Source organism: Lissotriton vulgaris, chromosome 4_1 (assembly GCF_964263255.1).
Source record: "Lissotriton vulgaris chromosome 4_1, aLisVul1.2, whole genome shotgun sequence".
Classification (NCBI taxonomy): domain Eukaryota; kingdom Metazoa; phylum Chordata; class Amphibia; order Caudata; family Salamandridae; genus Lissotriton; species Lissotriton vulgaris.
Window position 1 is genome coordinate 1,466,344,176 of NC_141691.1, and position 1,153,433 is coordinate 1,467,497,608.

A 1,153,433-nucleotide genomic window follows, 5' to 3' on the forward strand; every position below is an offset into this window, starting at 1 on the left:
GAACAGGGAGTTAAAGAAGGAGGCAGGTGGAGAGAGAGCAGCAGATCAGCACAGGAGAAATGAACAGGGAGTTAAAGCAGGAGGCGGGTTTTTAGAAAGCAGGAGATCAGCACAGGAGAAGAGATCAGGGAGTTAAAGAAGGAGGCGGGGTGGAAGAGAGCAGCAGAACAGCACGGGAGAAGAGAACAGGGAGTTAAAGAAGGAGGTGGGTGGAAGAGAACAGTAGATCAGTACAGGAGAAGAGAACAGTGAGTGAAAGAAGGAGGTAGGTTGGAAGAGAGCAGCAGATCAGCACAGGAGAAGAGAACAGGTAGTTAAAGAAGGGGGTTGGTGGAAGAGAACAGCAGATGGGCACAGGAGAAGAGAAGAGAACAGGGAGTTAGAGAATGAGGCGGTGTAATAGAGCAGTAGATTAGAGCGGGAGAATAGAAGAGAACAGGGAATTAGAGAAGGACCTGGGTGGAAGAGAGCATCAGATCAGCACATTAGAAGAGAAGAGAAGAGGGAGTTAGAGAAGGAGGTGAGGTGCAAGAGAGCAGCAGATCAGCACAGCAAAAGAGAACAGCGAGTTAGAGATTGAGGCGGTGTAATAGAGCAGTAGATTAGTATGGGAGAAGAGAAGTGAACAGGGAATTAGAGAAGGAGGTGAGTGGAAGAGAGCATAAGATCAGCACAAGAGAAGAGAAAAGGGAGTTATAGAAGGAGTCGGGTGAAAGAGAACAGCAGATCAGCACAGGAGATAAAAAGTAGGCAGATGGAAGATAGCTTAAAGATTAACACAGGTGAAGAACAGGAAGTTATTTAATGATGCTGGAGGAAGAGAGCAGCAGATCCGCATGTGAGAAGAGAACAGGGAGTTAGAGAAGGAGGTTGTGGGAAGGAACAGCAGATCAGCACATGAGAAAAAAACAGGGAGTTAAAGGAGGAGGTGGGGTGGAAGAGAGGAGCAGATCAGCACAGGAGAAGAGAAGCGAACGGGGATTTAAAGAAGGATTTGGGGTGTACGAGAGCAGCAGATCAGCACAGGAGAAGAGAAGAGACCAGGAAGTTAAAGAAGGAGGTGGGGTGGAAGTGAGCAGCAGATTAGCATAGGAGAAAAGACCAGGGAGTTAAAGACTGAGGCGGGTGGAAGAGAGCAGCAGATTAGTACAGTAGAAGAGAACAGGGAGTTAAAGAGGGAGGCGGGTATAAGATAGCAGCAGATCAGCACAGGAGAAGAGAAGGGAGCTTGAGAAGAAGGCAGTTGGAAGAGAGCATCAGTTCAGCTCGGGAGAAGAGAAGAGACTAGGGAGTTGGAGAAGGAGGTGGGTGGAAGAGAGCAGCATAACATGACAGCAGAAGAGAACATGGAGTTAAAGAAGTAGGCGGGTGAAAGAGAGCAGCAGATCAGCACAGGATTAGAGAACAGGGAGTTAAAAATGATTCGGGTGGAAGCGAACAACAGATCGGCACAGGAGAAGAGAAAAGGGAGTTAGAGAACGAGGCGGGTGGAAGAGAACAGCAGTTTAGCACAGGAGAAGAAAACAGTGAGTAGGCAGGGCCCATGGCAGACGGAGATGGGCCCTGCCCCCCCACCCAGTCACACGGCAAAAAATCTTGGAGTGAGATGGGATGATAGCATGTCCTTTACCTCCCATATCCAACAAGTCGCCGGCTGCTGCCTGAGCAAGCTGAGAAATCTCCGAAAAATCCTGAGACTCCTCCCGGAGAGCTGCCGAAAAACGGTTATCCATGCTACTGTTACCTCACGGCTGGATTATGCCAACGGACTCTACCTAGGCCTTCCAAAATACCTGACACAAAAGCTTCAGGTAGTTCAAAATGCGGCTGCGAGACTGCTACTGCGAATTCCACTCAAGCAGTCAGTCTCTCCGCATCTTCGATCCCTGCACTGGCTGCCAGCAGAATAAAATTTAAAGCACTGACGCTGGCGTTTAGATCTCTGCATGGCTCCTGTCCAGAATACCTGAAAAACCGCCTCCCGAGATACTCCCAAACCCGCGCATTGCGGTCCAATTGCCGTGTTCAATTGGCAGTCCCGCGCACGAAAAAGGCTCGACTAGGCGGTCGGACTTTTTCGGCAAACGTCTCCGCTCTGTGGAACACCCTGCCACAAGAAATCCAACAGGCCCCTTCTGAACCCTGCTTTAAGAAACTGTTGAAAACTTGGCTTTTCACCCAACCCCGCTAGCTTTCCTATCTTTAGCCCCAGGTCATCTGTGTTCTACTAGCGCCGGGACACCTCCTAGCGAGGTAGCTGTTCGCGCTTTACAAAATCCAGTATTATTATTATTATTAAGAAGGAGGCGGGGTGGAAGAGAGCAGCAGATTAGCACAGGCGAAGAGAACATGGAGTTAAAGAAGGAGGTGTTGTTGAAGAGAGCAGCAGAACAGGACGGGAGAAGAGAACAGGGAGGTATAGAAGGAGGCGGGTTGAAGAGAGCTGCAGATTAGCTCTGGAGAAGAGAAGAGACCAGGGAGTTATTCAAAGAGGTGGGTGGAAGAGAACAGCAGATTAGCACAGGAGAAGAAAACAAGGAGTAAAAGAAGGAGGCGAGGTGGAAGAGAGCAGCAGATCAGCACAGGAGAAGAGAAGAGAAAAGGGAGTTTGAGAAGGAGGCAGGGTGGAAGAGATCAGCAGTTCTGCACAGGAAAAGAGAAGAGAACAGGGAGTTAGAGAAGGAATTTGTTGGAAGAGAGGAACAGATCAGCACAGCAGAAGAGAACAGGGAGTTAAAGAAGGAGGTGGGGTGGAAGAGAGCACCAGATCAGCACAGGAGAAGAGAATAGAATAGGGAGTTAGAGAAGTAGGTGTGGTGAAAGAGAGCATCAGATCAGCAAAAGTTAACATGGTGTTAAAATGCAATGCAATATGTTTCACATTTGCAAAGTTTCAGCTATTGTAAAAGATCAAATTTTTTGTTAATGTTTTGTCGTGGCAAATAGTCAAAATAATTGCTTTGTCATTTACAACGCTAATAGTTATAACTTTTTCCAAATGTGACACCTATAGCATTTGTAATGCAATATGTGTTGTATTTATGTGACTTACATGTATTGATATTACAAACAACACTGGTTTGGATTTGGAGGGTGGAGTTGGAGGGTGGAGTTGGAGGTGGAGGGTGGAGTTGGAGGTGGAGGTGGAGTTGGAGGGTGGAGGTGGAGTTGGAGGGTGGTTTTGGATGTTGGATTTTGAAGTTGAATTTGGAGGGTGGAGTTGGAGGGTGGAGTTGGATGCTGTAGTTGGAGGGTGGAGTTTGAACTTTGATTTGGAGGGTGTATTTGGAGGTTGGAGTTAGAGGGTAGAGTTAGATGGTGGATTTGGAGGGTGGATTTTGATTTTGTTTTTGGAGTGTTTTTTTGCATTTGGAGTTGGAGGGTGGATGATGGAGTTGGATGTTGGAGTTGGAGGGTGGAGTTTGAGGGTGGAGTTGGAGGGTATAGTTTGAGGGTGGATTTGGAGGTAGGATTAGGAGGGTGGAGTTGTAGGGTGCATTTGGAGGGGGGAGTTGGAGGGTGGAGTTTGTTTTGGTGGTTAGTTTTTCATTTGGAGTGTTGAGTTGTATTGGAAGCGTTGATTAGTTTTTGGATTGTGGATTTTGATTTTGAGGTTGTTTTTGGAGGGTGTAGTTGGAGTGTAGATTTGAAGGGTGGATTTTGATTACGAGGATGGATTTTGATTTGGATGGTGGATTTGGAAGGTGAATTTTGAGTGTTGTTTTTGGAGTGTGTATTTGGAGGGTGGATTTGGAATTTGAGGGTGGAGTTGATTTTGGAGTGTGGAGTTGTAGTTGGAGGGTGGAGTTTGAGGGTGGATTTGTATTTGGAGTTTTGATTTGGATTTGGATGGTGAGTTGAATTTGGAGGGTGGATTTGGAGGGAATGGAGTTAGAGGGTGTATTTGGAGGCTGTAGTTGTAGGGTGGATTTGGATGGTGAATTTGGAGTGTGGCTTTTGAGGGTGGATTTTGCAGGTGGAGTTGGAGTGTGGAGTTGGAGGGTGTGCTTGGAGTGTTGATTTGGAGGGAGGATTTGGAGTGTTGATATGGAATTTGAAGGTGTATTTTGAGGGTGTATTTTGAGTGTTGAGTTGGAGTCTTGTATTGGAGGGTAGAGTTTAAGGGTGGATTTGGAGGGTGGAGTTGGAAGGTGGAGTTGGAGGGTGGAGTTGGAGGGTGGATTTGGAGGGTGGATTTGGAGGCTGGAGTTGGAGGGTGGATTTTGAGGGTGGAGTTGGCGGGTGGAGTTAGAGGGTGGATTTGGAGGTTTGATTTTGAGATTTGATTTGGAGTTTGGTTTTGGTAGGTGGATTTGGATTATGAGTTGTAGGGTGGATTTGGAGGGAGTATTTGGATTTTGAGGGTGGATTTGGAGTGTTGTTTTGGTGGCGTGATTTGGAGGGATGTTTTGGAGGTAGGATTTGGAGTGTGTGGCGAGCAGCAGTGTGTGGCGTGCCGCAGTGTGTGGTGTGATGGTGAGTTAGTGTGTGAGGGTGAGAGTGTGAGGGTGTGGAGGTGTGAGTGTGAGGGTGTGTGATTGTGAGAGGGTGTGAGAGGGTGAGAGGGTGTGTGTGGGCGTGTGAGGGTGAGGGAGTGTGAGGGTGAGGGAGTGTGAGGGTGATGGAGGGTGAGGCTGTGTGAGTGTTATTGTGTGTGAGAGTGAGGGGGTGTGAGAGTGAGGGTGTGTGTGGTGTTGTGCAAGTGATGGTGTGTGAGGGTGTGTGTGAGAGTGTGAGGGTGTGAGTTATGAGGGTGTGTAAGGGTGAGAGTGTGTATGAGGGTGAGGGTGAGAGGGTGTTTGAGTTTTAAAGTGTGTGTGTGAGGGCGAACGGGTGTTTGAGTGTGAAAGGTTGTGTGAGGGTGAAAGGGTTTGTGATTGTGAGAGGGTGGGTGAGAGGGTGTGTGAGAGGGTGAGTGAGGGTGTGAGGGTGTGTGAGGGAGAGTGAGTGTGTGAGGGTGTTTGTGGGTATGAAGGTGTGTGAGGGCGAGAGAGTGTGTGATGTTGAGAGTGTGTGTAAGGGTTATAGTGTGTGTGAGGGTGAGGGTGTGGAGGTGTGAGTGTGCCGGTGAGAGTGTGTGTGAGGGTGAGAGGTTGTGTGAGGGTGAGAGGGTGTGTGAGGGTGAGAGGGTGTGTGAGGGTGCGAGTGTGTATGAGGGGGCGTGAGGGTGAGGCAGTGTGAGGCTGAGGGAGTGTGTGGGTGAGGGAGTGTGAGTGTGAGGATGAGGGGGTGTGAGAGTGAGGCTGTGTGAGAGTGAGTGGTGTGTGAGGGTGTGAGGGTGTGGGTTATGAGGGTGTGTAAGGGTGAGGGGGTTTGAGGGTGAGGGTGTTGAGGGTGGGTGAGAGTGTGTGTGAAGGTGAGAGTGTGTGTGAGTTTGAAAGTGTGACTGAGGGTGAAAGGGTGTTTGAGTGTTAAAGGGTGTGTGGGGATGAAAGGGTGTGTGAGTGTATGAGGGTTAGTGAGAGGGTGGGTGAGAGGGTGAGTGAGGGTATGTATGTGTGTGTGAGTGTGTGATGTTGATGTAGTGTGTTAATATGATCATTATTTGTGTGTATTGTTGTTTGTGGTGTTATGCTGAGTGTGTGATGTTGTGTGTTGTTTTGTTGCTGTGAACTTGTGTATGTCTTTTTTTAGTTTCCCTTTTTTGTTTTTGATTGACGTTTATTTTACCCAATTGCAGTGCTACTTTTTTTACGTAGGGCTGCGATTGTTGTGCGTCAACGGGGAAATTCCCAGATCTTCGAGAACAGTCGTGTGTGAATGGCGTGTCGTGTTTCCTGTGTTATTGCTGCATCGTTTGACAGGTAAGTTTGAATTTTAATATTATTATTTTGTTTTTGGGTATGTAGTATTTATTGTGTTTATATTTATTGTACGTTTATTATGTGTTTATAATGTTTTATTACCTTTGTGTATTCTGACTGTATCTGGGTTTGCGGATGTACTTATTGTATAGCTATGGAACATTTTTAATTTTTGATGTGATATGTGTTTATGTTGTTGTTACTGAATATATTGCAATGTATTTATTGTATTTGATGTACTCCCGACATTTTTTTGTAATACTGTTTTTCATTGACAATGTATGAGTTTGATCAAACAGTTGTTTTATATTCACTGTGTCTTTCTTTCGCTTTATTCTTTCTTTGTGTTTACAATGATTTTTATTAATTAAGGGTGAGATGAATTTACACACTATCGGTATGCAACAACCTTAATTCTTTGTTTTTGTTTTGCTTTGTGTTTGAGGTAAATATTTTTTTGTAAGTGTTGTTTATATTGATTTAGGCTATGTTAGGCTGTGAAGTGTTTTGGCCTTGTGAATAGGTACTTTTTATTATCTATACTAATATAATAAAGAGAGAGCCCAAATCTTTGAGGCGGGTAATCTCAGGAACCACAGCACCAATCACAACAACCAATACAGCGTTGGAAAGGGCAGTTGCAGCAGAAGGACATAGGCTATGCAGATGCCCACCATATACATTTAAAAGGTAAAAGAACTGTGCCAGTAAAGTAGTCCCTTGTGGGCGTATCTGCGTTGTGCTGTGGGCGTGTGCTGGGGGCTTGACAAACGCTGGGGGCATGTGGTACGTTCCGCCCTTCATGCCATGTCTCATATCATGTGCTAATCCCACCCTGCTCCCTTTAAATACCCCTGCACCCCATAATCATAACCCACCCTTACTCCTTAAAATACCCCACCCTTAAACACTAACCCATCTTAACCCTACAAATATACCCTGTACCCCCAAACCCAAACCTATCCCTAAACCCTAAAAATACCCCTGTACCCCAAAACCCAAACCTAGCCCATAACCCTATAAATACGCCTGTACATAAAAACCCAAACCTACCCCTGAACCCTAAAAATACCCCTGTACCCCCAAACCTAGCCCTGAACCCTAAAAATACCACTGTACCCCACAACCCAAACTTACCCCTGAACCCTAAAATACCCCTGTACCCCAAAACCCAAACCTAGCCCTGAACCCTTAAAATACCCTGTACCCCAAAACCCAAACCTACCCCTGAACCCTATAAATACCCCTGTATCCCAAAACCCAAACCTAGCCCTGAACCTTAAAAATAACCCATACCCCAAAACCCAAACCTACCCCTGAACCCTAAAATACCCCTCTACTCCAAACCCCAAACCTAGCCCTGAACCCTACAAATACCCCAAACCCCAAGCATAGCCCTGAATCCTTAAAATACCCCTGTACCCCAAAACCCAAACCTACCCCTGAACCCTAAAAATAGCCCTATACCCCAAAACCCAAACCTAGCCCTGAACCCTAAAAATACCCCTGTACCCCAAAACCCATACCTATCCCTAAACCCTGAAAATACCCCTGTACCCCATAACCCAAAACTATATCTGAACCCTTAAAATACCCAAACACCCCAAAACATATACCTTAGTACCCCAAAACATATACCCATATGCCCATTCTTACCTTATCCAAACATTAAAAAAAAACATGCTTTTACCATTCATGCATTTACAACAAATTTCGTTATAAATGTATGAGTGGTAAAAGCATATAAAATGTAATGCCATGTGTTATAATGGCATTGCAGAGTCATGGTACTTTCGTAATGTAAGTATGCGGAGTGATGGTATGCGGAAAGAATGGGTGTTTACCCTCCCCCGGTCAGTACATTGGTGGCACGGCGGCCCACATCTCCAGCAACATACTCATATTTTTTCACCACCCATTTGAAAAATGCACAGGTCTCTCCCATTGATGGCCAGCACCGACATACACTTTTAGACACACCTCCCGCCACAAGTTCTAGAATTGCGAACTTTAGAGCTGGGAAGCTACGCTCGAATCACAGCATCAGCTCAACATCCTGTGAGTCCAAGAAAATCGCTTTGTCTCCCCGTGCCTACCACAAATGAATGTGTTCTTCTGTAATGTAAATTGTGCTCATGCCATGTTGTCGAGTTTGCGCTACATACTATTGCAAGGAAAAATAAAGTAGGGACACTCGAGTTCACACACCACTGAACGCGCACTCTTAAGTGCATCAGCAGTGCACTGTAAATGTAAAATTGATACTTGTATAGCGCACTATTCACCCGCAAGGGTCTCAAGGTGCTTGTACGAATACCGCTGTGGAACCCATCCTGGCTTTCCCTGTGAGGCGTCCACTCGTGGGCACCCCCAAGGTCGAGGCCAGGTATCCTCAGCACTGTGGGGGCCGTTGTGGAGATTAAACAAGCTATTGCCCAGAGTTGCAGAGTGGGACTCCATGATTGGAATAGGCACCGAGGCGAGAATTATCAGGTCCGTGAAATTTTGAGCCCAAGACCCGCCGAGGCAGGGAATTGAACCCTGGTCCCGGGCTAGACCTCTGCATCAGGGTCTGCCGCTCTAATCATTGAGCCACACACTGTGAATCGGAGCGTTTTACAGGCCTGTCCCAGATAAGAAATGCTATCAAAACGAAATCCTACAAAACAATATACTACTGGCCGGCAGCAATTCATACCCGGACAACGTCGGGATGGGCTGCTAGTTTTTAATAATTAAGGGTGAGATAAATTTACACAGTATAGGTATGTAAGGACCTTCATTAATTTGTGTTTGTTTATCGTTGTGTTTGAGGTAAAGACTTTTTTGTAGGTGTTGTTTATTTGGATATATGTTGTGATAGTTTGTGAACTTTCTTGTGCTTGTGATTAGGCACTTGTTTATTTTTATCCATATATGCAAGGCTGATAGGAAGGCCATTAAACGTCTGTTTAACGAAAGACGTTTTGCAGAAAGGGAATGTCTAGAATTAAAGAAACAACTTGTACAGAACTGCCTGGTTTTGAGAATTAGTCCCAGCCCAGAACCTTACCTTTTTTACGTGAATAATAATTGGGAAATAACTTCATTGCTAAAATTTACAGCCGGCACTATATGCTATATGTTGCGCTTCCCGTGGGGTATTTTGGGAGTTTAACAGATATGAAATGCGCTTGTGATAATGTTTCCACCCAATATATGTTGCACTTTACGATATTTTGCTCCTAGTCCATAGTCCAATATTTATTAAAAAATGTTTTAACTTTATAACTTTAAACAATGCAGGGCTGCCCTTAGCTTTTTACAATTACTAATCAGTAGTGTTGTCTGTTTTAGAGTTAGTCGTTACTTTAAGTCAGCTGTGCTCAATAGGAAACATCTTGATTTTGAAATACCTTTTTACTTTTTATTCACGCTATGTATGATTTTATGAATTGCATGTTTATCTTTTATGGTTGTTTTGATATTCAAAGAAATATTTGACTTTACTCACCTGAGAATTCTAATAATACAAAGCTAATGTGTAAAATACATTTATGAAAACGAAAGGTCTTAAATACTTAAAGCTGTAATAAAAACCTATATAAAAACCATGTACATTTGTGATATCATATGAAATAGCCTGAAAACAATACAGCATTTATGAAACATCTGCGAAAAAGAAACTAACAATTAGTACTGCATATTAAATAATGGAGGGTATGAGTTGCAGAAGTCTTGAGGATTTATTTGTCAATTTTTTCTATTAGCTTAGCAAAAGGGGTAGATCTGAACATGTATGTATGATGCCACCACAAGATATCTTAGGAAGTATAACAACCCCATCCGTTCAACAGCTGGCTCACCCTCCCACACAAACTACTGCCTCCTAAGCCTGCACCATCAACTTTTAAACTAATATAAAGGTGTCACTCTTCATACAAGTCGAAACTGTGAAGGGGAAATGATGCAAAAAGAACAGGGGAGGGTAAAGCCACGAAAGAAAGAGGTAGAGTAGGGGAAATGCAAGAAGAGATTGAAAGGAAAATCCCAACAAAAAAGGACTTCCAGTATTGAAGAAAACATTCTCACATCCATGTCTCATCCAACTATGACTGAGGGAGAACTAATCAATGCAGTTACGTACCCAGCCCTTGCAGTTAGCTCCAAGAATGAACAAAATGTTTTCAGTAATTCCACTGTCATATGTTCGTCTAGGAATCAATGTAACACTTCCACACCTTTGAAAACATAGTTAGATTTATAAGCACAGGTGCACCACATATAGGAATTGTGCAAACTAGGTCACAAGCTTGACACAAGAGAAACCAAGAATCAATTCCAAAACAGTTTTTATCAAAAGGGTCTTTTCTTTATTAATCCATTTGTCAAAGAAACACAGCCGACGCGTTTCGTCCCATACGGGACTTCTTCAGGGCTGTATTGTAACAAAAAACAAAACATATAAACAGATCAATAAAATTATGAATCATCTGTCACACAGTTGTTCCAGGTCCAGATCCTCAAAGGTGGGAAATATCAATATTCTTAATCCCCTCGGGATTTTCTCATTTTGAATGTATTTTTCTAGGGTGGTACCGTCCCACCATCTAGACATTTCACTTTTTTTAAGTCTCTCCAATTTCTGAAACTTAGATTTCAGGCCCTCTGTAGTGGGAGTTACGTTAGCGCCTGATTTGGGGTTTGCGGCAAATAGGTCCTGAGCCAACTCCTGACGCCTGTCTTTGAACACTGACATGTTACGATCCTGGGTGCTTCACAGAATTCAAAACTTAGTTACTGGTTTTCAGGTCAAGGTATGGGGTTGGTCAGTGCAAATGAAGGGAACAGAAACAAAGAAGTCAAAAGGATGGTGGAACCTTCTTTACCAATGCACCTGACCACAATAACCAAAATACTATTGTCCCTTTAAATCTGAGGAAGGGAAGAGTGTGCACACTGATATCCACCCACCATCACAATGATAGTTCTATACAGAACATGAACACAGTTAGATTTATAAGCACAGGTGCACCACATATAGGAATTGTGCAAAGTAGGTCACAAGCTTGACACAAGAGAAACCAAGAATCAATTCCAAAACAGTTTTTATCAAAAGGGTCTTTTCTTTATTAATCCATTTGTCAAAGAAACACAGCCGACGTGTTTCGTCCCATACGGGACTTCTTCAGGGCTGTATTGTAACAAAAAACAAAACATATAAACAGATCATTAAAATTATGAATCATCTGTCAACTCAGCCGAGTTACAAACAATTACATACTTAAAAACATCTGAATGTCAGTGTTACTTTGTCTAAATCATATTTTCTACATCAAGAAGGAGACATATGACATCAGGCCTAGATAATGACCAAAGCTTTCACAAACCCCTTGTGAAAAACAAATGCAGACTAGAAATACCATTCACTATTAACATCATTCATAGGGCATGGTCTAATAGATGTCTATTTACAAATGTAGGGCAGCTCTATTAGACGTGCCCACATCAGGGTCATCATATCACTGTATTTGAGAATACAGAAATAAATTTAATGCACACATATATGAATTTGGAAAGACAGTCCTAACGAGACAACATCAAAGATTTGTCATGTTTTGTTTACAATTCGATGCATTCGATAAGATCATATCCAAAGGAATCATGTATACAGTATACAAACAATGTCATAAGAAAAGCAAGAATCATGGGAAAATTTAAACTATGAAATGCATACTGAGCCATGACGCAATTGCAGGTAGAGCATGAGGGATACAATAATTGAATAAAGTAGTGTGGGGACCTACCAAAATAAAGTGAAAGAGCTCCTTAAGTAAAGCAGCAAATCCTTGGAGATGAACAAGTGCGCAGCCAATAGTTGTGTTATGTACAGTCTAAAGGTATCTATACCAGAAAATACAAAGCAAGAAGAACAAGGAAACGTTTATTAGTATAAGTGTGTCGTTGTTCATAATGAACGGCCAGGGCAAAAAAGGGGGGGGGGAGAGAGGGAGGGAAGGGGTATGGGAAGAAGATGTAAGGAAATACGCTTACATGTAAATGCACGTTATATTCACAAGGGGGACCCAATTTCTGTAAATATTCAAACGAACGACAAATTCGAACTGTAAAAGAGAAGAATAATGTATTTAATATATATTTTCTATAGTGGAATATGAATGTCCACGTCGACAGGTGGTCTATCATTGTTGATTTGCTATTTGAAATTGGGGAAAGCATTATTCTTTATTGAATGCTCCAAATCTGTATTGTCGTCACATACATGTCCCATATTCAGGCAAACAAAACATGACAAATCTTTGATGTTGTCTCGTTAGGACTGTCTTTCCAAAATCATATAAAAGTGCATTAAATTTATTTCTGTATTCTCAAATACAGTAATATGATGACCCTGATGTGGGCACGTCTAATAGAGCTGCCCTACATTTGTAAATAGACATCTATTAGACCATGCCCTATGAATGATGTTAATAGTGAATGGTATTTCTAGTCTGCATTTGTTTTTCACAAGGGGTTTGTGAAAGCTTTGGTCATTATCTAGGCCTGATGTCATATGTCTCCTTCTTGATGTAGAAAATATGATTTAGACAAAGTAACACTGACATTCAGATGTGTTTAAGTATGTAATTGTTTGTAACTCGGCTGAGTTGACAGATGATTTATAATTTTAATGATCTGTTTATATGTTTTGTTTTTTTGTTACAATACAGCCCTGAAGAAGTCCCGTATGGGACGAAACGCGTCGGCTGTGTTTCTTTGACAAATGGATTAATAAAGAAAAGACCCTTTTGATAAAAACTGTTTTGGAATTGATTCTTGGTTTCTCTTGTGTCAAGCTTGTGACCTAGTTTGCACAATTCCTACATGTGGTGCACCTGTGCTTATAAATCTAACTGTGTTCATGTTCTGTATAGAACTATCATTGTGATGGTGGGTGGATATCAGTGTGCACACTCTTCCCTTCCTCAGATTTAAAGGGAAAATATTATTTTGGTTATTGTGGTCAGGTGCATTGGTAAAGAAGGTTCCACCATCCTTTTGACTTCTTTTTTTACCTTTGAAAACATACGTCCTATTAGTATGTGATGCTAAGTCTCATAGGATTCCACACAAAGCTTTGATGACTAATTCCTAGAACACTCATCACTATGTCTGTACTTGATGCTGACTACACTGTTCATTCACCTTTTTCCAGGAAGAGTAGCACTGTCTTGAATCTACTACTAGGAATCCCTGAAGCGAAGCCACAATGTGCATGATAGGGCCCCACATGCCCATTTCATGAAGCACAAAAATACAAGTAGAGGTCACATCAGATTCCGCAACTCCAAAAGGGAGGCTGTATCCTTTCCACACTACGTCCGGGTCACCACTTTAAGAAGGTGAGAGAAAACGGACTCCATTGCATAAGTGATTGACAAAGCAGGGTCCATAGAAGGAATTCCAGGAAAATGCTGCCGACAAGCCTCCTCCCACTCTTTGCTTCCTCTAATTTATTATCCAATACCATCATTGCATGATGGCTGGTGGTGTGTGTTCTTTGTGGAAAAGCATGCACTGCAGGCTGGTGGTGTGTGTGGTGGTGGAAGTATTCCCTTTACGGCCTGGTTGTGTGTGTGCCTGGTGTGAAAGCATGCACTGGCTGTTGGTGGTGTGTGTGCGTGGTGGAAGCATGCACTGACGGCTGGTGGTGTGTGTGCCTGGTGGAAGCATGTACTGTCGGCTGGTGGTGTGTGTGCCTGGTGTGGAAGTGTGCACTAACAGCAGGTGGTGTGTGTGGCTGGTGGAAAAGTGTGCACTGATGGCTGGCGGTGTGTTTTCTTGGTGCAAAAGCATGCACTGCCAGCTGGTGGTGTGTGTGGTGGTGGAAGTATTCCTTTATGGCCTGGTTGTGTGTGTGCCTGGTGTAAAAGCATGCACTGGCTGTTGGTGGTGTGTGTGCATGGGGGAAGCATGCACTGACGGCTGGTGATGTGTGTGCCTGGTGGAAGCATGTACTGACGGCTGGTGGTGTGTGTGCCTGGTGTGGAAGTGTGCATTAACAGCAGGTGGTGTATGTGCCTCGTGGAAAAGTGTGCACTGATGTTGTGGAGAACGAGGCACGCACTGGAAAGGAGGGAGGGGGTGGACTGCCTGCAACTGTAACAAAGAACATAGGGAGGAGGGCTTGTGTCACGTGGCAACAAAGAATGGCGCACGCTGGGGAGAGAGTCTGTGGGCTGAGTGTTGGCGTTTGTAAACAAATGGAGAGCGAGGCGCGCGCTGGAGCGGTAGGGGGTGGGATGACTGGGCAGCTGAATGGAAGAGAGGCTGTGGCCTGCGTGTTGGCGCGCTGGAGAGGGAGGGGGTGTGATGAGCGAGAGGTGCACGCTGGAGAGGGAGGGGGTGGGATGACTGGGCAGCTGAATGGGAGAGAGGCTGTGGTCTGCGTGTTGGCACGCTGGAGAGGCAGGGGGTGTGATGACTGGGCAGCTGAATGCAGCATGCACAAAGTGAAGAGCCAATGAAAGCTCTTGAAAAAATATGCCCGTGGGGAGAATGCCCAATGGGAGAGAGACTGTGGGCTGCGTGTTGGTGTGCTGGAGAGGGAGGGGGTGTGATGAGCGAGACACGCACGCTGGAGAGGCAGGGGGTGGGATGACTGGACAGCTGAATGCAGTGTGCACAAAGTGAAGAGCCAATGAAAGCTCTTGAAAGCTCTTGAAAAAAATGCCCGTCAGGAGAATGCGCGTGATTGTGTTCACATGAACTGTACTAAATCCGCAGTGGTTCAAGAGCTTGTTTTGCCTACTATACTCTCCTCTATTTATCCCTGCAGGATAGAATAGTTGAGAACTAAAAAATGGACCTCCACAGTTATGGATTTGTCCGGGTAATGTATTCCTTAAGAAAAAAGTTTAAAATGGTGTAATTCCTAGGAGGTAGAAAGGGGAAATGATGAGTGCTTTCACAATCTGCAATTTCTTTGGTAAACTGGTGTCGAGCACCACTGAATTTAGAGGGCAGTACACCAGGTTGGATTCCCCTTAGCCCCAGTGCAATGAAATGTACTGCACCCCTTTGGAGAAAAGGGGAACAGACAAGTGTCTCTCACTCTCCTTTATGAAGAATTAGGTTCACACAGATTCCGAGTGTTATGAGTCGAACAACCCTGCTGGAGTTACTCCTACTTGCATGGGTATATATACATATATATGAGGGGGTGTGAACCCTCATCCCAGCCCCTAATAGAAATAGGCGTACACAGCTGTAGGTATTTTACAATGAAAGTTTATTTACTAACCTCTACTTCAGCCGCTTTTTGTTCAATCTCTAACCCATTGATTGACTCTAACCAGCATCTGTGAACTATATGGCATAATAGGTCAAACTCAGATTTAGTTTCTTACTGCTGCAAATGTATAAGGGTAATTATAGTGGTAAAAGTTGGTACCTTTTTCTGTTAATGTGACACTCCAAGAGCCTATCCAGGTATGGATCCTACCACCTTATTGCCCAGGTGGCACAGACACAAAGGTCAGATTGTCCAGGATGGAATAACATTCCCGTAGATGCTCTTTACATTCAGACCATAGCACTATAGGGAGTTGATCGAGGTAATAGGGTCTCAACAAGATATTCATCTTCACCTACTTACCTCGCTGTAGCGTACATTTTTATTTTTTGGGGAGAAGAAATACTCTGGGGGAGATTTTCCAAAAAGTTGCGCACTGCAGCGCAGCCCCCGCGAGGCTGCGCGTGTTGCGTGACCGGTACGGAGCAGGAGAGTTCCATATCTTCAGAGATATGGCTCTCTCCTCCCCTTTCCCTTGCGACGGTACTGATTTCAGCTGCCGTGCGCCATGCACACACCTTAGCGCTGCAACGCTAGGGTGTGTGCATGATTGTAACATAGGTTTTGTACAGGAAGGGTACCTTTCTGTACAAAACACTATGCAAGGCACAACGCAAGGTTTCCCACTTTGCAGAGTGCCGCACGCATGGAAAGTCGGAAAAGCAGGGAGAAATGAAAGCATTTCTTCTGCTAACGCCTCCTTTGAAGGGGCGTTTAATTTTGGCGAAAAACCATGTTTACAAATCTTTGTAAATATGGTTTTGCATCAAAAGACATGAGTGGTTGCATGGGAACGCCCATGTACCACCCATGTCACGCCCCCTCGGCGCAAAGAAACGCAAAGCAGTGCTTTGCACTGCTTACAGGGTACTTATCAGTGCAAAGCAAGTTTTGTGCTGGAAAGAAAATAGCAAAACATAAATTTGCGCTGGTTAGTGTCATTTTCGTGACACTAAACCACCACATAAGGTTTGAAAATCTGCCCCTCTGTGTTATTGAGAACACTGAAACCATTGCAATAGAGCATTGATAGAGCAGGCAGGAGAGCATTCCCTTATTTATAGGAGGTCACCATTGCAGCCCTTACCTGTGCGGCTTTGTCCTAAAAATAGGTGCAACCATTAGCAAGTTTAGGTCAGCATGTTTGTCATACCTGCTAATAATATATTATTGACTCTTGTGCGCACTTAGTAACTTCATTATTTACACTCCTTTAGTTGTACCTGATTTAGACTTAGGGCCTTATTACACATACAGCAGACCTCAGGACCGCCGTACTCATGGTGGCGGCTCATTATTCCGAATGTGGTGGTCGGACCACCACTAGACTGCCGACTCCGCTGGGCTCAAGGATCCTGCTGGGCAGGTGGTCTGCAACCGGCCTGAATATGCTGGCTGTGCCGCTGCCGGGGAGCATATTATGAGTTTCCTTTTCACCACCCTTTTCATGAAAGGGTGGCAGAGAGGAACTACGGAGGCCCTAACAGGGCCGGCTGCCAGATTTGGGCCTGAGGGTGCATGTGTGGGAGCACATGTGCCCCCCTGTAATTACACCCCCGTTCTTCCACAGTGTGGCATGCATGCCATACCGTGCAGGAACATGCTGCAGGCGCTGTCACAGTGGCTGGCTGCATGTTAGGCTCTCCTATGAGCCTAACAGCCCACCCCTGTGAGATCACCGCACCACTGCCCGAGTGGATTACATTCTTAATATGGCGGGCGGGCACACTACGGGCTTGGCGGACCTCCTGTCGATGCAGCGGTGGCGGACCGTCAGGAGGACCACCTAAATCATAATAAGGTCCTTAGTGCAGATCAAAGTTTGAAGGGCTACAATTGCGACATACCGTCTTCACAGTGTTTTTAGGTGAGACAGGTAACCCGGTAGACCAGCAGCCAACAAAGAGACTCAATATCAGCCACGGTGCGTCCATTGGGGCGTAGCCCCACTAAGCCTGGACGTACCGTGGCAAGCACACTGACATTAAGTAATAGTAATTATCAAAACAATATTAAAGCGCCGCAGCGCTTCAATCCGGAACACGTCGGCGATGATGGAATGCGGAGTGCGCGGGGGTGGGGGCGGGGCTGCTGGTCTGCTGCAGCTTGAGTGACAGTCTGCAGCACTGTGCGCATGAGGATGTTAGGGCTGTGACTTGCCCGAGCATGCGCGTTAAGCTGGCCAAACACCCAGTGAAGTGGGGTGCTGCTTCAGCCGGGTCCCGGGATTTACATAGGGGGCCAGGGCGAGTACTCAGTGTGCCCCCCTAGCCAATCCTGGAGCTGCATGCAGCGCCAGGATTGGCTGGTCCACCACGCAAAATCCATTATTGGATGCCGCGCGTGGGTGGGGGCATACTGCTCACCACACTGCATGTCATGGACAATCACTGTGTGACTTCAGCATGAAGCCACGCAGTGATTGGCCATTCAGGACGCACGCGCCGTGATGTTCTTTAGTTTCACTAGTGTCTGTTTCTTAACTTTCTTTGTAGTGTAGGGGCCCGGCTTGAGTCATCGTCGCAGTAGCCAGCCAGCAGACGTCCGAAGGCCCGGGTCACTGTCCACAGACAACGGGTCAGTCACGTCACACAGAAGAATTGAGGTGTGTGCTGTCAATATTAGATGTCCAACTGATGTCCTGCGTGATCCTGGGACAGTTGAAGTACTGGACAGCAGCGGTGCGTCCATTGGGGCGAGGGGCGTAGCCCCACCAGCCACTATGGACCCGCATCGCGGCCGCCGGCCAATCTTCTAAATAAAATACATACATTGCAGCAACAGATCAGTGGCCGGCGGGAATTGCACAGGGGGGGTGGCCTGCTGCAGCTTGAGTGACAGTCCACACTCAGGCTGCAGCAGACCATCCCGCTGGGGAACTTACAGTGCGCATGCTTGGGAAAGTTGGCAACTTTCTCAAGCATACGCACTGTAAGTTCCCCAGCGGGACCCAGGGGTGCTTGTTTGCTGCCACAGCCCGGGTTTCCAAAGGGCGACAGGGCGAGCAGCAAATGTGCCTCCCTAGCCAATCCTTTTACAAAAGGGGGTGGTGATGAACAGAGTGTCTGAATTGAGCAGACCACTCTTACCCAGTCCAAAGATCAGGGCTTGATCCATCACCGTTATTTATCTCACTGCCCCATCCCAGCTCAGAACCTGGCTATATGCAAATCAGTCTGTCCCTGGCCCAGTGCATCATGGGAACAGGGCAGACTAAACTACCAAGCCAATTCTTTACCAGAAAGGAGACAAGCTACCGGGGACCGGTTTCTGGCATTTCAGCCTCTTCGGCCCGGCTTGCTTGAATCCTGATGGAGCAGTGAGAAAGGGACTCATGTCTGAGTATACCCTGCCACACCTATAGTGGCCAAAATCGATTTACAAAAGGGGGTGGTGATGAACAGAGTGTCTGAATTGAGCAGACCACTCTTACCCAGTCCAAAGATCAGGGCTTGATCCATCACCGTTATTTATCTCACTGCCCCATCCCAGCTCAGAACCTGGCTATATGCAAATCAGTCTGTCCCTGGCCCAGTGCATCATGGGAACAGGGCAGACTAAACTACCAAGCCAATTCTTTACCAGAAAGGAGACAAGCTACCGGGGACCGGTTTCTGGCATTTCAGCCTCTTCGGCCCGGCTTGCTTGAATCCTGATGGAGCAGTGAGAAAGGGACTCATGTCTGAGTATACCCTGCCACACCTATAGTGGCCAAAATCGATTTACAAAAGGGGGTGGTGATGAACAGAGTGTCTGAATTGAGCAGACCACTCTTACCCAGTCCAAAGATCAGGGCACTGGGACAGGAACAGACTAATTTGCATACAGCCAGGTTCTGAAACTGGGATGGTGCAGTGAGCTAAAAAACGGTGTTGGATCTAGCCCTGATCTCTTGACTGGGTGAGAGCTTTCTGCTTAATTCAGAGACTCTGTCCCTCACCACCCCTTGTTGTAAATATTTTTGTCCACCCTAAGCGTGGAAGGGTATTCTCAGATGTGAGACCCTTGCTCATTGCACCATCAGGATTCAAGCAAACCGGGCCGAAGAAGGCTGTAATGCCAGAAACCGGTCCCCGGGAGCTTGTTTCCTTCCCAGTGTAAGAATTGGCTTTTGTAGTTTGGTTTGCCCTGTTCCCATCATGCACTGGGACAGGAACAGACTAATTTGCATACAGCCAGGTTCTGAAACTGGGATGGTGCAGTGAGCTACAAAACGGTGTTGGATCTAGCCCTGATCTCTTGACTGGGTGAGAGCTTTCTGCTTAATTCAGAGACTCTGTCCCTCACCACCCCTTGTTGTAAATATTTTTGTCCACCCTAAGCGTGGAAGGGTATTCTCAGATGTGAGACCCTTGCTCATTGCACCATCAGGATTCAAGCAAACCGGGCCGAAGAAGGCTGTAATGCCAGAAACCGGTCCCCGGGAGCTTGTTTCCTTCCCAGTGTAAGAATTGGCTTTTGTAGTTTGGTTTGCCCTGTTCCCATCATGCACTGGGACAGGAACAGACTAATTTGCATACAGCCAGGTTCTGAAACTGGGATGGTGCAGTGAGCTATAAAACGGTGTTGGATCTAGCCCTGATCTCTTGACTGGGTGAGAACTTTCTGCTTAATTCAGACACTCTGTCCCTCACCACCCCTTGTTGTAAATATTTTTGTCCACCCTAAGCGTGGAAGGGTATTCTCAGATGTGAGACCCTTGCTCATTGCACCATCAGGATTCAAGCAAACCGGGCCGAAGAAGGCTGTAATGCCAGAAACCGGTCCCCGGGAGCTTGTTTCCTTCCCAGTGTAAGAATTGGCTTTTGTAGTTTGGTTTGCCCTGTTCCCATCATGCACTGGGACAGGAACAGACTAATTTGCATACAGCCAGGTTCTGAAACTGGGATGGTGCAGTGAGCTATAAAACGGTGTTGGATCTAGCCCTGATCTCTTGACTGGGTGAGAGCTTTCTGCTTAATTCAGAGACTCTGTCCCTCACCACCCCTTGTTGTAAATATTTTTGTCCACCCTAAGCGTGGAAGGGTATTCTCATATGTGAGACCCTTGCTCATTGCACCATCAGGATTCAAGCAAACCGGGCCGAAGAAGGCTGTAATGCCAGAAACCGGTCCCCGGGAGCTTGTTTCCTTCCCAGTGTAAGAATTGGCTTTTGTAGTTTGGTTTGCCCTGTTCCCATCATGCACTGGGACAGGAACAGACTAATTTGCATACAGCCAGGTTCTGAAACTGGGATGGTGCAGTGAGCTAAAAAACGGTGTTGGATCTAGCCCTGATCTCTTGACTGGGTGAGAGCTTTCTGCTTAATTCAGAGACTCTGTCCCTCACCACCCCTTGTTGTAAATATTTTTGTCCACCCTAAGCGTGGAAGGGTATTCTCAGATGTGAGACCCTTGCTCATTGCACCATCAGGATTCAAGCAAACCGGGCCGAAGAAGGCTGTAATGCCAGAAACCGGTCCCCGGGAGCTTGTTTCCTTCCCAGTGTAAGAATTGGCTTTTGTAGTTTGGTTTGCCCTGTTCCCATCATGCACTGGGACAGGAACAGACTAATTTGCATACAGCCAGGTTCTGAAACTGGGATGGTGCAGTGAGCTAAAAAACGGTGTTGGATCTAGCCCTGATCTCTTGACTGGGTGAGAGCTTTCTGCTTAATTCAGAGACTCTGTCCCTCACCACCCCTTGTTGTAAATATTTTTGTCCACCCTAAGCGTGGAAGGGTATTCTCAGATGTGAGACCCTTGCTCATTGCACCATCAGGATTCAAGCAAACCGGGCCGAAGAAGGCTGTAATGCCAGAAACCGGTCCCCGGGAGCTTGTTTCCTTCCCAGTGTAAGAATTGGCTTTTGTAGTTTGGTTTGCCCTGTTCCCATCATGCACTGGGACAGGAACAGACTAATTTGCATACAGCCAGGTTCTGAAACTGGGATGGTGCAGTGAGCTAAAAAACGGTGTTGGATCTAGCCCTGATCTCTTGACTGGGTGAGAGCTTTCTGCTTAATTCAGAGACTCTGTCCCTCACCACCCCTTGTTGTAAATATCCCTAGCCAATCCTGGCGCTGCTCCAGCGCCAGGATTGGCTGAGGACTGAGGGCGGGGTCTCCGCTCCAGTGAAGGCGTCCCAGAACTTAGAAGATGCAGGCGGCGCTGATCGGCGGTCAGGTAAGTTTTCCCTTCTTTATTATTCTAATTCCCCAGTCCCCCCTCCCACCCTCCGCAATTGTCTTTCTTATGTGTTGGATATCATTATAAATGAGATTTCTTGTGGCGTTAATAATGGGAACAGCCACCTTTCACACGGAGCCACCGGCGTAGCGGGGGGGGGGCAGACCGCCCCAGGCGGCACTGTTTTGGAGGCGGCACTTGAGGCCCTTTGCGGCGGGTTTTATAATTTATTTGGGGACATTCACTGTCTGACACTTTGTCAGTCAGTGCTCCCAGAGTGACGCCACTTTCAATGCCCAATGTCTATGGGATACTTATTAGGGCGGTGCAGCAAAAAGGGCGGCATTTCAAGATTAGCTGCAGTGCAATACCACGGGGCAGTACATACCGCGGGTGAGACGGGCCTCTCAGGCTCACCCCACCCTCAACAGCACAGTGACAGGCTAACTTTGACCATGGGCAGCCTGTAGCGGAGGGAGCTGCTCGCCGCTGGCTTTCAGCTGCTGCTTATCTAGTTAATCCTCCCAGCGGCGCGGATCTACTCGTGAATCAATGCCGGTGTGATTTGAGCTGGGCGGGCCCGGATCACAGAGGTGAGCACTGGCATTTTTTCCCCATTATTATACCAGCTTCACATAAGCCCAGATCAAAACTTGTAATTAATCAAGCCCACTGTCGGGCCTTCCCACAGGCTTTCTTCAATTGAGAAAGAGAACAACATGACGATTCATATTATTATCCGAACAGCAGCCCCCACACACAGATCTTTTTTTAAATGCTGGCATCCAATGCACCCCAGACAGTTATTGTTATGCACTAGTGGTGCACAAGTTCCAGACGGAAACGGGTAGTTTAGTTCTTTTTACCGAGCTGCCCTAGGCTATTCCAGCCTCTAATCTTAAATGATGTTGGCAGGATGTTTTTTCCCCTGCGTCACAATTACCTAAATGCTGATTCCGCCCTACCCCCCAAACATCATTTCGGTCCCAGGCAGCTGGTCTGACTCAGAGCAGATCGTTATCTCTGAGGCCAGTCCACTCTGCAGGAAAAGAGTGAGAAGCTGCAGTGGACAGTATAAGTGGCAAAATGTGATGGATTCAGGCACTCTGAAGACTGTGTTGTATTTTTAGCTATAGTAATGGAAAACTCGCAGGCACGCAAATCATAGTCCCTGCTTTGATTTATTCACGAGGAAGTGCCACTCGAAGTGTCACACAATGAAAACACATAAATATCACACATAAGCAATTATAAATATTGGCAGCTATGTAAAGTTGTATGTAAGAATCGTGTCTAGGCCCTTTGCAAAATGTTACAATGAGAACAGAAGGCTGGTATTTTTCTCAGAGGTGGGAGACAGATGCAGGAGGGTAAAGGTTAGGGTTGTGAGGGTAGTTTCAATAACAAGCTGACCCATGCTATAAAATGTGCTTTTTAGGCTAGCGTGTGGTCATGAACAGATCATTCTGAGCAGCAGCAGTGCCTGCCAGGCTGTAGTTACACAGTGTGTCTCTGGTTTGTACCCTTATATTTCTGGTGCCGTGCAGCAGTTCTAAGATATTCTTAGAGTTTCTCATTGCTCAAATGGGTAGGATATCTGATATTTAATATGTGCCTCTCATCATGATTGCTTGATTTTTGCCCGCAAGATAGTGTCACTCATGGATGTTGGAATGTCACTCATAATTACATTGAAATTATGAAAATGTCACACATTGCAATCTGAAACCATGGCAGCTATGGTGGTGTGGTGCGCTGCGCGAGTCAGGCAATGTCAACCTCCCGCACAAAGACACTGGCTAATGCTGGGACGAGCCACAGGTCCCAGAGTCATGCTGAGCTCAGCTGCCGTCCGCGGTGCGCATCGAGCGGGTGGCATTTCAAAGGTTTCTGAACTGCGCGACATCCTGGGACTCGGGAGCCAGCCTCTAACTATTTGACCCTGTCCCGGTGCCCGGTGGGGATATTGAGGAATGGATTGATTCGGGATTCCCACCACCGACGCACCACAGTCATACAAATCCATGTTAGCAAAGATGTGTTGTCTTATAGTGAACGTTAAGTCGTCAGTTTGTTCTTCACGCTACAATATTTGATTTAAGAATTGCACTGCATATGTGGCGGTGCAGGTGCTGGAGAGCCGCAATTAAATGTCACAAATGTAAGTGTTAGTATGGTGGCAGTCTGTGTGTTCTCCTTTGTACTGCCGTTCACCGGTGTATTTAACTGTGTAGCCTTGGACCGTGTTATGTATGTGCATGTAACTTGCATGATCGAGGTAACTATTAGCGGCGATACTACGTGTCTCTCGGTCCTTTTTCCCCAGCCCCCTGCCCCCCTCCCCAGGGGCGGCAATCTGAGGGATAGCCCCGGGCGCCACAAGCTCTAGCTATGCCCCTGGTGGGAAGGCAAGAGTGTGCCTGAATCTTTAGACAGATAGAGAATAGAAAGAGGTCCTGGGCACAAGATTAAGACCAATATGCTGTTTCCCATGCGGACGTCCAGAGCCTGTCCCTGATATTCCTATGCCCTCGTGAGACCTCATCCCGCTGTTCAGAGGTGGTCTGACCCAGTTGCACAGACACCAAATTGCAGGATTTTACCTTCCACTCTGATGAAGTGCTGGGATACCGTTTTTGGGGGGGTTCAGTGTTGAAAATTCCAAACACCTGCAACTGTGGGTTTGAATGTTCTCTCTTTAATTTGTTTTTATTAGTGACTTGTTCTCGGTCTTCCTTCTGACTTGACTCGCCACGCTGCTAAAATGTGGTGTTTCGTTCTCTGTTTTGATTCATAATTGTCAGTTTTATTGCTTCAGCTTTACCGTCATCTTATGTGGGCAGTTGCTTTTAATCGGCACTACGCAGTCCCGTGGTGACGGAAAGACACTTACAGAGAAAAGGGAAGGTGTCCTGAAAACCATTCCCAGGGGATAGTGGTGACCCCGTTTCAGCACTTTTCCCTGTAGCGTCGAATCACCGGTAGGAGGTACGGATATCGTTCTGTAGCTGAAGCTGAGCCCTTGTTTGTTGCGTCACAGGTTAGGTCCAACAGAATACAGTTGGTAGCCCAGGCATTTTCTATTTACACTGTGCAGTCTAACAGCCTCGTGGTGTTCACTCAGGAGAGTTTGTTGTGTTGCAAACTCGACCCAAAGGATTTGGTGGGTATTACCTGTGCACCCACCCTGGCTACATTACACTAGCTCAGAGGTTTGTAAGCACCACAAGGCGAAGCGATTTTCCCCGAATCACAGGATCTATTAGAGCCGGCGCTGAGACTCGAACAGCACTTAGTGTTTTTTTACTTTTTTCACGGACCTCCAGTTAGCCACGTGTGCTACATGTATACATATTTTCAGTGTATGGAGCTATAGTCTGTACATAAATATGTATACATGTAGCACACGACACAATGTGAAACGGAGACTCAAGAAAAAGCACTAAGTGTTGTTCGAGTCTTAGCCTCGCTCTCTGTTGATTAAGATAATTTAAAGGCTTACTGACAAAATGTGTTTGAGCTGGCAGCATCTTTATTTCACATTTTTCTTAACAATTTGGAAGGAATGTAGACGTCACTGGAATTCAATAGTAATCTCTCGAAGTTCGAACAATGTTTCTTCAGTGCCTGGACTGTGTGTATGTGACAGGACTGCACCATCTTCTGCGCATGATAAAAGAGCTCTGCATATGGCGTGCAAACCGCATAAATATTGAAGACTGCAGTCTGGCAAAGCTAGAAGATTTCGTTGTATGAAAGCTTGTGAAGGTGTTTGGCATTTGTCCAAACCGGTGAACCCTTGATTGTCACAACCCAATACTCTGTAAATTGCTGGTTTTATTGTTGGGAAGTCAAATTGTGAGCTGGATGTGTTCCTCCCTGGTGATTGCAGCCTGCTGGAGTGTGTAGAGTAAAAATAAAGGGAAAGGCAAAAGCTGGTCTGAAGTGACATTCACATTTGGAGTAATTAAGTTGCTTTTTGTGAGCTTTTAAGCCTTTTAATTGCTAATTGGTGATCTGACAGTCGAAGTGTTTATTTACAGCTGCCAAGACTTCAGATTGCTTACTTGTGACAGTTCCAGAGTTTCGGTGTACTTATGTCCACTTGTACAAGTGGCTCACTCCAGAAACTGTTGAATGTTTTTAATGCAGTAAGGTATGGGGCAGTTCTGATGTACCAAGTCAGACCCAGACCAGTCCCCACAGTTGCTCCGGATTAAGGGACATTGTCATGTCATCTCAGGCGCGATGTAAAGACTCCCAGTGAGCTGAGGACTCTTTTGGCTCAAGAACCAACTAGCTGGAGACCCTTGTGGTTGTTTAAAGATTTAAGATCAACCTGTAACTCAGCCTTGAGCTGGGTGGGTGACCTCGATTACAAAGTGGGTGTGCCAGATGTCCCATTATGACCCCTTTGGCCTGTCTCCCCTTCAGACGCACAGGGCATAAAACTGGGGGGTGCTCAACCCTGCCAAAAAACTGAGAGGTGACCCTAAGAGCACAGCTGCCACCCTATCAGGGGTGGGATGCTTTGGTGTGCTGGTCTGGTTTTCTGGGTGCATTGGCTCAAGTTTTTTCCCATGTAATTGACTGGGTGTCTTGGTAAGTTGCTTTTATGTGAATGTCTGACTTATGACTGCGCATTCCTTTCAGTGTGCACTTGCTTCAGTTTACTTTTTGAGTCCCTGTCTAGTTTGCTGGAAGTATTGCTTTCATTTTTCTTTCATTAAACTGTTTGACTTGCTTGGTGCTTTTATGTTGGTGCCTGCATGCTGAGGTGTACTCTTCTTCAGTTTAAATGTATGTGACTGGCCTGTTGACTAGCACCCTGCTTTCAAAGTGAAGGTTCACAGGTTCACACTTGCTTTAGTTTACTTTTGTATGGTTGACTGCATGCACTGTTTTGCTGAATGCATTGCTTTAAGTTACTACTTGATGCATTGCTTTCAGTTTGCATCAAGTAATTGCCTCTCATTTTCCCAATGCTTTGTGAAGGCTGTTTCCCAACTGCTGTGCAACTTCTTCTACTCTTAGAGCTGAGATTTTCATGAAAGTCTTATAGTCTGAATTCAGCACCTGAGCTTAATAGGACGGAATGTATGAAGCTCTGTGGTTATACTGAATAAGCTGCTACCTATGTTATGCCATCTATTAATGTAATAACTGCACTTTCACAGTTGCTTTATTAACCTTCCTGCTTTCTCAAATTTGCTTGAAAATGCACGATTTTTCTTCTTTTTTTTCAAAATTTTCTTGGGGGGGGGGTGGGGGTAATCCCCCGAAACACCCCTTTTGGGGTTTGGGCTCGCTCGCTGCGCTCGCTCGCTATGGTGCTGTATACACATCGCTTTGCGCCCCACCACTTTGAAATGTCACCCACTGCCCCTGGTACTGGACTCTTCAGAAGCAGGTATTTGAGCAATGAGCCATATTCTGATGAAATACTAGGTCACCCCAGAGTCTAATGGTTCAGGTGACTGCTGACTTTGCAGATTCAAAGATGACAAAAAATCTGAAAAGATTAACATTTTGTCAAATTTTTTCCATTGCAATAAGCATGCTGAGCTGCAACATGTGTGTCCAAGCCTCGAAGAAACGTATACATCAAAAAATGGCTCATCTAGCATAGATCTGGCTCTAATGCTGAATAGGTGCAAAGAACCATCGTCTTCCCTCGTAGTTTCAGTTTTAAAATGGATGCCCTTTCCATACATTTTGACATGTCTGAGATCAAGGAAAAGGTAGAATTGCTATATGGTCTTCTGCATCACAAAAATGTATGGCATTGGGACTGTGGTGTTGAGGAGATAATTCATTAAAAACCAAATTTAATAAATAACAGCTATATGTGTAATGATTAACGTGTAATTTAAAATAAAATGACATGCTGTTTATGGTAAGCACCTTCTCTCCGCAAATTTCACTCCGCATACCTTCACTCCTCATACCATTACAACACAAGTACCATTACTCCGCAATACTTTTAAAACGCATACCATTACATTTTACATGCTTTTACCACGCATGCTTTTACAATGAAATTCGTTGTAAAAGCATGAATGGTAAAAGTATATGTTTTTAATATTTAAGTTAAAGGTAAGTATATGGTTTTAGTTTGGGGGTGACGGGTATATGTTTTAGGGGTTCAAGGGTATTTTAAGGGTGGGTTTGGTTTATGGGGTGCACAGTGTATTTTTAGTATGGTATTTTTAGATTATAAGGTTGATTTTGGGGGTGCTTGGGTATTTTTAGGGTTAAGGGTGTACGATTAAGTTTTGGGGTGTAGGGGGTTTTATAAGGGTTCAGGGTGGGTTTTGGGTTATGGGATTCAGGGGTATTTTTAGGGTTTAGGGATAGTTTTGGGTTTTGAGGTACAGGGGTATTTTAGGGTTCAGGGCCAGGTTTTGGGTTTTGGGGTACAGGGGTATTTTTAGGGTTCAGGGGTAGGTTTGGGTTTTGGGGTACAAGGGTATTTTAGGGTTCAGGACTAGGTTTGGGTTTTGGGGTACAGGGGTATTTTAAGGATTCAGGGCTAGGTTTGGGTTTTGGGGTACAGGGGTCATTTAGGGTTTAGGGCTAGGTTTGGGTTTTGAGGTACAAGGGTATTTTTAGGGTTCAGGGCTAGGTTTGGGTTTTGGGGTGCAGGGGTATTTTTAGGGTTTAGAGATAAGTTTGGGTTTTGGGGTACAGGGGTGTTTTAGGGTTCAGGGGTTGGTTTGGGTTTTGGGGTACAGGGGTATTTTCAGGGTTCAAGGGTAGGTTTGGTTTTTGGGGTACAGGGGTATTTTAAGGGTTCAGGGCTAGGTTTGGGTTTTGGGGTACAGGGGTCATTTAGGGTTTAGGGCTAGGTTTGGGTTTTGGGGCACATGGGTATTTTTAGGGTTCAGGGCTAGGTTTGGGTTTTGAGGTACAGGGGTAATTTAGGGTTTAGGGTTAGGTTTGAGTTTTGGGGTACAGGGGTATTTTAGGGTTCAGGGGTAGGTTTGGGTTTTGGGGTACAGGGGTATTTTTAGGGAACAGGGCTAGGTTTGGGTATTGGGGTATTAATAGGGAACAGGGCTAGATTTGGGTTTTGGGGTACAGGGGTATTTTTAGGGTCAGGATGGGTTAGTGTTTAAGGGTGCTGGGGTATTTAAAGGGACTAGGGTGGGATTCGTTTTTAGGGTATACAGGGTAATTATTAATTTAAAAAAATTAAATATATATGAATATATATATATATATATATATGTGTGTATATATATATGTGTAATATTAATATACATATACATATAATATAATTTAAAAGAAATATTGTTTAATTTTAATAAAAAATATATATGTGTGTATATATATATATATATATATATATGTATATGTATATATATTATATATATATATTTTTTTTTAAATAAAGTACTTTTACAAAGTATATGACTTCACCACACATGCATTTGCGTTGTAATGGCATGCGTAGTAAAGTTATATGCGTTGTAAAAGTTTGAGGAATTATGGCTTGCGGAGTAATGGTACTTGCGTACTAAAAAATGCGGAGTGATGGTATGCGGGATGAAAGAATGCGGGATATCATCATATATTCGCTGTTTATATGTGCAAAATTGACTAAGCAGACATACTTATCAGAACTAAGTTTATAAATGTTCCAGCAAGGTTTCCTTTCAACTAGAAACAAACTTGACATGCGGAAACGTACACAGTAGAAAAAGCTTGACCTTATTCCGACATCTTTAGAAATGTTTGCCAAATCTGCAGAATGTTCTTATTAAACAAACGTTTAATGCTTTGTTAAAGAAACACTTTATTGTGATAACAAGACTTCCTATTTATCATACACCACATGTAATGATTTCTTGTTGGTATTAATGAAATGCATCGCTAAACAATATATTGCAAGCTGATGTTTCTTCTTTTATATAGTTCATTGTTATCACAATGAAATCAAATACATTAGAAGGTCAGATTGTGATCGCTGCCTGTGGGAGAGGAGGTATATGAATCAACAGGCCTCATATGTAGAACACAGTAACAACCTTCATAATAAAACTTTGCAAGCTTCATTGGTGGGAAAGAAAGAAAGAGAACTAGCTCTCAGGCGAATGGTGCAGACTGATTGGATCCGAAGAGGAGAAGCCTGCTGCACCTTTGCAACTTTCTTTTTGCCTTTTGATATTAGTGCGTGTTCCTAGTGTAGACATCACACTCATTATGCGCAGCAGTTCCCAGACACCCTTTCCATACCCTTGTCCTCGACTGGCGGCTGTGGTTACCGCTGCTTCTGCTCCTCTCAATATTTTACTATTGATTCTTGATTTAAAATGCAGCTTGCTACTGCAACTGTATGCATAGTTGCCTAATTGCTGAGACTCTATTGAGTTATTTGAACTACTGTTTATGGTAAGTTCTGCTGCTTTGTTTGAGGTTTGAGTGTCATGCTCTCTTTCTCTCACTCTTTTTCCTTTGAACTTGAACCCTTAATGAATTTTGCTAACTCCAATTCTGGTCTTTTCCTTTAGAATAGGGTATTTTTCCTTTATTGAATGTGCTTGATGCATTATTTGATCATTTCTTCTAACCATACTTTTTATGAGATTTTTGTAAACTTACTTGACCTAAACAACTGATTTGAAAAAAAGAAAAAAAAAGCATTTTAATAATCTCTTAATGAGAAAAAAAGCTTTTAAAACTAATTCAAACTGTCATGAGTGACTGAACTTAGAAAGGTAATTTGTGATTTAACATATTATGATGCATAGCTCTTAACTCAAACCACGGTGGCAAAGGTCCATTGCTTGAAGAGACTATAGGGCATATTACCAACAACTAGCGATAATTATCGCTATGTGGTTTAGCGGCGATATTTTTATCGCCGAGCTGCGGCGATTTTTATCGCTTAGGAACCTTGCTATTATCAAGGTTTATCTCCTAAGCGATAAAAGTCGGCCGAAATGCATGAATATCGCTGAAAAGTCAGCGATATTCATGCATTACCGAGCTAATGCTCTTAGCCATGTTATCCACCTACCATTGGATAACATGGCTAAGAACTGCTCAGGGGCAGGTGTTAGCTTTTGGAGATATTCGCGCTTAGCGCGAATATCTCCAAAAGTTGGTAATAGGAGATAGCGATGTTAGCGACTGTTTCCAGTCGCTAACATCTTCTCATTAGTGATAAATATCACTGACATGCAAAGCAGGGCCCAAGATGGTCGCTATCTCCTACTAGCTGTCGCTAACTGGTGTTAGCGACAGCTAGGTAATAGGGAGATAATTTTATCTCCGCTTCCTTGGACTTTAAAGCCAAAAAAGCGGAGATAAACCCCCTTGATAATATGCCCCTATATTCTAAAACCAACGGGGTATGGAGCTTAATCCTGTGAGTAATGGTAACAAAAAGGTTGAGCAATATCACTCTGTGCCATCAGTATGATTGTCTTCAGTGTCTCAAATGCCATCAAAATATCTTTGAATGCTTTTGAGGAGTGACCAACACCCTAGACCTGCAATGATAACATGACTTTTTGTAAAATCACCAAGACAAGAATATCTAAGGCAGGCTCTCACAATGTATCCTAAAAGAACTGCAAGCAACTTCTCAACCGACCTACATTACATAGACTTGATTGTTGACTCTCCTGTGGTGGAGAGGGCTAATCCTTATTGGCTATTGCTGTGATTCCACTGATAGCGTTTACATGAAGACTATATGGGACAGGATTGGCAAAAGGATGCAGCTGTGTGAGATACAGAAGTTTGCTAAATTTACCTCTGAATGTCGAAGCGTGTTTCATTTCTTTCTAAACCGCCTGGACCAATTCCGCCAACTGGTCACCAAACAGACTAAATACTGCATTAATTCCAAAGACTGCACTGTTCTGCCCTGCAGTTATTTACCATTCTTCAGCAGCTGGGGTGAAACCAACTGGGATGTTTATATCAGAGGTAGAAGCTTGAATATGCTATTGTTTAGCAGCATTGGGAAACAAGTCAACTTCAAGCTGTGTCTTGATGAGATGTAGGTAGGTATTTTGTATCCATGTGTAGATTAGCTCTTGCAGGTTTTTAGTCACTGAGGGCCAGGTGTAGGTGGCCATTTACCGACCGGTAACGTCCGATTTCGGCCGTTACCGACCGGTAAATGGTCATTCCTGATGTAGGGGTCCTATTTTACCGATTCGGTAAAATTACCGAATCTGTAAATTTACTGAATCGGTAAAATACAGAATCAGTATTTTTACCGATTCGGTAACTTCCATATGTAGGTGGGACTCTTCGGAGTCCCAAAGGCCAGTCGGATTCGGTATTTTACCACCCAATCCTATTGGGTGGTAAAATACCGAATACAGGTGTGCATGCACATCTGTGCATGCACACCTGTGCAATGTGACACACAGACATGCCCTTAGGGCATGTCTGTGTGCCACATGGCACACAAGTCCGTTATTGGGGTGCTAGAGGGTGTCAAAGTGACACCCCCTGCATCCTTGCAAAATTCGGAATTTACCGAATCGGTATTGATTCGGTATTCCACATTGATTCCTATGGGCTTCAAGGCCCATAGGCATCAATGGGGAATACCGATTCGGTATTTAAAGAATCGGTAAATAGTGAATCTTACCGATTCGGTATTTACCGAATCTGAATTACCTACATTTCCCCCCCTCTAATTTACCACTTCTTAAATACCGAATCGGTATGATTCGGTATTTTAGAAGTGGTAAATTAGAATTACCTACATCGGGCCCCATTGATAAGGGAGATTTTGAGGTAGAGTTAGGTGTCATCACTGTACTAGTAGTTCTTGATGTTATCAGTGAAGATTGCTTCTAGAGCACCAGAGTGTGAGAGTAACACATGCATGTTTCTTTGGTGTGCATCAGTGCATGAGGGTTAACTCGAGGCTCCATAGGGGTGGGGTAGGATCAGGAGGCATAGATCATTTCTGTCGCTGTTGAGCAGGACATCTTCGACTACTTGAAAACAGTTGTCTCTGTACTGCAGCATTGTCTTAAGCATGACTAGTAGTCCTTGAAAAGATTGTTCTGATTGGTCTGTTCCTGTAGCTGGGTTCAGGCTACTTATTTGATGACTTTTCCTATAAAAGGTAAGTGGGTGGCGGGTGGAACTTGGTGAGATCATCTTGGTCCAAGTTTGGTTTATTCAGTACTGGGGGGATCTGTCCAGTATTGAAGGCATCTGGTTATTGAGGAGTGATATGAGGACATCTCCTAAAAGCAATGTAATGATGGAAGGAGGTAGAAAGTCATTTTCATAAGCAGTGGCATTGAGTGAGCTGAGGATGTTGAGCTCAGCATGCAATAGGAAATAGTAGGCAGTCGACTTCATGGGTCATGGAAGGTGGAGTCGATATCTGTTTTGCATTTTCATTATGGGATCTGATTTTGTTGATCTTGTCAGTGAAGAAGTGGTTTATGGCACTGAATGTGCCAACTGAGGGTGGGATTGGTGGACCTAGTAAAAGACTGATTTAGTGCTTGACATTATTGGAGAGTGCTTAGCTTCTGTTGACTGTTTTGTTGATAACAATCTTGTACACGGAGACTATAGGTGAGATAGGGGATTGTCCCATCTTCAATTCTTTAATCGACACAAAAAGTACTGCAGTAACTGCACTCTTACCTGTGTACAGTCCTGTAGTAAACAATGTCAACATTCAAGCAATGTTCACTTGATGTCCCCCAAGAAAGGTCCTTCTTTAGCGCCTTGATGCCTTTGGGTTTAGTTGCGCTCAATAAATTCATTTTCATTCATTCATTCATAATGCTATCTCTATGCTCATCTCTGACTGACCCGTGAGTGTAAGGATCTTCACCAGTACTGAGGTGTACGGAAACAGGCCAGGCGGGGCACAGCCAGGTTATAATAGAAGTAGGCTTGCAGTTGAGGCAAAGCTCAGCAAGGAATGCCATTAGCGGCTACTGACCATTCAAACTGGGATTTTTAAAAAATGCCTACCCCCTAAAGAGCATGCAGTGAGCGAGCTCCACCCGCCAAAGGAGGTTTCCACTAGAAATCACAGCAAATGAAAGAGCCAAATGGGTGCACAGAAACTGACGAAACACCTTAGGTTTTATAGGTATTTGCGAAGGGACTATTCTGAAATCTTCCAATACTTTGGTGAAGAAGTAATCATAGCACTTTGAGCAGATCTGAGCATTCCCAACCCAATTCACATTGTTTTTGTGATTTCAAGTGAGTGTGCCATATACGAGGTTACTTATTGTTTTTATCATGTATATTTAGGGATTTGACCCTTTGATGCCTCAGTATCTTTGTGTGTATTTTGTAAATAAAAAATAGCAAGTGGTGGTTCAGGTCCTTATTGAAGTGGCAGTGCACTCCCTGATCTGTGAGTACATACACTGTCTTAGCACAGGGTGCAGATGGTCAGTGTTGTGGGAGAGCTGTGTGTTGGTGATGATGATGCTGATTGGTGGATTTAAAAAGTGTGATCAGCTACTTGGGGAAAGAAGTGTCTTGGCGCTGAACAGGAAGGAGTAGCTGAAATTAACAACAGCTCTGGTAATCCCCCAGAAATTATATTGCGTTAGAAAATAAGGAAGTCTTCAGTTGTCGCCTAAAAGTGAACAGGTCGTTTTGCGCATGTAAAGGTAACAGTAGGGCACTGCGTGGAATCTGGTTCAAGGACATGGTGGAGCCAGGCAAAGTTGCAGCCTAACCAGTACTTTACACACTGTCTTCCCAGTGTTGTACAGTAGAAAGGTAGGTCACAGTACACCGACAAGGTGCCCACAATGAACCCTAAATGAATGTGCATGTTGATCATAGAGGACAGCAGCAGGTGCCTTGTTTGCTGAACACTCAGTAAGTGAAGTGGTTGGATTCCTAGGAGAAAACTAACAAAGGCCCAGTTCACGCAAAACAGAGCATCATGCTAAGCTGCTGTGCTGTGTTGCATGAATAGGAGAAAGCTGAACTGGAATCTATTTACAAAGATATGGTGCTGCTCAGGTCTCTCCTTGTGCTGGCATGCTTATGACTGTCTATTGCCAAAGCAGGCATCCTTGCGCCATGGTGCAAGGGTGCAGGCATTGTGGGAAGGATAGTTTTGTGCAGGAAGATGGGTCTTCCTGCACAAAAACTATATTTAGATACATACTCCTCATTGTGTGTGTGCTACAGAAGGCATGAAGGACAGAGAAGAAATAAAGATATTTCTCCTTGTTACTGCAGCCTTGAGTAGGTCCACCATTTTGGCACGAACCCAGGTTTACAGACTTCAGTAAATCCAGGTTTGCATCAACATTCACGGGTGGATGCATGGGAGCGCCCATTCTCCATCCATGTTATTCCTGTTACCCATGTAATTCCTGTTTAAATCAGGGATAAGCCAAAAAAGTGTGGCATCGTTGATGCTAAATCTTAATGAAGCTGGTCCGATGTATCTCCTTCCGAAGGATGAGCAACAGCTTTTGAGGTAATGGTGCTTATATAGCTCGGGGCTTTGCTGTTGTCTGATAGACCAAGTGCATATTGCTTCTTGCCGCGCTGTCGGGCATCCCAGGGAAAGGGCAGAAATGAGCTATATTTATCAAATACGGCACATTCCTTTCACCTTGGCTGGCGATGTTTTGGCAGCATAGCACCAAGGCAGACACCCTTGCACCATTGGCCTGTGTTGTAGGCAGGATTGTTTTTTGCAGGAAGGGGCACTTTCCCACACAAAAACAATCCTGAGACGATTCTTCCATTTTCTACGTGTGCTGTATTCACACATAGAAAGAGGAAAAACCAACGAGAAATAAAGTAATGTTTCCTCGCTACACCTCTGCTCGGGGGAGAGGGGGTATCTTTTTGGCCCATTGCCAGGGTTCCAAGTTCTTGTAAATCTGGGAATGCATAAAAAACATGGGAGTTGCATGGGAACACCCACCGCAATGCTAATGGAACGCCTTCCTTGCTTAGGGTAAGGCAGCGCTACGATTTGCTCTATTGCATTTCTACAGATTTTGAAGCCATTCAAAGCCACACTAAGTGGCTTTGCGTGGCTTCATAAATCTGACTTAGGGGTTCGCGTTGTGCATGTCCCACATTGCATGGTGCAAGCATGATGTAAATCACTCATAAATATACCCCTTAGTGTATTCGTATCCTTCTTTCTGGAGATCCCTAGTAACATTTTCCTTATATTGTACCCTGTGGCGGCCGGGACTGTACATACACTTCTGAGTATGACATGCAGCCATCTTACAAGCATGCTTCATTTGTCCAATACAAACTAGAATTTTTACTGGGTGTGCAAGTCAGAATTGAGACACTTGGGGGCAGATTTATGTTAACTGGCGCATCCCCAGGGATGCGCCAGTTAACATGCGCCACAGTGCGCCAGAGCTCCGCCAGCCATGGTGCGCCGCATTTATAATGCGGCGCACCATGGTGCAAAAACGGCACAGATGCATGACGCATCTGTGCCGGAAATGTGGCGCATTGCTGGAGTTGCGTCGCAAGCGCGACGCAGCTCCAGCAAGGCTCGGGGGTGCCCCATTTTAACAATGCTGCGTCAAGACCTACGCCTGCTTCAAGCAGGCGCAGGCTTTTGACGCAGCATTGGCTTAAAAGTGACTGAGTGAAATCTCATAGATTTCACTCAGCCACTTTTGCGAGGCGCACCTGCCCCGGAACGCCCACCCTGCGCCGGAACGCCCACAAGCGCCGCAGGGCTTTACAACGTGACGCATCTGCCTAGATGCGTCACGTTGTAAATCGTTCGTAGGGATGCGTCACGTTTACGCCGCCTTGCGTGACGCAACAGCGGCGTAAACGTGGCGCAAGGGCCTCATAAATCTGCCCCTTGGATTTTTACATTGCATATATCATGTATCCATAGAATAATAACACAATGGCCAGTAATTGTACCCGTCCCTGTGTGTATATATACTGCCAAAACTAGACCCACACAGGGAGGGGGTACCACCCAGGGGAAAGGATATAGTTTAATTAGTGACAAAGCGAGGTTGTAAATGCTTGGCCAGTATTTTTGTATCTAGACCAATGACAAAAACTGAAAAATCAGCGAATGCCAGTATTTTTTCCTTCAGTTTCTAAACTTAAAATGTCATTTTAAAACATTTTAATGGGTGTTTTCGAGAAGTGGAAAATCATTCCTAAATAGAAACACAATTGCCATATTCTAAATGAAAAAAGAGATTTAATTGAAACCCTTGCTCAAGTACTAACTTTAACAACCAGACAGTATTTCTCAGTTAGAAAAGTGGCATCCTTATCCTTATAACAGCTGAATAAGAATGTGATTCCATGTAGCCTCTACAGAAAGTGGAAATCGGACAGAGGTTATGTAAATGGTTCTTAAGTATATACACATAAAACGCAAGATCTAAAATACATTTTTTTAAACGCTCTGCAAATATGAAGAAACTTGGAGGCAAAACCTAAGGTGGTGTTCTTAGCTTGAGTCTTGGGAGGAGCAAGTACAGCAAAAAGTAGTATGAACGATTGCTTGCCCGCTTGCTGCATTATTGCAGGATGCATTAGGAGCCAAAAAAGAATACATGATATGCTAGTGGTTATCATATCACTGTGGGGCATATTTTTGAATCCTTTTGCATTACTCTTGCACTATGCAACGTGGTGCAAGAGCGACGCATATGAAAAATGTGATTTATGAAGCCATGCAAGGCCGCCTCGCTTAGCCCTGAGTGCCTTGATAAATCTAGAGTAACACAACGCAGCGCCAACTGTTGTGTTGCGTTACTCAGCGCCAGCGATGCATTTACATGGGTGCAACATGCATTGATTTAGACACATTCCCTGATTTATAAGAGCAGATAAACCTGGCAATGCACTCAAAAGATGTGCCTCCCCAGGAGAGGTGCAACAAGGAAACAGAACGTTATTTTTTCTCCTTTTTTCCTCCTTCTATCTGTGCTGCATTCTGCAGCTCACATAGAAAATTGAAAACGCCACTCTGGATTGTTTTTGTGCAGGAAGGTACTCCTTCCTGCACAAAAACAATCCAGCATCCTAACAAAACAATCATGCACTCCTGCATTGACAGTAGGCAGCCCATTGTGCGCCAGCACTGGGGAAGGACAGGAATGCACTGCATTGCCTTAAATATGGTGCATTCTTACCCTTTCCCAGTGAGGCAGCACAAGGTTACTTGCTGCTCTCCACTGCACCACACCACTTTTTCATAAATATGCCCATTAGTCTTTTAGAAATAAAACCCAATTTTGAATAGCTCCAACCTTCCCATTAAAAGTAAAATTTAGATTTTTGTATATTGTTTTTTTTGTGAGTTAACGAAAATATGCCATAATTTGAGTATACTTGTTTCTATAGTTTTTTTGGGGGGGTGGGGGTTCAAATTGTAAGAATTGCTTCCGCAGGGGCTGCCAGCTTCCAACAGTGATTCAGTGGGGGTCCCCAGAATACAAAATGTTAAGGAACGCTGATTTATAAACTCGATTGAAGGATACATTAGGCCTTGTTATTTGGACATTTGATCTTAATATCTCCAACAGTCAGAGAGAAAGATTGTTTTCTCATGAATTTGAGCAGAGACGTTTTAGTACAGTTTTTTGGTCACCAGAGGGCAGTGTTGAATAGAGCATAGTTCCGAAGATTCGAGAGCACATGTATGAGGTTTTTATATGGTGGAAGAATGGGTTCATAGACTTTCTTCTTTACGCTTCCGGCATCTTATGCAACATCATTAGCACCTTCGCAGCAGTTTACTTGTTAAGGGTAAAATCGCTTTACCGTGGGGCATATTATCAACAAAGGGCGTTACATTATCGCCGCTTTTATCGGTAGGAAACTGCCGATAAAGCGGCGATAATGGGCTTGATAATATGCTCTATGAATTCCAATCGAAGCCCATGTTAGATGTCAAGACATTTAACATGAGCTCCGATTGGAATTCAATAGAGCATATTATCAAGCCCATTATCGCCGCTTTATCAGCAGTTTCCTGCCGATAAAAGCGGCGATAATGTAACGCCCTTTGTTGATAATATGCCCCCGTGTTCTTTAACTGCATGAAAAGGTCAACATATCCTCATAAAGGCAAGAATTAAAAAAAAATCTATTTCAATACCTAGAGTGCTGAGCTCAGCAGGGAGTATACCAGACACACACACATTTTGTTTTCAAAATAGTGCTAGATGGCGCATGCTAAACTAGTATATACGTGTTTAGAGACAGTTTGGGTCAGATTTACTAGATTCTCAGAGAGCGCAGTGCAGCAGCTGCAAATTCTGCGCAGTGCAGCGTGAGAAGGAGGGAGCAGAAGAGTGCCATATTTACCGAAAAATGGCACTCTCCTCCCCTCTCTCTAGCGCTGGTGCAGAAATATGCTGCAGTGCGCCCTGACACTCCTTTGCACCACAGTGTAAGGGTGTCTCCGTGAGTCTAGCATAGGTTTTGTACTGGAAGGGAACCCTTCCAGTCTAAAATAACATGCTTAGAGTAACTTTAAACCTTTTCCCACTTTTGTATGTGCGCTGTGCAGTGCAGAAAACATACAAAGTCAGAAAAGAAAGCAGAAATTAAAGCATTTCTCCATCATAGCGCCTATTTGAACCAGGCACTATTTTCTCATGCTAAATAAGTAAATAGTCCTTAGCGTCACAAACCATGGGTGGTTGCAGGGGAACGCCTATGCACCAACCATGGTACGCCCACTTAGCACTAAGTAATGCAAGGAGGCTTCGCATTACGTTCGAGTTATTTTCCACGGGAAAACAGGTTTTACGCTGGAAATTGAATATGCAAACAAAGATTTAGCACCATTTTGCATCAGTTTTGTGATGAAAACACAGTGGTTAATCTTAGTAAATAGATCCCTTTAGGGCTTTTTTGCCTTTTTTAAGTGATTGAAACTATGAATAGTAAACTAGCATTTACTTTATTGTGCAGTTCAAAATAGTTAGCAAATGTCATTTCCATTAATATATATCCACTGAAAAAGAAAAGGTTTGAATTAAGTTATGGTGAGCCTCGGTTATAAGACCTTAACGTATGGCTTAAGTAAAAAAAAAACCTTCAGACTTTCAATGAAAATACACACTTAGGGCCTCATTTACACACTTTTGATGCACAGCAACACAGGCGGTCTTCCAGTTGCGCTGCCGTGCATCAAAAAAAAAAGGCAGGAATGCTCCTTAGCGACAAGACACAGTGCATTCCTGTCCTTCTCCCTTGCGCGGGCGCACAAACACCGGCTGTGCACCAACGCAGACACCTTTGCGTCATGTTACAAGGTTGCCTGCATTGTGGGGACGATTGTTTTCGTGCAGGAAGGGATACCATTCTGCACAAAAACAATCATTGATGAAACGAGGAGAAATAAAAGTACTTCTCCTCGTGCCACTCTCACGCTTACCCTGGTTCATGATTCATCATAAATCTCGGAATGCTTCAGATTCCATGGATGTTGCATGGGAACCCCCTCAGCAACACCCATGGAACACACCTTCCACGCATTATTCTGCACAAAAGGGGCACATATTTACAAGGTCATAGAAATCCATGTCAAGGGGTTTTGCGTGGCATTGTAAATATGCTGCAGCACATTGTACCACCGGAGCGTAAAAAAAAATACTCTCCAGTGGTGCAAAAGTGCTACTACAGGCTCGTAAATAAGGCCCTTAAAGTGCAACTATATAAACTATTACTTTCATCCCTGTCATGCCCTGCTTATGACCTTACATATTACATCACCCATGACCTTACATGTGACATCACCGCAGGAAAGCGGGTCCGTTGTTGACACTACGCTAGTTTTGGAACTTTGGGAGGAAGTAAGCTGGCGCTTTGCAGGGAACACTAGTTTATGCCTGACTAGGCATCTACAAAGCAGTGGCAGTTGCATGCCAGGAGTCATGTCAACCCACCGGGGTTTTATAGGTGTTACTCAGCAAAGATTGGATAGCGCACCCACTTGGGATTATGTTCAAGCACTACATTTACCAGGAGGCCACAGTTATGGCCACGCCCACTGAGGGCGGTTGAAAACAGTGCACTGTTCACAGCGCATCCAATCCTGCGAAGGCTAAACCCTGCTGATGAAGGGATTTTCACTTCCAAAAACGCGTCCAGCGTTTTAAGACTTTGATGTGGTTTCCTGAGCGGAGGGATTGTCTGCAGGCTGTCGAGCAATAAAAATAAGAGCTGATTTTAAACTTCCTGTGGCCTGTCTCGAATTGGGTTCCTGTAATGTTGGATTTGTGAGCGGCTTCCCTGGTCGCGAGTGATGGCCCACCGCAGGAAAGCGGGACTGTTGTTGACACTACGCTAGTGTTGGAACTTTGGGAGGAAGTAAGCTGGCGCTTTGAAGGGAGCGCTAGTTTATGCCTGACTCGGCATCTACAAAGCAGTGTCATTCGCATGCCAGGAGTCATGTCAACCCACCGGGGTTTTATATGTGTTACTCAGCAAAGATTGGATAGCGCACCCACTTGGGATTATGTTCAAGCACTACACTTACCAGGAGGCCGCAGTTATGGCCACGCCCACTGAGGGCGGTTGAAGACAGTGCACTATTCACGGCGCATCCACTCCTGCAAAGACCGAACGCTGCTGATGAAGGGATTATCACTTCCCAAAACGTGTCCAGCGTTTTAAGACTTTGATTTGGTTTCCTGAGCAGAGGGATTGTCTGCAGGCTGCCGAGCAATAAACATAAGAGCTGAATTTAAACTTCCTGTGGCCTGTTTCTAATTGGGTTCCTGTAATGTTGGATTTGTGAGCGGCTTCCCTGGTCGCGAGTGAAGGCCCACCGCAGGAAAGCTGGTCCGTTGATGACACTACGCTAGTGTTGGAACTTTGGGAGGAAGTAAGCGGGAGCTTTGCAGGGAGCGCTAGTTTATGCCAGACTCGGCATCTACAAAGCAGTGGCAGTCGCATGCCAAGAGTCCTGTCAACCCACTGGGGTTTTATAGGTGTTACTCAGCAAAGATTGGATAGCGCACCCATTTGGGATTATGTTCAAGCACTACACTTACCAGGGGGCCACAGTTATGGCCGCGCCCACTTAGGGTGGTTGAAAACAGTGCAGTTTTCACAGCGCATTCACTCCTGCAAAGACCGAATGCTGCTGATGAAGGGATTTTCACTTCCCGAAACGCATCCAGCGTTTTAAGACTTTGATGTGATTTCCTGAGCTGAGAGATTGTCTGCAGGCTGCCGAGCAATAAACATAAGAGCAGAATTTAAACTTCCTGTGGCCTGTCTCGAATTGGGTTCCTGTAATGTTGGATATATATATATATATATAGCCTCCTGAAATCTTAGGCGCTGAGGAAGGCATTTATGCCGAAATGCATTCGCCATGATTGTTAATAAAGTTGCTTCCAGACTGTTCCCCGTTATGGCCTCTGTTCGTTCGTGAGGATGAGGGTGTGGAAATATTTTCTGCGCTGCCCAGTAGCGCAGTTTGGAGGCCCCCTTTTCGCAAGTTGGCCCGGACATTTGCTGGCTCTTGCTTCGGCAACTTTTGGTGTCTCCAAGGTATTGGATTGGCCGTGGCCCGCCTCGAGGAGTTGGGAAATACAGGGCGGAGGTGAGGAGACTCTGCTTCACCCTGGGCAGTATGCATTGGTGTCGCTGCCCCCGCCGAGGACGTTCCTGCGCTTTGGGGCTGAAGCGGTGCGGGGACATAAGGAAGCGCTTTATGTTACTATCACAAGCAGGAATATTGGGCATCCGATAATATTACAGTCCTGCAAACCTCCCGACCATTTGCTGTATCAGCCTTTCCACACAGCACTTAACTGGCAGCAGAACACTGCATTCTGGGTGTTGCAGTTCGCGACTACATCAGGAGCTGAAACAGGTGTGAGAACATCATGTAGGGCGGAGCCTATTCACTGCTTTACTAAAGGCAGCGGGACTGCAATGTTACTATGTAGGAAGCCTCCTTAAATCTTGGGTGCTGAGGAAGGCACTTATGCCGAAATGCATTCGCCATGATTTTAAATAAAGTTGCTTCCAGACTGTCCCCCGTTGTGGCCTCTGCTCTTTCGTGAGGAGGAGGGTGTGGACATATTTTCTGCGCTGGCTAGTAGCGCAGTTTGGAGCCCCCCGTTTCGCAAGTTGGCCCAGACATTTGCTGGCTCTTGCTTCGGCAACCTTTGGTGTCTCCAAGGTATTGGATTGGCTGTGGCCCGCCTCGAGGTTCGGGGAAATACAGGGCGGTGGTGAGGAGACTCTGCTTCACCCTGTGCGGCATTCATTGGCGTCGCTGCGCCCGCCGAGGACATTCCTGCGCTTTGGGGCTGAAATGGTGCGGGGACATAAGGAAGCGCTTTATGTTACTATCACAAGCAGGAAGATTGGGCATCTGATAATATTACAGTCCTGCAAACCGCCCGACCATTTGCTGTATCAGCCTTTCCACACAGCACTTACCTGGCAGCAGCACACTGCATTCTGGGTTTGCAGTCTGCGACTACATCAGGAGCTGCAACAGGTGTGAGAACATCGTGTAGGGCGGAGGCTATTCACTGGATTACTAAAGGCTGCGGGACTGCAATGTTACTATGTAGGAAGCCTCCTGAAATCTTGGGCGCTGAGGAAGGCACTTATGCCGAAATGCATTCGCCATGATTTTAAATAAAGTTGCTTCCAGACCGTCCCCCGTTGTGGCCTCTGCTCTTACATGAGGAGGAGGGTGTGGACATATTTTCTGCGCTGGCCAGTAGCGCAGTTTGGAGGCCCCCGTTTCGGAAGTTGGCCCGGACATTTGCTTGCTCTTGCTTCGGCAACTATTGGTGTCTCCAAGGCATTGGATTGGCCGTGGCCTGCCTCGAGGTTCGGGGAAATACAGGGCGGTAGTGAGGAGACTCTGCTTCACCCTGGGCGGCATGCATTGGCGACGCTGCCCCCGCCGAAGACTTTCCTGCGCTTTGGGGCTGAAGCGGTGCGGGGACATAAGGAAGCTCTTTATGTTACTATCACAAGCAGGAAGATTGCGCATCGGATAATATTACAGTCCAACAAACCGCCCGACCATTTGCTGTATCAGCCTTTCCACACATCACTTACCTGGCAGCAGAACACTGCATTCTGGGTGTTTCAGTCCGCGACTACATCGGGAGCTGCAACAGGTGTGAGAACATCGTGTAGGGCGGAGCCTATTCACTGGATCACTAAAGGCTACGGGACTGCAATGTTACTATGTAGGAAGCCTCCTGAAATCTTGGGCGCTGAGGAAGGCACTTATGGCGAAATGCATTCGCCATGATTTTAAATAAAGTTGCTTCCAGACCGTCCCCTGTTGTGGCCTCTGCTCTTTCGTGAGGAGGAGGAGGGAGTGGATATATATATATTCACTGAAAAAACCATAGGTTTCAGGCCTTATATAGTTAGGAATTAGCATATAAAAAACCTTTGAAATTCAATGCAAAAAACCATAGGTTTCAGGCCTTATATAGTTAGGAATTAGCATTTAAAAAACCTTTGAAATTCACTCAATAAACTATAAGTTTTAGGGGTGTTATAGTTAGCTGGACATTTCACTCATACAAAACCATTGAAATTGCTCCTATATAGTTAGTTGGACTAACTATATTTCGCGCACCCGCAATCCACTGCTGATGATGTCACATATTACATCATTCATTACATGGTCAGTGACATCACTGATGACATCCCAAATGACATCACTGATGACATCACTGATGACATCATCCACGTGACAATCACATACACCTTTTCATACACTAGTAAAATCTTTCATCACTCTTTGTAAAATACAGAGTATCATATTTGAATCCATTGACACAGCAATACAAGTATCTAAAAAACCTCTCAGTGATTCCTAGATGTATACACACATCTAATCACTTACCTGTAGATTCAATCATACATGCTGTCAATGAAAAATAGAACACTATCAAAAATACTTATACACCTATATCGTCATTACACACCAGCACACAACCTATTAAAATATGAAGTTATCCTACTCACTTATGCAAACAATGGATCATACTTACATACTTAGTTAGCTACACACTTATACAAACACCACTCCATCTATTCATTTACATAGTAAGTCATACTTACTGTATTATAAAATCATTATTACAAGTATACAGTCATCCTTACAGAATCATTGAGTCTTATGAATACTTATATATATACAAAAACTGACATATAAACTGACATATACACTGCCTTTTAATTTTCTACTTTGTTGGACATGCACCAAAGAGAAATATATTTGCTCATCACCACTCCCATAAAGATATTTACTCACCCAAACAACTATTATAACATGTAGTTTTAACTTCATATATCTACTGAATCAACTATTCACACATCTTTGGGCACTCTCACCCCCCCCCCCCCCCACTGAACCACACACACATTCACTCTCCAATTCAAATACTCAGTTAACTAATTAATAAGTAATATAGACTTTCACATAGCTAGTAACCAATTGGAAAACCAGTTTACACAACAACTGACAAAGTGATACAGATATTCACGGATGTATGACGTTAGCACGCATACATTTACCACGCATACCATTACCACGCATTTTTTAACAATGCAGGACCCTTTACAACGAATACCTTTACAACGCATTACACTACAACGCAGATACTATTACAACGCATACCATTACAATGTAAGTATAGGTAAGTATAGTTAAGTATATAATATTTTAAAATAAAGTAACTAATAATTATTTAAATATTTTAATTAATTATATTAATTTTTATTTAAGAATTTGTAAATATATATGTTAAAAATACCCCTATACCCCAAATCCCAAACCCAGCCCTGAACCCTAAAAATACCCCTGTACCCCATAACCCAAACCCATCCCTGAACCCTAAAAATACCCCTGTACCCCATAACCCAAACCCATCCCTGAACCCTAAAAATACCCCTGTACCCCAAAACCCAAACCCAGCCCTGAACCCTAAAAATACCCCTGTACCCCATAACCAAACCCAGCCCTGAACCCTAAAAATACTCCTGTACCCCAAAACCCAAACCCAGCCCTGAACCCTAAAAATACCCCTGTACCCCAAAACCCAAACCCAGCCCTGAACCCTAAAAATACCCCTGTACCCCAAAACCCAAACCCAGCCCTGAACCCTAAAAATACCCCTGTACTGCATAACCCAAACCCAGCCCGATCCCTAAAAATACCCCTGTACCCCAAAACCCAAACCCAGCCCTGAACCCTAAAAATACCCCTGTACCCCAAAACCCAAACCCAGCCCTGAACCCTAAAAATACCCCTGTACCCCATAACCCAAACCCAGCCCTGAACCCTAAAAATACCCCTGTACCCCAAAACCCAAACCCAGCACTGAACCCTAAAAATACCCCTGTACCCTATAACCCAAACCCAGCCCTGAACCCTAAAAATACCCCTGTACCCCAAAACCAAAAACCCAGCCCTGAACGCTAAAAATACCCCTGTACCCCAAAACCCAAACCCAGCCCTGAACCCTAAAAATACCCCTGTACCCCAAAACCCAAACCCAGCCCTGAACCCTAAAAATACCCCTGTACCCCATAACCCAAACCCAGCCCTGAACCCTAAAAATACCCCTGTACCCCAAAACCCAAACCCAGCACTGAACCCTAAAAATACCCCTGTACCCTATAACCCAAACCCAGCCCTGAACCCTAAAAATACCCCTGTACCCCAAAACCAAAAACCCAGCCCTGAACGCTAAAAATACCCCTGTACCCCAAAACCCAAACCCAGCCCTGAACCCTAAAAATACCCCTGTACCCCAAAACCCAAACCCAGCCCTGAACCCTAAAAATACCCCTGTACCCCATAACCCAAACCCAGCCCTGAACCCTAAAAATACCCCTGTACCCCATAACCCAATACCCCTAATAAATGTTTTTAAAAAAAGATAAACTTACCTATACTTACGTTGTAATGGTATGCGTTGTAATAGTATCTGCGTTGTAGTGTAATGCGTTGTAAATACATGCGTTGTAAAAATACTTGCGTTGTAATAGTTTCGTTGTAAAAGTATTTCGTGGTAAAAGATGCGTGGTAACGGTTGTATACCGATATTCACACAGTTTAGTCACTATCCACTATATTTAGTGAGACACAATACATTGTTAAAGTAAACAGTCAATTACATTGCTACTAAAACCTCCATCCAAATATTTATTTTTATATATCCACTCATTCTTCGATGCAAATTGCTATATAGAATGCATATTTAAGTAATGAAGCAAACCACATTCACTGGATGATGTCATCAGTGATGTCATCAGTGATGTCATTTGAGATGTCATCAGTGATGTCACTGACCATGTCATGAATGATGTAATATGTGACATCATCAGCAGTGGATTGCGGGTGCGCGAAATATAGTTTGTCCAACTAACTATATAGGAGCAATTTCAATGGCTTTGTATGAGTGAAATGTCCAGCTAACTATAACACCCCTAAAACTTATAGTTTATTGAGGGAATTTCAAAGGTTTTTTAAATGCTAATTCCTAACTATATAAGGCCTGAAACCTATGGTTTTTTCAGTGAATATATATATATATCCACCACCAGTCCCGCCTCTTCCTTAAAGAACGGGTCCGACACATGCATTGAGACCTCTCCAGTAAAGTTTTTTTGCCACCTTCCGTACATCAAATTATAAATAAAACACCTGGCATACGCGTTTTGATGCTTGCCTTCTTCATTGCCAGCATTGTGTTCTAGCTGCGATGGTTCTGTATGGGGTATATTTGTATATATATATATATATATATATATATATATATATATATATATATATATATATATATATATATATATATATATACACACACTCAAAAAAAGTTTTAGGGGTGTTATAGTTTGCTGGACATTTCACTCATACAAAACCATTGAAATTGCTCCTATATAGTTAGTTGGACTAACTATATTTCGCGCACCCGCAATGCACTGCTGATGATGTCACATATTAGATCATTCATGACATGGTCAGTGACATCACTGATGACATCACTGATGACATCATCCAGTGAATTTGGTTTGCTTCTTTATTTAAATATGCATTATATATATAGCAATTTGCATTGAAGAATGAGTGGATATATATAAATAAATATTTGGATGGAGGATTTAGTAGCAGTGTAATTGACTGTTTACTTGACCAATTTATAGTGTCTCACTAAATATAGTGGATAGGGACTAAACTGTGCGAATATCTGTATCACTTTGTCAGTTGTTGTGTAAACTGGTTCTCCAGTTGCTTACTAGCTATGTGAAAGTCTATATTAGTTATTGATTAGATAACTGAGTATTTGTAAGGGAGAGTGAAAGTGTGTGTGGTTCGTTGGGGGGTGTGTGACTGTCCAAAGATGAGTGAATAGTTGATTCAGTAAATATATGAAGTTAAAATTACATGTTCTAACAGTTTGGGTGAGCAAATCTCTTTAAGGGTGTGGTGATGAGCAAATATATTTCTCAATGGTACATGTCCAACAAACTAGAAAAATAAAAGACAGTGTATGTATCAGTTGTTGTATATAAATAAGTATCCATAAGACTCAATGATTGTGTGAGTGACTGTATGGATAACTATATACTTGTAATAATGATTTTATAATTCACTAAGTATGACTTACTATCTAAAGGAATAGATGAAGTGGTGCTTGTATAAGTGTGTAGCTAAGTAAATATGTAAGTATGATCCATTGTTTGCCTAAGTGAGTAGGATGACTTCATATGTGAATAAGATGTGTGCTGCTGTGTAATGTTGATATTGGTGTATAAGTATTTTTGATAGTGTTCTATTGTTCATTGACAGCATGTATGAGTGAATCTACAGGTAAGTGATTAGATGTGTGCATACATCTATGAATCACTGAGTGGGTTTTTAGATACTTGCATTGCTGTGACAATGGATTCAAATATGATACTCTGTATTTTACATTGAGTGAGGAAAGATTTTACTAGTGTATGAAAAGGTGTATGTGATTGTCACGTGGATGATGTCATCAGTGATGTCATTTGAGATGTCATCAGTGATGTCACTGACCATGTCATGAATGATCTAATATGTGACATCATCAGCAGTGCATTGCGGGTGCGCGAAATATAGTTAGTCCAACTAACTATATAGGAGCAATTTCAATGGTTTTGTATGAGTGAAATGTCCAGCAAACTATAACACCCCTAAAACTTTTTTGAGTGAATTTCAAAGGTTTTTTTAAAGCTAATTCCTAACTATATAAGGCCTGAAACCTATGGTTTTCCAGTGAATTTCAAAGGTTTTTTAAATGCTAATTCCTAACTATATAAGGCCTGAAACCTATGGTTTTTTAAGTGAATTTGCAAGGTTTTTTAAATGCTTATTCCTAACTATATAAGGCCTGAAACCTATGGTTTTTTAAGTGAATTTGCAAGGTTTTTTAAAGGCTAATTCCTAACTATATAAGGCCTGAAACCTATGGTTTTTTAAGTGAATTTGCAAGGTTTTTTAAATGCTAATTCCTAACTATATAAGGCCTGAAACCTATGGTTTTTTCAGTGAATTTGCATGTTTTTTTAAATGCTAATTCCTAACTATATCAGGCGTGAAACCTACATTTTTTTCAATAAATTTCAAAGGTTTTGTAAATGCTAATTCTATTAGCAGATAACATTTATATATGTTATTATCCTTCTGGGACCACCTGAGCAGCCATTTTGTTTCTCAGGAGAAGTGAGGAACAAGAGAGCACAAAACAAGAGTGGAAAACGCGGAAATGGGGGCAGGGTAGAGAACCCCTGACCCCCTAGCCCTTCTCAGTTGTCCCAGAAAGACCCCCAAGGGCAAAATTATTATTATTTTTTTTTTTAATAAAATCGCGTAAGGCCTGAAACCTATGGCTTTTGAAGTGAATTTGCAAGGTTTTTTAAATGCTAATTCCTAACTAAATAAGGCCTGAAACCTATAGTTTTTTAAGTTATTTTTGCAAGGTTTTTTAAATGCTAATTCCTAACTATATATGGCCTGAAACCTATTTTTTTTTCAAAAAACTTCAAAGGTTTTGTAAATTCAAATTCTATTAGCGAATAACGTTTTTATATGTTAATATCCTTCCGGTACCACCTGAGCAGCCATCTCATTTCTCAGTAGAACTGAGGCACAAGAGAGCACAAAACAAGAGTGGAAAACACAAAAAGGGGGCAGGGTAGAGACCCCCTGACCCCCTAGCCCTTCTCAGGTTGTCCCAGAAGGACCCCCAATGGCACAAAATAAATAAATAAATAAATAAATAAATAAATAAAATTTAATGAAATCGCGGGGTGCTCGCACGGTACGCGTACGTACGCGGACCTGTACGCGTACCGTGCGCGCACCCCGTGATTTTTTTGTTTTTTTTGTGGGTTTTTTTTGTCCTTGGGGGTCCTTCTGGGACCCCTGAGAAGGGCTAGAGGGTTGGGGGGTCTCTACCCTGCCCCCTTTTCGTGTTTTCCACTCTTGTTTTGGGCTCTCTTGTGCCTCAGTTCTCCTGAGAAACAAGATGGTGGCCAACTCTTTCTGGTTTGGACAGTTTGGAATGTTGACAGTCGACTGCCAGCCAATCAGGATTGCACTCGCGCACGTAAGGGTACGCGCACGTACGCGTACGGTACGCGCACGTACACGTACGGTACGCGTACGGTGCGCGGACCCGTAAGCGCATATAGATATATATGTGTTTTTGAACCTAAGTTTCATAAAAACCACTGGAGCAATTTTCACCAAACATAGCAAAGGCACATCTGCGTACCAGTCCCTACAATTTTGCCAAGTTTGGCGTAATTCCGTACAGCGGTTCGGGCTGTAGACTTGTCAGACCGTCCTATGGAAATTAACATTGGGAAAACACGTTTTGGGACCCCCCTTTTTTCTTAGCCCCCACTTCACGAATCCCCCCGAAACTTTCAGGGAAGGAGCGGAGCGCAGGGAGACCATTTTAAGGAAAATTACAGGCAGATCCCTCAATCGGCGCTAAAGTTATTCCCAATAGAATGTTCGGATTTTCCTATGGTAGCCAATCCTAACTATATATACCTACTGGCTATCGCCAGTAGGTAATATATATTTATATATATATTATGCCCTCTTTCCGGCAGACTCGGTGTTTTCCTCTTGAACAAATACTTCAAGGAGCGGCAGCTAAGTGCACTGTGCTTTTGATTTTATCTTCCTGAAGCATCGTGAACACATGTATGGCAGCTATTTCAGCAACATTACCAAGTTTATTGTAACGAGACTGCCAGGACATTTATTCAAATACTGATGCATTCTGGGTATGGTGGTCGAATGTAAGGACCATGTGACCTCTTGGACTACAACTATCAGAACTAACTCACCTGTGATCAAGGCGCTATGCGTCGAAACGCGTAAGGCATTGGGTTGTTCACGCTGCCACTCCCCCTTTTGACCAATAAAAGCGTCAGTTTAAAAGGAACACCGAAGCTGTGGGCTCTGTTTTCTCTCGTGTTGATGGTTAACAGGATTCTCCGTTCCTGTATGAGAGCCTGCCCTGCAGCGCCGGAGGCCCCCGGTAAAATGGAGCTTTTCTTGGTGAAATTATGGAGGGGGCATGGCGCGCTTGATACCACACCAATCATCGGACTTCCTGGATTATGTGGTGTTGGTAGTGAGAAGGGGAGACGAAGGAGGGGTTGCCCTCTTTCCGGCAGACTCGGTGTTTTCCTCTTGAACAAATACTTCAAGGAGCGGCAGCTAAGTGCACTGTGCTTTTGATTTTATCTTCCTGAAGCATCGTGAACACATGTATGGCAGCTATTTCAGCAACATTACCAAGTTTATTGTAACGAGACTGCCAGGACATTTATTCAAATACTGATGCATTCTGGGTATGGTGGTCGAATGAAAGGACCATGTGACCTCTTGGACTACAACTATCAGAACTAACTCACCTGTGATCAAGGCGCTATGCGTCGAAACGCGTAAGGCATTGGGTTGTTCACGCTGCCACTCCCCCTTTTGACCAATAAAAGCGTCAGTTTAAAAGGAACACCGAAGCTGTGGGCTCTGTTTTCTCTCGTGTTGATGGTTAACAGGATTCTCCGTTCCTGTATGAGAGCCTGCCCTGCAGCGCCGGAGGCCCCCGGTAAAATGGAGCTTTTCTTGGTGAAATTATGGAGGGGGAATGGCGCGCTTGATACCACACCAATCATCGGACTTCCTGGATTATGTGGTGTTGGTAGTGAGAAGGGGAGACGAAGGAGGGGTTGCCCTCTTTCCGGCAGACTCGGTGTTTTCCTCTTGAACAAATACTTCAAGGAGCGGCAGCTAAGTGCACTGTGCTTTTGATTTTATCTTCCTGAAGCATCGTGAACACATGTATGGCAGCTATTTCAGCAACATTACCAAGTTTATTGTAACGAGACTGCCAGGACATTTATTCAAATACTGATGCATTCTGGGTATGGTGGTCGAATGAAAGGACCATGTGACCTCTTGGACTACAACTATCAGAACTAACTCACCTGTGATCAAGGCGCTATGCGTCGAAACGCGTAAGGCATTGGGTTGTTCACGCTGCCACTCCCCCTTTTGACCAATAAAAGCGTCAGTTTAAAAGGAACACCGAAGCTGTGGGCTCTGTTTTCTCTCGTGTTGATGGTTAACAGGATTCTCCGTTCCTGTATGAGAGCCTGCCCTGCAGCGCCGGAGGCCCCCGGTAAAATGGAGCTTTTCTTGGTGAAATTATGGAGGGGGCATGGCGCGCTTGATACCACACCAATCATCGGACTTCCTGGATTATGTGGTGTTGGTAGTGAGAAGGGGAGACGAAGGAGGGGTTGCCCTCTTTCCGGCAGACTCTGTGTTTTCCTCTTGAACAAATACTTCAAGGAGCGGCAGCTAAGTGCACTGTGCTTTTGATTTTATCTTCCTGAAGCATCGTGAACACATGTATGGCAGCTATTTCAGCAACATTACCAAGTTTATTGTAACGAGACTGCCAGGACATTTATTCAAATACTGATGCATTCTGGGTATGGTGGTCGAATGAAAGGACCATGTGACCTCTTGGACTACAACTATCAGAACTAACTCACCTGTGATCAAGGCGCTATGCGTCGAAACGCGTAAGGCATTGGGTTGTTCACGCTGCCACTCCCCCTTTTGACCAATAAAAGCGTCAGTTTAAAAGGAACACCGAAGCTGTGGGCTCTGTTTTCTCTCGTGTTGATGGTTAACAGGATTCTCCGTTCCTGTATGAGAGCCTGCCCTGCAGCGCCGGAGGCCCCCGGTAAAATGGAGCTTTTCTTGGTGGTATATATATATATATATATATATATATATATATATATATATATATATATATATATATATATATATATATATATATATCCACAAAGAAACAACGCTTCTTCCGGAGTGCTGGGACCCGAGAAAGTTGGCGCAGATACTGGCGAAGCAGTCCGGTTATTTAATCCATCCAAAGAAGCAAAGTTCATCATGCGCTCTCAGGCAGTAAGGCAAAGGGAACCCAAATGTAGAATTTGCAGTTTATTACACAACGCGTTTCAGCTCAACAGCCTTGTTCACGTGTAACCCAACACAAACAAATCCGGCATTAAATAAAGTTCATGGTTGTGGATCAATCATCGACATAGACATGGGACTAGTAAATGTAAATGGCTGACATGTTGGAATGGTAAATAACGTCAACAAGGTTGTAAGTATCATTAGTCAGATCAGACATAACATACCTTTTGATTCGCAACGAGATGCATACAATACATGTATAATCAAAGTAAAATACATAGCAGTGATAAATGAACCCAGCACAGATCAAAACAATTTTGAATAACATGTTGAATAACAATATTCGTGGTCCAAGAAAGTATCAAATCTCCCTGCTCATATTAACAAAAGTAAGTTGCATCAAGTTGTAAGGAGACAAAAAAACGTATTTTATTTATATTTGGCATGTTCTCAATCTGAATGAGTGGGCAAAATTGAATAACATAAAGAGATTATTAAATTAATAAAACAAAACGTAACGACCCGAACATGCCAAATCGGCAGTCATATATTTCTATGCAAGGTGGATTATGTCTGATCAGGAGAGATAAAATACACGCCTTGCTCGCTGGTAGTGAGGTTCCCTCCATTATTTAAATTATAAAGTGCATCGTGATTGGTCAGTGCATATAAATGAAAACAGAAAACATACTACATATTACAAGTCTGAAGACCCGTTCCGTTTTGGCATCATTATTTCAGCTTTAATTTTACCACATTTAGAACTGATATATATATATCTCTACATATATATATATATATATATATATATATATATATATATATATATATATATATATGTATGTATATATATATATATATATATATATATATATATATATATATATATATATATATATATATATATATATATATATATATATATATATATATATATATATATATATATATATATATGTAGAGATATATATATGTATATATATATATATCCAGGAAAAGGTATCCTTCAGTGCTTTAGTCCTTGCTGTCTTACTGTTTCATATAAAACAAGATAGTATAGTTGCCGAAATGAACAATAAAAGCAGAAGTCAATGCCAATCAAACCCATTAAACAGCTTCTTGTAATTTGTTGCAAAAATTGTATCAGAATCAGTTTAACATTAGTCCGATTACAACAGTGAGGCTCATAATGTGTAGTTAAATACAGAGATATTATATTTTTCCTGTAATGACCTTTAGTATGCAAAAAAAAATGTTCCTGTAAATGTCACAAGTTGCATGTAATAAGGAAATTAGGCAACAGCGTTTTTATACGCGGATAGCAGACTCTCCAGTTCAGTCAGTTCAGTATACTTATTCGACTCTTGTGTATTATGTTTATTTACTGCACTCAAAACGTATCAGAAGCGATGCACTAACTTCCTGGTTTTTAGAAAGCTGCTGAAAATCACACTGTTCTGATTCATCTCTCCTTGGTTAGTAATGGCAGTCATAGTCGGAGATACCCCTGATGGGGTGATTCGGGTGCTTTATAAAATAAATAATTGATTAAATATTTTGCACAATGTCATTTGCAGTGGTTCAGATGCATGCTCCATTAAAAAAGGCCTTTTTTTCCCGAGCTCACATATATGCTGAACTGGAGGTTCCTCATGGGGACACAAAGCAAGGGTAGGATACAAGCAGTTGCCGTCCACCCAGCCGATTGGAGCACCAGTGTGCTCTAGTACACCCCTGTCATGATGTAGATCACATACTAAGGGTCTTCAACCACCCAGTACAGATCTACTAGGGTTACACACCAGGCTGCCATCCCAAACAATAGGAGCGTGATATTAGTTGTGCACCACTCCATCACATAGGTCCCGAAGAAGTGCTGCACGACTCTCTATGAGTGACAAGGCATGAAACATGTCGACCATACACACTGAGACTGCCAATTAGGAACATTATATCCCCATAGGGCGTCCATATATTTTTAATTAGGCTGGATCTACCTGAATCACTAAAAATCAAGTGTGAATAGGACTGATACAGACTTATTTTAATACTCATTTCACGTGCACCACTCTTCCCCTGTCCTCTTACCCACACACACCCTACGGCTTCTTCTAAAAATATCTCCGGCAAAGAGCCCCGTTTATGGTGAGCCCGTCGGGCATTGCTGCGCCGGCCCGACGAGGAGCAACGCCAAATGATGAAGCATGACACCTTTCGGGGTGTGTGAAGGCATCATGAAGAAAGACCTGTCTTTCTTCCTCTCCCTCCTCCTCCCACTCTAGGAACTGCATACCATTTTGTCTCACAGTCCTCTAGGAATATTTATGCAGGACCTGCATAAATATTGGCTCCCGGTCCCACCCTCTTCCTTTTCTCAAGGTTCCTCACAACCCCATAAGACTCATTTTAGAAGTGATGGACGATCTGACAAACTGTTCCTGGGAACGGCTATCCCAGTGGCGAAACAGGACATTGCTGCTGCATGGGCCCAACCTAAGGTCCCAAATGTATCTAAATGGTGCAGGAAAAGCTTTTGTTTGAGGCATGGGGATGGATGCCCCACAGGGTGTGGGATAAATGGACCAATCAATTGAACTGAATTAATGAGAAATCTACTGATGTATGCAATTGTTAATTTACATGTTGTAGACGAGGAACCGGATAATTATCAGCACTCCTTAAGATCCAAAGTAGCATGTGATGGTGTGTATTACCACGCAAAGTGTGTCATGCTGCTATTTGTTTGTTTACTGCTAAAATCAATAACATTGTTTATCAAAAAAGGCCTTTTTTGATTTGCCTTTGCCTATAGCTTTTGATCCTGTCGATGGATTTGCACGAAACTTGGCAAATCACTATGGCAGTGAGCTAAAGTCTGTCATGCCGATTTTCTTGCAAATCTGTGCAGGTGAAAATACCTAATAGCCTAATTCACAAAGATACTTTATACTTCAGACTAAGTTTACCTTTGTGAATTGAGCCCTTAAACGTGTGGCCAAAGTTTACCATTGTGAATTGGGGCCTTAGGGAGGAGAGGGTAAACAAGGAATTGATTTACTAATTTTAGCTACTATAAGAAATTTAGCTTGAACCGCTAAGCAAATTTGCACCAGATTTGGCATAAAAGTAGAACTTCACACACAAATCATGCTTTTGTTGATTTAGTGTTATTTTGTTCATTAGTTTTTGTGATATAAGCATTGAAAAAGTTGCTGAGTGGGCTATAGCGGGTTACCATTCTTGTATCTCTGCTGTTATAACTCTTGAGCCTTGACTTGTGGATCTTGTCAATCACATTTTTAATTTTTTAAGAAATATGATTGGCTTGGATTAGGGGTCTGAATTTTTTTCCAGCCATCTTGAACTCCTGTGTTTCACGTTGTGGCAAATGTGACTGCCATTTTGTGACAAATGTCATGATGGATGTGACTTGGGAGTTTCAAATAGGGTGAAAATAAGTAAAACAGCATGTTGTGGACAGAAATAGGGATCAGGGCAGCACATGATAGCAGTTTGGGTGCGCTCAACCCTATTTGGGCACTAGAAAAGTTTGTGTGAAGCTGGGGTTGGGTGCATGCAAAGGGTTGGGTGCAGGCTGACCTCCGGCTGTGCACAGCTGTGTTTGGGCACCTACGGCGGTTGGAACCAGGGACTGGCTGCATGACCAGCACAGTACGGGTTGCCCGTTCGCAATAGATTGGGTGCAGGGCTTCGCCACAGGTGGGGTTAGAAAATTAAGCACAGCATAAAAAAATAAAATTCAGAGAAAAAAAACTACAAGAGAATAATAAGTTATGGCACTGGCTCGATTGTGAAAAACCACTGAACTTCACCAGTGGAAGTGGAAGTTGGTACAAGTTATGGCATGTCTTGTGTGTGTTAATAAGCATTAATCTTCCTCTTCAGTCAAAAGCTATAAAATTCTCAAAAAGTTTTTGATTAAACACTTTTTATTGAAGTTTTGTATACATAAGATTACAGACTTACTTACTTCTGTCGCAAAAGTGGTCTTGCCCACCAGTGGGCAGGTGCTCCGTAGCGGGTGCGACACCCCACTGATGAGTAGTGTTTGTGTCTGCTGAATAAATTACAGTCACTGTATGCAACCTTGGAGTACCCGTTTCTTTGGTTGTCTCGTCGACACAAGGTACGTCGTTGATGCCTTCTTTGGCAAAAAAATCAAGAGGAAGCATTCAGTGTATTTTGGTTTTTGTTATTCGACAAATTTGTCTTTCTATTTTTACCTTTGCCATTATTTTTGTTTACACTTGTATTTTGTTAGTTATATATGTTTGTGTAACCTTGTGAGCACCATTTCTTATTGTATATTTAAATTATTCATTAATTAGTATTTTTTTAAATATTTGTCTGAGGGTACTCTATTACTCTTATGTGTGATTGCTTGAATGGACCACCCAAAGTCATAATTGTTTTTCTTGTAAATTAGGAACCTGAATCATTGTTTCGTGTATATATATATTGTTTATTAGCCCCAGTTTGGGGTTTCAGGGCTACCCCTGTTTGTTTTAATCAAATTCCCCAACTGGCAGCAGAAGGCTTTGACAACCTCCTTCACCCAATAGAAGTAGAAGAAGCAGTGAAGGTAAAAGAGATCCGAAGATGTAAGGCCCCCCTGGGAGAATGGATAGCCATCACTATTTTGTGCTGAAGTGTTTCAATAATCAATATCTCCCAAGGCGCTAGGAAAGGATGTCTGCTTTATTTTTTTAACCTTTTATTGAACCCCTTAACTTTGCTTTGAGGAGATTTGAAGGTTTTAGAGCTCCCATTCCTGGTCCTCCCAGACTAAAACTCTATGCTAACGCTTTGGCCTTCAGCAAGACCCTACAGCTATTAACCCCTTGACCGCAGCGCAAATTCCGCCACAGTGCTGGTGAAATAATGAGTGGGCGGGATTCGGACGCCCCCCCGGCCGTCCTCCGCACATGCCCACTGGGACGTCGGACGGCCGGGGGCTGTCCGACGCATGCAAGGGTTTACTAAACCTTTTGAGCTAATAACTATTTTTTCAGTTTTGGCAGTATATAGAATTAATACAGATAAAACATAGATTAATTTTTGATGCTGACGTGGACTCACTACAAGAATTTCACAAGCAGGTCTACAGAAGAGACCCTGTTAGATACTGGGGGGCATATTTATTAACAAAGCATGCAGTGCAGCACAGCAAGTCACCTTGATGATAATTAAAGGGGAAAATGTGCCTTACTTAACATCTTTTCCCTGCACTGGCCCTCAATGTGCTGTCTAGCCCCAATGCAGGCATCCTTGCACCATGGTGCAAGGGTGCCTGCTTTGTAAGCAGGATTGTTTTTTGCAGGAAGGTACACATTCCTGCACAAATACAATCCTGTGATCCTATAGTGGTGAGGCACACAATTTTGACGCATTCCTTGGTCTACCACTCTTGGTAAATCTGGGAATTCGTCAGAATACATGGATGGATGTGTGGGATCACCCACATTCCACTGAAGTAACTCCATCACACAGTGTAACTCAAGGTAGCGTCTTGCGCTGGTCTTCGTTACACTAGACTTACCAAGCCATGCAGGGCCATGCAGGGTCTATGTCTATGTGGGGATATTTGTAGAACGCACTGTTACTCCAAGGAGTGTCCTGGTGCTAAAAAACTGAAGGGTAGCAGCAGGGAAGAAGGGTTACGGACATGAATAGAGCCAAGTTTTCCATTTTTTTGGGAACAGAGGTGCAGATTCAATGTTCAATGTTTCTCAGATGGAGGGGCATTTTGTTCCAGAGGAAAATTCCAAGGTGGCCTTGCATAGGTTAATACATCTCGTTGTAGGATTCTGGTATAAGGTTATAATGTTTATGTGAGATGTCTTAGGAACCCCTGTTTTGCCTGACCCTAAGTCGATCCTTTTAGGTAGATCCAGACATTTGGGTCTGAAGACCAGGGGCCATATGTATCAAGATACCAATTAGCAATTCTGTAATAGCGATTTTTAAGAAATCGCTATTTCAGAATCGCTAATTGGTATGTATCAAGAAAATTGCTATATTTTAGCGATTTCTTGTTATTCCTTAATTGCGAATTCGCAATTAAGGAATACTTTCCCATTCATTTCTATGGGCCTCCTGGCCCATAGGAAGGAATGGGAATTTATTCTCAATTTGCGATTCGCAATCGAGAATAATTTCAAGGGTGCAGGGGTGTCCAAAGGACACCATGTTGCACCCCAGAAATAAGTATGGGTGCACATGTGGTGCACATACATGCCCTAAGGCCATGTATGTGTGTCACATGGCACTTTGAAAAATGCCTTGATACATATGGCCCCAGAAATCTGCGAGCGTGGCGGTAAACGTCAATCATAATAGCTCGCTCGCTGATAGATAATTATTGGAATTCAAGGAAGACATCAGACACTCTACTGTGGCCTAATAAGCCACATACAGTTTATAACAAGGAGCATTTACATTCTAAAAGGGTAGGAACTTGGTCAAAAGTTAATTAAGAATTGCATATGTTTTAAGTGCTTTACCGAATACGTTTTAAGGAAATGATTTAGCAGACTCAAAGTTCCAATGTATTAATCTGTTGGGATTATTGAGAGCTGCACTTTCTCTACACACGTTATATAGAACTATTTGAGGCACTTTAACTACGATTTTGCACTCATCTACAACTTCATGCTATTTTGTGTGGGGTCAATGCTTCGGTATGTACAATAGTGAATAGTTAAATGTTTTTAAAATTAATTGAAACAGTGTCGTTTTCGGAAACTGGGAAAATTGAAAATAAAACTTAAAAGAAATAGACCGTACTCAGATCTTTTCCTTTCCTGACGTCACGGAAAGTTCTTACTTTTCTTCTGCATAAATCTGTATCTTCAATCAAGATTGCTGGGGAAACGGTAGGTGAAGTGAAAAGTTACAAGACTTCATTTAACATATTCTGCAGCAAAGGTTGGTGCGTTTGGTGTGATATTATTTTTGGAATTATGTGATAATTCCTTTGCCAGTAGCATTAGGAAGTATCAGATGAGGCCTAGTATTTACCCTTTATTTGTTTCAAGATTGCAGAGGAAGTTTTGGTAGCTGGAAGTGAAAAGTTATAGGACTTTCCTTACATAATTCTGATGCAAAGATAGATGTGTTTGGTGTAAGACTATTTTTAGAACTGAATGGTCATTCCTTTGCTAGTTGTATTACTGGGTGTCAGAGGAGGCCTGAAATCCACTTTCATTGTTCAAGTTGCATTTGATTCCCTTTCCCTTCTTTGAAAATGGTTTGGTATTTTTTTTTCCTTCAAAATGACTCTTCTTACTGCGAGAAAGATTTTGCTTTATATGTTAACCATTTGAATGTAACTAGTTGAAGGAATATATATCCTTCCAAGAACTATTTTCTTGTTTTTTTCCCTCATTCTCAATTTTTGTACCTTTCTATAATTTTTTTCCTGCCATAACATTTGACCCCGGTGTCTGCTTTTCTTCATTTTTTCTTAATTTTGCCAATGATTTTTAAACAGTTTATTTAAACAAATTGTGACATTATATATTCTTGATTGTTTAGTGCCTTGGTGTAATGGCTGGTTTGTTATGCATAGCAACTACATTTAATTTCTGTCATTTCCCTCAGGCCTTGCTCTAGAATGAGGAGAGGTGATATGTTTTGAAAACCTATTTTCCTGTGTGGATTGGGGGCCACTCACCAATAGGCTGGTTTTGCATATCTTTTTTCAGCGAGTGGTGAGATAAGATTTGGTTGTTTTAACAAACATTTGCCTTACAGAATTGACTGTGTAAATATGGAGTTCTGTTCTCGGAGTAAGTGGCCCACATTTAGAGTCCCGTGCCAGCTCCCCCTGCGACATGTCTCCTGTCCAGCTTACCTGCAGTCCGCTACCCTCTGCTGCCTCTCGCCCTGCTGTCCTCTATTTGTGCCTCGTCTGCTCTTTTCTTGCTCTATTTTGCTTTTCTGCTCATTTTTCTGACCTCTGTTCTGCCTTTTTCTGCTTGTTTTTCTACCCTCTGTTGTCTTTTCTGCTTCTTTTTTGCCTTCCATTTGGCCTTTTCTGCTCATTTTTCTGCCCTCTTTTTTGCCCTCCTCTGCTCTGTTTTGCCTTTTCTGCTCATTTTTCTGCCCCCTGTTCTGTTAGTTTTTCTGACCTTTGTTTTGCCTTTTTCTGCTAGTTTTTTCCCTCTTCCCGCTGTTTCTCTCCACCCGCCACTTCCCTTCTTCCTCTACCCAGCACCCTGTCCTCCGCCAGAACTTACTTACTGGAGGTCACAGCGCAACCCCATTGTGTAGTTCCTTGTGCCAGCTCCCCTGCAACACTTCCCCTGTCCAGATTGCCTGCAGTCTCCTATCCTCTGCTGCCTATCTACCTGCTGCCCTCTGTTTGTGCCTCCTATGCTCATTTCTTTCTATTTTGCCATTTATGATCGTTTTCTGCCCTCTGTTTTGCCTTTTTGTTCTTGTTTTTCAGCCCTCAGTTTTGCATTTCTGCTCGTTTTTCTGCCCTAGATTTTGCCTTTCCTGCTTGTTTTTCTGACCTCTGTGTTGCATTTCTGCTACTTTTTCTGCCCTCTATTTTGGCCTTTTCTGTTACGTTTTGTCTTATCTGGTAGTTTTTTTGCCCTCTGTTTTGGCATCTTCTGCTCCGTTTTACCTTTTCTGCAAGTTGTTCTGCCCTCTGTTTTGACATGCCTTTCTCTGCTGATTTTCTGCTCTCTGTTTAACCTTTTCTGCTTGTTTCTCTGTTCTTTGGTTTGCCCTGTTCTGCTCTGTTTTGCCTTCTTCCGCCACCCAGCCCTCCCGCCAGAACCTAGTTAATGGAGGCCGCAGAGCAACCCCATTAAGGGGTTCCTTGTGCCAGCTCCCCCTGCTACACTTCACCTGTCCAGTTTGCCCACAGTCCCCTACCCTCTATTGCCTATCTACCTGCTGCCCTCTGTTTGTGCCTCCTCTGCTCGTTTTTTGCTGTTTTGCCATTTCTGATCATTTTTCTACCCTCTGTTTTGCCTTTTTGTGCTCGTTTGTCTGCCATCTGTTATGCCTTTTCTGCTTGTTTTTCTGACCTCTGTTTTGCATTTTAAGCCCTATGTTTTGGCCTCTTCTGCTCATTTTCTCTGTGTTTTTTCTGTGTTTTGCTCTTGTCTGCTCTGTTTTGTCTTTTCTGCTTGTTTTTCCACTCTCTTTTTTGCCTTTTATACTCTCTCATTTTTCTGCCCTCTATTTTGCCTTTTCTGCCCGTCTGTTCCTGCTGTTTCTTCAAGACTTGGCTTTTTTGATGGAGAACTCGCATCCCAATGCCCAGATACCGCCAGGGGTGACAGTGCTGCGCTCCACAAATGTTAATTGATTGAGCCAAACTTCCTTCTCTGGGGAAAAGATGAGCTGGTGAGTCCATTCGGGAGACATAACTTGATACCTGAATCATAGAAAATGTTATTGAGAGCCTTGCTGATAGAAGAGGTTTGTTTTTAGATTTGTAGCCTTCATTTAGTGTGTATGGCAAGAAGGGTCATTTGCATTAAAGGAAGCTGAAGCATGTAAGACAGCACACAACAAAAATTACCTGAAGATGAAGACATCTTTGTTAAAGTTTTGAGATGCTTTTATAGACCTACACTAGATATTGGGAGTTCATGGAGGGAAAAATATGACACTGCTGGGACATCTGAGGGACCGTGTGATCTAAAAATACCATGACATAACACTATGTAATGGTTTTGTATGCTAGTGGCTGTCAAGACTCCGAGCTTAGGCACATTTCTAGGATGGTGACCATCGGGTTCCAAGGACGTCCCTGTGGGTATCACCAGCATAGAAGCTGGACTATACCCTCCTGAAATTTGAATTAGGTGAGGTGAAGGTAAATCAAAGTTGTTCCCATGTCCCCAAAGCTACTTCAAGAGAGATGGTCCCAGAACACCTAGAGAGGTCAGTAGTTTTTTTTCCAAATAGGAGGATAGTTTGGTAGCGAAGTATAAGGTTTAAAAATAATGCAAAAAAATTACAGCAAAAATATAAACTATTAACATATCGATAAGGTAAGTATATGGAGGAAGAAGCTCTGGATTGGATCACCTCGTTCCTCTCCGGAAGAACCCAGAGAGTCCGCCTTCCGCCATTCAAGTCAGAGGCTACTGAAGTCATCTGCGGCGTACCTCAAGGGTCCTCACTCAGTCCCACCCTCTTCAACGTTTATATGAGCCCCCTCGCGGCCATCGCAAGCCAACATAACCTCAACATCATCTCCTACGCCGCCGACACTCAACTGATCCTATCACTCACCAAAGACCCTAACACGGCCAAAACCAACCTTCACGAATGAATGAAAGAAGTAGCCGAATGGATGAAGCACAACCGTCTGATGCTGAACTCAGACAAAACAGAAGTCCTCATCCTAGGTACCTCCCCCTCCGCCTGGGACGACTCTTGGTGGCCAGAGGCCCTTGGAAAAGCACCCATCCCGACGGACCACGCACGGAACCTGGGCGTCATCCTGGATTCCTCACTCTCGATGAACAGACAAGTCAACGCCGTTTCTTCATCTTGCTTCAACATTCTTCGCATGCTCAAAAAAACATTTTGCTGGATCCCTACCGAAAGTAGAAAAACAGTCACCCACGCTCTGGTCACGAGCCGACTGGACTACGGAAACACCCTGTACGCCGGCACCACCGCAAAACTCCAGAAAAAACTACAACGCATCCAGAACGCCTCAGCCAGGCTCATATTAGACATCCCGCGTAAAGAACACATCTCTGATCACCTGAAAAACCTCCACTGGCTCCCCGTCAATAAGAGGATCACTTTCCGGCTCCTAACCCACGCACACAAAGCACTCTACGAAATCGGACCCGAATGCCTCAACACACGACTATCCTTCTACACCCCCTCCCGCCAGCTACGATCCTCCAACCAAGCCCTTGCCACTGTACCTCGCATCAACAAAACCACCATGGGAGGTAGATCCTTCTCCTACCTAGCAGCTAAAACTTGGAACTCACTTCCCACTCACCTTCGCCTTACTCAGAACCACCTAGCATTCAGAAAGCAACTCAAAACGTGGATATTCGACAAGTAACTCCCCACCCTTCTTCAAGCGCCTTGAGACCCTCTGGGTATGTAGCGCGCTATACAAATCTTTTGACTTGACTTGACTTGACTTACAGACGGAGAATATATAATGAGAAAATTAGGACAATAGAAATGGACATGAAACTTCTGGAATTAAGATTGGACCCGACATTAGTAACATCTCCAGATCATAAAAAGCTGGCCGAATTGAAAAATCACATGGAAAACACTCTACAAGAAAGAATAAATAAAAGGTGGGAAGTGAGTAAATCTTTCCACTTTGAGTTCGGAGAAGCTTCAGGAAAAATATTGGCATGGAAAATAAAAGCTGATAAAGCCCTTAACTATATTAGAGAAATCAAGGTTGCAGGAGAGACTGAGACTAGATTAACTAATCAAGAAATAGGCATTTTATGAATTTTTTGAGGAGAGGGCATTTTATGAATTTTTTGAGGAGATCTATAAAGAAGATCTCCGCAATGATCAACAAGCAAGAGATAGGTGGTTAGATGCTATCACACTTCCAACCTTATCAACGAATCAAAATAAATCATTAGAGAAAGAGATCTCGGTGGAAGAAGTAATAAAAGCAATTCGCCACTCAAAAAAGGGAAAAGCGGCAGGGCCGGACGGTCTGCCAGGAGAAATTTATAGATCCCTTGAACATATTATAGCTCCAGAACTCACTGTACTTTTTAATGGAATCCTATTAAATGGAGATCTACCACCTAAGTCTTGGGGAGAAGCCACCATTGTACTCATTCCTAAACCTGGAAAATCTCCATTAGAGTGTGGGTCATACAGACCAATATCATTTCTTAATAGTGATTATAAAATATTCACAAATATTATCTCCACAAGACTGGCTAGCGTCATTTGTAATATCATCCACCCTGATTAAAAGGGATTCATCAAAGGGAGACAGCTAGCGGAGTTAACTCACGAACTAGTGGGGGCCATAGATATCGCAACTGCTGTCTCCGCACCCCTGGCTACTCTGACCTTAGACGCAACAAAAGCGTTTGATAGAGTCAATTGGCTCTATCTAAACGACGCACTAAAAAAATGTAATTGTGGGGAAGCCTTTTGCAGAACAATTAAACTATTATATAACACACCTTCTGCTAGGCTAATGATTAATGGGGGTTTAACCGATGCCTTCAACATAACTAGAGGTACAAGGCAGGGCTGCCCGCTTTCCCCACTCCTTTTTAACTTATATATTGAACCGTTCGCTCAAATTTTAAGGAACAAGGCTAATATTCCATCTTTTAGCTATGGAGAGTGGGAAAAGCGGGTAGCATTATACGCAGATGATATCTTGGTCTGCACATCTGATCCAGTCAAGGCACTTCCAGTTATTATCGCATGTGCAAAGGACTTCGGCCAGATATCGGAGATTATGGTATGGAACCTTCCAAATATTCAGTTAGAGGCAAACATCTCAACATCTATGCGTTATTTAAGAATAAGAATAACCCAGGAAGTGGATAAGATTGGATCAAATATTCTAGAAAGAATACATATTGAAAGTAAAAAACTTTTAAAGTCTTGGTCACATCTACCACTCTCTATAACGGGCAGAGTAAATCTAGTTAAAATGTGTATCCTCCCTAAGTTCACTTTTATTTTTAATACAATCGCAACCGCATTTGAACATAAACAAATTGAAAAATCCCAAAGAGAAATTAACTCCTTCATATGGAATTATAAAACAACAAGAATAGCATGGAAAAAATTAAGAAGAAGAAGGGAAAAGTGGATCCTTGCACTCCCAGTATTGTTGTACTACTCATGGGCTTTCCAGATGTCACACTCGAGAATGTTACTGAAAACACCATCCAATTTAACTCCTAATTCCATGTACAAAGCAATTTTATTGGGGGCAAATTTAACACCAGAGGGTTTTATGTTTAAATTTGGAAGTCACAAATTTTTCAAAAAAATAAAACTTAAAATGGCACAATCATAGGCTAAAAATTGGTATGACATAAGGAAAAAAATTGGCTTGTCATATTATTCTACGTACTCTCCAATTTGGGACTCACCCGGCCTACCACCATTCTTGAAAGACAGGCTCTCAAATATCATAAAACAAGCAGGCATTATTAGGTGGGGTCAACTGCTTATAGACGGGAAATTAATAGCCTGGAACCAATTACATGAACTTGTAGGAACAGAAATATCTATATTTAAATATATCCAACTAGACAGCTGGGTGAGATCACAGAGCCGCATAGGCACCAACATTGGAAAAACTAGCATACTAGAACAAATGCTGATAGAGCGACCCAGTGGAGGGAAAGAAGTAGCTACCTGGTACTGGCAGATGCTAGAAGAAAATGATGGGGAGTTTAAACTACCAGATGAGTTATGGGGATCAGCGATTAACACTCCTTGTGACGAGAAATGGCAACAATCTTGCGGCTTACTGTACAAAATGGTAAAACCTGCATGGTTAAGACGTAACCATCTATTTTCAATTCACCGCGCATACATAACACCATTAAAATTGTCTAAATTCCTACCAGACAAAAAATGTAATAAATGTAACATGGTAGGGGCCAATGACATACATATGTTTCTAGAATGCCCAGATCTCCTGAATTTTTAGGAAGAGGTGAATAACACCCTAAATTCTATTCTACATACATCTTTGTCAATTACTCTTCCACTTGTCATCTTTGGAATAGAAGACAATATTAAGGGCAAGGAGAAATCTTTCCTTTTCTATGCGATTTTATTGGCGAGAAGACAGATCTGTATCCAGTGGATAGAAAAAACTCCCCCTTTACACTCTCGGTGGCTTTCATCTTTATATGAAACTTCTAAAATGGACCTCAAAAGAACAGCTAGCAAACGTAATTTGGCTTTTTGGGATCTCTTAATTAATTGGAGGTGAACCCGGGTTTTTTTTTTTCCCCGGGTCCGATGATTATGCCATTAACTCTCCTGGACCAGGGCCAGTTTAGAATCGATTTGGTCCTACAGGTTGAAAAATACCTAGATGGAGTTAAAGACACTCTCTTTCTGGTTTTGGGACACCTCTGCCACCGGAAAAACAAATCACGTCTCTAAGTCGTGCAAGGTGGTTGGTATGACCCTTGTCGGAAAGGGAAGGCAAATGAGGACAGAAAAAAAAGGTAAGTATATGGATGTAAGAATACGTTTAATGTATTAAACTCCACATACATGTACCTTGACAAAATAAATATTTTCAAGGTACACATATATGTAGTTAAATTCGGTACATTTATATTTACCAATATATATTTACTTCTATATTTTAGTGGTTGATATTTTTGTTATGATATTCTTGAAGTAGGATATTTCTGTAGTTGATATTCTGACATTCAATCACAAAGGCACTGCTCAGACATTCTAAAAAGGTGTTGGGACTGTAGATGCCCCAGCTATCTGTAGGAGAACTAGAGTTGTCTTGTGAAGGCTTCGCTTAGTGGGAAATACATGAAAGTGCTTCTGGTGTTAAGTGGAAAGTGTCTCAGTGTCCCCAAGGAAACAGGCAGAGTAATTTGCCCCCGGTAACTAGACATAATATCGATAAGTATGGGCGGAAAATCCGTTACGCTCGCGGATTTTGCGGATTTTCGGTAAATTCGCAATCCGCGAGATTTGCGAATTTCCCGCAAAATCAGCAAATTCGCACGCAGCGGATTTTTTTTTTCTTGGTGATACAATTTTGCGGCGCGTGGCGTTTATCATCGTTTGCCGAGTTGTTTTTCTCGATATTTTGCGAGTGCTGCGCCATTTTGGATCTTGCTGCGGGATCCAGCGGGAATTTGGCAAGCGCGTTTACGTAATCGCGGCTTGCCAACTTTTGCAGCAAGCGTTTGTCAACGCGAGTACGCCGAGATCACGTCTCGCGGTACTTCGCAATTGCGAGCTTTGAGATGCGGCGAGCAGCAACAATCTCGCACATGCGAAAATATAAAATTTGTAATTCTGCACAAGAAATCCACCAGCAAGCAGCATAAACCTTCTTGAAATGATGATTTTTATCTGAATAACTCCTTAGGTTGACATTTGCCTGCACTTTTTTTGCGAGGAGTCCATTTTGGGGAGGGGGGAGGGGGGTGGGAGGAAGGAAGTGCCCCACAGTCTTCAACTTCCTGTTCCTGTCCAGCAGGCTCCTCCCAGTGCTTTGTCCATCTCCTGGTCACTTTTCATTTGGATCTGGAGCTGGAAGGATTACTTTTTGTGGATGCTGCTGGATATTTGGATTTGAGGCCTTTTTGACTTTCTTTGGATCACTTTTGGATTAGAAATTTTACAAGTAAGTTTGTTTGGGGCATTACAGTTGCTGCAACTACAATTTTGGAATTTTCGATTTTTGGGCTGTTTTGGGGCCTTTTGCCCAGGGGTACTCAGTGGTGGGTGGACTGAGTCTTTCTGTGGGGTGTCTTGAACTTAAACATCATGGAGGGCATGGATGGATTGGGATTGTGCTGATTTTTCAGTGATTTTCGTTTTTTGGGGCTGTACTTGTGGCCTTTTCACCAGGGGTATTTGAGTCTGGCTTGGGCCTAGTCTTTCTGTGGGGTGTCTTGAACTTAAACATCATGAAGGCCATGCATGGAATGGGATTGTGCTGATTTTTCAGTTATTTTCGTTTTTTGGGGCTGTACTTGTGGGCTTTTCACCAGGGGTATTGAGTCTAGCATGGGCCTAGTCTTTCTGTGGGGTGTCTTGAACTTAAACATCATGGAGGGCATGGATGGAATGGGATTGTGCTGATTTTTCAGTGATTTTCGATTTTTGGGGGTGTTCATGGGGAGGGACAGGCCATGTGGCTGGGGGCCATTTTGAGTGCTGCTGCAGGCCCTGGCCATGTGCAGGGAGGCAAGTGGCCATTTTGAATGTAGGCATTGTTGTTAGGCCTGCAACCATTTTGCCTACTTTTCAACCTTTATGCCCAGGGGTAGTGAGTCTTGCATGGGCCTAGTCTTTCTGTGGGGTGTCTTGAATTTAAACATCATGGAGGGCATGGATGGAATGGGAGTGTGCTGATTTTTCAGTGATTTTCGTTTTTGGGGGCTGTCCTTGTAGCCTTTTCACCAGGGGTATTTGAGTCTAGCATGGGCCTAGTCTTTCTGTGGGGTGTCTTGAACTTAAACATCATGGAGGGCATGGATGGAATGGGATTGTGCTGATTTTTCAGTGATTTTCGTTTTTTGGGGCTGTACTTGTGGCCTTTTCACCAGGGGTATTGAGTCTTGCATGGGCCTAGTCTTTCTGTGGGGTGTCTTGAACTTAAACATCATGGAGGGCATGGATGGAATGGGATTGTGCTGATTTTGCAGTGTTTTTCGATTTTTGGGGGTGTTCATGGGGAGGGACAGGCCATGTGGCTGGGGGCCATTTTGAGTGCTGCTACAGGCCCTGGCCATGTGCTGGGAGGCAAGTGGCCATTTTGAATGTAGGCATTGTTGTTAGGCCTGCAACCATTTTGCCTACTTTTCAACCTTAATGCCCAGGGGTAGTGAGTCTAGCATGGGCCTAGTCTTTCTGTGGGGTGTCTTGAACTTAAACATCATGGAGGGCATGGATGGAATGGGATTGTGCTGATTTTTCAGTGATTTTCGTTTTTTGGGGCTGTACTTGTGGGCTTTTCACCAGGGGTAATGAGTCTAGCATGGGCCTAGTCTTTTTGTGGGGTGTCTTGAACTTAAACATCATGGAGGGCATGGATGGAGTGGGATTGTGCTGATTTTTCAGTGTTTTTCGATTTTTGGGGGTGTTCATGGGGAGGGACAGGCCATGTGGCTGGGGGCCATTTTGAGTGCTGCTACAGGCCCTGGCCATGTGCAGGGAGGCAAGTGGCCATTTTGAATGTAGGCATTGTTGTTAGGCCTGCAACCATTTTGCCAACTTTTCAACCTTTATGCCCAGGGGTAGTGAGTCTTGCATGGGCCTAGTCTTTCTGTGGGTTGTCTTGAATTTAAACATCATGGAGGGCATGGATGGAATGGGATTGTGCTGATTTTTCAGTGATTTTCGTTTTTGGGGGCTGTACTTGTGGCCTTTTCACCAGGGGTATTGAGTCTAGCATGGGCCTAGTCTTTTTGTGGGGTGTCTTGAACTTAAACATCATGGAGGGCATGGATGGAATGGGATTGTGCTGATTTTTCAGGGTTTTTCGATTTTTGGGGGTGTTCATGGGGAGGGACAGGCCATGTGGCTGGGGGCCATTTTGAGTGCTGCTACAGGCCCTGGCCATGTGCTGGGAGGCAAGTGGCCATTTTGAATGCAGGCATTGTTGTTAGGCCTGCAACCATTTTGCCTACTTTTCAACCTTTATGCCCAGGGGTAGTGAGTCTTGCATGGGCCTAGTCTTTCTGTGGGGTGTCTTGAATTTAAACATCATGGAGGGCATGGATGGAATGGGATTGTGCTGATTTTTCAGTGATTATCGTTTTTGGGGGCTGTACTTGTGGCCTTTTCACCAGGGGTATTTGAGTCTAGCATGGGCCTAGTCTTTCTGTGGGGTGTCTTGAACTTAAACATCATGGAGGGCATGGATGGAATGGGATTGTGCTGATTTTTCTGTTTTTTTCCCGATTTGTTTGGGGTGTATAACTGAACTGATGTTCCTCTGTCTTCCATTGTTTTTAGGTGCACAAGAGTCAAGAGAACCACCAGTGCCAGGAAGAAGTCCTGCAGCGGTGTGTGTGTGCAGCATAACGTCACGCAACGTCACGTCTGGCCTCAGACAACTCTACAATTCGTGCAACTGCGGCCTGCTGTCTGACCTGCTCTGAAGAAGATGGCCCCAAAAAAAGGTCTCCGTAGCTCCTCTAGCAAGAAAGTTGCTAGTAAGGAGCAGAAGAAGCAAGTTACCAAGGAGGCTGGTGAGCCGGCCGCCACGTTTTTTGGGAGCAAAAAAAAAAGTACGCCTGCAGCAGCAGCAGGATCTGCTGGGGACCAGGGAGCAGCACCCCCGCTCCATTGGGTTCAGTGCCTCCACCACCACGCCAACCTAAGTCAAAGCCCTTGAGTGCTTCAGAGGCAGTCAGTGTACTTCTCCAATCACCATCGACCAGTGATGTTGGCTCATCGCAAGAAAGTAGCAGCAATGTCCCTGAATCAACACAGGTTGTTGTAACTCATCTGACAAGTGTTGAACAATCACAGCCGCAACAACAACACCATGTGCAAGTACAAGCCCAAGTACATGTGGAAGGAGAGGCAGCGCTAGGAGATGCGCAAGCAGAGGTGCATGGAGGGTCACAAGTGCCCACAATAGTTGTTCCTCCCGAAGTAGGGGCACATCAGGAAATCGACAATCAAGCCGAGGTATCATTGGAAGCCACTCCTCCTGATGATCATTCATTGTCTTCCACATCCCTAGCAAGGAAAAGATCAAGGTTGGTGTCTACATCTTCTTCAAGCCCACCTCCTTCTGATGATACGGATCCCAATTGGGAACCAGCACCACTGCCGTCTGAGAGTGAGGCACATCATGATCTGACAAAGGTACCTAAGCGTAAAAGGAAGGTCGTCGAAAAACTCATAGCTATGGAGTGTGATGAGGCTCAACAAGAAGTGACGGATACTGCTGCTGGTGAAGCCTCTCACGATGACGACGATGAGGCAGTCATCATAAAGGTCACTGCAGCCCCAGCGGGCATGCAGCAAAGAGACATTTTGACCCTATCCCGAGAAGCTGCTGAGCGTGATGATGATGTCGATGAGGAGGCAATGGAAATGGAAACACAACAATCATTAGATTTGGAGTTAACTAGTACACCAACACCTACCACTTCCATATTTCTTTCTCGCAAGAAGGGACCTCCATCCACCTCGACCTCAATTAGTGGTGGTGAAAGTGCAAAACGTACTGAAGTTCGGCAATCCACACCCTCCACTTCATCTGGCATTAGCAGCAGGACCACCACCACCAGTATCGCCGCCTCCTCCGGCCCCCAAAGACATTTCAAGTCTCCAGTTTGGGACTTCTTTAGTGTTTGCCCAAAAAGGAAAACGTAGCCATTTGTAGCATTTGTAAGCTTCGAGTTAGTCGTGGTAAGTTTGGTACCAACTATGGTACCGGAGGCCAGAGAGGTCATCTTAGGAGAGCGCAGCTTGTCCAATGGTTTGCGCAACTAGAGGCGGTCAAGGAAGCCCGAATTGCACGTAATGAAAACGTTGATTTTTCATCTGATGATGACGAGGAGGAAGAAGACGATTTAAACACTTCACTTACACCCAGTACCCCTGTCAGCAGCACACCCCATGTGAGACACACTAAGAGTCTGGGAGAGAGTGAGACATCAATGCGAAAAAGTTCATCAGCGAGCGTAACTGGGTCGAAGATATCATCATCATCCCGTAAATCTTTGGTCCAGGGCAACATTAAAAAGATGTTGTTTACAGAAGCGCAATATGAACGCAACCACCCACTGACGCGTCTGTATAACACTAAGCTGGCTAAAATGCTAGCTCTGGACCTTCTCCCTTTTTCTTTTGTAGAAGGGGTTGGTTTTCTAGAATTAGTGGCAGCGCTCTGCCCTAAATGGAAGGTTCCTAGCCGGTTCTATTTTGCCCAAGTTGCGGTTCCAGCACTACATGAAGATGTTCTGGAGGTGATTGGGGCAGCTTTGCAGAAGAGTGCTGTTCACACTATACATCTGACAACAGACATGTGGACCAGTGGCGCAGGCGCTGATTACATGTGCATCACTGCACCCTGGGTCTCTTTTTCAGGGGCTAAAGCAAAGCTAAACGCAGGTGTTGACCCGGACATTGTTTTTAAAGCTGCTCGGAAACATGCAACACTAGCCATGTTTGGTTTGGAGAAACGTCACACAGCAGAAAACATTTTGGATGTCTTTAACACAAAGGTCCTTAACTGGCTGTCCCCAGAAAAACGCCAGGTTGGTTATGTTTCCACGGACAATGGCGCCAATATAGTTAAGGCCATGAAGCTGGGTGAGTATTTCAGAGTGCCGTGTTTGGCGTACTGTATAAACCTGGTTGTCCAAAAATCCTTGGGTAATAAAGACAGTGCAGCGTACAGAGTATTGGACACCTGCTGAAAAATGTGCAACCATTTCAGCCATTCTTTTAAGGCCCGGAAGCAGCTGAGGAGCCTGCTATATCAACGTCAAATGCCAGTGAAAGCACTCATCCAGGAGGTGGTAACACGTTGGAACTCAACCTTCTACATGCTTGAGCGTCTGTATGAGCAGTATACGGTACTCGATCACTATTTCTTAACAGAGGGTACAGCTCAGAAGGAGGACCTGAGGATGGGTGCAGCGCAATGGAACATAGTTAAAAGCCTGACACGCATGCTTCGTCCTTTTGAGTTCTTCACGCGTGCAGTCAGCAAGGAGGACTGTAATTTGGGAAAAGCTATCCCATTGTTGTACATGCTGGAGCACCAACTGAAGTAGGTGTGTTCTGTGTTTGAAAAAGATGTAAAAAACCAAGACTCTTTTGTTCTGGCTGAGAAATTATTAGAGCTCCTACAAGGTGATGAACGTCTTAAAATGATCCACTCAGAACAGCATTACATTTGTGCTACTATTCTGGATCCATGCTACAAAAAGGCGCTGGCAGGCCAAGCATTCTTTCCTTTTGCTGATGAAGATGTTACAAGTTACAAACGGTAATAGCCTCCTCAGCCAAGAGGTTTGAAAGAGAACGGCAGCAAATTGAAGGAGAAGGCAGTACATCAGCATCAGCAGGCCATCCCCAGTCACAACAATCCTCTTCTGCACCTGTGGCTGCGGCACAAGTGACCTCTCAGCCGTTAAAGAGACCGGCAACCGGATCACCTGCACCACCAGACGCAACAGTAACATTGGAGGCTGAAGAGGATTGGCTAGCTCGGCTTGGGTTTGGTTCTCAAAAGGTCACAGCAACAGCTAAGCAAAGAGGAGGAACCTTGGAGGAGAACCTTGATTCGATGGTCAAGGACTATCTGAATGACTCAACAGAGGTCTATGTTAATGCTGACCCATTGGCGTATTGGCATGGGAAAAAAGAATTGTGGCCACAGCTCACCAACCTGGCTTTAAACTACTTGTCTTGCCCACTCGCAAGCGTGTCTTCTGAATGTGTTTTCAGTGCCTCTGGTGGCATTGTAACTTCCAAACAGAGCCGCCTCTCGCCCAAAAATGTGGAGAGGTTAACAATGATCAAGATGAATCAGCACCTCATACCACCAGATTTCAGAGTACGAGAAAATGCGCCGGATGAAGACGAGGTGGCCAGCAACATCGATGAGGGAATTTCTACTCTGTCAGGTGACACTGAGCTCACCCTGCCTGAATTCGCAGAGTATGATGACGAAGCCTTATTCTCATTCCTGGACCGTGATACCGAGCCCTGAAAATGAGACAACGAATCAATAACTTTCTTTTTTGTCCTTATTCACTTTTATTCCTGTGTGTCTGTCTTTCTTTGTTGTGCACAGTTAATATAATTCAAACTTTAATCAGATAATCACAAAAACAAGCCCATCAGCAGAACTGTCTTCACTTGTTTGCTAATTGATTTGAAGGTGCCGCAGTCTGCATTCCTCAGGTTCACAAGTTCAGAAGAACATGCTCCTCTATCCTCCTCCTCCAGACTCCTATTTCCATCAAAGCAGAGGGCTGGTTTACGCCCAATGAAGAAAGAATCAGCACTTGTGGGGGTGTTGTTCTACCTCTTTGCAGGTGAGTTGACGGCTCTGGGGCCATTGCTGGGAAGCTCTAAAAGTGGTTTGGACCAAATCCGAGGCGCAAATTTTTTAGTATTTTTGCTGACTTGCTTGCCTTTGAGGTGCTCTTAGGGGGGGTTCCGTCTGTTTGTGGGTGAGTTTCAGGGTCTGTCAGCACTGCTGGGACACTCTAATCTTGATTGCATTTGCTTTTCAGGAAATCCGTGGTGGCAACCCCGACTTATGGCCTAGCTACGCAGCGCGTTTGGACCGAAGGCCGAGAAATATTGTAAGTAGGAGATGTTGCTTTTGGCCTGTTTGGGGGTGTTATGCTTTTTGGCGGGTGGGTTGGCGGGTCTTGGGCCATTCCTGGGAAGGTCTAATACCGGGTAGAAGTGGTTGGGACAAAATCCAGGCCGATTTTTTGTTGTTGCTATTTCTGACATTTTGCTCAATGTAGCATTTTCGGGGGCCGGTTTAGGGGGCTTCCTGGTGTTTGTGGGTGGGTTTCGGGGTCTGGGAGCACTGCTAGCTATGGATATTTTACATTGCAAGAGGTTTGAAGCAAATCCATGGTGGCAGAGGGGAGTTAGGGCCTAGCTGCAGAGTGCGCGCGGAGTGATTTGGGAAATTTGGGAAAAAATGACTAAGTCCCCATTTTTGTACTTTTGCTCTTTGGCTGTTTGGGGGTCTTCTACTCGTTTTCTCTTGGGTTGATGGCTCTGGGGCCATTGTTGGGAAGCTCTAATACCGGATAAAAGTGGTTTGGACCAAATCCGAGGCGCAAATGTTTTAGTGTTTTTGCTGACTTGCTTGCCTTTGAGGTGCTCTTAGGGGGGGTTCCGTCTGTTTGTGGGTGAGTTTCGGGGTCTGTCAGCACTGCTGGGACACTCTAATCTTGATTGCATTTGCTTTTCAGGAAATCCGTGGTGGCAACCCCGACTTATGGCCGAGCTACGCAGCGCGTTTGGACCGAAGGCCGAGAAATATTGTAAGTAGGAGATGTTGCTTTTGGCCTGTTTGGGGGTGTTATGCTTTTTGGCGGGTGGGTTGGCGGGTCTTGGGCCATTCCTGGGAAGGTCTAATACCGGGTGGAAGTGGTTGGGACAAAATCCACGCCGAAAAGCCTTTTGGCACTTTTTGTAACTTAGGGTTCGTTAGCCCTAGCAGCAGGATTGCATGTGTTTCGGGGTGTTCTACATTTTTGCAACTGAGTTCTGGGGTCTTAGAGCACTCGTGAGAATGTGTAATTTTGGTTGCAAGTCATTTGAAGAAAATCCTGGCTGGGGAAGGGGGGATTTGGCATAGTTAAAGAAAGCCTTTGCCACTACTCTTAACTTAGGGTTCGTTAGGGTTAGCAGTATTTCTATTGCATGTGTTTGGGTGGGGGGGTTTTCGAGTCTTGGAGCGATGCTGGCTATGGATACTTTTACTTGGTTGCTTGCAAGTGGTTGAATGCAATCCACGGTGGGTAAGGGGGTATTTGGGCCTACTTTTACTTTCAAAGTACGTTTTGTCACCAGTTTTCTGCTAGGCCTCGTTTTTTCCGATTTGATTGGGGGTCTTCTACATTTTTGCGACTGGCTTTAGTAAGGGTCTTGGTGGGAGCACTGCTGGGAAGATCTAATTTTGTTCTAAAACACAGTTTACAGTACACCTAGCTTGAGGGGAAAGATCCGCTACATTAATTTGCCCATACTTATTTATCCTTCAAAAGGTGACTCAGACAGAGTACGCACTGTCAAAAATATTGTACTGTCTACTAGGAAAAGCAAAGTGTGACTTTTGCACTCCACAGCCTACATACCTTATATTTATTTATCAGTGGTGTTGTAATATTATATCACTTCCTGTTTTTCGTTGAATAATTACAGGCCGGGTTTCAGTCTGTGCAATGGGGAAAAAATAATGGAGTCAGGCTTCACATTAGCGAGCCGCAATTCAGCATCCGCCAGGCAGGCAGTGGACAGGGCGTCTTCTGGTCACCAACATTGATGGACGAAGCGTCAGATGGAATGGAGGAGTGCCGCTAATAAGAGGATTTTTTTTCTGCATGCAACTTACTTACCAAATTCAACAGGACAACTACAACAACATACAGATACAGTATCCATTGTGTTTTTCTATGACTGTGACTGCATTTCTTGGATCTCTCTCTGCTTCTAAATTGATCCCTTAACACATCACTTAGTCCACTCCACTATCAGATCTGCACCACACATAGTCATTTGTAAGTGCTCCTACGTAATTCGCAAGTCGCAGCACGCCCCAGCCCGTAGAGGACTGGGATGGCCCCAATGATGAAGCATGTCACCAAGGGGCAACCCTGGTGAGTGAGGGGACACCTAGAAAAAGAACAATTTCTCCTTTTCTATCTACTACACCTTCCAGAACAACCCCATTGAGTGTTGTGAATGGATTTATAGTGACCAGCAAGGCTCTCAGGTATCTGGCAACAGAGACCTTATGTTGAATATAGTTATCAATAATTCCACACACGCCCTGTACTGTCGCATTCTTTCTTCCACAGTTGTCGAAAGTACTACTGACTTTTCACTGACATGCATGCAGTAGTGCATGCACTTTCAAAGATTGATGGATAGGTTTGTACCCAAAGATTTGTTTATGTTCAATTGTTTGTCCATGCTGTGCTTTTTTTACAGGGTGTCTTCTGGTGGTGACCAACATCGATGGACGAAGCGTCAGCTGCAATGGAGGAGTGCCGCTAATAAGAGGATTTTTTTTCTGCATGCAACTTACTTACCAAATACAACAGGACAACTACAACAACATACAGATACAGTATCCATTGTGTTTTTCTAGGACTGTGACTGCATTTCTTGGATCTCTCTCTGCTTCTAAATTGATCCTTTAACACATCAATTAGTCCACTCCACTATCACATCTGCACCACACATAGTCATTTGTAAGTGCTCCTACGTAATTCGCAAGTCGCAGCACGCCCCAGCCCGTAGAGGACTGGGATGGCCCCAATGATGAAGCATGTCACCAAGGGGCAACCCTGGTGAGTGAGGGGACACCTAGAAAAAGAGCAATTTCTCCTTTTCTATCTACTACACCTTCCAGAACAACCCCATTGAGTGCTGTGAATGGATTTATAGTGACCAGCAAGGCTCTCAGGTATCTGGCAACAGAGACCTTATGTTGAATATAGTTATCAATATTTCCACACACGCCCTGTACTGTAGCATTCTTTCTTCCACAGTTGTCGAAAGTACTACTGACTTTTCACTGACATGCATGCAGTAGTGCATGCACTTTCAAAGATTGATGGATAGGTTTGTAAAAAAAGATTTGTTTATGTTCACAATTGTTTGTCCATGCTGTGCTTTTTTTTCTTGTCTCACAAAACCTTTCCCAAAAACCCCCGTACCCATCCATTTTTCAAACCCTAACCCTCTTCCCCCGGGCTGTGTGGTTTTGATTGATGTGTGACTAAATTACAGCAATAAATCCACACACTTGCTGGGGAGGATAAGGTGATACCAACAGGCTGGTGAAGAAATCTGAGGATATATTCTTACTCTGCTTGACAAAGACCCATGGCTAATGTCAAAGATCTTCAACCGAATTAGTAGTTATACTTTACCATTTGTTAGGCTACAATGTGGCACTGTTCTAGTGTACTGTCACCTGCTATATTCTCTATTGTACCGTTGTATTGCTCAGGAGGACAAACCAGATTTAATTTTCTTTTTTTTCATAGGCATGCAACTGCCACTGTGTCACACCAATAGTACCACCGCTATGAGGAAATTTTATCCGCCCAGGATTGCCAACCTTATTCGCTGTTTCCCGTGGAGCCAGCCCTGGGCCTAGCCCTACTTGCAAACAGAAATTACAGGTAAGATAGGCGTTTGGTTGGAGGTAGTATAATGGAGTATTAGGAGAGATGAGAGATTGACGGTAGTACTACTAAAGTCACAGGACTATTCAGGAAAACAAACTTACTGTTAAACCCCCACCCACCAGACTCAAAAGCTGTAAAAAACAGGTATGGTCGGATAAAGTTAAAAAAATTATATTTTTATAGCCCTAACAAAATAATCTCCCGCAAGACCCTCCCTAACCCCAACGATTGTCCTTCAAAAGTCCCCAAAAAACCCAACTCCCAATTCCCACCCCCCAAAAGTCTCTAAAAAAGGGGCAAGGGACACTATGGCAGGGTGCTGTTGCCTTTAGCAGCCAGGGCATCATGCTCCTTGCGGAGGGTGGCAAGTTCGAAGCGGAGGCCCTCCACCAAGTTCTTATAGTTCAGGACCTCCTGCTCCAGGTAGGACAGTCTGAGGGATAAGCGGCGCCGCTGTGCCTTGCAAATCCTGTGGGGGGCAGCTACTGTCTTTGCTGCTCGGCGTTGGCATTGGGCTTTGGTAGCCCGGCTCCGTACCGCTGGAGCACTGCGCTGCCTGGCAGCCCGCACGGAGGAGGATGCAGCTGTCCCTGTGGATGTTGTTGTTGTACCAGACTGCGTCTCCTCCTCCTCCAGGGCCACCAGCCGCCGATATTCAGCGACAGTGGCATCCAGCCTCCGTTGCCGGGCCATTCGAGCCAGCTCCTTCCTCCTTGATGGTGTCTTGGATTTGGAAGGAGCAACTACATGAAGAAAGAAAGACATAGCTTGTAACCAATGCTCCTTAAGATTAACACAAAATGATTGAGCAGAAAGTTGTCACAGTACAAGTAGCAAATTGAAAGCACAGTACATAACTATTGAGGACAGTATCTATGTAACCTCCGACTTCTTCATCCTTGCTCTACCATTAGTGGGAGTTTAAGGGACAAATTCTAAAAGCATTATGGACTTCCATTACAGTCGACTATGACAGTACACCAGTCTTATTCCTCTTCTTCTCTCTTGTGTAGGAAAATTGGTACGTTATCTTATGCAAGCCGGCATAATGCCAGCGCAGTGAACTTGCACCCGAGAAAAACAGACGCACACCATGGTGAGTGAGACAGACTTGCATTACTGTACCGGTCCAGTACATGCAGGTGGTGAAGCTCTTACTTTTCTATTACGGGTGGCACTGAGAATACTCTGTTAAAAGGGCTACTGCTTAATTAATTTAGCTTTCACACTACAGTGCAAATGAGTATTAGAAAAGGAAAATAAAGAAGCTAAATAATCTGATTATCTATCACTTCACATGGGATGTATTTGATGACATATGGGACGACTTTAGGTGCTTTGCTTATTATGGAGTGAACAGTGATACCGCCACACATGAATGACGTACTACTACTAAACTAAAGTTATTAAGAGAGGTAGGGAGTGTCCACCGTAATAACCGGATATATGCTGTGCTTGCAGTTGCAATACAAACTACTGCTACTATTCATGGTAGTATTTGGACAAAATTGCAACTTCTTTTCCTTGCCTTTCCTACACTGGAACGGACGTGCGGGTGCGGTTTTACATGCTCTTCAAAGTAACACTTAGTTCATCCAGTGACCGTCTACTCTCTCTAGATACACATATGCTATCTAAGAGTCAGAGAGTACCATGAATGACCCAGGCATCCATCCATTCAAAGTATATGCACACATACAGTTTCTGTTTCACCCACCCAGGCTGTTCTCCTTACACCCATCCTTGCTTCATCATTCACCCAGCCATGCACCATACCATATTCTTTCCTTCCCAGCCACCTCGGGGACCAAGCAAACACATATCATTCTTCTTTGCCAGTCATCATTACATTTCTCGTCCTTCCACACTTACTTACACCCTTCTTTCGCTTTTCGTTCAGCCCTTCGATCAAGTTCACCTCAGATCTGATTGGGATTCTTCTCGCCAAAAACTTCACAGCTAAGTCGAAGTACATTTAGAGGAGCCTACTACCTGGTTTATTTATATAATACACCCGTGCAGAAAGCACACTCTGCAGTCTTCAATCTCAAATGAGTAAGGAATGTATAGCTTACCTCTGCCCGCCACCACCGTGTCATCCCCCACAGATTTGTCCGGCACTTGCACCGCCTCCTCCCCAGAGTTGTCCTCCTCGTCCAATGCCACCACCACCTTGACGCTGGCCCCGCCTCCAGATGTTCCACCTACAAAGTACATTTAATAATGTTAGAATACACCACTCACTACTATATAATATTTGGTCTAGGAGGAAGAAAGAAATGTGAAAAAAACTGTATACAATTTAATAATTTGTGACTGTCTACTGTAAAGTAAAAATGTCCCTTTTTCCATGGAAGGCTGTTGTCTTGCTGCACTTTTTGGCACAACTGATGAATGCTTGCTTTTTATTTTTAACACGCACCACTTTTTCTCTCCAGCAATGCGCCGGGTTTACGGCACAGATGCGTAACGCTTTGGTGACGCTTTGGGCCCATGGTGCGCCGCATTGTAAATACGGCGCACCATGGGTGATGGTGGCGTGACGCACAATTACTGGCGCATCCCTGCTACTTTGCAGGGATGCGCCGGTAATTAAAAATCTGAACCTTAATGTGTAGCATTACGCAGTTCTTTAAACTACACTCATACATAATTTCACAGGCCAATGAAATGAACACAAAATCGAAAACAAATAAGCATAGTAGCAACACTACTGAGAAGAAGGAGAGCAGTGTACCTGAAATGCACAGAAGATTTTGAAATATAATTTACCTACAATGTAATGAGCAGCATTATTGCTCTTGGTAAAAAACAAAAATTGCAATATAATAACACAGCAGGAGAAAACATAGTAGTAAAGAAATAGCTACTACTACTCACCAAGCCCGGGGATCTCAAGGCCAAGGAGGTCGAGCAGATCTCGCTCACGGGTCAGGACATCCGTCCAGCGGTGGGTGGCCTGGTTGTAGGTGCGCCAGACCCGAGAGTGGTGGTAAATGGCCTGGCACACCTTCTCCCACCGCTTCCGGCGCTCCCGGACCCCGTACCCGGCACTGATCTTGCCGCCTCCCATGATGGTCCTGGGGAGGCGGCGCTGAACATAAAAAATGAGTTGGCCCACCTCCTCCGGGGTAAAGATCTCCCTGGGTACGACCTCCTCCCCCCTCAAACGCCCGCACGGGAGCCGGACACGGGGTGCGGGACCCTTCCCCTTCTCGGGATGCTTCCCGGCTCCCTTCACCATGGTCTGGGCGGAAAGGAATAAAGAAAATAGAATAGGGAAGAGAAGAAAAGAAAAGAGTTTAAATAAGTAGTTTAAAATTAACCAAAAGTAGCAGTAAACACATAAATATAGGGCTAGAAAAATAGAGGGATAGATAATAAGTAAAATAGATAAAAAAAACTACAAACAAGCAAAGGATGGCAGAGATTTAGAGAGGATACAAAGACCATGCCCAGAACCATAGCAATGAATGAGAAACAAGATGGCCGCGCCCGTTCACGACCGCGCGGGTAAGTTCGCGCGAAATTTTCCTTGCGAACACGCGCGAAACTGTACTGGCAAGCCGCAGACTTTGCGAGATTACACTTCGCGCCCGGAAACGGAAATACGTCAGGCAAACAAGATGGCCGCGCCCTTGAACGACCGCGAGGGTAACTTCACGCCTTGCGCTACGAGCGGCTCGCAAAAACGCACAAAACCTTGCCAACTAACACGCCGCACAAAAACAAATTGCATATTCGCACGAATTTGCGGCTTCCAAATCCGATCTCGCGCGTGTTCGCGCCCCGCGAATCCCGCGAAATTGCAGAAAAACAAGTTTTTCAAAACTGAAAGCACTCGGCAGGGGCAAGAGTTCAAACTCATCATTAGTAACAATTCCCTGTAGTGCTTCCTGACTGGGGCCCCTCCAGAATTCAGTTGCTAGTTGCAACAATTGTATGACCCTGCTCTGACCCTCACAGCAGGCTCATAGAATAGCTACAAGTAGGTCCTGGGAAAAAAAAATGCACTGCAACAGAAAGCAAAATTACAGATAAGGAAGCAGGTGCCAGACTGGAATTTTAAAACAGTGACACATTAATAAACTAACCCCAATTTAATTCATGTCAGTTGAAGCAGGGCTGGTGTGCTTGCTTTTCCCCCCCATAATCTACAGTGATGATGTACCAGAGGGTGGCATTGATGTAACAGAGGGTTGCAGTGGTGAAACAGAGGGTGCTGGGAACCTGTGATGATGAACCAGACGTAGAAACAACATAATTGTGACCGTTGCATGCCAAAAAGTAAGTTCGCAATTGCAAACTGGTACGAAACCCTCGCGAACTGTCAGAAATCCTTGCAAACACAAAATAAAAATCCGCAAATTTGCTAGAATTCGCGGATTTTGCAAGTTGCGAGTTCGCAAATCTGCAAAATTCGCGAACGCGAGATTCGCAAAATTCGCCCATGCTTAAATATCGACTCCACAATATCGAATGGACAAAATATCGAGTTAAAAATATCGACAATAATAAAATATCGATAACAAAAATATCGTTAGTCAAAATATCGAATAAAATAATGATAAAAAAATATAGAGTACAAAAATATCGACTCAAAAAAATCGACAAGACAAAATATCGATAAATAGTCAAAGTTAAAAATATCGATAATATGTAGAAAAAAGGATTAAAAAAAATTATTAATAGTAATATAAATTGTAGTTAATGTTTAGGAGCGGGATGTTGGGTTAATAGGGGATAAGGGTGGGGAGTAATTTAAAATAAATAATTTGAAAATATATAAAAGTGTTATAAAACATTAATAAAAAGTAATATTGTAAAATTAAAAAATAAAAATAGTGGAATAAATAGAGAAGTAAAATAAAAAGTTGCAAAATTTTCTGCAAATAAAAAATAATTCACTAGTCTGCAAATACATTTTTAAAATATATTGTAACATTATATTTGTAATTGGAATGTAATGATTGGGGAAAAAATGTAAACAAATAATGGAAAAATAAAACAAAAAAATTTAAAATAATTTACCAAAATATTTGAGAAAAACATCAATTACCACTAGTAAGAAAATAATTAGAATTATTAAATTTAACATAATATTAGTATTAGGAATATAATGTGTGCAAAAAAATTAAATAAAATTTAAAAATAATTGAATACATTTTTGTGACAAAAAGTTGCAAATTTTTCTGCAAAAATATAAATTTATTACTACTCTGCAAAAAATACAAAATAAATAAATGTAAATAAAATTACTAAAAAATATATAAATATTGGACAAAATTTTATACAATAAGATTATACTAAAGTAGCAAATTTAATTTATACATGGTCAGTGTCCAGCACCTTTCCTGATATTAGTTTGACTGGAGTAGGAATAGTAAATAATAATTGGTCAGTGTCCAGCAACTTCCCTGATAATAGCTTGACTGGAGTAGGAATAGCAATTATTAATTGGTCAGTGTCCAGCACCTTCCTTGATATTAGCTTGACTGGAGTAGGAATAGTAATTAATAATTGGTCTGTGTCCAGCACCTTCCCTGATATTAGCTAGACTGGAGTTGGAATAGTAATATAATTTTTTTCTGTGTCCAGCACCTTCCCTGATATTAGCTAGACTGGAGTTAGAATAGCAATTATTAATTGGTCAGTGTCCAGCACCTTCCTTGATATTAGCTTGACTGGAGTAGGAATAGCAATTAATAATTGGTCTGTGTCCAGCACCTTCCCTGATATTAGCTAGACTGGAGTTGGAATAGTAATATAATTTTTTTCTGTGTCCAGCACCTTCCCTGATATTAGCTAGACTGGAGTTAGAATAGTAATTATTAATAGGTCAGTGTCCAGAACCTTCCCTGATATTAGCTAGAGTGTAGTTAGAATAGTAATTATTAATAGGTCAGTGTCCAGCACCTTCCCTGATATTAGCTAGACTGGAGTTAGAATAGTAATTATTAATAGGTCAGTGTCCAGCACCTTCTCAGATATTAGCTTGACTGGAGTAGGTATAGTAATTATTAATTGGTCACTGTCCAGCACCTTCCCTGATATTAGCTAGAGTGGAGTTAGAATAGTAATTATTAATAGGTCAGTGTCCAGCACCTTCCCTGATATTAGCTAGAGTGGAGTTAGAATAGTAATTATTAATAGGTCAGTGTCCAGCACCTTCCCAGATATTAGCTATACTGGAGTTAGATTAGTAATTATTAATAGGTCAGTGTCCAGCATCTTCTCAGATATTAGCTTGACTGGAGTAGGAATAGTAATTATTAATTGGTCACTGTCCAGCACCTTCCCTGACATTAGCTAGAGTGGAGTTAGAATAGTAATTATTAATAGGTCAGTGACCAGCACCTTCCCTGATATTAGCTAGACTGGAGTTAGAATAGTAATTATTAATAGGTCAGTGCCCAGCACCTTCTCAGATATTAGCTTGACTGGAGTAGTAATAGTAATTATTAATTGGTCACTGTCCAGCACCTTCCCTGATATTAGCTAGAGTGGAGTTAGAATAGTAATTATTAATAGGTCAGTGTCCAGCACCTTCCCTGATATTAGCTAGACTGGAGTTAGAATAGTAATTATTAATAGGTCAGTGTCCAGCACCTTCTCAGATATTAGGTTGACTGGAGTAGGAATAGTAATAATTAATTGGTCAGTGTCCAGCACCTTCCCTGATATTAGCTAGACTGGAGTTAGAATAGTAATTATTAATAGGTCAGTGTCCAGCACCTTCCCTGATATTAGCTAGACTGGAGTTAGAATAGTAATTATTAATAGGTCAGTGTCCTGCACCTTCTCTGATATTAGCTTGACTGGAGTTGGAATAGTAATAATTAATTGGTCAGTGTCCAGCACCTTCCCTGATATTAGCTAGACTGGAGTTGGAATAGTAATTATTAATAGGTCAGTATCCAGCACCTTCTCTGATATTAGCTAGAATGGAGTTGGAATAGTAATTATTAATAGGTCAGCGTCCAGCACCTTCTTTGATATTAGCTTGACTGGAGTAGGAATAGTAATTATTAATTGGTCAGTGTCCAGCACCTTTTCTGATATTAGCTAGACTGGAGTTGGGATATTAATTTGATTTTGTCTGTGTCCAGCACCTTCCCTTATATTAGCTTGACTGGAGTTGGAATAGTAATTATTAATTGGTTAGTGTCCAGCACCTTCCCTGATATTAGCTAGACTGGAGTTGGAATAGTAATTAATCATTGGTCAGTGTCCAGCACCTTCCCTGATATTAGCTTGACTGGAGTAGGAATAGTAAATAATAATTGGTCAGTGTCCAGCACCTTCCATGATATTAGCTTGACTGGAGTAGCAATAGTAAATATTAATTGGTCAGTGTCCAGCACATTTGCATATAATTGTACATTACTGTGTTATTATATTACAAAATAATGCAACATGGATGTTTACACAAAACTTTATTAAGATTTTTTTATTTTTTTATGTGTACTACAATACAATCACAATTAAAATTAACATAACATTATTTTGAAATGTAGTATTCGCAGAATAATACATTATAATTTATGTACATGTTGTAAATTATCACACAAAATTATTTTACAACATTTTTTCTGTAAATAAACAATTTTTCATCATTAAGTTTGAGTAACAAGTATTTATATTGAATAAAATAAAAAATCCGTTTTTTATCAGCTTCTTCCATTTATATTTAATAATGTTAATATTATATATTAATATTATTAAATATATATTATTTTTATTTACATTTTTATAAAGTAACATGAAAATTATTATATTTGCTCAAGATATGGAAATACAAATTAAGACATTTTTTGGTACATATTTCAGACAATGTTGTTTTTAAATAAAACATATAAATATATTATGTTGTAAACGTTATAACCGTATAGGGGAAGAATATGTTTAATAATAATATCTGGTATTGGAAAAAGATTATTTATGCAATTATATACTTTTATAATACTTAGAAATTATTATAAAAATTGTGTAATAATTAATAAAAATAGTAACAAATATATTTATTATTATTATTATTAATTACTAAACATAATCATTTATCTCTTCTTTTCAGAAAAACATACATTCAGACAAATAAAAATACATTATTTCAGGTCATTGTTTATATATCAAATGGTTATAATTTTTATATTAATACCAATAAATAAGTTATATTATTTATTATTATTAATTATTACCATAAACAATTATAATGTTTACTTAAAAACAAACACAAAGTTATTCCAATAAATGTACACAATAAGAAATTATTTACATATATTATTTCAAGTTTAACATAATTGTTTAATATTATTAATATATAATAATTACTATATATTAATTAATATTAAATATATTTATATTTTTAAACAGTTTAAATTATAATGAGTCTAGTGTATTAATTTGTTAAAATAACAATGTGTATGTATTATATTTTTTAACTATAACATTGTATTTTCTATGATACCTTTTCAAAAATGGTTTAAGGGGACTACTTTTTTACCGCATAAGGTTATTGAGCTTCATTCAGGACGGGAGAAGCTCGCGGTTGGGAGTTGCTTCGCGTGGAGAGAGGTAAGGTTAATTTTACATACAATTTATAGCTGAGTGGTAATGTTTGAGGGTATATTCGAACTGTGTAGTGTTTTTGTGTGTATGTATGAATTGTTTATGTAGCGTTTAGGTGAAATGTCGTCGTTATAGATGCGTCGTGTATGTTTCAGTTCTAGTGTTATTTTAAGTGTTAGGAAATGTCTTCTTACATGGTTAATGTTAATTGTGAGTGTATTTACAAATGTTATGGGCTATTTGTGGGTGGGTTTCGTTATGTATGTTTTTTTACAGGTTCCGGTTCCTCGCATGAAAACTACATGGAAGGAAGCGTGTTTTTTTGCGGAGAAACTAATGTATGACTTATTATGGTTATATTTTGACATGTATCTCCTATTTTTCGTGTTTGCCAGGAGCGGATTTTAAATTTTTAAACATTTTTCGGGTTTTTGGAGGGTTTCGTATTGGATTGATACATTGATATGCGTGACCGTTTTTTAAAAGTTGTGTGTATATCACTTTAAATACTAAAGTGTCCACAATACTGTTTTCTGGATTTCCTGGAGCGTTTATTTCATTTTTACTTAATTTTCGGGTTTTTGAAGGTTTCCCATATTGGAATTGTCCTACATTGGAATGGATTGTATTGATTGTATTTTGCTTGATTACGTCTTTTTCATCTACAAAAAGTGTAAGTATTTAAAGTTATTTTTTATTGGGTGGGAAATGTCGATCTTTATGTAATGTGTATGTGTGATGTAATTCTAAATATTGCATATTTGTTCAGAAATAATGTCCCAAATTTTGATAAGTATGTTAAACAAATATGCATTATTTATAATTGTTTAGAAATGTTTATGATTTTTATATTTACCATTATTGTAAGAAGACATTAGTATATTTTGTTGACATTTTTATAGTAGGCTTTTAGCTATTATTGACAGGTATTCCAATCCTCTGGTTGTAGGATATAGTGTGACTTGACTTTGCAGTAGTCTGAACATTTGTTTAGTTTGTTTAGTTAGTTTTGGACCAATTTGGGTCACAGATTGTTCCATTCTTAGTTCTTGATAGCTTTGTTCTTTTTTCAAAGCTTCTAGTAGGTTATGGAATGTGGGTTTGGCTCTGCTTGTGGTAGCTTGGAAAGCATTATGCCACCCTTCTACACTGTTGTTTGTTTTAGCCTCTTGGTTTAAAGTACTAAGATAGACATTCCACCAAGGGATTTGGAATTTGGGTTGGCGTCGATGTCCAGATCTGTTCAACCTTCCCACCCAAGTATCTTCGAAATAGTCCAGTAATGGGGTTAGTTTATCTTTATTCCTCTTGTAATATGTGCTGTCAATTAATAAATTATAGTGTTCCGCTACATCGGTAACAGGAACGTAGGCCAGTGCTATCAATTTTTTAATTTGATAGTCAAAGGTGCTATCTGTTGAGTATAGAATACTTAAAGTTGATTTCTGGAGATGTCTCCATATGCTCTGATTGAAATGATAGTAGCAACCCTGGATTGCTGTGTGGGGAAATGTTTTCAAAATGCTATTAATCATAGCTAATTCGAAATCAATAATTATTTTTTGTGGAAAATAATTATTGATTTCATTTTTGAGAACATTTAATATTTCTGTATAAGTGTTTTGCTGTTTGTTAGGTAACAAACAGTAAATGAAAGGGATGCTATAGTTATGGTATAAACCGTGGATGGAATATAGTTGATAAAAAGGTTTTGGGCATGGTTTAAATGTTCCATCCATCATCCATTGGGGACACTGTTGGATTTTTCTTAAATTACTTGCAGTTGCAAACATTATGATTCTGTTTGTACTGCTTTCATTGTCAAAAAGGATAAATTTGTCTTTATTGTTGTGTGATGCACATTTCTGGCGAAATAATAATTTCCTCAAAAGTAGTAGGGTTGGGTTGGGTTGTGGTAGTGAGTCTTTTAGTGAGTGCAATTGTGCGTTTAAGGGAGTCAATAGAGGGTAGGTGACCTGAAGCATGGGCTGGGACTTTTAACAGTTCTTCTTTAAGGATTTGTGTTGTTGGTTTATCACTTTGTGAGCTAGCAGTTTTTATACTTTCTAAAGCATCTCTTATTTCAATTTCTGTGACATTGGGGGGATGATTGTGTTCCCTGGTAAATAACACATTAGTTTCCTCAGTAGTAGCCCTCCCATAACATTTGTTTGAGTAATATTTGGTACATTTCCAGAAAACTTTTCTACCACTTTGTCTTTCCTGATTATAAACATAACCCATATAACATAACAGTAATTTATTTTTCTGTGACATAACAAATTCTGCACCTTCTGTCATTTTGTTTTACTTGTTCTAGGAAAGAGTAGAAAGAAACAAATTCAAAAAACATATATTTCACTTTGTGGTGCAAACATAATTTATGATGTATTTATACTTACAGTTACTAAAAGTTGTAATCACAAATGCCGAACTGTGTTTTGAAGGATTTTCTTGTATGTTTTTCTTTATTTACTGTTGGTATGAAAATATAGAAATGCTAAGTAAATGTTTAGACATAACAAACGTTTTTCCTAGGAAAAAGCAGTTTTCTATTTTGCTTAGTAGTACATTTGATGTAAACATTACATACACTTACTTGTTTAAATAGTTGAGTTGTAGTATTTGGTGGAGTACATCAAGGTAGTAAAGTTGAGATCTGTAGAGAAGATAGAATAAATAAATGTAATTTATTAGAAATAATATTTGGAACGGTTGGGAAATGGGAAATATTTAAAAGTATACTTACTTCTAAATAAGTAGTTTTGTTTGCTGTAGGTAGAATAGATGTATGATGTATTCAGAATATCTGTAGAGGAAATATAAAATATATAACATGGTGTTAAGAACATAGTTTTCGTTTTTTTCGGGAGTTTTAGACAAATTACAAGTATACTTACATTTTTTACAAGGGTAGTCTTGTCTTTTGGTATAGTTGATGTTGGATATTTTTATTGGATCTGTAGGGAAGATGTAATATGTAAGATATGTTGTTTAGAAAATAGCATTTTTAATATTGGGTGTTTAATAACAAAAACATATATACTTACATGTTTAATTAGTGTAGTTTTATACATTTGTAGTGTTGAAATCGGAAAATCTCAGACTATCTGTGAATAAAATGTTTAAAATAAAGAATGAATCTTGTGAAATAGTATTTAAAAACTGCAGTTGGTGTATAACAGAGCATTAATATATACTTACTATCTGATTTTCCAGGTGAAGAAATAGGAGCATGTATTAGGAATTTATTTGGAGTAGTTTCTATCAGAAATGTAGGAGGAGATAAAAATTAAATAAGTGCAAGAGTTAGGAGATATAAGTAAAATAGTAGACTACTAATTTAGATTTCTAAATAATGCACTGTAACTTACTTGAATAATTAGCTAGTGAGCTGGATCTTTTAAGATGTTTGTTCAGGAACAAGATCCTCAGAGTGTTGGCATCTTCTTTCTATAGAGTTAGCAGCAACAAATGGTAGAATGCATGTATCCCTTTTATAGTATGTGTATTTTGTGTGCTTTGATTTGATTGGTTGTAGGATGAAAGGAAGCATTGTATAGGCTAGTTTGAATTTTTGTTTTGTTAATTGGTGTGTTTGTTGATGTGAGAATGGTGGTATGTGGTGCTTTCCGCATTAAAGCAGGTTAGTTGTTAAATAAAATAGATGTGTAAGTGAAAAAAAATAATGAAAATGTTAGTTAAATGTAATGAATATTTTTAAAATGATAGAACGCATTTAATAGAATGTATAGCAAATGTAGATAAATAGGAATGTTATAAAAGTAATAGGTATTATATGTAAAATGTATTATGTATAGAGCAATGCCTTTTATTGACTATTAATATGGTATTTTAGACATGAAAGGGTACAAAAATGAACTCGATATTTTTTTGGAAACGATATTTTAGTACTCTATATTTTAGTAGTCGATATTTTTGTAGTGTTAGGTGTAATTTCATGAAAAACGATATATTTGTAGTCGATATTTATTAAGGCGATATTTATGTACTCGATATTCTAAAGAGTCGATATTTTTGACTCGATATTTTTGTAGTTTGTGTAATAAGTATAGAAAGTCGATATTTTTGTCGTCGATAATTTTTCAACGATATTTTTGCAAGTCGATAATGTGACCGTCGATAATATTTCAGTGATCCTTTGCCCCCATCTCTGTAAAGGTGAGTGTTGCACCCTGGAATGCTCGGGATGTATAGAGGGCATGCATGAGGGGAGGGTAACAGGTGGTGTTCTTCCTGGTTTGCCAAGACAACTTCACAGGACAGGGTGGGAAACTGTCTACCATGGGTGTTGCTATGGTTGTTCTCACACAACACCCATGGAGCTTGACGCATTCCCAGATTTGCAAAATTTTGTAAAACTGAGAATGTGTGAAAATCCTACACCTTCTTACTGGGAGGCAAAGGAATGGCACAATGAGAAGAAATACTTTTATTTCTGCTTGTTTTTTCCATTTTTTTGTGCTGCATTCTTCAGCACACATAGAAAGAGGATAAAGCCATTAATGATTGTTTTTGAACATGATGGTATCCCGTCCTGCACAAAAACAATCATCACTGCAGCGCAGACACCCTTGCAAAATGACACAAGGGTGCCTGTGCTGATGCATGGTAGCCAGTTGTGCGCCAGGCCAGGGGAAAGCACAAGGGTCGTCGTATTGTTGTTAATATGACGCATCCCTGTGCTTTGAAAATAACACAGCACAGTGCAGCTAAATGGCTTGTGGCATTGCATAATTTTCTTGTACATGAGGAGCTGAGGCTCTGTCTGTGTACAGATAGTACAGACAGCCCCCCAGATTAGAAATGGCAGCTACAATGTCAATCCTCGAGTCAATCAGACAACACCTGCCCACTGGCACGACTAGTGAAAATAGAGCCTTCATCCTGCCTTTTTCTTTCCTCTGGAGTACTTGAACTGTCATCTCTGGATCAGGACCCTCCGAGCTCATCTTTGAGGGACCTGAGCCACAGTAGCAATCCCCTACTTAAACACAAAAAAACTCGGGCTTATTTACAAGCCCATTGCGCTGCCAGCCTATCACTTTTTGCGATGCTCTGGCAGCGCAATGGCCTCTCCCATATTTCCCAAGACCACGTAAAGTAACATTGCGTGACTTTTCATGGCCTTTTAAATATGGATAATTTTCAAGCATTACTCTGCATGAAAGGGCCGTTCCATGGGTGTTGCTGTGGGTGTTCCCACGCAACATCCATGGTACTTGACGCATTCCCAGATTTACATTTTTTAAAACTGGGAATGCATCAAAATGGCAGTGTAAAACTGCACACACAGGCTGCAATGACTGGCTTTAGGCATATTTGAAGGGCTAATTAATTGAGTGGCAAAGTGAGTGCTGCAAGCCCACTAGAAGCATTTAATTTACAGGCCCTGGATATACGAAGTACTACTATATTAGAGACTTACAAGTAAATTAAATGTGCCAATTTGTGTATGCCTATTTCACAATTTGTAACCCATTCCCCGTGGGGCTAATTCCCCTGCTGTGCTGGGGGTAGGGGGGGCGCAGGCAGGGCCACAGTGCTCATGACGAGCTCGGCTCGTCATGCAGCACAGTGGCGCTGTGCTCATGATGAGCTGAGCTCGTCACAACCACACCTCTTCCAATGGAACGCCCAGCACAGCAAGGGAATTATCCCCACGTGGGTGTGGCACAGCGGTCATGACGAGCTCAGCTTGTCATGAGCACAGCACAACCGTGACTCATGACGAGCTGAGCTCGTCATGAGCACGGAACGGGTTAAAGGAGAAAGCACAAGCACTTTAGCCCTGGTTAGCAATGTAAAGAGTGTCCTAAGGCCAACAAAAACAGATTCAGAAAACACAAAATAACAAAAGATCACCCACCTTGTTCTGATAATTTTTTTCAGAAATCAGTCCCATGTAGCCCGACTGACTTACAATGCAGTTAGCCTTATTTTACTCAGTCAGATGTTTATACGTGTAGTATGACACATGCCCTAATATTGATGGTCACTATATCAACGTGACCTATTGAAAGTGTGCTTGCCAAATAACATAAACATTTGTACACCTTAGTGTTTTGTTTGTGTTTCAAATGTCTTTTTTTTATTTATTATCTGCTCAAAAAACATTCGCTTTTGACTCCTGAAAGGACATGTTTAAAATGAATGCTTTTGAAATAGGCGTATTCAAGGTGGTTGTTTAATTATCAAAAGTATATGTATGTTATTTTGCATCCAATATACACATTCATAGCTTTAAAATCAGTGGCTATGATGATGTTTGGAGAATACTCACACTGGACACAGACTGGCCTTGCCTGAGTTGCTATGTTGTTCTTACCTTCACAGTTTGACAACTGCACTGTGACCACAAAATACATTTGTTCTTATGAGTCCTAGGCTGACACAGTTAATATTACACTTAAATGTAGTGATGGAGTGAAGGCTAAAAAAGCTTTATCATGTGTCAAATTTCTCATTTTTTTAAAGTTATGAATTCTACACAGGGTATGTTGTCCCAGACTAATTATGTTATAAAAATAATATTATATTTAAACAACTATTTATGGAGTCAGTAACATTATTTCACATAAACACACTCATCATCCAGAAAAGTCACATGCACAATACATTCATCATGGCACTTGTGTTACCTGAGGAATGAGCTATAAATCATGAATGGACTGTCTTTTTTTTGTTAACAAGACATGATCTTTGAAATTCTGGTATGTTAGAGCCATTATTACTACCACATGACAATGCATATTTGTATTATCCATTCTTATTCAACATGAACAGAGTAATTTTATTTTTCAACATCAATAAAATACACATATTTGTTTTGATTAAGGCATCACAAATTGTTCCTGTAGTGTCAGTTTTCTAGATTGTTTTAAAAATGCTAGTTATAACTAGAATGTAATGTGTACTTTGACTGGAAAGGCACAAACAACACATATGGATGGCCTACCTGATGCTAAGGACCCCAAAGTCACCACATAGGGGCTGCTTTTTTATTTGAGAAATATAAGCTACACATAGATGACCAGTCAACTTTTGCAGAGTAACTTCCACTCACTGCAACACATGTTGCTTCATTTTTAGTAACATTTAATCCGTTTGAGCTAGAAACATTTTTTTAAATTAATATCTGCAGATTATTCAGCAGATGATGGATTTTGTGGCATATGCAGCAAGTGCACAATTATGTGGAAGACACCACATAATCACATAATTCCAATGGTCTCTACTACACGAAACTGAAAATTAAAACCTACTCCAGAATCTATACGGCCAGCATGAGGTTTGCAGGTCCGTGATGTGGTGCTGGCAGAAAATGTTCTGTGTTGTTATGGAGGTTTTAACCCGTGGATGGCAGGGGGTGTAAAGAGAGAGTGAAAACGAATGAGAGCGAGGAAGAGATTGAGGAGAAGAGAGAGAGAGGCAGAGAGAAGGAAGATGGAGAAAGAGAGAGAGAGAAATGGACGAAAAGGTGAAAGGGAGAAGTAAAGAGACAGAGAGTGTGTGTGTGTGTGAGAGAAAGAGAAAGTAGTTATAGCTCAGAAGCCAAGATACATACACATGAAATAAGGACCTCGTAAAGGCAGACGGATGCCTATAGAACCCGCTGAAAGGAATGAGGAGTGCAATTCACTCAGTCACGGCCCCAGGGACGGTCACGGGCTGACACTCTTAGCCCAACGCCCTGGAGCAATTCATAAGCGCAACGTAGGAGTCCTTTCTCTGGCCCCGCGGTTCCAGAGACGGACTCACAGCCGGTCCCTCGGCCCCCTCTTGGTGCATGGTGTCCCCCCGGTGGGGGTCTGCAAGCTGACATTCCAGCGGGTCCAGACATCCCAGCGCTCACCTTCGGACATTCCCAGGACAGGGGTAATTTAAAAATTGTTGTGCACAGTTCGGGCATCGCAGACCCTGGGAGCCGATACAGGGGCTCAGTGACCCTGTCTCAGCTTCAAACAGACAGCAGCAGCTCCCTCGGTTCAGTGCTGGGTCAGGAACCGAGACCCCGCCTGACCCTCTCGAGCTTTGAAATTGTTCTGTGAGAGGACAGAATACCAGAAGAGACACTACTGGAGGCGCTTTCGGGCGCGCTGGCAGTGCCCCTACTGTACTCCTGCACTGGGGCAGGTTGAGGTAAACACATTTCAGCTACTAGGCTTTTGTGTTCTAGTGTCTTTCTCCATGTTGTGCAGCTTAGTTTAATTCTTCTCACAGCGTGTATGCTTCAGTTAAGCATCTGCTGCTTGAGTAATTAGTACAGCGTGAAAATAAAGGAAACATAAGAGGAGAAGCTTGGCAGAGAGAAATATGAAAAATAGCAAAATCAAGAAATAGAAAGAACGGACAAACTCAAAAAAGTAATGGAGCCACAGAAATAAAGCAAGGAAGAGAAAATAGTAGAGACAGTTAAAACGAATTAAATAAAAAGGCGAAAATAAAAAAAGGTAAAGGGAATAGAAGATAATAAACATAAAGAAATGGTTTACAAGGAAGAAATACAAAATAAAGGAAATGAAAGATGGAACAAAAGAAAAATAGAAAAGAAAGATAAACAAGCGGGCATGCCTCGCGCTCAAAGTAAAAAAAAAAAAAATTGACGAGAGACAGCAGGGGGAGGGGAGAAAGGAGGGGGCCTGTGTCTGTTTCCCTTGCGGGAGCGAGCAGGAACCACGGTTCCTGCTTGCTCCCGCAAGGGAATCGCCAAACATTCAGGCGTTGCCATTCAAAGCAATGCAATGCGTGCACGTTTTTGACTGCAAAACTCAATCGATTTCTAAAGGTCTTTTTCCTATGCAGAGCATGCGTGCTGCGCATGTGAGGCCTAAAAAGAATTTTGTGTTGGCTCTTCTTACAAAACGTTATGCCAGCACACTTACAAAACTTTAAGAATGCGGTCATGAGCATTTATCTAACATCATGGAGGCACACACAGCCATGGAGGCTTCAATTATTTATTGGAAGAAAGTTAATGTTTAATATTTTCTAAACAATCAAAATGTGCTTCTTCCGAAAACTTTTCCCATTGATGATCTGTTCCTCTGTCAACACATAGTTGTCACTTTCTTCTTCCACTTTACTCCTGCTGTTTCACACCCACTTTGAACAAACATACCTCATTTAAAATTGTTAGACTTTTTAAACAAATTATTTATTTTAGAGTCAAATTCACAGTTTGTTGATTTTGTAGGTGAGCAGTTCATTTTTTGAAAATTTTGAAAAGCCACTATATACTTAGGTCCAGATTTTCAAAGGATTTGCATTGTATTTGCAATATTGTTTTAAGACACAGAGCGGCATATGTACAACAGAATAACCGAGCGTGGCGTTAAGAAAATCCACATTCCACCATTCTAAAAATGCAGGGATGCACCGTATTTACAAAGATCCAGTGCACTCCCTGCGTTTCCCCTAGCGCTGGCACTAAATTAAGCTGCCTACACCAACGCAGGCATCCTTGCACCATTGTGCAAGGATGCCTGCATTGTGGGGGAATGATTATTTATGCGCAGGTAGGTGTCCCTTCCTGCACATAAACAATGACAAATGGCAATTTGTAACTCCTATGTGTGCTGCATTGTGCAGCACACATAGAAGTTACAAATCGTAATTATTTTATGATTGTTTATGTGCTGGAAGGGACACCTTCCTGCACATAAACAATCATTCATGGCGTTTTGCTATTTCTATATGTGCTGCATTGTGCAGCACACATAGAAAACGCAAACACTAGGAAAAAAATAAGCATTTCTCCATGTTAAGACCAGGTTTGCTTCAAGTTAGTATAACTTGTGCCCTAAGGTAACTATACATTGCACCATCTCCATGCTCAGCTAATTACTCCACATATTACATCACTCATGACATGTCCTCTAACATCATTGCAACACTTAAAATAACATAATTGATGACAAGAGTGTGCATAGCAGGGGCATAAGTAATAGTTACCTTAGGGCATTTGTTATATCCACTAAGGATAAATATAACTGGTGAATTTCAGTGTTTCATTTTTTTAGTTTAAACGTGTGGTTTATATATGTATATAAATGTGTGTGTGTGTATATATGTATACAATGTCACTTTAACCTTGTTTTCAGTAAATGTTTGCACACACACACACAGTCACATAATTCACAATGATGATATAATTTATAAAACGAAACACATACCACAGTGGCCTCCTTGGATTTTTAGAAACTATGAGCCCACTTTTATCTTTTATATGTAAACTGTGCACCCACACTTTTCTGGTTGTAGGTTGTAGGTAATCCTGTGGGATTATGATTACTTTGATGTTGGCATAAAATGATTTGTGTGAACTATATGTTCAAACTACCAATACTGGTAAAATAAACAGAAGTGTGAGAGTGGGTAAGGCATTAAACCTTTACATACAACACTGCTTACAATGATTCTTAATTAATTGTGGAACAAAATGTGCCAACACATTTTTGCAAGGATTTATCAGCTATTACATAAAGATGATCATGGTGCATAGCTTGTTGGCTATTGTGGTCATCTACTATTTTGTACTTCTAGAACAGTAATAAATGACTTTTATATAATGCCTATATCTGAAGGGTAAAGACTCATGATATTGCAGATTTTAATGTTTGGTTATTATTCTTGTCAGGGATCCTATTTCAGATTTTTATTATGAACAACTTGACATGATTGACGTGATCAAAAATGTATTTCTAAATTCAATAAATGTGTCATTATATGTAAATCTGTATTTCTCAATAACAATAAAAATACATTATTTATTAACTATCAGAGACTCATTTTTGGAGAGATGAAACACATGATGAAACATATAGAAAAAAAGACACACAAATGTGTGTACATTTCTTTTTTTGACAAGGTTTGGCTCAGTATTATTCAAATACTTCAATGAAATTACACTTTACAGAAGAGTAAAATGTAAAAGGTATCAATTAAACAACAAAAATACAATAAGTGCTACAATAAATGTTTACAAATATAACATTTCAAATTACCATGATCTAAGATGAAAGCTTGAGGAAAACAATATATGGGCACTGTAACGTCTATACAGGACATGCATATTGAAAGGGAAAAGATGGCATGAAGGCAATAACAGGACTAAGGGAATAACTGGTAATGAAAATGAATTGGAAAAGATAGCATGATGGCAATACCAGGACTAAGAGAATAACTGGTCATGAATAACTCACTAAGGTTAATTTAGCTACCTTGCAATGCACAATAGTGATTCCTACATCTTCTTCCGCTGATGATTCAGCTTGTCTGCTCCTCACAATGAGCTGGAGGAACATAAATAGGAGATTGTATGACCAATGCTGAAGCACCAGAGGAATACGTTGTAGACTGCATAGTACCTAAAACATCACTGAGTGCACTGAAGGCTACAGTGGAATCCCTTGTAAGGGTCTTCTGTGTTTGAAAAGCAGCGACAACATTGCTGTTGAGGCCACCAATGATCAAGATGAGGGATGCCATCTGAGCCTTCAGTCCAATGACTGGGCAGAGAAGTTCTCTAGCTGCTTTTCTACAGCACTACTAAAAGAAGGAGACAGCAGGGGTTTGCTCTTCTACTTCATGACTTTAGCAATGTCATCTAGAAATCATTCATTCCCTGGAGCTAAGAATGAGTGTTTTTGACAGCCTGAGCCAATGTCTAGTTGGAGCTCAGACAACTCTAGACTCCATCAAGAGTGTCCTTCAATGTCTCCATCCCTGACTTGACCTCTTCTACCAGCCTTTGCTGTGTTCTGTTGACTTTCAGCTTGAAGTTTACTTCTGGCTTTTCTTCATCTACAGGAACACGCTGAGCAGATGTTGGTTGGGAAGAAGTCTTTCTGGTTGGTTTGAGACCCAGGCATGTTGTTGCCAATTGGTAAGATGGGAGGTAAACCATAATATTGAAACATTTGTTATGTTTGAATTTCAATAAATTGTGTAAAAATGTTTAAGATATATACAAAACCATAATATAAAACCTAGGGACAGATGTAGGTAATTCTATTTTACCGATTCATAAATACCGAATTTTACCGATTCGGTATTTATGAATCGGTAAAATAGAAGGTGGGAGATGTAGGTAAAATTAAATTTTCAATTACCGAATCGGTAACATTCTGTATTTACCGATTCTGTAAATACCGAATCGGTATTGCCCATTGATTCCTATGGGCCTTGAAGCCCTTAGGAATTAATGGGCAATACCGATTCGGTATTTACCGAATCGGTAAATACTGAATCCTGCAAGGGTGCAGGAGGTGTCACTTTGACACCCTCTAGCACCCCAAATACAGGCATGTGTGCCATGTGGCACACAGACATGCCCTAAGGGCATGTCTGTGTGTCACATGGCACAGGTGTGCATGCACGGATGTGCATGCACACCTTCATTCGGTATTTTACCACCCAATAGGATTGGGTGGTAAAATACCGACTCTAAAGGGCCTGTGGCACTCTCAGGAGTGCCACCTACATGTGGAATTACCGAAACGGTAAAATTACCGATTCGGTATTTTACAGAATCGGTAAATTTACCGATTCTGTAAAATACTGGCCCCTACATGCTGATTCCTAAATACCGGTCGGTAACGGCCGAATTCGGCCGTTACCGACCGGTATTTCCTCTCCTACATCTGGCCCCTAATCATTTACAAATATATTGTTAAACCATTTAAGCTTTACGCAAACATATTCAATTTAATTGCAACTAACTAACATTATAACAACCATACAGCAATATACAAGCATGATATCAGGGCCCACTTTTACAGTTCTTAACACAAAGCACAGAACGAACAACAAAAAGCAAATATGTATTGGCGTTTTTATTTCAAAAAAAGAAAATCAGCACTGCCTTGTCTTAAGTTTTGCCAGGGAGGCACTCAATGGGTGGTGCATGGACATTTAAGCGCATATACATGTAGATTTTGACACACATCCATATCAACAAACACTTGTAGTTATGGGTTTGCACAAAAATCCTGCACCTGTATGAGGCTGAGGTAACCATAACAATATATTTGCAAAAGACTGTTTTACCTTATTTATGAAGGCCTGTGTCACTTTTGCGCTGCAGTCCCATCACTTTTAGTGATGCAGCGGTGGTGTAAATAATGCACCATGTTGTGCCATATTCACAAAGTGACGCATCTAGGCAGATGCGTCACTATGTAACCCCTGCGCTACATTAGGTATAATGTATGCAGAGTGGGCATTTCCCAGTAAGAAAGGGTCGTAGGAGTGGCCCTTTCACTGCGCCACTTCTAGGACGCCAATGCGTCAAAACCTTATGCCTGCCTCATGGCAGGTGTAAGGGTGAAGCAGGCCCTTTCACACGGGGCTTGCCCCATGTGAAAGGAACATTGCTGGAGTTACGTCGCGCTTCCGACACAACTCCAGCAATGCGCCACTTTTGCACCAACAGATGTTGTATTGTTCAAGGGTGGCTTAATTGATGCATGACAGCACAAAATGTGCCAGTGTATTGAAAGAGCAGGACTGAACAATTTTTGTGAATACATTGCGCAGTTCTGCTCTCTACAGGTGACCCTAATCAGGACATGATCAAACATGATCCCTCTATCCAGATTTGCTTGCTCCACAGTTTTTGGCCACTTATTTAAAATTAAGAAGATATGTGTGCAAGGGAAAAAGAATCAAGACAGAGCTAGGTATGGTACATTTTGTTTTACGATGATGTATTGATTGGTCCGTCAATGAAAGGTTAATCAAAAACAAAATATGGTGGTTTTGAATGCAGCACAAGGAAAACATTTATAAGTACTTGCACATTGCTGTGGAACACAGTAATGGTAAAAAACATTTGATTTCAAATCAGTTCATAGCCAAACTAGTTCTTAATGTCATACATTTTGTGCTTAAGAAGAACAAGTACTATATTAATCCCAAACATATATTCACATGAAAACAATGTAACAACAAATTGAACCTTGATTGACATGATACATTAAGATGTGAGCAGACTCAATTACAGTTACCATGGCCTGTCATGGATGTGTGGTCAAGGTATGTCAACGCTTTAATATATATTAAACAGAGATGATCAGATAATTACCATATGTATTAGTTTCAGGGACCACTGTGCACGTTTGTAGTATCACACATATTAAACAGGCAATACTCCATTTGAAATACATAACACAGAAACAATGTATCATAATAAATTATGTCATCAGTCTACAAGAACCAAGAGAGCATACTTTAAAGACTAATTTGCCTAATGTGAATTTAAGTCAACTTCCTACAAATATGAAGTTAAAAACACACATTTGTGACCTTGTATGTTCGAGCAGGTCTCATGATGAAGAAGACATAATAAAAATCTATTTAAAGAAGAACAGAATAGGAAATAGTACATGCACTTTGAAATACATCTAAATCTATTGAACTTAGATTGAAAACTTTAAAAACAATTTTGAGTAATGAAATTGTGACTTACTTTGTGAGTGAGCTAAAAAACGGTGTTGGATCTAGCCCTGATCTCTTGACTGGGTGAGAGCTTTCTGCTTAATTCAGAGACTCTGTCCCTCACCACCCCTTGTTGTAAATATTTTTGTCCACCCTAAGCGTGGAAGGGTATTCTCAGATGTGAGACCCTTGCTCATTGCACCATCAGGATTCAAGCAAACCGGGCCGAAGACGGCTGTAATGCCAGAAACCGGTCCCCGGGAGCTTGTTTCCTTCCCAGTGTAAGAATTGGCTTTTGTAGTTTGGTTTGCCCTGTTCCCATCATGCACTGGGACAGGAACAGACTAATTTGCATACAGCCAGGTTCTGAAACTGGGATGGTGCAGTGAGCTAAAAAACGGTGTTGGATCTAGCCCTGATCTCTTGACTGGGTGAGAGCTTTCTGCTTAATTCAGAGACTCTGTCCCTCACCACCCCTTGTTGTAAATATTTTTGTCCACCCTAAGCGTGGAAGGGTATTCTCAGATGTGAAACCGTTGCTCATTGCACCATCAGGATTCAAGCAAACCGGGCCGAAGACGGCTGTAATGCCAGAAACCGGTCCCCGGGAGCTTGTTTCCTTCCCAGTGTAAGAATTGGCTTTTGTAGTTTGGTTTGCCCTGTTCCCATCATGCACTGGGACAGGAACAGACTAATTTGCATACAGCCAGGTTCTGAAACTGGGATGGTGCAGTGAGCTAAAAAACGGTGTTGGATCTAGCCCTGATCTCTTGACTGGGTGAGAGCTTTCTGCTTAATTCAGAGACTCTGTCCCTCACCACCCCTTGTTGTAAATATTTTTGTCCACCCTAAGCGTGGAAGGGTATTCTCAGATGTGAGACCCTTGCTCATTGCACCATCAGGATTCAAGCAAACCGGGCCGAAGACGGCTGTAATGCCAGAAACCGGTCCCCGGGAGCTTGTTTCCTTCCCAGTGTAAGAATTGGCTTTTGTAGTTTGGTTTGCCCTGTTCCCATCATGCACTGGGACAGGAACAGACTAATTTGCATACAGCCAGGTTCTGAAACTGGGATGGTGCAGTGAGCTAAAAAACGGTGTTGGATCTAGCCCTGATCTCTTGACTGGGTGAGAGCTTTCTGCTTATTTCAGAGACTCTGTCCCTCACCACCCCTTGTTGTAAATATTTTTGTCCACCCTAAGCGTGGAAGGGTATTCTCAGATGTGAGACCCTTGCTCATTGCACCATCAGGATTCAAGCAAACCGGGCCGAAGACGGCTGTAATGCCAGAAACCGGTCCCCGGGAGCTTGTTTCCTTCCCAGTGTAAGAATTGGCTTTTGTAGTTTGGTTTGCCCTGTTCCCATCATGCACTGGGACAGGAACAGACTAATTTGCATACAGCCAGGTTCTGAAACTGGGATGGTGCAGTGAGCTAAAAAACGGTGTTGGATCTAGCCCTGATCTCTTGACTGGGTGAGAGCTTTCTGCTTAATTCAGAGACTCTGTCCCTCACCACCCCTTGTTGTAAATATTTTTGTCCACCCTAAGCGTGGAAGGGTATTCTCAGATGTGAGACCCTTGCTCATTGCACCATCAGGATTCAAGCAAACCGGGCCGAAGACGGCTGTAATGCCAGAAACCGGTCCCCGGGAGCTTGTTTCCTTCCCAGTGTAAGAATTGGCTTTTGTAGTTTGGTTTGCCCTGTTCCCATCATGCACTGGGACAGGAACAGACTAATTTGCATACAGCCAGGTTCTGAAACTGGGATGGTGCAGTGAGCTAAAAAACGGTGTTGGATCTAGCCCTGATCTCTTGACTGGGTGAGAGCTTTCTGCTTAATTCAGAGACTCTGTCCCTCACCACCCCTTGTTGTAAATATTTTTGTCCACCCTAAGCGTGGAAGGGTATTCTCAGATGTGAGACCCTTGCTCATTGCACCATCAGGATTCAAGCAAACCGGGCCGAAGACGGCTGTAATGCCAGAAACCGGTCCCCGGGAGCTTGTTTCCTTCCCAGTGTAAGAATTGGCTTTTGTAGTTTGGTTTGCCCTGTTCCAATCACGCACTGGGACAGGAACAGACTAATTTGCATACAGCCAGGTTCTGAAACTGGGATGGTGCAGTGAGCTAAAAAACGGTGTTGGATCTAGCCCTGATCTCTTGACTGGGTGAGAGCTTTCTGCTTAATTCAGAGACTCTGTCCCTCACCACCCCTTGTTGTAAATATTTTTGTCCACCCTAAGCGTGGAAGGGTATTCTCAGATGTGAGACCCTTGCTCATTGCACCATCAGGATTCAAGCAAACCGGGCCGAAGACGGCTGTAATGCCAGAAACCGGTCCCCGGGAGCTTGTTTCCTTCCCAGTGTAAGAATTGGCTTTTGTAGTTTGGTTTGCCCTGTTCCCATCATGCACTGGGACAGGAACAGACTAATTTGCATACAGCCAGGTTCTGAAACTGGGATGGTGCAGTGAGCTAAAAAACGGTGTTGGATCTAGCCCTGATCTCTTGACTGGGTGAGAGCTTTCTGCTTAATTCAGAGACTCTGTCCCTCACCACCCCTTGTTGTAAATATTTTTGTCCACCCTAAGCGTGGAAGGGTATTCTCAGATGTGAGACCCTTGCTCATTGCACCATCAGGATTCAAGCAAACCGGGCCGAAGACGGCTGTAATGCCAGAAACCGGTCCCCGGGAGCTTGTTTCCTTCCCAGTGTAAGAATTGGCTTTTGTAGTTTGGTTTGCCCTGTTCCCATCATGCACTGGGACAGGAACAGACTAATTTGCATACAGCCAGGTTCTGAAACTGGGATGGTGCAGTGAGCTAAAAAACGGTGTTGGATCTAGCCCTGATCTCTTGACTGGGTGAGAGCTTTCTGCTTAATTCAGAGACTCTGTCCCTCACCACCCCTTGTTGTAAATATTTTTGTCCACCCTAAGCGTGGAAGGGTATTCTCAGATGTGAGACCCTTGCTCATTGCACCATCAGGATTCAAGCAAACCGGGCCGAAGACGGCTGTAATGCCAGAAACCGGTCCCCGGGAGCTTGTTTCCTTCCCAGTGTAAGAATTGGCTTTTGTAGTTTGGTTTGCCCTGTTCCCATCATGCACTGGGACAGGAACAGACTAATTTGCATACAGCCAGGTTCTGAAACTGGGATGGTGCAGTGAGCTAAAAAACGGTGTTGGATCTAGCCCTGATCTCTTGACTGGGTGAGAGCTTTCTGCTTAATTCAGAGACTCTGTCCCTCACCACCCCTTGTTGTAAATATTTTTGTCCACCCTAAGCGTGGAAGGGTATTCTCAGATATGAGACCCTTGCTCATTGCACCATCAGGATTCAAGCAAACCGGGCCGAAGACGGCTGTAATGCCAGAAACCGGTCCCCGGGAGCTTGTTTCCTTCCCAGTGTAAGAATTGGCTTTTGTAGTTTGGTTTGCCCTGTTCCCATCATGCACTGGGACAGGAACAGACTAATTTGCATACAGCCAGGTTCTGAAACTGGGATGGTGCAGTGAGCTAAAAAACGGTGTTGGATCTAGCCCTGATCTCTTGACTGGGTGAGAGCTTTCTGCTTAATTCAGAGACTCTGTCCCTCACCACCCCTTGTTGTAAATATTTTTGTCCACCCTAAGCGTGGAAGGGTATACTCAGATGTGAGACCCTTGCTCATTGCACCATCAGGATTCAAGCAAACCGGGCCGAAGACGGCTGTAATGCCAGAAACCGGTCCCCGGGAGCTTGTTTCCTTCCCAGTGTAAGAATTGGCTTTTGTAGTTTGGTTTGCCCTGTTCCCATCATGCACTGGGACAGGAACAGACTAATTTGCATACAGCCAGGTTCTGAAACTGGGATGGTGCAGTGAGCTAAAAAACGGTGTTGGATCTAGCCCTGATCACTTGACTGGGTGAGAGCTTTCTGCTTAATTCAGAGACTCTGTCCCTCACCACCCCTTGTTGTAAATATTTTTGTCCACCCTAAGCGTGGAAGGGTATTCTCAGATGTGAGACCCTTGCTCATTGCACCATCAGGATTCAAGCAAACCGGGCCGAAGACGGCTGTAATGCCAGAAACCGGTCCCCGGGAGCTTGTTTCCTTCCCAGTGTAAGAATTGGCTTTTGTAGTTTGGTTTGCCCTGTTCCCATCATGCACTGGGACAGGAACAGACTAATTTGCATACAGCCAGGTTCTGAAACTGGGATGGTGCAGTGAGCTAAAAAACGGTGTTGGATCTAGCCCTGATCTCTTGACTGGGTGAGAGCTTTCTGCTTAATTCAGAGACTCTGTCCCTCACCACCCCTTGTTGTAAATATTTTTGTCCACCCTAAGCGTGGAAGGGTATACTCAGATGTGAGACCCTTGCTCATTGCACCATCAGGATTCAAGCAAACCGGGCCGAAGACGGCTGTAATGCCAGAAACCGGTCCCCGGGAGCTTGTTTCCTTCCCAGTGTAAGAATTGGCTTTTGTAGTTTGGTTTGCCCTGTTCCCATCATGCACTGGGACAGGAACAGACTAATTTGCATACAGCCAGGTTCTGAAACTGGGATGGTGCAGTGAGCTAAAAAACGGTGTTGGATCTAGCCCTGATCACTTGACTGGGTGAGAGCTTTCTGCTTAATTCAGAGACTCTGTCCCTCACCACCCCTTGTTGTAAATATTTTTGTCCACCCTAAGCGTGGAAGGGTATTCTCAGATGTGAGACCCTTGCTCATTGCACCATCAGGATTCAAGCAAACCGGGCCGAAGACGGCTGTAATGCCAGAAACCGGTCCCCGGGAGCTTGTTTCCTTCCCAGTGTAAGAATTGGCTTTTGTAGTTTGGTTTGCCCTGTTCCCATCATGCACTGGGACAGGAACAGACTAATTTGCATACAGCCAGGTTCTGAAACTGGGATGGTGCAGTGAGCTAAAAAACGGTGTTGGATCTAGCCCTGATCTCTTGACTGGGTGAGAGCTTTCTGCTTAATTCAGAGACTCTGTCCCTCACCACCCCTTGTTGTAAATATTTTTGTCCACCCTAAGCGTGGAAGGGTATTCTCAGATGTGAGACCCTTGCTCATTGCACCATCAGGATTCAAGCAAACCGGGCCGAAGACGGCTGTAATGCCAGAAACCGGTCTCCGGGAGCTTGTTTCCTTCCCAGTGTAAGAATTGGCTTTTGTAGTTTGGTTTGCCCTGTTCCCATCATGCACTGGGACAGGAACAGACTAATTTGCATACAGCCAGGTTCTGAAACTGGGATGGTGCAGTGAGCTAAAAAACGGTGTTGGATCTAGCCCTGATCTCTTGACTGGGTGAGAGCTTTCTGCTTAATTCAGAGACTCTGTCCCTCACCACCCCTTGTTGTAAATATTTTTGTCCACCCTAAGCGTGGAAGGGTATTCTCAGATGTGAGACCCTTGCTCATTGCACCATCAGGATTCAAGCAAACCGGGCCGAAGATGGCTGTAATGCCAGAAACCGGTCCCCGGGAGCTTGTTTCCTTCCCAGTGTAAGAATTGGCTTTTGTAGTTTGGTTTGCCCTGTTCCCATCATGCACTGGGACAGGAACAGACTAATTTGCATACAGCCAGGTTCTGAAACTGGGATGGTGCAGTGAGCTAAAAAGCGGTGTTGGATCTAGCCCTGATCTCTTGACTGGGTGAGAGCTTTCTGCTTAATTCAGAGACTCTGTCCCTCACCACCCCTTGTTGTAAATATTTTTGTCCACCCTAAGCGTGGAAGGGTATTCTCAGATGTGAGACCCTTGCTCATTGCACCATCAGGATTCAAGCAAACCGGGCCGAAGACGGCTGTAATGCCAGAAACCGGTCCCCGGGAGCTTGTTTCCTTCCCAGTGTAAGAATTGGCTTTTGTAGTTTGGTTTGCCCTGTTCCCATCATGCACTGGGACAGGAACAGACTAATTTGCATACAGCCAGGTTCTGAAACTGGGATGGTGCAGTGAGCTAAAAAACGGTGTTGGATCTAGCCCTGATCTCTTGACTGGGTGAGAGCTTTCTGCTTAATTCAGAGACTCTGTCCCTCACCACCCCTTGTTGTAAATATTTTTGTCCACCCTAAGCGTGGAAGGGTATTCTCAGATGTGAGACCCTTGCTCATTGCACCATCAGGATTCAAGCAAACCGGGCCGAAGACGGCTGTAATGCCAGAAACCGGTCCCCGGGAGCTTGTTTCCTTCCCAGTGTAAGAAATGGCTTTTGTAGTTTGGTTTGCCCTGTTCCCATCATGCACTGGGACAGGAACAGACTAATTTGCATACAGCCAGGTTCTGAAACTGGGATGGTGCAGTGAGCTAAAAAACGGTGTTGGATCTAGCCCTGATCTCTTGACTGGGTGAGAGCTTTCTGCTTAATTCAGAGACTCTGTCCCTCACCACCCCTTGTTGTAAATATTTTTGTCCACCCTAAGCGTGGAAGGGTATTCTCAGATGTGAGACCCTTGCTCATTGCACCATCAGGATTCAAGCAAACCGGGCCGAAGACGGCTGTAATGCCAGAAACCGGTCCCCGGGAGCTTGTTTCCTTCCCAGTGTAAGAATTGGCTTTTGTAGTTTGGTTTGCCCTGTTCCCATCATGCACTGGGACAGGAACAGACTAATTTGCATACAGCCAGGTTCTGAAACTGGGATGGTGCAGTGAGCTAAAAACGGTGTTGGATCTAGCCCTGATCTCTTGACTGGGTGAGAGCTTTCTGCTTAATTCAGAGACTCTGTCCCTCACCACCCCTTGTTGTAAATATTTTTGTCCACCCTAAGCGTGGAAGGGTATTCTCAGATGTGAGACCCTTGCTCATTGCACCATCAGGATTCAAGCAAACCGGGCCGAAGACGGCTGTAATGCCAGAAACCGGTCCCCGGAAGCTTGTTTCCTTCCCAGTGTAAGAATTGGCTTTTGTAGTTTGGTTTGCCCTGTTCCCATCATGCACTGGGACAGGAACAGACTAATTTGCATACAGCCAGGTTCTGAAACTGGGATGGTGCAGTGAGCTAAAAAACGGTGTTGGATCTAGCCCTGATCTCTTGACTGGGTGAGAGCTTTCTGCTTAATTCAGAGACTCTGTCCCTCACCACCCCTTGTTGTAAATATTTTTGTCCACCCTAAGTGTGGAAGGGTATTCTCAGATGTGAGACCCTTGCTCATTGCACCATCAGGATTCAAGCAAACCGGGCCGAAGACGGCTGTAATGCCAGAAACCGGTCCCCGGGAGCTTGTTTCCTTCCCAGTGTAAGAAATGGCTTTTGTAGTTTGGTTTGCCCTGTTCCCATCATGCACTGGGACAGGAACAGACTAATTTGCATACAGCCAGGTTCTGAAACTGGGATGGTGCAGTGAGCTAAAAAACGGTGTTGGATCTAGCCCTGATCTCTTGACTGGGTGAGAGCTTTCTGCTTAATTCAGAGACTCTGTCCCTCACCACCCCTTGTTGTAAATATTTTTGTCCACCCTAAGCGTGGAAGGGTATTCTCAGATGTGAGACCCTTGCTCATTGCACCATCAGGATTCAAGCAAACCGGGCCGAAGACGGCTGTAATGCCAGAAACCGGTCCCCGGGAGCTTGTTTCCTTCCCAGTGTAAGAATTGGCTTTTGTAGTTTGGTTTGCCCTGTTCCCATCATGCACTGGGACAGGAACAGACTAATTTGCATACAGCCAGGTTCTGAAACTGGGATGGTGCAGTGAGCTAAAAACGGTGTTGGATCTAGCCCTGATCTCTTGACTGGGTGAGAGCTTTCTGCTTAATTCAGAGACTCTGTCCCTCACCACCCCTTGTTGTAAATATTTTTGTCCACCCTAAGCGTGGAAGGGTATTCTCAGATGTGAGACCCTTGCTCATTGCACCATCAGGATTCAAGCAAACCGGGTCGAAGACGGCTGTAATGCCAGAAACCGGTCCCCGGGAGCTTGTTTCCTTCCCAGTGTAAGAATTGGCTTTTGTAGTTTGGTTTGCCCTGTTCCCATCATGCACTGGGACAGGAACAGACTAATTTGCATACAGCCAGGTTCTGAAACTGGGATGGTGCAGTGAGCTAAAAAACGGTGTTGGATCTAGCCCTGATCTCTTGACTGGGTGAGAGCTTTCTGCTTAATTCAGAGACTCTGTCCCTCACCACCCCTTGTTGTAAATATTACTTTGTGAGTGAGCAAACAAATCTGTGTAGTCCCCAATAAGACATCACATTAACATATCCTTGAAATAATATGAGCATCACAGAGATCAATGAAGAAGAGATAAAAAAGAAAAAGCTAAGCAAGAGGTCTCATTTCCACCATCCATCAGCACAGGAAGTGATAATCATTGGATTTCCCATCACCCATCTGCTCAGGCAGCGACATCACTGCTTTCCCATCATCCAGCTACACAGGAAGTGACATCAGTTTTTTCCCAACAAACTGTCTCTAAAAGAAGAAGCCAAGCAAGAGGACTCATGTTGAGCATCCATTTAAACATGAAGTGAAATCACTGAATTTTCTGTCATCCATCCGCATAGGAAGTGACATCACTCCTCCTCCTCCCAGGACCTACTTAATAATGGCCGCCGCACAAATGCTCAGCAGATGTGTTACAGCGGGTATACCACTGGAGTGCCAAAAAGAAGCCTGTCTGTGCCTTGGCCATACCTAGCACCAGGATTCTTGGTCCTCCCCTCTTCGAATGCTACCCCACTGCAACCCTCCATGCCCTCATCCTCGGCTCCGACTACCTATGCTTCCACCTCACTGCACCAACCAACACTGCACTGAGGGAGCATTCTCCTGCACTTCCTGCAAGTTTTCATACAATTATCCACACCAAACACTCACTGTACCTGCACTGACAGCACCCAACGCCTCACTCTCTCACCATCACACAGTCTTACAACCACCCACACAACAGTTCTTACTTGCATGCTCCTCAACACCCTACCACTCATCAAACACACCACAGAGATATGGGACCTGCTACATGACAATGCCTGACCCTACTTTTCCACATGGAAACCTGGCTGAATACTGCATCAGCACCTGGCATTGCCACATCCATCCTTCCCCAGCTACAAGATCGCCAGGCAGGCAGACTTCATAAGCCGCAGAATCATCATCATACACAAGACCACCATCAGCTACACCAACTCCATATACACCTCATCCTCCAATTTGGAACAGCTGTTGTTCAAGCTCCATGTCACGGCTAACTTCAGCCTAAGTGGTGCTCTTAACTACAGAGCAGATGGCCTGTGTACCAACTTCACCAACACCATCACAGACTTTGTCATACCACTCCCTCTCAACGCAAGCACTTACATCCTACTCAGAGACCCTAACTTACACATGTATGACCACACTGACCTCAACTCAGAAGCACTCATCAAAAACCTTGGAAGACTTGGCCTCACCCACTGAATAAAGGGACCTACCCTTCTTCACTGGACCCTTCCTGGACCGTATTTTCACCTCCTTCACCAATGTCTGAGTCAAAGACCCCACATCAGTCTCCTTGACAGACCACGCTCTTATCAAGTTCAGCATCCCCATCCTAACCCAATGCACACACACCACTACCAGACCAGCCTGCCAAAACGGCAGCAGTATCAATGGCAATGACTGGAACACCACCCTCAACACCCACCGACCCAAACACAGGATCAGTGTCCTCAAAACCATTTAGAATGTCAAAAATATGATCACCTCCTGTGCCGACTCCCTGGCCTATGTCAAACACAGCAATACGACAATATCTAGACCCTAGGTCAGTTGGCACACAGAGGAACTCAGACTGATGAAAGACCACTGCAAACAACTGGAGTACAAATGGAGAATGAGCCAGGAAAGTCAGACAGAAGCACTTTCAAACCTGTCTTGAGATACTATGACCAAATGATCTGTACCACCAAACGTGCTGCTCCTGCAGACTTCATTGATGCCAGCACTAACAAAAGCAAAGAAATCTTCATCATTGTGAAGGATTTTACCTAACCAGCATCCACCTCTAACTGGATCACCTTCTTGCAGACCTCTGCAACAATTACTCAATTCTTCAGCAACGAAATCATCGCCATGTACAGCAAATTCAACCTGCAACCAGACCCGACACACTTTTCCAAAAAGCCTCCTGATCTCATCCAAAGAATCACTGCTAACCGCATGGCTCACCTTCACCACCATAAAGTCGATCCACTCAGGAGCCCCATCAGACCCCTGACCCCACCACGCCTACTCCAGAGGAGCAGCCTTCATCCCTCTGGACCTCTCTGCAGAGTCTGACATGATCTCCCACCCCATCCTTATCCAAAGCCTACACAACTTTGGAGTGTAAGGACACGCACTCCGATGGATTTGCTCCTTCTTGATTGGAAGGACCAGGTCAGGTAGCCTGGCACAAACAACTTGGACACCTGCAACCTCATCTGCAGAGTTCTGCAAGAATCCTTCTTGAGCCTGACCATCTTCAGCGCATACATGGTCCCTCTAGCCAGCATCATCTGCTCTCAGAACATTAACATCCTCTCCCAAGCTGACGACAACATAGCTCATTCCCTCCCTCGAGGACAAGAAGCCCAGTACCGATCAAGTTCAGTGCCTGCAAGACTGAAATTGCACACTCTATGAAGACTAACTTTCTGAAGCTGAACACCAACAAGAGCAAAATGGTGATCTTCTGGAAGAGTACTTCACTGTGGGACTTCACCTGTAAACCAACAATGCTAGAACTGACACCCATCCCCACCAACCATGGCAAGAACCTTGAGATTGTCGCTGACAGCAAACTCAACATGACAGTCAATGCCATCACAGCCTCATGCCTAAATGCCTGAAGATGCTGAGGAAGTTTATGACATGGCTCCCAATCAGCTCCCAGGAAAACATCATGCATGCCCTTATCACAAGCAATCTGGACTACAGAAACATCTTCTATGCTGCAGACAATCAGTACTCAACAGTCATAATCAACTTCAACCTCCCATGCCCACAGTCACATCTCATTACACTTGAAGAAGCTCTGTTGGCCCCACATTCACAAACCAACAAATGTAAACTCCTCACTCACAGTTTCAAGGCACTATATAATACTGGCCCACCATACCTCAACATCTGCATCTACCTTTACAAAGCTTGCAGACACCTAAGCTTGTCCAGACTCCTATGTGCACACCCCCCACGCCTGTGGAAAATCAGATCCAGCGGTCCAGCCTTCACCAATAACACTCTTAAAGTATGGAATGGCCTGCCTCTACACATTGAATTCCACAAGAAGCTGAAAACCTGGCTTTTCAAGTATTCCCACTAGGCCCTAGGTTTGGCTAGACTCACAGAAGGCAACGCACCAAGTTACCCTACCAGGTGATAATGCGCTCTACAAATCTGTAAAACATAACAATGCATTACTGTTTGAAATGACAGCATACTTGTCAGGAGCTGCTTGAATCCCATTGCCCATTCAGCCCTTTGCGGGCTGGTACCGGTTAAGACAGCGAATGCCAGACTATGCCATGCCCCCAGAAACTCCCACAGCCACACACGACTCCGATGAGGACTCGTCTTGTTGGCGGTTCCCTGATCACGTGAGACAGGGATGCAACGGTGGTCATCTTAGTGCCAGGCACAGAGCCGCGCCTCGCTTAACAATCGATTCCGGCTCTAAACTAGTAGCATTCCACTTATCGCCCGATGTTCTCAGTCCTGTATTTCTAATGTTCCTGCTTTCTTCTTTCTGTGCATCGCAGCAAGGGCCGCTTCGAGGCACTGAACCTTACACTGCAATTCAAAAGGAAGTAAGATAAGTAGGTTGTAATCAACAAGTGTGCTAGCGTATTGGCCTGCATGAAAAGCGCTTTTTCAAGACTTTCTGCTTTAAATATATTTCAAGGGAAATCCTTTGTTTTACCCTGAAGCTCTACATTTTGGATTGTTACTTTCATGGTTGTGGGTGTGTGAAACCAAGAGCCTTATTACCAAGAGCTTTATTACCAAGAGCCTTAGTACCAGCAGCATTATCGTTCCTATGCTTTCCTGACCTCAAGAGATCTTAAGACCATGCAATACCGAGCAATTCATCGGTATAATTTGTTGCTTGACATTTCTTTTCCGTTTTGATGTGTTTGCAGAAGTGTGTATGAAAAGAATTATAGAGTGAGTGAGCGGGTGAGTGTTTCCCCCTCATACCCAGAATTGGTCTTGCATTGTGCTGGGCTCCGACTTAGGAGTTCCAGACCCCTTCTTATGCTCTGATTCCAAGAGCTTCTGCTGCTTCCTGTGTCCTTCCTACCCATCTAGGAACCTGAGTTAGCTGTGTTTGGTCTTGAGTTCTAGACAAGGCATCACGAAGTTCCTGAACACTACTCAATTCACGTAGTTTCAGGTATAGGCTTCATGTGTTTACAGGTCACTATATAGTACACAATTAGTAGTATAGTTTATTTTCTTACACTTTTCTCTTTTGCAGGATCACAAGAGTCTCAGGCATATTGATCCTTCCATTTGGTATACGACACAGGGATTGACATTCAAGCAATTTCTCTCCCTCCACTTACCTTGTTTTCTTCCTACGTTTCCCCTCTGTGCTTCCTCTTGGTGGGACGTTTCTCGCTCATCAGGGTGAGTGCAGGGGGACAGTGGAGCATACGTGCCAATAGACCCGATTCAGGCGGGAGACTACCGATTTCTCAAGCCAAAAATTGCTTTATTTTAGCTGTCTCCCGCCTGAAATTTCATTTTCTACAATAGAAGTTAATGGGGAATTTTCATCCCTGTCCTAAAATGTTGGCATGTATGGTGGAGGACCGTACTTCGGAACATCACCCCTGCTGGTTACGACATATACAAGTCAGTGCTGCTTTGGTTTCCTACATAAAACTAAGCTGTCTGAAAATACTGCACTCAATACATACCTACCTTATGCCAAACATAACACTAAATACAAAGTGGTTTAGAAAGTGCCAATTTAAAACATTGTATATTATGGTTATAGCCATTGCCTCCGAGTACCTGTATGTAGTAATTTCAGATTTAATAAGCACAAATTAGAGTTTTACATTTAGCCTGACTTATTGGTAAGATCTTAAGATCAGCAGTGTCTGTCACTTCGACTTGTTAAAAAGGTAGTGCCGATGTCGACCAAGAACCTTTAAGTATTGCCCGGCGTTAGCCGCCTCTCATACCACTCGAGATTATCAAATAAAAAGGCAGGCGCTGGAGACTGGAAGGCAGGACACAGGAGTTTATTCCGACGGAGCAGAACACGTCAAATCAGACAACAGGGTATCTTCTCGAGGTGCTCTAACCGCATCTCGGAGGCCTGGCCTCTTATACACAGGTTTATGGTCTTTATTGCAGTTTATTACATGTGGCACATTCTTGCAAATACTTTGATGTACGGAAAGACATCCTCGGAATCCCCGCTTCAAACCCGTTCCCACACACATTTACAGTAGAAGTCCCCACCCACATATCCATTACATACTCCTCACTCTCCTTCTGTTCCACCAGTGTCTTTACTATTTTATCGATCCCTGCTCGTTCATCCCTGCTCAACCTGTTCATTCTAGTGGAATCTTTTTTTCGGGTCTCAGGGTTGTCTAATGCTGCTGTTTGCGCTGCGCTGAGTACAAGGGGTTCGGCCGGCGCAGAGGCCATGAGGACCGAGGCCCTGGCACTATTCTCATCTGTGCTTCGGGGCTGCGGGTGCTTTACTAAGGGTTGGGAAGGGGCGTATGGAGGGAGCATGTAGATGATTGGAGGGCCTAGTAATAGATCATCGTTCGCTCGCTGTTTCGAGGGTAACTCGGGGTAGAGCGTAGCGGGTGTTCTAACAGGACACTGGTTCGATGTTTCGGACTCTTGCTTCTGCTTGGCTTCCTCTCTCTCCTTTATCTCTTCCTCTAACTTTCTGGCATCTAGGTGAGCTGCTTTTCGTAGCTCTTTCTCTAATTTGACTTTGTTTCTCTTTTTACGTTGTTCTGCTTCTTTGCGCCACATGCAGAGACTATCAAGCATAGTGGGCGTTGTCTTATTGTTACGAAGGGCTGTTTCCAGCACGTTCATTTTATCGTCATCGAAGGATCCTATCAGTGGCCACTGAGTTTCCTGATTCTTTGTCGTATATTTGTACCATAGCTTGCTATAGGCTATAGCGACTAGTCCATACTTCATGAACATGTCCTTATTAGGGGTGCCTTCCAGTGGAGCTGGATGGTTCACCTCTAATAAGCGGTCCGGGCTGAACCGACTACCAATCAGTGGGGAGAAGATAGGCATGACAGATTACATCGGGGGACAAAGGTCCGCACTACCTATCCATCACTACTTGCAAAGACTAGACAGAATATTTCTATTCTACGTTATTTGCAAACAGAGAATATCTCAAAGAACGAACTTCGAACAATCAATGTTCGGACAGTCAATCAATCAGTGGGGAGAAATATAGACACAACAGATTACAACGGGGGACAAAAGTCCGCGTTAACTACCCTTCACTATCTGCAAAGGAAGAGAGAATATTTCTATTCTTCCCCGTTTGCAGGCAGAGAATATCTCAAAAGAAAAACAATCGAAGAGTAATACTAGTATTTTCCAAACAATCGTTTCACAATTTGTCGTGTTACACGACCTTACCCGAACCGCATGGACAGTTTCTCGTCTTCCAGCGCCCAATCGTCCTCTATTCTCCGTAACTGTCGCGGCACTCCTGATGGTTCCCAGTCAGGACCGTAGATCACTCGAGAGAGGTCTGCTCGGAACCAGTGAAGTTCGGATGATCGGCTGCCAGACGAGGGTCTATCGGGCAGGTGCACTTCCCGATCGTTGCAGTCATTCACTTTGTCGTCAGGACCTCTCCCACTGGATCCACGTGTCGCTGTAGGGCCCAACGTTGGGCGCCAATTGTTAAAAAGGTAAGGCCGATGTCGACCAAGAACCTTTAAGTATTGCCCGGCATTAGCCGCCTATCATACCACTCGAGATTATCAAACAAAGAGGCAGGCGCTGGAGACTGGAAGGCAGGAAACAGGAGTTTATTCCGACGGAGCAGAACACGTCAAATCAGACAACAGGGTATCTTCTCGAGGTGCTCTAACCGCCTCTCTGAGGCCTGGACTCTTATACACAGGTTTATGGTCTTTATTGCAGTTTATTACATGTGGCACATTCTTGAAAATACTTTGATGTACGGAAAGACATCCTCGGAATCCCCGCTTCAAGCCCGTTCCCACACATATTTACAGTAGAAGTCCGCACCCCGGTCTCAGCAGGTGATGACTGTCGCGCAGCTGGACATTCCGCCGATTCCCGGAATGTGTGCGGCTGATCGGATCTCATGGGCTGGGGGCTTTGATCAGTTGTAGATCCTTTGAAGAGAGCAGCTTCCTACTGTATGGGGGCAATAAACTGTATCCGCAGGGCCAGGTGGTGGCCTGGGATCGAGCCGAACAATCGGGCACAGAGGAAAAGGGGGTTTACCAAAGGATACGAGATCATGAAAGAGATGGAGGGAGGTGTTTAGCTGGGAACGGGATGTGGTTCCGAGGCAGGGTTGCGTTGAAGGGGCGGTTTATGGCCCAAGCATGTGTGAGCGGGGGCTGTCAGCGTGCGGGGGGGATGCTTGCGAGGTTAGAGGGAGAGAGAGAGACGCGCTGGCTATCGGCAGTGGGCAGAGAGGCCATGGCATTCTAAATGGCTGCTACTTACGCGCACATATAAGCCTGAAAAGGGATAAGATGGTGCCGATAAAGTTGATGTCGCAAACTAGATTTTAACAGACTGCAGCAAACAACTATGATCTAATGAATGCTGTCGAAGCTCCTACATTTGGTTAAAGTTCTCATGGATCTCTGGTCCTCCACCTGACTCTCTGCAGCCTTCAGATTCCTGACCAGTTTCTCACTAGTCATGTGATCAGGCCACTTTTTCTTGCATTGAACTACAGTCCTTTATGTTGGTGCTACAGCAGTAATGTTATCCACAATTAATGTCCATAAAGCATCCTCCTTAGAGAAGGGTAATTTTGAAGTGACAAACAAATACATTTCTTGCTTTGTCGTGTCAAGAATTTTAATGTCATTCTCCTCTTCTGTAAAGCTTACTTTTCTCTTACTGCTACCCTCCAGGACAGCACCTTCATCAGTGCCAAGATCCTCCAGGAGGTTAACGTCCTCATTCTTTGACATGTTCACAAATTGGAAAATGATGAACTAGAATGTGTCACCTTTTGTAAAAAGTGACACACATGCCTCTTGTGTGACAGAAATGCCTTTGCCTGGCAACTGTTGTGTGCATAATCGTTTCTGCAACTGAAAAGAGCCTTGCATCTTTGGTTATCAGTGTCTATTGTTGGTACTAGAGGCAAAGTCTTGCCCACACTGGCATGAAGAGGACCCACTGAGATAATGCAGAGTAAAGTGGTTAGTCCTCAAAGACCTTGCTGTTCCATCTTAGCTTTAGTTGCAGGCGGAATGGGCTCCGTTTGCCCCCTGAATCATACTCTGTTAACATACCTGTTTCCAGAGCATGAGGCTAGTCCAAATGACTCCGATCAATGGACAGGTTGAAGACTTTTACTTGAGTCTTTGGCTTCAGGTCCAAGCACTTTAGCCATGATCAATTCCACATTGAAAGACCAGTGTTTATTGTTCCAGGAACCAAGTCACTGACGTTCCTGGACAATAGCACTTTGTGCTCCATAGCTTCCTTGCCCAGGTTGAGCATGAACTCAAAGTACTCTTCACATGCACATTCCAAGAACAGGAATGCATAGCAGTCAACACATGCCAGAGACAGAGACCATGGCTTGCCATAATGGCATTGAACTTTTACAGGGAGATCTTCTTCCCATGCACCTGGCAGGGGGCTGCAGAGAGGTCTCATCCATATAGAAGGCCAGCAGGTGGGACTGAGATAAGGTCAATGCTGGTGCATGGATTTGTACTGTAGCTGCAGCTAAGCTAGCAGTGCTGGTGTCTAAGGGTGACCCTCAAGCCTTCAGAGCAGCACCAAAGACTGTAGAAGCTGTATCCGGACAGATATCAGCTGAAATGTAGTCAGTGGGATCTGCACTGGAACCTTCAGAAGAGGGTTCATGGGTCTCTATGGCTTTCAACTTTGCGCTCAGTGCATCCCTGAAAGAGTCTGAGGATAATGTGGAGGAAAATATGGTTGAAAATCCTGCTCTTGGCTCAAAGGGAGGATAGGAGGCTTCCGATGCCTCCTGGTGCGAAGGTTCAGGTATAGCATAATCAACCTGATCTGAAGGAAGAAAGAGATGGAAGAGGAAACAGCAAGAAAGGACCCAACATAAATGACCGAAAAACCCTTGGTGAGGTTATGCTAGGATGCTGGTAATTGTGACAGAAGCAAGTTTCAGTCAGCATTGATGGCTAGAAAAAAGAAACTTGGGGGGATATTCTCAAGAACGTGTGATAATTACCGTAAAAATTAGCTTAACACAACTCTTCATATCGCAGTCTATCGCGGGAAAACAACGGTGTGGTAACTCAGTATTCACAACACAGAGGTACCATGCGATGGGCCCATGATAACACGTCAAATGTCTGCGATTCCGCAAAAATGCGAAACACGAACGCAAAAAATTGCAATGAAGCGAAAACCACGGACAGGCCTGCAACTCACACCCGTCAGGCTGGAAAAATCACCATAAAAGAAGAAAAAAAACAGACAAACAAATGCCAAAGAACAGCGAAGCACAATGGAAGTTGCCCGAGCAAGTACGCAGGAGAACCAGAACCCCACAAGCCCCCCAGAGGACTTGCCTGGGACCTCGGGGTCAGGGAAGAGCAAAGAGAAGAAGAGTAGGAATAAGCGCTTCAGTCCGCAGGAAAACAGGATCCTGATAACGGAGGTGGTAGAACAACATCAGCAACTGTTTGTCACCTTCACTGTGTCACTGGCAACAAAAATGGACTATGGCAGTCCATCGGGGACAAGGTGAATGCAGTCGGAGTGCTGAAGAGGTCAAGAGGTGCTGGAATGATATCAAGCGCAAAACCAAGCTGAAATCCTCCAACAACCGGAAGGCAGCAATGCATACTGGAGGTGGGAGTTTTGCGCCACAAGAGGAGCTGGACGAGATGGAGGAAATTGTGTCCACAGTCATCAGTGGGGAGATGGTGGCAGGAGTTGGGGGACCGGACACTGCTCAACATGACCGGATACAACAGCATCAGGGTGAATAACGACCATTAACTGGGGCACAGGGGGAGATGGGCACAATGGCACACATGCACAATTAAGTGCAGCATATCTGCAGACAAACCATGCCACAGACTCCCAACTCCCACCAAGAGACCAATGTACCTAAGTATGCAACTTGTCAGCACCGTATAAGCACAGAAGTCAAAGGCACACTGCATGTAAGGGAGAAGGCGCAGCAAAATCAGAGCTGCAGGGGCAATTCCCCCAAAATGCAGCACACACACACACATAACATGCAGGGCACATCAACATTGACAACCATGTGATCCAAACCGCAACATGTCCACGACAGAACACAGGGCACAACAGGTGCCGCTTGTGTGTAGAAACTGGCCAATCACATTTGGCATTACAGGGAAATATGAGTTGACAATGCACAAGTACAAACACACATCGTCATGTTGTCGAAATGTCCACTGTACCCCATCAAATAGGCAGTTCCCCCCAAACAGCGACAATGTACACAGTCATGCAGTCCGAATGAAAACATTTACAATGCGACAACATACAAGTGAACACATTGTCAAACCTCATCACCCCTTCACATTGCGGAGGGACAATCAACACCTCCTGCAGAGCAGCCCAAACCTCTCTTCTCTGATGATGAAGAGGACCACCACAGCTTCGACTCCTGCTGCCCTCCAACAGCTCGTGAAGAGCCTCTGCACCCCACCTCCAGGAGCAGGCCAGCCTAGCTGCTATGAGGAGGACCAACCCCCTGCACAGACCACGCAGCAGGGAGCACCCACCACCACGGCTGCCTCCCAGGGCCCCCACGAAAAACATATGGCCTTCTTATGCTGAGTGTTGGGTTGCCAGGAGAATCTGGCTGAACAGGTATGGGTGGGCTTTGACCACATGGCAGCCAAACTAGATGCCATATGTAGGTATCTAAGACCCATCAGGGACCACTCACAGTCCCTAAAGGACACCCACAGTTCGCTCCATGCTCTCCACAGGAGCTGACACCGCTGGAGCCTTGACTCAGAGACTAGAACAACTGTCCAGTCATTGTGGTACTAGCGATGTCACACGGATGTTGGAACACATTCGGAGGTCAATGGAGACCATGGAGCAGATGCAGGTGGAAAGAGTGGCTGCCACGGCTGCACACCAACGAGTGGTAGCTGGGTTCCTCAATGACCTCAGGACCATCCTATTGGCATTGCTGCCACAAGGCCTGGTGCTGATGCATGCTGCTGCTACCACTACATCCACATCTCCACCCCCTGAATTGTCAGTGCCACACAGTGCAGCAGACATTCCACCTTTGGCCACTGATGTGCCACTGCCACACAGTGCTGGAGACAGAACACCACCACACACATGTGAGGCACATGAAACTGCAGAGGACGAAGATGCGGGTGAATCTGCCATCAGGGTAAGAATGACGCAGTAGCATGCAATTCCGCCATAGGGCCTGTTTCTGCTTGGTTCTGCCCTCTGCATCATCACCTTCCAATGTCCCCGATACACTCTGCGACACTCACCTTGGACCTCGACATGTTATGTTATGTTACACTGCATTTCTAAAGCACACAGCTACTCAGAGTATCCTGGCACTGCTACCCTGAGCCCCGACCCCAGCTGAACAGGAAGAGCCTCTAAAAGAATGGACTCAGAACAGAAGTGTTTTTAGATTCTTTTTAAAGATAACCGGGTCCGAAATCCTCCTGAGGGCGAGAGGAAGCTCATTCCAGGCTATGCCAGCCTTACGGGTGAAAGAGCAGCCACCTAGCGCAGGTTATGAATAAGGAGTTGGTCCGAGGACCGCAGAGTCCTGGTGGTAATATAGAAAGAAAAGCGCTTGTGCAGATAGAGTGGGCCCAAACCATACAAGGCCCGCTGGGCAATGGCCAGCATTTTGAATTTCAAGCGAGCCTCAACTGGGAGCCAGTGAAGGTGGCGGAGATGGACCCGCGCGCTCTGCCTGGAAGAAAGACCCAGAAGGAGACGAGCAGCCACATTTTGGACTACCTGTAATTTTTTTATCAGATAGCCTGGGCATCCCACTAAGCGTGCGTTAAAATAGTCCAGCCGAGACAGAATCAGGGCCCGAAATACTGTGTCTTTAGCCTCCGCAGGCAGAAGGGGGAGGAGTTTGCGCAGGGTTTTTAGTATGCCAAAACAGGTCCCTGTAAGTTTTTTGACATGTGTCGCAAAATTCAAATTTTCCTCAAACCAGACCCCCAAGTTTTTCGCAAGGCCCTTGTCTGATTGGGGAGGTGGAAAGTCCGGGGGCCAAAGTTTGGTTCTAAAGCCCGCAGGAAATGCTCCAAACAAGAGCACCTCCGACTTCTCCTCATTGCACTTGAGTTGTGCATTGGCCAGCCAGCGAAACACCGCGAAAAGACAGCGCTGAGCCGTGTTGACCGAGTCCTCACCCCTTCTCCAGGTAAACAATAACTGCGTGTCGTCGGCGTAGGCCATCACCCTAGCCCCCAGTGACTCCGGCAGGTAAACCAGGGGAGTCACAAAGTTGTTAAACAAAAGGGGGCTAAGGGACATGGACCGCCTTATCCTGTTTGATCGCCAATGACACAGCAATCAGACTGTGGACTGAACTCTTCCTCTTCCTTGGACTAGTCATTCCCTGAAGGACGCGGGCTGGCCCTTCACGGGTCAACATTGTGTAAAGTGGGGTTTGCATGACCCTGTACTGCTCCAGCTGCAACACTACAATTAATGTGTATTAAACATACATAATCACACAGATGGCTCATGTCTCTGGTCTCCTTAGTGTGGAAGTGTGGATGAATGTAGGCTCAGTGATTCCCTCTTACGTCCATGTTGCTCATGTTGTGTGACTTGGGTCACAGGGTGACACATTGCCGACTGCATGACCAAATCATGTCATTGGACTTGGGTCATAGGGTGACATATTGCTGAATGTTGTCCAGGTGGCGTTGACGCAACAACAGCAACACACGCATTAGTTACTTCCTTGTTCAACCCAGTACGGAACCACACCAAGAGCCCTGGGGTCATTGTTCACACCCTTACGCTGGAGTGGCATACGCCAGGCCAGCCCACTCCACTTACGCTCACGGGGGGGGGGACAATGCTACATGTGAAAGTCTTCCCAGTAGTGATCTGCTGATCACAGGTCTAGTTGTCAGCATGCCACAGCCACTCCCTCACAGCTGGTTTACACCCACACCACACTCATCCAACACATGTGTCACACAACATGTGACCATGCCAATAAAAAGGGCTGGGCACACGTGGTGGACGCCATTTCCACTCTCTACCTGGGTGCATCCGTCTGGTATACATGTAAGCATGAGGGCCTAAGGCCCTGGAACATCATATTCCCCAGAACTGGAGGTGACATGTCTGCCGCACGCCGCACCACAATACCCAATCATACAGGGTCCATGACTTAGTGGCACCGGATACACTGCGGCTGACACAGGCACACCGCCACAGGACGGTGCCTTTCGGTGCACTGAGTTAGGGGCACATTATGTGCTGAACGGGTGTGCAGCCTGCAATAATGCCCCGTCCTGGCGGTCCGGACTGGTGTCGATCGATGTGAGCTCTGCTAGACCGCAGTGTAGCCCTGAGCCAGCGGGCAGTGTATGCCCACCGCTGCGTGGTGAAGCCTCGCGGGTCACAGAGGTAGTGGCATCTCAAGGGCTGAGTGGGTGTCCAGCCTGCTATGATGCCCTGTGCACTGGTATGTCCTCTGCCATAGCGAAATCAAGACCCAGAATCTAATGTGAGACCTGGAATCCCGCGGAGCGTGCTGCATGTTGTGGAGGGTGCCATGTTTGCGGGCTCGGGCTTGTACCAGCATGTGGTGGGCCCTCTTTGCGACACGCCGGTGGTGGAAGGTAAGCAGTGTGGCCTGGGTGCGCAGGGGCAGGCATGCACCGCTGGGCGGTGGAAGGGGCTGGGGTGCATCTGCCTGGGTGCGCTGGGGTGGACAGGCGATGATGTCATGTGCAATTGTATGTACTTTGCCATTCATTTATCTGGACTCTGTTTCAGATGACGGATCAGTTATAGATGTGGGACCTGGTGAACTGCGCTACATACCAGCATGTGGTTGGGGACATACCGGTGTCAGCAGGTGAGCAGTGAGGCCTGGGTGCGCAGTGTCGGCACTCTCTCTCCCTGTTCCTCTCCTTTTATCTGTGTCTGTCTCCCCCTCTCTTTAAGTCTTTCTCACTCTCCCCTTCTCTCTCCGTCTTTCTCTCTCTCCCCCTCACTTTCCGTCTTTCTCTCTCTCCCCCTCTCTTTCCGTCTTTCTCTCTCTCCCTCTCTTTCCGTCTTTCTCCCTCACCCCCTCTCTTTCCATCTATCTCTCTCTCCCTCTCTCTTTCCGTCTTTCTCTCTCTCCCCCTCTATTTCCGTCTTTCTCTCTCTTTCCCTCACTTTCTGTCTTTCTCTCTCTCCCCCTCTCTTTCGGTTTTTCTCTCTCTCCCTCTCTCTGTATCTCTCTCTCTCTCTGTATCTCTCTCTCTCTCTCCTTCGCTCTCTCTCTGTCCTTTGATGAGCGCAAGACACACCTTCTCATCTGGATGTGGAGAGCAGAGCTGCCATGTGTTTTTCTTTCTGTTCTGTGTTTATTTTAATACATTTTTGTTATTTCTTCGAAGGTGAATGTGTAATGCTTATTTTTGTGATGACACATGCATGTCACCAAATGTGATTGTGCGGCATCAGGTGGATTATTTGGTACATGATTTTGTGTAGTCTATGTGGCATGTCTTTGCCCGAGGGGGGTCCTGGGGAGGGGGGGTCCTTGGCTTGGTGGCGGTGGGTGTTGTGGCCCTGTTGGGGCTCCCTGCTGCATGATCACTGGCTCCATGGAATCTGTTGTTCTTCATGTGTGGCTGTGGGCTGGTCTCCCTTTTCTGGTGTAGGCTGTCGTCTGACTTTACACCAGGTCAGAGCAGGTGTTAGTTTCCTGCTGCTAACGCGCCTTATTGCTTGTTTTGGGTTCTTAACGCCGATCTGGCTGGTCGTTGAGAATGTTACGGAGTCGTGTTGTTGCGGCTTTTGTCACAGGAACGCCTACTCTGCATCTTATTAGCGATAGTTGCGGGGGTCATCTGTGGCGTATTTTGATACCTTAAAAAATGTAAACTGGTGATATGGGCTGTTAGCACCAGCTTGTGAATGGGGAAATAAATTTATTGTGACTTTGAATGCGATAAAGTGCCAATAACTCGGCAATGGCTCCTTGAGAATATGCCCCTTGAGAGGGCACAGATACATGCATGAATGGAGGTTCTCCCATTTGATAGACACATGGATACATTGTACTGACATGTGAAAGCTCTGTATTAAACAGATGATGAAGCAATTTACGGTCACTCCTTTAAAATGCAGGGATTCACATAAGCTGAGAATTGGAAAGAGCCAAGACACAAGGGTAGCTATTTTACATATTTTGTAGTCAGGCCTGTCTGAACTCAGATACCTTTCCTAGACTGGAGGGTAATTCATTTAGCTTTCCAAATTAATGCTGCTGTGACTTCCACAATGTTAACAGTTCAAATGCTTCCTTACAAAAAGGGCATAAAGGGCAAGTTTTTAGGGGTTTAGCTCTCATTGCTGAATGGGTGTGAACAAACTGTGGTGACTGCTCCTAATCACTGCAAGGGTGTAATGTAGAAATCTTGGTGTACTGTGTCCCTTGGCTACAGTAAGCTACAGGGTAAAAGACCAGTTATTGACACACACGCAATGTCTTAGTTTAAAGCAAGGGATACATTTGGTGTCTGTATAGGTTGTATTTTATTTTTAGTAGCTCCTTTCCACTTAGTGAGTTCTCTGTCCGACAGAAGTCATAAAAAAAGTTTTGATAAAGTGAAGTAAATCCCACACAACATTACTGACATAATTTTGCAAGTTAGTGTATTCAGTGGGGGGAAATATTCCATTGCCAAATAATTCCATATTCTAAGGTATTGTTGAATATTTTCATTCAAGGCTCTGCACAAATACTTTCAAGTGTTCAAAACGTGAATTGAGGAAGATCATGTAAATATATTAATGTACACTTCTGGAATAAGGGGATTGCTCATCCTTTCCACCTTCATTTCTTTCTTGGACACACCAGTAAGAAAAAAAGTCTTCAGAACCACGTTCCAGAGAAATTGAGCCTAGATCTGCAGTATAATGCTTGTTGTTGGCTGTCATCATTTTTATCTTAGAAGCTTTAGCTTGAGATTGTTCGGAGTTTCCAGAGAATGCTGCTGATCAGAGTGGGATTGCCAGTTTACTGGAGTCATGGAAGCAAATGTTGGACTGTAAAATGCAATTTGAAATGAGCAAATCAGATAGCAGCTGGTTTAATGTATTGTAGCACCATTTTAATCCTTGCTACAAGCAGTCAGAGTTGCTGGAGATCTTTTCCGACAACTCTTGAATGAAAATAACTTCGAATACCTGCAGTGTAACCACAGAAAAGCATCATGCGTCAAGGCGAGGCCTCTATTCTCTGAGAGGATATAGGCTCACTTACTAATTTCCAAAGTAAATCCTGATGTCTCTCCTTTCACTTTACTTCATTTATTTAAACACTGAATCAATTGGAAGAGTTTGTATGAGAAATATATCCCGCTAAATGTATTTACTGAGAAAATCATCAATATGACCTATTTGCTGATTTCATTTTAACCGCATCACTGCTAGAGACTTTCCCCTGCTGTGCTGGACAGCAATAAAAACGGGTGTGGTCATGACGAGCTCAGCTCGTCATGAGCACACGAGCACTGTGCTGCATGATGAGCTGAGATCATCATGAGCATGGAAGGGGTTAAGTGGTTCAGCTTGATACAAACCACCAAAAGTGAAATCAGCAAATGAGTTAGGCATTGAGTTGAGGAGAAAATATTATATATATTTTAAGCTTGGTCAAAGAAAATTAATTGATGAGATGATCAGGTTGTTTTGGTCAGAATAAGGGAATAACCATCTTTGGATCTGACAGATTTGATAAATTGTGAATTCAGCATATAATACTAAAACTCTGTATATTCATTAGCGTTAGACTGGTAATCCAGAGGTATAACAATACCGTTGATGGTATGATCATGGACACTCCATGCTGGGATTTTTTTTATTGATTTGAGGATCAAGCCTGAGTTTTATGAACATCCCTACGAAGCCTAGAAATGAGATTTAGCCAAAACGTTTATCATATATGTTGCCTTATATGTCCTTTATAACCCCCCACCTTTATTGGGCATTTGCTCTTTTGCTTAGACTATATGTCATTATTCATTTGTAAAAGCTGATGCATTTATTTCTTAATGTACAAAAATGTACATTACACACAGTACATCTAGGGAGTAGATGTGGCCTAATAGTTAGAGCAACCAAATTTTGAATGGTGAAACCAGGTTTGAGTGCCAATGTAGGCTTAACATAATGTTGTTCTGGACAAATCACTTATTTTCCCTGTGACTAAATGTAATAAAATGCTCTTTTTGCATGATCACCCACAAATTTTTGGACATATTTGACTGGTTTTTCAATTTTGAAGTTGCCCTGAGTCCTGTCACACAAGCCTCATTGCCACTGCTCTGACCCTTAAAAAAGTATGTGTCTAATTGGCTCACCCTCAGATGGCATTTGTTAACTTACTTATAAATTCCTAGGATATAGAACCAGGAACGCCAAGGGCCTGTAAGTTAATGTGTCTCTCGTGGACTGCATGACTTATTGTGCTACCACAAGTGTGACAAAGAAAAGCATGACTCCCACCCTGCCATTGCTGGCTAGCGGGGCAGTTTTTACACTGCTAACTCGACTTTGCCATCTAAAGTATTGGCAAAGCCCAAACACATCTTTTTAATATTTACAAATCACCCCTAAAGAAGACCTAATGAGCCCTAAAGGCAGGGTGCATCATATTAAAAAGTTAGACGTGTTCCTTACTTTAATATGTCTTGACGGTAAAAATCAAATGTTGTTTTTCCTGTGAATAGGCTAGTAGCCCTATTGGTGGGTACAGAGTTACATGCTGACAACTCAGCAGTGCGAACTTCTGAATGGGACTACTAAATATGATTTTTTAAGGTATCAAAAGATTCATGGCACTAAATCCGACTTGATTGTCAAGATGAATTTAATTTAACTTTTGCTGAACTCAAAGCAGCCTTCTGCCCTCCTGGGGGCAGGTGTGAATGACTCTCAGGAAGAAATAGAAAGGGACTGCAGTTGGAAGAGGTATGACCTCCTCCTGGAAGGAAGGCAAAACAAGATGCAAGTTCTATCCACAAATGAGAGGGGCTACTCTTTTGTTATAAAAGACAGGCTGGCACCCGCGACAAGGACAGGGAAGCCGATGCCATACCGGTTTTATCATGGGCATTTGGCCCACACGGAGCCCTAACTCTGTTATGGGCTTGGGAGTGCACATGCCAAGAGAAGTTTTCTGCCATGATGGGAGTAGGCAGAATGATGCAATCTGGGCTAGCTAGATGCCACACTTCATAGGTGGGAAGGGAACTGGTAGCCATTGGCTAGTAGTGGCCACATCCCTGAGGAAAAGAACTGGGCATAAAAGTTGCACCCTGAACTCAGCTTATGCCTGAATTTGAGAGAAGACTGAAGAAGGACTACCCGGATGTTCCCTGGACACAGCAGAGACAGGCTGCGCCAAAGACTGGACTGCACCTTCTGCTCCTTGGGCTAGCAAAGAGAGGACTGTGCTTGCTGTGCCCTTCCTGAGGAAAAGTCGTTCCAGAGCCCCAGACCAAAGAAGTGCCTCCAAGAGTCCCTTGGCTGACTTCTTGTTACAGCTAAAGAGCCACAAAAGCTGATGAAGCCTGCTTTGTTGACTTGGTAGTGAAAAACACCTTATTTATCACCTGAACTTGAAAATCTGTAATTTATTTTTTCTTTAATAGTTCATATCTTCGGAACTCCCATCTGGATTTTTGTTGTTATTTAAAGGTAAAAATACAACCTATTTTTATAAAGTGGTGTCAGGTTTGTATTGTGTTGCATTTTCTTCTTATTAATCTTAATTATTTACATGTGTTCCTTGCAGGATTGCTCAGAGCAGGTCTGCTCAGCAGGACTGCTCAGGGCTACAGCAACCCAGGGTTTAGAAAGGGTTTTTCAAACAAACCTGACTAGACCCAATACGGATTTGTACCTCTATTGCACAGTGAGGTTGCACCCCCATACCATATAATAAACCATCCTCCTCACACATAAAAGAAAAGAAAAAAGAATCTGACCTTACGTAATGTAATCTAAAGTGCTCTCATGCCCTTGTCCAACTTTGTGCTATATAAACCTGCAAAAGTAATGTATATGTTGTGTGTTTTGATAGTAAGCTTCTAGTTGTTATTCATTTATTCATTTGAATACATGGTTGCTTAGGAGAAGGCAGAATAGCTTCTTATTTTCACATGAGTGTGTGCACATGAAAAGTCCCACATTATTTCTCTCACCTTACATCGTGACACAAGGTTTTATTTTTCCCAAACAAACATTCAAAATGGTTTATAATAGCTGTTTATAGCTCTCTTGTGGAGGGAGATCGGGACGTTGTCGACATTCCAGTTACTAGAACGGCGGGCTTGAGGCGAGCCATCCAAGGCCACCTGACTCTTTTTGCCTCATATTTCCCAGAAGAGACATATTTACGCCTTCTTTTGCAGACAACCTTGCAAACTGGACAAACATAAACATAAATGAAGTGCAAGTATAAATATGTGTTGATTCTACTGAAATACTGACCAGAAGTTTAAAATTAAGCATGTAGGTAGTCTAAATGTCCTCTACATAATAGGATGGCACTTTTCATAATATTTACCTTTATTGTTTTTCGTTACTATTGTACTATTTCACAGATTTCTGCAATTATTTAGTTTCATTTATTCTGAACTAAACTGGCTTAAAATAACACTTTCGTGGTAATAGAGTGGGCATATTGTCTGTGCGTGTGCTGTGGCAAAAAGATGACCGAACCCACAACAACAATAAATAAATACACAGTGCAGTCTCTGTCATTGTTATGTATCCATTACACACTATTCCCAGGTAATTTGAGTAGACGTGTGGATGACGACTTGTTTGTTCCCTGAGACCATCATTGCTAAGTTGATCTATACATGTACTTCGCACAGGGCCACAAGAAATCAACTGCTTGTATTTACATAATATTTGCTGAAACATATCACCTTAGGATCAAAATCAATAAAAAATTGGAATGAATCTGACTTAAGAAAAGCAGCAGATTTATTAAACTATGGGGTGTATTTACAAGGGGATAGTGCCACCTGAACGTCACTTTTAGCGTCGTTCTGGTAGTGCTATACCCGTCTCCATATTTTAAAAAGTGGCGCTAAGCCACTTTGAGTGGCTTAATGCCGCTTTGTAAATACGGCCCCTGCACATGAATAACTTTGCGTGAAACGGCGGGCAATAGGTGTTGCTGTGGGTGTTCCAATACAACGCCTATTGCATTTTGACCCAGCACCAGATTTACAAGAATGTGTAAATCTGAGGCAGCGCCAACAATTAACACCATGCAATGGCAGGCGTTAGAATGGCGTAACGAGGAGCAATACTTCTCATTTTTGCTTTTTCTACATGTGCTGCATTGTGCAGCACACGTAGAAAGAGCGAAACACCATTAATATTTGTTTATGTGCAGGAAGGCGTCCCTTCCTGCACATAAACAATCATTAAATAATGACAATTTGCTACTTATATGTGGGCTGCAATTATTAACTATTTATGTATGGGAATGAACCCCTCCCTGCACATAAACAAATATTCTTTGCAATGCAGGCACCCTTGCACTATGATAGGGGTGAGCCATATTGTTGTCTAAATACGTTGCATCCCTGCATTTCGGAAATGTCGGAGTGCGGCATTGCCAAATTTGGTGCAGCTCAGTACTCCAACATTTCCCTGTAAATATGCCCCTATGTTTTCAACATCAAGTAATTGAGGAAGGAATTTATAATGTTGTCTATCCCTGATCAGAACTTATCTTAAGAATGTATGAATGTGATCGAATGTCTCAAGTAATTTAGATAGTCTTTAAAATAGTTTACATGTAGATATGTGATACATAATATGAAGTTACATTATATATTTTCTGTAATAAATGACTTCTATATTAAAGAATATGTAGAACACTTTTGTATACTAATATAGCATCTATCACAGATATTCATGATTGTTGGACTTGGCCCTTTTTGCGGTGTCATCCCTGAACTTTTTGCCTTCCTCCTATATATTTTCTGACCTGTTGTTGGCTATTTTATTACTCTGTTCAAGAAATCACAATGGGGTAACCCAGTATCCCTCAGAACCTGGGCAGTGGTATGAAGTATTGCAATTGGTTCTGTCGGGTTTTCCTTATTTCTTCAAAATATTCTGAGTATTCAGCAATTTCTTCATTATTACTGTGATAATACTAACTGATGTGGTTCACAGAATTTACTAGAAAATGTTGTGTCACTGGCCATTTTCCCATTTCCCTTTTCCTCCACCCTACCCAGAGTCATCTTTGTATATATATTGTGTATATATATTTTTCACTTGCACGAATATCACAGAGCACCAAAACAGCATTTGATGCACTGCTATGTACTGTTTACAGCCTTGCAAATTGTGAATTTAGAGTAATTATAAATTAAACTAATTTATAAAAGTTTTTGGATATACCCTATTTTGGTTTGGATTTGCGATTCTTCTTTAAATTTGTTGTTTATATAATGAATAAATTGCTGAATACTCAGAATATTTTGAAGGAATAAGGAAAACCCGACAGAACCAATTGTAATACTTCATATTTTATGACTCTGGGCACTTTACCACTGCTCTCCCTGTTGTAAATTGATGTTATGAATTTGTGATTCCATGATTGGTTGGTTTGGGTTACCTGTCAGACCATAGTACAATGCACCAGTAGTGCCCAGGGCTGGTAATCCAAATGCTGCTGGTGTGCTTGCAGCACTGGTTGTGCCACCCACAGAAGCAGCCTGTAAAAGTGTGTCTAAGGTCTGCAATTGCAGAGCCTGAGTGCAGTCTGGTACTGTCATGTTGACTGGGCAAGTACGCCCACTTGCCAGTCCCTAAACCTTTCCTATTCTTCATATAAGACACCCCTATGGTAGGCCCAAGGGCATGGTGCATTGTAAGTATAAGGTAGGACATGCCCTGGTGTGTGTGGCATGTCCTAATAGTGAATTACAGCCATTTTCGTTTTTCACTATTGCAAGGCTAACTGTCATCCATAGGCCAGAATGGGCAGTAAGATTATTACATCATATAATCCTAACTGACTCAGGGAACATGGTAGAAATTTGAGTTTAGTATGCCTGAACTCAGAATGATAAAATACATATTTTAGTGGAGTTGGTTTTAACATTCTGTGTTTGAAAATACCACTTTTAAAAAGTAGTTCTTTTCTTGTCTAATTATCCAAGCCTGCCTCTGCTAGGCTATGTATTCCTTGTCTGGAGTTTGAGTGACATGGCTGGGGAATTCCAGGAGACAGAATGAGTCAGCCCAGTGGTGAATAGAGAGATCTGCATCTAGTTGGGAGGGAGGAGTTGAACCTGGGACCTGAATAAGACTGTGCCTGCCCCCCACAGTGCTGGCTCCACCCCCTGTGTTGCACCTGATGTCTCTGCCCTGCACTGTGAAAGGAGAGAAGGAATCATGTCAACAGAGTGCTCCAGGGCTGTGCCTTTCCTCCACAATGCTGGCTCCACCTCCTGTGGGGCGTCTGATGTTTCTGCCCTGCACTGTGAAAGGAAAGAAGGAGTCATGTAAACAGAGTGCTCCAGAACTGGTTTGGACTATGCAAAGGCCCCTCTGCCCTCAGAGGACAAAGGATTTTGGGGCATAAATATTTGGACCCTGATCCCAAGAAAGTAGATCACTTTTGGACTACAAGAAGAAACCTTTGCTGAGGAGAGGAACCTGAAGAAACTGAGGAAGGACTATCCATAAGCTGAAGTGCTGCTTGGGGGATTGTCCTGCAGTGGTTGCCTGACTGCCAAAGGAAGGAGAAAGAACTTTGTGTACTTTATTTTCAACTTGTGAAGGATCTCCAAGGGCTTGGAACAGAGCTTTCCTCCTGCTGAAGTCTCAGGGACAACAGACTTCACCCACCAGCTCCCCAAGAGTCTTCCTGAAGTGCCTGAAGTTGTGCGGGACTTTTTGGAGGGCTTGCGTGCTGCAAGGAGCTGGAAGCGCGACTCAAGAACAAGAAGCGTGTCGCCAAACTGCCGCTGCCGCTTCACATCACGAAGCTCCACGCATCGCCAGAGAAGTGGATCGATGTCACAGCAGATGCCGCCGCATCGCCGGGAAGCTTGTCGCAGGAGAAGAGGATCGACGTCGCATCTCCGAGATTTGTGTTGCAGGGCCTGTCGAAACTCATCGCAGGAGAAGAGGATCGACGTTGCATCAGGTGCTGCCGCATCTCCGAGAAGAGTGTCGCAGGGCCTGCCGTGGCTCGCATTGATGTGGAAGCAACTTGCAACGCCAGGAGAGAGGTTCGACATCCCAGATGGCGCTGCCGCATCACTGGGAAGCGTGTTGCATCAAAGAGAAAGCGTTGTCTTTATTTCTTTGCACCGGATCTTCAACGCATCACTGTCCTTGCGTGTAGGGGACTACCGTATCACCTTTCCTGCAACACTTTTGTTGCTCTGCGTGTCGCATCCTAAGGTATATTGACTCAAAATGTTGCATTTTAAGATCTAAAGCTAACTAAGCTAGTTCTACCATCTTAAGTTTAGTATTGTGGATTTTTGTTGTTTGTGGTCTTGTGATAAGTCTATATAAAGAATACTTATTTTTGATATAAAAAATGTGTGGTGTCCATCTGTAGTGTTGTTACTTGATTACTGTATTTATTCTCAAATGCTTTACACACTGCCTCTGAGATAAGCCTGTCTGCTTGTGCCAAGCTATCAAGGGGGTGAGCAGGGGTCATTTTAGGAGTGTACCCCCTTACCCTGACTAGAGGCAAGGTTCCCTATTTGCCACAAGTACCTACGTGTGCCAACTAGAGACCCCCAAATCTAACAATGATTTCTCAGTGAATCCATTTAGTGGGGTACATTCCGTCTTTATAACTTTCTCTCTGATTCAATCTTGGAATAAATGAAACAAAGTGATAGACGAGACATCATGATCTAATTTGCAGACCACAGGAACTTGACACTAGTACCCTCTTCTTTTTTGTACAGCGCATTTCCATCCATTCTCTCCACTATCTTAAATGAATAAAGGGCTATTACAACAAATACGAGTATTTTTCTCATGGCCTTTGAACATTTTATGCTTTGAATTTAACCTATTTAAAGACGTTTTGTCCCTCTAATGAATTGAATTGTTAGTACATTTTTGTTGAGTGCTCTTTTCATTTTTAGTTCATGCACTGTGGTGCGAAATGGCAAATAGTTTGCGCATTGGACTTGATTTCAAACATATGCCACAAAGGTAAACTATAGAATGGTGTGACTATCATCAGTAGTTTTTTTAATTGTATGAAATAATAAATATAACTTTCTTATTTTCTTTGTAAGGTCAGATTTGCTATAAGACGAAATAAATGTATGCACAAGGTGGTTTGTAACATAACATTGTTTTTATTGTAGAAATAAACATGCTACTCCAATGTCATCTTGCTTTATCCCAGATAAGCTAACACTAGAAATTGTGCTGACAAAATAGTATTTGTTGCTGAAATGTGGCAGGTATTCCTAGAGAAATTGGAAGTGTATGCCTACTTTTTTGAGTAGTGGAAATAACCCACTGCATTCATTTGCCCATATTTTTAGGTCTTGCCTACAGACAGCGTTTAGCTGTCTGTTATCGAAGACTTATTGTGGACAATACCAACACTTACAGTAGGCTTTGGGCCGGGCCATTGCTTACCATTGTGATACCTTCTTGGTAGTCTTGTTTGCTTGCTTCTTATTTAATGATTTTCCTTCTTCTTAGGATTTTACCTCCCTGGAGCATAGCTTCTTTAACAGAATGTGGGCTGGATGGACTGTATCCTTTTTATTTAAAAAAAAAAATGTTGTCCTCCTTCGCCAATACAAATACCGTGCTGACCGTCTGTACATTCCCCTTTCCCAAAAGGCTAGGATGACGTGGGCTCTTCCCTCGGATTCTCTCGATGCCATCAGCCCAAAGCCCGGAGGGGTGGGTTTTCAGACCAAGAGGCACTTCCCATCGATTGAGACAGGGAGGTCAGGTATCATTCCAGATTGATTGAAAGACCCTGTGGACCCTCTAGATGCACCATAAGCTGTGGGCAGGTCCAGTTTGATCAAAGGAGTATCCAGTTGGCATAATCATAGGACCACAGAAAAAAAGAAAAAGAAAAACCTCATCTCCATTGCTGCAACAAATGCCAGTTTGCTATCTTTTTCCTGCTACATATTCTGGCCATGTCCGTTTTAAATGTTTCATACAAGGAAGTTAACCAATCCGAGTGAGTGGAGGGGGGTGGGGGGCGTAATCTACCCAATGTTTACATATTTGTCTTCATGCCAGTAGAATTGAATAGAATAAAAAAAGTCCTGCTGGTCCTGGTATCTGGTTATTGTTGGACTTGGCCCGCAGGGCAGGTTCACCCCTAGACTTTTTGCCTTATTTGTGACCCTGTGTTAGTGATGTTTGGGTCTCTGCGCACTTTCCCCTGAGTCCCAGAGTGAAAGTGCGTGCGTGTAGTATGGCTGGCCTGCCCTCCCATAGGAATGCATGGGGAATGTGTGTGTCCCTGGTAGTTCCTGATGCGTGGGGAGTACGGGCTCGAGTTTGGTACGCCTGAACTCGTGAGAGTGAATGCTGCAAGATGGTGTCTGTGGCATGTATGTGTCTAGTTGGGAAGTGCTACTTCTGGACATTGAGATATGTGTACAGTGAGGGTGCGGGAGCGTGATTGGCTGGAGCTGGCTGGCATGCCAGGCTCCAGGAAGTCTGGATGAGTCTGCCCGGTGGTGAGTGGGAGATTAGCATGAGTGATGCGTGGGAGGAGTGTACCTGGGTCCTGGATGGGCTGGGTTTTCCCCACACAATGCTGGCTCCGCCCCCCTGTGGTGTGTCTAATGACCCTAGCCTCCCCAGTGAAAGGAATGGGTGGTTGGGCCATCAAGAGTGCTCCAGAACCCGCTGCGACTGGTTTTTCCCCCACCCTGCACATTGTAACAAAGGAATTTACAGTATAAGAAGGGGCTGTGTCCCCACTGAAATTGTTCTACTTTTGAGTCCTGCCAGAGGGGGCTTTGGCCGCTGCTGGGGCCAGTAGGACCGCCACTTGGGGAGTCTCCCTGCCTGGAGACCCAGTGTGCTGGCTCTGGCCCAGCCTTGCCCCCCCTGCCTGCCTCCAGCCCTGCTGGAGCCCTGTCCTGTCCTCCAGTGCTGGGGAGCACTGAGGACTTCGTTGCCTGCAGCCTGAGAGCGCTGCTCTCGGCCCTTCAGCGCTGGGAGCGCTGAGATCGCCTGCCTAGCGCTTGGAGAGCGCTGGATTGTGCCCGAGCGCTGTGAGTGCTACATTTTGCCCGCCCTGTGTGGTGGTTTGACGGCGCGGGTGCCACCCCGCTCATTGCCGTATTGTTTTGCCCAGGTCCGTGATTTATTGGATTCACGAGGGAGCCCACTCCTCGGATCCTGGGAAGCCGCCTGCCTGCCTAAAACGGGCCGCCGCGCTGCCCGCGACGACCCGGAAGTGCTCCGGCCGGCCGGCCAATCAGAGCGCGGCCCCGGAAAGGCCGACCGGAAGTCCCGCCTCCCTCGCCGAGCCGCGAGAGAGCCTGCCGAGGCTCCCCGAGAGGGAAGGAGAGCCCCGGGACCAGCGGGAGAGACCCGCCTCCGCTGGAGAGACCAGCGCAACCCGGTAGGTGCCTGCAGAGGAGGGGGGGGGGGAGTTACACGCCAAGATAACCCCTCACTCGCCCTCTAGGTAACGTGGCGCGAGCGGTCAAGGCTAAACTTGGAGGCGATGTAAGTTAAGTATTTGCGCATGCACCCCAGCAACAACACCCAAAGCCCACCTCTGACCCCGGCGCAACCTGAGGGGTTAAACCCTGGGTTGGAGTGGCGTTGTAAGGGTACCCCTCGCAGGAGGAGGAGGAACCCTGGAAGACGAGGTAAGGGGAGGAGAGCCTTCCCTGAGACTCCTGGTCCACCTGAGGTTGTAGACCCAAGGCTGGTGAACCAGTGGCAGTCTAGTCCTGTCTTGCAGACAGGGAGAGTGGAGAACGGACACTATGTGCCAGGGGTTACTACCCCCCGCTCTGCGAATTGGCAAGGACCGGTGGCACCTGGGTGGCCCAGGGCCTGGTCCGGGCCGCGGACAGCTGAGGAGTACCAGTGGGGTAGCCCAGTTGGTCCTTACAGTAGCTTTAGAAGGAACCCTAGGGGTTCACCGTGGCATAGAACAGGAGAGTGTCCCGGCAGTGGCGGGCCTGCGTCCGTGTTCTATCGCCCCAAGCAGGGAAGTCCATCACGGTGGTGATTGTTCTCCCCGGCGTTTTGGCTGGAAGGGGGTTGTTTTGGACTTGGCCCGCAGGGCAGGTTCACCCCTAGACTTTTTGCCTTATTTGTGACCCTGTGTTAGTGATGTTTGGGTCTCTGCGCACTTTCCCCTGAGTCCCAGAGTGAAAGTGCGTGCGTGTAGTATGGCTGGCCTGCCCTCCCATAGGAATGCATGGGGAATGTGTGTGTCCCTGGTAGTTCCTGATGCGTGGGGAGTACGGGCTCGAGTTTGGTACGCCTGAACTCGTGAGAGTGAATGCTGCAAGATGGTGTCTGTGGCATGTATGTGTCTAGTTGGGAAGTGCTACTTCTGGACATTGAGATTAGGCATGAGCGAATTTTGCGGATCTCGCGTTCGCGAATTTTGCGGATTTGCGGATTCGCAATCCGCAAAATCCGTGAATTCCCGCGAATTTGCGGATTTTTTTTTTTTTTGTGTTCGCCCGTGTTTCTGCCAGTTCGCGAGGGTTTTTACAATTTCGCAATTTGCGAACTTACCTGTCGGGTCGCAAGTTTTGCGAACTTGTTGTTTCTACGTGTCCAGCCTGTTTGGGACACTCTTCTTCATCACTGCCACTCTCTGTCACCACTGCCACTCTCTGACTACTCATGCCACCCTCTGGCCCACCCATGCCACCCTCTGTTTCATCACCACACCCTCTGGTTGTCCAGTGTACATTATTTTCGGCAAAGCAAAGCACACCTTCCCTGCCTCAAGTGACCTGAATTAATTTGGGGCTGATTAATGTGTCACAGAATATTTTTTTAGCTGGCACCTGCTTCCTTAGTGCGCCCTGATTAGTGATCTTTTGCACTTGCTAAGTGCTTTCATTGTTGCAAAATTAGTTACAACACCTGCCCTGCCCCAACTGACAATAATGAATTAGGGGCTGATTAATGGATTTTAACTTCCAGCCTGGCTCCTGCTTGTCTCCCTTAGCTGTAATTCAGGACCTTTGTGGCATATGTGTAACTATTCTGAGGTTCAGAGCAGGGTCACATAATAGTTTCAACTGGCAACTGAACTCTGGAGGGGCCCCTCAGGAAGCACTACAGGAAATGGCTACTAATGATGAGCCTCAACTTTTGAACCTGGTAAGTAGTTACTTTCAGTTTTGCTAAGATCGTATTTCTGCAATTTTGCACTTATTCGCGGGGCGCGAACTCACGCGAACTCACGCGAACAGTGCGAGCAGTGCGAGCAAAATCCGCTGCTCGCGGATTTGCGGATTTTGCGGGAGATTCGCAAATTTCGCGGATTGCGGATTTCCCGAAAATCCGCAAAATCCGCGAGCGGAACGGATTTTCCGCCCATGCCTAATTGAGATATGTGTACAGTGAGGGTGCGGGAGCGTGATTGGCTGGAGCTGGCTGGCATGCCAGGCTCCAGGAAGTCTGGATGGGTCTGCCCGGTGGTGAGTGGGAGATTAGCATGAGTGATGCGTGGGAGGAGTGTACCTGGGTCCTGGATGGGCTGGGTTTTCCCCACACAATGCTGGCTCCGCCCCCCTGTGGTGTGTCTAATGACCCTAGCCTCCCCAGTGAAAGGAATGGGTGGTTGGGCCATCAAGAGTGCTCCAGAACCCGCTGCGACTGGTTTTTCCCCCACCCTGCACATTGTAACAAAGGAATTTACAGTATAAGAAGGGGCTGTGTCCCCACTGAAATTGTTCTACTTTTCAATCCTGCCAGAGGGGGCTTTGGCCGCTGCTGGGGCCAGTAGGACCGCCACTTGGGGAGTCTCCCTGCCTGGAGACCCAGTGTGCTGGCTCTGGCCCAGCCTTGCCCCCCCTGCCTGCCTCCAGCCCTGCTGGAGCCCTGTCCTGTCCTCCAGTGCTGGGGAGCACTGAGGACTTCGTTGCCTGCAGCCTGAGAGCGCTGCTCTCGGCCCTTCAGCGCTGGGAGCGCTGAGATCGCCTGCCTAGCGCTTGGAGAGCGCTGGATTGTGCCCGAGCGCTGTGAGCGCTACATTTTGCCCGCCCTGTGTGGTGGTTTGACGGCGCGGGTGCCACCCCGCTCATTGCCGTATTGTTTTGCCCAGGTCCGTGATTTATTGGATTCACGAGGGAGCCCACTCCTCGGATCCTGGGAAGCCGCCTGCCTGCCTAAAACGGGCCGCCGCGCTGCCCGCGACGACCCGGAAGTGCTCCGGCCGGCCGGCCAATCAGAGCGCGGCCCCGGAAAGGCGGACCGGAAGTCCCGCCTCCCTCGCCGAGCCGCGAGAGAGCCTGCCGAGGCTCCCCGAGAGGGAAGGAGAGCCCCGGGACCAGCGGGAGAGACCCGCCTCCGCTGGAGAAACCAGCGCAACCCGGTAGGTGCCTGCAGAGGAGAGGGGGGAGCGTCGGGACACATTGCCGGTGTCCGCCCCGCCCCCTCTCTGTAGCGCGACCTCGCGCCTTTGTGTTTCGAGCCTGAGGGCTCCGGGGGCATTTGTGAGTGACCCGAGTCCCCAAGAGGGGGACTCCAACCCGAGCCAGAGAGGCTCCAACGAGAGAGAATATCTCCGCGTCTTTGGAGCCACGAGGTGCCCCGGGGGCACCAGTTGATTTAGAGCCCAGCGTGGCTCTTGGCCAGCATTATTGCTTTGGGTCCCCAGAGCGAGGGACCCCCCAGCCCAGCGAGGCTGCACCTTTTCTGTTGCTGGAGCCCTGAGAGGCTCAGCAGCCCCCCCCCCCTTACTGGTGAGAGAGCCTAAGAGAGGCTCACCAGTGCCACAGTGGTGGTTCTTTGAGCCCAGAGAGGCTCCAACTTTGTGCTAACTTTCCCTGCTCCAGTTGCCCAGCACTTTGTGGGCAACTGCCACGTTTAGGCCCTGACATTGGGACACCGGGACCGTCACAGGTGGTGACTGGTGAGTTTGGGGGACATAGTTAGTGATTTTACACCTCTGAATGTTACGGCATCATGTGTTTTGCTTACACCTCTGAATGGGTAGATTATTCATCATGTGTTCTCTTTGTCCTTTTACACCTCTGAATGTTACGACATCATGTGTGTTGCTTTTGCACCCCTACAGGTAGTGTGACGTGTAGGTGGTTGTTTTCTCCCTAGTACAGGTGGTGCTAGAGAGGCCCTGTTACCAGTAATTACTGGTTGTATGCTATTACTGAAAGTATTGCTTTATTACTGAAGGTATTGCTAAAGTGCTATGACTGAAAGTATTGCTTTATTACTGAAGGTATTGCTAAAGTGCTATGACTGAAAGTATTGCTTTATTACGAAAGGTATTGCTGAAGTGCTATTACTGAAAGTATTGCTTTATTACTGAAGGTATTGCTACAGTGCTATTACTGAAAGTATTGCTTTATTACTGAAGGTATTGCTAAAGTGCTATTACTGAAAGTATTGCTTTATTACTGAAGGTATTGCTTTATTACTGAAAGTATTGCTGCTAAAAGTGTTGATACCCTTGACAGTGGTTCAAGTGGCCCTGTCCTGTACAAATATCCCTTGTAAATTCCGCCCGTGCCTGTTGGCACAGTGTAACAAGATGTGTGTTTTATCTGATGTATATTTATTATAATCCAAAGGCTATTTTCATATAACCTTGTGTGGAGAGTTTTCTTTGTGGTGGGCCTTGGGTGTTGTTGCTGGGGTGCATGCGCAAATACTTAACTTACATCGCCTCCAAGTTTAGCCTTGACTGCTCGCGCCACGTTACCTAGAGGGCGAGTGAGGGGTTATCTTGGCGTGTAACTCCCTTGCCCTGACACTTAGAACTGGCGATCCCTGACTGACCTCGACGCGAGTCTTGGCCGGCCAGGGTCCCGGTTCTAACAGTTATGTAACCCAAAAATTAATAATTAAGAAACGCCAAAAGGTCTGGAAATATATTCTAGATCATCATTTAGATATCGTAGCTCTACAGGAAACACACTTGTTGAAAACTGAAGACCACCGTCTTGAACATAAAAAATATCCCCTTATCTATAAAGCCTCAGAGTCCACTAAACAAAAGGGGGTAGCTCTTCTCTTCAGCTCAGCCGCTCAGTTCCAACCTATGAGCACTCAGGGCGACAAAGAGGGGAGATGGCTGATGGTCAAAGGCCGTATGAAGGGTAAGATGTGCACTTTTGTAGCGATTTATGCCCCCAATACTGGCCAAAAGAATTTCTTGCTTTCACTGTTGGGAAAGGTGACTGATTTTGCAGAGGGCCCTCTATTCCTCCTGGGTTATTTTAACCTGGTCTGGCAACCAACACTTGACAGCACACACACACACGCCGTTCCGACATGGGTATTTTCCCCGACTCCATACAGACACACATTGGGGTCACGGGACTTTTGGACTCATGGCGAGTCTTACACCCACTTACCCGAGACTACTCCTTCTTTTCACATGTGCACCAGTCCTATTCTCGACTGGATTACATCTTTCTCAGTCAATCCCTGCAGGGTAACCTTCAGGATGCTAGGATATTCCCCATTTCGGTGTCTGATCATGGTCTGTATACAGTGTGTCTTACATGGCTTGGTAATGCCCCGAAACCTGCCCGTTGGTACTTCCCAGAAGCCTTGACGCGGGATAGGGAATCGGTTGCGCCGTTGAGGGAGACTTCAAAATAATGCTTCACCTTTAAGGACCCATACGAGAACTCTGATTATAATACCTGGGACACTTTCAAAGCGGTTCTGCGAGGCAAATGCATAGCGCTCAACTCGGCCCTGAATAGACAGCGAGCAAAAGAAAGGGAAGGTTTGGAAGAGGAACTAACGACTGCTGAGCGGGCTCACAAGCTTGCACCCACTGGGCAGACGCTTCGCACACTCACGGCACTCAGGGGCAAATTGCAGGCCATTTATAATAACAGGGCAGAGTTCACCCTCCTCAAACTGTGCAACCTGTCCTACACTCAGGGTAATAAGGTAGGGAAACACTTAGCCCGACAACTGAAGGACAAAAGAGAAAGAGAATATATAGGGGGTATTCAGGACACGTTAGGGACACTACTCCATAAAGACGAGGACAAGGCGGGCCTTTTTGGGTCCTTTTACAGCTCCCTGTACTCGGCTGACACACTTGACACTGACCATCAGTACGCCTTCCTGAGGGACTTGCCTGTCCCACAGGTCTCCCCAGAATGGAATGAGGCTCTCACTGCTCCAATCACCTTTGAGGAAGTACAATCAGCTATCAAAGAACTGAAACCCCATAAGGCGCCCGGCACTGATGGGTATACCGCGGTCTTTTATAAGACTTTTGCGGCTGACATTAGTCTCCACCTGGTCCGGCTCTTTAATCAGATGGCCTCGGACGGAGACACCTCTGACTCCATGGCCGAAGCGGTGATCTCAGTGATCCCCAAGCCAGGCAAGGACGCCACTCGCTGCACCTCTTACAGGCCCATTGCCCTCCTAAACATTGACGCAAAGCTGTACTCTTCCATACTGGCCAAACGACTGTATGAACTCATGCCACTTATTATTCATCCACATCAGTCTGGCTTCATTAAGGGACGCCAAACACATGACAACACCCGTCGTATCGTCCACTTAATCGAGAAAACCAACAAGTTTAAAATTCCTGCGGTCCTAGTCGGCCTCGATGCTGAAAAGGCATTCGACCGCGTGGATTGGGGTTACCTATGGGCCACACTCACGAAATTTGGCTTCTCCCCCCAATTCATAACAATGCTCCAGGCCAACTATAGACACCCAAAATCCAAAGTCTCAGTCAACGGCGTGCAATCTACCTCATTCTGCCACTCCAGGGGGACCAGACAGGGTTGCCCCCTGTCCCCCCTGCTGTTCGCCCTCAGTATAGAACCCCTAGCTATAGCAGTCAGGGAACACCAGGGGATTGAGGGCCTCCCTTTCACCAGAGAATCCCACAAAATCTCCCTCTTCGCAGATGACGTCCTCCTCTCCTTGTCTAACCCGATAGGTTCGCTCCCATGCCTACAGGAAGTGCTTAGCTCCTTCGAAAAAGCGGCGGGCTTCAAGATCAATCTGGACAAGTCCTATATACTTAATCTCACCCTCTCGCACACAGAAATTTTACAACTCCGAACGCTAACACCTTTAGAGTGGGCGGCCTCTTCCATACAATATCTAGGGGTACCGCTGACACCTAAGATTGAGCAACTATATGCAGCCAATTTTCCTCCTATCCTCTCCCGCATTCAAACAGATCTGATGAGGTGGAAGCCGCTCTTTCTCTCCTGGTTGGGACGCATCCATGCTATAAAGATGACACTTCTCCCCAAACTGCTATACATATTTCAGGTGCTCCCCATAGATCTAGAAGAGGAATTTTTTAAACGCATGAAAACAATGATCCTGAAGTTTGTTTGGCAGGGAGGGCGGGCCCGTTTCTCCTTTTTCATGCTCCGTCGACCACAGAGGAAGGGGGGAGCAGGACTCCCTGATCTTAGACTCTATTATAAGGTGGCCCAACTGCGAATTCTGGTCGAGTGGTCGCAAATGGAATCGGAGAAACATTGACTCCACATGGATCGCAGTATAGCAGGTAGGACGATCTGGGACTTGATTTGGCGCGATAAACGGGACAGACCCCAAAACGCATACATCAGCACCCCAACGCGCACTACTCTTAAGGTGTGGGACTCCGTGGCGGCGAGGGAAGGGTGGACGTCTTTCCCTTCACCATTCACACCTATCCACTTCTCCTCTTCATTCCCCCTAGCGCTTCGGGAGGGGCCGTTTAATGCTTGGAGGGAAGGTGGATGTCTCGCACTGACACATTTATTTCACAACTATGACCCCCTCACATTTGAGAATTGCAAGACGGAGTATGGGGCAGAGGACCACGAGCGATACCATCACGCACAGCTGCTGCACTGGGCTCTCGACCCACGAATCAGGGAGGGTGCCACCAGACCTCCCACCACGTTTGAATCACTCCTCATTAAAACTAAGTCCATGAAGGTGGCTATTTCTGCTCTGCATAAGCTCTTACTCTCCACAGAGGATACCCCCCGTCCACGATATATGTCTTGGTGGGAGGGGATGACCCAGCGCGACATCTCAGAGGAAGAGTGGACCCACCTGTGGACAGATATCTTTAAGTTCAATCAGTCCACGGCTCTAAGAGAAGCCCATTTGAAAGTAATGATGGACTGGTACTTATACCCGTCCAAACTAGCTAGAATCTTTCCAGGCACGTCAGATAGATGTTGGAGAGGGTGTGGCCTTTTGGGAGACTTCCAACACATCTGGTGGGACTGCCCCTCCATTAGGCCATTCTGGGAAGAGATCCTGGCACAGGTGAAAACAATCCTGGGGTACCCCGTCCCGACTTCAATGACAGAGGCCCTACTTGGCATTTGAGACCCTATGCTAGAACACCAAACCAGGGCCGATAAGAGAATTATGTAGCTATGTTTGGGAGCTGCTAAGCTGGTTTTAGTGGCTGCATGGAAGAAGAGGGAAGCGCCGGCAATGTCCCTGTGGCACACCAGCCTGTGGCAACTGCTGAGCTTAGAACGCTTGTCTGATATATCCCGAGAGGACTTTAAGAACTCCGGTGGGGCCCTTTGGTTTAATTCCTCTCGAAGGGCCTTTCGTCGGCGGTTTGCCCTCCCACACTCAGGGCCCTTCATCTATTCCAACTCTGAGGAACTCCATACGGTTGAAACCCTATTGTATAGCAACACCACCACTGGGGAGGGGGGTGGGGAAAGGGAGTTTGGGGGAAAGGTAGGGCAATTTGGGGTTATTAGTATTTGATTCTTGGTATAGTATCCACTTTCAATTTTCGTTGAGCTCTTGAGGGACAATACTTGCTAAGTACGCATGCTGGCAACTGGTCGGTCTGGAGAGCATAGAGGGAGTACTCAACACAGAGACGTTCACGGAGGTGTCACCGCTCCTTGTGATTATCCCTTGTGGTTGATATTGTGACTGCACCTCATCTTCCTAGATGCTAAACTCTACAAATGTGTTGCGGATAAGCCTTGGGTATACTATGACCATGGGGAGCTCCGACCCCCCCACTTGTCTGTGATGTGAATATTATGCTTTGAATTTCGGAGTGCACCTGCGAGAGCTTATTGGCGGATTGTGCCTTGAATCTTTGTTGTGGAAAAAGCAATAAAAATGTCTTTGATAAAAAAAATACGTCATTTACAAAAGAACATACATGAAAACATCAAGTATATGTTACCTGGGGTTTTCTTTAAACAAACAGGTGTCGTAAGACGGCTTGTCCAACTGATGGATCTCGCCGGCTCATCAATTGCAGGCAGTAGTGTCTGGTGAATGTGTGGACATTTTTCCATGTCGCAGCACGACAGATGTCCTCAAGCTTCACCACTGCGAATAAAGCTGTAGATGGCGCTACAGCCCTCGTAGAATGCGCCCAGACATTTCTTGTCAGTGGTCTGTTAGATTTGGTATGGCAGAATTGGATCGCTGAAGCTATCATTCTGGAAATAGTAGCCTTGGTGACAGCTGTTCCCAACGTGGTCTGTCCATAAGCTACGAACAGTTGATCAGATTTTCTGAAGTTCTTTGTCCTCTGTAAGTAGAACTTCAGACAGCGTTTGATGTCTAAGGAATGTAGGGTTCTTTCTGTTGGCGTAGCCGGATTTGGAAAGAAGACTTTGTCGGAAAGGTTCATTTAAATGGAATTGAGATGGAACCTTAGGTATAAATGAAGGGTTTGTTCTGAGAGTGACGCAATCCTGTGAAAAATGTAGGAGTGGGTTCTTTAATGGTGAACACTTGTATCTCACTCACTCTTCTAGCTGATGTCAAAGCTAGAAGTAAAGCAACTTTCCATGTAAGGTATTTGGTCTCGGCCTTATGGATAGGTTCGAATGGATGCTTCATAAGCTGAGAAAGAACTGTATTGAGTTCCCACTCCGGTGGGGGATGCCGAATCGGAGGATAAGCTCGGAAAAGTCCTCTCATGAACTGTTTGATTAGAGATGACGAACATAGTGAAGGAACGTTAGACACCTTCCTGAATCTGGACATGGCCGCCAAGTGAATCTTTATTGATGAAAAGGAGAGGCCTGGGCGTGCTAAGTGTAGCAGGTAAGGAAGAACCTCTTCTGCTGGTGCATTAATCGGGTGGTTATTGTTGGATACACACCAGGGGCAGAACCTTTTCCATTTTAGCCTGTAAGTTTTCAAAGTACTTTGAGCTCGAGATTTCCTTAAAATATCTCTGCAGTCTTGTGGAATTTGAAGGTGCTCAAACTCTAAGAAATCAGGAGCCATGCATGCAATTTCTGAGATTGAGGATCTGGATGAAGAACCTGTCCCTTGTTCTGTGACAGTAGTGTTGGAGACGGAAGAAGGCGAATTGGATGATCCTGAGATAACAACATGTGCTCCTGAAACCAATACTGGCGTGGCCATCTTGGAGCATTTTATATCAATCGGCAACTTTCGAACTTCATTTTGCGCAACACTCTTGGTATCAACCGAATCGGGGGGGAAAGCGTAAGCATAAATCCCTGACCATCGCATGGACAGGGCATTCCCCCTTGACCCCTGTTGAGGATACCTGCTGGCGTAAAGTCGGCATTTTTTGTTCTGCTGTGCCGCGAACAAATCCAACGGTGGTTTGCCCCAAGTCTGGAAAAGTTTGTGCAGTTGAGTTTGATCTAACTCCCACTCGTGGCAATCTGACAGGGATCTGCTTAGCTTGTCCGCTAGTGTATTCTGGAGGCCTTTGACATGCTCTGCTCTGAGAGTTATGTTGTGAATTGAAACCCAGTCCCATAACTCTTGAGCTTCCTGCGACAGCGTCATAGATCTTGTTTCACCCTGTTTGTTCACATAGAACATGCTGGTGGTATTGTCGGTTCGTACCAACACCGAAGATCCCGCTATCCTGGGGAGAAAAGCCTGTAAAGGAAGGAAGATGGCCCTCAGCTCCAGACTGTTGATGTGACGCTGTCTGTAATCTTGAGTCCACCTGCCTTGGACTTGCAGATCTTGGAGATGGCCTCCCCATCCCTCCATGGACATATCTGTTGTAAGTATGAAGTCTGGAGGCGTCTGCATGAATGAAAGTCCTTGCTTCAGATTGTGCAACTGTGCCCACCACCGCAGAGCTTTTACCATGCGTGGAGTGACCTTGATCATGTCCTCGAAGGAACCTGTTGCCTGCTTACATTGATGATGCAGCTCTTCCTGCAGAGGTCGCATCTTGAGGCGTGCCAATGGGATGAGATTTATGGCTGACGAACACATTCCCAAGAGGGAAGCAAAGAGTCGGACCGAAAGTGACCTTTTTGAGATTTGAATCGCCAATTTTTGCAAACGTAGTTGTCTCTCCTGTGATAGGAGCGCTTTGCATTGTATTGTGTCCAGACGTGCACCTAAGAAAGGCAGGACTTGTCTTGAATGTAGTTGGGATTTGCCTAGATTTACAGTCAGACCCAGAGAAGCAAAGAGAGCACGACAGCTTGTCATGGCGTCTTGTACACTGTTTATTGAAGGGCCCTAGAGTAACTAATCGTCCAAGTACGGGAAAACTAGAATTCCCCAAGAGCGCAGCGTTGCTGCAACCGGAGCCAGGCACTTTGTGAATATTCTTGGTGCCGATTTGAGGCCGAACGGTAGTACTTTGAACTGATAATGGGCGCCAGCCACATTGAATCAGAGATATTTGCGATGTTTGGGGTGAATGGGGATGTGGAAGTAGGCGTCCTCCATGTCTAAGGAAGCTAGAAAATCTCCTTCGTTCAGACAGTTTAAAATTTCTGAAAGAGTGACCATGCAAAAGCCCTGCTTCTTGAGGAATTTGTTGAGGCTGCACAGATCTAAAATTGAATGCCATTCCCCTGATTTCTTTTTTATAAGGAAAAACCAGGAGTAGAACCCTTGTCCTCTCTGTTGAAGCAGAACTTTTTCTATGGCATTCTTGAGGAGCATTGTTTGAACCTCCTTGACTAATAAGTGAAGACAAGGGAGAGGGGGTCCCTTGGGCGGAACAGTTGGCGGTTTGGGAACGAATTCCAGGGTGTGCCCATCTTGTACCAGATCTAACACCCACTGATCGGTGGTAATTTTCTGCCACTGTCAATGGAATACAGATATTTTCACCCCCACAGGGATGGAAAAAGATGCGGATGGCGCCCGGTTGCACTCACTTGTTCTTGTGAGTATCTCGTCCTTGATTGTTGGAGCGTCTGTGGCCCCCTTGGCGAGAGAAACCAGACATGTTTGATTGACGGTAAGATGAGTTATAGTCCTGACGGTAGTGGGATTGGTACTGTCTGCCCTGCTGATGGTAATTTCCTCTAGAAGAGTAGCCACGTCCTCTGGCGCCTCTGTAAGAACCTCGTTTGAATTGCAGGGAACCTAACGACCTAACGGTATCAGTGTCCGTCTTGATCGCTTGGAGGGCCTCGTCAATGTGCTTACCAAAAAGAGACTCGCCGTCATGGGCCATGTCTAAGATCTTTAGATGAACTTCTGGTCTGAAAGTGGTAGCTGTAAGCTAACCTTGATGCCTGAGGACGGCCGCTCCAGCCAATTGCCTGAAATTTGTGTTGGCAATATCCAGGGCGCAGTCAATCTTTTCCGATGCTGCGCGTTCTCCTTCTGTTAAAATGTTTTGAGCTTCTGCTCTGTTGTCTTCTGGGATCAAATTAATGAAGGCTGTCATATCTGACCACATTTGGCGATCATAGCGCCCTATGAACGCCAATGAATTAGCTGCTCGGATAGAGGCGGCCGCCATGGTCGAGAACGTCTTCCCGATAAGGTCAAGGCGACGTCCCTCCTTATCCGGAGGAGTAGTGATGGGGGTAGCTGGATTCTTTGACCTCTGTTGTGCCGCTTGAGAAATAACCGAGTCTGGCCTCCGGTGACCCACAAGGCAAGATGGACTGTCAAATGGAGCTCGATACTTCTTATCAATCCTTGGCAGTGCAGCTGGTACGGGAGCAGGATTCTTCATGATCTTTATGCCTTCCTTCCAGATGTAATCAATTATCGGAATTGCTCTAGAAAACTTTCTAGTGTATTCTTTAAAATCATGTAGTAAACAATCAGATTGTTCCACTGTGACCGGAAGCTTGAATCTGTTCGAAGCCCTTTGCATGAGATTGTGGAATCCACCTATGTCCTCAGGTGGAGAGTCAGGTGGTTGTGGAGTTGGCAGAGATGGCATTGGAATAACATATGAATCCCACGGGTCAGAAGGAGGATTCTCAGGAAGCTCTCCTTCTACCTCTTCGTCCGAGGCGTATCAGGGGTGCGAGGAGGTGGTGCAGGCTGGTCTGTGATTGGAGACCTGGGCGCTGAAGGATGAGGCTGAGGAACAGGGTCTGTTCCTGCTGCAGAAACAGGCGGAGAAATGACCTGTTGCGGTGGAAATCGCTGTCTGTAATCAGATAGCATGGCCTGCAGGTCTTGAATGAGAGTAGGAGGCAGATGGCTGGTATCTGCTGCTCTTGGATAACTTGCATGGTGAGGAACCATAATGTCCTCTTGATAGTAATGTTGAACGTAATCCTCCTCATCGTCATCTTGACATTTTAAAATCAAGTCAGAAGGATGGCGGACTACTCCGAAAGCTCCTTCATTTTCATCATCCTCATAGTCTCCTTCTTCGTCCTGATCATAAGTGTCTAACAGGTGAGAAGGTGTAAGTGGCGAAATATACGAGTATTCCTCCCTCTGGAAAGATCGGAGCTGGAAACTTGCAATAGGTGTTGAAAAAGTCTGCATTGCTGGTATAGATGCCCGTGCTGTGGATGGTACATCCGTCCCTGAACTCTTCTTTTTCGTCGTCGACGGAGGCATCGTCGACGGACTCGACGTCGACGGAGGACTCGATGTCGACGAAGGCATCGTTGACGGACTAGTGGTCGACGGAGGACTCGACGTCGACGGGATCGTGGTCAACAGGCTTGACTTCTTCGTCGACGGGGCAGTCGTCGTCGACGGCATAGATGATGATATCATCGACGAAGAAGATGTCGTCGACGGTGTTCTCTTCCACGAATGCTTTGACGACGAGGTTCTCATCGACGATGGTCTTTTTAGTGACGATGGAAATCCTAGTTGACAGTATTGGAGAGGTGATAGTAGCAGTAGACACAGTAGCTGTCGACGAAGGAGCTGAGGATGAAATTGTAGAGATAGAGAAAGCTGAAGATACTCATGATTTTATGCTTCTTAGACTCTTTAGAAGCAGAAGGTCCTGAAGAAGCTGAAGGAGATCTTTGAGTACTACCAGGAGTGGAGTGAGAGGTTTTCAATTGTTTTCTCCCCTCACTTGATGTACTCTCCTGAGATCTTGCCCTTTTGCTTGATGTAGAAGCTCCATCATCATCATCAGCTTTAGAAGATTTGAGCCATAACAAGACTCTAGCTTCCCTATCCCTTAAGGTTTTGGAAGGGAAGGTACGGCAAATCTTACAATTTTGGGCCTCATGAGTAGGATAGAGACAATATATAGTCCTTATGTTGATCATCAAGATGGACTCTCTTTTTGTCGCATGTCCAGCAAGGTCTGAACAAGGCCTTCTTGTCTGACATCCTGAAGGAAAAACTGAGTAGGCACTCAGGGAGACTCCCTTCCACACGACGTGCGGTGAAAATCTGAGGAGAACTGGTTCTGCAGAGAGGGTTCTAGAGGGTGCTGACAGCTGATTGGCTGTGACAAAGACTTGGGTCTTTTCAGCATAATGAGGTAGATAGGCTACTACAATCTAGGCCTCAGGCCTGTATTTAGGGCCTACTACTATAATCTACTTTTGGCACTGCTTTTTTATACACCGTGGGACTCCCGCCTCAGCGACGGGGAGTGATTCAGGCATGTGAATCTATGAAAGATACCCCAATACTGGATAAGAGTGTTTCATTGCTGACTAAATCTCCCCATACTTTTAATTCCAGCATCTCTAAGTGGAATAGCCAACCTATCACAAAGGCAATCTAGAGAGCCTGGAGAATCCCAGAGTGGTGCCAGTTTGGAGAAGTAACTAGGACCTGTCGTCTTCCTTAATGATACCCATATCCTAGCAAACCCCTGCAGGACCTAAAGTTTGATTTTTTTTAAAGAATATTTGATCGCCGAATTTATACATGAACCCTTCTACAGACAGCCCGCCCCTTTCAGCATGGCCAGAAACATAGCTCCACTACCTTTGTCACTTGGTGTTTTCAATAACATGCGAGAGTGAGTGAGTTGAAATGCCCAAGCATAGAATTGTATATTAGGTAACATCAACCCTTCTTCTCCCTCCTACGTCTTAGTTTCTTCCATGCGATTCTTGTAGATCTGTATGCCCAGATAAAGGAATTGATTTCTCGTTGGAATTTTCTTAGAATATCTTTATTGAAATGCAGAGGGATAGTATTAAAAAGGAGATTGGCCTTGGGCAATATAGACATTTTGACTAAATTGACTCTCCCAAGAATGGATAAGGGGAGATGCACCCATGACTTCATTTGTTTGTGGCAATCCCGAAGGATTCGTGATAGATTGGTATCTGCCAGTTCATTAATATCCTGGGTAATTGTGACCCCGAAATAGCGCATGCTTCAAGTTGTCTGGTATGCAGGATTTAGGATGTTCCAAAACATGACTTCTGTCTTGCCAGCGTTTATCCCACAGCCAGAGACCCTACCAAAATCCTCCGCCAGTTTGATTACTATTGGGAGAGTTATATCTAGGTCTGCTGACAAAATCAAAATATCATCTGCATATAGGGCAACCCTTCTCTCCCAATCCCCATATCTAAGGTATTCAATATCAGGGTTGTCCCTTAATTTCTGTGCAAATGGTTCGATATACATATCGAACAACAGGGGGGAGAGAGGGCAAACCTGTCGGGTTCCTCTAGTTATACTGAATGGCTTTGTGAGATAGCTATTCACCAGGGGCTTAGCCGATGGAGATTATAAATCGATTCTATAGCCCAGCAGAATGTTGCGCCCAGGTTGAATTTCTCTATGACATCCGATACGTAAATACAGTTTACCCTATCGAAAGCCTTGGTGGCGTCTAGAGTCAAGGCTGCAAGGGGTAGCTAATATGCAGAGGCGATGTCTATTGCACTGACCAGGTCATAGGTGAGGTCTGCTAACTGTCGCCCTTTCACAAACCCCTTTTCGTCAGGGTGAAGAATATCGCCAACCACCTCCTCCAATCTAGTAGCCAAGATAGTTGTATAGATTTTGTAGTCAGCATTCAAGAGTGATATGGGCCGATAAGATCCACAGCAGGAGGGGTTTTTACCCGGTTTCAGAATGAGGACTACAGTAGAGTCATTCCATGTTACCGGTGGGCTAATTCCCTCAATAAAGATTGAGGGCCCGAGTCACAGAACTAACTTAAGACAAAATCCTAAACTTACTACCATTTTGGTATTCACAGAAGGCGCTTACTCATTTTGGTATTCACAGAAGGCACTTACTCATTTCGGTATTCACAGAAGTTAGAAGATCTAATTTTAGGACTCCTAAATGCCTTCTGTGAATACCGAAAGTCTTAAAGTTAGGATTTTTCTCAGTTTAGTAGTAGTAAAGTTATGACTCCTAACTTTAGAACTCCTAAATGCCTTCTGTGAATACCGAAAGTCTTAAAAATAGGATTTTTCTCAATTTAGTAGTAGTAAAGTTAGGACTCCTAACTTTCAGACTCCTAAATGCCTTCTGTGAATACCGAAAGTCTTAAAAATAGGATTTTTCTCAATTTAGCAGTAGTAAAGTTAGGACTCCTAACTTTCGGACTCCTAAATGCCTTCTGTGAATACCGAAAGTCTTATAATTAGGATTTTTCTCAACTTTACTACTACTAAACTGAGAAAAATCCTAATTTTAAGACTTTCGGTATTCACAGAAGGCATTTAGGAGTCCGAAAGTTAGGAGTCCTAAATTTACTACTACTAAATTGAGAAAAATACAAATTTTAAGACTTTTGGTACTCACAGAAGGCATTTAGGAGTCCTAAAGTTAGGAGTCCTAACTGTACTACTACTAAACTGAGAAAAATCCTAATTTTAAGACTTTCGGTATTCACAGAAGGCATTTAGGAGTCCTAAAGTTAGGACTCCTAACTTCTGTGAACACCGAAATTAGTAAGTGTCTTCTGTGAATACCAAAATGAGTAAGTGCCTTCTGTGAATACGAAAATGGTTGTAAGTTTAGGATTTTGTCTTCAGTTTGTTCTGTGAATCGGGCCCTTCATTAAATAGAAGAGTTATAGTTGGTATTAAGCTCTGTCCAAGTGAACAATATAATTCTATTGGAAGCCCATCCGGGCCGGTCGCCTAACCCCCTTTCCCACTTGCCAATGCCTTTCTCACGTGTAATGGGCTGCCCCAAATCCAGTTGTTGTTTGGAGCTGATAGGTGTTAGAGCAATGTTCTCCAGTCAAGATTTTGCCTTAGAATTATCGTCTGTGGACAAATGAGGTATTTTTAATATTATTTAACCCCTGTGCTCCCATACCCATTACCCTACACCCCCCTTGGAGAACCCAACCCCTATTTACCTGGACTAGTTGTTGTCCAGATAAGGCGTCCGTAACCTCCTACTCCTCTGCTTATTTACCCCCATATGTTACCCACCAAGGAATAAGAAAAAAGTAAGGAATATACCTTACATCGTGCCCCCAAATGCGTGTTTGTATACATTAAAACCCCTTTCCCCCTTTTAATAAAGGATTTTTTTATTTCCTCCTTTGTTTGTGTAGTGTTTATTTATAAATATATGTTGGTTTATTTTAGCTCTCTTCTTTGTCTTCCTCCCTATTTCATATTTCTTATATTTTTTTCCTTTTTTTCCCAGACCGTAGGTAGTAACCCTTGCCTCGAGCTTCAGCACATAATTTAGTGATTAATTTGCTTACGGGGACGCTTTACCAATGGTATCCAATAAGTCATCTGCCTCCTGAATGAACCTGATGTTATGCATTTTGTTATTATGCATTACCTTCATGAAGGCAGGGAATTTAAGTTGCACCGTATCACCAATCTTCCTGAAACTGTCCATATTTCTCCCGAGCTCCCACTGTCTTTCTAGTGTTTCTCTTGAAAAGTCTGAACAAACTTCTAAGGGGAAATCGTTGCTTTTTACTGTTTTCATTTTTAATGCCTGGTTTAAAATGTTTTCTTTCACGGCATAGGTTAAAAAGTTGATAAGAATTTTCCTCGGCTTAGTCCTATTCGGATTTAACCGGAAAGTGTCCCAGTGGATTCTCTGTATATCTTTTGTCAAGAAATCTGCTGAGTCATCGAGTGGGAGGGCTTCCTTTAACAGGTTTACCATGAAATTTCTTAAATCTGAGCCCTCTTTTCCTTCTGGTATATTCAAAATATGGAGGTTATTCCTACAGGAATTATTCTCCAACGTTTCCATTCTTTCGCACAACATAACCTCGCCTTTTTGTAACTCTTGGATTTTTATCTCTGCTGTCCCTAAGTTGGACTTTAACTCCTCGACTGAATGCTCAAGGGATTCTGTTCTGGTGTTTAGGAGATCCACTTTCCTTTCTAATATCTCGCATCAGCTCCTGATCTCCCTTTGATTGGCAACTGAAAACAGCAAATCCTTGCTTAATATCTTCCTTTAAGGATGCAAATAGGGCTTCCATTGTGAGTGGAAGTGGAGAAGAGGACGGGGCCCAATCTGCTCTAAATTGCCCAAGCTTAATCCTGTTTCCAAACCAGCTCCGTCCATACTCTGACCAGCAGTAGCAGTAACAGTAGCAGTAACAGGAATTGCGTCTGAGTCGATGATAGGGTCGGTAGGCATCTTAGGTAGCTCAGAGTCCACCCCTGATAAACCTGTAGACTGCATCTCAGCCTGTTCTACCCCCTGTTTTGTAATAGGTAAGACCTCTGATTGCACCCTAAAAAAGAGGCAAGGTAAGAAAGTTGGCGAAAGTGTGTCTGGAAAGATAAAAGGGCAAACCAAGGAAAAGGGTGGTGTGAGGGGCGACCAGGCAGCGGGGGAGGGAGCCAAAATCACTACAACTTTCCCTGGCAATTCTAAGACTACCAACCTGTCCTGTGATCACTCAGCTTTTCAAAACTACCAAGTTAAAGGCAGGAGTACAAAAAAAAGGAAAAGTAAGGTCGTATCTAATATAGTGAAGGTCCCCCCTCATTAAGGTCTTTTTTTAGGGTGCACCCAGAGATATTACTTATTACAAACCGATGGACTTTATCCTTACATTGCTCACATTCAGTAAATTAATAAATTAGTTGGTTTTTATTTCAGCACTTTATAAGCATGCATGGGTTTTCTTGCTCTCTCGTTGAGTACTGCGTCTCCATCAAATACCCACCCAGCACACTCCATGTACCTCCACCAATAAGTTGTCCACTGCTTCGCCTACCACTTCCTTCCCAGCTTTTTTGCTTGTTTTGTATTAATTATTCCCTTCCTCAAGTGCCTCACCTGCAGCCGCGGCCGGTGGTGGGAGTACCTGCCGGGCGGTGACGTGGGGAGGGGGAGGGGCAGGGCGGAGCTGGAATATATGGATTACGGAGTTTAACAGGTAAGTAAACATATACATAAATAAAACGAATTTCGTTGCGCGCACTGCATCGTATTTGGTGATGTAGTGCATGTAACAAATTTTTTTTTATTTATTTATGTTTACTTACCTGTTAAACTCCGTAATCCATACATTACTACCCCCCACCCTGCCCCTCCCCACGTCACGGCCCGGCAGGTACTCCCACCACCGGCCGCGGCTGCTCACCTGTCCTGCCTGTTGACTTCTCCCCCATCCACTACACCTTTGCTTCCTTTTTCCTCTTACTAGAATCCTAAAAAAAATTTTTGACGGGTCCTAAAAGAGGAATGACTGGTGGTTGCCATAAAACTCATACAGTTGGGTTGGGTTGTGAAGGGCCAATTTCTGGCTAAACAATGTACCCTGAAAGAGGAGTAAATGTGAGATTGACAACTGTGTCTGTTGTGGCTCAAAAGAGAAATGTATGGTTCCAGGTGGTTTGAAAAAAGCTTCAAGTTGAATAAGTATACATAACATTTGCAGACGTCTGGTGCTGAGTTAACCATTTTAGGTCTGGCATTCGCCAAGACTTTTTACTTTTACAAAAATTATATTTAAAATGTCAGTGATGTATTTATGTAATGAGTGTTACCCCAATTGTGCAAGTATAATGAACAGACAACAACCTTGCTCTTGGTGGGGCATCCTGTGTGTATCTTGAATGTAGTCTGCTCCTATGACTGATTTGAACATGTGCTCCTGTTATTAAATAATAACACATCCCTTTTTGAATGGCATGAATCCTGCCCGTCTCCCGCGCCTGATGGACGTCTATGGATTGCTACGCTCTACCTGTTCCAGCCAACACCTGAGCACTTACCTCAGCACTTACCCAGCAATAAAGAGCTGTTTGCTCCCCCACTACCATTGGCGGCTGGCCCGGAGCAAGGCGGTCAGGTGAGGGTGTGAAAAAAGACCTTACCTGTGAACGCTGCCCCCGCCTCTCCTCCGTCCTCTTCTCTTGGCACTTGCAGCATGGAACGGAAGCACCCGGGATCCCAGACCCTCCCAGCCAATCGCGACGCTGCTGTCACCAGCATTACAGCAGCGTTGTGATTGGTCTGAGAGCTGTGTTTCGGCGCTTAGACAGGGGTGGAAGGCTGTGCATCAGTAACTGCTCCTGGAGAGAGTGCTGTGGGGCGGTGAGGCAGGGTGGGTGAGGGGCAGGGTGGGGGGTAGTAACCTCCAGCATACGGCCGGACCGAGGTAAGTATATAAATAAATAAATAAAACAGATTACATTGTGCATGCTGCAACGCCAAATGGCGATGCAGCGTGCCCAATGTAATTTGTTTTATTTATTTATTTATGTACTTACCTCAGTTCGGCCGTATGCCGGAGTTTAATACCGCCCACCCTGCCCATTCCCCGTTACCCCGCAGCACTCCCTCCAGAGTCGCTACTGCTGTGCATGTTCTCCATCCAGGCTGTGCAGTACAGGCCGGTGGAGAACAGGCAAAGTGCGCATGGGGGTTTGGCCGGCCCAAGAGGGCTGACCAAACCAGCATGCGCACTTAGAGAGTGTGAACCACTCTTCTCTATGCTCTGGCCTGCCCAGCCCCGCCCTAACCTGACTCCAAGTCTGCACTGAAAAATAAACTGATAATAAGTCATGTTATCATTTTATTTTTATTTTTTTGCATTGCTCAAAGAGCAGTGGGGCGATGCTCCTCCGACTTAGCTGAGGAGCCGCCACTGGCTACTACGGTTATAAAACTACACATGCACATGGTGGATTTCTTCGAACTTTAACTTTCCAAATAATATTCTAATGTTTGAGAACAGTAGACATAAATCTGTTTATTTTAAGCAAACGAAACATCGGAAAATGAAACCAGCCCTCGTTTTGTTTCACTGAAATTTTGTGAAGATTTGCTCACAGCTTAGAGGCGTTTCAGTGTTTGACTGCATACAGAATCTTTAAAATACTCACATTTCAATAGCTTTTCACATTTATATTTACCAACAGTATCACAAAAGTTCCCTCTTTTTACGTAACTGTAATCAATGTTACTTCTAAAAACACACGAGAGAAAAGCAGGGCAATTTCCACAGTTACAAGAAGTCGATGATAGGGTCGGTAGGTATCTTAGGTAGCTCAGAGTCCACCCCTGATAACCCTGTAGACTGCATCTCAGCCTGTTCTAACCCCTGTTTTGTAATAGGTAAGACCTCTGGTTGCACCCTAAAAAAGAGGCAAGGTAAGAAAGCTGGCAAAAGTGTGTCTGGAAAGAAAAAAGGGCAAACCAAGGAAAAGGGTGATGTGAGGGGCGACCAGCCAGCGGGGGAGGGAGCCAAAATCACTAAAATTTCCCTGGCAATTCTAAGACTACCATCCTGCCCTGTGATCACTCAGCTTTTCAAAACTACCAAGTTAAAGGCAGGAGTATAAAAAAAAGGAAAAGTAAGGTTGTATCTAATATATTGAAGGTCACCCCCTCATTAAGGTCCTTTTTTTAGGGTGCACCCAGAGAACTTACTTATTACAAACCGATGGACTTCATCCTTACATTGCTCACATTCAGTAAATTAATAAATTAGTTTGTTTTTATTTCAGCACTTTATAAGCATGCATGGGTTTTCTTGCTCTCTCGTTGAGTACTGCTTCTCCATCAAATACCCACCCCACACACTCCATGTACCGCCACCAATAACTTGTCCACTGCTTCCCCTACCACTCCCTTACCAGCTTTTTTGCTTGTTTTGTATTATTTACTCCCTTCCTCAAGTGCCTCACCTGCAGCCGCGGCCGGTGGTGGGAGTACCTGCCAGGAGGTGACGTGGGGAGGGGGAGGGGCAGGGTGGGGGGTAGTAATGTATGGATTACGGAGTTTAACAGGTAAGTAAACAGATACATAAATAAAACGAATTTCGTTGCGCGCACTGCATCGTATTTGGTGATGCAGTGCATGTAACAAAATTTGTTTTATTTATTTATGTTTACTTACCTGTTAAACTCCGTAATCCATACATTACTACCCCCCACCCTGCCCCTCCCCACGTCACGGCCCGGCAGGTACTCCCACCACCGGCCGCGGCTGCTCACCTGTCCTGCCTGTTGACTTCTCCCCCATCCACTACACCTTTGCTTCCTTTTTCCTCTTACTAGAATCCTAAAAAATAAACCTTTTGGCGTGTCCTAAAAGAGGGATGACTGTAGGTTGCCATAAAACTCATACAGTTGGGTTGGGTTGGGTTGTGAAGGGCCAATTTCTGGCTAAACAATGTACCCTGATAGAGGAGTAAATGTGAGATTGACAACTGTGTCTGTTGTGGCTCAAAAGAGAAATGTATGGTTCCAGGTGGTTTGAAAAAAGCTTCAAGTTGAATAAGTATACATAACATTTGCAGACGTCTGGTGCTGAGTTAACCATTTTAGGTCTGGCATTCGCCAAGACTTTTTACTTTTACTAAAATTATATTTAAAATGTCAGTGATGTATTTATGTAATGAGCGTTACCCCAATTGCGCAAGTATAATGAACAGACAACAACCTTGCTCTTGGTGGGGCATCCTGTGTGTATCTTGAATGTAGTCTGCTCCTATGACTGATTTGAACATGTGCTCCTGTTATTAAATAATAACACATCCCTTTTTGAATGGCATGAATCCTGCCCGTCTCCCGCGCCTGATGGAGATCTATGGATTGCTACGCTTTACCTGTTCCAGCCAACACCTGGGCACTTACCTCAGCACTTACCCAGCAATAAAGAGCTGTTTGCTCCCCCACTACCATTGGCGGCTGGCCCGGAGCAAGGCGGTCAGGTGAGGGTGTGAAAAAAGACCTTACCTGTGAACGCTGCCCCCGCCTCTCCTCCGTCCTCTTCTCTTGGCACTTGCAGCATGGAACGGAAGCACCTGGGATCCCAGACCCTCCCAGCCAATCACGACGGTCCTGTCACCAGCATTACAGCAAGGTTGTGATTGGTCTGAGAGCTGTGGTTCGGCGCTTAGACAGGGGTGGAAGGCTGTGCATCAGTAACGGCTCCTGGTGAGAGTGCTGTGGGGCGGTGAGGCAGGGTGGGGGATAGTAAACTCCAGCATACGGCCGAACCGAGGTAAGTATATAAATAAATAAATGAAACAGATTACATTGTGCATGCTGCAACGCCAAATGGCGATGCAGCGTGCCCAATGTAATTTGTTTTATTTATTTATGTACTTACCTCAGTTCGGCAGTATCCCGGAGTTTACTCCCGCCCACCCTGCCCCTTCCCCGTTGCCCCGCAGCAGTCCCTCCAGAGCCACTACTGCTGTGCATGTTCTCCATCCAGGCTGTGCAGTACAGCCCGGTGGAGAACATGCAAAGTGCGCATGGCGGTTTGACCGGCCCAAGAGGGCTGACCAAACCGGAATGCGCACTTAGAGAGTGCGAACCACTTTTCTCTATGCTCTGGCCTGCCCAGCCCCGCCCTAACCTGATTTCAAGTCCGCACTGAAAAATAAAATGAAAATAAGTCATGCTATCATTTTATTTGTATTTTTTTGCATTGCTCAAAGAGCAGTGGGGCGATGCTCCTCCGACTTAGCTGAGGAGCCGCCACTGGCTACTACAGTTATAAAACTACACATGCACATGGTGGATTTCTTCAAACTTTAACTTTCCAAATAATATTCTAATGTTTGAGAACAGTAGACATAAATCTGTTTATTTTAAGCAAACGAAACATCGGAAAATGAAACCAGCCCTCGTTTTGTTTCACTGAAATTTTGTGAAGATTGGCTCACAGCTTAGAGGCGTTTCAGTGTTTGACTGCATACAGAATCTTTAAAATACTCACATTTCAATAGCTTTTCACATTTATATTTACCAACAGTATCACAAAAGTTCCCTCTTTTTACGTAACTGTAATCAACGTTACTTCTAAAAACACACGAGAAAAAAGCAGGGCAATTTCCACAGTTACAAGAAAAGTGCACATGACTTGGTCACAATCACAGCCAGTACTCTGAAAACTAGATGTAACAATTATATATAAAATATCACTGATGCCTTAAACTCATTGTCAAAAAATCGAATTACGCATATTTTGTTTTCCACATGAAATAAGGCAAATTCAGGAATGCACAAGGAACCTGATATTCAACAGAAGCTAAAACATCTGAAACGCATATCACACTAGCCAAGAATCAAAATACTTCTCTACTAACACATAAAAATAGGCTTGCCTTAGTGCACAAAGAAATACCATTCATGTGTATCAAGATTTTAAAAAATCGAAACGAATGAGCTGCGGGGACTAGGACAGGAGACGGGATATGGGCATTTGTGGCACCTTCGTCCATTTTCAGTTTTTATACAGTACTGTCCCGAGACGGGTGAGGAAACTACGGTTCACACCAGAAGCGTGACATGGCCTTTTCTAAAGAATTTTGTGTAAAACGAAAACTATACACAAGAGTGCAAATTTTCAGATTGTCACTTGCAACCTCTTCAACATTCAGTCATCTACATCCATTCGCTAACAAGAAGGACATTGTCAGTACATAACAGCAGCAGCAGCAGCGATCATGGATCTCAACAAGATAGATGACTGTGGAATGCATTTGTCTGTGATATGTATGTAGCTGTTGAGAAAAAAAATCCTTAATTGTTTAAAAAAAACAAAAAAAACCCAGAGGAAATAAATTAAGTCACTGAAGTAAAAATAATACGAGTTTAAAAGAAATCCATGTTATGGTCATGGATTTGAGCATGGGTTTACCCAGCATACAAGTTCATTTGCACCACAAGATTGTGCGGTCCATGGTGAAGATTAGGGTGAATCTAGCTCGTTTGAGCATTTTTGGAGGACCATTGAAGGCAACCGTGAGTGGAAAAAATCCGAATGAAGAAAAAATGTGCCTTTTCATATAAAATAAAATCAGATTTTATCTATAAAATCCACGATCCTTAGATGTGTCTCTTAGCAGCAGGAACTTCTGGCAGCGGCGTGCCATATACTGCAGTAGCCCATTGCACGACTATTGCACTTGGATCGCGAACTTGGACTGAATGGCACTTCCTCAGCGTGTTCACATGATTTCATCCGCAGCCACGTTTTCCAATATCCAAGGTGACGCGCTTTATGGAAAAGTGAGAGTGGTAGGACGCATGGCAGTACCTCAAAAAGGTTACAGGTCGATTATCTCTTGAGCCCTAGCATCACTTCCTGGATCAGACAGAAACAGTATGGCATTGTGGCGTTTGACTCGACTAGAAAAAAAACTGTGCGGCGACTTAAAATGTCACAGAGCTTATCATGACGTCAGTTCTTGTGGGCTCAGTTCTGCTGTAAGATTAGGGTTTCCAGTTCATCAGCTGATCGCAGCAAGAATGCGGCAGAGTCGCGGTAACCCGCCACCAGCTGCCGCACTGCATTTACTTCAGTTGGGTTGAGCTGGGCTCTAGAGTTGTTGTTGCTAGTGGATCCTGAGCTGGGCACTACCTGCTTCTTCATGCTGAGATCTGTTGGACCTAAAAATGACAAAAAACAAGAGGAACAGGGTCAGATTTTAGTACTAAATGAAATGTCATTATACTACTGTATTGTGGTGATTAGCAGTCTTAGCAATTGTGAACTAGCTTTCCAGCCTGGCAGCATCAGAATTAGATTTAAGATGCAATCATTTCAAAGAGAAATGTGATTAGATTGCAGCTAATGGTCATGATAATGACGGCCTAGCAAGATAATGTATGCAAATCTTCTTTATTGCATCGGCCTCCCTTCTTCACACAAACAGTGCAGTATGGAATTCAGTTGTCCATCCAGTAGGGTTGTCTGTTGCTAATAACAAATTAACACACAGGACACACGTAAGAGATATCATGCAACACACTTGGCTGTTGTGTTAAAATTGTAAAGGTTATAGAAGAGTAGTATGGAACAGCATCTGTTTCTACAGCACTAAAACATGCCTGTTGTATGTTGAGTATTTATATATCATGGTGTGTTGTTCCGGATTGCTTCATGCAAAGAACTATATTTTATGAAGATTTGATAAGCCCACAAATCTGGTCTGCTAACATGCAAATGTTCAAACAGAATACAAAACACGCAAGTATTCTGAAAAATAATGAAGAACCGATATATCCATGTACAAATTCATAGCTACTAATATTAACACTCTTACCTTTCAATCATGGAACTCCATGAATGTCTTTGAGGAGTAATTTTACAACATGCATGAGGAGAAGGCTGATTTTACTCTCTCTCTTTTTCAGCAAAAAAATACCAATTTTTGGGATAATACTTCCCACCCTCCTTTGAAAAATGTGTGCTAATCTGAAATTAGAAAATCCTTCCAAAAAACAATCCGTGGTAGGACACATTTACATAATCAACCCAGGCCTTCTTTTTCTGGTTTTACTACAGATAGCTCCAGCTGACTGTCACAAACAGCATTGTATACAATACTCCACAGAGCCATTCCTTGCTCAAGGTTAGATGGCTTTCATGCCAACCTCAGTTGCTTTGCTATTTATTAGGGGCTTTGCTCCCTATTCTGTTTCATCCACTCACATGAGCTATTTGGCTTTACAGTTGGTAGACTTATCATTCATCCTGCTCCAAATGCAGTAAGTATGGGCTTTTTAAACAAGCACGCCACCTTGGGAAAGCAGATCCTGTTTTGTACTGTTCTGCTCCCAGTTCATGAACCCCATCTCTGCAAACACTCCGATTGTCCCATTGTGCAAAGAGAGCTGCACTTTTGTTCACTGTGGCATTAATGCTTACTTAGGAATATCTTGTTTACAAGGAGATGCATTCAAGGCCTACACCAATAGTGTTACCCGGTCTAGAGATCATCTCAGAACACCTTTCAATGAGGTCCACCATCTCCCAAGTGTGGACAGATTTCTGTTTTCCAAAACGATCTACTAACAGCTTATTGGAGTTGGGTTTCCCTGTCTCGATTTCTTTCCCAACATTACACAACAGTCCTCAGGATTTTGTTTCTGAAGCAAAATGCTGACAGACACCAAATAGGGTATGGGAGCAAGTGTTATCAGATTTCTGCTGTGGCCTGTCAGCTAAAGGAGGGTTGACACCTGAATCACCACCGTGTGCTGGAGGCTGATTAGCTCTTCAGGGCGAAGGACAGTGACTGACCCTGAGGAGGGGACACAAAAGGGATTCTCGACTTCTATATGGACTAATTTGCGGTTTCACTGGCATGTTATTGCACCCTCCAGAGGAAGTGCGTGTTTTTTTCAGTATGCAGCGGGAAGATGGCACAATGCTGAATGATGACATCTTTCACAATTAGAGGAGTGCTACTGTTCCACTTCAAAACCACATCCACCTTTTAATCAGCAGTGGCTATGCCAATCGGTCTTTTTTGTATGTAAATACCCCAGTGGGACCGATTGGCACTGCCAATGTTTGTTTCACACTTTGCTTAGCGGTGTAAACATTTCTTACTCGTGCTTCTAGGCTCCAACATTGAACCTCAGAACAATAAGCATGTAAAGGGGGCTGTCTCCTCTCCTTCTGCTCTGACGTCGCTCACTTATGCCCGTCTGAGTGCATATTTCCAAGGGTGGTATGGGAAAAACTTTTTGGACTTGCGGCATGCCATGTAGTGTGCAGAAGCTCATGCAGTGGCTACTATGCAACATGCAAAGGCCAGTTTAAATATTTAATAGGTTCACACGATGCCTCTTCGCATAATTAACTCCAAAATGCCAAAAGATGTTACATTGTTTTATGCCACCATTGATAAGGGATATTTGTGCCCAATTTAATAGTTTGTGACATCAAGGGATCTTTATCTTCAACTACGGGAACAATGCCACAACAATCAGGGAGCAGAGACACATCTGCCATTACCCATCTGATTATGGCCTAGTTTTCTGGTAGAACCATGTCTAGGTTTCCTCACCTAAAGTTGAGTAAGAAAAATACTAGTCGAGATATTAGTCTGATGTAGGACAGATGAAGCAGATAACTAAAGTCTCTGGCACAGGAACCTTCTCTCGAGGACATTTAAGCTGCCTTTTTCAGGACACTAAAGCTGCTGCAAGTATGATGCAAATTCTAAGCCATCCCACAAAGTTGAGTCAAGGAGACGAAAGGTCACAGGGTACCTGTCATTTAACTATTCACTAGAATGTACTCAAGCTTTCGACATTAGTCTTTCAATGTAGACTTCGCTAGATTTATTTTGGTTTTATATTGGTGATAAGACAAAAGAGGGCCTTTGGCTTGTTCTTGCCATCACAAACTATGTTGAGTTTCTTATATTAAAATCTGAACATTAGGAGACGGGGATAGTTCCAAATCTTCAAATATGACGCCATCAAACATCACATGATGTAGCTAAATCAGGGAGTGTGCTCATATTTTCATTTATTCACTCAGTCAAAAGGGTATGGGCTTCCAAATCCAACATGGGGGAGGAAATGTCTGGGTTTAGTGGACTGTTTTCTGGACTAAGTTTTAAGATCTTCTATTTCAAACCTATAAATATGCTGTTTTCAGTATTTTTTAACATGATCAGAAACGTGAGGTCTTGCATAAGATTTACATTTCTCTAACTAAAGTGATGCAAATTTTAACCCATTGCATGCTCATGATGGCCCCTGGCCGTCATGCGTCACAGTGGGCTTGTGCTCACGAGGGCAGGGGACCGTCCGAATCCGGCCCACTATGTAAATCACCCACACAGCTCGTAAATTTGCAGCGCATGTAAGGAGTTAACAAATCCATCTTGCAAACTAACGTGGGATATTGAACAAAGGATTTGATGTGCGCAATGGAAACGATCCCACAGTAGCATGGTCAGAGAGAACCCACAATCAAAGCCTCTTTAAGATTCACTTTCAGTTACAGAAATAGAGGGGCAGATTTACAAGCCCCTTGCGCCTCCTTGCGCCGTCATTGCATCACTTGTTTTGAGGCAACGGTGGCGCAAACAATGCAGCCAATTTACAACATGACACATCTATGGAAATCCGTCATGTTGTAAAGCCTGCGTCACATTATACCTGCACTAGGTATAATATATGTAGGGTGGTCGCTCCCACTCAAAAAGCCATATAGAACTGACACAGTGAAATTTACAACATTTCACTGCGTCACTCTACAGCTTCACTGCGTCAAAATTCCTACACCTGCTCAGACCAGGCTTAAGGAATGATGCAGGGCTTTTTGTATGGGACTCACCTATCTGTGTGGCACATTGCTGGAGTTGCATTACTTTCATGAGCAACTCCCGCAATGCGTCACTTTTGTGCCAACAGATGAGTCAGTATTTCTTCCTTGTGCCATGGAGCACTGTATTGTAAATGGGCAACATCCTTTACAATGCAACTTTTACCACGCAGTGCTATTACAACGCAGGTTTTACAACGAAAACCATTACAATGCATTGCGCTGGGGGGCGCTCTAGGATAGGGAATAGATTTAATTTACTATCCAACACCTTCCCTAGTGTCCATGGGGACTGGAGTTGGAATAGTAAATTAAACTATTCACTATCCAGCACCCCAAAGCGCTATGCGTTGTAATGGTATGCGTAGTAAAACCTGCGTTGTAACAGCATGCGTGGTAAAAGCATGCGTTGTAACGTCATACATCCATTGTAAATACAGCACATCCATGGTGGCGGAAGGACATTTGGCACTGGAGCAAGGAAACTGACGGATCTATGATGATGCATCAGTTTCTTGGAAATCTGCCTCACAGACCCTCATTAATTAAACTTTGTACAAGGACTCCTGCAAGGCAACGAACTGTAAATATTACTTACCATTTTAAAGGACTATCCACGCAGCCATATGTGGCAGTAACACTGGTGCCAAGTTTAGTAAATAAGCATCACAGTTTTTATGCTCCAGAACTTATAGATCCAGAGTACCTGACAGGTGCTACAACGTCCTCCGGTTGAAAACTACACTGTTTTTTTTAGTCACAGGTTCCACTCTTTAGATTCTATTAAGAGAGCTCATGAAGGGGGGTAATACTCAGGGGCAGATTTATCAATACCTTGTGCCAGTGCAAAATCACAAAACGTGATTCAGGCTGGCAGAGTTGTTGGTTTTTGTGCTGGAAAGTAACTAAGATAGCGCTTTGATCTACTTCACGTCGAGGGAGCATAACTTAAGTGGCACATGGGTGTTCACATTCTACCACCCACGGTTTTTGATGCAAAGCGCCTTGTACTAACAAAGCTAGAGGCCTTAGCGCCAACAAGTAATGCTTCCTCGAGGCAGGTGTTAACAAGGAGAACTCTTTCAATGTATGTTAATGTTTCAATCATTGAATGTGTGCTACATTATACAGCCCTAATTCAATGTGTGCAAAATTCTAAACTTTGTCTAAGCATAATGTTTTGTATTGGAATGATTCCCTTCCGGCTAGGCAGCCTAATTTGGGAACGCTGGGGAAGACAGAAACAGCACCATATCATGGTAGATATGACTCTGTTATGCTCTCTCCCCCATTGCAAAGCAAATAACACACCAACTTTGGTTATTGCTCTGTGTTCTGCTTGAAGTGAGCAAATGTGCATCTTAATTTGCTATCAAAACATGGCGCAGTCTGCCACGACATGCTTTCATCCACGGGACACCAAAGATAAAGTTTGATATCATCTTTTATATACAGAGATTGGACGTTTACATTTATTAAGGCATTAGAGGAAATGCAGTGCTGTTCAAAATATGTTTATCAAACACATGCTACTTTTAAAACAATACAGAAAGAGATTCAAAATATTATTAACATCACTGTCTTCAATAAATTCAAGCCTTTTTTACTTTTCGGGTCTTCTGTGCAGACTAATTCACGTGTGTTTCTCAAATGGGGAAAAACATTTTTTAACTAGCCCATGGCCATTAAAAGAACTTGTGCTGCTTTGACATTTTTTTTTCTCTCTTTTGGGACCACAACAGAAGAAGAAGGCAGCCTCCCTGCTCCCCTGCCTAGAAACTGCCGGCATGATTCCCAAAGTGAAATGTGTCCCACAGGGAATGCTTGCCAATCAGACACCAACCCTTTTAAGGTGTCCATTTGCGATCAATGGTTTGTGACCCCGCTTATAGTCACAAAGCAGACATACATTTCATTACAACTGCCAAACTGAAGGGTCGGTGAAATTTTCTTATCCCTTCCTATTTGTGTTTTGTAATAGGCATAAAATCACTTGTAAGGGTCATGAGACAGACATGTACAAACATTTTTGCCGGTCGAAAACAGCCGATTCGCAGAATCAGCCCATTGCAAACGCAAAAAGGCTTTTTTACATATACAAAGCCCAAATAGGGATTCAGTAACTTGTTAATGAATCGCAATTTGGGTTTTGTGAGTCAGTATTAGGAAGGGACATGTTAAGGGACTTTCGCAGGTCGCAAACATTCGCATTTTACCGCATAATTCAAGTAGGTGGTAACCCAGTCGCAAACAGGAAAGGGTCCCCCAGAGACCCTTTCCCCATTGTGAATGGTTGAGAGAGAAAAATTTAAGAACAGCCAGTGGTACCAGAGACCACTGCTTACTCTTAAAAAATGAAACAGAAACATTTCATTTTTCTTTTTGAAACACATCCCGTTTGGGAAAAATGGGTTGCATTTAAAAAACAATTGCTTTATTTAAAAGCAAACAAAGACATCTTGGTCTGCTGTCCTCAGCATGCCACCATCCTTGTGTCTTTAGCAATCCCCAACAGGTCGCAAACCGCGACCCACGTCATGAATATAAAAGAGTTAGGTCATCATCATCATCATCATATATAACTTTATTCAGTCATTTGTACAAAACACCATCAAAGTATACAAAGATAAAAACACAAATAAATATGCAGTTAAAATAGGATTAAACCATTATAAACATAGATACAAATGACATCCCAAATTAGATTAAAAACAAACTTATGGAGGTACATAAATTCATTCGACCTAGTCAAGCTAAGAGGTATTCTATGCAACCACCTAGCGTTTAGCATACTATACCATATGTACCGACTTAATATTTTAAGTTACATCTACAACATAAGGAAGAAAAATGTTAAAAAAAGGTTACTTCATTACTATGCTAAAAATTTTTTACGAATCAGCCAAAAGGAAAATGAGTTAGTTCTATTTGCAACCAACTGCAATTAGGAACTCACAATTTCAAACTTTCGTACATATGGCCCTTTGGCTCATAAAAGCATTTTTGTACATTTGAAAACACTCTTTTACAATTGCTTATCATGTGATCTTGAGCTCTGCAGAGTTTACCACTGTCAAACTGTTTTGTACATTGGTCCCTTAGATAACTCTTTTGAAACTTTCTAAGTATTATGCTGCTAGCATTCTAAACCACAATGCCGCCACTTATAAAGACAAAAGGCTGTAAAGCTAGGACTGATACACGGCCTTCTTTTTCAAGTGGACATCCCAAATGGTACCAAAGTGACAGAAGCATACCACCTCTTCAGAACATTCCTGAATCTGAAAGAATTTCTGCAGTAAGAAAGACGATTCTCTCTGACTTCGGAGGAAAGAGAACTGAAGGACACTGCTATTTAGGAATTTGAACTGATCTTCAGAGATCAGTTATCTGTTATCACAGCTAAAGGAACACAAAAGGAAGTGCAACTTCACCCTATGGAGCCCTCATCAGCTACTGCCTATTGTCGAGCACCACTGACGGAAAATGAGAACCGAAAAGGGACCAAGTCCAAACACAGAACTTTGAACTGGTGTGAGGCAAAAAATTAATCCTTGTGACGAAGCAAATATAACAGCTGCAAAAGCTGGCTTTGTCCCTTAGGAACTTTTGACACCACAACAGTAGATTTCGCTGGGAGCTCCACAATCATGGGTTTTACCTTTCTGCCTGACCCTACTGAAGGATTTTGAGGATTACAAATGTACCAAAGTTCTAAGGTAAAAATGTGAACAAGTGTGACCCCCTTCAACCTAGGTTTACCTGACATTTTCTTCATTGAAGTCGGTCTGAAATCACACCTAGGTCTCAGTCTGGCACAAACATGGACTCTATTGGCGTTCTGTGTCTTCTTGGCACTGTTTAACTGACAAAATAATATATATCAATAGGTCCCCATTCATTTGTTTTTAAACATTTGTAGGACTGTTTGACAATTGCGTTTCTAAATTAGTATAGGAGTTGTATTGGGCTGCAGTCTTTAGTGTATTCTGTTCACATTGGATAATTAACCATTAAAACTTGTTACCTCTGAAACTTTTTTTACCATATTTTTGATTTCGTAAATGTGATAGAAACTTTTTATTTATATATTCTTGCACTGCAAAACTCAATGCACAGTAATTAGCTCCAAATTAAAATAATGCACATAACGATTTTTCTGTAAAGTCATTCAAATAAAAATTTATCAGGAGAGTGGCTATCAAGGTCAACAAAAAGTCACTCCGCCCAACAACAATCATCCGAATTAAAGACTTGCCGCAAAGAAATGATCTGTCGGCCGAAAGCACTGAAATACGGTGGTGAATCAAATGCCAACAAAGTGTGTTGCTCGGTCGTAGTGTCGGACCACCTATCAGCGGGACGTCACTTCACCTTTCAGCAGGACCTTCAGTGCGCCTCTTGGACCTCAAGCCAGAGAAACATGGCAGCTGTCTAGTGGCCAGAGCGAAGATGACAGTAGCAGGAGTGCCTAATGAAGCACACGACATAGGAGATCCCATACACTGAAGGGCACATATTATATAGAGGAATGATGGCCTGCCCCACGAGACCCTGCCTGACGGTATAAAGGGACTGGGAGGTCATAAAGATGTGGAGTATCTGCTTAAGGAAGCCACACTGGGAGGTATCTGCTAGGGCCACTTAGTGAGATAGAACTGTGTCGGGCCTCACAGAGTATTGAGGAGACAACACACTTCCTGGAGAGTAGCATCACAAGGCCAACTAAACCAGTAAGGTACAATGCGAATGAAGCGCTGACTCAGCACAAAAAAACAGACCTATTGCAGAAGCCAATACAAAAGGAGAGAAAAAGGAACAATATACATCTACAGAGACTGGGCTGCACCTGTTTATCATCACAGATTGACGAGAGGGCTAAGCAAGTTGAGCCCAAGCAGTGCATTTGACTCCGGGAGGTAAACCTGGCATATTGTGGGTGAGAACAAACTTTCTCGAGGTGGAGAGGCAGATGCACCCGATCATGCTAAACCAAATATACCTCCTGGACACTTACGGCAGGGTGTCCCGGGGCAATGCAGCCATCACACCCTAATGCTGATGCACTTGAACCCTGAAAAGCTGAAATGATGTCTGCTTGGACAGGTTTTCCCAGGCTAGTTATATTGTGCTAAAATGAGTTTTTTTGCTTGGATTACTGCAGAGAGTTTGACTGGAGACCTGGGAACAGGTAAGTGGAGGTGCTGGTTATAACTAAGGCATACAATTAGGAAGAATTAGTGCGCCAGCCCACCACTAGAGAGTGTCACATTATGGTGAAAGATAAAGCCTGCCAGTATACCAAAAATAAAATTATACAGTATACATTGGGGGTGGAAGGCACTGTTACGGTGGCTGAGAACCCTCGCTGAGCTGTCGGGTGGATGCAAATACTCACTCCAAGATACCAATTCTGAAAGTAAGAACAAAACCCACTCAGCCCCTGAGTACAAGTTAGATACCATGTCCATGGAGATGACCTTCATAGGAGCCTATTTAAAGAAAGCAGCAGAGAAAGCAAGAGTGAATGAGAAAGCAGTGAGTCATTTGCACGTAATATGAAAGATATGCAGGCTACCATCCTGAAATTCAATCAATCAATCAATCACGTCATTTGTATAGCGCACTACTCACCCGGGAGGGTCTCCAGGCGCTGGGGGAGGGGAAAGTTACATGGTATGCAGAAGGGAATGAATAAGGTACTTTATGATTTGCTGAGAAACAGGTACACTTGGGCTGATTGTGATCCTGCCGCGCCGGACTGCACACCAGAGAAGGCACTGAACAGCTGAATTTCAAGGAGTGTGTTGTGTTTGGAACATATGAAAAGTTGGAAAAGTGAACTGAAAGGCTTCTATACAGAATTTCCTCACATTTAAGCTACTGGGCTGAAAATGTATCTTATTGTGCTGCTGGGGTGGTATTGATTCCTTACTTTGAGAACCCTCTAACTAACCTTCCTGAGAAGCCTGTGCCTGCTTGCCTCGCTACCACTGAGAGTCAGATGCGGGAAGGGATATACTTGGCTCAGTTTGCAGCGCCATAGTAAGAGAGACCAAGGGCAGCAGTGTCAAAATGCCTTAATCCCCACAGTTGTGGCCCAATAGTCTGTTCCTGCCCTTTGGCCTCCTGAATAGGGTCTGTCAATTGCTATTGGGACATTTCCTTATTGCAGTATGGTTCACATTGAATGGCTCACTTGGGCATTATGTTTTCTATGCCTATTTGTACTTTATTGATTTGTGCAGGTCTAATCTGACTGTTGTTTGCATTATTTTTGAATAATGGGTTTTTCTCATTTTAATATATTTTTCTATATTTGTCAATATTATTTTGCCCACTAGGGCTAGACTGATGGCAAGCCTGAGATTGACAATGATAAGATGACCATTAAAACCACACATGCGTTCATTTAGTAATCAAAACACATAGACTGGTATTTTAAACGACTAGTAAGCTGATCTAGTGGCACAGAAAATAATTACTGATTTAAAAAAAAAATCTAAAATGTAATAAAATTAATTTAATAAAATTAAATTAAAAGTTTCATAAAAACTAAAAAAAGTCAAAAGTAAAAAATAGAATAAAACACAAATGCTAATGGGTTGAGTATTATTTTTTTAAATTGTTCTTAAAAATTAGTGTGCAATGAACAATCAATTTAACACGTTACTTTTCTGTTCCATTTTACTTCAACTGTTCCTGGATAATAAGGCATATTTTAAGTTATTTCACATCTCTATTATATTTAGTATTGTTTTGACTTATACTGGGTGCACCTTTGTGTTTGGACAAAGCTAAACTCACCTGAAGAGGTATAATCATAGCGAAACACGTGTTAGGGATTGCTTTTATTCATTCCAGGTTGGCTTGGATGGTATTTTACCAATCCAAAGCTGGAATACTGTGCCTGGAGTGGTAAAAGGCATTTGCTATTTTACAGCTAGGTGTAAATGGCATTGTGCTAATTTTATGCTTGAAGACTTTGCAGTAGAAATGGGTAAAGACTTAGGGCTCGATTACGATCATGGCGATCAGAACGCAACGTCAAGCCAGCGGCAACCCGACCGCCAAATTACAATAAGACCCCTAGGCCGTGGTGTGCCGGTGGAGGCTCAGTGTCAGTGAAATGCTTCTGCTCACGTAGTAAGCCAGAAGCAATGCACGGCATTGCCTCCAGTATTGTGCGTGCACTGGCAGCATGCACCATGTTGTCCATGGCACACAGTGCGCGCATAGGGGGGCACAACATGTGCCCCCGCTACAATGCTCAATAGGCAAACAACACGGGGGCGCTGTTTGGGCCCCATTTCCTGTCTTACCACCAACGTGTTCATGGCAGGGTCCCTGCCATGAACAGTTCATCAGTAAGGTAGTTCGTAATCTGCACGGCAGTGCTGGAATCGGCACTGCCGCGGCAGACCACTGACTTCCCCACCACTACCTCATCAGGATCTAGGATCCTGGCGGAGGTCTTCTGTCTGGCTATTGGCGCTTCGACTGGCGGAATCGCAATCCAGCGGCTGGACTTAAGGATGTCGTGGTCGGACCACCTCAGACAGGCTAGTGGATGACCAACTGTTGAAGTCACTTTCGGGCCATTTGTCCCTTTCTAGCTTGCTGTGTATGGCACTGTGCTCATCCCATGCTTACAATCTTTGCTAGAAAAACATGCATTTGAGGTGAGCACATTCAGAGTGTCGCTGATGTTGTAGGGTGCTCTATACAGGAGCTGCCCTCTACCTAAACTTTGGAACTACCCAGAGTTCTCTGCTTCTTTTTTGCATAATGTATGTGCCACCCTATACCTTAAAGAGTATTGCTTTACGCATATATATTTATATATATAGATAGATACACACATATATCTACATATATGTATTTGTTTCATTTTGAAAATAGTAAACTTCATTACACTTCTCCATGTGTTCTCACAGTAGCAGATATTGTTACCAGCAGATGAAAAGTAGCTATACTCTTGTAAATTCTTTGTAGGAAGCTCTCCTCTCAGAAGCGGTGAATATAAAAAAAGCAGAGAGTTACATCTAGCTGTAGGTATAGATTTACTTGTGAGTAAATATACATTTGTATATTTATCTTTGTGAATCGGGCCTAATAATATTTTCACCTGACGTTGATGCACTATGTTAATTTTTTATAGAAAATTCTATAATGCTATTATGTACATGACTTCCTGTTTCAATTGCTCAAACTTAATCATACCCATATATTTCTGTATTGACTGTAATTTATTTAAGAGCTCTGATAGGTCCGCAATATATCTACCTAGGTTTCTATACTTCTAAGTAATCATGTGTTATACTCTCATATACATTCCTGATGTTTATGCTTTTATTAATTAGCAAACTCAAAAAAGAGTGGGCAAGGATCACTTCCATAATTTTCTCTGGAGACTCTTAAACAAATAGGTCTGAGGAGTTAACTCATAAATTCCAAATCAATATATCCCAAGATGATATTTGAGCAAAAGGATCCCCCACAGGATGTAGTTCTAGCTTAGAACATTTACCAGCATAGTTTGAATTTGTGATTGTACTGCAATCAGACTACTTTTTAAAGAAATGTCCAGAAAAACGATAAAAATTAAATGCAATACATGGATTTGGTTTCTATATCAAATGTAGGTTAATTCCTTTGGAACAAATTCATTTGTTAATTTGTTTTTGTTCAATACCAAATCAATCAAGTGTCTGGTCAATCCTCTGATTGTGTTTTCCCAAAGATTACTAAGAAGAGAAAACTTGTGTTAAGCAAACAATGGAGGAGGACACAAAATATATCCAAAATCCTAGATCAATTTATCATATATTTACACTATGAAAGAGTTGACCCATTGTTGCACATTGTTTGTTATGTAGTTATAGGGACTGCAACAATGCTAGGTCATTAAATATTTTCCCACCCTTGCCCTCCTTATTGTATTATAGTATGCATATTATGCCACACAGATCAATATATTCACTACAAACATGATTTATGAATGAACAAATGTTTCTTTAGCCTGGTTTATGCTTTCTCCCATGACACTGTTTGTGTGCCCATGAAATGGCCAAGCTTTTTTTTTAACATGTACAGACATTCAAGTTTCAACACGTAGTCTGAATTAATTTACCATTGGATTGAAAGTCTCTGTTTCTTTTGTATCTTTGTCAGTACAAGAATCTGTCATTGCCCGGTTGAAACCTTACATGCCTTGTTTTTTCTTTGTGAATCAATGGGTATGTCTATGCATGCTTTTTGTCTTCACTAAGCCATTAGCTTCCACTGTTTTTCTAGGAGCATCTGCTGTTATAGTTAATTTATTTTCATTTACAAGACATATCTTTCAGGGGTTTTGAACTTACAAAATGTTGCCTTTATATTGCCTTTCTTGGTCAACTCAATTGTTCTTAAAATAATCCATTTCTGGTTACATTTAATTATATTTACTGAAAAGGTCTGCAAATATATCCTCTTGCCACCTGGGCACATTTAAATGGTCATGATGGTTTGGATCTAAATTTGATTTACCCCCATCTTAATCGGTATTGTAACATTTACTTGTCTCTGTAGGAACATCAATTCTACTCAGATTATATTGACCATGGTTTAGTAGTTCACCACGCTCTTCCTTTTGAACTTGTTGCTATGCTAAGTTTCAATTGACTTTTCAAATTGTTAGCAACTGTAATATACTAGTTACTCTCAGAGGTGACTTCATCCAGCTTTCTGCCCATTAACTTAGCTTTCTTTAATACAATCATATGCAGAGCAGAGTAAATGAGTCTATAGACTGATTGAAGATAAGTTGAAACTGAAATGTTGTAAGCCTAAAAACGTTGATTCCTCAAAATGTAACAAACGGTTTTGTTTATTAGATGAAAGTAATACATTTAATTATGTCAACGAGCAACTACATAAAGAAGGTACTGAATAGTAGACAGTAAGTGTTTTCCTTACCCATACCTGGGGTGTGGAACAGAGATATATGTTTTAAAAAATCATCCAACACATCTGCCAAAGTGAAATCATAAGTTGCTGTTGACGCCATGAGATATTTTAAAACTAGCATGCCACCTGTTTGCTGGTTAAGCTCCAATAGACTGTCTTGACCTTTCATTTGCTGATAAGTCACCATCAAGATTTGTTTTCAGCAGAATTACTTATTTGTGTTTTTTATCTTTTGTTTGAAAGAGTCAGTATGTTTGGATTGCTTTGTCCCAAAAATGACTTCAATAGATTTTAAATTAGGTGCGGGTTGGATTGGGCATAAATCACCCTGTATTACCTCGAGTTCAAGATCGTTTATGTTGCTAAATCCTCCTTTATGTTCATATTACATTTTTCCTGGGTCCTATTTAACTCCTTGCAGCTCTGCCACCACAGCGTCTTTGAATTACATCTTGAAGGCTCTTTCCAAGAAATACATACATTTATATTTTTTTTAAATCGAAAATTGGCTAGAATTCCAAGTCCCCACCTCTCATCTCTTGCAATAACACTTCTCTTATTTCTGACACTGGAGGATCATTGATGCTGAAGAGGTAGAAGGCTCAATGGGCAACCCAAAGGTGGTGGGGGAAATTCGAAACAGTGTCTGAAATGCCATTATCCACTCAGGCACCACCAGTAATGTTTTAGTGCCTGGATCTACGCCTCAGCCGAAGTGCAAGAAAAAACAGGGAGAAGAATACAGCATGAAGAACAGTGCACGCTTTAGATTCTGGAAGGGCTAATTTAACACTGTGAACACGATCCATAGGCCCAGAAAGGGAACTGGTATGGTAATCATAATTTCAGATGATGTGCATTTTACAGCTCACACCTCAATTGGAGGAGAGATGGAATGAGCTTGATCTGTAGCATGGGGCTTTTCCAGAATCATGGCGCTAAGCTTAAGATGATTTGCCTTTTGGTCTCTTCCTTTTGTACATCTTAATTTCTACTTTAGCTTTATATAATGTACAGAGTTCCTAATATGGTGATAATATCACTCACGTAGGGTGGATTGTTGGCAGGTATAGTTGTTACAGCCAGTGACGGTATTACAGAATGGGAACAATATGGATGTGATTACATCCCTCCATTTGTTTGATGACTGTCACTGTATGTAACATGTAACGCAATGGCAATGCAAGGGCTTCTTAAATCTAAGCCTGAGTGTCCTGCCATCTACTATGACTGCCTTGCTAGATGTCTGGTGCAAGACTGTTTTCAGTGAGGAGGAGTTTACTGTGCACACTAAGTGCGCAGGACTAATTGGCCGGCCATCTATGGCCAGCCAAACAGTCTGCACACTTTTGCATGTCCCCCCACTCAGGCTACATTACAGCTGTGATTAGCTAAGGCTAACGGGAGCCAATCACGAAACTGCGTTGCAGCATTGTGATTGGCTTAGCGGAGCCTATGAGATTCCAGACTCTACAACAACAAGGGAGAAGATATGAAGGCGGCTGTGGCGCGAGGAGATAAGTGTTTTCTTTTTTAATAATTTGTCCCCGCTGCCTTTTCCCCCCCGCCCCTGTTCCCTGCCAGCCGCCACTTGTTATCTCCTATTTGTTGAAAGCACAATCAAAATAAATATAAATTATCTACGAAAGTCCTGAAACATGCCATTTCAGACAAGACTTTGAACATTATGCCATAGCAATAGAGCCACTTCCTAAAAGGATCAGGTGTGTCTTTTCGCGTTGAACATGGCTTCATACCTAACATATGTTATTAAGCACATTTCCCCATCTTGCGCTTGAGGACACATCATGTGGCTCCTTTGCTAAACTTACTAAGACCCAGATGCCATTAACACATTGGCGCGTTCCCTGCTGTGATCACCGAGATTCATAGGCCAGTTTGTCTTCATCCCTTGGCTTCAAGAAATTAAACATATCAAAAGAGTGAGGTGAGTGGGGTCCTTGACTGACTTCAAGGCTCCACTGCTTGTAATTCGCAGAACCCTTTCGCTTGGCAATCATACTTAACATGTGATACCACTAACGGTCACATGTATTCGATCCACACACAATAATGTACTTTTTACACACTACAGCATGCAAAAACAAACTGGTACACAGACCACATACAGATGCGCATATAGACTGCTAACAATGCTCACCATTGGTGGAAGCATCAGCCAAGTTGATGAGTCCTCCTCCTAGGCCTCTGTAACTATGGTAACTGTAGGTTCCATTTCCATTAATGTACAACACCTCCTGGGTGCTTGAGACAGCGGATGTTGAGAAGGTGACCTGGGCAGGTTCTTGCTTCAACTGTTTTTCAGCTACATCAGCTTCTTCCTGTAAAGACAAGGGTTGATTACAAGGTGACCGAACCTAGTTTTGAGGGTAAGATGAAGCACCACAAATTCTTAAAGCATAGGTAATGGTTTACAAATTAGAAACACAAAGAATAAATAAACACCAGCATGTTCTCTGTTACAGAAAGATGGATATTATCTTGCCAGTTAACACTACACATTCTGCATAGTCACATAGCAGTACAAATAATTAATATTACCATATTATGACAGTTTAATATTATTAACATTAATATTATTGTATTCTCTTTCTATAGGCATGGGGAAATGAAGGGAGCAAGAGGAGGAGGAGGAGGATACAACACTCGGCCACCAGGATTTCACGTGTCTTGGAGAAAGAATAGTTAATATTTGAATTGAACAACTTCCAAAAGTTGACAAGTACAATTCCTGATCGAGAAAAGCATCTTATTAAGATCAGACTCTTGAAGTGCATAAGAGAGCACAAAGGCATAACAGGGCCAAATGAGACGACTGTGCTTCCGCACTGTTATAGTAAGACTGTGATGACACATGAGGGTCCATCAAAAGTTATTGTATGTGGTTGTGAAGTCACAACAGTATTCAGAATTGCTCTGCGGCTGACTGCACTGAGTAATCGGATGGGGTGTGGCCTCTTCCGCAGCCCAGACCCCTGCCTCCTCTACCGCTTCCAAGTTTCTGTTATCCTTGGAAAGCCGAGGGTAGGCCATGGTCAGAATGGGAGCAGCTCATTGTAAGCCACTGCCTTTTCGAGCTCTACTCTTCCCACTTTTCCTGCAATGAGAAGAAAGGCGAGAGGAGCAGAATACCAGCTGAAGCCTACATGCGAGAGTTTCAGAATGATTGCCTTTTTTGCTCTAATGGAATGAGTCTGGGGAAGCCATTAGGAACATAACACAATTCTGTGATTGTTGGATGAAGCCACTAATTGATATGAGGGCCAGGGTTCACACTGAAAACAGTCTTTTGCATCAGGCATCTAGCAAGGGAGTCATAGTAGATGGCAGGACACCCAGAGTCAGTTTTATGAAGCCCTTGCGTCTCGCAAGGCGGGGCATGAACTGCAAGGGCTTCAATGAGATTTAATACGTTTTGCAAAGCCTCCTTGAGTGGTTGTGCATGGCATAGTCAAACTGGAGCAATGCAAGGCAGCTTTTGCTTTACTCTGTACTAGGAAGGTGTTCCATAGGTGACGCCTAAGTGTTCCCATGTATACACCCATAGTGTTTGCTGCATTCCAAGGCGAAGCATAATGAGAAATATTTTTATTTCTCCTCATTATTTTCTCTTTTTGAATGCATTCTGCAGCACACATAGATAGAGGGGAATGCCTCAGAGAATTGTTTTGTGTAGGAAGATGTTGCTTCTAGCGCAAAACCAATCCTTCCTGTAACACAGGCACCCTTGCACCATGGCGCGTGGGTCTCTGCTTTGGTGCTGGGCTGCACGCAGTGCTCCAGCGCAAAGGGAGAGGAGGAATGCGCCATATCTGAGTAGATATAATGCATTCCTACCCTCCCCATTTCATTCAGCGCAGCAAGTTGCCTTGCTGCATTGCGCTGCATCAAATCTTTGTAAATCTGCCCCCAAGTATTTTCCTTCGCCTGAAGAATGGATACTCAGGTGGACTGCATGTTTCCAAAGTGTGGCAGTGTACGTGTCTGTGGTGGGCATGGTGCAGGGAGGGAGAAGGGCAGGATGCTAAAATTATGTTTAGTTCACCAAGATGGAGGGGGCATACACAAACTTTCTTCCACTTCAGTAGTATTACAGTATAAAATCCAATTTGAACGTTATGTTCATTGTCTATGCGACATTCAGATCCAGAAAAACCATACTCTGTACTTTTCATGAACACCTAGCTTGGCGAACACTAAATTGGTGTGACCAGGCAGACAATAATAAGTCCTGGTAAAAAGTAAATTCAAAAAAACTACTAACGTGCATAAGAAAATGAAAAACATTATAGACACACTATCAGATCCTGGGTCTGAGTGCTAAAATATAGCACAAGAACTTAAAAAAATTCCTGAAAAAAGAAATTTGAAGTTAGTGTCTAGTTGTTTTTTATTAAGAGAGGAGGCCAAAAAGAAAGGAAAATTGATAGGATTGAGGTACTCTTTTTTTCCACTTCTATTACTCTACATCAAAAGGAGGAATAGAAAAAGAGGACATATGGAATATTTTTTTAAATAAATCAAATCTGTCAGATTAGGATAATCAATTTAGTAAATGCCATTCATTTTGAAAATATTGATGGAAACAGGTTTGTTAGGTTAGGGACATATTCATCAAGGACTTGCATTGACTTTGCATGACACAAGTCGTCGGAAGGCAATGCAAGTCCTTACTGAGATTTACTGAGCTAACCAAGGGGCGATTTGCGCTGCCGTGCATGACTTTGTAATGAAATGCAATGGAGCTGCTTTGGCTATGTTGTGGTACATTTCATTGGGGTAGGTGTTCCAGGGGTGCAGCATTAGTGTTCCCTTGCATCCACCCATGGAATTTGATGCAATCCTAGATTTACAAAAAGCAGTTGTTAGAAATAGGGGTCTCTATTTGGCAGCCTGCCGACGTAGGGACCCTTCCTTCTAGTCAGGGTAAGGGGGTTACACACCCAAGATAACCCTTGCTCACCCCCTTGGTAGCATGGCATGAGCAGTCAGGCCTATCTCTGAGGCAATTTGTAAAGTATCTGTACATAACACAAACAGTAACATAGTGAAAACACTACAAATGGAAACCAGTTTAGAAAAATAAAGCATCTTTAAAAAACCAAAAATGACAAAAATCCAACATACAGAACTCAAAATATGATATTTTAAAGTTTGAAGCAAGTCTGTCAATAGAACTCTATGGATCTTGTGATTTTACACAAAGTACTTTGGAAGCATCAAATTACACACAGAAAAACAGTTGCAGAAGAGGGAAGCATTGTAAAACACAGCGATGCATCAATTCCTGAGTCCCTGAGGAGGCATTGCATCAGTTCTGCAGCACGCAGAAGTGTTGCGTCAAATCCGGACTGTAAGAGGAAGTGATGTGCAAAATCCAAAATGGTTCCGGTCTTCAGATGATGTGGTGTAAAACTTGTGCACAGGTGCGATGCGTGGAAATCTGGATGCGCCGGAGGTTGGTGAGGCAGTGCCAAACAGGCCCTGTGTCCATTTTTTCAGTCGCAGTCCCACAATGTAATGCTTCTTTCAGCTGAACAGCAGGGCCTACGTCGAAGTCAGTGCGGGGGTCTCGGAGTTCGGAAACAAGGTGCGGTGAACTCAGGCTGCGGTGGATTCTTCAGCTGCAGACAGGTGCTGCACCAATTTCTTCGGCTGCATGTCAGCAGTACGTGAAAACCTTTCCTGCATGATGGTGTTGCATCGGAAAAACACCACTGGAAGGGTGAAGCATCGATTTTGAAGACTTTTGTAGCTTTTTGCAGAAGGAATAACCTTCAAGGGCCCGAAACTGGAATTAACACAACTTAGCAGGTCAGAACTCCCAGAAGTGGAGTTCAGGGATGCGTTAGGTGAAGTCTTTGCTGACCCTGAAACCTCTTAACAGGAGGCAAGCACACACAAGCCCTTGGAAAAACTTCACAAGCAGGATACACAGCAAGTCATTTTCTTCTCAAAAGCAGAAGCAGCAACTGCAGGCCAATACAGCAAAGCAACCCACAGAAAAGGGGCAGTACACCTCCTTACAGCTCTTCAGCTCTTGTCCTTGGCAGAGTCTCCTCTTGAAGCAGAAGCGTTTTAAAAGTCTGGGGCTTTAGGTCCAATACTTATAGCCCTTTTGGCCTTTGAAGTAGGCATGCTTCAAAAGATTGTCCTTGTAGTGCCTGCTTGATCTTGGCTCTAGACATACTCCAGAGGTGTGGAGACAGCATTGTGAGAGGACAGACCCAGCCCTATTCAAATGTCAATGACAATTCCTTCCGCCACTCATGCAGGCACACCTCAACTCCCTTTGTGAAGCTGTCTAGAGTGAATGCACACTGCCAGTCTAAACCAGATGTTGATTCCACAGGCAGGCAGAGGCACAGGATGGTAAAACAAGACAATGTCCACTTTCTAAAAGTGGCATTTTCAAACACATATTTTAAAAAACACCTTTACTAAAAGATTAATTTTTAAATTCTGAGCTCAGAGAGCCCAAACTCCAAATCTCTAGCTGTTCCCGATTGAAAGTTACACTTGTAAAGTGCAAGTCAGCTCCGCTCCAGTTTTTTACTATCAGGACACGTAAAACACACAGGAACATGTTCTACCTTTCACATTTACTGCAGCGTGCAGGGGTTGCATTGTACCCACCTTGGGCCTACCTTAGGGGTGCTTTACATGCAGTAAAAGGGAAGGTTAGGACCTGGGAAGTGGGTGCACTTGCCAGGTCGACATGACAGCTTAAAACTGCACTCACAGACACTGAAATGGCAGGCCTGAGACAAGTTTATAGGGCTACACATTGTGGGTGGCACAACCAGTGCTGCATGCCCACTAATGTAATTTGATTTACAGGCCCTAAGCACACACAGTGCACTTTACTAGGGACCAACCAGTAAATCAAATATGCCAATCAAGATAACCTAATCACCAATATAAATGTACACAATTAGCATATGCATTTTAACACTGATTAGCAAAGGTAAAGTGCCCAGAGTCCTAGAGCCAACATAAATAGGTTTAAAAAAATAGGAGGAAGAAGGCAAACATTTGGGGATAACCCTTGCAAAAAGGGTCACGTCCAACAGCAGTAAATCTGGCATTGCAGCAAAGTGATGCAACTACCACAGAGAGGCATAACTGGGAGAAATATATTTTTTTCTCCTTGTTATTTCCACTTTCCAAATGTGTTGCATTCTGCAACATACGTAGAAAGAGGAATACGCCTCTAGCGATTGCTTTTGCGCATGAAGGTAACCCTTCCTGCACAAAAATAATCCTGCCCATTACACTGACACACTTGTGCAATAGTGCTGGGGTGCCTGAATTGGCACTAGTCAGCACACAGAGCACCAGTGCAAGGAAGGAGCAGAAGTGCACCATATCATAGTAGATATTGCACATTTCTGCTCTCTCCATTTCAACCCACGCAGCGCAGCAAGTTCCCTTGGATGTTTAGGCTCTGAAGCCTGCTTGAAGTGCACTTAAGATGTTATTCTTTTCCATCTATTCCTGGATCTTTACCAGTACCATTCAAAAGAAATTTTTCTGTAAGCAATCGATTAGACTAATAGGTCTGTAGTTCGCAGGTAGGCTCTTGTCCCCCTTCTTATATACAGGCATAGGAAACAATAAATGTCAGTAGGTCCTCTTTAAGTTACTGGGTCCCTTAGAAATTATGAGTCTTGTTTATACTGCAGTGGTGAGCTTCTACCAAGTTTGCTGGTTTAGCTGTATATTGAAGGTAAACCTTAATTGTGTTTAGGTGATAAGAGTATCAGTTTAGCTGGATGCATTGGTCTTTCTGAACGGCTGAGGATCATGATGGGGTTTCTTCCAGGGGCATGGACTTATGTCAAGTTAGAGAGGAGGAGAGTGAGAAGTAAAATAATATGTTGGTGTTGCAGTGCTAGTTTTGCTACTGAAATGTTTATATTTCAATAGTAACAGCAAGATCAATTAAGGATCAGACGTAGCAATCTGACACAGCTCATAACGCACATTTGCAAAGATTTGACGAACATTGGCTTTATTAAAATTAATGAGGGCAAGATTATGTACATTCTTGAGAATGACTATGAATCAGGGGATGAAGGACTACAAGAGACAGCTGACATCCAATGCTGCATTCAAAAAATGCAGCCATGGTAGCCAATGTCTCTCACCGAGACAATGGTAACTGGGACAGAAATGGGAAAAGTATATGCTATGCCACAAGACTAAGGGGCATATTACCAAGCAATAGCGATAATTATCGCTATTGCTTGGTTAGAGACAAAAATTTACCTCTAAGCTGCAGCGATTTTTATCGCAAATAAACCTTGGTATTACCAATGTTTATCGCAAATGCGATAAAAATCGCCGCAATGCATGAATATTGCTGAAAAGTCAGCGATATTCATGCATTACCGAGCTAATGCTCTTAGCCATGTTATCCACCTCCCATTGGATAACATGGCTAAGAACTGCTCAGGGCAGGTGTTACCTTTTGGAGATATTCGCGCTTAGCGCGAATATCTCCAAAAGTTGGTAATAGGAGATAGCGATGTTAGCGACTGTTTCCAGTCGCTAACATCTTGGCACGCCCACTTTGCATGTCATTAGTGATAAATATCACTGACATGCAAAGTGGGGCCCAAGATGGTCGCTATCTCCTACTAGCTGTCGCTAACTGGTGTTAGCGACAGCTAGGTAATAGGGAGATCATTTTATCTCCGCTTTCTCTGCTTTTAAAGCTGAAAAAGCGGAGATAAACCCCATTGATTATGCCCCTAAATGTGCAGTAGATACTGCCTTTTTAGTGGAAACACACACATTCGACCTAATCAAATCCTGTACTCATGGTAACCAATATGTGGTTGGAGCCTAGGTCCCTCTCTCAGTAGTACTTTGAAAGCTCTTTCCTGTTGATGATTGATCACATAATGCCAAACGACAATTGCACTATCAAGCCAGACCAAAATTCCATTTAGTTTTGTGTAGTCCTGGGCATACTGCTCTCAAACACAAAACTGCACTCTGAAGTCTAAAGTTAAGGATGGGAGGGGAGTCAGCTGGGACTGCAGTACATGTATCATGACTGCATTCGTCCATTCGCTGCTGTTGCCAGAGAGAAGGAAACACAGTAAATGATCAAGTTATTTAGGACACTTTAACAGCATTATAATGTGATGTGTGTGTGCCCCTGACAATTCAGGCTCAGCCAGCCAAGCAGATGCTAGCTCAGGCATCTAGATAAATGAAGAAAATAAATGCAGTTGTGTGGAAGGGAAGCATTTTTGTCTATGGAAGCACACTTCTGACCAATCAAAACATGTAATGGTGGCTACCATCAAGTAGGCGGAGCCCCTCCCTGTAGTACTCCTAGAAAGCTCTTTTTAGGTTCATTACATTATGTCGTGTGGCAGCTGCGCTAAGGCAGACCTAAAAATGAGCACAATGAAAAGGGACGTCAGGGAGCGCACACAGCGGTCCCACACGCTTCTATCTCCTCCCCTAATGCCCAGTGGCGGTTTCTCTGTGTGGGCGTCGGGGCTCCGCCCCAGGTAATTTCCCAGTTAATTAATTTAACAAGTTTCCTTTGATTTAAACAAAAAAATAAATACCAGTACGTTTCTTTTTTATTAAGAAAATAAAAAAACGCAAAGAAGAAGAACACATCGCCGCAAACTTTAACATGGGGCACTGTCGTCAGTCTGCTGCCTCCCACTGTCAATACCCCCGCGCTGCACCACCTGCTATGTCTTTGCCGGCTGAGAACCTCACAGCCCTGAAGGCTGTGACGCCATCAGCAGGCAAAGACATAGCCTGGAGGCCCAGTCTCCACCCCCTGATGGCGTGGAGATTAAGTTAGCCCCGGGCGTTTTTTACACAAGCCCGGGATTGCTAACATCTCCACGTCAATCAGAGTGGAGGAGACAGGAGAGTGTGAGATTCACCCCCACCCCCTCCCAACTCGTCACAGGGCGTGGTGAGAACCACCCTGTGACGAGTGGATAGGACCCTCTGCGCAGACTCGGAGTAGTTCTTCCCGCGCATGTAGCAGCAGCCGCCATTTTCGGGACGGACTGTGTCGTGTCAGGAGCGGTGGAGACTAGTGAGTCAAGGTCGGGGCCTTTGAAAAAAGAAAGCGGACCGGTCGTGCTCTGTAGCAGCAGCCAGCCTAGTCCACCATCCATCCATTTGGTTGCAGGTCAGGAGGTTGCTGTCAGGAGGACCGAGAGTGAGACGTGTGTGAACTCGGGCAGGTAGGGCCTACCGGACCGTTCTCTGTGGTGTGAATGGATTTTTATTCTCTGACTCTAAGTTGTAACATGGCTGCCGCTGTTGGAGTTGGGTTGAGTACCCATTGATCTCCCAGGCTACTACTTGACTTGAAAATGAACACTAGGAAGTTTCTAGTGTTACCTGCATCGAGAGTCGAGACCATCGCATTAGCTGGGAAAACGTGCGCAGAACTGCGTCGTTTTAATGAAGAAACCTTATTCTATTTGGCTTCGCCACAACAGTGATGTGGGGTGGTGCTATGATGAATTGAATGACTTTGTTAATGGAAGTTATTATTTATGTATGAAAACAAGGCAGGCGGCCGCGCTACAACCGCACTCCTTCTCATAAAATTAAACATGCAGCCATTCAGTGATGACGTTATTTCCCCAGAACATATCCGTATGGTATGCGTCGTGCTATGAATTGACTTTGTTAATGTTACCAGAACCCCCTGCCTGGGTCGGTCGGTAAGCCTGAGGCACAGCTCTTCCCAAGGGTGTATGAACTTCCTGGCAAGAACCAACCTGCGTGTGGCTATGGAATCTGTGAGCTGGCAGCGCTTTTCGTCCGTGAAATTTGGCACAAACCAGGCACATGTATATTTAAATACAAAAATGAAAACTGAGCAGTTTAGGCCTTCTGTGTTCTGTCTTTGTACAGAATAATTTCAAAGCCTGTCAACTTTCTCCCATAGTAGCCTGTGAAATTAAATTTTAGAAATGTATGCAGTTCGGAAATAGATTTTGATAAAAATAATATGCCTGGCGTCTGCTCTCTAATAAGCAATAGTGGTGGACCGAGATTTGCAAGAGTCGAGCCCATCGCGTTAGCTGGGAAAACGTGCGCTGAACTGCGTTGTTTTAATGAAGAAACATATTCTATTTGGCTTCGCCACAACAGTGACTGTTGTGGCAAAGCCAAATAGAATATGTTTCTTCATTAAAACGACGTGGGCCTGCTGTAGTATGTGTTTTTCGAGAATATGCAAGAATCCCAATGTATGTTAGGTAAGTCAAAAAAGACAAGATGTAATCAGCTTTCTGCAACAGGAGAGAATGTACCTTTTAATCAGCCCTGATATCAGTAACTACTCCGAACTCTCAAATTTGATTTTGTGCTGCTTCGCTCACATTAATATTTCAGAAGGCAATAATGCATGGTGCCAGGGGAGACTTCACCAGGATTCCTGGTGAAGTCTCCCCTGGCACCATGCGTTATTGCCTTCTGAAATATTAATGTGAGCGTGGGCTGGTGCTTCATGAACTAAGCCATTACGTTAAGTAGTGGAAGAGAGGGGTGAAAACTTGTCCCAATCAGCTGATACATGGAATTCCATTATTAGGGTAGGTCTGGGACTTCGTTTCAGCAATAATTGGTCCAAGAAAAAAAAAATCCCCGAGAATCAAGGAGGAATTGCTGCTCAACATCCGCAGAGCCTTGCGAATGGCAGAGTGGAGGCTTAGATTCTTACCTGTTCAAACTAGGCGACAGGCCTGACCTCTCCCTATACATTAGGCATGCTGTCCTCAATATACAGCCATGTGACAAAGAGGTCAACTTATGTCTACCACCCCTCCCCTGTATGTTGAATAGCCTCCTTGAATTGTGTTGATCTACTTTCCATTCCTGTGGAGCACAGAAGCGTCCTCTGTATCTTTCTGGTTCCTAAAGGTTTATTCTTGCAGGAGGAATGTGAGGTCACAGACAGGCAAATGTAACTTACACTTGTGAATTATTTCCATATATAATTTACTCTTCCCTTTTTGAGTAACTTTACTTCTTTGAGCTATTCTCAAAATCCAAGTGTATGGGTATATATTACACAAGGGCATCAGTGGCATTGACAATAATTATGCGCATCTGCCAAATTTTTAGTCTGCTTTACTGCTTATGCCTGACGTTTCCAAGTTTGTAGTTTGCTTATATCTAACATTTACGGGTTTTCAGTTTGCTTATGAGGGACATTTCCAAGTGTTTAGTGTGCCTATCTGTGACATTTGAATGTCTTGTGTGTCTCAAGTTTGGGTGAATGCATCATTGTTTGAACACATCTGAAAAGGGCCTAGTAGTACGAAGCTGCCCCTGTCTCTGGCAGCTCCATCAATTGTTTGCATATTTGCTTTCAAAATTATTAACTTCTTCCACGTTTCAAGCTAATTGTTCATTGTTCGAATGGTGGCCAATGCAAGACGGAGAAGTCTCTCTCATAGTCTCATATCCACTCATGCGGCACCTGCATGGCTCCCAGATGTGCAGTGTAGAGTTCGGTCCAGTGGTCAGGACCAGGCCACAGTCTGAAAGAGTGAGAAATATTCCAGGGGTGCTCAGTTAGTGTACATATTTGATTAATGGCATGAACCTGGATCCGAGAAGTATCTAAGCACTTTACTAAAAAATATTTCTTGTAACAGAAACATGGGGACATGCACATAGAATAATATGGTATGCAGGGTCTGGCTAGGAAAAGATTGCCATGCAGTGCACTGTGCACTTTTCTTTAACAGAATATCTACATGCAATTGCAAACAAGCATGAATCATATATATAAATATAAAAATACTTGTGGGGGCCAGCACCCGGGAAGGAATGCACAGGGCTGCATTGTATACGAGCATTGGCAAATTGGCAATAGTATAAATTAATAGGAAACAAATGCTGCTCAGTGCTCACTCGAAATTGAATTATATTATCGGCATGTTGCTAATAGGTCACTTGGAAAGAGAATTACAGGCGCCCTCGGTCTGGATGCTCGAGGATTTGTTTATGCAGAGTACATAATGTTTTAGCTGCCAAGTTTTGTGGCTCTTTTTTAATAGCAGTGTTTTTGGTTCCTTCCGTGGCATTTAATGCTCGTTCAGTTGGGCCGTGTGAAGTATTCCTGTTGAATCTCTATCAACATGCATTTACAGGGACATAATGATTCTTCCATCTATGTGGGCCAAACCCTACCATCTACCTTGTGTTGTATAGTGGTGTTAAGACATGTGTAGAAAATGTTGAGATGTCAGCAAAATATATGGTCATATCCAATCTAAATTCCAACCAACACTTAGAACTTTAATCAACAGGCATGCTCAAGCGGGACGCTCACAAGGGACAGCACAACTTACTCCTATGGTGCAGAATTATTTTTAAAAAAACAATACTTAATGATAGGAAAGTGATTTGTGGAGTGAATATGAGATGGTGTTGATGGGGGTCCTGTGTCTGTACAAACGTTAAAAGTAAAAAACACTGCCTGGCTCCAGGAAAGAGTACTAGAAATGCCCATAAAACTTGATCCAAAGCATAATTCCGGAATGTTCACATACAAAATCCAGATTCTAAAGTTTCAAACAAGCCAAAGGTGAAGCAAAAATCAAGTCAGTCTCCCAACATGCATATGGTGCTCTCCTGCCTCTCCTGGGTTTGAAGGAATTCATTCCTGCCCACCTCTTCCAGACCTGACAGTAAGGTGACCCACACCACTTACTCCTGCACAGCATGTCTACACAAGAGGCAAGGGCCAACACCACCTGAGATGTATGAGACAGGGGTAGGGGTAAGGTGATGAAATTGTTGAGGCTGACAAAGACAACTGGTGGGAAGGGACACAGATCTGGGATAGGATGCGGTGCAGGAAGAGGGGGGGAGGCATGTGTGCTCCCTGTGCTGGAAATCCTGAGAATCCTGCAGGGAAGCAAACCTATTGTCTGTTGCCTGCATGAAGAATGACCTGCTGCAAAGTCACCACCTACCTCGACAACACAGAAAAACATAGCAGGCCTCGTTGTTTTAGTGGTCCCTTTTTTGTGGTGTGGCCTATACTGATTTGCATAGGGGGCTTGCTGTGTGTATTGGAACAGTAAGCAATAGACTAGAATTCGTCCCTGGGTAGTTACATTTGGCTGAGATTAATTCAATAATTGCACCCTACACTTCAGATATTAATAGGCTGACATAGGGGTTCTGACTAAACTGGGCCTAGAACAGGTTATGCTTATGGGGGTCACAGTTGTTTGAGTAGGCAAGGAAAGCTCTTTTATTATACTGAAAAAGTATGTTCACTTGCATACAAGCTTATGTACTATTAAAATGCAAATCCACACATGTTCCCTAAGGCATGCTACTATATTTTATGAATCAATTGCTATTTCATTGTTGTGCCTGTTTTAAGACCACTTATTGCACACCTACATGATTTTCGATGAGTTTCCATTTTGTGAACCTGTGCTGTAAATACAAACCTTTTTTCCTCATCTACCCTTCTGCGTGCAATCATTCCAAATAACTGACTAACTTATCCATTACTTAAAATCTACTTGCATGTTTCACTATACTAATTCAATACTAATCCTCTTTTGGTCCCAATTTTTAATGTTTAGAATGTCACGAGCAAACCATTACTCATTTAATTTAAATGTTGTTGGAGGCATCCACTCCCATTCTTATGCATTCCTCCATTCACCTATGCAATTACATCCACGCATCCTACCCTTACCCATGCCCCCAGCTATGCACTCACTTAATCTTTGGCCCAACCACCCTTGAACGCACACTTATCCTGCTCAGTTATCCACATGGATCTGCGTAAAGTTGTATATCCACCCATACCTATTAATCCCTGAACCACCTTCAACCAAGCACATATCCATCCACTCTTACCTGCGCATTGATCCATCCTCTAACACACGGGTGTTCACCCATATGTTCGCATGTGCATCAAGCTACTTATGTGATTAACACCGATCCACCCTAATATGCACATACAGTCAGCCAACAGTCTCTTTAACTATGTATTCCTCTTAACAGCCATCAGAGCATCCATTGACGACCACATGTGTTTGCATGTTGCCTTTTATGTATTGTCTCACTGCATATCTCTACAGTAGCATCCCTTCTTCCAACTAAACTGCGCTCAGAAAAGGCCCACTAATCTCCAAACTACAGGTGGCAGGGCATGTGCTGGGTGTATTAAAAGATTAGATAGATAGGTTTGATGTTATTTAAGGTGTTGTGCTTGAGCCTCATTGCAGTTCCTGTTGAAAGAGTTGGACGGTCTCTGTCTAAACGTACATAAGTTGGATTTCTGGAAGCATGCTGATGAGCATGTATGTGCACCTCATGCCACCTTCACAAATGCCAAATTGTGCATTTTTAGCACTACAAGTTGGTGGTAATTTGCGATTTCTTGACCTAAATTCGCAAGTCCAAAATGCTACATACATAGCATTTAAGGAATCACAAAATTGCGATTCCTTAAATGCTAAAGCAAAATAAGGAATCGCACATTTTTGTGATTCCTTATTGTGCGAATTGTTGTTGCATGCCAAAACGTGCAAAAAGATCGTTTGCGGTTCACAAACGCCAGAATTCTGCGAATTCCGGCATTTGCGAATTGCAAACTGCTTGATACATCTAGGCCATGGTTTTTAACTTAGTGAAACTGTTCATTTTGTGATAGGTGTATGTTAATGGAAAACACGATAGGGAAGAAGCTACTACTGAAAATGATCCAGACAGCTTTAAAGCAGTATTGAATGTGATGACATGGAAATTGTTGAATATACTTTAGTATGTGACTGCAGTACACTGATGTAATGAAACCTAAAGAGGCCTCATGCAAGGTGCATTAAGCATGCCTGCGCCCCCAGGATATTCCTGTTTTCAACTGTTTTTTCACCGTCTGAGTATATACAGGACTGTAGGTTTCAATTGTGGTGTAGGTCCACCATGTCTCAGGAGAAGTGCCACAGAGCACTACTCCGTGACTGCCTATATTATTTCATATGCTTCCACCACAGACCCCAACGTCAATGTACATGAAACCTATAAGAATGCATTTAACCCTATATTACTGAGAAACCTACACACCGCAGTCCCTGTGGCGTTGAGGCATCTGGTTTTGATGCAAATGTGAAATTAACAGCTGCTTTCAAATTGTTCAAGCTGTTCAGTGGTTTCTGCTGTGTATCCAGTGGACCCTATTCTCAAAGCTTACGTCCTTTTTACCTTTTCACAGGCACCAGGGAGGAAATCAGCAGATAGTTTAACAGGCAGCGGAGAGTAAACCAGCAGAAGGCTTTTCAACAGGCACCAGAGAAAATCAACAGATAGTTTGACAAGCACCAGGGAGGAAATCAACAGATAGTTCGACAAGCACCAGGCAGAGGAAAACAACAGATAGTTTATCAAAGAAACTACAGGCAGCAGAGTGGAAATCAGCAGAAAGCTTTTCAACAGGCACCAGAGAAAAACAGATAGCTTGACAAGCACCAGGGAGGAAATCAACAGATAGTTCGACAAGCACCTGGCAGAGGAAATCAACAGATAGTTTATCAAAGAAACTACCGGCAGCAGAGAGGAAACCAGCAGAAAGCTTTTCAACAGGTACCAGAGAAAATCAACAGATAGCTTGTCAAGCACCAGGGAGGAAATCAACAGATAGTTCGACAAGCACCTGGCAGAGGAAATCAACAGATAGTTTATCAAAGAAACTACAGGCAGCAGAGAGGAAACCAGCAGAAAGCTTTTCAACAGGTACCAGAGAAAATCAACAGATAGCTTGACAAGCACCAGGGAGGAAATCAACAGATAGTTTATCAAAAGAAACTACAGGTCAGGCAGCAGAGAGGAAACCGGCAGAAAGGTTTTCTACAGGCACCAACAGGAAATCAAGAGATAGTTTGATAAGCACAAGGAAAGTGGGTGTCCTCTGTTAGGTGATACATCTATAATCTAGTTTAGGCTTTCTTTGAACTGTTCATTTTATTGTTTGTCAAAATGAACACAGTTGACAGTTTACTCACAAAACCATTTTTGGGAATGACACACGAAGATAAACTTCGGGTGAAAGGACTTGGGCCTGATAAACCTGAAATAAACATTGAACAGTCTACAAAAGACCGGGGCAAGGGTTACACACGTAGATTTACACGGAGCTGGTTTGATAAAATGGAGTGGTTAACTGCCAGCTCTTCTAAGAATGCCTTGTTCTGTTTCCCCTGCTTGCTCTTTGGGGGTGAAGTTAGCTGGACTAAAACAGGAGTTACTGACCTTAAACATCTGGCAGAAAAAATAAAGAGGCATGATTCCAGTGAAGCCCACTTGACCAATGTATTAAAGTTGTCTTTGTTTGGAAAATCAAATATTGCACTACAGTTAAATGAAGCCTACCGCAAGGGGGTAATCAAACACAATGAGGAGGTTGATAAGAATCGTTATATATTATCCAAACTGATTGACTGTGTAAAATTTTGTGGCGCTTTTGAATTGGCATTGCGCGGCCACGATGAAACTGAACATTCCCAAAATCCTGGCGTCTTCAAAGGGCTGGTTGATTTTGTGTCCAGTATAGACAGTGCAATGGAAGCGCACTTAAAAAGTGCAACTGTATTTAAAGGCACTTCCAAGACAATCCAGAATGAGTTGCTTGACTGTATGCTGGAGGTAACAAAAGAAACTATTGTACAGCAAATAAGAAGCACTGATTACGTAGCTATCCAGGCCGATGATACAACTGATGTCTCTACCAAGACGCAGTCAGTACTTGTTTTCCGCTACATTGATGGCAATTCCAAGGTAGTAGAAAGATTTTGGTGCTTTTCGAATCTTAAAGATTCAACTGCAGATACAATTTCAGCATCTATTCTTAATGAACTTGAACATATTTTCCCAGAGCACAGTGGTAAAGAGAAGCTAATTGCTCAGAGCTATGATGGTGCCAGTGTCATGCGTGGTGCCTCTGGTGGAGTTCAAAAAAAGATCAGAGACATCTATCCAAATGCGCACTATGTTCATTGCTATGCCCACCAACTAAATCTAATCATGGAACAGGCTGCTTCAAAAATAACCAGATGCAGAATTTTCTTTAAAGAGTTGGGTGGTATTACTGCTTTTTTTTCCCGTTCGCCAAAACGGACTGAAGTGCTTCAACAGATAGTGGCAAAAAGAATACCGAGAGGGTCTGCAACTCGCTGGAACTTCAACATCCGAGCTGTCAATATAATTCACGAACACAGGGGTGACCTTTTAGAATGCATGAAATCTATTACAGAAGACCATACATTTGATTCCACTTCGGTGTGTGAAGCTAAGGGCTTTACCAGGACTCTGGAAGACAGGGAGTTTCTATTTTTTCTTTATTTGTTCCACGATATAATGCCACACGTCAATTTGTTGTATGAGCAATTACAAAAACGAGACATTGATACTGTATCTGCCCAAAAAAACACTTCAGCCTTTATGATCAGCATCAACAAAGTACGAGAATCCATTGATAATTTGGACTCTGAATTGCCAGATGATTCTCGATTTGCAAACCGCAAACTACAGATAAACACCTTGAATCAGGAAGGAAAGGAAGTATGCGACATTATTGTGGTGCATGCCAAGGAGCGCTTTGCATTTACAAGGCATCTAGTCAGTGCAACACTACTGGATAGTGGCCTGTTTCAAAAACATAGCAAAAATTTTCCTACTGCCGCACTTAATGAAACAGTGGAGGCATATCCAATGCTAATTAAGTCACGATTGCGCACTGAACTATCAATCCTGTATGGAAGACAGGACTTTCAGCAGGCTACCGGTGGTGCCATGGCTTTATATATATTCTTATGTCAAAACAACTTGCATACTTCTTTTTGTGAGACTCTTAAATTGCTGAGAATTGTCATTACGACACCTATGACAACATCTGAGGCTGAAAGATGCTTTTCCACACTGAAAAGGATAAAAACATTTTTAAGGAACACAATGACCCAAGCTCGACTTAATGCATTGGCCATGCTGTCAATGGAAAAAGAACTAATAAATCAGATTCCAGATTTTAACAAGAGAACGATTGAAAGGTTTGCTCACATTAAAGAACGGCGTGCAAACTTTCTGTACAAATAGAAACCATAGAAATGCATGTGGTGCTGTGAATCATTGGTGCTAACAAATATAGTTTTTGTTTACTTCTTTGTATTGCAAGCAGCCATTCAAGTATACTGCAGGTCCAGGAACCTATGAAAGCAAATGCACCAAGTGTTAAATTTATGTTTCAGTACCTTGCATGACTTGAGAGTAATTCAGACATATCATTATAAAGCCACATTAGCTTAGTGTTGTTTCAGGGTATTAGTTAATGCATCTCTCTCTCAACCTTTTTACAAAGTTCCCCAGCAAACATGACCCAGTTTTGTGAATATCCTACTCTCTGGCAAGCTTTGCATTAACTTTCAAACTATAGCCTGACACACTGATACCATGCTCCTTCCATTACATGCTTAAAGATGGTGCATACTGGGCTACAGTCAGTCTTGTAAGAATTTCAGGATATTGTTTATTGGTTTCATCTTTATAATCAGTCCTGATCCAGGTATTATAGTCAGTCCTGAATACAGTCTCGTTTTACAAACTTTTGCTGTAATGCAGTGCCCTTTAGGAATAACAATTGTCTTCTGGCTATTCGTTAGATGAAGCTGTAGTTTGTTTGCTCTTTTCCTAATTGCAAACTGATACACTGTAGTGTTGCTGTGTGGTAGAGGCCTGTAGAATCCTGGACGTATTTTTTTTTAACGATCTCTACCACTGACCATCATGGACTGATACTGAGTGGATTTGTTAATAATATTACTTCATTTATAATGATAGGGTTCATTTCTGAACTGAAGAGCATACTAGATTTGACACAATTGCATATCTTTAGATCTACTCATGACTCATTACCTCTTACTTAATACTCAACACACCATAAAAAAATCAATTATTTTAAGGCGGCAGCACTTCATGTTCATCAACTCCATTACTTTAGCAGAATCTGATGCGAATTGCCATCTGCAGTGATGCAACATCTGTAAGGGAGCACATATTTGCATGCAAGGAGTCTGAATGTTGGCTCATTTCACTTTCATAAATGATATAACCATGTTTGTTTTCTTGTTGGAACATATAGAGTTATCTACTAGTAATATTTTGTTGGTGGCCTCATGGGTGTAAAATAATATAAATGTGTGAACCCATACAACTTTGAGAAAGTTATGTTTCTTCCATGCACCAATGCATATTTCATGTAAATATACAAGTTTTTTTAAGTACTGGTTCACCAGACACTTTAGCAGTGATGTACAAAGTATTTAAATTTAAAGTATATAAAACATACTTCTTGTACTATTAAACCTTCTCTACACAAAGGTTTTGGTCATCTTCCTGCTCCTTATAATTTTTTTTGAAAGGATTTTACCATGCTTGATTGTTTAAATGTAAATCTATATAAAGCATTCTAAATTACTGTTTGAACAATTGGCTTTGGGGTGAGGGATATTTACGTTTCGTCTTTCAACTGTAAAGCTAGCCGGCTCAAAGTTTGGTTGACAGTCTATAAGATTGGATTATTTTTTTCTTCAAATGAATATTTCTATCTGTAGCCAATTATATCATATGAAGATTTCATTCACCTCCTGTGTACTTGGCTTTGAACAAATGATTCATAAAGGAAACAGACAAGCACAGGTAGGGGAAACATTTTATGTGTTGCATGCATGTATATATTTTATCTCTGTATGCTTATGTGTTTTTTGTTTATACATGGTGCCTTTATGCATGCTATTGAGTTCCAAAAAATGAACACTAACCAATATGAGATTCAATTCTATATGGAAAAAGAAGGCATTTTACTCTGATGGGCTACCTTGAATGCAATTTTATCTCAAGTAGCCACTTGGTCAGTAGACAGATCCAACCTATTTATGCAACATTGTTAAAATTAATTGTGGTTTATTGCAATTTAGAATGGTTTATTCATGAGGCCTTGGAACTGATGATAGTTTTAGGGGAGGCAGTGGCCTGTTTCTGTTAAGCACAATGGCTTCCGAAAGTCTTGAAAATCCACCATTTGGCTGCAAATTTTTCAAAATTTTCTCGGGGGGGGGGAACCCCCCCGAACCCTCCGTAGGTGGTACGGGCTCGCTCGCTGCGCTCGCTCGCGCGCCATTCGACACCAAAAATTTTCAGCCCCACCACTTTAAAATCTCACCAGCCGCCACTGCTAATGCCTGCAGCTGAAATTCGCAGAGTGAGAATTATCCCTCAGGGACAGTTTCCACTTTGAGAATGGGTTTCATGCCCTTTCAGAAGTCTGTATGCTATTTGAGGCTATCAACACCCCCCTGATCACAGAATAAGATGATATCCTTGCTGCAGGTTCCTCCAATTTCCAGTCTGTCATCTGATTCGACTCCAATGCATTCAACTCCGCACCAGGATCCTCGGTGGCTATTTTGAACTGGCTCTTGTTATCCCTCTGTGAACGAGTCAAAATCAATCCCATCGACAAACTTTACACCATTACAACAACTTGAACCGTCTTACAGGACTCCCAACAATAAGAAGGCAGAATGGATGTGAAGGAATACTCAGTTATACTGCTACTGGCACATGAAAAGGGATTACTTTCTCCAATTTCTCTCCACTGGCTCCTGCCACCTTGATGTTCAAAACAGTGCTCTGTTGTGGGCTCCCCTGTCTTGCCACAAATTAAGCTTGCAATCCGAGGGCAATTTTTACATGTAGAGTCCAATAATATAGCATGAAGACTTGCTGCCAGGGATATAACGGTTGGTAAAGCCCGCTGAATTAGTAATAGGCTAGAGCCACAGGGCCTTCAACAGCTGGAATAGCCTGAATTAGAAAGGTAATATGCTCTAAGTATACAGACGGGTAGAATGTTCTCAAAATAACCAGAGACAAACACAAAGCAAATACTGGGATGTAGGAGCAGAAGGTCTATACCAGCCCCTGTTGACTGTGAGCCACTTCTGTGCCTTCTGTGGAGCTCTCAGCAGCCTGATGTTCAAATATTTGGAAACAGAGCATGCAATTTGCTGATCACTCTGGCAGTAAGTAAGCCAATTAATTAAGCTCCGTTAAACAAGACCAGAGCCTGTTCTTCACAAAGAAAATCAAGTCTGCCGAGCATAGTTCCCATTCTATCTTCCAAATCATGAAGTCTTCTAATTCACAGATGACCTGCCAAATAGCTATCGTTCCCTCCCAAGAGCTCTGCAATGGGCTGGCCACGTACTTTGAAACCTAAATGTTATATATTCAGAGAACACTTCCCGGCCCTGTCAGAGATTCCCCAATCTGTTGGTCTCCTTGCTCCATCCAGGCTCAGCAATAGGCTTACTCAGTTTGAGCCCATTTCTTTGGAACAGTCCAGGGAAGTCATCCTGAAATGTAAATCAGGGTCTCCTCTGGATGCATGCCCCCCCCCTACGCTGCTTTCAGAGGCAGTGGGCATCATCAATCTGGCGATCAAATCTATCTTCAATCTGTCCCTTGCATCTGGGTCCAGTGATGCACACAAGGGCTCAATAGACTCATGGTGTAAATCAACTTGCAGGCTGGTGGCAAAATGTCATGGGAAACAGCAAGCCACGGTGTACAGTAGGGCAATTCATAGGGGGCAGCAGCCTGCCCTGAGCAAGACACAGGCGATAGCTAAAAGGAAAACATGGAAACTATCGTCATGGTCAAAGGAGGCAAATTGGGGTGATGCTTGGGGTGACGGTGATAGCTGCACACTGTCAGTTTTCAATAAGTACATTTTAACTGTCCCTCCCAGAGGGTGTCATCCACCTTGAAATATTTCTCCCCGCTCAACAAGCCAAATGCTTCCCCAAAGATCTCAGTGGGGTCGCCTGCCCTGCAAGCCTTTCTCACGCTCCCAAAAAGTGTTCATTTCCATTGATTTTAATGCAATATCCCCCTACAAAGAGCAGGATTCATCCTCCCTTTGGACATAACAAGTTGAGAGATATGACCAATGTTTGAAGATAACTTCTCCAGCTGTCCTATACCTGGCTTGGAGCATGTACTTAATGACACACTATTCTTTCAGCGTTTGTCTTTAGGGTCATGTCCTTAGGCTAGCATCGACTGTGCACTAATAAATGTGTACACGGGTTTTACAAAGTCAACCTTTCTATCCTGCATCCAAAAATAACTCAACTCATGCTGACTTGATGATTATCTTTAGGTTCGAGGTGCCTCATTGGCTCTCTGTACTGGTGTTTTCATCTACGGAGGACTGAGTGATATTAAAAAGGGCAAACTAAACTATTTATTTGTAATTATGACACAGCTTACTCGATGCTTGTTTTAGACACTTCAACAGCCAACCCGAGCTTACTCAGCTAGGACCTGGTTGATATAAAGGCACTATTTGATCTTTCAGACACCGTTTTTAACCGGTTCTAATTATTTCAAGAGGTCATCGTAACATTAGTTAAAATGCAAATGGATAAAGTAGCATGTTAACATATGATAGTAGCATTGTCGGTTACCAAGTCATTGCACACAAACAAAACCGCATTATCGAAAGTCTTGCCAAACACTAGTCTGCAGAGGGAATGAAGTCAGCCATCTTGGAGTGAGGCCGCTTCAGATAGTAACAGCAGGTACATGCTTTGTTTAAAATATTTGTGTTGAACATACCCGGAGAGTTCTGTCAGTGGCATTTTGACGATAACACCAAGGCCCAGATGCATCAAGGTAAAATACGCTCGCGACCGGTATTTTTGCATTTGGGAAGCATCATCCCAAATGCAAAAATCGCAAATTAAGAAATCGCAAAATTGCGATTACTTGCATTTAAGGAATCTCAAATTGACATTCCTTAAATGCAATGCATTAAAGTTAAAAAAAATAGGATTTCGCTAATAGGGCTCACAAATTACCATGAAGTTGAACTTCATGGTAATTTGCAAAAACTTTGAAAATCGACTAAAGTGTATTTTTCAAGGTTTCATGTTGCGCACAATCATGCGTGTGCACAACATATGTGCAAAGATCAATTTCAGGGGGTGCAATAGGGTGTCCTTTGGACACCCCTGCACCCTTTAAATCGCATTCTCGATTTGCGATTCGCTAATTGCGATTCGCAAATTGAGAATGTCTTCCCATTCATTCCTATGGGTCTCTAGGCCCATAGGAATGAATGGGGAGGTATTCCTTAATTGCGACTCGCAATTTGCGAGTCGCAATTAAGGAATTTTAAGAAATCGCAATTTTTTTAGTGATTTCTTCATGCATAGTGTTTTACTATTCCTTATTAGCGAATCGTTATTTTTCGCTATTAAGGAATAGCAAAATGGGTTCTTGATGCATCTGGGGGCTACTGTGCTTGTTTTAAGAATCGTCGGGCTCTGGCAACTTTAAACACGATTAAAATTATTTTTCAGTAGAATTCCAACAGTGAAACAGTAGCGAGTGATGCTTGTTGGATTCCGAGTGGGTTCTGCTGAGTGGTGTGAGAAAATCTGCAGTGTAACAACCTATTGCACAACTGGGTTTGCCTGCAGGAGTCAAGTCGATTATGCAACTATAATGTTATTGATCTGTTTATAGAGCTCCACCCCGACTGCCCTTAACATTGTGAATGTTTAATGATCTTTTAATGGCTATGCACACAACATGCACAGAAGCAGCTATGTACAGGCACAGGACGATGACAGTTCATGTTCTTGACATTGCATCCTCAGTTGCTAAGTAACCACCTTCAAATAGAAAAGTAGGAAAAATGCCAGATGCTAATGTTCAGATGAGCACAAAATGACAAGGTTCATGACAATGGCTGCGGCTTTCCTACTGACAGTAGCCAGTTGAAGCATTTACCGAGGGTCCTTCGGCAATCACGTCAGCTGATAAATAACCTCCGGGATGCAGGCCGCAAGCATATTATCACAATTATTACTGACATTTGAAAGCTGTGGTTCAATTTAGAAATGTTCTGCCTTCTGAAGTCCAGGTCATACATTCATTACAGCAGAGCAGGCATCCTTCAAATGGAGCACTCAAGAAGATGCTTCTCTTCTTGAGATGCTCTGGGTGCTGGACGTGGGGAGGCAAGGCATGGTTTCTGGCTGCTAGCGTTTCCAAGGTGGAGGATCAGTCTGGTCTTGGATAAATACTCTTAGAATTCTCCAAAAGTGGGTTTCTTTATGCTTAGCAACTATTTTTTGTTTAAATCTGTTTTCATTAGTTTTAATGAATAAAGCAGACATTCACATCACAGGTCATAATTTCTTGGGCTGCATCCATTATTTTACAGCATTCAGATTTAACTTTTGCATAAATTTAATTTGTGCATAATAATCACTTTGTACACATTAAGTACTCTGGCATCGTCTCTTGCTGCGTGTAGTCCATTTGGCCCCCATTTATAATGCCAGATTTTTAGCACCTATGACAGTAAACTGTTACCATCATCAGCACCACGGGCCTCTGTGCTGAGCTTTCAATTGCTATATTACTTGATGCAGTGTACCCATCATAGGTCAAGGAGGACTGAAACATTTTCCACAAAACTTAGCAAGCATTGGCAAAGCCAGTAGGTTTGTGTTGGCTGCCAGCCTTTGAGCTTTGTCGATGGCTGTTTTTGCAACACTCCATTGTTAGGGAAGATGCTGGTCCCTGGTCAATTAAATAAAATGGCTACAAGCATAAATAATTGTTGGTCTCAAAAAGCATATATTGCCACAGTAGTGCTGGTTCCTGAATGGAACTAGTTTGTGTGCAGATGCGCTCTTTGTGCAAGAGCAAAAAGCGGTCACTCAGAGTGAAGTTAGCCAGCGACTAAATGTGGGCTGAGCCACTGCCCCATGCTGTATGCTGTAGACGGCAGAAGAAAAGTGTAAGTGACACAAAAACAGGTCAATGGCTGATGAGGTCAAACTGAAAGCCCCTATAACTAAGTATATTATACAAATTATTTTTTGTAAAATCAAAAGCTTTTACTAACAGCCAAGAATGGCAAGTGACTAAAATGTGCAATTTAGCTAAAAGCTTCAAGTTAGTTGTGCATGTCATTTCATTGTATTTAAGAAATTGCAGCCTTAAGATCTGACAATATATAGAAAAATCTCAGGTTATCCTTAATAACAATAAAATAATATTAGTATGGGCAATAATGGGTTGCCCTCCTAGATAATCCAAGTCCTCTCTCTTAGATACCTGCCTGGGTGGGTAACATCCCATTGCCTTAAACAACCAAACTTAGGGGCCCATTAGGATGACGGGTGGATCGCCCCTGCCAGGCTGGTGGTAGCCACCGCTGGCCCGGCGGGGGCGACCCGCCCGCCATCCTTGCCTGAATGACCCCCGCCATATTAGTATGGCTGGGGGTCAGTGGCGGACGGAAAGACTATCCACCGCTTTTCTGCCAGTCGACGAGTCAAACGGGCGGAAAAAGGGCATAACATGGTGGTGGTGTCTGCAAGACACCGCCATCCATATTATGATCAGGGCGGAGATGAGCCTTTCCATGGCGGCGTTGCCGCCATGGAAAGGCATGCGGTTTCCGCTTGTGGGAGCCCATTGCAGGCCCCTAAGTGTTGGGGGGGCGGGAGGTGCATTGGGGGGGTACCTGTGGTACCCCCCTACTTTGGTATGGACAAGGTGGCAGACACTGGGTGGTGCCTGTCACCTTGTGCATGACAATGAAAAATGTGCATTCCCAGCATTGTGGCGGGAGATGCTGTGAGCACTGCCCACCACAATGCTGGGAAGGGGGGATACCAGTGCCATGGTGGTGGTGGCATCCTAATTGCAGGTGTGGGACCGTCGCACCCCTGGCGGATGATCCGGCATACCGTTACGGTGGCAGGCGGACATCGTAATGGTGTAATGGTACCCTTTTAAGAGTGCATTGATTTAAATAAACTTACATGCTTTAAAACTTGATTCACCAAGAACCTTTCATTCTCTTATAATTTATTCCAGCACAGGAGGGATATTTTATTTTGGTCCTCTGCAGCCAGAGAATGGATAGATCTTATTAAGAGAATCCCTGCCACATCAAGCCATGATGTAAGTCCTGCTCGCATCTTGTCCTGGCGGCGTAGCAAGTGTGCCCTGGGCCGAATCACAACAAGTAAGAAATGTACACCTGGCGACAGGGTCAGACTGGGACACAAACAGGCCCCAGCAGTAAAATTAAAGTAGCCTCATTAGTGAACCAGATAGCTAAAAACATAACCTACATTTGCAAAAAGGGCAGTTTTAAACCTGTCAAGATGAGATTCATTTTTATTTTGCGACATATGTGAGACTGCATGTATTTGTGTTTGCTGAAGGCAATGTTTGGTGTAATATCAGGGAAAATTACAGTAAATCTGCCCAACAGGCCATAAAACAGGCCCAAAAACTGCAAAAAAAACAATCCAAGAACTAATCTGTCAGACCTGCCCATCGGGACTTGCCTGATTGCCCTACAAGCCAGTCCGAGCCTGCCTGGCGAATGGTTGTGTAGTAAAAGCCAACCATGGACTCCTCACATCCCTGGGTTTGAAAGCCAATGCACCTGCTCCACTGACTATCATTTAGTCTCTTTGGCCCACAAGCATCAACCTATTTTGTATTTGTAAACTGTGTGAATCACTACATTTGACCATTTGCGAATGCAAAATAGCCTTTCAAGATGAATGAAAAGCTTTAGCAGTGCATTTTGGGTATTCACAACTTTTTGTGGTTACCTAAGCACGTATACCAATAATTTCCTAAATGTAAACTGGACATTTAGGGAATGCTATTACCATCGACTCCAAGTTGATCATATCCATGTGCAAATTTTGAAAGTGCATAAAAAATATATTTTTCAAAGTGCCATGTAGGGCACACATGCCCTAGGCCATGTGTGCGCTTTGCATCTGCACATTTTATTTTTTTGCGAAGCTTCAGGGGGGCTTAGACCCCCAGGAATCCTTGGTTTTACATTTCCTAATTTGCAATTACCAATTAGGTAACTGCAAATTCGGTAATGCAAAACTTTTCACATCTATGGGCCTTTAGCACTAGCATTTCCCAATAGCGATTCCCTAATTACAATTGTGACTCTGTACTAGGGAATCTCTACTTTCTTACATACCATTTTGCATTCCCTAAACAGCGAGTACCTAAAATTCTCTATTTAGGGAATGCAAAATGAAACTATGATACATGTGACCCATTTTTTTAAACTTTATTTATTGTTTTTCAATAATAAACAAGAGGTTGCTGTTTTAATTCTCCTTTGACAAATACACAATGCTTCAACATTATTGTACATTATTTACACGACATGGTCACGTTTTTAACAGACATTATGGTGATACATCTGTTCCTTAGTAGACATACCATCATTAGCCATTGCATCTTTATGCCGATATAATGGAGTCATTACCATATGTTCTTGCGTTAGGGCGATCCTGCCCATCCACAGATGGATCAACTCTTTCTAGCGATTGGGAATTGTGGGTGTTGTTCTTTTCTAGGAGGTAATGTTGCAGTGGCTGCCAGATGTGATAGGTTGTAATGTAACATATAAGAGAAACATTGTTTACAACGCATGCAATACATCATATGCCATTACAACGCAAGTCGTTACAACGACTTGCTGTAGGGTACAGAAGGTGTTGGATTTGATGGATTTGCAATCCAACACCTTCCCTACTGTTGCACACACTGGAGTTGGAATAGTAAATTATACTACTCCAAACTCCAGCGCCCCCACACGGCAAGTCTTTGTAACGACTTGCGTTGTAATGGCATGCGTAGAAAACACATGCATTGTAACGAGTTCTATTCAGCATATAATTTGCTGTTTGTGTTGCAGTGGATTAAGCTGTTAAGCCACGTTTTTGTGTGGGGTGTTCCCAGCTTTTTTGCCAGCAAGAGAGCAATCATGAAAAACTGACGTACTGGCTTCGGGACCTAGTGCACATATCCCATCAGCGCCACCTGTGGCTGAGGCGTGATAGTGGAGTGCACCATCTGCATTCCCTCCAGAAAATCCGCAGAACTTGTCACAGTTCCAAGTCATGTGCACAAAATCTGCATGTTGCGCATGGGACTTGGGCATGTGTAAGCACAATTTGGATCAATTCTATGCAGTTGTCCGGTGTAGCATATGCTCTTCATAAAAATTGAAAATGAATTAGTTTATGTCGATTGTTGAGGGATACCTTCCGTGTCTGAGCGCAACAATATTCCCACTGACGGTCTACCAGAGGGGCCTGTTCCCATGCCTTGCAGACCTTGGTGTCCCTAGTTGGAACGAGAGCCATGCTGTCCCTGTACAGTTTAGAGGTGTTCCCCTTCAGAATTGGAGATTATTAGTGTTAATGGGGGAAACATTCCAGTTCTAATGGAAATCCAGAGATTTGGGAGCATAAAGACCTCCGCACCCTATTAAGTATCAACTGATCCATGTATGGGGCCCTGTGGAAGGGGTGGTCTTCCGTCCCCGAGTATACATGCCTCTCCCAGAAGAGGTCCCCCATCGTGTCAAGAGAGTATTTTTACGACTGTGCGTCGAACCAGCCCCTTTTGAGTGATGGGCAGCCAGGGGTTATTAGCCAGAGGGATAGCCGAGGAGTATAGCAATCGTCCGCCCGCAAAAAGGGCCAGTTTTTCCCAGGCCCAGCTGGTCATGGACACTGTTTGTATATCATGGGGGTCTCTAGGGAGGCCCAGCGGTAGTACCGTGGTCAGCAGGGTCAGATCAGCAAGGTCTGCTTCTTGTTTTGCTTATGTAATCCAGGCGTCATGGTGATACCAATGGTGTGCAAAGCTGCACTGGGCCACTAAATAATACATTTGGAAATTAAGGACACTGAACCCCATCGTTCATATGGCAGGGCCATTGTGTCCCAGCTGATCTTGGGTCTCCTGCCTCCCCCTCCCAACACCCCTCCCCCCCCCAATCCCCAGCCCAGCCTGGAGAGGGTAGATCGCATTGTTTGTGGAAAACATATTGGTAAGTGGGATGGGGATGTTTGGGAACATATACAGGAATTTGATCAGTACCACCATTTTAATGATGGCAACACATCCAGGCAGTGAAAGAGGGAGTTTTAGCCAGCGTTCCACTTGTAAGTCAGGTTTACTTAATGCAGGACCGTAGTTCAGACGTATTATCTGCTCTTTCTCCCTATGTATATCTATTCCCAAATATTTAACAGATGTTTCACACCATGTCAAGGGGAATTTGCAGTCCCCACCCACCATAGCAGTAGTTACGGGGAATGCTTCTGATTTACTCCAGTTGATGTGGAGCCCAGATACTACCCCCCCAAATTGGATTACTTCTCTAATTATTGGTGCCAGGTTCTCACTGGGGAGACGGACATAGAGTATAATGTTGTCCGTATAAAGTGTGATCACGACTGGACCCGTTTTAAATTGCAACCCCCTGTGAAGATGGCGTTCTTGTAAGTGCTGAATTAGGGGGTCAAGTGGAATACTATAAAGTAGGGGAAATAGCGGGCATCCCTGTCTTATGCCTCGTGGGAGGGGACAGGGTCCCGTTTATTAAGATTCGAGCCGTGGGTTGTGTGTAGAGCTGCGCAATGAGTGCTATAAAACCCTTTTGGTATGCCAATCTTACGCAATGTGGCTAGTAGGAATGGCCATCCTAGGGAGTCAAACACCTTTTCGGCATCTAGCAGTGTGGCAACCACTGGAACGTCTGGCGAAATCCTGTGCAGTACCGCAAATAGAGTGTGCAGATTTAAGGCAGTTGATCTGTGCGGGTCAAAACCCAACTGGACTGGTGAGATTATGTGATTGAGTAGGAGAGCCAGTCGCGTCGCATTCATTTTTGCTAAGGATACATGTGACCCTTTGTTTTTTTTTAAAGCAACATTTACTTTATCCATAAAAACATATTTCCATGTAAAATGTATTACATAACTTCATCTTTTCTCTAAAATGAAGTTTTGTCAGTCTCTTTTCATCAGGCTTACATTCTTTATTTAAAAAATTCGTCAAAATGACGGATTACCTTCTGAACCAGCACCTTTAGAAAGGTGTAGCTCTTGATTGGTGTGTCTGCCTTGACAGCCTACATCGAAAGCATCTAGCCACTTTACTGCTCTCATCCTTATCTAAATCCCCTTTCCATGCCCCACACAGATATCATCCAATTCCACTTTACTCTCTCCAAAGAGAAACGCCTCAATTGAATCCAAGCTAACTCTACAATTTTACAAAATAAACATAGGTAGACCTGACGATCCATAATCTATATGGCATGTCATTTTAACAACAATTGCATCTGCCTTCTTAGCAGCAATGTATTTTTAAGTCTGGCTTGACAGCAAAGCTCTCTGCATTACATGATGCAACAATTTATTTAAAATATACATAGTGGGTTTTGCTTCCACCCAGAGGAGTGTTACACTCTCACCTCACACTATTGGCTTTTTAGGGGGTATAAATTAGCCTTCCAGGAAGTGCTTACAGTGAAAGCATGAGGGACTATTTTACATCTGAAAAGTATAGTCAGTCATCACACTGTTCGTCAGCTCCATTTTTTTATTTCTTATTTGTGTTAATATTGTTTGTCACTTTTTCCCCAGCAGTGGCAAAGCCAGTCTGGCAGGTTTTAATGTGATAAAAAGAATTCATGCACGCAATGCATGTACACAGCATTTGTAAATGCCTGTGTATACATGCATTGCCACATTAAAAAACAATCTATTAGCTTTACCAGAGCTTGTTTTCAAAAAGTGGAGGGAGTTCATTAACCCTCATACGAATTAATGCTGTCTCGTTAATCTAATAATTTGCACAAGGTCATCTCCTGTCAAATACAATACAAGATACAGATACAAAGGTGCATATTTACAAGCCACTATTACCACCACAACATCACTTTCAGCAGCACAGCACCAGCACAGGGGGAAAGACAGGGCTGCAAGATTTCATTGTAAATATGGTGCAGCCTGCTTTTCTGAAGTGCAGAGCGTGGCGTTAAGCCAAGGAGGCTAACGACACGCTCCGCCACTTCGTTGTGAATACGCCCCATGCTGCCAGGAATAATCTGAATCCTCCTTTAAATGATTCCCATACTGTAAATTATGGAAATACTTAATTTACTTCTATGCAAGGTCTATATCTTCACCTGCAGACAGCTATTCAAGTTCTTCAAGTAAAGATTATGCTTGCGTCGAAGTCAATAGAGTGAGAGAGATTATTCATCACTCTTGCACCGTGACGCATGCATTGTACTTCTATTACAGCGTCCATTTCCAAATCCATCAGGTAAACCAAGCAAATTCTGTACCAAGATTATGGAATATGCTGCAATGATTTCACTTTGGGAGGAAAACTCGTCCAGTGGGCCAGTCTTTTAATATGTCAATCAGAATGCGGAACCTATGCTGTCACCGAAATAGCCATGGTACAAGTCCTATTTCTCCTCTCATCCAACGTTGATCAGGGTAGTGGTACATAGTTGGGCCCGGTATAACTACCAGTCACTTTGAATAGCCTAGAATGTCATATACCATAGTGCTGCATTGCCAAAACCATTTGATTTGCTATACATCACTTTGTCACCAATGATTCCAGAGGAGAAGAGGTCAGCCTCTGCTGTTAGGTTATAAAGGAGAGAACATATTAGCAAAGTCAAATCCCAGTAGCATGACAGAACCAGGTGACAGATACTGGCAAGGAAATTACACATCTGGTGGACTGACAAAAATAAATATGTAGAACGTGACTTTTAATTTAAGCACACGTAATGTATTTTACGTTTATTGAGCTTAGGGGTTAGGTGGCTGAAGCATTGTGGAAACGAAAGCTTATTGATCAAGGGCACATTAGTGTTGGGTTTAGTACATGGGTCTGCAGGTGATTAATGGGAATACATATTTAGGAAAATGTCAATTTTGTCAAGTTGGAAAACAGTCAGATATGAGCCCATCAGAAATTAAAGTTGGAGATCCAAGAACCAATGAGAGAAGTACAGGGAATGGATTAACGCCCCCATGTGAAATATAGTTGAACGATAATACACCTTGTGGTTGAAAATACATTTCAGAGTCAGTTATCGTGGGAATTTGAGAATGTAATGAAGTAAGACAAGATGCTTGTCATAGCAATGAACCATATAACCCTTAATATATTTAACAAGGATGTGAGAGAGTGGAATAGAATTGACCTTTTAACATCACTGTTTATATATATATACAGTAAATGAATTATTCATCTCTGAAAGGCAGAGGTCGGAAGATAGACAGTGCTGAACAAATAAGCTTTAGTCAGTAAGATGAGATGTAGTCTTGAAGAACCAGGCTACCAATCCTTAAGGAAATATTATAGCTCTATTATCATGAATATGTTTTCAATTTAGGAAAAAATTCTGCATGAGATGCAGGAAACCCGATAGCACTCTTGTTTGATAGTGTAAAAAAATAATTTTCATAAACAATGAAAGATTCGAATTCAAAATATTTAGCTTGAACATAGCGGAGTAACTTAGATTGATTTAGATTAAATTTGCGAATGAACCCAGAAAGATGACGAGCATCAATTATGTTCGTGTACAGCTCGAATTCACAGACTAGGGTCGGAATGAGGTGAGGATCGTTTCCGAGTACAAAAAAAGGTGCTGCTCCTCACTTGAAACGTAATCAAAGTGTTCATTATTGAACGCTATCAGCAAGTCTGATAAACTGAAAGAATCTGAATATTGTTTGTGTTTACTTGATGTGACAAAAGAGCAGTGTTTCATATGTACACTTTCTATCAGGTGTAATTGAAGTAGGACCAATTCAGAACCTTTTATTAATGTTTCTGAAGAGTCCTGCCGCTTTTTCACATATCAGTTGACAGAAGGGCTCAGTAATGCAAAATTTCAAGGCTATAGTATGAATCAAAAGTAAATGAGACAGGTTAGGTGGATGACATATCTATTCTCAGAAACTTAAATTCCTTACACATACGGCCAGATTCATCAAGCGTAATTGCGCTCGCAAAGGACCAGATTCTGAGAATCTGGCCCTTTGCGAGTGCAACTTTTTGCATTTGGGATTCATCATCCCAAATGCAAAAATCGCTATTAAAGAATTCGCACATTTGCGAGGAATTGCATTTAAGGAATCTCTATTTGAGATTCCTTAAATGCAATTCATGAATCATTTTAAAAATGCGAAATCGCATTTTTGGGCCGCTATTTACCGCGAGGTCAAACCTTGTGGTAAATAGCGAAAACTTTAAATGCATTTTTCTAAGTTGCATGTTACACGCACATGTCCTTTGGACATGTGTGTGCGCAACACCAATGTAGATTGGGTGTCCTTTGGAAACCCCTGGCAGCCTTGAAATCGCGTCCTTATTTGCGATTAGCTAATTGCTAATCGCAAATAAGGAATGACTCCCCATTCATTCCTGTGGACCTTTAGGCCCATAGGAATGAATGGGGAGTCATTCCTTATTTGCGATTAGCAATTAGCTAATCGCAAATAAGGAATCAGTGGGAATCGCAAATTCAATTGCGATTCCTACATGAATCCCGTTTGGCGAGTCCTTAATAGCGAATCCTTAAAATTTGCTATTAAGGACTCGCAATTCCTTACCTTGATGAATCTGGCCGATAGTATTTTCGGCTTAAGTGAGTCAATGTTTCAGTCAGCCGAATGATATGAATGTCATAATCATAACTATGACGGTAGGAGTCTTGAGCCTCTGTGAACTGTATTGAAATGAGAACATTTACATCATTGTCTTAAGAAAGGCAAATATTTTCAAAAAGGACAACTGTGGGAATTCAGTTCAATTTTAGTGTCACAGGGTCTTCAATATTGATGTGAAAGTCTTGCTCCTTGAACCATAAATGCATGGTTAGGGTTCATGCTCTCCAATATACCTTATTTACCAAGCCATTCACATTCTACAACGCATGACATTACTGCGCTATTTTGTGGTCTTTCATCTGATCCCACTTCCTTGGGATGATATTTAATTTCAATTACTTTGAAACACCTGCTCTCTGTCAATATATGTACATGGTCATTTTTACATAATAATTTTCTTCCATTATCATCCTAGTTCTGGTGCTTTCTGTCATGTAAGTCTTTTTAACTTTTTACTTGTGTGCATCAATTTTTGGTATTTAAATATCGCTGTATACTTTGACTGTATTTCTTATTCTCCAAATACAATAAAATATTTAAACATATGATGTTTTAATAGATTTTTAATCCAGCGACCTCTTTTGGAAATCATTTAGTGGAAGCCATATATTTGAGTGACTGATAGGAAACCTCCTCATGTCTGCATCTCTTTCATACCTTCATTTTCTCTTCTTTCAAAGTTGAGGTCTTCTTGCATGGGAATGCTCCCCTGCTTGGCGCAAACATGAAACTAACTGAATGGTTGGACTACTGCCACTGCTAGGTTTGTGAAGGAAATCTCCATTTGTGTTCATCCAACCTTGTTTTTGTGTATGCTTGCTGCTCACATTAGACATGCCACTTTCGAGTATGTTGTAAAGTATCCCTTAAGGTCCTCTTCATGTGGGACTTTTTTGTTGGATCCCTAAGCAATACCATTTACACAGAGACCGGAATCATGAGTTTAGAAGCTATTATTGCATCTGTACAATTATTCTCAGGTGAAATCAATTACTAGGAGAAAACGTCTGGTAAAGGTTATTCCCCATTTGGATGAAAAAACTTGTGACTGCAGCTATTTTTCGGCCCTCATTAATACCCTTGGGCATCAGTCTTTATCCTGATTGATAAATCACTAATCTTCCACCCGGGCATTGAGGGTCAATGTTTGCCTTTCGGTCAAACAGGGAGTCCTGTACACTGTGGCAGTGGCGTAGCTAGGCCTTTTGCCACTCGTGACGGTCCCAGCCTTTGCCCCTGTGGCGGCTGTAATGTGGGGGAGTTTGGGGGGGGGGGGGGTGCTGGTGAACGATTCGTGAGGGTGTGTGGGGAGGCCGGCACTCCTAAAACTCGTGTTCCCCCCCCCCCCCCCCCCCCATTGCTACGCCACTGCACTGTGGCTAAGCGAAGTAGTCGTTATTCTTATGTTATACACAAAGACACACACAAGCATACACGCACATATTCTCTCGCTCATGTCACTTACAATGTCAGCAAATGATATTGATGCATATGATGTCCTGTGTGCTCCCATTAATGGAATACACAACAAATATCATAATTTGTATCCATCTTTAGAATAAAGATAATTCATACATCTTATTTATAGTGCAGTTTTGTACTTCAAATTGAAATGTTGCAGTGTTTTCTTGTGTCATAATGGGACATTGTGCTAGCTTAGCTTCTTTGTCCTAATGATGGTTGTAGGGAGCAGTAGCTAATCCTATACGCAAGCTTCGTGCAAACTCTTTAGTGAACTGCATTTCTGTAGGATGTAGAACCTCCTAATGTTTTGTGTATGTGTATTTTTTTAGTCAGTTGTTTTTTGGTGATTCCTGCTGTTTCTAAAACTAAACCATAAAACAAATCACATGATGTTGGCCTCCGTGGCCAAATGTTCAGCACATTTTGTGCACCTAAATTGATTTCTGGTGCATATGTACAAGGAAATAGCACCGCACGGTGCTGCGGCACATTTTGCAGAGCTGCGTCATTTCAAAAACACAGGAATGGACCGTATTTACAAGAATACAGCGCACTCCTGTGATTTCCCTTGCACTGGTGTTACAAGTAGTTGCCTAGCGGCAACACAGATGCCCTTGCGCTATAGTGCAAGGGTGCCTGCATTGCAGGGATGCATTGCAGGGATGATTGTTTATGTGCAGGAATTTCTCCTTACAGCACATACACATCAGTAATGGCGATTTGCTGCTTCTATGTGTGCTGTACAATGCAGCACACACAGAAGTAGCAAATCGCTATTATTTAATAATTGATTTTGTGCAGGAAGGGATACCTTCCTGCAGAAAAACAACCATTAATGGTCTTTTGCTCTATGCAGCATACATAGAAAAAGCAAAAAACAAGGAGAAATAGGAGCATGTATCCTCATTGCGACAATCTAACGCCTGCCTGTGCTAGTTTTTGGTGCAGCCTCAGATTTACACATCCTTGTAAATCTGGGACAGTGTAAAAAAAAAAAGGGGTGTTGCAGTGGAATGCCCACAGCAATACCCATTGCACGCCCCTTTCACGCACATACCTGCGTGAAAAGGTACCATATTTATAAAGCTGCGTTAAGCCACAAAACGGGGCTTAACGACACTTTGTAAATATGGTGCAAGGCAATGTGCCACAGGAACGCTGGCAAAAGTGACGTTACAGTGGCGCAATTCCCTTGTACAATTGCCCCAAAGTGTCATCTCTGAAAACGACAAATCAGATCTGACTATTTTTACAGTGCACATAAAAATTTCTTCTTTGAAAAGTCCACGAAGACTTTGTGAAAAGAGTCAAGAAATGGAAGTCCGCGAGGAGAGGCAGTGAGTGACCAATGGAAGCGTAAGGAACACACCCACAAAGTAAAAATTGCACACCCTGAACACCCCTAGATTTTCAGGATGTGTAGGAGAAAGCATGTCTCTGCATCAGGGCCGGACTTGCTACCAGGCGTTTTGGCATGCTGTCGAGGTGGGGGCTGATGTTACTGCGGTGGGGGCTAATTTTGTTGTTGGAGACCTGCGTGTGCTTCGAAATAAACAAAGCAAAACCAATTTCGTTCAGCACACGCAGGTCCCCATCAACAAAATTATCCCCCAGCTGGGCAGCATGCCAAAACGCCCGGTAGCCAGTCCGGCCCTGCTCTACATGGAAATAGTGTTTCCTAAGCCTGACAATTGTTTGATTGCAAATAATGAATACAAGTCTCCTATGGGTTTAGAGAATCCCAAAATAAGCAAATCTACTTACAATTAGGGCCAGGTAAAACTTGTGTTATGCAATCCCTTGCAATTTCAGTAAAGTAAACTACAAAATATTATCAATTTGGTTTAGACTATGGACAACAGAGGAGCTGGAACCCTATCGGGATACCCTAAGGAATCGTTTAAGATTTCCTCAGGCTGCATCTATAAGGTGGTTTTTCTACTTGCATGATTTACTAGGGAAATTGGGGATGGACAGCTTCTGGTCTAGCCCAGGAATCATGAGCAGTATCTCGAGAGATAAGCTGAAAAAGATGTACCGGGAAAAAATAGTACAATTGGAATTGAAGAACATATCTCAGGCCTAACCAATGTTTTTTTAACCTATAAACATGTCCCATGTTTTGAAATGGCAATAGATAAAATTACCCCTCCATTGGCTCGCAAGCTTTTTTGCAGTTCAGATATAAGACCCTACCAACTAATCTTTTCTGCTCAAGATGGTGTATGTACTTACCTATAGCTGTTGTATGCCCTGCGTGTAAAACCTCAACAGAATCTATTGATGATTTACTTTTTTTCTGTACCTACTATGCGCTATTGAGAAAAAAATGGATAATACCGTTATGTAGAGCTGTTGGTCCGGGTCATTATCTTGAAATCCTGAGGCTGCTGTCTACAGATACCTGTAGATTGATAGTCTTCGGTATCGCTCGTTTTCTGTATGCTTTGTGGATCAGGCGGAGGAATGCATGATTCTGGACTTATTGGGTAATGAATTGCTGTATTTTGTGTGCTGATAATCTTTCTTTTAATGATTCTATTCTTTGAATGTATTGTTTGTTTAATGGAACCTGTGCTGTGATGTACTTTTTTGAATCTCTGAGATTGTAATAAAGTTAAACGAATTTAAAAAAAGTAATGCAATCCCATGTAATTTCAGTAATGTTGTGTTAGGCTTGTTTTTGGAAATCTCTGCAATCACACTATTAGGTCACACACATGGCATTCGTGGCAAAAATGAATGTGAGAATGAATGCAAGTGCATGGTAACAAAGCGAATGACGAGAACACTAGTGGCTCCTGTTTGTGGCACTTGTTTTTGTGCTAAAATAAAGTGTTAAATGCTGGTTTTCCATTTTGAGTAATTACCTGTAATTTTGCATTGCTTTTGATAAATTTTACAAAATGACCCAAAAACAAATCTTTGAATTTTGCACACCCGTACTTACAACTCGAAGATTTGCTCATATGTTTTAAGAATGGGCTCCCCTGTCTACTTCCTTTCATTTTAGCTATGGAAATATTATTTAGACATATTTGCTCACTAGATGGCAGCATTAAGGTGGAATCTTGTGAGCCCTTTTAATTTCTTGGTGCCAGATGTATGAAGCTCAAATGGGTTCTGCGAACTCATTTGAGGAAAATGGTATGTATGTAGCAAATTTCAGTGCAAAATAAGGAATCGTAAATGTGCGATTCCTTATTTTGCGATTGCATTTAAGGAATCTCAAAATTTGCGATTTCTTAAATGCAATGTATGAAGCAAAAAAAAATGTGCTAATTATCCTTAAGGAATCGCAAATTATCACCAACTTCAAGTTGGTTGTAATTTGTGAATTTCTTGAAAAATGCCCATTTTTGCATTTTTTAAAGTGCCATGTGATGCACATACATGCCATTAGGGCATGTAGGTGCACCACTTGTGCACCCATGCTTATTTCAGGGGTGCAACAGGGTGTCCTTTGGACACCCCTGCACCCTTGAAATTATTCTCAATTTACGATTAGCAAATTGCAAATCGCAAATTGAGAATAATTTCACATTCATTCCTTACTGGCCTCCTGGCCCATAGAAATGAATAGGAAATTATTCCTTAATTGCGATTAGCAATTTGCTAATCGCAATTAAGGAATTTTAAGAAATTGCTAAAAAATAGCGAATTTCTACATACATACCATTTTGTAATTCTCAAATAGCGATTCCTTAAAAATCGCTATTTGAGAATCGCAAAAGTGTATCTTGATACATCTGGCCCTTGGTCTTTTTAGCTATGATAAGGGTAATTACAATACAAAACAGTAATAATTCTTTCCGTTTCTTGTCAAAAACAAGAAGCCATAATATCGACCTGTTCCCATCACAGACCCTGTAAGTTAATTTCACCCATGTTAAAATTAATAGAAATACTGCTGAGCTTGAACTACTAAAATATATGGGGCCTAGTGTACCAAAGGGTTTTACCCATTCTGTTTCTATGAGGGAATGAATTGATACATATCGGCCCACGTTCATTCCTGGGCATATGATACGGAAAATCAGGGGCATATTTATTCTAGGATTCTAAAGTGTTGCCTGCTAACTCACCATTAAGCAAAATAGTCATACAAGTGTGATGAAAACAAACATTGTTAAGGGATAATCTATGTCTATGACAATCTTCAACTGCCTTGGTAACGCTGCAACATTTGAGACACATTCTGTATCTGATCCTGTGCCTGGTAAACAGTGCTTAATTTGTAAAAGAATGAGTGCTGGGTTTCCATTTGTTTGTTCAAGAAGCTGTGATTCCATCTCATCCCTCCTTACTCCACCACAAGAGAGTCCCTGAGGCTTTTCTGACTCCTTTAGGTTAATTTTCATCCCTGATTTCTCCCTTGTCACTGTTTTCTCTTCTTTCTCTTTTGCCTTTATTTCCCCTTTTTTGCCTTTCTCTTGCCTGTTCTGGGTCAAATTCTGATAGTGAATAGTAAGTGCTGGTACCCATAAATGTGGGCTGATGGGCTCCACCTGCAACTGCCTGCTCATACTTAAACACCAAACTACAAAAAAGCGTTTACAATTAGTGACAGATATAACACTTCCCCTCATCAAGTATCTGCTTCACTAAACCTTTTCTGCACCCATGTTTCACATAGGCTAGCAAAAGGGTCACTCTGAATGCAAATGACAGACTTAGGTTCACAGAATCATGATCTGCTAATACTGATGATTATATAAGAAACTTATTACGGCAGAAAATGTATTTTAAGACTGTTAGACATGGCATCCTTTGGGTGGTTTACACCCTAACTTTTTGCATTCAACCCTCATGTTTGCTCACTTCATTTTTGCTGGTTTTAGGAATCAGAGCACTTTACCCCTGCTGACCAGTGCTAAAGTGCCTGTGCTCTCACCTTAAACCATGGTAGAATTGGCTTACACATGAATGCCTTGTTTAATTTATTTGTAAATCCCTACAAAAGTGGTACTATCTGTGCCCAGTGCCTGTAACTTAATTGCTACTACTGAGCCTGCAGCACTGATTTTGCAACCCACTGAAGTAGAACTTTAAACATATCTCATGCCTGCCATTGCAGTCTGTCTGGGCAGTTATAAACTGCTATTTCAACCAGTCAAAATAAACCTTTTGCCAGGCCCAAACCCTCCTTTTTAATACACATAAGTCACCCGTAGGGTAGGCCCTGGACAGCCCAGAGGGCAGGGTACAGTGTATTTAAAATGTTGTACATGTACTTTTTACGTTTTACATGTCCTGGGAGTGAAAAATTCTTACATTGGTTTTTCACTACTGCAATGTCTACTTCTCCCATAGGATAACATTGGAGTTACCTTATTACATTTAATAAGCTGTAATTTCCAAATGGGAGCAGGTAAGCAGTTCATGCTTGGTGTATTTGAAATTGTAAAGAAAGATCTTAATTTATGGTGAAGTCAGATGTTAAATTACAATTTTGAAAATGCCACTTTTAGAAAGTTGTGATAGGTACTGGTGGAAATGCACTCACGATTAATCCAGTATGACCATAACAGATTTAAACAATTAGATGCAAACTTAAAAATCATAGTTTGCACTTGGCGAGGGGGTTCCACCTCAACCCCTAATATTTAAATCCATGATAACTAGAACCACTGGTCTAGACACCATGTGCACTTCTGCGTCCCCCTCTGGGGTTCTTGATCAAGTGTGACTTTGATAACAATAGTATATAACAATTAGCTATGCGTGAATAGCCACATTTTGTTTCCTAAACACATAATGGTAATCGGGAATAAACAAAGTCCATCAATATGTTGTAAAGAAGACAACACAGTTATTGGTAAGTTGTCCACTTTTAGAAGGTTGACATTTTCTTGCCTTACCCATTTGGTGCCTGCAGCCTGTCACTGGGTCACATGAATAGGTGTAGCTGACAGTTGGGATTTGTGTATTCCTCCTAGACAGCCACACACAATAGGGAGTTTAGATGTGCTTGGCTGGGTCATCACTAGCAGGATGAGATGGAGGAGCTGGGCCCAGCTCGCCTAAACTTGACTGCGTTTTGCCTCCACACAAAGGGCGTTATTTATTTATGTTTAAGATTTGTAAAGCGCAGCGTATGCCCGTAGGCGTCTTGGCGCTATGACTCAACTAATGTCTCAAAGAGAACAGTATCAAATTTTAAAAGGTGATGAGGTGGGGAGAAGAACTACTGGTCAAACAGCCAGGTCTTCAACAATTTCCTGAATTATACCTGAGTTATACCCCCACTAGTTAACCTGGAGCCAGGGCCAGGAAGGCAGGGCACCTGTGCACTTCAAAGGGCTGCCTCTAGAAGCTTCTCCCCACTTCAAAGGCACAACTCTGCATGACCATTGGACCTTAGACACCACATTTTCAGTAGAGTTCTGGGAATCCTGTGCTGCTGAAAGGACTGCCACTCTGCTGGACTGCTGTTCTGAATGACTGCTGCTCTGCTGTGCTGACCTGCTGCCCTCTGGCCTGGATGAGAAGGACTGGACCTGCATCTCTTGAACCCAGATCCCCAGAGTAGGGCTAGTTGGTTGTCTCCTGATCTGAAGCCTCAGGGACACAACAACCTTGCACCGCACCTGGACTCTGCCATCTGTGAGTCTACCCTGTAAGCGGTGGCACCCCAATCCTGGACACTTGGAAGTGGGCTTAAGGTGCTCTGCCAATCTCTGTGGATCCAGTGGAATTGATGCATCTCCTCTGCTGCGCAGCACAACCCCAGCAGAACCAACGCATTGCCACTGCTGTGCAGCTGCTAAAGACCTGAATCACAGCCGATCAGAACCTCTGCTGCACAATGCACCCTCGGTGCAGCCCCTTGCATCTCTCGTTGACAGCAGCCTCTACAATGACACCGAACTCCGCACCATAGCTCCTCGGAACCGATGCATCGCCTCAACTGAGCAACACATCTTTGACGCTGGATATTGCATCTTAAGCCCCCGTCAATGGGCTCCTTGACGACGCAAGACCTCACACCACAGCCTCACCTAATTTCTGAACGGGTGCATTGCTTCGGCTGCGCAACACATCTTTGATGAAGATCCTAGCAACGTCCTGCAAACCAGGATTTAAGGTACTTTGCTCAGTGGACCTGAATGGGTCCCTGCAACTGGACTGTGCTCCATCACAGTCAGTCTGAATTTATGACTTTGTCCCGGTCCGGTGTGACCAGATATCCACAGCTGGCACTTTGTGCCTTTTGACACTATTTTCACTAAAATCTTTAAACATATCCGATTTTACTGATTGGAATTTTGTCGTTTTGGTCTTATTTTATTTATTATAAATAAATCTCCTTTTCTAACTTGGTGTGGTATCCTTTTTTGCGTGGTATTTTCACTTTATTACTGTTTGAAGTGTTGTACAAATACTTTACACATTGTCTCTAAGTTAAGCCTTATTGTTATGTGCCAAGCTACCAGAGGGTTGAGCACAGGTTAATTTAGGGTTGGGTTGTGCCTTACCCTGATAAGGATAGTGGTTGCTGCTTGACCAGGGCTCACACCCCAGTCACCAAACAACCCGATTTCTTACAAAGGCCATACCTTGAGCTGCTGTACATTTAAGAAAAAAGTGGAAAAAGGGAGTTCAACAAACAATCATGAGGTGGACATTGAGTCTGTTAGAAAGAATCAAGTTAGTAGTTTTATGAAATATTCACAAATATTCCCAAAGAATTTCTGATTATAATTCAGCAACTATCCCTTAGTAGAAGACAATGTTGCAGTATATGGTTACAGATGGTATATCTCTGCATGTAATTTATTAGATTTTCGTTTATAGCCCTAGGGGATGCTTGTGCATCCCAAGAAATAGCCAATCCATGAAAAATGGTACAGGACAACGTCTTACAGACAAAGACGTGTTTTAACTTTTCTTTGCAACCTCAGGCTGTCTATAATAAGTAAACATAGTATTAAGCTCAGTGTAACAAAGCAGCTAAAAGCAGGCTGTCATTTTATAAATTAACCTATGTGACAGATTTTTCGCCTGTTCTAACCTTTATCAGTCCATAGCTTTAGATACAGTTTCTTACAATAATTTCTGCTTTACCTTGATTTATTTCAAATATAATGTTACTCTCAATTTTAAACTAGTCCCGCAAGCCCTACACCTGCATGCAAAAATCTGTCAAAATGTCTTGGAAAGAGAACATTGCTGCTTTGTGAGTGTGTGTGAGCGGAGTGTACTGACTGACATGACATGATGATGACATATTTGTAATGGTGTTATTGCCATGATTTTTGGGCTGCACTTCTTCATGCTTGACTAAGCAGACATATGATGCTCCACACTTATTGAAGCTACACACATTCACACTGGGAAGATTGGCAGAGCATGATTAGAATTGGCACCATTTGGAGACAGGCTTTGCACCTTCAATGGACACACTATGCAAGATGCATAGGTGTAGTCAAGGAGCCTATATGTCCCACAAATTCACAAGACTATCGTGACAGTTGTAGACAGTGTCAGCCATTCTGAAGTCACAAAGTGTAAAATCTGCTTATTACAGAGTGTCCTTCCTAGGCAATTGAGATGCATTATTGCTTCAGCCAGGACTACAAGAAATCAATATAACCTTGGAGACTGCGTCTACAAAAGACTGAATGAATTCTTCAATTAAGAATTTGGGAATGTGGATGAACAAAGCACCAGGATCATATTAGACATCCCGCGTAACGAACACATCTCTGGTCACCTGAAAAACCTCCACTGGCTACCCGTCAATAAGAGGATCACTTTCCGACTTCTGACCCACGCACACAAGGCACTCTACGAAATCGGACCAGAATGCCTCAACTCACGACTGTCCTTCTACCCCCCCCCCCGCCAACTACGATCCTCCAGCCAAGCCCTCGCCAATGTACCTCGCATCAACAAGACCACCATGGGAGGTAGATCCTTCTCATACCTGGCGGCTAAAACATGGAACTCACTTCCCACTTACCTTCGCCTTACCCAGAACCACCTAGCATTCAGAAAACAACTTAAAACGTGGATATTTGACAAGTAATCCTCCTCCCCTCCTAAGCGCCTTGAGACCCTCTGGGTATGTAGTGCGCTATACAAATTCTTATGACTTGACTTGACTTGACTTGACAATGGACGAACAAGCAAAAAAGCTGGCAGGCACTTGTTTTGGACTACTCAGAATGATCCAAAAGGTCCTGTAGCTCATTCCAGAACATTTAAGGAAAACGGTAATCCAATCCATGGTGGTCTCCCGCCTGGATTATGGTAAGTCCCTTTACCTGGGTTCTCCGAAAAACGTCATAAAGTGACTCCAAACTGTGCCGAATGCAGCAGCTAGGCTTCTTTGCAAACTCCAAACCACGATTCAATGAGAGAGTACTTGAAACAACTTAATTGGCTACCTGTGAATGCTAGGATCAAATTAAAGGCCCTTTGCCTGACACATAAAGCAATAAACAACAGCAGTCCCGATAAAATCAGAGGTCTGGTCCTGCCACATGTCCCCAGTAGAAGTCTAAGATCTTCCCAAGAATGCTTTGTTAGAACTACAAGAATTAGGAGAGCAAGATGGGGTAGCAGATCTTTTACACATCTAGTCCCTAAGCTTTGGAATGCCCTGCCACGCGAATTAAGACTGCTAGATGAGGAATCTAGCTTTAAGATGGCTATTTCCCCAGTAACCCTAATAGGCATAGTCCCCGCCGCAGCTTGACCACCCAGCGCTGGAAAGCCTTCGGGCAACCATGCGCTTTATAAAACCTCTATCTAACTAACGAGAGACAGAGAAATAGTCTTAGGAATCAGTTTCTGTGTAGATTTGACTTTTGCTTCAAAAAGTACTGTTTAATTAGCTATATTTTTCAGGATTGTGAGCTAAGATTTACACACCTTGATTTGTCCATGTGAGATAAGTAAAGGATCCTCATAACTTCACAGACCTAATTATTTATCATTGACACACGTATTACATGTGTATTGAATAAAATAACGCTATATAGCCTGGGAAAGTGATTTGCTGGTTGCCAAGTAAACTTTATAATTCTAATGTGTGTTATTTACATTACCGTTAATAAACCTGTAACTTTGAAAGAAATTCTAATCACACAGGTTTTCTTATAAGATAGAAGTTAGTAGTCTGTACTGAGAAAAGTATACTATTAAGTATTTCTGACATTCACTTGAAAGATAACAATAATGCTTTAGCTCTGGTAGGCTCAGAGTTCCATCAAGTTTAGAGAGATGGCAACACTGAGATGCTTTAAAGGTATGTCAAAAGCAGTAGAACAGTGCTTCCTAAACTGTGAGGCGTGACCCACTGGTGGATCATGTGCCGATTTTGATGGGTCGCGAAAGTCAAAGCTATAAATAAAGATAACTTTAAATTCTGTGTTTATCCTGTCACATTGGCGTATTTAATCAACAGAAGTCCAATGTCAGGCCGTATCTTCTGACAAGCTTTTGCTTATTCTTTTATCCGGGGATTGGTGTTTACTTTTCTTTCTCTGACTGCAAAGTGAGGAGTTTCTAAAGTGAATTATATGACAATCTAAGGATGTCGTTTTTTTTTGCTACACATAACAAAATGTAAATACCTGTAAATGAAATGTAAGCAGTCAGCAGCTAGGAAAGCAAAAATTGAGTATATTTTTTTGAGATTTTGAAGTTTGCTGGGAATAGAGATTTCAATAGGATCAAAACAAATAAAGCCACTTCATTTTATGACATGCAAATGATAAATATTCACAGAAGCTTCCTTTTCACCCTTTTTCTCTTTTTTTGCAATGTACCTTTATCAGTAAAACTGAATGCCTGTGCAAAGTTAGTGGCCATTTGATTTGAAAATGTGGGGGAATATTACCAAGGGCATTATCGCCCTATTACCAAGCTGTCGCTAACACCAGTTAGCGACAGCTGGTAGGCGATAGCGGGCATGTAGGGGCCCACTTTGCATGTCAGCGATAATTATCGCTAATGACATGCAAAGTGGGCGTGCCAAGATGTTAGCGACTGAAAACAGTCGCTAACATCTCTAACGCCTATTAACAACTTTTGGAAATATTCGCGCTAAGCGCGAATATCTCCAAAAGCTAACGCCTGCTAAAAGCAGTTCTTAGCCATGTTATCCAATGGAAGGTGGATAACATGGCTAGGAGCATTGTCATGATAATGCATGAATATCGCTGATTTTTCAGCGATATTCATGCATTTCGCAGGATTTTTACCGCTTTTGAGATAAACCTTGATAATATCAAGGTATCTTAGCGGTAAAAATCCTCGGTGCTCGGCGATATTTTTTTCCCGCTAACCAAGCAATAGCGATAATTATCGCTATTGCTTGGTAATATGCCCCGTGGTGTCTGTAAATAAAGTGCGCTACCAAATAATTCTTTAGTTAGATTAAAAAATCCCCCCATGTCCATTAATGAACTAACATTTGTCATTTTAAAAAGTGGGTTGTTGTTCTAAAATGTTTGGGAACTTCTGCAATGGAAGATATTAGGCGCTGGAGCAAGATTTATATGACACTAGGGGTATATTCACCAGCAAAATATCAATTTCAGAGACGTGATGGCGATAGGGGCCTCGCCTTATTTACAAGGCAGCGTTAAGCCACTCAACATGGCTTAACGCTTCCTTGCAAATAAGGCACGCTTCCTTGCAAATAAGGCACCCTTTCACACTGTATTTAGCATGAAAGGGGAGGGTGATGGGTGTTGTGTTGGGCGTTTCTCTTTTTTTTGCAATGTACCTTCATCAGTAAAACTGTATGTCTGTGCAAAGTTAGTGGCCATTTGATTTGACAATGTGCTGAATGTAAATGAAAGTGCGCTGCCAAATACATATTTAGTTAGATTAAACAATCCCCCCTGATGTCCATTAATGGACTAACATTTGTCATTTTAAAAAGTGGGTTGTTGTTCTAAAATGTTTGGTAACCCCTGCAATGGAAAATATGAGACGCTGAAGCAAGATTTATAAGACACTAGGGTCATATTCACCAGCAAAATATCAATTTCAGTGACGTGATGGCGATAGGGGCCGCTCCTTATTTACAGGGCAGCGTTAAGCCACTCAACATGGTTTAACGCTTCCTGGAAAATAAGGCACCCTTTCACACTGTATTTAGCATGAAAAGGGAGAGTAATGGGTGTTGTGTTGGGCGTTCCACCGCAACACCCATTGATTTTGACGCTGCCTAAATAAATGCCTTATGGGCAGGGCTTTAAGTGGGATGAAAAAACTGGGGGGTCTCTCAAAGGGGCGTGGTCAGTGTAATTCGGGGCGTGGCTTAAAATCACTTGCGCAAAAAATCTGTGCTTAGCATAGTGCGCCGCCCGACTGGTATTTTGCTGTATCTGTCATTGCATCCAGATATTTGATACAAGTAACATCATATTTACATTAAGTAAGGGACATTGGCTTTGTCAATGGTTATTACTTGCAGAAGATAAATAAGCTGCAACTATGACTTGTATATAATATCGACAAAGCTTCCACTTAAATCCTTAGTGACCCCACCACAATGTTGCTGCTCCTGAGTTTCAGAAAGAGAAGGGAAATCCAGAAAGAAAATAAATGACTCTTAAAGAATTTCCCTTACACCACAAGGCTCACCTGGCATGACGTCATGCTGTAACTTCTCTAACTACTGAGAAGTGAGCAGTGTGAGCAGAGCACATCCATGTGCCTGCTGTCTCGAAACGGGTCTCTTTCAGGCTTTGTTTTGCGCCCTGGCACTTTTTCCGGACTGCAGTGATAGCAAACAGCTGTCACTGCAGTCTGGGGAAAAACCAGACTGCCTGTGTCAGGGCTCAAAACAGAGCCCGATAGAGACCCGTTTCGAGGCCCCCTGAAAAAAACTGCCGGTGCTCAGACCCCTTGAGACCCGGCACACTTAAAGCCCTGCTTATGGGCAGCATAAATAGGAGGCAGTGCCAAAATTAAGACCAGGGAAAACCTGGTCTTAAACAGGCGAAACGTGGAGAAATGCATTATTTCTCCTCGTTTTTGCTGTTTTCATGTCTACTGCCTTGTTCAGCACACATAGAAACAGCAAATTGCCTATGATTGTTTATGTGCACATAAACAATCGTTTTTTTTTTCAAATGCTATTTTGCAACTTCTATGTGTGCTGCATTAAGCAGCACACATACAAGTTACAAAATGGCATTTAAAGATTGTTTATGTGCAGGAAGGGTGACCTTCCTGCACATAAACAATCTTCCCCCAACGCAGACACCATTGCACTATCTCGTAAAGTATACTTTTTGTGTAGGAAGGGGCTCCTTCCTGCAGTAAAGCTATGCTGACCACAGCGCAGACACCCTTGCACTGTGGCGCGCCTTCTTTGTCGCATGGCACCCTCAAGAGCGTCAGTGCAGGGAGAGGGCAGACCTGCGCCACTTCTAAGTACATATAGTGCAGCTCTGCTTTCTCCCATGCACGCAGCGTAGCAATCTTACTGGCTCCGCTGCATTGCGTGAACTCTTTGTGAATATGTCCCAGTGCCTTCTTGTGCTGCACTGCAGCCCTAGGACATCACACTGACATCACCTGGCAACTTTTCCTATTTATTTTGTATACTAGTTTCCATCTAGTTATAGACCCAAACACCTGGGCTTCAGACAGAGACACTGCCCAAAACACCACAAAACGCAGTTGGTCTCTTGCTTACCGTCTAGCCAGCTTTGAAGATAAAGTCAATAAAACCTAGCGAAAACAGCCACAGAAGAAAGACTACAGTGCAGGCCCTAACCATTCACTCGTCTGAAAAGACAAGCCCTCCACGAGCTGGTTTGTAATTTTGTAATTCGTGACATTCTTGCAGGACAGGCTTGCAAGTATTGGGCTCCGGATAGCGTCTTCCTCTCTCAATGGCGGTGCGGGCTGCACCCGGCTCCGAGCAGCTGGACAGCTCCAGTGTTAACAAAAGCGTGTTTGAAAAGCCTTCCCCTAGAAAGCAACCCCGTGTTACCTGGCAACCGCATGAGACACCGCACGCTGGCCAAAGGCAGAGCATTAAGGGAACCTCGCTAATCGGAATGCTTTAAAAGTGAATATTTTGACATTAGCCCTAAATTGAATGAGGAAGCTGCGGTGTCTCTCCTAAGTGGCAGACAGTGCTGGTGCACTTTGTTAGCCTTCAGAAGCTTTGCATTAGCGCCGAACTTTCCTTCGCTCTGCAGAGAGCCCTTGCAAACAGCAGCTCTATTCAGGCTGCTGCTATGACAACTGTCCCGAGGCAAATGTCAGGTCAGCTCCCAGCGCACGTATATGGGCTGTAATTGCTTTGTCAGAGACCTAATAACTGCTCCCCTCTGTGCCCGGAAATGCTGAGATCACCGCTGCTGGAATTACGTAATGAAGAGCAATTCTGCGCACTCCACACCGACCCGGACAAAAAATAGCTTTGGAAATACCAAAAACATAGTCTTGGAGGCCTATCGGCTCTACCAATGCCTATTGCTCCTATTGTACAACATAGGCATGGCCAAAGTGGAAAACAAGCACTGGCAAACCCAATAGGTTTCGTCTATGCGAGATCTATTGGCTTTATCATTTTTTTAGACGTTACACACAGTGGCGGCTGCCTTCAATACAAAATGGTGCGGCGCGAAGGCGCTCCTCACCATAAACTCGGAGCTGGAGCTGAAGCACGACCGCTGCAGCACTCCTCCCTTCCACGTACAGGAAAAGGAAAGACTTCCTTCCTCCTTGTGGAGCGGAACTCCAACCAATTCTGGAGCTGCTTTCAAGATGCGAAAGCAGCTCCAGGATTGGTGGGAGCAGGCTCACCCTGCGCTCATTTTGATGCTGATGGCCTGTACCAGCAATCCCCAGGCTGTTTCAGCTGTTTGCTGGGTCTACACTGCGCATTTTGGATAGGAGGGATAAGAGGGATTCAGCCCCCCCCCCCCTTCCTCGTGCTGTACACAGCCCGAGCTGGTGCTGTGGCAAATAAATAAAATGGCATTGAAATGCCATTTTATTTTTTTGTGTTTGCAACGATTCTCCACTCTTGAGGAAGAGTAGCCCCTGGTTACACAGCAGCGTGGGCTGCTGTACATGACAAAGTTAAAAAACGTACTATGACGTAGCTAGCATTGACCCCGTTTTAGCACTTTTTTCTTTAAGCCCTGGTGCACATAAGCCCACGTTCCTTTGTAATGTGTCTAAAACACATTACACACAGCAACATAGCACTCGTATCAGCAAGATACATTTGGCTTAGTTTAATGTATTTTGAGGGGAAGGGGGCAGGGGGGACTGTGTTGGAGGAGAAGGGGTTAGCAACACAATGGACATGGGGAGGAGGGCGGGAAGCAAGCAACATGAGGGCGGTGTAGAGGAGGAGGGAGGAAACAGCGACACCATGGGAAAAGCAACACAAGAGAGGTGTGGGAAGGAGAGAAGTTGCAGCAACACAATGGAGGGCGGGTAAGGGGGGGCAAGCAACATGAGGGAAGTGGGGGGAAGAAGAGATGAACAGCAACAAACTGGACAATGGGGGTGGGGTTAAGAGCATGGATGGTGGGAGGACCGGCGAAATTGAGACACACGCACTTGTAGAGAGTACATGTAAATTATTTTAAAGAAAGTACCTGCAGGAGCGTGCAGCCAGTGAAAGGACACTGGCAGCAGACAGTAAACTGTACTTGATCCTATTACCACGACATGGACAAATACTTGAATACCCAGCAGGAAGTAGAAGGCGAGCAGGAGGTGGTGACCAATACAAAGTAAGAAAACAAGAGTGAAGTCTAAGCTTATGTATGGTAAGTAATGGAGGAGAGAAGCCCTTGAGGGATGTAGGTGGACAACATATGCACTCTCACTGAGTGCTTAAGCAAAAAGATAAAAAGTAGTCCCTACAAGTGAGTAAAGGATGCTCACAAATAAAGAGGCTATGCTGCAAGAGAGGGACAAGCACAGGATGAACAAGGCGAGCCATCAAAAAAAGAAGCAAGCATATAAGACTGACAAAGTCAACCAACGGTAAAGAATGGGACAACTAATTAAAACCACTAAATTCTGGGTATGCTGACAATAGGTCTTCTGCAACCAGACGTACGCTTGACCTAATAGTAACATTTCAGGAGGAGGAATTCAGTGCACGCCACAATGACCGGCCACAAACCACCCCCTCCCAAAAAACCACCTTCTCTTATCTGCCTTGCTGACTCCTTTAACAATCGGCATATTGGTTAAACTATTTCTAAGGTGTTTGATTTGGAAGTGTGTGCTCTGCCATGTATATATATATATATATGATATTTGGATTTTATAGTTTGCCTTTCTTCTCCACGTTTCCCGTGCCTTTCTTGATCCCTTTTGTCTCTTGTGACCAGTGAATGCTTGAGTAGCATGTTGGCGAGTGGTGGTATGGTTTCCATTGAGTTGGGTAACAACAAATATGTTATTCAGCGCCAAGATACCCGTAGTGGTGAACGTGTGCTCTACAAATACACATCTTAGGTTACGTTATGGTGTCTGGATAACAAAATATTTTTGACTGGAACTTTTACATGCACTTCGTTGTAAGATGGTGCATGGTGAAAATAACTTTTATCACTGGGTGATAAAAAACAGATTTGTGGAGGTGGTAATGTGTGCCAAAAATGTATTCCATATTTGTTATATTGGATTTTGTTGTGGTGGTGATGGGTTATGTTTTTGTTTGTATTCTATTTCTTGTTCTACCTTTTTGCAGTGTTGTTGTGCTGTACTGTGGCTGTTGTATAGTGTTCTGTTTTGACTGCTTTTTGTGCTGTGCCCTTTGTTTTCATTATGTTATTATGCCACTTTGAATTATGGTTTTATGCTGTGTTCTGTTGTTCATATTAGAGATGGCAACACATTCTACTACATATCCAGCCAAATGTGGCACATTCCTTTATATTTCAGTGACAAACAACCATTTACCAGCGTTTAAGGTGGTAAACTACTGCTCTTCCATCTCTTCAACTATTTAAGATATCAATCAGTCCTAGGGTAGACACCTATCTTACAGTATCGCTTCAAGTGCACCCTTTGGGGCTTATTACATTGCCGGTTGGAGGAAACACGTGGAGGAAAGGGGACCTCCGGTCAGCAGTCCTGGCCACCTAATTACGATGCGACAGCACATGGTGCAGTCGCATTCAACATTTCCCTATGGAAGCATGTGTTACGACCTTAAACCGGCTGTAACACAAGCTCCCATAGACAAAAGGGAGCCTGTAATAATACCTGCAACCCGTGGCAGGCTCCTCAAGGTGTCTGCCACAAGGTACAGGGATTAACAGGTGGCACCATAGGTGCCTCCTCGGCCCCAACCGGAGGCCGCAAGGAAAAGGGGGCCCTGCCTGTGACCCCCAAACACGCTTTCCAACAGGCTTTCCATGTCAGAAAGGCCGGCATCGAAAGCCTGCCGGAAATCATGCATCTATGGATTACGGGCCGGTTCGGTTGCCTCTTGCGCACCTTGAGCCCGTCGGAAGCCAGTCGGATTGACTGGTCTTTACGACAACTGTAATGGTTTTTAAATCACTTTCACTACTCATGGACCCCCACTTAGTTTAAAAGTGCATCCCTGTCGTTAGGTGTATGCCCGCCTTCTATCAAACCAAGTTTTTAGAGGGCGAGGACGACCAATGATGAAGCATGACACCAGGTGGTGTGTGAGGCCAGTCCTTCACTTTTTGTTAGATGCTCCCACTTCATGTGCATCTCTAAAAGCCCTGTACTAATCCCAACTAGGGGAAGCCCCATTTGTGTTTACATTTCGTGTTGGAGGCTGGCTAGCCCCTGGGTCCCGTGCCTCTAGTTCCCATACCTGGCTAAAAAGTAGGGCTAGTGTGTTCGACTACTCTTCACACTGAACACACCTGGCTGCCGGGGCACTCCTGCAGGGCTGGATTGGGATTAAAAATCGGCCCGGGCACGCCAAAAAAGTGGCCCAAGTTTGCATATTTCCTTTCCGCAAAACACTGCTTCTGCGAAATTTTATAAAAAAAGCGGGCCGTGGGGAGTAAAGAAAATGCACAGTTTAGTTTACATTGGTGAAACACACATCACATGAAAACAAGTGAGGCCACTTTTGCTCAGGGAGTGTGGAAGCAACATGGAGCACTGGCAGGGAAGGGCCAGAGTAGTGATAAAGCAACAGCAATGGATTTGAGGGAAGAAGCAATAGGCAAGAAAGCAGGGTAATGAGAAAGGCACACAGGCAGGAAAGCAGCTCAGAGAAAGGAAGAGAAGCACACCAGAGAGACAGCTGGAAACAAATGCAGTCTTGTGGAATGCTTAAATAAAAGGAAAAAAAGTACCATCTGAAAAAGATAGCATTGTAAGGACACAGTAATACATCCATGCTCCAGGGGAAGGACAAAGATGGAAAGCCCAAACGCTCTAACGAATAAGACGCAAGCAAATGAGAGTGAGAATAAAGCCAACCAATGGTAGCCATTTAACCAAACTAAACTAATATGGCCTTCAGGGTTTTATGTATGATACGTTGATATTTGAACCAGTCTTTGCCTCTTTAACATTAGCAATCGCATTCTTTACGGACAAGTTTTTGAATAGCGTGTGCCAAATTACTCACTGTAGTAGAATCAGCACATTTCAGGACATGGTTGCTGCTATGCCCTAATACAGAGGGTCGGGGCATATAGCGCCCTTAAACATGATCGTAATTAAAGGAAGATAATGCTGGTTTACATTTTGTGGTTTAGAATCATGCTTTCATCACCACACACTGAAAATGGTTTCAGCACTGCCCAACCCCCTGCAAGAGCTAACGCCACAATTATAGCAAAGGGAAGGCTCCATAAATGATAAGGATGTGCAAAGATTGAACATTCACCTATAAAACTGGGAAACGTCACCCTTTCTGAAGGTGGGCAAAGATTCCTGATTTTTCCCCACTTTGCTCAAGATAGCGTTTAATGATGACTTCCTGTAGTCCGGCTGTGGATGGCTGAAGTGGCACACCTAGAAAAAATCATTAGCTCTGAGTGAGCGCATTTTACCAGCTACCAGTCATCATGGTCTTCAGCCTGAGCAGCATTGGGTAATCAGTAATTCAATAGCGGCTCCTTGCTACTGAACAGCAACAGTCCACCTACTGCTGCCTGTAGACTTGAGTGGGAGATGGAATACTTTCTTGCAACCACAATAGCCCGCTAAAATTGTCTGTTTTCTAAAACGTTGCAGTCTTTACACTTACTGAAGCATTAAAGTTTAAAAAATATATACATTATGTGAAGCAGCAGACTTCCCACACCACAAATAAATATGCAGGGATATCTGCAATCCCTGTATGAACGCCTGCTGTGAAATCCTTATAATCAGCGACTTGTGACGCACCTAGTCACTGATTATAAAGAAAAGACGGCAGAACTCAGCTGTAATGAGTTATTGCAGACACGTTTTGATGTCACAATGCCTGCTTGCCAGAACCATCAGCCCAGGTGAAAGGCAGAACAAGTCATTGAGCAGCTGTTTAAAGCAGCGAAAATGAACCATTGCTTTTCTTTTTCCTGCTCTATTTTTCTATTTTCTAGCTAACAGTGACTACCAGAAAGAAAATGATAACTTGTTTTGCAACCCTTAGATAGTTATAGAAATGCTAGAGTATTTCTGCATGTTTCTACACATTCCAAGCTACTGCTGCTTTTTTTGTTTTTTAAAAGCTTACTTGTACTGAACTGTTTCTAATATCTTTTTGCAAGAAATATCTAACAGGTTTTTGCTGTATTTAATTTTGCACTAGAGGTTCTATTTTAATTCCTTCTGTTTGCAGGCATGCTCTCTCTTTCATATGAAAGAACTACGCACCAAGGCTTTGAGTGGGGTATAGGCAGTGGCGGCTCCTCGAAGGAGTGCTGCGGGCGGTAAGGCGGGGGAGGGGCAGGATGGGGGGGGGTAGTAAACTCGGGCATACAGCCGAATGGAGTTAAGTAAATAAATAAACTGATGAATTTTTGTTATATAGTTGTACCACAATATTGTCCTCCAAAAATATTGACTCCGGAATATTGAGTACTAGTATATTCGTAAAGTAAACAATGGGAGGTATGTACAGAGAAATAAATGCACACTCATGATTTTGACAACATGTATATCTTGGTCAAGGAATGTATTTGTGGAGCTAAGAATAGTAAAGGTATGCATACCTATGCATACCTAGCTGTAGTGGATATCTTGGACACAATAATTTTGCATGACGAAACTCTGTCACTCGATATTGTGACATACAACCTGAAGTAAAATATGTGTTCCACTTAAATACCTATGCACACTGTTGAATCAAATGTAAAACATTTGTCCACTTTACCAAAGCTGAATTTTTTAACCATCACCTGATATTTGCACCAATTGTGATATTTTGTTTTTATTGTAATCTTTTGATTATTACAATAAACCTCCTACTGTCCACTACTAAATACTCCTAGTTAAGAAAACAAAACAGTGATGGATGGAATGCTTGAATTAATCTCAGCCACTGGTTACTCGTGACGGCACCCCAGTCCATTCTTTTTTTTGCCCACCATGCCACCTCAGACTTGAACCAGTCATTTTCAAATCAACCTTGATCCTGCTCCAATAGGAACAACCCATCCCAAAGTACCTGACTAGGCCCCCTCCCAACAGAAACAAAAGCAACCCCAACATCGGTTTCGGCCTACTTGAGCCACTTCAGTAGAGTGTAGCTTATGTCCTCTGGCAAAGTGCACACTGGAAACACATCGGGCATTAGAGTGATGTGGTGGTGTCCCAGAGTGATGTGGTGGTGTCCCCAAGTGATGTGGTGGTGTCCCCGAGTGATGTGGTGGTGTCCCTGAGTAATGTGGTGGTGTTCTCAAGTGATGTGGTGGTGTCCCCAAGTGATGTGGTGGTGTCCCTGAGTGATGTGGTGGTGTCCCCGAGTAATGTGGTGGTGTTCTCAAGTGATGTGGTGGTGTTCCTGAGTGATGTGGTGGTGTCCCCGAGTGATGTGGTGGGGTCCCCGAGTGATGTGGTGGTGTCCCCGAGTGATGTGGTGGTGTCCCAGAGTGATGTGGTGGTGCCCCTGAGTGATGTGGTGGTGCCCCTGAGTAATGTGGTGATGCCCCTGAGTGATGTGGTGGTGTCCCTGAGTGATGTGGTGGTGCCCCTGAGTGGTGCCCCTGAGTGATGTGGTGGTGCCCCTGAGTGATGTAGTGGTGTCCCTGAGTGATGTGGTGGTGTCCCCGAGTGATGTGGTAGTGTCCCTGAGTGATGTGGTGGTGTCCCAGAGTGATGTGGTAGTGCCCCTGATTGGTGCCCCTGAGTGATGTGGTGGTGTCCCCGAGTGATGTGGTGGTGTCCCCGAGTGATGTGGTGGTGTCCCCGAGTGATGTAGTGTTGTCCCCGAGTGATGTGGTGGTGTCCCCGAGTGATGTGATGGTGTTCCTGAGTGATGGAGGGTGGAGTTGGAGGGTGGAGTTGGAGGGTGGAGCTGGAGTTTGAGGGTGGAGGTTGGAGTTGGAGGGTGGAGTTGGAGGGTGGAATTGGAGGGTGGAATTGGAGGGTGGAGTTGGAGGGTGGAGTTGGAGTTGGAGGGTGGAATTGAAATGTAGAGTTGGAGGGTGGAGTTGGAGGATGGAGTTGGAGGGGGGGGGTTGAAGGGTGGAGTTGGAGGGTTGAGTTGGATTTGGAGGGTGGAGTTGGAGGGTGGAGTTGGGTGGAGTTGGAGTTGGAGGGTGGAGTTGGAGGGTAGAGTTGGAGCTGGAGGGTGGAGTTGGAGGGTGGAGGTGGAGTTGGAGGGTGGAGTTGGAGGGTGGAGTTGGCGCTGGAGGGTGGAGTTAGAGGGTGCAGTTGGAGGGTGGAGTTGGAGTTGGAGGGTGGATTTTGAGGGTGAAGTTGGAGGGTGGAGTTGGAGGGTGAAGTTGGAGTTGGAGGGTGGAGTTGGAGTTGGAGGGTGGACTTGGAGGGTGGACTTGGAGGGTGGACTTGGAGGGTAGAGGGTGGACTTGGAGGGTGGAGTTGGAGGGTGGAGTTGGAGTTTAAGGGTGGAGTTGGAGTTGGATGGTGGAGTTGGATGGTGGAGTTGGAGCTGGAGGGTGGAGTTGGAGGGTGGAGTTGGAGTTGGAGGGTGGAGTTGGAGGGTGGAGTTGGAGGGTGGAGTTGGAGTGTGGAGTTGGAGAGTGGAGTTGTTGGGTGGGGAGGGTGGAGTTGGAGGGTGGAGTTGGATTTGGAGAGTGGAGTTGGAGGGTGGAGTTGGAGAGTGGAGTTGGAGGGAGAGCAAGGAGTAACAGAAAGAGCGTGGGTGCAAGAGCGAGAAAAAGACGTAGAGAGAGGGGTAGGAGAAGAAAAAACACACGAGTTGTGCGCATGTAGATAGTGAACAAAAATGAGTTAAAAACACTTGGCGACTGCTTATATTTTTCAATATTCAGCATTGAAAGGGAAAGTAGGTTTGCGAGGATGTTACGGGGAGAGTGAGGGAGAGCACGAAAATGAGAGAGAACTACAGGGGAGGAATGGAGATAAAGAAAGCAAGGAGTAACAGAAAGAGCGTGGGTGCGAGAGGGAGAAAGAGACGCGAGGAGAGGAGCTTTTAGTGAGGGGTAAAAAGCCCACTGGTGAGCTTTAGCTAATGCATGGCGAGTGTAGGGCTAAAAGAACAAGATAGCTGGGAGTGCATTCCTTTCAAGTCTGATGTGGGGGCGGGGAAGCGGCAGCCTTTGAAGTCTGATGGGGGGGGGCGAGGGAGCAAATGATGAGACACATGCACTGACTATAATCCGCATTCCATAGCCCTCTGGCATCAAAGGAAGGGTGGGAGGGAACGAACATATGGGGTGTGAGCGATAACGAAAGTAAGAGGGGGAGCAGGAAGTGAGGCTGAGCATGCGCTGGCGAAAGCAGTCCAGATGCCAGCTTTGCGCTTGAATCCCTCACATGCACTGGCCATAATCCGCATTCCAAAGCCCTCTTGTTAGGCTTTCCTGGAGCCCCTACATAATTTCTCGCAGAAGCAATGCGCAAGCGCATTGGCTACAGCGAGACCTAAAAAGCATGAGGCCTGAACATCCCACTGTTACAAACACAAAACAGCGGATCGGCATTCCATATAGAAGAAAGCGTGTGTCGCTGATCCGCTTGAAGTGAAAGTACAAATATAACAGTGTAGGCCTGTGCACTACATAGGAAAACGTAGCCTCTGCACCTTACATGTAATCCATAACTGCACTCATAGCACCAGTGCTTTAAATGGGCCGGTACTGTCCGGTACTGAGTACAGGCACTTTTGTATTCTCAAGAGAATTGCAATACTTTTAATTGGAGAGTACCAGCACTCCTAATAAACAAGCAGGTACTATTGTACCGATACCTGCATTTCTATATTTCCATTTCAAGCACTGCATAGCACTGATCAAAAGAAGGTGAAAGGAGCCCGAAGAACTGGGCACCAAAACAACAAAAAGTGAAAGCGGTGGCAGTGTATCTTATGTGAGAAGGGGCAGTTCTCCGTAAGAGAAATAAAGAAAAAGGCTTGGGTGGAGTGCCAAAGTTTATAGCGGTTCCAATATATCAGCATAGTAAGTAAGGGGATAAGGAAAGAGACGAGGGAATATTTACTTACATTCTCACATAGGAAATTCCGCAGGATGCACTTTTTAGGTCAAGCGGTCACTATTCAACTAAAACATGGGTTCCACTCTGATGTCTGTCTGCACACACTCCTGCTGAATTAAAAAAAAAAATACACACACACAAAGACGTCAAATGGAAGGCCCAGAAAGAGCACAGTACCTGCGGTCTCTCCAGTCGCATCCTCTTTGCAGCGTTCCTACTTTCACTCTCGCACGCCGCGGCCAGGATGTTCTCCGCTACTGCTGAGGTGAGGTGGGAGGGAATAGGTCGTGACTAAGAAGGAAAGGAGAAATAAAACATTAGTATTCTCGTTCCCTGACCAAGGGCTCTAGCACTGCCGGTGTGTCGCATGAGCAGAAGGGTCGAATCACTGAACAGTCTGCAATACCACATGAAAGGGCAAATACAGTAACAATCAAAGATGGCGGCCAGGGAGCGGGTAAGGATGCAACTGCTGCACAGATCTATCAGGGAGAACTGTCTTGGTTCCATTGTCCGATGCATTTAATCTGCCTCATTACGCTGCGTTTTGAAGAGACAGTGGAATATCCACTTTGTGGCTGCAAACACTAGCTGTCTTCAGCTCCCCAACGCCGCTGGGACGGCTGTTATCCTTCACACTACGTGACAGAACCGAACCGCTCTCAGGCCTGGAAGAGCAAGCGGTCGTGTCGCAACATCATTCATAGTATAGAGAAGTGTCAGAACGGTTCAGGATCGACTCAATCGTGAGACTACGGCCTGAATATTAACAGACTCGGTTACAATGGGATGTGCTGAAAGAAATCACATTCAGAGTTTAAAAAAACAGATTCAGGAAATAAAAAAAAAGAAACATCTCATTCGTTCCATCAAATCCTGTCTCATCCTATTTTTGATGAATATGGTAGACCCTACCAAGGAGGACATGTACCTTCACTGCCCTGAGAGATTAGTAGCGCTTATGCAAGGCACAGGCATGTTTTATTTGCATTTTTCTAATACCAGCTCCATCGCTGGTTTTCGAGACTGACAAGATCATTCTAGTCTATCTGCCCATGCCACATGTATACCCATGACTATCGTATCCATCAATATGACCACATTCAAAAATATTTAATTCCAGTTCAGATAAGTGACACCTGGAGAATTTCAAAGTAACACCAAATATCTGAAGGTGCCCAGAGGACCCCAGAGCTGCTCTTGAAGTTGTGCACGCGTTTACAATCATCACTAGCAGTGTGGGTGTCTCTCTGAAGGCTCTATACTGTCATCCTATGGTTCCAGTGCAGTCCTTCCCTTGTTCCCTGTAACATGACACTGAACAGAATGTCACCCATTTCAGCACCAAGACTGTCCATATATCCATCACCAGTGGCATTGCTTATCCTGGGGCGTTCTTCAGTATGGAATGCAGTGATTCATCACCAACAAAACGTTATTACATTCCACCACGGAGGAATTGGGCCTCAACGCAGTGGTCGTAAATCCACAAACACTTTGGAAGCGGTAGCACCTGAAGCATGATGATCATGCAAGTTTATTCTGTATCTATAGCATCATTACAGGTATTCATCACCTTAAGGACTTGATCAGCCACCTATTCAAACATTTACTTGACACTGCCCGTTATAAACTAAAGACAGATTTCAATATTGCCTACATAATCCTGGTGATAAAAAAAATAATGTTATTATAGTTGCAGTTCGACTGATGTCTGTTTGTTGAACATTTGGGCTGAACTTGGTGTGGGCTGCTATTGCTGCTCTGGGGCCTTAGTGCTAGTTTACTACAGTGCTGTTTTTGAAACAGTGTATCACCCAACAATTCTTCCTCTGTTTTCTGTCACCAGCTACCGCTTGCTGGCTCCCTGTCTGTGGGTGTTTCTATCCTTGAGGCTACCAGTCCTTTATCTCATCGCCTTAGATAGGCTTATCTTTGGACCTTACCTGCCCCAGGACCACTGGCCCAAAATTTCTAGACCACATGCGTTTTATTAGGAGGATTCGTGGTGTGTCGTATTCTAAAAGAAAGCCTTTTGCAATTTAGAACGCTACCTGTGTTGTCAGGTCAAAATCAAGGAACCTGCTGGCGCCATGCCTCCTCTGCCTTCATGTCTCACCTGCCTATGTGCTTCTCTCTGCCTCTGCGTCTCGCCATCCGTACTCTTAACTGAGCTGAATAGGCCCAACTCAGGTTTCCCCAATGAGTGATGCGTTCTGACATGGAGGGTTGTGGTGAAGTGAGATTTGGACTGAACTGTGTTATTGTATGGACAATGTAGTGGGCTGAGGCCATGGGTGGATGATAGGCTATGGTATGGGGAGCTGTTGTGATATGTTGTGTAATGTGATAGTAGTGCAGTCGGCTGTCATCAAAGATAGTGCCAGGTTAAATGGTGTTGCCTGGTGAGGTTTTCGTGGTTCAGTGAAGGTTGTTACAGTGGAGTAATGGTGGTGTGGGGTGACATATCACCCCACACCACCATTACTCCACTAATCAGTGAGGTGTGATATTTGTGACGTGATGTTGTTAGGTAACTTGTGGTGTGGTACAATATGTGGTATACTGTGACAAGGTAAGGCGTAGTGTGGTATGGCTAGATGGGTGCAATATAATGCTGTATTGTGTGTTGTTAGGTGGTGCTGGGTGGTGTACTGTCAAGAAATGTGTTTGAAAAGTGTTAAGGTAAAGAATACTGTGATATTCAGCAGGGTGTTTTGAATACCGTGGTGGGATCTGGCGTGATACATGTGCAATGGAGTGATGTATTCTGTGATTCCATGTGGAGTTATGTGGTCTAATCTAGTGTGATATGGCATGGAATAAAGTGGTATTATTCAGTGTAATGAGGTGTTGCGTGGTGTAATGTGAGATGGAGTGATAACGTTTCTAATGGAGTAGTCTCAGATAGTGCGGTACAGTGTGGTGTATTGAGGCCCTGGTGTCATTTGTTAAGGTGAAGTTTTACATGTGTGATGGAGTAACGACAAACTGCTAGTGGGAGGTGTGGTGTCATGTGATATGGTGTGATTTTTGTGGCAAACCCTAAATTAACCCGTGCTCAACCCTCAGTTAGCATGACACAGAGCAGTCAGGGTTAATTCAGGAGCAATGTGTAAAGTATTTGTGCAACACTTCAAATAGTAACACAGTGAAAACACACCACAAATGGATCCCACAACTGAGTTACATGATTAGAGTAACTATTAATAAATAAAACAAGACCGGAACAACAAATATCCAATCACTAGAACCGGAGATATTCAATTTTAGAGTAAAAATAGAGCCAAAAGGCGTAAAGCGACAAATGTGGATATCTGGTCATGCCAGGACTGGGACAAAGTCACAACTTCAGTCGGACAGCGATGGAATGTGGGCCGACTCCATGGACCCAGTTGGGTCTGCTGAACAAAAGTACCTTCAATCCTGATTTGAGGAGCGTTGCGAGGATAAGTTTTGAAGATGCGTCGCTCACCCAAAGTGGTGCGTCGGTTCCAAGATGAGGCGAGGATTTTGTCTGAGGTCCAGTTGCATCGGCGTCGAAGATCCCATTGACGAGGGCTTTCAATGCGAAGTCCAGAGTCAGGGATTTATCGCGCAGTCGGGGCGATAAGTTGCTTCAGAGAAGCTGCGATGCGGAGTTCGATGTCGTTGTCGAGGCGGATGCCAGTGAGAGATGCGAGGGCTTGCACTGAGGATGCGTCACACATGGTTCCAAATGCAATGTGTGCTGCAGCAGCAGATATGCATCAGTTCTGACCAGGGTTGTGCCGTGAGCAGAGGAGATGCGTCGGTTCCCCTGGATCCACAGAGGCTGGTGAAGTACCCAAAGCCCACTTCGAAGGGTCCAGGACTGGGGTGGCACCACGTGTCAGGATTGACTCGCAGATGCCAGAGTACAGGTGATGGTGCAAGGTTGTTGGAGCCTTCTGTCCCTGAGGCTCAAGTCAGGAGGCCAGTCAACTAGCCCTTGATGTCACTCTGGGGTTCTCAAGGGATGTTGTTCCCTTCCTTCTCACCCAAGCAGGAGGGCCGCAGGCAGAAGGTCAGCATAGAAAAGTAGGAGTCCAGCAGAGTGCAGCCCAGCAGAGTGGCAGTCCTTCAGCAGCACAGCAGTCCTTTTTCCTGGCAGAGTATCCACAGGTCCAGAAGAGTACTGAAGTGGTGGTGTCTGAGGTCCAGTATTTATACCCAGTTGTGCCTTTGAAGTGGGGAGAAGCTTTTAGAGTTTTCCCTTTGAAGTCCTGAAATATCCTGCCTTCCCTGTCCTGACTCCAGACTAAGGGGGTATGCAGTCTTTTGTGTGGAGGCAGGATAGTGGGGCTGTGTCCAGCTCCTACCTCCCATCCTGCCAGTGATGGCACCAATCCAGGAACACTTATGTCCCCTATTGTGTGTGGCTGTCTAAGAGTAATACAAAAACCCCAACTGTCAGCTACACCCAGTGATGTGACCAGAGACAGACTAAAGGCACTATATGGCTATTTTCTGAAGGTAAATAATCACAGAGTTTGATCCTGTAAGGCGTATTTGGAGGACGAATCCAAAAATACAATCAAAGCAAAGTGCCCCCCATTAGCCATAGACACAACATTTAATAAATTCATCACAACAGGAACACAAATCATATGTGGAAATAAGTCTTTTTCAAAACATCAATTGTATTTAATTAGATTCTAGTTACATGCTCCAAAAAATTTATTTTGGATGAAATCAAGGAAAAAAATTAAGCTCTTATGCACCCAAATAAATTAAATACGTAACACATTCCAGGTACATACATCCCATTGGGTCTAATATTTACATAAAACAGTGACATATATAAACTTCACTCATATGAATTATAAGTGTTGAAACGTGTTCAGGATATTGACCCCAAGATATGGAGTGTATCACAAATTTTTCGCCTTGTATACATAAGCACTCAATATCCCATGGGAGAGAAGAGATAGATGCATTAGCAAGATTGTTTCCACCTTAACAATATACATCCAATTCATTATCAGTTCTTTCTGAAAAATGTGTTTAATTTCTCGGGGGGAGAGAAATTCCTTCGTACTCCTCTCATTAATTGTCGCTCACGCGTTTCGACCTCAATATAGGCAGGATATTACCTTTTGTGAGGTCATCATCAGGACATATATCTATTACTGTCTGAACACTAAGTCAAGCCAAGGAAAAGCTTTAATGGCTTTATGATTGTTCACATATTAATTTTGTTACATATTCACTTTATGAAGGATGATTTCCAATGTTCTCCATATAATCTAAATCAAGGCTGGGGCTGAGAAAAAGTGTAAAGCCCAAGGTAAGTAAAGTGCGCTTATATGAATGTACCCTTTACATACCAACACCCATTTTTTTTTTTTTTTTTAAATATATTTTTATTGCAGGAATTAGTAAATCGTTACAATATCGACCAGCTTTGTATCATAAGCAATATCAACAGAATAAGACCCTCTGGCCCCCCACCGTAAGTTCCGAACACAGCCATCCGGCCCACAACCCTGGGGTCGGGCGGCGAAATGCAATGGGGGATCAGTAGGATGCTTGAGCTGGTCCGGATAATTCACTGTCCGTCATCTGCTTTTCTAAACAAGCCTATAAACCCAAAAGAAACCCCCCCCCCTCAAAGGACTACTAATCAAAAGAAAACCCACCCAACCCCACCATCAGCGCCAGGGAGCCACCTACACAGGATCTGCCATGGGACCCACGGGGAAAGCAATAGAACTAACAGTACAAACGTTTACCGGGACTCGGGGCGAGTCGCTCCTTCACCTTCGGAGTCGCTGGGGGCACAATAATCCCTGAGGGCCTGCACTAACATTTCCCACTCCAACGCGGCCTCCTGCGCCTTCTCATTGCGTTGCCTCCAAGCTAGTTGATATCTCAGCGCGCTCTCCCCCGCCGCCCATTTCAAAAGCTCACTGTGCCACCTGCTGCCTGTCGGACCAACTCGTGCCTTCCAGTTCCTGGTCACCTCTCGTTTAGCAAGGAGGAGCCCTAGGTCGACAAATTTACTAGAAATTTTATTCCTGGGGGTATGGGGGAACCAGTGCAGGAGCCCCACCGCCGCATCGAATGATAAGGATCTCCCCGTCACCTCCTCCAGGGTCGTCTCTACTTCCTGCCAGTAAGATGACAGACCTGGACAGGCCCATAACATATGTAGGAGGTCCGCTTCCTGAGCCGGACATCTAGGGCACGCCGCCGAATTCGTGGCAAAATACCGCCTGATTTTCACCGGGGTCAGGTACGCTCTATGGAGAACGTAATAGTGGACCAGCTGAAAACGGGCGTTGCGTGTGCCCTTCCAGGCTCGTCTCACTAACTGGGACCAAGTCGTCTCCGGGATCTCCCTACCAATGTCCTCCTCCCAGCGGTTTCTTAGAGTGGTGAGCGGAGCCAACCCTTCGTTAATCAACCTGCCGTAGAGGCAAGTGACCGCCTTCACCGTGCCCGCCGACATCATCACGTAATGGCACACCTGAGATAAGGGGGGTTCCTCCTGCCCGTTCTTCCAGTGTGCCTGGATCGCTCGCATAATGGCCGAGTGTAGCAGAAAGTCACCACGGGGGATCTCGAAGCGGTCAATAAGATCCTGGAAGGACAAGAGCGCTCCGTCCTCGTACAGATCCCCAACCAGCTGTAAGCCGGCATCCTCCCAGGCCGCCAAGCATGACCAATCCCCTCCATGGGGGAGGGCCGTCAACATCCCCAACGGTATTTCAGGCGCATATGGTATCCTCAGTTGGCCCCGGGCGTGGGCCCGGTTCCAACACAGGCGGATAGTCCGCTCCTCCATCGTCAAGTCCCGCAGGGCCAAACGTTGTCGCAGCGCTATAAAGGATAGAACATGCCTGGCCATGCCCGTCCCCCTCCCGTCCTCCGGGCCCCGGAATTCCCTGGCGATCTCCTGGGTGTAGGTCTGGAGCTGCGCCGCCAGATAATACTTTTCAAAGTCCGGCACCGCGAGCCCCCCCTCGTCTTTCGGCCTCATCAGGGTTTTGAGGGCCACCCGCCGGCAGCCCGAACCCCAGAGGAATCCGACCACCATGGAGCGTAACAGTCGAAACGTGGCCGGCGGGACCCAGATCGGTAGAGTCCGGAAGTAATATAATAGCCGGGGAAGCGCCACCATTTTAAGCAGGGCGATCCGTCCCGCCACCGAGAGCGGCAGCGTGGCCCAAAAGGCCATGCTGCCTCGGAGTGCTCGAATGCTGCGGGCAATGTTCCCATCTAGGAGGTCGGGCTGGTCGTGGTATACAAATACCCCGAGGTATTTGAAGCAGTCGGGTTCCCACCTAATCTCCCTACTTAGGGCAGGGGCGGGAGTGCCCCTGCGTATCGGAAAAAGACAGGTCTTGGGCCAGTTCACTCGGAGGCCCGAGACCTCCCCGAACTCTGTGAGCGCCACCGCCGCTCCACGTAAAGCGTCGAGCGGGTCCTCCAGGAAGAGCAACAGGTCGTCCGCATACAGCGAAACATAATGCGGGCCCGCAGGCGTCCACAAGCCCGTATAGTGGGCTCCCGATCGAAGGTGCAGCGCGAGTGGCTCCACCGCCAGCGCAAAGAGAAGCGGGGACAATGAACACCCTTGCCGCGTGCCTCGTTCCACTGGATACCGCGAGGAAATCAGTGGTCCCGCCCTGACCCTGGCCGATGCAGAGGCATATAGAACCGCGGTCCACCTGATGAAGCCCTCCCCGAGGCCGAATCTCCGCAGCACCGAGCAGAGGTAGTCCCACTCCAGGCTATCAAAAGCCTTCTCTAGGTCCACCGACAGGACGACCGGGGACGGGGCATCCACAAATGGTTCCCCTAGCAAACGGAACAATCTGCGAATATTCATAGTTGTGTTCCGCCGTGGGATGAAACCAGCCTGGTCTTCATGCACCAGGGAACTCATGTGTCCCAGCAGCCTCGAGGCCAAGATGCTGCTCAGTATTTTATAGTCCACCGTCAGCATCGATAGGGGACGGTAAGACCCCGGGTCGGACGAGTCTCGGCCTGGTTTAAGGAGAGGAACCACCAACGCCTCACACATCGAGCTCGGGAGTCGCCCCAGCCTCTTCGCCTCCCTGTAGACCACCAATAGTCGAGGGGCTAGGAGGTCAGCGTAAGCTGCATAAAACTCCACCGGCAGGCCATCCAGGCCTGGGGTCTTGTTTCTCGCCATCCGTTTAATGGCCCCGCGGATCTCCCCCAATTCAATGTCGGATCCCAGGGCTTTCGCCACTTCTTGCTCCACCGTGCGGAGCTCCAGTGGACGTAGATAATCATCAAGCCGGTCAGGGTCTCGTGCAGAGCGACTACGGTATAAACATTCGTAATACTGCCGGAAGCAGCTAAGAATCTCCGGTTGGGTGTGTACCTCGGTTCCGTCTGCCTTACGCATACTTGTCGTCAAGTGGGACTGGCGCGTAGGGTTTGCCAACCACGCCAACAACGCGCTCGATCTGTCTCCCTCCGCGATGGATCGGACCGTGTAGGCCTTATAGTCAAAACAGCGGAGCCGTTCGACCTCTGCGGCCACCTTTTCCCTCGCCTCCGCCGTTTGTATTTGCAATTCCGGGTGTCCCGGGCGGCGAAGTTCGAGCTCGCGGAGTTTCCGATCCGCTGCATCTAAGTCAGCTAGGATAACACGCCTCATGCCCACCTTCTTAGAAATACAGTAACCCCTCACCACTACCTTAAAAGCATCCCACTCTAACGCTCTGGTACTCGCGGTGCCGCCGTTGGATGCAAAATATTCTAAAACCTTATCCCCCAGGTCCGCCCTGAAAACACTGTCCTCAAGGTTCTCGGGTCGCAGCTTCCAGGTGGGCACCGCCGGCGGTCCGGGGAACCAGCGAAGGTCCAGCAGGAGGGGGTTATGGTCCGAAATGGTCCTGGACAAGTACTCAGATCGGACCGCTGCCGAAACCAGTTCGGGCGACCCAAGAAAGCCATCAAGTCTGACATGCAACTCATGAAGGCTCGAGAAATATGAATAATCCCTAGATGCGGGGTGATGCGCTCTCCAGATGTCCGTCAAACCCCAGCGGGTCTGCCAATCCTGACGACCCTTAGCTGTGCGACGAACCGGAGAATCGGGAAGCGGCGGATGCGAGCGATCAATGTCTACGTCCACTACAGAATTGAAGTCTCCTCCAAGCAGAAGGGGCCCGGAGAAGAAGTGGGCCAACGAGCCCGATAACCTGGAAAGGAAGGCAGTCTGGTCTATGTTAGGAGCATACACACAGCAAACGTTCAAGTCCCTCCCTCCTAGAGTGCCCGAGATGGCCACATAACGCCCCTCCGGGTCTATCACTGTTCTCGTGACTTGGAAGGGGACCCCTGCCCTGATCCATATGAGCGCCCCTCTGGCATAAGCGGAGTACGACGTGGAAAAGACCTGCCCCCGCCATCTACGCTGTAGCGCCGCCCCTTCCGCCTTGTTCAGATGAGTTTCCTGCAGCAGCGCCATTTGCACTCCCCTACGCACTAAATAAGCGTGGACCTTGTGGCGCCTGGACATAGTATGAAGCCCCCTTACGTTCCAAGTGACACATTTCAAGTTAGCAACATCAGCCATTGTCCCATAACGTTCTCGCACAGTCACCCCATCCGGGTCCCCACAAAGAAAAGACATCATTCCTCCCAGCACTGATGGCGGCCATTTTCCCCAACCAAAACCAAACAACCCAAGAACGAACCAAACCCTCACCCACCCACCCCAGAACAGGACCCAAACTGCGCCATCTAGATCCCATCCAAACCTCGCCTTCCAGCAACCCAATAACCCCTACTAATCCCACGGTCGCCACCGTAGGAAGGCCTTAAGGGCCAGGTGCGGGCCGGGCGGAGGCAGTGGGCCCTCGGCGCTCAGGCCACCAGGACTATATCAAGCCCTAAACAGTGCCAAAAACCTCTCTCGGGGCAGAAACAGGGGCACCCCCCCCCTCCCACCTTCCATGTCAGCAGCAATGGACGGCAACCGCCTCCCCCCTGCCGGGCCCCCACCCAAAATAAGGCAGCACACCCCATTACCCTTGTCCATCCAAAAGGTTCTCCACCGATTTCGGAGTGATTACCGGTGTATGGGTGCTATCAGTCACTGAGTCCTCCGATTCCGATGGTGCCTCCTCTTCACCCAGGTTTTCCTCCTCCTCAATGGCTTCGTTCCGTGCACCCGACAATTCCGACAATACTTCCAACACCCCCCTCCGCTCCGACGACGTCTCTACAGTTGAGGGCCCTCCCGTGCGGCCGCGGCGATTCCTGATCCTCCTGGATCGCCGTCTCTGTTCCGGCTCATCTGCCTGTTGGGACGAGGAGCCGAAGCCATCTTTCCCTGTCCTGTAAAGCTCGAGCCAGGCACAGACATCCTCCGGGGTGTCGAAGAACTGAGTTTTGTCATCGACTATGATGCGGAGCCTTGCAGGGTAGAGGAGCGAGTACTGGATGCCCTCGCTCCTGAGCTCGCGCTTGACCGCCAGGAAGGAGAAACGCTTGCGTTGAGTCTCGTAGGTGTAATCCGGAAAGATGTTCACCTGACTGTTCGCCACTTTAAATGGACCATTATGTCTGGCGGCGTTGAGGATTAAGTCCCTGTCCCGAAAGTGCAATAATCGCGCCACCACCGGCCTCGGGGTGCGTCCCTGTTGCGGTGGCCGTGCCGGGACTCTGTGGGCCCGCTCCAGAGTGTAGAAGGAGGATAGCCCCTCCGGGGCCACTGTATCACGGAGCCAGGTCTCCAAGTACGTCACCATGTCGCCATCCTCGATCTTTTCCGGGAGGCCCACTACACGAATGTTGTTCCTCCTGTTGCGGCCTTCCGCATCCTCCGCCCTCTGCTCCAGGGTCGCAATTCGGGACAGGGCATCCTTCATCGTCGCAGCCAAGGTTCGCTGCGCCGGCTCCAAGGTTTTCACCGAGCTCTCCACTTCCTTGACCCGGTCCGAAAGTTTGCCATGGTCCGCTCTGAGAAGGCCAAGGCTCGCCGCCACCTGGGCAATGTCCTGTTGGAGGGCCGATCTCGTGGTCGTTATCGCCTCTAGGACGCGGTCGAACTGCTGTTGCATCGACGCGCCACCAGAACTCTTTGGGTCCCCATGCTCCTCTTTGTCCTGGGCTTCCGAATCCGAGGCGGTCGGGGTAGTCCCCTTGGCTCCTCTAGGTTTCCCCATGTCGCCGGGGGCACTCCGTGAAAGTCCCGGAGTAGGCGTCTCCGGGTGTAGATGTCGACCACGACCCTCCCGGTTACTGATCCTCAAATCGAGTGTGGGAGACCTCCTTCTCCAGGGCCTATGGAGACTTCTCCGCTTCGGCTCATGCCACCGCCACGGGGTCCGAGGGCACCGATGAGGGGGCGGAGACAACCGTCGTCGAGCCGGGCAGGCCCGCTCACCCGCTAGAGATCCGGGGTGAGGGTCATCAACTCCACCGGACGACGTGTGGCGCCAAAGTGTCGCGCCTCCCATGGAAGTGGACCGGCCGGGAAGACGTAGCTAGGTGCGGAGTCGCGAGACGGGCCACCGCCTGGGTCACAAGGCGTCCGCTCCCGGGGTCCCCTATAACGTGGGCATCCACCCGGCCACCCAACCGAGTGCAAACTCGTTGTGGGAAGTCCGATCCAATAGACAGCTAGTGCACAGAGCAGCCGGGGATGGCGAAGTCGGGCGCAAGTCACTGCTTGCGACGCTCCTCCAAGTCAGTGGGTCCGACCAGGGGGACAAAGAAGTCCGGGCGCCATGTTGGGTCGCAATCCGCGACTCCGCAAACTTCGGTTTTACTCCGGAGCAACCCTCATCCGAGCCCCACCAGGGGCCCCGGCAGGTCGTCGTCGGTCCGCTCAGCGGAATGCGGGGTCTGGGGTGCCCTGCAGCCTCCGATTTACAGGATAAACCCGGGCTCAGTCCCGGAGCCGAGCTCTCAGGCGACCATCGCCATCGGCGCCCAAGCCACGCCCCCCTCACACCAACACCCATGTGAGTTATTTTAATACACTCACCTGCCGCTGGTATGATGTTGCTTTGGAACCTGAAAGGGACAGTTATTTCTCTTTTTAGTTACCTGCACTGGTTTACATGGAGGACTATTTTTCAGTGGAATGTATGTGGTTTACTCACTGTTTAAGGGATTCACCAGATCTATGGAACAGAGGCGTAAAGAAACTTGAGGCCCCACCCTGCAAACTACATGAAGGAGGTCCCCCTCCAGACTCAGTAAAGGGCTCTCAGGCAACATGATGAGGGCCCACCTGGAGATTGGGGGCTATGTTACGCCACTGCTGTGAAATCATTTCAGTGTCTGGCTACTCTGTATCACCTTAGTCTGTTCATGTGAGTACACACGCTTGTGGGACTTCAAATCATTCATCAGTGTTTTGGCCTTCAGAGAGTCGACATGCTCACCTGTTTTATCGTTTTTGAGCGGAAATCATCTGCAACCTAAAGAATGCTGGGAAATGTAGTCTTTAAACAGTGCTTAAAGGAACTTTATGTCCTCATCTCATGGATGATTCAGGTAGCTATTCAGTTGGTCTTAATTTAAAATGAAAATGTCACCTGGTCCTGAAATACTTAATTGTAGGAGCAAGCTCTGTTTGTGCGCCCATTATGAGACAGAAAAACACACTTGGGCATCCAATAGTTTTTAAATCTCGCAGAACATCTTCAGTAGGATGTTTTAGGAACATATTTCTGAGGCCAAGAGAATCACAATTTTTCAAAAAATATTGCTGAGGTCAGGCATCTCATTTATTCCGGGTTTAGCCATCCATAGTTTCATAATCATAACGTCTCTTGCCTCAGTTGGGCTGAAACCCCATATGGTTGCACTTGTACTTTTCATTTTAAATCTGAAATTGCATGACTGCATTGCAGAAAATGAGATACCAAGTTCGTTGATATTGTGCCGCACCTAATTTGCGATTTATGTTGACAGACAGGATATCATACTTCTTTTTTGGTCTTTCCAATATCAGCTTTTAGGATGGGGCAACGTATGCTATATATAACATTTATTGATTTACAATTTGTGAATTAACTTTGTTTGATTGCAATGTTGTACTATGTGATCTCAGTTCCCTCAATAGTGTTACCACATGCAATACAGTTGCCGTATTTATGATGGCCAAGAACTGGTGGAGATCACAGAAAATATCTAACATTCCATTGAGGTCTGAGTTTTTAGGTTGAGTCATGGCAGCACGCATGCCCTGTCTGAAAGACCTGATGTAATTAATAAAACCACTCTATTCCAGCCTCCTGCTTACGATTGTCTTTTTTGCTACCTCCTGTCAGGCTCCCGCGGGCAATAGCTCAGTTCCTTTGAAGGCTCAGGAGCCCCGGTAAAGTACAGAGTACTTACATTTTCCTTCATTATCGCCTATGTGTGAGAACTTTTTTTTATCTTTGATGCTTTTGGCTCGTCACTTTTTCTGATCGTTTTGATTCTTCTTCTGCTTTGTGTAGTCAAAAAGCCTTACTTAACACTTGACTCTCCAGACAACGACATCAAAAAGTCGTAATTTAAGCATTCAAACTTTCTCAACTGATTTAATTCAGAATGCTAAATATAGAAAGTGCAGCCTACTCTAGTCCGTGTGGTGTTGCGGGCCAGGAATAACAGGCAGCAAGAATATTAAGTGCCGGAACACCAGACATAGTGTACAGGTAAATGTGCCCCTTTATTTATACCCTCAGCCACACCAAGCCTTGAGGGTTAAGGTTTGTTACTGTCATGAGTGCGATTCAGGTAGTGCACGGTCTATAGTTGGGAACGCTTCACTGAGTAATTCCGTTCATTTCACAGCAAACTACATTTCCAATGTCGTAAATTCGTCGTCCACGCCGGGTCTCCTGCTGCGGTTCCTGGTTCAGCAGTGCTGTCTGGTAAGGGTGCTCTGCACCAATCTTTGTTCTTCCCTGCCAACCTCCGTTGGTGAGCGTCCTGCTCATGCGGAGGCTGGCTAGTTTCTTGGATTGTTAAATCGGCTGGTATTTTTGACCAGCGGAGAGGGTGCTTGCAGTTCCTTGAGGTATTCGTCCTGCATTGTCGGCCAGCGGGGGTTCACTTGATTCCTTGCTGCCATATCCTTCATTGGCTCAAACCCTTTCGATCTTTTGTGCTTTCGCTTCCCGCATTACTTACTGTACTTCGGTGTAAGACGTATTACACATAAGTAATCATTTTATACTTTCTAAATGGATCACCAAAGCTTTACAAAGGGATAAACTTTCTTATGTTGACTTACCTGTCCTGTGGCTGAGGTTACACAGGAATGTGTATTGTGAATTACGTGGAGTTTGACAAGTATTGTAACAAGTATTATTCTGGCTCTATTTTTAACAGGGGTATATACTAGTGGTAGAGGTCTATGCTCTATCCCTGTGAAGTTCAATGGAGTTTAGATAATGGTAGGTTCATGAGTACGTTTGGTGCAAGGTTGTTAATATGTTTTGTTCCTATAGAAAAAGAGTGAGCTCATGAGTACGTGGCTATATGTTATTTTGTATTCTTGCAGTTATAAACGACAAGTACCCTCCACACAGAAGGCACCACCTTCTATCCAAGCGCCAACCTCTACAAGGGTTACTCATTTTGTTTTACAGGTATAAGAGGTGTCCCACCCCTACAGGGTCTGTTATTACCTATATATATTCCATTATTTGACAGAGAAGGAGTAGGAGGTGTTTATCTGTGTATCTTTTCTTGTTACAGATCTCCCTCCCTGCTGTTCCCTTCCTTTCCTTCCCCCACTTGATCCTTCCGATAACCTGTGCCATAACGGCTTTTCAGGCTTGATTAGATCTAGAGGTGGACCATTCCTAGCTACAAACCGATCCTGAGGACTGACCCCTGTTACAGTTACATCCGGGTCTGGGTATGGCAACCAGGTGGTTCACTACAGTTGTATAAAATAAAAAAGAAAACTAAACCTTACATTACTCCATATTTTGAGGCTAGTTAGTGAAAATAGTCTTTATCAATGCAACTTAGTAAAGAGACGGTAAAAAATACCCCTTTCAACATTGCCTCTTTGTATACCGTAAAGCAGAGGCTATTCCTGTTTCTACCTGCTTGTAGTCCGTTTTCTGTATCAGAGTAATACTGTCTCCACTGGTGTGTGTTCAGTGTTGCTGTCAAGTGATATCTCCGGGGTGGCCCCTAAATCAAATGAGCTTTCTGGTTTGTTTCGGTGTTACTTTCTAATCTACTGACAAATCAAGCTGTTTACTTGCTTGTTGAGATGTAGCTCTTATTGACACATGCACTTTTTTATGGATATGCTGGTCAGTAGTTTCATCAGCAGCCTTTCATCCCTCTCAGAGCACCACTCATGGCCTCCTCCTCCTCCTGTTGCGCTGTGCTTACTCCCCTAGAACTTCCTAAGGTGCCACTAGGAACCTGGTGCTGGATGAATGTCTCCTATGCAGCTTTGGCAGTCGTTGCTCACAAGGTCCCCCTGCTGACCCCCTCGCAGGTCATGTCCAGTCCTCTCTATACACTAAGGGCTCAGGACGTCCCTCTGTAATGGACATGAAGGATTAAATTGCTTCAGAGCAGCAGCTGGTCAGCCGCTCAGCACCCCACCTGGCCTCTACTCCCCAAGCTGGACCTGCTGTTTGTGCCGCTGACAAGAAATGCTCAGTAGCACCAGCATTTATGGTAGGCACTTTTAAACACCCCATATTCTATGTATCAATATAACATATGCAGTGTGGTTTTTTTGCATGTGGAGTTCTAAAGGCAACTGAACTGTTTTCCCAGACTATCAGTATGTTAACATTTTGGGTGTACATTTTCATGTGATGTTTACTTGTCTAGCTACAGATACAATTAGATGCAAAACCCAAATTTCTTGATCCATATCCACTTTAAAATAAGCATTTGCAATAAATATGTCTCACATTACTAAAAGTTTGACCTATTGGCCTTGCATTATTGTTTGCAACGCAATAGGTCAAACTTTCCATAATGCGAGACCTATTGCTTGCAAATGCTTGTTCTGTATTGGAATAGACTGGTCTGTTTTTCAGGTCCTTATTACTTTTCAAGGCAAATAAAAGTTCCTCTTTGAAGGGGTTCAATGTTGAGACTAAGGGGCATATTATCAAGGGGGGTTATCTCCGCTTTTTTGGCTTTATAAGCCAAGAAAGCGGAGATAAAATTATCTCCCTATTACCTAGCTGTCGCTACCGCCAGTTAGCGACAGCTAGTAGGAGATAGTGACCATCTTGGGCCCCACTTTGCATGTCAGAGAAATTTATCATTAATGACATGCAAAGTGGGCGTCCCAAGATGTTAGCGACTGGAAACAGTCGCTAACATCGCTATCTCCTATTACCAACTTTTGGAGATATTCGCGCTAAGCGCGAATATCTCCAAAAGCTAACACCTGCCCTGAGCAGTTCTTAGCCATATTATCCAATGGGAGGTGGATAACATGGCTAAGAGCATTAGCTCGGTAATGCCTGAATATCGCTGAATTTTCAGCGATATTAATGCACTGCGGCCGATTTTTATTGCATTTGCGATAAACCTTGGTAATACCAAGATTTATCTGCGATAAAAATCGCCGCAGGTCGGCGATGCATTTTTGTCTCTAACCAAGCAATAGCGATAATTACCGCTATTGCTTGGTAATATGCCCCTATATTCCTGTGCTTTTGGGTAACTTTCCTAACATCCTTCGTACTTGTAGTAAAAGTTATTACACATACTATTCTATCCAGCGCTTTGTTCTCTGTAAGCTCTAGGAGAGAGTCATGTGATGTATACCAGGCCCTCTTCATTGCTCGTTTCAGGAGTCGATGTGGATATTGATGTTCTTTTAACTTAGACATTAATAACTCAGCAGTATAAAAAAAAGTCCTCCTTCTTTGAGCAATTTCTTCTGATCCACTAAAATGGGCTATAAGGTAAATTATCTTTTAGATTCATCTGATAGTGGCTTGAATGATGTAGGAGTGTATTCCTATCGGTTTCTTTTGTATAGAGAGTAGTGAAGATGTTACCTTCCTCCTGTTTAATGGTAAGATCCCAAAAATTAATTTCATCCTTGCTCCAGTGTGATGTAAATTTTATAACTGCTGTCCTGTTGTCTCCAGATATTGAATATATCATCTGTAAATCGCTTCGAAATTCTGATGTTATTTCTGAAAGGATTTTCTCCATATATCCATTTTGCTTCATATTTCACCATAACCATGACAGCCTTTTTTGGTGCGAAAGGACAGCCTATACCGGCTTCCCTTCAATTGCACATTAAATTCAGTGTTAAAGGTAAACAAATGGGGGCGTGGCCATGGCCATGATGGCAACCAGAATGGACCCAGAGTAAAAGAGCTCCATGTCGCAAACCTGCCCAGATTCCTCCCTGCACAGTGGGTGGTCCAAGATTAGCGAAGACCCACCTGGATCAGCTCCACTGGTACCAACATCGGGCTGGGACTTTTTGCAGTGCGACGCCAACTGGGAAGAAACAGCGACCTACAAGGGGACTGAGCAGTGACATATTGTACCACCCACTACCTGACCACTGCATCTGCAACGCAACTGATTCTCCAAGGCTGTGCCGTGACAACAGCACCAAGGATCATGTTGCAGCTTCTCCCCTGTGGACCGCACAGCAGTCAGGGAAGCTGTGCATCCTTAGACCGTTCGAGCATGCACCAGCTGCTCTATGGTGTGTGCTGAGGTGGAGCCTACCCTATCTGCTGAGGCGATGCCTGAGGCGCCCTGTCTTCCAGGAAAGCTTATAAGACTGAGAAGGCATAGGCCGCCTGACATACATTCTTCCTCCCGTGGAAAATTACTGGACGGGTGGCCCAGATATATTGGCTTCAGATCAAGGCCCCAATAATCATTCACTGTTCAACGGGCCATAAACTGGACTCGCTGGACTGACAGGCCCTGTCCACCCAGCCCTTAGCCTCAAGTATGTCTCGCATGTGCCACAAATGTTTAGGAGGATTGAGGGTGTGAAGAATTGAGAAGGACGCACAGTACAGGGAGCTTGTGGTTTAGTGGAAGGAGGAAGTGGTGGAGGGCCCTGCGATAGGTACCCTCCCCCAGATGCTGACCCCACAGTTTTGAACAGGTAGTGTCGCCTCATATGAGTTAACGTTAACGACCAAGGTGAAAGGGCTTGGGTCTACAGTTCTTTGACCGGAGGACTTAATGTGGTGCAGATACATTCTGTGCTCTTTAGCTTTGTTGGGACCTCCTGCTGTGTGCTGTATGTCCTTTCCAGGAATGAACATGGGGGAGTAGCACCCCACCAAATGCAGCGCTGAAGGAGGCGAGCTGCACCTGCCCCCATCTCACCCAATGGAGAGAGTGCGGGGAGCCACCTCGTCCGTCGGACAGGCACAAGGGGAATGGTTTGATTGATTTGCTTGGCACCATCAAAGGTATGAAAAACTCTCTGGAGCTCAAATTGGAGGCACTGGTTATTAACATAGGTCTTTTGCGGGCTGATCAAGCCAACCTTAGGGATAAGTTGGAGGAGCATGAAACTATGCTTGCGAAGATATACCCTGCAATGCTGGAGATGCAATCCCATACCAAACTCTGCAGGAAGAGGTTTGCCACTTATGTGACAGAGTAAAGAACACGGAAAGCCAGTCACACCGAAATATTATCCAACTGGTGGGCCTCCCAGAAGGGGCGGAAGGCCCTAATATGGAACTCTTTCTAGAGGACTGACTCCTTCATATAGTCCTGGGGCAAGATTTCTACATTCTTTTTCATGGAAAGGGCCCATAGGGCCCCGGGTCATGCCACTCCCCCCTTTTTCCCCCCGTGGCTAGTGGTGGCCCGAATTTTCAATTATAGAGACCGAGACCGCATCCTGCAGGTTCCAATATCCAAAGACCTTTGGAGAATGGACAACTGGCTGGTGAACATTTATTCAGACTATGCTGCAGAAGTGCAGAGACTTAAGGGGTCCTTCATGCCGGTCAAGCTGTCATTGCAGCATCTGATGCTAAAATACTCCCTCATGTTTCCTGTCAAACTATGGATAGTGGAGGCCCGAGACAAGGCCCGCGCAGGCACCCAGGAGCAAGCCGACTAGTGAACAGGCAACACATGAACATGTTATGCTAATCTGGAGTCTTGGCACAGCATTTCTTAATTGTTCTCTAGCCCTTTGACTGTTTAACCTGAGTGGGGGATGGCACTCACCCTGGAGCTCATACCTTCAATTTGGTCCCAAATTTACCCCAGTGACGTCCAATCAAGTTATATGAGATCCTTGGCCAGCACCTTGATTAATGTAATCTTCTCACCAAAGTTTTGGGTTGGTGTGTTGTGAGATTCTCCCTGCTACGTCTGGACTAACGCAAATGTAATAACTGCATGCCGGCTTCTTATAGTCACCCGACTATCAAACTGTTCACTATTGCATGGATCCCCTGATTTCAGATGGAACAAATTGTTTGGTTACTTTTTATGGTTGCTATATAACAGTAACTGTCCCGACCAGGGAAGGAAACTCGTGGTATTAGTTCTGAGTTTACACAATGAGGAGCTATGGTATCATGAGACTGTCACAATATGGGGCCATCACTGGGCTCCATGGGGGTTCAGCTAGCAAGGAAGACGTGGGCTGGAATATAGACACAAAATGACAGTACGCCTATCTGAACAAATACCCACATACCATATTATCTCCTGCAATATTCTAGGAATGGCCATCGCTACAAGTCACCATATGACCCTCTCCTATTTGCGATGTAGGTGGACACATATTGCTTCATTACAAGAAACACACATGATCGCCCCAGATCTAAACTGCAGCGGAAATGGAGAGGCCAAATAATTGGGACTTCCTACTTGGCACACGCAATGGGGGGTTCTTATTTATGTGGTTCTAATGTTCCCACTGACAACCAGCCGTGAAGTAGTGGATCCAGAGGGCAATATGAGGTGGTGGAGAAGACGCTAAATAGGGCACCAATTGCTTTATTGGCACTCAATGCACCCAACAGTAACCAGAAGCAGTTTATAACACAATTATCTCCCACAAAATTTTACAGAACCTAGGGACACTCTGCCTATCAGGTGGGGACTTCAATAATATAAGCTACATAAGCTACATATCCCTAGACATGCCACTTCCCCTCGCAGGGTATGGCAGTGATTAGAGAGGTCTGCACCTTCAGGGACTGGCTCAAAAGAATGACATCTACAAGACATTTGGCAGTCCTTGCAAACTACATACAAGAATAGATTTACTTCTAGACAACCCCTCCATGATGTCTCAGGTTCTGTCCTCCAAATACCTGGGCAGCACGCTGTCTGACCACAACCCTCTTAAATTGGCAGTACAGTGGGGCAGACCGTGAACGTCAATACCCACTTGGAATTCGTACACACCAGCACCACAAGACGGAGTATTCAGCAACACCATATGTACACATTATTAATTATTTTGAGGAGAAAGCTTCCAGCACAGGATGGATTGGGATGCCTTTAAGATCATTATACAGGTTCTGTGCATCAAAACCTCCTATGGGATGTGAGGCACATTGCAGACACAACTGATTGATATTGAATGTGCTACAAGGGTATCAGATGTCTGGCGGGGATGGTGTAGGGAGTGAAGAGGAAGTCAGCCCCCTCAGGAGGGAACACAGGGAGGCGGAGGCCAGACTCAGGAAACTAGATTATGCAGAGTATGTGGCCAGGCAACATGCAGAGGGGAACAGAGTGGGGCGGGTATTGACATGGCTCCTGAATTCTGCTTTCCCTAAACCCCACATAAGCGCTATTAGATCCCAAACTGAGGAAATCTTGAGCACCCAGACTGACATCAATCATGCCTTTTTTTAATAATATATCACACTTTATCAGGAGAAACTGTGTGATAAGGGGGTCCCTCATTGCAGGAATATATGGACAACCTACCCATTCCACGACTTGATCCCTTCTTGCATCACACCCTAGAAGAAGAGCTGATTGTGGAGGAAGCCCACTTAGTAATTGACTAGATGGCATGCAATAAAAATCCTAGGATGGATGAACCCTGGTGGAGTTTTACTCCACTTACAAGTCACTCCATCTCTGAAAATTATTTGGGTGTACCAACAGGCTAAGGACTAGGGCACACTCCCACTGTCTATGCAAAAGGCGATGATAGTAGTCCTGCCCAAACCGGGTCCTGACCTTTTGGAAGTGCACTGATACAGACCTCTGTCCCTTCTGAATACGGACTATAAGATTCTCTGGAAGGTCATTGCCAATAGACTTCTGCCATACCTCCCCACTCTGGTTCAGCATGACCAGAACGGTTTTATCTCAGGAAGAAATACATTCCTAAACTTCAGACATCTCTATTGACTCAATGAAAAAGACCCACAGGTGACACAACCGCACACAGCTCTTTCTCTTTGCATTGAGAAGGCATATGACACCCCAGACTGGATCTACTTGATGGAAGTGTTAAAGAGAATGGAGCTTGGCCCAGTTATATTGGGCTAGATATCCCTGCTCTACTCCTCTCCAGTATCATGGGTCTGAACGGGCAGAGAGATATCGTCCGCGTATAGAATACACAGGAGTATTAGAAAGGGCTGTTCACTTTCACTGATCATTTTCACAATGGCTCTGGAGCCACTTGAGTGCTTATTTCGCCTACAGGGCCCACAGTGGGGTATCCTGACGGATCTAACCTGGGACGCTGTCTCACTGTACGGTACGACAAGTTGGTGTACCTCTGGGGTGTGAATAAAGATCTTCCCTGGGTAATGGATGCCCTTAAGGATTTCGATAAGGCCTCAGGCCTAAAACTGAACTGGACAAAGTCCAGCTTATTCTCTGTGCACTGCCTCATGCAGACAGAGCAGGGGCTATTGCCCAATCTGCCGCTGGAATGGCACCCCGACACCTTCCAGTACCTGGAAGTAAACATCTACCACATGATGATGACTTTATACAGGAAAATCTGTGAACTGTGGTGGCCGGCGTCTGCAGCTCACTGGGGTTTTGGAACTCATTACTGCTCTCACCAATGGGCAGAGTGCCTATTACAAAAATTCTGACTATTGTACCACTTCTCGGCCCTCCCGGTTTGCCTACAGAGGCTTTTTTTCTGCGACTTGGACTCCTTCCTCTCTCACCTGATTTGGGGGCCTGGTCGGTAGAGAGTGGCACGCGGTAAACTCTGTACCCCACTAGAGTGTGGTGGCCTAGGATCCCCAAACTATGAGCTGTATTACGTAGCTGCACAGCTGCAATGACTGATACACTGGCACTCAAACAGCCCCAGCCCAGAGCAGTTGTTCATTCAGAGGGACTTAGGGGGCTGCCTTACAGCAGACTGGATCATGGACCACCGGCGGGCCGCACGTCAAACTGGTCACTTAGTTAGCACAGCTAAGCATTGCTGGCACACTTATATTCAACTTACACAGTACCTGCCTTCTTACTCGCCGAACCAGCCAATGTGTGCATTGTTGTCTCTATGCTCAGTGGCTGAGTAGCACAACACCAGAGCCTGGAGAGAAGTCAGCCTCACAATGCTCAGCGACCTGTATGTGTATAAAACCTTACTGTCCTTTCAGGAAATTATCAATCAATATGACCAGGAGGAGGGACAATTCCTGTCATACAACGCACTGTCTGCCGCGGTGGGTGCACTGTGGGGGCCCAATTAAACAGAGTCTGACCCCTTCCCGCCTTTATATAACCTGCTCTCCCATGGCCACAATAGGCATGCAGCTACAACACTTTATAGAGCCTTGATAGACACCTATGTTACAAATTTTACGACTCTAAAAACAGTTGGGCTACTTTGCTGGTCTAGATAGACAGTGGGTTACTGCACTCTGTCAGGTACATAGGGTGGCCAGGAACACCTGCCTTAAATACATTCAATTAAACTATCGGCACAGGACATACCTTACTCCTGTTCGCATTCATCAAACGTTTCTGACGGCGACCCCTGTGTGCCCCGTTGCCCATGCCTGAAGGCAGATTTCTATCACATGGTATGGACTTGCCCCATCATCGGGTCATCCACACTAACAGAAATAACTACTGGTTAACCCCCTGTGGTGCCTCCTGGGAATCACAGAGCGTAGATGCAAAAATAAACACGCTATAAAGTTCATTGACTTGGCATATGTCCTAGCAAAAAGGCATATTACAATGGCTTGGAAATCTCTGGCTACAGGACCTGCTAAAATTGGCAAAAGCAGAGGTCGCGGCCTGGCACACACAGAATACACCCCAGAGGGATGCACCGCAATTAGACGCATGGGACACATATCTGGGAAAACTATCAGTTAAGGCTGACATCAGACCTCCATGAAAGATAATGCACCCACCCTCCCTCCAACCTCAAGGGACTTTCTTGTTGAAGTCCACGATATCCTAACCACCCCCCTCCAGCACTGGGGGTATGTAAGTTACATGCCCCATAGATTTGCAGAGATCGGTTGTCATGTCCCCCCACACTGCCCCCTTCCCCCTAATTCGTGGATACACAGTAGGATCATCAGTATTCCTCCCCACACCACCAAGGCTGGTGTGCCGCCTCTGCCGCATACGAAGCAAATTAGCTCCTCAGTTCTCAAGTTTTGAAGTTCCAGCCCCTATTGGGCTACTTGACAGACTAGTGGTGATGGACTCCTTTCAAAGGATACATATTGATACTTTACCCGCTAGGTAGAGTGTGCTACTTAAAGACGTGTTGGATAGACATTGGAAATGTACTGTACTGTTATGGAATTCTTGTCGTCAACACAGTTTGCCATTAGCACATGACTAACCTCTACCTGCTGAATATTCGTACTATTGCACTTCGAATGATTGCTTCACCAGTCCGATGTGTATGCTTATACCACCAATAAAGACTTATTTAGAAAAAAGTACAAGAAATTACTTTTCAAACAAATTTGTGTCAAGTCTAGAATGAACCACGTCGGCACTTCATAAGGACGTGGGCCATTTTCCCAAAAATACTCCAGACCAGCATCTACAGGAATATTGGTATATAAGCTGGAGATGTCAAGAGTAACAAACAGATCCTTTTCATCATCGAATTCCATTTGATTCAATTTACTCAACACATCCGTGGTATCTATGAGGTAACTAAGTATGTGATGAATTAAAGGTTTATAGAAAATATTGACATATTTTGCTTGGGGTTCCAGTATTGAATTTAACCCAGATATTATTGAAAGACCTGGCAATAGGGGACTTTATGTATCTTCGGTGATATATATAACACTAGAGTCCTTGGGTGTATACTTAAAAGCAATGTGTTTTCTTTTTCAGTTAGCCAGTCTCCAATTTATCTCATTTATAATGGAAGGTGATGGGTCTCCTGCAATTTTTCTATAGTGAGATTCTTTTTGAAGTTGGTGAAAAATTTCATTCTCATGCTTTGCTCTGTCCATCATGACAATGGCTCCACCTTTATCCGCGGGCTAAATGATTATTTCAAGGTCATCCTTTAGTCTATTCAGTGCTAATCGTTCTTCTTTCTGAAGATTGTGTTTGATATATCTTTTTTTTTACTTCATTTCGATCCAGTTCACGTAGAATGGTTTTCTCAAAAGTTTTTAATTTAAAGTCATACTGTTCATAGGTAGAAACAAGCATTTGCAATTGAATAGTTCTCACATTACTGAAAGTTTGAGCTATTGGCGTTGCAAATAATATTGCAACGCCAATAGCTCAAACTTTCAGTAATGTGAGACCCATTGCATTGTAAATGCTTTTTTAACATAACTACACTACTAGCTGTGATTCATAACACATGACCATATGATATTTTGTGAAGCTGAATTTGTTTACCGATATGTCATAAAAGTACACTGGCCACTCTGATTCCAATTCTGCACCTTTTTATGCACTGCACCAAGTAAGGCATTATGACACATTGCTTACAGGACAGTCATTCTAGGCGGGGATCCATGCAGTAATATGTCAGTACCTGGTGCATTCTCCTACTTCTTTCTTTGTTTTCTCTTCCTCTTGCCTTCGCCGTTTTCACTCTCAGAATCCACAGAAGATGCCATGCTGCTTGCAAAAAGTCACAATTGTAACATCTGACCCCACGTACATGTGCACTGGTCTGTGCGACTTGTGTAGCCAGTTCCTTACAACTATGGGAGGTGCTCCATACTGCAATAGGTGGACATGTTTAGGTCAGGCAATGCATATACGCACAACCAGGTCGCGGGTGCTCGATCGGGAAAGTAGAATGGGCAAATGTTGGAAGCCAAACAGGGACAGGAGTTAAACAAGGGAAGACCAACTTTGTGATAGGAGCGCCCAAGTATCATATAATGCTTAAATAGCACTTTCAGTCCTATATGTTTTCTTTTCCGTCTGGGAGAGGATGTGGAATTAATGCCAGTAATACCAACTTTGGAGCTGAAGAGCCAGTATCAGGTCTCAGCGCGAAGTCAATATTCTGTGATTGTGGGCAAATCGCATAATCTTCCCATGCTTAACAAAAACAAGCAGGGTCATGAGCATAACAGCATTGGCCTCGGAGTGGGGGTGAGGGCCAGGAGCAGTGTTGTGGGAGGGGTGAGGGGGAGGCTCTGGGAGATTAAGGAAAGGCAAACAAGCAAATTAAATGACGAGACAGCAAGCAAATGAAGCGACGGAAGTTTGATTGCAACACAAGTAAAGAGAACACTTAAGGAGCAAAGATGCAGCCCAACCAAAACAAGAATTCCCTCCAAGTATAAATAACCTGAACAGTAAGAACACATATAGGAGGTCCAGTCCTCATGGGAGGATACAAAATTCCAAAAGGAGGGACAACTAAGTTTATTCACCAATGAAAAGCCAGTATTTCTAAAGGACAGGAACCAATCAAAAAGATGGTCATTGTTTCAAGCCCATATTCTAGATACTGCATGCCTCAAAGAGACATGGCAAGTGCTGCCTAGGCAAAACCTAAAAAGTTGGAAGGCTTCCTTAAGCCAGAATATCCTTTTACTGAATGGTTGTCATCATCAAGAAAGAAACATGTTAAGTCTCATCTTCCTAAAAAAATGCATTATTATCTTCATAAATTGGAAATAATAAGGTTATATGGTGGAAACAAATGATATTCCTTTCATCAACATAATTCAGTGTCATTCAATAATCTTTTTGACAAATTACTAAGGGCATTAGCTGTTGCTGCCTCATTTGAACTTGGAATTGAGATAGAAATCTAGTGTTTTCCTGGTTGTAGAATTCCTTTCTTAGTTAGGCATATACAGTTTCTTTAGAAAATGTGTCTTTCTTGAAGTCCCCTGCTTCCATTACACTACTCCTGGACACTACTGGTTGTGAGGTCATCTTCAGGACGTACATCCATTATGTGTAAAGGGTACATTCATTCAAGCGCACTTTACTTACCTTGGTCTTTACAATTTTGCTCTGCCCCAGCCTTGATTTACATTATATGGAGAACATTTGAAATCTGCCTTGATAAAGTGGGTATGAAACACAATACATATGTGATTAATTATAATGCCATTGAAGCACCTACACTCATGTCTTATATATAATTGTTTCATTGATTTAGTGTCCAGACAGTAATGGATATACACCATGATGATGACCTCAAAAATAGTAATATCCCGCCTATCTTGAGGTCGAAACACGTTGACAACAATTAATAAGAGGAGTACGGAGGAGTTTCTCTCCCCCATGGGAAATTAAATGCATTTTTCGGAAAGAACTGATAAAGGATTTGAATACATATTCTTAAATTGGAAACAATCTTGCTAATGATCTCCCCCTCCTTTCTCATGGGATATCATTAAGTGTCTATGTATACAAGACAAATAATTTGTGATAGACTCTAAATCTTGTGCTCAATATCCTGGACACTTTTCAACACTTGTAATTTATATATGTGAAGTTTACATGTGTGTCACTGTTTTATGTAATGATAGTAGAACCAGTGAGATGCATGCACCTGATGTGTGTTATGTAATTATGTTATATGGGTGCAAAAGAGTTTAATTTGTTTCCTTGTTTTCATACAAAATGATTTTTTACGAGTGCTACATAGAATCTAATTAAATACAATGGATGTTTTGAACAAATATTTATTGTCACTTATGTGTGTTCATGTTGTGTTGAATTAACTAAATGTCGTATCTATGGCTAATTGGCGGCACTTTGCTTTGTTTGAACTTTCTAAAAGTGGCATTTTTCAGGATTGCAATTTTAAATCTGATTTCATCATGGATTAGGATTTTAAATTAGGATTCCAGAGACACCAAACATGAACTGCTTAATAAATAATAATAATAAATGATAAGGTAACTCCAATATTATCCTATGGGAGAGGTAGGCCTTCCAGTATTGAAAAACGAAATGGAGAGTGCATGTCTAGGCAGTGAGCATATGCACTTTAGCACTGGTTAGCAGTTGTAAAGTGTGCAGTCTCCCAAGGCCAGCAAAACAAGAAAAACATGCCTTCCCTTTACGACATGCCATCCCTAACCATTATCCCATGGTCCAAAATTATGGTGAAGGGACCCAGGATAAACTAGATATTTTCAACATCAAATTTGCAGTACTCAAAAAGCCCTACGGCCTTAAACTCTCTTCCTTATTCTCTTAGCACACATTTGAACCCTTTAGACCACAGCTACACAATTTTACCTTGGACATCATCCTTTGGTTAGGACAGTCAGTCTCAATCACTGTTGTGGCTATGTGTCCTCCACAAAGCTAAAAGATCACACTTTGAAGCGGAAGTTAATTTGAAAAAAAATAAAATTAATGTTGGGGCCAAAACTGTTTCATATGAGCCCACAGCCGGTTTTTCTGCATGCCAGTATTACTGAATACCAAGGTGCTTAGTCATTAGTGCACCTTCTGCTTCATTCTTGTGCCGCCATTCCATTCCTCTTTCTTTTTCCCACTTTGCAGATTCTTTTTCATCCCAACACTCTCCCTTTGTCACTGCTTTCCTATTTTGAACCTTTGTTTTTCTGGTTTCTCCATTTTCAGCCTTTCTCTCTCTTGCTCTGGGTCAAAGTCTAATATTGCAAAATAAGGCCTTGTTTAAAAAAAAATGAGTGCCGGTGGACGCCACCTGCGAACCACCTTCTGATATTAAGCCCAGGTCTGAAGCCTGCATATTGGAAGCTGACACCTCTAAAGAGCTACTCAGGATCTACATACAACTAATACATTTTTCACACTATGCACTTCCACCACCTCACATCAAAAGCTATGAAATGACAGAATGTCCATTCAACTGGAATAAAGTCGCCACTCTTCAGGCCAATTTACCTTGATGGATAGAAATTCTGGAAAAACACTCTGTTTGAAAACTATCATTGAGTTATTTAGAGTCTCTGAGACATTGATAACGATTGGAAATTCTCTAAAATATTCTGCTCCAGCCTATGACACCAAGTTAACCAAATTTGCTCTGCCTGTCTTCACCCCATGATCATTAAGCTGACAAATGTCTCGCTGAACTGAAGGGATTTTGTTTAAAACGTTGGATTTTCTTAACACTGTTCCCAATCAGAAGTAAATCACTTCCCCAACAACTTTCAGTCTAATTCTCTTCTTCCCAGGGAAATGGAGACCACCCTTATGAATATTGTCAGTCTGAAATGTAGACCACCTTTGTGAATATTGGCAAAAACTGCTCAAGCCCAGAGAACGGCACCAAACCTGCTCAATGAGTCCTCTCAAACTTTGTTGTCATTCAATGCCATCAGCCACAGTACTTTTGTCTTTCATCTCTCTGAGACTTGTATGATTGGCAGCATGGTTGCACAGTGGTTACCCTGATCTGTAGGTAGTATCTCACATTAAATAAAGCTATTTTGCTACCTATCTCTCCTTACGTCTAACTAGTGCGCACAGCATGCAACAAGAATTATTGTTTATTTAACAATTAAGGACATAAGGCAAACACACTCAACATTTCTCAAGGTAATCAACATAGCACACAAGGAACTCATGCTCATTGTAAAGTATAGGCGCTACCTTTGTAAGAAATACTGATGACCAGTAGATGAGCTTCAAAATGATATGCGCTTTGTAAAGACCTCAGTAAAAAATGGGATTTTATTACATTCAGCTGAGCTGAACACAACAATCGTGAACACTAGCAGCCCTTAGGGCTCGAGTAAACACGCATGCAATGCTGATCTCTTTTATTGAGACAGAATGGTAGCTGTGGGCTTTACACACACTATGCTAGTGGCGAAAAAATCCTGAATAAGACATCTGTTTTCATGTCGTGGTTTGAAGATGTTTTTGGATGAAAACGCCTGAGAGTCCTTGTCCATTGCTAGGCAACGAAAGTGTATTTCTTTGAATGATAAAGCATGCAGCCTTCTAAAAAGTACACAAATGGGTATTCTAAAGGCAATGAGCCCTTTCCTCCAGGTTAAGTGCACTGTAACAGATGCTTCTTAAACACTGTATATAAGAGTCATTTGCAAACATGGATTCAATGTAGGGTGTCGTTCTATCTAACCTGAATTTACTTTTCTCAGTTCCGGGCCCGTATTAGTGCTTTGGAATGCAAGTGGCATTGGTAAATAAGGAATGACAAAGCAAATAAGTCTGGCCTTGGTAATCATGCGATTTTCTTAATTTATTTTGTTTGCAAAAATATGCAATAGACATTGAAATTATAAATGTATCACAAAGTAAAAATGCTATTGTTTAAAGGTGGCATGCATATGCTTGAAAAAAATCAAGCACTGCAAAAATAAATGTAAGAAAATCATGACACAGAAAAATAAATGGAAGGGGAGATTTGCCAACCTGCCTTGGCACTGAAATGGACGACCTTCTAGGGGGGATGTGTACAAGTGCAAAAGCAAAATGCTGTCAATCACATGAAAAGAGCGAATGGCTGAAGTGGCCTGACCACTGTCTTATGCTGTTGGCGTAGTGGGCAGAAACAAAATGAGAATGACTCTTAAACAGACCAACAGATGAAGATGGCTGATCGAAAGCCCTTCATTGTATATTACATACTGGCGGTTGCCAGTAGGTAGTTACAGTTAGGATATAGTTTCCATTGGAAGAGTGTTTTTCATTTGCCAATTTCTTTGGCGTCGTGTGGCGAATCTTCACACAATTTTCAAAATTAACCCGCCATTTACTTAACCTGCTGTGTTGAAAGTTTCAGGGTGATCCATCAAGCGGGGGCCGAGATAAAAGGGGGGTCCCAAAAAGCTTTTTCCATGTTAATTTCTATAGGAAACTTTAGACACGGCTACTGTTGAACGGAATTACATCAAATTTGGCAAAAAGGTAGCTCTTGGTCCAGTAAGCAATCTTTTTGTTAAATAGTGTAAATCCGTTCAGTAGTTCCTGAGAAATTTAAAGATTTCTCAGATATGCAACTGTGGCTACAGTGGATCCGCGAACCCTCCCAATCTCGTGCCCGAGATCTGATTGGCTGCCAACACTTCAAACCATGAAGTGTTGGCAGCCATCTTTTGACTTGGTTGAACCGAGGCACAAGAAAAAGTTTTTTTAAATAAGAAAAGGGGGCAGGGTAGAAACACCCTGGATCCTAGGCCTGTAACAGGAGGGCTAATTGGCCCCCATGGCCCCTCAAGAGCCAAGGGGACTTAATTCCCCAAATAGTAGTGCACCAGGAGGTGCGTTTACAGTGTGGTGGGGAAAGGGGGCGTAGTCTGCTATCATATCTCAGCAATCCTGCTGCATGGGACTTACTGGAGGTAATAGAAGGGGTAGTTGGCCCCCAAGGATGTGCTTGGGGACCAACTACCGAGGGGTTACCTCCAGTTAGTCCCAAACAGTAGGACTGCTGAGAAGTTGTCAGAGACCACACCCCCTTTCTCCACCACTCTGCAAATGTGCCTCCCAGTGCACTACTAGATGGGGGATAAAGTCCCCTTGGCTCCAGGGTCGACCATGGGGGCCAGGAAGCCTCCTGGTACCTCCTGTAAGTCCTACGCAGTGGAATTCCTGAGAGCTTGTCAGAGGGCCAGCCCTCTTTCTCCAGCACATTGCAAATATGACTACCAGTCAAAAAACCTTAGAAATTCACACAAAAAATGAAGGTTACAGGGACGTTATAGGTATGAATTAGCCTTAAAAAACATTAGAAATTCACTGAAAAAAGCAAAAGTTACAAGGATGTTATAGTTAGCAAATAGAATTAAAAAACCTACCAGTCAAAAAACCTTAGAAATTCACACAAAAAATGAAGGTTACAGGGACGTTATAGGTATGAATTAGCCTTAAAAAACATTAGAAATTCACTGAAAAAAGCAAAAGTTACAAGGATGTTATAGTTAGCAAATAGAATTAAAAAACCTTAGAAATTCAATTAAAAAAACAAAGTTTACAGGGGCGTTATAGATAGGGTCACATTTTACTCATTCAAAAGCATATAAATTCAGTTAATATAGTTAGGTGAGTTAACTAACTTGCGCCCCTGCAATGCACTGCTCATGACATCACATACATCATTCATGACATGGTCAGTAACATCACTGATGACATCACTCATGACATCTCAAATGACATCAGCGATGACATCATCTATGACTGAGTGTTTTTAAAAAGTTTAAGAGTTTTAAATATATATACCAAGGTGTATTGTTGAATCAGTGGGTGCATGAGTGACTATATGGATGACTGAGTGGGTGGGTGACTGACTGTATAAGTGAGTGATTAAGTGTCTCAGTGAATGCAGTAAGTAAATGGAAAAAGCAGGAGGAAGCAAGTTTGGAGAAGTGTGTCCAGAAGGACCACCAATGGTCAAAATGATTTGCAGATTGTGAGTGCAAATAATCAGGGTAGAATCTGTGTCCAAGGAAGCTGGTCGCCAAGCTTGAATACTGGGAGATTACTCCAATTTCCCCAACCGAGTGTGAATGTCTACACTGCTTTCAATATTGACATAGAAAATGGGTATCATGTGCTATACCAAAAATAAAGGTCAGCTGTTGTTGCTGGCACTGCAGTAAAAACCTACCCCAATGTGCCTAATCAGATACTCAAGTGCGGCTAGGTAGAAGTTGAAAAGTGTAGTGCTCTTCTGCAACATCCTTACGAACTGGATGAAATCTGGAATGAAAAAGGGGCCACTGCTTGCTTGCGCTCTTGAAGAACAGAGAAGTGCCCATCACACGCCCTCCAATGAAGGGCAAGGAGGTAGGGGTGACAGACAGAATCAATTGCCGGTGATAGGTCAAGGAGAAGCAATACACCTGGTTCACCTCAGGCAAGAAAGATATGTAGATCATCAAGGGTTGTAATGAAGACAGATTGGGAACTATGGTTGGGTCTAAAGTCTACTTGTGCTGTTTCTAAGTGAGTTACTTTCCAAATATGAAGAGGTTTATTGATTCATGTTTTTCTCCCTTAACAGTGAGCATAGACGGGGTGGTAATTGGAGAGAATTTTACGTTCAGAATTAGCTTATTTCAGTAAAGGGAACGCATAAGGTTGCCCCATGCGCAAGGGTCATGACCTTGTCTGAGACAAAAATTGATAATACCCATTGTGACAAAAGTAGAACTGTCCTTAAAAGTCTGGAGGAATCTAAGTAGGAAAGGGTCAAGGGGGGAGCCCAACATTTGGCTGAAGCAGATTAAAGTGTGAGCAGAGTAAAGGAAGCAAGCCTTCCGAAGTAGGCAAGATATAAGCACTGTAAGCAACACCTTTACTTTATCTGTGTGCAGAAGCGAAGGTGGAGTAAACACTTTCAATTGGAAAGGAAAGGTAGCACACCGGACAGTGAAAGCAGAAATGTATAATTTCATGCAGCAAGATGGAGACACCTTTTTAAAGTGTTCTTATTGGAATTACGAGGCTTGGTAATGCGCTTAGAATACTATATAGACTTTACTTTGTGAAGGCCTGCATTATATTCTTATAAAAACCTACTTTCAGGGTCGAATAATTTCCTCCATTGTCAATCCCATTGTTTCCACCTGGGTTTGCAAATATTTAATTCAGGATCATACTATGGGGCCTCCTTTTTGATCTCCACGGTCTGTGGGTAGAAAGCAGGGCACTATGATCAAAATGCTCTAGGTCTACACCTAATTATGGATCATGAGAATGTGGAAGCAGTGGTGGGGGATGTGGGGGGTAAGACAGCTGATAGGGCGGTTTCAATGAGTTTGCTTCAGTTGATTTGAATGGGGCAGGCAGGTGGGCTGAGATGGCCATGAGAGTGCTGGGAATGAAAATCTGTATTTCGGTATGATTGGACCAGACATGGAGAGCCATTGATGAAATATAAATCTTTTCCTCATTCTCAAAGATAAAACTGATAGTGTCGTGTGAGCATTGAGTAGAGTTAGGAATACGCTGGGATAGGCTTATAGAAAGTCAAGAGTTAATTAAATTAAGGGTAACTTCAGTCTCACATCATTTTTAACATTAAAATCTCCTAATAAAACAAATGAACAGGCCTTAAAGAATGAAAGGCGGAATAAGATCAGTCAATCTGGTAGATTTGAAGGACAATGCTACTATAAAGACAAACATTTGCCCTTTTACTAAACATATGATCTCCTAAAAATGTAACCTTAAAATAGTATTTGTATTCAAACTTTGCAAGATATCAGAGCCTTCATCAGGAGATGGATAATCATTGATCCAAGATTGAGTATTATGACAACATTTGCCTAGCTGTTGAAGGAATGTCTCAAAACCCCTATAAGTGTCTTAACAAGAGAGTGAATGTTCACTAAACTATATGAGATAAGGTCTGGGGAGGTAATGTCTGAGGAATATGGCATCTTGGTGAGAGGAGGGTTTCTGACTCAGATGAGCAAATATTAGTACAACAACCCTGAGCACCAAGGAGAGAATTAAATTAATCCTTTGTATAATTATAATTTCTCCTAACAACGTATAGTAGGTGTGTGGCATACACCCATCTTGGTAATCTATCCATCCATCCATCCATCCGTCCGTCCATCCATCCATCCATCCATCCATCCATCCATCCATCCATCCATCCATCCATCCATCCATCCATCCATCCATCCATCCATCCATCCATCTAGTGAAATTTGACTTAATATTCTCTACTATAGAAATGATTCCATACTGGAATGCTCTGTGACTTATAGAGAGTGAAGATGCTGGCAGTTGTAAACAAGAGATACTGAGCATCGTGAGGCACAGAGAGCCGCTGTGCTCCCACATCGCTAGAGGGTGAGAGAGCAGAAGTGCAGCTTTGCAGCTTCGCGGATTGTCTAACATGTTGTGTGTCATAACATGTACCAGAAGGCCATATCCCTCACTAATTTTAAGCTTTTAAATACTACCCAATTTGTTTAGATAAGACATTACATCACCCCGCTACCACTCTTATTTACAACCAACATACTTTGGCTGAAACTAGTATGAATACATTTTTCATAGTCTAAAAGTTATGAAATGTAGCACTTAGAACACGTATGCAGGTCTCCCCCAACAAGGCACTGATTCACTTATATCCAGCAGAATTAGAAAGGCAGCAATGTGCAGCTCAATTCTCTCTGCATCCATAGTTCTTAGGGCATAAATCCTTATTCGGCTCCCAGAACACTATGCAATATGTCGGTGGGCTGCGTGTTCAGCTATGCCATTATATGAGACTGAAGACATTGGCTCCACACTTCAGAGCTGGTGAAGAACACGTGCACAACGTACACACTGTGGGGGACAAAGAAGCGTGGTAGAGGCATGAGCATCCAAGCCCTGATGGCAGTTGGAGCTGGGGCTTGATGTTCTTCATGGACAGAATTCATAAATGGCTTTTCTACCAAGGCGAGTGCATGGGACAGTGTGTAGGCAGACAGCTTCATCAAGAGATGTCTGGAGACAAGCTCTTAAGGAAGGCTGTGTGAGAGTGGCTATTCTCTAAACAAGGATATATGATAGAGACACAGACGGCCAATGATGTCTTACCCTCCCTGCGCAAGTGATTCTGAATCTATGAATGCCCCTTGGTTAGAGTTTGATCACTATGCATGGGCAATGGATGTGATTTTGCTTCATTGCACGTTAGTGTGTATGTACCGTTCACATCTATGAAAAGACGAGCATGACTTCGAACATGATAATTCTGCCACAGTTTATTACCATTCACAGGGTTGAGGCAAACACGATTACTAGGTCTGGTTTGTCGCCAGATATAATGTGATCAACCTTAAAAAATAGTTTTCAGGAGTGCAATAGAGGTGCTTTGGCTCACAAACATGGCGGTAGCTAGGATTACATGTTTTGATTTGGGAGAGGTTGTGTATTTCCACAAAAAAGTGATTCCTGCCCATGCACTATTTTTTTGGTTTGTTTAGCCAGCTGCTTGAGCCAGTAGTGTGGCTGCCCGAGCTTGAATGTTCACGGGCAGACACATGGCATTGTAATGTTGTTAAAGTGTCTTCAATAACTAGATAATTTATGGTGTTTGTTTTACTCTGGTAGCAGGACAGATGGTTTGATTGCAATCACGAGGAATGTATTATAGTCCCAGCACCGTATCAAAAAAAGAAGATACATGGACACTTGGATTAGGACAATATCTAAAAATGTTAATTCGAATTCTGTACACCAGGGAGATAAGATGAAGTGCCTTGATATAGGTTTGCAAACAATTAGCCCCATATCTACTGCAAATTATTGTAGATGATTTTATATATTAATTGCTTACTATGTGATATGTGGTTTAATTCCTACCAACCATATAATACTGATTATCTAAAAAGAGAACAGGATGTGTCTGTACCTGTAGACCATTCATGGGATGTGTCAGACTTTAGTTACATCCCATGACGTAAGCTAAGAGGATTGGATTTTATTATGCTATGTTATGTTATCTGTATTTGTAAAGCACTCTATCACCTGTGAGGATTTCCAGGCACTGTGCAGGTGTGTGAGGTTTGCCCCAGGAGCAAGAGAACTTACTCAAAGACCCAGGTCTTAAACTTCATGTGAAATTCAAGAACAGAGGAGGCGGATCTAATATGTAGCAGGAGGTTGTTCTGTACTTTAGAAGTGGTGTACTATAAGATTTAACCTCCACTTCTGCGAATGTGAGGGATGCTTGCTAGAAGGAGTACGGCTAAGCAGAGATGCCTGGAAGGTTGATGGAAGTGAATGTGATTGTGCAGGTAGGCTAGGCCTATGCATTGTAGTGCTTGGTATGTGGGAGTGAGGAGTTTGAACTATGCATGCTTGTGTATTGGGATTCAGTGGCGCTCCCTCAGGTGTGATGTGATATGAGACCAGTGTAGGAGGTTAAGGGCGAGTCTGGCTGTTGCATTCTATATGGTCTGCAGCCTCTTTGTGAGATGCTTAGTGATCCATGTGTAGAGAGAATTCCTATAGAGCGTGCTGATGATGAGGGCTTGGGTGACAATCTTTCTGCTGTTTTTCGATACCCACTTGTAGATCATTTCCGCATCCTGAGAGTGTAGATGCAGGTCACTGTGATGAAGTTGACCTGGGCGGACATGTCTAGTATCAACGATGATCCAGAGGTTTTTTGCCTGTGGGCTGGCGATGGAAACAACGTCTGTAGGCCACCAGGTGGAGTCCCACAGTGAAGCATCCTTTTGGAAAATTATGACTTGTCTTGTCAGTGTTCAGCTTGAGGCAGTTGGACTTCATCCATGTGGCCACCTTGGTCATGCAGGTGGTGAATTTCTTTCTTGTGTTGGGGGATTGTCTGAGAGGGAGGATGTTGATGTCATGGACGTCAGCCAGTGGGGACATATAGATGTTGAAGATAGTGGGGCTGAGTGAGGAGCATTGAGATTCTCCACTGATGAGGTCTCCGACTTCAGAGAAGTAAGGCGCAGGCTCACTGTTTGAGATCTTCTGGTTAAGAATGAGCAGATCCATTGGAGGGTGGGTCCCTAAATGAAGGCCCTGTGCAGCAGTCTGATCAGGATTGGGTGTGAGACCATGTCAAATGCTGCTGAAAGATCCAGTAAGATGAGGGACACAGTTACTTGACTGTAGACGATCATCCGGATTCTGTCTATTGCTGATATGACAGCTGTCTCTGTGCTGTGCTTGGGTCTGAATCATGACGGCGTATTGTCGAGGAGATGATTGTTGATGAGATTTTAGGTGAGGCACTGTTGATGGCTTTCTCCAGGACCTGGGATGGGTACAATAGGAGGGAGATTGGTCAGTAATTTGCAAGCTTGGCCAGATCTTCTGAGGGCTTCTTCAGTACAGTATTGGCAGCTGTGTGCTTCTAGGCTTCTCAGAATGTGGCTGTGACCTTGTTGAAGATACGAGACATGGTGCTGTTTTGTTTATTGTGATGTCATTTAATGTGATGAATATGGGGTCCAGAAGGTGTCAACTGGCATGGGTGGTGTCGGTTACGTGTTGGGTGAGTCTGAGGTTTCCAAAACGTTTGAGGAGTGTGACTGAGTTGAGGTCGATGAGGTCCTCTAAGTGAAAGTTGAGGTCTCCTAGGAGGAAGAATGCTCTAAAGTAGATGACCAGTGGGGCGACGTAGTCCATGATGTTCCTGGTAAAATTTATTTATTATTTATTATGAAGCTTATAGAGCGCGCGGCTACCTCCAGCGGGGGTGTCCCGGCGCTAAGACTACATGTTTATCCCAGAGAGGGTGCCTAGTTCATGTCCATCCGAAAGAAGAGCAAGGGCTGCAGGGGACCTTGCTAGTTAGTGTTTGGAAAACAGCCAAGTTTTCAGTTTGCGACGGAAGACTTGCTCAGATTCGATGAACCTAAGGTCTAAAGGTAGGCTATTCCAGAGCTTGGCGGCAGTAACGGTGAAAGTTCTGCCGCCACTTCGCGTGAGCCTGAATCTGGGGACGATCAGCAAGCGTAGACTGTTAGATCTCAGATGCCTTACTGAGGATGATATCTTGAGCCTTTTGCTCAGATAGCCTGGGCCAGTGCCATTGATTGCCTGGAAGGCAAGGATCAGAACTTTAAAGTCAATGCGACGGGCTATGGGGAGCCAATGTAGCTCATCTCGGTACGCTCTGACCGAGTTGTGGGAGGGGATATTACCAATGAGCCTTGCTGCCGCGTTCTGGATAATTTGAAGTCGGTCAATGAGATATTGGGGGGCGCCGGCATATAGGCTATTGGCATAATCAAGGTGTGCCGTAATGAGTGCCTGGACCACCGTTTTACGGGAGGTCTGGGGAAGATAGGGAAAGATCTTCCTGATCATACGCAATTTATTAAAACAGGCCGCCGTAACTTTATTGACCTGGGTTTTCCCGGACAAGGTGTTGTCAAATATGAAGCCAAGGTTGCGGGCAGATTGCACTGGTATGGGTGGTGGATTGAGGACGGTGGGCCACCATAAAGTTGCAGGGGGAGTCGATTTCTGGCTAAAAAAGAGGACCTCAGTTTTATCAGTGTTGAGGGCAAGATGATTGGCAGCCATCCATGTGCAGATGTTGCCAAGGCAGTTTCGAAAGTTGGAGAAAAGGGAGTCTGAATGGTCTCTAAATGAAAAGACAAGCTGGGTATCATCAGCGTAAGAGACCACTCTGACTCCCCAAGACTCAACTACCTTGGCAAGAGGGGCCAGATAAACATTAAACAATAGAGGGCTCAAGGCTGAGCCCTGAGGCACACCGCACAGGAGGGGTTTGTCTTCGGATTGAAATGGGTGTAGCAGTACCATTTGGGTCCGTCTGGACAGAAAGGATTTGATCCATGCAAGGACTGTGCCATCAATCCCCAGCTGTTGTAGTTGAGCTGTAAGAATGACATGGGATACCGTGTCAAATGCAGCGGATAGGTCGAGGAGGACCAACATGGCCTCCTCGCCCCTATCCACTGATTCCCTGATTGTCTCGGAGACTTCCAGCAGCGCAGTCTCGGTGCTGTAACCGGTTCGAAAACCGGATTGAGAGTCGTGAAGCAGTTTGTTTGTTTCTAAATACTGGGCCAGTTGTTTCTGAACCACTTTCTCCAGCACCTTGGCAGGTTTAGGCAGGAGCGAAATGGGTCGATAGCTGCAGAATTGAGAGGGGTCAGCATCGGGTTTCTTCAGGATGGGAAGTAACCTGGCCTGTTTCCAAACTGAGGGAAATTGACCGTGGGTCAGGGAGGAATTCCAGATGGAGAGGCGGGGATTGATTAGGACAGGGGCAAGATTGCCCATCACTTTAGCAGGGACTGGGTCTAAAGGTGAGCCAGACTTGACTTTATGAAGCAGTGATAGAGCTGAGTCAAAAGTAAGTTCACTAAAGGAATTAAAGGAGCAGTGTGAGGGGTGTGGAACATCTGAAGGTGGGTTGGGAGAGACAGAGACAAAGGAGGAGGCAAGATTGATGATTTTGTCCTGAAAAAAGTCAGAGAGTCCGTTGCATAGGTCTTGGGTAGGAATGCATTGGGTTTTCATGGCAGTAGGGTTCACAAAATCCATCACAATAGTAAAGAGAGTTTTGGAAGAATTCTGTGCCTGTTGGATGAGGTTTGAGAAATAGGTTCTCATTGAGGAACGTTTGAGTGTTTGAAATTTGTTTAGAGCAGATTTATATGCCAGTTTGGCCACAGGGTCATAGTCCTGGCGCCATTTGCGTTCCATCTTTTTGCACTTACTCTTTTCCTCTCGTAGAAAGGGGGAAAACCATGGGGCCGAAGGGCGAGATCTGGCAGACGCCAGAGGGGTAAGAGGGGCAATGGAATCCAGAGCAGAGGTGAGGGCAGAATTATATCTTGCCGTTTCCTTGTCCAGATCTTCCGACTGATTAAAATTGTACTGAAATCGGGAGTCAATGGCCTCACAGGTGACCTTGGTCCATTTACGACCACTGTCTCTGTTGAGGGAAGAGGGAGGGGGAAGGGGAGGAATGGTGATAAGAAAGGGAATGAGGAAATGGTCTGACCATGTAAGGGGGAGGGAAGGAAGGACAGAGATGCCAGGATGGTTTGAAAAAATAAGATCAAGTGTGTGACCCGCTTTGTGAGTGGGGCCTTTGACTAATTGGGACAAGGTAAGTCCTTGTAGGGTTTCCAGAAGTGAGGATCCTTGAGCGCAGGAAGAGTTGTCAATATGAAGGTTAAAATCTCCCAACACTGTAAAGTGGGAGTGTTTAAGAGAGAAGTCCGCAATGGAGTGCATCAGGGCATTGAGAGAGGGAGCAGTAACGGGGGGGGCGGGTTATATACCAGGATACCGGCAAAGATAGTACAAGCGGAGTCCTTGATTGTGAGATACATGGCTTCGATAAGACCAGGGTTAGCAATTTTAGTAATGCTCAGTATAAGGTGGGATTTTGCAGAAGATTTAACACAGATTCCTTACAGTCTGTAGATATGGGTGCTGCATATGGTGAAGTTTACTGTGATTCACAACTTGAAGGAGAGGTGCTCCATGTAGTTGGTTTTGGTGTCTTTGGATGTGCTTCAAGGTGTTCTTGAAGATGATGGACATTCCTCCTCCTGGTTTGTGTTGGCTGTCTTGTATGACGATTTTATATCCAGCAGGGATGGCAGTGGCGATGTCTGATCATGATGCTGGGGTAAGCAATGTTTTCGTGAGGAAGTGGTGGTCTGGGTCGTCTTCGTCTATCAGGTCCCAGATCACTGTGGCATGTGTTGGGAAGCATGGATGAATGTTAAGTGTGGTGGAGATTGTTTGGAGCATGCCTGCCTGGCTGGTTTGCTGGATGCTGTTGGTGCAGTACTGGTGGGTATTGGGAATGTAATTGTGGACATAGGGGTTGCACATCAAGCAGCTGGAGGTGTGGATGTGTTGTGAGGTGTCATGAGGCAGCAGTGCTTGAGTGGCAGCCACGGTTGAAGGCATAGATGAAAGTGGCTGAGTAGCAGTGTGTCTGGGGAGGACTAGGGTTCCTGGAGCTGGAATGGTTGTGGGGCAGTCGAAGCGCAGACTGGTGCACAGGGGCTTGGCTTATGGTGTGCCTTCAGCACTGGGGCAATAGAGAAGTAGGTCCTGTATAGCGGAGGAGTGCAATGGCAGTTAGTGGTCTGGAGGTCAGGAGGCAGAAGAGCAAGAAATAAGGTAAGGAGCACAGGAGGAGGGAGCACAGGAAAACAGGCAAAGAAACATGAGGCGGAGAAGTAAGGTGGGAAAGACCGAGAGAAAAAGCACAACAAACGGGTCTAAAACAGAATGCATCTTTTCTACTGTGGCGCACAGTGGGGCTCGTCCCCTATTTTTTTGTTTTATCTATCTTATTGCTGTATTGATTTCATGGAGTGGTCTCCGTCTGAGTTCTATTATTCATACAGGCTCAAGAGACAATTCAAGTTGCTTGTAATTAGTTCATATAATTGCAATATCAATAATAATAATTAGTCCTATTCTTACTGCTATTATTGTTAGTTATTAATGTAATGTTTCACTATTAATATTGTCTCTTATTATTAGCACGAACACTGACATAATAATTTTGATGATGATGATAATATTAATGGTGATGATTATTATCACTGCTGTTATTATTATTAATTATTATTATTTCTAATACCAATACAATCCCTTTTCTGTGCACCCATGAAATAAGGCTGGAATTTTGGTTGGCTTACTACCAGTTTAAAGTAGCTCCTGATGATGAGATCCTGAAATAACCAAAGGCAAGTGATCAACTCACAGCCTCTAAACCGTGCTCCAGATGATCACAACATGTTTCTTAGAGCTTCTAGAAAACACAGCAGATCTTCTCAAGTCACCAGCGCCCTGAAGAAGTCCTCTAGTAGGATGAAACTCGTCGACTGTATCATTGTGAAATAACTGAAATTTATGACCACGCTTCAAAAAAGAAAATTGGAATAAAAAGAAATCTTTAATACAGATTATACTTCTGTTCTCTTAATGTTTGCGAAGTATATGTGGTGCACCTGTGCTTTTGCTTTAAATTGTTATGATCCCATGAAGATTTGCACTGTGATGGTGAGTGCGATTCTGTGTGCACACAAACGCTAAGAAAAATAGAGGGGTAAAAATATTAGAGGGATAGCAGGTCAGGTGCTGTGGTTTTGAGGGTTCCACTGTCAGACTTTTTGTTTAAGCAACAAGGGAGATATACTGAGTGTCAAAAATTGCAATAGTATTGTTTGGTTATAATCCCTGTAAGTAGTCACTTGTCAAATGGGAGTGAATCTTTTCCACTTTTTTAGAGTGGAAGACAAATTGCAAAGGTCAGATAATTACGGATAGAGATAGCAGTCTGGGGTCTGAGGGAATAGGTTAAGGTTAATCTTAGGAGTTAGGTGGTTAGGGGGATGGTATGGGTTGTGCATACAGTGTAAGGGTTAGTGATCAGGGCTAGGGTTTGGTTAGATCTTGGTATTAGGGACAGAATTTAAGATTTCCGTTATGGCAATTCATGATGTGAATGCACTGACAATGTAATCGCGCTCATGTGGTGGTAGAATATATGTAAATTATGTAATGGTGATGTAGTAGTGGGATGAAGTGAAAGCAGCCATAAATATTCACAGCATAGTGGTTGTAGGTTTAATAACATATATTAATGATGCATATTAAATGCAGCAATTATCTCAGCATCATATGCACTGTCTGCCAGTTATATACATCCATCACCTACCTTGTAGGTGTATTACTAAATAGGGAAAGGTATGCTGATCCCAGGTGCTGCATGACATCCCAAAGGAGACTGGTTTGAAGTAGAGCAGCTGAGCCTTATTCTACTAGCATCTCTAGTGTTTTCCTTGTTTATGCTGCTGCAGTTACATCAGCTTTACACTTGTGAACTGGTGCAGCACCTGCTATCGCACAATAGATGGCAGCTGTGACACCAATGCTTTCCTACAATGTTCCAGTGGCTACCGCCTTCACATGGGCTGACACAGCCCATCTGAGATGTTCGATTGCGATTTGCACTTTGATATGTGGGGTTTCGCGAACCTCTGTAACACCTCCTCATCAGGTTGTGATATAGGGTAACCTTCCATAGCAGCAAATGCAGCCACTTCAGGGTAACCATAGTAGAGAAATTGACTGTTCTTTGTGCCAGACATTTCTGATGTTGTACTGATCTGAACTTTGAGTGCTTCTTTGGCGTTTCTGGCCTTTACAACAACACTTCCCTTAAGTGTAAACTGCCTGCTGTGCCATGATTGTGCATAGAGTGTCAGTAATTCCCATGACAATTCTATTCTGACAGAGCTGTTCTGATGTGACTCGTCAGTAGAACAGAAACAACAGTGGACTTATATATGTTATGATAAATCAGACAGCTGTAACCTTCCACAATTATGCAATTTGGATGGCTCCTAGCAGGTTGATTTGTACGTAGACAATTTATAGCTAGTATCAGAGACAAGCTTATTATAGCATCCACGCAGGTGGTGCTTAATTCGAACCTGTGGTTTCCAGTGCTTGGAATCGCACTTATTTGTGATCACAGGCACTTATGACTTTTTGCCACATGGTGGTGCGGTCTGTATAATTTAGAGGTGAGCAGAACAACTGCTGTTTATTAATTCAATATACATACAAAAATGTTCATTCCTGCCGTCCAAGCCATTCTTATAGCTCTGAGGACCTGAATTAGTCTGAGTTGTCACACTTGAAGGTGTGTTTTGGTTAATAGCTCCGTAGGTATTTTCGTTGGCAGCGCTGGCAGGGGGGATGGGTGGTTAAAGCTTCAGTGGCCTCCTGACGAGGGCTCTGGCAAATTTTTTATTACAAATTAAGCACTGCACCCACGTAGCACTATGCTATTGTAACAGTTACCTGCAGATATCATAATCCTAATAAAGAACCAGAGTGTTCAACAAGCATATAAAAAAGTACCTCAACTGTGAGGCATGCTGCAGAAAATAGCTATTTAGAATCAATTACTTTCCTGTGCAGTACTCTGAATATGTACATAAAAATGGTTCTCATCTCTCCTGAAATAAATGAGTCACTGAAAACATGTTTTTATGTGTTTTTAATATGTAGCTATTGTGTTCTCAGTTGAGGAAAATTGTGTAATCCAGACAGTTTCAATGAGCTTTAACATAGTTGACTTAAACGGTCTGATTGACAATGTTACTTATTTAGATATTTCCGCTACTAAAGAATTGCATTTTTGCATAAGTGAGGCCTACCTTGATATACCTACGAATGTGGTTTTCGCCCCTGATCTGTTCTGGAGTTGCTAGCTTCCTTGCTGGAGCACTAAGAAAGAGGAAGAAGCTGTTTATGGAATAAGGTGCTCCTTTAGTCTTCATGCTAAGGGTTCTCCTCTGCTCTCTCCCACTGAATTACCGAGTCATTTGTAAAATTTCCTACAATTGATTTTATGAATGTTTGCAATAAGTATTGTGCCTTTTAAAAACTTTTAAAAACTGTTACCTTCATAGCGCTTGTGATTTGGCCCCCCTGTGCCCCGTTCCACCGCGGCTCCCTGGTGCCGATTGTTGTGGAGGGCTAGACGGGCGCCATCTTTAGTCAGGCTCGGACCCGGCTGGACCCGAGTTAGCGGTCCAGCGGAGGGAGGGGCTGTGGTTATAAATAGAAGCGGAATAGGTGGGTCTGAGCGTTTGTTGGAGGTGGTGGCAGCACCTCGATATTTCGCTTAGCGAAGGCGAGCAGATTGCGAGGGTTCTCCTCTGCTCTCTCCCACTGAATTACCGAGTCATTTGTAAAATTTCCTACAATTGATTTTATGAATGTTTGCAATAAGTATTGTGCCTTTTAAAAACTTTTAAAAACTGTTACCTTCATAGCGCTTGTGATTTGGCCCCCCTGTGCCCCGTTCCACCGCGGCTCCCTGGTGCCGATTGTTGTGGAGGGCTAGACGGGCGCCATCTTTAGTCAGGCTCGGACCCGGCTGGACCCGAGTTAGCGGTCCAGCGGAGGGAGGGGCTGTGGTTATAAATAGAAGCGGAATAGGTGGGTCTGAGCGTTTGTTGGAGGTGGTGGCAGCACCTCGATATTTCGCTTAGCGAAGGCGAGCAGATTGCGAGGGTTCTCCTCTGCTCTCTCCCACTGAATTACCGAGTCATTTGTAAAATTTCCTACAATTGATTTTATGAATGTTTGCAATAAGTATTGTGCCTTTTAAAAACTTTTAAAAACTGTTACCTTCATAGCGCTTGTGATTTGGCCCCCCTGTGCCCCGTTCCACCGCGGCTCCCTGGTGCCGATTGTTGTGGAGGGCTAGACGGGCGCCATCTTTAGTCAGGCTCGGACCCGGCTGGACCCGAGTTAGCGGTCCAGCGGAGGGAGGGGCTGTGGTTATAAATAGAAGCGGAATAGGTGGGTCTGAGCGTTTGTTGGAGGTGGTGGCAGCACCTCGATATTTCGCTTAGCGAAGGCGAGCAGATTGCGAGGGTTCTCCTCTGCTCTCTCCCACTGAATTACCGAGTCATTTGTAAAATTTCCTACAATTGATTTTATGAATGTTTGCAATAAGTATTGTGCCTTTTAAAAACTTTTAAAAACTGTTACCTTCATAGCGCTTGTGATTTGGCCCCCCTGTGCCCCGTTCCACCGCGGCTCCCTGGTGCCGATTGTTGTGGAGGGCTAGACGGGCGCCATCTTTAGTCAGGCTCGGACCCGGCTGGACCCGAGTTAGCGGTCCAGCGGAGGGAGGGGCTGTGGTTATAAATAAACATGCACTTTAAGACGCGCAGCGGCCACGCGCAGCGGGCGCGCCGTCTGCGCGCCGAAGGAGCGCCAAAGGAGGGCCCGTCTGTGCCCGTCCGTGCCTCAGATGGGCCCAGGGCCAACATCTATACTAACGCTCCCAGGCGTCTCTCTAACAATTCCATGCGGTACTCACGCGGGTACCTCATGACGCTGAAACCCAGTCCCTGCCCATGTAACACCTCTTGGGAAGTGGGAAACAGTGTATCTCGAGTCTGCCAGGTCTGTAATTTTTGCTTTCAGCCTATGCTCAACTATGTACACCTCCGACCCTCTGATTCTTCACTGGTTCAAGCGGGTTTGATCAATGCCAGGTCATTGGTCAAACATGCCGCAGATATCTATGAACTGCTGAGTGAAAGTCAACTAGATTTACTTTTTATAACGGAAACCTGGCTTAATGAAACCTGTGCCCCCTCTGTTGAATTGGCCATTCCACGCGGTTTCAAGATTTTTAGATCTGATCGACCCCTAGGTAGAGGTGGTGGGATTGCGGTTGTCTTTAGAGAACAGTGGACTTTCTCTTACGACTCCCAACAACAACTGCCTGAAGCCGAAATGCTCCACTTCTCCCTAAAATTCAACGCTCATTCCTCCATTGGCGGTACGTTGGTCTATCGCCCTCCTGGCCACGTGGGTAATTTTGTACAAGCCCTAGAAGAGTTAATAGTCCCTCGGATCTTACGCCATTCCCGGTATCTCCTCCTGGGGGACTTTAATATTCATGTTGACTGTTCGGACCTGCCAGACGCAGTTCGCCTTACAGAAGCTCTTTCTATGGCCCAGTTAAGACAATGGGTGGATGCTCCAACCCATCTAGGAGGACATATCTTGGATCTGGTATGCTCAAATTTCGATATTACTATGGCCCAACCTGAGTCAGTGATCTGGTCGGACCATAAGCTTGTCAGATTTTCCTGGCCTCTTTTGACTTCTGCTGCGGCTCAACCCCAAACTGCCCACACACAGAAGATTAATTTGAATACCCTCTCTGAGGGACTTGATGCGTCTCGTCCTCTGCTTCCCCCTGATATTGAGGCTGCTGCCAGCGCATTTAATTCATGGATGGAATGCGCGACTGCTGTATCAACTAATAGCAGCCGGGTTTGCAGGCTCCGTTCTACCCCCTCCAAACCTTGGTTCTCCCATGCCCTCCGCGACCTCAAATCAGGCTGCAAAAAGCTTGAGAGGGCGTGGAGACAAGCTTATCTCCCCGAGGCAAAAAAAGATCTGCGGGCTGCGCAAAAAAAGTATTATGCAGCCATTAGATCTGCCAAGCGTAGCTATTTTACAGGACGTATTAACAAAGCGAACAACAACAGTAAGGAAATCTTTACTATTGTAAAAAGCTTTACATCTCCCTGTGCTTCTCAACCTACGTTACCTGCATCAAAGGAATGGTGTGAAGAACTATCTGAGTTCTTCATTGAAAAAATTGTTAAAATCCAGGAGGACCTGCAAAAGGTTTGTAATGGCTCTACATTACCTTTAACTACTCTGCTTCCCTCAATGCCCCCACGCACTGAGCAGCTGGCTGAATTCACCCTCCAATTAAATTCTGATATCAGCTCTACTATTGCTGCTTTAAAATCAGGATCTCCTTCTGACCCTTGCCCGGCTAGAGTATTTGCGGGCTTAGCAGAAACAGTGGGAAATGAGGTTACCCAGCTTATTAACCTCTCACTCCTTACGGCTACTGTCCCCGCTTGTTGGAAGCAAGCAAAATTGCTCCCATTGCTTAAAAAAAATGGTCTAGACCCGACCGCGCCGTCCAATTTTCGGCCTATATCTCTGCTCCCAGCTCTTGCAAAAATCTGTGAAAAGACCGTCTTCAAGCAGCTGGATAAATTTGTCGAATCAACAGAGGCTCTACATCCAGCTCAGTCTGGCTTTAGGGCCACTTATAGTACCGAGACGGCCTTAGTTGAAATCTCGGAGGCCATTCGGGAGTGTCTTGACGAGGGTGGCAGAGCGGCTCTGATTTTATTGGACCTCTCTGCTGCCTTCGATACGGTGCCTCACTCCCTCCTACTCGCCAGACTAGCTGATATTGGTGTTACCGGCCCTGCACTTGATTGGCTAACTTCATTCTTAGATAACCGCACACAACAAATTTGGCTGCCTCCTTTTGCCTCCACCCCTAAATTACTTTCTACAGGTGTTCCCCAGGGGTCCATCTTAAGTCCTCTTCTTTTTAATGTTTATCTTACCCCTTTGATTTACCTTGCTGAACAGTTGGGTGCAAAAATTATGGCATACGCCGACGACACGCAGCTTTTGTTTACCTGGCCCAGAGGTAATTTAGATACGTCGGTGGCCCAACATTGTTTGTCCTCTGTCTTTCAATGGTTAGCACGTGCCCAGCTGAAATGCAACGAAAGTAAATCTGAGATCTTGTTGTACGGCTCTTTCCCTGAGGACTTTAATGAGCGTCTCTGGCCTGCTGACCTACCCCCTCCAAAAGCCACATCTGGCCCAGTAAAAAACCTAGGAGTCTGGTTCAGTAAGAACCTTAAGTTTGAGGATCATATTAAGAAACTCACGGGGGTTTGCTTTGCCACCCTAAAAACTCTACGTAGGTTCTTCCCTCTCCTGCCGAAAGAAGCTAAAGAGACCGTTATTCGCGCTTTGATTCTCTCCAGGTTGGATTACGCGAATGGACTGTTTGGCGGATTACCAGCATACCTGATTCACCGCCTCCAGGTCATTCAGAACGCTGCTGCCAGGCTCCTATTCAATGTTCCTAGGCGCTCCAGTGCTCGCCCCCTGCTGTGTGCTCTCCATTGGCTTCCTGTTGCCCTCAGGATTCAGTTCAAAATCCTAGTGATGGCCTACCGAGCTATTCATCAAACTGGCCCTATCTACTTGTGGAAAAGGTTCCGTTTGTATGTCCCTAATCGCCTCTTGCGATCGGCCAACCTGTGCCAAATGTCCGTTCCCAAATTCAAATACTGCAGACTTGGCGGCCAATCTATTTCGGTAAGAGCAGCAAAATCCTGGAACACCCTTCCCCTTCACCTAAAAACTGCTGCGACTCTCAATGTTTTTAAGAAAGGACTAAAAACTCACCTTTTTAATACAATAGTTTAAACTGTTTTTCTTATGTTCAGTTATTAGCCATTAGTCCTCTCCCAAACTGTTCTGCCTTCAGCGCGCCAGGATACTATTTTTTTAGTAATAGAGCGCGATATAAAAGCCTTTAATAATAATAATAATAATAATAATGCTGAGCTATGCATGTTTTAACCATGGGTCGTTTAACAGACTTTGACTGCTGATATTTTTTTCTTTACATATTTGCACAATACAATTTACACTTTATATGCTCCTTTTATAACTTAGATTCTGCATTGTTTGTGCCTTTCAATTCATGCCATGTTTTATTTTTTCTTACCCAAGGTTTTAGATGGTTTTATACATTTTAAATTGGAAATTGTATATGAATTTAGCCGTCATGCATTGATTCTGATGTTAGCATTTTTTGTTTTTATGTGCTTTTATGGTCTTTGTTGGCCGAATAAAGATTCCTTTGACTTGACTTGACAGTGTTACTTATTTAGATTTTTTTTAAATTAAATACTTTTGAGTTGTAGTCGTTAATACAGAGAATTTCTCTTTTTTTTTTTACAATTTCCTTATATTTCATTTTTTATGAAAATTAGTTTATAGTCCGCACACATTCATGGAGGGAGATGCATTTACTGAAAAAAGGAGTGTACTGCAGTTACACCGCAGGAGTTACATCAGGAGTCATTGCATCTCAGGAGATACATTCGGAGTCAAATATCAAAGCAAGTTTTCCAGTCTTTTACATCACAGGACTTTACTTCACAAGTAATTTAGTTTTAAGTGTCTCCTAACCTTAAAAATATGTATGTGCATCTGAGTGTGCATGTGTATATACAATTATGACTATCCAAACAACAAAATTTAAAGCAAGACATACATAGAAATATACAAGGCGGTATGCGGGGCTTCCGTTATCCTACAGCGCAACATAATACCAAGCGGCAGTAATTAACCCACAAGAAGAACACTGAAGTGCAAACAGCGAACTACAAATACCAGCAGACCTTAAGAGAAAGCCAGCCCCTTAAGGCGACCACAAGAGGGCCAGTACTCCTTAAATGAACAATCGTGCTGGGGAGCTGGTAATCTTCACTGCCGTGGCGTCCTCCGCCTTTGAAAAAGGTCTGGATTAGACCGAAATGCATCAGGAAATGCCAGGACATTCTTGCGCTGTAATCGGCAATAAATGCTTTTAAACTGACGGAAGGTTGGCGACTCATTCTTCTCCTCAGAGATATTTGTTGGATGTATATATATATATGAAGAAGAAATCCCAACCTGTCAATGGATGACAGGCTACGACAGGGTGCAGACCTCAGAACGCCACACCAAACAGTCAGAGAGGCTCACAAACGATCCAACTCGAGTGAGTATGCAGGAAAAACGTTTATTTGAGAAATGACGCGTTTCGCTCCACAAGGGAGCTTGTTCACATACAAGCACTCAGAAAAAAACTAAAAGTATATATACACAGCACAGGGAGGGGCTTGATTGAGGGAACACGCCCAAACAAGAAAAAAACAAAAATTAATTAAAAGAACAGTGCACCTAAATTTTGTTTTTTAAAAAGAAATGCAATGGCATAAACAGCGAAATTCAGAAATAATCGACTCACAAAGCAATGATATTAGCTGTCAGACAATAAGCTGATGGTGGAAAAATGCACAAGTGAAAACCAAATGTGGCCAGTAAATGCAAATGCAAAGATCTGACACGTTTTGAAAATGAACACATACAAACAATGACGGTGGCAAAAATAGCTCGAAACACTGGCTAAATATTAGTGAAATACTTTGGTGATGGCACAGCAACAAGCAAACAGCAGGAATAGTGGCATAGTGCCAAAATCAGTGTTATGTGCCAAGAAATTAACCAGAAGGAGCAAATATGAGCCAGCACTGTAAGATGGAACAAACGTGTCATATAAATCAAGACAAGTGCCTGAATACACATAACCACAACACTGTAGCTGTTTAGAAAGATACTACAACAGCTAAGGAACAAGCAATAATCAAAGTCATATTATGCAAAAAGAGGTGCTGAACATAAAATATATGTGTATGAAAAATGACCGTAAAGTAAATGTGGAGGTAAAAATAAAGACAGAAGACCCAACCTAAAAAATGTGTGAAAGATAGTTGAAAAAAGAAGCCCAGAGAAAAGCAAGGGAAAAGTTGCATATGAGGCCACGGGATAGATGCTAAAACAAAGCAAGGGTTAAAATAACACCGATGCTTTGAAAAACAGTTTCATAGATCAGATGCTAAAAGCATCAAAGCAGATAAGCGAGGGTAGACCAAGACCAATAAGTGGCGCAGTTACTTGAACAAGAAAAAAAGGGAAAAATCAAAGTAGTCACAGTCATGGAAAAAGGCAGACAGAAACCAAGACTAAAACCAAATGCAGATTAAATTAGAGAAAGCTTTTCAAATCTTCCGTCAGATTTAGACCATGTGGGGCCTTAGTGTCGAGGGACATGATAAGTTGGGATTCACGCTGTCTCAGTAATTTTTCGCGGTCCCCCCCCGCGGCTTGGTTGAGGTACTGAGCATAGAACAGTATATTGTAGGTCTTTCAGCTTTCTATCATGAATTGCCTCAAAATGCCTGGCCACGGGGTAATTACTGTCACTGTTAACAATAGCTCTAATATGTTGGAGTATTCTTTGATGAACAGGCAGTTTGGTGCTGCCTATGTACTCCAGATTGCATGTACATTTGAGCTTGTAAACCACAAACTCGGATCTGCATGTTAGATGTTCTTTGATCGGGATGGGTACATCGCTAAATGCAGTGACGTAATGAGTGGTATTTGTGGCAAAATTACAGGCACGGCAAGATGTGCATTTGAAAAAGCCCATTTTACTAATTTTGTTGGTTTTAGGAGGATTTTCAGGTGCTGCTCTATCCAGCATCACGCATGGAGGGCGCACGTCTGAATGTGATAGTAGGTGTTTCAGATAAAACTGGGCCAAGAATGGAATCGGTCAGGACAATGGGCCATTCAGTGCCAATGATGCGCCTAATCTTACGCTCTTGTGAGCTGAACGTAGTAATCAATCTGACTGTACAGTGAGTAGCATATATATATATCAGTCCAAAGATCGCTTCTCTGGAGTATCCCTCGTCAAGTGGGGGTGGCACGCTGCCGGTGAAGCACCCGGCAATCATATACGATTCAAAGCGGCGTTCCAAGCGTGCTCTCAGATGCAAATAATCCACACTCACACCGTAGGTCTGTCAGCAAAGGTAGGGTTTATTCACGCCATAAGCCCTACGTGACGCGTTTCGCACTCCTTGAGTGCTTGTTCACACGAGCACTCAAGGAGTGCGAAACGCGTCACGTAGGGCTTATGGCGTGAATAAACCCTACCTTTGCTGACAGACCTACGGTGTGAGTGTGGATTATTTGCATCTGAGAGCACGCTTGGAACGCCGCTTTGAATGGTATATATATATATATATATATATATATATATATATATATATATATATATATATATATATATATAATTATCTCAATCAACAAACACATATATTTTGAATTACATTGATGTAATTGCTACGCAAAATTAATTAACTTTTAAGTAATTACATTGTATAAATTAATAAATAGGTAATTAATTCTTTAAAAATTAGATTTAAATGATTCATTTTGAGTTAATTATTAAGTAAAGTTAATTTGCTTTTAAGTTACTTAATATAACTAACTTTTAAATATTAAGTAAATGATGTTTTTGAAAATTAGTCTAAAATAGGGATTAAAGAATTACATTTTAATAAATCTTAATAGGAGTAGTATTGTTTTTAGATTTTATGGATGGGTAATGAAAGGGATAGTAAGGTGTTTTTAGGATTCAGGGATACGTAGCACATAGAGATGGTAAGGACATTTTAGGGTTCAGGGATGAGTAGTGTTTAGGGTAGTAAGTTTTTTTTACGGTTTAGGGATTGGTTGTGCACAGGTAAAGGTGTTTTGGATTCTGGGAAGGGTAGTGTATAGGATTGTAAGGATTGCCTAGTGTTTGCGGCTGGATGGTGTAAAGAGGCAGTAAGATGTTTTGTGTCTAGGGATAGTAAGGGTTTTTAGGGTTCTGAAATGGTAGTGTATAGAAACTGTCAGAATTTGTCAGGGTTCAGGGATGGATGGTGTATAGGGGAATAACGGATTTTTAGGGTTCAGGGATAAGTAGTTTATAGAGGCAGTAATGATTTTTAGAGTTCAATTATGGATAGTGTATGGGTAGTCATGGGTTTTTAGGTGTCAGTGAGGTGTAAATTAAAATACAATTACAAAAATATCAACACATTAATTCATATTTTAAAAAAATACAATTATTTAAATATATTCAATATTAATTACATGTATATTTAATATAATTACTTTATAAATAGTATTACATTCATTATTTATTTGACAAATTTACAATATAATAAAATAGGATTGATTTGAAGAATGTATTTATATTAAATCATGTTATGTATGTTATAAATAATAAGTGAATGTAAATAATTATTAAATAATAAATAATTTTTGTTAAAAAAATTAGCAAAAAATATGGGTTAATGATTTTAATTAACATAAATGTATATAAAGTTGTCCTCATGTTTGTTTAGGCTCTTAGGGGTGAGCTGTGGACAAATTATTTTCCTGTGATTATCAACAGCCCTGTTGTTCTAGAACTAACAGGTACAGACAGCTGTACCAATGCACTTCAATCCAGTCTACTTCATTCTCTTGTATTCTAAAAGTGGCACTCATGCACAGCTACTCCAAACATTCTGATTCCTGGCTTGCAGTACACCCTATCATTACAGAGCCCATACCCACATACGCCTCTGCCAAGGCCTCACGTTTCTTTTCAGCAACACCTGCTATTAGTCTAATGGGGGACCCACACATCGTTTTCAACGCACACGTGTAGCTCAACATGCTGGACCAGGACAGAGACACAAGGTAATACTAGAAATGTACATCCTTCCGGAGTGCATTATCCCCTGCTGTCTAAGTTCTGGCATCCCCATACAGACGGCAAATGAACACCAGTCTCGTGGTTTCAGTGACCAGGCCTCCATGCAGCCTGTCAGTTCATCATATTTTCTAGTATAAGTGCCATGCAGACCTGTCAAAGCCTCTATTTTCTGATATTTTCATCACCCTTCTATTTTAATTCCTGGTAATCCACTGGAGTAAGTTAATCTATGTATTTGTGCTGGCTAATGCAGCCATTATGATGTAGCACTGCTTTAATGCCAGATTGCTCTTAGAAAGCTCGCATTGCTCCCCACCCACCTCCGCCTTACACAGACCCACCTCTCCTTCAGAAAGCAACTAAAAACTTGGATATTCGATAAGTAAAGTACCCCCCCTCCCCCTCAAGCACCTTGAGACCCTCTGGGTGAGTAGTGCGCTATACAAATTACTGAACTTGAACTTGAACTTGAACTACGCTAGAGAATGTTGTCACTTCAATGTACGGTTGGGCTAGCCTCATTCTCTAGGGAGCTGTGGAGATGTGCAGTCATTAAAGTAGTAGTTCCCTACTCTCTTGCCTCTGAGTAGTTTCTACAACAGCTCAATGCTGTTCTTGCAACGCAAGCCAAATTTGATGTAACCCCTGCAATTCTATCTGCTTAGGGACTATTACAAGATCAATATTTATATATTATATATACATGCAGGAGGAGGGGCTGTGTCCCATGAGCAGGTAGGGAGTCTTCCCTCGCATTGTAAGGATGCGTTTTTGTATGTTAATGTATAAATCTATTCATGTTTGTATGCATGTTTGCATGTATGCAAGATGTGTGTATATCTACCTGCGCGTTTTCATGTGTATGAGTATGTTCATAATAATGTATTTATGTATTTATGAATGTTTGTATGTATTTAGGAATATTTAAATGCATCCTTGCATGTATGTGTTTGCATTTGTTGGTAGTAATATATATGCATCTATGTAGTTTGTGTTTTGCATATGTTGATATGTATTTATATATGCATGACATCATGCGTGTTTGAGGTTCTTCATGATTGTTTATTGAGAAAGGTAGGTTTATTGGCACCGCAGAATCGAGAGAAAAAATATAGGTCTCAACAAAATCCCAACGTCGAGATAAATAAGGTTATGCCCACCTTTGGGAAACTCGTGTTATTAATGGTGAGGCTAAAATGAAGTTTGAGACTGTTTTAACTAAGACCAGCCTGCTCACCATGTTCTCACGTATTACTTTGGAACACATTTACCAAACTTTCATGCAACGCAGGGCAGCAAGCAAAGTTGCTGTACTGAGTTGCGTGAAATGGAGGGTGCAGAATTGCTCCATATTTACAAAGATATGGAGCATTTCTGCTCTCCTTGCTGGTGCATTGTGTGCAGCCTCATGCCAAAGAAGGCATGAGGCTGCACTACAGGCAGGACTGTTTTGTGCAGAAAGGAATACCTTCCTGCACACAATAAAATTCTTAGATGCGTTTTTCTCTTCTGTGTGTGCTGAAGAAAACATCACATGTGAAAAGAGGAAATACCCAGGAGAAATAAAGATATTTCTCCTCGTTATGTCTCACTTGGAAGACTTGCATGTTGATGCATTCCCAGGTTTGCATATCTCTGTAAATCTAAGAAAAGAGCCAAAATCCATGGCTGGATGCATGAAAAAGCCCATCCTTCACCCATGGAACGCCTCTCAAGTTGAAATGTAACATAACACAGCGCAAGCAGCTGCCCTGCATTACATTTCTTTACGCCTTGAGTGACGCGAGGACAGCACAAAGACTTCATAAATACGGGCCCCAGTTTGAAAAAACGTAATTCAGCAAATGCTAAACTCCTGCGCAGTGTGTCTTCTGTTACTGCATATTTCATTGCGCACATTTGCCATAAGAATTCAGGAGCCTTGGAAATAAGGTTAATTAATGACCTAAATTAGTATTCCTCGTTCTTTATGAGGTGAGAATGCTGTTCGCACCACTGTGATTGCTAGTTTGAGGAAAAGCATTTTACATTTTAAATGACTACGTCTCATGTATGGTGTTCTATATTGTAAAACATATCTCCTTACTGATATGCTGTTCCATTTAAGACTATGAACAACTGAAATTGTAAAATTAAGCTTCGGAACTGCATTATTAGTATACTGATACACTCATCACCGTTCGTTTTCTGCTACTAAAATGTCACTTAAATGTTGCCCCTAACCCGGGCAATGTTCAGTTACTCCTTGGTCACATCTGTGCCATATGACCCACAAAATTAATTTTTTGTGGCTGCACCTAGAATGCTGCACTTGCTCCAGCATGTGATGTGTAGCACCAAGACAAAGAACAACAGTTACTCTAACTTTTAAAATGCTGTCACTTAAGTCACTCAACAGATTATGGTTCATCACGTATTGCCAGGTCTACATTGGGTGTCAATGCCTATTGTAGCAACAGGATGATTGCTGGGCCAGCCAACAGTTGCAATTGAATATTACCTCCTCGTCCCTCTTCCTTGTCCCTGTCCTCACCTAATGAGCATTGTTTCCATGTTCAGACATTGTAACTTAACCAAGTCAGACATAAATCCTTCTAATCCATTCTATATAGCTCCTCTAGTTACCAGATACCTCCCATGGCCTAGAAAAGGAGGAAATTAACTTTCCTGCTCAGGACAAAGTCTACCTACCCTTCACTTTCATCGCACAGTGAGAATTATTTTATTATTTCTCTTCCCTTTGTATAACTGGGAACCAGCTCTAGCGATTTCTGTTTTTTGAAATTCAATAAAATGGCAACCATATCCTTGTAATAAAGCTCCGAGCTACATGACAAGGACCGTAGTACAGCTCCATGACAAACATCTACAATTTTTTGAACGTCTGTACAAGTTATTCAGGATCTGCCTTAGCTATACTTGCTTCCTTGTTGAAGCCAATGAATGACAGACAGTGCTTGCCTGAGAATCATTGATGCATTAGCTAGTGCAATCATAGATCTGCCGTAAAACTGAACAATGAAAAGGCGCCATGAGAAGGGACATTCCTCAAATTTGTCTAGAGCTGACAATGTGAAACTGAGCTATCCCTTTCTTGAATCCCAAAGATGGGGCGCAATCAACTAATGACTGAAAAAATAGTTACTGTTGTTTCTTTGGTGAGAGAAAATTGACCAGTCCCCTAAAAATACCCTTACTCCCCCATTATCACTCCCATCCCAAACCCTAAAAATACCCTTACCACTCTATACCACTACCCACCCCTAAACCCTAAAAATACCCTTACCATCCTATTCTACTATCCTCCCTAATCCTAAAAATACCCTTACGACTCTATACCACTACCCAACCATTAACCCTAAAAATACCCTTACCACCCTATGAGGATAAAGACTGCATAGTAAAAGCTGTTTACCCTCATACACAATTTGGCCTTTTCCGAAACGTTTGCCCACTAACAAGATGTTGATTTCATTCTTAAATACCAGAGGAAGGAGTTAGAAAGCCTTCAAACTTATTGGGCACTAGGGACCATTTTGCTGCAGCGTATACAGAATGCGGCAGCATGCTTGGTTCTGATGCTGCCCAAGAGAGCCTCTTCGAAGAGGACGCTGAAATCGCTACACTGGCTCCAGATCAGGGAAAGGGTGTTGTTCGAAGCCTTATGTGTCAGTCACCGAATCACACAGGGGAAAGGGCCCATCTATCTCCATACCCTACTAACCCTAAACAACCCAACCCGGCAACTGAGATCTAGCGGGACGGGCAGGTCAAGGTTCCGAAGTTCAGAAGAGCGAGGATGGGAGTGCGCTCCTTTCGCGTTCTGGCAGCCCAACACTGAAACAAATTCCCTCCTAGACTCCGACTGGAGACGTCAGAGTTGGCGTTCAGCAAAGAGCTGAAAACTTACCTCTTACCCAAAGAGTAGGCCTGGGCTAGGTAGCGGGTGGGTGGGATGAAATATTAGTGCTGAGGTGCTCTGGTTAAAGCCGTAATGCAGCGCGGGGACACGCTAGCCTAGTGTAACCAGGCGCTTTATAAATTCAGTTATTATTATTATTTGAGGCATGAGTGGAAAGAGGTAGAAAATCATTGTTTCTCTCATTTTCATGCCAGACGGTATCTGCTTCAGATCTTTTTGACAAATTTCCATTCATAGTGACAGTTGATTCCCTTATGGCTGACCTTTCTTCACAGTGGACAGTAATTTTAGAAGAGAACTCACCTATGGATTCAGTAAATAAAGTGGGCAAAGTAGCTACATGTAAATTAGCTTTTATTACATGTACCGGCAGCAGATGAGAAGGCAAGCCAAGGCCGAAGGGTTGACTATGCGAAAGGGCCAAAGGCCAGTCTCTCTGGTAACCACTTTTCTTAAACCAGGGTGCTATGTTGTCAGGAAGTACCAACAGAGCATTAAATAAAAGTAATAAGGGAAAGCCGGTATGATTAACACGCTAAAAACCTGCTCACACAACATCGCCTTGTACAGTCCTGCTTAAGTAGATTTACCATCCAGGAGTCTTTTACCCAGAGATTTCCCTACCAGCTGAAAGAAAGTGGACTAAAACCAGTACCACAAAAAATTAAACATGCAAGTAATGAATGGTTCACAAGGGAGAGGATCCAACATATGGGTCTGTCATCACAACTTTACAAGGGCGATGGCTGCAGCCGCTTAGTCGGCCCACGAACGAATTTGGCTGTCACATGTAACGCATGCTGCATAATAACAAATGTTAAAGTTAGACGCCCACCCAACAGAATGTAGGAATTCAATATGCGAATAGCAAAATGTGTAAGAGAGGGTGGGCGTAGGGCAATAAACCAGACATTCCAGTTAATCTAGACCTACACAGGTGCCACCCTGAGCTTTGGAGGAGTTACAGGGAAATCCCAATACAAAAAGTGCAAAATGCCCAAAGAATGGAGATGGGGCTGAAACTTTATGTCCTCATGCGACAGGGGGCCCTGAGACGAAAGCGAAGACTACCCCCTTTTCCCTTAAAGGACGGTTGGTATCCTGACAACTATGGGCTGGCTGTTACTGCTCTGTGTCTCACAGCTGTAGTAACTAAATGATTACAGGGGGCTGCAGCCCCATTTGTAAACAGCGAGCAAAGGATGTTGATGTACTATAAAAAGTATTGTATTCTCTTTGCCTCTGGCTTAGTATTAAAGATGTGATGTCCGGGATTACATTTTAACACAGCGCTAAACACTAGGATTACCCGTAAAATAACCCTTCCTCCGTGTCAACACGTTTAATAATTTTAAACGTTTTTTCTCAAATCCAAAAACGGAGTCGTCTACTTTTGTGATGCATGTCTTAACATCAATGGCGGGGGTTGCAATAATGAACAAGACTTGGTGAGAAAACACTAGGTAAAGTACGAAGCAAGGCCATTCTCTGTGGCACTGAGGAGATAATGGTGTGGGTAATTCAAATTCATCCTCAACACTGCTGTTCTTGCTCCACAATGCAGTTGATTTTTTTTTTTTTTTTTTAATTGCAACTTTACATAGCGCTAACTCGCCCAAGGTATTGGAGCGCTTTACATGGGCACCAGTTACATTACACAAGGACACCTTCATTTTTGTATTTTTAGGCACGGGAGAAAAGGTGATTTGCGCAGTATCATAGGATGCTGAGCTGATGCAGAGAATTGAACCTGGTTCCCCAGTTCAAAAGTAGGCAGCTCTGACCCTAAGCCACATCCTGTCCACGATAAAGACAGAACTGCTAAAGCGTAATAAAGATAAGCTTGGTTATAAAATGTACAAGCATCAACATTTTTCAGAGGGACAGTTAACATTACCATAGCATCTTTGACTGCTGCCATACTTTACACTTAATTTATATAGTCAAATTGAAGAAGTGATATTTGTATTTATTGTACACAGTTTATTTGTTTTTATTGTACACTCATTGCGCTAGTGAAAGGCTTAAGCAAAAAGTATAACCGATGGTACTAAACGGTGAACAGTACAATGTGTAACCAGGAAACAGGGGCGTACACCCCACCTTTCCCACTTGTTCGAATGGTATCAGCGTAGGCAAAGGTTTTCCTTGACAGTCACGAGTTTCCTTATCCACATTTGAAAGCACCTTGAAGTGCTTCAGTTCACGATGTGAGCTGTACAAAAACATCACTCAAAGGCAATTATGACAGTTATGTATTGCCATATGTCTGTGTGGAGTACACTTGACAAACTGACATCTTATGGTAACCCACCCGGCCAAGAGGTTTCCTACATGTTGCTACTACTACAGTAAATTTTACTCAGCAATGTCAAAGATTTTGTTTTCATTTTAAAGTTTTGTATTGTGTTTTACATGACATTTGTTCTGTGATTGATAGGCCAAATCGGTATTGCTGTGGCTCTTAGACAAAACCAGAACCTTGATTCTGCTTTAACTTGGTTTCTATGGATTTGCTGACGTGCCCACTTCCACTACATAGAGAAAGACAGGACAATGAAAGCGGGTGCCACTGCAATAAAAATATGGGAACGGTAGGAGTGAAAAAAAATATTTATCAAATCATCCACATAAAACGAAATAGAAATTTAAATAAAGACTTTAAACATATGTTGCATATGTTTGTGCTTCATTTCAAAGCAGCAGCAGCATTGCTGCAGGTTACTTCCAAACACTGGCTATGATGTGGCGATTTCAGTTTACTTGTTGCTTTAAACCCTGATGTTGCGCAGCGATGTTATTTCATCAACCAGTATTTGGGGTTTTCTAATGGGTGCATACAACTTGTTGGTTATGTGCAGAGCCACTGGAATTATGCAATTGTGCGGCAGCTACGTTTTTCGCATACTTATAGATTTACCACATTTATCACATAATCAACCAACTGTTGATTAGTCTACATATTTTAACAAAAAACAAATTTTGTTTTTAGCTCAAACTGTTCAAAAGTTACCAAAAGTCCAGCGACACGTGTTGCCGAGCAGTGGAAGGCCCTCTGTAAACCTTGCCTGGTCACTATGCCTCATTGTGCCGTATAATTTAACTCAACCCTGCTGCATAGTTTGGCCATCACTTGCCGCATAATTCCAGTGGCCCTGGTTATATATCTGGCAAGCCTCTACCACCTCCGAAACACACGGTTCATTTCTCAAGGAAGTATTTGTGTACCATGTTTCACTCAGTCGCCACTGTTTCGAAACTCATGAACATCTGCGTCAACATACAAACTATAAAAAAATATAAGTTTACTGAGTTACCATCTCTGAACCACTCCAAAGTGGCTACACAAAAGAAGCACAAACCAGGTTGCTTTCATTAACGTGTTGGAGTTCAGAGGAGCTCTCACATGAGCGAGGTATGCGGCCACGCATTTCACGTAAAAATGACCAGCTTCTTGCGGTATAAGTACAAGGCGTTTTATTTTCAGAGGATCGTGATCATTGCAACTATGACAGATTGGGAACTACGGGCATATTATCAGGAACGTCGATAAAATTATCGCCGCTTTAGCGGCAGGAAAGTGCCGCTAAAGCGGCGAGAATGGGCTTGATAATATGCCCTTGTGAATTCCCATAGCAGCCCAGGTTAACACCAGAACCTCGGCTGCTATGTATGGGAATTCACAAGAACATATTATCAAGCCCATTATCGCCACTTTAACGGCAGTTTCCTGCCGCTAAAGCGGCGATAATTTTATCGACGTTCTTGATAATATGCCCCTACAACCGCAAGAAAGGACTGGAATGTGGGGATGGAGTTTACTCACCGAATGAATATCCCTTTGGTTTGAGTGTGTGTACACACACATATCCAGGCCTTATCCACAGTTGGATCAAATATATGTCATTTGGGGGGAGGTGTTGCATGGCAGTCCTTTGACCTTCACACTGTCAGACTGCGGTACTCGGCTGTATGATGGCCATTTGGCGCACAATCAGGATCTGCCTGGACAACCAGACACAAACCTCATAAGATAGTTGCTTAAGTCCTTGCTCTTCAAGTAGTCAATGCCCTTGCAAGCCACTACTCCGGACATGGTGGCGGCATCAGTTAGGTGCTCACAGCGACAACAATCAAATCTAGTGCAATCAACCGCTGTTGGCAGAGGGACTAGCTGAGACTCTGTGCCCGCCCCACCAGCTCCCAAGTCACGCCCACCCCTTGCGTCATGGCACCCTTCGCACAGGGCCCCTAGATCTACATCACCATTATTTGCAATAAGACAAACAAGCATTTGCCATGCAATAGGGCTCACATTTGCGCGAGACCTATTGCAATGCAAATAGTAGTCATCACGGACAACGGGAGGAAGGGGGAAGGTACGGACAACAGGAGTGAGGGGGAAAGGCATGGACAACAGGCATGCAGGAGGGGGAGAAAGCACGGACAACAGGAGTGCGGGCGTGGAGAGGGGGGAGAAGGCACAAACAACAGGAGTGGCGGCAGGGGAGGGGGTGAGAAAACAGAGACAACTGGAGGGAGGGGGGACTAGAGAAGGCAGTAGGAGAACCTCATTAAAGAAAATAGTGCTTACAGACTAAATAACACGTAACATGTACCACTCGGAAGTAAAGGGAACAGTAGCCTTGGGAGGCTACAAATAACGACATGGCTGTAATAAGGAGGGACTAACAAGCCTATAAACGAACCCGAAGGCAGCATTTTACGAAGGAAAAAAAAACCACAAGCCAATGAAAATATGGGCAGGGGAGTGGACGGGACTTCCCTCACGTAGTGAACTACAGCGGATCTTCACCAGAGCAGCGCGTGCGCTGACTCTTGGCTCGACCTAAAAAATAACAGGTAAAGACAGCTATAAATGGCGTGATGGTGACAGAATATGTGTACGCCAATGTAGCACCTAAAGGACTATGGGTCAATAATGCCCTAAATATCTTTCTTAAAGATTTGGGGCCTCAGCACCATCGGAACGCCACTTTTTGTGACGTTCGGTGGCGCAGAAGCCTGCATGATATTTATCAGGCAGCACTCAGCCACTTTTTTTGTCTTAATGCTGCCTGATAAATATCAGTCCCGTTAACGCAGTGTTCTGCGTTAAAGGGGCGTGCAGTGGATGTTGCTGGGGGCATTCCCAGCAACATCCATGGCCTTTTGACACTGCCCCAGATTTACGAGAAATTGTAAATCTGAGGCAGTGCCAAAAGCTTACTCCTCCCCAGGGGAGGCGTAAGGGAGGTGCAATGGGAAGAAATATCTTTATTTCTCCTCGTTTTTACTTTTTCTATGTGTGCTGCATTCTGCAGCACACACAGAAAGAGGAAAAGCCTCTTGTGATTATTTTTGAACAAATAGGTTTCCCTTCCTGTACAAAAATAATCATCCCGCAACGCAGGCACCCTTGAACCATTGTGCAAAGGGGCCTGTGTTGGCACAGGCAGCCAATTGTGCGCCGGCGAAGGGGAAAAGGACAGGAATGCGCCGTATCTATAAGATATGGCGCATTCCTGCCCTTTTCTTTTGCCGTAGGGAAGCGCAGCAGGAAGGCCTGCTGCGCTTCCCTATGGCAAAATCTCATAAATGAGGTTCTTGGTTTTCTGGAAAGATTGAGCATCCATTTTTTGGCACTGCACAAGAAACTGGTTTGTGTTAATTATTAAAACAGCCCCTATACTATCTGGGCTCTTACCATTAAGATACAGATCAGCTAATGAAACTTAAATCAATGGTGCAAAGCTCGGATTTTAAGAAAAAAATTAATGACATAAAAAAAGAGATGTCAGAGGTAAAATATTACCTGACACAAAGTAATATTCAAAAGCTGGGGAAAGACCTTAAGAGCTTTTCCCAAGAAAGAGTTTATTTATACCTAAAAGAGGATTACATCCCCCCTAAGGATAGAGAAACAGAACTGACAGATGATGATTCATCATCGAACAGAACTAAAGATTCAACCAGATGGAGCAGCAATGAGGTGATCAGAGGACAACGAAAATATAGAGGTAGGAACAGAGGTAGAGGCTGACAGCAACCTTGGCAACAACCATAGTTCAGCTAGCCGCCTCCCTTCTTTCAACCATTCCCCCCATAATTTGGCGTCTGGATCAACCCCTGCATGGGAGGACGACTTACACATTTTTCCCCCACAACAAGACCATTTTTAGGAAGGGGCCAGCAGCCTCAAAGAGCAAAGAGAAAAGACGTCCAGTGGGAAAAGGACTACACAGGAGTACTGACGAGGAGTAAAACCAAAGAACAAGTCCAATGAACAAGCAACAACTGTCAATGGTGTTCAATCTGACCAACATTTCCCTAAACAAACACCAAATTTCAGTCTTAAATAAGGGATTGGGTTTTGTTCCCATACCTACATTCGACAAATTCCGCCAGCACAGGGAGAGAGCCAAATTTTGCCTAAAAGTGAAACTTAAGGCATTTTTTAACAATGAGGAAAAAACAACCACAGAAGGAGACACGAACCTCAGATTCAAATCCCCTTTCTGCCCACCTACTGCTATGGTTCCAACAGAAATTCTAACATTTGAACAAGCTATGTTTAAAGAAATCGAGATATTAGATGCTCCAAAAACATTTAACAACATGACCAACAAGGAATGCATGGCTCTACAGACCCTGACCGACAATCCAGATTTAGTTGTGAAATCAGTGGATAAAGGTGGGGGTATCGTACCATTGAACAAAAAAGATGATCAGAAACAGTGCATGGACCTATTAAACAATACCAGATACTACAGAATAATCACAAAAGACCCCACAGCAAGATTGAATAGAGTGATGATTAACATGGTGGAAGAGGCAGAAGTACTAAACTATATCTCGAAGAGAGAAGCAGACTTTATGTGTACCAAAGTCCCAGACTGCCATATTTTTACTCCCTTCCAAAAATGCACAAAGAAAGGGTGCCACCCCGACCATCCAATAGTGTCCGTTATAGGCTCTGTACTTGAGCCTTTCTCACACTTTGTTGACTTCTTTCTAAGACCACTGGTCCAAAAACACCTACCTACCTCAAAGACGCATGAAATGTCTTGAGATTACTGGAGAATTTAACTTTTGATTCAGAAGAAAACCGAATTATAGGCAGCGATATAAAGAGCCATTAACAAAGCCTACCACAAGATACGACTCTGGACACCATTGAACAAATACTCTTCAGGACAGACTGGAAATTCCAAACACTGCAACACTTTGTCTTAGAATGTTGTAGATTGGCGTTAACAGAGAACCATTTCAAATACAACGAAGCATGTATCTCCAAGTCCACGGAACATCTATGGGCAGAACTTTTGCTCCAAGTCTGGCCAGGCTATAGTGAAGTGACTTTGAGGAGAAACACATCCTGTGCTGTGACAACCCTTTCTTTGAACATATTGTACTTTGGAAGCATTTTATTGATGATATCCAAATTATATGGAGAGGGGCTAAAGATACCATACAGGAGTTTTTGGCATAGACCAATACACTGGACAGAACTGCAAGAAAAGCGACCCCTCCCTAAGAGGGTAACTAAGGTCAGGGAGAAAGGGGGGAATAAAGAAACCAACTAAGCAAAAAAAGCTCCCCATGGACATATATTGCCGTACAAAAACAGATTGTATCGGGTATGGGTATAGACAAAATCACATGAATACAAATGCACAATCATGGAATATAACTTTGATTATTTATCATATCTTTTTAACTTGTAATTTATAGTCACTTTTGTTTCTATAATCAATGTGGACATCTTGCAGTAATATTTTTTTGTATACATTCTTTCCTTTTTTATACAAAACATGTCCTTATATTTCTTTAAAAAAGTAATATAAATTTATGAGCCCCCTACAACATGAACAGCACTATATCACAGCTGTAAAACGTCTCTGAAACGAATTTAGGTGACCATAATACAACAAGGTCTGGGCAGATGCGGTCGATGCGCGTTTCGGTGGGTTGAAACAAGATGTGAACCCCCTTCTTCAGGACCCATCCCAAATGGTATAGGTTTCCCCACAAACTTTAGAGAGGGGGTACAAGGTAGTTCTTAGAGCTAATCAAGTCCAAGCACAATGAGGATTAATAGAGATCGAGGCTATAATGCCTATTATGCTGCAGCAAAAGTCCACAAGCGATGCCTGTGGCCCTACAAAGTGTGTTTATATATCCAGAGACTCTGAAAAATATTGGCAGATACCACAGACGTTTGTGCCGTTTTTCTATGAGAAGAACTTCAGGTTCTGCTAAGATTTGTGCAGTTAGTTTTTATTGATCCAAATGTATAGATGAATGTATCTGTGTACAGAATCTCTAATACAGAAATGGTTAAGAAGTTGGCTCAAACTCTCGCACGAGTGACATGGGAGAGTATCCCAAACTTCCCTCTGTGGGTGTACCTAAATTGATGATTCTGTCCTTCTCAAGTCAAGTCAAGTCAAGTCAAGTCAAGAGATTTATATAGCGCGCTACATACCCATAGGGTCTCAAGGCGCTTGAGGAAGGGTGGGGAATTATTTGTCGAATATCCAAGTTTTAAGTTGCTTTCTGAATGCTAGGTGGTTCTGTGGAAGTTGAGGAAATTGATGTACATAAACAGCATTCATTTCCCTTCTTCTCCCACTCCTCTCCCTGTGAGCACCATGACTACCGTAAACTATTGACCGTATCACTCTGCCAGTTAGAGCCCGTACCCCTATGCATATGTACAGCAATTCTAGGCACCATGGCCTTTTACCCATTGGAATCCCCGGCTTCCCTCCTGCGCGTATCCTAAACCCCCTCTCTCATGCATAGGCCATGAAACCCTCTCCCCCCCCCCTGTGCGACCCTGCTGCGAAAGGCAACTCTCCTGCTTGACCCGCACAAAACCCCCCCCCTTCCCTCTTGAAGAGGCATCCTTCGCCTTAGCTGACGTAGCCCTCCCCAGCTGCACCTGACTGCCCCCCCCCCGCTCTCTCTTGTACTGGTCGTAAGATCTCTCTCTCTCTCTATGTAACTCTGTCCCCGTGTCCACCCTGGCTCTCCCTCCCTTCTCCTCACATGGGCAAGCCGTAAAACTTCTTCTGCAAGATCCCGTCCTTGAGAGTCATGGCCGCGCCTGACCAACACCTCCTTTCTTTCCATGAATGCCCCTCTGTTGACAAGCCTTCCCTCCGCGCCCGATTGTCCACGCGGCATGACTACCACTCCTTTGATGACCCCTTCCCCCGAGTCCGGCTGACCACACGTGTCCGAGGCCATCGCCTAAGCCAGGAGATACCATTTACTGCCCTTATTGTATGAAGTCACTCCTCTTCAAAGGACCCACTATTGATCCTAGCCACCCCACCCCCTGGGCTATGATCAGGCGTACACATCCTAAACAGTTGACGGAACACTCAGCTGCGTGATTGCCCTCCCCTCTTATCAGCAGGTCAAGGGTTCCTATTGTGAACATATGTGGGGTAGGATTGACACGAGGATTATAGGGATGTCTCTCTTTTGCGTCACACTGTCCTGATTGTACTATCAAGTGTTTTGTAAGGTATAAAAGAAAGAGTCTCAGCTCACTTGTTAGAGCACCTCCCGAAAGACACTGTGTTTCGTGTCCGAAATGACTGGCTCTCCTCATGAGAATTAAACTCTGTTCTTGATTCCTGCTTCCAGCGCCCGTCTCTTTATTTGGTAAATTATTCAACATGGGAACTAAGAGGCGGTTTGCGCCAGCGGCCTGGGCATCGATAGAATTATGGGCTCATGTTCCACAATTGGCGTCCCAACGCGGGGTCCATCAGTGACATAAGGTTCGGTAAGAGAGATCCAGACGAAGAAGTGAACATCTAAATGATCGGGGTATGCCTGCCTTGAGAGGGCCCTCGTCCGGCTGCCGATCGAAAGAACTTCACCAATTCTGAACGGACCTCTCTTGAGTGACCTATTGTCCTGACTGGAATCCCACAGGAATGCTACATGGAGTAAGAGAACGATCGGGCGCTGGAGGAGGGAGATGAAGAACTGTCCGTATGAGCCGGTCCGGGTAAGATTAAGTAGGGTGTTTTTACGCCTGATTGGTAGGGTGGTTCTATCCACCTGATTGATTGATTGTTTGTATTGAAATCGGTATTTGTATACTGATATTGTTGGTATTGGTTCATTTAGCTTTGAATGCTACTTGACATATTGGTTCTCTTTTGAGAACGAGACATTCTCTGTTTGCAAACAGCGGCGAATAGGAACGTCGTCCCTCTTTGCAGATAGAGAAGGGTAGGTAATGCAGACTTTTGTCCCCGTTGTAATCCGTCATGCCTACTTTTCTCCCCACTGGATTGTTTGAAATCGATTAATAATCGATTGTTGCTCTTTGAGATCTTCCCTGTCTACAAACTGAGACGAGTAGAAATATTCTGTCTTCCTTTCTGGATAGCGAAGGGCAGGTAATGCAGACGTTTGTCCCCGTTGTAATCCGTCATGCCTGTTTTTCTCCCCACTGATTGGTTGGTTGCCTGGACATTGTTGTTCCAGGAATTGTTTCGTTTGAGGTATTTTCTGCCTGCAAACAACGTGGAGTAGAAATATTCTATCTAGTCTTTGCAAGTAGTAAAGGGTAGGTTATGCCCCTTTGTGAATTCGTCAGTCCTACCCACTCCCCACTGTTTGGTTATTTGGGGGGTAGCTCGCATGGTCCGCCCAGGAGACTACCCTTATGGAGGACATATGCTCCCCGCTCATGGGCCATTTAGTGGAAGTAGACCATCTGGTCCGTCCAGGAGGCTACCCTAGTAAATGGAAGTAGATCGCTCGGTCTGTCCAGGATGATACCCTAATGAAGGAATATATGTTCCCCTTTTGATCGATAATCTCGTTCCACCCCGGACCATTTATTGGAGGGAACTCGTCTGGTCCGTCCAGAAGTACCCCCTAGTGAAAAGGACACATAAAAATATGAAGTGATCACCGTTCCCTACTAACAGAAAACTTTAGCTCGAAACACACTAAGGAAGAGAAAGAAAAATAAAAAGAAATCAGGCTAAGTCAGTAACCCCCTGATGAGCTTTTGACTTCACTAAAAATAAGAAACATTAGAAATAGTTCGTAATAAGAAATATAAAATGGCGAAAGGTTTGGCAGCAAAGATAGCCACGAGGTAGCTAGGCTCTACTGCCTATTCCTGCTCCCAACATGTCTGCCTCATTGCCCGCCACGCCCAAATAACGGTCACATGAAATAGAAACAACTCAATAGGTACCTACCCCCATTCCGGAAGCTCCCGAAGTGCAACAGGTCCGCGGTTACGCCCATCCGGAAGGCGAGGCCTCGAGGCACGAGGGGCTCGCCTGGCCACGGTCAGTAGGAGATGATGTTGGGCAGGCGGTCCAGAGAATGGCAAGGACCTCTCCATCTCTTCTCTTCTGCCACCCTGCAGGCCGCGGGGAGAGAGGGGGCTGTCTTGCCTCAGCCGCCGACCACCCCCCCCCATCTTCTATAGCCAGCACGGCCAATGTCGAAGCGACGGAGCCGAGGAACGGCGCGGGGTCGCTGGAAGGGGGAGGCGGCGCGAACGAGCCTCCCCCACCTCCCTCCAGGTGGAGGCTTCCAGCGACACCCCAATGCTCTTACTTAAAGAGGGTCAACATCAAAAAGCGGTCTTCTGCCCAGGACGGGCACACGCCCCATGCCTTCTCTCCTCAATCTTGAAGATTCTATAAGAGCCGGGGGGCACCCCGATCCCTCCGCATGGGCGCCCCCGCCCCCTTCACTGGGAACCACGACGTCGGTGCAACTCCTGCCGGCGCCAGCCTCGGATTGGAAATGGCTAAAATGCAGCCACGGCATAGACTTGTTCAGTTCCGGTGGAACACCAGAATGACCCGGTAGGAAAATTGTTGCCGCCCTCCCCACTCTTTGACTAATGGTCCATATTGTTAGAACTGTTAACCACATGATTCAAAACTTTTTGAACTTCCAACGGAAGGCTCCGGTCCAACCACGAATCATTGGAGACATTCTGACTGTGCTGGAACTCGCCTGACCCCACCCAAAATGGCGCCGACACAAAATGAGACTTTTTGAATAAACTTTGTTGCACCCTGATTGCGCAGCTTTTTGTCCCGGGATATATATGCAGTTTTTGGATAATGAAAGTAGATATGAAGGATATTGAGTATGTGCTTGGACAATGAACTGACTTAGGGTGGGTACTGATTATAATTTGGAAAATGAATTGGTGTAATTTAGGTAACGAATGAACTTGGATAATGAATTTATGAATTTATTAAAGATGAATTACTGACATGCATCATGCTTGCTCTGTAGGGAAGTTTAATGCGATTTTATTGCACTGCTGCACTTTATGCAATGAACTGCCACCAATTTCGTTCTTCTTATGTACAGTTTCAATCTGCTTTGTAGCCGGCCCACCGAGTTGCAGGCCTGTATTTGTACCTCAACACTTTTTATTAAAAGTATTTTGAAAAAGAAAGCATGGTTGTAGCAGTTGCATTAATGAGTTTTGGATGTCTTACTACTGTGAGCGAAGAATAAGTATGATGAAAGATGTGGATCAAAAGGGATCAGATATTTAGCAGCTACATTATGTGTCACAGGCAGCCAGAAAAGTGTTTTAGACACCCTTAAAACGACACCACCGAAATGCCACCTGACCGTCACCCTTGCACCTGACGAAGAGGGTTACGACCAAGTAACTCATGTAGATACGCAGATCGTCAATGATTATCTATCTGACATTACTGGTCCCCCTGGGCTTAAACGCCGAGATGGTAAAGAAAGGCGGTACGTGGAGATAGGTCGAGTAAGTGGTAGGTAAAAGCATTTTCGGACTACTGCATGCTGATGTACTTTGAATGCTGTCCCCCACCCCTTCTTTTTCCTCCCTTCTGCAGGTCACGTCAGAACGTCGGCTGAAGTGTGGGAGAGCGATGGTCGAACCACCGACGAAAAGGGAAAGAGGGAATAAGTGTATAGTCCTCATAACGATAAGTTTTAAAAAAGACGTAGACTTAAACATGACTGTTCCTCCTTAGAACATAGCGACTGAGAGGATGGACTGACATAGAAACTGGACAGGTACTGAATGACGAAAAATTGACTAGAAATGACGCGTTAAATAATGTAACTGAACGTTTGACTAGGTAGGGAAAGAAAAATATACGGGTAAGGGTTGCCACGGCACCACCCGTCTAGGAAGTTAGAAATGTTGCTGATGTTCAAAATGCACTGCCCCCCTTTCTCACACTCTTATAGATATAGCCAAGCTGCCCGACTGTTCTCCCGATCAATACTTGCCGTTGCCTCAGCCTGGAGAACTTCCCACCAAAGGAAGGAACTGAAAATGGTTTAAGATCCAACCATGGGTAACTAGCACGACCAGGTTAATTTCTGATCGACCAACCGAGGTGTGAGTATTGGCAATTGGGAACGCTCGCAGACATGACAAGCGAGAAGAAAAAGGAGGGAAAGGTAGAAAGAGCTAAGCACGTAGATAAATAGGATAGTAAAGATACGTAGGACATATAAAACAGATCTTGTTGGCTAACAATTGTTTCCTGTCTTGTCGTGAATGTCTTATATATGTGTAATACATGTGCCGTCTTCCCTGTCTGAGTTTGTGTGTGTGTAATGTACGGATTTATGTCTTCCCTCTGTCTGTATCTGCGTGTTACCTGACCTTTGCTGTTCTGTGTTGTGAGCGCACTAAATGACCTATTTACGTACACGTCTCTCTCTCTCTCTCTCTCTCTCTCTCTCACCACCTCCTTATCTCTCTCTCTCTCTCTCTCTCTCTCTCTCTCTACATGTCATACGTGTACCGAATGGCTCGTTTAGATTGCGGACGACTCTCGCTCTCTATGAGAGTCTCCCTATTTTCTCTCCCTCTTTTTGGTAAAATTGTGCCCCACCGGCACCAGTCTGATTTGATACATATTGAACGCGAAGGTGTTCAGCGAAATTGACCGAAACTAAAATGATTGTATCTCGCCATATTACTGCCTCTCCTTTCTGCAAAATGAATGAACTTGAATTGGCTGAGAAGGAAAGGACAGGTAAGACGACTAAAGTCCCCCAAATCTGGCCATTTATAGGGGAACTGTATGTCCATGGCACCTTATGTCTGTTCTTCAGAGACGAACGCCAACGTCTAGATTGACCCCCAATGCCCAGATTGCCCCACCCCCTTTTGCACCCAAGCGCGAGCGCCCGAAGCATCCCCGCCCCATTTTTGATAGACCCCAGTCGCTGTCCTGGATATAAACATGATGACCATGAGTAACTGTTGACCATCGAGAAAATATTGTTTTGCCTGACTCTCGATGGTGGCACCCCCGCCCTGTTTGAAAAGGTTAGCCAGTCCTGAAGTGAAATGCTCCTAATATTGAATATGATGAAATGCACAGTTGATGGGAATATTATTTATCCTCACTTGAGTTATAAATAGGACGATGAATAAACCTGCCATGAACTCAGTAGGAATGCTGACACATGCACTGCTTGGTAATGGACCTCTGACTGTGACCAATGAGCGTATCTCCCAAATGCGTAGAATTGAGGGAGGAATTCACATGCGTAGATATCTTCTTCTGCCATTTCTCTAAAACCTTGTCTTGTACCTATTCAAAGATTCACGATCACCGAAGGAGATGGGTCAGATGTGATGTACAGCCCGACTGCGGATCTTGGGACACGTGTGACCTCGACCAAAGGTGGAGCCGCAGAGCAACAGGATACGGGACGAGACCGCAATTTCAACGTGGAAAATGAAAAATGATGGGCCGCCTTGAAGCCCTCCGTCTGCTAACCCACGTGTGCCTGGAGTCTCCGTCCCCCTTCTTTGGGCTCGATTGATGGGCCTGCCTGCTTGTTATCCTTTGCTCCCTTGGTCCCTTTTGTGTGTCCCAGGAACTCTGACCCAACTCCGCTCTCTCTCCTATCGACTATTTGAACCATGCTCACCCTCTTTTCCACGTGACTTTTTGCCAAAAGGAAGAACTGCCTTCATATGGGAATAAGGTGTTGCCACAGAAATATAGGTGCCGAGCATAAGGCGCCGCCAAACGGATTGTTTAGGGAACAGGACTGTGGTCTAACAGCAGAGGACTGACCGCACCCTGCAACGCGAAAGGATAGAACTGAGCTGGACCTATAGCTCCACCGCCGGTGCTCAACAGCGCCAACGAAAGTACTCGGACTAGAGCCTACCAGTGATGGCTCAATGATAAAAAGACACTGTGACGAAGAAATCTTGTGTATTGAACTGAATTCCGCTCTCAACTACCTGGTCAAAACTGTTCATTGGTCACATTTTTAAGTTAGAAAGATTTATGCTATGTAGTGCGTTTAATTGTCAGGAACACAACGAAAATGCAATTTCCTATGTGCTGCATTCTGCCCATTACCTCGACTGTCTATGATTATATGCCAAATGTTAGTATCGACAAAATGCTAATTCATCAACGATGCCTGACTACCTGTAAACCCATCAATTACAAAAATGACTGCTGTAATGTAAAAAGGGGCGACTGTGGAAGTTGAGGAAATTGATGTACATAAACAGCATTCATTTCCCTTCTTCTCCCACTCCTCTCCCTGTGAGCACCATGACTACCGTAAACTATTGACCGTATCACTCTGCCAGTTAGAGCCCGTACCCCTATGCATATGTACAGCCATTCTAGGCACCATGGCCTTTTACCCATTGGAATCCCCGGCTTCCCTCCTGCGCGTATCCTAAACCCCCTCTCTCATGCATAGGCCATGAAACCCTCTCCCCCCCCCCCTGTGCGACCCTGCTGCGAAAGGCAACTCTCCTGCTTGACCCGCACAAAACCCCCCCCATTCCCTCTTGAAGAGGCATCCTTCGCCTTAGCTGACGTAGCCCTCCCCAGCTGCACCTGACTGCCCCCCCCCCGCTCTCTCTTGTACTGGTCGTAAGATCTCTCTCTCTCTCTATGTAACTCTGTCCCCGTGTCCACCCTGGCTCTCCCTCCCTTCTCCTCACATGGGCAAGCCGTAAAACTTCTTCTGCAAGATCCCGTCCTTGAGAGTCATGGCCGCGCCTGACCAACACCTCCTTTCTTTCCATGAATGCCCCTCTGTTGACAAGCCTTCCCTCCGCGCCCGATTGTCCACGCGGCATGACTACCACTCCTTTGATGACCCCTTTCCCCGAGTCCGGCTGACCACACGTGTCCGAGGCCATCGCCTAAGCCAGGAGATACCATTTACTGCCCTTATTGTATGAAGTCACTCCTCTTCAAAGGACCCACTATTGATCCTAGCCACCCCACCCCCTGGGCTATGATCAGGCGTACACATCCTAAACAGTTGACGGAACACTCAGCTGCGTGATTGCCCTCCCCTCTTATCAGCAGGTCAAGGGTTCCTATTGTGAACATATGTGGGGTAGGATTGACACGAGGATTATAGGGATGTCTCTCTTTTGCGTCACACTGTCCTGATTGTACTATCAAGTGTTTTGTAAGGTATAAAAGAAAGAGTCTCAGCTCACTTGTTAGAGCACCTCCCGAAAGACACTGTGTTTCGTGTCCGAAATGACTGGCTCTCCTCATGAGAATTAAACTCTGTTCTTGATTCCTGCTTCCAGCGCCCGTCTCTTTATTTGGTAAATTATTCAACATGGGAACTAAGAGGCGGTTTGCGCCAGCGGCCTGGGCATCGATAGAATTATGGGCTCATGTTCCACAGTTCTGAGTAAGGCGAAGGTGAGTGGGAAGAGAGTTCCAAGTTTTAGCTGCCAGGTGGGAGAAGGATCTACCTCCCATGGTGGTTTTGTTGATGCGAGGTACAGTGGCAAGGGCTTGATTGGAGGATCGTAGCTGACGGGAGGGGGTGTAGAAGGACAGTCGCGTGTTGAGGCATTCGGGTCCAAGTTCGTAAAGTGCTTTGTGTGCGTGGGTTAGGAGGCGGAAAGTAATCCTCTTATTTACGGGGAGCCAGTGGAGGTTTTTCAGGTGCCCAGAGATGTGTTCTTTACGCGGGATGTCTAGTATGAGCCTGGCTGAAGCGTTCTGGATGCGTTGGAGTTTTTTTTGGAGTTTTGCGGTGGTGCCGGCGTATAGGGTGTTTCCGTAGTCCAGACGGCTCGTGACCAGTGCGTGGGTGACCGTTTTTCTAGTTTCGGTGGGGATCCAGCGAAATGTTTTTTTGAGCATGCGAAGAATGTTGAAGCAAGATGATGAAACGGCGTTGACTTGTCTGGTCATCGAGAGTGAGGAGTCCAGGATGACGCCCAGGTTCCGTGCGTGGTCCGTCGGGATGGGTGCTTTTCCAAGGGCCTCTGGCCACCAAGAGTCATCCCAGGCGGAGGGGGAGGTGCCTAGGATGAGGACTTCTGTTTTGTCTGAGTTCAGTTTCAGACGGCTGTGCTTCATCCACTCGGCTACTTCTTTCATTCCTTCGTGTAAGTTGGTTTTGGCGGTGTTAGGATCTTTGGTGAGTGAGAGGATCAGTTGAGTGTCGTCAGCGTAGGAGATGATGTTGAGGCTGTGTTGGCGAGAGATGGCCGCAAGGGGGCTCATGTATACGTTGAAGAGGGAGGGGCTGAGTGACGATCCTTGTGGCACGCCGCAGATGACTTCAGAGGCCTCTGACTTGAATGGTGGGAGGCGGACTCTCTGGGTTCTTCCGGTGAGGAACGAGGTGATCCATTCCAGTGCTTTTCCTTGGATTCTGACGTTTCTGAGGCGCTGTAGAAGGGTGCTATGACAGACTGTGTCGAAGGCAGCGGAGAGGTCGAGGAGGATGAGGGCGACTGTGTCTCCGTTGTCCAGTAGAGTTCGAATGTCGTCTGTTGCTGCGATAAGTGCGGTCTCAGTGCTGTGTTTGGCTCGGAAGCCGGACTGTGAGGAGTCGAGGGATTTGTTTGTTTCGAGGAAGGTGGCGAGCTGGTTGTTGACAGCTTTCTCGATGACTTTGGCCGGGAATGGAAGGAGCAAAGCACTGCATCCATTATATTTGCACGGTCCACTGGACAGATACCTCAACTTTACCAGTAATGTAAGCAGGACCACGTTATCCTTCCTGGATATCACAATTTCTGCAGAGGGTAATCACCTATGTACTAGAACCTACCACAAACTGACAGATACGAATAACTTACTTCAATTCAAGAGCTTTCATCCTTATTCCCTAAAAAAGAACCTACCCTACAGCCAAAATCTAAGTTTAAGATGCAATTGCAGCAACAAAAATGATTTCAGTGTACAGGCAAAAGCACTAACCAGGAAACTTGAATTCAGAATCTACACGGTAAGCACTGTAACTTAATGATACAAATGAGCAAAAAACCAACACAAGGACATATTGCTACAAAAAACACAAACAACAGAAAATCAAGGACTACTGACCTGTGTCTCAACATCCAGTACAATATCTAACCATGTAAAAAAACGAATCCAGAAAAATTGGAGCATTATCAACACAGGAACTTTCTATTGACTACAACAACGGTTTGCCTACAAGAGAGAGAGAAGCTTGAAAGACATATTGTCCACACTCAACCCAAGAAGAGAGAGGCAAGATAGGAAAGCATCAGCACTGTGTGGGGTACCACCCATGTGGCAGCTGCTCTGTATGCCACTTGACTACCGCTACAAAAATGATAGATCTAAAGATGGATGCCAAGTGGAAATTGAGGAGATATACCAATTGCAACAGCTCCCATGTAATATATGGGATCACATGCCCATGCAATTTGCACTATATTGGAATGACCGGCTGAAAGGTCAAAACCCATATCAGTGAGCACAGAGGTAACATCAGGTGCAAAAAAACCACAAAAATGAGTAACCACTTCCTTTCTGTAGGACATTGCGCAAATGATATTCAATGTGCAGTACTGGAGACCCTGGAATATGTCGACACAAATGCAGAAAGGAACCTATTTTAAAAGGATGGATTTACATCTGGGAACCTTCAACAACAGGCTCAACGATAATATTTCATGGAATCAAGTCACCAGGTGAGCATGGCTCTATAAAAACTCTTGAGAATCTTGAAGATCTCTCTATAGAGTCAGAAGATCAGAAAAAATTACAACGGGCGAGCTTACAATACCTATCAGCCACTATGCCAACATTGGACAGAAGTCATTGAACAATACTTTTCAGGGGCAAAGACTAGCCATACAAAAAATGAGATCAACACCAGCCCCCTTACCCCTATTAACCATAATTATTCGTATTCTGAGCCAAGAGGCACAAACAATTTGTAGGAAGAACATGTAATTTGTTATAGTTATTACATTTTCTAAAATAGAGAGACAAATCCTTATCTTGATACCATCCAGTGGGGTAATAGAAGTTCCTCGACAAAAAAACACCACAAATCATTCTACTCTTAAACTTTTTATTTCCATACTTAACAGGGCCCCTGATGACAAATGACAGACTCGACAAACCACTTGCAGAGTCTGCCTTCTCTGTTTACGACACTGCCAATTAATGGAGCAACCGCATAGTTGTCTAAATTCTAAAACGGGTATAAAAACCATGTTATTCGACATGTTTATGATAAACATTGAGCTTATCCAAAAATTACACCCTGAAACTTATTTTATTTTGATATTATTTGTAAGTGTCTGTTCTCTCTACATATGACACATGCCCAAACCAATCAGGAGACTGGAGTTGGCAGTCCACCTGGGTAGTATTAGGGATGGGAGGGACCACATTGATGCGGACGTGCTGCACTGCAAGTACGTTATATATATGAGGGAGCACAAACACCTACAGTTTACATAACGCAGGGCTTCATTATATTGATGCATTTAATTGCAATTTTATTTACCACCCTAATAGCAATCTATATTGAATTACCTTTCTTTTCAAGGAGGGCAGTCACATCGTCTACCCCCTGAGCTTATGGAGCCCATAAAAAAAAAAGAGGTACTTTCACTAAATTGAGAATGTTTAAGTTTCATGCACTTGTGTATTGAATTACACAGTCATCGTATGTTTCTCACAGAGCCCATTTTGTAAAAACACATCTTTTATAAAAACACACTTTTTATAAAAACGAACATCTTAAAACATGGGGAACAGACTCTGCAGCATATTACCACATAGCTAATACCGCTGTCGCGTACACATGGACAACGCGCTATATTTACTTTGATAAATTCTTGATTGACGATGCGCTATAAGTATCTTTAAAAGTTCTTGATTGACAACTGCATGAGATAGATATCTGGAGGAACAAACAATGTGTGCTCCCACATAAGGATAGGATATAACCATGTATCTTCAAAAAGTAGGGCAATAACTGCTTAGTTAGTGTGGTACATCTATGGTCACCAAATACCTTAGGTTTGGGTACAGTGTTCACTAGGTAAGGAATAGAATGAGAAAGACAGATGAGGAGGTAATGTCCCAGTTACCAGTAATCTTAATTCCTAGAGGTCCACAATAGAGCAGCTCCCAGTAAGATGTCGCTAGTGCTAGTGTAAATTAATTTGTGAGTTCAGGCATCTCACAAAAAGTGAAGAACTGATCTCACACACCACCTGGTGTCATGCTTCATCATTGACCAGTCCTCGCCCTCTAAAAATTTGGTTTGATAGAGGGCAGGCATACACCTGACGACAGGGATGCACTTCTAAACTAAGGGGGACCCATACAAAAAACAGCTGTGAGGTTAAAAAGCCATTATAGATGTCAAAGAAATTTTAATATTGCTGGCATCTATATGGTAATTAAAACAGGGTGATCGGTGTGTTGGGGATATTATTGTCCCCCCACCGATGTCAATGGGGTCAACATGTTTCTGCCAAATGGCCTAGTAGGGTCCGTGGCATTCATCAGGACCTTAGTGAAAAAACTGCGGGCTATGCTCTTACCAGGCTGTGGTGAGAGGGTTTCCACTGAGTGAGGTGATATGGATCACACTCCACCGTGATATGGCCTGTATCTAAAGCCTGAAAGAAAAACACAGTGGTTGAGAAAAGTACAGTGTAACATAGCACTAGGACACACAAAATGTAACGATATACAATCAGCCACATACACCGAGGATCTATAGTGAGTGGCTATCAGTGAAACAGTTGTGACAATCATCTGTGCACTAGAGAGTAATGGAGAAGTTGCCTCCAAATTGCTTACCCTATTGTCCTGGTAAGAGCGGAGCCCGCAGTTTTTTCACTAAGGTCCTGATGAATGCCACAGAAGTGCATCCCTGTATGCCCGCCCTCAATCAAACCAAGTTTTTAGAGGGTGAGGACTGGCCAATGATGAAGTGGTGTGTGAGACCAGTCCTTCACTTTTTGTGAGGTGCCTGCAATCACAAAACTATTTACACTAGCACTAGCGACATCTTACTGGGAGCGGTTCTATTGTGGTAAACAGTTTCTATTGAAGGCTGCCTGCTCCTGGTACCCCCTGCCTCTGGTTCCCTCATCCCAGATTTTGTCCGGGTCTTGTGGTTACACTTCATCGTAACAGTCCAGCTTTCCCCTACTCCCCTTCTCCCATCCTGGGGTACTTAAACATTTGGATCCCTTCTGTCTCTAATGTCTTGCTATGCAAAACGTTTTGGGACCCCCTCTACACAAATTACTTTTCAAAGGCCAGGGAGAAGAGGGGCAATAACAGCAAAAAATACAAAAACACTCCCTACTTATAATTTCAATATACATTTTGAGCATGAGCTATTAAACCAAGAATTCAAGAAATTAGAGTAAATGAGACAGTATGGGCTGGATAACCACAGAAATATCACAATCATGTTTGTCTATATTTCTCAATGGGATAAGGTGGCACTTTGGTATTAAAACACACTTTTTAAGATGTCTAAAAATGTTGGGAAATTGGTCCAATCAGTGTCTTTTAAATTGATAGGTCATGGGCTAGTAACTGATTGATTGTTTTACATATCTTTCCAGGAAATCCCAGGGTGTTGAGAACCTTAGGTGTGATATCTGGTGGGTCCTGATGAAGGTGGCTCTCACATTTGTTTATGCCACCAAAACGCGTTGACCAAGTCCTTTCAAAATCCTACTATTTAGCAGCAGCCGTGTATAGGGTCATAGAGACTGAAACAAACTGGACGTGTAAATTGGGATAGCTATACAGAGTTGCGAATGGGATGTGGATGTAATGTATATGTATGAATGAGTGGTATGTGTGGGTTTGTTCTCTACCTGGGTTTGAATAGATCATAATTGTGAAAAATAATTTTGTATTAGAGATTGTTGCAAATAATAGAAATATGTACTTTTGATAAATGTTGAAAATGAACAAAGATAAAAGAATAATACTATAGTAAAATAAAAAAAAGTCAAAATAAACAAGTTGGATATGTTATTAAATTCTTGGTTTAATAGCTCATGTTCAAAATGTATATTGAAATTGTAAGCAACAACATATAGGTCGTGAGGGAGTGTTTTTGTATTGTCTAATGTCTTGCTATTACAACAAGTATTAGCAGTCAGCTACCTTCTTTTAAAGGTCATGGGAGAGATCTACCTAGAGGAGGAGCCACATTGATAGAGTGGGAAAGATTTGTTTTTAGGACCATGACAGAGGTAGACCACTAGTTGAATTAATGAGGATTACTGACAAGTAACCAGGCCAATTCACCTTATGTATATGCCAAATTTGAATTTTACTTCGTATTGTTTTTAAAAATTTCTGTTTTACTTCTAATGTTTTTTTTTTGATAATTTGTTTTAATCTAACTACATTTAGTAGGTCGAATTTATGATCACACATACAGAATGTAATGATTTATAGTTATTTTGCTCTTCTTGAGTCATTAAAATATTAATGTCCTACTGCATTAACATCATGGGTTGTAAGAGCTGGTTTTCCTTTTGTAAAAAGCAGTGCAACATATCCATAGAAATATTTGCGCGGCACCCAGTTAATGCACTGAGAACGAAAGTAATTGGGTTTGCGGAATTATTAGTAATGTTGTCTGCCATATTAAATAACGATCAGTTCCAAAAGGGCAAATTAGCATCAACATAACAACCATCTAAATATGGCCTCAAATGAATGACAAACACACACACTTGCGTTAAAACCTTTGGCCCCAGACTGCAAATCACAGGGAACTTCAGAGAAACCTAAGCAATGGCTAATTTGCTCTACGTTCACCAGAGGACCTATACATATTCAATAGGGACGAAAAGGCTTTTCAGATTAGAGTGAGAATGGGTAAACACGTGTCACATGACATGAGACAAACCATGATCTAAATAGATTTCCACGTGGGGTCTTTCTTGATATAGTAACTGAAGGGGAAACACAAAATATCTGCTCGGTGTAGACTATAAGCACAGTGCCTGTGTCCAAAACTCTGCTCAGAAGATTGCGCCAGTGCAAATAAATGTCTAGACTCAGCAACACAGTTCTTAGTTTCAGCTCTCAGGCACCACCCAACTATTTTGGTGAAAAAAACTGTGAAAGAAGAGATATGTGGTACCTAAAGGAGATTGGCACGAGTTGCCCCCCAGAGTACATTAGGAGCGGAAGACATTTCTCTGCAGTGTATTGTGGCAAACTGTAGCCTAAAAGCCTACTCGGAGAGCTATACCGGTTATTATAGCTCCTGAATCTAAGGGTGATGGCCTTTAACAGCAGGTATAGCCAAAGATAGAAGGGATATATGGCTATTACAACATTCCACCCACTAAGGTTAGACTGTTCTAAATTAAAAAGGAATAAACAGAAATTCAAACTTATACCAGCTATTATAAGCCCAGGGCCACTCTGTTGTCTTCAATGGAGGTCTAAACATTCCAATGCTCTAATATAGCCTTATAGCCGCTGTAGGGGGCTATGCCAGCAATTAAAGGCCCGCTGCAGCGTTTAATATGGGAGAAGGACTTTAATGCTGGTATAGCTCAGCTATGGAGGGCTATAATGCTATTAGAATATTTCCCCACTAGAGGGTGGAATGTTCTAACAAATAAAACAAAGGCCTTATGAAGCCTGGTGGGATTGAAATCCCCTAGCTCTCCGGGAGGGCTTTGTTTAAAGCAACAGCAGTGAAGGACAAAATCGGAATGTTGGTGCTCTGTGCTTCTACCAGCCATTAGAAGCCCAGAGCACTCTATTGCTTTCAAAGGGAGCATCCAACATTCCTATGTTCTAATACAGATTAGCATATGTTGGTAAAAGGCTCCAGATTTACGAAGGACTACACAAAAGTGGAGAGGAGTTACGAATAGGAATGCGGAGGGAGCAGGAGACAATATAAAAGGGTATTAAAGGGCAAGGTTTTTCCAGTATTTTATCAATAATGGAGAGCCAATGGGGACAATAGGCACATTCCCAGTAGAAGGCTAGCGCAGTGCTGACTAACAGTACTCACTGGCCATGAAAGGCCCTGCACATCAAACTCAATAATTCTGCAGAATCTGCTAGACATGTTAGCTGTTTTGCAGAATGTTGCCTTCGCTGCATATTTTCCATGATATTCCTGGCCCCATGCCTGGTTTGATGGCCAACTGTCCCCTTCTTTACTTAGTAAATCTCTATATAACCCACACAATCTATATCAAACACACACAGTTTAGAGATGAGAGAGAAAATGCCAGAGATAAGGGGCACAAAGAAGGCTACTCTTTGCAAGATGCTAATCATGATATCATCCATAAGAATGTAGGGCCTGATTTAGATCTTGGCAGACAGGTCACTCCATCCCAACGTGACAGATATCCTGTCTAACAAAATATAAATCCATTATATCCTATCGGATTTACATTACGGCAACGGGTTATCTGTCACCGTTGTAATGGAGTAACTCGTCACCAAGATCTAAATCAGGCTCTTAGTTTTGTGCCCCAAATCCCAAAAACTGAGAAAGATCAGGGAAATACTTCCTAGCAAACACTGCAAAATGGTGACTGCCATGAGTATGCTTCCAGCTTCAACAGATCTGCAGAGGTGGTCCGTAATTAAAGGCCCTGGCCCCACTACCTTTTGCAATGCATGATTAGTATCTATCAGGCTGAGCAGACGCTAGCATGACAGGCACTCACCATGGTCAGAAATCTGGGTCAGACAGCCGGGCACATTACATATGCAAAATGCAAAGACGCCTGGCAGCCTGAACCAGACTTTGCTTTGCTGAATATTTCCCAGCTCTGTAGGTGTGCCCTCATCAGCTCAGAAAAGTATTTTGAGAGCCTCCCCTTCATGATGACAGTGAACATTATTAATAGGCTCAGACCTGGGTACTTCAGGAGTATGCCCTGAAGTGCTCAGGGCCGACTGTCTATCAGTAACCGAAAAGCCTCAAGGAACCACCAAAGCCTTTTGTGCTTCTCCTTCCTACCACCCCATGTCACTTCCGTGGCCAGTTAGTCCTTGTTGAATACTGGAAGTTTGTGTGTAAGTATAAAAGCATGCGTATGTGCACATGTGTGCTGTGAATTGATTTAAATGTATGTGCCTGTGAATGGTGGGTGTGTAGGTGCTAGTTTGTGAATTGATGGGTGTGAGTGAGTGTGCATATGGATGTGTATGTGTGTGCTTTTGTGGAATATAACGTGCACGTATGGGCCAGCTCGGCCACTGCTGCATATTATGGGGCGCCACTGCAGTTTTGTCAGATTCAGTTCAACCAGAAATAACCTGCTCGGTCAAAGGGTCATTCAAAAATCAAGAACAACGACAAGGAAAAGGCCACACAGCAGAGGATGCAACAGAGGAAAAACCTCTATAGGTCTTTCAAACTTTCGAATAAACAGGTGTAGCTTTGCAAGAGCAGACGGAAGATAAAGGAAATAAAAACCACATTGGAGGTTGGGCCCACAAGTGCAAATACAAAGATGGTCTCTTATTGAACATAGTGTGAAACTGAGAATGTATAAAAATATCACAGCAATAGACATACATATCTTTTGCCTGCAAGCACAGAATGCTAAGATGTCACTCAATGAGCCTTCTTACACAAGTGCACAGGGGCAGCAGGCAGCACAATAACAAGTTGTTCATATGCTACATGAAGTGACAACAGCTGCTTTGTGAAACATATATATCACACAAGCAAATACAGACACAATTGCAAAAGCATGAGCAGTTAGAATAAAGAAGGGTTCAAATACCAAGAAACATTATTTCTGATTATCAGCCAAGATTTTCTGCTGATACACATGCGAGGATCCCTTATAGTAAAAATCTGAATGTGCAATTAAGATTGTCAAGGCAATATGCATCCTTTACCACATTACCATATGGAAAGGCTTGCTACAAATGGGCAAATATTGTTGGGAACGCTGACTATGTGCAATCATTATACCCATGTGGGACCAAAGTCAAGTGACTTGAAGAAATACATAACATGTTGCTTCTCTCCATATCTGTTGATATTTTATATTGATTGAAGAACTTGTATTGAACCCAAGAGGAGCAAAGAACTGCTGACAATACGATGAACACAGAAATTGTGCATTGTTAAGATTTCACACAGAAATGCACAATCATACAATTCACCACACTCTCAATTCCCGATCTTACACATTGAACACCAGTAGCCACCAGTAGCCTCTCCCAACTCCACACACCCCTCCCCAACAAATTCTCACACACAATACTTCTGCATGCCTCAGCACTCCAACACTCACTATTTTCCACATGCACTGCAATCCACCACCCTAAAGACCTTTTCAATAACAGATGAAACAACACAAACACACACCAACATACCCAACAACATCCTCACAGACGGCACCAAAACAAAGCTCTACCTTGTACAAGCTGTGAGTAAGCAGGACCTGTTTGCAGTGTCCCCTCACTTTGTGCCCCCATTTTGACTACTAGATTCTGGTTTTCTGACTCTGATTGTGCCTTGGACTCTGCTAACCAGACCCAGGCCCTGTGCTCTAATTAAAGGTACATGGTAGTTAGGTATAATTACATTTGCTACTGACAACCTACATGTACATCACTAGTATAAGGTAGGCATGTAGGTCTGGAGGCCTAGTTGATTTAATGTACTTAAGTGTGCACTACTGAGGTGCTTGCTGTCATTTTAAAAGCCAGCCCTGCCTTACAGGCTGCTTTTAAACTTAAAGTATATGCAAATTCAACTTTAAAATTAAATATCCTTCTAAAGTCTCAAACTACCTTATTTTTACATAAAAGCCACCCTAAGGTCTCCCCTAGGTGCCCTAGGGGTAGGGTGACTTGAAACTATACGCAGGGACATTATAGAAGATGTTGTATATGCTCTAGTGAGAAAAACTGCCAGTTGTATTTTTCCCCATTGTAGCTCAATAGCTTCATAGGCTAACATGAGAAAATGTGTTAGAGTATAACCATTGAAAGAAAGGATCTAAAAATATACTTCAATGTAGCAAAATGATCGGATAAATCCAACAACTTGCCACTGTTAGATTTATTATGACAGAAAAGAAGTGATAAAACTTTCTTTTATGTAAGCCAAAATTCAGCCTTCCAGTAGCCCTGCTCTGATTGGTCAGCCTGTGCCAGGCTGAGCCAAGCTTTCTTATTGAGGTGTGAAGTGGCTTGGCTAGAGACAAAGGATTTCCTGTTGGAGGAGAACTGCAAGCTGCAGAACAAAAGGCAGGATGGGGTGGAGTAGACAAACTGGTCTTCTAAGAGGGAATGACAGTTTAGGGCAGCACAGTCTGCACCTCCAGCCAGATAGAAGCCCCTGTATTTGGATTAGCAGAGGGGCTGGAAGGGGAGTGTTAGGGAAATGTATCCACACCAGTGGGATGGCTTAGCCAGATATTTACTTCCAGGAGAAAGTTTCTCTATTTTGGATTTTGGAAGAATAGGGCTTTCTAAGTTAAGAATATGCCACACTTTGGAGGAAGTGTTCACACCTGAGGGTGGCACCCTGTCCCCGATGGTCAGGGTGGCCACTCTGCTTGTCAACCAGGAATACTGGATAAAAAAAGAAAAGCTGCCTAGCAACTCAGATCCCTGCCTGAAACTGCAGGAAGAAAGACTCGCCTGCCAGAACCCTGGCCTGCGCCCAAAGGATTGCACTCAAAGGTCTGCACCTGGTGCACACTTAGAACTACAGCCCTAAGGACTTTGCCTTGCTTCAGAAGGTGAAAGGAGTGGACTCCCTAAAAGCAACAGGTTACAGGAGCGCCTCTGTACCATCTCCCCAAAGAAGTCCCCAGCCTGGAGTGTGTCCAGTGGACTTTTAAGGATCTGGCCAGGTGCATTGTGGGAATTGTAGTCCCAACATTCCAAGGATCATCTCAGAGATTCTAGACCCCCGGATTGGTGTTGTGGACACCTTGAACCCTCAAGGAGACCTTCTAAAAGGAGATCCAAAAGTTTGGAGAAGTTTGGAGAATTTTTGTCCAAAAGCTCCATATGGTGATTGAACCGTCAACGAGAGTCAAGCAGCTGTCATTTAATCGCGACCTGGCCTGGATTTAAGGTATGTCCTGCTGAAAGCTCCAGAGCTCAAGGATTTCACCAAGGCCTCGCACTGAACCAAACCGCCGTCATCGACTTGAAACCCTGCCTGGCAAGGATCCTTGCATGACGTTCAGAGAAAAATCTCTGGAAAACAACTAAGAGCGAAGGAAATTTTTGACCAAGTCCTCCCGCTTAGTGTATCTGACCAGGGTTCCATCGAAGTAGCACTCAAACTTTGACTTTGTCCAAGTCAAGCGCGACCAGATGCCACAAAGAGGAGCTTTGAGCTTTTTAAGCATTGGAAAGTGTTTTGTATTTAAACATTCATATCTTCTGTTCCCTACATTGGATTATTTTTTATATGACTATTTGTTCATGAAAATATAACCTATGTTTATAAATGGGTATTGGTTATGTATTGTGTGTTGTGTCTTACTTATTTAATGTATTGGTAATTTTAAATACTTTACCCACCTGTCTCCTAAGTTAAGCCTGCCTGCTCTTTGCCAGCTACCAAGGGTTGAGCAAGAGAATAATTTATTGAGACCTTGACGGAACCTTTCATTGTGTTTGTGGCCTTATTACTAGTGGTAGGTCCCGACTTATCACTACCAATAAACCCCTTTCCAACACATGCCCACTCAGTTCAAATCAACACGCTCCCTCCACACATGTTCCAGAATGGACCTGCCTCATGGCACTATTTACCTCCAGCAAATCTCTCCAGTTTTTGCAACTACAACAGAGGGTTATTGGGGACATAAAATGTAGAATGGTAGCTGCACACATATATCAAGAACTAACCAAATCATGCTATACTCTTTAAATGGCATTATACTTTTTTCAACTATGTCATGTGTGGGCATCATTGGCATACCTTTCCCATTACAACTCCCTTTCCTTGCTGACCTTTCCTTCTATCTGCTCAGGTGCACAACTATGTAAGAATTCACAGTTTATCCTATGTTCCTCAGAACCTAGGCTACTTCTATTACGAAACAATGTTGGTTCTGTTGGATCACTGATTTTAAATATTTTTAAAAATATCTAGGCGATGTCTAACAATCGTCCTGCACGTAAACAAACTACTTTATTAATGAATATGCACACATAAAAAGGTTGTGCACTCCCATACCATAGGTGGAATGTTTATTTTCCATTACAGTTAGAAACACTTTATAAGCAATATATCTTCAGACAAATTGCTCCGTGCATAGTGACCATAGAAGCAGTGCTCATGCAGTGCGGAATTACAAGTTAACCATAATCACTTGAAGATGTTTACATTGTTAAAGCTTGGATGCATCCATTACAAATGGATTTCAGTTAGGCAAGTACACAGTTTCACTTTTTTTCTGCATAAATGTGTTCCACTTCCATTATGTAGTTCAGGCATATTCAGGTTTACTTAACAATGTTTCGATAATTTACAACTATCCTAATGTCCATATGCATATGCTTTATCCGTTATAAACATTAGGTTCCAATGAAGGTCGCCTGTAATGACACAACACGCTCCAAGAGATCACTATTAGAAATTTGGTCTCTAGTTGGTAGAGGTCTGCACTTTGTCCAAGTAGGGACCACAATCCTAGTCAGGGTAAGATAGATACACACTTTAAATGTATCTGTGCTCACCCTCTGGCAGCTTGACACAGAGCAGGCAGCCTTAACTTAAGAGACAAAGTGTAAAGTATTGAAGCCCCACACACTACTCCACACAGGTTTGGAAGAATACATAATATTTATCTGAGTAAAATAAGACCAAAAAGGCAAAAATCTAATATGTAGAAGACGATATATTCATTTTTAAAGATTAAATCCAAAAAGTACTTAGCAGTCAATAGCTCTAAAAGGCTACTTGAGGTTGCGCTGGATTGGGGTAAAGACAAATTTCAGGCAGGCTGCAATGGAGGGCAGGTCAGCTACAGGACCCATGCAGGCTCCGCTGAGAAAGTACGTTTGATGAAGCAAAGCATCGTCGTTGAGCGTCTGATACATAGGTTTGGATTTACGCAGTAGGGTTGATACATCGAAGTCGACCGTCGTCATCGGGACCTCGGATCAGTGATGCGTCGTCATAGAGCCTCGCAAGGATGTCTTAGGATCGGCACTGCGTTAGCGTGAAAAGGGCACTGCGATGGATCCAATCGGTGCAGTGGTGACAATGCGTCAGTTTTGTGGAAAATCAGATGCAAAACCTAGTTCTGAGGACATAGCCTGGAGGGGGCACCCAGGCAAGGGTAGGACTCACAGATGGAAGAGTCCAGCATCGCCAGCAGAATTGCTGGTTTGGTTTCCCTGAGACTTCAGAAAACAGTAGGCAAGCCAGAAATCACTTAGAGTCACTCTGAGTTCAAGGAAGATGGGTCCAATCCTTAAAACTCAGCAGGGGCAGCTCAGCACAGCAGGGCCAGCTCAGCACAGCAGTGAAGCAGTTTCTTGGAACCAGTCAGTCAAGCAGAGTGACAATCATTATACCATTACATTCTTTATTCTTGGCAGAGCTCTTCACATGTCCAGTAGTGTACTGTTGGTAGGGTCGGAGCCTCAGTACATATACGCAAATGTGACATTTAAGTGGGGGATGATTTTAAAGCAGCTCCTTGAAGTGCACAGGTCCCCTTCCATCCCAGCCTTGCCTGCCAGGCTATCTGAGGGGGAATTAGTCATGTGTGGTGACAGGACACTGCCTATTCCGACATGTCAGCTCCCTCTCCCCTTCCTGCTAGAAGGCCATCAGAATGCAGATGAGTCCCCTGTCACACCCAGAGTGTTTGTGTCTGTCTAGAGGGAATGCACAAAGTGTAGATGTCACCCACCCCAGACGTGTATTGGAGACAGGCTCTAGGTACACAGTGCTACGTTAAGAGCAGAGAAATCTCCACTTTCTAAAAGTGACATTTCTAAAATAGTAATGTTAAATCCAATTTTGCCACTAAAGAGGATTCATCATTACCTTTCCAAAGATATAAAACAGGATTTAGCTACTCCTTTTGGATCCGAAATTCCTTCTTAAAAGTGTTTTAAGGAATTCCCACTGCTAGCCTTTGTGAGGAGTAGGCCTCACAGTAGTGAAAAACAAATGTAGCTGTTTGTCACTACCAGGACAGGTAAAACTTAAAGGTCCTTGTCCTATCTTTTAGTCACACAGCACCCTTCCCTTAGGGCTACCTATGGCCTACCTTAGGGGTGACCTATGTTTAGTAAAAGGAGACTTTAAGGCTTGGTCAGTGATTTTAAATGCCAAGTCGAAACAGCAGTAAACTGCACACAGAGGCTATGTAATGGCAGGCTTGAAACAGGTTTGAGAGGCTACTTGAATGGGTGCCACACCAAGTACTGTCGGTCCAGGGGAAAAGCACATGCACGTTAGCACTGGCTAGCAGTGGTAAAGTGCTCAGAGTCCTAAGGCCAGCAAAAAGATACAGCAAAAAGTGGGGTAAGCAGGCAAAACGTTGGTGGAAGACCACCCTAAGAATGACATGTCTAACCATCACCTCTCATGTTTTAATAACCAATTCATTATGGAAGCCACGTGGGAATGAAAGTGGTCAGATAATGACTCATCCCTAGTGATTATATGCACAAAACAATTGGATTGGTAAGGTATTACCCAAATAGCTTTCCAATTAATTCCCATCCACACCATTGGACTGGCATTCCTTTCCATTTATTATGCAGGGTGTCTCCTTTTACTGTCGTGAAAAAAGACCTGACTAGATATTTGAATTCAAAACATATTTATTCAGATTGAAATGTCAGCAATATATGCAAATTCGCCTGAGCTACATAACCGAAATGGGGCACAGAGATGCAGTAAATTGGATCTATGTACTTACCCAATTGAAGGACATTTATATTGGATGTGGCCAGCCTATAACAAATTAACCATTTCCAAGTGTTTTTGCTCACACATATTTCCATACTGCACAAGCACTGCATCTATTATCACTAAGCACGTACCACCTTTAAGGTATTTTGCTTTGAAGTGATGTTAACAAATATGGACATGATGGAGCGTTTTTATGAATGCAAATCAATGCAATTAACGTGTAGAAATAACATGTAGGCCTAAAACAAGCATTCACATTTTTAAAGGGCAAATAGGAACACTAGGCCCCCATATCTACCCATGTTAAGTTAAAAATGCTTAGGAATTCAGGTTTTCTTTTTTTTATTCCACTAACCTTAGGTCAACAATCTAAGTAACATGAAGACCTCCCGAGTTCAATGATGAAATGTGATGAACCAACATGAATTCGACCTTCCCAGAAACATATTTTTCATAGAATACAATAGTGTATTAAATAATGTAGTTACATTTTACTTAAATGTTCCTTCATGAATAAGATTTGAAAGTCAGAAAATGAGAGAAAAATATGATTTTCTTTATGGAAGGACAGACCTAACTGTGAACTATTTTGTTTTGTGTATTAGAAGCCAGTGGGAGCCAAGTGGGAGCCAAACCACGCCTTGTACAATGCTGTCAATAATGTTACATATAACACTTAATAATTGTGAGTCTTTGTTTCAACACAGCGTGTACAGTGGAACATATTTGTTCCCATGAAGACATTGTGCCTCTATTGGCTGAAGAGTTGGAGTGTGTGTAACATTTGTTTTAGCTGTAGATATCAAAATGTTATATTAGGGCATGTCCCTAGTCTAGACATCATCATCTTCTTCAGGCACACTCTAGATGCTTTGAGTTTCTATTACTTGGAGGATAGAGATTCTGAACGCTCTGAAGCTTTATTCTTTGAGATAAATCTATGCTATATTTCTGAGACTTCACTGAAGTTCCTGAACTTCTCTTTATGAGAAGTGCTATTTATTTGCTTAAAGCTTTATGCTTTCAGCTCTTGTTTTAGAACTATTTATGGGCTCAAGATACCTTTCTCATCCTAAGATTTAGAATATGGATTTATTTTATATGGAACACGCTTAATGCTTTATGTTCTGTATTGTTATTTGAAAATAATTCATTGATGATTAATAAAGAAATACTTACTAAAAAATTAGAATAAAATCCTTTAACCTCACATAAAAATCAAATAATTGATTCTCAAATAATTGATGTCTAACTGCGATGAGTAATTTCAATTTTGATTTGCACAGTCTAATTTATTCCCTACCTATGTCCAAGGTCTAGATTTCAAGGGCCCAGTAAGAGCAGGGACTTTATATTCAGGTACGCTGAGGCATACATTTTGAATCATATACCGAATATTTATCACAGTCCCCTTGTCTACCAAAGCTGGTAGCAGAGGACGGTTTACAAAGTGCGAAAGGGAGCTACAAAATTTAAAAAAGTGCCCAAGGTAGATAAAAGCTTAATGCCTATAACCCCAAAGCCTTCGTATGAAGACTGATGTAGTGTCATTTTCTGAGTTGGTTGCAGGAGTCGAATTCGAGGAGTATTTATAGGGTTATGCGTTGCAATTTGTGTTGGTTATTGTGATTTGTATAAGCATTGATGTGTTGAACGGAATTAAGGATTGAGATTTATGTGTTTATGTCAAAGAAGATAAAGAGGTTATTGGACTAAGAAGTAATCTAAGGTCCCGGGATAGCAAATGAAACAAAGAGTTGATTTTTGTATTTTTGTCTGTTAATGAGGTATAGTACAAGTCGTGAGATGTTGTCGACTGCACAATTGAAATGGGGATTGTAAACAGATTGTTGTGACTGTACTAATATTGATCAGTATTAGTGGCACCTGATGCACAAAGGTGACACTGCATTGATTAGGTGATTTCTCGATGGTCGAGATTTCATCGGTGTGTGTCAAATTCTTCTTTGATGGAGAGAGAAAAGTCAAAGGGTGTAACAACCAAAAAATTCTGGTTGTTGAACTGTTTTATTTGAATTCTTTAGAAGAAGCAAACAAAGACTGTTATTTTATGTGCATAAAAGTTGTCAATTTGTAGCTGTGAGTCTACGAAGAAATTTTAAAAGAGGGTGAATCGATGCCAGAAGCAGGTTGTGAGGCCACATTGTGCCGCGCTGGCATTGGTCAGTTGCTGTGAAATGCCGCACTGAGATTGGTTGAGCTGCTATAGGTAATTTGGCTTACAGAGTCGCGTTGAGATCGGGGTAAGTCTATTGAAATATGATGTATACAGAACATAATCAAAACATTGAAGGTTTATAGTTTGTACTTTGCAATTTGATGATTTAAATTCTGAAAAAATCAAGTTTTTCAAAGCAATTAAATGTATGATGAGATGTGATGTGACTACGGCTTTTTGGTAAGGTGAAGCAGTACCTCCTGAGGGTATGCCTGCTTACCACATGATGATTGAGAAAGTGTTACACACGTATATGGCTTCGTCAATGGTGCAAGATCACTGAGAAAAGGGTGCATTGAGTTTTCCAAGATGGGGAGCATATGACTTAAAAATTATTGACAGATTGAGAGAAATACTTTTTGAAATGAAGCCACCTCCTATACATACACACTTTAAAGCTTTAAGTATTTGGGTTAAAATGGCTCGAGGAAGAGAGAGGGAGAAATATCAGAGACCAAATAAGTGAGCTGTGAAGCATATCGCAGACGCTGTATGTGATTGAAGACAGCATAGCTCGAGAAAGGTGGCAGTAGAAGTAACCAGATTATTATGGATTATTACAAATGGGAAAACAGAAAAACCTGAGAAACCCAAAAAAGCAAAAGCCAAATGGGAAAAAGAGACTAAAGAGGAAGTAAAATCCGATGCTGATACTGATTCAGGAGATTACATTTTGGATGAGTTTTTGGCTACACGTCCACACCCTGTGACTGCTACTGAAAGACTGACAACTAATGATGTGATAGTGGCTACCTTGTTGATACAAATACATATCAAATTGATAGACCATTGTCAATGACCAAACCTGCTGTAGCACAACCTGTAATGACACAGCCTGTTACCCAACCAGTCATATCAAATAACATCCTAGCCCAAGTAGGGACTGTTCAGACAATAATGCCAACGGGTGTTACTGCTTCCATGGTAACTGCACCAGCACCTGTTACTAGGGTGATTACAGCAGTAGGAATGTGCAAGCCAAATACACCAAAATGCTCCAAATGCAGCAGCTCAAGGAGCTGTAGGAGGAGTGCCATTGACAGGATGTATCTCAACTTCACAGAATTTAAAGATTGTGGTCGGGTCCCCCCCACAGACTATTCAATCATTAAGAGGAGGGAGATTAGTCTTTACAACACAAATGGCACAGGGTGAGACTAACTTGTTAGAGGATTAGATTTTTTCCCTATGGTTTGAGGCAGCCTCCATAGCTAGCACCAAGACAGAATGTGCTGGAGATTTGGAAGTTAGTCAGAATGAGGAAAAAGAAAGACTATTATATGTCCCAAAATTAAAAATAAAATTAGAAGAAATAATTACAGGGTGTTGGGATCTGTAGCACCTGAACTGGATGAAACTAAATCACCTGATATGTAATAGCTCCAAAACAGAAATCATGCTGTTTGGAAAGTCCAATGTTTTTAGACCCACCCAATGATGGTCCTCTGATTCAGATGCCCCACCTACTACAGTAGACACTGCAAACAATTTAGGAATGAAATTCGACCCCACACTATCCTTTCATAAGCAAACACCTACCATCGCAGGCATGTGTTTCCAAACTATAAAAACCCTCCGGATATTTTGACCTACTCCCACTGCACGCCAAGAAGACTGTTGGGGTGTCCCTGATTTTATCTCGTTTGGACTATTGCAACAGTCTCCATGCAGGAACAAAAAAGACGGTCGTGAAAAGACTACAGGTGGTCCAAAATTCTGCTGCAAGGTCACTGAGCCACTGGTGTGATAAACAAGGGGCGTGTATATTATCAACACGACAGCTTGCAATAAAAAGTAATCACCTGCGGTCATCTATCATTGTTTTTATATTCAGACCTAGGCACTGGCCAAGCTGATGAAAAGACAATTGCTGCATAATAAAAAGAACATGATATAAAATCAATGTATTGGCAAGAGAACTTAACAACATTACAGAATCAACACAAGAAGTAACTCCTTGGGAAACAAAACCTTGTTCCCACTAAGTACAAAAAGATAATAAGAAGAATAGTTCTCAGAAAAGTACCAACAGAACAAAAAACAAACAGACTACAAAAACACAAGAATAATAGATCTGGGCAATCCAGAGCCAGAACGAACAGACTTTGCGATGGAGTCCTGAGGAAGGCGCAAGCCGAAAAACGCGTAACAAACCGCCAGTTTTTCATCACTTTACAAACCGCCAGTTTTCATCACTTTAAAGGAACAAAATTAATATGTATTAATCTCAAGAGAGATGTGTTAGGATAAAATACATATGGGAATGTATTGACCAATGTATGTACTGAAAGTTTGTGTATGAAGACAACCGGTTTATTTTATGTATACAAAGAAAAATGTCATTAAGCAGAGCAGATATCTGTCTGTATGAAAATCGTGTGTATCGTTTTTATGAATCAAAACAATTAATTCAAGTACATATAATGAACCCCCAATTTTTTTTTAATACAAATATCTAAAAAAAGAAAAATAACAATATTTTTTTGATATAAGGTTGTCTTGTGATGAAAATAATATACATATATGGTCACCTATAGCAAGTGCATAATATGGAACATATTTAAGAAAAGCAAAATTATTATGAAATGTGCCTATGTTATGTTGTGATCCACCTTGCCAAGTGATTCTTTCAAACAAATTGCATTTCCCTGTCCTGGCTACTTAACCTAGATTCAGGGGCCCCCTTTTTACAAATCTACTCTCACTGCACGCCAGGAAGAATATTGCGGTGGCCCTGATTTTATCTCGTTTGGACTACAGCAACAGTCTCTATACAGGAACAAAAAAGACGGTCATGAAAAGACTACAGGTGGTCCAAAATTCTGCAGCAAGGTTGGTACTTAGTTGCCCCAGACACTCTTCCTCTGCTGAGGCACTCAAAGCACTTCACTGGTTACCAGTCCACAAAAAGATTCTTTTTAAAATCCTGACCATCACCTACAAAGCCATAAATGGAACTGGTCCAGATTAATTAAGATACAAAATCAAGCCCTATAACACCAAACGAACTCTGTGGTCCACATCAGAGAACCTGCTAACTGTCCCCAATTTCAAATTGAAATCCCGGGTTAGAAAGACCATGGCGGTACTGGGGACAAAAGCCTGGAACACTCTACCCACTCAGCTGAGGCACACTCATACGGAACTCACTTTCAGGAAACTCCTCAAAACATGGATCTTTGCTACCCCAGACGACCTAACACTATCACTAATTTAAATTATCCCTCTTGCAGTCTCCCCTTCCTCTGTTAAACATCATTATACATCACCAGAGGCCCTTTCTTCTTTCTGTCCGCAAAAGCGCCAAGATGCTCCTTGGAGTGAACGTTACGCTATACAAAACCCTTTTCAGTCATTCATAACCATTATCAATAAAAATAACTGATTTATTTGTGCAAGGAAATCACTTAGTTTGCAGCTACAATACACAAAAAACTGACTGAACTCTCAAATAAATATGAAGTGGATCTTTCAAAAAGTGCCCCATTACAGAAAAGCTTTACAGTGAAGATAGATGACGAATCGATTGAAACCATGCGTTCTTCAGGAATGCGGTTGCACATTGTTGAATTTCTAAAATAAAATCATAAATGGAGTGAATTTCTTATATAAATGGGCAAAGAAACATGAAAAGAAAAAGAGTCAGGCAGAACCATCTGAGGCTAAGCAAAGGTCACCTTCGGGTCCTCAAGAAGATTAAAGAACTTCAGCATTTCCATTGAGAGAGATATCAGGTGGAGAGTGCATACATGTGTTTAGGAGTATAGGAGACCTTGAATAGTTTACAGTTTTCCCCAATGCAATGGTATACACAGGTTGTAAGTTTTCATGATTTCAAAGCTGCTGTGGATTGATTTAAACATCTTACTTGACATTGTTGTCATGAATGATTTGTGGTCTGAATGCACAGTTGCTGTACATTGTCACCAAGAGTATCTCGTACAAATCCACCATCACCAGTTGTAATGAATAAATACAGTGAGTTGATTACTTTCTTGAATGGCAAAGTGCTTCCAAAAGATTTGGATTTTGAGAGGTTGAACATAATTCAGCAGGAGGTAAAAGAATCAGTGTATGATTATTGTGAAAGATTGTCAAAGGCATTTCAGTAGCATACAGGTCAGAAGAATATTGAACCTACTGATATGGGATTCTTTATTTTGGAGTTTGTGATGGGTTGGAGACCGGAGAATAGTCAGCACATACAGCAGAATGTGAGTTGTTGGCAGACTAAGCCATTAGATGAGATCTTGAGATATGTAAAGTATTGTAGGGATGAACAAGAGATGAAGAAGAAAACAAATAAAGAGCGATTTGAGTCCTGTAAACCTATTAGGATGTGACTTATTCTGTAAGTTAAATTGCACAAATCACTGTAGCCCTAGAGGAGTTGAGTTCCAGAACCCAGATGAAGACATATAGTTTATACTGATACAATAAAATGCTGTTGAGCTTTACCCTTTGAGAACAGTTGAAGCGTTTCCCACAGATTTAAAATAGACTGTAAATTCAGAAGTGTTGGATCTTACAAGAAAAGACATTGGACTAATCAAAGGTGTAGAACCAGTCCGAATCACAGACAAACCTAATGCACTATTTCTGAGAGCACCACCCTATCACATGACACCAGAGATAGTAACGGGAATAACACCATTAATTAATGACATGTTGAAGAAAGGGATTTTCAGAGAAGTAATTGGAAGTCTGTGCAACTCACCGATAATGGAATTACAAAATTCAAACAGAAAATTCAGAATAGTCCAGGATTTGAGAAAAATGAATGCAATTGTAATCCCATGTTGTCCTGTGGTACCGAATCTAGCCACCATATTATACCAGATTCCTTGCACAGCAGACTGGTTCACTGTTGTGGACCTTTATCAGGCTTTCTTCTTAATTCCCTTACATGAAGACAGCCAGTTTCTGTTCTCATTTGTGTTTTGAGAGAGAGTTTTGCCATGGTGATGAGTTCATCAAGGGTATACTGAGAGTGCCTTAATTTTTAACTTAATATTGAAGAAGAATCTAGAGACATTGCAAATGCTGTGTGCTTCGGTTCTTGTTCAGTACATTGATGACCCCCTCCTTGTGGCATCAGAGACAAAAGAAGCCTGTAAGCAAGATATGATTGCACTTAAACCATCTTGCTGAAAATGGACATAAACTGTCGCCAAATAAATTGCAATACTGTCAAAAAGTAGTCCAATATTTGGGGCATTTCAATGAAACAGAAATGAGAAAAGTGTCACAAGAGAGAGGGAAGCCAATATTAAGAATGTGTCCTCCTAAAAAGCAGAAAGATGTATGATTGTTTTTGGGAATTGTTGTCTACTGTAGACAGTGGATACCAAACTGTTGCCAGGAGGAAAAGCCTGTGCTAAGGCTGACGCATAGTGATGTGCCTGATCCGCTTCCATGTGACAACAAATGCATGAAAGCTTTCCTGGGGCTGAGTGAAAGTCTCTGTCGTGCCCTGGCACTGTGAATGCCGGATTATATCAAAAGATTTACATTGTTTTGCAGTGAAAGGGAGGGCTTAGCTCTCTCATTGCTTCCCTAAATGCATGGTGAAGAAAAAAGGCATGTGGCCTATTTTTCCATTACTCTTAATACCGTAGCCATAGGGCTGCCTTGTTGTCTGAAATCGGTTGCTGCTGTAAGCCTCATCCTTGAGAGGTGTGAAAGCATAGTAATGAGACTTCCACTGTTTGCTATGGTTCCTCAATCAGTGGAGATCTTCCTTACACAAACTAGAAAGCAATACATAAACAGTTCGAGATTACCTCAATATGAACAACAAATTCTGGCTTCTGAGAATGTACAATTTAAAAGGTGTCAGATTTTGAATTACAGTACTTTGATGCCCCTTCCTGGAAAAGCTGAGGAATTCAAACAGGACTGTCTAGATGTCACAGAGTTATGAACCAAGCCAAGGCCTGACATAAAAGATGAGTCTTTAATAAGATCCGATTAAGTACTATTTGTGGTTGGCTCATGTTTGAGAACAAATTATAGTTTCTTGAGGGTTGTATGACACAACCACGCTTTCCTTTCTCACGTGTTCCTTAACAACACCGATGGAACAACGAATGCGTCTGAACCATGCATTCCAGTTAAAATGCTATTCATTACAATGATTTGACTTAGGGGGGTGCTGGACCTTGGAATAGTATAATTTACTATTCCAACTCCAGTCCCCGTAACAGTCGGGAAAGCGTTGGACTTTTAAGCCCAATGCCACTTTACCTAACGTATGTCGTTGTTACTACATCCGTTGTAAAAGGAATGCGTGGTTCAGACTCATTTATTGTTCCGCCAACATTGCAAAGGCAATGAGGTGTTTGGCGGTTGTGATATTTGCTGTTTCCCTTTAGTGAGTGTAACATATGCTGTCTGTACTATCCAATACATTGTTGAAGCATCCTGGCTTCAAAGTATAAACTCAGTACAAGTTGCAGAATTGACTGCCCTTACCAGAGCATGCCATTCAACAGCACAAATGAGAGTGACTATATTTACAGTATGGCTTTGGTGTCGTCCATGATTTTGGGCAGTTATGGCCACAACGAGAATTTGTGACAACATCTGATTCACCAATTCAAAATGGTGACAGAGTGAAAAAGTTGTTGGATGCATTACAATGGCTATGTGACAGTCGGCAATAGATTCTAGGACGAAGTAGCACGTTAATGTGCCACAGTCGCCTGCACATTTAACAGAACAATCATAGGTGAATCTCACAAGGACACATGGGAAGACATCAAGCGTATGCAGGAAAATGTTACTGAGGCAGAACAGCAGAGTTGGATCAGAGCAGGATGTTGAAAGAATGCAAATTACATTTGGATTTCAACAGATGGATGACCAGGGTCACCAGGCAGTTTGTTACCACACATGAAATAACACTTCCATGGTCCTATGCATTAAGGGATATATGCTACTGTAAGGTCCTTTAGGCAGAACTGGTTCAACCCCAGATTCAGGATGCTGGCTGACGATCTATGTCATCATTGTGTAACATGTCAGCAGATGAATGTAGGAAGTCGAACACGAATTACACTAAGTCACATAGGGAGAAGCAAATGGATTTTATCAAGATGCCTGTTTATAATGGGCTGAGATATATCATAGTGTGTATTTTCTACCAATGCATAGAAGCCTATTAAACACGGAGACATGACAGTCTCACTGTGGCTAAATTGTTGTTGAGAGAAATAGTCCCATGGTATGGTATGCCAGTTTCTCTTGAGTCAGATCTAGGAACTCATTTTCATAATGAGATTCTCAAGATGTTGTGTGCAGCACTGCAAATGGAACAGAACATGCATTGTAGCTATCGACTGCAATCCTTTGGCATAGTAGAGCAGTTGAATGGGACCAGAAAGTCTCGATTGGCAAAGGTCTGTGCATCCACTTTGTTGAAATGTCCTGGGGCTTTGCCTTTGGGGTTGATGAGTCTTTAAAGTATACCTTACAGGGAGCCAGGTTTATCCCCACATGACATTTTGATGGGGAGAACAATGAGACTGCCTGCTGTACCAGCAAATCCACTTGTGAACATAACAGATGACATGGTACTCGACCATTGCAAAGGATTGGCTGATGTGGTGTGTTCTGTTTCTCGACAGATTGTAGTTGTCACAGTAAATCCGCATCAAGAGCAGTGCCACAATTTGAACCCAGGGGAGTGAGTACTTATAAGGAAATATGTGAGAAAGCTACTGTCTAGAGGCAAGGCGGAACGGCCCATCCCAGGTTTTTTAATCACAAATACTGCTGTTAAGTGCACCGGAGTGCCAAATTGGATGCATGTCTCACGTACTCAGAGAACACGAGATCCATACGAAGAAATAGTGTTCTGTGAGTCAGAACTGAGAACACCAGTGCACATCTGATCACACATGGCATTAAAGCAAAGAAGAAGAGGTGAAGAACCACAAACAGGTGAAGTAAATCAGTTTCCTGATATCTCACAGAATTGCATTGGAGCTCATGTGGAAAGAGAAGGCGTAAACAGTAACAGTAACAGTCGAGACACTTCAGAGCAACAGGAATATCTAGGTGAAGGCACAAGCACTGTATCAAGACCAGAAAGAACTCCCAGTGCTAAATGGCCAAGAGTCTATAAGCAAGAGAAGCAGAGATTAAATGGTTCAATTGGACCACCCACAATCACTGAAGAAACAGAGTCAAGTGGTATAAATAACACTAAAAAGGATCACGTGCCAAGGAAATTCAAAAGAGCAAGAGTACCTAGTCCAAAGTATTCTGCACCTGAATGTACTTATTCAAATCCAAATTAGTGTTAAATGTTCGAATTTCAGTTTTACTTGACTGGGGGAGAGAATTAGCTGTACCCCCTTGAAACTGCTTGAGTAGAAATACTTTGAAAAAAACCCAGTTGTTGACAAACTTATTGAATGAACTACGCAAAAAGACTAAAATTAAATCTGAGAACGCTGTTAAAAAGAAAAAACGGTTACCTAGGCCTAAGGCTGCAGAAGGAAACTAGGGATAACATTTTAGAAGAACTCAGGGTAGGGTTAAGGAAGACTATGCAAAGACTGTTGTAAATAGAACTGCAAGAAACTAACTAAATTACTAAGTACAAGAAGAAAAATAACTGCTTGCGAAATAAGTACAAAGATATGAACTTGCTGCTAAATTTGTTGTTAAAGAGGTCTGACTTTGGATAAACACATATATTCTAAACAGAACTAGATGCAAGAGTATTGTAGAAATTATATTTCTAGCAATAGTAATAGTAGTTATAGGATTATTTTTGGTAATAATTTTTACACCTGACAAAGAGAAATCTGAAATGTCGTCCACTTACATGACATTTTCACATGAAGTACATGAGTTGAAAACCTCATGTGTGAACTATCTGAAAGAACAATATACAACTAACATTTATTCTAGATTAGTGCAAGAATATACATATGCTATGAATGCTAAGGAATGTTATGTGTGTGCACATTTGGCTTCCTTGGCTGAGGAGGAAGTCACATACCATCCCATTCTTTTTGTTTTTGCAATTTCATGTAGCATATTGCTTAGTTTAATTTATAGACAGCAGCATTTTGAATACGATTATTCAAATTTTGACATGGTTCTTTCAAAAGTACTTTTACAGAAGAACATGCGTTTACACTCAAAAGCGAAAGAATTGGAGACTACTTAGCTTTATTTTAGACCCTACCTTCCTATTCATTCGGTTAAAGCATACAATTTAACCTGCTTGATAAGACCGTTAGAGAAGACATTTATCATTATGTGAGAAGAAAGACGATCACACATTGCACATAGTAAGACTCCAAATGAGGATGTTTAAAGGATGCATGGAAAAAGGAAGAAAACGATTTTAGAAAGACTATGACTTACCCAAAATTAAGGCTACCAAGAGACAGTGTTTTCAAAAGAACATTTCCAAATAGGAATAGACATGTAGGGAAAAGTAATTGTGAACATACATTTGATTTATGAGGAGGGACATGTCCAAATGTACAAGTCGAGGAACCAGCAATACCAGGATTGTATTCTATCTGTGAGCAAGACACATATTTTAAATTACCAGCAGATTGTGATGGTATATGCTATTTAGCCTTACTGTTTCCTAAGATGTATCATGTAAATAGTTTAAAGTCTTTAACAATGCTACCTGCACACAGCTATATTAGAAGTATAAATGAGTGATCACAATTGGTGGGAGAATATTTGGAGCTATTATTCCAGATGTGGGAGTGATATTAAATTATGTAAACATTAGAAAGCTTTCAACAGTAGTAGACAGGCTTGAAACCAGTGCATCTGGAGCTTTATTAGTCACACACACTGAATTAGTAGCAGTTAGATCCATGGTTTTGTGGAACAGATATGCTTTAGACATTGTGCTGGCAGAAAGAGGCAGCATCTTTAAGATTTTGAAGTTAAAACATTGTTGTACCTACATACCTGACGAAAGTAAAAACATTGAAGAGTACGCAAAGAACAGTTTAGACATCAAACTGGACCTGGAACCCTTTGAAACCACTACTATGATAAAAAAGCTTCACACAGGCAGTTTCTGCAATAGGAAATTGGATTACAACTGCAGGAGGAGGAATCCTAAAAAACATATTAATACCTGTATTAATCATAGTTGTTTGTTTCCTGACTTCACTAGGACTAGGAGTATACAAAGCTATTAAATCTTTGCTGCAAAAAGATGAAATAGGCAAAGATATAGGCAAATAATAAAGGATTTAGAACTAAGTGACTACATTAAGAAAAAATATAACAAACTAAAGGAGAGGGAAAACTTGAAACAAAAAAGGCAGAACTCAACAGAAGACAATAGTGAATTGTGAATTAATCTGTGACTGTTGTGATAAATATAAACCATCAAACATGGGGAGGTTCATAGAGCATTTTCATAAACGCAAATCAATGCAATTAACGTGTAGAATTAACGTATAGGCCTAAAACGAGAAGTCACATTTTTAAAAGGCAAAAGAGAGCACTAGGATGCCATATCTGCCCATGTTAAGTTAGAAATGCATTTGACCATAGATTTCATTTTTTGTTCCTTACCTTAGGTCAACATTCTTAGCAACACGAAGAGGTGGAGAGTTCAATGAGGAAATGTGCTGGACCAATATGATTCAAAAGGAATAGATAGTTTTCAACCTTCCCAGAAACATATTTTTCATAGAATAAAATGGAGCATTAAATAATGTAGTTACATTTTACTTAAATGTATCTTCATTAATAGGATTTGTAAGTCAGACTATGGAAGAAAGAGATCATTACATTTATAGAATGACAGACCTAATCATGAACCATTTTGTTTTGTGCATTAGGAGCCAGTCAGAATCAAAACACAACTTGTACAATGTTGTCAATAATGTTAGAGATAACACTTAATATTTGTGACTCTTTGCTCCAGCACAGCGTAGACGGTGGAAGATATCTGTTCCCAAGTAGACATTGTGCCCCTACTGGCTGATGAGTTGGATTGCTGTAAAATTCTTTTTGTTGTAGATATCAAAATGTTATATTAGTTTGTGTTTCTAGACTAGAGTCATCATCATCTTCTCCATACACACTATAGGTGCTTTGAGTTTCTATTCATTTGAAGACCCAGACTCTCTACACTCTGAAGCTTTATGTTTTGTGCAGAATCAATGTCATATTTCTGAGAATCCATTGAATATCCTGAACTTCTGTCTATGAGAGGTGCTATTGAAATTGCCTAAAGCTTTATGCTTTCACCTCTCATTTTAGAACTCTTTATGGGTGCAAGATACCTTTCTCATCCTATGGTTTAAAATAGATATTTATTTTATATGGAACATGCTTAGTGCTTCATGTTCTGTATTGTCATTTGAAAATAATTCATTGATGATTAATAAAGAAACACTTATTAAAAGATTTTAATAAAACCCTTTAAACTTGCTTACAAATCTCATAATTGATTCCCAAATAATTGGCATTGAACTGTGATGATTAATTTGAATTATGATTTGCAGCTTCTGATTAATTCTCTACCTGCATCCAAGGTCCGGAGACAAGGGCCAAGTAAGATCTGGGACTTTATATTTAGGTATGCTGAGACATAGATTTTGAATCATAACTCGAGTATTTATTAAGGTCCCTTTCTAATGTAATTTGCTTACATATGGGAGAACTGGTAGACACTCCCTATAGAATAATTTAAAATATTTAAATGTGTTGATGTAACAGAACGACTATTGTTTAGTGCCATGTGCACACCAGCTCTTTCCGCACCTCATTATCAGTGAGGATTCTCTATGACTGTCTCCTTGGACCACTCTTATTTGCCCTAAATACAAACACTATCTGAGATCTTATGTATCTTTTTTGGTGTCTCGTAACAGATTTTCACTGATGACACTAAAATCTTCTTGTTCACAAACTCATCCTGTGTTCATTATTTAATGTACCATTGCCACCTGCTAAATAGTCTCCAGCCTATTTGTTCTAGACCTTGCAAGGACCAGATTATCTACTCCTCTTAGGCCACTGCACACAAACCATTCTATCTCACAGGCCTTTACCTCTCAACACAACAGTGGGACAGATTTACAAGCCCCTTGCGACACATTTACTCTGCCGTTACGTCACGTCTGTGACCCAGTGACAGCGTAAACCATGCACCACGTTGCGCCTTATTTACAACGTGACGCATCCAAGGAGATGCGTCATGTTGTAAAGCTCTGCGCCACATGAAACCTGCCTTAGGTTTCATGTGGGCGTTCTGGCGCAGGGTGGGCGTCCTGTCGCAGGAACGCCTCGAAAAAGTAAAGTAGTGAAATCTACAAGATTTCACTGAGTCACTTCTACGTCCATACTGCGACAAAACCCTGCGCCTGCTAAAAGCAGGCGTAAGGAGTGATGCAGCATGTTAGGCATAAGGTGCCCCTGAGCATTGCTCGAGCAGCGTTGTGCTTGTGACACGACTCCAGCAATGCGCCACCCTTACGCCACAGGATGCGACACGCATTTGCCCATCCGTGTGCCACAGCGAGCCACACTGTAAATGCGGTGCATCAGTGGTGGCGCATGGGAAGTTTTTTGTTTCGCAAGTTTTCTGGTACATCCCTGCTGATTTGCAGAGATGCGCAAGACCTTGTAAATCTGCCCCAATATCTTCTAACTAAGCCCACAATTTGAACTCAATTCAGTAGTGAAGCGTGGCTGACCACTGACATCACCTTGGGGACATTTCTTACCATTATAACCTGCTCAATTTTAGTCAACTTCCACTCAAATCAAGACACCCTGATCAATTCTTCTGTAAACTGAAATATTGCCACAGATTTATCATGAACCTCTTTACTACTTCTTCAATCTCATAGAAAAGGTGCTTCACTTTGTTATTTCTACCTGTTTAACATCATCGAGTCAACACCACTTCTCCATCAGGCATGGCGGCACTCAGAACTCGAGATCCCTCTACAAATTCTTCATATTTGTGTTTAACTCCACCCAAGTAGTGGACTACTCACTTTAAACAGACAATTCTCCCTGACCTCCACCATTTACACACATTATCTGTGCACTGTTTACCAACAGGTACCGCATATCATTGAAAGTGGGGTAGAGCACCAAAATATAACATAATAGATTAGTGAGCATTTTCAAAATGCATCTTAATGTCAATTTGTCCTCAGTTTTTCTAGGATGATGCAGGAGTGTTTCCATACGTTTCCACAATTATGGTGCATGTATTCAGAATGCCTCTTTTTAGCCATTCACTTTCTTGTATCCAGGGATAAAAGTAAGCTGCTGATGATTCAAACAGGGTGAACCTGCAGGCAAATTTGAAATAAGCTCCTTGTGTCAGAAAGGATGATGCTCCTAAACAGTCTAGGTTCCAGGCATAAGAATTTGAAATATCACCCACTCCAGGCATCTAATTGGTGTAGGTACATGCTCATGTGGCCTAGAGGGTTCTGATAAAACAGATGGCTGTGGGTGGTGCTCTGGGCATGTCATCAGCAGTCATGCCATTAGTCATGGCATGGTGTGTGGCAAAGGTGGCGGGTGATCTGTGCTTATTTGCAAGTGGCTGCTCCTTACTGGCACTGTCTTGTTCTTTGTCTTCATTATTGTGGGGATGGGTGTGAGAGTCTAAATGTCTCCATATGATGCACACACTGCTCTTCTCTTGAACCTGAAAATGTCGGCATGTTTGGCGTAGTTATTTGTGGCTTCTTTATTCTTCTGTAACACAGGTAGATGTGGCAGTTTATGACACTGGGAACTGTGTTATCCTCTTATCCACCTAGTTAAATTAGATAGGTTCATCAACAAGATCTTGTTTTTCTTTTAAGTCCAAAATTTCTTCTTTGTTTCACGCAATAGCATCAGGGAGAAATTGAAGTCCCTCACCCTACCATCTAATGACTTAGTAGGAAGCCCATTCTTAAGACTATTCTCTCCTTCATACTGATTTGCGTTCCAATTGCATCATATGCTGTAAGATTCGTATTATGACATATGGTTTTGTGGCTTCACATGAGCGAACGGATAGCCAGTAGGCGAGGAGGGAAGACAAATGCAATGTCACCGTAATCCTAAGCATATAACTTGTCTGACATTGAAGATGTCCAAATAAAAAAGTGCAGGGAGCAGCGCCGGGCAAACTCCAAGATGAAGGGTGGTTAGTGAAGTCTGCTAAATTCCTACTGTATGTCTCATTGGATGATGACTATGACCATTCAGGACAATTGTAGATGTCTGGCCTACGCCTGCTGGAAGGGCTAGTGAACCTCCATAATCAATCACACTGCAGAGAAGCAATAACACTACACTGGAAATATGCATTGGTAAGCTACTGAAAGCAATGGCAAACATACACTCAGCAGCCATGAACTTCAGTGGTAGGAAAGGGAAGAGGGTCAGTAACAGACCAAGCAGAATGGTAGCCCCATTGCCTTAATACAAGTGGGCCCATGAATAGCCTCTGTATGACAGAAGACTGCATGAAATAGGTCCAGCACAGGAGCACATTGGTGGGATAATTTTTACATAACCCTTTATGTGATCTGGATATTCCTGAATAGGCAGGACTACCTTATATTCTCACTTCTTTCTATACTTGTGCAAATGTTCACTGATAAGTGCCTCAGACAACCAGAGTGAGAAAAACAAAAGGTTCAATAAAATATGACACTGCACTCCACAATGACAAAAGCGTAATTCAAAAGTGGAGCGGGTTCTAAATCTGTTATGCCCGATAACTCAGAATGTGTCTGCTACATTGAAAGATGAAAGAGCACTGATGTGCTACCTAGAAGCCTAAATAGGAAGTTAAAAAACTAGTGGCTTTTCAGCTATACTCTGTGGTACATTGGTAGAAACACACACAACATTTTAGAATATTTGAGAAACGCTAGATAATGGGCATCACAAGAATCCAAAGTTGGTGAGGGCAGCCGAAAGTTAAAACCTGAAGAGATAGGTGGAATTTCTTTCAAAACAGGCGAAACTTGATCTGAAAGCGCACCTTCATTGTATTGTATTGCAGCATGTATATAGCAATTACTACACCCACGTGGGGCATTGAAGTGCTTGCTTACATTAGTAGCATGCTGCATCAAATACGGTGTGTGGTTGAAAGGATGGTATTTTTGTTTTGAGGCTACATGGAAAGTGTTTCCATGTTGTATGTGATGACCAGCGAGGTGTGGTTATTGTGTTATGGGAGTGTGTTGGATGAAGACGTGTAAGAGACATGCATGTTCAGCATGCTGGTAGCTTTGAACAGCTATGCAGGTCCCTTTATGGTACTTCATATGATATAGTCTGCTTAGCTGGTATACTGCACTGGGTTTTCCAATCTGAGATTTTGTGTATAGTTGTGATCCTGAGCTGGCATTGTTGGAGGGAGAGAAAAGTGAAGAGATCTGTTGGGATGGACATTTTTATTGTCATTCAATACCTGAGTGCCTATATGAAATGTGTAGAAACCGCCAGATTGTATAGATATTTGGGACCTGCAGTGAACTGACTATAATAAAGTCCTCCAAAATTGTTCAATAATATGTGACAGATCTCTTCAGTTATTCCATGCCTGTTCATTTGGTGATGTTTGGCTGTACAGTGCTGGTGATGGACAACCCTCATAGGAGATATGTAGTTTGTGAATTTGTACTATAGTTTACCTAGGTATAAGTTGCAATTGATTGCTGACCACTGCATATTATGGGTTTTGTATTACTGTGGCCCATAACTATTAAATATGGAAGAACCTTAATACATAATGCCACATCGAACCCTAGGTCAGCCCTTTTTTTGCTTACCTGTGTAATGAAAGATGTTAGTTGATTGAGTTATTTGCAATTCATAGGCTGTAAGCTGAGTATTGCTCTGAGGATGCAACTGCTTTCTGGGCGCTCTCTTGAGCTGTGTATGCTCCGGGGTGCTTCTAATGCTAGCTGGATGTGAGTTCCAGAGCTTGGTGGGTTGTAAAGAGAAAGCAGTGCCTCCTACGGAATTCTTATGGTAGTGGCATGATAAGTGGTACAGCCTGAAATGCAGTGTTCTGTTTGATTTTTATTGCTTGATTTGAACTTGTAGGTTTAGTGGTCCTTTTCCTTGCAAGGCTCTGTGGAAAATGCAGAGTGCCTTGAACAATACCCTTCTCGCTGTAGGTAGCCAGTGGAGCGAGGGCAGAGCTAGAGTTATGCATTCTCTTATTTGATGGTTGAAAAGAAGCCTTCCAGCTGCATTTTGGATGGGCTCTATTTTGCAAATAATGGATGGGGATATGCAAAGGTATAGGCTGATGGGATAATCAAGCTTGAAGATTATAAATGTGAGGATGGCTTGCAGTTTACCTTGGTATGCAAGGTATGGGAAGATCAGGTGTAGTGTTTTCATTGTGTAGAACGCACTCATTTTTAGAAAGTGGTATCAAGGATAGATCTGAATCCATGGATATTTCTAGGTTTCTAACTACTCTTGATGTTGTCAGAGGGGTTTCAAGTGCCTTAGGCCATGTGGCAGCTGGCTGGTAGTTTTACCATTGTCCGCATGTTATAATCTCTGTCTTTTAAGTACTGAGCTTTATATGGCTTTCATCATCCATGTGTTTTAAGTACGAAGGCAGTCATCGAATTTTAAATTGTCGAGGTGTTTGGGGCTATCCATTGAAAAATTATTTGGGTGTTATCGACATAGTTGTTACAGGCGATGTTCTATGATTTAATCAGATTTAGTAAGGGGTTTAGGTAAATGTTGAATAATAGAGAGTATATTATGGACCCCTTGGGAACATCATAATGTGTGAGGAGGTGATGAGACAAGATGTAGGCAGACTACACTTTTTCTGTCCATGAGATAAGAAGCAATCCATTTTCAAGCATTTTCACAGATTCCAATACTGTGAAGTCTTTGCAGTAGAGTGTGGTGGTGGGCAGTGTCAAATGCAGCTAATACACCCAGAAGAAATAAGGCAATATCTTGTCCACTGTGAGTTTTATATCATCCCAGATGGATATGATGGCTGACTCTCTGTGCCTCTGCCTGGTCTGAAACTGGTCTGTTAGTCTGACAGTAAGCCATAATGTTCAGTTAAGTTAGAGAGTTAAGTAAACATGCTTTCTCAAAAATATTTCTTAAGAATTGTTCATTTGATATGGGCATGTAGTTTGCTGGATCAGATAGGTGGAGGTTTTTCTTTTTGAGGAAAGGTCGAATGTAGGTGGTTTTGAGCTCAGGGGGGAATGATCCTAGTTTCAGAGACCTCTCCTGCACAGGTTGAGTAAAGGATATCTTTAAAGACTCTTAGAGGTGTTACGTCTGAAGGTGAGCCTGATGGTCTGGCTGTAATGATAATATTGAAGAAATCTTTTTGTGACAGGATTCTGAAAATATGCATTGATTGATGATAACTGGTGTCTCCTTCTGTTATGCTTAGATCATGCATTGTTGTGGTGGGTCCGTGTTTTCTTTAAGATCATTTTCAATCTTTGTAATTTTTTAGATTCAATAATTGGCGAATGCGTCACAGAAGTCTTGTGATCATGGTGTTTCTGTGTTTAGGCACTCTGAATTGCAGTGTACTTCAGTTATGGGCCTGGAGTACTGATGTCTTTTCTGTGGTTCTATTGGCTCTTTTGTGGACATTGTTATTTATTTATTTTTTTTAAATATGTTTTATTGAAACTCTTGACATACAATTACATTTCTGTGAGCATTATATGAAAGGGAAACAGAGAGTCAGTCAACTCGCACAATGTCTGTGAGAACGCTGATGACAGCTGAAGACCCAATAAGTACAATCATCAGCAAGTTACGCAATCAGCTGCGGTGGGAACAGTCTCGGCGTCTACATTAAATGACACTCTTACATTGCACAACAACGTATATTGCGTTATCCATCCCACCAGAGTATCTGGCCCACCCTATCAAACCGGGTGTGCCTCTGGTCGACTCACCCCGTATTGCCCACAACCCTCCGCCCGGTGATGCAATGCGTTGTTTCCCAAGGGTGGGTGTTACCGACCGGGTCTGTCACTAGGCGTTGTGTGTGAGCGCCGTGGATGTTGAGTACACTCTGATTATTGTCGTGGTGTGGTAGAGGGTTGCGGCATGGGTCGCCGTGTGGTTTATGATCATGTGCTTGCTTGTCAGGTGTGAAAGTGTAGCGTAGTCAACTGGGGGGCGACAGTCTGCTGAAACAACTTCGAAACCAAGGGAGGGAATAGAAAAGAAATTGGGGATGCAATGAACCTTAATTCGGGGGAGGGAAGGGGGTGCTGTGATGTGGTTCCTGCTGTCCAGGTTCCGCGACCAGGTACCGTGTCAATGCGGGGTGGAGGTGTCATGTATATGCGGTTCAACGGTTTTGGGCGGTGTGCGGAGGCTTCGGGCTTTGGGGTGGAGTTGCTCCGTATGGGCCGGTCTCGTGGTCGGTCCCTCCCAATAAGGGGGGGGGGGAGGGTTGCGTGGGGTGTGGGGGGGAAGGGGGGCAGGGGGGGAGGGGGTCCAACGGGCAGGGGGGGAGGAGAGTCTGTATGAGTGGTGGCTCTTGTCTATAAGTGTGTGGCTCCGGCTTCATATTGTTGCTGTGCTTTACTCTCCCCAGATGTACCTCTTCACCCTACAGGGGGGGGGGATGGGGAGGTTTTACGCCCAGTCTACGTTATCCCTCAGTCGTGGCAGGCCCTGTTAAATGCCTGTAGGATGTCCTCCCAGATCTGGGCTATTGGGATGGCTCTCCGTCCCGCGGTCTCCTCCCTGCGTAATACTGTGCCCTCCGCTGTCGCCCAGTAGGTGAGAGAGGCGCACCAGCTTTTCGTCAGTGGTGGGTTCGTGCCCTTCCAGTGTCGTGTTATGAGTCGTTTGGCGGTTATCAATCCCAGATCCCAGAACCTGGTGTGAGCCTTGTTGTGTTTCGTTCTTTTGAACAGGCCCAGCACACAGGCATCCCAGTCGTGTCGTAGTTCTATGTCCGTCCATTTTGTCAACAACGTAGTGACATCTTGCCAGTACGTCTGTAGTCCGGGACACGCCCACAGCATATGTAGGAGGTCTGCATTGAGTCGCGCGCATCGTGGGCAGCTGGAGGTGTCCAGCGCGAAGTAGCGATTGATCTTGTCCGGGGATAGATACGCCCTATGCATGATGTAAAATTGTATTATTTTGAATCTCGAGTTGCGGGGTATATGTCGTGGGCTTTCCAGGATTCTCTCCCATTCCTTATCCGACCAGTCCCTCCCTATGTCAGTCGTCCACCTGTCTCTCAATGGCTGTAGTGGGCATGTAGTATGGGACTGTAGCGCCTGTGTCAGCCAGTGTATCACGTGCGACCCGGCCCCCATGATATGTAGGTATTGTATCAATAGGTGCGTCTGAGGTTCCTCCGATATATCGCCCCAGTGTTTCGTGAGCACCCGGACCATGGAGGCATGGAGCAAGAACTGCCCTGCCGGCAGACCGGGGTCCTCCACCAGTCTTTCGAACTGGACTAGGGTGCCGTCGTTGTACAGATCCGCCATTGATTCAATCCCCACTTGCACCCAGCCGTCCAATTGGGCTGCGGTTACCACTCCCCCAGGCCTGGGCATGCCTTCCTGCGGGAGTGCTGGGGCGTAGGGTACAATCCCCTTTGTTAGTTTTATTGCTCGTTTGTAGCATCTAAGTGCCACCGCAAGGTGCAGTTGCACCCTGCGAGCTGCGCCGTTGAGGGGGTGGAACAGTGCGAGAGGCTGTGTCGTTTAGGTTTCTTCCCGCAAGCCAGGCCACCACCCATTGAAGTTGCGCCGCGAGATAATAAAGCTCTTGATTGGGGACCGCAAGTCCCCCCGAGGACGTCGGGGCATATAGCTTCTTTAGGGCTACCCTAGGTCTCCCTGTGTTCCATATGAGGGTTCGTACCAGGGTCTCCAGGTCTTTAAATATCCGGGCAGGGACGTACACCGGTATGTTCGAGTAGTAATAAAGGAGTCTAGGTAAAACTATCATTTTCGTCAGGGTGATTCTGGCCGGGACATTCAGCGGGAGCGTGTTCCAGAAAGTTATCTGGGCTCGCAGGGAGGATATAGCCCTGACCAGGTTGCCTTCCAGTACATCCGTCGGAGACCTGTATATGTGGATGCCGAGGTACTTAAAGGTGCCCGCATACCAGGCCAGCATTGTGCCCCCTAATTGCACTGCACATTCCTGCAAGTCAGGGTGAAAGGGGTAGACTCCAGATTTCCCCCAATTGACTCTCAGTCCCGAGTGGGCTGTAAATTCTCGTAGGGTGTTCGTGAGCCTTGGCGGTATCTGTGTGAGGTCCCTAATGTAGAGGAGCAGGTCATCAGCGTACAGCGAGACCGCGTGTGTGCCGTCTATCAGCGGGATGCCCCATTCTGCACCTTGACCCCTCAGCAACTCCGCCAGTGGCTCCATTGCTAACGAAAAGAGCAGAGGCAACAGTGGGCAGCCCTGACGTGTGCCCCGCCTTACTCTTATGGTGTCCGATAGGAGGCTCCCGGTCGTGAAACGGACGCTAGGCGTTTGGTATAGGAGGCCGACCATATCCAAATAAGCAACTCCCAGGTCGAATTTCTGCATTACCGCCCTGAGATACGGCCACTCTACTGAATCAAATGCCTTTTCCAGATCCAATACAAGACAACCCAATTGCGGCCAAGGTTCCCTTGCGTATTCCTGCACCCTAAACAACTGACGGATATTGAGTGATGTGCTGCGCGTAGGCACAAAGCCGTTCTGGTCTGTGTGGACCAGGGTGGGTGTGTACTGAGCTAGCCTCCACGCTAGTGTGGATGCTAAAATTTTATAGTCGGTGTTTAGGAGGGCGAGTGGTCTATACGAGCCCAGTAGCGTCCCGTCCTTTCCCGGTTTTAAGAGGGAGACCAGGGTGGCTTCATTCAGAGAGGGAGGTAGTGAGGAGTCGTCGAACGCTGTTTCATACATTTTAATGAGTTCGGGATCAGGAGGTCCGGATACGCCTTATAGAACTCCGCTGGGAGTCCGTCAGGGCCAGGGGACTTACCATTGGAAAGCGCTGCTATGACCTCTCGGAGTTCCTCAGAGGTAATGGGTGCTGCTAGGTCGGTGCGCTGGGCGTCGCGAAGTGACGGTAGCGGTATCTGGCTGAGGTAGCCCTCCGTGTCCGGGGCGGGGGTGGGCAGGTAAGAGCGATACAGTGTGTTATAATGGGCAGTGAATGCGTCGTGGATCTCCAATTGGGTGTGTAAGGGCGTCCCATCGGCGCCCAGTACTTTCGTGACTGGTTTTGTCTTTTCCTCCCTGTTAATGAGCCACGATAACAATTTTCCTGGCTTGTCCCCCCTATCGTGAGTGCGTGCCGCGTGGGCCGCGTAATTCAAACATCCCAGCCTCTCCAGTAATCTTTCGTGGCTCGCTTGCGCAGATTGTAACCCAGTGACATCCCCTCCAACTGAATCCTGCTCATATCGGCTCAACTCAGCTTCTACCCTCTGAAGATCTCTCTCAACCCGTCGTTTGAGATTGCCCTGCGTGCCCAGGCACTGTCCCCTTAGGACCACTTTGAACGCATCCCATTCTATTTGTGGGGAGGTGGCAGAGCCCGCATTCTCCTCGAAGTAATGTACTATGTGTGTAAATAGTGAGTCCCGAAAGGGTGCGTCCAGCAGGAGATATGGCTGTAGTCTCCAATTGGGGATAGGGGGACGAGCGCTTGCCCATGAGACTGTCCGCATGTGAGGATTGTGGTCGGAGTGTGTCCTACCCATGTAGTGTGCCTCCGTTACCAACGGGAGTAAGTCGTCAGTGAGCATGTATCTGTCCAATCGGGTGTGTAGGGTGTGAGCTCCTGAATAGTATGAGTACATCCTGGTGGTTGGATTTCGGTGTCGCCACACGTCGTGTAAGTTCCAATGGGAGGCGCAGGCTATAAGGGCTTTCATGGCGCCCACTACTGGCGCATTGGGCAATGGTGGGAAGGAGCGGTCTAGTGTGGTGTCCAACACGCAGTTGTAATCCCCTCCCAGTATCCAGGGAATCCCGTGCCAGTTTGATAGGGCCGTGGACACTGTCGCGAGAAAACCCTGCTGGTCCGTGTTGGGGGCGTAAAGCGACGCCAGTACTAACGGGTGCCCATCCAGGCGTCCCCTCACTGCCACCAGTCTCCCCTCCCCGTCTATGTGTGAGTCGTCAATGTCAAACGGAATCCCCGGTCTCACCCATATTAACACACCCCTTGCGTAAGAGGAGAATCCAGTTGCGTAGAGCTGGCCACGCCACCGCCTGCGTAGTGTGTGCACTTCAGGGGCTGTCTGGTGTGTCTGATGCAGGAGTGCTATTTGCACCTTGTGTCTCTTCAAGTAGGAGTATATCATGTACCTGCGCGAAGGTGTGTGTATACCGCGTACATTCCAAGTACAGATTTTAACCTCAGCCATCAGTATTTATCAGGTTAGTTCCATCCGTCCCCCCCCCCTGCCCCACACACCCCCCCAGGGAGCCCCCCACCACCCGATTCCACAACATCTCCACACCTATCCGCAGGACACCAAAGTGAGTTCAGTAAGTTCGCCACCAAACTGTGTTTGCAGCACATCACAAAAGGGGGAAGTAGGGTGAACATGAACTGGGGGAAATACCATAGGGTCAGCTGCCAAACGTGCAGCCGTCCAAACTCTCTACTGAGGTTTCTAACGATCCAGTCTGGGGGGTTGCTGCCCATTACGCAGGCGAGGTGGATAATGATTACCAGGAGAGCGTGAATGCGCGAGCAACCACTCACGGGGGGAGATATATAGTTCCGGGGGACCATCTGGCGGGCCTCACCGCCAGCAGTCTAGTGCGACTGTAAAGTCATGTGGCACCATTGCTATTAGGCCTCAGTGTGCTTCAGGAGCTCTCGCCCATTCGGAAGGACCCCTGCCGCAGCATGACCCATGGGGTGTAGGGTCCCCAGGCCGTCTGTTCGGCGGCACGCGACATTAAGTGTGTCTCAGTGTCAACTTACTGCGTCTCAGGTGTGCGCCTTCGCAGGGAGGAGCTGGCTCACCGCCTCCGCCTCGTGCAGTCAGTCGATACCGTCTGGCCGCCTCCCTCTGGTGCTTCGGTCCCACCGATCGGCAGGTGTAAGGGCAGGGAATGGGAGGGAGAGCGGGGCAAGGCGGAAAGAGTGCCAGGGTGCGACACTCCATCAGCCGAACAGATCCGATGTTTGTGGGGTGATTACTGGTAGATCACCTGAAACTTGTGAGTCCGGTAGTCCGTAGATCGCCTCATCGTCGCTCGGTGATATCCTGGGGCTGGTGACAGGCGGGGAGCGTTGGGACGGGGAGCCGCTGAGCACCGAGACCATCCGCAGGGCCTCCTGCTGCTCCTGGCGCATTTCCTCCTCAGGTGGGCTCGCGCTGTGCTGTGTGCTACTCGCCGCTGGTGAGGGCGATCTGGCTCCGCGTCTTCTTTTGGATCTCCTGCGCCTCCTCGACCTAGGCGGGTCCCCTTGTTTTTTTGTGTTTTTGTCCGTCCCGTTGTCCAGCCAGGCCTCCACTTCCTCCGAGGAGTCGAATAAGAGTGTCTTTTCATTAGCTATTACTCTCAGTCTTGCTGGGAAGAGGAGGGAATACGTGAGTCCTAGCTGGCATAGCCGCCTTTTCACTATCAGGAAGGAGTGTCTCTGGCGTTGCACCTGAATTGTATAGTCCGGGAAAAACATTATGTTCGCATTATCCACTTGTATGGTGCCGAGTTTGCGGGTCTCTCTCAGGACCGCGTCCCTGTCTCTATAGTTCAGGATGTGAATGAGGAAAGGGCGCGGGTTAGAGCCAGTTTGGAGCGGCCTGGTCGGGACTCTGTGCGCCCGCTCTACCACAAAGTGGGGCGAAAGGGTACCTTCTGGCAACAGGGTGCGAAGCCAGTCCTCCACGTGTGTTGTCGGATCTCTTCCTTCCCATTTTTCTGGCAGACCCACTATTCGGACGTTGTTGCGTCTCGCCCGTCCTTCTGCATCCTCCGCCCTGTTGTCCAGGAACTCCACTCTGTTGAGAAGGTCTTTTATCTGCTTGTCTGACTGGGTGACTCGCGGTCCCAAGTCGGACACGGAGGTTTCCAGGGTCTTGGTGCGTTCGGCTAGTTTTTTGTGGTCTGCTTTCAGGTGTGTTAGGTCTATGGCGACTCCGTCTATCTTCGCCTCCAAGGACGTCCGGGTGGACTGGATGGAGTTCTCCAGCCGTTCCATGGCCGCCAACACCGAGTCCAGCCTGGCCGTCACCGGGTCTGCGTCCGCCGGCTTCTGTGACTTGTCCATTTTGCCCTTCTGGGACGTGCTCCCGACTCCTGTGCGCTTCCCCGCACCCCCAGACATGGGCAGGGTCCTGCGCGCGGATGACCTGGACGGTGCGATAGTTAGTGGTGCTGGGCGCCGTCTGTACCACAAGCAGGGATGGTGCCTGTACACCCGTAGTGAGGGGTGTTGGGAATGTTCTCCGTGAGTTGTCTGCGGTCGTGTGGGGCCAACCAGTATGCGGGCCAGAGTGTCTCGGTGGCGGTTGCGTCACTTCCCGGTCTTTGGCTGGGTGTGATATACTGCGTGGCTTGGCCTCTGAGGTCTTGTGTCGTGGGGCTTGCGCCGTCCCGCCACTGCGTCATTCAACTGGCGATACTGCAACCTAGAAGGGGTCAGTACCTGTGGGTGTCCATCCGCGTGTTTCATGAACCCCAGCGGTTCAGTAGTGTGGGCGGCATTCGGGCGGCAGCATCTCCTGCAGGCACCCCCCCCCCCTGGTCAGCCAATATGTCGGGGGGGCGCAGTGTGCGTTATGGACCCCTCCTGATGTGCCGCTGCAGTGGTGGTTGGTGCGGCCAGACGGTGCTCTGTCCGGACAGGCGGCTAATGATGGTGGTGTATGCGTGCTCCGGTGGTGGGTGGCCTCGAGCCCGGGCCGATCCTGGTGCCCTCCGGTGGTTACCACTGCTGCCTGGTAGCGCGGAACATGGCGCCAGTCCCCCGGGGCAACCGGTGCAGGGGCGCCCTATCTTCTCAGCATGTGGGTCGGGTGTCGAGGTCCGCGACCACCGGGGCCCGCCAGTGCCACTTTGCAGGGAAGGGGGCCCCCGCTTGGAGCTGACGGGGGGGGTCCTTCGGCGGCGGCCCACGCTTTTCCCGCGCACCCCTCAGGCCTAGTGCAGGTGGCGCTGGGGGTCCTATCCCCGACTCGGGAGCTCAAGGGCTCTCTGGGGACCCCGCCAGGGTCGGCTCTGTTGGTTCCGGGCAGGTGCCTAGTTCTCCAGGCGGCCAGACCCCTCCTGCCGACGCCGGGGCCCACTCACCCTCACTCCGGTTGGTGCCGCGGCTACGGGCCAAGGGCTCCTCTTTGCATCCGGTCGGACGTCGGCCCCAGTCCGCCGCTGCAGGCCTGTACACTTGTCGCTTGGGTGGTCCCAGCAGGGCCACCGTCGCTTCCCAGCCTCCGGTGGGGACCTGCCGCGGTTAGCGCACCTCAGCGCTGACGTCTCTGCTCAGCCATCGGGTGTGTTCGGCCCGCACGGCCTACACTTCCGGTCCCGACCCCGGGCTTGCCTGGCGGGCCTCGCCGACTTCGTGGTTTCCTTTGCGGCTCAGGCGGACTCCTAAGAGCCGGTGCGGTTCCGGGGCACGTGGGACCCCGAAACTCGGTCCGATGCTGGGTCGCCGCCTTATAATGACATGCCCCAAGTTGTGGCCGGCCAGACGGAGATATAGCCGGATAAATTACCCCCAGAGTGGAGGATCACGCCGGAGCTCCGCTAAAGCACAGCCAGTCTCGCTGCGCGCATAGCCACGCCCCCCTTTGTGGACATTGTTATACTGCCATAGCTACTTTTGTCTGTTTCATCTCCAGATCCTCTCCATTTGCATTCTACTGTTTTTGTTTTCATTTTTTTGAAGCTGCCATCAACCTTTGTGGTGGTCTTTTTGTAGTCAACTTTGGACGTGGTTTTTGTTGGTATCTGTTTGTCCAGTGTAGTGGCAATCCAGCTGTAGAAGGTGTGTTTGTCTTTTGGGCCGCATGTTTATTTGAGGTTTTTCAAGGTAGGTGTTGAGTTGACGGATGGCTAGCTTTTCCATCATCTATATGAGCGTTTGTTGTTGTTGGTTTTTGTTGTCTTCAAAGTGTTGTTACTGATAGGTCCTTTGAACTTGTAGATACTCTGTCACTGCTGGAGAACGCCATTATTCTGGCACGTCAGCCGAGCACGCAAGGTACCGGACACGACGGACAAGATAGATGTCTGTGTTTATCGGACACAGAAATACGCCTGACGAAGTTCTTTTTGAATGAAACGTGTTGGCTGCCAAATGAAATTAAATAAAGAAGACTAAAGCAATCTGATATTAGATGGACATTTTCCTTTAAATCCATTAATATTTGTACTATTGATGTGCGGTGGTGCAATTCACAGTGGGTGGAATCTTTGTTACTGATAGGTGTGTAGATATTGAAGATGATGGTGTTGTGGTTGCTCTAGTTTATGGGAGTTGTCTGTAACAGTAGGAGATTGTTCAATTAAATGTCATCAGACACAGAGACAGAAGGAGGGAACAACATAACAGAGATCTTTAAACTTGACATTGTTGTGTGGTGGTCTATTTATTAAGAAGAAGGAATAGGTACCTGTTGAAGTAGGGTGACATCTTATCATCAACGATTCACAGCCACCCATGGTGGGATTTTCAATTATTGTTATTTGTAGCCATGTTTATGGATGACAGCTAGGCATCTCCAATATTGCCAACATGATTGTTTTTAATTATGTGAAAATCGGGAGAGATGGCTTCATATCATGTGGGTGCCGAATCTTCACTCAGTCATGTTTATGTAGTGAAGGAGAGGTCCGGTGTTGTTTCCGAGAGCAGTTCAAAGATGTTAAATTAATTTTTGTTGATGGATCTTGCATTGAAGAATAGGCATTTTAGTTGTGGTGTTTCATTCTTCCTGTCCTGTAATAAGGGTGGTGGTGAATAGGGTATTTTGATGTGGCTGGCTTTTTGGTGAATTGTGCTTGTCGCTTTTACGTGGAGGTGGAAGGGAGGTTGTTTGGTTAGGGAAATGTGGACGTTGAGATATATGTATGTGTGGGTGGTGGGTAATGGTGTGGTAACTTCTGTGTTGTCTGTAGATTTGTGTAGACTTTGGAGGGTTGTTGTGGGAAGCCATTTTGCACAAACAGTTCCTAAATTGCCATACAGAGGTGAAGTTTTGGACTCAACAGGTTAAATTACTTTTATATGGATTCCTATAGAGCGCAGACAGATGGACATGTGAGCCCTTTTCTTTGAGTCATGTGGCCATTACTGAGTGGTTATTGACAATAATTACTGATTCAGGACGCTGACCACAGCTGCTCTCCTCCTCTGTGTTTGGTTGAAAGTGTGAGTAGACAGTTGCACCCTCCAGGACATTCTATTGCCCCATCCTATGAACTAATCCTCTATAGAGTCTGTTTCTGGGGATGTGGATTTGCCCACCTGCTAGTGCTGGCAGGAAGTTACGATCTGCTTACAAGAATATGTCAGGTATACAAGAGAGCGTTCTGTGTACCCACTAACCCCACAATTCGACTTACTTTTATCCTAAAACTAGCCTGTAACTAAATAATTTCTCTGGCAATATATCCCTAGGAAATATTTACTGTCTACTCTTAAGTATACTCCCATTGAGATGGAAGATTCTGTTGTCTCCATGCTCCCCAAAAGCAGGCACATCCATCTCAATGTCCCTGTGCCCAGTTCATTAGCATCAGGTATACATTTCCATACCAGCACAATCGTGTGTCAACTTTACACTTGAATTGATTTTAGGAGCCCATACAAGCAGTAACCACTTCATCCTAATCCCTGCTGATAAAGTCACCCTTAGGGTGGGTATAGAAGAGTTCTCAAGTGGCATCACATATACCATAATAATCTGCTACTATACATCTAAAGGAACATTGCCATTTTGTTGATTAATTATGTGAGGTGGTAAGATGACTATGGTACACTAGGTATTTCTTTTACATAAAACAGGCGCAACCGAGATTGTGTAATTTCAACATGCATTCACATGTTCCAAACAATGCATGTGAAAGCTATAGCACACAAAGCCCAAATATTCTGCTCATCAATGTAGCCTCTGAGGTTGACAGCAATGCATCATATCATCAGTATGAGAACGTAGCAAAGTGCTACTAAGCCATATACCCAGCTCTGTGCTGTTCCAGTGAATGTACAGTGGAAGATATTTGCATGTAAGGTACACAGAATGCTGTTGCCCACTCTTGCCTCCATAGTCTTCATCTCCATCAAGAACGCGCCTATATTTTCTCTGCCATACAACACAGCAAATTACATTTGCCCAAGGCATTTATTTTTTTCATTTGATGAACAAAGGGAATAAATTTAAGAAAGATGAAAGGGTAAAAGAAAAAAAAGTCCGACCTGACAATACTGTGGATAAAAAAGACACTAAGATGAAAAAATGATAATAGTGTCATGGATTCACGTATGGAGGAGGGTTTGGATGGAAACTAAGGCTGGGTTGTACGTCAAAACTCACCATCTCAAAACCACTTCTTTTCATCCGCCTGCAGGACTTGAGGTAAGTGCGTATGCGTTTCCTGGCGCGCTCCTGGTACTCAGGGAACTGCCGCCTGCATGAGTCAATGATAGCCTGGATCTTTTCTTTGGGCTGCTTAGAGATTGGGACCATGCGGTCTAAGTTTTCATCTACAAACAGCCTGACAAACATCTGCGGGCAAGAGGGAGACAGAGGAGAAGGGTTTGGAGGGACTGCTCTCGTCTCTTTCTCACTTCCCCTCCTGATCCCTGCCACAGAAAGTGTCTCCTGTGCATGCCCGGAAGGACTTTTTGGGGGGAATTTGTAGCCCATCAAATTCTTCTAATAAGGGTGTACTGCTAGGGACTGATAAGAGAGGCAGAAAAAAAATGTCCTTGTTTCGTGGATTACAAAATAAACCAATGGTTTGCTGTAAAAATAGTATTATATTGGAATTAGGTGCACTGTATTTGGTATTTACTACTGAATCAGGTTATTCAGAATATGATCTTTTTTCTTTTACACCATGCACATTTACAAAAGACTTGATTCAGTACAGCTGGGATTGAACTGGCAATGCATTATGCAATTCATTCCATCATCAGGGTATGTCTGCAAACATTCACAACCCTTCTTAGTTGGGGTATGAAGCTGGCACCAGCCCTCACTATCCACAATCAATCACTGCCGAACTAGAGCTTGTGGGTGAGAGCATTGTATACTTTAGAGCCCTCGGGTGAATTATTGAAATCAATAAGGCTTTTAAACCTTTGGAAAGGCTGGTAAATAACAATGTGAATTGAAAATGGGAAGCAGAGGCACTGCACTTCTGCAAATGCAGACCGACTCACATTAAAAGCCTTCAAGCGTTCGGTCTCGACCCCATCGCCTTCGTTAAGTCTGTCACTGTCATCAGGCTCATCATGGTCGTCGTCATCATCATCGCCTCGATTTAAGGACAGGTCTTCCACACCTTCGCCAACGCTCTCATTCTTGCCTGAATCATAGCTCGACAAACTGTGTGCGGGAGACTGGGGAAAGGGAAAAGATGGAGATCATCTTCCAAATAAATATTACATCCCTTGGTACCATAGAAAACAATTTCTCACCAACTGAGTAAATAAGTGTTATTTTTGTGATCATATACATTACAATGACATAATAAACAAGTGCGTGCAAAGCTAATAGATCTCTCATGTGACACTGATTGATTCTACTAATGCTTTTCCCCCAGATGACCACATTGTGTGTATTATATGGTTTTTCTTTTGGTTTAAGAAATATCATGCAAAGATGACCACAAAAGTGCATGCACAATTTTGCAGCCATCTTTGAATGATTTTCTTATACCAAATGAAAAGAAATTGCAACGTGGCCACAGTGCATGTTTTAAATCCTTTCAAAGGGGGCTATCCGCTGATACAGTGGAAGGGCGCGGTGACAGTGTGAAGGAATAGGAGGGCAAGTGGTGTCAGAGGGACTAATATTTACAAAGTCAGCAGAAGCATGAAGGAGGAGAGGATTAGGGAGTACCACAGAGAGATAGAGAAAAAATGGTCCATCATCCACTGCAAAGCAAAGTTGTGACATCAGCATCGGAAGAATACAGTTAATCCAATAAAAACAGTGAGACCAAAATGGTCCTTGGTCAGGACTAACACAATAATTGGGAGGAAGTCATGGAATCAGGAGCAGGACACTGAGAGAGGTAAGAAAGCTCTAAATCATGAACACCATGCAGACACAAAGCCCACTCTAAGTCCATTTTTGATACAATGGTTTTGTTTTCTAACAGACAGCTGTAGGCGCAAGCTAAAAATGAGCAAACACACTGCTTTATATTGTTAAAACATTCTAAGTAAGTTCAGAGTTCCTTTCCTGGATTGTTTTAAAGCAGAAATGAGCAAACACTGCTTTGCACAGTTGACAAATTCTAGTTAAAAATCATTTCAGAGTTATTTTCCCATATGCAAAAAATGATGAAATAATTTAATTAACTCATTTTCAGCTGTTTAAGATTCATCCCAGTTTCAATTACAAACTTGTATTATTATTTTCAAAACAGTATTTTCAGAAAAGCAAATGGCAAAAAAGGATAGGACCAGTTTTAACAATCATGCTGCAGAAAGATCCATCTTTTTTGTGAGTGCTAATGTGGTCAATGCAGGGCCAGGGTATTTATCTGATGATTATACTAACTTTGTATTATGGCTTTAGTGATTTCTCAGAGTTGCCACTTACTACACGTAAAGTCACTGCAGATCTCTCAAAAACAGCTTCTTCAGTCCTACCATATTATTCACAGGAGAGGCTCACAACCTAGCTACCTCCTGCACTTATCCAGCCCCATTCCCGTGAAGGGTGCTCTCCCCAACTAACTCTCCCTAGAGCTGTCAGTTAGTCAGAAAGGATGTTTATTTAGATCTTAGACTTTAAACAATCTAAAACCACAGTTAGTCATCATAAAAACGCGCATGTACAATAACTTATCATATAATTAATAAATAACATAATTGTCTTAATAATGCATATAGGAATAAAACCTCATCCTACACTTTTATAGCAAACACAAACATTTCCTCTGAAAAAGTTAAAAATCTATTTTAAAAGGACAGACTTCTAATAATCCAATATTAACCTTTTGATGGCAACAATAAATCTCCCTAAGGCACAAGTCACATCTTAATACCGCATATAAGTTAAAAGTGCTGCTGCTTGCACACAGTTCCTGTTTCCGTATTTTTAAATTTTTTGCCTTAAGATGGTTTTCCGAAGGGTCTCCTAGAGCTCTACACACATTCAAGCCTGATGCGCTGGCTTTGCCAGTGCTTCTTCTACGTAGACCATTATGGCAATGACTAATATTTTACAAGCAATTGATTGGTTAAGAGGGGTCCCGCTCCCATCATGTGACAATGGATTGCAGTGAACGACTTGAGGTTGCTTCTACAACAACACACTCATGTATAAAGCTACAAGAGCTGGATAGCTAGGGGAAATACGTCCATTAATGATTTCACCCTTGGCCACCATTCTCAAAGCAAACGCAGTCTCTTTTAGAGTTGCAGGGCTGGCGCATGCCACAGTGGGTTCTATAAATTGAGGTTGGTTGTCTCTACCTCTGGTGGAATTGCCACAGCGAATTTATGACGGAGCAGAGGCTGGTGGTCTAATTGATTGTTTCACCCCATTCTGGGCCTCCTTGGCTGAAGATGGGGCAGGGTGCAAGTGTAAGAAATGTGTTACTTACCTGTAACTGCAGTTATACAGTATTGGTATCTTTCTTAGATTCACATGCCTGAATCATTCCCTGTCGTCAGGGTGGGAGTCCCCGGTACATAAAAAGAGTAATGTCATAAAGACATATACATAGTAATAGGCCAGAGGCCTCTCGTTAGTAACATATCCATGTCCTTTTGTAAAAAGGACCAAACTTTGGCCAAGAGCCAATCAGCTGTCACCACCCTCTAGAACCTTCCTGGAAGGAGACCTAGTCCCTCAGATTTTCGTAAGCACAGTGCTAAGTAGTACCTACTGAGAGAACCAAGGCGAGCCCTTCCAGGGGAGGCGGGTGGGTTGCATGTGAATCTATGAAAGATACCAATACTGGATAACTGCAGGTACAGGTAAGTAACGCATTTCTTATCCAGTATTAGGGGTATCTTTCATTGATTCACATGCCTGAATCAGAGTAGCAAGCAATCATCAGCACATTTCGAATGGTACAACATTTAAAATCACTCGATAATAACATATCAATTGTGAAATATAACAAGTACCAAAATACCATATAAAAGAGAAATGTGCAAGCAGACAGTAGGAAGGTGGGATGAAAGAGAGAAGGCTCACCTCTAGTGAAATAGATGACGGAGCACAGCTTGTCCCACTGCTGCATCTTTCATAAGTTCAGTATCCAAGCAGTTGTGCCTGGTGAACGTATGCGGCGTCTTCCATGTCGCCGCTCTGCATATGTCAATGATGGGTACTCCTGCAAAGAGCGCCATTGAGGTTGAAACCGCTCTAGTGGAATGAGCCCGAACTTTGGAATGCAGAGGATATCCTGCTTGTTGATGGCAGAAAGCAATGGCTGCAGAGATCCAACGTGAAATGCTCTGCTTAGTCAATGGAAGACCTTTTCTGGGTCTGCTAAAGGCAACAAATAGTTGGTTAGATTTTCGAAATTGTTCCGTTCTGTGGATGTAGAACTTCAGACTACGTTTAAGGTCTAGAGAGTGGAGAGACCTTTCTGCTGCGGAAAGTGGATTTGGGAAGAAAGTCCACAAGGCTATAGGTTCATTAAGGTGGAAGTTAGATGGAACCTTAGGAGGGAATTTAGGGTTGGTCCTTAGAATCACTCAGTCCTGTTTGAACTGCAGGAAAGTATCTTGAATGGAGAAGGCTTGAAGTTCACTTACTCGCCTTGCCGACGTAAGCGCTAGGAAGAGCTGTTTTCCAAGAAAGGTATTTGATGTTGGCTCTGTGTATTGGCTCAAAGGGATGTTTAATCAATTGAGCAAGCACAATGTTTAGTTGCCAGGTAGGTGGTAAAGCTCTCACCGGAGGGAACGTCCTGAACAGGAATTTCAGAAACTGTTTAACAAGTCTATTGGACCAGAGGGAAGCACCAGATGAAGAACGCCTGAAACGAGATATGGCCGCCAGGTGAACTTTTATTGAAGCATGGGCCAATCCTTAGTTTGCCAAATGGAGAAGAAGAATTTGTGCAGGTGATGACGAAAAAGGGTGTATGTTGTTTGCTTTACACCATACACAGAACCTTTTCCATTTCAGGGAATACGTCTTGTTGGTACTGTCGGCCCGAGCCCGGGCTAAGACCTCCCTGCACTCCTGAGGAATGTCTAAGTTCTGGAATTCTCTGAACTCAGGAGCCAAGCCGATAATTTGAGAGATTCTGGATCCGGATGCTGGACTTGCCCGTGGTTCATCGTGAGGAGAGTAGGGCATGGTTTGAATGGGATCGGCGGTTCTAGAGATAGGAGATGAAGCTCCGTAAACCTGTGTTGGCGCGGCCATGCTGGGGCTACTAAGATCAGGGTGCAATGCTCTGCCTTCAGTTTCCGGAGGACCCTGGGAATTATGGGAAATGGAGGAAATGCGTATGCAAAGACGTTGCACCATGCGATTGAAAATGCATTCCCTAGAGATCCCTTCTGGGGATGCCAGCTTGCGTAATGTTGGCATTTTGCGTTGTGTTTGGTTGCAAACAGATCCAGGTGAGGCCAGCCCCATCGGGAGAATATGGAATTCAGAAGTTGTTGATCCAGCTCCCACTCGTGGCATACAGAGCGTTGTCTGCTCAGAGAGTCCGCCAGGATATTGTCCGTCCCTGGGACGTACTGTGCCCGAAGGGAAATGTTGATTCGAAGTAGCCATTTCCAAATCTGTTGAGATTCTTGAGACTACGTCAAAGAGCGAGTTCCCACCTGTTTGTTTAGATAGTGCATTGTGGTGGTGTTGTGTGTTCTCACAAGCACTGGGGAATTCTTGATCTGGGGCAAGAAAGCTCTGAGCGCAAGAAAGACTGCTCTTAACTCGAGAAGGTTTATGTGCAGTTGTTTCTCTGCAGGGGACCACTGCCCACTGATCTGGAGTTCCTGAAGGACGCATCTGTGGTTATCACATGTGGTGAAACTGGAAGTAGGAATGGAAGACCCTGCATAAGATTCTGTTGGTGAAGCCACCAGTGGAGAGCTTGGACAATGGAAGGAGTTATCTGGATCACATCATCGAAAGATCCTGTACATTGGATCCACTGAGTGGATAGCGCCTCCTGAAGTGGACGAAGGCGGCAGTATGGAACCAACAGGATGTTCGAGGACATTATCCCTAACAAGGATTTGTACAGGTGCACCATGACGGTCTTTTAGGCCTGAATCCGGGCGGCCAAGGACATCAGCTTGACTTGACGCTCCTGTGAAGGAAAAACCTTTTTCTGGGCATATCCAGGACAGCGCCAAGGAAAGTGAGGCGCTGGGAAGGCTGAAGGACAGATTTCTCTTGGTTGAGAGTAAGTCCCAGGTCGTTGAAGAGCTGAAGACAGGCGTTGGAGGACTTGGTCACGCCTGCGAAAGTAGGTACCTTGACGAGCCAGTCGTCTAAGTACGCGAAGACCTTGTGATGTTGTTGGCAGAGGTACGCTGCTACTGGAGACAGTCATTTTGTAAAAATGTGTGGTGCCGACTTCAGGCCGAAAGGCAATACCCGAAACTGGTAGTGTTTGCCAGCCACAGCGAACCTGAGGAATTGCTTGTGGTTTCTGTGGATCGGTATATGAAAGTAAGCGTCTTGAAGGTCTAAAGACACCTTGAAGTCGTTCGCATTGAGGAGTTGCAGCACCTCCCGGATGGACACAATACGGAATGACTGTTTCTTGAGGTATTTGTTGAGATCTCTTAAGTCCAATATAGGTCTCTATTTTTTCTCCTTTTTTCGAATTAAGAAGAATCGGGAGTAGAATCCCTTGCCCTTCTGACCTCGGGGAACTATTTCTATCGCTCCTTTCTGGAGCATTAGCGAGAGTTCCAATTGCAGCAGATGTAGATTCTTGTGCAGCATTGGGCGTGGAGGATTTTAAGGAGGAGTTTCTACGAACTCCAGAGAGTGTCCGAATTGAACAAGTTGGAGGACCCACTGATCTGTTGTAATTTGTTGCCAATTGTGTAGGAAGGATGAAATTCTTCCTCCAACTTTGCAAGGTGGAGAAGAAGTGGAGACCTGTGGCAGAGAGAAGTCATTGCCTTCTGGCTTTGTCCTTCTTTCCTCCTCGACCACGAAAGGAAGACTTGTTGTAGGACAACTGGTTTTGTTGTTGTCTCTGTTGGGACTGGGGTTTGTACTGCTGATTTGAGCTGTATGAGGATTTGTACCCTTGATAGTCACCTCTTGTTGACTGACCTCTTCCTCTGGAGCCCCGAAAGGAAGGAATTTTATACTGGAGGGTAACCAGTGCCTTTGTGGTATCAGTATCTTTTTTTGATACCTTGAAGCATCTCATCGATGTGTTGTCCAAAAAGAAGTTGGCAATCATACGGCATGTCTAAAACTTTAGTCTGCACTTCAGGTCGGAAAGATGTTGCTTTGAGCCAACCTTGTCGTCTCAGGACTGCAGCTCCTGCCAGCTGACGGAACCCCGTGGATGCGATATCCATTGCAACCTCAATCATCTCGAAGGCTGAACGTTCGCCTTCAAGGAATCTTTTTTGCCTCTTCCTTCTGTTCCCAAAGTGATCCCAAATATGGGGCGATATCAGCCCACATCTGACGGTTGTATCGTCCTAACAATGCCAAAGAGTTTGCCGCCCGCACTGTCAGTGCTGACATAGAGGAAAAACGCATTCCAATGTTGTCGAGTTTTCTGCCCTCCTTATCTGGCGGCGCAGTCAGCGCAGAGATGGATTTTTTGATTTGCGCTGCCTGAGTAATGACCGAGTCCGGCTTTGGATGCTCAGTAAGGCAAGCTGGAGCCGTGTCTGGAGCCCTATATTTTTTGTCCAGTCTGGGCAGAACTGGAGGCAAAGATGAAGGGTTTTGCATTATTTTCACCCCTTGGTCCCAAACATATTCAATGATGGGAATGGACCGAACAGCCTTCTTGAACGGTTCCTTAAAATCGTAAAGGAAGCAGTCCTGTTGTTCTGTGGTCTTTTGGATTTTAAAACGCAACGCCACCCTTTCTAGGATATTATGGAATCCTCTAATGTCTTCTGGCGGCGAATCTGCTTGCGGTAGTACAGGAGATGCCGGACATGGAATAACGTAGTCATTCCATTCGTCCTGTGTGTCCTGGAGTTCCCCTTCCTCACGTTGTTGCTCTTCTTCTTTTTCTTCCTCATCTGAGGATGGAGGAGGACGCGAAGGAGCAGGGTCTGGCTGAAGCACTAGAGGTGGAGGCCTAGGTCTAGGTGGAGGTGACACTACTGGCGGTGGAGGAGGAGTGGAAGGAAACCTCTGTTTGTAGTCCGCAATCAAAAACTGCAGATCTGTCACTATGGATGCTGGGAGACACACCATAGGCTGTGAAGAAGGAGGAGGAGGAGGCTGGTATTCCTCCTGGTATTCCACTTCATCCTGTTCGTGGTCTTCACAATCTGAACTTTCATGAAGTTTTACATGCAGGTCAGATGGGCTGGTTGCTGCTTGAAACATAGAGCCCTCATCAGAGTCTTCAGTGTCCGGAAGATGAGCAGGTGGTAGTGCCTGGACTCTGCTCTGAGAGTTCAATTCCGGCGTCAGGGTATGCTTAGTAATCTTGAAGTGCGTATACGCATACTTCAAAGGAGGAGACTCTATCGTCGTCGAGCCCGTCGACGGGGTGGTGGTCGACGGGGGAATGTCGACAATCAATCTTGAAGCCGTCGTCGACGATGAAGTTGTCGACGTCGATGGAGCCTTTATTGTCGTCGAGGAGAATTTTGGCGACGATGAAGAGGATTTTGTTGACGGTGAAGAGGATTTTGTCGACGACGATGGAACTTTCGTCGACGGCGTCGATTTTGACTTCATCGACGTGGAAGCGCTAGTCGACGGTGGCGTCGTCAACGATTTCTTGATTACAATAATAGATGGAACAGACCTACCCGTCGACGACGACGATGTAGTGGTCGTCGACGTGGATGATAAGGATGACGCCACCGACGTGGAGATAGTTGCTGTCGACGCCGTCACAGGCAGAGCTGAAGACGTCGTGAAAGTTTTCTTGAAGGTAGGATCCTGAAGAGAAACCTTCACAGCCATGGCCTTTGAACGAACCTCTGAAGACTTGGGCGTCTTCTTTTGAGGTGGCTCCAAAGATGGTCCTGGGGATGACGTCCTAGGCCTTTTGGGAGAGGAATGTGCACTCCTGATGGAACACTCACTCTCATCTGAAGAGACTGCCTGGTCCTTGTCTTTCAGTCTCGGAAGCCATATCAACAGGCGGCCCTCTCTGTCCTTGAGAGTTTTAGCCTAAAAAGTGCGGCAGACTTTGCAATCCTTTGCAGAGTGGTCAGGGTAGAGACAATAAAGGCAGTCCTCATGCCTGTCATCTACATGAAGCCTGTTTTTGCCACAAGAGGCACAAGGTCGAAAAAGCCCCTTTTTTGGAGTATCAGCCATGGTGAACTGAAAACCCCTCACAAAGAAATAATTCCGAGAGAAAATATGTGGAAAAAATCCAGAAATACACGAAAGCTGAGCAGAGCTCAGTGGAGACTCCCTAAGCACGACGTGCGGTAGAAAATATGAGGGACTAGGGCTCCTTCCAGGAAGGTTCTAGAGGGTGGTGATAGCTGATTGGCTCTTGGCCAAAGTTTGGTCCTTTTTACAAAAGGACATGGATATGTTACTAATGAGAGGCCTCTGGCCTATTACTCTGTATATGTCTTTATGACATTACTCTTTTTATGTACCGGGGACTCCCACCCTGACAACGGGGAATGATTCAGGCATGTGAATCTATGAAAGATACCCCTAATACTGGATAACTGGTCCTCTCATAATTCGATGGTAACTGTGTGCTCCCAGAGAATGATCAGCCAATTGAAAGTTATAACTCTCTAGCTCAGGCTTATAATTTTGCTATAATATGAAGGGCATTTAATAGGAGCGACCTGCTAGAACAGTGGAAGAACTTCAAAATTCCCGTACCTAAATGAACTTTGACAGTAGAAACTTTATTCTACTTTTATAATCTACAAAACCTTCTTTTCTACTACACCAACTTACTACTACATTTAACGTAAAATATATTTACTATTCTTAACCGATATTAGTTTGTGGGGTAAGTGAAAGTGAAATTAAAAGCAGAAAATATATATTTACCTTACAATATAGTGCTAAGTTGACAGTGGATGTAATATTATTTCCATGCTATAAATCACATGTGACATGCTACCCTACAACCTTCTGTTACCTGCCCATGAATCTTTAGGCACACTGATGTATATGATGTTCCAGTACCCAAAACGAGCCAAACCAAGGCTTCGTTTAGTTTCAATACGTGCTTGGTTTGAAGGAAAGGAAGGATCCTCCTTAACAGGGAGGGCTGGGAGATGACACTTAGGGGTGAACATTTGATTCCCTCAGCATTCTCTTCATCTTTTATTTTAGAAGCACGTTTCGCCCTAAGTGGGAGGGGAATGCCCAGACGTGGGTCTCTTGCTCCCTGTGTCACTGGATTCAAGCTAGCCTGGCTGATGAGGGGTGAATCCTTGAAACCGGCCCCAGGATGCTTGTTTCCGGGTCAGAGAGGACCCGGCTTGGCAGTTCGGGCTGAACTGTTCCCATGAGGAGCATGGTCAAGACTGATTTGCACATGGCTCGGTCTTAACTAGGGTGGAGTAGTGAGCAAAAGAACAATGGATTTAACCCAGATCATTTGATTGGGGTGAATATTTGATTTATTCAGCATTCTCTCCATCATTTGTTGCTTTAGCAAGCTTATCTGTGAGGCAAATGTGGGGTCCACGTTTAAGATTATAACTTGACTATTTACTTACTGATTGGTGAAACTCCTGCCAAAAGTATTTCAGCTTGGTACCCAATTACAGAAAGGACGGTTTTTCATCCATTGTTTATATGTCTAAGGGATTTGGTGATCTTTGGGTGGCTAATAAGTTTTTCTTCAGCCGATGGGAATAAGAGAATCATCCATGCTCATTGGAAATTGGCTTGCTACTTAGCACCTGCCTAAGAGGAAGCATTCACACGTTGAACAATGACGATGACCGAGATAAGCCTTATAGCTTGACGCAAGTTACTATATGATTTAATGAAACTGCAATTCAAATAGATACCTGTTGACTCCAATTACACAGCAATAATGGCATCCATTTCAAGGCCATATTGGTACCATCTGACCAATCTTCTTATAGTTTAAGGTAATGGTGTGGTCCACCACATGATAAGCTTTCATGAGGTACAATATTATGTGGGTGAATTGTTTGCCTTCATAAAGGGTAATGAGGAGATCTTTACTAAATGTGGCAGGAGGGGTTTTGACAACTCTAGGTGGCCTAAATGCAAAAGGGTAGTCATAAAATATGGTGATCTGTTCATGGTGTCAACAAAGTTGTTTCTCAGCAGTACAAGGTTCTAAAGGTAAACTGGGGCTTTGATTTTTTAAACTACGTTTATGACATTTTCCTTTAGAAAGGGTTTGAATGATTTATTTATGTTCGACTCAACTTCAGGAGCCATGGAGGCAGTAGATTTCAAATCCGGATGAGCCAGGAAGGCTTCTTAGATTTTGCAATGTTTGATTCCACGAAAAGCAATAGATCTTCGCGTGCTGTCGAACAGCAATGAGGTTATTTGTAACCTAGGACGGGTAGGTTAATTCCCAGAAAATACTAAAAGTTTTCTTTGTCTAGTTTAATGCTTCATTGGTGGATCTAGCCAAAAACGTTTTATCTAATCTGATGGCCTTACAGTACGGCTTGCAATGCATTTTGCTTTCTTCTCATACGACCATGTTATTCTGATTTAGACATTTGCATATTCGGTCCAATGCACACTGTGCAATAGGATCCAAGCTGTACCTCACTGACAGGGCCTGAGCAAGCCCAAACAGGTATGGACTTGCTTGTGTTACTGCTCAGAGGGCACCTAGCCTAGCAGTTCACACTGGGCTTTTGAGACTAGAGCAAGCCCAAAGCTGATATACATATTGCTGGTCTCTGGCTGAAGCGGCATAGTAAGTGAAAAACAATGGACTGGAATGTGACACAAGCAATTGCCAAATGGCTGAGAATGTTGCAAGCATTCCACTCATCACTTTTGTGTATTGTTTCCTTCAAGGTTGGCCAAACCTTAGCTGAAACACTTATTTCTGGCTTTCATACTATTTTATTTGTTTTTACGTTATCTGATGCGACGTCCATTTACTTTTAATTGCCTCAGCATCTGTAAAGGTATTATTGTCAGATGCAAAAGAGTTTTAATTATCCTTATAATCACCACTCTTTATATTATTACACTACTTCTGTGTATTGGATTACATTGTTGCATTACTATCTGTAAGCACAATCAGGCCAAGGTTGCTCATTATAATCTATGGCCAATATATCGTCATCCATCCTCTCTTTCATTATTGTTCGTTCTCTAGTCATTTCCTGAAAAGAATATGGTGTATAATTTCTCAGAAATGCCTCACATACTGACAATCACACTTATATTAATCTTCTTCGCGATTCTTATTCACAATACCTTCGAAGGTCACAAAGGGCGAGTTAACGTGATGATTTGCCTTTGTCTACAAGTGAAGATAACTTTGCAGACAGTCATTAAAAGTTTTCTTCCATATCTATCATCTTAAAAAGGTCAATGTTAGAGCGCCGAAGACACTTCTCACCATTAATACTTTCCATGTTTTTGTTTTGCAATTTGTATGACTCGTCATTTGTTTCCACATTTCCTGTCAATGGACACTTGGTATACCATTTATACATGCCAAGGTTACTAAGGCGGTATGTTTCTTTGTGTATATTGTGGAGGATAATGAAGGTGGCTTGACAAGAAGACCATTTGTACTCAGAAAATTAGCTAGAAACCACGAGCAAGCTATCCAAACCAGATATTACACAAACCAACTGAATATTTCCGGGTCTTTCTTAAAATAACACAAATTGACACAGGGCTTATGAAAATGTTACTGTCTCCATGTAATAAGAACCTTGTAAAACTGGGCTTTTGAATAGCTGTAGTGTTATTGTTAAATTCTGACCATAGGGGCAAAAGAGCGCCAGAAATTGTGGTAGGATAGAAATATTTGATTATTAAATAAAACATGGCGGGCATGGTGTAAAAATGATCTAACCTCCTGATAAGAGAGCCTGAAAGTGCACAATATATGTACCATACACAACTAGAGTGAAAATGCACAAACTAAACAAAAAGTACCACATAGACCTACAGCACTGCATCCTGCACACGTTCTATTCTACAGGTTTGAGGAAGGAAGCGGGTAGAGCTTTTTGGTATGCAACTGTACCCTCATCCCAGCACTGGGGAGATCAAAAGACCCCTACCTCCCTTGGCTTCCAACTGAAGGTCCCACCAAACAGTTATCTTTTTTAGTTAACTACACACTCCATTGACATTATTCACCTGCTGGTGGTGAGGGGCAATTTGAGGTACAGTCTTTATCCTGGCGCAGTGTGCGCACAGGGAGGTATATTTTGCCCCAAAACTTCTTAGAAAAAAAACAATCAATCTCTTAAACGTTTTTTATCTCTTTGGACCAGGTGCAAGGCTTTTGGAGAGAGACTGATATTGTAATCTTCACCAAAAACTGGAAATATCCCACACCCGGATCTTGGCCAACAGACTATCTTCAGTAATTTCAGGTTTGGTCAATGAGAGTCAGCACAAACTTCAGACTGGGACATGATACGACCACACAAGTCAATAAGGCCATCACCGCTTTGGAGGCTGCTTCAGCGGATGGGGCCGCCGTCGGGATGATAATGCTTGATGCCGAAAAGGCATTTGACCAGGTCTCCAGCAGTTTTTGTGGGAAACATTGGGCACTTCGGGAATCAGCCCACAGTTTATATCTTGGGTTCCGCAACTCTATGAAGGCATGAAGCGTAGGGTTCTCTGCTCTGGTATTCTTTCGGACCCTATAGCTATCACTAGAAGCACTCGACAGGGGTGCCCTCTTTCACCTCAGTTTTTCTCTCTCTATATTGAGCCTTATGTACAAGCTCTCAAACTGGCAGAGGCTATTCATTCTCTGCACACATACATCGCCTCGATCTCAAAGTCCCCGCTTATGCAGATGATGTGGCTATTTCAACTCCTACTCCGGTTGCTGTCCTGTTGGTGGTGGATATGATAGTGTTATAATCTTCTATGTTCATCATGGAGTGTGGAGCACTGTGTCTAGTGCGTTCCTTATTCCAGTTCAGTGTCTATGTTCTCAACTATGGCAGTTGCTGCCCGACTCGCCAGGGGAGTGCCACACATTCTTTGCTCAGGATATTCGTTCTTAAAATAAATAACTAATTTACTTTAATTAACTTCGTTCCTTGTCTACTTAATAACTTACTACATTTTGGTGACGTTCTGGCCAGCATTGTGTTTCCCTGAGCAGATGTTGCGAAAGGATCCATGCGTCTAATGAGGAAATATCTTTTAATGGAATGCCGTTGAAGAATATTGCTGCCTAGCGTAACCGGAGCATCTGAGCGACCAAAGAGACTCGTCGTGAGTAACATTTTCGAGGAACAAATCCCTAGAAAAAAGTGCTGAATGGCCGTTGTTTTGAAAGAAGCTCGAGCGGGTGGTTTGTGAGAGCGGTCTCAAGCTGACTTGCACTGCGTCACACATGCTCGATCGCCCGTAGAAACAACACCACGCTCACTACACTGCTATAACAAGTCCAACTCTCCATCGAAAAAACATAAAAACGACGTAGCGGCCATTTTGAAAGTCAATATCGGAAACAGGCTCCGGCAGACTCACAACCGCTCGAGAAGCTTTATACAAAACGTATAATCGCCTCAGGGGAACAATGCTTCTCAAAGAGTTGTACAAGGGGGAGGTGATGCTCCTGCTTCTGTTCCTTCTGGCTCTCCTGTTGTGCGTCAATCAACAAGAGAGGTAAGGATTTACAGAAATCGTCATCCTCCAGGTTACCTAAAAGATTATGGGCCAGATGTAGGTATCCAAATACCGGTCGGTAACGGCCGAAAATACTGTTTTTTGGCCGTTACCGACCGGTATTTGGATACAGAGATGTAGGGCCAGGGGAGAGCCACGCATTCTTTGCTCAGGATATTCTTTCTTAAAATAAATAACTAATTTACTTTAATTAACTTTGTTCCTTGTCTACACATTAACTTACTACAGATAGCAAGTAAATTCACTTCTGTTTCGGGATATAAGCTGAATCTTGACAAAACTCAGGTTTTGGCAAATGATTCTGCTCTTGCCCAAGACAAGTGCTCGGTCAAATCGGCAACATACTTGGGTGTTGAATTGTCATTACGGATGGAGGAGGTCATCGAATATAATTTTGGCAAAATCTTTAAACAGTCAGTCAAAGTTTTTAGTAAATGGAATTGACTATATTTGGGATTGATTGGGAGGTATATCCTCATTAAAATGAGTATTCTACCTCAAGACTTTTATCTTTTTAGGTGTAAACATCTCTATCTCCATACGGTCTTCCCTAGCAAAATCGAGGCATGATGGCAAACATTTATCTGGAGCTATAAGAAACTCGGTCTGGTATACAGTTTCTTCAATTACCTAGGAGTAGGGGTTCCTTTATTAGTTTTACAGGTCTACTATCTGGCTGCTTTCACGATACAATTGACTTCGGGACTTGGTAGGGAACCATGGTCTCTGAGACGGCGTTCCCGGATGACCTGGCCTGTGGGGAGGCTTTTGTGTCTTAGACAGACATTATTGACACTGTGCATTTTAAGAGGATTAGGTTTAAGAAACTGAAGGTGGTTCACTTGATCTGGACCGATCTCAGAAAGATTTTCCCTGACATCACTCTTTTTAATACATATTCATCTTGGGTTTAATCCTAATATGCCTCAGTTTGCTCATCATAGTTTTCTTGAGTCATGAGAGGACTCTAAACTCCTTATCCTGGGGCAACTACATGAGTGTGGCATATTCCTATCCTACAAGATTTTGCAGCAATGGCTTTCCCTTCCTCTGATAGGATTCTTCAGGTATCTTCCGGTATGACATTGTTTAGTCAGTCTTCAGACTGGCGATATTTGCTGTGCTCAGAATGATTTTCTTGACTTCCTAATGAGGAGCCCTTAAAAGGATGTATCAGCTTGGCTTATAAAATGATCTCCTTAGCGGAGATTAAGAGTAGGGCAGACAAATTTCAACTTAAGGCTGACAAGTGGAGGAGGCACCTCGGGGTAAGTGTGACTCTGGAGGACATCAGGTACACTAATTCTCTTGCAGAGAGTGTTCTTAACGTCTATCAACTTAAAGTACTTCACATAAAATGTATTAATGGTGTTTACTAGACGTCTTACTCTCTTCTCTCTATGAAGCTGAAACAAGATGGGAAATGCTTCCGGAAGCCGCACATATTTTCGATGGTCGTCTGTCTATAAGCAGCTACTGGCAGACAATCATGGGAGCCTTAATCAGATCTTTCATGTCAATGTTGTTTGGGAGCCTAAGTGAATAATATTAGGACACTCTCCTTCTATTCCACCAAATCTCACAGGGATATATTTGTTTGTAGTCTCCCTTTGATGATTGATGCTTACTCAACATTGTTTTCTAAGGGAGGCTCCTAGCCCTATACTTTGGTAACACAAATTCAATAAGTATTTCCTGAGATGGCGGTATTAGGTAATGACAAATGTAGAACTAGCCTCAAGAGGATTTAGGACCCTCTGAAGGGATAGTTGAGCTGAGTATGGGCTGGTCATCATAACTAGTTACTGCTAAAAAGGTAACTACTCTCATTGTTAATTGTTGGTCATCTGCACTTTATGTTTCATCTCTGACTGTTCTCCCCGCATTGTTCTTTTCCCCCTTTAAGCTCTTTGAGATCAATGTGGCTTATGTTATTTGGTATATTTTGATTTTTGCTGCTGTCAAGTGACTCCAATGAAAAAAAAAGGCATTCTTCATACAAGAAAATGCTTGAAAGACATACATTTTTCTTTCACTGAGCTTTCCTAATGCAGGAAGCTGGGAATGGAAAAGTTTGCTCAGACAGAAGAAATCCAACAACACAGACTGGCTTGCTCCACTTGCACCATCACAAATATATTTGTTTTTTCAGTGAGCATATGAGTGATGATGAGGGAAGCCGGAGTGGCTAGTCTGTGTGTGAGTGCAATTTACTTCTCCACCTACACAATGTTGCATAGAGTATGGAATGTAATTGTTTAGCTGCATCTGCAGGTGGAGGCTAAAAAATGCTGAACACACACACACAACTGTGCCAATACCGCTATTTTTGCCTGCAAGTTTTTCCTCTATTTTTGGTTGTTGGCAACAGTGTTTGGAGCCTTTGTTCAAACGGGGCACCTCAAATTAGAAATTGTTGCCTCTCAGGGTCACCCTATTGCTAAGCCCTTCGTGGGAAGATCTTGAGCTAGTTTACACACACCCCCACGTACACACAAGGTGAGAGCCCCTCTTGATCCATCTGAATTGCAGTAACTTATTCATATTTTTGGGGTAAACGGTTCCACCCAGCGGATTAGTCTACTGATCTCCTCTTGTCAATGACATGGAGATGCCTGAAGCCAAAGAGGGCACCTTCAAGTTTTAAAACATTTAAAAACAAGCATTGGCATAGCCAATAGGTCTCGCTTTTGGGACCTTATAAGTCTTTAGTTATGTAGCACAATATTTTGTTGCAACAACATCAACTGTTGCATGGCTAAAGACTTATAAGGTCCCAAAGGCAAGACCTATTAGCTATGCCAATTCTTGTTTACAATATGAGCACAGCTGATGGTGCTGAATGTGTTACTTGTAAAGGAACATATTTGAACATTTACAATGCATGTATATATTGAGTTAAATATAAGATAGATAAGGGAGCGGGCCGATATAGGATGCCGATTAAGGTTAAAGGGAGACAGAAGCACGCCTGGGGGAGGGGCGGGGGGCACTATTTTATGCAGCTAAGGAAGAGACAGCGAGGCGTTTTGGCTATTCACACAGTCTAGCCTCCCCAAAGTATATTAATTAAAACATTGGGCCCCCCCAGAATTTTTTTACAATTATTATAGTAATTATTCTATTACATTGGCAATGTTTAAATAAAAGTGCAGTTAAATTATGTTACCCCTTTTAGACATGCAATCAGATACACGCTTGCCAAGCACACTGTCCTGGTTAGTTAGGCCTTACTAGCGTGTTGAAGTATCAACCCGGCAGGGCTACTCAGCCTTTCATCTGATAACATGAGTGTCATTGAGTTCGGTAACAATAAACAACTGTTATTTAGCGTCAAGATACCCTTCTGGGTGAACGTGCGCTTTACAAATACACGTGTTATGTTATCTCACGGGTTACTCCTGTCAGTGTTGTCAGGGCATTGCAAGTGGGAAAAGTTACTTGCAACTGATGGCACCGTAGCTCACTATCGTGAAACACAAGCATTCAAGAAATAGCCAGAAACGACTCTGTCTCTTGTTTTGACCTGGCATTTGCTATATCATTTTATGTGAACCGTTCAAAGGCTCGGCTCGTCCTTTGCCCTTAAAACCAACTCTGGCTCGGCTCGCACTACAAATTTCTATTGGGTTCACCTCTAATGCATCCCCTGAAAGGCATGCTACCCGCTGCACACACACACACACACACACACACACACCGCCTCTGGAGAAATTCAGCCCCTGCAGTCCAACACAGAAGTAACTTCCATGATTCTCCCTAGACAGTCAGAACGCAACCCAGCATGTCTGCCAGAGAAAGGGAGATTGCCCAAATCAATCAGCACACATCGGCAAAGAGGGAGATTTCCCAAGATCTCTCATAGCGCAGATAGGGAAACAGAGGCGCAATAAGTAAGAGCATATTGCTCACTGCTTGATTGTTCTAAAGAGGGCATGTTGGCGCTAGGAAAAAGGCATCAAGGAGTGACGTTTGAAGCTGCAGCATGGACCCCTCTTACCTTGCTCTGGGTTTCTCCCTGGCCGTGACTACAGTGCACACCCAGCTGCAGACAGCTCTCTTCCACAGACTCCCTGTCTGACTGTCCCACTCCAGCCCCAGACTAGCAGACCACCCCCAAAGCAATGCCCCTTTAAACTGCTGAACTCTGAACACATGCTCCTTGGGGTCCCCACCCGACTCCCAGCCAGCAGGGCGGGGCAGAATGACACATGTGGGCAACATGTCTGTGTGTGTGAAAACAGGCTCCCTGTGCGAGGAAGCGGAGCAAGAGACCGGTCAGTGCACGAAGAGACGCGTTCAGCGTGTGAATGAGATGGTAGAAGGTCTGTGTGTGAAAAGACCTGCATGACGAACATAGTAGGGCAGATTCGTGTGAAGAGCAGGTTCAGTGTGCGAGGGGAGCCTGATAAAGGAGAGGCGCACCGTGTACAGGTTAGGAGACAGTGTGTATGTGCGAGGGAGCTGGAGACAGCTTTGGTGCTAACAGAGCTGGAGGATGAGGGACCAGGAGACCGCTCTGGTGCTGAGAAACAGGTGCATTGTAAGAGACAGCGCCGGTGGATGAGGGAGCAGGAGGCAGCTCTGGTGTTGAGAGATAGGTCCGCTGTGTGAGGGAGCAGGAAGGAGACAGGCCCGTTGTGGGAGACAGGCCTGGTGTTGAGAGTCAGGCACGGTGTGTGAGGGAGTAGGACACGTTCGGTGTGTGTGTGAGGGGAGGGGCTGGCATTTGAGGGAATACGCTTGGTGTATTAGGAAGCAGGACACATCGCGTATGAAGAGAGGGGCTGAGCGTGTTCAGCAACAGATAAAACAGGAGGGGAGAGAGGAGGAGGCCTGCGCGATGACCTCTTGGGGTGAGCAGCAAGGCGCCATAATTTATAACATATGGTGCCAGCTGCTCGCTCCCGCAAGGGAATTGCCAAACGTGCACGCGTTGCCATTGAAGGGAATGCAACGCGTGCACGTTTTTGGGACAAAAACCGTAGCGATTGCTACAGGTCTTTTTCCTAGCAACGCATGTGCGCTGCGTAGGCAAGACCTAAAAATTAATGTGACCTCATGTAACGCAACTGGTGCTATGTAAGGCACTCTGATACCTGGTTCGGGTCAAGTACGCGCTATATAAAACTTAGTAAAAAAAAAAAAAACTGCATCATATAATACCAGTATTTACCTCGTGGGGTATTGACGTCCCAAATATTCACCACTCTTAATGAGCCCTATAGGTATTGTTATGTGTGCCAATGGAATTACTCATCATTAAGCAATGGTTTAAATTAATAAGTATTATAGCCACATTGAAGTTCTGTCATTTCTATTTATCAGCAGTGAAATAAATGTGCTAGTAAACTGCATGCTGGTGCATATCAAGTTTATCTTGTCTCCATAAGTTGAAAGAAAACAATCCAATTTGGTAAACTTCCCATGTCACAATACCTTCAGTTATAGGCACAGGATTGTTTAACATAAAATCATATATAATGTAAAAAATACTTTCAATACACATCATCTGAGCCACTCTTTCAATATAACGCGGACTGTTATCAACAGTGGTCATGCATGTTAAGCAACCTGTTGAATATTAGAAACAAAAAAAAATCAAAGACATATTTGTTTTCAAAGGAAAAAATTTGAACGACCTTGGCGTTTGTATTTTATCTCTACAGCCCGATCATTTGGTAACTTATAAATGAACAAAAATGCAATCATACAGAAGTTCGAAAAAATAACCTTGCCCAAAGTTACTACAGCACCTTTATCAGCTGTGTGAATATTAAAAGAAATAATGGGGGAGTTTAGGTATTGCATATTTCAAAGCTGGACTGTCAAAGTAACAATACGGGAAGGGGAAGTGTGCGGGGGTTAGCCAAGTGTTTGAAGTACAGTATGTTACTGGAAGCCAAACCAGCCAAGTGGACAAGGTTTCGAGCATGTTGGTCCGATGTCTGTATGTACTTAATAACAGATGTTTGATGTCCTCTGCAGAGATTTGTCCTGGTGTAAGGTTTGCTTGACCCATGTGAACAGTGGTGTGCGCAGCAGCGAAGCGTTTACAAATGGCCCGTGCCCCGCTGATCTCCCTCACTGAATGCTCTGCCACGCTTCCCTCTGAGCACATAATTACTCCGAAGCAACCGGAGTCCATACATCCTCTGGGCCTAATGGCTCTGATGCCATTTTGACATAATTTATGGCGACAGGGTTCCAAGTTTTAATAATATTTGGATAATATCATTGCCAGGGTGTCTTTGAGCGGTGATGGATGGAGCCGGAGTGGGACATTTCGATTCCGTGTGTGACAGTGGGAGCTTTAACAACTCCTTTCCCCTGCTCAGCCTTTATGGAAACGTTCCCAAACCCGATCAGCTCATGAATTATAAATATGAGCCCATGAGGGATTGCCGACGGTGGCGGAGAGCATGCAGGGATGCTCGTGAGTGAGGCCGGCTCTTTTTAACAGCGCGAGGCTATGCAGGTAAATGTATTTCTGAGGAGATCAAAATGGCTTAAATAAACCCTGTGCACATAATGTATTAAGACATCACCATAAAACCCACATGTGCCCTGGCATGCTGTTGGATATTTATGTTTATACTCTAGGCTGAAGTGTTTCACAGATTTTTCTGGGCCTCCCATGGCTCCCCTAATAATTTCTGTTTCATAAGAGCACCTATGGGTATGTTTCTCCGACAACCCAAGCTGTTCGGTGCTTTATGCGGCTTCTAGATTTTGGCTTTTCCTGTCCCTGCAATGTATGATAGGTTAATGATGTTAATGAAACAGAAACAAGACAAGACACGGGACTCACCCTAACGAGCAGCAAACCTCACAAGGCCAAATTTCCTTTAGACGTGAGCCAAGGCAGCGAAAACCACACAGGAATTCAAATAAGCATTGGCCGCTTAAACATACGCACAGCAGCATTACATCGTGGCGCTGCGAAAGTGAAAGTAATCGCGGCTGATGACGTGAATTGTCCGCACGCGCGGGCACGACCGAAAAAAAGTGCTGTGCATGTCGCGCGAGCTTGTGCGCGTTCTAGCAAGCTGGTGGCCGGCAAGGTTGCGCTTTTTTAAGCAGCTACTAAATGTCTCGCCAGAGCAGCGCATACGCTAGCTCAGGCAAGACCTAAAAAAATAAATAAAAATAATGTTGCATGAACACTTCCGGAACATTACAACAAATGTGTACGATCAAAGCTTCGTGAGCATTGCTGGTATAGCTGTCATTTGGGTTAGTCATTTGTATTTGCAAGCATATACAATTTTGTTTTTTGCAAGATAGAATGCCTCTCTGGGGCATGTACCTTGTCATCTGCATACAGAACGTGACCATTGCAGTGCATTAAGGGAAGATGACAAAACCAGATTCTGGCTTGAGGAGGGAAACTCTTACAAAGCCTAACTGGTTGGACACTGGAATATGTGAGATGCACTGGCTTTGACTAGCAGTAGGCTGCCATCCACAACCAGCTTACTGCACTACTTTTGGATCTAATGCTACATGGATGCTGCTGCTGTTGGTGATTCCTCAGTGTTGAGCTGAGTATTGATACTCCCTTTTGGCTCTAACAAGCTGGAAGGCCCTGCTAATGCTCTCCTGGCCTACCCTGTTGCTGATCTTGTGGAAGCCCACAGCCAGCCCAAGGACTCTATGCCCTGACGCCCTCTTTTTACCCCTCACTAAGACTGGAAGATGAACCCTTGTACTCCAAATGCAGGACTCAGCCCAGTGAGTACACTGCTCTCTGCACCAATTTTGCAATTTTCTGCTGTTTACACTGCAAGTGATGTGGTCCTAACTATCTAGCTGAAGTGAGATATGTCCTTGTGCTCTGAGATGAGTCCTTTTGACTTTTGGGCATGCACAATTTGCTTGCTTGTGGCTCTGACTGAATATGCCACCTTTGATACCGAACATGGTAACCCCTATGTGAGGTGTAGCTGACTCAGAGCTTATAGGGCCACGAGGCAGTGTGATATCCTTCTTCAAGGTGGCTAACTACCATTAATACTGGTCAATGAGGTTACCTGACCTCCTTGGTTAAAGTCAACACAAACTTGACCTTTTGGACACTCCTTTGTAGTGATCATTCAAACTACTGCTTGATTTATAATTGTGTTTGCTTTGTTACCATACTGTTTTAGATGTTCACAAACTTTAGAATCACGAAACTTAACTGTTACCAACTTTCTACAAAGTATTTGGGCGGGAAAGTAGTATCTTATTGGGAGGAAACGTTGAAACTTTGAAAATCACAAAAAAATATTCTGTGAGTAAGCATTTCTTAGTCCGTGAATTATATAAGTATACCAATATAAGTTTGGAGTAATACACTCAGCTATGTTTTATTTATTTTTTGCAGTGTTTTATATAGCACGAACTAGACCCGTAGGTATCAGAGCACCTGACATAAGTACCAATCATGTACAGACGGACACATTCATTTTTGTTAGGCACGGGAAGATTAAGTGATTTGCAGAGAATCACAGAATGTTTAGCGTCCCTGCCAAGAGACGAGCCGGTTCCCCAACAAAGAGGTCGACCGCCCTAGCTGTTTGGCCACATTCTCTCCCCAGCTATACATAGAAAACGCTTTGCAAATCCTATATAGATATTCAAATGCATTTCATATTTAAGGAAGGCTTCAGACACACTATTCATTAACACTGTGTTGTTACTACGGAATCAAGTGCCCTTGCATCATTTTTAGGTGCAGACATAGTTTGCCCCTTCATTTACACCCAAATTATAAATCATACATAGTGCTTAAACAGCTGTTTATTAATCCTGTTTTGGGTGATGGAAATTTGGATGCCGAGGTGCCAGACTTTCAAATTTCCTCTCCATTGATGTACATAGGAAATAGTTGATAATGTCATGGTGCTAACTTGCATTATAAATAAGTCATTGTTGTGTATGGGGTTTCATTTGTATGCATTTGTGGTGTATTACACAGCATTGTTTGATAAAATCAGCCACAAAATGGAACAATCTAGACTCTATTGGAATCGAAGGTGCTCTACTACAAAATTCTGCAAGCATTGCATTTCAATATATGGTTCAGGATATGCATGGGCAAGGATGGACATTACACCAGGCAAATGGAACTGGAAATGACTTGAAATAAGGCTGCGCCCTTGCCCCCACCCTTTGTAAGTTGTAGCTCACAAGTCTTCCCACCTTTTTAATGGGACAACGTCCTTACCCCTAAATTAGCTACTCTGCAGGTCGTGTCTTACTGTATGCCGAGGATCTGATATTCTTTCATTTAATTCCTGTTTGACAATACCATGAATTAGACGGTCTACCAGTACATAACAGGACACATGTCTTCATAGCGAATCTTAATAAAACTAAAATGATTATATTTTTTAGATATGAGCGCAATTCCACTTGGAAAATTAATGAGACAGAACTTGAGTTGGTGCATAGGTATGTGTATTTATGAGTTACGATAAAATACTACCTAAATTGGGGACCTCACATGGACATGGTTAAGGAGAAGCCTTTAGCTGCATAAATGGATTAAAAAGCTTCAGTAATTGCTACTGTGGACTTTCAGCATTGGCTCTCCATGAGATTTTTAATGCAAAAGTAGCATCCATTTTGTTGAATGCTTCTGCTTACTTTGTAGAAAACAACAATAATAAGCGAAATGGAACTAAAGCGACTGCAGTTGGGTGATTATTTAACATAAGGCAGGACGCCCCCACCCCATGAGGCTTGAGTTTGGTTTAATTCATATGGCGTTTGGGCACAGAAATCTAGTCTTCAATATCGTTTGTATTTGGAAAGACCCCCTCCCCCCCCCCCCCCCCCCCCAGGTTTATTGTTGAATCGGCTTTGTATTGATTTCCAAAGAGATATACATTAACCAAGACAATGGAATAACTTCTTTAAGTGCACCGTAGAATTTGATGATAAAAGTAGCAAAGTTTTGTTGAAAGATCATTTGAAGAAAGATATAAAGAATACAATCTTTAAAAACATACGGTTAAGTGCGAGTTGCAATCAGTTTGTTCGCCAGAGATATTTAATATAACCAGTAAATGTTACTGTCTGCATTGTTTTATGAGGTATAGGTTTAGGTGTCATAAATGTGGATTATAATAGGTTTCTGCAGGTTTTTCGATATAACTCGTGTAGGCTTTTTAACCCAAACGCACAATCCTTCATTCGTATACTATGTCTCCACCCCAGCGCGCCAACGTCAGTTTTCTTCGGAGAACTTTTCCACGCCACAACGCGGAGCCATCACAAACAAAAACTGTGAGAATATGGGAACAGTGTGCAAAAAAATCAGATAAACAGAAAGGGAAGAAACAAATGGAGAGGAACAGCACCATCCGGGAGAGTGCCAGGCACTGTGGCACCAAAAGTCATAAAAGGGAAGAGCAGAGCACAGCCACTGCGAAGCAACCCTGCAAGTAAATACAACATCCTCCCTGGTGGCAGAAAAGCATGTGAAAAAAGTCACAGTAGAGGAAAGGGGCGTGCAACCCCAGTCTATAAACAATGATGGACTACAAGGCCAGAACTGAAGAGTAACGACAATTCACCCCAAGACAACACCAGCAAGGAGAGGCGCATTCCCTGTAAAGAGCTAAGGGTCGAGGCACAGTCAAGAGATCCCAACTCAGAGGACTGCACATGAGTCAGAAATTTCAAGCAATGAAAAAGGGAGAAAAGTATGAGTAGGCCCCACACTGGAAACACCAGAGTGTAGGTATGCAGAAGTACACATGAACCCACAGATCAATGACTAGAAATGAAGGAGTGGATGCAAACAGAACAAAGCATCCCACTAAGGAGGAAGTGAAAGAGGGCACTCGCAGAAGTCAAAGCACCCAGAGGCAGGCGAGTGCAGAAGACCAAGCTAAGGGTCCTCGCAGAATGGGGAGAAAGGGCGAGTCGTGAAGGAATCTGCGGCTAGAATCGTCTCTACCAGATACATCGTTACCGAAGGTAAGTAACTCGTACATCTGATAGAGACTACTAGCCGCAGATTCCTTAATGTAGAATAGATACCCTAGCCATACCCAGAAGGGAGGAGGGCCTAAGAGAGAATCCCCAATAGGAAGGAACCAAGGGCCCCAGCAGGGGACGTGTAAAGGGGACAAAAAGGGCGGCTCAGCCCCCCACCAAGCAGAAGGAAGCAAGGGCAAAGTGAGGGGAGGCCAGGACACCCCCATGCTCAGCCAAGGGACCAGGCACATCCACCAGAAAGGCCTAGAGGAACAGACAATGGCAGAGGAGTACCAAGGAAGAAAGAATCACCTCAAAACTCCAAGGAGACGTGTCAGAAGTAGAGGCAAGCCCTTCACATGAAACACACACACACAGTGAAAGGGATAGCTGAACCGGCCACTGCCCCAAGTCAGCAGACAAGGCAGGAACAGCTCCACCCGGCATCAAGTTAAATTGGAAAGAAGGCTGATTTACACTCAAGATTCCACACATGGCGAACCAACACGTTCTGAGCAACAATTGTGGACAGTGGTAACGAGAAACCTATGGAAGGATTCGAATATATTTTTACTATGGATATTTTACGAACATGCGTTTAATTATTTTTAATATTGAAGGTTAATGATAGTACGGATTATGCAACGTGTATTTTAGTGCATTATGGTTAATGCAGTTTATGTACTAGCTCGCAAGGGGTCAGGTGATGATTATGTGGGCGGAGCACAAATGGTTTAAGAGTTAGGCTTTCACGCGGGGGACAAGAAATTATCTGTAGCGCATATTGCGCGTGAAAGATATGACAGAGCAAGCAGGTATGTCAGGTCTATGGATGATAGAAAGGGGGTTTTGTAACATAAAGTTTTCATATGTAAAGAAGGCAAGAATACATGCGAGCGTTGTTTGCACCCGTTAGGAGAGGGATATAAAAATGGTAGTTTTACGAAGGACAGAAAGGAGAAATAGTGCTGGTATGCACACATGATTTGAGTACAGCAAGACGAGTGAAATTGTGGAGGGGAAGGGATTGTGATTCTATCTTCAGGTGCAAGATGATATTTGAGCTAATGCTTGGTGAGATCAACTTCCAAAGGTCGACATGACAGAAAATATGGGGTGTCATATGGTTGATTCTCAAATTAATTTATTAGTATTAAGTCTGTTTTGAATCACGTTTGTGGGTGAGTGATGCATATGAACAATACGTTTTTTTTTAAATGCAATACATGGGTTTGGACCATTATATCGTATTTCCCAAATGTAATTAATTGTTGTCTAGCACTAAATAATAGATCGTTTGAGCACAAAACGTTATATGCATCAAACGAGTTTTTAATAGATTTCGGTACTATCTACAAATAATGCATTATTTGTAATTGTCCATTTACAGTTACCCCTGACGAAGGGCTGGACTTAAGCCCAAAATGCATTGGGTTTTAAATAAATGAATGCTGCTCTGAACTACTCAGAGTATTTGGATCTTATTTTCTGAAGAAGTCCGGATGGGCGCACAAAAATATAAGAAGTTTCTAAAATGCAGTACAATATACATGTGGATGGGATAAATGAGATGAAGAAATTGTGGCAAACATTAATGAATATTATTGGATAAACTTAGAAGAAGGATAAATGGTTAAAAACAGGTTGGATCTGGTATCCATTCAAACACAGTGCGTCTGGGAGTAGAGCGTGTATTATGCGCTCCCCACATGTTTGTACTAGATAAAGTGGATCCAGGGGTTCGCACAACCCAGTTCTGCACCCAATTTGTCAAGTTAAATGGACTATATCAAATGGATTACAATGTGTGAACTACGGTGTGCAGACCACCTCATTCACTGTTGGGAACAGCTCCACAGCCAAGATAGGCAGGTGTGAGAAGAAATATGTAGTCTCGCAAGGCACCAGCAGACCAAGAGGCAGGAGCACAAGGGACACCACTCCAAGGCCCCGGCTGTAGCCAGAAAGAGCAGACGTTCACAGCCGGCAGCTGGAAAATACTATGAAGCCGAGCTCTCAGACCAAAACGAGTGCAAGACGAAAGCAAAGGCCAGGGAATTCCAGAACTACCCCTAAAGTGAGATCGTACCAGACATAAACCGACCCACGAAAGAAGTGGAACCAGCCAGAAGAGAAGAGGAGGAGAAAAAACATAGGACAAACAAGCCGTCCACCAGAACCCAGGAAAACACCAGGAAATCCTACCCCTCTTGGAGCACTAGACAGAGGACCAGGCCAAACGACGGGCAAAAAAGGAGGTGGAAACACCACAGCACAATACCACAAACGTCATGCCAAAGCCGGTCCAGCGAGGCAGCGCATACTGAACGACAGACCCTGGAGCCATGCAAGCTACACCCCGGCAAAGAACAAAGAACCGCATGAGCGGTAAACAGCGACACCAGGAAAGGCGAGGAGTCCACACCCCCCGCTTAGGACAGAGCTATACAATAGCTACATATACCCCACTTAGGGTAAGGCACATGGGAACAACTCTTAGGGAAAAATTCCGCATCAGAGGACAATAACACAAAATCTGCGGTAAGAACCACAGACAGCTTAGCAATCATCCAAAAATAACACATTTCCCAAAGGGCTGAACCAGCAGCCAACAGAAGAGAAGGGCTAACCAAGGGACCCTGAAGGCACGCCAAACCACACAAAACATATAAACGGACCACTCAAAACACCAGAGTCCAGGAGCAGGTGGGATAGCACCTCCCATCAAGCCCCAGAGGAACAACAAGCCAGTCTACGGAGGGGCAGGAGGACGGAGCCCCACTAGGAGACGCTGAATGTTAAACAGAAGGACCCCATCAAAGGGCAGGTCAACCAGATGCTCTCTAATGTTCTCAGGAAAAACAGCATCCTGCAGCCAAGCATGATGAGGGAGAGCCACGGAAGTAGCCATAGCATGGCCAAGAGCATCGGCCACATCCAAGGCAGCACGGAGAATAAACACGGCCAACTCCCTACCAGTGGCGTAACAAAACTTTAGGGGGCCCCCCTGAAAAGTACATGGAGGTGTCCACCCCCACGCTCCGGGCCCAGTCAGGGGCTCTCAAGCCTGGGGCCGTACACATTGACATAGGGGGCCCCAGGGACTGAGGGTCATCTGCACTGCAGGGACTGTGGGGGCCATTGTTATGCTACTGCTTGACCTCACTGTCACAGGTTCGCCCCCCAGTGGCTCCACTCAGCAGTTCATCCTTTTGAGGTTGATAAAATTAGTATCATTGAGACTTTGGAAGCAATGCACATCTGCTACACTGTGCTAAGAAACGCCAGGAGAACATGTGCTTTAAAATACACAATAGGTTATAGTTTAAGAGCAACAAGCCTTAGATTTCAGGGGGCATTCCTCTCTAAGTTCCAAGGTATGGAAGGTATGGTATTGAAAAAAAAACAACCGAAATAGCATGCAGTTCCTGCGACAGTCTGTTTGTCAGAGCCAACACAAGGACTGGGCCCACTCTAGAAGGATGAAGAGATATTCTAGCTTCTTCCAAAAGTGTGGGCAGGTCTACTTTTGTCGACACAATGGCACTTCATGATGTTGGCACAGTGGGCAGTCACCAAGCGTGGCCGACACATGGAGCAGGCTGTGCTAGGTGTATGAGAATGATCATGTGGTACGTAAGGATTGTCTTATGTGTCACTCTACAAGAGAATGAAGATAATCACAAAAAATACATACTATAATGATAGACTCAAAGTGAGGACAATCCTGAGTCTTTCTTTAACAAAGCATCACCGGCAAGGTAGTTCACCTGGAGGACACCAAAGCAACAACTCGCAAAAGGTATTTAAATGCCAAGGGTCTCGTACAATCTGGAGTTAACTAGTCGCCCTACTACAAGGGAAGACAAAAGACCTCATTGATGGCTTGCATTTGAAGAGGGTAGGAGACATCTTGGTTGTTGCTTGGTGACTTCAATGGCAGGATGTTCGTGAGTGTGCTGCAAGGAGGCCTTCACATGTTGTGGCCAACACTTCTCCTCTGAAACCATCTCAAGAGGAAAGCAACCCAGAAGCTTCCGACCTTCAGAAGGACTGCCAGGGAGTGATTCAGGTTAATCAGGATCTAGGCAGGGTAAAACCACATGGGCAAGAAGGCAGAGATCCAGGCAACTTGGAAGTTAGGCTGTTTGGGTACTGACTGGACAGAGGGACTTTTCTAAGCTACCTCGCATATCTTGTAGACTAGACCCAGGCACAAAACCTGATGGGCATGAGGAAAATATGGAATCTACTATATGTCTTTGATATGAACCATAGTACTTATCAACAGCTGTAGCTGACACCAGAAAAGGGCCAATGACCTTATTTTGCATGTGCTCTTTCAAAGCAAGCAACTCATGCATTTCTGATTCATCATGGTGAAAGTGGAAGTCATGTTATGCCAGACGTATCCACCAGATTACACCACAGCTTCTGTTGGTCATCATAGACCATTAACAACCATCTTCAAAAAGAACAAGAAATCCTTGCAGTACAGATGATGGATCTTCAGGTCTATTTTGTCATTGACCATAAATGGTGGAAGCACAGTGAATGGACGGGCAGCAACAGTGTCGGATCCATCCATCATGCGTGCACCTGAAGCAAGGGAGGGATACCTAAGGGGAATGCTGACGATGATGACCAGTCCAGGGCAACAGACACAGTAGGCACAAGTGGCGGTTCCTCCGCTAAGGCAGAGTAGCGTTGCCTCACTGATTTCTAGCAGTGAAATAAAGGTAAAATAAAATGATAACTTAACGTTATTACCATTTGATTTGTTCCTGGTGCGGCAGCTTTGCGGGGCGGGGCTCCTCCAATGACAGAGGAGAAGGAGGTGGAGTGGTTTGCCTACTCCAAGTGTGCATGAATGTTTGGCTGGCCATCTTGGACCGACCACACATTTATTTGTACTTGGCATGTTCTCCAGCGGGGCTGCACTACAGCCTGGGTGGAGAACATGCCCAGGCTCCCATTCCCTGGCTGAGTGTCGAACCACGGTACTCAGGCCAATCACTATGCTGCATTGCAGCATTGTGATTTGTCAGGGGAGCCTGGGTGCTTCCTGTCCTGTTCCCGACACAAGGAGAGATGTGGCATAAGGTAAGTGTTTTTGTCTTTATTATTTTAAACTCCACCACCTCTCCCCTGCCTCCCATCCCGCCACTCAAGATCTGTGCCGGCCGCCACTGGTAGCCACACTGAGTACACTCAATACAGTCAAGAGAAATCCTGTACCCAGATCCCGGGTGGTAAGACTTGTGGAACCACCATGCATGGATCTTTGAGGGTGGTACAAACAAGAGTCAGACTATCACTAAGTGCATTGGTTCCAACGATGAGCAGTATGAGTGAAGGCTACAGCGGCATCACATTTTATGTGCCAAACTACAGGAGCAGCAGAAAAAACAAACCTTTTCATGACAGGGACTCCCATTGGTGTTCACTGACAGCGGGTCAGAGTACCTGGTCATTCTGGGTGCGGAGTGTGGATTTTTCCCGAGGAGTAGGATGGAAAATAGTCTTCACCTTTGTAGTGTAGAGAGTGGGAGCATCCAGAAAAGGAAAGCTTCTTGGTTGGATATTCTGGGGTTTGGTGGTTCAGGGGTTTGAAAGGGAGGCAGGCAATCATTGTGGTGCAGCGTGCCCCTGTCTCAGCTCTTGGAGACAAGCCATTCTGCACATGCACATCCTTGCCTGGTGATTGACATCTGCCAGCAGGGTCGGCTCCTCCATTGGACGGAGGAGCGTAAACCCACTTAAACGCGCCGAGATGAAAAATATAATAGTAATTCATCATTACCATTTAATTTTCATCCTGACATCCTTCCCATACTGAACTAGCGGCAGGATGTGGGCGAGGTCACTGCTGAATGACAGCAACCGGGATTGGGAGGAGGGTGGGTTGTTTTTGTCCGTCCATCTTGCGATGGCAAGGCAGACATGCGCACTTTGAAATATCTAACCCAGCTGTCTTAAGACGGATGAGTTAGAGCAACTGCAGGCCTCCATAGCACTGTGGAGAGCCGAGACAGGCCACTCCCTCCAATCAGGACTCTGTTCTCATGCTGGTGAGCGCAGCGCCCTGATTTGTCAAGGGAGTTTCCTGGTGGCCGGGCTGCTGCACGAGGTCTGGTGCAGGAGGGCCAGTTGTCAGGTGTTTCTTTTAATATAGTTTAAGTATATATTTGTGTGCACCAGCTTTGTTTGATTTTTTTTTATCTGGGTGTGCGCCTCCCCCTCTTCCCAATGATGCCAGCTACCACTTTCAGCCAGTGCAGGTATTTCACCAAAACCCAAGTGCTATTCTCATGGACATAATGCCATTATTTAATCAGTCTGCTCTGTTTCGCCTGCGACACCATCTTGCCTACAGCACCATGCATTCTGCAAATCTGAAACTTCACCTTCCACAGTACAAAGTGCTGTCACCAGGACTGGGTGAAGGTGTCACACGTGATATGGTGCCAGGAGCTATGCACCCCTTCTAATCAATAAAGACATAAACTTTGACCTTGGTGATGTCAACAGTGCAATATGATTACATAACTTTGAGGAGAAAATAACTCCAGGCAGCAGTATGCTAATATACAGTGATGTGTGACAGACATAAACTGATGTTCAGCTAGCAGAAAAGAAAATGTAGAGTTGTGTTAGTAATGTCATTGGTTACTGTTAAATGTGGCTGCCAAGAAGCCCCAAATCAGTTGTGAATTCTTCACCAAGCCCTGGATTTTTACCTGAAAGTACTCTTCATTCTGTCTTTTTTTCTCATAATTCTTATAAAGGTAAACTCAAACCATTAGCCCCAGATTGCTGTTCTCTGCACAACCAGGAAAGACTGGGGGTGTCACATGTGAAATCACTAGACCATTTGCAGCTATTGGCTAATTTGTGTTTGCGATGTGGGCAGCCGCTGCGATGCACCGTCCCTCCGACCATTTTGCTTGTTGCGGGAGCAGAAGTGAACTGAGGGTAAAATGGAGCCGAGTGAGGGGTTCTCTAGCCTTCGTGCACAGCGTCCTTTTGTGTCCCCAGGTGTAACCAAAGGACCTTAAGAATGTTTTGTTTGTCCCAGAGCCCCCTTTCATGATGCAAGTTGAACTCCATGCAACCAATTCCCATGGCGAAGTGCCTTAAACATTCAAAGCGCTTCACATGATAACCAGGGCCCCTTCATTAGGGGACAAAGGGCTGTAGAGGTGGGCTCGCCACCGGAGTCCCTCTGCATTTCAAAGGGGTACATTCATGTGAAAATGAACCTCAAAAAGCTGAATGACTGAGTCCACATGACACAAACACGTGTCGAGCTCGGGGCTCACAGGTCAAGCTCACAGTTCAAAGTAGTATCCTAAACACGTCACTGGATAAAAACGCTAACAAAAATGTTTAAGCAGCTTGTGGGCTGATTTCGATTGTAAATTAGTTACTACTCCTAGGACCCCATATGTGGAAGCATCTAGGAGGCGCATTTTAATATCAGAAGCTTTGGGTGCTCTATTTATTCCTGGACGTTATTCACCATGTGATATGGACAAAGGGAGGAAGTAAAGCTGTGAAAGACTCCGGCATTTTAGCCAAAACAGAGGGTCTCCCTTTAAATCAGGGAGGGGTGGTGTAATTTCGCTGACAAACGATTTCGTTTTCCAGGCACAAAAAAACCTGCAGCGTTGACTTGAGGTCAGGTTTTAGTTCTGCCTATACAGAATTAATGTTTTTATTTTTTGAGCAAATCTACAGAACTTGCATCCCCTGAAAGGACTCCTCAGCACCCCCTAACCTCTCCACCCTGACCCCCCCCTTGTCATTGGCCTCTAGTGAACCTTTGACCAGTGGTGCCTTATAGGGCAGGAAAGCTAATGCTTCTGTTTCTAAACCCTACCATTTGTTCCTGTCTCCCTTGGAAGGGATGTTGAGGGGGTGGGGCGGAGGGGACACATCTCCCATTGGAGGGTCGGCTAGAAGTTTCACACATGGGGTCTCTTTGATAGCGGCGGAAGGTGAGGGTCTAAGAATTGTTAATATTTTGGGTGAACATGAATATGACTTTGAAGTCTTATATCATAGCTGCCAAGGTTTCAGATTGCTATGTGTGACGTTTTCATAATTTTAGTGTAATTATGATTGACATTTCATGACTATGAGTGATACTTTTTCGGAAGCAAAATAAAGTAATGAAGACTGGGAAGTCATACATATCAGCAATTACACCCATTTGAGCAAGAAGACACTCTTAAGAAGACATTAAAAATTATGGAAAGCACCAGAGCCTGAAGCATCTACTCCCCTCCTAAACTGATCGTACTGTTAAAAAAAACGCAGACTCATATCTGCACCTCTCCCATTGACAGTGCACGCTGCACCACTACAAACAAATGAAGGTTTCTGTAAATTTCAGCAAAGTCAGTTATTGTAGTAGGGTCAGATTAGCTGTTTTAAGAACCGGCCTAGTGTGCCTGCCACTTGCTCACCTCGAGTAGAGATAATACCATGACTGCAATCGTGGGAAGGTGGGGGGGGGGGGGCTTGAGAGCACATATCGTTCGCTGGGGTACTGAATGTAGCCGAGGTGCAGACTCCATTTCCCATATTTTTGTGATCCGCTCCATTTTCTTCTGCTGTGACTAACGGAAAGAAAGCTTTATCTAACTAATGGCTTTCTTGACTGCTCTGCCACTTCCCAGGTGACCTCGGAGAGGCCGAGGCAGGCCGCGGTGGTGCGAGAGGCAGCATGCTCGTTACCTCAACTACCCTGGCCGGACCTTTTGTAACAATCATATGCTCCTGCAGTGCCTTTGCCATGACTAGGGCCCACATCACCGTCCGGTGTCACTTCTCTTCGTCTCCGTCGGCTGATGTAATATTGAATAAAGCGGGGGTATTAACTACAGTGTTAAGAGGCGAGAGGCGGTGGCCCGAGCCGGTGGGAGCTGCAGAAAACAGGGCTGTGAGTCCTTCGGCCAGTGCCATGATTATTTGCAGCGCACCGGCCATAACTATTATATGCACCGCAAACTAGCCAGCCGAGCTGCCTTCTAACTCGCAAAATAAACTCCCCGCGCGCGCTCTGGCTGCAGGATGTGACGTCTCCTCCCAATGGTGTCATGCTGGTAGTGAAAGCTGCGTGGATTTGAAGCACAATATAAATTATAGCAGTTGAGTAAGCGCTGCCAGCAAACTTAGCTCAACTGCGAGCCCAAGCCTGCTGCAGCAGCAAGGGGAAGCAACGGGTGGTGCGCTGCCACAGACTCAGCGATTTTAGTGACAACTGACACACACTGATATGCGTGACAATGCATTTCAGTGAGCTAATGCTGAGTACCACACTGAAATGCGTTGGTGTCACGCCTGATGCGTGCTACTTGGTAGGCATGTTGTATTTTTTAAAAAAAAAAAATTTTTTGATTGGGTTGGCACTTTATGGTCATAGCTGATTAAAACTGTAGCGTTCCATCGATTAAGAACTTTTGTCAAAAAAGAGGCACTCAGTTGGATACTAACTTGTCATATTTTATCATAATTCCACTACACATTCAGTTTTTTCAGAAGTTATTAAAGAAATAGCTTCAAAACAGGTTTCCCTTCAAATTACACAAAAAGTAAATAATCTGTTCTAAAGTTTTCAGTCTCCCTGCCCTGCCAAATTCCATCTGGGAAACAGATGCGGCCGGAGACAGAAAACTGCCCACACGTGCAAGGCAGCCGCATTAATCATTGGACACAAACCCCTGACCGAAAGCCTGGCAATATTAATGGTGAATGCTTTTGGGGCTGTTCACCCTCTAATTCAATATAATACTGTGCGGTAAAATCACGGTGTTCAAGTTTTCCCCGGTGAGACACGACTTCCCCATCCATAGTTCTTCCTGTCGAACCGTGGAACAAGACAGTAAGGAGCAATTTCTCCCGTTCAAAGCCCGCAGATCTGACGTCTTACACTTTTTTCGTGCACACATTTCATGGCGTGTCACCTGAAGAAATTTGTCCCCAGAGGTGTGTGCAGAATTTGTACACAAATAATAATCCTGTTTGTTCAAACATGTTTACTTAACACCCGAGCCTGGATTACCATTCCAAATGTAACAGAGGTATTGGACTTTATTGTCGGTTATTCCCCAACTCTCCAATGAAGTCATCTAGGGCATAACGGGTGTGACCCCACGTCAAGCCCCCGTCACTCGTATAAACACGAACAAAACACACATTTGTTTCCCATGAAATTTCCAAGCATTGCTAAAATGCCCTTTTCCTGACAGGCAACGACAAGTGACATCACATCCGGTAAAGCTAGGCCACACCAGACTTGCCTGAAGAGACTTCTCCCATCTTTAATACAACAAAATGCACAGTGTGAGGAAGTGACATCGCTCACCCTTTGGCCTACATGACATCAGAGTTGAACCCTTATCCCGCTCTTAGCCTCTCTCTATTGACGTTCCTACCTCCATGAATTCTGTCAGGGGTAAACAAGCGTTGGCAAAGCTAACACACGGGCATTGACCGGTGAATGATAGATAAAGTAGAATTAGGGCTTTAAGTGGGATTAAAAAACTGAGGGGTCTCTCAAAGGGGCGTGGTCAGTGTAATTAAGGGTGTGGCTAAAAAACATGTAAGCTAAAAATCTGTGCGTAGCATAGTGCGCCACCCAACTTGTATTTTGCTGTTTCTATCATTGCATCCAGATATATGACACAACAAGTAAGATCATAAATACAACAAGTCAGGACTATTGACTTTGTCAATGGTTGTTAGCTGCATAAGATAAATAAGCATTTTCAATAAATAATATTGAAAAAGCTTTGACTTAAAGCCCTGGTGATACCACAACAGTGTTGCTGCTCTACTGTAGAAAACAATGGTGAAGGTAACTCTTCTAAAAAGGATTGCATTTACCTCTCTGGGTCGGATTAAACATATAGCTGAAAGGGGGATATTTTGAATCCCTGCTAGTTCAATATAGAAGGACACAGCTCTCCAGCTTGCCCTGCCTGGCCCGCATCCTGCTGAAGGTCCCCATCCTTGTTCCGACCGGGCTTTGACTGAAGAGAAACAATATAACTTGTTACTTTGTTTCTCTTCAGGTCAGTCCCGGGTTAGCGCGAAGGAGCTCAATGCAGGCTGCAGACTGCACCTGCGTTCTCACACTCACAGCTCTTTACCGAAGTGCTTAGGGGGCCCCCTTCACCTACTCTAGGCTGGGGGCCCCCGCACCGCGGGAGCTGGGGGGGCGTGTCTGTTACGCCCCTGCTCCCTACCATCCAACACATGGTGCCGTAGATCAGTATGGGCACTCTCATGGGGGACTCCACAGAATCCCACAGGCTAGAAGTAGTCCTAGTTAACACACACAGATCGTTGAGCACCCACAAGGCAGCACTGGATGAAGCAAATATGTTATGACTCCAAGAATCCAACCACGGGCCTCCCGAGAGGGAGGAAACAACACCACAGCCAAGGATGGAAAGGCAGTCCGCAGAAGAGAGCCTTGAGAAGAAGGGTGGAAGGAAAGGCAGACTGGGTCATGCGGAGCAGGACGGTGGTGATGCAGGGGGGGCTGAGGCACCGGATCACCCGTGGCTTGATGCCCCAAAGCCCCCAGAAGAGAATTGTGGAGCAATGCTTCAAAAGGAAGGAACTGCTCCCGCCCACCAGAGCCCTGGTGGAGAACTTCCAAGAGGTTATCAGTAGGGAACGGGGTCACAGGTTCACCCATCCGCAAAATGCCAGCGACTGTGGAAATAACACGAACAAAAGCAACACTTGCCTCCGTAGGGCGCCGCGGTGGAGAAAGCAATTCCTCCGTGGGCAGCGGCTGCAAACTGAGTCGTCTGTCCCCAAGTCCAGCTGTAGGGGGAAGCGACCAGCCCCGGAATGGTGGGGGATCCACGGATGAGTGGGGAACCTGAGTGCACCCCGGGGAAGGCAGAGAAGCTGGTAGAGGAACCAACCGCGAGCTGCGGAAAAGAGGGTCCGAGAATTTAGGCCGCGGGATGGCGAGGAGCCCTCCCTGGAAGACGCTGGTGAAAAGGCAACAATGCGGCGTCCCGTCTTCGGAGAGGAAAAGACTAACAGATGACAAACCTCTGGAGAGGAAGGAGCCTCAGGAGACGAATCAAGGGCCCGGCACGGTGCCGTGGAGTCCGCCACAGGCGCCAGAGCGGGCATAGGCAGCGCCTTGTCGACCTCCTCCACCATGTGCTTCCAAGTAGATTGGGGCGGGGTCGCAGCCAGTGCGGGTAAGGAAAGGCGCCGAAAAGGCGCCTGCTCGACCTCACTCGGGGCAGCCGCCCGCGGAGAGGACCAAAAGGGACTCAGGAAAGCACCCCAGGCCCCGGCCTCCACCCACGGCACTGCCTGGTCCGGGGAAGAAAGCCTCCGGCACTTAAACGACGACGGCTCGGCCTCTGGAGAGGCAGCCACCTGCTCCGAGGGCTGAGGGGGACTCAGGGACAAGCCCTGAGTCCGGGTGCCCTCCTGCGATGCCACAGGGAGCCCCATAGGAATTTGCAGCGAGGGAGGGATGCCACGGGTCGAAGAGCAGAGCCTCAAAGGACTACCCCTCGATGACACCACCCTCCTACAACCTGAAGCCAAAATATTCGGCGCCGGGCCAAAGCCGCCGGTGCCACTGCGGAAAGCCCGCCGCGAGGCAAGGGGTCCGCGGACGTCTTAGATAGAGGAGGAGGGGCCAGAGAAGCCAGCAGAGCTGTAGCATAGGCTGTCATTTGGGCCCTAGTCGTCCGACACTGGGAAACAGCAGATAGGGTGAGGAGACTGGAGGGGGCGCACGTCCTGAGGGGAACCCGCGCTCTCCACCGAACAAAGACAAGACCTCAAAGACAAACTACAGGACCTACCAGCTGGCGAGCGACGCCCTTGGGGCCATAGCGTGGGGCGATGCCGCAGACGGAATCGGCGGTTCTTAGCCTCCAAGGTAGGGGACCGACGCTTGGATGACACCGATCTGGACAAGCGGGCCGACAGCAATTTCATCCGGCGCTCCCGCTGGGACTTCAGTTTGAGGAGCTGACAAGCTTTGCAGTCTGTTGAGTCATGGTGCTCGCCCAAACACAACATACATATAGGGTGAGCGTCCGTCGCTGATATCTGACGTGCACAATCTGTACACGACTTGAAGCTCAAAGGCATTCGCACACTGTTCCACGAAACAAAACGTGAAAATTAGGCCTAAAAACAGGCTAGGACACGATCCGGATCCACTTTGCATGCGGAGAAGAGAAACACTGGCGTCGGCGAACCGGGTTGGAGCTTATGTGACCTGGCTGACATCACGCCCGTGGACGACATCAGTGCGGAGTCACGTGGTACCGCCCCCGGCATGCAGAGATGCTGTGGCACAGAAAATTTTCCGGATCCAGTCTTACGCCTGGGGATAATTCTACGTTAAGGAATCTGCGGCAAGGAGTCTCTATCAGATGAGCGCCCTCGCCAACAGCATTGAGGCCATCTCCAATCAAGCCAAAGAGCTCTTCTCCTACCCAGCAGTCACCAAGAACACCATCTATCCCTTCCAGGATCACCCCAACTTCCTTGCGGAGTTCTTTCACCAGAAATTCTTAGACATCTACAGTAACTTCGACCCCCCATCCCACCAACCTCAACTATCTTCACGCTCACACTGACTCCCACCAACTCTCTAACTGAAAACAGCTCTCACCCAAGACACCTCCAGCATTATGAAGTCAATCCACTTTGGTTCCCTCACGGGACCACTGCTCACACCACATCTACAACCTAGGGAGAGAAGAAATCAGTACCCACCTCACTGAAGTCCTCAATGCATCCATCACAACAGCCACCGTTCCCACCGCCTGGAAGCATGCAGAGCTCAAGCCTCTTTTGAAGAAGCCCTCTGCCGACCCCAGCAAACTCAAGAACAAGGTCTTGAACAAAGCCATCAACCGCCAGCTCACAGAATAACTTGAACACAACAACATTCTCGACACCTCCCAATCAGGATTCAGAGCCAACCACAGCACCGAGCCCGTCCTGATCGCAGCCAGGGGTGACCTCAGATGCCTCCTTGAACAGGGGAGATGGTGTTCCTCATCCTCCTCGACCTCTCAGCAGCCTTCGACACCAACTCCCGCACACCCTCATCATCAGGCTCCCTGTAGACAAAAGATGCCAGTTCAAGCTCCTCACCCACGCGTTCAAGGCCGTAAACAACATCAGTCCTCCATACATCAACCACCGCCAGTCATTCCATTTTGCTACCAGAGAGCTTGGTTCCTCTTCCCTCGCCTTAGACCACATGCCCCGCATCCGCTGGAGGTGCTGCGGAGGTTGTTCCTTCTCCTACATCCCTGCCAAGTCCTGGAACGACCTCCCCCTCCACCTATGCACCTGCCCTTCTCTTCAAGCAAGGACATAAGGAACCAACAACTGGAGACCCCCTGCTATGACAAGCAGTGCTTTACAAGAATTGGTTTATTGATTGACTGATCTATGTTTTTAATTAATGTATGAAGCTATGTTTGAATTTGTATTCAAAAAGAGATAAACTTGACCTCTGTACTGAACAGCAGATTGATAATTTTAACAAAGTTGAGGATCTTTCTTTCCTAAGCATTTCCACATTCTATGAAGGATGATTCAGTAGGAGTGCATTATTATTACCGACTCTACATTGTGGCATACATGGGTCAACATCAAGTATCTAACACCAGCATTAAACAGGACTCCTATGTAAGCAGTAACATACCATCATCTCAGCCCCTATTTTCACCATCCATCCAGCAACCACAAAATCACCTCATGGCCCCCACCTCTAATTGCAGAATGGCGTAGAAAAACAAATTGTGGTTAAAAAACACAATATCCTTGATTTTTATTTCTAAGTTAGGATAGGATAATTTGCTCCATCATTCCCCCAAACACCCAGAAAGTCCATCAACAATTCATTGGCAGGGCTCTTTGATGTGGCAGGCATGTCAGCTCACTTCTCATGACCATGTAAGTAAGTAGAGGAAGAAAGATCAGCAGAAACATAGCCTTATATATCCAGAGAAAGTACTGTTGCATGCTCTTATTAATTCATCCAGGAAATCCATCACATCAACAGTATTGACAAATATTTGTATTTTACTATTTAGGTGAGCTCATCAGCAATGTATATCATTTTAAGCTACAAAATATGGAAGCATTTCCTCTGCAATAAATACATTCTTCAAATTTAGCCAACCATATAAAAAGTGTGACTACACTAGATAAATAGAGTTCCAAGCTTCTGATTAGTTTACCTGCTTGTCCTGTGCCTCAGTCCGTGCCTCGACACGCCTCAACACCACCCAGTCACTTGAACATGAAGCTTTTCAGTTATCGACTCATTTCCAACTAAATCACCTCTTAGACTGTCCCCCTATCTTTATTCCCACCTTGGCATACACCTTCTTTATCTCTAGCTACTCACTCTTCCCCAGTTTCCCCCTTCCCCACCTCCACCAAGTCACACTTCCCTTTGTCCATAATATACCACTGCACTGCAGTCTTGGCTGGGGTAGATGGGAGAGCCCTGGTCCTCCAGTTGCCTTGGGATAGAGGTCACGGTGCAGCAGCCATCTTCCCCGATTTCCACACACTGATTCTCAGGGTGTGCCTATGGCATATAAATTCATTCTGTCAACATAAGCCTCATTAGAAGCTGCTACTGGAGTTATTACTGCCTTTTAAATCTGGGAACCAATATTCATTGCTCACACTTTTCTAGACTGTATGAGAGCTAAATTGTGTGTCGCTAGTTGTATCCAAATTTCATTACACGTTTGCAGAGCCTAATGCTGACTCTAATTTTAAATATCTTTTGACGTTCTAAAAGCTTTTAGATTTTCTGCACTATATGTAAACTCACAACATAGTGTATTTTTTTTACCACAAGAGAAAGCTTTGAAAAATCCCCAAAATAACGGAAAAAAAAATAGCGAGAACTAATGCCTCATTAAGTAAACATTATAGTCACATAGTGTATAACATATATATATATATATATATTCACTGAAAAAAATATATGCTTCAGGGACATTGTAGTTAGTTGGACATTGCACTCATACAAAACCAGAGAAATTCAGCCGTTATAGTTAGTTAAGCTGTTAGAAATGTGATCCCCGGCTGGCCAGGGCTTGCGCCAAAGTCAGTCAGAGACCACCACTCCTAAGTCAGGGCAAGGGAGTTACACGCCAAGATAACCCCTGCTCACCCTCTAGGTAGCGTGGCGCGAGCAGCAAGGCTAAACTTGGAGGCGATGTGAGTTAAGTATTTGCGCACGCACCCCAGCAACAACACCCAAGGCCCACCACAAAGGAAACTCCACACAAGGTTATATAAAAATAGCCTTTGTATTACGCCAAAACACATTAGATAAAACACACACTTTACAATGTGCCAGGGGCACGGGCAGAATTTACAGGGGATATTTACAAGACAGGGCCACCTGGACCACTGTCAGGAATCAGCACTTTTAGAAGCTAGCACTTTTAGCACATAGAATTAAAACTGTAGTACAAAAATAACATATAGCACCCAACCAGTCACTACTGGTACCAGGTGAGCACCACCTATGCAATCCTCATTATCCTAGGAGATCACACAAGGAACCTGGGCCTCGCTAGTACCACCTGTACTAGCAAGAAGGAAACCACCTAAGTATCGCTATACCTGTAGGGGTCTAAGGAAGGAAAACACATGATGCATTATCAACACATTTCAGCGGTGTAAAAGCAAGGCACATGACGTATCAACACACATTCAGAGGTGTAAGGAACCACAACAGCGCAAAATCCACATTAGCCACCACCTGTGGCAGTCCCTGTGTCCCAAAGTCAGGGGGCCTAAACGTGGCAGTTGCCCACAAAGTGCTGGGCAACTGGTGCAGGGAAAGTTAGGGCAACGTTGGAGCCTCTCTGGCTCAAGAACCACCACTGTGGAACTGCTGAGCCTCTTGGGACTCGCAAAGCAAATGGCACCCTCAGAGCCTCTCTGGGCTCGCAGGAACGGATCTGGGCTGTGAGCCTCGCCGGGCTCTGAACAAGGACTGGCCCTCCTGAGCCTCTCTCCGGCTCTCAAACAAGAATGGGCACTCGAGCTCGCAGGCTCGTAAATACAAATGTGGCTGGAGTCTCTCGGGCTCTAAATGAAGAAAGTGCCCCCAGAGCCCTCGTGGCTCTAAATTGATAGAAATGCCCCTGAAGTTGGAGCGGCCCTCTGTCAACTGGGGCCGCTCTGAGAAACAAGAGAAAGACGCTCCCGCACTCACCGGGCTCCGCTGGCGGCTCTTTGTTCCTGGACACGGGGCTCTCCTCCTCACACGGGAGCCTCGCTCCCTGCAGCACTTCTCCGACGGTCGCTCTGGGGCCGCGGGCGGGGCTCCTCTCGCTCTCCGGGGCTCTCCTGCCCTGGGGAACCTTGCGCCCAGCCTCACTCTTCTCGCTGCACGTCCTGGTACCGGAGCGCAGGGTGGGCTCCTGTCGACTTCCGGTTGTCCCACCTGTTCCGCCTGACTTCCGGTTCAGGGCCGCCAATGGCAGCGCGGCCCTGGGGGTGTGGAGGCGGGACTTCCGGGTCGCCGTAGGCAGCGCGGCGGCCCAGCCGGGTTCCTGGGCTGCGGTGGTGATTTCCACACGGGGTGAGCTCCCGATAATTCAAATAAGGCGAGGTGGGCTCTCGCTATGGCCACGAAAATAGCGGCACTGTCCCTGGCGAGGTGGGCACTCGCCAGGGGCTTCAAAATCAGCAAATTAGGCGGGCAAATGCCGGGTGGGCACCGGCTGTGCAAAAAGCGCTCCCAAGCGCTACAAAACAAATACAGCGCTCCCAGGCGCTATAAGACAGCAACAGGCCCAGCAAAAGTCCTTAGGGCAGGCAGGGGGCAAGGCTGGGCCCAGAGCCAGCACACTGGGTCTCCAGGCAGGGAGACACTCCAAGTGGCGGTCCTCTGGCCCAGCAACAGCAGCAACAGCCCCCTCTGGCAGGATCCAAAAGTAGAACAACTTCTGTGTGGACACAGCCCCATTTTTATACACCTAAATCCTTTGTCTGTAGGTGCAGGGTGGGGGGAAAACAGTCGCAGCTGGTTTTGAAGTACTCTGTTTACCTCAACCACCCTCTCTATTCACTGGCAGGGCTTGGGTCATCAGTCGCACCACAGGGGGCGGAGCCAGCATTGTGTAGGGAAAAGCCCAACCCATTCAGGACACAGGTACACTCCTCCCCAGCCATCAGTATGCTAATCTCCCACTCGCCACCGGGGCAGACCCATCCAGACTCCTGGAGCCAGGCTCACCAGCCTGCTCCAGCCAATCACACGCCAGGCATATTTTATATTAATATGCCAACTCCTAGAAGTGGTACTTCTACATATGACACACTCATGCAACACACACCATTGCGAAGCATTCACTCTCACGAGTTCGCACATATCAGATTCGAACCTGTACACCCCACGCATCAGGAACTACCAGGGACACATACATTCCCCATGCATTCCTATGGGAGGGCAGGCCTATCTCATCACATGCACTCAGAGTGCGCACGCACTTTCCACTGGGACACAGTGAAAGTGCGCAGAACCCAAAAATCACCATCACCAGGTCACCATTACAAGCAAAAAGTCTAGGGGTGAACCTGCCATAAGGGCCAAGTCCAACATAAGCTAACTATAACTCGCACCCCCGCAATGCACTGCTGACGACACCACATATTACATCACTCATGACATGGCCAGTGACATCACTGATGACATCACTGATGACATCTCAAATGACACACTGATGACATCATCCAGAGACTGGGTGATTTTTAAAAGTGTAACAGTTTTATATATAGATACTTAAAGGTGGATTGAAGAATGAGTGGGTGTGTGAGTGTTTGAATGGATGATTTAGTGGGTGCATGACTGACTATAGGTGAGTGATTAAATATGTCTTAGTGAATGCATGGGTGAATGACTAATCTGTGTGAATGTCTGTATCAGTCTGACAGTTGGTGTGTAACTGGCTGCATGGGTTGGTGAGTAGCTAAATGAGTGTCTATATGTCTTAATGATTGGTTGTCTGAGTACCTGTATGAGAGCCTAAGTGTCTATGTGGATGGTTGAGGGTGTGACTCCCTGCATGGATGTGTTAGTGGGTGATTTAGTGGGTGTATGGGTTCATGAGTGTGTCTGCGAGGGGCTGTATGGGTGAGTGAGTGTGCGTATGGCTATGTCAGTGAGTGAATGGCTGTCTCAGTGGTATATGTGTGTGTAACTACATATGTGAAAGGCAGTATATGTGAGTGTTGGAGTATATAACTAACTGTATGTGAGAGTGAGTGATTGTGAGAGTGGCTGTATGCATGAGTATGTTCTTGTATCAGTGAGTGTAGAAGAGAGTATGTGTTAGTATCTGTATGAATAAGTGAGGGGTGTGTATAACTATATAAGTGAGTAAACGGCAGTGTTATTGATTCTTTGGGTGACTGACTAGGTGTGTGAGTAACTCTATGGGTGAGTGACAGTATGTGAGTGGCTGTATTGGGTGTATGAGTGCATATATCAGAGGCTGTATTGATGAGTGACTGCATGTATGAGTGACTGTATCAGTGAGTGAGTCGATGTCTGTAGACCTATGAATCAGTGAGTGGGTATGTACTAACTGGTATTGGTGTTTCTATGGTTTCGAGAATGTAGTCTGCATTTTAGAGTGTGTGTATGAAAGGTTTTATTAGGGTGTGAGGAAGTGCATCATATATTAACTGGATGATGTCATCAGTGATGTCATTTGAGATGTCATCAGTGATGTCACTGACCATGTCATGTAATATGTGACATCATCAGCAGTGCATTGTGGGGCCGCGAGTTATGGATCGCTCAACTAACTATAACAGCCGAATTTCTCTGGTTTTGTACGAGTGAAATGTCCAACTAACTATAATGTCCCTACAACCTATGGTGGTTTTTGCAGTGAATTTGGAAGGTTGTTTTTTAAATGCTAATTACTAACTATAAAGTCCCTGTGAATATTGTTTATGTATATGTGTTTCATTTACAGCTGTAATGAAGTCCTAAGGGACAAAACACGTTGGCTGGCCGATTTGCAATTTATACAATCAAAAATTCAATAAAGTTGGACTTAAACACACCTACAAGACTCCGGAAGGAATTGAATGTACTTGAACCATCCTGTGTGTATAAGTAGACTGGGATATATAGACCGTTTCCCAAAGCTCTTAATTTAGTCAAATTTCTGCTCTATTGTATGCTCATTTTCAGTTGTTTTGCTTGTTATTGGATTGACCGTGGCTTCTAAGCAGTGGGGTCATGAAAAACTGAGTGCCGTGAAGACTTATAATAGCAAAACATTACACGTATTCAACATCAAACGACCCTCACTGCTGTTGTATAGTCTTAGGAAATTGGTATCTATTTATATAACAATATTTACCAATGTTACATGCTCCCTTTTGTGCCTGTGGTGTCTTCTGGGGTATGGGACTCCTTCCACTGTCTCATTACAATATTAGCAACAACAGTGAGATTTAAACATTGTGTGTAACGTACCACGGATGAGATATTCTGTGTGACCACAGACCTATACTAATAAAACTGGGTGTATTCTTTTGGGTCCTGCCGAGTCTATCTGGCTCTATGGCTTCACTTTTCTCATTATAACTAGGCACAAAAGGTCCAAGTGTGTCTGATAAAAGCCAGGGTTTTAGTGCACTGCTTGGGTAGTTTAAGGGACAGTGCAAGGCAGGGAGGGGCGGGTAGTGTAGGGTTTTAGGCCTTAGGGCAGTGAGTGGGGAATGGGTAGTTGGAGTAGTTTTTAGGGCTGGGAGGGGGTCGGGGTAGGTTTTAAGGCAGTGGAAGGGGTTGGGGTAATTTAAGGGACAGTGCAGGGAGGGTGTAAATGTAAATTGATACTTGTATAGCGCACTACTCACCCGCAAGGGTATCAAGGCACTTGTACGAATACTGATGTGAAACCCATCCTGGCTTTCCCTGTGAGGTGTCCACTCCTGGGCACCCCCAAGGTGAAGGCCAGGCATCCTTAGCGTTGTGGGGGCCGTTGTGGAGATTAAGCAAGCTATTGCCCAGAGTTGCAGAGTGGGACTCAATGATTGGAATAGGCACCGAGGCGAGAATTATCAGGTCCGTGGAATTTTGAGCCCAAGACCCGCCGAGGCAGGGAATTGAACCCTGGTCCCGGGCTAGACCTCTGCATCAGGGTCTGCCGCTCTAACCATTGAGCCACACTTCTCCACAGGGTGGGGGTGTGCTCAAACCACACCAGGGTGTGAATAGTGATGGGGAAATGGACATCAAAGTCAGCTTTTGGAGAGTGAGGGGGCATGGCACTAAATGAAAGGGAGGGTAGTGAAAACTAGAAGAAAGCAGGGTGAAGATGACTGGAATGTTGCAAGATGACACAGCTTTTTGCAGGAAAACAGCATAGGTCATGTCAAAGTAGAGAATTCCATTATAGGGGGAGAGGAGGAGGACAGGGGAATGGGATGGATTTTCATGATGCCCGCAAACCTGTGCCTTAGGCTAGGAGAATGGTTACCAGTATGGGAGAAGAGTAAAAAGGTGCAAAGAGAAGGATTTCTGTAATGGGGTGGTGGAGATAGCTTCAGCATGGGACAGATGTAATGGGATGGAATAGTCTGTACGAGTGGGTACCAGCATGAGGTAATTTTACCATTCCCCCTCTACTTCTTCACTCCCCATAAATCGAGTGTACGGGCTAATAATCTCACATTATTGTGTAATCTCATGTATTTTCTTTTCTACTATGTTTCTACTTGTCTATATAATTATGGAACCTGTAACTCACTGATCCTCATGTAAAGCGCTCTGATACCTCCGGGTCTAGCCAGAGCTATATAAAACTTTGCAAAAAAATAAATAAGTTGGAGTGCATGGTTTTAGGCCTAGGGCAGCGAGAGGGGAATGGGTAGTTGGGTTAGTTTTTAGGGCGGTGGGGGGATCGGGTAGGATGTAGGGCAGTTAAAAGATTTGAGGTAGTTAAAGGGACAGCACGGGTGGGGTGGCGGGTAGTGTAGGGTTTTAGGCCTTAGGACTGTGGGGGGAATGGGTGGTTGGGGTAGTTGGTAGGGCTGGGGAGGGAGGTTTTAGGGCAGTGGAAGGGGTTGGGGTAGTTTAAGGGACAGAGCAGGGGGTGCGGGGTTGTGGTGTAAGTTAGGGTGCAGGCTTTTAGGCCTTAGGGCAGTGGGAGTGGTATGGGTAGTTGGGTTTGTTTTAGGAATGGGGGGTCAGGGAAGGTTTTAGGGCAGTGGAAGGGGTTGGGGTAGTTTAAGGGAACGCGCAAATTTCACTGCATCAGTTCTACATGGCTTTTTGGCATGGGAACGCCCACCCTGCATACGTTATACCTCACGCAGGTATCATCTGGCGCAAGGCTTTACAACTTGACGCCTCTCCCTAGGTAATACCTTAAAATTTTCAAATTGGACAATAATAAATCAAAACATCCCAAAGTGCTGCAGCTTGAGTCTATGTAGCCAGGGTCACAATGCAGATGCTGTGCATATGTACATACATATAGACATCTCTGTCTGCCTAGCCTATTCCTATTTCACACTACTTGTTTTTCTGTCACAGAGAGTGAGCCTCCTTACCTTATTTCCATTTTCCTGTGTTTCTGTCTCCATCTTGATGTCAGGCATCAGTAGGCTATTGTACGTGCTCTTCCCATTAAGGCTCTGTTCTTCTATTCTGCATTCAGAGTTTGGCTGAGAAGACACAGGAATGTCACTCAAGTTCAGAGGCTGCTCATCTGGCTCCAACTTTGCCTGACCGTTAGTTGTTGGCTCAGTTGTCTCCTCCTGTGTTTCCCCTGCAGTAGTAGAGTTGGGTTGTCCAATGGACTCATGGCCATTAACGCTCTCTGGAGCTGAATCATCTGCTAAGAAGCAAAAACACAAACATATTGACTGTCAAACAACTGGTAGCTGGCACCTTGACATCGATCAAACATATCACAAAATTGATTTCCGGGATTCAAACTTTTCGAATTTGCTGCAGGTGAAACAGAACCTGACAGCCCAGGACTTGCCCTCTTGCTAGTTTGTGGCGGGTTACCAATTCATGGCTTCTCTCCAGAACTGAGCATCCTCCCCCCACCCCAAGTGCAATGTCTCTATGTGGATGTGGAAATGATGTACTCCATCACAACAAGAAGCGGCCAATGCGCCAATTACACTACCTCCATCTTCCTCGCTTCTCTCCAATGCATACTTGCTTTCACCCACCAGCACCTGTTCCAACCTACATGTTAAAAAGAGAGCTGTAGTCACCACAATGGTATGAAAGACCGCATTCCGTGGAGTACCATCTGCTTATGGGGAGTAGTACATGTTCACCACAGCTGTCCATTCTAGGTATCACGCTTTCCACTGCAGAGACTCAGCCCTTCTGCCAGATTTGACACTGTCATGTGAAAGGGTACACTGTACCTCAAAGAGCAAGCAGGGACTGGTTGTGGAATTTTTGTTTCAGTTTCAGACTGTCTGCATGTCAAGAGTAAACAAGTGTTACATGTGGCTCAGCGGGCTTTTCAAGCAGAATTTAACACAGCAATGTAAAAAAGGATGCTGACAGCCCTTTCATGGGCAATTTCACAGTTCTGTTACTTGTAGGGGTAAAGCTAGCCAAGTAACCACTGCATGCTTTTAATTATTTTTCCCACTTTATTTTCAATATGTAGATCGGTTGATTAAATTACTTTTTATTATTAGTTATTAAAAGCTATGTACTATGCAGTCTGTTTTTTTGGGGGGGGGAGCTTCTGTTTGTTTTCGATTAGTTTGTATAATATATATATATTAAAGGAATGCCTTTGAGCTACAGGCCCCAAACCTGTAGAATATATATGACATAAATCAAACACAGTCTTATTCCAAGTTTTATTAATCTCACACTCTGCTATAACCTCCAAACCTACCTGGTCCTTTTCATTACATTTTCCACGATCCACGATCCAAGAACAAAATTGTATTCTCTGTGTTTAAAAAGTGCTTCAGACACACAGTTCCACCACTTAAGGGTAAAAACAAATACCATGTGACCTTCAATGGACCTCTGAACAAGGTTTCCACAAAAGTGGATTCAATGACGTGAAAGAAGAAGTAATAAACATAACATCCTTGTAGCTCAAAAATTACCTTAGTAAAACAAACAAAAGTAGTAAATGACTGGGCCAAATATGAATCTTAGTACACAGTTCATAGGCCAAAGTAAAATGGCATTTCGACAATTTTATCAAGCATAATATTCACCAGATGGCGATGGATACAAGTGAGAAACAAGATCCTTCAGGTGTAGGAAAGGCCTTGATGACATTATGAACTTCAGTAAGTAAGAAAAGTAGAATGAGCCAGGTAACAGAAAAGAAAGGAGGAATGGCCAACACCTAGCATGCAGTACAAAGCTAACAGACAAAAGATTTCTCTAAGAAAAAATATTCCACCATCATTTTTACAGATGGCATCCTAATATCTTTGATGGATGTTCTCTTAATTAGTTCAGCCTCAGTTTTGTCAACTATTATACTCTTTTCATGAATAAGCGACTGAGCAACACTACAACATTCCTTAGACAAAAAAAAGTCTACTATTTAGATTTACTGGTGCCATTAGGTGTCGCGCCTAGCGTTGCAGTGCGCAGGACTGCTTGAGCAGCGAGAGACCTATTGTATGGGCTTCAGAAAGCCGACCACATGCTCGTGTATGTGCTTTGTGATCGTCAGCTGCTATTGGCTTGTTGTACAAAAGCCAGCACGCCATTGGTGGAAGGCGTGTTTATGTCCCAGCTTCTTTGTAAATGTAACCACCCATGACCCAGTCGTGTATGTTACGCACAGCAGCGTTCGCTTCGCTGCCACGCTACCTAGCCCCCGCTCCTCTGTGGTGGACTGGTTTTGCAGACTACTGCATCCTCTTGTTTCGTCCGTTGAACGGGAGAGTCGCCATGTGATGATGCTTTTATCCACAGCCTCGCACCTCATGCTCTACACTGAAAAAGTATCCGGATTCCAGCTCCTTGAAGGTTTATGAATTACAGGTACCCAGAAAATTAAATAAAGATAACATGGTAAAAAAAAGGGGGGCTGAGGCCAAGACGTTCACGGAAGCACCCGGACTATCTAGCTGGAAAAAACCTGTCTATCCAATGAGGGAGGGTCTGTTCGCTTTATAGCGCTGAAACGTGCACTCTGGCAGGGGCAGCCGTCGGGAAGGAAGGTGGTTAACCGGGCCGGGTGAAGGAGCCCTGCAGAGACCTGGGGCACGATAGCGTTGTGTACTACATACCTATTCCGTTGTTAGTGCTCTGTTCTGGCCTGTTGGTGTACTACTGGATTATTTATTTACCTGTAAAGTGCTGTGATGCTGATTTGATCACGTGCTATGTAAGAACTACAAACAAATGGATAAAAATCCGTTCCTTCGGCGAACCCTGGCCCCTCTGGCCTTTGCAGAGTGGGGCCACGGCGGAGGCCCATGGCAGGCCGGAGACGTCCCCTGACTGTCAGGAGACAGACAGTTAACGTCTCCCGTCCCAGCCCAGAATGGATGCACTCTCGGGCCATGTGCGGCCTGAGATAAGACACAGCTTTCAGTGCTCCAGTCTTATCAGGCCTTCCTGCTTCGGTGCTGGTCAGACCTGGCCTCGATGGCAGTGACCAGGGCCTTCACCGAGATGAAGCAGCCCCGGGAGCACATTGAGGCCGCCGCGGTCCCTTATTCCATGGACACCCCGAAACATCCGTTGCGCCCATAACATCACTCCAAAGGTGCTTTGAGCCACCAGGTGACGCGTGGATTATTCCTTTTGGAGAGCAAGGGCCGTTTTCTTTTGTAAACTATTCAACTAATTAATTGTTATAGGCCAATGGATGAATTGCCCTCACTTCGACGTTCCTGCTCCCTCCCTCTCACGCAGAGCAGCAAGGTATCTTGTTGCGCTGCGTGACATTTTGATAAATCTGACCCACGGTACTTACAGGTGAGTGAGAGTGTTCTGTGTGTGTGTGTGTGAAGGCAGTGGTGTAACAAAACTTGCGGGGGTCCCCCTGCAAGGTACGTGGAGGGGCCCCCACTCTGAATTTTATCAGGAACTGTGGGCCAGATAACTGTGCTGAGGTGGCCCCCTGCAGCTCGGGCCCCCCACTGTGGGGGCTGCAGCGGTCTATCTGTGTCTGAACGCGCATTACGGGACCGCTGCAATTGTAGACTTCGATATTATTTAATTATTTCAGTGATATAGCTGCTGCGCTCTGCGATCTAATTGCTGTCGCCTAATAGCGCTGACCACCTCGCCTGCTTGGTTGCTGCTTGTACCACTGTGCCGTCCCTGTGTTGCCCTGACTGCCCTTTCGCTCAGTTTGTCCTGCACTTGGATTATTTGCTGTGGCTGCCTGCTCCGCGCTGCCGGCCATTTTAGTGTTAAGGCTGTTGTTGTTTGTGTCGCCACACCCAAGGCTCCACCCCGCTCCCGCCTTCCCAGCTGACCCTCCCTCCCACTTAGACCATTTGCCCCACGCTGCATAGATCGCGCTGTGACCGTCCTGTGTTCCACAGACACGGTTGCTCCTCCTCGCTGCTCCCCGACCTGACTCCAGCCTGGTATCGTTACTCTACTCAGCTGATTCTAATCATTGCCATCTGTGTCTGAACGCGCATTACGGGACCGCTGCAATTGTAGACTTCGATATTATTTAATTATTTCAGTGATATAGCTGCTGCGCTCTGCGATCTAATTGCTGTCGCCTAATAGCGCTGACCACCTCGCCTGCTTGGTTGCTGCTTGTACCACTGTGCCGTCCCTGTGTTGCCCTGACTGCCCTTTCGCTCAGTTTGTCCTGCACTTGGATTATTTGCTGTGGCTGCCTGCTCCGCGCTGCCGGCCATTTTAGTGTTAAGGCTGTTGTTGTTTGTGTCGCCACGCCCGAGGCTCCACCCCGCTCCCGCCTTCCCAGCTGACCCTCCCTCCCACTTAGACCATTTGCCCCACGCTGCATAGATCGCGCTGTGACCGTCCTGTGTTCCACAGACACGGTTGCTCCTCCTCGCTGCTCCCCGACCTGACTCCAGCCTGGTATCGTTACTCTACTCAGCTGATTCTAATCATTGCCATCTGTGTCTGAACGCGCATTACGGGACCGCTGCAATTGTAGACTTCGATATTATTTAATTATTTCAGTGATATAGCTGCTGCGCTCTGCGATCTAATTGCTGTCGCCTAATAGCGCTGACCACCTCGCCTGCTTGGTTGCTGCTTGTACCACTGTGCCGTCCCTGTGTTGCCCTGACTGCCCTTTCGCTCAGTTTGTCCTGCACTTGGATTATTTGCTGTGGCTGCCTGCTCCGCGCTGCCGGCCATTTTAGTGTTAAGGCTGTTGTTGTTTGTGTCGCCACGCCCGAGGCTCCACCCCGCTCCCGCCTTCCCAGCTGACCCTCCCTCCCACTTAGACCATTTGCCCCACGCTGCATAGATCGCGCTGTGACCGTCCTGTGTTCCACAGACACGGTTGCTCCTCCTCGCTGCTCCCCGACCTGACTCCAGCCTGGTATCGTTACTCTACTCAGCTGATTCTAATCATTGCCATCTGTGTCTGAACGCGCATTACGGGACCGCTGCAATTGTAGACTTCGATATTATTTAATTATTTCAGTGATATAGCTGCTGCGCTCTGCGATCTAATTGCTGTCGCCTAATAGCGCTGACCACCTCGCCTGCTTGGTTGCTGCTTGTACCACTGTGCCGTCCCTGTGTTGCCCTGACTGCCCTTTCGCTCAGTTTGTCCTGCACTTGGATTATTTGCTGTGGCTGCCTGCTCCGCGCTGCCGGCCATTTTAGTGTTAAGGCTGTTGTTGTTTGTGTCGCCACGCCCGAGGCTCCACCCCGCTCCCGCCTTCCCAGCTGACCCTCCCTCGCCCCTCCCCCTTCCCACCATCCATATATGACAGTTACTCCCACGCACAGCGTCCACGCGCAGCGACCGCGCCCAATCCGCGCCGAAGGTGCGCCAAAGGTAAGCCCGTCTACGCCCGTCCGCGCCTGGACCGCGCCCAGCGCCAGACCCCCTGCCCCGCGCGCTGCCCAGCCCTCTCGCATTACCTACGATGCCGCCACCCTCCTAGCCCTTAACCCCGGTCGCGCCCCCACCTGCGTCCAAGCCGCTCCTGGTCGCACCCATGGACCGTTCTCCTGCTACTCCTGCAAATTTAGCGGCACCGACAACATCTCCGCTACGACCACACCACAGATTCCCGACCCCAACCACCTACAATGCATCCTTCTCAACACCCGCTCGGTCCACAGGCACGCCATCGACCTTTGGAACCTACTAGACGCCATCTCTCCAGACGTCGCCTTCCTAACGGAAACATGGATGAACGCTTCCTCCGCCCCTGACATCGCCATCTCTATCCCTGATGACTATAAGATCACACGCAAGGACCGCACCGACCATACAGGAGGAGGAATCGCTATCGTCCATAAGAAATCCATCCGCATCTCAACCAGCTCTGACGCCAACCTCGCTAACTCCGAACACCTTCACTTCCAGATCCACACCGACCCCAAGACAACTCTTAGAGGCACCCTCCTCTACAGGCCACCAGGACCCCGCGCAAAATTCAGTGAAGACATCACGGACTTCATCACCCCACACGCGCTCCCCTCCAAAGACTACATCCTTCTGGGAGACCTCAACTTCCACCTTGAAAACATCAACGACCGCAACACCGCCACCCTCTTAGACAACCTCTCCAACCTCGGACTTAAACAACTGGTCACTGCCCCCACCCACATCGCAGGTCACACTCTCGACCCCATCTTCACCTCCAGCAACCATGTCTCCTTCAGCCACACTACGGATCTCCTCTGGACTGACCACAGCTGTGTTCACTTCACCTACAACAAGCCGAAACCCATCATCCACCTCCAACCAACTCTACAAAGAAACTGGAACAAAATCACCACGGATCTGATCTCCACATCGCTCCTTCGAACCTCCCCAGCGCTCTCTTCTAACACCAACGAAGCCGCCTCCAACCTCACCCTTTGGTTATCCAACACCGCCGACACCCTAGCACCACTGAAAAAACGTCAACACAAACTTGGCAACAAGAAGGCCTCATGGTTCAACGATGATCTCAAGAAGTCCAAGAAACTATGCCGCTCCCTTGAAAAGGCCTGGAAAAAAGACCCATCCACCAGCAACAAGGACGCCTTCAAAAGCGCCACCCGTACTCACCACCAACTGATCAGAAAAGCCAAGAAAACAGCATTCAAGGATCGACTTGACAACAACGCCCACAACAGCAAGGAACTTTTCAACATCGTCAAGGAATTTTCCAACCCCTCGGCCAATTCCAACGACATCACCCCCTCTCAAACCCTCTGCGACTCCCTAGCCTCTTTTTTCCACAACAAGATTGCTGACATCCACAACAGCTTTGACAACCAACCCGGAAGCCAACCCACCCTACCATCTGCTGACCATCTTCCCCCCGTAAACACCCTTAACGCCTGGAACCCAATCTCCACTGAGGACACCATCCGCCTGATGAATTCCATCCACTCTGGATCCCCCACAGACCCATGCCCTCACCACATCTTCAACAAAGCAGACTCCGTCATAGCTCCACACCTCCGAGACGTCATCAACTGCTCCTTCAACTCCGCTACCTTCCCGGAAGACTGGAAACACGCTGAACTTACCGCCCTTCTGAAAAAACCAACAGCAGACCCCACCGAACTCAAAAACTACCGCCCCATCTCGCTTCTTCCATTCCCGGCCAAAGTCATCGAGAAAGCTGTCAACAACCAGCTCGCCGCCTTCCTCGAAGCCAACAAATCACTCGACCCCTCACAATCTGGCTTCCGAGCCAAACACAGCACTGAGACCGCCCTCATCGCAGCAACAGACGACATTCGAACTCTACTGGACAATGGAGACACAGTCGCCCTCATCCTCCTCGACCTCTCTGCAGCCTTCGACACAGTCTGCCACAGCACCCTTTTACAACGCCTCAGAAACATCGGAATCCAAGGAAAAGCACTGGAATGGATCACCTCGTTCCTCACCGGAAGAACCCAGAAGGTCCGCCTCCCACCATTCAAGTCCGAGGCCTCTGAAATCATCTGCGGCGTACCTCAAGGATCCTCTCTCAGTCCCACCCTCTTCAACGTATATATGAGCCCCCTCGCGGCCATCGCACGCCATCACAACCTCAACATCATCTCTTACGCGGATGACACTCAACTGATCCTTTCTCTCACCAAGGACCCCAGCACCGCCAAAACTAACCTACACGAAGGAATGAAAGAAGTCGCCGATTGGATGAAACAAAGCCGTCTGAAACTGAACTCAGACAAAACAGAAGTCCTCATCTTAGGTACATCCCCATCTGCATGGGACGACTCCTGGTGGCCGGAAGCCCTCGGAAAAGCACCCATCCCGACAGACCACGCACGGAACCTTGGCGTCATCCTGGATTCTTCACTCTCAATGAACAGACAAGTCAGCGCCGTATCCTCTTCCTGCTTTAACATTCTTCGCATGCTCAGAAAAACATTTCGCTGGATCCCCTCCGAAACAAGGAAAACAGTCACCCACGCTCTAGTCACGAGCCGACTGGACTACGGAAACACCCTCTACGCAGGTACCACCGCTAAACTCCAGAAGAAACTACAACGAATCCAAAACGCCTCAGCCAGGCTCATATTAGACATCCCACGCAACGAACACATCTCTGGTCACCTTAAAGACCTCCACTGGCTACCCGTCAATAAGAGGATCACTTTCCGACTGCTTACCCACGCACACAAATCACTCTACGACATCGGACCAGATTGCCTCAACTCCCGACTGTCCTTCTACACCCCCTCCCGCCAACTTCGCTCTTCCAGCCAAGCCTTCGCCACTGTACCTCGCATCAACAAGACCACCATGGGAGGCAGATCCTTTTCATACCTGGCTGCCAAAACATGGAACTCACTCCCCGCTTACCTTCGCCTCACCCAGAATCACCTAGCGTTCAGAAAGCAGCTTAAAACATGGATATTTGACAAATAATCCTCCTCCCCTTCCTAAGCGCCTTGAAACCCTCTGGGTATGTAGTGCGCTATACAAATTTTATGACTTGACTTGACTTGACATATGCAGCTGGAGGATTTCAGAAAGATGTGAGATACAAAAATGGAACAGGTTTTTAACGTAGTGCGAGACTGCAGAGGGAACTGGCGTGTGCTGAAGGGAAGAATGGGAGTGATTGAGACACTACTAATCCTTCTGCAGACCTTATAAAGGTCTAATTCACATGATATAAACATTTTCAATTCTAGTTATTCACAATAAATTGCTTTTATGTGCCTGTCTTATATCATGTGACATAGTAGGATGCAATAACAGAAAGCTCATAGAGAGGCATTAAAATACTAGTGGGTGGCACGCTATTGGAAGTACAGGATGTTAGGTTTAAATCTTTTTAAGCCACACCCTTCTTTATATAGGCCACGATTCTTGGAAAATAGTCAAAATAATGCTTCTTAGGCCATGCGCCTTTTAGAGACCCTCGACTTTGTTATCCCTCTTAAAACCCATCCCACACCGCACAGTTTGCATTCATTGAGAAGGGTTTCACTGTATGCTAGGTGTGTTGTATCAGCGGATAACTTTTATGGGTGATAGTTGATTGACGCTAGATTTCGCACACGCATAGCTTTTTCTGTAGATCTCGGCCTTGGTTTGAATACCTTTTGACTAGTTTTTCCGGTTTCTGCCACTTGAGGGCAGTATATCAAAGAGTATTGGGCGTCCCCACAAACTAAAGTGCAGCGAAATGTATGTCTCATGCTAAGCAGTGTATATGGTATTACTAATGAATATAAAAGTGTGCAATATTAACTTTAAAAGCCACCTTCCCCGGCAGAATGCATAGCGTTAAAAACTCAAAACCTCTTCATGACATTCCACTGTGGATGGACTTCCGCGTTCCACAGACCTAAAAAAAGACCTCGTTCAAAATTCTTTCGCCGACAAGCTGACTAGACTGTCGAACGCCAAATGCTCTACTTCATCTTAAATACCAGTTTTTGTAGCAGGCCACTTCTATCACTGTGGAAGCGAACCTCCCTCGAGCGAGGGGCAACCTTTCCTTCTTTGTGCAGCCGGGGATTAGCCTGACGTCCCTAAAATTCTCTCCAGTGCGCAGTAAAAGCTAATCCTTTCAGCGCGAGACAGGGGACAGGGTTACTATGGAAACGGAGCACAGTCCTGCAATGGGACTACTGAGACTGGGCGCGGACGGTGACAGTGAAGCGTACTCTCGGGTATGCTTCGGAACCCAGTCCTCACGAGGATCACGTTCTATGGCAAGTTTACTTCCGGTCCGGCAGTCTGGATATCTGCGTCCTGCCCCGCAAGGTGAGTTGCCATTCACAAAGCGGCTTCTCTGGTACTTCAGAATTAAAAAAAACTCTCGTCTAGGCTTTAAGTGGGATGAAAACAGTGGAGAGTCTCTCAAAGGGGCGCGGCTAATGTAACTAAGGGCGTGGATTAAAAACACCTAACCTAAAAATCTGTGCCTAGCATAGTGTGCCGCCCGACTTGTATTTTGCTGTTTCTGTCATTGCAACAATTAGGGTGACCAACTGGCATTGGTGCAAATTCAGGACGGGGAGTGTAAAAATTCAGGACAAAGGGTCGAAATTCAGGACACAAATTCAGGACAGAAGGTCAAAATTCAGGACAAAACTTCAGGACAATTTGATACGTTTTACAGACACATCAGAGGTCGCGCAATAGTATAGAAGTAAGCCCAGCCATATCCAAACATATTCAACAATTTGCAAACCTATCCATCATGTATCCTTCCATCTATCATTTCACTCATCCATCCCCTCATCCATCCTTTCACTCATTCATCCATTATCCATCCATCCACCCTTTCACCCTATCCATATGTACACTCATCCATCCACTCTATCCATCTGTACACTCATCCATCTACTCTTCTACCCATCCATCCATTAACTCATCCATCCAGCCCTTTACCCTTTCACCCATCCAGCCATCCTTTCACTTACTCATCCATCCACCCAGTCACTCATCCTTCCACCCTTCCACTCTATCAGTCATCCATCCTCCCTTTCTCTCTCCATCGACCCAATCACTTAGCAATCCTTCCTTCCATCCATCCACCCACCCATCCATCTACTAATCCACTCATGAATCCATCCATTGACCCTATCACTCATCCATCCTTTCTCTCATCCATTTATCCTTTCACTCCTTCACTCATCTATTCATCCTTTGTTCATCTACCCTCCCTTTCACTCACTCATCCATCCTTATATCCACCCTTTCACTCATTCGTCCATCCATTCAACCTTGCATTTATCAATTCATCAATCCATCAATCATTTCACTTATCCATCCACCCACTCACTCACTCATCATCCACCACCTTTTCACTCATCTATCCTTCCACTCATCCATCCACCGGTTCACTCATCCAGCTACCCTTCCACCCATACATCCAGCCATTTACCTTTTCTCTCTTCCATCCTTCCACTCACTCATCAATCCATCCATCCTCTCTCATTATCCATCTATTTAATCTTTCATTCATCCATTCACCCTTTCACTAATTCATCCAGCCATCCATTCATCCCTTCAGTTACTCACTCGCCCACCTTTTCATATTCATTTTGAGCAGAGCCTTTTTGACAAGAGGCCCATCAAGAACTTCACCCTCACTGCATGAGCCATTCCAGGACTGGGACAGAAGCCACCCAAGGCAGAGACAGGATCCACCTCAGGAGGGGGACAGGAGCCATCACAGGCAGGGGGCAGGTGGGGGGGGGGGGGACAGGAGCTATCACTGGGGCGGGGCAGGAGCCATCACAGGAGGGGGAACAGGACCCACCAGGGTGGGCACAGGGGTGGGCATGCAGTATTCTAGTATAATCTTGGTCTCTTCCAGGGTGGGGTAGGGCTCCTCACCCCCTCCTGGACAAGACAACGAGAAGACAGGCTCTTTCCAAAATGTTAGTTTTGCCATTCCCCGCTGTGATGTACAGTACTTACCGGAGATGCTCCAAGAGAACTGATTTAACTGATTGTCCTCCATACTTTGTTAATTAGTGTGGGTGCGATTGTGCCATTTCTTAATTTTATTACATTAAGACTGCATGTTAGAAGAACCGAGGTTTGCTTACAATTTAGTGGCAGTATTTAAGCTCTGTGAAAAGAACCAGTACTGCGCAGTGTAATCTGTGCCGGTTGTAGGATGTTTGGGGCCCTGGCCAGAAATGAAATGTGTGAAGCCCTCCTAAATCGCAGAGACATGGTGCACTCAGGGTTGTTTGCATCTGAATAGGTGCCCCTGCTCCTGAAGCTGCCGCCCCTCCCTCTCAGTCACCTTCGAGCACCTCTTAACAGCTCATCAAGGGCTGGAGGTGTGAGGGTTGCCATCCCGCTGTGCCTCGCCAATGCTGCGGGGTATCTGAGCTTTGCATCCGAGTCAAGAAGGGAGGAGGGTGGAAGCTCAGCTGTGCCGGCTTTAGGGTAGTGCGACCGGTGCCCGGGGTTAAAATTACGGACAAATGGCGTCCGTTAAAGAATCCTTCACGGACAACGGACAGACGGCCGAAATTATGGACTGTCCGTGAAATTTACGGACGCTTGGTCACCCTAGCAACAATATATTGGACACAACAAGTAACATCATACCTACAAGTCAGAACCATTGGTTTTATCAATGGTTGTTAGTTGCATAAGATAAATAAGCAGCAACTATGGCTTGTATATAATATTGAAAAAGCTTCCACTTAAAGCCCTGTTGACACCACGACAATGTTGCTGCTCCTGAGTTTCAAAAAGAGAAGGGGAATCCAGAGAGAAAATTACTCTCTTGAAAGGATTTCCCTTCCCCTACAACGCTCACCTGGGAAGCCTTAACTTCTCCACTAGTGAGACTGTCACTGCAGTACGGAAAAAAATGGATTGTCTGTGCCAGGGAACAAAACAGAGCCCGATAGAGACCTGTTTCGAGGTCCCCTTTAAAAAACTGCTGGTGCTCAGCACTGGCGAGACCCGCCCCACTTAAAACCCTGTCTCTAGTGTGCCCAAAGTGAGACCACAAAAGAAATTTCTTTTAAGCTCCGTCGGTGGTTATTGAATCCATTTGAAAGAATGCAACACAAAAACACGTCACAGCTCCATACATCAGAACATTTGGAAACAGAAAAGCAGGGGTCTCCAACCAGTAGCTCATGCGTTACTGTTGCTCTCCAGCTACCTCTGAGTAGATCACCTGTGTGCAGCCCAGTGTATTATATTAGAAAGCATTTGCTTGGCTAAATTAATATACATATAAAGAAAATAAGATTATTCAACACTAATAATAGTAGCTCTCAATGCGTTTCATTGAACATTAATAGCTCTTAGTACAGAAAAGGTTGGCGACCCCTGGAATAGGGGGCAATATTAAGAAAAAAACAGATGAATTTATTTTTCCTATTGACTTACGCTGAAGTGAGGCAATTTTAAGCAGTAGACAGCTCAAATAAAGCCTTTTTACCTAAAAAAGCAGGAGTCTTCCTCCTGAATCGGTATGTTTGGAGTCAGTGACACAGACTGGGACAGGAAATTTGACTGGGCAACATATTAAAAATGGTCCCCGTTAGTAAATTAGATAGCTAAAAAAGTAGCTGACGTTCGCAAATTGGGCCAGTTTTGAACTTGTAAAGATACGCTGATACATGTTTTGCAAGGCAAAGAACACAGGATGAAATTGGGCCTGGTACAGGCAATGTTGGTTTCAATATCTGGGAAATCTACAATAAAAAATGCCCCAGCAGACTACAAAACAGGCCCAGAAATAGCCATAAAAACGTGCCATGCACTGACCTGTCAGCCCAGCACGTCGAGCACAGACTGATTGCCCTGTAGGCCATTTTGACACTGTGTGTGTGTTTTGGCATGCATGTAGCTCAGTGGCGCAGCAAGGTTGTCATGGTGCAAGCATGGAAATTACTCCCACCTGCCTTTTTATATATATAGAATTAGGGCAAAACACATGTGACCCTTGGGCGGTAAGAACACATTGACACTGCATTAATTTAGTCACAGTGGGCCAAATACTGGTAGCAAAAGGCGGCCATTAAAGTTTTTTAAGAACCAACCTATGAACCAATAGGTCAGTTCTTAAAAATCCAAATTGCAGTGGGTCGCAATCTGACCTACCTCATGAATATTGATGAGGCAGGTCACAAACTTTGAATCCCTACAACTGGAGGCTGCCACAAGGGTGGTGACCTGCTGGGGTTAGCAGAGCATCCTATCTATGATTGACTATCACTAAACAAAACTTTTATATTGTGAAGCAGGTTTTACCTTAATGGGACTCAGTACAAAAAGAAATGTTTATATATTTTTTTGTTTGTTTAAGAGTTGGCAGTTGTCACTTGGACTACTGCATTATCTTCAACAAACTATTTTTAAATTCGCAAATGAAGAGGAGTCCAAGGGGGCCGCATTTCCCTTTTACAAATGCATTACCATCTCATTTGAGATGTTGGTAAAATATCAATATATTGTGACCAGATTTTATTTGCAAAACATTGATACATTAGATATTGTTCTAGGACAGGCCTCTCTAACAAGTAGTTTGTGAGCTACTGATAGCCCTCCAGTTACCTGTAAGTAGCTCTCCTGTGTGCAGCCCAGTCTAATAAATGTAAAGTTTTGACTTTGTTGACTTAACATACATATACCAAAATTGAAAGTGTATATTGGAGACAAAACTGCAGTTTTTCAGAACTCATTAATGGATATTTGGAGAAAAAGGGCTGTATTTTCAAAATATAGTTGAAGCTGATATTTGAGTGATACATCATGTGGCATTGGAGATACTTTTTACAAATGTTATTATCTTGGTGCCAAAGACATTGCAACTATGGCTTTTGTACCTTACTCATGTAGAGGCATCCCACATTGACAAATCTATGCTTGATGCACTGAGGTAATAACTCATAGTAATCTTCCATATGGTGGCTACAAATGTAATCGTGTCTGATGTGGTCACTATTACGACACTAATAATATTAGTAGCTCTCGAGTTTCATTGAACGTAAGTAGCTTTCATTATAGAAAAGGTTAGGCACCCCTGTTCTAGGCCATACAAATAAATGACCAACTATAATAAAGAATCTTGTGCCATCCGCGATTCTTGTCATACACAAAGAAAAGGAGGACTGAATGAAGATGAAGACATGGGAGATTTCAATACAGACCACATTTTCCTTTCTAGGAAAAAGGAAGAGGGGGTAGCAAGAGGGCTCAAATGCCAATAGGCCCAGACCAGTTAGGAGACTCAAGGGGGCAGATCTACAAGAAACGAATGCAGCGCAATGCAGCAAGTCATTTTGCTGTGCCGCGCTTCGTTAGTTTCGAAGCACAGGGATGCAACATATTTACAACAATAAGTCACTTCTCTGTGCTTCCCCCTGCCCTGGCGGACAAGCCGCTGCCATGCACCGGTGCAGGCACCCTTCCACCATGGTACAAGGATGCATGTGTCGTGGGGAGAGTGTTTTTGTGCAGGAAGGGGCACATTTCCTGCACAAAAACAATCAATTGAGGTGATTTCCTCTTCCAATGTGTGCTGTAGAATGTAGCACACATTGAAAGAGGAAAAAAACATTTCTCCTCGTTGCACCTCGCTTCACCTAGGGTGGCGTAGCATTCTGATGCATTTCCAGATTTACGATTTCTCGTACATCTGGAAATGCATCAGTTGGCATGGGTGTTGTGTGGAAACACCCACAGCAACACCCATGTTACGCCCCTAACACCCAAAGTGTTGCGTGAACAGGGGGCAATATTTACAAGCACAGGTTAAAAGTCACGCAAGGTGACTTTACCTGTGCTTGTAAATATCACTGAATAGGCTGTGCCACCAGTGCGTCACGCAACATGATGTGCCGACAGCGCATGCGGCTTGTAAATCTGCCCCCAGATTTTTAAAGCCAAAAAGGGCTCTAGTTTATCTTTCTCCCTCCTAAAACTGATCCCCACATACCTGCAAGTCAATGGGGAAAATAAATGTTTGTAGACGATTTCTAACTTTGAAAAGATTCACAAAAGGTCTCAGCGGCGCTCCAGGAAATGTACATGTGGTAAAGTAGCTGTAGTCTTATTTGTTCTTTCTTTCATAAAAGCACATCAGCTCGTTTTGGGGCCTCATCAGCTGCCCGATCACTGGCTATTAGCTCATGCAGGCCTCAGTGAGAGGCATCTGCCAGTCAATAGCAGGGGTTCTTCATGCAGCGCCCTCTGGAGCTACACTGAGGCAATAAGAGATTGAAAAGTGACATGCGGATGTTAGTTCACCGAACAGTTTAGGTTCATACCGTTTTCACTTTTTGTCCCAAAAAATCACATTATCAAAGAGCAGGATATTTGCTTTGTGCCCTATGAATTTTTTTTCTAACTCCAAATTCAAAGGGAAAAAGAATACATATTATTGTTTGCTTTCAAATTTCAAAAAGGCACTGACAACAAAACAAACATTCTTACTTTCTACTCCCCCAGTTCAGATGTGCCATGCTATTCCCTCTTTCGTAAAAACACCGGGAAGCAGGCTGTCTTGGCCCGAGGTTCGACTGAAGTTGGTATGCTTCAGCGCATACCATGAGTCTAGAGGTGTAGATTCTATTGGTGTAGCTACTGGACCCACCGAATCCTGAATATTGCTTTATTTCATATTTCAAACAGCAAGCAAGGGGGGTCCTATTTTCCTTTCACTATTGCTCATGAGACACTGACTAGACTACTGCCTGCTGAGACTGACATGAGCTCTCCCTCGCACACAGTGTGATGGTGCCCTTGTTAGTCATCTCAGTCAATCTGGCACCCACCTTTGCACCCTTCACTAAAAAGGATTTTGAAATCAGCGCTGTGTTTTCAGAATATCTGTAGATAAAGACAATATTTGCTGCTGGTCTAGTACCTACCCCTCACGTTCTGTTTTGTCCTTATCAAGATACACATTCACCCAGATGGACATAAAAAAGTATCTACTTAGCAAGTAAACACAATGATATGTTGCTCAGCTCAATGTTGGCAGCAAGCCCGGCGATAAGGAAGATCTGTGCTATAGAATACGGACCTCTTAAAGCCCCTAATGCAACCCTAATCACTTCTCAGACCTACATTAATATTCCATCAGGGGCCAGTGCGGCGTTCAGACTGTGCACGCAGAGGAGAACTATAGTTCTTGTCAGGCTGTTCATTTTAATTGCCTACAACACTGTTGCTACAGAGGGGAAGGGTCATCCTCTAACGTGCACCCCTCAGCCTCAGAGAACAAACCAGGGAGCAACAATGTATTTCTTTATAGCTCTTTGACTCATAATGATGCACTATGAGTAACAGGTGTTATTATTACCCTATTTAATGGTAGTCGATTTAGCTACCTTAGCAGGATGGAAGTCTGAGCTGGCCATCCCAGAGTTCAAATGTACTACGTGAAAATCTCACAGATGTTAGCAACAAGCGCCTAACCTTTAGAGACATCTTGAGCAATACTGATCAGGGACAAGAGGTGCAACAATAGTGGTCATGGGTAACACCACTGATCAGGGTCAAGAGCTGCAACAATACTGGTCATGGGTAACAATATTGATCAGGGTCAAGAGCTGTAACAACTGTGTTCATGTGTAACAATACTGGCTAGGTCCAGAGCTGGAACAACTGTGTTCATGTGTAACAATACTGGCCAGGTCCAGAGCTGGAACAACTGTGTTCATGTGTAACAATACTGATCAGGCCCACAGCTGTAACAACTGTGTTCATGTGTAACAATACTGATCAGGCCCACAGCTGTAACAACTGTGTTCATGTGTAACAATACTGATCAGGCCCACAGCTGTAACAACTCATGTGTAACAATACTGATCAGGCCCACAACTGTAAACAACGCGGCTTGTATGCAATAATACTGTCCATTGTCAAGAGCTTTAACAATCCTGCTCAAGAAATGTGCATGTCTAGAAGAACTGTTCAGTGTCAAGTGTTGTACCAACACTCTTCACATCTAACAATACTGAGCATGTTCAAGAGCTGTAAAGATTGCTGTTCAGTCTCAAAGTTCAACAACACTGATGAGGGTCAAGAAGTGTAACAGCACTGTGCATGTCTAACAATACTGTTCAGGGTCAAGAGCTACAGTAACACTGTTCAGGGGTACAAGACAGTTCAGGGTAAGTTCTGTCCCTGATTTTTCATACCCTCTGCTGCTGTGTCATAAAGACTATCAAGAAAATGCACAGGTCTGGTTTCATATCTTCTCTCTGGAGCACAAAGCCAGGAGCTGAGGTCAGCCTGTGTAAAGTGAACCCTTCTGGTGAGTGTGTGGCCCCTGTGCTACAGGAGCTTGCTACCTATTCCAAACCCAACTCAGCCCACTTGCGGCTAGGTCTCTCCGTTGATGGCGGGTCTATGCATCAGCAGGCATGTGAAATAGCATGCAGATCTAATACACCCCCAACTGTGTGGCATGCTTGAAGTGAGCTGGTGCTTGAGAGACACAGCCGGAAGCCTGCACTGAAAGAGCGCCTGATGCTTTGCAAATGGAGGAAGTCTTTTAAGTGCGGTAAATTTGCCACCTTTTAGGAGACACTAAAAGCAAACACTGAGGATTATTAAACAACATATGGAGAATACATAATAAGCTTTGAGTGAATGCTGCATACGTTGCTGCTCTAATTTCAGCAGGCAGCACACACTTCAGCGACTGATATGTAGCGAACCACAATGAATCCAATGCAGTCACTCCGTTACCTGTGGCTGCGATAGCTGCGATGTATATCAGCGTATTTAGGGGAGCTGTAAATGTTAGCTGTGTGCTCTAACACAGGCCCTTGTTGTTCATTCACCCAATTCTACAGTGACAACATTTAAGCAACTGATATTATTTCCAGCAACTCTTCACCAGCATGCTATCAGAAACAAACATCGGTAAAGCCAAGAGGTCTGGCTTTTATGTGCAAACATATGCAAACACAGACATTGACAAGTGCACTTTGCATGCACAAATGCCGTTGATCACATTAAAGCCTACAGCCTGCCCTATTGGCTTTGGCAGCGCTTTGAAAAAAGTAGCAAAAATGGATTGTTTAATTTATTGAATGCATATGGGAGTTAAAAATTATAAGTGAAAAATCGCGTGATCACTGAATGTACTTTTCAGATGTAAAGGACCACCTCATGCAACTCAAGGGAAGGTCTTTCTGAAAGGTGGAATGCTACACCAAATAGCCAAGAGAATAAATACTCTTCTGGATTGAGCTAAAGCTCACTCTATGGGTATTTTAAAGAATTGGTAACAGTACGTCATGCCCACAATTGAACTCTCAAGCCAGGCACCGCCCACCAAATGACTGACTGGGAAGACCTGCAACCTTAATTGCAATGGAAACAGGAATCAACAATATATTCGAGTTGACACACAGAAATCCTTTTCGTTTTACAAATAATTGCTTACGACTCTTGTTGATGTCCACCACCAAATCTATCCACTCTTAGCAAATTCCCTACTTAGAGCATGAAAACGAGCCAATGTGTTTGTAGGCTGTGCTTAGCATCACATTGGATTACAAGTGGACCAGAACATATTGCTCGATGAATGGCAGAACTAATAAAGGCATGAAGGCTGCATTGGACAGGAGGCTGCTAATGTACACCTCCTTCTCAAATTATGCAACAGTAACAGGGAGACACAGCTTCAGGGATACACATCCTCTGAACACAACGGTCTTAACAATACTTTTCAACAATCTCCAAAATCACTTATGACGACAATGACCAAAAATGTATATTTTGTTTCAAACAGTCAGGGTCTCTCATTAATTCTACCCCAAACTCCATGAAATTACTAGCACTACCTTCAAAAAGTAATAAGATGACAAAAAATAGTGCGCATGAGAAAGACCTTCTGGCTTGTAAAAAGTATGGAAAGTAGGTAGAAAAGGTCTTCTCTATCGCATGTGCCTTAGCAATATATGTACACTGCTTATAGTCAACCTCTTGTTAAAGGGTCATCTGTACAACAGTTTCCGAAACCATCTACGGTAATGTGAGTGTGACCCTTGTTTTAGAACTCTCCACCCTCAAAAATGACGTCTCCCTCCTCTCCAAGAACTACTCTCCAAATCACACCTTCCCCACAATCCCTTTGCAAAATTTCAAAGCACCTCATTTCAAAGCGCCTCATATTTCCCCCTCAATCAACTCTCCTGCTAGATTTACTAACACTAATACTCCGCTTATCCCACCTCCATCAGAGCAACCTGCCCTCACCAGACCCCCTTGAACTTACCAAAGTCTTCCCCCCTGCACCTCAACGTCGATCTCCCCTCCTCACCATGCTTCCTGCCCAGTGCCCTTGGGAAATAATATGACCACGACCTCCCCTGTCTCTCAACCCCCTAATGACCGACGGTTTCAGCCCACTCGGCCCTCCCCCATCCCTAGCCATCCTACCCCGTGACCACTGTGACCTCACGATCTCAACAAAACCCTCCCAACCCCCACCTCTCCTGCGAACCACCTCTCCCTTCACTCTGCCATCCCAGTTCTCATGGGAATGAACAGGTAACCCCTTTACCCTTCATCACCCAGGCCCACGCAACAACTAACATCTATCCTCCCATGTCCCGCCACTCAATACATCGACACTTTACCCCTCAACTGCATGCTGATTAACTGCCGATCTGCCTCTTGCCACGCTACGGAAATCGTTGAAACCAATCTCAGCAAAAGCATCGACACTGCATTCTTAACTGAAACATGGCTCAACCCCCATTCCGCTTCTATCCTCGATATGCTCACTCCTCTAGGATATTCCATCCTCAGGAAAGATAGAATTGATAAAATAGGAGGAGGCCTTGCCCTAATTTTTAAAGACGAACTCAATCTTGCGCAGGTCCATCACCAGGACCCATCCACTTTCGAATAGCTCTGCGTCGAACTTACCACTCCTGGTTCCCCTACTATCCGCCTACATACCATCTACCACCCCCCGGTAATTATCTCACCTTTGCAGAGGAGCTGTCTGACCTCATTATTCAAGCATCGCTCTCCAATTCCAGTAATCTCTTCCTAGGGGTAACCCCTTTACCCTTCATCACCCAGGCCCACGCAACAACTAACATCTATCCTCCCATGTCCCGCCACTAAATACATCAACACTTTACCCCTCAACTGCATGCTGATTAACTGCCGATCTGCCTCTTGCCACGCTACGGAAATCGTTGAAACCAATCTCAGCAAAAGCATCGACACTGCATTCTTAACTGAAACATGGCTCAACCCCCATTCCGCTTCTATCCTCGATATGCTCACTCCTCTAGGATATTCCATCCTCAGGAAAGATAGAATTGATAAAATAGGAGGAGGCCTTGCCCTAATTTTTAAAGACGAACTCAATCTTGCGCAGGTCCATCACCAGGACCCATCCACTTTCGAATATCTCTGCGTCGAACTTACCACTCCTGGTTCCCCTACTATCCGCCTACATACCATCTACCACCCCCCGGTAATTATCTCACCTTTGCAGAGGAGCTGTCTGACCTCATTATTCAAGCATCGCTCTCCAATTCCAGTAATCTCTTCCTAGGGGACTATAATATCCATTGGAATAAAACTGAGGACCCTGCAGTTAACCTCTGTAACGATACTCTTGACATTGACTAAACTCTGCCATCTCCAACTAACTCTAAGGGTGCCACCCTTGATGCTATTATCTCTAGCAAGGATCTGGCGAACCTCTCCAAGATCATTCCCGTTGACTGGTCAGACCACCACCTTATCCTCTTCACCATGAACAGCTCTATTACTCGTCCTACTCCAAGCTGCAGCAAACAAATGAAACAAACCCAAAATCTTCACCTCGTTCCCCCTGGCGAGTTGGAATCTACAATTAAAACTCGATTATTACTCCCCCCTCTCTCCCATAGCACCACCGATCTAACTGATCATTGCAATAACTCTATCCTTGAAGCCCTTGACCAAATTGCCCCAACTAAACTAAAACCACAACAAAACATCCCACCCAAATCCTGGTGTAACTCCCGACCTAAATAACGAGAGACGTGCCCTCAGGCAGTCTGAACGTGCTTGGAGGAATCAACCTTCCTCTTCTAACAAAAAGCACATCTTCAACGAAAAAGCCTCCTTCCTTCGTTCTCAACTTGACCAGGCTAGAAATCGTCCCAGAGAACTTTTTAACATTGTCTAAAAACAAACCACCTCAGGCCCTCCAAAATTATTAGCCAGTGTTGAGAGGTGTGAAGAAATTTCTAGCTTCTTTTCTAATAAAGTCAACAAGATAGAGCGATCTTTCTCCCCCACCCCCCCACTCAGCCAACACCTCCTCCCTACCCCCACTCCACTCAGCCAACACCTCCTCCATAGCATTCCAACTGTACTTTTGACCACTTCCCTCCCTACTCCTGACCTCCTCTCTCTCCCCCAGTATGACACCAACTCTACTGACCCCCAGCCAAAAAACAATGCTTCTTGGAGTGAATTTTGTCCAATATCCGAAATTGCTGTTCTCAACATCATCACCAAACTCAAACCATCCTCACACACCAAAGATCCTCTTCCCGCTCATTTGGTTCAGGAACTTAAGCACATAATTGCCCCTCTATGGACCAACATTATCAACTCCTCCTTTGCTACAGGTAGTGTTCCTGCTTCCTTCCAACTAGGTTAAATCACCCCCATCCTCAAAAACACTTCAGCGGACCCTAATGACTTAAACAATTTGCGCCCTATCTCAAACCTTCCCTTCCTTTCCAAAGCCCTTGAAAAATGTGTCCTGTAACAATTGGATAATCATATCGACACATTCAATCTCCTTGACATTTTCCAATCAGGTTTCAGAAAGGGATGCAGCACGGAAACTGCAATGCTCAACATTACTGATGACATTCATCGCTCTTTGAATGAAGGCAAATCCTCCCTCCTCATCCTCCTTGACCTCTCCACGGCCTTTGATACTGTTAATCATATCTCCCTACCTAAAACTCCCAAAGACCGCATCGGTTTTGATGGCAATGTCCTTAAGTGGTTCACCTAGTATCTCCATAATAGAACCCAACAAATTAAACTTAGCGGCTGCCTCTCCAAACCTCAACCTGTCTCACTTGGTGTCCACAAGGCTCTATCCTCTCTCCAACTCTTTTCAACCTCTTCATGGAACCCCTCACCCTTACTCTCAAACAAGCTAAAATCAGTTACCACATTTATGCCGATGACACTCAACTATATTATAAGATCAAATCCCACAACGACATCTCAACAATGCCCTGACTAAAATCCAGGCCTGGTTTCATCTTAACCACCTCAAACTAAATCCCCCAAAAACTGATATCATCCTATTCGCTCCCAAAAACAACTCTCTGTCTATCCAACACTGGATTACAGATATTAAAGCACTCAACTGCTCTCTCACCACTTCCAACTCTGTCAAATCCCTCAGCATTAGCATCGATCAGATTCTCAATCTCATCCCTCATATAAAAAAGGCGGCTAAAGGTGCTCTCTTCACTCTACATCACCTTAAACAAATTAAACCCTTTATTCCAGCTGACGACTTTAAAACTGTTGTACAATCACCTGACCTTTCCAGAATTGACTATGGCAACACCACCCTTGTGGGCACCCGCAAAGTCCAACTTGCCCCGATTAAATCTGTTCTCAACCTGGCGGCCAAGCTTATCTCTGACTGTAAGCGACATAATCACATCTCCCCTGTCCTCAAAAACCTCAAATGGCTTCCAATAGAAGGTAGATCCACCTACAAGATTGCCTGTATCAATCACAAAGCCCTTCACCAAAACACCCCTTCGTACCTTTCTGACAAACTCCAAAAAGCAGGGTGGACTAGATCTCTGAGGAGCACTAACGCCCTTGTCCTAATCCCCCCTCAGCTCAAAAATAAAAAGACTTAATCACGTTCATTCTCAGGTAATGCTCCCTCTATTTGGAATTCCCTTCCCAAAGATCTTCGTTGCAACCCTTCCTACCCGCTCTACAAAAAAAAGCCTCAAGCTGCTTCTTCTCAACAAATATTGGGGTCCTTAATTATATTGAACTCTCTGTCAATTTACTCTTTGCATTTCGATTACTCACTCCTTCCTACTACCTTTCCTATATTCACTCTCCTTCTTTCATCCTCAATCTAACAACTCAACCCCTCTCTATCTACTCATTCAACAGCCCTTATTTCCTTTACTTGATCTCTGAATTATTCTTTTTCCTTTTACACTCGTAAGACTCTAATGCCTTATCCTATTTTAACAAATTGCCCTATGTTGATCTGTTCTTGATGTGTAATTTATCCTGTAAAGCGCTCTGATACTCTTGGGTCCTGTAGCACTATATAAAACATTTTAAATAAATAAAGGAACCACTTTTTGGACAAATCAGTTTTGCACATGGATCAGAGATTAGCCTGATATGTTTTGTACAAGAAGATCTTTCATATCCTGGTGGCACCTTCTTTGCCTTCACTTGTGCACACAAAGGATGCCAACCAAAACTAGGAAAGCATACCTGCTGAGCACAATGCGTGCCTTCGAAGAGGCACCCATACCAAGAAACTCGGTGACAATCTCCTCAAAGGGACAGCTGCGAATTTAGAAGTATTATTCATGAATAGACATGGACAAGTCTTTATCAAATTGCATGTGTATGTGATTGGATACAGCCCTTTATCTTCATTTGTGTCTATCTCTTGGGTATTTTAGAAGAATGCAAAGACACCATTTCATATCAAGCGGTAAAACTAAACATTCTGTTGCAGGTAATTTCTAGTTTTCATCCTCTAGAAATACCATAGGTAAATATGCGTAGTACTTTGAAATATTTTCATCATGTGATTGATTGTATTCCTGTCCCACACTGTCCAGCTGCCAACCGACTTGCTACATGAACCCAGTGGGGGCCACCTTTGGAAAGATAATATAAGGAGTAGCGTGTGGGAAATATTGTCATCTGCTCAACATCAATTTTGTATGATGTTAAGAACTATACCCTCAATGTAATCTTCATATTAGGAGAAAGTGTAGATTCTTCATACAATGGATTTAGGTTGCAACGAATAAACAACTAATGCACACATTTTGCTTATTTGTTGGTGAGATAGCGTGGCTGTCTGAAAGACCTATTTTTACCAATGCTTTAAAAAATACATTGAATAGGCTTTAGTGCTGCTCAGAGGAGTACTTCTCCCTCACCTCTTGTTGCTGGCTGTTTGGTGCATCATCCTGCCTCCTATGGAGTGCTTGCATTGCAGTGCATGAGGGACAAGGCTGTATACATGATAGAATGCCACTACACAAATGCCAAAATGCAGTAAGAACCCAGTGCTTATTTTGAGCTGGTCGTTACAGGCGAGGGGACACCAGTATTCCGTTTTGGGGATCAACTCTTATTTTACCTCAACAAACTTTGATGCAGAGAAAGGGACAGAAAAACACAAAAATGGGTAAAGAAGGAGTAAGATAAAGATGGAAAACAGAGGCAAAGGGAGAAGCAGGGATGAGAAAGAATCTACATTAGTGAGATAAAGAGGCAGAGAGCGCCATGCGGTGAATTAAAGAGGTGTGAGTTAGAATCAAGGCTACGCCATCTTAGTATTCAGCACCCTGACCATCCATGGATTCTGAACAAAACTTGGGGCTCTAGCACTTATTATTTTACAAACGGATTATTGAACATTATGTAAACTAACACAAGATGGCAATGATACTCCAGAGGCTTTTGCAAGAGGTATAAAAGACGAAACAAGCATATCACAGCGCAAACTCAAGGCAGAACCATCATATACAGAACAGTTCTTTTTTTTAAATAAATGCAGCTCTGTATAGGCTTGGCATGTATCATTTAGAGTGAATTAAAACCGATTAGAACACTACAAAATGTACTAGTGGGTGGTAATTACAACAAGAATTGTTACAGCAAGCTAATCCACTGCAAACTCCGCAGGCAGCCAACTGCCAAAAAGGTGCACTACCACGGCTACATCAGACGAAACCAATCAAGGTATTCAAAGCTTCCTGCATTGTACATCCTTCCCAATTACAGCTATTTCCATATATTTATGGAAGCTTTTAAGCTTTTACATTTCCTGTAGCACGTCACAACAGGAATGCCTCACGTGGCACAAGTCACGACAGCGCCAACAACTACAAGAAACGCATTTCAACTTACCAGCCACCACCGCTGTCTAACAGTGGAATAAATTCAGAGGGGCAGATATACAAGCCCCTTGTGTCACTTTTGCGCCGCCGTTGTATCACTTTTCTGTGATGCAGCGGTGGAGTAAACAATGCGCCACATTGCAGCCCATTTACAATGTGACGTATCTAGGGAGATACGTCACGTTGTAAAACCCTGCAACACATTACACCTGCGTCAGGTATAATGTATGCAGGGTGGGTGTTCCCACGCCGCAAAGCCTCGTAGAAGTGATGCAGTGAAATCTACAAGATTTCACTGCGCCGCTTCTAGGATGCCACTGTGTCAAAACCTTACGCCTGCTTGGAGCAGGAGTAATGCAGCACAATAAATATAGGCCTCCCCATGCATTGCTGTAGTTGCGTCTTGCTTGCAACACAACTCCAGCAATGCGAGACTTTTGCGCCAACAGATGCATCTGAATTTCTGTCGCATCTGTCAATTCTTGCACCATGGTGCGCCACATTGTAAATACAACGCATCCATGGCAGGCGCAGGGAAACTGATGCATCTCTACTCTAAAGCAGAGTTGCATCAGTTTCTTGTAAATCTGCCCCAAGTGTGCAATCCAGACTTTCACACTACCTCACAGGGCCTAATCCACAGAAAGTTTCATGACCCTAGGCAGTAGCTTAGTAAGGGTGCCATGAAAGTTAGAAATATGGGCATTCCCCACGCTGGGTTAGAGCAAAATTCAGTTATAATCAGGGTGCACTGGGCCCTTAACACTGATAGGCACTCCTGCCCGTGGACTTGCTGCATGAGTGATTGCTAAGTCCTTAGACCTCACTCCATCCAATACCTTACTGTGAGAGGGATGGAAGAAAAGAAATATAAATATCTCACAAAATTGTGTTGAGGACCACATTGTTTTGCGTTGTAGGCTAGGCGTAGCTGTCTGAAGTTGTGTGAAAAGTCGCATTGCTAAGCCAATGTCAGCCTGGGGAGTCACAGGAAGAACACAGCCATCCCAGACAGAGAAATAACAGCAAAAATTATAATTTTGTCTTTTTTGATCTGGAGCCAGAAAAGACCTTTTGATTTTACCAAAAAAAAATATATGTGTAAAATACATACATAGAGGGGCTTTTTATCAACTCTCTTCTTCCATAGGCTGGTTATTGTGTCATTCACTGTTTTCTTCTGCTCATTACATCATCAGAGCCATTCTGCAAGCGCCATGAGACTTTCGAGTGATGTGTGCGCTGTACAAATGTCCCTGATACAGCATAGGGAAATGGGTCAGCCCACTTTAGCTATTAGCTAATGTTTCTGAGAGTGACAGCATTCTTCTAATTCACATGCTGCACAGTTACACACAAAGTAGTTCCCAAAAATTAACAGGGACTGATATGGCAATGTGTGACTTTTGAAATCAACACATATATTTTTGCTAATAGTCAGTTTATTATAGATCAATGAAGGCAAAGCAGTTTTCCCAATAATAACGTTTTGCAAAAACCGTGACAAAACAAAACAAACATTGTCAAAGCCAAAAGACTGGTGGCCAAAGCCAAACGTATTGCCTTTGCCAGTGGTTGTTTTATAGGTGAAGAAACCAGCCATAGACAGTAACACAGAGATGCCTGCCCTGAGTGGGAAACATAAAACTGACAAATCCTGAGACTTGTGCAGAAGTTAGAATATTTAGTGGGAAGGAAATGGTAAAGCAAAGAAGTGTAATACCGCTGGTCGCCAAAGCAGTCCAGAGAAGAAATCACATTTGGCAGTGCCTGCGTCAGTTGAGGGTTCGAGTAGGAAGCAGGTGGCAGGAGTTAAGAGACACAATTGATACCCAAACAGTCAAGGAATGCTGCAATTGAATGTAGGATTCTGAATTGCAAATGGCTGACAAGTGTAACTCTAAGAATAAAACCCCTGCTTTGGAGCTACCAGTTGCTTGCGTGCTGGACGAAGGTCTTGACGTATAAGGAATAACGGTAATATAGAAACTACAAATGCCAGCATGCACAGTGAAGCTGGCTAAAGATGTAGTGTTTGAGGAGCTCATACGTTTCTCTGTTTTCTTTTCATTATTTGGCTTGTAGTCCACCATTAGCAATGGGAAAAGTAATTCTGAAAGCCCCCCGAAATGAAACAATAAAAAAAATCGGCCTATGGAGGACACTGTGGATCCGCCTCCAGACCTGCCATGACCACCAGATCCATGGGAACTTCTTGCTGAACTACCTTCCCCCTACCCCTCCTCGCGCCACTCCTCTCCACTTTCCTGCTATTGACCTCTACCTTCACCTGTCCTGGTCCTAGTCCCCACCCTGTTTAACTCCTCGCTCTACTCCTCTCCTCTTTCCTGCTGCTGACCTCTGCCTTCACCTGTCCTGGCCCTTAGTCCCCACCCTGTGTATCTGCGAATTTTCCCTCGGCATTTGAGATCTAGCTATTTTGTCTGATGCCCGATGGAGTAACCTGGTTTAGCTATGGGGGAGACATTTCGGGGATTCCCTCCTTGGACGACACCTACCCAGTCGGTCTTCAGCCAGACTTCCTTTCGTCTCTCCTGTCGTCTGTTCCCGCATCTTCACTCTACTTTTGTCCCTCTTTCTCTCCTCTCTCAATGTATTGAGACTGAACTATTTTGTCGAATGCCCGATGGAGCTACCTGGCTTAGCTATAGGGGAGATGGGCCGTGGACTCCCTCCTTGGTCGTCACCTACCCAGTCGGCCTTTAGACAGACTTCATTTCATCTCTCACTGTTATCTCTTCCCCTATCCCCCCTTTCTCTCCTTCCATGCCCCCCCTCTACACTCCATTTATTTTGCCCTCCATGTTTCTCTAATTGTTTTTCCCATTGAGACAGAGCTATTTGGCCAATGCCCTTTGGAGCTACCTGAGAGCTATAGAGGAGATAGGTTTTGGGACTTCCCCTCGACCGTCACCTACCCAGCCGGACTTTGGACAGACTTTCCTTTCGTCTCTCTGCCGTATCTCCCTCCTATCCCTCTACCCTTACCCCCTTCCCCTCTACACTCCAATTATCTCGTCTTCTGTACGCTTGCAATTGTCTGTCTAGCAACTGATGTAAATTGGAGCTGATGTAATCTTGTAATTTAATTTTTGTGGAACCTCATGTAAAGCGCTCTGATACCTCCGGGTCTAGCCAGCGCTATATAAAACTCTTGAATAAATAGATTGCAAGGTAGTAACCATGAGGTAGCGCCGACTCCAGGAAGCTATGCACTGCACCATCTTCTTCATCACAATGGCATCTTCTTCATCACAATGGCATGCAAACTTGAGACATTTATTGCAAAAACTTAAGAAACAGATGTTTTTGGAAAAGAGGGAAATGTTGGTACATAAATAGTGTTTCCTCCGGATTAACGGAGTAGTTATTTTAGTCCAACAGACCAAGGGAGAGAGGCAACTAGCCAGCCGGATTTGCAGAACTGCAGTAACCACATGCTCTTAATAAACATTGCTTACATGTTGTACAGATCATACAAGATTTTCCTATGAGACAAAATTAATTATAGAATCGTATTGCCAGGAATGCAGAAATAACAACAAAAGAGCATGAGTGGGGATCCGTCCTGGTCAATGTCTCTTTACATTTTGTTTTTTACTATTGTTGTTATATGAGTGCCTTCTTAATGAGCGGCTGAACAAGTATTACACATACTTAGGATGTTATTTGAGTATTCAAAAATGTAAACTACTTATACACGACTGCTTAAGGAAAAGTACATACATGACATTTAATTAGACTGGTTTTAATCAGCTTAAGAAAGCCATCAATGTAGTTTGTAAATTTTACATCTCAGAAATATCCAGTAGGGATGCAAGAACATCACTGTAACAACCAATGGAGAACAAGCTTCCTTCGCCTCAATGAATTCCAACCCTGCTAGTTTTCACTGTCATATATCAACAAGCTTCCATCAGCTCGGGCTGGCTTGGACTGAAACAACCTGCCTCAAAAGTCTGTCAAGACAAAGTCAAGGCCAAGAGGTACTTCTACACAATTGGAGGCAGATTTCAAACTTTTGGTGAAGCTACAATTTGGTGGGCTCAGGCTTCTTCACTGTTCATCCATGTGGGCCTTTAACTGACCTCACCTGGAATCAGGCCAGTGAGTGACACAATCTTGGTGCCATCCAGTAATCATATTACAGAAAGTGCCTTAAGACGCATCAGGCATTAGAAGAGGCCACAGATGCGTGTACAGCCCCTCTGATAATATTGACCAACCAGCGCACATTTTGTGGCTGACATCATCACAATGCAGAATTTCAACATTTGCATGGGGGAGTGTCCCCATGCAAATGAGGGAACAGTTCCCCTTTGTACCTGTGCCATATTATACATGCGGGTTAGAGGGACCCCCCCACCTCCCCACCAAGCATCTGCTTGCAGGCAGGTGCAGTATGTCACTGCAGCCGTTTGCAGGGTAATGCCTTATCCTCTTCAAACAGAGGCCAGTTTGCCTCCAGTAAAAGACAGAGCTGGCAGGGCCCTTTGTGAGGAACAGCTAAATAGGATGGTTGGGGTCCTCTTAGAGGGCGACACTCAAGTTGATCTTCCTGCTACCCCAATTGCACCTATGGCATTACTGGCAATTGCCTTAGGGGCTTTTGAGGCGGGATTCTATCCATCGCCCCACGTCCTCGATATTGGACTATCCCAGGCTGTGGGGTCTTTATAGGGGGGCTGTCTCTAATCTGTATCAAATCGTTATTTACAATGTTTGCTCTCTGGACACACACCGCATATAGGGTTTACTTGCGGGAGCGTATGGGCAAGGAATATTCATACGAGGACTGGAGGGAGGTCTTGAACTACCACAGTTCCGGCAGGGAAGCACATCTGAAATATTCCTATTTCAAGATTCTCCATAACTGGTACTGGCCCCATATAAGCTGTGCAGAGCCTGGTTACTGTTGACGGATGCCTGTTGGTGCTTCTCCTCTGCTGCGTGTGACTTGTTTCATGTCATATGGTCCTGTTCTGATATGGTAACCTACTGGGGCTCTGCATGGCAGATCCTCCACTCCACAAGCTACATTCCCTTTCAGGACTTTGCCAAGGTGGCCTGTTACACACTTCAATGCTCATGGATGATGCGCCCCCTCATTAGTGGTGGTGGTTGTCAACAGCCCTGATGGTGGCCAAAATCTGTATCATCTGTCATTGGCATTCACCCCAGGTGCCCACTCTCTGGGATTGGGTCACAGAGTTGTACTGGTTGGCCACGTATGAGCAGATAGTCTATAAACTCCAGGACCACTTACATGTATTTGAGGAGGCATGGGGTCCTTTTTTCCATCTGGAAGGACTCTAATTTTTGTGTTAATGTAGGGCTTCTCATTGCATCGGTTCATCCTGGACTCTGAGAGCCATGATCTTCATTCTAAGGAGGTACACGTGTGTGCCGTCCATCATGGGCCACAGCACAGGTTCTGTTAGGGGGGCACTCATATAGCTGGCTCTGTCCACGGGTGCGGTGGGGTGGTTCCACAGCTGGTTAGAGTTATCTGTGCCCGTGTCACAATATGTTGGAGCATAGTTGATACTGGGCTCGATGTTGATGTGACGGCAGGCGGGTGGGACGGCGCTGGTTGATTGGTAGTCCTCCTTAACATGACTGAGGTGGACATGCTGAATAGTGAGGCACCTGATTTGTCTGTTTTTGATGCTGTATATGCTCCTTTACGCATGCATTTATTTTTGTATCTTACCTGTTTGTACTACTGCTTTTCCTAACAATTCCTGTTGTGCTCTCACTAGAGTATGTACATGTTATGGGATAGTAGCAGGTACTACCCGTGAAACTCTGAATATCTGAATAAAGACATGTACAAATTAAAAAAAGACAGAGCTGCATTTTCAAACCACAGCCATCTCTCACTACTCTCTGCAGTGTAAGAGCAAACTGTCGGAGTTCGTTCTTGAGTGGAGAACAGCATTTTGTGTAATCAGGTGCACTGCCCTAGTCTTAGCCGGGCACACCTAGTTAATGGTGCATCATAGTGCAAGCAGCGACAGTGCTCCCATTATGTAATTTTGGCCTAGGTTAAAAAAGTCAGATTGAAAGTATTCAAGAAGGTTGTGCAAGAGGAGGTGCTTGTTGTTGGTTTTGATAAATGTATGCCTGTTTTGAAGGAAAATCTAAATTTGAAATAGGACAGAAGTCCTTTAGGTTTGAGTGGTAGAGACTTAATGCAGAACTGATTTTTCTTCTTCATATTTCATAGTTCTTTTATTTGTCTGATGTTCGAGGATTGATGAGAAAATCAGCAAGAATTTTTTTTTGTAGAGATGAATAAATACCAAATTTCAGCTACCATACATTACTAGTCCCAGCATATTATCCTCTGAGATAATCACGTAGCAACTGCGTGAATTAACCACTTTGTGATTTTAGTAATATACAAGAACTTCAACCGTCTCTAAATTATATAGCTATTATTCAATATTGAACTCTCAATTTGTACTTCATAACTTTAAACCAGTTTTAATCACTCCTAATTTTGAGTTAGAAGAGTGAGTTCAAATATGAACATTGTTGACTGAATTGTATCTTTAGTCCAAATGCCAAATCTTTAAATGGAAAACACTAACATCATTTAGACGTTTTTGATCCCCGAGGAAAGGACAAGTTATACTTTGTGAAGTGATGAGACTTGTTTTGGCAAACTAGCAAAGTAACATTTTTAAAAAGAAGTAAAACTGTTGCTCGATTCTGATTAATAATTTGAAAATAAGAAAATGTAAAAGTTGAGTCAAACAAAGAAAAGACATTAGTAAATTTAAAGGCGGTTCATCATTTAATATATTATACTATACTACACTACACCATACTATACTATGCTACACTATACTATGATATCCAATACTATACTATACTATACTCTACTATACTACACTACACCATACAATACTAAGCAATACTATACTATACTATGCTACACTATTCAATACAATACTTTACTATTCTGTACTATACTATACTACACTACACTATACTATAAAATGCTATACTATGCTATAATATACAATGCTATACTGCACTATACTGCACTTTACTATACTATACTATCCTATACTGTACTATGCTATCCTATTATATACTGTACTACACTATTGTATACACAGGATTACAGAAAAAATCAAGACTATACAATAAAAAGGGCAGCAACAGACAAATACACCAGACAATGGTCAACTGTTTTGTACATTTTAAAACAACTACAAGCCTGTCTTTGCTGTGGGTTTGGGGATATCTACAGAAGTTCAGTGCAGAGCGTTCTGTATTTCAGACGCATCATCTAACATGCAATGAAAAAACAGACATTGCTGGCAGAAATGTGTTAAGAGTCTGGCCTTCCTTAGGAGACAAGTTGCCCCTGTGGGACAAGTGGGGAGTCATAAAGGAAGTGGTTTTGAAAAGGCTTTTCTGTTTTACAATTCCTAGAGGACACTTCTAAAACCACAAATGACACATCCGAGATGAGCTTTTACCTGCCTCAGCCAAGCAGCAGTGACTTAGTTCACAATCAAAAAGGTGGTGAAAACAAGTTTCTTAAATTTTTAATTTCTTAGAAGGATCTTGCCCTTTCTTTATATCCAACATAAAGTTCAAACTGTGCTGGCCCTGTTGTTTGCAAAGCTATATTACGCCAAAAATATATCTTTAGCAGTTTTGCATTACCTGATATACCAGGTATAGTGACTATGGAATGCACAAGCAAGCTTCCTTCTACGACTCAGAAGGTGGGATCATGTAACACTAATAATGTCATCCAGGAACAGCACAGAATATCCAGGTTTTCTTACTCTACCCTTTTCTCATGCAATTTATATTTGGTGCAAATCCAGAAAAGAACAATTGGATACAGGTCTTTCGCTCTGCAAGTTAGCCAAGTATAGTACACACTAGCTACCACCCCTAGCAAGGCCGACGATCATCCTCCCTTTAGAATATTAAACACAATATACCCTACTGCCAACTATTTGGCAAAATACAATATGCAGAGAAGCAGTATCTTGGCACCAAGAGGTCATATGATAGGCTTACTTTGCACTTTGTAACATACAGAGATTATAGCATATCAGTGGACCTTGAGCACATCACTCTATAAATGATGCTCAGTTTTTATGTGCCTAAGTAAAACAGCATTACTGTTTCAATTTACTTTCATGACAAAACTTTAACCTGAAATAGTACACAATTATACTTCAAACTGAAATTTTGAAGGGAGGGAAGGGATAAAACCTATCTTTCAGGGCTGGCTGGTCACTGCGAGTTGAGCGCAGCTAGACCACTTTCTGCAGGGCCTCCTGCTATGCTTATCTAGGGTTAGCTGTATGCGGCTGGATGGCTGCAGCACAAAGGACAAGCCCTTTGGACAAATCCCTCTGCACATGGCCTTGAGCTATGTGGTACACGATCAGATACCCACCAAAATGCAGTAAAAAAAACTATGACTAAAGTGAAGTCTTTGTTAGCTTTATTACAAAACCTAAACATAGGTTTAAAACAAACCACAAAAAAATAAGTTGAAGTACTGTTTACAAGTTATGATTAGGACTACCATTCATCACTGACACAACAGCCACACAAACCAAAACTTGCACACCAAATGTAATTGTGATTTACAGAATCCAAGATTTTCTTACTCACAATTTAAAACTACAGAGAAAGTGTTAATCCTTTCAAGCCAACCCACTCAGAGCATTTTAAAATACTTAGATCTACAAAACGTCTGAAAGGATTTACACCAATACAATGAAGGCACAATATCTGAGGAAACCTTTTAATTTCATGCCAAGCTTGGCGTAAATTAATTCACTGTGTTTTACCGTAGGTGGAAACTAAATTTCCTAAAGAAACGAACACAGGAAAATGCAACATTGTTGACCCTCTCCGTTAACATATTTTCCCCTGCACAGATCTTTTCAAAAATTGGCATGCCTGACCATAGCTGACTATGTCAATTGATTGCCAGTTTTGGTGCAAATCTGTCCATGGGTCAAACGTAACAAGCAAATGGGAAAAATATTTTTCAATGGAAACTGTGTCTGAACAATAACTACACAGTATATATACTTATATTCATGACTTGCTTCACCATTCATTTCTACGTGCCTCCATGTCTCCACTTGTTTACTCAGCGAAAGAAAGGGACGCATAACAGTTCATGCTACTTTATAATCTGTTATTGGCCTACACATTGTGGCAAAGCTTTTAACTGAACCATAGTTTTCTGACGCCAAATTGCTCCATTGTGTAAAAGTGAAGATAGTCCCTTTTCACTTTTTAAAAACAACTAGACTGTGTCACAGCATCATAGATGTCCTTTTAACTCTACAATTTTTTTACCTCATTCTTTTCTATTTTGCCAATTCTGTGTACAAATTCTTTATAATACACCATCATTCATCTAATGAAAACATCTATTGTATGGAACAGAGTAGGATAATTCAATCATTTTAAACTCACTATTCCTTCTATATCATTTTTCACACATAATTTTTTTCATTTGATAAATCCATTTTACCATACTGCCTCTGTGTAGTTAGTCGGATGTATGACGTTACAACGCATACTTTTACTCCGCATACCATTACAACGCGGTATTTACAACGCATACCGTTACAACGCATAGCGCTTTGGGGTGCTGGATAGTGGTAAGTATAATTTACTATTCTAACTCCAGTCCCCGTGGACCCTAGGGAAGGTGTTGGATAGTAAATTAAACTTACCTCTTATCCTAGAGCGCCCCCCAGCGCAATGCGTTGTAACGGTATGCGTTGTAATGCCTGCGTTGTAGTGGTAGTGCGGAGTAAAAATTGCGTTGTAACAGGTGTATACCAGTTAGTCATAAGTGAGTCAAAGTTACCATTAGAAGACTGTTGTTTGCTTGGCTAATAATGTTGGCACTGTTTGAAAAATCTTCCCAAAATATCGGTTCACCCACCCCAGCTTTTTCCTAAAAGGTTTCAGGAGACCCACAAGGGGGCCAGAAAAAAGGGGTGATTCCCAAAACACGTTTTCCCCATGCATTTCTTAGGAAAAATTAGTCAAGGATACTGAGAAACTGGATGAATAGAAATACACTGAATTTGGCAGAAAGCTAGAGCTTTACCCAGCAATCTTGCTTCTTGAGATTTACTGTACATCTGTTAAGTAGCTTTTGAGAAATTAAGGAACCCAATTTACAGTTGACTTGCGAGACTCCTGAGGACCCACAGAACCCTAATTCTAAAATTGGAGCGATCTAATTGGTTGCTTGTGCTTTTATCCCATTGGCCACCTTGCTCATGCGTGATTCACTGTTCCGTAGGAACGAGTGATCTGTTTGGCTGGTTGCAACATGAAAGAAAATCATGCACCCGCCTTAACAGGACACCAGGACTCGGTTAGTGGGCAGTGTAGAGGTACCCTGCCCCTTATAGGGGAATCTCTGAGGGGATCCTTGCTGGGGCCAAAAATGAAAAAAATATTTGGGGCCTTTTTGCGATCTTGCAGGAGCCAGTGGAGACCCCAGTCTGCTCCCACAGGAGTCCTGAGAGTGTCCAGTGGGATAAAAACCAAACCTTAAAAAAGTGAAAAAAGAGGTGTGGGGGTCTGTGGCCAGATGGCTGAAGGCCATGTGTGGCAGGGATTGGCCACTCAAGGGGCTTGGTCAAATGATAGGAGTGCAGAGCCTTTGTACAACCAAATGCTGTGCACAGTGTGGAGTTAGATGCAGGACATGACCTCTGGCCAGGTTTTATGGCCAAATCCATGCATGCAGCCAACACCCTACCGTGCATGCCGAAGCCCTGTGACCAATACCCCTGGTCGGTCAACAACCCTGCAAGTGACCATCTGGCCCTGGACACCCACCCCTCTTCTTCTAAATAAAAAAAAAAATCTTACTCCTGCAGGAGTCCCACAGGACCACAAAGGGACTATGCTGAGTTCAGTGGGACTCCTGTGGCCCTTGATGAACCCCAAAATGTTATTTTTTATTTTTTTCCTTGGAGGGAGCCCTAGGCACAAAGCCTTAGTTTCTGACCATCCCTATCCTGTGCCCCTTTATACATAAGTTTGCTTTATTTTTCAGGACTTGGAGTCCTCGAACCCTTTCATAGCGGCTGCAACATTTTTCTTCCTGTTACAGCAGCTAATCACATCACTCAGTCCCACAGAACTCCAGCTGACTTAACCAATCAGAATTCTCTTTTTGTTGTTTTTTTCCTGCGAGAGTCCTGCAGCAAAAGATATCTATACATTTTGACTCACCATTTTTCCAAAATGGCAGAACAGAATTTCGTCAAATCACAAAAAGCATGCTTTCTGGGTAAAGATCAAGCTTTCTGCCAAATTGAATGCACTTATGTTCAGATGTTTTACTCTCTCATTTTCTAGGTTCCCCTATGGAAATTGCATGGGGAAAAGGGGTTGGGCCCCTCTTTTTTCTCAGCCCCCCTGGACGGATCAGGCAGAAGAAACCTTAGAGAAAGGAGCTGAGGTGGAGGAACTTTTTTATTTTTTTTGAAGATTTGTCTAATGACACCAAAGTTATTAGCAAAACAAAAAGGGCTGTTCCTATGGAAATTCTTACCTTGCCCTCTTCTATTACTGGTTTGGTCCTCTGTTTACAACTGATACTATTCTTCATACATTTCCCGTGTTCATGATCACATTGAACCCCTTCAATGAAATCAATTCATGAGCACATCCCTCTTCTGCGTTTTACCTGCTTGAAACAGTTTTAAGAATACATATTTAGTAAAAGTATAAAGTAACTAAATATCTATACACTGTATAAGTAAGCGAGGTACCGCATCCAGCCTGTTACATGTACAAGTAGAAAAAGTGCATGAATAGTTCATCATATATTTTAAAATATCTTACAAGGGGTGGAGACTGTGTGGAGACTGGGTGGAGGCCGTTCTGCTTTGATGTCAACCATAAGCGCATTTCGGATGGTTGACAGAGAGCGCCAGTGAGTACTGAGTGGCAATTTTTTAATGGAGACTGAGATGTCATGCTCTAGGTCACCATCAGTGGTGACCAAAGATGTGCATAAGTGGAGAGAGACAGAATGGACTTTAAGGATGACTTCCCTCTCTCCGCCTATACATCAGTGCCACACATTTAAAATAACTAACATTTCACTTGTGCTGATTTTCGCTGTGTTTTATTTTTTCATCTAGTGGCCTACTCACTGCCCAGTTCATGGGCATAGTTTTGTAAACCACATATTATTGCAGGAAGGAAATATCTCCGATCCCTATAGAAATACATATGCATGAACACAAGGCTGCAGTAAAATACGCCACTGTTTAGAAGAGCAGATATCAAAACAGAAGTGTGCTGGGGGCGGGTTCCTCGACATTCTGGCCACCGTAGAGCTGGAACACCGTGAAATGCTCTCATTAGTCTACAGTAGTGCTTTAAATGGGCCGGTACTGTCCGGTATGGAGTACCAGCACCATTTTATTTTGAGAGGGAGAGTACCAGCACTTCTCAAGAGAAATGCAATACTTTGAATTGGGAAGTACTTGCACTTCTCCGAAACAAGCAGGTACTCTGGTACAGAGTACCTGCAATTCTATTTTTTCATTTCAACCACTGGTCTACAGTGAACGCCATGTTTATTCGTTTCGACAGCGAAATGCACAACAGCATCTTCCTGATTTATAGAAGAAGTCATTACTTGCACAAAAACCCAGGTGAACAAATAAGACACGAACACCAAACCTGGTTTGGGATGACGGAAAAACCCAGACTACCTCCGGAATCCCTGAAACAGGTCATCTCTGTTGTGCAGGCCTCAGCCCTCGTGAAAAGGCAAGCAATGGGAATACACAAACAATGCCATCGCCGTAGTAATATAAAGTGTCTTAAACCATAGTCAACTCATGCCCCAACATTTCTATTTGGAATTCATCATTTTGCATAAGAATAATTTACAACAGGTATAAAACCAAAGCTAGCTCGATGGAGCTTGCATTCTTGCAATAAGCCCTTAGTTTCTTTTTAATTCTTAGTTTAACACTCCAACATCACGTTTAACATTTTTACAAGTAGTGCTATATTTCAGTTATAGCTCAACGTGTTCAATTGAGTATGTTTTGTCTCCTCGTGTTATGTTATCTAGAATATTTACTTCCTGAAATTCGTGAGTGTCTATAGTTCAGATTCATTTCACTAAATAACATTTTAACGTCACTAAGGTTGTGGATCGAATATTACCTGTTGATTTTGCATTTCAGTATCACATTTTTTAATGACATATATGACAGTGTTTTCAATCTCATGGTAACACAATATTTACTTAATCTGCCAACAATGAAGGGGTTATCGCCACATGCCCACCCCCAGCCACCCCTGCAATAACTATTACTCAAAGGCGGAGCATCCAATACTGATCAATGAATAAAGCAGCTTAAATCCAGCCAAGTTCAAATTGCTGCTGGACATTGAGGCAACATGGCAGCTGGGCTCCAGGAATAGAATCTCCAAGGGAATACACTACTACTAGAAGCTGTTTGAGTATATGAGACACACAGTGTGAGCCCCTGAGCACCTCCTCACTTAAGGCAACGGAACACTTCAGACAGAATATCACAAATACATCCATAATATGCCACACAGCACGCTATCAAGTCGCTTTCAGCTAACAAATCACTAAGGAGGCAACCCAATTTCAAACAAAACCTACACATTAAGTAAAACATTGCTTGCATGTCCGGCAGCGCTCAGATATCATGCAGGTGGCCCTCTGGCATACAAGTCAGGTCAACGGACATCATGGCCTCAGCTCCCCTGGCAGATGACCTCTTTAGAAGCGACTGATTATTTCCGCGTAGGAGCGACTGTTAAAGTCTACATTTTTCATACAATTTGCGTTGGTTAACCCCTTCGATGCTGATGACGAGCTCAGCTCGTCATCAGCCACGGGTGGCGTGTGCTGATGACGAGCTGAGCTCGTCATGTAACGCGGTTTTGCGAAAAAAGCCGCACAGCGCAAAAATGACGCAGCAGCGATGCGGTTAACAATTTAGAAAATGTGCCTGACGTTACAAAATGTGTTTAACTTTATTGTATCTGTAGAAGAGAAAATGAAAAAAACATGGAAAAATGATTCCAGAAAATGTGACAAATAAATAACGTAGCTTTAACTATAGGAGAAGATGCGCTTTGAGGGTGTAAAAAAGAAAAAATGAACGTGCAGCTTAAAAAAAAAGTAGTGGGTTCTCATACCTAATGAGCTACTACGACAAGGCCTGACATTTTTTTTTGCCAACTTCTGCCTGGCATTAGAATAGGATGCCTTTCAACAATTGCTGACCTTGTCCTCTAACTGTAAAATTGTTCATCACTTTAAAATGTGCTGATCTAAGAAAAATTGATTACTTGTTTCCTCACACCATATGATGTATTTCTTTTGCTTTCTCACACCATATGATTTAATCATTCCACTAAACAATGTATTCTGCTATATTTTATAATGAAGAGAGTATTAGCAATGTTGAACTTTCAGAAGATATTGGTGTGCATGCTCTCATCAAGACTTATTGATAGAAATCTGTCATTGCCTTAGACTAGTCCTTTGTCCACACAATGGGATACTGACAACAGTTAACAGAATAGACCTGCAAAGGTTCTCATGAGAACCTTCCCTCATGTATCTAGTGCAAGACACATTAGAAACTTTTAGATACCTGCTTACCAAGGTGAATGTTTATCGTGAGAAATGGGAGGAGGATTGGCAGACCATTGGAAGACCTGTTTCCATTGGTCGACCTATGCTGAATGATGCAAATGTTTTATGTTTACATACATATGTGTTACTAGTTAGGGAGAATTAATGCTTTGGAGGCTATAAATGCCATTCAACGTCCCTTTTTTCATGCCCTCAATACTCTATGCATTATCTTTCCCTTACTTTTTGCTCAGATTGTTGTGTGCTACTGCTAACAGCGATTCCCTATTTTCCTGATCTTTTGGCTGGGAGACTTTCTCTTGCAGCGATCATAGTTACTGTTGTGAGTATTTTTCCCTGATCTTTTGAACATTTGCTACCATAACTTGTTAGGGAACTCAGATGTTTTTTCTGAACTACTATAAATGGGGAGTTCATTCTTTAGGTAAATAAACGCTCCAGAATGTTGCTCTTTTCCAACAGAACTCTTTATGGGCTCTTATTTGGATTAGGACTCTTAGATTAAGATAGGGACTATTTCCATTATGGAACACACTGTTTATATCATGCTGATTCTAACGAAACCTTTTTCTTGATATCTCTGTAAATTTACTAATCTCAATAAAAACAACAAAAACAATACTAATCTCTTAATGAGAAATAAAACTGTTTAAACAACTATTTCAAACCTGTCATTATTGACTGAACATTAAGTTACTGAAAGTTGCTGATTATATTTGAAAGAAAAATTTGTTATAGCTCCATTCAACAATGACGGCCAAGATCCGTCGGCCTGAAGAAAAAGCGGCAAAGATAGGATGCTTTTGATGTAAGTGCTTGGGTCTGTGCTGATCAAATTATCCTCTAAAATTTTGGACGTTAATGCTATGTTTACAAAGACAATTGTTTTCGGAAAACAATGTCGGAGTGGCCAATAGGCTGGTCATTCATACAGTTTTCCATACTTTGCAAAAAAACGTACACAGCGAGTCTTTACAAGCTCAAACTGCTGCAATTTGCAAACTCTGACAACTTTGTTTTAGCTATCTAATTCATTAATAAAAGATTCTTTCATTTTGATGCTAAGGCCTATTTTCTGCCCCTATCCGACCGGGAGGCAACTCGTTTATACAAAAGAAAAAATAGAATGGCCCTGAAGCATGGGGAGTATTCTCCATGCACGTAGAAGCCACAGTGCCATTCCCCTTCTCTATGCCTCGCATGGCAGCCCATGGTAGGGAAAAATGTGATGGTCGCCCTGCCCCAAATAAGTTGGATAACCTTCACTATGGCCCGATGGCCCTGTTGAAATGGGTCGTCATGACAAAGGTTAAAGCCTTCCGCCACACATTTTCCATACTCATATCATACGTGCCCAGCTCAATTAAATAAGTCAGTCTCACCCAACCACCTAACAATACCACTTATGGCCCTCCTTAAAATAATTTCAGTACTTATTTACTGCATCACACATTGGTCAGAAAACATTCTGTAGTATCCTTCCTAGCAGGCCCATAAACATCACCATTTCCAAGGCTCTGCATTAAGGTTGAGATTAAAATGTCAAGGCATTGGATAGCTGAGCACTGCCAGGAAGTCAAAAATGGTGAAGACTCCCGGTAACATGTCTCGTGGTGACATTGACTGAAAATTATCTGAATAATAAAAAGTGCTTCCATAAGGCAGAAAGGCATTTCTTAGAAAGGTACCCAAACAAGACGGCTGTAAAGGAGGGATGGATGAACATTTCAAAAATATGCCAAGGACTTATTTGTAGGTGGCTGGCTTTAAGAATAAAGACACTTAGGGCCATATGTATCAAGATACCAATTAGCGATTCTGTAATAGCGATTTTTAAGAAATCGCTATTTCAGAATCGCTAATTGGCATGTACCAAGAAAATCACACTTTTTTAGTGATTTCTTGATATTTCTTAATTGCGAATTCACAAGTTGCGAATTCGCAATTAAGGAATACTTTCCCATTCATTTCTATGGGCCTCCTGGCCCATAGTAAGGAATGGGAATTTATTCTCAATTTGCGATTCGCAATTTGCTAATCGCAAATTGAGAATAATTTCAAGGGTGCAGGGGTGTCCAAAGGACACCCTGTTGCACCCCTGAAATAAGTATGGGTGCACATGTGGTGCACATACATGCCCTAAGGGCATGTATGTGTGTCACATGGCACTTTGAAAAATGCTGAAATGTGCATTTTTCAAGGAAATCGTAACTTACCACCAACTAGAACATGGGTAGTCACAAACTTTCTCTCAGGGGCCAAATTTACAGTGTGGTTTGTGTCCGAGGGCCACACCGGTGGGGGCGGGGTCAGTGGGGTAGGGGGCGGGGCTAGAGCAAAAAAAACCTGTGACCATGAGGTTGAACACAGGTCCCTGCAGCGGACGCCTTCGTCCACTGATCCACCAGACCCAGCATACACACATCTCTCTCCCACTCTGTCGCCCTCCTCCACTCTGTCGCCCTCTCTCTGTCTGTCTGTCACCCTCCTCCCTCTCTCTGTCACCCTCCTCCCTCCATCTGTCACCCTCCTCCCTCCATCTGTCACCCTCCTCCCTCCATCTGTCACCCTCCTCCCTCCCTCCTCCCTCCCCCTGTCTGTCACCCTCTGTCTCCCTCACTCTCCCTTTCTCTGTCTCCCTCCCTCTCCCTCTCTTTGTTACCCTCTGTCTGTCTCCCTCCCTCTCCCTCTCTTTGTCTCCCTCTGTCTGTCTCCCTCCCTCTCTCTCTCTCTGCCTCCCTTTCCCTCCCTCCCTCTCCCTATGTCTGCCTCCCTTTCCCTCCCTCCTTTCCTTCCCTCCTCGCTCTCCTTCTGTCTGCCTCCCTTTCACTCCCTCCTTTCCCTTCCTCGCTCTCCCTCCCCCTCCCTTTGCCTCCCTCCCTCTGTCTGTGTCTGCCTCCCTTTCCCTCCCTCCTTTTCTTTCATTCCCTCCCTCGCTCTCCCTCTGTCTGCTTCCCTTTCCCTCCCTCCTTTCCTTCCCTCCCTCACTCGCCTTCTACCTACCTTTCACTCCCTTCTTTCCCTCGCTCCCCCTTCCTCCCTCTCCCTCCCTTGTCCTCCCTCCCTCACTCCTTCTCTCGCCCTCTGTCTGCCTCCCTTTCCCTCCCTACCTGCCCTCCCTCGCTCTCCCTCTGTCTGCCTCCCTTTTCCTCCCTTGCTCTCCCTGTCTGCCTCCCTTTCCCTCCCTCCCTCTGTCTGCCTCCCTTTCCCTCCCTCCCTCGCTCTCCCTCTGCCTTCCTTTCCCTCCCTCCCTCTCACTCCCTTGCTCTCCGTCCCTCTCCCTTTCCCTCCCTCCCTCGCTCTACCTCCCTTTCTCTCCCTCCCTCATTCTCCCTCTGCCTGCCTCCCTTTCCCTCCCTCCCTCTGCCTGCCTCACTTTCCCTCCCTCCCTCGCTCTCCCTTTCCCTCCCTCCCTCTCTCTCTCCATCCTTTTCACTACCTTTCACTCCCTCCCTCGCTCTCCCTCCCTTTCCCTCCCTCTCTCTCTCTTTCACCCTCTTCATCTCACCCTGCCTGAGTGTGCCTGGGCTGAGACGGCTTCCTGGCACACACACACACACAGCCGCACCCGAGCACTTCCCAGGTCTTTAAAAGACCATTTGTATGTTAATGAGGCTTTTGTATTTCACCTCTTAGCGCCCCTGCAGCTGCACTCTAACTATCACTGGAATGCGTGGGCCCCCACAGAGCAGCAGAGTCTCAGAGTCGCGGCGCACAGGACACTTTAATTAATATTATTTTTTTAAACAAGGGTAAATTAATGTCTGCAAGGTCTGCGGGCCGCCAGGGAAGGCTTGCCGGGCCGCTGACGGCCCTCGGGCCGTACTATGAGTACCCGTGAACTAGAAGTTGGTGGTAATTTGCGAATCCTTAAGGGCATTTTGGATTTTTTTTTGCTTAATACATTGCATTTAAGGAATCGCAAAATGTGCGATTCCTTAAATGCAATCGCAAGATAAGGAATCGCAAATTTTGCAATTCCTTATTTTGCACCCAAATTCTTTAATACATACCATTTTGCGAAAATGAGTTCTCGAACGCCGAAATTCTGCGAATTTCGGTGTTTGCGAACCCATTTGGCCTTGATGCATATGGCCCCTAGATTCTAAACTTGATAAGCAGTCATGCCCGGAGTCCCAGGTGATCAGATTCAGCATTTCGTCATCCAAGATTCAAAAGCATATTTAACAGGCGGGATCCTAATTCAAACTTCATTCCAGAAAGGAATCATTTCAGAAAAGTTTTTCAGGTCACATCTACATATATCTCCCGAGCACTCTGGGACACCACATCAAAGAGAATTTTCAGGAGGTAATTTATACAATATATACAGGCATTATTGCCTGAGATAATTATTTTCGAGGGATTTTTTTAGAAATGTATTGTGATAGTGTTGCAAGATTTTCCTAAATATATTTGTTAGCAGTGCAATAATCTGCACAAGTACAAACGACCACACACATATTTCCAAAGCACAATATGTTTTGCCTATGCAAGATCAATTTGCTTTGTCAATGTTATTTTAAGGCATGTTGCACAGCAGTGTGGTCTGCTGTAGAACATGGCTTAAAGTGAAGAAAAAAAGGTGCTATAATGCATCAGTGTTGACCACATGATAGCACTTTTCTTTAACCAAGCATGGGGACGGGGGCATAGGAGGGAGGTGTAGTTTAGGATGTAGGGAGCAGCAGCAACAGACAGCGGGGAGTGGAGCAACATAATGGAGGTACGGGGCAGAACCAACAATGGAAGGGGAGGAGGGAACCTCCCTTAATTTCCCCCATGCCTAAAAATGAACGTGTCCCTGTGTTATGTATCTTGTGCTCATGTAAAGCGCTCCAATATCTTGGCTAGAGTTTACGCTATATAAAACTGCAAAACGCTGAAGCAAAACAAAAGCAACACGAGGGAGGTGCAGGGGAGGAGGGCTAGAGCAGCAACACAAGAGGCAGCGTGAGGACGGCGGAGGGACAGGCAACATGAGGGAGGGGCAGGAGATGGACTGCAGACATGCAGACTTCACGAGTACATGTCCAAAAGTTAATAAAAAGTACCTGATGGAGCATGCGACCAGTGGAAAAACACTGACCGCAGACAGGAATCTGTACTAGGTCCATGCTCCATGATAGGGACGAACACTAGAAGTGCCAGGAGGAAGCAGGAAAGAGCAAGAAACGCTGACCAATCAGAAGCACGGAAACAAGAGTGATGTGTAAGCCAACCAATGGTAAGTAATGGCGAGTAATTGGCGTGCTCCTGCCTGTTTTTAATGGATATCGCTGACAGCAAAACCTAAACATAAAAGCCCTTCAAAAATAAGTAAAATTAGAATGCTAGCAAAAAATAAGCACTATAAATGTACGACTGGAGAAGTCAAAATGAACATTTTACCAACCTTTTCATGAAAGAACTCGGAAATTTGTATTTGGCGGCAGTATTAAAGGACTCTATTTCTGAAAAAGAAACCGATAAAGTTTGAATATGTATTTTTGCCACATGTAGGCACTTGGTGACAGTGAAAGGAACTTGGTGTTCTCCTGAATGTTAAATTGCTGACTTGACAACAGGAACCCTGGTATGGATTTAGAGAAAATCTGCTTCCAAGATAAATACAGGTAATTAAGACTGCCTCATTCATCAAGCAGCACAACGGGCCAGAAACCCAGTGAGAAGTGCTGTGCAGGGGGAGGGTTCCTTCAATGTGATGCTGCTGGAGATGCATGAAAAGGGGCTATGATTAATTCATTTGTGTGCTCTAACACAGCGCAAACCTGCTGTTCGTTTAGTGCCCCACAGTGAGGATTCCTCTCATGTAAACTTAGTCATGGTGACCAGCATCGAATGAATTATAGTTTTTTGTGCCAGACAGTGTACTCAAGACATCAATATTATCACATTATGAGGTTCGGGAGGACATCGAGTATTTTAATGTACAACCAGTTTTGGAAGCCAGTATTTGTTTAAAGAGCATTAATAACTTGGATGATGAACTAAGATGCATAGCAAACACATGGGACTAGGAGTAGGTAGGAGGTGTGTTTGGTTACTGCTTAAAAGCCTTATAATCAGCAATGCAGAGGACCAAATGTAGAAAGGTGCAGCAGATGGAACCAAGGGGAGTGGTGGCAAGCGTTGGATTAACCAAAGCTCGATGGGAAGAAAGGGAGGAGGAGGAGTTGTCAGTCACAGCGGGGTATAAATGGCTTTTAATTCCATTGAGCCTTGGGGCCAAAGGTGTGGCAGCAGCTCATTTCAAATGGAACACCAGGCAACAACGCCCTCTTGATAGATCTTTCAAACGTGATAGAAACATGAGCTTGGAAAGAGTTGTGGTCTGGTGGGTAAGCTGCTGACCTTGAAAAGGTTGACCTGGGTTCTAATCCTGGCTTTAACACTTGACTTAAATTCATGCCATTCTGAGCAAATCATTTAAGGCCTGATTTAGAGTTTTTGGTACAGGTTATCTTTCACAAATATGATGGATATCGCGTCCGCCGTATTACGTGTGCCATTGGATATAATGAACTTCCAACACCATTCTGACACAGTGAACGGGATCTCTGTCATGTTTGTGATGAAGCAACCCTTCCATTGAATTCTAAATCAGGCCTTTAATCTACTAGAAATCTGTATAGAATATAATGTACAGTAGCTAGATTGTTCTATATAAATCTCAATAAATACAATGAGTTGCCTCTAGACTAGCACAAATAGGAATTCAAAACTATAATATCTGTATAAACAACTTTAAGGCTACACTGTGGTGGGTGGGTCGCTTCCTCTTAGTGGACAGGTTGGCACGCACAATTCATGAAAGAAATGGTGAGATTCAAATCGGTCTTCAGGAGTGGCATTAAGTAATGGCGAGGAGGAGTGTGCAGAGAGTATGAATATTTAGCAAATTCTAACCATTTTATACCAAGCAATCAACATTGACTAACAGCTGCATTCATTCACAAAGTGCCCAAGGGGTGCAATGGGAATGTGTAGCCTCTTTTTGCACCTCTGGGGTGAGGATGAGTGTTATTTAGAAGGAGTAATAGAGAGCGAAGATAACTGTGAGTAAGAATGAGTGATTCAGAGCAAGCAAGAATAACTATGAATTAGTATAAGTGAAAAATTATGAGGGAGTGCCAGTAAGAGTGAATGTGAGTGATAATGAATGTAAGTAAATGAGTGGGAGCGACAATGAGGGAGTGAGAGTAAGAGTGAGTGCACATAAGTGTGACCAATTGAGAAAGTATGAGTGAATCAAAGTACGAATGAGGAAGAGTATGTATAAGGCTTTAGAGAAAGACATAGCACTAAGTCTGCTCTCATTAAGGCCACTGAGGAGATCAGGGAAGCAGTGAATCGAGAAGGAAGGGCAGCCCTGATCTTATTGGATCTGTCCACGGCCTTTGATACGGACCATCATGACATTTTGATGGACCGTCTCAAGACATGTGGGTCCAGGGTAAAGCTTGGGATCTTCTTAAATATTTTCTATCACAGAGAGGACAGATTGTATCTCTAGGTACATTTCAGTCCAAACCCTTTGCTGCCTTGTGGTGTACCGCAGGGGTCCTCATTGAGCCCCACACCCTTCAACGTATATGTCTCATCATTGGCCCTCATTATCAGTGCATTCGGGGTAGGTCTCACTTCCTATGCTGATGATACACAAATTGAGGTGTCTCTGCTACCTGGCCAAGAGATGGGAATGGATAAACGTATTCAAGTCTGTATGGAATCGGTTGTGAGATGGATGGCAGACAATTGCCTAAAACTGAAATCAGGCTAAACTAAATTAATGCTGTTTGAGAACGATCTTAATTTCTGGACCCCTAATTGGTGGCCTGCCTCTATGGGTACTCTCCCTATCCCCTCAAAAAAGGTGAAAAATCTGGGACTAATACTGGATGAGAAACTCTCCTTTGGGGCCCAAGTAAATGTGATAACTTCAACAACAGTGCATGTCCTTAGAACTGTCAAGAAGGTGTTGCAGCTTTTACTTTTAGGGAGTCAGCAAACAGTGGTTACAGCACTAGTCATGTCGAGGCAGGATTACTGTATCAACCTCTATCTAAATATGCACCACAGATTCCTGTATAAACTTCAGCTGCTACAAAATGCAGCGGCCAGATTACTTACGGGCACATCCAAATTGCTGCACTGGCTCCCGGTGAGGAACCGAGTGCATTTTGAATCTTTTTGCATGGTCTTTAAAGCACTTCAAGGATTAGGACTAGATCATTTAAGATGCCAGTTTCAATGGTATATACCGACAAGAACCCTTAGATCTCTGGGAGCTAAGCTGATTGTAGTCCCGCCAACAAAAAAAGCACAGTGTGGTGGTAGAAGTTTCTCTTTATGTGTGGCAAATGCTTGGAACAAATTGCCATTCCATTTGAGAAATACCACCAATCTTCTAGCTTTCAGGAAAGGGTTGGTTTTTTGATAAATAAACCCTTTTCTAGCTCTGCATAAAGGAGAAGAAACTAGCGCCAGGACACCTCCGGGTAACCGTGCGCTTTAAAAGTTTCTGTAACATAACATAACATAACATATGTGAATGTGAATGAGGGAGAATGGCTAAGCGGGAGTAATACAGAGTGCAAGAGAGTAAATGAGAATTTATAAGTACGAGTGAGAGTGAGTGAATGTGGTGTTATGCTTGTGAACCTTCCTTTCACCATGGCATAGTAAAGGTTAGTCTTGTCTTATTGAGGCACAAATACCTGAGCGTGCATACTGGAGGTAATTTTTACCACAAGAGGCACCTCTCACAACATGGTGGCACTGGCATATTGGAGATAATGTCATAAAAGGCACCCATTGCATACAATGCTGGTGTGCTTGAGGAAACTTGGCATGGGGAACCTCTGAGAAACTGCTGGCACTAGCACAGTGGCGGACATTTTTTGCATAAGCGAGGAAAATCATGGGGAAATGGCCGGATCGACATGGGCAGGACCAGTCTAGTGTTCAGGATGGGCAGGAGAAGAAAAGCAAGCTTAGGAACAGGAAGCTCCAGATGCAGACAGATAAGTGGGGCTGGGGCCAGGTTTGGGGGCGGGGGAAGATTTTAGGGGTGGGGGTCGCTTTAAGGGCTCGGGGGATCTGGGTACTTTTAGGAAGGGGGCGGGGTTTTAGGGCTCAGGACGTGGGAGGGGACTGGGCTAGTCTTAATTGCTGGAGTTGGTTTTGGGGGAAGTTTTTAAGAGTGAGGGCGGTGTTAGGGCTCAAGAAGAAGGGGGTCAGGCTAGATTTTTTAATTGTGGACAGGGTTTTAGACCTCAGTGCAGTGGAAGGGGTTTTGGGTCGTTTTATGGACAGCGCAGGGGTAAGTTTTAGGGCTCAGGGCGCGGTGTCCATGGTCGGGCAGTTTATGGTAGGGGTAGGGTTCTAGGCCTCAGGGCAGGGGGAGGGGAAGGGGTAGTTTTAAGGCCAGGGCATGTTTTAGGCCTCAGGGCGTGGGGCAAGGGTTTCCGTCCCGGTCAGGGGACCGACACCGCCCTGCTGGCGGTTGTGGAGAATGCTAGGAGCATTTTGGATTCGGGGGGATCAGTGGCAGTGATCCTCCTGGACCTTAGTGCGGCTTTCGACACCGTGGACCATCAGGTGCTTCTCCAACGGCTGGCTGGGGTGGGGATCACCGGTTCGGCACTCAAGTGGTTTGCTTCCTTCTTGGAAGGTCATACATTTGAGGTGTGTGAAGGCCATGAAAAATCATCTTCAATCCCTCTCCAGTGTGGTGTGCCACAGGGCTCCTCATTGAGCCCTACTTTATTCAACGTCTATATGGCCCCCCTGGAGAGTGTGGTACTGCCGCTGGGTATTAAAATCATCAGTTATGCTGATGATACTCAGTTGGTGGTAGGCCTCTCCGAGTCGGTTCACCATCCTGACCGGCTGCACTCGTGTTTGGAGAAGATTTACACATGGATGTGCAGCTCAGCACTAAAGCTCAACGGCTCCAAGACGGAGCTGATGCTGCTGGGAAACTCCTCTCCATCTCTGTCCCCCAGCAGCTGGCCCGACTGCCTTGGACCTGTACCCACCCCCAAGCAGGAGATTAAGAGCCTCGGGGTCTGGCTTGAGCAGGACCTGTCGTTTAAAACCCATGCCAAAAAGACTGCTGGCGTGTGTTTTGGCCTGCTCCGCTCGGCTCGGAAGATTCTACCGCTGCTCCCAGCGGCCACTAGGAGACTTCTCATCCAGGGGCTCATCATCTCGCGGCTGGACTTCAGCAACGCGTTGTTCCTGGGTGCTCCAGAATCTACCATGAACAAACTGCAGCAAGTGCAGAATGCGGCCGCCAGGCTCCTGACGGGTCTCCCCAGACATCAATCTGCTCGCTCTGCGCTGAAGGCGCTGCATTGGCTCCCTGTGAGGGACAGGGTGAAGTTCAAGTCACTTTGTATCGCTCATAAAGTCCTGCAGGGGGTAGGCCCACCTATTCTGGGGGAGATGGTTCAGCCCTATAAGGCCCTCCGTTCTCTCCGGTCTGACCACCAACATCTTTTGCAGGTAGGGAGGGTGAAGAAGGCAAGAACTGGTGGCAGAAGGTTCTCGATAAATGTAGCCACTTTGTGGAACTCTCTTCCCCTACATCTACGTTCGGAAGCTAGTCTTCTTCGGTTCCGCAAACTTTTAAAAACTTTTCTGTTCTCTGCTTAACCCCCGCATTACTCTGGTAGTTTCATTCTCTGGTGAGCGCTGGGATGCCTATTGGTAACCAGGCGCTATATAAAACTCAGAATAATAATAATAATAATAAGGTAGGCGGATAGAAATTTAGGGCTTAGGGAGGGGAGGGGGTCAGGATAGTGGCAATTTTAACTTCGCATACCCCCTTACTACTTATGCCTTTACAACAAAATTGCATGGTTAAGGCATGAATTAATAAATGAATGAATAAATAATTGTTTATTTTTATAAGTTTATTAAAAAATGTCACAGTATTTTACAAATAATACAAGGGTAAATGTGTTTGCAATAAGGTACATAGACTTTCTAATTGATCCCTGCACGGTATTTTGTAATTAATACAAAGTAATAGAACATGTTTAAAATGAAATACTTTGCTTTTAAAATTAATCAGTTTTCTAAAATGTGCTAGTTGATATTGTAAGAATACAGGATAATAAAGTGTTCTTTGTCACAGCATGCTGTTATTACATTCGATTGTAACAAAGTGGCATGTGCATCAGTATAAAAAATTAAATACTAGTTTTAATTTATACAAATTATCAGAGTCCCATACTTACGTAGATGTTATATTGTTGTATTTTACTCACAGTCAGTTATTTGTTTAAGCAGAGTTCTTCATACTGGTGTAAAGTCCTTGGAATTCTGTTTGATTTCTTTATCGTATGATTGTAAATACTTCAAAAGTTTACAATTTACCTGAGAGTCTGTCAAGTTGAGGCTCCTCATGATAGCTGTTCTGCAGGTATGAATCCCCTCTCATTAAATAAACGCTTTAGGAGCATAAGGCGTGCATTATTTAGTATGGGACATATGCAAACAAAATGCACATAGCCTGCACGTTTTTGGGCACTTGTATCTCCATGGAGGTTTGTCTACTAAGGATGGCAGTTCTCCTAAGCGTATAGCAAAAACAACAATTGAGGGACAGAATGCAGAACAATGTCATACATTCACCCCAGTACAGAGATCTGGGACTAAATCCATCGTTTTTTTGCACTCCACACCACCCCAGTTCAGACATGCAAATGCAAATCAGCCTTGACCCTGTGTCTCATGGGAACAGTCCAGCCCGAACTGCCAAGCCATGTCTTCCCTGGACCGGAATCAAGCATCCTAGGACCGGTTTCTGGCTATCAGCTGTCTTCAGCCTGGATAGCTTGACTCCAGTGATGTGGAGAGCACGGGACTCACGTCTGAGCATACCCGTCCCACTCGGGGTGACAATTGCAAATACAATTGATGGACACAATGCAGGACAATGTCATACATTCACCCCAGTACAGAGATCTGGGCCTAAATCCATCGTTTTTTTGCACTCCACACCACCCCAGTTCAGACATGGCCATATGCAAATCAGCCTTGACCCTGTGCCTCATGGGAACAGTCCAGCCCGAACTGCCAAGCCATGTCTTCCCTGGACCAGAATCAAGCATCCTAGGACCGGTTTCTGGCTATCAGCCGTCTTCAGCCAGGATAGCTTGACTCCAGTGATGTGGATAGCACGGGACTCACGTCTGAGCATACCCGTCCCACTCGGGGTGACAATTGCAAAAAAACAACAATTGATGGACAGGATGCAGAACAATGTCATACATCTACCCCAGTACAGAGATCTGGGCCTAAATCCATCGTTTTTTGGAACTCCACACCACCCCAGTTCAGACATGGCCATATGCAAATCAGCCTTGACCCTGTGCCTCATGGGAACAGTCCAGCCCGAACTGCCAAGCCATGTCTTCCCTGGACCTGAATCAAGCATCCTAGGACCGGTTTCTGGCTATCAGCCATCTTCAGCCAGGATAGCTTGACTCCAGTGATGTGGAGAGCACAGGACTCACGTCTGAGCATACCCGTCCCACTCGGGGTGACAATTGCAAAAACAACAATTGATGGACAGAATGCAGAACAATGTCATACATTCACCCCAGTACAGAGATCTGGGCCTAAATCCATCGTTTGTTTGCACTCCACACCACCCCAGTTCAGACATGGCCATATGCAAATCAGCCTTGACCCTGTGCCTCATGGGAACAGTCCAGCCCAAACTGCCAAGCCTAGGATGCTTGATTCCGGTCCAGGAAAGACATGGCTTGGCAGTTCGGGCTGGACTGTTCCCATGAGGCACAGGGTCAAGGCTGATTTGCATATGGCCATGTCTGAACTGGGGTGGTGTGGAGTGCAAAAAAACAATGGATTTAGGCCCAGATCTCTGTACTGGGGTGAATGTATGACATTGTTCTGCATTCTGTCCATCAACTGTTGTTTTTGCACTCCTAAGCGTATAGCCAATAGCTTTTTCTTGAGATATGCCGGATACGTTAGATGTAGGTATGCTGCCGGTTCCAATGTGACATATTTTTGAACTGTCATACAAGCATGGGATTGCCCAGAGAATATGTTTTTATCTTCGACTAGCGAATGAGTTTTCCCAGCTTTGTTGATCGCATGACAAAAAGTAGAATACGTCAAATTTAAGTACCCCTTATTACTTACTTCTAATGATGATAACAAGTACTTGTTGTAGCTTTAATGTGTATCATTAATCAATGATTGCCATAAAGCACTGATTAAAGGGCTGGACTGTTTATTTCGTATTTTTTGCCAGGATTTGATAAAGTGGTATATTCTTGCTATATTTTGCATGGTAAATGCATGCGTGGTAAAGGAATGGGTGGTTAAGACGCATTCGTGATTCGGGCTGTGTGGTAGAGGCACACGTGGTTTAGCCATGCGTGCCTCTGTCATACAACCAAAATCATGGCATAAGGGAGGAAGAAACCATGACAAAATGCTGGCTCTAACAGAGTTAGTTAATTGGAGATGTAAGATTCCCCCATAAAATATGGATGGTGTTAATGGCAAAATGTTAACACTGGCATATTTGTTCATAGGTAAGGCATTAGGAGACTCCCAGTTTCATTGGATTTGCCCAACATAAAAGACCTTGAATATTTAATATGTACCTTTTCAGAGCCTATGTTTGTTAAGCAAATTATGTGAAAAGCACGTTAAATGAGTTATTTGATCCAATGCTTTTCACATTTTTCTGGGGAGGGAGGGCCTGAAGCCCCTAGAAGAGGCTGGCTCACTTGCTTGCTACAATTCAGAGCAATTATTATGCCCAAGCACTTTCTAAGATCATGTGACATCCCTAAAACATGTGGTATCTAAAACAGACATTTGTATGTGTTGTGCTGTTATATTAACCCCTAAGGTGTTGAGGATGTACTGGACACATCCTCAGCATCGGTGCTGAGGATGTGTCTAGCATGTCCAAGCACCCACCCGCGTGGGAGGTGCTTGCGCTCCCTCCTTGAGCTCCCCACCCCCTGCCCCCACCAGGGATGGCAGAGGAAGTGCTTCCGCTGCCACCCCCAACCAGTCCACTGTGATCTGAATAGATCAGCGTGGGCACTGTGCACCAGTGTTATTAACAGGCACCAGGGATGTGTTAGAAGCCATTTCCTTCCAGTGCATCAGGCGAGTAGGACATTAAGTTAAGTCCTCTCGCCTGGTGGGGGAGGGGGTTGAAGCAGGAGAGACGCTGGGGGAAAGTATAGCGTTTTTCCATTCCGCCTATGTCTCGCCAAAGTGAATTCCTGCTATGGAATCGTGGGTGGGACCGTGATTGCACAGAAGGGATGCACCACTAGACACCAGGGAAGCTGTTTTTGGTGGTGGAAGTGGCCACTTGGGCAAGGAGACCATCGTACAGCCTTGCTGTTTTCTGCCTCCCCCCCAGGCTTATTGACCATTTTTTAGGCCGACCTGCCCCCAGGGGTGAGAGGAGGGATAAAGAGTCACTAGACACCAGGGTTTTGTTTATTTATGTGTATGGGGAGCTCCCCTTGAAGGAAACAATTATCCTTTGTTACCCCCCTGCTCTCCCCACGGGGCAGATCGACCAATTGTTAGGCCGATCTGCCTCTCCAACGGGGAGTGGGGTGGTGGCAGGGGGGGGGGGGGGGGGTCGACCCAATTGTGCAAGGGTCTCTCCCCAATTCGGGAATACATGTTTTGCTTGTTTTCTGCCCCCGGGATGGCAGATTAGCCATTTGCTAGGCCAATCTGCTTCCAACGCGTTGGGAACACCACTAGGCACTAAGGGATTTTATTAAGGGAATTGGGGATTGGCCCCTTGGGCAAAAGTCACTCCCCAATCAAGATTAAAACATGTTTTGGCTGCTTTCCACCCACTAGGGGCAGATTAGCCACTTTTTTGGCTGATCTGCCGCCAAGGTGGATGGAACACCACTAGACACAAGGGATTCCTTTTATTTATGCATGTTAGAGCAAGGGTCACTTTTCCCAAAATTGGGACATGTTTTGGCTGTTTTCGCCCCCCTGGGAGCAGAGTAGACATAGTTTAGGCTAATCTGCCCGCAAGGGTGGCGTAAAACCACTAGACACCAGGGATTTTATATTTATGCATGTTGGTGAACGGCCCTTTGGGCAAGGGTAACTTCCCAAAAATACTGGGACACCTATTGCCTGTGTCCGACCCTTCCTTGGGTATATCATCCATTTTTCAGGCCGCTCGATCCCACAGGGGAGCAGAAAACAACTAGACACCAGGGAAGATGAATTTATGGATGTTAGGGACGTGGCCCCTTCGGCAAAGGGCACTTCCCAGTATTTCCCACACAAGTTCTTTGTTTTCAGTCGCAGATTTCAGAATATCATATTTGTTTTGTAGGCCTATCTGCCCATGGTGGTGCTGGAAAACCATTAGACACCAGGGAAACACATTGTTGTTTGCTGAACAAGCGTTTGGCTGGTGGTATGTGGGGACTAGCATGCGCTTGACTGTTTCGCTAGCGTTTGGCAGGTGGTGTGCGAACTCGTGTTTGGCTTGAGTTTGACTGGCAGCTGGAGTAAGGGTCACTCTCCACTGGGGTACCTATTTTTGCTGTTGTTTTGTCCCTCCTCCCCCTTGGGGGCAGATCAGACGGTTATGAGGTTGATCGCCTCCAGGGACAGACTTCATTGTGTTTTCTGAACTCAGCTGTTTTATTTCTTGTCATCCTTTGCATTTGTCAACGTAATGTTTTATTTCCTTTTTATTGTACTTCAAAGTTTTTGATTTTCTTGGTGGTGATCCCTACTTCCAGTTTCAGCTTTGGTAGATCTGTAGTTTGTGTAATTGCATGTGTTTGCCAAGAAAATGTTATTTGTACTGTTTACTTCAAATGAGTATTCTTGCCCTGTATGGATGTGTTCTCTTAAAGTGGCATAACATTTGCAGCATATTTAGCTTCTATTTTATTGTGTGTCAAATTCACTTTGGATTTGCGCAAGATATGTATTGTATTATTATGTGTGTCATTTTCTTTTATTTTCGTTGGTGTTTGCTGTGCCTGTGTAGAGTACGTGCAGTTGATCCTCAGTCTAGCTCAGGGTTTTCCAACTAGTAGCTAGTGTGCTACTGGTAGCTCTCCAGCTACCTGTAAGTAGCTCTTGTGTGTACATCACAGCCTACTAAATTAGAGCTTTTACTAGGTTGAATAAATGTTTGAATGCCAAAATTGTGTATTCATGACAAAAATGTGTGCATTTTCAATGTTCATAACTTGATGTTTGGAGAATTTTTCTAAATCTATTTAAAACTGATTTTTGAGTGTTAAATCATGTGGGTAGTATTACTTTCAGGCCAGGGGCATTGCAGCTGTAGATGGCATGTGTAATCCATGTAGAGACATTCCAAATTGCCAAAGCCTTTTTGACATTACTGATGGCAACCCAGTCTGGTGCACTGAGGTGATCACTGCAACATCTTGCAAAAGCTGTTTGTGGCAAGTAAGAGATATATTTTGGAGTATAAAGATCATTGTGTGGTTTCTATTGATGGTTATTCTAGATCGCCAAATGTCAATAGTTATATTTACTGTTTGGTACAGCCACAGTTTGTTGAGTTGGAATTTGACACAGTGTTGTTTATTTTTGTTTTGCTGTTGTGCTTCATTAGTAAGCATTATGTCTGCCGTAGACTGACTGCCCAGCAGGTTCTTGGTTTGCTTTTTGAACCTGCATCTGAACATGGCTCTGAGACTGTGCATCTGAGGCAGAGGATCAAGTGAAAGATTCTGGCAGTGAATTTTCTGATGATGAATCCACAATTAGTGCTAATGAAGTTCCACTTTTTAGAGGAGGACACTGATATGTCAGTAGTGCAGCAAGAGCAAGCTGGACTGCAGCCAGGGGGTGGATGAAAGGCTTCCCATTGGAAGTGCATTGGAAGTGCTGAACCTTGGGTTGCCCCCAATATGGTGCACCCTGTTTGGCCAACCTTTAGTGGTGTTGCACGGTGTTTAATCAATAGAGAGCACTTTTTGCCTATCACTTTTTTCCAACTGTTTATTGATGAAATGCTTTTGGATTATATTATTGAGCAGACTTATTTGTTTGCAGAACAGTTTTTGAGGGGTAACAGTGCCACGCGTAAGACCCACTTAAGAGCTACCAGGTGAGCTCCTCCAAATCTCCATGAGATTAAGCAGTTCTTGGATTTAATATTGTTAATGGGATTGCTAAGAAAGGCATTGCTGTCTTTATAATGATCTATTAGTCCCTTTATGGCAACTGCTATATTTCCAGCAACCATGAGTAAAGACTGGTATTTGCTTCTGCAGTGGATGCTGCATTTTGCAGATAATGCTACAGCATTGCCACAAGATTACCCTGATTGTGACAGTCTCTTCAAGAATCAACCTGTTCTTGACCATTTAGTAAATCATTGTGGATCACTGGGGATGAGTCTCTGGTCCTGTTCCAAGTCTGCTTGGATTTTAGAAAATGCATTCTCAGCAAGAGAGTAAGGTATTGTAATAGGATAAATATATTGTGTGAAAGTGCTACTGTATATGTGGATATCTTCATGGTGTACAGGGTAGGTATTTTTTAATTGACTTCCCTACTTGCCCTTCCATTTTTGGAGCCAGTAAAAACATTGTGTGGGATCTTGCCAGAGGTCTTTTTAAAAATGGTCAACATTTATATGTAGACAATATCTACACATGTGTGCAATTATTGAAGGAATTGTTCAAGCTCGGCACTGTGGCATGTGGCACAGTCTGCTCTAACCGTAAAGGTTGCCCAAAAAAGCTTCTGTGTACAATTTTTTAAAGCGGCAGAGCAGTGCCTTGCGTAGTAATAAACCTCTTGCTTTCAGACAGATGTCTACATGCTTGCAACTATTCATGATGAAAGCACTTTAACCGTTTGAGGTAGAGAAGATCAAAAGGTTGAGACTTACAGTGCTGCTCAAAATTCCTACATCTGGTACAAGAAGTAAGTTGTTCATTTGTTTCATTTTGCATCCTTCAATGCTTATGTTGCTTTCCAAGCTCGTTCTCCAGATTCCATCCAAGATGTGTTTTGTTCAGTTTCAGACATCTGTAATAGGCAGCTCTGTTGCAGTTGAGCAGGCAAGAATTCCTAGAGTCAGAGGGCCCGATTCACAGAATGAACTTAAGACTCAATCCTAAACTTACTACTATTTTGGTATTCACAGAATGCACTTACTACTTTTGGCATTCACAGAATGCACTTACTACTTTTGGTATTCACAGAATGAACTTACTACTTTTGGTATTCACAGAAGTTAGGATTTTGTCTTAAGTCTGTCTTAAGTTTGTCTTAAGTCTGTCTTAAGTCTGTCTTAAGACAAACTTAAGACAAAATCCTAACTTCTGTGAATACCAAAAGTAGTAAGTTCATTCTGTGAATGCCAAAAGTAGTAAGTGCATTCTGTGAATGCCAAAAGTAGTAAGTGCATTCTGTGAATACCAAAATAGCAGTAAATTTAGGACTGAGTCTTAAGTTCATTCTGTGAATCGGGCCCAGAGTGGTGGAGGATGTGGCTCAAATGAAAGAGACCTCTTTCCGGAATACATTCCTCCAACACTTATCAAAACACTTTCCTTGTTGGAGATGCAGAGTCTGTGGTTGAAGAGGAGTACGAAACGTCTAGGGGTGTACTCACGAAGGGACACTCATTGACCTTGGTTTGATCTGTCCCTTTGCAAGAACTCCCTTGATGTTAGCTTGATCCATTCATGCTGTGGGCACGTGGCCCAGCCACACAAGTAAGGCAGTGTTTTTATTTGGATAAGTGGGTGAAATCTGGATGGTAAGAATTGTGTTGATTCCTTTTGATTCTAATTCATGTCACAGAAATGCAAGGACAAAGTACAAAATTAGACAACGTTTGAGGTTTGCAGAGCATCAATTAATCAATCAAAGAGGATTTGAAAAGCACTGCTTTGAGGTTTGCAAAGTCTTCTGGTTTGGAAAAACTGATGGGAGCCACACAAGGCAGCCCAGCCTGGATTACCTTAAGTGTCTACTGTTCAAAATGTACTAGTTTGCTAGGTTTCCCTGATTGCCGGGTGACCTATGGCCCAAATCTAGGCACATTGCAAAAAAGGGTCAGTTATCAGTAGAAAAATGTGATGTGTTCATGTTGTGTTTTAGGACCTTTGCTGTTGCGGGCACTAGCCCTATCTACACAAGTGAGGTACCATTTTAATTAAGAGAATTGGAGAATTTATAGGTGATAAGAAATGTGTTGCTCCCTGTAGATTCCAGAGCTTTCCATCAAAGAAATGTGAGGAAAATGTGTTTTTTGTCAAGATGTGAGGTTTGCAAGGGCTTTTGGGTAGGAAAACCTGGTGGGAGCCGCACAAGTCACCCCTCCCTGTATTCTCCTAGGACTAGGTTTTAAAAATGTGCAGGTGTGCTAAGTTTTCCTAAGGCTCAAAATCCACAGCTATGCACATTGCAAAAGAAGGGTCAGTTTTCAGTGGAAAAATGAGATGTGTCCATGTGGTGTTTTGGGGCCTTTCCTGTTGGGGGCGCAAGCCCTACCTACATAAGTGAGGTACCAGTTTTCTCGGTAGTCTAGGGGAAATGGTAGGTGGTAGGAAATTGCTCCCTACAGATTCCAGAACTTTGCTTCACAGAAATTGAGGAAAATTTGTTTTAGTCAACGTTTGACGTTTGCAAGAGCTGCTGGGTAAGAACACCTGTGTAGAGCCACACAAGTCACCACACCCTGGATTTCCCTGTTGCCTATTTTTAAAAAATGTGCAGTCTGCTAAATGTTCCTCGGTGCTGGCTGAGCTAGGGCCCAAAGTCCACAGATAGCCACAATGCAAAAAAGTGTGAATTTTCAGTGGACCCACAAAAGTGGGGTACCATTTTTATTGGGAGACTTTGGGGAATGCTAAGTAGTAGGAAATGTGTAGCTCCCTACATATTTCAGAAGTTTTCATCACAGAAATGTGAGGTAAATGTGTGTTTTAGTCAAACATTGAGGTTTGCAACAGCTTCAATGGTAGGAAAAAGTGGTGGGAACCACACAAGTCACCTGCAGCCTGGATTCCCCTAGATGTCTAGTTTCCCCAAATTTACAGGTTTACTAGATTTCCCTAGGTGTCGACTGAGCTAGGCGCTAGGCCTACCTACATATGTGAGGTACCAATTTTTATCAGGAAATATTTGAAAATATAGTATAGTACAACATTTTTTATTACTAATTGTATTTCTCTGTATTTGAGCCATCCACATGTAAGCTAGTGTGTAAGAAAGAAGACATTTTGAAAAATGCTCTCTGAATCACATGTAGTATGAGTGCCCACAAATTCGGAGATGTATAAATAACCACTGGTCCTAAACTCCATATCTAGTGTCTGTTTCAGAAATACATAGTTTCCTTAATACCCATTACTTACTCTTTACACTTTAACATATGAATTGCTCTATACCTTGTCCACAATGATAAACCATTTTAAGGTGCAGTTCAGCTGTTGACTATGGGTACCTCAGGCCCTTGGAAAACCTACAAACCATATATCTACTAGCATCCAGAAGGTTTTAGTGGACATAATGGTATATTGCTTTTGTAATTCGGTCATTGTAACAAGAAGTTACAAATGAAAACTTTGTCACAAATAGAAACATTTTCCTATGCAATTTTAATATGAAACAGGAAAATACTAATAGAAATAAAGACATTTCTCCTTGTTACCCCTCTCCACGGATGGCATAGCATTTTGATGTATTCCCGGTCCAGCACTAATGGTACACCTGGGAATTCATCAAATCCATGGATGGATGCATGGGAACACCCACACTCCATCCATGCAATGCCTCCCTGGGGCAGATTAACGCAAAACAGTGATTTGTGGTGTGTCGCAAGGGCGACACAACACTATGATAAATATGGGCCTTTGTTAATCTGTGACAACCTTTGAGGGATCTACATAAATACCCTCTTGATGAACTCAGAATTCCATCTACTTGCAAAAATCTATAGCTTTCCAGAATCGCCTATGGGTTTCACAAACTTGAAGCAGGTTGAAAGCACAAAAATTAGGAAAATTGGGCTACCTCTTTGAAAAATGCCAAATTGTGGTTAAAAAAATGTTTTTTAATCAGCTCTGCATGTTCTTAGAAACCATGAGATGGTGACTTTAGCAGAGCATACCTTCTGTTGATGCCCTTTTTAGGAAAAGAAACTGACACTTTTTTCAAAGCACTTTTTCCCCAAAATGGCCAACATTGAGCTATATTTTGGCTATTTCTTCAGTACCCTCAAGGGGAGTTATCAAACCCTGGGAACTTTTGGAATCCCCTGGATGCCGGTAAAAAAGGACGCTAATTTGGCACGGATACCGTATGTGGAAAAAAGCGTTATACAGGCATAAGTGTGAACTACACCAAATAGCCAAAAATAGGGTTTAACATTCTAAAGGGAAAAAACTTGGGGCCTCATTTATGAAAAGTGACGCATTGCTGCGTGAAAACAGCGATGCGTCACTTTTCACTGTGTACTCCTTACGACATTCCTGATGCGTCATATTTAATGTATGACGCATCATGTCGCAAGGAGTTACAGATACGTCAGTATTTCTGATGCCTATTACGAGGCTTTTTGCGGGGGAACGCCCCCTCTGCATACATTATCCTTGACGCAGGTATAATGTGGCGCAGGGGTTTAAAAAGTGACGCATCTACCTAGATGCGTCACTTTTTAAATATGGCGCAACAAGGCGCATTTTTTACACCGCTGGTGCGTCACAAAAAGTGACGCACCGGCGGCGCAAAACTGACGCAAGGCCTTCATAAATAAGGCCCTTAGCATTCAAGGGGTTAAGTCATGCAGTTATTATGGAACTTCACAAATGCCAATTATTAAGATGTTATTAGGGTTAAGCTCATGTGGCATGACTTGCTGGGAGATTCAAAGTCATGGATCATATGATGCCGCGTCTAGTGACGTCGCTAATGTCAAAGGGAATGTGATGTTGCCAGGCCACTTTTGGTGATATGACGTCCATGCCAAATGCCTTCTGTGGAAAACATGGTGTAGAATGGTTGTTAGGACGCAACGTCATAGTCTTTCTAAACAGGCCTTTTGGTATGGATTTGGTGTTTCAACGTAGACTAATGCTAATTCCGGCTCTATATCACATACACACCTTGTATTCACTGCAGCATCCAAAAATTATATAAACAAATTTGAAAATAGGTGTTCATATCCAAGTGAGTAATTCATGTTTATTGAGTAAACTTGTCAACTATACACATGAAACAATAAGGAGAGTTATTATCAAGTTAAACGAGACTGAACGTTCAGGGAAGGATGCCACCTTGTGGTCAAACAGCAGAACACAGCTGAAAATGCTGAATTATGTGAGCTGTTACCCTTTCAGACCGTGATTGTTGAACGTTGTTAAAAAAAAAAAAAGAGTAAGTCCTGGGGCCCAAAGAGTTTCAAACTGCCAAAACTGCCTATTCTTTACTCCTCAGCACTCTTCTTCCTTTCACCACCCTATACGGCCTGTATCTTTATCCCACTCTTGCAAGCTCCTTTTCATGCCTGCTGTTTCCCATTTTCGATGTTTTCCTACCCTTCTTGTCCTCTTTCATCAAGCCTTTTGCTTGCTGTGGGTCAAATTCTGATACTAAAGAATATGCCCATCCCCAAACAAGAGTGGCGGTGCACTCCACCTGTTGTAATCACCACACATTAAACTTTTGTCTTTTTCAGAACGAAACTTATTGAGGGTATGTGCCCATCAACTTTATAACTGCAATCCTGTTAGCACTCTGTCCCTTTTCGTGTTTTTAAAACTATGGGGCATATTACCAACAACTAGCGATGATTATCGCTATGTTGGTTTAGCGGCAATATTAATATCGCTGAGCTACGCCGATTTTGATCGCTTAGGAGCCTTGCCGAAATGCATGAATATCGCTGTAAAGTCAGCGATATTCATGCATTACAGAGCAAATGCTCTTAGCCATGTTATCCACCTACCATTGGATAACATGGCTAAGAACAGCTCTGGGCAGGCGTTAGCTTTTGGAGATAATCGCGCTTAGCGCGATTATTTCCAAAAGTTGGTAATAGGAGATAGAGATGTTAGCGACTGTTTCCAGTCGCTAACATCTTGGCACGCCCACTTTGCATGTCATTAGCGATAATTATCGCTGACATGCAAAGTGGGCACCTAAATTCCCGCTATCTCCTACAAGCTGTCGCTAACTGGTGTTAGAGACAGCTAGGTAATAGGGCGATACAATTATCACTGCTTTAGCAGGAAAAATTCCCGCTAAAGCGGCGATAAGGCCCTTGGTAATATGCCCCTATATTGTTTAACTCTTTATTTTGATTGGACATATCCCCCCCTCCACCCAGACCCCCGTCCCAGTGGCTCTAGCGAGTGCAACGCAACCTTCGGGGTCCAACATGGCTTTTGTATCAGGAGTCACAAGGGAGGCTATAAATTAAGGCAACCCACCAGTTTGAATCATGAACCCAGTGGTTTAGAGCTAACCCACACACTGCGTCAGCGTCTCTGGGCCCAGTTACACGCTTGAGAGTCTGGCACCCAAACTGAAGGCAATCAACGACAAACCCTACATGGTGTAGCATACTACTCATGTAGGTTATCACTTCAGTGCCTTTGATGGGTGTAGTAAGCACTATATAAATGTTGTAATACAGTACAAGACAATACAACCCACCAAATAACTTCGACTAGCAGGAAGGCAACTACAGCATGGAGAAGGTCTGGTTATATAACCCAGTGTAACAAGAAATCTACAGTAGGAGTTTGTTTTTGGAAAGCAAAACACTAATGGCTCCCTCAAAATGACAGCTGTCGCCCACCCTGTGGGGCTTGATTTCTTTTTTCTGTCACTCACTGTCTGACTTTTGCTTGTGGCGATGGAAAGAAAAAAGAGGACATCACACCATCCACTTTAAGTAGGCTGGGCGGGGTAATGCCCGTCCTCTAACAGTCCCTACTGCATCGGTCCATCAAAGCTCACAGTCGGGCCATCTTTGAGGCTGGTGCACTAAGGGTTTGGTAGGCAGGATACTCATTAGCATTTGCAATGGAGAACCCTGTCCATTAAACTTGAAATCAGACCCTTATGTTTGATTCATCAGCAGTTTGCACGTTCGACCTCAGCAAGTGTTTCCTATTTCTCAGGATTCACCCCTCAACCTTTGCATGCTCTCAGTACCCGACTCACAACCCCATTTTCAGACATCAAAGTACCTAATTATCAAAAACGGTAGGCTTTATGCCTGCAAGGAGTTCACATATGAAAACCTTGCTGACACCCACATTATATTACCCACAATTGCTCAATATCATGCAATTCGAACTCTCACATAAGGGGTGGGAAGTGGGCTAAGTAAGGCTTGGTTTGCCTTGAAAGTTTGTGAAAGCCCACAAATACATCAATGTGTGGCCATTCACAAATATCTCTCTGACCATTTCCCACCCCGGAAATCGTCAGTGAACAGTTGGAGTAAAACCCCTACCAGGGTGGGCATGGGAACAGAGAACCCTCGAGCTGGCCGTGGAATTAGGAGAAGAGGTTTTTTCAAGGTGGAATATGTTTTCTCGGTAAGGAGCAAAAAAGGAAAATTATGTGCATTTAAAAAGTCTAGCTGTCTTTTCCCAAAGCAGAATTGTGCTATTCATACTTTTCCATACTGGAGAAATTCTTGTGCAGAAGCAAGTCACATGACTCTCCCAGGAGTATTCCTGGACAGCAGTGATGTTTTGTGAATAGCCAAAACTTTTAAATATATATTCGTCAGTAGGAGTTCCTGTACTGGTGTAAAGTGATGGCGTTCCTTTGTGAATCATACTCTGTGACTTTAAATGGTTAGCACTGATAGGAGTGGCTTTCAAGCTGAGGGCAGCGTAGAATGTCACTTTCAAAACTGATTTTACTACTTCTTCATCTTACTTTGTGGATACATGTATTAATTGCATATCCTAACAGTTACACATGCAACATTTAGGGGCAAATTAATCAAAGAGCTGTGTCGCACTTGCGCCACGCAACAGGGCACAAGAGAGACTCAAATCTTAAGTTAGATTTATCAAGCCACACTGAGTGGCTTGATAAATCTCGTGTAACGCAACACAGCGCAAATTGCTATGTTGCGTTATGCATTAAATGGGTAGAGCATGGATGCTCCCACGCATCCAGCTTTGGAATTTGCCACATTCCCAGATTTACCATTACCGGTAGACCTGGGAATGCGTCAAAATGCTACGCATCCCCAGGGAAGGCATAGCGAGGAGAAATATCTTTATTTCTCCTCGTTTCTTTCTCTTCCTATGTGCGCAGCATTCTACAGCACATATAGAAAGAGGAATTTGCCTCAGGGGATTGTTTTTGCGCAGGGTGGTGTCCCTTTCTGCAAGAAAACAATCCTGCTACAACGCAGGCACCCTTGCACTAATGTGCAAGGGTGCCTGCATTGGTGCTTGGCAGCACATTGCACGCTAGTGCAGGACAAAGACTGGAATGTGCTGTATAATGTTAAATGCAGATCATTCCTGCCCTTTCCCTTTCATGCAGTGCAGTGCAACGAGTTAGCTTGCTACACCGCACTGCATGATTTTTTTGATAAATATGCCCCTTACTTCCGCAACCTCTGGATTATATATTGTCTATTAATGCAGAACAGCCGATTGTAAAGGGCCATACAGGTTGTTAAAGGCCCTCTGAGTTATAGGCCGGAATAACATGCAAGGACCTATAACGAGGAAGACCTGTAATAAATGGTACAGCAGAGGCAGTATGGCTGTAGCACTATTAGGACATTCCATCCACTGAGGGTAGAATATTCCAAAATAAACAGGGAGAAATGAAAAAACAAGCATTGGAATGTTAGAGTAGATCCCTTATACCGGTCCCGTGACAATCCTATGACTTCAATTAAGCCACCAACATTCCAATGTTCTAATTAAGGATTACTGCCAACACCTATGTACAATACCAGCTGTTAATTATCCTACACCAGAAATATGAACCCGAGCAGTAGGGGAAGGACCATAACGAGGGTGGTAATTGCCAACTATTTATATCCTTCATGTAAGAGAAGTGCAAGTTTTATCATCCCCTCCCAAGAGGTGAATTTAGCGGAATTGTTGAGGAGAAAGCACTTCTCTGTACTGCTAAAGGATGCACTCTGATCAAAAGCTGCTTTCACTGCCCCTGTGTGAAAGCCCCTTCTCTTGTTTTTTAAAGTGAGTATGCAAGCTCAAATGCTGTAGAATAGTGGAACACAAACAAAAGAAAGTCTGTTTCTTTTTTCACTTTTTTTTTTTTAAAGAAAGACTGCCATGCTTCTGATCCTAGAACTGCTGTTCTTTGGGAAGATCCTCAGACAGGGTTGAGTTGCATGTTGGAGTGAGACCCACCATTAAAAGGCAAGTCGACGATCGGAGAACTGGCACTTATACAATGTTCCCTTTTTTGGACCTGTAATAGTAAATATAGCTCACATATGAAGCCTTCTGACTGGCAACAGCAACCCTTGAAAAGACCCCTGGTGGCCATCAGACCTAGGACCCGCACCCACACCATCCAACCACGCCAGAAACCTCAGAATCATCATTAATAACACGCTCTCCATGAAATCACAGATCTACTCCGTCCCCTCCACCTGCTTTCTCATTCTGTTAGAACAATAAACCCAATTCTATTGCTAGACTAGCTGTTTACCCTTCCCCTTTCATGATGGTCTGAACCATCGAAGATTTCCACACTCTAATTATGTTGAATTAGATATGTAATGATTGATATCAATCCACGTGGGTTCATGAACTAATGAGATGCCACCTGTTCTAAGAAGCAACTCAAATACTAGTGAGCCCCAGTCACTCAAGCTCTTGTAAACACAACTGACAGAAAGTGTTTTTTTGTTCTGCCAGTTGACCAAAAAATAGGCAGTATTATCAAAACAAAAGTGACAAACTCTCTTTTAAACTCAAATACCTTATTAACCACATAGCCTCGCCGCATAGCACAATATTATCAAAAAACACAATGGTTCTTGATAGTGCAAAAGAATGCTAGAGAGTTCTCATAATTTGTCTCACTGCTGTCCACATCGTGTACACTTTGCATAATCAGTTCTAATACATTTTGTGTTCCTTTAAGATTTGCCTGACAACGATCAAGGCTCAAATGACAACAGATTAAATGTTCTAAAAGTTTACATCCACAATTCTATGAAACGTCTCACTGAACAGACCTTCACCTCCTTCAACAGTTGTATCAAAAGTGTGATATTTTGTTCTCTGCGCCATCTGCTCTATATGCAGGGGCAGATTTACAAGTCCCCTGCGCCTCTTTTACGCCACTGTTGCGTCACTTTTGTGACCCAGCGGTGGCGCAAAAGATGCGCCATGGTAAGGGATATTTACAACGTGACGCATCTCCCAGATGTGTCACGTTGTAAAGCCCTGCACCAGAAGGAGGCGTTCCATTGCAGGGGGTGGCTCAGTGAAATCTACAAGATATCACTCAGTCACTTTTGGGCCCATGCTGCGTCAAAACCCTGTGCCGCTTGAAGCAGGCATAAGGATTGACGCAGCATTGCAGAGATAGGGCCCCCCAAAGCATTGCTGGTGCTGCGTGGAGCTTGCGACGCAACTCCAGCAATGCGCCGCTTTTACGGCACAGATGCGTGACGCATCTGTGCCGTTTTTGCCCCTTGGTGTGCCGCATTGTAAATACGGCGCATCCAGGATGGCGGAGCTACGGCGCACAATAACTGCCGCATCCCTGCTGATATGCAGGGATGCACCAGTAATTGTAACTCTGCCCCGCAATGCTTTATAAAACTCTACAGCTGCGCAGATTTACAAGCCATTCTTCAACCAAAATTGCTGATGATGTGGTTCAAGGCCAGTGTGTGGCATTGTTATCACAGAAAAGTCATAGAGGGCTTGAGTGGCTAAACAGTGCTTATCTTAGCTTAGCCGCCTGGCTTCTCTCTAACAAGCAATACATCAATTCAGGAACACACAAGCTACATTATTTGCCTAAGAGGAAATATATCATCAAAGGCACAGTAACCATGAAAAAGATAACATAAGGTCAATATAACAAGAGACCCTCCAAAATGAACAAACAAGTATGGCAAGGTAAATTATGAGCAGGCAGCAGTATCTCTGAGAAAATTATATCTAATGTATATAGACACATGTAATGAGGAGGAACAAATTAAGCTAAGCAAAAGGGAAGAAAGATCGGCACACATGGATGGTGCTCCTGGGATGTCTTGGACTCTTAATGTACAACATTGCTTCTGTACCTAAGCTCATAGTGGGCATGTACCACTTCCGGTGGAGCAGGTAAAAGACTGTTGTCTTTTCAATATCGCTAATAGTGTGCCTTCTGGTGGTGAACCAGGAAGCCTCAGATTAGGTCACGTCTGATCAGGTACAAAATAAGATTCAATGGGATACATACTCATCACATAGTATTATGTACAGTCTCCTCACATATTTTTCCTTGTTCGCCATTTCCTTGTCATTCTGTGGATAAGACACAACTATCTTACTGGTTGTACATTCCCCCCCCCACCTAGCCAGAAGGCAATAGTTAGACGGCCCCTACCACGTGGCATAACATGAGACACAGTGTACCCCAGTTATATCTCCCCAGTTTCTCCAGTTTAAATCATTAGCTGACACATAGCACTAACAAATGACAGCGAACGCCCGACTCCCAGTACAGCTCATAGCCCACCTTACATGGACACAGTACTCGCCACACCAATCTATCCGTATCAACAACCCCACTTCGAGAACTGTTCAGTGGGGCATATACTGTGATGTAATTCTACTCCATGACAAGATGCATAATTGAATAAATATATGTTCAAATCAAAACTGATACTATTGTACTGTACGTACAAAAATGCCAATGAAAATTGTTTTTGTTTTTTTAAAACGATCTTGCTGTTTGTACATTGACAGATTTACCCTACCCTTTTTTACAAATGAGTATTAATATCCTGATTCAATTTTTAAGTTGTTACCTCCATCAAGTCACCAAATTCTCTATACCCTTTTACAACTTCAACTTTAAACCCTTCCCCTTAAGCCCTTCACTTATAAACATTACACCCATCTCACTTAAGTCTTTCACCCTAATGTAAAAAACATTGTCCATATTTTATTACTGATATATTTTTTCATTGTAACATTTACAATGAAATGACAAACAATTAGATGATCTATGATTAAATTATATCCTGCAAGGAAATGTCCAAAAGGAAATTGATTGACAATGAAATAGATGCGACCAAACTGTATATTCCTGAAGAAGTTTACATTTTTGACATAAATTTACCACATGACAATGTAGAAATATGTCTTTATTATTTATGTAAGAAATGGCCGTCAATATATACGTTAGAGCAAATGTGCTTTTATTAAATGTGCAAAAAGCGAAAAATGCTGCTTATTTCTGCAGAAAGCTCCCATTTCTGTTGTTGTTCCACTGCTAGGCCTCAATATTTTCTGTTATTCCATACTTTCCTTTTAATAAAAAGAAATGTCTTTTTGTTAATGATGATTAAATGTTATAATTAAACTGTAGAACTTAACATCTTCGTGGAATGTGCTGTTTGCTGCAAAATATATTTATTTCCTTCCTCACACCATATTACTTCAATGTATTTTAGATAGTTACCTCTGCCAATGCTTATAATGACAAGTATACTGCTTTAGAATGGGGTCTAATGATCTAACGAGGACATGCTAGATATTAATATTTCATTTTTTAGAGCTTTTTTAGAGCAGCCTATTGTTACACAGTAGGCTTGCAGATGTTATTGATACATGATGTATTCAAATAACATCATGTTGACATGGACGATTACCGTGGGAATTGAGAGAGAAGACGAAGGACCATCAGAAGGTCCTTTTTCTATTGGCTAGAGATAATCCCGCATTCAGAGTTTGCAGCATGTTTTGTGCTTTTCGATATAGTATGTGTTCCTAGTTAGAGAGGCAATGCATTCTGTGCACATCTCCCCCTGCCATGCACTCTAGCACTTGACTGTGCTACTCTTGCCTGAAATGGATGTATGACATCACAATGCATGCTTTCACAACGCATGCCTTTACAACGCAGTTTTCACAGCGTAAGCCTTTACAACACATAGTGCTTTGGGGCGCTGGATAGTGAATTGTTTAATTTACTATTCCAACTCCAGACCCCGTGGATAGTAAGGAAGGTGTTGGATAGTAAATTAAACCTATTCCCTATCCTAGAGCGCCCCCCAGCGCAATGCGTTGTAATGGTTTGCGTTTTAAAAGTTGCGTTGTAATGGCACTGCGCAGTAAAAGTTGTGTTGTAAAGGTTGTCTCCCGCCTGGAATTGCTGTGAGCTACTGTTAACAATGATTTTCTGTTATTCTGATGACTTTTTGGAGACTTTTTCCATGCTGATCCTAGCCACTGCTATGATTATTTCCTTCTACTTGTGTTAATGGTTGCTACTGCAGTTGGTAGGGAACTCGGCTGAGTTTCCAGAATTACTCTTTATGGGGAGTTCGACCTTTAATAGCTTTAAGACTGTTGCTCCAAATGTTCTCTTGCTCTTTTGCAAAAGGAACTCTTTACTGGTTCTGGCTAGGATAGGTTAGGCCCTTTAGACTAAGATAGGGATTAACTCCTTTATGGAGTGCATGCTAATTTTTAACCAGATTTTCTTGATATTTCGGCAAACTGACTTATTTGACTAACCTAAACATAAAGACAAAAATACAGATTAATCTCTTGAAGCGAACATAAACAATTTAAAACTTCACAAAACCTCTCATCATTGACTGAACAATAACTACTATAATTTATTGAGAAATGTATTTGGGCTGTGCTCCATTCTAGCACCGTGAAAAAGATAAGAGACGGAATGCTGAACAATGCAAACCTTCAACCCCAGTCAACAGAACTGGGTTTAATCCATCATTTTTTTGTCCACCACACCACACTGCTACTTATGGGAACAGTCCAGTCCAAACTGCCAAGCCAGGTCCCTCCTGGACCAGAAACAAGCATCCAGGGACCGATTTCAGGGTCTCACCCCTCATCAGCCAGGTAAGCTTGAATCCAGTGGCACAGTAACCACATGACCCATATCTGGGCATACCCTTCCCACCCAGGGTGACAAAAGCAAAAAGAACAGATGAAAGACGGAATGCTGAACAATGCAAACATTTACGTAAAGGTATCCCTGACACTACTGTCCCCGGTCCTCCTATTCCAACCAGGGTGCACCCAGATTCAGCTAGCCTGATTCCCCGAGACCCACCTCTTACTCTAAAAGCCAATAGTAAGAAGCAGCCAGACCGGGGTCTGGCGCCCCAAAACCCTGCTATGAAAGATTCCGGCAATCAAATCCAACAACCTCCACCCTGCCCCCAGTTACCACCTGAGGCTTCTCCGTACGTGGTGGTTTTAAAAGGAGTTCCTTTGCTGTCAGGTGAGCGAGGCGAAACATACCCCGAGTTAAAGAACAAAATTATTTTCTGGTTGAACAGAAACAGACCATTAATGAGATCGGGACAGGGGGAAATCTTATTTGCTAGAAGAGTTAGCTGGCTGGGGACTAAACCCAAAGATATTGGAGGGGATTGCGTGATTGTTTATTTCAGGGATCCTGGAGTGGTCAACCACATCCTTGAGTGGGGAGGTCCTCGTAACCCGGGTCCAATCAATCCTCTCCCCTTGGGGTATTTCTACTCACGGGACTTAGCATCGGGCGGGCCTGCACCAACTTATTTCCATCATGGTGTACAGGAAGTAGAATATAATATACCCGTAGCTAACTGTTTTAGTGCCTTGAATAATGTGGATTGACTATCTCATCAACCGGGGGCCAATGAAATGGTCCCCAATGTAGCCGGGTGTCCTGTGGTGGAGGGTGAGAGAGCTGAGGAGGGCCCACCCCAGTTGGCTTTTAGGGCTAATAAATATGGAATGACAACGACCCCATCAAGTTTAAGCTTAAACAGTAGCCCTTTAGGAGATGGTTTGGAGCCGGATATTCATATAGGATCTCCCCCTTTTAATGTGCCCGCATCCACTATAGCTAGTCCCGTAAGGGCCAAATCCCGTAGATCTCTAATTGGGTCCTGGAACTTAGCAGGGATAGGTCCCAAGCTATCCAATCCAGAATGGGGTGAGTTGGTGGACAAGTACGATTTGTGCTTGTTCCAAGAGACCTGGCTGTTGACTGTCCCCTCAAGGGTGGGCTTTGCAACAATTTATATACCGGCTGTGCAGGGACCCAGGGGAACACCTTCGGGGGGATTGTGTATTTGGGCAGCCACACATTTGGGGTGCTCAGTCAAAGTAATAGATTCCCACTCCCCGGATATTCTCTGTATTGTACTTAAATACTTGGATGGTTCGACGGTGGTGGTTTGGTTATTAACATTTATTTGTGCCCTATTCCCCACCTGTTGGGGTTATCTATGTTACAGGCTCTTGACGAACTTCTTTCCACATTTCCATCACCGATACATAGAATTATCGGGGGTGTTTTTAATTGCCACTTTGAACCCCTGGTTGGGATTCCTTCTGTAACTCTAGATGAAGATTCCATTTGGCACATTCAGGAGTGCTCCATGTACCCGGCCAAGCGTTTAACGCCTTTGGCCCTACAGATCAATAAGCTTCTAATAACTCATTCCCTCAAAGCCTGTAACAGTAGACTCCCTCCTGATGTCTCAGGGAAGAGCACCTATAACAGAGTGGGGAAAAGCACAACCATTGACTATATTATGGTCAATATGTAATTTTGGTCCAAAACGAGGGCCTTTACTGTAATTCATAGGGTAGACAGTGACTACAATCTTTTGTCTCTAGAATTAAAATATACACTGGGACACCAACATGAATTGGGGGCATTGGAGACTTTCACTGACTCGAATCTAATCACAGTGGCGGGGGGCAGACGTATTAGGTGGGCCAAGTTTGCGCTAGCTCCTGACAAAATAGCTGAGCTATATCAACACGCTGCCTGCTCCCTAGCAGAGGCCTTCGAACTCCCGGTCGATAATTATGATCTTTCCTATTTCCAGGAGCTTGAGCATATCCACACTAATCTTTTCACTACTCTGGCCGATTATTTCTACACCACAGCCAACAAAAGGCCACGGGCAAAAAAACCAGGCCCAATGGTTTAACAATAACTGTAGGGTGGCTAAACGTGCTCTTGTTAAGAAGGTTAAAACCGGTTCTCTGTTGAGTATTAGAGGGGATAGACACACCTACAAAAGTAAAATTACGGAGTCCAAGTTGGAATGGGAGGCTTTGAGATGGAAAAGCATAAAAGAAGCCCTGGACGGACGCGACTACAGGGCCTTCTGGAACCTAGTTAGATCAGGCTCATCAGAGGGGTTGTGCGCTATAATACCCAACCTGAGCGAAGAGGTCTGGATAGCCCACATTGACACCGCATCCTCAGCAGATTTAGTTTCACCAATGAAGAGTACATCTGCTCTAGCATTATTGGATGCAAAGGTTCCCGATTATCAACCTTGCACTATGCTCGAAATCCAGGCGGCCCTTAAAAGCTTGTCTTCTGGGAAGGCTCCCGGTCTGGATAGGATCCCTGGAGATTTATTTTTGAGTGAACAGAAGGTATGGGCTCCCTATATTTTGCTATACTTTAATGCCATTTTACATGGCATGGAGATCCCCCCAACTTGGCTGGGTGCAGAGATCATCCCCATCCATAAAAAGGTTTTCCCACTCGATTCGGCTAACTACCACCCTATTAGCCTCATCGATGTCTTGCAGAAACTGTTCGCCCGCCTCTTACTATCGAGGTTACAGATCTGGATGGACGAACACCACATCCTAACCTCCCTCCAAGCGGGCTTTTGTGCCAAGGTCTCTACAATTGACCAACTGTTTAGACTCCAGCTGGTCTACTGGAAGACGGGGATCATGGGGGCTGGTAGTCTTTACCTGATTTTTGTAGATCTTCAATCTGCATTTGACTTGGTACAGAGGGATAAGCTCTGGGCGATATTGTTAGAGATGGGCACTCCGGTATTTTTGTGCCAATTGTTCAAATGTCTGCATCAAGGAACTTTTGCAAGGGTGAGGTATGGGAGGAATGGGGAGCTCTCGGCTCCCTTTCCGGTGGAAAAGGGTGTGAGGCAGGGGTGCGTGCTGGCCCCTATGCTCTTTTCCTTGTTCCTCAATGGATTGATTTAACATCTAATGGGATCGAGAGATCTAGATTCTCCTAGTTTAGCAGCCCGCAAGATACCAGCCCTGATGTTCGCTGATGATACCCTCTTGCTATCAAAATCCTCTATGGGTATACAGTGAACACTGGAGGCGTTTTGCTCCTTTTGTAGATCTAGAAATTGGAGATTAATCTTTCGCAAACCAAATATATACGGTTTTCAATGCAAAATCATCCAACTGCCCCCACCCTCACATGGAGGGTTCGGTGTTGGAAAGAGTCTCCACTTTCGACTACTTAGGGGTAACACTAAATGACAGGATGGAATGGGGGTCGCATATGGCCAAGGCAAATATGAAGTTGGCCCAATCCTCTGGCGGTACACTAAAGGTTTATAATGAGTGCTCATTTAAATCCTTGGGACCGCCAGTGGAAATTTACAAAGCTCAGGCGAGAGGTGGGGCGCTCTATGGAGTAGAGTTATGGGGCCATGTGAGCGCCACCTCCCTGACCAACACCGAGAATAGTTTCATCAGGTACCTATTGAGTCTTCCTCAGAGCACACCTTTGACCCCTTTATGGTTAGACTTAGGTTTGGCCCCTATTCAGGAGGTCACCTCAAATCGCCCTCTGCTGTACTGGAGGCGACTCTGGTCTACTCCAGAGCTCCTAAGCTATAGGGAGGACCTAAGGGACCTTTTGACCATAAGGGGTGTGGGAAAAATCCCCTGGCTAAAACATGTTAAGCAGCTCTTTCATGCACTGGGTTGGGGAGACATGTGGCTCTTTCCCGAGGAAACTTGCGCCCTGACCACCAAGAGGTCGTTGGTCGTTGTCCTCAAGCAATACCGAATTAAATTAAATCAATCTCTGGGTAGGATGACCAATAGATTTCTGGAGGTCAAGGATAAATATCAATTCGAGAAATTCCTGGACGATATCCAGCCCTTACTAGCAAAGAAGTTATATGTCCAATTTAGACATGGAATACTCCCAGTGCGGGCTGTGACAAACAAGTGGTCAAACGCTCCCTATGTACTGAGCCCTTGCCCTGGGTGTGAAAGTAGTGAAGAGACGGATCTGCATGTTCTGCTCTTCTGCCCTTTCTACTCTAAGGCCAGAGCTAAATGGATTGTCCAACTATGTAAGTCCAGGGGTATCAGGGATTAATGGGGAGGTATTTAGAATACTAAAATATGACACCACCCCCCTGATCGTGTTTGCAACCTCCAGATACCTTTTGTCTATGTTGTGCGCAAGAGGCGCCAACATTTAAAAAACCCAAACCCCTCAAACTGCGCTAGCGTAATTACTATAATTCAGATGGTACCCTTAATACCAATACGCACAGGGACCGACCTATTTTTCCATTTTTTCTTTTAATTTAATCTATATAGGATCTTGTCATGTTTTAACATTGTATTTTAAACTATTTTAGGAGTGTTGTCCGTTATCTTGATTGCACAGTACTGTTGTATAATGGTATGCTTTTATCCCAAATTATCGTATACATGTGCTTTTATGGTTTTTAACCAATAATAAAGCTTTTTGACTGACTGGAAAACATTCACCCCCAGTGAACAGATCTGGGTTAAAACTAACATGGTGGCAAATATCAACCTGAAGATGTGCGGAAATTAGAGATTCTCTTAGTAAACTTCAGGGTGGAACTGTGTTTATATATATTTTTATGCAATTACTGCACTCATATTTTCATCCCAGTTTTTGTTGGCAGTGTTGTCCAGTTTAGCTGATTTTTAAATGTGTTGGTGACATTAGACAAGCAGGGACACAGAGCAGGCAGGGGGACCATTGGGGCCTCAGACTGACACTATGGACACTTTCATCACCATTCCTGCAACAAGGAGGGACAGGAAGTGCGTGGACAAAGGCCATTTGGATCAGGAGAGAGGATGGGGGACGTGGTGTGAGGCTAGCTTCCACCTGGAATATATGACCACGTCTAGAAAGGGGAAACTGAAATAAAACAGAGTAGCTCACCAGCTAACTAGTCAGCATATTTGTGCAAGAGAAACTCTGGTGGTTTGAGTGGGTATTTGAAGATCTCACAAGATGGTGCAGGCTTTCTAGAACAAGAACGAATAAGTCATTCTTAGTATACCTGGAAATTGTGTCTTGATGGACCTCAAGTTTCTGGAGTCTCTAAACACTAGACAACCTGTTAAGCAGTGGAGCATATGTGCAGGGGAGGTTTAGTTAACAAAGTTGAGCATTTTATGGTAAAAGAAGGCCATGCTGATAAGGGATGAGTGGGTTCCTGAGATAAGTAGTAACCAATCTTATGATAATTTCCACAACACAAGGATTGTGCCCTGAACTCTGGTCCTGTTAGTTACAGGAAACGAGTGAAGCAGGACTTGAGCCTGTGTGATGTGATTCGAGATAATGCGTTTGAGAATCAGACACGCTGCAGATTCTCTAAAATGTAATTTGTGTGTCAAACCTGCAAGCAAGATTGTGTATAAAGTGCAGCACCAGTTTAGCCTCTGGGGCACCAGACCATAGTTAAACAAGGCCTGCCTTCTGCACTGCGTTAGGGGAGCCTGTCCGTGCAGATCCTACTCGGGACAGAATTCACACTGCCCACTACAGACCTGCAAAGGATGTTTCCTGGTAAACAGATACTGTAGAAGTTATAGGTCACCTAGAATATGAAGATCTTGCCTATTTCTCCATCAATACTGAAGATGAGAACTAGTTCTAAACATTTCATAATTCTGGATTCCAGTGTTTTATCTTTAGGAACAAGTCTTGTATTCGTATTATTGGAAGTCAAGGGAAACATGAATGTTCACTCTATTTTATTGTACAGGTGTCATGACCATTTGTTAATTCAGGAACATGGAGGACGAGATATGGGGAAAAGTGGCAATTGTCCTCCTCAAAGTCCTCTTTGTGATGGACATTTTGAGAAACCTCTAGGGGTCATCACATGTGAACATGACTATGTGATTACAGACTCCCTTTTAGCTCCTTACAGATTGGCCTCGTTGGAGCAGAATAAAGCCTGATTTGCATGAGTGTCGTTCTTGGGTGGTGTGGCGAAGTGAGCAAGAAACAATGTACTGAAATTCACACCACAACAATTATCAGTGCCTGAGATACATTTAAGCCGTCCACTCATCCACCACCTTTGTGTTTCCTCAGAGCGACGGCCTAGCTGAGTTGGATCTGCCTAGAGGTGTTTCATTCTCACTGTGCCACAGGAATCCAGAGGCCTAATGGGCTGAAACTGGTCTGGGACCCCTGACATTCTGGCAGTTCGATCTGGTATGTTCCTGCTCAGGCAGGACCAAGCCCAACTTGCTTGGGGATAGTTCTTATCTGGAGTAGCACAGTGGGCAAGAAAGGTGACAGGGACGAATGCAGCTCCGAGTACTTAGCACTGGCACAGAATAACTCAAGCATTGCACTGACCTCCTTTTAGCTCTCCTCAGTGTGACAGGTTAGGTGCAAAGGGTATGCCCAGATGTGAGTCCCATGCTCACTGTGAAACAAGAATCAAGTGGGACCTACTGTTGAGCCTCATTTGACCAAAAACCGTCATGGCTCGCCTGTTGCCTGGCCTGGCAGCTTTGATAGACTGTTCCTATTAGGGCAGGACAAAGGCGGTGCTTAATTTGTAAAAAGAAAATAAGTACCAGGGCTCACGTCAAGAAGTTTACGGCAGCTTGCACCACACATTGCCTTTTCCACCACTGCCAATGGCAGTCACAACACAACTACTAACCATCACACTCCTGAAAGTGTGCCAATTCATACTAATTCAGGCCTCCAATGCTATAAGAATGGCTCGAGAAGCAGGTGACAGTCATTTTTAATGTAAACTGAATTTATAAATAACTGTTGTTTTGGTCCTCTCTAAATTCGCCAGACAGCGTCACCTAGTGGTATACTCTCACAAGCACTGGTGTTGATAACTAAGTGCCAGTGCCAAGCACCGGAAACCACTGGCTCAAATTAAGCACTGGCTAAGGTACATTTGCAAGGGGGTGGCTCTTGTGTGGAATGTGACCCAGAGTAAGTAACAGTACCTGAGATTAATCCAAGCATTCCACTCATCACCTTAAAAAATAAAAAAAACGCTAATCGTGGGGTCAGTGATCACATTTACTAGTAACATACTGCGAAACAAGGTAAACCTATGATAATGAAAGTTTACAGTCGACTTGACCCATACGTTTTAAAAAACGAATAGTTAGCTGCGGATTATGTCAGTCAGATAAGCAATCTCTGCATTTCAAAAATTACTGTGCGCAATTTGTCAATTTAATTGTTTCGAATGAAAATATATTTTTTTTACAGCAAGCACCACTTCCGCCTCCTTCAGTCGAATTATTTTCTCAGTTTATTTAAATGCCGAGATTGGTGTTCCATGCCAAAATTGCCACGTCTATCCTTTTTTTCTCTCAACCAAGGTTCCCCCATATTCCTCTTACAGTTTTCCCTTCAGGTTATAGTTTCTGCTACATGGGCCCCCCAGTTGCCACAATGAAAGTGCGAGATCATAGGTCAATCTTTTCACTTGAGATAGGAAAGAGGTATTTTCTCTGTTTATGTCATACAAAAAGTAATGATATTTTATTGTTAGTATCAAATATTCAATTGGCAGTACGACTGCACAGCATCCGGCTGATTCTATAGGAATTTGGGGGTTTTCAGAGTCACTTGTTGATCCAGCAATATATGGCTGAAGACAAGGCTGATATCCTTTGAGGGCTGGCATGGCATCCCTAGCACAAACAATGAACAGATTGGGGGTGACCAACACTAGTACAGAGGGGTGGGTCCAGGCTAGGTTTTCTAGAAGCCCTCTAGTTATGCAAATAATTTCCGTCCAGTTTCATTGTGAATAAATATATCCTAGGAGGAGACCCTGAAAAAACAGTCCTTCTGGTCCTATGATAGATACTTACAACCTAGGGGGCAGATTTACAAGCCCCTTGCGACACTTTCGCGCCGCCGTTGCATCACTTTTTGTGATGCAGCGGTGGTGTAAACAATGTGCCACGTTGTAAAGCCCTGCACAACATTATACCTGCGTCAGGTATAATGTATGCAAGGTGGGCGTTCCCATGCAAAAAGCCATGTAGAACTGACACTGTGCCATTCTACACCTTCAGTGCATCAAAATCCCTACGCCTGCTAAGACCAGTCGTAAGGAATGACAGGGCTTTTTGAATGGGACTTTCATGAGCAGCTCCTGCAATGCATCACTTTTGTGTCAGAATTACTGACGCATCTGTTAATCCTTGCCCCATGGAGCACTGTATTGTAAATACAGCGCATCCATGGTGGCACCTGGCACTGTCGACACCCACAAGACTAACTGGTACTTCACTCCTTTGGAAAATAGGTCTTGTCTCTTGGGCGTTTTTTAAGCTTTTCCTAACTACTCTTATATTCACTTCATTAAAATCTGTAATGAAGTCAGCAAAAATATATAAATTAATACGCTGCAGTGCTAGATATATTTTTGTGTTTGCTTCGTCATGGTCAAGAAACCAGGTTTAAAGCTGATTTTTATCAAACTTGAACCATCTTTTAGTCAGGAGAGAATGGATTTTGTGTCTTAAGTAATACCCTTCTTGTGCTAGAAAGCAACCATTTTAGTAAATATGGACAAATGTAGGGGCATATTACCAACAACTAGCGATAATTTTTGTCTCTAACTTGTTTAGAGACAAAAATTATCGCCGCACATCGGCGATTTTTATCGCAGATAAACCTTGCTATTAACAAGGTTTATCGCAAATGCGATAAAAAACGGCCGAAATGCATGAATATCGCTGAAAAGTCAGCGATATTCATGCATTATCGAGCAAATGCTCTTAGCCATGTTATCCACCTCCCATTGGATAACATGGCTAAGAACTGCTCAGGGCAGGTGTTAGCTTTTGGAGATATTCCCGCTTAGCGCGAATATCTCCAAAAGTTGGTAATAGGAGATAGCGATGTTAGCGACTGTTTTCAGTCTCTAACATCTTGGTACGCCCACTTTGCATCTCATTAGTGATAAATATCACTGACATGCAAAGTGGGGCCCAAGATGGTCGCTATCTCCTACTAGCTGTCGCTAACTGGTGTTAGCGACAGCTTGGTAATAGGGAGATAATTTTATCTCCGCTTTCTTGGATTTTAAAGCCAAAAAACCGGAGATAAACCCCCTTGATAATATGCCCCGTAGTTCCCAGACATTTAATAATATTAATCCACATTTGTAGGGCGCACAATCACCCGTAAGCGTCTCTAGGCGCTGGGGGCCGTTGGGAAGATTAAGCAAGCTATTGCCCAGAGTCACATGGTGCTGGGCTAATCTGCCGCCAGTGCCAGGGATCGACCCGTGATCCCCAGATTCCGGAGTCAGTCGCCCTAGCCGCGGCGCCACACCTCTTCCACACTATCATCCATATTTTACCCTAGTCTTCTTTCATGACAGTCATTATGAAATCCACCCGCTTAAGTGTTATTGCACACACTGGGTATCGTCTTTAGTAACATATACTCTCTGGCTGTGAACTTTATAATTTCTCTTACTTGGTTAGAATAAGTATTTGATAAAATGTTCGAACTCCATCAATCAATTGAAGCCACTAAGATGACTAAGTCTAAAAATATGGTGCGGCGCAATCTGTCACCACAATGCCTAACCTCTGTACTTCAGAAGCCCAACCTATATCATATTCTGAGCATAAATGAGGTGGTTTCCATGTTCAAGTCGGCCTTGACGGAGGCCTCTGATGTTATTGCTCCTTTGAAAAACACTAAGCAGGCCTGGAGATCAGTAACGGCCAAATGGTACCTGATGAGCTGCAGTTACACAAGAGAGATTGCAAATCGTCTAGAAACGCTTGTGCATGGCTAAAATAGATACAAGTGGATAAGTCAAGTTTTAAAAATATTTTGAAAAGCCATCATAAATTTAGTGGCCAGGCACCAGTGCTTATTTTCCAAACAGGGCTGTGGAAAACAAAACCTCACAAAGGAACTCTAAAAGATTGCCAGAGAGCTAGCACATCCCATAATTTGCAGGAAACCAACACCTGTCTCTTTAGACTTTTGCACAAACATAGTTTCATATTTCAAGGATAAAATTGACAAAATCAATGTTATTTTTGCCTCCCATTCGGTTCTTGTCTCCCTCGCTTTAGAGATGGCCCCACCCAGCATCCTCTGACACTTGGGGAATTTTGATCCTCTACAAAGTCACACTGAGAAGAATACTATGCCCATGACCAAATCAGGGCCTCCACTTGATCTATCCCCTCACTATATTTTCTCAAAATCTGCGTCTTTCCTAATCCTTAGCTTAACGATTTGCTCAATAATTCCTTGGGGCTAGGGGAGGGCCCTGCGGTTGGAAACACGTGCTGGTGCTCCCACTGCTAAAGATGCAGAAGCAGATATACGTCACATAACAAATTACCATCCCATCTCTCCTCTGCCGTATCGGGTGAAAACTATGGAGAAGATATTAACTCTCAAGTTTTTCTCTACTTAGAAGAGAGCAATCAGCCGGATACTTCTCCGACAGGTTTCAGAGCTAATCATAGAATAGAAACTGGTCATGATAGATAATGCCAGGCTTACTGTGGATGGGAGTAAATCTGGTATTCTCATCCTGTTGGACTTCTCTGCAACCTTTGATGCTGTATTTCCATGCCGTCCTCATCAAAAGGTTGCATCAGAACGGTCTCCAGTCAACTATCTTGCCTGGTTTTTATCTTTTCAGTTCTTCATAATGCAGTCAATGAATCTTCTGCCATTTAAATCTAAGTCTTCACCTATATCATGTCTCATTCCAGAAGGCTCTGCTTTGAGCCCACACTCCTTAATATTTACGTGACCCTTCTAGTGGACATAGTGAGTTCAAAGTGGTTTAACATTACATCTTACACTGATGATATTCAGATATTATATCTCTAGCAGAAAACACTGATTCCTTCAGATGCAATCTAGTAGAATGCCTGACTTTGGTACCTATCTGGATGAAGGATCGGAGATAAAATGGAGGTGATTTTGTTTGGCAAGGCAGATTTTCTTTGGAATGACTCCTAATGGCCCACTAAACGTGGAACACCTCACAATCCCAAGAAAGTGGTAAGGAACTTAGGGATCCTATCAAAACAATGTGCTACTGACGAAGAAGCAGGTTGTCTGTCTGTAGTTCAGGCTAAGGCCTTTGCTTTCTGCGTAAAATCTTCTATTGGATTCCTACTCAGCGTCAGAAAAACCTTGTCCAAGCATGTGGTCTCAGCTGTTTAGATTATGGCAGCACACTATAAATTGGCAAGACGGATTTTCTCTTTTCTCCCCTCAAAATAATTCAGAACTTAGCTGCTTACTTGATAGGCAATATTCCCAAGAGAACTGCAGTAACCCTCATCCTTCAATATTTTCAATAGTTGCCAGTTCGTAAGAGTTCTGTTTTTAAGTTGCTCTGCCATACTCACAGAGCACAATAAGCGACTGGCCTACTTATTTTGGGGAAAAAAGTATTCTTTCACAAACCAGTTGGTCCCTTAGATCAGACAATCAGGTAGAGATCGCAACATGGAGAATTCGAGTGGCTGTTCATTCACATATGTTGCAGCTGCTCACTGTAATACCCTCTCCCTGGAACATGAATCTATCGATCTGTAATGAAACTGGTGCTCATGTAAAGCGCTGATACCCGATGTCTCAGATCCAGATCGCGCTATATAATACTCTAAAAAAAATAAAAAACAGCTTACAACTAATCTGTTATTCAGGAAACGCCTTAAGGTCTTTGTTTTCCCAAAGTAATTTCTGTTTGCTCTCTTCTCCTTTTTTGTGCTCTTGCTCTGTTCCTTTTCTGGTCTGATTGGACTTAGGGCTGGGATAGCCTTTCAGAAATGAGTTAGCACTCAACAAATCTGCTCAGAAAATAAACTAGAATGTACACGACTGCCAGTAATGAGCCAATTCTCAATTTTCCAAGCACATTTACTGCACTTACAGAAAACTGTCTATATAAAGATTGATCTCAACCCTGGTCCATTAGAGGATTAACCAAGCTTGTTTTGCGCTAACCGGAGGTGGCTATGGTCAACTACACACAGTTAAGGACACTTGTGTGGTGTGATCGGCTGCACGGGGAAGCTGAAAGTAGATCACACTATTTGTTACACCAGTTTGTAGGGGTCACATTTGGACCAAAGAATGCCCCTGCATATGTGGTCCCTCTGTCAGAGGCATCTGGCTTGCCATGTCAAATCGGTATTACTAACCGAGGGAGAACATTGCTCAGTTTAACACCTGAGTTGTTTTCGATTTTGTACTCAGGGTTGACTTGTGGCTACCAGAGAATCCATTCTCTGATCAAACTGCTGCATTCATTGTGTATGAACATTGCAACTCATGGAAGGCATCAAGGGGAGTGCACCATTCACAGAAAACTGAGGAGGGCACAATAGGACATTTTAAGGGCGTGAGCAAAAGGCTGGTACTTAGCCCTGGCTGTATTCTGAAGAACAAGGGCATTGACATCTTAAAGTTTTAATGCAAATCGCAACACAAGATACTAGGATAATAGAAAATATATTCGATAGAATCGAAAAAATATATATTGTCAATTACCAGAATTATGTGCCTATTAACAACAAGCATTTACAATGCAATGGTCTCAGCATTCTTAAAGTTAGAGCAATTGGCATTGCTCATGACATTATTTTTATTTATGTTTTTGTTTTTAAAACATAAATAAATGTCATTGTCATTTACAATGCCAATAGCAGGCAGGAGAGCAAGCACAGCCTACGAGGGGGCAGGACAGCAAGCACAACCAACTAGGGGGCAGGACAGCGAGCACAACCAACTAGGGGGCAGGACAGCAAGCACAACCAACGAGGGGGCAGGAGAGCAAGCACAACCAATGAGGGGGTAGGAGAGCAAGCACAACCAACGAGGGGGCAGGAGACCAAGCACAAGCAACGAGGGGGCAGGAGAGCAAGCACAACCAACGAGGGGGCAGGAGAGCAAGCACAAGCAACGAGGGGCCAGGAGAGCAAGCACAAACAACGAGGGGGCAGGAGAGCAAGCACAACCAACGAGGGGGGAGGAGCACTCATCGGAGGACTTGGCAGCTTCTCTACTTCTTCCGGCGGTGTAAGAAGAGCCCCGGACGATGAGGAACCTAGCGGAAGAAGCTGATTGAACCACGGAGCAAACAAGGAATGAGCAGTCTTCCTCTCCCCTTTGCAGCCTTGGGGCTTGCGCAGTGGCTGCCAAGCAAGGCTCTGAGCTAGAGAGATCTGCTAATAGAGCAGCCCTGGGGAAAAGCGGATAGCCCCAGTGGAGAAATCTAGTAAGAAACTCGGATCGGGGACTTTCAGGGCAGCTTGTGAGGTGAATACAAAGGACACATTGGAAACTGAGAGGTGCGGCCAATACACACATGACAATCGGCGTCTGCTTGTGCAAAATGGCACCCAGCACAAATCACCTCTACTGTCTTTGCGGGCTACACAACCTCACTGTTTTACGTTGTAAAACATATTTCAGCCACAATACTCACTGCATAGTTCAGGCACAGGTGCACACCCCCGCCCCTCATCTGCGTCCTTGGTCCCTACCGTGTCCTCCGCCAGTGCCGCGGGCGGTCCCATTCCGGGGAGAGGGGGGATCAGAGCATTGGCAGGCCAGGCAGTTCTTTACCCTTACAGCGGCTATGCCCCCCTCCCGCAGCGGCAAATCCACATCACATCCACGGGACAGCAGACGAGAGGCGACCGTAACCCAGACCCGGGTCCTGGAGCCCGGGAAACAATGTCCAAAGGTGCCCGCACTGCCGAGGCAGCAGCCAGCGAAGTGAGCTGAGGAGAGGAGGCGCCTGCAAGCATTACTGCCCAGAGCCAGCGGGTGAGGGGGGGGGCTCGTGGGAGGGGCGACCGCACGAGACATTCGAGAGAAAGAAAGACGCTGCACATGCACATCAAAGAGTTATTACTTGGAGGTAAGAGATTATACTCGTGCAAATAGAGGGTGGGAAAACAGAAGAGGCCATATAGTGCCATGGTAGCAAGAACAAGAGAGGAGCGCTCCACACGACCACGTTTCTCCGAGGCAAAGTAGAAATGCCTCGGGGAAACGCAGCGTAATTTTTGGATTCGGGGGCGTGTTTTCTTTCTCTCCTCTTCCCATTGGCTGGAATGTAAAATTCCAGCCAATGGGAAGAGGAGAGAAAGAAAACAGAAATAAAGTAAAAAACACCCCCCCCGAATCCCGTCTTCAACGGAGTGATGCCCCTCTCCTAATGGCTGGCCTCCGTTTAGGAAGCCAGCCAATGGAGAAGAGGGGCAAGTTCAAGCCCCCATACTGTAGACATAAAGTCTCGGAGCGAGACTGCGCAAGCGCAGCCTTCGAGTCTGGGACCTAAAAATGTGTTTCTCACACTTAAAACAAGAATTGGAAACACAATAGATCTAGGCTTGGTAAGCTGGTGCTGGGTTAAGGAAGGTAGCCACCCCTTCTCCTTCCTAGGTGCTAAATATTGGAACAAGTTGCCTCTTGCAGTTCGCTACATAACTAACTACCAACATTTACAAAACAGCTCTATAAAATGTCTTTCTGACTTGGGATGAGCCACTATAGCAGTAAGGCACTCTTTACAGGGTTACAGCCACGCAGTAAAAAATTCAAAGTATAAAAAGATTACATGACATGGTTACAAATGTTTTTTTACTGCAAGCAAATGACACAAAAATAAAAAAAGAAGAAATAAAAATGCCATCTAAAGGTAGCAGTCTGATGCTTGCAATAAAAATAATTAATTTAGAAAAGAACACGACATATAATTTGAAAAGAACAGTATGGGGACTTCATAACAACCACTGTATACAGAACATGTAAAGAAAGCCTTTTTAGTTTAAAACAGCATCATACGAAAGTATGATTGCTCCTTATGCAAATAAATATATATATATATATATATATATATATATATATATATATATATATATATATATATATATATATATATATATATATATATATATTCACAGAAAAAACCATAGGTTATAGACCATATATAGTTAGGAATTTGCATTTACAAAACCTTGAAAATTCACTGAAAAAACCATAGGTTATAGACCATATATAGTTAGGGATTAGCATTTAAAAAACCTTATTTTACTCGCACAAAACCATTGAAATTCCATATATAGTTAGATGCACTAACTATATATCGCGGACCCGCAATCCACTGCTAATGATGTCACATATTACATCATTCATGACATGGTCAGTGACATCACTGATGACATCACTGATGACATCTCAAATGACATCACTGATGACATCACTGATGACAACACCCAGTGACTGTATGTTTCTGTAAAGTTAAAATATGTCTTACATATTGAAGAATGAGTGGATGTATAAGTGTCTGGATGAAGGATTTAGTAGGTGCATGACTGACTGTATGAGAGAATGATTAAATGTGTCTCACTGAGTGCATGGGTTAGTGATTAAAGTGTCTTAATTTGGCAATCATTATTTATGTTCTTCTGTAAACTGCTGCATGTTTAAATCAGTAGCTATATCAGTAACTATATGGGTTATTGAATGGTTGCCCAAGTATTTGTATGGGAGACTGAGTATGTGTGTGGGTGGCTGGGAGGTGTATAACTCTGTGCATAGATGTGTGAGCAGTTGATTCCCTAGGTGTATGGGTTCAAAAGTGCATGTAGAAACAGCTGTATGGACAGTTGACTGTGTGCATGAGTATATTGGTGAGTGAATGGATATCTCAGTTCTACATGTCAAAGTAAGTACATATGTAAAACACACTCCATGTGAGAGTTGACATATATAAATAACTGAACATAAGAGCCAGTGAATGTGAGAGTGGCTGTATGAATCATTGTGAACTTGTATCAAGGATTGTATAAGAGAGTAAATATGTGTTAGTATATGTTTGAATAAGTAAGGTGTGTATAACTGTATAGTTGAGGAAATGGAGGTGTGATTGATTCTTTGCATGACTGACTAGGTGTGTGGGTAACTCCATGGATGTGTGACAGTCTGTGAGTGCCTGTTTACACTGAGTGTATCTAAGGTTATATTAGAGTCTGAAGATGTATTATCACATAAATGATATCATCAGTGATGTAATCAGTAATGTCAAATGAGATGTCAGTGATGTCATCAGTGATGTCATTTGAGATGTCATCAGTGATGTCATTTGAGATGTCATCAGTGATGTCATCAGTGATGTCACTGACCATGTCATGAATGATGTAATATGTGACATCATTAGCAGTGGATTGCGGGTCCGCGATATATAGTTAGTGCATCTAACTATATATGGAATTTCAATGGTTTTGTGCGAGTAAAATAAGGTTTTTTAAATGCTAATCCCTAACTATATATGGTCTATAACCTATGGTTTTTTCAGTGAATTTTCAAGGTTTTGTAAATGCAAATTCCTAACTATATATGGTCTATAACCTATGGTTTTTTCTGTGAATTTCATTGGTTTTTTAAAAGCTAATATCTATAGCTGTAAAATATATTCTTTATTAAGTGACGTATCACGTAGCCCGTGAGACGCCTCATGATGCATCGCATAACCGTGACGTATCGTCTCTGCAGCGCGAACCAAACCCAAAACGTAAGCGCGCCAGAACACGCTTAAAGATATATATATATTTTTTTAACCTGAATTAGACAAAATCCACACGTGCACATATCACAAACGTTCAAAAAACACAATATGTCGGACTCCCGTTACGCTGCCGGTTAGCTGCCCGGTTAACGTACCAGGAAGCACCTTTACCGCGAAAAATCGCAATTTTTTTTTTCACCCCCCAGGGAACTTTAATAGCCCCCTCATCAATCCTAGGGGTTCAGGAGGGGTTTGCCTTACCCCTTTCATTCATTTACACCTTTTTTTTTTCCACCTCTTGTCTCTCGATCCCACAGAGAGACAAGATGGCGGCCGCTCCAGACTGTTTACAATGATAACAGCCAATCAGCTTCTCCTCAGACTCCCGTTACACTGCCGGTTAGCTGTCCGGTTAGCTGCCCGGTTCGCGTACCAAGACGCGTCTCTACGGCAAAAAAATCGGATTTTTTTTTTTTTTTTTGGGCCCAGCGTGGCTCTATAATATCCCCTCATCAATCCTAGGGGGTCAGAAAGGGTCTACCTTGCCCCTTTCCTTCATTTCCCCCTTTGTTTTGGCCTCCTCTTGTCTCTCGATCCTACCGAGAGACAAGATGGCGGCCGCTCCGAACTGTTTACAATGTTGACAGCCAATCAGCTTCTCCTCAGACTCCCGTTACACTGCCGGTTAGCTGTCCGGTTAGCTGCCCGGTTCGCGTACCAAGACGCGTCTCTACGGCGAAAAAATCGGAATTTTTTTTTTTTTTTTTTGGGCCCAGCGTGGCTCTATAATATCCCCTCATCAATCCTAGGAGGTCAGAAGGGGTCTACCTTGCCCCCTTTCCTTCATTTCCCCCTTTGTTTTGGCCTCCTCTTGTCTCTCGATCCTACCGAGAGACAAGATGGCGGCCGCACCGGACTGTTTAGAATGTTGATAGACACCGGAGAGCCAATCAGCTTCGCTTCGCAAAGTTCCGATAAGCGAAAAGTACGCGAACCGGAGCGCTGCCCGGAGCGCTGTTACAGATATATATCTTGTTTTAAACGTTAATTTCTCAAAATTCACTGAAGCACATATATTGAGACCTAGCAAAGGCACATCGGGCTAACAGTCCCTACAATTTTGCCAAGTTTCGTGGAAATCCATTCAGCCGTTCGGGCTAAAAGTGAGTCCAACCGCCCTATGGAAATTAACATGGGAAAAACGCATTTTGGGACCCCCCTTTTTTCTCAGCCCCCCCTTGACGAACCCCCCCCAAATTTCCAGGAGCTGCTCAGAAACAAAATGTGCCATTTTCCTGAAAATTTCAGCCAATTCCGTCAACAAACGCCAAAGTTATTAGGCATAGAATTTTCAAAAGTTCCATAGAGAAAAAATCCTAACTATATATACCTACTGGCTATCGCCAGTAGGTAATATATATATATACATACATATATATATATATATATATATATATATATATATATATATATATATATATATATATATATATATATATATATATATATATATATATTCCTCTGGACTACTGGATACTGAAGACATAGTTTAAACACACAAATGATAAAGAATGGAAAGAAAGAAGCGATAGCAAAGTAAGTACTGGCACACCAGCTACACTTCTTTTTAGATGTGCCACGTGCACGCAAGCGAGTCAATGGCTGTAGTGGGCTGCCCTACTTACCCCATGCTTTATCCATGCTGTGTGGTGGCAGAAGCAACTTGTGAATGTCAGCTGAACAGATCTACAGGTGAAGAGAGCTGAACTATTGCCCCTCTATGTATGTATTCAAACATTATTTTTTTTCTTATTTTTTGAAATTACATGAAGCTGGCAAGACAACCAAAGTCTCCTCTAAGCCATTCATAAATACGTTGGTAGAAGAAGCGATACAAATGCATGGACATTAGCAAAATCTGTAAGCTTCAACTCTCCATACTCCTTTATGTTTCTCTCTAGTTCGCTGTGACGTCTTGTTTGCCTGGATGCCAACTGGCCAGTGAGTAAAGGATGTTTACTCTATGTGTCAAGTGCTGTATCAAAACGTTTAATCGGATCGTAAAAAACTCATTCAAACATTCAAGGAATAGTTCTTAGCTTTATTGGCCAAATATTAGAGAAAGAAATAACATTTTAATAGCATTTCTAATTACAAAGCAGCACAGCAGATAATTAGCAGCGTAATTGGATTTCCTATGAAGAACATGGCTTTGCATACCATTTATCAAAGCAAAATGTTTCCTTTTTGTGCTAAATGAAATTATTAATGGACCAATTCACACTGTTCCAAGTTAGTGTTCTGCATTTACAGAATGTTGGAATCAAGGCTATCTGTGCTTCGGGTGGATGGTAACCAAGGTTACCACCCACTATGAGTGCCTGCCCCCCACCATGCAGAGCAGAGAGGAGTTTATCTGTGTGGTCTGCCGGCTGGAGAATCTTGCCAGCCAAGCATGCCACTTAGCTCCGATGTGTGGGTTGAACCTCACTTGCAGTTGTTTGTGTGCATGTAAATGCAGTCCTGCTCACTTACTGTGCCAGCTTCAAGTGCCATGTTGGCTACTAAGGAGCGAGCTAGGCTTTTGGAGGCATTATCATGGGTGAGTTTATTTCAGGAGACACACCATTAGGTCTACACAAGATGTGATGCTCCAGGGGTCTCTAGGGGATCATATTAAAATGTTGTGTTTAAAGTGCCCAAGAGACCCTCTCCCTGTGCATTTCACCCTCCTCTGTCGCCGAGCAGTGGAGCTTTGGGAGCACGTTACATTTGAGGTTAGGAAAATAACAGCATTGGGGAACACAGGTCATTTTGTACCTGAGAGTCCCTTTGAGGGGAAGGGTTGAGTCATAGACCCTCACAAAATGCTTGCCGCAGGGACATGCTAGTGCACATCCAGCATCACGGCTGCTGCTCTGCATGGCTGCATTCGAGGGGTCCTCCGGGCCATCAGTTTCAGGGTGCTGGGACATCCCCTAATATCAAGGTTTTACAGAGGGGTTCCTTGGAGTGTCTGTAAAATGCTTTTGTCTTCCCCCTTAGCTGTTAGCTTGGACCAAGTTTAGTAATAGAGCATGAACATGGCCAACCAAGCAATCTCATCTGCATGGAGATCACCTATATGCGCATGAAGGCACATTGCCTCTTCGATTCAACAGAAGAGCACGTCTGCTGCCGGGTGTAGTACCCAAAGGGCCAGAAGACCCTTTCTTTACCAGCAGACTGTGTGGGAAGTACAAGTGTTGCTATATCGCACTTTTGCTACTTTGATCTACTGTGTGCGCTCCATACTTTTTACATTACATGGATCCTTATTACTTGCAAGATAAACAGAGAGTAGAAGGCTAGATGAACCTCAGGGGCAAAGTATGGAATCATATATTGAGAGATGTACAGAACAAATTAAGAAAGTCCCTATATACAAATCCTTTTGCTGTGAAAAAGTGTGCCTTACTCCTGGACACTCAGGAGTAAGTATTGCTAAAGTCAGGGGAAATGTATAGCAATTTATAGAAAAATCTTTGTCAGTCAAGGATGTATAAGCTGGGGAATGGCTGAAGGTGGGTGGATCTAATAGCTTGCAGCAGGAGAAAGTCTTTCAATTATGTTGTTAAATCTTTCTTGTAACCATGACTGCAATGCAGTACACTGAAAGGTTAACTAAAATAATGTGACCAGATCTCCCACGTATGAACAAGGTATCCTTGTCTGCGAGTTCATCCTGTCAGTCACTTATTACATTTTCAAGATGGCCATCAAACTGGAAAAACCAAGCTCTATAAAGGAAGGTATTTTTACATTATGATCGTATGTCCACCCCTCAACCCCATGGGATCAAAACGGATGTAACCATGATTTCATTGGTTATTCAAGCTGTTATTAGCTTCCGAGAAGATATACAGATATCTGCATTACACTGCTGCATTACCTCTCTGGAAAATGTCAATTCTGGTAAATTCTGTCTAATGGTCTCTCAGACTAGAGCCTGAAAACCACTCCAGATTGATAGGTATTGGCGAATTTTAGCAGCCAGCAACACAAGCTCTCGGATACAAAGCAGCAGGGATAATAGACATCCTTGGTGAGTTCTCCTTCTAAGGGTAAGCACTAAGATAAAAAGAAACATTAAAAGATACATGAGCTATCAGACTATACAAACTTCTCACCCGATCCCGCTCTTTCTAGGGTGCTTAAGAGGTAGCTCCATTCTATCTGATTGACCACCTTTATGGCATTGAAAGGACAGCTCTGCCCTTTCAGTCATCCTAGCCTGGCAGAGGATATGCAGGAGCTTCTTGTGTTGTCTACCATAGCAAATGTGAGGCCTGAGCCTTCTTGGTCTTCCAGTGTTCATTTGGAAAGCGTTGTTCTCCAGGTGCCTTCCCTTACTCATGTCACAGATGCGCTTCCCTGTCTCCTCTCCCGAAATGTGGCCCCTTAGGGATGCCATTTGTTCCTCATCTAAATGGAGCAGAAAAATGCCTGGCAGGAATTGTCCTTTCAGGTTGGAAGTGCTTGGATTTGTAAAGTTTTGAGACAAAAAAATGGGAATTCTCCAAGAATATCCACCTGATAGCTCAGAGAGCTTCCCCCTGTAGCACATTTGGCCGGCACTGTTGATTAGCCCTCCTCGTTTTTGCAGCTGAAGCGCCCGTAGTCGGTCCACCTTATCCCTCTGTGCATAAAGGTTTTGTTTCAAACAATGCTAAGCAGGGTTAGGTAGCATCATGAAGTGTATTTTAAGTTTGTAGTTTGCCCTGGTCAGGTCATGGAATATCTGATCAGAGGGAGAATCATAGTAATGTTTAGTCAGTGCTCTAACAGAAGCTTCAATCTTTCCCTGATCATCCAGACATTTTTGTTTCTGTTGCACCAAGTCTCTTGATGGGACCACTGAAACAGGCATTTCTGGCTACCAAAAATGCTTGGTCTGAGGACACATAACCCTCAATATCCTGAAGAACATTCACAAGGTGTACTCTCAATGTTTTCTTTTTTTCTTGGCCCGTACATGTATGAGATCATGGGACAATGACAGGACAGCAGTGTTACAAAACCAAAGCCAAGTAGCAGTCAAACCAGGCAATGATATGAAACTCCACCCATAAGGAAGTCACAAGATTTCACTAACGCTAAAGTCAAAGGAAAAGCACGCAAACAAATCAATGCAGGTGGAAATGCTGTGTACACACAACACAAAAGTGTAACTTCGGTCCTGTAGAAGCAAAAGTTGCCATATGTTTCTAAGTGAGAGTTTAGTTAGCCGATCATGTAACAGACCTGGATTCCCTGAGTGGCATATATTAGGCCTGCCCAACTTATCCAGGAATGGGTCCACCATCCTATTTCAGCCCCCCCCCCCCCCTATAATCAAATACATTCTACCACATTCCACAAGAGCCCTTGACAAGCGTAAGCGAACAGGTAAATTTTGACCACGAGGATCATGCACAAAGCTCACCACAAGTGTTACACCTTGGACAAACAGAGATCTAAGCTAAAATGAACCGACCACCATACTTCTACAAGCGGTGAGCCATCACTGGTAATAATTTTCTAAACAGGATAGCTACACCACCTTACCAGTGAGCAGCGGTAAGGGACGACCCCTCACCAGGTCATCCCTTATTGTGAGAAGCGTTAAATGCCCAACCCAATCCCATTTCAGTTTCTCTTCTTCGTGTGGAGGACAGTGAGTCTCTGGTAACAACACAATGTCATGCAATTTTATAGCTAAATAGGTGAATATCGTCTGGTTTTTTTATGCATTGTGTGGACCCCCTCTGAAATTCAGTGAAAATATTCATAGGCTCCTATATGTCGCCGCTGGTGATGTTGCACTCATGCCCACATGATCAATTTGATGGGTATGGGAAGAATGGGCATGTCAAGAGGGCCAACAGTATTAGTAGGGAGGCAAAGCCTGGAGATGTAGTTGTTGATGATGTGGTTTACTTAGGTGGCACTACTAGATGCAGAATAAAACTGTGTGGTGTTGGAAATGTCATATTTGATGCACAAATCAGATGAACATAGCATAAACACAGAGATGTGTTCTAGCGGGTATGGACTCCAAGTATTGAATGTGCTGTAGGAGGTAAGGGATGTGGCAAGACATACCCTAGGGAGAGGAAAACTGTGTAGGAGTTTTCAAACAGCGCAAAAAAAAGAAGAACGTCCATGTCACTAACAGAATACAAATCCCACAACAGGTAGCAATCAATAGGTCTTCAGACACCAACAATTTATTTATACATGTGAAATAAGCATTCGCCTACTGCCAAAGCTGTCTGGATGATGAAAAGTAGTGGGTGCAGTTGTTACGATCATAGCAGGCTGCCCAACCTTGGCATATGGTGCTACAACCTGGAAGACCAATGTGCAGCACAATCTGTCTTAGGAGATTGGTCCAGAAAGGCCACTATCATAAGTTTGAGATCAGTGCTGGTCCCAAAGATAGTTCAGGGCTAATGACTTTGATTGAAATAGGAAACCCCCGAAAATCAGTACTCCTGAGATGCCACCAGGCCCCGGCTAGGTATTCAAGAAGATGCCTGTGAGTACATAAGGTAAATACCAGGTATGTACATGGGTTTTGACTGCAAATGGTCATTAAGGCTTGTAAGGTGATCTCTATGTGTCCCTATCTCTATCTGTCAATGCCCTCCAATTTCATTACGATGTTGCCTACCTTTTCGCCTCGGACTTCTGTCTGTCTCTGCTGCCAGAGTCTCGTCTTTAGAGGGGAGGTTGGTCAGGACCTAGAAAATGAGTCACTAGTAGTCACAACTTGCAATGATCCTTTTCGAAAAGATTCAAGAAAACTCTCCAGATAATCTGGCTTATAGAATTCTCTATTTGGGCCATTCATGGTGATCAACATGGTGGGCAGTTCCAGGAATCCATACTTAATGTCTTTTTTCTTCGGAAGAGGCTGCATGGTCAAGAAACATCTTCCTCTTTATGTTGGCCTCAACAGCCAAGACGTACACTTTAGGATTTTCAAAACAAAAGGGCATTTCTTATGCGTTATGGCCATTGTGGTCTGGTGAGCCTGTTTGGTGATGGAGCATGTAGGCTAATATAGGCCTTCGGTGGATGTCTTAATTTAACTCTGTGGTCTTGCTAAAACTCTAGAGGAAGTGAAAAGGTGATAAAGAGCAATGAAAGGAGTAAGGTGCTCAGACAAGCCATTCCATTTCTGCCATCAAAGGCACCTTGGATAGCTGATATTCTATTACTGCCCCATCTGCTCATATCCTTTAGATCCACAGTTTTCTTATGTAGCTTAACAGGTCATGATCGCAACCCTGTATTCTGCTCATCACTTCAAGCATAGCTTCAGATGTGATAAGATGGCGTTCCACTGAATCGGACCTAGTTTGCGATGCAGAATTGTCAGCTCGAATAGACTAGACAGAGTTTGTGTCTGCCATATTGTTCAATTCTGCTACAAGAGAACTTTTTTGTTAAAGAAAGTTCTTCCAAGATGTTTACAATTATGCCTCTGACAGGTTGTTGGGCCTCCAGGTCCTTCCTCAGCTGACCAGTGACTGCTTTTGGGAACAGCAATTGCTTCTGGTGCTTCTGATGTGAACCAATAGGCAGTGGTTACTTAGTGCACTCCCCTAGTATGCTGCAAAATAAAGAGGTTCCCAGGTGTAGTCCACTAATAGAGACCGCTCCATCCAACCAGTCGGGCAAGATTCCGGGTGAACTGGACCAGACCAAGAAAAAAGCACGTCACTTACTTCAATCCGAGCAAAGGACACAGTTCTACCAACCGGAGTGAGAGGGTGGATGCAGTTTGCAGCAGATGCAGCTGTATCAGTGTTAAGAAAAGTAGGACTTATAGGTCATCAATGCGAAGAAATATGGGGCCTGAATTCATCAATGGAAAGGTCTGTCAGTCAGGCAGATGGGCTGCTGGGCCAGGGCGATTGAAAAATTCCCCCGTTTACCAAAACGTTACTCACATTGGTAAGGTCTAATTAGAATGCACGAGAGCATTCTTGTCCCTTGGCGCGGCCATAGCAGCAGCAGTGGTATTCCAACATGGGAGCCGCAACTCCGACAGTACTCATCTGTGTCCTAAATGGCCATCAGTACACTGCTCCTGCTTCTTTCCTTCTATGGTCCCCAGAACCAGACAACAACACTCTCTATGGTCATCACTGCCCCTGGATCATCATTATCCATGGTTCTCCAGTCTGGTGGGGCACAGCTCTGGCCAGGCAAAGCAGCAGCTGAGGGAGGGGAAATCTATCCTTTTCTATATATATTCTCCTCTGTACCTCACTACCAGGACTTCCATGCTTCTAGTCTATTCTGGATCACCAGTTCTTTCACAGCACTGCAGTTCTGGTGGAAGATGTCACCCATAATGCTCGATGGGGGTAGGTAGGTGGATGGGTCGATCACAGCATTGATGAATGGCAGCCATGTTCCACATCTTGTAAGCATCACTCTTGAAACTATGTCTTAGCGCCAAGACGCCCACGGGCATACGTATGCGCTTTATAAATCTCAATAATAAATAAATAAATAAATATGTCCTGCACAAAGGTAGGCCATTCTCTTTAACACCGGCTTTGTGTAACTCGAATAAAATTATGTGACCCAATTTAGTGGCAAAATTATTTCTAAAAGAGGCTGCACACATGACGATGACATGACTTAAAGAAGAGCATTTAAGCAATTAAAAAGCAATACATTATTGAAAGTGACTTAATTTTGTTGTCATATGTAAATAACTATATTAACTGCAAATGTAAAGAAGATTACTTAAAGAATATTCTTATGAGGAAATATAGAAATGGCAAACAAATTGTACTACATTTTTTCAGCCTTATCACTTATCATCAGAAGTATGTCCGAAGCAGAAAGGGCAAATAAAATGCAAGGGGTAGATTAAAATTCAAAATACTCTAAGAGTCGCCAGGAAAAGAACTTGAAAAATGAGACCAAATAAATATTTAATAGGGGAGAAGGCAACGAGAGAAAATAACAGAAGTAAAATATAACAGAAGTGGACAAGCAGTAGAAGGAAGAGAAAGTCGCTAAGAATCTGCTTTAAACAGTTAATTATGTGTGTGTTACCTCTTAAGAGATGGCCGCACGTTTATAAAGGAAGCACTCACCATCTTGTTGGTTGTGAACATTCTGAGGACTCGGTATTCTCTCTTCAAGGTTGGAGCTGAGGTCGGAGTTCACGGCTGAAATTCTAGTGGAATCACTCATGTCAAACTCGTCGCTTTCGATTGAACTTTCGTCCTGTAATAATGAAATGTCTTTCTTTTATTCACCGGAAGTATTAAGCTGGCAGAGTCACATTATCCTTGTAAAAACATGGCTACAGGGTGGTCTTCTTTTAAGGAAGGTAACTGAGGGTGTTACCAATAAGCATTTTCAACTTTTAAAGTTTATAAAGTTTATAATCAGCATGCAACACGCCTAATCCCACATTGTAAATGGAAAGGAAAATCTTGACGGCAGCAAAATATATCATTCTTTCTGTCATTAAAGGACTGTCTGTGTAGAAAATATACAAGTTTTGTATTCTACTCATGGCAACTGGAAACTTCAAAAACAATTTTGTTTAAGACCTACAGGCTAATCCCATTGTCAGCCATTCCGTTTTAATGAATACTAATTTCACGCTCAGTTGGCCGAAGTGAATATTTTTTTTATTTTTTTTTGCACATGTTTGAAATTAGTTTAGTAACCTGTGGGCCTTTTCCCAGGACATATTGACAATGGAAACTGCACAAGTGTTTGTGAGAATACTCAAAGCTAATTTAGATCTTTCAAAAACAAGTATTATAAAAATAATTTGTACCTTTTAAAATCAGCATTATATTGTCCAAAAGCAGAGTTCATAATCTACAAAAGACCCATTTTTGAAGGGGCACTTACTAGGACAAAGGAAACAGAAAAGCTAAGGTTTGTTAAGAACATTTGACAATTTAGAGGTAGACCTGCCTTCGTCATCACACTCATCACTACTTGTGCCTGTGTGTTACTGGTCCTTTACAATATCTTCCTGCTCATGACAACTGTCATGTCTTCATTGGCCAGAAAAAAAGCATGGCATTTCTAGAGTGTTGTATTTATTTGAACGATATAAACATACTTATTATTTAGAAATGTAATAACAGTCTAGCCACGATGCATTCCTGGCACCTTATCTTTAAATGCTTATTGTGTATGTAAGTTGTTAAACATATACCACAGGTAGCAAGGACAAAGTTACAATTTGACAGCTCCTGACACAAATAGGTCTTTACAAGAAGAAGTATGGCTGCATAATTATTCCACCAGCCAGACATGCATAAAGTGATCTTGCAAACCACCTGAGAAAAGAAAGCGGGTACATTTGACTGTAATCCCAAACCGAAAAATGAGGCAGGACAGTCATATTAGGTGAGGAAAATGGCGGCCTTCAACCACCATATTAGGTGAACTAGTTAGTGTCCTTTGTTTTCTGCAACAGTTTGGCCAACTTTATTAATTTACTCTTACAGTTTTTATTCAAATATATGTGATCTCTAGATCTGGGTTTACGTAGTATTTTTAGACTGTATATCAATTACAGCTCAACACGAAAAGTTTCTATAATCACTGGAATAATCAGATCTAATATAATCAGATATACATACCCTCAGACTGAGGAAATCTAGTACACAATTTGAGCACCATGATAATCCCTTACAACATGACAACAGTGTCATTCAAATGCTTTGGTAACCAGGAAATATGTCCTTGGGAGCTCAACAAATTGTAGAGTTTGGTGTATCAGCAAATATCCAAATATCTGGTGCTTCTAAGGGAGAGAAGGTTGGTTACTACTTCAACCAGATTAATCTCCTCAATTGAGGGGAAAGTAATCAAATGCAAAGTCCCCCTGAGCACACTTTCAATCTTTTATAATCTTCACATCTCAATGCAGCCAGGTAGTTAGTTTCTCAAAACTGAGGTTGATCTTAATGTTCTCAAATGCAGAAAAAATGCCAACACGTGTTTTGTTGTGTAGTATAATGCACAGTAGACTTCTTCAGAGCCTAAAATCCAAACTCCGTCTGTTTGTCACGTTTTATAGCATTCTAAGGGTAAACACTTCAGATCGTGGTACATTAGTTACTTCAAAACCTTATCTTGCAAGTTCAGTAGACATCAATGGATTGAAAGTGTGCTCAGGGGGACTTTGCATTTGATGGCATTTTTGTTATTGTTATTGTGTGGACCCTTTATTAAACAGGTCTAGATTCTGTGATTGAAATATTGATTGGATTCTCCATCAAAGAATATATATAAATTAAGCTTCAAAATGTAGTCACAAATCTTTAGTACGAATGATTACATCAATGGGGGAAGTTATGATTCAAACCATTAAACGACCACCTTTCACAAAGCCATGCAATAATGCCTAAATTAACCATAGTGATATAGTGATAGTGTGCTTAGATAACCTGCCCTTTGGATAGATACATTAAGGAATGTATCTATGGATAGATACATTAGATACATTTAGGAATGAGGAAAATATTGAAACAGTCGGATCAATATTTTTGGTGGTCCCAGATTAAAGGACAAATCAAGATTTATATATTAAATTACTCTAACTGTGTAAAAGCTTAAACAGAACACAACCCTGGACTATGTTATCGCAGGATTTCATTGTTGAACTGTCACGATCATAGAGGCATGATACCTTATAGTAGTGGAGGTTTAATTTACTTCACTAAGCCATTTATTTACCCTCAAAACGGTTCCACAAAGCCTGAACTAGCAAGAGTCTTTTTTTAACAATATTGTCAAACTCCATGGTCTTATGGGATCAGAATTATGCGCAAAGGTACTCAGTGTATTTCAGGTTTTGGATTCTTCTGTTGAAATGTTTGGAAACAGTATCCTTCAAATTCACCAGTTACCATCCGCAAACAAGTGGACAGATAGACAGGCTAAGATATGCAATTGAATTATATCTCAGATATGTGCATATGAATTACTAGAAAGATTATGTTCAGTGGTTTCCAATAGGAAAATTTGCATATAACTTCTTGCACAGATTCCTGGAGTGTTTACCTTTCTTTATCAACTACAGCTTACACATATTACCTCAAACATTGTCTCTCCCACTATCCCTTCAGTAACACAATAATTGCATAACATCAAATCTGTTTATTGCTAAGCCCATCAGTATCCCCTACAGGCTAAAGCACAATACAAACGCTTCACTGATAATCATCGCTGACTTGCTCCACAGTATCAGTTAGGAGATACAGTCTGGATGTCAACATATTTCTGGTCCATTTCTGGGTTCCACTCTAAGTTGAGCTTCAAATTAGTGGTACCCTTTACCATTCTTAATTGATGAGTTCCTCACAGTCTAGTGGTGGCTGCCGCAAAAGTAAAGTGGGGGGACATGAGATTAGGGTAATAATACATTTTGGAAAAAAAACACCTGTCTTGCCGTTGACACTGATGCTGCCGGCCGCCTAAATTCTTCTCTCCTCCCGGCAGTCACTGGGGCACAAAGCATTCATGTGAACGGTTTTAATAATTCATTTTTTTATTAAATATGTACTTTTTTGATTATGTTAATAAACATGAGATTTTAAATTATGACTAGCTCTCTTCCTCTCTATTAATATCTATGACAAGCCAGTGTTAATTGCCTAGGTTGTTATTTTTCATACATACAAAGCACAGGCTGCCCATCCAATCCAGATGCTGCTCTCATGCTTGAGAGCAGCCTGGGGACTGGCCGGAGTGGGCTGGTCTGATGCTCGCTTAGGCACAGGGAGCCTGCTGCTTTTTTTAAACTCTGCTGTCAACACAGCTGGGTTGGAGAAACCTAAGTACACATGTCTGATTGACCGGCCTAAGACGGCTGGCCAAACAGACTTGCGCACTTTACTGTGTCCATTACTCCTCCTCCCTGTCATGGCCCAGATTCGCCCCACCCAAGACTCCTTGGCTCAATCAGTCAGCGGAATATAAAATGATATTATTGTTTTATTATCATTTTATTTTTCGCTGTCAGACTCTGACCAGTGCTCCTCCGCCATTACGGAGGAGCCGCCCGGGGTTCCTCTGCCATTTAGCAGTACTTGCCAGCAAACTGAAGAGCACACCTGACACCTGACTATAGCCGCTGTAAAACCAGCTATGTCTGGATCCGCAAGTCCTCCACCCTGTGATTGTGGGAAGGTCTCCCGAGTATGAAGTGGAGGCAATCATTGACTCCTATTTCCATCAAGGTCGACTCTAGCATTTAGTGGCTTAGAAAGGGTGTGGTCTCAGGAAAATCCTAAGAACCTACCAACTTTTTGCATTCTTTTTAATTAGAAGTCAGACCTCCCCTCAAACAGCCTAACACACCTGATTTGTGTCTTCTCCCTTAGGAGAGGGGCCATCTGGATTGGGTTATTGTTTGGAACTAGATGCAGCAAAATCATTGCAAGATTCATGTTAGTAGAAAGAGGACATGATGAGTATGACAGACGGGGAGGTAGCCCACAGAGTAGAGTAAGTGAAATGGTAGATGGTCAGGAAGCTGACAGCACTGAAGACTGCTGAGTGCCAAAAATACTGTCACAAAGGTAGTGGCACGAAGATTTGCTGGCCAATAAAAACGTTATCCAGGATATTCGCTGATTGATATCAAGTTGGGGGTGGGGTGTCATCCTGACAAGTTGGCTAAGTGCATTGAAGTGGTGCATTCTGTCTTTCAGCAAAACGAGAACAACAGTATTTTAGCCAAAGGAAAATCTTGCTCATTAAAAACGTGTATTACAGGAAGGAGGTGATATCTGTTTGATTCTATTTCTTTAATCCCCTTTTATAATCCAGTTGTAGGTTACTGATATCAGCACATATTTAGAACAACAAAAGATGGTGTTTTTCAGTAGCATTAACAAGAGTTTGCATGCAAGCCTTGAACACCAGTGGGGAGAATATAAATGTCTGTGTTACTCCATGTGTCATCTTATTAAAGTGGGCATTAGTGGGCCAATTCTGACATGATGGCTCCTACCCAGGAGGAAGTATTGGGCCCATTTGAGTACCCTACCAGAGAGACAAAAATATTAGCAGATGATAATTCATTCTGTTCATTGTTGCCAATAAGGCCAAGGTGTCATCTGGTTACTGCCCAAGGGACATTAATAGGTCTTCTTTGATATTTGTTAAGCCTATTCCTATTCTTTGAAGTAGAGGGGATTGAATCAAAAGAAATGGTGGTATGTCTTCTGTGTTCATGTTTGATTTTCAGATTCTCTGGATTTTTAAGATGAAGTCTTTTTAAGGTGAAGGGGTATGCAGTGATTTTGGGGTCATCATTTTGCCGGTTCTTGGGGAGGAGATGTAGGTTGCAACCAATTCCTGGTATGTTTTGAAGTGCGCTGATGTTGGGTAGGGAGTGTCTATAACCTGAGTGATATACTACAGCACCATTACCTATCCAGTTCATTGCAGGTTATTAGACTCTCATGTTTGTGAATAGTCTCTGGTCTGACTCACACTTGGTTTTACATTTTCTTTCATAATTTGGTCCGGTTTGCCTTTTTTCAGCTATATGGGGGCTAAAATATCCAGTTATGCTGTGATGTTTGCACGGAGAGATGCCCATAGTTGATCAGGAAGGGCTCTTGTTGGAGCAGAGATCTATGAACCTTATTTAGTTTGGTGGACATGATGCTCCATCACAAGTGATGGGTATTATATCCTGGCATAGTATTTGAAACTGGTAGTATTGCTCAGGAGGACTGGGGGTGGGGGTGTCAGGATGGGGGCGGGCCCTTCACCCTGAGACTTTTTAGGCCCTGGAGACCCATCACCCGGGTCTGTCTGTTTTTTATGGTTCACATCTCGTAATTGCATTTCAAGAAAAAACAAAATGCATACACAGAGTGCAAGAGCACTCCATCATGAAGCTACGTACATCTTATCCCAACAAGATCCTAATGGAGTTCCCTCCCCTCCACCCACTCCCCCTCCTCGGAGTACTCACAGCCAATTTATTTTACCCTGTAAGGCACTTCGTAACACTGCTGGGCTCGTCCTGATCGACAGTTTCAGACAGTGTAGTGGTATCAACCTCTGTCAATCAAAATAAGCGTTGGTATCTAGGGCATGTTAATTTCCTAAATTGTGCAGACAGCAGGGCGATGAATGGGCGCCAGAGTTCCATATGAGAGTCACTCTTGGAGGTGATCTATATATATAAAAACGAAAGTATGTTTGTTTGTCCTTTATGCATTACTACACCATTCACCCGAACGCCATGAAACTTTGGGAAGTTGTTGAGTACACTCCCGCGTAGGTTTCTGGCAAAACAAAAATGTTAAATATCGGCCCCCCGTTCCCCCAGGGCCCTCATAATCTTTCCAACATTGAACATTTACAGTTTACGGTGCAACTCGCTTTTGCAATGACCATCAACAAAGCACAAGGACAATCGCTGCAAGTGTGTGGACTAGATTTGGAGAATCCGTGCTTCTCATATGGACAACTGTATGTGGCCAGCTCATGCGTTGGGAAACCTTCTGATTTATTCATGTACGCACCAGACGGAAAAACAAAAAATACCGTGTAGCCACAAGCACTCAAATAAATAAACAGAATTAAAACAACACTTTAAAATGTTTTCCATATTAAAATGAATGTTTCAATAAAAATGACACAATGTAAATTGAATGTTATCATAACAAGTTTCCTTAAATTTCCTTTCTTCTGAGATCGCAGCAACGCGCGAGGTGTAAGCTAGTATACTATAAAGTGTACATTCAACACAGCTGTGTCAGGATTTTGTCTGTGCCCCAGCGTGCTAGGATGTTCTGAAGGGCTACTCCTAATGCAAGACCAATATGTACCCCTCTACAGGACTTAAGTAGAAACATGTGAGCATTTGGGAGCCGTAGGATGTTATATGCAGGGAATCATGGGAGCTGTGTGTCCAGGTGGTTGTCTTTGTCTGTGGGAATTGTGTTCCAGCACTGGGTGAGTTTGGGGCAGTCCCAAAGCAAGTAAAGTAGTGTCCCAGGAAATCCACAACTTCTCCAGCAGTCGGTGCTCAGTGTAGGGTTGCCTCTGTCGAGAACTATTGGGACAGATATCAATATGTCACTATTTTGGTGCCCATCTCGATGCTAGCTCTGCTACATGCTGTGTGTCCCTTACTATAGGATATCTCCTCCCACGCTTTCTGTGTTAGTTGTCACCCCAATTCCAGCTCCCAACACCTCTGCCCCGATGTCTTAGTCGGTGGGATGGCTTGTTGTAGTATACCATACAGTTCTGTGATAAGACGCTTATCTGAGGTCTTCATGACCAACCACTTCTCGAAGGAGGTAGGGGGCCCTTGTGCCCCTGTGCCCACTATAGGATGTAATAGCCAATGTTGGACCTGAAAGTAGTGCATTCTCTCTGACTATGGTAGTGCGTAATCTGCTACAGAGGGCCAAAGGTGGAGGCGACCCTCCTAGTCAAAGAGGTGACCAATAGAACAGCACCCTTTTTGTTGCCACAGCTGGAACGCACTCTGGTCAAGTCCCAGTGTGAAGTCAGCGTTATCTATAATTGGTGTTAAAGCACGGCTTCCTCCCGAACCTCTTTTAGCACTAGGGACCCATCCCTCCTGGTAGTCCATTTTTTTAGGAGGGGTAGCATGGTCCCCCTCCCAGAGCCTTATTAGGGCCTGGGTACTCCATGCCTTGGGCATTTATTTTATTAAAAAGAGGGGGGGGGGTCTGCGTGGCTCCCTTCCCCGAGCCTTACTAGGTCCTGGAGACTCCATCCCCAGGGCTGTGCCTTATTTAAAAGGTAAGGGTGGCCAGGCGTCCCCATTCCTGAACCTATTTTATCCCCTGGGATCCCATCTCAAGAGCCTAATTTGGCCACAGGGACCTTATCCCCTGGGGCCTCAATTATTTATAGGTGGGTGTTTTGGGGTCTACGGTCAGTTTCCTCCTTCCTTTAGAGAAATCTGTTGGCCTCCAGACTACCCACAGCCCAATTCAGTGGGTAATCCAGCAAAGAACCTGGGAGTCTGGTTTGGAGAAGACCTTAGGTTCTCCATGCAGATTAAGAAACTTACAGGGGTGTGCTTTGGTACTCTTAAATCACTGAGTAAGTTCTTCCCCCTGATACCTAGGTCAGCCAAGGAAATGGTGGCCCGTGCCCTTATTTTATCCCACTTTAATGATGCCAATGCCCTGTACATTGGCATTCCTGGATACCTGCTAAAAAAATTGCAAACTATACAGAATGCCACTGCCAGATTTCTGTTTAATATCTCAGGAAGATCAAGCGTCAGACAGCCCCTACAGGATCTGCATTGGCTCCCTGTGGCCCATAGAGTGCAATTTAAGGCTGTCACTCTGGCTCACAGAGCCCTGCATGGCTTAGGGCCGACATATATCAGGAAGCGCTTTTCTTTCTATGCCCTCAGCAGATCTCTGCGCTCAACCACTCGACGGATGGCGATCCCTCGATTTCGTAGGATGCATCTGGGGGTCAGTCCCTCTCCGTTAAAGCAGCAGTGGCATGGAATGCCCTTCCCATTGAACTGTGGAATATTCAGGACCCCAAGCTCTTCAAAAAACAACTTAAAACGTTTCTTTTTAATCAGCCCATCTAATACTCTGCTCCACACTGCTAAGGTCATCCTTCGCGCCAGGACACTCATGAGTATCTGTGCACATTATAAATACATTATAACATAACATAGCATCCGGGACACCCACCAAGCACTACATTGGGTTCCACTAGAGGAATCCCGGGGCCCCCATGGCCCCAGCTGGCTCCCCACATGGTGCGGGAACTGGAATTGCTCCCACCAGTGGGAGCAGCTATTTATGTTGCAGGGAAACAGATAAGAAGTCTGCTCCCAACTGGCAGGAGAATTTTTTAAATTCCTGGAGTCTGAGGGCAGATTAGTGTTTATTGCCATTTGGCTGGAGACTTATAGGATATATTATATACACATATATATATATATATATATATATATATATATATATATATATATATATTTCGAGAAGTTCAATGCGAGCGCAGCACAAAGCACAGCCACGCCACGCCACGCCACACTGAAAAATCGAGTAAAGCCACAGACTCCGTGCTCCGTTGTTAGTGCATTTATTCGTGGAGAATAAACAGCCCACCAGTCGCCATGACGCGTTTCGCCTCCGCCGAGGCTTGATCACATGATATATATATCTATATATACACACACACACACACACACACATATATATATATATATATATATATATATATATATATATATATATATATATATATATATATATATATATATATATATATATATAGTCGTTACATAGACAACATTTTTTTGCTATGGAAGGCCAGTGAGGAAAGTGCCAGGGAATTTGCTGAAAGTTTGAAATTCACAAGCAACACCAGTAAAACCTCGATTGTATTCTTAGATTTGGAACTATTTGTTTCTGAAAACAAGATTCAAACGAGGACTTACAGAAAACCTACTTCCGGCAATACCATCTTGCATGCCGGAAGTTTTCATCCTCACAGCCTGATCTCCAGCATTCCCTATGCTGAATGTCTCAGAATGAAACGCAACTGCAGCACGCAAGACAGTTTTGAAACATCCAAAGAGCAGCTGTTTAAAAGATTGCGCTGCAGGGGCTATTCTGAGACAATGTTGAAAACAGCAGAAAGTAAATGTATGACCAAGAGCAGAGAGAATCTGTTACTCAAGGACACCACATCAGTAACATCAAGCAAAAAAACAGAGACACCACGTATCATTACGGGGTACAATGCCTATCACACCCAGGTACGCAGGATTGTATACAAGCATTGGCCCATTGTATGTAATGACCCCACGTTAGGTACATCATGTGCCTAATTGCCGCAGATCACATATAGAAGGGCAAAGTCTATGAAGCAGGAATTTGTTTGTAACATTCCGAAACAAACAAGCAATACCAATTGGCTTCAGAGCAAGAAGGGATTTTTCAAGTGCACAAAGTGCAAAGCCTGTCAGCATGGCATCAACCTCAGCACAGCACACCTCCCACTCAGAAAGACGCCATTAGAGTTGAGAGGGAATTACAACTGTAAGACTGAGTACGCAATCTATGTTTTACAGTGTACTTGTAAGAAGCGTTACGTTGGAAGTACTCTCCATCCAGTACATGTAAGGATCTTACAGCACTTAAGAGCAGTGACCAACGATGACCAAAGTTACCCTGTGGCACGCTACATTAACGCTTTTCATGGAGGTAGAACAGAAGATCTGCAATACTTTGTTATTGACAGCGTCAGCAAGAATGCAAGGGGAGGCAATAGACTCCTAGCACTTAGGAGATTGGAGTCGAGATACATTATCCTTCTCAACACCAAGGCTCCTAACGGCCTTAATTCTGACGAAGCATTAAGTGTGCACTTGTGACCCAACGTATAACAAACTGGCCCAATCTTGCCAATGTAATCTGCAAATCTTTTCTATAACTTGCTCCGTGGTGTCACACGTATCCCACTCCTCTGAAACTTCGCAGCAAGGATACTGGTCTAACTTTACAGTATTAATACTTTAGACTTGATTTAAATACTGTAGTGAAGGTAATTCACTAGTTGGAGCACACAGGGTAAAACACAATAGTTTAGGTGATACACATAAGGTAATTTATAGAATCGCAGTGCTGAACAATACAATATCAGACAAATATTGTAATGTAGAATCACACCAGGTAAACATGAGAAAGTATAACATTCGTCCACAATTGCAAAAAAGCCCACTGGGGCATGACACTTTGTGTGGCAGGGATGTAAAAGATGAAGCCAAATGGTTTACTGAATCTGTTATACGGTGACACAATACATTTTGTATTTGTATTCAGCACTGTGACGCAATCACGTTGTTTTCAGTTTTTATGATACACTGGTTTTGTAGTTCTTTTTTCACAGTTTATAATATGTTTTTGCAAAGCACTTTTCATAATGGTCGCGTGTATATGTATATTGTTGCTGCATCGGTAATTGACCCAGTGAATGTAAAGCACTATGTGTACGAAACTGAGTAATCTAAGTAGCAACACATTGCTTGCCAATGTCGTTTACACAGTTAAATGTTTTTACAGTCTGCAATGCGTTCATTTACGAGAGAGAAGTTCACTTACTTGACAATAGTGTCGGTCAGCCGATAGCAGCTCACCTCTTCCATGTCTATGCAAATGAGGAGGGTAACCATGGCAACTGATGCACGTCACCAGGAGGCTCCTATCAACATTGATGTATATATTTGTTTAGCGTGCTTTCCGAAGTTGTTGTGACCAAGGCGGGTGTACCACCGAAACGTGTAAGCCAACATCGTTTAGGTGAATAAAACTCCTTTTCTGAATCTCACGGAGTCAGCGCCTTTTTTCGCATCGTTGAAACGAAGGTTTGGACTGCATATATATATATATATATGCCGGAAGCGCAGTAAGAGGCATTGTGGACCTTGAAGTCGAAATAAAGAGTTTAAGACTGTAAAAGGGAGTTAAGGTAAACCAATGATATGGAAAGTGAACATTTGCACTTAACAATATAAATGATTGATTTTGGGCACTTTTTTACCTTAACTCGAACAACACCGCAAATAACTGACTGCCTCTTAAAAATGTATGGACTGTTATCCTTCTTCAATGTCCCAGCTACGTTTTAAATGTCTAACGAGCCCACCCCTGAGACTATGCATATGATGAAGAGGTAACTGACCTCGAAACGCGTCATGCCATCCTGCTTGTTGAAACCATCTTGCCTGGAAATAAAAGACCTGAAATCATGCTGTTGTGGTCGGCTTTTACGCTGCTAAAGGCTGCGCGTAATTCTTGGTGGATTTTTTGGAGTGTCTGACACACCCCGTGAACCGACCCAGACTCGCAAGGGAGAGGCACTTCTTTTGTCAGGATTTTGCAACTGTGTGAGAAACAAGTACAGAAGCGCCCGCCGGCTGAAAACATTTGTTACTGAAAGGGCTGAATGGAAGGGCCCCGTGTGTGGCCCACCTCACCATTGACGTGAACTTATGAGACGGCTAGAGTTTGCTTAAGGACTTCCTAAAAGCACAACATGAAATCGTGAACAATTCCGTGATGGCAAGTAAGGAGATGTTATCCGGGGTGGTCGTAACCTGCTCCGGCGTCGCTCTGACCATCGGATCAAAATGAGGATTAAACTCTGCCGATTGAAAGCATATTGCATTTGGCTAGGGCTGACGCTGTGGAGAGTTTGCCACGATCGACATTGGAGAAAGGAATTTTGCCGGAAGCGCAGTAAGAGGCATTGTGGACCTTGAAGTCGAAATAAAGAGTTTAAGACTGTAAAAGGGAGTTAAGGTAAACCCATGATATGGAAAGTGAACATTTGCACTTAACAATATAAATGATTGATTTTGGGCACTTTTTTACCTTAACTCGAACAACACCGCAAATAACGCATTAACTGACTGCCTCTTTAAAATGTATGGACTGTTGTCCTTCTTCAATGTCCCAGCTACGTTTTAAATGTCTAACGAGCCCACCCCTGAGACTTTGCATATGATGAAGAGGTAACTGACCTCGAAACGCGTCATGCCATCCTGCTTGTTGAAACCATCTTGCCTGGAAATAAAAGACCTGAAATCATGCTGTTGTGGTCGGCTTTTACGCTGCTAATGGCTGCGCGTAATTCTTGGTGGATATATATTTGAAAAAACGAGCATTTTCATTGACTCTTTCCTACAACCTGAGGTTAAAAAACTCCCGGCCTACATTAGAGACACGAGTGATTTTTTGTCGAAAATCTTTGATATAGAATGGCATGACAACTACAAATTTATGACATTGGATGTCCAATCGCTGTATACCAGCATCAGACACAGAGATGGTCTCAAAGCCATGAAAAACTACCTAGGAAGCAGACCGATTGAACTATATCACCACACAGAGATGTTGTTGGAAATGGCTGAGTGGTGTCTGACAAACAATACGTTTATCTTTGACAGATTACATTACAAACAGCTTCAGGGATCGGCCTTGGGAACTTGCTTCTCCCCCAGCTATGCAAATCTGCATATGGGCTGGTGGGAGGAGCAGGTACTCAAAATCCAGCACGCAGAGACTATGCAAAACAATGTAGTGATGTACAAAAGATACATCGATGACATTTTTATCCTATGGCAGGGCAGTGTTGAAGAGGCGGAAAGATTTGCACTGGCTTTGAATGAAAATGTGCTAAACCTAAAATTCACATGTAATACCAACGCTGTAAACATCCAATTTCTTGACCTAGAATTATATGTACAAAACAACAAGATACAAACATGCACATATAGGAAACCGACTGCAGGAAATGCCCTTTTACATGCGCATAGTTTCCATCCGACACCGTTGAAACAATCGATTCCCTATGCCGAGTGCCTTAGAATGACACGAAATTGCAGCACCACCGAAGGACTCTCCAGTGCAAAACAAGAGCTTTTCAAAAGACTCAGGAAGAGGGGGTACACAGATAGCACATGCCACAGGGCCGAAGACAAGTGTAGAGGTATAAACAGAAAAGATTTAATTTTCCCTGAAACTGTGGTGAAAGAATTGGATCATAACAGTAAAAATCCACCGAGGTTAATAACCGGATACAACAGATACCACAGTAATCTCCGAAAAATCTTGAGGAGACATTGGCCCCTAGTTCCTGGAGATGTAAACATAGGGGAGTCAGTGGGAAAAAGTCCTCTGATAACATTCAGAAAGGCCAAGTCAATGAGGAATGAGATTGTCTGCAATGCGCCAGTACTTAAAAAGACTAAAAATTGGCTAGATTCCCAGAAAGGCTTCAAAAAATGTTCTAAATGTAAGGCCTGCACCCATGGCGTGAACACCACCAAAGTTCACGTACCGTTCAGGATCAAACCATACATTCTAAGGGACTCATACACATGCAAGACAGACTTTGCAGTATATGTGCTTGTATGTACATGTGGCAAGAAATATGTAGGCTCTACAATTCATCCAGCACACTTACGGATCTTACAACATTTGCAAGCAATCGCGAATAATGACCCGGCGTACCCCGTAGCCAGACACATACATGAGGCCCACAAAGGTAATGCTAATAACATCCAATATTTTGTTATTGATAGCATTCCGAAAAACATAAGGGGAGGTAACCGCCCATTGGCGTTACGCCGCTTGGAGTCAAGGTATATTATACTTTTGAACTCTAAGATCCCATCCGGCCTGAATACGGACGAAGCCTTAAGTGTTCACCTCTAAAAATAGCATCTCTGTCTGTTTCCTCTTTTCCCCTAGTACCATTCGTATAACATCTGTAGTTCACGTACTACACAACTCACGGGTTTGCACATGGGCACAATAGAGCAAAAAGATCATGACTAACCCCACCGAGAAAATAGTGAAAACGATAAATAGGCTAACTACAAAAGCGTTGAGTGAAGGTATAATAAATAAAAAAGAGTTCGACTTCCTGAACAAATCAGAAAAAAAGGTTTCCTGTATCTATGGTCTACCTAAGATCCACAAGGACCAAAGAAATCCACCATATCGACCAATTGTCTCTACAATTGGTACCCCCTTGGAAGCCCTGTCGAAATATTTGGACCAAATATTACGCCCTTATATCTCACTGTCAAAATCATATGTAAAAGACACTGGAGACATGATCGTAAAAGTTGAGAATTTAGCTTTTAATGAAGGTAATGATATCCTCGTAACTCTAGACGTGGAATCATTATATAGCAATATACCTCAGGCAGAAGCAATAGATGCCACAATGTGGTTTATAGATCAGCACAAAATTCCATGCTCAAAGCCATTCGTCAAAGACTGCTTGACTTTGGTGTTGAAAGAAAATTTCTTTGTATTTGGCGAAGAACTATTCCTGCAAATCAAGGGTGTAAGCATGGGGGCTTCAATGGCCCCATCAATAGCCAATATTTATATGATCTTGTTTGAAAGTAAGTTCATCTACAATGAGATCGCACCATTTTTTGAGTCTGTTTCCCATTGGTATCGCTATATCGATGATATTTTCTTTATATGGACCGATGGGAAACAGACTCTGGATGAATTTCTTCTGTGGCTGAATTTAACGGATGAGAATCTTAAATTCACTGCACATACCAGTGAATCAAAAGTTGAGTTTCTCGATATAAACATCAAAAATAGAGAGGGGGTTCTTGAGGTGGACCTATATACTAAGCCCACTGCTCGTAACACTCTTTTGCATTTCAAAAGCTATCATCCGCATTGTCAGAAAGACAGCATCCCCTTCTCTCAGTTCCTGAGAGTAAGACGGAACTGTACCAGTATACAGGATTTTGACACCCAAGCTGAAATTATGAAGCGCAAGTTCATCGAAAGAGGATATCCACATAGGCTAGTTAGAGGAGCATACAAGAGAGCCCGATTTTACGATCGGGATACTCTGTTACACTCACAGAAACAGAAAACAGATCCGAAATTAGTATGCATCACCAAGCACTCAACTATGGATTCCATGATAAGGCAAATAATCAACTCAAATTGGCACCTATTAAATGTTGATGATAAAGAACAAAAATTACAGAAACCTATGTTTGCCCATAAGCGAAACAAGAACCTAAAAGATCAAATAGTTCACTCTCGCCACAAGGGCAATATTAGAAATACCCCTTTCATCCAAAAATCAATCAACGGAACAAATGCTATCAAAGGTACGTCTCGCTGCGGTTCCTGTCAATCCTGCGAGACCATCATTGCAGGCGAAACAATGGAGTTCAACAAAACAGAAATTAGAGCTAAGGAACTCTGGAACTGTAACACAAAGAACGTTGTGTATCTACTTGTTTGCCCTTGTAATCTCGGATACGTAGGCGAGACGTCCCGTGCGATAAAAACCAGATTAACAGAGCATAAGTCAGCTATTAAAACTAGGAGAACCACTGCACCTTTAGTGAACCACTTTCTAGAATACAACCATAAACCGGAAGAACTGAAATGGCGTATTTTAGAAAGGATACAGTTGCAAAAGAACCAAGGTGGAGATAAAATCCGTAAAAAGAGAGAGGTCTTTTGGATCTTTACTCTCGGGACCTTCAGTCATGGACTGAATCATGAATTGCCGTGGGAGAACGCGATAATTTAATACCATTATGACTTCAACAATAATAAACAGGATCTAGATAGATGAATCAATAATCTTATGCTAAAATGTCATTTACGAGTGACTTCTAGGGTAGAAGACTATCTCTGCGTCTTCCGCCGTCCATAACCCGAATTAGTGACCTTGATGCCCCACTCGTGGCTATATACATAGCAATCCCACCCTAGCGCCCATATACATAGCATTCATAGACAGAGTATCGCTTTAAAAATGGGCGGTACAAACTCAGGACGTTTCGTAAAGGCGGAGCCTATTCAGGAAATAAAAAAGTGCCGTCAGTTGCACTAGAGCTAATCATTCCTGCCGAGACGAGGAGTCGAGGGAGATCGAAGCGCCACAGAACCGTAAACAAGGTAAGACCTCAGCCCATTACGCGGAAACCCCAGATTAACGTAAACGTTACTCCGCAACCCGCATTTGACATTATGGAGCCTCTTGTCGAGCTCTCCCCCGCTTTCTGCTAAGACCCGCTTGCAGAACGTTTACTTTTAGTTGTTCTCATTTTCCTTTTAAATCCGTCTGAGACCTGCTAATTCTGCTTTCCCCTTTTGGTATACCTCTCTATCTTTAGGGGCCGCACTCTGACCGAAACAAACAACAGAGGCGCACAAACAACAGCCCCCGAGGAACACGAGCAATTTTAAAAACATGCAACGGCTTCCATTGCCGCGCCACGCTTAAACCACCATCAGTGGCTGTTCAGGATCACGCCTATTGTGACATATGAGAAACGTAAGAGACAAAGCGTAAACACCTATAATTTAACCGAGATCTGTAGAATGTCATTCCCAAAGCACACTAAATTTACAATCATGATTTCATTTTAGCAATAAACATCTTTGTGTACCAACCGCCATACGACGACTGAAATGGATCTGAATGCTTGAGATTTCCCTCCCTTGTTTTAAAAAGAGATGACGAAGAGTAGCGATAGGTGGTAGTAAGATGGGGGCAGTGAACACTGACTAAACAGGTGAGATTGGTACCTGATATAATCAATAAATTGAAAAAGAAAGAACCATGTGTACTCTAGGTGAATTGTAATAGGAATTTAAATATGTTACTTCCTTTTGTATAGTTATCACATACCGATTCCGAACTTTAAGAAGGAAAGGTGCCTTACTCCCTACAACTACTTTGTATCCTTCTGGTTATTAATCATTTTAGGTAAGAAAAGTTATTAAAAATGGCATAGCCTGATAAAGTGCAAAAAGCATGCTTCTGTCTGATTTCGTATTAGATATCAGTTAAAATCATTATGACCTCAGTGAGTTCCTAAAGTGATAGCATCTTTGAAATACTGATTTGCTATCCTTTTTTAACCCCTTTTGATAAATAGATGCGTCTCCCCCAAATAACTGCCTATTTTCAGACTACCTATATCCTGAACCTGCCTTTTCATAACTTGATTAAGTAACATAAACTGGACATAATTCTATATAGGTTTTCCTTTATGCCCAGACTAACCAAAATGAATTGCTAGATAAAATACATAGGGAATAACAAAATAGGTCTAGGACTATATAGTTCTCAGTAAAAGTTAGGGTGACCATCCTAGAATATTAGACTTTATGAATGACACACCAACTTCTATGAAGTTACAGCACATGTCTGCAATTTAAATGTTAAGGATAGGGTACTGTTTGTAATAATTGTGAAAAATGAAATATGTATGTTTTTCTCCAACTACTTTTCCTAAATGTGTTTTGTATCACTACATTAGTCTGGCTGAGAAATTTGATCAATTTTAAAAATAATTTTACTCTTTATAAGAAAGCAATGCACTGTGATCTTAAACTTATACAAATGTCATCATTTTATATATCTCCTTTGTCTAGAAAAATTGGCTGAACATCTATTTTTGTCCTGATGAAGACAAATGAGTTTGTCGAAACGCGTTGACACACGACATACAGCCATATTCTCTACAATCAGAGAATATTATTGAAGAAAAAGAACCTTTTTTATATTCTGTGAAGTCTTTTATATATTTTGAGAACAATCAAACGAACTTCATGATATAATATGTCTATTGTGTAATTTATTTAATTTTATGTATACGTTTATCTTTTATATCTATATTAAAGTATATCTTTTTTGATATCATTTCAGTCCATTGCAGTAATCATTTTTATTACATATTTTGTGTATTTGAATATTGTTTCCATATTCAGCCAGCTCTTGTACTTCCAGCCTGCCTGGGTATTTACCTTTACAAGAAATTGTTGTCCCTGACCCAGGAGTCTCATCCACATCAGGGGGTCCTTGATACTTACAAGATATTACCCACGGTTATCCGTGTGGGGCCTTCTTCTCTTCTATTTATTTTTCGTAGTTGGAAATTATCGCTTTTTTGAGTATTGTCCTTTCTATAGCTAGATTTACATACTGTTGCTCTCTCCTAGAATTTGGTGTGATAATTCCCTGTATATCTCTTAAGGTCACCTCCTAAAATAATGTCTAACTTCCAAACCTTCGGCTTCTCAGACGACGATTTTGCAACCCTTGTAGGAACTAATGTAGAATTTGGCACTAACCAAACAGGGAATCCACAAATTAATAGTGACCATAACAAATTAATAAATTTGCAAAAGAAATTATTTAGAGTAGAGGCACATGGGGAGTTTATGCTGAGTTACCTCAAAAATGGCATAATCCCCATGGCATTGAGGATTCGCAATATTCCGGGCCTCTTTGTGGATATAAAAGATTTTTTAATGAAGTGGAGTATGATCGCTAGTCGATGTTCACGGGATCTGATGATGCTGATCATCTCCACATCTAAAGGGTTAGTTGTTGAAATAAAAAAAGAAATAGAAGAACTCGAAGATAAATTGAAAAAATCTACAACAGCAGAAGAAGCAGAGAAACAATTAGAAATAATCAAAAAAGACATTCTATCATTTTCTGAATATCTAAAAAAGAGGAAGGAAGACAAGTTTGTGAAAGATAAGAGATTCTATTCAGTAGAGAAAACATACCCCTACATTGTGGAAGGTTTTTATAAAACCGAGTCACAACCTGGAACAAATAATCACACGTTCCAACATAGGGTCAACAATTTCTCTCATGTCTCAGCATCGAACTCAGATTCAGAGGGAGAAGATAGTATGGGATATCAAGATGACAGACCCTTCAATCCCAGAAATGGGCAAAGGAATATGCGTCAACCTTTTTTAGGCCACCGGGGGGGGAGAGGAGGCCGTCAGAAAGTTCGGTTCCAGAACCACACAAGGGGCAACTATCAAGCCAACCAATATGCCCAGGAACCTCAACAGTATCTAGAGACGAGGAACAAGCAATATTGGAGGAACGGGATGTAATCCCTATCTTCAACCTGTCCTCTTATAATCTTGAGTCCTCTGATTTGTCCCTCCTCTCCAAAGGTTTATCTTACGTCCCCCATACAAGAGTGAATATTTTTGAACTCTATCAAGATATTCACTCTTTTCTAAGAAAAATAAGATTAAAAAAGTTTTTCCTACAAAATGATCCATTGGATCTAGATAATATAAGCAACAACATTGTGGCCTTACCATCAACTTTCACTCCCTCTCTACAGCAGGTAGGACCCGAAGTAGGTATATTTGAAAAAGTTGTCTTGAAACGACTTGATCAAGCTTTAAAATTCATACCAAAACCTAGGTACAACATATCCAGAGAAGAACATGAATCCCTTGAAAGGCTAAAAAACAATGATACCATTATCATTAAGAACAGCGACAAGGGTGGAGGTATAGTCCTAGTAGACTGTAACATATATGAAGAAAATATGAACAACATGCTTAATGATCCTTCATTTTATAAAAAAGATCAGGACTAACCCCACCGAGAAAATAGTGAAAACGATAAATAGGCTAACTACAAAAGCGTTGAGTGAAGGTATAATAAATAAAAAAGAGTTCGACTTCCTGAACAAATCAGAAAAAAAGGTTTCCTGTATCTATGGTCTACCTAAGATCCACAAGGACCAAAGAAATCCACCATATCGACCAATTGTCTCTACAATTGGTACCCCCTTGGAAGCCCTGTCGAAATATTTGGACCAAATATTACGCCCTTATATCTCACTGTCAAAATCATATGTAAAAGACACTGGAGACATGATCGTAAAAGTTGAGAATTTAGCTTTTAATGAAGGTAATGATATCCTCGTAACTCTAGACGTGGAATCATTATATAGCAATATACCTCAGGCAGAAGCAATAGATGCCACAATGTGGTTTATAGATCAGCACAAAATTCCATGCTCAAAGCCATTCGTCAAAGACTGCTTGACTTTGGTGTTGAAAGAAAATTTCTTTGAATTTGGCGAAGAACTATTCCTGCAAATCAAGGGTGTAAGCATGGGGGCTTCAATGGCCCCATCAATAGCCAATATTTATATGATCTTGTTTGAAAGTAAGTTCATCTACAATGAGATCGCACCATTTTTTGAGTCTGTTTCCCATTGGTATCGCTATATCGATGATATTTTCTTTATATGGACCGATGGGAAACAGACTCTGGATGAATTTCTTCTGTGGCTGAATTTAACGGATGAGAATCTTAAATTCACTGCACATACCAGTGAATCAAAAGTTGAGTTTCTCGATATAAACATCAAAAATAGAGAGGGGGTTCTTGAGGTGGACCTATATACTAAGCCCACTGCTCGTAACACTCTTTTGCATTTCAAAAGCTACCATCCGCGTTGTCAGAAAGACAGCATCCCCTTCTCTCAGTTCCTGAGACTAAGACGGAACTGTACCAGTATACAGGATTTTGACACCCAAGCTGAAATTATGAAGTGCAAGTTCATCGAAAGAGGATATCCACATAGGCTAGTTAGAGGAGCATACAAGAGAGCCCGATTTTACGATCGGGATACTCTGTTACACTCACAGAAACAGAAAACAGATCCGAAATTAGTATGCATCACCAAGCACTCAACTATGGATTCCATGATAAGGCAAATAATCAACTCAAATTGGCACCTACTAAATGTTGATGATAAAGAACAAAAATTACAGAAACCTATGTTTGCCCATAAGCCAAACAAGAACCTAAAAGATCAAATAGTTCACTCTCGCCACAAGGGCAATATTAGAAATACCCTTTTCATCCAAAAATCAATCAACGGAACAAATGCTATCAAAGGTACGTCTCGCTGCGGTTCCTGTCAATCCTGCGAGACCATCATTGCAGGCGAAACAATGGAGTTCAACAAAACAGAAATTAGAGCTAAGGAACTCTGGAACTGTAACACAAAGAACGTTGTGTATCTACTTGTTTGCCCTTGTAATCTCGGATACGTAGGCGAGACGTCCCGTGCGATAAAAACCAGATTAACAGAGCATAAGTCAGCTATTAAAACTAGGAGAACCACCGCACCTTTAGTGAACCACTTTCTAGAATACAACCATAAACCGGAAGAACTGAAATGGCGTATTTTAGAAAGGATACAGTTGCAAAAGAACCAAGGTGGAGATAATATCCGTAAAAAGAGAGAGGTCTTTTGGATCTTTACTCTCGGGACCTTCAGTCATGGACTGAATCATGAATTGCCGTGGGAGACCGCGATCATTTAATACCATTATGACTTCAACAATAATAAACAGGATCTAGATAGATGAATCAATAATCTTATGCTAAAATGTCATTTACGAGTGACTTCTAGGGTAGAAGACTATCTCTGCGTCTTCCGCCGTCCATAACCCGAATTAGCGACCTTGATGCCCCACTTGTGGCTATATACATAGCAATCCCACCCTCGCGCCCATATACATAGCATTCATAGACAGAGTATCTGTTAGACGGACCGGGAGGGTCGGCCGAGGTTACGGGGAGAGGTCTCCAGGGAGAGCCGTCTCCAACGACTGTACAGATAAGTAACTTCCCCCCCACAGACGGACACCACACAAGGTTGAAGGTTAACGAGACTTTATATGCAATTCTTAGGTTACGATGATGAATACAAGGAGGTCTGGACTCAGGGGTCCCCTCGGTTCTAGACTCTGGTTTAGGAAAGGGGTAGCGGGACAGTCTTAGTTACCAATGAGTACAAAATAGCTCTCAATCCTCGAGCTCGGCGTTCTAGATGATCGGGCCGTGGAGGAGCCAAGCAGGTCCCGAGATGGATGAAGGAAGGACGACGGTCCGCGGCGGAGCCTGCAGGTCCCGGTAGAAGATGACGGTTACAACGGTCCGCGGCCACGCCAGCAGATCCCGACGACGATGAAGGATGAAGGTTACGACGGCTGTGGCAGCGCCAACAGGCAGGACGATGGTGCACAGGACAGAGCTATGGCAGCGCCAGTAGTCCGTCCAGGATGAGTTCCTCTTTACGTCTCTCGACTCCAAGATACAACTGCCTTCCTGCTCTGGAGCTGCCCCAGTTATAGGGCTGGTGTTCTTTGATGTCCGGACCCTCGCACTTGGAGGTCGGGAGGTCCGGGATGAGGGAGTCCAGACACCCAGCAGGGGAGTGGAGCCAGCGCCCGGGGAGGCGATGGGCGAGCGGCACTTGGCGGGGGAGAGCCATCGACACCTCTTTCTCCCATTGACTTGCCAAGTAGCCCGCTCACCTCCTGGGTGGATGGTGGTGCCGGGATGTCTGAGGCCTGGCCAGGCCCAGGGTTGAGGTCGATCGGGGGCCGGGCGGCCTCATGGTGGAGTGTCCAAGATGGCGCCCAGGATGGCGCGCAGGCCGGCAGTGGATCGGGCCCACGAGGTCGACATGTTCAAGGGTAGGGGTCCCTGAGGGGACGGAGGACGTGTAATGGTGGTGTGTGGTACCTGTGTGACCGGGCTCGGGCCTGGTTGGGCCGGGGGAGAGCGGCCCTTCATGTGGCCTGTCCAACATGCGTCCCCCCCAGCTGAAGGCGGGGAGAGTTACCCATCCTCTTGGGGACTCTCCTCGTCGAGGCGGAAAAACCGGGACAGGCCATCCGCGTTGGCGTGATCTGGCCCAGGCCGGTGTTCGACTGTGAAGTCCATACCTTGCAAGGAGATGGACCAGCGTAGCAACTTTGGGTTCTCCCCCCGCATATGCATCAGCCCTTGCAGGGGTCGGTGGTCGGTCTGCACCCGAAAGTGGGTGCCGAAGAGGTAGGGCCGGAGCTTCTTGAGGGCCCATACCACAGCGAAGGCTTCCCTCTCTATGGTGCTCCAGCGTTGCTCCCGGGGTAGGAGTCTCCGGCTGATGAAGGCCACCGGTTGATCAAGGCCTTCGGTGTTCACTTGAGACAGGACTGCCCCAATGCCCTGGTCGGAGGCGTCCGTCTGGACGACGAACTCCCGGCTGTAGTCTGGGGCCTGGAGCACAGGGGCGGAACACATGGCGGCCTTTAATTGTTCAAATGCAGTTTGACACTCTGGGGTCCAGGTGACTTTCTTGGGCTGGTTCTTTGACGTGAGTTCTGTGAGGGGCCCCACTATGGTACCATAGTCTTTTACGAACCTTCGGTAGTAGCCCGTGAGGCCCAGGAAGGCTCGTACCTCGGTTTGGGTGATGGGGGGCTGCCAGGCCTGGATGGCGGCAATTTTCAGCTGTAGCGGGGCCACTAGGCCGCTTCCCACCTGGTGTCCGAGGTAGGTTACAGACCCTTGCCCAATTTGACACTTGCTGGCCTTGATCGTGAGGCCAGCTCGCTGAAGGGCTTGCAGCACTGCTTGGAGGTGGTGGAGGTGCTCGGTCCAATGGTGGCTGTATACAGCGATGTCGTCTAGGTAGGCGGCGCTGAATCCTTCGAGCCCCGCCAGGACTTGATTGACGAGCCGTTGGAATGTTGCTGGGGCATTCTTCATGCCGAAGGGCATGACCGTGAAATGGTAATGGCCATCGGGGGTGGAGAAGGCAGAACGTTCTTGCGCCCGGGGTGTGAGGCCGATCTGCCAATAGCCTGCTGTCAAGTCGAAGATGCTGAGGTAGCGGGCAGCTCCCATTCGGTCGACTAGTTCATCTGCCCGGGGGATGGGGTGCGCGTCTGTTCTGGTGACCGCATTCAGGCCCCGGTAGTCGACGCAGAACCGGAGTTCGGGTGTGGTGCCGGGGGCAGCTGCTTTGGGGACCAGTACGACAGGGCTGGCCCAGGGACTGTCTGAGGGCTCGATGACCCCGATCGTGAGCATCTTGGCTATTTCTTCCTGGATGCAGGCCCGTACCCGGTCTGGCACGCGGTAGGCCCGGTGGCGGATAGGGGGGCTGTCCCCGGTATCCACATCGTGCACACACCAGGAAGTGACACCCGGGGTGAGGGAGAACAGGCTGGCGAACTGTGATAGGAGGGCTTGACACTCCTGGCGTTGTTCTCTGGTGAGGGCCTCTGAGAGCCGGACCCCATCCACGGAGCCGTCTTGCTCTTGGGTCCGGAGGAGGTCAGGGAGAGGCTCGGAGTCTTCTTCAACCCCAGTGTCTGTGGCCATCAGGAGGCTGAGCTCTGTTCGCACAAAGTGGGGCTTTAGTCTGTTAGCGTGGAGGACCCGGAGAGGGTTCCGGGAGGATTCCATGTCGATGAGATAAGTGGCAGGACCCTTGCGCTCTATTACTTTGAAGGGCCCCGTCCATTTGTCTTGCAGGGCGCATGGCTCAGTGGGGGACATCACCCATACCTGTTGGCCAGGTTCGAATTCAATGGATGAGGCATTCTGGTCATACCATTTTTTCATGTCCTCTTGACTGGCCTCTAGGTTGGCCTTCGCTAGTTCTCTGAACCGCCGGGTCTGGTTGCGGAGGGTGAGGAGGTACCGGAAGACATCTGGAGGGTTCTTTAGCGGAGGCATCTCCCAGCCTTCTTTGACGAGACTGAGCGGCCCTCGCACTGGGTGTCCATATAGCAGTTCAAATGGGCTGAAGCCCAGGGATTTCTGGGGGACTTCTCGATATGCGAAGAGGAGGCACGGCAGCAGCACATCCCACTGGCGACGGAGGGGCTCTTCCAACCCCCCGATCATTCCCTTTAGCGTGCGGTTGAACCGCTCAACGAGTCCGTTCCCTTGAGGGTGATAGGGGGTTGTGAATCTGTAGGTGACCCCGCACTGTTGCCAGAGGGACTTCATGTATTTGGGAATAAAGTTCGTGCCTCTGTCGCTGACGACTTCTCGGGGGAAGCCCACACGGGAGAAGATCCCCATCAGGGCCCGGCCGACCACCGGGGCTGTCACAGTTCGCAGAGGAACAGCCTCAGGGTAGCGGGTGGCGTGGTCCACTAGCACCAGGATGAATCGATGTCCTTGTTTTGTGCGTGGGTCCAAGGGCCCCACAATGTCTATTCCGACTCTCTCAAACGGGGTAGTGACCACGGGAAAAGGTTGCAGGGGAGCCTTTAGTTTGCGGCCGCTCTTCCCACTGGCTTGGCACGTGGGGCAAGATCGGCAATGCTGGTGCACATCGTTTCTCATTTTGGGCCAGAAGAAGTGGGTCACTAGGCGACTGTAGGTTTTATCTTGTCCCAGATGTCCTGCCAGGGGGACATCGTGGGCCAGGTTTAACAGGAAGTCTCTGAAACGGAGGGGTACCACTAGTACTCGGTTGCTCCCCAGCTCGGCGATTCTTTGCTCGCTGTACAGCAGATCATTGTTCCAGTAGACCCAATGAGTTCCGGGGGTATCCCCTGCGCTTTGGGCGAGCGCTTGCTGGCGGAGTCCCTCGAGGGAGGGACAGGTCTTCTGTTCTTTGCGAAATTGTTCTTGCGTGGGTCCCCCTTCTTGAGGCCACTGGTCGAGGTCAGCGAGGTCAGTAGGTTGAGCTGGTTCGGCGGGAATGTTACGGTCGGTGTTTTCGGCTGGGGCGACCGGAGGCGGTGGCGCCGGCCATTCGGGTTCTTCTGGCTGGTGGTTGGCACGGGCGGCCATGGAACGGGTGGTGACGCACGCCCAGTCTGGGACGCCCAACATCCCCAGGTGTTCCTTTCGCTCCACGGCGGCCCACGGAGAGCTTTCCAGGTCATTGCCCAGGAGGCAGTCTACGGGGGCATCGTCTCGGACCGTCACTTTCAACATGCCGGAGACCCCCCCCCATTCGAAGGGGACGCAGGCCATCCGACACAGGCTCTCCGAGTTATCGGCTGATCGTACAGGGCAGAGAATGTTCGGTAGATACTGTTCTGGGGCCACCAGGTGACAGCGGACGGCTGTTACACTGGCCCCGGTGTCACGAAGGGCTTCGGCCTGGTGTCCATTGATGCTCACCCATTGGCTGTACTTCTGGGTGTTAGCGGGTAGGGGGACCCGCGGGACCATGTCTTTCCCCCCTAAGCAGGCTAGAGTCATGGCGGCTGGCTCCCACTCTTGATGCTCTTGTTCGTACTCTTCCTGTTCCTCGGAGATCTGTTCTTCCCCTAGGGCTGCAGCGGCCACTTGGCGGGGTCTTGGGCTCTGGTACTGCGGGCAGTTTGGGTCGTTCGCATAGTGGCCGACTCGTTGACATCGGTGACACGTGACATTGGCTCTGTACCCCGGTCGCGCTGGGGTGCTGCCCCGGTTGGCCGGGGGGGTGGTGTTGGTAGCGGGGGCGACCGGGGCGTTGTCTCTTCCTCGCCCTTGGCCCCCTCCTCCTCCTCTGGGTCGGTGCTGACCATTGTTGTTCCGGTTCTGTTCGTAGGACCCATTCCGGCCCACTCTGGTGATCTCCCACCGGTCAGCTTCGGCTGCGAGCTGCCGGGGATCCGTTAACTTGCTGTCGAGGAGGTGTTGGCGGAGTTCAATGAAGCAATTGTTCGACAGATGCTCCCATACCATCAGGTTAAATAGTTGCTCGTAGGTCGTGACGTTGCTTCCTCGGATCCAGCCCTCGAAGGCTCGGCTAAAGTATGTTACATAGTCCACCCAAGTTGTACCCGGGATGCGGGTGCAGTCTCGGAACCTCTGACGGTACATCTCGGGTGTGAGACCATAGCGGGTGAGGAGGGCCGCTTTCATATGGTCGTAGGAGGTCATCTGGTGGTCCGGGAGCTGTAGTAGGGTGTCGCGGCCCTCATTGAGGAATCTTCCCCAGAGACCGGCTCCCCAGTCGCTTCTATCGATCCGGTGTGCAGTCATAGCGATTTCATAGGCTTTAAACCATTGCTGGATGTCGTCCTCTCTGAAGTATTCTCGGACAACATCCTTGGGGATGTGTACCTTTTTGTCTGTGGCCCCTGAGGTGGGGGGTCGCTCGGGTACCCCTGCTTCTTTATTCTGCTTGCGTAGGTTGATCTCGGCTAGGTTTCGTTCGTGTTCGTACGCTAGTTTTTTTTCCTCGAGCTCCCTTTGTCTCTGTTTCTCCTCTCTTTCTTCTCGGAGACGCAGGTGCTCTAAGTTGATTTTTTGTTCGGCCAACTTAAGTTCAACGTCCATTTTAAGTCGGGCCATTTCTAGTTCGTGTAGTCGGGTCCTTTCTCTTTCCTGGATCTCGCCTTGCGAGAGACCCGTTCTTTGCCCTTCCGGGGCCGTGGTCGTTTTTTCTACGGTGCTTTGATCAGGGGTTCCGGCAGCCCCGGTTTCTGCCCAAGATTCTAGGGCATGCTTAAAATCGTCCTTGGTACTCAGTCCGGTGGTAGCGATACCCAGTTCGATGCAGAATTGTTTAAGTTCACGATGGTTGTACTCCTCCAATTTCTCCATTTGGAATTTCTCGGTTGATCCGCTCTCTTTCGTGGTCATTGTGACTTCGTCGTGGGGTGAGCTACTCTCTGTACGTTTATGCGGTGATTCGGATCGCGCCGCTGGCCACCAATGTTAGACGGACCGGGAGGGTCGGCCGAGGTTACGGGGAGAGGTCTCCAGGGAGAGCCGTCTCCAACGACTGTACAGATAAGTAACTTCCCCCCCACAGACGGACACCACACAAGGTTGAAGGTTAACGAGACTTTATATGCAATTCTTAGGTTACGATGATGAATACAAGGAGGTCTGGACTCAGGGGTCCCCTCGGTTCTAGACTCTGGTTTAGGAAAGGGGTAGCGGGACAGTCTTAGTTACCAATGAGTACAAAATAGCTCTCAATCCTCGAGCTCGGCGTTCTAGATGATCGGGCCGTGGAGGAGCCAAGCAGGTCCCGAGATGGATGAAGGAAGGACGACGGTCCGCGGCGGAGCCTGCAGGTCCCGGTAGAAGATGACGGTTACAACGGTCCGCGGCCACGCCAGCAGATCCCGACGACGATGAAGGATGAAGGTTACGACGGCTGTGGCAGCGCCAACAGGCAGGACGATGGTGCACAGGACAGAGCTATGGCAGCGCCAGTAGTCCGTCCAGGATGAGTTCCTCTTTACGTCTCTCGACTCCAAGATACAACTGCCTTCCTGCTCTGGAGCTGCCCCAGTTATAGGGCTGGTGTTCTTTGATGTCCGGACCCTCGCACTTGGAGGTCGGGAGGTCCGGGATGAGGGAGTCCAGACACCCAGCAGGGGAGTGGAGCCAGCGCCCGGGGAGGCGATGGGCGAGCGGCACTTGGCGGGGGAGAGCCATCGACACCTCTTTCTCCCATTGACTTGCCAAGTAGCCCGCTCACCTCCTGGGTGGATGGTGGTGCCGGGATGTCTGAGGCCTGGCCAGGCCCAGGGTTGAGGTCGATCGGGGGCCGGGCGGCCTCGTGGTGGAGTGTCCAAGATGGCGCCCAGGATGGCGCGCAGGCCGGCAGTGGATCGGGCCCACGAGGTCGACATGTTCAAGGGTAGGGGTCCCTGAGGGGACGGAGGACGTGTAATGGTGGTGTGTGGTACCTGTGTGACCGGGCTCGGGCCTGGTTGGGCCGGGGGAGAGCGGCCCTTCATGTGGCCTGTCCAACAGTATCGCTTTAAAAATTGGCGGTACAAACTCAGGACGTTTCGTAAAGGCGGAGCCTATTCAGGAAATAAAAAAGTGCCGTCAGTTGCACTAGAGCTAATCATTCCTGCCGAGACGAGGAGTCGAGGGAGATCGAAGCGCCACAGAACCGTAACCAAGGTAAGACCTCGGCCCATTACGCGGAAACCCCAGATTAACGTAAACGTTACCCCGCAACCCGCATTTGACATTATGGAGCCTCTTGTCGAGCTCTCCCCCGCTTTCTGCTAAGACCCGCTTGCAGAACGTTTACTTTTAGTTGTTCTCATTTTCCTTTTAAATCCGCCTGAGACCTGCTAATTCTGGTTTCCCCTTTTGGTATACCTCTCTATCTTTAGGGGCCGCACTCTGACCGAAACAAACAACAGAGGCGCACAAACAACAGCCCCCGAGGAACACAAGCAATTTTAAAAACATGCAACGGCTTCCATTGCCGCACCACGCTTAAACCACCATCAGTGGCTGTTCAGGATCACGCCTATTGTGACATATGAGAAACGTAAGAGACAAAGCGTAAACACCTATAATTTAACCGAGATCTGTAGAATGTCATTCCCAAAGCACACAAAATTTACAATCATGATTTCATTTTAGCAATAAACATCTTTGTGTACCAACCGCCATACGACGACTGAAATGGATCTGAACGCTTGAGATTTCCCTCCTTTGTTTTAAAAAGAGATGACGAAGAGTAGCGATAGGTGGTAGTAAGATGGGGGCAGTGAACACTGACTAAACAGGTGAGATTGGTACCTGATATAATCAATAAATTGAAAAAGAAAGAACCATGTGTACTCTAGGTGAATTGTAATAGGAATTTAAATATGTTACTTCCTTTTGTATAGTTATCACATACCGATTCCGAACTTTAAGAAGGAAAGGTGCCTTACTCCCTACAACTACTTTGTATCCTTCTGGTTATTAATCATTTTAGGTAAGAAAAGTTATTAAAAATGGCATAGCCTGATAAAGTGCAAAAAGCATGCTTCTGTCTGATTTCGTATTAGATATCAGTTAAAATCATTATGACCTCAGTGAGTTCCTAAAGTGATAGCATCTTTGAAATACTGATTTGCTATCCTTTTTGATAATAGATGCGTCTCCCCCAAATAACTGCCTATTTTCAGACTACCTATATCCTGAACCTGCCTTTTTATAACTTGATTAAGTAACATAAACTGGACATAATTCTATATAGGTTTTCCTTTATGCCCAGACTAACCAAAATGAATTGCTAGATAAAATACATAGGGAATAACAAAATAGGTCTAGGTCTATATAGTTCTCAGTAAAAGTTAGGGTGACCATCCTAGAATATTAGACTTTATGAATGACACACCAACTTCTATGAAGTTACAGCACATGTCTGCAATTTAAATGTTAAGGATAGGGTACTGTTTGTAATAATTGTGAAAAATGAAATATGTATGTTTTTCTCCAACTACTTTTCCTAAATGTGTTTTGTATCACTACATTAGTCTGGCTGAGAAATTTGATCAATTTTAAAAATAATTTTACTCTTTATAAGAAAGCAATGCACTGTGATCTTAAACTTATACAAATGTCATCATTTTATATATCTCCTTTGTCTAGAAAAATTGGCTGAACATCTATTTTTGTCCTGATGAAGACAAAAGAGTTTGTCGAAATGCGTTGACACACGACATACAGCCATATTCTCTACAATCAGAGAATATTATTGAAGAAAAAGAACCTTTTTTATATTCTGTGAAGTATTTTATATATTTTGAGAACAATCAAATGAACTTCATGATATAATATGTCTATTGTGTAATTTATTTAATTTTATGTATACGTTTATCTTTTATATCTATATTAAAGTATATCTTTTTTGATATCATTTCAGTCCATTGCAGTAATCATTTTTATTACATATTTTGTGTATTTGAATATTGTTTCCATATTCAGCCAGCTCTTGTACTTCCAGCCTGCCTGGGTATTTACCTTTACAAGAGACACAATAGAGCACACTACAGACATAGGATTATGCCAGTAGTACACATCACTTAGGCACATTCATATTCATCAGACTCACCAACACATTAACACATACCTACTACCTGTCCTCTAGCCATTCACTCCATCAAGAGCAAGACTCTATGCACGATGTTCCTAACAGGTCCTCCTGGCAAACTGTTGCCATAACTCCGACTCAGCACTGGTTTCCGCAAACCAGCATGTCACCACAATTCACATTAGCCCAGGGGATCCTTATACATTTATGTAGGTTACGGTGTTTTCACTACCGCGCAATCGAGTTCCCGAGCCATACCGGGCTGCGCCCACTTGGGCTTACATAACACCAGAGAGGATATCTCGGCATGCACGGGAGAAAGTATTACGTATCCCAACACTGTGTCTAAATCACGTCGCGGTTACCACTCACCTAGGGGCACACGTACAAAGCAGAATGTGTCTGGCTCCTTTTGCCCCTCTGGGGAAAGTACATGATCTCCCAACACTCGCACACAATGTCCGCTTGAGGCTTCAGCGAGACAACAATGCACAGGCAAACCAGAAGGGCTACTACGGCAGGACCTTTATTTAGGAAGATCCATGGCAGGGACCATCGGGAAAATGTAGCATGTTGTGTTAATTATTATTTTTTCTCTCTCACTATTGTTATCACTGATGGTTATAAGACGACCTTAATTCAGCTGTGAATTTTAACATGCTGTATGATGAAAAGGTTACAATTATTTTAACACATGCTTTTGGTGTAATACGTAAAAATGTAAAATGTTTCTGGAAATAACTCTGAAATAATGCTCGCTCTGGGTGTAAAAAGTGTAAAAAGACTGTTCCATACAGGTTGAGCCACAATGTAACCATGGCAACATCTGGATCTAACCTGTACGCTAATTGAATGACACACCCAGTTCTCTGTACATATATGTACGTCCTCTACTCAAATGCAGATGTAGTGAACAAGGCGGCAACGCCGAAACGCGGCTAAGCAGACACTGATCTAAGAATAAAGTTTGGATTCAGATTCACGGAGTCAGTGCCTTCTTCAATCGTACGAGTTTGGTATGAAAGAATATATATATATATATATATATATATATATATATATATATATATATATATATATATATATATATATATATATACCTTCAGCTCTTTAACTGAATGTGGAGCACTCATGCCCTCCAATCACGCATCAAGCTGCTCTTGCTGAACCTGTGGTCACAAATGCATTGTGATTGGCGGTATTGTATTGTATTGTATTAATATTTATACTGCGCAGCTGTCACCCTACGGGTATCCTGGCGCCAGAAAGGAATATTCAGATGGAAAAGAGCAATACAACGGAGTTTGTGTCAGATGGAGTGACACAACGTTTGATGAGCCTGGGGTCGAACTTTAGGTTTTGGCAAAAAGCCATGTCTTTAGACTCTTTCTAAATTCCAGCAGGTTGTCGATCAGTCTAATATTTTGAGGCAGCTCGTTCCACAGCCTTGATGCTGAGGTGCAGAAAGCTCTACCACCTAGCCTTGACTTCCTAATCCTGGTGGTTGCTGCCAGCCCCAAGCTAGAGGAGCGCAGTGACCTAGTAGGTTTGTACCAGGTAATCCTTTCCTGTAATGGAATGGGTCCCGTGTTGTGTAGTGCTCTATGAACAATACAGAGAGACTTAAAAGCAACTCTGCTCCCAATTGGCAACCAGTGTAGTTCTCTGAGTGCCAATGTTGTAGAAGAGCTACGGGGTCTGTTTAGAGCTAGCTTGGCCGCCATAGATTGGACTCTCTGGAGCCCCTGTAAGATGTAAAAGGGGGCTCCCAGGTATAGAGAGTTACAGTAGTCCAATCTTGCCATGATCACACTTCTGACCACCAGTGATCTGGTCGCATCGGGTAGAAGAGGCAAGATCTGTCTGAGTGCTCTCAGTAGGCCGCAGCAAACACTGATGGTTTTGTTTGTCTGTGAGGTCAATTGGAGATCGTCATCCAACATAACTCCCAGGTTCCGCACGGTCTTTACTGGGATACAGGGTTCTGTTCCCGGTGCGAGCCTGATCTCACAGGATGGCTGCAGGCTCATTTTCGGTGTTTGGCAATAGACTACTTCAGTCTTCCCCTCATTGAATTGAAGGGAATTTATTTTTAGTCATTTGGCGACCTTACCCATACAATTCTGGAAGGTCTCCATGGTCATTGCCTGCTTTCCCTCTAAGGAGAACACCAATTGGGTGTCATCGGCGTAGTTAACCAGATCAATCCCAAATGACTTTATCATAGGGATCAGAGGCTGTAGATTAAAAAGAATCGGGCCAATCGAGGAGCCCTGTGGTACTCCGTGACCAACCCGGGACTTGGGGGAGGTGAAAGGGGCCAGGGTCACTACCTGCTGTCTGCCCATCAGATAGGATTGGAGCCATTTTAGAGCCCTGCCCTTCGCGCCCAGTCTCTCCAGTCTGTGCACCAGGACTGCATGGCTGACCGTGTCGAATGCGGCCGACATATCCAACAGTACTAGTACTGAGGAATTGCCACTGTCAGCTCCCATTCGAAGAGTGTCCAACACGGTCGCCAATGCAGTTTCTGTTCCATGTCCTGGGCGGAAGCCAAACTGGTCCTTGTCCAGTAGGCTGGTGACCACTGACTTGCTGGATGTTGCATGGTGACTGACTGCTCATATACTGAAGACCCCACACTGTCTGCCATACAGACTTGTATTGAGTGCGGGCCTACCTTGGCCTAAAGGAGATGCCAATTTTCTTTGTGCTGCATTAGCCCATTGCAATACATTGGTGTAGACCCTCTGGCTTGATTTTGCTCCAATAGTGGTGGTGTGACGTCTGATAGAGGATTTGGGAGTGGAGGCGGCAGCACTCCAGCATCGATAGACATTGCTGCTGGCTGGGTTGCAGGAAAAGGGCGCAATTGGACAGTGTGTATGTTTGTATCACTGTGTATTAGGGTAATCAGACTTCCAAAACAAAAAATATGGGACAGGCACAGACTTAGAAATAGGACTAAATGTCAAATTAGGTCTCAGGCATCATATATACAAAGATATATTTAAAAATATTTAAAATATATATATATATATATATATATATATATATATATATATATATATATATATATATATATATATATATATATATATATATATATATATATATGAGTTTGTGTATATATATATATATATATATATATATATATATATATATATATATATATATATATATATTTACTGAAAAAAACATAGGTTTCAGGCATGTTATAGTTAGAAATTAGCAATTAAAAACACCTTACTAATTCACTGAAAAAAACATAGGTTTCAGGCACAATATAGTTAGTTGGACATTTCACTCATCCAAAACCATAGAAATTCCGCCATTATAGTTAGTTCAGCTAACTATAACTCACACCCCCGCAATGCACTGCTCATGACGTCACATATTACATCATTCATGACATAATCAGTGATGTCATCGGTGATGTAATTTGAGATGTCATCAGTGATGTCACTGATGACATCTCAAATGACATCACTGATGACATCATCCAGTGACTGTGTGTTTCTTTAAATTGTAAATATGTATTACATATATGCCAAGGTGTATTGAAGAATGAGTGGGCGTATTAATGTCTGAACGTTGGATTTAGTAGGTGCGTGACTGACTGTTTAAGTGAGTGATTAAATGTTTCTTATTGAATGCATTGGTTAGTGACTAAACTGTTTGAATGTCTGTATCAGTCTATCTGTTGTTGTATAAGCTGCAGAATGGGTTGGTCAGCAGCTACATGAGTGTCTATATGGGTTATCGATTGGTTGCCTGAGTATTTGTATGGGTGCCTGAGTGTGTGTGTGGGTGGGTGGGAGTTGTGTGACTGTGCATAGATGTTTGAGTGGTTGATTCACTGGGTGTAAGGGTTCATGAGTGCATGTGGAAACAGCTGTATGGGTGGGTGAGTGTGTGTATGGGTGTGTTGATGAGTGAATGGATGTCTCAGTGGTACATGTCCAAGTAACTACATATGTAAAAGGCAGTGTATGTAAGAGTTGAAGCATATAAATGACTATAAGTGAGAGTCAGAGATTATGAGAGTGGCTATATGGATGAGTGTGTACTTGTATCAGAGATTGTATAAGAGAGTAAGTACGCGTTTGTTTCTGTTTGAATAAGTGATGTCTTGTGTGTATAACTGTATAGGTCAGTAAATGGAAGTGTGATTGATTCTTTGCATGACTAACTAGGTGTGTGAGTAACTCTGGATGAGTGGTGGTGTATGAGTGTCTGTATAGGTGTATACGCCGCATCCAGCCCAGCAGCAGAGTTTGAGCCTTGCATCCGACTCTGCAACAGGTTTTCAGCTTAATTGTTTTTTGCGCTCTGACAGCGCGTGTTGTGTGCTTGTGTATTCCGTGTCTGTTTTTCTTTTACAGACAGGTTTCTGCCTCATCTGCCTGATTGTTTGTCTTAAGCGCCGTAGCGCCTTGCCGCCTCGGGGACTCCGCAACGACCGCACGCTCCCCGGCAGCTCCGCCTGAAGTTTTCCACTGCATCCAGCCCAGCAGCAGAGTTCGAGCCTTGCTCCTGACTCTGCAACAGGTTTTCAGCTTAATTGGTTTTTGCGCTCTGACAGCTCGTGTTGTGTGCTTGTGTACTACGTGTCTGTTTTTCTTTTACAGACAGGTTTCTGCCTCATCTGCCTGATTGTTTGTCTTAAGCGCTGTAGCGCCTTGCCGCCTCCCGCCCCCGGTGATCTTGTCCTCGTAGCCCCGTCCACTGCCAGTCTCCCTCCCGCCTCCTCCTCTAGCCCGCCCCCCTCCCCTTCATAACGGCGACCGCTGCGCTGGGAGCGCTTGTCTTGTTCTGACCTCGGCCAGACAGCACGCTCCCCGGCAGCTCCGCCTGAAGTTTTCCGCCGCATCCAGCCCAGCAGCAGAGTTCGAGCCTTGCGCCCGACTCTGCAACAGGTTTTCAGCTTATTTGGTTTTCACGCTCTGACAGCACGTGTTGTGTGCTTGTGTGCTCCGTGTCTGTTTTTCTTTTACAGGTTTCTGCCTCATCTGCCTGATTGTTTGTCTTAAGCGCCGTAGCGCCTTGCCGCATACCGCCCGAGATCTTTTCCTCGTAGCCCCGTCCCCCACCAGTCTCCCGCCCGCCTCCTCCTCTAGCCCACCCCCTCCCCTTCATAATGGCGACCGCTGTGGGGGGTAGCGCGTGTGCTGTTCTGACCTCCGCCAGACAGCACACTCCCCTGCAACTCCGCCTGAAGTTTTCCACCGCATCCAGCCCAGCAGCAGAGTTCGAGCCTTGCTCCCGACTCTGCAACAGGTTTTCAGCTTAATTGGTTTTCACGCTCTGACAGCACGTGTTGTGTGATTGTGTGCTCCATGTCTGTTTTTCTTTTACAGGTTTCTGCCTCATCTGCCTGATTGTTTGTCTTAAGTGCCGTAGCGCCTTGCTGCCTCCCGCCTCCCGAGCCCCGGCGACCTTTTCCTCGAAGCCCCGCCCCCACCATTCTCCCGGCCGCCTCCTCCTCTAGCCCGCTCCCCTCCTCTTCATAACGGCGACCGCTGCGGGGGGAGCGCGTGTGCTATTCTGACTTCCGCCAGACAGCACGCTCCCCGGCAGCTCCGATTGAATTTTTCCGCCGCATCCAGCCAAGCAGCAGAGTTCGAGCCTTGTGCCCAATTCCGCAACAGGTTTTCAGCTTAATTGGTTTTCGTGCTCTGACAGCGCGTGTTGTGTGCTTGTGTGCTCTGTGTCTGTTTTTCTTTTACAGGTTGCTGCCTCATCTGCCTGATTGTTTGTCAAAAGCGCCATAGCGCCTTGCCGCCTCGCGCCCCGGTGATCTTTTCCTCGTAGCCCCGCTCCCCACCAGTCTCTGACCTGCCTCCTCCTCTAGCCCGCCCCCCCTCCCCTTCATAACGGCGACCGCTGCGGGGGAAGCGCGTGTGCTGTTGTGACCTTGGCCAGACAGCACGCTCCCCGGCAGCTCCGCCTGAAGTTTCCGCCGCATCCAGCCCAGCAGCAGAGTTCGAGCCTTGCGCTCGACTCCGCAACAGGTTTTCAGCTTAATTGCTTTTCGTGCTCTAACAACGCGTGTTGTGTGCTTGTGTGCTCCGCATCTGTTTTACTTTTAACCCCCACCAGTTTCCAGTCTCCCTCCCCTTCATAACTGTGACCGCTGCGCCGTCGCGCAGCGGACGCGGGCAGCAGGCGTGCCGCTGGCGCACCATAGACGCGCCTAAGGCAAGCCCGTCTGCGCCTGTACCGCGCCCAAACTCAAGAGGATAGACAGCCCCAACCGCCCGGGGGGAGGCCTCGCCATTGCACACAAAGCCTCCATCCAACTCTCCTCCTCCAGTCCTAGCAGCACTCTTCCCAACCTAGAACACCTCCACTTCCAGATACACACGAACCCCAGAACTACGCTTTGGGGCACGCTCATCTACAGGACACCTGGTCCCCGTGCACAACTCACCATCATCATGAAACTCGCCGCAGCCCACGCTATCACGTCCATGGACTAAATCCTGCTCGGAGATCTCAATTTCCACCTCGAAAACCTCTGGGACCCCGACTCCAATGCGCTACTTGAAAATCTTGCCAACCTAGCACTCAAGCAACTGGTCAATACTCCCACCCACATCGCGGGGCACACGCTGGACCCCATCTTCTCCAAAGGGTCAAACATCAGGTTCACCCACACGACCCATCACTCCTGGATTGACCACCACTGCATCCACTTTACCTTCACATCCAACACCGCACCCAAACAAGCCCCGCACCCACCCCGACAGAACTGGGTCAAGGTTACCGAAGACCTTCTCAATGCCACCCTCCTCCTCGAGCCCCCCTCAGACACCGCCGACACAGACGCCGCTGCCAAGGAACTCCACTGGTGGATCGCCAATTGTTCAGACAAGCTGGCCCCTCTCCGGCAGTCTTCCAATACACGTCCAGACAAAGCCGCCTGGTTCACCACCGAACTCCTCAAGTCCAGACGAACCTGCAGGCGTCTCGAGAAATCTTGGAGGAACCAGAAGACCACCATAGCCCACACCAACCACAAGATCGCCATGAAGAACTATCACCAGCTGATCAGAGAGACCAAAAGAACGTTCATCAGAGAAAAGATTAACAACAACGCTGCCAACACTAGCGAACTATTCAACGTCATCAAACAGCTGACCAAGCCCTCATGCGAAGCCTCGGACATCACACACTCCCAAGATCTCTGCAACAAGCTCAGCACCTTCTTCCACCAGAAGATCATGACTCTCTACGAAAATTTCAACGAGCCTATCATGACCGGCACCTCCAATACCACCACCACCACCAAACCTACTATCATCACTTGGACCCCAGCATCTGTTGAACTCTTCACACCATCATGAAGAGAACTCGCTCAGGAGCCCCGACGGACCCCTGCCCCCCCGCACATCTTCCACAGAGCCTCCGCGGCCATCGCCCCCGAACTAGCACGTACCATCAACTCCTCCCTGGCATCGGGCACTTGCTCAGAGGACTGGAAACACACAGAAGTGAAGCCCCTCCTCAAAAAACCATTGGCCGACCCAGCACCTCAAGAACTACCGACCTATCTCCCTCCTCCCTTTCGCGGCCAAAGTCACAGAAAGGCTCGTAAACACCCAGGTGACCACGTTCATAGAAGATAACTGCATCCTGGACCCCTCCCAATCCAGGTTCCGGTGCAACCAAAGCACAGAGACTACACTGATCGCCGCCACCGATGACATCCGTATTCTTCTCGACCAGCGACACACCGCAGCCCTCATTCTCCTTGACCTCTCAACTACATTCGACACCGTCTCACACCGCACACTAAGCACCAGGCTCAGTGACGCGGGAATTGAGGGCGACGCCCTCAATTGGATCCGATCCTTCCTCCCCGACAGAACTCAGAGGGTCATACCGGGTCAGAGCGGCCGAGCTTTAGAATTCTCTTCCTGTTGAGATGCGGTTGCTCGCTGAGCTTTTAGCTTTCCGTAAAGCTTTAAAAACTTTTTTGTTTGAATAAATTGCCTTTGTCTCCTTTTCTGTTATGTTCCCTGTAGGTGTTGCTTATTACTTGCCATGCGCCAGGACGCCCCTTAGCTGGGGCAGCTGTGCGCAATACAAAAGTTCGTAACATAACATAACATAACATACTCCCCCCCTTTCTCTCCAAACCCACCAACATTGTTTGCGGAGTCCCCGAAGGATCCTCTCTGAGCCCTACTCTATTCAACATATACATGGCCCCCATCTCCACCATCGTCAGACAGCACGGACTCAGCATTGTGTCCTACGCGGACCACACCCAGCTCATTCTCTCCCTCACCAGCAACCCTGAAGACACCAGACTCAGCTTCCAGGAAGGAATGACAAACGTGGCCAGATGGATGAAAGACAGCTGCCTCAAACTCAACTCCGAAAAGACAGAGGTGCTCAGCTTCGGACCCCGCCCATCCGCTTAGACTGACACCTGGTGGCCTCCTGCCCTTGGAGCCCCCCCACCCCGACAGATCATGCCCTCAACCTTGGCATAATCCTCGACTCCTCCCTCTCCATGAACCGTCAAATCAACGCCATCTCTTCCACCAGTTTCAACTGCCTCTGGATCCTGCACAAAACTTTCAAGTGGATCCCCCCGGACTGCAGAAAAACCGGCACACACGCACTCATCACCAGCCGTCTCAACTGCGGCAACACACTCTACGCCGGAATCAACAAAGCCCTACTACGAAAACTCCAAACCATCCAAAACGCGGCCGCCAGGCTCATCCTAGGGTTACCACGACACGAGCACATGACTCCACACCTGCGAGAACTTCACTCGCTTCCCTTGGAGAAGAGAGTTACCTACAAACTACTAAGCATGGGCGAATTTTGCGAATCTGGCGTTAGCAAATTTGCATATTTGCGAACTCGCAATCCGCAAAATCGGCGAATTGTTTTTGTGTTCGCAAGGGTTTCTGCCAGTTCACGAGGGATTTGTACCAGTTCGCAATTGCGAACTTACTTGTCGGCTCGCAACGGTCGTGACTTTGTTGTTTCTACGTCTGGTTCATCATCACAGGTTCACAGCACCCTCTGTTTCACCACTGCCACCCTCTGATTCACCCATGCAACCCTCTGGTACCGATTCATCACTGTAGGTTTATGGGGGGGAAAAGCAAGCACACCTGCCCTGCTTCAACTGACATGAATTAATTTGGGGTTGATTTATTAATGTGTCACTGTTTTAAAATTCCAGTCTGGCACCTGCTTCCTTATCTGTAATTTGCTTTCTGTTGCAGTGCAATTTGTTTTCCCAGGACATTTGTGGCCTACTTGTAGCTATTCTATGAGCCTGCTGTGAGGGTCAGAGCAGGGTCATAGAATAGTTGCAAGTAGGCAACTGAACTCTGGAGGGGCCCCTCAGGAAGCACTACAGGGAATGGTTACTAATGATGAGTTTGAACTTTTGCACCTGCTGACTGCTTTCAGTTTTGCAAAACTCGTTTTTCTGCAGAACAGCAACTGTAATGCCCCAAACAAACATAGGCAACTGAACTCAGGAGGGGCCCCTCAGGGAGCACTACAGGGAATGGTTACTAATGATGAGTGAACTTTTGCACCTGCTGAGTGCTTTCAGTTTTGCAAAACTCGTTTTTCTGCAGAACAGCAACTGTAATGCCCCAAACAAACGTACTTGTGAAAGTTGATTTCTAATCCAAAAGTGATCCAAAGAAAGTCAAAAAGGCCTCAAATCCAAAAAAAGTGCAGGCAAATGTCAACCTGAGGAGTTATTCTGATACAAATCATCATTTTCAGAAGGTTTATGCTGCTTGCTAGTGGATTTCTTGTGCAGAATTGCAAATTTTGTAATTTCGCGAGTGCGAGATTGTTGCTGCCCGCCGCATCTACATGTTCGCAATTGTGAACTCTCGCGATGCGTCGCCAAACTCCCGCGGGATCCCGCAGCAAGATCCAAAATGGCGCAGCACTCGAGAAAAACAACTCGGCAAATGCTGAATGACGGTAAGTGAACGCCGCACGCCGCAATATTTTATCACCAAGCAAAAAAATCCGCTGCGTGCGAATTTGCGGATTTTCGGTAAATTTGCGAGAGTTCGCGGATTGCGAATTTACCGAAAATCCGCAAAATCCGTGAGCGGAACGGATTTTCCGCCCATGCTTACAAACTACTCATGCACGCCTTCAAATCCCTCAAAAACATCGGACCCAAATACCTCACCAACCAAATGAATTTCCACGCTCCCAAAAGGAACATCCGCTCTGCCGACCTCGCATTGGCAGAGGTCCCCCGCGTTCGCCGGAGCAGAGCTGGAGGTAGAGCTTTCTCTTACACCGCAGCCACAGCTTGGAACTCTCTCCCATTAGACATAAGATGCTCTCCAACCCTGCAAACCTTCAAACGGGCACTTAAGACCTGGCTTTTCTACTGACCGGAGCAGCCCCCCACCCTCTTTCCCTTCCCCAGCGCCTTGAGACCCTCACGGGTGAGTAGCGCACTTTACCAAACCCTGATGGATTGATTGATTGAGTGCATATGATAGTGCTGTTATGATGAGTGACTGCATGTATGAGTGATTGTATCGGTGAATGAATGGATGTGTGTGTTGACCTAGGAATCAGTGAGTGCCTATGTAGTAACTGGTATTGGTGTGTCGATGGTTTCGAAAATGGTAGTCTGTATTTTACAGTGGGTGTATCAAAGGTTATATTAAAGTGTGAGGAGGTGCATCAGATTTTCACATGGATTTTCCCATACACCATTCACAATTGCATACTGGGAAAACTTTAAAGACCTGGTGGGGAATTCTACCCAAGTGGGCCTGTTAGCAAGTTTCGATCAGATGCTTGCACAGAGAGCATGTCATTGTTCATGTAGATGTACTCCCACCCAAGTGGGCAATTACTAATTTTGTGCAATCTATACCTACTTTCAAATAGCTTAACACCCTGTGACAAAATAATAAACAAAAACGGTTTAAAAAACAGATTCAGAGAGGTTGGCTATTATTTTTTCCATAATGGGATCAATGAAACACCTAAAGGGGATTTACAAATGTGTGATCAAATCCTCTTCAATAGTCAATCCCATTGGGGTTCGTGTGTTTAATTAAAAAATATAACAGGACTCGAGCTTTCTAACCTTTTTTTCTCAATTTCCCCCTGTACGCTTGGCGGGATGCAATCAATTACAAAATATGTTAAGCTTTGTACATTTTTCTCATGGTGGGATTCGAAATTACGTGCCCCTGGGTAGGCCTATCACCATTGCAGATAGCCCTAAATATATATATATATATATATATATATATATATATATATATATATATATTTCACACAGTTTGCTCTTGCATTGAAGCGCCCACACAGCGTTTTTCACTACACCTTTATTTTCGTCAATATGGCAGCAAGGAGTCCAGCACAGTAGTGATTGCAGATTTCAAAGCCCAAAATGCTGACGCGTTTCTGGAGAGTGTTCTCCCTTCATCATGGCAGGCTCAGGAGGCAGAAACCAGCTGCTTCAGTTCGTGTTTCAAGTAGGTGCTCAGTTACGCCCTCTGGGGCGTGTTCACGAGTAGCCTTGTGGTTCCTGTAGTTTCAGGTAAGTAAAATTCATAGTGAATGAGGCAGCGGTATTATTCACCTTCCAATTAATATTCACAAGTTGCTCTCACATCGTTGTGCCACACGCAACTGAAGCAGCTGGTTTCTGCCTCCTGAGCCTGCCATGATGAAGGGAGAACACTCTCCCGAAATGCGTCGGCATTTTGGGCTTTGAAATCTGCAATCACTACTGTGCTGGACTCCTTGCTGCCATATTGACGAAAATAAAGGTGTAGTGAAAAACGCTGTGTGGGCGCTTCAATGCAAGAGCAAACTGTGTGAAATGTTTAGTGGCCTGCTCCGGTCACGAGGCAGCCCCCCTGCTAACCAAACGGGTCCTGGCATTCTATGAGAGAAAACCAAGAAAGGAACAGCGTTGCCTGTCAAGCTGGCGAAAGAAAAGCATTGCGTGTGGCACAACGATGTGAGAGCAACTTGTGAATATTAATTGGAAGGTGAATAACACCGCTGCCTCATTCACTATGAATTTTACTTACCTGAAACTACAGGAACCACAAGGCTACTCGTGAACATGCCCCAGAGGGCGTAACTGAGCACCTACTTGAAATACGAACTGAAGCAGCTGGTTTCTGCCTCCTGAGCCTGCCATGATGAAGGGAGAACACTCTCCAGAAACGCGTCGGCATTTTGGGCTTTGAAATCTGCAATCACTACTGTGCTGGACTCCTTGCTGCCATATTGACGAAAATAAAGGTGTAGTGAAAAACGCTGTGTGGGCGCTTCAATGCAAGAGCAAACTGTGTGAAGTATATATATATATATATATATATATATATATATATATATATATATATATATATTTTATTTTTTACTTTCCCTCCCAGGGTCTGACTGCTGGTTGGCCCGGCCTTGAAATAGGGACATTGCAGCCCTGATTCGCACCTCCTTAAATCCTGCAGTGCTGCTTGAATGAGGCGAGGCAACACTGTCTAAATGCTTGAAAAATGGGCGGTGACCAATTTAGATTGCTCGGCGAAATTAATGGCGATTCTTGTTGAATTCGCGGAAAGCGACCGAGCGAAGATACAAAAAGAGGTTGAACTTGTAGAAGCGGAATTAACCGCACTAGGAGAAAGTGATGTGGTAATGAAAAAAATGAGAGAGGAAATGGACTCTCGACTTGCTAAAGAGGAGGAAATAATAAAAAAACGCAAAACATTCAAGTTTGAAAGAGACCGATTGGATTACCTAAATGGCCATATCTTTACTTTTGCCCGTAAATTTGAGAATAAGGGAAGTCACTCAGTAGCGGGGGGTGCTGGGAAAGTATCGAACAGCAATGTCAGCACTATTTCTTCCATCAGTTTGAGCTCTACTGAGGGAAATGACTCTGATGGGGGTCAACAAAACACCCCGTTGGGGTTTACCGCACTAACGCCTGCACAGGAGGTCCAGCGCCTATGCGAGGCAAGAAGAGAGACTTTGCGCCCGAGAGTGAAATTCACTCAAGTAGGACAAGGGCGAACCGCAAGCGGGCAGAGCGGAGACGAAGCCACAAAAAGAGGTGGGGGTGCAAACAGGAAACAGAATCAAAGGAAATGGGCGAACAAGAAACGGGGCAACCAGCCGGGTCCCCTTCAATAATCAATCTGACTGATATCGTCCTAACCCCCAAGGAAACTAAGATTTTGAGTCTGGGTTTGTCATTTTGTCCACCACGAGCGTTTGACTATGCAGGAACTCGTATGGACACCTACAGATTCATAAGGAAATTGAAGTTGACTAAGTTCCACCGGCTTAGACCAAGCAAAACCAAGAAATTGACCTCTTTGGAATCTAATACCAATCCTATGCCTCTATTAGCAGGAGATGCTCCTTCCTTTGAAGACATCTGGGAATTACAAAACGAGCAAAATGAATCAGTACTTGAAATACCCTCTCTCACGCCTAATTTGAACCCTGGGCGTGAAGTAGCAAGAACGTCTTTCAAGCCCAAATCAACCTTCAATCCGATCTCTGTCCATGACAATCTGGACATCTACCAGGAACTAATAGTGGAGGACCTAAAAAAACTGTACATCAGTACAAATAAGAAAAGCCAAGCCATTGCTAGACAGAACCAGTGCTACAATTCACTAATCAAAAAATTGAGAACCAACGAAGGGTTGGTGGTGAAACAAGCGGACAAGGGCGGTAATATCGTCCTCTGGGGGCGTGAGCTATATCTAACAGAAGCAGATAAACAACTGAGTGATACATCCTGTTACCGCAAGACCAACATCACCGTGATTAGAGCAGCCTGGAATGAACTAAATGGCAAACTCATTGGCTGGCGGAGCAGTGGGTTGATCACATTAGACGAACTTACATTTCTAAAAAAGGAATTTCCTGTGATACCCACGTTTTACCTTCTGCCGAAGGTCCACAAGGATCCTCGGGTCCCACCAGGTAGGCCGATAATATCGGCGATTGGCAGCGCAACAGAAAACCTCTCAAGGTATATTGACTATTTTTTACAGGAGTGGGTGAAGGGACTGAACTCTTACATAAGAGATACTACTGACTTTTTGTGCAAACTGTCTAAACTGGAGTGGAAAGAAAATTATATATTGATGACACTGGACATATGCTCTCTCTATACCTCTATAAGACATATGGATGGCATGAAGGCAGTTCAATTTTTTCTTGATAAACGCCCTATGCATGACATTGAGCATAACAGAATGCTCATGGGGATGTTACAAATTTGTTTGCAGCAAAATTTCTTCTCCTTTGGTGGCCAAGCCTATCAACAGCTTAGGGGGGTTGCCATGGGGTCTTGCTTTTCCCCCAGCTTCGCGTGTCTCCACATGGGGCTGTGGGAGGAGCAGACCCTCATGGGACAGCACAGGACTATCGTTGAACAAAATATTCAATTATACCTCAGATATATAGATGATTTGTTTGTTGTCTGGAGTGGTTCAATGGACAGTGCTGTTGAATTTGTTGCTAAACTCAATACTAATGATGTGAATTTACAATTTACATCGTCAATTAGTGATATTTCAGTGCAGTTCCTGGATGTAGAAGTCTACATTGATAGACTGAACAATAAATTGGAGACGAGACTGCATAGAAAAATTACTGCCGGTAACACATTGTTACATGCTTCAAGCAGCCATCCCCAACATTTAATTCGCAGCATCCCTTATGGGGAGATGCTGCGCATTAAACGTATCTGCAGTACTGAGTCTGAATGCAGATTAGCCCAGGAACAGTGTAGATCACGCTTTTTGGAGAGGGGGTACAGTAAAAAGCTGGTGGAAGTCGCTATAACTAAAACTAACAAATCTACCCGAGAGCAATTACTAGGGATTTGTCCAGTGGGTAGCAGTGACCCAGCTGAGATTCAGCCTTTAGTCAAGGAGAGAGTACAGTGTCGAGCCATTGTTACGTACAGCCAACAACACAGTGAAATACGTAAGATCTTTTCACGGAACTGGAATTTGGTTCGGGGTGATCCGATAATAGGAGATCTGGTTAAGAACAAACCTGATATCACCTTTAGGAAATCTCCTTCGTTAGGCAATGCCATTGTCAGTAGCACCATGGACGTTCCCAAAAAATGGTGGGAACGTATCACTGGGTTTAAGAAATGCCAGAGCTGCAAGGCATGCAAACATGGCATAAACAAGACCCATTTTTCCAGTCCTTTCCATGACACTCCTGTGGCCATTAGACAGAAGTTGGGGTGCAAGACCGAATATGTTGTCTACGTATTAGTGTGTCCTTGTGGCCTACAGTATGTGGGGAGTACTCGTCTCCCGGCCCACAAGCGCATCCTCCTACATTTACGAGCGATCATTGGGAAAGATCAGGCATACCCCGTGGCTAGACACTTTGAGAAACATCATCAAAGTAATGCAGATCTTTTAAAGTACTATTTGGTTGATACTGTATTACCATTAAAGAGGGGAGGAGATAGAGATGGGAAACTTCGTCTCTTAGAAACACGCTACATCCTCGAACTAAATAGTAAACAGCCTGGGGGATTAAACCATAGTGAGGACCTTTACACATGTCTGGGATGATCTATGGTTTCTTTTAAGAATTATCTTGCAGGACACCGGCTGTCGTTTGAGCTAAATGAAATCATATGTAAATATGTATATAAGGCAGCCTATGAATATTTGTATTCCTATTTGAATAATAGATACAATTTTAATGCACTGTCACTTTATCAGAAATTGAATGACCCCCGAGGAAGCACATAGCAGAAAATGGATATGAACATGAATTTTAGGTGATACAATGGAGAATTGAGATTTGGTTCTGGTCCAATTGTGATATTGTTCTGACAATTAAATCAGTTTATAGTGCAACAGGATTAGATAGTAAAACATATGAATTGAAGGTTGCAATTTTATACTTAATGACCTGATCATGCTAAGGGTATTTATACCCACATAAAGGTCAACAAAGGGCTTGATTCAGTCTGTCTTTTTTGGCAAACTAGAATCGATGTAATACTTGTAAATAGGGTGTAAATATATGAAATTAGGATATGGATTTATACATATTTTTAAAGAAATAGAATTTTCTTTTCTTTGTTTTTTGTATTGAATATTCTTGTTGGGATATTTCCCTTTTATATATATGCATGCCTTCTTACCCTGTACAATATCCATGGAAAGCGATCAACAAAATGGACATATGTGATGAAATGCCGTTTTTGTTTTGATGATGCAGTCTTGAACCAACAAATGATGCAGAGCACTATGCTCTAAATTTTGTTTTCTCCATTAATTGTGAATTGGTGTATATCCCTTTAAATTTTAAAAGTGGAAGTACTGCCCATTTGATTATCACACTATATATGTCACTTCCTCCTTCTTGACATGACATGTGATCAAGCCTCGGCTGAGGCGAAACGCGTCATGGCGACTGGTGGGCGTTTAAATGCACAATAAACTCACTGGAACGAGAATTACCGAGTTTGTGGCTTTTTTCGAATTCTCGTCGATCAGCGAAAGCGGATGCCAAGCTGGGCTTCGAGACTTGTGGAAATATATATATATATATATATATATTTCACACAGTTTGCTCTTGCATTGAAGCGCCCACACAGCCCAAACCAGCTGCTTCAGTTCGTGTTTCAAGTAGGTGCTCAGTTACGCCCTCTGGGGCGTGTTCACGAGTAGCCTTGTGGTTCCTGTAGTTTCAGGTAAGTAAAATTCATAGTGAATGAGGCAGCGGTATTATTCACCTTCCAATTAATATTCACAAGTTGCTCTCACATCGTTGTGCCACACGCAACTGAAGCAGCTGGTTTCTGCCTCCTGAGCCTGCCATGATGAAGGGAGAACACTCTCCCGAAATGCGTCGGCATTTTGGGCTTTGAAATCTGCAATCACTACTGTGCTGGACTCCTTGCTGCCATATTGACGAAAATAAAGGTGTAGTGAAAAACGCTGTGTGGGCGCTTCAATGCAAGAGCAAACTGTGTGAAATGTTTAGTGGCCTGCTCCGGTCACGAGGCAGCCCCCCTGCTAACCAAACGGGTCCTGGCATTCTATGAGAGAAAACCAAGAAAGGAACAGCGTTGCCTGTCAAGCTGGCGAAAGAAAAGCATTGCGTGTGGCACAACGATGTGAGAGCAACTTGTGAATATTAATTGGAAGGTGAATAACACCGCTGCCTCATTCACTATGAATTTTACTTACCTGAAACTACAGGAACCACAAGGCTACTCGTGAACATGCCCCAGAGGGCGTAACTGAGCACCTACTTGAAATACGAACTGAAGCAGCTGGTTTCTGCCTCCTGAGCCTGCCATGATGAAGGGAGAACACTCTCCAGAAACGCGTCGGCATTTTGGGCTTTGAAATCTGCAATCACTACTGTGCTGGACTCCTTGCTGCCATATTGACGAAAATAAAGGTGTAGTGAAAAACGCTGTGTGGGCGCTTCAATGCAAGAGCAAACTGTGTGAAGTATATATATATATATTACCTACTGGCGATAGCCAGTAGGTATATATAGTTAGAATTTTTTCTCTATGGGACTTTTGAAAATTCTATGTCTAATAACTTTGGCGTTTGTGGACGGAATCGGCTGAAATTTTCAGGAAAATGGCACATTTTGTTTCTGAGCAGCCCCTGAAAATTTGGGGGGGTTTCGTCAAGGGGGGGCCGAGAAAAAAGGGGGGTCCCAAAACGCGTTTTTCCCATGTTAATTTCCATAGGGCGGTTGGACTCACTTTTAGCTCGAACGGCTGAATGGATTTGCACGAAACTTGGCAAAATTGTAGGGACTGTTAGCCCGATGTGCCTTTGCTAGGTCTCAATATATGTGCTCCAGTAGTTTTTGAGAAATTAACGTTCAAACCAAGATATATATCTGTAACAGCGCTCTGGGCAGCGATCCGGTCCGCTTACTTTTCGCTTATCGGAACTTTGCGCGCAGAAAGCTGATTGGCTCTCCGGTGTCTGTCAACATTCTAAACAGTCCGGAGCGGACGCCATCTTATCTCTCGGTAGGATCGAGAGAGAAGAAGAGGTGGAAAACGAAAGGGGAATTTAATGAAAGGGGGCAAGGTATCCCCCTCTTGACCCCCTAGGAATGTTGTTGGGGTTATTAAAGGGTCCCGTGGGGAAAATAAAAAAAAAATGATTTTTCACGGTAGAAGCGCGGCCGCGAACTGGTAGCGAAACGGGAATTCGCCATTTTGTGCTTCGTTAATTAAATTACTAGTTATAAGTGGGTGCGGGAGACGTATCCTAATCCCCTATGTTTTCTGAGGGTGGCTGAGGAGGCTGATATATGTTGATACATCTCTTCCAGCGGCTGTGCGTGAGCTTTTTTTTTTTTTTGCTGCGTGACAGTCCGGAGCGGCCGCCATCTTGTCTCTCGGTAGGATCGAGAGAGAAGAAAAGGTGAAAAACGAAGGGGGAATTTAATGAAAGGGGGCAAGGTATCCCCCTCTTGACCCCCTAGGAATGTTGTTGGGGTTATTAAAGGGTCCCGTGGGGAAAATAAAAAAAAAATGACTTTTTAACGGTAGAAGCGCTTCACGGGCCGCGAACTGGGCCGCAAACTGGTAGCGAAACGGGAATTCGCCATTTTGTGCTTCGTTAATTAAAGTACTAGGTATAAGGGGGTGCGGGAGACGTATCCTAATTCCCTATGTTTCCTGAGGGTGGCTGAGGAGGCTGATATATGTTGATACATCTCTTCCAGCGGCTGCGCCATCTTGCCTTTTTTCCAATGCCACAATTTTGTCGTGCACGGCAGCCATTTTAGATGCCAGGCTGGTCCCAGGCTATCACCTAACCCTGCGGATGTAGTTTATGGCCCCAGCTGTAGAGAATTCAGACATGCCAACTCTCCTGATTCAGGCGTGTGACTACTGATTTCAGTGCTAGTCTCCCGCCTCCCGATTTCTGCAAGCAAAAACCCGGGGGCATATTACGAACAACTAGCGATAATTTTTGTCTCTAACTTGTTTAGAGACAAAAATTATCGCCGCACATCGGCGATTTTTATCGCAGATAAACCTTGCTATTATCGCAGAAAAGTCAGCGATATTCATGTATTATCGAGCAAATGCTCTTAGCCATGTTATCCACCTCCCATTGGATAACATGGCTAAGAACTGCTCAGGGCAGGTGTTAGATTTTGGAGATATTCGCGCTTAGCGCGAATATCTCCAAAAGTTGGTAATAGGAGATAGCGATGTTAGCGACTGTTTCCAGTCGCTAACATCTTGGCACGCCCACTTTGCATGTCATTAGTGATAAGTATCACTGACATGCAAAGCGGGGCCCAAGATGGTCGCTATCTCCTTTTAGCTGTCACTAACTGGTGTTAGCGACAGCTTGGTAATAGGGAGATAATTTTATCTCCGCTTTCATGGCTTTTAAAGCCAAAAAAGCGGAGATAAACCCCCTTGATAATATGCCCCACGATTCCTTGGGGGTTTCAGCTGACAGGGCTTGGTATTGTGTTACATGGTAATTTTTCCAGGAAACGTCAGAGGGTCGATGCAGGGGTTCTAGAAGAGGTGATAAACCATTTAAGCCTCATGAACAAGCGCATGGTCTTTTAAAGATTTGTGAAGTACTCGGGGCGGCGGTGTGTGTGTGCCCTCTTTTAGGAGCGGGCGGGGGGGCATTGCCAGCAACTTGCCAGGTCAGGTAGTGTTCAACACGTGCATCACCCTTTCTCTGCCTGCTATTGCGCTCCATGCTTCGGAAAGGTAAGAAAAAGAACGTGCATTTGAGTTTGAAATGTCCGATCCTGCAGCAGCACACTTCCAAAGCCCACACATGACAATAACCCGATTCAAGGCCCCATTCACCCGTTTTTAAAAAAATAGATAACACTCCAACAAAGTAAGGTTATAAAACTTTATTAACTATTAACTATAACGAACGGAACAAAAACTAAAAACATTTAAACATTTTTCAACACAAAAAGCAACAATGGTTAGAAGCTGTCTTTTGTGCGAATAGTCCCAAGGCAGCACAACGTGCAGAGTTCTGGACGGCACCCAGGTGATGTCGCCTGGGTGCCGCACTGGTTTAGGGATCCTACAATGCTGCTCCGAAAATTGGCGTGGGGCGTCCCGGGTGGGGCGGGGGGAGGCCTCGTCAGTAGCGGTCTGTTGTGCGAATAGTCCCAAGGCAGCACAACGTGCAGAGTTCTGGACGGCACCCAGGTGATGTCGCCTGGGTGCCGCACTGGTTTAGGGATCCTACAATGCAGCACAGAAAAACAGCGTGGGGCGTCCCGGGTGGTGCGGGGGGAGGCCTCGTCAGTAGCGGTCTGTGTCCAGTGTCACATGGCTGACACAACATGTACGACAGGCACCCAGGTGATGTCCAGTAAACTGCCGCACTGGTTTTGGTATCCTACAATGCTGCTCCGAAAATTGGCGTGCGGCGGCCCGGGGGGGGGCGTGGGGGAGCCGGCGTGAACGGGCCTCCCCAGGTGGCGGCTATCTAGCTGAGTTGCGCTCGCTCTTGCGGCCACAGCGTCTCGCTCACCATGTTGTTGAGTTGCTCCCACTCTTGCAGTGCAGCGATAGGCGGCTGCCACATGGCTCTTAAAATGGCGGACGGCTCCTCGGTTTTGGGCCTGGTCCACTGAAATGGCCCTGGGACACTTTGGAACTCGGACGCTTGCCTGCTAGGGCTTGGGCTCCATTCTCGAAAAGCGTCCCCTCAGCCGTGAAGATTGTATAAAAGTCTTGGGGGCCCCCGACTCCCGCAGGCTTCCGGTGGGGAGCGGCTGCCATGATTGCTCGCGGAATGACCACGACGGAGCCACGAGATGGTGGTGCTCTCATGCTGACGCCAGCTTCAGTCTGAATGATCCAGAAACAAGGTGGGGCTTTCATCGTTTGGGAAAAAAAAATGTTCTAAACCAATGAAAAGTGTTATTTTTAGGTCATATGACCAAGCCTTCCATCTTTAGGAAACCAAAAGTAAAATGAACCAATGAAAAGTTTTATAAACAAGTCACATGACCTGTTATGCGGCATAGGGCTACAAAAAGCGTAGAAAATCCGTTGGCACGTGAGGCGGCGTCAGTAGCGGACCGATGTGCGAATAGGCCGAAGGCAGCACAACGCGCCGAGATCCGGATGGCACCGAGGTGGTGTCAAGCAAATTGCCGCACTGGTGTGGCCATCCTACAATGCTGCGCCGAAAGACGGCGTGTCTAGCTGAGTTCCGGTCACTCTTCCGGCACAGTGACTCGAACGTGCCGAGATCCGGATGGCACCGAGGTGGTGTCCAGCAAATTGCCGCACTGGTGTGGCCATCCTACAATGCTGCGCCGAAAGACGGCGTGTTCAGCTGAGTTCCGGTCACTCTTCCGGCACAGTGACTCGAACGCGCCGAGATCCGGATGGCACCGAGGTGGTGTCCAGCAAGTGGCCGCACTGGTGTGGCCATCCTACAATGCTGCGCCGAAAGTCGGCGTGGGGTGCCCCGTTGGCTTATGAGGTGATGTCAGTAGTGGACTGATGTGTGAATAGGTCGGAACCAGCACAAGGCGCCAAGATCCGAATGGCAAGTCCTGGATGTTGAGTGCCTCAGTTGAGATTTCTGAGCAGTGCTTGTAGGACTGTCTGAAGCTTATTTGCACCTGCTGCAGCTTCACTATTGCCCTGGTGTGGCCAAAGGTGGCACATGACATAGGCGGCCGGCTCCCGAGGTCCGGCGGAACTTTTTGCCTTTTCCTTTCTGCTTCTTTTCCTACAATCCGTTTCATCTGAAGACACGACCAGGTCCCTGAATGTGTGCAGGGGGACGCTATTGATTGAATGAAAATGGCGGCTTGACACAAAGCTGACTCAAGCGTTACTGTTGATGCTATACAGACAAAAATTGGTTTTCAGTTTGTACATTCTTCAGGATTTTTTTTTCCATCCAAGTCTGATTGAGAGTTTGTAGAAAAATGGCTTCAGATTTTCCACATACTACTCTTCAACATTCTTCCTAAATGTAACAATGTGAAACTCACTAGGACAATGGCTGGTTCTGTTTCCTTTCAAAATGCTGCCAACAATATTTTCTGAATGGAAGACATCATCTTGTAGCATAAAGGGACGAAAGGGGTTCTGGTCTGGCCGATGGTTGGTGGAGACATTTTGACTATATCTTGGACCTGCCCGGCCTCGCCCAAAATGGCGCCGGTATAAATGGGACTCGTAACTCCTTGCCCGCAAATGTATATCTAGAAAATGTTATTGTAAGTGGCCGTGTCGTATTTTAATTACAAAATGTACGTCCACCGATTCCGCAACTGTTAGACACCTTTGTTCTTGCAACCTAATGGCCCGCTCGTTACGTTCTTCTACAGTGTAAATGTCTCCTCATCATATACGATTTCAGTTTGCTCCGTGGCCGGCCCACGTGGTTATAGGCCCGTATTTGTATACTGACATTTTCACAATAAAGGTTTTTAAAACAAAACACGGTAGTAGTATTTACATTGGTAAAGTTTTTACTTTTAGTCACTGTTTTCGAATCAGTAAAGGCAAGTGAAATAAAGCAGTCCAATTACATGACGGATAAAAGGTATAATATGTAGGAACGCAGTAAAGATAAATGCTTAATAGCAGTTGTGTTTTTCATGTCTGCAATATAAAGTGATCGATAAGAATCTGATAATCAGGCGTATCGGCGACTAAGATAGCAGGCCGAATCTCTTTTACTCAACGGCTCCGTCATGGAAGGAAGAAACGCCCTTTTTCTCGAAAAAGGAATATATTTTACTTTCAAGACAGTTGTAGATTTTCCGGGAAAGTACATTAGCCTGGAATATTATAACATATGTTTGAAAAAAAAATATTGTTCGAAAACAATAAAAAGCGTAATTTTTAGGTCATATGACCAAGCTTTTCATCATTAAATTAACAAAAGTAAAATGAACCAATGAAAAGTTTTATTAACAAGTCACATGTCCTGTTATGCTTACGTTGCGCGCTGCGCGCCGCGCCGCGGATCACTTCCGGGTGCGGTAACGCGGCGTGTCATATAACGCATTACGCGACAACGTAGGTCAAGAATATAGTCAAAATGTCTCCACCAACCAGCGTTCGGAACACAACTCCTTTCAGCAGTCCAAAAAGTTCTGTTAAATGACAACAGAGGGGACAGGCAACAAGAAACATCAGTCAAAGAGGGGAGGGCAAGTTCTTCTCTTCCGGGTCATGTTGGGGCGCTACCGGAACTGATCGAATTGGTAGTCTACAGTGTTTCTGGATGTTTCAGACTAAAGCTGGCGTCAGCATGAGACCACTACCATCTCGTAGCTCCGTCGTGGCCATTCCACGAGCAATCATGGCAGCCGCTCCCCACCAGAAGCCTGCGGGAGTCGGAGGCCCCCAAGACTTTTGTAGAATCTTCACGGCTGAGGGGACGCTTTTCGAGAATGGGACCCAAGCCCTATCAGGGAAGCGTCCGAGTTCAAAGGTGTCCCAGGGCCATTTTAGTGGACCAGGCCCAAAACCGAAGAGCCGGCCGCCATTTTGAGAGTCCTGTGGCAGTCGCCTATCGCTGCACCGCAAGAGTGGGCGCAATTCAGCTGGATGGTGGGCAAGACGCTGTAGCCGCAAGAGTGGGCGCAACTCAGCTGGATGGGACAAGGTTCAGAATTGAAGAGTCATCAAAAGGCAAAAAGTTCCGCCGGATCCCGGGAGCCGGCCGCCTATGTCGGGGGCGATCTCAGGCTACACCAGTGCTATAAGACTTGGGGAGGGTGTCGGAGCCAAGCGTCTTCTCCGAGTCCATGGCCATCACACCGCCCCTCAGGGACCTCCGTCAAGCTGTTTAGGAAGGTAACATATCACATTGTTTTCTAATGCAGTCAGGTCCACAAACGACACTCACTTACTTTGAGAATAGTGAAGCTGCAGTAGGTGGAAATAAGCTTCAGACAGTGTTACAAGCGCTGCTCAGAACTCTTAACTATGGCACCCAACATCCAGAACTTATGCTATTTGAGAATGGCAGTGACATCGAAGCATCTCAGGGACCAAAACCATTAACGTACTTTCACGTATGAAAATCTTACTTGGGGAGGGGGCAGGAGCAAAGCGCCCCCTCCCAGTCAGCGCCACCACACAGTATGTTGAAAATTTGAAGCCATCGTTCTACAAAGTCAACCAAACTTGGATTAAAAATCTAGAAAAATGTACAAACTGAAAACCAGTTTTGGTCTGCATAGCATCAGTAGCAACGCTTGAGTCAGCTTTGTGTCAAGTCGCAAATTTGATTCAACTAAGCACAGACATTCAAAAAGGCTCAAATTCAGAACTCTAAACTATGGCACCCAACATCCAGGAGCTTGCCATCCGGATCTTGGAGCCTTGTGCTGCTTTCGATCTATTCACACATCGGTCCACTACTGACATCATCTTATAAACCAACGTTATGTAAATAGTTTTTTAATAAAATGTTTTACCCTGTTTCTTTGCTGGTGTGTTGTCTATATTTTTCATATTTGCATACGGTTTGTCGTTATTTTGTGCGGGATGGGTGATGGAGCCGAGCTGTCTTGCAGCCCTCATGGTGTGGAGCTCAGTTCATCTCACTATTTTCGTATTTCTCATGAAGGGTTGTTCCTAATATTTCTATTTTAGCGAGGTCAAAAAGAGATCCAATTAGTGGCCTACTGATTTTGCTCGATTACTTTTATTTTTTTTACACGATTTTTCACTATCTGCAAAGACTAAACAGAGTATTGCGACTTTGTGCTTGTTTGTAAATAGAGAATGATCCAAAGAGAACCAATTCTAAAACAGTAAATGCTTGGACAACAATCAATCAAATGGAGAGACAAGCAGCCACGACGGATTACAACGGGGGTAAAGGCCTGCGTTAACTACCCTTCAGTATCTGCAAAGAGAGAGTACTACTATGACAAAAGAGGGGGGGGGGGGTGCAGCGTTCAAAGCACATCAGCGTGCATAAATACGAAAATGTTTTTATTTATCACGTACTTGACATTTTTAAGCTTTTCATATTTGCTATTAAAAAACCAATGAAATTCACAGAAAAAACCATAGGTTATAGTGGATATATAGTTAGGAATTTGCATTTACAAAACCTTGAAAATTCAATGAAAAAACCATTGGTTTTAGGCCATATATAGTTAGGGATTTGCATTTACAAAACCTTATTTTACTCGCATAAAACCATTGAAATTCCATATATAGTTATAAGCGCTAACTATATATCGCGCACCCGCAATCCACTGCTGATGATGTCACATATTACATCATTCATGACATGGTTAGTGACATCACTGATGACATCACTGATGACATCTCAAATGACATCACTGATGACATCACTGAAAACATCTCATTTGACATGACTGATAACATCACTGATGATATCATTCATGTGATAATACGATGAACCTCTTCAGACTCTAATATAACCTTAGATACAATCAGTGTAAACAGACACTCATAGACTGTTACTCATCCATGGAGTTACTCACACACCTAGTCAGTCATGCAAAGAATCAATCACACCTCCATTTCCTCAAATATACAGTTATACAAACTTTACTTATTCAAACGTATACTAACACATATTTACTCTCTTATACAATCCCTGATACAAGTTCACAATGATCCATACAGCCACTCACACATTCACTGGCTCTTATGCACAGTTATTTATATATGTCAACTCTCACATGTACTGTGTTTTACATATGTACTTACTTTGACATGTAGCACTGAGATATCCATTCACTCACCAATACACTCATGCACACAGTCAACCGCCCATACAGCTGTTTCCACATGCACTTTTGAACCCATACATCTAGTGAATCAACTGCTCACACATCTATGCACAGAGTCATACACCTCCCAGCCACCCACACACACACTCAGTCTCCCATACAAATACTTGGGCAACCAATCAATAACCCATATAGTTACTCATATAGCTCCTGATCAACACATGCAGCAGTTTACAGAACAACAGACATAATGATGCACAAATTAAGACAGTTTAGTCACTAACCCATGCACTCAGTGAGACACATTTAATCACTCACTCATACAGTCAGTCATGCACCTACTAAATCCTTCATCCAGACACTTATACATCCACTCATTCTTCAATATGTAAAACATATTTAAACTTTACAGACACATACAATCACTGGATGTTGTCATCAGTGATGTCATCAGTGATGTCATTTGAGATGTCATCAGTGATGTCATCAGTGATGTCACTAACCATGTCATGAATGATGTAATATGTGACATCATCAGCAGTGGATTGCGGGTGCGCGATATATAGTTAGCGCTTATAACTATATATGGAATTTCAATGGTTTTATGCGAGTAAAATAAGGTTTTGTAAATGCAAATCCCTAACTATATATGGCCTAAAACCAATGGTTTTTTCATTGAATTTTCAAGGTTTTGTAAATGCAAATTCCTAACTATATATCCACTATAACCTATGGTTTTTTCTGTGAATATATATATATATATATATATATATATATATATATATATATATATATATATTTTATTTTTTACTTTCCCTCCCAGGGTCTGACTGCTGGTTGGCCCGGCCTTGAAATAGGGACATTGCAGCCCTGATTCGCACCTCCTTAAATCCTGCAGTGCTGCTTGAATGAGGCGAGGCAACACTGTCTAAAAAGTTAACTTCTGTCCTGAGAGGGACGGTTGAAATGTGAACCGGCACAACACTGATTAATGTGGAGGTTCACCTGACCCTCCCTTAAAAGCAGGGACATTTTGTGTTATAGAAGAAAGTGGCAGGACGCCGCTACTGTCCTGGCAAATCCAGGACCTCTGGTCACCCTACTTTGTATATATATGTGAATGTGTGCTTCTGTGCATGTCAGTCTGATGAGTGCATGTGGTGCATAAGTCTGTTTGTGAATGCATGGTGCATGATTGTGTGTCGGTCGGTGTGCATGGTGCATATGTGTGTGTGCCGCATGATGTGTATAGTGGTCATGATGACAGCCCATGGCATCTCGTGGTTATTCCCTGTTGATCTGTTGATGACACAGACATTGCAGATCTATTTATAAAAACCTTGAGAGTACCTCTCCTGAAACCTGCCTGAGGAAAGTTAGGTCCACTCACTTTGGTCACGCTTGGTAAAATTCGGCCCAGCTATTATCACTGCATCACTTTAGTCAATAGCCATTAGACAATTAAGTGATAACAGCTGCTATGAAAAAACTACCCCAAAAAATATGTGAAAGCCAAAGAGACTCTACAAAAAAATGTTGGGAAGGTTTAATTTCCTCTGAGGAATTCAAATTTATGAATGTTGAGTTTCCTGTTCTTCCCACCCTTTATCTAATTCCCAAAGTCCATGAGGAAGTAAGCCCGATACCCGGCAGACCAATTATATCTGCCATCAAGAGCATGGGTGAACAAGTGGGTGAATATATTGATTATTTATTACAGGATATGGTCAAAGCCTTACCTAGTTATGTAAGAGATACCAGCGACTTTCTGGAAAAAATCAAAAACCTTGAATGGAATTCAGGTATGCTTTTAATGACATTAGACGTGTCAAGTCAAGTCAAGTCATAAAATTTATATAGCGCACTACATACCCGGAGGGTTTCAAGGCGCTTAGGAAGGGGAGGAGGATTACTTGTCAAATATCAACGTTTTAAGTTGCTTTCTGAATGCTAGGTGGTTCTGGCGAAGGTAAGCGGGGAGTGAGTTCCATGTTTTAGCAGCCAGGTATGAAAAGGATCTGCCTCCCATGGTGGTCTTGTTGATGCGGGGTACAGTGGCGAGGGCTTGGCTGGAAGAGCGTAGTTGGCGGGAGGGGGTGTAGAAGGACAGTCGTGAGTTGAGGCATTCTGGACCGATGTCGTAGAGTGATTTGTGTGCGTGGGTAAGCAGTCGGAAAGTGATCCTCTTATTGACGGGTAGCCAGTGAAGGTCTTTAAGGTGACCAGAGATGTGTTTGTTGCGTGGGATGTCTAATATGAGTCTGGCTGAGGCGTTTTGGATTCGTTGGAGTTTCTTCTGGAGTTTTGCGGTAGTACCTGCGTAGAGAGTGTTTCCGTAGTCCAGTCGGCTCGTGACCAGAGCGTGGGTGACTGTTTTCCTTGTTTCGGAGGGGATCCAGCGAAATGTTTTTCTGAGCATGCGAAGAATGTTGAAGCAGGAAGAGGATACGGCGCTGACTTGTCTGTTCATTGAGAGTGAAGAATCCAGGATGACGCCTAGGTTCCGTGCGTGGTCTGTCGGGATGGGTGCTTTTCCGAGGGCTTCCGGCCACCAGGAGTCGTCCCATGCAGAGGGGGATGTGCCTAAGATGAGGACTTCTGTTTTGTCTGAGTTCACAGGGGTTAGCAGCTGTGAAACACTTTTTAGCAAATAGAACTTGTGAATATCATGAACACAACAAGATTATTGTCAGCCTTATTGAGTGGTGTCTCAATAATAATTTCTTTTTGTTTGGCAATGATTTGTTTAAAAAACTTAGAGGAGTGGCGATGGGATCCTGTTTCTCCCCCAGCTACGCGTGTTTACACATTGGCTGGTGGGGGGAACAGCTCCTAGAAATTGAGCACAAAATTTGGGTCAATGAAAATATATGCTGTTATCTCAGATATATAAACGATATTTTTATTCTATGGCAAGGAGATGAGCAGGAAACACTCAATTTTGTACAACCCATTAATAAAAACTCCCTCTATTTACATTTTACTTCACATCTAAACAAACTGAAAATAGAATTAATTTTTAGATGTACAGATATACATTAAAAATGAAACAATTGAGACAACCCTACATAGAAAATCCACCGCCGGTAATGCAACGCTTCATGCGACTAGTATGCATCCGAAGCACTTAATATCTAGCATCCCATACGGTGAGATATTGAGACTAAAAAGGTTTTGCAGTTCCACTAATGATTTTGATCTTTGCCTTAATGATATGATTTTACGATTAAAGGCACAAGGCTATACTGACAAAATTTTACAACAAGCAATTGACAAAGCCAAACTCAGATCTAGAGAAAGCCTTTTTAAAAATAATGATTCTACTGAGATTGAAGCAGGACCTCGGGAAGCAATAGGCAAATCTACCACTACTAATGAATATCCACAATTAATAACTACGTTCAGTAGTGAAGAAAGAAAAATCAAGGCCATTATAAAGAAAAATTGGCCTATCCTATTAACTGATACAGTGTTTAACCCTAGGTTCCCTGATACTCCTACAATTACATTTAGATGAGCCAGAATTATGGGCACTACTTTAGACAAGGCAGCTCCAGAAACGAGACGAAATACAACATGGCTCCAACCTACCAATGGATTTCGTAGATGTACAAGTTTAGAGCTGTAAGTTTGGTATGAATGCGACTCATTATTCTACCCCATTCAGTACAGCAATCAGAGACAATTTTAATTGCAAGACCGAATTTTCGGTGTATGTCCTGACATGCGCCTGTGGCTTGAACTACATTGGTAGTACTAACCTACAGGTGCATGTCAGGATACTACAGCATCTAAGGCCTATTCTACACACCGACCCTACATATCCGGTGGCCCGACATTTTAAAAGTATCCATAACAATGACGTGGCCTGCCTAAAATATTATGTACTTAGTGCAGTCCCTAAGATGCGTAGAGGACGAAATCGAGAACGCCAATTAAGACAATTAGAGACCAAAATGATTTTGGAGTTTGATAGTAAATGGCCAAATGGATTAAATAATACGGAAGAAATGCATAATTTTCTTCAAAATACTTTCCTTCCCATGATAGATTTCCAATAATGTATAGCTGTGAACATCCAAAACCATCTTATTTCTGGCTTCTGGAGTAGTATTATAAAAAATTCAATCTGTTTTCAAAGGTTATCTTAATAAATAGGTTCCCTAATATTATGCAGAATATGTATACTTATTTATCGCCTGAAAAAAATATATGCAGCATTTAACATCGTGCCATTTTGATACAATTTTTTTGTATATATTTATATCTATTTATCCAATATTCTATCTCCTTTCAGCACTAGTTATACTATTATGATGATTTTTAGAAGGTTATTTATATGATTTTAACAAGTTTATCCTAGGGATCTGGAATATTTTATTTTTATAAATATTGATATGCTTCTTGAATCATACACCACAGTCTGCACTTTATATAATGCTTCTTTTGCACATTTTCTGCACTGTTTCTTGCACTTTGATTCAGTTGCTGCTTTGCTATTTGCACCAATACTACTATAGAAAATTGAATAGACCATGGATAACGTTTTGTAGTTTTTCAGTAATATGACATGCAAATGTTATTCCACTTAAGAAATTGATTTGCTTTTATGTATTTATACAGACAGTGCAAAATAGTGCCCATATTGAATAATATTATAATATATGGGACACTACTCACAGACAAGTATTAAGTGTTATAGAGGATATACACAAGAATATGCTTGGTTGTGTGCTATAACTATCACAAAAATAATTTGCACAGTGATTACAATACATTTTCAATAGAAATATGTCATAAAAAACATATAGGTTATACTGAAGGTCTATGTTTACAAAATTCTAATGGTGCTACAATATTTTGTAATAGGAATTATTGTGAAAGAAAAACAATATGTATTTCTTCAATTTCTATGATCACATGTTCATCCACGTAGTGAAGGTGGGAGTGTATCAAATAGCATTTTAAAAAAGCAATGGAATTCAAGACAATTGCAGTGTAAACAAGGGCTTTTCGAGCCCGAAACGCGTAGCTGCTCTCTGTTTGGGTAAAATAAACATCGAACCTGAGCTTTGTGGTCCGTCTCCTTCCTCGCCAGCGTTGCTGCATCCGCTTGCTGGAGGTTGTTTGGAGCATTTTCGTTTTAATATATATATATGTATATATATATATATATATATATATATATATATATATATATATATATATATATATATATATATATATATATATATATATATAGATAGATAGATAGATAGATAGATAGATAGATAGATAGATAGATATATTTATATATATATATATATATATATATATATATATATATATATATATATATATATATATATATATATATATATATATATTTTATTTTTTTTGTTTCCCTACCAGGGTCTGACTGCTGGTTGGCCCGGCCTTGAAATAGGGGCTCTGCAGCCCTAATTGACACCACATTAAATCCTGCAGTGCTGCTTGAATGAGGCGAGCCAACACTGCAAGAGAGTCTAAACAAGTTAACTTCTGTCCTGAGAGGGACAATTGAAATGTGAACCGGCACAACACTGATTAATGTGGAGTGAGGTTCTGTAAATTCTGTCTTGTCCTGTGAGGTTATGGTTCCGTCACGATTTTGGTGATGTTGTACCGTATTTAGTAAGTACGGCTAATATGGAGTGAATTTGTCACGTTAACTAGCGATTTCATTACGTATTCAGAGACTTTGTCTCTAATATGGGTTCCATTTTGTCCGGGCCTCCATTTCGTGTTGCCATCACGCAGGCTGATGAATGTGGTCGAACGAATAAAGCGACCTGGCCTTCTCATATTGGTATACATTAACTAGGTTCTTCTTGACTCTAAGGTGAACTGTAAGAAACTGACCCCTTCACCTGAAACTGACCTCACTAAGCCAATTTCCTTGGTTGATCGTTGTCTGAGATTGCCAATCAATGTTCAGGACATCGTTAACTTTTAGGTTCTTTACACATGCCTTATCTTGCTCGTTATCTGTCATATGTTCCTTCATTACATGCATTGTGCTTTCAATTATGGATTTGTCCGACTTGTGGAGATTGAATTTGGGACATTCCTAGTAATTAACTTTTGGGTTGGGACAATGTAAATTGCGGTTTTTGCTATGTGATGCTGCGTGGGAAAATGTATCTTATTGGCTAGAATTTTGTGCAGTGGGTGTGCATTTGTAATGTGAATATTGGGCATAAAAAGGGATGTTTCGCCTTACAAAATTCAACAGTTTCCGGAGTTGTACACCGTGTTGTATTTCTAGGACTTCTGTTACTAGCTGCAGCTAATAAATTTGGTCTTTGACGCCACCCAGAAGTATTCCGTGTCTCTGTATACCAAGACAGGTGAATCAGAAGACTTTGGGCATGCCCCTGGCGCCGCTGGGTTTAAAACCCGGTTCTTCAACTGGCGCCCAACGTGGGGCGACTTCAGAGGTACCGGTCCAAGCCCGAAGATTGTGAGGAGCTTCGTGAGGAAATTCTGGAAGAGGGCCCCACTTCATCGACCCCTGCATGTCGACTGTGGACCGAAGGTTTTTACTGCGAGGCTTCCCCCTTTCTAACGGCTACGAAGTACTGCTGCCCTGACTGTCGCACTGTCTTGGACCCTCTAGTGACGATTTGTAAGGCGAGACGTTAGACGGTCTTCTGGTGGCGTGACAGAAATTTTGGTTAAGTACAAGTGGGTCGCTCCACCGACTTTGTTTGGTTTCTTGGCTATCTTTGATTTGGTTATTGCAATTACCAAAGCCGAGGGGCTCGTATATTTGCGAGTATATCGTTTTTGATAACCCCTTGAAGTTTGAAGCTAGATTAGTGAGCTATAAGATGCCTGGTCTTAGCAAATTTAGGAAATGGTTTTGTTGTAGTTGTAACAGGGATTCCCGATTGGAGGACTCGTGTCCGATACCTCCAGTTGGAACTCCAACATATGAGCTCTATTCAAAGCATAGCATGGGTCCAATTACGTTTAATGAAGTATGGATCCGCTATACGAAGAAAGATGGTGTCTTACGATGGCCCCAACATGGTAGTTTCGAATCAAAGGTTTTAGATAACCTAGAAGTTGCGCTATTTAAGAAGAAAGCCCGGCCGGCGATGTTTGACTCTTTCCCCCTTTGGCGTAAGGAAGCCAAACAGCGAGAAATTAAGCATGCTAAGAGAGATAGGAAAGAAAAGAATATATCGATACTACAAGCTGCAAGGCAGTTTAAGGAAGATGAAGAAGATTGTGCGATTGAGGTGTCAGACAGACAACATTGCATGGCCATTGACAAATGTTATCCGGCTTTGCCACCTCTTCTTCGGAATGGGACAAATGACCCTGAAAAGGATCCTTTGATGTCACATTTGTTGAGATTACCACCCCCTTATGTGCAGAGTGCTACAGCATCTCCGCGACCCCCAGTTGTGCAACCCCCTGGTGTTGTCCAGCCACCCGTTCCTCCACAGGTGGTTCTTCCTCCATTGGCGCAGCCTCCTTTAGGGCCGCCAACTTTGCTACTAGTTCTGCCTCAAACTCCTTTGCCTTCCTCTCCTTTACCTTCGACTTCCTTTGCTACTGACCCTACGTCTCTGTCACCTCAAAACACTTTGTCTCCAGTCCTCATGTCAACTTCTTCTCCTTCTGCTTGAAAATGAATGATTGAGACTGTTGCCAGTCTTTTGTCTCCACTCTTTGGGTCACTAAATATGACCCCGGTTTGGGAACGTAAGCAGAGTCGTAGTCAGCTTCCTGGTCCCGAAGAGCGGGTAGTGTTGGATCTTTTGGCCCGTAGATGGGTTTTAAATGTTTCTAGGTATAATTTACAAGCGGTTATGGATGTTTTCTTACAGTGGGATCTGCCTAAGCAAAGGTATGTTTTTGATGTAATGTGTACTTTCCTTTGTGAAGAATGGGAAAATAATGAGTTGGGTCCGATTGCGCACGAAAGTGCTTGATGTTCAGTCTGAATTTGCTAAAGGGACGATAGTGGGTCCCGATGTTGAGGAAGCGGTAGAGACGCTTATTGCATTTAGGTGTAGACTTCCTTCTCAGTCATTGTTCGAACCTGACCCTTCTGTTAGGAGAAAAGTGAAGCAGCATCCAATGAGAGAAGTTCCCCCTGTATGGAGAGAGGAAGTTGTTGTTAATGTTAATCAGGGTATTCAGGGTGTACCGGCTCATTTTCAGCGAGTATGGGTACATGTCCCTTGGAAGAGAGCAGAGGTCCTGGCTCTTAAGCAGACTTTGCCTGACCCCCGTAAAAATCCTGCTGGTTAATACAAGGAGTTGTCTCAGACAGTTGATGCGTGCGTTATGAATTTAGCTGATGTGGATATGTTGTTGGGTAATGTAGTTCTTCAACCTTTGTGGGCAAAGATCTGTCACGAGGATCATGCGGCAGAGTTAGGAGATACGTGGGTTAATATTGCTGCTGCAGATGGTCGACAGGTAGGAGGTGCTAAACCTGAACCCTTAGTTGCAGAATTACCTGGTAGGATTATTAATTTAATGAAAACAATGATGCCTCCTCTGCGAGTGAATTGGGACAAGTTAGCAGCATGCAAACAAAAGAAAGACGAGATTGTGTCTGATTTCTTCACTAGGTTTGAGGAAACATTAATTGATCACAGTGGGCAGGACATGAGTACAGAAGGTGGTCAAAGGTTGTTCATAGATAAGTTTGTTTTTAATTTGCTCCCTGAGCTTTCTAATAAGTTGAAGGACTCTGAGAGTTCATGGGCTGTTTCTTCCTCGGCCCAGATATTGGCTACTGCACAATACTACGAGAATAGAGATAAAGATGAGAAGGATAAAGTAGAGAAGAAGACTAAAGAATTGAAGACAAAGGTTCTTTTACAGCAGGCGTATCCGCCTCGCCCTAATCAGTGTCAGCAACCTTCCCAGTTTCAGCAGCCCCCACAGTTTCAGAGATTGTTGCAGAAGCCTGAGTCTTTTCCTCCGCGACTTCCGCTAGGCCCTAATCAGTGTGCTTATTGTAGGGAAGAAGGTCATTTCAAGTAAGCATGGGCGGAAAATCCGTTCCGCTCGTGGATTTTGCGGATTTTCGGTAAATTCGCTATCCGCGAACTCTCGCGAATTTACCAAAAATCCGCAAATTCGCACGCAGCGGATTTTTTTTCTTGGTGATACAATATTGCGGCGTGCGGCGTTCACTTACCGTCTTTCAGCGTTTGCCGAGTTGTTTTTCCCAATATTTTGCGAGTGCTGCGCCATTTTGGATCTTGCTGCGGGATCCCGCAGGAGTTTGGCGACACATCGCGAGAGTTCGCAATTGCGAACATGTAGGTGCGGCGGGCAGCAACAATCTTGCACTCGCGGAATTACAAAATTTGCAATTCTGCACAAGAAATCCACTAGCAAGCAGCATAGACCTTCTGAAAATGATGATTTTTATCAGAATAACTCCTCAGGTTGACATTTGCCTGCACTTTTTTGGATTTGAGGGTTTTGACTTTCTTTGGATCACTTTTGGATTAGAAATCAACTTTCACAAGTAAGTTTGTTTGGGGCATTACAGTTGCTGTTCTGCACAAAAACGAGTTTTGCAAAACTGAAAGCACTCAGCAGGTGCAAAAGTTCACTCATCATTAGTAACCATTCCCTGTAGTACTTCCTGAGGGGCCCCTCCAGAGTTCAGTTGCCTATGTTTGTTTGGGACATTACAGTTGCTGTTCTGCAGAAAAACGAGTTTTGCAAAACTGAAAGCACTCAGCAGGTGCAAAAGTTCAAACTCATCATTAGTAACCATTCCCTGTAGTGATTCCTGATTGGGGCCCCTCCAGAGTTCCTTTGCTAGTTGCAACAATTCTATGACCCTGCTCTGACCCTCACAGCAGGCTCATAGAATAGCTACAAGTAGGCCACAAAGGTCCTGGAAAAAAATTGCACTGCAACAGAAAGCAAATTACAGATAAGGAAGCAGGTGCCAGACTGGAATTTTAAAACAGTGACACATTAATAAATCAACCCCAAATTAATTCATGTCAGTTGAAGCAGGGCAGGTGTGCTTGCTTTCCCCCCCCTATAATCTACAGTGATGAACCAGAGGGTGGCATTGATGTACCAGAGGGTGGCATGGGTGAAACAGGGTGGCAGTGGTGAAACAGAGGGTGCTGTGAACCTGTGATGATGAACCAGACGTAGAAACAACATAGTCGCGACCGTTGCGAGCCGACAAGTAAGTTCGCAATTGCAAACTGGTACAAAACCCTTGCGAACTGGCAGAAACCCTTGCGAACACAAAAAAAAATTCTCGCGAATTTGCGGATTTTGCGGATTGCGAGTTTGCAAATACGCAAATTCGCGAACGCCAGATTCGCAAAATTCGCCCATGCTTAATTTCAAGAATAGTTGTCCGATTTTACTACAACGTACGAATGGTATGTCTGGTCTGAGAGGTCGTGGTGGTTTTCAACAAGCACCTAGGGGTAGAGGACGTGGTACGTTTCCTCAGAATGAACGTTCCTTTCCCCCTCAGAATTCTATGAATTATTTTGATCAACAGAATGTTCCGATTGTTCAGTCTGCTCAGTACTACGCGGATGACTATTATGTTCAAAGCGAGAGTACTGGTTTTAATGATAGCTAGGACAGCCATGGACAAAGAGAAGGAGTAGTGTCAGTTCCAGTAGACCAGAGTGGACCTTATGTTGAAGTAATTACATCAGGTGTGGCAGAACCTTTTCTTTTGGATACTGGTGCGGCTAAGAGTTCTATCATGCACTCTAAACTCCCTGGCGCACCTTTGTCTGGCTTGATGAATGTCTCTGTAGGATTTTCTGGCGCCCCAGTTCGTAATCCGGTCTCTTGTCCTTTGCCTCTTTCTATTGGGCCTTGTGAATTGGAAGCACCCCTTATCCTAACGGCAAGTTGTGGTGAGAATCTGTTGGGTTTGGATTTGTTGAAAAGATTGCATGCGACATTACATTGTTCTCCTTCGGGAGTACATCTTACGTTGGGTAAGAGAGTGATCTCTCTGATGTACTTGTCTAAAGATCGGCTTCCACTGGAATTGCGTTCGCTCCCTGATACTCTCGGGGCTACAGGTCCCAATGATGTTGGCCTCTTGCAGATTCCACCCTATGTTGTTACCCTCAAGTCGAATGCTAAGCTACCTCGCATTCCCCAATACAAGATCTCTAGTGATGGTGAAAGAGCTCTTTTAGCGATTATCTATGATTTGGTTGAGAAAGGTGTGATTGAAGAAACGAGAGGTAATGTGTGTAATAGTCCTGTTCTGCCTGTCCTTAAGCGTACTGATTCTTCCCAGCCACCTGTGTATCGGTTTGTGATCGACCTTCAAGAGGTCAATAAAATTGTCGTGACACAGTTTCTTGTTGTTCCGGACATTACTGCGTTATTGACTATGAACTCTGCGTCATCTGCTTGGTTTTCTGTTATCGAGCTGAAGAATGCTTTCTTTAGGATTCCAATTGCCGAAGAAAGTAGGGATATTTTTGGCTTCTCTTTAGGGCGCCGAAGTTTCCGGTTTAAGCGCGCTCCTCAAGGTTATTGTGAGAGTCCCTCCATCTGAAAACTCAGCTTGATACTTTTGTCTTGCCTTCTGGCGCGACTCCTGTCCAGTACGTGGATGATCTGTTGGTTGCTGCTGATGATGAAGAGATTTGTAAAGAAGTTACTCTTTCTTTGTTGCGACATTTGCCTGACCTTCATCATAAAGTATCACCTTCGAAGTTGCAGTATTGCCGCCAAGAAGTGACCCACTTAGGTCATCTCTTGTCGAAGGAGGGAAGACGATTGACCCCAGTGCGTATTCAAGCGATTGCTCAAATGACTGTGCCATCCACACAGAGAGAGGTGCGTGCCTTTTTGGGTATCACCTCGTATTGTAGACAGTGGATTCCAAATTTTTCTTTGCTAGCGAAACCTTTGTTGGCACTTACTCTTAAGGACACACCAAACCCTCTTCCTTGGTCTGACGAATGTCAGAAGAGTTTTTCTGAGTTGCGTGATGCATTGTGTTCTGCTCCGGTGTTGGGTACTCCCGACTACAGTAAGCCTTTTACACTCTACGTACACGAGAGAGAAGGTTGTGCGTTGTCAGTGTTGACACAACAATTTGGAGACAAGCAGCGCCCATGTGCGTATTTTTCAGCTACTTTAGATCCGGTAGCTAGGGCATTGCCTAGTTGTTTGAGAGCTACAGCAGCAGCGGCTGTTTCTATCCGACAGTACGCTGGTTTGGTATTGGATAATACATTGATTGTGATGGTCCCACATGCAGTGGATACCTTATTGAATAGAACGAGGACTCAGCATCTTACTAGTGCGCGTTTGTCAGGTTATGAGTTGACGCTTTTGGCTATTCATGTGCACATTAAGCGGTGCAACACATTGAATCCAGCTACATTGTTGCCGATTTCTGTAGAGACAGATGCTCAGGAACAGCATGATTGTTTTCTCCGGACAGAGGAGGAAACGAAGGGTAGAGTTGATCTGAAAGATACTCCTCTTTCGAATCCGGATGGTACCTTATGGGTAGATGGTTCATGCTTTAAGATTCCTAATGGCGATACGACTGCAGCGTATGCGGTTACAACTTTGCACACGATTGTTGAAACAGCACGTATTGCACAGAATTCAGCTCAGGCAGCAGAGTTGATTGCACTGACGAGAGCGTGTGTGTTGTCGAAAGGAAAGAGAGTGAATGTGTATACTGATAGCCAATATGCATTTGGCGTGGCTCATACCTTTGGACGTTTGTGGAGAGAAAGAGGATTTCTTACTTCCCATGGTACGAAAATTCAGCATGGACAATTAGTGAATAAACTTCTTGAGTCACTTACTTTGCCGACACAAGTTGCGATTGTAAAATGCAGTGTACATAGGAAAGTTACGGATGATGTTGGTCGTGGCAATGCGTTTGCGGCTGAAGTAGCGAGAGAAACGGCGAAAGATGTGACGAGCCGTATGTATGTTGCAGGTCCTGCTAGATGGGTTATGGCAGGAGGAATGTGTGAAGACACGATTGAAAGTGTGAAATCGATTCAGGCAGAAGCTACTGAGAAAGAATTGAGTGTGTGGAGAGAGACTAAGGGAATGTTGGATTCGACTGGCTGTTGGGTTGAGTTGTCGGAGCACCAGCGATGGTTGTTGCCTGATGCGTATGTGCTCCCAGTGGTTACGATGGCTCATGGGTTGGCTCATATCAGTTCAAAAGGGATATGTAAGTTGTTGGCTCCGGTATGGCAGAATGCTGGAATTCCTAAATGTGCTGAGAATCTGGTTAAAAACTGCATGATTTGCTTGATGCATAATCCTGGCAAGGGAACCCCAACTCCAGTGGGTCATTTTGCTCCTCCAACGTATCCGTTTGAGATGTTACAGCTAGACTTTATTCACATGGAAAGATGCAATAACCTAAAGTATGTCCTTGTGGTTGTTTGTGCCTTTTCCAGATGGATAGAGGCCTACCCCCTAAAGGATAATACTGCTTTATCTACAGCCAAGGTTTTGCTCAAAGAAAATTTCCCTAGGTACGGATTGCCAAGGATGGTATGGAGTGACAACGGAAGTGAATTCATGGTTCAGATTATGAAGAAAGTGTGTGCGGGTTTGGGAATCAAACAGAAATTTAATGCTGCGAATCACCCTTAGTCAGCTGGTTCGGTCGAGTGCTATAATGGCACTCTTAAACTTAAATTGGCTAAAATACAAGCAAGCACTGGCCTTACATGGCCAGATGCTTTACCGTTGGCACTTTTGTCCACAAGGACGACAGTACATTCTCGTGTGGGACTTAGCCCATACGAGATTGTTTTTGGACGCCCGGCAAATGTTTGGGGTGTGTCGAGGCCGAATGAATATAGCGACATCGAGTATCCTATGTTGGTTGATTACTGACATGACTTGACTGCTAAATTGCGTGTTTTTCACCAACAGGTGCATGATACTTTACCTTCAGCCTCTGTGGATGCAGGTCACTCGATTCAACCTGGCGAGTGGACCCTGGTGAGAAACTTTCAAAGGACAAAGAATCTGGAACCGAGGTGGACAGGTCCAAACCAGGTGTTATTGACAACTCGGACTGCTGTCAAGGTTTGCAGCAAGAACAATTGGGTGCAAGCCACCCATTGTAAAAGGGTACCCTTACCCTTACCATACGACCAGTGGGTCAGAAATGGCATTGCCGATTCTGAGACTGAAAGTGTTCCGAGATTTGTGCCTTATAGTGACGCACATTTGAAATGGACTCAGTGGGAACGTGCGGATGATGAAGTTCTGCAAGAAGCTATGCCATTGCATTTGAGACTTGACACTACGCAACCAGAGACACTTTTCCAGGATCAGACGGTGCCTGGTGAAGAACGCTATAATCTGAGGTCTAAAAAGGACAAATAAAATTTGAATTTTTTTGAGAATTATACTCTTTCAGACAAGAAACTTTTTTGTTCTATTTTTCTTTTTTGAGCTACCATTCGAGCTCAGCTGCAGGTTCACGGTATAAGTTCTTAAGGGGGGACCCGCGTATTGACAAAAGGTCTGCGGTTCTAGGGACGTCTAGGACGCCTGAACGCACACTTAAGGGAAGAAGGAACATTGCCGTGAACAGCACGTTAGAGGATGGAGTTTTTTGTAACTGAGAGAGTTGTTGAGAAAATGGATTTTAAGATAAGATTCTATACAATAATACGTAGCAAATGTTTTATCATATTGTGTTCTTTTATGTTTTTAGGTATCACATTAGCTTGTGTGGGTTGGATTGTTTATGCTACACCACTGAAATCTGCACCCACTTCCCAACCTATGCTTTCCTCTACTACTGTTTCTTTTCACCAATTTTACACGTTGCCTGAACATGAACAGACAAGGAGGTCAGAATTTGTTAACAATTTGTTTATACAGCTGTTGCATCAGCATCAGTTGGTAGTAAATACCACTAATTGTTGGGTTTGTGGTCTTATGTCTCAAACGACAGATAGAGGTATGCCCTATTTGGTTTTGCCTTTTTCTTTCAATGGGTCTGTATGGGCTTTTCAGACTATGTTTATCTATGCAAATGAGGTATATCCCTTACGTTCTGTGAAAAACAATCCAAGTAATAGTGCCTTGATAAAGGAAATAGTAGATATGATCCGAGATATTGCGGCATGTAATGCTATCCCTAAGGATAAGGTGCAGGCTTACGTTGGTTGGAACATGACTGGATATAGTACCAGCTTGACAGAGAAGGAGAGACGAAAAAGGTCTCCCCCGATTTGGATTGTACCACATTGAGGCCACTTTTGTTTGCAAGGTAGTGGTCGGAATCCGAGAGCTCAGCTAGGTAAGAGTGTGTGTGCTCAAACCTATGTCTATTCATCTCAGACTTCTCCGTTCGTGCCAGCTAAAGGCACGTATTTTGTTTGCCACGACAGAGCCTACACATGGTTGCCGCCTGATTTTTCGGGAACTTGTTATGTGGCATTTTTGCTTCCCCCTACATACACTACAACTCCAGACTATCATAGGACAAGATATGGCAGAGGTGTCTTCGATCAGGAAGATACCGCAGCACAGGAAGTAGGAGACTTTTTCAAGGGTTTCCTACCATTTTGGGGTCCTATGGCCAATAGCAGGAATATACGACAACTTACGAGAGTGGTTGAGGCCACTATAAATGAAACTGCAGGTGCCCTTAGTAATGTTACCGCTGAGCTTCAAGCGGATCGTCTTATGACGTTACAAAACCGTATGGTTTTAGACATCATACTTGCAGATCGAGGAGGGGTATGTAAATTGATCCAATCTAGTTGCTGTGTTTTCATACCAGATAATGGCCCTACAGTATACCAAGCCATCTCTAGACTGCATAAGGTTTCTGAGTCTATTCATGTGGACGAAGGAGACTGGTCATTGACTGGATGGTTTTGGGGTCTACTGTCCAAATGGGGATGGAAGATTCTGATGTTCTTTGGTATGGTTTTAGCTATCCTTTTCTCTTGCTGTCTTTGTATCCAGTGTGGTCCCGCCATTTGTAGTCTTTGCGCTACCTTGTGTGTGCGGAGACCTGTTTCGAGAGAAGTGGAGAGTAGTAGGATGATGCTCCAGCAACTCCTTGATGATCTGATGAATATTGATATAGACCTAGATTCATATTAACATGAGTTTGGGTTATTGCCTACGTAATAGCAAAAGGAGGGTCTGAGGTTCTGTAAATTCTGTCTTGTCCTGTGAGGTTATGGTTCCGTCACGATTTTGGTGATGTTGTACCGTATTTAGTAAGTACGGCTAATATGGAGTGAATTTGTCACGTTAACTAGCGAGTTCATTACGTATTCAGAGACTTACTCTCGAATATGGGTTCCATTTTATCCGTGCCTCCATTTTGTGTTGCCATCACGCAGGCCGATGAATGTGGTCGAACGAATAAAGCGACCTGGCCTTCTCATATTGGTAAACATTAACTAGGTTCTTCTTGACTCTAAGGTGAACTGTAAGAAACTGACCCATTCACCTGAAACTGACCTCGCTAAGCCAATTCCTTGGTTGATCGTTGTCTGAGGTTGCCAATCAATTTTCAGGACATCGTTAACTTTTAGGTTCTTTACACATGCCTTATCTTGCTCATTATCTGTAATTGTTTCCTTTCTATGTTCCTTCATTACATGCATTGTGCTTTCAATTATGGTTTTGTCCGACTTGTGGAGATTGAATTTGAGACATTCCTAATAATTAACTTGTGGGTTGGGACAATGTAAATTGAGGTTTTTGCTATGTGATGCTGCGTGGGAAAATGTATCTTATTGGCTAGAATTTTGCGCAGTGGGTGTGCATTTGTAATGTGAATATTGGGCATAAAAAGGGATGTTTCGCCTTACAAAATTGAACAGTTTCCTGAGGTGTACACCGTGTTGTATTTCTAGGACTTCTGTTACTAGCTGCAGCTAATAAATTTGGTCTTTGACGCCACCCAGAAGTATTCCGTGTCTCTGTATACCAAGACAGGTGAATCCGAAGACTTTGGGCGTGCCCCTGGCGCAGCTGGGTTTAAAACCCAGTTCTTCAGGAGGTTCACATGACCCTCCCTTAAAAGCAGGGACATTTTTGTGTTATAGAAGAAAGTGATGGGACGCTGCGACTGTCCTGGCAAATCCAGGACCTCTGGTCACCCTACTTTGTATATATATGTGAATGTGTGCTTCTGTGCATGTCAGTCTGATGAGTGCATGTGGTGCATAAGTCTGTTTGTGAATGCATGGTGCATGATTGTGTGTCGGTCGGTGTGTATGGTGCATATGTGTGTGCCGCATGATGTGTATAGTGGTGATGATGACAGCCCATGGCATCTCGCGGTTATTCCCTGTTGATCTGTTGATAGCACAGACATTGCAGATCTATTTATAAAAACCTTGAGAGTACCGCTCCTGAAACCTGCCTGTTAAAAGTTAGGCCCACTCACTTTGGTCACGCTTGGTAAAAATTCGGCCCAGCTATTATCACTCCATCACTTTAGTAGTTCACGGGCCATCACTGCCAGGGTGATCTCTCGAGCAGACTCACTGTAGTTTTACGAGCTATCATGCCGGATGCAGTGCAGTGCTTTTAGAATCTCATAGAGGTTTGAAAGTACAATAACTATCTGAAGGTTGCTGATGGTGACACTTTTTAAGGGCAAATGCATTTTTACCTTGCACTCAGTACACATGCCATCGCTTACAACCTTCATACTGACACGTTTTGAATTAAAAAGCAAATAATTCTGGATGGTTTCCTTTATAACGTGGCAGGATGGCTCCTCCTCAGAGGGAACACACACACTCCGTACTCAAACCCAATTGAAACATTCTTTAAAAAAAAAAACAGGCTTCATATTTTTTTTTCAGGACTAACATAAATTCAGTGCTTATTTTTCAAGCATTATAAAACACGTGCGCGGAGGCTCTCCAGTTGTCGCGCGCCGAAAACTCCAACCCGTGGCATACATTCCAATGATGACATAACTTGGAGGGCACTTGTCTTACCTCGTCCTGCTGTGCATTCAGTAGCTGCAGCTTCATGTGCTTCATGTAGGCCATGGTAATTGGCATGTTGTAATCAATCATGCTGGTCACCAACGCGGGGGGCTTCCCGTTGTCTGCAAAGAGACCAGAGCTTGGTGAATGAATATTCAATGAGGGGAAGTCCATCTACACTCGAAGACGATTACTTTCAGATAAAAGTTCCTTTCAGTTTGCTATTTTCAGAAAACGTGCAAGGTCTCCTAAGAAGGTTGTTATATATGAAACGCATCCCAGTTAGAAAAAAATCAAATGATTAAAGACACCAACGCAGCGCGGGAACATGCCTGAGGAAAATGTGACCCTCTCTCTTACTGGGTATTAAAAGGTGGCGGTCATAACTGGTGTACTGTTGGCCCCTCACACTCCTGGACCCCGGGGCTATTGTACAAGCGTCAATAATGATAATCATGCTGCGCCACAAGTGCCAGAAGTCTCACAAGCCTTTCCCGCCCTCTGCTCGCGCCCAATGACGCACATGTAAACGAATTCAATGCAGCGCATGCGCACTTTCAACCCCTACCCAGCCGGCAGCAGCACTGGACACCTTGACAGGCAATGACCAGCAGTGAACGCTAATGAGCTGTCGCCCCCCCCCCCCCCGCTGGGAGGGGGGGGGGGGTCAGTGCTGACGTTTTCTGCAAGCCAGAGATGACAGTGAAAATTATCCTGCCGTCACCACAATGGAGTCAACAGAAACAGATGAGTAATGCTCCAACTCCAAATATGCTTATTTTATTTTTGAGTTGAAAAGATATCACTGCCGCCAGTATGAGGAACCCATTAATAACAGAGGCGAGGAACATGTCCAAACCGTCCAGAAGCCTACTTACTACATGTTTGGGATCCCAATATGACCTTATTGTAGGGAAGTAACAAAGACTAGTCATATACATCTGTTGTATCATACAAGCCCTCTGCACTTTTCCTTGACTCTGCTGCCGTTTAGATCTAATAAAGAATTTGCCATATAAGTGGGGGAGGATTTGAGCGATGTAATTGTATACACCTTCTGGTCATTACTTATTCTTAATGAGTTGAATGAGAAAGAAGCTACGTAGAGCAATGAAATTAACAGTAGATAACTAAAAAACGTAATTGTCCGGGCACATTTCAACATAGCGCTATTTGCATACTACTGCTGTGTAGCTGTTTCCTTCGCCTATTACTTGGCATCTCCTAAGTCTTCTTTCTTTGCAATGGGACTCTCAGTGCTTGGCGATTATAGAGAAAGGATGGGCGCTTTTTTCTGGCATCAGGACTCTAGACCCCATTTTGCTAAGTAACACCCCCCCCCCCCCCTCCTCAGCACTATGTGATCTTGATGTTGCAAGTCACAGAGGAGCTCTGTAGCTATGTAGAGGCACAGGTTCCTCTTTGTGAGTACATTTATTAAGTCCAAGAACTCCTCAGTGACTCTCAGTGTCTTTGTTACATGTGTTTGGGGCAACTTTATTCATTCCAATACATAGTGTTCTGTATGTGTGGTGTGATGTCTCATCTGTCCCTCTCAAGCCTCTGTCGTAATGTTAGTAGCGCTAAATGTCTAGTGACATCTTATAGATTTTTAGTTCTATGGTGCTAGTTCCAGTTGTGCTCACCATCAAGACATCACATATTTAGCTATACATATATATATATATATATATATATATATATATATATATATATATATATATATATATATATATATATATATATATATATATATATATATATCTGTCTCTCTTTGTCTCTCTCTCTGTATATATATATATATATATATATATATATATATATATATATATATATATAGGGCCCGATTCACAGAACTAACAAGACAAAATCCTAAACTTACTACCATTTTGGTATTCACAGAAGGCACTTACTCATTTTGGTATTCATATTCACAGAAGGCACTTACTCATTTCGGTAGTCACAGAAGGCACTTACTCATTTCGGTTTTCACAGAAATCATTTAGGAGTCCTAAAGTTAGGAGTCCTAACTTTACTACTCGTAAACTGAGAAAAATCCTAACTTTAAGACTTTCGGTATTCACAGAAGGCATTTAGTAGTCCTAAAGTTAGGACTCCTAACTATACTACTCTTAAACTAAGAAAAATCCTAACTTTAAGACTTTCGGTATTCACAGAAGGGATTTGGAGTCCTAAAGTTAGGACTCCAAACTTTAGGACTCCTAAATGCCGTCTGTGAATACCTAAAGTTAGGATTTTCCTCAGTTTAGGAGTAGTAAAGTTAGGACTCCTAACTTTAGGACTCCTAAATGCCTTCTGTGAATACCAAAATGAGTAAGTGCCTTCTGTGAATACCAAAATGGTAGTAAGTTTAGGATTTTATCTTAAGTTAGTTCTGTGAATCGGGCCCAATGTTCTCAGCCCATTAAATGGCGGTTTCGGGACAATAAAATGCTCCATTTACAATTAAAATACATTTACATTGATATTGTCAAGACAAACTGTAGGAAACATATACTCCTTCATAGGGCTATGTCCCTTGAAAAAACGTTCACCTAAGCACCAACATACGACCATACATGTTTAGTACATCTACAGCCATTACATCACAGTCACTACATTGACAGCCGCTATATCATGTGTCACATTTGTTTCAATGTGATTGATAATAGTAACTTTCGGTTCTACCATTTTACAACGCTGGCACAGGCAGTGGATGGTACAAGCTGTCATGGCCTCCTTAAAAATATCTTGGGCCCTTGGCACTTTATTTATTTATGTATCTATTTATTTATTTATTTTATAAATTGATTATTGCATGCTAGATCCTTTCTCACTTTCTCTGTCATTAAAATTCGCCTTGCATTAGACTGGCTAATTCCCTTTCTCTCTAAGGGCTGACCAATCACGGCTGCGGGGCCCTGCTGATGACTTGGCAGACATTGGGGTCCCTGCACTTCCACAACAGTGGTTGTCTCTTGGCCCAAAAGAGGATGAGTTTCTTCCTACAGTGGCATATACTGAAATACAAAATTCATGCCATACAATCCATATTCATTCATTCCCTTTTTAGTGAGTCACTTGCTCCGGGACGTAGATAAGCACGAGAGATATTCTTATCAATGCACAATGTTTGTCTTCTTCTGCATGTTAACTCCCTGTTTTACACCAGAATGCACCTCTGCTGAGAAGTGTTGGCACTCTCCCTTTAAAATGAGAGAAGTGCAGTACTCAATACCTGCCAATTTACAGCACTGCTCTGAGTGAATATGCAAGACAGTCTCAAGTGAAGCAAGTAAATGTAAAGGATAATTTAAAGCACGAAGTTATAACAAGCTAAACAAGTGCATTTGACACCAATCCTACCTTTGTGCTCGGCGCCATCTGGGTTTAAATGCATTCTCTTCTGACACTCCGAGCAGCTCATTAGAAACCGTGTCACTGCCTCCCTCGGCAGGAAAGCGTACGTCTCGGAGATCTGCAGTGAAGAGAAAGATGTAGGTGTTACAAGGCAAACAGGGGAGCATGAGTTAACATAAACTGATTACTGCGCCAGGCCTGCGGTGAAGCGCATATCACCATAATGCCAGGCAGCACAATGAAAGCATGTTCTTCGAACCCAGCACTACTTCGAGGAACAGCAGCCTAATCCGACTGATTGTTACCTAATGACTGCCTACACTTATTTATTTATTTAAAGAGTTTTATTTATATAGTGCTGGCTAGACCCGAAGGTATCAGAGTGCTTTACATAAGGTTCCACAAAATTACACAGTACATTAGAATCGGGTAACATCAGTTGCTAGAAAAAAAATTCAAGAGCATGTATACAAAGAAGGGTAAGGGGGCAGGGAAAGTGAGGTAGGGGAAGATAGGACAGGGAGACAAAGGTATATCTGCCAGAAGACCGGCTGGGTAGGTGACGACAGAGGGGGAAGTCCAAAGCCCATCTCCTCTTTAGCCATCAGGTAGCTCCACCGAGCAACGGGCAGAACGCTAGGTCTCCACTACGGTGGCGACGTGGAAACACCAGTCTCTCGCTGGCAGTTCAGGCGAGTTCGGCCTTTCAGATTTACAGTTTGCACTTAAAATTATGATGCGATGTTACCAATAGCAGAAATCCAACAATGACAGTTCTCCTGTCTTTTGCAAAGAGGGTTGCCACCTTTCTTAGAAAAAAAAACATACTGGTCATTTGTTTACGGTTTACTATCCTGGGATAGGCAATAATTGGTTGGTGAAAAAGAACGTGTGAAAAAATATGTCATGATTCTTTTGCACCATGGCTTTATCCCTCTGTTTGCTCTAAGAATCATTCTGAAACAAGTTCTGAATACTTTTATAACTGATTTCTTTTTATAACTGATTTCTTTATGTGTTTGCTGTTTTAAGTGTATGTTCCAGAAGGGGAAATATTTTGCATTTCAATTCTTTTCCCACTAATTTTACAGGCCTAGAATTAAAAATACCGGCCAGGCCGGTAAAAAACACAGGCACCAGGCAACCCTATTTACAAAAGAAAAAGACCGTATGTGCCTATGTTTGCAGTGTTCCATTTTAAACAAAATCTGCAAAATGTACTCTGGGAGTGAAAGTGATAGTAAGGAGTGACATTATTTTTTGTTCTCACTTGCCATAAGTGAGGCTTGTGGAGTTTACTCCCTATCCTCAGCGAACCACAAACCATCACAGGAAGTGCCTGGGGTCCGATCTAGGCCTAAAAATTCACAAAGGACATCATCAGGTCCTGCAAGAAGGCCCTGCTTTGTTTAGAATGGAGTTCCAAATACAGTTACTAGCTGTGAAGATCTGCCTTTATCTTTTTAATTGACTCTGTATTGCTTCAGCAAATATTGACCACTCTGCATCCATAATGACAACCTGTTAGTTTTTATCAGCCTCCATTGGACTGCTACACTTGCAATGCTTGGAATCTTTAAGGGTTACTGGTGCAAGTGACTAGCTTAAGAAAAATTTTTTTTCAGCCTAGGCAGTGGGTTTAAACTCTTTTTCATACATTACCACATGACAGTGGCAAAGTATCTCATAAAATGTGTCAAAGTTGTACAATTAAAAATAAAGTGAGAGCCATGACATATAAAATGTTCATAGTACAAAAGCAGAAAAGACTGTGATACTAGACATATACTTAGCTATTGAGTAGGGGTAGGTGCGGGTAAACTCTGCCACGCGGCGGTTTGCAGAGTTTTTGCCAAACTCAGTGGCAAAACTCAGCGAACTCCGACAGCAGGGCAGAGTTTACCGCCCACCCTTAAGTCTTGGGGGGTGTATGGTTACAAATAACACCCAGATTCACGGCACTATTCCATAACAGCATTTCGGCCGAAGCCTGGACTTATGAAAAACACAGTATTATGTGCAAAGGCGCAACTAGAGCCAAATTTCTGGTGGGGGGGGGGGGGTATACTAAAAATTTAGGGGGGCTAATTCTTCCAGCAATAGGCAGAGTGGAGATGAAGGGTGAAAAAATTACAAAGCCTCACAACAAAGCCTCGTTAACACGTAAATGGTCTTTTAAAGTCCTGTGAAGTACTCGGGTGTGGCTGCAATAAGACGGACACCAGCCCGGGACGCTGTCTCAGCCCAGGCTGACACACACGACTAGGGGGCTGAAGCCCTTTGAGCCCAATGGGCATTGCACGCCTGCACGGAGCACTTGATTGGACACCTGCTGATCACATGAGACTGGTGCCTTTTTATTGAAAAGCTGCACTGCTGGGTAGACTTAACAAAGTTAACTGACGTCATTAGGTACGTCCATATTCTGCAACTAAACAAAATTCCAATGCTCCCTTCGTGGAACTATGAGAGATTCTCAAACAATGCTGGGTTCAGTTAGTGGGAGTCACTAAAACATTAAGGATGAGAAATAAACATTCACTTTTTATTGAGCTTTTAATGTTCATGTCCTTGTTTATCTTTTCAATGAGAGCTCTAACACTGTGATGAATTACAAGAATACCCACTTTAATAAACTATGCATTAAGATAGAATCATTGGCCTTTTTGCGAGCTAATGGCACAAGGAATTTGGGCCAGGAAGGCGGTGATGCAGCGGGGGGTGAGGCGGGGTTCTCAGCCCATATACAAAGAAGGAAAGGTGAACTTTTGCATGTCCACAACAGGGAGCGGTCACTGGCTACAGTGGCCCATTATCGACAAAAGAAAAACTCACGATCTCAAAAACTTTCCTCTGACCCTATGATTCCATACGTGTTCCCTTTCTAGTTGAAATCTTCTTTCCTTGAGCCGTGTGCAAAACCCAAACACTAGGTCGAGATATATTGTGTTACTCTTTTCAATACAATTTTTATCACGCATGGATTCTTGAGTCTTGACTGAGAGGCCAAGGAAAAGAACAGAAGTGAATGGGAGCAGGGCAGGCCTGCAATAATTTAAAATTGTAAATCAGTATTTCACTGTCTGCATTAGGGGCTGGAGAAGGCTCCAAAGACCCCATGCTACAGCTGTGTTACTAGCCCCCAAATAATCACTGCAGTCTGCACGGAGAAAGATGAAGGCCAGAGTTCAATCAATCAATCAGGGATTTGTGAAGCTGTGAGATATATTATGAATAGAGGGGTTCGACCCATGTAATCAGTGGGACCTGGGTGATAGGTTAAGATATATGAAGGGGTCCCTGACCAAACACACAACAAATACTTGAAACTTCACTAATTTGTTTGAATAGAAACAACACAAAAATGATGGTGGACAGTGTTTTTATTATCACTGCACCAAAAATCATCTATTGATTATGCAATTGCTAGTATAATATATACAATTCAAGTGCGCCCACAGAGGAAGGGGGAAAGAGTGCAAGGGAAGGGGTGTGTTTCAATTAGTTAACATCACTAATCAAAATTATCATTAGGCACCAATCCACAACTGAAAACATCATTATCATTGATCCATATGTTGAGGATCAAGAAAAAACACATGTTAAGCGCCGTTTGGGGCTGGTGCTGAACCTTCGTGGGAACCTTTGGAGGGTTTTCATTTACTGTCTCTGCTGCAACTGAACTTCTAGGGGCGAAGGAAGACCCACGAACTCTGCCGATTTCTCCCGCCCTAGCGCTTTGATGGTAGGCGCTTGGAAACTTCACTTACCAGGATTCCCTGTGTCCCTGCTCACCTGGCTGATTGACACGCCCACAGCCTAGGCGTGTTTTAACCCGCCCATAATCCCCGCAGCGCGGGAGCGTGCCGGGCTAAGCCCGGGCAAAGGGCGGGCCCTCTGTGGCCCTCAGAGGCCAGAGGAGGTCGGGACGGGCCACCCCGCTTGGCCTTCAAGGAGGAGGTAAAGCCTCTGATTGACTATCCCACTGACTATTACATCTGGCTAGAAACAGTTATCTAGACCCCTAAGGAAGTAGTTACATAATATATCTCCTTGGTTGCACCTATGCCTTAAGATATAAGACGGGCACGCTATAGACAATTATTTTATTTTTTATTTATTTATTTTTACAGCTTAGCTTAAATTTACCCCTACTAGCATGGAATCCCCTTCCAAAACAACTAATACAGCGCCTAATCTCCCCTGGCTAGACGAATTAAATAGTATGTGCAATATCAGGTACACCTTTGTTACATCACCCCATCCGGTAACAAACACTAGCCCGCTAGCCCGCAGCGTTAGTATACAGGGGCCTCCACCTACACCCATAAAAGCAAATGCCCAAAGTATAACTCCGTTAAGGTCACATCTGTTAAAAGGAAACATGACGGGGTAGGAGAAAGTGGGTCCCAAACAAAAACATCAAAATTGCTAAATGTGTCCCCAGGTATAAATCCGCCTGTTATCACTGCTCCGTTAACTCCAGAGGTGGGCAATAAACTAGATGATTCAGCATCCTCGTCCCAATTGGCTTTACTGGCCATGATCGAACAACTGCTTAAAACTATTATCCATCCCCTGATTGAAAAAATTAACACCCTGGGGGATAGACTGACGGGGTTTGAGGAAATTGTTAAACTCAATCTAGCAAAATCTTCCCACACTATAACATCTAAGTGTTCGCCTCAGACTGGTCTCCTCAATTCGCCCAAACAAACTAAGCAAAACACAGTTCCTCCGACACAAGTAACATTCCCTACTACTGTGTGCCCACTTGTCCCTAAGGCACCACCCATACTTGCCATAGATCGCAATGTCGAGCCCAGATTAAAATGTATTAAGACTCCTCGTATTAATCTTCCCCCAGAGGCAGCTCCATTTGTGTCCATCCTCTCCGGGGTTCCTCCACTGAAACATGGAAAACCTGAGAGAACCACCGACCTGCTAAACAAAGTTAAGTTTTGGCTATCGAAAAATAGACCCTTACCCCATAACCTTGATGGCAGGATAGTCAGCGTGAGGAGAGTGGGTTGGTTGGGTCCCCTTCGAAAAGATATCTGTGGCGACCTGGTTCTAATTAGATTTAGGAGCAGACAAGTTGTTCCCTATCTCCAGTCATGGCAGCCCCAAGAAGGTGATGGTCCTATAACAACTTGGGACCTACACGATTTTTACCCAAGTGAATCATATACCCCCTTTCGGAAACAAACCGTCAATAACAACACTAAGCTGGGTTACAGAGTTTGCTCACCAAATGATCGTAGTATCCCTCCCTTTAATCGACCGCAAAGCAGTTTTAAGTATAGCAACTTTCCTCAATTTAACCCTTTCACGTTACATAAGAACTGTCAATATTAGGCTGGTGCATTCTGTGTAATCTATTTAGATAAATTATAATCACAGGGTTAGCTAATCCTGTTTAACCTACTGAGAATTTGTTGCTTTTTAAAATGTATGTTGTTTGCTAAACTATGATTGTATTTTTAAATTGTATGCTTTTATGGTTTTAAACAAAAAATCGAATAAAGCAAATTTTACTACTACTTACTACACATGTTAAGCAGAACATATCACATGAAACAGAAACTCCCGTGATGATTATTATTATCAATCTTGGGTTAAGGAGTTCGTGTAGGTAGATGGTGGTCTACGTTTCGACCCATAGGTGTAGGATAATGGATCCTTACTCGCGGGTCTTCATCAGGACGATGGGGGGGTGAAAGAAGGAGTGGGGCTGTGTCCTAGGTGTGGAAGAGGAAAAATACGCTGAATTACTTGAAACGGTCTCAAAAGAGTCCCGACATAATTGAATTGCAAAGGGCCCGAAGGCCAGTGGAAAAACAAGGTAATTAAAAAGGAAATTAAGAAGTTAAAGAAGTTAAAAAGGAGGTTGGATGAAAAGAGGACGGAACATTAACTGGTTGGGTAACCCGACAAAGTAGAAGGGCAACCGCCCTGCTGGGCGTATTTACGTCTATAGGAGGGGGCCAGTCCCGGTAATTAAGGGTGGTGTCTGAAAAGGCATGTTGAAAAAGGGGGGATATTGAAACAATTGAAAAAAATAGGTACCGTAGCACCGAAACATCAAAAAGCACTCTAGCCCGCTTATGGGCTGATGTAAGTTGACATTAAAAGAGTAACCTTGGTAATAAGGTAAAAATCACCTGGTCTTGAGGCCAAGACAGGAAATGTGAATTTACGTCCGTATTTCTCAAACACGAGCGTTCATCTGGAAAACACTAATGGAAAAACAAGGTATCAGAAGAGAGGCGCAGGGTGAGGTTGTCTCACACGCATTGTCAGAGTGCAAAGTGCAAAAACTCACCCGAGGGTGATTGTGAAACAATCACATAGAAGGAGCAGTCACAGCATGTCTCCTTCACAATAGTTGAAAGCTTCGTAACTAATGCGTCCTGAAAGTGGATCGCGCACAGCCGACCGCCGTCTGGAAAAACGGAATTCCAGAGATTAGGGGTACAGAGGACGGTTAAATTCTGAGGTTATTTCGCGGCTCCTACCAAAAAACTCACCAGTGGATGGCCAAAAAACGGAGCCAGTGTCAGCGCGTGTCAGCCTGGAACCAGGAAGTGTTACCAAGGTAACCAAGCTCGATTAAATAACCTCGTAGAAGAAAGACTCTGACGTGTTGCTAAGTTACCGGGTATGCAACCTTGTGGAGGAAATGTTGACACCGGAGGTGGAAATAGCTGCAGATTATATCTGTAATACCACAAAAGGGGGGGCGATGTTGCAGATCGTATCTGTGTTCCGAAAAAATGACGGTGCACGTGTGAAATGGGATAGGAGGGCAGGAAGGCATGGACCTGCCAGGCATGGCGGTCAAATGCGCATTACTTCAAAAATGAAAGATCATACAATAAACATTTTCAAACACGTACTGTAGGTCAACATTACTAAGTCCCTGAGTATGGCCATAGGAATACATGGAATGTTTGAAGAAATATTCAGTAATTTTCAAATACGTCCAGAAGGCAAACATTATGTGATACCCCGGTGTAGCCATCGGTATGCATAGTAGCACTATAAAGGCGTGGACCAACCAGGCACGGTAGTCAAAACGCTTATGGATCAGTGGAGGACCACTCAGACATTTTGCAGCTGTGTACTCAAAACAAACACTACATGATTCTACGGTCTGCATAATATGTACTAAAAAGGCGCGGACCAACCAAACATGGTAGTCAAACGCCTTTGGGTCATAAGGAAAAAACACTCAGGCTGGAATGCAGAGAAGAATCAGTTGAATATTTTACAGATTTAGCATAGTATAGACACCCAAGAGTGTGAAAGTAGGGAAATAATTCACAGGGTGGCCATTTGCGCAAAGCTACTTTCAGATTCATTCAAACCCCTGGTTACTGAATCAAAGAAACGAATCCATTTTATCTCCCTTACATTGAGGACCGGTTCGATATTACCACCCCTTGGGCCCCGTCGGACCTGTTCCAGAATTGTCCACTTCAGGCTTTCAGGGAGGTGATTGTTTGTATTACAATGTTCAACCAGAGGGGCACCTACGACCTTACATCTCACACGTCTTCCCACCATCTATACATTACCCAAAGTCCACAAGGATCTCAAAAAACCCCCGGGACGCCCTATTGTATCCGGATGCGGCTCCCTGCTGGAACCTCTGTGTAGGTATATAGACTTCTTTTTGAAACCTTTGGCGGAGGCCACAACCACATATTTAAGGGATACCACTCAAACTATCAACCTGATCGATGGACACCCTTTCGATCCCACACGAGACCTCCTGGTAACGTGCGATATTGTGTCATTGGTGCCATGTAGAAGTTGATCAGCGTCGGGCTGAGGGAAGAGCCCTGGGGTACGCCACAGATGATTTTGGTGGCCGTGGAGCGGAAGTGGGGGAGGTGGACGCTCTGAGTTCTGCCGGAGAGTAAGGATGTTGTCCAGGCAAATGGTCTTCTCTTGGATCCTGGCGGTTCCCTCTATTCCGGTGTCATGGAGTTTGGTGGTGAGTGTGCAGTGGGATACGGTGTCGAAAGTCGCAGAGAGGTCTAGAAGGATGAGGGCCGCAATATGGCCCTGGTCGAGGAGAGTGCGGATGTCGTCTGTGGCGGCTAGGAGGGCGTCTCGGTGCTGTGGTTGCTGCGAAATCTGGATTGGGAAGAGTTGATGTTGGAGTTCACTTCGATGAAGTTCGTGAGCTAGATGTTGACGATCTTCTCGGTTACTTTCACTGCAAAGGGGAGGAGAGAGATGGGCCTGTAGTTTTTGAGGTTCGTCTGGTCCGTGGAGGGATTCTTGAGGAGAGGCTTGACTTCTGCGCACTTCCAGTCGTTGGGGAACGTTCCGGCTTCGAAGGTGGAGTTGATGGTCTGTCGTAGTTCGGGTGCGATGGCGGAGACGGCTCTGTGGAAGATGTGCAGCGGGCATCGCTCCGTGGGGGCTCCTGAGTGAATGCACTTCATGGTCGTGGCGGTGTCTTCTTCAGTGACTGGGGTCCAGGCGGAGATGATAGGCTGGCTTGAGTAGCTGGAGGTGGGTGAGGTTTCGGTGTCTAGTGTCTGTTCTTTGAAGTTGTCGCATAGGGATTTGATCTTGAGATGGAAGTAGGAGCTGAGTTTGTAGCAGAGGTCCTTGGAGGGTGGGATGTCTGTGGTTTCGCTGTTGGGTTTGGTGAATTCCTGGATGATGCTGAAGAGTTCCTCCGCGTTGCAGGAGTTGGCGAAGATCTTGTCCTGGATGAAGTTCCTTTTGGTGGATTTGATGCGTTGGTGGTGTTCTGTCATGGTGTTCTTGTATCTGGTCCATGCTTCCGGGGTTTTGTTGTTTCTCCAGATTTCCCTGAGGTGTCTGCAGGTGCGTTTGGATTCTCAGAGGTAGGTGGTGAACCATGTGGCTTTCATGGGGAGCTGTTTATCGGAGTTCCGTAAGGGGGAGAGCTTGTCTGTGCAGCTGGTGATCCATATGTGGAGTCTGTGGCCTGCAGTGTTGATGTTGGTCATGGCAGGAGACTCGTTGAGGGTGGAGTCAATGTGCTCTTCGGTGACCTTGCTCCAATTTCTGCGCAGGAGGTGTGGTGTAGGTTTATGTGCGGTGGGGTTTGAGAAGGAGAAGTGAACGCAGTGATGGTTTGGCCAGATGGGTTGCGTGGTGTGGCTGAAGTGGATGTTGTTTCCTCCTCCGAAGATGGCATTGAGGGTGTGTCCTTCTTGTGGGTGGGGGTGGTGACGAGCTGTTTTAGTCTAATGTTGTCGAGTTTGTCCAGGAGGGCGGTTTAGTTGGGGTCGCTGAGGTTGCCGAGGAGGAAGTTCAGGTCTCCGAGCAGTAGGTAGTCCATGGAGGCAATGGCGTGGGGTGCGATGAGGTCAGTGAAAGTTTCCATTATAGCTCATACTTTGTTAGTTTTGACACTACGATACACATAAACTTCAGGAATTTCCCACAAAACATCGTTATTTGTAGGAGTGTCACCTGGTAGTCCAGTGGTCAGTGTAATAATTGGCAGGTAAGGGACCATCTGGATTCATACGTTATTAGAGGGGTTCAAAGTTGCAAAGCAAAATCGAGCCCCTTGCAATGCACAACATTTTTTAATTTGCAAGCTTTACATAGTGTGTTGTATTGAAAATGGTAGCAACAGAAGCCCTTCGCTCCAGTGAGAAACTGTTGCGACTGCGCCAACCGTCTGCGCAGGTTGGATGTGAGCTACATTGCTCGGCCACCATTTCTATTTTCAGGCCCTAAAACTCCAAGAAAGCCCTCCCAAGTTTTCCTACCAGCACTCAAGCATCATGTTTGGCAGGTTTTCTTTGGGACGTTGTGCATGTCTGAACATGAGAGTAGGGGTGTTGATGTGCAGGTTGAGGGTTTACTGTTGAGACACTGATGTGCTTTCATTTAGGTAAGATGTTACCTGTCAGACCACACAGAACCTTAAAATCATGGTTATACTATTGAACCAACGAGTACCATAAAAACGCTCCTTTCTTCTTCATGTCTTTCAATAACAGAGGCGAGAATTGTTTGACCACCTTGGGTCTATTTCAAACACTGTGGAAATGTCATACCCTTCTGTGCACATCTACTAGCACTTGAACAGCAGTGCACATGTGACATATTTTCCTGAAAATAACTGTGGGTTGCTAAAAGCACAGGGCCCTGGGCACCTAGCCACCTGCCCCTCCTGTATCACCCCTCCCCCCACCTTGAGTACCTTGAGTAGGACATGTAGTTCATAGGTATCAGCTGTACTGAACATTATCATGGGAAGATCTGCTGTAATGAGTAAGTAGGACTTGGTTTAACTGTGTTCAAGTAACACCTATTTATACCAATTTCCACAGTGCTTTCTCTTTGGCACATTATCCATTTATAGCGCATCCCAGCTTCTTATATTCGTCTTACAGCAAATGTTTCTTCTCTGTTGCCGTTTGGGGTAAGAGCGGGGAGTAACTCACGATCATTTTACCACTATCTCCATGTGATTTCTTCGGCATTTAGTGCAATACCACGTAAACAGTAACGGTCTGCTTTAATGTGACATGCAAGGAGCTAGCGGAATAATCATGGATTTCCCGTGGTGCCCCCTGGCAGTAGGGGTGGGCGGAAAATCCGTTCCGCTCGCGGATTTTGCGGATTTTCGGGAAATCCGCAATCCGCGAGATTTGCGAATCTCCCGCAAAATCCGCAAATCCGCGAGCAGCGGATTTGGCTCGCACTGCTCGCACTGTTCGCGTGAGTTCGCGCCCCGCGAATAAGTGCGAATAAGTGCAAAATTGCAGAAATACGCTCTTAGCAAAACTGAAAGTAACTACTTACCAGGTTCAAAAGTTCAGGCTCATCATTAGTAGCCATTTTCTGTAGTGCTTCCTGAGGGGCCCCTCCAGAGTTCAGTTGCAGGTTGCAACTATTATGTGACCCTGCTCTGAACCTCAGAATAGTTACATATATGCCACAAAGGTCCTGAATTACAGCTAAGGGAGACAAGCAGGAGCCAGGCTAGAGGTTCAAATCCATTATTCAGCCCCTAATTCATTATTGTCAGTTGGGGCAGGGCAGGTGTTGTAACTAATTTTGCAACAATGAAAGCACTTAGCAAGTTCAAAAGATCCCTAATCAGGAAGCACTAAGGAAGCAGGTGCCAGCTAAAAAAATATTCTGTGACACATTAATCAGCCCCAAATTAATTCAGGTCACTTGAGGCAGGGAAGGTGTGCTTGTTGCCACAATAATGTACACTGACTGGACAACCAGAGGGTGCTGTGATGAAACAGAGGGTGGCATGGGTGGGCCAGAGGGTGGCATGAGTAGTCAGAGAGTGGCAGTGGTGACAGAGAGTGGCAGTGATGAAGAAGAGTGTCCCAAACAGGCTGGACACGTAGAAACAACAAGTTCGCGAAACTTGCGACCCGACAGGTAAGTTCGCAATTTGCGACATTGTACAAAACCCTCGCGAACTGGCAGAAACCCGCGCAAACACAAAAAAAAAAAAAATCCGCAAATTCGCGGAAATTCGCGGATTTTGCGGATTGCGAATCCGCAAATCCGCAAAATTCGCGAACGCGAGATCCGCAAAATTCGCTCATGCTTACCTGGCAGGGGGGCTGCTTTCCATTTCATTAAATGGCTGCTCACATTCTGCTCGTGGGCAGCTATCTGCACTTCATTAATACATTCAAGAGTTAATCTACTTGGATCTTCCAGAGGTTAAAGCAACGGGTTCCGACTAGAGCCTGTTTTGCATCATTTGACCATAAATGTAATGTATTTGCTAACAGTCCCTACAATTCTGAAGGAATGCGGGGCTGGGATACCTTTATGTTTTTTGCTATGTTTGTCGCGCCTATAGTCTAAGACTTTTTTTTTATATTCAACACTAGATTAGTCGCTAATAATCAAGGTTTCACTAGGATAACAAGCCCAGCTTAAGAGGTGAGGCTGTTACATTTGAGCAGATATTCATTAAAATGCTAATTAACATTCACATTCCCTGGCTGTCTTAATACCCCTCGCGCCTCTCTCCCTTAACAACTGTGTACTTTTGGGAGAGGCCTTTTAAGGTCGGTAAAATCTTCCACTGCATCTGTTGCCCATTGTTTCGCCATTATGATTATGCAGTTGGGAGCTTTGATCTGCCACACCTTAAGCTGAAGTCTAGTATACTCAATATATGATTGTGTTATTACAGTCTGAATACTATTATATGAGCTTCCAAGATGGACACCATTCGCCTCTAATATCGTCTATTTTACTATTTAAAAAAATGCAATAAAGTTTGTGTTAAAAAAAATGATTTTGCAGTTTGGTAGACCCGCTGTCATACTTGTCATAGGGTCCTGTGAGCGAGACCTGCAATTGCTTCATCTGATGGTACATTTGCAACCAGGGCTTCCAGCTGATTGCAGAAAGAACTGAGAAAATTGTATAACTTATGGGCTTCTTGTTATTTTGGGGAGGAGAGAAAATCAATCTCCTTGTCACATGACCCACACTGCATACCTTCCAACCACTAGGGAGCCGTGAAGCAAGGATTTCCATGTGGGCTAATACGGTTTATTCCAAGTTCCTTTTTAAGACCTTGATTCCTGAAGCACGGGCTCAGCTTCTGTAGTTTTATTACAAGAGCAGACCTAAGGAGTTGCCTGCAAGACTCCCATAAAAGCAGGACTCTACCACTGGGACCCTGGCAGGGGCGTTTTCAATTCTTTTATATCTACCCTCAATGTAAAATGAGGACAGTCATGGTAAGCGTCAGGATACAATGCAAACAGATGTGATCCAGTATCCCATGCAAGCACTGTGTGACTATCTGATACACCATAATCCCAGATTAAAACTGAAAAGTAAAACCAGTTACCTTCAGCGATCTACAACGTGGATCATAGGAACTTAACACTTTCCTCTATAGGTTCCAGAATGTTTTTTTAGAATGAGACCAACACGTTGCACAACAGGGAGTGATATCAGCAGAGGCAAAATACATTGATATTGTTGACATTTCTGCTTGCACCTGCATTTCAAGCTCTTTATGAAACTCCTTCGCCTTGGTGGTGGGTGACCAGAAAAGCTGCCCTTAAGTAACCTGGTGTAGAGACTGCCTATTCAGATTCAAGCTGCGCCCAGGTCTAGAACCAGGGCCTGGAAAGAGCTAGCTGGAAAAACGCACAGCATTAAGTGTCATGAGTGGGTTAAAAACCTCAATCCCCATCTGTGTTTCACCAAGACAGTCAGTGATAAGGCAATTCAATTCCTGGACCTGCTCATTACCTTAGAGAATGGACATCTCCACATGACTACTTATAAAAAAGCGACTGATTAACAGCCTCCTCAGCTTTAAGTCATCACCCCAAGACCCTCAGGGAAAACCTTCCATACATCCAGTTTTTGAGGGTACGACGTAACTGTAGCAGCGTCCAAGAATATGATGCCCAAGCAAACTCTCTTTCTATGAATCTACACAACCCCAGGAAGGTGGCGAGGAAGCGCGCTAGGAACAACAACCGGCAGACACTCCTCGAGACAAGGAAGAAACAACCTAGTGACGTGATTACCTGTTTCAAGACTTTCACCCCGATGTCAAATAAAATCAAAAAGATCATCAAACACAATAGGAGGATCCTAAATTCCGGTTCTCTTAACCTTGACCAACCACGCTTCACCTTTAAACGAACCACAAATCTACGTGATCAACTGGTCAATACCAGACCATGGGCCAAAAGGAAACCACAGGACACAACTCTACGGAACCTACCTCCAGGGTCCGGCAATTTCACCTGTGGCATGTGTAGTGCCTGTTCTTCTACTCAGTAGTACTAGAACAGAGCCACCCAATAATCCCACCAGGACTGGGTAATGTAAATCATATAAGCCAAATGTCCGGGTAGGAATCATTCGCAGTATCAATTATTAATCAACAGTGTCATCACTATGATCACTTACTTAAAGAAGGTAACCAAGGGGTGATTTCGGAACACAAAGAGAAAAAATATATAAAAGTATAGGAAAAAATAAAAATATATTTTTGATACTACTCATTTTTGTTGTTGTTGAAACCCCTTGGTTACCTTCTTTAAGTAAGTGATCATAGTGATGACACTGTTGATTAATAATTGATACTGCGAATGATTCCTACCCGGACATTTGGCTTATATGTTCTTCTACTCGACACACCAAAACCCTGCACCTGAACGACTTTACGTGGGATCAGCATACACACACTAACTAAAACTAAGAACTGTGTCTACCTGATCACCTGCCCATGCTCTCTAAGGTATGTTGGAATGACGACCCGACCAGTGAAGATGAGGATAAGATAACACAAAAGTACTATCAGACGTGGCCGGACGGCCACAGGAATGACGAATCATTTCATTGAAAAAGGCCACACCTGTGATGAAATGCAATGGACAATACTGGAGGCAAACCAGTCATGGAGCAGTGCTTCCCTACTACACTGTGAACAACGGTGGGTACACCGTCTTCATACACATGAACGGGGGCCTCAACAATGAGATCCCCTGGGTGGAGCTCTGACCTACTCAGCTCGCTCACCTAGACTCAATGTCACCCTTTGGGCCTCTCTTGATTGTCCCTTCGATGGGCAGCAGAGGACGCTTCTTTCTCTTTCCTTTTGCCCACTGGCAGTGCCACCATGCTTCAAATTAATCTAATTCCCATGGAAAAGAGTTTTGCAATCCCTTTTACATGTCTAAGGCCCTCTGTCTCTGTGAATACATGTGACACCACATTTGCCATACAGACTGGTTACATGCCTCTAGAGGTTATGACCTGCACCTGTACACACAGACGTACTACGCGCGCCTGGCATTTGTTATTGCTATGACGACCAGCATTCCCCACAGCACACTTACGAGCAGGTCCCGAGGAGAGGGTTCCTCCGATACACATGCGCACCGCATGCTCTCTTATGACGCATGAGCACTTTGATAAAGCATGACTGGATGTTCTGGAAGAGGGATACTCCCTAGCTCAAATTGCCTTCAGTATATCAGGTCGTTGTCGCCATGGCCTCTCACTGCAGGCAGGCGTACGGCGGGATAGGTGGAATCGAGCTGGCACCCAAGCTAAACCGTGAGTAAGCGTGCTGGTTTTTGGAACAATGGAAACTGAAAAGTAATTTTCACTGCACGATGTGTAATAAACTGCTATAGTCTCTCATGTATGTGTCTCACTTTGTTTTGCACCCTCTATAGCCTGGTAAGGTGCTGGCGTACTACGTTCCCTAGCCTCTGGAGCATTTCTCCTCATATTGTTGAGGTAAGGATAGCATACCTGAGTCGCCATTTTTCAGCGGGGCGCGGCAGCATGTTTGACAAGGGCTGTGTCATTATTCTTGTCTTTTTTTTTTTTAATTTATGCACGGGGCACCAGTGCGGTTTCAAGATCATGAGAGACCTCCGGATGACTCTTCATAAGGCACGGGGGTCTGTCTCTCTGGTTTGCTATGTACTTGACCTGCGATATGCAGGTATTTGCACCCAACATCGGGCACCTCCAGATTTGGCCCGACGCCCATTGCGGTTGACTCCAAGGGTGCAGGCGGGGCTGCACATACAATGGCCATGCTTTCTGGCATTGCGTGTGTTTGACAACAGGAGAAATGGTGCGACCTCTCACACCATGTCCAGGCGCACAGCAATCACGAGTGCATAACAATAATGCAACAAGTTGATCCAAATTTAATTATCCTTTATTTGAATGTCATTTTCATCACGAAGTTTGTTTTTAATCCCAAGTTTTTTCAACAGTCACATGAGAGACGTCTCACATTAGTTACGGTAACCTTTAACGCTGCAGAGATGCCAACATGCCTTAATCTGAAGCTCGGCGTAACAGTGAGTAATCCTCAAAGTTCATCCCGATAACCCAATGCATTTCGGGCCATAAGCGGCCCTTCGTCAGGGGTATTCTACGATTTAAAAAAAACAATGTTATAACACCAAGTGTTTCAAAACTCAATGCCTATGCAGCTGGTAATACAAAAGCGTTTCGCGCCATTGTCACATGCTTCCTCACTTCATTAGCGTGTTCCCGCTAATCGTGGCTGTAAAGCCACTACTAAATCAATGTCCACATCCCCATTTCACAATACCCCACACTCCACTCCAATTCAAATGTGCCACCTGATTTCAGTGCTAGGTTCCATTACGTGCAAACCCTCCAAATCCTGAACTAGAAAAACAGTATTTCAACGCACTGGGTAGTTACCTTTCATTAATTCTTTCCTTTCACCACACGGGCAAACAGCATCTAAGTGTTCACTCGCCGGTCTGTTTAAAAGCACCTGGGTGATCTCACCGCCCTACGCGGCTCCTCCTACTCAAAGCTCTATTAACCCTATGTCACCCCTGATACTCTCCTTCTGCCGTTCAAATGCGCTAATGCGTTACTTCACTATAGCCACTGAATTCCATCTAAGTGTACACCCCTGTCTAACCATGTCATGTTACACCCTGCGCTGTGACCCAGTGTCGCTCTAATTCTTAATCGGATCCTGACACTCCAACTCCCACAATGCACCACATTAACAACCTTTGGTGCCTCAAGATTGTACTTCCCAGTCCACATGGATTTACGATCTTACTAATCACATAGGTGCAATATTAATGGACATTAATCAACAGTACCCCGCCCACCCTTAGTTGTTTTAACTACGTTAATTCAGTAAATCATGTCTGTGTGTTACACATTTTAAAAGATCCCACTCGGATGCAGTTATGTAACACGTGCATGCTCAACATATTCATAAATCATTTACAAACACACTGGTAAAAACATCGAAGGTGAGTTGTACATCCTTTTAAAACAATCGCAATTCAAGGTAATCACTATTGAGGAACAGTTCTGTAAAAAAGTCTCTCATGTGTGGACAAGTTAATTCTTGGTTCTTCCTTTTAATCAATGGGTGCCACTCGTCTGGGAGGCAGACATTTGTTCAGTTCAACGTAGTAATGGCGAGTGCACACCTTTTGTTCCATCCCTTTTGCAAGTTTAATCTTGTGTAGTATTTTTTAGCGTGCTGGCCCGGAATCGTGGTCTGCCCTGGCCACGTGATAGTGAAAAACAACAGGAGAAATGGTGCGACCTCTCACACCATGTCCAGGCGCACAGCAATCACGAGTGCATAACAATAATGCAACAAGTTGATCCAAATTTAATTATCCTTTATTTGAATGTCATTTTCATCACGAAGTTTGTTTTTAATCCCAAGTTTTTTCAACAGTCACATGAGAGACGTCTCACATTAGTTACGGTAACCTTTAACGCTGCAGAGATGCCAACATGCCTTAGTCTGAAGCTCGACGTAACAGTGAGTAATCCTCAAAGTTCATCCCGATAACCCAATGCATTTCGGGCCATAAGCGGCCCTTCGTCAGGGGTATTCTACGATTTAAAAAAAAACAATGTTATAACACCAAGTGTTTCAAAACTCAATGCCTATGCAGCTGGTAATACAAAAGCGTTTCGCGCCATTGTCACATGCTTCCTCACTTCATTAACGTGTTCCCGCTAATCGTGGCTGTAAAGCCACTACTAAATCAATGTCCACATCCCCATTTCACAATCCCCCACACTCCACTCCAATTCTAATGTGCCACCTGATTTCAGTGCTAGGTTCCATTACGTGCAAACCCTCCAAATCCTGAACTAGAAAAACAGTATTTCAACGCACTGGGTAGTTACCTTTCATTAATTCTTTCCTTTCACCACACGGGCAAACAGCATCTAAGTGTTCACTCGCCACGTGATAGTGAAAAACAACAGGAGAAATGGTGCGACCTCTCACACCAGAAGGAGAGTATCAGGGGTGACATAGGGTTAATAGAGCTTTGGGTAGGAGGAGCCGCGTAGGGCGGTGAGATCACCCAGGTGCTTTTAAACAGACCGGCGAGTGAACACTTAGATGCTGTTTGCCCGTGTGGTGAAAGGAAAGAATTAATGAAAGGTAACTACCCAGTGCGTTGAAATACTGTTTTTCTAGTTCAGGATTTGGAGGGTTTGCACGTAATGGAACCTAGCACTGAAATCAGGTGGCACATTTGAATTGGAGTGGAGTGTGGGGGATTGTGAAATGGGGATGTGGACATTGATTTAGTAGTGGCTTTACAGCCACGATTAGCGGGAACACGTTAATGAAGTGAGGAAGCATGTGACAATGGCGCGAAACGCTTTTGTATTACCAGCTGCATAGGCATTGAGTTTTGAAACACTTGGTGTTATAACATTGTTTTTTTTTAAATCGTGGAATACCCCTGACGAAGGGCCGCTTATGGCCCGAAATGCATTGGGTTATCGGGATGAACTTTGAGGATTACTCACTGTTACGCCGAGCTTCAGATTAAGGCATGTTGGCATCTCTGCAGCGTTAAAGGTTACCGTAACTAATGTGAGACGTCTCTCATGTGACTGTTGAAAAAACTTGGGATTAAAAACAAACTTCGTGATGAAAATGACATTCAAATAAAGGATAATTAAATTTGGATCAACTTGTTGCATTATTGTTATGCACTCGTGATTGCTGTGCGCCTGGACATGGTGTGAGAGGTCGCACCATTTCTCCTGTTGTTTTTCACTATCACGTGGCCAGGGCAGACCACGATTCCGGGCCAGCACGCTAAAAAATACTACACAAGATTAAACTTGCAAAAGGGATGGAACAAAAGGTGTGCACTCGCCATTACTACGTTGAACTGAACAAATGTCTGCCTCCCAGACGAGTGGCACCCATTGATTAAAAGGAAGAACCAAGAATTAACTTGTCCACACATGAGAGACTTTTTTACAGAACTGTTCCTCAATAGTGATTACCTTGAATTGCGATTGTTTTAAAAGGATGTACAACTCACCTTCGATGTTTTTACCAGTGTGTTTGTAAATGATTTATGAATATGTTGAGCATGCACGTGTTACATAACTGCATCCGAGTGGGATCTTTTAAAATGTGTAACACACAGACATGATTTACTGAATTAACGTAGTTAAAACAACTAAGGGTGGGCGGGGTACTGTTGATTAATGTCCATTAATATTGCACCTATGTGATTAGTAAGATCGTAAATCCATGTGGACTGGGAAGTACAATCTTGAGGCACCAAAGGTTGTTAATGTGGTGCATTGTGGGAGTTGGAGTGTCAGGATCCGATTAAGAATTAGAGCGACACTGGGTCACAGCGCAGGGTGTAACATGACATGGTTAGACAGGGGTGTACACTTAGATGGAATTCAGTGGCTATAGTGAAGTAACGCATTAGCGCATTTGAACGGCAGAAGGAGAGTATCAGGGGTGACATAGGGTTAATAGAGCTTTGAGTAGGAGGAGCCGCGTAGGGCGGTGAGATCACCCAGGTGCTTTTAAACAGACCGGCGAGTGAACACTTAGATGCTGTTTGCCCGTGTGGTGAAAGGAAAGAATTAATGAAAGGTAACTACCCAGTGCGTTGAAATACTGTTTTTCTAGTTCAGGATTTGGAGGGTTTGCACGTAATGGAACCTAGCACTGAAATCAGGTGGCACATTTGAATTGGAGTGGGGTGTGGGGGATTGTGAAATGGGGATGTGGACATTGATTTAGTAGTGGCTTTACAGCCACGATTAGCGGGAACACGTTAATGAAGTGAGGAAGCATGTGACAATGGCGCGAAACGCTTTTGTATTACCAGCTGCATAGGCATTGAGTTTTGAAACACTTGGTGTTATAACATTGTTTTTTTAAATCGTAGAATACCCCTGACGAAGGGCCGCTTATGGCCCGAAATGCATTGGGTTATCGGGATGAACTTTGAGGATTACTCACTGTTACGCCGAGCTTCAGATTAAGGCATGTTGGCATCTCTGCAGCGTTAAAGGTTACCGTAACTAATGTGAGACGTCTCTCATGTGACTGTTGAAAAAACTTGGGATTAAAAACAAACTTTGTGATGAAAATGACATTCAAATAAAGGATAATTAAATTTGGATCAACTTGTTGCATTATTGTTATGCACTCGTGATTGCTGTGCGCCTGGACATGGTGTGAGAGGTCGCACCATTTCTCCTGTTGTTTTTCACTATCACGTGGCCAGGGCAGACCACGATTCCGGGCCAGCACGCTAAAAAATACTACACAAGATTAAACTTGCAAAAGGGATGGAACAAAAGGTGTGCACTCGCCATTACTACGTTGAACTGAATTGCGTGTGTTTGGCCAGTCTCCATACTCGGTTGAGACACCACTGCGACTTCAGGGGCGGCTCTAGGCTCATGGCGGCCCTGGGCAGGGAGCGTAGGTAGGGGGCCCCGGAAGAGGGGGTCGGGCGAGGTGGAGCGGGAGGCCAGTGAAGTGGGGGGGGTCAGGGTGTTTGTCAGTGGAACAGAGCCGGAGGCTGCCAAATCCCTGCCAGGGGCTGTCACGCAAATATGTATCCATCCTCAGAGGATTATTATATTAAGGATGTATATTGGCGTGGCGGCCCCTAGGGTTTGGTGGCCCTGTGCAGGTGCACAGCTTGCACACGCCTAAGGCCGCCCCTGGCGACTTTGACATCAAGGGCACCACTTTGACCCCATCTGTCTCGTGTTCTTTGACTGAATGTGCGAAGCTTCTGTGTATCCTGTTGGGGCACATTATGGACGCCTCACACACTTGCCTAGTGCAAGTCTATAATATTTATTTAGTCCACTCTCAATGTCATGCTCTTTCTCACCTTACATTCGATCAGACCAGCTTTCACCAAGATGTTTCAGTCCAAGACTTTTATGGCTGGACATATGAGTGGAAATTCTTACTTCAATAAGGTGTCAGTCCTGGTTTGATAGCATTTTCCAGTTCAATGACAAATCCATACAGTTATTGCGTAGACCTTTTTGAGTGTTTTTGCTGTGTACATGTATGCTGCATTTTTACCCATCCTTCTCTGGCGCTATCAGGTCAGATGACCATGACTTCTCAGAGAGTTTCTATTTTAACTCAACCGCACGACTGAGAAATACAGTGCACGCCTGTCAGACAAGAACACACTTGGCCCCTGGCATCCATTGCTCACTCAGAAGCATGCTTTTCGCACTGAAAGCAATTTTTACAACAACTTGTCCATTTGTTCATTAATGTGCACAATTCCATCACTGAAATGAAAATCGCACTACATTTCTTGTTTACTAGAAAGGCATTATAGTAAGTCATGGCTGGTGCTCCTAATTAGCTATTGATCGCTTCGTACTACAGAGGATTTTCCTCTCAGGAGCTTCTGGTGCAACATATTTTTTTAAATCTCAAACACTTCTTCACTCCTGGAAGATTCCACAATATGAATTAGGTGATAAACCACCAGACAGCGAGCAGGAGTTTTTAAACCAAGCTATAGGCTTTCACCAAAATTCACAACACCGAACACCAATACTGCAAGGCTATTGTTCTTCTGCCCTTCCAATGCAAGGGCTATCTCCCGAGAAGGGTGAATTAGGTGTTCCCTCCTTCAAAAAGTATTGATTTTAAAGAGGAGGCAAGGAGCAAGCACAATAACTACAGACATACCACAAATCACAATATAATATTGGTGTTGCCTGATGATCCCCCCCAGACGTCGCACGTTACTGCCTTCATACCATCCTTCCAGGCGCGTGGTGTTTTTGTAGCATATGCACGAAAATAACGCATTTCACCGTTTACTGAAAGAGAAAGGCCCTTTTCCACCTATTAAGTGTACAATACAACATAATCATAGGGACTGCGCAACAAAGCAGTCACAATGTCAGGCGCAGAGAGCAAACAATCAAAATGCACATCATATTTAACCTTCTGCCTTTCTCCAGGTTAATTGGCATTCCACACTCGATTACACGGTCCAGCTCTATCGTGAGATACAAGTAACCTCAATGTATGCTTTTTTGCATGTGCGCTTTAGTTATAGAAATAACGTCCAGCAATGCTAGCCCGACTTAGCACGCATCTAATTAAAAAATAGATTTTCACACCGCTGTCAAAAACAACAATCAGGCCCTGCATAATGCTCCATGTGCTGCACCACGTGCAGTGTCTGGAAATGGGCCGCGACAAGGCCCACTGAGGCAGCGCAATGCAGGCTGCAACAATGGCATAACGAGGCAGATGTCTCTCTCCTTCTGAAGAGCATGAGGCCTGCAAAGATAGTGCATGCAAAGCCCAACCACAACAAATATAGCTGCACTTGGTTCAAAAAGTACACAACCCCACACCTATCAGCACACGTATTTCATACAGGGAATCCTGCCTGCACCTATAGCAACTGGCTGAATTTAATGATCAAATGAGCCAGATAATCAAACAAGGTTAATTAATTTGCCTAGCTTTAAAGGGCGCATGCTAATTCTGCTGAAGTTCTGAGTAAAATTGATGTTCGGGCTGTCGCCTCCCCTCTAGCACCCCCTCTCCCCCCCCCCCCCCCCCCCCCCCACACACACACACATGCACAGACAAAACCTGTCCATAACGCTTTACCAAAACACACATTAAATTAAATTCAACAGCCAATGTACCTCACTCATAGCCTTCCACCATAACAAACCCCCCCCCCCTGCAGCCCAGCCCCCTCCAATGGATTACAGATTCAGCGCCCTTGTATGTGAAAGGCCACTGTGCGCTATCTATGGTGCCCTACTTTCAAACGAGGAAGCTGCTATTTGCTGCGTATTGAATGAAGTGATCAAGAAGCGCAAGTATTTCTGGGATGTAATTACCAGGTTGTGGTAAAATTGCACGGTCCGTGTTACATTTTTCTGAAGATTGTAATAATCAAGCTCCTGGCCTCTATGCATGCCTGCTTAAATACCTCTTCCCTTTCTGGTGTGCTTCGGAGTTGGAGCACACCATTGCAATTTCAAAATGCATCAAGAAAATTGAACTGAGGAGCCTATTCAGTGCTCCCTGGTTATATTAAGTCATATTTTGTTATAAAGTACTTCAAAAGATTAACAAACACCACATAAGGTCTATTGACGCTATACAGAGGTTTGTTGTGGCCAGGTGCACGTGCTGTGCATTAAAGCGCAAAAAGGCAGCATTCACATTTTTTCCTAAAAAAGAGTTACCCGTGGGTATACTGCAAGAATAGTGAGGGCCCCACCCCCTATTAGATGGAATTCCCATCAGCCTTTGTGATTTGTTGATAGGTTGGTTTCTCACTTGCCAGTTTCACCACGCCTCCCTAAAGTCAGCGGCAGACTGTCCAGACCAGAATTCAGGAACTTCCTGGTGGGCTGCAAGCTGTGTGTCTTATTATGGGTCTGTATGGTCTACAATGGTGCAATAATTGCCCCATTATGGCCATAATGCACTGCCAGTGCCTGGCAAAAGTCAACAGCCCAAGTGCTCTCCCTGCAGGCGACATAAAACAATGCTACAGCACATTTACATACAACATGTGATTTTAAGGTTCTCATAACAATTGCATGAAAATTAGTTTTCTACCACTCATATATAGCGTCAAGAATGCCTTTTACTCCTGTGTCAAGAGAAAAAAAATCACGTTTCTTTTTAAAGGAACCCTCACCCACTAACCTACTTACTGACAACGTGATGCTATGCCTGAATTACAGCAGAGCAGGGTTTATTTGTAATTCATGAGGTATGAGTGAGTTAAAACTGCCTCAAGCTGATCCGGTCCTTGAGGATCTTTCAATCGTGGATACCTTGGGTAGGGTTAAAATTGGTGATTGTGGATGAGATGTCTCCAACATCCTAGGTCGACATGTTCCAGCCAAATATACATGCTTGCTGGGTCCCAATGACTTTCTTCTGGACGAGGTTGCTGGGAAAAAACGGATACCTAAAGCACTATGTGCCACCATGATGTCTGAATACTGCCTTTTTTATTATATTCACCCTAGAGTATTGCAAAGATTGGTAAAAATCGTAAGTTACAAACCATGGGCACCAATATTGGATGCCTTAGCGCGCATCCAACCACTAGCTAAGTTTTACAAAGGGAAGAAAAACGAGCTTATCTCAACTTCTCACTCTCTTGTTTTGTTTTCTTGTTAAAGTTCTCACTCATGAGTGACCTGAGAAGGAGGACCTTGGAGCGTGAGTCCGCTCAGCCGCCTGCAGAAAAAACCCAGAGAGGAAGAAGAAGGCATGGCTACCATCTGTCTCTGCTGTGTCACAATGTATTCTGTACAGTCACTGATGAAAAGTTCATACAGATATAAGAACAAAGAGCTGTAGCCACCGGTTGACAAGGACGGAATGCTGCGAAGGTGTGACGTGGGGGACCCGGACGCGGGGCCCCCGGGTATGCCTATTAACGTCTCTACTCTTTTTGTACTGCACACAGAGGCCTGGAACACTCCAGATGTCATCAGACGGCGGCCCGATATGGAGAACAGGCAGCCATACACCTTTAAGGGGGCGGACCCGGAATGGAGGCACGCCCTCACCGAAGAGGTAAAACCCGTCCCTGAGTCCATCCAGGGGTGCGAGACACCCGGAGGCGGAGTAGGAGACTGGTGGCGAGAGTGGAGAGAGAGCGGAGCGGATTGGACGGAGGACGAGGATCGGAGGACGGAGGAGGACGAGGATCGGAGGACGGAGGAGGATGAGGAAGAAGAGCGTAGGACGGAGGCGGAGGACGTAGTGGAACATCGGAGGAAAGAAGCGGGATACGGACCGGGACCTCGGAGGAGGACGGGGGAAGAACATCAGGCGGAGCGGAGTTCCGAGGAGGCTACAGGAGAGAAGGCGGCGCCAGGTCCGAAGGTCGACTCTGAGGGCGACTACAGCTTCACGCCAGGAGGCATTGTGGACCGCGCTTCGCCCAGCCACACTAACACGGAAGTGTGGCTCGACCAGGTACGGTCCAGGTTCAGCGGGTGGGCGGGCATTAGACGAGGCAAGCCCCCCTGAATACACGAGATCCCTACTGCACAACCCCCCCCTTTTTCACGGGGTCAGGTCACTGATTAGGGGTACTGGTTTCACGTGTGTATCCTCACTCCCTTTCCCTGCGAGCAAGTGTCGCACCGATCAGATTGACTGAGACGATTTCCTTTCTTTTTCCTACCGGTATACAGAGGATCTCGAGACGGCGGGGAGAAGGCCTACAACTCCCAGGAGGCAGTGGGACCGACGGTCCGGAGGGGGAAGATCCACCACGGAAGATTCAGAACAACCCTTACCATTCTACCGAGTGCCTGTACAGAAACGCAGACTTTATAAACTAATAAAACCCGCACTACCCCGACAACCTGTGTCAGTAAATCTGTTTGAGACACCACCCGAAACCCCACAAGTGGTGGAGAATGCGGGCATCACGGAGGTAAACATCGAGGATACAACGATGGATGCAATCCTACAGGCACTCGTGAAGGGACAAGAGCAGCTAGCATGGGCGGTGGAGCAGCAACTCGCCGCCGCCCAATTAGACAGAGACACGTTTCGTAGTACAGTGGTCAAGCAACTAGAGGGAATGAGGGGTACGGGCGATGCAGCCAGTCTTCCTGTCCGGGAGAGTCGGGCCCCCCCTACTCCGCAGGCATTTCGCTGCAGAAATACGTCAGCGGGGAGGACCCCGACACCTTCCTAACTAACTTTGAAAGGGTGGCTCTGGCATGTGGATGGCCTCTGGATAAGTGGCCATTTTTTTTAGCTCCCTTGTTGAATGGTGAGGCACAGGCAGCCTATCAGGTCGCTAACAGTAACGGTATAACGCCGTATGCCCAGATCAAAACCATAATATTGGATCACCTAGGCTTGGACTCCGAAGCCTACAGGGTGCGGTTTCGAAAGGAAAGGGGACAAGCCGGCGACAATCCCAAAACATTGTTTTTCCGATTAAAAACCACAGCGGACAAATGGCTTACCCCGACAACAAGCTCCAAGGAACAGATCATGGACAAAATATACCTGGAGCAATACCTCGAAGCCCTCCCCTATGGGACGCAGAGGTGGCTGCGTCAGCATTCCAATTTATCTACAACCCAGGCGATGGAAATGGCCTCCACCTATGGCAGAGCCCAGCCACGGCTACATAACGCCAAACCAGACAGACCAGCAAAGGGCCCGACAAGACCCGAACGCAGAGCAAGGGCTCCGCCGGGACTACTCCCTCCCCCAACACGACCATTGGCTGCGGAACAACCACCGTTCCGGGGTCCGCAGTGCTTTGACTGTGGACAGTGGGTACACATAGCTCGCTTGTGCCCCCAGAAACGGGCCCCGGAAGAACCGATGGACTTCAACTATCTTCCCAAGGCGGTGTTGTATTCAGCGGAACTGGGAGGCTCCTTCCACGTGAGTGTTGCTGTCAATGGGGTGGTGGTCAGGGCACTCCTTGATTCCGGGTGTAAACAGTCGGTGATCCAAGGGTGTTATGTGAAGCCTCTGCAGGTGGTGCCTGACACAAGCGTATTCATAAAATGTGTACACGGGGATGTGAAGGAGTACCCGGTCGCACACCTCCCCATTGGGCTGGAGGGGATGGAAACGTTGGTTGTAAAAGTGGGGGTACTTAACTCCCTGCCTGAACCCCTGATCTTGGGTACGGACAATCCCCATTTCCTGGACTTATTCAAAGGCCGCCTACACCAGGACAGCGACAATGAGGTAGCGGTCCCTACTCTCCTGTCCACGGGTCCCTGGGAGGGAGACAGGAGTTTCCGCTTTGCCCAAGCCAACGATGACTCCTTATTTAACGCATGGGAGCAGGCACACAGCGGACTAACCAACACCTCCCCCAGCTACCCACGTTTTCTGATCAAGGCGGATCTACTGTATCGACAGGCCTCTCGAGATGACCCGATGCAATTGTTGGTACCAACCTGTTTTCGCGAGCAGATCATGTTCTATGCCCATACACACCTGTTGGCTGGACACATCGGGAGCGAGAAAACCACACAAAATGTGCTCAGGAACTTTTACTGGCCGGGTATCTACAGTGATATAAAAAAACACTGTCAAACGTGTGATCTTTGTCAGAAAAAAATACCCAGAGACCTCCAGCGGTACCTTTGCAACCTCTTCCGGTCATAGGAACCCCCTTTGAGAGGGTGGGTATGGACCTAATAGGTCCATTAACGCCCACCAAAAAGGGCTACAAATACGCTCTCGTCATCGTGGATTACGCCACCAGGTTCCCAGAAGCGTTTCCACTAAAGGCCCCTACCTCCCGGAACATAGCCGACAAATTCCTTGAACTATTCTCTCGAGTGGGGTTCCCTAAAGAGATCCTCACGGACCAAGGGACCCCATTCATGTCCAAGGTTATGAAGGAAGTGTGCCAGTTGTTAGGACTACACCAGATTAAGACTTCTGTATACCACCCGCAAACAGACGGATTAGTGGAGCGCTATAACAGGACCCTAAAGACAGTCCTAAAGAAAATGATTACAGTGAATCACACAGACTGGGACGCTTTGTTACCGCTGGCCCTGTATGTGATCAGAGGCCAGAGACAAAGCAGTCTTGGATGTTCATCATTCGAAATGCTTTATGGGAGACAACCCAGAAGCCTGCTGGACATGACAAAGGAAGTCTGGGAAACGGAACAGACAGGAGAGACCAGATCTCTTCTCGAATACAGTACAAACTTAAAGAACAAGTTGGGAAAAATCAGAGAACTTGCATTTACGCACTTGGAAGAAAGCCAAAAACAACAACAGGTACAATACAACAAAGGAAAAAAATGGAGATCCCTATGCATTGGAGATTGGGCCCTAGTACTGCTGCCCTCGACGTCCAAGAAATTCCAAAATGAATGGCAGGGCCCCTTTGAAGTCACAGAGACGATAGGTAAGACGACCTACAGGTTGCGTCGCTCAGCAAAAAAATCCCAGATATTCCATATCAATTTGCTGAAGAAATGGCTGGGACCAAATCCAGTGACAGCCCATCTGGTAACCACAAACAAGACGGACCCAACAACCACCATGGAAGATCTGGTTGTCAACGAGGAATTGTACAAGGGCGAACAGGACGGGCTCCGACAAGTATTGAAGGAGTTTGCTCTTATATTCTCCGACCTTCCAGGAAGAACCTCCCTGGCGGAACACAGGATCGATGCGCCCGTTGGTACCACAGTCAAACAGCGTCCATACAGGATACCCGCTGCCAAAAGAGAAGCAATCCCGAGAGAAGTAGAGGAGATGCTCAGGTTAGGGGTGATCCGGCCGTCCAGGAGTGAGTGGTCATCACCCATTGTCATGGTGCCAAAACCTGACGGCAGTAGCCGTTTTTGTATGGACTTCCGTGCTCTAAACGCGGTATCGGCATTCGATTCTTACCCCATTCCCCAGATAGATGAGCTCATCGAGAAACTCGGGGTCGCGAAGTACATAAGCACACTAGACCTGACCAAAGGGTATTGGCAGGTGCCCCTAAGGGAGGAAGACAGAAAAAAGACAGCATTCGCAACGCCTGAGGGACTATACGAATTTACTGTCTTACCCTTTGGCCTGCACGGAGCCCCCGCCACCTTTCAGAGGCTCATGAATACGGTCTTGAGGGGCCACCATCGGTATTGCTCTGCATACCTGGATGACATTATCATTTTTAGCCCCTCATGGGAGGACCACCTCACCCATCTCGGCATTGTGCTACAACTGCTAAAAACCGCCGGCCTACACGTGAACTCCAAGAAGTCCAGAATAGGTTTCCATAAGGTCAAATATTTGGGATACCTTCTGGGACATGGTGCCATCGAACCGCAAATAGAAAAAGTGAGGGCCATAGCAGACACCCCTTTCCCGAAAAACATGAAGGATATGCGGGCCTTTTTAGGCTTGGTAGGCTACTACCGGAGATTCATACCGGCTTTTTCGGAGGTGGCGGCGCCCCTGACCGATACCCTCAGGAAAACAAAAACCGGCGTAGACTACCACAACCCTACGCCGGCCATGTGGAAAGCCTTCCAAACCCTTACAAAGGCTATCACCACAAGCCCTGTGCTGACTTCTCCCGATTTCACCAAACCTTTTATATTGAATACAGATGCTTCGGACTTTGGCATCGGGGCTGTTTTATCCCAGGACACAGGGGGGGGGGGGGGCATTCAACCCATCCTGTACATCAGCAGGAAGCTGTTCCCACGGGAGGTCAGGTATCCAACCATCGAGAAGGAGTGCCTTGCCATCCGTTGGGCGGTCGACAAGCTGCGGTACTATCTAGAGGGGCGTACCTTCCTGTTGTACACTGACCATGCCCCTCTGTTGTGGATGAGCAGGAACATCTCGAATAACCCAAGAGTGATGCGCTGGTTCCTGGCCTTACAACCCTTCAGGTTCCAGGTCCGGCACCAGAAGGGGTCTGACAACATCAATGCGGACTTTCTGTCCCGGTACCCTCTCCCCGATCGGGAGATTCCTAGGGGGGAGGTGTGTGACGTGGGGGATCCGGACGCGGGGCCCCCGGGTATGCCTATTAACGTCTCTACTCTTTTTGTACTGCACACAGAGGCCTGGAACACTCCAGATGTCATCAGACGGCGGCCCGATATGGAGAACAGGCAGCCATACACCTTTAAGGGGGCGGACCCGGAATGGAGGCACGCCCTCACCGAAGAGGTAAAACCCGTCCCTGAGTCCATCCAGGGGTGCGAGACACCCGGAGGCGGAGTAGGAGACTGGTGGCGAGAGTGGAGAGAGAGCGGAGCGGATTGGACGGAGGACGAGGATCGGAGGACGGAGGAGGACGAGGATCGGAGGACGGAGGAGGACGAGGAAGAAGAGCGTAGGACGGAGGCGGAGGACGTAGTGGAACATCGGAGGAAAGAAGCGGGATACGGACCGGGACCTCGGAGGAGGACGGGGGAAGAACATCAGGCGGAGCAGAGTTCCGAGGAGGCTACAGGAGAGAAGGCGGCGCCAGGTCCGAAGGTCGACTCTGAGGGCGACTACAGCTTCACGCCAGGAGGCATTGTGGACCGCGCTTCGCCCAGCCACACTAACACGGAAGTGTGGCTCGACCAGGTACGGTCCAGGTTCAGCGGGTGGGCGGGCATTAGACGAGGCAAGCCCCCCTGAATACACGAGATCCCTACTGCACAACCCCCCCCTTTTTCACGGGGTCAGGTCACTGATTAGGGGTACGGGTTTCACGTGTGTATCCTCACTCCCTTTCCCTGCGAGCAAGTGTCGCACCGATCAGATTGACTGAGACGATTTCCTTTCTTTTTCCTACCGGTATACAGAGGATCTCGAGACGGCGGGGAGAAGGCCTACAACTCCCAGGAGGCAGTGGGACCGACGGTCCGGAGGGGGAAGATCCACCACGGAAGATTCAGAACAACCCTTACCATTCTACCGAGTGCCTGTACAGAAACGCAGACTTTATAAACTAATAAAACCCGCACTACCCCGACAACCTGTGTCAGTAAATCTGTTTGAGACACCACCCGAAACCCCACAAGTGGTGGAGAATGCGGGCATCACGGAGGTAAACATCGAGGATACAACGATGGATGCAATCCTACAGGCACTCGTGAAGGGACAAGAGCAGCTAGCATGGGCGGTGGAGCAGCAACTCGCCGCCGCCCAATTAGACAGAGACACGTTTCGTAGTACAGTGGTCAAGCAACTAGAGGGAATGAGGGGTACGGGCGATGCAGCCAGTCTTCCTGTCCGGGAGAGTCGGGCCCCCCCTACTCCGCAGGCATTTTGCTGCAGAAATACGTCAGCGGGGAGGACCCCGACACCTTCCTAACTAACTTTGAAAGGGTGGCTCTGGCATGTGGATGGCCTCTGGATAAGTGGCCATTTTTTTTAGCTCCCTTGTTGAATGGTGAGGCACAGGCAGCCTATCAGGTCGCTAACAGTAACGGTATAACGCCGTATGCCCAGATCAAAACCATAATATTGGATCACCTAGGCTTGGACTCCGAAGCCTACAGGGTGCGGTTTCGAAAGGAAAGGGGACAAGCCGGCGACAATCCCAAAACATTGTTTTTCCGATTAAAAACCACAGCGGACAAATGGCTTACCCCGACAACAAGCTCCAAGGAACAGATCATGGACAAAATATACCTGGAGCAATACCTCGAAGCCCTCCCCTATGGGACGCAGAGGTGGCTGCGTCAGCATTCCAATTTATCTACAACCCAGGCGATGGAAATGGCCTCCACCTATGGCAGAGCCCAGCCACGGCTACATAACGCCAAACCAGACAGACCAGCAAAGGGCCCGACAAGACCCGAACGCAGAGCAAGGGCTCCGCCGGGACTACTCCCTCCCCCAACACGACCATTGGCTGCGGAACAACCACCGTTCCGGGGTCCGCAGTGCTTTGACTGTGGACAGTGGGTACACATAGCTCGCTTGTGCCCCCAGAAACGGGCCCCGGAAGAACCGATGGACTTCAACTATCTTCCCAAGGCGGTGTTGTATTCAGCGGAACTGGGAGGCTCCTTCCACGTGAGTGTTGCTGTCAATGGGGTGGTGGTCAGGGCACTCCTTGATTCCGGGTGTAAACAGTTGGTGATCCAAGGGTGTTATGTGAAGCCTCTGCAGGTGGTGCCTGACACAAGCGTATTCATAAAATGTGTACACGGGGATGTGAAGGAGTACCCGGTCGCACACCTCCCCATTGGGCTGGAGGGGATGGAAACGTTGGTTGTAAAAGTGGGGGTACTTGACTCCCTGCCTGAACCCCTGATCTTGGGTACGGACAATCCCCATTTCCTGGACTTATTCAAAGGCCGCCTACACCAGGACAGCGACAATGAGGTAGCGGTCCCTACTCTCCTGTCCACGGGTCCCTGGGAGGGAGACAGGAGTTTCCGCTTTGCCCAAGCCAACGATGACTCCTTATTTAACGCATGGGAGCAGGCACACAGCGGACTAACCAACACCTCCCCCAGCTACCCACGTTTTCTGATCAAGGCGGATCTACTGTATCGACAGGCCTCTCGAGATGACCCGATGCAATTGTTGGTACCAACCTGTTTTCGCGAGCAGATCATGTTCTATGCCCATACACACCTGTTGGCTGGACACATCGGGAGCGAGAAAACCACACAAAATGTGCTCAGGAACTTTTACTGGCCGGGTATCTACAGTGATATAAAAAAACACTGTCAAACGTGTGATCTTTGTCAGAAAAAAATACCCAGAGACCTCCAGCGGTACCTTTGCAACCTCTTCCGGTCATAGGAACCCCCTTTGAGAGGGTGGGTATGGACCTAATAGGTCCATTAACGCCCACCAAAAAGGGCTACAAATACGCTCTCGTCATCGTGGATTACGCCACCAGGTTCCCAGAAGCGTTTCCACTAAAGGCCCCTACCTCCCGGAACATAGCCGACAAATTCCTTGAACTATTCTCTCGAGTGGGGTTCCCTAAAGAGATCCTCACGGACCAAGGGACCCCATTCATGTCCAAGGTTATGAAGGAAGTGTGCCAGTTGTTAGGACTACACCAGATTAAGACTTCTGTATACCACCCGCAAACAGACGGATTAGTGGAGCGCTATAACAGGACCCTAAAGACAGTCCTAAAGAAAATGATTACAGTGAATCACACAGACTGGGACGCTTTGTTACCGCTGGCCCTGTATGTGATCAGAGGCCAGAGACAAAGCAGTCTTGGATGTTCATCATTCGAAATGCTTTATGGGAGACAACCCAGAAGCCTGCTGGACATGACAAAGGAAGTCTGGGAAACGGAACAGACAGGAGAGACCAGATCTCTTCTCGAATACAGTACAAACTTAAAGAACAAGTTGGGAAAAATCAGAGAACTTGCATTTACGCACTTGGAAGAAAGCCAAAAACAACAACAGGTACAATACAACAAAGGAAAAAAATGGAGATCCCTATGCATTGGAGATTGGGCCCTAGTACTGCTGCCCTCGACGTCCAAGAAATTCCAAAATGAATGGCAGGGCCCCTTTGAAGTCACAGAGACGATAGGTAAGACGACCTACAGGTTGCGTCGCTCAGCAAAAAAATCCCAGATATTCCATATCAATTTGCTGAAGAAATGGCTGGGACCAAATCCAGTGACAGCCCATCTGGTAACCACAAACAAGACGGACCCAACAACCACCATGGAAGATCTGGTTGTCAACGAGGAATTGTACAAGGGCGAACAGGACGGGCTCCGACAAGTATTGAAGGAGTTTGCTCTTATATTCTCCGACCTTCCAGGAAGAACCTCCCTGGCGGAACACAGGATCGATACGCCCGTTGGTACCACAGTCAAACAGCGTCCATACAGGATACCCGCTGCCAAAAGAGAAGCAATCCCGAGAGAAGTAGAGGAGATGCTCAGGTTAGGGGTGATCCGGCCGTCCAGGAGTGAGTGGTCATCACCCATTGTCATGGTGCCAAAACCTGACGGCAGTAGCCGTTTTTGTATGGACTTCCGTGCTCTAAACGCGGTATCGGCATTCGATTCTTACCCCATTCCCCGGATAGATGAGCTCATCGAGAAACTCGGGGTCGCGAAGTACATAAGCACACTAGACCTGACCAAAGGGTATTGGCAGGTGCCCCTAAGGGAGGAAGACAGAAAAAAGACAGCATTCGCAACGCCTGAGGGACTATACGAATTTACTGTCTTACCCTTTGGCCTGCACGGAGCCCCCGCCACCTTTCAGAGGCTCATGAATACGGTCTTGAGGGGCCACCATCGGTATTGCTCTGCATACCTGGATGACATTATCATTTTTAGCCCCTCATGGGAGGACCACCTCACCCATCTCGGCATTGTGCTACAACTGCTAAAAACCGCCGGCCTACACGTGAACTCCAAGAAGTCCAGAATAGGTTTCCATAAGGTCAAATATTTGGGATACCTTCTGGGACATGGTGCCATCGAACCGCAAATAGAAAAAGTGAGGGCCATAGCAGACACCCCTTTCCCGAAAAACATGAAGGATATGCGGGCCTTTTTAGGCTTGGTAGGCTACTACCGGAGATTCATACCGGCTTTTTCGGAGGTGGCGGCGCCCCTGACCGATACCCTCAGGAAAACAAAAACCGGCGTAGACTACCACAACCCTACGCCGGCCATGTGGAAAGCCTTCCAAACCCTTACAAAGGCTATCACCACAAGCCCTGTGCTGACTTCTCCCGATTTCACCAAACCTTTTATATTGAATACAGATGCTTCGGACTTTGGCATCGGGGCTGTTTTATCCCAGGACACAGGGGGGGGGGGGCATTCAACCCATCCTGTACATCAGCAGGAAGCTGTTCCCACGGGAGGTCAGGTATCCAACCATCGAGAAGGAGTGCCTTGCCATCCGTTGGGCGGTCGACAAGCTGCGGTACTATCTAGAGGGGCGTACCTTCCTGTTGTACACTGACCATGCCCCTCTGTTGTGGATGAGCAGGAACATCTCGAATAACCCAAGAGTGATGCGCTGGTTCCTGGCCTTACAACCCTTCAGGTTCCAGGTCCGGCACCAGAAGGGGTCTGACAACATCAATGCGGACTTTCTGTCCCGGTACCCTCTCCCCGATCGGGAGATTCCTAGGGGGGAGGTGTGTGACGTGGGGGACCCGGACGCGGGGCCCCCGGGTATGCCTATTAACGTCTCTACTCTTTTTGTACTGCACACAGAGGCCTGGAACACTCCAGATGTCATCAGACGGCGGCCCGATATGGAGAACAGGCAGCCATACACCTTTAAGGGGGCGGACCCGGAATGGAGGCACGCCCTCACCGAAGAGGTAAAACCCGTCCCTGAGTCCATCCAGGGGTGCGAGACACCCGGAGGCGGAGTAGGAGACTGGTGGCGAGAGTGGAGAGAGAGCGGAGCGGATTGGACGGAGGACGAGGATCGGAGGACGGAGGAGGACGAGGATCGGAGGACGGAGGAGGACGAGGAAGAAGAGCGTAGGACGGAGGCGGAGGACGTAGTGGAACATCGGAGGAAAGAAGCGGGATACGGACCGGGACCTCGGAGGAGGACGGGGGAAGAACATCAGGCGGAGCAGAGTTCCGAGGAGGCTACAGGAGAGAAGGCGGCGCCAGGTCCGAAGGTCGACTCTGAGGGCGACTACAGCTTCACGCCAGGAGGCATTGTGGACCGCGCTTCGCCCAGCCACACTAACACGGAAGTGTGGCTCGACCAGGTACGGTCCAGGTTCAGCGGGTGGGCGGGCATTAGACGAGGCAAGCCCCCCTGAATACACGAGATCCCTACTGCACAACCCCCCCCTTTTTCACGGGGTCAGGTCACTGATTAGGGGTACGGGTTTCACGTGTGTATCCTCACTCCCTTTCCCTGCGAGCAAGTGTCGCACCGATCAGATTGACTGAGACGATTTCCTTTCTTTTTCCTACCGGTATACAGAGGATCTCGAGACGGCGGGGAGAAGGCCTACAACTCCCAGGAGGCAGTGGGACCGACGGTCCGGAGGGGGAAGATCCACCACGGAAGATTCAGAACAACCCTTACCATTCTACCGAGTGCCTGTACAGAAACGCAGACTTTATAAACTAATAAAACCCGCACTACCCCGACAACCTGTGTCAGTAAATCTGTTTGAGACACCACCCGAAACCCCACAAGTGGTGGAGAATGCGGGCATCACGGAGGTAAACATCGAGGATACAAGGATGGATGCAATCCTACAGGCACTCGTGAAGGGACAAGAGCAGCTAGCATGGGCGGTGGAGCAGCAACTCGCCGCCGCCCAATTAGACAGAGACACGTTTCGTAGTACAGTGGTCAAGCAACTAGAGGGAATGAGGGGTACGGGCGATGCAGCCAGTCTTCCTGTCCGGGAGAGTCGGGCCCCCCCTACTCCGCAGGCATTTTGCTGCAGAAATACGTCAGCGGGGAGGACCCCGACACCTTCCTAACTAACTTTGAAAGGGTGGCTCTGGCATGTGGATGGCCTCTGGATAAGTGGCCATTTTTTTTAGCTCCCTTGTTGAATGGTGAGGCACAGGCAGCCTATCAGGTCGCTAACAGTAACGGTATAACGCCGTATGCCCAGATCAAAACCATAATATTGGATCACCTAGGCTTGGACTCCGAAGCCTACAGGGTGCGGTTTCGAAAGGAAAGGGGACAAGCCGGCGACAATCCCAAAACATTGTTTTTCTGATTAAAAACCACAGCGGACAAATGGCTTACCCCGACAACAAGCTCCAAGGAACAGATCATGGACAAAATATACCTGGAGCAATACCTCGAAGCCCTCCCCTATGGGACGCAGAGGTGGCTGCGTCAGCATTCCAATTTATCTACAACCCAGGCGATGGAAATGGCCTCCACCTATGGCAGAGCCCAGCCACGGCTACATAACGCCAAACCAGACAGACCAGCAAAGGGCCCGACAAGACCCGAACGCAGAGCAAGGGCTCCGCCGGGACTACTCCCTCCCCCAACACGACCATTGGCTGCGGAACAACCACCGTTCCGGGGTCCGCAGTGCTTTGACTGTGGACAGTGGGTACACATAGCTCGCTTGTGCCCCCAGAAACGGGCCCCGGAAGAACCGATGGACTTCAACTATCTTCCCAAGGCGGTGTTGTATTCAGCGGAACTGGGAGGCTCCTTCCACGTGAGTGTTGCTGTCAATGGGGTGGTGGTCAGGGCACTCCTTGATTCCGGGTGTAAACAGTCGGTGATCCAAGGGTGTTATGTGAAGCCTCTGCAGGTGGTGCCTGACACAAGCGTATTCATAAAATGTGTACACGGGGATGTGAAGGAGTACCCGGTCGCACACCTCCCCATTGGGCTGGAGGGGATGGAAACGTTGGTTGTAAAAGTGGGGGTACTTGACTCCCTGCCTGAACCCCTGATCTTGGGTACGGACAATCCCCATTTCCTGGACTTATTCAAAGGCCGCCTACACCAGGACAGCGACAATGAGGTAGCGGTCCCTACTCTCCTGTCCACGGGTCCCTGGGAGGGAGACAGGAGTTTCCGCTTTGCCCAAGCCAACGATGACTCCTTATTTAACGCATGGGAGCAGGCACACAGCGGACTAACCAACACCTCCCCCAGCTACCCACGTTTTCTGATCAAGGCGGATCTACTGTATCGACAGGCCTCTCGAGATGACCCGATGCAATTGTTGGTACCAACCTGTTTTCGCGAGCAGATCATGTTCTATGCCCATACACACCTGTTGGCTGGACACATCGGGAGCGAGAAAACCACACAAAATGTGCTCAGGAACTTTTACTGGCCGGGTATCTACAGTGATATAAAAAAACACTGTCAAACGTGTGATCTTTGTCAGAAAAAAATACCCAGAGACCTCCAGCGGTACCTTTGCAACCTCTTCCGGTCATAGGAACCCCCTTTGAGAGGGTGGGTATGGACCTAATAGGTCCATTAACGCCCACCAAAAAGGGCTACAAATACGCTCTCGTCATCGTGGATTACGCCACCAGGTTCCCAGAAGCGTTTCCACTAAAGGCCCCTACCTCCCGGAACATAGCCGACAAATTCCTTGAACTATTCTCTCGAGTGGGGTTCCCTAAAGAGATCCTCACGGACCAAGGGACCCCATTCATGTCCAAGGTTATGAAGGAAGTGTGCCAGTTGTTAGGACTACACCAGATTAAGACTTCTGTATACCACCCGCAAACAGACGGATTAGTGGAGCGCTATAACAGGACCCTAAAGACAGTCCTAAAGAAAATGATTACAGTGAATCACACAGACTGGGACGCTTTGTTACCGCTGGCCCTGTATGTGATCAGAGGCCAGAGACAAAGCAGTCTTGGATGTTCATCATTCGAAATGCTTTATGGGAGACAACCCAGAAGCCTGCTGGACATGACAAAGGAAGTCTGGGAAACGGAACAGACAGGAGAGACCAGATCTCTTCTCGAATACAGTACAAACTTAAAGAACAAGTTGGGAAAAATCAGAGAACTTGCATTTACGCACTTGGAAGAAAGCCAAAAACAACAACAGGTACAATACAACAAAGGAAAAAAATGGAGATCCCTATGCATTGGAGATTGGGCCCTAGTACTGCTGCCCTCGACGTCCAAGAAATTCCAAAATGAATGGCAGGGCCCCTTTGAAGTCACAGAGACGATAGGTAAGACGACCTACAGGTTGCGTCGCTCAGCAAAAAAATCCCAGATATTCCATATCAATTTGCTGAAGAAATGGCTGGGACCAAATCCAGTGACAGCCCATCTGGTAACCACAAACAAGACGGACCCAACAACCACCATGGAAGATCTGGTTGTCAACGAGGAATTGTACAAGGACGAACAGGACGGGCTCCGACAAGTATTGAAGGAGTTTGCTCTTATATTCTCCGACCTTCCAGGAAGAACCTCCCTGGCGGAACACAGGATCGATACGCCCGTTGGTACCACAGTCAAACAGCGTCCATACAGGATACCCGCTGCCAAAAGAGAAGCAATCCCGAGAGAAGTAGAGGAGATGCTCAGGTTAGGGGTGATCCGGCCGTCCAGGAGTGAGTGGTCATCACCCATTGTCATGGTGCCAAAACCTGACGGCAGTAGCCGTTTTTGTATGGACTTCCGTGCTCTAAACGCGGTATCGGCATTCGATTCTTACCCCATTCCCCGGATAGATGAGCTCATCGAGAAACTCGGGGTCGCGAAGTACATAAGCACACTAGACCTGACCAAAGGGTATTGGCAGGTGCCCCTAAGGGAGGAAGACAGAAAAAAGACAGCATTCGCAACGCCTGAGGGACTATACGAATTTACTGTCTTACCCTTTGGCCTGCACGGAGCCCCCGCCACCTTTCAGAGGCTCATGAATACGGTCTTGAGGGGCCACCATCGGTATTGCTCTGCATACCTGGATGACATTATCATTTTTAGCCCCTCATGGGAGGACCACCTCACCCATCTCGGCATTGTGCTACAACTGCTAAAAACCGCCGGCCTACACGTGAACTCCAAGAAGTCCAGAATAGGTTTCCATAAGGTCAAATATTTGGGATACCTTCTGGGACATGGTGCCATCGAACCGCAAATAGAAAAAGTGAGGGCCATAGCAGACACCCCTTTCCCGAAAAACATGAAGGATATGCGGGCCTTTTTAGGCTTGGTAGGCTACTACCGGAGATTCATACCGGCTTTTTCGGAGGTGGCGGCGCCCCTGACCGATACCCTCAGGAAAACAAAAACCGGCGTAGACTACCACAACCCTACGCCGGCCATGTGGAAAGCCTTCCAAACCCTTACAAAGGCTATCACCACAAGCCCTGTGCTGACTTCTCCCGATTTCACCAAACCTTTTATATTGAATACAGATGCTTCGGACTTTGGCATCGGGGCTGTTTTATCCCAGGACACAGGGGGGGGGGGGGGCATTCAACCCATCCTGTACATCAGCAGGAAGCTGTTCCCACGGGAGGTCAGGTATCCAACCATCGAGAAGGAGTGCCTTGCCATCCGTTGGGCGGTCGACAAGCTGCGGTACTATCTAGAGGGGCGTACCTTCCTGTTGTACACTGACCATGCCCCTCTGTTGTGGATGAGCAGGAACATCTCGAATAACCCAAGAGTGATGCGCTGGTTCCTGGCCTTACAACCCTTCAGGTTCCAGGTCCGGCACCAGAAGGGGTCTGACAACATCAATGCGGACTTTCTGTCCCGGTACCCTCTCCCCGATCGGGAGATTCCTAGGGGGGAGGTGTGTGACGTGGGGGACCCGGACGCGGGGCCCCCGGGTATGCCTATTAACGTCTCTACTCTTTTTGTACTGCACACAGAGGCCTGGAACACTCCAGATGTCATCAGACGGCGGCCCGATATGGAGAACAGGCAGCCATACACCTTTAAGGGGGCGGACCCGGAATGGAGGCACGCCCTCACCGAAGAGGTAAAACCCGTCCCTGAGTCCATCCAGGGGTGCGAGACACCCGGAGGCGGAGTAGGAGACTGGTGGCGAGAGTGGAGAGAGAGGGGAGCGGATTGGACGGAGGACGAGGATCGGAGGACGGAGGAGGACGAGGATCGGAGGACGGAGGAGGATGAGGAAGAAGAGCGTAGGACGGAGGCGGAGGACGTAGTGGAACATCGAAGGAAAGAAGCGGAATACGGACCGGGACCTCGGAGGAGGACGGGGGAAGAACATCAGGCGGAGCGGAGTTCCGAGGAGGCTACAGGAGAGAAGGCGGCGCCAGGTCCGAAGGTCGACTCTGAGGGCGACTACAGCTTCACGCCAGGAGGCATTGTGGACCGCGCTTCGCCCAGCCACACTAACACGGAAGTGTGGCTCGACCAGGTACGGTCCAGGTTCAGCGGGTGGGCGGGCATTAGACGAGGCAAGCCCCCCTGAATACACGAGATCCCTACTGCACAACCCCCCCCTTTTTCACGGGGTCAGGTCACTGATTAGGGGTACGGGTTTCACGTGTGTATCCTCACTCCCTTTCCCTGCGAGCAAGTGTCGCACCGATCAGATTGACCGAGACGATTTCCTTTCTTTTTCCTACCGGTATACCGAGGATCTCGAGACGGCGGGGAGAAGGCCTACAACTCCCAGGAGGCAGTGGGACCGACGGTCCGGAGGGGGAAGATCCACCACGGAAGATTCAGAACAACCCTTACCATTCTACCGAGTGCCTGTACAGAAACGCAGACTTTATAAACTAATAAAACCCGCACTACCCCGACAACCTGTGTCAGTAAATCTGTTTGAGACACCACCCGAAACCCCACAGAAGGTCTGTCAAGTTTCCTTGTTGATTGCCCAAATAAATGGAGACTCCCCCAGTAGCCACAGCACATGTGAAAGGAACATGTGTATCCTTAAGAATGTCCCAGTTAGGATGTCTAACAAAGATGAAAGGTGCAGGTGAGCCTTGCTGTTCATTTGGTTATTCTTCACGAGGGTGTTAGAATTTGTCGGTCACTAATGTCTCTGACCGGGTGAGGACCATTGAAGGCAAACTCTACTTTTGTTTAAAGGTTTGATTGAAGTAATTTCTTTTTTTCTTACAAAAGCAGGGATTTTCTATCGAGAACTGTTCGTGTTCTGTCAAGGGCAGCTGAGGATAGAAACACCTCTAAGCACCATTCAGCATAAAAAATCACAGCAACATTCATACAGCATGTACATTGAATATTGGACCGATCACCTAGAGGTTTAAGATGGTGTCAATGTATGAGGCCCATTTAAAGCCTGCTCATGGAGGAAAGCTACTGATTTTTAATTAACAGACTCACAGGCCTTGGGTACAACGCAACAAATCAGTAGCCTTAATGGATATCTGAGGCACCAAACATCTTGTTTGGTAGCCAATGAGGGTGAAAGAGGCTGCCGGCCTTACTTCTAGCTGTAACCACTGTGGTCATTGCCGTCACCTAAGCCATATAAGAAATGGTTAATCAGTGAAATTATACCAATGCTTAGTAGATGCTATTCAACTGATTCAATATGACATTCATCTGTGTAATTCTGGTACGCCCAGAGCACAGCAGTATCAAGACAAAATACAGAGTCAGAAACTGACAGAAGATAGTATCAGGGACCAGACCACAGTTTTGAAAGCGTGCCATGGACAGGATTGTTCAGATGGCATTTTATAAGAAAACATGAATCTGTCGATGTAAGCTATGGATTTGTTGGACCTTGCAATCAAAAATCCTTCTCAGGTGAACTTTTATATTATACCCAAGAGCACCTTTCATTTTTGGCTGCATTATGAGTTGAACTGCTATCATTCATTCATTCGCCAATTACCTAAAACATTACTAGAGAATACTGACTATAAGAGTAGTTTCCTTTTAGAAACTGGCATAAGGCTGTGTCCCTTTGGCAAACTGATGAAAGTTTAAAGTGTCTAATTCCAGACTAAAGACCATGCTGACTGCTGACAAGAGATTCCCCGCCCCCCACATCACGCACCGTCACAGTATTTTCATCACTCAAGCCAGAAGGTGTGCTTAGACACATTTCCACCGGCAAACAGCCACGTGATAGCTTCAGAGATTTCAAGCAACAGTGCAGCAGACCGTTAAGATGTGTGGGTTTTGGTTGCTGTTAGTTCCTATTTTCTTCAATCATCATAGCAATAAAAAACGTTGACATCCAGCATCCGGACTGAAAATGGCGGTGCAGTCTGGATCATCTTGCGCCTACCATGATTTTTTGAGGGTGATGGACTTCCGGAACAACCATGTTACAAACCTTTCCTGAATTTCAGGAAATCCTGTTCAAGTCTAAGATAGAGCGGAAGAGAGTTTCAGACTGTAAGCCTGTGATTGAACAGAACTCCAACAGAACCGCTTGGCTAGGAAAGTAAGTCTAAGTGCCTTCAATGATCTGATTGGTTTGGTTGTTTAGAGGGAATGAGGATCTCCATTACAAGACTCTCTGGATGATGCGCCTGATTTTAATTGTCTTTGTTGTATTATCTGTAGCCCGTGGAAGGCTGGAAATGCAGTTAAGGTGCTCGGTTTTTTGCAAGTTAAGGATGATATAAACAGCTTAATCCTGGGACATTGCAACTTGCAGATGGTTGTAGCAACTAGACTGGTGAATATGACATTGCAGGAATCCAGTCTAGGCATTGTTATTGTCAAAGAAAGTGCAAAGCAGTGTGGGCTCTGCAACAAAGGCCGGATTCCCATAGACTAGGGATAAATGGTACAAATGGAACAAAAGCCATGCTAGAATCCAATGTGACACCAAGTTTTCACACTTTCTCAGACGTCTTTCAGAGAAATGAGCCAGTTAAGTGGAAAGCTAAAAGCAACAGGGCATATAGGCAGAATCTTGGGCTTTGAAGAGCTGAGTCGAGGATGTCATCCTCGCCCAGTCTTTGCTATGAGAGAACCAATACGCTGTGGTGTCACTGCAGAATCAGCGATGCCAACGGTGATCCGTGCTCAGTGACTTGACATGGCGGAGTATGATTACATACAGGATGGGAAGAACAATGCAACAGCAACATAAAATACTCTGATACATTTGTGTAAAATAAAACATTCTAGGAGGACCACAGACATTGGTAGGATCGAGCAGGGTTGTTCTTCCTATCGATGGCATTTTATTTTGTGTCTTCAATCGTACAGGTGCTGTACATTTCTTTGTATCTCCTATCCTACCAGGCATAAACCCGAGATGACCCGTGTGATAGGACTGCGCCAGCACTAGCAAAGGATAGTCAAGGGTGACTAACCCTGAGTGCCAGTAGGTACTGTACGATGGCAGTGACACAGTAAGACCAGGTTCCAGAGCCCGACATTAACTACCAGAGTAAAGCACTGCAATAAACTAACAAGCACTAGAAACTAAACACACGCGGAAGACTGTATTCTGGAGACTAGGCCAAGGCATACTTTTTGTACATTCTGTCATTGTCAACAATTGTAGAGTACCCCTTTGAGCTCATTGCATGTACCATGCTCTGGCTCTTGGCCGAGTTATGCGGATTACATGGAAATACACAGACTGTTGACTATCAATAACAGTACAATAAACTATAGGAATGAAGCACAATTCCCAAGGCACCATGGGAAAAAGAACCAGGAAGATAGGAACTGTAGTGAACCCGTGTCCCTGCAGAGGTCGATAATTCACTGCACCTGCTCCGGCATCTTCTGTTTTGTTATTCATTTTCCTGCTGGCAGCAGCTGCTAATTAAGAATCCCCAATTCAGCTATTTTTTTGCTATTTCCAGTGATCTGGTGTAGGAGCGCTCTTACTTTGTTTGGTTTTAATTGCTTTGTTTTTAGTGGGTGGTAGCACCTGCGTAATTTCGCCCAAATCACAGGCCTCGATGTGTGTCCCTGAGTCATCAAGTGGGAGAAGTTGCGAAGACTCGACAATGGATCTTCCCTCCACAAACAGCCCAGGAAACTCCAAACATTGCAAAAAAAGCAGCAGCATTCGAATCATGGTTCCAATGGTGATCTATTGAAAAAACCAAACGCTTCAAGAAGTGGCTCCAAAGTCAGAATTAATATTCGTCTTCAGCTGCAAAGATTGATTTGCACTCACCCCAAAAAATCCTGTGAACAATACGTGTTGCAATGGACGAGAAATCCTGCTGAGGTGGAAAATAACCATGACAAAAACACTGCCTTTCCTAACTCCTGTGCCAAAAGGTATCAACTCTGTCTCAAAAACTGTGGCAGGTGAAATTATAACAATCAAAATACAGTGCCGTGGAATATATCCCTTGGCATTCCTGTACTGGAGATAATACCAATGCGGAGCTCTACGCCATCAGGCGTAAGAAGGCTCTTTCGTTTAAGCGGAGGAGCATCGCCCCTCTAACCAAAATGCCCCAAAAAAGCCCCAGAGATTAAAAATAAAATGGTAATAAAAAAGTTAGTTATTACCATTTCCTCTTTCAAACTGAGTGTCAGGACAGGGTGGGGCCTGCTCAGTGACAGCAGCAGGGAGGAGGGTGGGCTACTTGGGCACTTCAAAGTGCGCATGTCTCTTTGACCGGCCAGCCAGACATGCGCACTTTGAAACCTCTAACCCATTTGTCTTATGACAGCTGGGTTAGACCAAGCCCTGGCCTCCAATGCCCTCAGGAGTGCCGAGAGAGGCCGCTCACTCCAATCCTGGCGCTGCTCTCATGCTGATTAACAGCATGAGAGCAGCACAAGAATTAATTAAGGGAGTTGTTGAGGGTCGCGCACTGGAGGAAGAGACAAGGAGATGAAAACCAGACTGGAGCGTGGAGGACGTTCGTGCAGGTAAGTATGTTTTTATTTATTTTCTCTATTTAATGTGTCCCCCACCCACCACCCATTTGCCCGTGGCTAATCTGCACAGCACACTGTCCTATCAGTTACCCTGACAATGTGTAGCAATCTGGTAATGCACCTGATTGAGCTTTTGGGATGTGCCACTACCGAGTGTATGAGTTGCCACTATTTGCTCCCAATGGCCTGACCCATGCAAGAATGTGACGATATAGACGTGACGATATAGATGAATGAGACAATATAGATGAATGTGATGATATAGACCAATGTGACGATATTAAGCATGGGCGGAAAATCCGTTTGGCTCGCGGATTTTGCGGATTTTCGGTAAATTCGCAATCCGCGAGATTCGTGAATTTCCCGCAAAATCCGCGAGCGGAACGGATTGGGTCAAAAGTTCAAGCTGACTTTTGTAACTCTTTTAGAATGGTGCCGGCAAGCTGCCAGAGCCATTCTAAAATAGTTACAAAAGTCAGCTTCAACAGGAAGCTCTATTAGATAAAGTAATGCAGGTGCTCGAGTTGAAGCTCAAATTCAGTTACACAATCATTAATCACCCCAAACTTGGGGTGATTAATGATTGTGTACCTTAATTTGACCTTCAACTCGAGCACCTGCTTTACTTTATCGATTAGTGCTTCCTGTTGAAGCTCTTTGTAGCTATTTTAGAATGGCGCTGGCAGCTTGCCGGCACCATTCTAAGTGGGGAGGAGGTAAGAAAGGCACAAAGTTGGACAGAGGGCAGAAGGGGACAAAAAATGAGTGGGGCAGAGGGCAGAAGGGCACAGAAACGAGTGGTACAGAGGGCAGAAAGACATAAAAAACGAGAGGGTGGCAGTGATTAACCAGGCAAAAAAAAAAAAAACACAAACACGTAAAGCGCCCCGCGAACACCCGCGAACACGCAAAGTGCCCCGCGAACACCCACGAACACGCAAAAATTAAAAAATCCGCAAATTCGTATGAATTCGCGAATTTTGCAGATTGCGAATTCGCGGAACGCGAATTCACAAAATTCGCCCATGCTTAGACGATATAGACGTGCAATAAATCTGCACACAAGTGATCTTGAGAGGAAATTTTGACATAGTCAGTGTCTGGTCCTACAATCTGCATAGAGCTAAATCCCTAAGCCTGCTGGAGAAACAGCAGATGGGGTGCTGACCCCACTGGTAGGCTAGTGTCGTAGTCATGACATATGTGGAATCTTGCAGTTGAGATTCCATTAGGAATGTTGATGTGGGGATACTTTTATTGTCAGTCGAGAGCTGGGGCTGGCGTGGGGAAGTCACGCCATGGCCAGCTGAATAAAGCTGGATGAACTTTTATTACAAGAGATAGCAGTTTTTTAAAACATACTCCTGCGAGGAGTTCAGTGGTTCATAACATACACATGAGAGAGCTTCCGTTAGAAGGTGACCCCAGCTGGAGGCCCTTTGACAACAGGGATATGGGACACACGGCCACAGTATGCATTCATGGAGTTGGCAAACTTAGCGTGGCTTGGTTGGTGAGGCTGATATCGCCTAAGGAGCGGTAGGAGGGGAGAGATATATGGACAAACAAATAAGGTCTTTGTTTAACCGAAGGATATCATATAGTCTGTACTCAATTTTGCTACAAGAACAGGAATTTAAATTGGTATTTAGAACAGAGTTTACAATTAAGAAAACAGCACTTGATCCCCCTACCAGCTGAACAAGCCACATTGTCACGGACAGACACAGACGTTCATAATTTAATACATCTACAGGTAAACATTTCCCGAAAAAAGATTTTATGGCAAATATTTACTTGGTAAACGCATTTTTAGGTCTCGCCTGAGCCAGCGCATGCGGTGGTCTGGCGAGGCATTTAGTGAGTGGGCTTTTGAAATGAGACCACAAGCTTTTGCTTGTGGCCTAAAGCTTGCAGTTACGCGCATGCTTAGCCGCCATCTGGCTTTTCTCGCGGCACCCTTACAGTCAGGTGCCATCTGGCTTTCCTCTTGCTTGCTTTTCAAAGCACCTCTCTCCGCCCCTCCCCCACCACAACTTTTAGGCAAATGAAAGCTGCCAGCATTCCTACCCAAATCACTTTAGAAGTAGGGAATCACCAGGGCAGTGTTTGTTAAAGCTGGTTGCTTACTGACTCCTACATCCTTTGGTATTCCAACTTTAAGCCTCTGTCTTAAATGTAAATTCCAACACAAGCTGCTGTGGCATTTCTCACAAGATCTTCTTTGTAGAACTAAATGTCTTGAGAAAATAGCAGAACGGCATTGACTTCCGAGGTTGTAAGACACTGCACTGCAAAAACCTCTGCACATTGCTGTTGAAAATATATAAAGGATATCAAGTTAGAGAGAGTGGGTTCGTGGAGGTGGTTCTCAATGAAGTTAACTTACCACCAAACCATGATTGATGAATTGGCTTGAATATTAAGATATCACGCCTGATGCCTACGGAACTTGAGCGATTTAGGCTCACAGTAGCAGATAGCTTCCACTTCTTTCAATTTAAGGCTGCAAGCCGTACCTTCCCTATCATTCACCTGCATTAGCTATATGTACAGCATGAGGAGGTCCTATTGCCACAAAGGACTGTTGCCTCCTGTACCCTAAATAACTTTTAGCTGGCACTAAAGTTTACAGTTAGGGAAGAGCCAGCTCACTGTCCGTGCTCTGTCAGTAATACACAGTGTCTTATAGTATGTGTACAATTCAAGCTGAGCCACACGGTAACAATATAAAATGCAGAAATAAAACAATTTTCCCTCATTATTTTAGTAACCTGCTTCTATTTACAGTCCATGGTTATGATAGTACTTTTAATACAGCTGTAAAGCATCTGAAAGCTGCCCTCAGCACATCTTCTTTACAGAGTAGAACATTCTGCATGTGAACATGCACCAGTTGTGTCTTTATGTGATGCTGGAGGACACCACATAGATCATAGAGGTGCTGGCATGCTGGAAAATAATAGCATTATTACCAGTGCCAGTTGGCATAGTGTATCTTGTACATTTACTATTCAAATATGGTTTCTACTACTACAAAAGCTATTATTCATATAACCTTGTATCGGGTTCAATTTATGTTGTGACAAGTATGGTGTTGCTATGTACGTATTGCAAAAACTCTTTACACATTAAATATCAGCATTGATTATTCACTCGTGCACATTTGGAGGGAGTTCTTTATCACTGTAACTAGCAAACCCACAGCATCACTCAGCAACACCACAGCATCACACAGCAACACCACAGCATCACTCAGCGCAACTACAACATCATTCTGAGCCAGCACAGCATCACTCAGCGCAACTACAGCATCACTCAGCGCTACTACAGCATCACTTAACACCACCACAGCATCACTCAGCACAACCAGAGAAGTACTCAGCATGACCACAGCATCACTCAGCGCCACAACAGCATCACTCAGCGCCACCAAAGCATCACTCGTTAAAATAAGTGGGTATACCCAAACAAGTCACTGGGACCTGGGTGGCTATAGGTACAAAAAGGGAGTGGTCCCAGGATGAATGCAATTAGTATAGTGAGTAATGAAAAAGTAGGAACAGTAAACAAATGTAGAAAGAAAGTATCTTTGTTATTTAATCACAAAGTACTGCATGTAAAATCAGCACACAGCATGAATGTACCAATCAACACATCATAGTGCCCAAGGCAAGGGGCGAGGGGGGCAAGGTGAGGGTACACGTGGTGGGAGGTAGTGCAGAAACAAAATATATAAATTATACAGTATAAGTCACAAGTACTCCTTATGCAAAATATTACGAGACTGGCTAGGGTTGGCGCCAGGCACCGGAAAACACATAAATGACAGTATAATCAATCAGGACCATGCTTCCGAATGCAAAAGCCAAATAATTTGTAGCTCAGGAAGGAAGCTGGTGTGGGATCCAGTTGTCTACGTTTCGACCCCATAAATATGTAGGAACAGGTTGGCCCTTGCAAGAGGGTCTTCATCAGGACACGTGAGGTGGGGGTGGTTGGTCAGAGGATCTAGGGTAGAGTAAGGAAATAATTAAAGATACAAAATTTAATAAGCCCCAAGGGGTCAAGCGTGCTCAAAGTGAGTTCATGGTGGGAAGACTCAGTACTGTAGGTTTAGAGTCCTCCTGTGATTCTGATCAATGGCTCCTTGGTACAGGCCAATTTCTGGAAAGACATTGATGTTGCGCTTCAATATTAGGAATACAAAGTATCGGCAACTCAAGGTGGCTACCATTACCAATATAACAAATAGATACTCACTCGAGGAGTTGGAAGGTGAACAAAGCACAAGCGTCGCTTTACCAGTAGTGGGGGTGCCGTCAGCTACCCGCAATGTCTAACAAGGGAAGAGAACCGTGCGTTAATTGCAGGGCCCAGCCGTGTTAGTAATCCAAGCAAAATGCTCGAACAGGCATAATGCCGAACGGAGTACTGGGTGGGGGGAAAAGGGGGGACTGGGGGCTGACATACCTCTGTTTCGAATTCAGTAGAGTCGGGCGTAGCGTCCCGTGTATAATTTATATATTTTGTTTCTGCACTACCTCCCACCAGGTGTACCCTCACCTTGCCCCCCTCTCCCCTTGCCTTGGGCACTATGATGTGTTGATTGGTACATTCATGCTATGTGCGCTGATTTTACATGCAGTAATTTGTGATTAAATAACAAAGATACTTTCTTTCTACACTTGTTTACTGTTCCTACTTTTTCTTTACTCACTATACTAATTGCATTCATCCTGGGACCACTCCCTTTTTGAACCAAAGCATCACTCAGCACCACCACAGCATCACTCAGAACCACCACAGCATTAATCAGCCCAAAACAATATCGCTCAGGGCCACAACAGCATCACTCAGCGCCACCACAGCATCGCTCCACACAACCACAGCAACACTCAGCACCACCACAGCATCACTCGGCACCACCACATCAGCAATCAGCGACACCACATCATGACTCCGGGTCAACAATGCATCACTAAACAAAACCAAAGGATAGCTCAGCACCACCACAGCATCACTCAAAGACACCACAACATCACCCAGTGCTTCTTACACTTTTTTATTACATCTTCTCAACATGCTGCACAGCAGCCACACTTCTCTACAGCACAGCTTAGAAACATTGGCAAAGCCAATAGCTCTACCTAAACACTTATAAGGCCCCCCAATGCATAGCCAAATGTTTAGTTATCCAGCACAATATCCTTCATTAAACAACATCAAGTGTTGCATGGCTAATCACTAATAAGGTCCCAAAAGCGAGACCTATTGGCTATGCCAATTCTTGTTGAAGGAGAGTTCACAATTAATCTGTTGTGCAGCTTTTATCCCGCGAATAACTTAATTTTGAAGCTCGTGAAGTGGTCAACTTTTAAAAAATGATCTGAATTTGGTGAAGTCCAGCTTTGCTAATTTTGTATACTCCTGCACACGATGGGGAAAAAACAAGAAAGGAAAGAGAAGTGGACAGAGAAGAAAAAAAGAAAGCATCACATTGACCAATACTGGAAGGCAGCTTTTGAAGATAGGAAAACTAAGAGGCTGTTAATATTCATGTTGTTCATTCCAAGAATGGTCAAGCCAGTGGTGAAAAACTCAAGAGTGATTTAAATAAACCGAAAACTTAGATAAAGATAAAAAGAGATTGGTCTGGGTCATTAAATGATCAGAACAAAAGCTGCACAGACCACGGGTAAAGCAACGGCTAACAACAAAGTACTGTTTTTCCAATGGGTGAAGACCATTTCATACTACTAAGTAAAACAAGGACTTGAAAAAGAAACTTTACAAGATGAAGAGTTATAGGGCCAGATCACAAAACATTTTAGACTGGCGCTATTACATGTATTTGGTGGTAAACATGGCACTGCAAGGGACCAATACATTCTACCATAAACTTAAGGCAGAATTCTGGAGGGGTAATGTGTGATAAGAATATGTGTGCATAATTAAGTAGACAGGTTTTATTTGGGTTCAGAAATAACACCACAGCACAGTATTACAGTAACAAATCACAATAACACCAACACAACAAAGCAACAACTACACATCAAATATACAACTGAGGTTCTGTAATTTCCAAGTACACTAGATCGCACAACTCCATTTTAAAATATGGGCTCCATTTTTTGTACTGTGCCACCAAATTGTGTTGCCTCACGTAGGCTCATGAAGGCAGCCTGACGAACAAAGTGACCTGGCCTTCTTGGTTCATGTACACATTAACTAGGTTTCCTTCTGACACTGGAGTGAACGATAGAAACTGACCTCTTCACCTGAAACTGGCCTCACAAAACCAATTTCCCTGATCGATCTCGTTTTGAAATTGCCAATCAATGTTCAGGACATCGTTAACTTTTAGTTTCCTTGCAATCTGCCTTATCTTGTTCATCAGCTATAACTGTTCTTTCCTATGTTTCTTCAATTACATGGGTCATGCTTTCAATTATGGGTTTGTTCAGCTTTTGGAAAATGGATTTAAGACATTCCCAATAATTAACTTTTGGGTTGGGCTATTGCAAACTGGGTTTTCTGTCATGTGATACTTGGTTTGAAAATGTTTTCCTATTGGCTAATGTTTGGCAGATCTTGCATGTCCATGTTAGGCATTTTGCATGCTTGCAAAAGCTAGGACTGCCCCTTACTTTTATGCTGAGTTTTGTAACCCTAAGCATATGTAAGGCCTCTGTTTTCTGTACTCCTCAGACTGCCTCATTCAGTTGCTAAGGCTTCTGTGTGACGTTGCTTCACTCATTTGAGTTTAAAAAAAAAGTTCTCTTTATATTCCAGCTTCTGTGTCTAGTTCTTCTTTCTATTAGTGAGACCCCTGAGATTGAAGATTTGAGTTTCTTCAAATGGCGTGGCCAACGCGGGCTTCATCAGAGAAGTGACTATCTGTGGGAGTGATCTTGTCAGGAGACTGAAATCTACTGAGGAGGACAGAACAGGATTGTACTAAGAAGGCACTCTGTGCACAGGGATTCTGGAGATTCTTTGTCTCTGCAGCCCAGTATATTTCTGGTCTTCCTGATTTTGATCCTCCACATGACGTCACTCCTGACTGAGAACCTTTTCGGCGTGAGTATTCTAAAAAAGACTGTTAGGTCATGTAGAACTTGACAGTTAGAATTTGGATAACCTTTTGATTAGTAAGAGTAAGAAGTACAAGTGGGTCGCTCCCACAACTTTGTTTGGTTGTTTGGTTTTGATTTGGTTATTGCAATTACCAAAGCTGAGGGGCTCGTATATTTGCGAGTATATCGTTTTTGATAACCCCTTGAAGTTTGAAGATAGATTAGTGAGCTATAAGATGCTTGGTCTTAGCAAATTTAGGACTGTAGCTTTGGAATTTTAGAATTTGTGTTGGCCAACTTTGTATATGTTTGGATTTTGGATATGCAGATTGCAATTTGTGTAGGCAGGTAATGAGGAGATTTTTCTCTATTTGGTTTTGTTGAACGGTGCACGTACGAAAAGTACCTTAAGCACTACTTTGATTATAATATTTGCATATTCTGCAAATATTTTTGGCATGCCTGTTTTCAAGCTCACATCGAAGAATGTGTTGCTTTTTTTGAAAGGTACCATAGTGTGATGTGAAGTAAATTAGCTGGCTCCCCTAGAGGGAATATCTAAATGGGTTTAGATTTAAAAACATATTTCTTCCTTGGTGATTTTGTATCCCCAGGGAATTAAAATATGACATAATACAAAACAAGGATCCTTTGTTCTGCGCAATTTTATGAATGAAGATATGCAGAACGATTTTTTTTGGTGTTCTGCTAGCCAAAGCTAGTGAATTGAGTGTATTTTCGCTTCTTGGGCATACATCAGTCTGTTGGGCTGTTTTTGCAGTCTTTTGGAACACTATTGAGAAGTGTTTCTTGGAAATATGACTTACAACTAGTATTTGCAAATGGTTTGGTTCAAGTACAGTCTGTGGGCTGTCCTTTGTTTCTGTCCTGAGTATTGATTTGTGGGTTAAATGTGTGTTTAAATGTCTATGTGGTTTTCTCATTAGTGCAACTTCTGTAAGTGAATAGCGATGGCGCTATTCACGAAATGCATGGTGCGCCATATTGTGTGTCCTGAGTGTTTGACCCCTTTCTGTTTATTTCTGAAATGAGCTCAAATGTGTGTTTGTGTTTTTTTTAATGTTTTCAGTCTATTAAGCAAAATGTCTAAATGCTTATAAAAATAAAATTAAAATTCACATTCACTAGGAATAAAAAGGCCTCCAAAAACGAATGGTGTGTTTTGTAGAAAAACAAACTTATAGCATTTTTTACTTACATACATTGTATTAGAAATTTCCAGGCAAACACTTCAGCTGAAGTAAATTTTTGCTGAACCCCGATTCATATTATAGAACATGCGTTGATGTGTCTTCGTTTGAAAAAGACCGCCTCCGTGCTCATGTTACAATGCTGAGAGACAAGCTAAATAAACAGGGGTATTTACTCAGCCAGGACTTTGCCCTCAGTTAAACACGGGTGAATCTTTGCATTTCAGAATGTTGTTTTCAAAAGGTTCCAAAACTAAGGTTCATTATTTTGTATTACAGGAAGGCATTTCAATTAAGGGTTTTCCTCTCTTTAAGCATTTTTGTAAGCATATTCTTGGGTCTGTTGCTAAATAAAAATTGTCCTTTTTAGAAAGAAAAAATGTGGCGCCAAATTTTGTCATGTTTCAAGTTAGGATTCTGTGCTTAGGCTTATAAATGAATGCATCTAAAAATGATAGGCAAGGGATGCAGCTTGCTTTTGTATGTGGAATTATCAAAAATGATTGGGTTTATTAAAAATAATTATTAATTATAAAAAATAATTGTTAGAAATAAGTGCTACAAAATTCGTTTTTTACTATTCATGAAGCTTAATGCTCATACTGTGACCTCCTAGCATTATAATTTAATTTAAGTTGTGCTGTCCTGCATAATGAGGACATTAGCATATGGAATTTTACTTAGCTCAGGCGTAAAAAAAATCATTTTTCTAAGGATTTACATGAGATATGTCTAATGTCCAATCTCTGCAATTTGTAAAGAACATTCTGAGGATGATTACTATGTAACACAATTATAGGATATTTATTTTTTAGTGCCCCTAATATCAAAGTCGAATTTGGGTAAAATAGACCATTCAAACAGCTTTCTTGCCATTTATAATAGCTTTAAAGTGCCTTAGGCTTCTGTAAATGCATACATTTAGGTATAATACAAATTTACAGGTTGTTATGTTATTATGTTCTGCGAAATATTCACAGTAAATGTTTTAATAATCTAAAGAATGAATAGATTGTAGCCCCTAAAAGGAGTAATATATATAACATGTGTTTTTAAATAGGGAAATAGGGTTGATTATTGCAGGTTAGAAAGAGTTGGGAAGGCTTTTTGTTTTTGTCAGCTTCAGAGTGAGGAAGAGAGAAAGGGCTAAGGAGCATGGAGCGCGTGAGGCAGACTTTTGACCTTAAGGTCAGTCAGGTGGGAGTTAGGAGTAAGTGTAAACAGATGGAGAAATCATTGCTTGGAAAAGCAGGACCTCAAAGGGTGGTTGGCGCACAGGACACGCAGAGTCAAAATTAAGGTGGTTTAGCATGTTTTCAAAAGATGGTTGGTTACAGTTGATATTTTGTGTGTTATGTGCAGTGTCAGCAGTATGTTGAAAACAGATGTGTTTTTTTTTATTATGACTTCTTTGAAAACAAATGTTCATGCGTTTTACATTATTTTGCATTTTATCCTTTTATGAATTGTTCCTGTTGGTCCTGTGTGTTAGAAGCGACACAGTAAGTTGTATTTGACAGCCAATTTCCACTGCCTGGTGATCTGCTGTCAAAAGGAGGGTAAGGATTTTAAACCTGACAAATTAAGCAGGCCCGAATATTGGGTTTTGGGCTGCAGGTTCACAGTGCATAAAGTACATGACATGGTGTTGTGTGTCACCGCTCATTCACATATGCTATTGTTTTGTCTATGCTTTTTGTGCTTGATATACAGCAAGTATATCTGATGGCTTGACATGTGCGTTTTGTGCGTTTTTCTTTATTATATGCATTTTTTTGTTTTATGTTGTTGCTTCTGATACTATTACAAGTTCCCCTGTGTTGTGAAGGGATCTTCATGACGATGCATATCGCTGCACAACAGTTGGGTTGATTTGCTAAATTTCACAGATATGATATTTTCATACTGTGCACGAGACAGACAACACTTCACCAGTGTATGTCAATTTGGCTATGAATAGTATTCAAGAAAAATAAAAGGGATAGGCAGGATCAAAGTGTGTCACCTGCTGTTAGTCACGTTACTGCCCACTTCCCTTAAGGAAAAGGCAGCCCTAGATTTATGTATCCTGATTGGACGTAAGGATAAAATTATAGATCTGTGACTCTTGTACATGGTGACCTAATTTCTATATTACATTAGTCATTTTTGTTCTGCTTCCTAAGTAGTGTATGGCTTTGTACCATAAAGGAAACCAGGTTTCATTTTTCCCTTAAGAAGGAACTGGAACATTAGCACACTTCCAGACTACAGTAATGTACCAGGAACCCCTATATTATGTATAATTTTGTATGACCAGACTGGTTTTTGAGAATTTTCTTTAGGCCTACTTCGAGGTTTTCCAGTCTGACTGTCAGGGTAGTGATGGACTGGTTAACTGACTCAATACTATAGTAAGGCAAGTTTTCCACCTCAATAGGAGATACCTTACATTTATTTTTTGGAACATGACAATTTTTCAATGAGTATTTTAATTTGTTTTTTTACCCTTTTGTTCCTGCTTCTTTAATTTTTGGTGGGATCAGATGTGTTCTAAATCATGGAAATACCAGGACTTTCTAGTTCTTGTCTTTTGTTTACACATTTGATCATTAGCTTGTGTGTTGCATAGTGCACTTGATGCACAGTTATTAAAAGGGGGGTATCCACATGTCCCTTATAATCTGTATTATGCGATTTTTCTTTTGAGATGTTCTAGATAAGGAATTTAGGAATACCTAGACTTAATCATGCCGCTATCTACCCTTAGATGGTGGAGGATATGCTCTCACACGGAAACCCAATTGAAGAGCCTAGAGGCACTGTTTTGCCTACTGCCTTTGTCTTTGTATTGCCTTTGAGAATGACTGTGTATTCTAGACCAGAATTGTCCCATGGCGTATGGCCACTCCTTTGAAGATTGCAGGCCACCTGCTTGCAGTCCCCTTGTTATACAATGAACTGTTTGAAGCATCACACTTGCTGCATCAGACGGCATTGAACATCACAGAACCAGAATTTCAGTGCAAAAGAGCGAAAGAGAAGGATCCCTGTTGTTTTGAGGCTTCTGTTGTCCACCTGTCATGTGCCGGTAACCTCTGACAGTGTGCAGTCCCTTGAGCCCCTTGGCCTGAGTTTTGGCCACACGCACCCCCCTTTTCCTTTGCTCCAACGGAAGTGCAGTGCACTGGAGGATCCAAGATTGGCAAAAGGCACTACATTCTGGTGCCCATGAAAGAGCAGCCTGACACTGAATGATGAGTGTTGGAGCCTGAGAATGGTCCCGGGTGTGCACGAGATGATCTGTGCCCATGATCAGTGAAGAGCACAATATCTGTAGTGTCTGCCGCTGAGGAGAGACACTGGTGCACTGCATTGAGACATTGAGACTTTTAAGTGAGCTGTGAGTGTTTGCCAGGAGGGCACTCCAACGGATACTGAGAAGCACTATTTTCATGGAATGCCTGAATTGAGAGGCCCAATGCGAAAACAATGGGAGCAGATTTGATGGAGAATAGAAGCCTGCCAGAGAGGCTTGGAACGGACTCTGGGCATGGTTGTGGCTTCACAAGAGGTTTCCGTGCGATTGCATAAAATGGGTGTTAGGAGACTGATTCTTATTGTTTTGCTGGCATTGTTTTAAAGTAGTATTCTGTTTAGTAAAAGCAGAAGAAAGTCCATTCTCTGTGGAAGAGTATTCCCTTTTCACCTCAGAGCATTGATAAGGATCGCCACTGTTTCACCTGAATATATAATAAGTTACTGAAATACATAGGAGCCCTAAAAATGTTACTAGATAATTTTAGGATTTGCTTTTTGCTTAGGGTTATGAAAAATGATAATTTTGTTTTTAATAGTGGTCATTACTTTCTCCTGTTGTCTATATGATAATTATGACCCAATGCCCTGTCCTCTTTGTATTCCTGCTCATACCTTTAATGAAATGTTTAGAATGGAAAATGCTCGCCTAGAAATGAATTAGGTTATTGCCTACGTAATGGCAAAAGGAGGGTCTGAGGTTCTGTAATTTCCAAGTACACTAGATTGCACAACTCCATTTTAAAATATGGGTTCCATTTTTTGTACTGTGCCACCAAATTGTGTTGCCCTCACGTAGGCTCATGAAGGCAGCCTGACGAACAAAGTGACCTGGCCTTCTTGGTTCATGTACACATTAACTAGGTTTCCTTCTGGCACTGGAGTGAACTATAGAAACTGACCTCTTCACCTGAAACTGGCCTCACAAAACCAATTTCCCTGATCGATCTCATTTTGAAATTGCCAATCAATGTTGAGGACATCGTTAACTTTTAGTTTCCTTGCAATCTGCCTTATCTTGTTCATCAGCTATAACTGTTCTTTCCTATGTTTCTTCAATTACATGGGCCATGCTTTCAATTATGGGTTTGTTCAGCTTTTGGAAAATGTATTTAAGACATTCCTAATAATTAACTTTTGGGTTGGGCTATTGCAAACTGAGTTTTCTGTCATGTGATACTTTGTTTGAAAATGTTTTCCTATTGGCTAATGTTTGGCAGATCTTGCATGTCCATGTTAGGCATTTTGCATGCTTGCAAAAGCTAGGACTGCCCCTTATTTTATGCTGAGTTTTGTAACCCTAAGCATATATAAGGCCTCTGTTTTCTGTACTCCTCAGACTGCCTCATTCAGTTGCTAAGGCTTCTGTGAGACGTAGCCTCACTCATTTGAGTTTAATAAAAATGTTCTCTTTATATTCCAGCTTCTGTGTCAAGTTCTTCTTTCTATTAGTGAGACCCTGAGAATGAAGATTTGAATTTCTTCACAACACAACAACTCAATGCAATGCAGCAAAAATACAACAACACAGCAAAACAGTACAACAATACATCAACTAAATGCAGGATATCTACGAAGCACACGACAACACAATACAACAACAGAAAAATCACAACATTACAAATTTACAACTATTGTTAAGCGGTGTTATGTTTGTGTGTTACAGTGCTGTGGTGCCGTGCTGTGGTTTTGTTTTTGTTCTGTTTTATGTTCCCCATTATGTTTCCTAGTGCTATTTTGCTTTGTATTAAGTTACTGTGTTGTGTTGTGCTCTGTAGTTACTTTATAAACAACAATAAATGCTGTTACATTTCGAATCTAAAGCACTGCAACCATTTGCCACTGCCTGGTAACAACACACATTTTTAAGGTACTTAAAACCCCAATCAGCCTAAAACTGTGACTGATACCATGCTTTAAATGAGCCTTTCCAGTGCTAACTTCATGTGATCCAACCTATATCGTCTTCAGCACAGATCCGTAGTTCTCCACTGGAAGCAAACAACATCTCAGAATCCATTCTGTTTGATAGCCCCTCCCAGCCTTAACACAACTCAAAGGCCACATATGCCGAGTGCATCCCAGTCAATTGTTTTTTTGCATAAGATGCTACCTCTGTTTGGATCCAGCCATATGTAAATTAATGTTGGCCCTGGTCCACTTCAGGCTGGACTGTTCTTATTGGAGCAGGTTAAAGGCTGATGTGAATATGCATATGCCTGGTTCCAAACTGAGGTGGCATGGTGGGCGAAGCACAATGGACTGGAGTGCAGCCCTGAGCGATTGTCAGTGGATGACATTATTTCAAGCATTTCACCCTTCACCTTGTTGTTACAATTGATGTCCTAATTGTGACGGGTAATCCCGTGCTCAATGCACCACTTCAACTAAAAATACTGACAAAATGAGTCTCTAAAACATATAGACAGACGGTACTATGCGTTTTTTAATATAATTTACTTCACCTCAATATTCTTGCACAGCGTGGAGCGTGCAGTAAGCCCTGAGTGCTGATGTTGTGCTATTCCACGTGCTGTTTTTATTTTTTATTTAGCATGGCAATGTCCAGGATCATTTGATTACTGGATGGCCCTGACGGATCAGAAATGATCCAAATGCCTCTTGATTTAAAACTGCAGCTGTTACTCCTTGGCTTTGTGGAAGATCTCCACAGCTGGATCAGAAAACTAACTAACACCTCTGGTTTTATTGTGGTCTTAACACAGACTAGTCAAGGCCTGGTTGAGAGAGGCTCCTTGCCGCACGTGTACGATGACTGTTTTATGTAACACTACAGCCCTACAGTGCATTTATTCTTGTTCTTGTGATATATATGAGGCCCTCTGGGAGCATACTTGGAGCATACCTTGTCGAGCACTAGCTACCGAGATGATATTGAATTTAATAGAGATGTATGCCTTTATTGGTCCTGCAGATTTTGTGAGAAGTATTGTATATGTTAAACAACTAGGGATAATATACACACACAGAGTTTTGTTTGAACTTATGTCAATTGGAGCAGTGAGCCATTTGCAACAAAAAGCAATGTCTGCCGGGATAACTCTATTGATTTGTTTATGTTTGAAAATGTATGAATAAAGTTAATTTAAAAGGTCTAGAAGAGCTACTATACTGCCCTCTCTTGTCCCTGCATTCTCTCACAGCTGAATGCTGTTCATTTCACCCTGATGAGTGACTATCACCCGAACAGATCAATTTTCATACATATCCCACCCCAAACAACAAAGCCGGCACCAACCTATTGTGCATTTTATCGCACATGCTGGAAACTGTTTCCAAAGAAGACATATTTCAGGAAGTCCCAGGGTACCGAGTTCTTCACACTTACCGCTTTGTAGGTTCTTTTCTGTCCTGCGTGCTTCCTGATCTGTTCTCCATTCGGCCCCGTTTCCACGTGCATGGAGTAGATAATGTCAAAAAAGTCTTCCACCACGGCCACGCGCCTCAGAGACAGCTTTTCATCAATGCCTACCCCATCCTGGATAAAGGAAGACAGTGCAAGCTGAATGGACGGCCAAGTATCAAAATACAGTATAAATATGAAAAACAGGTAGGTTGAAACAGGAATCTGGCAGCACACATTTCCAAACTTAAGGAACACATCATAGAAGGAAATACAATATATGCAGTGCTCTGTGGTTTGTACTGCTGAATATCGAACCCCCAGAATATCGGCCGACAAGAATATCATCAACACAATACTGAGGGACAAAATATCCAAAGGTAGGCGCATGTGAGGAGGTATAGATTTATTATTCTTAATTCCACTTCTACGTATCTCTAAGATTATATATATCGTCAAGGTATATATATGTGGAGTCAGGTATAAAAAAATACATAATTATCTATCAATATCTCAGTTTCTATATTTTCTCTTTGATATTCTGTGCCATTGATATTCTGGTTTCGATATTCAGATTGCACACCTGTTCTGAGGAATACGGTTCTATGTGCTATAAGACATGCACAATGGAATGCAATCCTTTTGAGGGCTTCAAGAAGTATCAATATACTAAGAGGACTTTTGCTAAAGTAGTGCAGTTTTGTCGCTCAGAAATGTGCCATCCTAATTGTTGATGCGTCATGCCATGAGGCGATGTGGTTTTGTGTTTAACCCCTTCCATGCTCATGACGAGCTCAGCTCGTCATGAGGCACACTGGAGCTGTACTTATGATGATCTGAGCTCGTCATGAACTCAGGCATTTTCAATTTTTCAGCATACAGCGGGAAAACCATTAGCAGCCAAGGTGTTAAGTTCAGGGAAGTTTTAAGGCATGGCCAAAGTGGGCACTGGCCCAGGGCCCAGCCTTTCAGGGGGCCCCTGATAGAGCCAGCTCTGTTCTGCAGGGAGTCTTGCCCTGATGACCTTGAGTTAGGCATAAACAAACCGTTTTCGTTTAATTTATTTTTTAATCTGGGCGATGTGTGAGAGTCTATTACAGACATTTTGCAGAGAAATGTTGTGTTTATGTTTCATGCAACATCCATAATAAAAGTCTCTTTTAGATCAAAACAGGACCTAACATATGAGAAATGAGATGGTGTCACAGAGATTATCTGCAGAAATATTAGTGAGCTGCTGCTGTGTAACAATAGTGAAAACACATCACTATACCTGAATGTTAGATGTAAACACACTGAGAGTTTGGTTGAGTGAGATTTTGCACCCATAGTGACCTGGTCAAAGAGGGCATGAAATACCTGAAAAGTGATTGTAAATTCAAAGCTGTTCCCAGACGGGGTCCTCCAAAATACATTTGGCCCAGGGTCCCCAACATCCTTAAGATGTCTCTGTTTGAGTTACTGACTTTAGGCATCTTATCCAGTGTCTGGCAGTTCCATGAATAGTGTGTGAGTCTGGGTAAATCACTAAATTTCCCAGTGCCAGATTGTCACTTGTCATTCTGTGAAGTGTAGAGACACTGTCATTTGTGAAGTATAATGTGAGTGCGTAACACCAATTGTGCAAAAATACCCACGTAAAAGTATGGATCTTGTATTGTCCCAAAATGTTCCAGTAATGTGCAGTGCTCTGCTGCTTTCCAGCTATGTTTGTGATGTATAAATGCTGGGATACCCAGGGCAGTTCTTACTGCTTCTTACTTCCAAGTCTCAAACTTGGGTGGAGATTTGACCCTTCTTTCTTCTTCGATGAATCCTTCTGTTTGGCAGTCCTCATCCCTTCCATGCTTCACCATTACTATCTTCTCCTGCACTGCTTAAAAACCTACATTTGCCATATATAAATACCCGCTACAGTGCATGCCCAGAGACCTTCAAGGCACAACTCTTTGTCTATATTGCTTTGGCTGCTGCTCCTGCTCCCTGCATATGTCAAGCACTGGCCCGTCCAGATTGCTGTGTAGCAGTTGCATGCAACACCTCTGCTTCCATTGTTATGTCATAGTGCGAGTGCATTTATCAAAACCACATAAAGAGAGAGAAGGAGGGTAAGCCACCGTACTCCCCTCCGAAGAATTAATCAAATCCCATAAACGGGTACGGTAGCATCAATGAAAGCGAAAGAGAAATACAAACTCTATCTTGTTACCTAACAATTCTAGGAATAGATGGGAAATCAGAGTTTTTGGGACTCCTGCTGCACTTATGAGGAAAAGTCATCCTTTATGGAAGAGGAAACCTCAAACACACAATAGTGTCATGCTTCATCATCGGCATCCTCTCCCCATCCCAGTAGGTAGGTACCACCAGGTGGACTCAACCGACTCGAAGACTTAAGTGGAAGGAGGGAGTTCTTGAATAAGACTAACTGGACAAAAATAGGATCCAGATTGATGCTACCGTATCCGTTTATGTGGTTTGATGTGAGTGCATTGAATCATCTTACCCTGGGTACCTAAGCGGAACAAGAAGAGGAAAGGGATGTTGCACTGAGGTGTAAAGATATAATCAAATGCCAATGCATCCACCAAATGCTACAAAGCATTGCTATGATTCTGATGTGCGCCCTTTAAAGTCAAAAAATCAAAATGTCATACTTTGGTTAACCTTTACTCCCATGGGAGTGTGAACTTCACCACAAGCTTTCTGTCAGTCCATTTCTTGAAAAGCTGAAACATCGACGAAGCCCTCCCTCTAAACCTTCAGTAGGTTGCATTTAATGTTAGCTCACATGCTTTAATGCTTGCCAGTGTGGACCAATCCGAGGAAACGGGCTTCAAAGACCATCAACACCACCCAATTTCCATTGGCACACAAATGCCAAGCTGCTATAGCGTACATCAATCTAACACATCAGCCAAACTATAACTTACATTTAAAATTGGGATGACTCACTGCAGGTGCTGACTGATGTCAAGATTATAGCTATTCAAGTGCAGATAACTAGTTCTGCAGTATTATCATGACAACCATATAGAATCGGTATATTCAGCACAGATATCTGAAGCAGAGTTGCCTTTTGTTTGAGGAAGTCAAAGTCCAGAAAGGAACACGCTGCTTCCAAATGTGGTTCTCATCACCCTCCTATGATTAGGTTTTGTGTGCAGTATATCACTGGACCATAAGGCTGTTGCGTCACAACCATGAGATTTAATCATGCTCACAACTGACAAAAACATCTATACTGCACATCCTATCAGAAACCTAAATGTTCATGTGGAATGAGGCGCTTTACAATCATAGTGAGTTCCTATCAAACAATGAGAAATCTGAATAAACTGTGTAAAAGGGTGGTTTAATTAGGTTATGGACATGGACCCCCCTGGCCTTCACTCTGCTGTTTGTTATGGTCTCACCAGGGTTCATGCAGAGCCTAATTGGTTTAATGTGTTTCTAGCTCCCCAAGACCTTTAGCCCTAGATACTGTGTCTCACTCTGATGTAATCTGGGAGTCAATCTTATCATTCTTCACTCTCCCTTGCCATGGCAGGATGGTTGTAAAAGGTGAATCTAGATTTTACAACTTCAGGCATAGCAATCATGCCAAGCCTTAGTATCATAACATTTCTTTACAATTAGGGTGACCACCTCACTCGAGGTAACTACTGACACTGTCTCCTGTCCAGGCATTTCAGCCTTAGATCATTGTATTCATGTGCGTTTGTCTTATTAGTTGTTCAGTAGAAGCACAGCAAGACTACAACACCCAGAATGCATTTTGTGATCACATAAGTTCGGGACTGTAGCTAATGTCCGTTGTGACCTGGACAGAGGCGATCACCCTATTTACAATGTAATTTACTGTGAGATGAGGCCTCTATCTATTTACCTAATTTGATCACAATAACATATTTGGAGCATTGGAATTTGATAGTGGTATAAGGGAATAGTATAGGGCTGTTGACTGACTCCAAGGTCCTCCTCCGTGTAGTAGTCCCGGATAAGGATTCACATTCTAACAAAAGTGGTAACTGTAATGCCTTTAAGGCAACTTACTCATCAATGGGCTCCATAGGTTTTGAAAAAAGATCCTAGATTCCAAATTATTACTATTGTCCCCCCTAGGGTGAGGCCAGTACACTGCTGTGGAAAGCATTCTTTTTCCGTGGTGGAGCGTAGACTGGCTGGCCCAGAAGCACAGCAGGCCGATGCTGATTTAACTCCGACCCGCCCTCTCTCCCTTAGCACAACACATGCCACATAAGGGATTTTGTAGGGTAGGAAGTGGGATTCATCAATAAATAGCATACCACAAGAGCTGGTGCTTTTCTGGCATTGTACGTAGCTGCATTCAAGTTACTGGGCAGAGGAGAATAGAGAGTGGAGGCAGAGGGCAGAACATGTACACCTAGCTGGTAGCAAAGAAGAAAGTGAGACTGATCAGCTTGCTGATGATGTTACCTATTAAACTACGTTAACTACCGATTGGTGAAATCCCCTTGGTATAATACTTAATAGGAAGAAAGAGGTGGAAAATGGGACCGACATGTTTACAGTAAGCCATGAGGTCCATGACAGCTAGCAGTATTAGGGAGTTCCAGTGTCTATGTGGTGTTCAGAAGGGTCAAGTGTGAGCAAAGCCCAGGTAACTGAATCACACAGGTGTTTATTGATGCGACTGCCACCTTAGTGTCAAGTACAAAACAGGCAAACATTAATCAAGACTTTCCCCGCCCTGTTTAAGGGCATGTTCTCCTGGATGCCCAACACAGGGACCGATGGCCGCCATATTTAAGCTGAGTACTTCATAGCATCTTTAAGGACTCTAAGTCCTCCCATTGCATGCATCATGTCATTAAGTATATGTTTGTGTGTGACGAATTATGATTTGCTGACATGACCTAGGAGTCAAGCCATGGATGGTGGCTACAGGGTTCCAGGGGACCCAGATTCTATAGCTGACACTCACACTAGAGCTGCTTGATAAGTTTACTGATTGGGATACATGAGTTGGTCAGTAGTGCTCAACTGTACTTGCCATAGTTCGGTAAAATGCATGTTCAACTTGAACATGAATTTGTTTAACATCACATAACATAACATCGGTTCATAACATGATAGCCATGGAGGATAAACCCTGGGCATGAATTAAAGCAAGTGTGCATGTATGACTGTGTGTGCATGCACGTGTTTGTGCACATGTGTGTGTGTTGCTGCTCCAGCAATTGAGACAGCAGCTTCGTGCTACTAGCATCTGTTTCTTTTAAGTCTTTAAGTGCAACAGTGCCCTGTATCACACAACTAATGCATTCCAAAGCAGCCACAATGCTGGTTAGGCACAGACAAAGGCTAGCTCACCGGAACAGCCACAGCATGAGGCAGGATCTGCTGCCCTAGGATTAGTGAGGGGCCTCGGGTCTCCTTGATAAAGGCTAACTCTTGAAACCTGATGTCCCTGCCATCCCAGATTCCCAAACTCTATGGAAATTAGCAAGCACCACACAACTAGCTCTTTCACATTACGTTTCTCTCCGATTCTGAGCCCTTTAGATAAGGTTTTCGACTCAAGAGAGAAAGCAGGAAGGCCTGCCTGGGCCTTCAGACAAATACATGTATTAAGTAAAGTATTGCAGAAAGGCCCGCCGTTCTGCTCCAGAACAGAGTACTGACTGGACACCAGCACTGGGACAGGGAATAAATAGACTGTCACCGTGGAAGAGACAGAAGCAATAGGTCAAACACTCACTTGTCACAGACAGCAGACTCATCACATGTTCAGTTCTCTGATCCCTTGCTCGTTGTAAAGCTATCTCTCACCTGTCACTGACAGCAGAGCCATGATTGAAATTTGCAACGCCAGGATGGGCACCCTCACTAATTCCCAGTAAATTTCAGTTACTCACAAACACACCTACACACACAATCAAACAGAGCAGCAACACTGGATTTGGTTTTACTTATCTTGCTTCCTCTGCTTGCAGCTCCTCCATGACAGCAATAGGACAGAAATGCAGTATTTGACACAGGAGTCAGCAAGACATGATTCCTACTCAAGGAAGAGGAACCCGACAGAGCTGCAGGGCCATAATTAACACGGGGAAGCTCTACATCAAGCAATGTACCAGCTGAAATCCCACCTCCAACAGAGGCGAGGACAAGGGTTGACATTCCAGCCTTGCTGCTCTATAGGGACTCCCCTTGCGCACAGGGATGAGCTGATTAGTGCCCTGACAGCCCAATTTGAGCAGAGAAAATGTGCTGCTGGAGGCATATGCAGTATGGCTTCTAAATAATCTGGATTGTGCCTCTGTGAAAAGTCTGTGGTTGAATTACACTCCTCACACATGCGAATACAGACATCCATTATAATTGCAGTCTTCTTAATCAACACTGTAGGAAGCTGGCTCTGTATATGATATTGCCACTAGTGGTAATACTGTGCACAGAATCCAGGGGTTCCGCAAAAGTGTGCAGGGCCCAATGTAAAACGCAAAGTGCTCTATTAGTGGTAGTCTAGACAAGCAGCCTTAGGCCTAACACAGAGGAGTATAAGACATTTATTGCACAATAGTACACAACAGTGATCAATCATGGACATCTAACTCAAGAAGGAGATCTAGACCAATTTTAGAAAAATATAATTTGCTGTACAAGGTCTTTGTAATCAGGTAAGTATGTTTTTAATTAAAAATACTTTCACTTTCAAAAATCGACAATTTGAAACTTTTCAATGCAGTCCAATATTATCCTATGGGGAAAACAATATTGCGGTAACACATGTACTTATTAAACTTACAATCCCAGTCTTCAGGGTCGAGAGTCAGCAAGGGCCAGGGGCCAGGTAAGTACCAACACTGAACCACCAGCGGCACAGGGGCAGCTGGATGCAGAGGTCAAATTGGGAGTTCGACCCAATGCTTTCCAACGGAGACAGGGGGTGCCGGGAGCCACACTACCTGCAGGTAAGTAGATCGGTTGCAGGGGCCAAGCTTTGGGGGTTTGGTTAAGCACTGGGGTGCAAAGCAGGACCAAACATACACCACAGGGGATGCCAGTCTGCTCCAAGGTGCAAATTCAACGTCGGGTGCCCAATGCTTTTCAATACGGATTCTTTTTTCGGTATAGAGGCTGCAGGCATGGTACTGGAGGAAGACCAACAACAGCAAAGGTCAGTTGGGATATAGGGCTCAGAGGGGCACCGTGGGTTCAGCTCACCAAGGCCCAGGGGCTTCGGATGCAGGGGTGCCTACCAACATTAGAGTTTTCTTATCAGAGCCGGTTGCGGTCGGGGGGAGCGTCTGGATTCACACTGCAAGTGCCGTCGTGGAGGGCAGGAGAGGTCATCGAACACTGTAAACGAGGTCAGGATCGCTGGGGAGACTTCATTGCACAGGTGAGCGACTCAGACTCGGGCCGTGGGCGCTAGATGCATCATTGTGCTGTGGAACTCGAGTTGTCGAGTTCCCAGCCCATGTACTTTCTATGGCTTCCCTGGCACTTATAATATTACGAAATGGCCCCTAATATTGTAGGGGAATATCTGCTTATGCAATTGTACCCTCACCGGTGGTATAGTGCGCCCTGCCTTAAGGCTGTGAGGCCTACCAGAGGGGTGACTTACCTATGCCTACAGAGAGAGGCAGTGCTGTTTGGCATAGCACCCAGGAAGGGTGCCATGTCCACTTTGTTGTTTTCTCCCTCACAGGGGCATGCAGGCAGCAAGGCAGAGGCATGGTCCCAGTGAGTGGGGTCCCAGGGGATCCTCTTCAGCTCCCAGGCCTAGGTCCCCCAGGGTCCCATTTACTGGGACTTACAGGAGATAGAAGTACCAATTGGGGTTTGTTTAAGGGAAGAATTTCTGGCACACCTGACCGGATTGACAAGAATCATGGCTGGACTGGCCGTAGCGGGCATCAGGTGTTTACCTGGGAGACAGGAAGGCTGGGGGCCAGTTTTGCAGTGGTACTGCTATATCGGCCCCCAGTAACAGACGCAGCAGGGGGGCTGGCCTGTCAACATTGCCAGGGCTGCTTTGGGTTACCAATCTGGCCCTTACAGGAACCCTGTCACTACATTTTAGTCGGGCCTGGTGGCACAGTGCTGTGTCCACTGCAGGGGCCTGTGATCAACTTCATGGTCACAGGTTCAAATCGTGGCGGGTCCACTCAGCCTTTCATCCATCTGAGGGTGATAAAATTTGTGCCATTGAGTTGGGTAACAATAAACATCTGTTATTGAGCACCAAGATACCCAAGGGCGAACATGCGCTTTACAAATACATATGTTATGTTTATTTCAAACCACCCACATCAAAAAAGCAAAAGGGGGGGGGCTAACCATGCAAAAGAGGCATCTCACCACAAGCACTTTGCAAATGGATCGTCACTCATTCCCTCAGACCCTTCCTAATCCTGTCCTCATGAGCCTGTAGAGTGCTGCCCTTCACACAGGTAATGTTCATGAAAACACATGATGTTTTCGTGAACACTGCTAAATAAAATTAATAGTAGGGTAGTGACGAGGGCATTAAGTGCATTTGTCTCAGTGAGTACAGTAGCATCACATAGGGCGCAGCTGGACCCCTCTCTTCATTACAGAGCCACATATTTCAGCACAGGAAGGCTGGGCTGCCACCTTCACAATTTTTCTTTGCAATCATATCTAAGGTAGACACATTGCAATGTGTGCATATCTGCAAGCAAATGTTTGATTTACTATGTGTGTTTCCATACTTAACTTAAACATGTCTATGCATTTACCTGTCACTATAATGCAGTGAATATTTCAGGCAATACATGTACATATATCTGACTTTTTTTGTGCATTTGCTGAGTTTGAGGGAATTCTGCTGCTGGTATGTAGCATTGTGTTACCTAGAGGAGGTAACAGTAGTGTGGGGGCGGATGTTGATCTCTTGCTGGTGAAGTTGGTCATTTGCATATGCTGCTAGGGGTTCCACGGGGACCGCAACCAGCGTCACTTTGTTTCATACAGCCTGTACACACAGGAGCAGTGGTTAATTTGCAAAAACCACAGTGCAATGGCCGAAGGTATTTCACAGGAGTCCCCTGCAGTGGGTACCACCCACAGCTTCTGCCACTGCTGCCAAATGTAAGTTTTACCTACTAACAAACAGGCTCAAACAAGTGTGACATTTTGGACTATTCAGGTCACCTCAATCCATAGGCATTGCTTTGAAGTGCTCATTTTTTAACATATATTAAATGCATCACTGATGTACTCTTCTAAAAATAGAAAATCAGAAGCCTGATGTGGTAGACTTTCATAAATAGTATGTGCTGGTGTTTAGAAATAAGAGCCCTGGCACAAATTAAGCACTGCACTCGGGGTACTTTTCCATAGTGGTCAGCCTCTGGGTAGGCGGTCTACATGTGGATACCAGAAAGGTAGGCACCTTATTACTGAGTCCTACAGAGTGCAATACTGTTATGATAATGAATCCAATACACAAGTAAATCTTGAAGTAGGTTTATTCCTCAGAGAAAGATCCTAAACAGCTTCTTGCCAGACACAGCTGGACCAACTGATAACAGTGCAACAGCGGTGACATCATATTAGAATCTCTAGAGCACCATAAGGATGCACCATTCCAAGCAATAACAAATGTGTAAAATGCAAGCCAGCATTATAGAAACATAACACATCTCCCCCCTTTATAGTAAGACAAGAAAAAGGAAAGAAAAACAAAAACAAATCAACAAAAAAATAAAATAATAAGTGAGGCTCATGTGTTGAATGAAGAAACATAATCACTCAGATACCCAGGTAGCCTTCTTTCACCAGCAGCCCTCAAAACACGTGAACCATCCAACCCATCTCCCTCCCTTGCAGGCGTATCTTGTTCATCAGAAGTATTTGTAACTCCAGAGGAGGGAGTATCAACCCCTTGTACCTTTCCAAACTCTACATCCTTCATCAACATCCAAGGAGAACACTGCTCCTTATCATACCTACCTTCCAAATTTTCTACGTGTTTGGAGTCACCCCTTTGATATAAAGCAACCCGCCTGAGATTCCAAACTTGACCATTAGTCAATCTCACCCAATTGCTTCATCCCATCCTCGTCGCCAAATTTGTTATGATAATGAATCCAATACACAAGTAAATCTTGAAGTAGGTTTATTCCTCAGAGAAGGTCCTAAACAGCTTCTTGCCAGACACAGCTGGACCAACTGATAACAGTGCCACAGCGGTGACATCATATTAGAATCTCTAGAGCATCATAAGGATGCACCATTCCAAGCAATAACAAATGTGTAAAATGCAAGCCAGCATTATAGAAACATAACAAATACCCAGCTCCCTAAGTCTACTGAAATGTGCAATAGACTGCTGAAACTGATATCAATCAAATGCCTACAGTTTAAATTGAGACCTCTACTGAGTTTATTGATGCTTTCAAAAGCAGTCCACCAATTGCCTGAGTATGTTGCGCCAGCCAAGATTACCCAGGCAACAAATGTGGCAATTTGCTACAGTTTATTCGGTGATTGCACCTCTGAACTGTACAACATTTCATAGTCAGGCCTTCCCTGGAAAATAGTGAACACCAAGCTGCCTCATGCAAGAAGCCAGGTGTGAGCTGATTGGAAGGTTGGGGGGCAGCAACACAGATATGTAAGCACAAAGAGCCTGGGAAAGGAGAGCTAAGGGCGAAAACATAAATGTAAGGGCTGACTGGAAGAAAATGGGAGTGAAGGGCTGAAGAGAGGAAAGAGAGAGACAGCACAGGGTCGTTGATGTGGCAAATATGTCACAGTTACAGTGTGTAGGAAAAGAAGGGAACAGAGGTTAAAGGATGGAAATGGTGGGAGAAGACCAGAGGGGGCGAAAACCCCAAGGGAAGGAAGAGAGTGGAGTACAGAAAAGAGCTGACAGCAATAGGATGAAATAACAGTAAAGGCGGGGGAGGGGGGAGTGAAGGCAATATGTGGGTTGAGAGTAAGAGAATGGTGGAGAGGAATGGAAGAAATGAAATTGAAGCAAAGTTCAGATATGAAGAATGAAGTGTAAAGGAAAGACGCATAAGTGTGGAAAGACTCTAGAAGCAAATGAGGGAGCAAGGAAGTACTTTGTTTTGAAGCACAAGAGAAAGAAAGGGCTGAGGAGACAATGAGAGACATGGGAATAAAACTAGATCGAAGGGCTGTCAAGGAAATTAATTACTTATGAAGAAAAAGAGGAAACTGAAAAAAGATTTCAAGTGAAAAATGCTAGACATAGAGTTGAGGCTTAACATTGCACATTCCACCAATGATGGTATACTTGTAGGAAAATAAAAGTGATTCGGCCAAAAACTAGGTAGAAGCTTTACCAACGTCTGCATCAATTTTGCAATGTGTTTGTGGGCTTTTATAGTCTGGTAGATAGGTGCTATTTTTTGTGTCCATTTTGCGCCGCATGAGTGGCTACACAAGTATTAACCCTTGCTGTTGTTGGTCTGGTATAACAGTCTAAAAGAGGATTATGGAGCAAAAAACTGATGATCTTGGGATAGCTGGGGTCCGATGCTATTGTCGATTGGAAGATGACAGTGCATGTAACTGCCTTATTTGGGGATGACTGGGTCTGCTGTGGCAGTCTAATTGAAGATTACAGCACAGTAACCTGCCTGATTTCATCATGACTATATAAAACGGTATATAATGAAATAAGGTGTGTGACTGTGGGTTGATTAAGTGTTTGAGCGTGTTAAATCTGTCATCCTTGGGCCGGGGCAGAGTAGGGGTCTTCCAAAAACGTTTTGCCTTACTACTCTATTCTAAGTGTTCTCATTTTTGTTGGCCTTTGGACTCTGTGCACTTTACCACCGCTAAACAGCGCCAAAGTGCTTATGCCCAATCCCTAAAACCTGGTAACCTTGGCTTACACCCATTTGACACATATAAGTTACTTTAAAGCCACTAGTGCTGTTGTACTACATCTACCCAGGGCATGTAATTAAATGCTACTTGTGGGTATGCAGCACTGATTGCGCCACCCATTTTAGTAGCCTTGTAAACATGTCTTAGGTCTGTCATCGCAGCCTTTGCGTGCAGTTTAAAGTGCCAAAATGAACCTGTTGCCAGACCTAAACCTTTCTTTTTAATACATATAAATCCCCCTAGGGTAGTCCCTAAACAACACATAGGGCAGGGTGCAGTTTATTCAAACAGTTGCACATGTACTTTTAGCTTTTACATGTCTTGGAAGTGAAAAACTCTTACAGTTGTTTTTCACTACTGCAAGGCCTTCCTCTCCCATTGGATAACATTGTGTTCACTTATTACATATAATAAGTGATAACTTTTAATTGGATGCAGGTAGGAATGTCAAGTTTGTGTCTATGGAATTGTAATTTAAAACCCTCTTTTATGGTAAAGCCAGGTTTTAAGTCACATTTCTGAAAATGCTACTTTTGGAAAGTTGGCATTGTTTTGTCCCAACCATTTGGTGCCTGTAGCCTGTATCCTGGCTCATATGGCTAGATGTAGCTGGCAGTCAGTGTGTATTGCTCGCAGACAGTGAGACAAAGAAGAACAGGTAGTGGAAAGACGGGCCATTTCCGACTTAATGTGGAGGAGGAGCTGTCATGTATCACATTTGTACATCACAAAGCCTCTGCCTGAACACACCCACAAATATTTGGCACTAGTCTTTTGGACCTCAGGCACACTGGGGCCAGGGAAGCAGGAAATTCCAAACACCTCTGGGGGAGGTAGAGGGGGCTCCAGAATTGTATCCTACGTCAAAGTCTGCACCACGTATAAATAATGGAACCTCAGACCCAACTCTTCAGTACATCTCTGAACCTGCGGAAGACACAGAAATATTGCTGTACTGCTCTGCAAGAAGGACTGCTACTCTGTTGCCGTGCTGCCTGAGTGAAAAAGACTGAACCTGCATCTTGATTCCAGAACCACCAGAGTGACTCCAAGGGTCAGGGGCAGGGTCAGGGGCAGAAAAAGCACCAACCACTTTAAACTCAGCACCTGGACTATGTCTGCTGTGAGTTTTACCCCGAAGTAGTGTCATCCCAGTCCTGGACCCTTGGAAGTGGGCCTGAAGGTGCTCTGCCAGCCCAGCTGTACTCTTGTGGGCAGCACCCCTGTAGCAGAACACATCCCCAACACCAGATCTCTCCACGTAACCTGCAGCTTCTTCTGAACCATCGCTGCTCAATGCATCCTCAACACATGACTTCACATTGCAAGCCCCTTGTCAACAGCATCCTCGATGATGACATAGGATTTCACATCATAGCCCCACAGCTTCAATGGAACTATAACTGCATGATGCATCCTCCACGCAGGACCTTGCTTTGCAAGTTCCCCATCAACTGCATCCTCGATGATGATGCAGCACTCTGCATCGCTGCACCACAGCTTCCTTGAAACTGTTGCTGCACAATGCATTCTCAACGGGGATCTCGCAATGCTACACAAACCAGGATTGAAAGTAATTTGTTCATCGGGTCTAACTCGGTTCCTGTATCCGCTGCGCACTCCATCTCGGTGGGCCTGAACTTGTATCTTTGTCCTGGTCTGGTGCAACCGGATGACCATATTTGGCGCTTTGTGCTTTTAAGCACTATTTAGATTCAAAGCTTTTAAATTGCATATTGCCTGTTCTACAGATTTGCTTTGTGTATTTTGGTCTCCAATAATTTATTACATTTAACTCTATTGGTCTAAATAGGTGAGGGGTTTTTCATGTGCTGTGTTTTCACTCTATCACTGTTTGAAGTGCTGCGTAAATACTTTACACATTGCCTCTAAATTAAGCCTGACCACTTTTGTGTCAAGCTACCAGAGTGTTAAGCACAGGTTAATTTGGGATCTGGCTTGTATTTCATCCTGATAGAGATTGTGGTTGCTGCTTGAGAAGGGTTCCCCCCTCCACCAGCAGTGGCTGTAAGTACGGATTGAGCGTTGCGGGGAGGAGGTAATGTAAAAAAAAAGATTTACCTTATCACTGCCGCGTCTCACCTCTGCGGTTATGACTCAGCCGGAGCAGAAACCAGGATGCCCCCGGCTCCTCTGTCCAATCACAACACTGCAATGCAGCGTTGTGATTGGTCTGAGTGCAATGGTTCGGCGCTCAGCCAGGGAATGGTGGCCTGGGCATGTTCTCCTCGCAGGCTGTAATGCAGCCTGCGTAGAGAACATGCAAAGTGCCCATGACTGTTTGGCTGAGCATATACGCCCACTTGGAGTCAGCAAACCACTTCTTCCCTGCCCTGCTCTGAGATCAGAGCAGAGTAGCCCCACCCTCCCCGGCTGCAAAGCAGCAGATACAAATAAAATGATAATAACATTCAGTTATTATCATTTTATTTTTCCTTTAGTTACACTGCTTAAAATCAGTGAGGCGACGCTCCTCCGCCTTAGCGGAGGAGCAGCCATTGTAAGCAGTATACCAATTTGCAACAGAGTGTAACAGTGTAATGGGCATTATGGAATTATAAAGTATCTATCGTTAGGTATCAGTTTGTTATTTTGTATCAATCAAATCTATATATGTATTTTGGCGAGACTGTGTATGCATTTTTATTAATTTCATATTTACTAGAGATGTTATTATTTCATTTCTTTGGTTCCCCACCTCCTTTGTCACCGCTCATTATGCTGTTTAATATAATGAAACTAATTGTCATGATTGCATTGGAATAACTAAGCCAAGGCTTCAGTGGTGCCTGTTGTCACTTCTTGTGGTGGCATAAATAATGCTGCTAATTTGTTTTCTGTAAAGGTACACCTGGGGCTTTAGGTTTCAGATTCCCTGTCTGGTAATCCCATACAGTTGTACAAATTCTTATAGGAAGTCTGAAAGTAGACCACCTTTTATGACATATTGTGGGAAGAAGCACTGACCTGAAGAATCAATTTGATAATAGACTTGGGAACACTTGTTATGTTACCATCTTTCTTATAGCAAATGTCTACCATTTGTATGGTAGTTCTGATCCAGATGTAAGGATTGTAGCCGGTACCCCATCTAAAGCCTGAGACAGCGTTCCCCATAAAACGGATTTGTGATGAACTGTTCCTTAAAGTGCACTCATCTTTGGTGCTGGATACTGAACATGGGCCCCAATTGCCAAAACGAATTGTTTACACTCAAAGGCCATCTATGCACCATCAACAAATGTCTCCAGTGAAGGATCCCTCATTAGTGAGTCACCCAAACAGTGATGTCAATTGGAGAGAAAAGGACAGTTCCCCTGCCCTCTTTGCAATTGAATCCCACCACTTCCTGATTTGGGATGAGGCACACAGAGCAGCTTTGGAGGACTTCATCCACCAGAGCTTACAGACTTGCATCCTTCAAAGACAATACATTCACTTACCTCACACAGCCTACTTGTTTGCTTGTTTGTGGTGGGGGTAGGGTAAACATCTGCTCAGACTACTCATCCCTCCATCCCTCCGCATCTAAGAATCTGTATTCATCTATCAAATTTGTCTCTGTCACTATCTCTCTCCCACACACATACACACATGCATATACACATAGTACACAACTGCCCATTGCCGATGGCCCCACCCATTTTATCTGTGACCCCTTTCGAACCATCTTAAAAACCACTGAGAGACACCTCTGTTGGTTGAGCCACTAATTTAGCCCAATATAGGTGCATGCCCGTCCATCTGAATAACTGCCTATCTGTCTACTTACCTGTGCTGCAGTATGTCAACATCCATTCAGCTACCCCACCAAGCTGTGGCACTGGCAGCCGCAGGGAAATGAACTTTCAAGGGAGAGCCAAGAAGCCTGGAAACTGGGAATGTTTTGATAAATGTAATTTCAGAGGTAAGGACCTTGGAGGAGACAAGAGTATACAAGGACAAAGTGAGTCACGGGTAGAGAGGACTTTCACACACAGAAGGCCATTGGGAAAGTAAACTGAAGACATAGGTACAAAGTGGCATTGGATTTGATAAGATAACTAGGGCAAGAAAGAGACAACCTATTAAAGAGAATCAGTGAGGAAACAACCCAGAGTGACAAAAGCCCATTAGCATCTAAACCAGGAACAGTACACCCCAGAAGAGAAAAAGAAGAATAACAAAGACTGTTCTAGATAGCCTTTGATATGCAACACTTAGGTCATTTGGAAGACCACAAGTTCAATCACCTCTACACGACAACAAACAGCTGACATTGGAGAGGGGTGTAAGACCTAAACCAGCCATGAAGAGAACAACATGGGGATAACCAGTGACATAGCTCTCACATGGGAAAGGCTGAAGGTTAGCAGGATCTGTCCCCACAACCCTTTGTCTGGCCCAAGAGGGCCGATCAAACAGTCATGTGCACTTAGAAGGTGCAAACGACTCCTCCCCTGCTCCTCTGTCATCGGAGCAGCCCCGCCCCAAACTCAAAGCTGCAGCAGAAGGAAACATAAAACTATAATAACCTCGAGTTATTATCATTTTATGTTTCCTTTATTTCACTGCTGCAAAGCAGTGAGGCGACGCTTCTTCGCCTTAGCAGAGGAGCCACCACTGCTACTGTTCCAGAAGTCTGTTTTAGGCCTTATCTAGTTCATTGCCTTCAGAGTTCAGGAATCCTATTTTGCTGCAGATATAATTTAAAGGCAGACTACATTTGAGGCATGCGCAAAGGTAATCTGATTTCTTTGGACTCCATTTTAGTAGGGATTCGGTCAGGTCGAAGAACAGCTAAAGTGCTCTTTCGGTGTAGGGTGAAACAATTTTGTGTAGCTGTGCTTCCCTTACCTTCTTTACGTGGTTGTAAGGGTACAGTGGTAGATTTTCACTACAAAAATGTCAAAGATGAATGGATCGAACGTGAATAAGTGGAAAACAGCATACAAAACAGAGCTTTGCCCCCTTACATCCTTCAGTTACTGAAGACATCTTTATGTTAATATTTCTGCTGCCACTTTTGCTGGCTTTAGATTGACCTTGGTTCAATCGTTGTTCAAGACGTCCACAAAGTATGGGGTGAATCTGTCATACAAATGTGGATATCAAACTGCAAAAGCTCAGTACTGAAGAACAAGGTGTTCTGACTCAGCCTACAGCTTGTCATCGCGAGACATCTATTTGTCTTGTACCTTGTGTCTAAAGACTGAACACATCCGGGTCAAGATGAAGTGTTGTCTCGGAAACATCTTAAACACAAAGTCTGCGAGGAACAACATCAGCTTGCATGCAGGGCCTGGCTGAGAACGCAAACCGGCCCTGACAATTGAGTCGGACTGGACGCGGTGGGTAGGGGGCGTCTGCGCGTGGAAAACACTGCAGCTCGTGTTGTTACAGGAGGCCGATATTGCAGCTATACTGAAAAACCGGCACCCGGTAACAAAAACAGCCCCCCCAGTGGTCCAAAACCGGCCCCCACTCTAGCAGCCCACCGGGGAAATGCCCGGTGTCCGCTACGGCCAGTCCGGCCCTGCTCATATGCAGATCAATTCTCACCATCTCCACACGTAATGTGTCTATACACTCAGTAACTTTCATGTATATTTAGGGCTTCCGGTTGTATGGTATTTATTTTTTTTCCACTTCCATCTGTATTGATTCATATTTATTTTTTGTTAATTTTAAATCTGTATTTATCCATATTTATTTTAGGTTTTGTGGAAAAATTAAGCTGAAATGAATATATTTCCACATTTATTTAACCAATAACTATGCGCTCATGCTTGAATGTCTGCCAGGTTTCAGTGCTGTGAACATCCGTAGAAGATAAATCAGTGCAAATTTTAGTATCAACCTTGTGCATATCTACTGCTTAAAGCCTCTTTACTAAAAGTCCTTTCTTTTTTAACCCCTTTATCTATCACTCCACACATATATTAGCCTGGTAGTCATGGCAGACAGTATTTAGAATTGCTCAAAAAGCAACCCAATTTCCGTTTTTATCCACATTACAAAATAAATATAGACAATAAAATGAATGTGTTTTGTCCGTATTTATCTCTAAAAATCTGTAAAAACGGAAACCAGGGAGCCTTAATTATATTGTATGACAGTTATACTGCATCCACTTCATCGTAGTACCATTACATCACAAGCTACGTACAGGTTACAAATAAAAAATTAACGCAATAGTTAGTAGAGTTAGGTAGATTATGTAAAGTAACATTTAAAATAGTATGCTTACCATAATGATGTAGTGGTAAGTGATAAACTGGATGTAATATCATTTTCAACTCCTAATCAGGAGTAGTAAGCGATACGTAATACAATTGTTGGTCAATATTAGTGAACGCTTGTATTGGATTCTTATTTATTGCATTTCAAGTAATGATACCATGAGGATGAGGTAATTACTCCAATTACAATTTCATCTTTTATAATGGGGCATAACATGCAGATTTTGATGCTTACCTCTCTGAAATCCACAAGTCCCAGTATTTTCCAGTCTTTTTTACCCAGTAACTATCAGCAGGTTTGACCTGCTAATATTAACTTGTGAAAATTGCACGGTGTGGTGTTTGGTGCAAAACTCCTAATTGCAATATGTGAGGTAATGCAGTTACCAATACCACACGTATAGCAATTAACTGGTCCATGTGGAATCAAGGAATGGGTATTCTACAGACTTTATTTTCCAAACCATATGTATATCCGATGCATTATCAAACTCAACAAGTGGTGCGGGTTATTATAAACTCATTTGCAAATGTCAGGCATCTATCATACAAGACATTATCAAATGCCTCTTGCTGTCCCCTAACACTACAAAGAACTAAACCTAAATGCTATTGTTTGAGGTGCTTCCCCTAGTGCTACCAGCATTGCATTACAAAAAGGTAACACCTTACCCGTGGTGGAAGCAGGGGACTTCATTTCCATGTGAAATGCACTCATGCAAATGAAGTGCACTAGAGGTTAGAGACACCCAGTAGATTTCTCCAGTGGCAGACTCTTTGTCACCAGAAGAGTACCCCTGTGAGAACTGCTTATCCTTTACCACTGAAGCTGCTGCTGCCATATGCTAACAGGGATTGCCATTCACCAGCAGGCTGAGGCTCTTCAAACAATAAGGGCTTAAGTTTGGCATATCGCAGGGTCAACGTGCGGCGGTCCAGATGTGGCACTATACTCAATATAGGAGCTCCCCTAGAGAGTGCTGAGTCTCCTTTTCAGAAACCACAAACTATCCCCCTGCTCAGAGGTGGCAGAAGATGAGGTGGGTTGGGATTAGGCAAGTAGCATCTTCTTTAACCCACCTGCCTCTCAAAGCATCAACATACCCTTGATCGATGAATGATAATATGGGGTGAGCCATTTGTGTAACTCACAAAGAGTCGGACTAAGGAATCCAATTGGAAGGGTGGAATAAGGAAAAAGGCCAGGGAAGTTGCCCTTCGCATTACCATGTAAGCGATGTCTGCGACAGTAAGAATGTGATGTAACCGCGTGTGCCAGATCATGACAAATCGGGTGCTTGTGGTGATACTTCCCATCTGGAATGCAGTCAAAATAAACATGTGGGATCGCATTCATTAGCAAGCCTCTTCCTGATAATTACAATTGTAAATGTCCTTGCAGATCCATGGCAACGTTTTGCACGAGGACACCACACAATTGTTGACCTTGATAAAAACCACTTCTCCCTTCTTCTTTATGTTTCATTTCGAGTTTAAATTGTTGTTTTATTTGCATTTATTCCCAGCAACGGAGCATTTTTTTAAAGGTTTTATATATGTTAAGTTTACATGGCCTGCAAAGCTTACAAACAACATATATCACACACAGCTGCACCAATAATAACCAGGAATATGTAGCATAGACGTTCCTACTGTTTAAAATTCCCCAATTATCTTTCATTTCTATTTCAAACACACTAGGACTACAAACCCAAGAAACGACAAGGAAGGGGCTGACATATAAACGGACAGAATCTGAGGTGAAGGAATGGAGAGGGATAGAATTTCGGGTGTATAGCGCTTACTGCTCGTATTAGAACAATTCATCAATACATCCTTTACACAGCAACAATATTGAGCTACACAGGACATTCACAGAATTGGGTGCATACATAGAGATGGTGATGGAATTAGATGGATAATAACAATTCAAATTCATATATTTATTTGGTGCGGTCGCTAACAGGAAAGCGTTGTATATACTTTGTTTAGCCACTCTAAGATGGCGACTAAAAACCAGGACGACCAGTCCTTCATTTATTTTTATGTACTAAAAATGCCAATATTTACTTCCACCTCGCCGACGCCAGCTGACACTGACGAAGGCTAAGGCTGAAACGCGTCTTGTTTTTTGCGCAATAAACCTGAGGTTGGTTTATATCTAACTTGAGTGCTGGTCCGGTCTTTTGACAGGGGAGCGAAATATATATATATATATATATATATAAATAAATATATATAAGAAAGTTGTTGTATGCTACCTGTGTGCTTCCCAGCACACAGGTTGCTTAGAATTCAGAATGTCTTACTAAGCTTCCTTGTGGGAGTTCTATGGGAATCAGTTGGAGTTTGACTGCGCTTGTTGCCAGTCCCTGTGGATGTTAAGCTGTTCCTTCCTTGACAATAAATCCTTTTCCTGGAACCTACAAATCTTGAGGACCTTCTCTCTTTTCAACATATTGGCGACTGGTGGGAGTATTGTTCTAAGAATCGGATTTTCAAAGGATACAGCATTCACTTCGCGTTTTACGAAAGTAAGGAATTTATTTTTACTTTTCTTGTGTCTTGATTGCACCAGCGGCTGCTTTTATTCACCACTGTGCTTTGATTGCACCAGCGCCCGCTGTAAAACTGTTTATTACCCGTTTGTAACTCTTCGTTAACCATTAATTAGTATTTTAATACTACAGCGGCTGTAAATTTAAACGTGCACATGATAGCACCTGCGGCAGACATTTGAATTACTCAAGCAGCTTTTCTTCAAACTTTTCAGTGGATTTCACGGATTTTATGAAATAACTGTTACCTTATCCTGCCGTGTGGTCTCGAGAATCTTCTCGAGAGTCATTTTATCTTCCTCGTGATTTCGAATGCCCGAACAATCCCCTCCTTACGTTCTTTGCCTTCACTGTCCCAGTGCATTTTGGGTACGCTAAGCATTGTGGGAGTGACATCATCGCGTTTCCTCACGTTTCGGCCATTTTGGATTGGGAAGTTCTCAAATCGGAGTTTTTTGTCTGTTTTTCAACAGTGTGCTCACTTTTAAGATTATAATTCTACATGCCTGCTGCTCTACAAAAAGCATTTTTTTTTCACAGCGATGCACACGCTTAATGTATTTTCTTTTTAAAAGAAAACTATTTTTTTTTTGAAAAATACTAAAACATCAATTTCACCTATACTTATTACTACTTACTCTTTAAAGGTTTCTGTCATGTCTAACATTATGGTTCCGCCTCATTTTTTGCCTATTGCTGGGGATCCTAAAATGGATTGGGATTTGTGGTATCCCATGTTTTTAGCTTATGTCAGTGTTCTTGAAGAAGATGGCTGTTCTTCCAAAAGGAAATTAGATCTTTTACGTTTGTCTTTAGGAGGTCAAGGCATTAAAGAATTGTCGGATTTACCTCCGTTAGAAGACTCGATTGCCGAATCTGATGTGTTTGAGACTGCTGTTAAACAGCTCACCATTAGATTTGGAAAGAAAGTTAACACTGTCATGGAACGTTTTAAGTTTTATTCAAGAGCTCAAAAAGATAACGAATCTATTGAGAACTATATTTCTGCTTTACGTGCTCTAGCTGGATCCTGTGCTTTTGACACTATCAATTATGAACAGGTTCTCCGAGATCAAATAATGATGAAAACCAAAATCAAGAAAATACAAGAAAGATTGTGGTTAGGTACTGAAACCTCACTTAAGGCTGTTGTAAATATAGCCAAAGGTATTGAACAATCAGAGAAATTTGTTACGGAAATAAGAGGTCAAACCCAGAGTCTTTCAGTCAAAATACAAGAATCTATACCTGAAGTTTCTATTGTAAAAAGTCAACCTGTTCAGAAGAAAACCTTTCCTTCTACTTTCAAAAAAGACAGTTTTGCGAAGGAGAATAAATTTAATAACAGACGTACATTTATAATATGCTATAGATGTGGTAGTTTTGAACATGTGGAGAATTTTAGAAATTGTCCTGCTCTAAACAAAATTTGTGTTAAATGTAAAAAGTCAGGACACTTTGGGAAAATGTGTCGTTCGTCTCAAAAAGTAAATTGTATTTCCTTTGATGACGAAGAATTAGTTGAAGAATTTAGCGAATTCAATTTTCATGGGGTAATGAACAACAATTGCAATTTGATGAGCTAAAGAGGGAAATTTGTTCCGCTCCTTTTTTAAAACCATTTGTTGTGGGTAAAGAATGCATTGTTTCAGTCGATGCTAGCAATACTGGTTTAAGAGCTGTTCTTCTGCAGAGAAGTTTTGGTGAAGAGTGTATTGTTTCGTACGCTTCAAGAACGTTGAAAGGTGCTGAGTGTAATTATTCAACAATTGAAAAAGAATTGTTGGTATGTACTTGGGCTGCTCAGCATTTTAGACAGTTTTTATGGGGTACCAAATTTGTCCTCAGAACTGACCACAAACCCCTTGTTAATATGCTAGCTGCGGGTGGTGGTAGGATTTTAACAGCTCGTTTGGCCAGGTTAGCAGCCAAGTTACAAGAGTATCAATGTACTGTGGAGTACATTCCTGGCAGACTTAACGTGCATGCTGACTGCATGTCTAGGTTGGCTTTGCCTCATCTGGACAATGAACTCTCTGAAGAATGTGATGTAGCTTATACCATGAAAGGCATTAACATGAGTAATTTGGATGCTATTTCAGAGGATGTTTGGGTGAAAGCTATGTTGGAGGATGATATTCTTTGTCTTGTTGATACTTATCTTAAGTGTGGTTGGCCTGAAGAAAGGAAACTTTCTGGTCATTTGAGTTCTTTCTTCAAGGTCAGTGATGAACTTATGTATTCTCACAATATTATCACAAGAGGTGATAAGATTATTCCACCTTTTTCTATCAGGGAAAATTTGATCAGAATTGCTCACGAAGGCCACATGGGCATGTCTACGACTAAGAGGCGTTTGCGAGAGTACTATTGGTGGCCCTCAATGGATGCTGTTGTTGATAGATGGGTCAGGAACTGCTCCTGTTGCTCCAATAGTGATAAAACTGTTAAACCTCTTTCCACTTCTTTCTTTCCTATTGAGTGTTCAGAGGGTCCTTGGAGTAGATTGGGGATTGATATCATTGGTCCTTTGAATTTGCATGACTGTAAGGAAGTTTATGGTTTGGTCTTGATTGACTATTTCTCGAAATGGCCGGAGGTCAAGATTGTTGATAGGATTACTTCCAGCTAGGTTATTGATTTTCTTAATAACATTTTTAGTCGTGAATGTTTACCTTCTGAGATTATCTCTGACAATGGCACACAGTTTATCAGCAGGGAGACTGAATTATTTTTCAGAGAGCATGGTATTACTCATAAGAGGGTTTCGAATTATAATCCGCAGGCCAATGGTCAAATTGAGCGTTTCAACAGAGAATGATTTGGATTGGAAGAAAGCTCTACGTACTACTTTGCTCACTTATCGGATTTCTCCCAATTCTGTTACTGGATGTTCTCCTTTTGAATTATTAAGGGGTCGCAAAGCTGGTTCTAAATTGTTACCTTCGTGGTTGAAACCTGACAAATCCGTTGTGTCTCGTCCTCATTTTGAGAAGGTGAAACAACGTGTTAAGACTTATCAGGAGAAAATGAGTAAGTGTTCTAATTGGAAAGAGTCTAGTTGCAAGGTCAGAGTTGGAGATTTGGTTCGTGTGAAATTTGGAAATTCACTTTCTAGAAGTTGGTCTAAGTGGTCTGATCCTGTCAAAGTGACTGAGGTTTTCAGCAAAGCTGTTCGTGTTGAAGGGGGGAAAATCTGGAATTTTAGACGTGTATCTATTGTTAGATCTGACAAATCATTCCTTTATTCTAATAAATCCTCTTTTCAAGGGTGTGATGTTGATGATGATCAGAACTTTTTAGATAATTTTTGTACCTCGCAGGATTCTCAAATTGTTTTGTCTAATGATTCTGTTTGTACTAATGAACCTTTTGTCACTGTCCTTGACTCACAGGATTTTGTTAACAACACTGATGATGTTTCTGAAGTTTTGGGTGATTGTGGTGAAGTTGACACTATTCCTGTTGTTCAAGATGTCTCTGCTGACTCTGTAATTAGGAAAAGTTCACGTGTTTCTCATCCACCTGTAAAAATGAAAGATTATGTTTGTTCTTAGTTTGTTTTTTTTGGTTTTTGGTTTTTTTTGTTCAACGGTGGGAGGTGTGTTGTATGCTACCTGTGTGCTTCCCAGCACACAGGTTGCTTAGAATTCAGAATGTCTTACTAAGCTTCCTTGTGGGGGTTCTATGGGAATCAGTTGGAGTTTGACTGCGCTTGTTGCCAGTCCCTGTGGATGTTAAGCTGTTCCTTCCTTGACAATAAATCCTTTTCCTGGAACCTACAAATCTTGAGGACCTTCTCTCTTTTCAACAAAAGTCCTGAAAAAGGTGTATCAGAAAATGTTTTCCTTCCGCCACTGAAATGCGTCGACTATTTATTTTGCACAATCCAAAAGTGCTGAAAGATTTTACATGAGACACTGATTTATGATTATACAGTGACAGTGCCACTGGATATGTACTTGTTTAAAAGGCTAACGATTTGGGCCTACTGTTCAATTCTTCCTTGTAATTGTGTTTGTGTATTTATGTCCTGCTTACGCTATATAATTTATGTTAAAAAAATAATTAAAATGGTTTTAATAATAAATCTACGTTATATTTTTGTATATGGTTGTTTCACAGTGCTCTGATGATTCCTTTGCATATATGATGTTTTGTGGGTTGTGGAAGTGTGAATGCAAGTGACAGTATATGGTTCTCACCAGGAAGAATACTTCCTTTTTTACTTTAGACAGCACAATACACCTGGATTGTAAGAAATATACATGATATCCAATCTTTAGTCTGGTATTTATTTTTATTTTTCTGTTTGGATAACCGAAGATCCGAACTATAGTGCTGCATTTCTATTTTGCCAATCTGTTCCACATGTACATTCTGCATAATACTGCTATTTCTATGCCATTCACCACTCACTGTGACTCTATGAATCATCACTTCTTTTTAATCACTTCATCAATAGTGAATTGATTGCATGACCCCTATTCGCCATCATTTACTTTATCCTGACGTCTTCAATTCTCACATTAACAAATCAATATACAGTCTTCATAGCAGTCCTTTAAGTACCACGTGTTGTGTTTTTAAATATAACATGGATCTGACGTATAGTGGCAACAATGAGCATTGCGATGTTAATGCTAATCTATTTTACAAAAATGCTGGTGTTTCTCTGTCATTTTGTAAACTGACTTTGGATTTCAAATGTCCTCCTTAATTTGCTCTGTGAATCTAAAAAAGACTCTTAATTGAAGAGTTCTTACTTTTAGGTCTGGCTTTCAGTTTAGATGTCAGAATGACCTGTTTCTAACAATATATACAGAGTGAGCCTCTTTTAACCATTGGCTTTCTTCGAACAACCTCTTTCTGCCACTGACTTGAGATTTTGCTTTGGCTTGGCTCAGCGCAGTGGTGTTCATCTCCCACCTGATGCTTTTTACTCTTTGTGTTTATCCTTCTGATTACACTTACATTGGTCGGGATGGAGGCTACTTTAAAACTACAGCCCTCCCTCTTTGCTCTTGCTGCCCCCCTCCTGTTTGCCTTGATCCTAATGCTAACACTACCGGCATTAGCACATTTAATGCAGACCTGTTGGCTTTGCCATTGCCTGTTTTGCATCTTACGATCTGAATCATCAAGCACGAAGATATGAAAATGATTTTTGTTCAAACAATGTCATTAAATATGTTCCTGTGGAAACCTGCCATCATCTACCATTATCCTGCAGCTGAAGAAAAAATTCTGTAGCCCAATCTGACCATTTTAATTACAAAAGGCGTAAAAAGATGTACAAACGTTCAAGAATCGTGTAGAGAGACGGCCAACCCCCTAGGTAGTCTCTTTTTCTGTGTTCGAAAGTGTCTGTGAAGCACACTGGGTGGACATAATTAAAAGGCAGGAAGCTGTAGCACATGATGGAGTACTTTGTCCTATAATGCAGCTGCAGCTCTAAATGAAAAAACAGCACAGACAATGCCTGATTTGCACCTGCAAAAAGAGTAGCTGAGAAAATGTTCAGAAACAGTGCCAAATTTGGTGTAAAACCCTCGCACATATACAGAAAATGTGAGTTTTGTGGCCTGTGATATGCAATGTATTAACTTGTGGTGGCAGATCCTCTACAAGAAGGAGGTGGTTCACACTATTGGTGCAAGTGAAATAGTTATCTCAGGCTGGCAACAACAGCATGACCATAACAGGTGTATCTGTAGAGAGTGCATTCACCCCCAGCGGGTCCTCTAGTCACTATTCTCAGATAATTCAAAACAATGCATTGTTCTCTCATTCCACAGTAGTCAATATGCCCACTTTTGATGGATGAAAAGCAGGGCTGCCCAACCAAGATTTGAAACTGTGACTAAATAGTTTAACAAAGATCCTTGATGTGGGTGCAATAATCCAGTGAACCACCATAAAGGCATGCACAGAACAAGTAGAAAAGGGGCCAACACAAGTGAACTTATATTTGTTACTATTCGAGCAAAGATGCTCAGTGAGTTAAAGATGTATTGCTGGCTTAGTCTGTAAAACTGCAGATCACACGTTTCAATACAGGTTGATGAATTATGTCCAGTGAAATTGGGTAATAGTGCCAGAAATTGAAAAAAACAGAAGCGGAGTATAACGTGCTATAAATAAAAAACATTATTTGTAAGTAAATCGCGAAGCAAGTATATACTTTGGATAAGAGATTGTAAATGTTTGGTCTGTCTACAGTCAGCGCTAGCTGCCAGACAGAACTCATGTCCTCACCTGACACAACACAGAGGGTGGGCCGTGGGTTAGGTCCCTTCAGCCTTTGGCTTGTTAGAGTCAACCCCCAATAGTCAGTGCTTGCTTGAAGGGTGTTTCATAGTTTGTATCACCTCATGCGAATTAAACAGTTATAGATTTTGCAATGGTAACTGGAAAACGCGCCCATCCCCTGCATTGTATACAGCACACGCAATGTAAAGTGAATCTAAACAGCAGTGAACACCATCCTATTTAAAACGTATTTTTTGAAATATATTCAAATAGTAGGTGACATTGAGAATAGAAGCCATATCATTGCATGTCCACTCACATTTTTTAAATGACTCATTGGTGAAGCTAAAGGGCAGTTGAATTCAAGGAAATCCTTCCACTGTGTGATCTGCCCAGGGACCCTGGCAGGGCTGTTTTCTGAATATTGCATGCTAAAGGCTAGTCGTCAAAACTAAAAGAAGACATTGGGTACTCATGCTGGCAGCAAGCTTCAACATAAACCAGCAAAAATATCACAAACGTGGTTGGTTGCTCCTCGAGGGTAGATACAGTGACACACATTTCGAAAATACACAAGCATATTGAAGACATTTTGGTCCTGTTGATATCATAGACACTGCACAGTGATTTCACATTGCAGATTCATATTTCAACAACACATGAATCATAAAAAGAATTGCTTTCAAAAGGACAGTTAAAAGGTATAAGCTACAACTGCCAATTGCTTAATCATAAACCTTTTCTCTATTCAAGTATTTTGGATGCATATTTAGAAAGTCTCAAAAGTTCTAACCCTTTCCACACTGCCAAAAGGGCGGAAGTGGATCCAAGCAAAAGACTGTGCACAACTTCCTCTGTTTGAGGATGGTTGGCATACCAAATTGTCGTCCTATCTGTAGAATTCGAGCAATTACAGAGTGTTTTGATGCTTAAAACTACAACCACACCTGGTAAAGCAAAAAAAACCTTAAACACGCTGTGTAGCCCAACCACATTACAACAACACTAAACGTTTTGCTATATTCTTATAAAAATAAACCAGAATGGTTCTTGCTTGTTCAAACAGGTTGTGGGCAAGCGTATTTCATAAAAAGATTTGTGGGTATAGACATATCTAAGCCTTGCCTACACGTGTCCCTGCTTAGATCTACCACTCCCTCGCTGTTCAGAATGAGGCTTTGCAGCGATCTATTTCCAATGAAGACATGATCCTTCAGACAGTTCTATAGGTGAATCTAAGCCCTGCCTGCTGTGTCTGGGCCGGTACTCTTGTAGACACGTTTTCATAGTGCATCTGTGCTCATGTATGCATTCGTCATATCCTTGTGCATACCGTAAATGGTGCAAGATTGAGGGTTTTGCTAATTAAATGAAGGACAATCCGAGGCACTGAATGCAGCATCGTTTGGACCACTGGGTCCAACTGCTTCAGTGTACCTGCCTCAGGGGCTCCTTGTTGCTTCTTCAATCAATCAATCTGGGTCGCGGTAGCTCCACAGTACGTGTTTTTCCAAAGAAACTATGATTATGTTCCTTTCATGGAGACACGAGGTATAGGACATACAATTAGCTTGCCTTGCAAGAGTGGTTTCTGACAGTAGGGCTGCCTTCAAAATTTTACATTATAGAAGGCCAAAAGAAAAATATAGTTATTTTTAGGATGTGGGTGGAAAATGTTCCTGAGAACAAAGGGCACCTGGGAACCGATTGTGGGCCAACCTACATCTAGTTGCGACCTAAGACATTAAACCCTTTCTGCGGATTTCAGACAGACTTCTAGTAACAATCTACTGATCTGCAGCCTTTCTAAGGAACTTCAGAGGGACCTTCAGTAATGACCTATGGTACTGTACTGTCTCTGCTGGCTTCAAAGGAACCTCCTGTAACGAACCAAGGCAAAGCAACCCTTCTGCAGATTGCAGAAGAACCTCTAGCAATTTCCTGAGGCACTGCACTCTTTCTGCTCCCTTCAGAGGGAAGTCTTGCTACAATCTGAGATACTGCGCCCTTGTGCAGCTGGCAGCATATGGAGAAAGGAGCAGATAAAGAAATCACTTTTAGGGGAGGGTTCTGGTGTCATCAGCATAAACACTGCCCTGATTTGCGACAAAAGTAGGAGAAAAACGTGCATAAGTCTCTGTCTCAACCTGAACGTGTTTTTCCTACTTTTTTCTATTCACAAACATTCTCTGGAGCGCACCTGGAAAGTTGAGCGAGGCAGATGCTCCCTGTCTAAACGCATCTTTCTGCTGCCTCTTTAAACACTTAACACATTTGTCAATTCATCTAACTTTTAATGAACTCATTAAATCAACCAATCCTCCATCTATAAACTCAACCTATTATTCATGCGGTTACTGACACGTGTCAGTCAATACACTCACTCATTCATTCGACCATTGACTCCTTTAACACATTACTCCCTCACACAACCACACACACACACAGAACTCCGCCAATTAATAAAGAATGACTTTCCTTTAAAACATGACAAAACTTATAGGCTCTGCCAGTGCTTGTTTTAAATTACTCACACGACAAGAAGAATACAGCAGTAATCCTCCAGGTTGGAAAAAGTGCATAAACAGATGCCATCCCCAAATCAGGTGGAAATGTTACGCTATTACATTTTAGATGATGTGGGGTGGCCTTTTTAAGTGTTCAACCGATATCACAGATAATGTTTCTGGAGGAGGTAGAAAGCAATCTCTTACGCAGCATTTGACAGTGCTCTGCGCATTTGAGCATAATCGGCCTGTCATATTCTTCGAGCCTGCTGTGATACCTTTCACCCCCGTCTACTCTGATCCAGTGTTGATCGCGCCCAAGAACAGTGTCAACACAATGCCTGCACATTGTCTCTTAGGCTGCAGCTACGAGAGACAGGATTCTGAAGGCTGGAATACATTCCAGATTCACAATTGGGGCAGATCCACTACCATTTCCTTTTGGAATCCACTCCAGGCCTAGGGCTGGCTTGTTACATAGCTGCAGGTTTGGAGAGGCGTCTTTGTTTACTTGCTTTATCTGTGGCGCCTTGTGTCCAATATTCATTTGAATTTTCTCCTACATGCCTATGGGTCTATGCAGTGCCAAAAGGGATAGGATTTCCCTATCTCTGCCCTTTACTCAGCCAAAGAGACACCTGGTGTTATATGATTAGCTTGAGAAGGTCCACAGATTACAGCCTGTTAGAATTGTCGGAAGCTGGACACCTCCTGGTCTACTTATAACCAGCCGCGGCTCGTGTAGGTAAGAGCGGTGAGGCCGGGAGGGAGGGGGGATTTCAAAAGACGATGAGGTACAAGTAATTATTTACTTAATTCTCCCTCGTCGTCTGTCGAAATCCCCCCTCACACGGCCCCATCGCTCTTACCTGCACGAGCCGCGGCTGCTTATAACCCAACAAGACAATGCTTATAAATCACCTACGCAAATTGACTTGGAGACCAGGATATGTTCCTCGGTCAATGTCAAACTAGAGCATAGAGTCTCAAAGTTAAACCAGCAAATGCATACTACTCCTCCACCTGTGTTTCCGGTGCCATGGCTCCTTAGATTTCACTGTGCAATGGCCATGGACAACTGGTAGGAAAAAGAACTGTCAACGCTACCACTCGTTCAGCCACTGTGGTGCCTCGGATGCGGTCAAATGCTCTTCTGTATCCTATCCCCATCACTCCAAGTCATCTGAATGGCCACACTCCCTTATCTCCAGCTCATTTCAGAGCCCAGTTGGAAAAAGCCAAATCCTCTTTGCTTCTGAGAGATTCTGTACCTTCAGCTCCATCATTTGACTCTTGCAAGACCCAGGGGTGTAAATCTTAGCACAGAATCATCGCAGTAACTGCTTCTAATTCATGAATCCATAGCGTGAATATCTTTATTGAAATGGTCAACACCAATCGAGACCTATGACATGTAAGCAAAAAATGTACACAACAAATAAAAAAGACATACTTGTACTGAAGACTTTCCATTCTGTATGTATAGATTTATTCGAGTGGTTAAATCAATGCACTTGGAACATTACATGACTGCTCACATCACCAATTGCATGACACTTGCATTTTTGGCATGTATATGGCTTGTCCTTAAGCGTCCTATCCCTCACTCATTTTTGCTTCAACCTCATGCATAGGCGCAGCGACAAAAAGAAGAGGGAACAACTCTGGTAATCACATACTGTCATCCGTGCCCTCCCACTGAGTAGCGTGCTATCCCTCCACGAACCATCTCAGCACCTCATCGAGGTAAGGAGAACTTTATAAATCTTGACATAAGGAATAATTTAAACTTTTTGTACAATGCTGTCATAATCGGAATGGAAAACACACACACGGAATTACTGAATTAAGTTTGTTAGAAAGTAGCACCTCAAGCCTTGTCTAAGTTCTGAAACAGTTTACCAGATATTACAACACCTCACTTCTAATATTTCATGCTCAGCAAATTATAAGAGCACTTTATATACTGGTCACCCCAGCTCAGCCAATCAGAAGCCTGAATGCCATCATTATCTACTGTTTGTACCTGGATTCTAATCCTGTCTGAATTGAAAGTACATAGCAGAAAGGGAAGAGGGGCTTGGGGGGCAGCCGAGCCACGAGGTCTGCCCCCAGGCAGTTTTGGGAGGGGGAGGGAGTGGAGCATGGGCGCGGCCATTTTGCAGTTGGGCTGCTTTTGGTTTGTAGCCCAAAGGCAGCCCAAAGCCTACGTTACGCCAGGGGTATATATTGCGCCTCTCACGCGACCCAGCCACCATTTTAGGTATCTGAACCTGGTGGCTGGGAGAGGAGCGAGATTTTTGTGGAGAGAGGTTTTTGTCAGCGTTGTTTTGTGGCAGTTAGAGTGAGGCGTTTTAGGGCGATTGCATTGAAGTGCGGCGATTGCCGACAGCGGAAATGGTGGTTACTGGAGATTTCAGGGTGTTGGAAGCCATCCGCCTGCTGGGCGAGGCGAGGCGGATGGACCTCCTTGTAGGCACGGCGCCGTCGGTGCGCCCGCTGAGGCGCGCCGCGGCGGGAGTGGCGGCGGCGATACTGGCGTGTTCGCCGCCGCGCAAGTCTCCGAAGCTGCAGGTGTGTGCTGGGGGCCGCGCGGATGCGAGGAGCGCGGCCCGCGTGGTGCCAGGGGGGGGCGGGGCAGCCTGCGGCCTGCAAGCGTGCGGTCCGGGGCGCGCCGCTGCAGGAGTGCCGGGACGCGAGGAGGGGCGGGCCAAGGAGACAGGCCGGGAGGGAAGAAACCCCTGAGGAGACAGACGGAGCAGCGCGAGGATCTCCCCAGCACGTCGGCTGGCGGCGGGGAGATCGAGGCGGGATCGGGCCCTGGGGAGGGGGCGGGAGGGAGAGATCTGAAGAAAAAGGCGGGGCGGGGAAACGGGGTGGAGGTGGGTCCGTCAGGACTGGCAGCCACGGGGCGAGGAGGGAAAAAGGCCCAGAAGCGGGCAGTCCTCCCCAACAGGGGGCAGGTAGGGGAGCCCAATCGGGGAGGGAGGAGGGGGAGCCCGTCACCAGCCAGGCACGAGGGAGGTACAGGGGGGGAGGGGTAGACAGGGGGCGAGGCCAGAGGCCAGAGGGGGGGTACCTGGGGTCGTGAGGCGGGGAGGGGGGGGTGTAGGCAGGCAGCAGGTAGGGGAGAGGGGGGACGGGGGTGGAGGGAGGAGCTGAGCGGGAGCGGTTGGGTGTCCCCCCTCCTGATAGAAGCTGGGGAGGGGGAGCAGGACTGGGTAGGCTTGGATGTGTTTTGAGTCCTGGGAGGAAGGGTTGCGGGAGGGGCTAGGGGCCAGGACATGGGCATCCCGGGTGGGGCAGGCAGAGGAGCGGGGTGCAGGGGAGGGGGGGAGGTATCCCCAGAGGCAGGGGGGCCGGGGTGGGGGGACTGGCCTGGAGCGACGAGGAGGTGGAGGGTGAGGCACGGGGGTCGCGAGTCAGGCGGCAGGATGGTGGGGGGGCCGCACAGTGGCAGGGACCCAGCACATCAGCAGTGCCGTTTTTATTGCAGACGGATGGTCAGCGCGGGGTTACAGACTTGGCCAGGCTTGGTGCGGCGGATCGGCGCCAAGGCGAAGGGAGGGCCGTGTTTCTTGCAACAGGCCCGGAGACTGCGAGGGATCTCGACATGGCCGGCACACGAAGGCCCCTGGCGGGCTCGCTGGCCCATCTCCCCACAGGGCCCCCACGGCTTGGGGTCCAGCGGCGGACGGAGAACAGCAGGGATGAAGACTGTTTTGTGTGATCGGGTGGTAGCGGAGGAGAGAGGGTGGTTAATAGGGTGCAGTCGGCGCCTCCACTGGCTCGCCAAGTGTATCGTTGGGGCGGGGTAGATTTGTGTGAGGGGGAAGATGAGAGTCTGGAAGAAGGAGAGTTGAGGGAGGGTGAGGGCGGACGGGGGTCCGTTAATGGTCTGAGCTCTTTTTTGCAGGTGTCACGGGGCCTGGGTGCGACAGCGGCCCGGACTCAGTCCAGGGACGGGTCAGCGATGGAGCAGAGAGGTGTGGAGCGCTACGGGGAAACGTTGGTGCCAGGTAAAAGCAGTGCGGCGTGCACAGTGTCAGTGGGGGTAGGGGAGGGGGGAGGTGACCGGTTGTGCAAAGGCAAGTATGTGACAGAAAAAGGGGTGGGTCCCGAAGAGTTGTTGTAGGAACCGGCGGGGAATACGGTGGCGGTGGCGGCGGCGGCGGCCGTGGAAATGCCCGGGACGGCGGGAAAGGCGGGAGGGACGCAGGGGCGGCGGGTGACAGCGGAGACAAGGTGGAGAGTAAGGAATTGAAGATAAAGTGGCTCCCTTATATGGGGTCACGAAGCCGCTGGGGGCGCACTTAATGGCGTACACTAAGGAAAGGATTTGGAAGGGGGAATGTGGAGCTGTTGAAATTGCTGCACCGGGAGGTCAGGTCAAAAGAGGGGTTGAAAGAGGAGGAGTATGAGCCGCAGAATCGTCCGAGGGTCCCCTTGACCATTGAGAACTGGACGGCGGCGTTTCGGATTTTCGCGAGCGTCTATTGCGAGAAGTTCCCGGAGAGGTCGGTGTCTATGTTCAAATACATGGACGTGGTACGGAAGGCACAGATCATGGGGGGGGGGGTTGCGTGGGCTCAGTACGACGAGGAGTTTCGGGCTCGGATGGCGTGGGACCCAGAGGCAAAGTGGGGGGAGCTGGACTGCGACCTCTGGCAGCACACAATGGGGCTGGTGGGGTCGGGGAAGGCTATCTTTACCGCCAGCGGTTTGCCAATAGTGTACCAGCCCTTTCAGGGGCGCCCCACCCGTGGGGGGGTGGGGACAGGGGCAAAGAGCCAACCCGGAGCGGCAGGCGCATGCTGGGACTTTTACCGGGGGTGTGTGCCAGGGAGAACTGCCGCTTTAAGCACGATTGCTCGGGTTGCGGCAGGTACGGACACCCAGTGGTGCGTTGCTGGGGCCCCACTCGTGGGGGAGCCCATGTGCCCGGAGGAGGCGCGCGCCCGGGACCCGCCCCGCAGGCGGGCAGTGGGCGAGGGGGTAGGGGCTCTGGGACCCAGGGCTCGTACTCCGGTTAAGGTGGAACAATTGTCGGCGGCCCTGAGCACCTACCCGGACGTGGGGGCCGCTGAGTGCTTGCGAGACAGTTTCTGGGTGGGGTTTCGCTTAGGTTACGCGGGGCCGCGTCAGAGGCGGTGGGCGGACAATCTGCGTTCCGCGAAGGAGCACCCGGAGGTGGTGCAAGGCAAGTTGGACAAGGAAGTGCAGGAGGGCCGCATGGCCGGGCTGTTTTCAGAGTGGCCGTTGGAACACTTGATTGTGTCCCCCATAGGGGTGGTGCCCAAGAAAGAGGTAGGGCAGTTTCGCCTAATACAGCATTTGTCCTGGCCGGAGGGCAGGTCAGTGAACGATTTCATTGCGGAAGAAGAGGCCACAGTGTCGTACTCCTCGGTGGAGGCGGCGATGGAATTAGTGGTACAGGCAGGCCCTGGCGCGAAAATGGCTAAGTGAGATATCAAGTCGGCTTTCCGGCTGTTGCCGGTCCACCCAGACGACTGGTGCCTACTGGGGATTCAGTTTCGCGGCCGCTGGTATGTGGACAAGGTGCTGCCGATGGGCTGCTCCATGTCTTGTGCCCTTTTTGAGTGTTTTAGCACGTTCCTCCAATGTTTTTTTACGGAACGCACGGGTCACCAGGGAGTGACTCACTACTTGGATGACTTTTTCTTGGTCGGGGCCCCAGACTCCACGGACTGCCAGGTGGCGCTGGACAGGTTTCAGGAGAATCATGGAGGATCTAGGGGTGCCTTTGGCACCGGAAAAGACAGTGGGGCCAGGCACGGCGCTGTAATTTTTGGGCATTGAGCTCGATTCAGTGCGGATGGAGGCACGGTTGCCCGAGGACAAAAAGAGCCAGATGCTGGGTTTGCTGGAAAAGATGGTGGCCAGGAACAAGGTGGCAGTACTGGACATTCAGGTGCTGTTGGGTCACTTGAATTTTGCATGCAGAGTGGTGCGCGTGGGGAGGACATTCTGTAGGCGGTTGGGTAGGGCGCTGGCGGGCAATAGGCCACCTCACCACCGCGTGCGTCTGTCGGCGGGCGTGCAGAAGGATTTGCGGATGTGGCGGTTTTTCTTGAACCAGTTCAACGGTGTGCCCTTACAGCGGGACGTGGACATGGTTTGGGGAGTACAGATCTTCTCGGATGCGGCGGGCAGCAACAGTTTCGGTTTATACTGGGCCGGGAAATGGTGTGCGGAGAGTTGGCCCGAGGAGTGGCGAGGTGGGGGCCGGAGCATCGCGTTCCTTGAACTTTTCCCACTGGTGGTGGCACTTTGGCTGTGGGGGGAGGTGCTCGCACACCGGAGGGTGACATTCCATGTGGACAATATGGCCGTGGTGCAGGTGGTGAACCGCCAGTCGGCCAGGGATGAGCAAGTGTTGAAGCTGCTGCGTGTGTTTGTGCTCGGCTGCTTGCGTCATGACATTGCCTTTCGCGCGGTGCACGTCCCGGGAGTCGACAATGACATTGCGGATGCCTTGTCTCGTTCGCAGTGGGGGAGATTCCGTGGGTTGGCCGAGGACGCGGAACAGGACCCGACGCCCATGCCGGCGCAGCTGTGGCGAGTGGGCAACTCCGGATGTTACAGCTGGTTCTAGGATCATTGGCGGACTCGACCAGGGCAATGTATGTTTCGGCATGGGGGGAGTTCTTGACGTCTGGGGCGTGCTGGAGTCCGCGGGGAGCTGCAAGGCGGGAGGATGTGGTGCGATTTATGCTCTCATTGATAGATAAGGGCCTCAGGAAGGTGACCATAGCGGGCAAGTTGGAGGGGGTAGCGTTCATGGGGAAGCTGTACTGGGGTTACGCACCGTCCGCGGGAGAGCTCGGGGCAACGATGTTGGACGGTTGGGCCCAGGAATGCGGGCGGGCGGGGGCGTGGCGGCGGCCACTGTGGGAGGACCTGTTGGGGAGAGTGCTGGAAGTGTTGCATGGGGTGTGCTGGGATGAAAGGGAGGAGTACTTGTTTGCAACCCTGATGGTGTGGATGTTTGCAGGGGCTTTTCGGGTGTCGGAGCTGGTAGGGGGAAGAGGGGGCCTGGGATTGCTTTGGACGGAGGTGCGTTTGGGGCACAGGGCCGTGCGCATCTGGCTGCGGCGGTCAAAAACGGACCAGCGGGGGTTGGGCACCTGGGTGACGATGCAGGAGGGGGGTGGAGTGGCGTGCCCGGTACGCTGGGGGGGGGGGACATGGAATGGTTTTCGGCGGGGAGACGGGTTGGTCTTTCAGCATGCGGATGGCGCTCGGGCGACGGGGGCGCAGTTGCTGGGGGTGTTGAGGAAGGCCCTGGGCAGACTGGGGGTCGATGGCGGTCAGTATGGCACCACTCTTTCAGAATTGGGGCGGCATCGGAAGCGCATAGGCGAGGGTGCGAGAGAGGGGCCATCATGCGCTTGGGGAGGTGGTCCTCGGCTTGCTACAGGCGGTATGTGCGTAGCGCAGAGTTGGCGTAAAGGCGCGCTGTATTTTGGGGGGGACAATGTTATCTGTTTTTCGTTTCAGGTTCGGTGGCAGGCCCGGCGGCGCAGGGCATGTTGATTTGGATTGTGGGCCATTCTTTTGTGAAGAGGGCGAAGTTGCAAGCCCAGGATAGCTATTTCGGGGAGAACCTAGGCTTCAACCCGGCCCTATTTCAAGTGGTGTGGCTGGGGAAGGGGGGAATGCGGTGGAAGGAACTGATGTCCACATTGAACGACATGGTGCAAAGGGGTCAGTGCCCAGATGTTTTGGTTCTCCATTTGGGGGAGAACGACATGGTCCGGGAGACCGGCCTGGTTTTGATGAGGGCGATGCGGAGGGATCTGGCGGAATTGCGAAGAAGTTGGGACGGGTGTTCAGTGGTATGGACAGAGCTGGTTCCGAGGAGGGTCTGGTGCGGGCGAGTAGGCCGCAGGCGGTGGATAAGGCACGGAAAAAGATCAACGTGGAGATTGTCCGTTTTTGTCGGCATCTGGGTTTCGCGAGGATTTGGCACCTCCTCCTCTCAGCCCCCTACAATCACCTCATTTACACCCTTTTTGGGCTGAAGGTGTGAATATTGTTTGGGGGCTGAGAGTTAAAACTGTGGGGCACTGAAGTGCTGACAACGGATTTCCTGCGGTGTCTCTGAACGGGCAGCCTGAGAGGAAGCCGAATTGCAGGACAAAAGTGCAAAATGTGTCACCTTATAACTGGGACACCATCCCTAAGAGGCCCAGGGAGGGCCCCCTCCCCTCCCTCTCATGGGCACAATTGCAAAGAGACGCCTTTCTTTAAATTTAATCAGCAGGAGTACAAGAGGGCTGGTGATGTGTTAAACTGGTGCTGGGCCCCATGCTGGTGCGCTGAGTGTGAGGCCCTGGGCAGCTGCCCATGCCCAGCGCCATTCCTGCCTGCATCCACCTGCTAGCTGCTTTGCTGTTAGGACTGCCGCCCACAGAAGCCTCCTTTCGTGCTCAGGCAGTCTCTTCCGTGAGGGAGAAGTGACCCACCATCTTGGTGAGCAGCGTGAGAGACAGCAACCCTGCCACCCCTAAGAATGCTGAGGAACCGCAGGTGCAACCCCTGCACCCGCAGCAGTACTGTGGAGCTGTTCCCTCGCACACAGGTCAAACCCATTAGGGGCATGAATAGTGCTACACCAGCCAACACTCCACCCCGCAAGAGCCTCCAGTACCAGTGTGAGCAAGACGACCAATGACGAGAGGCAGCAGGGCCACCTGGCTTGCACTACCACATGTCAGCCCCAGCCCAGGAGACGAGTAAGTGACTCGTACAAAAGTGACCAATCTAAGTGAACCCTCTCCGACAAATTCAAGTGGCCCGGCATTTGGAACGAGCCAGTAATGCGCCCGACACACTGAAAGGCACACAGGAGCTTTCAAGCCAACCTCACCTGTCAGCTCCCATGTGATAGGTGCAAGGCCTGCACGCTGGGTAATTAAAAGAAGACTGCAGAGAAAGAACGCAGCTTAAGAGGAAGCCCACAAATAAGCTGCAACCTAACAAGCGGCGCTCTGCAAGCTGAATGATGATCACGGCACCCCACCATCAGGGGAGACAATCAAGACTGCACCTGAGAAAACCCTGCATCAAAAAGCCTTCAAGGCTCCCGGTCACATGAGGGAGGACAGGAACAACAAAGGAACAGCGGCGTCCTCCAGCACTTAGCCGGCACTGCGTGTCTTTACCTGGCTGTGGGCAGACCTTCCTCATTATGTTGCCTGCACCGCCGCCATAAAAGCTCCTGACAAAGGCCATAGGCCTCCATGATGTATCCTGGGTTTCTGTTCCTACTGCCGAAACTGCCATGGCATGAAAGTATAGGTTGCTGCAGCGCCACCAAGTACACGTCCCCCAGCAGACAGTAAATGACTTGCCGGAATAGGCCCCAGTGAATAAATAACACTTCAAGCTGCCTTGAGGTTTGTGTGAGCAACTAGGCAGTGGTGCCTCTGTGGTTTTGCAGCTGCCTCGACGTATGCGGATCACTGAAATTATATCGACCTCAAAAATATCGAGTTGCCATAATATCGTTGCTAAAATATCGATGGACAAAATATCGACTGGCTATCTTTAAACAGGTAAGTACTAAAATATCGACTCTAAAATATCGAGTTACTAAAATATAGACTGTAAAAATATCGTTTTTTTTTATGTCTTTAAATTAAGTTAAAACTAATGTAGTAATAAATATATTTATTATAAACTTACTTAAAATTATTAAATTAATGTTATATTAATAAATATTTATTGTAAATTAAAAATATATATAAAAAAATAAAACATATATATTTATATAATTTTTTTAAATTAAATAAACGTATATAATAATTTTACCGTAGCATAGCAAAATAGTTCAAATGTATTGTAACAACTGTAGTGAATTCTACAATAGCTAAAGCGTTGGTTAGCGTAGGGGTAAAATTTACTATTCCCACTCCAGCGGGTGCAACAGTAGGGAAAGCGTTGGATAGCGTAGGGGTTAAAATTACTATTCCCACTCCAGTGGGTGCTACAGTAGGGAAAGCGTTGGATAGCGTAGGGGTTAAAATTACTATTCCCACTCCAGTGGGTGCAACAGTAGGGAAAGCGCTGGATAGCGTAGGGGTAAAGATTACTATTCCCACTCCAGTGGGTGCAACAGTAGGGAAAGCGTTGGATAGCGTAGGGGTTAAAATTACTATTCCCACTCCAGTGGGTGCAACAGTAGGGAAAGCATTGGATAGCGTAGGGATTAAAATTACTATTCCCACTCCAGTGGGTGCAACAGTAGGGAAAGCGTTGGATAGCGTAGGGGTTAAAATTACTATTCCCACTCCAGTGGGTGCAACAGTAGGGAAAGCGCTAGATAGCGTAGGGGTAAAGATTACTATTCCCACTCCAGTGGGTGCAACAGTAGGGAAAGCGTTGGATAGCGTAGGGGTTAAAATTACTATTCCCACTCCAGTGGGTGCTACAGTAGGGAAAGCGTTGGATAGCGTAGGGGTTAAAATTACTATTCCCAGTCCAGTGGGTGCAACAGTAGGGAAAGAGTTGGATAGCGTAGGGGTTAAAATTACTATTTCCACTCCAGTGAGTGCAACAGTATAAAAAGGCAAAACTTCATAATTAATTATAATTTATAGAAAGATTAGTACCAAGTAAATTTAATTTCCTATACCAATAACTTTTATTTACCAATTAATTATAATTTCATGGACAATTATTAATTAATTAAACAATTTAATTAATTAACTAAATTAATTAATTAATTATTGATTTACTTCCCACCCTATTCCCCTATAAACCCACAACCCGCTACTGAAACTAATTTACTATAAATTAATTATTTATCAATTAATCAATTATTATTAATTACTTATTATTTTTTATTTAATTAATTACCTATAATTAATTATTTTACAATTAATATTAATTTACATAATTAATTAATTATATTTACATTACTTCCCACCCTATTCCCCTATAAACCCACTACCCGCTACTGAAACTAATTTACTATAAATTAATTATTTATCAATTAATCAATTATTATTAATTACCAATTATTTTTTATTTAATTAACAATTATTAATTATTTTACAATTATTATTAATAATTACATAATTATTTAATTATATTTAAATTACTTCCCACCCTATTCCCCTATAAACCCACTACCCGCTACAGATTTATATTACACAATTAATAAAAATTAGTAAAAACTTACCTTATTTTCCATTTTCTTTTGTCTATATTCTATCTAGTCGATATTATGTCTAGTCTATATTTTTGAATCGATATTTTGGCTATTAATATCGATATAACTCGATATTTTTGTAGTCTATATTATGTCTGGTCGATATTTTGTCTAGTCTATATTTTTTCCTCGATATTATGTCCAGTCTATATTTTGGATTCTATATTATGTCTGTTTACGGACGTATGCACCGCCGAAACAACTCTCTCGTCATATCAAGGACAATGATCTTCTTGACAATTATCAGTCCGGCTTCATCCAAAACTACAGCACTGAAACAGCCCTACTGCAAGTGGTTGATGACGCGCTGAGGATACTCGATTCGGGGGGTCCTGTCTTCTAATTCTCCTTGACCTTTCAGCAGCCTTTGACACTGTCAATCACAACACCCTCCTCAATACTCTTCAACAGAGAATGGGCATGGAGGGCACTGTGCTTAAATGGTTTGCTTCCTTCCTCTCTGATAGATCCCAAATAATCAAAATAGCGAACAGTCTTTCATCTCCTGTGGCGGTAGGTCAAGGTGTTCCTCAAGGCTCTATACTTGCACCCACATTGTTCAATCTCTATTTAGAACCACTGGGAAATCTCCTAAGTAAATCCGGGATCCACTATCATCTCTATGCAGACAACACTCAAATCTACCTCAAGGTTGCCTCCACTCACGATCTCTCTATCCTAAGCTCTACTCTCGACTCCATTCAAAACTGGATGTCAACTCATCAACTGATTCTGAATCCCTCCAAAACTGAATTCCTCCTCTTCTCCTCCTCACTCTCTCCTCCCCCAGTGCAATCATGGATGGATCAGAGGAATCTACTTAACAATAAACCCATCATTGTCGACAGCGCAAAATCCCTTGGTGTCATACTCGACAAAAAACTCAATCTAATCTCCCACATCAATTCCATTGCAAAGTCTGCTCGATACCAACTGCGCCTTCTTTGGGGAATCCGTCGCTTCTTCCCGGAGCAGGACCTTATAACCTTGGTGCAATCGCTGGTCCTCTCCAGACTAGTCTACTGCAATTCTCTTCTTACTGGCCCCCCAAATTTCACTTGTCCCCCCTTAAATTTGTTTTCCATTCAGCAGCTCGTTTCATTTATGGGGCCAAAAGAAGCGACCACATCACACCAATGTAATCCACCCTCCGCTGGCTCCCCATCGAGGCTAGAGCTATCTACAAGACTGCTTGTATCACCCACAAAGCCTTGCACTCCTCCTCTCCTCGCTACCTGGCGAATAAACTGAAACTCTCTGGAGGCTCTAGACCATCACATAATGCGGAAAATCTTCTGCTTGAACCTCCCACTTTCAAGAAGGAAAGAACGATGGCCCAATCATTTTCAGGCAACGCGGTGAGAATCTGGAACTCCCTTTCGCCTCAGCTCCGGACCACCACCTCCTCCCAGGCCTTCAAAACGGACCTCAAAGTTCTCCTCCTCCAAAGACACCTCCAAAAGTAATTCACGTCCTCTCTATTATCTGAAGGAAGACCTCCCATTACTGAAAATTCTATTCTCCATGACTATGGAAGTGCCTTCCCAGTGTGTTCTTGTGGTTGGAGTGTTTGCCATTTATTGCAGTATTATCCTTGTACTTGTGTTTGGTACTCTTTTGTAACATGCACACACCACTTTTCCCTTGTAACACACGGTTTGCAACCTCTCACATTTTGTTTGCCTTTGATACTTGCACAGGTGCCACCATTGCCGACGTAACGTTTGTTCTTGTGCCTGAGTGTCTAGCAGATATTGCTGTATTATACCTCTAATTGTACTTTGTTTTCTCTTGTAACCTGTACACTTGTCACTTTTTCCTCCTGTGCACTTTTTGCTACCTCATGTATTTTATTTGCTCACAATTGTCACTTTTACCTCATGTAACTTAACGTCTGCTTTTGTAATCTGTTCATGTGTAATGTTCTCCTCATGTATCAATTATGTTCCTATTGTGAAGCGCTCTGACGCCTTCGGGTAAAGTCTGCGCTATATAAAAACGCATAAATAAATAAATAAATAAATAAATAAATGCACACACACAGCCTCAGCGCAGGCTACAAGCAGTTCCGTGGAAACCCAACCAAGGGGCCTCCCCAAAGCGTGAGAGATGGACTTGTTATTGCCCCACCAACAGATTCAGGATGTAGCAAGGCCAGACAAGGCAAAGTTAGACAACAGAAACTTCCACAAGTCACAGCACACTTACATGGTTTTCAGTGGGTAAAGCAACATCGGTGTTAAACTTCGTAATAGACTCCGACCACGCTCCTGACGGGACCCTTTGAACTTTTAAAACTTACCAGACACTGTCCTCAGCATCAGCCGAGTGGAACAGATTCAGTTCATGGACACATTTCCACCGGTAGGCTGCCAGAGTGGTACAGGTGTATCGCAGCCAGCATTTCATGTCCTTAACCACTCAGGTTAAATTATGGATGCCAACAAAGACGTCCTGTTGCAGTCTGGGCCATCAACCCCATGTCCACTGCTGGCCCGCTGACCGATTATAGATACTAATGGACCCTGTGGCGTTAATTTTATTGTTGTTAGCTCCATCCAGGTTGCACTTCTGTTTGTTTTTGTTTAAATAAAGTTTAGGAGGAATGTATCCTGCTGGGCGCATTCTAGTGCCTCAGCAGGCACCAGTTTTTCGAGCCACTCCTTTGAGGGCTGGCCACAAACACACCCCATACCCATCCACCACAGACGTCATGAGTGACGTGACCCTGCCAATAAAAGGACCCAGGTAATTGTCAGGGGCGCAACTTGACTCCAACTTTGAGGGCCTAACACGTGGATTATTGGAGGCAGAGACATCATAAAATCCTAGGCAATATTTGATTTCACCATACTTCCTTTTATTTCATTATTGCACATGGCAGCACCTTGAAATATATGGGCACTGTATATAAACATCTTGTATTTGTTTGAATAATCTATAAAGCTTCTACTAGCATAATAAGAATCTAGGCCACATTTAGAGTGCACATGACAACTGTCTTGCCTCTTAGGGGCTTATTTATGGGATTTTGGCATAAGGCAGCGCTTCCTTGCTACGCTGCCGTACGCCAAAGTGAAAGGGCAGGAATGCATTCTATTTATGCAATATGGTGTATTCCTGTCCTTTCACACTGCACTGGCGCCATTTCTGCAGCCTAGCGCCAACGCAGGCACCCTGAAGCCTGTTCTGCCCAATGGGTGTTGCTGCTCGTCTGGTGCGCGTGCTTGGAACCAGTTTAGTAGTACCCATACACTATGTCTGTGTACTCATTTACTAAGTATGTGGGCCTAGAGCCTACGACTTTACAGGCCACTCGCAATGTTCCCTTCAGCTTAGTTGAAATCCTTTAAAAAAAAACTCATGCAGATCACAACAGTTTTCGAGGATTAAGAGAGTGCCTCGTTTGTGCGCCACAATCCCATAAATCAGTGGGTCTTACTATTATTTACAAGCCCCTTGCTCCACCGGTGCGTCACTTCTTATGTGATAAAAAGTGCCGCGCAGAAAGTTCTGCAGAAAGGTATATCATTTGACATGAATAACGAACTCCAGAAAGGACACGTTTTCTATTAAACAATCCTGTTGTCTCTCAATTGTCATCCTTTGTCGCCCCCATGTGCATATAATGTGCATGTGCCGTGCGTAAAGTGGCTGCGCAGCCTGTAGTAACCGCAGAACGGTGGAAAGCGTAATGCAGTCCTATTATAAAAGGTTGACACGTGTCCTTTTTGGTAGCCGAGTGCGAGGGTCCTAGAGGTCTGAGAAAACGGATCTAGCTATAAACATAAAACACAACGATCGGCAGTTCGAAGCATTGTGCTAGCTAGTGATATCTGCCTACGTCGATACTCTGCTCTAAAAAAACATCTATCTTTAAAATGTATTTATTCTGTTAACTTGTCACCTTCGTTCCTGCAACCCCTCCTCGATAACACTGAACGCTCTCAATGCCAACGTTCCTAACCCGTGAGTTCAGTGGCACTACTTTTACAGGTGTCTATAAAATGCCACCTTCCTGAAAGCAATGTATTGTGTGCTGTCTGCGATACATGTGCCGCTCTTGAGCTAAATGCCCCATGTGATGCTTTGGTCAAGCGTCATCTTTCTGGAGAGTCCCCGGATTAGGGCGTGTTCGGAATGAAAACCGGTGCCAGCATGAAACGGGCCGTCCTATTCCAGTGGGTGCAGTGCCCGCTGCGTGCGCCGCGCGCACGGGCTGGTGGCTCTGGGAGGCCTGCCTGTGGGCGTGGGCTGGCAGCTGTCTCAGGTTGCCCATCCAGGTGCTGCCGTGCTGCACAGACCAAGGTGTCTCCATGGGAACACGTGGGGCCTGGGAGCACCGAGAGGGGAGAGTCACAGGGGAGGAGGGAGAGAAGCAGGGCGGCACAGGAGAGAGAGCCAAATACTGGCACAGTTTCAGCTCACTGTAAATGTCGCACAGTTCTCATGCGAGCTCATTGCAGGGTCAAAACCGAGCCCTACAGTTATTTATTTTTTATTTAAAAGATGACCATCCGCCCTCAATATTTACTATTTCAAAGCAAACTATAGGGTGTACCACGAATTTAATTAACTGAGGCGGAGAGCTTAGGTGCCTTACCGGTGAAAAAAAACACAGAAGCCCAGGGTACATCGACCCCAGAATGATGACAGGCCGAGTTTTTCGACCCCAAAATGATGAAAGGCCGAGTGGTTCGACCCCAAAATAATGAAAGGCCGAGTGGTCCAACTGAGCTTCAAACCTGTGACCCGTGCAGTGGACGCAGTAGTCTGTTGCACTATCTTCGTTTAATAACGCTAAATAGGATTTAATCACTAGCCCCCGAGTTACAACCTCGCCTGTCATTCAACAAGCACGCACTGGGCAACGCCTCAATGGAACATGCTCTTGAGCTTTGCAGCAACGCACACTCCAGGCACAGTATCCATTTCAAGCGCTAAGAGGCGATGCCACACTAGTGGCAGACGAGTGTTACGCTAACACACTGGCAACATGGCACCTCTCAAGAGGAACATATGTCACAATCTGTCAATCTTGGAATGTGGGGCAACCCACGCGAATGGGCCTACTAGAACGTTCTGCTGCACTGCATCGCGTTTGGCTAACATTTTCGAGGGACAACCGGAAGTCGCCCCCTTCTCAGCAGATGGGGGAGTCCTACGAATGAGCTATTGCTGGACTGGAGCAGGGGGTGGGCTGATAAGATGGCTCGGCGGTGTAGAGAGGTTGCCACCAAGGCCTTCCGCCTGCCACACTCAGCCCTGCTCGGTGTAAAACCGCAAGAGCAGCAAGCCGACGGTGGGACAAGCAGAGGGTGGGAGGCGGGGGAGTGGAGCGGCCTGTCCTCTTCCTCACCCTTCCTCCTCCCTGCAGCCTGCTTCACTGCTGCCGCTGCTGCCCTGGAGGTATTTCACGGTTCCCATGGAAACACGGGAGGTGGCTCCCCCCTCTCTGCCCTGTGTGAGAGTCTCTGCGAGGCGGCCGGGGGCCTGCAGCCTGTCGCTCCGTGTTGTGATACAAGGGCAGGTTATGGGCGACCGCAGGCCGTGGTGGGAGGCCCGGGTCGGCCGACCATGCAGCACGTACATACATACACAGGCGCTAACACACAAGTGCTGAACTGCAACTGCAGGGCCTTGTGGGCACGGAGTTTGACACTGCAGTGCCAACCCGCCTGAGCCGCAGAGGGAAGGAACAGCCTGCGCGCACTATACAGGGAGCTGTCATCAACCAGGACAAACAGCCTCCCCCTATCTGGCAAAAAGAAGGAACGTTCACCCTTTCTACTCTCCTTCCCACAAGTGTTTTCTCAAACGCATTTAAAGTTGAATCATGTTCTGAACTAAGGTGGATGTTTTCCAAATGGGCAGTTTGGCAGATATTGCTGGTCAAATACAGATATGTAGTTCTAAAATGGCTGCAGGATGAATCTGTCTGTGGGATGGAGACAAAATCTCTAGCTGTCAGGGGTTATCTGAGACAGAACATAAAAGTGGCCCTAATTAGCGAATCAGACAGCTCAAAAAGTGGCCCATGTTTGCAAAATGAGTCAGTTTTGAACTTCTAAAGACATTCTGTAATAGGTGTCTTGCAACTGCAAGGTGTGGAAAGCTGCACTGATTTTGTGCTGGCTGAAGGCTACGTTTGTTTTAATATAAGAAATATCTATCGTCAGTAAAGTGGCCCGGCAGACCATAAAACAGGTCCACAAGCAGTCAAAAGACCAGCCCACACACTGAGCTGTCAGACCAGACTAGGTTTCTGAGGCCAGAGTCCTAGTAGTTATACCCATAATGGCCTCTGAAGACACGATCAATTAAAAAGACCACCTTTGATAAGCCTGGGCCCTCTCTAAATTTTGTCCTGTATGCCATCCTAACTCCGAAGGTTTGATCACAATCTTTTAAAAAGGCTCCTCAGAGTCAGGGGTCCGCAGTTTCCCATGAGCCCCTAGTTAAGGGCCGTCTCAGGAATGCACAGATGTGTTGGGAATTCGGAGACAGACCGACATGCACACAGAGCCACAAACTGGGAAATGCCCACTTTCCTAAAGTGATATTTCCTTCACTGTAATCTCGAACCCACTACCGGAAAGGATTTGGCATTACAAACTCATCGAACCCAAACACTATACTGCTACTATTGTACATATAGGAAACACTGCTCGATAGCCTTTCCCTACATCCTCTCATGCTAATACAATGAGAGAAACAGGCCCTGTCATACCGAACATACTAACCGGTGCCATTCACGGCCCTTGCATGTAACGCACACCCACAACTTCTTCCCATCACCACGCCCTGTCACCAGGGAGAACTCCAAAATAGCAAGAGACATGCAGAACCTTGGCCCCTTGCTTTTTAAATGCCAAGCTGAGTAACAGTAACCCCTGCACACAGGCACACCAGGGCAAACCTGTGGCACAATCAATGTGCTACCTCTGTGGATGGCACAACCAGGCGGCAAACCCATGGAGGCGCACGCAAGATACATTCCTTCAAAGGCTAATAAACAAAAGTGAGAATTTGGGATAGAAAAAAATAGCATTTCATTGTTATAGTGTTACAATTAGGAAACACTTGCTTAAATAATAGCAGAGAAAGACAACTCAAATGGGTTGGTTATATCTGTTTACATCCACTGCTTACAAGTAACTCTTTACTGTTAAGCTTCTGAGATCCCTGTAATGAACTTTCGTGGCGAAGACAGGGAGTGCAGCTCTAACAAGCCATTTCTTCTGAATCCTCTGATATAAAATATTTTGTTTAAAATGTGTCAATTAAGGCTTTTAAGACCATTATCGACATCTACAAAGGGGCACAGTGAGGTGTTTATGTATCTTTTTCATGGGCAGGATTCAGATGTAAACTAGATAAGAGTAATTATATATGAGTGCACAAACTTCAAGGTTGCCAGAGTGAATACATTGTTGTGTAACATACACATGAAGCCTGGTAAATGTGTGGGATCCAGGCTGCATAGCTTGCTAAGCTTTTGTCACCATGATCCCACTGCCATATCACTTCACCAATCTACAAACCAACCATGTAGAAGATGGATAACTTAAATATGAAGCAGCTACATGCACATAACGTCACATCACCGCAACATAACACGTAAAGAGGCCCCCAAACATCAATGACCACCACAAGCCAAGCAAAGAAGCCCCGTGCTCCCTTGCAGAAGGGTAAAAAGGGCAAAGTTCTTTGATATGCACATCCAGACACATATTGCTCCACACAAATCCGAAATAGGATCTATACCCTCTCATTCCATATTCCATTACAGAACAATACATTATTGCATCTTAACCTTGAGGGTGTATCTCGAGTATATATTACATTAATACCAGAGGTTCACAAAGTTTTAGACCCCCAACTCACTTTTTGCAACTAGAAACTTTCACAACCCACCCACCTTTAAAGGACATGAGGAGGGGTTAATTGTGAATGTAACTAACGCATTGAGTGTCGCACATTGTCATTTACAGATTGCGCATTTTTCATTGAAATGGCCAGTTACTTTGCACAGATATACAGGTTTACTGATAACACTACATAGCTTACAGCCCTCAAACGATAATGTGCGGAAATGGGGTTTCTGAGAATATTTGTCATTTGTGCATCACTAATTAAAGTGTCTTTATTTGTTTTGATCCTTTTAAAATCACTGTTTTCAGCACACTTCAGAATTACAAAAATAAATAAATTACAAAAAATGATCATCTTCATTTATTTACAGGTACTTACACTTTTTTGGGTGTCGCAAAAAAGGAGATACTAAGATTGTCACATAATTCACATTAAAAAATCCTCTCACTTTGCAGTCAGCGAAAGAAAAGTAAACACCAGGCCATTGTTAAAAGAATAAGCAGCAACATCAGAAGACCTAGCTAGACATTTGGACTCTGTTATCGAAGCACGCAAATGTGACGAGTGCAGAAAAGGTAGAGTGTTGGAAAACGGACTTGTAGGCGATTTTATCAGGGCAGCAGTTTATACACAAATTAGGGAGAAGAAACAGTCGAGAGATGGGAATTGGTTACCTTTCCAAAATTACGTAAAGCAAATCTTAAAAATCCTGTTCAATGACACGCAGGGTAGGCTTGATTCAGAAAGCTTCACAAGCTGGTAGAGAGTGTGACCACCTGGTACGTACATTGAAGGAAAGTAAAGTAAGAGTTGCTGGTGTGGAAGGAGAATTAAAGCAGGGCATCAATACATTTCAAATAGTGTACTCCTCGGTGAATGAGACTAGTGAGATAAAACAGAAGACCCCCTCCTTCCTACAATGTGCAGTAAAAACAATTTTTCACCAGGAGCAAAAGGTGGAAAGGAATTAAAAAAATAATGCATTTTTATAGGAGGGGAGGTACAGTTTTGCACAATGGTAGAAGAGTCTTTGGGAGACAACTGCACCTCCTCTGTTGAAAAGGTGAATATACACAAACTTCTTACCAAGGGCCCGAGTGATTAAAACAAAGGAGGGCAGTGAGGGTGCCATTGACGGACCGAAATCAAAGGGCGGCTGGTGTAAACTTCTTACCAAAGGCCCTGTGAGTGGTTATAACTCCTTACCAAGGGCCCTGCAAGTGGTTAAAACAAAGGAGGGCGGTAAGAGTGCCACTGAGGGACCCAAATAAAAGGAAGGCTGATGTAAACATCTTGCTTTTCAGAATTGCCATGTGATCCTTTTCTGAGATATCTGGGGCGAATCCCAAAACAAAATGTGAGTCATGCTAGATAAAACAAAAGAGCGGCTGTGTAGGAAGTGCCTTTTTTTCCATGGTTAGGCCCTACGTTTTGCCTGATGTGATTTCGAACTGTAAGTTCACTGGGTCCCTGCTAACAAGGTTCCCAATGCTAGATCTCTTTACCAAATTCTGTATCACAATTGGCACAACTTCAGTTACCCATGTGAGTCCCAGTAACTGGAACCCCTGGTATATAGGGCATGGGTACTGAAGAGGGTCCTCTTGGGCTGCAGCACTGGTTGTGCCACCCCAAGGACCCCTCACCAAGGCAATGCACTCTGCCATTCCAGGCTGCGTACCTTGGTGCAGGAAAATCCAAAGAGTAGACATGGCACGCAGCCATGTGTGCCATGGCGCCCATACACTACATAAGACATTGGTAAGTCACCCCTACTGCAGGCCTTTAGCTCCAAGGCAGGGTGCACTGTATCCTATGTGTGGGCATATCAGCATGAGAAGATATGCCCGTACAATATCCAGTCTATTCTGTGATGTTGTAAGTGCACAAGGAAACAATAAAAGAGTACATGGGCTGGATAGTTTCCTAGCTCCATGATGACTTCACTAACATCTTGTCTTAATAAATCCTCAAAATGCCAGTGTTGGATTTATTAATAACTTCACACAGGAGACCATTTTAGAGGGTCCCCTGTAACCTAAACAAAAACTAGTGTGTTCTCTGGACGGTTTTCACAAGCCTTCCACCACAAGACATGTTTCTGACCTCATAGGCTGAGAGCCAGCACTCTCAGAGGACAGTAACAAAGCATCCTCTGGGCGGAGGTATATCACACCTCTAGGACAGGATGGCCTTCCTGAGCAGGAAGCTTCAAAGGCAATGCTGCCTTTAAAATCCAACCCAGGAACCTCCAAATAGTGGGGGAGGCCAAGCCCCCTATTCTGCTCCACTTTTAACCGGAGGAAAGGCAGGAAAACGAGTTAGACGAGGAGGAGGGTCCACACTTAGCCTACACCACCCCTAGGGCGGGACATGCGATGTGAACCCTTCTCATAAATTACCACCGTCTTAGAATGGTGGAGAAGCCGCCAATCAGGATTAGAGTAGTGCCCATTCCCACTGGAAGAGGTTACCTAAGGGTGTAGACACCCTAAAGGTAAGTAGCCCATTGGCTACTACCTGTCTCCTCTTATATCACACCTAAATTCAGTATTTAGGTGGCACCCAAGACCTTTACTTCAAATTCATCAGACCAAAGAAGACTAGGACAAAGAACTTCACAAGAACTGAAGCCCTACTGCAGAAGAAAAAGAGGCCAAACCTGGCCAGCTGCTCCAAAGATTCGACAATCGCTGCTTGCTGTGATGTTCTGAACCTGCAAGAACTTCAAGAACCCCAAAGCACCTACATTCTTCTGAAAATCACAGAGAAGCTCCCTTGGAGTAAAGTTATCACTCCTCTGCACCCCGCAGGCACCGATCCTGTGAAGTCCGGTTTGTTGACTTGCTGCTCCCCGACGACCTTGATGCAGCACTGAAGCAAAAAGAGGCACAACAGCTCTGGAGGGTCAGATCTGCCTCTTTACCACGTTTTGAGGCACCAGTACCTACTGGATCTGTGGTGTACCAATACCCAGGGTACCTGACCCCCAACGGAAAACACTGAGATGAAGAGTCCACTCCGGACTCCCAAAGCACCAGAAGCAATCACCCATCGAGGAACATCGAGACACCCAAGACCCACTTCCTGAGTGGCGCAGCTGTCCAGAGATCGCCTCTCCAAGTTGCCTGCTCCTGACTGTGAGGACCTGTAGATGCACGAAGCCTGCCTGACCTGTTCGCTCTGCATCCGGCCCCACCAGCCCCAGCACTGACTAACCTGCTGTGGTCCCCAGACCCATGAGATCTCCTCCTTTGAAGGAGCCTCCTCAGACTTACCTGTAAGTCCATCTGTGCAGTGTGTTTTTATATGGCCCCCTTCATTTTTGCGCACCAGTTTCCAAGACCCTCAGTACTCTGCTCTTGCCCAATCTGGGACGCTACTGAACTTCTCATGCTGTAACTATGGACCTGGTCTAGACATCAACCTAAAATGAGAAGGTGAACTTCATGAAAGCAGTGCCTGATCTTCTATACATTTTTCAGCTTTTTCCCTATTACTTCATATAATGCGTAATTGTGCATGCACGTGATATGTTTTGCGAACTTTTAAAAATCGTAACTCCGAAAGTACTTACCTTTGAACTGTGTTCTGGGTTTTAAACATTTCATAAAAAACGATAGTACTTTTATAAATTGGTCTCAGATTTATTCTTGAGTGTGTGTCTCATTTATTGCCTCTATGGAGTACAACAAATGCCTAGCACTACCCTCTAATAAGCCTAACTGCTCGCCCAAACTACCACAAAAAGAGGCTTAGATTTATTTGCTTTTACCTCTGTATTCCAGTTCGGGATTCACTGGACTCTCTGAACAGTGTACTTCTTTTTAGTACACTATATAGAGAGCCAGCTTCCTACAGGCTGTCCCTAAGAATCCATGCCAAAGCCCTGCTGGACCCACATTTATGCCTTTAGGAAATGCTTACTTGTTCACATAGGTACAGGAGTCCCACGCTTATTTAAATTAAGTGAAGCAAGAAAGGAAGCCATAATCATTGAAACTAGTACCAGCCCACACATTGCAAGGGAAGTGAGGTCGATTCATACCATTGTTTAGTTGTCTCCCTAGTTGTCACCCTAGTTGAATGTTGAAGAGCTGTATCTTGGAATAGCTGGGTGGCAGATTGGGAAAAATTCCGAGCTCTAACATCCTTCACAGACATGCTTCAGTGGAGTTCTCTGTCACTCCCACCTGTCTTCATTGTGTTGTGGGGAAAAGATACAGTTGTAACTAGCATACTTTTGTGACAACTTTGCAATAATGTAACTTAAGAATAGAAAGGTCTGTTGAATTGAAAAGTTTAAGTGTTTTAATTTCATGATGTGAGAGAAGTGATTTAAATTCTCACATTTGTACTATGCTATCATCATGGAACAAGACATTGTGCTAAGAGAGAGCTGGTCCCATTTTGTTAAGAATAGATGTGAAAATTATTTTGGCAAATCAATATTACCAAAGCCTGACAAATATACATTTGTGCAAGTGAAACTATTCAGAATATGTGCATGGTTTGAAATTGCAAACAACTGAAAATGGCAAAAACACTGAAAATGTATAACAAATATTACCCAACAACATTGTGCGCCGAAAGAAAGCAGACGACAATATCTATACTACTATTATAAAGAGAGAACTGTGTCCTTTGAGCCAGGTAAACTCGAAAAGTACACCACCAATCCAAACACCCAAGACATCTTTGAAAACCTCAGGGCAAGCAGAAGGACATAGACTATATAAAAATAAAAAATATAAATTTAGGAATTAAAAAAAAGTAGTCCCTTGCAAGTAGCGCCGGCCGCGACGTGCGTGATGACATCGGGAGCGCGGGGAGGAGCGGCGTTCAGGAGCAAGAGGAAGAGCGGCGGACATGAGCGCGGGGAGGAGCTGCGGACTGGCAGGGAGGAGCGGCGAGCGGCGGACAAGCGGTGATGAGCGGCGAGAAGCAGTGGAGAGGTAAACTCAGCAGAGCGGGGAGGAGCGGCGGCTGAGGTAAGTGAAGCAGCCACGGGTGCGCACCGAGGGACGGGCGGGGGCCATGAGTGCTCGCAAGCCTTTTACTCAAAGTCGGGACGTCGGGGGAAACAGCGGACAAGAGCCGCGGGTGCGCACCGAGGGACAGGCGGAGGGACAGGCGGGGGCCATAACTGCTCGGAAGCCTTTTCCTCAAAGTCGGGACGTCGGGGGAAACAGCGGACACAAGCGTGGACAGAAGCGGCCAGGAGCAACAAAACCGGAGCAAGGAAACACTGTAAGTACGATCTGCTGCTCCCGGCCGCTCTGCTGCGCCTCTCCTGCTGCGATGCTGCCCCGGCCCCCTTCTGCCCCGGGCAACGCTGGGGCGGGCTGCTAGTTACCTTATAAGAAAGGAGCAGTAAAGCACTGTCCCGGGCTTGATAAAAAATGTGATCACACAAGACCAATAACCGACAGATCATCCCTGGTCATGTATGTCACCATCAAACTTGAAACCGTTCAGCAAACAATTGATCATTCACCCATGTGTTTGACCAAAACGATACCACCACCCAAACACCAGATTTTATAACCTTCAGTCCAATGACAGGAGAAACTGTCGCCATATCGACCATGAGCATCAATATTTCATCACCCCTACCATGCAGTGTCCAGTCAACAGTATATAAGACCAGATTAACAACTTCAGGGCGCATTAGATGATAGCTCACATGCCTCTGAACAGCGCTTTAAGGTGCCAGAACACGTTAAAAAGCCACCATTCACCCCTCTGCTGAAAACCATGACTGCAGATGTCAGTGGCTTTGCAAATTATCATCACATTCATAGTGCCTTGAGGGGAAAGAGGTGATCCCAGACAGTCTCTGATCTTGGAAAGAGAGAACCTCAGCAAAGTCAATGGTGCAGAGAAGACATGTTGGCTTACACTTTGGACAATCTGGATTCAAGCTACCGCGACTGAAATGCACGAGGCGTTAGTGAGAGATCTAGATGAAAACCCCCCAGACGTTCTAATCAGACCAAGCCTGTTAGCGGCATACGGCACTGTTTTTTAATAGTCTAGTTGAAGTTTGATTTTTGATAACAAAGTAAACACAAAACAGTGCAGTAAAGAGTTTTTCCTTCCATGATTAAATACATATAAAAGATAACAAAGACATGCATGATAATAACATTGCTACAAAATCTAGACCTTTAGTGCACTGTTGACCGCACATTCGGTCTTTATACCTCCCTCCAGCAGGAGTGCATACAGCAAAAAAAAGTCCTTTCACCTCATGGAGCCATGATAATGTGTAGCCGCCACTCCAATAGATGCTCCACCAAAGCTTAGTTTCATAACCTCAGCTGAGGAATCAACACGTTTCGGCTGATCACCAGTCTTGTTCAAACTACAAACTGTCAGTACATCTCAGTCTGTATACTTCATCTGTGCCTACTACCAAGCTCCTTCTCTAACACTTGTGCGATCAACAAAAAGAAAGGACCAATATTATCTCAAAAAGGGGCCACCATCTTGAAACATAATCCATTCAAATTACCGGTATGTGTTTGAATCTCATAATCATTTACTCATTGTATTTAAGTACGAATCCCGCTGTTGAAATAAATAAATGATACAATATAAATCAATGCCAGGTTTTCTAAACCACAAATTAACCAATGTTGTGAATAAGTGCCATTACATTTATATACTTCATAAATCTGAATTGTCCATCAATCTCGGCTAATTCCTTGTCAGTTCATAACTTCTTCTTGTTTGAATCAATAACATATTAAATTATTACAATCTGTGAATTGTCAATATTAATATTACTTTTGGTGGCATGTAGGAAAACATCAGCTTATTGTCTTTCTCCTACTACCATAACTACTGCACCCCTGTTAAATAGTAGGGCCCAAGTGATAGTAAGATAAGGACAATGCTGCTGACAATATCCTTTAATTTTTTTCAGTACATTTCTAAGGTTTTTGGAATTGTACAATATGATATTATTACAATTCCTAACTATAATGTCACTTCATAGTGAATTTTTATGATGTTTTTAATATAAGGAAAGAAATCCATTGCTGTATGCGGCATAGGGTTGGGCACTCATTCCTTTTTTACATTTTGGGGTGTTGCTGATCCACAACGATTCTCTGGGGGAGGGTGTTGGACTGGGCCGCTCACAGTGGATCCATAGATCCATGGCATCTCCCCAAATCGTTTTTTAATTTTACCTTTGGGGGTCTCTCTGTGACCCCCCCTGAAGCCCGGAGAGCCAGGGCACCCCTACCCTGCCCCTTAATATCTTATTTTCTTTAAATGGTGGCTGTACCTTTTCCTTCAGGTTGCGGACAGTCAATCACTATCAACCTAATTCATGAAGCTGAATTCGGCTCGCAAAGGGCCAGATTCTGAGAATCTGGCCCTTTGCGAGAGAGATTTTTGCATTTGGGATTCATCATCCCAAATGCAAAAATCGGTAATTGCGTTTTCGCAAATTTGCGATGGATTACATTTAAGGAATCTCTATTTGAGATTCCTTAAATGCAATTCATCATCCATTTAAAAATTGCGAAATCGCAATTTCGGGCCGCTATTTACCGCGAGGTCAAACCTCGTTGTAAATAGCGATAACTCAGAAAAATGCTTTTAAAAGCCTTTTTCTGAGTTGCATGTTGCACACACACATGTCCTTTGGACATGTGTGTGCGCAACCCCTGTTCATATTAGCATTTAAGGGGTGCTACAGGGTGTCCTTTGGACACCCCTGGCACCCTTTCAATCGCTATCTTATTTGCGATTAGCTAATTGCTAATCGCAAATAAGGAATACTCCCCATTCATTCCTATGGGCCTTTTGGCCCATAGGAATGAATGGGGAGTTATTCCTTATTTGCGATTAGCAATTTGCTAATCGCAAATAAGGAATTAGTAGGAATCGCATTTTTTTTGCATATTCCTACATGAATCCCGTTTTGCGAGCCCTTAATAGCGATTCGCTATGAATCGCTATTAGGGGCTCGCAAAACGGGAGTATGATGAATCAGGCTGTATGTGTGCCTGAGCACACCGATCTGCAGATCTACCGTGATGGATCCACAGTGGACGAGCAAAAGGGAATATACATAAAGTTTGAGCCTTAATTATTCAAAAACATCGGAACAGATTTAAAGTAAATCACAAAAAGAACACGTTCTTTTCTCAAGATCTAGTTTTCTGCTAGATTTGGTGTAATTCCATTAAACCATTTTTTGTGGTATCACTGTTCAATTTTCCTATGGAAATTGCATGGGGAAAATGCATTTTGGCACCACCACCCTTTTTCACAACCCTCGTATGATTGATCACCTTGAAATTTTTCATGAAGGGGCTGAGGCGGATGAGACCTTTTTGGGGAAAATGTAGTCAATATTCATCAACCGGCGCCAATTTCTTAGCAAACCAAGATTCAATTTTCTATGGAAAGGTGGTCAACTATGGGCGACCGCAATTTGGCAATAGCATATTATACACTGCACATCTCCATATATGGCTTAAGCTATTTTATTTGCTTCATGTGTGAATGTTTTAACGAAAGGCATATTATTAAAATCATAATGCAAGGGATTACATTTGACCAGTGTGGTAAAATTACAATGACAAGACTTCCTGACTATTAGGAGAGGGTTGTTTCAGGAATTGTTAAAATGCAGTCAGTGGGGCAGTAAAAATTGATTTTTTTCAAGTCAGGTCTGCTCATATTGTGGTAATAAACTCATGTTTCACCTTTGGATTGTTTCAATAAATGTCTGAATGCGTGTTTATTAGTACAGCACCACTAAATGTGTTATCCGATCACATGTATATGTGTGTGTAAGCAGTGCATGACGTGGGATATAAGTTATAGTTAGTTCACTAAACTCGAACCTGCAAATTTCAAGGGTTGGAATTAGCCACTGTACATATATGTGGAATTCATAGTAAATCTATACTTATTTATGCTTTACCTTCATGACATTGTGGTAGTTGTAGTGGGTAGGGTGCTTAACTACCTCAATAAGCTGATTCACTATACCGAGGAGGGACTTGCAACATGGTCGGAGATGGACACTAGAACCATCACAGCAGTGGGCAACTAAAAAGGCCTCCGAGGCAAATCTCGAGGGGTACGAGGCCCAGAAGCACCCATGAAGTTGAGCCCTACCCTGAAACAACGAGGGAGCAAAAAACACCCTCTTTTGCCAGTCCCTCCAGGCACAACAAATTCCTGCCTTCAAAATATTGTAATACATCACCAACAGGGTCAGGGAGAACATGTCTGGATCCCACCAACCATGAGACAGAGATGATATCACCCTCCCTGCAGCCCCCAACATCCCACAGAAGAACTAGAATAGGACGAAAAAGCCATGAAAATACTACATTCTTTGTGCATTATACAGCATGTCATCGTATCTCTCTCACCTTTACCGCAAAAGAACTGGTTAATATTATAAAAATAAACTCTCAGAATAAACATGTAAATCGTACTTATGTTTAACAGAGTTTTACGAATCCTTTGGGTAGTTAATGTAAGCAAAGGGTGTTTTAGACTTGCGCAGGTTTATGAATACTGTCTAATTACGTAATTAATTTCCTCGTGCTGCTTACTTCTGTTCTACGATTTTTTTTCCTGCACAACCGGAAGTCTGGGCTGATTGGGCGCCTGCCCCAGAACGTTTGCACTAGTGACGCCAGTGAACGTTTTTTCAAAAGTGGCAGATTATAGGTTTTTAGCTGCCTTGAAAATGCGTAGCCCAAGCGGATTTCAGCTCTGCCACCCCGAGCGCCCTCTGCTCCAGCGTGGTGACGGGTGCCAATGAACGTGCCAGTGCAGAGGGCACACCAAGCAGGAACTGACGCAAGTTTGAAGAGTGAAGTCCTGCTCGCCAAGAAATCTGACTGCATTTCACCACTGTCGCCTCAATGCACCGCCTTCCTTCTGGGACAAGGCCGGCTGTTTGTCCTCCAAAGCTTCAGTACTGAATCAGGCAGCTTATTGGGCCGATAAATTGTCTATTGTAAGACACACAGGGAAAATCTTGCTCGGCTGAATGTATCTCTCAGCCAAAAAGTTTCTGGACAATAAATTATGATTTTTCTGCTAGCTGTTTCAAAGATTTTGGCACTCTACCCTGCCTTCATTAGGGATCTGCTTCACAAAGAGCGATTTGCCATTCATGCCTGCAAATTGGCAAACCGATTTACTCACATACTGTGTCCCAGTATGCTGTGATACTATGTGAGAGTAAGTTCTTTCAAGGCAGGCTGCCCTGGAGAGTTTGTGCACATCCACAAACTTGTGGGTTGGTGGGTACTCACAAACCTTGTAAGTACAGTAACAATTGTGTTCCCTTTACTGAGAGGCAGAGTATCTATCATGGAGAAATGTTTAGGCCACCTTTCACTAAAGTAATGTGATGTTCTGGATTTTAATCTTATTTTAGAGTTTGGCTGTTGGGCCTTGGCGGGAGTATTTTGTAGGATGAATTGGGGCCAATTCACCACGGTTATGACACACACATTTAAACTTATATATATGTCAAGTTTATGAGCGTTGTATGTATTTTCTTACTTTCAAAACCCATGTTGTGCATCTCACAGTTTATGTCTGAACATAATACGATATGAACATTCATTGCTAAATTATGCTGATTCTTTTCTAGCCCTGCGTTAGCACAGCCTTCACATTGAGGTTAATAAGCATAAATTGGGTTTATGAAATTTATGGAATTCTCTTTTACAATTCTTTTTTTCACTGTGCATACGTTTATTTTGAATAACGCTCCTTCCTGTACACAGCCAGTGAAAATTAGTGCCTTTGGGACATTTCGCAACACTTTATGCAGCGCTTCTGCCCCGACTATTGAGTTATAAGTCTTATGTGCAAGTAAATTCTAAATGTTTGTTAAAGCCAGTAGTGTGGGTTCCAACCTCCTTTGCACTGGATATCCCCAGATCACCCCTCTGACATTCCCATAGTGACAACCACTAGTCTAATCTAACTTCAGAGCTATACATACACTTGAACCTTGGCCACTGATCATATATAGCTTCTGTTTACGCATATTTTGCATATATGTGCCATACATCCTCATTCACATTTAATGTAGGTGCTTATTTACATCTACAAGTCACCTCCTAAAATATATTTAAATTGGGAACATTGTAATAATGTTTTAAATTATTTGCACTCCAAAGGGATTTTGTTAAGAATCTTTTACTTTTTTTTCTCTGCATTGCATTTTCACCTTTTCAGTCTTGTTTGTTTACTTGTCTTATTCATTTAGTGGTACAGGGTTTAGCCTTTTAAAGTGTTGTGCTGCACTCACCATGTTTGTGCTTAACTAAAACAAAAATAAGGAAATGTAATACATTTCGCCATATAAATGCAATAGAAAAAAGGTATAGGAGAATCCATGCTAATGCCATGAGCCATATAATTTCTAGCTTCATACCCACATCTAATTTTGACACACATGCTTGGGGAAATTTTCTGTTGGTGCACACTGCTATGCCAACACTAGGCCAATAAACGTACAAGGACTGCAGGCAGGGACATAGAAAAAAAACTTAGAGACAAATCCAGTATTTGTAGGTCTTCTTCCCAGTTCACTCCTCTCTCTGCGTAACTTCCAAGTAGCCCCATGTCACAAATGAGAGCTTAGGTGTGCCTAAGTTCTCTCTTTTTAGTCAGTAGACAAACCACAACTTCTAGCAGGCAGGTTGCTGCTGACTTAACAATACCTGGCAGGATGAAAGGATCCCTTTTGGCCCAGCCCACCTTGCAGCTATGTACCTTCTGTGGGGCTTCAGTGGAGAACATCATGGGAGTTCAAAAAGCGTATGTGCCCTTGAGCAGCAGCCGGGCCTACCTAACTTGAGTATAACCATCTCTCTCCCAAGGCGCAGACAGAATCGGTTTAGCAAGAAGAGACAGAGAACAATGCCAGACACTGATGGAGACAAGCAGTTGTCTTAAGAGTTCTTCAACCTCAAATATACCCTCCTCCTCTGCAGCCCTTTCTCAGTCCTAGGGTCTATTGCGGGTTGGTAGACCACTGAAAACAGCCCTTAACACCGGATCACTACCTAAGGACATACTTTTCCAATCTGTATGCTAAGTAAGAAGGTATTGTCAGTTTGATGTCAATCTCTAAAACCGTTGCTTGTGCTTGCTTCAATTCAATAATTGATGCTGGCAACTGGCATGCAATAATAGTACCACCATCTATTAGATTGTACTGGTGTGTTGTAAAACTGAGACCAACCTGCAAAAGCAGAGGAGCACAATACAGAGACAGGAGTCAGGTGGTATAGGTGGGAGAGAGGACCACGTTAGAGATCAGGGACTTGTGTGGGGTGTGGAGTGTGGAATCCCAGGGGTGACGGTGTTGGATCCCCTTACCTGCCTGTTCCATATTATTTAGTTAGTAAGGTGGTTTCAGAGAGACAGAGATGTGACATTCATTGCTGAGAAGGGACTCCTGGGGGAAGGATCAATAATAGAAGGCAAGATGAGGACATTGCGTGGACATGGAGCACGTATGTGATGGGTAAAGAGCAGGTTCAGCGTCGAGAAGGGCGTGAAACATTGATTGGGCGCACAGCAGTGATGATCTGGCAGAGGCCCCCTGCGTCTGCCGAAGCAGATCTGGAGGGAGAGCCTTTTCCTACACCGCAGCCAGAGCATGGAACAGTCTCCCAGTAGAAATGAGACGCTCACCAACCCTGCACACCTTCAGACGGGCTCTCAAGACCTGGCCTTTTGACTGACCGGAGCTGCCCTACCATTCCACTACACCCCCCCCCCGCTCCAGCGCCTTGAGACCCTCACGGGTGAGTAGCGCGCTTTACCAACCCCTGATTGATTGATCTGGGATGTCACACTGAGGTGGTGGATTCCTCTCAGTGATGGAATTGGGATTTATAGCATTAAACTGACTTCATCAGAATCAAGGCTAACTACCAGGACCCCCCCCCCCTTTCACATGAAACAACATTTTTATACTCACGTTAGCCAATCATCATCCACGTGGTGTCTCATAGGAGGAGTCTGAATCATATGGGGAAAGAAATGGTCTGGAGAGGAAATTGCGTCTTAGCTACCTCTCATCAGATAAATCTAGCTATAGAACAGCAATTAAAAACTACAAAACAGAAATCCATCAAGCTCAGGCTAAATATTTTGAACTCAAGATTGAGAATGCGGCTTCCAAACCCAAAGAGATTTATAAAATAGCCAAAACCCTCTTGCAACTTCCAGAACCCTTGAAGCTTCATAACAACACTCAGACCCACTGTGAGGAAATAGCTGAGTTTTTCCACCAGAAAATAGAAACCATTATCTCTTCCTTCCCCCACCCCGGCACTCTACCCACAGATCTCGACAACACAGGTTGTACGACAGCCCCTCCTCACAATCTCAACAGCTTTCCTCCTCTAGATCTTACCAAGTTGGAGAAACTTATGGGACAGGTTAAATCTGGATAACCTACTGACCCAGCTCCTCCCAGCACTCTCACTCTGATCACACATCTGATCTCGCCCACCATCCTTGATTTGCTCAACTCCTCACTCCATACTGGTATTGTCCCTCCTTTATGGAAACGAGCAATGGTCAGAGCCCTGCTGAAAAAACCTAATCTTGACCAATCTAACCCCGCCAACTACCGTCCTATTTCCCTCTTACCATGGCTCCTCGAGAAACATGTCAACTCCGTTCTCACCGACTTCCTAGAAGTCAATACCATCTTAGATCTCTCCCAGACCGGCTTCAGGCCCCGTCATGGAACAGAGACGGCACTAGTTGCAGTGACGGAGGAAGCACAAAGGATCTTGGACGATGGTGGATCCACGGCCATCGTCCTACTTGACCTAAGTGCCGCCTTCGACACTGTCAATCATAACATCCTACTCCATCGTCTTGAGGGAATAGGACTGACAGGGACTGCTCTCAGCTGGATGAGATCTTTCTTGACTGACAGATCCTTCAGGGTTTTTGAGAGGGACTTTTCCTCTGCCAGTAGACATCTGAATTGTGGAGTGCCTCAGGGCTCCTCCCTGAGCCCCACTCTTTTTAATGTCTATCTGCGCCCACTAGCTGATGTCGTCCGCCCATTTGGGGTGAAGATCGTTTCCTACGCGGACGACACGCAGCTAGTGGTATCATTGGACCCTCCCCTAAATTCCGATCATAGCCTACACAAATGCCTGGAAGCAGTTGCTACCTGGATGTCCGGCTCTTGTCTCAAGCTAAACGGGGATAAAACAGAGATAATGCTCCTTGGTAACAACATCACAAAACCATTGATCCCATCTGGCCTCTCTGTCTAGGTAATCCCCCGCAACCCAAGGAGCAAATCAAGAGCTTGGGTATCTGGCTCGACCATACCCTTTCCTTCAACCAGCAGGCCACCAAGCTAGCTGCTACCTGCTTCGGGTTGATGAGACTGCTTCGAAAGATTCTCCCTCTCCTTCCATTCCACGCGAGACGAATTATGGTTCAAGGACTGATCCTCTCCCGCCTCGATTGTGGAAATGCCCTCTACCGTGGAGCACCCCAACTCACACTTAACAGACTCCAGGTTATCCAAAACTGTGCGGCAAGAATCCTCCTGAATATTCCTCACCGAACCTCAGTGAGAGCCAGACTGAAAGACCTTCACTGGCTTCCTGTAAGAGCCAGAATCGTTTTTAAGAGCATGTGCATTGCACATCGCTCTTACTGGGGAACAGGCCCCTCCATCAATTCCACCCTTATGAAAGCTTATCAGCCCACCCGTTCCCTTAGATCCGCGACCTCCCATCTCGCCTCAGTACCACGCATCAGGAAGGCCAGATGTGGTGGCCGATCGCTCTCCTACAACTTAGCCAAAATTTGGAACTCCCTCCCTCTCCACATCAGATCCGAACCCAACCTTCTCACTTTCCGGAAGAATCTCAAAACCTGGTTATTCAGTAAAACTCCGGTTTAAAACTAAGCATGAGCGAATTTTGCGGATCTCGCGTTCGCGAATTTTGCGGATTTGCGGATTCGCAATCCGCAAAATCCGCGAATTCCCGCGAATTTGCGGATTTTTTTTTGTGTTCGCCCGTGTTTCTGCCAGTTCGCGAGGGTTTTGTACACTTTCGCAAATTGCGAACTTACCTGTCGGGTCGCAAGTTTCGCGAACTTGTTGTTTCTACGTGTCCAGCCTGTTTGGGACACTCTTCTTCATCACTGCCACTCTCTGTCACCACTGCCACTCTCTGACTACTCATGCCACCCTCTGGCCCACCCATGCCACCCTCTGTTTCATCACCACACCCTCTGGTTGTCCAGTGTACATTATTTTCGGCAAAGCAAAGCACACCTTCCCTGCCTCAAGTGACCTGAATTAATTTGGGGCTGATTAATGTGTCACAGAATATTTTTTTAGCTGGCACCTGCTTCCTTAGTGCGCCCTGATTAGTGATCTTTTGCACTTGCTAAGTGCTTTCATTGTTGCAAAATTAGTTACAACACCTGCCCTGCCCCAACTGACAATAATGAATTAGGGGCTGATTAATGGATTTTAACTTCCAGCCTGGCTCCTGCTTGTCTCCCTTAGCTGTAATTCAGGACCTTTGTGGCATATGTGTAACTATTCTGAGGTTCAGAGCAGGGTCACATAATAGTTTCAACTGGCAACTGAACTCTGGAGGGGCCCCTCAGGAAGCACTACAGGAAATGGCTACTAATGATGAGCCTGAACTTTTGAACCTGGTAAGTAGTTACTTTCAGTTTTGCTAAAATCGTATTTCTGCAATTTTGCACTTATTCGCGGGGCGCGAACTCACGCGAACTCACGCGAACAGTGCGAGCAGTGCGAGCAAAATCCGCTGCTCGCGGATTTGCGGATTTTGCGGGAGATTCGCAAATCTCGCGGATTGCGGATTTCCCGAAAATCCGCAAAATCCGCGAGCGGAACGGATTTTCCGCCCATGCCTATTTAAAACTTCACTATGCTCCCCCTTCCCACCTCTCTGACTCAGCTCAAGCTTCCTACAGCGCTGGGACGCCCCTGGGTAGCCAACGCGCTTTACAAATCCTCACTTCACTTCACTTCATGGTGCTGAGAGGGTTCCGTGGCTGATGCCTCGTGCCCTGCAAGAAGTGCAGAACTGGACCACACCCTGCAACGAGGCTCGTCTGGCTCATGTGAACTTCATGCTAGTTTGGCCCTTTTCCTGAATGCTAGAGAAATTATTACAGACACTGTTCATACAGCAGGCTATGACGGGACCTAACCTCTGCACGACGTCTCCTAGGAGATTCACACGTTATCTTTTGACCTCCAATATTGTTAATTTTTCTATACCTCCATTCTCATATCTTCACCATTTCTAGCAGTTTGCTCTTTGTCAGAATGCTACATATCATTCACGACCTGAGGTGCATTGTAAGTGTGTTGTGCAGAGAAACAGTTAATGCGTGAGTAGCTGACATATTACAAAGTAAGCTAATTTCTTTAAGAATAAATGCAAACAGCTACGGCACTGCTACGCATAGCTGCCAAGGTTTCAGATTGCTATGTGTGACATTTTCATATTTTCAGTGTAATTATGAGTGACATTTCAACGAGTATGGGTGACACTTTCTCGCGGTAAAATCAAGTAATGAAGATGTGGGAAACATATACTATCAGAAATTACACTCATTTGAGCAATTAGAAACTCTAAGAAGATCTTAAAACTGCCGCAAAGCACCAGAAATGGAAGGGCACAAACCAGAGACAGACTGCAATAATGGATTGCTTTCCTCCTACCACTTCTCCTGCACTCTTGTGAACAAAACCAAGCAATACAGTCCATGGAAAAATAAACATATCAGAAACTACACCCCTTTGAGCAACAAGAAACTCTAGGTCATGAAACTGGTGCAGAGCACCTGATCTTTGCAGCCTGCTTTGTTCCCTCTGCCCAACTTTATGTTGAGTCAAAACTGCTACTAGACAAAACTCTGATCTCTCTCCAGCAGTAACATTAATTATCAATTAACCTTGATGTTCATATTTTTGTGTGAAATCTGATGGACCCACAAGTAACTCTCCAGCAGGAGCTTGTACACCCATAAGTTATGTCTAAGCTCCCCCTACCCCACCTTAGCTGCAGGTGCGGCTGAGCCACAAGTACCAAAATAATCTCTGTGGCAAAAGCAATATCCCACTGAGCTAGCTACATAAAATACATTTTGGTGATATCAAGGTACACGTTCTTTGCTGTAGGCATGTTAACCCTCTGCAGTACTATTTGGTGAGTCCGAGAGAACTCAAAACTGCCACTAGAAAAATCCCCAATCGCTCTCTAGCAGGTCTTTGACTTACTAAGAATTTCTGTCAGTGCTGGGAAAAATGTCTGTGGCCTCGGGCTGCTTCAAGCTGGTGCTAGTCTGTGGAATCACAATATCCTGGGCTAAAACAGGCAGAGTGTCCAAGGGTGCTGCCTTCTTGGCTGTGACATTAGAACCCCAGCCCCCGAACTGCACAAAGAGACCTCACGATTCTAAAAACAGCGGGACACTGATAGATCATGCCATTCATGAACATGGAAGGCAGAGTCAAGTATGAAACGTGTCTATAGATATGCAAGGAATAGCAATTATATGGATCGTTTCTAGAGATATACAAGGTTTTTTTTTATTAGCCGTTAGAGAGTCAGTGAATTGATTTCGCTGCACTGTCTGACACAGTCACTTACTAATTTGAGAGGCGAGCCGGCCCGGCAATTCAGTTTTTGGGCTGGCACCACCAGTCCTGGCCGCACCGACTCATCCTAGGGCCAGTGGGCCGCCAAGGCAGGATTCTTCAGAGTCAAGACTCAGCACAGCAGCAGCTGCACAGTCAATACTGTGCTGCTCTGGGCTCCAGCGGCCCCCATGGTCCGTGGGTTGGGACCAGCAGCTGCATGATCAATGTTGATTTTTAAAATGTTACCGCAGCATTGCGAGCAGCTCTTTTATTAGCCGCAGTTAAACTCATGATCTGCAGGTGTAGCCACCCCAGTCCGTGCCGTAGGCCACAGGCGGCCGCAGGACTTGATGAACCACCTCTCCTGACGTTAGCAGAATCAACTAATGGCGTGCTAAATTGTTACATTATGCAAAAACAACAGTTGATGGACAGAATGCAGAACAATGTCATACATTCACCCTAGTACAGAGATCTGGGCCTAAATCCATCGTTTTTTTGCACTCCACCCCACCCCAGTTCAGACATGGCCATATGCAAATCAGTCTGACCCTGTGCCTCATGGGAACAGTCCAGCCCGAACTGCCAAGCCATGCCTTCCCTGGACCGGAAACAAGCTTCCGAGGACCGGTTTCTAGTATTCCAGCCGTCTTCGTCCCGGCTTGCTTGAATCCAGTGGTGTGGAGAGCATGGGACTCACGTCTGAGCATACCCATCCCACTCGGGGTGACAAATGCAAAAACCACAGTTGATGGACAGAATGCAGAACAATGTCATACATTCACCCCAGTACAGAGATCTGGGCCTAAATACATCGTTTTTTTGCACTTGTTACATTGTGGCACAGATAGTCAGCCCCCCAAGACTGTAGGCCTACTTTCCTCCAACTAGAAGTACACACACTTGACGATGCTGGCCCTTTCTTGGGAAGAAACCATGGTATAGTTGGGCCTCCTCTCACTTCTCTCCTCAGTGTCAGACTCATCTATTGGAGTTCTCCATCTCATTGGCAGCTGGCACACATCGGGGATGGCGTGGTCGGGGGTAAAGAAGAACAAATACACTTACTGCTTCACAGCTGCGGCTCTCCTCCATTTCTTTTCCCAACGAGCCCTGGAACGGAAGCAGGAAGCACACAGACTCCCCTAAGACAATAACAACGCTGCTGTCACTAGCATGACAGCAGCATCGTGATTGGTTTGAGCACCTTGGTTCAGTGTTCAGGCTGGGACTATGAGCCTGTACATGTTCTCCACCCAGGCTGTGCATTACAGCCTGCTTGAGAACATGCTAAGTGCGCATGACTGTGTGGCCGGCCCAAGGCGGGTGGCCAAACTGTTATGCTTAGAAAGGGCCCTAGCCACTCCTCCCCTTGCTCTGTAAGCAGCCCAGTCACGCCAAACCGCACAAAACTGCCTCAGCAGGGAAAAATAAAATGATAATAACATTGTGTTATTATCATGAAATTTTTTTTATTTTTGCACTGCTGAAAAGCAGTGGGGCAATGCTCCTCCGCCTTAGCAGAGGAGCCGCTGCTGCTCCATCCACCTAAGACCTAGGCCCAAATTAACCAGTGCCTGCACCTAGAGTAGCTTTTCCTGCTTCAAGAACACAAGGTCCTGCTACATTAATGCTGCCCTAGGCTCCTCTCAACCAAAAGAACAAGAGCTTGTTCCTCTGTGCTTATAGGGCCAGGTGTCCATCCCCTTCTTCTTGGGATCTGATGTGTGGAAGATGTCAACTTCCCTAGGGTGACTTCCCTGTGCCGAACCTCTCTAGTTGTTGCAGTGCTGCATTCATTACCAGAATGGGAGCTGGTCTTGATTCGGGACTTATGAGACAGCACATTTTCAGACATCAGATCAACTCAAACCCGCATCCATATCAGCCTGCTGATACTATGAGCAGGACATCATTTGAAAAGTAGCAATCTAACTAGAGCTATTAGTGCACAGCGCATTGCGTTTACCACTGTCGTCTTTTGACAGAGAGGCCATTTCTGTTGTGTTTTGACAGATCCAACCACCCAGAGCTGTTGGTCCTGTACAGCTTGGCATATATTTTACCAGCGTGCCCTCAAGAAGAACCACCTCTACTCATAACACTCGTGCAGTCTTACAACAGGGACATTTTCATAACAAGCCTATTGCTATTGGGCATTTTACTGCCACTCCTTGCCCAGCTATAACTTAACTACCTGAGGTCTGCCAATGACCCCTTTCTGTTCACAAGGTTCTAGAAGAACTCCCAGCAGTCACCAGATTATATGGTGTTTGGCCATTCATATTGTCTGTGTGCCAAAGTGAGTACAGTCTTTCTGCCTGAGTTGAGCCTCCCCCGATATAAGTTGTTTATTTATTCCAAGACCCTCTCAGGTCTTACCTGCCTGAAAGCCTTATTTCCTTGTGTTAAGATGCCTCTCAACCCCCTGGAAAGTAGCTGAGATACAATCAATGTGCAATGATACAAGCAATGAGAAGGCTATCGAATAGTTATAGGATGTCAATGTGAGAAATGTGAGAAGCAAACTGCAAAGGTTGGGGGCAGCAACACTTTGTGGGGCTAAAATATTTAAAACAAGCTTATTCCAGGCTAGAATGAAGCAACAACCCTAAAATAAACAAAGCAGGATAATAGATTGAAATAGCAGCATGAAGTGGAGGCGAGATAAAAAACACACAGAAAAAGAAACAAGTTATGATGTGGAGAAGTGTGGCTCACTGGTTAGAGGAGGCAGACCTGGAAGCAGAGGTCAGCCCAGGACCAGGGTTCAATTCCTGGCTCGGCGGGGTCTTGAGTCCTAAAATGTCCATGAACTTGACAATTCTCGCTCCGGTGCCTACTCGATTCACGGGTTCACACTCTGCGACTCTGGGCAATAGCTTGCTTAATCTCCACAATGGCCCCTCGTGGCGGGATGCCTGGCTTTCACCTTGTGAATACCCTGCCGGGGCTATCTCACAGGGGAATACCAGGACGGGTTCCCTAAGCAAGCACTTGGAAACTGGTTGGTGATTTGTGCTATATAAATTCCTGTACATTTACATATGAGATACGAGTTTGATTATTTTTTAACCGAACAGGACCACCGATTGGCCTTGGCTCGACGTAAAAGCTTCACACACTGAAGTAAGACACTGTTTAGTTGATTAACCAACTAAAAGGGAATTCTGTAGAAACCTAGTTGCTTTTTTCATTAAGATGCTGGGTTGATGGGTTTTTTCCCGTCAGTCTCCACAGTGTGAAAAAACTTAGTATAAGACTTTTAGGACTGACATTTTTCTTTGCGATGAACCAAGCAAGTTATTCCTGCAAAGCAGATCAATTTGGGTGCCACCTGGCCATTGACTGGTTCTTCTGTGGCTAATTCCTTGGAATGTCATTTAAGTCTTGATTCTCAGTAGGACATATGCTGTACTGCTTGTCTTTTCTTCAGAAAGTCACAAGAGAACCGATACAAGTGAGAATCTGTGAGTAGGTGTTTGCGTGAAAGCATGTGTGCTGAACCGCCTTACCAACATTGTTGGCACATCGCATCAAGATCATGCCAAGGGTCACATCAATGTATGAGCCACAGAATTAGTAGGCTGGCAATAGTTTGAGTCTTTTAGGAGCATGTGAGGTGCCAGGTAAGTGAGGTGTGTACTTTGGCACCTTGCTGTATCGTACTCTGACCTGGGAAACCGACCTGAAATAGGCGTGCTGTTCTTGTTCACAACACAGTTCTGCACAATTCCTCCCAATGGGTGTTCACTAGGTTTGGAACAGAAGAAACGCCCATGGTCTAAATCAGTCGTTTTGGATCTAGTAGACAGATTTCAAACGAAAACTATGTTACATAATTCATTTTCTGGCCCTGAGGGCTATAAGAAATACTCTCAATTGATAAAGTCAGCACTGGATGAAGAGCTACAGCTAAATACCTTTAAATTGAAGCGATAGTGCCCCCTTTGCCCCATGGTGCACATCCCTACTTCGAGAAACCAAATTAGGCTTTCAAAAACTTAAATAGGTATGGTGGAGGGACTATCCCATTTCAGCAACACAGAACTGAAAAAAAGCACTACATTATTACAATAAAAAGATCATTTCTCCTAAAACTGATTTTTTTTGTACTAAGATTTGAATGGCAGAGAACTCCTCAAAAACGATTTTTTAGATAGACCACTCCCTTCCTCCCCAAAATGTGCCACAGCCTCAACTGACAACTCATAGGACCTCTGCCCAATAGAGTTTCACTTTTTCAAAGAAAAAAATCACCATTATTTGTGAGACTTTGACGATATGCATAAAGGTTCCATCTTCTCAAGCACAACCTCGATGGCAACTGTTGATTCGGACCATGGCATAGCCTCAGTTAGATTCCAGATACAGTCCCATTTGCAAACTGTAAGGTGTCACCTCTTATCCAAAGTTTGAAGCATGTGGAACCCTTCACATTAGATCAATTCACATGAATTGCCATGTCAATCTCATCAGGATCCACTCTTGATCCCTCCACCAGATCACTGGAAAGAGGCTACTGGTGTACTCACGTCTTTCCATTGCTAGACATCCATTATGCTAGTTTAGTAATTGGCTCTATTCCATCTGATTGAAAAAATGCACTGATAGTACTTCTGCTGAAGAAAACCTAATGCAGATCCAGATGCCCTCTCTAACTTCAGGTCGATCTCCCTGTTGGCCTTTCCGGTAAAGATTCTGGAGAAATAAGGGAATCACCTGTTCTCTGTGTTTAGGGAGCAAAGTCAAATTCTTGATCTCAGCCAGTTTGGTTTCTAACCAACAAACAGCACTGAAACAGGTTTGCTGTCAGTGGGGGATGATCTGCATCCATCAGCAGGCTTATACAAACGCCACAGAGAATTCAGAATGTGTTGACCAAACTAGCCTTGAGGCTTCCACGCTATGCTTCTGTTTCCTTTGCTCTTGACAATCTACACCGATCCTGGTGCACAAGAGATCATCTTCAAATATATAAGTCACCTGTTAACAGCTGTGCATGGAATAGGCCGTTTCTATCTTCGGACCCAATGTAATATTTATGAGCCCGCTTGCCCTCTGCGGTCTAAAGATCCCAGCCAGCTGTGCACCCCGCGATTCAAACAGCCCTCCATGGTGGTGAGGCCTTCTCAGTAGCGGCAGCAAACCGTGGAATGATCTCCCTGTTAATTTCCATAAAATAGGGGGTATGCTGCACTTTTGAAACTAATTAAAAGCATGGCTGTACAGGCTCTAATATTCAAATGTATCTTAACAGTGGTTCTCCCACCACCGCCTTTCTTAGATATTTGCAAGTTCAACAAAAATCCTAACACAATATAAAATGTGTCTATATCTAGTCACTGGAATAGTCACTATCAGTGATACACTTCAGTGGTGATGCTAGGACAGCAAACAAATCCACTCAGATAGAGGCGAGGGGACAACAAACAATTCCACCACAGTGGGTGATTCGCAGTCCTTTGCTTTGTCGTCCCTCCAGCCATTTTTTTCTTCTTTTGGCTGGAGAGGGGTGTGGGGGGCATGCCTTACCCTGGATTGAATAGGATCAGTAGTTATCACATTAAATTGGCACTGTAGAAAATAATAGGTACACAGTGTCAAAGAAAAATGATTACGCTGGCACTCATTAAGTCCAGCTGGGCAAAACATTTCTCACCCAATCCGAGAAGGGTATGCATGTGGGTGATGTGGAGGTGCTCCAACCCACTCTTCTAGCTTTCAATAATCAGTGTGGCCCTGATGGCTGAGGGGCCATCACGAAGTTTAAATTCTTCAGCACTGTGCAGAAGAATGAAACCACTACATGGCCTGCCTAATAGATTTGTCGGTGAATCTTAGCTGCGTAATGATGGCTTTTTTAGCGCAGCAAGAGCTAAGTGCCTGTTTTTTACACCTGCAGGGCATAAAGTGAATTAATTCAGCCCAATATTTCTCTAGACAGCACGGCTCAGAAACAGAAAGAGGGAAACCTTGCTCACAGTTTCCAAGCTATTCTATCTGGAAATAAAGCCCTTACTGTGAGAAATATCAGTTTAAATGAATTCACTTTACGCACTGCAGGTGCATAAAACAGGCATTTAGCTCTGCGCTGCACCAGAAAAGCCCATCATGATGGGGTCCCAGGTGTCCAACAAACAGGAGACCAACATTTGATGTTGGAAGTTTATTGTACTAAGAAGGAAACAGAGGGACTCTGTTGGAATGCATGTATTTATGTATGTTAATTTTGGTATTTAAAGATTGGTCATTGTTTTATCTTTCAATGCAAGTCGCAATGGGATTACTATCACAGAATGATGAGCGCGAGGGATACATCCGCAAGAAGGTGAGCTGTCATCGTTTCATCAGGGTCCAAACAGCATCAGACTGAAGCAGTTCAGAGTCCAAACAGCATAACACTGAACCAGTTCAGGGTCCAAACAGCAACACACTGAAGCAGTTTAGGGTCCAAACAGCATATCACTGAAGTAGTTTAGGGTCCTAACAGCATCACACTGAAGCAGTTCATAGTCCAAACAGCATCACACTGAAGCAGTTCAGAGTCCAAACAGCTTCACACTGAAGCAGTTCAGAGTTCAAAAAGCATCAGACGGAAGCAGTTCAGGGTCCAAACAGTATAACACTGAACCAGTTCAGGGTCCAAACAGCATAACACTGAACCAGTTCACGGTCCAAACAGCAGCCCACTGAGGCAGTTTAGGGTCCAAACAGCACAACACTGAACCAGTTCAGGGTCCAAACAGCAGCCCACTGAGGCAGTTTAGGGTCCAAACAGCATCACAATGAAGCAGTTCAGAGTCCAAACAGCATCACACTGAAGCAGTTCAGAGTTCAAAAAGCATCAGATGGAAGCAGTTCAGGGTCCAAACAGTTTAACACTGAACCAGTTCAGGGTCCAAACAGCAACACAATGAAGCAGTTCAGAGTCCAAACAGCATCACTCTGAAGCACTTCAGAGATCAAACAGCATAACACTAAACCAGTTCAGGGTCCAAGCAGCATAACACTGAACCAGTTCAGGGTCCAAACAGCAGCACACTGAAGCTGGTTAGGGTCCAACCAGCATCACACTGAAGCAGTTTGTTGGTGCCGTTAACATCAAGCTACAAGCAGCAAGAAAACCATGAATCGTAGCACAGCGAAGGTGCTTTACGCACTGCATACTGCGAGTGAGCATTGAGGGCTGCAGTACAAAGCTGTTTCTATGGCCTTTTCAAGGCGACAATCTGATCTCACGCTGGCTGTTGTGGGCAAGGAAACCAACAAACAAGAAACGACCAACGGAGTCACTGAGAGCAGCAAAGCCACATCCTGCTACAAACTAGTAAACTACACGTCTTGTTTATGCGAGTGAAACCACCACATGCAGATGCACTCAGGAGCATTGTTTTGCTCACTTTTGTCTAACAAATCAGAGAATTAGAAAGAATTTTTCTCACATAATTTGTCCCATAAAGGTTTTTTCAAAGGAATATATTTGCACACAGGCCTGGCTACTCATGCTTCCTGAGAGGCTGCTGTTGAGACCCCCTTGAAACAAAAAGATACTCATTTACAGAAGTACAAAAATGGTGGTTTTGCCAAAAATGTCAGAATCTCTCTCCACATCCCTGGTGGCTGGCCCAGTGAGTCATTCGATGGCAAGCGTCTTGCCAACAGACATTCCTCCAGCTACTACATCAGGCCTGCCAGGGTTCTAAAAATGATTTGGTTATAGTCCAGGCCACTGACATTATGCAACATGGGTGGAGAAAGTTATGCAGTGGAGTTGACTAAACTATGTGGCAAGAAAAGGCAAATTATGCAGCACACTCTGATAATACTTCATTAGTTTGTCATTTATAGATGCTAACACTGTTGGGGCACAGGTTTTGCCTTAAAAATACCAGACTAACACCCAAATAAAGCATTAAGCAACTGAAAGGTGGCCAGTGAGCCTTTGCCTTCAATTGCGATGGATTTGGGCCCAGATCTTTGGACTGGGTTGAGTGTGTGACATTGATCCACATTCGGTCCATCACCTGTTGTGTTTGCATATTCCGCCCTAAGTGCGCTGGGGATGCCCAGACGTGGGTCCCAGGCACTCCACACCACTGGAGTCAAGCTAGCCGGGCTGATGAGAGGTGTTACCTCGAAACCGGTCCGGTCCTCGGATGCTTGATTCCGTTCTGGGAAGGACATGGCTTTTGTAGTTCGGACTGGACTGTTCCCATGGGGCACAGGGTCAGGGCTGATTTGCATATCGCCATTGTCTAACCCAGGGTGGTGTGGAGTGCAAAAAAACGATGGATTTGGGCCCAGATCTTTGGACTGGGTTGAGTGTGTGACATTGATCCACATTCGGTCCATCACCTGTTGTGTTTGCATATTCCGCCCTAAGTGCGCTGGGGATGCCCAGACGTGGGTCCCAGGCACTCCACACCACTGGAGTCAAGCTAGCCGGGCTGATGAGAGGTGTTACCTCGAAACCGGTCCGGTCCTCGGATGCTTGATTCCGTTCTGGGAAGGACATGGCTTTTGTAGTTCGGACTGGACTGTTCCCATGGGGCACAGGGTCAGGGCTGATTTGCATATCGCCATTGTCTAACCCAGGGTGGTGTGGAGTGCAAAAAAACGATGGATTTGGACCCAGATCTTTGGACTGGGTTGAGTGTGTGACATTGATCCACATTCGGTCCATCACCTGTTGTGTTTGCATATTCCGCCCTAAGTGCGCTGGGGATGCCCAGACGTGGGTCCCAGGCACTCCACACCACTGGAGTCAAGCTAGCCGGGCTGATGAGAGGTGTTACCTCGAAACCGGTCCGGTCCTCGGATGCTTGATTCCGTTCTGGGAAGGACATGGCTTTTGTAGTTCGGACTGGACTGTTCCCATGGGGCACAGGGTCAGGGCTGATTTGCATATCGCCATTGTCTAACCCAGGGTGGTGTGGAGTGCAAAAAAACGATGGATTTGGGCCCAGAGCTTTGGACTGGGTTGAGTGTGTGACATTGATCCACATTCGGTCCATCACCTGTTGTGTTTGCATATTCCGCCCTAAGTGCGCTGGGGATGCCCAGACGTGGGTCCCAGGCACTCCACACCACTGGAGTCAAGCTAGCCGGGCTGATGAGAGGTGTTACCTCGAAACCGGTCCGGTCCTCGGATGCTTGATTCCGTTCTGGGAAGGACATGGCTTTTGTAGTTCGGACTGGACTGTTCCCATGGGGCACAGGGTCAGGGCTGATTTGCATATCGCCATTGTCTAACCCAGGGTGGTGTGGAGTGCAAAAAAACGATGGATTTGGGCCCAGATCTTTGGACTGGGTTGAGTGTGTGACATTGATCCACATTCGGTCCATCACCTGTTGTGTTTGCATATTCCGCCCTAAGTGCGCTGGGGATGCCCAGACGTGGGTCCCAGGCACTCCACACCACTGGAGTCAAGCTAGCCGGGCTGATGAGAGGTGTTACCTCGAAACCGGTCCGGTCCTCGGATGCTTGATTCCGTTCTGGGAAGGACATGGCTTTTGTAGTTCGGACTGGACTGTTCCCATGGGGCACAGGGTCAGGGCTGATTTGCATATCACCATTGTCTAACCCAGGGTGGTGTGGAGTGCAAAAAAACGATGGATTTGGGCCCAGATCTTTGGACTGGGTTGAGTGTGTGACATTGATCCACATTCGGTCCATCACCTGTTGTGTTTGCATATTCCGCCCTAAGTGCGCTGGGGATGCCCAGACGTGGGTCCCAGGCACTCCACACCACTGGAGTCAAGCTAGCCGGGCTGATGAGAGGTGTTACCTCGAAACCGGTCCGGTCCTCGGATGCTTGATTCCGTTCTGGGAAGGTCATGGCTTTTGTAGTTCGGACTGGACTGTTCCCATGGGGCACAGGGTCAGGGCTGATTTGCATATCGCCATTGTCTAACCCAGGGTGGTGTGGAGTGCAAAAAAACGATGGATTTGGGCCCAGATCTTTGGACTGGGTTGAGTGTGTGACATTGATCCACATTCGGTCCATCACCTGTTGTGTTTGCATATTCCGCCCTAAGTGCGCTGGGGATGCCCAGACGTGGGTCCCAGGCACTCCACACCACTGGAGTCAAGCTAGCCGGGCTGATGAGAGGTGTTACCTCGAAACCGGTCCGGTCCTCGGATGCTTGATTCCGTTCTGGGAAGGACATGGCTTTTGTAGTTCGGACTGGACTGTTCCCATGGGGCACAGGGTCAGGGCTGATTTGCATATCACCATTGTCTAACCCAGGGTGGTGTGGAGTGCAAAAAAACGATGGATTTGGGCCCAGATCTTTGGACTGGGTTGAGTGTGTGACATTGATCCACATTCGGTCCATCACCTGTTGTGTTTGCATATTCCGCCCTAAGTGCGCTGGGGATGCCCAGACGTGGGTCCCAGGCACTCCACACCACTGGAGTCAAGCTAGCCGGGCTGATGAGAGGTGTTACCTCGAAACCGGTCCGGTCCTCGGATGCTTGATTCCGTTCTGGGAAGGACATGGCTTTTGTAGTTCGGACTGGACTGTTCCCATGGGGCACAGGGTCAGGGCTGATTTGCATATCGCCATTGTCTAACCCAGGGTGGTGTGGAGTGCAAAAAAACGATGGATTTGGGCCCAGATCTTTGGACTGGGTTGAGTGTGTGACATTGATCCACATTCGGTCCATCACCTGTTGTGTTTGCATATTCCGCCCTAAGTGCGCTGGGGATGCCCAGACGTGGGTCCCAGGCACTCCACACCACTGGAGTCAAGCTAGCCGGGCTGATGAGAGGTGTTACCTCGAAACCGGTCCGGTCCTCGGATGCTTGATTCCGTTCTGGGAAGGACATGGCTTTTGTAGTTCGGACTGGACTGTTCCCATGGGGCACAGGGTCAGGGCTGATTTGCATATCGCCATTGTCTAACCCAGGGTGGTGTGGAGTGCAAAAAAACGATGGATTTGGGCCCAGATCTTTGGACTGGGTTGAGTGTGTGACATTGATCCACATTCGGTCCATCACCTGTTGTGTTTGCATATTCCGCCCTAAGTGCGCTGGGGATGCCCAGACGTGGGTCCCAGGCACTCCACACCACTGGAGTCAAGCTAGCCGGGCTGATGAGAGGTGTTACCTCGAAACCGGTCCGGTCCTCGGATGCTTGATTCCGTTCTGGGAAGGACATGGCTTTTGTAGTTCGGACTGGACTGTTCCCATGGGGCACAGGGTCAGGGCTGATTTGCATATCGCCATTGTCTAACCCAGGGTGGTGTGGAGTGCAAAAAAACGATGGATTTGGGCCCAGATCTTTGGACTGGGTTGAGTGTGTGACATTGATCCACATTCGGTCCATCACCTATTGTGTTTGCATATTCCGCCCTAAGTGCGCTGGGGATGCCCAGACGTGGGTCCCAGGCACTCCACACCACTGGAGTCAAGCTAGCCGGGCTGATGAGAGGTGTTACCTCGAAACCGGTCCGGTCCTCGGATGCTTGATTCCGTTCTGGGAAGGACATGGCTTTTGTAGTTCGGACTGGACTGTTCCCATGGGGCACAGGGTCAGGGCTGATTTGCATATCGCCATTGTCTAACCCAGGGTGGTGTGGAGTGCAAAAAAACGATGGATTTGGGCCCAGATCTTTGGACTGGGTTGAGTGTGTGACATTGATCCACATTCGGTCCATCACCTGTTGTGTTTGCATATTCCGCCCTAAGTGCGCTGGGGATGCCCAGACGTGGGTCCCAGGCACTCCACACCACTGGAGTCAAGCTAGCCGGGCTGATGAGAGGTGTTACCTCGAAACCGGTCCGGTCCTCGGATGCTTGATTCCGTTCTGGGAAGGACATGGCTTTTGTAGTTCGGACTGGACTGTTCCCATGGGGCACAGGGTCAGGGCTGATTTGCATATCGCCATTGTCTAACCCAGGGTGGTGTGGAGTGCAAAAAAACGATGGATTTGGGCCCAGATCTTTGGACTGGGTTGAGTGTGTGACATTGATCCACATGCGGTCCATCACCTGTTGTGTTTGCATATTCCGCCCTAAGTGCGCTGGGGATGCCCAGACGTGGGTCCCAGGCACTCCACACCACTGGAGTCAAGCTAGCCGGGCTGATGAGAGGTGTTACCTCGAAACCGGTCCGGTCCTCGGATGCTTGATTCCGTTCTGGGAAGGACATGGCTTTTGTAGTTCGGACTGGACTGTTCCCATGGGGCACAGGGTCAGGGCTGATTTGCATATCGCCATTGTCTAACCCAGGGTGGTGTGGAGTGCAAAAAAACGATGGATTTGGGCCCAGATCTTTGGACTGGGTTGAGTGTGTGACATTGATCCACATTCGGTCCATCACCTGTTGTGTTTTCAATTGCGCAGCAACACATGTTGCTGTGCTTTGTCCGTTTGAGGTAGAAACAATTTTTATTTAAATATACAAATTAAGTCACAGATAATGGATTATGTGACAAATGCTGCAAATCCACAACTATGCGACAAACGCATCAGCTCCACAAAATCCCATAGTTCCAGTCACCCTGATTATAGTTAGCCCAAACATACTGCAGGTGAGAGAGAATTGCTGTGTATGAATCATGTAGCACTCTGACTTCCTCCTGATTAGTGAAATCTGGCAAGTTAATAGAGCTAAAATGCAGGGTTTTCTGATAAATAAAAGAAAAGTGATCTTAGATATAGATGAGATTTAGATTTCCTGAGAATTATGTCAGCTGTCACAGTGAGGTTCTTCGGAATTGAGGTTAGATGTAATCTGTACGAAAGATTTGACATGTATGAACTTCCTTTTAAACATTTGTGAATGAGATTGAACACGTTTTTTGGAAAAGGTGATATATTTCACTATCACTAGTCGGCTGAATCAATCTCGTAAAAATGGTTATATTGATTCAAAGTTTGTTTTCGTTCCAATGCCTCCCTTGTTATCTAGACATTTTTTTTAAAGAAAATTACATAGCATGATTTTATCTGTCATCTGGGCAAATAAATCCCTTATAGTTTGATGGAGACTGCTCACTGTTGATCTTGGTTGCTGGGCGTTCCCTGAATTTAAATGGTACTTTCTGGCTAGTTCTGCACCTCTTTACCACAGACTGGTTACTCTGCAGAAAGGAGGGTATTTTTATCAGAAAAGTTTAATAAGATTATTTTGGTGTTATAATTTTCTTTCATGTCGTGTTCTAATGGGCAGCCTTTGCCTGTGAAGCCTCCCTGGGTCTCAGTGAAATAAGGACAATGATGCTGGAAGGTAAGTAACAAGACCTCTTTAATGCCACCTTGCCACCTTATCCACCGTCTCACCCCGGTTCGTGATCAACTGCCACTCACCTCCTAGAAATCTAGATCAGACAACTCAAGAACTCCCAGAGATACCACACATCTTTCCATGTTAAGTTAATGAAACAAACACAACGTATCGTAAAGTATACATGAAAAATACACACAATTGACAGCAAGCTTTACACATAATCTTTCAAAAACCTAGGTTTCATAGGAACCTTTTGTGGAGGATGAAGCCAGACGAGATAGATGCTCTCCTATTTTCATCACACCTTTCAGACAAGATAGCTTGATTTTGAACTGTTCCAGAGTTGTTTGGTCTAACAACAGAACCCGGTTGATTAGGCAAAATGACAGCCCTGCTGAGATTCCATATCTTTCAGTTATCAGTTTTAAGTGCATGTCTAAAAATCTTAACAACGTTTTTAGGTATAGCGAATTTAGATCATGGTCTTGAATCCACTGGAGCATGGATCATAAACCCAGTCACCAACATCCACAACCACCTACCCAATAGCATGGCTTTTGTCAAAACTTTCTTTCCTCTCCTTCACTTGCCACATTTCACGTTGCTTCCAAACATCCTACAATGACACCTGCACCCAACCCTTATATCAGACATCCACCCAGGAACTATTTTGGAATTTGGCTTTCTCCAGAGTTCAAATGGAGACTTTCCTGTGGTAGAGTGCCGGGCTAATCTGTACGCAACCAGGTGAGACTGTAATTTTTTCTTTCAGCCTTATGCATTTGAACTTGCCATCTGATAGCTCCCCTGTCAGATCCTATTGAATCTCTCCACCATTCAATTGGTTTGTGGATGATAAGGAGAAGTCTTTTTATGAATAATGCCATAGGTCTTAAGAAAACTCTCCATTTCTTGAGGGCAAAATTAAACTCCATTGTCGGTTATGATACTTTTAGACACCCCTTCTGTTTGGAACAATTTTTAAAAAAAACTTACAACTGTTCCTGCATATGGGTCTGAAATACAAGCAATCTCAGGCCACCTCGAAAATAGGTCAACCATCACAAACAGGTATGGTGTAGCATTCTCAACCCTCAATGGACCTACTAGATACAAGGCTATGTTCTGCTAAGGTCCAACAGGCAAACTCCTACAAGCCATGGAAACTGTTCTTATCTTGCATAATATATCACTTTACCTACATTCAAAACATTCAAAAATGTTCCTCTCAATCTGCAGATCCAAACCCAGCCACCAGAAATTTTCACAGATTGCTTGCCTTGGTTTTTAAGAAAATGACCTTCATTAGCAATGTTAAATACTTTATCACATAAGTTACTGGGAGTAACTAATCCTTCACCTCTGAACAAAATCCCATTTCAAAAAGATAATTAATCTTTTATCATCAAAAAGGGTTTAACCAACTCATTTACACCATTCTTCATCGGCCATCATTTTCTCAATAATTAACAAAACTGTGAGAGGATCACATCCTTCTCCAACTTCTGCTTTCCATTTGTCCTGCAAAATACTTCCATAAGTAACACATTTTCATCATTCCTCACTTCATCATCAAGACCTACGTCCTCTTTACTACCAACCAGTACAAATCTCGAGAAACAATCTGCAATACAATTCTCCACACCTGGAATATATAATCAAATGAAAATAAGAACTCTTCACTTTCACGATCCACTCCTGCCAAAATCAAATCCAAGCCTTTTTTCAGACTAATTTCCCTTAACCCCTTCCGTGTGTTAGGTCCTGGTCCCCAGTCCTCTTTTGCTGACCATGTCCAGACACATCACATGACACCCCGGATATATAAAAAGGAGTCTTACCCTTGTGTCCATGCTTGTTATTGCTACCTGGTGGTTCCTGCATTCTGGCTCCGGTGTTTTCTCTGTTTGATGGCTGTTGTCTTTACACGGGCTCGTGTGAAGAATTGGAGGATTCCTGCTGAGTACAAGTTGTTCCCCTTTTTTCCTTGCTACCCTTCTTGTCCCAGTCCCTGTTTATTGGTCCTCTCCGTGTTTTTGCTAACCTGCCCCATTCCTTAGCGAGGGTTCGTAGTTAGTCAGTGTTCTTTAGTTTATTCCCTTCTTTTATTTAGTTTACATTCCTTAGTTTGCTTTTTGGACCGTGGGGGTTGAACATTCAGGGGCCCCTGTCTGTTATTTACCCGTTTTTCGCTGTCCTCCCGTTTTGGAGACGCGGAGTCCCGGTCGCGAGAAACGCTACCAGTCCGCATCATTACGCGGAAGTGACGTTTTCGTCCATTCCGCGAAGCAAACCCGGCTGGGTTTGTTTACTTTCCTTCCGAGCGAGCGGAGGAAAAGACGCGTTCTCGCTGATTCCTCAGCTAAATTCATAGCGCCCGATACAGAGGGGTTTTTTCAGAACCGAAACTGGGGTCTGTTTTTTACCCTGTATCTTCTTGATTTAACCTAACCAAACACCCTTACTCTGCTAAGTTAAATCCGGTCAGGAAGTGCCTGAGAGATGTTATCTCGGGGGTGTACTGATGGACAAACTCCTTGAAGCTAAGCCTGCATTATCTTCCGGTAAGTGTCTGTGACAATATATGTTGGATATCGGTATTGTGTTGCCAAAGAAGGACTGGGGATTGTATAATTACAGTAGGGTGTGTTTTGTGTTCCCCTATTCTTGCAGGTGCAGAAGAAGGAGGCGGGTGTATCTTTTAAACCAAGATAACGGGTGGAAGGTTTGGTTACCTTTTTGTTTCCACCCTCTTTTCTGGTTCAGCAGCTTACTCATGTGTACCATTCAGTGAGTGGTTGGTGAGCCGGGGAAGGGGACTGGAGTATTCCTCGTTCCTGCAGTGTGTGGGTTGGGCAGGAGTCCAACAGAATAACAAGCCCACGTTTTAATACACTGCCCGAACTTGGATGGATGAGGCAGGAGGAGGGGCTATGGCGGGCGCAGAAGCTCCCTCCATGTTAGATATAATGGGGGCCCTTGCTGCATTACAGGCGCAAGTACAGGAATTAAGACAGGAGAACGTAGGGTTGAGGCAAGAGCTGGTAGCTGTAAGGGCTCAGGCCCAGGCCCAACCTAGAGCGCAAAATCCCGTTATACATCCGGCTACCTTTCAATATGGGGGAGCAGGACAGAGTAATCCCGGGGGAGGGACACCTGTGGCAATTACCGTGAATTCCCCTGTTCCGGTACCTTTGGCCCCACCTGAACGGTTTTATGGAGACAGCGGGAAATACGGGATGTTCATGAACCAGTGCCAGTTACACTTCATATGTAGGCCTGGTGCTTTTCCAGACGATGCTGCGAAGGTGGCCTTTACTCTCTCATATCTGGCTGGTACTGCTGCACAGTGGGCTATCCCCTTAGTGGAAGGAAATGACCAAGTATTGAGAGATTATAATGCTTTCAAGGAGTTGATGAGGGGATTGTTTGCAAAGCATGCATTTATGCAAGCTAGTGATTCAGAATTACTAAAACTACGACAGGGGCGACAGGATCTTCTGACATATATCGCGTCTTTCAATAGATTGATTGCAGAGACACATTGGCCTGCTGATAAGCGGACGTCTTTATTCTATCAGGGTCTTAACGACGATCTGAAGGATGTGGTATCGCAAGTCGTAGATCCCCCTGAAGAGTGCGCCGCTTTCATTGACTTAGTGGTTAAGTTGAACCATAGGTTGTCAGAGCGACGTGGTGATCGTGGTCGTTTCCAGGTGTCCAGAGGGAGCTTTATAAAGACCGAGGTGAAACAGCAACCCAGTGAAGCCAAACCAGAGCCCATGGAAATAGGAGGCGTTAGGGGGCCCCTCACTCCTGAAGAAAGAAAGAGACGTAGAGATCAGAACTTATGTCTCTATTGTGGACAGGGGGGGCATTTCGCAAGGGAGTGTCCCGTTAAACCTTCTGGAGCTGGTTATGGCAAAAAGGTGGCATATGTAAATGTGGAAAGGGCACACCTACTCCCGCCAAGCAGAGCTCAATATGAGGTGTTGGGGGCAGTGGATGTGGCACCCCGACACTTTGTAATTACAGCACAACTACTATTGGCAGAATACCAAAGGGTGCCTGTTTCGGTCTTATTGGATTCAGGGGCCACGGGCAATTTTATTGATATCTCCCTTGCAGAGAAGCTTGGCGTGCCTTGTCGGTATAAAGAACAGCCAGAGCCGGTCCGAGCGATAGACGGAACTGAGTTGTCATCAGGGTGCATCACTAGACAAACCCTGCCGCTTCACTTGTTATGTGACAATGGTCACTCGGAAAGTGTGGTGTTTGACTTGATAGACGCGCCTTCCTTTGGGTTGGTTCTGGGGGTGCCTTGGCTCCAGGAGCACAACCCTAGGATTGATTGGGTACTTCGGCGTGTCACTCTTGATTCGCATTATTGCTTGAAGCATTGCTATGGCGAGGCTAGTGGGAAGGTCCCTCCTCTATATTGCGCCGCCATGGAAGAGAAAGGAGTTCCGAAACAGTACGCGGAATACGCCGATGTGTTTGACAAGGGTCGTGCGCAGAGTCTGCCGCCACATCGGTCGTTTGATTGTAAGATAGACCTCGTGGAAGGGGTTCCCCTGCCTTGTAGTAGAGTCTATGCACTGTCTGAACCCGAGGAAAAACATCTCAAGGAATATCTGGATGAGATGTTGGCGTTAGGTTTTATCCGTCCCTCTTCTTCGCCTGTCTCTTCGGCGATCTTTTTTATACCGAAGAAAGAAGGCACTCTTAGGGCGTGTGTGGACTACCGGACACTGAATAAAGCCACTATTAAGAACAGGTACCCTCTTCCGCTCATCCCCGTGTTGCTGGATCAGCTCCGCAGGGCCACAGTATTCACCAAGTTGGACTTACGTGGAGCATATCATTTGATCAGGGTGCGGCCCGGTGATGAGTGGAAGACGGCTTTTAAAACGAAACATGGGTTGTATGAATACTGTGTGATGCCGTTTGGCCTGTGTAACGCGCCGGCGGCGTTCCAGTATTTCATAAATGAGGTCTTGAGTGAACATCTGGACAAGACGGTGATTGTCTACTTGGATGACATCCTTATCTTCTCGGAGACTGGAGTAGACCATTCCACCCATGTGCGACAAGTGTTGCAGAAGCTGCGAGAACATCGGTTATATGCCAAACTGGAAAAATGTCAGTTTGATGCGAAGGAGGTAGAGTTTTTGGGGTTTCTCATATCTGCTGATGGGATCCGAATGGACCCTAAAAAGATACAGGCTATTCTATCTTGGCCAGTGCCCACTACGGTGAGGCACATACAGGTACTTTTGGGGTTCGCCAATTTCTACCGGCGTTTTATCACTCACTTTTCGGAGATTGTTGCACCTATGACCCGCTTGTTAAGAAAGGGGGTGTCCTTTGAGTGGACCCCGGAGGCACAGGGGGCTTTTCAGTTATTACTGGAGACCTTTACAACTGCGCCAGTACTGGCTCATCCTGATCCGTCATCCCCCTTTTTTGTAGAAACGGATGCTTCTGCCTGTGCAGTTGGTGGGGTTTTGTCCCAAAAGGAGGGAGGCACAGGAGATATGCACCCTATCGCTTATTTTTCGAAAACATTGTTGCCGGCCGAACGAAACTATACAGTAGCGGAGCGTGAACTGTTGGCGGTAAAGTTGTCGTTTGAGGAATGGCGTCACTACCTCTGGGGGGCCCGTCATACTGTGACCATCTATACAGATCACAAGAATCTAGAGTATTTTAGATCGGCCCGGGCCTTGACACCGAGACAAATGCGATGGGTCTTGTTTTTCAATGAATATGATTACGTAATCACCTACAGACCTGCCGCTCAGCAGCTTAAATCGGACGCTTTGTCTCGGATTCATGTCAAACCAGAGGAAGTGAAGGCAGGGAAGGAAACTAGACCTATGCTTGATGTGAATAGGATTGTGGGAGCCGCTTCGGTGGAAGAATTCGCTTCCAGGATTAAAGATCTTTTGCGCAACATGGACTTGGCCCCGTGGTTGCGCTTATCACAGGTGGTGGCTAGAGAGGGGTTGTTATATCAGGGTGACAGGTTGTTCATTCCCCCGGAGTTGAGACCTAGGGTGGTAGAATGGTGTCATTCCTCCTCTTTAGTTGCGCACCCAGGAATTGGGAAGACAAAGGAGTTGTGTCTGAGGTGGTTTTGGTGGGATACGGTGGCACAGGATATCCAGAAGTATGTGTCAGCTTGCCCTGTGTGTGCCATCAACAAGCCCTCGCATAGTAAGCCCTCGGGCCTTCTTCAGCCGTTGGCAGTACCCCCTTCCCCTTGGCATACTGTTAGCATGGATTTCGTTACGGACCTTCCCTTGGTCTCTGGCTTCACGGCTGTTTTTGTGGTCGTAGATTTGTTTACCAAGATGGCTCACTTTATACCGCTCCGTAACATTCCCACAGCGAAGGAGATGGCCTGGGAGTTTTTGGTTTCGATAGTGCGGTTACATGGGTTGCCCACCGCGGTCGTCTCAGACAGGGGTGCGCAGTTTGTGTCTCACTTCTGGAAGGAACTCTGTCTGGTGCTTAAGATGGATGTGCGCTTGTCATCTGCATACCACCCCCAGTCAGATGGGCAGACGGAACGCACCAACCAGACAATGGAACAGTATCTGAGATGCCTGACTACGTCCCTCTTGTGTGACTGGGTGAGGGCTTTGCCTATTGCTGAATTCGCATATAATAACAGCGTACATTCGGCCTTGGGTATGACGCCATTCTACTGCTCTATGGGATACCATCCCAAAGCTCTTGCCATTCAACCCACTGGGCACTTGCCAGCCATTGATGACATTTGTAAACGTCTGGGAAACATCTGGGAGACGGCCAGGGGTTGCTTACAGGATGCTAAGGAGGCTATGAAGGTCCAAGCTGATCGCCATAGGGTTCCAGCTCCCGGTTATAAGGTGGGCGATCAGGTTTGGTTGGCTTCCCGTAATTTGAAACTACCGGGTTCACGTAAACTACAACCCCGGTACGTAGGCCCATTCCCTGTGGATAAGGTAGTCAACCCTGTGGCGATAAAGCTTTTACTACCTTCGGACTATAAGATCCATCCCGTGTTTCACACCTCCCTACTGAAGCCTTTTGTTCCCACAGATCAGGTTCTGCCCCCTCCTGCCCCCGTACTGGTGGATGGCGAAGAGGAGTTTGAGGTACAGGCCATTCTTGATTCAAGGAGGAGAAGGGGTAGGTTGTATTACCTGGTAGATTGGAAGGGGTATGCCCCGGAGGATAGGACGTGGGAGCCAGCTGGAGGTGTACATGCGCCTCGGTTGGTGAGGTTATTCCATAGACTGCATCCCCGGAAGCCGAGACCTGTGGGGAGGATTGTCGGGGGGGGGTACTGTTAGGTCCTGGTCCCCAGTCCTCTTTTGCTGACCATGTCCAGACACATCACATGACACCCCGGATATATAAAAAGGAGTCTTACCCTTGTGTCCATGCTTGTTATTGCTACCTGGTGGTTCCTGCATTCTGGCTCCGGTGTTTTCTCTGTTTGATGGCTGTTGTCTTTACACGGGCTCGTGTGAAGAATTGGAGGATTCCTGCTGAGTACAAGTTGTTCCCCTTTTTTCCTTGCTACCCTTCTTGTCCCAGTCCCTGTTTATTGGTCCTCTCCGTGTTTTTGCTAACCTGCCCCATTCCTTAGCGAGGGTTCGTAGTTAGTCAGTGTTCTTTAGTTTATTCCCTTCTTTTATTTAGTTTACATTCCTTAGTTTGCTTTTTGGACCGTGGGGGTTGAACATTCAGGGGCCCCTGTCTGTTATTTACCCGTTTTTCGCTGTCCTCCCGTTTTGGAGACGCGGAGTCCCGGTCGCGAGAAACGCTACCAGTCCGCATCATTACGCGGAAGTGACGTTTTCGTCCATTCCGCGAAGCAAACCCGGCTGGGTTTGTTTACTTTCCTTCCGAGCGAGCGGAGGAAAAGACGCGTTCTCGCTGATTCCTCAGCTAAATTCATAGCGCCCGATACAGAGGGGTTTTTTCAGAACCGAAACTGGGGTCTGTTTTTTACCCTGTATCTTCTTGATTTAACCTAACCAAACACCCTTACTCTGCTAAGTTAAATCCGGTCAGGAAGTGCCTGAGAGATGTTATCTCGGGGGTGTACTGATGGACAAACTCCTTGAAGCTAAGCCTGCATTATCTTCCGGTAAGTGTCTGTGACAATATATGTTGGATATCGGTATTGTGTTGCCAAAGAAGGACTGGGGATTGTATAATTACAGTAGGGTGTGTTTTGTGTTCCCCTATTCTTGCAGGTGCAGAAGAAGGAGGCGGGTGTATCTTTTAAACCAAGATAACGGGTGGAAGGTTTGGTTACCTTTTTGTTTCCACCCTCTTTTCTGGTTCAGCAGCTTACTCATGTGTACCATTCAGTGAGTGGTTGGTGAGCCGGGGAAGGGGACTGGAGTATTCCTCGTTCCTGCAGTGTGTGGGTTGGGCAGGAGTCCAACACCGTGCTCGTGACCGAACCACTCTGTCACGAGCCACGGACGCGCTGTGCTGGTGACGGAGTGGTTCTGTCACGGCGTGGCCGCCCCGCCCACACTGCAGGAGTTCCGCACCTGCGCGGCAGTTTTATTGAGCGGGCGGGGCTGTGGCGGAACCTCTCCGTCACAAGCACAGCGCGCCCGTGGCTCGTGACGGAGTGGTTCCATCACGAGCATGGCGGCGCCGCGCGGCCCCCCTCTCCCCCCAGTTACACGGTGGAATTACCACCACGGCCAAGGGGTTAAAGGTTTGTGGTCGGTCTAGACAAAGAAGGGAGCATCCCACAAAAAATGTATACATTTCTTGATAGCACAACAAACAACAAGCACCTCCTTTTCAATTACGGAATATTTTGCCTCAGCCGCTTTTATCTCTCAGGAGACACATGCAACAAGTTTCACCTGCCCTTCAATCACTGTGCCCAAACACTTTGTACAGGCATCCATAAAAAGTATTGATTTTTCCCCAGGTACAAAAACAACCAAAGCAGAAGCATTCTTTAACTTCAATTTGTTAGTTCAAACTCTTTCTCACACTCCTCAGACCATACAAACTCCACATTCTTCTTACATAAAGTTCTCATTGTATTGATACTATAGGACAAATGTTGTAGAAAGCGAGCTTAGAATTTGAATATACCCAAAAATGACAGTATTTCATCCTTATTATAAGGAACACAAAGATTACATATAGAGTTAACCAACACCTTCTTGGGTCTGACCTCATCCTTGGTTATGTAGTGTCTATTTCACCTTTTCCTAATACACATTTGTCAAAATGATCTTTACACCTGACTCCTTGAACTGCATACACGCTTTTATTATATTCTTCCAAATTCAAAGCAAAAATAAAAACATTGTCTTGGAAACAATGCACTTCTTTTACATTTTCAGGAATAGATTGCTTCACCCTATGGAAGGCTGAAGAAGGCCAGGCTATACCAAAAGGCATTCTGAGAAACCTAAAAGAGCCCATTGGATATTAAACTTGTGAGTTCATTAGAATCAGGGTGTAATCTTATTTGATGGTATGCCGACTTCAATTCTATAGTGCCAAAGATTTGGTGACAGTCATTGTAGACATCTATGAAATGTAGGAGAGTGGGAATGTATCTTTGGTAAGCTTTCTTAAATCTATGACAACTCCTATAGCTTCCTTTGCTTTTCTAGCTGCTATTATTAGACTTAACCACTCTATTGCCTTTACAGGAGCAATGTTAGCCGATTTTTACAGATTCTCCAACTCGCCACACATGGAAACCTTGACACATAATAGAAGCCTCCTACCAGTGGCGGCTGCCGGATATGCCCCAAGATTTAATTTAATATAGATTAAAAATCCTTTGACAAATCAGGTTTTTGTTTTGAATACTTCAGAAAACATTTTCAATGTTTAAACACCCTTCACACACCTGATCGACACACACCTGTGGCTCAGCAATTGGTTCCAAGGATACACCCAGTTATTTTTGGTGGAGCCACCCTACAATGTTGTCCCCTATAATAAACACATACATCTTTCCTGGAACAATACGATTCTTAAATTCAAGTGTACTCATAAAAACATTTTTTTCTTGATTTCCAGCTCTCTACACAAAGCTTTATAGCCCTAATTGCTTTTCTAGCTAATACTATAGGTGCCAACCACTACATTACCTCTAAAGGGGCAATGATGCCCGATCTTTGCAGATTCTCCATTTCATCACACATTGAGCCACACATACAATATGGCAGCACTCACATCAAATAAGTGTGCTTCTAGAGGAAGTGTGCCTTGTTTTTTCCTCTTGAAGAGCTGGGCCATATTTTCTTTTTATGGCACAGCAAATTTGACCAAAACAGTCCACGAAGATGAAAGGGATAGTCGGCCCCTTTCAACAGCAGAATGGGGGAATAGCGCAGCCTGCGCCCCCCCCTAATCTACCCGAGCCAAGACTCCGTTAAAAAACAAGACCTCTGGACAAAATCAAACAGTGTTGAGACAGCGACTATTAAGTTCCCATCATGCATCACCAGTGAAATGAGGACAGTGATGCAGGTAAGTAAAAGTTCTCTTTAATGTCACCGCATCCACTGGTCCGAGCTACCCCCCCCTTTCCCCCCCCCCCCCGAGTTCAAGAACAGAGACCTCCCAGAGATGCCACGCGGCTTTCTAGACCACTTTCTGTGGGATATTCTAGGGATGGCAGTTCATTTACAGTTGGTGGCTGAGGTGACTAAAGCAGCTCATCTCCTTGCCTTACGGCTTCTTGTGCTTCATTTCAATGATGGAGGAAAATTACCCTTTTTTATTTGCTCAAATCTTTGGATTGTTCTTTTGGGAGTGCTTTTGCTATTTGATTATTTTCTTCTCACTCCTTTTGAGATATGTAGAATAAAGGGTTAGTGTCTTTCAAGCTAATCCTATGTCCATTTTTTCCAAGAGCTGCGTAAATACTAAGAAGGCACTATTTGATTTGTTCACCATATCAATAGGTGGGTTATTTTTAAAACTAAACCTTGTTGCTGAATGGCTTTTAGTTGTGATGGAGCCAATAGGCCTGCGTACACTTTTGAAGGTCTGGCTATGTATAGTGTAGGGTTCTCCAATGGGTAGCTCTGGAGCTACTGGTAGCTGGCCAGTGCGCTGGAAGTAGCTCCCTATAGTGAGGTCCAGCATGGTAAGTAATTCAGAGGTTCTAGCAGTTTTAAAGATGACAGCGCTACCTTTGTACCCTCAAATAGTGAGTTTTTTGGTACAAAAAGCAAGCTATTAACTGTGTGTATTTACCCAATATGGAATGTGCAAATTTGATAGAAAAAATATTTTTGAAGACTAATATGCTAATGTTTGAAAACAAAAGGATTAAAAAAACTAAATATATTTAAAGTTGCTCTTTGATTAATAATTCAAACAGAGCTGGGGATGTTTATAGCTGTAAGTATTTCCTTTATACCAGTGCACATTTTCTTAAGTGCCTGTAATTTCATTAATCACGTGGGAGCATTTTATATTGATAACGCTTTTCCTGATATTGCTGTTAGAATCTCTTCACTGTTTCTCATGTGTTGGGAGGTTGGTGTTCTTCTACAATATTGAGTTTTAAATATCGTCTAGAAAAAAATATTGCATCCAGAATATGGGCTATCACAATATCATGAGGATAAGTATTTATGGAAGAATTTAATTTAATTGAAATGCTTAAATCCACATCAATTTATCTTGAAGATATGTGCACCATCAAGGTACATAGGAGTAGAGTTAAAAATAGTAAATCTATACTAACGTATTCCTGTATTCTTTCATGGTATTGTATTAGGCATATTCTGGATTTGATATTTTGGCATGAAATCATTTCATTTTATGCCACTTGATATGGTATTGTATTAGTCATAATCTGGATTTGATATTTTGGCATGAAATCATTTCATTTTTTGCCACTTGATATGGTATTGTATTAGTCATATTCTGGATTTGAAATTTTGGCATGAAACCATTTTATGCCACTTGATATTGTGACATACATCTGGGTGGTCACTAACAATAATTCTGCAAGGTGCAATCACTATAGCGATTGTATTTGATGTGGTCACTTCTGCAGCAATAGTCAAAGCCATTTAGCTCAGGACTATTTTCATTAATCAGAAGTAGTTCTTGTTACAGAAAAGATTGGATACCCCATATATACTGTCTTCCGTGATTTCAGGAATCACATTTGCAAATTTTATTTTTCCTTGTAATGAGTGTCCTTCTGGAAAAACCAAATAATACGCCTCTCAAAAGGCTGTGCATGGAAAATTCATTCTGCAAAGTGTTGCTAATGACTAAAACAAACATAGTAGGTATACATTCAAATCTTTCTGGATCAGAACAGGGTCAATATTCTGAATTAAAGTGCTAGTAAGAACCTAGCTGGAAAGTCTGGCGCTATATTTAGGATTAGGACAGACATAGCTGGGGAGTTCTGGAGATGTTAATTTGCCATAAGTGGAAATTAAGAAAAAGCCAGAAGCAGAGAATGCTTTTGCAAAGGATGGTGCGGAATATCAGTAAGACAAAATGCTCCACACTGACTGGCCGACCCTGTAATACAGGCTAATGTTTCCAACCAAAGCAAGTCAGCAATGAATAATCTAACACATTATTGCTCAAACTTTCAAAACTCTCACTCCGCTACCTGGGACAGATCTGCATATTACACCCTCTCACATCCACAGAACAGCCTCTATGACTTCTCCCAAAGTTCACTACAGTCTGACAGGAAATTGATACAGATTCTAAGAATGCCCATGGTCACTTTTTTCTCCTCTTCACAACAAGAACGCTTTTCATACTACAGCTAATCACTGAACTCCAAAAGATGTTATTACATTTGTCACTGGCACCCTCCCTCTTACACCCACAGCCACTGACTGCATCAAGGGGTGTTCTGATATACTCACACAATATATTTTAGACATCCTCAAATCACTCTTTACTTTATGATTTCTTTCAGAAGTTCTAAAACATAATTAAGCAGACAGTGTCAAAGTAATGAAACCTGACCCAGTGATCTTAAGTAACTTTCAACCTGTCACCAACTTCCCAGGCTACCAACAATTCTAAAGTTGGTGATTTTCTAACTGCAGACCTCTGTTCGACACCATTTATTTCTGGGTCTGTTGCACTTAGTATTAGATCAGGCCTTGGGACAGAACTTGCTCTGATGGTTATTATATGAAGGGCAGCTCATCCAAGATAAAGATGAGGGTTTGTTGTCTTGCCTTTGGCTGACCTGTTCAATACAGTAGGCTACTTAGGGGTGGGAGAAGGGATCGTGCCAACTAGGCAACATGGCAAATGTGTATCTTTAAAGCGCTGGCCGAAGTCCACATAATGAGTCGAAATTATTTTTATGTGCACATAATCGGTCCCCGCCATCAATGGAGATTGACACCCCAAGTTATAACAGCTATAAAAAGAGCTGTGGTGGCTGCTGAAACATGACTTTGGGGCTGAGGAAAGCAGAGGCTACACAAGTGTGCACATGAACGACATGAGTCATGGGGTAGTTGGCGTGTTAATATACGGGGGCACTGAAGGTGGTGAGGCGTCTGTCTGAAGAAAGGACCAATAGATGCTCAGTCCTCGGAGGACGATTGTGGAGCAGGGCTTGGCAGGAGGTGGGACATGGCATGGGAGCCAGAGACAGAGCCTGAGGGCAGAGGCGGTTCATTGCTGCAGAGCAGGAGACTGGGATACTGACCAATGCCAGAGCAAGACAGCATTGTGGCACTAAAGACAAGGCATGCCACTGGGGGTGGGGGGGGGGGCAGGAGGCAAGAACTGAAGATATGCTGCAGCTGACGATTGCCTCCTTTCCTTGTGCCAGGACTAGTGAGAGGCCTGCAGAGATAATAAATGTGCACCTGAGGGGATGTCCACAGCAAACAGACACTGCTATGGGTGGACCTAGAGATGGGGCTTGAAGGCTATCCCAGCGGCGAGAAGGTCGTCACAGTGGGAGATTCCACCTACAGGATAATTGGTCTGCTAGGGCCTCGCTACACTCAAGGGTATGATTGCAAGGAAGTGAAACACTCTAAAAATCTCCAATACATGGGTGTAGGAGAATAGGCCAGGAAAGAATGTGGGCACTGGTGAGGCCACACCCGAGGCAACCTAGGGTACAACCTGAAGCGCAAGATACAAATGGGGATTCTTGGGTGCAATGGCTTCCACGGCAGACATCGTACGTAGGCTACAGCTTATACATGAACCACATTAGACAGAAAGTTCCCACATGTTGTTTTCAGACCTTAAGTAGTGACTGCACTTTCAAAGTCAGCGATCAGCTCTGGCAATGAATATCCGATACATAGGACCTCACCCCTCAAGTGGGTGCAAGGTCCTTGTAGGCATCAAGCAGACTCAACATGAGATGATGATCGTCAACAGAAGATATATGCCCAATCAGTGCTAACTTGGCAAATATACTAGTGACATCAAGTTGTGGAAATGGTAGGCTTGCCCTTGAGAACACGCAAAATGTCCAATATTACAAGGACCACCCAGAGGGTTTGAAGGATAGCGATATAATTCTGCAAGCGGTGAAAGACACACGTTATGCTCTGGAAACCCAAATTGGAGAGGTGGGCGTGGCACTCCTGAGACAGGACTTAGGAAATGTTGTTGACAGTGCAACAGAAGTGGAGCAAAGAGTATGTTCTTTCTGGACTAAATGAAAACAGTACAAAAACAAAGACGTTCGTTTGAAGTGAAAATAATAAGATGCAAGCAATGAAAATCCGACATATGTCATCTTACCATCCGAACTTAAGGTTATGTTTAACTCAAAAGCCCTGTTCTTTTATACACTGGAGAAGGCACTGTACTGAGTGAGCAAAAAGAAAAATCTGTCTCCTGTGCGATATCAGAAGTCACTGCAAACTCTGAAGCAATGGAGATAAAAGCAGAACAACCATATCAACTTGCTGGAGGAGGGCAAGCATTTAGAACCAAGCAATATCGAAGACTTGGGCACGAAGCAGCCTCAGGTACCGGAGCCCAATGAATCCTTGGTGGAAGAACTGGAAAACAGTTCAAGTGAGAGAAACAAAAGTAACCTCATATAAAAAATGGTTGCTGATGGACCACAACGCTTGAGAGGCTTGACTCTACATTGTGCACAAATAAAGAAGTAGGGAAAGCTACTCTTAAAAAGGGACATTGACATGGGGCACTGGGGTGACAGACCTTTCTGCAGTTGTAGAAGCAGGCAGTAGTGGCCAATGTTGTGGACAAGTGGCGGGGGCAGGCGGGGGAGTTGCTGGGGTCAAAATAAAACTTAACTTCAGCTGGCCGCGTTGAGCATTTCTTCTCCTCTTCGCACAGGCTCCCAGACTGCCCTGCGGCCAATCCTGAACCTGCTCTAATGCATGAGGTTTGTAATGTATACATACATAGGGCATCAGGTCCGTCAGCAGCTGATGCTTTCATTTATAGGCTAACCTCCATGTTTGCGTTTTTGCACTGAACCACGTTGGGTTCAGTGACGGAAGCCTGCTGCGGTCTTTTTTCCTAATCACCATCAGCACAATTTGGTTTAAATATTTTGTGACTCTGCCCCTCTAGGTATTTACTTTGGGGAAGTCACTGAAAGTCAGGTAAGTGGTTGCCATACGTAGCATACCGATCAGAATATAAACAGGCCTTTGCAGGAGAGAAGGCAAAGAGGACAAAAGTATTGTTCATCCACTGTACCTTCTGACAGCTGACAGCATGTAGTAAATCAGCATTAATTCATTCTGCAGTACATATTTTTACCCAAGTATGTCTGAAATAATCAGTGTGTGTTCTCAGATAAGATGGCAGTGCAGTAATGTGGAAAGGAGTAATTCAGGCCTTTCTGATATGTGATAAAAAAGACCATCAACAGAGATAAACCTGCAATGGCGTGGATGATTGGAATTTCACAATTTATGGCAAATGTAGATCCTGAGGAGTACATGTGATGCCAGGTTCGGATATAAACCGTCCCAGGAGAAGTTTTCTCCTGCATATTGTGCAGTGGTGTCATCAATTTTCAAATGTTTTAAAGGTGGTGTCTCTCCATATTTTGCTGTGACAAGCAACTTTGTTAGGCTGCAGACTGCATCTTAACATAGTGTGCTACATTAAAATAAGTATAATTCCCAGGCTTATCAGTCTGCCTATATTATAATACTCAAGTAATCATAAGTCATCTTTTAGTGATTTTAAAATAAAACTACTTCAGAAGTGATAAGTAATGGCCCGCCTGCTATGGTTGGTTGAAGATTTGACTCCCCTTTTAATGGCAATGCTGTAAATCTCCCCCCTGAACGTGTATAATATTCTCCCAAAATGCAGGCTTGTCAGAGAGCTCTTAAAATAGTCCCACAAAGCATCAGCAAAAAAATATATATCTATTTAAATGGGTAAATGAATCTCCATACGAATGTGATTGACTTCATGCATGACTCCTTCCTCACAATAAGGAAGAGCACACTGGACCAGATGTACAAAGCATTTTGTGGTCGCAAAAAACTCCAGCTCCAAGTTTGTGACTCAAAAATGTTTTTTACAATGTACTAAACCCATTTTCGGAATAAGGGACTGATTTAGATCTCAGCGGGTAGCTTACTCCGCCATAACTGTGACGGATATCCCATCCGCCAAAATATAAATCCCATAATAGCCCACGGATTTTATATTTCGGCAGATGGGATATCTATCACCGTTGTGACGGAGATATCCATCGGCCAAGATCTAAATCAGTCCCTAAATAACATTTTACCAACTCTTGAAATGGGTTTAGAAATGGAGAAGGAATGGCTATTTGGTCAACTTTCAAATCGCTATTCATATCCATATGTATCAATGGTTTTGAGCCAAAATAGTGGTTGTAACTCATTGAAAAGACCCCCTTGATGGGGTGTTAGCCCATTAGCACTGCCACTCTGTAAATGATTAAAAAATAGTTTGTTGGGAAGTAGGCAATGGTCCACAGGACCACTGCCAATTCTAAAACAAAACTTTAAAACAAAATGGGGAAAAAACTACTCTACTTTTTAAACTCAGTTCAGTTTCCTTTAAGGAACTTACTTTTCTTCATCAGAGTTTGACCAAGAGCACGGGAGAGAAAAACGCAATATTATAAAAGGAATAGGGAGAGAACGACAGAAAAACAGTGACAAAGGTAGAAAGCAGGGATAAAAAAAGAAGCTGCAAGAGTAAAATAAAGGGGTTGAAAGTGTCTGATGGTGGAAGAAAGAGGCATGAGGTGGATTCAAGACTATGCAGCCTTGGTACTCTGCATTCTTGAAATTCTTCAGCATTGGCTGGAGGCATCTGAGAAAAACTTTGGGCATTACTTATTATTTTATAAATTAAGCACTGTTCTTGTGGTTACTGGAAAATAGGTCATCAGGGTTCACAACTTTGGGAGATGAATTGTTGTATTTACTGGCATTCCGTAGAGAACAAGGGTGACAATTCTATCTTTAATGGCAGGGATGATACTGTAGGATGATGTGGAGTTGGAGTCCAATGATAATTTCATGCTTACTGGGGCAAAATCATTCTGACGGTTTAATTTTTAGGCACTGGAAAATGCAATGTTATTTATCGAAAATGCAAAGATAACTGTGCAGGCAATGTTATGTCGGTTTTTGGGAGAATTTAATATGAGTTACAGAATACTGGTAGTTCTTTTATTGATAATCTGGAGTATTTGCATGTTGATTGTGCACATTGTATAACGCTATAATTAGGATAGAAATGTAATTCAAATGCAGATTGCAGTTGTCTAGGGAGAACAACATAGTAAACAAAAAGAGTGGAGACAACATTATGTGTCTGAAAAGTTTTCTTTCACCCTAAGTTGTCAAACGCTTAGCAAGAGGATGTGTGCTGTATGGTTTGCAAGGAAGCAATTCTATAGATCAAAATACATCTCCAGAGGTTTTGGCACCAGAATATTGAGGACTACATTTGGTCTGACTAAAATGTTGTTTCTTAAATATCCTTTAAAAATGTATTTTCTTTCTTTTCCCTTTCAGCTACCCTTACTCTCCTAGCAAGACATTGAAAAGGGGGCAGCCAAACATGTATACCACCTACCTGTAACCATGACAAAAACAGCCAATTCGGGCTGATATCCTGTAATGGTAAAGCGCGCTTACCTGTCAGTAAAATTTAATAAAATACGTTGAAATTAAAAAATATATATACTGGAGGAAATAGTGGAAAATGTCCATCCAATGGAGAGATATATTTGTAAATGGAATTTACGCCACATTATTTATGTCAGACAAAATTTTTGTTACTGCTATTCTTTTTCCAAAGAGTTATCAATAGCATTTATGCACTGGCAGATCCTTTGTATCGTTCCTGCTGCTGCAAAGGCATGTAGACCCTGGTCTTGATTCCGCTCTCAAATACTGTGACTATATTTGAAAAAATAGTCATATTGAACATTACAAAATGACTGTTGGCATAGCCGCCAACAAGCCGTGTACACCTTATCCTTTTGTGGAGGTCACTCTGAGTGCCTTGGAAAATAATGCTGTAATAACACAGAGGATATTAGCGAAACCACTGAGTTTTATTATTGCCTGGAGCAGTGCTATTTCATCTGGTTTGACATGGTCAGATTTGTGTTGGATTAACCAATGGTCTGTTCAGTAATTTTGCACAAATTGTAATCTTGATTGAGGTGCAAAACATCACCACGTTACCGAATCAGGAGTAGAAGCCCAATAAGTATAAGTCCCTCTATATCATACACACAGAGGGGATGAGTTACAAATATTTTGCTGTGAGGAGGTATGACAGTGTGAATTACTCTTCTATTACTCATAACTCACACCTGTTTTTCAGGATTAAGCTTACTCCTAGGGACCAATTGTAAAAGAATTTGTGGAGACTTAGGGCCTGATTTTGAATTTAGCGGACAGAGCATGTACCGTTGCCATGGATAAGTACTTTACTCCTGCCATGGCGATGGCACTCCACTCACCAAACTTAGAGATGTCCGCCACCCAGCGGACATCTCTTGCATTTCCAGGGACAGCCACCATGGTGGTTCCTGTAAATGTATTGAACGTTTGACAGATGGCTCCCTCAACATGACCGAACCGTCTGTTAAACTTTAAACATTTTTTATTTTAAAAAACAAAAGCCCAAAGCAGGATTTTATTGTTAGAAAAAAAAGAAAACAAGACTCAACCCATCATGGGAGTTTTCTCTCATGGTGAGGGAGTCATTAAAGGTTTTTGCTTTCACATATTGCCACATTTTGTATGACAGTATGTGAAAGCAAGAACTGGCCATGTGTTTACCCGCTCTACATTGGACGGATGGACACAATGGCCAAACTCCGATGGCCCTTACTCCGTCAGGCCATCTGAGGTGTATGTTGGAGGAGGAGACAGAGTAGTCTCTGCAGTCTACCTACTGAAGTTCCACCTGACTCTAAATGGGGCACGCAGAACTTTGCTTTTGCGGAGAGGGTACTCCGTCACCTTTCCGACGGAGTACCCAGTCTTCCAAATTCTAAATCAACCCCTTACTCTTGAAATAGTCTTGGTTTATTACTGAGTTCGAAGAATAAGTCAGTAGAAGTGACCTATTCCTGGATTTTATTAATAAGCCAGAAATACTCCAAGAATAAGTCAGCAAAATGTATGTGAATCTGGCCAACACTATTTAACAATATTCTTATTTACAAACAGTTTATTTATACCAGCGTGGGCAGGCAGACACAAAACACAACATTTTGTGCTCAATATACAATCCTTTCTTAGTGCCAAAAATCAGACATATTGGCTTTGTCAGTGCAAGTTTTAAATGTCATTGACTATGAATTCTGAAAAAGCCCACTCATTTTAAACCTATTTTATTTTCTAATAGATGTAACACGGTTCGAGGACTAAAGTGAGGCAGCATTGTTTCAAAAACATAATTGTCATGAATATTAATGCGAGGATGTTAATTGTTCAACACACTCCAATTTTGTAAAATTTTCACGAGAAATGCATTCTGTTGTATATCGTTTTAAAAACAATTTTGGTTGAAATCCCTAAACTTTTTCGGCAAACATAATTTAGCAACTTGACAGTATGACTTCATACAGAAGCTTCAGAGTGTTCTAACATCCCCAACACCGTGGGTAAGCCACTGTTTACCTACATTTCCTCTTCCAATTACATCCGATTACCTACCATTGTGCCAGTGAGGCTCACCAGCACTCACTGTGGGCATCGGAGCTCATGTTTCATTGTCAGACTCTGACCCAGAGCAAAAGACAGAAAACGTTAGAAAAAGGAGAAAGAATGCGAAATTGAAAGAAGACATAGCATAGTAAGGGGAGAAGACAGAGATTAAAAAGAACATGAAAGAGCAAGATAAATAGAGAGAACTGTAAGGTGGTGGAAGAAAGAAGCATGTGGTAGGGGATGGGGGTGGCCGGGAGGGGGAGGTGTGTAAGTGACAAACAACAGAATAGGGAAAATAAATAAATAAAAACACTTACCTTCCACTCGCCGCATCACAGAGGCGGCGATGCGGCAAGCACAAGGTGAGTGTTTTTGTTTATTAGATATTTTATTTTCTCTACTCAGTCGTTTGTCACCTACACCCTCCTGCCCCTGCCCCACCCCACTGTGCTTACCTGCACAGGCCGCCACTGCTGATTTTACACGTTAAGTTAACTATGGCACTGTTCGGCGTTACCCAACAAGAGTTAAGAATTATTGGCCTGAATCATAAACCTTTGTTTCATTTTATTTTTTATCAATTGTTCAGACTTTTTCCTGCCTTCTAATGAATTTCAGTAGTAAACCATGAGTATTCCAAGAGTATGTCACACTTGGTCGCAGCAAATGTTTTGTGAATAGGGCACATTGCTTTGTATGTAAGATGTGTATTTAGTAACCTACTGATGTACTGCCAGGGGTAAAACATACGTTCATTGTAAATGATGGAACTAATATGCATTTTATGAGCTTCAAAAGAGAAAAATTTAGAAGATCTCAAATCTTTTGGTGAATTAGTGACCAATAAAGCTGCACTAAGCACCCTTTCAGAAGAACAAATTCACTTGTCTTTCAACATTTCCACTTGTCATGATGAATGGGGACATAAATGAAGGCCTCTTCAAAATTAGAACTGCACATCTTTGCTTTTTGAGTGAGATCCGTGCAAAGCAACTAAGAACACAAAGGGCCTAATTCTACAAATCCCTGCTGGGAAAAGTCGGAAATCTACCCAGGAAGGTTTGCTGTAACGTCTGGAGTATATTTCTAACTTTTCACGAATATACTGAATCCTAGAGTCCTCATAACTCACACAATATATGTATGCATATTTCCACCAGAGGAAAAATATCTGTTAGTGGATCATGTGGAAATCAGAAATTGCACACTTGATTTTTTTTCTTCAAATGTGTTTTGTTTTATACACAGTAATCGGGCCGAATGCCTTCCTTTCTCCACCCTAGAAAGGCACCTATTCACTTCTTTAGCAGTAGTTTATGAACGTTTTCATGGTTAATAACTATATGCAAAATGTTTGTGGCTACTTACAAATTTAGGACTTTATTGGTCGTAGGTGCATTTTGCAGGGTGACATGCCCACCCACTCCTTCCCTCGATGGTGAAAAATACACAGACCTGGTGGAGTTTCCGCACTAGGGGCCAGATGTAGGTCACCAAATACCGGTCGGTAACGGCCAATTTCGGCCATTACTGACCGGTATTTGGTGATTGAGATGTAGGGGGCCTAAATTTTACAGAATAGGTAAATTTACCAAATCGGTAAATTTACAGATTCTGTAAAATACCGATTCAGTAACTTTACCGAATCTGTATTTACCGATTCAGTAATTGCCATAGGTTCCTATAGGAATCAATGGCAATTACTGAATCTGTAAATACCGATTCAGTAATTACCGAATACTTACCTACATCTTATTTACCGAATCTAAAATACCGAATCGGTAAAATTCCCTGTATTTTAGAGTCGGTAAATAAGATTTACCTACATCTGGCCCTAAGCTCTTAGTCAATTTCACTTGTCCTGATTCTATCAATCAGAATAGTATTTTGAATCACAAATGACTTTTTAGTACACTTAGTTATACTTAAGTGCGTCAAAACCTGAGTGAATAGGATTCAAACTCTTTAATTTTTGTAGGCCAATTTGGATAGGCCCACCCTTCGAAATAAAATATTTTTCATTTGTATTACACGTTTCATGAATGTTGCCAATTCGTGTTTTCCTATCCTTGCCACAAAGAGAACTCCTTGTTGCCCTGGTCAAATGCTGGCATCCTTTCAAAGAAAATGTAAAAAAAGCAGAGAACCCCCCTCCCCCCACCCTCTTGCCTTCGTGCTTTATAAGCAATCCCTGTTCCTACTGGGAAACATTATTTTCTCCCACATACAGGAGAAAACCTAGAAGGCAATATGGTCATACTAAAATTTCATTTAAACCACAAATAGGAATGAAGGTGAGAGCAAATGCTTTTCTGATAATGTTCACTTGAGAAAGTAGAAGTTTTGCTTGGCCAAAAATTTTATAAAATTAATTGGTGTATCGCAATCCTGCGGGACTTCGACAGGAGTCCCAAGCCACTCCCGAGGTACTTGGAAAATGAATTACAAAACCAAAATGTTGGGTAGGTGTCCATGGGGGTAGGCCTCCCACAGGAAGCCTGGCGCAGGTTCTGGCCTCAGGCCAGACCCTGCGCCCAACTCCACAACATTCACGGCCATATGGCCATACGCGGCGGGGCTTTGGCTGCCCACAAGGGTTTGAGTATGTTAATAATATCTTACTTTGCATTAAAGGACCCCTAGAAATTCAATTAACAAAGGTTAGAATGATGTTATAGTTAGATGAATAGGTCAGTTACAATGTAACATTTTAAACTAAAAAAACACTGAAATTCACCAGCCAACTAGAACTTAGGCCCCCACCATGCTGTGCTTATGACCTCACAGGTTGCATCACTCATGAAATGCTCATAGCCACGATTGATGACATCACTCATAACATGTCAAATGACATCATTGATGGCAACACTGGATATAGAGGGAGCACAAGTTCTAGTTAGTTCAGTCAATTATAACTGGTGAATTTCAATTTTTTGTTTAGCTTAAAATGTTGTTTTATGTGCAAAATCCTAGAAGCACTTTTTTTCATTATAACATCACAACGCTTCTATTCTAGGGTGTTATATGTAATAATACCAATGCATACATTGTGCACTGCCACTGTCTGTCTATATCACAATATAGGCTTGATTCAAGACAAAGCAGCAATGCTGTATGAACAAGGAACAAGCACCCTATAGCAGCCAGGGCACACAGTCCGTGTACACAGCTCCAGGGCTACAGAAAGCAGGCCCACATGCCCACTTTACATAATACACCCCCAAATACCACAAGGAGTTCTAAAGCTGTCAAGGGCCTGAATGTCAGTGACACCGTAGTTCTTCTTCTAATAATGGCAAAAGGAATGACAATGGGCCAGGATGCGGATGAGGATTAAGAAGATGATGCTTGAGTATGGGGGTGCCCCAAGGTAATGGAGGGGACCAGAGGCAGTAAGCTCCTTTACTTCAAGGGTAAATCGGCCCAACAATGAGGACTTCTAAAAAGGTGCAATAAAGAGAAATGGCAGAAAGATATCATTGCTTGTCCCACAACTGAAAGAAGCCAATCTCCACATGAGGTTTCACCTTCCTTCACATTGTCTGGGCCAATTACAATCATTTTAGTTTTCACTACTAATGCAAGATACAGTCTAACTAACTCCCAGCATCAAACACTTTCTAATTCCCATGATCTTCGGGATCATTTAGGATTAGCCTGTGGCACAGACAGACATTTGTTTTTCAAAGACTTATCAAACAATTTTCATCAGCGCTGAGCCGAAGGTATCAATATACTCTTTTGTATTCTTCAAAGATCGGAAACTGAGAGACAGGACACATTACCAAACCTTACGAAAATCAAAAGTTGAACAATCTTTATTCCAGGAGTTCCTTGACTCTGAAATCTAAATGACCCAGCATCCCTAAAATCATCGGTATACAGACAAATCTGGGTTGCCTATTATTGTCATTCGCAATACATCTGAAAAGTTCTTGGCACTGTTCCAGAAGGTTGGATCTTGTACTGCCGGCAGTGGCCAACCATTAAGATGTAGATGACCCCGCTCCGTAGGGCTTAAAGATTTTAATGCAGCCAAGCCCTAGCCCTCAGCATTTCTGTGGACTTTAAAGATAGAAGATACAATGCTAAACCAGACCTTTGATACAGGATGTAAATGCCAACATGAATAATTGCTAAAACCTAGCTCACCAAGAGAATTAAAGATAAGAAAAATATATTATGTCACCTCAATACCTAAAAACCTTTGATCTTCATCAAAAATTGACTTATCTTTACTGTCAATACTTTTGATCAATGTTTTCCTTCTTTATACTTTTAAACTACCACTATTAGCATCGGGTAAATGTAGTGGTGTCAAGTACAACTTTATCTCGGTTTTAAAAAAATACATAAAAAGTACACAATAACAAGACTTCAAAAGTAAAAGACAAACAATGTGCAAAAGTCCATAAAAACACATTAAAGTATGTTACAATATAAATTAATTTAAGTGATTGAAACCAGATTTCATCGGGGCTACATTAAAATGAAATAACACACAAAGCATCTCCACACTAAAGCAATTTCCAGGGGGACAAAAAAACACAATACATTACAAAATTCCAAATTTAAAAGGACTAAAACTGCTAAGAAATAAAAGCTAAAGCATGCTCAACACGTAATCCTTTCAAGGAATATTAAAATAAGCGATACAAAAAACAATTCCTATCATTTGTGGATCATTCAGCACATATGCCTGATCCTAATGGAAGTACGAATAAAACTAATGATGGCGTGCAAAACAGATTCACACGATAAACATTGTAGAAATTGAAGACTATGTTTTGCAGATCGACATCCAAAACAGCTTGTAGTGGTGACCTTTTCCATGTGGACACCCTGGCAAAACAATTGTGATCTTGCACATCCCTACTACCAGACTCACTACAAACAGTAGGAATGATCTTTTTATAGGGTAAAAACTGTTGCATATCTAGTGTGCGTCAGTCCTTATATCTAGGATCATGATTTGCCCCTCAAAGTGCATGCGATTTTGTAAACAATCTCTCATTCGCTGTGACTTGCTAAAGCATGTCAACATAACACTGCAGAAGGTAGACAAGCACTAATGAGGAAGAAGGTCATTTGTTCATCTAAGAAAGCAAAGACGACAAATAAATCATGAGATTATTACCAGGGTCATCTCGTTTGTGGTGCTACCAAAGCAACGCATTGACAATTCACCACTTAGGGCCTGATTCGCAAAGATGGTCATATGAATAAGTGTGACTTGCTTCTGTAGAACTCCTGGCTTACTCTTGACTTACTCATATAATTCAGGAGTGAATCAGAAATACTAGAAGAGTACAGCACCTCAAAACATTTGTGATTCTGGCCATTCCCTTACCCAAACCCTCTCCTGATATACTGAATGAAGCAGAATTGTAATTGAGCCTCATTATGAAGGCACCTAAGATCAGAAAAAGAACATCAAACATTATCAACTCCCTTCACAAACATGGTGCATGCGTTTGGCATCCACAGAGAACTTGGGGTTGGTAACAGCAGCAGGGGCCCTTGCTGGTAAGAGCGGTAGGGCTGGTTGGGAGGGGATTTCTACAAATGACCACGAGTGTAAAATTAAATAAATAATTAATTTTCCCTCTCCGTCCGTCGAAATCCCTCCTCCATCACCCGGTTCATCGCTCTTAACTGCACGGGCCACGGATGGGTAACAGAAACTACCTGAATATTGTGATATTGTTATATTAATATACTCGAAGAAGGCCTAATTCCCATTCACATGATTTCTATTTGGATTTCTCAGTCATTTCAGAGAGACTGTGACAATTTAGGATATTCACTTAGCAGTGAGTGGATCTATGCTTAGGGAATGAAAGTAGGATACCGTAATACACTACTAACATTCACATATAACGCAGGTTAGTGCAATAATAGCACAATCCAAATTCAGCAATCACAGGTGGCCATGCTATTTAAGCAGTAATTTATTTAGTCCGATCTCTGCAGTCAATGTAATTGATCAACTTAGGAGGTAAATCAGTAACAGAAGGTCAAGTACTGGGAAAGGCAGATAGCAAGCTTAAAAACAAAAACAAGGCATTCACCATCAGCCAAGAGTTTAATGTTGATGATAACCACATCATGTACACAGAGGAACAGAGACTTCGGGTTTAGATAACATGTGAAGAAAGAAGCTGGACCGGAAAATGAACACTAGCAATCTCACAACAACTACACATAAATGCCCCTCTATTGGTTTTATTTGTTTAATAAAAAAAAACAAAGTTTAAAGGTTTTTTTAACTAAAAAGACCTTTGCCAACAATATATCATTAGCACGATAACAAGGCAGAGAATGTCCAAGTACATAAAATGTTACAGTCAAAAACAACGTAAGAGTGAAATGCGTGATGCCATAAATGTCAGGACTACGGCATAGGAGACAGGAAAAGTAATGATACTGACTGGTATTATCATCAACAACCCCAAGTAGCCCCTCAATTCAGTCCATGACATTGTTTGCATGGTCCCAAGCCTTATAACTCTGCTTCTGGAGGCTCTGTCGGTGTAAAACGTCATTCCTGCCGCCATGCACTTATCCAAGTTACAGCCCCATGGGCCATATTATCAGACGTGTCCCTGGAGCATGATGGGCACGTGCACCCACTTTTTGCACCTGTGGGATACTTTTATATTACAAAAGGGGACTCAGAAACATCTGTAACTGCTGCAGAAATAAAGATCATGGCTGCGATATATGTGTGCCGTGTGATCTTAAGGAGGCATACCCTCATTTGTATGGGGGTGTGGTCCTATGCAAATTAGGGAATCATTAGCCTGTGCAATTAAGCTTTATTTTAGACACTGGTACAGATGTAAAGGGGCTGGCAGGAAGTGCACCCGTTGGGTGCCACATACAGGTGGGGCACAGTCAGTGCTTTCGCCCCCCCCCTTCCCAGGGGTGCCCCTTGGACATCCAACGGTAAGATTAAAGGGGAGCCCCAGGAACCTCCAAAGCACCCTGGTGGTGGGTGAAATAACTCACTACAACCGCCTGCAGGGGATCTCTGCCCCCCGCCAAATGCAGGGTGGGTCGCTGCCTGCGCAGTGAAAGGCACATCAACATTTTCAAATAGCAAGTCCACCTCTTACTAATGCGCTAACCCAAAAGCAGGTGTAATTTCGAGGCAGCGTTGTTGGAAATGAATTCGTTGTGATAGGACACACTGACTTAGTCTGTGCTTGGTGCACCCAGTTAAAGGTGCACCAGAGCAAAGAGCAGGGCAGTGCACATTTTCTGTAATATGGGCCCCTAACAATATCCCAAGTATCTCTTGACTACCCAACACTTCAGCTATTTCTCTTCATGCCTCTTCCAGTCCCACATTCCACACAGGTTTAGGGTATCTTACGGAACCATCACCCCAAGTTCCTAGTATCATTACTCTGCAATCTATGGGTGTGTAGATATCAGCGATCCTTTCCAGCAGTTTTTAACTAATACCCCTCTGGATCTCAGGGCGTCTCCATAAGGCGTGCATGGACAGGTTACACACTCTCATGCTCAGATTGTTGACTAGTTTGCCTAATTGTTGCAAATCAATTAATGTGAACTATAAACTGTGCAAATCTTTGTGTTACACCAGCTTAAACCCAGAAGGGATTGCCACCTCCCAGGGACCCCCCTAGTTTTATCTGATGATTAAATGAAAGTAGACAGCTAGACATTTTTGTCTGGTAAATGATGTAAGTATGAGCTTCAAGTAAATATCTGGAAATTCAGCTCTGTTGAAATAAAAAGTTATTTCTTTCAAGAAGAAAAATGGATATCTGCATTGTCCCCCTAATTTAAAATGTTCAAATACCGTTTATTGATTGAACAGTAATGTGCAGTGTATTTCTATCAGTTGAAGCATATTCCAAGGTCCATAGAAGACAAGTGAGATTATATAATCAAATTAGACGATAGGATTAGAAAACATACGGCCTGATTTTGAGTTTAACGGACAGGGTTACTCAGTCACAAACGTGACGGATATCCCGTCCACCAAAGTGCAATTCCATTATATCCTATGGAACTTGTAATACGGCAGACGGAATATCCGTCACGTCTGTGACAGAGTCTCCCATCCACCAAGATCCAAATAAGGCCCATATCATACACTATAAAAACAATTTTCAGTTGCAGCAACTGGTACTCTTGAATGTGCGATTGGAGCATAATGAAATGCACCTCTGGCACAGGAGGGAACAAGTGTTTCAACAAATCAAACATTACCAGCATTGAGAACAAGCATTGCCAGTGCCAGTTTTGTCTAGCTTTAATGTGCTGCACCGTGCACTCTCACAGGCACACCGCTCCCACGCACTCACATGTGTAGATTTTGCTTACTTCTGGTGTACTGGAAAGAGGAGTGAGAACCAGGAAGGAAAGTTCTCCAGTATTAGGGGTGTCTTTCATAGATTCACATGCCTGAATCATTCCCCGTCGTCGGAGTGGGAGCCCACGGTACATATAAAAGCAGTAAAATATACCCTTCGTACATAACAAATAACCATATACCCAACCAGGAAGTAAAGTAGCCCCAGCTACAGTAAATAAAACTTCCACATTAGAACCTATCCAGGTCATTATGTATGGACCAAACTGCAGCCAATCAGGCCACAGCTCCCACCAGAATACTCTCCCCAGAGACCCAGGCTCTCAGATTTTTTACCGCACGTCGTGTGATAGGGAGTCCCTCTGAGCGCTGCTCATTCTTTCTTCACTTGTCAAGTTTCTTTCTTCTACAATGTCTACTTCGAAGTCCCTATTCAGGACCTGTGACTCTTGTGGAAAAGCGAGGTTGTTTAAGGAAGATCCACACACTCGCTGCATCTACTGTTTGTACCCTGACCATCAGGCTAAGGAGTGTAAGATCTGTCGCAAATTTCCTCCTAAGACCCTCAGGGATAGAGAGGGTCGCCTGCTGCTGTGGCTTCAGCGGATAAAGGATAAAGATGCGCCACTTTCTGAGGTAGGAAGTTTTCTCTCAGAGTCTTCTAAAGGGTCAAAGAAGAGGAGGGCTGAGAGTGCTGTGCCTACTCCTAAGGCCAAGGTGGCGAAGCACCAGATCGCTTCAGAGGCTGGTGAGCCTTCTACTTCTAAAGGTCAAAAATCCTCAGAGAAGTCTGTGAAGCTTCCAGGCTTAAAAAGAACAGAGTCTTTGGTGTCTCCTGTGAGACCTGTGACTAAGGCACCAACAGCGCTGCCGAATTCCAGTCAGGCTGCATCTGCCATGACTTCTACTTTGACTTTCTCCTCACCAAAATCGACTATGGTGATGTCCTCAGCCTCCTCTCCAACTTATGTTCATGTTCAGATTCGTCCCATCTCGTCGACGAAGATTGTCACACCTCTCGTCGACGATCAGACGTCGACGAAAATGAAACAGTCGACGAAGAAACCCTCGTCGTCATCGACGGCTGTTCCGTCGACGAAGAAGACCTTGCCGTCGTCGACGCCATCGTCGACGAAGATAACGCCGACGGACCCTTCGACGACGAAAAAGACCCCGTCGACAGGCGCGTCGACGAGAGTGTCGTCGACGAAGGTGAAGATTGTCTCGTCGACGGCCCCGTCGACGGCCCCGTCGACGATGAAGACTGCTCCGTCGACGGTTCCCTCGTCGACGACGAAATCCACCACGTCGACGAAAATACCACCGCCTCTGAAGTCGAAGGAGCCATTGTCTTCAACGTCGAAGGCGACGACACAAAGCTCGGATTTACCACAATTACAAGACAATCCACCCACACCAAAGTTGTCGTCTTGTACAGACCTGCAAGTATGGTCAGCAAGAAGCACTGCCATACCTCTACCATCTCCAGCCACAACTGCAGCTTTGTTGCAGAAAAGGTCATCTCAATCCACGCCATTGTCGCCACTCCAAATGCCAGACAGGCTCTTAGATTCTGAGGAAGAATCTGGTGATGACATGTTCCAAGCGGCTGAAAGTCCTTCTGACTTACTGATACAGGTTAAAGATCAGGAGGAAGAGGAACTGCAAATTCAGGCACCTACATTGGTGAACACACCAGCGCCAGGGATGCAGATGCCAATGGAACTTTTTGAGAATTTGCAATATATGCTGAGCGATTATTATCGCCGCTTCCCACCTTCGGAGTCGGGCGATTCTCATATTACCTCCCCACAGCCTCAAGTGAGTCAAAGTGCAAGGGCTGGTAGGTCGGAAGAGACACAGAATAACCGGCCTACCACACCATTATCCCACCACCAGCAGGAGGATGACAATTCTGATGAGGACACCCATGAGGAAGGGGAATTGAATAAATCGGACTCGTCGAAGTATGAAGACTATCAGGCAGATACGCCATCCCCAGATAAACAACCGAAGGCTGAGTCACCACCGGTGGATATAGCGAACTTCCATTGGATTATGGACAAGGCTACTAAAAGATTTCTTATTTCAATCAGACCCTCCAGCTTATCGCGATTTCGCGATTTGCAAAAAAATCGCGAAATTTGCATCTTTGTGCAAATGCCGCTATTTTTGGCAAACCGGCCGCGAAATCCGCCGTTTCCATTGGACGCCCACAGGAGCCAATCCCAATCTTGTGTTTCTTGTTATTGCCGCCTGCGCTCTGCTCTGCTCTTCCATTCTTCCACCCCTTCCCAGGTTCCCAGGTGCTTCCAGCCTGCCCCTGCCAGGATATCCAGCCAGGATCCAGGATTTCGCGCTCGAGGAGAAAGAGGAGAGACGAGAAGAGACGAGAGACACCACCACGACGGACCACGCCACGGACGACGACCACGGACGACGACGGGAGACCCAAGCCAGCAGCAGAGCCAGGAGAGTCAGGTAAGCTAGGCTAGGTACCTTCGGACCTTCGGATCTGTTGTGGGGGCCCGCCGCACAAGGGGCACGCGGCGGGCCCCCGGGGGCCATAATTCTTTTCTTGGCCTTGTTGTGGGGGCCCGCCGCACATGGGGCACGCGGCGGGCCCCCGGGCGGGCCAAATGTATTTATATGTATCTGTTGTGGGGGCCCGCCGCACAAGGGGCACGCGGCGGGCCCCCGGGGGCCATAATTCTTTTCTTGGCCTTGTTGTGGGGGCCCGCCGCACATGGGGCACGCGGCGGGCCCCCGGGCGGGCCAAATGTATTTATATGTATCTGTTGTGGGGGCCCGCCGCACAAGGGGCACGCGGCGGGCCCCCGGGGGCCATAATTCTTTTCTTGGCCTTGTTGTGGGGGCCCGCTGCACATGGGGCACGCGGCGGGCCCCCGGGCGGGCCAAATGTATTTATTGTATCTGTTGTGGGGGCCCGCCGCACAAGGGGCACGCGGCGGGCCCCGGGGAGCCATAATTCTTTTCTTGGCCTTGTTGTGGGGGCCCGCCGCACATGGGGCACGCGGCGGGCCCCCGGGCGGGCCAAATGTATTTATATGTATCTGTTGTGGGGGCCCGCCGCACAAGGGGCACGCGGCGGGCCCCCGGGGGCCATAATTCTTTTCTTGGCCTTGTTGTGGGGGCCCGCCGCACATGGGGCACGCGGCGGGCCCCCGGGCGGGCCAAATGTATTTATATGTATCTGTTGTGGGGGCCCGCCGCACAAGGGGCACGCGGTGGGCCCCCGGGGGCCATAATTCTTTTCTTGGCCTTGTTGTGGGGGCCCGCCGCACATGGGGCACGCGGCGGGCCCCCGGGGGCTATAATTCTTTTCTTGGCCTTGTTGTGGGGGCCCGCCACACAAGGGGCACGCGGCGGGCCCCCGGGGGCCATAATTCTTTTCTTGGCCTTGTTGTGGGGGCCCGCCGCACAAGGGGCACGCGGCGGGCCCCCGGGGGCCATAATTCTTTTCTTGGCCTTGTTGTGGGGGCCCGCCGCACATGGGGCACGCGGCGGGCCCCCGGGTGGGCCAAATGTATTTATATGTATCTGTTGTGGGGGCCCGCCGCACAAGGGGCACGCGGCGGGCCCCCGGGGGCCATAATTCTTTTCTTGGCCTTGTTGTGGGGGCCCGCCGCACATGGGGCACGCGGCGGGCCCCCGGGCGGGCCAAATGTATTTATATGTATCTGTTGTGGGGGCCCGCCGCACAAGGGGCACGCGGCGGGCCCCCGGGGGCCATAATTCTTTTCTTGGCCTTGTTGTGGGGGCCCGCCGCACATGGGGCACGCGGCGGGCCCCCGGGCGGGCCAAATGTATTTATATGTATCTGTTGTGGGGGCCCGCCGCACAAGGGGCACGCGGCGGGCCCCCGGGGGCCGTAATTCTTTTCTTGGCCTTGTTGTGGGGGCCCGCCGCACATGGGGCACGCGGCGGGCCCCCGGGCGGGCCAAATGTATTTATTGTATCTGTTGTGGGGGCCCGCCGCACAAGGGGCACGCGGCGGGCCCCCGGCCGGGCTAAATTTTGGGCTGGGCATCTGTGGGAAAGTTCATAATTGTTTGTTTTGGTTCTGGGGAATTGTTGTGTTCTCTGTACTGAATTTATGTCCTGAATCTTGACCCTTTGGCCTGATTTTTTTTTTACTGCCACTGTACTGAAGTTTTGTCCTGAATCTTGACCCTTTGGCATTAATTTTTACTTGCCATTGGGCCAGGTGCCGCTGCGCACTGGTAAGTTTGGGGTTGTGGGCACCTGGTGAGTTTCCTAACTCTTTACTTGGTTTCTTTTACAGAGCATCACTGGGAAGGATCTGCTGTTGAAAGAGCCCGAATTGGTTCAGCTGCCGCAGCGCACTGGTAAGTTTGGGGGTGCCCATAAGTTTGGGGTTGAGGGCACCTGTGGGGAATTTCATAATTGTTTGTTTTGGTTCTGGGGAATTGTTGTGTTCTCTGTACTGAATTTATGTCCTGAATCTTGACCCTTTGGCCTGATTTTTTTTTTACTGCCACTGTACTGAAGTTTTGTCCTGAATCTTGACCCTTTGGCCTGATTTTTTTTTTACTGCCACTGTACTGAAGTTTTTTCCTGAATCTTGCCCCTTTGGCATTAATTTTTACTTGCCATTGGGCCAGGTGCCGCTGCGCACTGGTAAGTTTGGGGTTGTGGGCACCTGGTGAGTTTCCTAACTCTTTACTTGGTTTCTTTTACAGAGCATCACTGGGAAGGATCTGCTGTTGAAAGAGCCCGAATTGGGTCAGCTGCCGCAGCGCACTGGTAAGTTTGGGGGTGCCCATAAGTTTGGGGTTGAGGGCACCTGTGGGGAATTTCATAATTGTTTGTTTTGGTTCTGGGGAATTGTTGTGTTCTCTGTACTGAATTTATGTCCTGAATCTTGACCCTTTGGCCTGATTTTTTTTTTACTGCCACTGTACTGAAGTTTTGTCTTGAATCTTGACCCTTTGGCCTGATTTTTTTTTTACTGCCACTGTACTGAAGTTTTGTCCTGAATCTTGCCCCTTTGGCATTAATTTTTACTTGCCATTGGGCCAGGTGCCGCTGCGCACTGGTAAGTTTGGGGTTGTGGGCACCTGGTGAGTTTCCTAACTCTTTACTTGGTTTCTTTTACAGAGCATCACTGGGAAGGATCTGCTGTTGAAAGAGCCCGAATTGGGTCAGCTGCCGCAGCGCACTGATAAGTTTGGGGGTGCCCATAAGTTTGGGGTTGAGGGCACCTGTGGGGAATTTCATAATTGTTTGTTTTGGTTCTGGGGAATTGTTGTGTTCTCTGCACTGTACTGAATTTATGTCCTGAATCTTGACCCTTTGGCATTAATTTTTACTTGCCATTGGGCCAGGTGCCGCTGCGCACTGGTAAGTTTGGGGTTGTGGGCACCTGGTGAGTTTCCTAACTCTTTACTTGGTTTCTTTTACAGAGCATCACTGGGAAGGATCTGCTGTTGAAAGAGCCCGAATTGGGTCAGCTGCCGCAGCGCACTGGTAAGTTTGGGGTTGTGGGCACCTCAGGAGAATTTCTTATTTGTTTATTTTGGTTTGGGGCAATTACTGTTTTCTCTGTCTGTTTGCTCAACACCGTTCGGGGACTGGCAGTTACCATTGCAGTTATGGCCCATCACGTTTGTCACTTTACTTGTGCTCCAGGGTTGCATGCATTTCTTATCGTTGAGCACCGGCGCTTTCTGAACTTTCCTTTCAACAATTGCCTTTCCCCCCTTTGAGGTGCCTTTAGTAATACCAACTATCTTTGTAGGTGACTTAACTGACTGCGCCACAACCGGGAGATCTTCTGTTTTACAAGGGAGCCACAAGCCACCACAAGAAAAGCAGAATGGATAAGTTTGTGCAGCTTGCAAAGGGTGTGAAGCACAGATCACATCTGCCCACCCAGATAACCGCAGCAGACCGGGCCAGAGACTACAGCAATGTGATGCACGCTGATGGTGGGGTGCTGTTTTGCAGTGTGTGCAATGTGGCGGTGGACCACATCCGGAAACACACTGTGGATATGCATGTGCGGTCCCAAAAACATTTGAAGCGCTGTTCAGATGATCCTGACCTTCAATCTTCGCCGAAACGTGCACGGCAGATGACAGTGAACTCGCTATTCACCAAGAGTACAGCTGCCGGTGTCGCAAACCACGAAATGATAACTGAGTGGGTTAACGTCTGCACCGCGTTGAACATTCCGCTCAGCAAAACCGACCACCCTGTGTTGCGCAAGTTCCTGCACGAGCGAGTACGGAATGGTGGAGCGATACCTGGGAGTCATCAGCTGCAAGAACGGTATCTCCCAGAGAGATATACAAGTGCCAAGAACGAGCTGAAAGAGCTCTTGAAAGATCAGAAGATCAGCGTTATCTTTGACGAAACACCAGATGTCGAAGGGCGGTGTGTTTTGAATGTGCTAGTTGCAGCTGTCTCTCCGCAGGGTGCTCGTCAGATCCATACCTACCTGGTGGACACAGTCTTCCTATCCCAGTGCAACCATGGGACTGTAGCGCAAGCGGTTGTAAAGGTGCTCACAGAGTACAGCATAGACTTCCAGAACGTTGTTTCCTTCAACACTGACAACGCGGCATACATGCTCAAGGCATTCAACACAGTGTTGAGGAATCTGTACCCAAACTCCATCCACATCACCTGCTTGGCACACATAATGAATCTTGTTGGAGAGTCATTTAGGAAGCCTTTTGTGGAGCTAAATGCTTTCCTGCTGTACTTCTCCCGCATCTTTTACATGGCCGGCAGCAGAAAGAGAAGGTACTTGCACCATCTTGCAGAGAACCATGGGATGAAGGCACGGGTGGCACCTGATCCTTGCAGTACCCGCTGGAATTCCTGGTTTGCCGTTGTCCAGTACCACTGCAAGCACTTTGAGGCCTATGCTGGGTTTGTGGAGTCAGAGATGCAACTCAGCAAGTCTCCCCCAGACTCCCTTGAAAACCTACAGAAGATTTTTAACACCGACCAAAGGGAGTGCATAAAAGTCCAATTGGACATTGTGGCAGAAAAATGCCAAAGCATTTTATTTATTTATTTAGGTTCTTGTATAGCGCAGGAATTCGATCTCCGAAGAGATATCTCCGCGCTGTGTTGTACTGAGGATCAGTGGAAGCAAGAGGAATGAGTGACTTAGCTAGGGTTGCTTGGTGGGAAACAGATACGTTTTTAGATATTTTCTGAAGGTGGTAAGATTGGAGTTCTGTCTTATGAATGGGGGTAATGAGTTCCATAGAGTAGGACCTCTGAAAGCTAGGGCTCGGCCTCCCTGTCTTTCTCTTCTGATCCTAGGGATCTGCAGCAGGGCTTGATTTTCAGATCTTAAGGATCTACCTGGCTGATACAGTTGGAAGATTTCATTTAGGTACCTAGGGCCAGTACCGTACAAGCATTTGTGGATGGTACAACAAATCTTGAATAGCACTCTCTGGCGAATTGGAAGCCAGTGTAGCTTGCTCAGTAAAGGATGTGAGGGAGATCTCGCAGGGGCATTGAGGATCAATCTAGCAGCAGTGTTCTGAACAACCTGCAATCTCTTCAACTGTTCTGTGTTAGCGGAGATGAGCAATCCGTTACAGTAGTCTACCCTACTCATGACTAGGGTTTGTACGAGTGTTCTCCGGTGACGGTCAGCTAAATATGGGAACACCCTTCTGAGTAGGCCAATGACTCTCATGCAGGTTCCTGTAACCTGTGTGGCATGATCTTTTAGTACCAGGGATTGATCTAACTTAACGCCCAAATTTTTCACGCTTTCCTTAGGACAAGGAGCTGTGCCCAATTCTGGAGGCCACCACTCAGGTGTCCAGAGGAGTGGTGCGTTCCCAAAAAGCATGACCTCCGTCTTGCCCACATTGCACTGTAGGCAATTGGAGGTCATCCATCCAGCAATGGCTCTCATTCCAGCAGAGAAGGAATTCCTTACTGTAGGGGTCATATTTTGGAATGGGAACAACAGCTGGGTGTCGTCTGCATAGGATATTGGTATGAAACCAAATTTCCTAGCGACCTTCGCCAGGGGGGCCACATACACATTAAATAATGTGGGGCTTAGGCATGAGCCCTGTGGAACCCCCTTGGTGAGCTCTCTAGAGATGGAATAGTGAGAGCCCAAGCGAACATTTTGGGATCGGTTGGAAATGAAGCTTTCCAACCAAGATAGAGCAGTTCCTTGCACTCCTACTCCCTCCAGACGACTGATCAAGGTGTCATGAGACACCGTGTCGAAGGCAGCGGACAAATCTAATAGCACCAGAATCATAGAACCTCCCCCATCCTGTGCCATTCGGATGGTATTGGTCACGGAAAGGAGAGCTGATTCTGTGCTATGATTTGGTCTGAACCCAGATTGAGAGGGGTCCAGACCGTCCGCTGCCTCGATGAATTTAGAGAGATGGATGTTAACGTGTCTCTCAGTCATCTTACTGATGTGGGGTAGGAGGGATATGGGACGCAGATTATTGAGATCTGACCACGGTAACGTGGTGTTTTTACGAATGGGGTTCACGACCGCCATTTTCCAATCGTGGGGAATTCTACCTTCCCTAAGGGAGATATTGATCATTGCTCTAAGGCTTGGGGCAAGAATGCTGCCCAATAGCACAGCCACCGAAGCTGGTAATAAGTCAGTCGGTGATCCGGATTTGATTGATTTGAGAAGCATTTCTACTTCAGCAAGACTAATTTCTGGGATTGAGGTCAGAGTGGGCCCACATATTCCATTTTGGGTGGGTTCATCTTTGAGACTGTCTATGTTATCTCTATTGTTATAAGAGGTTTTGGTAATTTTGTCATAGATTAGGTCTATTTTTTTTCTCAAAAAACATGGAAATGTCATCACATAAGTTTTGGTTGAAGTCATCTGGGCTCTCACAAGCCATAGGTTTGACAAAGGATTGTATGACTCTGAACAGTTCCCGAGGCGAATTTCCGGCCTCCGTAATTTGAGAGTCAAGTTTATTCCTCCGAGCTTTCCTTATGCTTTTAAGGTAGTTGGAATGGGCTTCTAAATAAAGATTTTTACTCATCGGAGTGTGGGTTTTCCTCCATTTTTTCTTCAAGTTCCTGCATCTCTGTTTTTCGACTCTCAATTCGACTCTCAATTCTTCAGTGTACCTGATGGAGTTATTCCAGAGCCAGACACCAGTGACCATGAAGGTATACGATTATTTAGAGGACCTCCACATGAACCTAACCAACAATTCAGTCCTCACTGTGGAGTCACTAGAGCCATTTCTACGGACCACTGCAGGGGCAAAATTAAGTCTGGCACAGAAAAAAAAAATAACAGCCCAGCTTAATGAAGCTTTTGAACATTCATTAGAAAAGGTGGCCAAATACATGGGGGAGGCCCAGCCAGGCATACAATTCTTAAAACAAGTGCGCATTTTTAACCCTGCGCGGCTCTGCATCCTGCCTAATGACAAGACTGCCTATTCAGCCATCCCTGGTTTCAGCGAAGTTCCCGATCAGGAGCTTCGCCTGTACTTTGAAAATGTAGGGCCAGAAGCAGTGCAGGCGTCTGTTTCTGGACTTATTGACACCGACCTCTTTTGGCGTGGGCTGGCTGACCGCATTCCAGCTCTTTCCCAACTTGCAGCTGTGTACAAAGACTGTGTAACAAGCTCTGCAGATGCTGAAAGGAGCAACAGCATATACAAAATTATTCTCTCTTCCAGACGACGGTCCCTTTCAGAACAATCGATCCAGGCATTATTGTTTTTACATTATAACCAGCAACACAATACTGGTCTAGACTTGGAGTGCTCTGAAGAACTGAACGTACATGGCCAAGATTAACATGCCTTTTACCTAAAACAAATGGGTTGAATTGTAAATAAACAAAATGTACATAGCTCCATGTTGTCAAATAACTCAAACAGTAAGATATCTGTGTTTGGTGTTGCAAAAAACCCAAAATAAAATGCCGCTAAATGCCGCTAAATTTCCATTTTTGTGCCGCTAAATTTTCATTTTTGTGCCGCTAAATTTGCCAATCCATGCCTCTATATCCTGGGGGGTCTGTTCAATGGAAGCAAAGCAAGATGAATGTTTTCTGTACGATTTTAAGACTTTATCTCAGAAGCAAAGTTGGTCTATTCCCATTATAGACTTTATCTGGAAGGAAGGGCTTAAGATCATGGCCACGCCAAACTCTTCTCCTGCGGTATTGCCGCGAGTAGACAAAAAATATAGAGCGCCCGCTTCTTCACCTGCTTGTCTCATCGGTCAGGCAAAAACGGACTTGGTTATAGTGCAGGCAGCTCAAAAGAGGGCTAGGAACCCTTCTACTCAGATCTCGATTCCTATGGACAGAGACGGAAGGCGCCTCAATACCATTGGTAAAAAGGTATCTACTATTGCGGCCACCACAGTTAGAGCTGCAAATTCGTTAGCAATACTCGGAAGATATGACAGACAAATGTGGTCTGACATATCGCCATACATCCAGAAACTGCCTGAGCCAGACCGCTCTGAGGCCACCAAAATTTTGCAAGAAGGTGAATGTGCTTCGTCTGAAATTATCGACGCAGCAGTGGACGTGGCGGCCACAGGATTCAGACAATTGGCAGGAGCTGCAGTGCTTAGAAGAGAGGGATGGTTGAAATCTACGTCCTTTAGACAAGACGAACAAGCCAAGGTTTTAAATACGGCGTATGACGGCGAGTTCCTTTTTGGCACACATGTGGACGAAGCCTTACAATCCATTAAGAAGGATACGGAAACAGCACGATCATTAGGTACTCTGCAGTACCGTAAATCTTCCTTTCGTGGTGCAAAAGGAAGGGGTAACTTCTCCAGTAGAGGAGGATATTACCAGCAACGCCCATATTCTAACAACCAAAGCAACCAAAGGTACCAGCCTTACAAGCAACAACCTTATGGCCAAAGACGGAGTACTTATACACAGTCCCGAGGTAAAACGACCTATCGGGGCAGAGACAACGACAACAAAAAGTGAGAAAAGCGTCCTGCCGCCACTTTGCCTCAGCCAGAAACAAATTGGAGGAAGAATATCCCTGCATTACTCTCAATGGTCCAATATTACAACAGACAGATGGGTCTTGGATGTAATCTCAAAAGGTCACATATTGGAATTTGTGAAGACCCCTCCAAATTCGCCCCCAAAAGGACCGCCCCCAGCACATCTCAGGGAGCTATTCGTCCAAATCAATGCAATGATTCGGAAAGGGGCAATCGAGAAAGTACCTCAACATCAGAGAGGAAAAGGATTTTACTCTCGTTTTTTCTTGAAATCGGGGGAATGGCGCCCCATCCTCGATTTGCGTGCCCTCAACAAATATATCAAGAAGTTGACGTTCAGAATGTTGTCACTCCAAGAGATCCTCCAGTTTCTGACGGAAGGCGACCACATTGCAACACTGGACCTTCAGGATGCTTACTTCCACGTACCCATCTTCCCCAGGCACAGGAAGTTCCTAAGGTTCAGAGTGGCTGGCAGGGACTTCCAGTTCAAGGTCCTTCCCTTCGGGCTACGTTCAGCCCCGAGGGTATTCACAAAGGTGTTGGCACCGGTGGCGGACCACTTACGATTACAGGGTGTCCAGATTTACCCATATCTGGACGACTGCCTTATCAAGGCCAGTTCCTATGCCACCGCAAGCAATCATATCCAGACATGCCTTTGCCTGTTTCAAAATTTAGGCTTCTCTATAAACTTCAAAAAGTCAGACCTGATACCATCTCAGAGGACGTCTTTCCTGGGAGCGACTCTGGATTCCAAACACGCTCAAGTCTTCATTTCAAGCGAAAGACAAGCAAAGATCCAGGAAATGGCGATTGCACTCCTCGGAAAAAAGTGCGTTTCAGTTCGAAGATTCAAGTCTTTCCTAGGGATGTTATCATCGTGCATCCTCCTATCCCCAAACTGTCGTCTGAGGATGAGACCATTACAAGAGGAACTCAGCCACCAATGGGTGCAAATATCCGGTTCCTTCAAAGATGTCATCGTCTTAACACCTCGGATGAAAAATGCAATCCTGTGGTGGACTCAAGAACGCAACCTGCAAGTAGGCTGCGCCTTTCTCGCAGAAGTCCCCAGTTTCATCGTAACCACGGATGCCTCGCTGGAAGGTTGGGGCGCTCACCTTCAAGGGATGACAATCAGTGGCAAATGGAACACACAGCAAAAGACATGGCACATCAATTTATTGGAGCTGAGGGCCATTTTCCTCGCCCTCAAATCTTTTCAAGCGACTCTGTCAAACTCGTCCGTGTTGATCCGAACAGACAACACGACGAGCATGCATTACCTGAACAAACAGGGGGGCACAAGATCAGCCCGGTTGTCTCAGCAAGCTCAGGAAATCTGGAATTGGGCCCTGGCACACAACATCAACTTGGCAGCAGTACATGTCCCAGGAGTAGCCAATGTACTAGCAGATTCCCTAAGCAGATCCAAATGCAGCACTCACGAGTGGGAGCTGCATCAGCCAGCACTGGATCGAATTTTCCAGAGATGGGGTCGCCCCGATCTGGATCTGTTCGCGACCTACCACAACAAGAAATGTGTCCATTTCGCGAGCTGGATTCCCCACAGGGATTCTTGCGGGGACGCTCTCTCAATGAACTGGGAACGACTCCTTGTCTACGCCTTCCCTCCGATTCCTTTAATTCCCAAGGTCATCAAGAAAATGAGGAGACAACCGTGTCGTATGATTCTAATCGCTCCACGGTGGCCCCGGCAATATTGGTTCACACAGCTTCTTCTCCTCTCAGAGTGCGAACCAGTTCAGCTGACTCAAATTCCGGATCTTCTGACAATTCAGGACGGCAAAATATATCATCCAGACCCTCATTCTCTAAAATTATCAGCTTGGCTCCTCAACACCAAGAGTTTGCGCACTTAAACATTCCACAGGACTGTCAGGAAGTCCTGAACAATGCTAGAGCACCTTCTACGAACAGAACTTACAGGCTTAAATGGAAGCGTTTTTGTGCTTGGTGCAAAACTATGGATTTACATCCTATGCATGCTGAACCAGACAAGATTTTACCTTTCTTTTTACATCTGGCTAAATCAGGCTTGGCACACTCTACACTTAAAGTGTTTTTAGCGGCCATATCCAGATACCGCCAGGACGGTACGAATTCACTATACTCCTCAAGAATAATCCAGCAATTCTTTAAAGGTTTATTTCGCATGTTTCCGCCAGTTCGTCGGCCACCTCCATCCTGGCACTTGAATATTGTATTAGCCCAACTCATGCGCCATCCTTTTGAGCCGATTCATAAAGTTGATCTGAAATTCATCACCTGGAAAGTTGCATTACTACTGGCATTAACATCAGCCAGAAGGGTCAGTGACATGCAGGCGTTTACATCTAAACCACCTTTCTTACAATTCACGAATGATTCGGTGATTCTGCGCACCAACCCTAAGTACATGCCCAAAGTACCATCGGATTTCCACCTGAATGAGCCAGTCATACTTAAAACGTTTTTTCCAAATCCGCAGACACCAGCTGAACGAATTCTACACTCGCTAGATATCAAACGATGTCTTAAGTTCTATCTTTCCAGGACAGCTGCCATCAGGAAGACGGATCAGCTATTTGTTGCGCATGGCAAACCCAGACAAGGCTGTGCAGTGACAAAACAAACTATCGCTAGGTGGGTCTCGTCAGCGATAGGGCTCTGCCATCAACAGGCAGGTAAACCCTTACAGACCTTACCCAGAGCACATTCTACGAGAGCAGTCTCTTCTTCGACTGCTTTGTTTGCTGGTGTGCCTCTCCTGCAAATCTGCAGAGCTGCAACTTGGTCCAGCAGGCACACATTCACGAGGCATTACTGTCTGGATTCTTCGAGCGATACCGATGCCTCAGTGGGAAGAGCAGTCCTGCGTAATCTTTTCCAATAAGGTGAGCCTCTGCTATTTCTTTCCCACCTCCTCTTGCTCTTTTGACGCCTATTGTGTTATTGCTTTTCATTATGTTCCTGCATTACTGCTATGTGCCTTGGCATCCAAGAGCTATGTATGATATTATGGCTATTACTGCTCACTACTCTGATTCAGGCATGTGAATCTATGAAAGACACCCCTAATACTGGAGAAGAACAATAGTTACTTACCTGTAATCTGTGGTTCTCCAGTATTGGTGTCTTTCATAGAATCACATGCACCCACCCACCTCCCCTCAGAGTCTCACTCAGGCTGTTTTATCTATACTTTACTCCGGTACACTCCGGTGCTACAAAATCTGAGAGCCTGGGTCTCTGGGGAGAGTATTCTGGTGGGAGCTGTGGCCTGATTGGCTGCAGTTTGGTCCATACATAATGACCTGGATAGGTTCTAATGTGGAAGTTTTATTTACTGTAGCTGGGGCTACTTTACTTTCTGGTTGGGTATATGGTTATTTGTTATGTACAAAGGGTATATTTTACTGCTTTTTTATGTACCGTGGGCTCCCACTCCGACGACGGGGAATGATTCAGGCATGTGAATCTATGAAAGACACCAATACTGGAAAACCACAGATTACAGGTAAGTAACTATTGTTCTTCAGCTGGCTGTGGTGTGATGGATCATGGGCATAACTAACAGTGCATGAGAAGAGAATGAAGCATGTGAGAGGATACTTAGTGCTGAAGCTGAGAGCTGAGATACGCAGGACAAGTGCCAGCCAGTGCCTAGTGCACCATGCAAAGTGTCTTAAACACGAGCCGTTAAGTCACTGTGGAGGAAGTTCAAATGGGATTTAACGGAAGTACTCTTAGGTACATTAAGTAAGAAACATGTCAGCTGCAGTTTGCACAATCTAAAGGCAACTGATACGATATTTACGCAAGCCAAGCAAGAGTGCCTCTTGAAATCCAAATGGGTTGAGATAGATGCCTGAATCACCAACCTTCTCCCTTCAACTCACAAGCAAGGATAAATTGTCCTTTAGCTCTTTAAAGTGGGTTAACACATACCAGCAATCGTGTTGACACATATGCAGAAAGACATTGCAACACTGGTAGTAACACTAACATTTTTGCTCTTAATAGGAGAGGCTGGGGGTGGGATCAGAGTCTGTGACTACCAATAGGAGGTCCAGGTCTAAGGATAGTTTCCTAGAACCAACACCTCCATTTTATTGAAACTCACTACCACACTGTTGTATCATGAACTGAATATCAACAGCTTAGTTATAAAAAAAGGTAAAGCCAGATGAACGAATTAAAGCAACTAAACGAGTAAAGTAAAGGTTAAAAAATCCACAAAGTGAAAATAATTCTTAATTAATCATGTCCAGCGTGTTTACTAGAAGAAAAGGTATGATAATTCACACACAGCTAACTATTTGACATACTATTACATATAAACGCAATGACATTGAGATCTCTTTAGCACCACCTGTACTATGGATCTATGTCAGGTCTCTCAGAATTAAACAATCTATAATCACTCCCCCATGTTGTTTGTCATGGAGTTTTTAACAGGACGTTCTTCCCATTGTATTTGTTGCTGAGCTGTCAATGTAAAGGCCTTTCTTCTTACATTAGTCAGAGAGCTCAAAATATAACCCTCCTCTCTGGACCATTTGTCAAATAATTTACAATGTAATTTCAGGGTATTGAGGTAAAGTAGTCCAAAGCTGACTCACTGAAGTGTTGTGGGCTAGAAACTCAAACATGAGCAATACACACAAATAGCAAGCAACAAATCAATGTTTAACCAATGTCTTTTCTTTAAACAGTGAACGTATTTAACTTTAAATACTGTACTCAAAATGACAAATATTTACAAGACTTCAGGAAAAAAAGGACAAAATCGAAGGCCTTTTATGGGGCCTCATCGATTATCCGGGGTAAAACCACACACAATAAAGAAATATCACAGATTACATCTAATCCTGTAAATATAATCTGTTCCTGTTATCTTTGAGGTATAATGTGGCAAACATGAAGCTGTTCTCAATCAAAAAGGTTGAACCTATGGGCTTTGTCAAGTTGTTAAAAATGTAAAGTGAGAGGGCAGCATCCGTTGTCGCTATGTTTAGGGACTCATATAAAAAGGGTTTTAGCATTGGCAAGCCCTCTGATTCAGTAAATCAGAGATCTTGTGAATACTAAAACGCGTGTTTTGGACGTCCCTTCCAAATAGTGATTTTGACTCTGAACGTATCAAGCTTTTCCAACCATAATTCGGTCACTAAACATTGAAAAGCTACTGACTCCCAAGTTGTGGTGGTAACTGATTTGCAGAGGGGAAGAGGTCCCTTTTAGATCCCTTCCCTTTTGTGAATCTCGAAAAAACATTTCAGGGAGAGTTGGTAGTAGTACATATAGGACAGGTTTTCACTCAGTTTCACTGCAGTTCTGTTTCCTTTGAGAAAAATGGGCTGCATTTAAAACAAAACTTTTTTTATTAAAAAAATCACTGACATGGTGGTCTGATGACCCCTGATGACCCCTGGTGGCTACTACCCATTCGATCTGCCTAATGATTACTAATTAGGCAGGTTGTTCTGTGACCCATGCAATTTGCTACTTTGTCAACCGACCTATCAGTGCATACTATTTCAATCACAAACAGTTTGGGCGTAATTTGTGATCACTTTTTGCAAGTGGAATAATAGAACTTTATGCCCTAAATACTAAATGAAGCAAGCCTGTTTGCTTTAACATGAACATGACTCAACATAACCATGTAGTCTCTGCCTAGAGGGACCCTCAAATATTTTAGGCAGACATCACAATTTAAAACCCACTCATATTGTATTTGGTAAATAATCCAAAATGTAAAGCCCCTTCCCTTGGTGTTTGACGTGGTTGGCCCCATTGTTAAACCACATTGGACAGCTTTTGTCAGAGGTGTCGCAATGTACAGATCCTTCAATATGGGGCTTAGCAAGGTGTTCACAATTATAAACTCCTTTGAATTGTATTTGTCTGAGTTCAGAATGTGAAACCCATTCCTATTGTGTTCAGAGGTCGTCAGAGGTTACTTGCCTCAACAGTGTCAACGAGGGTCTTTACCCTGGCATCCTGGGTCATCCGTACACCAGACCTCTTATAAGGGTACCAAGTGCCCCCTTTGGCATATATCTGTATGAGTAATTAGAACGAGCAGCCTAGGGTTGATTCAGGGAGGCGCTGTGAGAGGTAAAATCAGGACCCAGCAACGCACAACACTACCCAGGGCCGGACTGGCCGCAGCAGGCACCTTGCGTGTCCCCAGTGCGTGGCCACGTTGGGGCGCAATACCGGCCCCTGTAACAAAAGCAGTAGTGGTGAGACGGGAGTGGTGCTTTCTACTAGCCTTCCCCCACCCCTTCCAGCGCTAGCCAAGCTTTTGCCAGGACCGATTTTGGTTCCCAGTCCAGCTGTGACACTAACACTCTATAAGCCAATGTCTACTCTATCAATCAATCCAGAGCTTTTTCTTTAAAAAGAGGAAGTACCTTAATACACGAATAACTGAATATTAGAATGACAAATATTTGCAAGATTTGAGATTTCAAATTTGAAATGGAATCTCAAATTGGAAACGCTCCTACGAGGGCCTTTCTGATTAACCAGAGTACAAACCATGTACCCTAAAGAAATATAACATGGAGTAGCTAACCCCGGCAATGTAGTCTGCTCCCATTATCTGTGAGGTGCTCACAGTCAAGAATGTTAAGTCTACACACTATGTCATGCTGCTCATCGCCAATGAGAGGCCTGCTGCTTTTGTCAACACATTTAACGTTCAATGAAGCAAGAATATTGGCTTTAAATTGAATATAAAGATGACCATTTACTACCCGCCTAGAGAAAACCATCATACAATTCAGGCCGACTGAAAATTATTTACTTATTTAATATTTATTTAATGGTATTATATAGCTCATGTGCACTGAAAGAGTAACAGTAACTGGAAACAGTAACTAGTCTACAACTAACGAAGCACGAACCAATGATAGATAAGCGAGGGAAAGAGTGGAGAGAAGTGAGATGAGATTTCTGGAGACACCATGCAGACCTAAAAATATTTAAAAACTAAACTCCTTCCTATTGCATTTGTCGGAAAACGACACTGTAAACCCCATTCCTACAGTACTTGTCACATAGTTCAAAATGTAAAGCCTCTTTCTTTTGTGTTTGGAAGTTCACAATGTAAAGCCTAGTCATACTGCATTTTATTTGCTATATTATGTATTTAGGGTTTTTAATAACCACCCTATTTGGTGGTCTCTGGGCACTCATGTGGATGCAAGTGTGTAAGTGAGAGGCAGAATGTATAGAAATAGGTCTCATTCAATCCATATTCTAAGATGTAGTATAATAGTTCCACTGGAGAGTTAACGCCAATGTCATGGCATGAGGTATGCAGACGTACTTAACCCTGGTGTAAAGAGAAGAGTCATCTGGCCTTAGGTACATTATTTCCATGTCATCAGCCTTCCACAATGCCCCACTTAAGGGAAAACAAAGGTAAACAACCTTTACAACAAAACTTTTACAACGCACTACCATTACGACGCAACTTTTACAACGCAAACCATTATAACGCATTGCGCTGGGGGCACTCTAGGATAGGGAATAGGTTTAATGTACTATCCAACACCTTCCCTACTATCCACGGGACTGGAGTTGGAATAGTAAATTAAACTATTCACTATCCAGCGCCCCAAAGCACTATGCGTTGTAAAGGCATGCGTTGTAAAAACCGCGTTGTAAAGGCATGTGTGGTAACGTCATACATCCAAAACAAAGGACCAGGCTCTACCTAGAAACTTCTCTTTAACCCGCAACTGTCTCTGTTTACTCACCGCTTCTCTTCCACCACTAACCAATTGGCAGCACCCAGAAAGGGCTGATCAGCAATCCATTGCTTGAAAGGTTACACATAAATTCTAAAGTCAGCCTTGTCTTCATCTCTCCACACTTTTTTGCCTAGAGTTGCACCATCCTCTTCAGGAATGCAGGAAATACACGTCCACTGACTAGGAACTGTTTCACAACTTCCCTCTTTCGCCATGTGATCCCACTGGTAACAGCATTAATACGCACTCACATACAATATGGAGTCCTGCTGTTCTACACCATACGTGCACATGTACTTGCCATTCACACAGGGATTTCAGCACAGGGTCTGGTCTTGACACATACATGGAACTTTACTTGAACAGGCCTGTATCCATACCACCTATTATACTATTGATCACTAAAAACACAGTACACTGCCACCACGACTCACTGTACGTGGTCAAGGACACAGATGTTAATCTTATGCCCAGAAAAGGGTATGCTTTTTGTGCCCTTCAGACCCAGGCTCTGTGCGGAAAGGTCAGTTTCGGACATATGTCTGCAGTGTGCATGCAGGAGTTTGTGTAAGCAGAAGCCAAAACAAATTCAGGATACGAGATTCACTTACCTCTGATTCTCTTAGGTCAGGGGTATACATCATTTCCCTTGTGGGTGACATTGCCATTACAACACTGACAAAATAAACTCCCAAGTTCCCAGTCTCAGTTGTTTTAAGAGGTAGGATTCCCAGATACTGAGGCCATTTGAAGGGAGCAAAGGCAAGTTCTCCACATGCTAGAGATAGCCGCTGCGTTCCCTATATCAACACCATGTCTCATGAGCTCATCCTATGGCAGGAATGGCCACCAAAATCTCAGCGTTGGCTCCCATCATGCCAGGGACAGCGATAATATGCAAGGGGCGGCCAGCGTCCTGCCATATATGCCTGCCGTCACGAAGGTAATGATCACAGAATGGCATTAAAGGCCACCATCATGCAAGGAATAGCAACAATATGCCATGGACGGCCGCCATCAAGCACTCATTGCTATCATGATGTCAGGGATGTTTGCCCTCATGAGGGTGACGGCCACAGTGATCATCATCTTGCAAAGAGAGGTCACGGTACACTAAACATGACTGCTGTAATGTTAGTAATGCTCACCATCAAGCCAGGGAGATGCACAACATTCTATGAATGGCCCCTATAAGGGAAGAACGTTTTCTACAATAAATCAAGGCCTGACATCCGTAAAGCCAGGGATAGCCTCAATATGCCAAGAATGTCACCCTTTGTGCCAGGCACATGCTTAACTATACACATGCATATGCAGACACACACAAACGCAGAACGCACAGGCTAAAGCACACAAACACAGACACACATTCAATAACATATTCATAAATACATACATATCCCTGTAAGTGCACATAAATAACATGCACTCCCCTGCCTGCATTCCAAGACTCCCTTCTCAAGTCTGTGCCTCATCTGTACCACTGCTCTGGGCCCTGGTGTGGGTGGAGTTCAGATGGCAGGTCCCGTGCTGGAACTGTGTGTGAGCTCCATGAGACAGAAAGCTAGAGTGTCATGCAAATCCAGCACCATCAGTGCAGGGAGGTCAGTGATTGATGCCAAAGAGTGTGGTGAATGGCTAAGGTTTCCCAGGAACCTATCACCTCCTCCCATTGGATGGCGGATCCTGACAGAGAGCAACAGCCCTCCAAACAGATAATGTGAGATGGGAAGGATAAAGTAGAACGCTTCAACCCTCTTGTCACTTCTGCCATTCTTGAGGGTACCTTCAGCATCGATGTGCATAGGTAAAACCATTTTCCTACATTTATATGCGCGTTGTGCTTGCGGAATGACGGCTGAAGCTTTCTTACACATTTAACCCTGACATACCCAATGTGCATGATGCAGGTGCAGTAAACAAGCTGATGGCCTCAACTCAATTGGGCCATCAACTTACTTATAGTGGCACCTGGGGTGGGGTGGGTTGGGAGGGGCATGTTTGTCAAATGTGGTGGGTCTGTGACTCCATGGCATGAAATTAAATGTTTTATAAATAGTACAAATGCTGCGTATGACCACACTAGAATAGACAAAGTCTTGGGCAATACCTCTGTGAATCAAATATAGAATAAATGTGTGTAAATTGAGGACAGACTTCCTCTTGTTCCAATGATTGTTCAATACTATATCATGTTTCATATTTCAGTATTTGAGTGTTTCCACATTTCAGACATTTTATTCACAACTTCACTCCAGTAGGTATAACCGTATGATGTCAATCAGGCATTTTCACCTTTTTAAAAATCTTATCCTGAGTAACTTATAGCACACCACATGCCAGCAAAGTAGCCTGCTGCCGCTAAACCAGGCATGCACGAATGGCTACAGAGAAGTCCTTGTGGGAATTAATCACCCACAGATGTTCATCAATTCCTGTAATCTCAGAGAGAGCGGCAGTATTCAACAGCTCAGTGCTGTTAAGTTATATTGATTTGTATAGCGCACTAATCACCTGAGAGGGCATCCAGGCGAGAGTGTATGCAGTGGGCAGAACAGTAAAGGCTGAATGGGTCTTTCTAAATGAGAAATACTGAGTGCTAGGTAGTGTAGCAATAATGCACAATCTGGGGAACATTGAATTGAACCCTCTGCTCTCCTAATGCAGCCAGTGAAAAGAATTGAAGGGGGGAGTGATGGGATAACACTGCGTTATGGCCTAGAATCATGCCGCCACATTTTGAATCCTCTAGATGTGGCCCAAGGAGACAGATCAGGGTCCGTATTATACAATGCGGCGCATTTTCTTCGTTAGTACTGGCCGCACCTTTCAAATGGCGCACTTGTGCGCCGAATTAGACTGAATGTGCTGTCCCCAGGGCAGCCACGAACTCATGCTGCCCTGACGGCAACAAATTCAGGTGAAAAAGTGAGCAGCTTTGATGCAGCTGCTCCGTGTTTCACTGTGCAGGCGACAACATGTCACGGGGTGAGAGGTCTTCCTGCAGGCGGGTGCAGTAAGTTACTGCACCCACCTGCAAGGGAATGTCTAGGGGGTCTATAGGACTCCCTTCACCCCCGCCAGAGGGCTGCCATCAGGGGAACCACTGACAGTGCGCCACCTTTTAGGTGACACACTGTCAGCGCGTCTCCTGACAGCTTCTTTACCTTTGCGCCCGCATCAATAATAGAGATTCCCTCGTCTGTAAAGAGATTCCCTCATTTGCATGGGGCCATGCCCATTGCAAGTGAGAGAATGCTCTTGGATGATAGTGCTGATGATAGTACAGAAGAGGCCACACAAGCGTCTGCTACCCCTTCTGTAATACCAATGTGCTGTGAGGGCACACAATGTGGGCACTGACACCGGTTGCACCCACAGGTCACTTTGAATAATACAGCCGCAGGCCATCAAAATAAATGTTTCCACTAAAATCAAAGCATGATGCAATAACAGCACTCACAACTGAGAGGTACGAGGAAAAGGGGAAAAGTAGATAGCTTTTTCTGATGCAATCACCTTCTTAACATTTGTTACGAGTCTAGGCCCGGGGTCTCCAACCGGTCGATCGCGAGCTACTGGTAGCTCGTGGAGACCCCGGGATTAGCTCGTGTAACCCTTCAGTAGTATTTGGTGGTATTTTGGGCAATTAGCCTTTCCGGCTCCATTTGCCCACCCTCACCCAAACCAGCTGCTCAGATTGGAGCTAAGCTGGGGTGGGGGCGGGCGAAGAGGATGGAGCTCCTCTCCTGGAACTGCAGACTCCTCTCATGAGAGTCTGACTCTTGTGACGTCTCCTGGCGTTGGAAGGCACGTGTCCTGGCTGCTTCTGGCGGTGGAAGTCACGAAGGAGACGTGACTTCTCAGTTTAGGAGTCCTAACTTTACTACTCCTAAAATGAGAAAAATCCTAACTTTAAGACTTTCAGTATTCAGAGAAGGCATTTAGGAGTCCTTAAGTTAGGAGTCCTAACTTTACTACTCCTAAACTGAGAAAAATCCTAACTTTAAGACTTTCGGTATTCACAGAAGGCATTTAGGAGTCCTAAAGTTAGGACTCCAACTTCTGTGAATACCGAAATGGGTAAGTGCCTTCTGTGAATACCAAAATGGTAGTAAGTTTAGGATTTTGTCTTAAGTTAGTTCTGTGAATCGGGCCCAATAAGCCTTATGAGTGGATTGTTACACTGTGTTAGAGGCCGGAGACAAGAATTTTCTAACAAGGATTTCCAGAGTTAACCTTGTAAGGTGTCACGCTGGTGATGCCTTCTAACAAATCCTGCCCTTTTGGAATTTGATTCTTTTTTTAAGCTTGGCTTCACAGACCAGACAGACTTCTGTTACAACGCTGAAAAAAAGCTGTACTGAAGAAGGGTTATGGCTCTGCCATATGTATATACCCACATGTTAATCTTTTTCTCTACAAGCATTTGATTGAAAAGTATTTGTGTTAGTCCACCTAAGAAGTAGTTCAATTGTGCTTAACTGATAGGTAGTTAAAGCAGACTCCTGGTCAAAAACAGTGGGAAGAGTTTTGCAATGTGTAACACAGTGATCAATACAGGAGGCAGGGATTTCATATTGTTAACTCTGTTGTTAACTGTATAATTGGAAGGTAGATTATATTGAGCTGGTTGCCGAAAACTGTACGAAGTGGCTTTATGGTGTGAACTTTCTGACAAGTGCACATTATGAAATCCTTGCAAAACACTATAGAGAGTGACCTATAATTGTGAACCATCTGACAAATGCAATAGGGAGGGTTTGTGAACGTTAACAATGCTTCTGAAGTTTTCCCATTGTCCTTCCGAAATCCACGTCTGGATGCACTACAACTGAAAGTACCATAATGGTAAACAATCCTGTAAGCCCATCCTCTTTTTCTGCTAAGTCCACAAAGCATACTGGAAGAAAGGTCCGAGGTACAAAAAATCTTGCCCAGTTCCACCCCAACAGGGAATCTCCAGTAAGCTCTGTAACGGATTGACCTTGACTTTATAGGCAGACTTCATCTTCCTGTTCTTCAGAAAACTCTTGAAAGTGGAGGTATCAGGCCACACCTGTTACATCAGGGCACCTTTCCCCCTACTCCCCCCACTTCTCCTCCATCCTTATCTCTTTCCTTATTTCATTATTACTATTAACCCCTTGCGTGCGGGGCGTATTCCCCGCCTGTGCTGACTCCGCCTTGCGCGGGCGGAGTCATGACGGAATGGTTCCGTCATCAGCACAGCTCAACCGACGCTGATGACGGAACCGTTCTGTCATCAGCATGCAAGGGGTTAAGATTGTTTATACTCTTTGCGGCAGCAGTGCTGATGTCGAGCTGGCACCGCCACACAAACTTCCTAACTGTGAGTTTACCGCCTCCTGTCACACTCTTCTATATGTTTTTTTATTCTCCGCGGCCATTTCCAATATGTATGCTTTCCTCCTTTTTTGAAAAACCAATAAAGAGATTTCTACCAAAAAAAGTGGAGGTATTCAATGTGGTCTAGGATGAAATCATAGATTTTGTGCGAGTGAATGGGAAATAACCGGCAATGACCATCTCTTGCTTCTAGTTGGCCTACTATTACACCACAATTTTTTTACATCAATGAAAAAGGCAAATACATCTGAAGTACACTTTGAGGCGACACGTGGTGCAGTATAAAACTCAGAAGTAAAATAATTACTAAATGAACATATGAAACTGATGTCTGAGACCTAAGACTGAAATACAGGTGTGCTCTAGGACGTACGTCTGCAGTCTGCACCATTGAGGTTTTTGTCACCTGAGTGCCAGTTCTGCCTTCTGAGCCTGTGCAGTGTCTAACCTGAGAAATAGCTCTACTGCCTAGAGCCTGTGATTTTGAAACTTGCGTAACTTTTCTGTTCCAATCTCGCCATTATGAGGAGATTAGCTGTAATGTCATATGATTCTCAGTAATACTGTATGAATGATATACTTGAAAGAGACAAGATGATAACATGAAACAAAGTAGAAGGAAGAAGTGAATCGATTACTTTGTAGCCATTTTCTTATGGGGTTATTGATGTAAATGTGTTCAAAATGATCTGCAGAGAGGTGGTGATTACACATCAAAACACTCCTGAAGAAGGTTGGACTCACCAGCAGACCATGAGTTGTGAATTAATCCAGGAGAGCCATCTTAGATCTTTGTGGATTCATGATTTTAAATTGTTCTTCAGGGTTAATACCCCTAATGTTCCTTCTTGATCGCTTTGCACCATTGGTCAGAACAATGCAGACCAAGGATTATACCCTATTGCTTTAAAATTTCACCAGCCGCCACTTGTCCATGCAGTGATCAAGAACTTGCAATGGAAAGTAGGCTACTATTCATAATGGTACGCCTTTGGGTAGTCACAAATCTAGGAATGTACTTCTCACACTGATATGGATCCTTCCCATACAATCAAAAGGATCTGGCAAAAGAAGTGCATAAAGTTTGGGGAAGGGCACTTATCAGTAAAGTTTTTAAAGGGAGCCCTGAGAGATAAAAAACCCCACATATTTTCACCATAAATCGTGCAAATGATGCTGTGCATAAACTGTGTGCATGTAAGGCTAGCAGGGATGAACCAGGAGTGTATCCAAAATATGATACATATATTTATGTACATTATGAATGCCCAAAAGGTGTCAAAGCATAAATGATGCTTTGGGAAGTTTGCAGGATCAAGTCATGTGTTTTTTTTAATGTACGCTATATTGCTACAGTCAATACAGGTTAGCTGAACACAAACTTGTATGTTTAATGCCACTTTCGAATGAATGAATGACCGAAACGTAACCAACAGAGAGTTTCCCAGTGCAATAACTAGAAGAGGCAGAAGATGTCAAACAAGGCACAGACACCCTCAAAAGAAATGCAAGATACAAAGGGCAAGGTAGGCAAAGACTTGTGGCACAGACATATGGACCTAAGATTGATCTTTAAGCCACCAGCAACTAGTGAAGCAAAACAAGATGGTAAGAGATGGTTGCTACAATAGGAAGCTCTAATTAAAGAGAGGGACCCCAGACACCAAAGGGGTAGGGTTCCGAAAGACAGTATGTCACAAAATAAGGTCCCCTTTGGACAGATTCTAAGCAGACAAAAACTTGCAACTTTAACACACATTAGTCAGTTCACACTTTCAATTTCGAGCATCAATCAAAATGATGTAAAAATAGTCAAAACTCATACAAAGGTACAAAATGTATTAAAAAATTCACAATAAAAAGGATAAATAATATATCCTAATATAGTACATGCAAATAATAATCATAGAGTGGGAACAAAACAACACATTGGTTAAAAAATATGATGGGATACTATAGGCTGACTTATGTAAATCATCCTCCAATCTAGTATAAATATCTTTGGTTTGGAGACGTTGTATAGTCCAATGATTTTAGTGTATCCCAATACACAAGGGCATCTTGATTTAGTGTATCCCAATACACAAGGGCATCTTGATGCCCTTGTGTATTGGGATACACTAAAATCATTGGACTATACAAAGTCTCCAAACCAAAGATATTTATACTAGATTGGAGGATGATTTACATAAGTCAGCCTATAGTATCCCATCATATTTTTTTAACCAATGTGTTGTTTTGTTCCCACTCTATGATTATTATTTGCATGTACTATATTATGATATATTATTTATCCTTTTTATTGTGAATTTTTTAATACATTTTGTACCTTTGTATGATTTTTGACTATTTTTACATCATTTTGATTGCTGCCCGAAATTGAAAGTGTGAACTGACTAATGTGTGTTAAAGTTGCAAGTTCTTTGTCTGCTTAGAATCTGTCCAAAGGGGACCTTATTTTGTGACATGCTAGAATAGGAAGGCCAAAAACAGAGGGCATGAAAAGGTTTGCACTATCTGCAATCTACACAGCAGACAAGCAAGATCCAACTAGTTTCAATAATTGATCCTTTAAATGATTACAGCTTGGACCACCGTTGTACACTAGTCCTTTCAGACAAAAGGTATACTTTGAGAAAAATGCACATTAGACATGGCAAGAAGCTGAGACTTTCTTAAATTTCCCAGAGAAGTAAAGGGAATAATCAAAAACCACACCAAGGTTGCAAGCAGATGAGACCAGAAAAGGAAGAGCATCTAGTTCTTGAAGAAGGCCTTTAAAAACCAGAACCTCTGTTTTATCACCACCACTGAAGCTAAGTAAACTTTAAATCTAGATTGGACCTCCATAATTACTTGGGCATTGTTTGAGAAAGACAGAAATTAAATAAAACTTAATAAGAAGAGCAAGACAGTAATGTTAAGTTCAAACAGAGTGGAGAAAGGAATGGAAGTCTTTTCAGACTAGAGTGTAAGGATGGTAAGTGAACAACTTTTTCTGTAGGAAGAAAGCAACTGTAGCCTGCAAGTGCTGGGTCTCGATTGCCATCCTGTGCCTGGCAATAGGCCCAGATCTTGTGAGAGACTGTGTCTTTAACATGTGCCTGCTGTTCTACTGAATTTGTTTTGTTGGCCGTAGGACTGCTAACCAGTACTAAAGTGCTTGTGCTGTCTCCCTAAACATGGTCAAATTGTCTTACACCCAACTTGCCCATTTATTTTAGTAGTAAATCCCAAGTAAAGTGGTGCTACAGGTACACAGGGCCTGTAAATGAAATGCCACTAGGGATATCAATTCAAGTCCCCCTCCCGTTACAGACTGGAATCCAGACACGGTTACTTTACCCCAGCCTCCACCCGATGGATTTTGATTAGCCCTAGTCCTGAAGAGGCCAGAATTGATTGGCTGAAACGCGTCGACTGTAAAGAGACAACAGATATATAAAAAACACTTTTGATTAATTTAAATAATTTGTTGAGGGATTGAAAAAACATTTGGTTTAAATAATTTGTACCTATTTGTTTTCCTTACACTAGTCTGTTTGATCTCGATAGGAATGTCCGGTTTATTTTTTCATTGTGACATCCTAGTTTGGAAATGAAGGGCTTCTATTGTATATATGTAAAAACTACTTGTCTATACAAATGTGTTTGAATTGAAAACAAAAAATATTCAAAAATCTTTTTATTTGATAAAATAAAAAATCATTCAGTAATATTCCAAGGCGTAGTTGTGGTTCATGACGAGACAGGAGATTGTAAAAGGTAAAAATAGATAAAGTGCGGCCATAGTAATATAAATACTAAATAGGGAATACTTTTTCTTTATTCCTTATTTCAATTCAGAATATATACCGAGAACCAAGGTACCAATTTCATATTAAGTTAGTTTTCTTTACCCAGGTACCGTTTGGTTTAATGGGTTTCCCCTGCTATTCATAGACTAGTGGATCTGCAGCACTTATTGTGCCACCCACTTAAGTAGCCTTTTTCAAATATGTTTGTCAGGGGCGGCATTGCAACCTGTGTGTGCAGTTTTTTATTGCCATTTTGACCTATCAATAGAAACATTTTGCCAGGCCTAGACATTCATTCCATTTGAATACAAATACATAGAAGCACCCCTAGAGTAGGCCCTAAACAGCCTAGAGAGCAGGGAACATTATATTTAAAATGTCTGGGGTGTACTTTTAAATATTACATGTCCTGGTAGTGAAAAACTCCTACATTTGTTTTTCACTACTGCAAGGCCTACCTCTCTCTTAGGATAACATTGAGTTACCTTATTAAATTTAATAAGTGATACATTTTAGATAGAAGCAGGTAGTAATATCATATTTGGTGTCTTATTAATTGTAATTTCAAACCCTCTTGAAAGGTAAAGTCGAATAACGTTAAGCCACAATTCTGAAAATGGCACTTTGAGAAATTTGGCATTTTCTTGTTCTAACCGTTTGGTGCTTGCAGTCTGTTCCTGGGTCACATGACTAGGTGTAACTGGCAGTTGGCCTTTGTGTATTCCTCATAGACAGAATTACAATAGAGGAACTGGTTGAAGGCAGGATGGGCCATCTCTGGCAGAATGGAGGGTGGCGCCGTCATCTACCACACTTATACTTCAAAGGCACTGGTCCAGATCAAACACAAAGGACTTCACACTAGCCTATTGTGCCCCTATATAGGCTAGGACCAGGGCAGGGGCAGGAAATTGCTGACACCTCTGTAGGAAGAAAACTCTAGAAGCTTCTCCTTCTTCAAAGTGGGCACCAAGTATAACAAGCATTTACAAAGCAATGGTCTCAGCATTTTTAAAGTTAGAGCTATTGGCATTGCTCATGACATTATTTGTATTTATGTGTTTGTTTTTAAAACATATAAATAAATGGCATTGTCATTTACAATGCCAATAGCTTAATCGCTCGCAAATGTGAGACCTATTGCATTTGCACCCATACACAGAGCCACACACACAAAGCCACGCACACACACATACAGAGCCACGCACACACACACAGACAGAGCCACACACACACAGACAGAGCCGTGCACACACACACACACAGAGCCGCGCACATACACACAGACAGAGCCGCACACACACACACACAGACAGAGCCACGCACACACACACAGAGCAATGCACACACAGACAGAGCAGCGCACACACACACAGACAGAGTCGCGCACACACAGACAGAGCGCGCACACACACACAGACAGAGCCGCGCACACACACATACAGAGCCACGCACACTCACACAGACTTTTAGATGTTCTGGAGGATTCTGGACAAAGTTGGGGTGCCCCGCAGACACCCAGGGGCGATTACGTCAGTCACCAAGAACATTTCGAGCTCTGCATAGCAAAGTCAGGCTGGTTTTATTTCTCAGCAGCACAGGCATGTGCTTCTGAAAGCTGGTATGGCTGCAGCCTGGCACCACCCCAAAAGTAGCAGCCTCCCAAGGATAATGGGCTCCAACGGCTTAACACATAACAGACTCAGCCCATGCCCTACCAGCCTGTCATGGACTTCGCCCCACCCTCCCAACCCAACAGCCAGGAGGGTCCGCCTCGCCTATAGGGCAATCAGCATTGCCAGTAGGGCTGCTCTGGCAGGTCAGTTTGTGTCCCTGTTTTAATGGTCTGCTGGGTTAGTTTTTACTGCCTGCAGCAAGTACATGCTGCCTCTTGGAAAACACCTCACACAGGGTGGCTTTATGAGATCGAAACAGACCTTATTTGCAGATCATGGGCCTCTTCTTTTGGCTGCCGGGTTCATTTATAGTGCCGCTTTCAATTCGGTTTCCAGGTCTATTTTCTGTCCCAGTCAGGCCCTGGCAGGCAATCTACAGTTATAGCCGTACCCTAAGCACTTCAGATCTTCTGTGATCTTCCTTTCACCACCCCCTCCTGGACTAGGCCAGGCCTTGTGACTGCCCCAGCCCTATTGTCCGCTGAGATGCGCCAGCTGCAGGAACCGCGGTCCCCTCCAGGAGGAGCGCAGCTCATCCTTGGCACCTTCGGGGTTTACTGGGACCACCCTGCAAAGGCGGAACAGGGGGTCTAAGTCTAACGTCCTGCCATGAGACACATCATTGTTTTATTTTGAGATGTTGGCATAGCACCAAAACGTCACTTCTCGGCATCTTTGGAGCACTTTGAGACCATAATGCAAAAGGAGATGAGAAGGGGTGGGAGAGGGGGGGAAGAAAACACTTCAAGCAAGAACTGCAGAGGCGCACACACAAGCAAGCATCAGAAGACAACACTCAAACGTGCCCACCCAGTCCCAGACCTACTGCCGCAGGACTGAGAAGGAAATGGATGCTGCACCATGTGCTAGTGTAATAGCGCTCTGGGCAAACCGCACCGCCCCTAGGCGCTGGTGCTCACAACTAGTTACATGTATCGCGATTTATTCCAGCAGATGAACAGTAACGTGAGGGCACGTTCACACTGTGCCCCAGCCACTTCGGGTCTCCCAAGATGATGGGAGGAGCGGTCCGCAAATCTAGCCAAAATGGGTGAAATTATCCCACAAAGCTCTGAAACAACCCACGTGTTTATTAGGAAGGATTATATCTGACTTGTTTAATTATTGACTTTTTCTGCCACAGTCAGTTGCCCTAAAGTCATGCTGTACACACAGACGTTCAGATGCAAGCCAACTTTCAACAAACATCTCCCTGAAAAAGGCAAAAGTATTCCACCGTTTCCATGAAGTGCACACGCTCAAGGTGGGAGTTTGGGTTGAAAACATTCATTCACTACCTTTCTCAAGCACAAGCCCAAAAATAAATGTACCCGTTTTCGCAGATCCAGAGCGCAATACACCATCATAAAAGCGCTCTAAAACATCTATATTCAGTAATCGAGTTAGGTCCCACCACGGGCTTAAAAAAGAAAAAACTTCCAAGCGCGTGTGAACACAGGGCTATAATAAGCTCGAAAGTAAACAAACTGCCACAGCGTGTAGTTCACAATGTCCCGTTTTCATTTGCTTTATGGCACAAGACGTTATGCTGCTCTAGTTAAAGCAGTAAAACTTCAAGCACCAGAAAGTAAAGTTATTCTCACCCACTTGCACAGATTTCAACTCGCCTTCAGTTTAAGATTGAAATCGCGTCCACCCTCCCCGTTGTGCGTTGCATTTGATTACTAGAGGTTTGTATAGCGCTGTGTGAACGTTAATGGAGCTCCAAGGCGCCGCCGGGTTAATGAAATTAATAATCGAGTTAGGTCCCACAACGGGCATAAACTTCCACGAGAATGTGAACACAGGGCTATAAAAAGCTCGAAAGTAAACTAACTGCCACAGCGTGTAGTTCACAATGTCCCGTTTTCATTTGCTTTATGGCACAAGACGTTATGCTGCTCTAGTTAAAGCAGTAAAACTTCAAGCACCAGAAAGTAAAGTTATTCTCACCCACTTGCACAGATTTCAACTCGCCTTCAGTTTAAGATTGAAATCGCGTCCACCCTCCCCGTTGTGCGTTGCGTTCGATTACTAGAGGTTTGTATAGCGCTGTGTGAACGTTAATGGAGCTCCAAGGCGCCGCCGGGTTAATGAAATCAATAATTGAGTTAGGTCCCACAACGGGCTTAAAAAAGAAAAAAACTTCCACACGAATGTGAACACAGGGCTATAATAAGCTCGAAAGTAAACAAACTGCCACTGCGTGTAGTTCACAATGTCCCGTTTTCATTTGCTTTATGGCACAAGACGTTATGCTGCTCTAGTTAAAGCAGTAAAACTTCAAGCACCAGAAAGTAAAGTTATTCTCACCCACTTGCACACATTTCAACTCACCTTCAGTTTAAGATTGAAATCTCGTCCACCCTCCCCGTTGTGCATTGCGTTCGATTACTAGAGGTTTGTATAGTGCTGTGTTAATGTTAATGGAGCTTCGAGGCGCCGCTGGGTTTATGCAAACCGTTTCTCTTAGCCTTAAAGTGGGCCACCTGCCATGAATTACTTTCTCTACAATGACTAACTCACACTCATTAACTTCAATGAGCTCACTGGCAACATACACCTGACGGGACCCGCCTCCTTGGGAGGTACGAGCAGGACAACTTAAGCTGTCTGGAGTGACGTCTCCTAGTACAGCGCAGCCGCTTCTGGGAGCACTTGTACGTCAGTGGCTAATGAAGGCGCTGCAGACTAATCACCTTATAGCCCCGCGGGTTCACGCCGGGGGTGCACGCCCTGTCACTAACTGCATGAAGGATAAAAGAAGCCGAGCCAAGGGTCTGGGAGCAGAGTCTGCTCATGCTGCCTGCACGTGCCAGTCGTCCGTCTGATTGGTTAATAAGGAACACCAATCAGAGAGCTGACTTGAGCATGCAGGCAGCCTGATGAGGGGCGTGCTCTCTCATGATGACGTCAGGGAGGGAAAGAAGAGGGAAAAATGCCCCCGAATCGGAAAAAGACGGGGATTAAAGGGAATGACGCCCCTCTCCTCCAATGGCTGGCCAGCATTTACGAGGTCAGCCAATGGAGAAGAGGGGCGGGTTCAAGCCCCACTCTACAAAACATTAAATCTCTGACCGAGACTGCGCAAGCGCAGCCTACAGTCCTCGACCTAAAACAGGACACTCAGACCCACTCTTCAGTACACTACTGCACCTGTGGATTCTACAGAAGAAGGATGCCCTGCTGCCCTGCTGCACAAGGCATGTCCTGCTTTCTGAGAAGGATCCCTGGACCTGCACCCTTCGTCTCAGGTTGAAGGGGCTTCAAGGGTCAGCTTACTGGCCACCTGTTCTGAACTATAAAAGCATGACAAGCACAGATGATCTGCTGCCTGGACCTGCAACCGTAACTGCCTGAAACCCGCTCGCCTCTGCTGGAGTGAGTTCCTGATGCCTGAGAAGTACCTCCTAGGATTTGGGCCCTTAGTGTGGCATCAGTTGAGCTCCTTCTTGAAGAGAAGGAGATATCTTGAAGTTTCGGGCTCTTCGTAACCTCACGCGAGTCCAATCACACCAAGATCTTGCCACTGCTGACGGCAGCCAGCGCAAGGTTCCAGTGAACCCAATTCTTTGCACTACAGTGACAGACAGTGATGACCAGCTCCACAAGATCTGTACTTTGAGCTACAGCATTGATAGCCTGCAGCACACGCCAAAGTGAATCTCCAGCAATGACCAACCACGATGCCTGACAGGACCTTCAAGCGACAGCGGTGACGGCCCACGACTCCAGCCTGCCCTTCGCATTACAGCGATGACAACCAGCAATGCTCTCCCTGTCCTCGCAGCCTCCTCCTTCACGCTGGACTTTAGAATGTAACTTTTTTCAGTGGGAATAGCCAAGTCCCTGTATCCAGCCCAAGCTCCATCATGGTCTGCCTGAATTTGTGACTTTCACCGGGTCTCTCACAACCAGATAACAGAGAGAGGTGCTTTGTGCTTTTGCCTGCTATTCTTTCCTTAAAGCTTTAGAATTGCATAACTCCCATTCTACTGATTGGATTTTTGCCGCTTGAAGTCAAAACATCTATTACATTTTAATCTATTTTTCTAAATTAGAGTGGGATTTTTCTTGTGTTGTGTTTTCACTTTATTACTGTTTGTGTGCTGCATAAATACTTTACACATTGCCTCTAAGTTAAGCCGGACTGCTTCTAAGCCAAGCTACCAGAGAGTTAATCACAGGTTAATTTAGTGACTGGTTGTAGTTCACCCTGACAAGGATTGTAGCTGCTGCTTGGGAAGGGCTCACACCCTCTTCAACCAAAAACCCAATTTCTCACACATAGTAAAGGGAGGAAGATATCCTAATGAGAAGTCTATATATTTTATGTGCTGGTTTATACTTGAATTCAGCACGGTCACTAAAATCCAATCTCCAATTTTTTTTCCAAAGCTTTGCAGTAGTGTTTTTGGGATATCAACTTTTTAGTGTGCTATGGGGCTGCAGACGTGGCTTGATGATGATTAACTTGTTTTTCCTGTCCAATTTTGTCAAAAGAGGTCTCAAGCCAATGATAGAACTGGGTTTCAGAGGTGATGTCAAAGTCCCATATTATAGACAGACGATCATTAGATAAAGTGTCCTGAAATGTGTGGCAGTAACTTTAACCAGGACCTTGAAGAAATTTGAGTGGAAGAGTTCAACGTTTGTTTAGAAGATGGTCCATTTGAATGTAAATGAAACATCACAGTGGTGGATGGCATGAAACCATGGGTTCCTTAAAGGAAGAAACTATGCAGGCAAGAAGATGACCAGCAGAATGGGCTGGGGAAATAGTGAGTTATTTATGGTATAATACAGGTAAGAAGTCACTCAAAAGAGAACATGAGTTTGTAGGATCATCTAGCCTGATATTCAAATCCCCCATTACTGTGAAGTTGGAGTAATGCAAAACAAAAGGGAAGAGGAATCTGTCATTAAACGTTGGCCTTAAATCTACAAGATGATCCGAAATCCTCATTCCTCCCACTGGACTTCCTGATACTAAGTGCATCTGTAACTGCAGAGTGGGAGGAAATCACAGAATCAAGAGTCGATCTCTGAGGGAACCTTGAGAAATGGGCAATTCCCAGGAATCAGGAATAGAACACCCAGTATATTCAGTAATTCCTTATTGACCCCACAGTTTCACAGCACATTTTTGGCTTCTGGATCTGAAAGTTGCAGCATATCTTATAAGTCTGATTGGGCCAGTTACATCTATTACCGGGCCTATCGAAATGACAGCACTAGTCATAATCATGTCTAACACTACAGTTTCCATTCCCACCTCAGCTAGTGATTGCTCTTCCAATATAAAATGAGTTTGCTGGTCTCTTCCAAGTTGATCATCTCTACCCATTCAGGTGAAGGCATAACTGGCACTCACAAACAGCACCACACCAGTTAAAAACTATCTGAACATAATTAATTTGTGTCTCAAAGGATAATATAATCAATATTGAGACTTGTAGAGCTCTTACTGCTTCCAATCCTGAGGCTTCATGCAAAGGAAGAAAAGGAGAATAATGAGAATGTAGAAGAATGTAATAATCGAGTTTTTGGAGTATAACACCTGTATAACTTGCTATCTGGATTACTTCCACCGTGTCCAAAAATCTTACGAAAACCACCTCTACCCGCCAGCTCAAAAATTAATAGAGCTCTTTTCAGCGTTTACCAATAAAGGATTTTGATCATCAGCAACCACCAGTGAAGTGGGAAACACTGGATCTGCAGTGTTACGATTGTACTGAGATATGGGCAAGTGGCGGCAAATGGCACTTTAAACCAATGCAGGGGCAGACACATGAAGGAAATGTGAGGTAAGGGGCAATAAGCGAGATTAACACATCATTCAATGCATTGTATAACCCCTACACCTGCCCACGTTCTTTGACTGTTGATGCAGAACAGCTAGGTGGGCAGAGCCAACAAATTAACAGGAAGAGCCAAGACAGAGCCGAGTCAATGGTCTGGCTTGGCTCTTAGAGCCTGTGTACGAGCCGAGCCCTAAACATTTTTGCTATGTAAATCATGCAACAAACATCATGTAAAATATTACAAAGTCTCTTTAAAATTCTTAAAAGGGTATTGACGTGGACACTTTTACATTAATGTCACATTATAGCACTGCGCTGAGAAGTACTAGTGAGAGGTTTTTGAACATGAACCCTTAGTGATCTAAGAGGCAAGACAGTTCTCATATACACACTGTACATGGCCCAAATTTTTACACAGCAACTGTTAAATCACACACAAAAGGTGTTGTACAACTAGTATTCTGAACTCACATATCCGAAAAATCTTTCTTAAGTGATAATGTAGAACAAGCATTTACAATGCAATGGTCTCGGCATCATTAAAGGAAGAGCTATTGGCATTGCTCATGACATTTCTTTTTTTTTCTTTAAATAATAAACAAATGACATTGTCATTTACATTGCCAATACACAGCGCTCTGCACTCAACAGCACACAGCGCTCTGCACTCAACAGCACACAGCGCTCTGCACTCAACAGCACACATCGCTCTGCACCTGCACTTACTGCTCTGCACACTCACTCTTCATTCTGCGCTCACAACTCTGCACACTCACTCTGCATTCTGCGCTCACAACTCTGCGCTCGCAACTCTGCATTCTGCGCTCACAACTCTGCGCTCGCAACTCTGCATTCTGCGCTCACAACTCTGCATTCTGCGCTCACAACTCTGCATTCTGCGCTCACAACTGTGCCTTCTGCGCTCACAACTCTGCATTCTGCGCTCACAACTCTGCATTCTGCGCTCACAACTCTGCACACTCACTCTGCATTCTGCGCTCACAACTCTGCGCTCGCAACTCTGCATTCTGCGCTCACAACTCTGCGCTCACAACTCTGCATTCTGCGCTCGCAACTCTGCATTCTGCGCTCGCAACTCTGCATTCTGCGCTCGCAACTCTGCGCTCGCAACTCTGCGCTCGCAACTCTGCGCTCGCAACTCTGCGCTCGCAACTCTGCATTCTGCGCTCACAACTCTGCGCTCACAACTCTGCGCTCACAACTCTGCGCTCACAACTCTGCATTCTCCACTCACTACTCTGCACTCTGCACTCACTACTCTGCACTCTGCACTCACTACTCTGCACTCTGCACTCACTACTCTGCACTCTGCACTCACTACTCTTCACTCACTACTCTTCACTCACTACTCTGCACTCACTACTCTGCACTCACTACTCTGCACTCACTACTCTGCACTCACTACTTTGCACTCACTACTTTGCACTCACTACTTTGCACTCACTACTCTGCACTCACTACTCTGCACTCACTACTCACTACTCTTCACTTTGCACTCACTACTTTGCACTCACTACTCTGCACTCACTACTCACTACTCTTCACTTTGCACGTGCTACTTTGCACTCACTACTCTTCACTTTGCACGTGCTACTTTGCACTCACTACTCTTCACTTTGCACGTACTACTCTGCACTCACTACTCTGCACTCACTACTCTGCACTCACTACTCTGCACTCACTACTCTGCACTCACTACTCTGCACTCACTACTCTGCACTCACTACTCTGCACTCACTACTCTGCACTCACTACTCTGCACTCACTACTTTGCACTCACTACTTTGCACTCACTACTCTGCACTCACTACTCTGCACTCACTACTCACTACTCTTCACTTTGCACTCACTACTTTGCACTCACTACTCTGCACTCACTACTCACTACTCTTCACTTTGCACGTGCTACTTTGCACTCACTACTCTTCACTTTGCACGTGCTACTTTGCACTCACTACTCTTCACTTTGCACGTACTACTCTGCACTCACTACTCTGCACTCACTACTCTGCACTCACTACTCTGCACTCACTACTCTGCACTCACTACTCTGCACTCACTACTCTGCACTCACTACTCTGCACTCACTACTTTGCACTCTGCACTCACTACTCTGCACTCTGCACTCACTACTCTGCACTCTGCACTCACTACTCTGCACTCTGCACTCACTACTCTGCACTCTGCACTCACTACTCTGCACTCTGCACTCACTACTCTGCACTCTGCACTCACTACTCTGCACTCTGCACTCACTACTCTGCACTCTGCACTCACTACTCTGCACTCACTACTCTGCACTCACTACTCTGCACTCACTACTCTGCACTCACTACTCTGCACTCTGCACTCACTACTCTGCACTCTGCACTCACTACTCTGCACTCTGCACTCACTACTCTGCACTCTGCACTCACTACTCTGCACTCTGCACTCACTACTCTGCACTCTGCACTCTGCACTCACTACTCTGCACTCACTACTCTGCACTCACTACTCTGCACTCACTACTCTGCACTCACTACTCTGCACTCACTACTCTGCACTCACTACTCTGCACTCACTACTTTGCACTCTGCACTCACTACTTTGCACTCTGCACTCACTACTCTGCACTCTGCACTCACTACTCTGCACCCTGCACTCACTACTCTGCACTCTCTGCACTCACTACTCTGCACCCTGCACTCACTACTCTGCACTCTCTGCACTCACTACTCTGCACTCACTACTCTGCACTCTGCACTCACTACTCTGCACTCACTACTCTGCACTCACTACTCTGCACTCACTACTCTGCACTCACTACTCTGCACTCACTACTCTGCACTCACTACTCTGCACTCACTACTTTGCACTCACTACTTTGCACTCTGCACTCACTACTTTGCACTCTGCACTCACTACTCTGCACTCTGCACTCACTACTCTGCACCCTGCACTCACTACTCTGCACTCTCTGCACTCACTACTCTGCACCCTGCACTCACTACTCTGCACTCTCTGCACTCACTACTCTGCACTCACTACTCTGCACTCTCTGCACTCACTACTCTGCACTCACTACTCTGCACTCTGCACTCACTACTCTGCACTCACTACTCTGCACTCTGCACTCACTACTCTGCACTCACTACTCTGCACCCTGCACTCACTACTCTGCACCCTGCACTCACTACTCTGCACTCTCTGCACTCACTACTTTGCACTCTGCACTCACTACTCTGCACTCACTACTCTGCACTCACTACTCTGCACTCACTACTCTGCACTCTGCACTCACTACTCTGCACTCTGCACTCACTACTACTCACTACTCTGCACTCTGCACTCACTACTCTGCACTCACTACTCTGCACTCACTACTCTGCACTCACTACTCTGCACTCACTACTCTGCACTCACTACTCTGCACTCACTACTCTGCACTCACTACTCTGCACTCACTACTCTGCACTCACTACTCTACACTCACTACTCTACACTCTGCACTCACTACTCTGCACTCTGCACTCACTACTCTGCACTCTGCACTCACTACTCTGCACTCTGCACTCACTACTCTGCACTCTGCACTCACTACTCTGCACTCTGCACTCACTACTCTGCACTCTGCACTCACTACTCTGCACTCACTACTCTGCACTCACTACTCTGCACTCACTACTCACTACTCTGCACTCACTACTCTACACTCACTACTCTACACTCTGCACTCACTACTCTGCACTCTGCACTCACTACTCTGCACTCTGCACTCACTACTCTGCACTCTGCACTCACTACTCTGCACAGTGCACTCACTACTCTGCACTCTGCACTCACTACTCTGCACTCACTACTCTGCACTCACTACTCTGCACTCACTACTCTGCACTCACTACTCACTACTCTGCACTCACTACTCTGCACTCTGCACTCACTACTCTACACTCACTACTCTACACTCTGCACTCACTACTCTGCACTCTGCACTCACTACTCTGCACTCTGCACTCACTACTCTGCACTCTGCACTCACTACTCTGCACTCTGCACTCACTACTCTGCACTCTGCACTCACTACTCTGCACTCACTACTCTGCACTCACTACTCACTACTCTGCACTCACTACTCTGCACTCACTACTCTGCACTCACTACTCTGCACTCACTACTCTGCACTCACTACTCTACACTCACTACTCTACACTCACTACTCTACACTCTGCACTCACTACTCTGCACTCTGCACTCACTACTCTGCACTCTGCACTCACTACTCTGCACTCTGCACTCACTACTCTGCACTCTGCACTCACTACTCTGCACTCTGCACTCACTACTCTGCACTCACTACTCTGCACTCACTACTCTGCACTCACTACTCTGCACTCACTACTCTGCACTCACTACTCTGCACTCTCTGCACTCACTACTCTGCACTCTCTGCACTCACTACTCTGCACTCACTACTCTGCACTCTGCACTCTGCACTCACTACTCTGCACTCACTACTTTGCACTCTGCACTCACTACTTTGCACTCTGCACTCACTACTTTGCACTCTGCACTCACTACTTTGCACTCTGCACTCACTACTTTGCACTCTGCACTCACTACTTTGCACTCACTACTCTGCACTCACTACTCTGCACTCACTACTCTGCACTCACTACTCTGCACTCACTACTCTGCACTCACTACTCTGCACGCACTACTCTGCACTCACTACTCTGCACTCACTACTCTACACTCTGCACTCACTACTCTACACTCTGCACTCACTACTCTACACTCTGCACTCACTACTCTACACTCTGCACTCACTACTCTACACTCTGCACTCACTACTCTGCACTCACTACTCTGCACTCTGCACTCACTACTCTGCACTCACTACTCTGCACTCTGCACTCACTACTCTGCACTCACTACTCTGCACTCTGCACTCACTACTCTGCACTCACTACTCTGCACTCTGCACTCACTACTCTGCACTCTGCACTCACTACTCTGCACTCACTACTCTGCACTCACTACTCTGCACTCACTACTCTGCACTCACTACTTTGCACTCTGCACTCACTACTTTGAACTCACTACTCTGCACTCTGCACTCACTACTCTGCACTCACTACTCTGCACTCTGCACTCACTACTTTGCACTCTGCACTCACTACTTTGCACTCACTACTCTGCACTCACTACTCACTACTCTGCACTCACTACTCTGCACTCACTACTCTGCACTCACTACTCTGCACTCACTACTCTGCACTCACTACTCTGCACTCACTACTCTGCACTCACTACTCTGCACTCTGCACTCACTACTCTGCACCCTGCACTCACTACTCTGCACCCTGCACTCACTACTCTGCACTCTCTGCACTCACTACTCTGCACTCACTACTCTGCACTCACTACTCTGCACTCACTACTCTGCACTCACTACTCTGCACTCTCTGCACTCACTACTCTGCACTCTGCACTCACTACTCTGCACTCTGCACTCACTACTCTGCACTCACTACTCTGCACTCACTACTCTGCACTCACTACTCTGCACTCACTACTCTGCACTCACTACTCTGCACTCACTACTCTGCACTCACTACTCTGCACTCTCTGCACTCACTACTCTGCACTCTCTGCACTCACTACTCTGCACTCACTACTCTGCACTCACTACTCTGCACTCACTACTCTGCACTCACTACTCTGCACTCACTACTCTGCACTCTGCACTCACTACTTTGCACTCTGCACTCACTACTCTGCACTCTGCACTCACTAATCTGCACTCTGCACTCACTACTCTGCACTCACTACTCTGCACTCACTACTCTGCACTCTGCACTCACTACTCTGCACTCTGCACTCACTACTCTGCACTCTGCACTCACTACTCTGCATCCATTTCTGTAGATAAACATCCATTTCCCTACTAGTAATACTCCAAAAGCAAGCCACCCTCGGAAACCCTTTGTTCTTGTTTTTCCTGTGGGCCCAAATTTGCACTCTGCAATCACTACTTTGCACTCTGCACTCACTACTCTGCACTCTGCACTCACTACTCTGCACTCACTACTCTGCACTCTGCACTCACTACTCTGCACTCTGCACTCACTACTCTGCACCCTGCACTCACTACTCTGCACCCTGCACTCACTACTCTGCACTCTCTGCACTCACTACTCTGCACCCTGCACTCACTACTCTGCACCCTGCACTCACTACTCTGCACTCTGCACTCACTACTCTGCACTCTGCACTCACTACTCTGCACCCTGCACTCACTACTCTGCACTCTCTGCACTCACTACTTTGCACTCTGCACTCACTACTTTGCACTCTGCACTCACTACTCTGCACTCACTACTTTGCACTCTGCACTCACTACTTTGCACTCTGCACTCACTACTTTGCACTCTGCACTCACTACTTTGCACTCTGCACTCACTACTTTGCACTCTGCACTCACTACTCTGCACTCTGCACTCACTACTCTGCACTCACTACTCTGCACTCACTACTCTGCACTCACTACTCTGCACTCTGCACTCACTACTCTGCACTCACTACTCTGCACTCACTACTTTGCACTCTGCACTCACTACTTTGCACTCTGCACTCACTACTTTGCACTCACTACTTTGCACTCACTACTCTGCACTCACTACTCTGCACTCTGCACTCACTACTCTGCACTCACTACTCTGCACTCTGCACTCACTACTCTGCACTCACTACTCTGCACTCTGCACTCACTACTCTGCACTCACTACTCTGCACTCACTACTCTGCACTCACTACTCTGCACTCACTACTCTGCACTCTGCACTCACTACTCTGCACTCACTACTCTGCACTCACTACTCTGCACTCACTACTCTGCACTCACTACTCTGCACTCACTACTCTGCACTCACTACTCTGCACTCACTACTCTGCACTCACTACTAGGCACTCACTATTCTGCACTCACTACTCTGAACTCTGCACTCACTACTCTGCACTCACTACTCTGAACTCTGCACTCACTACTCTGCACTCACTACTCTGCACTCACTACTCTGCACTCACTACTCTGCACTCACTACTCTGCACTCACTACTCTGCACTCACTACTAGGCACTCACTACTAGGCACTCACTATTCTGCACTCACTATTCTGCACTCACTATTCTGCACTCACTATTCTGCACTCTGCACTCACTACTCTGCACTCTGCACTCACTACTCTGCACTCACTACTCTGCACTCACTACTCTGCACTCACTACTCTGCACTCACTACTCTGCACTCTGCACTCACTACTCTGCACTCTGCACTCACTACTCTGCACTCTGCACTCACTACTCTGCACTCTGCACTCACTACTCTGCACTCACTACTCTGCACTCACTACTCTGCACTCTGCACTCACTACTCTGCACTCACTACTCTGCACTCTGCACTCACTACTCTGCACTCTGCACTCACTACTCTGCACTCACTACTCTGCACTCTGCACTCACTACTCTGCACTCACTACTCTGCACTCACTACTCTGCACTCTGCACTCACTACTCTGCACTCTGCACTCACTACTCTGCACTCACTACTCTGCACTCACTACTCTGCACTCACTACTCTGCACTCACTACTCTGCACTCACTACTCTGCACTCACTACTCTACACACTCACTACTCTGCACTCACTACTCTGCACTCACTACTCTGCACTCACTACTCTGCACTCTGCACTCACTACTCTGCACTCTGCACTCACTACTCTGCACTCTGCACTCACTACTCTGCACTCACTACTCTGCACTCACTACTCTGCACTCACTACTCTGCACTCACTACTCTGCACTCACTACTCTGCACTCACTACTCTGCACTCTGCACTCACTACTCTGCACTCTGCACTCACTACTCTGCACTCTGCACTCACTACTCTGCACTCACTACTCTGCACTCACTACTCTGCACTCTGCACTCCCTACTCTGCACTCACTACTCTGCACTCTGCACTCACTACTCTGCACTCACTACTCTGCACTCACTACTCTGCACTCTGCACTCACTACTCTGCACTCACTACTCTGCACTCACTACTCTGCACTCTGCACTCACTACTCTGCACTCTGCACTCACTACTCTGCACTCACTACTCTGCACTCACTACTCTGCACTCACTACTCTGCACTCACTACTCTGCACTCACTACTCTGCACTCACTACTCTGCACTCACTACTCTGCACTCTGCACTCCCTACTCTGCACTCACTACTCTGCACTCTGCACTCACTACTCTGCACTCACTACTCTGCACTCACTACTCTGCACTCTGCACTCACTACTCTGCACTCACTACTCTGCACTCACTACTCTGCACTCTGCACTCACTACTCTGCACTCTGCACTCACTACTCTGCACTCACTACTCTGCACTCACTACTCTGCACTCACTACTCTGCACTCACTACTCTGCACTCACTACTCTGCACTCACTACTCTACACACTCACTACTCTACACACACACTCACTACTCTACACACTCACTACTCTACACACTCACTACTCTACACACTCACTACTCTGCACACTCACTACTCTGCACACTCACTACTCTGCACTCACTACTCTGCACTCACTACTCTGCACTCTGCACACTCACTCTGCACACTCACTCTGCACTCACTACTTCGCACTCTGCGCACTCTGCACTCACACTTACCTTCTGCCTCACAGAGGGATGAAGTGAGCGCCGTTCTACTGGGCCGACCTGGGGTCGGGCGGGAGGGTCACCAGGGGCGCGCACGGCTTATAGAGCTATACCGATCAACACAATATTCTCCGGAGTGCCATCCATCTACCGCAGTAGCAGAAATTAGTTTGAAAGCATTGTCGAAGAATGCCAAAAAGCGCCTCATTTAGAAGCGATGAACAGAATTCAATTTTTAGAGCTCCCATGATGTGAAAACAATTTACAATGTACTGTGAACAAACTATTTACGAAGATAAAATATTAGTGAGATAGGTAGTAATCCTTATGCATATTGCCAGATAAGCAGGTGCACCAATGGTCCTCTACACTGGAAAGTCATTTTGAGGATGTAAACACTTCTCAGAAGACAATCTCCTTGACTACAGCGGACCTGCAACAGTGTGCAAAATGTCATGACATTTTGTGTTTACGTACTCTGCTGTATAGATATTTATTGCCCTATTTTTTTTTCAGTATTAGAGGATATCTTTGAAAATACAAGCCTATTATGAAAGTGGATAGAAATGATTATGATCATCGTGGCTAACACAAAGGTGCAGTGAGGAAAGTGAGTGGCAGATATCGCCACCTCATGGTAACTGAGTATAGTGGGTCCAGTGGTAGCTTGCACAGCCACGTTCTTTCACTCCGTGTCCAGACTTTGACACTGTGGAATGGGGTTCAAGTCCCAGCGTCGGCTCTCCCAGAGTGTTGGACAGGCCACATGAAGGGCCGCCCCCCCCTCGGCCCGACCAGGCCCGAGCCCGGACACACAAGGGCCACACACCACCACTGCTCGTCTTCCGTCCCCTCCGGGACCCCGGCCCCTGAACATATCGACCTCGTGGGCCCGACCCACTACTGGCCCGCGCGCCCAGCCTGGGCGCCATCTTGGACACTCCACCACGAGGCCGCCTGGCCCCCGGCCGACCTCAACCCTGGGCCTAGCCAGGCCTCAGACATCCCGGCACCACCATCCACCCAGGAGGTGAGCGGGTTACTTGGCAAGTCAATGGGAGAAAGAGGCGTCGATGGCTCTCCCCCGCCAAGTGCCGCTCGCCCATCGCCTCCCCGGGCGCTGGCTCCACCCCCCTGCTGGGTGTCTGGACTCCCTCATCCCGGACCTCCCGACCTCCAAGTGCGAGGGTCCGGACATCAAAGGGCACCAGCCCTATAACTGGGGCAGCTCCAGAGCAGGAAGGCAGTTGTATCCTGGAGTCGAGAGACGCCGAGAAGAACTCATCCTTGACGGACTACTGGCGCTGCCGTAGCCCTGCCTTGCGCATCATCATCCTGCCTGCTGGCGCTGCCGCAACCTTCGTAACCTTCGTAAACCTTCATCGTCGTCGGGACCTGCTGGCGTGGCCGCGGACCGTTTGTAACTACCATCTTCATCGGGACCTGCTGGCTCCGCCGCGGACCGTCGCTTCCTTCGTCCATCTCGGGACCTGCTGGCTCCGCCGCGGCCCGATCATCTAGAACGCCGAGCTCGAGGATTGAGAGCTATACCCATCTTTTGGTAACAAGACTGTCCCGCTACCCTTCTCCCAAACCAGAGACCAGAATCGAGGGGACCCCTGAGTCCAGACCTCCTTGTACCATTCATCGTACTTAAAGAATTACCTATAAAGTATCGTTGAACTTTACCCTTGTGTGGTGTCCGTCTGTGGGGGGGAAGTTACTTGTCTGTACGATCGTCGGAGACGGCTCTCCCCGGAGACCTCTCCCCTTATCCTCGGCCGACCCTCCCGGTCCGTCTAACATTGGTGGCCAGCGGCGCGATCCGAATCACCGCATTATCGTACAGAGAGTAGCTCACCCCACGACGAAATCACGATGTCAAACAAAGAAAGCGGATCCACCGAGAAATTTCAGATGGAGAAATTGGACGAGTACAGCCATCGTGAATTAAAACAATTCTGCATCGAACTAGGTATCGCTACCACCGGTCTAAGTACCAAGGACGATTTCAAGCATGCCCTAGAGTCTTGGGCAGAAACCGGGGCTGCCGGAACCCCCGATCAAAACATCGCAGCAATAGAAAAAAACACCACAGCCCCTGAGGAGCGAAGAACGGGTCTCTCGCAAGACGAGATCCAGGAACGAGAAAAAACCCGACTACACGAGCTGGAAATGGCCCGGCTCAAAATGGATGTTGAACTTAAGTTGGCCGAACAAAAAATAAACTTAGAGCACCTGCGTCTCCGAGAGGAAAGAGAGGAAAAACAGAGACAAAGGGAGCTCGAGGAGAAGAAATTGGCATATGAACACGAGCGAAAATTAGCTGAGATCGACCTACGCAAGCAGAATAAAGAAGTAGGGGTGCCCGAGCAACCCCACACCCCAGGGGCAACAGAGAAAAAGGTACACATCCCCAAGGATGTCGTTCGAGAATACTTCCGAGAGGACGACATCCAGCAATGGTTTAAGGCCTACGAAATCGCTATGACCGCCCACCGGATCGATAGAAGCGACTGGGGAGCCGGTCTATGGGGGAGATTCCTCAATGAGGGCCGTGACGCCCTGCTACAGCTCCCGGACCACCAGATGACCTCCTATGACCATATGAAAGCTGCACTCCTCACCCGCTATGGCCTCACACCCGAGATGTACCGTCAGAGGTTCCGAGACTGCACCCGCATCCCGGGTACAACTTGGGTAGACTATGTAAACTATTTTAGCCGAGCCTTCGAGGGCTGGATCAAAGGAAGCAAGGTCACAACTTACGAACAACTCTTCAATCTCATGGTATGGGAGCATCTATCGAACAATTGCTTCATTGAGCTCCGCCAGCACCTCCTCGACAGCAAATTGACCGATCCCCGGCAGCTCGCAGCCGAAGCTGACCGGTGGGAAATCACCAGAGTGGGCCGAAATGGGTCCTATGAACAGAGCCGGAACAACAACGGTCAGCACCGTCCCCGAGGAGGAGGAGGAGGCCAAGGACGCGGAAGAGACAACGCTCCGGTCACCCCCGCTACCAGCACCACCCCCCCGGCCAACCGGGGCAGCACCCCGGCGCGACCGGGATATCGAGCCAATGTTACGTGCCATCGATGCCAACGAGTCGGCCACTATGCAAACGACCCAAACTGCCCCCAGTATCAGAGCCCAAGACCCCGCCAAGTAGCCGCTGCTGCTCTGGGGGAGGAACAGATCTCAGAGGAACAAGAAGAATATGAGCAAGAGCATCAAGAATGGGAGCCAGCCGCCATGGCTCTAGCATGCTTAGGGGGGAAAGACATGGTCCCGCGGGTCCCCCTACCCGCTAACACCCAGAAGTACAGCCAATGGGTGAGCATCAATGGACGCCGGGCCGAAGCCCTCCGTGACACCGGGGCCAGTGTAACAGCCGTCCGCTGTCACCTGGTGACCCCAGAACAGTTCCTACCAAACATTCTCTGCCCTGTCCGTTCAGCCGATAACTCGGAGAGTCTGTGTCGGATGGCCTGCGTCCCTTTCGAATGGGGAGGGGTCTCCGGCATGTTGAAAGTAACGGTCCGAGACGATGCCCCCGTAGACTGCCTCCTGGGGAATGACCTTGAAAGCTCTCCGTGGGCAGCCGTAGAACGACGAGAACACCTGGGGATGTTAGGCATCCCGGACTGGGCATGCGTCACCACCCGGTCCATGGCCGCCCGTGCCAAACCCCGACCCGAGGAACCCGGATGGCCGGCGCCTCCGCCTCCGGTCGCCCCAGCCGAAACCACCGACCGTGACGTCCCCCCAGAACCAGCTCAACCTCCAGACCTCGCTAACCTCGATCAGTGGCCTCAAGAGGGGGGGCCCACGCAAGAACAGTTTCGCCAAGAACAGAAGACCTGTCCCTCCCTCGAGGGACTCCGCCAACAAGCCCTCGCCCAAAGCGCAGGGGATACCTCCGGAACTCATTGGATCTACTGGGACAATGATTTGCTATACAGTGAACAAAGAATCGCGGAGTTGGGGGCCAGCCGAGTGCTAGTGGTACCCCTCCGTTTCAGAGACTTTCTGCTAAACCTGGCCCACGATGTCCCCCTGGCTGGACACCTGGGTCAAGATAAAACCTACAGCCGCCTGGTGACCCACTTCTTCTGGCCCAAAATGAGGGACGATGTACACCAGCATTGCCGATCTTGCCCCACGTGCCAAGCCAGTGGAAAGAGCGGCCGCAAACTAAAAGCCCCCCTGCAACCTTTTCCCGTGGTCACCACCCCGTTCGAGAGGGTCGGGATAGACATTGTGGGGCCCCTGTACCCGCGTACAAAACAAGGCCATCGGTTCATCCTGGTGCTAGTGGACCACGCCACCCGCTACCCCGAGGCTGTTCCCCTGCGGACTGTGACAGCCCCGGTAGTCGGCCGGGCTCTGATGGGAATCTTCTCCCGTGTGGGCTTCCCCCGAGAAGTCGTCAGCGACAGAGGCACGAACTTTATTTCCAAATATATGAAGTCCCTCTGGCAACAGTGTGGGGTTACCTACCGATTCACGACCCCCTATCACCCTCAAGGAAACGGACTCGTTGAGCGGTTCAACCGCACGCTCAAAGGGATGATTGGGGGGTTGGAAGAGCCCCTCCGTCGCCAGTGGGATGTGCTGCTGCCGTGCCTCCTCTTCGCATATCGGGAGGTCCCCCAGAAGTCCCTCGGCTTCAGCCCGTTTGAACTGCTGTATGGACATCCAGTACGGGGGCCGCTCAGCCTAGTCAAGGAAGGCTGGGAGATGCCCCCTCTAAAGAACCCCCCAGATGTCTTCCGGCACCTCCTAACCCTCCGCAACCAGACCCGGCGGCTCAGAGAGCTGGCAAAAGCCAACCTAGAGGCCAGCCAAGAGGACATGAAAAAGTGGTATGACCGGAATGCCTCCTCCATCGAATTTGAACCTGGGCAACAGGTATGGGTGATGTCCCCCACCGAACCCTGCGCCCTGCAAGACAAGTGGACGGGGCCCTTCAAAGTAGTCGAGCGCAAGGGCCCTGCCACCTATCTCATCGACATGGAATCTGCCCGGAACCCCCTCCGGGTCCTCCACGCTAATAGACTGAAACCCCACTTTGTGCGTTCAGAACTCAGCCTCCTGATGGCCACAGACAATGGGGCCGAAGAAGACTCCGAGCCCCTCCCTGACCTCCTACGGACTCGGGAGAAAGACGGCTCCGTGGATGGGGTCTGACTCTCGGAGGCCCTCACCCGGGAACAACGCCAGGAGTGTCGAGACCTTCTGTTGCAGTTCGCCAGCCTGTTTTCCCTTACCCCAGGTGTCACTTCCTGGTGTGTGCACGATGTGGACACGGGGGACAACCCCCCTATCCGCCACCGGGCCTACCGCGTGCCAGATCGGGTACGGGCCTGCATCCAGGAAGAAGTAACCAAAATGCTCACGCTCGGGGTCATCGAGCCCTCAGACAGCCCCTGGGCCAGCCCTGTAGTACTGGTCCCCAAAGCAGCCGCTCCCGGCACCACACCAGAACTCCGGTTCTGCGTCGACTACCGGGGCTTGAATGCGGTCACCCGAACAGACGCACATCCTATCCCCCGGGCAGACGAACTAATCGACCGCATGGGGGCTGCCCGCTACCTCAGTATTTTCGACCTGACGGCGGGCTACTGGCAGATCGGCCTCACACCCCGGGCCCAAGAACGTTCTGCCTTCTCCACTCCTGATGGCCATTACCATTTCAAGGTCATGCCCTTTGGCATGAAGAATGCTCCAGCAACATTTCAGCGGCTCGTCAACCAGGTCCTGGCAGGGCTCGAAGGATTCAGCGCCGCCTACCTAGACGACATCGCTGTATACAGCCACCATTGGACCGAGCACCTCCACCACCTCCGAGCGGTGCTACAGGCCCTCCAGCGGGCTGGCCTCACGATTAAGGCCAGCAAATGCCAAATTGGTCAGGGGTCCGTAACCTACCTCGGACACCAGGTGGGAAGCGGCCTGGTGGCCCCTCTGCAGCTCAAGATTGCCGCCATCCAGTCCTGGCAGCCCCCCATCACCCAGACCGAGGTACGCGCCTTCCTGGGCCTCACGGGCTATTACCGAAAGTTCGTGAAAGACTATGGTACCATAGTGGGGCCCCTCACAGAACTCACGTCCAAAAATCAACCCAAGAAAGTCAACTGGACCCCGGATGGTCAAACAGCCTTCGAACACTTAAAAGCCGCCATGTGCTCCGCCCCTGTGCTCCAGGCCCCCGACTACAGCCGGGAGTTCGTCGTCCAGACGGATGCCTCCGACCATGGCATTGGGGCAGTCCTGTCTCAAGTGAACACCGAAGGCCTTGATCAGCCAGTGGCCTTCATCAGCAGGCGACTCCTACCCGGAGAACAACGCTGGAGCACCATAGAGAGGGAGGCCTTCGCTGTGGTATGGGCCCTCAAAAAGCTCCGGCCCTACCTCTTTGGCACACACTTCCGGGTGCAGACCGACCATCGACCCCTGCAGTGGCTGATGCAGATGCGGGGGGAAAACCCGAAACTACTACGTTGGTCCATCTCCCTACAAGGGATGGACTTCACTGTTGAGCACCGGCCTGGGCCAGATCACGCCAACGCGGATGGCCTGTCCCGGTTTTTCCGCCTCGACGAGGAGAGTCCCCAAGAGGATGGGTGACTCTCCCCGCCTTCAGCTGGGGGGGACGCATGTTGGACAGGCCACATGAAGGGCCGCCCCCCCCTCGGCCCGACCAGGCCCGAGCCCGGACACACAAGGGCCACACACCACCACTGCTCGTCTTCCGTCCCCTCCGGGACCCCGGCCCCTGAACATATCGACCTCGTGGGCCCGACCCACTACTGGCCCGCGCGCCCAGCCTGGGCGCCATCTTGGACACTCCACCACGAGGCCGCCTGGCCCCCGGCCGACCTCAACCCTGGGCCTAGCCAGGCCTCAGACATCCCGGCACCACCATCCACCCAGGAGGTGAGCGGGCTACTTGGCAAGTCAATGGGAGAAAGAGGCGTCGATGGCTCTCCCCCGCCAAGTGCCGCTCGCCCATCGCCTCCCCGGGCGCTGGCTCCACCCCCCTGCTGGGTGTCTGGACTCCCTCATCCCGGACCTCCCGACCTCCAAGTGCGAGGGTCCGGACATCAAAGGGCACCAGCCCTATAACTGGGGCAGCTCCAGAGCAGGAAGGCAGTTGTATCCTGGAGTCGAGAGACGCCGAGAAGAACTCATCCTTGACGGACTACTGGCGCTGCCGTAGCCCTGCCTTGCGCATCATCATCCTGCCTGCTGGCGCTGCCGCAACCTTCGTAACCTTCGTAAACCTTCATCGTCGTCGGGACCTGCTGGCGTGGCCGCGGACCGTTTGTAACTACCATCTTCATCGGGACCTGCTGGCTCCGCCGCGGACCGTCGCTTCCTTCGTCCATCTCGGGACCTGCTGGCTCCGCCGCGGCCCGATCATCTAGAACGCCGAGCTCGAGGATTGAGAGCTATACCCATCTTTTGGTAACAAGACTGTCCCGCTACCCTTCTCCCAAACCAGAGACCAGAATCGAGGGGACCCCTGAGTCCAGACCTCCTTGTACCATTCATCGTACTTAAAGAATTACCTATAAAGTATCGTTGAACTTTACCCTTGTGTGGTGTCCGTCTGTGGGGGGAAGTTACTTGTCTGTACGATCGTCGGAGACGGCTCTCCCCGGAGACCTCTCCCCTTATCCTCGGCCGACCCTCCCGGTCCGTCTAACACAGAGATTACAAAAAAACATGCTGATCGAAAGAAATAAAATTAAACAATACCGATTGGCGTGACGAGGATAAATCCATGTGCAGTGCACTGCCCCCTTGCCTTGTAGACACCGCAGCCCAAGAAAACATGATTGACGGAGCAAAACGGTGGTCTAATTGTCCATAGCCAAAGTATATAACAAGCTGAGGATCAACAAACGTGAAAACAGCGTGGTGGGCGCGCACGTGACGCAGCGTGGGCGTGCACATCAGCTGAAGATCGCCTGAGAAGACACCGAGTCTGCCTGCTGCCATGACTGACCAACTGCAGAGGGAAAGAGCCCGGTGAGTGTGGGTAGAGGGGGGGCGGCAGAGAGGGAGTGGGCAGAGAGGGATGGGGTGTGTGTGTGTGTGCGTGCGTGTGTGCGTGTGTGCGTTTCTGTGTGTGTCTGTGTGTGCACGGCCATGCCTGCCTGTGTGTGTGCGCGTTCACGGACCCTGGTCGGCGTGTTCACAGCTCTAGGTCCCTTCAGAGCGAACTCCATAACAATAGGTCTCGATGCCGAGACCTAAAAAGGAGTTCTGGTGAACTAAAATATTTGCATAAGATCGCACAATTTAAGCGGGTAAGCTGCGATTTATCCAGGTTCTCTGGTTTCACTATGTACAAATCAGCCATTTAAATGGGTATCTATTTGTCTTTCCTTTTTTTATGTTACTGCTGCGTCTTTACCTCTTTGCATTTTTCTGCAGTTTTCCTATAGTGCAAACTCGACCTGAAAGTGCTAGAGCGCTTTAGTGAGCACCAGTTGCATTACTCGAAGTCACAGTCATTTTCTATAGGCACAGGAAGATTTTGTGATTTGTTCAGAATCACAGGATGATGAGCTGATGCCTCAACCTAGTTCCCCAGTTCCAAAGTCGGCAGCTCTGGCAGTAACGCCACATCCTGGGTACAGTGAGGGTGTCGGGCAGATGTCACTTCAAAGCACGGCTCATTGTGGGTTCATGGTTCCAACAGGACCTCGAGCTGGGCCAGAGCCAGGCTTCAGGCTGGAGCCTGGCTCGAGCTTCGTGCATGTGCCAGACCAGTGAGAACCTCGCCCGAGATGCTTACTACCATGGGGCACAGGGTCAGAGCTGATTTGCATATCGCCATTGTCTAACCCAGGGTGGTGTGGAGTGCAAAAAAACGATGGATTTGGGCCCAGATCTTTGGACTGGGGTGAATGTGTGACATTGATCCACATTCGGTCCATCACCTGTTTTGTTTGCAATATCGCCATAAGTGCGCTGGGGATGCTCAGACGTGGGTCCCAGGCACTCCACACCACTGGAGTCAAGCTAGCCGGGCTGATGAGAGGTGTTACCTCGAAACCGGTCCGGTCCTCGGATGCTTGATTCCGTTCTGGGAAGGACATGGCTTTTGTAGTTCGGACTGGACTGTTCCCATGGGGCACAGGGTCAGTGCTGATTTGCATATCGCCATTGTCTAACCCAGGGTGGTGTGGAGTGCAAAAAAACGATGGATTTGGGCCCAGATCTTTGGACTGGGGTGAATGTGTGACATTGATCCACATTCGGTCCATCACCTGTTTTGTTTGTACTACCAGGGCTAGTGCATCTATAAGTCAAAGTAAGGCCATTTAGCGCCACGAGATACGAGTTGCAGATTATGTCAAAGTCCACCTGCTTTCCTTTAGAGAGAAAGAAGGACGTACCAAAGAGAACCTTTCATATATAGTAGTCACAAATTGAACCGTTGATGCTTCCTTCCAAGGGAGACTGCCGGTCGTCAAATCATCACTAACCTGGATTAAGTTAAGCACCCAGGAACTGTTCGATGACCGACTGTGTCGCAGGCAAAAGTGTACCTTTTTTGTGACTACTATATATGAAAGGTTCTCTAATTAGTGACTCGTGTTTAGTTTATATCACTTATTTGTTGGCAGTAATATATATGGAACGTATGTCGTGATCCATAATAACAATCTTGTGAGGAAAACTTGTTTCCATACTGTGAGAACAAACCGGACCTTTGGGGATGTTTATTGACCCGTGTAGGCTTCCAATTACATCCATCAGCCCTCTGAAGGCCAGCCTAGTGTGGAAAAATCAAATGACGTGTGTCGGAGGGCAGCCGAGGAGTGTCGAATACTAAGTAGTAAGCACGTCTCCTCTTAAGAGCGACGCAGATTGCTGCTGCACACAAGTTCCAGGCACTTTAAACTATATTGCCCAAGTGGGATTGTTAATGGTTGTTTAAAGCTGTGGTTCTATGACCGAAAGTACTTGATCGCGCGGTAGGTTTGCTAAGTGTTTTCCTAGTCAGACGTGCTTAGTTTTCACATCTGCCGCTTTCCTTATAAAGTTACTGCCAGTTGCAAGACGATTGTTCGAAATCCAGTGCTAACACGCACAACACCGCGGCTTCCTGCACATCCTGTTCGCCAGCCCTGCACATGACATGTGAAGATATCGCGAGAGCACAAAGCATCTTCAGGACTTGCACAGCACCCGCCATGTAGTGACGCCGTAAATCACTGTCAGCACCTGGACAGCTCCTCGCGTCAAGTGCACCAGCAAGGCAGACGCTGCCTCGATTTGGGAGCGCGTGGGAAACTTTGGCGGGTAAATATAGTTATGAGGAAAGCACAATATGAATTAAGGGGAATAAAGTACACCTGCCTATTATTCTAGAGAGGATTTTAGGTGAAATAGTGAAATAGAACGAACCGATGGAGCACTATTGAATACAATGGCAAGATCAGGTGACTGCCAACAAACACTACCTAATGTGAAGGATTAAACATGAATGTTAAACGCTTTTTTACATTTCGGTGGCTAATCCATGTATCCGTCTTATCTTTAAGAACATCTCCCCACATGAGATACTCGTAAAATGTTTACACCCAGTGCTTTAAATGGGCCTGTACTGTCCGGTACGGAGTACCAGCACTTTTTTATTTTGTGAAGAAAAGTACATGCACTTCCTAAGAGTGATGTAATACTTTTTAATTGGGGAGTAACAGCACTTCTCAGAAACAAGCAGGTACTCTGGTAGAGGGTACGTGCACTTCTATTTTACCATTTCAAGCACTATTTACACAGCAATGACACTGGGGCCCAATTATTTTAAACAATGTGCTGAAGACGTAAAGCTCTGACGTTTGTTATTGTTAGCCTCACATTTATCCTCTAAGTCTAAGTGTAGCATAGCAGGAGCCAAGGGTACAGGTGGGTAGGCGGCGTACTGCCAAGAAGTTGGCCCGATAGAAATATACTGAACTCGTCCCAGTGTCATTTTGAGACACCTGGACACATTCAGCAGCGCTTCCACGTTGTCTGCTTTCATTCCGAAAAGCAAGGTGCAGGCGAGGAGGGAGCTTTGTTATAAATTCCAAAGTAACAAAAGGATCTCGGTGTTAAAGGCAATAACCCACTTACCTAGCTACAATAAATAAATATCTATCATTTGCATATTACATGATGTGCTTTGCAGGAGACACATTAACCATCTATGCTACTTTGATGAAAAATTAGGACTAGATAAAACAGAGATCTCTCCAGCTAATACGTTAACCTCCAGAATTATCTTTACATTATTATTATTCCTGAGACTTTCTGGGCATACAAAGATCTCTGCAACAAGTGCCTTAACCCCATAAGATATTTTAAAACACAGACTTTGCAAACAGTTGATCAGATTAGATTTAATGCCACGTTTCTTCATGTGGCCAATTTCTTCCTGGCAGGTTCTAAAACAAAAATGTATAAGTTGAGGTCCGTTGAGGCTACATTACTTATTTGACATAAACCCCGACGCAAAATATAATTTGTTAAATCTCATAATGCGGTCATGGACATCATTTGGGAGTAGCCAGGGGTCACAGCTGTGACCTCTGCCTTGCTCACTGCTACTCCTGGCACAACCTTTCCGACCCCATGCCTCAGAGGAGGCAAATGTTTTGCCCCATCTGAGTACAGGGGTCTCAAAGAAAGTGCCAGGAGTAGCAGGAAGCAAGCTAGAGGTCACAGCCGTGACCCCTAACTACTCCCAAATGGCATGAATGAATGCGCTCAAATGCACTCATGATAGACCTGCTAATTATATGTGTGAGATCTCAAGATCTGAAGTCACTTTTTGTGATGTCACTTCCTATAAGGTCATGGGCTGTGATTTCACATCTGCAAAGTAAAGTACCATGATGTCACACGTTCTGATGTCATGCATCATGATGTCACTTACATACTGCCTAGCTTGGTTAGTCCCCCCACATCTTTTTTTTAGGATTTGTGCCCTGAAGAGTTGGTAGTGTATAACTTACTGCAGCTGAGCTCTAATTAGTAATAGCTAAAAAGCAGGTGAGGTGATGCGAGTGGCAGTGCAGATTGCTCAACATCATACTGTCAATGTATCGAAGGTTATTTACCACTTGCCAACCATTTAACTAGTTTTGAAAATGACAGTCCTCCCTCGGGCAAAAATGTGGCTATCCTGTGGCACAAAAAAAACTAGCAAGCATTGGCGAAGCCAAAAGATTGCGCCTATCAGTGGTGTTTGCCCACCTTTTTAGCTTTGACAATACTTTTTGCTGACACTGTTCTGCATTGGCAAAAAGAAAATAATTGTTAATGCAGACCGTCAGTAGGCAAAAAATGGCATTGATGTGTACAAGAGCATGTGTCCTTATGCATGTGTATATATCCTTATGGCAGCTCTAGAGTGATGACGTCAGCACCTGCGTAAATCATGATGTGGCAGCAATATTTGTTTGTTTTTAATGTAGTTGGTGGACGCATATCCATCCTGGAGTGGTAAATTAAAAAGGAGCAATCGTCGGCAAATTGCAGCTGCCTAGCACTCCAAACTCCAAGAAAGAAAAAAATACTAATAAAGAAAACACGGCAAAGACATCTTACAGAGCTACAGTAAACAAAGAGCAACCTGGCACGTGGATAGTTGTGAAACATGAATTCTGCTCTTGAGTTGCCTGTGAAACTTTTTCGAAATATCGGTAAATGGAGAAAACACAAAAACTCTCTTTCAATCTAAACACTGACTGCAGAAAGCAGGCCTTCCAAAATGGTTTTAAGTGAATGCGCGCAAGAAAAGAACTGGTGTTCTGTTGTTAAGTGGAGAGCAGAGAGTGCCATACACATGATTTCCAGATAAAGTGGCATTTGAACAGCTGACCTAACACTGACTGTGAACAGTTATCATCTCATTCCTGGTTGAAAGCAGTTCTGTCACATTTCACTCTGGGTGAGAAAATTAGTATTTACCTCTAGGGTGGTACACAATTCTTTGGAAAGCTTGGGTAAAAATTCAGGTCTTTGCAAAACCTTCCCACATGATCGCAGCCTCCCCTAAAACGCGTCATTAGGCGCTGTCATTGGAGAGTTGTAATTGACGTGGGATTATTGGCCACGCAGCTGCCCCCGATTACAGATTTTCATGTCCTTTTGCTGCTGTTGGGTTGATGGCCTATTGGTGACGTTGGACAGGCCCTGTCACTGCAGTTTGGGCACCGATGGAATGTTGTTACACACTGCCTCGCAGCATCTGAATTCGGAAGTGCGCCTGCGGAGGCTGGCTTGCGTCTACAATGATGTTTTTTTGTATTACCTGCGACTATTTTGGAGATGTTATAAAAGTTATTAGATGTTTTTATTTTCGCAGAACTAATACAAATTCATTTGTTTCGAAGTGTAACAGGCTCACAAGATTTTGTAATACGCGAAAGGGCACGGACTAGGTGGAATGTGTTTTTCTTTTGTCATGCTTCTGTTTGGACACAGGAAAGTGATTGGGCCTCTGATTCTATCACGTGACAAGAAGGTCAAAGGACGCATTTCCAGGAGGGTGTCCATACTGCCACTGCCCTTTGGCCAGCATACTGGCCCTAGACTAATTGTATTAATTGTTAAACAATATTAGTTGTAACTTGATGTTAGTTCCTGTGATGACAACCTCTCCCTGCTTGGAACCAGCCATGCCGGTAGTGTAACAACAACGAAAAAATACAGCATCAAAACGACCCTGTATAATCACGAATAGGGATGGGAAAAACCCGAATTTCCTGAAGCATTTTGGGGTACAACAACTACAAACATTGGAAACGTGGACCACTTAAAGGGAAGAATCAAACTGCATTGATTAAAGGGATAACTAAAGGAACAGGACCGATCAAGAAATTAGGTTGGAAGCAGGGGAAGTCCCCGAGTACAAGATACCAGAAAAATCTGTAGTGCCCTGAAGAAACTCCTTGGTAGGGAGTGAAACGCGTTGGCTGAATTCGTTGCATATTAATTGATGATCTGTATTTTAACAATGGATAAAGATAAATAAAGAACTTTTCTACTCACTATCTTTTTGGACTTCTATTTGGTGCGCCCCCATGAACACTAAACAAATCACAACCTCTCCCTGTGCCTGCCTAATTTATTTACGTATTGTTTTTGTTAATTGCCAAATTCTCCACTCTACTCCTGATGATTTCTCAGATTATAAGGACAGCAGGGATCCGAATAAATTACCTGTTGCTGCTGAATGAGTCTGTGACAGACAGTAGAATCCCCAGGCTGTCGACTTTCACCCTACCAACGCCAGCAAAATGCCCAGAAAGGATTATCACAATACAGGAAATAGTGTTCACATCTTATGTTTATTTTGTGGCTCTGAGTGAGTTGTTCCAGGGGAGGGTGATGTGGCGCATGCCTAAACGCAGGAGGAAGCACTCACAGCTGAACTCACGTTGTATTTGCCCTTAGTTTTTGAGGGAAAAAAATTGTCCCATGCACATTGCAGTGAGACAGAACCCCTATCTACTTGCTGTACCCAAACCGAAACTGCTGTTGTTGACCAATTATCAAATACAATTATTTACATGTTTACTGCCTAGAACTTTGTCAGGCTTGGGCCGGTCACCAGACAGAAGCAGTGGGCTAGGGAGGGAGAAGGGGGTGGGTATGAGCAACGGAGGAGCTTTGGAGGGGAGGGTTGGGAATGTGAGGGGTAAACTGCATATGGAGGAGAAAGCAGAAGAACACATGCACTCCTAGTGTGAACGGAAAAGAAAAGGATAGAGCTCTTGTGCAGAGTTGTATGAGGATGAAAATCACCCAGACAAAAGGATGGTAAAGAAGCTATGCTCTGGGGAGCGATAAAAACATGAAGAGGAAAGCAACATGGACGTCATTTAGGGGTTGCCAGGGGACTCATCTGTGACCCCTGGCTTGCTCCTTGAAACCCCTAGCACTGACTTTCGACCCCGGCATTAAAGGTGATAAAATCAGTGCTTGGTAGGAACACAGGGCAACTGGTCCATATGGACGTTGGGTGGGGCACCCCTTTCCTTGTTTTCTGTCAGCTTTTTTTTATTACACAAATAGTCAATAATACTTATATTACTCAATATTAATGTAATAAGAATTGGAGTACAATTGGGTAGAATATGACCCTTTCATAACACTCTCTGGCAGCTAAGATAAGTAAAAAATGCTTTTAAATGTATATTGTGTACATGCTTGCGAGAGTGTGTTTGTGTCAGAGACAGTGTGTGTATGTGTGAATGTGTGTGTGTGTGTAAGTGTGTGAGTGATAGAAGAGGTCAAATGGCACGAGTGTCGCTTCTGCTACCTCTGGCATTATGGTGAATTGACTTCCATGGAAAGCAAGCCATCATATAACAAGCAAGCACAGGAAAGTGACACTACAGCCAACCATTGGTACGCAATGGGCTGGCTCCCAGGAGCTGCCGGTACAGGTAAGAGCGGTGAGCCGGGGCAGGAGAGGGGGAAGTCGACAGATGACGTAAGAAAAAAAGAAATAAAACCATTTACCTTGTATTTGCCGGAGCGCTGAGTCGGCGATGCGGTGAGTGAGTAGTTTTCTTTTGTTTACATTTTATTTTCCCCATTCCGTCGTCTGTCGACTCCGCCCCTGCCCCACCCCACTGCCCCAATGCTCCTACCTGTACCAGCCGCACCTGCAAGCTCCATGCCCTTGTATAATCTTGGTAAGCCCACAGTATGCCTTTTTCAACCAGGCAGTTCTGTTGTTTGGTAGACTCGACCTAAAAAGGTGCAACTCACTTCCCCTCCCAGTTTTTGTAACAGACTGTTTTGTTAGCGTCCATAACTGCACACACAGTCAACGCCCAGCAACAACAGCCCAGTCCTGGATGACCGCAGAACATTCTAAAGTTTGCTGCCATTCGTATAAACAAAAAAAACATGGTAGATTTATTCTGTGCTTAGTCACACATGACAAAAAAACAATATGTTGGGTTGTCAACATAACACATTAATACGGCCAAGAAGGTTTAACAAACTGCTAAGGACAAGAGTAATTGAATACGTGTTCACAGAATCTGGAGTGGAGGTTTAGATAAATGAAGTGAACACCCAGGAGAGAAGAATCATATACTGATGCAGAGGGATTCAGGGCTTTCAAGAGGATGAGTTTGTTGTTAAATTAATTATAGAAAGCCATTGTAGTGACTTCAAGGTCACAAAGATGTTATCGTGAAACTTCTTTCTAGTACCAAGTCATTGTTGGACATGTGCTAAATAAAACTAACGTAACATCAGCCTTGTCTTCGAATTCTGTATCACTTGCAGGTGAAATAATTGATATTTCGTCATTCAAGGGCAGAATCACACAGTGTGGTAAGGTCAGATATTGATGGAGGTTTCCATTACTACCTGCTAATCACCAGGGGCTGAAATGGAGGTTCGTTAGAGAAGCAAAAAGTAGTGGGGAGGACGTCGGGTCACAAATCCAATTTGACTTTGAGTCTTTTTTTAATCCTGCGGTGAATAACACGCGTTTGATGTTAGTGCTAGGGCTGACCGGTTGCCTCAAGCCAAATGGAGGGCTATGGATTGCATGTCCAGCAATGAAAAGTAGTAGTTCGGTCACTGGCCCATTAAGTTTCAGGAATATCCTCGCCGTACAATAATTAATGGTAGGTTGCTAGGGATTGGTACTGGTTTTGCTTTTTGATGATTCCTAGAATTTGAATGTGGTGAACATGGGAATAGAAGAGGACGACAAGTTTGCCTTGGGTTTTCAGAAGAGGCTAGAGGCTGATACTGAACAGCAATGTTGAACTGGAGATCCTTACAGGAATCGTGATGAAAACTATTTGGAAGGTTGGAAAGGAAGGGGACTTGTGTAAGTCAGAGAGATTGGCAATAGAGAATGATGCAAACCTGAGGCAGGAAGAGGCTGATCATCCTGCTACCCTGAGAAAGAGGAAAGTGTGATATCATGGTCTGGGGTATTGTGTACTGTGTACAGTTCAGCAATATTAGCTGACATGTCTTGCATTAGAAGGCTGATTGAAAAGTGTCATTTGCCTTCCTGAAGTTGGCTTACTGGTACTTGTCCTTGAAATATGGCAAACTACACAAGCAGAGGTGGATTTGATAACCAAGGGGAGCCTGGAGTTAGGAAGCAATGCTTTCCCAAATATCCTGGATACAGTGGAGAGGGTGGATCTTGGCTTGTTTGACTGTGATTGGAAGAGAGGTGCTCTGTTAGTGGAGTTATACCTGAGTGGGGATAAGACATACTCAAACCTGCTTATTACTTCATTGGATCAGATGTCATTGTGTGAAGAGCTCATCCAAAGAATTGTGTGCATGTCCCCTCCATTGATTTTACGGGTTGGTTTTAAAGAATGGTTTAGTAGCAGTTACTATTTTTACTTCAGGTCAATTTGTGCTTGGGGCTGTCACTGCAGACGTACATATTCTGTTGATAAAAGTTTCTTGACAAATTGTTGGGGTCAATAGAGTCTTACATTCACACTGACTGGATTTTGAGTCTGGAAGATACTTTTGAAAAGCTTTTGTGGCTAGTTTAGGACCTTTGAGAGTTTGGTGGTGAAATCTTTTGTTTGAAGGAAAAAAGCCCTTTTCATATTTTGGGGAGGAATTATTTTATAGTACAAGGCCACATGCTCAGTATGTCGCCAGATGGATTTAACACTTCTGCATTTCTGGTTGATGTCTATAAAGAATTTATCAACAAATATGTACAGCTGGGTCTTCTGAAGGGAGCGACCATGTTTGAGATTTGGAGGATAATATTTTTGAAGGAGTGCAGCCTGACTACTTTGGAGGAGCGATGCAGAAATGCTGAGGTTTATGAAAGTTGTTAGAAAAAAGTGTTCAGTGTAAGTCTTTGGGAGGGCATATGTTTAAATAGTGTTGATTAATGAATTTCACAAGGAAGACATGAAATTTTAAGTGAAGATAATTATATTGTCAAAAGATAGATGGCCAACATTGTGAGTGAGGTCATGACCACAAGGTCTGGTCCATGGTCGTTTACTTCATCACATCAGCATTAGGTGATTATTCTTAGGTGACATTTGTCCAGGCACTGCTATTTAGGAGCGGTATTCCTTAAAACAATTAAAACAATAAGATAAAAGGCACACTAATTTTATCAACTAAATACTTCAAAAATGATAAACACTGCAAGATAAGGAAATTCTCACAGATTCTCTGACCATACCCTTAAAGAAGAAATATATACATCTTGACAAAGACTTAATGAAGAAAGTAAAAACTGTATTTAAACTAAAACTTACTTGTAAATACAATTAAAAGTGTAAAAATAAAACACAAACTCTCCAACTTCTATTTCTTTACATGTACTTCCTAAAAGAAAACACTACAACTTTGAAAAGCAATCACCTGGCAGAAAAAACACCTATCACAAACCATTTAAAAGATATGACACAGTAAGTATACATAAATTATTAAAAAATATATGCTCACCCCATAGAGCGAATAAAAATAAACCTAATGACCTCAACCGCTATAAACTACCAACAAATAAATATTTAAAACTGACGCTTTTTTTTCATTCAACAGAAAAGCTACCACATTACATACCCCCAACAGAAAAGTTGCAGAACAGTGTAACATCTAAAAAGAACAAACATGCAAGTATAAATAATAGAAGTAGTTGAATATTATATATAAGTAACAAATATATAAACTTTTTTAAAAAATGATTTATTTACACTATTACGCTACTATCAGAAACAATGGCAGGCAGAGCAAAATACATAACATCCCAGAAAGGAAAGCAGCTAGTAAGGGCCTGATTACAAATTCAGCGGTCAATCGGACCATTAAACCTGTGGTGGCAGTCCTTGGAATGATGGTCCACCCACCGTATTATGAATACAGAGGTGGGACCACCACAGGACTGCCGCAACTGCCAGGTTTCATAGATCTCGTAGCAGCGGCACAGCAGCAGAAGCCCAAATATGCTTGGCGGGGCTGCTGCAGCACCGCATGAACAGGCTTTGGCATTCCCATTGCGGTGTCTTTTTCATAGGCACTGCTGTGGGAACGCCAAAGGACCGCCCTGCCAAACCTGGGGAAAACTCCTAATCTGGCGGGTGGTCTGACAAGGGGTTTGGTGTTCCTGGAGCGTGGCGCTGGTGTGGCATGGAAGGGTCACTACAAAAGGTGCTGTTGTAAGTAATGTAAGGGAACACAACCACCCCTCCAAACCTGACAGAAATAGTAGAGAGGCATTTCAGGATATAAGAGAGGCACGCACAAGCTCCCAGGAACCCACAAGCAAAATCCTGAAAGATGCACTCCCTAAAGACCCAGAACAGATCACAGGCTAACATCACTTAACACCCACTTTAAAATGTTTAATTGCACAAACTAAAAAAGCCTCCAGCGATATTCTTCCTGCCCCTATAAGATACAAGGACATGCAAATAGATGAAAATTTTAAAATTACACATAATGGTGAACCTTTCCTGTTAAAAGACAACATAAACAATGAAGGACAAATCTTAATATTTTCAACAGCATATAACCTACTAAAACTAAGCCATTGTCTAATCTGGATGATGGATGGGACCTTCAAATTGTGCCTGAAGCCATTCACTGAGATATAAACAATATGCAGTGAATATCAAAGCACAAATATCCCTTTTATATATGCCCTAATACCAAATAAGCAAAGCAGCACTTACTACGAACTTCCACACCACATTAAAACTGAAACATACAATTACCACCCACAAAAAATATTCATAGACTTTGGACAAGCCATGATTCAAACCATTTTAAAACTTAACCCACACACAGCCATGCAAGGCTGTTACTATAATTTCAATCAAAGCATACGGAGACACCTCCAACAATCTGCGCTAACCGTAAAACATGCTACAAACAGGCAATTTGCCTTTCAAATAAAAAAAATTACAGCAATAGCCTTTATCCCCGTCACAGATGTAGCTAACCACCACAGTTTACTAATAGAAAGCCTTTTCTCCCAGCAAAACAACAACATACTTGGCAGACTGCATTGCTCTGGACACAGACGCCAACCCAAATTCCAAATACCCTGGTGGAATGTCTAAGACAGCAAATTGGCACAGGAAGCCAATACAAACAACACAGTGGAAGGATGGGAAAATGCTTTTCATTCCACACTAGGCTGAACCCAACTTACGCTCCATACGTTTCTAGAAGCATTACAAAAAGAGCAAAGCTACCAACAACTACCAATGGAGCAGTCTGTTACCCAAATTGCACCTAAACTTAGCAGCCAAATCAAAAGAATGTACAACAAGAATACAATGGAAAGGCAAAATCTTGATAAACAACAAAGTGCCAGATTATTTAGAAACAATATTCAAAAGCATATTCTAAAATAAATAATAACCTACAAAAGTAAAAAAAGGAATCTAAATCAACGTTAAATCAATTTTTATATAAATAACAAATTAATTTCATCACATCAGTATAACCACAGTTTAAAAAATAAATAAAACTGATATAATAAAATATTGTATTAATTATTTACATGAAACATCTAAGGGGCTGATTACCATGGCGGCGAGACCTCCACCGACAGGCTGTTGGTGTGGTCTCACCGCCATCTGAACCACCTTCACCGCGCACCACATTAGGATGGCGGCAGCATGATGGCGGGTGGAAAGACCAACCGCCCTGCATCAATGGGCTTCTTGATCCCGCCGGTGCGGTGGAGGCCTCGCAATCCCTGCAATAGTTACTGTGCCTATCAGGCACCTCCGTAGGGATTACGATGTCCCTCTACGCCAGCCTTTTCATGGCGGTTTACCTGCCATGGAAAGGCTGGCAGAATGGGACATTGGGGGACCATAGTGGCCCTCCCTTGCCTCCTGGCCCTCTGATTTGGGCACTTGGGGGCACCTATGATGCTCCTCTACATGTCCCTGCACCATGTGTGCAGGGATATGTCAAGTGACCCCTTTTTGTATTGGGGCATGTGTGGCATCCAGCAGTACACACAGCAATACAAAAGATAAGCATTGTGACCGCCGTGGTGGCAGTCGCATCATAATGCCTATGTTGGGACCGCTGACAGTCTGTCGAGCGGTCCCGATTTCCGATAGTAATTGTAATCAGCCACTTAATCTCACCAACCTAAGAGCTCAAAGAACAAACTCAACCATTCACATAAAAAATAAATACAACATATAAATCACACATTTTCAAATGCCACTCATATAATATTTACACAAACAATAAAACATAAAAATTTCTACCTAAAACAAATAAAATATGGCTTACTAGAACACAAACTTCCATAGAATTCAATGGGAGTACTTCCAAACGGTGTTCGGAAGCATCCTAATCGGTCGGGTGAAACAGACGATCGCGAGTCTGTCGGATCCCAAATCCGAGATGGTGTTGGGCAGAACTTTTCCACCCAACATCATAATGAGGCCTTAAATGTACAAAAGAAAACACTGACAATTCTTAACTAATGTCTATATCTCTCCCCCTAGACCACGTTACCCCTTTAAAAGGACTTACCTGTTTGGGTGAACAGCAGCACCTTACTGCAACCTTGATTCCAGAAAATAGACAAAAAATTACACAAGCAGACTACAAAATAGAAGGTTGCAGTAAAAAATAAGTGCTAAATAAAGCTAAAAAAAGACTATCTTCCTATAGAAATCAGTTGGAAATAATCTAAAAATGCTGAATAGATGCATTAAAAAATTAAAACAAATTATTAAACATGCAAAAATTGTACAAGAAAATAAAAAAATTGTACTGCATACATTAAATAATAGTATAAATATATACAATTATTTAATATATACCAAACAAGTATGTTAAAATGTTTTTGATAATATAAATCCATGCATCATAACTAATACATATTTGTATTATTTTCATATTATCATTAAACAACATTTCAAAAATGTTCAGATAAATGTAAATATAAAAATGAAATTTTTCCAAGAAATGGTTTACATTTACATTACAACTTTCTACATAAAAAAGGAAAATACTTTAATTTTGATAACTTTTTGAATTTTGCTCTCAAACGTTTTTCCCATTATTTAATTGATGTTTTATCTTTCATTTTTGTTAAATGTCTTATAGTTTTATTGTTTATTTAAAATGTACAATTAAACATGTATTAATTTAATATATTATATATTCAAAATTATTAAAAACTATTATTTACTAAAATTATTACTATAACAAACGACATTTTAAAATGTGACTACGCTAATTTGTATTTCAATAAAATAATGAACATTACATTTAAATTAAATTATGCACATTTTAATAAACTCTTCACCAATATCCCCATAAAACCCAATATACTGCTTAAAAAAACTAGTATTTTTAGATAATAAAACAAAACAAAAACATAGTTTCAGCAATTTCATTATTATTAATTAACTTCTTAAAAATGCAAATGATTAAACATATATTAACAAAAACACTAAAATAAATTACATACATAATGACACAAACTATATTGCATACAATAATATTTTCTAAATCACTATTTTTTACACCGATATTAAAAACAACACCTAAAGCTGTACTGTTGTCTACAATATTCCTGTCAATTATATATTTGACAGCCGGCTACTCTTGACACAATATTTTTGTATCATAATATTTTTTATTCAATATTTTGTCCAAACACAATTTTCTACTGAGAGTACGATCCAAGACGCATATTAGAAACCACCATTCTGGGTTCTGTAAATCCCTTTCTCTATGCTAGCAGGGCAAAAAGAATGCAATAGCTGTTTTCTTCTGAGTTTGTTAAAACATCTTCTGGGTGTTTGGGTCGCATTAGGGTTCCGAGTGTAATGCGGTCCTCTTTGAAATAAGCTCTGTCATATTATAGTTTGTTTGCTTTATGCATCTGTGTACCTTTCTAACTTCAACAAGTTTCAGATTGAGTCAGTGATGGTCTCAGTGTGCAATTTCTTGTTTAACCACAATGCCTCTGCTTTGGAAAATTGGTGTGAAATAGCCATAGATCGTCAAACTAGTGTAGATATTTGTTCTCTCTAAAATCTTGTTTTTCTGCAAAGTGGCCATTGTACATTCTCCTAATGCTAAGCTTAAGACTCGCCTTTCAATTGAAATGTTATATAATTTTTTGTTAATGCTACTTTTTTTTCCTGGTTTCTCTTTGAGTTATCTTGGTTTTGCTCTTCAGTATTCAGACTACATGTAAGGCACACTTCCACATGTAAATACCCAGGGAAATTTACATAATTTAGACTAATAGGTAGAATCATAATGGAAATCACTTTGACTTTACGCTGTTGTCTAGATAATGCTATATATAACCCTAGGCCTAGTTCGCGTAGTAGCGCTATGCATAGCTACGCGAACTGCACCTCGCACTACGCGAGCTACGCGAACTGCGTAGTGCACTGTGCAAAATGGTGTTCGCACTGATTGCACAGTGCCGGAAGCTTGTCCGCACTGTGCAATCAGTGCAAACCGCAACTTGCACAGTGCAAGCAGACGTTTTCTGCTGCTCGAGTAGATTTCTACTCGAGCAGCAGCGTTCTCAATACGGACTGGTAATTTCTCATTGAGAGCAGTCGCAAGCATACGCGACCACTCGCAATAAGAAACCTGACCTCCCTGCGTTGAGAATCTCGCTGGGAGGTTTATTTTCCACGCTAGCTATCGGCAACTTGATGTTGCTGATCGCGAACGAGGAAAAAGTCTCGCCTTAATGTCATTTTGCACGCTCGCGGTCGCCAACTTGAAGTTAAGGACCGCGAGCAAGCAAAAAATTACTGCTACGCTTGTTTGCACTGTGGTACGTGCAATTCGCAAAGCAGCAAAACTTTGCAAACTACATGAGCGTAGCGTAGTACTTCGACCAGGGTTAGCTATACATCATTAACCTATGTTAATGTAGAGTGCCAAGGAGGTAAATAGATAAGGAGGTAATTTAAAATAAATATAAATAAATGTAAAACTAAATCGTTCTAAGTTTGCAGCTCAAGGATGGCCATAGGGTGCACATGATATGATGTGCATGGCAGCATATGTGTCTATGTGTAAGTGAGGCAGTGAGTGGTCTGTCCTCAATGTACCTTGACCATCACCTATGAAGGTCCGGCAAGTTCTAGGTTAGAAGAGTGCCTTAAGTGAAGTCTTTGTAGCATGTTATTATTGCGTAATACAAAATAAGGCACCTAGCCAACTGACTCTCGCAAAAAAAAGCTGACATATCTTAAAATGAAACACAACATCCTACTAACTGCATTTTAAACACAACTGTCACAGTGGTGCACACGAATGCACCTCAGTTAAAAGCATAGTTTAAATAAATTGAACCTTCTGCACCAGGCCTAACTCTGTGTTGTAGCTGACAATAATCAATAAGCTGCTTGGTGTGTTGCCTAGGATCACTTTTTCATGACAGCCAAAAAAGAAAGGACACAACGTCCAAAACATCAGCTGTGTAATTTTCTAGCTTCTAAAGGAATGCTATAAAATGTAAATACTGTATTTTGTATTCTGTTTCTGATGGCCTAAGTATATAATTGGATAACAAGAGTAGTGTTCGGCGACAGTAAAATTAAAAAAACATCCTCCTATATGCATGTAATGGTAACTCCTAAAAATTGTTGCTACAGACCAATATTATCATTTTTACAATATTGACCATTATCATGATTTTGAATGTTGACACTACTAATAACACTTTAGTGTTATGACTTTACTGGATTTTTTCAGAACCATTTTGAAATATAAGCAATAGTCTACGGAAAGAGGGCCTATCGTGCACTACCAGAATATCAAGTTTTAAATACCATGCTACAAAAGTGCAAAAGAGAAGTAGGGAACCCTGGGCAGCTTCCAAGTTTAAAGTGGAGAGCACTTTTTTTACAGAGGACACTACAAAATCACATACTCTTCTAAGGGCCTTATTATGAGTTCAGCGATCCGATTGCGGTGGGACTGCATCCATCCCAGCCAGCAGCCCACGGCGCTGGTGGCCCAAAGACTTATTACAAGTTGACCATGGGGCCGGAATTTTAGGTGTAGGGATCTTGCAGCATGGTGAGCACTTTTCACAAATATATTGATGCCTGTTTGTGCATTCCGGCTGAAGATGTGTCAGATGCACTCATATGCATGATATATGTACACAAATACAAGGTACCCATTACCGGGGTACAGCCCATATGTGGGCAATCTTGGCAATGAGCATATGGTTCGAAAAAGACTCACCTGTAGATCCCCACCAACAGGATCAACAGGATCGTAATTATCAGCATCAAGATCCTGCTGTGAAGAGGGGACCTGGACGAAAGGATCCACAGTGGAATCTGCCTTGAAGAAGAAGAAAGGGGTGAGCATACCATAAATCATTCCTCACCGCCACTGGGAAGCAGGTGTCGGACCACTGCGGTCTGCTCGTAGAACAGGCATCATGTAATATGGATGGTGGTGCAGCTCCCCTATGGAGCTGTCTTTCCCCAATCACGCACCGGGTGGTCGGTGGTCTGATGGCGGTCTCTGCGGTCCTGGGGCGGTCTTCACAAAGCTGATCCGCTCAACTCATAATACGAAGGTCGGACCCACAAGCTTACCGCGCTTGGACTGTCACCACCGAGACAGAGGTCCACGGGACCACCAAACTCGTAATAAGGCCCTAAATCTGCTCACCTCAGATGAATATATATATATATATATATGTATGTACACTGAAAAAACCAACGCTAAAGGGGCGTTATAGTTAAGATGTCAGCTAAAACATTACATTTTAAACTATTAAAATGACTGAATTTCACCAGTTATAGTTTTTTCAACTTACTATAACTCGTGCCCTAAATGTAACTATAATTTTCACCCTTGCAATCTGCCATGATTCTCCAGAGGGCTGCACTGGAGCTCACAGTTGACCCACAGACCACAGAAGACCTAGAAAAACATTATTTTGTAAATTTAGCCCCAGATGTCAGGGTGCCCATACCCTGCCCCCTACATTTTATTTTATTTAATTTTGTAAGGCTCAGGAACCGAGTACCCAAGTCCTAAGATGGCTGCCACAACTTTTCCTTCTGGTTGTGGCTGGTAGTCACAACTTTTGCTTGGACTCATAGATCTGCAGATCCACCTCTGTGGTGAAACCGCTGCATGAAAACCAGGGCCTAGAAAAAGGTGCGTACCAAAACACGCTTTCTTCATGCAAATTACCGTATGAGTCAGCTGCAGCAAAAACTGATTAATTGAATTACACCAAATTTGGCAGAAAGCTAGATCTTTAACCAGATAGCTTGTTTTTGGGATTTGGTGTAAATCCGTTCAGTGGCTTTTTAAAAGTTAAGGTTAAAAATGTATAGATATCTAGAAACAGGGTACTCCAGAGGCACACCCTTGGAATTCCTGCAGGTCCCCTGAACAAAAATGCAATCTGACTGGCTGGCCGCAATGGAAAAAAATGTTGTGGCTGCCACTGCAGGACTGGGGGGCTTGTCCTCTTAGTGTTTCTTGTTTGCCTGTGTCTGCAGACATGTCTGTCTAGGTTTTGAGGAATGCATGCTTTTGTTGGGGATAATGTGTTAAAATTTAAAATGTGTTTTATACAACAAGATGTACTATTATAAATCAAATGTTAAATGCAAAGTCCATTGCATGGAAATTAAAAACATGAATTATGTGTGCTTTTTTTGCACAATGTCAGACAGTGTACTTTTTCTGTGTTTGTAGCGTTTTATTTTTACACACTGGGGAAGCTTGAGTGGTAGATTTTGTCAAGGATGGGCCTGCAAAGGTATGCTTGTCAGGTGTTCTGATTGATGGTTCAGTATCAGCATTTTCATTTTGAAAGTATTTCTTTAACCCGCACAGAAAGAAAGATGGCATGTTAGGCCTAATTATGATGTCCGTGAGTTGCCTCCGACCAACACCGTTTCAGGGAAGGAAACAACCGATGATAGGTTGGTGGTTCAAACTGCGCAATTAGAATGTAACTGCACATGGTGCGGTCGGAAACTTCAATTTTTCAATGGGAGCTTGTGTGGTGGGCCGTAATCGCCCACAGCACAAACTCCCATTAAAAAAAAATGATGTTTTTAAAGATCCCTGCACCGCTTAACAGTCACCACACAGTGCAGGCATGTTTAGGGGGCAGGCCAGGGGGCCCTGCTATCCCCCACCCCCCCAAAGTCAGTTTCCGAAAGACAATCCATGTCGTAAAGGCCGACGTTGATTGGCTGTTGGAAACCGACATCATAATCCAGATGCCGAAACACCATCCTTGAAGGATTATGAGGGCTTTCCCACTGGCCGGCGGGTTCCTTGAGCCCATCAGAACCGTGTTGAATTCCCTGGCCGGTTTCAACTCCAATTGCAGTCATCATAATACCTTGGTCAGACTTTAAACCTACCATGTCGGTCGGAAAACCCTGTTGTATTTATCTTTTTTAATTTGTTTAGAAAAAGAAACATTTCCTGCAAATGAATCCAGCCCTGTGAATTACTGGAAATAATTCCAATTAGACCTTTTTTATGTGAAATACATTTTTAAAATCACAAGCAAACATTCAATAACCCAAGTCATACACACATCTCTCTCTTTTTCTACATATTTATCTATATTTAAATGTGTGTGTGTGTATGAGTGGGTGTGTGCGGGTGTGTGTCTGTGTATGAAGTAAATTAAATGTGGCAATTGAGTTTAAGCCAATTTCACCATGTTTAAAGGAGAGAACATAAGCACTCTAGCACTGATTAGCAGTGGTAAAGTGTGCAAAGTCCTAAAAGCCAACAAAATGGGTTAATAAAATAGGGGGGTGAAGGCAAAAGGTTTGGTGATGACCCTGCAGAAAGGGCGAAGTTCAACAAATAACAAATGAACACACACACACAATGGGAATAATAAACATATTGCTCATGCCACACTTGTATTTGTAACCAGCTGATTTCATGCCTGCATTAACATCTCAGTGCTCATTTATTTCAGCCTGCTCCTCCAGAAAGGGTTTAAATTCAACAGCTCATATTCCAATAGAAAGGGATTCAGAAGAGCCTCTCTTTTGGCTTGAATTCAAGATGTTAGTGCTTGTTGTTCATTATAGCTCCTTAGTGACACTGCAGCTGATTACTAGGAAGTTAACAGACAGACTGCTGCTGGAACACGTTCATTCTGAATATCAGGCTGTTTTTACTGAAATTGTTGAGGAAGATATTAAAGATACTTAAGAACTCAGAAAACGGATCCTTATTTTAACTTTCTAGAGCACTAACCATACTTTCTATGATAAAATAAACTCTCTCATGTTGTTTGCTTTCACTTTTACAACTTTATTTCCATTAAGAGGGCATCCAGTTCACAATTTCTCTCCTTCTCAGGAATAGGTTCCACAACTGGGTGGATGGTGTGAAACGGCACTAGTAGTCGCTAAACAAGGCCTCCTCTGACATTGGAAGACATTTACATCGCTATAACGATCACCTGGCTTGGGGAGATGTTCCTTATTGCCTCCTACAAACAGGTTAGATATAAATTAGAGCCTCCCACTCTGGGAAAAAATCTCAGGTAACTTCCTCCGACCTAGATGCTGAATTCAGTTGCTCTTTTGGATTTCCAAACCTGGTCTGTGGGGCGGGGTGTGGTTTGGTGGGTAGGAACTAGCTCCCCCTGAGAATACTCACAACCACTGCTCACACAGGAATTGATCGACCCTCAACTTGAATTTTCTTTCTTTTCTAACCCCTTCATCTTGTACTGATGATATCAGTTTGTTTCTCTCCAATGTACCGGAAGAGTTGGTGAGGGGCAAGGAAGTGGGTGGAGAAAGGGATGGAGGGGCACAAGGAGAGGAAGTTTCATGTGCCATAATATACTGAATGTTTAACTATTTATTGCTCTATTTATCCTGAAGGCTATACGTCTCACTTTTAAAAGTGGATTCATTGGTATGCTCTTAGATTTACTAATACAGATACTTGTAATGCTTCTGTGTGGCATTTCTATGGATAGATGATTTCCTTACAGCTTTCTTTATGTCTTTATACCTATTGTAATCGCCATAATACAGTTTTGCTGTAGGCCCTTAAACGTTTTGGCTCGAAAAAAAATAAAAATGATTAATATAAAAAAAACAGCATTCAGGAACACCATACTTTTGTCATAAAAACAGAATGTAAGAGCTCTAGTTGTTCATTAGATCACTGTGGTGAAGCTGCAGTAGAACACTGGGAAATCAAAGTACATGTAAAAACAAAACATAAGTTTTAATAATCTATACAAATTTCAAACAAACAATATAAAAACACACAAATACAGTTTAAAAAAAGTTAATATGTCTCAAATGTTTGCTTATCTATATCAGATCTTTGAAAAGTCATAAAATATTTTAATCAATAAGCGCTTCCAGCTTATACCAAACATTTATCAAAAAGAGGCTGATTAAGAAGACAAATAGATCAGAGGTGGTAGTTTTTAGGACTCTTTGGGCATCCTGGAAGCGCAGAATCCCAAAGTTCAGACATATTGGGTCTATCCACCTTCGAAGCAAGGCTTTATACCCTGGGCAAAAAAAAACGGAATGTGGTCTACTGCTTCGGCAACCAGGTTGCAAGTAAGGCACACACTAGAAACATACTCTTTGCCATCATTTGCTACTAAATGCCTTCAGAGTTAAACAGCCTAGGGGCAACTTTACATAAAGGCTTTCAGCTAAGGGTGATGTGATGGACTCCAGATAAAATTCAAATTGAGAGGTCGGTTTAAAGTCAAGGAACTGCTCCATTAGCTGCCCAAGAGTCCCCCTAGTACCCTGTTGATTATATACAAAGACATGGAGGGTCGACTTTAAAAGAGCAATTACCAGCTAACCAAAATTCTTCGGGTTCTCCCACAAAATGGATAAAACCAACTCGATGAACCATTTGTAAATAAAATGCAACCACAGAACCTTCATGGCTCCACCCACCCATTCTCAACAACTCCTGCAATGCTTCCTTATATACCAAGATGTCAGGGGTTGACCAAATGCAAGATCAGTCTAATAATAATTGCCTCACTTGCTCCAAAGCAGAAATAAGTCTAGCTCCTAAGTCATACTAAAGAGGAAGGACGTAAGTACAGGTTGGTATCGTGATCAGTGATCTAACAAAATTATTTTCGACTACCGCCAGTTTTTGAGTATTAGTGTACCCCCACATCTCGGCTCCAAAGAGTGCTGCACTTTGGGCCTTAGCCAAATATGCCTCAAGGGCAAGAGAGATTAAACAGGAAGAGGTCCTCTTTTGTAATCAAAGGATAGTACTAGCTCTGTGGTCAATCAGAAGGGAACTTTTAGTGATTTGTGGTTCCCAATTGAATTTATATGACAATTTAACCCCTAAGTAATCGAAGCAAAAGACCCTCAAGGGGCTCTTTGGCTACATTTACTATACTGCTTCTAGCTAAATGTTTGACAAAAACCATATACTTCATTTTAGCAGCATTTAATTCGTAGCCCCTTGCCACACAAAATTAATGGAACTTGTCAATTAAATTCTAAAGCCCATGTGGGGTTTTTGAAATTAATAACTAGTCATCCGCGAAGAGGAGGGTGGGAATGTTTTTCTCCAGAACAGGGGAATCATTTATAAAGGCCAGCAGTGCCTTAGCCACATCATTAATATATAGTGTATATAAAATAGGGACATGGACACACCTCTGGCGGACACCACATGAAATGGGAGAACGGGCAGTCAATTCACCTCCTCTCCCTCAATGAACTTGGGCATAGATCTTGTCATAAAGCTCAGCGGCAATACCAACCAAACTGCCAGGGTCTGCCATTTTTATAAGAACCCTCCAAAGATTCTCGCGAGGCACCAGGCCAAAAAACAGCTCTCAGATCTACAAAAGCCTCATATAGTCTCTGTTTTCTAAGCACCACATATTTCCAATATAGAACTGTGAACATTTGGTACGAGGTGCTCGTTTTAGCCTGGAAACCCACTCAGAGTGTGGACAAAGCACATTCATCATCAATCAATCCAATGTTGCAACTTGTCTAAAACCTCTCTAGAGCAAACTTTATTCATGTTGTCTATTAAACTTATAGGCCTATAATTAACTGGGTTACTCGCAACCCCCTTATTGAACACCAATATTATTTCTGCCCCCTCCATGTATCAGGTATATTGCCTCCCGCAACTATTGTGTTAGATAGCAAGCTGATGTAAGTAGCCCAAACATCCAAATGGGATTTATATAAGTTCCTGGGTATCCAATTGAGGCCAGGGGCTTTGGCTGACTTAAGTCTTTTGATTGCTGATACAGTATCATTCAAGCTGAAGAATAGTACCTCAGCAATCTGCCTACGGGCTACGTCAGAGTCTGCCTTAATAGGGCCACCCATTCCCTCACCTAATAATGGAATATTTGAACTTTCAGGGCCATACAACATAGTAAAATGTTCAACCTATCTTTCAGGGTCAATATGATAATGGGGAGTATGTTCATTATCAAGGCTCCCGTGTGCGATTATGTGTCAAAATAATCTATTGACTCTAGTTCTAATGCATGCAACAGATCCTGCCAATTGTTTTCCTCCCATTCCCGGTTAGCTGTAGCCAAGGCTGCCTTATACTGTAAATGTGCTTCTCTAATATCGATACATCTGCGCCTTTTGACAGCCTCTCTCAGCTTTACTTTGGTCAGCTTGCAGTCAGCATTAAACCTTTTAGGGTCCCTTTGGCGGGTTGCATGGGAATTGACAATTTCCTTATAAGAGATATTTACAGCTTATAGAAAAGATGGCCATTAATGTCCAAGATTGGAACTGCAGCTGCGGGTGTCTTTTCATAGTCAGATAGATAAAACACAAACCAACAATAAATTTCAGCTTCTATAGGCACGGGCAATATCCTTGCGGAACATTTGGTACAGAAGCAAGGAGGAAAGAAGGAAGTATCATTCTTTTATTGGATTATAGAGGAGACCATTGATGGAGAATTCAGATTACGGGAGGAACTATGGGGGGGATGCAATCCCGGATATAGACTGGGCAGATACATGGCAAATTTCCTTTAACACCCTATTTACAGCTGTGAAACCATCTTGGCTAAGAAGAAATCATTATTTTACTACACACAGGGCCTATTTTTCCCTAGCAAGACTTACTAAAATATCTAAGTGCCCCCTTGCTAGTTGTAAAAAGTGCCATATGGAAAGCGCCCCAGACACACACATGTTCTGGTATTGTCCAGCCATTTCAGAATTTTGGAAGAAGGCAGAAACCACTCTTACTGATATTTTAGGGCGCCCAGTATGCATCTCCCTCAGGCTTATCATCTTCGGTATATCAAGTGAAATTAGAGGCCCAAGCAGAGGTTTTTTATTCTATGCTATTTTGTTAGCTAGACGTGAAATTTGTAAAAGATGGGCTGAGACCACATCCCCCACGCACGCAGACTGGCTGACTTCTCTATATAAAACTTCTAGAATTGATTTAGCTAGACTGGGAAACAGCAGGAAGAAAGCCATTTGGGATCACCGGATAAACTGGTCTCCTGATCAATAACGTTAATAATGATAATCTACCTCACATTCTAAGATAATTTATATATTACATACAATCTCTTGATCCTATGAATAAGCCTCGGGGAAGCTCTCAGACTGTGCCAGGCTATTTTGTGGCTTTTCAGAATCGATTTCCAATTGTAAATAGACCCACAGCATTAGGCACTGGTTTCTAGAAATCAGAAGAGATTATGACCATCCTTTCCTTGACAACGAGAGGTCAGCAACAGGAGCTGATTTGCTTGCAACTGGTAGGCGGGCGACAGAGAGCCGGGGTTCACACCTCGCAGGCCTAAGTCTCGTAACTGAGTAACAGTGGCAGCCTACTAGTCTCCTAGTTGTCTGGGGTCAGAGGCGAATGAGGAGAAAAAAATTTAAAAATAATAATAAAAAAATATTTCGCTTTTAGCCTTGTGTTCGCCATTACTCGCGGCCTAGACACCTTCCTAAAATCATTTGCTATATCGGGCCCCAGAACAAGAGTTAAGTGAGTGATCAGGTTTCTTGTAAGTGCATCTCCAGATAAAAACATAATCAAGGGATTATGATCACTATCAGTGCGTTTTATAATTATCATTTCCTCGAGAGGTTCCTACAGATGTACATCGATAAGGACGTAATCAATTGCACTTGTATAGGAGCCCTTTTTAAATGTTGGAAATCTATTCATATGAGAGCGCACTCACCCGTTTAATGATCTAAGGCCCCGCCCAACTACAATGGAAGGAAGTTGAAGTGCTGTAGAGGAGAAATGAAGGAGAGGTTTACCGGGTACACATAGTGCCTCCCATAACTCGTCTTCTTGCTTAATTAACATATTAACGGCTGAAGACGGCTCAAAGGCCACATTCAAATCATGCGAAACCACTATTTTTGCTAGAGGCTGATGACTATCCAAACATTCATCGAGCAAAGCCAGGACAGGTGATTCATTGTGGGGGGTTACTGATCTGGTGTAAATATTAAACATTGCCACATCCAGCCAGGATGAAAAATTAAACAATACCCCCATTAAGTCAGGAGAATCACTTATCGTTGCCATATGCAATTTAATTTTTTACCCGAATCAGCAATCCCCCTTTTGCCCATCTACATTTATTTGGTGGCCCTGCCTTCACATTGTAAGAATCATATCCCTTGACAAATAATTTCTCTACTGCCCATGTCTCCCGAAGTACACAAACATTATAGACCCCTAAAAACGTAAGACAATCAGAGTGAATAGGTTTATGAGAAATTACAGCCAAAATCCAGGAGATCATAGAAAATCCCCCTGGTACTTCTGTTATCTGTGGCAGATTTATTGGTTCTGCTCATTCCTTGAGAAGTGTCATATCATTACAACCAACACTACCCGCACCTACCACATGAGACTCTAGGCTTTCAGACTCAATGCCAGCATTGGCAACCCCAGGTGATGGTTAATCGGTATCTGCCAGTCCACAAAAAGAGAAAAGGCGATTATAGGGGGCAGAGAAGGTGGAATAGCCTTTGGGATGTGGGAGTAATCCCCATATCCGGGTGGATAAGCCCTCCAAAAGTTGCGTGGGCAATAAAATTTCCCAGGGGAAGTACTCCAATCCTGTTCTTATTATGTACAGCTGGGTTCATCCTTTGCAAGAGGTGGCTCACCAAACTGGGATCCCTAAAATTAACTGCAATGCAATGCCCTTGCATGACTTTGTGCAATGTTCCAACCCACTCTTCGTGACATTATAATACCAGCATCCTCAAGGGTAGAACCTGAGTTGATCCCAAAAGTGTCTACTACAACTTCTGGTGTAACTGGTGTGCAGGCCGGTACTGTAAATCCTGTATGTGGTAACCACTTGCAGATGAGGGACCCTCCTGGTAGGGAACCAGGCATAACCAATCATTTGCATCTTCCACCTGAATGCACACTGCATGTTGTTATTCTTGATGGCGTTCCACCACTGGCCCCATGATCTCTGGAAGATTGGGAGAGTCTAAAAAATGAGGCAAAACACTGGCCCAGGAAGAATTCTAACTGGTCAATCGATCTAGCAGATGACATTATAATGGCACTGGGGAATCAACTGACAGGCTGCTGCTGTTGTTGGGAGTACCTGTTTTACTCAGAATAACAGACTTTATTAACATGTGGCTGAAGAAGATAGTCTGCCCTGATGGAAACTGTGCTCTAATTTTAGCTTCATTTTAGCATAAGGGGCACATTTCACTACTCCTAATGGAAAATCATGAGGAAACCGTTTTCTCTCAAACATGGTTCATATAATTCCAGCAGATGGTCAGCATTTTTCAGAGGGTAAATGTGTTAGACTGTTTCTCTGGGTTTGTATTTTGTGCATTAACAACAATAGTTAATATGCCTTTTCACATTTGATTCTGCACATACAGGTTGAATTAATGTAATTACAGTTAAAACAAATGTCATATAATGTGTAAGTGTGTTTATTAATCTGTCTTAGTTATGCCAAATGTCCCTGCTAGATACATCTTAGACAAAATGGATGCAATATCCATCACTCGCACCTGATCCCCAGGCATACATCTTCTCCCCACAGGCTGCTCAGAGCACCGTCAAGCTGACCTGTAGGGGGTTATTTTCACTGTTATGATTACAATCCTTTTGATTACTTTTTCTCTGTTTCCTATGACTTATTGCACATCAAGGTCCCTTGCACTGATTTCCTTTGTAAATACAAGTTCAGTCATTGCCTGTAAGTTTCATTTTTTTAAATGCTTCATATTAGGGGGACCATCTACGGATGGTATTATGATAAAGAGTCCTGCATACTTTTTTTTAGAGATACTGCTTATCTGTTAAAGTGCTGACATATTTTTTCTTGTTTTCTCATTAGCTAAAGAATTTATATTTTTGTTCACACCATGATGATTTCATAGTTGTCCTAGTTTATTAAGCAAAAACTGTGTACAAGAACCTCTTGATTTTGGGGGTGAGCCAAAAGGCTTTTCTGTCCTACTAAGGATGATGTCCAATTTACTGTGGATGTTGCTGCTCATTTGAGATTAAAAATACCTTCTCCCTTTGCATACTCTCTATAACTTTGCACCTGAGAGCTTTTATGGCATTAACCCTGCACCGCTCATTTTTAAATTTTGTAAGAACACCCTTTAACTTTGCATTGATATAGAACTCAATTATGAAGATGGCGGCCGTGTGAGACGGTCGGGAAGCAGCTCGCGTGAGGAGGAGTGCAAAGTCGAGTTATGACCCCGTGTTCCACCTAACAGAGGCTGTTTTTCGGGTGCTGGATGTAATCCGCGAGGGTCTCTAACGGCGGAACGAAAGATAACGGAAGAGAACGGGTAAAAACTCATACCGAAGAAGACGCTGCTGGAGGAAATTGACGTGCATGAAATTTACGTGCTGTCAGCCGCTGAAGCGGCTGCTACTGGAGGTGTTTCAGCTGATGCGGCGGTTCAGAGGCGGAGCTGCTACCAGACTGCTAGCGGAGGTGGCGGAGTTCGCGGAGGCAACTTACAGGGACGAAGCCTTGCGGAGTCGTTCCCAAAGACGGCGATCCCAGCGGGGAAGGAAGTCCCGCGCTGAGAAACAACTGAAGCTGGATATTCGCCTTCCGAGAGACGGTGAGGAGCGGAGATCCTACAATCTGGAGGGCGCTGGTGTTCTACAGACTGACATTATCGAAAACGGGGACACCTTTGGCGGTAAGGAGACATTTGGGCCAGAAGAGAGGCGAAGGGCAATTATGGCTCCTAAAATGAGCGCCAGTGCTAAAGGAGCGGCTAGGAGAAAAGCAGCAGCGGCGCTAGCAGAATCTATGGCAGACAACGAGGGTAGTAAAAGGAAGAGACAAGGCTCCCCTCTAGTAAAAAAACCGGCACAGCAGGGTGCTAGCAAAGGGAACTCGGATAATCTGGGCACTATTCCAATATCAGACATCTTCCAAAAGCTGAATAAGAATAAAGATATGAAAGATCAGAAGGAAGATGATATACAGGTTCCCCCGGATAATGGCAATGAAGAGGTATCCCCATGCATTACAGCTGATGATCTCGCTGAACAGTTGGATTCTGTAGTATTAGTGGAAGAAAAAGAACAGCAAGTGGAGATTCCGGTAGCAGATCAGTTGGGTGACATTAAAACTTTACATCATGGCATGGAAGGGATCTTGCAGGACGACACAGGGGGGAGCAGCTGCAGTAAAAAAGAAGCCCAAAGTGAGGCATTCTTCTCAGTATCGGAGGGCGGTGAATGGTCTGAGGAAGGGGATGATAGCCTGGACCAAGAAATCAGTGATATAGAGACCGGCAGCGATTCAGAACCCGAGGAAAGTAGCCCCCCAAGCACAGCGGTAAAAATGGTGGTGAGAGCGAAAACACTTAATCAAAATGGAGAGCCACCACTTTCGAATGCTCCTCTAGACAGCTCAGAGGGGGCTTCGGCACAAATGTCGCTCCTGGAGATCATTCACCAGGAGATATTGGCTCACAGAGAGGAAGCAAGGCAAGATAGTCGGAAGTCCCAGGCGGCTGTCAGAAAAATACAAGGGGTGGTGAGAAAGCTGACAAAGGCTTGTGTAAACCTCGGTGAGCGAGTGACCAATCTGGAGGACAGAGTGGTATCCACAGAAGCGGATTCAGCAGCAGCAGTCAAGAAAGTCGGCATGCAAGCAAAACAGTTCACCGATGTTCAGTGGAAACTGGAGTCGTTAGAAAATAGGTCGCGGCAAAACAACCTTCGTATCCTTGGAATCCCCGAAGGGGCCGAGGGGGCAGATATGAAAGCATTTATCGTCAAGCTCTTTGTGTCTGCCTTTAAGGAGTTGAAAGATTGGGATTTTGAGAGGGAGATCCAGAGAGCACATCGTACCCCGGCAAACATCTATAAAAAGGCAAAAGAGGGAGACAAGCCGAGGGCAATCTTGATCTTTCTGGGCAACTTTAATTTGAGACAAGCAATCTCTGAGAGGGCGAGACCGGATAAAAAAAAGACAGTTGATGAATATACCTTTTTCGTTCGCCCCGATTTCTGCCATATTACAGTCGAGAGACGCTGGAGATTACGGCAGATGATCAAACCTTTTCAAGACAAGGGTATGCAGGCCTACCTGATCAACCCCGCCCAGCTGAAAGTAATACAGGACAGAAAAACATTTTATTTCTCTTCAGAGATCAAAGCTAAAGAGTTTTTGATGTCGTAATTGGTGTGCTAAAAAGGTTGATCAAATGTTGACCCAAATTGGGAATGGGGGTACGGTAGTACAATATTTCTATGTGGAGTGAACAGAGTAGGGGATACTCTTGTGTATCACTGAAGGAGTTCAAAGAAAAATGGCAGATCCTAAACCGGTAGCTAACACATATGGTGGAGGGGTTGGAAAAAGTTGGGGGACTACAATGAGATCATTATGCTAATGTAAATATGGTGGGGGTTAAAATTAAGGGGAAAAAAAGAGAAAAAAAAAAAGGTTAGAGTAGTGGTCACTTCTCCTCACGCTAAGCTGTAACCATCACGTGCACAGACCAGCGGTCTGAGCGCCTCAAGACAAGGGGGGGGTTGAGGGGGGGCTCCATCCCGGAGCTCAACAGGGGGAGGGAGAGAGCGCAGTGGGAGGAGTGGGAGGGGGTGGGGGGGGAAGGGGGGGGGGGAAATTTGGAAAAAGCAAGAGATGGAAAGGAATAGTTTTCAGGTTGAGATCAGGTATATGGATAAGAGTCAAGGTAGGAAAGGTAAACATGTAAAATATGTCAGACATTAGAATTTGTAGTATCAATACAGGGGGTTTAAATGATTGGAAGAAGAGGCAGAGATTGACCCATTTAGTCAGAACAAACAATATCGATATAGTGTGTGTTCAGGAAACCCATATTCCCTGGAATAAAAGGAAGATCTTGGAAATGTATGGGTTTACCTTGATTGGTTGCTCCACCCAATCGTCAATGATAAGAGGAGTGGCCATATTAGCTAAAAATCATCTAGGCGGAGCGAAACGTATTAAAACGGATGGCTCAGGCAGATGGTTATTGGCGGAAATGAATATGGGGTTCACATTATGTGTAATGTATGGTCCGAATGAGGATGATCCTATGATGTTCGATAAGTTGGAAGAGGAAATGGCCAATTGGGATGCCCCAATGATAGTATGTGGCGATATGAATATTTCTGCAGACTGGCACCAGGGGATTAATTATACAGGTCGCAAACGAAAGGTCAACGCAGCTATAAGCTCCATGATGCAGTCTCATGGCCTGGTAGACATATGGGGAGATAAGATGCCAGGTGATTGTGGCTATACATATTTCTCCCATCCAGCACAAAAGTATTTTAAGTTAGACTATTTCTTCATTACAATAGGAGAGATCGGTAAGGTTAACATTCAGAAATTACCAAGAATAATTTCTGATCATAATCCTCTGATACTCTCTTATAAAGCTCCCAGTGTATTAAGGAAAACTTCTAGATGGACTTTTGATAGGAAATTATTAAATGATGAGAGGTTTTTAAATCATATGAAAAGATGGTCAAATGAATTCTTTGATTTTAATAGATATAGTGCATCCAGAAATGGAGTCTGGGAATCGTATAAAGCTGCATTAAGGGGGGAGACGATTAGCTGCGCAACAAGAATTAGGAAAGAAGATAAGAGCAAGATAGATAATCTGATAGCAGTTCTGGCTGAAACAGAGAGACATCATATTGACGAAATAACAACCGGTAAAGATAGTAGTGAGACTACTAGAAATATGGCCAGGATCAAGGGTGACCTTCTAAAAATAATCACTCAGAAAGAGATTTGTGAATATCAAACGCAAAGAGCAAGGCGCTATGAGACAGGGGAACAGGCTGGCAGAGCATTAGCACTGCGTATAAGACAAGATTTGAATAGAAACAATATCAGTAAGATAAGTTACAACGGGAGAGAATATAATGACCCAAACTCTATAATACAGGCGTTTCACGATTTCTATCAAAAACTCTATGATCAGGATCCAGGAGCGGTATTTCCTATGCAAGACCAATTTTTTATAACACCTAGGGTGGAGGATGAAGATAGAGATCGACTGGAATTGGGTATAACAAGTGAGGAGATAAAAAATGCTCTGAGTGAACTGGCATTGGGTAAAGCGGCAGGTCCAGATGGGATCCCGATCGAGGTTTATAGGGCTTTGAGTGAAGAAATCCTGCCAATACTGGAGGATCTTTTTAATGGAGTCATATGTTCAGGTGTTATTCCTGATAGTTGGAAGCAGACTAATATTGTGGTATTCCACAAAAAGGGAAAGCCAGAGGAGAACCGGGGCTCATATAGGCCGATCTCTTTAATTAACACAGACGCGAAACTATATTCAAAAGTTTGGGCTAAAAGATTAGGAGGGATTATAGGTCAACTTGTTTCACCCTGGCAACATGGGTTTGTCCCAGGGCGTGGTACCACCGAACATACTGCGAGGGCTATCTCATTATTTGATGCTGCTACTACTACAGGGAGTGATATGGCTATGATTTTATTGGATGCCGAGAAGGCGTTTGACCGTGTTGTTTGGGATTTTATGTGGGAGGTGTTGGAGAAAAGAGGTTTCGGAGAAAACTGTAGGAAAGGTATTAAGGCTATGTATACGGACCCAGTCGCCAGAATCACTACTATGGGGCTTCAATCAGAGGAGGTAACGATCAAAAGAGGTACACGCCAGGGCTGTCCCTGCTCACCTATATTGTTCGCATTATATATAGATCCGCTGATTAGGAAAATTTTGGCCTCAGATAGAATATCCCCTGTTATTTCACATGGTCATACTACTAAGATATTAGCGTATGCGGACGATTTGGCAATTGTTACAAATAAGCCGGATATAGCAATACAGGAACTAAATAATCTGGCTCACCAGTTCGGGACATATTCAGGGTATAAACTCAACACGGAGAAAACTATAATAATTTGTACAAAGAATATCCAGAAAAGAGATCAAAGATATGTGGATGCTGCAATTTATTTAGGAGTCAAAATTAATGCAGATGTGGGAATAATAATCCAGGATAATTATTTGCCAGTATTGGCGGTGATAGAGAAAGATTTGAGGAGAATCGATGTTCTACATCTATCTTTGATTGGACGAGTTAATGTTCTCAAAATGACAATGTTTCCGAAACTGCTGTATCTATTTCGTGCTATTCCCTTATTAATTGAAGAAACTCTGATGAAAAAAATGGAATCAGTCTTCTCACAGTTTCTCTGGCAATATGGTAAAGTAAGAAGATCGCTAGCTAAATTGTCTTTACCCTTAGAGAGAGGAGGGCTAGCAGCCCCTAATCTCAGACTATATCACTGGGTTTGTTTATCGTTGCATATGAAACAGCTATTATGCTCTAACACTCCCGTATGTCAGCCTGGCTTTTCCAGAATTCCCACAATCTATGAATTAGTAATAGGTGAAAAAGCCAAGGGGATTTTAACACGGGAAGTGAATGTGCAATTTTATAAGAGGAGTAAAAGTAAACTGATGTTAGGTGCATGGGGTGTATGGAAACAAATGTTGAAATTTCTTAAGATCCCGAAGATTAATGGCATTTTAGACCTCTGGGATTCAAACCCATTTAAACATCTTGGACAGAATAGGAATAGCGCCCTGTGGAAAAGGCTGGGTATCCGGTATCTGGGTGATGCTATGAGTAAGGAAGAGTTGTTGGGGTTTGAGATTCTGCAACAAAGATTTGGCATCTCAGCGAACCACTGGATGCTGTACAATCAATTAGAACAATCAGTGAAATCCATAAGACCTAGGATTTCTATCCAGGAGATGAATCCGATTGTTCAGTATATAAGGAATGGGGGTAGGAAGATTAAAATGGGTTATGGTCTTTTGTTACTGAGTCTGGAAGATGATGTGGGGCAAGTGGAAAACGCATGGGCTCTTAGAATTGGGGATCCAAATGTAGATGTGGATTATGCATTGGCATTGAACAAGAAAATATTAAGAGCAACCAACTTAAAAACACAACATTATAAAATGATCTTTAATCTATACTACACCCCAGCAAAGCTGTTCCAATGGGGTAAAAGGGATACAGATAGATGCCCAAGATGTGACCAAAGCCCAGCAGATTTAACTCATATGTTTTATTCTTGTCCAAGCTTGAAACCTGTTTTAACTGAAATGGAGAAATTTTTATCGGGGCTGCTAGAGGGACAAATCTCTCTATCCCCAACGGTTGTGTTAATTGGCAGGGATGAAAATCTGAAAATTACACATGAAGCGGAAGCTTTTGTCTTTCTGTGTGTTGCAGTGTTAAGAATTTTAATAGCGGCGGCATGGAAAGACTCAGTAGCCCCCTCATTCCAGATCTGGTTGACTAGATTGCTTGGAATTCATAATATCGAGGAATGTTTATATAAATTCAAGGGACAGAAGAAGAAAGTATATGGAGAAAAAATCTGGGCACCCCTCAGTAAGTGGAGGGAAACAAGAGGATGAAATGATCGAACTCTTGCCTGTTTGTAAAATACTTTTAGATGGTGACTCGTATTATGTATAGATGAATTGTTTTTTAAACCCTTGTGTATTTTGTACTTATTCTCTTATCCTGCTGGTATTTCATTGTTTGTATGAATGTATTTCTTTTTTGTTGTCTTATTCTAATCCATCTCAATAAAAAGAAAAAAAAAAGATATAGAACTCAATTATTAAGTAGGTCCCCTTACTTATTTGAACTGTTTTCCCTGCTAATTGATGTTTAAGAATGCCTTACCACACAAATTAATCTTTGGGACACCTTGATGCAGTAACATTTGGGGGTGACTACATTTTGGAGTGTCCAAATATTGGGATACAGGTTTGCTACTATAAACCAGAGGACTCACCAGATTTTTTTGTAAATGAGTATAACACAACAATCTAATTAATCCTATTATGACTAAAATCTGTTATCACCCTTCATGTGTTCTTTTTTGGGACCCTCAAAAAGAGGCTTTCGCTACAATGCATTTCAATGTGGACCATAACCCCATGCCCTGTAATGGCTACTACAACATTTTGTGGTCACCCACTCAAGGAGAGGTTCCCATGTGACCCCCGCCACATGCTGCAGAGGTCAAAGTATGCTCACCCTGCCCCATTTTACATTTGTTTAATTCATTTTAAAGATGCAAGGACCACGTCTCTGAGTCTTGTAATGGTTACCACAATATACGGTTCCTGTTGTGGCCAGCCAATCAGGATTGACTAGTCCGCTTTAAATTGGTCAAACGGAGCACATCTGTGTACCAACAGTCCACATATGCCAAACTTTTTAACCCTTCATGCTTAAACAATGCCCCTCGTTAAGCACTCATTTCTCTAAATCGGCTGAACGGATCTACAATAAATGGCAAAAAGCATTCTTCCTCTGAAAAGCTTTAACTTTGTGCCAAATTTGGCATCATGCTGTTCGCCTGTTTTTTCACACAGCAAAATTTCCTTCAGGAATTAACATGGGAAACTGCACTTTCGGGACCCCCACCTTTATCTTGAACCTTGCTTAATTAATCAGTGCACAGCTTTCAATGAAGGAGCAGAGGTAGCTGATTTGTTTGTGTAGATTTGTCAAACAGAGCAAAGTTATTAGTAAAACAAAAAAATGTCTTCCTATGTAAACTCTGACTTAACTTTCAAGTACATAGTGGTGACCACCACTGTTTAATCTAACAATGACAATGCGCTTACTGTGTGATTACTTAAAATCATTGCAAGGCATATAAAAATGTGTCAAGAGACACTTTAAAAATGATAGTAATATAAAAAACGTATTCAATATTTTACAAATTGTAAAAAAAGGTTTGTTCCAGCCTATAAAAACAGGAGGCATCATAGGTTTATGATGGGGCAGTCCAAGAAATGAGAAAGTGCAGAGAGCATAGCATTAAAATGCGGAAAACAGTGCTTAAGGTGCGCACAGGGTATGGGAGATATGCAGGTGATCTGGTGATGTGGGTAAAGAGCAGGCCCAAACCAGAAGAAGGTAGCATTATGCTTGATCTCACAAGGGTGTGAACACCTGAGTGCCAGGTGCAATTTCTGGGAAGGTGCAAGGATGCTAGAATTAGAGTGCCAAGCACAGTGCTCAGGGTACGTGCCGGTTATGAAAGGTATGTGGGCTGCGCTGGAACTACTAGAGTGGAGCGGGCTCAAGCTATGAGGTGATAACGTGATACTTGACTACGTGGTGGCATGAAGTTAGAGTACAGGCTGCGGAACCGACAAAGTGCGGCACATGAAGTGCTGATGGCACATGGGGATGCAGTGAATGACTATTGTGGCATATAGTGCCCTTGTAAAAGCCATATAAATCTCCAAGACAACAGATTTAATTAAGAATGATTATTGTGAAACCGGCCACTCTGTGAGACTCTGCTCTTGATGGAAGGTAGACGACTTGGCTGATATGGCGGTTGATTGGTCCTGTTTCTTAGCTGATTGCAGGCTAGCGAAATATATTTCCCAAATTTTGCCATTTTGATCATTGTTTCCAAAGAATATAGAAGGGGAAAAGCCTCTTTAACTAAGACCCATGCTGCAGAAATATAGGCCTGATTAAAGTTCGACAAGCATGTAACAAGGCAGGACAGCAAAGTAGTACGTGTGCTAAGGATTCTCTTCTATAGTTGCACAAACGACAGAGAGTAATGGTCTCAAGCGCTCTCCAAGATAGATTTAATTCCCTAATTGGAAATGCGACAAGTCTTGCTTATAGAATTAGCTTTAGGGCATGTTTACCCACTGCTTGGTGGAGATGGAGTTTGGCTGCGGTATTCAATTGTGGCAGTGTCAAAAACTCATGTGGGACTGTGGCTAGAAGGACTTCTGTGTCCAGTTCACGTGACTGCCGGAACAGTTGTTTCCTTTTTGCAGTTGTTATGCATGAATAGCTGATTGCATTTGTGTCCCCTTATTCCATCACAAGTTGCAAGAGCTCCATTGCCAGTGCTACATTACTTGACCGGGGATTATTAGCACTTGTGAAGATAATTTTTATAGTCGACTTCGTGAAGTTACCAGGAGCAGTCCTTGCCTAGAAGTAATACTTTGCTAGGGCTGCCAGGTTTTCTAGATTTTGTTGCACTAGCTGAAATTCCAGCCTGATCAAGGTGTTTCTTGTGTGCTTCGGGAGGTGAAATAATTTCTTGTAGGCTGTTCATGTATCTTTTCAAAGGCAGTTGCCAACTTGCCTGGAAATGCTTGGTTTGCATAATTGAGCGCAGGGAGCAGCTTGGGGAACACCACCCTCCGGATGGCGGTGATCGTTGGACTATTGAGCGTGGCGTTCAGTTTTTGCATAGAGAATGCGTAACCATTCTTGCCTTGCTTTTCATTTTGTTTTAAGTGCAGATTTAGGTTTCTGGTTTCACATAGCCAGGCTCCCAGTGTAATATACATGTGTATATGTATGTGTGTATATAGCTTTTATATACATATTTACCTTCATGATATTTGATAGCTGATAGCGTGACTAACATTTTTTTGTAGCGCAATAATTTTGTACTCGGTATTCTCGCATTTCTTCAAGCCAGGTCTTTATTTAGATTTAGTGTAATGCAAGATGGATGGTCTATATGCAAACTCGCACCTTTCATCAACATAATCTATGACGGGATATCAAGTACTGAGATCAATTCTGGGTTTTATTGAAAGTGTCTGTTACCGTTTCCATGGAGGACAGATCTTAAGCTTTTTTCCATACAAGTGCCAATAAGAGCACACTAGTATGAACGCAAACTTCAAGTATTGAATATTAGAAAATGTGGTTACTTGATATTTATGATTGACCAACTGTTATATTATGTATATAGACATGCAAGTGTGCCTTTAATCCTGTTGTCTTTGGAATGTTATCTGTTCACTCGAGTCTCTCAGCTATGTTCCAGGTGAGACAGTTGGCTGGAGATGAGCCTGAAGTAGTCGCACAAAGTCAGAGATGCTAGTGCGGACTTCTTTTAATGAGATTATTAAACTGGAGAACTTGATCTTCGTGGAGGAGTCTTTATTTGTTCGATGCAACATGAATTGGCGACGAGATTTTAAATAAGAAGTAATCGTTTAATTACTGCTTTGAAGAAGAGCATATATTTTGGAGCATACACTTGCTGGAGGAAATGGAGAATGAGTTGGGATATTTTCTGAACCAAAATCAGTATCTTTACTCAGAAAGAACACGCTTTAGGGTGCTCACACCAGGTATGTGTCATGGTTCGATATTACACATTGATGTCAGTTCTCAAAGGAGTGTGAGAGTTTGTTCTCCTAGGATGGGCAAAAGAAATAGGAGAGTGTCTGGTTCAGTTACCAGGGCATCCCCAACTTGACCCCAAGTTCCCAAAGCACGACACCAATGGTGTGCTTTGGGAACTTGGGGAACAGGTCCTATCAATCCCAATAAGTTATAGGTAGAAACTAAAAGGTTTACTTTCAATTTTCTTTCTCTGGCCCAGGCCTTTAGAGAGACTATATCTCATTGCAGAATAAATCAATGTATTTAGAGGGTTTTCTGTATCATGCTTTGTCTTCTCAAAGCTTCTCTCCAGTCAAGCTTTTATCAAATGAACTGGCTCAAAAAGGCCCTTTTTTCTAAACAACAAAAAAAAACGTTGGTCCTTTCGCCAAGCAGTGTCCATAAACTCACACCTCGGCCTAATGAAATAACTTCCATGCTAGAGACACTGATCGCACACGTGACGTCCACACAAAAAGACGCTACTCACTGATCACGGTGCCACTGGGGAAATGCTCGTCGCATCTCTGACAGGCACTGTTGAAGATAACCTGCTTTTACCTTGACTCGACTAACACGCTGTCTTGTATTTTTCACAAATCCCTCTTGAGGCGTTCTTAACACTCATCTCACTTCTCCCCATGCCTGCTTTTCATCTAGCAACCAAAGGTGGCAGAACTTCCTCGGTTGAGCTCCCAGGCTGTGGTACTCTAAGACAAGCAATCTCTGTCTGTCAATGTATTCCCAGCCTCGGGGGCGCTATCACGCCAAAGCTTGTTTTACTAGCCTTGCTGTCCTTCTGCTGTGACGCTCACGACCTTACGACGGCTACCTCCACAGGATCGTCCTATATAGGTACCTTCGTAATTCACTGAATCACACATCAGTAAGATTTTGTAGCATCTTGCATACAAATAAGATTGGTAGATATCATAGGCTTTCCAAGGAAAATAATGTTGCCCACACAAATAAGAAACAAATCGAAACCCCAGCATGCCAACCTGCTAGAATATGGTCATCAAAGGAGACACTGAACGTCTAACCTCTGAGTCGCTAAGAGACTTTCTGTCATTAAAAGCAAGTATTTAATTAGCCCCAGCCTGTCCTCTCCCCTTCTCCCTTTCGCTTTATCGCAGTGGTAATGATGTCTAATTATCAGCGGCACTGGATTACAGCGCCATCAGGGTCACATCACGCGGCTGACAGCGGCACTGTGATGCAAGCCTCCCGCTCTGCGCCTGCAGGAGACAGGCCTCATGAAAGAAGAACCCTGACCAGGGAGGGGCTCGCGACGCGTCCTTGGAACCTCCGGGTGTGAACGTCATTGTGCGTGACGCCGACTCGTGCTACTGTGCGTAACGCCTCCTCGTGGTACCGTGCGTGACGCCGCCTCGTGCCATTGTGGGTGAATACGGCTCGTGCCCAGACGAGATGCTGGTGCACTACAAACCTTATTTCAAATACATTCGTTCGTTTTCCTACAGATGGGCAGCTGTTATTAAGGGCGCAACTGAAACGTGGTACATTTAATTAAGCTCAAAGCAACGCCTCCAAAGGAGGAAAGAAATATAATGGTCAATTAATTCCTGTCTGAGTTGCAGACGAAATACCTTTGTGAGACGGTCCTTTCAAATCACAAGCACATTTTCATATCAAAAGAAGACGCAACTCATATTGCAGTTGATTGGTTCTAAAAAAGCAAACTATTATGATTGGATGTGCCTGAAGGATGACAGTTAAAACTCGGTGTTTGTTGCTAGAAGACCCTCAGTGTGGCGAGTTTTGAGAACAGGGCACACTGCAGTGGGTACCTACTCCTGTTCTGCGGCTGTCTGCGGCCGCGTCATTCCAGAAAGGCGGCCCTTTAGTTCCATTTGGGCACCAGCTCACCCGTCTCTAGTGGTTGGGTTCCTGTAGGAGGCCTCTTGCCAGGGCGCCATATGGGCGTCACATCCGGTGCGCCGAGGTGGGGGGAGGGTATGTATGCCTCCCCCTCCCCTCCTGGCCATCTCTGTTGCACCAGCCACGCCGTCTGTGTTCATTGTCCTGCGCCGGTTCTTCCGCTGTCGAGTCCTCGCGTCAGCATTGTTTCAGTGAGAGCAGGGGTATTATTAACCGCCTCCCACACAAGTCTTTCCCCTTCAGTATAGGGCCATGCAACGGGGCCGTCGAGCGGCGTGGTTGGTGGCCCAAGGTCCCGTGTGCAGTAGGGTTTGAGTTTTTGGGATGTGAGGGCTTCCTTGGTCTGCCCATTTTGGTTCCTTGCCAGCGAGTGCACAGCAAAGCACGTCCAAAATGTAATGCTTTCTGCGGTTGGAGCCTTGGCAGCACGGGTGGAGCTGGGTGAAGTTGTGGGCCATGGGCTGCGGCTTCCGGAGGTGTCTTTGTGTCAGTCGCACGTGGCAAGTGAGCAGGATCTATGGGCTCGCAGCGGGGTTATGCGGTGTCGCTGGACCCTATTAGTTGGTCGTGAGGTGCGGAGAGGATGCCACGGGAACGGGTGTGCCCTTGTCACGGCAGGATCCATGGTGCGCTGCCTCAGCAATCAGCACTCTGGGGGCATTAGACGAGTGCGCGGGCCCCGGAGGCAGGCATTAGGCGCGAGGGAAGGTGCCATGAGTGCACGTCGCCCCCCCCGCATTGGCAGCAGCCAGGCCGCCTACGCTCTTGCAAACCAGATAATTTGAATGCGCTACGAGTCTTGGGGGCTTGTGTAGCATGTGTCAGTGCGCGGTGGCGCAAGTTCCGGCAGGAGTGCCTGCCATATTGTATTTACAAAGTTGAAGGATCTTGCTGAGGGCGCGCAACATGCAGGCTGATTTGACGTTGCAGTTATTTACCTGCGACACCGACGCCCCTCCTCTTGGTGGTCCGCAGCATTTTCCGCTGGCATGCAGCCGGGCCGGGGCCCTTTGTGGCCCATCTGCTGGCGAGGGGTTACGGCGACCGCTGTGAGGTACGGTGGCTGCCGTATTCGTTATCGTTGAGAGGTAGCGCAGGGAGGCCATGGTGATGCCTTCAAGCCAGACCGGCCGCACATATGGTGGGATCCAGGGTCAGGGGTTCGAACTCCACACCAGGCGCGCTCCAATTCTTCTGGTTGATCGCCTGACTGCATAGCCATACAGTTGGATAAGATGCCGGTGTAGCTTTAGCATGACTCTTTGCTTTGTCTGCTGGGCAGGCAGCACTCCCAGCCCCGGGGGTGGGGCTTGCATCCTGCATGCTAATAACCTGGCTGGTCATGGGCGAAATAGTGAGAGGGGTGGGGGCGGAGTGGGCTCTCCATCCCGGGTTGGGGGCTGATCGCGTGGCCCATTTTGCCTTCGGGTGTGTTTTGGGGCTAGGGCCGGTGTCCGTCAGCATTCCTTATACCCCTCTTGTATTTACATGTCAGACACATGTCGCAGTTTTCCTTGCAGGGTGAGAGTTCCCCCCTGTTCCCCAAGCGAAGCGGCTGACTGGTGCCTTCTCTTGCCCCCAACACATAGCACGTCATCTCGCCCTGGGAGTGACCAGGAAATTTGTAGCGGCAGCCCGGTGCGTGGACTGACCAGCTTTGTTCAAGTTGCCTTGGCGGGGGGGGGGGGGGGGGGGCTTCCCCATTGCGTTTTCTCCTAAAGATTGCCTATGATTAATCTGGCTTTCCAGTGCTGTTGTTCGGGGACAACCTCCCGCCCAGGAGAAGGTTTCCTCGTGGTCGGGCGTGGGAGGGTTCAGCACCAGCGTTCACCCTGCCTCCATTAAAACAGACTCCGGGGCAATCTTGCCCCCAATGCAGCAGGATGGGGGTGCAGGTAGCCAACGAGTTTGCTTTGCAGTGTGCAAGGGTTAGCCACTTGCCTCACAGTCGGGCACTTGCTGGGAGCAGTACTTATGGTTGTGGGACGCTATGTTACGCACAAGGTAATATGCTCTTTTGAGAAGGCAGGCAGACACTGTCGCATCTGTGGCTCCCCCGGCTCTAAGAGTTAAGTTTGGTTCCGCAGAGGTTGACTGTCGGGCTATGAGGGGAGGGACACCGGGTGTCCAGGGCATAAGTTGGTTCTGCTATCCGTCGCGGGGAGGTTGTTCCAATGTCACGTTGAGTGGATGGTGTGCCCCACGGTGAGACAAAGGGGTTATCAAGGTTGGCTTGGATTCGGACTTGTCTGCAGTCCACCAGAGGGGGTTGGCTGGGCAAGTGTGCCTTTGTGAGGCCTGGCGTCAGAGTACCGCCTGCTTGCAGGGCCCGCCATACTGGGGAAAGTAGCAACAGATGGCATGTGGCTGGTCGCTATGTGTGTCTAAGGTGGCTTGTGTGGGGGTGTGCAGTGGGCTAATGCAGAGATGTAGTTGTAGACATTTGTGATAGGGATGTAACCAAAGTATGTACAACATCCTTATAATGGAGCCATAGTTGTCGCTTATTTACCGATGCAACTATCACCCATTAGCCTGGCTTGGGGGTGTAGCGTCATCTTTGTAGTATGTTGCTCGAGGCAATGACAGAAATTAAGACTGGATTTATGCACATTAGGAACACAAAGCCCTATCATATCCCCCGTCTGGCTGGCAAGTCTATTTAAGGATAGTCCCTCAGTGTCGATGTCAGCACAGTTTACTGCGCGTAAGTGTTTGAGCAACAACAGCATGAACCGTGCATCGAGGGCGCATTCACGCACGCACACAATTGGTTAAAATTCATTATAGGGGATTGGAATGATGTGCTGGACATGGGTAGGGATCATTGACGGCCTAGGGGCTCATTGGCTGCAGGTGGGTCTACTAAACTATATTCCTTGGCGACGGGTCTGGATTGGGTGGATCCCTGGTGACATCTGCATGGGACGACGCAGGGTTATACATCCTTGTCAGCCGTCCATAGTTCCTTCTCCCATCTCGGTTACATCTTTGTTCCCCGAACCGTGGACCACAGGTTGGTGGCCACCGATATTCTTCCATGTGGACTCTCAGACCACTCACCGATCACTCTTACGATCCGAGTGGACCACGCACAGCAGCCGTTTTGGTGGCATCTTTTGGTATGGAACCTCCAGAGGTAAGATTATAGAGAGCATATGGAAAGCGCCACTGACCAATTTTTGTCATTTATTGTAGGGACAGTAGAGGGGCTGACTGCCTTTTGGGAGGCGATGAAGCCCACGCTTCGGGATGTGGATATTTTGTTTTGCACGGCGGCCCGCAGATTGCGTAGGGAATCCCTCGTCCAGACAGAGGCGAAGCTTTTTGAATTAGAATCTTGCAGTAGAGGTCATACCAATCACTGGGAGCGCCACCAATGTCTTTTGACGCAGCAGGAATATTCTCATGTTCTACTGGACGAGGCCCTGCAGGCGTGGTTGGCGACCCGTAGTAGAATCTACCAATGGGGAGATAAATCCAGCAAATTATTGCACAGGTTGTGTCAGAGGTCGCTCTGCTCCCTGGCCCTACTAGGCATTTTGGGTCTAAACAGGTCCGCTCTCACGGATCCCCTTGCGATCGCCGAGAGCTTTGCTGTGTATTATGCAGACCTCTATGCCCCAAGGGAATGCCTTCTCGCAGATGTGGTTGGTCGCTTTCTTGATGACTTGCCGCCTAAGGCCCTCTCGGATGTGGTACGCGAGAAGCTGAATCTCCTGCTCACTGACGAGGAGCTGGGTTCCGCGCTGGGCGAGATGCAGCCTGGAAAGGCCCCGGAACCACATGGCTTCTCCTGTGAATTTTAAAAACTTTACTATCGGCAGTTGGGACCCCATTTTTGGGGAGTTGTTGAGGAGGCTAGGGAGCCGGTATGCTTACCTAGGGATTGGGGACACGCGGAGATTGTGGTATTCTACAAGTCCGGAAGACCCCCAGATCAGCATGTGTCATATCGCCCGATATCCCTCCTTAATGTAGAGGCCAAGCTACTAGCTGAGGCATTGGCCAACCATCTCCGTGCCCGTATTACATCTATGGTGCATACCGACCAGGTCGGGTTTACGCCCCAGCAAGCGACCCGCCACAATATTCGGCACGCACATGTTGCAGTAGCGACAGTCCAGGGGCTGGGGGATTGGGCTGCGCTGTTGTTAGCAGACATTGACCAATTTATGATTTCCCTTAGGTGGGTATACCTATTCGCACTTCTCCGTCGATTAAATCTTGGACCCCGCTTCTTGTCCTATTTGACTCTCCTCTACACGGACCTGACTGCGTCTGTACAGGTGGAGGGATCTGCGTCCTCCACGTTTGTTATTGGGCGGGGCACGAGGCAGGGGTGTCCACTGTCCCCCTACTTATTTGCACTAGCAATGGAACCCTTAGTGTTATGGGTTCGGATTGATGCCCAGGTGACTGGTCTGGAATGGGCGACAAGTCTATCGGACCATATTGCCATGGACGCTGACGACGTACTTTTTTTTCTTACAAACATAGATAGGACGGGACCGCGCCTCCTACGTATTATTCAGATCTTGGGGGAGACGTCGGGCCTACACATGAACCCTAGTAAATCTACGCTGTGGGTCCTTGGGGGAGGGGCGGGCCCTGGTTCCTGGGCCTTCTCCGTACAGGTGGCCTCTGGGGGGGTTGAAGTATCTGGGAGTATTCATGTCGGATTCACCATTAACTTCTTGGGAACGTAATTTGGTCCTTGTATGGGAACGCATCTTAAAACCTGGTCCCATATGCCCCTCTCAATATATGGCAGAGCGGCCATCTTTAAAATGGTGTTGCTTCCCCGCCTCCTTTATCAATTACAAAATCATCCCTATCCGATTTCTACCGGCTGTTTCCGACGGGTTAATACAGCTTTGGGTCAGTTTCTATGGGCTGGCGGAGTAGCGAGAGTGGCCCTGCGGACTTGCTTCCAGTCCACGTACTGTGGGGAATTGGCAACTTCTGACATCCTGTCCTACTATATGGCCTCCCATCTCCTAGTCCTCCAGGAATGGTGGTATGGGGATAGGGCTGACTCAGCATACGCGGTCGAGAGGAGCTGCATGGGAGATCATACCCACCACACTATACTCTGCGCCGGCCCGCTGCGAAGATCCTTGCCACCCGCCACAAAACGTATTTTTCAGATATGGAGACAGGCGTTGCGGAGGGCCGGATGCTGGAATAAGTTGACTCGGGAGACTCCCCTTTGGTATAATGGGCGACTGCCACAACTGCCTGCACTGTCCGGCTTTCGGGGCTGGGATCATATTGGCATCTCTACTTTTGGAGATGTCATGTGGGGATCAGCTCTGAAATCCTTTCAGGAGTTACAAAAGGACTTTCAGATGCCTAAAACTCAATCTTTCCGCTATCTACAGCTCCGACATGCCATTACTCCATTTATTGAGGGGTTGGAGTCCCTGCCCGAGTTTAGTCCTCTAGAGGCAAAGATATTTATGGGGGATCTTCAGGACAAGATCTCCAAGATTTACCAGTCCCTGGTCACACATAGTTCCCACATTACAGCGTCTTAAGGAGGCCTGGGAAGAAGACGTAGCCTGCTGGAGAAGGAGGACTAGGTGGAGGCCCTAGCCTCCCCGCGGGGGTCATCCATAGCCGTAAGACTTCTCCTTATCCAGTTCAAGTATCTCCATCGGGTCTATTTCACTAGGGTAAGGCTCTGGAGGGCGGGATTGTTGGCCTTCCCGGTCTGTCTTCGATGCCAACATGAGGAAGGTACCTTTATCCATACCATTTGGCATTGCACCACATTAGCACGCTTTTGGCGGGGAATTCTGTCGTGCCTGTTTGAGGTACTGGGCTGGGACCTTCCCAGCTCTCCAAGGTTGGTCCTGCTACATGTGGATAAGATAGGAGGTAACACATACCAACGCCACCTTATGCTGTTGGGCTTCACCTTGGCCAAGAGGGATATTGCCAAAGCCTGGAAGGCTCTGAGGGCGCCCTCGATCTCTGCATGGAAACTTGGCATGGACTTCTGTATGGGGCTGGAAGTTATTTGTGGCTGGGGGGTACCCGCTTAAGCATTTTAAATTTGGCGGCGATAGGCAGAGTATCGGGGTCTGGACCTAGAGCCTGTTTCAGTAGCTAGGTCTGCTGAAGTGGTGTCCCTTCCACTATAATTGACAAATTATATTGCCTCCTGGAAACGGGGGTATTGGGTCTGGATGGCTGGGACTGCTCTTTTCTGGTGCTATTCTGGGATAGGCGTGAGTGCGATATGGGGTGGGGGTTGAGTTACAGTGCTCTGCGATATATTTGTTCTTTGCCAAATAAAATCTGTTCTCTAAAAAAAAAAAATCATTATAGGACCACTCAAAGCCAATACAGTTAAGAGTACAGACTGAGTAGGAGTTCTTTCCCATTATTGGGTCGACTGTTGGAGCCATCGAGAGAATTAGAACTACACCGGCAGATTGCATCACAGATCCCGCTGCCCCTAACCTTGTTCCGAAAAGTGCAGGGGGTAGCTGGCATAGGTAGGTTGGATATGTACCGTATATTTCAGGCAACTCGCGGACGCGGATTGGTATGGATGCAGGGCCACGCATGTATTCCTTTCCGTGCATATTTTCCTTTAGTGGTGTGCATTGTCGCGAGCGGTGCCCCTTGCGTCTTCGGCTGCTTTAGGATGCGATGCGGCTGAGGGAAAGCGGTTCGATTTGGTCTATATTGTGGCGTCATTAGCGGGAAGCAGTTTGCAAGGACTCACCCGTTTGGGTCTGGCCCTTTTTCTCTTTTTACCAGTTCCATGTTTCCATTGTGAATAGTACTGCCACTTTGGGCAAACCTGTGTTGGCATGTTTGTTGACTTGGATTCATGCAATGACTGCAACGAGAGGTACGGTAATGGGGTGAGGTGGCCGGGAGCTCCTTCTTACATCTGGACCCCAACCGTGATAGTTGATTGGCTATCCCAGTAGTAGTCTTGGTGGAATCCCAAATGATGAAGGGCGGTTCCGTGTGGTGACTGATGGGCATCCCTCCCTTACCACCTTGGGGATGATCCGTTTTTAGATACACATAGTTTGAGGTTGTTATAGGGTACCCTTTTAGGACACCTTGAGCGTGTTTTGTGTGTTAGACCCTCCGATATATATGTTGTTGTAGTACTATGAGGTCCCAGTCTGTAACAGAAATCACTGTCAATATGTAAGTCAATATTTTAAATGTGCATTGCACACAGTATAGGAAAGGCTGCTACAAAATTCACAAAAACATTTAAGACAAAAAAAGTACTTCTAAAAGCTAGATTTTAGTAATACCCAGACTGTACATAGAGCAATTTTTCTGTTATAACAGTCCTTTAAACACACACACTTCACAGCTTACTGGTAACTTCCTTGCAGTATTACTCAAAAAGAATAAATCTGTGTCATCAAGTAGTTCCATCAATTCATGCCTCCCCACAGAACACTCTTGGCACGCAGTATTAATGTATAGTTGACCTGGATATCGAAAGTTGCACTCTTGCACGCCAAGAGCCTGGCGTTGGTGATGCACGAGCTAATGACCCTTCCCTCTTCGATAGATCCTGAACACGATAGTGACACGTTTCCTAGTCCCTACACAAGCTATACCCCATGAGCACAGTTACGAACTAGCAGAAGCACACCTATGATTTAGCTATTAGTCTCTATTTCTTCTTTCTTTATTCCCTTTTTCTTTTTCTTGTTCTTTTTATTTTATGTCTCATCATGATTTTAAATTGAGCAGTTGTTAGAATGTTGTGAATATCGGATTATGTATGAATTGTTCCATACCTACTTGCATATGCCACTGGTAATGTTTCGGATGATCCGTTCTATAACTGTTTAAAGTTGCGGGTCAATGGAGACACAGGTAGTGGATCGAATCCTTTGTATTGCGTTACTAGAGATTATAGTGCATGGTTATTTTGGACGAGATGCTAGATACTCTCTGAAGTTCATCTAGGATTAAGAACTCCTTTAACCCTCCTGCGCCTTGGGCTTTGTGGTGGTTCACTGACCACCTCCTTTCCTACATGGACCAACCACTAAACAGATGCAGGATTTCTCCAACGGCACGCCCTCGAGCGCATCTTTGCTTTGTACAATATGAAACATGTGGGGTACTGTGGCAAACTATTGGTTATATTGTACATTATTGTTTGGCTACCAGATGTAGTGTTGTGTTTTCGTGATTATTTCTACGATATGCTTTGTGCCTAGAAAGAAATGTAAAAGCAATAAAAGATATTCAAACAAAAAATCAAGTAGTTCCATCAATTAAAGCCAATCCCGGCGTTCAAGCAGCCTTCAGAATCAGAAAAAAGAGAGAGTTACCCAGGTTAGACCAAAGGGACCGAGTCATATCACACTAGTGAAAATAAAAATTCCCTTCTGTGTCGTGGTATACTTCCTGTAAAAATGTCTCTATTAGTTTACATTGAACCAAAAGATTACAATTAATTATTAACCATCATCACACAACGTAATTCAAGTAGTAAATTATTTTACTTTATTGTTCACATTACAGGCCAAAATTCAGCCTTAGATCACAAATAAGTTAAAAACATATTATTGAGCACATTTATAAAAACTCTTTATACACACTGGTCTGCAATCACAATTTTCAAAACCTTTTGCCACTTTCCTAAAACAGGATAAATATTAATTTGACAATGTATACGTGGGATGCATAACACATCTTTCTACTAAACCTCATGCATAGAGAACTCTATGTCATAGAATATTTTGATACTCTCATGCTGTAGTTTCAAAAACTATTAGCGCAACCACTCTACTTTATATACACTTCTTCATATGGTGTATCTAATGTGTGTAATACATACAAATCTGTTAAAAACAATACATTATTTTGCCCACACGTCAACGTGTTTCAGTCTATCTTGTGATTCTTAAACACCTTCTTCAGGACTCAGATTAAAAACATGACTTTTTCCATGAACAAGACCAAATATCTAAAAATAAATAATAAATACAGTTAAATCCAAACGTTAAACTAATAGTGACATTTTTACTGGAAGTATACTACCTTCAAGCAGCCTTTATATTTACAGATTGGCCAGTTGCACACAGTTATATTTCCTTAAGGCAAACAGGCACCAGGGCAAGAAGGCGTGTTTAGCTGTTTGCTCAACCCTTGTTTTCACAGCACAGGAAACTCCATGTCTTCCATTTCAGCTGAAGCCTTTCAACTTTTGGAATTGACCACCCTGGGACAGTTGTATTTTCACAAAAAGTAGTGGTCTTACTCATAACAAATGAAATCCTAGGCCAAAAATCCTTCATAAAATTACAAAGAACTTCAACCTTAATGTAAGGAACAAGGTTAAGGAGCAAGAAAACATGAACTAGAAAACTATGCGCCGTAAATGAGGGTCCATAATTCAGAATATATAACCTTCTTAAAAAAATACTCCAACCCCAAACTAACTGATGAAAAAAATATGTTTTACCCTCAACCAGTATGCAGACCCTGCTTCCCGCTCACGGGAAAAAAAAAAAACGTAAATCGGGAATTTCTACTAAGCCCAGCTGCACAAGTGAAGGAAACATTACTCATCAGATATTGGTTCAGCAACCATAGCAGGAAATGCAAGGTCCTCTCCTCATGTTAAAAAATTAACACTAAGGGCCTTATTACGATTTTGACGTCGTAAATGTGACTTATAGCCTATACCCCCAATTACAATTCCATTATATTCTCTGGAAATTGTAATTTGGCAAATGGGATATTCATTACATTTGTGACGGAGTAACCCATCCGCCAAGATCGTAATCCGGCCCTAAATCAGACCTGACTGTGGATATCTGGCTCCACTACAGCCCGTTTTAGAAACGGGATTACCAAGGCTTGGGAAACAAATATACGACTTTGCCAGATAGGGAGAACTAGGAATGCATTCGGGTACTGGGTGTGCAAACCAGCCTTTTCCAAGGCAATATCAACTAAGCTAAAGTCCAGACTGTCGTCGTCTAAGGAACAACTCAAAGATTAAATTCACACCAACAAACCCCCCCCCCCCCTCAAAAACAGTTGGAACAGAAATTCGTTTTTCATGCTTATCTAACTATGGAATAATTGGGTTTCGGATCAGGTCTTCCACATAATGGCTTTCAATCAAAGGCATACACAACCCTGAAATACTGATTATACTGGCAAAGTACACAAGAAACTGCATTACATCTCAATGCAGAAAAAATAGACACATATATTACCCAACTCAATGGTAAGTAATCAGTAGATAGACTCGAATGGAAAAAAGGCTGAGTTGGCCCTACAAGGATTCAAACTTGGGCTCCTCACATTGTAAGGATAGCACTGGAGAGACACTCTACCCATTACAACCCAACATAAATATAAATATATTTATGCGAGATATTGGGGGATCTGTTGTGTTACAAATAAAGCAACCAACATATAAACACCTTGTTCCTTCTTTAGTGCATCATTATGTGCAAAGTCACATGGGCACAAAGGGCTGTCCCCAGTACAGCTCAGCTGTGAATTCATCCCTGCTCTGGGGACAACACTTTAGTGAATTGCAGACTGGTTGTTTGAAGCCACCAGTCTGCCTTTCCCCCTGCATGCATTTTGAAATGGGTGCACAGATCCTGTAACTGTAAATGCTGTAACTGCACCTGACTGCAGGGGATTGTCTGGGGGATGATCCATTGAACTCACTTTGCCCACGTCCAAGGGACTGCTCTCAGGGGCAGTCATTATGCATCTTGACAGCTTCTTTGCCTTATGCTTACAAACATAAGGCAGTGCAGGGTGCAGGCAAAGTGTTTCCTCATTTATATGGTGCACCCCACCTCATGCAATTGAAGGAACATCTTTTAGAGATTTCACCATACGGGTGCCGGCACGATTTGTATTACAGAAAGAGCCACGCAAGAGTCCGCTACCCCTTCTGTAATGCCAGAGTGCCTCGTGGGTGCAAAAAGCAGGGCCCCGGTGGCACATTTAATGATAGGGCATCAGAAGTTTGAATCTGCTGCTTCACCATTCACTGTGCAAAACGCAAACCGGCCTGCATTAGAAAAGGGGGGGAAGGATACCGGTGGGTGCAGTGAGTTACAGCACCCGTCTGCAGGGGGGGTGCCTTCTCCCTTCGAAAGAGTGCCTTCAGGAGACATACCTCTATACAGAGAACTGTCAGAGTGTCTCCTGAAGAACTCTTTCCCTTTGCACCCACATCTGTCATGTGGCACAGGTACTGAGGCAAAGAGTTTCTTTATTTGCATGGAACTGTGCCCCTATGCAAATGAAGGAACGCCTTGTGACTGTGCCAGCGTGACCTGTATTCCAAAAGCTGCCACACAAGGAACCGCGACCTCCTTCTGTAACACATAAAGTGTCTAGAGATCGTAAAAACATGCACACACCTGTTGCACCCTGTGGCACTTTTGCTAACGTGGCCTCGGATCTATTGCCCATTTCTTTGAATATTTTACATCTCCACCCAAGCTACATGCCAGATTTGAATTATATATAGCTTGCAAAGATTTACAGAGGCACAGCTGGCCTTCCTGTTGTTGTGAATATGGTGGCATGCCTATGGGCGCGTCATGAGGTAATTGGGGACAGCAAGCAGAGAGGTAGGGAATATCATACTGAAATTTTCATATTTTACAATGGTAGGAAGATAAAGAAAAGCAAAACACAGTATAGATGTTTCCATGGTAAATGTAGCTGGTAAAGTAAATGGAAGTGAAATCTGTTTCCATGTGTTCACCAGTGCTAGCTGTGTTGCTAAGATGCAGAAATGTTTGTTGGTTCACCGTCTGGCTAGCAGATTCAAGGACAGAGGAGATGTTCATACAGACAGGGCTTTTAAGAACAATTGGACTTTGTGCTGTATATCAATAAATGGCAAAAGCCTTCAATGAGAAGAATACATTAGTGGTTTAAGATAAGACAATATGTTCTACCAGTATGAATATGAAGAATTAAAGACTGCAGTATGTGTTGCCATATACGTATATAATGACCGCAGTGGTATCCTGAGTATGGTCCATTCATACAGAACAACAGCCCCCAGCCTAGACAGAACCTTTCCATCTCTACTTCCATCTCCACCATATATTTCAACAGTTGTTCAGGCATGTTTCAGGTTGCTGCAGAGAGAAGGAAACCATGCTCACACGTGTGTCCCAGTAATAGCCAGGGGCTTGGTGGTGGGGCCTATTCCACCGAGCCTCCTAGGAGCTTACCAATTGACTTCTTGTTTCACTCAATTCTTTGGCTGTATCTGACATAATCTCTGATTGCTCAAAGGTAGACTGGAGCGTTGGTCACCCAAGCTCTCAAAGGCCAGAATACACCGGGTGATTGCGTAGAATCTCCTGGAGAGTTGTCGGAAGAATGCCTGTGTAGAGACTGGACAGAAATGCCTCACACTTCTAAGATCAGAAGACCTTTGTATCTGATATGAGGCACATGGGCAGAACCTGCTTTAGCTCAGATGCCTGTAGGCTAGACAGGTGTAAACCCAATCTATAGTGTTAGAATACAGTCTTCCTCTTCCTGCTTCTATTTTCAGGGGAACATTTAATTGTACCTGCCTGCTGAACTCCATGTGAAAGTGGTGTTGGCCAGTATGCTCTTGTATGTAGATTACTATAATATCCTTTAACTAGGGGAATATTATCAAGGGGGTTTATCTCCGCTTTTTTGGCTTTAAAAGCCAAGAAAGCGGAGATAAAATTATCTCCCTATTACCTAGCTGTCGCTAACACCAGTTGGCGACAGCTAGTAGGAGATAGCGACCATCTTGAGCCCCGCTTTGCATGTCAGTGATATTTATCACTAATGACATGCAAAGTGGGCGTGCCAAGATGTTAGCGACTGGAAACAGTCGCTAACATTGCTATCTCCTATTACCAAGTTTTGGAGATATTCGCGCTAAGCGGGAATATCTCCAAAAGCTAACACCTGCCCCTGAGCAGTTCTTAGCCATGTTATCCAATGGTAGGTGGATAACATGGCTAAGAGCATTAGCTCGGTAATGCATGAATATCGCTGACTTTTCAGCGATATTCATGCATTTTGGCCGATTTTTATCGCTTAGGAGATAAACCTTGACAATAGCAAGGTTCCTAAGCGATAAAAATCGCCGCAGCTCGGCGATAAAAATATCGTCGCTAAACCAACATAGCGATAATTATCACTAGTTGTTGATAATATGTCCCAGGTCTCCCTGAAGCTGGTCTAGCTAAGCTTCAAAGACCCGAAACTTTGATGTCCTGATCATCATTCTGTGTTTTCAGGAATGGTTTTCTCTGCATTGAACATCTGAACCCTGATCTGGCATAGTAAGACGTCCACGCAGCATCTTGGGCTCTAATATAGCTGCTTTTATTCCGTGCAGGTTTTAGTTGCGCTTTTAGCACCAAAATGACTCTCGAGGTTAATGTAGTGCTATATAAGAAATTAGATGAAATCAGGGCTTATTAAATGCAGAGGAACCAACCACATGTCTGCAATGGTTGCAGAAATGTGTTTCTTCTTGATGATATTAATATCTTGTTTATAACATGGCACCATCTATGGTGATGGGATGTATTTGGGATTTCTGTACCTTCAATTCGCTCGATCTCCCTTGTTAGTGTTTTCAGTTACCGATACGACAAAACTGTCTGTTCTGGAACATTTGAGCCAAACAAGGGTTTGTACCAGAGTCAAAATAGAGCAAATGCATTTTGTGTCATGCTTGTTAGTGTTATTTTGAATAGTACAAACAGGTTTTGCTCAAACTGTAGATTGTTCGTAGCATACGCAGTGTTGCACTGATCAAAAAAATAAACAAGCATTTACAATGCAACGGTCTCGCCTTTGCAAACGTTAGAGCTATTGGCATTGTAAATGACAAAAATGTTATATATGTGTTGGTTTTGAAAACAGATAAATAACAAATGGCATTGTCATTTATAATGCCAATAGCTTAATCTCTCGCAAATGCGAGACCTATTGCATTTGCACACACAGAGCCACACACACACAGATCCACACACACACACAGAGCTGCACACACACACAGAGCCACACACACACACACAGAGCCACACACACACAGAGCCACTCACACACAGCCACACACACATAGAGCCACACACACAGAGCCACACACACACAGCCACATACACACAGAGCCACACACACACATAGCCACACACACACAGAGCCACACACACACATACACAGAGCAGGACACACACAAAGAGCTACACACACACACACAGAGCCACACACACACACACAGAGCCACACACACACAGAGCCACACATGCACAGAGCCACACACAGAGAGCCACACACACACATCGAGCCACACAGACACACACAGAGCCACAGAGAGCCACACACACAGAGCCACACACACACACAGAGCCACAGACACACATACACAGAGCCACACACAGAGCCACCAACACAGAGCCACACACATAGAGCAACATACACACAGAGCCACATACACACAGAGCCACACACAGAGCCACACACACACACAGAGCAACACACACACACACAGAGCCACATAAACACAGAGCCACACACACACAGAGCCACACACACAGAGCCACACACACACACACACAGAGCCACACACACACACAGAGCCAGACACACACACAGGGAGCCACACACACACAGAGCCACACACACACAGAGCCACACAGACACACACAGAGCCACACAGACACACACAGAGCCGCACACACAAACACACAGAGCCACACACACACACAGAGCCACTCACACACACAGAGCCACACACACACTGAGCCACACACACAGCCATGGCCCTGTGATGGGCTACACATGTGAGCAGCCTGACGGGTATAAATGAGCAAGGCTATTTGTGAAGGTGCCCCCGTTCATAACAACTGCAGTCAGTCTCACAACTCCACAGGACTGCTTATTTTATGCAAAATGCAGATTCGCCATACCCCGCTACCATCTTCAGCGACAACGGGAACCTCAAGCAGGCACTTGCACAAGAAAAGAACAACACGTTACTGGAGGGCGAAGGGCTCCGGTGAAGGCGCCCCCGTCCCTAATAACTGCAGTCAGTCTCACAACTCCACAGGACTGCTTATGTTATGCAAAATACAGATTCGCCATACCCCGCTACCATCTTCAGCGACAACGGGAACCTCAAGCAGGCACTTGCACAAGAAAAGAACAATACGTTACTAGAGGAGGGCGAAGGGCTCCGGTGAAGGCGCCCCCGTCCCTAATAACTGCAGTCAGTCTCACAACTCCACAGGACTGCTTATGTTATGCAAAATGCAGATTCGCCATACCCCGCTACCATCTTCAGCGACAATGGGAACCTCAAGCAGGCACTCGCACAAGAAAGGAACAACACGTTACTAGAGGAGGGTGAAGGGCTCCGGTGCTATCACGCCCCACAGAGTAACATTTATAGTCTGAAAGTCGGTTCAAGGCTGGGTGGACGTCCCAATAAGTCACACTTCTGTTGCACACTCGAGAGGGGGGTTTGATTTTTTTTTAAACAAAATGAATCTGCTATATACATCCCAGTCTTAAAAGTGGGGTCTTGCAAACGCCCTTTGTATCCACTATTTATTGGCATATAGCTATCACCAGCATGGGAAGTACAATTTGCGCCTTCCTTTGCGTCTCCTAGACCCTTCACCCCACCCTCTCCCGTTACAATCTGCTTCTCTCGCTGCATCAATAATTTTTGTTTGCATCTTTCTAAGTCTCTTTCCACGAGCCGCCCGCCCCTTCGCAGCACGTCTGGTTCTCGCCCACCCCTCTGCCTCTCTCGCTCCCTCCCCTGCGCCCCTGCCCCCCCCCATCCCTTTTCCCTTCCCAAGCTTTCCCGGCAGCTGCTCCGGCAGTCAGAGTGACAGTGGGCAGAAAAAAGATCATGGAAACACCTGTTTCCAACATGAAAAGGTGGAAAAACAGCCAGCGCAGACTTCAAACCTCTTTTTCACCTCCACCCCTCCCACAACTTGTAAAATAAAGCAATAAAAACTGAGTATTATTTTACACAAGGTTGCTTGGGTTTTGTACACATGCAGCTTTTATCCCTGACCAGAACTGGCTCCTTTCAGAGTGTTCCTTTGGAGGCATGCAAATCTCCGCGCTGAAACTCGCAACAAACATTGGTAAGCCCAAGCGGTGTGGCTGTAAGCTCCGGCCCCTGTTGCATTTTGAGGACAAAGCAACGGGCAGGAGTTCTGAGCCGCCAAAGCATAAGTAGCATCCGGGACCTCGTGCATGAAGAGTGCGCTGCAAAGATCTTCAAACCCCGTCGGCGCGGATGCACGAACGACGTCCACTGACTTATAAGCGTGATTATATTGTGTGTGCGTGACTGGCAAAACGCTTGGAGCATGGTTTGGGAGCGCCTGCCAGGGTCCGAGAACGGACGATGTACACATTTCTCTTTTAGCCCTGTCCTTTTCAGACTGGGCTCCCGGACTTCCTGCTGACTTAAAAGGTTTCTTATCCTCTTTATGGGTTTATCGGGACCCATAAAGAAGATAAGAAAGCTTTTACCACAAACATAAGTCATGAAACCCAGTCTGAAAAGGACGGGGTTAAAAGAGAAAGAAGAACGTCACTGGGACCTCTTCTCCAATGGCTGGCCACCGTTTAGGACGCCAGCCAATGGAAAAGAGGGGCGGGGCTTAACCTCGCTAGAGAAAGTCACTCTATCCCATTAAGTCTCGCCAGCTCGTCTGCACATGTGCGCAGTCTTTCGCAGGCTGAGACCTAAAAAGATCCAAGCTACAGGTAAGCACAAAAGAGGATTGAAAGGAAAGGAAGCGTGAAGCAGGTCATGGCTATAGTGTGAGAAGTGCTCCTTCCACTAAGTACTTATGCCAGAGGCCACCCACCGAAAAGATTCTCCTGCCTCCTTGTAGTCATTTTGGAACCAACTGTTTAATTGTACAAGTGTGAGTCCTTCTGCTTTAACTATTGTCTGTACAGTGAGTGTGGCATCACTTTACATAAGGCTGCAGAATGAGTGAGTGAGTGAACAAAATGAGTGAGACAAAAGTGAGATAGTACTATATACTTAATAGAGCCTAAATGAAATGAATGACCTTTATTATAGGGCTTATTCTATAGTATTTAGTTTCACCCACACACATGATGGGGATTTCACTGCTTAGGTAATGCATATGCATTTAGTTGTGCAGTTCTGCTATACTGACCACAGGTTCTTGCACTGCATTTTGCTACTGTACTGCCTTGACAGAATTGCCACTTTCAGTGTGAGCAAAAGTTTGCACTAATGGCTTCTGAATTTAGTGCAACAAGGTTGTCACTAAGCTTAGGGCTTCATTTAGACTTTGATGGAGAGGGTATTCCATCGCAAAGGGGTATCTTCTAACCATAGCAGAGTTCCGCTAGCCTCATTTAGAGTCAGGTAGAACTTTATTAGGTAGACTGCGGAGACCACTCTGTCTCTGCCACCTACATACACCTCCGACAGTCCGACGGAGTAAGGATCATTGGAGGTTTGCCCATGTGTTCCCTCCACCCTATTTAGAGTGGGAGAGCACAAAGCCAGTTTTCACTATACGTCACCGCCAGATAAATCCTGGCAGTAAGGGGCAGTGAAAAGTACAAAATGATACCCCCATGCAAAGTAAGAATCTCCCATTGCGTGGAAGTAATCGTTTTTTTCATTTTCAAAATGAAAATCCCTCAAAAAGGCTATTGGGGAGAGGTAACCCCACTAGACAAGTTAAACAGGGAAGAACAAGAGCATGGTTTTACCCGGTAGAAGATTTGCTTCACCCTCAGACAAGAAATGCCAAAAATAAAAAAATCCTTTTTCTGAGTAGCTTCAGTATGGTTAGTAATGACATTAGAAAAGTTGTCATCAAGTATTGGGATGCAATAAAAGATCCCCTACAACAATCGAAGAAACTCATTTTCTCTTTCAAAGAGGTTCTAGTACTAGTACTAGAGAATCTGTGACCAGCGCTGCCTATTTGCAAACAACCAACTCTCAGATCCCAGTAGGCCCTACCACCGCTAGTCATTGTAAATGGGCCAATATAGTGCATGCAGTTATTGTCTGTAGGCTAAATGTTTTGAGCACAATGATGTGAAACAACAATTAAAAACCTTCACTAATTATAACACAAGTGGTGTGATATATGCACAGGGTCGACTTTGGCGCTGGTGGTGCCCGATGCGAGAATCTTTATTGACAGCCCTCGATTACTTCCTTCTCAGCTGATTCTATCACTACCACCCTCCAATAGTGTCCCGCAACCCTCCATAACCTCTCTCTGACATGGATTTCATTTGTTTTATAGCACTGCTCATGCAAGTGTAAGGTGTCGGAGCACTTTACCTCACACACCTTATACAAAGACAAAGAATCATACATGTTTAAATTAGTGTCACATAAGACAACAAGGGTTACAAGGTGTAGGACTTAATCACTTGTCATCCATTCTATCAGGCAGTATAATTTAAGAGTGTTTTGAACTGGAGAAGCACAAACCAGGATTCAAAATGTACAACAGTGGTTGGGGTTGGCTTTACCAATAAGAATGTATTTCTATCCCAACAAACCCCTTTTAGCAACATTAGGATAATGCAAGACTGTGGAAAAAAACATAACGTTGTAACCTGTACCATGCAGCTTGCATGCATCGCTTTGATGAGAGTTCATTTTCACTGTGCTACATTAGGATTGTAACTTATGAACTGCAAGTAACAAAAGGATGACTGTTACAGAAGCATTGACTTACTGTGACAGTGCTACCCTCATAAAATACAGTTCTGTGGTCCATTGTACATGCTCTTTGCAGCAGGCATATGTACCTCTCTGCGGTACCTGTTGATGCCACTTGACAAAACGTCGCTCTATCTCCGGCAAGAACATTATTCACCCGCTTTATCTTGGCATTTTCACTGTTGCCTGAAAACTGCTGGACAAGCAAGGAACTCTGCAGCAGGTGCTTTTAAATGCACAAATTATTTCTACATACACTGACTCCGTCCCCCCCCCCCCCCCCCCCCACCCCACCCCAAGGTCAGCACCAGGTACGGCTGCTCAGGTCACTGGCCCTGTATAAACAAAATAGTATCCATACAATCTCATCTAAATCAGTCAGACAATTCAGAAGATCAAAGCACACATTTATGATTTTACATCACCAGAGCAGAATTAAATCTGGAACCCCTGTAGCTCAACTAGGCCACAAGACATTCAATGGCAGATTATTGAACTTGTGACCCCTAGTCACAGAGGAGGTTACACGAACTAACTAACGCAGCTACACTAACTATGTATGAACTTAATTGGACTGACTCGGTGAGGTTCGTTGACCAGGGCCTAAATGAAAATGCTGAATTGAGGCAAGCTGCTTTACTATCAAAACATAAAGCTCAATTGGACTGTATATTTTGTCTTTTCTATGTATATTTTTTATATGTAATGCGGAACATGCAATGTTTTCATTCATAATGGGTATCAGAAATGTGCTCACTTCATTTCTGAAATCGTATTTCTTCATCAACAGTCACCTCTAGATGGTGTCCATAAATGCTGCAATGGGCAGGAGATCCTCTCTTAATCCTAAATTCATCCAGAACCGGACTGAGTTAATGAGTCTGTCTAGCTGGTCGTATAAGACAATTGCATCTTTTTGAACTTGTAATCATTTTTAAAGAAAGAAAGCAGGGAATTTCTAAAAGGTAGACATTTTTACAAAAGACACACAGTTCTTCTATTTTTCATATATTTTTTGTTTTTTTATCTTTGTGGTATGAAATACACAAACCCTTCAGTCATTATGTCATTCGCACATTAGAGGACTCTCACTAAGCATACACAAGTGCAATTGTTTGTCCAATTCCTCAGTCTTTTTTCCATTTCATTTGTAGTTTGCATTAGCAGAAGAAACTAATCATTGGCTCGCACCTAGCTTTAAATTTCAATAGATGGGGCAATGCAGTATTAATTACAATTGTTTCGATTTTCTTTTTTTTTTACTTAAGCCTTGACACCTTGAAAGATCTGTTTCATTTAGGACTGTGGGTACCCAAGGTGAGCTCTCCACTTAAATAGAGATACGCGAGCGTGTGTGCTTGAGGAGTCAGGCGTGTTTGCACATGAAATGACAGCGCAGGTGAATTTCTCCTGTCATCACGTGACAACACCCAGTTATATAGCTAACATACGTAATCTGTCTATTCTCAATTTTTCTTTTTTGTGTATACCCTAATAGAATTGATAGGAATTTATTTTACCACCAACGGAGTACCTTGAAAGATTTTTTTCCTTTAACGAATACTTGTTACTCACTTTAGCAATGTTATGAATTCAATCTTCCTTTGGCATGCCCAGTGGAAGTTTTCTCTTTGTTCACAGCGTTTAGCAATTTAGTTTCCATTTTTATCTCTTTTGTCATAAATCCTTTTGATGTACACCCATTGTGAATGCCTCTATTGCTTTTGGGTTAGTTGATTTAACCTCTATGTTTACAGGATATGCAATTCTCCTGTAGGGAGCACTCTTATTTGCTGTTGCTCCCTGCACGAGTAAAATGTATACATTCTTGCCATATTATTAAAGTACTCAGCCAGTATTTCCTCATTCAGCGTTTTTATGTATCGCGTTTATAAGGAGTATCATAATTCTTTTTTCGTACATGCATTAATGCTGATATACCGACTGTGTTTGGTTTAATGATCAAACTATAAACTCTTTGACATTTGCCTCTCTGATTTTGCCCAAATTATGCCCATATATGTGGCGTATTTGTATAGCGCGAACAGTGACCCGGAGGCATCCCGGCGCTTGTACTCCTACCACAAGGGAACCCCTCCTGGCTTTTCCTTGTGGGGTGTCCACTCCTGGGCATCCCATGGTGAAACCAGGCATCCCTTGTGTATCAGGGGGCCTTTGTGGAGACTAAGCAAGCTATTGCCCAGAGTTGCAGAATGGGACCCATGCTTAGAATCGGCACTGAGGCAAGAATATCCGGTCAGAGGAATTTAAGCCCGAAACCCACCGAGGCGGGAATCGAACCCTGGTCCCTGGCCAGCGATCTGCATCAAGGTCTGCCGCTCTAAGCATTGCGCCACACTTCTCCATATTGAGCGTATTTGTGTTTCTTCATATTACGCAAACCAAATCCACTAAGAACCTCTTCTATTTTTTTCTCTACATATTAGATGCGCTCAAATCTTTTAACCATTATGTAGAAGACATTGTATAGCCACAACCGAGTCAAATGTATCTACGTTTATTTGATTTTTCATAATTATAGACGCTTATGGATTTGCACCATCGTTTCGCTGACTCATTAATTACCTACTTTGAGGTATGACTGTTACCCTGTTGACATGATATATGCTCATTCAAATGACCACGACTCTAATAAGTGTTTTATTACATTGTAGGATGCTAGCATCTTGTCCTGATGAAGACTCTGCCCTTAAAAAGCCAATTGAGGGTTGAAATGTCCACACGATTAATCTGTTGGCTGGATATTCATTGTATAATTGATGAGCCTGAACTAACACTGTAGTCAGTGTTTCAAAATGAATAGTATAAGCAGCCAACACTGACCACCAGCACTGCTCCATACGGTCACTTGGAGCACCTACATGTGTTCCTAATGTACATAAAAGAGAATACAATTGGTGGGCTTGTTCTAATCGAATCACCTTGGCAACTTTGATTTATTCAGGGGCTTATTGCTTGCTCAGGGAAAACCCTCAACTATGACCTAGTGGTTCTTCCACACCTAAAGGCACCATTAGATATTTGCATACCAAAATATATACAGCAGATATCGAGCAAGGAAGGAGCTAGTTTAACACAGAACATGATCTGTAGTCCTATAGGTGCATTCTAATTGTATCCCATTTAGCACAGTTGGAAAAGTTGGTAGCACTCCAACCACATTAACAATGCTGGGAATTGCAATGGTTTCAGCATGAGAAGAATGATTTCGAGGCTCACTGCAGCCTTGGGCAAATGACTCCAAAGAGAAGTAAAGGAGTGGCGTGGCCATACGGTTTGTCGAAGTGCTGCTGTGCACTATGATGCATATACCAACATACACCTCACTGCAGTGCAAACTTTGTTGATGTGTATTTGACTCAAACAACTTCTGTTCTTCGGCCATATGAAATGCACGAATGAGGTGCAAATTCTCCTTTGGGCAAGGCCCTTAATTTAGTATTAATATGGCAGAAAATATCTTTTTGATTGGATACTGGGGGAAATAATGGACGCACTTTAGCAAGAACAAAAAACTGGAAGACCAACTTGAAAACACAGAAGCGCTGAGTTGCAGCCTATTAGTGAACACTCATACTGACACATACACACACACACACACACACACACACAAGAGGTTGGACCCAACCTTCAGACATAATTTAGCAGTGCAACACCAGCCATGGTCAGACCATTCACTGGCATATTGCATCCCTCTAACATTGAACAACCAGTTGTAGATTAACCTATTTTCTTATGAAAATAAAGTAAAAATCGACTTCGTCATGACTACAGCACACTCGGGTCTCATTAAAAGCTTGCAAACTGAAAATAACCACAGCACACAAAAGGAACTCTCTAGAAAAGGAAAAGACAGAAATCGCTGAACACAGCACCCAAAAGACAACATAACATAGCGCACCTCATCGTGAATAGAGAGCGGTGAGAAGTAAACAGACACAACACATCAACTTCATCAAAGGAGCCACCAATCAGAAGAGAGAACCTTTCAACATTTGTTAGGAACAAACCCAGGTGCCGTCTTCTGAAACATCCTTGTCCGCCCCACGTCCGCTCAACTAAAAAATATTGAAAAGAACCATAGACAATTTTCCAATTGAACACACTCAAAATCTGAGAGGCAAATACTTCCCTTAGTTTCCCCCAACCCTCCATCTCAACCTGGATAAAATGATCTCTTTAAATAATCAAATCAACGGTACTGAATGGTGAGATGACATCACCAAAGAGATTAAATATTTGAACTCACCTATAGGAATTTTTCCATACATTTGCTTCTAATATCATAGAAATCATCATGTTTCTCCTCACAAAGAGAGGCATTGCAATTCTAATGAAGTCAATTGTCATCCTACACCAAATGGAAAACCTTTTCTGATATAGAGGCACTAGGCAGCAATCTCAAATCTCTGTATCTTGTAAAATTCTAGAGAAAGGAAATCACAAGACAACTATAGGCATGTGTACAACAACAAAACCTACTCGAAGGCCATGTTTCAGACTTCCAACCCACCACAACACATGCTAAAACTAAAGTTGAGAACAACTAGGAAGCCATCTTTGCCATCTTGGATGGTAACACAAAACTGCTTTCAGACATTTTTACATTATTATACGATGGAAGTTTAATGTTGGTATTTGTATAGTATGGTCCTAGCCTGGCAGCTTAGCTTAGTACATTTCAACTCAGATTCACACGTTCCAAAGTCAACAGCTTAGCTACTGGAGCACATCTTCTACAAGGCACTTTGCTAAAAAGATTGGGAGAGTAGATAGGAAACTACTGGAGTTTTACAACAATCATTCCTCAACAGTCACAGTTAACCTCTGGCCACTGTCTCTGTTGAATCCTCCAGGTGAAAAGGTTCATGCAGCACCACCCATGGTTAAACAATTTCACACTCCCTATACCATATATACCGGCACTCGCTGGCTCAAAAAATTCAACAATACCACTTCCAATTCCTGATGATGCTTTCAGACAGCACAAAAATCCATCTCTGGCTTCAATGGTGAGCCAGACCAGCACCATACACTGTCCGGACCTCCATCCAGGATTCCAGTCATGGTCATCCACATTGCTCAAAAGGTGTTTTGGTGCAAGGATCCAGGATATCTGCAGAATCTTGCATCCATCGACATAATGAATAGAAACCTCTACATGTCCACCATGCATTGTCCACTATTAGAAGTACAAACTGTGCAGGAACAGGTCGAGAGCAATAAAGGATCCAAGACTTCGGATTGACCTAAACGCATTCTTCAGGGAAGACCTACATTACCTACGCTTCAGGAAACTCAGGAGTTCTCAACTAGCCAAAAACATATTCCTCTGAGAACTGCAATCTCGAAACAAATTGAACCTGTTACTCGATACACATCTGACATCTCAATCTGGTAGGACTCCACCTGCTTAAAATTCACAGTGCACTCTTCACTTCATTGCCCACCCGCTCCTAATTAACCCGCACTAGCCCCACACTCAAGGACACAGGAACAATGTTGATCTTTAATTTATGTGGAACATATATTTCACCTGTGTGTGTGTGTGCGTGCACACAAGCTCACTTGTCTTGCATAACAAGGCACTCTGAGGAGACTTCAATACAATATGTTGGAGCTGTAAGAAAACTTTAGGGAAATAAATCCATAAATAATTAAGAGTGATTAGCAGAAAGACAAACTGAGTTATATCCAGTGAGAAAAGACGAAGAGGACCCAAAAGCTTCTAGGGTTTCATCAAATACTTTGCCACTCACTAGACCACCTTTGACAATGGTCCTGATAACAGTAGACATATTGTGACCTCTCCATATGACTGGCATAAATTAGACTTAGACCATTTGCAGTGAATCAAAGTTCAAGCCTGCAAAGTAGCAGAAAATGGGGGAAGTCCATGGCTGGGACTAACAAGTGTAAGTACTTTACAGAATACCATGGCATTAGTTCATTGATAAAAAAAAGTCGGCAGTAAATAAATAGTTAAAAATATAGACAAAAAAGTTGAGACATGAAATTAGAAGAGTAGAAAGTGGACAAAAAAAGTAGAATTTGCAAAAAGTGGTAAAAAATACCTTGATTCGGGTTAGGGTACGGGTTGAGCTTAGGCAGACGTTCAGTGTTAAGTTTGGGGTCTGTTATGGGGTTAGAGATAGGCCAGCAAATAGGGTTTTAGGGTGTAGGGTGTAAAGTAAGATCATGAGTTTTGGTTTCCTACAAAATAATCATTTAAAAGGGAAGTGCATTCCCTCTTTATCTGTAGCCAACGTTCCGCAGTTCGAAGATCTTAGTACTTTTGCACAAAAAAGTTCTTATAATATGCCTCTGACCAACCCTAAGGACACGAAACACTGTAATATAGTAATATATGCAAACAAGAAAAATGGACAACATCGAGTGGGGGTCAAACTGCCCTTCAGTCGCCACTTTGCAATTGTACCGGAAAGGGGTGGAGAAGTCCCTGGTGAAAAGAGCAATTTAAAAATTGTGTGTTCTTCAGCGCCGGGGATGCTTGTCTTCACCTTGGAGATGCCCAGGAGGGACCATCTCACAGGGAAAGCCAGGATGGGTTCCCCAAGTGGTATACAGCGCCTGGACGCCCCTTTGCTGGGGCAGCTGTGCGCTTTACAAGTATACGACATTTAACATTTAACATTTACCTCATCATATACTTTGAAGGAAAAGGCCACAGCAGCCCTGTTGACCCTCACTGCTAAGCTGAGTGACAGACTTAGGGGGCTGTGTACATCTACACAACCTGAAGGCCAATGCCCTTACAAGGGCAACATTATTATGTGAGTGGGCAACTAAAGGTAGTAAATGCTACCCGTTTCTGCCTGCAACTTCCCTGGAGTTCTTTGCAGCCCCTGCGACAGACCTGACCGATTGACTGTTTTACAGGTAATCCTTTGCTTTGCTTCTGCAAAGGACAGTAGCTGATTGTTCGAGACTGCTGTTAATCTCGTTCACTACTGCCAAGCTGCTACCTCGAAGTGTGAATGTTTAGAAAACAAAGAATCTAGTGCTCCACCAGAATGGTTAAAGTTCATGTTATCTCTCACCATGTGATGTCACCAAGTTCAAAGGGATAAATGATGTCACTTGTGCTAAAACCATGATTTTGGAGAAGTGATTTCAGAGGAGTTTTCTTGCAGGTTGCCACCCTTAGCTGCCAAGTAGTATCTTGTTTCTTTCATGGTAAACTCATCCTGGCTTTTCGGCCAATAGCATGTTGTGTTACATATTTCCAACATAAATGTGGGCCCAAAAGTTCAAGTATGCAAAGCAGTGTTGGTTAAAAAAAAGGTCTGGCTGGAAATGTCACATTACACAGCACGGCCTGGCAGGTATGCACAACATACCAGATTTCACTGTCCCTGGGCATTCTCAGGTGCTTCCACAAAGAAATTAAATCAAATAATCACAGGGTTGGACTGGGACAGAAAATAGGCCGGGCACCAAATTAAAAGTGGCCTACATTAGAAAATCAGATAGCTTAAATGAAATGAAATAGCAATTTGTAAAGCGTTCTACTACCCGACGGTGTCTTGGCACTAAGACTCTGGCAGGAGAGAAGAAGAGACCTAATAGAAAGACCTGGTATAGAGAGTAACATGAAGGAGGATATAACGTACCGGACTTGCCGCAACAATTTGTTGAAGAGCCAAGTTTTTAAAGCCTTGCAGAATGCCAAGAGGTTGGATTTTTTTTTTTTTCAAGGGCATAGAGTTCCAGAGTTTGGCCGTTCCCACTACGCACCTTCTGCCAACCCAAGCAGCTTTTTTGACTTTGGGAATAATCAGATTGGCTGAGGATGCAGACCTTAAAGATCATGACGGCACATTCCCCTGAAAGTATTGCCTCAGAGATTCAGGGCTGTCATGGTGCAGTGCCTTAAAAGCATTGCGAAGAGATTTGAACTCCACCCGCTTTTTGACCAGTAGCCAGTAGAGTGCAGGGAAAGTTGGGAGACCAATTGATACTTGGGGACCTCAAAAGTAACCTAGCTGCCGCATTGTGAATCATTTGTAGTTTATATAGAGTCTTTTTATGCGCATTAAGGAGTAGTTCACTGCAATAATCAATTTTAGAAAAAATAAGTGCAATGATCACTGCTTTACGCAGGTCCAAAGGAATGAAAGGAAACATCTTTCTGAGAGTTTTGAACAACAGAAAACAGGTGGAGGTGATGGAATTTACATGTCCTTCCTTCAAAGGAGAATGTGTTGTCAAACTGGACTCCCAGATTTTTGACTTTGGTAATGGGGGTCGGAAGTGTTCCAAGTTCCTGTGGCCACCAGTTTGGAGACCAGAACGATGTTTGCCTGCCGAATAACAGAACCTCGGTTTTGTCCTAGTTCAGTTTCAGACAATTGTTCATCATCCAACTACCTATCTGTTGCATACAGGCATGAAAACAAGAGGCCATGCTATGGGTATTGTTTGTGATCGACTCCACAATTTGGGTGTCGTCAGCATATGAAACTACTGTGAATCCGTAGGTTTTAATCAAATTAGCTATGAGAGTAACATAAAAATTTAAAAAGGTAGGACTCAAAGGTGAGCCTTGAGGGACCCCAAAAGGCAATTCAAAAGAGGAGGATCGGAGCTGTTTAATTCCACAAATTATTGTGGTATCGTTGTTCCGCTTTTGTCTGTCCTGATTAACTGCCTGCAGTCTGCCCCGCTTGCCGCTTTGCTTAATCTACATTTTTAAAGCGCGTTTGTCATTGTGTAAGCATTATTCTTGTATTTGCGCATTTCGCCCCAAGCGCTCCGCTCCGCTGACCCCTCCGCTGCCATTTTGATTGTTGTTGTCCTCCTTCGTGGCCCGCCCCGCCTCCCAGCTGAGACGCCCTCGCCCCTCCCCCTCCACTATCCATATATGACAGTTGTTCCCGCGCGCAGCGTTTACGCGCAGCGACCGCGCCCAATCCGCGCCGAAGGTGCGCCAAAGGTAAGCCCGTCTACGCCCGTCCGCGCCTGGACCGCGCCCAGCGCCAAACCCCCTGCCCCTCGCGTCTCCCAGCCCTCCCGCATTGCCTACGATGCTGCCGCCCTCCTAGCCCTTAACCCCGGTCGCGCCCCCAACTGCGTCCAAGCCACTCCTGGTCACACCCATGGACCTTTCTCTTGCTACTCCTGCAAATTCAGCGGCACCGACAACATCTCCGCTACGATCACACCACAGACTCTCGACCCCAACCATCTACAATGCATCTTGCTCAACACCCGATCGGTCCACAGACACGCCATCGACCTATGGAATCTACTAGACATCATCTCTCCAGACGTCGCCTTCCTAACAGAAACATGGATGAACGCTTCTTCCGCCCCAGACATCACCATTGCCATCCCTGAAGATTATAAGATCACTCGCAAGGACCGTACCAGCCACACAGGAGGAGGAATCGCTATCGTCCATAAAAAATCAATCCGCATCTCAACCAGCTCTGACGCCAACCTCGCCAACTCTGAACACCTTCACTTCCAGATCCACATCGACCCCAAGACCACACTCAGAGGCACCCTCCTCTACAGGCCACCAGGACCCCGCGCAAAATTCAGTGAAGACATCACGGACTTCATCACTCCACACGCGCTCCCCTCCAAAGATTACATCCTTTTGGGAGACCTCAACTTTCGCCTTGAAAAAAACAACGACCGCAACACCACCACCCTCTTGGACAACCTCGCCAACCTCGGACTTAAACAACTGGTCACCTCCCCCACCCACATCGCAGGTCACACACTCGACCCCATCTTCACCTCCAGCAACCATGTCTCATTCAGCCACACTACGGATCTCCTCTGGACTGACCACAGCTGCGTTCACTTCACCTACAACAAGCCGAAACCCACCAACCACCTCCAACCAACTCTGCAAAGAAACTGGAACAAAATCACCATCGACCAGATCTCCTCATCGCTCCTTCTAAACACCCCAGCCCACTCTTCTAACCCAGACCAAGCCGCCGCCAACCTCACCCTATGGTTATCCAACACCACCGACATCCTAGCACCACTGAAAAAACGTCAAAGCAAACCTGGCAGCAAGAAGGCCTCATGGTTCAACGATGATCTTAAGAAGTCCAAGAAACTCTGCCGCTCCCTTGAGAAGTCCTGGAAAAAAGACCCAACCACTAGCACCAAGGACGCCTTCAAAAACGCCACCCGCACACACCACCAACTAATCCGAAAAGCCAAGAAAACAGCATTCAAGGATCGACTAGACAACAACGCCCACAACAGCAAGGAACTTTTCAACATCGTCAAGGAATTCACCAACCCCTCGGCCAACTCCAACGACATCACCCCCTCTCAAGCCCTCTGCGACTCCCTGGCTTTATTCTTCCACAACAAAATCGCAGACATCCACAACAGCTTCGACAACCAACCCGGAGACCAACCCACCCAACCATATGCTGGACATTCCCCCCCCTTGAACACCCTCAACGAATGGAACCCAATCTCCACTGAGGACACCATCCGCCTGATGAACTCCATCCACTCAGGATCCCCCACAGACCCATGTCCTCACCACATCTTCAACAAAGCTGACTCCGTCATAGCACCGCACCTCCGAGACGTCATCAACTGCTCCTTCAACTCCGCCACCTTCCCGGAGAGCTGGAAACACGCTGAACTCACCGCCCTTCTGAAAAAACCCACAGCGGACCCCAACGAACTCAAAAATTACCGCCCCATATCGCTCCTTCCTTTCCCGGCCAAAGTCATCGAGAAAGCTGTCAACAACCAACTCGCCGCTTTCCTCGAAGCCAACAAATCCCTCGACTCCTCACAATCTGGCTTCCGAGCAAAACACAGCACGGAGACCGCCCTCATCGCAGCAACAGACGACATTCGAACTCTACTGGACAATGGAGACACAGTCGCCCTCATCCTCCTCGATCTCTCTGCAGCCTTCGACACAGTCTGCCACAGCACCCTTTTACAACGCCTCAGAAACATCGGAATGCAAGGAAAAGCACTTGAATGGATCACCTCGTTCCTCACCGGAAGAACGCAGAGAGTCCGCCTTCCACCATTCAAGTCCGAGGCCACTGAAGTCATCTGTGGTGTACCACAAGGATCATCACTCAGTCCCACCCTCTTCAACGTATACATGAGCCCCCTTGCGGCCATCGCTCGCCAACACAATCTCAACATCATCTCTTACGCGGACGACACTCAACTGATCCTTTCTCTCACCAATGACCCCAGCACCGCCAAAACTAACCTACATGAAGGAATGAAAGAAGTTGCCGAATGGATGAAACACAGCCGTCTGAAACTGAACTCAGATAAAACAGAAGTCCTCATCTTAGGTACATCCCCCTCTGCATGGGACGACTCTTGGTGGCCGGAAGCCCTTGGAAAAGCACCCATCCCGACAGACCACGCTCGGAACCTAGGCGTTATCCTGGATTCTTCACTCTCAATGAACAGACAAGTCAGTGCCGTATCCTCATCCTGCTTCAACATTCTTCGCATGCTCAAAAAAACATTTCGCTGGATCCCCACGAAACCAGAAAAACAGTCACCCATGCTCTGGTCACGAGCCGACTGGATTACGGAAACACCCTCTACGCAGGTACTACCGCTAAAATCCAGAAGAAACTCCAACGAATCCAAAACGCCTCAGCCAGGATCATACTAGACATCCCGCGCAACGAACACATCTCTGGCCACCTGAAAGACCTCCACTGGCTGCCCGTCGATAAGAGGATCACTTTCCGACTGCTGACCCACGCACACAAATCACTCTACGACATCGGACCAGAATGCCTCAACTCTCGACTGTCCTTCTACACCCCCTCCCGCCAACTTCGCTCTTCCAGCCAAGCCCTCGCCACTGTACCCCGCATCAACAAAACCACTATGGGAGGAAGATCCTTCTCATACCTTGCAGCTAAAACATGGAACTCACTCCCCACTTACCTCCGCCTCACCCAGAACCACCTAGCATTCAGAAAGCAACTTACAACGTGGATATTTGACAAGTAATCCTCCTCCCTTCCCTAAGCGCCTTGAAACCCTCTGGGTATGTAGTGCGCTATATAAATTCTTTGACTTGACTTGACTTGACTTTGTGGGACATATTTGAAAATCAAGGCAGTTTTAAACTTGGAAACGACTTTGTAAGGGTGTTTTGCAAGATAGGGGAGACCAAGTGCATATGTTTGTGGAAGCATTGGGAAATCAACAGTAAAAATGATTGGAAATGCCAATAGTTCTGGCTTTAAAGGAATGTTGTATGGTAACGTGAAGCATTACATTTGAATAGCATGGGAATAGACATGTATTTGTATGGAAGCAAAGAACTGTAGAATATTATTGGTATAGGTTAAAAGATCAGGAGAGAGTTGTACTTTTCAAGCCAGACCTAAAATTCCATGTAGGTTGACTGCCCACCTCCCATCTGTGCTGCTTCAGGAGAAAAACGACATAAATTATCTAGTAATCTAAGACAATACATTCCAGTGTCATATGTGTGCCCCTGAATGTTCAAGCTTAGGCATCTGTGTGAATAAAATGATCACATTTGGGTGGAGGGAAAGCACAATTTTTTGTGGATGCACACAACTTCTGCCCAATCAAAACATGTACTTCTGGCTCTAAACATGCGGGTGGAGCCTAAACCTCTCTCTAGTGATGATGGCATAATTGCCTGGCGACAGCTGCGTTGTCAAGCCAGCCGCAGAAACCGGCCCATTAGACCATAACGCAGGCCCCAAAAACAACAGAAAAGAGCCTGCACATTGATTTGTCAGCCCAGCCCTTGGGGCACTGCCTGATTGGACTCCCTGATAAAATGGTCGAAAGGCGACTGTGCATACAGGCCCAGCAGTTTCACATATTCTGGTAGGATGGCACCCCTGCCTGCCACACTCTACAGAGTGCCAGGGGTTCTCACGCATATGCAACCTGAACACAATGCCACCGTTCATGCTGCATGCACGACAAGGCATGCGATGCCCAGCAGCTGCACTGGGTTCATGGGCTGCTGTCACGCTGGCACAGGACGCTGCAGTCTGTCCCATAAGGGAGACACTGCGCACCCAGAGCCGACACCATGCATCCTACTCGCCACCACGCAGTCCCCAGCCATCTCGCAGACGTCCCATCTGCAGCCAGCGCCCCCTCTCTTCAGCCCCTCGCCCTGCCTCTAGCCCCCGCACTAGCAGATGCCACGCAGGCAGCTCCGAGCGCTGCGCACCGGGCAGGGCTCAGGCTCGCAGGACCAGGCACAATAGATGCAGTCTGACTGATGGAAGCGCCCCAACGACGCAGGCGAGGTGCCACTGGTTTCAAAATGGATCCGGGAGGCCGGACGGGCGGGATGGGGTGAGGACAAGAAAGCAAAGGAGTGAGGGGAAGCGAAGTGACATAGACGTGTGGGAAAAATACGAGAAAACAAAGACAACGCATAGTGGGACTTTGTGGGACTCCCCTCGGGATGCACGACACCAGTGTGGCTGTGATGGGAGAGGCTTGGGACGGTGGGACAAAGGGGCGCAGAACTGAGAGAAAGGGGACCCCACCTCTTGCACTGATGGGCTCTGGGGAGTAGAGCAGATGGGCTCTGGCCCCATCAGAGGGGCAGAGCGACCACAGGGGTGGTCCAGGGGCACATGGTTGGGTGAAGTGTTTGAGGCACTTACCGTGGTCTTGACCGGCACGTAGAGCACATGCTTGCCGCCCGCCGTGGGCTCCCCGGGGCCTACCAGCTGGAAGCCCTTGGACTTCACCCAGAACTTGAACTTGGCGTTGTCCGCGGAGCCCGTCTCCGCGCCGCGCAGCAGCTGCGCGATGCGCTCGCACTTGCGCCGGGTCACAGTCTTGGTCTTGCCCGAGTCGCCATAGGTGCGCAGGCACCAGTCCTGGAAGTGGCGCTGCATGTCCCACTCCGGGCCCTCCATGAGGCGGGCCAGGCGGCCCGGGGAGCGCTCCCAGAGCTGAGGGCCGGCGCGGCTGCTCATGGGCTGCAGCGGGCACGTCCCGTCGGCGGAGCTCAGACACTCGCTCGGTCTCTCTAGGCGACCATCCCTCCTCCAAGCGATGCGCAGGCTGGCCGGCCCGCCGCTAGCTCAGCTGCCTCCTAAAGACAAAACAACAACGACAAAACAGTCAACTCTGCTTTTTTCAACTGGGGTTTAATTAACACAACATATTTTTTCAATGTGTCCATCCATAACTGATATTGTCAACTATTGGACCGGTCTCCTGAATAAAAATACATGTGTATGTTGTTTTATTTATCAAGCTATTTCTGCCTGCTTCCCCCCTTGCTCAGTTCTCGGCGGCCTCGCGCTGGCCCAGGGCTGTGTTCCCTAATCTGCTTGTCCAGGCCCTCTCCTTAGGCGGGCATCTGGCCAAACAAGCCTCAGCGCACAGGATGCACAGAAGGGCACGCCGGGCTCTGCAGCTCCGGCTCAGCCTCCCGGAGCCGAGCCCTCCCTCCCTCTCACGCATTGTGCCTGCTCTGAACAATGCCCGGCAGCCTGCAGGGGCACAACACAGAAACTTCTCACCTGCGGCGCGCATCGTCCCCCAGGGGCCCTCATTTGGAACCCCCTAACATCATGCGATGGTACCCGCAAACGGGCCCATCCAGACATCCGCCCGCCCCAAAGCATTTCATCGGAAATTTCGAACAGGAAGCACCTCCAGTCTAACTGTGACAGGCTGAGGGGTGCGTGACAAGCCGGGGACGGCTCACGCCTTTGTCAGCTCCGGCGCAGCCTTTAAACTTTCCTATACGGCCCTCTTTTGTGTATCCCGCACCAAATGAACAATGCGCTCCGGCGATGTGCCAGGGGACGGCAGCCCTCTATTTCCTCCCGTTCAGCCCGTTTTTTGGGTAAATAAAAGAATCCACCGGGACTGCCAATCCCAGCATGGGCCGGGCGCACGATGCCTTCTGTTCCAGAATATCCACCCCCCCCCCCCTTAATTAAACATGCTTCTTTGGCATCAAACGCCCATTTCCAGATGCCTGCCCGGTGACCTTTTTAATCCTCGCCCCCCTCTCTCGCGCTGGCTCAGATTCAGCCCCTGCGTTAGAGCCCTGGGCTCCCCCTGTGTGTTTTTTTCTTACCAGGCTACGGTGGCACCGGCTCCTCTCCTCCGGGGAAAGTCCTGGTGAGAAATGTGCGAGTTCCTCTTTCCGCTCCCAGCAGCAGGCAGGGGGCCGGCTGCTCCCCGTCAGGCGTGCCACCCCATCGGTACAAAGCGCCGGGCCCCCATTGTTTCCACCCGAGGACCCTTATTATAGGCAGCGGAGGGGGCGGTGAACCTGTCCGGCTCAGCTGCGGATGCTCAATGCCCTCAGAAGCAGGTGCCCGTCGCCCCGGCCCGTGCAGCACCGGCTCCCCTTCCTGCTGCCACCCCCGGATGTGAGAGGAGGAAGGGGGTTATTATCTCGCCCCCCCTTGCGCACAATATTCAGGCCGTCCCGGCACTTGCAAAATGGCTCGTGCCTCCTCCTCCTCCTCCCGGGCAGCCAGCAGTGTCTGCTCAGTGGTACAGGGGGGAGGTCTCGGCGGCTGGAGCCCGGGACTGACAGCGGCACGGGTACAGAGCGGGCTCTCGACTTCGAACTGCTGCTGCCTCTCGGAAGCCTTTCCCCTGCTGCCATCTGCTGGCCGCAGCGCGGCCCGGATGCCACACACTGGCAATTCATCACTTTATTGTCTTGTACAAACAGACGAGAGGTCTGGGACTGTGGGTGAATATTAGCTGGCGAGATGGGACTGTGGGTGAATATTAGCTGGCAAGATGGCACGAATTACCAGACACATTACTGAGCGGAAACGGCCACTTTATTGGGATAGATTTACAATGTTCTGCCAACTGCTATCCTGCTGCACCTCTCACCTGGTAGGTCCTTTCACCTGAACCAGCAGCCACCCACCCACACTCCCCACACAAATGCTAACAACGCCCTCAACATCCACTCCCAACACATACACCAACAGCACAAACACTCCTTCCCTAAACCACACACCACAGCAAACATGCACATCAACCCCCACTCACCTGCATGCTTCTCAACACAGGATTACTCTGCAAACACAACCGAAATATTGGACCTTCTGAACAGCAACACACCCAACATCCTCTTCATCACAGAGAACTGGCTCAACCTCTCATCTGCTCCAACATCGCTATAAGAATCCAACGGGCAGGATCGCTCAACAGGACTGCCATCAGAAGCCAGGAGGAGGATTCGCTATCATCTACAAGAAATCCATCAAATGTAGAATATCAACAGAGTACGCCACCCTATTCATGGAACACCTGCCCTTCAAGCTGCAAATCTTCGAAAAATTCATCCTAAATTTAACCTTTGCCTACCGATCACCCGGACCATTAGTCACCTTTATCAACCTCATCTCAGACTTTATCGCGCTGCTCATCATGGGCTCCAGAGCATACATTCTCATCAGTGACCTCAACTTTCACCTAAAAGACCGAACGAACCCCTGCTCCACAGCACTCCTTGAAAACTTGAGAAACTTTGGATTCACCCAGGTCGCCACAGAACCAACACACACCACCGGATCACATTAGACCCCATCTTAACAACAAGCAACAGCATCAAATACAACTCACATGGACAGATTACTCCATTGTCTACTTCCAAAATACATACCTCAAGTCAACACAAGCTACCAGGTTCAGCAGTCCAAGCTACAACTGCAGTATAATCACAGAAGTAGACTGGCTCAGCGCCCTCAACACTGATCAGCCTAGCTCCACAGGCAAGGACATCAACAACTGGATCAAGAATTGTGTGGACTCCCTCGCACCCATCAAACCAGCAAGTGTAGTAGATCAAACAAGCATGCCAGCTGGTACACAGAACACCTCCAAGACACCAAACAACACTGTAAACAGCTAGAAAGGAAATGGAGAGCCAGCCACAACACCACAGACCAAATTACCTACAAGGCTGCCCTCAGACGCTGTTACCAGCACATTAGAGACACCAAGAAAAAAGCATTAGTGGGCCGTATGGAAGGAAGCTCCAACAGCTGCAAGGACATCTTCTTGTTTATCAGGGATTCCACCTTATCCTCAGGCACTGTCAACACCGCAACTTCACACACCCCAGAGAACTCATCGCTAACCTACCCACCATCAACCAAGACGGCCACCAGAATGAGTAGACAACTCTCACCAGAAAAGGACAACAGCAATCATTTGGAGCATCCACTCAGGGGCCCCAACGAAATCATGCTCCAACCACATCTACAATCTAGGAACATCACCAATCGGCACCACCCTGACCCACATCATTAATACCTCCATCACGTCCGTCACTTTCCCAGGTGAATGAAAACGTGCTAATATCAACACCCTCCTCAAGAAGCCCACAGCCTACCCAAATCAACCGAGCAACTTCCGACCCATCTCTCTGCTTGCCTATCCAGTCACAGTAATAGGGAAGGCCATTACCAAGCAATTTACAACCCACCTCAAACTTCACCATCTTCTAGACAACACACAATCAGGATTCAGAAAGAGCCACAGCACAGAAACAGCACTCATGACGGCCACTGACGACATTCGAAACACACTGGACTAAGGAGAAACAGTGGACCTCATCCTGATCAACCTCTCTGCAGCCTTCAACACTGTCTCCCAGAACACCCTCATCAGAAGACTTCACAGGATTGGCATACAAGGATCCACTCCCAAATGGTTCTGTTCCTTCCTCACGGGAAAACGCCAAAGGGCAGGCTGCCACCCTTCACATCAGATATTAAGAAGCTGATATGCGGAACCCAACAGGATTGTCCCTCATACCCCCCCCACTCTTTACAACATATACATCAGCCGATCACAAGACATCAGCGGCATCTTCTACGGCAATGACACCCTACTCATCCTCTCCCTGACAAAAACCACTAGCACCAGCGTCACCGGCTGCATGACCATGGTAGCAGACTGCATGCAAACCAACTGCCTGAAGTTCAACTCTGACAAAACAAAAGTACTGGTCTTTGGCAACAAGACCTCCCATGGGATTCCACCTAGTGGCTGTCGGAGCTAGGACCAACACCTACACCCACAGACAGCACAAGATATCTAGGGATCTTCCAAGATGACAAGCTCAACATGTTGGCTCCCTTCCTCTTGTTATACGAAAGGAGGAAAATGTTGCCAACTTCAGGAAAAGCATTAAGACCTGGCTTTTCAATAAATAATCTGGTCTCTAGTCGTTTCTGCTTTTGTACAGCTCTGGTTCCATAGGCCTGGCGCCGGGAAACCTTTGTGGGTATCTGTGCGCCTTACACATCAAAAAATAAATAAATAAATAAATAAATAAATTGGCTCCAGTCAATACAGTGTGCCCCTCCTGCTTTCACAACCTATGCATGCTGCAAAAGATCTTCAAATGGTTGCCTCAGAACACCAGATGGACCATCCCACAAGCACTCATTACCAGGAGGCTCACCTGTGGTAACACTCTCTATGCTGTAATCCCCAAACAACTCCTACACAGACCATCCAGAACTCAGTTGCAAGACTCATACTCGACCTCCCACACCAAGCCACACCCACATCACACCACACCTCAGGAACCTTCACTGTCACCCAGTTCAGAAGTACAGCCAATTCAAACTTCTCTCACACACATACAAAGCCCTACACAACACAAGACCAGAATGCCTGAACAGCTTCATACACTTCGACCAACTCACCAGACACCTACACCATGCCTCACTCTCACTTGCACACACACCCTGCATCTGCAAAAGCAAAACAGGAGGTCGCTCATTTTCCTACATCACACCCAAGACTTGGAACGACCGCCCTCAGCACATCAAAACCTCCTCCTCACTTATTGAGTTCCACAAGAAGCTGATGACCAGCCTCTTCATATAAGCACCTTGTGACCACACACCTACACACATTGCTGAAATGCCTGGATACCCTCTTGGGTGGTTGGTGCTCTATACAAATCAACATAACATCACATAATGTAAAAACCGGACCTCTAATACAATAACATAATACCCCACCAATGCAAGTTGTAATCCTCTCAACACCCCACCCCTAAACCTCACTGTATTGCACTTTCCCCATTCCACAACTCATACAATCAATAACCTATAGGTGTTCATTATTCATGCATCTGTCCATACCAAGCCATTTGAGCATCTTTTAACCTTTGATCACTGCACCTTCTATTTTACATTTGCAAGGTAAACTCAATAATCGTGGTTCATTGGGCGTTCATTATGTCATACATGCCATCCTTTTTATGGTGTGGCTTTACAGCGCAGCTGTCCCTACACAACCATGTGAGGACACCAGGAGAGGTGCTTTGGCTCCGCTCACATGTCGGGAGCCAAGAGTACATGTTTTGATTGGGGTGGAAGTTGTGTGCTTACACAAAAAAGACAGGCTCTCTACACAGCTCTGATAACTTGTTTATTTATTTAGCTGCCTGAGAATGAACCTTCAAGGTCACTCACATGCTATTAAATTGTCTTAGATCATCAGATAACTTTTGGATGGTGTTTTTCTCTGGCAGATGTATAGATGGAAGGAGATTCAGAAAAGGGGGGTGGTGATGAACAGAGTGTCTGAATTAAGCAGACCACTCTTACCCAGTCCAAAGATCAGGGCTTGATCCATCACCGTTTTTTAGCTCACTACACCATCCCAGCTCAGAACTTGGCTATATGCAAATTAGTCTGACCCTGGCCCAGTGCATCATGGGAACAGGGCAGACCAAACTACCAAGCCAATTCTTATACTGGGAAGGAAACAAGCTACCGGGGAACGGTTTCTGGCATTTCAGCCGTCTTCGGCCCGGCTTGCTTGAATCCTGATGGTGCAATGAGCTAGGGACTCACATCTGAGTATACCCTTCCACGCTTATGGTGGACAAAAATGATACAGAAAAGGGGGTGGTGATGAACAGAGTGTCTGAATTAAGCAGACCACTCTTACCCAGTCCAAAGATCAGGGCTTGATCCATCACCGTTTTTTAGCTCACTGCACCATCCCAGCTCAGAACTTGGCTATATGCAAATTAGTCTGACCCTGGCCCAGTGCATCATGGGAACAGGGCAGACCAAACTACCAAGCCAATTCTTATACTGGGAAGGAAACAAGCTACCGGGGACCGGTTTCTGGCATTTCAGCCGTCTTCGGCCCGGCTTGCTTGAGTCCTGATGGTGCAATGAGCTAGGGACTCACATCTGAGTATACCCTTCCACGCTTATGGTGGACAAAAATGATTCGGAAAAGGGGGTGGTGATGAACAGAGTGTCTGAATTAAGCAGACCACTCTTACCCAGTCCAAAGATCAGGGCTTGATCCATCACAGTTTTTTAGCTCACTGCACCATCCCAGCTCAGAACTTGGCTATATGCAAATTAGTCTGACCCTGGCCCAGTGCATCATGGGAACAGGGCAGACCAAACTACCAAGCCAATTCTTATACTGGGAAGGAAACAAGCTACCGGGGACCGGTTTCTGGCATTTCAGCCGTCTTCGGCCCGGCTTGCTTGAATCCTGATGGTGCGATGAGCTAGGGACTCACATCTGAGTATACCCTTCCACGCTTATGGTGGACAAAAATGATTCAGAAAAGGGGGTGGTGATGAACAGAGTGTCTGAATTAAGCAGACCACTCTTACCCAGTCCAAAGATCAGGGCTTGATCCATCACCGTTTTTTAGCTCACTACACCATCCCAGCTCAGAACTTGGCTATATGCAAATTAGTCTGACCCTGGCCCAGTGCATCATGGGAACAGGGCAGACCAAACTACCAAGCCAATTCTTATACTGGGAAGGAAACAAGCTACCGGGGACCGGTTTCTGGCATTTCAGCCGTCTTCGGCCCGGCTTGCTTGAATCCTGATGGTGCAATGAGCTAGGGACTCACATCTGAGTATACCCTTCCACGCTTATGGTGGACAAAAATGATTCAGAAAAGGGGGTGGTGATGAACAGAGTGTCTGAATTAAGCAGACCACTCTTACCCAGTCCAAAGATCAGGGCTTGATCCATCACCGTTTTTTAGCTCACTGCACCATCCCAGCTCAGAACTTGGCTATATGCAAATTAGTCTGACCCTGGCCCAGTGCATCATGGGAACAGGGCAGACCAAACTACCAAGCCAATTCTTACACTGGGAAGGAAACAAGCTACGGGGACCGGTTTCTGGCATTTCAGCCGTCTTCGGCCCGGCTTGCTTGAATCCTGATGGTGCAATGAGCTAGGGACTCACATCTGAGTATACCCTTCCCCGCTTATGGTGGACAAAAATTATTCAGAAAAGGGGGTGGTGATGAACAGAGTGTCTGAATTAAGCAGACCACTCTTACCAAGTCCAAAGATCAGGGCTTGATCCATCAACGTTTTTTAGCTCACTGCACCATCCCAGCTCAGAACTTGGCTATATGCAAATTAGTCTGACCCTGGCCCAGTGCATCATGGGAACAGGGCAGACCAAACTACCAGCCAATTCTTATACTGGGAAGGAAACAAGCTACCGGGGACCGGTTTCTGGCATTTCAGCCGTCTTCGGCCCGGCTTGCTTGAATCCTGATGGTGCAATGAGCTAGGGACTCACATCTGAGTATACCCTTCCACGCTTATGGTGGACAAAAATGATTCAGAAAAGGGGGTGGTGATGAACAGAGTGTCTGAATTAAGCAGACCACTCTTACCCAGTCCAAAGATCAGGGCTTGATCCATCACCGTTTTTTAGCTCACTGCACCATCCCAGCTCAGAACTTGGCTTTATGCAAATTAGTCTGACCCTGGCCCACTGAATCGTTTTTGGCCACTATAGGTCTGGCAGGGTATACTCAGACATGAGTCCCTTTCTCACTGCACCATCAGGATTCAAGCAAGCCGGGCCGAAGAAGGCTGAAATGCCAGAAACCGGTCCCCGGTAGCTTGTCTCCTTTCTGGTGAAGAATTGGCTTGGTAGTTTAGTCTGCCCTGTTCCCATGATGCACTGGGCCAGGGACAGACTGATTTGCATATAGCCAGGTCCTGAGCTGGGATGGTGCAGTGAGATAAATAACGGTGATGGATCAAGCCCTGATCTTTGGACTGGGTAAGAGTGGTCTGCTTAATTCAGACACTCTGTTCATCACCACCCCCTTTTCTGAATCGTAGATGGAAGGAGGGCAGTCATTAACCCACATGGATATTTAAATCTGGCCTGACAGTGAAACTGTCACCTGACTTTTTAACTTACACCAACATTAATCTACAGTTATTTGCTTCAAGTACCTATTTAATTCCCATGGTATCTATTTGTGATGTTTAACATTACCAAACCAACACAAAAAGATGATGGATTGAGTGCTGAAACTTTTCAAACACTCACCCCAGTCACAGATCTGGGGTTAATCAATCGTTCTTTTGCTCACCATGCCACTCCAGTTTTTACCCAGCCATATGCAAATCAGTCTTGACCCCAGGCGCCATGGGAACAGTCCAGCCCGAACTGCCAAGCCAGTTCCTCCCTGGACCAGAAACAAGCATCCTAGAACCAGTTTTGGGTATCACCCGTTATAAGCCAGAGTAGCTTGAATCAAGTGGCACAGTGAGTAAGGAACCCACGGATGGACATGCCCAGAGATCTGGCCCAGATCTCTGTACTGGGGTGAATGTTTGACATTGTTCAGCATTTTGGCCATCCACTGTTCTTTTTGCATTTGTCACCCCGAGTGGGATGGGTATGCCCAGACGTGGGTCCCATACTCTTCATGCCACTGGAGTCAAGCTCGACTGGCTGATATGGGGTGATACCCCCAAACCCATCCCAGGATGCTTGTTTCTAGTTTATGGAGGACCTGGCCTGGCAGTTCGGGCTGGACTGTTCCTATGGGGAACAGGGTCAGGACTGATTTGCATATGGCTGGGTTTAAACTGGTATGACATGGGGAGCAAAAAAACAATTAATTTAGGCCCAGATCTCTGTACTGGGGTGAATGTTTGGCATTGTTCAGCATTCTGTCCACAAACTGTTCTTTTTGCATTTGTCACCCCAAGTGGGACGGGTATGCCCAGACGTGGGTCCCGTGCTCTCCATGCCACTTGAGTCAAGCTAGACTGGCTGATGAGGGGTGATATCCCAAAACCGGTCCCAGGGTACTTGTTTCCAGTCCAGGAAGGACCTGGCCTGGCAGTACAAGCGGAACTGTTTCCATGGGGAACAGGGTCAAGACTAATTTGAATATGGCTAGGTTTAAACTGGAATGGCATGGGGAGCAAAACAATTATGGATTCAGGCCCAGATCTCTGTACTGGGGTGAATGTTTGATATTGTTCAGCATTTTGTCCATCCACTATTCTTTTTTGCATTTGTCACCCCGAGTGGGACAGGTATGCCCAGACGTGGGTCCCTGCTATCTATGTCACTGGAGTCAAGCTAGAGTGGCTGATGAGGGGTGATACCCCAAAACCGGTCCCAGGGTGCTTGTTTCCAGTCCAGGGAGGACCTGGCTTGGCAGTTCAGGCTGGACTGTTCCTATCGGGAACAGGGTCAAGACTGATTTGCATATAGCTGGGTTTAAACTGGAATGGTATGTGAAGCAAAAAACAAGGGATTCAAACCCAGATCTCTGTACTGGGGTGCATGTTTGTCATTGTTCAGCATTCTGTCCATTAACTGTTCTTTTAACATTACCATACAATATTCTTTTTAAGCCAGACCCATTGACATTGGCAATGCTTGTTTTGGTATTCGTTTTCACAGAAAAAGTCTTTCTGAAATTGACTTGAAATGCTCTTAGGCTACTCATGTCCAGTGCCTAAATTATTCACTAGTGATTAATGTTTCTCCTATGAGCTTGTATTTTTTTCTACACCTGTCACAAAGATATAATTCTAGAAAGAGCATGAAAAAAAAAGATTACAAATATCTTACAAAGGTCCAAGGCCACTATTGTTCTCTGAACACTTAGGGCCCGATTACGATGTCGTCAGAAAGACCTCCGAATCAGATTTGGCTTTTCCGGATCCGATTCGTAGCCCTTTTTTCCGACCGAATCGTACACAGGTCTGGACAACCAAGTACGATGTGAAGACCATGTATGTGTCGACCGAATTGCTTCCTAACCCGATCCTGTCCATAGGACTCATTCGTAGACGAATCGTACCACGCAATGAAGCCAGATTCTGAGCGAGTAAGTACAATGCACGATTCAGACAGCCGCATCGACTCGGTCTCAGCAAGAGGAAACGGCTGTCGGAACCGTACTTCGGGGGGCTGTAGCAGGTCCCCCTTCACCTGGGGCCCTACGAATCTGTCACGGGGTGCCCATGGGTCCCCCCTGATTTAAGCATGCACAGTGTGAACGGCAACATGGGGGGCCCACCACAGGGTGTACGCTTTTCCCCACCCACCCCTTTTTCCTATGGGAGCCTGTGTAGGCATTCAGTATACAGGCTCCTATAGAGTTCAATGAGAGTCCGAGCGAACCGAGTCCGTAAGCAAATGGATGCATCATACTAGCTCGTGCAGACTCCAAGAGCACGATTCGCTAGTAAAGCCCAACGCATCAGAGTTGTACGGAGGGCTTTACTTGCGAGATCGTAATAGGGCCTTTTGCTACTCATGCTCTGATCATGTGATCATGTGGTCTGCTGCTATTCTGAGCTGGTCCGTTGCTTGCATCATGTATTTTGAAAGCAGGATGATGACTAGCGTCCAGTGCTGAAACCAAGGGGAATCAAGTCGGATCTCTTATCCAGCCATTAATATTGATCTGGATTCTACATCTGTTATGGCCCCAGTGAATATTACCATATCCCCAGTCTTTTTGTGTCCAGGTGCAGTTTGTAAGCTCCAGAACACATGCTGTTGCGCTTTCAGGGTAAACTCCCCAACTTATCTTTTCAGATCTGCCTGGTGCATTGAAATGACTATCAGTAGCTCCCTTTGATGGGCAAGGATGTGAGCTGTTGTATGTCAAACGATCTCAGCTGGAACCTAAATCTTTGATGCAAAACTCAGACATCCATCAGAGCAAACAAGGGCGTGGAACTTGTCTAAGATTCAGGAGTGTTTTTGCCTCTCTGAAGCTTTGTATATAGAAAGTGTGGATCTTTGCACATCATGTATCTGTCTATGTGACTACATTAATACCAATTTATTTAGCATTGTGAATTAAGTGTTTAGAACGGTTCACTGATAGAATATCGATGTTAAAAGATCGATGTTCAAAATATTGGAAAAAGATATAGACTACAAAAATATCGACTCCCATACCTAAACAGGTAAGTACAAAAATATTGAATCAAACATATTAATGTAACAAATATCGATTTAAATATATATATAAAATAAAATAATATATATTTAATGTTAACAAAAGAAATCACATTTAATATACAGTTTTACAAAATATTACAAATAAACTTTAAAAAAATAAACACACAAACATAATAATTTATACATATATATATGTACTTTAAAATAATTGTTAATCTATTATCTTTAATTTATTTTAAAGTTTTACAATTATATAAAATATATATATATGTAAATAATTTAAAATATAAAAAAACATTCTAGAATAAATGAAAACATTAAATGATGAAAAAATATTTAAACTTAAATTGCCCAATACAATCACTGCAACAGTAGGAAAAGTGTTGGATAGCAAAATAATTAAATTTACTATTCCAACTCCAGTGAGTGCAACAGTAGGAAAACTGTTGGATAGCAGAGGGGTAAAAATTACTATACCCACCCCAGTGAGAGCAACAGTACGGAAAGTGTTGGTTAGCGGAACGGTACACATTTATATTCCTACTCCAGTAAGAGCAAAAGTAGGAAAAGTGTTGGATAGCGGAGGGGAAAAAATTACCATTCCAACTACACTGAGTGCGACCATAGGATAAGTGTTGGATAGCGGAGAGGTAAAAATTACTATTCCCACTACAGTGGGTGCAACAGTATGAAAAGTGCTGGATAGTGGAGGGGTAAAAATTACTATTCCAACTCCAGTGAGTACAACAATAGGGAAAGTGTTGGATAGCGGAGGGGTAACATTTTATATTCCCCTCCAGTGAGAGCAACAGTAGGAAAAGTGTTGGATTGAGGATGGGTACAAACTACTATTCAACAACAAAGAGGAGAGGTGGAGAGTGGGGATCGTTGTGATCCAGAGGGATAAGATTACCACTCAAAGGGGGAGTGGAAGGACCAGCCACAGCCGGTGCCCTCGACAATGAGGCAAGCCAAAGGGGACTGGGCTGTTCCTGGAAGGTCAAAAGGTCACTAAAGTGTAGGGGGGAGTGCTCAGTGGAGAACTACCCCAGGGTATCCATTATGTTGGATATAATGGCCTCACACACCCTTGCGGGTGTCATGCTTCATCATAGGCAATGCTCCTCGTTGGGTAGGCGGTTCAATTCCCAACGGGCAACACCTCATAGAGGAGCTCTTTGGCGGAGATCTTTTTATCCAACTGCCTATGGGTGAAGTGGGGGTGTGGGGCCAGGACAGTGTAGACGGTGTAAGTGAGGGTAAAATGAAGCAAGAGGTACCGGAAAACAACTTCATTCAGGTGGTCCTTTGCCTCAACTAAAAACAAGATGAGTCTGTATTCGCTGGAACTTAGGTTTCCATGTACGAGACAGTACTATGGTGTAAGAAATATGGTCAACATGTTTCTCGCTAAACGTTCATTGACATGCGATTCTTCAGGACCTAAAATGAAGCAGAACTACTGTCTACAAAACATGACCTACATAAGTGTCAGTTTACCAAAGCACAGAAATTGTACTACCTGTATAACACCTGCTCTTGCCTAATAGTCAGAGTTTATATGTGTCAACAGTGCCCAGCGGGTCAGACATCAGGGGTGAAGCCAGTGTAGCTTAGGTTCATCCGCCTGTGTCCGTTCCTTGTTGCCTACCCCTCACCGCCGGGCCGGATAGCCCCGGTGAGGGGTAGGCAACAAGGAACGGACACAGACGGATGAACCTAAGCTACACTGGCTTCACCCCTGATGTCTGACCCGCTGGGCACTGTTGACACATATAAACTCTGACTATTAGGCAAGAGCAGGTGTTATACAGGTAGTACAATTTCTGTGCTTTGATAAACTGACACTTACGTAGGTCATGTTTTGTAGACAGTAGTTCTGCTTCTTTTTAGGTCCTGAAGAATCGCATGTCAATGAACGTTTAGCGAGAAACATGTTGACCATATTTCTTACACCTTAGTACTGTCTTGTACGTAGAAACCTAAGTTCCAGCGAATACAGACTCATCTTGTTTTTAGTTGAGGCAAAGGACCACCTGAATAAAGTTGTTTTCCGGTACCTCTTGCTTCATTTTACCCTCACTTACACCGTCTACACTGTCCTGGCCCCACACCTCCTCTTCACCCATAGGCAGTTGGATAAAAAGATCTCCGCCAAAGAGCCCCTCTATGAGGTGTTGCCCGTTGGGAATTGCACCGCCTACCCAACGAGGAGCATCGCCTATGATGAAGCATGACACCTGCAAGGGTGTGTGAGGCCATTATATCCAACATAATGGATACCCTGGGGTAGTTCTCCACTGAGCACTCCCCCCCCTACACTTTAGTGACCTTTTGACCTTCAAGGAACAGCCCAGTCCCCTTTTTCTTGCCTAAAAATTACTATTTCCACTTCAGTGAATGTAACAGTAGGATACGTGTTGGATAGCGGTCTGGTAAAAAAATCTATTCCCACTCCAGTGAGTACAACAGTAGAGAAAGTGTTGGATAGTGGAGGAGTAAAAACTACCATTCCCACTCTAGAGAGTGCAACAGTAGGGAAGGTGTTGGATAGCGGAGGGGTAAAAATTGCTATACCCACTCCAGTGAATGCAACAGTAGAAGTGTTGGATACCGGAGAAAACAAAATTGCTATTCACACTCAAACACAAAAAAAACCATATTAAAAATGTTAAAGAAATAATAAAAATGTGTAAAAATATTAAAATATATATATATATATATTGAACATATAAAAATAACACATATTATAATATTAATTACATATAACAAAAACCTACAAATACTACATAAAATTAAATAATAAATAAAGTTACAAAAAACAATTCTTTTAAACTAGAAAATATTTACAAAATATTTAAAACATAAATGTATTTGTTTTATTTCCTACCTTATAACACCGCACCAATGACAACACACTTCAACATTTTAATTAAATGTATTTACATAATTAACATGATTAATAATCAATAAAAAAATAGTATTAATAGAAAAACTAATAAACATTAATTGACTACACACACTTTAACACTATAATTTCCACAACACACATAAATTAAACTATAAAATAATAAAACACAATTAAAACTTATTTTAAAATTAACAACTATTACTACTAACAACTAATAATTAAATAATTAATATTTATTTAATACCCACTCTTGACCCCTTTAAAAGTAAAAACAACGCACACAAAAATAAACAATCACCCAAAATAAATATCAAATAATTAACAATAATTGACAACTATATATTAATTAAACAGAAATTAATTCCCACCCTTCACTCCTATAAGAACCACAACACACACCTAAAATCAATTACATAATTACCATAATTAATTACCAATTAACTAATTACAATTAATTAAGAACCAATTATTAATTCATACATTAAAAATGAATTGCTTCCCACTCTTTACACCTATAAACACCACAACACACACCTAAAATTAATGACAAAAGTACCAAAATGAATAGTCAATTAATTAATTACAATCAATTAACAACCAATTATTAATTCTTAAATTAAAAATAAATTACTTCCCATCCTTTACACCTATAAACACCACAACACACACCTACAATGAATTATACAATTACCATCATTAATAAACAATTAATTAAATAAAATTAATTAACAACCAATAATGTATGAATTAATAATAAATTACTTTACACCTTTAACACTATAACATCTCAATTAAACAAAAAAAAATACAAATTAATCAAATACAGTTAATATAAATAAGTTATTTTCCACCCTATTCCCCTATAAATCCACAACCCGCTACGGAACTAAAAGAGCAAAATTCAAATTAAAAAAATGAATACATTTAATACAATTAAATTACTCCCCACCCTATTCCCTTGTAAACCCACAACCCACTACAGAACTAAAAGTGCAAAATTCAAATAAAAAAATTAATAACTATTAAAAATGTAACGTATATTAAAAATACAAACAATTCTTATACAAAAATATATACATCACATACATATAAAATATATACTAAAATACATAACAATAATAGAAAAGCCCGATACTCCACCAATTCAGAAAGGACCTCAAGAACTGGCTCTTTGAATGACCCCAATGGAGCTGCTGACACCCCCCCCCCCCCCCCCTCCGAGCGCCTTGAGACCCTCACGGGTAAGTAGTACACTCTACAAACCCAAATTGATTGACAGCTTGAGGAAAAAACATGCATGCATAAACTTATGCTTTGCAAATTACTGGCAAGAATATACCACATGAAGACAATGTTGAAAGAGGTTTTTGACAAGAAGCCGCCAATCTCCTTCCTGAGAGAGCATGTTAGTGAACACGGGCTGGTGTCGCTTACTGCTTAGACTTCTACAAGGGGAAAAGGTGTTCGGGAGGAGATGCTATGAGAACAAGTAGTGCTTGCAGCATCTCATCTACAGGTTTCGGTCAGGTAAGTGTGGTTTGAATATTAAAGGAATGAAGGATAGTTCAAAATCTGATATTTATGTGTCTCAGAATCAAATGATCTTAAGTGTATATGACGTACCACATGCTACAATATACAAGCAGATGACAAGCCCAGACAGTACCAGGAGACCATCTCCAAGTTCGGGAGCACAGGCCGCAGCAATATAGAAGGCATTATGGAAATGCCCGTTACGAATGGGCACCCAGGAAAAAGGAATCCTACAGAAGAGGAAATACGAAGCGGAAAGGATAAAAACATTAAAGGTCCTGGAAGGCAAGTGTTGACGAACTGAGTGATGCTGGAACCTTCCAGCACAACAAGCTGCAAGGCGCTACCACTACTTAAGTCACCTAGAAGTACCCTCCCTCAAATGTGGTCTAGAGGTGGTCCCTGAATGTTTTTTTGTTTCAAGCACCTTGCCAGTGTCTGTTTCTCAGGCTCCAGAAGTCTCTCTTTCACCTTCTCTGAACTCGCCCTCTTGTATTTTGCCTGCATATCCTTATCTGTTTTTGGACTGCTTTTTCTCTCCTCTCGCAAAAGTTGGATATTCTAGTTACTTGTCTCCTGACAGTACCCATCCCCAGCAAAATTCCCCACCTCTATCTGTTGGAACTGGTTGGTAGGGAAATGCCTTGTGAGGTTGTTAAAACTTTACTAAATTTCCAATTTGGGTTACAAATAATTTGTGAATACTAATGATTTTCTTGATGAACATAGCGGTGACCGATGAATTGATAAGGTTGCATTTAAAACAACTTTATGCAGAGGTTTAGAATTGTGTTTATTAACAATGTTTAGTTTTGCCACATTTTCACAGAGACACCATTTTATTAAAATGGATGCTGTTTCTGGTGTTTTGTAAATCTTGCTCCTGCTTATCACTCCTCCCAATCAATGTCCCCTGTGAGTCTTCTCTCCCCACAGTTTTTTCGGGGCACAGTACACTGTGATGCAATTGGGTATTTTCCTTTGGGAACATGTATTGTGAATGGAACTTTTCCATTGTGTTCCTAATGTGACTTTTCGAATGACACTTTTACTGGAATTTCCGATGCAGGCTTGCTAGCACACTAGTTTATGAGTATATGTTTGAGAATGTTTCTATTGTGTTGTACATTTCTGAACTGCTGTTGCAGTGGAAGCTAATGGATGATTTCCTCTAGCTTAGAAATGGGTTGGTGTTATAATAATTTTAATGACAATCATGATTCTGATTTGTCCAATGTATGTTTTTGCTAGTCATTCCATGCTAAATTTGCAGATTTTGCTTATTACTTATGCATAAAAGGTGATTTGGGGGTGAGCCAGATGACTTCCCTTTTCCTCTATGGACTCTGCCTGACTATTTAGAGCCTTCCTATTTTCTTCATTGAACACTGCCCACTTAGAGAGAGACTTTCCCTTTCCTACTGGAAATGCTGTTGGTTTCTTTATGATTCTATATTGATGTTATATTAGGAACCTTTCCTTTTCCCTTTGGGGATGTTATCTGTTACAATTATGATTTTGCTGCTTATTGGACAACATCATTCTGATTTCTGACTATGTATTCTGTTTCTGAGCCTTCATGGCATTGTGGTTTGTATGTTTCTGCCATGCCGATTTTGAGATTTTGTAATAAAACCCTTTAACCTTTTATTAATCTAAAACTCAGTTATTGAGTGGTCGCACCAGTAATTATTTCGTACTCTGCGAAACTGATTTTGTTGGCCTAAAGTAAAATGGGCGGTGACTCTTATCGCTAGATCAAGGGTGCAGGAGCCGAGCTGCCGTAGGTAAATATTGGGGTGATCGAAATATTGGGGTACAGTAAAATATTGAAAGCAATATCCTCTAACAGAATCCAACAAACTGTGGGGCATATTATCAAGGGGGTTTATCTCCGCATTTTTGGCTTTAAAAGCCAAGAAAGCGGAGATAAAATTATCTCCCTATTACCTAGCTGTCGCTAACACCAGTTAGCGACAGCTAGTAGGAGATAGCGACCATCTTGGGCCCCACTTTGCATGTCAGTGATATTTATCACTAATGACATGCAAAGTGGGCGTGCCAAGATGTTAGCGACTGGAAACAGTCGCTAACATCGCTATCTCCTATTACCAACTTTTGGAGATATTCGCGCTAAGCACGAATATCTCCAAAAGCTAACACCTGCCCTGAGCAGTTCTTAGCCATGTTATCCAATGGGAGGTGGATAACATGGCTAAGAGCATTAGCTCGGTAATGCATGAATATCGCAGACTTTTCAGCGATATTCATGCATTGCGGCGATTTTTATCGCATTTGCGATAAACCTTGGTAATACCAAGGTTTATTTGTGGTAAAATCGCCGCAGCTCAGCGGTAAATTTTTCACGCTAACCAAGCAATAGCGATAATTATCGCTATTGCTTGGTAATATGCCCCTCAGTTATTTTGGTGATACAGAAGAGATATTGTTCACTAGCCAGATAAGACTCCATCTGACCATCTGTCTGTGGGGAAAAGCTGGATGATGTATGATTATTCATACCTAATGGGTTCAACAGTGTATTCCAGAACTTTGAGATAGATTGAGAACTCATGGCTAAGAAGATGACTTTGGGTAGTGCATGTACTATATTTCCTTTAAAGACTGATAACGGGTTCCAGTGGGTAACTTCGAGAGGGGAATTAAATAGACCATTTCTGAAAAATAACCAATCACTACCCATATTACAGTACAATCTTGTAATTAAGGGAGCTCAATTATAAAACCCATAAATATCTCAGACTTTGGCAACTTGGGGCTGGAAAACGGTTGTAATAGACCCATCAGTTTCATATTAACACTATTTACTTGTTCACAAATAGTGCACTTCTGAATTTAACTTAGTCCCGCTTAGTCCTTCTTTCCCACTAAAACAACATTTGAAACAGAGCCTGAAGTTTTCTTATTCCTGGATATCCAGCTGCAGGGAGTAGTAAGGCTTATATGTCTGTTGTCGACAATTGCTAAGTTAGCTTAAGCGTTGCTGCCATGAGGCTGCTTTTGCGTACAACACTGCATGCATATATTTCGCAATGCTCTGTTTGTGCTCTTTTCACATGAGAAATGTCTACCTTGCAAGTTCTTTGCTGTGCTCTGAGGTTTAGTCTGCACACGATGTTCAAGGTTAAACAACGGTGCCACTTGTTATTCTGTTCTGATCAATCCCTCGCACTTAGACATAAATGCTACACACAGCTGCACTTATGGAAATCGTGTACTTTAATATTGCAACCACAACCTGTTTTTGCACACTCGGAGAGTCACCTTTCCACAGAGAAGACCTATGTTTGTCCTGGGATGTGAACATTGCGTTCAGGCCTTGAGGTATTGGGGTCTGCTAACAAGGCCTAGAGGCCTTCTGTTTTATAATAAACTATCTCTTGTCATGGGGAGGGTGGTTTGATCGTTCAGTCCTTTTCCACTTTTTTTATTCTATTCTATTCTACTCTGGATTTGGTGAAGCGCAACAGCTACCCCAGCAATGGGGCGTCCCGGCGCTGAGAGACAAACACACACCTTACTAGACGGGGGAGGGAGAGGAATAGAAAATGTACTAGGGAGCAGGGAAGAGGAGGGTCTTGATTGTCTTACGAAAGACAGAGAGACAATCTATGGAGCGTAGGCTGAGAGGGAGATCGTTCCATAGTTTGGGACCGAGAACGCTAAAGGAGCGGCCTCCAGTACGACAGAGCTTTGTTCTGGGTACTTTCAGAAGAAGTTGGTTGGAGGACCGTAGTTCACGGCCAGGGACATAGGGGCAGGCCAGATTTCGTAGCAGAGGGGGGCTTCCCTGCTTGACAATTTTAAAGATCGTAATTAGAGCTTTAAATTTAACTCTATGTTCCACGGGCAGCCAGTGAAGTTTACGGATGGTGGCTCTGGCTGAGCATCTGCGTGGGAGACCGACCAACGTTCTGGCCGCCGCATTCTGGACTCGTTGGAACCTAGCTGTTTCTGCTTTGTTTGCTCCCAGGAGGAGGACGTTCGCATAGTCTAGGCGTGACAAGATGGTTGCCTGGACAATTAGCTGGCGAGCCTTTGAATCAAAGAATCCGAGTATAGGCCTGAGGTTTCTTAGGAGACCTATACAGGTGGCTGCCACCTTTTTGGTGTGTGTCTGGAAGCTGAGGTTAGCGTCCATCCAAACACCCAAATTTTTTACACAGTTTTTAGGGAGTGGGGTGGTGCCAAGGGATGACGGCCACCAGTGCTCGTTCCATAGGCTGGTGTTTCTGCCAAGGAGGAGCACCTCGGTTTTTCTGGCATTAAGCTGAAGGTAGTTATCCGTCATCCATTGCGCCACTGCTGCTATGCCCTCTCTGAACTTGGATGCCGTGATGGACGGGCTTTCAGTAAGGGTGACGACCAACTGGGTGTTGTCGGCGTACGATACCAGCGTGAGCCCCCACTCTTTGGCCACCTCCGCAAGCGGCTGGACATATAGATTGAAGAGAGAGGGGCTCAACGCTGAGCCCTGGGGGACTCCCTGTGCTATCGGACAGGATTTTGAAAGAAATGGGGGAGCTGATACCTTGAAGGATCTGTCCTTAAGAAAGGAGTGGAACCAAGCAAGAGCGAGGCCAGACACACCGGCCATCTCCAGACGTTTCAGAAGAATGCCATGAGATACCGTGTCAAAGGCTGCGCTGAGATCTAATAGAACCAGCGCAGCACTTTGACCGGAGTCTAAAATCGTCCGAAGATGTTCGGTGGTGGCCAATAAGGCAGATTCGGTGCTGTGGCCCGCTCTAAAGCCATTTTGAGATGGGTCCAGGATTCCATTTAGGTCCAAGTGTTTAGAGAGAATGCCGTTGACATGAGCTTCTGCTATTTTAGATATCCAAGGGAGGAGGGATATTGGCCGGAAATTTTCCGGTTTTGAGGGGTCCAGGGTGGGTTTTTTGATTATCGGTGATACCCAAGCTTGCTTCCAAGCTATGGGTACAGAAGCTGAAGTGAAGGAGAGATTGAGAATATCCAATATGGGGGGTAGGAAGAAGTCAATCGAGTCCAGAAAGTGAGAGGGGCTCATAGGATCCGCCGGGGAGCCAGATTTCACTTTCTTGCAAAGTTTAATCAGATCAGTAGCCGTGATGGTAGGGATTTGGGTAAGCGGGGTGCTGGTGGAGGTTGGATACTTGAGTTCCCCAGAGTGAGGAGAATTCTGCAGAAAAGTTGCATAGATTTTTTTGACTTTCTCTACAAAGTATGTGGCCAGCTGCTCGCATTGTTCGTTGGATGAGATTTTGGGAGAGGGTGACCTAGGGTTTTGTAGTTCTTTGACAAGTTTAAAGATCACTTTAGATGGATTCGGGTTGGAACTGATTTTGTCAGCATAGAAGGCTGCGCGGGTAGTGCTGATGGCTTTGTGATAGGTTTTGAGCTTGGATAAGTAGTTAGTCTTATCCTGAACGTCAAAGTTTTTCCTCCATTGGCGCTCGGCTCTTTTACAGTCCTTACGCAAGGCTTTAAGGGTATCATCGTACCAGGGGTTAGAAGGTGTGATACGTCCTTTAGTTAGCTTGGCTGGGATGAGAGTATCAAGCCCATCCGTGATCCAGGTGGTGAAAGAGGAATAGGTTGTATCTATATCCTGATTAGCTTCGCAGTGGAATCCTCCTAGGGTTTCATGAAGAGTGGGGGTGGAGAGTTTGTGCCACGGTCTTTTTAAGCGATGGTTGGATTCAGTTTTATACTGTCGTCCTGGGGCTGGGACTGTTAGCTTGATGAGGTAATGGTCCGTCCATCCCATGGGGATGGGGATCTCTGTGACTGCCTCTTGGATGTTGGTGAAGACCGGGTCTAGGGTATGGCCGGCTGTATGGGTAGGAACATGAATGAGAGAGTTAAGCTGCAAGGCCGAGAGATCTGTGAGGAAATTAGCAATAGTGTAGTCATTAGTTAGATCAAAATGCAGGTTAAGGTCGCCCAGAATCGTGAAGTTGGCGGATTTGGTAATGAGTGCCGTAGACGTCTCGAGAAGGGCGTCAATGAACCTGGAGGCAGGGCCTGGTGGGCGGTAGATGTATAGACCCGACATCGTGAACTGTGGGCTAGTGCTAATTTTAAATTGGGCGCATTCACAGTCAGGGAGAGTTTCTTTAGTAAAAGAGCAGGTGAGGTGCTTTTTATAAATTACTGCGATGCCGCCGCCTCGAGTTTCACGGTTTATGGTGGCTAGGTGAAACTCATCTGGGAGCGTAAGGTTAGGGATGGTAGATACGTCGTCCCGTAGCCAGGTTTCGCAGAGGAAGAGGATGTCTGGATTTTCATCTAGTAAGAGCGAGTTTACCTCTAGATGGTGTTTAGAGAGGGATCTGACATTGAGCTGAAGTATCGTCAGAGGCGGGGTTGTAGTTCTGCTACGGTGTCCCCTAACACCAGTAGGGGTGGTGGTGGCAAAATGGCAGTGGTTGCAGTGGAGTTGCGAGTGGCCTAGGATGCCAGTCGCATCAGAACATCTTTGGCTGGGATTCAAGGCAAGGAGTTCCTGACGGTCATACCGTATGAGCATGTGGGGCCTGGTTGGGCCAGGGGGACTGGCGACTGGCGATGTTGTGGCGATGACGGGCGCAGACGGGCTTGCCTTAGGCGGTCCCGCTGCGCTCGTCCGCTGCGCTTCTGGTGACAGCACATGATGTAGGGGGCAGGGGGGGCGTGGCCAACAGGGGGCGTGGCCTCCATCCTCGCCGAGAATGGCGTTTTGATCAGCTTTTGTTATCCTACGAGTCAGCGCTAGATCCGCTGCTCGCTATGCTTCGCTGCAGGTGAGTGCCCTGGCGCTTGCTAGCGCATGGTGAGAAATGCTTAAAAATACAGGTTATTCAGTGACACAAGTGAAAATATTAGCAGTTTCTGAAAGACTCCCGGCTTCCGCCTCAGGAGTGTGCAGTTGTCAGACTTAGGCGCTTGTTTTCAGCGCTTTAAGTATAGCGACAGGGGGGGCGTGGCCAACAGGGGGACGTGGCCTCCGTCCTCGCCGAGAATGGCGTTTTGATCAGCTTTTGCTATCCTACGAGTCAGCGCTAGATCCGCTGCTCGCTATGCTTCGCTGCAGGTGAGTGCCCTGGCGCTTGCTAGCGCGTGGTGAGAAATGCTTAAAAATACAGGTTATTCAGTGACACAAGTGAAAATATTAGCAGTTTCTAAAAGACTCCCGGCTTCCGCCTCAGGAGTGTGCAGTTGTCAGACTTAGGCGCTTGTTTTCAGCGCTTTAAGTATAGCGACAGGGCGGGCGTAGCCAACAGGGGGGCGTGGCCTCCGTCCTCGCCGAGAATGGCGTTTTGATCAGCTTTTGTTATCCTACGAGTTAGCGCTAGATCCGCTGCTCGCTATGCTTCGCTGCAGGTGAGTGCCCTGGCGCTTGCTAGCGCGTGGTGAGAAATGCTTAAAAATACAGGTTATTCAGTGACACAAGTGAAAATATTAGCAGTTTCTAAAAGACTCCCGGCTTCCGCCTCAGGAGTGTGCAGTTGTCAGACTTAGGCGCTCGTTTTCAGCGCTTTAAGTATAGCGACAGGGGGGGGGGGGCGTGGCCAACAGGGGGGGCGTGGCCTCTGTCCTCGCCGAGAATGGCGTTTTGATCAGCTTTTGTTATCCTACGAGTCAGCGCTAGATCCGCTGCTCGCTATGCTATAACATGACATCCTCGTTCGTATTCTATGGCATTGTAACAATGCTGACTATATTGTGTTTATGCAATCTGCTACTAGTATTGGCTTGTGTACTGCACCATAGAGCGCCTTAGTTGAGATAAACATTTTAAACTATACTGCGTCTCTGATTACTCACATTGTGGACAAGTGTGAGTGGCTAAGCAAAAGAGTATCTGGCTCCAGCGATTTCCCAAGATAGAGAGCGTGTTCTGGGTTGTCTAATCATTGGTAGCTCTGCTGTAGTCGGAGAACGAATGAGACACTATAGCTAGTCAGTTTGGGAGTTTGGGTACGGATGTGGTAGATCGGTACACCACCTATTCACTGAGGTCCTGTTTTCCTGTGCATATTTCTGTATATGTGCAGAATCCCTACAACATTGCGCCACAAACATTTGGTCTGGTTCTTATCTGCGAGTCGCTTGAGTAGTGCTTGTGCTTGCCCACGATACCCTCACTTTATACCTCCGGAGGCGGCTGTGTTGGGACAACCTCCTATATTGATGTTTTTAGAGGTTCTTTCAAGCTTGATGTTATATAAAAAAGGTTACTTTCTTATTTGTCCTTGTGCTGCCTGTTAGTAAGTTGTTCTTCCTATTTTCGTAATGGGACATAACATTACCGCACAAAATCGTGCCCCGCTCAGGGATTTCTTGAGAAATGAGGGTGTCCCTGATAATGGGGTGTCTTTAATTTTTGTAGTAGAAGCAGATCCTGCGTATCCGTTTGAAGTCTTTTAGTCTTGGGTCACGTTTCTGGCAGTGAACACAGATGACAATTTGTTTCATGATTACACCGCAACAACCTTATCAACCCCATTGGCCCTTGAGGTTCTGCTTACAGCTTGGCAACACCGTATTTAGTTTAATGGCACCCTTCCCCACTCGTATACGCCGGTCCATTTAGGTCCTTTGTCAATTGAAGGGGCCACATGGCTGGTGTTAGCTGGGTATGCACCACACCCGCATGGGTTGACAGCTGCTACGCTGGATGAACTGCAGGTGTTGCATACTTCCTTAATTTGTGTACACAGGGCTGTAATACAGTTTGTGTCACGTGCTTTCCAGGTGGCTCCACCTGGAGTTGTACCACAACCTGCGGGGGCTGGTGGGGTAACTATCATCCCTGTTATGGTTAATTCGGTGATGGGCAAGCGTACGACTAATAAGGATGAACCGCCTTATTGGCTTGCCGAGAAGTTTGGACAGCTTCAAGCTGTTTTTCCTAACACCTTTCCTGTAGAAAAACCCTGAATTTGAAACATTAGTTTGCCTCAAGATTTGCTTCCTGAGTTAGCCGATTGTAAGACCTGGGGAAAGGTGTTTGCAGATGTTATTCGAAGTGTTTCCGCACACCATCCTCTGCGATAAAGCGTGTTCAGGATGAACAAGGTGCTGAAGCGGCTCTGAAATTAGGGATGCGTCTGGTGGGAGTGTTCGACGTGGTGGCTGATATGATCCTTGCCAATGTCAAGGGCAATGCTGTGAGCTTTCAAGTCGCTAACGGCTTGGTAGCAGTCCCTGAGATGGCCAAACCATGCGAATTACCAAAAAATATTGCAAAGGCTTATAAAACCATTGGCGCAATAGTTTGGGGAACAAATCTTTAATTCAATCGCAAACACAGGCTCAATCACAGCCTAAAGTGCCATCTGACACAGATGGACGCCCAGTCTTTTCTAAAAAGAACTGGAGAAACAAAAAAAAGGGGCAACAACAACAACAACAGAAACAGGGTTCGCGTGCTAGTTTCCCGACCCATGAATCTTCTGAGCGTACTTATGACTTGCGCGACCGCATGAAAATTAAGACTCCTGATAGATTTCAAGTGCCTGATCAGCCTTCTCCTCGTTCTTCACAGGACATATCTGGCTCACAAGCTGGTGGTGGGGATCGCCAGGAACGTGGCAAGAATCAACAGTTTTCAAGGGGACGTGACCAACCTCGTTAATTTGACTCCAAGGGGAAGCAGGAAGAGCAACCACATTTCTGCACCACTTTTTAAAAGAAAAAAGTTGCCGCTTTAACAGCGAGATATGCCTCAGACAGTGAGACCACGACTACTGGATTGGACTTGGGCAGCAACCCTGCTAGACAGTGCAGCGGAAGTTACAATAGTGTGGAAAGCACTGCGTCCTTGTCTGGAGGTGACAGCAACTGAAACATTCATTACTGTTGAGACAGCTGACACCAGGGTGGCCCCCGGATCAGTTGTACGAAATAGTTTTTCATATAGAGGGTGACATTGAGCGTGTAATCACTGGGATCCTTTGGGAGAATCTGACCGCTTCCTATGACATTTTGCTGGAGGAGGCAGACTGGCCCCCACCTTTTATTCTGGCCGTGGCTCACAGAGAGGACGTGATACTTCCTAGTTTTTCTCGTCATCTTCCCAAGGAGCATGCTGAGGCTTTTGCAGTTAAGTGGGCTTGGGCCTGGCACTGGCTGTGTACCGTAATCAAGTTGTCTGGGGTAAAACTAGGCCTGGGTGGTAAATTCCGTTCCACTTGCTGAATTTGCAGAATTTTGGTAATTTTGCGTTCCGCGGAGAACGTGGAATTGGCAAAAATTCCGCAATCTGTGGCTCCGCGGAATTTTCTGCTTGTTCGCGCTTTCAACCATCCGTGTTCGTAAAATATTTCTCCCCGAGCACCTAAAGAGCATTCGCGAACAGGAAACAAGCACTGCGAATGGGCAGCACAAGCAATTCTGCATGTTCGCAGAACTTTTGTGTACTCGCGGAGATTTTTTACCGTTTTGTGGAGCTTTGCGTAGCGCGACATCCCAATATCCCATTCAACGGGAAGCAAAAGGTCCTGTCGCCGATATTCGCACTCAGTTGGAATATCAAGGAGTTATTGAAACATGTGTATCGCCAATGAATAATCCACTCTTTACTGTATCCCAACTCGATGGATCCTACTGCATAGTTTTTGATTACCAGTATTTGAACTCCCATTGTCGGACCTTTGCGGTACAGATTACCCATGGTTCTGTTAGTGCACAGAATAGTTCATAAAAAATATAAAAGGACACTTGATATTTCCAATGGTTTTTACAGCCACAATCTGTCCCCAGAATGCAGTCAATGGACCTCATTCACAACCGGTGGAATGCAGAAAAAATACCGGCTTTACCAATGGGCTACAAAACAGCCCCGGAGTATTTGCTGCACATGTTGTCTCTTTGTTAGACTGCATTGACCCAGATGCATATTCATATGTTAATGATATCTATCTCACAGACAATGAATTATGGCAGCATCTGTGCTGAGTAGACCGCATAATTCTGCACTTTGCAGACTACGGTTACAAGTGTAATTTTGCCAAGACTCACATCGCTTGTTATGCGGTGCTCTTCTTGGGCTATGAGCTCGACAATGAAGGTCGAGGCCTGGCTCCTCATTTTTTTGAGAAATGGGCACAGTTGCAATCTCCAGCAAAACTGAAAAAACTTCAGTCATTGCTGGGATTTTAAAATTTCAAGCGTTCTTATATTCCCGAATATGCCCATTGTATCAAGCCACTTTATGCTCTGATAAAACATAGTTTTTCAAAAGCCAGCTGGTTACTGGAACAATCAGCTATTTTACTTTCTTTGCAATCTGACTTGTTTGAATCTAAATACTTGTTGATGCATGATAACCACACTAACCTGGTGAAACGAATCGTACCGGGCGCAGTGAGGTTCACTTACTTGACATACAATGAAGGAGACACAGTACTAATCACACACAAATCACATTTGTACACTTCGGCTGAAATGTGGTTTACAATTGTCGAGAACGTTTTGACAGCTGTGTAAATGGCTGTCCTGAAGGAATGTGCCCTGGCACAGGGAAAACGCAATTTGGTGGTTACACTTTAACCTGCCTTAGAAGCAGTTACAAAGGCAAGTGTGCCAAACTCAAAAGCTCTACATCCTCGTTGGATACAATGGGCTACTTTTTGACGCCTCCAGATGTCACTTTTATCTTTGGCACCTCTCTTCAGACACAGGAGTTTTTGCAGTATGAACATGTTCATCCACCTCCTTTGTCTTTACTGCCTTTGGGAGACTACACGTGTTTTATCTACACCAATGGTTTGGCTCAACCGGCCACAGTTCTAAACATGCTTACTCAGCAGCATGTACTATAGTTACAGGTACAATGGTGAATGGAGAATGGAGAATTCAAATCTTCCATAGTGCACAATCAAGTGCTGGGAGACTGTACTGCACAATTGGCTGAGCTGCATGCCTTAGTTTTTGCTCTCGAGTTTGCTGATCCAAAAGTTTCGACTCTTGTTGTCTGTAATTCTTAGTACTGTGTTTAGTCTTTCATAGATGACAACTCATTCTAGTGGTCTCAAAATGATTATTGAGATTCTAAAGGCAGCACAATTGAGCATAAAACGCTTTGGGCTCGAGTGGCAGATCTTAAACAACGTTTGCCACTCACACATGTTATACATACTCTTGGCCATCAGGGTGTCGGGGCACACGCTGTTGGGAATAGTTTGGCTGATGAAGCAGCCAAATCTTCAGTAGCCACGTGTTCCCTAGCAGCCGTTACTAGATCCATGATGAAGATTGATAATGAGCAATAGCTGCAACAAAGGAGGGCCTTAATTATCTGCAGGGTCTCCCTTCGAAATATTCTTATCAGTTCATTCCCGAACAAGTTCCTTTTGCTAGAATACCAGGCGGAGATCGGCTGATTCCCAATGCTGACAGCAGACACACTTTAATCAAAACCGCACACGAAGGAAGGGCTTCGGGACATGCTGGAGCAGCTGTTTCTATTTTGCAGCAACGGTACTGGTGGCGTGGTTTATATAAACAGACCTGCAATTATGTGCTTTCTTGTGACATCTGTCAACAAATTAATCCTTTTGTAGTAACATGCCACCACAGAGACCGCTTAGCATTGCAGATACTGCATATAAATATATTTTAGTTGCAGTTAATTTGTGCACCAGATTTCTTTGGGTATGGCCTCAATGCAGTGCTGATGCTTGAACTGTCATCAGGGGACTTATTTAAAGAATAGTCAGTATGATTGATGAGTTGTACAAATGTAACACACTCAATTGTATCCACAGGATAACAGTCTTAATACACAATCAAAATAAATTGATGGAAGGAAAAGAGAGAACACACAGAGAAAAAACTATATTTGGCAAATTTATATTTACTGACGCAAAATTAGGGAGATAAATACAGGCAAATGAATTAGAGCAGAAGTCATGAACAGAGGCAAACAATATTTTCTCTACAGTTCATAACTAAAAACATCAACTCCTAATGGATAAAGCAAACAACCTAAATTAATTAATAAGAAATGGTTGTAAGTTAGTGCCAAAGTAGAGACCCCAGTGAAGAATCATTTATTGGCTATTTCACTGGGGTCTCAACCGGCAAAAACAATTGCTGACCTATTCCCCCTAAGCAAAGATCTCTTATCCATACCATGCATGTGAATAGAATTTCACCACATAAATCTATTGGTGTTATCGTTTTGGGTCCAATGTCTTTTTTGCCCTTTGCGCAACTGTATTATCGAGCAGCGGTACATCAGTAAGATCTAACCGCACGGTTAAATGCCGCTTTCATGTTATAAACCTGTAACGTCGTTGTAGTAAAATCAATCCTATTCACCAGTCAATTGAAATGATATGCTCATTCCTCACAGAACGACTGGACTTTATTTCCAAATCGGCAGCTACCCAGTTTTTTTGTTTTCTGCGCAATTGTATTACTGAGCAGCGGTACATCATTAAGATGCAACCACACGGCTAAATACCGCTTTCATGTTATAAACTTGAAACATCCTTTTCATCAGTCATTTGAAATAATATACTCATTCCTTACAGAACGTCTGGATTTCATTTCCAAATTGACAGTTATCTGAGATCTGGTCAACGGATGTGGCCTAATCTATCCACATCTAAGGTAGGCCCCCTTCTTTGAACTCTTTGGTCGTATTGGGTACATATCCTTAGGTCTACTTGTTATTTTTAAACTAATAGGAGCTCTATACCCTTGCAGATTTTACTCGTGGCTGACATTGTACTCCACGTCCACTGCCGTCTTCTATCATTCTACTCGGCATTTTCTCAGAAATTCCAGGTGTCAAATCAACTGCATTAATAACTGTTGTATGGATTGTTTGATGTGCCAACATGACTATACGATAATTTAATGAGACCAATGCTCCAATTTCGATGTTCAACCTGATTGTCTTTTTAAATGTTATGAAATGCAATGATTTTTTGCAATTGTGTTCATGATTAGAAATGTTTCTTTTTAAAAAATATTTCGAAAGCATCCTTAGATTTTTCTGATGATACTCATTGAAAACTAATTGAGTCATATTGACTACTGTTTGTCTAATAATTACTTCCCAGGCATTACCAGGAAGGGGTAATTGCCTGTGAAGGATTAGACATTAAGCGATTGTCAGACACATAGAGCTTGTATGTATATACATGATTTTAGTGATTTATTAAGAAATTTTGTTTGTAATATAAATCTATTGTTTTATATAGGGATTTCTTTCAGCATTGAAAAATATCGTCCTGATGATGGTCTTTATGACGACTGCCCTCTAGACTGAAACGTCGACACTTCATCATCTCCTGAAATGTTGCTTTGGCACTAACTTACAACCAGTTGTTTGCTTTATCCATTAGGAGTTGATGTTTTTAGTTATGAACTGTAGAGAAAATATTGTTTGCCTCTGTTCATGACTTCTGCTCCAATTCATTTGTCTGTATTTATCTCCCCAATTTTGCATCAGTAAATATAAATTTGCCAAATATAGTTTTTTCTCTGAGTGTTCTCTCTTTTCCTTCCATCAATTTATTTTGATTGTGTATTAAGACTGTTATCCTGTGGATACAATTGAGTGTGTTACATTTGTACAACTCATCAATCATACTGACTATTCTTTAAATAAGTTCCTTGCAGCATACTCTGACCTTAACCATATAGTGCCCAAGCCTACAAGGGTTTATTGGGTTTTCCCCTGCCTATAACACTTGAACTGTCATCAGGGATTTGCGTGTCTTTATAGGGATTTTTGCCCTGGCACTTTTCATTCTGACCAAGGTCCAGAGTACGCCTCTAAGGCGTACAAGGATGCTATGCAGTCTTTTGTGGTGCTGGTGCAATTTTCATCTCCATACAGGCCTGAGGGCAACTCAATTGTGGAGCGAATGAACCGTGACTCCCAGGATCTTTGACAGTTAGAGTCTTAGGTACTGGCAGGAACTGGTTAGCCCATTTGTATGGCATCCAACGTGCACTTAACAATCTCAGTAGAAGACCTCTGGGTGGGCCGACCCCATACGAAATGCTCTTTGCATCAAAATGTTTGTGCCAGACCTTGATGGTCTAGACGTTGCGGTGGCTGCCGCAACTTTTGACGTAGATAATCATTCTGCTATGTTACAGAATCTACAGGGGACCAGTGCCAGCCTTACTACTAACATTTCTTGCCAGCAACTGTCGCAATAGTCCAGAATCCAGTGATCGGCTAGCTTCCTAAGGTTGGAGATCTGGTCTGAGAAAAGATGGAGAACAAAAAATAATTTGGTCCGTCTTATCATGCACCGGTTCTAGTGCTTGGCCTGAAGGGTACTTGGACAGTAATTTTACCTCCTCTTCCAGGTCGCAAAGACAACAGATACATCTCAGTGGACAATGTCAAGGTACAACATCTGGCTGATTCTAAATAGTATAACACCTACTGTTTTGTGAACAATAATTTCAAGAACGCGAGAGAATATACAATCATCCAATTTGCCAAACAACACTGTCATCGAGATGGACACTGTTGTTGATCATTCTACTATCCCTCCTGTTTCATCCTACACCGCAGACTCTGAGTACGCATATCTCAATTTGCAGGATTTGTCGGATACTCCTTTACACCGTAGCAGATTTTCATTTGACTCATCCACCGCCTCTTCAAGGGACCAGAGAAAATTATATTTTTTTTTAACCTGGTTTAAACAGACATATTGGTCCCTCTATGGTCTTACATCTGGTTGAATCTAATGTTGATTTTTCTTTTTATGTCCATTGGTTTTTTGACAGTTTTTATTTTACTCATCAATGGTCACTACTTGCCTGAACGCGCTGCTGGGAACTTTTTCGCTGGTATTTTGGCAGCCCATTCATCTTCACACATCTTGAAGCGTGACCATACTCTTGTTAACATTTCACCGCTTCCAGTTTCAGATGGTATCGGTTGGGATAAAGTGGATTTCCAAATTCAGAGTCCGACAGAGCTGATTAACGTACCGTACATTTTTAGAGTCTCTATGGGTGATGTGGTTACTCAAGACATTTGTTCTGATGATTGGGATGTGCATGTGATTCAAGCTTTGTTTTCAGATTTGAAATATTATGCTGCTTTTAATGCTGAAGACTTGTATATGAATTCTGCAAGTTATGCTGACCTCTTCTGTTATCAACATTATGGGCATCATTTCATACACAAGACTAGTACATTACGTCCTGTCATAAATTGCACTCAGTGGGAGCATTGCCCTACGCCATTGAAAGGCAGTTCAAAAATTCTAAAGAAAAAGTTTACATACTTTACAAATTTTAATAAATCTAATCCTGAATCTTTCTATTTTAATTTAAAAAGCCCCTCCTCTCAGAAACACATGTTAACACATATAGTAAATTATTATATTCTTCTTCCTTCCACCATGATTTGTCCATAAAAGGTTGTTAGCTTTGGAAGGAAACCATTGATCTAAAATCAATTTGGGGTTCTAAAGACTGGCAGGTGCGAGGCTCCAAGGCCCTGCATCATGCATGCCTCATCCTCACTCAAATATTGTTTTTAAATAATACAGTATACTAGACCACATGTTTTGGTGTGGCGTCTGCTAGGAAAATGAATATCCCAGCCATTCCAAAATTATCTGAATATAACGATTGGTGCACACACACAAACTATAACATTGAGGATTTACAGAGTTTATTGCAAAACAATTCATTTAATGAATCTGACATGGATTCCCTGGTTTGGTTAATTTGGCCAACTAGTTCGAATGCCTGCCAACTTCGTTTTCATAATTCTAGTTTAGGTTATAAACAAGACAGGCCCAACCCTAGATTTCCTCATACACATACTGTCACAACCTACTCTGTTGGTAAATTGTGTCAACAATGGTTACAACACTCAACACTTTTGTCGGTTAAACAACATTTATCTTTGCTGTCCAATAATATTAATTTGGCCGATTTTGTCTTAGGCCCGAGAGCTCCAAGAACAAAAAGATGGATATATGCTGCTTACATTGACATTTGGAAACTGTCTCAAATAGAAGCAGCATCCCTGGAGATAGACCAGGCAAACTTGGAAAAGCTTTAGCTGTTGTCGACAAAAGCATTAATACACTGTCTTCTAGTATTCATACATTAGATACTATTATTTCCTCTGTTATTGACATTGTGCAAGAAGATGTGTCTCTGTGTTAAGGGAAAACTAAATTCAGCAGTGATTGAGCTTTTCTAGTAGAACATATTATTCTGTGTTTGTTCTGTTCATTCCGTCTGTGTTTTGATGATGTTGTACTTGAACCATTTTTAATTATTGAGATCGTCATGACAAGCAATTGGCTGAGTGGTTCTTTGTGTGAGCCAATGCTTGATGTTTTGTTCAAGGAAAGAATAGGGACTTTTGCAGAGGGAATTTCCTTCATGTGTCAACTGCCTACGTGAATTGTTTATTTATTTATTTCATAACTAATTTGCCAAGTCTTCACGTGCTCACATAGAATGGCAGATCCATGTGAAAGTATAATTAGCCTGCACGCGTATGTGAGCCTGGACGCATACATGCCCTGATTATAAACCCCCCCCACCTAACTCCCAGTGCTTCACTTTGAGAGTTTCAGCACTCACCTTTCTCCGGACCTGTTCCTCGGCGCATCGGTGATCACAGCGCGTCTCTGGGGATTGTTTTCCAGCTCGCTCCTGTTCCAGCGCTCCTTCCTGTTTCCTGAATTCCGGCTCGGATTGTCTTCCGGGCTGATTTTTTTCTGGCTCCCTGCAGAGACAACAAAAGGGTTACTAAGCAACACTCAGAAACGCTGTAACATTTAAAATCGAGGACACTATTTGGAATAGCGATCGCAGTAAGACATTTAGGGGCTGATTAGGATGGAGGATTTTCCGCATCCTCCGGGCCGGCGGAGGATGCGGAAAATCCTCTGCGAACCCACCAAGACCCACCGCCACATTAGGATGGCTGGTGGGTCCTGGTTTCCGTCCGCAGCTTTTCCTCCGCGGTTGGCTTACAACCGCGGCGGAAAAGCACTAATATGGTGACGGTGTCTCTCCGACACCGTCAGCCAGATTAGGATGTGCTTGGAAACATGCTTTTCCGCGGCCGCTTTTCCGCCGTGGAAAAGTATGTGTAACTTCCCTGCGGGGGCCCGTTGCGGGCCCCCTAGGTGAAGGCGGGGTGGGGGTGCACATGGGGGGTACCTATGGTACCCCCCTGCATTTGTATGCAGTAAACGGCAGGCACCGCGCGGTGCCTGCCACTTTCTACATACAAATGCAATGCGTGCATTTTTAACATTGCTGCGGGTGCAGCTTGAAGCTCCACCCGCCGCAATGTTAAAAATAGAGGATGTGACCGCCACCCTGGCGGTCACATCCTAATCTGCACAGAGGGAACGCCACAGCCCATGCGGACGTTCCCTCCTACTCAGGGGTCACGGACGGACTCAAATCCGTCCGCGATCCTAATGACCCCCTTAATCCTTTTGCCATCAAGCCAGTTTCTGGTGAATATTTAAAGACTTCAACTTTAATTAATCTATGTATCAAGGGCTAAAAAGACATTAAGACAATTGCGATTAACCCAGTATATTTGAGACTGGGATTTCTGCCTTTTGGGTTGATTGAAAGACCTCTTGTGTAAAGATTAATCGTCAGTAATTAATCTGAGGATATTGTACAATTACCTAGAGCGCTGCTTTTAAGTGCACAGTTGTCTCTTGTATTTTCTTTCTTTTCTTATTTATTTGCTTTTAGTTATTTGAATCCTTTGGGGGAGCATTTGCAGCAATTTAAGGTATGTTCCCAATTTGAAGAGATTAATATATAATCTGACAAGAACTAACATGACTAGTAATGTTCTCAAGTTGTATGTAATTGTTAATACTCTATTTCATGTTAATGAAGGTACACTGCACAGAGAAAAGACAACTGAGATATTTCATTTAAAGAAGTGAATACATGGGCATTTTAAATTTGGTTAGGTAATAATTGGATAGAGTTTATGCATGCTTAACTAAGAAGCAAAAGCCCCCCAAAAGTTTTTAATCAGGTGTTATATTTCATTACTAGGTATATTAATCAGGGTACCCCTGAATAGATAACCGAAGGCCCAGTGACACTTCATCCACTGAGAAACATCTACATGATTTCTTCAGCAGACCAGACGGCTGAATCCAGTGTTTCTTTTGTTTCTCATCCCCATTCCCCTTTCCCCTGAGGGTCGATCAGAGTGGCAGGCGTCACTTCTCCCTGCAACTCTGGTAGATACGAGAGGAAGTTGGGAAAATAGCGGCAGCGAAGAGGAAACAACCGGAGTACAGGTGGGTAACTTCGTAACAGAAAGCGAAGCTACAAATCCCCTTGTTTCTTTTTCAATTCTAAAACCGTGGAGTTTGAACAGAAGAGGATGGATCCTTCACAATTGACCCAATTAGTCCGTAAATTAAACGAGGAAATGCAAGAGTTGCAATTGGAAAATCAGGCGCTTAGACAAGAGTTAGATAGAACCAAGTCAGGGTTCATCAACTGAAGAGACTCTCAAGCAGGAGATACTAGACCCATGGTCGCTCCTTCTAAATTTGGGTCCAAGCCATTACTTTCTCAAAACACATCTGGTCAAATCTCCGACCAACTCTTGCAAGTTACAGTGGTCACCCCAAATCCAGTTCTCTTAGCAAATCCAGAAAGATTCACAGGAGATGGTAGTCGATACACCACCTTCATGAGTTAGTGTCAGCTACACTTTATGTGTAAACCACAGATTTTCACTACCGACACTGCCAAAGTAGCTTTTATTATCTCCTATCTGGGAGGCGTAGCGGCCACTTGGGCTATGCCTCTGGTTGACACAGATGACCCATTATTGCATAATCTAGCTGCTTTTAAAACAGCCAAGTCCAGTTTATTTTTCAAACATGCCTTCATTCAAGCTTCTGATAACGAACTTCTGAACCTACGTCAAGGGTCCAAAGTTCTGATAACTTATGTAACAAATTTTAATAGATTACTGGCAGAGCCTCATTGGCCCAAAGAAAAGAGGGTATCTTTATTCTATAGAGGCCTTAGAGATGATTTAAAGGACTCCTTGGCACACATTGTGAATGTACCTGAGAATGACGCCAAATTTCTGGATTTAGTGGTTAAGTTAGGTCACAGATTGGGGGAGCGAAAAAATGAAAGACCCAGAGGGGACATCAGAAATCTACATTTTAAAGTAGAGAAAAAAGAAATAGATGGAAAGAATTTTCTCGTAGAACCAATGCATATAGGTGGGTTAAAAGAACCACTTTTGGCGGTGGAAGAAGAACGCAGGCGAAAGGGCAACTTGTACTTGTAAACGATGTCGGATGGACTCTGGTCCATCCAACGTCATAATTAGGAGGAATAAGAACGAGTTTAGGAACGGTTAGGGAGGATTTTAGGGAGTGACATGAACATACCCACAAAAGAGTAAATCCATTACATTCACAAACTGAACTTTAAAGTTACTGCAGCCAAAAAAACTCAAAACAGGAGTCAATTATTCCAGTTCAGAGCTCGAGTACCAACTAACCACTGGTACTGAAACACCCTCCAATACAAAATAATGGAGGTAGGGGTTTAAAATAAAAGTCCATAAGAAATAATGTTAAATTAAATAAATAAATATAATTTAATGCGTAAAAAATATCCAAAAATAAAACATATTTATAAATTGATGTAATATTTTTTTATCAAAATACAATTAATTTACATCACATTGAATAATTACTAATGCATAATAATGTAATTCGTTTACTTAAGTGGGAAATTATTTTTTTATTTGAAATATATAAAATTAGTTTAGATTAATATTTAATAAATACAGTTTTACAATAAAAAATGTTGTTAAACACATTTTCTATTTTTGTCTATGCGTTTCTATAGGCACACTCTGGAGTAGAGGCAGAGATTTCCCTATTACAAAATATAGGGAAAATTGAAAACTTTTATTAAATTTTATAATAAATTGGTAAAAATATTTTATATGAAATAGTAATGTCAGTTAATTTCAAAAACGTTTTACAACACTAGTATTACTTTTGAATTCAAAGTTTAATTAAATATATTAAATTAAATTTAAAAGAATCTGATGTCTAAATTAAGAAACATATTTATACCTAGAGTAAAAAACTGTAGTTTTTATTATGCATTATTAACTATAAAAAGTGAAATATGGATTTATTTGAACATATTTTAATAAAAAATAATTTCACGATCGGGCAGCAGCAGCGAAATTGGATGGCCGCTCATTAGCGTCTTGCTGTCACACTGAGGAATCTTTCTTTTCTGAGGGAAGCTTTTCTGGCATGGTGCGGCTTTGCAAATCCTGCAGAAGGCATCAGAAGCTCCTGGGAGCGGCCGGGTATGTTTATAGACCTTTAATTGGTCTAATTAACCTTTTTTTACAGCTTTTTCCTTGCCACTCCCGGTGTGCTCCTTATTACGGCTACAATCTTACAAGCATTTTAAGCTCATTTTTCCTCATGAGATAGCGCGCCCGTGGATTATACTTTCCTCACTCTGGCAATGTGGGCTGAGGAAACTTAAAGAAACAAGAGACCCAACGTACTTTCTTTTTGCTGATTTTCTCATGTTGTCACATTGTATGGGCAATCTATAAGGGCAGCATGTGCTTTACAAGTGCATACAGTGTGGATTTGAAAAGAGCATGCTGGCTGTTTTCGATTATCAACCTTTAATATGACTCCTCATAACCCCGTGTTATACATTTGATCTGCTTTTTTTTGTAGGTCTTCTCCATTGAAGCTGCACAGCCTCTAATTTGCCTTTGAGGGTACTGAAGGAATTCATAAGCCATTTTGCCTGTTCCTCTAGGCTTAATCAGGCTATGGAGTCAGCGCATTCAGCTAAACCTCAGTCTACTATCAATTCTAATGCTAACAGTCGCAAAGAATCTGAAGGCAATGCAAATAAAAAGGTTAAAAAAGACCCCTCTTCTCTGAATAAATCCCCTTCGCCTTTTAATGTTTCTCAACTCACCCATAATGGATGAGTTGAGAAACATTAAACCTTTTATGATAGATACTAATGTGGCACTTCAAAGAATTGAGGAAAAGAGTCTCATTTGGATTCTAGACTTACAGAGGGTTATTGATGCTCAAGATGTGAAAACTAAGGTTGATACCTTATCAAAATAAGTTTCTCAACTTAAGAAACTAACAGAAGATTTGGAGAGCCATGACAGGTACAACAATCTATGCATATATGGCATACCGGAAAGGTCTGAAGGCCCTGACATGAACAATTTCTTGAAGATTTATATACTGAAAATAGTTTGCCTACTGAACCCTGCAGCTCTCAATATCCAAAGAGCACACAGGATTGGTCCTCCAAGTGTTTCAACCTCACAGAGACCACGAGGGATCATCGCCTATTTTCTTCAGTACTCAGAGCTAATGATGATACTCACAGCAGCTAAACAACGCAAACAAATGCTTTGGTCTGGTTAGAAGATTTTCTTTAGTCAAGATGTTTCTAGAACCATGGCTCATCGTTGGAAGGAGTTTTTAGTTCTTGGACCTTTGTTGCGATCCATGGATTCTTGTTATGGCCTTATTAATCCTTGCATATTTCAAGGTCACCGTAGAGGACAGGACTATACCTTTTGCAGATCCTGCAGAGCTCAATAAATTCATGCATATGCACAAAGGAGAAGCCATAGAACTCAGTACTTCTTAAATGTTGCCCATTCACTTTTTTTTCTCTTTTTCAGGTCCTAAATCCCCCCTTGTTTTGATGTGGGTGTTTACGTTTAATAATGTCCTTCTAGTCCAATGTCCATGTTTCATTCAGCCTTGCTGTTCCCTTACTGTTTGGTAAGTGCAATTGGTGGCATGATTGGTATGTCTTTTTTGTTTTATATTGTTCCCTTCTTATTTGTTGATCCTTTGAATGGCGTCTGTTTATCTCAACATAAATGTCTCTTCTGTTTGTCATTCTTATGGCTATAGCCTTCTGGCTTTCTGTCATCTCTCTTCTTTATTTACTTCAGGGGAGACCTTGTTTTTCCCTAGTTTCTATCTTCTTTCTATCTCGTTTACCTCTTTAATTCCCTCCTACTCCTTTTTCTGCTATGCAGCAAACTTTTCTTATGTAATTTTGTATTTTTGGTCTTCCACCGTTTCCACCTGATTCTTTATGGATGGATAAATATTATTTTTATTGTAAGTTTTTCTACTGTTTGTTCTCTAGTTCTTTGTGTTTTTCTCCATGAGTAATTTACGTATTGTGTCATGGAATGTTAAAGGTCTTCGTAACCCAGTTAAGAAACAAAGGGTATTTTCTCACTTATCAAATTTTAAATTTTAAATTGCTTTATTACAAGAAATTCATCATAAGGAACAAGACATAGCTTCTATATGCAGACAGTGGGTTGGGAGTGTTTTTAATTCCCCTGCTGTAAATAGCAAAAATAGTGTCTTAATACTGTTTCATATATGGTTAAGTATTCCGCTGTTGAATGAGTTTAGAGATGATGCTGGAAGATGGCTTTTGTTAGATATTAAGATAAATAATACACAATTTTTGATTTGTCTAAATTGAGTAGATTTGCTATTCAGTTATGACTTTTCTTCTCTGCTATCATTACATGCATTAGAAAATCTCATAGTAGGGGGAGATTGCAATCAATTTATGGACATCTTTTTAGATTGTAGATCTTTGACTAGGTTTATTTCTGCTAAAACGCACAGAGCCTTTCCGAGAACGATATCCTTCAGAGGAGTAGAAGTCGTCTGGAGAGCCTCATATCCTAGAATGTACTTTTGTTTCTCCTGTTCATAATTCTCACCCTAGAATAGATTAGATGTTTTTTATTCAGCATACTCTTCAATTCCTAACTCATGCTGAAATAGGGTCAATACTCATTTTGGATCATGCTCCTGTCATTGTAGATTTAGATTATCCTAACTCCATTCCTTCTACTCGCAAAAGGTGATTTAACAACACCCTTTTGCTGGATAAACAATTTACAATAATTTTGCATGAGTTTTTTTATGAATAATCTTACCCCAGACACACAGATGAATTTTATTTGGAAGGCCTTCAAAGCAACCGCAAGGGGCTTTATTATCGATTTTGGTACAAAAAAAAAGAGGAGGGCTCTGAGGGACTTTTTAGAAAGGAGTAAAGCTTTAGAACATCAGTATTTCTCCTCTAATCATAATGATACTTTATCTAAACTTATTAAGGCCAAACTGCAATATAACAAACAATCCTTGGACAACGCCTGTGGTAGCCTGCTCCATTTTAATGCAAAAATGTTTGGTGGTGGGAACAAGGCAGGCTAAACCTTGGCTAATTACCTCAAAATAAGAAAGCAGCAATCTAAGATTGTTGCTACAACACACACAGCCAGGATCAGGCATATTAAAGACAAAAAAATATTAGAATGTTCCTCTGAATACTACATAAAGTTACATACTCCAGAATCCTCCATTTCAACTGAATAATTAGATGCCTTTTTTTAATCAATTCCTAAAGCTCCAGATAACATTGTAGATTTGTCTTCTCATGACACCCCACTGTCCAAGCAAGAGATTTTAAACGCCATCAACCAACTTCCAAAAGATAAACCTCCTGGGCCTGGTGGCTTTTCTGTATGCTTCTACTTACATTTCAAACAACTTTTAATTCCTAAGTTATTACTAGGGGTGGGCCTAGTTTGCGAAGTAGTGCTACGCGTAGCTACGCAAAGTGTACTTTGCACTACGCGAGCTGCACGTAGCACTACGCGAACTGCGTAGTAGCATGTTCGCACTATGCAAGATGTCGTTTTCAATGATTGCACAGTGCGGACAAGCATCCGGCATTGTGCAATCATTGAAAACAGCATCTTGCACAGTGCGAACATGCTACTACGCAATGCGAGCTGTACTTTTGTGCTGCTCAAGTAGATTTTTACTCGAGCTGCAGCTTTCTCAACGAGGACTGGTAGATTTCCATCGCGAGTGGTCGCGAGCATGCGTGACCACTCGCAATGAGAAACCTGACCTCCCCGCGTTGAGAATCTCGCCGGGAGGTTTATTTTTCATGCTCGCGATCAACAACTTGATGTTGCTGATCGTGAACAAGGAAAAAGTCTCGTGAGGATGTCATTCTACTTGCTCGCGATTGCCAACTTGACGTTGAGGACCGCAAGTAAGCGAAAAATGACTGCTGTACTACGCTACGCATGTTCGGACTGTGCTACGTGCAGTTTGCGTAGTGCGAAGTTGCGTAAACATCACAAACTAAGTGAGCGTAGCGTAGTGCTTTGCCCAGGGTTAGTTATTACTACTTATCCCTCATTGTTTGACCACAGGGCTGACAAAAAGGCTCTTTTACTCAGGTTATGCTCTTTTTACTTCCTATAAAAGATAAACATCTCTCTGTATGTAGCAATTACAGGCCTATCTCATTGATTCATACAGATTGTAAGATTTTTGCAAAATTATTGGCACTCCTTATTAACTCTGTTATTCCTGATTTAGCCAACTAACATCAGTTGGGGTTTGTGAAGGGAAGATCTATTTCAGAAAATTCTAGAACCTTCCTCAATATCATTCAGTTGGCCTCTAAACTGAACTCTCCTTTAGCTGCCATAACTCTTGATGTTGAGAAAGCTTTCGATTTGGCAAATTGGGAATGTATGTTTGGTGCATTGAAATGGCATGGTTTTAGCCTTCATTTTCTCCAATACATTCAGTTACTATATTTTGAACCATCTACATCTATTTGGGTCAATGGTAAACTATCCAGCTATTTTTCTCTTCATAGAGGGGCTAGACAAGGTTGCCCTCTATCCCCACTCCTATTCATTTTATCTTTGGAACCCTTCTCGGAAACAATTCGCAAATCCATAGTCTTTTCAGGCTTCCAATTGAAAAGTTTGGATATAAAATACACAGCATATGCAGATGATATTTTATTAAATTTATCCATCTCTAATGCATCTTTACCTGAGTTTTTTTCACTATTGAATATATACTCTACAGTTTCGGGATACAAACATAATATAGATAAATCAGAGATCCTGCCCCTAAATAATACTGCCTACCAGATATGTTTAAAGATTCTGGGTTCAAGTGGAACTCAAAAAGTATTAAATGCTTTGGTAACCTCTACTCAAACAACATTAAAGAAGCTATTAAAATTATTCTTAATGAAATGATGACAAAAATTACTTTGTTGATAGAGGATTGGTCCCCTTTATTTGTGTCATGGTGGGGTAGATTAGCTACAGTTAAAAGGAAAAGGCTCCCTTGAGCCACTGAGCTGACGAGCTTTTGGAGATGCACCTGTGCGCCAGAGAGAGGTACTGAGAACTGAGAGACAGTGACAGCCTTCACAGCAACCCCAGATGAATTTCTTTGTATCTCTACTGATGAAGGATAATATCCAGAAACACATGTGTCTAGAGATTTACAGCACTAAAATGCACCAACTTTTGTGAACCACTACAGCTAAAATTCTTCTAGACTTCTCAGGCATTCAGGAAAAAAACAATATATCCTCTTACTATGTCTCTCAATACCAATGGCTCAAACCTCTTCTTCTCCTTTATATTTCTCAACAATCCGCTATTGATTCTAATGGGGTAAGGGTAACCACAATAAATCCTAATTGGCGGAGCGGGACCACCGCACCACTGGCGGCCAGTCCCAGCACACCTAGGGTGGCGGGCGGTTCTAATAGACCCCTAAATGTTGGTCTTGTACTCACGATAAAAGCGACCTTCTACATATGTTTTTTGATTGTCCTTTAGTTAAAAAGCTTTGGTTACATATATGAGATAAGCGTAATGAAATTTTGTCTACAAATATCCCTTTTGACATCCTGCACATTTTTTTAGAAAGCTCTTCTCCAATTTGGCATTCCCTGGGTATGGTTGGGAAATTTATTGACTTGTCTGTTGCTCTTGCTTTACAAATAATTACAACTAATTGGGAAGATACTACTAAAATTACTTATATTGGCTGGTGGAATCTGTTATGTCATCACCATAGATTGGATCGAGCTTATTCCACCTCTTTTCCTTTAATGATTAAAAAAGATTTATTATGGTTACCCTTACCTCATTTTTATCCAGGCAATCTGCTCAATCCATATCTAGGGTTACTAATTACGAAACCCCATAGAGATTAGACGTTTATTACATTTTTATTATTATTTATATTGTTAAGTTGTTTGTTCCATACATATATTTAGCAGTTTAATCGTTCACTCGGTTTCTCTCCTTCTGCCTCTTTTTTTCTTACTTTCACTCTTTCCCCTTTTGACTTTCTTTCTTCTCCTTTAAAAAAATGCTTAAAATGCATTTGTTTAGCATTAGGTTTATATATTTCAATTCAAGCTATTAGTTTTCTTGTTAACTATTATAAGCTATGTTAAATCCAAATTATTTGTATCCGTTCATTTTCTTCCTTCTGTTCATGAGTCGGGTGTATTATTTCATAATATTTTATTTTCGATATCTGCTTGGTTTGATTAAGTATGTTTCTTCTTATATTTTGGGAATGCTTTTTGTTCTACATTCTATTTGATAAAGCATTTCTAAACATTAAAAAAATCACATTAATTTATAGATTCTAAAAAGGTTGTTGAAATATTTTATAATTGCACAATACTTATATGAATGTTTTGATATTTATTTACATTAAATTATATATATATTTTTAAATTTTTTAAGATAATTTCATGTAATTTACCATTATTTCCTATGGGGTTTTATTTTAGGTCCTTATCTCTATTATTTTCTGCTGGAGAGTTTTGCAATGCCAGTGGTTGGCCAGGTGTCATTCTGGACTACAGCTGTTTCTTTTTTCCCCTTAGTAACTTACACTCTTAAGTTTTTCAGGGGGTGGAGACATGCAAGTCTTTTGAGTAACATTTCAATCATGTTGTGAATAGACAAAAGTAGTAAAGTTACTTAAAAGTGCAAGAGTAAATTACACATGTAGTGTACTAACGAGTGTAAGTTACTTTTGTAACTACCCCCTTTCTCTTCAGCATGGCAGAGTAAAGGAAAGTAGAGACAGAAATTAGTTACCATTGGACATCCATTGATTAGTGAATGTACCACAAAGATAGAATTTGGTTCACAGGGGACTCACACCATTGAACATGCACGGATTAGTGATGTTGTACTAGAGAGGTTGATTTTGATTTCCACTGAGCGCATTCCAAGGGCAGAGAAGTGTTGGACTGGAAAAGTTGATTTTGATACACAGTATTTGGGATTCACAGAGTAGTGAGTTCCCTTTGACCCGAACAGGCTTGTTTCTTTTTGCCTCTTTATAGGTCTTTATTTAATATGGCCCAGCCAGAGCTTTAAGCATGAAGATCATGAACAAACACAGGTTGGAAAAAGCTATAGATCAGGCTTATAATGGGGAACATGCTTGGTAAGTGATGGGTGGGTTTGTTTTGGTGTTTGGGTTGTATAAATGTACACATAACAAAATGTGGGAGTTATGTGAGTAGGTGAATGCTTATGATCATGGGTGGATGAATGAGTGAGCGACTGGGTGCATAGGTGGATTAATTGGTAGGTTCATGGATTAGTGAGCAGCAGAAGAAGTGCGGGATAGTCTACTTCCAACAACTTGAATGTAGCCATGTCTGCTATTCATCCAACCATATGCCCATGTATTCACTGAACCATTCATCCCTTGCTGCACCTACCAATTAACATATGTACTCTCTCATCCATTCTTCCATTCATCTAATCATAGAATCATTTTCAGGATTCAGCCATTAATCAATTTGCAAAGCCACACAAACAAAATAGTCAATCAGGTTGGAACTATTCTTATGAAAAAAAGCAAGATCTACTGGGCCTGACCATCCTTTTTTTTTTTTAATAAAAGAAAACATAATCAACATATAACACACATCGGGTGAGTTACCGTTCACAGGGGTCTTTTGTCGCATACAGGATACATTACAGTGATAATTACAGTCAGGATCAAGGGGAGTCTGGTACTTCCAACGTTGACATAGTTGCAGGTGGTTTGCAGATATCAACCCTATATGTATTCCAGTATCTCCAGATCTTCCCCCACTTGCCTGGGCAACCCCTGGCAACATACACATTCTTTTCACGCAGCATGCACCAGTCCAGGTCCTCAGACCATTTGGTGAGCTCAGGGGCCCGAGACGCCCCCCACAATTGTGCTATGTTTAGTTTTGCCACCATACACGCCAGGGTTACCCACTGCCTCTGTGATGAATTCAGATCCGTTGGTTCCCACACATTCAGTAAACATCTCCGGGCCTCTAAACGAACTTCCATTCCCAGCAATTCCATCATCACCTCATGAATCTTTAACCAATAGACACTAACATGATCAAAGTGACACAATATATGGAGGAAGGTCCCCGACTCACCGCAACCTCTCTTACACTCACCACTCTCTCCCCGCCCCATCCTCACCAGTCGAGGTCCGGTGATGTACACACAATGCAGGATTTTTAACTATACCAACCGGAGTCGCATCTGGATGGCCACCACCTTCGGGGAGGAAGTTGCTTCAATCCAGTCTTCATCATCCATCTCCAGACCATCTTCCCCCCACTTCTCTCTCAGCCTCTGTAGAGGATCATCCATATGATTCGCCAGCTTCCGATATATTAGGGAAACCGTTTTTTCGGGAAGGTGACCATCAAGTACCCGGTCTTCGAGAGGCGAAGCCTCGGGAGGTATCTCACACCTCGGGACTCGGGCCATGAGAGCATGTCTTTCCTGGCGATAGCGAAAATATTCTCTATCACTCCATTCGTACTTTGCCTTCAGCGACTCAAACGTATATATCTCACCATCTTTCCAAACATCTTTCACCTGGGAGATACCTATCAAATCCCACTTATCAAATCCCTTTGACTTCCACAGGCTCCACAATTGCTCGGAGTTAAACAAAGGCGTTGCTAGGGTCAGTTTCCCCTCCCATCCCAAAGATTTATTCACAATGTGCCAGATCTTTACCGCATGGGCAGTGGGTCCCGTTAATTGAAATCTCCCCACCCTTGCGTATAATGCCCTGCCGATATCTCCACCCGGTGCCTGTGCACGATCCATAGCGTATCCAGGGTCCCCTGGGCTCCCATATACAATTTGGTTGATGGCCGCTAGCTGGTAGGCCCAATAGTATTTTTTCAAATCGGGGAGTCCAATGCCCCCGTCATACCAGGGAAGTGTCAGCTTCAAAAAGGATATCCTAGGCCTACCTTCCCAGAGAAGATCCCTCTGCAACCCTTCTATCTCTTTAAAGTAGGACACAGGAACCGGATCCATCGCATTCTGTAACAATGTCGCCCTCCCAATCAACGAGAGTGGGAGAGCCTTCGAACGTGTCACGTCACTCTTGAGTCGGCTCAGAGGGGAACCCAAGTTAAGTGCGTACCTAAGCTTTGAATCAAACGTTACAAAAACACCTAAGTAAGTGAAGCCCACAGTCTCAATCTGGAGAGGACATGATTGCGGAATCACTGGCGGTGTCCCAGACAAAACAAATAATACAGAATTTGGCCAATTGATCGCAAATCCAGAGTATCTGCTGAAGATTGCCAAGACGTCTAAAAAACAAATCAGAGAGGTTCTGGGCTTGGTAAGATACAACAGAATATCGTCTGCGTATAGCGAGATCTTGTCCTCCCATTCCGATGTCCAACGCAGCCCGCGTATTGTTAGGTCCCATCGAACCCATGCCGCCAGGGGCTCCAGCGCAAGCGCAAAGAGCAGCGGAGATAAGGGGCACCCCTGTCTCGTGCCCCTCTTGAGTGGGAAGTCAGTCGACTTACAGTTGTTAACCGTCACTCTTGCTAAGGGTTTGGCATAAAGCAGTCTCACCCAGCCTATGAATCCTTCCCCAAAGCCCAGCTTCACCAGCACCGCAAAAAGATAGGGACACTCGACTCTATCAAACGCCATAGTGGCATCGAGAGACACCAGGACTGCAGGCTCCTGCAAGGTCGACGAGCGACCAAGGACCCCGTGTAACCGACGCAGGTTGAGGGCGGTGTTATGGCGCGGCATAAATCCTGATTGGTCAGGGTGTATCAGGGTAGAGACAACTTTAACTAGCCTGGTGGCAAGCAATTTGGCAAGTACTTTAGGCTCGGCGTTGAGCAGTGAAATGGGCCTGTAGGAGGAGCACTGCGTCCTGGGTTTCCCCAGCTTGTGAATTACAACGATATTAGCCACACGTTGATCATAGGGCAATTGTCCACCTTCCCTGCAATTCAGAAACATAGCGCGTAGATGGGGCGCCAGCTTTTGAGCGTGTAATTTATACAGCTCGATTGGAATCCCATTGGGCCAGTGGCTTTCCCCGACTTCGTACCTCTTATTGCCTGCGCAATTTCATCATCTGTGAAAGGGGAGTCTAAATACTTCTTGTCTTCATCAGACAGAGTCGGCATACCTATATCCTTAATCATGGCACTATTCTCTACCTAGGTATAGGAAGCCGCCGAGGTATATACCTCCCTGTAGTATGAGGCAAACTCCTCCGCCACCTCCTGTGGAGCAGTGATGGTAGAAGAGTCCTTCGCTACCAATTCCGGCACTAGTCTGGAGGCCCGGTCCCCTCGCTCAAGCCATGCAATTAACTTCCCTGCCTTATCACCATGTTCATAGACTCTGCTCTGTATAGTATTGTATTGGGCAACAGCTTTCTCCCGGGCTAGGCCCCTATACTCATCTTGGCGTAGTTTCAAAAGATGGAGAGCTTCCCGGTCAGGTGATTCCGACACTTTTCTCTCTAAGGCCAACACCTCGGTCTCCACTCTAACAATTTCCGCCTGATGTTTCCTCTTATTTCTGGCTACCAGGGACACGACCTCACCCCCAATAACCGTTTTATAGGCTTCCCAGAGTATCTCCGCAGAGGCAACACTGCCCTCATTTTCAGTGAAATACTGATCTGAAAAACAGACAACCTCTTTCTTAGTGCCCGGGTCTTTAAGATACCACGCATTAATGGGGGCGATTCTACCCGCTGCCAAGCTCCCACTATCTAATCGCAACCACAAGGGGGAATGATCTGATATGCCTCTGCCCTTATACCTCGTTTCCCGGATAGTCACCGCTGCCGCCGCCGATATCAGAATATAATCCAAGCGTGACATACTATGAGCAGCGGAGACATGAGTAAACTGCGTCTGTGTGGGGTTATGGATCCTCCAGCTGTCCACCAAACCCAACATTTCCAAGAAGTCTGGGAGCCACCGCTGGGATTGCCCAAGAACCCGCTTTGGGCACCTATCAAGCTCGCCATCTAACACTGCATTGAAATCTCCCCCATGACCAGAGGGCCCAGGGGCAGCATAAGAAAGACAGCACCCAGGTCGCGAAAGGTATCAGATTGCAGGCCAGGCGGGACATAAGCTGATAAAAAAGTCACAGTTTTACCCTCTAGCTGCCCAGAAACACCCACATATCTGCCTCTCTGGTCTGACCACGTTGACCGGAGCGCAAAGGGAAAGGAGTTTTTGAGCAATATACCAACACCCCTCGAACCAGTGGTGAAGCCTGCGTGCGCCACTAATTTATATCCACCTTTGTGCAATGCCATACACTTATTACCAATCAAATGGGTTTCTTGCAATAAAACCACATCCGGGGAGTGTCTCCGTATAAATTGATTCACCATCCCCCGTTCGATCCTGTCCCCCAACTCGTTCACATTCCAGCTCAGTACCTTTATCCTGATTCATTCCCATTTCGCGACATTTAACCAATTCCCATGACTGCATACACCCAACGTGAACATAGACTCTTACCCGACAATACCACAGAACTGAAACAGCAAACAAAAACAATCTCCCCAACCACCCTCTCCACCCCTTCACCCAGCAACCCTGCATAAGGCCAATACCCCACCCCAACTTGCAGTGTGCCTGGCGCCCCCCCACTGGTCTAAGGTAACTAAGAGTAGTAACGAGGAGGAACCCGATGCCCAGCCCCTTCCCCCCTCCACAATTTCTTCCCCGAATCGTACACAATTGCGGTGACCCCCTATACGCAACATCAGTCTGCTACCCAAGTCCACAGCAGAAGCACCTTTCCACCGACATCCTTCTCATTCCTGTCCAGCCTCCTCCTCAGCCGCATGGTGTTGCTCCTCGGAGTGTTCCATCATTCTGCTGTCCACCCAGTCCGACGCTACCTCCGGATTATCGAAGAACCAGGCCTTCCCTTCCACTTCCACCCTAAGTTTAGCCGGAAATAGCATCGAGTAGCGCAGTTCCATGTCCCTTAATTTCTTCTTCACAGGAAGAAAGCTTTGTCTCAGTTTCTGCACGGCCTGAGTGAAGTCCGGAAAGAAGGAGAGTGTAGTGTTTTCATAGCGCAGTGGGCCCAAGGAGCGTGAAGCCTGCAAAATCACATCCCTATCCCGGAAGTTCAACACCCTAGCAATCATCGGACGGGGTGGCGCTCCTGGTTTCGGCCTACCACCCGGCACCCTGTGTGCTCGTTCAATTGTGAAAAAGTTACTGAGGCCATTTGGCTTCAGGTGATAAAGCACGTCTTCCACAAATAGATCGGGTGCTTGGCCTTCCGCATTTTCCGGTACACTAAGGATGCGCACGTTGTTGCGCCGATTTCGCCCTACGTAATCATCCAGCTTTCGTCGGGTGTCTTCCCGTGCCGCCTGTAGGGCTCGAACTTCTCTCTGTAACTCCGCCATATCATCCACCAGGCTGGAAGTTTTTAAGTCAAGGGACTTGACCTTCTCACTCGTTTTTGCATGATCTGCCCGCAACAGGTTGACTTCCAACTTAACAGTGTCTAATTTGGTGTCCAACGCATCCATTTTCCCAACCATGGCGGTCTGAACATTATTTATCGCAGCCATGACATCCGTCAGTGTTGGTTCTGCCGCTTCACTCGATGGGTCTCCCCCGTGCGTCGGGGTCTTCCTTTGTTCCATGGGCGAGCCTTTAGGCTGGGTATAGCGATCTATTTTGTGAGTTTGCACGTTCTTCAGCCCTCGCCCAGTCCTGGATGGGACCTTCTCGGTTTCAGGCTTCGACGCCATCTGGGCCTTCACACCTACCGTGGCCGGGCACTCCCACCGGGGACGATCAAAATAGACCACACGTCTCCCCCACGGCCCTTGCCAGATGGTCGCGGTATTTGACGTCTGGCCGCCAGTTAACACCCCGAAGGCATTGCCCAAGACCCTCGATCTCGGCTCTACATATAATCGCCACACAGTCTCCCAAGTGCACTGTATCTTCGAATGAGTTTCGATTACGGGGTCGGACCGCAACTTCCGGTTATGCGACCCGCTGTTGTTCAATTAGTGCCCGGGTCTGTGGCGCACTTTGGTCCCCAGATGAAGTGGGGTGGAGGCCTCAAAACTCCAGACGATGTTCCGAAGGGTAGGGATGCTCGATTTGCCTCCAAATTTCACCAGGGGGTTCAGCTACAATTCCACCACCGATTTCCAAGTTCGGGTATCAGGATTAATTCAGGATAGGCTCGACAGAGGGACGAGGTCTCCGTAGCCGAGCTCTCACGCGGCCATCTTGGTCACGCGCTTGGCTCCTCCCGACCATGCTTGTTTTTATCCTTCGAAAATACCCAATTCACTTTATGATGACAAGATTGTGTACAACTGTAAGACAAGACAAAAGGGGAAATGATATTCTACCTTTGATACTTAGGTACATAATTATTTGTGGTAATATTTTGTGACTTAATAGTAATGTATAAAATAGATGGCAATGGCGGGTAAAATGTAGGCAAAAGATGATGTGTTGTTTTTATCATTATAAACGGCCACGTTTGGGAAAAGCTCGTAGCTCAGTTTAATTTATTTTCCTTACCACTGGCCTACCATCGCCTGCCTTGGCAACAAAAATAACACCTCCATGTTACTGCTTGTTGGAAAACAAGGCAGTATCTGTGAGGCCTGCACAAATAACACGACCACATTTATCCTTCATTAGGAACCAAACATCCCATTGTAGCTCTTGACTCTCAGAGGGTAGCGTTGCAGAGCAGTCTAAGGCTTACTCAAGGGAGGTGGTGTGTACTAGTAATCGCCATTTACCAGTATGCAGAAATAGCACTCAATAATTGATTCTCCAGTCTGTACTTTGCGTTATAAAAGGAAGATTACATTTATTAGACACACACACTACTCATTACTATGCAACAATTTACAAATATACATAAGCTGTTGGAATTACTTTGTGACATTGCATAACTTGTCCACCCCTCCCACCGGGGGTGAGGGGGTCTGGCACCACCACTCCCATGTAGGCACATCATATTGCCCCCTAATGCAGTGGGTTGAACATAACCTGGAGTGAGGGACTTGCCCACTGGACTTGCCCACTGGCACCATCCCACCCCATTATCTCAACAAGCATTTATAATGGGTACACCTGCCCTGGTGACACATAACACTGACTGAGCATCTCATACTAATCCTACAGTATACACCTCCACATCTTAGGGGCTAACAGTCTGGGTTATTCTTCACCTAACGCAGCATCAAGAAGACATGTTTAGGCATCACTTAAAATGACAGTACTTATCGTAGCAGATAATCATCATAATGCATTGCAATAAAAGCCCCTAAAAGGCATCACAGTTATAATCATATGGTGACCCCGCCCTCCTGGGGTCACCACATGCAGAAAACTGGCATTTTCCTGCAGGCCTGTCTAGGCTCTGCAAAACAGTATGGGGTGCTCTTCCCCACCCTGTGCATCTTTTAGGAGCGCCTCTCCGACTGTGCCAGGAAAAGCCGCACTGCTGGTGATGGCGGCCTTACGCCGCATTGGCCCATCTTTGGGGGTTCGGTCCCACCTGGACCCCGCGTCTGCCCCAGGTGTGTTTTACGCAGCTCGGGGAGCCCACCCCTGGCCGCTCTTCTCCTCTTTTCGGGGGCCCGGATAGTTCAAAATGGCGTTGTCTAGGTGTCTCATGCCACATGGTCTCTGAAAAGCTCTCTTTCCCCCTTTCTGCCTTCTCTCCAGAGCAGCTTGGTGACCTTCTCTATCCAGGAAACAGACCCCCCCGAAGCTACACGCTGCATCACCAACACCAGGCGATTCCGCCGTTACCAGGACACAATGTGGCTCCTTGGTTGAGACGATCCACACCCAGTCACACAAGTCCGGGATCCTAAGGAAACGGGTTCGGACACTACGCTCGTAGAGGCTCATTCGTCCTCCCAACCTTGCGGGGTACCGACTGACTACCCTTCATCTTCACCTTACCCTTACCGGTCAGAATCTCCCGGCCTCCCGCCTCTGGCGACCCACCATCCATATATCTGGACTTGCCCACGTAACTTCACCTAGGCACGTAATTACAGGCATGCATATCTAACGTCCTGAAGATGATCCTTGTATTGTGCTCTGGGATCGAAACGTCGTCGACACCAATAACTTCTCATACATACACTTCTGATGTCATTATCTGTTTATGTAGAGTTGTTCCTTGGGATTTGTTTGCTTAATTGCTCAATTGTGTTGAAAAAAAACCATGAGCATTGCCTGAAGCCTCCCCCCTTTTCGGTTTCCCAAATTGTATGTCCTAAATCTCTCTGTAGTAGGACACAGGCTTGTGTCCCACTTTCAGTATCCTGGTCTGTTGAATCCTAAGAAACTGACCTTAAATTAAACATTGAACCTCTGTCCGGATGGATACGTTTTTTCCAATACAGCACTGATTGGGTCTGTATTTAATTTTCCCTTGTTCATTTACCTATCACTAGGGACCTCTGTTGTGTTAGAATAAAACAATTCCCAAGGTCCCTAGCCGACTTTATTTGGGTTACCCTGGTTGTTAAAACAGTGGCACCAGGTGACAGCACCTGATGGACAACCTGAAACCCCATCCACCTTCTCTCCCTTTTGGAGAGGAGATCTTCACCCTCAGAATGCTTCAGTTTAGGAGGAAGGTCATTAATCCATCCTGGCAGGGTCAGATCCAGCCAGGCTCTGACTATGAGCTGAGTCAGAGGAATATGACATTTCTGAATGACTCATAAGCAGTACATATATGGTTTTGTACAGTGTACTTTGGTGGGTGTCTGGAATTTGTAGGCCCTAGGGAAGTGAAACTACCCCATGTGATCCCCATCCCCATAGGAGAATAATAGAGTGGTCCTTCGGTGAAAACAGTAAAGCACACTGACTTTCCCTTACATGTTTCTTCTCATTGTATAAAGCCTATTCCATGTCACCACCCTGCTCTGCATAATTCTTGCCACACCATTCTATCTGTACTTGCTCTTGGGCTGCGCACGCCAGGGATCTCCCCTGCGCAGCCCCTACACGTGTGCACACGCATGTACACACATGTCTGCATGTAACCAGCCACTTAGGTGTTCAAAAAGCGAAACATCTGGGCAGCTCAGATGGTCAGAACCACCTTCTAATGCAGCTACACCATAGTGTGGTACCAGACTAAAGTCAAACTATGCAAGGCAACTCTTTGCCAAGTTTTCAAGATAGGTGCACTGTTCCTTCATCTCCATTAAAAAGGCACTCCAAAACTCTAGTACAAAGTTGGAGTAACCAATAGCCATCCCATCTTCCCAAAAAAGTATCCAAATCTTGAAAGTATTGTGGAGGAGCAAATGGTCCTTGAAGCCAGTTATGCAGGATACCGGGGTGAGGGTGATGTTCGGCAGTGGAGGAGAAGGGCATTCCAGGACTTGGTGGTGAAGTGGGAGATTGAGCGTCCTCTGGAGCAGCGGATGTGCAGAGTCTGTGCAAGGCCTTGGTTGGCGGAGGGGAGTTTTTCTGGATGGTTCGTAGAAGTTTAGGTGCTGGTTCATGTATGCAGGTCCCTGGTTGTGGAGGGCTTTGTAGGCATGAGTCAGTAGCTTGAACTGGCATCTCTTCTGGATGTGGAGCCAATGGAGGTCTCTCAGGTGCAGGGTGATGTGGGTACATAACATACTGCCAGATTGGTCCCGGACAGATATACAAGCAAATGGGATCCGCTAAATTGGACTGGCGGTTCATTAATAATAAATTGACAGAAACATTGGCAAATAATTAAAGATGAATATCGTTGATAGGATTCTAAGTAATACTAAATCCACATGTTGTTAATAGGTCACAGTTGGAAGTCACAATTCCTTTTAATATTTGGACTACCCATGCAGATTGATACATCCTCTACTCAGTATTGCAAGCCTCTAATATTTTGGGGAACCTTTCAAAATTCCAATTTTAAGTCGACTGTTTTGGAATACTACTGTGGGCTTTTTCCTCTTTCGGAAAATGAAAATAAAGCTTCACATTTCTTTCAAGACATATACAGAGAACCCCCAGATTATTTTTAAAATGGATTTTGTTTTCTTGGCCCTGAGGAAGGTGATAACATCTTGCTTTCATCGAAACGTACATAGGCCAGCAATAGACATCTGTGAATTCCACCTAAGAATCACATCAAGAAAACAATCATTTGGAACTAAAATGATGGATTGATGTTCGTGTTTAAATTAAGGAATGCATTGATACAAGACAAATAGAACTATTGCAACAGGATTTATATTCTGATGTGGTTTTTCTGTGAATTTGTTTGTACTGTATGAGAGTTAGTATGTTTGAGAGGAATAAAGGGCGAGAATGGATGAATGAGAGAATGTTAACAATTGTTCTTTTTGTTCTCTTGGGGGTCATTGACATAATAATCCATGTTTGGAGAAGGAAAGGAATGTGTTTCTTTTTCTTGTGACAAAACTTTGTAAATATGCTGTATGTTATGTATTTACCAATGAAATAATAATTTTTATATCGAAAGTGTAAAAAAAATATAAAAAATTAAAAAACACACCGAAATACTGCTTTTTGAAAAATAAAATATAATCAGAATGAAAGTTAGTCTCTTTTCTCTTCCATATCTGTGCTGTGTAATATATGCTGTGAGTAGAGCTATTGCCACTCTTTAAATTAGATAGGCCAGACAAGAGGTTGCTTTGTTTTGTATTTACTTTCTTTCCCCCTCCTCTTCGGCCTCAAAGAAATAGGGGGTACCTTAGTGTAATTGCGCTGGGCCATGTGGGTCCTTTTGGGCAGGTTTAGGATCAGTCTGGCATCTGCGTTCTGTATCGTCTGGAGTCTTCACATGAGTTCGCTCGTGGTGCCTACATAGAGTGCATTGCCGTAGTCTGTGAAATATGGCTTTAGCTGCTTCTATACCCAAGGATCCCCTATAAATCTTTGCCAACCCATCCTAAGTTTCTTACCCTGTCTCTAACCTTCCATGGGAAAAAAATATATTCTCTGTACTCACCATGTCCCAAACTCGAATACTGGCCCCAGTCCTTTGAGAGTCTACTCCTTCCACATCTGCCTCTCTGTGTGGTCTTGTGATCATTTATAATGTTGTGTTTATATCTAGGACCCTAATTCAATATTCCCGATTTATGCCCTTGTGAGGTTATAATCAATAATATCCTGATAAAAGCATAAGAATCAGATCCATATTCAGTAATAGCCCATGCAGTCCAAAGCACAGCACGGCTACTCCCATCGACTCCTAGAAAGCACAACGTGTTCTTTAAACAAACCAAGCCTCCAGCAGCCCGGGAAATTCCCCCCCTGCTTTTGTTTTGATTTGAACAAGAACTCCTGGAGTCCAGCAAGAACTGTTAGTTCTTGGTGACGTCTTAGTCCAACCTTACGTCAAACCTGGCACCTTTCAGGTATAAAATACCAGCAGTTGCCATAAGCAAAGACACAGTGGTTTGGAGCAGAGCGGCCATCTACTTGCCCGAGAGCCCAGCTGATGCGAGAGCCCACGGAAGCCGCCCCTCCCGTTTGACGCACTGAGAGAGACGCTGTCTTTTTCTCCAGCCGAGAAACTCCAGCTCCGGTGTTTCCAGCCTACCCTTAAGGGTTGCTGGGATATCGAGTCCTGAGGAAAGAGATACCAGACCTCCCACATTCTATTACCAAGGTACGGAGCTGACTAAACCCTTAAGAGAATTCTTGATGCAGATTCTTGGCAAAATAATCTTAACCAACTTAACTTAAACTGCTACTTACTCATCCCTTCCCAAGTATTAGGCTTAGGTCAAGTACACCGGGGTAGGCTTAGTTAGAAGCACCAGTTGAGTGCGTTAGTCAATGTATTTATGTAGTACATATTTTATCCATTTTAAAGTAACATATGGCTAAGAAACCATATCAATGCTTTTACAGTATTATTTCCTAATACTACTTTTACTGTACGCACTTTACTTTACTTTAAGTATTGCAATTGTGGCAATTCATTTCTCTTGCATGAGAAGGAAGACTGCTCAATAAATAACACCTTTTTATTGAAAACGCCTGTCTCTCTATTTCTCTGCATTCTGGTGAAACTAAGTATGCACTGCTGACTGAGTGAAATAGCTGTCTATTGTTTTCACACGACTCTAGAGATACACTCTTATTCTGAGGGAGCAAAGTTGTCATGTTTATGCGGTTGTCGGAAACTGAATCCCTTCTTGTCTGAGCCAGGGGAGCTTGTCCCTCCCTATTCATTCAAGAAAGTTTCCAGTGACCTCTGAGCTAGCTGGCACAAACCTAAATTAAGTTTAACGTAGTCAGTAGAGACCTAGATGACCTCAGTCCTACGTCTACACTGCTGTTTATGTTATTCCAATGCGCAGAGCCTATTGGGAAAATAGGAACTACACTACATGGCGCCCAACGTTTGGTAAGGCGATAATCTAACGCAAGACATTAGAGTAACTCAGTCGTGCTTTTTCACACAGACCCCTTTTTCCCGTAAAAACTCCAATAGACGTCTGGAGTGGGTGAAAGGTTAATATCCGCCGGAACTTAGTAGGATGAGAATCCTATGTATAAGTTTTTGGTTTGATCAACGTTGAAGGATATAGTGTTCCAAAATATTGTGCACCTAATCTTTGTTTCCTTGAAACTCAATCTGCAACAAAAAACTTTCCGTCAGTAAGAATGGTGGAAAGTGGCGATGAAACAGAGAGAGCTAGAATAGCAGCGCAACTCATGGAGGATGACCCAGCCATCCAAGAAAATTACCCGAGTGTTATACTCATTCCGGTCAACGTAAGGAGAACTATAACTCTTAAACTTATAAAAAATGGACTGACATCACATGGTGGTACAGTCATATTCGTGGTAGAGGTCCATGAATATCGGCAGACAGAGGTATTCCATTCATGGATACTCTTTCCAGCAGCAAATGCTACAACAAAAGAATTCCACTATTACAAAATAGAGGAACCTCCGGATATATACACTCCTTTCGAGGACGTGGAAATCCCACTAAATTACCAAGAGCACCTGCACTGGTTTAGTGGCACCCTAAAACATAATGATCACATCACCAGGCTCGGTCCACTAGGTAGACCAGGAGCAACGTGGCCGGTTCTAGCCAGCTACACACCACATCCAGACATTGATAAAATGTCAGTACCAGAACTTTTAGCTCAGCTAAAACTCTTAATTAAAATACATTTGGTGTTTGCAGTACAGCAAATTGGTCCAATATGTCATGCGGACTTCAACAGTCCAACCGACAATTAATGTTCCACAGCTTACCCCTCACCAGGGGAACACAAACAAAATCACACCACAGAACATACAATCATGTCTTGGTAAAGTACCCATAAAACGCGAACAAATTCCATTCTGGTTAGCACAAAAAATTACTCGAATAGAGGCAGTATTTCCAGATACTACTCCTACTGATAAACACAGAATTCTGATTATCTGTCTCCCAATGAGGATCGCACCACATGTGGAAGACTGCGACACTTGGGGCACAGTCTTTGCTTCGATCTACACAAAAACACATGGTGTCCCATCTGTGGCGGTCATACCAGATGTATTAAGACAGATTCAAAATGAATACGGTCCAGAACCTGCTTTAACCCTGGGTATGAAATTACTGAAAGACTTCAAGCAGGTCTCGGCTATATTATTAGCCAATATAAAAGGAGAAGCAGCAACTGTGGCGATCCGCCAAAAATTGAAGGAAACAGATATAACAGCCCTTCAATTGGAACTTGCCAGAATCATAGAAAAATTCCATGAAGAGCTAGGAAGAGATAGTTTGGGTGGGAAACCGGTAAAACCCCAACTAACTGAAACTCCTGAAAAAACATTTATTAAAAATAATTTAAAAACTCCAAAAAAGAGTTGGGATGGTAATAAACAATCCACTCCCAGGGAAAAGCATTTCCATTCCAGAGGAAGGTCTCCTCAGCGTAGAGAGAGATCTCCAAGCCGAGAAGACAAGTCTCCCCAAATGGAGCCCTCTGAAAAAAGATATAACCGTAAAGATAGGGATAAAATAAGAAAACCAGACAGATATTAAGCTGTTGATACACGTCCCTCTCGATCCTTCTCACTCAATCTTTCTCGATCTTCCTCACAGAAATCGGAAAGAAGAGGACGATCAGACCACAGAGAAGCGCACGTCAAGTCCAAAGACAAGGAACCTGCTCATCAAAGTAAAAAATTACAATTTCCCAGAAAGAAGGTAGCAAGTATTAAGATTAAACATGCCGAGGATACTGAGGACACAGCTGAAAAACGGAGAGTGGGCCCAGACAATGCTAGACAGCGGAGCAGAAGTGACCATAGCTCACAAGATCCTAATGAATCTTCTGGAGACAGTGGACACGAATGAGTACATTCAAGTGGAAACTGCAGACACACGAGTTAGTGTGCCCCATAAGCTATATGAAATAACATTACGTATAGAGGGAGATAAAACTAGGAGAATAAAAGGTCTCTTTTGGGGAAAAACTTTCAAAAGGCTATGACATTCTGTTAGCTGAGAAAGACTGGCCACCAGAGTTTGTCAGGGAGTGCCCTCATGGCGAAGAAATGATTATGCCTGCCTTCTCGAATCATATCCCGATTCATAAAAAATACACATTGCCAAGAAAATGGGCAGTGGCCCAAGCTCCTGCTTTATACACAAATCATGTAGGGTGGGATGAGGATTCACCTCACTACAAAATCCAGTTAAAAAATCAGCCCACTGCACAAAGGCAGTACCCAGTTAAACAAGAAGCTAAAAAGCAAGTCAGGGAGATCTTAGATCAACTTGAATATCAAGCGGTGATCGAAACATGCACCTCTCAAATGAACAATCCTTTGTTTCCTGTCTCCAAGCCAGACGATTCATATCGTCTAGTTTTGGACTACAGCCATCTTAACTCCTGTTTTAAAACATTTGCAGTACAAAACTCACACAGTGCTGCACTAATGAATAACATGGTACGCAAAAAATATAAAACGACATTAGACATCTCTAATGGATTCTTTTGTCAAAACATTGCACCTGAAAGCAGGTACTTGACCGCTTTCTCAATATTGGGGTCACAAAAACACTTCTGTCGACTCCCACAGGGATTCAAGAATAGCCCAGGATTATTCTCAGCAAGGGTAACAGAGTTACTACAAATATACGACTATGAGGCATTATCCTATGTCGATGACATCTATCTCACAGATGATGACCTGGAGACTCACTTGAAAAGAGTGAACACCATAATACTTGGGTTCGCTTCAGAGGGTTACAAATTCAACTTAAAAAAGTCACGAATTGCCCATCTTACTGTCCTATTTTTAGGATATGAGTTATCAAGTGAAGGCAAAAGCCTGGCAGACAATTTCTTAGAGAAATGTGCTGTACTGCAAACACCAAAAACGCTGAAGAATTTACAATCAATATTAGGTATCCTGAATTTCGGAAGAACATACATTCTAAATTATGCCAAGAGGGTTAAACCTCTCTATGAATTAATAAGACCTGATTTCAAACCAATAAATTGGACTCAGAAACACACAGAGATTTTGAGATCACTACAAACACACATGTTAACTAAAGCAAAATTGCAAACACGTGAAAACACATGCAATCTTGTAATCCGAGTCATCCCAGGAAGATGCGGATTCACATACCTGACCTCTAATGAGGGAGAATTGGTACCTATAGCTTACAAATCACATTTGTACACTAAAGCTGAAATGAAATTCAGCTCTACAGAGAAAATTCTAACTGCGGTTCAAACTGCTGTAGCAAAAGAAAGAGCCCTAGCACAAGGTAAACGAATAATAATCGTTACACCAATACCTGCCTTAGAAGCAGTGACAAAAGCAAGCATACCAAATGCCAAAGCATTACATCCGAGATGGATACAATGGGTTAATTCTCTTGCTGCTACAGACGTAGTATTCGAATTTGATCCTAATTTAAAAACACAAGAATTTCTGTAATATGAATATGAATGTCCTCTGCCAGCTGAAATCCTGCCTTTGGATCATTACGGTTGTATAATATATACAGACGGATCAGCACAACCCGCAGTTGAGGGTAAACAAGCATATAGTGCTGCATGCGCGATCGTTAAAGGTCGATGGCATGAAGGGAAATTTAGACCAACGGTCACTAAAACTCAATCTCTAGGAGATTGTACAGCTCAGCGAGCTGAATTACTAGCATTTAATATTACTGCGTTCAGTCTTATAATGAATACTTGCAGAACTGGGTTCAAAATGGCTTCAAAGATGCAAAAGGCGGTACAATAAAGCATAAAATGCTCTGGGAGCAAATAGTTCTTTTACAGAAAGAACTACAGAAGACTCACGTGATACACACACTGAGTCATCAACGTGATGGCATTCACGTTGCAGGGAATTCATTGGCTGATGAAGCCGCGAAGGCAGCTGTGCAAACGGCTTCCATAGCTGCTATCACCCGGTCAAAAACAAAAATAGATAGCGACATACTACAAGCTGTCAGTGCGTCAGTAAAAGATGACAGAAAAACACTTCCGAAAGGCTTTCCAGTAAAGTACTGATACATAACTGATGCAAACAAAGTTCCATTTGCTCGAATCCCTGGAGTGGGGGATAGAGCAATTCCAAACATGAAACACAGATTAGGACTCCTTTCAGCGGCACACGAAGGGTTAGCTTCTGCACATGCTGGTATTTCCTCCACAACATCATTATTAAAACAGAGATATTGGAGGCCGGGTATTAGGAAGCAAACTAAGAACTATGTTCTAGAATGCGAAATATGCCAAAGAATGAAAGTATCAACAGTAAAACGACCAGCACAGACGCCCCTTCTAATCTCAGATAAACCATTAGCATGTGTTTACCTGGACCACTGTGGTCCCTTACAAAGGGATGGCAACTATAAATATATCATGGTCGTAGTGGATTCCTGTACGAGATTCATATGGATGCGGCCCCAGCATTCGGCTGACGCCAGAACTGTTATAAAAGATTTGCGAGTCTTTATCGGCACATACGCAATTGGCATGCTACATTCTGATCAGGGTCCTGCGTTTAGCTCTTGAGCTTACAAAGAGGGTATGAACAGCATGGGCATCGCATTGCGGTACTCTTCTCCCTTCCATCCTGAGGGAAATGCGGTTGTGGAAAGAAAAAAACGGGACATAAAGCAATCTATAACGGCGAGGGTATTAGGTTCGGGTGATGGGTGGGTCAAACATTTAACAAGTGTTCAACGTAGTCTTAATAATCTGCCAAGAAATTCTCTAAAAGGTCTCACTCCATACGAACTATTGTTCGGGACTAGAATGCTAATTCAGGATCTTGATAGTCATACTTCAGTGGTAGAAGAAAAATCCTTTGATATCAAAGATCGTTTGGCTGTTTTTACAGGATTTAAATGAAACAAGAAAAAACCTGAGTAACATAAAGTTGAAACTACAGCCGATGGCCACTGAAGATAAACCACCTGTCCCAGCAAGACCTGTCTGGATTCCAAAGATTGGGGATCTGGTCAGAGAAAAGATCACGGTAAAGAAGGAATTTGGGCCTTCTTACAGAAAAGCAGTACCTGTCTTAGCTATCAGAGGAACAAGATCAGTTGTACTACCGCCCCTTGCTGGTAAAAGGGAGAACAGAGTTGTATCCATCGACCTGGTAAAACCAAAATCATGTGGCCAATAATAAGTAGTAGCCCAGTGGACTCCCAAGAAATAGCAGAATACTGAAATTTGCTACAATCCAAGAGGCTCATGCTGAGAGACTAATCAAATTAGATAAAGCTGCAATGAATAAAACTGGACTATGCAATAATGCCATGGAACTAGTGCCTCTTGAAACCCAAATAACGACAGTTCGTCAAGAAACACCAATCTACAATGATGTAGCCTCTGACTATTCTAATGAAACAAAGAAAAATGCAAAAGCAAATGAAAATCTGGGAAAAATCCCAACAATTGAGAGAACTGCATCTGGCTACTTCATCAACTTCGACGATTTCTCAGAAGATCCAAGCGAGCATGAAGAAATGCCTCCAACAAAAACTTTCAAAGACAAAGTAACTGAACTTTTCCACCAACTAAAAGAAACATATCTGAAATCACCAAGGATTGAAGTTTGGATTGTGTTAGGTGTACTTACTCTCCTGCTTTGGCTCATCATGGTTCTCTGTTTGGGGAAATTCATTGATGGAAAATATAGTACAATGGACACAGCAAGTCAGAACATCAACTTGGTCCTAAAGCCTCACACATCCTCTCACATCGAGAAAAGAGAACTGACATCTGTAAACATCTCAGCCAAACTACTACCCGCTTGGGTAGCATGGGACAGAACTGATTATGACATTTTTGGGCCGGTTGAGCTCTTGAAGTATCCACACCATTTCAAGGTTTCATTAAGTGACTTTGTGACACCAAGTACTTTCTCTGATGATTGGGACTTTGAAATCATTAATAATATGATGTCAGATTTAGTAATGTCAGCCAAGTTTACAGAACAAGATTACTTGCAGGGTTCATCGAATTATGAAGAGTTATACTGTTACAACCATTATGGTGATCACTTTTTGCATAAAACTGCTCAGCCTAGAAATGTTTTATCTTATAACCAGTGGGAACACTGTCCAACTCCACCAAAAGGCAGTTTGAAAACATTTCTTGAGAAATTCCAATACTTCTCAGGGTTTAATAACAGTGATCCAGAAACATTTTATTTCAAAATGTTAAGTAGGACAGGAATGAAAACAATGTTGACAAATACTAAACTGATTTATTCTAAAACATTTTATGACAAAATGTCTACATTAGGTTTCGAATTTTGGAAAAACACCATTGAAACAAAAACGATCTGGGATCCAAAGATTGGCAAGTACAAGGCCTAGAAGCACTATTTAGGGCCTGCATGATCCCAGAACAAATAATATTCTTGAATGACACAACTCAACAAACTACTTGTCTTGGCCTAGCTAAGATAAAAGATTTAAATAAACCGTCTATTCCGAAACCTGATAGTGACAGCACTACAGATGTGGAGATAGGCGTATCCCATATTTTACACCAAAACAGAACACATCCTGATTGGAAAAAGTGGTTGATCTGGCCAACAGACACGAATAACTGTCAAGATAGATTCCTGAAAAAAACACAGGGGTTCAAAATGACCAGACCAGACCCTAGATACTCCCAGAGAATACATCCAGGGATAGTTACAACATACAGTGTAGGGAAACTATGCCTTGAGTAGCTAGAGAAATCCACACTGGCTGAAATTAAGCAACACTTGACTTTACTTAAAGACGGTGCTAACTTGCGTGATTTCATAAAGGGACCACGCAAACAGCGTCAAAAACGTTTCATAGCGGCCGGTATATATGCTGCGTTCAACAAAGCATGGAAAGTAATGCAAATTGAGACAGCAAAAAAATACGAGAAATTGATGGTATAAATTTGGAAAAATCACTTTCTGTTGTGGACAATGGGTTAACGACTCTGTCCTCCAGAATATATTCACTGGACAGCATTGTATTGTCTGCTTTTGATATAATAGAGCAGGACTTACTAATGTTACAACATGGTCAGTCTCAAATACGTTCTATTGTACAGCTTGGTTGGACATTGCAAAATCTGCGTTCAGGCTACGTACCATGGCGTTTAATCAACACAACGTCATTATTCGGTATCTTTAACCTTACTGATAAACAAATCAGTTTGGCACAAAAAGGAGCAGATTATACAATTCTGAGCATTGAAAAACTCGAGAGATTACCACTGACAATGTCAGAAAGACCTGTCATTGAATGGATAAAACATGGAACGATTACAATTCCGATAACAACTTTCCAATTTAAATACTGTCAAGAGTATATACCTGTAGGCCAGTATGAAAGGTTGGGTAAAGAAGTTTGGGAAAGGTCTATAGTCAAGTGAAAGTACAGAAATTATTATATAACACTGTGTATAGTAACCACCATCAATAATTATGGTAGTAACTACCAAAAGGAAACTCACCACCCAAAAAAAACAATTATATTACATTATTTACTTTATTTTTTTCCAAAAATTATTATATTTCTTTCTTCTCTTAGAGATATTTTGTCTTTGTGTAACAATCGTGTTATATACATATTCTTTTTTATATATTCATTTATCATATGACTAGTTTGTAGTTCATAAGCATATAAAGTTAAAACCATTTACAAACACACATTTAACATGTAACGAGACAGGTGATATAGGCAATACGGCAAGGTAGTTCACAACCCGTGTTTCAGCCAACTAGCCTTCCTCAGGTGGCCGTGTATTGCAGGGGACACAAATTATATCCAAACCGTATGTTAGCAGTAAAGAGCTACTAGATGTCACTCCTCATGTCTTGAGAATAATACTACATAGACCTGACGTAAGACGCGATGTTCAGAGCCATATTTAGAAGATTTGTTAATAGTGGTATCATAAAGGATGAATCGTTTTTGTGGTGTAACGTATTAGCGTTCTGAAATAATGGTCGCAGCAGCTCGATAGAAGGTCCTTTACGTCTAAACTAAATTACAGGGCTGATATTTCTTCCGTATAGCGCGGTAGCGTTCTCAAATAATGGTCGCAGCAACTCGATAAACGGTCTTTTACGTTTAAACTAGATTACGGGGCTGATATTTCACCTGTATATATACTGATGACTTCTGGGTAGTCTCAGGATTTGGTTGATAAAAAGTTCAAAATAGCTGATGTGCAATAGACACTCTTTTATTAACCTAGGCGTATATTGATGAAGACGCCGAGAGTCAGGGTTCAGAGGTTATATTGTATCTCCTTCTTCATAACAAGGAAATTATGTTCCGTCTATGACTCTCACTCTTGTCGGGACAACACGAAGGGTCCCCACGTAGCGACCGGATGGATAAAGAATACATCAAATCAACCTGGGATTTACCTTATACACACAGATGTTATAGTGATGGGAACAAGGAGGTATTTCTTAGTGGTAAAAATTGTAAAAAATCACTAAGCGGTACACTTCTGTGTCAAGGTATTAATTTGCATGGAGCCTGCAAAGGGTCTTCAAATAACCTTTCATGTCACCTGCATGGCACTCCTGCAAAACAGATAGAGACATGTTTTAGACCACTTTCTAACGGCAGTTATGGTTTAATAAGTGGCCACAGCTGTTGTGGCATGCTGACAGGAAAAGCCTATCTGACAACTGTAACTTCCAGGGCCATTTGCTGTATACAAGTATTGTATCCACACAGCAATCCAGATATGGGGGCTGCGCTATGGCCTCAGTTGAATATCTCTTCTATTCGAATTGATACTTTAAGCAGAATGAAGTCTATTCTTTTACAGACAACTGTGCCGTTAACGTCATCAAAAGAAATGTATGATCTGCAAGTGGCAAGGACATCAGCAGAGAACATTCCCTTTTATCGACAAATTGCCCCGTGCATTTCGTAGAAATACTAAGCCAAATCTTAAACATGTCTGATACCAGTGGCATCGCACATGTATTTAAGACAATTTTTTCGGGACTGTTAGCACCCTTTGAAACAGTTCTGGGCATCTTCCCGAATTTTGTCCATTCTGTCTTTGGCGGCCTACCCTTGATCTTGGGACTCGTGGCAGGAATTTTATTTTTGCTTCTTCTGCACTGATATGGCAAGCCAATCCACAGACAAGACTCTAGCAACGATGGAAGAAACGATTCTAGCAATACGATACCGAGACCGCATCACTAAGGTCCTCGGATTGGCCCAGCTAAGAGATCTGAGTACAACATGGTTTCTTTCATTCAGACCGATCTGGCAAGATTGCATCATACCTGTGCTTCGATGTCTGCTATGCGGAGAAGAATGCGTGTTGGACATCTGTCTTGCACTACAATCAGCAGTACCGATGGATATCGATACTTTGCTAGGTCCTGTAACGACTCATGCATCGTGTTGTCCCCAGCGGCTACCGATTCTGATGACAGCATTCGTTGAGACTTTCCCACTACGAATAGGTGGCGGTGAAGTACGAGAGGAAAGCAGCGCCAAACAGGTACACAGCGTTCCCTGAACTCTGAATTCGGCCTTCAGTTTTTTTTAAACAAAGCTACAGAAAATATTTGGAACTCATTTTCCCCTGAAAGCGAAATTATTTTTGCCCATTTTTCAAAATATTTACCTTTTTTTGGCACATGGTACTCTGCTTAAAGTAGAACTATTCTAAGAGAACAGAGCTTCTATTTTTAGGATACTAGAGACAATATTTTACCTCAGCCGCTAGAATATATACAGCAATTTGTATAAATATGTGATGAAATGGTCTCGACCTTCTTTTCTGTATTTAGAGCCATTTCAAGTGTAATTTTCGCAATTCATTCAGCTGATATATATATGCATTTATCTGAATGATGACACTGTTTGAAAAGCGTACAGTACTATCACTAAATTTCGTGTATTTACCTTATACCATTTCAAAAGCAAAATATGTATTTTGGGGTGGGACGGAAAACACACATGCATCGTTGAATGTTTACTATTGCTTAGTTTTTAGTAATGATGAACATCAATCCGTGGAGTGGGTGTTGTGTTTATATCTAGGACCCTAATTCGATATTCCCGATTTATGCCCTTGTGACGTTATAATCAATAATATCCTGATAAAGGCATAAGAATCAGATCCATATTCAGTAATAGCCCATGCAGTCCAAAGCACAGCACGGATACTCCCATCGACTCCTAGAAAGCACAACGTGTTCTTTAAACAAACCAAGCCTCCAGCAGCCCGGGAAATTCCCCCCTGCTTTTGTTTTGATTTGAACAAGAACTCCTGGAGTCCAGCAAGAACTGTTAGTTCTTGGTGACATCTTATGTCCAACCTTACGTCAAATCCGGCACCTTTCAGGTATAAAATACCAACAGTTGCCTTAAGCAAAGACACAGTGGTTTGGAGCAGAGCGGCCATCTACTTGCCCGAGAGCCCAGCTGATGCGAGAGCCCACGGAAGCCGCCCCTCCCGTTTGACGCACTGAGAGAGATGCTGTCTTTTTCTCCAGCCGAGAAAATCCAGCTCCGGTGTTTCTAGCCTACCCTTGCAGGTTGCTGGGATATCGAGTCCTGAGGAAAGAGATACCAGACCTCCCACATTCTATTACCAAGGTACGGAGCTGACTAAACCCGTAAGAGAGTTCTTGATGCAGATTCTTGGCAAAATAATCTTAACCAACTTAACTTAAACTGCTACTTACTCATCCCTTCCCAAGTATTAGACTTAGGTCAGGTACACCGGGGTAGGCTTAGTTAGAAGCACCAGTTGAGTACGTTAGTCAATGTATTTATGTATATATATTTTTTATCCATTTTAAAGTAACATATGGCTAAGAAACCATATCAATGCTTTTACAGTATTATTTCCTAATACTACTTTTACTGATGCACTTTACTTTACTTTAAGTATTGCAATTGTGGCAATTCATTTCTTTTGCATGAGAAGGAAGACTGCTCAATAAATAATACCTTTTTTATTGAAAACGCCTGTCTCTTTATTTCTCTGCATTCTGGTGAAACTAAGTATGCACTGCTGACTGAGTGAAATAGCTGTCTATTGTTTTCACACGACTCTAGAGATACACTCTTATTCTGAGGGAGCAAAGTTGTCATGTTTATGCGGTTGTCGGAAACTGAATCCCTTCTTGTCTGAGCCAGGGGAGCTTGTCCCTCCCTATTCATTCAAGAAAGTTTCCAGTGACCTCTGAGCTAGCTGGCGCAAATCTAAATTAAGTTTAACATAGTCAGTAGAGACCTAGATGACCTCAGTCCTACGTCTACACTGCTGTTTATGTTATTCCAATGCGCAGAGCCTTTTGGGAAAATAGGAACTACACTACAATAAGATTCTCTTCCTTGGCCATACTGGTACTTGTAGAATCCTTATCTGAAAGGTTGCCCTCTCCTTCCTGCCCTGCCATATAAATTATATTTGTCAAACACTTTTCTCATATATGTCTGTGCTTTGATTAAACAGCAAAAGTTGTCATGTATTTTCCTAGGGACTTCACCATTCCCTCATCAAACAGAAGACTTTTTGCCTCTTCAATGGGCTCCTTCCTGGCCAGATCATCTAATTTTGGTAATGCTTAGTAATACTGTATTTTGGCCGTCAGCAATAAGGCCTGCATTCACATTACCCAATAAATATATTGCCCTCTGACACCAACCTTAGTATTGTCAAATCTACTTATTCGCCCTTGATATATTCATTCCTTAACCAAATCAAATATTGGGGTGAGTGGACCCAATATATCCAAATGTGTATCCTTACATTGCTTGAGGCACTGCATTCAACCATTCCTCTAGTACTTACCAAGCCTAAATATATGCGTTATCAACTCTGGTTCCAAATTATGTCATTGATTCTTTCTCACTAATGATTAGACATGAACACCCCTCTCCTCCTTTTTCAAGGGCCTTCAAATGCAGAAAGTATATATTCAGTTGCTTCATACAATGTCCAGCATTCTGATATAAGGGGATGTATTTTCTCTTGGATCAACCAGCTTCTGACCAAAAAGATATTTCACCACTATAGGTGCATGTGATTTCTGAATGTCCCTTTCCACAAATTCAGTACTTGAATATTTCTTTGTATTCAAATCCAACAACATATTCGTCCACATCCATAATCAAATCATCTTGCATTAATGCCGCCCAGATACCCCATCATATGCATAATCTGCCCTCTTTGTGTGCCACTTTGGACACCCATTCCTTGTGAGCTCCCAAGAACTCCACATTTATTGAACCCTGAAACCTCGGGAATATTCAAGTTTTTCTTTTTTATTACTTTCCTCATGTTCCCTTTTGAAACCTATCTTCACCTTCTAACAGAGACCAAATTCCTCACCTTCTGCACTAACATCCCTCCTTTTGTTTCCCCAAAGGCTCCTCATGGCATTATGCACAGAATCCTTTATTTCCTTACCCACAAGCCTTTTAATTATTTCCTAATTAGTATCGCCTGATGTAATATTACAATCACCATCAGACATTTTGCAAATATTATATAATCTCCTGATCAAAAAGATTTAACAATAATGTAAAATATTACCAAAAGTAACTTTAGGCTTCAACTGCCAAATTTCTACCTCACTCAGGGCCATATGTATCAACATCCCATTTTGCGATGTCTAAATAGCGATTTTTAAGGAATCGCTATTTAGAAATTGCAAAATGGTATGTATGTAGAAAATCGCTTCTTTTTAGCGATTCCTTAAAATTCCTTAATTGCGATTAGAAAATTGCTAATCGCAATTAAGGAATAATTTCCCATTCATTTCTATGGGCCAGGAGGCCCATAGGAATGAAGGGGAAATTTGCGATTCGCAATTTGCTAATCGAAAATTGACAATATTTTCAAATCTGCATGGGTGCACATGTGGCGCACATACATGCCCTAAGGGCAAGAATGTACGTCACATGGCACTTTGAAAAATGAAAAAATATGCATTTTGAAAGCAAATCGCAACTTACCACCAACTAGAAGTTGGTGGTAATTTGCGATTCCTTAAGGCCAATATGCGAATTTTTTTGGCTTCTTCAATTGCATTTAAGGAATCGCAAAATTTGCGATTCCTTAAATGCAATCGCAAAATAAGGAATCGCAAATTTTGCAATTCCTTATTTTTAAAGCACATTTCCTTCATACATGCCATTTGTCCAAATTGCATTCGCAAATGCCGAAATTCTGCGAATTTCGGCGTTTGCGAAGTCAATTTGGCTTGATACATATGGCCCTCAGAGAAGAACTGCTTATTAATTTAACCACTTCCTTATATTATCCTAATACATCATTTTAACAACAACAAAAAAACTCACTGTCCTTCCGATGTGCACAGCTGAGCGGGGAAACTGTCAACTGACAAGGATTCCCGTGCGCGAGCACCTGTGCCCCACCGGCTGTAAAAAAAAATGAATACATCGCTTTCTTTGACATGATGAGGAAATGTCAGCAACCAAAATACATTGCCACCCTCATAAGTGCGACAGGCTTCCCGTCTGTTCAGGGATGTCCTCACAACTGCACGTGAGCACTTGGGCCTGCCAACAGGCACAGCAGTAATGTCGAGAAAGAAGATGGTAATTTGACCTTTTTACAAATACAAATTAGTCTTCTTCTATTGCTCCTGCTAGAACGCAACGCAAAATCTGTCTTAATCATTCGATTGAAATATTCCACAAGCTTCAACATTTAATATTCTCAAAGCTTCATCACACAGGCTCTAGCGTCTAATGTTGGAGTGTGTTACCTACACGTATTATAGTGTATTGAAATTGCATTTATATGGCGCTTACTAACCTTGACTGCTCCTGTAATGTGGAACTCCTCTGATATCAACTGATGTGTGAACAGAAAGATGTTAGGAGGTCATAACCTACTGATACGCAACTAAGTGGCACCTATTTTATCTACATGAGAAGTATAAAATATTGTTTTGGTCGCTTAATTCGACTGAATGACGCGCGTAATGCAATCTGGAGTCGAGAGAGCCACCCTTCCCAATACTCATTGCAGCATCCGTGCCAGGTCAGGTTCTCTGAGTCAGACCAACAGGGCTGGGAATATTGAGTAGCAGAGTTGACGCTTTTCCCCACTTCAGCCCAGGCTGTAATTTGGATTTGGCTAGGGCATTGAGCATGTCCACCTATTAGCACTATGGTGCATAGAGGGAATGGTACTCATATCCTACAAGCAGATCAAGAGTGGACTCGAGCCTATTTCCCCCTCATGGCGGTGCAGCACCCTATTCAGCAAGCAAAGCTGAGAAGCAAATGTATTTGCTTGGCAGGAGAAATCACCAGAAAATTCCCCTCACATTTACCTTCTGGTTTCCCGTTACTGAGAAGAGTAAATACCTCGATCGGTAGTGTGGAATGCAAGATTGTTGTGGCTGGCATCTACGGGGAGGGGGGCGGGTTGTAAATATTAATATTAAAAATAAAACTTGCCTGAACAGACGTCCTCATCTAAGGACCTCTTCTGAGAAACTGGATGCTGCCGTGCGGGCACCAATCCTGGCTCTGCTCTCATGCTGTGACAGCAGCAGCCTGATTGGCGGGAGCGGCCTCACTGGGCGCCCCACAGTGCCCTGGAGGCCTGCACTCACTCTAACCCAGCTGTCATAAGACAGCTGGGTTAGAGGTTTCAAATTGCACGTCTGGCTGGGTATCATTGTTGTAATATTCTGCATATTTTTTATTTCCAGTATGTTCTTTCGACTGTAGTAATCACAACTTGTGGGCTGTGAGATCCCACAGTCCACCCATATGCCAGCTCTGATATTCCACAAGGGAGGTTTAGAGTCTATGAAATGTACCCTGGTCTGAGGAGTAAAGATATGTGCTGATTGACTAACTGTAACCACCTGAATGATGGTAAACTGGATAATTGGGGGGTTCAGGACTCATGGAGGAGGGTGTGTGTGTGTGTGTGTGTGTGTGTGTGTGTATGTTGGTGACTGAGGTTTCCCCAATCCACTTCTACCTTTTCAACTCTCAAACTTCAAGATTGTTAGCCTGTGCTATTTTTAGGTTTCCATGATTACTTTCGAGAGGAGGGGTGTTACTGCCTGCTCGCAATACTATCAAATGTTCTGTGGTCAACGTGTCTTCAATCCAAACCCCATGCCCGACAACCTCCAGAACAATTTAAGCCACACTGTACAAAGCCTTCTTCCAGTTTCAACCTCTGTGATTTGCAAAATGACACTGTTTGCAACTGCAAAAGTGCAGTTCGCAATGCATAAAAGTCCTCTGAGGAGTTGGAAAAGTCTTCTGGCTCATAAAGGAGCTTTTGCCACTCGTTATGAATTAAAAATATGAGGGGGGTGTAAGAAGGGCCTCCTAAGTCAATCACAGTAAATTACAATCTTTAAGCGTTGCCACTTTCATAGATCACCAGTCGGAAGAGCAGATAGCGGTAAACCCTCCCTATATTCCCCCTGGTTTATCCCTGTAATCTTATGTTATTAAATGGTGTTATATATACTACAGTTTTTCCAGTTGTACCACCGTTTTTACTAAGCAGACTGTGTAATGTGTGTTCACTTTGCCACTGGATTCAAGCTGGCCTGGCTGATGAGGGTGTTTCCCCGAAACCAGTCCCAGTATGGTTTTTCAGGTCCACGGAGGACCTGGCTTGGCAGTTCAGGCTGGACTGTTACCATGGGGCACAGGGTCAAGACTGATTTGCATATGGCTGGGTCGGAACTGGGGTGGCGAAGTGAGCTAAAGAACGATGATGGATTCAACCCAGATCTGTGACTGGGGGTGAGTGTCTGTGTTTGCCCTAAGTTTGCACAGTATGCCCAGACGTGTGTCCCTTGCTCACTTTGCCACTGGATTCATGCTAGCCTGGCTTATGAGGGGTAATAACCCGAAACCGTCCCAGAATGCTGGTCCAGGGAGGACCTGGCTTGGCAGTTTGGGATGGACTGTTCCCATGAGGAACATGGTCAAGACTGATTAGCATATGGCTGGTTCTGAACGCTGATAGATTCAACTGTGGCTGGGGGTGAGTCTCTGAAAAGTTTCAGCACTGTGTCCATCATCTTCTTGTGTTTGCTTTGTTCTACAATTACTCCCTGAACGCTCCCACTGGCAGGTCCTCCGCTAAGGCAGAGGAGCATTGCATCACCCAAAAAATAAAAGTATAATAACATAACGTTATTATCATTTCATTTTTACGGTACTGGTCCAGTTTTGGTTAGGGGCGGAACGGCCGGGTCAGGCTGTCAGCTGGCAGGGGTGGGAATAGTATGTGCACTTAAGTGCGCATGATGATTTAGCCAGCCGTGTCGGGCCGGTCAAACCGTCATGCACATTTTGCATGTTCTTCACCCAGGCTGTATTACAGTCTGGGTGGAGAACATGCCCAGGCTCCTATCGCCTGTCTGAGAGCCGAACTACGGTGCTCAGACCAATCACGCCGCGGCTGTCAGTAGCATGGTGATTGGCTGACAGAGACTGGGAGCCTGGTCGCTTCCTGTTCCGGTCATTGTCGGAGGAGAGGCGGCGACCAGGTAAATGCAATTTTCTTTCTTTTTTTTAGCCCCCCCTCCCACCTGCCCCCGCCCTACCACTATGGCCCCATAGCAGCCACCACTGAAAGCTCCTCCTTTACCCCAGGTTTATCTGTTACGTCTGTTGGCCTGGTATTCCACCCCCACCCCCAAGTCTGGTCTGCCATTGTGCATGGACTTCTCCGAAGCCTACCCTTACTCCACATCCTGGTCTGCAGGGTCTGGGCTGATGCTAAGCTCCTCTCTTTGATCTCCTTCCCTGCCATAAAGTGCTGTGTCGAGGAACTGGACTAGAATGGGAAACCTCGTCCACCATCCAGACAATCTCATTGGGGCCTTGTGCTGACTGGCTGGCCTTGAATCAAACTGAATCCTTGGAGGGGGATTGCTAAAAAAAAGACTGATTGCTGGCAAGAGACGAGCCCCCTCTCCAGCCTGCAAATAAGTTTGTGGCTAATGTCAAGTAAGTCTGAATTCTCAGCTGAATTCCTGGTTTCTGTGGGGGGACTGGCAGAGGAAGCAGGATGGTCTAACATTTAAAGTGGCATTTGCCCATGCTCTATCGATTTATGTTTGCCAAGTGGATCCCAAAAATGCATTGCACAGTTGTTTAACATATGACCTTAAATTGGGCATTTTTTAAACTGGGATCTACTTTAAAATGCCCCTTTTAAAAATGCACAATTTGTTGGCACAATCCAAGCTCACAACGTACTGCTAAAGGGGAACAGATGAGGGAAGGCACAATAGGGATCACTGACACAATATCGAGGTAAACCATATCGCTTGACATAAAAATGGTGTCAAAAATATAGTTTACCAAAATACTGCATTCCTATTCTTATGATGGCAAGTACACAAATTTGAGAAAAAAATATTGTTGACAATAATATTGTTAAAAAAATATACAAAAATATTGATTTTCCAATATAAATAGAGTTTAAAGTAGTACATGTTAAATCGTTTAATATTTTAATTTTAATCAAATTTAAATTACAAAAAAATCCAATCATATGTAATACTATATATAAATATATAATTATATAAACACAGAAACACATATTTACATATATATACGTGTTTGTGTTTATATAAATATATATAGAGAGAGAGAGTAACATAATGAATACAAATATTTATTTTAAATTATATATAAAAATGTAATATTTAAAATGTATTACTGTGAAAATAAAACACATGGATATAAAATTCACACTGACCATAAAAAATATAAACAATTCTATACCACAAATATATTCATTAATTTAAGCAATAAATCAAATATTACAAATGTAAAATCCCAAAAAGCACATTAATTAAAAATACTACAAAGAGTAGAGAAAGCGATGGACTTCGGTGGGGTTAAATTTACTATTCTCACTCTACTCTGTACAACAGTAAGGAAAGTGTTAGACTTCAAAGTGGTTAAATGTACTATTCCCACTCCAATTTATACAACAGTAAGGAAAGCATTGACCTTCCGATGGATAAGATTTACTATCCCACTTGAGTCTGTGCTTCAGTAGGGAAAGTGTTGGACTTTGGAGGGTGAAGATTTGCCACTCCAGTCTATACAACAGTAGGGAAAGCATTTCACTTTGGAGGGGTAAGGTTTACTATTCCCACTCCTGGTTGTGCTACAGCATGGAAAGCGTTGGACTTTGGAAGGGTTAAATTTACTCTTCCCACTCCAGTCTGTGCAACAGTACGGAAAGTGTTGGACTTTGGAGGGGTTACATTTACTATTCCCATTCCAGTCTATGCAACAGCAGGAAAAGCGTTGGACTTCAGGGAGGTAAGATTTACTATTCCCATTCGAGTTTGTGCAACAGTAGGAAAAGCGTTTGAGTTTGGAGGGGGCAAGATTTATTATTGCCCCTCCAGTTTATGTAACAATAGAGAAAGCACTGGACTTCGGAGATGGGAAGGCTTTCCACTGCAGACTATACAACAGTAGAGAAAATGTTTGACTTTGGAGCGGTAAAGTTTACTATTCCCACTCCAGTCTGTGCTACAGTAGGGATAGTGGTGAACTTTGAAGGGGTTAAATGTATTCTTGCCACTCCAGTCTGTGCAACAGGAGGGAAAGTATTGGACTTTGGAGGGGTTAAATTTACTATTCACACTCCAGTCTATGCAACAGCAGGAAAAGTGTTGGACTCCGGAGAGTTGAGATTTACTATTCCCATTCCATTCTGGGCACCAGTAGGAAAAGCGTTGGAGTTCGGAGGGGGGTAGATTTACTATACCAACTCCAGTCTATGTAACAATATGGAAAGCTTTGGACTTCGGAGGGGTAGTATTTACTATTCCCACTCCAGTCTGTGCAACAGTAGAGGAAGTACTTCACTTCAAACAAATTACATATTTATATGATCCTAAAAAATGATATATATTTGTTATACAACTCTTAATATAAACAATATGAATGTGCATAAAAATATGTATTAAATAATAAAGCAAAGCTAACAATTTACATATTTAATAAGCAAGTTAATAATTATCAATTAAAAAATAATGATTATTTAATTATTACTTAATTTCCCACACTATACCTCTACAAACATAGCAGCTCACAACTAAAATATAACTAAAACAATAAAGTATGACACAATTTCCATAATTAATAATTAAATAAATCATTTCTAATTTATTGGTAATTAATTATTACTTAATACACTTCTCCCCCTAAACCCCTACAAACCCAGCAGCAGAAAACTACAATATAATTAAAATCGATCACTCTTACTAAATATACATCATTATTAATCAATTAAAGTATTAGTAAACATTAAAGAATTATATTTAATTATTACTTAATGTCCCATCCTTCACCCCTGCAAACCTAGCAACCTGCATCTAAAAAAAATCAATATAACATAATGCACAAAAGTAATATCAATCACATACTTACTTAAAATGATTAATTAATAGATCATTAATTATTACTTAACTTCCCACCCTATCCCCCTACAAACCCAACAACCTCTACAACACTATAAATTACTGATAGCAATTACATAAAAAAATCTAAATCACTTAAAATTACAAACTTATTTGAAAAAATAATAATTATAGAAGCAATAATAACACATAAAATAAATATATACAATAAAACACTTTAACATAATCTAAAAACGATATTTTTAACTATATAATTGAAAAATATTAAACAAAATAATATTCTGAACAACGATATTAGTTACCTAAAAACATGATATTCTTTACAATGATATTTTTGCATGCCAATATAGTTGTATCACAATATTTAAGAAAAAAATATTTCTGTCTACTGATATAAAAAAACTCAATATTTTGTCCAAATGCCTACATTAGTGATTAACATGTAAATGTGCTATTGCATTGCACCACTTTGTAAACATGGCTCCACGGCATGTGCTTAACTTATAGTATTAATTTGTTATACAACTGAGCTACATGGAATGTTCTTGGGTAATGGCACATAAAGTTTTCTTTTGTCAACTTAGAGCCCAATGTATATATTAGAGCTACCACGATTATCCCTTATTTTCCAAATAACTGGAAACTAATTCCCTTAGCCTTGCCTGTCCATACCACCCTCGCTCCCCATTCATCTTATGCCACCTAGCCCGCCCCTGGTATTTTAGTTGAGTTCACCTTTTCTTGTTTGGAAACCTCAGCTCCACATCCCCTAACATTATTGACTAAGCCACAACCACCTTGAAAGAGTGCAAGGCAATCAATCAAAAACACAATCTATCAACAATTATAGTAATTGATCTATCAGGCAGTCTTCATCTGATGAGTTGCTCAAAAGGCTGAGAGGTTATTTGAGAACATCTGATGTCATTGCAGTAAATTCTTCAATAGTCAGCTTTCATCTCGTGGTGAAACGTAAAGTGAGTTCAAGCTTTCTTTAATGATGCAGGATTGCTTGAATTGATGAGGGATTCTATGCACCTCAAGGTCAACTACAACCCAAGCAAGCAAAGCTTCAGCAGGGTCACAAGCTTAGTCTAAGCAATGAGCAAGTGAGCAAGACGTCCACTCCACCTTCTGGAATACACCTTCAGCAACAGGGTGCAAGGAGGTCCTTAGTCCTAATGATGTTCAGTGAGCTACAGGGCTAATCCAGGATATGTACCCAAAGTTGGGCAGTCAGACAGATGCCCACTGCCAATTAATGTTCAGTGAAGTTTTGCGAGTCTAAAGTTGCAGCCAATCAGACTGGGTCAATCTGTTACTCATTTCAGAAGAGCCTGGGAAGGACCAACCCTTTGCCTTTAAGCAATGTCTCAAGTGAACCCTCAAAATGCTTCTCTAACAAGCTATGTGCATTGCCATCAGAAGGGTAAAACAAAGGGAAAGCTGGAAGATGACACTGGGAATGGGACTGTCCTATGGAGAGTACCCATTCTCCATCATGGAAATGCCATTGTTACATTAAAGTAAATAGTTGCAATCATTTACGGGTAACCTGAGAAGAAGGTGCACCAGCAATATTTTTTAAGTCCTTTACTATAATTAATAGACACTGATGTTCTGAGAGGGTTACACCACAAATTGCTGCATGTAACGGTTGCAAACATTACATTTAGTAAAAATAAACACATGGGATTCCCCATGGGTCCTGAGCCTCCGGACATCAATTTACAAGTTGGAAGCCAGTCGGTAGCTCCATTGGGTGCATCTAGGCCACCTATATATTTTACATATTGCTTCCACCAGCCAGGACTCAGACTGAGGGGGTTAAGGTCTACCTTCCCCAGGCAAAGTTGTAGGAGATCAGTAGAGACCTCCCTTCTCAATGAAGAAAACCAATCTGAAGTTTTGGGTCCCTTTGTGATAGATATTCCACAAACTACTGCCAAAATGAAAATTGAAACCTTCATCTTAAGCTACAAAAGAAAAAATAGCAGGATTGCACACTTGCACTGGATGGAAGGTATTTTCATCCTTGCAATTTGAAGAATGTTATAATATCTAAAAACGTTCACAGGCAGTTAGTGTCTTGTTCTGTTTTGTGTTTTGAAATGACATCTGTTCATATGCAAAATGTTTTGATTGTGTCTGATAGCCAGAATATTGATTTAGATCTTCGAGTATTATGTTTCTTTCATCTTTTCCAAAGTTTTTTAGACTAATCTTTAATGTTTAGTGGGTGGTTATAGGCACAGTGAGGTACAGAATTTGATCATTTGATCCTGATGTGATCATAACGATTAAATGGGTTGGTAATTAAGATCTAGCCAGTCTTCAAGAGGGCTGAATGGGTAGCAGGAAAGAAAGAAGATTTCTATGGGGGGGGGGGGGAGTGCTATTGATCAATCAGTTGTTTACTCTTGATCAGTCCCTAAATGCCCTTTAGATGTTTGTACTGTCGATGAGAACATTTAAAAGTCTTACCCAGATGAATGTCTACAATCATATATACAAATCTCCTTCAAAAACATCAATTGTATGTACCAGGATTACAATCACAGTAGTGCTCTAAGCCCAAAAGACAAAAGCATAACTTTAAAGTAACCCGGGGTAAATTGCACCCATCAGCATTAAAGGTTTGCTTGGGGCATTAAATATTACATTTAGAGATTTTGTATCATGATGACTGTGACATGTTTCTTCACCTTTACAGGAGAAGAAGTGTTATATGAGTATCAATATTTGCCAATGATGTCCAGCTCCCCATCGGCTAGATAAATCCCCTAAATGAAACCTATGCCACTGTCTGAGGGTTTCAGATACCACAGACCTTGCCTTCTTGGACGGGTGGTTCAACCCTTTCACATTTAAGGAACCAACTTTAGATGTTTTTAAGGATCCTATTACTATGGCAAAGTGAGAGCGTTCTAGATAGACTGAGGTTTCAAACTGTAAGAATTTGCGATCTGCAGCGATAGAAAAGGGATATCATGTTAAGGTAAGAATAAAAAAACAGCAAGTTCATAATGATGATTTTTATGTTTAATTGGTAGTGGAGGAACAGCCACAAAGCAGAAGCGGCAAAGAAGGGAGAGCCTTCCCAAACCACCCCACCTCTCATTTCAATCATAGGGCATCATTACGTTGGCGGTGGGACCGCTACCAACAGCAAATTGGTGGCGATCCCATGGCCAAAAGCCTTTAGGTCTGACCGCCACATTACAATGCTGGCGGTCGGACCTTTGTCTGTGGAGGGGCAAACTGCCGCCTCTCCCAGGGTCAGTGATCCCAATGGGGCAGCGGTCGGAATCGTTTTCCCGAATGGAGGCAGTGCTGAGGCAGGCACCACCATCGCAATTACAATGTCCCTTTCCGACTGCCTTTTCATGGTGGTCTGACTGCCATGAAAAGGCTGTTGGAAAGGAACTTTGGGTGCCCGAAACATGGCCCTCATCCCTTGTGGGCCACCTGTAGTGCCCCCACGCACCTCCATGCACCGTGTGCCATGCACCACATGATGCATGGCACACGGTGCACGGATGTGCACAAAGTGCTCCTTTACATTGAGGCTTGTGCTGTGGCGCTTTCCCTGGGGCACAACCCAAGCCGCCGTCTAAAAAAGCACTTTCCACCTGCCAGGACGGTGGTTCTATCCTAATTAGGCGGCCGGACTGCAGACTGCTTGTCGGGCGGTGTCCTGACCGCCCAATAGCGGTCGGCGATCCGATCGACCGCTATCTAAATAAGGGTCATAGGTACATGTTTACTACCTGATAAAGTGTGTCACACTAGGATTATTTCGGAACCAATGCTACACCCGCACCAACTTGTATAAAATTAATAATTTAGCCATTAAGAACTCAGGGCCAGATTTACAAAGAATGGAGCTGGTAAACATTGTTCCAAATTGGGCACTAACTTTTACCAAATCCATTCAGTTTTTGTCAACTGACTTGTGTACTAATAGGTTGGGGCACAAAAACCTTATTGCTAGTGGGCAGCAATTAATCCTACCCCATGAACAACAATGAGGTAGGTTGCAGATCGCAACTGTTGGACTTGGCCCTTTTTGGCTAAAGTTCCCTAAACGTTTTGCCTCCCCCCTAGATCTTTTGTCTGACATGGTGTTCCCAACTTAGATGCTTTGGGCGCTTTGCCACTGCTGATCAGTGTCAAAGTGCTCCCTGTGTAAAGTGTATTGGTAATTGGTTGTTCATGATTGGTATGTTTTCCTTACTAGTAAAGTCCCTAGTGAAGTACACTATGTGTACCAGGGCTGGTAATGCAAATGCTACTAGTGGGCCTGCAGCACTAATTGTGCCACCCACACAAGTAGCCCTAAAGAGAGATCTCAGGCCTGCCAGTGCAGTGCCTGTGTGCAGTTTGTTAAACTGCCATGTTGTCATAACAAGCGCACCCACTTGCCACGCCTTACCCTTCCTTTTTTATGCACATCAGGCACCCCTATGGTAGGTCTAAGGTACCCCCCTGGGCAGGGTGCAGTGTATGTGAAAGGTAGGACATGTACTAAGGTTTGTACCATGCCCTGACAGTAAAATACTCTCAATTTCCTTTTTTACTGTTGCAAGGCCATCTTGCCCATAAGACAGAATGGGGAAGGCTTGTTCAATATGTTTCCAGCCTATCTTCCCATAGGCTTAAGATGGAGAGGTGAAGCTTAGTGTGCCTGAAATCACAATTTAATACCACATCTTTTTGTGAAGGTGGTTTTTGCATTGTGTGTTTAGAAACCTCTCTTTTAGAAGTGGCTGTTTTTTTGTGTTCTAACATTTCTGTGTGTCTCTGCTTGGTTGTGGATTGACTGTCTTAATTTGAATGTGATAGGCTCTGGGAAATGTCTTGATCCAGGGGAGGAGGTGAGACAGCAACAGGCGGACCTGCATCTGGAGTGTAGGGGGAGGAGTACCCCTGGAGGTGAAGAGGCCCGGGCTGCTGCCCTAAAACAATGGCTCCATCTCCTGCTGAGTGATTGAGGATCCGGACCCCCATCATCAAAGGAAGAAGGTGTCACTGGCAGGGAGACCCCAGAACTGGTTTGGACAGGGGCCAGTTCCCCCTGAACACAAAGACTTCATAGACATTTAACTATGGGAGGTAAAACCCCTGAACGTTGGAATGGAACTGATCAAGACTGAAAAGGATTGAAAGTACTTCCTGGTCAAGAGGAACCTCTGCCAAGGAAGAAGTGGCTGAAGAGACTGAAGGAAAGGACTGACCCTTGCTGTGTGTTCTGGGGATGGCCTGTAGTTTGCTGATTTAACCAAGGAGAGGCTAAGGAACTTTGCTGTGTACTGTGTGCCCCTGCTTGAAAGGACTTTGCTGTGTGATGTGTCCTGAAGGGATCTATGACAGAATTTCGACAGACAGAATTTCGACCTACACAAATATCGGCGTAATTATATCGATAGCAAAAATATCGACGCCCTATGTACAACATGGTAAGTACCAAAATATCGAAAAAATAATATCGATGTTAAAAATATCGTTGTCAAATATATCGATTTTTTTAAAATTTAAAATAACATAAAAAATACTGTAAATAATACTTATTAATTACTTAAACATATTTAAATATATGTAATAATGGTAAAAAAAATAATAATACATATTTAATTAAAAAATAATAATTAAAAATCATATATAATATATACTTACTTAACAATAATTACTATTCCCACTCCAGTGGGTGCAACAGTAGGGAAAACTGACCCTGAACCCTAAAAATACCCCTTTACCCAAAAACCTAAAACTGACCCTGAACCCTAAAAATACCCCTTCACCCAAGAACTGAAAACTGACCCTGAACCCAAAAAATACCCCTTTACCCAAAAACTGAAAACTGACCCTGAACCCTAAAAATACCCCTTTACCCAAAAACTGAAAACTGACCCTGAACCCTAAAAATACCCCTTTACCCAAAAACTGAAAACTGACCCTGAACCCTAAAAATACCCCTTTACCCAAAAACTAAAAACTGACCCTGAACCCTAAAAATACCCCTTTACCCAAAAACTGAAAACTGACCCTAAAAATACCCCTTTACCCAAAAACTAAAAACTGACCCTGAACCCTAAAAATACCCCTTTACCCAAAAACTGAAAACTGACCCTGAACCCAAAAAATACCCATTTACCCAAAAACTGAAAACTGACCCTGAACCCTAAAAATACCCCTTTACCCAAAAACTGAAAACTGACCCTGAACCCTAAAAATACCCCTTTACCCAAAAACTGAAAACTGACTCTGAACCCTAAAAATACCCCTTTACCCAAAATTAAATAATATTACAATTAAATTACTTCCCACCCTATTCCCCTATAAACCCACAACCCGCTCCAGTAGTAAAACATATAATTTAATTAAAAATATACATAAATTATCAATTAATTAATCTATTAATCAATTAAAATAATTCATTGCCAATTAATATTTAATTGCAAAATAAATTAATCATTACAAAATAATTATTTAATTACAAATAAATTACTACCCACCCTATTCCCCTATAAACCCACAACCCGCTCCAGTAGTAAAACATATGATTTACTTAAAAATATACATAAATGATCAATTAATTAATCAATTAATGAATTAAAATAATTCATTGCCAATTAATATTTAATTGCAAAATAAATTAATCATTAAAAAATAATTATTTAATTACAAATAAATTACTTCCCACCCTATTCCCCTAAAAACCCAAAACCCGCTCTGGTAGTAAAACATAATATTTACTTTTATATATTTATTATTTATAAAAACATATTAAACACATATTATAACAATTAATTTAAATACTTAACTAAAATTTCTAACACATATTAGTAAATCGAAATTACTTACATCGATATATATGCTATCGATATAAGTAATATCGATATTACTTACCTTAGGGTCGATATTCTGGCCATCGATATTCTGGACATCGATGTTCTGTCCCATCGATATTAGCAACTCGATATTAGTGTAAGTCGAAATTAAAAATTCGATATTTTGACTGTTTACCGTCCTGAAGTAGCTTGTCCCCAAGGTCCCGACGAGAGCTGTCTCCCTGTTGTGGAAACTCAGGAACATAAATGTTTCCAAGTGTGTCTCAGCGCACAGTGTACGTGTGCTTTTTGCAGCCTGAGACCCTCGTAAGAATTGCCCTGTGATCGTGGGCACTTGCAGTCCAAATGAGTCTCAGTGACGCTGTGTGTGTGTGCTTTGTGCAGCCTGAGACCTTTGTGTGGATTGCCTTGTGATCTTGTGCACCCGGAGCTCAAGTGAGTCTCAGCAAGGCTGTGTGCATGTGCTCTTTTGCAGCCTGAGACCTTCGTGAGAAATTGCCCCATGACGGTGTGTCCCGGAGCAGTCGTATTTTCTGAGTGAATCAACAGTGTGACCAGAAGTGCTGCGATCATCATTGCCATCAGCCCAGACCGGCATCCCCAGAGGAGCTGTGAGGATTCACCTCCGCCGGCCCGAGCCTGCCTTTGCCAAGGAGAGACCTCGAACCATCATGTCGGGGTGAGTGTTCCACTGCCCAAGATCAACAAAATCGCACCGGAGGCCCAAGCCGCCAGGAGAGGAGTGAGATTGTACCCCCCAGCTAACGCTCAGTGAGCGTGTGTGTGTCGCGCATGGGGCGGGGTGTGGACTACGAGAGAAACGCTCTCGGCCTTTCCCATCTTTGCAGCACGAGCCTCCGCTCAAGTTTTTATCGCGGCCCGTACTTGCCGAGGAGTGGCAGTACCGGGGCCGGAGTGTGGAGCTGCACTTTGTTTTACACCATACTCGTGTTGGGTGAATATTTTGGCAGTAGCTGACCACGAGTCAGTAAGAGTGGCATAGAGACTGTCCAGAGCACTGTGATCGGTGCTGGAGTACAACATTGTTGGCATTATGAACTGCCTGATTGTTGCATTACGCATTGCATTATTTTTGCATTACAAACTGCCTGATTGTTGGATTACGCATTGCATTATTTTTGCACTATGAACTGCCTGATTGTTTCATTACGCATTGCAATATTTTTGCATTACGAACTGCCTGATTGTTGCATTACGCATTGCATTATTTTATTATTATTATTATATATATTTTATAAAGCGCTTGGTTACACCAGCAGGTGTGTCCCCGGGCTAGTAGATGCTGTTGTTTCCCTTACGCGTTTGATACTGGTTGTAGAGAGAGGGCCTATTTGGAACACTAAAGTTTGGGGAACAGGATTGTTTTAAGTTCTTTACGGAATATGAGCTCCGAATTTTCCAAGCGCAGCTTTTCTGGCAGCTTGTTCCATAGCCTAGCAGTCGAGGCTCTAAAGGATTTTCCCCCCATTCTTGCTCTTTTTACCTTCGGGACCTGCACCAGCCCCGCGCCACAGGATCTTAATTGGCGTGTTGGCTCATACCGCTTAAGATAGTTATGCAGGTACCTAGGGCCTTTACCCTGAAGGATCCTATGTCCTATACAGAGGGCCTTAAACTTCACCCGTTCCCTGATAGGGAGCCAGTGAAGTGTTCTCAGGGCTTTTTGTGATGATGCCATTCTGGGTAGTTGAAGGATCAGGCGGGCCACCGAGTTTTGTATGTGTTGCAGTCTAGAGACGCATTTTTCGCTGGCTCCTAGGTATAGTACGTTTCCGTAGTCCATCCTGGATGTTATCAGTGCGTGGACTAGGGTCTGGCGCACCGGGTGTGGGCATAAGGTCCAGTGTTTTCCTAAGGACCCATAGTGTACCAAAACAAGTGCCTGCCACTTGTTTGGTCTGGTGGTCGAAGGATAAATTTTTATCCAGCCAAACTCCTAGATTTTTCACTAGATTGCTGGGTGTGGGCAGTTCACCCAGCTCGTCCGGCCACCACGCTGAGGTCCACACTGAATGAGATTTGCCTATGATCAGTACCTCTGTCTTATTTCCGTTAAGACGGAGGCAGTTGTCCGCCATCCACTTGGCCAGTTCCTGCATGCAGTTCTTGAAATTAGCCGCACATTGCTCTTCTGGTTGCGTCAGCGTCACAATCAATTGTGTGTCGTCGGCATATGACACTGTCTCAACCCCAAATTTGTCTGTGATCGCTCCAACAGGAGCCACATACAAATTAAATAAAGTGGGGCTGAGACTGGAGCTTTGTGGGACTCCCTGCTTGAGTTTTATTTCATTGGACCTGAACTGTCCTTGTGCAACCTGGAAACTGCGGCCAGTAAGGAATGATTCCAACCACTCCCATGCTTTGCCTCTCACTCCTCCCTTTTTAAGACACTGTAGCATTGTGTGATGTGCTACAGTGTCAAAAGCGGCACTGAGATCTAATAGGATCAGTGCCGCTGTCCGGCCTTCATCCGCATATCTCCGTAGAGCTTCCGTTGAGGCCAGCAGTGCCGACTCCGTAGAATATAGAGCACGGAATCCTGACTGAGAGGGGTGGAGCAGTCCGTTGGTCTCAGCGAATGCAGAAAGTTGTTTATTAACTGCTTTCTCAGCGATTTTGGCAAAATAGGGGAGAAGGGAGATAGGTTGCATGTTTTCCAGATTAGCAAGGCTAATGTTAGGCTTTTTCCTCAAAGGGAGAACTATTGCTTTCTTCCATGCAGCAGGTACTTGTCCTGAAGCAAATAAGAGAGCGAGTAAGTGACTGATGTATGGCTCCAGGGTGGTTAAGCTGCCATAAAGTTCTTTTGGGGGGGGCTGGGTCATTCGGTGATCCTGATTTAATGCTGCCTGCTATATGGCATATTGCTTCCCGTGAGGGCACTAGAAATTCCGAGAGGCAGTTGCTGTTCTGTGTAGTTAACCCCTTGTATGCTGATGACGAACCCCAGCCGTCATGCACTACGGTGCTCGTGTGCTGATCACGGCTGGGGTTCGTCATGGCCCGCCCCTGTTCTTTTGTTTACCGCACAGCGGCTGGAACGGGCCAGCAGCGAAGGGGTTAAGGGAGTTTCCCCTCTCCCATCCCCTACTCTAGCTGCCTCAGGAAATGCTGCATAGATTTTGTCCACTTTACTGGCAAAGAACTCTGCTATTTGATTACAGGCTCTCACTGATCCAGCTATTGGGGCTGTCAGTGGGGCGAGATCAGACAGTTCCCTATATACTAGGATCATTTCCTTCATGGAGTTGTTCGCATTCTTAATTCTGGTGCAATAGTAGGTTTTCTTCGTTCTTCGGATCAGGGCATGATATTCTTTTATGCCTTTCTTATATTCGGCTCTGTCTGTCTCCGAATAGAACCTCCGCCATTTCCTCTCTAGGTTATTACATGTGGCTTTTTGTCCACGTAATTCAGTATCGAACCAGGGGGCAGATTTGGATTTCCTAACTGGCGCATTCTGGGTCCATGGCTCTGTGTGATCTAGTGCCTTTTGTATTCGTAGGACTTGTGTTTCGCAGGCAGATTCAATTTCCTCGTCCTCGAGAGGGCCTTCGGATTCTATTATTTTGTTAAATTCCTCTGGGCAGAACTTAGCCCATTTCCTGCTGCCCTCGTTAGAAGTGGTTGTCCCATTCTGAAGTCCGCTATCCGGGACCGCTACCCGAAATGAGACTAGAAAATGGTCAGACCAAATGACAGAAGAATTTTAGCATTATGAACTGCCTGATTGTCGCATTACGCATTGCATTATTTTTGCATAATGAACTGCCTGATTGTTGCAGTGCGCATTGCGTTATTTTAGCATTACAAACTGCCTATTTGTTGCATTATTTTTGCATTATTTTTGCATTACAAACTGCCTGATTGTTGCATTACGCATTGCTTTATTTTTGATAATTTGAACTGCCTGATTTTTGCATTACGCATATCATTATTCTTGCATAACGTACGGACTGATTATTGCATTATGCATTGCATTATCTTTGCATAATGAACTGCCTGATTGTTGCATTATGAATTGCATTATTTTGGCATTACGAACTGCCTGATTGCATAACAAACTGGATTATTTTAACATTACGAAGTGCCTGATTCTTGCATTACGAACGGCATAGCATTGCATTTGGACTGCATTGGATCATTGAGAATTGCTCTCTAATACTGCAAGAACTAACAAGGCTTGCTGGTCTAATGACCGGCAAGGTGAAATATTACAAATACGCATATGTTGGATTTTTATTGTGTGGTCTCATTTTATATCTTTTCTTTTTTAAACATATAATTGTTTTTTATGAAACTCGTGTGGGGTCATTTGTGGTGTCATCATTGGGTCGCTGAGAGCGTGGTTGCAAATACTTTACACATTTGCCTTGGAGATAAGCCTGGCTGCTCGTGCCAAGCTACCGAGGGGGTGAGCTGGGGCTATCTAAGAAGATGTCCTTCCTTTCCCTGACTTAGAAGCAAGTGTCCCTATTTGGACTAAGGTACCTACCTCAGCCAACTAGAGACCCCCCAGTTCTATCAGCAACCCACTAAGAATTGCTACCATCACAGGGATGGTGGCCTGCTAAAGTGAGCATACCACCATGTCTGTGATTGCTTTTAAAGAAATCAACCATTATTTATGCAGCCAGTTTTCCCTAAATGAAAAAAGGATGTGTTAAAAAAAGAAATGTTTAGCTAACATTTATTAAGACTAGGCTGTGGTCCATGGGACCAGTGCCTACTCCTATAAAATGTTTTTCACAACATTCACAAATGGGCAGAGTTCCCATTTGTGGACCGCCTTCCCATTTGTGAATTCCTTACCTCTACCTTTCAGTAGTTTGTAAAACAATCATGTTTTGTGACCAGATTTTGGTCCTAAAATATGAATACATAGCAATCTGATTCCGTATTTGGAAGGAACACCCTAAACACGCTCCCTCCAAACCCAAACTGCAATTTAGTACCATGGTATTGAATCGCAATTTAGATTTCATACATTTCTAAAGACTCTTTTGCTGACGCAAATAGCCTGATTCTGAGAATCGAACAATTTACAACTGTAAAAAGCATTCATAATCTGGCACTGAGGGCCTGATTTACAGTTTTGCGCCTGGGTTACTCTGTCCCAAACATGACGGCTATCCGGTCAGCCTTAGTACAAGTGCATAATATCCTATAACACTTGTAAGAAGGCGAACTAATATCAGTCAGATCCACCAAACTCTAAATCACACCATCTATGCAACAAACTATAAGTCTACCTTGTTCTGGGTAGAGCTGATCTGATCAAAATGATGATTCTACCAAAGTTCACTTTCATCTTCAACGCTTTACCATTACATTTTAAATCAGAATGGTTACAGAAACTACAAAGTGATCTGACCAGCTTTGTGTGGAAAAACAAAGCAGTGAGAATAGCATGGAAAAAACTATGCAAAAAGAAAGTTGATGGGGGAATTGCCTTGCCGGATTTTAAAATATATTACTGGGCTTTCTTCTTTAAAAATACCAGGCATCTTCTTATGGACAATGTACAAAACTCACCACCCCACTTACGGGCGTTAAAAATGAATCTTCCGGCGGAGGAAATTTTTTCTTATTCAAATATGATAAATCCCAAATTTTTAAAAAAGATCAGGTTCAAGGTTCTGCTAGCCGCCTGTGAAGTTTGGGTACAAATTAAACGAGTCATGGGTATACAATATTACAGAAGCAAAGCTCCAATCTGGAATTCTCCAGGCACGCCAGAATGTCTCTAGGATATCCTAGCCCTCCCTTTACTGAGGGCAGGCATGACAAATTGGGGAGAGTTAATAGTAGGAAACTCTCTCATTGCTTTGGATATACTTGCCTCAAAAACGAACTACACCTTGGCAAGACCTAAATACCTTCAATTGTCAACTTGAGCTCGGAAGGAATGGCAGTTCAGCTCAGACTCAGAATGGGAGGGAGAATTCATTAAAGATCAAGTATTCAAAAAGGAAGTATCCAAGTGGTACTGGAGGCTAGTGGAAGCGGAGGACAACAGGCTACCTGCACCAGAGGAGATATGGAGAACGGACATACCCGATGCTGATATCCACACTTTATGACAAGTATCAAATGCAGCACTTTGGTCAAATATCAGACCTGCACCTTTAAGAAGAAATCATCTTTTTACTCTACATAGAGCTTATTGGTCCCCAAAAAAGCTGGCCAAAATGGGAGGAAGCGCAAGAAGATACTGTCAGGCTGGAAAATGCGGATGACTTACACATGTTATGGCAATGTCCAGTAATCCAAGTATTCTGGTGCGAGATGGGTGAGTCTGCCTCCAAAACACAAGGAATTAAAGTCCAGGTAAGCCTTGAGCTTGTTATTTGTTGGATAATGTACAGAGGCAATAAAAATTATTTAGCGAACATACCTCAAGCACACTTATTATTCGCTTTGCTAATTATGGCACATAGAGAAATATGCACGAAATGGGTAACACAGTCAGCACCATCATTAAGAGAATGGATTTTATATGTTAAAATACCTGTAGTTTAGATTGAGCTAAAGGTTTATCTAGACGGATTAAAATGTGGAGACCAATTTGGGAGATGCTTTCAGAAGAAGCCACGTAAGGGGGCGATATAGTAAAGTCCAATGATTAAGGCATATTAAACTTGGCTGGAGTTTGGGCAGATCGTATATAGCTCCAGATACATAGTTCAACAGGGCCTTGGCATACCGGGCAGAGGCAACGTGCGGGTTTCCCCAATTAGTATGCACACAGCCCCAGCCATATGCTGAATGCCATGCACGAGGACAAAAAAGAAAGAAAAAAAAAACACCCAAAAATAGTATGCGTCTGATCCTATGAGCAAAGGCATAAATGTGGACCTTGAATAGAGATACTTGCTCTACAGGTTGCAGTTCCTATCTCAGGCTGACTGTGCTCCTACTAAGTGGGAGTTTCCTTGAAGAATGATGGTAAGAGGATGCCACTTATCATGGACATAGGTGAGATCACTTAATATCTACACTTTACAAATCGAGCCAAGCCTTGCTCCCTACCCCGACGTCAGGGTTCGCGGGTCCTGGGAACAGTATCTTGGTCACTCACTGACTGATTCCCAGTGGTATAAATGCTGCACACAGACATGACTGATCTCCCTTAATCATCGCCACAAACTACTCCACTTCAAATTCCTTTGGCGGGCATATACCACACTGGCTAAACTACATTGGATGGACCGCTTCCACGCCTACCCTAAATGTCATTCTCCGTTAGCAGACTTTGCCCATATGACGTGGATCTGTGACAAGATAGCCCAGTACTGGCGGACCATATTTGCTGAGCTGTTAAGCATGACTCACATCACACTTACACCTTTGCCATTAATGGCGCTCCTAGGATTCGTCCATGACATCCCTATTGCCTCATGCCGCTTCATCGAAATCTCTCCTCTACTCGCTAAAAGGGACATTGCCATATAATGGGGCAGCAGGTACCCGCCTGCACGGAATGAATGGATTAATAGCTTAATACACTGTAACACAAATAGCAAATTGTATGCATACCTGCAGCCGCCTACGTCCAGACCTCACGACATATGGCAGCCGCTACAAGCTTATCTCCTCTCACTTGAAGACACTGCCAGCTCATAACCCCAGTAATGCTGATCACTACATATGCCCATAGTAATAACACAGAAGGATTCTATACGCAATAAACACACATCGGGTGCACCCCATCCGTAGGTCGCAGAGTCCGATTTACTATAATGTTTGCTTTATTGCGCCTACTGGTGCTCATTGTATGTCATCCTGTACTTGTTGACTGCTATGTCTGTGCAGTACCTTTTTGAAAAATGAAAAATAAAGTTTAAAAAAAAGAATGATGGTTAGAGCAGCTGAAGTTTTTACTGCTCCCTTTCTGACAAGGACTCATGATAGCTGGAACGCAACCTCCAAATTTATAATAATGGGCTTTCAACCTGGGGCACAATAACAACAACTACGGGAGCACAACTGCCTCATATACTAGAAAGGATGGTGTTTAACGTGCCACTCTCCTTATCAGGGAAATACGTTTGTACCTTCAAACCTTGATGATGATCAATCTTGAGTGGGGTTGACCTAGTTTTGGTTTAGATGCTCCCCAGTGCTCATTGGCTGCCACAGAATGGGGAGAGAATCTCAGGCTGAGGAATTGAAGGGTGGATTTGGCAATGAAGGCTCTGCATTTTTCACCCTCCATGCCTTCCTTGAGGACAAGTGTAAGAGCAAGGGAGAGAGACTCCTTGTGACCCAGGGGAAAGGGATACTTGTAAACAGTGAAGTGAAAAGACTTCCCTTGGGTAAGAGACTGTATAGGGATGCCCAAAAGTTTAGTCTTGGACACAAGGCTTCACAATGCAAAGAAATTTAACAATAAAACAATTATATAAAAGTATCGAAATTTATTCAAACATACAGTAAAAACATGTTAAAAATCATTGTCATAACATAAAAGAACCGCTCCTTCACATTGAATAAAAGGAAAATAATCAACAATTTCACAATTTATACATATTAAAAATACCTATCATGAAAAAAGTACAATTGAATCAACTTCCTATGTGTCTAAAGAAGAGATTTTTTAGAAAAGAGAGACATACAAACACTGAGACATAAACAATTTGTCTTTCATCAAGTGCACATCAAAACCCTCTTTTTTTGGGACCCACTCCAAGACTTGATTTTTTTCTCTTATATTCTTGGAGTAGGTTGGGAAGTTGGATTGTGCGATGCTAGGCGTCGACGCGTTTCGATGGTTTAGTTTATTCATATACCATCTTTATCAAGACTACTGAATATGGTTGTCTCTCCTGTATGGGCACTGGATGGTTGCCTCTACCAACGGATCCTGTGGGTAAATATACTAGGGTCAGTATTCAACATTGAACCCAGAATTGTAAATGACATCATTTAGTTTTGCAAATAGTTCCATCATTTGATATGATTATCACTAGTCTTATGTCCTTAGACTAAATGTACATTAATTAGCACATAGTCCCCACCTTTGATAGAAAGTGACTGTACATTTTATACGAAACTTTTGATTGTGGCACATCACATTTCAATTTGATAACATATTTGCCCAACCGATACCACTTTATGCTTTATGCTTGAAATAAGAATTTTGTTTTAAAAACTCACAGAATCGATGCAACAATCTATCAAAACAACATAGATCAGCCCTAAAGTCTTTACAAGACAATGACTCAATAACGATAAAACCTGCCGATAAAGGCGGAGGGGTGGTAGTATTTAACAGTGAGGACTACGAAAGACGGATGAGGCTTCTTTTAAATATCAAAGAACATTATACCTCAGCCTCACATACTATGATTACGAAACTTACAAAAGATGTTGCTACTTTTCTAAATGATGGTAGAGACAACAATCTGATTTGTGAAGAAGAATACAAGTTTCTTTTTAACAGTGACCCGATTATACCAGCGATTTATGGACTACCTAAGATCCATAAGGATGTTGATAATCCCCCCATGCGACCAATTGTCAGCAGCCTGGGGTCTTTGTTAGAGCCCCTGAGCAAGTACGCCGACTATTTTTTACGGCCGATTGTTCAAAAACAGAAATCGTATCTAAAAGATACTGCCCATGCCATTGCAGTCTTTGAAGGACAGAGCTTCGATAAGGTGACCCAGTTGCTGGTCACCTTAGATATCGAGGCTCTGTATACCAACATCCCACAAAATGACACCATTGAGGACCTATCCTCCATTTTAAGTAATGAAGACCTGGGGGGAGGCAATATGGACTTCATTCTTGGGTGTGTAGAACTGGTACTAAAAAACAATATTTTTCTGTTCAAGAATGAGCTATTTAAACAAGTAAAGGGGACCAGCATGGGGGCCACTTGTGCCCCCAGTCTGGCCTGCCTATATGTCAGCCAATTTGAGGTAAAACATATATACAATGAGCTGCCACCATTCTTTGAAAACATATCCCACTGGCACCGTTTCATTGATGATATTATTTTTATCTGGAGCGGTGCCAGTGAGGATCTAATATCTTTTTTAGAGTGGCTTAATCTGGGTGACAAGAACTTGAACTTTACGGCAAGTTACAGCTCCAGCAGTGTCAACCTCCTAGATATAAAGATTAAATAATCAGAGGGAACATTAGAAGTAGAACTTTTTACAAAACCCACAAACAAAAATACCCTTCTGCAATATCGAAGCAACCACCCGCGAAGTCAAAAAGACAATATCCCCTTCAGGGAATTTCTAAGATTAAGGCGGAATTGTACTAGCATAACTGACTTTTACAAACATGCTGAAAATATGGAGAAAAAATTATATGAGAGAGGATACCCTAAAAAACTAGTTAAACAATCCCTCAAGCATGCGAGATATTATGACCATGAGCAACTCTTGGATACCAATAAAATTAGAAACAATAAAACCCAAGACAGAATAGTCTTTGTGAGTCAATACTCAAATCTAAGCAATAGAATTAAAAATATAGTAAATCGAAACTGGAAAATAATAAACAATGGTCTGACAAATCCACTAACCAAGCCATTATTTTCATTCCGGAGGAATAAAACTATTAAAAATAGTCTAGTTAGGACATACAAAAATCCAGGAAACAGTGCACAAACCACTATAACTGGTAATAAGAAGGCAATTGGGAACCACAAATGTGGAACCTGTTCAATTTGTCCCAACTGCATAGTGTCAAACAAATTAACCTTGACATAATTTAGTTTTGCAAATAGTTCCATCATTTGATATGATTATCACTAGTCTTATGTCCTTAGACTAAATGTACATCAATTAGCACATAGTCCCTACCTTTGATAGAAAGTGACTGCACATTTTATACGAAGCTTTTGATTGTGGCACATCACATTTCAATTTCATAACATATTTGCCCAACCGATACCACTTTATGCTTCACCATAGGTCCAACACTTATGAGGGCGGCCATAGGCAAAACCCCCTCCCCCCAAGTGGGAACCCAGGGTAAGGAGTTCTTTCTTGTTTGCCTTGTTGGTGGTTGGATACCTTCCCCGGCCTACTATCTGGGATATAAAACAAATATATGATAAATCCCCAGAGATTTATAACCCAGGGGCTGAAGACACCATATTAGATTATATTTAGAGATACCTTATTCCATGTTAGATTCTCTGGACACAAGATATCGATTCCTTTATATGGTGTCGCATTCTTTCGCCAAAAGATTTCTTAGAATCTAAAAAATATATATGGAGTTTCATTTGGACGGTTATAGTTTGTCTCAACAATACCATATATGCATCTATAGCCTCATTATTGTTTACCTTTAAGTTTGTGCACTGATATTGATTGTTTTTCTGTGGCCCAACAGGAATAATAATTTCTAGCGTTCTATAGATGGATTAAAAAAAAGGGATATTATTTTTGTTTAAATAAATATTTAATTCTATTTTTGTTGCTCATCTAGCTTAATAAGAATATTAAGCTACCTCACTCTTGGCTCCACAATGGCGTTGTATCTTTGGATCTACAACTCGCCTTTCAGGAAATAGAAGGAAATCCCAGGGTTGCGTACTTCGTCTTTAAAAATTGTACTGCAATAGATATTTAGCTCTGTAAGTTATACGCTATGTTTTGGATACTAATTTGTAGTGCATTACATATTTCCAGGCACCTACCTAAGCGTCAAGCAACGGATGTATTGGAGTCGGGAGACCGGAGTATCACGCTTGGTCTGCTGCACGAGGTTTTAGCCTGTAACAGAGATTGGATTTTATGTTGCTAACCTCACGACTTGTATCTGACATTTGTTCTACGGTGATTAAATAGGCTTACCTCGCATTCGGTCCTAGATACGGAGCGATGCGTTGTATTCCTACGTTGGGGTGGAGGTTTCCTACGGGGATAGATAAAGCCGGTGCATTAATTAGAGTCAGATGGTTTTGAGATTTACCGGTTAGTTAGCGGCAGGGGCTCTTGTTTAGCTTACCTTGCACCGCGTATTTTCTGGTAACGGCACCCGACTCCCGTCCTTTCTCATGCGTCTTTGTTTTCAGGAAGGTAGTGATTGGGGGTTCCCCTTGCAGCTTATTTGTACTTTCTTAAAGCTTCTCTTATTGGGCGATCTTGAGTTATAGCAGCTGTGTTCAATTTGTTTACCCGCGAGAGCGATCCGCTTAACATGGTGACGCGTCTCTGATCATCTACTAACTTCCGCGTTTCACGCTACTCAAGCCTCGTTTTCGTTCTTGTTTGCCATGACGTTGTTGTCGTTTTGCCTACATTGTTTTTCCAAATGCTTACCATTTTATCCTTTAGACTTACTCATTGTTATAAATTTTAATTTTATCAAACACCCTGAATTAGTTTTATAAAAACGGTGAGCATGTCTCAAAAAAGAAAAAAAGTTTTTTTTTTTTTTTTTTTTGATTATTACATTTCGCCTAATTTTATTTGATTTGAATGTGTTTACCGCTGCGGACATTCATAATACCATAGTTTACGGCTATACTCATTTGTCTAAACATTATAATTAGTGGAGGGCTTCTTTACTAACCAGATATTATTTTCATCCATTCCTCTCTGGAGTTTAAGCCCTTTTCTATGGTGTCAAAATGACATATGAACCATTGTTCACGTCTTTTCCTAATTGCCTCAAGATTCCCCCCTCGTCTACTAGCAGTTATTTTTTCCAGGATGAACCAGGTAAACTCATTACATCCGTGGTTTTTTTCATGGTAGTGCATCGTAAGTGGTGCATTTTCTTTTTTGTTTTTAATTGCTGAAAGGTGCTCCAGAAGTCTGGTTCTGAGCTCCCTGCCAGTCTCCCCCACGTAGCCAAGACCACATGGGCAGACGAGCAGGTAAACCACATTTTTACTTCTGCAGTTATTAAGACTCCTTGGTACGAGGGTCTTTTGGTTGAAGGTTAATTTGTTTGACACTATGCAGTTGGGACAAATTGAACAGGTTCCACATTTGTGGTTCCCAATTGCCTTCTTATTACCAGTTATAGTGGTTTATGCACTGTTTCCTGGATTTTTGTATGTCCTAACTAGACTATTTTTAATAGTTTTATTCCTCCGGAATGAAAATAATGGCTTGGTTAGTGGATTTGTCAGACCATTGTTTATTATTTTCCAGTTTCGATTTACTATATTTTTAATTCTATTGCTTAGATTTGAGTATTGACTCACAAAGACTATTCTGTCTTGGGTTTTATTGTTTCTAATTTTATTGGTATCCAAGAGTTGCTCACGGTCATAATATCTCGCACGCTTGAGGGATTCTTTAACTAGTTTTTTAGGGTATCCTCTCTCATATAATTTTTTCTCCATATTTTCAGCATGTTTGTAAAAGTCAGTTATGCTAGTACAATTCCGCCTTAATCTTAGAAATTCCCCGAAGGGGATATTGTCTTTTTGACTTCGCAGGTGGTTGCTTCGATATTGCAGAAGGGTATTTTTGTCTGTGGGTTTTGTAAAAAGTTCTACTTCCAATGTTCCCTCTGATTATTTAATCTTTATATCTAGGAAGTTGACACTGCTGGAGCTGTAACTTGCCGTAAAGTTCAAGTTCTTGTCACCCAGATTAAGCCACTCTAAAAAAGATATTAGATCCTCACTGGCACCGCTCCAGATAAAAATAATATCATCAATGAAACGGTGCCAGTGGGATATGTTTTCAAAGAATGGTGCCAGCTCATTGTATATATGTTTTACCTCAAATTGGCTGACATATAGGCAGGCCAGACTGGGGGCACAAGTGGCCCCCATGCTGGTCCCCTTTACTTGTTTAAATAGCTCATTCTTGAACAGAAAAATATTGTTTTTTAGTACTAGTTCTACACACCCAAGAATGAAGTCCATATTGCCTCCCCCTAGGTCTTCATTACTTAAAATGGAGGATAGGACCTCAATGGTGTCATTTTGTGGGATGTTGGTATACAGAGCCTCGATATCTAAGGTGACCAGCAACTGGGTCACCTTATCGAAGCTCTGTCCTTCAAAGACTGCAATGGCATGGGCAGTATCTTTTAGATACGATTTCTGTTTTTGAACAATCGGCCGTAAAAAATAGTTGGCGTACTTGCTCAGGGGCTCTAACAAAGACCCCAGGCTGCTGACAATTGGTCGCATGGGGGGATTATCAACATCCTTATGAATCTTAGGTAGTCCATAAATCGCTGGTATAATCGGGTCACTGTTAAAAAGAAACTTGTATTCTTCTTCACAAATCAGATTGTTGTCTCTACCATAATTTAGAAAAGTAGCAACATCTTTTGTAAGTTTCGTAATCATAGTATGTGAGGCTGAGGTATAATGTTCTTTGATATTTAAAAGAAGCCTCATCCGTCTTTCGTAGTCCTCACTGTTAAATACTACCACCCCTCCGCCTTTATCGGCAGGTTTTATCGTTATTGAGTCATTGTCTTGTAAAGACTTTAGGGCTGATCTATGTTGTTTTGATAGATTGTTGCATCGATTCTGTGAGTTTTTAAAACAATTTTTTATTTCAAGCATAAAGTGGTATCGGTTGGGCAAATATGTAATCAAATTGAAATGTGATGTGCCACAATCAAAAGTTTCGTATAAAATGTACAGTCACTTTCTATCAAAGGTGGGGACTATGTGCTAATTGATGTACATTTAGTCTAAGGACATAAGACTAGTGATAATCATATCAAATGATGGAACTATTTGCAAAACTAAATGATGTCATTTACAATTCTGGGTTCAATGTTGAATACTGACCCTAGTATATTTACCCACAGGATCCGTTGGTAGAGGCAACCATCCAGTGCCCATACAGGAGAGACAACCATATTCAGTAGTCTTGATAAAGATGGTATATGAATAAACTAAACCATCGAAACGCGTCGACGCCTAGCATCGCACAATCCAACTTCCCAACCTACTCCAAGAATATAAGAGAAAAAATCAAGTCTTGGAGTGGGTCCCAAAAAAAGAGGGTTTTGATGTGCACTTGATGAAAGACAAATTGTTTATGTCTCAGTGTTTGTATGTCTCTCTTTTCTAAAAAATCTCTTCTTTAGACACATAGGAAGTTGATTTAATTGTACTTTTTTCATGATAGGTATTTTTTAATATGTATGAATTGTGAAATTGTTGATTATTTTCCTTTTATTCAATGTGAAGGAGCGGTTCTTTTATGTTATGACAATGATTTTTAACATGTTTTTACTGTATGTTTGAATAAATTTCGATACTTTTATATAATTGTTTTATTGTTAAATTTCTTTGCATTGTGAAGCCTTGTGTCCAAGACTAAACTTTTGGGCATCCCTATACAGTCTCTTACCCAAGGGAAGTCTTTTCACTTCACTGTTTACAAGTATCCCTTTCCCCTGGGTCACAAGGAGTCTCTCTCCCTTGCTCTTACACTTGTCCTCAAGGAAGGCATGGAGGGTGAAAAATGCAGAGCCTTCATTGCCAAATCCACCCTTCAATTCCTCAGCCTGAGATTCTCTCCCCATTCTGTGGCAGCCAATGAGCACTGGGGAGCATCTAAACCAAAACTAGGTCAACCCCACTCAAGATTGATCATCATCAAGGTTTTTTCATGATAGGTATTTTTAATATGTATAAATTGTGAAATTGTTGATTATTTTCCTATTCAATGTGAAGGAGCGGTTCTTTTATGTTATGACAATGATTTTTAACATGTTTTTACTGTATGTTTGAATAAATTTCGATACTTTTATATAATTATTTTATTGTTAAATTTCTTTGCATTGTGAAGCCTTGTGTCCAAGACTAAACTTTTGGGCATCCCTATACAGTCTCTTACCCAAGGGAAGTCTTTTCACTTCACTGTTCCTTGAGGACAAACCTATGGTGATTGTACACCCCGTTGTTGTCCTGGCGTTTACTTTACTGGGCTGGAGGATGGACAGCCGACCTCTTGACATGTTTTGTTCATTGCCCATTGTGAACTGATTTTTAGAATTAGCAATAATTGTAGTCAGACAATAGGAAGGTGGTGTAATGAATTAATGCTACAAAGATAACAAAGAGAATAGTCAAAGAGAAAAGGCCCTTCCAGGAAATGTTATTGTCTGAAGGTTAGTGAGATCATTTACAGGAAGGAGACTACATGGTTAACACAGGGAATTGAAGATAAAAAACACTTTCTGCTATGACAGTGAAGTGCAGTGCAATCAAACACACACTAGGCGAGGGCCTTTAACAAGGGAGCAGGCCTTTAATGGCCGGTTGAGCCCGCTACGGGGGGGGTCCAAGGCTCTTAGAACATTCTGGTCCTAGAGGAAAAAAAATTCTAATTTGTAAAAAAAAGGCCTCATGGAGCCCGAGGGGCTCAAAATCCCTTCGGGCTCCGAGAGGCCTTTGTTAAACATTGGAATGTTGATGCTTCGGGCATCATCGCCCATTAGAAGCCCAGAGCACTCCACTGTTTTCAGTGGAGCACTCAAAATTCCAATGTTCTACTTTTTAATATATTCCAACAAAATCCTAAAGAACAAAATTAACCAGTTGCCAAAATGCTGTTTGAATTTAAATGTGGGAAGAATATTTCCTGAGTAACAAATAAAGTTACAGTTATGGGTTTTATATAGCAGAGGACAGTAAAACCCCCGAAATGGTATCCACCCTTCCGGTGGTATATCTGCCCTATGCTTGTGGTCTGATAGTGCATCCACGCTATTAAAAGTTTACCAGAAAACAGAAACACCTCCAGGGTTCTGACTTGCTGTTGGTAACTCTTCCAAGAATGAAGGTGAATTAGTTGCCTGATCTAGCATGGCTGACTGGCCATAGTGTTTGTGGGAATTGCCTGCGTGAAGACCTGCCAAAACATTTTAGGGAGACCAGAAATGTGGACATTGACAGTGTCCCTGTGTCCCTTCACTTTGCAGTACATTACCAGCCACATTGGATGGAGGGTATATCAGCATGAATGTTGGTCTAATTCCTGCAAGACCTGTCCTCCTTGGCAAGTGGCTCCTCATAGAGCAGAAACGCAGCCCCTTCAGTAGAAAGCCATCAACTTGGCAGAGACCACTGCCGTTGTCCTGGAACCCTCTTGTTTCCCATAGATTATGCTTATAGGTGTGCAAGGGTGTTTAGAATTCGACAGACCAGCCAGAGAATTCCTTACTCTCAAACATAGAAGAACCTCACTATGAATGCCAGTATCAGTACACACGCACACACACACACACACACACACATGTACGAGCGCATATACACACACACACACACACACACAGCTGATATTTGACAATAAGTAGTTTTAAATGTTTGTTAACCTGATTTCAACCGTGTTAATTAGAATTATCAACCTAATAACAGATTATTCAAAAGTATTATTATTAGAAATGTAAATAAAATAGAGACCCCAAGCATAATTCCTTACACATCCATATAAATTAGTTTACAAATGTCTATTGGCCTTGAGGCATCATATTTTTATGTTATCTGTTGCAATGTCGTGTAATACTTGCTCTGAAATGGAGAGTTCTCAGATAGATACCCAGACAGAAAGCATGTGCTCTAGTTTCTGCTCTGTCTCCCACTGCCCCCACCAATAATTAGGGGCAGCTTCTTTTCATGTCTGCTAATAGGATTTCCAAGGATCTGGTAACAGGGCCGGGCTGGCCGCTGCGGACACCGGGCAATCCCCTGGTGTGCCGCAAGGGTGGGGGGCGGTTTTGGGCCCCTGGGGGTCGTTTTTGTTAAAGGGTCAATTGTGCAGCATAGTTGCAAAATCTGCCCTGTAACAAATTCGGCCGAAAACCGACCCAGCAAAGAGCTTGGTCGCCCCCCCAACGTCCCCCCGGGGGGCCCGCCGAGCACTTTGCCAGGGCCGGTTTTGGTTCCCAGTCCGGCCCTGTCTGGTTAGTGTTGTCTCACTCACTGACACCTTCCTGCACAAAAACAATCCGGAGAGGTATTTTCCTCTTTCCACGTGTGCTGCAGAATGCAGCAGACGTAGAAAGAGGAAAACATTAGGAGAAATAAAGATATTTCTCCTTGTTATGACTCACCTTGGGATGTGCAGCTTTTTGACACATTTCTAGATCTACCACTAATGGTAAATTTGGGAATGCACCAAAATCCATGGGTGGAATGTATGAGAACACGCACACTCCACCTATGGAACGCCTCCCTGGAGTAGTGTAACACAAAACAGCGACTTCCATTACTCTAGATTTATCAAGCCATGCAGGGCCACACAAGGTGGGCTTCCGTAGCTTGTTAAATCTCACTTAAGTTTTGCTTTGTCCTTTTGCGCCAGCCTTGCACCCCTTGCGTGGTGCAAGAGCAATGCGAAACCTTGAAAATTCTGGCTTGCAATGCCTGAACTGGAAGGGAATGCTACGAAAACAGGCGGCCAGAACTACTAATAAATATCAGTAGATGTGACCTGCAAAATATAGCAGAAAACTCATAACTATGATTACACATAACCGGGTCACTCTTTATACTACAAAGGATGTAGGTTGGTGTCTCAATCGCATATCATCAAGAAAAGTTTGCAAGTTTCCATATATGCAATAGGACTGAATAGTTCTGTATGAAACTCAACTGTTAGCATTTTGGATAGTGTGCAAAAAAGACTGAACTAAAGCACACAGAGTCAATGGAGATTATGCAATGTAACAAGCACAAGGTCGCACCTCTCATCAATGAATTTAGATATTTTACCTCTGTTTTCTATGGTGTCACTTTAGCAACATCCGAATGACTGCTTTTTCTGATTGGTGAGACCTTTACAGTGACTGTGCTGAAACTTCAAGCTTAGAGATCCGAGGAGGCCTACTTCACTTTCAGTAAATTTCGGAATAATCGATACTACAACACGTCTTTTTACACGTAACAACTTGTATGCACACAGGGCCCGATTCACAGAATGAACTTAAGACTCAATCCTAAACTTACTACTATTTTGGTATTCACAGAATGCACTTACTCCTTTTGGCATTCACAGAATGCACTTACTACTTTTGGTATTCACAGAATGAACTTACTACTTTTGGTATTCACAGAAGTTAGGATTTTGTCTTAAGTCTGTCCTAAGTCTGTCTAAGTTTGTCTTAAGTCTGTCTTAAGTCTGTCTTAAGACAAACAAGACAAAATCCTAACTTCTGTGAATACCAAAAGTAGTAAGTTCATTCTGTGAATGCCAAAAGTAGTAAGTGCATTCTGTGAATGCCAAAAGTAGTAAGTGCATTCTGTGAATACCAAAATAGTAGTAAATTTAGGATTGAGTCTTAAGTTCATTCTGTGAATTGGGCCCTAGGACATGCTGATGAAGCTTCACAGAAGTTGTTGAAACAACTCTGGCTACTTTTAAGTGCTGGATAACCTGTTAGCCTAAGTTACAGGGTGCTACAGTATCTTGCAAGAGGTGAGTGAATTGTTTTAGTTTCTTCCAGTTGAAAGGGTATCAAGTCTCAATAGGGTTGAACTCACAAAATATACACACTCACGGAGAAAAATTCTGTGGTTACTAAGAACCTACAGGGTGTTATGATGTTAGCATACTAGTAGTTGGGAGTGGGTGGAGCTAGGGGGCCAGAGGAAGAGGAGGAGCGGACACAGGAAGAGGGCAGTTAGAGTAGGGACAGGGCATGAATAAGACGTGCTAAATAAAGCTCCAGTTTAGACAACCATAAGTGTCTGTGTTAATTGTAGCAGGATGCTACAACTGGCGACGAAGGTGGGATAAAGCAGCCCCACTGTGTTCAGAGCCTCACCAGGACGCCCTGTCCCAAGCAGCCTCAAAAACGCTGCTGAATGGAACCACGCTGCCGCCTGGAGGTCGAGGCCAGCAGCTATTAAGAGTGACCCCCAAGGTCTGTGAGGGAGCAGAAGGGCCGAAGAAACGAGCGCTGAACCGCTCGAAAGCAAAGCAGTCCATCGCGCTGAAAAGCACCTCACGCTGGAAGCGTGTGCCCTGGGTGAAGAGCCCGTGTACAGGAATCGGGAGCCCACTCCGACCCTGTGGAGTGCCCAGAGAGGTAAAAGAAGTGCCCCAGAGTTGTGGACGGCGTCCACAACGTGCCGCCAGCAAGCGCTGCTGAGAGCGCTGCATTCCGAGCCCGGGCGCCATCGGACATCGGAAAACCTCACGCCTAATGCGTGAGGTTCGGCAGGTCATCTGCGCGAGAGAGAGCGGGAATTCAGGAATCGAGTTGGGAGCCCACCCCAACCCGATCTGGTGACTGTGGTGGCCAAGAGACGAGTAAACCCTGGGGTAGATCGCCCCACGAAGGCCTGCTGTCGCGCGCTGCTGAGCGCGCAATAATTGGAGCCTGGACTCCGATGTCGGAGAATCTCACGCTGGATGCGTGAGGATTGGCCTGCCGCCACCGAGGACTCTGCAAAGGAAGGCGGGAGCCCACCCCAACCTCACCTGACTGCAGTGGTGACCAGAGGGAGTCGAATTGGGAAGATCCTGCTCCTGGAGACGACTGCCGGTGAGTCTGGAGTGACTGAATCCAGAGAGAGAAAGCCTCGTGTGACTGCATTGACGGCGGCCATCTTAGAGTCAGGCGCTCGTCAGGACAGACCCCTTGATTATCATAGAGCGGCCATCTTGGAGTCAGGCAACGTCAAGAAAACAAGCACTGGCGAAAGTGAACAAGCACTGGCAAGAACAAAGAAACAAACATTAGCAAAAGGAAGTCAACAAGCACTGATAACCGTAAGGTAGATGCAAATAAACAAACATTGATACCTGCAAATAAACAAGCATTGACACATGCAAATCAACAAGCATTGATACATGCAAATCAACAAGCATTGACACATGCAAATCAACAAACATTGGACAAACGGAAACAAGCACTGGCGAAGAGCAAACTAGCATTGGCACATGCAACGAAATAAGCATTGATACATGCAAGGAGACACGAGCATTGATACGTGCAGCTCAACAAGCATTGGACAAATCGTGGCGAAGGAAGAAAACAAACATTGGCGAAGGCCAAACAAGCATTGGCAAAGACAAGCAAGCGAGCACTGGTGCATGCAAATAAACAAGCATTGGTGCATGCAAACACACAAGCATTGGTATCTGCGAGTCAACGAGCCTTGGTATGTGCAAATAAACAAACACTGATAAACACAAAGAAATAGGCATTGGCAAGGCAAATAAATAAGCGTGGATAACGGCATGTGGACAACAATGAACAAGTCTTGGCAACCAAACAGAGTAAGCACATGCCAATACAAGAGTGAATCAACTAACAAGCAAGAGCAACCACAAGAGTGACTTAACAGAGAAGCATTGACAAAACAAAGGTCAGCACGGGTGGAAACGCGAACAGTGAGAAACGCAAGCGAATGCGCAGTGGCGAATGCCATGAAGTAACGCGTGTCCATTCAATAAAAGAAGCAACAAGCAAACACAAATAAAGACAACGCATAAATAATTACAACGGAATCAGCAACGAGCACGAGCTAATGCAAGTGTGGAGTAGCCAATGAACACACACAACAAGCAAGTGAAACCCAACATTGTCACTAACCATGGATAAATTCAAGAGTGCAATGTTGACCAAACACGAGTACACTGAAGAAAAAACTAATAATCAAGCTCAAGCTAGAACACAAGCAGAAGCAACTGAAACCCGAAGAAAAGTGTACAGCACAATGCCCCGCGTCTACGACCAATCAGAACATTCCTCTCTCATGGCGGGAGGAGACGTAGCTCAATGTTTCAATCCACAACTTGAAGTATCGCCCCGAGCAACACGGATTGACAATTGGATCCAGGGCCTCAAACAGCACTGGTGGCTAGAAGCATTGGACAATTTCTTGAAAGCCAACGGTGAGCAAAGAGAAAGAAAATGTCTGGTGCTACTCCTCCATCTGGTGGGTCCCGGGGGCCGATGCCCAATTAGAACATTTTCCAAAGAAGAAGCAGACATCTATGATAGGCTCCAAGAGGAGCTCTGTGCCCATCTCAATGCACAGGCAGAGGTGGATCATAATCGCATGGTCTTCAACACAGCAAGGCAGGAACCAGGCGAACCATTGCCGCAATTCATCACTCAGTTGCAAAGTCTGGTGCAAGGCTGCCATTTTAACACATTTACAAATGAGGATGCTGTTCGGCTCCGAATAGTTGAAGGCTGTGAAAACCCCAAAACAAGGCACAAAATACTGAGAGGGCATTGGTCGCTAAAGGAAATTATCAAGAAAGCCGAAATTGGAATGCAAGCCCAAACAAGAGACAAATTGAGGGATGTGCATCTGAGTACAAAACTTCGAGATACCTGGGAAGAGAGAACCCAGAAATCCAACAAACACAAAAGGAGAGAGAGAGAAGGCAGACCAGTGAAAAGACAGAAAAGACAGCGGGGGAGACACTGTGACAAGGAAAGTGACAAGGAATACTCAGAGTCAGATTACTCAGCGTCCGACCACTCAGAAACAACCAAAGATTACTCAGAGTCAACCATCCAAAGAACAACTTCCCGGAATTATTCATCTCCCAGGAGTCCCTCAAGAAGTCAGTCAAAGCATAACACACGCTACTCTGATAAAGAGGGAGCGTCCAGTGGGACAGATTGCACTCCTGGACAAAATGGCATTCTGCACAACCAGTGGGGGAGAAAGACAAACCATAGAAGAAGGGGCTGCAGTGGTCAACACAGGAAATCGACGCCGGAACATCAATCGCCAAGGAGTGAAGATGAGTCCGAGGAAACAGCTGGCAGGAGAACACACCACCAACAGATCAGAGATACTAGAGCACCAAACAATTGGGAAGGAGAACCAGATCACACAAGACGGACTGGTCCCTCACAACAACAACAAGCAAGAAAAGATCCATGCATTCATGGGCCCCAAAGCATCCATGGGCCCCGCGACAACGAAGAAACAGAGCGTAGATGGGTAACGTCAGGCGAGAAGGACGAAGAGGCAAAAGCTTGGGATCAAGCACAAGGAACAAGCACGGAATCTTCAAACAATCTCCCAAATGAGACAACATTGAAGATGTTCCAACAAAGACACACAGAGAAGCTTTTCAAAGACAATTCTAAGGTGGAAAGTAGCTCGTCACGGACTACCCGGTTCCGAAGACCACCTGGTAAGACATTCCCAAAAGAACACTCACAGAGGAAACGGACGGAGCACCCCTCTGATTCAGAAAGCACGTCGGTCCGATCCTTTGAGTCGGCAGAGTCGTGGTCCCGACAATGACCACGCGCAACATTCTTAAAGAAACATTCTCAGAGGGAAGTGAGGGAGAACCCCTCTGATTCAGATAGCATTTCGGTCCGATCCTTTGAGTCGACAGAGTCGTGGTCCCGACAACGGCCATGGCGCCAAGCACCTGAGCACATCAGCGAACCAAGGGACACTCTTCCCGTCAAGAGCGACATGTCTCACACCAATGTCAATGCACACTCGATCACTCCACCAGACAACCTGTCACATCGAGCACAGGTGCATCGCGACACAAATACTACACCGTCACCCCGGGTAGGGACAGCAAGGTTGACTCGAAGGTCCTGGTCCTGGTCCTATAAAATGGAATCAGACATCGTGGCCATTAGCACCCAAATAAAAACGGACCAACCAGTCGATCTGCAAAGGAAGCCAGACATGTCAGGAGAGCCAAGTCATCATCGGATGAGAACAAGACACGCAAATATTCAGCCGGCTCCAGGGTTTGCCTGTTCAAGGCGCGAGCAGGCGTGGGAGAGACAACCCGAGACAGCAAATCAATCTCCAAGGCACACCAAGATGACCTCCACCGTTCATACCCCACCGGTTGGCATCCCAGACTCGAAACAGGAAGACAGTGTTGTTCTTGACCTGACAAAGCAAAAGGAAGTAAAAATACATGCAGACACTCGCCAGGGAACTAGGATAACATCCCTTTGGAAAAGAGGCCGAGCGTCACGTGAGCAAGAGCCACAAGGGAGGACAGACTGCCGATATCAAACTGAGCTTGCCATAGGCACCTCAAACACAGAAGGCTCCATCTCTCCAGACATCAGCAACAGAGCTTGTATATTCAAAGACGAACCATTGGCGATCACGAAGAGGAAAGGAACTATGTTGACGGCGGAGTCCGAGCAGCGGCGAGTCACGAGAAACATCTCGCACTTTAAGAAGCTGTCACAGGATACCTCCAGAATCCTGATGAGTGAAATGGACACGCCCAGTTCGGATGAACAGCATTCAGATCATCGTGAGAGCACTGCTCCGATCATTGAGACACTAAGTACTATTAGTCCGAGAGCCAGGTCGCCACGACCTCATCGTGACATACATCCACTCAAGAGATTGATCGTAGAGACGGACTGAGAAGTCAGTATGTTTTGTTTGCTTTTGTCACAAAGGGGGGAGATGTTATGATGTTAGCATACTAGTAGGTGGGAGTGGGTGGAGCTAGGGGGCCAGAGGAAGAGGAGGAGCGGACACAGGAAGAGGGCAGTTAGAGTAGGGACAGGGCATGAATAAGACGTGCTAAATAACGCTCCAGTTTAGACAACCATAAGTGTCTGTGTTAATTGTAGCAGGATGCTACACAGGGCAACATGGTGTCCTTCAACACATACAAACAGAGTTCATTTGATGCAGAGCTGGACGACACATCCGCCTCTTCTAAAGATGTCTTACTGGAGCCCTCAGGTATGAATAAATTTCAGACTGAAGTATTCATAGCAAGTGCCAAGAGGGGCATTACGTCATTACAGTCAGATGAGAACACCATGCTTTTTAGGATGACATAAACCCGTTTGACCGATCCAGCACATTAGGAAACATAACATACACTGCTTACCATTGTCTTGTGAACCATCTTCCTACATCTGCAAGGACAAAATATGAAGAATATTTTCTCTATGAATAAAAAGCAGGTTGACTGATACCAGCTACATGTTCTGTACTGCACTATACAAATGACTTCATACTACTCTGCATTGAGAAGTTGTACGTATACATTTAATAAAATCCGCTTAAAAGCTATCTTGTGTGAAATCAGTCATTTCATGTGTGTTTGTTTACTGCACAATTAAATGGAAATGGAACGATTCATATAGACAAATAGGCTTTAAAAAACATGTCTTTTATTGATTTTTCACAACAAAACCATTCAAATGAAACACAATGAAATACAGCATTCCATTAATACACATATCAACCAATTATATGGACAAGCACATGCTCAACTAATCTATTTTGTAGATTCGCCAAGTTCAGCTTATGGATACAGACAAATAGGCTTTTTAACTCAATTAAAATCACTTTATAAGATTATGAAACAAGAACAGGAATCGCTCTTATGAAGCCTGTTGCACTTGGGTAAAAAAATTTGACTGTTTCTGCCATGAAATTTTTGCATAATTAAATTGACTTTAGTATATTGGGCAACATATTGTATTTATAATATGTTGTACGTTTTTTGCGATACAATATCGTATGAGTTAGCTGTTTAGTATTGCACAAAGATATGTTCGCACTCACCAGGAGAATTTTTGTGAACACACAAATTGACTAAAGGCATTACCTTACATTCAATTATTCCTTTTAACTACACTCAATGATTCCTTTTACATTCTGTCAGGTGCTGAAAAGCCCAACTTCAAATTTCTTATGGATTGCTTGCAGCCAATTTATTCTTGTCCAGCTCTCAATAATGGTTAGTCAGGTACGGTCTAATAATAAGGCACACATGCAGTGCCATGTAAAGCTGCACTGCTGGCCCTCGCCCTTACCAACAGGATCATATAGATATCAAACAGCATATGGAACAGAGGGGACCAATGAAGAGGCTCCCAGCTGACAGGATTCTTGCACATAGTAAAGGGCCTCATTCACGTACTCCGCTTTGTAGATCTGGCCCTCTGCATAGCGAAGCGCTCCATCACAATGAAATGGAAATCAGCTTTCTCCCGTACACTAACCAACTGGCACAATAAGATGGTCCAATGGGGTGGAGCAGGAAGCGCTCTCATCAGGCATGAGGAATTCCGAGGGATACGCAAAACGCCCATCTCTATGGAATGGGACCAGCTTTTAGAGTCTCTCAAGGCTATTGACCACTATATGCCTTACGGATCATGAAATATGATGCCGCCCCTCCCCTCCCCCGCCAGGTGGCCCTGCAGTGATCCCCCACTGACCCCTTTTGGCTGCTGTACCGACCCACCTGACCACCGTCTCTATAATCTAGCGATCCCCAAACGACATTTATTTGAAAGAAAGGTAAAAGTCCAGGTCTGAATCCTATAATACGAGGGGGAGCTAGACGAGTGGGTGGAGGGTGGGTAGTTGAGCAATGTTACCGTTACTTAGGATGGAGCAGGGTTTCAAGAAAAGGAAACCTGCTCGAATCTATTTCCCTATAATACATACTAACATTAAGTAGACATATTAAAAATAAAGCACATCGACAAAAATACAAGGGAACTGCTTTGCGCATGCTTGAACTAACATGTAATTACATCGTATTGTAATAACCTTTGCGCTTTGAAAGAATATAAAGAAGTTGCATGAATAGGCTGCAAGTGCATCAGTATTTACATGTAGCATACTGCTTTAAAGTAATAATTAATGCTGCTTTTGCACTAAGCTTATTCTAGGTAACATTAATGGGGAATATTTAAAGGTGGGTGGTAAACAGCGAAGGTTTAATTATCATATAATTAATACATGTTTATTTTTCATCTACTTTAGTGTGCTGGATGAAGCCTCCATTTTCATAAATTGTCTGAGTTGGGAGGGGGGAAGCTCCAAGGAGTGATTTTGTTCCGTCACGAGAAAAGCAAGACGCGCTGTGCACCGTAGATGACATGAAAGAGTGAAGGCCAGTGTGACAGATGTCTGCCAACTACTGTACCCGAGTGTGGGACCAGAGATGTTCTCGGCGAATAACTTTAATTCATGAATGAAGAATGTAAAATGTGTGACTTATGTGGGGAACGTGCAAATAAATTGAGATTCAGAGCATGGGAACTGTCTTCCACAATAAAGTTGTTGAATAAAGGTGTGTCATGGTTGCGTGATAACCCCACCTCTCCAGCCCACCAATCCCTGTGCGAGTTCGATTATAGAATGCAACATTTGTGGGATGGACATGTCAATTTTAGACTATAACTAAGGTGCCTTTAGGGGTGTGGTTTAGAGCTTAGGCTGACAGGAGAGAAGAGGGGAGAGCTGCGTCGCTGTCCGTCAGTTTGCAGAGAGGCCTATCTGTTCCTGACCTGTCTTGTTCCTGTCCTTATACCTTTTGTTCCCTGATTCCTTATTGGGGAACCCCCATCATCTCCTGCGTCCAGTGGGTGGTATTTTCCCTACAGACTGATAGGTTTGTATTTAGCTTATATCAATGCAGAATATAAAATATTAATGTACTTGTCTCTGAAACTTTTGTCTCTCCACCTATCCACTTCATCAATAATATATTGATATGCATTATTTTAGATGAACATATTGTCTCTTCATCTATCCCTCCATTAGGTATATTATGTTTAGCATAACTATTTGCTGAAACTTTTGTCTCTTACCCTATCCACTCCTTCATTGCATAATGTCATTGCGTAATGAATCTGTATGTTATATACAATTTCTACTATCATTAGATTCAATGTTTGTAGTTGTGACCTAATGCAACTGAGCATTGACCTATAAAATTGAGATAACATTCATTATTAACCATATTGGGAGTTTGTAATTAAGGGGTGTGGCTTGCAAGCTGATGGAGATGGACGTGTGAGCTCAAAGCTCTGCGCCGGCCTCACCGATTATTATCCTGGACAATTGCTGATACCCCGGTGCCCGGGGCATTTACTAACCCTCGCCACCACTGGGTAACATTTGGGCTCAACAATTGAGGGTCCCAAGAATCTGAGGCACGGCCCACACTGTACTGCTCGGAAAAGAAGGCTTGGCTCCGCTGTATCAAGATGGCGGCGCTCGGAGGCTGCCACATAGCACCTCTTCCTGGTTCCCGGGATTGCCTATCTGACCCCGGAGAAAAAACTAGGGGGCCGGACTGCCTGACTGAGCGCTGGAGGGGCGATCTAGGTGAAGGCCGGGCGGTGCTCCTCTCGCCCGGCGTACTGCCTCAGACGCTGTGCCGGAAGCGAAAAACTTCAGCATAATGAGCGGAAGATCTCCTTGGGCCAGATTGGAGGCCATTTTTGGGGTGGTACTCCCTGTGGGTGAGCAACGAAGGGGCCATCCTCATGCTGGACTCCCCGGGGGTGATCTGCTGCAACTGGAGGTGATACAAACAGACGCCGGTGCCATTTTGGAGGTGTGTGCCCTCTGCCATTGCGCCCTTGGAACATAGCAGAGCTTGCACAGACCACAGAGCCATTAAGACTTTCCTGACCCGGGTGGCTGGAATTTGGCTAACTCAGGGCAGACTGCTATTTCAAGTGCCAGCTGACGAATTTGCCGCTCCGTCTGTCTGAGTACTGGGGGTCGTATTTGGAGCTCCCCTCCCTAATACCGTGTGCCTTTCTCTGCCACCTGGGACAGACTGCTGTGGGCCCTGGGTGCCCTTGCTTGGAGTCTCCAACTCGGTGACCTCGCTGTATAGCGAGGGGGGCCGACCGTTGGCCGGCTGACTTTGCGGATGTTGTCCAGTGTTGCGTGTGTTGCCCAGAGAGAGGCGGGCAAGCAACATCAGAGAGCTTCGTGGAACTGACCGGGGTCTGCCCTTGGTGACTGGACATTGGTGCCTGGCCACTGGTGCAACACACAGGCAATAGGAGGGGGCACTACCTGGCGAACGACTTCCCACTATTCCGTGAAGTTGAGATTCGCACCTGTCCTGGTACCTGCGCTGCTGGGCACCGCTGATCCATCTTTGCCTGACTGGTGATTTGGCACTCCTGGAGGCATAGGGAAACCCAGGGGCAAGCAGGCGGGGGTTCCCCAGGACCAGGAGGAATCAGCGTCGGACCGCAGAAAACAAGATTCACCCAAAACCCCAGCCAACAACGTAGTCCAGCAACAGTTGGCCCAGATCTTGCAGGCTATAGCAGATACCAAAGACACTTTACATCAGGACATTGCTAATGTGGTGGTGGGGCTGGGGCTCCAACAAGCAGAACATTCCAAGCTGACTGACCAGGTGAAGCAAATGGAGGCCTCTCTGGTGGGCATGGCACCGGTGCAGCAATCCCTCACTGCTCAGATGGGGGATATCTCCCACAGAGTTACAACGCCGGAGAAAAAAGCAGAGGATGCCAAAGGACGTAACCACAGGAATAATATACCGGTGCTGAGGCTTCTGGAGGGAGTGGAAGGAACTAATTTGCTTGACTACCTGGAGAGCTGGCTTCAAGACCTGGTGGCCACTGCTGGACTGACCCAATTCTACACTTTGGAGGGGGCTCACCCGGTCCCTGCCCGGCCTCTGGTGCCTGGGAGGCCCCTGCGGCTGGTGGTCGGTCGTCTCCTTCCTTACAAAGATGGGGATTTTTTGCTGCAACAGGCGCGCTATCTGGGCCGTACACAGTGGATAATATTAGAGTGTTGATCTTCCCTGATTATACGTTGGAGGTCCAGCATCGCTGCCCGTCTTTTTTAGCTGTCAAGAAGGCATTGCCTGATGAAGGGCTCCAGTACTCCTTGATGTTCCCTGCTCGACTGCGGATAATTTTGGATGGTAAGACTCACTTTTGTGATAATCCCAAGGAGGCTTTGGACTGGATTGAATCCTACTAGACAGGCCGCGGGTCGACGGAGTGACAATGCGCACCTCCCTCGGGAGAGCAGTGCTTGCAAAGAGCCAGATGGACAAGGCATCGCCACAACCCCCTGCGGACACCTAGTGCCTCCTAGACAGAGAAGGAGAGGTCTTATGCACTGAGAGTGGTGCAGGACCATAAAATACCGTCTGGAACAGACACTGAGTTGGAGAAAGCCGATGCTGGGCAGCCTCGGATGAGTCCCAAGATGACAGTGTTAAGCTGCCGCATGTTACACCAGGGACAGCAGATGATCTTATTTGATTGATCTGATGACTATTATTGCCTCTCTCTCACTCTCCCTCTTTCCTCTGGGCTGTCGCTTATTCTATTCCCGGGATTGCAGCCAATGCTCTGACTTTTTATTTCTGTTTTATGCTGCTGGGATGGGAGGGTGGTGGGGATAGTTCTCTAGGCACTTTTGTTGTATGCCCCCAAGCACGGGACACTTGGTGTTGTTAGAGGCATGGTCACTGCTCTGGTTGTTGTTTCTGCTGCAAAGCAGCATTGGCTTGTAGCCGCCTCCCCCTAGATCCTCTGTAGCTACTAGAGGATACTGAGTGTGTAGTGAGTTTGGATGAGGACTAGCGTTGTAGTGCCTGTTCTGGGGAGGGAGTGTTGCTGGTTTTCCTTGTTTAGTATTGGGATGTTTTTGGGGCCTTGGCGTATCTCCTTAAAAAGGTTTCTAGGGTACTGTGCACTACTCTATAATGGGATTGTTACTTGAAATAAAATTTATATCATGGAATGTCGGGGCATGCATAAAATGGTGCGCCGTCATAAGATACATGCATACTTAGTACGTAGAGGGGTTCAGATCGCCTTCCTTCAGAAAATGCACATCACACGACAAGAGGGTCTCACCCTGCAGCGTAGATGGCGGGTTCAGGTTTTCTCTACAGCTTATTCTGCCTTTGCGCGGGGAGTGTTAATATGGATTAGGGAGGAGATTCCTTTCCAGCCTACGCAACAATTGGTGGACCCAGAGGGGAGATATGTGATGGTCGCAGGTCGACTTAATGGCAGGGATATAGTGCTAAGCAGCCGGCTTTTTTCACCCAGTTGTGTGGGAAATTGGCACCATATCTGACTGGGTCGGTGATTATGGGAGGGGACTTTAATTCTATTCCTGACGTATCCCTGGATAGGTCTCATCCCCCTCTCCCATATGCCCCACAAAAATTCACAGTTTCAAAATCAAATTCTAATTCACATCTAATCAAAATTATCAGAAAAAGATTTGTCACACAGGTGTATATATTTAAAAATAGAATAATATATTAATTGAATTTCATTTAAAAGAAGGGGGTACAAGATCATACAAAACACAAAGCAACCAGAAGTTACAATGATGCAAATCCTTCTTTGTTACAATTGTGTTCACTGTTTATCGAATATTTATAAGGCAGTATAACCAAATTCTGTAGATAATGTTGCCTTTGATACAATGATCTGTGGAATCGGTGTGAATGTTGACATGTATATACACCTGTGTGAAAAATCTTTCTCTGATAATTTTGATTATATGTGAATTAGAATTTGATTTTGAAACTGTGAATTTCAAACTACTTTAATAGAGTTTGCAAAACATTGATTGAAGTAAATACATAAACACTATGCCCACATGCATCAAGCATTTTTGGAGTCGCAAACGGTGCGATTCCTTAAAATCGGCCGTTTGCGACTCCAAAAATGCTTTTTCAGATGCATCATTATTTTATCATGAAAATCGCTAATTTTGCGACTTTCCAGAATGCGATTGCATTTAAGGAATCGCAAATTTGCTATTCCTTAAATGCAATGCATCATTCAGAAATCAAATTGCGAAAACAAAGTTTTGAAGTGCAAATTACCACGAGGTTGAACCTCGTGGTAAATTGCGAAAAATGTTTAAAATGTTCTAATTTACATTTTAAACAATGTCATGTTACAGACACACATGTCCTTAGGACATGTGTGTGTGAAACATCCATTTAAAAATACATTTCAGGGGTGCAGGGGGGGGTACTTTGGACCCCCCCCTGCACCCATGGAATGCATCAACATTTGCGAATTCAAAATTGCGAATTCGCAATTTCTATTGATTCCTATGGGCCTTTTGGCCCATAGGAATCAATGGGAATAGCAAATTCGCAATTTTGAATTCGCAAAATATTTGCGATTCGGTAAAAATTGCGATTTTTACCGAATCGGAAATATTTAGCACTTTCTATGATGCATCCCGTTTTGCGAATCCATATTTGCGATTCGCTAAAAATCTAGTGATCTAGCAAATTCCTTGTTGGCACACTTACCCGTTAATATCTACAAACTGACACATTGTGACCAATGCATCAGTTTGTAGAGCCCTGCGTTACATCATACCTGTGCCAGGTATACTGTATGCAGGGTAGGTGTTCCCACGCAGACAAGCCACGTAGAACTGGTGCATCAAAATTATTACACCTGCTCAGATCAGTCATAAGGAATGACGCAGGGCTTTTACAGTGGGACTCGCCTATATGTTCTGATGCATTGCTGGAGTTGCGTCATTTTACGACCAACTCCAGTAATGTGCCACTTTTGTACCAACAGATGTGTCAGAATTTCTGAGCGTCCCTGTTAATCCTTGCTCTATGGAGCCCTGCATTGTAGATACAGCGCATCCATGATATTGCAAGAATATTTGATACAGGTGCAAAGAAACTGACTCTTCAATGACTATGCTTTCGTTTCTTGTAAAGGAATCCTCAATGCCTACACAACTGCAGACAGCTCTTTTTTGGAAAGAAAAGTGGTAAAACACCCATGTCATGAGCTGGAACTCAAAACCATGGATGGTTCGCCATGTCATTGACAGTGGCTAGGTCCAACATAAACAGAGTGCCCATATTCTTGTCTTGTTATGGACAGACTGTGATCCCACAGCAAGAGTAAAACAGTCTTGGTTTCATGCTTGACCTTTACTTAGCTTAGACTGAATCACATTAAAATAAATGTGGCTTTACCTGCTCTTGGTGCTGCATATTGATTGCATGAATGTTTGTGGATTAACAAATATAATTTTCACGTTAAGAGTAAAAAAACAGATGCACTCCTGTGTTCCATGTTTAGCGTTTGAGACAGGGAAGAGCATTTGGGCTCTGACCAGGGCACTCAATACTACAAATGCCGTTGCTCTTACAGATTCACATCTGTATTTGTGTGTGTTTCTATGCTTTGGCATTGCTAAAGAACCAACCTTCCTGGGTGGGATGATGAAAATTTGGTGGAAGGGTTGACAAGTCAGTCTATCTGAGGTATTGTTTCTTGGGGTGCATTTTCCCCTTTAAGAGGAGCCAGTGTAGATTATCACAATGATGAAGGATGTTTTTCAGGAGAATGCAAGTGGCCTCAGGGATGCTATTGAGGAGGCTATTGTATTCGTCTTGGTAGGAAAGTACTAGAACTTGAATAAATGTTCATAAGTCGTATTGTGGGGAAAATGTTTCACTTTTTTCAGGAGAGAGAATTGGAACCAGGTTATTTTGGTCTTGGCAATATGTTCTTTGAGTGAGACGTTTGAGTTGAGGATGAATCCCAGTGATTTGGTTGGTGTGTAAAGCCTGTTAGGTTTAAGATGGAGAGCCATGACTGAATCAAAGATTAGCAGTGATTGGTGATGTTAGCAATAAGAAGAAACTGGGCCTTCATGGGGGTTGGCATCAGGATGATTCTTGACATCGAGGGTAGGATACGTTTGAGGCAGGTTTTGAGTTTCTGTATTTCAATGTTAGGGAGATTTTGAGATGGAGTTGTGAGTTGTAAACTTACTAGTGGATCTTAATCCTGCTGTCTGCAAGGATGGCTTCCAAGGGTACAATATAAAGGTTGTAGATGATGGGTGACAGGTAGGAGCCCTATTGGACTCCCCAGCACACAGCGGTAGTTCGGGATCTAGCAGTTCCTATCTGAACAAGTTGCTGTCAGTTAATGAGATAGAATGTGAACAATGTAAGATTGTGCCAGTGAAACCCATGTGAGAGTTTAGGATGTGCATCAATGTTGAATGGTCAACAGTGTTGAAAGTTGTGAAGAGGTTGAGTGGGACCAGAAGGCGGGGCCATTTTTGTAGTTGAGAAAGACAGCGTTGTCAGCTACTTGGACTGTGTCTGTTTCAATACTACATCATAGTATGAACCCTGATTGAGAGCCTTGAAGTTAGTTATTATTGATTTTGTGCCCTTGTAGTTTGGTAGTAGCTGCCTTCTCAATGGTTGTTCCCAAAAATGGGAGCTGTGTTATAGGACAGAAGTTGGCAAGGTTAGTTGGATCTAACATAGGCTTTTTCAGAAGGGGGTAGATATGTCTGGTTATTAAAACAGTCCTGGAAGGACCTCTTTTTAATAAGGTGTTGACAATATGGAGAAGGGGCATGAGGCCTTCTCCTTACAGGGACTTGATAATGGAGAAGGGAAGCAAGCCATATTTGTAAAAGGTGGCTTTGAGTGAGATCAGATTGCTGGCGAAGCCTGTGTGAGAGATAGTATTGAATGATGACCAGTTAGTAGTGCAGCAGTTGAGTATAGGTTGTAGTGTGGATGATGGCAATGAACAGGTGATGTTAGATCTTATTTTGTTGAATTTCTCAGCAATAAACAGTCTGACAGTATTGCATCTGTCAGATGATGGTGGGATAGCAGGTTCAGGGAGGGGATTTGGCAAACTGTTTGACACCCTTATATAAGGCCTTGCTTCTGTTGATTGCTCTATTGAAGGGGTTCTATTAGTAGGATGCAACTTTAACTGTGATGATGGTGAAACAACGGGTCCTCCTAGCATTTCAATATCTATTTCTTCTCCTTTTTTCACGTGACATGCTTATTTAAAAAAAAATCTTGGATGTATCAGGGTGCTTAGTCTTGTAGGTGCGAGTTTTTAGAGGAGCATAAAGTTCTAAGTGGTTCTTCAGAGTAGTGTTGAACATTTTGCAAAGGGTATTAACATCTGGAAGTTTCTGGATGGATATCCTGAAGGAGCAGAACATAACTTTCTTCTTTTTCTACTGCGCTTTATATGTGGGAGTGGCTGAAAAAGAAGATCAGTTCAGTACAGGAGCATGGGGGCTGGCAGTGGATGTTGAAACATGCATAGAGAATGAGATCCTGTATGTTTGCTTTGACATGAGTTGTGTTGCTGATGTGGTGTTTTATTTCTAGGTCGTTGAGTAGACAGTCCAGGGCTTCCATCATGGTTTTGGTGCTGGAGTCACAGGGCATACTGAAGTCTTTGCTTCCTCTTTCCTTACAGATCGTTCACAAAGGGTAAAGTTACAGCAGTTTTACTCAGAGGTTTTTCCCCTGTCATATGGAGTGCCACAGGGCTCCTCGTTGAGCCCCACACTCTTTAATTTTGCCCTCCTTGTTGCCATAATCCAGGCATTTGGGCTGAAGGTAGCATCATATGCTGACGATACACAGATTATTGTGTCTATCCCCAAGAATTCATGCTCCATAGCAAATAATTTCTCACTACGTACGCCGGCAGTGGCAGAATGAATTGGCTGAAACCTTCTTAATCTTAACGGGGAAAAAAACTGAGGTGCTGCTCTTTGGTACAACCTTCGAGCTGGAATAGCAGCTGGTGGCCAGATACACTAGGGACCTGCCCCATCCCCGGTAAGAAGGCTAAGAACCTCTGAGTTCTCCTAGATATAAAAATCAAGTTTAATGCCCAGGCTAATCGCACAGTGGCAACTTGCATCTGGATCATAAGGAAGCTTAGGAAAATCTTCCCCCATATTCAGCAGTCAGGACGTAAGAAAGTCGCCCTTGCCCTAGCCATGTCTAGACTTGATTATTGTAACTCACTTTACCTTCCCCGAAGTGCTCCACTTCCTGCTTCACTTCACAACAATCATGCCATACGGCTCGTGGCGGACCAGGGAAGCAGGAATGGCCCTCAATGAAAGAAATGCCCAGAATGGAGTATTTAAAATATTTAACAGCAAATAATCCCAACCCAATAAAGATGTACGTACTGCTGAGTTTGGGAGAAGTGAGTGTACCAGACGGCACTGACTTCTGGCATGTCCGCGTACACATGACCCTTTTACTGTAGTGTCTAGTCAAGACACTAGAGCGCTACCTGACGGTCTTCTCCCCTCCCCGGAAGTGGTCCATTTCCTGCTTCCCTCCGCAGCAATTGTGCCGTACGGCTCGTGGCAGACCAGGGAAGCAGATATTACCCCGAATGAAGAAAATGTCCAGAATGAAGTAAGTAATTACAATATTTAAAAGCAAATAATTCCACCCCAATAAAGATGTTCATTCTGCTGAGTCACCAGTCAGGCAAGATTGGGCAGTTGCGTTTGGATTTCTCATTCCTCCAGCAATATCTGAGAAACACGGTTGACAGAATTCTGAAGCAGACGGACAAAACTCAGAAACTGAGGATGCTCTCCGGATGTTAAATGTTAAATGTTAAAATAGTTTTATATAGCGCACAGCTACTCCGGAGAGTGTCCCGGCGCTTTAATAGAAACTAAGAAACAGACATCGGGGGCGAAAAGGGACCGAGCATAGGACCTACTGGACAAAGAGCCAGGACTTTAACTCCCTCCTGAATCCCAGTAGACTCGCGTTGAGTCTCATGGACATTGGCAGGGCGTTCCAGAGCTTGGGAGCCAGATAGCGGAAAGAACGTCCACCAATCCTGGCCCGTCTAATTGATGGAACTTGAGCCAGAGCCAAGGAAGCTGACCTTAACATCCTCGAAGGCAAATAGAAAGCTAAACAGTTTCTAATATATTTAGCTCCTGTGCCATGGAGCGCCTTGAAGGTCAGTGTGAGAGCCTTAAAGGCTACTCGTTTTTTAATGGGGAGCCAATAAAGATTTTTTAATAAGATAGTCGCGCTGGTTCTGCGATGAAGCCCGTAGATGGTCCTAGCAGCAGCATTTTTCACGACCTGCAGGCGAGAAAGAAGAAACTCCGGCAGGCCCAGGTAGAGAACGTTAGAATAGTCCAAACGTGAACCAATGAGAGCCTGGACAGTAACCTTCCGATGGCAGAGGGTCAGCAAAGGAAGAAATTTCCTCAGCATCTTAATGATACCGAAGCATTTGCCAACAAGACCCAAGACCTGAGGTTTTAAGGTAAGACCGTCATCTATCTGAACCCCCAGATTCTTGGCCTTGGAGGACACAGCTGCGGGGGGAAACATGGCCGGCGGCCACCAAGACTGCCATCTGGGGTCGGGGGGACAGCCGAAAAACAGCAGCTCCGATTTGTCGGAGTTGCATTTCAGGCTGTGCCGTTCGAACCACTTAAAGACGGCTCCCAAACAGCCTCTGATCTGCCCGCCATCGAACTCTGACCCCTTCTGACTGGTAAAAAGAAGCTGGGTGTCGTCAGCATAGGACACGATCTGGGTGCCGAAGGACTCCGCCAGAGCTGCCAGGGGTGCCATATAGATGTTAAACAGCGTAGGGCTCAAAACAGAGCCTGAGGCACCCCTACCTCTAGAGGTGGCATCTCGGCGGAGAACGGAGGGGCCCAGACCGTTTGCCGGCGGCCGGCAAGAAAGGACTTAAACTAATTAAACACCGCTCCCCGCAGCCCAATCTCCCTAAGTCTTAAAAGGAGACTGCCGTGGGGAACGGTGCCAAAAGCCGCCGACAAGTCCAACATAACCAGCATGGCCTTACCGCCCGCATCCAACACCTCTCTGATGGCATCAGTAACCTCCAGTAGAGCCGTCTCCGTACTCATGTTGGCCCGAAAGCCCGACTGAGTATCATGGAGGATGTTGTTGCTCTCAAGGAAGTTCGCAGGAGAGGAGTGAACGTGCTTCTCCACGACTTTATCCAAAGCCAGGAGGAGGGAGATAGGCCTATAGTTGGCATGCAGCAGAGGGTCAAGGTTAGGCTTCTTCAGAAGCGGTAAGATCAAGGCATGTTTCCAAGCCTGAGGAACAACTCCCGAGTTCAGCGAACAGTTGAGCACAGGGTTTATAAGCTCATTAATGGCAGGAGCCATTTTTGCCAAAACCTTCGCTGGAAAAGGATCCCGCGGAGAGCCGGATTTGAGTTTAGAGATCAGATCCAGAGAGGAGGCAAGAGAGAGAGAGGGGAAAGTAGCCAGGACAGGACCATCACCCGGGAGTGATGCAGAGATAGGGGCATATATATCGGAGGGGATCACCAGAGTGGAAAGGGGAAATGAATCTTGGATAGTCTTAATTTTGGACGTGAAGAAAGTGGCCATAAGAGACACCCAGGGTTCGGAGTGATGATGTGTGGGCAGAGCCGAGCTGGTAGAGATGAATTCCTTGACAATAAGGAAAATTTCCTTACTGGCAATAGCAGCAGCCTCTATTCTACGAGCCAAATAAGCTTTCTTCTCCACCAAAATACTACCATGATATCCCTTGATGGGCTCCCTATAAAAGATCTTATCCAAGGGGTCGTAATGACGGCGCCAGGCTCTTTCCGCTTTCTTACAGCTACGGCGCAAAAGAGTCAGGGAAGCTGAAAACCAAGGGGCAGATGTCCGAATACAGTTTTTGCGGACAATAGTGACAGGGGCTAATTCGTCAAAACGCTCCGTTAGCCAGCTCTGCAGGCGGTCGATATCGACCTCAAGACTGCCTGACAGCTGGCAGGGATGTGAAGTGAGAGCTTGAGCCAGCATGTCCGGCGATACTCGACTGAAAGCTCTCGACGTTTGACGAAGACACTCTGAGGGTCGAGAAGTGGACTTGTTAGTCAAGAGAAACTGGAATTTGATAAGATAATGATCTGACCATAAAACCGCTTCAAGGGGAGATACAACAATAGGAGTTGTAGAAAACACCTGGTCTAGGGTATGCCCTTTATTGTGTGTGGGCGTAGTAATAAAGGGAATAAGGTCTAGAGGTGCAGTTGCATCCATTAGCTTGACGGTGTCTGCATCAGAACTTGTTTTTTAAGTAAACAAGGGGGACCCACTTAATGGCTTTGGACCATGGGTAATAGCTATTTATAAGAACAAAGGTCCTAAGCTCAAAACAATTCTTGGAAAAAAGGTAACAAATGGACCACAATCGGAAACCATGTACAGTTCTTCTACTACCCAGCCGGGCATAGAATTTATTTTAAGAATGTTAGACACAAGGTCAATTTGAATCTTTCAATCACATAACAAACAGAATTTTGTTTGAAGTAAGGCACAAGCCTGTACCGAACTCATCAGAATATAGAGAAAGATTGTGAAAAAGGGTGCAAAGGAAAAAGAAGTTTTTAACATCAGGCAAAGGAAGAGTGGTACTGCTTCAGAATGAAAAATTGGCAGTATTCCCTATCATAGAACATACATCAATAATCCACAATAAATAGCAATGTATGTCTACACAACAGTGTCGACGGCGTTTCGATCCTATACTCTATAATAAAAGGATCATCATCAGGACTTAATATATGCCTGGAATTAAACAATCAAGCCTGTAAAAGAAAACAGGGGAAAAAACAGAGAGACAGCCATATATTAGAGAGCGCTTCTCTGTCTAGTTTCCAAAGATAAGAACAAGAAGTCAACTATGTCACACAATACTTGCCATGCAATTTCGGAATCGCAGTGTGGTGGTGTTTGTCTTGACTGACGGCGAAAGAGTTGCGCAGTGGTTGGACTGTGCCTATTTTGTAAAGGGTAGTCAATTCCGTGTGAGTGAGGAGATGACATCCTGTGATTATACGAACTGCTAGGGTGTTGGGTATCACGAACATCAGTGGGGAGTGGGTGAAGGGGTGCTGGTATTGGATTGTGCTCAAGTAGAACAGTGCTAGAATAAAAGAAGCAACACTGGCATACCCAGAAGAATGATTGATGAACGCACTTTCATTTGAAGTTGGCCTCGTTTTGCGGTACAATGATCGACAAGAGGCTGTGAAACAACAGTCATGGTTAAACATTTATAATGCCCAGGTTGGTGCTCGTGAGCTGGCGTGCGTGTGGCTATAATCCTTACCTATAACTTGCTTGAGCTGGTACAATTACCCAATTCAGGCTGCCTCGTGGCGAGGAGTTAATTAGAGGAACGATCTGCGGGCAAGATGTTGTCCAAAGTAAGCACTGGGCAGACAGTGAATAATGAACTTAGGGCGCCGGAGCGGGTAAATTGCTCACCTTCACATGGGAAAATTAATTCCCGTAGTAGCGCCAATCGGCTGAGTAAGGTCGAATGAGCGCCGAGCTTGGCGTTCTCATTCGAGTTCCTGGGGCTCTGTGACGGCGGTCGGGTAGATACACCAATCCGCTGTGGAGAAACGGGGGAGAAGGAAACCGTCAGTACGCGGTATGCCTCTCGGCTGACTGTGTCAGCGCAACGGGTTCGGGTGGGGGCTGGAAAGAGTCTCACCTCGTGTGTGGTCAAGACGTCGTTACATCTGATCCGCGCTGGCGATGCAGCTTCTGTGCCAGCAAGTCTGCATGTACAGCTTTGAATGAGTGGCGATCATGTGACCACGGTCACGTGGTCTTCTGTATTAGCGGCGGACATGTTGGAGTGGTAACGAGTTACTCGTGCATTCCTAGGGCAATAGTGCTCATAGTATACAGTGACAGCCTGGCTTAGGAAGTGCCCAATTTTTAAAAACATTGGAATTCTTTGCAAAACCTCTTGGTTTTGTCAAAAAGTAAACCGATTGGTTACTATCGCGATTTGTAGTGAGAAGGTGGTCACTAGTCGACCGCCATCTTGGAGTGGGGAAATAGTGAATTACAAGTGCCTAGGGGGCGTGCAAACGAAGTGAATAGAGGCACATGCAATTTTCAAACGTCAGATGGTTAAAATTGCTGAGTATACTATATACACAATGATTAACAAACATACATGTACTTTTTAACACAGGTACCCAGCTGACAGATTTTTCTTCACAATCAGAGCAGATTGGTCCAGTCCTCATTCCTATTCAAACCAGTCCTGATGGTATTAAATTGAATGATGGATTTCAGTTCCTCTCTGTTCATTATCTGGGATAAGTTCCCACCTCTTTGTGGAAGTTTGATGGACTTCAGAATGGTCCACCTGATGTCATCTGCTGTGTGGTTCAACTCGGTGAAATGCTCTACCAAAGGGGCGTTCGGCGTACTGCATCTTATCCTGCTTCGATGCTGGCTGATCCTGGTCTTGGCCTTTTGGCTTGTCTGACCTACATACATTTTATTGCAAGGGCAGAAAATAGCGTACACAACATTGCAAGTGTTACAGTTTGTGAATGATTTCATCTCAAAGTTTACCCCATTATGGGAGATACTCCTGGTTTCAATTGTAAAGTCACAGACAATACAGTGCCCACATTTCACGTGGCCCTTCAGTGGTGGCATCCCCCAGTTAGAGTCAATGGTGGTACACGGGGTAGGGGTTGGTAAGGCCGCCCGCACCAGATGGTCTTTGAGATTCTTGTTTTTCTTAAATGCGAAAAGAGGTCTCTCCAGGGTTATGATTCCCGCATTTATGGTGGGCCAGTGCTTCAAGATTGATTTTCTAATTTTATTAGATATGGGGCATCTATTTTGGAACCCTTAGGGGCATACGTAGATTTCTTTATCAAAGATTTTGTTCCCAACACTGCTTGCTACATCAGAGACAGTATGGCGATGATCAATCTAATAGAGCATCATCCCTTCGACCCTACTGTTCATACACTATGCACCCTAGATGTAGAATCTCTTTACACCAATATCCCCCAAACAGCTGCATTACTGGTGATTCAAAAAATCTTAGATACACGACCCCGTCCACATAGGGTTCCAAGCCTCTTTATCCTTCAACTACTTGAGATATGTCTGTCAAAAAACTTTTTTTCATTCGAAGGGACATACTACCAACAGATCAAGGGGACATCCATGGGGGCTATTTTTGCCCCCAACCTAGCCATTCTTTTCATGGATGCGCTAGAGACTGGTGTCATCCTTCATAATAGCAACCCATTTTTTTCCGGTATCTCCCTCTGGCGTCGCTACATAGACGATATTTTTGTAATTTGGAACCTAGACATTGATGTGCTGAACCTGTTTCTCCACTGGTTAAATAACAATTGTGCAGACCTTACTTTCACCATGACCCATGACAAATCCCAACTAGCATTTCTTGACCTATCAATATACCATCATGAAGGCAAATTGCTCACGCGCCTCTTCAGGAAACCAACTGAGCGGAATACCCTGCTCAGTTATGAGAGCTGTCATCCGAGAGCATTAAAAGACTCATTACCTTACTCGCAGTTCCTGCGAATAAGACGTAACTGTTCCAACAAAACTGACTACTTCAGAGAAGCAGCAGTTTTATCACACAAACTGAAAATGCGTGGCTACCCTAGAAGAATCGTTAAAGCTGCCTCAAAAAGGGCTTGGTATTGCCCAAGGGAGGTCTTATTGACACCAAAGCCAAAAGAAAATAAAGACAGAATTGCATGCGTGACCACTTTTTGCCCCATATCTAATAAAATTAGAAAATCAATCTTGAAGCACTGGCCCACCATAAATGCGGGAATCATAACCCTGGAGAGACCTCTTTTCGCATTTAAGAAAAACAAGAATCTCAAAGACCATCTGGTGCGGGCGGCCTTACCAACCCCTACCCCGTGTACCACCATTGACTCTAACTGGGGGATGCCACCACTGAAGGGCCACGTGAAATGTGGGCACTGTATTGTCTGTGACTTTACAATTGAAACCAGGAGTATCTCCCATAATGGGGTAAACTTTGAGATGAAATCATTCACAAACTGTAACACTTGCAATGTTGTGTACGCTATTTTCTGCCCTTGCAATAAAATGTATGTAGGTCAGACAAGCCAAAAGGCCAAGACCAGGATCAGCCAGCATCGAAGCAGGATAAGATGCAGTACGCCGAACGCCCCTTTGGTAGAGCATTTCACCGAGTTGAACCACACAGCAGATGACATCAGGTGGACCATTCTGAAGTCCATCAAACTTCCACAAAGAGGTGGGAACTTATCCCAGATAATGAACAGAGAGGAACTGAAATCCATCATTCAATTTAATACCATCAGGACTGGTTTGAATAGGAATGAGGACTGGACCAATCTGCTCTGATTGTGAAGAAAAATCTGTCAGCTGGGTACCTGTGTTAAAAAGTACATGTATGTTTGTTAATCATTGTGTATATAGTATACTCAGCAATTTTAACCATCTGACGTTTGAAAATTGCATGTGCCTCTATTCACTTCGTTTGCACGCCCCCTAAGCACTTGTAATTCACTATTTCCCCACTCCAAGATGGCGGTCGACTAGTGACCACCTTCTCACTACAAATCGCGATAGTAACCAATCGGTTTACTTTTTGACAAAACCAAGAGGTTTTGCAAAGAATTCCAATGTTTTTAAAAATTGGGCACTTCCTAAGCCAGGCTGTCACTGTATACTATGAGCACTATTGCCCTAGGAATGCACGAGTAACTCGTTACCACTCCAACATGTCCGCCGCTAATACAGAAGACCACGTGACCGTGGTCACATGATCGCCACTCATTCAAAGCTGTACATGCAGACTTGCTGGCACAGAAGCTGCATCGCCAGCGCGGATCAGATGTAACGACGTCTTGACCACACACGAGGTGAGACTCTTTCCAGCCCCCACCCGAACCCGTTGCGCTGACACAGTCAGCCGAGAGGCATACCGCGTACTGACGGTTTCCTTCTCCCCCGTTTCTCCACAGCGAATTGGTGTATCTACCCGACCGCCGTCACAGAGCCCCAGGAACTCGAATGAGAACGCCAAGCTCGGCGCTCATTCGACCTTACTCAGCCGATTGGCGCTACTACGGGAATTAATTTTCCCATGTGAAGGTGAGCAATTTACCCGCTCCGGCGCCCTAAGTTCATTATTCACTGTCTGCCCAGTGCTTACTTTGGACAACATCTTGCCCGCAGATCGTTCCTCTAATTAACTCCTCGCCACGAGGCAGCCTGAATTGGGTAATTGTACCAGCTCAAGCAAGTTATAGGTAAGGATTATAGCCACACGCACGCCAGCTCACGAGCACCAACCTGGGCATTATAAATGTTTAACCATGACTGTTGTTTCACAGCCTCTTGTCGATCATTGTACCGCAAAACGAGGCCAACTTCAAATGAAAGTGCGTTCATCAATCATTCTTCTGGGTATGCCAGTGTTGCTTCTTTTATTCTAGCACTGTTCTACTTGAGCACAATCCAATACCAGCACCCCTTCACCCACTCCCCACTGATGTTCGTGATACCCAACACCCTAGCAGTTCGTATAATCACAGGATGTCATCTCCTCACTCACACGGAATTGACTACCCTTTACAAAATAGGCACAGTCCAACCACTGCGCAACTCTTTCGCCGTCAGTCAAGACAAACACCACCACACTGCGATTCCGAAATTGCATGGCAAGTATTGTGTGACATAGTTGACTTCTTGTTCTTATCTTTGGAAACTAGACAGAGAAGCGCTCTCTAATATATGGCTGTCTCTCTGTTTTTTCCCCTGTTTTCTTTTACAGGCTTGATTGTTTAATTCCAGGCATATATTAAGTCCTGATGATGATCCTTTTATTATAGAGTATAGGATCGAAACGCCGTCGACACTGTTGTGTAGACATACATTGCTATTTATTGTGGATTATTGATGTATGTTCTACGATAGGGAATACTGCCAATTTTTCATTCTGAAGCAGTACCACTCTTCCTTTGCCTGATGTTAAAAACTTCTTTTTCCTTTGCACCCTTTTTCACAATCTTTCTCTATATTCTGATGAGTTCGGTACAGGCTTGTGCCTTACTTCAAACAAAATTCTGTTTGTTATGTGATTGAAAGATTCAAATTGACCTTGTGTCTAACATTCTTAAAATAAATTCTATGCCCGGCTGGGTAGTAGAAGAACTGTACATGGTTTCCGATTGTGGTCCATTTGTTACCTTTTTTCCAAGAATTGTTTTGAGCTTAGGACCTTTGTTCTTATAAATATGCATCAGAACTTGTGTCCATGTGAATGTTGAAATCCCCCAACAACAGGCACTGATCTGTTTTTAGACATATAGCCGCAGCGGCAGCGTGAAGGTCTTCATAAAATGAACTTAAGTGTCCTGGGGGTCTGTAGAGCCCTGCACAGGTCTGATGAGGAGATATAGATAGAGAAAACCCCAACGATTCACATCCCGAGATGTCGTCGGTGGGAACTAAAACTCAAGGGAAGCTTTTGTCAACTATCAGGGCTATCCCACCTCCTCTGCCCTGAAACCTGTCTTTCCTGAAGATGACATAATTTGGGGGGATGGCTGCCCAGTCCGAAACTGCAGACCTCCTAAAAGTGGTTTACCAGCTATAGGTACGAGCAGAGAACTCAGAGGGCCACTCACAGCAAAAAACAACAACTGGATATATGGGCATCCCAAAAGGAAAATAGGGCCTGTCTCCCACACAGTTCATCACAATGTGGCTAAAATTCTGGATGCCTGCAAATTAAGCCTCCCTGTGTTTTATGGTTGAGAGAGCACATGAGTTGCTGATGTCCTGCCAAACGCAGGAGCACCACTGCAGCCTGTAATAGTTACACTCTATAATTTTGCTGACAGTGATGTGATCCTCCAGAGTGACCGTAAGCAAGGTAAGCTGTTATGTGGCGATTCTCCTGCTAGGACTTTTTTGGACAATACACTGAAAGTTCAACAGCAATGCCAATCCTTCCTCGAAGGCAAGCAGAAATTGTGAGCCATGCAAATACTGTAAATGTTACTCAAGGTTCGGTAGAGAGACAAGACAATCTTCTTGGATGCACTCAAGAGTGGTTGGGACTGGTGAGAGAGCAAGGTTTCATATGTAAAGAGACTTGCTCAGATTCAATCCTCTCGAAATAATAATTAACCTATTAATCAACATGTTTCGCATTACTAATAATTGCATTTCACAACATTTTAGTTCCCAGGGGAAGCTTGCCTATGTGCTTTTACTAACAGTAACTTGAGTGACCTAATATGGCCACCGAAAACGCGGGAACTCTTCTGCGCATGCGTCTGCCACATCCACGTGGTGTGAAGTATCTTTCGCTTGGTGGGAATTTCTTGCAGCTGCGCACTAGTATTAAAGAAGGCCGCTTCATGTTTCACAGACTGAAGCACCTGCTCCTGCGCTAACTAAACTGTGTTCGTTTTGCTTAACTATTAATACTGTACTTAAAATAAAATAATGGGGATAGAGTAGATATAAGTGGTATACAGTGTATTCATTTATTCTTGCATTCTAATGTATTTTTCTTTGACTTTATCATTAGCTCGTATTTGGGCCTGGAGGTGACTTGTAACGCCATATTGAAAACTGTACTGTGCATGAGTCAAAATATCAAGAGTCCACAAGCCATGACATTGAACAAAAGCCAACAACAGTCTTGCCTGCGATGTGCCTGGGAATCCGACCTTGCGAACAGTCCATAGGAAGAGAAAATATCATTTGTTATATTTTATATATCATTTTGCTACAGTAATGCTGGGTGGAATAAAACCATGGGAAAGTAAATTATGGGCGGGAACATTGATCTATATTTTGAAGGAAAATTATCTCATACTGGTATGGTGTGATAACCTCTCCTCGCCTTTCTGACCAATCAAACCAAGGGAATATATGAATCTGCAACACTGGGGGGTGGTACATTGCCCTGGAAAATGGTATAACTAAGGTAGGCTTAGCTAGTTAGATTGTCCGACTTGTCACAGACCTGTCACTGACCCAAAGTATGCCGGAGGAGATCGAGAGCAGAGGTGCTAGTCGAGCACTCTGTCAGAAGAATCGGGAATTGCTGAGGGAGGAGAATCGATGACCCAGTCGGGATACAAGTGTTAGCCGCAGAGAGAGAGGGGTGTGACGCTGCCATTGCACTTAGCTGAGGTCCTGTCCTGATCTGTACCTGTCCTGTCCTGAACTGCACATGTCCTGTCCTGTTGGCACCAGACTTATCGGGAGCCTGTTTCTTTGTCCCAGCCCGTGGCCAGGGTTGGTATTCGCACCATTCTAGGTAAATATAATCTGTGTGGTGTTTAATTGTATTGCTTCCCTTTCTCACCCTTCCCAGGTATCAATGTCTAAAAGAAATCTCGTAATATTTCTTCATATCATTGCATTAGTTATTATTTTCCTAATTGAAAAGGTGTTAACTGCTCTTGTATGGACTCTGACATTTAAGACTTTGCATAGATAAAGCTTTTTAAACTTTCCTGAGTCTGTGGTTATTTTATGAAGGTAAATGTTATTTCTACCTATTATGCTAACACCTTTTTCGATCCCTTAGAACTTTAAATACAGGTGACAAGGATTGGTAAGTCAATGAGTATAGGTATAAGTCCTAAAAGTGTAATAAATCCTGATAGGCAAAAGATAAAGCAGGATTACCTGTTCAAAGTGTGCATGTATACGGGCCCAGGTGAGTACGGTAATTGAGCAGGTAACTCCGCTTGCCATCAGTATTTCTTTGGTAGCAGAGTAGTGGTTAAGGTTTAGTTAAGAAAGGTAGTTAGTTGCACATTGATTATTGATTTTGTATTGATTTCATTTATTAACCAAAACCCGTTCGTATTGTTAAGTGTTATCTGGAAGCCCCAGGGATATAGAATAAGGGGTGGTAAATGGAAGCCACACTGCAGTGAGGTTACTTGCTGGATGAAGTAAGTGCGTAAAGTTAGGTAGAACTTGAAGCACTAGTTAGGGATTTCTTGTATAAAAGTGAGAATAAGTGACAGCAAAGGAGTTCCCTGGTGAAATTTTGGCATTATATCACCTAGAAAGGGTAAGCCTGAAGGAGTAACAGGTTCTTCGATGCTTGTGTGAAGAGTAAAGCTGAAGAGTTTTTACTCGTAGTGAGTGAAGGGTAAACGGAAGGGATTTACTCGCAGTAAAAGAAATTGTCTTTCTTTTGAATTTAGTCAATCAGTCACAGTAGCGAATGTTTTTATGTTGTTAATTAATACATTTTACATTCAAAGGTCAAAAGAATTAAGTTCTCGTATTACCTTGCAAAGAAGGGAGTCAGTCGCGGTGCTGCGCTGACGTCACATGGAGCCCGCTGGTATTGGTTGAGACAGCGGGTATGTAGCTGAGATAATATTGTAAAGGAAGGGTGAGTGCAGGAGTGTGAGAACGCATCTCACAGGAAAAGCTGCGTAACCATTGGTTGAATCATTTTAAAAATTAAATGTTGATTGGTCATTTGCATATAAGAGACATTTTGGTATTGGAGAAACATTTATAGTAAAGTAAACAACTGAGTAAGTTGCAATAATTAGAATGTCAGTACTAATTATATGTGGCATCTAGATCCAGTATTTATAGGAAATCGTCCTGATAGAAAATATTTAGGATTTGCTCAAGAACAACAGATTAGAGGAAGACCTTATATCATGTACGGAGGAAAGAGAAAAATGTTGTTTTTCAAGAAAATAAAGAATTATTTAAAAAAAGATAAAGTCATTAAAACAAGAGAAGGGATTATTATTCCACCACCTAATTCGCCTGCATCATATATGATGATAGGAAGGGGCTACCACCAATGTTCCCTCTAATTTTTTTCCTCTATATGCTGCAGTGTAAGGTCTCTGTGCACTGCAACCAAGGCTAAGTGCGCCGGAAATCAGACCACGCGTGTGCGCTGCAATTAACATAAATACCCCAGCTCTGCCAAGTAGTACTCATTAGGCGTGGTCCACAACACTGCACTAAAATGCATTAATCATTCATTTTTAGCACCTTGACAATGCCTGTGTAATAGGAGTCAGTGACCGCGAGTGTTGGAGCTGAATTTACAGTAGTGCAGCAAGTGTTGGCCATATGGTGCTATAGGCAGGACACTGGAGAATTGAACAAGGTGCTTCCTGCTTGCGTCATTGTTTCAAGTAAGCATTTTACGTACTGTCCGATTATGCAGCTCTGATGTCGTGAGGCTGAGCGTGGGAAGCGCTGAACTGCGCATGTCTGCCTTGGAGAGGGTTCCTGGTAAATGCTGCACGCACTCACAGGTAAAAGCATGTGATTTGCCCTGTCTGGCATCAGTCACTGACAGGTGTTCGTTGGTGCATGAGCCCCGAGGATCCCAGGTCCAACGTGCCCACAGGCCGTGCACCGGCAGCAGCTCAGTTGTGAACAGGTCTCCTCGGAAAGCAGGCTTCCAGCTGTGAGGGCCAATGTAATGGCTCCTGCGTGCACAGGAATTATGAGGGAAATGCAGGTTTGTAAAGATAGGTTCTACTTTAAATATAACGATATGTGCATGCGCAGGAATGCTGAGGGGGATCTGCAGATTTGTAAAGCGTCGTACTATAAATATAACAATAAGTGCATGCACAAGAAATACCAGGGAGGTGAACGTCAGGGTTCATCTATGCACAGGGACATAATGCCATAGCAGACCATGGAAGGGGATACAAGGCAGAACTGAAGACTTGCATGTGCGCAGCTAGTTTGTTGCTTTGTGTCTTCTTTATGCTGAAGGCCCAGAGCTGCCCTGCTCAGAGATGCTGCATAAGACTTCTCACTTGTAGAGCGGAGGTTCCCTGTTGCCAAAGATTGACAATCCACCTACCTACTCAAATTCTCCCATTTTAGGTCTGGTGTTAACCAAGACCTTTTGATTTTATTAAAATATGTATCACATGCTTACATATAGGGGTTTTCAGCCACCTCTCAATCCATTGGTCTATTGTTGTCATTAACATTTTGCTTTTGCCCACTACAGCATACAACATTCGGTCAGTCACTGGTTAACATTACTTTTAGTGACTGCATTTTGCTCTTTCACAAGGAGCACATCCACACACAAGTGAGTTCCCTTCAGTGCCAGCATTCTTACTTTATGATTACTTTAGTGCTGCCTTTGTGTTTGGAGCCTCGTGTGATAGCAGGACACTTCTGATGCGCATTCCATCTTTATTAAATTCCATCTCCGGCCATTGTTTTTTGAAATTCCTTTAGGAGTGTTTTTCTTTCCAGACTGTTGCTAGTTTACAGCCTACCAGATCAAATTCCTCTTTCTTTTCTACTCTGTATCTTTACTTTTTTCTTTTTTTTGCCTTCTTTCATAATTTATTCCCTTTCCTTCCTATACTTTACTTCTCTCTTATATTGTTTCTTTACTTTATTTCCCTTTTTCTTCTTTCCTTCTCTTTCCTTCTCTTAAATTTATTCAAATTTTCTTTCTCTCTCTCATTCCTTCTCTTTCCATTTCCATTTTCTTCTTTCCTGTGTCCTACCTTCTCGCTTTCCTTTTTTCGCTTTGCTTTTTTCACACTTTCTCTTTCTCTCTTGTTGTCTTTCAGAAAGGTGAGAGTCTTTAAGCCAATGCCAGACTAATTGACGTTTTTAGGTCTGCATTAGCCAGAAAACTGATCCAGCAGCTTACCAGCAACAGGTACTCTAATACCATATACTCACCTGGGCCATAGAAACACATACACACTACCTGGTAATAAACCGCTGGGGTCTATTAATCATGATTCTTTATCATTTAAGATTATTCACTTCTTATTCTGCATTTGCCAAGACCTTTTGATTCTACAAAAATTATGTGTATAGTATAGTTAATTTTAGTGGTTTTAGCCAGACTATATCCATCAGTTACTGTGACATTCATATTTTTCTTCCACCTGCTGCTTCAGCATTTATTAAGGAGCAATGTATCAGCCCGCTTCAGCCATTGGTTGAATTCACTATGAGTTGTGGCATGCTGCCCTTTCACAAGGAACGAATATATGACGAAATTCCGCATACAATCATCCCGCATACCATCATGCCGCATTTTTCATCCCGCATATACTATAAGGCTGCAAACTAAAAGAACTAAAACTTTTAGAACGAATATGCCTTTAGCACGCATGCCTTTACAACGTAAAAGCATGCGTGTTAAAGGTATACTCGTTGTAAAAGTTTTAAAGGTAAGTGAAAGTACACTACCCTACCATACACTACCAAACACTACCCTACACTACCCTACACTACAGTCCTTTTACTACATTTACACTACCCAGCACGACCCCAACACTACCATTAAGCACTTTATTTCCCTACACAAACACTACAACAGTACCTTAATACACTACCCCCAGCATGACCCTACACAACACTACACTACTACACTAAACCACTACACCCCAGCATTACCCTACACTACGCAAACACTACACTACTACCCTAAACCCTAAAACACTACCCCCAGCATGACCCTACACTACGCAAACACTACAACACTACCCTAAACCCTAAAGCACTACCCCCAGCATGACCCTACACTACGCAAACACTACAACACTACCCTAAGCCCTAAAACACTACCCCCAGCATGACCCTACATTACGCAAACACTACAACACAACCCTAAACCCTAAAACACTACCCGTAGCATGACCCTACACTACGCAAACACTACAACACAACCCTAAACCCTAAAACACTACCCCCAGCATGACCCTACACTACGCAAACACTACAACACTACCCTAAACCCTAAAACACTACCCCCAGCATGACCCTACATTACGCAAGCACTACAGCACTACCCTAAACCCTAAAACACTACCCCCAGCATGACCCTACATTACGCAAACACTACAACACTACCCTAAACCCTAAAACACTACCCCCAGCATGACCCTACACTACTCAAACACTACAACACTACCCTAAACCCTAAAACACTACCCCCAGCATGACCCTACACTACGCAAACACTACAACACTACCCTCCTACCCTCTAAAACACTACCCCCAACCCCTATTACACTTTCCCCAGCACGACCCTACACTAAACAACCACCACAACTCAACACTACACTAACACAACACTACACTACACAATCACTACCCCAGCACGACCCCCACCCTTAAAAATTAACCCAAACCCACTTATCTCTCTCATCGTCGTGGTTTACAACGCAAATACATTTACCATACATGCCTTTACAACGTAATTCGTTGTAAAGGCATGCGTGATAAAAGCACATGCGTTATAAAAAAATGCGGTATAATGGTATGCGGGCTGAAAGCAATTACGGGATTATAGTATGCGGGCTAATGGTATGCGGGATAAAAAATGCGGGATAAGGGTTGATTACCACAAGGAACATATCAACACACAAAGTAGTTCCCCTCAGTGACAGTGAGTACTATGCAAATGTGTAGTTTTATTTTAGAACCCAAAATATTTTTTGCCTGGAGATTGAGGCGGGCTTGGCATATTTACAAACAACAAAGCTTTGCAAAAACCATGACAGAACCAGACTTGCCTGAAGGCTGGCTGGCAACGCCAGACCTAATGGCTTTGCCAATACTTGTTTATAAACTGTCCTTTCAGGACAGGTATAGCCCTCAGTCATTCATTCGCTTGAAAGACACTCGCCAAGACTTCAATCCTGCTACTAGTGTCGTTGGAAAGAGGAAAGGTGTGTTTATCCTGCTTAAGTCCTTGCAACCGATTGAGTGTCACTGCTGCATACTTTTTAAAACCACAATATTAGCCAGACATAAATTTGTAAAGAATCGAGTGCCATGGTCCAAGGGATTTCACAGGACACCAGTTCTGCTTGCACCACCCAGAGCCACAGACAGGGCTGTCAAATGCCAGTGTCATCGATACCTACTACCATCACACACCAATAATTCCAACGATTCAATCTCATCCAATGAAAATGCAAGGTCGCTGAGGCCGTGAAAATGGTCTGGACGCCCCGATATCTTTCTTTTCTTTTTTTTATATGTACATTGATTCGTTACATACTGTTGCAGATGTGCTCTGTTACAAAAATAGACAAAGAGCTCCATCATATGTTGGCCTGCCAAAAATAAGTGCAGGTGCTGAGCACTGGCAAACAATCGCACGGATTAAGCACTGATATTATTAGCCACTCACCCCTGTCCTTGTTACATACGGAGAGCTCCACCTGACCTGAGCACTTCTAATCTTATCAAGAAGCTACAGACCCGGGAAATGCAAACATCTCATTTGTTAGAAGGAGTTCAGTCCTGAAAGTGGCGGCACTGTCAGGCGGGTGCATTTGGAGGGATGATTTGTCGAAAACAGAAAATGCGCTTGAAACTTTTAGCCAAACTTGTTACATCCAAGTTTAGCCCGATTTCACCCCTAAACTGCCCTTCTCCAGAAATGAGACTAAAGATCTGGACTGCTCATTCAATGCATATCAGACTGCCGCTTTTTCCTCTCAGCACTCTCACAGACTTCACCTCACGTGAACTGCCACATGGCATTGGTACATACAGCGTTAAACTGCCCTCAATGCTGCAGAATTGTCCTGTACACTCTTAAACCTGACTGCAATTTTAACTGTTTTATGCCATATGTGCGATGTATCATCGCACCTTGTAAAGCGCTATGAAGTCCAGTGCCAAGGTCATGATCGAGCTACATCAATAACTAAAGTAAATAAAACCTTAAGAGCATTCATAGATGGAGATGGAGGACAAAGCGAGTTCGGCCTGGGTGTGAGACTGTCGGGTGAGCTTTTGTTGGCTAGTCCTATTTACAGAAGGCTCCACCCCTTCCCATGGCCTTATACTGTGCATCATTATTGAGCCCCGGGTTGTCAATTATTGCAAAAGGCTTATAAAGAATGTTGATTTATCTTGGCATGGGAGAAAAATGTAACATCTTCCGGCTACTGGTGATAACAGCACAAGCAACTGGCAGAATTTTTTCTCCACTAAAATCCTAAACATCCTAAAAACCCTCCCCACTTCCGACTACCTTCCAGATTCCCTCCCTCCAAGCCCCGCAATCAATGCCCTCCGCTTGGACTCTTTCTCCCCGCTGACAAAGGAGATGCTCCACACCATCTTAAACTCCATCAAGATTGGCTCTCCAATTGACCCTGCACCCCTCAATAAGTTAAAACTCATTACACCCACTGTGACCCCTCTCATTATCAACCTAATAAACTCCTCCCTAGGAAAGGGCGTCCCCCCCCCCCCAACTGGAAAAGGGCCACAGTCAGAGCACTGCTAAAAAAATCTTACTTTGACCCCCTAGAGCTGAGCAACTACCAACCCATTCCCCTTCTACCTGGAATCAGCAAGGTGGTGGAGAAATTTGTCAATCAACAGCTCTCCACCTTCCTTGAATCCAACAGTCTCCTTCATCAATCTCAGATAGGATTCCGGCCAGGCCAGGGCACCGCCCTGATAGCAGTGGTTGAGGAGGCAAGAACGATCTTGGACGCAGGGGGGTTGGCAGCGGTGATCCTCCTGGACCTCAGTGCTGCCTTCGACACGTTGGACCACGCCATCCTCGTCCACCATCTAAGCAGAATTGGACTCACTGGTCTTGCCCTATCCTGGCTCAAATCCTTCTTAGAACACAGAACCTTTGAGGTCGCCGAAGGAAACACACGATCCAGAGCTGTTCCTCTCCAATGTGGGGTTCCCCAGTGGTCTTCCTTGAGCCCCACACTTTTTAATGTATATATGTCCCATCTGGAGGAAATTGTAGCCCCCTTTCGCATACATTTAATTATGTATGCCGATGACACCCAACTCATAGTCTCCCTAAATAGCCTGCCCATTGCCAAGAAAACCTATGCTTGTGTCTCAAAAACATCTCCAATTGGATGAGCGAATCTCTCCTCAAACTCAATGGTGACAAATCAGAGATCCTACTGCTAGGCAATCAATCCAAACTCCCCACCAAACTTCTGTGGCCATCATGCATGGGACCAACCCCCACCCCAAAAAAAGAAATAAAGAGCCTACGTGTCTGGCGCGACCAGGATCTCAACTTCCAAACACAAGCGAGGAAAACCGCAGAAACCTGCTTTGGCCTCCTACGCACTGCACGCAAAATCCTCCCCCTCACTCCAGGAAACTCCTCATTCAGGGCCTCATCATGTCCAGACTAGATTATGGAAACGCTCCATACCTTGGCGCTCCGAAATCGGTCATCAACAAACTTCAACATGTCCAGAACGCGGCAGCCAGGCTGCTAACAGGCACAAAACACCGATGCTCTGCGAAGCCTGCCCTAAACTCCCTACACTGGCTCCCAATCCCTGAAAGAATCAATTTTAAAACCCTCTGCATCACACATAAAATCCTTCAAGACAAGGGACCCCCAATCTTGAGATCCCTGATCAAACCATACAAAGCTAACAGGAAGCTAAGATCCAACCTCCTCTCCCTAGCAAGCGTTCCCAGAATCAAGACAGCACGATCAGGGGGACGCCTATTTTCATACAATGCCTCCAAGCTTTGGAACTCCCTACCCCTCAACATGTAAATGTAAATGTAAATGTAAGTATACTTGTAAAGCGCACTGCCGCCCCATCTCGGGGCATCCTGGCGCTGTATACCGCTGTGGAACCCTTCCTGGCTTTCCCTGTGAGATGCGCCCTCCTGGGCACCCCCAAGGTGAAGCCAGGCATCCCAGCGCTGTTGGGGCCGTTCCGCAGGGAGACCAATCTACTAAAATTCCACAGTCTCTTGAAGACCTGGCTGTTTCCCTAGGTCACTCTGTTCCAGATATATTCTCACGATTCCAGTGCTGGGACGCCCACGGGTAGCTACGCGCTCTACAAATGCACTTCCAATTCCAATTCCAGCAAAGGTGCACGAATAGGTATAGAAAAGATTGCAAAGTCATGTGTAATCTGCCAATGTCATCTTGTTTTGTAAACCCTGAACATCACTATCTATAATCCGGCTACTGGAAGTATGCGGTTCTGTGTCTGCAGCGTTTACCGCATAACTAAAGATTTATCGCACTTATCACATAATCATCCGTCTGCTTGAAATAGATTCAAGAAAAACTGTTTGTAATTTAAGCAGGTCAAAAGATACCGTAAAAAAAACCTTGCATGTTGCCACCCACTGTCGGACCCTGTGGAAAGGTTTGCTGGCCAGTGTCCAGTTGCAACTGCTTGAATATTTTAGTGTATTCCGGTGCTCAACTGCTACTAGGGAAGTGAACCATTTGCTGAGACAGCGCTGTGATTTAAAGTAAACTAGTGAGACAATCACACATGTAATATACCGTATATTAAGGCCTTTACTTGAGGCACAATTTAGTCAACTCTGCCGCACAATCTGATCCTTCATTGCTGCATTAACATGAATTCTATTTCAAAGGTACACAATCAACCCCGCAGCGGTGTGCTATTAAAAAAAGAAATGCAGAGTCTCAAATATGACCTGTGTTTTCAGACTCTGAAAGCACACGTTGTGTTTGAAACTCTGCATTTCTTTTTTTTAATAGCACACGGCTGTGGGGCTGATTATGGGTCATTGAGATTGTATTCATGTTAATTGCAGCCCCCGTGTGCGCTGCAATTAACATGAATTCCATTTCAAAGGCACACAATCAATCTTGCAGCTTTGCATTATTAGGAAAAGGAATGCAGAGTCTCGTACACAATGTGTGCTACAACGTGTGCTTTCAGATTCTGAAAGAACACCTCGTGTTTTAGATTTTCTGCATTCCTTTTCCTAATAGTGCTGGGTGGATTGTGGGCCTTTGTAAAAGTATTAATGTTAATTGCAGTGCATGACGGCACTGCGATCAACACGAATACTTTCACAAAGGCCCACAATCTTCCCCGCAGACTCACACTATTAAGAAAATAAATGAGCAAGTGCCAGAGCCACTTGATGTGGAACACGAGCCCTAGCGGGATGTGGTGTGTGCGCGCTAATTATGAGACACTGCGCGCTCGGGAAGACTTCAGTGCGCATGTGCACAAGCAAGCACGTTATAAGTAACAGTGGTTACCACACCTGTGTGTGGTTGGAAAACTGGATGGAGTACACTGAGGGAGATGGTATATTGGCATTTTCAGAAAATGGTACCTTTAATGGTAGGATTTTGTACAATTTAAGAACTCGCATGAATGAGTTAGATCCCAGACCTAGATTAACGTAATATGAAGCATTAGAAGAATGGGAAACTGAGGCTTTTGAGAGAGGCAGACCCAGAAGTGACAGGAATTTGAGTAAAATCTATCCCAGATTTCCTAAAGAGACGAGAGATAAGCAAATGAAAAGATGGAGACAGTCCATGTTAGTGGAGGGATTGTATCCTGTATTAACCTTAGAAGAACCATCAGAAAGCAAAAGTACAGAGAAAACAAAAAATGTCACGACTAGTGGTGATTCAGAAGATGATTACCTTGAGGATTTATTAATGAAAAATCTGCCACCTTATCATGAAGAAACAAATAGAGTTAATCCTAGTGCCCCGTTCTTGAAACCACCTTTAATTCCGCAAATTGTACATGAAACCTCATTAGAAAAAGTATTACAGGAAAGGGAAAGAGAAGCAATAAATAAACAGAGAAGTGAGGTAATTCAGAAAACTACCCAATTGAATAGAAGTCCTGAAGCCCTAACGATTCAGGTAACTATAGGTCCTGTTGTTCCCTTGCATGGAGATAAACAGCCCTGTCCTAAAACTCCCATTCTAACTACACCTGTAGTGCAACCAAGAAAGGAAAACTTGATAATCGATGACCAGGCAAGTGAGTGTGAGTCAGTATTTTCCCTGATGTATTTACCCATAAGGGAACCTGTGGGTGGTACAATAAAAAAACACTTCTGGAGGCCCTAGAGAAGTACAGTTGGAAACATCTACAGGAACGAGAAGTGCCACAGTAGTAACCCCAGAAAAAATAGAGAGGTGGTCCCGAGAAGTAGAAAAGCCAAAATCACAGCCAAAAGTATTGGACATTTTTAAATTAAGAGTTGAATTAGAAGAAATGATTGCTGGAAATGTGGGATTGGAAAAGTTAAATACATACAGTGAAGAAGAGTTGCTATTCATATGTAGAAATATCAGTACAAAAACGTTTCATGAGAAATTAATGAATTTGGCATCTGACATGGGAATTGACGTAGGTAAACATAAAGTGTTGCAAAAACCTTACCGAGCTGAATTTTCTGACAAAGATTCAGAAAACATGAATGTGTCAGGACGAAAATTGCAAATAAAAGAATTATTGATGTTGTTGCAAAAATGGGGTGACTTAGACAGATGGAAAGTTTGATGGACAAAGAAAAAGGAGGAAGCTCAAGCAAATCACACTTACTCTGAATATTTACTGAAAGAACCAGAAATGGTAGAAAGGTTGTGTCCCATGAGAGAAGTTCCGGGAGGAGGTTATGTTCATGTCCCATGGTCCCGACAGGATAGTTTATCATTCACTAATGACTTCCCAATACTTAGAGAGAAACCAGTAGAATGGTACACGCAAGTCGAAAAGTTTGTGAAAGTTTCAAAAGTATTGTTAAAAGATTTAGATGGTTTATTTGACATTATTGTACCTGCAGATTTGTGGACATAATGTAAAATTACAGTAGATTGGCCCAATGACGAGTACCCTAGAGACACAAAGACAGGAGACCCGTCAGATGACGTCATGAAAAAATACCATCAAGTAATAACTTATTTACAGGGAAAGATACCACCAAAAGAAACAGATTGGACAAGAATAGACAGAACTACCCAAAACAAAGATGAATCAGTGCATGCATATTATGAACGCCTTTTACAGGTATTCAAGCAGTACAGTGGGTTGGAGAATATTGATACCAAAGACATGACACATTTTATTTATCGTTTTGTGCCAGGGTAAGGCCAGAAATTTTGCAAATGATTAAAGATCATAAAATATGCTGGCAGCCAAAGCCTGTTGACGAAATTCTCAAGTATGCAAAATATTGTGGGAATGAAATTGACAATAGACGAAAGAATTTAGAAGAAAAAGTAACGTGGGCACAGGTAAAACTAGCAGAGCATCAGGAACTTCAGTTAAGTCAGCAAAGAAATAAACAACGTCAAGGAGAAGGAATGGAGGCAGACTAAAGGGAAGAATGAACAGGGAAGAGGCAAAGAAAAAGTTTACCTGTCAGGACTGCAGAAATTGGGGCATTGGAAGAACGAGAGTAAGGCTGTACAAAGTAATAATGCCCACATTGAAAATTTAAATCCATAGACGCAGATTGAGGTGTCAAGGAAACAAAATCAACAGGTAATAGAAAACCAGTTACCCCTTGCCCCTATGCCAAATGTTGGGAGTCAAGCCAAATACAGTGTGGATACAACAAATTGGGAGGGATGTGGCAAGAAAAATACAGTGACACCACAGTTCCTTTTGCAAGACACATTTTATGAGGAAGATAGTTACTGATGGTGCCTGAGAGGGGGGGAAGAGAAATGCGTACTTGGCGCATCCTTGCCGGTAGATCAGTCAGGTCCATACATTGAAGGAAAAGTTGAGGGAAATTATGTTACCTTTTTGTCGGACACTGGTGCTACCCGTTCTACTGTAAGAACAGCAGACATCCCAAACCTACCCCTCTCAGGAGAAGCGATCCAAGTAGTGGGCGTTTCTAATAAACAAATTAGGACCCCTGTTACAGAGCCCATGGAAATACAGATTGGAAATTTTAAAGAAATGCATAAGTTTGTCGTGTGTGACTCTAGTCCAGTAAACTTGCTACGAAGGGATTTGTTGTGCAAAATGAACTGCACAATCTTTTGCACCCCAAGTGGTGTTGAAATTCAGACCCCAAATGAGGATGGAAATCTATAAATTAATGTTAGCGAAATAAGAAGCTGAAATTAAAATGATTACCTTAAAAGATTTACCAGAAGAACTGCAAAATACTGTACATTCTGTTGTGTGGGATTTTACTGGAAAAGAAGTGGGATTAATGGCAAATGTAGACCCGATAAAAGTAACAGTGAAAGAAGGTGCAGTCTATCCAAATACTAGACAGTACAAAATTAGCCTAGAAATAAAAGCAGGTGTTGCAGCTGAAATAGAACGTTTTGGTTGAGCAAGGCATTCTAAAAGAAATAATGAGCAGTCCATGTAATTCACCTATAATTGGCATAAAGAAACCAAGCGCAAAATATAGGGTAATACAAGACCTTCAAAAAATTAATAAAATTGTTGTCCTGTGTTGTCCAGTAGTGACAAATCCTGCAGTGATTCTGTATCAGATACCGTGGGGAGCAGGATGGTTTACTGTAATTGTTTCATGCCATGCCTTTTTCTCCATCCCATTGCATTTAGACAGAAAATGTTTGTTCTCCATCAAGTTTGATGAGCATGTCTATGTCTGCAATCATGTTCCTCTAAGGGTACACTGAAAGTCCATTGATTTTTAATCAGATTTTGAAAAAATGACTTGAACCGTTGGTACTGCCCGGACAATCTGTCCTGGTGCAGTATATTGACGACCTGTTGGTCACATCCAAAACTCGAGATGACTGCATTGTTGACACTATTGCATTACTGTATCATTTGGCTGAAGGAGGACATAAAGAGTCACCTGAAAAGTTACAGTTTTGCACCACATTGGTGAAATATCTGGGGCACCAGATAGAGAGAGGTGTAAGAAGAGTAACATCAGAAAGAATCAAAATAATTAGAAACATGAGTCTGCCTCAAACACAGAAGGAATTCAGAATAGTGCTCGGAGGTGTAGGTTACTGCAGGCAGTGGATTGTGGGATTTGCAGTCCTAGCAAAGCCATTGATAAAGATGACAAAGAAACAAGCAAAATATCCAGTAGAATAAGACAAGGAAAGAATGACTGCTTTTCTAATATTATGATACTGTTTGTGTTCAGATCCAGCATTAGGGATGCCTGATTATTCAAAAGAATTTGCACTGTTCTGTGATGCACGAGACAATTGTGCACTTTCAGTTCTGACCCAAACTCATGGCCTAATGCGACGTCCTGTGGCATACTTTTCTTCTACACTGGATCCGGTGGCATCTGCATTGCCAGGATGTCTGAAAGCGGTAGCTGCAACCTGCATGAGTCTTGAACAAAGTGAGACTATCATAATGGGTGTTAGAAATGGGGTAGCCAATTCTACGGGGTAGCATGATGCAGAGCGGGCAGGCATGTCCTGAGGACATGTGTGAAGCATCCACGCAGTACATACAGATGACACACAAGGCACACCACAAAAAGAGACAACACCAGTTTTGGTGAAAAAGAATAACTTTTATATTGTCTCAAATCTGCAACAGAAATCACAGTAGTCACAATGCTGCGCCAACTGGCGCCAGGGCAATATATACAGGCAGGATTATTTACAGGGTAGATGAAGGAAAAGGTAAGTCCATCAGTTCCAAGGAGGTAGGAAAAAAACATAAAGCATTAACATTGGGTGTAAAAGCACATTATGTGTGGCGTCGGCATCCCCTGCAAAAAGAACATTAGGCATCCAGCATTAACATCAGGCCTAGACATGCAGCAGACCTAAGTCATGAGGCAGGAAACACAGTGCGCATAAGAATGGCATAGAACCTTAGGCAAGAAACCATCAACAGTGGGCATAACATTAGCCTGAAGGCCAAACATAGTATCCTCAAAACAGTAGGCCTCAGGAGCATTAGCCTTAGGCATAATCAACATTAGGCACCATAGTATAGGCAGGACACAGGCCCTAAAATCCTTCCCTGGCAGGAACGCATTAGGTGGGCACCTATCAGGCCTCTAACATTAGGTGCAAAACCGGGAGTGGGGGCCACAACCCCATTAGCATAAAAGCAGGGGCCACCTTTCATAAGATCACTTCTCTAAACATGACTCCCTACTCGAGGCAGGCTAGACCACATCACTTCCAAACAACAAGAGCATCAAACGAGCTGGATCGTGAGAAGGCAGTACTGCCATTAATCAGGGTAACATTTTACAGGCATACATAAAGAACCAACATGTCATCATAACCATTCCCCTGCAGGTTCACTCTGGAAGTAGGGCAATCCCTATCTTGGGTAACCTCTGGTGCGATTCCTATGCCTAGGGCACTCCAAGGCAGTACATAGGGCTAATTCAGATGGCAGGATGTCCACAAGTAGAACCGGCCCAGGCCCAGCGCTATCCAATGTGCTTCCTCACTTACTCCAGGACTCGGCAGGTTGATCCGGGCCAGCCAGGCCCAACAGCAGTCCTCTGGGGGGAGGCAGGGCAGGTGCAGGGCTGCCACACTCAATCCACCGGTTCCCGAGCAGCCCCGCCGCCTCCAGGGTCTCTTGCCCTCCCCCGGGGGAATCCACCTTTAGTCTTGGGCCTCTTGTCCTGTGGGCCAGTCAAGGCATTCCCGCGGGGGCACAGGGCCCATGGGGCGAACCGCGCTACTCTCCCCGCAGCTTTGGACCTGCTCTGGACCTTCCGGGACCTTCGACGGCCCAGGAACCAAAGGGGACGCAGTTCCAGGCAGGCGCAGCGTCAGCCGCCAATCAGGGCGCACACTCCAGTGGGCACGACAGCAAGGCCCAAACCTCGCGTGGCGGGCGGGGGCGCAGCCGGTGACGTGGCCGGCGCCCCAGCCACGGGACACCACCCTCCTTTGCTTCACTAGGCCCAGCACGGGCCTCCTCAACGCCGCGGCGGCCCTTTCCTGGCTCCCGGGGCGCAGCGGAAATGCAGGCAATAGCAGGCAATAGCAGGCACCGCAGCAAAGGGGCACCGGCCGCGGTGGGGACAAGGCGGCCCCAGGCACACTCTGGGCAGCGCTCCCTCAGCGACCGGGCCGGGCCCACATCGGTGATCCAACAGACGCACGCTTCTTCAGACAGCCCTGGGGGCTGCGGCTGTGAGTACCTCAGCAGTGCTTACACACGGGCATTCCAGAAGTGCGGGGTGGCCTCCCTCCTTCTGTCTCTCAGCACTCGCTCCTCCTGGCACAGCTCTTCCGACACACATCGCTTTGCAGGGCAGCAGCGTCTTCACGGCACAGTACTTCCAGCACACAGGGCTCTGACTCCAAGGCAGCCTCCAGTAGTGGCGGTACCGGGCGATAGCGTTTGGAAGGCACCGTTCTTTTAACACAGCACTGTAGGATCTTGCAGTATAGCGCTTAACAGGCAGCAATTCTTCCAAGTCCTGGCAGGCAACGCTTCCAGGCTACAAAGCCCTCCACTAGCACAGCACAAGGGGGCGGGCAGTTCCCTCATTACAGCGCTGTAGGCCTCAGCCCCTCACCTCCTACTGGGCGCAGTTAAAGGTGCTCCTTGGCAGTTAAGTAAAGCACCCTTCTCTCCAGGCGCTTTTAGGTGTAGCGCTCGCGTGGCGCAAGGTCTCACCAGCCTCAGGGACCTAGGATGGCACTCCTTCCTCAGGCAACCCCTGTCTTGAGTGTAACACGGTATGGTGTGATATGCATACAACCTACATCAGTTGGGCCTTTTGCCCACAAGTGATCTGGTACATTTTTCAATCTGACATCAAACTCTCGTAATACATAATGACCCTTGAAATCCCGCAGAAAGAGTCTAACTCCCTCCGGGGAACAGCATATTATGGCTCCTAAAGCCTTCAATGTTTTTATTCCTAACAGATTTTCTGGACATGATTTCGTAAGTAACAAGTCTGTAACTCGTGATAATGGACCCACAGCCAGGGGAACTGGTTCTGATACTTCATTTACAATGGGCTGTCCTGAAAAACCAAGGGAAACATTCTGTGAGCCTGAGAGGGGTGCCCCTGGGACTTCGTCATGGCTTATTGTGGTGCGGCTTGCCCCTGTGTCAATTAAAAACTTTCTGTCTTTTCCCAATACTTGACTGTGTACATAAGGACCTTCTTGATCTACAGGAATTTCAATAAGAGGCAAACCCAACTCCCTCTCTAGGCTGTTTCATGCGTATCGTTGGTAATCGGGGTAAGCAGCTTGGGCATACTGGTACATCTGTTGGGAAACTTGTTGAGTGCATCTAATTCATCCTGATCTGTTTCAGGCCTGTCTCGTTCTCTTATTAGGCAATTTATGAAAAAACGTAGTATATATGCTTGAGTGTCAACTTTCTGATGCTCCATAGCATCCTTAATACTGTCAGGGTCTTTCCCAGTCTGAACAAACTGATATATTCTATCTAGGCGCTCCTTCATTCCTGCAAATAACAGCAGGAAATCAGTAGCAGATCGTAACCGTAGTGATGCCATCATCATTCTATCGTCTTTGCCGGGTACTGGATCATATCTGCAAACTGAAAGTTGTTCTTTGAGTATGTCGAGACGGGTGATTTGAACGTGAAAGGACTCTGTATATCCTTAAGGTTTAATCTGTGTGTTAATGGCGGGGTCCGGAAACCCCCCATCGCACCTCCTGAAGCGGAAGCTTGGACATTATCTCTCTGTGGAGTCTGTATCTGTACTTGAATTTGTCTTTTAGTAGGGTCAGGTAGAAGCGGTTTCGGTGGATCAACTTTAGGTGCGGGAAGTGGTGGAGGTGGAGGAATGGCCGATCGAACGGGGAAACCTGGTTGCAGTTGTGGCAGAATTTGGTCTGGAGGCGGGTTAACACCCCCGTCACCGTCAGTAGGCGGGGCGCGAACGGGCAGATTGGTGTAAGCGGGTGCTACATCCTCTAGATAGGAATTCAGGAATATGTCTTTAGTGGTCCTGTGAGTTACTTTAGTTGGAACCAATGGTGGCGGCAGATTTTTCGGTATTTCTGAAATGGCCTCAGGCGAACCCTCGGCCGCGAGGTACATACCGTTTACGAGATTGTTTCGTGCACGGTCTACTTGTTCTGATTTTACTCGGATCCCTTCAGTGACTAATTTGTTTTCTTGGGCTTTATCTGATTCTTTAAGTCTGTCTTCTCTACGTAGTTCTTTTTCAGCACGCTTATGTGATTCCTTACGCCAAAACTCTATGGCGTCTTTCTGAGATTGCCTGGCTTTCTTTTTCCATAGTGCTTCCTCTACCTTCATGATGCACTCGGCATCCCATGTTCCGGTAACTGGCCATCTGTGTCTCTCGTCTAGATGCTTAGTATAATCGGCCCATAAATCTAGATACAATATGGCATCTATGCCATGCTTATGGTACATAAAATTTCCAGGAGTGTCCCTAGGGGGGATAGGAATTTCTTCCTCTAGTATCCCTTTCCTAGTACCTATCTGCTTTAACTTGTTGAAAATCGGCATCTTGTTTACTTAGTACTGAATGCTCAATCCTTGCTACTTAATACTGAATACAACTAGTTATACAGGAACACAATAATGCACATTAAAAACAGTCACACTCATACCACGACATTAATCACATGAAAAGACATTTGAGACATATATGACTACCCCCTATACCGGATGTACTGCTAAACAGCACAGATACACTGTCAGAGACAATGCAAAAACTTGAATAACGGATGTACTGCTAAACAGTACAGATACACTGTCTAAAACAGTGCAGACCGGACTTGTGTACCCAAACCCGTCTAGATACGTCCCAGCAATGGTACTCACCGGGAAGCACGGAAAACAGAAGGCCTCGGAAAACTCGACTGGACTGGACCTGGACTCGACTCGACTCGACACGTGGATACTTCGGAAAACTGGTGGGCCTCTTGACACCTCGGACCTTGCTTCTTTCGGCTAGGCTCTGGTCGGGATCCTCCGCACTCCTCACCGCCTCGTCTGGGTGCTGATCGCAGTCTTCGTCACCTCCGTGGGCCAGAGGGAGATACAGGAAATCCTGCCGGTACGCGTAGTTTCCTTCTAACTGATGGCAGGGGACAGAGCTTGCAACGCACCAACCGGCGCGTGGGGTGGGGGAGGGTTCCCTATTCGGGCGCCAAAATGTCGTAAATATTTAATTTACCGTCTTAATTTCTATAATAATAACTCAATCGGAAAGAAAGAAACAGAGTCCGTGGTGTTAGAGTTCTTAGGGGTTTTATTCCTTAAAAAGGAATCGTTCCGGAACTGGATATCAGGTTCCTGCAACCACAAAGGGTTCAGGAAGGGATAGAGCAATATTTTATTGACAATACATAGCTTATATACTTAATTCACATCATAGAAAGCAATATAGGAGGCGTAACAGCTGAGAGAAGACAAGATAACAGCATCCACGTGTTAGTACTACGTAATCAGGAGGCGTGGACTAGGCGTGAACTAGAAACGTCACAGGTAGGTGTCATATGTGGGTGGCACTAAACAGAAATGTTGCAATGTCAGCAGAAATCGGAGGCTTGGATGCGCGCGCAGCTGCATGACGTGTGATTGACGTGAAACTGGAGGGTGCAGGGGACTTGACATTTACACTGACGGAAAGAGACAGAAGTCTGGCATGTCAGATCAACTTGTACTTCTATCATATCTGATATCTGATGTTTGGGAACCATATTATCTGAACGGAAAAGGTCTCTGGGGCAGAAGCTATTCTATACTGACTGGGAGTGCGTGTATAAGCGCCTGAGTGTCTGCATGAGAAGCGTGGGGGCATGGGCCTTCCATGGGAGCATGGTAACAGAGGCTATGAATTACTTGCACGGAGACAGGCCGGCCCTTCTGCTCTGCAGCTGGGGGGATGTTTACTGAAACTAGTAGGCAGGAATGTATTTTCGAGGAGCGGAACAGATAATTCGAAGGTTGTAGTCAGTCTTGGCAGGCAGCAGGCTGAGCTAAGCGCGGTGGGCCGCGCTGGAAGTAAGTCAGAGTTCACGGGTACAGAGACAGCCTGGGCTGAGGCTTTCAGAGTCAGAAGCCAGAAAAAAGGCTCGATGGCAGAAATTCAGGGCCTACTTCGCCAGAGCAGGAAAAACGTGTAAAGTATACTACAAAAAGACGTTGGCATAGCATACTTAGGAACGGACTATTCAACCCATTCAGGGTGGGTCTGAAAGAGGACATGTTAACGTTGGACGCAAATGTATTTGCGTCTTCATAGCTGGCACAGGAGGGAAGTTACATGCACTTCAAGCTGGTACATGGAGACGGTGGGGTACACGCTAGGGAACACAACTTGACCAAAAATTTATATTTCCTCATTCCCTCCTTGTTCCCTACGGACCCTTCATGATATATCGATCCTCATGAATCGATCAGTTTGTTCTTGTAACATCATTTGCTCTTCTTTCTTTCTTTCACGTCTTGAAAGAAAACTGGAATGTTCAATGCATGATGTGGCACACAGTCCACAAATCGCTGGCCCACACTGTAGGCACAGGCAGCAACTGAATACTAGGACTAGGCCAATGCCTAGGAAGGATAGGATCTTCCATCCCCAAGCTGTTAACGTTATCCAGAACCAACCGGACCAAGTCCAGGTGCCTGGATTCTGATGTATCAGATTGGCAATTTTATGAAGACGTGTAATAGCTTTGTATACAGATGGCGCGTTTTCTGGAATGAAAACACAGCAACTTGACCCGATGACCTTACAGGCTCCACCTCTATCTGCCAAGATGACGTCAATAACAAGACGATTCTGAAGGACAACAACCCGCATGGCGGACTGCTCTTCGGTTAAGTTACCTAGGGCGGAGGCAGTTTCATTCACTACTGCTTCAAGTGTTCTAGTTAATCTGCGTATTAGTTTACTATTTTGGACAGGGCCTAAAAAGAAAAAGAATCCTTTATTAAAATCGGTGTATTGTTCCCATGCCGTTTCTGTGTAGTCGACAAGCGGGAGATCTCTTCTGAGTCTATTCTTTACTAGATTTGTATTTCTGTGGTAATCGGGAGGGGCTAGAAAAACAGGTGGCAGAAGGAATGCAATATAACAGGTACCATCCCAATCTGGAGGTAAACGTATGTATGCGGTATGACCACAAACAAAAATAAGAATGACGGGTAGCTTTAAAGGACGATTTACCATGATCACTGAATTCGACCACAGTAGTACATTTACTATGACCTAAGTGTACTGAACCTTTCTTCCTGACACATAATTCACCAGTGACTGGTAATACTGACATAGCGGGTAGAACTGGTGCAGCTTCGGATTCAACAGTAAGAATCATAAGGTTAATTGTGTAATTACTTAATCCATATACTTCATTTTCTAGATCAGTTCCTATTCTAGCGGGGAGTCCCTCCTTATCAGGGTAACAGACATCGAGCAGAACTAAGTTCAAGTTTCCCCAAACCCAGCTCCCTTGGAAAACAGCAATATCAGGATCTAAGGAATTAATTATTTTAAACCATGCACCACAGGAGCCATTGTGAGTGAACGGGTACGGAAAGAGGGGCAGAGCTCCCTTGTAATTCTGGTAGGGAGGGAGTCGGCCACATATCCAGTGTACTTGAAAAATAAGCGCAAGGCTTATGTGAACCTGCTTGGTCTTGAGTGAGGACAGACAATGCTGTGCCATCACGTTCTGTAACAAAAAGTGTAAACGGTTTACTGTAACATGGTGTCGCTAAAACTGGTGCTTGGCATAATGCTTTCTTTAATTCCTCAAAGGCTTGTGTGTGTTCCTGAGTCCAAGGGAGGACAGTCGAAGTCGCTGCCTCCTGTGTTGTTAACTGAATGAGTGGTTTAGCTAGAAATGCATATTGAGGAATCCATTGTCTGCAGTACGAGGTGAGGCCTATGAAGGCCCGCACTTCCTTTTGTGTCTGGGGTTGCGGCATATTTACAATTAACTGAATGCGATCGGGAGTGAGCTGTCTCCCCACTTTGGACAGCAAGTGACCCAAGTACACAACTTGCTGAACACAGAATTGTAGCTTCGAAGGAGACACCTTGTGTCCCTTGTCGGCCAGGAAATGTAAAACTGTCAGTGATGCTTGTTCACATTCGGGCTCACTTCGTGCGGTGATCAGCAGATCATCGACGTATTGCAGTAAAGCGGTGTTAACTGGCATTTGAATACAATCTAGTTGTCTTTTCAGTGCTTGACTATAGATGCTGGGGCTTTCTGTGAATCCTTGAGGTGCGCGGGAAAATTTGAAACTTCGTCCATTTAAACTGAATCCGAAGAGATATTGGCTCTCTGGATCAATGGGTACACTAAAGAAAGCGTTCTTGAGATCAATTACAGTAAAGAACGTTGCTTCAGAATCAATAGCAGTCAATAGGGAGGAGATATCGGGGACCACAGGGTACTGTGGTACAATGCATTTATTCAGCTCTCGCAGATCAATCACCAGCCGATATACTGGCGGTGCATTGGGATCAGTACGTTTAAGAATTGGAATGATGGGTGAATTACAGATATTGGAGTCGGTCTCTACGACCACCCCTTGGGCAATGAGCTCTTCAAAGATTTCCAGTAAAGCCACTACAGCATCAGGTGGTAACTTGTATTGTCTGATTCGGGGTAAGACAACCCCTGTCTTGAGTGTAACACGGTATGGTGTGATATGCATACAACCTACATCAGTTGGGCCTTTTGCCCACAAGTGATCTGGTACATTTTTCAATCTGACATCAAACTCTCGTAATACATAATGACCCTTGAAATCCCGCAGAAAGAGTCTAACTCCCTCCGGGGAACAGCATATTATGGCTCCTAAAGCCTTCAATGTTTTTATTCCTAACAGATTTTCTGGACATGATTTCGTAAGTAACAAGTCTGTAACTCGTGATAATGGACCCACAGCCAGGGGAACTGGTTCTGATACTTCATTTACAATGGGCTGTCCTGAAAAACCAAGGGAAACATTCTGTGAGCCTGAGAGGGGTGCCCCTGGGACTTCGTCATGGCTTATTGTGGTGCGGCTTGCCCCTGTGTCAATTAAAAACTTTCTGTCTTTTCCCAATACTTGACTGTGTACATAAGGACCTTCTTGATCTACAGGAATTTCAATAAGAGGCAAACCCAACTCCCTCTCTAGGCTGTTTCATGCGTATCATTGGTAATCGGGGTAAGCAGCTTGGGCATACTGGTACATCTGTTGGGAAACTTGTTGAGTGCATCTAATTCATCCTGATCTGTTTCAGGCCTGTCTCGTTCTCTTATTAGGCAATTTATGAAAAAACGTAGTATATATGCTTGAGTGTCAACTTTCTGATGCTCCATAGCATCCTTAATACTGTCAGGGTCTTTCCCAGTCTGAACAAACTGATATATTCTATCTAGGCGCTCCTTCATTCCTGCAAATAACAGCAGGAAATCAGTAGCAGATCGTAACCGTAGTGATGCCATCATCATTCTATCGCCTTTGCCGGGTACTGGATCATATCTGCAAACTGAAAGTTGTTCTTTGAGTATGTCGAGACGGGGTGATTTGAACGTGAAAGGACTCTGTATATCCTTAAGGTTTAATCTGTGTGTTAATGGCGGGGTCCGGAAACCCCCCATCGCACCTCCTGAAGCGGAAGCTTGGACATTATCTCTCTGTGGAGTCTGTATCTGTACTTGAATTTGTCTTTTAGTAGGGTCAGGTAGAAGCGGTTTCGGTGGATCAACTTTAGGTGCGGGAAGTGGTGGAGGTGGAGGAATGGCCGATCGAACGGGGAAACCTGGTTGCAGTTGTGGCAGAATTTGGTCTGGAGGCGGGTTAACACCCCCGTCACCGTCAGTAGGCGGGCGCGAACGGGCAGATTGGTGTAAGCGGGTGCTACATCCTCTAGATAGGAATTCAGGAATATGTCTTTAGTGGTCCTGTGAGTTACTTTAGTTGGAACCAATGGTGGCGGCAGATTTTTCGGTATTTCTGAAATGGCCTCAGGCGAACCCTCGGCCGCGAGGTACATACCGTTTACGAGATTGTTTCGTGCACGGTCTACTTGTTCTGATTTTACTCGGATCCCTTCAGTGACTAATTTGTTTTCTTGGGCTTTATCTGATTCTTTAAGTCTGTCTTCTCTACGTAGTTCTTTTTCAGCACGCTTATGTGATTCCTTACGCCAAAACTCTATGGCGTCTTTCTGAGATTGCCTGGCTTTCTTTTTCCATAGTGCTTCCTCTACCTTCATGATGCACTCGGCATCCCATGTTCCGGTAACTGGCCATCTGTGTCTCTCGTCTAGATGCTTAGTATAATCGGCCCATAAATCTAGATACAATATGGCATCTATGCCATGCTTATGGTACATAAAATTTCCAGGAGTGTCCCTAGGGGGGATAGGAATTTCTTCCTCTAGTATCCCTTTCCTAGTTCCTACCTGCTTTAACTTGTTGAAAAACGGCATCTTGTTTACTTAGTACTGAATGCTCAATCCTTGCTACTTAATACTGAATACAACTAGTTATACAGGAACACAATAATGCACATTAAAAACAGTCACACTCATACCACGACATTAATCACATGAAAAGACATTTGAGACATATATGACTACCCCCTATACCGGATGTACTGCTAAACAGCACAGATACACTGTCAGAGACAATGCAAAAACTTGAATAACGGATGTACTGCTAAACAGTACAGATACACTGTCTAAAACAGTGCAGACCGGACTTGTGTACCCAAACCCGTCTAGATACGTCCCAGCAATGGTACTCACCGGGAAGCACGGAAAACAGAAGGCCTCGGAAAACTCGACTGGACTGGACCTGGACTCGACTCGACTCGACACGTGGATACTTCGGAAAACTGGTGGGCCTCTTGACACCTCGGACCTTGCTTCTTTCGGCTAGGCTCTGGTCGGGATCCTCCGCACTCCTCACCGCCTCGTCTGGGTGCTGATCGCAGTCTTCGTCACCTCCGTGGGCCAGAGGGAGATACAGGAAATCCTGCCGGTACGCGTAGTTTCCTTCTAACTGATGGCAGGGGACAGAGCTTGCAACGCACCAACCGGCGCGTGGGGTGGGGGAGGGTTCCCTATTCGGGCGCCAAAATGTCGTAAATATTTAATTTACCGTCTTAATTTCTATGCAGGTAAGTACTTAATCAATAATAACTCAATTGGAAAGAAAGAAACAGAGTCCGTGGTGTTAGAGTTCTTAGGGGTTTTATTCCTTAAAAAGGAATCGTTCCGGAACTGGATATCAGGTTCCTGCAACCACAAAGGGTTCAGGAAGGGATAGAGCAATATTTTATTGACAATACATAGCTTATATACTTAATTCACATCATAGAAAGCAATATAGGAGGCGTAACAGCTGAGAGAAGACAAGATAACAGCATCCACGTGTTAGTACTACGTAATCAGGAGGCGTGGACTAGGCGTGAACTAGAAACGTCACAGGTAGGTGTCATATGTGGGTGGCACTAAACAGAAATGTTGCAATGTCAGCAGAAATCGGAGGCTTGGATGCGCGCGCAGCTGCATGACGTGTGATTGACGTGAAACTGGAGGGTGCAGGGGACTTGACATTTACACTGACGGAAAGAGACAGAAGTCTGGCATGTCAGATCAACTTGTACTTCTATCATATCTGATATCTGATGTTTGGGAACCATATTATCTGAACGGAAAAGGTCTCTGGGGCAGAAGCTATTCTATACTGACTGGGAGTGCGTGTATAAGCGCCTGAGTGTCTGCATGAGAAGCGTGGGGGCATGGGCCTTCCATGGGAGCATGGTAACAGAGGCTATGAATTACTTGCACGGAGACAGGCCGGCCCTTCTGCTCTGCAGCTGGGGGGATGTTTACTGAAACTAGTAGGCAGGAATGTATTTTCGAGGAGCGGAACAGATAATTCGAAGGTTGTAGTCAGTCTTGGCAGGCAGCAGGCTGAGCTAAGCGCGGTGGGCCGCGCTGGAAGTAAGTCAGAGTTCACGGGTACAGAGACAGCCTGGGCTGAGGCTTTCAGAGTCAGAAGCCAGAAAAAAGGCTCGATGGCAGAAATTCAGGGCCTACTTCGCCAGAGCAGGAAAAACGTGTAAAGTATACTACAAAAAGACGTTGGCATAGCATACTTAGGAACGGACTATTCAACCCATTCAGGGTGGGCCTGAAAGAGGACATGTTAACGTTGGACGCAAATGTATTTGCGTCTTCATAGCTGGCACAGGAGGGAAGTTACATGCACTTCAAGCTGGTACATGGAGACGGTGGGGTACACGCTAGGGAACACAACTTGACCAAAAATTTATATTTCCTCAGGCCAAGTCGCAGAGCAGCAGGCACTACTGGGCAAGTTCAGCAGTCAGTGGGTACTCATCAAGACAGGGGGTTAGGCTTTAACCATCCTCCACTGTAGCGTGGCACTCCTCCTGTACAGCAGCCTGTACTCCTGCAGTGGGGCTTCCACTAGCCCTGGGGACAGCAGAGGGGTTTTGGCTGGGTGCAGGGTCCAGTACAAAGGCCCAAGTGGCGGTATCCCCTGGCAGCAGGTCCCCTCACGTTCATGTCCATGCTCTGACTGAGCACATGGCATCTCTACTGCTCTACAAATACCAGAAAGGCTGGAAGCTTCTAGAAGGTCCCTGGCAGTTCCAGCCTCAACTGTCACTGTGGAGAGTATAGAGCACCTGGTCACTTCAAACACTAGACCGCTAACCCACCTCAGTCAGGCGGCACAAACAGACAGAAATGGCGTCCATTTTAAAAGTGACAATTTACAAAGGTGCATTTTTACAATGGTGAAAATGACTCTGTGCACGCCATTGCGCAGCATGTATTACTGCATCTCGCACCACACATGGCCTATACATTCCTCTACCATGGGGGAGATATAGGGTCGTACACCATTGAACAGCATTTAACATTTGCATTTGAAATACATCCACATGACATATTGATTCCCACAAAAGCGAAAAAATTCAGGGGAAAAGGGCCAAGTTCAACAATGGGACATCCTGTAACCGTGTGTGTTCCACTTGCAGTTGTAATTCTATTGACCAGAACACGCACTCAGTACCTGACTCCTCGTCGGCTGACTAGGTATGAATTAGTCATTTTGGGTGTCGAAAATGTAACTATTGCCAGATGTATTGTTCTGAATATAGCCACACTGTTACCTAATTCACATTTTGAAGAGGTAAGGGAAGAAGTCGAACATGATTGTGTCTACCTCACAGAATACAGTACTAAGCCATGCCCAGACATACAGGAAGAGCCACTGATAAATTCAGAGTATGAGCTATTTGTAGATGGCTCATGAATGCGACATGAGGAAAGAGGATTGAGTGCTGCCTATGCTGTGTGTACATTGGGTGGTATAGTCGAAGCATTCTAATTGCCAGGAGTCAAGTCTGCATAAGTAGACGAATTGATTGCAGTAACAAAAGCCTGCAAAATTGGAAAAAATTAGAAAGTAACCATATACACTGATAGCTAGTATGGTTATAGGGTTGTGCATGACTTTGGCCAACTTTGGATGCTAAGGTAGTTCTTGACTTCTTCAGGTACTCATATTAAAAATAGACATTTTGTAAAATATTTACTGGAAGCAATACAATTGCCAAAAGAAGTGCCTGTGGTCAAATGTGCTGCTCACCAATCTGGAAAGGACAAAGTGACAGCAGGTAACCATTATGCTGACCAGATAGCCCAACATTGTGCCAAATATCATATGGCAGTGAACAAGAAAATCGATGCATGTGGAATCAGCTGCCAACTTATGTTGCTTGAAGGTGTAAGAACGTGGGAGGAAGTGAGAGATTAACGAAATGAAGCAGAACAAAAGGAAAAGGAAGAATGGGAAAAAATAGGCTGTCAGAGAAGGGCTGGAGATGACGTTATTGTTTACTTAGATGGAAGACCTGTGTTACCAAACTTATGCTTGCTCCTATGGCTAGGATGTATCACAGGGAAACACACATAGGTAGAGATGCGATGATAAGGTTGTTCAAGCAAACATGTTTCAATGCGAAGTTCAGAAATGTAGCAGAGAGTCTTCGCCAGAGATGTTTAATTAGCCAAAGAATGAACCCTGGTAGAAAAACTATAGTTTGCCCCGGGAAAATTGGAAAGGCAGAAGGCCCATTAATAAGACTACAAATTGATTTCATTCAACTACCTCCATGTCAAGGACTGAAATATGTCCTTGTCATTGTCTGCCTGTTTTCAAAATAGTTGGATTCTTACCCCACCAGGAGGAACGATAGCTTAACTATAGCCAATCTCCTGCTGAGAGAGCTCATTCCTCATTTTAGTTTCCCAGTAACAATTGAATCAGACCTAGGGTCTCATTTTAATAATGAAATAGTTAGTCTAATCTGTAAAGCATTCAAATTGAGCAAAAGCTGCACTGTGCATACCGCCCAGAGACTTCTGGAGTGGTAGAACAACTGAATGGCACAATCAAATCAAGATTGGGAAAGATGTATGAGTCTACCCAAATGGGGTGGCCTGATGCTTTACCTCTTGTTCTGATGGGACTCAGAAGCATTCCAGATAAAAACACAGGCTTGAGTCCCCATGAGATACTCTTGTAAAGAGCAATGAGGCAAGCATGGGTGACAGGACACAAGCTGATAAATATAACTGATGATTTAGTTCTAGAGTACTGCAAAGAACTGGCTGATCAAGTGCGTTCTATCTCTCACCAGGTTGGGGTAGACGCTTTGGCCAGACAATCAACTCCAGCACACGACCTGAATCCAGGTGACTGGGTAGTGATAAAGGAACACACCCGAGAATCTTGCCTAGCACCACGGTGGGGAGAGCCACACCAAATAATATTGGTAACCACCACAGCTGTAAAATGCATGGGAATTCCAAATTGGATCCACCCCATCCACACTAAAAGAGTGACAGAGCCTGATGAAGTTGAAGCTGAAGGCTGTACAGCTGAAGGGTCCCAAGAAATCAATCCTGAAGTAGCTGAGTAGGAACAACCGAGCACCAGTCAGGATGAATGGATTCCGGTAGTCGATGTACCTGAAGAAATTTTGAGAACCAGAAGTCAAACATATTTAGATAGACAGAATGATAGTGAGGACGAGACAAGTATAGAAGAACACACTCAGATCACAGAAATCAAAGCCAATAGTAATTCTGAGGAGGATCAGATAAGGAAAGATCAATATACTCAGACTTCCGAAACACCCACCAGAACTCCTGAGTCTGAGGAGGGACAGACAGGTATTAGAGCAAAAGCTCAGGCGAAAGACAGTCAAGCGATTAAAAGACCTGAGCAGGACCAGATAGGGGTAGAAAAACGTGTTCATGAAGAAGAAGGCGAACAAAGTAAAAGTCAGTCAATCTCAGGAAGCTCCTGAACAAGGGCAGATTCGTCTAGAAGAAAGCATCCAGGCAGAACTGACAAAAATAAGCCCTGGACAAGGTCAGATAGAGAGGAATTCAGAAGACAGCCAAGAACAAATTGTGCTACAACTAAATTAAAATAAAGAGCATCTGAAGAAAATCAAAGCACAGTGCCTGCTAGAAGACTCAGAAAGGGAGATAAGTGGTTTGGTTTTGTCAAAAGACTAAACTTTCGCCTTAAAACAATAAACGAAGAACCAGAACAAGTAAATGAAATATCAAGCCAAGCTGAACCATACACAGAAAAACCAAGAAGAAGGAGTCCACGATGGAAAAGACTGAAAAATAAATCCAAAGGTCCTGAATGGGCCCTTGTCATCCTTGAAGACTCTGAAAACTTAGAAATAAGTGATGAAAGTGATGACCAATTAATTGTTGCTCAGAGTGACGAAGAAGTGAGACCAACCTGAAAGAAAATTCACAGGTTAAACGTCTGTGTAAAAGTTACAAAGAGGGGTTAAGTCTCCCTAGTCAAAAATGGCTGATTATAATGTTGTGGGAAAACCGAAAATAAATTGTATAAAAATGTGCTGTAGAATATGCACATGTAGTATATTGATAGTACTCATAGCATGGTTAGGACTGATAATAGCTATACCTTATCTATGAGTGAGAATAAGCAGAATGACACTAGTACACATGAAAAGGTAGATAGCCTTAAACAAAATAGAGTAGACTTAGAAGCACCAGAAATTACGTAATAATAGAGCTAAGAACAAAACAGATCTAAATGTATTTGCTAATTTGTTAGTACACTAGGTAGAAGCTATGGAAGTCAGGGATTGTTATGTGTGCATGAAATTGCCCACATCAGTAGCAGAAGGGGTCACTTATCACCATTTACCCCTGACATGTGGTATCTCATGTAGCATTTTGGTTAGTCTAACTGGAAAGTTGCAGTATTAGTATTCTAATTTTAATGTATTTTTTCCTGCAGTGCCTTTACGTAGAAATATGAATCCTGTCCTTAGTACTAGAGATTCAACGCATTTTATGGGTGAATATTTTCTAACAGTGAAAGCAATAGATATAGCTGAAGCGCACAAAGACAATTTACCATGTAAGCTACACGAAAAAGAGAAGATATTTTAACATTTAGTAGAGCCAAGGAGACAGGATTTCCATAGAAAAGCCACTGGATCAAAACGTAAAATTCCTAAATGGGTTGAAAGTAATGATTTTACTACAAATGGCAAAAGTCATGCTGCTATGTTACTGGATTTCAAAAAGAAAGGGGAAATCTGTCTCCATAGAGAGAAAACAGACAATTATAATAATGTATTCATTGGTTTCAGTGAATGTGAACACAATTTTAAGGTAATTAGGGGTTGGGGTTTTAAAGATGGAAGTGAGCCATTATTTCCTGGAATTTATTACATTTGCGGAAACAAGGCATATTGTAAATTGTCTGATCATTGGTATGGGAGTTGCTATTTCGGAATAGTATTCCCAAAGGTGTATCATGTAAAAAGAATCACTGGAAGCAATGAAGAAAATAATGGACTAAGACGAAATAAAAGAGCTAGGGCCAGACGTAGGAGACCAAATACCGGTCGGTAATGGCCGATTTCGGCCGTTACCGACCGGTATTTGGGTATTGAAATGTAGGGGGTCTTTATTTTACAGAGTCGGTAAATTTACTGATTCGGTAAAATACAGAATCGGTAAATTTACCGATTCTGTAAATCCAGATGTAGGTGGCACTGCAAACAGTGCCACATGCCCCTAAGAATTCCTTATTTACCATGTAATACTATTGCATGGTAAATAACGAATTCCTGTGTACATGCACATCTGTGCATGTACACCTGTGCCATGTGGCACACATACATGCCCTAAGGGAATGTATGTGTGTCACATGGCACACAAGCCAGAAACAGGGGTGCAACAGGGTGTCAAAGTGACACCCTGTCCCCCTTGGCAATTCGGTATTTTTACCGATTCGGTAATTACCGAATCGGTGTTTGCCATTGATTCCTATGGACTTCAAGGCCCATAGGAATCAATGGCAAATACCGATTCAGTAATTACCTAATCGGTAAATACCGAATCCTCCCGATTCGTTATTTGTTACCGAATAATTACCTACATTAGATTTACCGATTCATGAATACCGAATCGGTAACATTCGGTATTTATGAATCGGTAAATCTAATTTACCTACATCTGGCCTCTAGTTTTGCTGAAATTGCAGGTGATATATTTAGTGCATTGATACCTTCAGTGGGAGTGCTTCTGAATACTCAAAGAATTTGTAAATTGTCAACAGTGGTGGATCGCTTATCGACTGACACTGCTGGAGGATTTTTGATGATCAATACCGAATTAGTTGCGGTAAGATCAATGGTTTTACAAAATCGACTTGCTCTTGATATATTATTGGCAAAAGAGGGCGCAGTCTGTAGAATGCTGAAAACACAACATTGTTGCACGTACATTCCAGATGAAAGTGTTGAAATCGGGAAGTATGCTAGTAATATTACACATTTGAAAGAAGAATTGAAACCACTGGAGGTTGATAGTGCATGTAAGAGACTAACAAATGGTCTCTCCTCTGTAGGTAGTTGGTTTTCTAACATAGGAAAAAGTATTGTAGGTAGAATACTGATGTAAATAATGGGAATAGGCCTACTGATTTTAGGGATAATGATTTGGTGCAAGCGCTGCAGAAACAAAAATAAGTATACAGTAAACAAGAAAGGAAAGAAGAGGAATTTTGAAAAAATTGACCTTGAAGAATTAAATGGGAATTTATATAAGAAAATTAAAAATTTCCAAATGAATAATGAAAAGAGACCTAATAGAGTATTTGAAGAAATAGAATTGGGAAAATCTAAAAGTTGGCATCTGGTTCCGTAATTAGTGATGGTATAGAATACCATCAAAGAGGGGATTGATGGAACAAGGTTTCATACGTAAAGAGACTTGCTCGGATTCAATCCTCTCAAAATAATAATTAACCTATTAATCAACATGTTTTGTATTACTAATAATTGCATTTCACGACATTTTAGCATCAAGGGGAAGCTTGCCTATGTGCTTTTACTAACAGTAACGCAGGAACTCTTCTGCGCATGCGTCTGCCACATCCACGTGGTGTGACGTATCTTTCACTTGGTGGGAATTTATTGCAGCTGTGCACTAGTATTGAAGATGGCCGCTTCATGTTTCACATTCTAAAGCACCTGCTCCTGTGCTAACTAAATCGTGTTCATTTTGCTTAACTGTTAATGATGTAGTTAAAATAAAATAATGAGGATAGAGTAGACATAAGTGGTATACAGTGTATTCATTTATTCTTGCATTCTGATGTGTTTTTCTTTGACTTTATCATTAGCTCGTAATTGGGCCTGGAGGCGACTTGTAACGCCATATTGAAAACTGTACCGCGCATGAGTCAAAGTTTGAAGAGTCCACAAGCCATGACATTGAACAAAAGCCAACGACAGTCTTGACTGTGAAGTGCCTGGGAATCCGACCTCGTGAACTCTCCAGAGGAAGAGAAAATATAATTTGTTGTATGTTGTACATCATATTGCTACAGTAATGCTGGGTGGAGTAAAATCATGGGAAAGTAAATTATGGGCGGGAACATTGATCTATATTTTGAATGAAAATGATCTCATACTGATATGGTGTGATGACCTCTCCTCGGCTTTCTGACCAATCAAACCAAGGGAATATACACATTTGCAACACTGGGAGGTGGTACATTGCCCTGGAAAATGGTATAACTAAGGTAGGCTTAGCTAGTTAGATTGTCCGACTTGTCACAGACCTGTCACTGACCCAACGTATGCCGGAGGAGATCGAGAGCAGAGGTGCTAGTCGAGCACTCTGTCAGAAGAATCGGGAATTGTTGAGGGAGGAGAATCAATGACCCAGTTGGGGTCCGAGTGTTAGACGCAGAGAGAGGGGTGTGATGCTGGCATTCTGTGTTTTGGTCTTTAAATACAGGTGACAAGGATTGGTAAGTCAATGAGGATAGGTATAAGTCCTAAAAGTGAAATAAATCCTGATAGGCAAAAGATAAAGCAGGATTACCTGTTCAAAGTGTGTATGTTTTTGTGTCCAGGTGAGTAAGGTAATTGAGCAGGTAAAACCGCGAGACATCACTGGGTAGGAGAAAGACCCACCATCCAGTAAAATTGACATTTGCCCCCGAAGTCCCCGGAGAAGAGAGACAAACCGGCAGCTTGCATACCACTGTTGAGATGAAGCCAGAGAACCCAATGTCAAGAATGCTCTGAGGAAACAATGTCCAGAAGTCTGAATCCTCACCCTCACCTGATATGACGTGCACCACTGCTGAAAAGTCTTGACAAATACCCTGCTTGATCCTTATTTCCATGCAGGGATACTGTTAGTGCTTGCATTTATGTGGAGGTATATATGGGGAGCATATTTAAGGAAACAACCGGACTATATGTTAGTTCAAATCATATTACTTACATAAGGTTTTCAATGCTCCTTCATTAGGGGTAAACTTTTTCCAGTTTTTGAAAGGATAGGAATGATGCTGCTTACCGTCTAGAATTAGAGAGGTTTACAGCTCAGTGAGCCCCCCATCCCTCCATGAGACCGCGCAGGTGACACTGCGAGCCTGGAGAAGTGCCCTACTCCACATCCACTGGTATAAAACACAGTAGACACTACTCTGGATTGGAGATTGGTAGGCTAGTGCTGGCAGGGAATGTGATTTCAGGGAATGGGATTGCATAGGGTTGCTCAAAGTGGGAGATGTATGGTCTGGATCATCTATAAAGTCATACAACAAACTCAAAGGGGATTATGCACTATACAATTCACAGTTTTACAGATACCTACAACTCTGGAGCATTCTTGAACTGCTCAGGAAGTCCCCAGTGGTCCTTCCTAAAATTAGTCTCTTGGAGTCCAAGTTAATGGATCAGTGACAGAATGTCTGAAACACAAATATTGTGTGGACAAAATGCTGTGTCAAAAATATCAGGGACAAGAATATTGAGAAGATAAGTGCAAATAGGTAATTATAAATGCACTGTTCTTAACTCCAGACCTACGTACCTTGAAGATATACCTTTCGTCACGGTACATGTATGTGGAGTTAGTTATATATAGTAAAACCTTACTTACCCATAGAAAATGACCTACACAATATTCTTGTCCTCACTATTTTTTGACACACTATTCTGTACTAAAATATTTGTGTTTCCCATATTTTGTACAAATACCAAAGTTAACACTAGATTCTCTAAGGGCCGATGGGGTATCTGTTCTCTAATAGTTAATGCTCCTGACCCCATGGAGGGCCTATGGAGGCCCTGAAAGCCAAGTGGCAAGAAGACTTAAGGACCATGGATGATGATGAGTGGAGGCAGCACAGATGGCCTTCTGGGATTTGGTGGTATCTGCCTGTCTCCAATTAATCCAAATCAATTATCTCCAAAGGATCTACTTCATGCCAGAACGACTTTTGAAAATGGGTAGTAGACTAACCCCAAGTTGTACCAGATGTCCTGAGGAGATAGGAACATTTCAAAACATGAGCTGGAGTTGCCTATTGTTAGTAGGTACTGGAATAGCGTAGGCTTTAAAGTAAGTGCTTTACAGAGGATGCCAGTCCAACTCAACCCTAAGGTGGCAATTCTGGGTATTTCGGAGAAGGAGGGTAGGCCTAAATGCTGCCATTTGTTACCTGGGGTTGGCTGCATTATACACTAAAAGAGATATAGCCCATAGATGGCTCTCGAACGATGCCCCAACCATACAAGAATGGTGATTAGGGATGGATATCAGTGCCCTTATAGCAAACAAATGATGGACGGAATGCTGACAAAGCAAACATTCTCCCCCAGTCAAAAATCTGGGTTAAATTCATCGTTTTTTTTAGCTCTACGCCACCCCAGTTTGGACCCAGCTATATGCAAATCAGTCTTGACCCTGTGTCCAATGGGAACAGTCCAGACCGAACTGCCAGGTCAGGTCCTCCCTGGACTGGAAACAAGGATCCTGAGACCTGTTTCAGGGTATGTCACCCTTCTTCAGCCAGGCTAGCTTGAATCCAGTGGCACAGTGAGCAAGGGACCCACGTCTGGGCATACCCATCCCACTTAGGGGAAAAGTGTTACAGCAAAAAATGATAGACGGAATGCTGACAATGCAAACATTCTCCTCCAGACAAAAGATCTGGGTTATATTCATCATTCTTTTGACCACTACGCCACCCCAGTTTCGACCCAGCCCTATAAAAATGAGTCTTGACCCTGTGCCCAGCTTGTATCTGGTCCAGGGAGGACCTGGCGTGGCAGTTCCGTCTGGAATGTTCTCATGAGGCACAGGGTCAAGGCTGATTTGCATTTTCCTGGGCCTAAACTGGGGTGGCATAGTGAGCAAAAGAACGATGGATGGAGTTAGTATTAAGTGTAAGAGTGAACTTACACATGTAAATTACTCGTAAATGAAGCTACCTTTGTGAATTGCTGTGAATTTCTGTGTCCTTGTTGAAGATGGTGTAGGGCCACACTGAGTTGTGAATGACTGTGAGTCCCTGTCAAGTTTTGCATACACAGTCCATGTGTAGAACACTGTGTCCAGAGGGGAGGTCAACATCAAGAATGTCTGCAGAGGAGGGTATTGGTCTGAGAACAGGAATGGTGTAGTGGTGTCTGAGAGACACATGATGATGAGTCGCTAATCGTGACAGCAGGGGTTCTGGCTGTAGGTCCTTCTGGGCCAAACAAGTGATGCCCTTGTCTTGCCTGCCCTTCACTTGGGATGCCTGGATGTGGGATGCCCTGGGAGGCAACCTTGGAGGCTGTAGAAGGTGGGAAAATGCAGTAATGTTTCTTCTTGCGCAGTTTGATACTGGGAAATTGTAATGTCATGTCCTGTTGAGATGGATGATAGGAAATCTGGAGATGTCTTCTTAGATGGTAGGAAATAGATTTTTCTCTATTAATTTTATTAAACATATTTTTATTTGTAAAGATTCTCAACATTTATCTATCAAACAATGCATAGTGAAATACTTATCAACAAGAGTAATTTAATGATCAGTTATTCAGTCCTGAAACAAAACAACGTGTTTTTTTCGATTGGCGAAGATTAATACAGTTAACTTAGTAAAACTTGCTGTGCAATCTGGTGACGTGGTTTTATCATTTCACTGACAGGTGAAGCACACGGCAGAATCAGTGTTAGCACTCAACTTAAATTGCACAAGAATGTTTGTGATCAGTCTCCCTTATGTGTGCAGAAATCTATATTCACACTTTGGAAATGTGGCATATATACTTTATCTTCATACTTAACCATTTGCTGTGTGACTTTTATTCTCTAAAACACCTTACAAAAACGGGAAGATTCATTGAATTTTTCAAAGCTTCTGCAGCACTTTCCTTTAAAATTACATATGAGTGGTTAAAAGCGGTATACAACCTTTACAACGTATCTTTTACCACGCACTACCATTACAACGCAGTCATAACAACGCAAACCATTACAACGCATTGCGCTGGGGGGCACTCTAGGATAGGGAATAAGTTTAATTTACTATCCAACACCTTCCCTAGTGTCCACGGGGACAGGAGTTACAATAGTAAATTAAACTATTCACTATCCAGCACCCCAAAGCGCTATGCGTTGTAATGGTATGCATTGTAAATACCGCGTTGTAATGGTATGCGTGGTAAAAGTATGCGTTGTAACGTCATGCATCCGTTAAAAGCATTTTAACTGTATGTGAATGCTGAAACCATTACAACTGTGTATGTGTAACCCTCACTGGTGGCTCCTCCGTTATGGCGGAGGAGCGTCGCCCCACTTCTTTTGAGCAGTGCAAAGTAAAGGAAATAGAAAACGATAATAACTTTGAAGTATTATCATTTTATCTTTCCTTTGCAGGCGGACAGGGCTGTTCTGCTCTTCGAGCAGAGCAGGGGAGAAGTGGTGTAATTCTCTTAAGTGCGGAATGATTGCTTGGTCGGCCTCTCGGGCTGCCCAAAACAGTCATGCACACTTTACCTGTTCTCCTTGCAGGCTGTATTCCAGCATGTGTGGAGAACATGCCCAGGCCCCCATTCACTGGTTGAGCGTCAAACCAGGATGCTCAAAACCAATCACAAAGCTGCATTGCAGCGTTGTGATTGGTCAGGGGAGCCTGGCTGTTCTTCCTTGCTTCCTGTTCCTCGAGTCCCATGAGGAGAGTAGTAGCAGAGACATGGGACCTGGCAGTAAGGTAACTATATATATATATATAAAATAGGAGTCATACGTTTTAACAAGTTAGATTTGATGACAACTAGTTTTTTTCATAACCGTATTTATTGAGAGTTCAAGCAAGAGTCGGTACAGCCCTCCACAGTCAGGAGGAGAATGTCAATAACATACATGTAAAAGGCATGGCAGTGAACCCAGAGTTTTAGAAAAACATACCCCAATCCCCCCCCATCCCACCCATCCCCAAAAAACGCCCTTCAACACCCCCCCCAACTACCCACCCCTTATCCCGCCCTAACCCATTGCACGTGATCACAGCTGAGCAACATGAGATGGACAGCAAAGGCGGTGTCGGCCAACAGCCTAAGGTACAGGATCCACATCAGGGGCAGTGCATCGTCGATATCAGTCGGGGGATCAAGGGCCAGGCCCCTGTAGTCCGTCCACCGTTTTCAAATTTTGTAATGTTTCCGGGGACACCCCCTGGCTTCAAAAACAGGTTGTTCCAGGCCCATGAGAAAGTCCAATCCCGCCTTCTATGCACTAAGCGGGGGGGCACGTTCACTCTTCCAGGCCTGGTCCAGATCACGCTTGGCCACCCCACCAGTCCCAACAGTAGCAAGTGTTGTTTGTAAATGTTACCCCCAACGTTTTCCAGGACATGAAGGAGACCCAGCCTAGGGGTACGGGGAAGGTCCCACCCCAACACCTCCGATAGGCAGTCCCAAACCCCCGCCCAGAATCTAGTCAGTCTCCCACAGGACCACACTGTATGGAAAAGCGTCCCCCTTTCAGTACCGCACCTCAGACACTCCGGAGCGGCTATAAGGCCCGCTCGCCACAGTCGTTCTCTAGTATAATATGCCCTGTGAAGGTATTTGAATTGGATGAATCTAAGACGGACGGCTATAGCAGCTCCACGGGGGGATTCAAGGGCCTCACGCCAGTCATCATCATCCAAGGGGCCAACATCATTCTCCCAGGAGGCCTTCAATGTCGATAGGGAAGGGGAGCAGTGTGTAACCAGGGAGCGGTATATCTGAGAGACCTTCTTGTCGCCCAGGTCGCCCATAAAAAGTTTTGCCTCAATGGGACTAAATTCGGGGAGTTGCTCTAAGCCCACCAGGCTAGGGCCGAGGGCATGGCGGAACTGGAGGTACCGAAAAAATTGGGACTTAGGCATATTAAATTCAGAACTAAGGTCCTGAAAGGACTTAAGTGTAGTGCCAGTGAGGACATGGCCGAGGGACGAAATCCCGATCGCATCCCAGCCGCCAAACCCGGACAGGGAAGCCAGCGCCGGAAGCAAGCCATTATGCCACAACGGCGTCTCGGCCGTCAGCCTGCCCCACCAATCTATACGGTGCAAAGCCTGTCGCCAGACGGCAAAGACCACCTGAGTGACCTTCGGCAACATCCTTCTCCGTCTGGCCGAGTACAGTAATGTGTGGAGTGTGGCACCACCCATCAACGAATGTTCCAGAGCATAGGCCGGATCACTACGGTCCCCATACCACCACTCGTTGAGCACTAGGAGGTGGGAGGCCTGGTAATAAGACAACAGATCCGTGGACGCCAAGCCGCCGCAGTATGTAGAAAGAAAGCATGTACGCAGCGCCACCCTGGAGGCACCCCCGGCCCACAAAAACCGACCCAGCACCGAGTTAACACTTCGGAACCATTGCGGGTCAATTTTATGTGGATGATTCTGCAGTTGGTAGAGAAGCCGAGGCAGGGCTACCATTTTGAAAATGGCCGACCGGCCATAGTTATTAAGGGGCATACGCGTCCAGGTCTTGACGTCCATCTGGACCCTGTCCCGCACTGGCTGAACGTTCCGATCCCACGCCACCGTGGCCGAGGCCGAGAGGAAGACGCCCAAGTATTTCACGCCATCGACCGCCACCTGAAGGGACGCAGCCCACGGGCAGTGCACCGAGTCACTCCCCAACACCCATAGGGTTGACTTGCGCGGATTAAGAAAGAGCCCCGACGCCTGACCAAACTCCTGCATTATCTCAAGAATGCGAGGGCCCGTGCGATGCAAATCAGTCATAAAGAAAAGCACGTCATCCACATACAAGGCTATGCGGTCCGAGTGGTCCGCCCCCCACACAAAGCCCCGATAAAGCGCGTCCTGGCGCACCCGGGCGGCCATAGGCTCCATAGCCAGCGCGAAAAGGTACAGGGAGAGGGGACACCCCTGACGAGTGCCCCTGGTCACAGGAAACCGCGCGGAGATCGCCCCAGAAACACGCACCGAGGCATTGACATCTGTATAGAGCAATTTTACATAGGAGACGAAAACTGGACCCAAATTCAGTAGCGGCAGAAGGGCAAAGAGATAGCTCCAGCTGACCGAGTCAAAAGCACTATCAATGTCCGCCAGCAACAGCGCCGCCTGATCCCCGGTTGTCCCGATCGCGTCTATCGCGGCCTGTGCCCGCCGAATGTTGTGTCGCGTCACCCGGTGCGGCATAAAGCCCGCCTGATCCGGGTGAACAAGGGCCGAGATATGCGGAAGCAGGCGGTTCGCGAGAGCTTTGGCCAGGAGCTTGGCTTCAAAATTAATGAGAGATATGGGACGATACGACTCATGGCGATCAGGAGGTCTGCCCGGCTTTTGGAAGACCACAATTTCGGCATGACGCCAGTCCGGGGGGAGGCTGCCACGCTCCCGCGCCAGTTCTAACGCCCGCCTGTAATGTGGCCCGAGCTGCAGGTGAAATTTCCGATAGAATTCGCTGGGGAACCCGCTCGGCCCCGGTGCCTTACCCACATGAAGTTGACCCAGTGCGTCGCTCAATTCCTCAGCCGTCAGGGAGAGATCCAAAGCGTCACGCACTTCGTCGGAGACTGCATGTGGAGGGACTGCCGCAAGGTATCCCTCGATGCCATCGGAGGAAAGGCTCTCCCGAGAGGCGTATTGACGCTCATAATAGCGCGCAAAGCTCGCCGCAAGGATCGTGGGGTCCGTTATCGCCACCCCCGCGTCGTCAACAAGCCCTGGTAAAGTGATTGGTTGTAAAGTTTGCTGACAAAGCCTGTGGAGCATGGTGCAAGACTTGTCTCCCCACTGGTACACCCTACTACGCGTAGCCACCCACGCCTGGCGAGCCTCATCCAACAAGACCGAGGAGTAAGACTGTTGCGCTTGTAGAAGCAGCCGCAGTGTCACATCATCAGCCTCCTCTCTGTGTCGCGCCTCCAGCACCTCCACCTGCGCCGCAGCGGTAACAATACTTTCCTGTTGAGTCCGGCGAGCAGAAGCGCACCAGGCTATATCAATACTCCTTAAGGCGGGCTTCATAGCCTCCCATACCCTCACCGCGTCCACCCCCACCGTAAGGTTGTCTTGCCAATAGCGGGCAATCGCACCGCGCAGATGCTGGAAGTAATCCGGTCGTTGCAGGTGCCACGTGGACATCCGCCACCGGAACGGCTGGCGCGCCTTACAGAGATCAATCTGAACCGCCACAGGGGAGTGGTCAGACAGCCCGCGAGGCCGGATCACCGCCCCCTTTACCCTGTCAAGGAAGGCCCCTGGTACAAACACACAATCTAGGCGCGAGAGAGAGCCGTGCACAGCAGAAACATACGTGTATTCCCGCCTCTCCGCATGCAGATGCCTCCAAACATCCACCCATCCAAGACCATCAATCATGGCACTCAGCCGTGTAGGGGAGGCCACAGCAGCGACCCCTCGTCTCCTCTGCCTGTCCAAAGTCATGTCCACCACATCATTCCAGTCGCCTCCAAACACAGCCAGGGAACGGGGAAGCTCAGTCCACAAGGGATGACAACTAGTTTTTACTTCGGTATTGTGTTACTGCTGGGGTAAGGTAATTATAATTATCTTTTGGATTATGATTCTGCACGTACTCTGTTTGGATGTATCAGAATTGTGTGGCCAATGCAGAATGAAATGTTTTTATATTTTCTTTCACGTTTAAGGGGAGCACACTTTAGATATTTACAATTAAGTTTTTGACATTAGTCTGAACAGAAGAAACAAGGTTATGAATGCATTTATGCCAAGATAACTTCAAATGTAGTATGGAAAATGTAGTATGGAAAAAAGATGATTTAACATCAACAAGCATTTAAGCTGACATATCTGTTTGTATAAACTACCTTCCAAAATATGATGCAGTTTTTGACATGACCATTTGTGTGTATTGGTACACGAAAAATGTATTTTATGTTCATTACTGATGACAGGCACTAGCACTTTAAAAATGGGGTCATTCACTAAGCAAAGTCATCTGATCAAGGCCGCTTGGACGGCCGAAACGTGTTGTGACTACAAGCTGAAAATAAAATAATGCTGGCATACTAAGAAGCTCTACGCTTGTCATTCTGCATTAAGCGGAGGGATATTGTTGCAAGTTTGAATATTATATATATATATATATATATATATATATATATATATATATATATATATATATATATATATATATATATATATGTCATCTACCGTATGGCTCCCTTCCTCTCCCGTCAGGCGCTGCTGCTTATGGCCGCGTTACTCCTGCAGTTGAGCCCAACTGCTGTCAATCTCAGCAAAGATTCCCCGCTGCGGGTGTGCTCACAAGTTTTAGGTCAAAAACTACATCACCCAGAATCCTTATCGCTCACACACTACACCTTGTGATTCTTGTGTTGTTTTGAACACGCCCATTTGGGGGAGTGACTATGTTTTCCTGCAATGGTTGTTGGATCTTTAAAACTTGTGAGCACACCCACACAAACTGACCGTGATCAAGACAGCGGAGGCTGTTGAAACGCGTTGGTTAATTTGTTTTGACACCCCATGGATTAAGAAATAAAATAAGAACTTTAATCGCAGTGGATTGAGGATTCTGTTTGTGTGCGACTCCATGCTTCCCCCGAAGCGGGGAATCTTTGCTGATATATATATATATATATATATATATATATATATATATATATATCTATATATATATATATATATATATCTATATATATATATATATATATAGATATATATATATATATATATATATATATATATATATATAGATATATATATATATATATATAAAAAGGCTCCACTTGCATTTACATCGCAGTGCACTCACGAACGGGTGCTTTAGGACGCGGAAATGCAAACCGCGAAAAAATGCACGCTCCTTCTTCTCCCGTCCGGGTGAATAAAGCACTCACAGGGGTATCGGCTTTTCTGCAAAATTTATTCCTCAAATTCTGTCAACCACAACATGACACGTTTCGACTACTGCCTTACTCTAATGTCGACATTAGAGTAAGGCAGTAGCCGAAACGCGTCATGTTGTGGTTGACAGAATTTGAGAAATACATTTTGCAGAAAAGCCGATACCCCTGTGAGTGCTTTATTCACCCGGACAGGAGAAGAAGGAGCGTGTGTATATATATATATATATATATATATATATATATATATATATATATATATATTCACTGAAAAAACCAGAGGTTTCACACCAGTTATAGTTAGGAATTAGCATTTAAAAAACCTATGAAATTCACTGAAAAAACCATAGGTTTCACACCAGTTATAGTTAGGAATTAGCATTTAAAAAACCTATTAAATTCACTGAAAAAAAAATAGGTTTCACACCAGTTATAGTTAGCTGGAAATTTTACTGATATAAAACCATTGAAATTCCCACGTTATAGTTAGTCGGACTCACTATAACTTGCGCGTGCAATGCACTGCTGATGACATCACATATTACATCACTCATGACATGGTCAGTGACATCACTCATGACATCACTGATGACACCATCCAATGAATATGTGCCTTTCTGAAAAATAAATATGTTTTATATATGTATATGTTAAGGTCGATGGAAGAATAAATGTTTAAATAAGTGTCTAATTGTTTGTTTCTTTTTTAAAAAATTGATTGGTTAACTGGCTTATTAAGTGTATCTTAGTGAATACATATATTAGCGAGTAATGTTTAAATATTTAAATATATGTATCAGTGTTTTACTTTATGTATAAGTGGCTGCATGGGTTGGTGAGTGGCTACATGTGTGTGTATATGGGTTATTAGATGTTTTTTTAGTATCAGTATGAGTGTCTGTATGGTTTGGTGGGGCTGTTACTTAGCACATAGATGCATCAATGACTGACTCACTGTTTGTATGTGTTTTGAAGACAGCATTTATGTAGGATTGTATGGGTGGATGAGTGTGTATATGTGTGTGTTAGAGAGTGAATGCCTCTCTCACTAGTGTCTTTATGAGTAACTACATGTTTTAATCTTGTATATATGAGAATTGATGTATATAAGTAAGTATATGTGAGAGTGAGAGATTGAAAGAGTTCCTGTTTAAATAAGTATGTGTTTCTATAAGTGATAGTTTAAGAGAGTAAGTATGTGTAAGTTTCCTTAGAAGTAATGTGCTAATGTGTGTATAGTTGTATATGCAAATAAATGGATGTTTATTAGTTTATTTGCATGTGTGAGTATATGTATGAGTAAGTTTTTGATGACTGTCGGTGTGTAACAGAATGAATAGGGGTATCACTACATATGATGAGTGAGTATATGTATGAGTGAATACATAAAACTGTTGGTGAATGTGTGAATTTGTATATAGATGGTGAAATTACTGAATTGGTTGTTGTAACTGGTATGGGTATATCCACTTTTTTGTTAATGTTAGTTTCTATTTTTGAATATGTGTTTCAAAGGTTACTTTACAGTGAAAGGAGGTCTGTCACTGTGTTACAAGGATGGTGTCATCAGTGATGTCATGAGTGATGTCACTGACCATGTCATGAGTGATGTAATATGTGATGTCATCAGCAGTGCATTGCACGCGCAAGTTATAGTGAGTCCGACTAACTATAACGTGGGAATTTCAATGGTTTTATATCAGTAAAATTTCCAGCTAACTATAACTGGTGTGAAACCTATTTTTTTTTCAGTGAATTTAATAGGTTTTTTAAATGCTAATTCCTAACTATAACTGGTGTGAAACCTCTGGTTTTTTCAGTGAATTTCAAACGTTTTTTAAATGCTAATTCCTAACTATAAGTCTCAGTTTATATGTAAGACTGTTAGCACTCTAGTTGTTCTTTAGAACACTCTGGTACATTCTGTCATTGGGCTACAGTTGGGCTACATCTAGCTGATATTTGGGCTACATTTGGATTTTTTGGTCTCTGGTGGCCATCTTTGGGCTACATTGGGCTACATTGGGCTACATTTGGGCTACATTTTGGCATATATATAGCCCAATGTAGCACAATATATATTTTATCAAAGTTAATTTTCGTAAAAACCACTTAAGAATAGGGCTACCACTCCCTACAATTTTTCCCAATTTTTTTTTTATTTTTTGCTTTGGAGCGCTTCCGGTGCGCTTCCCGGGGAGCGCCCCGAAAAGCGTACTTTTATAAAGCGCCCCCGGGCGCGCTCCGGGGAGCATCTCGTAAGCGCCAATATCGCGAACGAAAACATGATCATGACGTATCGCGTAGCCGCGTCCGTGTGATACGCACGGCGTAAGCGCACCCGGAAGTACTCGAGCGAATACGATCGCGCAACGTAAACATCCGACGCGCTTACGCTACGCGACCCGGAGTGCCCCCGGGCGCGCCCGGGGGCGCGTAGCGTAAGCGCGTCGGGTCATGTGACCTGAAAATAACACTTTTCATTGGTTCATAACAGTTTTAGTTTCATAATGATGAAGCCCCTGGTCTTGTGACCTGAAAATAACACTTCTCATTGGTTCAGGACAGTTTTTTTTCAAAATGATGAAAGACCCCACCTTTTTTCCTTATTCTGACTTTGTCCTTTGACTGAGGAAGACCTGTTTGTACATCTCTGTACCTTTTTGATCTTAATAATGGCTTCAGTAGCAGCAGCAGCTGGTGCATCTGCCCCACCACCACCACCACAACCACCAAGAGGACCAGCTCCAAATTATATTGGTGGTCAAGAACAGGAGGAGGAGGAAGAGGAAGAGGAGGAGGGGAGGAGAAGATGGCTGCCTGAAGAAAATACCCCATACAAACCCAAGCCACACATTGTATGGGAGTTTTTTTCAATCCCAGAGGGCAAAAAAAAAGTGAATGCGGCCAAGGTAACTTGCCTAATCTGCAATGAAGAACTTTCACGGGGCAACCCAAACAAAAAATATTCATTTGGTAACCATACCATGATTCGTCATATGACCCGAAAGCACCCAAACAACTACTCTCGTGCAGAGTTCAGGGAACTGGCCAGTAACCTCCCCCAGTCGTCAAGGACCACCTCCCAAAGAACCCAACCCACTTCATCGGGACCAGAAACATCAGAGATGATGCCTTGCATTCAGCCAAGATTTGCTGATTTTAAAATCACTTGTTCTGCATGTGGCAAGCTTATTGCCTATGGTGAAAAAAAGCTTTAAGCTCATCGTCCTTGCAGGTGATAATCACAAGTGCCCCAAAAAGAAGTAATTTTTTGGGTTTTTTGTTTTTTTGCTCCAGTTGAGCCAGTTTCAATTCCCTTTTTTTTGTTTCTCCCCCTAAAAAAATACAAAAAAAATATAAAACTGTTTTGAAAAGCCAAAAAAAGTTCAAAAAGTTCAAAAAACACAAAAAAAATATAAAACAACAAAAAGAAGAAAAAAAAAAGTTCTTTTTAGAACTACCTCCAATTTCTAAATAAAGGCTTCTTTTTTTTATAAACTGTCATGTTTTTCCCTCATTTTACGCTCCCCGGTGCGCTACCTGGTGCGCGTACCGGGCGCTTCCCCCGCGCAAAACGAAAAAAAAAAAATATTTTAAATGCCCCGCGGGGCCCTTTTATAGCCCCCACATCAAACCTAGGGGGTCAAGGGGGGGTCTACCCTGCCCCCTTATGGTCATTTCCCCCTTTGTTTTGGCCACCTCTCGTGTCTCGATCCTACCGATACACAAGATGGCGGCCGCTCCGGACTGTTTAGAATGTTTACAGACAACTGAGAGCCAATCAGCTTTCTGCGCGCAAGTCGCGTGTCGCGCCGGGAGCGCACTCCGGTGCGCGCACCGGAGAGCACTTATAGATATATATATTTTTTTGAACCTAAATTACTCAAAATCTACTGCAGCACATATCTTGAGACATAGCAAAGGCACATCGGGCTACAAGTCCCTACAATTTTGCCAAGTTTGGTGGAAATCCATTCAGCCGTTCGGGCTAAAAGTGAAATCGACCGCCCTATGGAAATTAACATGGGGAAAACGCGTTTTGGGACCCCCCTTTTATCTCGGCCCCCGCTTGACGTATCCCCCCCAAACTTTCAAGGAAGGACCGGAGCTCGACGAGGCCATTTTCAGGAAATTTTCAGGCAGATTCGTCAACCGGTGCCAAAGTTATTCCAAATAGAATTTTGAGATTTAACATTGAAAAAAATCCTAACTATAACTACCTACTGGCGACCGCCAGTAGGTAATATATATATATATATATATATAGTTCCAAACTCGCCTTACTGCTTCAAATCCAAAAACTTGAAAAGACCAACGTGGACCCAGGTTTTCTTAAGTGCATTATTTTATTTTTGCCAATGCCGCCATGACGCGTTTCGGGAGATCCCTCCCTTGATCACATGACATCTCATTGATTTTTTGTATCGCTTTTAAAGTGCCAGTGCTGTGCAACCTCTTATAGACATAGAAAAAATACTTTTCATGTACATGTGTTTCTAATGTTGTTAATAACAGCTTAAATGCTTAATTATTTATACATTTTTCTAACTTCTTCACAGAATAAATATCATATTTACAAACTTGTAACAGCATAAATGCTTGAAAAGACCATTCATTTTCAGCTATGTCAATAAACACTACAAGCTAAAAATAAAATAATGCTGGCATACTAAGAAGGTCTACGCTTGTCATTCTGCGTTAAGCGGAGGGATATTGTTGCAAGTTTGAATAATATATATATATATATATATTTATTTGCATTGCATTGCGCAACCACGAGCCCGCCCCCCCACTCCACTCACCCAGCCACAGGTAAACCTAACTAGCAACAATGTGTTTTTCCTCAACACCCATTTGACACTTCTGAGAAAGGCCACAACGCCTTTGCTATGTGCTAATATAACCCTAGGCACAGCTACATGAGCAGCAAAATGTGTGCATGCACATGGGACATTTCAAGAAGCAAAACAAGCTTTCTCAAGACTTCATGAATTGTGTCCAAATTGTTTCTAAGCATCCAGTTTTGCCTACACTTGAAAAACGTTAATTCATGTGTACCTGAATGTAATTGTAATTATCATTAAAAGCTGAACCAGAATGGTTTTTGTACCCGACTAAACATATCAAACATATATATATATATATATATATATATATATATATATATATATATATATATATATATATATATATATATATATATATATATATATCAGTCTAAACAAATCAAATATATAGCAAACAAATCAGACAGGTATCATATCAAACATATATCAGACCAAACTTATCAAACATGTTTCAGACCTACCTTTCCACATTTCCCTTTTGTGCGTCCTTTCAGTAAGATGTCATTGATTCACCAATATCTATGCTAGTGATGTGAACAAAAAGTGCACTGTACTTCATTCTTAGATTTTTATAGGAAAACATAACTGGTGTAGTGGACATAAAAAACAAACTAGAGTCTGAAAAAAGCCTTGTCTGCCAAGTGTTCAGCAAAATTGGTGTAGATGTGAAACATCGCCTTGAGAGTAGGCTGGGTGACACTTTTAGTGACTTTAGAACTGCAACATGTTCTACTTTAGAGTGCTTGCCACTTAGTAAACAAAGCAATGTTTTCAGTGCAATTCAGGAACTTTTATTTTACAATGTAGGAGAAATGGCTTGCAATGTTGCATAGAAATGTCTCTTCGCCAACCATGGCTTTCGAAGTCAATGAAACCTCACTGTGGTACTCTGTACAAGTTCTAGATCCCTTCCGTAAAGGGGAATTTTCTCTGTAGTTTCAAAAGTGCTGCTTCATTTTTGACCGCTTCAATAACTCTGAGGGCAGAAGAGCCCAGTTCAACGCAAATGTTGCAGATCCTGCCCAGAAAATCGCAATCTTCAAGTGCACTAGTATTGGCACGGAAAGCTGTCAGTGGCCAGAGTTAGCAAATTGTGTACTGGCTTTCTTGGCATTGCCTGTCTCAAATGCCAATGTTGAGAGGGCTTTTTCACAGATAAAAGTTTACATGGGAAGGAGAGAGTGAGTGCACATGACCAAAGGCTCACTGAAGAAGTATTGTATTGTGTACTACAATGAGAGAGATTTGGAAAAATGTATTTGGACCTCATATACACTGTATGTACACTATCGATATACCATGCACTATCAGTGCAGAAAGCAAGCAATAATAAAAGCACACCTTTCCATAAACACAGGAAAAACACTGTTTATGTTGTTTTTAATGGCCCGAAATGTGTAACTACTGATAACCACTGTTGTTAAGGTATTGAAATCACTGGAAAACACTGAAAAACCCCACCAGAATTTACCAATTTTAGAAACTGGAAACAGGAAAGCCTACATATAATGTACCTAAAGTATTATGAGGGATTTCCTCATCAAGGTGTACACTTGGGGATGCCATTCCCAAATTGAGAGGGTGCAACTGACTTACATTTACGCCTAGGATCAGAAGGTGATTCCCTGGAGCCCCCACCAAACTTGATTAACCCTAGTCACAACATTGATTACACCTTTTGGAGTGCATTGCATTAACAAGGACTGACCCAGCAGTGTTTCCGGTGAACCCACCTGCGACCCAATCAGTGTCACCGACACATTAGAACTCAACATTTTCTGAGAAGGAGAAAATACATAATAGAGCAACTGATGCTGGGACCTGCACAGGGAATATCAATGGTGAATGGTTCTTAATCGTTATCATATCTAGTGTGAGTGTGAAACGAGGGTGACATGAGTGGAAGGGAGACCCCAGTTTTTGTATTCTGATTTTTCACAAAAGTATAATTAAGTATTAAAAAAATGCAGTTTAGTTTCAAAACGATTTGCCAAATGTGAGTCTGATTATTCCAAGGGCTGAAATGGGGAACAGATGTTATTAGCAAGCACTTTTCAGCGTCTTGCAGGGCAGAACTAGAAGTGAACCATTTAAAGTATGACAAACCTGAAGAGCAGTGTCTAACCTCTTTTTCTAAAGGTGTGGTACTGCAGTGGCGAAGTGCTAGTACCATCCTTTCCTGTTTTATAACTGAATGTTTAAACAAAAATAAAAACTGGATATAATAACTTGGATAAACATTATCCTTTGCAATAATTAAACAGCAGTCATTTGCACCACCTGCATTAATTTAAACCCTCATAGTGTCACTAATTCATGCTGAGGTTCACCAACGACAATACCTATAGAGCATATTCAGTATAAAGTAACTTGTAGAGTTAGAACTGGGGCAATCTTTGAAAGCATATTAAGGTCGAGTTATTATATGACATTGTCATTCTAAATCTGTGTCATAATTTGTGTGTATTAACTCATGTTTTCCTTCTGCTTTGAGAGAAATATATCAGATAGACTGAATGCCTTATTTCAGACTGTGCAAGTAACACGGATACTAGAAAAAAAAGACAAAAAAACAGCACCAGAAAAAAATCCAGAAGCATTGACAGAAAATTCTCCAAAAATAGAAAGTCCCTTTCACTGGAAAATATGAACCCAAGAATGAGGGCCCAATGTGACACATACATTCATATACATCACACTGTAAGGGCAATTTTAAAACGTAAGTACATTTGCTCTATCGTGCCACTTTGCACCATATGCACTGGATCTATGAACAGTGCTTACATCCATGACGCCAAATGGAGCATGTATTGTACATGAGATTCTGAAATAGATTGTTATAGAATGTGTAATAGTAAAACATAACTTTGCAATAATTCATATAGTGGAACTAACCATTCTCTGCAGTCTTCCTTATTAATAAAGATTCAATTTAAAATGTGTTTTAATGGGAAGAGGAAGCTTGAGGAAGGGGCTAATGTATTGGTAAGGTGAAAGGTAGTGCATTAGAAATCTTTCCTCTGGAGCTTCGTGTATCTCCATGGCAATTTAAATAAACGTGCAGCAGCTAGGAGAGTTTCCTATATGACAAAAATAAATGTATGCCGTTCGCTAATAGTGATCTGAAAGCGCAATTCTTGGATAATGCAGAATACAATTATGTTCCAATAACGAAACCAAGCTTTATTGTGTTAATCAGAGACTGGAATTGGATGCAAGTTGTGCTACCAGTGAAATGCAGACTCCTAAAGGGCAAAATGTTGCAAATGGGAAATTACATTGGCCTCATGGAAAGATCCTCTGAGAAAGTGTTTCGATGACTTTGAATCTAACCGTAATCGACAAGAATATTTCATTTGTTTGAATGACTGAAAGGTAATTATTTGTTGAGTTGGTTCCAGAGGCCAGGCTTTTTTTTCCTGTTACTGGATGAAAGATTGTGCTTGCCAAGACTTGATGTGGACTGTTTTTAGCTTGCAGTTAGTTTGAACAGCAAAAGAAACAGGTAATTATCAATCAGTCCCCTTTAGCAACGCTTAATTTACAGAGGGGGGGGGGGGCAAATGATTTTGATGTGTATAACCTCTGAAAGTGGGACATTTGTGTCATGACTCCAAGAAGGGAGGTGAAGACCTTAGTGCAGCATCCATGAATTAGAAAAATAACTTCAGGCATAAATTTATTATTTACATCTATCAAAATATGGCAAAATGCTCAGTGTGTGAGACTGAGATAGCACATCAACTGTGAATGCTGTAAAATGTAATCCAAGCTTGGCATTTTCTAAACGACTTAGAATGCATTTTACAATCAACAATTCATGCTGAATATGTGGATGTATTATTATATTGCATCCCTTACTAAGTAATTTATCTTTGAAATGTATGCTCAGCCTTCAATATTGCAGTCTGTAAGATAACTTCGTTAAATTCAATGGCATATCGACAGTCCAGGGGTAGTCAAAGAGAGGTGCACTTTAAAATTCATGAGAATTCTGTATGGAAATGATTGTACTACGGACAATACAAGTTGTGAGGGAAATGTTTGACAGAGTACAGGTGGAGTGTATCACATGTCAGAGACAGAGTATTCTCAGTAGAAAAAAGAGAGACAAAGAGAAACAGCAGGGGGGGGCAACAACCCACTGAAGCTCTTTTATTAATCAAGACAGACTTTCAGTCTAGGGTGTTAGAAAACAGTGTTTTATGAGATATGAACAGTTAGGAATTAACTTTTAAAAATGTTTGTTTGGTGTAACAGCTGATGTGAATAAAGAGCAGTTAAAAGAAGATGAGACAAATATAGAAGTGTCATAACTCCTGTAAGCAGTTCAAGAAATCTTTAAAGCCTCATAAGGAATGTAAAAACGTATTTAAGAAGTACCTTTCTGAAGTTTCTATCAAAGTAGATATCAAAGAAGATGGCTGCGTTGTTTAAAATAGCGTGTTAAAAAAACGTCTAAGCAACTCTGCAGTAAGAAAGTAAATAACAAATAGTGTTTTGTTTGACTACGTTAAAAAGCTGAAACAACAGTAATAATTAAGTGCTCAACAATGCTAATGAATAAAGTAAACAGCCAACTAAGAGCAGAGGATGTACAGTATTAGGCATTTAATGCATAGCAAAAACATTTGAATTTATATCTCAAATGGAGGGCAAATACATTAACGGGCACATGTATTAACGTTTCATTTTGCGATTCTTTATTTGCGAAAAATAAGGAATCGCAAATAAAGAATCGCAAAATTAAATACATCAAATATTCCTTATTTATTTTGCGATTCGGTAAAAATCGCAATTTTTACCGAATCGCAAGATTTATGCGATTTCTTGTTTGCAAATTCGCATTTTGCGATTTCGCAAATTGCGAAATTTGCAAATTGATGCATTCAAATGACATCACACCCAGGAAGCCCAGAGACTAATCACACACATCTGTCCCTAGTTTGAACTGGAGAAGTTGGAGCTCTGCTGAGAGGTACTGAAGCAGTGTGTTTGTCTGCAGCAGGAGGGGAAATGGCCTCAGAAAATGCTGGAGAGGACCTACAAGCCAGGAAAAGAAAAATTAAATTTTGTGACCAGGAGCTGGAAATACTGATTCAGGAGGTCACTATGAGGCAGGACCAGTTTTTTGTGAAGCAATCTTTGAAGGTGCCTGAAGGAGTGAAGAGGAAACTGTGGTTTGCAATACTAGCCAAAGTGAATGCTGTGGGGGTTGCCCACCGTGATATTAATAATTTAAAGAAACGCTGGTATGACCTGCGCAGTCGTGCTAAGGAAAGAATTGCAAACCGGATTAAGTCTGCAAAAAGGACTGGTGGTGGAACACCCAGGGATAGGCCTAATACCCCCCTTGAGGACATGGTGGAAGGAACCCTTGTAACTGAAGCTGTAATTGGATTTATTGAAATTGACACCGCCTGCTGGCACATCTCAAGGTAAGAATACATATATGTGTTTGTCTTTCATTTGTGAGTGAATGATGTCCTAGATGGCAATTAATAATCCCCCTCATGTACTACTGCGTTTGTTGTACATAGCTTTTCATAACACTGTATCATGGGAGTTGTAGTCCATGAATCTATACTGTTTGGAATAGGTAGGAAATGTGTATTTAAATGACATATTAACATCAACACAGTCACAATAGGAGACCAGCCATATCCATGTCTCCAAGAACCTTTGACTGCTCAAACCCCAGCAACCCAAAACACACAGCAGAGCAGGCGGAATAGGATCCAACAATTTTACAGGCGCAGGGCACGTCTATCACAACATAGACCAGCAGTAGAGGATGTAAGCAATGCCAGTGTTGTGGAGTTAAAACTCTTAAAAGTCCAACGCCTGCAAGGGAAAGACATACGTGTTATGAAAGGGAAACTAATTCACATCAGTCAAGATATTGGTGCTATCCACAACAGTCTGACTCACATGACAAATGTTATTGAAAAAGCTCATAGAACGTCATCTGAGAAACTTGACCGTATGGAAACAGCTATGGAAACAATGTGCACAGCTATACAGGCACAGCAAGTGGGAAGTGCCAGTATGCATAATAGGTCATTAACCAGTATGCAGGGTTAAACCCGGGCAATGAATCGTCTGTCCAGCACTACTGCTCAGTTAACAAAGCATACAGTTGCCATGCAAAAGGAGATTCAGAAAAGGGGGTGGTGATGGACAGAGTATCTGAATTAGGCAGAACACTCGTACCCAGTCAACAGATCAGGGCTTGATCCATCACTGTTTTTTAGCTCACTGCACCATCCCAGCTCAGAACCTGGCTACATGCAAATTAGTCTGTCCCTGGCCCAGTGCATCATGGGAACAGGGCAGACCAAACTACCAAGCCAATTCTTTTACTGGAAAGGAAACAAGCTTCCGAGGACCGGTTTCTGGCATTACAGCCGTCTTTGGCCCGGCTTGCTTGAATCCTGATGGTGCAGTGAGCAAGGGACTCATGTCTGAGCATACCCTTCCACGCTTATGGTGGACAAAACGATTCAGAAAAGGGGGTGGTGATGGACAGAGTACCTGAATTAAGCAGAACACTCGTACCCAGTCAACAGATCAGGGCTTGATCCATCACTGTTTTTTAGCTCACTGCACCATCCCAGCTCAGAACCTGGCTACATGCAAATTAGTCTGTCCCTGGCCCAGTGCATCATGGGAACAGGGCAGACCAAACTACCAAGCCAATTCTTTTACTGGAAAGGAAACAAGCTTCCGGGGACCGGTTTCTGGCATTACAGCCGTCTTCGGCCCGGCTTGCTTGAATCCTGATGGTGCAGTGAGCAAGGGGCTCATGTCTGAGCATACCCTTCCACGCTTATGGTGGACAAAACGATTCAGAAAAGGGGGTGGTGATGGACAGAGTATCTGAATTAAGCAAAACACTCGTACCCAGTCAACAGATCAGGGCTTGATCCATCACTGTTTTTTAGCTCACTGCACCATCCCAGCTCAGAACCTGGCTACATGCAAATTAGTCTGTCCCTGGCCCAGTGCATCATGGGAACAGGGCAGACCAAACTACCAAGCCAATTCTTTTACTGGAAAGGAAACAAGCTTCCGGGGACCGGTTTCTGGCATTACAGCCGTCTTCGGCCCGGCTTGCTTGAATCCTGATGGTGCAGTGAGCAAGGGACTCATGTCTGAGCATACCCTTCCACGCTTATGGTGGACAAAATGATTCAGAAAAGGGGGTGGTGATGGACAGAGTATCTGAATTAAGCAGAACACTCGTACCCAGTCAACAGATCAGGGCTTGATCCATCACTGTTTTTTAGCTCACTGCACCATCCCAGCTCAGAACCTGGCTACATGCAAATTAGTCTGTCCCTGGCCCAGTGCATCATGGGAACAGGGCAGACCAAACTACCAAGCCAATTCTTTTACTGGAGAGGAAACAAGCTTCCGGGAACCGGTTTCTGGCATTAAGGAGATGACACAATGTTGTGGTGAAATTGCAAAAGGAATGATGTCACTAACGAATGTTGTAAATATGATGCAAAAAGATAAAGGAACTGGAAACCCACTACCAGTTGGGGGTAGTGAAGGATGTGCAAATGACATTAGCCAAGTTGAACCTGCTGTACATGGTGGACGCCGTACCTCAAGAAAGCAAGAAATAGCAAGCAGCATAACCATGGGCGATGTGAGAATATCAGGCAAGGCATTAGGGGTGCGAGGACGCAAAAAATAGTATGTGACATAGGAAAGTACATAGCTGAGTTTTGGAGGACATATGAGGATGATAGCATTGCTGTGAGAGAAAAAAGTAATTGCCATATAATTAGGCTGTGGGGTTTTAGGTTTAAACCTAAACTAACTGATAAAACCCCACTGAAAGATAAATAGCCCTCACCGGTGAAAACATATAAACACTGAAAAAACACCAGCACAACCACAAACTAAATGCCATTCAAAGAAAGGAAAAAGAGAGTGAAAGAGTCATTTTTTTCTTCCTGAAGGTGTCAATACAATGTAACTTTGTTATACAAGCTAGCAGTAAGGAAGACTGGCTAACATTATTCTGCTTGAGTTTTGTTTTTTAAGGATGCCACTAAAATGTTGTTTCTAATTCCTTTTACTTTTTTCAGTTTTGTGGCCTTTGGTCTAAAGATGCAGTGTTTAGTTTCATGTTTTAGGTCTAGTTTAATTATTTTATAAACTGTAGAGAATCAGAAAATATCAAACTCATATTTGATATTTTGGCTGCATTTGATTCTTTCATTCTTTCACTGATAGGTAAAATGGCTGGTTTCATAAAAATCTTTCCTAATATGTGTCATCACATTTACCCACAGAGAATGGGTAAAAACCCTTAATACATCAGACCACAGTTTCTAGTGGGTCAGTATTGATAGTAGGTGAATTGCCAACACCTCATGCTTTAAACATTCAATGCAAGGTATAGTGACAAGTATATATATCACCAAGCATCTGGTATAGTAGTGAAAACATGACACCAGACTTTTGGAAAGCATTGAACTCAGTGTCACTTGTAATGCTCTGCAAAAAAGGTTCTTTGTAAGTTCAACAAAGATTGGCGTGATATTGTTTGTATTTGCTGTGATTCAGCTACATATATAAAAAAGTTGTGTGATGACCTGTCAAAATTGATACCCGAGCTGAAGTGATTCCCTGGAGGAGATCCTTGCCACTTGTTAGATGGTATGCTGAAAGCATCTTTACCATCTTCAGAGTTAATGAGGGATGCTATTGACTTTTTAGTCCATTCTGGTGCACTGTTTTCTTATGCACAGGAACTAAAACGCAAAAATTTATAATTTTGTGCTTTATGTGGCATCAAAGAAAGAGTCATCCCAACTGTGTCCCTTAGCTGATGGTTCTCAGCCCAAGGGGCTATGAATGCTGAGAGGGGCTTTTCACAGAAGATTACATGGGAAGGAAAGAGAGAGCACACATGACCCAAAGACTCACTGAAGAAGTATTGTATGGTGTACTACAATAAGATTAATTTGCAAAAATTTGGACCTCATATACACTAAAAGTACACTGTTAATATACCATGTTCTTTCAGTGCATAAAGCAAGCAATAATAAAAGCAAAACGTTACATAAACACCGGAAAAACACTTTTTCTGTTGTTTTTAGTGGCGCGAAAATGTGTAACCACTGATAACAACTGTTTTTTAAGATATTGAAAACACTGGGAAAAAACCAACCAGAATTTACCAAAAATAGAAACTGAAAACAGAAAAGCCTACATATAATTAACTGTCTGAATAAAGCATGCAGATATATGTCCTGAGTACCATGATTCCTTTATGAACAATGACAAATAAATTGTTTCAAACTTGCCACAATATTGAGTTGTGTGGTTCTTACCTGTGTTAAAAGTAATGTTGAGTTATCTCTGCCCTTCTTCTTCTCCCCTCTGCTGCGTCTGGTCCATGTAATCTTGCTTGGGGATGTTGAGGCTGGTTGTCAATGTTAGGTAGTACATCCTCCAACTCCAGTTCTAGGCCTCTCCTAGTGGCTAGTTTGTGCAACATTGCACATTTTGCAACTATTTTACAGCAAATATCTAGACAATATTGTAATGCTCCGCCTGCTTATGTAGCATGTGAAACCTAGACTTCATAACACCAAAAGTTCTCTTTATCACATTGCGGGTTGCTATGTGCGCATGGTTGTACTGCTGTTCTTTACGGGTTGCTGGATTAAGATAGGATGTGAGGATGAATGACCTCACAGCATATGTACTGTCACCTATGGAAGTAGGGAATGTATGATACAAAATATGAGTAAAATGGGACTGCATGGTACAGAGAGTAGCAACAATTGAAAGATAAATATATTTACCTAGCAAATATCCATCTCCAAAATCTCCAGCAAGCAGACGTGTGTGGATGGCAATATGTCTAAAAATATAGGAATCCTGGGCACTTCCTGGATAACTTGCAACTAAGTCAGTGATGATAGTTTTTGAATTGCATATAGCTTGAATGTTTAGAGAATGGTAACATTTCCGGTTGCGGTAAATGTACTCATTTTCAGATGGAGGACAAATGGGTACATGTGTGCCATCTATACAGCCAATGACATGGGGAAAATGGCCCATGTTGTAAAAATCTAATTTTGTTTGCAGCAATTCCTGTTGTGTGCTTGGAAATGTGATGTGATGCCTTATCCTTTGCAACATGGCATTGAGGAAATCATTAAAAAAAACGTGAAAGGGCACTCTGGGAAACACCCCCAGCAATGCTATGACACCCTGGAAGGACCCCGAGGCAAGGAGGTGTAGGGAACACAGTACCTGTACATGGGTAGGTATTGCTTGTGTCCTACGTGTATGTCTCTGCAAGATTGGGTCCAATTCATCTATCAAATCAAAAATTGAGTCAGCATTTAGCCTATACTTATCATAGATTTCTGCCTCTGTCTGGCATAGTAAGGTGACGCGCACTCTGAAAATTCTCTCATGAATCATCCTTCTCCTCCTTGCTGCTGCTCTCAACCTCAACCTACGTGCCACAACAATGATTGCTGTCATTGTGAAACAGTCTCTGAAACATTGTGGAGCCCCTTATATGCAGTCCAAATGAGTTTCACCTGCATTGATTTTTTAAAAAACATTTACCACCTGTTCTGACTTCTTGTAAAAATAAAAATTCCAAATAGCGATTTCTAAAAAAAACGCAAATAGCGATTTTTCATGCATGCACTTTTTTTGGGAACTTTTGCGATTCCTTAAGTTTGCGATGTTTTTAAGAAATCGCAACCTGATTTGCGATTTCTTATTTTGCGAAAAAACACTTTAAACATGATGCATCCCAAAAGTTTAAATTGCATTCGCAAACGGGTGAATTTTGCGATTCGCACCATTTGCGAATGCAATTTCCTTTAATGCATGTGCCTGTACAAGACTAGAGAGAAACCTGTGACCTGGAAGTTCACTTTTCTTCCATTATATATATTAAAGAGTGGACTTTAACATTAAGTGAGTTGTTTAGAACTGAAACAACCTAATTATATACATATTTGGCCTACAGGATGAAGTACAAATCGTCTAGAGAGGTTATTTAGGAAAATATTTTTTCCGTTAGGTAGGGCTTGTAAACGGCATGCATCTTTAACAAACATGTTTTTTTTTATTTAAACCACATGCATGTTTTATGTTTACATAGTCTGCAGAAGTCTAGCAGCAGTGCTGTTTTGAGAATGTAAACCTAATGTGCATTGAGTTTTTAGACCCTGAAAAATCCATCAGAATTAAGAGGCATAGTTAGATTGAACTGGGCAGTTGTAGCAGTGATCTAAAAAGTACTTTTTTGATCATATGCTACTAGGGCCATGGGGTAGAAAAAGTGTAGGATTCTATAAATTAATGATGTATTCAATTATGATCATTAATTATGTTCACTTGTTCTATTTGATTTCATTTTGCCTGTTCCACATTTTTTTCTTTCATCATAGATTTTTACCTCTATCCCTGATTATCCCTGATTATCTCTGTCGTCTCTTTCATCTACTTTTTCTTATTTTCATATCTATCAACTATTCCTAAGTGTCAGAGTATTCTGGCCAAAATCTATGCACTTGTAATATTTTACTAAAATATGATTCCAGTCTTGTTCCGCAAACCCACTAATACATTTTTCTTCCTTGACCCAGATCATGTCTCTACAACATCAACAAATAGCAGTTATCTTATATGAAATAGGGTAAATGTACATCTATTTTCATTCTGATTTATTTGTTCAGGATAGGGAGCCTAATAAACAAAAGAAAGACATAAGGAAAGTTTACAATATATTTTTTGAAACTACCATGCTCTATTATGAAGCAACTGTGTTGTGATTGAGAAACATGTACTACTGAGTGAAGTATTCAATTGTACGGGCAAACTGTATACAATGAAAAGCCCTATCATGGTGAATGATATATTTGTCTAAGCCTACCCTCACTACGTGAGCACAAGAATATATCAATGATCTCTGGGATTAGAACCGGACCCCATACCTGGCATTTTATAGTTAGGTGGCCCGCATTATAAGTGTAAACTCAGTTTACGCAAAGCTGGGGCACCCATTCCATGACCTCCGCCTCTGCAAGAATCCTCCTCTGTGTTTTCCAAAGGCAAGTCTCAGATTATATGATAAAAAAGTGCTGCATTGGAAACAGTAGCTGTGCCTTTCTTCTAAACATTTGGAGATGTTGCTGACCAATCATAGCAAAACAGGGCACCATGTTGTTTGACCTTGTACTGAATGTTCAGAGTGAATCCCAAGAAGAACTGAATAATAATAATAATATGAACATTGTATTTCTAAAAAAATATCATAGCACATAATAAACATGTTATGTGTGGCTGTGCAAGGCAAAAGTGGCCTAAAACGTTCAGTTAGGCTTATTTCAGGGAGAATCGAGTGGACCCTAAAGGGAACTTACTTCAAAATGTATGCACCAAACATGGTATTTTTATTGAAACAGTCAAAATACACAGGTCATACACAGGTGACATATAATCTTTTCAGATAGTCTGTTAGTTTTTTTGATGGAAGAGTTCAAGAGCTTGGTTAAATATGATCACTAACTGTGAATGGGGCTGTTGCTGACAAGTGCCCTCACATAGTAGAACTATCCATAGCTTACACTGACCACCAGGCCCTAGTAAGATGTATCACAGTTACAGAGAGTTAGCGGGTATTTTCATTTGACTGCAAAGCTATCCCTCATTCTATCATGACCTAAGGGCATTACATTTTGAAGAGCTGAGTTTATCTCAGATTTGACAGACCTTAAATGGTTGCACAGCAAGCCTACCACCAGGGGCTACCAAAAATTAAGGATTTGGCATAAGATATAGAACTTTCAGCCTTTGGGTACAGCCACCAAATGTATTTATTATGCCTCACAGAATGTACAGGTTCTGGCCTCTGACAGCAGCATTGTAATGCAGTGCTTAGAATCTGCGACCTCAGACTGCAGAGCTTTCTCACAATCTTAGGCCCCACAGTCTGACGACCTGAGTAGTTGAACTAGGTTATATTTCTTCGAAGTCATAATTGATCACAACTAACATAACTGAGAAACTTTCCAAGGATTATGATATAGATTTCTTATAAAAAGGTAGGACTTTTTGAATATCATCTGTATGATGTGTGCAATGTATGCCACACCAATTAGTACACTTCAACTTTGCACACTTCATAATTGTGGTTGTTTTAGTTCACAAGCTTTACAACGTCCAATTGAAAACTTCGCAAACTACAAGCATCTATGTGAAATTTGTGAGTTTGTTGGAGATTGTACTCCACACAGCATTAAAAAGGATTGGCATTGCCAATAGTTATGGCTTTTAAATGAAACGTCAGTCATTTATCAGTTTAGGTACTCAATATGTCCCTCATCCTTGTACAAATCTTCCCACCTACTCACCCATCCACTTACACAACCACAAGAAAATACAAATACAAACTGAACAATATAAGCAAGAACAAATGAAAGAATAATAGTAGAAAAATGAAAACATGCTGCCACCTAAATATGGCGGGCATATGCTAGCAATATAAAGTAAAATTAAATATAGTAGAGAGTAGACTAGCCATCTTGCGATGGTATTCTACATAGTGTATTATTGTTTTAAAGTTTCCATGTCTGCCACATTTAAAAACAATATTTTGCCCATGTTGGAATGCTGATACAATGATACATTATAACCAATATATTCAGTTATGGTCCTTTGGTTTAAAGGCAATGTCCATGGGTATTAGTGCAATAGAGATTAAATTAGTGGCAAGCAAATGACCTCTTAGCCAGTGGCGGCCGGTAAGTTTTGTGGGGAGGGGGCGGATGGGACACACACACACACACTCAGATTTACATAACAATCACAACCAGGCGCACACACACACACAAACACATTCATTCACAACACTCTTTCCCAAACATGATCTGCCTCAGATGTTCCAGGAGGCTTGGGACTGCTGCCTTCCCTCATTGGCTGACCTAAGGTCAGCCAATGAGGGAAGCCAGCAGTCCTATAGTCATTACAGAGTTCAGGGAGACTACTGACCCCAACCCCACTCTGTGATGAAGTGTCACTGATTGACACTCGACCCTGGGCGCTTCAGGGCCTAAAACTGCAGCGCCCAGGTGCAAGGCAATCAGTGACGCTATCCCTCGTCACTGAGGGGGGGCCTAACTAAACTTTGCTGAGCTGAGAAAGTCACGCCCCACTGAGACTTTCTCAGCCCAGCAATGTTCAGTTCAGGCAACCAGGAGTCAGAGCTAAATGCGCATGTGTATTTCCTGATTGCTTAAACTGAAAGTGAATAGTGTCTGTCAGGCTGACTTTTGTTCAGCCTGACAGACACTGTTCCTACAGGGGAAAAAGGGGGCAGGCCCTTCCGCCCAAATGGACCAGCCGTGCCTGCTCTTAGCACTGTTTGAGGATCTGTAGTGTGCTCTAAAAGATGAAAATGGAAATAGGAGACAGAAAGAAATTAAAGTGGACCCATCAAAAGAGAAAATATTAATCTAAAGAAATATTCTACTGGGCCTGACTCATTTTCAAGCAGATGTGCTACTATGGTCAGTCATATGCTATCATACACAGAACAATAGAGCCAATGGCTGAAGTGGACTCACCCATTGACCATGAGGTATGCTGCCATGGATGGAAACCGAGTGTAAATGGCACTCACACAGACCAGTGGCAGAAGAAGGTTAGCATACACCCCTCTATCTATATATATGAATTATTTACAAGATCCAGGGAAACAACTAAGCCTGTCAGATATTCAAAAGCAATTGTAGCAAGGATTATTACAGTGCAATTTCTGTCCATGCGGTTTGTCAACACCAAAAGCCTTGCCTTCTAATGTAATATATGGGATTCCATGTAACACAAAGCCTGTCTGTAGGCTTAAAAAGGGTGCAATAGCAATCCACCCTCAAAGGTGTATTGGTTTTAACATATGTGATTCATAATAAATAAAGCAGTCCTTCTGCCTTTGTCATAATTTTTCTTAATAAACAGAAGAAAACCCATTGCATCTGACATTATTTGTTTTCAATGAACCAATCAGGCCTACAGCCTTTATCACAAGCTTTTCACAATAACCAATGTGAACTTACTGTATTGAGGATACGCTTTCCCATAAGGCAATCATTAAATACAGTAATAACCATAAAATATGTACAGAATTAGATAGCAAAAAATGTGAATTCCTGCCTAAGAGCAACTAACAAAGAAACAATAGTGTAAATGTCTCCCAGGGCTTGGTCAAGCGCATCACCAACACCAAAACCTTTGCCTACTATGGTAGTCAGTGAAATTTCATGTAACCAAATACTGGTCTACATACAATAGCACTGTGTAATAACAACCCATCCTTAAAGTTTTATTGACTTCATTTAGTTTGCAGAAAAAATGCTATTCTAAGAAGCCTTAATAAGGATTATTATAGTGCAAATATTGTGTCTCCACTGTGTATCAAAGAGTGTAATCAGCCCCAAAACCTGTTCCTACTTCGGTTATTTGTGAGATGCAACGTGTTGTAACCTGATGTTGTTATAATACATGCTCTCCATAGTTTCTCAGTTCCCTGCTGCTCGGGCAGTGTGTGTGAAATAATAAAATGTTGATGCATACCTGAACTGGAAGAGTGTCAGTTGGATAGAGTCGGCTGAGTAGTGAGGATGATGCTCTGGGTGGGGCAATTACATATAACTTGTAACTTAAGAGATATCTTCCTCAATAAATCTACTTTGTAAATCTACGTGACTCCGGCATTCAAAAGGGTATCTTTTATTTACAATACAATGTAACAAAATACTTTTATGCAGATTAATATCAATCCACCCTTATATGCCTATTGATGTTTAAGTATGCCATTCATATTTAATAAATCAGGCCGTCTGCCTTGATTGGAACTTTTCATAATAAACACATCAGGCCTATAGACTTGATCATTGACTTGTTACCATAAGCAAACAGTCCTGCTGAATCAAGCACATTCTTTCCAACCATGCAAAAAGTGCTTTGCTAGCACTCTTTTTTTGTTTCAAATCTGTTTATTGAAAATTTAACACATAGGTGAAGCCTATGTAGCCCCACCAAAACGACTTTTAAAAAAACATTGTCACTCAATTTAGTTGTCAGAGCATTACAAATAAATGGAAAGAAAGGAGTTAGTACCTTCACACCCTAGCCCACACTGTCAGTGAGGAGGGAGTAGGTAAAGCATGAAGCAACATGTTATATTCTACTTAACTGTATAACATGTACTCTAGCCCTGCTGCCTCTAGCTGCTCAGCCAGAATGTGACTTGGTCTTAGAATGTTGGTGTGCCTGTGATGCGTGGAATGCCTGGGTGTCTGAGTGGGATGAATGTGGCAGTTAGAGATGGGCTGAGCAGCTAGGCAGGCTGCTCCTGGTGGGGCTGGTACCACACTAGGCTGGCTGGAGTCAAGACAGATGTATCCTGAACTGAAGATTAATAAAGAAGACCTAAATATACATCCTGGCTCCTGGTGTCTTTCTACATAGGACACAACACACCAATTTGCTATTGACCCTGTCACAGTTACCTAGCGTCCCCCAGAGTTCGAGAAAGACACAGGGGATGCCTTGGATCTCACTAAGGTCTTATGGAGGTTTTCCCAGCCAGCGGCATCAAGTGATTTAAGCGGAAGAATAGCCAGCTCACCTGGCTCTTGCACTAAACAACTCATTAGATCAAATTGAGCAACTCTAGGGGCACATTGCTCACGTGAAACAATAGAAAAGAGAAAAGAAAAAGAAAAGAAAAATTGAACGAAAGAGGAGGGGGGTCAAACCGCTCAACTAAGCGAGAGAGCAAGGGAAGTTGTGTTAAATATAGACTGTGGTCAAAGGGGGGCGGAGGTCGCGGGGTTAGGAGGAGACAAAGCCTTTACTACAAAGAAGTTGGTTCTGGGGAGTCTTGTCTAAGGCCCCTCACATAAGGTTCAAGGGATTCGCAAAACAGCTATCCGGCAGTTAACCTAGGGGGAACCAATCGAGAATATTCCACGCTAGGAAGATTTGGTATTAGGGGCTGCCAAACCGGGGTGAATTTGGTATCAGCATGATTGATACGTGCAGTGAGCAATTCAAGGGATAAAACCTGCCACAAACCTAGAAACCAAGTGGCCATAGTGGGGGGGGGGTGTTTCTTTCCAAAATAGAGCTATGGATTGCCTGGCAGCATCAAGCATCTGCAGTATCAACTGCCAGTCTGAGTATTTCATGGCCTTCCTTTTCGGGGGTCTAATGCTTAGTAAGGTGACCATCGGGTAGGAGGGAATAGAGAAACCCACCACGTCCTTTATATGACTAAGGATCTCGTTCCAAAAGATTTCACCAAAAATGTAGAAAGTCTCCTCTGTCAGTCTGACATCTCCAACAAGTCGGGGGGATGGTTTGTAGCATCTGGTGAAGTCGAACCGGGGTGAAGTACCAGCGCGACATAAGCTTATACGCTGATTCGCGCTAAGGTATGCTAGGATATATTTTTGGGATATCCTGCCACAACCGGGCCCAACATTCTGGAGGTATGTCTTCTCCTAGGTCAGTATTCCATTGAGCTGGGTAAGTGTGAGGTAGGGGTTGATGTGAGTGTTGCAAGACAGTGTAAGTGTGAGAGATCAATCCCCTCGACACAGCAAATTGACGCACAAGAGTTTCAAAATCTGTTCGTTTTCTAGTGGCAGCTTGGGTATAGATCGGAGCAAGCAAACAATGGGTAGCTGATAGTATTGCATCCGAGCACCCTCTGTAAGGTGTGATGGATCACTTGCATTGATCGTATGAGAGGAGTTTGTTGCCTTGAAACAAACCTTGGATGATCCGGCATTCCCGGTCAGACCACGCGCCAAATGCTCTAGGTTGTAATGCGGGGGGAAACATGGGATTACGCACAATGGGAGTATTAGGGGAGGGGAAAGTAGTCAGACCCAGAGATACCACCAATTTGTCCCAAATCTCTAGGACTGTTTTAGCGGGAGTAGCGATGTAGGCACTACAGGGACGAGCTCCACGAGAGAGTCAAGCCAGGTCTCACAACGGCCTACAGGAAACCGCCCGATCCAATCAAACCAATGTTTCTCACTCTCTGGGACTACCCACTCTGAAATGTTCTGAAGGTGTCATGCCCAATAGTATTCCAATAGATATGAGGTGGTGAACCCACCTCGATCCTGAGGTAACTTCATGATCTTGTTAGAAAAACACGGTCGCGATCGCCCCCACACGAAAGAGGTGAATTCCCGCTGAAGCAAAAGAATGAGGTATCGGGGTGGGGAGGGATTGAAATAAATACAAGATCTTGGAAGAAGCAACATTTTTATAGCGTTAATGCTCCCCAGCCATTCCAACAGGAGACCCTTTCATCTACATAGTTCCTCTTGTATCGACCCTCTAAATCTAGGCAAGTTAGTCAATGTCCACGAAGAAAGCGAGGGTGTTAAATCTAATCCTAGGTATCTGATTGACTATCTGTCCATTGGAGAGGGAGTAATCCTTCTAGGTCCCGAACCTCCGAGGCGGACAAGGTGAGGTTGAGTGCGTGAGACTTAGCCAGATTGATTCGGAATCCCAACGCTATCTCAAAGGATCGTAAAAGTGTGGCTAACGCTGGAAGAGAGGAAGATGGGGAGGCAAGAGAAAGCATCAGGTCGACTGCAAAAAGGGAAACCCTATGATCAAATCCCCCAAAAGGAATTCCACGGATTTCAGGATTGCATCTAATGGCAATAGCAAGGTGTTCCACCACGAGGGTAAATAATAAAGGGGACAGAGGACATCCCTGTCTAGTACCTCGACGAATTGGGATGGAAGCAGCGAGTCGTCCATTAAACCGGATACGGGTGGTAGGATTCATGTAAGAGGCCATCAATCTAGAGATCATTTGTGGGCCCAGACCCACCGTCCATAGAACTTAATGAAGAAAGTGCCAGTCTACCCAATCAAAGGCTTTCTCCGCGTCAAGGAATACCAAACAAGCCAGTATATCCCTGATCTGCACTTTTCCCACTATATGGGCAATTTGGCGAACATTGTCTGCTCCCTGCCGTTGTTGGATAAACCTGACCTGATCAGGGTCAATCAGACCTGGAAGGTGGGGATCCAGCCGGTTCGCCAGTATCTAAGTGTAGACCTAAGCATCTGTGTTCAAGAGGGCAATATGGCGGTACGAGTCGGGAGAGAGTGTCTTTGCCGGGTTTTGGCACAAGAACAATCTCTGCCTCCGCCATAGTTGGAGTAGGGCCTGAAGTCTCTGTAAAACTGTTAAAAAGGTGTAATAAGTGCTCTCTGAGTTGCGGGTAAAAGAACTGATAAAAGGCTACCGGTAGGCCATCTGGTCCCGGAGATTTCCCAGTTGGGAGTTGTTTCAAAGCTTTCGCTATTTCCTCCTGTGAAATAGGTTCATCCATCAGATCCCTATGATGGGCACTAATGGTGTCCCAAGGGCAGGAGTCCGAAAAATCCCCGACTGCTTCATGAAGACCGGGAACATCTGCGTAAAGGGTCCCATAAAAATCAGAGAGAACCGTAGGCTTATCGGATTCTGAGATAGCCCATGTACCATCTGGGCACTTGAGTTTGGCTATATGTGCTCTTGCGTTGCGGGCCCGAAGATGCCGCATAAGACATGTACCCACCTTGTCTCCACCCGCATAGAAATTGTGGTTAAAGGCAAGCAACAATCTCTAGTGCGATGTAAAAGTAGTTGACCCCGTGCCTCCACAAGTAGACGTTTAGTATGAAGGGATGGCTGGAGATGATCCCTTCATTCTGTTTTAATGTCTGCAGTCAGTGCGTTCTCTACAAGGTGGGATTCGCAGATTCTCGCAATGGAGTTAGTAGAAATAACCCTCCGGATGGTAGCCTTAAAAGCATCCCACCAGATGCCCACAGAAGTGTTTGTGAGGGTATTCACCAAAAAAAAGCCCTCGATCTCCTTCCGGATATCAGCTATGCCGACAGGGTACCGTAAAACCTGAGGCGGGAACCTCCACCTAGGGCGGTCTCTGCATGAGGTCTAGGGGACTGGAGAAATATCAGTAGATGTGCATGGTCCGACAAAGAGATGTCAGCAATCTCAGCAGTGGCGAGCATATTTAATAGTGATAAAGAAAGAAAGAAATAATCAATACAGAGTATGACTGATGTACGTGGGAGTAGAAGGAGTAGTCTTTCGAGTCCCGGTGTAAGTATCTCGATGCATCTATTAGTCCCATGTCCGTGATAGCAATTTTTAAAATGGCTGACATTGCTCCAGTGTTGTGGAGGGCAAGCGCCGTACAATACCATTCCGGGTTCCAAACCAAATTAAAATCCCCCTCAAGAATGATCTGTGTGGTGACTGAGTGAAAGAGGCCTTGTAGGCGGGTACGCAAGTATGTATCCTGGTTCTGAATAGGGGCATAAATGTTCACAAGGGTCAGGGTTCCCCTACCCCAGGGTATTTAAAAACCTCCCACTTTCGTCTTTTGTGCCTCTTGGACTTTGGGCAGCCCACCCGGCTTTAAGAAAAACAGCTACCCCACCCGTTTTGGTAGAAGCACAAGCCCAGAAGTGTCAGGGATATTTGGGGTGATTCATGAGACGAGTGTCAGAGGAGAAGAGGTGGGTCTCTTGAAGAAATATGATGTTAGGATCATGCTTAGGAAATACCGCCAAACTTGGCGCCTTTTATTGGGAGAGTTGAGTCCCTTTACATTCAATGAAAGAAACTTTACAGGGTCAGCCGGGTCCATTCTAAATGAACCATTCGCACCAGCTAAGCCAACAAGGCAGTTTCAGCTGCAGCCTCCCCATTTTCACCATATAGCGCAATAGTATACTCCAGAGGCTCCTCAACACATCCATGTTGGCTAGGTATGCCCCAAGAATTCCCACAGGTTTAAGAGCGCTACAGGCCAATCTGCTACCCTCCATTAACATAATTACAGGAGAAAGAGAGAGAAAGAAAAGAAAAAGAAGAAAAACAAAGAACACCAAATTACATGGCCAACTGAGCCAAACAGTGTCAGAGTCCCTGTGGAATAGTCCAAAGGACAGGCCATTCAGGAAAAGTCACTTTCCAAGAGATCCCTGTATGAGAAGGGGGGTGCGCTAGCGCAGGACATCTGATGAGTCTCCGCATCCAATCGCCTGTAGCTGTGCAAGATCAGCTGTGAAATCCTCCCGCCACTGGGGCGCCGCCGATGCCACCAGTGATGGTTCCAGAGGTGTCATTGCTCAGAGGATCTTCCAAGCAGCAAGTGTATTCCTAGTGAGTGTTTGGTAATACCAGCATGTGCTGTCCTACAACCAGATACCAACTGATCAGAGTAATTTATGGCGAAATACAATCGGGACTACCAAAGTCCCGGCAACACCGGCGGCGGCGAGACACCTAGAGAAGAAGCAAGGTATAGTCACCTTTTTCCGTGTGGGTCTGCGAGCGAGATGGCGAAGAGGAGTCACTCAAGGCTTTGATATGACTGATAATTTCCTGCTTGGCCTGAGAAGAGTCTCGCTCCTATAGGCGTTGTCTGTGCTTAGGCGAGCGGAGCATGGACCAGTCTGGGCGTAAGGGTCCTCCAGGATGTTCCCAGGAAGTGGGGAGGTCTGCATCTTCAGGTTTCATCGGGAGCCGGAACAGGATCTTCACCGCCATCAGCGATCGAAGGGCTCACCGCTTTCCTTCCCAGGTAACCAACAGAGCAAAGGGATGGTCCCATTGATACTTGATATTAAGGTCCTAGAGCTTTTCTTAAAATAGCCTCTTTGTCTGCAAAGAAGTGTACTCTCATGAGGATGTCTAGGATAAAGTCAGGTCTATTGTGAGGACCCTGCATCCAATGAGCTTTGTCTAGCATAGGGTGTGACGTCTCCTCTCCCTCACAGGATTGCATGGAGGAGGTCAGCCATATAAGCCATGATGTCTTTGCCTTCCGTCCCCAGTTGGACTCCTCTAATACGTGGGTTGTTTCACCTACTGTGATTTTCCAAGTCTTCTTGCTTCAGCTGCAAGCTGATGTTCTGCTTCCGCTGCAAGTGAAGTAGTGTGGCTCACAGGCGGCAGACCCGAGAGCAGAGGACGGCCCGGGACCAGGGTTCGATTCCCGGCGCGGCAGGTTTCTGGACCAGGGTCAGCGGACTCGATAATTCTCTCGCCTCGGTGCCCACTCTGATCAGCGATCACACTCGGCAACTCTGGGCATTAGCTTGCCTCATCTTCACTAACGGCCCCACCAGACCGCCGGGGATGCCTGGTCTCACCCTGGAGATACCCATTAAGGGACCATCTCTCAGGGAAGCCAGGAAGGGTTTTGCAGCGGTCGAAGCGCCTTGGGACCCTCCGGGTAAGTAGTGCGCTATATAAATGCCTATACATACATACATACATACATACATACATACATGTTTTGGTCCACAAGCTCCGCCATTCTTTTCCACAAGCTCTTGTGATCCTCGGATCTAGCATCCATTGTGTGTTTGAGGTCTTCTACCCTTTCAACAATCTCTGTGACCTCCCTGTGGATGTCTTGTAGGCCAGGCTTTAAAATCCTGCCTGAGGGAGCCAATTTCGCCCTTGATATCTTGAAGGAAGGACACCATGAAGGCCTGTGTAATCGGGACCCCCAGTCCCGCTTGGTCAGGAGCAGCCGCCAAAGCTGTGAGGGCCTCTTGCGAATGAATGCCAGTTTTAGACCATAGAGAGGTTACTGGGTTATCTCTGGACGAGGCGGCGTCAGGGTCCTTGTTGGCTTTGGCCTTGGAGGGCATGACTGGACTATGGGGATAGTGGTGTAGCAACTATGTGAACAGAGTCTTACCACAGAGGACAGGGCAAATGTGACAGATCTGCTCCCTCCAGGGGAAGTGGGTCAGCAGAGGGTATGCAGGGGGAACCCCAAAACCGGCCACACTCACTCAAGCCCCTCACAAGGGAGAGCCCCCTTTACTCAGTATGCTCAGACGATGTAAACTGCCTTGGAGTCCACCAAATAGAGTGAGAGAGGATTAGAAAAGTGCCGCCGCAGGCGATCCACACCCTTTCCGTGTCTGCAAGAAGCTGGCGCAGAAAGCGAAAGATAAAAGGAGGACTCCAGAGGGACGCTAGCAAACTCCCTCCACCCCTAGTGGTGATCTTGTTCCAAGTTGTTTAGGGGGCTGGCACGCACAGTGTGGAAGGATCAACAGTACCTGTAAGACAGTTGTGGCAAAAAAAGTCTATCAGTCCACCAAGTATGCCTCAGAGTCTCTACTCGTGGCAGGGAGTTCCAGTTTTTGGCGAAGCGTATGATAGATTCCCTCTGTCCGCCTCTAGACTCAGATCAGGACAAGGCACGAAAGCTGGGCCCAAAGAGTGTCAGGAGGAGGAGTCATCCAGTCTCTTCCGATCACTTCAGAGCAAACTCTCATGCTAACTGAAGGTAAATCCACAGGAGGCTGCTATGTTCACCATTCGCTCCCAGCCACTGGTGCAACAGTCAGTCCCGGTCTGTCCCCCTCACTCGCAGCCTCCACTCTGCAGGACAACAAAGAGTCTGAGGCCTCCAGCACTTTCCCCAGGGCCCAACCGTCAGGACTATCCAGCGTTGATCAGGTGACCCCAGTACCAATCTCCCAACAGGGCGAAGTTGGTGCTCAGGTGCCCTTGGTTAGGAGCCCCAGAGATGCTTCGTCCAGAGCTGAGGAAATATTGCGGCATACTGTTCCCCAAAGTGTTGCCGGGTAGAACGCTGGAATATTGGGTCCAATGGCCGCCTCCGGCTTAGCCCCGGGTTCCAGCTCACCTTATTCACTGTGTCCGTGGTGCAACACACTCCTGTTTTAGCATTGATGTAGGGTGGAGCTTCAATGCAAATCCACTGCCCCACAGAGCACAAGTAGGCGTCTCGCCGCACCGGACCTTGTAGGATTCCATGAACGGGGTTCTCCCCACTTCAGCCGCTGTGCTCAAAGAATTCCGCTCAGCGAGGTGCACGCCGCGGAGGGGGCCTCTCAAAGATGGCGGTAACCAGGCTTCGATGAGGAGGCAGTGCAGGACACCAGCCCGTCGGTCCCGCTGCCCCGTGTTGCTCTTGCCTACCACTGGACCTCGAGTGCGGCCTCCCACCCTACTGCATCCGCCACTGTGCTTCCTGGCGAGAAGGAGGCTGTCCAGCGGAGTCCGCACGGAGTGGAGGTTTGCCCAAGAAGTCAGCTACAGAGCTTCAGTAGAGAGACAGCTCGGGATATCGGGTCAGCAGGGCAGGTAGGATCACCCACGGGTGACTAGAAGCACCCCAAACCTTTAGCAGCAGTATGAGACCAGGCAGGGGCCCTGGCGACCGGTCGAGGCAGCTTTAGGCAGGTGACCTGGAGCGGGAACCCAAGCAAACATGTCTCACTCCATGCACGACTTCCAAGCACTCTTTTTAAGTGGAAGCGCACATGTTCGGCGCAGTCAAATACTGTACATTAGAGAATCAACTTGTGGGTGGGGCTAAGTCCCCTAGCTCAATAGGACTACTAAAACCTCTTTTACTGTTGCTCACAAAGGGTCTGGCAGCAGCTACGCTGTTAACACCGATTTAAAAAGGACATTTTATCAGCAGAACTACATCACAGGGAAATTTTTTGGTTATGCCAGAAATACCCTAAACTTTGTTTTCATGCTTGTGTGTATTTGGCTCACCTTCCCTCTGCAAATGATTGCGAAGACTACCCAATTGTGAAAACATGCTGCGACTAAATCAAGCTGGATGAACCACTGAAGGCTCGAGCCAAAAACTTGGCTCTACTCGAGGCCATCTTGGATTCTCAAGGCCAAAAGAAGCTTAGGTTTCAAGTGGCTTCTGCCTACCGCCCATGCAGTGAGGAGACGTATAATGATTGGGCTCCCCTGAAGAAAGTGAGGAAGGGCCCTTGATTATCCCATATGTCACAGATATTTTTTGATCTTGGGCTCAGTAGGATTACTCCTGGTGAGTTGGGTGCCCATTAAAGGGCTGGGGCACCCCTGCATCGCCATGGCTGCGGGGGCCTGTGTTACACCCCTGCACACATGCTCTAACCTCATGCACCAAGAATTAAAGACACACCATTACCCGTTGATGTAAAACAGGAGAGAGAAATACATACCTGTCTTGTAGCCGTTTTATTCTGTCTAACATATGACAACATGAAAGCACATTAAATGCATAACTTCCTCTTCAGTAAAAAAAACTCTCGTGTCTGATTTATTAGACTACAACGTCACCCCTGACAACAGACTTGCCTCTAACTTCTCTAATGGCATTGTCGTCAGGACTGTGGAGGAGAAAGAATGTTTCTAAGTTCAGGCTTGAAACCCATCAGTTTAATAAATGCCTCTCGTTGCAGTGATATAATCTGATACAAAAAAAACGTCTGCATGTTAAAGACATTTTTTAATTTTTGAGAGACTTTATCATATTTTTACAAGGTGTTTTTGTGAGATTTACATGCTAACATTTTCATTGCTCGACTCGTGGACGGGCTCAGCACTCCCTGTTAACTTTTTGGCTCGCTGCCTCTACGAATAAACATGCTACTCCCGAGAAAAAAAGAATGCTCCTGGCTCCGAATAGGATTCCGAAGTAGTGTGAATCACACTACACAGTTGTTTTTAGTACTGGCTGCCTTGCAGCAGTGTTCTTCTGAGTCAGTTCTCTTATCTTTCTCATCTGATTGTTACTGACTCCCCTTCCATGTTCGACTCCTGACCCTTCACCCTCATTTTTCACCCTCTTCTGATTTCTATTCCACCTTTTCGTGCCTCCTTTTTTTCTCTTTCAGATTTTTCTCTGCTTGTATTTTTTTTTTTTTTGCCCGGCTGCATCAGCAGGTTTTAAGAGGAGGAGAGGTCAGCACTAATTATTTTGCCCACATGTTTCCTCCGTTGATGCTGTTGGCGGCGGCGACAGAATGGGCCTACCAGGAAAGAGACACACGACGGCCATTAGGGGGGCATAAACTGTGGTGCATTCACCAGTAAACGGGTGTCCGGCGCACTAAAAGTCATGCATGCCACTTCTGGCTGAACATTGTGGCCTTCGAGGGAGAAGGGCACACAATCATGGTCACGGTTTGAGACTGGGAATAATGTGATGAGATTCACAGAGAAGAAGGAAGACTATGACAATATAAAAAAACACAAATGGAGTTTGAAACAGTGGTTTACTTATGGTTAGTACAATTTGAATTCAAATTGTACTATTCATAGAAAATAACCATTTTGTAGACAGTGTGACGACACTGTCTCATTACAGAAACACGTTTATTATTGTTGGATTTTGTTTCAGAACTTTTTTAGCACCTCATGAAGTCTCGATGAGCTTTAATTTGACAGTCCGGAGTATGCAACGAATGGCTGGACATAGCTTGAAGAGGCAGTGCATCAGGCAGCTTTCAGATGCAAACCCCACCTCAGACAAGTAAGATCAGAAACAAACAACGTGTATAAAGCTTTGCTTATGCAACATAGATGCTGATTTGTCAAGGAAAACAGTGAATGACCCAACTGAACTCTTATCCAAAGAACTAATGCTATCCACACGGCCATCATCACCCCAGAAAACACAGCCGCCAACATGAAGTTATCCCCTCCGGGGCCCCATCCGATTCCTGCACACACCACACCTACTCCAGAGGACTGCAACCCATAAGTGCCATGCTCAGACCTATTTTAAATGCCTTCACCTCTTCCGTGACCTTGGCAGATGCTTGGAAACACAAACTCTTCTCCCTTTGCAGATGAAACCCTCATCAAACCCTTCCATGCTCACTAATTACAGATCAATCGCCCTGCTACCATTCCCAGCCAAGATCTATGAGAAAATCGTCAACAGACACCTCACCGAATACCTTAATGGCCACCAACTACTCAACACCACTGCAAAGAAACACCCCTTATCGCTACCACAGATGGCATCTGCATGACTCTAGATGGAGGAGACACAGCTGAACTCATCCTCCTGGACTTCACCACAGAATTTGACACAGTCTCCCACCCCATACTCACCTAATGCCTACATAATAATTAAATCCAAGGGCACACACTCTGATCATTCTGCTCCTTCATGGCTGGAAAGACCCAGTCAGCCAGCCTGGCACCATACACCTCGGACACCCGCAACTTTATCTGTGGAGTTCCGCAAGAATCATCTCAGAACTCGACCCTCTTTAACGCATACATGATCATTTTAGCCAGTATCATCCATTCTTATGACATCAGCATCCTCTCCTACACAGACGACATGCAACTCATTCTCTCACTCACAAACAAGACGCCCAGTATCTCAATTAAGTTCAATGCCTGCATGACTGAAATCGCCCACTGGATAAAGACCAGTTGTCTGAAGCTGAACAAAAACAACACCGAAATCATATCCTTCAGGAAGAGCAAATCGCTGTGGGACACAAACTGGTGGCCCACAGATCTAGAAATGACCCACCACCAACCTTGCCATGAACTTCGGAATCATTATCAACAGCAAACTCGACATGACCGTCCAAGATAATGCATCACCTCTGTCATGCTTCCATACCCTGAAGATGCTCAATAAGATGTTCAAATGGCTTCCAATCAGCGCCTGGAAAGCCATCATGGACACCCTGGTCACAGCAGGCTTGACTATGGGAACATCCCTTATGCAAGGATCACCAAAAAACTCGCCAGAAGGCAGTAGACCATTTAGAACTTGGCAGCCAGAATCTCCCTTAACTTCCCACGCCACACTCATATCACACCACACCTGAAGGAGCTCCACTGGCTGCAGTTCACAAATGAGCACAATTTAAACTCCTCACTGACACTTTCAAGGGACTATATAACGCTGGCCCAGCATATCTCAACAATCGCATCTTCTTTCACGAACCTTCAAAACGTCTTCACTTATCCGAGCGGAACTCCTTCTCCCACACATTCCACACATATGGAAAACCAGATCCAGTGCTCGAGGCTTCTCCTGCTTCGATCCTAAAGCATGGAACAACCTGCCACTACACATAAGAGCCTCCTTCTCAATTCTTGAAATGCATAAGAAGCTGAAGACCTGGCTTTTCAAATAGTAGTCCCACCAGGCCCTAGGTGTGGCTAGTCTTTTTTTATTGGAATGACATCTAAAGACATTTTATCATTGTATTCATGAATCAATAAATCAATAAAAATGTACATGGCAGAGCGATTTAGTCAAATTTGACACCACTGTTATAGAAGAAATTAATGATCATGCATAAGTTAGGAAAAAGTATGTGTGAAAAAGGAAAACATGAAAGAACAGAAAACACTCATGAAAAATTCATAAAGGGAAATACATCATACCTATAGCACATAGGCAGGTATGAGATAAGCCAGATTGTTAGCTGGTGTCCTCTGGTATGTACATGGCTCAGGGAAATTTGATAAAGATTAATTTTGTCAAAATATCTTTTTTTGTGAGACTATAATTCATGTATTTTTATACTGCTTTTTGACCACCCTAACTAGCCTTTTGTTTTTCTTCTCTCTCTCTAGGTGCGATGTAAAATTCACGTGTTTAGCCCTCTAGCCCTGATGTATTTGCCTTAACAATGAAATATGTTGGCCTTTCACAATTATCGGTCATACCATGAAGTTTGTGTTTTTAATTATGTGCCAGGGTCTGGACATTTAAGTAAATGAATGGCACAGTTCCTTTTACACATTTTTAGTTTGATGTTGAGTGAAAGGTGTGCACTCCATGTTTATCAGGAGGCCTGTCTGATACACCATTAGAAGGGTTTTTTTTGCAGGGATACTGTAGATTATTTAGTATCTTTCCCCGAGGTCAGATGAAGATACTGACTGAGGTTCACATTGTTGATTTAGGCATGATTTTTGAGTGCCTTCCCTGCAAATAGGAACTTCGCCAATGATGAGAAGTAGGAGCTTGCGGGATTGTTGCCCAGCGACCTGTGGTGAAAGCTTATGTGAGGTGACTTCTATTTTTTTCATGTAGCTGAGGGTAGGAGTGTGGGAAACAGTTTATTTTGTATTATATTGTTTTGAGTTTAGGGCGCCACTTTTTCCTTAATTCCCTCCCTGCTCCCCTTTGTGTGAGAGCAGTGGCGGCTGGTAGAGAACTGTGGCGGGCGGTTTAGAAAAAAAAACTACCTGCTTGTCGCCACCCAGTCAGCAGCCGCAGCCTCTTCTCTGTCCTACTGCTCTCCTGACTCCCAGAAGCAACCAGACTTCCAGGAACTACAAAGCCAATCATGACATTGCTGTCACCATGACAGCAGCGTAGTGATTGGTCTGTGTGCCGTGGTTCGGTGCTCAGATGGTGACTGACAGCCTATTGCATGTTCTCCACCCAGTCTGCGTAATACAGGAAGTGAAAAACATGCATAGTGCGCATGACTGTTTGGCTGGCCAAACCGTCATGCACACTTCAGGTGCAGCAGCAGCCACTCCTTCTCCCTGTGACGCAGGGAGCTCAGCCATGCCTACCCTAACTTTACTCCAAGCGCCCCTAAAAAGCATTAAAATGTTTCCTTTTACACTGCTCCGAGAGCAGTGTGGCGACGCTCCTCTGCCTTAGCGGAGGCGCCGCCACTGTGTGAGAGATGAGATCAGACAGACTCTGTCTAATTGGTTCCCAGATTTTTTGCAATCGTCTACATCTAGGGTCTTTTTAGATTACTGGCATTCCCAGCCCGCCAAGAAAGAGAAACTCTTGCTAACAAGCCAAAGGATCCGGGGCTTCTTCCTGAAGCCATGCTCGGGCTATAGACAACCTGGCAGAAGTTAGGAAAGAGGAAGACCTCTGCGACACTAACTGGGACTTTGGATAAGTAGTCCAACATGATGATTTTAGGCTCCGGATGAATACATGTCTTCAGAAACTGATTGATTAAATCAACAACTTTATCCTAATATGGTGCCATGAGGTTACAGGTAGCATAGGTGTGTATAGTATTTGCCTGAGACTTGCTACACTGTAAACATTCAGATGTCCAAAGACCCTATTACTGTAGTTTACATGGCGTATAATACAAATCATAAAGAGTAGTAAAAAAATGAATCTTAAAAGCAAGATAGATTGAAAGTGTTCTTGGTGAGTACATTTATATATGATTTCAGCAACTAAGACCTCAGTATCCAATTTGGAAAACCAACTTCGTGATATTATGTCAAGTTTATTAATTGTGTGATTATAATTACCCGAGATACAATAAAAGATACATATGTATCCACAGCTCGGAACTTAAATAGCATTTTGCAAATATTCATTATCAGTCAGAGAACTATCATTAGGGGAAAGATGAATAGTAGTTCCCGAAAAACTGCTTTAGGGATCCATAATTCCACAAGGAAATCGTTTTAAAATAGTAAATTAGTATTCCTAACAAATTGGCCCTAACTCGAGCATTGCAGATCCTGCCAGAAACTGGCATATCACTTGAGGATAGTTAACGGAAAGTTTGGATTATACCCAAGAGCTGGATATTGATGGAACCTCAAAATATTCCAAATAGAGCAAATAGTTTGCCAAACCTTAGGGTCTACCTGAAGAGTTTTAAAGCGAGTATGCTTAAAATAAAAAGTATCGACGTGGAGCTATCTGTGGAAAAAAAACTAATACTCGGGGAAGAATCCTGCAAGGTCACAGACATGGGGCCCAATAACTGCAGAAAGTAATAATATAAATGCTGAAATGTAATAATACACAGTAAGAGCAGAGCCATTCCCCCATCATTACGAGGAAAATGAAGATACTGCATAGCACACCAAGGTTTTTTGTATTCCCAAATGAATTTATGCCAGCTGTTTTTGACGTTTTGCATAAAACCCTTACTCAGGTACAGCAGGATAGACCTGATTAAGTAAAGGCACTGAGGTAATACAGCCATTTTGATGACGTTGCATCTGCCTGATAAGCCCAAATTTAGGCGATCCCATCGTTTGAAAATGGAGAGAGTCTCGACATGAGGCATCGCAATTCCGAGAAAAAATAGTTTCCATGTTTATTGATACATTAACCACAAGATACTCGAGTATGATACATATCAAGCATCTAAACTTGCCAAACCGACATTAGATAAAATTTCCATCTTATCCACATTTAATTTTATCCGGAAACAAACCCAAATGAGAGATGCATTTTCAATGTCGAAAGAGACTTTGTAGAGGATGATGTTAATATATATGAATGGGTCTAAATAAAAGCGGGGAAAGAGAACATTCCTATCTCGTACCTCGATTAATATGAATAATGTTCGAAATACCACCCATACAGACTACCCTGGCAGTTAAAGGGAATAAAGGGGCATATCACCAAGGGCTAGTATCGCCGCTTTCTCGGCGAATTGTGCCGAGAGAGCAGAGATACAGCTAGAGCCCTATTACCAAGGGCACTTTAAAGCCTGGGCTGAGCCCACTTTGCATGTCGGCGATAAACATCGCTAATGACATGCAAAGTGGGCGTTCCCACGTCCAACCACATGTAAAATGTGGTTGGAGGTGGTTGGACGTGGGAACACCCTATTACCAAGGCAGGCGTTGGGAGACAAAAACCTGCGATAAACTCATTTATCGCAGGTCTCCCAATGCCTGCTCCGACCAGGCGTTAGGCATTGTTAACATGGGGGTGTGGATCATAAAGCTGAATCAACCCCCCCATATTATCAAGGCCCACATTAGTGCATGAAAACAACGTTTGTTTTCATGCGCTAATGTGCCATATCGCCGACTATCGCCGTATTTCTAATCGCCTGCCTGATGCGCATTGATAATTGCGTGCTAATTAGGCGATGAAATCCGGCGATAGCCGGCGATACGGAGATGTGTGTTGTGCGTTTTGCATCGCACACCTCGGTAATTTGCCCCAAATTGCCTTGCACTAGGCAGGAAAGCCATACCCAATACCCATCTATGCCCTGACTGCCCACAGAAAATGTCAGGAGACCCTATTGAATATCTTTTCGGCATTCCAACAGGATCATTCGGGTGGTTCGCTGCTGTACACATGCCAACCTCGTGAGCAGACATTGCCAGATTAATTTGGGACGTAGTGTCCCTTGGAGGGATAAAACCAAGTTGTGTGGGATCAATTAAGCAAGTTATTATAGCTGCCACGTGGTTCGAAAGAATCCATTTTAGATTTTAGAATCACAATTTATTAAGGAGATCTGTGGATATGACCTTCAATTGAGTGGATCCTACTGTTCTTTACAAACACAGCAATAAAGTTATCTCCCCAGGAACATGGCACTGAATCTGTGCTGGCGGTATGATTGACACATTCTAAAAGAAACTGAGCATTTATTTCCTGGAATTTCTTATAATAATCATCTGGAATGTAGTTGGCCAGCAGCCTTTTCTTACTCTAATTGTTAAATTGCTCTTTCTAGCTCTTATTGAGTAAATGGAACGTCAAGATTGATTTTCTGTTCTGCTTTAAGTTTGTTAAAGCAGCTTGCCTGCAGGTAGTTATCTACAATGCCCTAAGTAGCCATACAATCATTGGAATACAATGCACCATGGAAATGATCTGGGGTGGCGATAGTGAATTATCGTAGCTTTAGCGACCGTTTTCGGCCGCTAAGGGGAGATAATTCTATCGCCCTATTAGCAAGCTGTCGCTAACAGCAGTTAGCGACAGCTTGTAGGCGATAGCGAGCGGTTTGGGCTCGCTTCGCATGTCAGCGATATTTATCGCTAATGACATGCAAAGTGGGGGTTCCCAACCTGCCCGCGATTCATCAGGACCTATTAATGGTGAAAACTACATATAATCAACAACATGCTGGTGTCATGTGTGTAGTGTGGGTCTAGTTTACCTCTGTGGTTCAATCCTATGCCTAATGGTCAGGGATTAAATGCCACATGAACGTTCGGCGGGTCGGTAAATCGGGGTTGGACCTTTGGATATGGCTCAAACTTCCCGTGTCCACACGGATTCACCTACCCATCACCGCCGAGCATGTTGTTGATTATATGTAGTTTTCACCATTAATAGGTCCTGATGAATCGCGGGCGATCAGCCACACGCGAGAAACATGTCGACCAATCTTTCTTCTAGTCTCATCTAGGGGCACTACTCCTAATTTGTTGGCACCTAGCGAGCTAGATTCACGTTTTTAATTGCAGTAGGGGGACCCCCAGAATAAAGTGGTTTCTGGCACCCCCTGCTACATTTTAAATCACTCCTCTAGGCAACTTGCTACCCCACCCACACACCCGCACTTCACCATAAGGCAGTTGGATACAAAAGATCTCCGCCAAAGAGCCCCTCTTAGAGGTGAGCCCGTCGGGGATTGCACCGCCTCCCCGACGAGGAGCAACGCCTATGATGAAGCATGACACCCTTATGGGTGTGTGAGGCAAATACATCCAACAAAATGGATGCCCAAAGGTGTTACATCTACACCTCCGGTCACGCCAGTTACACCTAATTCCTCTTTTTCCAAAGGAACAGTTCAGCAACCTCCCTTTTTGCTTTACCTAAAATGAAATTCCTCACATGAATTAATATGACACAAGGGTACTGAACTGCCATACCCTTAAGCGGCTTATGAACGGGAAACCTGGTTGCACGCTGGATCTGGCAGTCAATGTCCCAGTCACTGAGCTGAGTAAACAATTGTTTAAACAAATGGATTATGTAGACACAAGGATTGTTGTCCTCATTGCCCTACGGGATTCCCATTACCTGTAGCTTGTTCCACCACATATGATTTTCAATATCCTCTATCTTCCAAGAAACGTCCCTGATTTTTCATCATGTTGAGCAACCTGGCTTGTCGGGGCTTGGACTGATTCATTGAGGCAGCAATTTGTGATTCTAGATTATTCAGGCGGCCATATAATGAATTCCTATTTTTCAAAATTTTCTACATCACTACTTTCATTTTGGGATGGAAAGTTTTTAGAGCCATTGAGTCCTTCAAATACTCCTCCCTATGAAACCGAAGCAGATTATAAATTGATGAAAGAGAGGGAGAAGTATTCTCTGACCCCAGGCCTGTACCATTGGCACTGAAGTGAGACAAAGTTTGTCCTAATGAGTCAGTTTTAAAGGCAGGCAGAGAATCTGAAGACTGTGCAGCACAAGAAACATATTCACTATTAACTGGACTATGCAAAAGGGCTCCCCGACTGATCTGCCACTTTAATTGCATTTGTAGGAATCAGTTCCCAGAGTAATTCCTCCTCACAATTCGAAGCGATTCCACCAGATATGCCTGAAAATCCTAAGTTACTTATGATCTCCTCATCTGCCATGATCCTCTATGATTTAATAGATGGCAATATTTGTGAGGGCAAAGTCCTCCCCACCTGCTTGCACCATGATCAGTGTCCTTGTCCAAACTGCCGAAGTAGCCATTCTCAGAAAAATCTGAAAAAGAAATGGCGGCTTCAAGGGCTCATAGAAGATTGGGATCCACCGGGACAGATGCAAAATGAACTCCCATTTAGGGGCCTATCTGAAATGGTATCTGCGACTCTGCTCCTATGCATCCAGCCCAAGCACTTTTACCAATAACTGCCTGTACAGCGCCCGGATTCCCCAACCGCCCCAGAAGAAAGGATAATTGCAGACTTGAGTTCTCGGTGTTTGTGGGCACTTTGGTCTCCCAGGGCTTTTTGGACTCCAGGTTGGGCACCAAAATGTCACCCTGAAGCATAGCCGATCTGTTAGCAAGAGCTTTGCCCCCTCAATGCCTTATTGACCTTGGTATCTGTCACCATGCCTCCCAAAGCTTCCAACGTACGAGCCTCCAAAGTCCATCGGGATCACTGCAGGGCTCCTCCACCCCTCCACCAGCAGAGCACGTGCCCAGGCCCCCACCATCTGAGTGGAAACTACAGACAAAGACTCAAGAAAGTGCAGAAAGAGCAGAAAGAGTTGAGGCCCCTTCAGTGTCAGGGAGGTAAGAGCAGCTATGGCATGGGGCTGCGCAACAAGATGATCCGTATACCGCTGTAGAGTTGCTGGAATCTCTCTGGCATAGATGGCCAGCCAGCTTAGCAATCTGCACGGTAAGCGTGGAGCATGGACTGCCACGTACAGGCTGGCGTCCACTTCTCTGCCTACTTAGGTCAGTCCATTCCCTTCCATTATTTCCTGCGGCCAGAATTATAACCGGGCCCCGACGAGGAATCTTGCCTTAATGTGTTGGGTATCCGGCAAAACCAACATCCGCCATCCAGTATGGGAGCAGTGTAACCATGTCAGCACTGTGTCAGCCTCATGCTGCCATGTTTGCTCCCAGATTTAAAACTGCTCGACGCCAGGTGTGTTATGTTATGTTATAATAATTTATTATGCGCACAGCGACTCCAGCAAAGGAGCGTCCCGGCGCAGAGACAAGGAGCAACATAACACAACAGGAAAGATAAGGCCTAAAAGAGATAGCTAAAACAGGAATGTTTTAATGGCTCTCCGGAAAGACAACAGGTCCTCAAGCAGACGGATTTCAACTGGGAGGGTGTTCCAAATTAATGCAGCTTTCACCCTGAAAGAACGACCCCCCATCCTGCTGAGCCTGAATCTGGGGACAACAGCAAGGGCCTGACCTTGAGATCGAAGGTTGCGGGTGGGAACATAAAAGGAAATGCAGTTGGACAAAATTTCAGGGCCTATACCTCTTAGGATTTTGAAGGTCAGACAAAGGACCTTAAAAAGAATACGCTTCCTAACAGGAAGCCAATGCAGGGAGCGGAGGACATTAGCCACGGGCAAAATCTAGGTAGGCCAACAATGGCTCTCGCCGCAGCGTTTTGCACCCGCTGCAGACGAGTTAACTCAGCCTGGTTGGCCCCAGCCAGAAGAGAGCTAGCGTAGTCCAGACGAGAGATGATAGTTGCCTGGACTACAAGCTGTCTGGTAGGGGCATCGAAGAATTTAAGAACTGGTCTTAAACCTCTTAACAGTCCAAAGCAACAGGCTGCAATTTTTTTGGTATGCCCTACAAAGGTAAGACCAGCGTCCAACCAGACCCCTAGATTTTTCACCTCCGACACCGGGGTCGGAGTAGGGCCCAGCTCCGAAGGCCACCACTGATCGCTCCAAAGCTCCACTCCCTTCCCGACAACCATAACCTCCGTTTTTGGGGCATTGAGCTGGAGACAGTTTCCTGTCAACCAGCTAGCCACCGCCTTCAGTCCAGGCTGAAACCTGGGGGCATCCTGTTCCGCATCCCCGCTGAGAGTAACAGCCAGCTGTGTGTCATCGGCATATGAGACCAGAGTTAGGCCCCACTGCCTCGCGACATCAGCCAGCGGTCTCACGTAAAGATTGAACAACGTGGGACTCAGCGAGGACCCCTGCGGAACCCCCATGGCCAGAGGCTGGAACCTGGACTTGAAGGGAGGGATGGCAACACAGAAGGAACGGTTGTCCAGGAAGGAGCGGAACCATTGCAGCGCCTGGCCGCCGATACCAATCTCCTCGAGCCGCTGCAGGAGGATGCTGTGGGATACAGTGTCAAAGGCGGCGCTGAGGTCTAACAAAATCAGCGCCGCCGTCTGACCAGCATCCAACCTTGCACGGAGATGTTCCACCATCACAAGAAGGGCGGTCTCCGTGCTGTGGCCAGCACGGAAGCCATTCTGTGTGGGATCGAGGGCAATGGTGATGGAGTGCTTTACACCTCTCCATAACATAACATAACATAACATAACATAACATAACATAACATAAAATAAAATAACATTAGATAACATAACGTCTGAATGCGAAGTTTTCTGATGGTGAGTCTGGTTACCACAGAGAAGCAGAATAAGATTTGTGAGACACCTGCAAAGAATGACTAAATGAAACTAGAAATCAGGAAGAAAGTAATTTCACAAAGGGAGAGCAAAGCATCAAGTACAGAGTTCTGACTATGCAGTCCTCCCGAATAGTGATGGTGTGGGACACTTACTTTTCTGTGCCAGTCCAACCCTAGTGACAAGTGCTTGCTGTGGGTACCCTATGTTCTTCCTCAGGACAATAGGATCAGGGGGCTGAAGATGTCAAATAAACAGTTGTGGGTGACTGAGCAAGTGCTTAATTTGTAAGAAAGTAGATGCCTGGGCCCTATTCAGGAGTTCACTGCAGCTTACACCACCCATTGCCCCTGCCAGCATTGCCAATGACAGTGCCAACACAGCTACTACCCATCACACTCTTAAAAGTATGACAATTAAGACTATTCCAGGTCCCTAAAGCTATAAGAGTGGCTTGGTTGCCAGGTATTAATCGTTGTAATGTATTTTAAATTAATAAGCAACTGTTGTGTTTATCTCTAAATTAGACAAGCAGTGCCACCATGTGGCAGACTGTCATAAGTACCAGTGCTGACAATTAAGTGCAGTTTCGGACCACTGGGAACCACGGCTCAAATTAAGCAGTGAGCGAGTTCCTCTGCCCTGCAGCACTAGGGAAGGATACAGGCCTCCCACTAGCACCACAGCGGCAGCCAACGGTGCCAGTAGCCCAGTTGTTGCATTCGTAAAAAGTGGAAAATGCCTTGGTGTACTTCGGGTGGCTGATGAGCACTTCAGAGGTGAGCCAGGTTCCCCACTAGCTGCTAAGTGAAGGTGTACTGTAGACCTCGGAAGCACATCATCGGTGCAAAATCAGGGATAGCCTTCTCCCAGTGCACAATGAGGAGACCACCTATCCCACCTCTCTAGAGGCTTCTGTGGAACCAGCATAGCCAATAACACCTGTAGGCCACAGCTCACCAAATAATCAATTAATCAATCAATCGGGGGTTTATAAAACGCACCACTCACCCGTGAGGGTCTCAAGGCACTAGGGTCGGGTGGGGCAGCCCGGATCAGTCAAAGAGCCAGGTCTTGAGGTCCTTCCTGAAATAAGCGTTCCGTACTGGCTGGAATCCACATTCTGCCATGGGGAGATGCATTTTAAATACATTTCCCGGATGTACTATCTCCTCCGAAATTGTTTCAGTTGGTCTTTTGTGGCCAATGGAAGTGTGCAGGCGAAAATAGCTCCACATTTCGCATAATATCTTCAGACTTCAATGAAATACTGAAGATGTTTTTTTTCACCAATACATAGCCCTAAATGTGTCAATCAAAATCATATAGTTTGTAAGGGTGCACAAAGAGCAGGCCCGGGTTGGGGAACCAAAGAAACCCTGGCAAAAATGTTCAAACCAGTCCTACTCCCTTCATCTCCTCCGGCTATCTCCTCTTTCTCTCTCTTCTCTATGCCGGTCTCTCTCCCACTCTTTCCCTTCTCTCTCTCTCACTCTCTCTCTCTCTCTCTCTTTTCTACCTCTCTCGTCGCTTTCGTGCTCCCTTCCTCCCCCTACCTCTCTTTCTTTCTCCCCTAAAGCCTCCCTGTGCTTGCTGCTATTAACTTTAGGGAACTTGTGAAAGTGACAGAAGTTCTAGGGGCGGCCTTGGCCTTTCAAACCCGGCCTCCAATGATCTTAGTCCACTGGGGAAGTGCCCAGTGTGATGAAGGCCATGCCTGGCCCTGCCAAAGGGATATGTTTGTTTGAAGAAGCTGCCATTTTTTTTAGTTCCAGCAGTGAAGTGTGAAAGCACCACAGCAGTGAAAGGGTTAGTAGTATGCCAGGCAAGGTTACATCCATGGAGAGTACAGAGAAAGGATGCACAACAATGTCTGCGTCGCAGCCATCCGGCACCAGAACGCCGGGGACCTTGGGGTTTTCATCTTACTTGTTCCTCAGCTGCGTGCTCAATAGCTCGTGCCCGTTCCTGTCTCCTCAGGTTGCCAGGCAACGGAGCTATATAGTCCTGGCAGCACACTTATCCCGAGCCTACCCTGCTATCTGGGTCAGCCACCCCAGCAGCTGCGAGCCCGAGCTGTTCTGCGGCCCGGGTGGGAAGCGTCGCCCAAGCACGAGGGAAACCTTCAGCCCCAAGGCCCGGCCTCGCCGCCGGACCAGCTGACCCGTGTTCGAGTCCCTCCCGGGCTTACGATAACTTTTCAGTACTTGTAAAAATGAAGCCACTGTTATTTATTTAAGTTCACTTTTATTTTGGAAGTTTGATATAGCGGTATCCGCGACCATGGAGCATCAGGACGCTTTGTAATAAGTAAATAAACACTGTTAACTCATATTCTGTGGTTGCCTGTAAGCAACTGATTTCTACAACGTAATTCTGCTGCTGTTTTCACCCTATTTTGTCGGGACTGTTTGTGCAAAAAAAATCTACAAGGTAGTGAGTAACAGCCTCCAATCCACAAACACAGTGTAATGGGAGAGTCATGGGAGGCCTCGAGCGCAGAGCGTGTATTTCCAAAAAACTCACACGAGTGGGGTATTAATTAGTAAATGGTCATGTAGTAAGTAAGCAGAGCTGAGGGTACCATGTAATAAGAAATAAAGGGGCATATTATCAAGCACGGAGTTAAAATTATCGCCGTTTTAGCGGCAGAAAACTGCCGCTAAAGCGGCGATAATCGGCTTGATAATATGCCCTCGAGAATTCCAATAGAAGCCCATGTTGACACCAGATCATGGGCTTCTATTGGAATTCTCGAGGGCATATTATCAAGCCCAATATCGCCACGTTAGCGGCAGTTTTCTGCCGCTAAAGCGGCGATAATTTTAACTCCGTGCTTGATAATATGCCCCTAAGTACCTCTTTCGCTCTAAAACATCAGCTCAGATGTTCAGGATTTTACCTTTACCTGCATGAAGTCACGTGGTCACAGAATTCTCTGCCTTGAAATATCCTTATAATGTAATAAGGGGGGGTTTACTCCCTTGTATCTTTCTTGGATATTGCTAGTGTACAAATAGCAGTGTTTGCAAAAATCTGCTCCATTGGAATGATGTCCCAAATTCACAGAAATGCTATTGTCCTCATGAATTAATGATTTCAGCCCAGGAAAAATCTAAATATACCTGCAACAGGCTTTGCCAGTGCTTCTGCGCAATCAGAAATGCTGTCAACATTAAAAATCCACAGGAATGGTGTCAGACCCATTCCGTTTTTTTCAAGCCCTGGTACAAAGTCCAGCTGACCAGTTACAAATGGTTTCTGCTGGAAAGCCACATGCCGCAGTTGGATCCTGTAAACCCCATATGCAATCTGTGAGTTATGATGCGAATGAATTGAAAGCTCAGATTAGGTTTGTGTGCAATGTAAAACATCCCTGGTACACTACATTTTCAGCTTCAATATACTATGTTCAGGTTCTAGAGGCATTTATACTCCGTCCCCCATTATGGATGTTCTTTACTAAGGGTTGTGTGTGCTTGTTTGGCATTGCACAATGTTGAGCTGCGTGTGCAGACTTTTATCAAGGTAAGTAAATCGATGTAAAGTGCTGTGTCACTTTGAGCCGCACGTAAAATCTTAGGGGCATATTTACTAACCTTTCATGCAAAACAGGGGAGCAAGCAAAGTTCCTGTGCTGGGTTGTGTGGAAAGGAATCAGCAGAAATGTTACACATTTATGTACAAAGATCTGGAGCATTTCTGCTCTGTCTCTGCGTTTGCGCACTGTGTGCTGCCTAGCGCCAATGCATGCATCATTGTACAGTAGAGCAAGGGTGCCTGCGTTACAGACAGGATTGTTTTTGTGCAGGAATGACACTTGCCTGCACACACACAATCCTTAAAGACATTTTCTTTTTTGTGTGCTGCACAATGCAGCAGACATGGAAAGAGGAAATAAAGGCATTAATCCTTGTTACATCTCACATGGGAAGACATAGCGGGCATATTAGCAACGAGTAGCGATATTTATCGCTAACTAGGCTTTGCAATGATTTTTTTATCGCTAAGCATACAGCGATATTCAGGCATTAGCGACAAAATGCTCTTAGCCATGTTATCCACCTCCCATTGGATAACATGGCTAAGAACTGGTCTGAGCAGGCTTAAGTTTTTGGCGATAGCGGGAAGATTTCCATCGCTACGCCCGCCTTGCTAATAGGCGATAGCGACGTTAGCGACTGCTTTCAGTCGCTAACAGGTTGGGTACGCCCACTTTGCATGTCATTAGCAATCAATATCGCTGACATGCAAAGCGGGCCCCAAACCGCTCGCTATCGCCTAAAAGCTGTCGCTAACTGCTGTTAGCGACAGCTTGCTAATAAAGCGATAGAATTATCGCCGCTTAGCGGCCGAAAACGGCCGCTAAACCGGCGATATTTGCCTATCGCCCCCCTTGGTAATATGCCCCAGCATTTTGACCCATTTATAGGTATACAAGTCATTGTAACTCTGGGAATGTGCATAAATCCATGGGTGGATGCATAAATGAGAACGCAGTGCAAGCAGCCACCTTAAGTTACATTTCTTTATAAGGCCACGCAAATCAGGCCGTCCCTGGCTTTGTAAATATTACTGAAGCCTTTGTGTTGTTCTTGATTGACACAAGGACAGCGCAAGGTCTCCTAAATATGGGCCTTAGTAAATAACTCCCACTAGGAAGGGAGGAGGCCAGGGCACATTGGTGCATATTGTTTGCAGAAGATGTAGGTTAGGAGATGGACACACACACACTCACACACACACACAGACACACACACACACACACACACACACACTCTCTCTCTCTTACTCTCATACATACACACGCACTGCAGTTTTACACACACACGCTGCAGCTTTTGGCTCGGTTTTGGGATGTCTGTGAGTGTTACAGATAATAATGACAATGCTTTTATTTCTTTTCCCTCTGCACATTACAACAGATGTTTCCCCGGGTCGTTGTATTTAGCTTTATAACCACATAGCACTGAAGATGCTGAAGGGAACTTTCCCGCTCCTAAAATAGATGTGCTCTGTGGTGGAATAATAATTTAGACACGCCTCTAGTGCCCCCTTGTGGCGCTTTCATTGTAGACTGCAAGAAAGTGTTTAGACTGAGGAAAGTAGGTTCTACATACAAATGGGCGAGATTGTGTAAAACTTGGCCAAGTGCACTCTCTCCACTGCTTTTGCCGCATGCGTTGTGGGGAATCTAAACATAGAGCTTTAATTATCCAGTTCATACTACTTAAATACTTCGGTATCCGGGCAACAAAGGAACAAACTAAATTAATGTGAGAAGGTGGCCTGATATGCAGTGCTCACTATTCTAGTGAACACTATGTATCAGTCCAGCAACCCTTATTGATGATTGGTTGTAAGTCAACCTTATAGACCAGCTATCCTAGTAGCGTGGATACGAGCAGTCTAAGGCTAAAGACTCGAGAGGGCGTGTTAAGCCAGCTGTTATACCACATATACCCCTTGAACACCAAGTGAAAGGACACCACACAAGTGTTATGAAAATAAACAGTTATTTATTAAAGATCACAACAGCCCTGTACTCTTTATGAGGACAGGGTACTAAGCACAAACCAAAACTCTTACAAAAATACTTAAGTTAGCACAGTATATACAAATGCCCGAGGGGCACGGAAAACCATATACTAGAAAAGTGGAATGCGAAATTACTAGCAGGTAAGTACAGTACTAATAGGCTTTGGAATCGCTAGGACTTGACTATAGAATCGTTAGATTACTTCTAGGAGACCCAGGGGACTCGGGTGCAGTGTGTGCACTCTCACGCGAGATGCGGGACAAAGTCTATGGTAGCTAGAAATTGCAAAGTTAGTGTTCTCGGGCGAACCCGACCTGGTAGGGAGAAAACGAAAGTGGATCCTGACCCTTGGATAGTGAGGCTATGCTGGGGCACCGAAATGCCGAAGTTACCTAGCCCCGGGGCTGCAGCTGCATATGTCTCAAAAGACGTCGGGAATCCTCGTTGACGGACCAGGAGCCTGGAAGAAAGAAGTTGCTGGCAGGCGACCAGTGAAGAAAGTTCGGTGGATCCAAGCCTGGATCGATGGAAGATGACACCTGAAAGCAGAGGGGACCATGTTCGAGACTACTAGCCAGTAGTCAGTGGGCACCAGGAGGGCACCGGATGGTAGCCACCTCGACAAGGCGTGTGGGTGACGCTGGGCTCGGAGATCTCACGGACCAGGAGGCGTTGTCGGCGACCAGGAAGGAGGATCGAGCTGTCCCACGAAGATAGAAGCTGTCGGCGTTGCTGGACCCAGGATTGGGCAACAAAGCTTTGGCAAATTCAAGCCCACGCGGTGGACTTAAAATGGCGTCTGGAGTGGACCAGGAGGGTCCGGGGTGCCTCTCTTCAAGAAGGAAGCAAGGGCCAGTCTGGAGCAACCAGACCAGCAGCAGTGATGTCGTCGGGCGTCGTTCAGAAGGCCACAAGCCAGCCGGCTAGTAGCCAAACAACGCGGTGCACAGCAAACAGCAGAAGGGCCCCACGCCGATCGTGGAGATGCAGGGAGGCTGATCTTGGGTGCTGGAGCTGCGCAGGGTTGGGGCTTCTCGGACCCCAAAGCACTCACCAGTGGAAGACTCGGTGGGCTTGCAGTAAAGATGTCGTGCAGTCTTGGCGATCGTCGGTCCCTCGAGGTCTCGTCGCACTCACGGTTCTCAGCTTAGCTGTAGAGGTGAGTAGAGGTCAGAGGTGCCAGGGAAGCCGGGTCTCGTCGAGCTGGGTCGTCAGATTCGTGATGAAGGACTTGCAGCAGACCGCAGTGTTCTTTAGGATGGTGCCCGCTTGATGCAGGGTGACTACTCCTTAGCCACAAGGGAGAATCTTGAGGAAGAAATCTTGAAGTCCTTTCGCAGAAAGTCGTATCTTGATTCCAAAGATGATCTAATTTGAACAGGGGGCCCGCTCCCATCTTTATACTAAAAAAGGGGGCTGACCCGGTGACTAGGTCCTGCCTATGGGTGGGACTAGGAGGGGGGTGGTTACACCCCTCTGCCATGCCGGACTTCCCCAGGCCAGGGGCTGGTGTGCCCCTGGAACTGGTTCTGACCGGCCTATGCGTAGTGAGCACCGGGGTGCCACTCAGCAGTCACCTTCCTGAAAAGCCCTGCCTACCCAGGATACACAAAACCATGTCTGGGACGGTGCTAGCACCGCCCCTGACAGGAAACCCTTTGTCCAGGCTCCCCTCGCTGGAAGGACTCCCAGCTGCAGGGGGTCAGACTCGTGTCTGTGGTGGCAGCATCCATTTTGTGGAGCTGAGGCTTCGTTTAACTTTAACCGGGGTTCACAGTTACATACATGTCGTGTCCCTCTAGAAGGGTGGAATGCTAACCCCGTCGCCAGAATTGGCGAGGGGTTAGTATTCCAATTCGTATGACACCTTACTCGACATGTTTTGATAAAGCAATACCAAAGTTAGCATTTAACCGCGAGGATTATAATGCACTTAAGAGTATATGGTATGCGTTATCATGGAACAGCTATTAGGACTTGGTTCCGCCAGCTGCAGACAGGCTCAGCTCATGCCAGAGCACCATCTCACACGATTCCAAGCACTCTGCCTTCAGGATTGTCAAGGCCTGCCATAGGAGTGACTGATAGGAATTCGTGTGTCCATTTTAGGGTTAGGTATAGGTATACTACACCTACAGCAAAGGGTGGTTACACGCCTTTGCCCCAGCTGTCGTGCAGCCAGTTGTGTCAAATTTAGGAGGCCAGCCAGGGGTGGCATAATACATGCTGCAGCCCCTGGCAGCCCTGGGTACACCTATGCCCTGAGTTACAGGGTCTGATAAGGTGGCCCAGTACCAATTGGTAAATGCACCTAGGGTACATGTCGTAATTTAGAAAGAGAACAGCCAGGCTGTGGGTCTGATTGGCAGGCCCACAGCCAGAGAAAGTCGTAAACCAGTGAAACAAAAGCAAAAAATCTGGGTGATCATAGGATTGCAGACCCTACTCTCCTACATGACCCCCCCCCAAACTTTGGGACAATAAGCTAACCTTGACCAGGTGAGTCTTCTTGTTCTAAGTGGAAATATCTGGAGAGCCCATCGGCATTGCCATGATCAGTACCAGGTCTATATTCCACTGTAAAGTCCATCCCCTGTAGGGAAATGGACCACCTAAGCAGTTTGGGGTTTTCACCCTTCATCTGATTTAGCCACAAGAGGGGCTTATGGTCGGTCTGAATCTTGAAGTGAGTGCCAAACAAGTATGGCCTCAGCTTCTTCAGGGCCCAAACCACAGCAAAGGCCTCCCTCTCAATAGCTGACCAATTCTTCTCTCTGGGGGTCAGCCTTCTGCTTATAAAAGCAATGGGCTGGTCTTGACCATCAAAATTCAGTTGAGAAAGAACAGCTCCCACACCCAACTCAGAAGCATCTGTTTGGACAATGAATGGTTTGGAGTAGTCTGGACTCTTAAGGATAGGTGCTGTGCACATGGCCTGCTTTAGGTCATCGAATGCTTTTTGACAGCCTGCTGTCCACTGAACCTTTTTTGGCATTTTCTTACTTGTCAGTTCATTTAATGGTGTCACAATTGAACCATAGTTCCTGACAAACTTCCTATAGTAACCAGTCAGGCCCAAGAAAGCTCGAACCTGAGTCTGGGTGGTTGGAGGAGCCCAGTTCCTGATTGACTGTATTTTGCTCTCCAGTGGCTGAACCTGGCCTCCACCTACAAGGTGGCCCAGGTATACAACCTGTGTCTGCCCTATCTGGCACTTGGTGGCCTTGATAGTGAGGCCTGCTGCTTGCAGAGCCTCTAACACTTTCCTCAGGTGGACCAGGTGATCCTCCCAGGTGGAGCTAAAGACAGCAATATCATCTAGATATGCTGCACAGAAGTCATCCAGCCCAGTAAGGACTTGATTCACCAACCTTTGGAAGGTGGCAGGTGCATTTTTCAGACCAAAGGGCATTACCACAAATTGATAATGCCCACCAGGGGTTGAAAATGCTGTTTTGGGCTTGGCATCCTCAGCTAACCTGATTTGCCAATACCCAGCTGTTAAGTCAAATGTGCTTAAGTAGTTGGCAGAAGCCAATCTATCTATCAGCTCATCTGCCCTTGGTATTGGGTGGGCCTCAGTCTTAGTGACTGCATTGAGACCCCTGTAGTCTACGCAAAACCTCATCTCTCTCTTACCACCCTGGGTGTGAGGCTTTGGCACTAGAACTACTGGACTAGCCCAAGGGCTATCTGAGGGTTCAATGACTCCCAACTCCAACATTTTCTGCACTTCAGTTTTTATGCAGTCTCTAACATGATCAGGCTGCCTGTAGATTTTACTCTTAACTGGGAGGCTGTCACCAGTGTCAACCTCATGGGTACACCAATTGGTCTGACTGGGTGTCAGAGAAAACATATGTCTGAAAGACTGAAGAACCTGTTTACAGTCTTTCTGTTGATGCTCAGAGAGGCTGCCACAAAAGACAACACCATCTACTGACCCATCATCAGGATTCTGAGTGAGCAGGTCTGGGAGAGGGTCACTCTCTTCCTCCTGTCCCTCATCTATGGCCATGAGCAAACTCATGTCCTTCCTGTCGACATATGCTTTGAGCCTGTTGACATGGAGTACCCTGTGGGGACTCCTGGGAGTTCCAAGGTCCACCAGGTAGGTGACCTCTCCCTTTTGCTCAAGAATTGTGTGGGGCCCAGACCATTTGTCTTTGAGTGCTGCTGGGGCCACTGGCTCCAACACCCACACCTTCTGTCCAGGCTGATAAACAGTCAGGACAGCCTTTTGGTCATGCCAAGCTTTTTGAAGTTCTTGACTGGCCTTAAGGTTTTCTGATGCCTTCTCCATATACTCAGCCATCCTGGAGCGGAGACCAAGTACATAGTCCACTATGCTGGTTGCAGGCTTTTTGAGAGGTCTCTCCCATCCTTCCTTCACCAAACACAGGGGGCCTCTCACAGGATGCCCATACAAAAGTTCAAAAGGGCTGTAGCCAACCCCCTTTTGTGGGACCTCTCTGTAAGCAAACAGAAGGCAGGGAATCAGGACATCCCATCTACGCCTGAGCTTTTCAGGTAGTCCATGAATCATCCCTTTTAGGGTCCTGTTGAACCTTTCAACAAGCCCATTGCATTGTGGATGATAGGGTGTAGTGAATTTGTAATTGACACCACATTCCTTCCACATAGCAGTTAAGTAGCTTGACATGAAGTTTGCACCTCTGTCAGAGACAACCTCCTTAGGGAAGCCCACTCTGGAGAACACTCCAACTAGGGCCCTTGCCACCACAGGTGCTGTGGTGGTCCTAAGTGGAATAGCTTCAGGATACCTGGTGGCATGATCCACTACCACCAGTATAAACTTGTGCCCTGATGCTGTCTGGGGTTCCATTGGACCAACAATGTCAATCCCCACTCTTTCAAAGGGCACCCCCACCACAGGCATTGGTATAAGGGGGGCCTTTGTTGTGCCACCTGACTTACCACTGGCTTGGCAAGTGACACAGGAGCGACAAAACTCCTTGGTATCCTCATTCATGTGAGGCCAGTGAAAGTGTGAGACAAGTCTGTCCCAAGTCTTTGTCTGGCCTAAGTGACCTGCTAAGGGAATCTCATGGGCCAAGGTAAGTAGGAAACCTCTCTGAGACAAGGGTACAACCAGCCTCCTGGTCATGCCAGGCTTGGGGTCTCTTGACTCAGTGTACAGGAGTCCATCTTCCCAGTATACCTTGTGGGTACCTGTGGCGTTCCCAGCAGCCTCAGCAGCAGCCTGCTGTCTGAGGGGTTCAAGAGAAGGGCAGCTTAACTGGTCCTTCCCCAGGTCTTCCATTGAGGGTCCCCCTGAACCCAAGAATTCAACTTGATCAAGTTCAAACTCTCTGGGCTCCGTTTCCCTCAATTCCTGTAGGTCAGCCTCCTCTGAGACTTGATCCTCAACCTGGGGCAAGGGGGAAGGCACAGCCTTAACCCTACTGCTCTTCTTCTTGGGTGGTGTCTGGTCCATTGTTCCAGGATCCAGCACCTGTTCAGTGGGGCATTTCCTGACCTGTGACCTAGTCACAGCAAACACATGTGCTGGCAAGCCTAACATTTCCATGTGAGTCCTCTGCTCCACTTCTGACCATTGTGATGACTCCAAATCATTGCCCAACAAGCAATCCACTGGGAGGTCTGAACTAACTACAACCTTCTTTTGGCCAGTTACCCCTCCCCAGGAGAAAGCTACAATTGCCATACTGTGATTGGTAGTGACATTGCTTGCATTGGTCACCAGGAATTCTGTACCTGGCATGATCTGTCCAGGGTCCACAAAGTTAGGTGTCACCATTGTGACACTGGCACAAGTGTCCCTATAGGCCTGAGCCATTTTTCCATTAATGAAAGGTGTCTGTCTGTATTTGCCCAAAGTATTGGGACTTATGTCAGGGGACATATCCATATCCCCTGTACTGACAAGGACCGCCTGAGTGAGTGTACCAACTAAGTTGTCACACCCCTCAGAACCCAGGGTTAACCCTACTAAACCCTTGGGAGGTGCACTACCACTGCTGGCTGTACTAGGGGGCACAGGTGCCTTAGGGGCTGCAGTGGCAGGAGTCTGCCCTCCTCCTTTCTTGGTGCACTCACTAAACCAGTGAGTTTTACTTTTGCAGTATTGGCACCACCTTTTAGATTGGCCTTCTTTCTTCTTTTGGGGAGCCTGACCCCCACCCTCTTTGGGTTGTTGGGGACCTGTCGAAGACTTCTGGTCATTTTGTTCCCCCTTAGAATCTTTACCCTTCTGGTCTGCTTTCTTCTGACCACCTTGATTCTGGCCCTGGTTCTGTTTAACTCTTGTTCTAACCCATCTGTCTGCCTTCCTTCCCAATTCTTGGGGAGAGGTCAGATCTGAGTCAACAAGATGCTGATGCAACAACTGGTTCTGACAATTGTTTAAAATTTGTTCTCTCACGATCAAATTGTACAATCCTGTATAATCAGTCACCTTACTGCCCAGCAACCAGCCCTCCAAAGCCTTAGTGGCACAATCTACAAAGTCAGACCAATCTTGAGACTGAGTTTTCTGGGTATCCCTGAACAGCACCCTGTACTGCTCAGTGGTTAGGCCAAACCCTTCAACCAGTGTATTCTTCAAGACTTGGTAGTTGTTAGCATCCTCTACCCTTGTGGTGAGGAGCTTGTCTCTTCCTTTACCTTCAAAGGAGAGCCACAAGATAGCTGCCCACTGAGTCTGGGGAACACCTTGCACAGTGCAGGCCCTCTCCAAAGCAGTAATCCATTTGTGGATGTCATCCCCTTGTTTAAAGGGGGGCACTATCTTACCAAGGTGCTTTGTATCAAAACTCCTTTCCCTATTGCTAGGTACAATGCTGCCACCAGTGGGGACTACCCCACTTAACTATTGCTCTCTAGCAAAGGCAAGCCTTTCTTTGGCCAGGGCAAGTTCTTCCCTTTCAATCCTCAGATTGGCTGCCCTTTCTTTAGCTTCATACACTCTCCTCTAAGGGGATGTCATCCCTCTTTGAGAAGAGTTGTGAGAGCCATTGGTTTGAAGGGATCTGCCAGAGCCTCTTGATAGAGATCTGGCTCGTCCATTCCCAATGTTAAGCTGACCTGATAGTGGCCCCAGGGGTCCCCCAGTACCACTGTCATGTTTGCTTAAGTTGGACCTGGTTAGTCTAACGACTTCTACCTGTCCCTTGTCTGCCTCATCTCCAGAGGGATCCTCATTCTCATCCTCCTCCACATCTTCATTCTCAGTTGAGAGGTGGATGAGGTCAGGGTCACCTCTGGTTCCCTCAAGGGGAGGCATGCCTCCTTCTGGATTAGAAGAGCTAAGAAGTCTCTCAGCTTTTCTGGCATCATAAGTCTCTAAGAGACCAATCAGAAAGGAAGTTGTGGGGTTAGACCCCTGCTTAATCTTCCTAGAGGTGCACACTTGTCGTAACTCATGGAAGCTAAGCACAGTATATCTGGAAGGGAGGACCTGTGGAGGGTCCACTGACACAAGGGGAGACTCAGGGTTTCCTCCTTTGTCTGACATACTGTTTCTAGTGTGGTGTAAGTGATGCACCTACCTACACTATGTGTTTACCTACTGATCCCTTGCTAAGAGTTGCAACCAAGGTGTGCTAAGCCTTGAGGAGTTGCAACAGCTGGTTCAGTAGAACTCAGAGTATTCTAAGCTTAGTTATATGTACCTAACAGTACTTATGTGATCTTTCAACAAGATATTCTTAGGATACGTGTGGTAAAACAACAGCAAGCTCAAATCCCAACCGCTGCTCCCAATGTGAGAAGGTGGCCTGATATGCAGTGCTCACTATTCTAGTGAACACTATGTATCAGTCCAGCAACCCTTATTGATGATTGGTTGTAAGTCAACCTTATAGACCAGCTATCCTAGTAGCGTGGATACGAGCAGTCTAAGGCTAAAGACTCGAGAGGGCGTGTTAAGCCAGCTGTTATACCACATATACCCCTTGAACACCAAGTGAAAGGACACCACACAAGTGTTATGAAAATAAACAGTTATTTATTAAAGATCACAACAGCCCTGTACTCTTTATGAGGACAGGGTACTAAGCACAAACCAAAACTCTTACAAAAATACTTAAGTTAGCACAGTATATACAAATGCCCGAGGGGCACGGAAAACCATATACTAGAAAAGTGGAATGCGAAATTACTAGCAGGTAAGTACAGTACTAATAGGCTTTGGAATCGCTAGGACTTGACTATAGAATCGTTAGATTACTTCTAGGAGACCCAGGGGACTCGGGTGCAGTGTGTGCACTCTCACGCGAGATACGGGACAAAGTCTATGGTAGCTAGAAATTGCAAAGTTAGTGTTCTCGGGCGAACCCGACCTGGTAGGGAGAAAACGAAAGTGGATCCTGACCCTTGGATAGTGAGGCTATGCTGGGGCACCGAAATGCCGAAGTTACCTAGCCCTGGGGCTGCAGCTGCATATGTCTCAAAAGACGTCGGGAATCCTCGTTGACGGACCAGGAGCCTGGAAGAAAGAAGTTGCTGGCAGGCGACCAGTGAAGAAAGTTCGGTGGATCCAAGCCTGGATCGATGGAAGATGACACCTGAAAGCAGAGGGGACCAAGTTCGAGACTACTAGCCAGTAGTCAGTGGGCACCAGGAGGGCACCGGATGGTAGCCACCTCAACAAGGCGTGTGGGTGACGCTGGGCTCGGAGATCTCACGGACCAGGAGGCGTTGTCGGCGACCAGGAAGGAGGATCGAGCTGTCCCACGAAGATAGAAGCTGTCGGCGTCGCTGGACCCAGGATTGGGCAACAAAGCCTTGGCAAATTCAAGCCCACGCGGTGGACTTAAAATGGCGTCTGGAGTGGACCAGGAGGGTCCGGGGTGCCTCTCTTCAAGAAGGAAGCAAGGGCCAGTCTGGAGCAACCAGACCAGCAGCAGTGATGTCGTCGGGCATCGTTCAGAAGGCCACAAGCCAGCCGGCTAGTAGCCAAACAACGCGGTGCACAGCAAACAGCAGAAGGGCCCCACGCCGATCGTGGAGATGCAGGGAGGCTGATCTTGGGTGCTGGAGCTGCGCAGGGTTGGGGCTTCTCGGACCCCAAAGCACTCACCAGTGGAAGACTCGGTGGGCTTGCAGTAAAGATGTCGTGCAGTCTTGGCGATCGTCGGTCCCTCGAGGTCTCGTCGCACTCACGGTTCTCAGCTTAGCTGTAGAGGTGAGTAGAGGTCAGAGGTGCCAGGGAAGCCGGGTCTCGTCGAGCTGGGTCGTCGGATTCGTGATGAAGGACTTGCAGCAGACCGCAGTGTTCTTTAGGATGGTGCCCGCTTGATGCAGGGTGACTACTCCTTAGCCACAAGGGAGAATCTTGAGGAAGAAATCTTGAAGTCCTTTCGCAGAAAGTCGTATCTTGATTCCAAAGATGATCTAATTTGAACAGGGGGCCCGCTCCCATCTTTATACTAAAAAAGGGGGCTGACCCGGTGACTAGGTCCTGCCTATGGGTGGGACTAGGAGGGGTGTGGTTACACCCCTCTGCCATGCCGGACTTCCCCAGGCCAGGGGCTGGTGTGCCCCTGGAACTGGTTCTGACCGGCCTATGCGTAGTGAGCACCGGGGTGCCACTCAGCAGTCACCTTCCTGAAAGCCCTGCCTACCCAGGATACACAAAACCATGTCTAGGACGGTGCTAGCACCGCCCCTGACAGGAAACCCTTTGTCCAGGCTCCCCTCGCTGGAAGGACTCCCAGCTGCAGGGGGTCAGACTCGTGTCTGTGGTGGCAGCATCCATTTTGTGGAGCTGAGGCTTCGTTTAACTTTAACCGGGGTTCACAGTTACATACATGTCGTGTCCCTCTAGAAGGGTGGAATGCTAACCCCGTCGCCAGAATTGGCGAGGGGTTAGTATTCCAATTCGTATGACACCTTACTCGACATGTTTTGATAAAGCAATACCAAAGTTAGCATTTAACCGCGAGGATTATAATGCACTTAAGAGTATATGGTATGCGTTATCATGGAACAGCTATTAGGACTTGGTTCCGCCAGCTGCAGACAGGCTCAGCTCATGCCAGAGCACCATCTCACACGATTCCAAGCACTCTGCCTTCAGGATTGTCAAGGCCTGCCATAGGAGTGACTGATAGGAATTCGTGTGTCCATTTTAGGGTTAGGTATAGGTATACTACACCTACAGCAAAGGGTGGTTACACGCCTTTGCCCCAGCTGTCGTGCAGCCAGTTGTGTCAAATTTAGGAGGCCAGCCAGGGGTGGCATAATACATGCTGCAGCCCCTGGCAGCCCTGGGTACACCTATGCCCTGAGTTACAGGGTCTGATAAGGTGGCCCAGTACCAATTGGTAAATGCACCTAGGGTACATGTCGTAATTTAGAAAGAGAACAGCCAGGCTGTGGGTCTGATTGGCAGGCCCACAGCCAGAGAAAGTCGTAAACCAGTGAAACAAAAGCAAAAAATCTGGGTGATCATAGGATTGCAGACCCTACTCTCCTACACATACTACTTAAAGACTTTGGTATCCGGGCAACAAAGGAACAAACTAAATTTACTATGTTTATTATTACATAGGGTATATAATTAATATAATGTCCCTCACATTTAAAGGTAAAATACATCACTTAAGGGTTCGTTGGAATTTCTAACAGACAGCTCGCAAATATTGTATGCAAAAAACGCACCACATTTTTGTAACCTGTCTTTAATTTTGAAATGTCATCTACATACTAATAGTTCGTGTCACAATATTTCCAGTTGCAGAGTGGTTGAAGATTATTAATTAGGCAGGTCACTATTTTGCCCGTCCCGTGAGTGGCTACAAACATAGGGATGGCGGCCTGCAAGGAACAGCAGACCACTATCCCTGTGTTCGTATTCTCAAACAAGAAACACAAGTAGGTCATGTTTCGTATACAAACTGGTGCTGCTTACATTTTTTTCCCATTTTAAAGACAAAGGTGTAGGGGGCAGTGGCAGCTCCTCCGCTAGCCAGATGTGGGCTGGTGGGGGGCGTTTTTGTTACTGGGGGCCGCCTGTAACAAAAGCAGCAGCAGTGAAGAAGCAGCAGGGTTTCCACCAGCCCCCTCCACCCCCCCATTCCCCCAATCCCCAATCCCTCCAGGGGCCAGTCTGAGTTAATTGCCAGGGCTGGTTTGTGTTCCCAGTCCAGCTGAGGTGATAGCGCACTTCCATCACTGTGCATGACGGTTTGGTCAGCTGTCTCAGGCTGGCCAAACCATCATGCGCAATGAAAGCATCTCCAACCCAGCAACAAAGCTAGGTTGGAGAGAGCAGGTACAGACTCACAGTCTGTCCTGGAGCGCAAATCAAGGACACTAAGGCCTATTCTGAAGTTGCTCTCATGCATGAGAGCAACTTCAGGATGTTCTAGGAGCCTGTGCCTTCCTGCAGTGAAGAGGAGCAGAAGAGCACGACGGGGCCAGCTGAAGAGCAGAAGTGTGCGATGGGGACGGCTGCAGGAAAGTTTAAAAACAAAAAAAATTTCACCCACGACTCTTATACACCATACCTCCGATGATCCACAAAACACCTGCCAGCCCGCTTGTCAAGCACACCTGTCGCTACTGGTGAGGGGGGCAGGGGGCATTGTCGTCTCACCCTGAGGCCACCCAATAGCATATCCAACGGGGAAACTGTCCAAAGGGGGGCAGCTTCACTCTTGTGAGTGAGTTTATATATACATACATATATATTTTTTTAATTATTTGTCACTGAACAAACCTATAGGTTTTAGGCACGTTATAGTTAAGAATTAGCATTTAAAAAACCTTAGAAATTCACTAATAAAGCCATAGGTTTCAGGGATGTTATAGTTAGTTGAACATTTGACTCATATAATACCTGAGAAATTCGCCTGTTATAGTTAGTTGAGCTAACTATAACTTGCACGCCCACAATGCACTGCTGATGACATAGTCAGTGACATCACTCATGACATCACTGATGACATCTCAAATTACATCACTCATGACATCATCAAATGAATGTGTGTTTCTGTAAAGGTTAAATATGCTTTATATATATATATATATATGCCAAGGTGTATTGAAGAATGAAAGCATTTACAAGTGCCTAAAGGAACTATTTCTTATGTGCGTGACTGACTGTTTAAGTAAGTGATTGAACGTGTCATATTGAATGCATGGGTTAGTGATTAAACTGTGTAAAAGTCTGTATTAGTCTCCCGGTTGGTGTGTAAGCAACTGCATGCCTGTATCCCGCCTAACATCATATACCCCGATGTGAACTGGAGGTTCCCGGTGGGCTAGTTGGCCCCCAGGGACCTCCAGTATGCAAGGGGAATTAGTTCCCCCTCTGCCAATGCACCAGGGGGCTGCATTGCAGAGGTGTAATGAGGCCATGCCCCTTTTTACACCTCTCTGCAACGCAGCCCCCTGGCTCATACTGCAGGTTCCTGGTGTGCTAATTGGCCCCCAGGGACCCCCAGTATGCAAGGGGACTTAATCCCCCAACTTAGAACGCATTACGGGGCATGTTTGCACAGTGGTGAAGGTAGGGGGCGGGGCTTGAGGTGACATGTGTGCAAACACGCCCTGTGGCGAGTTTCAGGTTGGGGAATACATTCCTCTTCAATCCAGAGGTCCCCTAGGGGCCAACTAGTCCAACGGATACCTCTAGTAAGTGCCACTGAGCTGCGTTGCAGAGTGTTGTAAAAAGGGGGCGTGCCCTCTGAACACCTCTCTGCAACGCAGCTCCCTGGCACAAACTGGAGGTACCTGATGGGCTAGTTGGCTCACAGGTGACCTCAGGATTGACAAGGAATATATTCCCGAACCTAAAACGCGCCACAGGGCATGTTTGCACACATGTCTCCTCAGGCCTTGCCCCCTTCTTTCCCTATTGAGCGAAATATTCCTTTAAAATCAGCCGAAGTACGAATTCCGATTTACTCACCTGTTATCATGAGAAACGTCAGTGCTGCATCTTTGAGCCCAGGACCGACCCTGAAAAGTAAATGTAACCATACTTACAGTAACTTGAATTTCCTTCCATAGACAAACATTGACTGGTTTCACATGGAAATGTTTCTACGTGTGGACTTTTAGAAGTTAAAAAAATTCCTGTAAAATCAGCCGAACTACGAATTCCGATTTACTCACCTGTTATCATGAGAGACGTCAGTGCTGAATCTTTGAGCCGAGGACGGACCCTGAAAAGTAAATGTAATCATACTTACAGTAATTTGAATTTCCTTCCATAGGCTAACATTGACATGTTTTACTTTGAAATTTTTCTAAGTGTGGAGTTAGTGTGGAGTTTTGGAACTTAAAAAAATTTCTCAAACATCAGCCGAACTACGAATTCCGATTTACTCACCTATTATCAGGAGAGACCTCAGTGATGCATCTTTCAACCCACTACTGATCCTGAAAAGTAATTCTAATCGTAGTTACAGTAACTTGAATTTCCTTCCGTAGGCTAACATTGACATGTTTCACTTGGATATTTTTCTAAGTGTGGAGTTTTGGAAGTTTAAAAAATTCCTCTAACATCAGCCGAACTACGAATTCCGATTCACTCACCTGTTATCAGGAGAGATCTAAGTGCTGCATTTTTCAGCCCACTACTGATCCTGAAAAGTAATTCTAATTGTAGTTACAGTAACTTAAATTTCCTTCCATAGGCTAACATTGACTGGTTTCACTTGGAAATTTTTCTAAGTGTGGAGTTTTGGAACTTTAAAAAATTCCTCAAAAATCAGCCGAACTACGAATTCTGATTTACTCACCTGTTATCAGGAGAGACCTCAGTGCTGCATCTTTCAGCCCACTACTGATCCTGAAAAGTAATTCTATTCGTAGTTACAGTAACTTGAATTTCCTTCCGTAGGATATCATTGCCTGCGATATAAAATATATATATATAAATTTCAAAAATATAGAAAAAAAATATTACAATTTCAATATTTTTAAAAACATTTATTTTTAATTTATATAAAAAATATAAAATGTAATTTAAAAAATAAAATAAATAAAAATAAATAATTTAAAATAATGAATGAGGCTAGTTTCCTAAGAAAACCACAGGACTGTCATGTAGCACCTGACTAGGTAAAACGTCAGCGCTAAAACCCGTTATGTAGAACAGTGGTAGGACAGATGCAGGTAAAAGCTTGTGTAACTACCTAGGCCTATATTGGGGTACATTGGGATTCATAACACAAGAGAATTATCTAAGGCCACTCACATCATGTAGTACTTTGGGAGGATATGAGGAAACCCGATGAAGGCAAGTTAGAGGCTCTGCTCCGCACACTAGGAGGCTTGAGTCCTTTGGGGAACCTAGTACTGTAAGGAACACGGGTAGGAACCAGACATATAATTCTGGCAACAACGACATGAGGACTGGGTTGCCTGCGAGTACAACCGAGGTTTGTCACCAGTGCCCCAGATTTATAGGGTCAATGTACCAAACTCCTTTCCCATTCAAGGAATAAGGGTGTGAACTCACAAAAAGAACAAGGTTACACATTGGCTATGACATGTAGGGGGCTGTAGAACAATCATCCGGGAAGACAGCCTCAGCATCAAAAGACGTAAATGCAAGCAATTGCACTTTAGACTGTATTGAATTAACCTTTGCAGACAGGAGATTAGTAGATAGGCTGGGGACACATTAGATGCCAGGATCAGCCTCCCAAAAGATTCCATTATCTTCTTTAAATATCAATGGGTAGTAGATCGCCACAAAACCCACTTCACCATTAACTCACTATTGGGGGAACTTGATTGACTGTGCAGAACAAGCATTCCCTCTTTTTGTATTCACTGTGCTTGATTAGAGTCCATCTGCAGTACGCTCTAAGCATTCTATGAGTGGATGTTCAGCACCACTGCAATAATGGATTCAAGTTTGAGCACCATTTCCCTCAATGGTCAGGAAATCACCGATTAACGCAATGCCCAGGAAATTGTTACTTTTACATCTAACACTGCTCCTCCCGTAGAACCCTGTTCAGTTAAAGCAACACCTATATCTGAAGTGCCTGTTAAGGTAATAGCTGTTTCCTGGAATGTTCCAGGTCTAGAGTCTAAAACTGATTTACTACTTTGGAATGATTTCATAGAGAAGTTCGACGTCAGCCTGCTCCAGGAAGCATGGAGCACCGATCCAGTGTTTAGGGCTTGGTACATAAACTACTCTATTCCAGCTAATTCAGATCTCTGTGGACAACCATTTGTGGGGCTATTAATATGATTAGAGCCTTACTTAATTATACAACCCAGAGATTAGCTATTGATTTCCCTGGTATTTTTGGAATTCAACTAAAGACCCATAAACACCTCAGCTTTGATATTTTCAACATCTACAAAAGGGGGTCTTGGGAGACAAATTGCTGTAAACACTGCAAATGTTTAAGAACTATTTGGAAAAGAGGAAATATCACACCGCATCTGGCAGGGGGTTTTAACACTACATTTGAACCCATATCGGTGATATTGATCTACCTAGAGAAGAAGATGAGATATGGGCTGTTCCCAACTGGACTTCGCCCCTGTTAAAAAGTGGACACACGCAGCACTGCAAATGATGGCCTTCACTCTAGAACCTGGGTTAATGGCAACCAATGGAAGAACCAAGTCAGATAAAAGAGGGGCATTCACTTATAATAAACCTAATTGTGCGAGCCATAACAATTATGTTCTGGTTGATTTTAGACTGCGGCATAATGTGGAGGACATGGTAGTTAGGCAGAGAACTGAGAGAGATCATAACCTTCCATGCCTTAGTATGCTGTCAGTTTGCGAAAGGCTGCCCTCTGATCCTCTTCCCCGCCAAACAACTTTGGACGTTGAGTCCACAAACGACAAATACTGTCTTAAATGATGCCAATTAGCTGTGCAGCACTATGCATTATCCCTCATTAGACTAGATATATAATGTACTACATCTAGTCTAGATGCTATACTGCCAGAGGATGACAACATAAGGGAAGCATCATGTATAGATTCATGTTTCTTTGAGCATATTGCGTTGTAGTTTTTAGCTCCTTTTTCACGCTCTAAAAGGAGCTTTCATAACCCCATTACATGGTTTAAAAAATAAGTGCAGACAAACCAGAAAACAACTAACCCTGGCTATAAGATCAAATAACCAGGGCTAAATAAGTGCTTTAACAAAGGCATACAAGCGAGTCCAACATAAAGCAAAAGGGGACTGGGACAAAATTAGATGGAGGGGCCTTAAAATATCATGTTCAAACAGAGATTTAAGCAAATTTTGGTCCCTGGTCACATGGAGGAGGGGTGATGCATCTCTACTAAAAACCACTAACCACAACTCACCTTTTTTTTTTGTCCTGATCTCACCAAAGACTTTCACAGGTTTGACAAGCCGATTTTTACGCTTCTGGGGGACACCCTGCGGCTCACTGCGTCCGTCTAGGCCCCCAGGCTTTCCTCACGTGTTTGAGGACTGGTGTAATCATAGGACTTTGGGGATAGGGTCATTTTGATCTATTACTCATTAGTTATTCAGGTGCCTTTGCCGCGCCTATCCTATCAAGGGGAGCCAAATACTGGTTGGACTGTTCTCCCCAGTGTCTTGTTCTAAACGTGCCATGTTAAGAACAGCTTTAAGCCAATCTTCCCTACCCGGAGGAGTGATGACCTTCCATTTAATGCAAATCTCTCTCCTTGCCAGGAGCACTAAGTATAGCAGGAGGCCCATTTGTTTCTGTGGGAGCACCCCACTGGTAGAATCACCAAAAATCACCAGGTGCAGATCTGCTTCTATGTCAATTTCAAAAAATGGATGTTAACGTGTCTCCCACATTTTTCCAAAAAATAGTTAGTTCCGGGCATTGAAAAAAATATGTATATCATTGGTATTGATGAGACTGCATCTTGGGCAACTTGTCAGCGGGTCAGGGGCAAATTTACCAATCTTGGCTGGGGTGTAATATAGCCTATTGATCACAAAAAATGATTTTTCTTCCGGCAGGCAGGTTTTATATATTTATACAGTGTCTTGAGTGATGATTCAAAAGATTCCTCAATAAGAGGGGCGAGTGACGTTTGATTCCAAACTGATGTTAGGGAAGGGGCCTTAACTTCCTCTGCTTCTTGGATTCTTGCATACCAAAGAGATATCTCTTTCTTCCTCGGTCTTGCAGTAACTGCTCTAATTCCCAGCTCCCAGAGATATCACCTACTTCTGACTCATACCAAGATCTTAATTGGAGATATTTGAACCTTGAAAAAAGTGGACCTATCCTAGCTTGCAAGACTTCTCAGGGAAGGATGCCCTCTGAGTCCACCAGATCCTACCAACTCACCAGCCCCGAACTTTTAATCGGTATTGCCAAACTATCACACATGCAAGGTGGGGTCCCAGGGGAGTCCCAAATTGGGGCAAAGTCGGAAAAATAACCTATTCCCCATATACGTCTGATCTTATACCAGTTGGACGAAGCTGATTTCAAGACCTTTAGCCGGACCTGTTTAAAAAACCTTTTTTGCACCAAATTTATGCGAAAACCCTCCTTGCCCACTACCTGCCTCAACCAACATAATTTCCCCAAGTACTCTACCCCAGGCAGTTTCCTCAGGACTAGTCAATAGCATCCTAACACCCTTAAATTGGAAGGCCATCAAATACCAGTTGATGTCCGGGAGGGCCAACCCACCTTTGAGGAGCTTCCTCCTGAGATTTTTCCATGACATCCTAGCTTTTTTCTGGCCCCAAATAAAACTACCTATTTTCCCCTGAATTCTACTTATATTTTTTGAGGGGAAAGTTAACGGGATTGCATTAAAAATATATGTCAATTTTGGAAGCACAGGCATTTTCACAAGATTTACCCTCCCATAGATGGTCAAAGGGAGGTTCTTCCATTTAGCAAACAGGTAATCGACATCCTTTTCCATTTTCCCCAGATTTATCAACGGGATTTTTATTAGATCTTTGACTATTTTGATGCCTAGGTATCTAAATTCATTACTGGCAGGGCCACCTCTATATGAAATGTTCCAACTCATTACTTCGTAAGATTCACAGTATTTCTTGGAACCACACCGCGCCTTTTTGATTGGTTTAATCATTTTGAAGCTTTGTATAGCAATGAAACACAAATCCCTGAACATGATGTCCAGCATTTATTTGAAATCCAGGGGCAAGATGACCTGATATTCAATCTAAGTGAAATTAAAACTGCCTTAAATGACATTGTTCAAGGCAAGGCCCCAGGGCTGGATGGGATACAAAGGGACATCTTTAGCCACACAAAAAAGATAACTGGTATAAATACATTTCGGCACTGTCCAACGCAATCGCAAGAGGAGCGCCAATCTCTGGCTCCTGGAAAGGAGCTGAGGTGGTACCTATCCATAAGAAGGGAGACAGAAACCTACCTGTAAACTACAGAACAATCAATTTAATTGACTCCACCTAGAAGGTATTTTGTTGCTTGGTACGGTTGAAAATTCAGGACTGGATTGATGAAAAATAAATATTTACTCCCATACAAGCTGGAGTTAGGAAAAAAACAGTACTATTAACCAGGTTTTCTTATTCTTGCTTTTGTACTGGAAAACTGTGTTAATCTCAGCAGTCACTATACGTGGCCTTCATCGACTTGAAGTCCGCTTTTGATTTGGTACCTCGTCAGAAGTTAAGGCATGTACTGCCAGATATGGGGATTCCCCTTAACATATCATCTATTGTCATCCGTTTCCATGAGTCCAATTTCTCCAGAATATGATGGGGCAAGTAGGGACAGTTCACAGATCAAATTCTTGTTGAAAAAAGACATCCAGCAAGGATGTGTGTTAGCCCTACTACGTTGTCCATATGCATGAATGATGTAGTACACTTCCTTTCCTTGCATCCCACTGACTAAGGTAAAAATACCTACCCTAGTCTTTGCTGATGACACTTTATTAGTATCTCAAACCGTGGCGGGCTACAACACCTACTAAATCGTTTTCAGGAATGTTGCTCTTTATGTGGCCTGGAGGTTAATACAGCAAAGACTAAATATATTACCAACAACCAACATAAAACTTACAGAGGGAGGCTGACACTGGGGGGAGTTAAATTAGAAAGAATGGATGCTTCTGATTAATTACGAATCAAGCTAAATACTAATATCTCATGGAAGCTGCATGTTGTGAAAAGGACCCTGAAACACAGACAGGTTGTGGGTGCTATTTTGAAGAGCATTGCATATCGTATAGCAAACCAGTAGCTCCTACATTGCAGATTTATTAGTTGATGCCCACGGGCACCGCTCTGTGTGGAGCAGAACTCTGGGGATTCCACAATCTGATAGATATGACCAGATCAGAGCACATTCTCTTGAGAAATGTAGTTCTCCTGCCATCTAATACACCAACATATCCCTTAAAACTTGACATGAGAAGAAAATTGATCCAAAACTGGGCTAGATTAACACCACTTCTATTCTGAAGGAAAATAAGGATTACACCTGAATTAGACCCTTATACAGCAGCCTTGAAAGAAGTAGTCAAGTAGGCTATATTTCACAAAATTGCTTGACTTGGCTTAATATCATTAAGAGGCTGTTACACGGTTTGGGCTTGCAAGAGGCATGGGATTCCATTACACCAGAGCCGGTTCCCTCTAAAGAGCAATTGAAAAAATGATACTGGGTATAGACAATGCTGAATTACGTCTCAAACGCCAACAGAGGTACTGTCAAGGGAATTTGTTGATTTTAAGCCCATTTTTGTCTTTGAACACTATTTGAACACCATCACAGAACCAATTGACAGGACAATACATATATATACAATTCAGGGTTGGACCTGTGCCTCTTAAAGTATTTACAGCCAAATGGTCAGTAACATTTACACCATTTCTGGTATGCCCAGCCTGTAAAGCTACTAACAACGCTGTAGCCCACATTTTATTTGCCTGTGTAGCCTACTCTCGCCAACGATCCACTTGGATCATGCCAATCTACAGACAAATGGGCACACAGAATAATCTGGCAGTCTTGAGAATATTGAAATCTGATTCTAGACCTCTTTATGCCTGCTCCCTTGTCACATTTCTGGGTAGGATGTGGATTAAAAGGAGGAAGGCCACACTAACTAAACTGTAAAGAGAACAGATTATAGTTTTTATCTAACGCATTCAATGGGCATTTTACCCCCCTCTTAAACTTAATTTTGCTTTTGTTTTGAACCAATAGTTGTTGCAATTTTTTTAATATGGTTTTCAGTATTTCTTTTGAGAATTATAAAGCATACTGTTATTGCATAGGGGCTTCCAATCTTTGTATTCCGCACTTTGTTGCAAAGCTTGCACGCAGCACTTTACAAAATCCTCAAGAAGGCATTAATATGCCTAATAGATAATGAATTATGTGTTTGCTCAGATTATTTCTATTTTTCTATCATCATAACCTGCTTGATAGGCACTACTTCAGAGCAGAGGAATGCTAGTTTCAAACATGACTCCTAGTATTAGGATATGAAATAATAAGTATAACAATACTGCACTGCTGTTTTCCATACTTGCACTTCGCACTTACTTTTCTTTAGAGTCTGCACATAGCACTTTACAATATTTACAAGGATGTACTGTTATAATCAATAGATAATGACATAAGTGTTCTACTTTGAATGCTTACTCAGTTGTATTTTCTAAATGTGTCCTCTTGGCATTACTCAGAATGGAGGATAGAACTGAGTCAATATCTAAATAAGATACCATGTACTGCACCTTGGACGACTCAATTGCATTCTTGACAAGGGAACTGTGTAATGATGACTGAACTCTTCTTATATGATATTATGACATAAAGCTTTTCGTTGGTTTTATTTTAACTTATGCAAAATGTCATCTAATTGCATTGTATACGTACCACGTTTATGGCTCATGTTGCCGAAATAAAGTTATTTCTGATGATGGTAATATCACACCTAATATTTTCAAAGTCATACCCCAGTGATCTAACTATACTTAAGCTAATGTAACTACTCTTTTAAAACTGCAAACCAATTCATGATTCAGATTCCTCCCCTTGCCCCCTCACTAAAGATCAAAGCTAACTTATGTCAATGTAATCTATCATATAGGAGCTGGTGCAAATGCATTGCCATAGTTTCCTTAAGAGCGTAAGTCTTATGCCAATACCCAACAATAAACAACCAAACAGCACTTCTAACCCTGGGTTCTGGGCTTGCTGCCTTGCTACAGTACCTTGCTTGGGGAAGTAAGTGCTTTATATAATACCAATACAACAGATAACCCCCACTAATAGTGATCCCATAATACTCAGTAGTTGGGCAGTGGATTGCAGTTCATACAGGCTGCATAATATTTCCATTTTACTGCTTGACCCTCTTACGTTCACATGAGACAAAACTGCTACAGGCTGTGTCCTTCAACCAGTACAGCAAATGGATCACCCATCACCAACTAAACAGGCATTAAATAACTGAAAAGATTTGACAGATGCCGATGGCAAATTCAAGATTTTAATATAGTCCATCACTGCAGGTCCTAACTAGCTACATACAACAACCACTTTTTGACGGCTCACATTGATATTCACATACGTGATGATAGTAACAAAGTCCATCCCAGTAGATTCCCCATCAATTCTCCCTTTATCTCATGCCTGCTCAGGACCATTAACTTTAAACAAAGCATCTCAGAATGAACAACCCAGTGCAGTTACAAGCTAAGTGTGCTATGAAAGTAAGCAACACCACAAAGGGACCAGAAGAGCTGCTCAAAGCTGCCAGCCTACTGAAAACCATAAACCATGCTCCTGTCCACATCAGGGCAGAAAGGCACATTAAAAATTACAATAGTTGAAAGCTTCCAATTGATATTAACAACCACAACATTTTCAGTGGCTAACTTGATCAAACCAAAAGCATCGAGGTTCCTGTGCACACGAAATTCTCATGTAGTTTTCAGGTGAGAACCAAAATGTAGTAAGCCTTCAAGAAATGATTTCACAAACCATCAGTGTGGAATGAAAGAAATTTAATAGTTCCGCACGGATAAGTGCAGTGGACAATCTCACCATTCCACTACACAGATGGTGAGATTGTCCACTGCACTTATCCGTGCCCACATTGCACTTCAGCACGCTTACTAGGACAGACCCGTCCTGAGACATGCCTATGTAGTATTATAATTATTTCCTTTTCCTCACTGAGGAAACAGCTTCAATCAATACCATCATTACCCCTACTCCAACCACGCTTGGCGCACTATTTGACACGAGGCCGCTTTTTACTCATAGCCCTCATGAGTCATTACCCGCACACGGTGTGACGAAGCACGTGTCGGCTTTTTGCTCTTGTTTGTACTGATTTATGCGGAACTATTACATTTCTTTCATTCCACACTGATGGTTTGTGAAATCATTTCTTGAAGCCGTACCATATTTTGGTTCTCACCTGAGAACTACATGACAATTTCGTGTGCACAGGAACCTCGTTGCTTTTCACTTGACAAGAGATACGTATCTCTGTCTACGCAGGGGTTGTTTTCTGCTGGTTTTGTTCCCCTAACCTGCTTCTCACCGAACATTGAAGTGCCTCACCACCCCCTACATACTGGGAACTTGCTGAGCGCCAATCTTTCTGACACTCTTCAAAACCATTCTCTCACTTTCAACTTGATCAAACTATATCAACAATTTAGTGATATGTTTATCACCATGGCAAGTTCACCAAGTGGTCTGCTTTTCAGTGCATGAGCAGCTTCTTTAGTAATGATCATAAAACTGGGAAGGATTAAAAGGCCCGGTTAACCCAAGTTCATGCAACATAAGAGTAGATAAGCCACAAAGATATAGATGGGAATAGCTTCAACCACCTTTCATACCCACAGATATTCACAAAGTTAACCAACTCCTGAGATATTTGGGGGAACCTGAAAGTTTGTGTGGATAAACAATATAGTGTCCACCCACAAGTTTGTTAAAGAAGCGCTTGTTTATTGTTAATTTAGTTAATTTAAAAAACACAAGTCTCACTTTGAATATTATACTGACATATATGACTGACCCTTGTGTGCAAGAGCCCGAAAGGAGTCCTTTATCACATTATTTTCATCAGCTGCCTCCCAAGCTTGCTTCCTCTCTTAAGGGAACATTTCAGATGCATTTTTTTCATTTTTATTGCCTTGGCAGCATTGTCAATGAACAGTCCACAATTGCAAATATGTAAATTGGTGGAATAGCGTTCAGCAATAAACTGACTTATTTCAGTTCCTCCTCAGCTGCCACAATTATATCTCTAATATGAAGGTAAAATGCCGTTATTGCCTCTTAAAAATCCCTCTGGACTTCATCCCACCTGAAACAACCAGTACAGAGGAGATATTTACTGCGTCAATACCTTTTTGTCACCAATGATACCATTGGAAGGAGTTAGCTAAATCGTCAATGAAGGAGACTGATATTACTGTAATATATAGGACCTTTGTTAAAGAAAATCGGCACACATGACAGTCAAAGTCTGAAAGGGTTTATATACAAAAGTAAAATTAATATTCTGTTCGTCACAGATTCGGTCAGAGGAAAATAAGGCATTCCAAGCAAATACAAAGCACGAATATATAAATATCCATGAAATATCCATGAAATGACTTTCATTGGGAATCACATGCCGTCGTGAAACAGGGAGGACACAGGTGCTATGATGAGGAAGTGAGATGATGACCTTCAAGTGTAACAACTATGTAAACCTTTTTCAGTTCAGAAAGCTCATTAAATCTTCCTCATTTCCAGAGCTAAGACGTGAAAGAGAAGAGTAAGTCACCAAAGACTGGCACTTTGTTTTGAGCAAAGTCCGCGTGAGCAGGAAAACATGGCATAATTAGAATGGTCTACATAGGGACAGAGGTACTAACCTCTTATAGTCCTCCACTTGCATGCTGGGTGCTGGTGGTAGGCGCGGCATTGGGCATATAGAGGTTTATTACGCTTCCCAAAATTCAAATGTTGAGGCATTTAAGACCCAATTTTGGTGTTCCAGTGGGATAGTGTATTAGTACCCACTCATGGAAAACCTTTTTTGTTTTTTTACATGATCCTCCATTATTTCATTATAATCACTGAACACTACCTGAAGAAGCCAATTGACCTCTTTTGGGGATTGACTAAGGTAGAAACATGTCAACCTTTCTACAGCGTGGAAACACTATACTGCAATTTACATTCTACACACTCTGGACACTAGCAAAACTATGTGGTCCACCAGTAGGTGGCTATAAATCATACATTTCTATCCCCTCTGCTCATTAAGATTATATCCACACCAAAGACATAATTTCGTCGCTCTACCTGAAGTCATCAAGAACTCCCCTGTCTTCCAGGGCTGTAGCCCTCATTAGTAACCACCAATGCCAAAGTGACAGGGAGCCCTGTGATGAAGCATGGCACCCCCTGCTTTGGTGAGTGCTTATTTCCTAACAATATAAATATCTTTTCATATGCAGATTTGTGAGATACAATTAGAGGTTAACACCTCTTTGTAGTTATGTGATTTATTTGGGACAGTGTACCTGGAATCTCTTTCCTCTCCAGTCTCCCTTGTTTTAATTAGTAGACAAGAAACATGGTGACAATGGTTAAAGTTAACAGCAATGCAAATATGCCCTTTTTATCCATATTCCCTCCTTTTTATACTATTTATTTATGCAGCGCAAGACATTTCAATGTACAGCAACCTGTTCACTCCCTGATTCATGTCATTTTTGTAAACTTCAATAAAACCATAATCAGTTTCCAATCTTCATAATCATTATCTTACGTTTCAATGGGTAGGTAGGGGTGGTACCATTGAATCTAGTAAAGTATGAGATAGGTGCAGTAGAAACCTGTATAAGAATGTAAATTAGCAAAACGACAATGAAACTTTTTGACAAACTTGGGAATATTCATAAGTCTTTGTTAGACCTGACATCATTGGCCTGAGTCTCTCCTCCATTTTTTCTGTTTGCCTCCTCTGTTTACGATGTTTTTGCTGGTATATTCCTTTGGGCACTGTGCCACTGCTGATCAGTGCCACAGTGCAAGTACTCCCTATGTTAAATTAATGTTGATTGGATTCCATGTTTGGCTTATTTGGTTTACTGTCAGTCCCTAGTATAGTGCACCAGGAGTGCCAGGGCTTGTAAATACAAATGCTGCTAGTGGCTTGCAGCACGTATTGTGCCACCCACAGAAGCAGCCTGGTAAAATGTGTCTAAAGGTCTGCCATTGCTAGACCTACGTGCAGTCTGGTACTGTCAGGCGGACTGCGCAAGTACACCTACTTGCCAGTCCCCAAACCTTTTCTTAACTTCATGTTAGTTACCCCTATGGTAGGCCCGAGGGCAGGGTGCATTGTAAGCATAAGGTAGGACAAGCCTGACGAAGTTGGCATGTCTTAATAGTGAATTACCGCCATATTCGTTTTTCACTATTGTAAGGTTGCCTGCTCTCCATAATTTAGAATGGGCTGGCAGGAATATTAATGGTATAATCCTAGCGGGCTTGGGGAGCATGGTACAATGTCGAGTTTGGTATCCCAGAACTCAGGGTTTAATAACGCATCCGTTTGGGTGGATGGGTTGTGGACTCTGGGTTTGAAAATAGCACTTTTAGAAAGTGGCTATTTTCTTGTCTAACTATTTCTGGTTTCTGCTGGTTTGGTGTGTGTGTGACAGGGGCTGGGTGGCTCCAGAGTTCTGAATGAGTCAGTGTGGGGTGAGTGAGGCATTTGCACTAAGAGTAGGGGAAGAGTAGCTCCTGATAGCCTGCCCTGCCTGATACAATGCTGGCTCCACCCCCTGCCGGGCGACTGATAGCTCTGCTCCTGCCAGTGACAATACTGGCTCCACCTCCAGCTGGGCGTCTGAGGACCCTGCCCTGCACAGTGAATAGGCCAGGTGCCTCGGCCCGGCTACACCCACAACAAACCCGGGATGAGGGGAGTTCCCCTGCATGGACAAAGGGATCAAAGCAGAAAAGGGGTATAAGAGAAGGACCCCTGAACCAAGAATTTAGATCAATTCTGACAAGGAACCCTGAACCAAGGACAAGAAGCCTGCTGATCCAAGGACTTGCCTACCCCTTCTGCCAGAGTGCTGTTTGCTGGGGAGAATCCTGCAGTCACTTCTTTATTTTTGCCAAGGAACCAGGAGAGAGGAACTGAGTGTGTACTTTCAAGCTTTGCCAAGGAAATCTCCAAGGGCTGGAAGAGTGCCAGCCTCCTGTTGAAGTCACAGGGATAAAGGACTTCACCATTTGCTGAAAGTGCTTGTTGCTGGAACCTGAAAGTCCAGCACCTCTGAAGAAATCCAGCAATCCCGACGCCGACGGACACCGCCGAATCCAGCTCGACATCGTGAGTGTAGCTCCCATGACCCGCATCTTCGACGCCGGCCGCTGGGCCCGATCGACGCTAGTAGCGAAGCCGCTGCCGACGCCTCGACCCCAAGCCCTCTCGACGCCGTGAGTGCTGCTCACTCTTGCAACATCATCATCGGCATCGACGACAACGCCGTATCCTGCTTCACCTCGTGAGTGCTGCTCCTGCCTGACATCTGTTGACGCCGCTGCAGATCGCCCCAACTCCGAGGCCCGATCGACGCCGAAGACGCGACGCCGGACATCTCGACGCCGCTGATCATCGTGTGCTTCGCTTTTTCAAGGTACTGTGTTGTGGGGGGTCCGTGTGACTCCGGGCTCGACGTAGCGCTCCTCGCGGTCGACGCCGAACCTTTGGATTAACTTTGCCTCGACGTCGTGTGACTCCTGTGGGGGTTACATTGTTGCCAAGAACTGTGATCTAAAGAAGAAGAGTTGCTTTTGGTACTAAAGACTTTTTGCTAAGAAGAAACTACGCTTGAACTATTATTTTTCCTTCCAAGAGTATTTATTAAGATTGTGGTATATTTTTGTCGTTTTTTGGTCTTGTGCTAAGCCTTATATAAACACCCTTATTTTTATAATACTACTGTGTCGTGTCCGTTTGTAGTGTATTCACTTTATTACTGTATATGGTCATAAATGCTTAACGCACTGCCTCTGAGATAAGCCTGTCTGCTTTGCCAAGCTACCAAGGGGGTGAGCAGGGGTTATCTAAGTGTGTGATCCCCTTGCCCTAACTAGAGGAGGTGAGTCCCTATTTGTCAGAAGTGTATACCTCTGCCAACTAGAGACAGCCAAGTCTAACGGTCTTGCAAACATACTGCTGGTCATACTTTCACAAACAGTCCATGGGAAAAACCAGCAAGGTGAAGTGAAGAAGGTTAATGCTATTGACTGGGGCAAGGGTAAAAACTGAGGGCCTCATGTACAAGGCACCGCTGCGTCACTTTTTTTGACACAACGGCGGAGCCTGGGGCCTGCCCATATTCACAAGGCCACGTAAAGTCACCCTGCGCGACTTTTCATGGCCTTGTAAATATGGACCCCTTCATCGTATTACTCTGCATGAAGGGGCAATCCATGGGTGTTGATGTGGGTGTGCCTGTGTAACAACCAGTGAAGCTGACACATTCCCAGATTTACAAAGTTTTGTAAAGCTGGGAATGCATAGGAATCCTACGCCTCCCCAGGGGAGGCATAGCAGTGGTGAAATGAGGAGAAATACTTTTATATTTCCTAGTTTTTTCCTCTTTCGATGTGTGCTGCAGCAGCACACAAAGAAAGAGGAAATTGCAATCAATTATTGTTTTTGTGCAGGAAGGTGTCCCATCCTAACCCACAACGCAGGCACTCTTGCAACATAGGCAAGGGTGCCTGCGCAGGTGCATGACTGCTAATTGTGCGTCAGAGTAGGGGAACGCACACGGATGCATAGTATTGCTGTTAATATGATGCATCCCTGTGCTTTTAAAATGACGCAGCTCAGTGCAGCAAAATGGCTTGCGGCACCATGCCATTTTTTTATAAATGAGTCCCTGAATACGGACGTCTCATTCGGAGATCAAACTCACATGTGCATGTAGTTTGTGGTGTTTTTTTTATCAAAGGGGAATAGGACCATGGGCACCTCCCATTCGAATTAGTGGGCAGGTCGCCTATACCCAGCATATTCTGATTTACTACTACAAGAATTGCAGGAATGTGATATCACTATAGATGGAGCATTTGTCCAGACCTGGCCAGCAGGCTCACTGCTTTGGTTGTATGATGTTACAAAGCGATCTTTTAGATCGCGGTACATCACAACGCAGGTTTTACAACGCAAGTCGTTACCACGACTTGCACTGTACGGTGCTGGATTTAGGAATAGTTAGATTTACTATTCCAACATCAGCCTACGTACAGTAGGGAAGGTGTTGGAATAGTAAATCTACTATTCCTTAGTCTAGAGCGCCCTCCAGCGCAAGTCGTGGTAGTAAAAGACGCGTGGTAATGGCAGCGCAGTGTATTGACCGCGTTGTCATGGATGTTTCCCACTGCTTTTGACTTCATCCCACTGCACAACCCTCTCAAGACTCCACTACATGATGAGCACACCAGACAGGCTTACAGCAAAGATGGCTGCCCAGACCAACAGGTAAATCAGGTAAATGGGCAGCTTCCTGCACAGGCCATAGTCTTGGGCTGCAGGAGGGGTTGTATTGTTATGTGATCTGTTCAATCCAGCTGCAGTAACATGAGCACCTCTAGGTATTGAAGCAAACTGTGGTAGGGAATATCGAAGGCAGAATATTGAAGAGGCACAACATCATGATCAGAATAACAAGGGACAAAATATTGACAGGTAAGTGCACAGAGGAAGGTATGGATAACTATTGTTAACTCCACATCTATGAGTTTTTAAGATATATATGTATATGTGGAGTTAGGTATTGAAAATCTATCCCAATGTACATTTCTATATTTGTCCATTGATAGATTGGTTACGATATTGTGACCCTTTGATTTTCTGACAGCTGAGACAGTAGGTGGATGTGTAGCAGGTCCAAGGCATTCTCGGTTGGTAGAGACAGCTGCAGGGATAACTTGGCTGACAGATCGAAGTCTTTTGATTCGGTGGTCCACTTGCAGTGTGGTGCTTGTATCCAGGTAGGCATCCCTTGGCACTTAACAGCAGTGTTCACGAAAGCAGGATCTCACAAGTACATCCCCAGCATGGATGAAGTGCAGACCTCCGCTGATGAATCTTTACATGAACCTAATCGCCGTGCTAGAGATCAGGAGAAGCCTTTGTCGGGCAGGTGGCCAGTGCATCTTGTACCCAAGAGCAGAAACAGTTGAGACAGAGAATCAGTTGTTTGCAACATCATTCAGCTCCAGATCTAGCAAAGCTGCGGACATCCGAAGGATTGAAGAGTCTACCATAGATCGTACCATCACTATATCAATAGGAGAATGTGTTTAGGAATTGCTCTTGTTGACAAGCATGCCTAGGGTAGGGTATTAGACCAGTTAGGCCATGTTTCTCTGTAATGTTTAACTATCTTGTTTTTTGTCTTGCAATGGGATCTTTCTACTTTCCCAGAAGACTGAGGGGCAGATTTTCCATTTAATCACACAGCGCAGTGAAGCAGCCGCAAATGCTGCACTGCGTGAACAAGAGAGAGTAGGAGAGCGCAATACTTAAAGAAATATGGCACTCTCCTCCCCTTTCCCTAGCGCCGGAGCTGAAATCAGCAGCCGTGCGCCACTGAGACACCTTTGTGCCATTCTGCAAGGGCGTCTCCGTGAGTCTAGCAAAGGTTTTGTACTGGAAGGGTACCCTTGAAGTACAAAATACTATGCATAGACTTACTTTAACTCTTTTCCGTCTTTGTCTGAGTGTTGTAAAGTGCAGCACAAGTACAAAGTCAGAAAAGGAAGTAGAAATGAAAGCATTTCTCCTTCCTAACACAGACTTCAAAAGGGCGTGGTTTTCTGATGTTAAGCCCTTTCTACTTTATTTAGTAAATAGGGTTTAGCATCAGAAACCTTAGGCGGTTGTATGGGAATGCCCATGCTCCACCCATGGCATGCCCATTTGGCGCTAAGTAATACAAAGCAGCGCTATGCGCTGCTTTGCTTTACTTTCACGTCATTTCCAGCCCTAAACAAGTTTAGCCCTGGTAAGCAAATTGGAAAAAATAGATTTGCCTCAATTTGTGTCAATTTTGTGATGAAAACACAGCGTGAAATCTTAGTAAATATCCCCCTGAGGGTGATAAACACAATGAATTGGTATTTGACTTCTAAACCATTTTATAGTCCCTGGACTACAGATGACATGAGGTGAGTACCTTTTTCACACCCTATCTGAAAGAAGAAACCAAATCTAGGTATAACATCTCTGAGTAGTTCCTATGCTACAGTTATTGCATCAGCTCGAGCACATGTATAAGCTTCTATTTATATGGAAAGCAGAAGTGTTGTGTGCCATTATGAATTCATTCTGGTCATTGTTTATCAGCGTGGGCATATATGGAAGTAGTCGGAGAGCCAGTACTTTACTAAGAATTTTGAAGTCCGTGTTTAGCATGGAGAGGGTCCGAAACACTGAGGGTCTTAAGGACCACTATGGCATCCTGAGGGGTGTCCGGGTGCATGCCTAATTGCAGCTAGTCTGCATAGAGGGATTCCAGTTTTGGGGCCAGCACATCCCGAAGCAATGACTAGAGTTCTGCCGGAAGGCCATTGGGACCCGGGGTTTTGGCTTTTGCTATTTCATTGATGACAAACCGTATTTCATGGCTCGTGATCGGCCTTCCCAAACCCTCCATCGCCTCCCGGGGAAACTCCATCAGCGGCAGTCTGTTCAGAAAAGCCTTCTGGGTCTCAGGTAGGAACGGTTGCAGGCATTCATAAAGCAATTTATAGTATTCATGAAAGGCGGCGTTAATGGCTCCCAGTGAGAAAAATGACTTGCCAGTGCCCGTTCTGGTATGTGTTATGGGGGACCCCATAGATACAGGCCTGATAAGCTAGGCTAAGAGTCTACCTGGCCAGCCTTCTTCCTCATGCGCTCATACAATGTAGGACTTATAGTCGTGGCACCGCAGGCACTATAAAGTGGTATTGTATTACTCCCTGGCCTCCCGGAGTGTGTCCTGAGCCGACACGTCTGCGCCCAAGGCATTATCTAGCTCATGTAGTTTGTTGTCAAGGGTTTGAAGTTCCCTGTTCAGTTCTTTTCATACTCCAATCGATTGGTCTAGGCAATAGCGGCAAGTTACCACCTTAAATGTCTCCTATTCGACTGGGCCCGAGTATACTGAGCCCTGGTTCGGCTCAAAGTACTCTGTGATGACACCCCCAAAGAATCGAGAAAGCAAGTATTTTTAGGGCCAGGGTTCTAAGCCACCATGTTGGGATCAGTGAGCGCTTCCCTATTGGCTGAAAGCCCAGTAGTAGGAGAATATGATCCACGGGAGTGCACTCCAGATATTCAGTGTTTGTTACATGTTGGAGCAGACATAGTTCTCTATCCTCATGTGAAACTGGCATATAGGGGAGTAATTTGAGTAGTCTCTGGTATCCCATGCTGTGTCCTCCAAACATCTGCTAAGTCCCAGTGACCCAACCAGTCATTGAGGCCTGCTGCCATCTTAATGGTGGGTGTACCCTGTAAAAGGAGGGTGGAGCAGTCCAGTGTGACGTTGGCCACATAGTTGATGTCGCCACCCAAAAGGAGATAATCTGCTGCTAGGGAAGCAAGGGAGCCTGGGAGAACATTAAGAAAGGCCACCTAATTTTGCTTTGGGGCATAAATACTTCCCAGAATTTCTCTCCCCTGCAGCCTGCCGTTAAGGAGGAAATAGCGCCCCTTTTTATCTATGGGCATGTGCAGTGGTTCAAAACACTAGCCCTACTCAAGTGTACTCTCCAGGTACCCAGCCCAGCTTGTGTTCAGGCCCTAAGACATCTGTAGAATTCTTCCCTGGGAGAGAGTGTCAAGGCTGCTTTCATGCGGAATCTCCATCACGGTCTCCCCTGCTGACCCCACTATTTTCCCCTGAGGCCTCCATCCCAGCTTCTCTCTTGGCGTGCATCTTGCAAGTGAGCCTGTGGAGATTCTTGTCAGATGAAGTAATTGGCTGATGATGAAGTCACCACGAGCAGTACAGCACCATCCAGGTGAGAGGCCTCTCACCCTGAGAGTAAGGATTTACATTTAGTTGGGGGGGGGGGACCTTGTGTCCTCGCAAACTGAGCCACTGCCTGAAGGGCAGCAGTCCATTCCTGTTCTGTCTGTGATGGGACGGTCTCTACAGTGACCTGCCACAGTAAGTTCCACAAGCGCATCTCTTCACCCGGGGAACTCTGGGCTTGGAGCAACAATCCTGCTTTGTAGGCATCCAGCCTCTCCCATGATGCGCCAGGATCTTTGGGGAAGTGTACGTTGCCATCCAGTATAATGCAGAGTTTTACAGGAAACATCAGGGATTACTGTAGTCCTTCGTCCTGAGGGCCTTCTTGACTTCCAGAAAGGTGGCCCTTTTGACCTGCATGGTGGCGGTGAAGTCTGGGAACACGACACCTTGTTATTAGCCACTGTGAAAGGGCCGTCGTCCGTGCCTTCTGCAGGATTTGTTCCCTGTCCCTGTAGTGGCGAAACCTAGCCACCACCGGGAGGGAAGTGTCGCCTGGTGCCAGCGGACACGCTGGTACTCTGTGTGCAAGCTCAAGGGTGAGGAAAGAAGACAGGCCATTTGGTCGGATCTCCACCCGCAGCCAGTGTTCGAGATAGGTCACCTTCAGGGAGTCCCACCACTCGGATATAGCTTCTTCTATTGAGCCCCTCTACATAATCTGCTCTGTGCTCTAGGACCTGCACTCTATCCATCAACCCCCCATCTGGTGTGACAGTTTTTGGCTCTCTGGTCTTAGCTCCCCTATCGAGGTCTCCACCTCCTTTACTCCGTCCGCTAATTTCATTCAAAACATCTTTATTCGATTCATAGAATCATAAAAGAACAAACAATACTATACTGTAATTACATCATTTCAATCCAATACAAATAGAGCTTGAGAAAATAAGTTACAAAATGTGTGGATCGTTACATTTGTGCAAATATGCAATTCTAGATTAGAAGTGCAAAAAGTGCAAAAAGATGCGAAAAGTGCACATAACATGACCATCCAGTTCTGGATACGATACACAGTTGAAGAAATAAAGTGCATATGTGTCATAGTAACATTCCATGGGAATACTTGTGCCCCTTTTGTGTTTATCACAATATTAATTAAAACAAAAAGTCTGCTACAAACAGAATTCAATATAAAATATTAAATAGTTTTTAAAATAAAATGTTCGGCGAGTTGATCCTACAATACGCAATTAATATGCTTATATACTCTATTACGGGGTCCTAGTTAGAATTTCAAGCCCTTCTTCAGTCTTGAATAGTTAATAGCCAGTAAAAATCTGGAACCTCCAAAAACAATGAGCTGTGTATTGTCTGTTTTTAGGATACATAGCATATCAATATATTTCCTAACACCCAGCTTCCTGCCCAAAGGTATAATACATTTCCATCTAGCACTAAGGTAGGTGGGGCAGAAAAACAGGACGTGTGCTATGTTCTCCTGCTTGCCCAGCTAGCACATTTTACATTCACTATCTTCCACCCCGTTGTGGGACTTTTCCCATTTAGTTGTAAAGGTTTTAACACGGAGAGTCCCTTAGCTGAATTTTAAGTACAATATTTTTGCAAGTTGAGGTTTAATTTGATCGAAGAAGACCTCAAAACGGGGTGTTGGTTTAACCATCAAAAATTCATTTGTGAGTGAACCAGCTCCGCAATTATGTAAGACTTTATGCACAATAAAATTCCAATAGACATTTTTAAATTCCCTTTTTGAAACTGCAGTCAGCCTGTCTGGATGATGCCAGAATTCACTAAGGCCTAAGTCCAAAAGCCATCTTCGTATGTTAGCCAATCATGGAAACGTGACAAAGATGTCTAGTGAATTTAATTCGCCCAGTGCCTGTCTATAAGTATAAAGTTCATCAGTGACCCATATCCTAATTCAATAAGACAATGTCATCCAGACTGCCCTATGCTCGGTGTGCTTTAACCCTAGGTCATACATATAAGGAATCACCGGTGTATTTTGGGGAAGGGGGACCATCACTCTAAAAACCCTATTTTCTCCCACAATTAGGAGAGAGACTTGCTGCCCGCCCCACAGCTCAGAGCCATAGAGAGCGGCAGTTTGGGCCCTGGATTTATACACCTCCAGTGCTAGAGTGATAGACTTGGTTCCAGTAGTATGGAGTTTTTTCAGGATGGGCGCTGAGTTTTGCGTTAAAATAGTTCCAGATTTTCTTATATGTGGGCACCATGAGAGCTTGGAGTCTAAAGTCAGCCCCAAATAAAAAAAGTATGAACCCTCTCTAGCACTGCACCATTCAACCTTATGTTCTTCTTGAAATTTTTATGAGGCCTGACGGACATGTATTTTGTTTTTGTGGGGTTATTTTCCAAACCTTTTTGTTTACAGTACACATCAAGCCTTTTCAAGAGGTTTTGCAATCCCTTTGGGGTCTGTGAGAGCAGGATGGTATCATCCGCGAATGTCAGAGTGCATACCACCTAACTTTGGGGAATCATGGTTTGTGTCTAGTAGGAAGTCAACCATATCGTTGACATAGAGGAGAAACAAGGTAGGCACCAGCACAGAGCCCTAGTGCACATCTCTCCTCACTGGTATTTCCTCTGTCAGCCCCCCACCCATTCCCCAGCGCACTTTTGCGAAATGATCTCAGTGTAGTTTAATGAATTGTACCAGTATATTTTTTGGGTCCCCTTATTTTAACAGATTTACCCACAGCTGATCTCCTGGGACTGAGTCACCTGCGGCCTTTAAGTCTATAAAGGCCATATATAAATTACCAGATCTTAATTTGGTGTATTTCCAGGCAATAGTTAGCAGCCTGAACACCTGATCTACTGTGCTTGTTCTTTTTCAGAACCCTGCCTGGCACAGGGACAGTATATCATTATCGACTAGCCAATCATTTAGTTTATCCAATATCTGCTTTGAGTAGAACTTTTGAGTAATATCTAACAAACTGATAGGTCTATAATTGGCGGGATTGTCCCTACTACCCTTTTTGTATATAGGGACGTGCTCTGTGCCCTTCCATGATGTGGGGATGGGCTGCCCTCAGCTTATTGCATTACATAATAAATTGATATAAGGTGCCCATACCTTGGGATCATGTCTGAAGAGGTGTCCTGGGATGTTATCTGGGCCAGGCGCTTTGGCGAGCTTAATGGAGGCTATGGCCTGCTTGGTATCTAAAATACTAAAATGTAGTGGTTCAATCTCACTAGACATTATCAACTCGTTAATTGTGCTTAGATTCTCGCTTGGTGGCAAACCCGGGCATGCATATAAATGTGCAAAGTGGCTAAACCATGTTTAGGGATCTAAATAGTAATCCTGGGCTGGTTTACTTGTCTTATTGCCATTTGCAATATTCCACCAAAATAGCGATTGATCTCCTGTCCTTGCTGCAATTAACAAGTCTACCCAACTGGCGTCCTCCCAGTTTCTGCGTGCTACTTTTAGTGTCTGATTGTAGTGTGGTGAGGTTTGAACTTCTCCACTAGTGTTGCACAGGGTTCTCATTAAAAAGAAAGGTTGATAAAAGGTCACTAAAAATGTTGTAGATAGAAGTAAGGGGTTCAAGTTTCTCTAGTATAGATGGCCATCTAACTTCCCTTCTATTATTGCTCAGTGTGGGCTGTGGAACCTGCAAACCTAATCTAGGTTGGTGCTGGAAATGTTTTGTTTCAAGTTCTAGACATTGAGGGAGATGGTCACTTTCCCTCCTAGTCTCTACTCTGAAATCAATCACGTAGGCCCCTTGAGAATGTGTTTGCATGCTCAGGTCAGAGGGGCCTCTCCCTTTACAGGACCGTAGCCCTTTTTCTAAAAATCTGTAGGGCTGAAACTGTGCACCTCGTTGGTCTTTCTGTACTTAATAATGTGATGCCCAATGCTAAGTCTTCTTCTTCCAGTACAGTTTCCATGCTCCTTAGTGGTTCATAGCAACAATTAAAGTCACCACCAATTACAATGGGGCCATTACTTGTGATGGAATCAATGAATCCTCCCAGGTAGTTGATTAAGGGTGTTTCTTTAGAGCATGGGTACTCACAAACTTTCTCTTGGGGGCTAAATTTACAGTGTGGTTTGTGTTCGAGGGCCGCACCAGTGGGGGCGGGGTCAATGGGGGAGGGGCGGGGCTAGAGCAACAAAAAAAACTGTGACCATGAGGTTGAACGCAGGTCCCTGCAGCGGACTCCTTCGTCCACTGAGTCACTAGACCTGGCATACACACATCTCTCTCACTCTCTCTTTCTCTCTCTCTCTCTCTCTCTCTCTCTCTCTCCCTCCCTATCTCTCCCTCTCTCTCCCTCTCTCTCTCCGTCTCTCTCTCCCTCTCTCAACCTCTCTGAACCGCTCTCTCCCTCTCTGTCTCTCTCCCTCCCTCTCTCCCTCCATCTCTCCCTATTTCTCCCTCTGTCTCACTCAGACTGTCTCACTCCCTCTCACTCCCTCTCTCTTTCCCTGACTCCCTCTGTCTCACTCACTCTGACTGTCTCACTCTCTCTATGTCTCCCTCTCTCTCTCTCTGTCTCCCTCTTTCTGTCTCCCTCTCTCGTTCTCTGTCTCCCTCTCTCTCTCTCTGTCTCCCTCTCTCCCCTTCCCTCTCCCTCTCTGTCTCCCTCTCTCTCCTTCCCTCTCCCCTTCTCCCTCACTCTGGCTCCCGGTCAACAAGAGAATCACCTTCCGACTCCTCACCCACGCACACAAAGCCCTACACAACCAAGGCCCATAATACCTCAACTGCCGCCTCAACTTCTACGCTCCCAAACGCCAGCTTCGATCGACCGGCCACGCCCTCGCCGCCGTCCCCCGCATCCGAAGAGCCACCACAGGGGGATGGTCCTTCTACTACCTCGCCGCCAAGACATGGAACTCCCTCCCGACCCACCTCCGCCTGACCCAGGACCACCTCGCCTTCAGGAAGCAATTCAAGACCTGGCTGTTAGTGCAGTAGCGGACCCCCCTCCCCTAGCGCCTTGAGACCCTCTGGGTGAGTAGTGCGCTATATAAATGCTTTGATTGATTGATTAACTCTGTCGCCCTCCTCACTCTGTCGCCCTCCTCACTCTGTCACCCTCCTCACTCTGTCGCCCTCCTCCATCCCTCTGTCTGTCACCCTCCTCCCTCCCTTTGTCTGTCACCCTCCCTCCTCCCTCCCTCTGTCTGTCACCCTCCTCCCTCTGTCTGTTACCCTTATCCCTCCCGCCTCCCTCCCTCTGTCTGTCACCCTCCTTCCTCCCTCCCTCCCTCTGTCACCCTCCTCCCTCTGTCTGTCACCCTCCTCCCTCCCTCCTCCATCCCTCCCTGCCTCCCTCCTCCCTCTGTCTGTCGCCCTCCTCCCTCCCTCTGTCTGTCACCCTCTGTCTCCCTCCTCCCTCCCTTGGTCTGTAACACTCTGTCTCCCTCCTACCTCCCTTTGTCTGTCACCCTCTGTTTCCCTCCCTCTCCCTTTCTCTGTCTCCCTCTCTCTCCTTTTCTCCGTCTCCCTCCCTCTCTTTGTCTCCCTTCCTCTCCCTTTCTCTCTCTCCCTCCCTCTCCCTCTCTTTGTCTCCCTCTGTCTGTCTCCCTCTGTTTCCCTCCCTCTCCCTCTCTTTGTCTCCCTCTGTCTGTCTCCCTCTCCCTCTGCCTGTCTCCCTCTGCCCGTCTCCCTCTCTTTGTCTCCCTCCCTCTGTCTCCCTCCTCCCTCTGTCTCCCTCCCCCCTCTGTCTCCCACCTCCCTCTGTCTCCTTCCTCCCCCTGTCTCCCTCCTCCCTTTGCCTCCCTCCTCCCTCTGTCTGTCTCCCTCTCTCTGTCTCCGTCTGTCTTTCCCCCTCCCTCTGTCACCCTCTTCCTCCCTCTATTTCTCTGCCTCTGTATGTATCCCTCCCTTTGTCTGTCTCCCTCCCTTTGTCTGTCTTCCTCTGTCACCCTCTCCCTCCCTCTGTCTGTATCCCTCCCTCTGTCCGTCTCCCTCCCTCTGTCTCCCTCCCTCTGTCTGTCTCCCTCCCTCTGTCTGTCTCCGTCTGGCTCCCTCCCTCTCCCTTTCTCTGTCTCCCTTTCCCTCCCTCCCTCGTTTTCCCTCTCCCTCCCTTTCCCTCCCTCCCTCGCTCTCACTCTGCCTGCCTCCCTTTCCCTCCCTCCCTTGCTCTCCCTCCCTCTCCCTCCCTTTCTCTCCCTCCCTCGCTCTCCCTCTGTCTGCCTCCCTTTCCCTCCCTCCCTCTCCCTCCCTCGCTCTCCCTACCTTTCCCTCCCTCCCTGTGTCCCTCCCTCTACGTCCCACACCTTGCTCTCCTCTGTCTGCCTCCCTTTCCCTCCCTCTCCCTCCCTCCCTTTCCTTCCCTTCCTCCCTCTCCCTCTGTCTGCCTCCCTTTCCCTCCCCCCCTCGCTCTCCCTCTCTTTCCCTCCCTCCCTCGCTCACCCTCCCTCTCCCTCCCTCCCTTTCCTTCCCTCACTCTCTCTCCCTCTGTCTGCCTCCCTTTCCCTCCCTCCCCTGCTCTCCCTCCCTTTCCCTCCCTCCCTCGCTCTCCCTCCCTTTCCCTCCCTCCCTCGCTCTCCCTCCCTTTCCCTCCCTCCCTCACTCTCCCTCCCTCTCCTCCCTTTCCCTCCCTCCTTCGCTCTCCCTCCCTCTCCCTTCCTTTCCCTCCCTCCCTCGCTCTCCCTCGCTTTCCCATTACTCCCTCGCTCTCCCTCCCTCTCCCTCCCTTTCACTCCCTCCCTCTACCTACCTCTGCCACTCTCTTCATCGGCCTGTGTGTGCCTGGGCTGAGACAGCTTCCGGGCACACACACACATACACAGCCGCACCCGAGCACTTCATGGGTCTTTAAAAGAACATTTGTATGTTAATGAGGCTTTTGTATTTCACCTCTTAGCGCCCCTGCAGCTCCACTCTGACTATGACTGGAATGGCCGGGCCCCCACAGAGCAGCAGAGTCTGTCAGAGTCCTGCGCAGTGTTTGCTGACACTGTTCATTCAAATTTTTTTTTAAACCCAGCTAAGATGTCTCAAGGTCCACGGGCCGCCAGGGAAGGCTTGCCGGGTCGGTAGCAGCCCGCGGGCCTTACTATGAGAACCCGTGCTTTAGTCTTATATATAAATTAAAAAGAGAGATCGTAGATTTATTAGAAACTTTAGACTTACGCCCTGGATATCATCTGACTTGGTAGATAAAAGTTCTATTTCGGCATTTACTTGGTTTTTAACCCATAATAAAAGTCCACCTGAGGGTCTGCCTTTTTTTGGTTGGTTTGCCTCAATACTAAAAGTTTGGTATCCCACCTTGTATAGGGGTTCCAGGGCCCAGGTCTCGTGGAAAAGGCATAGGTCTTACTTATCTATGTAATCTTGCCAATCAGGTTCCAAGAGTTTTTTTGTGAGACCGGCTATGTTCCAGGACAATAATTTGACACCATTTGTTTTGGGGACACTATTCTCCAGTGTGATAGACCCACCATCCGATGGTAAGTATGATCCTTGATTAAGGCTAGGGGTGAATTCTCCCACAGCTTTCTCAATATCAATTTCCTTGACCAAACTAACTTGGTCGTTGGCCCGCAAAGATGGAGCTGTGTCCCTGACCTTATCAGTGTCTGATCGGTGGACGGATTCAGTCAATCTACTGCCTCGAGACTATTTCGGGCCATCGGGATAATCCTGGAGGCACCAGGATTCTTTTTAGTCGTCGTAGAGTTCGCTAATTTGTTGTGGTTGGTTTGCAGCAGGCCCAGGTTCATGGACACTATGCCAATATCTTGTTGAAGAGTCGCTTTGGTGTCTGCAGTGGCGGCAAGTATTCGCTGTAGTTGGGCATGGATGGAGTCCGTCGGAGGCACACCATCTACGAAATCCACAATCTGGGACTGGGATGGTTCCTCCTGTTCCCTATCGGGATTACACTGATGGACCCAGCCGGGTTGGGTTGGGTGGTCAGTCCCGGGGTCGTCTGGGGGATATCATCGTGCGGAGAGAGACCCAGGAAGGGTCAGTCCCGCGGAAAGGGCCGCCAGTGTGAGCCAGCCCTAATGTCTGGAACTGTTGAAAGCGCAGAGCTTGCAGGAGTTGTAGTTGCTAGGGGAGGTTGAGGATCCTGTGTAATTGTTCCACTGCCGGAGAGTCAACACTCACAGCATCATAGCCAAGGGAGACACAATGTTCTCAACTGTCAGAGGCGGTCGCAGTCAAGCAAGTTGCACTCCCTAGAACAGGAGAATGAGAACTCTGAGGCCTCACTCGTGTGGAGCTCAGCAGTCTTTCAATAGCGTGCAGCAGGTACACAGGTTCTGGAGGAGGTGGATAGACACCCATGGAGTTGTGTTTGCTTCAGGGCAGATTCTATAATCCTTGGCCGCTTCAAGGAGCTAGCACAGCAGTCTATTGTGGTGTGATGCGTACCAAGTAACCCGCACTGCAGTTAGTCTCAGAGTGGGTCCCCTCAGTGTTCGCTGGCTGCACTTGCTCCATCTGTCTCCAGGCAGGCCGTGCCAGGCGCAGGAGTTCAACAAGGGTACAGCCATCCACCCCGGGGCGGGTAATTCAAAGTATTGGCCAGTCCAATCACTGACCAGCCTTGTCCCTGCTAACTTCCAGCAGACCCCAGGTGGGCCCAACCTCCAGCACCGCTCGGTGGAGGCAAAACTCACAGCCCCTGTCCGACTCCAGTATGAACAGGCCACATGTGCTGGTCCTGGGGCGCTGCCAACCCCTGCACATGCCCCTCTCAGCGGGACAGGTATCCTGCTAGGTTTCCCCACTGCTCAGTCCACCTTCAGGGGGGAGGGTTCCAGATCCGCTCTCTTCCCCCGCTCTGACGCTGTCACGGGGTCTCGTCTCACCAGGGGCCCCGCTCTGCACACTGCAGGCCAATCGGTGTCACTCCCGGGTGCCCCCCTCTTCACAGGTGCACTGATCTCTGGGCTGTCAATCCAGCAGCCCGTGTAGCCTCAGACTCAGCGGCCACTGCCCCGTCATAGCTGGATCCCAAGCATTGGGGTCTGACATGTCTCACATGCAGTCCACAATCTCCCCGCCTTTCCACCTCCAGTCCTCCTCTGGACCCCGGATGCTTGGGTCAGCAGCCGAGGACAGTGGCCGCTCTCCCACTTGGCTCTCCCAGTCGCCAGTGCTGGCAGCGCTACGCACCTTCTTGCTCACGGCTTTCCAGTGCCCACTTGCAGGCAGATATGGACTGCGGGCTTCTCAGTCATGCCGACCGCTCCTGTTGGCCATAGGCACGGTTTCAAGCCCTGGGCCCAACGTGCGCAGCAAGGCCCCCTGCACGGTGCCAGCCAGGGTGATCGCAATCCTGGCAGCAAAGGGGTCTGCAATGGACATGTATCATCCCTGGTATTTTATTTGATGTTCCCTGCTGGCAATCAAGCAAAGGGGCTTGGACAGAGCCTGATGGTGCAGGATAAAGGAAGGGTCGGCGTGGAGCAACCAGCTCACGTGTCTGCCATCTTCGGTTCGGCAGCCACGCATAATTGGCTTATAGAATGACACAAAGCTACTACAAATGATAACAAGCTGCAATTTCCCCTTGGTGCCTGCTAACCTGTGCACGTTTACTGAGCTCTCCACGACAGGAGTCTCAAACGTGCAGCCCGCACATTACCTAAGTTTGATGAAGGGATGTTTACAATAAGATCTATGCTTTTACTAAATTGCATGGCATTAGATATGCTTTAGCTAACCGCTTCGCCGCAGCCGAAATTACCCCGCCGTGCGCTTAGAATTCCACATGTGCGCAGTTCGGATGGCCCCCGGCCATCTTCCACACACGCCCACCGTGATGTCAGATGGCCGGGGGCCGTCCGGCGCACCGAAGTGGCTAAAGAGGGAGGTGTTTGTCGTGTAGGGAGAAGTTGATGTTATACTTACATTCCTTTTAATAGTGAGAAACAATTTCAATGAGATTCACCCAATGGGAGAACCTGGAATTTGGAAAAAAGATAGATTCATGGTTTGCTAAGATTGGTAAAGGTATACTAATAAAAATAGCTGGTATACTAATAGTAATTATCCTGGTTTTAATGAGTGTTGTTCCAATATTCCCTATGTTCCTTCTCGTTCCCTGAGGTCTTTGGGTCAAAACCTGGTTGTGATCACGCGGTTCAAGCTCTGCCGAGCCGGAGGACGATCCTTTCGTGTTTTAGCTGCTAAATTATGGAACTCACTTCCATCCCAAATTCGTGCACTGGATGAGTTGCTCGACTTCAGGAGGGCTATTAAAACCCATCTGTTCCCTTCTGTACTTTAGCACTTCGCTTTCCTGCTCTCTGATTCTCTGATGTATTTTGTGTTATGTCTTTTATGTCTGTCCAAAGCGCCAGGACGCCCCTTTCCTGGGGCAGCTGTGCGCTATAAAAGTGCTGATAACATAACATAACATAACAATATTTAAACTTTAGTATCAAGGAGAGCCAGAAGTTGTTTTCCATTGATATTTTAGGCTTTCTTGGAAGAGGGACTCTATGTCAGTCTGTTATTCTGATTTATGTATATATTCATAATGATGCTAATTATTTTTATTTATTGCTTTTTGTGATTATACTATTTTTTAATAAACCCACAAGGTTATTAACTTTAGAATCCGATTCACACCTAATGTCCCTATATTTCTTAATTTCTGAAATTGTTATATACTCAGATGACATTTTCAGTTTTCAGTATTAGTCTTTATAAGTCAATATCCATAATCAGACTTAGCATTACATACATTTTATGGCACATTCGCACTGACTGACCTGATTGGTGATTTGACTCCAGGCTTTTCTCCATCCAAACCCCTCAGAGATTCCCCCGCCAATCCTTCTTGCACCTGGGGTTGCTGTGTGGAATGTGGTATAGGTTCGCTTTCCTGCTTCTGATCAAATGCAAGCACCTCCCAGCAACATCTCCTCAGATCTGTTAAAGAAAATCTGCACACAACATTCATAGTCTGGACAGGAAGAGAAAAATTTATTTTCAGTGAATCACAGATTTGGTCATACAGTGTGCACCCATGTAACCAAAAAATAAGAAATCTAACCAGGCAAATGCAAGGCACACATATATATTTTCCCACCCACAGATTTTCAGAAGGATTCATATGACATTGTAAAGCAAAGTGAGTTTGCAGGGGCTGGAGTCCGAGATCATGAGGAAGGGAGAAGATGACTTTTAAATGTAACAAGAATGTAACCATCTATTTAGCTGAACAAGCTAATCAACACGTTCTCATTTTGAGAGCCATAATGTGAAAGAAAGGTTCAAATCATCATAGATGGACACTTTTGTTGATCACCGTAAGCATGAGCAAGAAAACTGGGTGACAGCTCATGGCGATATTCTCTGTCCCTCCATGCCAATCTTTTCTCAGATTTTGATGGTACTGTAGAGTATGTGTACATCTGTTTTTTTGGTTTGTATACTTTTTGTTGGAATCACGAGTATTTGAGTTCCTAAGTTGAACTTAGGTACACAGAGAACTCCATTTATGATTGTAAACCAATGCTTTCTAATCACAAGCATGTATTTAAGCTCACAAGCTTGGTATACCACTAAGGGGCCCATTAGGATGGCCACCGCCGGCCTGGCGGGGCGATCCGCCCGCCATCCGTGCCGGAATGACCCCCCGCCATATTATTATGGCTGGGGGGTCCGCGGCGGACGGAAAGACCGGCCGCCGCATTTCCGCCCCGGTCGCCTTGCGACGGGGCGGAAAACGGTTCTGTATGGTGGCGGTATCTATCAGACACCGCCAGCCATATTAGGATGGGTATTTTGTAATGCCTTTCCGTGGCGGCAAAGCCACCAACGGGCACCCCCGCCCTTATGGCGGGCAGTCCCTTTTTGCGTTGGGATGGCGGGCGGACAAAGTCTGCCCGTCATCCTAATGGGGGCCTAGGTTAGAGCAAATTTACACCTGCAGGGGTGTATGTATGTATTCTGATTTATATAGCGCACGTATCACCCGAAGACATCAAGGCGCTTGCCTTGGGAACCCGTCCTGGTATTCCCCTGTGAGATAACCCCAGCAGGGTATCCACAAGGTGAAAGCCAGGCATCCCGCCACGAGGGGCCGTAGTGGAGATTAAGCAAGCTGTTGCCCAGAGTCGCAGAGTGTGAACCCGTGAGGTGCCTGCCAGAGGAGTTTATCACTCATAAGTTGTGTGCATGTATGTGGTATTTATGTAGCACAAACCTAACCGAAAGGCATCAAAGAGCTGTACAGGGTCAAAGACAAAGTCAATGACTGATAGAAGGGATAGCTGGTTTCTACACTGTTTCTACTGCAGCATGATGTAGCTTTTTTTTAAAAAAAGGTGACGTCTTCAATTCTTTTCTAAATTGGAACTGGGGTTGAGCAGTTCTGTTCAATACAGAGTACAGAGTACAGAGTTCCAGGTACAAAGTACTTCTATGTATGCATGTATTTGTCTTTTTTAATTTATGACTTTTCAAAACATCAGAGTGACAAAGCAGTTCATGATGTCTCAAGGCCGCACCTAATGATATGTTTGAATAAACTAGTCACCTCTATGCTTCTCACGTGTGATAGTTCCTTACAAGTAATCCTACATCGAAACTTCCTAACAATTATTAGGAGTAAATCAAGCCAGTAACATAGATTATATTCAATATATAGTCTATATGGATTAATACTAGTGGGCACGGCCACTATTGTTTTTTTTCTGGAGGTTTCTTGTGATTTTTCTATACGTTTTCTCTTTGAGTTATACACTAGGCTGATGTCATCAGGGTCAAGGTCATATGGCATCACTTCTTAGGATTTAAGGTCAAATGTTATTTAAGGTCACTTCCTGTGCTGTCCTTGAAGTCAAAGGATGTAATATCACTTCTGCTACCCATGGCATTTTGGTGAATCGTGATCTGGAGCATACACAACGTAATTCTGCAGTCGAAAAAGGTGAAAAGGAACTCCCTGCTCCAGAAAAACTCAGTTAGGCAGATTAGCAGTGGCAAGGCTCATGATGGAGAATGGAGTATTGGCTTAATTAAATAGGATGGGGCCCTATGTTGGTGCACACATTCATGGCTATGACAGTGTGAGTGGGCGGTCGGTCTGCCACTTCTGCTTACATACATTAACTGCTCAGGGCAGTGACTGCGCATTGCTGGACTAATACAAAGAAAGGCAGTCACAGGTGGAACATACCTGTCTGTGTGACTTTATGAAAATGTCTGTGGTGACAAATATAAAGGATAGCTGGTTACAAGTTTGTTCCGGATTTAGGTGCAAGAAAAAAGAAAGGATCCACTGATTATAGATGTCAACCTTGTTTCCTGTCAGCTTCAGTTTGAGCTTTGAACAAGCATGGTCTGTTCAGTCCACTTTGCCCTAACATGTTCTATTCGAAAAGACTTACACTTTGTTACTGTATAACATACAGATAATGGATAGTTCGTAGAATGAGCAGCACCACTTTGCCCCTTGCCTAGTTAATTCCTGAAGCGCAGTATTTATTACTCACTTCTTAACAATGCCTCCTTCAAGACCCTCAGTCAGAACTAAAAGAAATCAGATTTGCTCATAACAATGCAAGGATTTTTAGTGTTCCATGCAAAATCGTAATTTTACAAAAATAAACAGGTCATTTGGGGGACTTTTGTTGTAATTTGATGCCACTAAATGGTGGTGTCTTAAGGCTGCTGTCTTACCTCGCTTTGGGAAGTGCTAATAAAGGTAAATATGAGTAATAAAAACACGGATTATCTTTTTATGTAGGGCATCATATCACACTTCTTATGCAATCTCTAAGGGCTGTAAATAACCGGTGTTAAAGTTATCCAACTTAACAGCACTCAATTTACCAACTTTGGAAGGATGGGTCAGGTTTGCCTCGGATCGAAATTAAGACCAGCAGATAACAACGGATTTGACTGCATACAGCCACCTTGCTGGCTGTGTGCCCGGATGGAGGCTATGCTCCTATGGACACGTATGTGAGCTGTTCGGCCATACGTTACCATTCTCACATAGCACTCTTCCTCAGACAGGCTGCGACTCTCAGGCTCCAAATACGCAAACAGACGGAATGGGCATTTGCAACAAATGTTCTGCTCCTGTGATTCGAAGTGATACAAACACATTCCCCATCACACAAGCCAGTCGATACTATATGATGATTTTTTCACTAAGGATATGAGATTGCTAACCAATGCTACATATTTGCTTTTTTTAAATGGGTAATTCAGTTTTAAATGGAAACAGCATGGCCCATTTATAACTTGTTTAAAGTGAAACAAATCGACGTACCTCTGTTTAGGCTGCATCAGTTACAATAACCGCTGCAAAGTGACTGTGCAGTGAACTAGCGGGCTGATGTGCAAAAGGATTTTGCGTGAGCAAACCCTGCGATTTGGAAAATAACAAGGTTTGTGAACACACAATGACATTCCTTAATATATATATACTCACCAGGATTGATGGCTTCTGGGAGTTGAAGTCTCATCTGAGCCATTATGGATGAATTAACATGTGACTTTGGGGCGGAACTCATTCACCTTCCAATGAGGGTTATACAGGACACATTTAAGACGTGGGTGGAGTCAAAACATGGTAGCAGCGGCAACCGAGGAAGGCTACAACGCCGAAATGCATCTTGCCTGGCTGTCCTCAATAAACGGCTCCCTAAGTTCCCCTGAGTGGCCTCTTCTCCTTTCTTACTGGAGGGGTGTTTGGTTTGGATATATATATATATATATATATATATATATATATATATATATATATATATATATATATATATATATATATATATATATATATATATATATCTATGACCAAGCCTTATCTGCGAAACGCGTCGTGGAGACTTTTTCCGGAATAAATTCCTGAACAGAAGCTCTGGGTGTCCTGTGTTCTTCTTTATTGAGGAGATTGTTGGAGCGAATTTAATAGCCTGCTGGTGGCTACGCAGGACCGCCCGCTGACAGCTGAACTCTCTTACCAGCTCTAGTGGAGCATATATATATATATATATATATATATATATACAAGAATACTGGCTCTGCACCTCCAACGCTGGCGAACAGAAAAACCAAGGCGAGTCCCACAATTTTCAGGCAAGATGTTTATTTCATTGATTACAGCACAACGGTCTGACGCGTTTCAGGCGGATGCCCTTGCTCACAGATCTATATATATATATCAACGTAGCTCCTCCTCAAATTTCTAGGCGTCTCAGGTCACAGCCTCGCACGCCAGCAAACAAGGGAGACGGACCACAACGAATCAGCATAAGTAAGTTTATTATGTCCACAGAGATCAGCTACGCGTTTCTGGCAAGTTATGCCCTTGATCACGCTGGAACATGAAGATAGACGAAATGCTTTTTTTATACAGTGTTAAAGGGACACCCCCTTACAGTGACGTCATGTATAATGTGATAAGTAAACAGTGAGAAAATACTACCACTGAATGTTAATGCAGTATGATCAGCACAAAATCGTATTTCTGGATAAATCCAAATATTTGGCATAAATCCTACAAAGGTATTAATGATATATGTGTGCATATATACATCATAAAACTCAAAAGAAATTAACTGTATAAATACAGAGGCAATAATACGAAATACCTTAGATATAAACAATGTGCCAATTGATACAGCCTCATTATAGTAAGCCTGTTGTAATTCATAGGCTTCACAATATGTGCAAATCTAGCTTAAAACAGTAGTAGACAGTAAAGTGCTAAGTGAGAGTAAAATATGTGCAAAGAGTGTGAGAAATAAAGTGCAATACCATTCATCAAAAAAGAGATAAAAACATCATGATATAAGAAACTTCTCAGATCCCTGAGATCATATATAAGATATATACATATATACCTAAAAATAAAATTTGATAAATAATCACGAATTCATCCCATCAATAAATATACAGTCAATAGAAAGATATCAAGGAATAAATACGAACCATTAACATAAGTCTCATTTCATAATACAGTATATATATGTATAAAATTGTATAAAATTATATACAAATATATATATATATATATATATATATATGTATATGTATACATATGTATGTATATATATATATATATATATATATATATATATATCCAACAAACCAAGTTGCCTGCTGTAGGAGGGACCACACGAACAGGTAAGTGATGCCAAACTTCATTTATTGCAGGGAACAGCGTAAAGGGCACCCCTTCTGCCACCAAAGTAACGTCCGTGAATCCTGACGCGTTTCGTGGTAAACACCACTTCCTCAGAGGTACCGGACTTCGTGAAACAAAAGACACCTGCAGTTAAAAGGAACCGGTAGTACCGCCCCACTGGGCGGAGCCACTCCCGTGGCATACTGGTACTTGGGGTTTCAAACCTTCTGACTAACCAGTTCCGTAGTTTGCGTGCTTTTGCTGGTGCTCACATTCAATGTCCCAAGTGGGTTGTGGTTACAGGGACCCCTTTATGCGGCCTCAGTGTGTCTGCAATAACTCGGCACCTGTCTCCCTTGCAGCAACGTCGGGTGGCGCCGCCGCAGGAATGCTGTGAAAACCTTAACACAGCACCAGGGTTCCTCCCGCGGCCCAGGCAAGCCGCTAACATCCAACAAACCAAGTTGCCTGCTGTAGGAGGGACCACACGAACAGGTAAGTGATGCCAAACTTCATTTATTGCAGGGAACAGCGTAAAGGGCACCCCTTCTGCCACCAAAGTAACGTCCGTGAATCCTGGCGCGTTTCGTGGTAAACACCACTTCCTCAGAGGTACCGGACTTCGTGAAACAAAAGGCATATATACATCATAAAACTCAAAAGAAATTAACTGTATAAATACAGAGGCAATAATACGAAATACCTTAGATATAAACAATGTGCCAATTGATACAGCCTCATTATAGTAAGCCTGTTGTAATTCATAGGCTTCACAATATGTGCAAATCTAGCTTAAAACAGTAGTAGACAGTAAAGTGCTAAGTGAGAGTAAAATATGTGCAAAGAGTGTGAGAAATAAAGTGCAATACCATTCATCAAAAAAGAGATAAAAACATCATGATATAAGAAACTTCTCAGATCCCTGAGATCATATATAAGATATATACATATATACCTAAAAATAAAATTTGATAAATAATCACGAATTCATCCCATCAATAAATATACAGTCAATAGAAAGATATCAAGGAATAAATACGAACCATTAACATAAGTCTCATTTCATAATACAGTATATATATATGTATAAAATTGTATAAAATTATATACAAATATATATATGTATATGTATATGTATATATATATATATATATATATATATATATATATATATATATATATATATATATTCACTGAAAAAAACCATAGGTTTCACACATGTTATAGTTAGCTGGACATTTCACTCATACAAAATCATTGAAATTCCCCCATTATAGTTAGTTCAGCTAACTATAACTCGCGCGCCCGCAATGCACTGCTGATGATGTCACATATTACATCACTCATGACATGGTCAGTGACATCACTATCTTACCTCAAGAGTTCTGCATACCCAAAGACTTTCATTTGAGTGTTGTTTCATTAGACAATAGGGCAGTGAGAGTTCGGTTGGTATGTGGCCGGTTTGGTTTGATTAGTTTGGTGCCAGGAACTGGGATGCCTGTGTTTACAACCTTTGCTTGGTTTAATAGGATTACGTGACGCTTTGACGAGAGAAGCATCTTGTTATATTGAGACGTCAGGAAGGGATCTTTTCCGGAGCTATTTAAGAGAACAGGTGTGTTGGGTACTAGCGAGAAATATTGAGAGTAGATAGTATACCTGCTTGTGCTTAACCATTGTGTGTTCTCGTTTCAGGTATCCCTTCCACTGCTTTTCCCTCCCCTTCCTTCCCTCGCTTGATTACCTCTATGCTCTGTGTGTTCTTCACTAGTAAGAGTGTGGGGAAGTCAGGAGGTGGACCCCTTTAAGCAGCATCCTGATCCTGAGGAGTTCGACCGGATCGTGACAGAATCACGTACCCACAAATACTACTCCTCCCAGTCTGGGTGAGGCTTAAGGATGGTCACATTGGATGACGTGTTGCAGGCTTTAATTCTAGTCCAGCAGGAATTGGCTACATCCCGTGCTGAAACTGCAGCCCTCAAGGAAAGGATGGATAGACAGACCAGGAATCCTTTTGATGCTTCAGCAGGGGCTTCACAAATCCAGGTCACCGTTCCTCCACCTATACCATTGGCCAGCCCTGAGAGCTTTGCAGGTGACCCACATAGGATTCAGGCATTCCTTACTGAGATCACTCTGCATGTTTCATGTAGACCTGCCTCGTTCCCCACTAATCTTTCAAGTGTAGCCTTTGCTATCTCATACCTCACCTCTGGTAAGAAATGATGATCCCCTTCTCACTGACTGGGCGGGTTTTCGCAGAGAGTTAGAAAGGGTGTTCGATCGCAGGGCCACCACGCTTAGCGAGTATCGAGAATTACTAGACTTACGTCAGGGTAGAAAAGACTTGATTACGTACATGACCACCTTTAATGGACTAGTGGTGGAGACATCATGGCCAGAGGAAAAGAGGATGGCTTTGTACTACCAGGGGTTGAACGACAATATCAAAGATGTCTTGGCTCAAATAGATCCCCAGCCAACCACTTGTGTTGATTTGATCAACCTCACTCTACGTCTGGATCATAGAATGGCAGAAAGGGGTGGAGATAGGAAAAGAATGGAGAGAACAGGGGCGAGTGGGGAACAGATGACTCATCCATTTCCGAAGGAAACAGGAGTGAAGCCTATGGACATAGGAGCCATTAGACCCCCTTTAACGAAATTCGAGAGAGAAAGCAGGAGAGCTTTATGCCTCTGTATGTACTGGGGCATTATGTGAAAGACTGTACCACTAAACCTAAGAAAAGGAATCCCACATACTTAGGTAAACAGTTAGCTACCATAGCCATGGTGGATCCTTCGTCGGGGGAGGTAGCTAGTTGGAAGGTAAGGAGCGAGGATAACACCCTGCATGAATTACAGTTACCATCACTAGCTGTTTCGGGGGTAAAACACACTGAACCACACATAGTTCTAACCATGTTCCTTAGGTCAGGGCAACAAACACATCAGATCAAGACTATGATTGACTCAAGGGCGACTGGCAACTGCATAGACTACGGGTTAGTCCATCGGTTGGGACTAGTGCGAGTGCTTAACACAAAACCTGAGACAGTATTGGCAGTGGATGGTACACCCTTAAAGTCTGGTCCCATCACTGAACATGCAGAACAGGTGGAATTGATTCTTGAAGGGTCACCACATGATCATGTGGAAGACATTGTATTGAATATAATAGAAGCCCCTCAATACGAGGTTATCTTAGGCATGCCATGGCTATGGCTGCACAATCCTACCCTAGATTGGAGGAAGAAAACCATCCGTTTCAACGAGGAGGAATGCCAGGACACCTCTCTGAGAAGCAGCGAATCACATGTAATGGCACTAGCACAGGTTGTTCAGATAGCCACTGCAGCTGAAAAGGACGTTTCTATTGCCTCAGGAATACCAACTATATAGGGAAGTCTTTAGCGAAGTAAGAGCAGAGAAGCTACCACCTCATCGCGACTATGATTGTCGGATTGATTTGGTAGAAGGCGCGGTCATTCCCTCATGTCGTGTATATGCCTTATCAGATCCAGAAACCAAGCATCTTAGGGCATATCTGGATCACTTCTGTTCCCTTGGATTTATACGTCCATCTCGTTCCCCTGCGGCCTCTCCTCTGTTTTTCACGGCTAAAGCCAATGGCGAGTTAAGGGCATGCATCGACTATCGCCAATTGAATAAAAAGACCGTGAGAAACAGATACCCGCTTCCACTCATCCCCGTACTGTTGGACAAGGTAAAGGAGGTCAGCATATACACTCCCCTAGACCTAAGAGGGGCGTATCATCTGGTCAGGATACGTGATGGTGACGGCCATTAAGACCCATTTTGGACTGTTCGAGTACTTGGTTATGCCGTTCAGGCTGTGCAATGCCCCGGCGGCTTTCCAGTACTTTTTAAACGATGTTATGAAGGATTACATAGACCAGTTTGTTGTCATTTACATTGATGACATTCTGGTGTATTTGGTCTCTCCGTCACAACATGTAAGTCATGTGATCTTTATCCTCAAAAAGCTACAGGAACATGACTTGTTTTGTAAACTCAGCAAATGTGAGTTCAGTGTGTCTGAGGTTGAGTTCTTGGGGGTGATACTGAGTCCCCATGGTTTTCGGATGGCTGAGAGAAAAGTGAGGGCATTCCAGGATTGACCTGTTCCGAAGAATGTAAGGGAAGTGCAATGCTTTTTGGGTTTCTCGAACTATTATCGAAGATTCATTTCGCACTTCTCTCAGTTGGCATCTCCTGTGACAAGGTTGTTGAGGAAGGGGGTTCCGTTTTGCTGGAATTCTGAAGCCATGGAGGCCTTTGATCAGTTGAAAAGGTCTTTTTGCACAGCTCCTATGCTGAAGCATCCCCAATCCAATGTTCCTTTTGTAGTGGAAGCAGAGGCTTCGGATGTGACCATAGGCGTGGTATTATCACAAAGGGACAAGGACACAGGACAGCTACATCCGGTAGCATTCCTCTCAAAGAAACTGAACACGGCAGAAACCAATTACACGGTGGCAGAGAAAGAACTCCTGGCAATAAAGAGGGCGTTCCAAGAGTGGAGACACTACCTTTGGGGGACTCAACATCTGATCATGGTCTACACCGACCACCGTAATTTACAGTTTATGAAAACAGCCAGGCATCTATCTCAACGACGGATGTATGACGGTACGACGCGGGCTATTACCACGCGTACCGTTACAACGCGTGTTTTACAACGCAAGTCGTTACCACGACTTGCGCTGTAGGGTGCGGACTTAGGAATAGTTTAATTTACTATTCTAACACCAGTCCCCGTGGATAGTAGGGAAGGTGTTGGAATAGTACATTAACTATTCCTTGTCCTTGAGCGCCCTCCAGCGCAAGTCGTGATTATGAATTGCGTTGTAAGAGACGCGTCGTAATGGTAGCGCGGGGTAACATCCCCGTCGTAAAGGATGTTCCCCTCAATGACAAATGCGGTGGATGCTGTTCTTCTCTGAGTATGAGTTCATGATCACCTTTCGGCCAGGGGCAGGGAACAAAAAGGCCAATTCCTTGTCCAGACAAGGCGAAACTGAATGTCCTAAAGCAGAGGAACCTAGAGCTATTATCCAACCCAACAGGGTATTGTGTTCGGTAACGTTAGATCACTTCTTTGAACTAATCACCAACGAACGGTCTCCAGCACAGTGGCAGACTTGGGCCGCTCAAAATGTGCAACGAACCCTCAAGCATGGCATCCCCATGTATGGAAATAGACTGTTTCTACCTACTCATGACCTCCATTTTAAGGCTTTCAACTGGTGTCATGATGCAGTCACCGCAGGACATCCCGGTCAACTGAAAACAGTGCGACTGATGCAAAGACAGTTCTGGTGGGAAAGTCTGGTCAAGGATGTGAAAAAATGGGCGGATCAATGCGAGACTTGTGCCCGAGCAAAGGGGGAACAGGCTAGGAGCAAAGGTATGTTGATGCCTTTGCCAACTCCGTCTCAGCCCTGGCAAACAATCAGTTTGGACTTCGTATTAGGTCTACCTATGGATCAGGGATACAACGCTATCTTAGTGGTGGTTGAAAGTCTAACTGAAATGGGCCACTTCATCCCCTGCAAAAACCTGCCTACGGCAAGTCAGACCGCACAATTGCTGTTAACCCAGGTAGTCCGTCTGCATGGAATCCCTAGAGTCATCATCTTAGATAGGGGTCCTCAATTTGTTGCCTGTTTCTGGCATATGTGGTGTAAGGCATTGCACGTGGAGGATGCTTTATCGACCAGTTTCCATCCACAGACGGACCGGCAAACCGAATGTCTGAACCAAACTCACAAGAAATATCTGAGGTGTTATGCGGATGAGGCTACGGAATCATGGGTGTCCTTGCTTTGGCTGGCCGAACTATCGTATAACAATGCATGGCATTGTTCCACAGGAGACACGCCATTTCGAGCCAACACAGGGTTCCACGCTAACACTTTGCCGGTGGTTATTCCAAGTGATGTGCAGAACCATCCTACCGTGGCGTCGCGGATGAAGGCTCTCCAAGGAATCCATCGAAAAATCAAGGGACATCTAGACCAGGCGAAAGCATCCTACAAAAGATGGGAGGATCGCCCTTGATGAATCGGACCAGAGTATCGAGTGGGGGACAAGGTTTGGATCTCCACTAAGAACATACAATTCAGGTATCGCAGTATATTCCTTCCGCGATATATAGGTCCTTATGTTGTTATACGTAAGATAAACCCAGTGGCATATAAACTGAAGTTACCGGCATCCTTGAGGATCCATCTGGTGTTTCACTGCAGCTTGTTGAAACCGGCGCATGGCGCTCGTGCAAGGCTGCCCCCCCGGTGATGAGGGATGGTCAGATGGAGTATGAAGTGCGACACATCTTGGATTCCCGGTACCTTCAGGGTCGGCAGTGGTATCTGGTGTCATGGAAGGGTTATCAGCCGGAGGATGATTCATGGGAACCGTGCTCAGGGGTCCATGCCCCCCGTGCGGTGCGCTTGTTCTATTCTAGGAATCCGGGGAAGCCTGGTGCTAGGAGGTGCTTGGGAGGAGGGCGTACTGTCAGGAACTGACATTGGTGCCTACAATGCAGAGACCAGAACTACATCTCCCAGAAGGCTTTCTGGGAGGAGTTATACATATAATCACGTGACACGCCGTTCGCGTTGTACGTGATTCTCCGATTTGCCCGTGGACTATCGGGTTGGAGTTTGCTGCCCGACAATCGTTTCTTCTGTATTTTTTGGCCGATTATTTCCCTGGTTTCTCCCAGTGGGGAGATGAAGTTTTGTGGGAGTGAGAGCAGGTCCCGTGCTCACGCTGGTGTGGTCGATAGTCCGATTGTGCGGACTAAGTTTTCTACTCATGCAGAGCAAATGCTTGAAAAAAGAAGCGTGAAATTTCAAGTTTCTTGTGAATAGAGTTTTATATAAGTCAAACAATGGACAGTACAGTAAGGAGGTAGCCAGCCGACACGTGTTTCGTCACACCGTGAAGGAGATGTTGAAGAAAATGCAGCAGCAGCATTACATGTGAATGCAGCAGGGTAAGGAGAGCAGGAAGGTGCTATAAACATTTGGGGAAATGTCAGAAATGCACTTACTTTAAAATTGGCAGAGTTTGGAGTCTCAGCATTAGGTGGGACTGTAACGTCCGTGATCGAGGCACACAAATCATTCAGGACGGAGGTATTCTATTCATGGAAATTCCCACCTGCAGATGCACGCACTAATACATTTCATTCATACACTCCGGATGAAACACCAGACGAATACTGTCCACATGAGGACATTAAAGTTCCGCTCATTTACCAGGAGCATATAATCTGGTTTAAAGGCACCCTCCCACAAACCTCATAAAAAGTGAGACTCGGTCGGCTCAGCAGAGACGGAGCAACTTGGCCGGTTCTAGCGGCTTATACACTGCATCCAGACGTTGACACATTGCCAATAGCAGACCTACATCCACTTCACAAAGAAATAATAAAACTTCACAAAAATCTGAAACAGTTTGTCATGAGAAAACTGACACTTCAACCAGCTAAAATTACCACAACAGGTAAACTACACGGAACTGCAACTAAAATTACACAACAAACAGTGAACGCAATCATGGGAAGAATGCCCAATAAAGGTGAGCAAATGCCATTTTGGCTAGCACAGAAAATAGCACAATTAGAGGCAGTGTTTCCACACACAGACCCACAAGAAAAACACTGAATACTGACAATCTGCTTGCCAATGGGGATAGCTCCCCTGATAGAGGATTGTACCACTTTGGGTACAGTCTTCGCTGCAATCTCTTCAGGAACTCAAGGTATCCCTTCAATAACAATGATGCCAGAAGTATTAAGACAAATACAGAATAAGTATGGAGCAGAACCTGCTCTGAACTTGGTGATTAAATTATTAGGTAATTTTTCCCAGGTATCTACAATTATGTTAGCAAATATAAAAGAGGAGGCAGCAGCGGTGGCTATATGCCAAGGCTTGAGGGAATGTACTCCTGCACAACAGGAGCAAGAATTACCATAAATTATCAAAGATACATACGCCGAATTAGGTAGAGATAATTTGGGAGCAATAGCTATAAAACCTCAAGTAATGGGTAGTCCTGAAAAGGATAACACCAAGCAAGCTCCTGATTCTTCAAAGAAGAAATGGGATAGTAAAAAACAAAAAAATAGAGAGAATAGAACACAATCAAGGGGTAGGTCTCCTCAGCAGGAGCCCTCCGAAAGGAGGTATAACCTTAGAAATCGTGAAAACATAAAAAAATCTGACAGGTATCAGGATACTGGTGCACGTTCCTCTCATTCCTTTCCAGGTTCATCAAAAAACTCTGAACGGGAAAGACGGTCAGAACACAGATCATAAGAGTGAATAAAGTCAAGAGACATGCATCAGAGTTCAGACTTTAATATCAAAAAAGAAAATAAACCAAAACCCCAATTTAAGAAGAAGGTAGCAGGCCTTAAAATAAGAAATGCCCAGGCTACTGAGGACTCAGCTTCTGAACCGGGAATGGGCTCTGACGCTGTTAGACAGCGCAGCAGAAGTAACAATAGCTTTCCAGAACCTGATGGAATTTCTGGTGACAGCAGCGTTGAATGAACTATCATGGTGGAAACACCTGATACTAAGGTATGTGTACCACACCAGTTATTCAAAATAACGCTCCATATGGAGGGAGACATACCCAGGAAGGTGAAAGGTCTCTTTTGGGAGAGCCTTTCCTTTGTATACAACATTCTTTTAGCAGGAAAAGATTGGCCACCTAAGTTTGTTATGGATTGCCCAAAAGAAGAAACTGTAATTTTACCAGCCTTCTCTGACCTTGTTCCAGAATCACTTAAATATTCATACGCGCAGTAGTTCCTGCATTATACCGCAATCATATAGGGTGGGATGCTGAGACACCTCACCATCTAATCCAAGTGAAAACTACTCCAACTCCACAGAGACAATACCCTATAAAACATGATGTGAAAAAACAAGTCAGGGAAATCTTAGATCAACTTAAATATCAATCCATGAATAATCCTTTGTTTCCAGTGATGAAACCTGATAATTCATATCATCTAGTTTTAGACTACTGGCATTTGCAGTACAAAATGCACAGACTGTCGCATTAATGAGTAACATTGTGTGGAAAAAATATAAAACAACACTAGATATCTCAAATGGATTCTTTTGCTAAAATATTGCACCTGAAGGCAGATATTTGACAGCATTTTCAGCCCTACGCTCTCAGGGTCAATTCTGTCGACTATACCAAGGGTATAAATATAGCCCCAGGCTGTTCTCAGCAAGACTTACAGAGTTGGTTCAAAGTTTTGACGAGGAGGCATTGTCCAATGTAGTTGCTATTAATTATTGGATCTTTTGACCAGACTGAACAACATCATTCTAGGGTTCGCCTCTGAGGGCTACAAATGTAACTTTAAAAATTCAAAAATTGACCACCTCAATGTCCTAGTTTTGGGCAATGAGCTCTCAAATGAAGGAAAAAGCCTTGCAGGTAACTTTTTAGAAAGGTGTGCGCTGCTCCAACCTCCAAAGACTCTGAAAAACGTACAATCATTTTTGGATTCCTAAATATTAGCAGAACATACATTTTAGATCACGCAGAAAAAGTAAAACCTTTATACAACTTAATCAGACCAGATGACTCAGTTCAGCACAGGACATAGGAACATACAAAAATACTATGATTCCTACATGATAGCTTCCAAACACTTACACACACGTGTAAACAGGACGAATTTGGTGATCCATGTAATCGCGGGTAAATCTGGGTACACTTACCTCACCTTCAAGGAAGGCAAAACTGTACCAATTGCATACAAATCTCATTTGTACATAACCCCTGACATGCGTTTTGCATCAACTGAATTTTTTTTAACAGACTGCTGTAGTGAGAAAGAGCACTGGTTCAGAGGAAACGATTAATTGTTGTAACTCCAGTACCAACTTTAGAGGCTGTTACAAAAGCTAGCATTCCAAACCCTAAAAGCATTGCATCCACAATGGATACAATGGGCTAATTCTCTCACTACAACAGATGTAGACTACAAATTTGACTCTACATTGAAAACACAGGAATTTATGCAGTACAAACAAGAATATCCTCTCCCAAATGAAATAATGTCCCTAGATCAGTATGAATACATTATTTACACTGACGGTTCTGCTCAGCCTGCCGTAGGAAGTAAACAGCAATAGAGCGCAGCTTGTGTGATTGTAAAGGGACATATGCGGGATGGTAAGTTCCGTCCTAGCAATACGCAGACAGAGTCTCTAGGAGATTGTACGGCTCAGTTGGCTGAACTAAAAGCCCTCACACTGCCACTAAAAAGTATGGATCAAGAATTCCCCACACTCATTGCGTGTGATTCGTTTTACTGTGTACAGAGATACAATGAATATCTTCACTATTGGGGCCAGAATGGGTTAAAGATTCAAAAGGTTATACAATAAAGCATAAACTGCTTTGGGAACAAGTGGCAGAGCTGAAAAAAGGCTTGCCGCGGGTTCATGTGATTCATACGCTGGGTCATAAACATGTTTGCGTGCACTTTGAAGGGAATTTCTTGGCTACGAAGCCGCCAAGGCACAGTGCGAATTGCTGCCATTGCTGCAATCACTCGTTTTTGCACGAGAATGAAAGGACAGATAATGGTAGCTGACATCGCTTCACGAAAAAACAGCACAGCCTTGCAAAAAGGTTGTCCCCTCAAGTACTCCTACAAGTTAGATGCAGAAAATACACTGTATTCTCAAATTCCAGAAGCGGGGGATAGAGTAGTACCAAACATGGATCCCAGATTAGGTTTAATTCTAGTTGCACACAATGGTCTGGCCTCAGCGCACGCAGGTCTCACTGCGCCAGTTTCATTGCTGAAACAGCAATATTGGTGGCCAGATCTTACTAAACAGACCAAGGCTTTTGTCCTCAAGGGTGCCAGCAGATGAAGGGTTCCACCGTAGCTCGTCCGCCACAGACATTGTTGCTGATATCAGACAGACCTCCCGCATGTGTCTATTTGGACCACTGCGGCTACAATCTCACAGGGCTTACAAGTACATCTTGGTGGCAGTGGATTCATGCTGTAGATTCCTGTGGGTTTGGCCTCAGTGCTCGGCTGACACCCAAACTGTTATAAAGGATTTGCAAATCTTCATAGGGACATACCCAATTGGCACATTACATTCTGACCATGGCACCTCATTTAGCTCCCGAGCTTACAAGGAAGCCATAGGAAGTTTGGGTGTAGCATTGAGGTACTCCTCTCTGTATCATCCTGAGGGAAATTTGATTGTGGAAAGGAAAAAACTAGACTTAAAACAATCCTTAACAGCAAGAGTATAAGGCTTGGGTGGCAGTTGGGTCAATCACCTATAGGAGGGCACTTAATAACATGCCAAGAAGCTCCCTGGGAGCCCGTACTCCCTATGAGGTCCTGCTTGGGATGAGAATATGGGTACCCGATCATGATTATGGCAGCACAGTGGCGGATGAAAAAGGATTTGATCCTTTGGCTGTTTTACTGGAACTAAATGAATTCTGGGCATTACAAAGCAACGTCCAAGTAAAACGCACCGCCACTGGGGAAGTCAAAGCTGTTCTGGCAAGACCTGCCTGGGTCCCAAAGATTGGGGACCTGGTCAGAGAAAATATTGTGCTCAAAAAAGAATTTGAACCATCTTACAGAATGCCTGTACCTTACCTGGCTGTCGAAGGAGCAAGAAAGGTACATCTTCCGCCTCCTGCTGGCAAAAAAGAAAACAGATTCGTCTCTATTGATCTGATCAAACCACACTATGTGGCCGATACTAAATAGTAGGCTGCGAGGGCTCCTGGGTGGTCGCCGATTTCCTCTCGCTACCATACAGGAAATTCAGACAGAAAGACAAATAACATTTGAAGGTTCTACTCTACGAAGTAACAGAGTTGCCAACAATGGAATGGAACTCGTGGCTATTGAAAATGAACAACAACAAAATTCAAATGAAGCACAGATCACACGAGGGGGCGTGGCCTAGCTGGCAACCAAAATGGCAACCTGGCTGTGAAGCTCCGATTAGCAATCGGCCAGACGTCGTATTCCCGCTACATCTCATCATTAGAATCCTGCTCGGCATGGCGCGACAGGCTGCGGAAGATGCAGAGACCACTTGGAGCTGTCAGCAAACTTAAAAGCCGCCTGAAAACATTGCCAGCGGCGCCGAAAGAGTGATGCTTCTCTGCCTGACGGGGAGGAGCCCTGCTAGGAGACACGCCGAGCACAGCCGGAGGCAGCTACTCCAAGCGGCAACATTGCCCCTTTATTATCGATCCTAGACGGGGGAGACCTGCAGAAACTCCTTGCTGCAAACTCGCACTGCCTAAAACGCCCTTCACCTTTTTTCCACGTAACACATGAAGGTGGGGGCGCTCTGCGCGACTCAACCACAGACAATATTTCCTGCCGCTGAGTAGAGGCCTGCATATACCCACGCTCTGGGCTCCTCCCACATTGAAGGGCACTGCTCCACTTCCAGCGCTCTGATTATCAGCACACCGGGGCATTAACTACATCTGCGGCAGCACCATGAAATGACTTCCGCTCAGCCTCGAGATCCATAAGCAGACCCGTCAATCTCATTGACCCCACTATTAAATCGGCTAGTCTGGTGCTGTGCATGTGTACAGGCAGTGGTACCTCCGTGGCCCATCCAGACTTTCCTGGCTTATTCAAACATTCATTGACGCCACATCTCCCATTGCAGAACATACCCCGGTGCCCACTGCTGGAACTGCGCCTCACAACCGCATGCTACAAGATTGGTAAAACAAACATACTGCCTATAACGCCTGCCGATGCTACGGAGCTTGCCAACACCCGCGAGTCACGACGGCTCTTCTTCGCCGCGGCATGGGCCATAAAGACTCTAAAGAGAAGACACTGACATTCGAGAAAATAATCGACTCTGCCCCCCAACAGAGCCCCGCAATGGCAGAGTCCGCACAACAAGCTGAACACGGTCAAGGCCCGTCGGACATGTCTTCCTCACTGCTACAGGAAATGAGAGACAGCTTCAAAGTGCTAGACAGCAGGTTCGACCTACTTGACAAAAACATCTCTAGTCTGGGCGCCAAGATACAGGTACATGACCGGCAGCTCGATGTGGCGGAAGCTCGTATCTCGGACATCGAAGACGGAAGTGAGCAATCGGCTAAATGGCTGGAACGAGTTGAGCGCATACTGAAGGAAGTGGCCATCAAGAATGAGGACCTTGAAGCCCGCAGCCGCCGCAATAATATTCACATATTGGGCGTCCCAGAGATAACCCCCATGGGCCGCATGGACCTTTTTGTAGAGACTTTACTAACTAGGCTGTTTGGCACGGAGTCCTTCACTTCTGGCTTTATCATTGAAAGGGCTAAGAGATCGCTAGGACCTCGCCCAAACCCAGGTCTCCCCCCAGGCCCATAGTGGTGCGCATAATGAACTTCAGAGACAGAGATACGGTTCTCCGGCTGGCCAGGGAACTTGGGGAAGTAACCTGGCAGGGCTCTAAACTCTCCTTTTACTCAGACTACATGACCATGGTGCAAGAAACAAGACGAAAATTCAACGGGGTGAAAGCGGCTCTAAGAAACTTGGAACTGCGATACGGTATGCTTTACCCAGCCAGGCTAAAGTTGGATGTAGATGGCAGGTCTCGCATTTTTAAGAATCCTACTGAAGCGTAAGAATTCTGCCGCATTTACAAACAGAACAATCACCCTTCCACCAGAATGGCGGCAGGACCCTGACCTCCGCACAGTGGGTCTGATGCCAGTGCAGATCTCTTTGCCAGCTTCAGTCCGGGCTGATAAGGCTCCCGCCTCACGTCATTTTGTTCAAATATGACATTAGAAATACTTTTATCACTCTGCATACTTTTTTTGCAATTAGCTGGCAGCTCAGTTGGGCATTGCCGCCCCCCATGGTGTATCCGTTGAGACTGGTTTGGTGTATTTGAGGGTACTGTTCTTTGGGTTCATTGCTCCATAGTCAAGCTATCTGGTACTTCATTCTAGTTTTTTAATTTCGAAAATGGCCCGGCCCAATTTGGGGTCTGGCTGGGTGGGGGGTGGAGGGAGTAATTTTGCATTTGTCTTACAACACTTGGTCACTGTACGGATTAGTTCACTATTGCTCATTCTTGTTATACGTCACCACAATGCCAGAATATGCATGTGCTACACTGTAAATGGCCAGGTTCAGTAACGTAGAGGGTCCCTCAGACCTCTCCCTGATGTCCTGGAATGTGCGGGTGTTGAACAATACTCATAAAAAGAGACAAGTGATCCTCTATCTTATGTGTCACAAAGTTGACATTGCCTATTAACAGGAGACACACTTACCTAAATCTGACACAACACAGTTCGCTCTAGCTGGGGGACGCAAAGATATTTTGCTAATTACAGCAATTAAGCACGGGGAACAGCTATTTTATTACATAGGAGAGTCCCATTCAGCTTTGGTTCTGTAAAGCAAGATAACGAAAGGTGCTATTTGTTTTTTTCTGGAACCCTACTGGGCAAACAGGTTTCATTAGTATGCGTATATGCTCCGAACTCGGATGATCCCCATTTTTTCCACACTCTACAAACACAGCTTATCAAGTTAGACCCGCAGACATTGATTATTGGGGGGGATTTTAACCTATTGCTCAATCCGGGACTCAATAGTACCTCAAAGGCCCCAGACTCCAAGCGTTGGGCCTGACGCGCCCTCCTGGAATTGTGTGACCAGTTCACTCTGTTAAACATTTGGCGG

The 1,153,433-nt window shown here is 44.4% G+C and overlaps 1 protein-coding gene across 4 annotated transcripts; it reads right to left on the bottom strand.

Moving 5' to 3' along the window:
• Nucleotides 1-160,189: 160,189 nt before the first annotated feature.
• NOL4 (nucleolar protein 4) lies at nt 160,190-873,299 on the bottom strand. 4 transcript variants are annotated; one of them, XM_086965701.1, is made up of 12 exons: nt 872,794-873,226; nt 871,358-871,794; nt 639,051-639,200; nt 579,534-579,645; nt 576,177-576,289; nt 501,545-501,677; nt 404,130-404,413; nt 356,753-356,932; nt 355,902-356,093; nt 235,567-235,680; nt 177,816-177,996; nt 160,190-162,024 (listed from the first exon to the last, which is right to left on the bottom strand). In XM_086965701.1, exons 2-12 carry the CDS (start codon nt 871,673-871,675, stop codon nt 161,831-161,833), a joined length of 1,971 nt encoding a protein of 656 aa, XP_086821827.1. In that variant the 5' UTR covers nt 871,676-871,794; nt 872,794-873,226; the 3' UTR covers nt 160,190-161,830. The 4 variants fall into 4 exon arrangements, with proteins under 4 accessions (XP_086821827.1, XP_086821826.1, XP_086821828.1 ...); XM_086965700.1 differs by having other exon boundaries at nt 404,130-404,416; XM_086965702.1 differs by lacking the exon at nt 355,902-356,093 and having other exon boundaries at nt 404,130-404,416; nt 872,794-873,299.
• Between the last annotated feature and the right edge of the window lie 280,134 nt (nt 873,300-1,153,433).

Bases quoted from the DNA above. Each gene is read 5' to 3' on its own strand.
- NOL4 (XM_086965700.1), bottom strand. From the start codon at position 871,675: ATGAGCAGCCGCGCCGGCCCTCAGCTCTGGGAGCGCTCCCCGGGCCGC. The intron at 501,678-576,176 runs GTAAGACAAGTG...TCATTATTACAG, and splicing joins TGAATGCACAGCAGGACGAG to GACGAAAGTTCAATCGAAAG. The intron at 356,933-404,129 runs GTAAGGAGGCTC...CCCTTTCCCCAG, and splicing joins CACAGGAAAATGGAAATAAG to TCTCCCGCACACAGTTTGTC.